Below are 923,122 nucleotides of genomic sequence, written 5' to 3' on the forward strand. Positions count from 1 at the left end.
GGGGGGGGAGTTAGCTGTGATAGGCTACGTAAATACTTACGTAGCCTATCACAGCTGCAAGGACATCAATGGCCGCAGCAGCCCAGCTGCGGCTGGCCAGGAGACCAGGAGCTGCCGGAGCCGCCGCATCTACCCCAGGTAAGTTCCGTCCTGGGGGGATTTTGTGGGGAGGCAGGGGGGCAGGAGGCCATTCTGCCACGGATTCTGGGGGCTCACTTGAATCCGTGGCGAAATTCTCTGCCATCCCTACTCATAACAGTTCATAACCTTAACAGTTGCCATCCACAAGATGTTGGGTGATAATGCAGACATCACTGCAGTGGTGGGCCAATTAACATAAGTAGTGTGATTTTTTTAAAAATACAAAAACAAAACCTTCGTCCTTATTCAAACGCAGGAAATAGAGTTTGATGAATTGTACTTCAGCAGTCTCCTGTTGATATCTGTCACTGAAATTCCTTTGTCCAAGAATGGCCACTTTAGGGCGCAATCCTATCAGGATAGGCGGCCGCCTCCGAACTTGGAGGCAACCACCTATCCAATGCAGGGCAGGAGAAACACGGAGGGGATCATTCCCCCCACACTTCTCCTGCCCAGCATTTGCAGCCATAGGATTGTCCAGCCAAAATCCTACAGATTTTGGTTGTACAATGCTATGTAAGCCCGCCTTATATGGATTCACACCATTGATCCATGTAGCCCAGTCTCCTCCAGCTGGCAGTAGGTTCCTAGCTTTGCTAACTACCAAGATTCTTGATGCTAAGGGCTGAACTTGGCACCAGAAAGCAAGAAAGAACTGGCCAAGCACCACTGAGTTTGCATTTTAAATCACCAAGAAAGGATGCTTAGTATGTAGATTGCCATGTCAACTAGGCTGTATCTCACTGGTCCATCCAGTAAAACCTGTGTAACCAATATTGTGGTCTTCAAAGACAATACCCAGGTGTACTAATTAAATCACAGCACAAAAAAGAATTCTGATGAGATTATATACAATAACATCAAGGCTTTTTGTTCTGTCATTTAATCAATGTGTGTATGTGTACTGGAGTGCATCAGTCACCTTTAAAGTAAACACACACACACACACACACAGAGAGAGAGAGCGCTGGCAAATATACAGAGATGAGTATAAACATAAAAAAACAAAAACAGAAAAATGGTGGATCATTAATATCTATAAAAAGGAGAACACGTAATTTGGAACCCCAAGGTGTGTGGGGGTAGGTGGGAGGAGGGTAATGAAGAGAATTTGGTAAGCATCTCTATTATTAACTATTTAATTATCCCATTCTTTCAAAACAGGTTTGGTGGTAAATGGAATAAATTATGGTTTTAATCAAACTGCTTATAAAATCCACAGCAACTTTCTGAACACAAGAAAAAGAAATATACACCTATTATACACGAACAGGTGCTAACAGTATCAACTAAGGGAAAATTTAATATCACACTAGCTATATAAAAGTGTTTCTTTTTGGATAGAGATGCCTGAAGATGTTATTCTATTAAATAATACTGTTTGGAGAGCCATTTGATATCCAGGCTTCTGTTGGAAGTGCCAACAGGAAGTGTTGCAAGATCTTCCAGTCTTGTAACAAAAATGCCTATATAAATGTTTCAAAATACAATCCAGTCCATTAATGGGGCTAGTCAACTAGCCAGTATGACTATTTCAGAATGACATGGGGTGGGGGTGGGGGGTTGAGATGAGATCCCTCCCACATGAAGGGCACAATCCTAAGCATATTTAGACAGAAAAAAGTCCTATGACTCCCAGCATTCCCCAGCCACCATTGAAAGTTGTAGAACCTTTTCCCTGTCTAAACATACATAGGATTGTGCTCTTCATGTGTGAGGGGGCCAAGAGGCTACAGGCATTAGACCCTGCTACCTCCCCTGTTGGTCACACGCTGAGTGCGTGTGTGTGTGGGGCGGGTCTATATGCTGACATATAGACCTGGTTCACACAACACGACAAGCCAGAGTATAGGTTGAGTATGAGCTGAGTGTGGTTTAGCTTTGAACCATGGGTTGTTGTTGAATTGTGGGTTGTTTTGCTGTGTGAACCCAGCTGCATGAACAAATGTTAATGGGGCTGTGAATCTATTCTGGCTTTCAGTCAGAACCAGCCAGAACTCTAAAGGAGCTAGCCAAAGTGCTGAACCCTATCCTCAAAATGGGTTCAGAACCTTGGATTTCTCCTTTAGAGTTCTGTCTGGTTCTGAATGAAACCCAGAGCGGGTTCACTACCCCACTGAAATGGGACACACCAGCATCCCCTGTCTGGCTCTAATCCCCCTTTGAAGTTTCTTTGCTCCACAATGGCCATTTTAAGGTCAGCGATGGAGTGTTCTGGGAGGCTGAAATCTCTCCTCGCCGCTTTTGGAATATTGCCATTTCTGATGTCAGATTTGCATTGCTATGCCTGTAAAACAGGGATGGGGGACCTGTGACCCTCCAGCTGTTGGATTCCAACTCCCATCAGCCCCAGAGTAACGAGTCGAAGTGGACTGTTTCAGAGGTGCCTCCATGTGGTACAAGGCGGAGCAGAATAGCAACAAAGCATCCCGGAGTGAAGCAGCTTGCATACACAGCACCTCGTCCAACTCAGTGATTCGTTCTGAGCAACCCAGACAGCCTGGAGGCAAAAGTATCAACTTCAGAAAGTTCAGCAAAGGGTTGCGGAGCAGGGAGGGAGCTTTGGTGAATGGAAAGTCGAGTTGTCAAATCAGGGCTGAACATAACCCAGCAGTTTCCAATCAGAGACAGTGGTGGAGGAGGGGGGAAGATTGAATAACTGGAGAAAAACGGCTGCATTTCAGAGACAGACATTCTGGTGCTGTTACTTTGGGATATGAAAAGTGAGAAAGCCTCCCCAGCCCCTGCCCTGCTCGCCGGTTCCTCCGCCTCTGCCACGATCACAGTGTTCTTAAAAAACACACACATGGCGATTGGAAGTCTATGTGCACATAGACTTAGATGCAAAAAGTGCTGTGAATTGCCCAGGCAGGAGGAGGAGGTGAGGCGCACATCCCTGCCACTTGCTAGCTGTCTCCTCCTCGTGAGCAGGAGATGGCTAGCAGTAGGGATGTCAGAGGATTCTGCCACGGATCTCAGTGAGTGTGAATGCCAGTGCATTCAGGCCCCCGAAATCCATGGCAGAACGAAGCCCCCCCGCCCCACCACCCCACGAAAGGCACGCGAAACGGAGCACTTACCTGGTGCCATTCGTGCTGCTTTGCGAATGGTGGCCGCAGATGCGGCCGCCATTCGTTTCCCCATTTTTGCCATGATAGGCTACATAAATACATAGCCTATGACGGCTAATGCAGAGATACCATTTGCGTCCCTATGGAGGCCATGAGAGGCTATGTAAATATTTACATAGCCTATCAAGGCAAAAAAAGGGAATGCAAATGGCGGTGGCTACGGCGGCCGCCATTTGCGTTCCTGTTTTTTTGCCGTGATAGGCTACGTAAATATTTACATAGCCTATCACTGCCAAAAAACAGGAACGCAAATGGCAGCCGCCGTAGCCACCGCCATTTGTGTCCACAGGCTCCGCACGCCTGCAAATGCACCTGGCTGGTGGCTCTGCGGAGTTGCCGCGGAGTGGAGCCGGCTGAGTTAGGATTTCAGGGGGAGGTGTGGAGTGCCTCCCCCCCACCGCGAATTACCCCTTCGAAAAGGTAAGTGACTTTCACACATCCCTAGCTAGCAGTCCTTAGGGGTGTTTCCACCAGCAATTTACCCCCTCAGTTGACAAGGCACAGCGCCCCTTCGTTATAGAGATCCTGAGGGTTAAAATGGGGTCTGGTTTCTGTCTTTGTGTTGGAAAAAAGTAAAACAAAGATCCATTAAATCAAAAAGGGATCCTCATGATTTCATATGGTTTTTAAAGGGGAGACTCCCCAAACCACCATCCAATCACAGAGCAGAACTGCTTCCACGAACTGAAGCAGAAAAATCATGGATCCACCAGTCATGGGCACAGCCATGGTGCAAAAACAGGGATCCGAGGCAGGTTTCCTCTTGATTTCATATCATTTTCCACACCATTTGAGGTGAAGCAGAAGATCAGGGATCTTCTGGGAAGCAGCAGATCTGGGATTTTTAGTGTGCATACTTGAACAAAGATCAGTTCTATGCTTTGAGGGGAGTGGGGTTGGGCAGGGAGGACCCAATGTAAAATTTCAGAGGATCCATATTGAATTGAGCATCTTAGCCATGGCTTTGTAAGGTGACAGTGCTATGATGCCCCCAAATCTATGTTTTTTTGTCACTCAATCCATGGCATAGATGTGCTCTGTGATATGACAGTGTTTGGGGGTATCTTTCTTGTAAAAATCATGAGGATCCCTAAGGAGCCCTGCCTCAAATCCCATTTTTTCCACTGTGGCTGCACCCACAAGTGGCAGATCCATGATTTTTTTGCTTCAGTCCATGGAGGCAGACGTGCTTTGTGACTGGATGGTGGTTTTGTGGGTTTAAAATCATATGAAATATAAATATGAAAATGCCCCTTTAAAATCATATGAAAGCAGGAGGATCCCTTTTTCATTTTTTGGATCCTTGTTTTACTCAGTCCCCGTTGTGTTGACTGCTCTCTTTCCCAGCACAAGCATTACTGTCTACTCAGAAGTAACTCCCACTGTGGCTCAGTGAGGCTTGCTCCTGAAATGCAGGTGCACCTGGAGTTTCAGGGGGAAGGGGGGAAGCCTCTCTTATTGGTTGAGCTGCCCCTGCCAGTCAGATGATGTTCACTCCAACCCCCACCCCCACCAGGAAGTGAAGCAATTTTTACTGGTCCGGAGAATCTGCTCATTGAGCCCAACATGGACCACATTGCAGCAAAGGCGATTCCTTTTAAATTAAAATCTAGTACTCCTCTATTAGCTTCTCCTTCCGTTGTCATGGAAACATGGCCATGGACAGCCCAGCAGGCGGGAGGGGGGGCGGCAGCACGGCACTGAGAGGTATAGCTTTTTGTTTTGAGCGTTTTTGTGGAAAAACTCAAAAGTTCAGCTGCACCTAGCACAAACAGTGGTAGTCCAAACTGTCTGACATTTGGCAGGTGGGATCCCCTCCATGTCCGCAGAGAGGTCCACAAGTTTCATGTATGTATAATGAAAACTGAAAAAGTTATGGCCGTTTATGCTTTCCCGTGCAAGTCAATGGGAAAACGCCCAAACCGAGTGGTCCGGATATCCGAATCTCACTTCGGATCCGGAAACGAGTCAAAGCAGAGGGGGTCTGAATTGGCCCAAGTTGAAGTGGGACTGATTAGGAGGGTTCGAAGCAGCATCTGAAGCAGATCGAAGAGGGGGTCCATGCACAGCCCTAGAGAAAAGCAAGAGTTGTTCAAGGGAGCAGAAAACCTTTGGACAGCTGAGGCTACTGGAGCTGGAAGAGCTAAGGTCACAGGCAGGGATGAATTGGCCTTGGCATATAAGAGCAGAGAGGTAAAGGCAGGCAAGGCCAAAGAGGGGTTTGAAGGTAAAACAAGGATCCAGGAGGAAACAGGAAGCCAATGTAGGGATCTAAGGAGGGGAATCACATGTTCACCTCTAAAAGGTACAGAAAAAGCAGACTGAAGTGTGCACACACATTCCTAACAGTTTGGTTTCCTTTTGTTTTAGGTACACCTCCGAAAAAGTGTGCGAAGCAACGTATGTGTCACACTGTCATTCAAGAAGAATACAATTCACCAGAAATAGGCCAGCTGATAATCCGCCCCCTCTGTATCTTATTTTTACATTCATACACTCTCAGGAAATAGGCCTACAATCACACAATCCCTTCTTACCTTTGCTTTCCTTAGTACAAGACTTTCAAACAAAACTGCTCAGGCTAAACAGGTGGGCTGCTTTTCTAGGTCAGTGTGCACAATTTCCAGGTATAAATAATATTATACCTGTATACACAGTAATTCATATTATACACGTATACAAGAAACAGATAAATAGATAATTGTAATAGATAATTGTGTTAGATTGTGACTCAGCAAATAGGCCATCACCAGTTATTCTCTAGATTGTGTTCCCGGTGCATGCAGCACTTTGGACTTCACATGGGATTATATATACTGGATCAGCTCCTGTATACCCCCTAGCTCAGGGGTGGGCAGACTTCAGGCTGTGCGATTTATTTTTCTTTTCTTTTTTACTAGAAACCCCAAATCTATGAGCTGCAGCCTAATGCAAAAGACATACATTTAGAATTGAAGAATTCTGCACCCAGGAATTTTTTTTGAGTAGGGCTGCGCATGGACCCCCGATCTGACTCAGAAGCTGCTTCGGGGCTTCCAAGGAGGGCCCAATTCAGCTCAGGCTGATTCAGAGGCCCCCAGCCTGCCTTGGCCTACGAAGCCAAAGCAGGATTCGGACATCCTGCTTTGCCCTCCCCAACAGGCCGCTCAGCCCCCAGCTCCTTACCTGGGCCCTTGTTCCATTGGGGGGGAGCTGCCGCCAGGGGAGTCACGCTGCCACTGCTGTGATGCCACTGGGGAAGGCGCTGCCGGGGAAAATGTTGCCTGTTGCAGCCCGCCAACTGCCACAGGACTTTCCCCCCAACTGCACTCTCTCCCTTCCTTGCAAGGAGGGCAGGGCGCCCAGTTGGAGGCCGACTCCTGCCAATGAGGGCAGACTGCTGCCACCGCCACCACCAGCTCCTAGGCCCTCTGGACACACACCAGCAGCCTTCTTGTTCCAGGGAATGAGAGGAGCCATTTCCCCCTGTTTTGCACCATGGCTGTGCCCGCGAGTGGCAGATCCATGATTTTTCTGGTTCAGTCCTTGGAGGCAGATGTGCTCTGTGATATGATGCTGGGTTGGGTATTTGCTCTGCAAAAATCATATGAAATCATGGGGATCCCTTTTTGGTTTTATGGATCCTCGTTTTACCCAGACCCCATAGCATGCCCTTTCTTCTCAGCTTTGTTCTGCCAAAGGAGAGTGGGAAGGGTTAAGGCTTCCTCTGCCATGCCTGGCAGAGACTGGGGCATTTGCTCCCAGTGGCCTCAGCAGAGGCAGGATAGGACTGGAGCGGAGAGAGAAATGCCACAGAGCTTCCCTCTCAGCTCCCATCCCATCCTGCCACCACCACCACCATCATTGCTCACAGTGGCAGCTTGTCAGGGCAGTGGTAGGCTGCTCAATTATCAGGCGGCCACACACCTCAATGGATTGTCTTGCACGTCCCCTGGCGCACATGAACTCCACTTTGGAGACCACTGCTCTAGCCAAATAACATTCAGACAGTCCTCTCCAGTTAAACCACCTCTCTCACAATGAGCAAACAAAGACTGACTCACAGCAAAGCTCACTCCCTCCTCCTCCTCCCTCTCCTCTCCCCTTCCCCCCGCCTTTCCCGGTGGCTGGATCTCTCTCAAATTGATACATATGGCACCTCTGCGTCCTCTCATCTTCCCCCCTCCCTCCTCTTCCTCCTGCCTCTCCACGTGATCTTTCAGAAGTTGATACATTTTGGTGACAGCCTGTCTGGGCTGCTCAGAAGGCATAAGAAGAGCTCCGAATATACGAGGCAGACGAGGTGCTTCATGGAGGATCTGCTTCGCTTCGGGGTGCCTCAGTGCTGCTTCGTATCATGACGAGGCACCTCCGAATCAGCCCACTTCCCCTTGTTATTCGGGCTTCGTGCTGAAGCAGTGCACAGCCCTACATTTTACTTCCCTTTCCGCTGCGCATTGACGATTGGCTCTTTAGGCAGCGAACGCGACCAAACAGCAGCCTGCATATCATTGAATGAGAAACAGCACCATCTAGTGGCTGAAAAAAAAAGTGCACCATGTGGTTTATTCAAACCCAATTAAAAGAGGTTTAAATTGCGATGCCTGATGCCAGGGATAGTGTGGGAGGGGCTCTGGATGCTTATGTCATCATCTAATTGACCTGCAAATTTCCATGAGTGGCAAGTCAAAAGCGTACATTAAACAGCACATGTAGAGATGCCCTATAATTGAGAGGGGGGGAGCCATTTTGTCACCTAGACATCTACCTAATAGATCCAGATCTACCTTCTGCCCACTGCTGCCCTAGAGTATGATTGATGTATATTTATTTAGGGCAGAATCCTATGCATGTTAGGCAGAGAAAAGGCCTACAACTCCCATGCTGGCTGGGAGTTGTAGGCCTTTTCTCTGTCTAAACATGCATAGGATTCTGTCCTTAAAGTATTTTTTATCCTGCTTTTCCCAGAGTGGCTTACATGTAATCAGCTTAACAAGACAAAACTGACATAGTCAGTTTTTACCATGCAAACCACCTTGGAAGGGAGACTAGGACAATGGGAGACTGATCCAAGAGTCTCCCATTGTCCAATTCCCAAAAGATAATCAGTACTACAAGCTAACCATCACCATCTGTTTTATAAGCTCATCTTCAGTGTCTTCTGCTGCACACCACATTCTGTGGATCATAGACAAAGAATGAACATTCATTCCCTTTTAGTCCCACTGAAAGCAATAGTCCTACTAATGTAGTGGTAGGGATGCTGCCTTTTCCAGAGAGCCCAAAAATATAGCCACTTCTCTTTTATTTTAATATATCTGTGTTTAATATTTGCCCACCGACTAAAAATTTTGGATGGGTAGGTGGATGAAGGGTGGGAGGCTAGATAAATTAGTCCAGCCAGTTCATTCATTTATTACTTATGTATTTAATTAATTTATTATATTTTTATACCACCCAATAGCCAAAGCTCTCTGGATGGTTCACAACAATTAAAACCATAAAATGCGAGAGAATAACATACAATATAAAAGTTTAATAAAAAGGTAAAGGTGTCCCCAACCAGCCGTGTCCGACTCTAGGGTGTGGTGCTCATCTCCATTTCTAAGCCGAAGAGCCTGCGCTGTCCGAAGACACTTCCGTGGTCATGTGGCCGGCATGACTGAACACCGAGGTGCATAGAACGCTGTTACCTTTCCCGCCGAAGCGGTACCTATTTATCTACTTGCAATTTCTTGCTTTCGAACTGCTAGGTTGGCAGAAGCTGGGACTGAAGACAGGAGCTCACTCCGTCACGCAGCACTCGGGTCTCGAACTGCTGTCCTGCTGACCTTCCAGTCTGCAATTCAGCGTCTTAACCACTAAGCCACTGCAGCCCCTAAAAGTTTAATACTACAATATAAAAATAAAAATGACTAAACAGAAGCTAGCAGCAGTGCAAAATTTAAAGTACAATTCAAGATATAAAATGCTTGGGAGAATAAAGAAGTCTTCACTTGGCACTGAAACAAGCACAATGTAGGTGCCAGATGAATCTCTCAGGGAAGCTCATTCCACAACTGGGGTGTCACAGTAGAAATGGAGCTCTTCTTAGTAGCCACCCACCTCACTTCCTTTGGCAGGGGCTCCAGGGGAAGGACTGCTGAAGCTGATCCTAGGCTCCAGACAGGTGTATATGGGAGGAGATGATACTTTGTTTACCTTGTTTGCAGCCTGCCCTTTGACTCAAGAGCTCAGAGCAATACACCTGCGGTGTTATCCCATTTTCTCCTCATCACAACTCTGTGATGGCCAGTTAAGCTCTAAGTCAGCTTTCCCCAATTTGCTGCCCTCCAGATGTGTTGGGCCACAACTCCCACAATTCCTATTTGAAATTGGCCATGCTGGCTGGGAATTCTGGAAGTTGCAGTTAAACACATCTGGAGGGCACCAGGTTGAGGAAGGCTGCTCTAAAGTAACCCTGATGCAAAGGACAGGCCTTCCATGCATTTAAGGGTTGTGTAGAGGAAGGAAATTGAGCAGGTGGACCTTTTTGCACTCCCTGCATCACACACAACTCTTAAGGGTTCAGAAGCCTTGTCCTTTCTTTACATCTGTAAACAGACTGAAAGATAAGAACTTGGTTGAGACAATCCAATGAACTTCATGACAGAGTAGGGATTTGAACTCGGGTCTCCTTGATTAATCCAACATTTTATTCAGTACTTCACAATCTAAAATCAGCTGGTTAATGTTACATTACATTATGATATTACAGCTTTATTTCATCTTTCATCCAAAGAATCCAGGACAGCATTCCAATATAAAGGATTCATACCAAATATTAGGTAACCACATTCTCCACACCATGCATGATTTTGTAGACCTCTGCCTTACCCTCCTTTTCTCCAAGCTATACAATCTCAGCTGTGGTAACCTTCCCTCATAGGGGAGATGCTCCAGCCCCTTTTCCATTTTAGTTGCCCTTCTCATGCCCGTTCTCTGCTAAGCTCTATGCCATGCAAGAGCTGAGAGTGATCAAAACAGGAGGCATCAGAAACCCAAATGATCAATGATATCTGGTGATTCTAAAGGAAACTCTCTTTGCTAGAAGAGATTTTTTTCACCTTCTGATTCTCATGCCTAAAAAAAGGAAGGGAAAAAAGATACTTTGTTTCCAGTAAGGTCACTAGGCAGCACTTGGCTCTTGAACAGTTCATTTGAAAGCAAAGCCTGAGAACCTCTCCCTGCAAGTTCATTCAAAAGAAACATTAAGAGTAGAATACTGGTAATATATTAGTTTAAAGGCATATTTAACAGCCTGCTTTTTTAAAAGGCAAGATAGGTCAATGCTGCATTATTTTATCCTAATGTCTTAATAAAAAGAAACATTTGTTACCAGATGTTCTGTGTAGACATGCATACAAAGGTACACATGTTCAGGGCTAACACCCACTAAAGGCCAGTCCTATGGGGATCCTCTGAACTCGGAAGTGACTGACTATCCAATGCAGGGTGTGCGAAGTGGCCAAGGGTGTAGTGTGTGTTTTCTCTCTCTATTACACATCTTCCATTGCTCTGTAGCCTCCTAGGCCACCTGCACTTTCTGAACTGAAAAAGCCCCATGGGAGGAATTGCCTCATGACGTCTTCCTCAGGATGGCTTTAACTGAAGTGTGGGAAGCCGAGGAGGCTACAGGCTGCCACAGAGATTACTGTACAATGACAGACAGGACACTCAAGCACATTCCTCAGCCACCTCACAAGTAAGGTAAGCACAAGAACCCCAAACCCAACCCATGAGAATTTCTCCAAAATTTCTCCTCCTTCGAATTTCTTTTCCAGAGCAATTTCTTTTCTATCAAATTGAATGAGAATGGTAAAAAAAAAAAAAATGTGGGAGAAATTTTCAGCACAGCACTACTTGAAACCTTTGTTCCTTCTCCTTGGCCTAACCTCTTGTACCGCTGGCCCCCCGGACTCCTGATAAGATCATGCTTTTGGGCGGCCCTTTTGCTGGACTGGTCATACTGTGCTTTTGACCTTTTGCTTGCCTACTGACTTTGCTAAACAGATTTGTCCCTGTTTGGCTCAGGGCTGAGCCTGCCCCAGCCAAAGCAGGACAGTCATGGGAAAGGGAAACTAAGACAGGTCCATTGATGTGAGGTATGAGAGGTGAAGATGAATGGGAAGGGGGGAAGAGGGAGTGTTCAGGCATGCAGGGGGGTTTTCAGGCTGGCAAACCATGGTTTATTGGACTGGGATCATTATTTATTCATTTGTGATATTTATATACTGTTAAATATAATGAAATTCCTAAGTGCTTCAGATATAAATATTAAAATCACATTTAAAATACAATATTAAAACACAACATTAAAAACAATTCCGATTACAATAAAGGCAGTACAATTATGTCTGAACTGTGCCTTAGTGTTTGCATAGATTGTCTCCCAGTTTGACAGTTAGGGTGCGTCCAGGTGGAGAGCTCCCAGCGCCACCAAGGAAAAGGTACTATGCAGCTATTTTGTCTATTCTTTCTGTGGTAAGAAAAAACAAACTGGGAAAGCACAGGAGGGCTGTGAGTGGAAGATGTCATTGTCTCTGTGTATTGTCTCCACAAAACTCCAGCCGCATTCGGACGTCACAATAATTCATGGTAGCTTAATAAGCTACTCCCAGTAGCTTATTTTTTAAATAGTCCATGATGGCCCGGCACATGACCAGGCTAATAAGCTACTGTGAGTAGCTTATTAAGCTACTGCGTGGAATTTGACTCCCCACCCCCACCTTCTGTCCTACTGCAGTCCTCCAGCCCAAGCAATGGTGCTGTTTCACCTTTAAAGTACTGGACATTTACAGGATCAAGACAAAATGTCATACACAGCCTTGCCTAGTCAGGAGGCACCCGATCCACCATCAGAACCCTGCATACTTACCTCAGAGGAGCAAACATCCCAAGTGCTACAAAAGAGGGGGTGGCTATAAGCCCTTGGGGGTTTGCAGGATCAGGACCAAACTTGACACACAGCCTCCCCTAGTTAGGAGGCACTCGATGCAACCTCAAAACCCAGCACCCTGACAGCAATGAAAATCCAAGGTGGCTATAAACTCTTAGAGGTTTGCAGGATCGAGAGCAAGCTTTATGTTTGTTTGTTTGTTTGTTTACAATATTTATATACTGCTCTACATCAGAAGATTTCAGAGTGGTGAAAACAAAGATAAAAGAATAAAAAGCACGTTAAAACAGTTAAAACATTTTTTTAAAAGACAAATTCCAATAAGGTCAAATTTAGTATACTGGTCACGTAAGGAAGGCCTCTCAAAATAACAATGTCTTCAGGAGGTGCCAGAAGGAACACAACGTTGGCACCTGCCTGACCTCCAAAGGCAGGGAGTTGGAATTCCACAGAAAGGGGGCCACTACGCTGAAGGCTCTTTTCCTGGTGGATTCCAACCGGGCCATGGGTCCATGTGGAACAACCAGGAACATGCCCTCTGTTGACCTCAGTGACTGGGCAGGTTGGTAAAGAAGGAGGTGCTCTCTCAGGTAACCTGGTCCCAAGTTGTTTAGGGCTTTGTACACTAGTACTAAAACCTTAAACTGGCCGGGAGCAAATGGACAGCCAGTGCAGTTCCCTCAGCAAAGAAGCTGCATGCTGAAAAGGGGCAACTCCCGACAACAGCCAAGCTGCTGCATTCAGCACTAGCTCCAGGCAGCTTCTGGAGCAGCCTTAAGGGCAGCCCCACACAGAGCGCATTGCAATAATCCAGACTTGAGGTTACTAATGCCTGTACCACAGTGGCCAAGCTATCCCTGTGCAGGACAGGCTGTAGCTGGCAAACCAGCCAAAGCTGGTAAAAGGCACCCGAGCCGCCATGGCCACTTGGGCCTCCAGCAACAGTGATGGATCTAGGAAGTACCACCAAACTACAGACCTGATTTTCAGAGGGAGTGCAACCCCATCCAGAACAGGCAACGAGCCTATCTCCCGGATCTGGAAACCACTCACCCACAGGGCTTCCATCTTGCCAGGATTCAGCTTCAGTTTATTGGCCCTCATCCAACCCATTACTGAGTTCAGGCACTGGTCCAGGACTTGCACAGCCTCTCCTGATTCAGATATCACAGGGAGATAGAACTGTGTGTCATCAGCACACTGATGGCATTTAGCTTCAAATTCCCTAATGGCTGCTCCCAGTGGCTTCATATAGATGTTAAACAACATTGGGGACAAGATGGTACCCTGTGGGACCCCATAGCTCAATTGCCAAGGGGCTGAGGAAAAGTCACCCAATGTTACTCTCTGAAATTGGCCCTGTAAGTAGGACCAGAAGCACTGTAGCACAATGCCCCCCATACCCATCCCACGGTGTCGATCCAGGAGGATATTGTGCTCAAAATGGTATCAAAAGCCGACGAAAGATCAAGCAGAAGTAACAGAGTTGCGCTCCCCCTGTCCCTCTCTCAATAAAAGTCATCCATCAGGGTGACCAAGGCTGGTTCAGTCCCATAACCAGATCGAAACCCAGACTGGAATGAGTCTAGATAATCAGTATCCTCCAAGACTGCCTGCAATTGCTCTGCCATGACCCTCTCAAGTACCTTCCCTAGAAAAGGGGTATTTGAGATTGGGCTGTAGTTGTCTAATACCGTTGGGTCCAGAGTGGGCTTCTTCAGGACTGGTCGCACTACTGCCTCCTTAAGGACAGCAGGGATCACCATCACCCCTTCCTGTAGGGAAGCACTTATCACTCTCTGGACCCACCCAGTCATACTCCCTCAGCTAGCTTTTATTAGCGAGGAGAGGCAAGGATCAAGAGGGCCATGGTCAGTCACATTGCTGCAAACAACTTGTCCACATCATCAGGCTGCAACGACTGGAACTGATCCCAAAAAATCAGGCAGGTGGTGGCATCAGACACCTCGACTGGAACTGCATTAACAACAGCATCGTTTGCTGAAGAGACAAGCGATTTTGTCCTCAAAGTGCAATGCAAAGAGGCCACAGTGGATCCTCAAAGGGGCCCCTTTACTGGGGAAGGTGATAACAGCCCCCGGACCACCCAGAAGAGCTCCACTGGACAGCTATTTGACAATGCAACAGAGGCAGCAAAATAAGCCTTCTTTGCTGCCTGCACTGCGATGCAATAGGCATGATCATGTGCTCGAGAGCGTGCTCGGTCATCTTCACTTCAAGTCTTGCGCCATTTGTGCTCTAGCCAACATCCAGCCTGTTTAATTGACCACAGCTCCCCAGTATTCCAGGGAACAGAATGTTCTGTTCCCCTCCCCCCAGCTCTCACCCAGGGGAAGTTCCACTTCTAATTATCACAGGCTCCCACCCCGGGCAGAGAAGTAGTTATGGCATGGGAAGCCCCTATCCCCTGTCTCTCACCCAGGGTGGGCAACAATAACATATGAAAGCAGCTGTTGTCAGTGGATCCCTGCTCTCACTCAGGGACGCCCCACTCACACAATACAGGCAATCAATAGATGAGCAGGAAGTAAACAAACCAAAGAGGAAAGACAAAATAAGAGGAACCCTCGCCCTTGTGACAAGCTGAAGGGGCAAACCAAAGGGGCACACCCCCTTTGGGGTTGCTCCCTGCTGGGACAGCCCACCAGTGGTGGCCTGCCACCTCATAGCATGACATGATAACCCACGATGGGTTAAATAACCCACTCTGCAGACCATGGGTTATCAGAATGGGTTATTTTGTCCAAATAAGCCATTGGGGGTTAAAAAAACTCCCACCAGATGACACAATAACCCGTGATGGGTTAATTAACCCATGATGGCTTAATTAACTCATAATGGGTTACCGTGACATCTGAACCCAGTCTCTGTGTATGAGGCAGGGTGATGGCACTATAAAAGCCTCATCTGAAAGCACCCTCAGTGCCAAAAAGAAAAAGGTCCTGAAAGTGGGGATGACACAAGAACCTACTTTGGCCTTGGTGTCGTTCCTTTGCCATACCATATTCAGGGAATGCGTGGCTGAAAAACATGCCCCATAACTGAGAAATAAATACGTCTCTCTCTCTCTCTCTCTCTCTCTCTCTCTCTCTCTCACACACACACACACACACACACACACACCCCTCTCTTGAAGTTCTGTTGCAATTTTCCTAGTTTCAAGCCCGCCTGTTCTACACAGCTTGGAAGACACATTTTCAGAAGTTTTCCTTTTGCAGCATCAGGCACCTATCCAATATAATCAGAACTGTGTCTAACAGATTTTTCTTCTTCATATGGCTGTACTCCACGCCTTCTCTTCACTTCCCAATGTTGACCCTTATCTGTGACAAAACAGTTGTTTGGGCAGTACAGCTGCATTGTGTAGGCTGCAGCATGGAAGCCCTGAGCTTTCTCTCCCTGGACAGTAATGCTAACATTTATTTGATTTCACCAAGAGGGCTGCCTCTCTGTTCTTCCCATATATAGTCATGTTGAGGAAGCACAGGAGTGCAGAAGCATTAATTACAATGACAGGTTTATGTAGTGAAAGCAGAAGATAAGTCTTGGAGCAGTAAAGGCAAAGAACAAAGGGAAACTACTTTAGTACTTCAGGGGCTTGGCCAATGCCCAAACCTGGCAAAATGAGGCTTTCTGATCTCTTCCCTTAGGCTTCTCTTCACACATTGTCAGCCTGAAGTGGACACAGAACAGGAATTAATGAATGAAGAATGGTGCAGCATTCAGCTTTTCAAAACACACAGAGTTTCATCACATGAGGCTGAAATTCTGCATCCTTACTGGGGCTTTCTGCTTCTGGTTTCTTTTCAAGATTACAATGGCCTCCTTTACACAGGGACACATGATTTGAATTGAAAACTTCCTTTCTCGGCAATGTTCTATATGGTTCATTATACAGCACCATCTAGTGGCTGTATTATAGTGCAACACCATCATTACATGCCGCCGATATCTCGCATTAACATATGTTATTGGCTTATCGCCTATCTTTTCATTTATATCCTGTGATCGTTATTATTTATTTATTTGTACAATTATATCCTGCCTTTTCCTCCAAGGAGCTCAAGGCATTGTAGATGGTCCTCCACCTCCCCATTTTATCATCAGAACAACCCTGTGAGGTAGGTTACACTGAGAATCAGTGACTGGCCCAAAGTCACCCAGTGAGTTTCATGGCCGACTTGAACCTGGGTCTCCCCAGTCTGGGTCTAAGAGTGTAAGCACTGTACCACACTGGCTCCCTAAAACTGCCTTGATCCTATACTATAAGGATGTCTCTTAGTAGTGGAGCTACTCATTACCCCAGCTAATGTGCTCCACAAACTGCATTTGTCAACATAGGAGGAACCAGGCAACATTTGTAAGGGACAAGCAGAAGGTGGGGCACTTAACCCTTCCCACATCTGCCAGTTATTGTCTGCAATAGGCACTAGGTCTTTTGCTTCCCCAGACAGGCTCAGAACTTGGCTGGGGGGGAGCGGGGAAGGGGGATGGATTTAAAAGCCAAGGAGAGCAGGGAAGCAGGGAGTGGATGGAATACCCAAATCTGGGCCACTGATTCTACACATGGGTGTGCACGCCTTAGAAGGCCAATGTGGGTTTGGGATACCTGCATTTGCCTCCTAGCAGACAAGGCATTCCCCTTTACCATGCAAATAGCAGCTCCCAGCAGAGGCATATCTTGCCCCATTCAAGTACCACATCTGTACTGTGCCCAGCCCTGGGAGCCACACTTTAAGAAGGATATAGGCAACAGGTTCAGAAGAAGGGAACAAAGATGGTCTATGGTACAGAAAGCGAGACCTAGGAGCAATGGTTGAAGGAACTGGGTATGTTTAGCCCATAGAAGAGAAAACTGAGGGGGGAAATGACAGCACTTTCCAAATACCTGAGGAGCTGTCACACTGAAGGCAGCAACCATTTCTTCTCTGCAGCCCCAGAAGGCAGGACTAGATCTGATCAGGTTAAGCGTGTTCTAGACTAGGCTTTTATGGAACCATCATTCTGCCTCATTTATGGAGGTTGACGGGGGGGGGGTCCAGATGAAGTTGTCTTCTACTCATGGCCCTCCTGTATTTTCTTACTGTTTCTACTGTCTTTTTTCTTAATGCAGAACACTCATTAAGGAGAAAAAGATGGAACAGTAACACAGTGCCTTCTGGCTGCTAGCACTTAGAACCCACCATTTCAAAGCATCCTAAGTCACAGGAGGGTGAATTTCTGGTTGAACATTAGGAAAAATTTCTTAACTGTAAGAACAGTTTGACAATTACCTAGAGGGGTGATGGGCCCTCCCACTGGTGGTCTTGAAGCTGAGATTAGAAAGCCATCCATTGGGGATGTTCTAGGTCTGCATTTCCTGCACTGAGCAGGAAGCTGGGTTAGAGGTAGGGTGGCAACTTATGAATGGCTAAGAATGAGGAAATGCATCACCAAAAAAGAAGACATAAATTTACATAACATTTGCATATGCTAATTTATGTGAATATATGCAAATTTAGAAAGAATTCTCATAACTTAAATAGCAATGCAGTAAATCTCACCATAGCATGGAAGACTGTGACCCGGTGACCTGCAAGCCAGCCTTTTTGATCTGCTGTCCAGGAACTAATTGTTGATAGGCAACAGTTCTTATGGGTTTTTTTAATCTTTAAACCAGACTTGGACTGGACAACCCTTAAAACAGAGGATGCCTTCAAACAGAGAACAGTCCTCTGACACTCGTTCAAATAGAGGAGTGGGGGGGGATGGTTGGCCATCTAGCTGAGGTATAGCTAGATGGCCTACAAGCCCCCTCCCCCTAAAAAAACCTCTATTGTTCTATAAAGTAGGCCAGCCTTTCCCAATGTGACACCCTCCAGATGTTTTGGATTACACTCCCAAAATCTCCAGCAAGCTATGCTGTCTGGGGATTATGGGAGTTGTAATCCAACATATCTGGAGGGCACCAGGCTGGGGAAGGCTGAAGTCAACAAACCTGTGGAATTCCTAGGGCTACTTCAGGGGCCGAGAGGAACTCTTTAAAGCAATGAAAGACGTTTCGAAAGGGAGATGTAACAGAAGAACTAGAGCAGAAGCCCCTGATTCCTTCAGCTATTGTATTGCCTCTTTTCCCCAAGCTGACAGCTATTTCTATACACTCAGCAACACGCAAACCCACTATCACTTTACAGTACCTTGTGTTTTAGGATAGGCCTCCCTGCCAAGGGCATTTTCTTTATAGGCCTGAAATGTCAGTGGCCTGTAGCAATAAATATTTATTTATATAACACTCTCAGTGGGCAGTCTCCTGTCTCCTTGGCTCTGCTGTGGGAGGAGAAGTCAGTATAACCTTCCAAAAGAGTAGGTAAACTCAAGGCCAAACTCTCTCCTCCACACTGTGCCTGCTCTGAGTGAATATATTAAAAGGATGGCACAGGGCTTTCCCCATTTCCTCTGGAGGGCTTTTAATGCAGCTGTTATTAAAAACATGCTGGCCCTGGTCCAGCTCGAGTCACCTCTGTTGCATGCAGCTAGTATCCACAGGTGTAGTAGAAGTGCATGGGAACATTAAGATCAATGGATCTAGATGAGCATTACGATGGGATCAAGATCAACTGCATGCACAGCACAGATTCCAGTTGCTGGATTGAGGTGACTGCACATGTATCTTGAGGGTTAGAAAGAAATGATACAGGAAGGTGCTTATAAAACCAAGGAGGGATGCATACCTGAAGGAATGTATCTATGATGATCAGTGCATAGAAGTAGCTGTACGTCACACATCCTATATAATGGATATACAGCTCTTGCTGTGATGAGTAGAACATGTTTGCTAAATAGGATTTCATTACCTCACCAAGGAGTATCCAAGAGTCCCGCAGCGCTCATGCTAATGTACACCAGTGATCGTACACCTTGTTTTGAAGAAAAATCACCCCTTTTTTGCCACTGAATTTTGGGTAGCAAATTCCCACTTTTTCCTGTTGTGCTAGCTGCACTGTGCAAGTGTTGGTTTGCCCTACCACAAAGTCACAGGGTTGTATCTAACTGTTGATAATAAATGAATAATAAAAATTAGGGCCACCATTGGGACACTGTTAAATGCTACCCTTATTCTTCATCTCCCTTTTTTGCCTGAAAGCTACTGAAAGGTCATGTAAGTGGAAGTTGGATAATAAATATTATTTTATAATTTGAACGGAATATCTGACCTTGAATACTTGGGTGGTCCTCTTTTGGAGAAGTGGGTATAAACCATTAATGCTAGACAGAGTTTGGGTTTAACAGATCACAGCAGATTTATTTATTAAAGATGTGTATAATATATGTAATTTGCATTGTTTACTACATGTCATGTGAACATTTGAACCTGGAATTGTGGAGTTTGTTATTGATTTCGGATGTTTGTCCTTTAAAAAAATAGCCAGAAAGAGTATACATTTTATTTAATTTATTTACAGTAAAGTACAGTATTTACAGTAAATACAGTACAGTATTAGTACAGTACAGTATTAGTACAGTGTTAGTGCAGTAACTAAATAAATCAAATGTTTGTACGAACAAATTTTCCAGTTCATTTTTAAAAAAAAACATTTACCTAATCAAGTGAATCCACCCATAAACAGAAGATATGGTTGGAACTCTTTCAATGTATTCCAGTGTCCAGTTTTGAGTGCTAATTTTCATACATTATGGTGGAGGGGGAACCTGTGGCCCTCCAGATATTGTTGGTCTCCAACTTCCATCAGCCACAGCCAGCATGGTCAATGATGATGAATGTTGTAGTCCAGCAGTATCTGGAGAGCCACAGTTCTCCCTCCCTGAATTATGGAATAAACTAAGCACCTGTGACTAACTAAGCCAGAACATTTATTTTGACCTTTTTCACATTTTGTGTCAATTAACAAAGTTGCAAGAGACCAGAAATACTATCTAGAGCAGACCAGTTCTAGTCCCACTGCTACTGCCAAAAAATCTCTCCAGCATTTTCTTGAAAGAGCCAGTGTCATGAAGTGGTTAGAGTGCTGGACTCGGGAGAACTGGGTTCTAGTCCCTACTCTGCCATTAAGCTCACTGGGTGACTTTGGGCCAGTCACTGAATGTTAGGCTAAGCTACCTAACAGGGTTGTTGTGAGGATAAAGTGGAGAGAAGGAGGAGGGCCATGCAAGCCACCTTGAATTCCTTGCAAGGGGAAAAAGGGGTGAGATAGAAATGTAATAATAAAAACAAATAAGGAAGGAATGCAAATAAACCTGCCAGACTCTCTTTAGGTTTCTTGCAAGCTTGTCAACATCTCCAGGCACATTAAAATATGCTTGGATTATCCCCCACTTATTCTGATTTTCCACATTAACTACTGTTCTCCAGACTACGATGAGAAACAGAACAGCATGGAAATCTGAGTTTTATCAGTTCTTTGAAAACATACATTTTTCAAAAATATCAATACCTGTGCCTACTATTGATCAACAGGCATTATTCACTGCTAAAGCTTATTCAGCAATAACAGCATATCACAATATGCTGTTATTGCAGACCCAATAAAGCAGCACCATATACACAACTCGGCCGAAATTTGGTCTTATACATAATTAACGGAACTAGAAAACAGTCAGGGAAGGGAAAACCTTTCCTTAAGGGTAGCAGTGTCCTCTTTCCTATCCCAGACATAGCACAAGGCATAATCTCCGTTGGATTGATTCACACGTGAACAGAAACCAGGTGTAGTTCAGGCACAATGCTTGTGGTGTTGTGGAGAGAGAACACTGGGGAGAATAGCTCCCAGGCTTTTTTCAGAGCAGACATTATGATGATATCTGGGTAATTTACCAATCCTCCTTGTTCTGGTAAGTGAATGAGGTGATAACAAGGCTTTCAAATTTGAGACAGATTAGCACTGAGGAAGTCAGAGAATGAGGAAAGTAATTAAGCAGAGGCTGGTTTCCTCTGTGAGTACTTGGACAGGGTATTGAAATACATGTAAAGGACATGGGGTGTGCACACTGGCCCTGCACCCCGTTCCCAGTCTTGCTGGGGGGAATGTCATGGTCTGAATGGGAGGGGGTTCTACTCACGTTCACCTGAGCACTAATAGAACTCTCTGCATGATCAGGGACCCTGCTGTATCAGGGGTCCTGGTCACACACGGGTTCTACTCATGTTCAGGTGAATGTAAATAAAAGTCGCCTTCAGACCTTCCACCCCTTGCCCCTGTGGTAAAGCCCTGCTGTCCCTTATTCACACGTTTAGGGCCACAAGTGGGCAACTTGTGGCCCTCCAGAAATTGTTGGACTGCAACTCCCAGGCACCTCCTCCCTTACCAACCTACCCATCACTGAGGTCATCAGAGGGCATGATCCTGGTGGTTCTACATGCACCTATGGCCTGACTGGAGTCCAGCTGGAGAAGAGCCTTCAGTGTGGTGGCTCACATCCTATGGAACTCCCTTCCTCTGGAAGACAGGCAGATGCCAACACTGGGTTATTTTTGGCACCTTCTGAAAACAGCTCTTTTCCAGGAAGTGATCCTTGGTTGACCAGCTTCAGTTTTATTGGCACTCTGTTTTTTAAAGAATAATCTTAATAGCATGTTTCTTCTTTTTATCTTTTGTTCATTTTATCTCTTGTCGTTCACCACTCCAGAATCTGTTTAGATGTGGAGCGCTGTACAAATGTTGTAAATGAATAAATAAATGAAACATTCCTCACCATTTGTTATGTTGGCTAGGGCCAGTGGAGGCTGGTGGCTCCGATGTCAGTGGGGCAGCGCATCCACTCCAGGTTGCACTCCAACAACATCTGGAGGGACACAAGTTACCCTTTAGAGCTTAATGTGGCTCACACACAAATGAGATTTTGCTCATTCTCTGCACTGTGTTTGTAAAAGGATAATGCCATGTTAGGCGATCGCATGTGTGCACAGTAGTTTATTTACAATCATCTTGCAGCCTGTAATGCTTTTATTTTTAATGTAGGACTGTAGCCTAGATGACTCTTTAAACATTGCTGACATAATTAAGGAAAGACCTGCAAGCTTGGGATGGCTCACAGGGACAGTTAATTTAAGGCTGCATAATCTTAGCAGTGCAGCTTTTAAGTAAACAAGTTTATTTCTGATCCAATAAAATGTGTTTAATTAAAGAGAACTAAACATACTGAGGCTACATGGGTAAGCTACTATGGTTCCACCTTCCTTTGACCTTCATACTCTAATCTCAGCTTTTTCCTATTATAACAGTTTTCCTGTGGTGCAGTGTAGTGGGAACACTGTGGAGAATAGCTCCTGGGCTTTTTTCAGAGTAGAGGATGATATCTGCCAGAGCACCCAGGTAAATGATTGACCCTCCTTGTCCTGGCAGGTGAATGAGTTGGTAACAAGGCTTTCAAATTTGAGACAGATTAGCATAGAGGAAATCTGGGAATGAAGAAAGTAATTAAGCAGAGACTTGTTACTTCTTCCCTTTTCTTTGACGCGGTTCTTACTTAACACTTGCAGTTTATCTTTGCAAAATTGTTTGCATTTCTAATTCAAAATGAAAAGTTGCATTTCAGCTGGCTGAATGGTGTTTGTTAAATTCAGTGTGTTTTACAAGTTGAACCTATTCAGGAAGAAGTAAGCACCACTAAGTCCAGTGGAGCTTACTTCCAGGTAATAATGCATAGGATTGCAGTTGTGCGATGTAACCTTACGTTGTTAGATTTTATTAGTGGTCGGTTGGGTTGGGTTGGGTTGGCTGTCTGTGTTTTATGATGGAGGTTTTTTTACCAGAGTGCTAGCTCATTTGAGTGTAAGTAGTATAAAACAGCAGATCTATAGATATAGGTAGATACATACACACACACACACACACACACACACACCCCTTTAGAGTGTGGCTATGGATGCTGTGTGGAGTAGCCTTGACAGATGTCTGTTGTGGACGTCATTCTCAAAACAGAGGTAACTTTAAACTTGGCCTGTCTATATCACAGCTCCTTCATAAAGTAAACAACATATTCTGAATCCCAAGGAGCAATTAACAGTTACACTTACAAATGTATTTTAAGTCATCATTTCAACACTCTTTGAATATACCATGCATCTGTAGAAGCAGCAGAATCTCAGCTATTGAATTTATGCCTGTGAGCAATTCGTTCTGTGCCGTGTAGACGGTACCATCTGTTCATGTCATTTATCCACCAGGGCATCATCAACGGCTTCCTTTCAAGGACCCTAACATGTTATTGATGCTGTTAGTAGTATGTGTACATCTCCCTGTAGCCATTAAGAAAGAGTGCTATACAACAGTTATGGGAAACAGCCCTGCTAAAAGTGCACTATCAGACCGGGAGGTGATTTTATTTTTCTTTTGTGCCATGTAGCCAGTTAAGCTTTTCATGGTTTGCCTGATCTCTCTTACTTCCTCCTTGAGATGATAGTAAAAGCAAATATCTAATCCAGAAACCTTTGGACATGATCCGGGCCAAAATTTAAGCACACTACTCTTCCCACACACCCAACACACAAACACCACCACCATTGACAATACTAACTCTAAATCCTATTCCTAAAACTCCATCTTACAATTACGTGTAATTGTATTGCAGACCATACAATTGTAATGTAATGCTAAAGGGAAATATAGCTACAGTCTTCAAGTTGTAGAACTTTTAGAACATAAATCAATTTTCTTTTTTTAAACTTCTAGCGCTGTGTCACACTGACTGCAGAATCATTCCTCCTGCCCACCCAGCCAGGCTCAGCAGACTAAAAGCGGATGCTCAGTTTTGTTGGAATCCATTTGTCTGAAATGAAAACAGCACTGTCAGCTGAATGCAAACCATCTCTTCTGAGAAAAATATCACATTTAATAGCAGATCTCTGGAAGAACGCTAAAACATAACTCATCCTTCTATTCTAAATTGAGTTAGAAAGCTGAGGTACAGTGCAGTCCTAGGCATGTTTCCTCAGAAGTAAGATCCACAGAGTTTAATGGAATGTCCAAGTAAGTAAGTGTGCATAAGAGAATGATGTAGTTAGACTGTTTCTTAATAGAGTAATCCAAATCCAGCCACAGCCAAGGGGCAGGATTATTAGGCCACTCTTTCAGGCAGCATTCTGAAGAAAATTGGCTTGCAAGTAGAATATTCCTGTTTGTATATCCAAACATTCCAGGCCTTCAGAATACCAGTTCTGCATGCAGAGTCAGGGCAGTGGAGGCTGGTGGCTCCAATTTCCATGGGACCATGAATCCACTCTGGGTTTCAGTCAGAATCAGTCAGAACTCTAAAGGAGCTATACAAGGTGCTGAACCTACTTTGGGGATAGGGTTTGGCATCTTGGATAACTCTTTTAGAGTTCTGACTGAAATTTACTCTGGATTGAGAGCCCCACCAAAATCAGAGCCACCAGCCTCCACTGAATTAGGGTCAAACTACATGTTACATTAATCATTTAGCATGCAAATGACATCTTGGTTTTACCCTAGAGTATGTGTGCACAGCCCCGATCCAGATCAGGACCACCACATGCTGGGTGGGGAGGCATCAACCTTTCCTCCTTAGTTGCTGGTTGCCTGAAATCCCACCACAGGAGGTGAAATCCCACCCACAGGAGGTTAAAAATGTGTGTGTGTGGGGGGGATCCTCCATTGATGCAAACTATCCTTTGTTGCAGAACCCAGAGTCAGAGAGACCACGGAGTGAAGGAAAAAGAGATTCTTTATTTAACGCGCGGGCTTAAGGCTGGAATCATTTCCAAAGAGCCAGAAGCCCCGAAATACATTAGCACATTGGTTTTATAGACATTGTGACACATATGAAACGGCTCCTCCTCCCCCTCCCGCGTGGGGTTGCAGTCCTCAACATTTCTTCTCCTAGCACTATTGTTTATAATACAAGAACTGGGTTATAGGGTAGCCATGATAAGGAGAGAACAGAAGAGAACAGCAGAGAACAAGATATACAACTGTATGACCTTTGACAAGATAAGGAATTCCTGTGTCTCGTCAGCTTACAACAATATATTCAAAGGAGAAAGAGCTCAGCAAGAACATGAAGCATGAGACTGCAAGAGGCTACTTAGTCTGACCCCCGATATGGCTGCTACACTTAAGAGAAGCTCATCTGCCATTGCTGGTCATATCCTAAATGAGCCATTGTTCAGTTTTGAAGACTTTGAAAACCACTGCTCTACATCCCTTAATTCTGGCTGGATCTACACTTACCGCCTTTTTTCGCTTCCAATGAGGTTTCACCACCCGCGTTTCACACTACGCAGTAGCTGCCTCGAGTTGGAACCAGAATTTCCCACTTCCATGCTCCCGCTTTCAATACCCTAATATCCCGGTATTTCCCCTTAATGTGCTCTGATTTTCCACCTTCGCTACCGTATCCGGTCATAGTCCCCTCCCCTGCCTGTCCATATACAGCGGTGTTTGTATTTCCCTCCTGTCCAATCACAGCTCTCAATGGCCCCATGTCTTCTTCTGGTTACTGATCGCATAGCATCCTCAGCAGCCCCCATTTCCTCAGCAACAAGCAAAGGGCTGGATGTGCATGTGCTTGTCTGATCTTAGAAGCTAAGCAAGGTCAGCCCTGGTCAGTAGTTGGATGGGCGACCGTCTGGGAATCAGGCTTCCTGCACTGAGCAGGGGGTTGTTTTATCCCTTCAAATGAGACTAAGTTTTACCCCCTTCTATCCCCCGCTCCGGATTTTTTTTTTAATTAAGGCATTATCCTCACAGAATCGTGGCTTCTCCGCGATGTTTTTTTTTCTAATTCAGGCATGATCTTCAAAGATTCGAAGTTGTGAAGCACTGCAACAGGGAAAATGGGTGAGTGTGAATAATCACGTTTTAATGCGAGAGCATTTAACCCGACGGGACACCGAATTCATTGCAATGGTGGGCGCAATGTAGATCAGCCCTCTGTCTCTCTAGTTAAATAGTGAGCAAGTAAACACTAGCTCATATGGTCCATCTGCTGCCTCCTTTGAAGGATCCATTTTGCCTTTTAATTCATGCTTTAAGTGGAGGAATACTATAGATTCCTGTGTGCATTGGTCCAGATGTCTCATAGGAAACTGAATAGACCTCAGTGCCATGATGTGCAGGAAGAGAAACATTTCTAAATCCTGCTGTTGACTGGGAAGCTCTGTTCTCTCCTTCCTGATTCCATAGAAACCTACTAACTATACAGAAAGAGGCCAAGCCTGCCTCTCGGAGATGTAGCAGCATGAATTTATTCAGCAACAGTGAATCCATCCTCCCCACTCCACTTAGAATGGAAATATTGCGTTTGCTCTTCATAGGTTTGGTGGTTGGGAGAAAGGGGCTGGGGCTGGGGGAATGGGCATGAGCATGTGGGGAAACTGGGAGGGCAGGATTGGGACCCCAGGCAGGCCAGATTTGGTCTGCAGGCCTGAGCTTCAACACCCCTGATCTAGAGAATAGGAAGAAGCCAGTGGGCATAATTCCACTTCCCCCTTCTACATGAGTTTAGATGCATATCTAAATAGTGCAACATTTAGGCTGGGTGGGTGGGTGGTTAGTGGGAAGTATGCACATACAGACACAAATACATCTGGAAATCATGCGGCTTTCCTTTCCTAAAAGTGTAATATAGCTCAATTTATACAAAGTTTCTTAGACAAACCAGCCTATTCTTGTTATTTTTGTCCTAATTTGGTGTTACTTCATCTGTTGCTGCCACTATTGAATTTTCCTCCCAGGGATCCAACACTGGGGACCACCCTTTAAGTCCATATGGAATGTGTCTGGCATCTGAAGGACACCAAATGCCAACTGGAATATGCTTTCAGCAACAGCAGCAGCAGCTGGAACATTGTCTCTCTTCTTGGCTGCCTTCCTGTACGATCTTTTCCTTATTCAACTGTCGGGTGCTGTAGTGCCTGTGATTCTTCTTATGGGTTAATCCACACTGTAACACAGTTGAGAAGCTTTGGTCACTTGCCTTCTGAAAAGCCAGCAATGATTCTTTGAGCAACAAAGATCTTGCTGTTAGGCAAGGGATCAATTGCACTCCTATATAAAACAATGGGCATTTTAACGTTATGATTTCCCATAGCAGTAGGCCAGGGTCTATATTGTTAAAGAGTCTTTGCTGTATTGAATCTACTTGTTTTGTCTTTAATTCAGGAGAATTTGGCTTCAATTAACAAATGTGGTTCTTATATTTATGAGAATAGCTCAAGAACATTCAGGACAGCCAGGAATGAAAGTGTGGCCCTCCCAAGCTCTTTTCCATACCCTTCCAAAGCCTGAACTTAATACATAGTTGCTAGGCTTGTTAGCTAGATGATGCTAAAACAATCTGTTCAAACTTTGGTATTCTTTCAAAAAGTTTTCCTTATCATCTATCAATCATTTTAGGATACCGGCTGGATTCAGAAGTCACAGGAAACTGGTTTGTGCTCACCATAGTTAAGAATCCACACTATAGGAGGTATTATAATTTAAACTATTTATCTACCACTCTTCATCAAAATTGATTCCAACAATATAATTACAATTACAGCATCCAAGTAAAAATATCATACACAAAACCATCAATGACTAGCAGCAAATAAAAGGTAAACAAACAAAAGATACTTAAAATGCCAGAGCAAACAAACAAAAAATGTTAGCCTGGTGCCAAAAGCTAATGATATTGGCTCTAGGTGAACCTCCTTGGAGAGGGCATTCCATTAGATAGGTGCCATAGCCAAATAGGCTCTGGAATTGTGGGTTTCTAGACATATAACAAGCAAACGATGGTTCTGAGCTACATGTCTGCTTTTATTTCTTATTTTTCAGGATCCAGCAGTCTGTGAATGTAGATATAAAAGCAAATCACAGTTATCACAAACTGTGGTTTGCAAACCGGCTTCAAACTTTGGTTTCAGATCCTGGTTTTCATCCCCAACCAAACCACAGTTTGTAGGCAGGTTTGGATTCAGACATTAACAATAAACCATAGTTTTGCATTACATTTGAAGTCAGCCATAGTGATCTAAGCACTATTTCTAGTACTCTAAAATGTAAGAAAGTGACTGCAGAATCCAACATGCCCTCCTCAAGCTTTCATATAGGAAAAAGACCCAGTGTGTATTATATGCATTATGTTATGCATTAGAAATAACATTTTATTTCAAAATCACTGGATCTGCAATGAATTAAAAAAGTATTATGGAATTCTCTCTATGACCAGAAACATCACAATGCAATATGATAATTGGAAACATATGGCAATAACTTATCTTGGTGAGACAACACGAACATTGTGCTTTAGGGATTTGCCATACTGACACATCTGAACTATGACTGAAGGCGGGTGGGGAGCAAAAGCAAAAAGCTTGCCAAATAGGTAAGGCCACAGGAATAGCGGGATGGACATTGGCATGAAACTGCAAACTATTTTTAGTCACTATAATTGTACCATTGAAGGATGTCTCGGAAATCTGTGTCCCAAACTTGGGAATGAAGAATTATGAGTCGCTACATACTTCCTTTGTGTACTTAGGTTAGTCACGTTGCCACCTTACTCTCAAGTTCTCATACGTAAGGTCACCACGTGGTTCTCCTTCACACTACCTTAATTTTTGAATTGCTGTAATTCTGTAATAGAGGGGTGGGGAACCTTTTTTTTCAGGGCCAATTCTCTTGGGGGCAATCTGTCAGGACTGCATGCCAGCAGTGGGTTAAGGCCAGAGCCACTGCTTTTCTCTCTCATTCTGCTGCCCTTTCTCTTTCTCCCTTACCCACCCAACATCAGGCTGCAGGAAGATGCCTGAACTGATCATTCGCAGTGCCACCTCCAGGTTTTGGAGGGCCCTTGGGCAAGGCACCTTCAGTGGGCCCCCTCCCTCAGTAAGTCTACCTACTCGGTGCCATTGTCACCAGCTGCTCTTCCTCATCACTCTTGCAGGGCTGGCATCAAGGGTAGGCATGGTCGGGCACCTGCTGAGGGGCCCCCATCCCAGCAGAGGCCCACTGACAAGAGACCTCTGGAGTTGCTCCTCCTTGTCATCATTGCAACCTGCTTGTTTGCCTGCTTCTCGCTCTGGCCCAGCCAACAGTGGTGGTGAGTAGAAGCAGCAGTCAATGCCACTGCCCACTTGCTCACTGGCTCTCTGCTAGTGGTAGCAATGATAAGAAAGAGGACCAATAGCAGCTGGTGACAATGGCAGTGAGAAGGTAGGCACAGTGAGGGAGGGGGCCCATTGAGGATGCCTTGCCCAAGGACCCTCAAAAGCCTGGAGCCAGCACTGACTGCTTGCTTGCCTGACAGGCAGAGAACCAGTGAGCAAGTGGGCAGTGACATCTACTGTTTCTCCTTCTCACTGTCACTGCTGTCTGGGCCAGAGTAAGAGGCAGGTGAACAAGCAGGTTGCAATGATGAAGAAGGAGCAACTGCGTGGGGTTCTTGTCAGTGGGCCCCTGCTGGGATGTGGGCCCTTGGCAGGTGCCTGACCATGCCTACCCTTGATGCTTGAGGCTTGCAGGGCTTCTCCCCTCCTTCCACTGCTTGGTCCATTTCAGCTCTTCCTCCATTTTTTCTACTCATTGCCACAGGTCTGAAGTGATTGCTTGCAGAGAGCCTTTCCTTCCCTCCTGCCATTGCTCCATCTGGTTCAGTTTCCCTTCCTGCCCTCCTTCTGGGCTTTCCCAGCTGCATGAAATTAGCCTGAAGGCTGCAAGGTGCCCACCCTGGCTGTAAGTGCCAGTATTCGTTCACAGAAGGTTCTTGTGCTGTAAAACATATTGTGACCGGGTGGCCTTTACTCCTGAGCAAACTGATGCAAATGACAGAACCTTTCAATGACTCGATTTCTAGCTGTGTTAGTCTATTGCAGAAAAAACAGCCAAGAACCCTGTGGCACCTTAAAGCTAATACCTTTATTCTGGGATAAGCTTTCATAGACTGTAGTCTACTTTATTTATGACTCAGACTACATGGAGGTGGCAGGGTGGAGTGCATCAAAACAACCCTTAAGATTATTTATATTCTACCTTTCCATGAATCATGTCCAACAATAATAAATACCCCCCAAATTGTATTGTTGTTGTTTTAACAGGGATTTAAGAAAACAATTAAATAACAGCAAAACTATCAAATTCAGAACCAATAAACAAGTGAGGTTAAAACATAACAAAGAGCAGATAAAATATTAACAATATAAATAATATTGAGGGCATGTGAAAAAACCCTATATTCTGATGTAGCTCAACAGTACTGCTAGGGCATCTCTACACCAGCCTAAAATCCTGCATTTAAAACAGGGATTTCTGCTTCCATTTTAAATGCAGGATCACAACGACTCCTTTTTTCACGTGCTTCTTTTCCCCCTCCACTTCCCCCTACCTTCTCCCCGTTTCTGACTCTTTCATTATCTTTCATTGATCTCACCCTTCTTCTTGCCGCTTTTACACTTTTCATGGAGGAAACTGAAGCAGAACACGATGGGGTAATTTGATAGCTCATTATCCGTGATCTATTTAAAAATGGAACAAAGGGCATTTAGTGCAGGAGACGCCTTGAATGATCACAGTGTCATGTAAAGAGCCCTACCATTAGGCAAAGTGAAGCAGCTGCCGTAGGCAGCAGATGCTGGGAGGTGGCAGCAAGGTTGTGGAGCAGGGAGCTGTGGGACATGCAGCCTGTTCTGCACCCCCTAAGTTAATCTGCAGCCTTCAAGGGCAGTGGAAAATACTGTCCCATCATCAGTGTTGAAGACAGATCCATCTGCCGGTCCAGTTGGCTTTTGTATGTGGAATGGGGCACCATCTTGTCCTTTGCCTCAGGCAGCAAAGTGTCTTGGACCAACCCTGCCCCCAGTAAAAAAGGTTAATGCAGCTTGATTCACTTCTTTCAGAAACCACTCCCCCACCCCATGTATCCTTTTTTTGTGGTATATTTATTCCCTTACTTTTTCAGGAAAGAGTTGGTGTCCTTACCGGAATGAGCATTTAATGCTTCATTCACAATTACATAACTAGAATGGGAAAGCTTTTAAGGGTATTGCATGGCAGCACACACTATAAATAAGTAAGTAAGTAAGTAAGAAGCTTGCTCATTTAATGAGTTCCAATCAATACCATTAGCTTGACTCTGATTGCATTAATTATGTCTGACAGAGAAGTGCTATTTACATTTTGAACTGGCTATCTTCCTATCAATGTCTCAGGATTCAAGTGACATCTATGGGTCTTACGTCCAAGTTAATATGGTATGAGGCTGTTAGTGTCATTTGTTTTGGTGCGCACGCAGTATCAGATGCTGCAACTGTTGCATATCACTGCCTTTTCCAGAAATAATGCTTTATGGCACAACACCTCATTCTAGTACAGATATGTTAAAGCAGTTTTACTGCACTTTTGCAGAAATTAGATGCAGTGGATTGGATCCAGACTTTGTCATACTTAGGGTAGACCCACTGAAATCCATGTCAAATTAGTCATGATTTCAATAGGTCTGATCTAAGTATGACTAAGGGCTTCTCCACATGGAGCTTTTATCCTGTGATTGAGATTAGCGATTCATAGAGGTTTGTGGGCCCTTTACATGATATCGCCAACCTCCAGGGTGTCTCCTGTGCTAAATGACCTTTATCCCGTTTTTAAAAAGATCGGAGATAATGAGCTATCAATTACAGCTCATTGAGTTTCCCCATGAAAAGAGGAAGGTGTGCAATAAGAGGAGAGTGCAATAGACCATGGTGCCATCTAGTGGCTGTATAATGAAACATATAGAACTTGCAGATAAGGGGCGGGGAGGGAAGCATGTGTAAAGGGAGCCCGTCATGATCCTGCATTTAAAACGGAAGCAGAAAGCCCTGGTAAAGTTGTGGGACTTTAGCCTGGTGTAGAAATGTTCTAAGTCTGGATCCATGTCAGTATATATGCATACAGCTTTCAGGCATGTTATTTGCTGTATCATCGTCATCTCATGGATGTAGGAGTGTAATGAAACAAACCTTCCCTGCCTCTCCTTTTTTCTGGAAATACCTCTGAACAAAGAACATGGCCAGCCTAGAAGATCCAACTGTACCTAGAAACATTCCAGGCTGACCCAGAGTTCTGCTAAGTAGGCACTGTAGAAATCCCCTGGAGAATACATAAGATCCTCCCGGGCTACTGATTAGTCAGAAGGAAATTAAATGCAGAAAAGACTGACAGTGACAATCACATGATTAACCATGGTCATTCATAGTGCAGTTGCTGCTGCTAACGCAAACATCCTAGCACTAGGTCAGCTAATTAACACACAAAAGTGTGATTTTAAAAATTCTTTATCCCGACTTAAGCCTCTGGCAATAGAATTAAACCAAACTGCACAGTCTCTCAATCTCAATCCAGTCTAACAGAACGTTTATTTGCTCCACAATGGCCACTTTAAGGTCAATTGCAGAGCGTCCTGTGGGAGACGGGTTTTTGAATATCGTTAGTTACTATGTTGCTTGTGACAGATTTCCTGCCTCTTCCAGTTGTAAACTAACATTGCTGTCCACAAGATTACTCTCTCATTCTCTCCGTTGCCACATGGACCTCTGCCGGCCTGTGCCTCCTGGGATTCTCCTCTCCCTCTGAAGCCCAGAAATTAGAACCAAGACATCCTCCCACTTGTCTGGCCAATTGGAGGTGCCCTTGCCTGTCGGTCCTCCTCCCAGCTCCTCCGCCATCAATCACGGGAAGAAGGAAGGGAATTCGTGTGGGTTCCAATGTGGGATCAAATTGCAACACGCCTGAATGCTAAAGATAATGAATAACTGATGTAATCTGCTTGTTAGATGAACTTGGAGTAGAGCAAAAGCTAAAAGCTAAATGGCTTGGAATGAGAATCAGAGTAAGGAAGGCATTGTTCAGTGCTGACAAGCTTAGTTCCGCAAGACCTGTAGGGCAGGTTAACAAGGCCCCCGGGAGCTGATACAGCACAATTAAATAGGCCTGAAATAAGTCAGAGAATAGGAAGACTGCGGTTGACTGCTTTAACATCGGCTGTAATCACATTCAAGATAGCTATCCCTTCTTCGGGTTGCCTTGTAATTGTCTGGTAATCTTTGGAGACCATAGGGCAAACATCAGCCCTGAAACCATTTAAAATAATACTGTTTCATCTATGACTGGTGGCTATATCTCTGCTTGATGCTTACCCCATTGACATCCATGTGACGATTTCCAGCCTAGATAGTAATAAATAGAGCAATGCACAAATTGCCTCTTGAAATTCTTCACCCTCTTTGTGGGCAAAGAAATTGAGGGGACAATTTCACCAAGTTTCTCCAGGGGGAGGAGAATTTCTCCAACAGTTTCTCACAGGTAAGGCTCAGCATTTGTGGCACAGGATTGTAATACAGCTTTTTTTCCTAAGGGGTTTTTTTTTTGGGGGGGGGGATTGTGCTGCCACTGCAAGTGACAACAGCATCAATTGTGTTGGCAGGCTGGCCTCCATTTTGCATCTACCCCAATACAGGTGCGAGGGGGGAAGTGTTGTGTCTAGATCCAAGGAAGAGATGCACCTAGTGCTATACCAAAATCTGTCCTCTAATTCCATGAAAGATCCCCCCGCCCCATGAAAGAGGTTTCCATTGTTCTTTCTCATTTTCAAGGTGTTTTATAATTTTTTTTGTGGTGTTTTTGAGCTTACCTAATCATTGTGAATCACAGAATCATAGAACAGAAGGGTTGGAAGGGGCCTATTAGACCACTGAGTCCAACCCCCTGCTAAGTGCAGGAACACACATCAGTGTGTGTGTGTGTTTTCTTTCTATTTCACATCTCTTCATTCCTCTGCAGCCTCCCAAGCTGCCTACACTTCCTAATCTGAAAAAGCCCTATGGGTGGAATTACCTCATGCTGTCTTCCTGCTGGGCTTTAATTGAAGTGTGGGAAACCAAGGAAATGAGTGTACAATGAAAAACAGGACATTCACACACACTCCTCGGCCACCTCATAAGCAAGGTAAGCACAAGAAACCTAAACCCAACCCATGAGACTTTCTCCGAATTTTATTTCCTCCTTTGAATTTCTTTTTGAAAGCAATTTCTTTTCTAGCAAATTCAATGAGAACAGTCAAAAAAAAGTGTGGGAGACATTTTCAGAACAGCAGTAGTAATAAAGAGAACCTGCTTTGGCCCAGTTATCTCATGGCACAAGTAGACAGTGGCAAGACCCAAGCCAGGTCCTTCCGATTCAATCCGAAATGGTACGATCAAAAGTGGTAGTGTGAGGAGGGGGTACAGATCTCTTTCTCACCTGAAACAACTTTTAAAACTGCCCCCCTTCTAGTAGAGATTACTGGTAGGATTAAAACCACCAAGAAAAAAGAATAGCTTTAACAACAACAGTAACCACCAGCAGCCTGTTTTGCAATGGAAGGGATCATGGATAGGTGAGAGCTTAAGCTGTCCCTTCCCTCCTGCCCACATTGAACTTTATATCTCCCCCCTTGTTTTACAGAGATTTGGCAGCAGAACAATTCTTCATCCAAGGGCTGCCATCTCAGCTAGCTTGGCTCTCACTCAAACTATTCTCCTGGCCTATAAATCAGCTCTTTTTGCCAATTCTCAGTTGGCGGGAGACTCCTGTTACTTTAGCACAGTAATTTCCAAACTATGTGCCTTTAGAGAACGGTTCATGTGCTTTGAGAAATAATTTAATTCAGTTAGAAAAGGCTCTTGTGAGCATCCACCCACAGAGAAGGCTGTGTGTATGCATCTCTGCATGAGTCACTGCTTTGGCACTGCTTCCTTCCAATTGGTCTCCGCTAGAGGTGGGCAAATCTTCTTTGTCTCTGCATTGGGTGTCATTGGTTTAATCACTCCTGATGTAGAGATGCAGCAAAATGATTTGTCCTACAAAGGAGGCTGCCTCTTGCTTTTCGGGATGAGTCACTGTTCTGGACTTGTTTATTTCTAGTTGGTCTCTGCTAGCGATGGGCAGTTTTGCTCTGTTTCTGCATTGGGTGTGATTCATTTAACCTCTCCCGGTCCAGAGATGTGGCAAAATTACCAGGCCTCGAAAGAGGGTGCCCAATGCATCTCTGGGTAAGCCATGGCTCTGGGTTCATGTCCTTCCAAGTAGGGCACACACACGCTCATATATACAGAGAGAGAGGTGGGGGAAACAGAATGAGAAGCGCTTTCTGGTTATATCCAGATTTTCATTAAATCACTTTGGTCTGTCAGGGGCATATGAAACAAGAAAAACAGAGCATACACTACCTAAACCCCCACTTTCATGGGTCGCACAGGACTTGAAGCCCCCATACTTTGAGGTTGGGTGGGCAGACTAGAACTGAACATCATCAACCCCGTAGGTACTGCTCAGCAAATAAGAAAGGCTTGTTCCCTGCCCCTGTCCAGTCTCCCCTGCTCAGGGAAGTTTACTGGAAGCACTGAATTAAGCCCCTGTAGTTTATCCCACACCTCTCTCCTCTCATCCACCACTGGGGTATTGTGAAAGATTAAAAGATACTATGTTATTGTGAATGGGAAAAACAGGCTACATAATCTGAATGGGTGAAACAGCTACTGTGATGTTGTGAATGCTTGAAACAGCACTACTGTGCTATTGTCAATGGGGAAAACAGGCTACATACTGTGAATGGGTAAAGCAGCTACTGTGCTATTCTGAATGACTGAAACAGTGCAACTGCACTATTATGAATGGGAAAAACAGGCTGCATACTGTGAATGAGTAAAGCGGCTGCTGCGCTAGGCTACATATTGTGAATGCGAAAACAGCACTACTGCAATATAGTGAAAGGATGAAACAGCACAAAGTATTGAAAACTGGGAAAGAAAGCCTGTGTTCAAAGACAAATGGGGAAAAACAGGGAATGGTGGGGGCGGAAGCGTGGCCCCACTCCTTGGCCATGTCACTTCCAGTTCACAGAGGCACGCCCAGAACTTAATGTGGGGGGACACTGCAGCAGAACCATGTGGGAGCCTCATTTAAGGAAAAAAAGACCCACTAAAAGGACTTTCCAAAAATGTGCCTTTTCCAGAGGGAAGCTGCAGGGTTGCTGTGGATTGGCGACAACATCATCTGTCGCAAACTACCCTGATGTGCTCATGCTTTGCACTAAATCGGCCATGTAGATTGGGCCAGAAACTCCTGCAGAAACAGGGGATGGATTCCCATCTGTTTTAAAGTATTCACGCAAAAAGTCCAGTTTTTCTCTCTGTGTGTGTTTTGGCAATTTCACTGCAGATTAGAATGTATTTTTCCTAAAACAAACAAACAACACCCAACAACAACAATCCAGTTATCTACAACTGAGAAGTGCAAGAATTTTACAGCCAAACCGTTCTAGATGATGATGTGGATGAAGAATATGCACTCAGACATAATGGGCGCAAATGTATTTCACATATCTTGGTCAGAGAAAAAGAAATTCAGGAATTGCATTTTGTTCTCGCCAGCTGGCTGCTGTCAGACCCACTCTCCTACTCATTTGTTCAGCTTCAGATAATGGCAGCATCATAGAACATATTTTTTCCATCAGCAGAAAATTGCATTCTCCATAAAGTGGGGAGGGGGAGAGTAAACAATAGATAGGTGAACTGATTCAGTCTTCTTTACTACAAAGGAAAGGAACACCGGCCCCCTTTTCATCTCTTTGGAACTCTGTGCTCATTTTTGAGAAGAGGTGTGGAAGGGCTGAGGCAGCTGATCATTAAGCAGAATGAGTCAACCACCTCAAGTGGCAGTTGTAGGGCAGGGGTACAGGGTCCCCCTGGCCATTCCTATTCTCCTTGGCTCACTTGTTGCTGCCCTGGGCTGGCTGGCTATCTTGCCTAGTTGCTTTCTCCCAGTCTGCAGTTTTGCTGTAGAACTGAGATCCGAGAGCTACACAGAGAGCATTTCCTTTCCTGCTTTTCCACTACATAACCTCTAGTTGGCACTGTAGTATAGCAGAACTGGTCAATTACATGAGTGGGGAAAAAGTGTTTTCTTTCACTTTCACAAATAATACCACATTTCCCCTGCTTTAAAAAAAACTAACCGAAAGTGTGTTTAAAAGCTGAGGCAAAGCTGGAAAGTCATGATGTTGCCTGAAGACCCTGAATAGGGAATGATGAGCTCACAATAAATACCTCATGTAGAAAAGCTCTGAGTGAGCAGGCTGAGTGGCATGCTGAGAGCATGTGCATGCATTACTCTGTTCCCATGACGCATGCCCTTCACTGGCACTAGTGACACTGCATTACCAGGTGGAGCGGTGAGTGAGCAGTAGTGAGATGTAAGAAGACAGAGTTGTGTGCCTCATGCAGCTGCCTCTGTGCCCCCTAAGTCAGGCTGCTGCCCTCAAGTGCAGTTGAGAGCATTGTCCCATCACCAGGGTTGAAGAAAGATTCAGCTGACAGTCCAGTTATGGAATGGGGAGGGGGGTATTTTGTCCTTTGCCCCAGGCAACAAAACTTCTTGAGATGGTCCTGTGTGGAGTGCATTCAAATACTCTGATCTAGTGACCAGACAGCATACATTGCAGTGGCTTTCCATGCAGAAAACAACCGTTCCACCTAGAAATCCACACTGGACGCTGCTGTGTGCAGGGAGAAAGATATTGGTCCTCTATATGTACAAGCTGGTGCTGGATGCTGCTGGGCAAAGTAAAATGGAAGAACCTGCAGACTAAGAAGTGGACCCTTCCAGCCTCCACCAGAAGCTACGATAACTATCCAGCTGAAGTTCCAGATGTAAATGCACATCTGCATCAAATTACAGTGGCCCTAGCTCCACGCTAGCTGGCACTAACTCTGTACAAACAGTCTTTTTACAGCACTGGCTGTGGGCAGCCAAACACACAGAGTGCTGTGAGTAAGACTTGCAGCACGCTCAGGACCAGAGTCAAGAGGAGATGCTGGGTCAGGTCCCACAGAGAAGGCTATAGCTCCAGTGGCAGAGCACACGTTTTGGATGCAGAAGGCATCCCAGCTTCCACGTCAGTCCAGTGAAAAGGATCACAGTCACACCCTGAAGAGTTGGTGTCAGTCAAAGTAGGCCAGATGCTGGGACTAAAGGCAGCTTCACATGACAAAAAGGCCTGGGAAGAACCTGGTTCAGGAGAACTGGTCCCCAGAAATGTAGCACATGATAGTCAAGCTGGAACATGAGCCAAGGAGGCTGTTTGAAAAGGGAAGGGTTATGTAGGATGCTGGGAAAGGATACTGGGAAACAGCAGGCAGGATGTAGTGAAAGAAAGCGAGCAGGCTGGACTTTAGTTGTGCCAGGGCCAGAATTCGTTTGTATTGCCATGTATGGTGGCCATGAGCACTACTTTAGAGAGGACAGTCTTCGATTTGAAGGTGTCTGCTGTTTGGACTATTAGTCCAAGTCCAGTTTAAAGATAAAGAACAGTAAGAAGGGAAAGCAGGGGGCCTGAAGTTGCCCATGAATAGCATCTGGACAGCAGGCTGAGCAGGCACAAAGGTTAACTGGTCACTGTCTTCATCATCATCATCATCATCATCATCATCATCATCACATCTGCACTTCTATCCCACCTTTTTTCCTCTTGCAAAGAACCAGGAAGGCTTACATGAACCTCCTCCTCTCCATGTTATCTTTATAACAACCCTGTGAGGTAGGTTAGGCTGAGAGTCAGTTATTCGCCCAAAATCACCCAGTGAGCTTCTTGGCTGAGTGGGGACTAGAACCTGGATCTCCCAAATCCCTGGCCAACACTCTAACCACTACACCACACTGGCTCACTATGGTGAGGTATACTGTATATTTCTATTTAAATCATAGCAATTATTTCTCAATGTACATATAAATTGACACACACACATTTTATGGAAATCTATGTCCTCTTTTGTCCTTGGGGGGGGGGGCAATGCATTTCCTCTTTTTTGGGTGATGCATAAGTGCCTACCATTGTCAGGAGCGCCCTAGCTGCCTCTTACAGTCTACTCCAATAGCTAAGTCAAGACACAGACAAAAGGATTCTTTTCAAGGCTTTAATCCTTTTACAACTTAATGACTCTTTCAGATGCGAATCACCAATGACTAAGCAAGGAACAGCAGAGTAGCCTATGCTCCGGGTAGGCAGTTGGTCCCCGTTTGAAGGAGAATCACTTGAAGACCCTGAACTTATGGGCTAGGGAGACTTCCTCCCTCTTTCCCTTGGGTCCTCGGGATACAACCATTGCTTGCGCGCCAAACGAGCGCTACGCCTCCTTTCCGCGCCCTCCATCTGTCGTCGCTCCCTGTGTCTGCGCTGAGTGTCCAGCAAGCCCCCCTCCAGCGCTCTCTCACTGCCAGGGTCACTATCTATCCCAGGAATGCTGGCAGGAGGAATCTCTGCCAGCTGCTGTGCTTGTGAGAGATGAGCGCACTCCTCTCCCACGGATTGCTGTTCCTCCTCAGAATCAGAACTGCTCTGAGGCTCTATGGGCTCAGTTTCCACCCTGACAACCGTATTGCCAAGACTCAATCCTGGAACTTATGAACCACATGGATATACCTCTGACAACTGCAAAGTGCATTTCCCTCACCACTGAGTAATGACAGAGAATCCTCATCTGTCAGGGACTAGAGCAGAGGGCCTTCGAGATGAGCAGTGCTTCCAAAGAGGCTTGCTTGAGCCCCATTTTTTTCCCCCATTTTTAGGAAGTAAAAAACATGAATGAAAAAAATGCTGAAGCAAGGCAGACTGAAGAGGGGACTGCAGTCTGCACAGGCAAGGCCAGAAGGCCGTTGTTGCCTAACCCGACCTGGAAATACTGTGTGTCGTGATCCCTAACAAGATTCTGTAATAAGGGGGAAATGGGCCACCAACCTCCATTCTCATGCCAAAGTAGCCCTCTGGCAAAAGCACAGCTGGTATGTTGTCTTCATCCTCATCTTCTTTCATGTCTTCTTTTCACAAAATGATTCTAAAGCCAGTTAAGCCCATTGCCTGCTCTATTCCAGGCAGCTCCATCAATCTGTTTAGTCAATAATATGACACATCCTCCCTCATTTTCCATTGGGCTATGAAATTAGCTAGGGGAAATAAATAGGGATGTCAGAGAATTCCACCATGGATCTCGGTGAGGCCGAATGCCAGTGCATTCGGCCCCCTGAAATCTGTGGCAGAACGGCCTGCCACCCCTCTGCCCCCCTGAGGATCCCCCCCGGGACGAGACTTACCTGGGGCGGATGTTCCGGGTGGCGGCGGCTGCGGCGGCTGGTCTTCTGACCAGCTGCCGCCACCGCCATTTGCAGTCTGGAGGTGGGTTTTTGTTTTGTTTTTTACAGGGACATGATAGGCTACGTAAAGATTTACGTAGCCTATCATGGCTGGGTTAAAAAAAAACAAACGCGTATGCAAATGGTGGCAGCTACGGCTGCCGCCATTTGCGTTCCTTATTTTTCGCCGTCTTAGTCTATGTAAATATTTACGTAGACTATTATGGCGAAAACAAAGGGGAACGCAAATAGCATAGCGGGCGCTATTTGCGTTCCTTTTTGATTCGCCGTTTTAGCCTACGTAAATATTTACGTAGGCTAAAACAGTGAATCAAAAAGGAACGCAAATAGCGCCCGCTAAGCTATTTGCGTTCCCCTTTGTTTTCGCTGTAATAGTCTACGTAAATATTTACGTAGACTAAGATGGCGAAAAATAAGGAATGCAAATGGCGGCGGCCATAGCCGCCGCCATTTGCATACGCGGTGGTTGTTGTTTTTTTACCCAGAGCCCTCCACAGCCGGAAATCCTGGAGCTTGGGCTGGGCCTGGCCGGCTGCTCCGCGGAGCTGCTGCGGAGCACAGCTAGCCGTCAAGGATTCCAGGGGGGAGAACCGGATTGCCTCCCCCCCGTCGAGGATTCTGGGGGGAGGGACGGAATGCCTCCCCCCCACCATAAACATAATCCGCAAAAAGGTAAGTGACTTTCGTACATCCCTAGAAATAAATCAATACATGCAGACAGCGCATGGCGACGTTCTCTCTTGTACTCTGTGGCTGCCTTCTGAAACCTTGGACTTTGGCAGTCATTTAGAATCTCTTTCTCTCTGAAGGCTGAATGGTCATCCAAGATACTCCACCTCCATTATGCTTCCAAATGAATCAAACGACTCCACTTTCATATGGCTGACTAACAGGAAAACAGTAAAAACAGATCAGTGGACAAGCACTCTGGGCGCAGACAGCACATTGGATTACTCTCTTTTGCTTGTATATCTTACAACAGCAACACATTGCCTCTGGCAACTGGGTAGTCGGGGAGAACCCCCCCACACACACACACACCAAACACAACACTCAACCCATGTGCAACACTGAATATGCAACACTCTCCCAGGAAAGAGAATATTATTTGCTTTTTAAACCACCAATATGAAATTGAATAACTGGCAGTTTCCTATACATCAACTTGCTGAAAATGATGGGAGTTGCACTCCAACACATTTGGAAGGTATCAGGTTGAGGAAGGCTGCTATACATCAGAAGACTTATTATTATTGCCAGGGTGGAAACTGAGCCCATAGAGCCCCAGAGCAATTCTGATTCTTCTGAGGAAGAACAGCAATCTGTAGGAGAGGAGCGTGCTCATCTCTCACAGGCACAGCAGCTGGCAGAGATTCCTCCTGCCAGCATTCCTGGGATAGATAGTGACCCTGGCAGTGAGAGAGCGCTGGAGGGGGGCTTGCTGGACACTCAGCACAGATGCAGGGAGCGACAACAGATGGAGGGTGCAGAAAGGAGGCGCTCCGCTCGTTTGGCGCTCAAACAACGGTCGTGTCCCAAGGACCCAAGAGAAAGACGGAGGATCTCTCTATAGCCCATAAGCTCAGAGTCCTCCCGTGTTTCCCTTTCAAATGGGGACCAACTGCCTTACCTGGAGCTTAGGCTACTCTGCTATCTTTCCCCAGTGCTGTTCCTTGCTTTGTCACTAGTGATTAGTATCTGAAAGAGTAATAAAGGAATAAAGTCTCAGAAAAAATTCCTCGTCGTCTGTGTCCTGAGTTGGCTATTGGTGGGGACTGCAAGAGGCAGCTAGGGCACTCCTGACAATTATTACACTCGGTTTCAGATAATTTCAAATTACTTGCAACACTCATTTTTTCACACATTATAAAGGCCTCACATTTCTCGGAACATTGAAAAGACTGAAGGTTTTCCATATGGACACATGCCATATATTCAAAAAATACAGCCACCTGGCCTATACATTGCTACAACCACCATATGGAGATCAGCTTTAAAAAAATCACTGTGTAGTATTTGGAGTACCATTCATGAGCAGCAGCTGACCAAATGGATTGGGCAATTATGCCATTGAAAACTTCCAAAAATAAAAGTTTCCATGGGAGGAAAAAAAATGACCCAATGTGCATAGTAAGCTATTGGACATGACAATGGACGGCACACGGTGGTGCGGGAGGACTTAAAATAGCCTCCAACTGGAGGTTGCAAGCTGTAAATCACTATGAGTCTAGCCACAGAACATCTAGCTTTGCCTATGGATAATTAGCGTGTTTTGTTTTTCAACATCGTTTGGAGACTGGTTGATTTATTTGACCAATATCCTGCAAGCTGCAAGGATGTGGGATCCAACAAATGCTATGCACTGTGAACATCACAGACAGGTAGATTGTTAGGAGATATGATCTGATACATATTTAAGTATTAGCTCTCCTTTTTCTTGTGTGAATGGTTACCGACAGAGTTCTTCAACTGTAGAGCATGACATTCCTGTTTGCACATCTGTCTTGACTGTTGCTGTTTGGTGCCTATGGAAGCTTTTAAAAACCTAATTGCAGCATGGGGGCATTTGGGGGAGGGTTGCTACTTGGGAGGGAAGGGCTAACCCTCTCTTCAGCAATGCTGCAACCCTTCTGAAAAGAATCACCCCTCACCCCGTCGCAAAAAGGCTTTAAGAAAAAAAGAGGTTGATTGCAGTAAGAGAGGAGTGATGTGTGTGTGTGTGTGTGTGTGAGAGAGAGAGAGAGAGAGTGCAAGTGTGCGAGTGAGTGACGGCATGTGTGAGTGTATGATTGTGTGTGAGAGTGACTGTGTGTGTGAGAGTGTGTGTGTGTGTGTGAGAGAGAGAGAGAGATAGACAGACAGACAGACAGAGACAGAGAATGAATGGGGTCTGGCAAACCTGCTGAGGCCACATGTGAGCAGTGGGGTGGCCCCACCCACTTTGAGGGGGTATCCTTGCATGTGGTCCTTGACATGTTTGCCCAGAACCAATTCAGCCTTCGAGCTGAAAAAGGTCCCCCACCCCTGCTCTAATTTGTAAGCCTGCTGTGGATTGATGGACAGATATACAAACTTCTAAAGTGGCCAAGACTGGAAGCAACCTGTTTCACTAGCTGTGCAAAATGATGCGTGGCTGGTCCTTGTGACAATCATGAAGCCCCCTTTCCCCACGGCTGGCTCTTGTGGTAAATTTCCCTCTCTCCATTTTTTTTAAAGTCTGTGTACCTGAAGAACATGGTTTTAAAAAGCCAAAAGCCTGCTCGAAGCATGAGAGGAAGGGGCGAAACCTGCACTGGAGTCAAATCAGGCATGTATGTCAATAGAAAAGGAGGCTGCAGCAGAAGGGGGCAGGGGTCTGCAGCAGAAAAAACCCACCCGCACCCCTGAAAGGAAGTATGTCTGTGATATAATACTTGCTCAGCAGTCTTTGAAACCAAAATCCAAGTCAAGCTTTATGTGGCAATCATTGTGTGTATTTTTTTTTAAACTATGGGGAATGGAAAGTGTAACAGGGAGATGTGCATCTCCAAACACTAGAGTAATCGATGCCCTGAGGACATGAACACTGTCAACAATGGGCATACTAATATTGGTTTTAGTTTAGCTATTGCAGCTTCCTCTAAGGAGCCTGGGAACTCTAGTTTGGTGACACCAAGGCCAGGCCAAGACATTTTGCTGCCTGAGGTGAAGGAAAGATGGCACCCCACCCCACATACCGATGCCATCCAGACTGAGAGCTGAGTCTTACTTCAACACTGGCAATGGGACAGCATCCTCCAGGATACCTGAGGGCAGCAAGCTGGCTTGGGGGCTGCAGGACAGGCCAAGTGGTACACACAGTTCTGTCCTCCCAACACCTTGCTGCACCCCAGCATCTGCTGCCTGAGGCAGCTGCTTCACTTTGCCTAATGGTAGGGCCAGCTCTGAGTAAGGGTGTTAAAAATACTCTGTTTAGAGTTCCCTACTATACCCTCACAGAAATAGAGATCCCGGAATTCCCTGGTTAGCGGCAATGCTTTCTAAACTGGTTTAAATATGGCCACAGTGTTTACGAACATAACTCTTCAGCGCAGCAAATACAAGTTGGTGTATGTGCAGAAAACAATACCAGTCATGTAAAGTGTGAATTGGGTCTCAGAAAAAAACAACAAGTGACTCTTTCTGTGCGTGCGTGTCTTAGTCAGTCTCTATGTGTGTATGCACGGATGGGTGTTTATGAATATACTGTATGTGTATGTGTTACTGGTGGATATAGATGAATGCATGCGTCTTATGTGTAGATCTATGCCCCGCCCACTTTGGATGTCTACTTTTTGCTCTACCCACTTTAGATTTGACTCTACCCACATTTGGGGGGGGCACCACCTCTGGCATGAAATCCCCCAGAAGGTTCTCCACAAGGGAATGTGGCCCTGGGCCAAAATATGTTCCCCACCCCTCAGGTAAATAAAAAGATGGGCAGCTGCATGCTACATAACTAACATGACATTTGGTTCGACCTTCAGCCAAGCTGATGAGCATCCCTGCTTCCCATCTGCAGCTTCCCTCTGCTGCAGTCTAGGAGAATGGCTGTTGCTGGAAGAGAGTTGGAAGAGAGGTAACACCTGAAGGATTTGCCCCACCTTCTATTGCACTAGTTATTGGGCCGGTTATTATGCAAATTGCGCCCAGTACACTCCGTGGCTTAAATAAGCCACCATAGCTTGTTTAAGCTGCAGTGATCATGAGAACCATGTCAGTGGCTCATTTGTACTTTGCTATAGTTATTCTTGGGTAATCACACATTCTTCCCCTTTCAATTCGGAGATACTCATATGACAATGTCTGAGAAATGAGCCATTGGACATACAGCTTAGCTAAGCATCTGATCAGAAAACACTCAACATGGAGAGTTTTCACATGGGTTGCTGACCCATCCTTCAGGCAAATCATGCTTTGGCCATATTTCAAGTCATTCTTCCAAAATATAAATGTGCTAGAATGTTTCAACAAAGCAAACTGAAAAATGTAAACATGGGCAAAATAATGTTTTTCTTGCCACACTTTTTTTTTTATGACAGAAAGAGAAGGAAAGCAGGAGCATCTTAAATTTCATTTTTAGTATTTTCTACAGGCAGAGAATTCTGCCATGCAAAATCAGTTAGTTGTCATCCTTGGGGAAATTTTTCCCCTTTGTCTTATACTGTTTGCCTTTCTTTGGCAAGAAAATGAGTTGTTGCATTTGTGGGAGTGCCTCAAAGGGAGGAAATGTTAAACACATTTTGTGAAATAATCATGGAACAAGTGATAATCCTCCATGTCCATATAGACAACATAGGTCTGACACCTTCAGGACCAAAATACAAACATTTAAAAAATAAAGTCAGAAGAAATGAAAGATATCAGAAGTTATTGTTGGTGCTCAGGCCAAACAACAGAAGGGCACATACAAGTTTACAACTGTGCAAGGAAGGAGTTGGAAACCTGTATTTATTGAGAGACCCCATTAAGAAATAGTTGAGACCTGCTAGGTGAGTTTCCTCCCCCCTCTCTCCTTTTCGAGGCTGATCTTCCTGAAATCTTAGCTAGCCAGGATTTTAAGGTTCCTTTAGTTTCCATGCATTAGCAATTGAGCACAGTAAGGGCATCTCTACACCAGCCTAAAATTCTGCATTTAAAATGGGGCTTTCTGCTTCCGTTTTAAATGCAGGATCACGACTCCCTTTTTTACACGCTTCCTTTCCCCCCACCCCCTTCCCCCTCCTCCCTGTAGCTGAGCCTTCCATTATCTTTCATTGATCTCACTCCTCTTGTTGCCGCTTTTACTCTTTTCACAGAGGAAACTGAAGTGGAACACAACTGGGTAACTGCGATCTTTTTAAAAACGGAACAAAAGGCATTTAGTGCAGGAGACCCTTGAATGATCATGTAAAGAGCCCACAAACTTCCGTGAAGTCAATTGCAGGATAAAAGCTCAGTGTGGACGAGCCCTAAGTTTGAAAGAGTAGAAAGTGGAGGCCCTCTTTTCATAGATATGAATAGCAAACTCACTCTCTGGTTGTGGATCCTTATGTAGCCAAAACAACACCAACACAACAAGAGGGAGGTACCAGCAGGCTGGAAGAAGCCTCAAGCATTTGTAGAAGTACACACACAAAAACAGAAAACCTAAAAGGGGGGTGGAACGGCCCAGTGAGTAGGGCTCATGGTCAGTGGCCATGCAAAGCAGACTGACTGTTGGGTTGGAAGGGAGAATGAAGTGGCTGGAAGCCTGAACGAGGAGCATTCCACATTGCAACATTGTTTCATTTACTAGTTGTATATATTTGGGATGTGGTGGCAGGAAATGCAAAAACCTTCAGCTCATTCTGGTTTCAGTTGTCCTGGAAGAATATGAAAGGAAGAATATTCTCAAGAATATTGTTTCACTCCAGTTGTTCTCATTAAGGCAGGGGTAGGCAACCTGAAGCCATCCAGATGATTTGGACTACAAGTCCCATAATCCCTAACCATTGTCTATGCTGACTGGGGCTTATGGGCATTGTAGTCTAAAACATGTGCAGGGCACCACGTTGCCTATCCCTGGATTATGGAGTAGAGTGACTTTTAAATAGTTTTTTTCCCCTCTAAAACTCTAGCTGACTTCCTCTCCCCATATAGTAATACAGAAATTGTAACAATGCACTCAGGGTCTATTTCAGTGAGGGAGGGGGCACAAAGAGATTTGAATGAGAGGGGTAATCATCAGAGTTTAAAGGCCCACACGTATATACACAATTAAATTCCAGATACACCCCAGCTGTGAATTTCAAGACCATTTGTTGTGGCCTGTTTTTTTTTTAACTTTGTATTAACGACTGCAATGTTATCAACAATTACCAATAACTTCCCTTTGACAAGAAAGCAAATGGACCCGAATTTGGCATTTATACCAGTACACAGACCCATGTCATTTTATGTGGATCTAGTGAATTCACAAGAAAAAACAGATGCTCCTGAGAAATAATCATACATAATCTGAAACATGGCCCTCATTCTGTCCTATCTAACTGGCATCCTATGTTGTCAAGAAGAACTTCCTTTGTGGAGGATGTTGGTACCATAAAATGGAGGAGCAAATTCTTTTCTACATAAGATCGATGTGTGTTTAATAGCTGGGAAAGTCAGCAGTTTGGCGACAAAGACCTGCTTGAGGAGGTGACAGATGCTATCCCTGGTTAAACAGTCTATTTCATTTTCATACAGGTTTGTAAGTCACGTATTGGATTTATTTCAGTGGTAATGTAAAACAGAATGACACATCTCAAAGGCAGGGCAACCTCGGAAATGCTTGGTATATGTTTTGTGAGGTTGATCTTTTTTAAAGCATATATCTGCAAAGAGATTTTACCACAATACAGGACTGGCAAGGAGGTATGGATTTTGTCATGAGGGTCTTAAAAACAGAAGCAGAAAGTTTAAGAATGTCACCAAGATGTAGCACACCGCAGAGTTAAACTATGGAATTCACTCCCACGAGATGTAGTGATGGCCACCAATTTGGATGGCTTTAAAAGGGGTTTAGACACATTCCTGGAGAAGGCTCTCAATGGCTTCTAGTCCTAATGGCTATATGCTGCCCCCAGTATCAAAGGCAGTATGCCTATGTACACCAGTTGTTGGGGAACACAACCAGGAGGGTGCTATTGCACTCATGTCCTGCTTGGAGGTTTCCCACAGGCAGCTGGTTGGCCACTGTGTGAACAGAATGCCGGACAAGATGGACCTTGGTCTGATCCAGCACGGCTCTTATGTTTTTAGAATGTACAGCCAAATCCTCAGCATGGTTACTCAGAAATAAGTCCCACTGTGTTTAATGGGTTTATTCCCAATTCATATCCATAAGGTTAAGCCTTTTCAGTTCAAACCTATGTTTATTTGGACACTTTGCTTCAGTGTGGCTTACTCTGAGTAAGAGGTCATAGGATTGTAGCTTTAATATACCGCTTCAGAAAAAATTCTGGAGCTGTGGAAGCCCTTCACAATGAGGCAGAAGGTAAAGACATAGTGGCTAATCTTTGCTGGTTTCCTACTAACATAAACTGCTACAAGGTCCTAGGAGAGATTACTATAGTTATGCGGTCTCCAAAACGGTGCCTGTTTGTACCAATGTGCCTGGGGACACCTCTCTTGGTGCCCACCGAGCTCCCTGCCCCTTCTGGGTTTTATTTATTATTTTAAATAATTTTTTTAAGTGGGAGGCTGGCATGCTGCAAAGCTTTATTTGGGTTTTTAGAGCTCAGACCCCACCTCTGTTCTGTACGTAGGTTTTCAGGAAAGTTGCTTTTCTTTTAGTCTCACATATCCCAGATATCCTGATTGCTCTTTCATATCTGTGAGCTGTGGCAGGGAAAGAGAAATCTGTATCAGGATCTCTGGGGGACGGAGTAGAGAGTATACATGTGTGAGTGTGTAGGGGGGAGAATTCAGCAGGGGTCGAAGGGTCAGGGTATCCTTGGGGAGCAGCATTAAGGGCCTTGCGCGTGTGGGGATGCAGGGTGTGCACCCCTGGATTATACGTTGCTGACATATTTCATACTGTCATTGCTGCTTAAAAGAATGGAGACGACACATTGGACTGAAGCTTTTCTTGCAATGCTGTGGGTAGCATTTGCAATGGCAGCTCTACTTAAACCATAGATTAACCACTGGGTTATTTAGCCCCTAAACAACCCAGTGCTCTGGGTTCGCACATCATGCACTCAACCTACAAACGGGTAGGTTGTTGATTTAATCAATCATAGGTTGTTGATTAAAAGTAAAAGTGAGGAGCATGCAGAAGGCAGTGTGTTCGTTCACTCCCACTTATGCATAGCAAATCATGGGTTAATTAACTATGATTTACTGTTACGTGAGTGAGAACTGCGTCAAAGAGAACCAGTTGCATGCTGGAAAGTAGGGCTGTGCACGGACCCCCTGCTTCACTTTGGATGCCACTTCATACCCTCCAAATCAGCCCCGCTTTGACTCGGACCGATTCGGACTCCTCCGCTTTGACTCGGTTCTGGATCTGAAGTGAGATTCGGATATCTGGATTACTCGGTTTGGGTGTTTTCCCATTGACTTGCATGGAAAAACACAAATGGCCATAATTTTTTCAGTTTTCATGATAAATACATGAAACTTGGGGCCTGTCAGCCAACATGGAGGGGAGCCAACCTGCCAAATTTCAGACAGTTTGGCCCAGTACTTTTTGTGCTAGGTGCAGCTGAAATTTGATTTTTTCCACAAAAACTCTCAAAGCAAAGAGCTCTACCTCTCAGCCCTGCACTGCAGCCGCCTCTTGCCTGCTCGGTTGTCAAGGGCTGCTAGCTGTCTCCTGCTCACAAGGAGGAGACAGCTAGCGAGTGGCGGGGGCGTGCACTGCACCGCTGGTCAGCTGTCCTTGATAGCCAACCGGGTAGGAGGAGGCGCATGCCCCCCGCCGCTAGCTGTCTCCTGCTTGCGAGGAGGACACAGCTAGCGAGAGGCGGGTGTGTGTGTTGCGCCTCCTCCTCCTCCTGCCTGGGTGATTTACAGCACTTTTTGCATATTTGTCTATGTGCACACATAGACTTACATGCAAAAAGTGCTGTGCATCGCCCACATCCTCAAGATTCACGGCGCTTTTTGCATATAAGACTATGTGCACATAGACTTCCAATCGCCATATTTTTTAAAAACATGGCAATTGCAGCGGAGGTGGAGGGACTGGCGAGCAGAGCAGGGGCTGGGGCGTCTGGAAAACCCAGACGGGATTGGGTTCTCACACCCCTAAGTAACACCACCAGAATGATCTCTGTCTCTGAAATGCAACCATTTGTCTCCAGTTATTCAGTCTTCCCCTCTCCTCCACCACTATCACTGATTGGAGATTACTGGGTTACGTTCAGCCCTGATTTGGCAAATAGTTTCCATTCGCCAAAGCTCCTGTCCTCCTCCTCCTCCCTTCCCCCCTCCCTCCTCCTCAACCCCTCGCTGAACTTTCTCAAGTTGATACTTTTGGCACCAGGCTGTCTGGGTTGCTCAGAACGAATCACCGAGTTGGACGGGGCAATTCACATACAAGCCACTTCGCTTCGAGTGCCTTGTTGCTATTCTGCTCCACCTTGTATCATGCGAAGGCACCTCCGAAGCAGCCCGCTTCAACTCGTTATTTGGGCTTCAGACTGAAGCGGTGCACATCCCTACTGGAAAGTACCCCGCTCTTTCAGATACCTGTAACACCAATAGGTATATTAGCTATGTTGCCACTATAAATTCTGTTACCTTGTCACAGTACAAATAAACAACATCAGAGAGTGAAATGTAAGACAACGGAAATGGCAAAGTATGTTTTCTCTCCAGAGCTGAGTGCATTCTCTGATTGTACCATGTAATTGCAGGAACTGGTTTTGGGTACAAAAGTCAGCATCCTGAGAATCTCAGCTTTCATTTGAATTAAAGAAACACACACACAAGTTTCTAGTCCCTTTAAATTGCAAAGACAGATTTGGAATTTGTAGGTAATGCCTGATAAAATGTCCAAAGCTTTTGTGGTGGGATGGAAAAGTTGACTAGGCTTTCTAATGGTCTTTTCCCCTACCTATGACCAGCAGAATAAAATATAAAAACATGCAAATTTGCTTAAATCACATAATTTATAAAGGTTGCAGAATTCAGCTTTTGTTGGCACAAAATATGGGTTACTGTGGCACAGAATTTTTACTTTATTTTATTTTTAATTGTCTACTGCAGTATATACACAGACCTATTATCTGGCTCTTCTTATGACAAGACAAGAGTAAAAGAATCACTATCTGGATTAACATGACAATTTTCCCAAGAGTATTACAATCACCTTACAAAATAACAGAACTCTACTCTCTCTCTCTCTGCATCTCTCTCTTTGCAACCATTAAATAAATATGTACGTTCAAGAGTATATTGTCTGAAATGTCTGTAAACATGCCACCTGTGAATGTGTTCCAAGGTGGAATGGGAAAGGAAATGTAAGAGACCGTTGTCTCTTTGCTCCTAGTATGCCAGGTGATTGCTGTTCACTCCTCCTTCTCCTCTGCCCATGCAGTTCTAAGAGGGATGAAAATTCATCAAGTGGAACAAGGCATTTTTATTACCCTTAAAAAGGCAGTTTAGCAGGCACTATCTTCCATTCAGACTGTTGGGAAGGGAAATAATCCAGGCTACACACATAGCATACTATCAGCCAACAACACAGATGATGGCAAATACATACTTCTAATGCCATCAGTCTAGGATTTCTGGCACCACAGCAATCCTATCTTGATGCAATATTTATGTACTGTATGTCAGGCTTGTGCCAGAATGCAAGCAAACCTCCTAACCAAGACCCATTTGCATCATTCAGGGGTGCAGAATGTGTGCAGTTGCCTTGGCCATTGGAAGCCCAGTAGCAGATTAAGAAAGAGCAGATGAAAAGTACACCATTGTACTTCAACTGTTGCTTATTCTTCTGCTGCCATTCAAAACAAATGGCATACCTTGCCAGATGCAAACCCCATACTGCAGTCTGGACAATCATAAGAGAGAAAAAACTAGTCTCAATCCTTTTGACAGATGGCAAATCCTAACGTTAACTGCTACTACTCCTTGTTACTAGATTTGGCTACTTCTTTAGAAGACAGTGGGCTAGATTCAAGTTTAGTCATATTAGACCCAGTTATTCACAGTAGACCCACTGAAACTAATGGGGCAAGTCAGTCATGGGAGAAGTAAGACTAAGCTAAGTCCCATTGATTTCTATGGGTCTACTGTAAGCATGACTAAGTCTGGATCCATCCCCTTTAGGGGAAAGGGTTACAATGCTTTAAGGTGAAATCAAACATTATAAGAACTATGAGGCAATCACCAAAAACAGCATCCAACTGTCAAGTTACCCTCCTCCAATTCCTGTAGCTCATCTTATTCCGTTTCTGGACATCATTACAATGTGCGTTTCACCTCCCTCGGGTCCACATCACTGACGGAAGTTGGCAAAATGGGCATATTAGGACATGGGGTAGCTGACCATTTTTAGGAATGTCTGTGCACTGTGAAAAAGGCTAATGCAGTTATAAATAGTATATAATTTAATTTAGAAAAATATGCCCAGCTCATTTGGACCTAGCATAGTAAAGTTTAGAGAAGCGAGGAAGGAAAAAGAGAACATCACGCAAGCAAGAATCAATCCATTGAGCTTCTGGTACATATGTGCAAATGCCTTTTCACCGCTATCATAATTATTTTTAAAAATGCGTATGTTAGTTTTTGTATATCAAATACGAGACCTGTGACACTTGTAAAAGATATACAAAATATAATTATCACCAGAGCTATATATTTTCAAACCTTTTAAAGAAAACACAAAGGTTTGTGTGTGTATGTATGTATATAGGCATATGTTATAATTTCAGTGTCAATAGTAGTAGTGAGTTTGTCTCTTTCTACATACAGACTGGTATACTTCCTATTTCAATACATGCACCTACAAACACATGATCATGCATACAGCATTTCTTCCTGCTGTTTATGGGAAAAGTAAGAATATACGTAACTATACACTATTTAATTTCTTTTTAAAACTGGTTGGGGAGATGAATTTTGGCATATGTCATTCAAAGGAAAAATGTCTATGAGCTATAAAAGTATATATACATATGGGTGGGGCAGAAGGGCATCCTTATCTAATTGGTAAAAACACTGAAGACTGTAAGGATAATCTAAGAATCAAAAGCGTTTCTCCAGGAAGTCAAAAAGACTCTTGACCAATATACAATTGCACAGGAGTGGTTGTGGCCAGGAACATGGAAAGGTGGGTCCATATGAAGTATTGGAGCATTTGAAACACCACTGAATCCATTCTTGAGTTTATATCCACTGGGAGCCCTCCGCAAAAGTTCAAGGGAGTTCATTCAAAGCGGCTCTTCTCACAGCAGGTGGAGCTGACGGCGACCTGGAGGCCCATCTGGAAGGTAAGCGTCTGTTTGCTGGCCGGGCTGGCCGAGAGAAACCTTTACCATTTGACTGTTTAGCTGGCACAGATACCTACGATACAAACGTGGCCACTTGGGTTAAGAACGCAGAACAAAACCCCACAAAAAGCATTCATGGAATTTTAAGAGAATGGCATAATGCATGCTGGTCAGCTTTATGACAGGTGGCTTCCAGCTATTTAAAGGCCCAGAGAATGTATTATTTACCATTTACATAGTAATGTAAAGATGTAATGGCAAAAGAACTCATCCATGTGTCAAAGAAATATGTGGCATGCAAGTAAGACACAAAATGCTAGAAAGGCTTTAACTAAGTTAAGAGTTATGGCCCTCTCTGCACACAACCAAAGCTGATAAAGTCAACACTTCTTTGTCCAGGCTGCAGGGTGAACCGCTGGTTTGATGGCTCTATTACAAATGCAACTCACCTGTCAGCATGCAGCCAGGGCTTTTAAGCATGTGAATAAACTGCAATGCTGAGTGAGTGACAGACCCAATGGCTACTTTCTCACACAGCCACTTTAAATGAGTATTGATACAAGCAATATCTGGCTAGGCACAAAGTTGGAGATGGGCAGGCACCCCACTTCAGGTTCAGAATGGGCCCGTTTACATCTGATTAATTTGGAGAACATCTCAAATTAATCAGATTTTAAATTGTATCCATTCTGAATTGGCAAGGCTCCTAGGCCCCAATAATGCCACTGAGAGTGTGACAAGGTCTAGAATCTTGAGGCCTCCCTGCAGCCTTCCTGATGAGAGCCTTCCCTCCCACCCCCTTTTCCTAACTTACCAAGGTCAGTGTTGGTGAGGACTCCTGGAAACCACTGCTGTAGGGCTTTGGGCCCTGCAGTAAGCATGTCTAGGAATGCTTGGAAGTACGTTTCCCATCATTCCTAGCAGCAAGCATGATGCCCTGCTACTACAGACAACAGTTCCTAGGAGCCCTCTCTGCTGCCCTGTCCCTTCCTAAACTTACCAAGCTAGGGAGGCAGAAGACTGAAAACTTCTGCAGGCCAAAACAGATCAATTTCTGATTAATCCAGCCTTTGAAATCTAGTCTGGGTCCAATCTGGAATGGATCTGGGATGAATTACAGAAAAATTTGGTGTCTGAATCCTCTCAGTTTTCGGCTTGTATTCTATCAAATATTCACAAAAGCAAACCTTATGTTGATCAAAATTATTACTTCTTCATTTTTGCATCTTTGTGGACAAGTCTCTCTCACTTACCGCAAATGTGAAACATAATAAACAAATGAGAATCGTATAGTTCAGTTCTATTTCCTATTTACTTACATAGTACTCACTTGAGAGATCCTGTTCCGATGTCTTAAGTAGCATATGAAACTTTGCTTTATTTAAGCACTTTTATGATTATCAAGTAGCATAACACAATCCCTGTACAGAGTACTTGAAAAGGCACCAAATAAGATGCTAGTGCCAGGTTGTGATCTCACCTGCAAATGGCAAAAAACACATCTCATGCAGCTGACCATCTTTTTGTTTACTCTCAAGTAAATGTGCAGGTTCCCAATCTGGCTCAGACCCACCACATATGAGGAGGGGAGATTTAAACCTGGCCCCAGCTGCCTGGTTCCCAACCTCCACACCCCCATGTTTGAAGGGTTAAAAAAAAGGGGGGGACCCTTTGCTGGTGCCAAGAGAGGCTCTTTTTCTTTTTTAACACTCTCATGGAAGAGGGTGAGGAGAATTTCAGGAAGCAAGTTGCTGGCGGAGAAGGTTTAAACTTTCAATCCAGATTGGGGAGCTACACACTTACTTAAAAGAGAGGGTGAAGTTCAACTGCATGCTACATATTTAAAATAATATGTAGTTTGACCCTAGGATTCTTTAGCTTAAGTGGATTTTTTTGCCATTACAAGTGGAATCACAACCTGGGGCTCTGTCTTGTTGAGCAGAAAAGTAGAGTGTGTGTCTTCTTAACCTTTTCCCAGTCCCCCCACAGGAAAAGCTGGCTGGAGTATAATTTGATGCAGGTAAAGTGTTACGGCCCCCTGCAGTGTGTCTGCACCCAATTACCTCCCCTGAAGCAATTTTCAAGCGAAAACAAAATGGTTGTACTACCATTACATATGTTTGCATGTAGTCTCTAGTTTGGCCCTTACTGCTTGCCTTCTTCTCATCTGGCCAGTGGGCTTACATGCTGAACAAACTGCTATTCTGGAAAGATAATATATAATACACATTTCACGCAGGCATCAGGATGCTTATTAATGACTGACAGGAAAAATAAATAAACATAACAGGATCCATTTCATGTTCAAATCCTACCTCAGGAAATTTCTGCTTCTCTTTCCCATGCTTGGTGTAAAGTCCAGTGTGTCTGATTGAGTTCTTCTGCTGCTCCTGCTTTCCTTGGTCGGTCTGGAACATTTCAAAATAATGCCCCAATTTGTCACAGCTGCCATCGACAAATTCAGAATCAGATTGCGCCCACTGCTCTTTGTGGAACTTTGAGTTCCACGAGGAAGTCAATTTCTCATAGTTTTTCAAAAGCTTTTCAACAACACCGTAGTTTGATCTTGAGTCAGCTGACCGTGGGCGACCAGACAAATTACTTGGCCTCCAGTCATGCTCGTGAAGCATATGCTGGTAGCCGCTTAGAAATCCATTTTGTTGCTTTTGCTGCCCAGTTGATTTGACATTTTTGCTGGGTTTACAGGGTTTCTCTTCCTTTCTTGAAGACAAGCTGGGATTCACAATACATGTTGACTCTTCATTTTGTGTTCTGCTAGCCATGCAGTCCTGCAGTATGAAATGGGGTTTAGGATCTCCGGATGGTACTGGCAGCACTTGAGTCTGTGGCAGACACTTTTGGCCTTTATCTGTGTGAAACACAGTCCTGTTAAACTCATCAATTTTAGCTTCCAGTGTTTCATTTCGTTGAGTCTTTCCAGTTCCATAGCCAGAATCACCCAGGGTGTCACACACAGGACCATAAGTGTCACGGGTATAATGCACAGTGCTTTGCAGTTTAGGATGCTGTTTCTGGGGCACCATATTTCCATCTGAACAGCTCTTCTGGACAGAGTGTGAGGAAGAGCCATTCTTTGGACAATCCCCAAATGTGCTTGTATCGCAAGACCATGTGTTGTGACAAAATCCTGCTGGAAACTTGCATTCAAGGGGTAGATCCCCTTTTTCTATGGGCCCTGTGGGAGACACTGCAGGCCCACCAACAGATTTCCAATCATTTGTCAGTAGCATTAGAGGATCCGATTGCTTTGCTAAAGGTGGATAAACAGATGGATTTCCATCCGAACAGTCCTGGCTCTTGTGCCCTGTATCTTTGGCTAATGCTTCGGAGACGTGTGCAAGAGAGCTTGTCAAATGCCGAGAAGTGCTTCTTGGAGGAACAGGAGGAGCGTCTCTTTTTTGCCAAGGCAAAAAGGTGGTTTTCTCAACCCCAGCAATAGATGGTATCTCCTTCAAGCACCTGCTGGTGCCCATCAAATTTTTCCTGTTATTTTGCTCTTCTTTTTCAAATGCAGTGGAAGCCGGTGGTCCTTGTTGTGGGTCCTTGTTACTCTCATGGTTCACCTTTTGTGTAATCAGTGAGTTTTCAGTTTCTACAGGTTCTCCCAGGAAGGGAAACAACTTCTTTCTGCATACACAAGAAAGGATAAGCAGCCATTTTATGTTGTCCCCACAACATTAGTCAGCCCTGCAAAGGGGGTAGAACTTTATTTATTAGAGAAGGCCCACACCTTTATGAAGCTGTGCAATTTCATAGCGCTCCATGAGAGGTGTGACATCATTCAAGACAGTCATTACACTAAAATCTACTCTTTTTAAGATGCCAGGTATCTTGTGAGTACTGGACCAATAGCATAAAATAACGACCTCTGCTCAAGCCTATCTCTGATCTTATAAAGCAGCCTTCCCCAACCCTGTACCCTCCAGATGTGTTGGACTACATCTCCCATCATCTCCAGCCAGCATGGCCACATGGTCCAAAATATTTAGAGGGTGCCCAGTTGGGTAAGGCTGCTTTAAGGAACTAGACTAGGGTCTCATCAAATCCCAAGCTCTGGAACACCCTCCCTTTGGAGTTGCAATTGGTCCTGTGGAGGCTGATGGCTCCAATGTAAGTGGGGCAGTGAATCTGCTCCGGGTTTCAGTCAGAACTCTAAAGGAGCTTTTAGAGTTCTGACTGCAACCTGGAGCATATCCACTGCCCCACTGACACAGGAGCCACCAGCTTCCACTGGATTGGTCCCTACTTTCTCTGCGTTCAGAAAGGGGTTGAAAGCACATCTTTTTAACGTCACTTTTTACATTGTACAGGGTGCAGATCAACGGAGCTCACAGAAGGGCGCTGTGCTGACCAGCCCCATTCTGGAAATGAGCATTTCCAGGGTTATTTTTAGAAGCACCACTTCCCTGTCATGCAAGAGGTGGTCCTGCGAGCGCAATGGAATGTGGATCCCGCCCACATTTAAGACATTAAAAACAACCTTTAATACCATAACAACGTAAAAAGTGAAGTTAGATGTGTTTGAACCGCTTTCTGAACGCAGAGAAAGTCAGGACCGATCCAGTGGAGGCTGGTGGCTCCGATGTCAGTGGGGTGGTAAATCCGCTCCAGGTTTCAACCAAATCCTAATCTTGTGCCCAATCTATGGAAACCAGATTGCCATTAAATCCTATTGAAAATAACAGCAGTACCACTGATAGCTGTAACTCACTTCACTTGTTACGGCTATCAATGGCACTGAAGTATGACTTTCTCTGGAGCAATGCCAAAGAGATAAAAGCCTTGTGTCTTTCCCCTTCCACAAGCAGCTGAGGCTGTGGGAGTGCCCAAAAAGTATGCCATGCTTTTAACAACATTTTTAAAGCAGCAAGAGAAAGTGCTTTAAGAGTGGATCCCTTGAAGAGATTAAGGTGTGGTTTCACAGATACTCACAAGATTAAGGAATTCTCAGCTGTCTTAGATGAGGGGAGGGTTTAACAAGAGCCTCAGCTGATGTTTATATCACAACCAAAGCTGATATGTAAACTAGATAAATATAATAGAGATGCGATTCCTATTCCCACTTATTTGTCTGCTATAATGTGGAAAATTTAGCTCTGTACATGGCAGTGTCACTAGGGCCGGACCACAAGGTGCAGTCTGGGGCCCTGCAGCCCAGAGGGGCCCTAAATTTTCCCTTTTATGTTTTATAAAAGGTCAGGCAAGTTGCAGAGCAAAGCTCCAGTCATGCTCACCATCTTCATTTCCCCCGAGTGCCTCTGTACCCCATGGGGAGCCCAAAAGCATTCTGGGGAAATGAGGATGGTGGGCGTGACTGGCGCCGTGCTCCACAGGCAGCCTTTTCTGTAAAACGGAAAACGGAAAGAAAGAAGGTGCCACTGCCTGGAAAGGGAGTGGGGGAGGGAGGAAGAGCAAGCCAGGGGTTGCGGGGGAAAGTGAACAGAGAAGGAGAGTGACCAGGTGGCAAGAAAGGAATGTGTTGGTCCTCTTCTTTAAAAATAAAAAATGAAAAATTTACAGCAGCCCATCATACCAGTTAACTAGTGTAAAATGTTTTTTTTTTTTTTTAAATAAATAAAGGGAGACCAACCTGTTGTTCCCTTCCGGCGGGGATGGGGAAGAGAGCAAGCTGACCTGGGCAGTGGAGCAACCAGGATGGTGCCGAGCAGCACCGTTGTCAGTACAAATCTCAGGTAAACCACATTTATTAAAGCTGGGCTAAACCTTTCGGCCCAGTTTTTTTGGAAATTCAGCTGGGGGTGAGAAAAGGCAACCTTCCCCAAAGATTGTGGTGGCCAGGCAAGTTTCTACAATTGAGGTGGGGATGCTGAGTGTCAGCTTAGTACATATATGAGATGGCTGAGGGTTTCCTTGTTTTTTTGCATTTGCAGTACAGCTCTCCATTGCTTCCAGGCTGCATTCCTGGGAGAGAAAGAATGCCCCTGGGAACACTGCTATATTTTGTAGAAAGTTGCCCACTCCCCAAAAAGGAGCCACCCCCTCCCCACTTTTGCATGGACAAATGGTCCAATGCAATGTGGGGTGGGAATTTTTGTCCCAGGTATCATATTTATTGCAAACAGAAGGAAGGAAGGGCTAGAGATGCATTTATATTTCTGTATTCTGAATGGGATTTTAAAGCCAAGAACACTTAAAGGCTAAAGAGGCGGGGGGAGCAATCCTATGGCTGCTAGTCAGTGGCTAGACGGCCATATGATATCTGGTTTTCTGGGAACCGACCTTGGAGCCCATGCTGCAAGGTCGGTTCCTGGAGAACCAACCTTCCCCCCATTCTGTGCTGCCTCATAGGCAGCGTGGAAGAGCCCCATGCTCCGCACTCCGAAGAGGAACGTGAAGTGGCCAAAATGGGGCATTCTGGGGGCCATTCCAGGGCAGGAATGGCGGAACTGCCGGTACAACACATTCTATGTGTCATCCGGCAGCCTCCTCCCCCGCTCCGCCTTCCCGGGGCTAGACAGATGAAATCAGCTGTCTAGCTGCAAATTCAGGGCAAGAGAAGAGTGGAGGGAACGATTCCCTCTGTGCTCCTCCTGCCCTGCATTGGACAGGCGGTTGCCTCCAAGTTTGGAGCTGGCCGCCTTTCCCCATAGGATCGCGCCCTTAATCACTGCTCCAGTTCCCATTCAATCATTTCTCCAACTCCCATTCAATCATTTCTTCAGCTCCTCTTCAATCCTGTTTCTCAGTCATTGTATGTCGTCCTTTGTCCCCCACAAGCCTAAAGTAGAAAGATCTGACATAATTTTACCTTCTATGGTTAGACTTCTTACGGATTTCCTCTTGGTAGCTGCACAAGTCTTCACTTACTCTGGCAAGTTCTTTAAGAGCCTTCACAAATGCAAAGTGCAATAGTTTAGTGTGATCAAGTTTTTTTAAAAAAAAATCTAGAATAGCTGTAAATACAGCTCTAAGGCATATAGTGGGCGGGTTCACATGAGGGAAAATAAGGCATGGTGGCTTATTTTCCCTCCCATGTCAGTCATGACCCTCTTAATTAGTATTCAGCTTGCCAGGCACGGGTTGTGGTGGCATCCAAACTCGGTGAGGGTCGGTGGCTGGGGTGGGTTACAAACCACCTTGTAACCCATGGCTTGTTCTAGGGTTAGGCGGCTTGCGACCAGCACATGCGGGGAGGAAGTAAGCTACCATGGGTTATTTTCCCCCTGTGATCGTGCAAACCAGGTCACTGTATCCCATGTCAGAGAGAAGGAAAGCAGGGGCACATCACAAAGATATCCAAGATACAGACCTAGTATGGCCATAGCTGCTTCTATAACAAAGTATTGCTTTCTTACATTTATGATTTTGTTGTTCTGTTTTATTGTAAGCTACGCTGAGTACCCTTGTTGTAGAAAGGCAGGATATTCATTATTGAAATCAAGCTAGCACACTGCACAAGGTGGCTTGCATTCATGAGGCTGGCTCCTGATTCGCAAATGCCCTCATGCCTTCCTCCTCCTGCTTCTGAGAGAAGTTCCTCTCCTTTGCCTCCCCAGTGTTAACATGGCTTTCTGCTGCATGGGCATTGACACAAACCTTTGTTAATAAAAATGCAACACCCCTTGCAAACCAGGGACTCTAATCAGGATTTTTGGAAAACTGTAGTTGTGAAGGTTTATGTTAATCATGGCTTGCATCGGTGCCCATGCAACAGCAAGCTGTATTATTCTAGGAAGGGAATAACAGGGGGAAACTGTTTCAGTCAGGTGTGAAGGTGGGAAGGAGGTCAGGCAGAGGCTGGCTCCCAATTTACAAACCAAGAATTGCATTGCATGAAAGCAGTGTTATGTCTACACTAGGGCACAGACTGAAGAAGAGATTATGTCAGCCTTCTCCAGCCTGGTGCACTTCAGATGTGTTGGACTGCAACTTCCATAATTCCCAGCCAGCATTGCCAATGGGATTTCCCAGCATAGCTGGGAATTATGGAGTTGCAGTCCAACACTACCAGAGGGCATCAAGCTGGGGAAGGCTGGGTTATGTAATCAAATATATTCAACAGATAACAGCAAACAGAAGAGTCTGAAAATGTGTGCTTTGGTTGACAGATTACTGAATCCTCAGTATTCAGGGAGAGATATTTTGGGTAATAGAGGACAGGGTGATGTTCACTTCCATATATCTGTAGTTAGCGTGTTTTCACACTCACCCATTTCAGCTCAGGTCAAGCTGACCTGATCTTGTTACCTTTCAGATAACTTGGAATAGACTCAGATGAGTGGGACACATTTAGACCAGCCATCAAACAGCCATTTATAAGAAGGCATTGACATTTGAATCCTGGGTTACTTCTACCCTCAGTGAAACACCCATGACAACTTTACTCACAATATTGAGATCCTGAGTATAATTCTTGGTTGTTTTCAAGCCTGGGCAATCTCCAGATTCCTTGCAACTCTCAAAGTCCAGATTCTCTTTTACAAGAACATGATTTCTCCTCTTGTTTGTTGTGTCCTTGCTTTCCTTTTCTGCCTTGGTGAGCACACTGTCTTTGTCTAGAGAACCCAAGTTCAGTCCTGGTGTGTCACTCCATTCTAAAGTGGGGGAATGAGACTGTTGTGGTGCCTTGCTATGATTGGCTTTATTTTCAAAGGCATTCATATTGCTCTCACGCCTTAATTTTACCTCCTGGTAAAGCTGGAAAGGAAACAAAAGGCCTCCTATTAGGCTACAGTGATCTGACAAGCCCGACGAACAAAGGATGATATTTATTTTCACTTTGAGCTTGTGTCATCAGACTCCAAAGTTTGGATGCATTGGTGGGCTGAGAAATCTGGAGCTTATTTTTAGAAAGAGCTGTCAAGCTAATGGCTACAGCCCATTTCTTTTCACATAATACAAAGAAAGTACCGCAGTTCCTAAAACACTGGCTGTGTTTTAAATGTAAAGCATATGAATGTGTGGCTGCTGCATACTGGGACAGGGCCTGGAAAGGTTCCCACTGCACCCTAACCCTGGACTGCGCTAGCTCTCAAATGGAAGCTTCTCTCAGTTGGCTTGAAAGAACGTTGGCTGTGCAGGGAATGCACGGTGTGCTTGAATGAGACATGATAATTGAAAAGAGAGTATTAAACTTATGGCAGAGAATGCAGAGCATCTGGGAAGCAGAGCAAAAGGAGACACGCATGAGAGATGTTAGCCTATAGCAGTGTTTCCCATGCTGGCATATACTTCGGGATGAATTAGAATTGGAGGCACACTTCACTCTTTTGAACTGTGCAAGAGTCATAACTGCCTGCCCTCAGAAGAGCCCACCCCTAGGAGTCTACATGTATCACAGATCTGGACTTGCCTTCTCATTGGAAATAGATGTGCACAAGGCAGTGACTCACTCAGATGTAATGGGTGTGCTCCTCTGAGAGCAAGTAACTCTGCCGCATCTGTGCACAGGAACTGATCAAACAATCCAGTCACACCTGATGCAGAAATGTGGCAAAATGACCCACTGTGAACAGAGCCCAAGACGAATGAATCATGCAGAGTTGGAATGGGCAGCTTCCTCTATGCCTGGGTGCACAAGGGGAACCGTAAGTTATATAGGGTGCAATCCTATGCATGTTTAAACACAAAAAGTCCTCCAGCTCCCAGCATCTCCTAGGAAGCATGGCTGGCTGGGGAATGCTGGGAGTTGTAGGGCTTTTTTTTCTGTCTAAACATGCATAGGATTGTGCCTTTAATTAACTATTTTTTTCCAGGACACTAATCCACCCTGCCACTAGGTTGGGAACGCTTGTCTTATGGCACTTAAAACTCTCTGGTAGAATAGTAAGCTTAAAAAAATTAAGATTAAACCACAGCCCTTTATATCAGGAGAAATATAGACTGGGATTGCAATCCTATACACACTTTCCTGGTAGTAAACCCCATTGACTTCAGTGGCACATACATCTGAGTAGATACATCTGGCAAATACTGAAAATCCAATTGCTTTTTCATTAGATAGGACTGTGATTCTCAGGGATGGAAGCACTATCCCTATGGAGTCCTGAGCAGTTGTTCTAGGAGGCACAAGCTGATCTTAGATCTCTCCCACCCTAAGCACAGTCAGAGACTGCCCCATAATTAGTCTAATTATGTTAGCTGTGCTCTCCAAAGGGCATGGAGTTATATCAATTAGGAACATGTGGCAACCATTTTGCACCAACCCTGATCTGTGAGTGGAATGTCAATTCCATCTCCCCTTTCAAATCCTACCCTTCCACCCCAAAGCAGTTCGCAAATTTAAAAATGTGGCATCCATACATTGGGACCACGCTGCAATGATTCATTAAATGTCAGCAGGTGCATGGACAAATGAAACATCTGATAGACAAAGCAAGAGCTGCATCAAGACCACAGCTAAGAGATCAGTAAGTTCATTAAGGTTACCCTGCACTCTGAAGCTACTTATTTGCAGAGATTTGGAGGGGTGCACCATAGCAGCAAACTATAATCAATGCAAACACTTTCGATGAATGCGTGAAACCCATAATGAAAATACAAAACCGCCACCAGGATTAAACTCTGTGCATTAGCAAACAAAGTATACTTTATTATGAGAGCATAAGAAATAATTATACTAAAGTTGTCCCTGGCTGGAACTTTGTGAGGGCTAGCAAGGAATGAATGAATGCCAAGCAGTATAAATACAATGTGTGTCTATGCTCTGGTATGTTGTTTATTGTAATCTCTTTTCTATTTAGCGTCATCAGTAAATATAGCTGGGCCAAGCCAGCATAAATATGTTCTTCCTTGTGTCACTCATTTCTAGAGGAAGACATTCCTTGACATGTTAATAAATAAGATTGCTCATCACTTATCTCAGGAAACAACATCCAGAAAGGTACATCTTCTCTGTGCACTTTGTGTAAATAGAGCAGGCACTGCTACTCCATAATACATGGGTCTGCTCAAGACACTTTTATTTTTAAAAGGTATCATAAAAAACACACTGTGAATTTTGCCAAGAGCCTTTGGCAACTATTTGCTGACATCAATATCACATTAATGTTGACAAAGGCATCGTGGTTTCACAGCGATGCCCCCAACCTTTCATGTTTTCCAGTCCAATCATTTTTATATAATAAAGGTGCCTTTAATATACCTCACTACTGTCCCTATGTCTTTATCTGTGCATATTGCCCTTGTTATTAAACAGTCAGAGTGGTGAACACTAGATTGTATCCAACGTTAGTCCTACTTAGAGTAAACCCATTGAAATGGATGGACTTATCATGACTTGCGAGGGAGGCAGAAGAGAACTGTGTTCAAACATTTAAAAATATACATCAGAAAATAGTGACTACTCATCATCAGGTCTACTGAGAACAGAATAAGGAACAACGAGTGTACGTAGGAAGATGGACAATGGTCCCTATTAGCAAAGCCTTCTGAATTATAAGAGCAGTTTAGCAATGAACCAAGCTGCCTAGGAAGGTTGTAGAAGCTCTTCCTCTGAGGATACAATGGATACCATCTGTCAGGGATGTGTAAGACTAAGACAAGGACAGGGGGCAGGGCTAAGAGTAGTTCACATGCTTTCCTTCCCCCTACTTATGGAGAAAGTCCCAGGTGCAACTTCATTGAAAGCATCTTCAATCAAAATGATGTCAGGTAGCAGAGGCTGAGAATTTGGAAAGCTGCTGTCAGTCAGAGTACTGAGTACTAGGTTAGATAGACCAACAGCCTGATCTGTATAAAGCAACATCAAATATTCATTGTACTTTGGAACAGGGGTTGGTCATAAAGGCTGATCCCTTCCAACACCTTGATTCTGTGACTGTATCTTTGAAGCCTTTGGCCTTTGCTTAAGACTTTATCATAATATTAGCTTTTACACTACTGCTGACACTCAAAATAATTCAGAATACCTCTTCTATTTTCTTCTGCATGACCTTCCACTGACATTCCCACTCCTTCCTTTCGTTGTCGAAACGCTCCAAGAGTTCCATCTTTTCTTTATTCCAGTTCCTCTCTGTCATGCTCTCCAGTTGTGTCCGTAGCTCCATAGCTGCAATAATTTGACTGAGAAGCGTCTGTGCCCCTCTTTTAACTTCTAAGTCTTTCCCGGAATGTGGGAGTTATTAAATGGGGACAAAGCTTACTTGCCTTGAGCTTCAGCTGGGGGGGTGGGGGGTTGGTGGAAAAAAACAGAGGAAATGGGAAATTGAGAAACCCACAGATGTGGATACATCGATTTACACAATGTAAATTAAAAAAGAAGTACAGGATATTGGCCAGTGATTTATAACCAGGTGCAGGAATGCTTATCACACAGAAAGGGAAATGACGATTAAACACCATTTGTAAAGGAACGGGGGAGAAAGAATTGGAATACGATGTCAATGAGTAAACTAATTACTATTATTAAGACATGGTTCAACAATAGAGCTACAATTAACTTTATGAATGACTGGTAAAGCATGTATTATATTGTAAAAGAAATAATCCCCACAAAAATACAGGTACACAGATGGTTAATGCTGTAAAATTAAGTTCTATAAGGAACCACGCACAATTGGGTGCTTTACTTACATATTTTATATTTGCTTTTGTAATGTTGGAATTGTACCTTCTTATTACCTTCTTTTACTTTTAAACATATTTTTAAAATAAACATATTTTTTACACCTATGCAAAAAGAGATGTGTGACCAGTCAACCAATGGACTATTCTGCAGTTATTTTTCTAAACAGCATATTAAGTAGAATAATGCATTTAAATGATGGTTGAGAGAGTATTCACACAAATAAGAAGTATTCATTCAAACCTACGGCCTTTCCAGGATCATGGTGTCCCAATCTTACAAAGTAATGCAAGGCTGCTACAGACTGCTCAGCAACTTCTGCTCTCCCTGAAGTGTCTGGCAATGGAAACTAAAGCCCTAATGACCTTTTAAGTCTTGGAATGGCCAAGACACTGTCCGTGTTCTACTATCTCACTGCTTTTTGACAAGGCAGTCTAGAATCTAAAGATAGTAAGTTTGCTAATGAAGATGATTTTACACTGATGCATCTCTCCATCCCCTCTTCTCAATAAACATATGTAGATATACACACAAACTACTCTACATCAGTGGTAAGCCGAGTACATCGTTGTTACTTATTTGTGAATGAGTTTGCCCTATAGGCAAAACTGTCAGTTTGCTTGACGTACATAATACAAGCAAACTCAATAAAGCCAATACTGTCACCTAAAAGCAAAAAAATTAAAAACAGCTGTAACAACATTTTTCAAAGCAATAAATAAACAAATATCTGTAGGAAGAAGGGCAATTTTAAAACACAGCTTAAAACATATCAGCAGTAAAACAAGTAGCACACTATATAGGCCTGGGAGAATAAAAAGATAAGGTCATCACCAGGCATAAGAAAGTCAACAAAGTCAGTAGCAGGCAGATCTCTCTAGGGAGGCTGTTACATAATGTGGGGGCCACCACACAAAAGGCTCCAACTGGTCCAGCATTTTTTGCGAGAAGCCCAGCAACCAGTAGGCACTAGATCAGTCTTCCCCAACCAGGTGCCCTCTAGATGTATTGGACTGTGCTAGCTGGTCAACTAGAAACTGGCCGGTGGTTGGTTGCTGACCTGCAGTCTACCTTCTGTCTATCCCTGCTTTGCACGTTTAAAAACATGAGGTGATCTCATTTTCTGAACTCAGACCGTCACGGTTGGAGAATGGGTGCCTGTAATAAGATTTCATTTCTCCCTTATGGGAGCGTAACAATAATAACTCTACCCTCATGTTAACCCATCCTAAAATTAACATGTCACCACTTCATCTGTGAAACCCTTTCGTCTCTGAGGATGATGGCTCGCCAGAGTCCTGTTCATGCAACATGTACAGTGAATTCATGGGAGGTAGGGTTAGGATCACACCCACCAGCCCTGCCTGACCTAGACAATAGGCTGTGTGAACAGACCCTACAGCCAAACAAATTGTAGTCATAGTTGGGATCTGTTCACAAGGCCTATTGAATGCATGGAGGTTGGGAGTGGGGCCAATGACAATGATCCCACCCACCCCTTAACCCAGCGGTGAGAACCTCAGGCCCATGGGCCCTCTGGTTCCCCAGATAGCCATGCATCTTTCACCTGTCCCCACCCCCTTTCCCTTGACCACCAATCATTTTGTGTTTTCCTGGCTTTTGCCCCCACGCTGCCATTCTAAAAGGTTGAAATGCCTCTCCTAAATTACTTGGGGTAAGAGCTTTAAGCTAGAATATGCTGGCATTTTTGGTATTTTGGCCCTGCTTCCTTTGGAAGGAGGCTCCTGACAGCTTCTCAGGAATTGAATTCAGCCCATGGGAGGAGGAATGGCCTCCCTAAGAAGGCATGGCCAGTGCTAGGGGAAATCCAAGTTCTTCTCTCAGTCCCTCAAGACTACAGAAAACAATCCTTCCTGGCAGCCACAAACACTCCCAGTTACAAAAATATCAATGGCTACCGAAAGGGAACATCTGTCACTTCTTTTCAGTATGGAGTGTATTCAGTTTCTCTTCGCTGCCTGAAAACTGAGGCCTAGCTGTCACTGAGGTGGCAAACCAGTGTCTGTCTGGCTGTATTGCTTTGGGCAGCAACTGAGGCCCACATGACTGAATCTCCTCCATACACCTGGCCTTCTCCCAGATAGTCTAGTTTTCTTTATGACATGGAAGTGGTTTCACATGGAGCCCCCTCAGTTCTGTGAGTCTGCACTTCCAGTCTAAAATAGTACAAATACAGGCTTGACACCTTAGTGACAACTAGGTCTAAGACTTTTATTTCCTGGAGATGGAAAGTGGACAAGAAACCCACCCAGTTTGACAGCCACACGTTGCTCTTGTTGTAGTGGGTGAGTGGGGGAAAGACAACTTGCTGTTTTTTTCTTAGCTTAAGGAGGTTCATTATAGCAAAATTTGAGAACTCCTGGTGAAGATCCTGCCTTAGAATATGGAACCAGACTATATGATTTTAGGGTCTCTTTCCCTTCCTGTGATGATGGTGATGATAACAATAAAAATGTTACATGCATAGCGGTATACAACTGTTGTAAATGAATGAATGAATGAATGATCACACTGCAGCGATGCTCAAGATAGGTAAGGCCAGTTTTTAAAATAGAGATAATTGTTCTATAAGCACATGATTGTGCTTATAACTGTTGGAGATGTCTTTTGATGAGGTTAGTGGGTACAAATATTGATTAAATAATAAATAAATACATAAATGTTTGCATCAAGTTGGAGAAAAAAATGAGTGTTTGGATCTGTCCCTGGAAGCTGTTTCTATCTGAATTAACAGTTTACAATATTTATTTCACTCAAGAGGTTATTTTAGCAGTATCATTAACAGTATATGTACAATTGTATATTTTCCTTTTTTGTCTCACGTTTGGCTTCCCTTATTCTCTATGCCAGTTCTTCCCAACCTGGTGCCCTCCAGATATGTTGGGCTACAATTCCCATCATCCCCAGCCCCTCCCTGCTGGGAGTTGTAGTCCAACAAATCTGGAGAGCACTAGATTGATAAAGGCTGCTCTAAGCTTTACTGAGTAAAGCTAATCAATATAACTGTGACTGTTTCTTTACTATTGCCTGATTTATTTTGCCAACTGTAAAGATCCTGAGTAGCCTTCTGCTCATTAACAAATAAAGATTCAGGCTTAGATACTTTTGTATAAAATGAAACCCCCTATAGTACATATGTAAAAGTGCAAATGGGTTGGATCCAGAGATTTTATTCTGCTGCTGGGAGCATTCCTGAGTGGAGTTCCACTCAGAACACTCCTGCTGGTGGAAAGGGGGATGGATGCAATTTTCACCAATGTCCCAGTCCCTCTGCAACCCACAGTGCCACCTCCCCCACTGTTCTGGACGATCCCCCAAGCCTCTGGAGCAGGGTTCCCCAAATTTAGAGGAGCATAGGAGACTGCAGGGGGAGGGGGAAGTGGCAAAGATTGCCTCCCCACCCCAACCGCCTGTTCATCCAGTGGAAAAGCTCCACTGAATCCAAAGCCATCCACTGAAAGAAGGTGCTCTTACATCCACGGAGGCTTTTTGCTGTATCCTACCCATTGTTTTTAAATATTATGTGGCCTTGTTTTTGTAAGCCACCTTGAGTTCCTTTTTTGGGAAATCATGCAGGATGTAAGTTTTAAAAATACAGTCAACCAATAAGGGAGCAATCCTATGGCCACTAGTCAGTGGTTAGACGGCCATAGGATACGTCGGTTTCCAGGAACCAACCTCGTAGCCCACGCTCTGAGGTCGGTTCCCAGAGAACCGACGTTCCCCCACATCCTGCGCTGCATCACAGGCAGCTCAGAATGGCCCCGCACTCCGTGCTCGGAAGAGGAGCATGGAGCAGCAAAACAGGGCGTTCCGGGGGGCGTTCCGGGGCAGGGAAGGTGGAAATGCTGGTACGACACATCCTATGTGTTGTCTGGCACCTGCCTTCCCGGCTCCGCCTTCCCGCAGCTAGACAGCCGAAATTGGCTGTCTAGCCACAAATGCAGGGCAGCTGAAGCGCGGAGGGGATGATACCATCTGCACTTCTCCTGCCCTGCGTTGGATAGGCGGTCGCCTCCAAGTTTGGACGTGGCCACCTATCCCGATAAGACTGCACCCTCCATGGGCAGTTGAACTCCCTCCTTCCATTCCTTTTTAAAATCACATAGATGCCATTGAATGACTTACCTGGGCAATGCAGAACTTAGCCCTTTCTCTTTCCAGATCTCACCCAAATCTGTCATTGGATTCTGAAGCTCCAAATAGCTTGGTGTTTTTCCCCCTCCTCTCTCAGTTTTGTTTCAAATGCTTTCCAAAACTGTATTGGGACCCAGCAAATTCTTTATCTGTTTATACCTGCATGGAAAAATTCAGGACGGCTTTATTACAATTCACTACAAGTAGCAGAGCTGTTCAAAGACAACACAGGATTCTTCATAAGGGAGGCCAAGAGGGATTGATGGTTTAAGCAAAGGTCTTGGCTTCATGTAATGAGCAGCCAGCAGATGAAGCTTCCACCACTTCTCAGGCCAAAGCTTTAACTCAGTGCCAGGGACTGAAGTGACTATTTCTCAAAACAAACTTAGTTAAAGTTTCCACTGCACTGAAACCTATTTTGCAGTCTAAATGCCATGTTAAGTTGAGCACGTGCAGCCATTTCCGTATTTTTAAAAGTTTACAATAATATGCAATACTTGGGTTTGCAGTCACCTTTTTTTAATTATGAAGTATTTTGGAGCGGTGTTACATTTACATTTGGGTAGACACATTGAAACAGAGGAATTAAAAGGAGTCCTCTCTTTGTTTATCTGACTTGCTTAGTATAAAGCAGCCTTCCCCAACCTGTTGCCCTCCAGGTGTTTTGGACTACAACCCCCATGAGTCACAGCCAGCATGGGCAATGGTCAGGGATGATGGGAGTTGTGGTCCAAAACATCTGGAGGGCAACAGGTTGGGGAAGGTGGACATAAAGATTATTCACTTTGTAAGTCCTGTATAAAGGGATAAAGTAGAAAATCTGTTTGATAAAATTCAGCAAGGAGCATAACAAATAAATATTACTGCACAAGCCTGAAAATAAAACATTCAACCTTAATGTATATTGATGTCTTTCTAACTTTTAAAGCATATATTTACCGAGCAGCTTAGTATGTTAAAAACCAATAGAGCATAGCGCATTTCTAAAATTATTACTTGGTTGCTTATATCAATCTTCGCAATGTTCAATCCCATCAGACTTCATTTCTGAAACCACACTGGAGACAACCCCAATTCAATCAATTTCTGGAAGAGCACAGTGGGAGGCATTAAATTACATGTAGTGTAGAATGAGATGGCCGGAAGGGAGCTGTGCGTCACATAGCTCAAGTTCTTGCCCTGTGACGGGTTCCTCCTTACCCAAACGCTCCTAGAAGATTAGCACATAGCCACAAGGTCATGCATTTCATGCAGAGTGGTAGTGTAGCCAGGTAGTTAAGAGAATTGACTTGGAGCCAGAAAATCTGGCTCCAGGTTCCTGTTCTACTATGGATTCATCCTGCAGCAAGTCACTTTGTGAGCCTCATCTTCTCACCCTATAAAATGGGGAGAATAGTGACCTTATCCACAGGGTCACTGCAAGTGCAATCAGAATAAAGACTATAAATATATATTTGGAAATTATTCCATTTAAAGTACTAGCAGGCTTGAGGAAAGTATTTTATGCCCAGAAACACCTGTTAAGTACAACTTAGTAAAACATATGCAGATGGCACAACCAAGCAACATTCTGACTTTCTCAAGAGTATATGCTTTCCTTTCATTTGTGCTGCTGCTTAAGGTTCTGCCACATTTTCTTTTTAATTGATTCTGTGGATACTAAAGCTCAAGCTTGATATTTACACAGAGAAGTGGGTCACTGTTTAATTTTGTCTCAAATGCTCAAGCTAGTATTATGGTGGATAAATTCATTAGAGGACCTCAGCTCCTCTCCCTATCTCTGTCTCTTCTCAGAAGAGCTTTCTTTGCCTGGGTGACTAGAATTAAATTTATTTCTCCTTTGTAACCATATGGCCAAGCATACAGACAGACACACACACACACACACACACACACACGAAAAGGTTACTTCTACATGCAAATAGGAAACCTTTTCCTTTTCCAAGACAATAACCATCAGCCATAGTGAAACTATGAAGGTCAGAAGCTCAATACAACAGTAAACGTTATGTGAACAATCAATGTCATGTGCATCCGCTGCACTTTCATCTCCCTCCCTTCCCTGAAACATACAAGCTTTGCTTTAAAAAGTGCTACATATCATTATATTCTCCTTTTATCTCACTCTCTCTGCACACAAATACACATTCAAGTCCAAATAGTTTGAAATAAATACCCTTCTGGGGAATGGAGAGCAGCTACTAAAAATAACAGGCAAGTGACATAAGCCAAGGAGGTGTTATGTGTTAACGGAGATGAACAAAAGTGGATGCACAAGGCGCCTCTCAGATAGGCAGAGCCTTCTTGTGATTAACAGTCATTCAGCTATGCCGGATTTTGAGTACACACTACAAAACCTTTAGTTTTGATCACATCAGCAGCAGGCATCTGTGCTATTGTGCATGCACATCCAAGACACTCTCATGCTGAGAAAATTTAAAAAATCAAATGCATAAAAAGATGGGCTGTCAAGTCTCCCAGTCATTGTTTAGGAAAAGCTCACGCAAGCTCTCCTTAAATAATCCATTTCTTATGAAGATGATTACTGACCTACATTCAAATCAGGAGAAAAACTCGGCAGATGTCTAAATAACCCTTTGGACACAGTGTTTAAGCCCACCTCTTTCTGAAAGCATTCTCATTAAAATGAAAAACGAACTATAAACCTACCTTTTGTAGAGGAGGAATCCCTTTGCAAGTAAGTCAGTACGAATGTAAAGTAGCAGTGAAAACAATGAGGTGGGGAAGGGGCTTCCTGTACTGAAAATACTGATTCTTCAAAGAAAGGAAAGGCATCAGCTTCTCCACCAGGACAGCCTTTGGAACTCTATTAGATCAACTTTGCAACTTTTTGCAAACTGAAAAACAGTTCCGTTTAGCATCATCCCAGCAGCTGGTTTCCATGTGACGTCAGCACACAGAGGATGGTTTTAAAGTCTCTTCCAATCCCCAGCCCTGTAACTTTATATCGTCTCATATTTTATGTAAACAACTTCTATGTCCAGGACATTTTTAGGTTTTATAGTGGAGCCCAGTTTAAACCTTGCCAAAACAGCCTGTGTAAATACTAGAGCTATGACAATAGCCAGTTTTAGATTTCTTTTCTAAAAGGCAGTTGTCTTTTTCTAAAGAAGCATACTTTTGCTGGAGCATGCATGTCTAACTTTCAGGAGTACAGTTATGGTAGCAACCTTTTCCCACATATTTCATATTTTCTTTTTTCTTCAAAATAATTGGTGAGTCAATTGTATGGAAAACACACACATACACACACACACCCCACACACAACAAACTGTTCAAACAAGGCTTCTTTCTATGCGGAAGAACACTTCACAAATATTATCAGACTCCATCTGGCAAAAAGACTAAATACGAATGAGAACATCAAACCTAACCCACTTCATTAATGCCTCTGTGTCATGAATTCTATGCGTGGCTGCCTGTGGAGACTATTCAACAGCTGCAGCTGCAGTGGAATGCAATGACCCCGCCTTATGATGGGTGGGTGGTGAGGGTCATTTCGAGCACAGAAGAATAATATTCCAAGTCTCCACTGGCTCCTTATTGCCAGCTATCTCAGCACTATTTAAGGAGCTGGTTTAGATTTATAAGACACTGAACAGCTTGGCCTCTATATACTTTATGGCTATTTAATATATTGTTTTTGAAATGCACCTCTGTAATACACAGTAAACATTAACATAGAAGCACTATTCAGGCATTGCTGGAGCGAAGAGGCAACATGGATACAGCAGGACTGTGGGGTCACATGTTTAGCTGTGCCCTCAAGGTCGCGTGGCTCCTCCCAACCCCTCATATGATCAAGGTGAACTTTGAGGCTGTGGGCTGTGGAAGATGGCAGCTCTGATTTCAGTGGGGCTGTGAATCCATTCTGGGTTTCAGTCAGAACCAGCTAGAGCTCTAAAGGAGCTATGCAAGGTGCTGAACCCTATCCCCAAACTAGCTTCAGCACTTTGGAATGCTCCTTTAGAGTTCTGGCTGGTTCTGACTGACAGCCAGAATGGATTCACAGCCCCACTGACATTAGAGCCACCAGCCTCCACTGGCTGGAAGGAACCTTGAGTAGTCAGGTTCAAAACTGCACAGGGAGTTTCCACAGAGAAAAAAGGCCATCCCCTGAAACGTTCTTCCTGAACATGTGAGGAGCCATGACAAGCCACGTAACTTCAGGGGCTGAATGAAATATGCGGCCCCACAGGGCTATAATGTTTAAAGTATGTGTTTAATATGAGTGCAGGCTCTTGATAAACCCGTGGCTGTACTTGTAAGTCTCATGGTTTCTAAGGGTTCTGTGTGAGGCTGGCCTTAGTACAGGGTAAGGAACCTTTTTGTGGTCCGGCAACCCATTTAGGGCGTCGAATGGCACTTGCATGGAGCTCTTTGCCTCCTTCTGCACAGACAAATGTAAAAGTGGGCAGGGATGATATCAAGGGAGGAGAAAGGGGTGGCAGAGGCGGGGGGGGGGGGCTTAGCAGACATTCCTCCACAGGTTGGATCTGGAACACCTGCAGGCTGAATGCAGCAGACAGGCTGGAGGTTCCCTGTCGCCTGAGTATTTCCTTCCACAGCCACTCTGCTTTCCATTACAGCTGCAAAGTTCAAACAGGTGAGCTTTTCTGAGAGAACTCTCCACCCCCAAGTAAGAATGCAGAGGACAAGTCAAGAGGCAACTTCCGTGACTGCTCTGAGAGGCTAAAAGCCTTTCTGTCTTCATGACAGCACCGTTACAGAAAGTGTTGGGAATCATCTTCTTTAAGCAAAGATTATACTGTCCAGGGATGGTTATGAAGATTCTTAATAAACTCCTTTTTGCCTTTGGGCCAGGGAATACTTTCCACGTCAACATCTGCTAAGGATTCCCTTTTCATCTGCCATGGAATCCCTGAGCATTGCAGTGCACTCCAGGGCATATTCTAGTGTGCCCACTCAGTTCACATGAGCAATGATGAAGCTTGTTGAACCTCACCATTGAACTGGGCATTGTGATCTTTTCACAAGCTTTCCTGCCAGTGGAGGCTGGTGGCTCCAGTGTCAGTGGGGTTGTACATCCGCTCTGGGTTTCAGTCAGAACCAGCCAGCACCCTAAAGGAGCTATTCGAGGTGCTGAACACAAAATGGGGTCAGCACCTTGGGTAGCTGCTGTAGAGTTCTGACTGGTTCTGTCTGAAACCCAGAGCGAATTGTCAGACCCACTGACATCGGAGCCACCAGCCTCCACTGTTTCCTGCCATGACTAATATTTTCATTCAGGAACCCCTGAAAAGCTTTTGAGGATGCCAGAGTTCTCTGGGCCACTGTTTGAAAACCAATGTTTAATTCTAATCTGCATTTTAGTATATTTTATCATTGTTATCTGCCTTAAGACAAATGGATTGGTCATTTTTATTGACAATAAAGATACCTTTCGTATAGTTCATAATACCTGTAGTAAATGTTTCTCAGCATTTGGTATCCCCTGGAAACAACTGGCTCAAAATATACATAAATATTATCTTCATTTTTACAGTAATTCAATTCTCCAGCCCATTAGGTTTCCAGATGTGTTGTCAACTATGTGCCCCTTGGCAGTGCAAAATTATTATTATTATTATTTATTTCATTTCTATACCGCCCAATAGCCGAAGCTCTCTGGGCGGTTCACAAAAATTAAAACCAAACAACACACAATAAAACAATTTAAAATATACAGAACATTAAAACCACAATATAACAATACAACCACAATAAAACCTAGCAGCAGTACAGGAGTTTAAAATGCAGATTTAAAACAGCAAAGATAAAAATTTAGAAAGCTAAAATGCCTGGGAAAATAAAAAGGTCTTCACCTGGCGCCAAAAGGAGTACAATGTAGGCACCAGGTGAACCTCGCTAGGGAGCTCATTCCAGAGCCGGGGTGCCACAACAGAAAAAGCCCTCCTCCTAGTAGCCACCCGCCTCACTTCCTTTGGCAGGGGCTCACGGAGAAGGGCCGCTGATGATGATCTTAAGGTCCGGGCAGGCACATATGGGAGGAGGCGATCCTTCAGGTAACCTGGCCCCAAGCCGTTAAGGGCTTTGAATGTTAACACCAGCACTTTGAATCGGGCCCGGAAATGGACTGGCAGTAGGTATGACTATTATCAAGACTCAAGGGTACAGTCAGGCCTTGACTGGGGTTCAGCCTTTGTGCCACCACTGACTTCTAAAAAGGGAGGGTACCAAAGGAAGGCTAGTTGGACCTATAAGAGCCTCCTGAAGATAACTATGCTAATGCAGGTCATGTGACAAAGCCCGATATCTATAAGAGCTTTCAGGTCATTTATCCTGTTTTAGTTTAATCAACAAACGGGTTTTGTTTGTTCCTGCTCCTTTTAACAAACTCAGCCTGCCACATTTTATCTCACTGAGCCTTGTCTTGTCTCATATCTTTATCTTGGACATTGCTACCTGAAAAGTACCCCATTCATCTGACAGAAGTTGCCTCTGACTGTCTGACAAGGATCTGAAGCCAGAATGTATATGCTCCATTTCAATCAGGCTTCAGGCCTGGTTATAGGGATGGACGAAAGGGACTTACGTGGTCCCGCAGATTGCTTCGCGGTGGGGGTGAGGCGCTTCGGTTCTCCCCCCGAAGTTCAGGCAAGGGGGGGGAGGCACCCCGCCTCGCCCGGCCGAAATTCAGGCCAGGGGGGAGGCGCCCCATCCCTCACCGCCAAAATTCAGGCCGGGGAGGAGCGCCCCATCTACCCGGCCGCGAAAAAAAAAAGGAAAGTAAAAAAAAAAACACACACACCCGTGATGGGCTACGTAACGATTTACATAGCCTATCACGGCTAGATTTCCAAAGTCAGCCATGATAGGCTATGTAAATCGTCATGTAGCCTATCACGGGTGACTTTGGAAAAAAAAAAAAGCATGTACGCAAATGGCGGCGGCCTATGGGCGCCGCCATTTGCGTTCCTTATTTGGTCCCGGTCGTCTACGTAAAGATTTTCTTTAAATCTTTACGTAGACTACCGGGACCAAATAAGGAACGCAAATGGTGGCGCCCATAGGCCGCCGCCATTTGTGTACGCACTTCTTCTTTTTTTTTTTCAAAGTCACCCGTGATAGGCTACGTAACGATTTACGTAGCCTATCACGGCTGACTTTGGAAAGCTAGCCGTGATAGGCTACGTTAATTGTTACGTAGCCTATCACGGTGTTTTTGGGTTTTTTTTACACTTTGTAATGGCGGCGGTGGCAGCCGGTCAGAAGACCGGCTGCCGCCCCCGCCTCCGACAAAAGGCCGACTAACCGCTGCCGGGACCTGCTGCCGGGAGGGACATTCGCACAAGGTAAGTCCCATCCCGGGGGGGGCGGGGGGCCAGCGGAGAATTTCACCACCAATTTTTTGGGGGGCGAATGTGTTGGCATTCGGCCTCCCGGAGATTCGTGGAGAAATTCTCCGCCATCCCTAGTTTTGGAACGGAAACTGCCTTGGTCACCCTGTGGGATGACCTCTGCCGGGCAAGGGATGAGGGAGGGCGACCCTATTAATTCTTCTGGACCTCTCAGCAGCTTTCGATACCATCAACCATGGTATCCTTCTGGATAGGTTGTCTGGGTTGGAGTTGGAGGCACTGCACTGCAGTGGTTCTGCTCCTACTTGGATGGCTGATTCCAGAAGGTGGTGCTGGGGGGATTACTGCTCTGTGCCATGGCAATTGTGCCATGGAGTTCCACAGGGCTCTGTTTTATCCCCCATGCTGTTTAACATCTACATGAAACTGCTGGGGGAGGTTATCCGGAGCTGTGGGCTGAGGTGCCATCAATATGCAGATGACACCCAGCTCTACCTCTCTTTCTCATCAAGCCGAGGTGAGGCAGTGGCTGTTCTGAATCAGTGCCTGGGCACGGTAATGGACCGGATGAGGGCCAATAAACTCAAACTCAATCCAGACAAGACAGAGGTTCTGTTAGTGGGTGGTTCGTCTGCCCGGCTAGGTGATATTCAACCTGTTCTGGAGAGGGCTGCACTCCCCCTAAAGGATCACGTTCATAGTTTGGGGGTGCTCTTTGATCCAGAACTGTCACTTGAGACTAGGGATGTATGAAAGGGACTTACCTGGTCCCGCAGCTTGCTTCGTGGTGGGGGGGAGGCGCTTCGGTTCTCCCCCCGAAGTTCAGGCCAGGGGGGGAGGCACCCTGCTTCGCCCGGCCGAAATTCAGGCCGGGGGGGAGGCGCCCCACCTCGCCTGGCCAAAATTCAGGCCGGGGAGAAGCGCCCCGTCTCCCCGGCCACGAAATACAAAAGTAAAAAACAAAACAAAAAGCCCCACACCCGTGATAGGCCACGTAACGATTTACGTAGCCTATCACGGCTGACTTTGGAAATCTAGCCGTGATAGGCTACGTTAATCGTTACGTAGCCTATCACGGGTGTTTTTTTGTTTTTTTTACTTTATTTTGTAATGGCGGCGGCAGCAGCCGGTCGGAAGACCGGCCGCCGCTCCCGCCCCCGACGAAATGCCCCCAAACTCCCGCCGGGACCCGCCGCCAAGAGGGACATTCGAGGGAGGTAAGTCCCATCCCGGGGGGGGCGGGGGGGGCAGAAAATTTCACCAACAATTTCGGGGGGCTGAATGCGTTGGCATTCGGCCTCCCCGAGATTCGTGGAGAAATTCTCCGCCATCCCTACTTGAGACACAGCTGAACTCAGTGGCACGGAGCACTTTTTATCAGCTTAGGCTGGTATACCAACTACGCCCTTATCTGGACAGAGATAGCCTAGCTACAGTTATCCATGCTCTGTTAACTTCTCGTCTGGATTACTGCAATGCGTTATACGTAGGGCTGCCTTTGAAAATGGTCCGGAAACTTCAGCTGGTCCAAAATAGGGCAGCAAGATTGTTAACAGGGACTGGCCTGTGAGCTCATATTACGCCAGTACTTTTTCAGCTGCACTGGCTGCCAGTCCATTTCCGGGACCGATTCAAAGTGCTGGTATTAACATTTAAAGCCCTTAACGGCTTGGGGCCAGGTTATCTGAAGGATCGCCTCCTCCCATATGTGCCTGCCCGGACCTTAAGGTCATCCTCAGCGGCCCTTCTCTGTGAGCCCCTGCCAAAGGAAGTGAGGCGGGTGGCTACTAGGGGGAGGGCTTTTTCTGCTGTGGCACCCCAGCTCTGGAATGAGCTCCCTCCCTAGTGAAGTTCACCTGGCACCGACATTGTATTCCTTTCGGCGCCAGGTGAAGCCCTTTTTATTTTCCCAGGCATTTTAGCATTTTTAGCTTTCTTTCTAGACTTTTAGCTTTGCTGTTGTAAATCTGAATTTTAAATTCCTGCACTGCTGCTAGGTTTTATTGTGGTTGTATTGTTATGTTGTGGTTTTAATGTTCTATATATTTTATATTGTTTTATTATATGCCGTTTGGTTTTAATTTTTGTGAACTGCCCAGAGAGCTTCAGCTATTGGGCGGTATAGAAATGAAATGAAATGAATGAATGAATGAATGCTGACTTCATCCACTGCATATGGGACCATGCCATGCCGCACATGCAAAGTCTGTGACCTTAAGTGGTGCCAAAAGGGGGGCGGAGCAGGGCAAATGCTTACCTACAAATTGCCCTGCTCACCCCTTGTCCTCCCCTCTGCTGGCAGACATCCATTGCATAGTGTAGTTCCCATTCATATTGCTTATGTTGGCTGGATCTCAGGTAGACCACACTAAATGGTTTATGAGCAAGTGGTTCACCCCCTTTGCTAATGGAACTACTTGGTATATATATTCTGTTTCAGTGCCAGCCAGTCAAGATGGCTTTCTCTAGGCACTGCCACGATTTAGTCAGAAGTTATGGAAGTGGTGTATTAGCAAAGGGGCCAGCCCCACTTCTTCATAAATCTCTTGGTACATTCAGTTTGAGAAGACAAACAGTGTTTGTCCTGTGTTTAAGACAACAGGAAAAAGGCAGAGGGCAATGCCTCAGCTTCTGTCATGGTAATATTATTCCAAATTAAGATCTTCTTCGCACAACCAGGAGATGAAAAAGTAAACCTGTTTCTGGACTGGACCACTTCAGACTGCAGGTGGAATCTTGCATTATTGACTGCTCCTCCATTATATAGACGAAGACGAAGTCCTGAACATGGACAACTAGCAGAGAGAAGGGTCCCAGCCTCAGCTCTGAGAAATAGGTATGTACAGTTAAGGGGTTGAAGACCATAAGGTGAAAGGGGCACTTTGCTCCCGGGCCACTGTAACGCCTTTCTGGTTTGTGACATATTGGCTGCTTCTGCTCCCATATAGTCCATCTTTTCTCCACAGTCATGGGAAGTAGAAATTTCCTATATTTCTACAAAAACTGAGAATTCTGAATATACTTCCAAATTTTGCCCAGACATATTAGGTCCTGCATTGTGCACTATGCTATATAAGCTGGCAAATATAGTTTACACCACTGTAAGACTATCATCACTAAACAAAACCCACAGCAGCTGGGGAAACTGTCACTATATCCAATAATCATGCTCAATATCTCTGTAAGCAAGCATGTCTATCTGCCAACTTCCTTCTGCTCAATTGCTTTACCAGCATGGGCAAAAAAGGTACCATCAGGATCTTGGAAAGTCTGAGAAACCTATGACTTTTGCACAGAACACACAACTCCCAAAATGCAGCATCATGCTAGTAACAGTAGAAAGAGAAAGGATTGCTCAATTCCGATTAAAGAGCCATTTTGACATCTGCATTTTGTAGGCTAATCCTCACTTCCATCTCCACTTATTTGCATGTTTCAAAATTACACGTTTAAGCCATGCTGCAGTTTTCAAATGTTCCTACTATTTAGTGCACATAATGCTTATGACTATGCTTCCTGGAAATAAATGACTACCATTTTCACTTACGCTTATTTCCAGCACTCACAACATCCTTTGGTGGTAACCATTTTGTATCTACAGACAGAATTCAGTCCTGCGTTTTGTTTTCCCTTGTCATACTAGCAGCATAAAGTTAATCCAGTCTATTCCAAGCCAAGCAAAAAGGAACTGGAGTGTAATGTTCTTCAGGCTCTGCACATGTTGTAAACAACTCCTGAAGGTCAACTACAGTTCATATTTCTTTCTTTTATGACACATCTAGGCACCATTTATGGCAAATTTTCTATTTTTCAATGGCTGAGTATATTTCTGCTTCACATGCTTTTTTCTGCTCTGATTCCAAAGGGTTGGCGACACATGCCACCAGACCCTTGTTTTGCTATATCTGTAATCAGGACCTCTGGGGACAAGTATTTTCAGAGGAAAGAAATATCCTTGCCCTTGAAAGAGAGCCTTCAAATTGCCATTTACTTTATTTGCAGTAGCACTGCACCAATGTGAACCACAAGCTGTTTCAGTGATGTATTTATCCTTAAACTGCTCAAGTTTGTTGTGCTTGGGTCAAGCAGGACCACAAACCTATAGGAGGAAGCAAAGAGTAAAGTAAACTACCTGTTGTCATTTCTTTATTGCTCTGAGGGAACAGGAAAGAGACCTACCTGCAGTAAAAGCAGCTGCTCCAAAGGTTTTAAAGGAACCATACATCACTAGGATCCTTGAAAACTAAAAGCCTAAAGCTGGGTCAGGGGGTCCTTTTTCAAATTTCACAAATGCTCCCAATGGTCTCCATCTGTGTGTGCACTATATCTATATGAGGAACCTATGCTCAGTAAGACTGGATACTTTCTAGGGTCAAGAGTTCTTTAGAGGCTAATTGAGTACTCCTCTATTTACCCTAGTCCAGACCCATTTTCAGTCTCTTCTCAGCTCCTTTCCCAAGAGAGAGAGAGAGAGAGAAAGAGAGAGAGAGAGAGAGGGAAGAGCACCTCCAAGATGGTGCTAGGCACAGACACAGTTTTTTTTCTAGTGTGGGGTGAAGAACCTCAGGCCTGGGGGCCAAATCCAGCCCACCTGGGGTTCCATAGATGGCCCCACCCCTGCCCCCTACCCCCACCCCTTTCCCCCAAGCACCAATCATTTGGTTGTTTCCCAGCTTTTTGCCATTCCCCCCCCCCATTTTAAAAGATTGAAATACCCTTCTTTTATCATACCTTTCCAAGACATTTATTGTAAGCTCATGATTCCTCACTCACTATAGTTTGTGGGTGCTTTACATGACATCCTCCTCCTCCAGGGCCTCTGCCGTGCTCTGCAACCAGGATTGAGGGGTGGGGGGTTCCTAATGAGGAAAGTCTGGTACATCCTGAATGGCAGCATGAAACCCTGATGCATTTCCATATTTCCACTGTACCAAAGCACCATCTAGTGGTTGTGTAATGAAATATTTAGAAAGGTAGAGAAGGACCCTCCTCCCGCAAAAAACACACACATAAAGGAGCCAATCTTAATTCCACAAAGAATCAGGAAGCAGAAGCCTCAGTAGAGTGGTGGGTTAAAAGCCTCCAGTAGAAAAGCCCTTCATTATTGGCCGTAACAGCTTTAAACTACAATATGCTGGTAATTTTTGTATTTTTGGCCCCACCCCCTTTGCCTCTGGCCCCGATTAAGTGTCTGCTTGATGCGGCAATCAGGGTGAAGGTAGTGATGCAAGTTAGTTCAAGTTGAATGTATTAACTGCCTTAGCTGTAGGGCGTTAGCAATTCTACACAGCCAGTACAAAACCAATCCAAACCACAAAAAGCCTTTCATGATTCTGAAGTTCCTCAGGCGAAGCAAGCTTCTAACAGCAGCTCATCAACATTATAGTAACAGCATAGACCATCCATTTTTAATCCACTGGTTAGGTGAAAGCAGTCTGCACATGTTCAACGGACTTTTTCTGTCTCCAGAGACAAGTGTGTGTAAGGGAGATATCTCAGTAATCGTTTCTACTTGAGTCATCTCCAAAGCCAGGAACTCACCCTACATGTAAGCTGAGAGATCACAGTTGCTGGCTGTGCAAATATTTGTGATCTCAGAGACACATTTTCCACAGCCTAGTCTCATTATAATATTTTTTTTTCAGTTGTGCAAGCCTTCCTAGATATCCTTGAGTGTGGGTTCATACAAGCAACCGTTTTGTGTGGACTGGAGGCTCATAGATTGTGGCCAGTATTGTGAGGATTGGTGAATGTGATGTGGGTCACATAGTCCTGTTCTCCTCCTCCAATTTGTACAAGCTCTCTCTGCTGCTCCCAAGTCAGGACTCCCAACAAGCAAGTGTACTGTGTGAAGCAGGAACTGCTGGATCTTGGCCATGGCAACCGAAGACTGGAAAAATATGCATTCCCTGAAGTCACAGAAATTCAGCCACTGACAAAGAGGCCTCACAGTCTAGTTGGTGACAGGTAGTTTTTAGCCCATTATGAGCATTTCAGCATGGAACCTCAACTCATAAATTGAATAATAAATAAATGAAGGATGAATGTAAGCATTGTGGAGATTGTTGTTTGCTCCCATGACCATTTTTCACCAAATTTGGCTCCCCATTGGACCAGCCCCAACTGGACCAGCCCCAAGAGGTTTACCATGTCAGCCCCTCATCTCCCTAGTCCAACCATGCACCAAATGGCAGCCTGCCATGCAAACTAGCTGGGGGTCAGAAATAATAGGGCAGGCAGGCAACTGTAGCAAACTGTGCTGTTGTGCAGTCTGGTTCAGCTGTAAATCCGGACAGGAATGTCCAGGAAGGGCAGGCATATTAGATAGACAATGCTATTCTGACCAGGAAGAGTGTGCCAGACCTACAGGCAATTATTAGCCCTGTTCAAGCATCCTTGGCTGGGAGACCACTTGTGTATCTTGAACTGCTTTGAGGAAGAAATGGAAATGCTGTTTTTAGAGTAGCCCTATTCAGGTGTTCGCCTGCACGTGGGAGGGCTTAAAGTGGGTAGGGGGACAGGGCTGTGCATGCTGGGTCCGCCTCCTACATCTCCTGGAGCACGGGCCCCACTCTGCTCCGTTCACACTTGACCATGTTGAATTGGCAAGCTCTGAAAGAGAATTCTACCGCACGGTTGTGGAGCTTGCTTTACCAGGGTTCCCAGCTGTATGTAAAGTTCTACTTGCATTCAAGCTAATGTGAGTAGAACTCCCTTTCAGACCTTACTGATTCAACACAGCACAGTCTGAACTGAGAGGGACAGGATCCACATGCTGGGAGACACAGTGAGGGGGCCACCTTGCATGGCTCCATCCGTCTACCCACTTTAAGCCTTCACATGGTCAGGCAAATGCCTCAAGAGGACTACTCTAAAAAAAGTGTTTCCATTTCTTCCTCAAAGCAGTTCAAGATACATAGCTGGTCTCCCAGCCAGGTAGTGGTGAAGTCCAGAGCTACTTAGGGCCAAACCAGATGACCTGGGAACAGCCATCTTTTTTCTTCATGTGCCTGCCCCATTCATATATAAAGCAAGGGTGGGGTAATCTTTACAACAAAAGGTGTGCACAGGTAAGCCAGACTGGGGGAAAATGTGCCTGAAGGAATGGGGTTTTAGTCCTGCTTTGAATAGACTCATTGAAATGAATGGGACTTAAGTTCACCTAACACTGGATACAACCCATGGACTGTGGGTAGGAACTGCTGGCAATGGTACAGCTAGGTAAGTTAGGCCAGGGACTTACTGTTCTTATGGACCCCCCCCCGCGCTTTAGTTGACCATGTGTACCATACAACTAAAATGTCTCTTCTTCCCCCCATCATGCCATGCCATGCTTTACAACTGCTTCTACATTCCTGCTAAGTTAGAGCAAACATCATCATCTTAAAAAATGTCAACCCTGATCGAAAAGAAATATTGTGAGCATACACAGTTTCACATTTGAAACTCAAGGAATAAAACTGTGTTTGCTCCTGCTGCCCTGATGCGAAACACATTTACTTTGGAATAAGCACCATTTTGTTGTAGAAAGAGATAACGTATTCCTAAAGTAAAAATAATAAAATGAGCATCTGTAATCAAGTACATGGCCTAGCTGGCCACCCTTGACTATAAAAAGTTTTTGTGTTTCTTTAAATAAGAAGACAGAAAGGATGCTGCAGTGAGCATCAGCCCTGGCACATCCATGCCAGTCCAGGACCTGACACCAGGCCTGACTGCCATTTCTCCCATCACCGACCACTTTGTGGGTGGTCATTTGTCGGGAGATTGGCCTACAGGGCCCTGGACTTCAGCCCCAAGGTCCAGCCCTGGCTGCACCATTGACAACAGGGGAGGCGGGACAGTTCAGTTCTCTATTAGAGCCACTTCCCCTCCTTGGGCTTTATTAAGGGCTTCTTCACACGGAGCTTTTATCCTGCTATTGAGATTGCTCCTCACGGAAGTTTGCGGGTCATCATCAACCTCCAAGGCACATCCAGAGGTATGTCCTGGTTATTCCATGTTAAAAAGATCTGGAAAAAAATGAGGTATAAAAAAAAACTCTGATTGTTATGCTATTAAACCAGCTACTAGATGGCGCTGTTTCATTGAGTTCTATTAAAATTAAAAACTTCCCCTCTCAGCAATCATGTGGTTGCCATCTGGGAGCCCGCTGTAAATGTGGAAATGCTCCACAATGGTAGGTCTGCAGGTTTTTTCTTTAATGTAAAGTCAGCCTAAGGCTAAGTGATTAGAACAGAGACTTTGAACAATCAAGGCTACCCCCTTCCACATCTACTTTATCCTTTCGTTGCAAAGGTAAAACTGTAGCAGGTGTTTCCAGACCTTTGCCAAATACAAAATCCAGGTGGTGTGACTGAGCTGGTTTGTCCTTCCCTAAACCCACCCATGAAGGTCTGGAATGACAGAGTTGCAGTGGGATGTTGCACTATTATACAGTTACAGTAGTTGCAGTAAAGCCTGACATTTTGTGTGTGCAAGTGAAGAATCCATGCTTCTATACTTAATGGCATCTTTATTAAGGCAGAGGGGGACACCCACCTAGAATTACCATCTTATTGCCAGCACAGTTCTACCATTAACTTTTTAAAAATGTTATGGGTTTGAGTCAGCAACTCTGAAACTGAATTTTCCTCCCTTAAGGGAATGATGAAAAACACAGGGGGGGAAAAATTCAATCTAGTGCTAAGAATTTATATGACAAGCGTTGGCTAGAAGGGATTCTTTCCTTTTTTTTAACTGACACATTACAAATCCCTAAAAATACAAGCTGAGGGAGGCTATGCCAAGAAATCTTGATGACTAAAAGAGAGAGAGAGAGAGAGAGGAAGATTAAGGGCTCTGTTACTCAATGATCTGTCTGATGCCAAGGCTGGAAACTGGTCACATCTTAAATGAATGACTTGGGCCAGAGTATCACTTGTCGATATACCAGGGATCTTTGGAGTAGGATGACCAGGTGCTAAGGAGGGTAATGTTCCTGTACTGTTAATAGGATCAGGATTTGCAGCCTGAGGGCCCAATTCACTTTAGGAGAAGCTGTCAGGGGCTTCATTCCAGCGATTGGCGGGGTCAAAGGATGCAGGGCCCAAACACCAGCATATTAGAGCTTAAAGGTCTTACTGCCAGTAACTCAGCCTTAGGAGAGGCAGTTCAGGCTTTTTGAATGGGGGAAATGGTGCACACACTGGCAAACCACCAAATGACTAGCAATCAGGGGAAAAGGCATGGGGCAGGGGAAGGGGACATGGCCATCTGGAAAACCCCAGAGGCCTGGATTGAGATCCCGGCTGGCCAAGATTTGGCTTGTGGGCCTGAGGTTCAATATGCCTGAATTGGAGAATGAGTTGCAGTAAAATTTCTGGGCTGAATTAAGGATAGCTAGAGACAGGGGTGAGGTATCGATAGGAGGCTTATGGAAGACAGAAGAATATTTGATAAGTGAGGAGTTGACACCGCAGAGGAAATCTTTCATCGTTTTTCTGTCTCGTCACAACTTTGGCTAATAAAGGCCTACGTTTGCCCTTGAGATTTTGTACCAATCTGATAGCCCTAACCTAAATCTCCATTCGCTACAAAGATGTTAAGCCATTCAATGTGCCGGAGAACTGATTCTGGATTCGGGAGCTATAAGTTCAACTCCCAAAGGAGACTTCTGTCAGGACCAGAAGTCAGGCAAAGTCCATGTAGAATTCTTTTTGAATTCACAGCCCCTGTTCTGAACAACATCGCTATTTCTTACCTATCTATATATTAACACGGAGCACAACTTTTTGTTCACTCTCTTTCGATCCCTAAATATATTCTGATTGAGTTTGGAACAGTCTCAAAATAAAGCTTCCAATGCCTAGATTTGCAGAAAAATAACCATACCCCCGAAAATAAATCAACAGCTTCGCACTTAATTGTTAAAGTTCATAATAATTTGTATTGCGGAGCCAAATGGGTAGGTAATACACGATCACATGCATTCACTATTGATGTCTACAATTTCAGAAAAATATATGTTTTTAAAAATTAGTTGAAACGTCGATAATTAAATGTTAAAGTTTTTAATTTAGGCACGGTCTCACTCCTCGCTGTATTGTGATGCAATTACCTTGCAATGCTGATCTATGTATGCTCCCCAGCACAGCTAATGCTCCCCACATTACCTCAGTCAAAACCTGTCCAGGGGGTTTCCCCCACCAAATTCCAGTAATGGGTGGGGCCAGAGCCAAAAGTGGGTGGAGCCAGAGAAAAACTGGGTAGAGCTACAGAATACAACAAGGGGAAAAAGACATTTGCATCCAGGCATTCTCCTTCACCAATTTGCATGAGCCCCACTTTTTATTCAGAATTAATCAATAATTGTAGTTAGAGTAATTAATATTGGCAACCTGGGGTGGGGCCAATTAAGGGGCGTGGCCTTGGAAGAGCCTGGAGAGCTGGATTGGGAGACCAGAGGTTCCGCATCCCTAACTCTACTGCATGTGATAGGATGTATGCCAGGGGTGCTGAATCTCTTTCAGCTCAAGGACTGAATCCAATTTTGGAGAAGCTCTCGGGCAGGGATGTACAAAAGTCACTTACCTTTTCGAAGGGTGATATTTGTGGTGGGGGGGAGGCGCTCTGTCCCTCCCCCCGAAATTCTGGCTGGGGGGGAGGCGCTCCGTCCCTCCCCCCCGAATCCTGGCCGGCCGGCTCCGCTCCGCAGGGATTCTGTGGAGCCGCCGGCTGGCTCCACCAGCAGCCGGGCATCCGGCCGCTGGCTAGCAGGGATGCAAATGTTTTTTGCAAATGGATGCAAATGCAGGGATGCAAATGCAGGGATGCAAACGTCCCTGCAGTCAGCCGTGATAGGCTACGTAAATGTTTATGTAGCCTATCACGGTGTTTTTTTAAAATCTAGCCGTGACAGGCTACGTAAATCTTTACGTAGCCTATCACGTTTTTTTTTTTAAACTGGAAATGGCGGCGGCGGCAGCTGGTCGGAAGACCGGCTGCCGCCGCCACCGCACCGCCGCCAGAGCCACCGCTGGAGCCGCCGCCAGGAAGATCCGCCCAAGGTAAGTCCCGTCCCGGGGGGGGGGGCAGACCGTTCCGCCACCGATTTCAGGGGGCCGATTGCGCTGGCATTCGGCCTCCCCGAGATCCGTGGCGGAATTCTCTGACATCCCTACTCTTGGGGGCCGTATTCCAGCAGTGGGCAGAACCAAAGGCAAAGAGGGGGCCCAAAAGACCAAAACTTCAAGCCTATTGTAGCTTAAAGCCCTTAACTGCCAGTCACTAAGCCTTAGGAGAAGCATTTCAAGCTTTTAGAATGGGGAGAAAACTGCACAAAAGCTGGGAAACCACCGAACAATCAGTGGTTGGCGAAAAGGGTATGTGGCCATCTGCGGAAACCTGAAGGGTCGGACTGGGACCTGAAGCAGGCCGGATTTGGCCCCAGGTCTGTGATTCTGCATCTCTGATGTGTGCAATCCGCAGTGTCCCTGTCTAGGGAGAATGTATGGTGTATCTCCTTCAGATACAGAAAGACATTTTCTTAGTCTACTATTACTACAAGTTCTTGGTGCCACCAGTTACGAAGATATCAGAACATACAATGGGGTAGTATATGATACTTTTAAAGAAGCAGCTCAAGGAGGTAATTTACTAATTGAAGATGCAGAATGGCAAAGATGGGAGCCAGTGTGGTGTAGTGGCTAGAGTGTTAGACTAGGAGTCGGGAGATCCGGGTTCTAGTCCCCACTCAGCCATGGAAGCGCACTGGGTGACTTTGGGCCAGTCACAGACTCTCAGCCCAACCTACCTCACAGGGTTGTTGTTGTGAGGCTAAAATGGAGAGGAGGAGGATTATGTACACCGCCTTGAGTTCCTTAAAGAGGAAAAAAGGCAGGATATAAATGTAATAAATAATAATAAATAATGTTTAGAGATAAATAAATAATGATAAAATCCATATTTAGTACTTGAATTAACACTTTGAATTCTTTACATGCACTTCCGTTATGAAATCTTTCACTGTATGATATATATTAAAATGTGAAGTGATTCCTTTAGCACTCAATATCTCGAGTTCCACTTGACCTATTTACATATATATATTTAAAGGATTTACCACACAGATTTGGCAAAAAAAACCCAAAAATCACTTTTGGGGCCAATTTCATCAAAATAATTGGAAAAATATGTTTTCCTATTATGTGTAGCTCCAAAACTGTGGGTCATAGCAATTTCCGTTTTGTTTTTTAAAAATGCTTTCAGAACTGAACAACTTTATCTCTCACCATACCAGTCTATCTCTAATGGTTTTAATACAAATTGAATACAAAGTTGTGAAATCTCAAGATCGGGTAAAGCAACTGATTAACGAAGTTACTAAGTCATAAGTTACACACACTGGTTGTGAAATTTTTCACAACAGATACAGCTAGTACAAAATAAATACACATACACACACTTCCACAACACCAACTGCAGTGGGTTTTAGTTAGCTTGTGACTGTAACACAAGCATTCTGCACAGAAAAATGCAATTATTCTAGATTTTATAAAAACTATTAGCACAACATTTCCATCCCAAAATTTGTATCCCAAAATTACTTTAAAAAGAAAAGGAGGAGCAAAAATAAAGAAGTTAATATAAAAAGAATAAACATCTGCTTTTCACAGGCTTACCTAGCTTTTATGATGAGCAGAATTCAAATTCCGTTGTGGAGGTCTCTTTGTTTTTGCTTCTTTTGTGATTTGTACTTTGGCAGAATAAGGGTGGCTGGTTTCCCTTCTTTCAAGCAACTAGTCTTCAGTGTTTTTACAGCAGTGCTTACTACAGAAACTATAGCTCTTGAAATTCTTATCTTGGGAGGATGGACAAAATAAAACAAACTGAAAATAATGCTACAATGAATGGTAAAATGATGAAAAAGGTCTACAGCACAAAGAACAGTGTGAAAAGGAAGACAAGTTTAAATATTGTTGTGTAAGAAAGGGATGAAAATAATACAAGGATGAGAATAAGTAAAATGATAGGCTGGAACATCTGGGAAAGTAAATACAAAGACAAGATAATGCTATATTAATGAAACAACAAACTTAACATTTTAAGACGAAAAGCATCAACATTTGCGGCCTAGCCTTGCAAAGATTCTGTATGTCAGGCCATGATTGGTATTAGTGGATCAGGTTCTCAAAAGAACTAATGTCACTACTGCTTTTGTCTTAGAAATAAACACTCATTAATGTACAAGTTCACTTTGAAGCAAGCTGTATGTGCTTGGGTGTAAACTAACTAAAAAATGTAAAGATGAAAAAGCTATCATGCTTTTTTGATTTTGCCAGCTCATGCAATTTAATTTCACTCTTCAGTTTTATTCATTTCATCGCAGTAGCGAAATAGCATTATATTTGCAATATCTATGATTTACTGATGGAAGAAATGTTAAAAGTCTCTTTATCTATAGTAATAAAAAAGGATGCCAGTGTCTGTCTATCAGCACCATAGTTCCAAGACTGTGACACCTAAAAACCTGAAATATGGCATGCATACTAAGGCGACCGTAAGGATATGCACACTAGGGTTATTTGGGTTTTACAATGCATTAATTAATTTTAATTAATGTAAATGTATCTATGTGTTTGAAGTCTGCAATACCATCTTCGGTTACAATGTGGCAGACTTCCCTAACTAGAGCATAGCTTTGCAGTCAATAAAGTTTGAAGCTGGGAGGGTATTTGAAGGGACAGAATTATAGGGCTGCCCCCCCCCCGCTGTGGGGCAAGCCCCTCTGAGGGGAATGAAGTGGGCAGACCCCTCCCTCAGGGGGCTATAGGGTGCACCATGGCAGGGGCCATGCCTAGGGGTGCCAGCGGGTGTGGCTTCACTCAGATGGGTTGGAGATGTCCAACTCTGACAGCTGGATAACTTTGCTTGAAGGCTTTGGTGTGTCAAACTAAGGCCTAGTCCAGCTGGTGCAAAGCTGGGTCTATTTGCTGTCCATTCGCTGGTTAAGCATATAACTGTGGGCTGACTTAGAACAATTGCCAGCTGGAAACGCTGCTGATTTGGTGGCGGACTGGCCTTGAATTTGCAGCCTTTCACGGTGCATATGATGTAACATGTGAACTTAGGTATATATGAATACATCTGTGCTTGCTACACACAATTATCATTATCCTTCTTCAGTTAGTATGGGGGAAAGCCTATGGAAATGGGGCATACATGCATTTGCCTCACCTCACAAGTTATATCATAAGCACACTTAGGCCCACTGCTCCACCACACATAATGGCTTTACAGCTGGTAACTCCATGAACAGGCTGTAATTTTAAATTCTTTAGCCTCATGTGGAAACAATGCCTGCATTCGGACTATGCTTTATTATTAAAAATCAGATTTAAAAAATTAAATTGGATTTTTTTAAAAAGCCATAATAAATAAAATACTAAATTTCTCTCTAACTTACAAAATAAGATAGTTTCAATTAAATGTCATCATAAACATGCTAAACCTACACTTACAGTCTCAGAAAAATGAAGTTACCTACCAATCAAACATGGGCATTAACTTCAGTTTTTCATCTCATGAAAATGGCTCTGTCCAGCCTAACTAACAGCTCTTGCTTCTTGAAAGTTCTGGGCTTTCAGGATTGTTGTTCTGTGCTTATGTGGCAGTGTTAGGCCAAGCAAGTCAGAGGAGTCAGTTAAGAGAGAAAGACAATATAGCAGTGTGGATAAAAATCGATGCTTAAAAAAAAAAATCCAAAACATTGCATTAAAAAAATTTACATTGGATTTTTTCAGCTCAGTGACTATCAAATCTTGCTTTGACCTATAAGTCATGAAAATTTCGTTTTTGTTTGCTACTTTGTTTTTTGTGAGTCAAGACAGAGTGAAGCAGAAAGGAGCAACACTGGAAAGAAAAAAGAGAAGACAAAATTGTCTGGTCTGCATCTTCCTGTATTCTTATAGTAAGGCTGCAATCCTATACCCACTTACCTGGGAACAAGCCCCATTGAACTCAGTGGAACTTATTTATGAGGAGACATGTATAGGGTAGTGCTGTTAACCAAAAACTGTCATGGGAAGGACCCTATATACCAGAATATTTTAAAGACATCCCTCTATAGGTAAAAAGGAAAGCATACAAAATACAGACAAAGAGATGCAAAGCCTGATTATAAGAACGACGCAGTGTAAATAATACTCTATTTAGTTGTAAAGTAACATGCCTTTAGTGGTCAGATTTGCACCATTGTTCAGGAAATATTTATTTATTTATTTTCATTTCTATACCGCCCAATAGCCAAAGCTCTCTGGGCAGTTCACAAAAATTAAAACCAAACAGCACACAATAAAACAATTTAAAATATATAGAACATTAAAACCACAAATATATGAAAAGGTTTCAATGGGAAACATTATTTAAATCAGTGTTTTAAATCAACTTCTTTTTCTTGCTGATTTAAATCGCCTTGATTTAAATCAATGCACCCTGCTTTATTATGAAGACATGAGCCCAGCCTCCACTGGGGCATGGCTATGAGACTGAAGCTTTGGCTTCTATTTTCAATTAACTAGAATTTAGTGTGTTGTCCAAACTGTAAACCGTTGTTAATCCTAACTATGGTTTGTTGAAATAAGCTAGCTTCATAACCCATGATTTGAAGTTGGCTTGTTTCAAACAAACCAGAGTTAAGATTAACTACAGTTTGTCAGGTTCAGATGACGTGAGCTGTGGTTAATCAAAACTGGAAACAAAACTTTCCAAACCTGTCTTGGTGGCCACGGAGGTGGACAGCACAGGAGGGAGTGTGGGAGTACAAGTCTCACACAGATTTGTTCCCATGACAATAAGCCATGGTCTATCATGATGTCTGTTCACAGACAATATGTTATAGAGACATTAAAATGGGTCATTAAAATAGAATACTATCTCTGCATTCCAATGAACCCTAAGTGCCATAGAAGGCTGCATTTATGCTTCAGAACAGAGATGCAGAGCTGGGATTCAGAAGCTAGTGCACAGGCTTTTGCAAGGGACCTTCATGCAATTCCGGCTATTTCCAGGATGTGGGTGTCTCTCTCCACCCATCCACATTAGACTTGGCACATCCAGTAACCCTGATCCATGTGCAGAAACCTTTTTCAGGATGTACACTGTACCTTCTGGACTGAAGCATCTAATCACTGTTCAGAATATATCAAATGCACCATGGTGGTTCCAATGCTTACAAAGATCTGTGAGTGGCCTTTTGTCTCTTTCCACAGCCAAGAATAGGAAGGTCCACAGCAGCTTATATTCACAGCAGTAAATTGCTTCAAAAATGACCTTGTAAATATCATTTCAATGATCTCATTTTTAAAATAAAAAACCTTATAAAGCAGGATAGTCCACTGGTACCCTCCAGATGTTTGGGACTACAACTCCCATCAACCCTAGTCAGCATGGTCAATGGTCAGGGGTTATGGGAACTGAAGTCCAATGCATCTTGAGAGCACTGGAATGTCTACCCCGTTAAAAAGCAAAACTATGCTTATAGACATATCAGATTGGTAGAAGGCCAGTCGTTCACTTGGTGTTGTTCATCAAGTATCTGAGATGCCTCTTGGAATTACTCCTTCAGATACAATGCATGTGAGAAAGTTACAAAAGAGCAGACCAAAAGTCTATCCAATCTAACTTGTTGAAACCCCACAAAGGCCTAAAGGCAACAGTCCTCTTTTGCAATGTGTCCCCAGCATCTGCTACTCAGAGATACACTGCCTCTGAATGTGGAGGTTCCATTTAGTGATCTTAACAGATAGCCAGTGATAACCCTATCTCCCTAAATGTGTCTAATCCTTTTAAAGAGCCATCACCATGCCTTGTGGAAGAAAATTCAATGAGATAATTATGTGATGTGTGGAAAAACTGCTGCCTTGAGACTTTTTTGAAGTGCCTGTCTATCAATTTTGTGGAATTACCCCATGTTCTAGCAGGAGAGGGACAAATGTAGGCTGTCCATATCATTTGCAATAGGAAACCCCATCAGCTATGGCTACAGCCCTGAATAGGGTTAGTTCACAAGTATGTCTACCAGCAAGTTGCAAGTGGGCAGAATGATGTCATAGCTGCCCTAGAAAATACTGATTCACCATTCAGAACCCATCTGCCATACACCTCCATGGCATGCGGTGCTGTGTAATCTAACCACTTCTTTTTATCCAAAGTTAGAATTATCCAAACAGTTTGGCTGCCCAGACCACTACATCAGTTGTATCTAGGAGGCTGCACTTCGGGTATTTCTCTGCAAGCCATCATTTCCTTCATGTTACTTGCTTGATTCTATTATGCATAGGGATGGTGGAGAATTTCTCCCCGAATCTTCAGGGGGCCAAGCGCCAACGCATTCGGCCCCCCGAAATCAGCAGTGAAATTCTCCGCCCCCCCGGCCCCCCCCGGGATGGGACTTACCTTTGGCGAATGTCCCTCCCGGCGGTGGGTCCCGGCAGCGGTTCATCGGCCTTTCGTCAGGGGCAGGGGTGGGGGCGGCAGCCGGTCTTCTGACCGGCTGCCGCCGCCACCATTACAAAATGTAAAAAAACCCAAAACCCCGGGATAGGCTACGTAATGATTAACGTAGCCTATCATGGCTAGATTTCCAAAGTCAGCTGTGACAGGCTACGTAAATCGTTACGTAGCCTATCACGGGTGACTTTGGAAAAAAAAAAAACGCGTACGCAAATGGCGGCGGCCTATGGGCGCCGCCATTTGCGTTCCTTATTTGGTCCCGGTAGTCTACGTAAAGATTTAAATCTTTACGTAGACTACCGGGACCAAATAAGGAACGCAAATGGCGGCGCCCATAGGACGCCGCCATTTGCGTACGCGCTTTTTTTTTTTTTCCAAAGTCACCCGTGATAGGCTACGTAACGATTAACGTAGCCTATCACGGCTGACTTTTGAAATCTAGCCGTGATATGCTACGTTAATCGTTACGTAGCCTATCACGGGTTTGTTTTTTGTTTTTACACTTTGTTTCGCGGCCGGGGAGACAGGGCGCTTCTCCCCGGCCTGAATTTCAGCCGGGCGAGGCGGGAAGCCTCCCCCCCAGCCTGAATTTCGGCCGGGCGAGGCAGGACGGCTCCCCCCCCCTCACCTGAACTTCGGGGGGAGAAGCGAAGCGCCTCCCCCCCACCACGAAGCACCCCTGCGAAAATGTAAGTGACTTTCGTACATCCCTATGCAGGGCTCTCTCTGAACCGCTAGCAGACGACGACTATTTTAACAGGGGCCATATTTTGATTTTGGTAAGAGCTGAAGGAGCAGCAGCAGTGGCTCTGCCCACTGATTCAGGCCCCAGGATGAACTGCAATGCAACCTTTGGCTGACCCCTCTCCTTATTATGCACCTCTGCCACTTATTATTCCTATGCTAAACACTGTGCACACGATTTTGTGGGTTTTGCTTAGCAGGTTTTGAATTGTCGTTTTCTTCAGAACGGGGTTTTGTTTTGTTGCCCATGTAGCCCTCTGTGCCACACCCCTCACGATGGGACTACCTCTTCCTTGCAGCCAGCTGCTGCTGCTGCCTCTCCTAGCCACCACTGCCTACACGCTTGTCAATGCCAGGTTGAAAGCTGGCAGACAAACCAGCAAGCAAGCAGACAGTACCAGCAGTTCCGCCTCCTTGCTGACATTGTTTAACCCCTCTGGACCAGAGGGAAAGGGCAGGCAAGGAAGCCAGTGGCAAAGGTGAAGAAGAGGAGCAGAAGCAGCGTCCAGGGGGCCTTGGCAATGGGCCCACTGCAGAGGTGTAGGCCTCAGCGGGTGCCCAACCATGCTAACCTCTGGGGCTAGCCCTGTGTAGGCCTAAGAACCCAATATTAGGAGTAGATTGCCAACTATGATCTGGGAGATTTAACATTTTAAGCCACAGAAATGTAAATGATGCACCCTTCCTATGCTATAAGCTTTTTCAGAAAATGTAGATTGAATATCCATACCACATGGACTGAAAACCTTTTACCTAAAGGGCTTATGAAGTAAAAATCTACCTGACTCACTGACAAAGGTTCATCTGTACTTCGATCATCCGAAGACTTTGGAACTTCTAATCTGTCGATAAAGGCCTGGAGCTCTTTCCTAAACGCCTTCATCTGGGCATTTATCCGATACAGAAGTTCGTGCTCCCGTATCCGGCTGCCATCATCTTCATCCTCCATGAGTCCAAACAGGTCCCCATTTGCCACAAAGATCCTCGCCTCTGTTATGATGGTGCTTGTGTCCGAAATCAGGCGGTCTATCGTCTTGCCCAGGCGTTCCGCTTCGCAGCGGATGTCCTTCATTTGCTGCCGGTCTGTGAAGCTTTTCTGCCATCCTGCTGGTGGCGGATAGAAGGATCTAGTGGGGGTCAAGCAACGGATGTTGCGGACCTCCTCTGAGTCACTCTCCCCACCAATAGGCCCTTCTCTTTTGCGGTGTGGGGGACGAGAATCATCATCACTTTCTTTCTTCCCTGCGTCACTTTCAGCATCGCTGTCTCTGGGACTGCCTCGGATCCCAAGATGAGAGGCCAGGTCATAGCGCTGCATGTTGGACATCAAGATTTTGTTCTCGTACTGAAGTTGCATGACTTTACCACTGAGTTCATTGATCTGCAAGCGGGCAGCTTTGAGTTCTTCCTGAAGTGCTTCCATCTTAGCGCTATCATGGTGCCTTGAGCTGTCATGAGCTCCAGTCTTATATTTATATTTGTTCAACTCTGCTGTGATGCGCTTGTTTTGTTCTTCAACATCAGCCAAGTTCCTCCTCAGCAGTTCAGTCTCATCCTCAACTAGCTGCAGATGCTGTCGTAACTCAGACAGAGATTCATTCTGCTCCCCCATCATGGAGTTGGCTGTCCCTGAGAAATCATCTCCTCTTAAGTCATCAAGTTCTGCTTTCAGCCCTCTGTTTTCAACTTCCAGTTCAACTATTTTCCTTCCCAGAATATTGGCTTCTTCCTCTACTAACCTGAGTCGAAGCTTGAGTTCTGATTCTCTTGTGGTAGGTGGGCCTCCAGCTTCCCCTTTGGGTAAGGGACTGTCTAGATCACCATAAAATGACCGATACTTCTGCAGCTCATGTTCAAATCTGTCCTTTTCCTTGTCTACCTTGGCCAACTTCTTCCTCATCAGGGCAGCCTCCTCCTTCACAAACTGCAGCTGGCATTTCAGATCTTCACTGTCCTCCTTATAAAGGGAAAGAATATTCAATTACTGCTTTACACATAAGAAGGATACCACTTGACCATTCAACAAAAGAAAAAAATAAAGTGTAGAATATTGGCCTCAATGAACTCAATGGGAGTTTTCCCATTAATTTCAATGGAGATGAGGTTCCATTTGATCCATATTTCAATTATCAAACATCTGTGCAGTACTGTAAAAGCAAAAGCTACTAAATCTACAGGAAATTCAGGATCAGGTACATTATAAACATTACTGTGTTCCCTGAATTATGATACCCCAAAGTGTACTCAACAGCATTTAATAACATTCAAGAAGTGAAAACAAACAAAAACAAACAAGACCTGGTGCTAATTTCTTCTATGATGCACATACTTGTATTAATACCAACCCATGGTTTATTTAACATATGGATTTGTAGAATTTTGGGTTGTCGTGATGTGCAAACCCAGCCATTTGGGATACAGGGAGGAAAAATGTGAAGGAGGAAGGAAACAATCCAGGGACTGAGAAAACAAACTATGGTTTGTTTGACTGTCTGCCAGACAAACCCTGGGTAGCTCAACAAACGATGGGTTAACCATGGCTTAAATAAACCATGAGTTAGTGCTCTGTGTGAACCAGGACATTATGTTTTAAGTGTAGGAGTTCATCAAAATAAATGTAATATGTGAAATGGCCCTGAGTTTGGCTATTAGGAATATTTGGGATTTTGATCCCTGGCATTATCAAGAAAAAAGAAATCAATGTAATAGAAACATGGTTTATAATATCTTTTCAAGATAATATGGTAATGGCAGTAGTGATCAAGGATATTCCAGGCATTAAATTTTAGGAGTACAGATGCTAGGAACTCCTCTATAACTAACAGATTAGAACATAAGAACAAAAGAAGAGCCATGCTGGATCAGGCCAAGGGTCCATCTAGTCCAGCATTCTCTTCACACAGTGGCCAACCAGCTGTTGACCAGGAACCCACAAACAGGGCATGAGCGCAACAGCACCTTCTCACCCATGTTCCCAGCAACTGGTGTACATAGGCTCACTGCCTCTGGTACTGGAGGTAGCACATAGTCATCAGGACTAGTAGCCAGTGATAGACTTCTCCTCCAGGAATTTGTCCAACCAACCTTTAAAGCCATCCAAATTGGTGGCCATCACTATATCCTGTGGTAGCGAATTCCATAGTTTTAACTATGCGCTGTGTGAAGAACTACTTCCTTTTATCTGTGATGCATCTCCCACCAATCAGATTCATAGGATGAACTCGGGTTCTAGTATTTTGAGAAAGGGAGAAAAACATCTCCCTAACCACATTCTCTGCACCATCCATAATTTATAGACCTCAATCATGTCTCCCTTTACCCTCCTTTTTTCCAACAATCCCAGCTGTTGTAACTTTCTCTCATAGGGGAGATGCTCCAGCCCTCTGATCATTTTATTTGCCCTTTTCTGCACTTTTTCCAGCTCTACAATTATCCTTTTTTAGGTATGGTGACCAGAACTGTACACAGTGTGTACAGTTCCAAGTGTGGTTGCATCACAGATTTGTATACAGGCAGTATGATATTGGCAGTTTTATTCTCAGTTCCTTTTCTAATTATGCCTAACATGGTGTTTGCCTTTTTTACAGCAGGTTGACATCTTCACTGAGCTGTCCACCACAACCCCAAGATCTCTTTCCTAGTCAGTCACCGCTAGCTCAGATCCCATCAGGCTATACTTGAAATTGGGATTTTTTGCCCCAGTGTGCTTTACTTTACACTTGCTTACACTGAACTGCATTTGCCATTTAGATGCCCATTCTCTCAGTTTGGAGAGACCCTTTTGGAGCTCTTCACAATCCCTTTTTGTTTTAACCGCCCTAAATAATTTGGTGTCATCCACCAACTTGGCCACTTCACTGCTCACGCCTAATTCCAGATCATGTATGAACAGGTGGAAAAGCATTGGTCCTAATACAGATCCCTGTGGGACCCCACTATTTACTTCCCTCCATTGGGAGAATTTACCATTTATTCCTACTCTCTGCTTTCTATTCTTTAACCAGTTACTAATTGATAAGAGGAATTCCCCTCTTATTCCATGACTGCTAAGTTTGCTTAGGAGTCTTTGGTGAGGGACTTTGTCAAAAGCATTTTGGAAGTCCAAATAAACAGCGTCTACTGGATCACCCCCGTCTACATGTTGATTGACACCCTCAAATAACTCTAAAAGGTTAGTGAGACAGGACTTACCTTTGCGGAAGCTGTATTGAGTCTTTTTCAGCAGGGCTTGTCCTATATGCTTATTAATTTTATCTTTAATAATGCCTTCAACCAATTTACCTGGAACAGACGTTAAGCTAACCAGCCTGTAATTTCCCAGATCCCCCCTGGATCCCTTTTTGAAAATTAGTGTTACATTGGCCATCTTCCAGTCCCCTGGTATAGAGGCTGATCTTAGGGACATATTGTATATTTTGGTTAGAAGATCAGCAATTTGAGTTCTTTGAGAACTCTAGGATGGATACCATCTGGGCCCGGTGATTTATTTGCTTTCAATGTATCAGTAAGGTTAAGAATTTTGTCACCACCATTTGCCTCAGTTCCTCAGACTCCCTTCCTGAAAACAACAGTTCGGGCACAGGTATGTGTCCTATATCTTCTGCAGTGAAGACAGATGAAAAGAATTCATTCAGCTTCTCTGCAATCTGCTTGTCCTCCTTCAGTACTCCTTTAACTCAGTTGTCATCCAATGGTCCAACTGCCTCCCTAGCTGGTTTTCTGTTTCTGATATATTTAAAGAATTCTTTATTGTTGGCCTTGATGTTGTTAGTGATATGCTCTTCAAAATGCTATTTTGCATCTCTTCTTGTCTGCTTGCATCACCTATTATGCAAGCTTGTGCTCTCTTTTGTTTTCCTCATTTGGGCAAGACTTCCATTTTCTGAAGGAAGCTCTCTTTTCTCTAACAGCAACCTTAACACTGCTTGTTAACCATGCCGGCAACCTCTTGGACTTGGTGCTACCTTTCCTAACTGTGGTATACATTTTAGCTGGGCTTCTATTATTGTGGTTTTGAGTAATCTCCAAGCATTCTGAAGGGATTTAATTAGGGGTGTACGGACCCCACCTACCTGGGTCCACTGGGGGGGGCTGTGGGGGGGGAGGCGATCCGGTCCTCCCCCCTGGGATCCTCCCTGGCCAGCTCCACTCCATGTCAAGCCCGCGGAGCCGCCAGCCAGGGCCAGCCACTGCCGGACTTCCAGCTGCGGCTGGTCTACGGACGCAAATGGCGTCCGGCATAGTGGACGCCATTTGCGTGCCTCCCTTTGGCCGTGATAGGCTACGTAAAGACTTACGTAGCCTATCATGGCCAAAGGGAGGCACGCAAATGGCGTAGCGGACACCATTTGCGTCCCTCCTTTTTGCCGTGATAGGCTATGTAAATCTTTACGTAGCCTATCACTGTCAGGGTGGAAACTGAACCAATAGAGCCCCAGAGCAGTTCTGACTGGGAGAGGAGCTCGCTCATCTCTCACAAGCACAGCAGCTGGCAGAGATTCCTCCTGCCAGCATTCCTGAGATAGGTAGTGACCCTGGCAGTGCGAGAGCGCTGGAGGGGGGCTTGCTGGATGCTCAGTGCAGACGCAGGGAGCGATGACAGATGGAGGGCGCAGAAAGGAGGCGTAGCGCTCGTTTGGCGCACAAACAATGGTTGTGTCCCGAGGAACCAAGGGAAAGAGGGAGGATCTCTCCCTAGCCCATAAGTTCAGGGTCTTCCCGTGATTCTCCTTCAAACGGGGACCAACTGCCTTACCTGGAGCTTAGGCTACTCTGCTATCTTTCCCCAGTGCTGTTCCTTGCTTTGGCGCTAGCGATTAGTATTCTGAAAGAGTCATAAAGTAATAAAGGAATAAAGTCTCGGAAATAATTCCTTGTCGTCTGTGTCCTGAGTTGGCTATTGGTGGGGACTGCAAGAGGCAGCTAGGGCGCTCCTGACAATCACAGCCAAAAGGAGGCACGCAAATGGCGTCCGCCATGCCATTTGCGTGCATCCCTTGGCCGTGATAGGCTACGTAAAGATTTACGTAGCCCATCATGGCAAAAAGGGAAGGACGCAAATGGCGTCCACTATGCTGGATGCCATTTTGCATCTGCACGGGGCAGCGGACGGACCCGGCTGGTGCTGGAGCTGGCGGTGCCAGCCTGCCAGGTAGGATCCGGCCGGGTCGGACTTCACGGGGTGGCATGGTCCGTTCCACCACAGAGTCCGGGGGGGGGGGCGGATTCTAAGAATCCAGCCTCATTGGAGTCCGTGGCGGAATCCTCCGCCATCCCTAGATTTAATCCTCTTGACTCTGCCTTTTAACGTCCTTTTCACCAGTTCCCTCATTTTAGAGAACTTTCCTCTTTTGAAGTCTAATGTGACTGTGTTGGACTCCCTGGGCAATTTTCCACTTAAATATGTATTAAATCTGATAGCAGTGTGATCACTATTTCCAAGTGGTTCAACAACATTTACATCTCATACTTGGTCCTGGGCGACACCATTTAGGATTAAATCCAAGGTCGCCTCCCCTGTGGTCGGTTCCATCACCAACTGTTCTAAGGCACAATCGTTTAGGGCATTGAGAAATTTAACCTCTTTGTCATGACTGGAACATGCATTTATCCAATCAATGTGGGAGTAACTGAAGTTGAATTATTATAACATTTCCTTGTTTGGAGACTTCCCTAATTTCGTTTTCCATCTCAAGGTCACTCTGCACATTCTGGTCTGGGGGATGATAGCATGTTCCTAGCACTAAATTAGTTTTGGAGTCTGGTATTGTCACCCCTAATGTTTCTGTGGAAGAGCCTACCCCTTTTAGGTATTCTAGTCTTCTCAACACTATGCCCTCTGTGATGTACAGGGCAACATCTCCCCCAGTACACCCTTCCCTGTCCTTCCTATAGAGTTTATATCCAGAGATGACCGTATCCCACTGGCTCTCTCCGCTCCACCAGGTTTCCGTAATGCCCACTATATCCAGGTTTTTCTTTAAAATCAAGCACTCCAATTCTCCCATTTTGGCTCAGAGGCTTCTAGCATTTGCATAAAAACACCTATTGACTGATAGCTACAGAGGATAAAATATTTTAAAATCCTATATATTTTTAGATATACTGTTAAAGTTATTAAATAATTTAAATAGATATATTTATAATACTAAATATATAATATTAAATAGATATACTATTAGATATACTGATAAATTATTTAAAGCATTTAAGAATTTGGGCTAGTAAATGAATCCTACAAAAGCAGCCACAGTTTTGCCACCACTGACTGAGGAAAGGCTTGCAGTCATGGACTTTTGTATTCCATTCCAACAATAGCCAGAAGGTTTACTGGATTCTACCATGGGACAGACGGAAATCTATTTGAACTCACCTCAGTGGGTGTCTGCTGTGTCTTTTTTTCTGATTTCTGCAAGTCTTTGCTTCCTCTTCTTTTCATGGACAACTATAAAAGAAAGGTCAGATGTAATAAATATTTTACTACAGGGTTGTGGTAACTGCAAATCCAGCATGACCAGTGGTCAGGGGTTAATGGGAGTTATAGTCCAACAATATCTGGGTTCAATAGTTCCCAAGGTTGGGAACTACTGAAATAGACCATGTTACAACCATCTAGAGTGAAAGTTATAAGAGCAAGAATGATGGTTGCCAGATCTGAATCTGAAAGTAAAGGATATAACTGAATTCGTACAAAGCACTAACAAAGCACTGAGTTAGTACAAAGCATTTAATGTCATTTAGATTTTTTTTTTCAGACTTGGAAGGGTAGCTATATTTTATAGGACAGCATTAATTAATTTTGACGTTAATGTTGAAGCATTGTAACCATCCCAGCCACAACTGCCCCAATAATATGACGTAGGAACAGCAATTCCATAAGTGGACAAAAAGCAAACTGTTTGATTCATTTGTTCTATTTTTCTGCAATGGGCTAATTTGATAGAAAAGTCAAAACATTTTCATGTATTAGTTTGAAGTAGTTATAGGCCACTCTTCAGCCAAAAACCTCGTAACAGGCTAAACCAGGAGTTTCCAAATTTGGGGGGCCCATGGGCACATTTAGCATTTTGAAAATTGTGCCTTGGGCTGCTGTAGGGGGATGGAAGGCCAATCATAAGCATTTTGGGAATGTCTCCCCCATTTGTGTATGTGCGCACATGGATGTGCACACTGTGTGTGTGCTACTCTGGCTTCTCTCTATCTCTCTTTCTCTCTGGCTCCTCTTTCTTTCCTCCCTCCCTCCGGTCCTGGTGCCCACCCCCTTTGGCTTCTCTTTTCATTCTTTCCCACTTTCTTTCTCTCTCCCTCTCTCCCCATCCCCATGCAAGTGAATGGAGCAATTTCTCCATTAATTTGCGTGGGCGAAGAAAAAGCCCCCCTGCCAAAAATTGGTGGGGTGTGTGAATGTCACCCCCCACCAAGGACCCTGTTGCATGCCCCCCTCCAGCCATTTTTCGGCAGGGGCATTTTTCCATCCCTATTAAAGCTAATGGACGAATCACTCCATTGGCTTTCATAGGAATGGAAAAAGCCCCCCTGCCAAAAATTGGTTAGGGGCATGAAAGTCAAGTCACCTTCCACTGAGGACCCTATTGCTCCAAGAGACATTGGTGGGGGATGAGCTTCACCCCTGCTCCAGCCTCCAGCCATTTTTGGCAAGGAGGACTTTTTCTCCCATATGCGAGTAAATGAAGGAATTGCTCCATTCACTTGCAGAGTGGGAAAATAGCTTGGAGGGCACCTCAGCCTGGCCTTTGGGCACCATGCTGGAGACCCCTGGGCTAAACAATAAAACAGTAACACAACACTTAAAAAGCAATAATCATAAAGATTACAAGTCACAGCAGAGCAGAAAATAAAATGTCAGGATAAAACCACTGTATGATCACAAACACATGAAAAGGCCTTGGCAACTAAAAAGATTTTTTACCATTTGCCGCAAAGACAACAAGAAAGTATGAGAGAACTGGAAAGCATCCATAATAGATCCAAAAAGGGAGGACTAGTCTCAAGATGCTGAAAAAAACAGTTTAATTCTTTAAGAAGTCCACCATGTTCCAGCCCAATATATTAGTAATGGCTTTCCTCAGGGGAATTCTTAAAAACGCCTTCAGAGTACTCTGTCAGGACTGTCTCATACATTTGAAGATAGTGAGTTCCCTGAAGACCTTTTTAAGAATTCTCCTGAGGAAGGCCATTACTATTACATTGTGCCAAAATGCACTGGGCTTCTTAAAGAACAAAACTATTTTTCAGGATCTTGAGATTAGTTCTCTCTTCTTGGATCAAAAAGAGTGCCAGGCAAACCTGTCTGGAGAGGGAATTCTGAAGATGAGGAGCCATTAGGGATGCCAGAGAATTTCGCCACGAATCTTGGGGAGGCCGAATGCCAGCGCATTCGGCCCCCCGAAATCGGTGGCGAAACAGTCTGCCCCCCCGCCCCCCCGGGACGGGACTTACCTTGGGCGAATGTTCCTAGCGGCGGCGGCGGCGGCTCCGGCGGCCAGTCTTCCGACCAGCTGCCGCTCCCGCCATTTCCAGTAAAAAAAAACAAAAAACAAAAAAAGTGATAGGCTACGTAAAGATTTACCTAGCCTATCACGGCTAGATTTTTAAAAAATACCGTGATAGGCTACGTAAATCTTTACGTAGCCTATCACAGCTGAGTAAAAAAAACAAAAAAACCCTGCGCGTACGCAAATGGCGGCGCCCATGGGTGCCGCCATTTGCATACATGCGGTTTTTTGTTTTACTCAGCCGTGATAGGCTACGTAAACATTTACGTAGCCTATCACGGCTGACTGCAGGGATGCAAACAGACCCAGCCAGCCAGGATTCGGGGGGGGGAGGGACGGAGCGCTTCCCCCCCAGCCAGAATTTCGGGGGGACGGAGCGCCTCCCCCTCACCTCGAATCACATTTCGTTAAAAGGTAAGTGACTTTCGTACATCCATAGGAGCCATAATAGAAAAGTCCCATCTTTTGTTGCCATTCAGAGGGTGACAAAACCCAGAACAAGGCCTCTGAGGCTGTTCTTATCACCTAGGCGGTTCATCCAGGAATAGCTTTCCCGACAACTATCCCAGTCCTATGCTGTTTATGGATGTAGAAGTCAAGACAAGCACTTTGCATTGTGTCAGAAAATGGACCAAGGGCCAGTGCAGCCATTTTAAGAACTGTGTTCCAAATGCCTGGTCCACAAAGGATGCCCCATGCTAAACTTGGCTAGCATCAAGTCAATTTGTAAGAAATTTACTTGTCAATTTCACACAGGCAGATAGGGATGTAGGAATCCCTTACCTCGTTCCGTGTGGGGTCATTCGCGGTGGGGGGGAGGCGCTCTGTTCCTCCCCCTGAAATTCTCCCTGGCCGGCTCTGCTCTGCAGCAACTCCATGGAGCCGCCGGCCAGGGCCACCCGCAGCAGGACATCTGGCCGCTAGGCTGCGCAGGGACGCAAATGGCGGCCCCCATAGCTACTGCCATTTGCATCCCTGTCTTTTGCCGTGATAGACTATGTATATATTTACGTAGCCTATAACGGCAAAAGACAGGGATGCAAATGGCGGCCGCTACACCATTTGCGCCCCTGTCTTTTGCCGTGATAGGCTACATAAATATATACGTAGCCTATCACGGCAAAAGACAGGGACGCATATGGCAGCGGCTACGGTGGCCAACATTTGCATTCCTGCCTATTCCCATGATAGGCTACGTATATATTTACGTAGCCTATCACGGCCTCTGCAGGGACGCAAATGGCGTCCCTGCATTAGCTGTGATAGGCTACGTAAATACTTACACAGCCTATCATGGCCATTTGATGGAATGCAAATGGCGGCCGCATCTGCGGCCGCCATTTGCGGAGCACTGGACAGCCGACACAAGGTAGGCTCCGTTCCGGCCCATTTTACGGGGTGGTGGCGGGGGGTTGCTTCGTTCTGCCACAGATTCCAGGGGGCCGAATTCACTGGAATTCTGCCTCCCTGGGATCCGTGGAGGAATTCTCTGACATCCCTACAGGCAAATACACCCAGAGCACAACAAGCCTTAGGATTTTAGCTGGTCTGGCAGTCTCTATTGAAATTGACGTTATATTGTTATTTTAGCTCCTTAGCAAGACCCTTCTTCATAGCCTGGTGTTCCCTGTTGTGCACTACATCAAACTTCACAAAAATAAGGGGGAACAGTAGCATGGCTTGGTGCTTGAGAAAGAGGAATTTGTAGTGGAGAAGCAGCAAGAGGAGGGTGTACATAACCCTTTCCCCTTCCACTGCTTTACCCATACCTGGAACCTCGCAAGTAAAATATATGCGAGGAACCTGAGAGGGAGAAGCAGCTTGGGGGTGGAGAAGCAGTCAGCAAGGAAGAGGTTAAATGTCCCACTATCCATTCTCTGTTCCAATTCCTCCTGCCAACACTGCTTTTCTTAAAAAAACAAAACAGTCTGCTATACATGTAACATGTCACTGGCCCCTTAAACATGCAAGGAATATAATATACTGCTCAGTTATCCCATCTCCATTGAAGCCCTAGGATTTATTGGCAAGTGCTGTAGAAAATCCACAGTGCCAGGATCCATTTGCACATTCAAAGCCAACATGGATTTGTCAAGAACAAATCCTGCTAAACGAATACGATCTCATTTTTTGATCAGGTAACCTCATTTGTGGACTGTGGGAATGCTGTGGACATAATATACCTCAACTTCAGCAAAGCTTTCGACAAAGTGTCCCATGATATCCTGATGAACAAACTAGCTCAAAGTGGGCTAGTTGAAACAAGGATCCGATGGATCCACAGTTGGCTACAGAATCGGACTCAAAGAGTGCTTATCAATGGGATCATCTCAATCTGGGGGAGGTAACAAGCGGGGTACCGCAGGGCTCAGTCCTGGGCCCAGTGCTCTTCAACATTTTTATTAATGACCTGGAGGAGGAGGTGCAGGGAATGCTGATCAAATTTGCAGATGACACAAAATTGGGCGGGATAGCTAATAACTTGGAAGACAGAAACAAAATTCAAAGTGATCTTGATAGACTGGAGCACTGGGCAGAAAACAACAGAATGAAATTTAGTAGGGATAAAGGCCAAGTTCTGCACCTAGGAAAAAGAAACCAAATGCACAGTTATAAGATGGGGGATACGGGGCTCAACAACACTACAAGCGAGAAGGATCTTGGAATTGTTGTAGATCACAAGCTGAATATGAGCCAACAATGTGATGTGGCTGCAAAAAAGGCAAATGCTCTTTTGGGCTGCATTAATCAAAGCACAGCTTCCAATTCCCGGGAAGTACTAGTTCCCCTCTACTCAGCACTGGTTAGGCCTCATCTGGAGTACTGTGTCCAGTTCTGGGCAACACATTTTAAGAAGGATGCGGACAAACTGGAGAGGGTTCAGAGGAGGGCAACTAAGATGATCAGGGGACTGGAAACAAAGCCCTATGAAGAGAGACTGAAAGAACTGGGCATGTTTAGCTCTGAGAAGAGAAGACTGAGGAGAGATATGATAGCGCTCTTCAAGTACTTGAAAGGTTGTCACAGAGAGGAAGGCCAGGATCTCTTCTTGATCATCCCAGAGTGCAGGACACGGAATAATGGGCTCAAGTTACAGGAAGCCAGATTCCAGCTGAACATCCAGAAAAACTTCCTGACTGTTAGAGCAATACGACAATGGAACCAATTACCTAGGGGTGTGGTGGGCTCTCCCACACTGAGGCATTCAAGATGAGGCTGGACAACCATCTGTCAGGGATGCTCTGACTTGGATTCCTGCATTGAGCAGGGGGTTGGACTCGATGGCCTTGTAGGCCCCTTCCAACCCTACTATTCTATGATTCTATGATTGATCCCATCCCAGTTACCCCATCCTTCAGTGATTCCATGGGAACCACAATTTCTAACTACCGTTCTAATTATTAGTAGTAGTTGTACAAGCAGAAACAAAAGAGAAACTATTCATAATCTAGACGCAGTTATAAATCCAGTTCCAGATACATGGAATGCTACCTTTTATCCTGTATAAAAGAATATATCTTTGGACCCTGCTTGAAAAATTATCAATTTAACTATTGTAGTATGACATCACCTTGTATTTATCCTACTCCAAATTACAGAAGAAGAAAAGAATAATCTCAAAACAACTACTTAGGAGTTACACCACCCAGAAATTCCTTCCACTGCCCTGAAGTCCTATTCATTTACTTCTGAGTAATATGTTCAGGAGCAGAATGATTGATCAATGGTATCTTCCTTAAGCAAGCTGTGCCTGGTTTCCATTACCAATACATACTTTCGTTCACAAAATGGAGCATGTCTCCTGCATGGTCCCCAGAGGAGGGAGGGAATTTGATCCACCAGCGGTGTCCATTCTGCTGGCGGAAGGACACCATTAGATATAATCCATAATATGCTTACTTCTTCTCTGTCTCCATATTCCACTGCAGAAAACTGCATAATAGCTCCTCCTGCTATGAAAACACGGATCTATTCATTTATGCATTCTATTCTTTTTATTTGTACATCATTGAGCAGAAGAATAGTCTAGAAATAATCTAAGTAAATAAGTAAAATATTCCATGAAAAAGCACCCAAAAATGTTCTCTAAAACAGCTTGCAGAATTCCATAGTGAGCTTGCTCAAATAATAAACTAAATCCATAAATATGTCAAAAAAATTGAAGTCATTAGTCTATTCCCCTAAAACAACAAAGGAAAAGAAAAAGAAAAGCTGCACCACCAACGTATAACTGGAATTTCAAGTGTCTAGTAAGTACAGGTGAAGATTGTGTCTAGTTAAGGCTGCTTGGCAGATATGTTAATCATTGGCATTCCAGTGTCACATGTTCCTTGGGCAGCTGAACGTAGACAAGTTTGGTATTATACTAGATGCCAGAGGATAGCAGCCTAAGAGCTGAACAAGGTGATTTCATTTTCTTTCATTTCACTTACGGGGCAAATCATTCTGAATGTGGGTGTGTTAAAAAGGGTGATGTCTCTAGCACCAGTGTGGCAAGAAAGGAACCTTTTTATTTCCCGGATCACCTGCGACCACATGTCCCTACTTCTCAGAGCAAGATCTAAGAACAGCAGTGTAAGCATTCTTCTGAAGCCCAAAGTAAGACTCAATGCAAACACTCAGTGCACATTCTAATACAGACAGGATATTTATGTCTGGATTCCTAATGAAACATACCATGGTAAATACCTAGGAAGCTGCCTTATACTGAATCAAACTGTTGGTCCACCTAGATCAGTACTGTCTACACTGACTGGCACCAGCTCTCCAGGGTTTCGGACAAGGGACTTTCCGAACCCTAACTGAAATGGCCAGGGATGGAATCTAGAAAATTCTACATGCTACACATACGCTCTCCTACTGACCTCCAGCCTTTATTAATATGTTACTCATGTGCGTTGCTCCTCTTCCAACTGGTGCACTGCAAATATAACTCATTATCATCGACTTCACCATCATTAGTATTTTAGCTTGTACCTTTCAATGTATAAAGGCTTTTGCACATCTGCAGCACCCATGCATATTATATATACACATTCTGAAGGTTCTTTCCTCTGCTTTGCCACAGGAAAAGCAAATGAGGATTCAAGCCTTTTTCCCTTGTTTCAAGGGCACCTCTTGTATCAAAGTAAGACTTTGGTTTTAATTTTCAGAGTGTCTTGCAGTCCTGTATCCCAATTATGTATCATGTATCATGTATCCCAATGTAAGCTACCTATTCATATTGCTACCAAGAGAGGTGCACACAGATCTGTTGACTATTGAGCAGCTCTGTGCCAGGAAACCAAATATAAGGAGATGAACAGATAAGCAAAAAGAGCGCAACAATCTGAAAGTACAGTGGCATTATCAAAATCCAGCAACTGCGACTCAGTGGTTAAGTGCAATCAAGAGAAGACTGAGGTCTCTTAAATCAAGATTCTGAATACTGTGCATGCTTTTTATAGGCTTCTAAATGCATCAGAAGTCCATCCGTACAATAAAGATAGTAACTTTTTTTTTTACTCAAAGTATCCCTTTATGTTTTGACCATTTAGTTTGAAAAATCATGGGCATTCGACCTCTCTTATACATCACCAAATTGTAGATAAATGGCAATGACAAAGATGACAGAAGAAAAAAGCATGTATCTTGTAGAATATGAATCCCATACAGGACTTGTCAAAGCAAATAACAGGCACAACACAGCTAAAGAGATAGCTGTAAAAAAAGTGGGGGAAACATTAGTCTCTTTCCAGATGTAGTTATCTCCTAACCTAGACTTCCCCAACCTTCCAGATGTGTTAAACTACAACCACAAACTAGGTGATGCTGGGAGTTGTAGTCCAACACACCTGGTGGGCACCAGGTTGGGGAACGCTGCCCTAACCAAAATGCTAAGAACGAGACAAACAAAATATTCAGAGTTTTGTCACAACAGAAGCAAAACATGGAAATCAACAACCATCATGGGTTATGATCCAGAGCTGAAGAGGCATTCAAAGGCTGGATTTCAGGAATTTACAGAAGGAAAAAAGAAAACCCAGTCTGTGGTAGCGACTGTAGCCACTTCCTGGTTCAAACAGTGTCTTCTAGGAAATGTTTACAGTTTCCCATTTCTGTGTTTTCCTTCCCAATAGCCACATTTTAGAATACACATGGTTTCGTCTAGCATCTTGAATCTTTGAAATCCTCTTCAGTTAAGCACACTGATCGCTATTTCAACAATTACAACACTTCGAGTGGAATCAAAGCTGGTAATATCTCTCAGTTCCCCAAAAGTAAATCCTGAACACTAACCTCTTTCATCTTGTCAAATTCGTTCTGCAGTGCCTGCTTAGCAATTTCTACTTCTATCAGCTGCTGTCTTAGCTTCTCATTTTCATCTTCTGTGGTGGTGCGTTTTTCTTCCACATTTTCCAACTCATTGTGAAGTCTCACTGAAACATCTTTTGCAACCTAAATGGAACAGTATTTGAAACCTTCAGACAAAAAAACTATTATCATGGGAGACCTAACTATGTTCATGTAATCTTAGAAATCTAATTTCTGTTAGCAAAAATTGAACTAACGTTGGCATTTTAAAAAAGAGAATAGCATTCTCACTATTCACATCTTGAATCCAGTTCCATTAAAAGTTGAATGCATTGTTCTCTTCATTGATTTTAAAAGAATGGGAGCACGATTGTGGCTCAGTGCATCCATTCCAATTTACTCCTGATCATTTCCAGACAGTGTGAGTCTGAGCACTGGTGGTGCACACTGATTACATGCCGGAGATAGCACTTGTGCACGGAACTCCCGGTTAAAAGCCAGTTCTTGGTTTAGGGAGGGGCCGTCATTCAGTGGTAGAGCTTTGCATGCAGAAGGTCCCAGGTTCAATCCCTGACATCTCCAGGTAGGGCTGGAAAAACTCCTGCCTGAAACCCTGGAGGGCCGCTGCCAGTCAGTGTCGACAATACTGGGCTAGATGGGTCAATGGTCTGATACAGTATGAGGCAGCTTCCTATGTTCCATTAGAACACTGAACACAATACAACTCAAACTGGGCTTAAACCTACATTTGCTTTTTTTCAGTGGAAAACTCTCCTTGGTATTATAACCAGGACTGTATGCAATAACTAGTTGATTTATCAAGTAACACTTTCAGGCCGAGCATCAGGTACTGGCAGTGTTGGCCCTTTGCCAATGGCCAAAGTCCTTTGGAGGGCCCACCATCCCATCTTCTCACCTCATCTCCCTTTCCCTTACTGAGAGGCAGGCATGCACTAGCAGTAGCAGGAAAAGAGCCAGTATCCAGCAAGGACTGCTGCTGGCACTGGCTATTCCTTCACAGGGTCTCTCTGTTGAGGGCCCAGAAGCATTCTGGGGAAATTAAAATGGCGTGTGCAAGCAGTAGCATTTGCTGGCTACTAACATTTTTGCTGCTGCCAGTGTACACCTGGCTCAAAGGAAGTAGAGGGGAGGTGCCTCCTCTGCCCAGGAAGGATAAGTGATCTGAGATGAGTGGAGGAGAGGTGATACAGGTGGAACCACCTCTACCTGAGAAGGCGGTTTTGCTGCCTCTGCCCAGGAAAGGGAAGGGAGAGGAAACCAAGTGAGAAGGGCGCTGCCACCACCCAGGAAGAGGCCTTGCTACTTCTGCCAGTAGGAGCTTTGCTGTTGCCAGAGAAGAGGTATCTTCAACCACTATCCCAATCACCTGGATAGGAGGCTTTGCTGCTGCCACTGAGGACTCTACCAAATCTGGTGCTGGCCCTGAATACTCTAGCAGATTATTCATGGGTACCAATTGGCGATGGCAGATTTTCATTGGTAGGTCTGAATAACAAATAGCTAGGTAACTATTAACCATCTCCATGTAGACTTGGTATAACCATTGTTAAAAGTAAAAATTGTTGCATTGTTATAAAACTGGAAATCTGTATAAACCAATTATATCTCTTATTTGCACCCAGGCAGTTATCTATTAACACTCAGCTAACAATTCTAACATATTTTATTGTTAATTAAAAAAATTATTGTTAATTTTATTGTGCTGTTATATTTACAGCCTGATCAAATGCATTATTTTCTCAAAATAAGCCCCACATTCAATAGTGTTTACCCCCAAATAAGTGTGCATAAGATCGTGGTCTAATGTAGTTTTTCCCTAGTTCCAGCAACTCAAAAGGAAAGAGGATTGGCTTAAAGCAACCTAGAAACCTTTTACTTACTGGAAAGCAGCATCAGTGAGTGACTCACTTGCTCTTACAAGAAATGTAATTATTTATGAAGTGCTAATAATAGGATAAAGATTATTTAAGCGCATGATAGCAGTGTTGCTCTTAACACATATAACCATATGATATAGGCACAAAGTATGACAATGCAGATCTGATTTAAAGAAACTGCAACAAAATATATAGATGCAATATCATATAATGTTAATTGTTTTTCCTCCTAGATTCTGATTAGTTGGCCAGATTTGTACTATGTCTCCATATTAGAGCATTCAACAGAGTGTTATCTCCCTTTTTACATCTCTCAACTGGAAGAAAAAATTGGAATGTGGCCCAGAAAGATCAGCCACAAGGTTGGGCCTTTTTTGTCTTCTAGATACATTTGCTCATAAAAATGGCCGCCACGGAGTCTCAGATAGTTTTATAGAGTGGTCAGTGAAACAATTGTCAAGTCAGTACAGTGTGAAGTACCCGGGAACATGCTCTGCAGTGACTAGAAAGGGTTAAATAGCTGAATGAGAACTATCAAAAATTCGACTTTGAGAGTCAGGATCTCTTGTCTAGGTTGCCAAACAGGGCAAATAAGCCTCAACCCATTTCATTGAAAGATCAGGGCACACAGTGCTTTCGAAGCCTCATGGCTCTGCCCCTCCCCAGCCTCCCACCCATTTGCCAACTTCTGGCCCTGTGGTACCTTCAGGTCCTGCTCCAAGCTACGCAGAAGTTCTCCATCAATCTCCCCAGTCTGTGCATAGCGGAGCCGCTTGCGCTCTGCTTTTCGAAGACGATACTGAAGAATCCTGCAGTTTTTGCTGGCCCTCTCCAATTCATGCCGCATTTCCTGTAGCTGGCATGCATCCTCTTCAAAGAAGCTGTCTCTCATCTCATCCATCTCAGTCCTCAGCTCATCTATCTCATTCTGGCACCCATTCAGAGTGAAATGGGCAGATATGCATCATATGATATTAGTTCAAAGAAATACAGGAAAGGAAAAGGTCTTAAGGGACTTAAGGTCCCATTTTTAAACAGACATATCAACAACTATTTTATGCCTGCTCGCTGAATATCTCTCATGCGCCAATATGTATACCAGGGAGGTAATTCTAACATCATAAGTGGATAGTAGCTATCCAGTGAGGACAGCAAAGGGAAGTACATAGTTTCCCCATTGCTTGCATGCGTTGCATCGCTTGTAGAGCAGGATGGGCTGTAGTGCAGTGGCAGAGCACAGGCTTTGCATGCAGAAGGTCCCAGGCCCAATCCCCAACATCTCCAGGTTGGTCTGGGGAAATGTCTGCCTGAAGCCCTGGGGAGTCACTGCCAATCAGCACTGACAGTACTTGGGCTAGATGGACCAATGGTGTGACTCAGTATAAGGCAACTTTCTATATTCCTGTGTACAACTTACCAGGTGTACATGGGACATAATAGGTGTGTTGCGGTCTTCCCTTTCCCATCACCACATAGTCATAGTCAACTGGATGATGATATGCAAGTCCTGCATACTTTACTACTAACTGTAAAGTGTAGCTGTAATTTTAAACAGATCTGGAACACAGTCCCTTCCCTTGCAGAAAAACAAATTGTAGGGGGAAAGCATTATGATCTGAAAAGAATAATTGTTATGTTGTTCTATTAAGCAATCCCCACTGCTAGAATAAGACATGTAAAGAAGGTATGCAGATGCAGCAAAACAGAACAGCTTCATACACTGGGGTGGGGAGGCAGGACCTTGCATTCACATAGTATGTCAGTCCTGTATGTTCTGTAGTGTCTGAAGGGAAAATATATACATATGAGAGGCATGGATCAGGGAGCCATCACTGAGCCAGCCGTATAAAACTGTGTACATGCTTTTTCCACTTCAGAAGCAGTATCCATGGATAATCGTCATGTCCCAAACAGACCCAACTAGTTTACTCGGAGACCTTTTCCAGACAGTCCAATTTATCAGATGCACTCCCACATTTGAATATAACACGACAATTGAATTGGAGCCTCACCTCTAGAAAATACAAGGGAATATAATAGGACAAAAAACAGGCCAAAGGAGTTCCTTTTCTTAAACCAGGAAGATAGGGTAATGGATGTATCAATCAATTGCTTGGCCTCCTATGTGTGGGGTTCACCTTCCTCTACTTCCTCCTCAAAAGCAACCCCCCCTTCCCAATAACCCCTTTCTCTTGGCTAGGCCACACCTGCTGCATTGCTGCCCTCTCCCTCTTCCTGCTTACCTTGAGGGTCTCGTTCTCCTCCTGCAGTTTCTCCACCTCCTCCTGCAGCTCCTGCTGCTGCTGAGGGTTCAGGCTCGAGGTGCCTTCAGGGGCTCCGCTGTGGCCATTGCCCTCTTCAGTCCCAGGTGGTGCTGTTGGCAACAGGGTCAAGGAGGAAGAGGAAGCAGGCTGGGGCTGTTCAGCCATGGAGGCATCGCCACTGCCATCGCCCTGGTTGTTGCCTTTGCTTTGCATCTGAGCCGCTGCCAGCCCCTTCCTGAGATGGAACTGGATGAGTTCACTTTGCAAGCATCCTTCCTTCCAGTAGCCGCCACTGCCCACCGCCAGGGCCCGGCCTCTCCCTTGGCCACAAGATGGAGGAGCTGGGGCCGCCTCCCCTCCGCCCTTCTGCAGAGGCCTTCCTGCTTTACCCCGGTTGCAGCTCTTGGATGGCGGCTGAGAAAGGGCAAAGGCGCCCTCCCTTTCCGCGTCCCCTCCGGCCGGGCTCTGCTGCTCCCTGGCTCTGGCCGTAGGAAGCTCGGGGTCTTTGGGAGGCGCCTCTCGCCTGTCACTTGCAGCCGGCCCGGGATTCGGCGTAGGGCACCCTCCTGCCAGGAGCACGGGCGAGGCAGGCTGCGCTTCAGCACCATCCCCGGCCTGGACAGCTCCCAACGGCCCCGCGCTCTTTCCCGGCGCAGCCTGCGGGGCCGCCTTGTCTCCTCCCACTCCGCCTCCCTTCGCCCGGCTGGTTTTCTGCCCTGGCGGCGGCTGCTGCTGCGACTGCTGCTGCCGGGCGGAGTTGGCTTTGGAGGCAGCCGCGGCAGCCGCCGCTGTGGAACGGGGAGTGTTTGCCGCCGGGGAGGGCTGGCGGGCGGGGGAGTCCTTGGGCCTGCCCGGAGAGGATGCTCGCTGCTGCTGCTGCTGCTGCTTGTTTCGGCCGCTGCTCCCCTCCGGAAGCAGACGAGGAGAGGCGGTGGCAGGAGAGCCCCCGCTAGGTGGCTGGTTCATGGCGGATGCTATCTCCGGGGTGTCGGGGGAAGGTCTGATCCTGTCAGGGTCATCGCCGGCCCACCTCCCTTCTGAGCCGCTAAACGGGGCACAAAAAGAAGGCGCGTCAATGACCCGGCGGCGGCGGCAGCGCGCGCACCGCACAAAGCACGCCCGTTCGCCACAATGGGAACAATGTGCCTCCAGGAAAGGGGGCGGAGCGTGAAACTGCTCCACGCGGTTCGCTCGAAGCCCTAGACGGGGAAGCGTCGCTCCCTTATCCAAGGCACAGGCGTCCCTTGGGCGCTGGCTCGGACGTCCCTGCAGCCGACACATCGGCCGAAGCTGCCAAGGACTTTTCAGAAGGGAGCTTTTCTAATGCTGCTTTTATGAGTCCAAAAGCTCAAGCCATTTCACCCACGGTCCGTCCTCATATTGCCGATTCCTCAAACCACTTGCTCCTAAGAAAGCCGGGGTGGATCCGCACAATAGTTTTAAAACAGAACATCCAGCGCGCGCGCGCGCACCATATTCCACACGCCCATTACATCATTTTGCACTAGTTCTCCCACAAACCTAAGCAGCAATTATACGATCTACCCAATTACTCTCACCACACACACACACACACACACGCTCCAAATGGGAAAGGAAGCTATTCCCTGGGTCTTGTTTAAATAAGTGGCTGAGACAAGTTTGACTGCCTGTCTAATTCTGAACAACTGAATGTTTTGCATCATCTTTCATTATATAAAGACTATCGCCTTGATCCTGATATCCAGCCATAGTGCTTAAATGTGGGCAGCTGTATTGATTCACATTCATCCCTCTCTAACATCCTCTTGTCAAATATAAACTGCAGGCTATTTGTGAGCAGGGGTCTCTCTTTTTGCTTAGGAAGCTTCTGAATTGCTGAATTTTCATTGATGGTACTGAACCATCATCATCATCCAGATAATTGAAGCAACATCATGTGGTTCTACTGCTAAGGCCTCTTTGGTTCTATAAATGAGGGACTACATAAAAGCCTTGCAAATATACTTTTGAGTTCTTCAGAGGAACAGTGAGGTATAAGTAATAAATAATACGGAGGCCTCTATATTTGAATGCAAAACCAGCTTTTCCAAGGTGAGAAGAAAAACGTATTTTGAGTTCAAAACTAAAACAACAACCCATACTGAAGATCATGTAAAACGAATCAGTTCGCTATACACCAAACACTTTAATTTCTCCCCCCCCCATACACACACACACACACACACACACTTTGTATTTCTATTCTAGGATTTTAAAGGGCAGGGGAAAGATGCATTCCCCCTTTAATGCTCAATGCATGCTTCCTTTTTTAAAAGAAGTGCTAAAATTATTGACATTGTTTAGGGGGAACCAGAAGATGGTGAATACTCAGGACTAAATTAAATAATTATTAAAAAAACCTGTTATTTCATATAAAACCTAAATGCTGAAATCTATTTCAATAAGAACTATTACCAAGGGGAGGGGAGACCCAATAGATTGCTTTCACTGGGTACTATTGACAACTGGTCAATTTAAAACCAGTGCCACTTGACACAGCCAAATCACATCAGCAAGTTTACTCAGAAGTTCTACTGATTTTAGTTGGACTTACTCCCAAGAAAGTGTGCACAGAATTGAAGCTTAAATCTATTTCAAAGTCCTGTTTTATAGTTAGCTCTCTAAATGCCATTGGCTTAATTTAGAATACTATATCAAACTATGTTTGTGTGTGTTACAAAGAACTGGTTAGGACTTTTCCCTTCCACAGATTAAAAGCAAGGATGAGCCATAAGAACTATTTTGAGGGCACTCCCATTCTTGAGTGGGACAAAAGGCATTTTCACATATCACTTAAATCAGGTGGTATTTAAACATGCTTATAATGCATTAGTTAAATGTACCGTCAGTTCTGATTTCATCCTGCATTAACAGCAATTGAGACATAGAAAACATGGTGTGAGAAAAGTTCAGATGCACACTTTTTAGTGTCATGTGGTCTAAGTGACGACCACATGATCAACTAGCATTTTCTTCCTCCTCCATTTGCAAGGAGATGGTTTCCATAATCAAAGTAGATGTTTAAAGCACCATAGAGATCTTCAAATGTCTCCAGGTAAGCTCTCTTACCACACAGTAGCTTAGATATCTACATCATCCTGCCAAGTGGTAACAGGATTTTATCACACCTCTGATACACATGTGTGGTAAAATCATCTTCCCTACCCACTTTCTTAATCCAGAACAGCATAATTTAAATACACAATGTTAATCTCAACAGCATTTTATATAATATAGTGTGCATATTATATATGTACATGCATGCACATACAGAGAGAGAGCTGTTGACAAGATAAAGTTGACAAGGTCAGTTGTCAGATTCTGGAAGCCTATGGCACATTATATGCCAAAATATACTAGACTGTGACACTATTTGTTTATGTGCCAGTGCTGCAGTGATTGCAATCATTTATGTATTTTAGATAAAGTATTAAAAACAGTAAACATTATAAATATAGTACAGTACATGCAACTACAATAGACTAATCAACATATTGGGAGGGGAGAATCAAATAAGAAGGTAAAGTAGTTTATAAACCCAGTTTTATTACAAAAATGATAGAGCTGAACTTTCTCTTCCAAATATTTTTTTAAAAAGCAAGTCCCTCTGCATTTAATAATTCCCAAATAAGTGTATTTGGGACTGCAGCATAAATTACCAAATACTTTGCATAAATCTATTGCTCATAGCTAAAGGCTACCACATTTTAGCTTTTTTTTTAATCTTATCTTCTCCAAATGCCTATTTTAAAATGGGAAGCTCAAAATTGTTGTACAGAAAGAAATGTCAAATTCTTAAAACTAAAACAAAACTCTGTACTAGAATATTTGTAAAAGCTTGGTATTCACTTATTTTCAACTCTCATTCACCATGATAGCTTTTGCAGCATTCAGCAATCTTGCACCTGTATCTATAGGCCTTCTTCACATTACCGGATTTTTCCTCCTGAAGTTGCACTGCAGCTAAACGAGTCTCCAGTTTCGGGCAAGTCTTGCCAAGGACATCCTAGGAACGATCCCTTCAAGTCTCCAATTCTAGTAGCAGCGGCTGATTCCTGGTCTATAAAAACTTCAGAACCTATTTAAACGCTAAAGCTACACTGAAGATCAAGAATCGCCCCCCACCCTCGAACTCTGCAATACAATTAGATCTAGATCTCCTGGGGCATCATCACGTGGTATCAGAGAAGGTTGCGTCGCTGCAGATTTCCCTTTTAAAACAGCTGCCAAGCCGGAGGAGAGGAAAAGAAACCAAAGAGAAATCCGATGCTGCACCAGACACCTCTGTTTATTTTTACTTCTATTCTTATTATTTTCACTTTCCAGCAGTGATGCCTTTGCAGTGTGTCGAGACTGAAGCGCCCTTTGCTTCCATCCAGCGTTTAGCATGCAGAAAGCAAAAGGAGCGCACTTAAAAAAATTTTTTTTAAAGTTTAAAAGGATCCAGTGCTTGTTCTGCTTCCATGCTCTTCAACACCCTTTTCTTTCCTTTGCAAACAATGGCTCCAGCGCCAGGCGTTACTTACCTCCCACTTTGTCTCCTCTTGGAGGGCGGCTGAAGCAACGCGCGCACCCGCGAGGAGGCGCCAAGTGGTGCCAGGGCGTATCTGGAAATGCGGCGCTATTCACGCGCTGACCTCATTGGGCCCTGGGAGAGCGGGGGATGGGGGGAAGCAGGCCGCGAGCGGGGGAGAGAGGAGTGACAAGAGGCCAGAGCCGCGCCCGGGCGCCCCTCGGGGCTCGGTGTTGTTGGCTGCGCGCTGAGTAGAATTCGGTTACAGCTCTCATGGTAGGCAGGAGGCAAACTCCCTTCCCGAATCAATCCAGGGAAACTAACGATCGATTCGGATCAAATATTTATTCTTCTTTGAAGTAAACTCGGGCGCGTCCAATCCACAGTGACGGGAGGCGTCTTCCGCCGCTGCTCCAGCATAATGACAACTGGGCTGTCCTTTGTTCTTTGACTTTAGTTGCTGCTCGAATTGCATTTCAATCACCAGGCCCCAAAGGAGGGGAAGCGGGGTGGGGGTGGGGGACGGGGAGCGGAGAATCAGAGACAAAGGCTAGCCATGTTGTTCTACTGCCAATAGTTTTGTTTCCCTCTTCCTTACTTACTTTTGGTAAATTAAAAGGTCACTGGCAGAGGCCTAGTAAATTGCCAGTTGTGTTTTTGGTTGCCTGATGGTATTTTACCACGATTTCTGGGGCACACGGAAGGAGCCTCCTCAAAGATTGTTGTACAATCAGGCGTACCCTGGTAACGGAGCATTGCGTTGTCTAATCCTTCTACCACCTGATCGAACCGCAGCTGGGTGGTGCGGGTGGCTACATTTTGGCAGAGTGGAGTTTGGTCTGGACACGACACGACGACAACAACGACGACGATTTCTCTTGTAACTAAAACTACCTACGTATGTATCAGGATTAGCAGATACCCCTTATTTTAAGGGATATTAAATATGGATTGTATGCTTCCTATGTCACAAAATCACAGCTCCACAGACAGTAGTGCTTCCCATTCCACAGACTGCAAACAAAAGACCTTTCTCCTGTGTAACATCTATGTTCCTTAGTATCGGTACATCTTCCAAACAAATAATGTTTTATTATCATGTGGTTAAGCCAGTAGCTCAATGACTGCATGAAGTTTTATTTATCTGTTTGTACAGTGACCTGGATAAAGGTACACATATGCAGTGGAGGCTTCAATGTCAGTGGGGCAGTGCATCCACTCCAGTTTTCAGTCATAACTCTAAAGGAGCTTTCCAAGATGCTGAACCTTATCTGCAAAATAGGTTCAGAACCTTGGAGAGCTCCGTTAGAGTTCTGGCTAGTTCTGACTGAAACCTGGAGCAGATTCACTGCCCCACGGACTTCGGAGTCACCAGCCTCCATTGCACATATGCCTCCCTAAGAAGGCTTTGAAGTCCAGTCCATGCACCTGTAAATAGTGACCTGATAATTTAGCACTGGTAGAATACATGTTGTATGTCTGGCGAATCAAACTGGTAGACATTAAGTGCATCTGTCTGAAGGATGATTTAGCTTTGGGTGACCTTATGCTTGTGTAGTAGATGGTTATGTATGTAAATAACTCATTGAAGAAAACAAAGAGAATGCCCTCTTCTCACAAGGAAACTGATCCTGTTAAAGGCTGCCCCTGGAACCTCCTATTACTTAGGATAATGGAGATTATGAAACAATAATATGGGATTTTTTGAAGGGTGAGTAGCAAAGAAAAGGTGTGGGACCAGCAGGAGAAGAAAACATACTCAGGGATTTGGAAGCTTCTTTTTTTTTCTGTTAAGGGCTGCGTTCCCTCAGGGGTGATCTGATGGGGGAGGAGCAGTGTTGTGTGTGGCACTTTTAGATGGCTTTTGAAATTAGGCCAGGGGCCTGAAGTTGCCCACCCTCCCTGTACAGCAAGAGTGACACTGAGGAGTAACAACCCAATCAAGCATTCAGAAAGCACTTGACTGACAGGCTCCACAACAAAAGATATCTGTTAGAAATGTTCCTGGGTGGTACCTCTATAAACCACAGGTGGAGAGTGGCATGACTGAATGCATTCCCAAATATCATTCATAATCATCATCCTTCCTGGGCATTGAGAAACAGCATACAGTAAAACTGGCTCTGAACTGTACTACAGGCTGTGAATGGACGGGAGATGGGACTTGGAAGTTTGAAGTGCTCCCACCCCTATGAAAAAAACCCCTATGCAAGAATAGCTAGCATGCCTGGCAGAAGGGTTCTAGCCTTCTCCCTGACAAGCCAGTTTTCTTTGAGTCAGCTTTTTTCTTTTCAAGAGGGAAGATAGTTTCAGGCTTCAAACATCCCCACCCTAATTTTCTTCTAAAGTGGTACGTTGAGAACCAATTTTACAACATGAGCTGCTCTTTGTATAGTGTCAATGTTCACCAATGAAAATGAAGTGCACACCCAAAATCTAGACTCTGAAGTGAAGTCTAGATTCCATGGAGAGAGCCCGCATGAGAACTGACCATATAGAAAACATAATAAACTACTGTAATAAGATACTAATTCATTTGCACCTAAGAGGATAGGGGCATGCATACTAATAAATTGTGTTTTGCCTTGCAGATGCATGACACATTGTTGAAAACCTCTTTTATGATTAATCGTTTTCTGAAAATAGCCATTCAGATAATACCTTGGCTCATCTTTATTAACAGTGTAATTAAAGTAGTGTATGAAGGTGATACTGCTAGTTTAAAAGGTCATAACCAATCCTGATTTGGCCATCAGAAGTGGAGTTTATCCAGTTAGTTCATGCAGAGAAGATAACTGAATATCTGTTTCATTGACAACTTGCTCGCGTTTTTAACATAGCAGCAAATACTGAGCTGTTTTGTAGTGAGAAATTATTTGTTACATTGGCCTTAATAGTGAAATCCTCAAAGGAATTCTGCCTCCTCCAGCAGTGAAAGGGAGTGCAAGCAACGGAGACATAAGAGAAACAATAAAACTGTCATAAATTTTTAATATAATACAGTCTAATAAGTATTGGACAGGATATTGTTAGAGGGGGAAAGAGAGCTGAGGAAAGACATTAGGAACAAAAATCCATCAACAACTAGACCCGATGGATAATTCAATGGATGACTTGCAAAAGCTAGGAAGAGATAGCAAATGGGAGGGCTGAGCTAAAAATAGGGTTGGTTGTGTAGAATGCAATAACACAACGAGGTCTCTAAACTCAACGAGCATCACCGCTCATAAATTGTGCTGCATTGCAGGCCACTGCTATCACATGTTGATCAAAGAGGAGAGATGGCTTCTGTTTACTTCATGCATGCAGTAACAATCTGTACATGCACAATAAGGAAGAAAAACTTTGGTGTGCCATGTTAGCACGTGGATATAGTCAATCGGGTTTTCCTATCAGTAGCTACACAGAGGTAGCAATTGAGCAGTGAAGCAGCCAAGTTTGCTGATAACACCAAACTATTCAGGGTGGTTAAAACAAAAAAGGATTATGAGGAGCTCCAAAAGGATCTCTCCAAACTGGGAGAATGGGCATCCAAATGGCAAATGTGGTTCAATGTAAGCAAGTGTACAGTGATGCACATTGGGGCAAAAAATCCCAACTTCAGGTATAACCTGATGGGATCTGAGCTAGCAGTGACTGACCAAGAAAGAGATATTGGGGTTGTGGTGGACAGCTCAATGAAAAGGTCAGCCCAGTGTGCAGCTGCTGTAAGGCAAACTTCATGTTAGGCATAATTAGAAAAGGAATTGAGAATAAAACTGCCAATATCATACTGCCTTTATACAAATGTATGGTGCAGCCACACTTAGAATGCTGTGTACAGTTCTGGTCACTGCATCTAAAAAAGGATATTTTTTGCAGGGTTGGAAAAAGCACAGAAAGGGGCAAATAAAATGATCAAGGGGCTGCAGTATCTCCTCTATGAGGAGAGGTTACAACAGCTGGAGTTGTTTAGCTTGGAAACAAGGCAGGTAAGGGGAGACATGATAAAGGTGTACAAAAGTATGCATGGTGTGGAGAAAAGGGATAGGGAGACATTTTTCTCCCGCTCTCATAATACTAGAATCTGGGGTCATCCCATGAAGCTGATTGGTGGGAGATTCAGAGCCAGTGTAGTGTAGTGGTGAGAGTGACGGACTGGGAGCCGGGAGATCCAGGTTCTAGTCCCCACTTGGCCCTGGAAGCTCACTGGGTGACTTTGGGCCAGTCACAGACTCTCAGCCCAACCTACCTCACAGGGTTGTTGTTGTGAGGATACAACGGTGAGGAGGAGGATAATGTAAGCCGCCTTGAGTTCCTTGCGAGAGGGAGAAAGGCGGGGTATAAATGCAATAAATAAATAAATAAATAAAATTCAGGACAGATAAAAGGAAGTACTTCTTCACACAGCACATAGTCAAACTATGGAATTCACTACCACAGGAACTAGTGATGGCCACCAGTTTGGATGGCTTTAAAAGGGGGTTAGACAAATTCCTGGAGGAAAAGGCTATCAGTGGCTACTAGTCCTGATGGCTATGTGCTAACTCCACTATCAGAGGCTGTATGCCTATGCACACAAGTTGCTGGGCAACATGGTTGAGATGGTGCTGTCCTGCTTATAGGTGTCCCATGGGCACCTGGTTGGCCACTGTGTGAACAGAATGCTGGACTAGATGGACCCTTGGTCTGATCCAGCATAGCTCTTCTTATGTTGTTATGCAGTATATCCAGGACTGGCCCAAGACATTTTTTCTTGGTGAGGTGAAGGACAAGATGGTTCCCCCTATTCCATTCTATATACAGAGTTGGCTGCTGTCAGGATTCCCTTTTGCCCTGCTGACAACTCCAATAGCCAAATCAACACTCAGACAAGAGGCTGCATTTCCAAGACTTTAATTCCATTACCCTAATGAGGCATACAGATGCAAATTGCTAGAGACTCACAGACTACAAAGGAAAAGCCTTCAAGGAGTTCAAAGGGGAGTTACAAAAGTTGGTCTCCGTTTGGGGAAAAGGCAGCACTCTCTCTTAACTTAAGGGGTAGGAGGGGAAGATCTCCTCCCTCCTGTGACAACTCTAGACGCAGCTGTTGACGCCAAGCGAATCGGGCAGCGTGCCTAAGCTCAGCCCCTACAATTCCACGCTTGTGCCTGCATCTGTGCCTTGTGTCTAAGAGTTCAAGTTGTCCTTCCTTTGCCTCCCCCTGTTCGCTATCGCTATGTGCCTGCCCGGACCTTAAGATCATCGTCAGCGGCCCTTCTCCGTGAGCCCCTGCCAAAGGAAGTGAGGCGGGTGGCTACTAGGAGGAGGGCTTTTTCTGCTGTGGCACCCCGGCTCTGGAATGAGCTCCCTAGTGAGGTTCGCCTGGCACCGACATTGTATTCCTTTCAGCGCCAGGTGAAGACCTTTTTATTTTCCCAGGCATTTTAGCATTTTAGCTTTCTAGGCTTTTAGCTTTGCTGTTTTAAAGCTGTATTTTAAACTCCTGCACTGCTGCTAGGTTTTATTGTGGTTGTATTGTTATATTGTGGTTTTAATGTTCTATATATTTTAAATTGTTTTATTGTGTGCTGTTTGGTTTTAATTTTTGTGAACCACCCAGAGAGCTTCGGCTATTGGGTGGTATAGAAATGAAATAAATAAATAAATAAATAAATAAATAAATCTCACTCATGGGGATGTGTGAAGGGAGGGCCTCTCCGTCCAGCTGTGCCTCTAAAAACTGGTGAAGTTCCTCCCCCACGTGTTGCAGCTCCTCCTTAGCATCTGAACTGCTCTGACACTCTATATACTCAGAAGCAACCCTGACATCTAGATTGCCAGCTGCATCTTACTTCAATACTGGTGACTAATGACGATCATCCTCCACCATTCCTGAGGGCAACAGACCAGTTTAGGGGGTGCAGGGCAGGCACATGCAGTTCTGTCCTCCAACAGAGGGGAACGGTGAGTGGGCTCAAGAGAAACTGCCAGGGGGCTGCCGTTGCTGTCCCTTGGCACCTGGCACCTGAAGCAGTGATCTCACTCTGTCTTGTCATAAGTCTGGCCCTGAGCACATCATCCACATGCCATGAACTTTGGCTAGACAATGAAGTAAGCGAGTGAGCTGCCTACTTTCTCAGAACAGTACCTGTGCTGTATCCATTTGGCCATTGCGGAATCAGAGGAATCACCTTTTATGTAGTGCACTGTCTAGCTACAGTTTTGATATTGACTCATAGGTAGAACACTCCAGCATACAGTTCAAGAGGCAAAGAATGTAGTATGCTTTAAACACCTCCTGAAAATGTACTTGTGCACAGAAGCTTTCCCTTGCCTTTCACTGGTCATCATGCTGCTGCTCTGTTTTACTGTCTCTTTTTGTTTCTCCTTACCATCATTGTTATAAGCTGAAACATTTTAGTGTCGTATTGTATTGTATACGTACTATGTAAACCACTCAAAGACTTTTTAAAATATTAAGCAGAATGCAAGTACTACAAATAGATGAAATAAATAAATAAGGAGGCACAGGGCAATCCCCAGACTCAGACACACCCCAAATCTGCAGAAATTGGAATTATATGGTTGGCTTCATCACTCTTTTGGGGGTTCAGAAGAGTGCTAAATGTTACAAACTCCCTACGCTATCTTGAAATGTGTTGCTTTAAAATGATTGCTAGGGATGGTGGAGTAGTGACTGTGTTTGTCAATGGCAGACTTAATAGATTTGTTTTAATTATGCCTACTTATTTGTTTGTTTATTTGTACCCTGCATTTCTACCAAAAAATGGCACTCAAGGTGACTTACAGAACCAATTAAAATTCATTAAAACAATACATTAAAATGCAATAAAAACATACCCATTACAGAAAACATATTATTAAAAACAGCACCCACCCCACCCCACCCCACTTGCAGGTTCAAGTCCTTCTTAAATAAAGTAGTCTTTGCCTGCTAGCTGAAGGACATCAAAGAGGGACCAAACCTAGCCTCCCGGAGTTCCATATCCTCGGAACGGCCACCAAAAAGGCCCTCTTTTGGGTCACCACCAAACACACTTCTGAAGGTGGTGGTCTCGAAAGAAGGGCCTCTCCAGAATGTCTTAGGAACCAGTCAGGCTCATATGGGAAAAGGCAGTCTTTCAAGTAGCCTGGTCCCAAGCCATACACAATAATAAACATCCTTGGGTATGCATATTTGAATTTTCAAATAACTGGCAATAATTCACAATTGGGATGAAGTATGTTTTTATTAGAGCCACAGCATTCATAGTACTTTGAGATGAGTTTTATCACTCCAGATTATGTTGATCATTTATATCGTCCTGCCAAATTGTAGAAGGGCAGTATCAGGTGCAAATGTGTAGCAAAATGACTGGTGAGGTCATTTTGCTTTACAGTCATGGGGTTGGATCTAGAGTTTTTATTCTTCTGGCAGGAGCATCCCAGAGAGGAGTTCCACTTCGAATGCTTCTGTTGGCAGAAAGGGAAGGGATGCAATTTTTGTCGATTTCCCTCTCCCTCCGCAGCCCCCAGCACAACTTTCCCCACTGTTCCGGAGGGTGCCCTGAAGATCTCCAGAGCAGATCTTCCCTGATTCCCTTCTGCAGGGGAAGGAGGGAAACAGGGAAGATACCTCCTCCCCAGTTCAGCCAGCAAAAAGCTCCACTGAATCAAAAGTTTGATGATGGAAGGATCCCTTTGAGCTACTTTTTCTAGCTTCAACCCATGGTTTCTTATGCCAGTGATGGAGGGAACAATCCTATGGCTGCTAGTCAGCAGCTAGATAGCCACAGGCTATCTGGTTTTCCAGGAACCGACCTCAAAGCCTGCACTCTGAGGCCAGTTGCTGGAGAACCGACCTTCCCCACCTTCCGTGCGGCCTCACAGGCAGTGCAGAACAGCCTCGTTCTCCGCGCTCACAAGAAGTGCATGGAATGGCGAAAATAGGGCATTCCGGGGGACGTTCCAGGGCAGGGAGGGCAGAAATGCCGGCACAACGCATCCTATGTGTCATCCGGCAGCTACTCCCCTGTTCCGACCTCCCTCAGCTAGACAGCAGAAATCGGCTGTCTAGCCACAAATGCAGGACAGGAGAAGTGCAGAGGGAAAGATCCCCTCCATGCCTCTCCTGCCCTGCATTGGATAGGCGGTTGCCTCCGAGTTTGGAGGTGGCCACCTATCTGCATAGGATTGTGCCCTAAATGATGATGAAAACAAAAGGCAATGCTACAGTGAAGTCGAGAATAATCTGTAGTAAATATCTGATTGGGAAGTTTGCATTTATCTTCCATTGTTCATCAGTAAAATTGATAGGATTTGTATCCCTTCTATAATAGCTTGAGAAGCTTATCTAAGTAATAACTTGATAGCTTGAGAGGCTATAATCGCTTGAGATGCTTATCTGAGTAAAAACTAATTAGGTATATTACTCAAAATACTACAGGTCCTCCCTCTCACCATACTATACATGTACTATCTATCCAAAAAGCAGTTGGAAATTTCCATTGGGTTTGTTTGTAAACAATTTGCATATTTTCCATTAGCTCCTTCTGACTAGTTCTTTCCCTGAACTTCAACATCTTGAAGAGTTATAGGCCTGCCCTCTCCCTCCTGCTGTGGGAGAGGCCCCTCGCCTCAGGGGAATGGAGGGGGCAGACCCCTCCCATACTTTCAGCCACTAGGGGCAGACTTCCTTAACCAGGCCATAGTTTTGTAGTCACTTCAGTTTGAAGCCAGGGGAGATTAGCAGGCCAAGAGACAGACTTCTACACTTGTTCCCACTTCCCCTGTCAGGGAAAGGGAGTGGACGGATATCTCCCTCCAGGGCCTATGGTGGTGCACTTGCATGCCAGAAGTGGCAGCAGGCATGGCTTCACTCAGACAGGGCAAGCACCATGTGTCCAGCTCTGACAGCTGTGCAGGCTTGCTTGAAGTCTTCACTGTATCAAACGAAAGGCTATTCAGTAGGCCAAGGGAAAAAGTTATCTGCCTCCCGCCTCAGGTGAATGGAGTGGGAAGACCTCTCCCTCAGGGGGCTATAGGGGTGCACCATGGCAGGGGCCATGTCTAGGGGTGCCAGCCGGTGTGGCTTCACTCAGACAGGGCAAATGTAATGTATTCAACTCTGACAGCTGCTTAAGTTTGCTTGCAGCCCTCACTGGGCTTCTCTACATTACAGCAAAAATCCCACACCCTTACTGGGCTTTCTTCTAGTGGAGTTTTTCCAGGATTACAATTGGAAAAAGACAGGTGCCTCTCCCTCCTCCACCACCACCACCTCTACCCACTTTGGGAGGGGGGGTCCTTTGTGGGGAAGTTCCATAAGTTCCATTTATATAACCAGCAGATGGCACTGCAGCATTACAGCAACATAGCGCTATCCCGAAAATACATCAGCTCTTTGATAGCGGTGTACATTTGTTACTGCATTTTTGGCGAGTTAAATCACGGTGCAATAAAGCCAAAAAATGGCAGCAGAGGCACCGAGGATGATGGCATCATGAAAAGGACCTGCAAACTTCAGTGAATTACTGATCTTGATCGCACTACATAAGTTCTGGGTGAAGGAGCCCACTGAATCACCATAAGGCCTATTCCCATCCATGCAAGTACATTTGCTAATGTTAAATATGAGTGTCCCTACAGTCATATATTACTACAGTGGCCAGGGCAGGGACAGGCAATCTGGTGCCCTACAAATGTTCTGGACTACAACTCCTATACGTTCAAGCCTTTGTAAACCAGCCCCATTGAAATGAGGTCTCTTGCACAGGCTTGTATCCTTTCTATGAATTGATAAATTCATGGAGGATAAGGCTACCAATGACTACTAATTGTGTTTCCTGTATATTACCTTCAATATCAGAGGCAGTATGCCTATGTATTCAAGTTGTTTGGGAACATGGAAGAGAAGGTGCTATTGCGTTGGTGACCTGCTGTGGGCTTTACATTGGCATCTGGTTGGCCACCGTGTGAACTGAAGGCTTGGTCTGATCCAGCTTGGCTCTTATGTCCCATTAATTTCAGTGTTGTTTGTACTGGACAGCTTTCCACTGGTTTGTATTTCATCTCTATTAATCATTGTTCCACTTCTAGAATATATAAGACTCGGCCTAAGGGTCCCTGCTCCAATGTCAAGGGACAATTCATCCCTCATCCCCATAGAGCAGCAACAGCTGTTGCTAGTGCAGCTGTTAATGTCACTGCTTGAACAAGTTATACTTAGAAATGCCTTTACTAGCTTAGTATGCCAGTTGTGTGTCCTTGCTAGAGGGGCCACAATGATTCAGGTTAGACTACTGCAACATGCTCTATGTTGTGCTTCCCTTGCAATGTTCAAGAACTGCAGTTGGCCCAAAATGCAGCAGTTAACTTTTAATTGAAGCTCTTTGCATACAGCATAGAGCTCCAATATCACTCTCAACTTCACTGATTACCACTTTGCTTACAGGATTGTTAAAGGTGCTGATGTTATCCTTGAGAGCCCTGAAGCCATTGCACAAGTACTTACTCATGCTGCATGCCAGTCAGCATCTGGCAAGTTCTTCCTTCCTGGAGGTCTTCAGGCAGAGGCTGGGCAGCCATCTGTTGAGGATGCTCTAGCTATGGATGCCCTGCACAGACCAGGGGGTTGAACTAGATGTCCTACTAGATCCCCTTCATGATTTGAGACCCACTCCATATTCCCTCATATTCAGGAGTGAGACAGGTGGGCAAGAGAGAGGGCCTTATCTGCAATATTAGCCTTATCTGAGCATTCCAAATCACATGACTAACATTACATGGAGCAGGAAAGGAGGGCTGCTTTTTCTGTCTCTGCCCTGCCATCACATCACTGATGGCTCCAGCCACCTCTGTTGTCCATATATTGGAAGGAAGATCTGAAGGAGACAACCCACTCAATGTGCTCAGCCGCCCCCCACACACACACGGTGATTGGGAATCTTAATCGCACAGGGTTCTCAATCTTGATGGTAGCTATGCTAGTAGAACAAACTCATTCCTTCAGACTCTCCCTCAATGTGCGGATGGTGGGGTGGGGCTCTGGTAGAGATGCAAGAGCAAGGGTGGCAATGGGTGTGGCCCTGCTCTCCCATTCCATGTGATGTTAATCACATTGTTTGTAATGCTCAGATAGGGTCAATATGCTTCTGAAATTCCCTTCCAAGAAAGACCTAATTGGCCTGGCCCCTGCTCACCTTTTGCCCAGCAATGAACTGAAAACCAGGATTCAGAAGCTTTAGGAGTATCTGAATCCTGAAGCTCCTACTGCTCCTACTCTTGCTTTATGTATTGTGCTTTTTATTATATAATTATGCATTTTAATACATTTTGTGATTTTATAGTTTATATTATTTATTTTATGAGATATATGTTCCTTTGTTTCTTATTTTTATGCTGCCAAGTCTTCAGGGACTGAAATTGTGGAGTATATAATAATAATAATAATAATAATTAATAATAATACAAATTCATTTTCAGAACATTTCAGTTGTTCAGTTTGAATGTTCAGTTTGAAAATACTGAGGGCATTTGCTCACATCAGTATTAGATCAGCTTTTGCTTAAACAGATCCATAATGGAAATTTAAAACCTGCATCAGTGATAATGGTGATCTTTAATGTCACATGTGGCAATAGTTTAAAATGAGAGGTTTTAGTTCTAAATGTTTTCCAGAACATTGGTTCTGCAAAATATTTCAAGATGTGCATTTTGTTCTAATTCATGTAAATGTATGCGTCGTTATTGTGGATCCTATAATTGTTTGGTCTCGTGTTTGGCAAACCCATCACAAAGTGGGACTGCCAGGAGGGTTACATTTCTTAAATCAGTTTTTGTTACCAATCCAATATACTACCACTATATAAAGTATTTATCTGGATCAGAAACAGTGTCCATTAAAAAAAACTAAAACAGCGGGTATTTTTGCAAGGCCATTGTAATAAAATACTTGACACATGTTTGATCTGTGTGATGTATATGCCTTAGGAAGCCTATTGTGACCATCATTCAGTTTCTACATTGATATTGCTTTAAGAAAATGAATTGTACAGAAATGTGATAGGATCTGTTACTACCATAAGTACAATGGCTTGTTCCCCCCCCCCCCCCGGTCTCCCCCTCTCTAATCTGGACTGCTTAGGAAGCAGTTTTTGTGTGAATGAGTCTGGAGTTCTGGTTTCCATGGATACTGCAGTAGTACATCACTTCAATCAAGGAGGCCCAACCTCAGGCTGGATGCTTGGGCTTCATTTTATCCATTCTATTATGGGGGATGGAGAGAATCTGGGGAAGAGGGTTTTTTTCTTTGAGTAGAATGAAAACGTCAGCGAATTACATGCTGGTATTATTTAATCTTGTATGTGACTTATTTTTTTAAAGAAAAAATAAAGGCGCACCCCCACCCCTGAGCACCAGAAGATTAATGATTTCAGATCATCAAGCTGTATTTCCTGCCCCTCCCCAAACTGTAATAAGTTGATTTGATTTAATTCCCTGCTTTGTTTTTACTGGTTGTCTTTTTGAGTAGCTCTCAGCAAGCTGTATTCAATTTTATTGTTTATTGTATGTATCTTATTATACTGATTTTAATTGCAAGCTGCTTCATATTTGAGATGAAAGGAGGCACAATTTTCAAATCAGTTAACTAAGTATATTTCCCTGTCTCATACAGAATTATACTGAAGGTCATGCCCATTGGATCACATTCAAGCACAGCTAGGGTTGTTTACCACCACCACCCAACAAAAGTATTAACCTGGGCACAATAGGGTTTGAACATATCCTATGCAAGCCCCATTAAAATGAATTGGAACTATCCTATGCAACTGCAAGACGTAGCTCAAGCTTGCTTATTATTTATGTGGATGTCCCTTTTATTTTTAAAAGGTTTTTTCTATTACTTCCAGCCAGTGAAAACATATAAAACCATGGAAAGCTTTGCCTAAAACTAAACACACATAGGCATGGTTCAAACAATATTTCCCTTTGGGATTGTATCTGGGGAGACACCCGACACAGACCTTGGGTTTGGGCACTCCTGCAAGCATTCCTTCTCCTCCCACCATGCACAGAAGCAAAGAACAAAACTGGGAGATCCCACATTTGTTTGCCCGCTATGGTGCTATTTACTGCAAACAGGCAAATAGTAGCCGGGGGGCGGGGGAGCATTTTCAGCAGGAATCCAGCACTGGGCTGTGATCTAGATCGGGAGCACAGCACCATTTCAGGTCCCAAGAACTTGGTTTTGCATCAAAATATAAGTGGCAGCATTAACCATGTTTTGGTTTTGGTTTTTTTAACGTGCATAATGTAAAACATAGCTTAGCCTGCAAAATCTGTTTTATGTCCAAGACCATAAGAAATCCTGGGTTCAGATAAAGATGGATGCCTTATTTCTTCCCGCTGTCAAGGTAGGGGAGTTAGAACGTAAGAGCAGAAGAAGAGCCCTGCCGGATCAGGTCAAGGGTCCATCCAGTCCAGCATCCTGTTCACACAGTGGCCAATCAGCTGTCAACCAGGAAACCACAAGCAGGTCACAAGTGCAACAGCATCCTCCTGTCCATGTTCCCCAGCAACTGGTGTACATAGGCATACCACCTCTGATACTGGAGGCAGCACATAGCCATCAGGACAGGGGGCAGGGGCAAGGCAGAAAGTGCCTGCCCCCTAAGCCCGCTCACACTCTTTCCTCAGGTACAACCCAGTGGGAAAGCAGGTCAGCTAAGAGGGCCATCCCCTCTAAACAACAATGGGCAGGCTCCTCTCCTTACAGCACTGCAGCAATTAATTCCCCCTTCTCTTGAAATGTGTTTTGACACTTATATGAGCACTGAGATATGCGATGCTTTATTTGATTATATTTATTTGCATGGTTTTGTTTGTTTCTCTTGTATTTCCTAAGACAGATGCTGTAGTAATGCAATATTTAATAGATACAAGCATAACAAAACATGAGCTAATGTCTAAACAGTGCTACAAAAGCATTCCAAAACAATACTGTGGATCCTCCCCGGAAGCCAAGAAGTCATTTAAAGTTTCTCAGCTTTACTGATTCATAAAGGGGAAAGTTAAGTGCAGAACTGTTCCTAAACCTACATTTGCTGCAGTGTGTGAATCAGAAACAGCTGGGCACATGCGGGATGAATTAGTGGGCAGGAAGATGGTATTAATCCTTTCCAGACTTCCAATCCCCACCACTACCACAACCTCTTCCCCATCAGCTGGTGTGGGAGGATGGACTAAAAACAGTCAGGGTCACAGGTTGCAGAGATGAATTAGTGGGCAGCAAGGAAATGCCCCTGAACGTGCCTGAGCCCATTTATTAGCATTAAGAGGCGAACACAGTGAAGGAACCTAGTGTTTGCCTCATAGCATATAGTCCCTACTCACATAATCCCCAGAAATACTACTGAAGAGCTTATCAGAGCAAGGATGAGGTGGCCATTCATCCTACTTTACAGAGGACTGCCCTCTATTTGAAGGGCAGCCAGAGGACCATTCTTCTGCTTGAAGGCATCCTCTATTTAAAGGGATGTCCAATCCATGCTCAGTTTAAAGATAAAGAACCGTAAGAGTGAAGAGCAGGGACCTTGAAGCTGCCTATCAGCAGCTAGCACCTGGACAGCAGATTAAGCAGGCACACTGGTCACCTGATCATAGTTTTCCCCACTATGATGAGATGGTGTCATGATCCTCCAGTCCTTGGACCTTCCTGTTCACAGCAGAAGATTCTGATAAGGATGAGACATAGGCTACTTCCTTGGGGGTAGGACAGTCAGTCTGAGGACCCAGAACCTCCATCTTCCCAGCCTTACAGAACTCATAGGCTTCAAAACCAGGCAAGGGTTCTTTAACAGTCAGCTCCTCCAGTAGGGGTGGAGCTGACCATCCTACAGATCTTGTCAACCTATATAAGGCTTCAGTTAATTTTATCTCCCTCCTGAGACAACATTCTCCCAGTAGGAGAGAGTCCCAGCTAGCAGAATCCACTTCGAGCTATCCAAGGTTTTACTTTCTTCCCGGCTTGATCTTACTATCAGCTTCCCCTGTCAGCCTCAAGGAACCACAAAACAGGACGGAATACACAAAACTGTATTCCTGTTTAAATTAGAGTAATTATTTCCAAATTACATCTATACATATCAATTAGCATATGCAAAATATTTTCTTTTTTGGTGATGCATTTGTTCTTTCGGCAATGCATAAGTGTCCATACCACTTAGCAGGATGACAGCATGACCAGCAAGTATTTTCCAGAGAGTTGAATCTCTTCATTCATTGTGATATGGTTTCCTTATAAGGGTGAGACTGGTTGGTCAGGTATAAGCCAGTATATCACTGAAGTTAGCTACGTGTTTGTTTGTTTTTAATGAAGATTTAGCACTTTGATATTCTATTATTCTGGATACTTGGATTGTTCTCTGGAGGTCACTAAGATGTCTTAAAATCTTCCATCAAGTATTTTGGCAAATTTGCATTCTTCAGAAATAATTTGTCAGTGGTAAAGGATGATGGTATCTTCAAGAGCTGCATGGAAAAGCTCTATCCATGCAGCTCCTGAGAGCTCCAATTGAATTGAGGGGGTGAGGCCTGGAAGTTTCAGTCTATTTTCCGCCTCCCACCTAAGCAGAGCAAAGCAGAGCAGAGGAAGCTGCTCCAGCTGGTCTAGGGACTACAGAAGCAAGCAAGCTCCCAGAGAGCAAGCAATCGGAGAGAACAAACAGGGGGAGCAAACAGGAGTTGGCCAGGGGAGTTGCAGTGGAAGAGGAGACAAAGGAGACAAAGGCAAAGAGTGGGCCAGTGTTTTTAACCTCCAGTGAGTAGAGGACCAGGCACAGGCCACTCTAGAACAATCAGAAAGCTAGACACAAAAGGGGAATAGAGGCTATGGAAGGACAAGACTCTCCAGTGGTGGTGACCTGCAACGTTTGTTTTCTTGCCTGAGAACAACATGGCCCACATGTGCAACAAGTGCAAGTCAATCACGCTGTTGGAAGAAAAAGTAAGAGGACTGGAGTGGCGAGTGGCGACCCTCCAGGGAATAAGATAACACGAAGAGTTCTTGGACAGAACGGTGGAACTACAGCAGCAAAGTGAAGAACAGAAGAGCAACAGCAAGCTGAGGCAGAAGAGGAAAATGCTGAGGTGAGGAAAAATGAAGTAGAGCATACTCCTTGGAGAAGGGTAAGAGTTAGGAGCAGAAGAACTAGAAGCCACTCTGCACCAGTGGAGGCAGTGGAGCTATGGAACCATTCCCAGGTACTTGAGGATAAGACTGGAGGACAGCCTGCAGAGGAAGAATTACAGGGGAACCTGCATGAGAGCAAGCAAGAGGCTGAAGGTCAGTCAAGCAGAGGCAATGAAACCAAGGCCTACTACAACAACAAGAGAAGAGTAGTAGTAATGGGAGACTCCTTACTGCATGGGATCGAAACACAAGTATGTTGCGAAGACCCATGGACTCACCAGGTATGCTGTCTCTTGGGAGGATGGATTAGAGACGTGACTGAAGGGTTGCCTGCACTCATAAAGCCCAGACAGGTATCCCTTTCTTCTCATCCATGTGGGAACAAATGATACCGCCAAGAGGAGCTACGAAGAAATCACATCAGACTTTGAAGCTTTGGGAAGGAAACTCAAGAACCTTGGGGCCCAGATAGTTTTCTCATCCATCCTTCCAGTAGTTAGAAGAGGGACAGAAAGGAAAAGAAAAATACTCCAGGTGAATGACTGGCTATGAAGGTGGTGCCAGCGTAAGAGATTTGGCTTCTGGGACCACGGGCTATACTTCCTGGGAGATGGGCTGTTGGCAAGGGACAGGTTGCACCTCACAAAGGATGGGAAGAATGTGTTTGGCCACAGCATGAAGAACTTCATCAGAAGGGCTTTAAACTGAATCCTACAGGAGAGGGAGATGTAAAGTTGGGGGTAGCAATGGATGAAGGCTTATACACCACAACGGAGAGAAGAGCTCTAATAGCGCCCAACAATAGCTTCAGAAACATGTAGGAAGAAAGCCAGACTATAAAGCACATGGTCTTCAATGGCTATACACTAATGCCCAGAATATGGGAAACAAACAGAGTGAACTTGAACTCTTAATTAGGGATGTACGAAAGTCACTTACCAGGTCTCGCAGCTTGCTTCGCGGTGGAGGGGAGGCGCTTTGCTGCTCCCCCCGAAGTTCAGGCCGGGGGGGGAGGCTTCCCGCCTCGCCCGGCCGAAATTCAGGCCGGGGGGGAGGCTTCCCGCCTCGCCCGGCCGAAATTCAGGCTGGGGAGAAGCGCCCCGTCTCCCCGGCCATGAACTTCAAAAGAAAAAAAAAAAAAAGCCCCGTGATAGGCTACGTAACGATTTACGTAGCCTATCACAGCTAGATCTGCAAAGTCAGCCATGATAGGCTACGTTAATTGTCACGTAGCCTATCACGGGTGACTTAAAAAAAAAAGCGCGTACGCAAATGGTGGCGCCCATAGGGAGCCGCCATTCGCGTTCCTTATTTGGTCCCTGTAGTCTACGTAAAGATTTACGTAGACTACGGCAAAAATAAGGGCAACGCTATATGCGTTGCCCTTATTTTCGCCGTAGTCTACGTAAATCTTTACGTAGACTACAGGGACCAAATAAGGAACGTGAATGGCGGCTCCCTATGGGGGCCGCCATTAGTGTACGCGCTTTTTTTTTTTTTTTTAAGTCACCCGTGATAGGCTACATGACGATTAACGTAGCCTATCACGGCTGACTTTGCAAATCTAGCCATGATAGGCTACGTTAATCGTTACGTAGCCTATCACAGGGGCGTGTGTTTTTTTTTACTTTTCCTGTAATGGCGGCGGTGGCAGCCAGTCGAAAGACCGGCTGCCGCCCCCGCCCCTGACGAAGACCTGCCGAACCGCCGCCGGGACCCACCGCCGGGAGCGACATTCGTGAAAGGTAAGTCCCATCCCAGGGGGGTGCGGGGGGCAGGGGGGGCAGATAATTTCTCCCCGAACAACCTTTGGAGGACCGAATGTGTTGGCACTCGGCCCCCCGAAGTTTCGGGGAGAAATTCTCTCCCATCCCTACTCTTAATACAGGAGGGAGATTATGACTTGATGGGTGTAACTGAGACTTGGTGGGATGACTCTCATGACTGCAATATAGCAATTGAAGGATATAATTTGTTCAAAAAGAACAGGAGGAACAGAAAGGGAGGTGGAGTTGCACTATATGTTAAAAATACATATCTCTGCACAGAAATACAGGAGGATAAGCTTGGTAGCCCCATCGAGAGCATCTGGGTTAAAATTAATGGAGCAAAGAACAAAAGGAACATGGTGGTTGGAGTCTATTACCAGCCAGCCACCCAATCAAGGAGAAGACGAGGATGAAACTTTTGAAAAGCAAATAGCCAATGTTTCAAGGAAGCATGATGTAGTAGTCATGGGGGACTTCAATTTCCCCAATATTTGTTGGGAGAAAAATTCTGCAAAACATGGCCCCTCCAAAAGATTCCTGACTTGTGTTGCTGATAATTTCTTCCTACAGAAAGTAGAGGAAGGAACTAGAGGACTGGCTATCCTTGACTTGATCCTAACCAACAGAGATGACTTAGTGGATCAAGTAGGAGTTACGGGAACTCTGGGGGGAAGTGACCATGTTATACTGGAGTTCTTGGTTCTAAAGGAAGCAAAAGCCGAACGCATACCCTGGATTTTAGGAAAGCCAATTTTAATAAGCTCAGAACAATGATCAGTAAGGTCCCATGGTAAGCAACTCTAATGAGAAAAGCAGTCCAAGATGGGTGGGAGTTTTTAAAAAAGGAAATTCTTAAGGCACAATTACAAACAATTTCAACAAGAAAAAAAGGCGGAAGACAACAGAAGAAGCCAATGTGGCTTTATAAAAAGCTTAGGGATAACCTGAAAACCAAAAATGACACATACAGGAAGTGGAAGGAAGGCCAAGCTACAAAGGAAGAGTATAGGCAGGTAGCACAGAATTGCAGGGATGGTGTCAGGAAGACTAAAGCTGAGAACAAGGTGAGGTTAGCAAGGGATGCTAAAAGCAACAAAAAGGCTTTCTTCGGATACATGCATAGTAAAAGACAGAGGAAAGAAATGGTGGTTGAACTATTAAATAAGGATGGCAAAATGATAACAGATGACAAGGAAAAGGCAGAAGTGCTCAATTCCTACTTTGGCTCAGTCTTCTTCCAAAAGAGGGTCAAAGGCGAAGTACAGGCTGAAGGGACAGGATTGCAGCTTGAGATCGATAGGCATATGGTCAAGGAACACCTAATTACTTTGAATGAGTTCAAATCTCCAGGGCCAGATGAACTGCATCCTAGAGTAATAAAGGAGCTTGCAGAAAAAACTCTCAGAACCACTGTCTATGATCTTTGAGAAATCATGGAGGACGGGTGAAGTGCCAGATGACTGGAGGAGGGCTAATGCTGTCCCTATCTTCAAAAAGGGCAAAAAGGTAGGGATGTACGAAAGTCTCTTACCTGTATCGAAATTTGATTCGCGGTGGGGGGAAGGCGCTCCGTCCCTCCCCCCGAAATTCTGGCCGGGGGGGAGGCGCTCCATCCCTCCACCCCCAAATCTTGGCTGGCCGGGCCGCAAATGGCGGCGGCTGTAGCTGCTGCCGTTTGCGTCCCTGCAGTCAGCCGTGATAGGCTACGTAAATGTTTACGTAGCCTATCACGGCTGAGTGAAAAAAACAAAAACAAACCGTGCGTACGCAAATGGCGGTGCCCATGGGCGCCACCATTTGCGTACGCACGTTTTTTGTTTTTTTTTTCACTCAGCCATGATAGGCTACGTAAACATTTACGTAGCCTATCACGGTATTTTTTAAAAATCTAGCCGTGATAGGATACGTAAATCTTTATGTAGCCTATCACGTTTTGTTGTTGTTGTTTTTACTGGAAATGGCAGCGGCGGCAGCCACCTCTGCCGAACCACCGCCGGAGCCACCGCCACCAGGAGGATTCGCCCAAGGTAAGTCCCGTCCCGGAAGAGGCAGGGGGCAGACCATTTCGCCACCAATTTCGGGGAGCTGAATGCGCTGGCATTCAGCCTCCCCGATATTTGTGGCAAAATTCTCTGACATCCCTACAAAAAGGAGAAACCTGGAAACTACAGACCAGTCAGTCTGACATCAATCCCTGGGAAAATTCTGGAGCAGGTTATAAATCAATCCAGCTGTAAGCACCTTGAAAACATTGCAGTGATTACTTGAAGCCAACATGGATTTGTCAAGAACAAATCCTGCCAGACGAATCTTATTTTTTGATCAGGTAACCTCCTTTGTGGACTGTGGGAATGCTGTGGACATAATATACCTCGACTTCAGCAAAGATTTCAACAAAGTGCGCCATGATATCTTGATTAGCAAACTAGCGAAAAGTCGGCTAGACGAAACATCTATCAGGTGGATCTACAGTTGGCTACAGACTCGGACTCAAAAAGTGCTTATCAATGGGATCTTCTCAAACTGGGGAGAGGTAACGAGTGGGGTACCGCAGGGCTAAGTCCTGGGCCCAGTGCTTTTCAACATTTTTATTAATGACTTGGATGAGGAGGAGGTGCAGGGAATGCTGATCAAATTTGCAGATGACACAAAATTGGGCAGGATAGCTAATACCTTGGAAGACAGAAACAAAATTCAAAGTGATCTTGATAGGCTGCTGGAGCGCTGGGCAGAAGACAACAGAATGACATTTAGTAGGGATAAATGCCAAGTTCTGCACCTAGGAAAAAGAAACCAAATGCACAGTTACAAGATGGGGGATATGTGGCTCAACAACACTACAAGCGAGAAGGATCATGGAATTGTTGTAGATCACAAGCTGAATATGAGCCAACAATGTGATGTGGCTGCAAAAGAGGCAAACGCTCTTTTGGGCTGCATTAATAGAAGTATAGCTTCCAAATCCCATGAAGTACCAGTTCCCCTCTACTCAGCACTGGTTAGGCCTCATCTGGAGTACTTTGTCCAGTTCAGGGCACCACACTTTAAGAAGGATGCAGACAAGCTGGAGAGGGTTCAGAGGAGGGCAACAAAGATGATCAGGGGACTGGAAACAAAGCCCTATGAAGAGAGACTGAAAGAACTGGGCATGTTTAGCCCTGAGAAGAGAAGACTGAGGGGAGATATGGTAGCGCTCTTCAAGTAATTGAAAGGCTGTTACAGGCTAGGATCTCTTCTCGATCATCCCAGAGTGCAGGACATGGAAGAATGGGCTCAAGTTACAGTAAACCAGATTCCGGCTGAACATCAGGAAAAACGTCCTGACTGTTAGAGCAATATGACAATGGAACCAATTACCTAGGGAGGTAGTGGGCTCTCCCACACTGGAGGCATTCAAGATGAAGCTGGATAGCCATCTGTAGGGGTGGATGAAAGTCACTTACCTGTCGTCGAAGCTTGTTCGCGGTGGGGTGGAGGCGCTTCGCTGCTCCCCCCGCGAAGTTCAGGCCAGGGGGGGAGGCTTCCCGCCTCGCCTGGCTGAAATTCAGGCCGGGAGGAGGCTTCCCGCCTCGCCCGGCCGTGAACTCCAAAATTTAAAAAAACAAACACCCCCCCGTGATAGGCTACGTGACGATTAACGTAGCCTATCATGGCTAGATCTGCAAAGTCAGCCGTGATAGGCTACGTTAATCGTCACGTAGCCTATCACGGGTGACTTTAAAAAAAAAAAAAAGCGCGTACGCTAATGGCGGCCCCCATAGGGAGCCGCCATTTGTGTTCCTTATTTAGTCGCTGTAGTCTACGTAAATCTTTACGTAGACTACAGCGACCTAATAAGGAACGCAAATGGCGGCTCCCTATGGGGGCCGCCATTACCCGTACGCACTTTTTTTTTTTTTAAAGTCACCCGTGATAGGCTACGTGTCGATTTACGTAGCCTATCATGGCTGACTTTGCAAATTTAGCCATGATAGGCTACGTTAATCGTCATGTAGCCTATCACGGGGGCGTTTTTTTTTTCTTTTATTGGAATGGAGGCAGCGGCAGCCGGTCAAAAGACCGGCTGCTGCTCCCGCCCCACACGAACACCCGCCGAACCGCCGGCCGGACCCGCCGCCGGGAGGGACATTCGGCAAAGGTAAGTCCCGTCCCGAGGGGGGGGGCGGGGGGCGGGGGGGCGGAGAATTTCTCCCCGAAACGTGTTCGGGGGGCTGAACACATTGGCGCTCGGCCCCCCGAAGTTTCGGGGAGAAATTCTCCGCCATCCCTAGCCATCTGTCAGGGGGGCTTTGACTTAGATTTCTGCATTGAGTAGGGAGTTGGACTCGACTGTCTTATAGGCCTGTTCCAACCATACTATTCTATGATTCTATGAAAACTGAATTTCAGAAGGCAGTGCTGTTTGTCATGAAGGGGTAGTGGACACTAACAGTGTTCCCTGGAAAACCCATCACGCAAGCTAACGCTATAGGCATTGGGCCAGAGGTCCCTTATGCTAGCACAATGTAATTTTTATTAGCATAAAGACATTGTCAGTTTAAATACAAGTTACAATTTTAAGGACAGTAATTTCCCTTGCACTACAATACTGTCAGGTTCATCGATCATCCCAGAATTCAGGACATAGAATAATGGGCTCAAGTTCCAGGAAACCAGATTCCAGCTGAAAATCCAGAAAAACTTCCTGACTGTTAGAGCAATACAACAATGGAACCAATTCCCTAGGGAGGTGGTGGGCTCTCCCACACTGAAGGCATTCAAGATGAGGCTGGACAGCCATCTGTCGGGGATGCTTTGACTTAGATTCCTACATTGAGCAGGAGGTTGGACTCAATGGTCTTATAGGCCCCTTCCAAAGCTACTATTCTGTGGTTTAATTGAATAATGAAATTGATCTCAGATTTAAAAATGTAACTAGCATGTACAATGTTTTGTTTTGTTAAGATGCACCCAAAGGCCAAGCAGCTTCTTTCTTCATACTCAATATTTGTTCAGGTCAGGGCAATAGTAAAATCATTAGTTAAAATCAAGAGGGCTTCCCTGTGTAAGCAGAAGGCACTTCCACTTGCACAAGGGCAGATTTTCGATTCCTTTCCCATCTGTAGCTCCCAGAACACATCGCATGTTTTCTGGAGGTTCCCAGGGAGTGACTCGGTTCACACGTAACAGCAAAATCATGGTTTAATTAATGCAGTGCATGCCTGATGCAGCCACTACTGCTTTGAATAATTAACCTCTGACTGGCCTAATCGGAATTTGTTTTGTGATGTATGAACCTGGACACTATGGGTTATTCGTGGGTTAAACGACCCACAGTTAACCTATGATTAGTGAGCAACTTATAAAACTAGGGTTAGGATTTATTTAACAGGGAAAGGAAAGGGGGGAGGGGGAGGAAGCAAAACAAACATTCAGATGAATAAATGATTTAAAGTAAGTCTCTAAACAATAAAATAGAGGAAATGGAGTCCAGTAGTTATATAGGTGGTTATTTCCTTAGACAGTCTGTATCTGCACAGTTCAGGAGTCAAAAAAGTTACTGTAGGTCTCAGTAACAGAGAGGTCGTTATAAAACCACTGCTGACTGGCAGAATGCTGCTCTATTTCCTGATCTGTTCTCAGGTTTCTCAGGACCCCTCTTTTCTGTTTCTCCCTCTTCATGGTTTTCTCAGAATCTTTCTTCATGAGCTCTCTCCACTTTTCTTTCCTCACAGTCTCCCCAGAGTCTTTCCTTTCCACCATAGATCCTCCGGGCCAAAAAATGGTTGAACTCCAGGCATTACAAGAGGGCTGCACTGCACATGATTACATTTTGTTTTGCTGATGGTGTTGCACAAAATGCTAGTTTCACCCCCTGGAGGCTAGTCCAATTTGCCCCAAAGAGGAGAGTCAACTTCAGGCTGGGTCCAACTCAGTTTTATTGTTTGCAAACAGTTCGACAAAGGAGCTCACGCTCAAAAGCAGAGTTGACCCTGGGCACCTCCCGCGCTACAGTTTTATTGCTTAGGTTGCATTCCTCAGCCAGCGTGTTACTTCTGAGTGGTTGTCAGCGGTTTGCCTAGCAACCTTATCTTAGGGTTACTGTCTGCTCATTCCAGGCATGCGCAGTTCTTACAATACTACGTGTTGCTTAAGACACATACAGTGGCTTTTAGGTTAAATTTTTACTACAATTCCCCCCTCAAAAGGCTTTTCTCAAATTTATACTCTCTTTGGTCCAGCGGTGGACTACGCACTTAAAGGCACAAACCATTATTAATAGTATCATAACAAACAAAACTGCGCCAATTACAAGTTGTTTTAACCATGCAAAATCAGGGAGCCAGGAAGTTAACCATAACTAAGGATCACTTGCTCTTGAATAATTCTGTCCAATTATATCTTGTAGTTTGGTGATTTCATCTTTTATGGTTTTGTTTAAATCACGGAACTTTACTCTACACCCTTGCTTCACTAGGGTGCAGAAGCCACCTTGGCGTGCTAAGAGATAATCTAAAACAAACCAATATTGGGCCACTAGCTGGCTGAGATCTTCAATTTTAGATTGCATGGTCCTTACCATTATGGCTGTGGCACTGATGGTCTCTTTTGAACGGCAAGTGAGGCCTAGGATGCTTTTTCTGCAATGACTTCTGGGTGTGAACCCAGGGTAAGCAATCCCGTAACTAGCCCACCCCCTACCCTGTTTGGTTCTGAATCTGACAGTTGTTTTCCAATTATTACAGTGTCATCACAGTTTTTATTCATTTGCTTTATAAGTTGCCCCATCTTTTTAGTGGTTTGCTACTTTAACGGTGGCCTTCAGGTGGGTCAGCTTCTGGTGTGACCCTCTCTGGTGCAGGTGATGCTTTTATGCGGGTGTGATGGATCCACTTCTTTCTTCCAGCGACTTTTATAGCCGTGTGAGTGGTGAGTAGAACCTGGAATGGACCCTTTCATTTCTCAGTAAGTGGTTCATCTTTCCAGGACTGGATCAGCACCTAATCACCAGGACTGAAATTATGCACTGGAGCATCCAAAGGCAAGGATTGATATGGTGCTGCAAACCTGTGAAGACAAGACAAAACAGACTGCAAGGCAGTAACATATTCTTGGATCTTTAAACTCTTACTTCTAAATTTACATTTAAGCTGTCAGCTATAGGTAATATCCGAGGTGGGCGCTTATAGAACGTTTAAAGGGTGTCAATTTAATCCTTTCCTTGGGGGTGCACCGTACTCGAGTCAAGGTGATTGGCAAGGCCTGTGGCCTTTCAACTTAATCTTTAAACAAATTCTAATGAGCATTGTCTTTAAGGCACAGTTCATCTTTTCAACTTGACTTGTGGATTGAGGTTTCTAAGGGGGGTGTAGCTTCTAGTTAGTTTGTTATGCCTGGGCCACTACGTGCGTCACTTGTCCAACAAAATGGGGCCCCTGATTTGATTCATTCTCTTTAGGTAACAAGAGCCTAGGGATTACTTTTTAACAGGATCTTGGCTACTGTCTGTGAGGTGCAGTCGATTGGTTTTATCATTACTAGCAGGTACCAATAGCCATGAGTCTGGGGCAACTCTGAAAAGTCAATTTGAAATCTCTGAAAAGGATAGTAAGCCCACGGGCGACTTCTCATTTGAGCTGGGGGCTCAAACATTTTTGAATCATTTTTGAGGCACAAAGGGCAGTTAGCCACTGCTCTCAGGTTGGGGTGTTAAAGGGGGATGATCCCTTTATTAGCTAACCAAAACTTTTGAACTTCTCAATGAGCGGCTTCAAGCCTGCACGGATGCACACACAGCTCTCCCTTTTTAAAGAAGATTTTAACTGGTGTTATGCATTTGCTCGGGCAGGGGTTCTGTCTGCCCACACACATGGATCAACATTCTCTAAAATCTCAGTCCCTTTGGCCTCTGACACAACCTTGATTGCTTGAAGGGCCATCTGATAATTTGAGCCCTGCATTATTGGCAGCTGTACTACAATCTGATTATCACGGAAGAAGATTTCAGCTTGCAGTTTTGTTAACAAGTCCCGCCCCAAAAGGGCAACCGGGCATGCAGATGAAACTACAAAGGCATGATCCAGTACGTTATTTCCAGTCTTCGTGAGGAGGGGCATACTCACGGGCAATTTAGTTTTTTTTCTTTTCTTTAATTCCTTTTATAGTTACATGCTTTCCACTTTCTCTTGCCGGGGGGGGGGGGGGGCTCACAGGGATCATAGAAAATGTGGCTCCAGTATCTACTAGGGCCTCACAGTTTCTGCCACCAACCGTTACTTTTACCTTGGGATTCTCCTGAGCGTTTGTTTGTAGGGTGGTGGCCCTTCAGCTAGACTCCCCCCCGCTGGAGGACCCTGCCAGCATTTGGCAGCCTTCAGGGTGAGTCCCTTTTCTCTCTTTTTTTTTCAGCTCTGGACAATCTTTCTTCCAATGTCTCTTCTCTCGGCAATACACACATTTATTGAGCCCCGGTCGGCCCTTTCCTTTTCTGCCCCCCCCCCTCTGGTCACTTCTGTGCTCTCAAGCCACGGTTTATATCTCCGCCCATGGTGGCTGCCAGCATTGCATTTTCCTTTTTTCAGGAATGGCACTCTTTTCACGTGCTTTCATGTGCACCATAGCTCTAAAAACTTCATGATCTGGGGTCTGATAAGGCTAAAGCAGGCGGTGATATTAAGGCTTGCTTCAATTTAAGAAAAGCCTTTTTTATTTTAATTGTCCACTTCTAGTGGGTAAAATTTTTGTTAAAGCTTCATACGGGGGCTTCACCCCTCTTTATGGCTACTATAGCCTCCCTCTTGTAACAGGCACACATCTTTTGGCTTGCCTGTTCTGCAGATCATGTTTCAAATTCTCTGTGCCATGCACCAGTTTTAACTCTTTGTCTTCTCTGCAAATTAGGCTGTTTGCCATTGCTTCGACAGAGACTCACTTGCTTAGATCTTCTTACTAATTTCAACGACACACATTTGGGATAAGCTCTCTTTCTTCTTTAAGCCTTTTTGTCTGCTACTTTCTTCTGCCTTGTTTTATACCTTTTTCATATTATTAAAATCTAACACCATGAATGGAAACATTTGTTTTGTATCGTAGGGCATGGTGGAGCAGATCTAACAATTATACTGCTCCTCTGACTGCATGGTCAGGGCCCATCAAAATCAGGGGAAGGGCATTCTCATACATGCAAGGAGTTCTAAGCCACCATTTTTGCATCGGCAACTCCACACTGCATGGGTTTTGGCAGAGTGTCAGGTCTGCCTTTGAGCAAATGTAATGTAAGAACAGTTCAGATTTTGAGAAAGAGCTGGAACACGTGGGGCAGGAACTTTCTCAGGCTCCAGAAACAACAGCTGGGCTTAGAAGTATCACGGGAGAGTGGGGGACTCTTTCCCTCTCACCTCTTAAGTTAAGAGAATTTGCTGCCCCCCCTTTTTAAAGGGAAACTAACTTTCATAGTTTCTTTTTGAACTTTTTGAAGGCTGTTTCCTTTGTAGTCTGTGAATCTCTAGCAATTTGCATATGTGTGCTTCATTAGGGTAAATGAAATCAACGCCTTGGAAATCATAGAATCATAGAATAGTAGGGTTGGAAGGGGCTTACAAGGCCATCATGTCCAACCCCCTGCTCAGTGCAGGAATCTAAATCAGAGCATCCCTGGCAGATGGCTGTCCAGCCTCGTCTTGAATGCCTCCAGTGTGGGAGAGCCCACCACCTCCCTAGGTGATGGGTTCCATTGTCGTATTGCTCTAACAGTCAGGACGTTTCTCCTGATGTTCAGCCGGAATCCAGCTTCCTGTCACTTGAGCCCATTATTCCGTGTCCTGCACTCTGGGATGATCGAGAAGAGATCCTGGCCTTCCTCTCTGGGACAACCTTTCAAGCACTTGAAGAGTGCTATCAGATCACCCCTTAGTCTTCTCTTCTCAAGGCTAAATATGCCCAGTTCTTTCAGTCAAATGCAGCTTTTTATCTGAGTGTTGAAATCACAAATCAAACTGTACACTGAGCTGATCACAAACAAACACACAATCTACAACAATGGGAGTTTAAGGCTATGACAAGCTTCACAGTACTTTTTACGGCAAGTCTTTAACTGTCCAAAGTTCCAGTCCATGTGCAGAGTGCCTCTCAAAAGTCTGAACAATGATAGATCTAAACAAAGAAGGGATGTTATTAACAAAAGCTCTCCGTCTATTCATCAGTTCAGATGGGGAAGGTGTAACCTTACACCTCTTCTAGATTCCTTCACAGATAAGAACAGAGCAGTGCTGCTCAGCTTTCCAGCCGTGATGCTTTTCTTGTTTTTTTTTTTTTGCAAATCTCACTCTTTTGTCAGGTCCTCACAGACACCTTCTAGCCTCTCTGCTTGCTAAGGCTAAACTAGCCGCAACGAAGGGGGGTTAGGCAAGTCCCCCTTGGCTCTGCTCTGAGTAGGCTGACAGAGATAAGCTTACACAGACCCTGATATTTTAAGAACTTGCTCTGTCTTTGTTTCTTGATTTTGCCACAGTCTTTAAGATGTCAAACAAATCTCTTTCTCCAGAAGTTGCAACTTTTTCAACTGCTTTTGCTTCTTCTAACAAACTTGGATACGGTGGCAGACAAACTGTCTCTGGAAGGCCCCCTCCCTCCCCCAACAACCTCTCCTCCCAACCTAACAGACCAAATAAGATGAGGGGGAGCTCAGGGCACCTTGGGCAGGGTCTCCCAATCTTCCAAGCTCCTTCTGTGGGGCTTGAATCAGGGAGAACAGGGGCTTTAGGCTTCACCTCGGAGCATACCATCATGACTTTACAATATTGAACTTTATATTCAACCTTTTCTCACCTTCAATGGATTTTGGTCGGCACTTATCGAAATGCTGATAACCCCACTTTCCCTGAGGCAAATCTATCTCACTACTTGATTCAGACACCACCGGGGTCTCTTGCCCCTGTGGTCCTTTGCCAGTAACATATTTACACATTTACACTTCTGTAACTAAGGGGGATTCTTTCCGCACCAATTCAACCAACAATCAATATAGGCGAATTGATCCCATTGCCCATTATTCACCACATTTTTATATACAGCATTTACAAGATTTACATCAAAGGATCCTATGTCTGGTCAACTAATTCCAAATGCTGGCCAGTCCAGTTGGCAAAAGAAGGTCAATTTACCCTTGGCCATCTTAATTCTAAAATCTCTTTTGAACTTCCTAAAGTTCCTGAGCATGCATTCCAATGGGGTTGCAGAGTTTTCTTAACGGGAGCTACCCGACCTCATTGTGCCTACTTCTGTTTGAAACCATACACGGAGCCTGACAAACCTCCGATGCTTACACGGAGCTTGACAAACCTCAGACTAGGAGTGCACGAAAGTCACTTACCTGGTCTCGCAGCTTTTCGCGGTGGGGGGGAGGCACTTCGCTGCTCTCCCCGCGAAGTTCAGGCCGGGGGGGAGGCTTCCCGCCTCGCCCAGCCAAAATTCAGGCCGGGGAGGAGGCGCCTCGCCTCGCCCGGCCGCGAAATAAAAAGTTAAAAAAAAACACGCCCCCATGATAGGCTACGTGACGATTAACGTAGCCTATCACGGCTAGATTTGCAAAGTCAGCTGTGATAGGCTACGTAAATCGTCACATAGCCTATCACGAGTGACTTTAAAAAAAAAAAAAGCGCGTACGGCTAATGGCGGCCCCCATAGGGAGCCGCCATTCACGTTCCTTATTTGGTCGCTGTAGTCTACGTAAAGATTACGTAGACTACAGTGAAAATAAGGGCAACGCTATTTGCATTGCCCTTATTTTCGCCGTAGTCTACGTAAAGATTTACGTAGACTACAGCGACCAAATAAGGAACGCGAATGGCAGCTCCCTATGGGGGCCGCCATTTGCGTACGCGCTTTTTTTTTTTTTAAAGTCACCCGTGATAGGCTACGTGACGATTTACGTAGCCTATCACAGCTGACTTTGCAAATCTAGCCGTGATAGGCTACGTTAATCGTCATGTAGTCTATCACAGGGGCGTTTTTTTTTCTTTTCTTTTCTTGGAATGGCGGTGGCGGCAGCCGGTCGAAAGATCGGCTGCCACCCCCGCCCCTGACGAATACCCGACGAACCGCCCGCCGGACCCGCCACCGGGAGGGACATTCGGCAAAGGTAAGTCCCGTCCCGGGGGGGGGTGCGGGGGGCGGGGGGTGCAGAGAATTTCTCCCCGAAACTTGTTCGGGGGGCTGAACACGTTGGCGCTCGGCCCCCTGAAGTTTTGGGGAGAAATTCTCCGCCATCCCTACCTCAGACGCTTACACAGAGTCTGACAAACCTCAGATGCTCCGAAGGCAACTCAAACAGAAAGACAGAAGGGAAATCAAATACTTACTCTGCCCAGCACCCTGGCACTGTCTCTTCGGACCTGTTCAGCCTGGTTGACTCAATCAATGGAGTCTACGCCTTTAACCTCTTGGGTGTCCCGACCCCCGTTCTCTGGTGCCGTGGCAGACCTCAAAGGCGGTCCGGCGCGCCCCACAGGCACCTTTGCCAGTTCTGTCGTTTGACCCCAGGGTGGTCCAAGGGACTCCTGCCGGCTCGCCAAATTGTTGCACAAAATGCTAGTTTCACCCCCTGGAGGCTAGTCCAATTTGCCCCAAAGAGGAGAATCAACTTCAGGCTGGGTCCAACTCGATTTTATTGTTTGCAAACAGTTCGACAAAGGAGCTCACGCTCAAAAGCAGAGTCGATCCTGGGCACCTCCCGCGCTACAGTTTTATTGCTTAGGTTGCATTCCTCAGCCAGCGTGTTACTTTTGATTGGTTGCCAGCGGTTTGCCTAATAACCTTATCTTAGGGTTACTGTCTGCTCATTCCAGGCATGTGCAGCTCTTACAATACTACGTGCTGCTTAAGACACATACAATGGCTTTTAGGTTACATTTTTACTACAATGGTATCTTTAAACATTATATTTTCCTACTTGCATTTTGAAAACCCAGTTAGGAAATGGAAAGAAAACAACCACCAATATATTTCAGCTCTGAGATGAGAGAAAGACCAAAGCCATTTCTCTCGGCCAAGCCTAACAGTTTGCAATTTCAGCAATGCAGGCTACTCTCAGTTGGTTTGTTCCCAGAACACAACCCCCAGCTCAGCCAAAATAGTAAAGAAGAAGAAGCTATATTTTATATATTTTGACTCTCAGCATTTCCAGAGCTCACAATGTATTGGAATCCTAAATTAAAGATCCAAATTAAAGAGACCATTTCACCTCAATGACATCTTGCATTCTGCAACACCAAAATGATTATAAGCATTCTAAACCTAGAAACAAAGTGTGTCAGATTATGTATCTTACTTATTTATTAAATTTATATCCCACCTTTCCATATTGAATGCCCAAGGTGGCTAACAATAAAATATATAATGAACCATTGAAGCAACAATATAATAATCAAATAAGAGGAGATTTTATAAAACCAGAAAGCAATAGCCAGTAAAAACCATGTTAAGATGTAAATTAAAATGCAGGTTAAAATGCAGAGGTGCAGAGTTTTTAGGATTTCCGTCTCATGCAGAAATCCTAAATGTGAAAGCAGGGCTGGCCCAAGACTGTTTGCTGCCTGAGGCAAAGGACAAAATTGTTCCCCTTCTTATTACATGCATAGAAGCTGTCTGTACTAGCATCTGAATTTTACTTCAACACTGACAATAGCATCCTCCACCACACCTGAGGCAGCAGGGTAGTTTATGAGGCCCAGGATGGGTTGTGTGGCACACACAGCTTTGTCCTCCCAACAGAGGAGAACAGCCAGGGAGTTTAGGAGGAACAGCTGGGACGCTGTCACCACTGCCCCCCAGCATCTGCCGCCTGAGGTAATCATCTCACTCTGCCTAATCGTAGGGCTGTCCCTGCGTGAAAGTAGTTTTTAACTCCTCCTTCACCAACTGGTGGGAAGTTAATGGCAGCATTTGTATGATTACCATGCTTTGGAGGTGAGAACTAGTGACTTATTGCATCTTCATTTAAAAAAAAAATCTCTTGTTTTAAAGGTAGTAGTGTATTAAAATGAAAATTAATTCCATTATAGTTGCTTTATTTTTGCCTTTGAAAATTATGAAAATTATTTTTGCCTTATGAAAATAATTCTGAATATATAAAAATACAGATATACATACAGGACTGCATTGTGAGGCATATTTGCAGAGAAAAATTGGCAGGCATGGGAAATGTTAAAGTATACGTAGCTCTTCAACTCACTGATTCTTCATTGCAAATTCCCCCCTCACATTTCTTTTGCCTCAGGCAAACGTGGGTATGGCAATCAGTGTCGTTCTCCCGTGCACACTCCCTCCTACCTAGAACTCTATTAAGGTTAAAGTTTAAGTTGGAAGGGTGTGTTTCCCATGTAGTATCTGTTTTTGCCTAAAAAACCTTAATTACAAACCTTTGGTGGTCATCTTCACAGCTCTATGATATTCTGAGGACAGAAAGCAGAGCCTTCAAAAAGACCTTATGGCCTTATCCTATTTACTGTAGTACCAGGGGATAATTATTTAGGATTCGACAAAACAACTTCTTCATTGTTGTAGCTAGGGATGTACGAAACTCACTTAACTTTTCGTGGATTGATTCACGGGGGGAGGCTCTCCATCCCTCCCCCTAGAATCCTCGATGGGGTGGGGAGGCAATCCGGTCCTCCCCCCCTGGAATCCTTCCTGGCCAGCTCCGCTCCGCGGTGGCTCTGTGGAGCAGCCGGCCAGGGCCGTCTGCAGCCGGATTTCCAGCTGTGGATGGGCTGGTGAGGACGCAAATGGTGGCTGCCGTAGGGGCTGCCATTTGCGTCCAGCCAGGCTGCTGTGATAGGCTACATAAGTATTTACGTAGCCTATCATGGCTAACCCCCCCCCCAAAAAAAAACCCAGCATATGCAAATGGCGGCGGCTATGGCGGCCGCCTTTTCCATTCCCTATTTTTCGCCGTTCTAGCCTACGTAAACATTTACATAGGCTATTACGGCGAAAAAAAGGGGAACGCAAATAGTATAGTGGGCGCTATTTGCGTTCCTTTATTTTTTGCCATTCTAGCCTACATAAATATTTACATAGGCTAGAACGGCGAAAAATAGGGAACGCATATGGTGGCCGCTGTAGCCGCTGCCATTTGCGTACACTGGGGGTTTTGGGGGGGGGTTAGCCGTTATAGGCTACGTAAATACTTACGTAGCCTATTACAGCTGCAAGGACGGCAATGGCGGCCGCAGCAGCCCAGCCGCGGCCAGCCAGAAGACCAGCCGCTGGAGCTACCGCCGCTGCTGCTGCCACCACCGCAGGAACCGCCACCACTGCATCCACCCCAGGTAAGTGCCATCCCGGGAGGATTCCACGGGGGGGCAGGAGGCCGTTCCACCACAGATTCCGGGGGGCCGGATTCCAAAGAATTCGGCCACACTGGAATCCATGGCGGAATTCTCTGCCATCCCTAGTTGTAGCCTTTTTTAACACTGACGTTACACCAGCCAATACTGCACTGCATTTCCCCTAGGGTTGTTACAAAAACTGTGTTCTATCCCTGGTAGACTCATCCAATTTGTTTACCAAGAATGAGAGGAGGCATATTTAATCTTCATTTTAAGGAATTAAGGGTGCAATCCTATGCAGGTTTAGATAAAAAAAGTCCTACAGTTCCCGGCATTCCCAGGGAATACTGAGAGTTGTAGGACTTTTTTCTGTCTAAAGCTGCATGGCATTGCACCCTAAATACATTTATTTAAATTAAGAAATGTCATGAAACATTATTTTAACAGTAAATTATTGTAATTTAAATAATCCTGGCATTTAAAATTTAACTAAGAGTGTCCAGAGCTACATTTTTTTTTTAATGAATTCCCACTCAGCATAAATCTCTGGAACAGGCTGACATTGTCTCTTGTCTCTAGTTCAAAGAAAATGGACAACAGCAGGGTGGGGATCATAATAAGCTGTACCATTCCTATTCAGAGCTATGTTTAAACATGCATTCACTATCTGTGTTGTCATACTTGTTCATGTGTCATCCACTAAAAATTATGCAAGGACACAATTCTTCCGCTTTGTAATGAGTGTGATGAGAGCACTACGATTGCTGCCAGATGTTTTTACATCATGCCAGAAGTTATCCTGCACTAGGTTCCTTTCGTAGTTTCCCTATGGGCAACTAGTACTGCCTATGTCTGTTGTGATCCTTAATCTGCCTTTATATTGTCCATTGAGTAGAGTGGCAGGCCTCCCCAATGCCCAATTGGTCTTCCGCTCACCTAGGTTTGGACTTCACAAAAAATAGCAAGCCTACCTTCACGTTTCAAGCATCCTTCGATGCCAGCGTTAAAAGTTCTAACTGGAATATCCAAAACAAACTTCCCCAAGTCAAAGGTTTCTTCCATCCAGGACCTTGAACTTCCATTTGCTTCTCAAACCCTCCTACCGCAAAAGGCAGGACCGCTGGGAAATGGGAAGAATCCAGCAGGGCAGCACTACGAGAAATGGTGTTCCTGACTCACAGTTCTATGATATTCTAGAAACAGTAATTAAGAACACTCACAAATTTATTTGAGGTATGCTGCTCCCTCCATATGGGTTTGAGAGACCCCAAGATAATAATAACTACATAAATTGGGCTCACCCTTTAAAATAACTAGGTAGGCTGTGCTTGCCCTAAATTCCACTCCTGCAGCTCTTAAGCCATCTCTGGATGAGGTAAAATCCAGCACCCTTACCAGGGCGTCTGCTTCTGGATTCTTTGCACAATTAAGATGTGCTCCTTTACACAGGCTGACACAGGTTGTTTTGGGGGTATTCTCTTTCTCGGCAAATTCTACATGTTCCATTATACAGCCACTAGATGGTGTTGCAGTATAGTGGAATTGCGCATTTTCACGAGGCTTCTATGGTGGGATTACCTTCTGTAATTCTTCAGGATAGAAGGTCCCTACTACTGTGTCTCCTTCATAATCTTTTAACTGGTAGACAGGTCTCTTTGCTCTTTGGATGACTTGATCCACTATAAATAACTCTGTGGCGAAATTCTGTTCGTAACCCTTGGCAAAGACACCCTTGCTTTTAGAAATCCACACATGATCCCCTTTGCTGAGCAGTGGTGCCTCCTGTTTCCTTTTTACAGAGCTCCCATAAACTACTTTCCAAATGGCCAGGGAGTTAGACTGATTAACATCCACAGGTCTAGCTTTGATGGTTCTGTGAAAGCTATGGTTATAACTTTTTAGGAATTGCGGTAGCATGTCTATATAAGTGAAGGTGTTGTTGGCTGTGAAATACCTCCACATTTTTGTTTTTAAACTTCTGTTGAACCTCTCAACAACCCCAGCTTTGACCTCGTTATAGGAAACGAAGTGGTGTACCCCATATTTTTTGAATAGACGACCCACATCCTTGTTTAGGAACTCCTTTCCTTTGTCTGTCTATATTTTGATCAACCCTGACTGCTCATTGGAAGGACAGATACTGAAGCTGAAGCTCAAATATTTTGGCCACCTAATGCGAAGAGAAAACTCCCCGGAAAAGAGCCTGATGCTGGGAAAGACTGAAGGCAAAAGGAGAAGGGGACGGCAGAGGATGAGATGGCTAGATAGCATCACCGATGCAATGAATATGAACTTGAGCACGCTCCGGGAGAGAGCGCAGGACAGGAAGGCCTGGCATGCTATGGTCCATGGGGTCACGAAGAGTCAGACACGACTTAATGACTGAACAACAATTTTGATAGGCTGTCTTCCGTCTTGTGTGAAAACCACTTTAAAAGCTCCAGACACCTCCCTGCCCATTTTGCCTTTTAGAGTGCAAGCCCTGGCATATTTAGACAGAATATCTATCACCGTTAAAATATACTTGTAACTGTTGTTGTATTGAGAAAATTGCTTCATGTCGACTAAATCGGCTTGCCGATTGTACATCCACTTCAGACACAATGGTCCTATTTCGTTTAAAATGGATCCTGGCTGGTTTATGCAGTGTGTAAGCCTCCTGATCTGAGATCCACTTGGTAACCTCTCTTCTGACCAGCGTTTTGCTGTTTCTGAGTCAGCAGCATGTCCCGCCCCCGCAATTGCTCTCTAAATACTATTAAGAACAAATCTCAGAAATAAACACTTACCAGTGTGCCTCCTTTCTCTGCCACAACTTCCATCTCCCCTTCCAGATCCTCAAGGGCGGTGTGGTAAGTAGACCAGTCTGTGTCAGGATCCCCCAGCTCCATTTTCTCTAAAAGCGAGGTGGCTATTTTCATAAGCACCCCACCATCCATGTCTTCAACAGGCTTCACCTCAGTGCTATCCATACTTCAATCGGCATGTAACTTGGTTTCAGGAAAAGTTCTTTGTCCCATGGGAAATACAGCTAAAGGTAAGCTCTCTGTTACAACCGCTGTGACACCAGCTCCCTTCCCTGGTTTAATGTTTATGACTCCAGGTGTCATAGGTGCAGTTTCCAGCTTTCTGGGCTGAATGCTCAAGGGTACTGGGGGATGAGTGAAAACTTATGGTCCCTCAGTCACTCTTGGCAACTGCACGTTCTTTAGCCATTCCATGTTCTCTGTGCAGAAAACGTGTCTGGGCAAGAAAAAAGGCTGCCTGGGTGGAATCTGATCGACCCTGCTTTGGATTGGTTGGCAGGAAAGGCTGTTTTTCTGGGGGCAAGGCTGTCCCTATTGGTCAGCAGGGGTGGGGGGGGCGTGACTTTACAGGACCACGTGGAGCATGATGGGCCAATCTGGAGTTCCTGCACATGTCAGGGCTCTAAGACCTCTTCCTATTGGTCCGTGGTGGCATGGTGAGTTCATAGAGGGGTCACATGACCCCGCCGGGCCAATCTGGGCACAACTTGGAAAAGGCCCTGTGGGCCATCTCTGCACCCGTACCCGCTAGGGCTCTAAAACCAATTCCTAGTGGCCCATGGTGGCATGATGAGTTCGTAGAGGGGTCACATGACCCCTGTCAGGTGACCCTGAAGGTCATATGACCGGGTCAGCTGATTGCATACGTTGGACTTCCGCCTAGGGTGGGACTTCCCATCTCAACAGGGGGCAGCACAACTGTCACCTTTGAAAATAGGGCATGGTTTAGAGTTTGATGCGAACCCCCCTCCTTTACTACTGACAGCAGGTTTAGATCAGTTGGTATATAACCCTATTGCTCTTTCACTTTACAGTATCTTCCAGGATGGAATTATGGTCGAATGGTAGGAAAAGTAGATGAACAGGAGAATTGTACTAGGCAGTACAACCAGAATCACCAGTGGGATGAATACATACTTCACGAAGACAATGACACATTCATAATAACATAATACTTTATTCAGAATAAAGTCCTTTTGTATTCTTCCTATAAGAATCAACCTTAAGCCCCTTTTTATCTCATGTTCACATCTACATTGTGCAGACAACCTCCAGAGAGGACCAAGTCAGATGGTTATAAAAAGACATGTCATGATGGAGAAATGAACCATTATCCCACTCTTACTAGTCCTGGGCCATGTTTCCACAACAATATGGGAGGAGAAGCTAATGGAGGAGTGCTGGATTTTTTTTAAGGAATCGGCTCTGTTGTGAGCAGGGTTCCACAAACAGATTCTCCGGACCAGTAAAAATTGCTTCACAGAAGTTGACAGAACATATGTCCTGGTTGGGGTGGGGGTTGGAGTGAATGCCATCTGACTGGCAGGGGATGCTCAACCAATAAGAGAGGCTTTCCCCCCTCTCCCCCTGCCTTTCTCCTTTCCCCTGAAACGCCAGATGCACCCGCATTTCAGGAGCAAGCCTCACCGAGCACAATGGGAGTTACTTCTGAGTAGACACACATATGATTGTGCTGGGAAAGGGGTGGGGGAGAACACAAACATGGAAGCCAGCCCCCGTTTTAACCCGTAGGACCTCATTGACCACAATGGGAGTTACTTCTGAGGAGACGCTAATGGGTTTGTTGGGGGAAACCGATGGAAACCAGCCCCCATAGGATCTCTATAAGGAAGCCGTGGAGTAGTTACTACCAAAGGCAATGAATCGGAGCCTTGAGATCGCGCTTAATCGCACTTAAGGAATTGGGCTTTAAAATATGCCATGTCAGTTAAGGGGCTTCTCTGTTATTTCTGTAGGCATTCAGAGGGCAAGCTTCATTCTAAAAGGGGAGAAAATCAATTAGTAAAGTGACAAATGGGATTTCGTCAATTCACAAGAAGTTTTCTTCCTTTGTTAAGAGTGGCTGAAGTGCCCTCACCCTGGCGCCAGCTTGTCTGGCCGAAAGGGGGGGGCCATTGCGGGCGGGTGGGGTGACAAGACGTAGGGGCCTCTGATTGGTGCACCCCAGTGGCACCACCATGCAAGGAGGGGCAGGCTGAGTTGCCTTAAACTCAGCCTCCCTCCCAATCTCAGCTCTCTGGCTCAACGCAGCTAGAGAGAACTACAGCTCCGCCGAGAAACAACGAAGGACACCTGCCTGCTGGAAACAGGCGTCGTCGTCGTTCCAGCTGCTTGAACTTCGCATGCTATCAGCGCGCCCAAGGCCTCGCTGCCACGCCGGTGCTTGCCGCGGCTCCGAGATTGCTGGCACTTGCGGCAGGCTGCGCGCGCTCCGACGGGCCTCCCTCATGGCCGGCGCCTGCCCTGCTGGCGAGAACACCAGCGTTTCTGGTGGAGCGCGCTGAGGGCTCCAGCGCTTGAGGCGGCAGTGCGCCTGCCCCCTCCTTCTCCTCAGTTCCCACCGTGGCTCGGCGCACCTGCTGCGGCTCCGGGTTTCCCGGCGCTCGCGGTGGGGGTGCACATGCTCGGGCACCACCCCCTCCTCTACTCCCCGTCCCCCCTTCATCTTCCTCCCGGGGGTCGGTGCGCCCGCCGCAGCTCTGGCTTTGCCGGCGGCCGTGGCAGAGGCGCACGTGTTCTTCCGCCGCCCCCTCCACGGCCGGCGCTCGTCGCACCGGCGGTTGCACCAGTGCAGCCACCCGAGGGAGGCGCCTGTTGCCCCCTCCCCCCCGGCCGAGACAGCTCCCCCTTTTCGCCTCCTCGGGCAGTTGCTGCGCGCCTGCGCCGCCGCTGGGTTGCTGGTGGTCGCGGCGGGGGCGCATGTGCGTGGGCGCCGCCCCCACGGCTGGTGCTTGCCGCCCAACGGGGGCTCCAGTGGTGGTGACAGCGGGCGCCCGGGCGCGGCGCCTCCTAGTGCGCTCCCTGCTGTGGTGCCTGCGCTCCCGGCGGCCGTGCGCCCACCCCCCCGCTCGCTTCCCGGGAAGATCACCGCGCGCCTACACCGCCGCGGCCCCGGGGTTGCCAGCTCTCGTGGCGGGGGCGCGTGTACGCGAGCGCCGCCCTCAGCCGGTCCTTGCCGCTCATCGGGAGCGCCAGTGGCTGTGCGGGCGCACGCCCGGGCGCGGCACCTCCTACTGCGCTCCCCTGTTGGAGCGCCTGCGCTCTCGGTAGCCAGGCACCCGCCCCCCCGGGGGTCCCAGCTCCATGGGGGGAGCGCCAGCTTTGATCCCTGGCAGCTCCTGGCAGGGCTAGGAAAGAATCCTGCCTGGACTGCCGTCGTTGATGTTCAGTATTGACACTTGGGCTGGATGGAGCAATGGGCTGTCCCAGCATAAGGCAGCTTCCAACGTTCAACCAAAAAAAAAACCACTTTGAGAGTTGCCGGCGCTTGCGGCGGCGACGTGCCGCCCCCCCCCCCCGCTTTTGTCCTCGATAGCGGTCACACGGGCCTGGGCACCAAGGAAATCGGCACCGGCTCTCGCTGCCTCCCGCGAGCGTGGGGCGCTCATGGCGGCAGCACGTGCATCCCCCCCTAAAAAAAATACACAAACACAAAAATAAATAAAACAAAACAAAATAACCACCTGGTGGTGCCCGCCCTCAGGAGCAGCTCCCGTGGCCGTGGGCTCTTGCTGCGCCTCTTGGGCGCCGGGCTTGCAGCAGGCGGCAACTGCGCCTTCAAAGCCACTGTGTTGGAGTGGCTAGAGTGTTGGACTGGGACTTGAGAGACCCAGGTTCTAGACTCCTTTCCAGGGTCATCGTTTAATGGCTGGAGCCCCTGCTGGGCATGCAGAAGGTCCCAGGTCCAGTCCCTGGCATTTCCAGTTAGGGCTAGAAAACCCCTATCTGAACTCCTGCAGAGCCATTGGGAGAGCCACTGATTCTCCACCCTTGACCTATAAGCTAATAAGGTTAATGGCTAGACTCACGGTGTCTTAAATGTGAACACATAAAGACATACAGAGAGAGGATCTATGTTTCTGAGCTCACCTCTCTAGCCACTGCCAGACACTGAGGGTGCCCCCCCCCCGTCTGGCAGTAGTGGCGGCGCTGCTGCCTGTTGCCTAGGGATGCCCAGTGACTAGCCCACTGGAACCTCCTGCTAGGTGCTCTGACCCCTGCCGCATTTACTTTTAGGGGTGGTGGTTGGTGTGTTGGTCTGGGTCTGGGTCTGGGCACCCGGACCCTTGTTTCTTCTTGCCAATGTCGTGCCAAGCTTACCTCACTTTCTACATCATGTCAAGACCTTCCCCCTTCCCCGGCCAGGCCTAAGTAACCCCTGGTGGTCCAGCCTAAGCGAACGCGACAGCATACCCAATGCTCGCTACTTCTTTCTATTTCAGCTCGTCTCTGGGTTCAGAGCACCCGGACGCCACTGAGGCCTCCATCTCGCCTTCTCAGGTTCACCTTGGCAGCACTCCACCACTGCAGGCAGTCCACCTTCCTGCGGCATCTCCGTCAGCAGTGATCCAAGCAACATCTTCCTCCTTGGGGTTTCGCCCAGGTGACACACCACAGCTGGAGGCGGTCCGCCCTTATGGGGCATCTCCATCAGGAGCACTGCAAGTGGCATCACCTCCTTTGCTCCCGGGGACCCAAACACGGCTCCCCTGGATATGGGTGAGATGACTTCACCTCACCCCAGTTGTCCAGACGGGTGACCTTCAGGGCCGTGGGGTTGCCGCCTTAGCTTACCTCCCTGGGGTGGCTGTCCCTCCCAATGTCATCTCCCTATATGACGCCCGGGCCGCTTGCAGCTCCGTCAGTCACACCCCGGTAACCCCAGCCACTTAATGCAGCATCTTACAGGGTTTCGCTGGATTAATTTAGGATCCCTCGCCTGCCCCCGCACGCTCGGGCATCCATGTAAGGGGCATATCAGATCCCTACGCTAATCTGGTGAGTTGTATTGTCACCAGGGCTACTCCTTCTCGTAATGTCTTTCACTTGAGGAGGTGTGTGAATGGCTTATGTTGAGGCCTCTTGCAGGAGGGCCGCCATTGCCCTTCTCTGCACAAGGACCTGTTGGACCAGGACCTTCCGCTCCAATTTTGACTCCTTCCCGGCCGGGTTCAGCAACAGATCTGGCAGTGGCCACATTCACCAGGCGGTCTCCCGCACTGGCCCTCAACCTATAGTGGGTCTGCTTCTTCAGCACTGCTATCTGTGCCGGGAATAAAGCCCCAAGGGCACATACTCCCAGGACATGTGCAGTTTCCGTCATGAGTGCTCCCTTGTAGCAGTCAGCACTCATGCACCTCTTGTCCAATGCCTGGTGATGGTAGGGTCCCCCTTGGAAAGCCGAGGCAGTAGGAAGCTCTGGATGGCACATGCCTAGTTAGGTTGGCGCTGATACTCCGGCTTTAAGACACTACCCCAACTGGGGGAACGCGTCTTAACTTGGCACACGGTTTATGCTAGGTTCTAGGGCCCCCCCTTTTTCTCTAGGTCAACATAGGCCATCCTTACATTGTAAGCAACATTTCTCCTCGCCAGGCGTTGACAAATTCAGGGGAGGTTAACAAGGCAATACTGGCAGAAGGGTTTTAGCCCCCCCCTTTTTTTTCCACACCCCGTTAGCTACTCTAGGGATCTCCCTTCTCAAAATGGTGCCCAGGAAATCCTCTAGGGAGTTTATCCTGATTCGTAACCTCTCTTCCCTGAGGGCCAGTCAGTTAAGCACGAGAACTCTGATCATCTCTGCTCAGTACGACACACCTCTTCGATGAGGTAGCTGTCTTGGTCTGGGATTCCAGCCACGGGCCCCTGATGGGCATGTGCTACATGGAGTCCAAAGACGGTGGTCAATGTTCTGACCTAACGCAAGTACTGCCCCCCTTTCCTGTTACTTCGGTGCCCACAAAGGCTGAGGGCCTGTCTCCCACAGCAACATTCGGTGAAGCCAATCCGATACCCTTAGGTGTTATTCTCGCCTCCCTCAGGACAACTTTCAGGTCCTTTAGGCACAGCTCCAAGCGGTTATACATCAGGCATGGCTTCAACTTAATAGGGCTTTAATGGCACCTCCTTCCGGAAGTGTGAGCCGCTCCTCAAAGCCGGACTGCAGACTCACATGGTTCTGCCGCTACCCCAAGGGGTTTCAGATTCTTAGGGCAGGTCTGATCGTGCTGTGGGTAGTGGCCTGTAGAGTGGAGGCTGCTGCCCCCGCCAAGCACATTGTGGGATAACCTTATAGCCAAGTCAGTAACCCCCCCCCCTTCGGTATGAGAACATGACCACGTTATTCATTCTCCGTCCTCTTGAAATTGGAAGGTCATGTCATGTGTCAGTATGTTCGCGCTCCAGAGTCAGTGTTACAACATCTGGTTCTGGGTCCACCATGTGCCGGGTTAGACAAACCCAATTGTTGATGCCTTGTCGTGAAATTAGGTCAACATCTTCCGGGCCTTAGCCCCGTGTGTGCTCCATTCCCAGATCCCATCCTTGCAGTACAATGGGCGACCGGGATACTGAAACCAGGCATGCCAGCCTGCATTCCAGGGCTCTCCGTACAGGAGCCGCCTGTGACTGAGCAGGTGGGGTGTGCCGCGCATTAGGCAAAGCTTCAGCATTAGGATTCATGACCCCTATCTATAGATCAGTGGCCGCATTTCGCGCCTCCTTAAGGAACAACAGACTATTTGGGACCATAAGTCGCAAGCTAGCCATTTAGCCTTCTGGCCCACAACGGTGGGATTCACTGACTCCATGTCAGATTTTGGGTCCAGCGGGCAAGATAGTGTTGGGCACAGATGTTGCCTGCATTAGTAATTTAACCACCCTCTCTCTCTGGATACCCCCTTTCGGGCTCCGGGGGTAATGGCCCTCCATTTGAGCTTTCCTATAAGATGTTTCCCTGTTCCATGTAGCAGCCTTAACGGTATGCAGGGTTGGTCTGGGCTCACAAGGCCAACTTGTCCCGGAGGCCCTTGATTTGCTTCAAGGTACATGTCTGGCCCAATGTAACCCATTTACATATTTGGTGTTCAAACTGATCGGTATGGCAAGGGCACGGCAGTGGCCCACGGCCAAACGCAAGTCAACAGATTATGCTCTGTCGGCAGCTTATGGGTTTTATGGAATGCCACGATTCTGAGGAGGGGCCTCTGCTTTTATCACTTCAACGGTTTACTGTTGACTTAAGGGCAATTGGGCAGTTTCTACATTAGCTTTACCCCGCTAGCCCTAGGTAATTTGCGGTTCAGAACCCACTGTTGTTACATTGAAGCAGTCACCATGGTAGCCGCTGGAGGTTCCTCTCTCAGGCATGTTATGGCATTTTGAAAATGGGGCTTCACAGCGTTTCAACCTGCGTTCATGAGTTGTCCGCTTCTTCCTGACACAATTTTCGTTTTGCTTGCCCTAATGTGTTTATTCCTTAGACCAGCAGACTCGTCGTACGCCAGTACGGGTGCTCTTATATGGGCACGTTATGATGTCTGGAGCTGCATGAAGGGCTTGTATGTCGTCTTCAGACTTCAGCTTCTGTCACCCTGTCACATTAAAATCCAGTGGCGCCATAGATGTGGCATACGGTGGGAGTCCCCTCCTCACTCTGTCCCACCAAAGTTTGTCAGTCTTCCTCCGCAGGTCCAGGTGCTGCACAATGAAAGGAATGACTTCGGTGGTAAGCCAGGCGATGACCTGATCAAACAGGCCTTGGTTGAGATGCAGGTGGTCCGGCATGCCTGGCCGGAAGTAGCCTATTGCATCCCTCACTGCTCCCATGGATCAATGGGAAGGAATGGAATGACGTTGCCAGTAGCAGGGCACGTCTGAAAGTGCATGGAGAAATGGCTTATGGCCATGTGAATGAGGTGATGGATGCACCACCCGCCAGGGAATTCTGTGGACACGGAGGGAGCGTTACAGGTAGGACGGTGTCTGCCTGTCTCAGTTAGTGAATAACATATGTCTGTCTGATCTGCAAAGGGGCCTGCATGAAGTTCTTCTGCGCAGGTGGGGGGAATTTCACAAGCTCTAGGCTTGTGACTCCTGTGGTGGCTAGGACGGGCAAAAACAGGAAAGTAGGGATGGTGTGCATGCAGAGGCACCTTATGGTGACAGGTGACACCTGAGGCCCCCCGAATGGGTTGTGCGGCTCGGCGGGGGGATAAGGGTTGCCTGGGAGACCAACCCTACTCACTCACCCAGGTGTTGTGCGGCAACGGGTTGGGGGTGACACCGGAAGGTCTACCTCCCCCAGAAGGGGCAGTCCGGAGGGATGGCGAGATCACCACCACCCCTCAGGCTGGGTATGTTTTCACCCAAGAAGTGTCAGCTAGCCACTGACACAGTTAGATGCCCGTCCTAGTTACCCCTTTGCAGCTATTTCAATAAATGTGGCCCAATTTTCAACCCAAGCTTGTTGTCTGCGTCTTATTTAACCCATCTCCACTCGCAAGTGCCCTCAACCCGGCGCCAGCTTGTCTGGCCGAAAGGGGGGGGCCATTGCGGGCGGGTGGGGTGACAAGACCTAGGGGCCTCTGATTGGTGCACCCCAGTGGCACCACCATGCAAGGAGGGGCAGGCTGAGTTGCCTTAAACTCAGCCTCCCTCCCAATCTCAGCTCTCTGGCTCGACGCAGCTCCCTCCCACCCTCCCCTAAGCAGTGTGGGTTTATTACCAGTTGCCCTTTGGGAACCATGTAGGAATTTTTTGGCTCACAGTTCAGTTGGCCTATTACTGTGCATCTTTTTTGCCTACGTCACACTGTTTTGTGCGTCGAGTGTGTCCTGTAAGGGAACATGGTCTTTATTATCGGTCACATTCCAGTTGGCAGCTAGGACGGGCAAAAACAGGAAAGTAGGGATGATGTGCATGCAGAGGCACCTTATGGTGACAGGTGACGCCTGAGGCCCCCCGAATGGGTTGTGCAGCTCGGCAGGGGGATAAGGGTTGCCTGGGAGACCAACCCTACTCACTCACCCAGGTGTTGTGCGGCACCAGGTTGGGGGTGACACCGGAAGGTCTACCTCCCCCAGAAAGGGCAGTCCGGAGGGATGGCGAGATCACCGCCACCCCTCAGGCTGGGTATGTTTTCGCCCAAGAAGTGCCAGCTAGCCGCTGACACAGTTAGATGCCCGTCCTAGTTACCCCTTTGCAGCTGTTTCAATAAATGTGGCCCAATTTTCAACCCAAGCTTGTTGTCTGCGTCTTCTTTAACCCTTCTCCGCTCGCAATTAGAAAAGCCTATAGTTAATATATTGGCTACTCTAGAAATAATGTGGAATGTTACAGCTGATGCAATATCAGGACTTCAGAAAAAAGTAAAAGACTTGTCTCAGATAACCTTAGAAAACAGATTGGCTCTTAATTTTTTATTGGCAGTGCAAGGAGGAGTTTGTGCCGTAATCAATTCCTCATGTTGTGGTTTTATTGATAGATCCAACCAAATTCAGACAGATGTAAATACTGTCAATGGTGAATTAAAAATCTTCCATAAAATAGCAGAAGAGAAAGTTCTTGAAGAATGGGACTTGTGGTCCTGGTTAACTGGACCATTAGGAGAAGTAGGAAAGCAGATCCTCAAAGGAATTGTTAAGATGTTATTAATTTTTGTTTGCTTCTACCCGTGCTTCCTTATAACCAATTGCAGCATTTCCTGCATAATGAAAAGAGCTAAACAAACAGTGAACCAAGTGGGGGCGGAGCAAATGGTATTGCAAGAATACCAACAAATAGAGCGAAGTCTGGAAGGGGAAAATATAGAAGTCATAGATATAATTAATATTGAGGCAGGAGAGTGAAGATGATAGCTTCAAATGAGAGAATGTAGAGGCAAGAAATAAAGGGAAATAATGGTTCAAACTTCAGTGCTTTGGTTCAGGCTGTACGGGCTGCTTGGCCTTGTTGCTGAAAAGGCAGTTTGCAGTGAGGGGGGTAAAGGGTGAGGGATATGCTAATGTTATAGAAATTTCAGCTTTAATATGTCTAGTTTAGCTTAAGCTGTTGTATGTAGCTAGATTTTTGTGTGCGTTTTACCTCTGTGTGAGATTGTCATGCTAAACAAAGACACAGTGCCTTATCAGAGACTCAGGAATGCCAAGAAAGTATTTACGTTAGAATTCATGACTACCTCTCTGCTACCTCTCTCTGAGCATGTCTATGTGAAAGGTGTTGCCTGTTTCTTGTCTCCTATCCCTGGTAGTCTTCCAGTCTACCAGGGATAGGACACATTTTTTGTAAGACTAACAGTGGAGTGAGATGCTTTATGTTAAACATGTATTTTTAAAAGGAAGAAGTACAAAATGTGGTTAGCAGCTGTTAGCAGCTGGGTGGCAAACGAGTTGAGAAAGAGTTGTCTGGTGCTGATAAGCGTATTTTCGTGACTGTTTGCTTGACCCCTCCTATAACTTGCTGACCCCTTCTATATTTTTTGCTGATGCTGCATTTATTCAGTTAATCCATATGTTTATCCATAGCTTGCAAGATTATGTAATATGCTGCGTATGAAATGTTGAAGAAAGCCTTGTACTGTCTCTGAAGGAATTGTACTCCAAAACAGAATTGTGGTTTAATTTCTACAGCAATGGGAGTTGTGATGAACCCCTATTTCTGATACAGCTCCACAGTGTCCCCCAGAACATCCAGTTAGTTGGCACCCTGTTGAATAGATTTATCTCATCTTATCTCTTTTTTGCCATCCAAAACACAACCAAAACCTTAATGCTTTAAAACACAACCAAAACCTTAATGCTTTAAACACACACACACACACACACACACACACACAGATTGAGTGGCTCAAACCAGCTTGGGCTTTTGAGATGAAATTTACAGCAATTAAAAAGGTAGGTCCAGCCACTAGGTAATTTGCTGGCTAGACCATTGATATCAGACATAGTGGCTATCATGTCATTTGGCTGAACAAATCTTCTCTGCTAAGGGGCTGGCTTTTACTGAAGTGGGATCCCCATAAAAGTTAATCCAGTCCTTGTAGAGTTTTCCATATATCATCTAACTGGATGCCAAGATGCTCTCTCTCAGACCATCCTCTCTGCAATAAACTCTGCATATGCTCTGGGAACCAACTCTTCTCAAGTAGAAAACATGTTACTAGATTAGTTATATTGACATTATTGATTTTATTTGGAATTCTGTGGAAGTGTATGATTGCTGCCTTCCCTTTGTTTCTCCCGTTTGTTCCCCCCTTTCCCCCAAATAAACTCCTTTTTATATCTGGACGTTTGGCTGTGTTGTTTTAAAAGGGATTGCTCACGAAACTCTTCCCTACATGAAAGACCACATGGTCACAAACTTGCCTCTTGTGGTTTTAGGATTTTTTAAAGGGTTTTGTTAAATTTGATGTCTCTTGGTTTGGGGAAGCAAAGTCCAAAACCTTTCTTGTTATCTTTTCCTGCAGCTGGGCTGAAGGGAAGGGGTCCTTTGCAATAGGGCTAAGAAACTCCCCAAGCAACTGGATAGGCTAGGGTATGTCAAGAAGTCCATCCTGACTGGTCATAGCTTATCAGAAATTATTTTCCTGGGGAACCCTTGTAAATAAGGGGTCCACTAGGAGGAAAAAGTATTCCCACCCCACCCCAGTTTCATAACAGAGTTGCAGGCCAAAACATCTGGAGGGCCACAAGTTGCCCTCTTCTGGTTTAAAGCTTTAAACCATCTTTGCTGCCATTGCAGCGAAGCAGTGGCAACACAGACCTTTTCCATGGTCACTCTGCCTACAGTGCTTCTCTCTGAGGAAGGATCCCTGCATCAGAGAGAGGCATGAACACTCTGGAATCCAGGGAGGGCAGACTTGAAGGCAGCAGATGGGGGATGCATCTTTGCTGGTCCCAGGCACTCCATCCTCCCAATCTGGATTTGGGACTGAAACACCCATGAAAAGTGTGGGTGCATGGAGGGTAAGCTAGCACAATTAGTGACATTGCACAGCATCATGACTGATCACAGGGCACATCAGATAAGGCATCAGCTTGAGCTTCCAATTTCCTGGTTTGTGGGGCTTGGACCAACATGAGATAGCCTTATTGTCTGGTCTTTTAAACTGGCAGGTATTTTGATGATTGAATGTCCTTGATTTTTGAAAAACAAATGTCTCCCCAAGGGGTGTGTGTGCGTGATATTGATATATATATATATATATATATATATATATATATATACACACACATACATACACACACACACACACACGTACACACGTCTGTCTGTCTGTCTCTTTCTCTCTCTGTCTTTACAATCAGAGGTACAGTGCTTCTGAACATTGAGGTCCTAATGTGAATATAAGAAGAGCCATGCTGGATAAGACCAAGGGTCTAGCATTCTGTTCACATGGTGGCCAACCAGCTTCCCATGAGGAACTCTCAAGCAGGACATGAGTGCATTGCAACAGCACCCTCCTGTCCGTGTTCCCCAGCAACTGGTGTAAATAGGCATACTGACTCTGATACTGGAGATAGCTACAGCCATCCTAACTAGTAGCCCCTGATACCCTTATCTTCCATGAATTTGGCCAATGCCCCTTTAAAGCCATCCAAATTAGTGGCCATCACTACATCTTGTGGCAACTAATTCCGTAGTTTAACTGCGTGCTGTGTGAAGAAGTGCTTACTTTTACTTGTCCTGAATCTGCCACCAATCAGCTTCATGGGATGACCCTGGGTTCTAGTATTATGAGAAAGGTAGAAAAATGTCTCCCTATCCACCTCCTTTAACCATGCATAACACCACTATCATACAGTGGAGGCCAGTGGACAGTCTGAATGGTGGGATGGAGGGCAAGTCAGCAGAGGCATAGCCAAGGGGTCATGAGAGGCCGAACCAAGGGGGATCAGTGGATGAGGAGTAGTCTTTGAATCCCCGACTCATTCCACAGAAGGAGAAACCTGAGGCACAAAATATGCAAATGTGGTGGGAGGAGAATCACATAACCACACGAACGTATTCCTTTGCATCCACATTTTCCTGTTCTAGCAATAACTCCCATTTCACAGAGGGTCAGGTGACTTTAAGATGATGAATGGGAGCAGAGAGTCCACACAGCCATAATAACAATGATAATTAAAATAAGATGTGAAACTAGGAATATACGAAAATTCTGCCACGGATCTCAGGGAGGCTGAATGTCAGCATATTCGGCCCCCCGAAATCGGTGGCGGAACTGCCTGCCACCCCCCCGCCACCCCCCGGGACGGGACTTACCTTGGGCGGATCTTCCTGGCGGCAGCGGCTCCGGGGGCGGTGGCGGCGGCAGCGGCCGGTCTTCCAACTGGCTGCCGCCATTTCCAGGTAAAAAAAAACAAAACGTGATAGGCTACGTAAAGATTTACGTAGCCTATCACGGCTAGATTTAAAAAAAACACCGTGATAGGCTACGTAAATCTTTACGTAGCCTATCACGGCTGACTGCAGGGACGCAAACGGCGGCGGCTACGGCCGCTGCCATTTGCGTCCCTGCTAGCCAGTGGCCGGATGTCCGGCTGCTGGCAGAGCCGGCCAGCAGCTCTGCAGAATCACTGTGGAGCACAGCCGGCCGGCCAGGATTCCGGGGGTGGGGAGGAACGGAGCGCCTCCCCCCCGGCAAGGATTCCGGGGGGAGGGACGGAACACCTCCCCCCCCACCATCAGCATAATCCCCGAAAGGTAAGTGATTTTTGTACATCCCTATGTGATACTCTCAGAGCCGCATAGAAAAGCAGCATTTGGAACATCGGAACAAGTTCTGAAAGCCTCCCAACATCCATGCTTTTGTTCTGAAAGCATCCAAAAATCCATCACAAAGCATCCACCAGAGCAGGCCTACTCAGAAGCAGCACAGTACAAAAATATTTCTTTCTTTCTTTCTTTCTTTCTTTCTTTCTTTCTTTCTTTCTTTCCTTCTTTCTTTGATTTCTGTACCACCCAGTAGCCAAAGCTCCCCAGGTTATGCAGATATTACCAGTAAGAAGTAAGGACTGGACTGCTCACGACAAAGTATAGGCATCCCTTTATATGTAATGATAATAATGATGATTATGTCCCTTGGAAGCCAGCAGGAGCCATTTGCAACCCCCCTCCCCACTTTCACACATACACAAAAACACCCTAAACCATAACATCAGTGATAATGATCATAATTAAAATAACACGTGATATTCTCAGAATCACACAGAAAAGCAGCCTTTGGAATACAGGACCAGGTTCACACCCCTGCCTCACCAATCCATGGTGTACAACTGTTTGCACTTGTACAATTAAAAAATAATAGTACTCTGAGCATGTGTAGTTTTATACTTTAAATTCACTCAAATTATATCACAACTATGACTGCAGAAATAAAATGGAGCTTGCTTCTGCTATCCTGATGCTTCAGGACAGCAGGAACACATTTACTTCAGAATCAGCACCATTTTCTGGTAGAAAAAGATAATCTATTTCAAAAATAAAATGTTTTTTTTTTTGAAAAAATGTGCATTTGTTTGTATTTATTTATCCTGTAAACTCTAACCTTATAAGTTCTACCCTTAAAGGCAGCCTAAAAATTAGATTCCAGCAGGCTGTGCTGAGGGAGATGAGAGTGAGAAGCAGCACTGAAAAGCTGTCTGGGGAATGCTGGAAGTTGTAGAACGTATTTCTGCCTAAATGTGCCTAGGACTGCATCCTATTTTTTTCCCCTCATCCCTCCCTATTCTTTTTTCCTTGTGTGTCATGTCTTTTTAGATTGTAAGCCAGCAGGCAGGAATTGCCTTCACTTACTGTTTATTTGAGTTCAATGTGCATGTGGTTTGTTGGGTTGTAAACTTGACTTGTCTGAAGCCTATAGCATGTTTGATTTGATGATCCTCCTTTTGCACTGTGTTCTTGTATGCACCATGCAATGTGTAATGAGAAACAGCTATGCCACATGGCTTCTCCATCTTGGCTCTGTGTTTCCTCCTCCCTCCCAATCCCCTCTCCTTTTGTGTTATGTATTTTAGAATGTAAGCCTGTGGACAGGGGCTGTCTTGTTTCCTACCTTTGTAAGTCATCTTGGGAGACTTTTGAGCTAAGGGCATTTCTACACCTGCCTAAAATCCTGCATTTAAAACGGGGCTTTCTGCTTCCGTTTTAAATGCAGAATCACAACTGTCTCTTTACACGTGCCCCTTCTCCCTCACGCCCCTTCTCCCTCCCTCCTTCTCCCTGTATCTGCGTTTTCCATTTTCTTTCATTGATCTCGCTCCTCTTCTTCCCTCCTTAACTCTTTTCACGGAGGAAACTGAAGCGTAACACAATAGGGTAATTTGATAGCTCATTATCATTATCATGTTTTCAGTGCCAAAACTGCGTGACCAAGTATTTATTTTATTTTTTTCTGTTAACTGCCCTTTCTCCTTTAGTCTTTAACCAATCTTCCTGAAATGTTCAAGTTATGTAAAATGGACATTTCTGTCTGGCACATGTGATTTTCAGGAAGATTGGTGAAACTCTTTTGATTTTATTAAGGTTAGAATAACTCATCCCTCTGATTTTCATTTATCATGGCAGAATCCTTTTTTGACTGATCAGGTTATCTATTGGACGCACAACTGTGCCTACAATAGATCTATTGGAGGCACCAATAATAACACATCGGTTAATGGCACAGCCTTTAATAGCTGTAACATCACAGCATTTTGGAGCTTGAGTGAATGTGGGAAGCCATTAACAAAACATACTAACCAAAAGGTTTTTTGATGATTGAATTACATCTTTATACGCATGCATATGTGCTCTGACAGAGGACAGGAAGGCCCGGCGTGCTACGGTCCATGGGGTCACAAAGAGTCGGACACGACTGAACAACAACAACAAATGTGCTCTGAAAGCATGCAGCTGACAAATAGCAGGTTCAGACATTATTAGAAGCCATTGATAAGTGCAAGGTTTCTTTTATATGAGCAATCTAATGTCCAGGAAGGTAAAATTACAGCAGCTGTTTCCACAAAAAGCAATTCCCAGTGATCAAAGAAGCTGCTGATGTGAGTGAATACTTTCCCTGAGACGTCACTCATGCAAATAGACCTCCCACAATAATTTGCACTTCAGCTGACTAACAATGTCTCAAGTGTTTTACTGGTAGGTGAGTTAATTGTTATGCTTATGAGTATATTTTGATGATAGCAATCATGAGATAAAGTAGAGTGATTTTGGTAAAGTGCTTATCACAAGGTGGTGGGGTGAGGGAAAGGCCCGAGAATTAATACCTTATTTACATAGGGAGTACGTGTCACATTCTAGCTGGCCCTTACCTGTTAAAAAAGCAACTTCCATGCTCTCTGATGTTCAGAAGCAGAATGGTCCTGTCCAGCATGGGGCACATCGTCCTGAGAAAATGTATTTGCCATCTCACCCTCTTCCTTCTTGCCACTACAGTGTTCAGTACACCACCCGAGGATGGGAAAACTCAAGAGCCTGAAGGGGACAATGATGCCTTCCCTCCGCTATGGCAACTTGCGCCTGGAAACTTAGAAGGTTACCCTACACAAGGCAACAGAATTGTTATCAACCCCTGGAGCTACTTAGAGAGATTGGGAATATATAAGTCCTTGCTTAACTCCACTGCTAAATATTTTACTAGGCTTGGATCCAGTGAAGACAGCAATATTCTATGGGGACTGCCCTTGCAGCATGGGTGGCAATACAAAACAGGTATGAATAATTGCCTTACAGTCTAAGCCTTGAAGAATGAAATCTGTCTGTGTTTGTTGTTCTAACAGGAAGGAGAATTTGGACCTTCTGGCTTTAAAATAGAGGTTGGGGCTTTTTACTATGCATTATAAGGCAAAAATGACATCCTCCACCCCGTATTTGCCATGGAGTATAGATATCAGCAAGGGATCATATGCAGAGATTTTTTTTAATTATTTAAAACATTTGTATCCCACTCTATATCATTAAGATCTCAGGGTGGAGTATAGATAAAATCAATTCAAACAGCATAAAACAATAAATGATTTAAACAGCTAAAAAATATTAAACCATTAAACAAGCTAATACCGATTAAATTCTAAAACAATAAAACAGTTAAAACAGTGTGCTACTTTAGGTAATGCATTTAGCCTTCAAAGGCTTTGGTAAAAAGCCATGTTTTTACTTGGCACTGAAATAAAACCAATGTACGCACCCATTGGGCCTCCAAGGGGAGGGTATTCCACACCCGGGGTGCCACAGCAGAGAAGGCCCTCTCCCACGTCCCACCATGGTATATGTCTCACACTGGTGGGACACAGAGGAGGGCCCGTCCAACAGATCTCAGTCCTCGGGTAGGCACATATAGGGAGAGGCGCTCCCTCAAATATCGGGGTCCCAAGCCACTTAGGGCTTTAAATGTCATCACCAGAACCTTGAATTCTGACCGGAAGCGTATTGGCAGTCAGTGCAATTCCTTAAAAACTGGTGTTATATGGTCTTTACGAGATGTTCCGGTCTGCAGTCTAGCTGCTGCATTTTGCACTAGCTGCAACTTCCGAGTCATCTTCAAGGGCAGCCCCAGGTAAAGTGCATTGCAGTAGTCTAATTGGGAAGTTACCAGCACATGTACTACTGTGGCTAGGTTATCCCTGTCCAGGAAAGGCCGTAGCTGGCAGATCAGCCGAAGCTGGCCCCAAGTACTCTGGGCCATGGAGTCCACCTGGGACTCCACTGACAGGAATGGATTTCGGAGTGCTCCCAAGCTGTGCACCTGCTCTTTCAGGGGGAGTGCAACCCCATTCAGGACAAGTCGCTTACTCAATTCCCGGACTTGGGAACCACCAATCCACAGAACCTCCGCCTTGTCAGGACTTAGCTTCAGTTTACTGGCCCACATTCAGCCCATTATAGCCTCCGGGCACCGGCCCAGCACCTTCACCGCCTCAGCCGACTCCGATGACAAGGAGACATAGAGCTGAGTAGCATCAGCGTACTGGTGACACCCCATCCCAAAACTCCTAATGACCTCACCCAACAGCTTCATATAGATGTTAAACAGCATGGGGGATAGAATAGAACCCTTTGGCATCCCACAGCTTAATAGTCATAGGGTAGAACAGGAATCCCCCAGTACCACTCTCTGGAATTGGCCTTGCAGATAGGAGTGGACCCACCGTAACACAGTGCCCCCAGCTCCCATGCTGCAGAGCCGATACAGTAAGATACCATGATCAATGGTATCGAAAGCCACTGAGAGACCCAGGAATATCAACAGGGTAGCACTCCACCTGCCTTTCACCCAGTGTAGGTCATCAGTCAGAGCAACCAGTGCCGTTTCAGTGACATACCCTGGCCTGAAATCAGACTGAAATGGGTCCAGATAATCAGTTTCCTCCAAGAACATCTGATGCTTAACCCTTCCCATGTCTGCCAATTGTCCCCTGCAAATTCCCTTTTTAAATTGATTTCAAGACTGAGGTTAGTAAGCCCAGCTAGGGGATATCATCAGGCTGGGCCTGAAATCCTATACCCAGTTCTGGGAGTAAGCCCCAGTGAACTCAATGGAACTAACTTCTGAGTAAACATGGATAGCTTCCATCAGGGTTTCATCAGGCCCCTTCTTTGCAGATCTTCAGGAGGGCTCTGAAGACCCACCTGTTATCACTGGCCTTCCCATAATCTGCGGACTGCAGGTTTTATTGGGGCAATCTGTTTTTATAGTGTTTTATAGTATTTCATTGTATATTTCTTTGTCTATTGATATGTTTTTTTAATCCTGTACACCACCTTGAGAGGGCTTTACCCTTAAAGGAGGCCTGAAAATCATTTTGAATATATAAAAATACAGATATACATACAGGACTGCATTGTGAGGCATATTTGCAGAGAAAAATTGGCAGGCATGGGAAATGTTAAAGTATACATAGCTCTTCAACTCACTGATTCTTCATTGCAAATTCCCCCCTCACATTTCTTTTGCCTCAGGCAAACGTGGGTATGGCAATCAGTGTCATTCTCCCGCGCACACTCCCTCCTACCTAGAACTCTATTAAGGTTAAAGTTTAAGTTGGAAGGGTGTGTTTCCCATGTAGTATCTGTTTTTGCAAAAAAAAAAACCCTTAATTACAAACCTTTGGTGGTCATCTTCACAGCCCTATGATATTCTGAGGACAGAAAGCAGAGCCTTCAAAAAGACCTTATGGCTTTATCCTATTGGACTCATCCAATTTGTTTACCAAGAACGAGAGGAGGCATATTTAATCTTCATTTTAAGGAATTAAGGGTGCAATCCTATGCAGTTTTAGATAGAAAAAAGTCCTACAATTCCCAGCATTCCCAGGGAATACTGAGGGTTGTAGGACTTTTTTCTGTCTAAAACTGCATAGCATTGCACCCTAAATACATTGTCATACTTGTTCATATAAAATTATGCAAGGACACATTTCTTCCCGTTTGTAATGAGTGTGATGAGAGAGCTATGATTGCTGCCAGATGTTTTTACATCATGCCAGACGTTATCCTGCATTAGGTTTCTTTCATGGTTTCCCTATGGGCAACTAGTACTGCCTATGTCTGTTGTGATCCTTAATCAGCCCTTATATTGTCCATTGAGTAGAGTGGCAGGCCTCCCCAATGCCCAATTGGTCTTCCGCTCACCTAGGTTTGGACTTCACAAAAAATAGCAAGCTTACCTTCACGTTTCAAGCATCCTTCGATGCCAGCGTTAAAAGTTCTAACTGGAATATCCAAAACAAACTTCCCCGAGTCAAAGGTTTCTTCCATCCAGGACCTTGAGCTTCCATTTGCTTCTCAAACCCTCCTACCGCAAAAGGCAGGACCGCTGGGAAATGGGAAGAATCCAGCAGGGCAGCACTATGAGAAATGGTGTTCCTGACTCACAGTTCTATGATATTCTAGAAACAGTAATTAAGAACACTCACAAATTTATTTGAGGTATGCTCCTCCCTCCATATGGGTTTGAGAGACCCCAAGATAATAATAACAACATAAATTGGGCTCACCCTTTAAAATAACTAGGTAGGCTGTGCTTGCCCTAAATTCCACTCCTGCAGCTCTTAAGCCATCTCTAGATGAGGTAAAATCCAGCACCCTTACCAGGGCTTCTGCTTCCGGATTCTTTGCACAATTAAGATGTGCTCCTTTACACAGGCTGACACAGGTTGTTTTGCGGGTATTCTCTTTCTCGGCAAATTCTATATGTTCCATTATACAGTAACTTGATGGTGTTGCGGTATAGTGGAATTGCGCATTTTCACGAGGCTTCTATGGTGAGATATTGCGGGATAGAGAGAAAATACTAGACTTTCCTCATCATGAAAAAAACCACAATAATGGTTACAAACAGCTGGAGAGGCCCGTTATCCCAAGATTCAGGATATCCCTATCTATAAACAGCAATAGGCCATCCCATTTTACCGGACAAAGAATTAAAGATATTTGCAAGGCATTAGGTATTCAACAGAATTTCCATTGCCTCTCCCATCCACAATCAGCAGGAGCTGTAGAGAGACAAAATGGAGTTTTAAAGAATAAATTGGCAAAAATCGGTGCTGAAACTGGATTAAAATGGCCTGATGCTTTACCAATTGCACTCATGAGTATGAAGTCAAATGCCAGTAAAAAGACTGGATTGTCTCCACACGAACTATTAATGGGTAAGCCAATGTGGTGGGTACCTTGTTCCCCACCTGCAACCTCCCATCTACAGCATACATCTGATCTGCTTGATGATACTCCATGGAACTATTGCAATGCCTTAATGAAGTATGTCAAGGCATTTCATTCACAGGTACAGGTGGCACTTTCCAAGGAACCAGAAGAAGCGTGCCATCCACGTGATTGGGTTCAAAAAGTACACCAAAAGAAAACATTATTAGAACCTTGTTGGAAAGGTCCCAACCACATCTTACTAACAACTAACACCGCTGTGAAGTGTCAAAGACTCCAGATGTGGATTCATGCATCTCAATGCAAGAAAATTCCATCACCAGAAGAAAAGACTGAGGCCATAATAAAGCCTCCTACGATTCAGGGTGATTTTTGTGTTAGTACCTTCTCCCCTAAAGCAGAAGAATATATTCCAGGACATCAATACAATCTACATCCATGATGCAGCAAGGAGAAGAAGTCCTAGAAGCTTTTTCCTCCACGTTCCGGCCTCCACCAAATCGAAGAAGGAATTCCTGTGGAACCAGATTCTCCTGAAAGATCCAGGGTGCAAAGGAACTGGATCATATGAATGCTGCCCTCTGGACGAACTATACCACAACCTCAGTCCCGTGCACTGCCCCTCAGTCCACTGGGAAACCTTGGCCCAGAGAGAGAAGAAAGACTTTGGCTGTGCTCCTGGAATTGGTTATTTGTGTTATTTCTGTGGATAACATTGATTTTCTTTGCTGTTAAGTGGGCTACAGATTAATCACAATATGGCTGATCTATCAGTCAGAATTAGAGAAGCAGCCACATTAAGGAAATGGATGTTGCTATCAATATGGTTTATATGTGTAAAAGTGTTATTATTAGGGCTGTACACAGACCCCCCGATCTGCTTCGGATTATCCCTATCTGCCTCGGATTGATTCTCCCCCCCCCCCTGCTTCGACTCAGGTCTGAATCTGAAGTGAGATTCGGATATCCGGATTGCCCATTTTTGAAAGATTGCACTGTTACACACACACACACACACACACACACCCCAGAATAAATCCTTCTCCATACTGACCTAACCCATTTGTGGCTGTCTCTGCTCAAATTCCTATAATATTTCCCTTGTAGTGTTTTTCCTTTGTTCCATGGGATTTCATGCATCCTCTAATTTCTCCCCTTTGAATTTCTGTTCTCCCTCTTTTTTGCACGACAATGTGCACATAACAGACACACCATCCAGATAATTCAGTCTTACCATTGTGTAAACAAATCTTGTAAACAGACATTGAAGAGTTCCTTTCACTTTCCAAGCTGCTTTCTAGGAATGTTTATAGCAGGGGTGGAAACTTGTGGCCCTCCAGATGTTTCAACCAACAACTCATCCCTCACCATTGGCTATGAGTGTCTCTACATTAAGCAACCCCACCCCACCCCCGCTCTTTTCTTTGTGGGGTTATGATGGACTCCTTTACATGGCAGACACATGGTTCGAACTGAGGGAGTGCCTCCCTCCTTCCCTGGCATGTGTGTAAAGGAGCAGGGTGGGGGTGGTGGAAGGAGTCTGGTTTTCATCGGTTAACTTGTGCTGTACTGTTTCCTTCAGCCCCCAGGAAAGAGACGACTTACTTCTACGTACACATAAGATTGTGCTGTAGGTCTGCAATCCTAGACACACTTACTTGGGAATAAGCCCCAATGAACGTAATGGGGTGTTCTGAATCAACAGAGGATGTTGATTGTGAGCTTGGTGGGGTGAGGAGTCAGATCTGTCTCCCTTCATTGCAAGGAGGCATTTTACCCTCTTTTCCGTCTGATCAGCCTGTGATCAAAAAATGTGCTCAAGCATTTACATGGCAGACACATGGTTTGAATTGAGGAAAGTCTTTCCTCAGCAAGTTCATAGCACTACACCGGCATTACACACTGCCGATATGGAGCCATTAACTTTTATTACTGGTGTATCTCTGATCTTCTTGAAAGCCGGATAAAGGGCAAAATGTGCGGACGGCATCCTGGAGGTTGACAACATCATATAAAGAACACAGAAACCTCTGTGAGTGACTAGTCATGAGCGTGCAATAAATCGCTCATGTAGAGATGCCCTATGCTGGCTGGAGCTTATGAGAGTTGTAGGCCAAAACATCTGGAGGACCACAGAATGCTCATCCCTGCTGTATAAGATAGCGACAACACGGACACCTCTCATAGTGTTCTGTTTTGGAATAGTCATAGCGGCCCTTTGGGGAAATGAAAGATAATCACGCATGGTTTTGGTGTGGAATATGTGTCAATGGGCAAATGGCTTGATACATTGTAAAAGACCCCCAATGCTCAATGAGCCCTAACTGTCTAAATGGGATGGTCTTGCGCAGCATGGGGTATGTTTCTGAGAGGCAACGCTTTCCCAACTTCTCCAGCAGGTCTCATCCAGTGCTTGCAGAAACACAAACTCGGACGCCTCAGAGCAGGGTGCCAGGGCCCGGCTTCAGCACACCAGTGGGCCTTGTAAGTTATAGCCAGGATTTGATTCGAAGCAGCCTGGAAGAGCTTGGCCTGTTCAGCTACTACAATGTCAGAACCTGTGTGAACTTATCTCTGTCAGTGTTCACAGCGCAGAGCCGGGGGGAGTCACCCAACTCCCTGTCCGCCTGCTGGTCTGGCCTTGGCAGGCTGATACACCCAGAATCCCAAGTCCCTCTCTTTCTCTAACTCATGATGCAGGCTGCAATCCTATACTGACTCTGAGCTGAATGGGGCTTACATCTGAGTAAACATGTATAGGCTTGTGCTGTTAGGCTGTAATCCTATGTGTATTTCCATGGGAGTAAGCCCAACGTAACAGAGTAGGACTTACTTTCGGATAAACATGGATAGGCTTGCACTACATATAAATCATTTACCATATCAGTTCAAAGTATATGGAGCTGTGATGTAATTGGATTGTTAATTTTTTGTTTAAACATAATTTTTATTCCAATAGGTTAAATCCAGTGTTGTGCAAGCAAATGTCTAGTCACGCAGTGGAACTCTCCCTGCCTCTCCTGCCCCTTGAAGGGCTCCCATGACCTATCAAATCTGGTCTACAGGATCCCCTTACCCTCTGGAGAAGATTTTGGTCCACTGCAAAGGGGATAGAAATCCATTCTGCTGATGGACGCTGCACTCAGTGGGAGATGCAATTTGGATACAACCCTATAATATGTATAGCATTTATCCACCTTATCTGACCATTTGCAACAGGATAAGCCATTCTAGAAACATGCGGCTGAGGTCAATAGGTAGATCTTGTTTCTTTTCCAAACAGAAGCCAGTCATATTCCTTGGACTGCAGCCTCCTTATGTCAAGATGGATGAAAAGAATTATAGCAGCCCCTCTCTTACGAGCACAGCCAAGGGCAATTGATAGGTCTTGTTCTCCTTCCAAACAAAAGTAAAATCAATTAATTATGAAATACATCTGCCATTCTATTCAGCAATTGTCAAGATCAAAACATCATAAACAAACAGCAGTTCTTCTCTTAGCAAAATCCTGTGTCAAATGTAAAAATGCTTGGTCATTTAGACGAATACAATGGTATGTAATACCCTATTGGATTTCCTTCCAGGCAGACTAGCAGATCCCAGTAATGCCACAACATGTGGCCGTAAAGATGGAGACAATTTGTGCATATCCGTGCAGAGCTGGTGGGCTTGTAAGTATATGTTCATCATGTTCATGAAATGCCGCTTAGTCTCCAGAGTAATTCAGAATTTGCCATCCAATAGGACTTCGATAATGCCAAGTCAATTTACTATTACCTGACTTAACTGAGGAAGCTCTCATCATAGCACACATTTAATAGCAATTGCACCAAGCCACAACATTCTTATTTGTATGTGGGTTTTCCACCTGAGTAAGAGGTTGGGGAGGATTTGCTGAGTGCTAGCATACTAGGAATGGGTGTTTGTCCACCACTACCAAACCACAAAAGTTTTCAGCAGTCCTTCTTTAGATTTCAGGTGGTAGCCACAGGGAACACTAGCTTTCACAGCTCTGGGGTGCCTGGGGGCAAAATGGGCAAATGGGCAAAATGGAAACCTAGCAGAGCAACCTCCTGGTACTGCTGCCACAACGCCTCTGAGCCATGGGATCTCCATGACCACATATCCTTGCAGCACCACTGCATCTACTTCTAGATCCTTCTGTAAGCTTATTCTGTGTAGCCAGTCCATTGGAAGATCTATGGTAAAATTCTGTGTAGCTTTATAGATATTCACAGATGGAGCAAACTTGCAGGAGCACTGTTGCCAGCTGCTGAGTTCTTCTGTTATCCTGTTCTACAGAACATCTTCCAGAATGACCCGCATGTGGGGAAAAGAAGAGAGGGGAAAGAAGGAAATTGGAATGGAGAGAGCATAGAAGGCAGTGTGACATGGCTTAGCCTGGGAGAAAAGCATTTAAAGGGCGGAAAATAAAGTGTTTAAAAGATTACCAAACATCGTCCAGCATGACTGGTTAAAAACATTATGCCTTGTCATGACTGATGTCATGGAAACTGTACAATAGGTGTTTCTGATGATCACACAACCGCATTTTACATACATGCACCCACACACACAGGATCGCCGTAGCAACGGTGCCACAACTGAGGGGATTAGAATCGCATCTCATTCACACTGAATTACAATATGGATACTAAATACCCTCCAGTGGAAATGCAACATGAACACACAGGTATCATCTGTAAGTGAAGAATGGGAAGTGCATCATTATTTCTCAAAAGAACCAACAACAACAACAACTCATGCTTGTACATTAGTGACTCTAACTAAATTCTAAGAACTTTTCAACATTTTAAAGCTTGGCAGATACGATTTTGTTACCCTGACACTACTTAACATTTTTCTCCATCTTTTAACAAGTTGCATGAAATTTTATCGCTTCTGTTCTTTTACTTTTTATTATCCATAGAAATCCTGTGTGTGTGAATCAGTCCTCGTGCCACTGAAATTCTACGGATATAGTCCCATAGCCACATATTTGGGTGTAAGACAACTGAACAAATTGGGACTTAGTTCTGTCTAAACAGGCAGAGAATCGGACTGTATATAAACATCATTTTAATTAAGATCATTTGAATGTGCTTCAGTTTCCCAGACATTATTTCAGCTAAATTTGTTTTACTACTGTTCACTACTCCAGGTATGAATTACTACCTAGCCATCATCCCCTTTCTGGGAGCACTGGATAGTGGAGTCTTTGGAGAGCTGCCATATGAGATAGAAATATTACCACCAGATGAGCAAAGCGCTGACTTCTGTCACACTGTTACTGAATGTAATACCCAGGCACCAAAAGTCATGTCTAGCTGGAGAGACTTCTTCAAGGTACTGTCGGTTTTTTTCCTGCTTACTAGATGGATATCAGACAGGTATTATTCTATTGCAATTGGCTCTTTCTCACCTGAACCACAAATCCAAGTAGACAGATGAAATGTTCACTAATGTTAAAAGAAAGAAAGAAACCCAGTTATGGTTTCCTTGTTTCCACACTTCTTGGAATAAATCCCACTGAAGTCAATGCCGCTTACTTCTGAATAGACACGTACAGGATTGCATTGTAAAGGATGTCAGCCAGAAGAAATTCCATGGAAGTAGTATGACCACAAGTATATATGATCAGGGAGGGCTGGCAGAGAGCAGGGGAGGGAGGGATTCATTTCCCAAGTTATTTCCAAATTTTAAAACAACAACAACAACAACACAGTTCATTTCCAAGACAGGCTGAGGAAAGCAAAGTCACCTATATCTATACCCTACCTAATCAGTCAAATTGAACATTCTAACACACACAGGCATTTTCCCTTTTTCAGTATCTCTTATCCACTGCACGGAACCCTGAAACACCCACAACTCTTTCCTTCTCGCAAGATGAAGCATTGAACTACATGTGGAAAGCTCATGTCCTCTCCAATACTTTTGCACTTCCCAAGTTTCGAAACCGGTAAGATAAAACTACCTAAGGTACCAAAGGCTTTTTTGCAGGTACCCTATCATGGGCATTTGTAAGACAGAATTAGCTTATGAGAAGTTGCCCTCAACTAATCACACATACCAGCCATTTCTACAGTAGTGCCCTCACCCTGCGCCCGGCTTGCCTAGCCATGGGGGGGGGGCTGTTGCGGGTGGCGGGGGGAGGACGGGACAAGGGCGAAGGCCATTGGCCTTCGCCCCTGGGGTCTCCAAGGGGCGGGTCTAGCCAGCCACTATTTAGGCCGCGCTGCCCCGCAGCCTCCTCATTCCGGCTATTCCGGGTTGTTTACTGGTCGTCCTATTTTGGGGGCCGAGTAGGAATTTTGGCTCCTAGCTGCATTGGTCAGGCTTTGGGGGTTTTGCCTACTTCGCACTGCAGTTCCGACACTGAGCTTCATACATTAAGCTAGCACTCAACGATATGAACTTCTGGTCACATAGCTGCACCGGCGGTTCAGGGCAGGCTCTCCACTGGGGGAGTGGCCAGGTGAGCATTTGTAGGCACCGTTTCAGGTGACTGGTAAGGCCTGAGGCTTCCGGCTCAGGGTTTTGTGGCCCCAGTTGGGAGATACGGCTTACCTTTGAGGCCAACCCTCCTCACCCACTCGGGTTCTGTGGCTCGAGGGGGGGTGACAGGGGAAGGTCTCCCAGCCCAGAACTGGGTATGTCCGATTGGTGGGTGAGGGCGGATGCCTCGCCACAGACAACGAATGCCTCACTCTACACCTGTCATGTTGGTCTTGTTGTGGTGTGCCCGCCGGTGCTTTCTTCGCAGATTGTAATCTATCAATAAATGTGGCCCTGTTTATCCCAAATTGATTGGTGTCATCTCGTCATTTCTCCCCTGTCCACTCGCAAGAGTACAATGTGTTGTCAGGGAGCGATACAGGTAGCAGTCAGGTGCAATGAAACATCTCTGTGAACTTGTACTCACTTACATCAAGTCAGAAACCATTGATCCTGTCGGTAGTGGAATGAATACTAGATGAATTGAGGTATGACCTCACTTTTCCCCCCTCCCACATTTCAGACTACCGTACCTCAGTGGTGCTGAAAGCAGCTTTGGAGAGGCCTGGAGTACTGCAGTTGACTTCATTGCAGCCACACGTTTTCCTACGGACCGGATCACTGTACACTATTTCCAGACTGGATTACCACCTCGAATGCTTCTGGAAGGAGACAAAGGACCTGCCATTGCAGACTTCACACCTGTGCAGAATAAAGTGCTGTTTGCTGTTGAGGCTCTTCACAAGGCAAATGAGAAAACGGGTAGGAGCTTTGAACGAGCACATCATCCATATTTACTGCATTATATCCATTTACAGATGCAACTTTAATTCAACAGTTGTCTGGGACCATTCTGAGGGATGACCCCAGTGTCTTCCAGCCACCTCCACACTATGCAATATAGCTGTATATGCAAACTGAACAGTGGCTCAATTCTTAGTTTTTCCCACTGCCACCCTCTGCTCACCAGGCTTCGGACTGTCCACTTTTAAAACATCTTTTAAAGCACCTACGGTTCTTTGTCCATTTCAGTTTCAATTACATTTTAAACATTCATTGGTTGCTTTAAAAAAAGAAAAATAAACTAGGCTCAGGCCCGAAGTCTACGTTACACCAATCATGCTAATGTTGAAGTATTTCTCAAGCGTACATTGCAGGTGTGGCAGAGAGGGGTCTTTAACCCTTTGCACCCACTGTGGTCATGTCTGTGGTCATATCTTCAATTGCTGGGCATGGAAAGATAATAGCCTGGTCCAAGCGGAATGCTCTGCTAGAGCTCACTGATAAGATTGGCACATGCCCCATGTAACTCAAAAAGAAATTATGCATACCGTTGAAAGTTTTATCCTGCTGCTTATGACCAAGCAAGCATCTGTGGTGATGTGGAAATAATTCCACCAAGCTGCTCTTGAGTAGCATGGAAAGAATGCAGTCTACCAGTATCTGAAAACGATCACTATGGGTTGTATCCCGTCCTGGCTGTCTGCCAGTAGAATGGAAACTATTGGTGAAACGGTTCTCCACTCCTCCCCTGCCCCCTGCCCACAGCGCCCCACATGACTCATCTGCTCCATGGGGACAGGGGATAGAGAATTTTCAGTGGTGTCACCTAAGCTCTGGAACTCCCTCTCTTAGGAGGCTAAGGCCATGCTGGCTGGGGATGCTGTTTTTCTCTTTGCTGCTCTAGTTTTAATACATGATATCTAACGGATATATGACTACATAGGTTTAGGAAGTTTGCTTGCCGATTTTTATTGTTCTAGTTTGCTTTTGTGTGCCTCTTTAAGGATTCCTTTTGGAGCCAAATGACAGCATAAAAGTATCAGTATAAGCTTGTTAGTATAAATCAGTGAGTTTGTAATTGCCCTGTACATGATAAATTATTGTATAGAAAATCAGTGTTTACCTTATAAACTTCAGTGTATTCATAACAACAAAACAGATGACAAAGACAATGACACAGAATAAGAAACGTGTAAAGAAACCGATCTGTATTTAGAGAGAAACATATATTTAGCCGAACAGAGACTGTAATTCTCTTTCTTTATAAAACCTCAGTCTGCTCCCCTCCAGCAGCTCAAACAAAAAATAGCTATAAAATTGGAGTTGTATAGCACCATCCTGTGGTATTAATTAGAAGTACTCAAAAAAACAATTTTAGCAGGGATTACTGAAAATCCTACTTTTGCTTCTACTGTCATGGCAAATTCTTCTATCTCATCCAACAAAATAAAACATAAGTGGATGAGAGAATACCTGTATGCTGTGACCGAATTTAAAAAATATGATCAGCAACTCTAGGGAGCTCAGAGAGATAATCAACGGTTATCAGCGGCTGGAGCTGCCGCTGCTGCCGGAGCTGCTGCCGCCGCAGCCACTACCAGGTCGGCTCCATTTCGCGGGGCTTTCGTGGAGTGCTGGGGCGGGTTGCTCCGTTCCGCCACGGATTCCGGGGGGCCAAATTCACTGGAATTCGGCCTCCCTGGGATCCGTGGTGGAATTCTCTAACATCCCTAATGTACACGGATGGTTCATAAGTAAAAATATTGACCCATAAGGGGAAAGGCAGAGCAGAAAATGGGAAATTAATTAACCAAGACAGGGTAATTAGGCTACCTTGAGTGCTATGAAGCAATGTGAGAATCGTGTAGGTGTGCCACTTTGATCTGATTAGCAAAGAGGCCACCACATAATGCAACAGGAAAGGAGAAATGAGAACACAAGAAGGATAATTGTTTTGGCAGTTGGCCTCCGTAAACCACCACATTGAAGTTGAAAAGAAACACACCCAGATGGGAGGGAAGTCAGGACTTCCAGCTGTAATTCAAGGGGTGTGACAAAAGTGGGGCACTAACCATTCAGGAAGGACAGCCAGTGGCATGCACACATATCCATCGTTGGTGGCTCATAAGTAATGGAACGAATGGCTGACAAGCAGCTGGATGGCCAGGGGTAGCCTGTTTCCTGGGTACCCCATGAGAGCCATGACCAATCAAGCAGATAAAAGGCCCGGAGGTGGTTCTGAGTGTTACATTTGCATTTGGTAGCTGTTCACTGGAACTCCCAACATGAGGTCCAAAGAGGTGTCCATGCAAGTGAAAGAGGCCATCATTAGGCAGAGGAAACAAAATAAACCCATCAGAGAGATAGCAAAAACAGTGGGAGTGGCCAATACAACAGTTTGGAACATCCTGAAAAAGAAGGAATTAACTGGCAAGCTCAGCAACAGCAAAAGGCCTGGAAGACCATGGAAGACAACTAAGGTGGATGACCGCAGAATTCTGCTCATGGTGAAGATGAACCCTTTCACAACATCTAGCCAGGTCAAGAACGCTCTTGCGGAGGTAGGCATGTCATTGTCAACATCTACAGTCAAGAGACAGCTTTATGAATGTAAATACAGAGGCTTCACAACAAGATTCAAACCACTGGTAACGCTCAAGAACCGAAAGGCCAGATTAGCCTTTGCCAGTAAACACCTAAAAAAGCCTGCCCGGTTCTGGAATAAGATTCTTTGGACTGATGAAACCAAGATTAACTTGTACCAGAATGATGGGAAGAGAAAAGTATGGAGAAGGAAAGGAACAGCTCATGATCCAAAGCATACCACATTATCTGTCAAACATGGTGGAGGCAGTGTTATGGCATGGGCACGTATGGCTGCCAATGGAACCGGGTCACTGGTGTTTATTGATGACCACAGAATTGACTGCTGATAATAAATTGATTGCAGATAAAAGCAGCAGGATGAATTCTGAAGTGTATAGGGCTATACTTTCTGCTCAGATTCAGCCAAATGCTGCCAAACTGATAGGGCGCCGCTTCATATTGCAGATGGATCATGACCCAAAACATACATCAAAAGCTACCCCAGAGTTTCTGAAGGCAAAGAAGTGGGATGTTCTTCAATGACCAAGTCAGTCACCTGATCTCCACCCAATAGAGCATGCTTTTCACTTACTGAAGACAAGACTGAAGGCAGAAAGACCCACAAACAAGCAGCAGCTGAAGGCAGCTGCAGTCAAGGCCTGGCAAAGCATCTCGAGGGAGTAAACTCAGCATTTGGTCATGTCCATGGGTTCCAGACTTCAGGCAGTCATTGACTGCAAAGGATTTTCATCCAGGTATTAAAGGCGATCCTTAAGTTTGCAATGATGTTGGTTTGTTCCATTACTTATGAGCCACCAACGATGGGTGTGTGTGTATGCCACTGGCTGTCCTTCCTGAATGGTTAGTGCCCCACTTTTGTCAAACCCCTTGAATTACAGCTGAAAGTCCTGACTTCGCTCCCATCTGGGTGTGTTTGCTTTCAACTTCAATGTGGTGGTATACGGAGGCCAACTGCCAAAACAGTTATCCTTGTTCCAATATTTCTGGCCCTGACTGTATGTATGTGTGTGTGTGCGTGCACGTGTGGTGTGCTTGCGTGTATAGATTACATACATACATAACATAAGAAGTGTGCACTGACCCCCCCCCCCTTCAACTCAGATCCCAATTCAGCATTGTGGAAAAAATCCTGCTTCTGCTCGGGCCAGTTTGTAGTCAGTCCACTTCAGCTCAGCATCAAACCTGAGTCAAGGTTTGGAAAAATGAGTCTTTATGCTTCCTTTTGACTACCATAGTAAATTGGGGGGGGGGGAACTGTAATGTTTTTCTCTTGGCCAGAACTGGATGATAATTTCAGGCATAGTAGCCCCCTAGAAGGGGATTACACCTGCCCAATGTCAGAAAAAATAGGTGAAGCGTTTATATTTTTATTTTCTTTTAAAGGGAACTTCCAATAACATTTTTATTCCTTACAAGAATTGGATACAAATTTCAGGATTCATTGCCCCATCAGAGGAGATCATATCTGCCAAATTTCAGAATGATAGCCACAGCATTTTGAGGTCTCCAAAAGAGGACATGCTTATCTCCCTATGCTCCTTGTGGACCATTATTCTGAAAATTACAGATAGCCTAGAGGAGTCTCTAAGTAAGAAATCAGCAAAGTTTCAGAAGGATAGGTTTAGCAGTTCATGTTGAAGGGAGGTTCTCCAATTTGGGGAAGGGAGTGATTTGCTTTCCCTTCCCTTCACCCCCCCCAAAAAAAAGTTTTTGGATAAATTTGTAGAAAATGCACAGGTCATTAGAGGTGTCCTTTCATTATTATCTTTAGCAGATAATACTGTTGATTTATTTTGCAATATTTCTTGAATGTATATATCCTTTGGTTTATAAACATTGTTTGACACATTGAGATTTCATTGAATTGAAAGGCAGGTTATAAATGCTCCATTAAATTTAAAAATGCAAATTATTTTGCAGGAGGAATGTTGTTGCTCTTTTGGAAAATGGCTATGTCTACTGAAAATGGAAGAAAAATGGGTCGCCGTCTTATTGAAAGTTTGTTTTGAAGTACCTAGTTTTTGGAAAAGCACAACATTTTAATTTATTTTAATTATTTGCCCACTGGTGTATCAACATTTGGATAAAGTTTACCATATTCCATATGGTTCAATGTTGTTTGGAAGACTAATATTTTGAATTAATCCCCTATTTCTGAGTTTATCTGTACAGATTAAGGCTGCAATCCTATGCACGCTTACCTGAGGCATACTGTAAAAGCACCATACCGTTGTAAAACTGCACCATACCAAAAATATGGGATTAAATAAAGCTGGAACAGAAAACTCATTTTTCCTGTACAAACACACTAATATATATTAAACGTATGTTCTGAAAGGTAATTTTTCTGCGCTTTCCTACAAACAGATCTTCGGGAAAGTAGTTTCAACTACAACAGTTTCTTTTAATTTCTCTTTTCACCTATATACAAAACAAGTTCAAGAGGTGACAATTCAGCCTTTGTGAGCGTGATTGGCTCCGTATGGTTCAGTCTGTTTATTTATTTATTTGGCATTTTATGCTGTCCAATAACATAAGTCCTCTGGGTAACTGCAGGGGTGGAGGACCCATTAAAATGGTCCACCCCAGGCATCTTATGGATCCAAATGGAATCCTGAACGCGCTTGGGGATTGTCTGGAGCACGCCAGCAGCCACTCGGTCGAGACCCTGGTGGGTGGCTGGAATGCCGCAATCGCTGGGGCATTAGATCGGGTGGCTCCGAAACACCCTCTCCCCCTGAACAGGGCTCAGACTACACCATGGTTCAATCCACGGTTACGAGCTCTGAAACAGGAGGTGAGACGGCTAGAGTGCCGGTGGCGGAAGTCTCGCTCCAAAGACGATCAGACACGGGCTGGAGCTGTATCTTCAGCCTATCACGTGGCGGTGAAGGCAGCAAAAAAGGAATATTATGCTGCCTCTATCGCGTCCGCAGAGTGCTGTCCCAGGAGTCTGTTCCAAGTGGTCCAGAGCCTGGTCGATCCAGTGGCTCCAGAACCACTGGAGGATTCTAAGGCCTCCTGTGAGGCCTTGGCAAGGCACTTAGCGGATAAAATTGATCAGGAGTATTGAATAGGAGTGTTATTCCATGCGCTCTGGATACAGTTAGTGAGCAAGAGGAGGTCTGTGGCAAGCCAGTTTTGTGGGATCAGTTCCAGCTTCTTCCTTCTGATGAAGTGGACAAGGTGTTTTCATCTGTAAGGCCAACCACCTGCTTCCTTTATCCTTGCCCATCTTGGCTCAGTATGAGCTGCAGAGAGAGGTTGGGTGAGGGGATCAGGGTGGTGGTGAACGCCTCCCTTGAGGAGGGAGTGATGCCATCAGCTCTCAAGGAGGCAGTGATAAGAGCACTCTTAAAAAGCCCTCCTTGGATCCCCATGTTCTGAGCAACTTTTGCCCAGTCTTGGATCTGCCATTTTGGGGCAAGGTGATTGGGTGGGTGGTGGCAATGCAGTTGAAGGCACACTTGGAAGAAGCTGATTATCTAGATCCATTTCAGTCGGGCTTCAGGCCTGGGCATGGGACAGAAATGGCCTTGGTCGCCTTGTTGGATGGTCTGAGGAGGGCTCTGGATAGGGATGAATGCTCCTTCCTTGTTCTCCTCAACCTCTCAGTGGCTTTTGATACCACTGACCACAGTATCCTCCTGGACTGCCTGGAGGGGTTGGGCATTGGAGACACCATATTACGGTGCTTCCGGTCCTTCCTCTCCAGCAAATACCAGAGGATGCAATGGGAGAGGAGGTTTTGGACCTGTGGCCGCTCACTTGTGGGGTGCCACAGGGTTCCATCCTCTCCCCGATGCTATTTAACATCTATGTGAAGCCACTGGGGGCTATCATCAGGAGGTTTGGGGTGCGGTGTCATCTATATGCAGATGCCACGCAGCTCTACCAGTTCAAATCTTCACCAAGGTTGGCCATAGAATCCCTGTCCAAATGTCTGGAGACGGTGAGTGGCTGGATGGGGAGGAATAAGCTGAACCCTGACAACACCTAGGTACTTTTGGTGGGAGACAAGAGGAGGTTGGGGGATGTTGAGCTGGTGTTGAATGGGGTACAGCTACCCTTGAAAGTCCAGGTCCGCAGCCTGGGGGTCATTTTGGACTCCCAGCTGTCCATGGAGGCTCAGGTGTCAACTGTGAGCCGGACAACACTGTACCAACTCCATCTGATACGGCGGCTGCGCCCCTTCCTTCCCGACCATCTGCTCCCATCGGTAGTACATGCCCTGGTCTCCTCTTGTTTAGACTACTGTAATGCGCTCTATGTGGGGTTACCCTTGAAGACGGTTTGGAAGCTGCAGCTGGTACAGAATGTGGCGGCTCGCCTGATTAAAGGCAGCCGCCGGCGAGATCACATCACTCCATTGCTGAAGGAGTTGCACTGGTTACCAGTTGTTTTCCAGGCCAAATTCAAGGTGTTTGTTTTGACCTTTAAAACCCTATATAGTTCCAGCCCAGTGTCAGGAGCGCCCTAGCTGCCTCTTACAGTCCCCTCCAATAGCCAACTCAAGACACAGACGAAAAGGATTCTTTCCAAGGCTTTATTCCTTTTACAACTTAATGACTCTTTCAGACGCTAATCACCAGTGACTAAGCAAGGAATTGCACTGGGGTAGTTAGCAGAGTAGCCTAAGCTCCAGGCAAGGTAGTTGGTCCCCGTTTGAAGGAGAAGAGCGGGAAGACTCTGAACTTATGAGCTATGGAGAGGTCCTCCCTCTTACCCTTGGGTCCTCGGGACGCGACCGTTGTATTAGCACCAAGCGGGCAGAGCGCCTCCTCTCGGCACCCTCCATCTGGCGCTGCTCCCTGCATCTGCTCCGAGCTCCCAGCAAAACCCCCTCCCCCGCTCTCTCACTGCCAGGGTCACTAACTCTCTCAGGATTGCAGGCAGGAGGAATCTCTCCCTGCCGCTGTGCCTGTGAGAGATGAGCGAGCTCCTCTCCCACGGGCTGTTGCTCTTCCTCAGAATCAGAACTGCTCTGGGGCTCTATGGGCTCAGTTTCCACCCGGACATCATCCCTGCTCCCATGAGGCCCCCCCTCGTGCTCTCCCCCTGGGGTCCCAAGTTTGTGGGGGTTCAGCTGGTGGAAACACCGCAGCAGCAACGGAGCATGCACATTTTCAGTGGGTTCCCAGGAGCGCTTATCTGGCCTGTGCCCCTTCCAGTCCACCAGATATTGCAGGCGGCCACGAGAAAGGCGTGAGTCCAGGATCTCGGTGACTTCAAACTCCTCCTCCCCCTCCACCAGCACTGGCGGCGGTGGGGAGCCGGCTGAGCGTTGAGGGTCACCAGAAACCAGGGGGACAGCAAGGCCTGATGAAAACCAGGATGGATCTTCATGGAGGGGGGGAGAGCCAGGCGAAAAGCAACAGGGTTAATCTGGGCCGTAATCTGGAAAGGCCCCATGTGACGAGGTGCAAGCTTTTTTGCGGGTGAGTGAGAGGGGAGGTATTGGGTGGAAAACCAAATCTAGTCCCCCAGTTGCAGAGACGGACTCAGCTGGCGCCGCTGGTCCGCAGAGGCCTTGTAGGCTGTCTTGGCTTGCTCGAGGGAGTCCCGTAAGAGGTGGTGTACCGCTCGCAACTCCTCTAAAAATTCATGGGCCACAGGCACCAAAGAGGGAGCTAGGGTGGATGGGAAAGCCTTGGGGTGGTAACCAAACTTGGCAATAAATGGAGTTTGGGAGGTGGAAGGATGGCAGGCATTGTTATAAGCAAATTCTGCTAGAGGCAGCAGGGTAAACCAGTCATTTTGCTGGTAATTGACATAACAGCGCAAATATTGCTCCAGAGTTGCATTGGTGCGCTCAGTCTGACCGTCCGTCTGGGGATGGTGGGCGGAGGAAAGACGGAGCATCACCTGTAGAAGCCCAAGTAGCTCCCTCCAGAAATGGGCAGTGAATTGGGCCCCTCTATCCAAAATGAGACCTCGGGCCATCCGTGGAGGCGGAAAACATGTGCCACGAACAGCTCTGCCGTCTCCCTGGCTGTGGGCAACCCAGAGCAGGGGATGAAATGGGCCATCTTAGAAAACAAATCCACCACCACCAGAATAGTGGTCTTACCATGTGAAGCAAGGCAAGTCAGTGATGAAGTCAAGGGAGAGCAGTTTCCAAGGTCCTGAGGGGGTAGACAGGGGGTGAAGAAAGCCTGTGGGCTTGCATGAGGGGGCTTTCACCCGCTGGCAGGTTGGGCAGGAAGTGAAATAGGTCTTGACGTCCCGACACACACGAGGCCACCAAAACTCCTGCGTCACTCCGTGCAGGGTCTTGGCGAAGCCAAAATGCCCAGCGGTGGGGGAGTCGTGGCACTGATGGAGGACCTTCTCGCGGAGGGGTCTAGAAGGCACATAGACCTGGCCGGAATGGTAAAACAGGCCACCTCGCAGAGAGAAGGGGGTAGACTGGGGGGGGGCAGAGGCTAGCTGCAATTCCTCCACCTTTGTGCGGACAAAAGCATCCTGAACCTGTTCAGAGCGAAGGGGCTCCTCCCAAGAGCGAGGCACCGCAGCTGCTGCCAGACTCTGGGGGGGAGGGAGAATCAGAGAGGGGGAGGGATTCTCCTCACCCCCTGGCTGGAGGTCCGGCTTACGAGAAAGAGCATCTGCTTGTAGGTTGTCGGAGGCTTTTACATGGCAAATCTTAAGGTGGAACCAGGGGGGGAAAGTGACCACCTAATCTGCTGCTGGTTTAAGGCACGGGCTGTCTGAAGATGTTCCAGGTTGTGATGGTCAGTTCTGACTTCGACTGGGTGCTGTGCCCCCCCCCAGAAGATGACGCCCGGTCTCCAAAGCGGATTTGATGGCCAACAGTTCTTTCTCCAAGATGGTATAATTCCTCTCAGACATGTTCAGCTTCCTGGAGTGGTAGGCGCAGGGTTACAACCCGCCACCCGCCTGATCTGGCTGAAAAAGCACCACCCGCACCGCAAAGTCAGAGGCATCAGTTTGCACTACAAAAGGCTTCCTCGGGTCGGGATGTAACAGGATCAACTCAGAACTAAAAAGCTTCTGGGCTGAAAGGGTTAAAAAAAAAAAAGCATCGACTCAGAACTAAAAAGCTTCTTAAGTTCCTTGAAAGCCTGTTGGGCAGATGCCATCCAATGAAAAGGAGATTTCCTGCCGTTAATGATTCCGTGAGAGATGTCAGCCGAGCAAAGCTGGGCAGAAATTTTCTGCAGAAATTTGCAAAACCCAGAAAACGTTGCAAGTCCTTCTTGGTGGATGGAACCTGCCAGGAGAGGACAACCTGGACCTTTGCAGGATCCATCCTGATACCCTCAGCTGAGATAATATACCCAAGATAGTCCAAAGAGGTTAGGTCAAACGCACATTTCTCCAGCTTGGCATAAAGATGGTGGTCACGAAGGTGCTGGAGGATGGTGGAGACATGGTGCTGATGGTCGTGGGGGTCCTCAGAAAATATAAGTAAATCTTCAAGATAAACAATGAAGAAAGTGTCCAAATAGTCCCGAAGGCATTCATAAAAAATGAAAATGTGGGGGGGGGGTGCAGGTGAGCCCAAACGGCATCACTAGGTATTCGTATGCTCCGTACCGGGGGCCGAAACAGGTCTTCCACTCATCCCCCTCCCGGATGCGAATCAGATTGTAGGCACCACGCAGGTCCAACTTGATGAAAATCTTGGCTCGCCCCAGGCACTCCAGCATCTCCGGTATGAGGGGGAGGGGGTACTTATCGGGGATCGAGACCGAATTCAGCACTCTGAAGTAGGGATGTCAGAGAATTTCGCCACGAATCTCGGGGAGGCCGAATGCCAGCACATTCGGCCCCCCGAAATCGGTGGCAAAACGCTCTGCCCCCCTGCCCCCCCCCCGGGATGGGACTTACCTTGGGCGAATCTCCCTGGCGACGGCAGCTTCGGTGGCGGTTCGGCGGCGGTTCAGCAGTGGTTCAGCGGCGGTTGCGGCGGCTGCGGCGGCCGGTCTTCCGACTGGCTGCCGCCGCCGCCATTTCCAGTAAAAAAATAAAAAAAAAGTGAAAGGCTACGTAAAGATTTATGTAGTCTATCACGGCTACATTTTAAAAAAATACCGTGATAGGCTACGTAAATGTTTACGTAGCCTATCACGGCTGAGTTAAAAAAAACAACAACAACCACGCGAACGCAAATGGCGGCGCCCATGGGTGCCGCCATTTGTGTTCTTTATTTTGGCACGTCTAGTCTACGTAAACATTTACACAGATCACGGCGAAAATAAGGGGAACGCAAATAGCGTAGACACGATGATATTTGCGTTCCCCTTATTTTCGCCGTAGTCTACGTAAATGTTTACGTAGACTAGACATGCCAAAATAAGGAACACAAATGGCGGTGCCCATGGGCGCCGCCATTTGCGTACACGCGGGGTTTTTTGTTTTTTGTTTAACTCAGCTGTGATAGGCTACGTAAACATTTACGTAGCCTATCACGGCTGACTGCAGGAACGCAAACGGCGGCGGCTACGGCCACCGCCGTTTGCGTTCTCAGCTGGCCAGGATTCACGGCGGGAGGGACGGGGCGCCTCCCCCCAGGCCAGAATTTCAGGGGGGAGGGACGGAGCGCCTCCCCCCCACCGCAAATCAAATTTCGTAAAAGGTAAGTGACTTTTGTACATCCCTACTCTGAAGTCATGCACTGGGCGGAGTTCTCCCGTCTTTTTGCAAACAAACATGGTAGGGGTGCAGGAGGGGGAGGAGGAGTGGCGAATGAAGCCGCGGCTGAAGTTTGTGTCCAAAAACTCCCACAGAGCTCGAAGTTCCGGCTCCGACATCGAATACAGCTGGCCAGCGGGGACAGTAGATGGCACAGTCAAAAGGGCGGTGAGGGGGGAGCTGGTCGGCCTCCTTCTTGTCGAAAACATCCTGAAAAGCCGCATACTTCTCTGGGAGGATCACGGTAGCTGAAGAACTGCCAGAAGCAGATGAGGAGCGGGAGGAAAGGGTTAAGGCCTAGGCTGGGACCAGCGACTCGGTTGGGAGGCAATGCTGCCGGCAGTAGGGAGACGAGAACTCCACTTGCTGAAGCCCCCAAGAAATCTGAGGATTATGCTTAGAGAGCCAGGAAACACCCGGCACGATTGGGTAGTGGGGAACCTTGGCCAAGTGAAACTGAATCTGCTCAACGTGGGACTTGGCACGCAGAGTGAGTGGAGCTGTAATCCGGGTCACCATGCCCGAAGAAAGAGGACGCCCATCGATGGTCTCCACTGCCAAGGGGGCAGGAAGAGGCAGGGTAGGAATCTTGTGCAGGTGAATGAACATTTCATCCATGAAACGGGTCATAGCCACAGAGTCCACCTAAGCCAGGGACTCCACTCCACCCTACTGGGAGGAGCAGAGGTGAACATGCAATAGCAGATGGGGGGGTTGAAGAAGGCACCAACCTGGTGGGAAACTGACCCCCACACTGGAGACCCCCAACAGGCTTCGGGGGCAGCCTAGTCAGGCCTGGGGATGAGGAGGAGGAGGAGGAAGGAGAGGAGGAGGAGGCAGTGGGGCTGCCAGTCTGGCATGTCAGGTTTTGGCGAAATGTCCCAGCTTTCCGCACAGAAAACATCAGCACTTTGCGCGTGCTGCTCTAGTTCCTCTGGCAGCAGTGGGGCTCGGGTAGCTCCCAGCTGCATCGGAGTCTCCTCCGCCCCCACCACGGGGGAGGGCGAGGGGGCAGAAAATGTGGGGAAATGGCAGGAGGGAAATCTCAGCCCCCGGCACCACACCGGGTCTGCCGGCGCCCCTCCAGCTGACTATCTATCTGGAGGCAGGTCTGGATGAGGTCCTCCAAAGTAGGCGGGCTAGGCGTGCATGCCAACTTATCCACGATCTCATTATTCAAACTGTCCAAAAACTGAGCCACCGGCACGGCATCATTCCACTGTAAATCCTGCATCAGCAAGTGAAAAGTTTTTGCGTAGCTGGAAACTGAGTCCTTGCCCTGCCTGAGGTGGCAAATCTCCCGAGAAGCCATCTGTGTGCGCAGGGCGTCACTGAAAAATCTGGCCATCGCTGTCATGAAACCTTGATAGTCCCCTAGCAGGGGGTCATTAGCGAGAAGAAGCCCTGAAGCCCATTTAGCTGCCACACCTGAAAGTAGGTTAATGATAAAGCCCACACGAACCTGTTCCGTCAGGAAATCCTCAGGTCATAGGCGCATGTACAGCTCCGATTGGGCCCAAAAAATCTGAAAAAGTCCTTTCTCACCAGAAAACTTCTCTGGCAGAGCCACCGGGCACTTGTGGCGGGGGGGGGGGATCGGGGGGGTGTTGAGCAGCAGCTTGCAAAGAGTGCACGGCAGTCGTCAGTTGAGCAACTTGATCACAAAGAACCTGGTTCTCTTGCGTGAGAGTTTGCACCGCCAGGTCCATGGCACCATCCAGAGGCAGTAGGAGCAGAGAGAAAAAAGAGCAACGGGAGCTGTCAGGAGCGCCCTAGCTGCCTCTTACAGTACCCTCCAATAGCCAACTCAAGACACAGACGAAAAGGATTCTTTCCAAGACTTTATTCCTTTTACAACTTAATGACCCTTTCAGACGCTAATCACCAGCGACTAAGCAAGGAACTGCACTGGGGTAGTTAGCAGAGTAGCCTAAGCTCCAAGCAAGGCAGTTGGTCCCCGTTTGAAGGAGAAGAGCGGGAAGACTCTGAACTTATGGGCTATGGAGAGGTCCTCCCTCTTACCCTTGGGTCCTCGGGACACGACCGTTGTTTTAGCGCCAAGCGGGCAGAGCACTTCCTCTCGGCGCCCTCCATCTGGCGCCGCTCCCTGCATCTGCGCCGAGCGTTCAGCAAAACCCTCTCTCCCGCTCTCTCACTGCCAGGGTCACTATCTCTCTCAGGAATGCAGGCAGGAGGAATCTCTCCCTGCCGCTGTGCCTGTGAGAGATGAGCGAGTTCCTCTCCCACAGGTTGTTGCTCTTCCTCAGAATCAGAACTGCTCTGGGGCTCTATGGGCTCAGTTTCCACCCTGACACCCAGCCTATCTTAAGGAGCACCTCCAGCAACACCAGACAGGCTGCTTAACAAGATCAGCCTTGGATGGCCTTCTCTCTGTCCCATCAGCCAGGACAGCTAGCCTGGTGAGGACGAGGGAGAGGGCCTTCTCTGTGGTGGCCTCCACTCTGTGGAACTCCCTCCCTAGGGAACTCCGTCATGCCCCCTCTTTAATGAGCTTCCACTGCGCATTAAAAACATGGTTGTTCAGGCATTTGGGGTGGGTTAGGGTATTTTTAGCAATACGAAGTTTTTAATGTAGAATTGTATTGTTTTGAACTGTTTCTATTATTGTACATCGCCCAGAGTGGCTGGGTGACCAGCCAGATGGGCGATTAATAAATTTAATAAATAAATAAATAAATCTTACAATAAGACTCAAGAAAACCCAAATTCTGCCATTCAAACTCTTCAGCTGAGAACACAGTACTAAATTCCCAATGTATACACCTGCTGTAATTCCAATTGAACTTGCTCCATTGTCATGATGAAGAGGCTACGGGTGCAACCCTACGCATAGCTGGCTGAGGAACACTGGGCGTTGCAGGACTTTTTTCTGTTTATATATACATAGGATTGCGCCCTAAATAACCTGTCACCCTTGGTTCTCAAAATGGGCATTCCGACGGAACGGAGGAGCAGACTTGCCAATTCTCTCACTTGTTGCTTTAGTCAAGTTTTTGTTAAAAAACAAAACTTGTGCTTGAACTGGCCACTTTTATTTTGAAGCCAAAGGAAGCATACAGAGTTTATATCTGGGATGCTGGAAATTCCCTGCCACTGCTATTTGCCCCCAAAGATGTTATTTGCTCATTTGGGGGCAATTAGCGGCCAGGCGGGCAATGTTCGGTAGGGAACTGATGCAGGTCCCTATCCGGATCCAGACTGGAATCTCCTACGGTTGCCTTTTCTTCAGAATAAGAATGACGCATTTAAGCACACTTTTTAAAAAGCACGGAGAAAGTAATGGGCAGTTTGGCCCAGAGTCACCACTACTAAGAGATGGGAGTACCAGACCACGTTACCTGTCTCCTGAGAAATCTGTATGAGGGTCAAGAAGCAACAGTAAGAACCGGACATGGAACAACCGATTGGTTCCAAATTGGGAAAGGAGTACGACAAGGCTGCATATTGTCGCCCTGCTTATTTAATTAATATGCAGAGTACATCATGAGAAACACCAGGTTGGATGAATCACAGGTCGGAATTAAGACTGCCAGGAGAATTATCAACAACCTCAGATGTGCAGACGATTCCACCCTAATGGCAGAAAGTGAAGAGGATCTAAAGAGCCTCTTGTTGAGGGTGAAAGAGGAGAGTGCAAAAACTGGTTTGAAACTCAACATTGAAAAAACGAAGATCATGGCATCTGGCCCCAGCACTTCCTGGCATATAGAAGGGGAAGAAATGGAAGCAGTGACAGATTTTATTTTCTTGGGCTCCAAGATCACCGCAGACGGTGACTGTAGCCATGAAATTAAAAGACGCTTGCTCCTTGGGAGGAAAGCTATGGCCAACCTAGACAGCATAGTAAGAAGCAGAGACATCACCTTGCCGACAAAGGTTCATATAATCAAAGCTATGGTTTTCCCAGTAGCAACGTATGGCTGTGAGAGCTGGACTATAAGGAAGGCTGAGCACCGAAGAATCGATGCTTTTGAACTGTGGTGCTGGAGAAGACTCTTACGAGTCCCCTAGACTGCAAGGAGGTCAAATCAGTAGGGATGGGGGAGAATTTCTCCCCGAAACTTTGGGGAGCCGAGTGCCAATGTATTCGGCCCCCCGAAGTAGTTTCGGGGAGAAATTCTCCGCACCCCCCCGCACCCCCCCCCCCGGGATGGGACTTACCTTTCCCGAATGTCCCTCCCGGTGGTGGGTCCCGGCGGCGGTTCGGCTGGTCTTCGACAGGGGCAGGGGCGGCAGCCGGGCTTTCGACCGGCTGCCGCCGCCGCCATTCCAAGAAAAGCAAAAAAAAAAAAAAAACGCCCCCGTGATAGGCTACGTGACGATTAACGTAGCCTATCACGGCTAGATTTGCAAAGTCAGCCGTGATAGGCTACGTAAATCGTCACGTAGCCTATCACGGGTGACTTAAAAAAACAACAACAGCACGTACAGCTAATGGCGGCCCCCATAGGGAGCTGCCATTCACGTTCCTTATTTGGTCGCTGTAGTCTACGTAAAGATTTACGTAGACTACAGCTACCAAATAAGGAACGAAAATGGCAGCTCCCTATGGGGGCCGCCATTTGCGTACGCGCTTTTTTTTTTTTAAGTCACCCGTGATAGGCTACGTGACGATTAACGTAGCCTATCACGGCTGACTTTGCAGATCTAGCCGTGATAGGCTGCGTAAATCGTCACGTAGCCTATCACGGGGGCATTTTTGTTTTTTTTTACTTTTTATTTCGTGGCCGGGCGAGGCGAGGCGCCTCCTCCCCGGTCTGAATTTCGGCCGAGCGAGGCGGGAAGCCTCCCTCCGCCCTGAATTTCGGCCAGGCGAGGAGGGAAGCCTCCCCCCCCGGCCTGAAGTTCGGGGGGAGCAGCGAAGCTCCTCCCCCCCACCGCGAAGCAAGCTGCGAGACCAGGTAAGTGACTTTCGTGCACCCCTACAAATCAGTCAATCCTAAAGGAAATCAACCCTGAGTGCTCATTGGAAGGACAGATACTGAAGCTGAAGCTCAAATATTTTGGCCACCTAATGCGAAGAGAAAACTCCCTGGAAAAGACCCTGATGCTGGGAAAGACTGAAGGCAAAAGGAGAAGGGGACAGCAAACCAAATCAATAATTGTTACTGACACAGTTTAGTGCAATGCAATTTTAGCAAATTGAAGTTATTATCAGAGATAAGTTGTAATGCTATATTCACTTACCTGGGAGTAAGCTCCCACTGAATTCAATGGGACTTAGTTTTGAATAGGATTGTGCTGTAACAATGTTCATAATTCAAAAAACAAAAAGATGAATGGATGAGGCTACTTTGTTGGTGTATAATTTAGCATGCATGGCAAGACTCAAAGATATTTGTTTTGACTTGCGGAAGGTTGCTGGCACCAGATGACACAGTAAGCCATGATGACTAACATAAACCTCACTGCAGACCATGGCTTATCAGGGTGGCTTATTTTGGGTAAATAAACCACCATGGTTAATTCCGAAAAACAAACCACAATGGCTTAATATGTCATGCGAACCCAGTCTGTGACTGGGTTTGCAAGTCATGATAAGCCATGGTGGTTTGTGAGCCATGTTAGTGGCCACATCCGAACCCAGCATGGGTGATTCAGTGTGGGTTGTGTTTTGCCAACAAGCCACCCTGAAAAACCATGGCTTGTAGTGGGGTTGTTGAGGATAGTTCGTTCTCGGGGTGGCTTGTCATGACGTCTGAACCCAGCACCGTAGCTTCTCCCAAGAGGCTACAGAGCTGCTCGGCAAGAGCAGCAAAAAGCTTGTGCTGCTCTTCGCAATCTCACCAGTGCCGCCTTCAGCTTCTCCTGTTATTGACTGCCCCTCCACTGATGCGGAAACAGCACTTTGGAAGAGCCATTACTCATTTGCCAATTTTTTTTTTTTTAAGGTCCCTCAGAATTGCACAAATGGGGTTGTTTGGGGTTTTTTTAAATGTTTTTTTTTCCCCCTCAGTCTTTTGCAAGTGGGTTCCTAGGCTATAATGACCTCACTAATTGTGTCTGAGCTGGAACTCAGTCTAATAAGGGCATTCACCTTTTTCACTGACTCTGAAGGACTCCAAATTAGTCTCCAGCAATTTACCAAGATAAACATGTCAGGAAAATCCTGTTTTGGAATAGCCGTGACACCCCAGGAAAGAGGTGGGGTAACATAAGACAGTAATCCCTTCATAATGTTAGGTTATATGTGTTCCTTAATTGTTAAACGCATCCTCCATGCTCTCTGAGGCTCAGATACAGAGGCGTCCTGATCAACATGGGTTACATTTTCTCGAGAAAGTATCTTTGCCATCTCACCCTTTTCTTCCTGGCCACTGCTGCTTTCAGTCCAGCACATGAAGAAAACCTAGCTCAAGCGCCAGAAGACTATGATGGGGCTCTACCTCCACTGTGGCAAATTGCACCTGGAAACTTAGAAGATTACCCCAGACAAGGTAACAAAATTGTTATCGATTCCTGGGACTACAAAGAGAGATTGGGAATATACAAGATCTTGTACAACTCTGCAGCTAAATATTATGCTTCCTTTGAACATAATGATACTGACAATATCCTATGGGGAATGCCTTTGCATTATGGCTGGCAATACACAACAGGTATGAATAATTTCCTTACACTCTGACCTTTTAAAAAAGTAATCCATGTACATTATTCTAATGGCAGAAGTAGTATTTCAAGACTTACGGTTTTAAAAAATGGATGTTGGTGCTTTTTTGCTATGCATTTCAATGCAAAATCTATGGAACTAATTTGTTGCTGTAAGGGCACAGTCCTATGGGTTACACTCTCATTAGACAAAAGCCTCTGATACTGGAAGTTTCTGAGTAACAATGCCCTCCGGGGGGGGGGGGCAGCAGGAGCAACAGAGGCAATTTTTCCCTCTCCATCTTTTCCCTCCATTTCTCCTCCAAATGGGCCTCTGAACCTATCTACAGTAGCTGTGCTGCTGGAGGCAGGGCTGTGGTTGGAGAGGTAATAGGAAACACTGTATTCTAGCCTCTCGTCTCCCCTTCTCTCCCCCTGCCCACCAGAAATTTCCGTTTCAGACCTGTCCATGTTTCTCCAAGACCACTTTTGTGACCTTGGAAAACAACTGGTGCCGTTCTTTCCACCGCAGCTACGAGGGAGCAGGGGAGGGCAGGGGAGCAGAGTCAGACTTCAGAGTCCATAGCAGTGTCTATGGCCTTGGAGCAGGGACTCTGAATAACCCTATGGCTGATGGGATGTTCTCCTGGGACCATAACATTGCTCTCTCCTAGACTTTATTCATCAGAATGCTATAGTTAAGGAGTAAGCTCTCACCATGAGAATATCACCAAATAAACAGCTGTGAGTTGTCTATCCCGGAGTTTTAGTGTACATTAGCCCAAGGCTTTGCCTTTATTTATTTATTTATTTATTTATTCCATTTCTATACCGCCCAATAGCCGAAGCTCTCTGGGCGGTTCACAAAAATTAAAACCAAACAACACACAATAAAACAATTTAAAATATATAGAACATTAAAACCACAATATAACAATACAACCACAATAAAACCTAGCAGCAGTGCAGGAGTTTAAAATACAGATTTAAAACAACAAAGATAAAAATTTAGAAAGCTAAAATGCTAAAATGCCTGGGAAAATAAAAAGGTCTTCACCTGGCGCCGAAAAGAATACAATGTAGGTGCCAGGCGAACCTCACTAGGGAGCTCATTCCAGAGCCGGGGTGCCGGGTGCCACAACAGAAAAAGCCATCCTCCTAGTAGCCACCTGCCTCACTTCCTTTGGCAGGGGCTCACAGAGAAGGGCCGCTGATGATGATCTTAAGGTCTGGGCAGGCACGTATGGGAGGAGACGGTCCTTCAGGTAACCTGGCCCCAAGCCGTTAAGGGCTTTGAATGTTAACACCAGCACTTTGAATCGGGCCCGGAAATGGACTGGCAGCCAGTGCAGCTGGAAAAGTACTGGCGTAATATGAGCTCGCAGGCCAGTCCCTGTTAACAATCTTGCTGCCCTATTTTGGACCAGCTGAAGTTTCTGGACCGTTTTCAAAGGCAGCCCCACGTATAATGCATTGCAGTAATCCAGACGAGAAGTTATCAGAGCATGGATAACTGTAGCTAGGCTATCTCTGTCCAGATAAGGGCGTAGTTGGTATACCAGCCTAAGCTGATAAAAAGTGCTCCGTGCCACTGAGTTCACCTGTGCCTCAAGTGACAGTTCTGGATCCAAGAGCACCCCCAAACTACGAAACTGATCCTTTAGGGGGAGTGCAACCCCCTCCAGAACAGGTTGAATATCACCTAGCCGGGCAGACGAACCACCCACTAACAGTACCTCCGTCTTGTCTGGATTGAGTTTCAGTTTATTGGCCCTCATCCAGTCCATTACCGTGCCCAGGCACTGATTCAGAACAGCCACTGCCTCACCTGGGTTTGATGAGAGAGAGAGGTAGAGCTGGGAGTCATCTGCATATTGATGGCACCTCAGCCCACAACTCCGGATAACCTCCCCCAGTGGTTTCATGTAGATGTTAAACAGCATGGGGGATAACATAGAGCCCTGTGGAACCCCATGGCATAATTGCCATGGCACAGAGCAATAATCCCCCAGCACCACCTTCTGGAATCAGCCATCCAAGTAGGAGCGGAACCACTGTAGTGCAGTGCCTCCAACTCCTAACCCAGACAACCTATCCAGAAGGATACCATGGTCGATGGTATCGAAAGCTGCTGAGAGGTCCAGGAGAATCAACAGGGTCGCACTCCCCCTGTCCCTCTCCCGGCAGAGGTCATCCCACAGGGCGACCAAGGCAGTTTCCATTCCAAAACCAGGCCTGAAGCCCGATTGAAATGGATCTAGATAATCCGTTTCATTCAACAGTGCCTGGAGCTGTCCTACAACCACCCGCTCAAGCACCTTGCCCAGGAAGGGGATGTTGGCCACTGGCCTATAATTGTTAACATCCTCTGGGTCCAGGTTAGGCTTTTTCAGGAGTGGTCTAATTACTGCCTCTTTTAAAGCGGCAGGCACCACTCCCTCTCTCAAGCAGGAATTTACAACCACCTGGACCCAGCCGGACATCCCTTCCTTGTTTGATTTAATAAGCCATGAAGGGCAAGGGTCAAGCACACAAGTGGTCGATCAGACTTGGCCAAGCACCTTGTCCGCATCCTCAGGCCTCAGTAACTGAAACTCATCCAATAAAACTGGACCAGACGGTGCTCTGAACGCCTCTACCAATGGAACTGCATTAATGGTGGTGTCCAATTCATGACGAATCTGAGCGACTTTATCCTCAAAGTGCCGTGCAAACTTGTCACAGCATGCTACCGAGGGTTCCACCATCTCTCTCCCTGGCCCAGAATGTAACAGGCCGCGAACCACTTGGAAAAGCTCCACTGGACAACACTGAGGAGATGCAATGCTGGTGGAAAAGAACTGCCTCTTTGCCACCCTCACCGCCACAGAGTAGGCTCGATAGTGGGCTCTTACCTGTGTTCGGTCAGACTCAGCACCAGTTTTCCTCCACCTGCGTTCTAGCTGTCTCCCCTCTTGCTTCATTGCCCTCAGCTCAGGTGTATACCAAGGAGCTGGCTGGGCTCTGCTCAGAGGGAGAGGGCGCTTGGGCGCGATCGTGTCAACCGCCCGAGTCATCTCTGCATTCCACAGAGCGACCTGGGCTTCGACAGGAGCACCAGCCATACCAGCAGGAAAATCCCCCAAAGCCCTCTGGAATCCATCGGAATCCATTAATCTCTGGGGGCGGACCATTTTAATAGGTTCCCCACCCTTGCAGAGGGGAAAGGCCGCCAGGAATCTAAACCTCAGCAGGAAGTGATCTGACCATGACAAAGGGACAGATGTTAAGTCCTCTACTTTCAGATCACCATCCTCCTGCCCGGTCGAGAAAACCAGATCAAGCGTGTGTCCTTTTATATGCGTTGGGCCGATGACATGTTGGGACAGCCCCATGGTTGTCATGGTGGCCATGAAGTCCTGAGCTGCCCCGGATACAGCGGCCTCGGCATGGAAGTTGAGATCCCCCAAGACCATCATCCTGGGGGTCCTCAACACCAAGTCCGAGACCACCTCCTTCAGCTCAGGCAGGGAGTCTGATGGGCAGCGGGGTGGGCGGTATACCAACAGAATCCCTAATCTGACCTGGGTATCCAACACAAGGTACAAACACTCAAGATCTGCACTCGAATGAGCAGGAAGCCTGGAGAGGGAGATTGAATTCCTATAGACCACGGCAACCCCCCCTCCCTGACCCTCAAGTCGGTGTTGGTGCTGCACCGAGTACCCAGGAGGGCACAACTGGGAGAGAGTGACCCCTCCCAGTTCCCCCACCCAGGTCTCAGTAATACATGCCAGTAATACCTGCACTATAAAATACTGCAGGACAGTGTATGTATAATCTATAGCCAGTTTACATCTCTTGTCTAGTAATGCAGACACACACATACACAGAATTCAGTCTCAGCACTGGGCAAGCAGATCTGCTAGACAGAACTTGAAAAGCTCCCTTCACTTTCCAAACTGCTCTTTACTTCTTTTTATGAGACAGCAGGAATATTAACAATAATATCTTCCTGTTCTCGAAATGAGGAATTATGCATTATTTCGATGTGGGAAAACTAGGAATGTGCATTTGTAAAATCTTCATTATTTTTTCATTCGTTTTACATTTTAAAAACTTTCATAATTTTCTTCTGTATTGGTTTCTTTCATGTTTATTTAATTTTGGATTATTTAATTTGCATTTTTCCCTTATTCATATTTCAGAATTCATTATTTGCATTCTTTTTCTCTTCGTAAATTTGATACATTAATCTGCCAATTGGAACAAGTTTTTCTATCCTCTTTCAATAGTTTCTAGACAGATTTCAGGCTGCTTGTCAGGACTGAATTCTGCCCAGCAACTATTGCCATAGCATGCTTCCAGACAAGGCTTTTACAGTGCCATCACCCTGTTTAATTCACAGAATCTTACAGGGCATCCAGATGATGACATCTTTCACTTGTAGCGCTCCTATGTTTTCCTGCCACTTCTTCTGTCTCTTTCCTTCCTGCAATAAAAAACCATTAAGGAAAAAAAGATGGAATTGTTGCACAAAAGTTGCACAATTTGCACTTTTGGATTGTAAGTGCTAGGAGCCCTCCGTCTGGAAGCACTCAGAGACTGGAAGGTTTTGTTAGCTGATACGTGGGGAAAAAATGATTTAATGCACTGTTCTGTGTCATCTGCTGGGGAATCTGTAAAAAAATTTTTTTTTTTAAATAAAAGAAAGTTTTCTTTGGGCATATCCAATTCTGCCGCACCACTTACACCATTGATGTAGCTGCTTCCACTTGTATATTTGCGCTATTCCACTTTACCACAGTGCCATAGAAGTTATGTAGCAGAAAAGCAGGAAACTCTCCCCATTTAGTCTCAGATCTGAAACTGATGATACTGAAAACAGACGCAGAGGATTAACAGCCTTACAGAAAAGCGATTAGACCAGAAAACCCAAGTTCAAATCTCTGATCAGCCATGAAACTTACTAGGTGACCTTATAGATGCTATTTAACATCTATGTGAAGCCACTGGGGGCTATCATCAGGAGGTTGGGGGTGCAGTGTCATCAATATGCGGATGACACGCAGCTCTACCTCTCGTTTAAATCTTCACCAAGGTTGGCCGTAGAATCCCTGTCCAAATGTCTGGAGACGATGAGTGGCTGGATGGGGAGGAATAAGCTGAAGCTGAACCCTGACAAGACCAAGGTACTTTTGGTGGGAGACAAGAGGAGGCTGGGGGATGTTGACCTGGTGTTGAATGGGGTATGGCTACCCTCGAAATACCACGTCTGCAGCCTGGGGGTCATTTTGGACTCCCAGCTGTCCATGGAGGCTCAGGTGTCAGCTGTGAGCCGGACAGCGCTGTATCAACTCCATCTGATACGGCGGCTGCGCCCCTTCCTTCCCGACCATCTGCTCCCATCGGTAGTACATGCCCTGGTCTCCTCTTGTTTAGACTACTGTAATGCGCTCTACGTGGGGTTACCCTTGAAGACGGTTCGGAAACTGCAGCTGGTACAGAACGCAGCGGCTCGCCTGATTAAAGGCAGCTGCCGGCGAGATCACATCACTCCGTTGCTGAAGGAGTTGCACTGGTTACCAGTTGTTTTCCGGGCCAAATTCAAGATGTTGGTTTTGACATTTAAAACCCTATATGGTTCCGGCCCAGCCTATCTTAAGGAGCGCCTCCAGCAGCACCAGACAGGCCGCTTAACAAGATCAGCCTCGGATGGCCTTCTCTCTGTCCCATCAGCCAGGACAGCTAGACTGGTGGGGACGAGGGAGAGGGCCTTTTCTGTGGTGGCTCCCACTCTGTGGAATTCCCTCCCTAGGGAACTCCGCCATGCCCCCTCTTTAATGAGCTTCCGTCATGCATTAAAAACGTTGTTGTTCAGGGAGGCATTTGGGGTGGGTTAGGGTATTTTAGAAAATGTTTTTATTGTAGATTTTTATTGTTTTAAACTGTTTTTATTGTATGTTGTACATTGCCCAGAGTGGCTGGGTGACCAGCCAGATGGGCGATTAATAAATTTAATAATAAATAAATAAATAAATAAATAATCTTCATTTTAAGGAATTAAGGGTGCAATCCTATGCAGGTTTAGATAGAAAAAAGTCCTACAATTCCCAGCATTCCTAGGGAATACTGAGGGTTGTAGGACTTTTTTCTGTCTAAAACTGCATAGCACTGCACCCTAAATACATTTAATTAAATTAAAAAATGTCATGAAACATGTATTTTAACAGTAAATTATTGTAATTTAAAGAATCCTGGCATTTAAAATTTAACTAAGAGTGTCCAGAGCTACAGATTTATTTATTGTTTACAAATTCCCACTCAGCATAAATCTCTGGAACAGGCTGACATTGTCTCTTGTCTCTTGGTCTTCCGCTCACCTAGGTTTGGACTTCACAAAAAATAGCAAGCCTACCTTCACATTTCAAGCAACCTTCGATGCCAGCTTTAAAAGTTCTAACTAGAATATCCAAAACAAACTTCCCCGAGTCAAAGGTTTCTTCCATCCAGGACCTTGAACTTCCATTTGCTTCTCAAACCCTCCTACCGCAAAAGGCAAGACCGCTGGGAAATGGGAAGAATCCAGCAGGGCAGCACTATGAGAAATGGTGTTCCTGACTCACAGTTCTATGATATTCTAGAAACAGTAATTAAGAACACTCACAAATTTATTTGAGGTATGCTCCTCCCTCCATATGGATTTGAGAGACCCCAAGATAATAATAACTACATAAATTGGGCTCACCCTTTAAAATAACTAGGTAGGCTGTGCTTGCCCTAAATTCCACTCCTGCAGCTCTTAAACCATCTCTGGATGAGGTAAAATCCAGCACCCTTACCAGGGCTTCTGCTTCTGGATTCTTTGCACAATTAAGATGTGCTCCTTTACACAGGCTGACACAGGTTGTTTTGGGGGTATTCTCTTTCTCGGCAAATTCTATATGTTCCATTATACAGCCACTTGATGGTGTTGCGGTATAGTGGAATTGCGCATTTTCACGAGGCTTCTATGGTGAGATATTGCGGGATAGAGAGAAAATACTAGACTTTCCTCATCATGAAAAAAACCACAATAATGGTTACAAACAGCTGGAGAGGCCCGTTATCCCAAGATTCAGGATATCCCTATCTATAAACAGCAATAGGCCATCCCATTTTACTGGACAAATAATTAAAGATATTTGCAAGGCATTAGGTATTCAACAGAATTTCCATTGCCCCTCCCATCCACAATCAGCAGGGGCTGTAGAGAGACAAAATGGAGTTTTAAAGAATAAATTGGCAAAAATCGGTGCTGAAACTGAGTGTCTCTACATTAAGCAACCCCACCCCACCCCCGCTCTTTTCTTTGTGGGGTTATGATGGACTCCTTTACATGGCAGACACATGGTTCGAACTGAGGGAGTGCCTCCCTCCTTCCCTGGCATGTGTGTAAAGGAGCAGGGTGGGGGTGGTGGAAGGAGTCTGGTTTTCATCGGTTAACTTGTGCTGTACTGTTTCCTTCAGCCCCCAGGAAAGAGACGACTTACTTCTACGTACACATAAGATTGTGCTGTAGGTCTGCAATCCTAGACACACTTACTTGGGAATAAGCCCCAATGAACGTAATGGGGTGTTCTGAATCAACAGAGGATGTTGATTGTGAGCTTGGTGGGGTGAGGAGTCAGATCTGTCTCCCTTCATTGCAGGGAGGCATTTTACCCTCTTTTCCGTCTGATCAGCCTGTGATCAAAAAATGTGCTCAAGCATTTACATGGCAGACACATGGTTTGAATCGAGGAAAGTCTTTCCTCAGCAAGTTCATAGCACTACACCGGCATTACACACTGCCGATATGGAGCCATTAACTTTTATTACTGGTGTATCTCTGATCTTCTTGAAAGCCGGATAAAGGGCAAAATGTGCGGACGGCATCCTGGAGGTTGACAACATCATATAAAGAACACAGAAACCTCTGTGAGTGACTAGTCATGAGCGTGCAATAAATCGCTCATGTAGAGACGCCCTATGCTGGCTGGAGCTTATGAGAGTTGTAGGCCAAAACATCTGGAGGACCACAGAATGCTCATCCCTGCTGTATAAGATAGCGACAACACGGACACCTCTCATAGTGTTCTGTTTTGGAATAGTCATAGCGGCCCTTTGGGGAAATGAAATGCATGGTTTTGGTGTGGAATATGTGTCAATGGGCAAATGGCTTGATACATTGTAAAAGACCCCCAATGCTCAATGAGCCCTAACTGTCTAAATGGGATGGTCTTGCGCAGCATGGGGTATGTTTCTGAGAGGCAACGCTTTCCCAACTTCTCCAGCAGGTCTCACCCAGTGCTTGCAGAAACACAAACTCGGACGCCTCAGAGCAGGGTGCCAGGGCCCGGCTTCAGCACACCAGTGGGCCTTGTAAGTTATAGCCAGGATTTGATTCGAAGCAGCCTGGAAGAGTTTGGCCTGTTCAGCTACTACAATGTCAGAACCTGTGTGAGCTTATCTCTGTCAGTGTTCCCAGCGCAGAGCCGGGGGGAGTCACCCAACTCCCTGTCCGCCTGCTGGTCTGGCCTTGGCAGGCAGATACACCCAGAATCCCAAGTCCCTCTCTTTCTCTAACTCATGATGCAGGCTGCAATCCTATACTGACTCTGAGCTGAATGGGGCTTACATCTGAGTAAACATGTATAGGCTTGTGCTGTTAGGCTGTAATCCTATGTGTATTTCCATGGGAGTAAGCCCAACGTAACAGAGTAGGACTTACTTTCGGATAAACATGGATAGGCTTGCACTACATATAAATCATTTACCATATCAGTTCAAAGTAAATGGAGCTGTGATGTAATTGGATTGTTAATTTTTTGTTTAAACATAATTTTTATTCCAATAGGTTAAATCCAGTGTTGTGCAAGCAAATGTCTAGTCACGCAGTGGAACTCTCCCTGCCTCTCCTGCCCCTTGAAGGTCTCCCATGACCTATCAAATCTGGTCTACAGGATCCCCTTACCCTCTGGAGAAGATTTTGGTCCACTGCAAAGGGGATAGAAATCCATTCTGCTGATGGACGCTGCACTCAGTGGGAGATGCAATTTGGATACAACCCTATAATATGTATAGCATTTATCCACCTTATTTGACCATTTGCAACAGGATAAGCCATTCTAGAAACATGCGGCTGAGGTCAATAGGTAGATCTTGTTTCTTTTCCAAACAGAAGCCAGTCATATTCCTTGGACTGCAGCCTCCTTATGTCAAGATGGATGAAAAGAATTATAGCAGCCCCTCTCTTACGAGCACAGCCAAGGGCAATTGATAGGTCTTGTTCTCCTTCCAAACAAAAGTAAAATCAATTAATTATGAAATACATCTGCCATTCTATTCAGCAATTGTCAAGATCAAAACATCATAAACAAACAGCAGTTCTTCTCTTAGCAAAATCCTGTGTCAAATGTAAAAATGCTTGGTCATGTAGACGAATACAATGATATGTAATACCCTATTGGATTTCCTTCCAGGCAGACTAGCAGATCCCAGTAATGCCACAACATGTGGCCGTAAAGATGGAGACAATTTGTGCATATCCGTGCAGAGCTGGTGGGCTTGTAAGTATATGTTCATCATGTTCATGAAATGCCGCTTAGTCTCCAGAGTAATTCAGAATTTGCCATCCAATAGGACTTCGATAATGCCAAGTCAATTTACTATTACCTGACTTAACTGAGGAAGCTCTCATCATAGCACACATTTAATAGCAATTGCACCAAGCCACAACATTCTTATTTGTATGTGGGTTTTCCACCTGAGTAAGAGGTTGGGGAGGATTTGCTGAGTGCTAGCATACTAGGAATGAGTGTTTGTCCACCACTACCAAACCACAAAAGTTTTCAGCAGTCCTTCTTTAGATTTCAGGTGGTAGCCACAGGGAACACTAGCTTTCACAGCTCTGGGGTGCCTGGGGGCAAAATGGGCAAATGGGCAAAATGGAAACCTAGCAGAGCAACCTCCTGGTACTGCTGCCACAACGCCTCTGAGCCATGGGATCTCCATGACCACATATCCTTGCAGCACCACTGCATCTACTTCTAGATCCTTCTGTAAGCTTATTCTGTGTAGCCAGTCCATTGGCTAAAATTCTGTGTAGCTTTATAGATATTCACAGATGGAGCAAACTTGCAGGAGCACTGTTGCCAGCTGCTGAGTTCTTCTGTTATCCTGTTCTACAGAACATCTTCCAGAATGACCCGCATGTGGGGAAAAGAAGAGAGGGGAAAGAAGGAAATTGGAATGGAGAGAGCATAGAAGGCAGTGTGACATGGCTTAGCCTGGGAGAAAAGCATTTAAAGGGCGGAAAATAAAGTGTTTAAAAGATTACCAAACATCGTCCAGCATGACTGGTTAAAAACATTATGCCTTGTCATGACTGATGTCATGGAAACTGTACAATAGGTGTTTCTGATGATCACACAACCGCATTTTACATACATGCACCCACACACACAGGATCGCCGTAGCAACGGTGCCACAACTGAGGGGATTAGAATCGCATCTCATTCACACTGAATTACAATATGGATACTAAATACCCTCCAGTGGAAATGCAACATGAACACACAGGTATCATCTGTAAGTGAAGAATGGGAAGTGCATCATTATTTCTCAAAAGAACCAACAACAACAACAACTCATGCTTGTACATTAGTGACTCTAACTAAATTCTAAGAACTTTTCAACATTTTAAAGCTTGGCAGATACGATTTTGTTACCCTGACACTACTTAACATTTTTCTCCATCTTTTAACAAGTTGCATGAAATTTTATCGCTTCTGTTCTTTTACTTTTTATTATCCATAGAAATCCTGTGTGTGTGAATCAGTCCTCGTGCCACTGAAATTCTACAGATATAGTCCCATAGCCACATATTTGGGTGTAAGACAACTGAACAAATTGGGACTTAGTTCTGTCTAAACAGGCAGAGAATCAGACTGTATATAAACATCATTTTAATTAAGATCTTTTGAATGTGCTTCAGTTTCCCAGACATTATTTCAGCTAAATTTGTTTTACTACTGTTCACTACTCCAGGTATGAATTACTACCTAGCCATCATCCCCTTTCTGGGAGCACTGGATAGTGGAGTCTTTGGAGAGCTGCCATATGAGATAGAAATATTACCACCAGATGAGCAAAGCGCTGACTTCTGTCACACTGTTACTGAATGTAATACCCAGGCACCAAAAGTCATGTCTAGCTGGAGAGACTTCTTCAAGGTACTGTCGGTTTTTTTCCTGCTTACTAGATGGATATCAGACAGGTATTATTCTATTGCAATTGGCTCTTTCTCACCTGAACCACAAATCCAAGTAGACAAATGAAATGTTCACTAATGTTAAAAGAAAGAAAGAAAACCAGTTATGGTTTCCTTGTTTCCACACTTCTTGGAATAAATCCCACTGAAGTCAATGCCGCTTACTTCTGAATAGACACGTACAGGATTGCATTGTAAAGGATGTCAGCCAGAAGAAATTCCATGGAAGTAGTATGACCACAAGTATATATGATCAGGGAGGGCTGGCAGAGAGCAGGGGAGGGAGGGATTCATTTCCCAAGTTATTTCCAAATTTTAAAACAACAACAACAACAACAACAACAATAACAACAACACAGTTCATTTCCAAGACAGGCTGAGGAAAGCAAAGTCACCTATATCTATACCCTACCTAATCAGTCAAATTGAACATTCTAACACACACAGGCATTTTCCCTTTTTCAGTATCTCTTATCCACTGCACGGAACCCTGAAACACCCACAACTCTTTTCTTCTCGCAAGATGAAGCATTGAACTACATGTGGAAAGCTCATGTCCTCTCCAATACTTTTGCACTTCCCAAGTTTCGAAACCGGTAAGATAAAACTACCTAAGGTACCAAAGGCTTTTTTGCAGGTACCCTATCATGGGCATTTGTAAGACAGAATTAGCTTATGAGAAGTTGCCCTCAACTAATCACACATACCAGCCATTTCTACAGTAGTGCCCTCACCCTGCGCCCGGCTTGCCTAGCCATGGGGGGGGCTGTTGCGGGTGGTGGGGGGAGGACGGGACAAGGGCGAAGGCCATTGGCCTCCGCCCCTGGGGTCTCCAAGGGGCGGGTCTAGCCAGCCACTATTTAGGCCGCGCTGCCCCGCAGCCTCCTCATTCCGGCTATTCCGGGTTGTTTACTGGTCGTCCTATTTTGGGGGCCGGGTAGGAATTTTGGCTCCTAGCTGCATTGGTCAGGCTTTGGGGGTTTTGCCTACTTCGCACTGCAGTTCCAACACTGAGCTTCATACATTAAGCTAGCACTCAACGATATGAACTTCTGGTCACATAGCTGCACCGGCGGTTCAGGGCAGGCTCTCCACTGGGGGAGTGGCCAGGTGAGCATTTGTAGGCACCGTTTCAGGTGACTGGAAAGGCCCGAGGCTTCCGGCTCAGGGTTTTGTGGCCCCAGTTGGGAGATACGGCTTACCTTTGAGGCCAACCCTCCTCACCCACTCGGGTTCTGTGGCTCGAGGGGGGGTGACAGGGGAAGGTCTCCCAGCCCAGAACTGGGTATGTCCGATTGGTGGGTGAGGGCGGATGCCTCGCCACAGACAACGAATGCCTCACTCTACACCTGTCATGTTGGTCTTGTTGTGGTGTGCCCACCGGTGCTTTCTTCGCAGATTGTAATCTATCAATAAATGTGGCCCTGTTTATCCCAAATTGATTGGTGTCATCTCGTCATAAGGTACCAAAGGCTTTTTTGCAGGTACCCTATCATGGGCATTTGTAAGTCAGAATTAGCTTATGAGATGTTGCCCTCAACCAATCACACATACCAGCCATTTCTACAGTAGAGTACAATGCGTTGTCAGGGAGCGACGCAGGTAGCAGTCAGGTGCAATGAAACATCTCTGTGAACTTGTACTCACTTACATCAAGTCAGAAACCATTGATCCTGTTGGTAGCGGAATGAATACTAGATGAATTGAGGTATGATCTCACTTTTTCCCCCCTCCCACATTTCAGACTACCGTACCTCAGTGGTGCTGAAAGCAGCTTTGGAGAGGCCTGGAGTGCTGCAGTTGATTTCACTGCAGCAACACGTTTTCCTACGGACCAGATCGCTATAAACTATTTCCTGACTGGATTACCACCTCGAATGCTTCTGGAAGGAGACAAAGGACCTGCCATTGCAGACTTCACACCTGTGCAGAATAAAGTGCTGTTTGCTGTTGAGGCTCTTCACAAGGCAAATGAGAAAATGGGTAGGAGCTTTGAACGAGCACATCATCCATATTTACTGCATTATATCCATTTACAGATGCAACATTAATTCAACAGTTGTCTGGGACCGTTCTGAGGGATGACCCCAGTGTCTTCCAGCCACCTCCACACTATGCAATATAGCTGTATATGCAAACTGAACAGTGGCTCAGTTCTTAGTTATTCCCACTGCCACCCTCTGCTCACCAGGCTTCAGACTGTCCACCTTTAAAACATCTTTTAAAGCACCTACGGTTCTTTGTCCATTTCAGTTTCAATTACATTTTAAACATTCATTGGTTGCTTTAAAAAAAGAAAAATAAACTAGGCTCAGGCCCGAAGTCTACGTTACACCAATCATGCTAATGTTAAAGTATTTCTCAAGCGTACATTGCGGGTGTGGCAGAGAGGGGGCTTTTCTTTAACCCTTTGCACCCACTGTGGTCATGTTTCAGATTGTGGGGCCCACACCTCCCATTGGCACCTCACACCAAGCTCAAGTTAGCCCTTACAACAGCTGAGTACTTTTTCATCGGAGCAAATATACACCAAATGTGGACTCATGCATAAAAATGCTTTTCAGATAGATGGAGGCATGTCATATATCTCTGGGTAATGTGTAATGCCTATATAGCAGACTTTCTGAAAGGTACGGCCAGAGCAAAGCAAGAAGAGGGAATGCAATGGCATGCTGTAGGGACTGCAGCTGTACCAGACGGTGAAGGAGGACATTCCTAATGTTCGTGTTTGAAGAAATCACAATTCTCATCTTGTGCCTGGCAGTCATGGGATAGTTCCCTGTCTGCAGATTAAATATCCGCCTGCCTTGGGCCTAAGAAGACATGCACTCTTCCAATGTTTCATGCACTATTAGCATATCCTGCATTATATCCTTTATCTTCAATTGCTGGGCATGGACAGATAATAGCCTGGTCCATGCAGAATGCTCTGCTAGAGCTCACTGATAAGATTGGCGCATGCCCCATGTAACTCAAAAAGAAACTATGCATACCGTTGAAAGTTTTATCCTGCTGCTTATGACCAAGCAAGCACCTGTAGTGATGTGAAAATAATTCCACCAAGCTGCTCTTGAGTAGCATGGAAAGAATGCAGTCTACCAGTATCTGAAAACGATCACTATGGGTTGTATCCCGTCCTGGCTGTCTGCCAGTAGAATGGAAACTATTGGTGAAACGGTTCTCCACTCCTCCCCTGCCCCCTGCCCACAGCGCCCCACGTGACTCATCTGCTCCATGGGGACAGGGGACAGGGAATTTTCAGTGGTGTCACCTAAGCTCTGGAACTCCCTCCCTTAGGAGGCTAAGGCCATGCTGGCTGGGGATGCTGTTTTTCTCTTTGCTGCTCTAGTCTTAATACATGATATCTAACTGATATATGACTACATATGTTTAGGGGGTTTGCTTGCCGATTTTTATTGTTCTAGTTTGCTTTTGTGTGCCTCTTTAAGGATTCCTTTTGGAGCCAAATGACAGCATAAAAGTATCAGTATAAGCTTGTTAGTATAAATCATTGAGTGTGTAATTGCCCTGTACATGATAAATTATTGTATAGAAAATCAGTGTTTACCATATAAACTTCAGTGTATTCATAACAACAAAACAGACAACAAAGGCAATGACACAGAATAAGAAACGTGTAAAGAAACCGATCTGTATTTAGAGAGAAACATATATTTAGCCAAACAGAGACTGTAATTCTCTTTCTTTATAAAAGTGAAAGATGGGGTGTAAGTGAAAGATGGGGTGTACTGTGCTTCTTTGCACAACTTTTGAGTCCTAAATTTCCAGCTTTTCACAGCATTCTCTGGCAGCGGACTCAGTTTTTTGAGGTACCACACATAGTACTGTGAGTTTACAAGTTAACATTCATGTCTCTTCCCCGGAAAATCTTGGAACTTTAGTTCGGGGGTGAGCTAAGGACCTTCAGTAGAGAACATGACCAAACTACGATTCCAGGATTTTTGGAAGAAACCATACGCAGTATCCAATGGTTGCCACCCACAAGCAGCCAGCCCCGCAGATTCCATTGCACAAGCAGCCCCCACCGCTTGTGCAATAGAGATTTGATGCTTCCAGGACCAACCCAAAATGAGCCGGAACACTTGTTTCTGGAGCAGGTCAGGTCAGCAGAGCTCACCTAAAGGAGCGCCACCAACAGCCCCTTTCCAGAATCAAGCGTTTCCGCTTGATTCTGAGCTTGCCCTTGGAAGTGCTCAATCTCTGTTGTGCGAGCTGTGGGCGCTGCTTGCGCAACGGAATTGGCGGGGCTGGCCGCTCGCAGAATGGAAGCAGCAGGGGGCCCCACTTGCAGACAGGCAGCATTGGATGCTGCCCTGTGGCTTATAGGTATAAAATCCATATAAATGTGTAGGTTAGATTTGCCATGTGGGAAAGGGTTATCTATGGACAATATATGCAAACTAGGGATGTACGAAAGTCACTTACCTTTTCGAAGGGTGACATTCGCGGTGGGGGGGAGGCGCTCTGTACCTCCCCCTGAAATCCTATCCCGGCCGGCTCCACTCCACAGCGACTCCGCAGAGCCGCCGGCTGGATGCATCTGCATGGCAGGTCTGCAGACACAAATGGTGGCCAGCGTAGCAGCCGCCATTTGCATCCCTTCGGTGAGCCGTGATAGGCTACATAAATATTTACGTAGCCTATCATGGCAAAAGTGGGGATGCAAATGGCGGCTGCTACGCCATTTGCGTCCCTGCTCTGAGCCATGAAAGGCTATGTAGATATTTACGTAGCCTATCACAGCTTGCCAGGGACGCATATGGCGGCCGGCATAGCGGCCGCCATTTGTGGCTGCAGCCCAGCAGCGGCTGGAGCTGCCGCTGCTGCCGGAGCTGCTGCCACCGCAGCCACTACCAGGTCGGCTCCATTTCGCGGGGCTTTCGTGGAGTGCTGGGGCGGGTTGCTCCGTTCCGCCACGGATTCCGGGGGGCCGAATTCAGTGGAATTCAGCCTCCCTGGGATCCGTGGCGGAATTCTCTAACATCCCTAATGTACACGGATGGTTCATAAGTAAAAATATCGACCCATAAGGGGAAAGGCAGAGCAGAAAATGGGAAATTAATTAACCAAGACAGGGTAATTAGGCTACCTTGAGTGCTATGAAGCAATGTGAGAATCGTGTAGGTGTGCCACTTTGGTCTGATTAGCAACGAGGCCACCACATAATGCAACAGGAAAGGAGAAATGAGAACACAAGAAGGATAATTGTTTTGGCAGTTGGCCTCCGTACACCACCACATTGAAGTTGAAAGGAAACACACCCAGGTGGGAGGGAAGCCAGGACTTCCAGCTGTAATTCAAGGGGTGTGACAAAAGTGGGGCACTAACCATTCAGGAAGGACAGCCAGTGGCATGCACACATATCCATCGTTGGTGGCTCATAAGTAATGGAACGAATGGCTGACAAGCAGCTGCATGGCCAGGGGTGGCCTGTTTCCTGGGTACCCCATGACCAAGCAAGCAGATAAAAGGCCCGGAGGTGGTTCTGAGTGTTACATTTGCATTTGGTAGCTGTTCACTGGAACTCCCAACATGAGGTCCAAAGAGGTGTCCATGCAAGTGAAAGAGGCCATCATTAGGCAGAGGAAACAAAATAAACCCATCAGAGAGATAGCAAAAACAGTGGGAGTGGCCAATACAACAGTTTGGAACATCCTGAAAAAGAAGGAATTAACTGGCAAGCTCAGCAACAGCAAAAGGCCTGGAAGACCATGGAAGACAACTAAGGTGGATGACCGCAGAATTCTGCTCATGGTGAAGATGAACCCTTTCACAACATCTAGCCAGGTCAAGAATGCTCTTGCGGAGGTAGGCATGTCATTGTCAACATCTACAGTCAAGAGACAGCTTTATGAATGTAAATACAGAGGCTTCACAACAAGATTCAAACCACTGGTAACGCTCAAGAACCGAAAGGCCAGATTAGCCTTTGCCAGTAAACACCTAAAAAAGCCTGCCCGGTTCTGGAATAAGATTCTTTGGACTGATGAAACCAAGATTAACTTGTACCAGAATGATGGGAAGAGAAAAGTATGGAGAAGGAAAGGAACAGCTCATGATCCAAAGCATACCACATTATCTGTCAAACATGGTGGAGGCAGTGTTATGGCATGGGCACGTATGGCTGCCAATGGAACCGGGTCACTGGTGTTTATTGATGACTGCAGAATTGACTGCTGATAATAAATTGACTGCTGATAAAAGCAGCAGGATGAATTCTGAAGTGTATAGGGCTATACTTTCTGCTCAGATTCAGCCGAATGCTGCCAAACTGATAGAACGCCGCTTCATATTGCAGGTGGATCACGACCCAAAACATACATCAAAAGCTACCCCAGAGTTTCTGAAGGCAAAGAAGTGGGATGTTCTTCAATGGCCAAGTCAGTCACCTGATCTCCACCCAATAGAGCATGCTTTTCACTTACTGAAGACAAGACTGAAGGCAGAAAGACCCACAAACAAGCAGCAGCTGAAGGCAGCTGCAGTCAAGGCCTGGCAAAGCATCTCGAGGGAGGAAACTCAGCGTTTGGTCATGTCCATGGGTTCCAGACTTCAGGCAGTCATTGACTGCAAAGGATTTTCATCCAGGTATTAAAGGCGATCCTTAAGTTTGCAATGATGTTGGTTTGTTCCATTACTTATGAGCCACCAATGATGGGTGTGTGTGTATGCCACTGGCTGTCCTTCCTGAATGGTTAGTGCCCCACTTTTGTCAAACCCCTTGAATTACAGCTGAAAGTCCTGACTTCGCTCCCATCTGGGTGTGTTTGCTTTCAACTTCAATGTGGTGGTATACGGAGGCCAACTGCCAAAACAGTTATCCTTGTTCCAATATTTCTGGCCCTGACTGTATGTATGTGTGTGTGTGCGTGCACGTGTGGTGTGCTTGCGTGTATAGATTACATACATACATAACATAAGAAGTGTGCACTGACCCCCCCCCCTTCAACTCAGATCCCAATTCAGCATTGTGGAAAAAATCCTGCTTCTGCTCGGGCCAGTTTGTAGTCAGTCCACTTCAGCTCAGCATCAAACTAGGGATGTACGAAAGTCACTTACCTGGTCCTGCAGCTTGCTTCGCGGTGGGGGGGAGGCGCTTCGGTTCTCCTCCCGAAGTTCAGGCTGGGGGGGGAGGCGCCCCACCTTGCCCGGCCGAAATTCAGGCCGGGGAGAAGCGCCCCGTCTCCCCGGCCGCGAAATACAAAGTGGGGGGGAAAAAACCCACCCGTGATAGAATACGTAACGATTTACGCAGCCTATCACGGCTAGATTTCCAAAGTCAGCCGTGATAGGCTATGTAAATCGTTACGTAGCCTATCATGGGTGACTTTGAAAAAAAAAAAAAGCGTGTACGCAAATGGGCGTACCCATGGGTGTACCCATGGGCGCCGCCATTTGCGTTCCTTATTTGGTCCCGGGTAGTCTACGTAAAGATTTACGTAGACTACGGCGAAAATAAGGGCAGCGCTATCCTATCACGGGTGTTGGGGTTTTTTTTACTTTATTTTGTAATGGTGGCAGCGGCGGCCGGTCGGAAGACCGGCCGCCGCCCCTGCCGAAATGCCGCCGAAACGCTGCCGGTACCCGCCGCCAGGAGGGACATTTGTAGGAGGTAAGTCCCATCCTGGGGGGGCGGAGAATTTCACCAACAATTTTGGGGCGCCGAATGCGTTGGCATTCGGTCTCCCGGAGATTCGGGGAGAAATTCTCCGCCATCCCTACATCAAACCTGAGTCAAGGTTTGGAAAAAGGAGTCTTTATGCTTCCTTTTGACTACCATAGGAAATTAGGGGGGGGGGAATTGTAATGTTTTTCTCTTGGCCAGAACTGGATGATAATTTCAGGCATAGTAGCCCCCTAGAAGGGGATTACACCTGCCCAATGTCAGAAAAAATAGGTGAAGCGTTTATATTTTTATTTTCTTTTAAAGGGAACTTCCAATATCATTTTTATTCCTTACAAGAATTGGATACAAATTTCAGGATTCATTGCCCCATCAGAGGAGATCATATCTGCCAAATTTCAGAATGATAGCCACAGCATTTTGAGGTCTCCAAAAGAGGACATGCTTATCTCCCTATGCTCCTTGTGGACCATTATTCTGAAAATTACAGATAGCCTAGAGGTGTCTCTAAGTAAGAAATCAGCAAAGTTTCAGAAGGATAGGTTTAACAGTTCATGTTGAAGGGAGGTTCTCCAATTTGGGGAAGGGAGTGATTTGCTTTCCCTTCCCTTCACCCCCCCCAATAGTTTTTGGATAAATTTGTATGAAAATGCACAGGTCATTAGAGGTGTCCTTTCATTATTATCTTTAGCAGATAATACTGTTGATTTATTTTGCAATATTTCTTGAATGTATATATCCTTTGGTTTATAAATATTGTTTGACACATTGAGATTTCATTGAATTGAAAGGCAGGTTATAATGCTCAATTAAATTTAAAAATGCAAATTATTTTGCAGGAGGAATGTTGTTGCTCTTTTGGAAAATGGCTATGTCTACTGAAAATGGAAGAAAAATGGGTCGCTGTCTTCTTGAAAGTTTGTTTTGAAGTACCTAGTTTTTGGAAAAGCACAACATTTTAATTTATTTTAATTATTTGCCCACTGGTGTATCAACATTTGGATAAAGTTTACCATATTCCATATGGTTCAATGTTGTTTGGAAGACTAATATTTTGAATTAATCCCCTATTTCTGAGTTTATCTGTACAGATTAAGGCTGCAATCCTATGCACACTTACCTGAGGCATACTGTAAAAGCACCATACCGTTGTAAAACTGCACCATACCAAAAATATGGGATTAAATAAAGCTGGAACAGAAAACTCATTTTTCCTGTACAAACACACTAATATATATTAAACGTATGGTCTGAAAGGTAATTTTTCTGCGCTTTCCTACAAACAGTTCTTCAGGAAAGTAGTTTCAACTACAACAGTTTCTTTTAATTTCTCTTTTCACCTATATACAAAACAAGTTCAAGGGGTGACAATTCAGCCTTTGTGAGCGTGATTGGCTCCGTATGGTTCAGTCTGTTTATTTATTTATTTGGCATTTTATGCTGTCCAATAACATAAGTCCTCTGGGTAACCGCAGGGGTGGAGGACCCATTAAAATGGTCCACCCCAGGCATCTTATGGATCCAAATGGAATCCTGAACGCGCTTGGGGATTGTCTGGAGCACGCCAACAGCCACTCGGTCGAGACCCTGGTGGGTGGCTGGAATGCTGCAATCGCTGGGGCATTAGATCGGGTGGCTCCGAAACACCCTCTCCCCCTGAAGAGGGCTCAGACTGCACCATGGTTCAATCCGCGGTTACGAGCTCTGAAACAGGAGGGGTGACTTTTGATACCATTGACCACAGTATCCTCCTGGACCGCCTGGAGGGGTTGGGCATTGGAGACACTGTATTACAGTAGTTCCGGTCCTTCCTCTCTAGCAGGTACCAGAGGGTAGCACTGGAAGAGGAGGTTTTGGACCCATGGCCGCTCACTTGTGGGGTGCTACAGGGTTCCATCCTCTCCCCAATGCTATTTAACATCTATGTGAAGCCACTAGGGGCTATCATCAGGAGGTTTGGGGTGCGGTGTCATCAATATGCGGATGCATGCAGCTCTACCTCTCGTTCAAATCTTCACCAAGGTTGGCCATAGAATCCCTGTCCAAATGTCTGGAGACGGTGAGTGGCTGGATGGGGAGGAATAAGCTGAAGCTGAACCCTGACAAGACCGAGGTACTTTTGGTGGGAGACAAGAGGAGGTTGGGGGATGTTGAGCTGGTGTTGAATGGGGTACGGCTACCCTTGAAAGTCCAGGTCCGCAGCCTGGGGGACATTTTGGAATCCAAGCTGTCCATGGAGGCTCAGGTGTCAACTGTGAGCCGGACAACACTGTACCAACTCCATCTGATACAGCGGCTGCGCCCCTTCCTTCCCGACCATCTGCTCCCATCGGTAGTACATGCCCTGGTCTCCTCTTGTTTAGACTACTGTAATGCGCTCTATGTGGGGTTACCCTTGAAGATGGTTTGGAAGCTGCAGCTGGTACAGAACGTGGCGGCTCGCCTGGTTAAAGGCAGCCGCCGGCGAGATCACATCACTCCGTTGCTGAAGGAGTTGCACTCGTTACCAGATGTTTTCCAGGCCAAATTCAAGGTGTTGGTTTTGACCTTTAAAACCCTATATAGTTCCAGCCCAGTGTCAGGAGCGCCCTAGCTGCCTCTTAAAGTCCTCTCCAATAGCCAACTCAAGACACAGACGAAAAGGATTCTTTCCAAGGCTTTATTCCTTTTACAACTTAATGACTCTTTCAGACGCTAATCATCAGCGACTAAGCAAGGAACTACACTGGGGTAGTTAGCAGAGTAACCTAAGCTCCAGGCAAGGCAGTTGGTCCCCGTTTGAAGGAGAAGAGCGGGAAGACTCTGAACATATGGGCTATGGAGAGGTCCTCCCTCTTACCCTTGGGTCCTCGGGACGTGACCATTGTTTTAGCACCAAGCGGGCAGAGCGCCTCCTCTCGGCACCCTCCATCTGGCGCCGCTCCCTGCATCTGCGCCGAGCTCCCAGCAAAACCCCCTCCCCCGCTCTCTCACTGCCAGGGTCACTATCTCTCTCAGGATTGCAGGCAGGAGGAATCTCTCCCTGCCGCTGTGCCTGTGAGAGATGAGCGAGCTCCTCTCCAACGGGCTGTTGCTCTTCCTCAGAATCAGAACTGCTCTGGGGCTCTATGGGCTCAGTTTCCACCCGGACAACATCCCTGTTCCCGTGAGGCCCCCCCTCGTGCTCTCCCCCTGGGGTCCCAAGTTTGTGGGGGTTCAGCTGGTGGAAACGCCTCAGCAGCAACGGAGCATGCACATTTTCAGCGGGTTCCCAGGAGCGCTCATCTGGCTGTGCCCCTTCCAGTCCACCAGATATTGCAGGCGGCCACGAGAAAGGTGTGAGTCCAGTATCTCTGCGATTTCAAACTCCCCCTCCACCAGCACTGGCGGCGGTGGGGAGCCGGTTGAGCAATGAGGGTCACCAGAAACCAGGGGGACAGCAAGGGCCGATGAAAAACAGGATGGATCTTCATGGAGGGGGGGAGAGCCAGGCGAAAAGCAGCAGGGTTAACCTGGGCCGTAATCTGGAAAGGCCCCATGTGATGAGGTGCAAGCTTTTTTGTGGGTGAGTGAGAGGGGAGGTATGGGTGGACAACCAAACCCAGTCCCCCAGTTGCAGAGATGGACCCCGCTGGCGCCGCTGGTCCGCAGAGGCCTTGTAGGCTGCCTTGGCTTGCTCAAGGGAGTCTCATAAGAGGTGGTGTACTGCTCGCAACTCCTCTAAAAATTCATGGGCCACAGGCACCGAAGAGGGAGCTCGGGTGGACAGGAAAGCCCTGGGGTGGTAACTAGGGATGTCAGAGAATTTCGCCACGAATCTTGGGGAGGCCGAATGCCAGCGCATTCGGCCCCCCAAAATCGGTGGCGAAACAGTCTGCCCCTCCCCGGGATGGGATTAACCTTGGGCAGATCTCTCTGGCGGCGGCGGCTCCCGCGGTGGTTCGGCAGCAGTTTGGCGGCGGCGGTGGCGGCGGCCGGTTTTCCGACCGGCTGCTGCCGCCGCCATTTCCAGTAAAAAAAAAAAAGAAAAGTGATAGGCTACGTAAAGATTTATGTAGCCTATCATGGCTAGATTTTAAAAAAATACCATGATAGGCTACGTAAATGTTTACGTAGGCTATCACGGCTGAGTAAAACAAAAAACCCATGGGCGCCGCCATTTGCATTCCTTATTTTGGCACATCTAGTCTACGTAAACATTTACATAGACTACGGCGAAAATAAGGGGAACGCAGATAGCGTAGCATCTACGCGTGGTTGTTGTTGTTTTTTACTCAGCCGTGATAGGCTACGTAAACATTTACATAGCCTATCATGGCTGACTGCAGGGGCGCAAACGGCAGCGGTTTCGTGGCGGGAGGGACGGGGCACCTCCCCCCCCGGCCAGAATTTCGGGGGGAGGGATGGGGCACCTCCCCCCCGCCAGAATTTCGGGGGGAGGGACGGGGCGCCTCCCCCCCACCTCAAATCACATTTCGTCAAAAGGTAAGTGACTTTTGTACATCCCTAGTGGTAACCAAAATTGGCAAAAAATGGAGTTTGGGAGGTGGAAGCATGGCAGGCATTGTTATAAGCAAATTCTGCTAGAAGCAGCAAGGGAAACCAGTCATCTTGCTGGTAAATGACATAACAGCACAAATATTGCTCCAGAGTCGCATTGGTGCACTCACTCTGACCGTCCATCTGGGGATGGTGGGCGGAGGAAAGATGGAGCATCACCTGTAGAAGCCCAAGTAGCTCCCTCCAGAAATGGGCAGTGAACTGGGCCCCCCTATCCGAAATGAGACCCTCGGGCCATCCGTGGAGCCGGAAAACAGGCGCCCAAAAAAGCTCCGCCGTCTCCCTGGCTGTGGGCAACCCAGAGCAGGGGATGAAATGGGCCATCTTAGAAAACAAATCCACCACCACCAGAATAGTGGTCTTACCATGTGAAGCAAGTAGGGGTGGACGAAAGTCCCTTACCTTTCGCCGAAGCTTGTTCGCGGTGGGGGGGAGGCGCTTCGCTGCTCCCCCCGCGAAGTTCAGGCCGGGGGGGGGAGGCTTCCTGCCTCGCCCCAGCCGAAATTCAGGCTGGGGAGGAGGCTTCCCGCCTCGCCCGGCTGCGAACGCGAAAGTTTAAAAAAAAACAAACACGCCCCCTGATAGGCTACGTGACGATTAACGTAGCCTATCACGGCTAGATTTGCAAAGTCAGCCGTGATAGGCTACGTCAATCGTCATGTAGCCTATCACGGGTGACTTTAAAAAAAAAAAGCGCGTACGGATAATGGCGTTGCCCTTATTTTCGCCATAGTCTACGTAAATCTTTACGTAGACTACAGCGACCAAATAAGGAACGGGAATGGCAGCTCCCTATGGGGGCCGCCATTATCCGTACGTGCTTTTTTTTTTTTTTTTTAAGTCACCCGTGATAGGCTACGTGACGATTGACGTAGCCTATCACAGCTGACTTTGCAAATCTAGCCGTGATAGGCTACGTTAATCGTCATGTAGCCTATCGGGGGCGTTTTTTCTTTTTCTTTTATTGCAATGATGGCGGCGGCAGCCGGTCGAAAGACCGGCTGCCGCTCCCGCCCCGCTCGAACACCCGCCAAACCGCCGGCCGGACCCGCCGCCGGGAGGGACATTCGGCGAAGGTAGGTCCCGTCCCAAGGGGGGGTGCGGGGGGCTGGGGGGTTCGGAGGATTTCTCCCCGAAACTTGTTCGGGGGGCCGAACACGTTGGCGCTCGGCCCCCCGAAGTTTCGGGGAGAAATTCTCCGCCATCCCTAGCAAGGCAAGTCAGTGATGAAGTCAAGGGAGAGCAGTTTCCAAGGTCCTGAGGGGGTAGGCAGGGGGTGAAGCAAGCCTGTGGACTTGCATGAGGGGTCTTTCGCCCGCTGGCAGGTTGGGCAGGAAGCGAAATAGGTCTTGACGTCCCGACACACACGAGGCCACCAAAACTCCTGCGTCACTCCGTGCAGGGTCTTGGCGAAGCCAAAATGCCCAGCGGTGAGGGAGTCATGGCACTGATGGAGGACCTTCTCGTGGAGGGGTCTAGAAGGCACATAGACCCGGCCGGAATGGTAAAGCAGGCCACCTCGCAGAGAGAAGGGGGAAGACTGGGGGGGGGCAGAGGCTAGCCCCAATTCCTCCACCTTTGTGCGGACAAAAGCATCCTGAGCCTGTTCAGAGCGAAGGGGCCCCTCCCAAGAGCGAGGCACCGCAGCTGCTGCCAGACTCTGGGGGGGAGGGAGAATCAGAGAGGGGGAGGGAGGTCTGGAGGACCAGCTTACGAGAAAGAGCATCTGTTTGTAGGTTGTCGGAGGCTTTCACATTGCAAATCTTAAGGTGGAACAGGGGAGGAAAAGCGACCACCTAATCTGCCGCTGGTTTAAGGCATGGGCTGTCTGAAGATGTTCCAGGTTGCAATAATCAGTTCTGACTTCGACTGGGTGCTATGCCCCCCCCCCAGAAGATGACGCCAGGTCTCCAAAGCGGATTTGATGGCCAACAGTTCGTTCTCCCAGATGGTATAATCCCATCCCACCTACAACACTTTTTATTGCTTGGTTTTGTTCACTGGGTCCATTTTGTGGCACATATATTCCAGAATTAAGAAACAGTATTAGCAGCTTAGTAAAATAATCAAGTTCTCCCTTGGTTTAATAATTCTGTCTCTGGGACTAATTTATCCTTTAAAAGGAATTATTCGTCAGTGTATATTTGGTAATTAACAGTAACATAACATTCACCCAACAGATGTAAGTACTACTGTTTATTAACCCATATCTGTGAAACACTGATGGACAATGTGTGTACAAGCCCTAGCCAATATGTTTCGTTTGTTTGTTTATTTGTTTGTTTATTAAATTTATTAATCGCTCATCTGGCTGGCCACCCAGCCACTCTGGCCGATGTAAAACATATAATAAAACAGTTTAAAACAATAAAATTCTACAATAAAAACATTTTCTAAAATACCCTAACCCACTCCAAATGCCTAGCTGAACAACCACGTTTTTAATGCACAGTGGAAGCTCATTAAAGAGGGGGCACAGTGGAGTTCCCTAGGGAGGGAGTTCCACAGAGTGGGGGCCACCACAGAAAAGGTCCTCTCCCTCATCCCCACCAGTCTAGCTGTCCTGGCTGATAATACCCTTGTGCGATAATACCCTTTGAAAAACACGTACACACTCAGACACCCACATACACCATCCAGATAATGTAATCTTATCCAGATAAGATTATATCGTATATCCAGATAACGTAATCTTACCATTGGGCAAACAAATCTGCTAAACAGACATTGAAGAGCTCCTTTTACTTTCCAGACTGCTTTCCGGTAATTTTTATAGGATAGCAACAACATGAATATCTCTGGAATAGCCATACTGGCCCTTTGGGCAAATGAGAGACCATCATGCATGATTTCAGAACGGAGTTTGTGTCAATGGGCAAATCACCCAATACATCAGGGTATGCAATATATAGCCCTCCAAATGTTGTTGGACTTCAACTTCAATCAGCCCTAGCAAGCATAGCCAGTAGTAAGGAGTGATGGGAATTGTAGTCCAACAACATCTGGAAGACCACATTTTCCCCATCCCTGGTATGCACCGTAAAACAATCCCAATGCTCAGTGCACCCCAGATATCTAAATAGGGTGATGTTCCCTGACTTGGGGTGTATTTTCCAGAGGCAACATTTTCTGAACTTTTCCTTGATGGAGCTATTTTCACCTAGCACTTCCAGAAATGCAAACTCAGAAGCCTCACAGCTACCATAATGCTCCATTGTGGTATGTTGCAACTGAACATTTAAAAGACTGCCCTTTTTCAAGGAGCCAAAGTTGTCATCAATGCCTGGAATTAGAAAAAGAGAATGGGAACCTCTAACATCTGGCTATATGAATTGTTATGACAGTAGAATTGTTTGCTACGTGGCCCATATATGCTAATGAGCACAGGAGCGCTAACGTCTGTGCTTACTCTTTCTTATCTCCCTGTAAATTTCTTTAATAAACATGTAAATTATGTTAAATAGAAATGTCCATGTTCAAAACCAAGGACATGCTTGAAATATATTGTAAGCACATGACTCTAACATGTAACTTATAGTGAAATACTGTGCGCATTGACTCAGAAGTAAGCACCAAAGTGTTTATTATGGCTTATACCTCCATAAGTGTGCAACTGCAGCCTTAGCAAATAGTATGGAATATCAGTTATTAGTGTGTTGAGCTTGTTTCAATTGCTAGCTTTAAACAAAATTTCTATTCAATATATGCTGAAGACAAAATTATTGTAAAAGCAACATTTAATTTTGAAACACATCTGTCATTCCCTTTGCTGTCAAGATCAAAAACTGAATAAACAAATATTCAGCGCTCATGAAGAATATACATCATTCTTTTAGCAAAATCCCGTGTGATGTGTAAACATTCTTTGCCATTTATAAAAATAACATTGTATGCAATACTCCATTTGGTTTCCCTCTAGGCAGACTAGTGGGTTCCTTTAATACCACAACATGTGACCTTAAGGATCAAGAAAATCTGCGCATATCCGTGCAGAGCTGGTGGGCTTGTAAGTATATGTTCATCATGTTCATGGAATGCTATTTGGTCTCCAAAGCAATTCAGAATTTGCCATCCAATAAGATTTCCATAACACCAAGTCACTTCACTGTTACCTGACTTGGCTGAAGAAGTTCCCATAGTAGCACACATTTAATAGCAACTATATCAAGCCATTTTTATATAACTTTCCACCCCTTCTCTGGGGTTGATGTCACCCAGCTGTTCAAAAGCAAGCAGCCTATAGTTCTGAGACAAAGGGCTGCTCTACATGATGCTAAAAGCCCACAACTTTACCAGGGCTTCTGCTTCAGAGATGAAACTGAGCTGGTCTGCTTGAGTGTTTAAGTGGTGAGCCTCCACTTATGCTCAACCTATATATTTGTAAATAAACACAAATATTACAAAATGCCAAAAATGGCAGTAACTGCGTTCCAAAGAAAACCAAACCCACATGAGCGCTGAACCCCTGAAATCTCTCACCACTTAGAGAATTGAGGTGCGCATAACAATGTGATGCTCATGCTCAGGCACATCTGCGAAGAACAGGTGGGGTTTTCTTGTCCATCACTTTTTCCCCTAAGAGCTTCATATTGCACTTCAAGGAATTGCTCAGACTGGGAACCAGATAAAGCTTTTAAACCAGGGATGAATTCTATTTTGAAGAAGATCTCAGGGGCCACATTCCAGTGGTGAGCAGAACCGAGGGTAAAGGGGATGGGGCCAAATACAAAAATGCCAGCATATTGAAGCGGTAGGGCACAATCCTATGCATGTGTAGACAGAAAAAATGTCCTACAACTCCCAGCATGCCGCAGCAAGCCATGCTAGCTGGGGCATGCCAGGAGTTGTAGGAGTTTTTTCTGTCTACACATGCATAGGATTGTGCTAAAGCTCTTCCTGCCAGTAACAAAGCCTTAGGAGAGGCATTCAACCTTTTAGAATGGGGAAAAACCGCACGAAACCTGAGAAACCATCAAGCGATTGGGAGAAAGGGGGTGAGGCCTGGGGAAGGGGGCATGACTGGATTTGAAGGCTGGATTTGGTCCCCAAGCTGGAAGTTCTGCACCCCTGTTTTAAAATGTTGCCCGAGGTTGCCCTACATGACTGTTGACTTGAGGAACTTTCCAATGCAGGGTTTCTGTAAGAATAGCTGATTAAGGGTATAATCCAAGTGCTGCAAATTCTTAGTTATTTAATTTACTGTCATTGCATTTTTGCTGCCAGGGTGGAGGAGAGAGGTGTTTGCGGGATTTTCTTCGTCGAGTTTCAAAATAACTTGACTGGCTTTCGATATTGTGTTCCTTGATTTTGTAATGGGGGTGGGTAGGTGGGGGACATTTGCTGCTGTACTTCAGGCAGCAAAATGTCTTGGGCCAGCCCTAATTTCACCCCTGCACAACCTCTCTCTGTCTCCAGTAACTAACTGGGTAGAGAAATGGCTCCTGAAACTTTGGGTTGACTTGGAAAAACTACCCAAGTTCTGTTGTGCATTTCCCCCCTGGAAGAACTTGGGTAATTTATGAGTTAATCTGAGGGGAACTTTGAGCAGCTCAACCATCTCTGCTTCTTGGTGGGCTGCATGTTAACAACACTTTCATTAGCCAGAACATACGACCATTTGAATGCTTTTCCATATGTCCAGGCATTTCAGCTAAACCAGGTTTACTTCTGTCCGCTACTGCAGGTCCGAATTACTATCTATCAGTTATTCCCCTTCTGGGGGCACTGAAGACTGGCTTCTTTGGAGAGCTACCATATGAGATAGAAATATTACCACCAAATGAGCGAAGAGCTGACTTCTGTGGCAGCATTGCTGAATGCAATATCCAGGCACCAAAAGTCATATCTAGCTGGAGGGAATTCTTCAAGGTACAGTATGTTTTTCCCTAGCAGATAAGGTATCTTTCTTTAATTAGAGAGTCCCTCTCCTTCACCTTATGCACACATGCAAGCAGGGTTTTTTTTACTAACTTCAAAAAATAGATGGTTTACTTGTCCCTTCTTTTCAAAATTAGAACGTGCACTTTTAGGAGATTTAGAGACAGGGTCTCCACAACATGGTCCCCACCAAGTTACCCGCTCCTCCTGATTTTTCTTTTATTTCTTAAGATATATATGTCTTTAAAAAAAACTGGGATGCTGGCATCCTGCAAAGCAAAGGGCTGCCCTCCAGCACCATCTTTATTTGGGTTCAAAAAAGTGTTTTGTTTGGAGCTCAGACCCCACCTCAGCTTGGTACTTAGGTTCTTGGACAAGATACTTTTATTTTAATCTTGCCAGTTTGCCTTCTGGGTAGTTAGTAACCAGCCAAGCCCACAAAGGCGACTATTTTATGAATGGGCAAGACCCCCTCATGGCAGCCATTTTTTGAAAGCGCCCATGACACATACTCAAAAGTTCAAATGTGCCCGCTGAGCCAAAAAGGTTTGGGGGTTGGTTTAGGACTTTTCCAAATGGTTAAAGAAAATAATTTTCCTTTTAGAATTTGCACCTGTTATCCTAATCCAGTACCACCGGCACAATATCCCACATTCATGCAATGGATGATGGGTAGATTTGAGGAATGAAATGGGATAAATAATAAAAATTTGGAGAGATTGTGTGTGTGTGAGAGAGAGAGAGAAAGAGAAAGAGAGAGAGGGAGAGAGCACAGCCATCTTGTTTTGTAATAATAAAGGGGCACAGGAGTGCCCCTTTAGTTAATGTGAGTCAGAAAAAAAGGTTCTGCCATTATAAGCCTCAAAATTCTACTGCTTATAAAAATGACACCTGTTCAGCTAATAACTTGAAAGTTGGCATCCATGATCTTCCTGATGAGGCCTACAACTGCCCAAAATATCAAACCAATCCAGTAAAAATGACGACAGGTACAAGTAAAACATGCTTTAACACATTTGTACTTTTTTCTCCAAGCTGCAGCTCAGCATATCATGTATTTCTTTCAAATTTTGGTGAAAACTACTGATGTATGTTATTCTTGTTTGTCAAGGAGTTGTACCTTTCGTAGGTTTGGTGAAATTTTGAGCTGCAATTCAGAAGGTTTATTAAGATTGTTCTGGCCCATCTGAAGGCCAGTGGCGGCAACGGCTAGCAAAGTTACATCAGGCATGTTCACTTTCACTCTGAAGCTAGAATGCTGCCAGTTTTCTATTGGAATTCTATTGCAGAGGGCTTCTATGTGCCTTGTCTACTCCTTTAGATATGGAATGTGACCTCAGAAGGTCTCACATTACACATTACTACACAGATTGGGACACTATCATAGATCAGGTAGAGAGACTTTAAACTCCCCCTCCCCCTCCCTGGAGGGGGATCTGGATCATCCCTCCACCCCCATGCCTCTAATTTATAATGCCAAAATGGCATCCACTTGGAAAGTAAATTGCACGCATAGGGCAAAGGGTTAAGCCCACCACTCTAGGGGATCCATATGAGGTCCCAGGCACTTACTTTTGAATAAAAATGAAAAGAAAAAAAACTCCTAGCTACATCTTTAGAGCCACATGCAGTTTGACCCTCAGAGAATGGGGGTGGGGGGGTGGAATACACAGGTATATGTGTGTGGGGGGGGGGGCAGAAGGATCAGAGCCTCGCATAACCTTTCTGAAAGGAGAAATGCAGCGTGAGGGTCCCAATCCTTGTCCTTACTTTCCGTGTGGTAGGAAAAGAATATGCAAGAATCATATTTCACACTAGAGGTATATTCACATGTTACTCTTAATGTGTGTTCACACTCCATATGTGCTCTTTAAGATGGTTGTGAGAATCTAGTCCCATTCAGTCATTCTCATTGTGTCTAAGCTCTACGCATGAGGAAGGGAAGTGGGGGATGAGCTTGCTAGCTCCCCTCTCCCTTGCCAATTGCTTTCTACATGTGGAGAGTGACTGTCTGCAGAGGATAACCTCCTCTGTCTGTGGAATCTCTCCTGGAGATTTTAGAATCCTGATTCTTCAAGTGAACTCACAATTACCATTGGTTAAGAATTATAATCCCCTCTATCATTGCTTGCAAGAAAGCAGATTCAAATACACTGGGGAGAGGTTAGGGCCCCATCTACATGGGGTATTTACTCCGGATCTACTCCATCCCAAATCAATAGTGTCAGATGATGCACACTGCTCTCCCTAGCTAGCCCAGCGTTTCTTGCCCTAAATCCGGGGGTTTTGTGTGAGTGTAAATGTGTGAGTGTATGCGGGGTTTGTCATGAACGTCTACTCATATGCAAGCACTTCGTTGAACACGTGAGGGAGGGGAGCAAACCTCCGCTCATTGGCTGCCCTACACCTACGCAATTGCTGATGTTCATTTCTACTTGCGGCGGGACTCGCCCACCCCACCCCAACTAATACGGCTTCAGTTCCCATATACACTGCAAAAGTGGAGGAATATAGCACTAGCACTGCGTGTACTGTAGAAAGAGCTAATTCCATTCTGTGATAGTACAGAATGGAATTTGCCCAAATTGCTTCATAAAGCGTTTCCATTTAGATTGGCCCTAGGATTGCCAACACTGTAATTATACGTTTCAGTTATCACAAACCCTGCTCTTTTAAGACCAGAGTTAAGCCTACCTCATGTTGGCTCATGCCCCATAAAGCCAGGGAACTGGACATTGGAAGCTGATGCCTTAAATGACATGCCCCTTGATCAGTGATGTTGTGCAATGTTTCCTTAGGAAGCATCTAGCCTTGGTGCTAGGAGAGGGTCCCCTCTCACTGTTTAACCCATCCTGCCAGCTACTGATGTAAGCAACAAAGTGGCATGGGTCAACTCACAGGAGGATTCCTTTAGCAAAACATTAAGGCTCAGAGGCTTCGTAAGTCAATACAGGACCAGGACAGCATGAGCCATCTTTGCTGGTCCCAGGCGCTCCATCCTCTCCTCGTGGATTTGGGACTGAAAGATGCAGGAAAAGTGTGGATGCATGGAGGGCAAGTTGTAAGCAAGCACAGTTTGTGACATTGCACAACATCATCATTGATCACCGGACACGTCAGTTAAGGCATATCCTAGTTTTGTGGTCCCTGAGCCAACATGAGAAAGTCTTAACTCTGGTTTTAAACTGGCAGGTGTGTTTTTTTTAATAATCACATTTGCTTGGTGGGAGAGAGTCTGGATGAACAATCCATTGCTGACTTAGCACAATGGGGACTTTACAGTAAAAAAAAAAAGGAAACTTAATTTTTTTTTATATTGTATTCCTATTGTTGTTTTATGTTTGTAAACCACCCTGGAAACTTCAGTGTTCAAGGTACACTTTATACATTCCTAAAATAAAATAAAATAAAATAAAATAGACTACTGGAAATGTTATTACGCTAATGAGAATACTAAGTAAAGAATGTGAGCCATAAAGCTCAATTAATATAATATTGTGAAAACAGCATTTTTAGAACAAGCGAAAACTGGTTTGCTGATTAGATTCCACTTCTTGTGTTCTGTACCAGGAAAGAAACTATGGGTTAACTCCTCCCCCTGGACCTGCTTTCATCACTAGAATTGGGAGGGTGTGATATACCCACTCCCTTGCAACCCACTGCACACTCTCAAATTTTGCTCCAGAGGGTTGGGTGACCTCCAGAGTAGATTTGGGGCTTCAGCAGACAGGGCTTCAGCGGTAGGAAAGGAGTGGAAAGTCTGCTTATACAATATCACCAAATAGGTGTTTCACAATGTTCCTCGTGTATTCTAGGCAAACATCATGAGAAACAGCCTCCTCCAGAAACCTGGCATTTGAAATAGAGGGCTGGAATGCCTATCTATAAATAAATCAAAGATTTTTACTCAACATCTTAACACAGTATTTTAGACGTATAGTTTTCCTAGTAGTATCTCTCATCTAGTGCACTGAACTTTGAAAGACCCATGGCGCGATGCTACTCAAAAGATAAAGCATTAAACTACTTCTGGAACGCTCATACAGCCTCCACTGATTTTGCACTTCCAAAGTTTCAAAACCGGTAAGATAAAACTACCCAAGGTACCAAAGGCTTTCCACAGGTTCCCTACCATGTGTACGCGTGAGTCAGAGATAAAAATATGAGAAGCCACTTTCAACCAGTCACGTTTATAAATCCTTCCTACAGTGCAATCTGGTGCCAGGGACCAGCAATATTGACAGATGTGCCTATTGACCTTTGATGGAAAGAAATTAATAATGGTGTTGTTGCATTTTGGAATGTAGGCCTGCTCTTAATAAGTTACTCAGTTGTCTTTCTGCCAGCCCTTGATCTGGAGCCTGCAGTAAAAGGAATCACTTGACTTTTTACATTCTGCAAATGTTTTGGATAGTCAGCTAAGAAAGGAGAGTGATAAATGTTTTGAGAAAGGTTCCCATCCAGTAATATTGTCATGAATACATGGAATTAACTTGTTAGCTTGAAGAATATAACAGGAGGGAGGCTGAAACAGACAAAGAAATTGATTTGAGCCTGCTGCCTGCTCCTTGAACTTTTGTATATCAGAGAAAGAGGTAGACATGTTTTGTTATACTATTTAACTTGTTCCCCAAAGGCTAAATCTAGTGGAGCTCGATTGACATGTCTTATTCTTTGTGTGTAACGTCAATAGGGCTGGATCTACACTTACCGCCTTTTTTCGCTTCCAATGAGGTTTCACCGCCCGCCTTTCACACTACGCAGTAGCCGCCTCGAATTGGAACTGGAATTTCCCACTTCCGTGCTCCCGCTTTCAATACCCTAATATCCAGGTATTTCCCCTTAATGTGCTCTGATTTTCTGCCTTCGCTACCATATCCAGTCGTAGTCCCCTCCCCCACCTGTCCATATGCAGCGGTGTTTGTATTTCCCTCCTGTCCAATCACAGCTCTCGACGGCCCCATGTCTTCTTCTGGCTACCAATCACATAGCTTCCTCAGCAGCCCCCATTTCCTCAGTAACATGCAAAGGGCTGGATGTGCATGTGTTTGTCTGATCTCAGAAGCTAAGCAGGGTTGGTCCCGGTCAGTGCTTGGATGGGAGACCACCTGGGAATCAGGCTTCCTGCATAGAGCAGGGGGTTGTTGTATCCCCTCAAATGAGACTAAGTTTTACCCCCCCATCCCCCGCTCCGGATGTTTTTTTAAAAAATTCAGGCGTTATCCTCACAGAATCGGGGTTTCTCCACGATGTTTTTTGTTTTTTTTTCTATTTGAGGCATGATCAACTTGTTGGAAAATTTGGGGTGACTTACAGCAGAGCTGACTTATACAAATAAAGTGGAGTAACACAGCATTTAGTATTCAGTGAAATAAACACAAGCTAGAACCAGTTTAGAAGAAGTTCAAATCAACTTACATTATTAGTGCTTTTATTCACATCATTGAACAAGGCTAATACTGTTTAACGGGGTGCATGAGTATAAGTACGTGAAGGCATGAGATATAGTTGCTTGCTTCCCCCAGGAAGAAAGCACATGTTGTTTGTTGCAGAGGCAAAAAAAAAAAAAGGAAGAGGAAGTGGAGGGAGTAGGAGAAAGGAACCAATCAAGTTACAGGACAACAAGGGGAATGAACAAGACAAGCAGCTGTTGATACAACACCTTGTCTATCGTCCCCAAGTGTCTGGAAGCATGCAGAGTTGTTCCTATAATCCAACAGTACCTCTTATGACTGATTGGCTTAAATTAATTGAAATGGCCTATAATTATATGGGCCATGTGCACCAACATGCTACTGCAATGACTGCCACATCATCACATCATTTTTAGTGACCAGGCATGCATGAACAAATAATCAAATATGTAGCACAGTGGCTCCTTGCTTGCAAGCTAATTATGGCTTTGCTACCCATGTGTCCTTGATATATTGTCTACCCAATACAATTAGTGGCTACATTATTAAGGGATTATGTGTTATGAAATGTTGAACTACTCTTATCTGATTGATTTATTTGATTGACTTAGGGAATGGTAGAGGGGAGCCTACTAAGGAAATTATAACAGAATTTATTGTAAGCAATCCTACACTGCTGGTTAGCATGAAAAGCAGCAGAAGCTTAATTGTATAATATAATGCCAAGAGGTAAACGTGAATTGTTTCTTTGACAGTACATTGCCGTAACTCAGGTCTCCTCCCATGAGCCGAATAGGTCACGGTGTGGTAAATAATGGGAGGTAATTGTATTTTTTGTAAGTATCTTAGAATCATAGAATCATAGAATAGTAGGATTGGAAGGGGCCTACAAGACCATCAAGCAAACTTCCGCCTACTGCCAGTCTGCCGACACAAAGGGCGTCCGACATAGCAGACACCATTTGCATCCCTGCTCTTTTTGTGATAGGCTACATAAATATTTACATAGCCTATCATGGCAAAGAGCAGGGACGCAAATGGAATCCGCTACGCCAGACGCCATTTGCATCCGAAGCCTGGCAGTGGGCAGCAGCGGACTGAAGAGGATGGACCTGGACCCGGCCGGTGGCAGGTAGGGTCCGTCCTGACAGAACTTTGCGGGGTGGTGGAGGGGAGTAGTCCATTCTGCCACGGACTCGGGGGGCTAGATTCTAAAGAATCCAGCTTCATTGGAGTCCATGGCAGATTTCTCTGCCATCCCTAGTATTAGCTATCCTGCCCAATTTTGTGTCATCTGAAAATTTGATCAGCATTCCCTGCACCTCCTTATCCAAGTCATTAATAAAAATGTTGAAGAGCACTGGGCCCAGGACTGAGCCCTGCAGTACCCCACTCGTTACCTCTCCCCAGTTTGAGAAGATCCCATTGATAAGCACTCTTTGAGCCCGATTCTGTAGCCAACTGTGGATCCACCTGGGAGATCAGATTCATCTGGCAGGACTTGTTCTTGACAAATCCATGTTGGCTTTGAGTAATCACTGCTTTGTTTTCAAGGTGCTTCCAGATGGATCGCTTTATCATCTGCTCCAGAATTTTCCCAGGGATTGATGTCAGACTGACTGGTCTGTAGTTCCCAGGTTCCTCCTTTTTACCCTTTTTGAAGATAGGGACAATATTAGCCCTCCTCCAGTCATCTAGCCCTTCACCCGTCCTCCATGATTTCCTAAAGATCATAGACAGTGGTTCTGAGAGTTTTTTCTGCCAGTTCCTTTATTACTCTAGGATGCAGTTCATCTGGCCCTGGAGATCTGAACTCATTCAAAGTAATTAGGTGTTCCTTGACCATATGCCTATCGATCTCAAGCTGCAATCCTGCCCCTTCAGCCTGTACTTTGCCTTTGCCAGCCACACTGGCTTTTTCTGTTGTCTCCCGCCTTTTTTTCTTGTCGGAATTGTTTATAATTGTGCCTTGAGAATTCCCTTTTTTAAAAATTTCCACCTATCTTGGACTCCTTTTCTCGTTAGCGTCACTTGCCATGAGACCTTACTGATCATTGTTCTGAGTTTATTAAAATCAGCTTTCCTAAAATCCCGGGTTCCTCCTGTTCTTTTTGAACAAGTTATATCCTTCATTTGCTGTACTGCAGTCATGAGAGTAATCCCACCAAGTCTCAGTTATACCTATCAAGTCATAATTTCCCCCCCTGTATTAAGAGTTCAAGTTTGTTCTGTTTGTTTCCCATACTTTGGCCATTAGTATATAGACATTGAAGACCATGGGCTTCATGGTCTGGCTTTCTTCCTACATGTTTGTGAAGACTATTATTGGGCACTATTAGAGCTGTTCTCTCCGTTGCGGTGCATGAGCCTTCATCCATTGTTACCCCCAATTTTACTTCTCCCTTCCCCGTAGGATTCAGTTTAAAGCCCTCCTGATGAAGTTCTTCATGCTGTGGCCAAACACATTCTTCCCAGCCTTTGTGAAGTGCAACCTGTCCCTTGCCAACAGTCCATCTTCCAGGAAATATAGCCTGTGGTCCCAGAATCCAAATCTCTCTCGTCGGCACCACCTTTGTAGCCAGTCATTCTCCCAAAATATTTTTCTTTCCCGGTTAATGGCATCTGAAGCAGCGCCAGCTTTTCTCAGAGCTCCGGGGAAGATTTGTTTTTAATTATTTTTACTCTTACCTTATTTTTAATTCCCCTGAAGCTTTGGAACTCTGACATAGCTGGAGTGTGGGAGTTGTTTGGTGTTTGACCAGCTGGCGGCTACCTTTTTTATTATTCCAGGAACTAGCTCTGTGCTTATCTGGCTACGAGGAGTAGGTTCAGAGACTCTAGGGGGTTTAGCATTTTACCCTCCCCAAACAGCTCTCCTGTCTGCATTGCTGTGTTGCCAGAGAAGCAGGGATTAGGGGCCTGCCTGACTCAGTGCTGAGATCGCCATTTGCTGGGCTGGAAGCAAACACCCCAGGGTCTCCTTCAGTAACAGGGCATCGCTCTGAGCCTCCTGACACCAAGGCACTGTGGAGGCGGTGGCAGCCAGAGACGAGGAGTGTGGCGCCCAGATGGTGGAGGGCCAGAGAGATTCCAGCTTCCAGGACTTGCAGCTGCGCACCCAGGCATCTTTTTGGGGGCTCCTTGGTTTTGACATTGTTGCTGCTGATGATGTTGGTGCAGTTGCTGCCCTCATACCTGGAGTGCCTTTGCAAGGGAGCGGAGTGGCGGTCACATGCAGGGCGGGCAACAAGGTGACGGCAACGGCCTCTTCTGGTTGGTGTCTCCCCCCTCGGCGCTCCCATGGCCTCCATCTCGTCTTTGCCCTCGCTCTCCTTTCCAGCTCTGGCTGCTTCGCTAGACGGATGGATGGAGTAACAAGTGGTGGCGGCGAGGCGGCGCCATGTTACTCTTCCTGTTGATTCCAGAAGACACTCTTACTCTCCCTGTCGGATCAGCCACCCACCTTCCAGCAACGTAGCGACCGTCTCTTCCTAAGGCGTGACCAGGCAGCTACCCAAGGCCCAGAAGATCAAGGCAGCACACTGGGGAAGATGGAAAGACCTACTCTCCCTGTTGAACCTAGCCACCTACCTTCCAGCAACACAGCGATCGTCTCCCCTTGAGGTGCGGGCGCAGCCAGGCTGCTACTTAAGGCCCAGGAGACCAAGGTAGCAGCCCTGGGCAGGCTTGGATTTTCTTATGGTAGGAAGGCTTAACATTGTGAGAAAAACCAGGGTGAGTTGTTGGTAATAATATCAAGGCTACTCCAAATTAGTATTATGGGATAGCTTTGTTTTCTAAGTTTTATATCTTGCTTTAGTTTTAACAGCTGTAAGTAGATTTTAATTGTTTTCTTTGCGGCTACAAATGGTTACAAACATTTGATAGTATTAGTGGTTTGAATCAAGCAGTGGTTTGTCACTGTTGTGTTGATTATTACTTTTTACAAAGTTATTTTATTAGTATTGCTGTTTTTGTGAATGCGTGTATTATTATTATTGATTTTTGCTGCTATACAAAAGGAATCTTGTTAAATTTTATTTTATTAATACATTTCGTTGTTGGGCTTGGAGTTTTGATTCTGAGTCCTGACCTTGTTGTCCCCTTTTTACCAGCAAATTGGTCTTTAGCTTCCCCCAGTCACATAAACGGCCATAAATGGCCATAGCCTGACCCTGGCCTGATTGTAAGTTAGCTTGCAGCCCAGGATTGCGTGATGGTTCTTACCAGAGTGCAGTACAAACAGCTAGGTCTAATTCCAGTGACTGAAGATGTTGCAACATTTGTCAAGGCTCAAAACCAAGCTAAGATTACTTACTTTTTCCCTGCCAAGGGTGAAGCCGACCCTGCCAAAAATGAAGCTGTCCAACGAGAGGCCCCAGACAATGAAATTCTTGATTGGTCCATGGGTCCTCATTGTCAAATGAAGTTCTTGAATTTGGGGGAGGCTGGTGACAGTTTAGCCACGGAAATAGCTTCTGTGGAGGGTACTTTAACAGCGGAAGCCCAAACACATTTTTCTGGCCTTTTATCTGTCTCTTCGCTTACCAAGGCAAATGAACCATCTAGCCCCACAAGAGAAGCGCCAGTGAAGTTTGTGAATAGTGGCTGTGTCCCAGTGTCCCCCTCATATAACATGAGGACTTTTTCAGCTGGAGAAAATGGGAATATCCATTGCTTTCCCTTCCTAATAAATTTTCTTAGTAGTCAGCACGAACTGATAGGAAAATTGTATTCTCTCTGGTCAGAGGATATAGCTCTAATAAGGAATTTCCTGGCAGAGAGTAACAAGTTATTAACAACCCTAACTGATGCTGTGCTGTGTATAAGGATGGTAAAGGGGAAAACAGCTCCTGATGCCCTGTCTACAAATGGGCCTAACCCAAAGGCTCAACCCATTCATCTTGACAAAGTCACCAAAGTACCCTCCCCTCTGACACTGTCTAAAATCAAGAAAGAAAAAGGAACAAATGGTAAAAGGGGTATAAAATCTAGGAAGGCAGTTGTAAGATCCAAAATGAAAAGTAAAAACATCCAAAGCTCTGCTCATTCAACCCCCCCCACATCATTTAACTTCAAGAGGCTATTTAATCTACTAGATGAGAAGAGAAAACCTGTGGTTTCTCCCAAAAGTAGGGCTAAGAAGAAGTCTGAGACACAGGGATGCAACTCACCAAACTCAAGGATCAATATACCACAGCAAACTTCAAATGTTATGATAGATGTGAATCAGGACCCATGGTCCATAGCTGAATTCCCAAATAAGGTAACCTTGGTCCGTTCAGATAGTTCTAGACAGGATATTACACGAGACATCTTGTCGACTAACATGCCCTGGAAATTGCAGCTAATGCAGCAAAACCTGGTATTTATTAACTACCCCAAACCAAGAGGCCAGCTGTCTCAGACTGAACGTAAGTTACATCTTTCAAAATTAATTTCATCTTTCACAGCAATCCCCCTAACAGTAGGGGATACTGAAAAGGTTGAATATCTCTTTTACAATTATAACTCAGCCTGTGCAGTTGTAACCTTTGCCCAAAGAAGGATAGCGGTGGAAATATACAGTGCTAGAGATGTGCTGGTAAGGAAGGGCATAGGAATCAATAGGCATTTCCGAAACACCTGTCCCAGTATATCTTTGGGACCCTCGTGTATTAAGATCCTAAAGTTACCAAATACTATACACGTTGACCCACCAGTCAGTATTCTAGTGGAGCTGACCCCAGATGTGAAATTCAAAGCTGCATCCCTAGACCTTCTACCCAAGAACACCCTAACTAAGGTAAAACAGCAAAGCACCACTAGTTTGGGGACCTCTGCAAATGGTAGAGATTTACAACAAGAATATTTTCTTCCAGAAGAGGCTGGATTAATAGAAAGTTTCTGTAACCTCCCTCCCTCAGCTCAGGAAGATATCCTGATGAGATTCTCATCTCTGAAAGAGATCTTGATGACCAAACTCCAGATGGATAAAGTTGCCTCAGAAGTTCTACATTCCCAGGAAGGGGCGAAGGATTACTCCAACTTGTATAGACAGGCTGCCCTTTCAGTAGATCCTTCAACTGTTATTGGTTCTATGAAAGATTCAAAAGCCATGGGGAGAAATCCTCCTACCCAATATTATGCTTACCCCCATAAGCATAAGAGAGAGGACTACGGGACCTAGTAAATCAGCAATCTTCAGCCAAGAACCACAGCACCTGTTCACAGCAAGGCATAGCTGCTGAAATTACTAAACCTCTATCCCGCAGTATGGTACAGGTGGAAGTGGAGGTCCACCCCTTTCCAATCAATTGTAGAACACCTGAAGAAACCCAACAGGTAAGCAACATTCCCAAGCCTTGTCTCAAACATAGTGAGAGTGCTTGGCAAGAAATGAGATACCTCAACAAGGAAGAGTTGGGCATAAATAAGCCCCAGCTACCAACTTTTACAGAGCCCACTATGGCCCCCCCAAAACAATCAAATGTGATCAGGTCACAACATTTTTTTGACAAGATTGAATCTCTCCACTCACATAAAGGTGAAAATAGAAGTCTCAGTATTCCATTATTTGAGGACAAACTGACCTGCACTCCATTTCTCATGAACCCATTTATTTCATCATTAGGCTGTAAAAAAGTAATGGACCCCTTGTTTCCCAGTTGACAAATCCCAGCAAATCAAGATTTGTTGAAACATATGGGTCTTTCTTTCTTAGTATGGAATATCGCAGGCTGGAACACACATAGACAGGATAAAGAATTCCTAAAATTACTTCAGAAACATGATATAATCTGCATCCAGGAGACATGGATAACGGACACAGAACCAAACAAGATCTATCTAGAAGGTTATTCATCTAGAACTCTCCCTGCAAAAAAGCTTTCTTCCAAGGGCTGTCCAGCTGGTGGCCTTGCCACCTTAATAAACCAAAAATGGAGGCTTCACATTGAACAGATCAAAGTGGAAGCTGCCCCATACCTTCTGACAGTAAGGGTGTGGTTAGGGAATAGTTTTTTCCCTATTCATAATTAATATCTATATCCCGCCCCATAGTACAAAAGCCCCTTTTTACACGCAGTGGACTGAATTGGATACGGCCCTTGATTACCTAGAAAATGAATTCCCACTCACTATTATTATAGCAGTAGGAGATTTTAATGCTAGAATTGGAGGAAACAAAAATAAGTTAGCAGTCCACCTGAATATTGATGAAGAAGAACTGTTAGCTGTCTTTCCACAGAACTTGAGAGACAAGACTACTAATATAGAGGGTTACAACTTTTTGGAGTTTCTGTTTAAAAGGAACTATTCAATCTTGAATGGCTCCTATCCAAAAGATACCCCAGGAAACTTTAACTATTTATCAATAAGGGGGGAAAGCATAATTGATTATGCCTGTGCTCCTCTGAATAAGATTAAAAACTTCATTAATTTTGAGGTCATGCCTATGGGCCACTGTGACCACCAGCCTCTAAGGTTCAAGTTCTTTAGAGAAGATGGAAGACTCCAGATTTTTGCCTGTGAAAAGTTCCAGGCCAGTGTTGATCTACTTGGTCAAAGGAGGGTTAAATGGAATAACAAATGGAATAACAATAATAAATCGTACCCTCCTATCGGAACAGATGTTATCCCTTCGTAATAATATACTACAATTAGATGTTACCTCAGCAAACATTGTACCTCTGTATCAACATATAATGAGTTTTCTAAAACCTAATCTGATCAGAGGCAAATGTAGAGCTTTCTGCAACCAATACCAAGAAAGCTGTTTTGACCTGGATTGCAAAATGGCTCGATCAGCAGTAAGAAGCTATGCTAGGAAAATAAAGTCTAACTATTCCCCTAAAATAATTGAGACACTTGTGAATAAGAAAAAAGAATACAGGGAATTAATCAGAAATAAGAAAATGACATTTCAAAGACATCTCTGGCATAGCTTGGATACTGCTTTGAAGACAAAAGATAAGTCAGCCTTTTGGAAGATCGTAAACAACAGCTTAAATGGTGATATATCAAATGTAAATCCACAAATATCAAAGACAGATTGGGAGAAACACTTCAGTGTTTTATTTAATGCCGATAGCCCGCAATTACATCTGCCTTTATGCTCCATCCTTGGCACTACAGATCCATGGTCCCCCCCCGTATCCCATAATGAGATAGAGTTATTAATTAATATAATGCCAGCTAAAAAAGCCCCAGGAGAAGACTAAGTCCCAGCAGAGGTAATCAAACATAAAATCAAGTGGTGGCTGCTGATTTTGGCCAAATTGTTTGATCATATAAACCTACTTGGGGAATTCTCAAAGGGTTGGAATACTTCTATTGTAATTCCGATCTTCAAAAAAGGAGACCATAATCAACCTTCAAATTATAGGCCAATTAGTCTTATTGCAGCCAAATTATATGCTAGACACCTGCTGAACAAACTGGAGGATTGGGCCTTCATAAATAACATCCTTATAGAAGAACAAGCTGGTTTTCGAGCAGGTTATTCAACAATAGACCATTGTTTTGTACTAGACCACCTGGTTAATAAGTACAAAAATCTAAAAAAATCAAAATTGTATGTGGCATTTGTTGATTTCAAAGCAGCTTTTGACTAAATTAATAGGAACAGGTTATGGGCAAAACTGGCAGACTTAAATTTAGATCAACGTCTCTTGATTCTATTACAACTGTTGCATGAAAACTCAAACATTCAGGTGAGATTTTCTACTGCTGGACACATGACAAATAATATCGCAGTATCTCAAGGAGTTAAACAGGGGTGTGTCCTGGCCCCTCTTCTCTTCAATCTATTCGTAAATGATATAGTTTTTGATTTGACTGGTGATTTCTATTTCCCAGTAAAATTAGAAGAAAGGAAATTGTCCTTTCTTCTTTATGCTGATAATCTGATTCTCATTTCATATACCCAGATAGGTTTACAGAGATTACTATCAGCATTGGCTGAATATTCCCATAAAAACCTACTATCTATAAATTATGGGAAAACCAAAGTCATGGTTTTTGGACATAGATTCCCATTACACAAATGGAGAATAAACACCCACCCTATTGAGCAATCTCCTCATATCGCTATTTGGGTGTTCTTTTTTCAGCTTCAGGAGGCTGGGACGCTCATTTCAAATCCTTGAAATTAAAGACAAACCAACAACTAAACGGTTTACTGAGGTTTTGGCATACAAGGGGAGGTTACCAAATCCACCCAATGTTAATTTTGTTGAAATCAAAACTTATCCCTCAGTTTGTATATGGAGGAGAGTTCTGGGCTTTGAAGTCTTCCTATAACATGGAAATGTTTCAAAACAAATTGCTGAGAACAATTCTAGGTTTGACAAGGTGTATTCCTGCTTCATTTTTATGTTCAGAAAATGGTGTAATACCAGTTAAATCTATCATGGTCATCAGGGCCTTTAATTATTGGCTCAAGATTTTTTTCTCTCCTTCAACTAGATTTCCTAAACTGTGCCTTTTAGAACAAATGAGAGTTAACCCATCAAACACATTATCCTGGTTTCAGAAATTAATTTATTACATTCATTATTATGGTTTTTCCTTTAAATATTTTACCACTTTGAATGTTGCCCATTGCAAAGAGGTTTTTAAGGAGAGGGTTTACAGTGTTTCTATCCAAACGGATCTCTGTTCAGTATCTAGTAATGAGATAGCACCTTGGTTTGCAAAGACCAAGCTTAAATTTGAATGTGAATACTATCTGACTTTAATTACAAACCCTTGTCTTAGATCCGCTCTCACACGATTGAAGATGGAGCAAATGAAAACAGCAGTTTTAGAAGGGCGTTTTAACAAGACCCCCTATGCCTCAAGACTCTGCCCCTGCCGTACTGGCAAAGTGGAAGATCTGCCTCGTTACTTATTCTAAAAAGATAAAAGTAAAGGTGTCCCAACCAGTCGTGTCCAACTCTAGGGTGTGGTGCTCATCTCCATTTCTAAGCCGAAGAGCCAGCACTGTCCGAAGACGCTTCCGTGGTCATGTGGCCGGCATGACTGAACACTGAGGTGCACGGAATGCTGTTATCTTTCCCGCCGAGGCGGTACCTATTTATCTACTTGCAATTTCTTGTTTTCGAACTGCTAGGTTGGCAGAAGCTGGGACTGAAGACGGGAGCTCACTCCGTCACGCAGCACTCGGGTCTCGAACTGCTGTCCTGCTGACCTTCCGGTCTGCAATTCAGCGTCTTAACCACTAAGCCACCACGGCCCCTTCTTATTCTACTGCCCTATTTATTCCCAAATTCGTTCTAAATGTTTGCATCGTTTTTTTGAAAAGAAGTCCAGCTGGTCCGATTTAGACAGAATACACTTTTTGTTTACTTCCAAAAGAAAGACAGTCTTATTGGCACTGGCCAATTTTGCTCTCACAGCCCAATTGCATAGAGCTAATTTTATGACCTTGCAGGAAGTTAAAAATTAATATGATTTGTTTGATTTCTTTTATGTATGTTTTATCTTTGTTATTATTTTGCTTGTTGTAACCTCTGGTTGAAACAATAAAAGATTTGATTGATTGATTGATTGATTGATTGATTGTTGGATTGATTGATATTTTTCTTTCTCTTTCTTTCCCTCTTCTAACTACTGGAAGGATGGATGAGAAAACTATCTGGGCCCCAAGCTTCTTGAGTTTCCTTCCCAAAGCTTCAAAGTCTGACGTGATTTCTTCATAGCTCTGCTTGGCGGTATCATTTGTTCCCACATGGATGAGAAGAAAGGGATACCTGTCAGTGGGCTTTATGAGTGCAGGCAACCCTTCAGTCACGTCTCTAATCCATCCTCCCTGGAGACAGCATACCTGGCGTGTCCATGGGTCTTCGTGACATACTTGGGTTTCGATCCCATACAGCAAGGAGTCGCCCACTACTACTACTCTTCTCTTCTTCTTGTTGTAGGCCTTGGTTTCATCGCCTCTGCTTGACTGACCTTCAGCCTCTTGCTCGCTCTCATGCAGGTTCCCCTGTAATTCATCCTCTGCAGGCTGTCCTCTAGTCTCATCCTCAAGTACCTGGATACGATTCCATAGCTCCACTGCCTCCACTGGTGCAGAGTGGCTTCTAGTTCTTCTGCTCCTAACTCTCACCCTTCTCCAAGGAGTATGCTGTACTTCATTTTTCCTCACCTCAGCATTTTCCTCTTCTGCCTCAGCTTGCTGTTGCTCTTCTAGCTTCTGTTCTTCACTTTGCTGTGGTAGTTCCACCGTTCTGTCCAAGAACTCTTCGTGTTCTCTTATTCCCTGGAGAGTTGACACTCGCCACTCCAGTCCTCTTACTTTTTCTTCCAACAGCGTGATTGACTTGCACTTGTTGCACATGTAGGCCATGTTGTTCTCAGGCAAGAAAACAAACATGGCACACATCTTGCAGGTCACCACCACTGGAGAGTCTTGTCCTTCCATAGTCTCTTTTCCTTTTTGTGTCTAGCTTTCTGATCGTTCTAGAGTAGCCTGTGCCTGGTCCTCTACTCACTGGAGGTGAAAAACAGAGTCCCACTGGTATGGAAGTGTGTGTTACAAGACAAATAAATTTTTAAAAAATGATTTTTCAAAAAAATATTAGTAAAGCCAAAAATGACATTATTCATTGAATAGAGGGTTGGGCTAGATGATCTCCAGGATCCCTTCCATCTATAATATTCTATTAATTTATGATTCTGTGTTATTATATTTTCGCTGAGACGATTTTTAACTGTATGGCAAGAGATAACTGAATTTCATGTGACCAGCTTGAAAACAAGTGTAAAGAAGATTTTTGTTAAAATGTTAGTTATGATGCAGCTGCAATACAGTGCAATGAAAGGCTATCTGCACAGCCCTTCATTGGCCCTTTTTTTGACATAATGGTAAACTATGGTTTAGCATTTCATGCATGAAGCTCAGGTGCATGCACTCCTCTCTCCCCTCTCCTCGTCTGGAGTGGCAGGAGATTGGAAGCAGGAGATTAAAAGTGGAAGCAAAAGCTTCCAAACAAACCAGAGTTCTCCACCACATCTGAACTCAAGGTTAGTTCAAACAAGCCAGGCTTGAGCCATGGTTTATGATCCTAGCTGGTTTGCTAGCTGTAGCTTAAACTAACCAGAGATCCTCAAGTTCAGATTAAACAGGGGACTCTGGCAACCAGCTAGTTTCCAGGTAGAGTACTTTAGTTTAAAAGTAGGAGCAGGTGCTTCTGATCTCCTCATGGGTGCACCAGAAGGAAAGAGGGGAGAAAGAGCACGCCTGAGGCTTATGGAGGCTTGTGCATGTAACACTAACCAACAGTTTAAGCTTGCGTCCGAAGGGATCTCTGTGTGCACATGCTATCACATTGGGCTAGAAACCACTCATCTATTACTATTACTAGAATGAACACTAAAACACACTGAACTGCTACCTCACTTTTGTTTTCTTTAACATTTCAGATTACCATACTTCATTGGCCCTGAGAACCATTTCCAGGAGGACTGGATTAATGCTTTGAATTTCATTGCACCAACACATTTTCCTACAAACCAGAACACCACAAGCCGTCTGTTAACTGTAGTTCCACCACGACTACTCTTGGAAGGAGACCTGGCCCCTTTCATTTCAGACTTCAGCCCTGCACAGAATCAAGTGTTGTTTCTACTTTGTGTTCTTCGAAAGGCCAATAAGATGACAGGTATAAGTCTTAGTCAAGAGTTACTTTGTCTGATTCGGTTAAAAGGGACTTGTTCCTAAGTAAAGGTGCATTACAGTAAAGCCTTCCCAGCCTGGGGCCCTCCGGATGTGTTGGACTGCAACCCCCATAATTCCCAGCCAGCATTGCCAATGGCAGACTTATCAAGTGCCACTTCCTCATCAGGATGCCTCGACTTCATTGCATGAACATTGCTTCAGAATCACACAGAAGGGGTGAGCAGAGAAGAGAGGGAGGATCTATGCATTGTTTTTTAGGAGAATTTTAAAGTTTAAATGCATTAATGGCAGGCAAAAGGAGGGGGATGTACACATCTCAACATTCTTCTGGTAAAGTAGAGACAGCCCAATAGGGGAGATATGAGCCCTATTCGGGATTGTCAGCCATGCAATGAAAGAGAGCAAGGCTGGTCCTGCCCCAGCCAGCCCTGCTCCCCCAGGTCCATGTGTTGTGGGGGGAAGTTCTGAAGAGGGAGCCTGCTCTATGCACACGGACTCCTGCCATGATCAAGGATCCTGATCACAAAGGGAGCTCCCCTCTTTGAAACATCCCCCACCAGGAGATCACAGGACTCAAATCCACCCTGCAAGCTCCACAGAGCACTGCTCTAACCACTCAGCCACAGCAGCAGGCAGTAAACTGACTAATCATGGGGCATTTGGCTTCCTCCCCCACCCCCAGTCTTATCGAGAGTAGTATGTAATCTATAGGGCCTCCCTGTTCACAGCAGCATTATACAACATAAGAACCTCCGGCCTGCAAGCCTAACCCAGCCGGTGGAAGCTCAGCATCGAGCCCACGGAGGCTTGTGCCCCCTCTGTGGGCCCTGCCCTCTCTGCCCCCCAAGCCCCACTTGGTGCACAAGCCCCATCCCCACCAGGGGTTGCAGAAGATGAGGGGAGAAGAAGCCCCATTGCTCTCTTCAACCACAGATTGGAAATCACAGTGGAGATTCTCCCATGCTGCTGCTTTGCTGGGCACAGGACTTCCCTGACCAGGAAACCCAAACAGAGCAAAGCGGGGGCAGAGCCAGCCATATCCCCTTCATTTAGCTGAGCTGGCTGGCTCAGCTTCAGCCTCCTCACTTCCTCCCCACTTAGTAGGAAGGAGGCAGGGCGGGTGAAGCTCTGACAGAGAAGGGACGGGGACGTAGCCAGTTCTGGCCCAGCTTTGCTGCTTGTGGGCTTTTCTGGTCAGGATTTCCCCAGTTCTCTGCAATGGGGAAAAGAGGCAGGGGAGGCAAAGCCAGGGGACAAAGATGCAAAGGGGACATGGCTGGCTCAGCTTTGCTGTGCATGGGGCTTCCCTGACAAGAAAAGCTCCTCTGCAGCGAAGCCTGATCCCTGGCCCACGCACCAGGTGGTAGGTTCACCCGCCACTTCGGCCAGGGAGCAAATGATGACAGGTGGACCGGCACAGGGTGTGGCCGTATCCTGTGATGTCATTGGCATGGCCTTGCCCACTTAATGTCATATGGCCCGTGGAAGGCTGGGTAAGGGTCATCCAGCCCCTCCAGCCCTTTTTGGTTCTGTATCCCTGCATTAGACACATATGTGCAGTTGTAGTTATCTGTACTGGAGGTTGATCTAAGTTTTCGTTGTAACTTTGTTTTCCCTCCTATTTCGATTTTATAATACCATTATTAGAACTAGGCTTGGACTAAATGGCTTTACTGGGGTCCCTTCCCTCTCATTGATTCTTGATTGTAAGAATGTGGCATGCCAAACTGGCCTCTTCAGTAGGCCTGAAGATAATCAAGAGACTCAAGAGAGTTCATTTGCTCTCTGTAAGAATCACATGGCACTGGTGTTTCCCCTAGAAAACTGATGGGGCAGCTGTATCTGTTGGGGTATTAATGCTGTGAGCCTCCACCTATGTTCAACTTGTATATTTGTAAATTTATGCAAATACTACAAAATGCCAGTAAGTCTTTTCTGAGCCCTTTCTAAGGAGACCAACCCAGGGTATGTGCTGGAATCCCTGAAACCTCTCCCCGCTGACAATTGGTGTGCATATAACAATACCTTTTCCCAGCCACTAATTGATTTATTAGCTTTGTGGTGAGCCATGGCTTTAAGCCAAAAAATGAACTGAATTGAACTGAACAAATGCATATTTTCCCCCCTAGGAGGAATTATTTTGCGATTATGGAGAATGATGATGTGGACTGAAGCAGCAAGGAAAATGATCCTCAGAATTATTGAACATTTGATCTGAAGGTACCTAGCCTGGGGACAAAGCATACTTCTACACAAAAATGACTATTTGCCAGAGTAATCCTATACTCACATACCGCTTGAGGACTGGAAATACACAGCTGCTGCACTGATGGAAGGGCCACCATATCCAATGTTGTTCAGCCCGGGAAAGGAGAGGGAAAACACACAAATAAAAAAAGGCATGGAAAACATTAGGTGGGGCCGTAGCATCCTTTGGAAAACCGCCAGTGCCTGCCAGTCAGGGACTGTGCTTGTGATGACACCAGCATGCTGTCCACACATGGAGGCAGCCAATGAATGCATCGCAACAGGGACACACTCCCAATATACACTCCTGCATCATAACACACACACACACAGTGCACATGACGCCCCAGCACCACCATCCCATCAGCCCCAGTAGCATAGCCAGCAATAACCCCACTACTTCCAGTCCCCAGGCATCCCTACAAAGGTTTGAGGCCCCATGTCTCCTTGAAACCACTATTTTATGAGCACAACACACACACACTCTCCCAGTGTCCATCACTTTAAAACTACAAGTATCGTTGGCCAAGATAGCTAGAGCATCTACTGCTCCGCAAAGGCCATTTCCTCCCTTTCCTGCAATTTCTGAATCCACAAACAGGAAGCCTTTTGAGCCTGTCAGAGATAGCCAGAGCAATCTCCTTTTTTAATGAACACAGTTCTAGCCCCTTTCCAAGATCCCAAAGCTGAGAAGAGTATTTTCCTGGCTACAGTGCAGGGCATGTTTACCTGAGATACCTAGCAAAGCATCATACAAATTAACTAAGATCCTTCTTTTCTTTTGTCACCTTGCTGGACCATCTGAGGATGATGTGCACTGAAACTACCTGGTTGCCTTTGTGTTCTGTGGATTTCAGCATCAGATCACAAGCTTCTTAATGTTTGTTTTATTTTCAAATAACCTTTCTGCGTTTCCTTTCTTATTGCATCTTTCTTTCTTTCTTTCTTTCTTTTTAAGAGTAACAATTACAAAAAAAACCTTTCTTGTAATCTGGACCTGAAGTTTTTGAATGAGTTTGTGCCAAACCCAAACGTGACTTCTCTTCCCACCAGCATAGACTGCTTGACATGTTTCAGGGCTGAAGCTAACCTGAAGTAAAGAGGTGGAGAACAGGCTGAGGCTTGATCAACAGGGAACTGGGGGCTTGGCTGGCAGTTCTCCCGCCGCCCCCATCCCAGGTGTCTTACATCTTAGGAGGTGCATTTGTCCTTGACTTAGGGCTTCTTCACACAGAGCTTTTTTCCTGCTATTGATATTGCTCACTCATGGAAGTGTGCAGGCCCTTTTAATAATGTCATGAACCTCCAGGGCATCTCCTGCACTAAATAACCTTTATTTCATTTTTAAATTGATCGGAGATCATGAGCTATCAAATTACCCCGCTTCTGTTCCACTTGAGTTCCCTTTGTGAAAACGGAAAACCCACAAGAAGAGGAGCGAGATCAATGAAACATATGGATGACTCAGAGAAGGGGGAAAGGGGAGGGAGAAAAGGATGCATGTGTAAAGAGAGTCCGTTGTGATCCTGCATTTAAAATGGAAGCAGAAAGCCCTGTTTAAAATGTAGGATTTTAGGCTGGTGTAGAGATGCTCTTAGTCTGACCAAGAGGGTGTGATGGCCGCTGAAAAAAAGAGGGTGACACATCAGTGGCAGTCTGCCCTTTGGCACCAGAACAGTTGCTGCCCATATTACATTTGAGAAGCTAGAGAGAGATTTCCAGCTACTGGGAGATATTCTCCCATAATTAGCATTCATTTAGGAAACATCAGCTGATCATCCTAGCCAGCCTTCAGCTTAAGAATGGATAGTCTCCTAGAATCTGTAACAATAGCCCTATCTATCTATCTATCTATCTATCTATCTATCTATCTATCTATCTATCTATCCATCCATCTGCTTTTTAAGAAGAAGACTGGTTCCATGCATTTTATTTTTTTATTGATTGATATATCACATTTATATCCTTCTCTCCCACTAAGACTTTCAGATGTTCTACATGGGATTTCCTGTCTCTTACAAAAATCATGTGATATCGACTGGTGTGGGGCCAGCCACCCTCCTTCTGCCATGCAGATGCTCCAGCCAGGGTCCAAAACCAGATGTAACCCTGGTTGAAGGAAAAATCGCCTAGGATAGGTTTTTACCAGAGAAATCAGCAGTTATAGCAGAGTTTAGGGAGCCCTCGTACCCATCCACCGATTCTCTCCTGAAAATGCCTGAACTTGCATTCAAGTTACAAACAAGAATCGTGTGGTGCAGTGTCTAACTGGGCTCATGTGGCAAATGAAAGGAACAAACCAGACATGCAGATTTAGATGAGTTATTAAATGGCCACAACTTTATTGAATTTTGCCTGAATAGGATTGGCAGAGGCATAGGGTGTGGATCCTATCATCAGACAGCCTGCCTGCTGCCTGATTCCCTTTCCTGGCCCGCCTGCCAGGACTGTTGGTGTTGGACAGCAGGGTCAAAGAGCCCACCGTAGTGCATACCACTAACCTGAAACCCACCTGCCATCCAATTCTCCTTCCTGGCCCGCCTACCAGGACCGTCCGTGGTGAATGGCAGGGTCTGGCCCACCATGGCGCAGACCGCTAGTGTGAACCCCCTTCCTGCCACCTTGGATGTGGCAGGTTCACAGCCACTTAGTTGGCCTGGTCTTCATGAGACCCCTCGTTTCTAAGGCCTTAGGTGGACCAGAGTGAAGCCTGCCTGGAAAACGTTCACCCCGGTGCCTCTCTTCTGGCCCTACCCCTGCTGAGCCAATTGGGACTCTGATTGGCTCTGACAATGTCCTGCTGGGTGGCGCCATTTCTTCCCCTGCCTGCAACAGCTCCCTCTTTCATCTGCCCCCAGGACCCTGCACAGCCACAAACTGCGGTTTCCTGGTGAGCAGGGGGGCTCAGCTTGGGGGAAGTGCATTCCTGCTAAGTAGCATGTCGCTCCACCCTCAATGGAACTAGCCAACATGAATACCATTGGGCTCTAAATGATATAACTTCATGAGAATTTGGTGTTGATTATTTTCTCAACATTTTATTAATTATGTATTGATGCAAAAATGCATACCCCACTTTTCCCTCCAGTCAGGAGTTGGAACAGGTGGCTTACAAATATAAAAACAGGCATACAGACAATGATAATCCATTATTAAAACACAACTACCAAACTAAAAGCAACATCAAAGAACAGAAAACGGGTGGGGTACTTCCAGACAGAAAGCTCCTGGTGCTCCTAATCAAAAGACATTGTGGAGCTATTCCATCTTTCACTCCTTAGCTATTTTTTTCTGGCAAAATGGAAGATGGGAGAAACCTTGGGAAAACGTGGGAGGGTTACAAATGGGAGACGACAATGTCTGAACCCCCTGCAAAATTCTGTGAATGAGGCAGGGTGATCGCACGATCAAACCTTGCCTGGAATCACCCAAAGAACTCAAACAATCAGTCAATGACTTCAATTAACAACATAATCAAATTCTTAAAGATTAATGTCTTCAACTGCCAGTGGAACACAGAGAGAAAGGGAGATAACGTAAGCTTTGGGGGCAGGGAGTGCCACATACGGGGCACCGCCAAAGAGACAGCCGGCCATGCATTGCCTCTAACTCATAGACTCATAGAATAGTAGGGTTGGAAGGGGCCTACAAGACCACTGAGTCCAACCCCTTGCTCAATGCAGGTGCCTCTGAAGGCAATCGCACACACTACAGAGGCACAAAAGCTGATCTTAATTACACGGAAACCAAGTTCACGGCACTCCTCTCATACTTTCCACTTCTAAACGTTAGTTACCTGTATTGATCATCATCAACTGAGGTTTGAGGATCCATTCACTGCCTTATTTATAGAAGCCAGCTGACTGCTTTGAGGTGTCTGACCAACCAAGCAAAGAAAAACGATTAAAAAGAAAACTTCAGGAGGTCCACTATGACCTTTTCTACATGAGGCTGTTAATTGACTGTTAATCCACTGTATCTACTTTCAGTTTCATCACAGAACTGAAATCTGAGCACTATACGAAAACCATTCCCTTTCTTGCTTTTCCACTACATAACCTTTAGGTGGCATGGTGGTATAACAGAATAGCACAAATATCAAGTAAAAAAAGTGGTTTCTTTTGCTTTCACAGTTAAATACTGCATTTTCCCTGCTCTAAAAAAGTCACCAAAAGTGCTGTTTAGATTCAGAAGCAAAACTGGAGAACTATGACGTTGTCTAAAGAATCCATAAACAACCATGAGTAGGGAATGACTAGCGCACAATAAATGCTTCATGTAGAAAAGCCCTAGGAGAGAAACCCATGCTACAGAACTTGTGCCCAAGAAAGACACGTTATGAGCAATGGCCCTGGAGGAAGAGTAATTATCCTCATAGTACATTGGTATTCTATATACATGCTTCATCATAATAAATGTTATGTTCAGGTCCACTGCCCTATTTTTTGTTTGTTTGTTTGTTTCATTTAAATACTGCCCACTTTTTTGGACCTATCTAACAAGCAATGGACATTGTTGTACATCATAACAATCCTCGCTACATTTGTTTCGCTCCACTCTGAAAATCACTTTTGTGAAAACTAAAATGGCAGTTGAGGGCTGGTGTGTATGTGTGTGTGTGTATAGGGCCAGCCCAAGACATTTGCTGCCTGAGGAAAAAGACAACATACTCACCCACCCACCCACCCCCCATTCCATATACAGGCACTGACCAGACTGGCAGATGAATGTTACTTCCATGCTAGTAACAGCACATCATCCGCCACTGCACCTGAGGGCAGCAAGCCAGCTTAGGGGGTGCAGGGCAGGCACACACAGCTTTGTCCTCCTACACCTTGCTGCTGCCACTCCCTGTCCCACCGCATTTGCTGCCTGAGGCAGCTTTCTCAGTCTGCCTAATGGTAGGGCCAGCCTTGTGCATGTGAGCAGGAGAAGGGGCTTTAATTTATGTGTTATTGATTGTATTCCATCACTTGTGGCAAATAGCTTGTGCTCAGGCCTGTGCTGCTTTATCTACAATAACAAGTTTTATTTTGCAGGCACTGGTGCTATTTATCACTAAAAGTTGCCATATTTGCATGTCAGATAGATAATGCTGTGAGAAGAAAGTGCTGTTGGAATCTACATAGGTGTATGTATCGGTGACTGACCCCTTCCTTCAGGTAGAAACTCCTAACCTAACGCTCTAAGGCTCAAACATCATGTTATTTTAAATATATTTTGGAATCTCAGCCCTTCCCTATTCCACTACACACACACACACACACACACACACAACTGATCCAGATTGAGACCACACTGCAGGAGCAGGGGGTTAACCATTTCCTCCCACACTGTTCTTCCATTGAAAATTAACCACCCCCAACCACCCCTGCTATTTGCTGTAAGAAGAGTCCTAGCCAGGTATTACAGGTACCAGCCAATCAGTGCTGAACTGATTGGATTCAGCACCATTTTTCCCCCCTGAGCAATACCCTGGAGAAAAAGAACCCTGTTTGAACAGAAACCAAAGAGTGCATGTCCAGAGTAGCCACACCCAGGATTGTAGTCCTTCCAGAACGGGACCAGAACTGGAGCTACTCTAGACCTTTTTCAATAGAATTATGTCATCAGCCAGAGCATTACCATTCCCAACCGTCCCACCTGCCCCCGCCCCTGCCCCCCAGCTCCGATTACATGGGTGGCTGTGAATGTAGTTGCAGCCGGTGGGGTGTGGGGTGGGTCTTTTCTGTGGCAGAGAGGATTAGGGCATATTGAGAGGTTGTGGAGCGAGTGCTGCCACAAGCTGCTGCCACCAGCCAACCTGCCCACTCCCCACTGCCGACGAAAGTGGCTGGCAAAACAGCACAACACAGCTTCGCCATAAATGTCCTGCTGGACCCGGCCTCCTTCCAGTTGGCTTGGAAGAGGCAGAGTGCTCCTTTGTTGCAAAGATTTGCACAGCACACCACTCAGAACAAGACCAATGGTGCGCTTGCGTGCCCGCTAGCCTGAAGGCAGAGACGTAGGAGAGCAAAGCGGGTCTTCTCCTTTGTACTGCCTTGTGTGAGTTGTGGCAGCCTGGCATCGTGCACCCTGGAGAAGGAAGGAGGCAGTGGCAGCAGTGCTTCTCTTGCCACGGCAGCATCTTTGATCCAAACTCTACTTCATGCTCAATAAAGCAGCGCCTCTTAGAAAGGCACTGGTTGTGTGATTATGGGGCATGCAAAAATAAGCCTCATTCCCCCTGTGGGTAAAAAGCACAAAATGTGCAGTGCTGCTCTTTGCTGTTGATATCTATTTATCTCTTGATAAATAATGGACCAATAAAGTCACCTGCAATTTTGGACTATCTCTGGGGCATGCCTATGGGAGCAATTGTGTCTCCAAAACATACCATTGCACCACTGTTCCTGTCCAGAGTGGTATGCCAAATAACATCTGGATGCACCTTTACTCTTATTCACCAGTATATGATGAATTTCTTTATAGAGTAAAACAAAATGCTTATTACCTAAAAGACTCGTCCATGTATTCATAAAAACAGAAAAGTCAATGACACAAAAGGCAAAAAAAGACTGAAAAGAATAGCAATTGTATTGACAAAAAGGGGGCCAACACTGTGAAGCATTTTAGAAGAAAATATACATATTAACCAAGCTCGTATTCTTTAGAAAAGCATCACCTGCTTGTCTTGGTCAGATAAAACAAAATAGCTATAAAATGTGTTTCAGGGCACCATCTTGTGGTTACTGAGTAGCAATGCTTTACAAAATAGCTTGAGCTGGGAAAGCTGAAAATCCTGCCTTCATTTTTGCTTATTCTTGTTTCTTAGGCTGCTTCCAGATGAGGCTTTTACTCTGCAACAGCCACAGTTTGTTCAGTCAGTTTTTATTTATTTATTTATTTTTATTTATTTATTAAATTTATTAATCGCCCATCTGGCTGGTCACCCAGCCACTCTGGTCGATGTACAAAAAGAACAATTTAAAACAATAAAATACTACATTAAAAACATCACATTTCAAACAAATACCCTAACCCACCCCAAATGCCTACCTGAACAAACATTTTTTTTAATGCGTGGTGGAAGCTCATTAAAGAGGGGGCAGGCGGAGTTCCCTAGGGAGAGAGTTCCACAGAGTAGGGGCCACCACAGAAAAGGCCCTCTCCCTCATCTTCACCAGCCTAGGTGTCCTGGCTGATGGGACAGAGAGAAGGCCATCTGAGGCTGATCTTGCGGAGCAGCCTGTCTGGTGTTGCTGGAGGCACTCCTTGAGATAGGCTGGGCCAGAACTGTATAGGGTTTTAAAAGTCAAAAGCAACACCTTGAATTTGGCCCGGAAAACAACTGGTAGCCAGTGCAACTCCTTCAGCACTGGAGTGATGTGATCTCACCAGTGGCTGCCTTTAATCAGGCAAGCCGCCACGTTCTGTACCAGCTGCAGCTTCCGAACCATCTTCAAGGGTAAACCCACATACAGCACATTACAGTAGTCTCGACGAGAGGAGACCAGGGCATGTACTACTGATGGGAGCAGATGGTCGGGAAGGTAGGGGTGCAGCCGCCATATCAGATGGAGTTGGTACAGCTCTGTCCAGCTCACAGCTGCCACCTGAGCCTCCATGGAAAGCTGGGAGTCTGAAATGACCCCCAGGCTGTGGACCTGGTCTTTCAAGGGTAGCCGTACCCCGTTCAACATCAGGGCATTTTATAGGGCATTTACACAACACAGTTATCCAATTGTGGTGTTCTTGTGTTTTCTATAATTGTTCCATAATGCACTTTAAAAAGTCCAACTTTTTAGAGAAAAAACAGAAGGGCTGGACTCTCTCTGCACATGTAGATTCCCTTAATGTTAATGGTCCAACTTTTTAAAAGAGGTGTGGTTCTGAAGTGTTGTTTTGGGTGGTTGAACCCTATGTCTCTTCATTTCCTACTTGGCTGCCATTACATTTCACCATTATATTTCCCTCAGTACCATTTTATTTATTCATGTGTGGGTGACTTTTTGTTTATGAAATAGTCCCCCCTATAATTTTTCCCTCTCTTTTGTGTCTCTAACTGTGCCCTCTGAAGGGACTGGGCCTAACCTTAGTTTGGTACCAACATGCCTCACAAACCCAAGGGGAAAAGCAGATTGACTGACTGGACACCCCCTTGTCCTTCTAATTCCCCAGGTGCTGCGCTTCACAACAAGAAGGGGGGCAAACAAATAACCTTAAGAGAGTCTTTTTCTTGTTTGGTTTTTGTGAAAAAAGGGTCTTAAACTGGTGAAAGGTATTTTCCCCTTTCCTTTTCTATTTCTTTTCTTCTGTTCTGAAGCCTCTTGGGGCATTTCTGCATGAGCAATTTATTGCATGTTCATGATTGGCCACTAGGGATGTACGAAATGTACTTACCTTTCCGCGGATTATGTTTATGGGGGGGAGGCGTTCCGTCCCTCCCCCCGGAATCCTCGATGGGGGGGAGGCGCTCCGTTCCTCCTCCCCGGAATCCTCGATGGCCGGCTGTGCTCTGTGGCGGCTCCGCAGAGCAGCCGGCCAGGCCCAGGCCAGAGTTGTCCGCAGCCGGATTTCCGGCCACGGAGGGCTCTGGGTAAAAATAAATAAATAACCGCATACGCAAATGGCGGCGGCTACGGCCGCTGCCATTTGCGTTCCTTATTTTTGGCCTTCTTAGTCTACGTAAATATTTACGTAGACTAAGACACCAAAAATAAGGAACGCAAATGGCGGAGGCTATAGCCGCCGCCATTTGCGTATGCGGGTTTGTTTGTTTTTTTTACCCAGGCATGATAGGCTACATAAATATTTACGTAGCCTATCACGTCTTGAAAAAAACAAAAACAAAAACCACAAGTCTGCAAATGGCAGTGGCGGCAGCCGGTCAGAAGACCAGCCGCCGCCGCCGCCACCACCCGGAAGATCCGCCCCAGGTAAGTCTCGTCCCGGGGGGGGGGGATCCGTGGGGGGGCGGGGGGGCAGGCCGTTCCATCACAGATTTTGGGGGAATCACAGATCCGTGGCGGAATTCTCTGCCATCCCTATTGGCCACCCATGGACATTTATGGGTCCTTTCATCAACCTCCAGGACATCTCCCTTGCTTTTCTCCATTTATCCCGCTTTAAAAAACATCGGGGATAAACTGAAGTTGTTAAAAACTGTGGGATATTGCAAGTGTGTAATGCTGGCATAGTTTATAATTTGGCCACTAGATAGTGCCGTTTGACTGAAAATATAAAAAGCCCTGCCCCTGCTAAGGCTGCCGAGAAAGAGTGTTTTTTCAGTTCCACATCACAAGTTTGTCATCTAAAGGAGACCATCCATGGAAGCAGAAAGCCCCGGTAAGGCTGTGGGATTTTTCCATAATGTAGAGAAGCCCTTGCTCTTTTGTTTGTGTGTTTTCTCTTCAACTGAACTTTATATTTAAACACACAAGGAAGAGAAACCACCTGGGCAGATGAAGCCATTACCAGCTAATACAAATTAGAGTTCTGCCACCTAGAGAAATACATGTAGGGCTTATTGTCCCAGTTGTGGGAGCAAAACCAACTGAATCCTGGGGATAAGATGGAATATTACAGTAACATTAATAGACATAGTATAAATGCTAGATGTTTAATAACTCTAAGAATATGGAGTAAACTGCAGGAACATGGCTATTCCCAAAAGCAAATTTATCCAACTATTCCCAGCTCTCTACCTTCTCTCTCCTAACCCCTAGACCTTGGCAAAACAAATAGGTTAATATTTACAATGGGAAGCTCATTTACAATGGGATAACTAACTATACATTCTAATGTAAGTCTTTCAACAAAACAAAAGTAGTTTTTTGGCTACACAGTCCTAGGTAGAATGCAGCTTTAGGCCTCATCCTGCCATTCTCTGGCCTCAAAACTCCTCCTCAGAATCTACTACTGCAGCTCCTCAGGGCCCAAAACAGTGTTGTGCTCCAGAGTCCAGACAAACTGTAGGAGAGCCCCCTATTAAAGTCCCCTATCCCCCATGCTAGGGTCCCAATCTGTAAGGAATACATGCATTGCACATAGAATCCACAAAAATCCCGCTGAAAACATTGGAGTAGTGGCAGAATTTTAGTTTCAGAATTAAACTTAGCATGCTTTCTCCTTGTGGATAAGCTCTACATGCAAAGAGAGGAAGTGGGGATGAGTGTAATTGCTCCATCCCCCACTCATTATTCTCATCACCCTCTACATGTGGGGGTGGGGGGCACTATCTGTAGAAGAGAGCCTCCCGTATTTGTGGAGGCTGGCCCAGAGACTTTAGAATCCTGAAAATTCAGGATTTTAGTCATGCTCTATGTGTAGACAGCAGTAAGAATGGTGAGGGAGGCGGGTGGAGTAAGTGAACTCCTTTGCAGGTAGAGCATACACATTTATTTGTTTGTTTGTTACATTTCTATACCGCCCAGTAGCTAATGCTCTCTGGGGCGTTCACAGCAATTAAAAAACCATAAAATACAACACGATAAATACAGCACATGAGGAGAATGACTGAACAGGGCTAGACTCTGTTCTTTTTCAGCCAGCAAGCCCTGTTACACTGAGCCCTGTTACTAGCGTCATTGAACACTACAAGGTGCAGATTACAGCCAGGATGTGGAACAAGTCAGGTTCAGAGGATTGCAACCAAGCAGAAGTCAGGTTTTCCAGAGAGAGGGTAAATAAAGCAGCACCACAGAGATCTCCAAGTGATGCTGGGGCTGGAAGCCAGACAAGCTTGTGTGCTTCATTCAAGCAGGCTTTTGGTGTGTAAGTGGGTTTGTTGAGCTGGATTCTGTGTTTACTATGTTGTTGTGCTTTGAATTGTGTTTAATTGTATGTTAATGTATTTGCTTATTGTTGTTTTATCAGTGATTGTAAGCTTTGAGCACCTTTTTTGGCAGAAAGGCAGGATACAAATCAAAGACAGAAGTAAGCTCCAACAAGCAGGAGATTGTGACTGAGCCTTAAGTATAGTTTTGGTTTTGTGTAGGCTGGTTAGCTGCACCTCTCTATTGACTGGGGCCTTCTCCCTTAAAGGGGCCTGGTCTGTTTCAGTGGCCTGGGTTGATGACACATAAATGGCTGTAGCATGGTGATAATTTCATGCCTAATATCCTCAGAATCTGAAGAAGGCAACACAACTTCCTCTAGATACAGGGGAGCTAGTCTCTGGGACCCTTCAGGATTGTCAGGTCCTAAGGAGGTTAGAAACTCAACACCCTTCTGTAACCAAGCCCTCTGCCTGATATGTTAACTCAAGAGCCTTGTCCTCTGAGGATGAAGGCCTGGGGTTGTGAAGCTAGAATGCAGCCAGGACTCCAATGTTTACTGAGGGATTCTGTGTGGCAGAGGGAATCTAGTATGGGAATTCTATGTGTTAGAAAAAAAAGGAGACTCCATAACCGTTGGCGTCTCAAGTTACGTAAGAGCCCGAGTGGCTGGAAAATATAGGCGGAGCAAAAAGGGAATCATACTGACGCGCTCATGACTAACAGCTTGGTAAGCTGATAGTGACGGTTTATTGGATATTGACTTAGTGAGCCGATGTACTAACTGTTTCATTGGTTACTGGTAAGAACAATAGAAGCGATATGATATAAAGGGCTTTTGCACACGTGTCTCGGGGTCCAGAGTGCTCTGCACCCGTTTTGCAAAACGTTCAATAAAATAGTGTTGGATCCACTGCTGCCTGCCTGGCATTCTTTTCTTCTAAACCGAAAGCAAGGACTTTTTATCTAACATATGTGCAATGCCTATTCCTTTGGTTATGTAATGTGACCTTCCAGGGTCAAACTACATGTTATTGCATGTTTTTGACCATGTCAAATTTTCATAACCATCTTAATAAGTGCACATAGGACATGAACACATGTTCAGCATAATGTCTGAATATCTTTAGTGTGAGACATAATCCTTGCATGTCCTTTTCCCATCACACAGAAAGGAACAGCATGCACTGGGGCCCTTGCACTGTATTTCAACCTTCAGAAAGTCAGCACAAGGGCCTCAATCACCATGTTTCATTTTCCCACCACGTAGAAAGGAAAAGCAGGGATTGTGCTGCATTTCTCCTTTTTGAATGGTGGTGTGAGGGCCTTCTCCTTCATCTTCCCCCACCTATGCATTACACATACACACACACAATTTCCTGAAGGTCAAACTACATGTTACTTTCAAGATGTAGCTAGTTTTTTCCTTTCTTTTTTACTCAAAAGTGCATGCAGGGGACTATATCTAGATGATATGGAGCAGGACCCTAGAATTCAGAGAAGAGGGCTTTAACTCTTTGACTCATACCTGCAATTTACTTTACAACAGGATGCCTTAAGGGCAATGCAAATTCAATGTATGTGTGTGTGTGGGGGGGGGGCGTAACCATATTGGGACCACAGCAGGAAGCAAAGGTTTAAAGTTTCCCAACGGTCCCATACTAGGGCCCCAATCCATGCAATAACATGTAGTTTGACCCTGGAAGGTCACATTACATAACCAAAGGAATAGGCATTGCACATAGAATTCCCATACTAGATTCCCTCTGCCACACAGAATCCTTCAGTAAACATTGGAGTCCTGGCTGCATTCTAGCTTCATAATGAAACTGTATGTGTATGAGATAACGTTGCCAGCAGTTGCTGCCGTGGGTCAGGAAAACCTTAATAACTTATGAACTACTGCTCAGAACTTCAGCAAACCAATGAAAGATTGCTTTCCTTAAGAAGCCTGAATAAAGTACACAAGCATTTTTATAAGCAATAGCATTTTGAGGCTTATACTGGCAGAACCTGCTTTTGCAACTTGCCTTAACACTACTTCATGAGTGTTGCCTTTAATCTGGGCAGCCTCCACTCATATTTTCCTAGAGGATTGTTATCATCTCTTTCATTAATTAATTAACCAATTAATTAAAGGCATTTTTATACCACCCTTCAATCATATTTCCAGGTTATGCTGTGAAAACTTGCTGATTTCAATGGAAATTGCATAGATTAGGACACCTATCACATTTTGCATTCATTATGTCAGTACTTTATTTGGCCTTTATGAACAAGCTGAGAAAGGGGACAAGAAGCGTATTGTCCTTTTTAGTTTGGTTTGTCCATTTCCTCTGAAATATGCACATTATTTGATGATATATGGAACAATAGCTTTAAGATGCATCAGGACACTGAACACTTAAGTGCTGTTCTGTCCTTTAATGTCCCAGGACAAAGTCCAATTATTCAGTGTCATTTTATGGATAAACTTCTAATGTACTGTCATTATGTAGCAATTTTCAAGGAAATAAGTTAATGCGGTCTAAGAAAATGTGGGAGTTTTTACCTTAATTACCTGGTTCATAGATCAGAGTAATTATATTTCAACAGATTTCCATGTATAATCTGAAAGTAATTACTGCAGCTGCCAGCTGTTAAAATATTAAGCTAATTGTACTCCAGAAAAGTTTGAAAACACGTTTTTGACCTTTTCTGTTTTTAATTTAGATTATATCCCACAGAGACTCTGAGAAAAAAACAACAGCTGACAAAACAAATACCCAAACAAATCAATAAAGGACACAGGTGGCTTTTTTCCTTCAAGAAAATAAATAGAAGTGGAAATAGAATTTATGATTTTTTTAAAAATACACTAGGTATGTTGTCTAGTCAACCGCATGAGTTTGTGAAGTTTTCTACCTTACTCAACATTTTCTTTCCACTTTTGGGAAAAAAATGAATGATTACTGAAATAATCATGAACGTCATTTTGCTTGTCAAAATCCTGGGATTGGTTAATTTTCTGTGAAAAACTCTCTCCCTCAGCTCCACCCAGAACAACAGGGTCTGAGGTCAATTGTGAATACATGACCAGAGTTAAGAACCTTTGCATCAGGCACTTTTAAAATGCTGCCTGAATTTAATTTGCTGCAATATTTTGGGATTTATAGAATTTTTGGAATGTAGACTGCAATCCTACCTGGGAGCAAGTCCCACTGAACTTAGTGAGACTTAATTCCAAGTAGATATGTATAGGATTACGTTCTTAACAGCTTTTAACTGTTCCAGACAAGGCTTGTTTTCATTTTAGAATGTATTTTCCCTTGAACCACATTTAATAATAGATCATGTGTTGAGGAAAGTGCTCTAGGAAAGGCATAACAATGGATCTGGAAACTCCTTAAACCTCAGACCCTTACGCAAACAATGTTCTGCACTGTAAAAGAGGAAATAGCAGGGATTCCAGGGTACATTTCTTACTGAACAGGACAGGCTTAGGAGGAAATAAAGGAGGCCTTACCAGCACAGATTGCCTAGAAAAGGAGGATGCCTTCCTCTTCCTTAAAATACATGGGGGCTTTGATCTATGAACTGCCATGGATACTCTAGCCTTGATCCTGCTGTGTCATAGATGCTTGCTGCTACACACAGGAATGGATCTAGACTAACAGAGGAATTGAAACCTGGTGAGGTGTCACTGGATGGAGCAGAAGTGTTCCACTGGCAGGACGGCATGTCCACCCTAGAAGCCTCCCAGTGGAAAACTCTCTGGGCATAAGTACTGCCAGTGGTAGGGCCTAAAATGGAGCATTCAGGGGATCCAAAGTAATCTTGTTCCCCTGACATGCCCACAGATTGGAAATCCAAACTATGCCAGCAAGTTAGGATCGCTCTGTAAGTTAGCTGCAGCAGTTAGTTCAGGGGACAAGTTAGTCATCATGATTTGACTTAAGCGGCATTGAGAGCAAAGTGCAGCTAAGTGGAATCCAACATCACACGAGCTGAAGTTTGCTCACACAACGGGACTTTGTCCTGCTCTCATCTACCTTGCAGCCCCCAAATCCCTCAAAAATCTGCTCCAGATGTTCCTTCAATCCTCCAGAGCAGATCTGGAGGGCCCACAGGGAGCTGCAGAACAGAGGCGGAATCTCTGCCCTAGTTCCACTGACAAGAAGGGGCAATACTGTCAGCTGTTCTGTTAGCAGATCATCTTCATTGGATCCCAAACTTTACCCTGGATCTAACCCATGGTTCCTGCAAAGTCCCATCCATCGACTGTCCCAGTAATTTTACTGGAGATTTCCCTGATTATACGTGCCATGTATATTATGCCCATATATTATATGGTAAGATGGGCAGCAGTGGGGATTGAATTGAACCCCCGTTTTCATCTTACTGCCCTCACAGATGGTTGGTGCAATCAACAATGATCTGACCAGGACTACATGCATGCAGACCTGGCCACTGAATGAGACCTTGTAGTTTCATGAAATGTGCATGGAACATTTGTTTGTACATGGTACGTCCAATTAGGGAGACATCTGTGGAAGACACACACACACGCCGGTATGGATACATCCCTAACTGGATTGAGGAATCACTCTCATTTGCTATGGCCAATATTTTATCTCTTCAAAAATTAATTAGCAAAGGGATGGGGAGAGGGTAGATCTCCAGACGTTTGAGACTTTGACTCTGAGAAACTCCTGCCAGCATGGCCAGTGGTCAGGAATGCTGGGAGTTGGAGATGAAACATCTGGAGATCCACTTTCTGCCCAGCCCTGAAATTAGCATATGCAAAGAACTCAGTCACATCTGGAGTTCCTTTTTTTCTTCTTTAGGAAAAGTCAAGTTGCCTTTTTTCTCTCTCTGTGTCTGACAGGCGTCCTCTGTCTTGAATATTGGCATGAGAGGGGAAAATGCAGTTGGTGAAGCATTCCTTATCACCACAGCTGCAGTCTGAGAAAGTGACCCCTGCCCATTTCTGCTTATCCTATCACTCTCCAAAGGCACACAAGTGGGAATTATTTCTATGCTTAATGGCTAGGAGTACCGGAGGGCAAGGCCGATGCCTTGAAAAGTTGTGTGTAAGAGGAAACGTTCAGCGCAGTGGCTAATCAATGTTGTAGAAGACTAGCCCTGCAACGTGATGAATGCCTACTCTGAAGTAAGCCCCACTGAATTAAATGGGGCTTACTCCTAGGTAGGTGTGCATAGGATTGCAGGTTCTAAGCTTACAGCCACCCGTTGTGCCCTATATTTGAGTGGGCTGCACTTCCTACTTACTTTGCCAAACTATCGCAGCAGTTCTGACACTGGTGCCTGTCTGTATAGAGAAATTACTATTCTGTGGGTTTAGTCATCTCTCTCCCTCTCTTTTTTTTACTATTCCTTTTAATCAAATTAATTGTTCTCTCTGAATTTCAGCCTCAGTGTTTTTGAATGCACGGTGATGTCTCTTTCTCCGTCACCGGAGCATCTTTTGCTGCCATCTTTACTTGCGTTGCCGTCTTCATAATAAATGATGTAGGCAGTAGCACAACTCTTTTTGACAAAACTGAATCATTTTGTTTTCAGAGGATTCTGAAAAAAAAGGGAGCAAGAGGCTGGTTAGTTTCAAAATTATCACAATTCTTGTGTGGGTGTCTGAAATGCACTGCCTGTACCCTTCTGCAATGACTTTTTTCTGTTTTCTATTTAGCTTAAATGAGACAAAGAGAAATCTTCTCTTACTGACTTAACAGGCCATTCAATGGATCTACTAAAACACAGGATTGCGCAGTATAGAAATGTAATAAATAAATAAGGGCACAATCCTGTGCAGGTTTAGGCAGGAAAAAGCATGCCCCAGCTGGCTGGGACATGCTGGGAGTTGTAGACCTTTATTCTGTCTAAATTTGCATAGGATTGCGCCTTAAATTAAATTGATTTCACCATCCCTCCAAAGAGTTCTATAACCACCTGAATCCCGATATATTTTTTCAATGTGCACATATACAAACGTTCAAGATATATTATCATTGTACTTGAGAACTATTTTCTAAATCAGCACAGAAAAATTATGAATCCACTGAATATGTTCTTTTAAGTTTCTTTCATCTACTACAAATGTGTTTTCTTTTTGCCAAATCAGAAAGCAATTCTGCTCATTTCTCATCATATCACTTTTAGCAGTGAATTCTTAGCCATCAGGATGCTGATCTCCTCCCTCTCCCATCAACAGTTAGAAGGATAACAAGTGAACCGTATGCTTAGAAAATACCAGTGCTGCAAGTAAACAATAGTTAATGACTTATGTGAGATCATTCAAACTGATCAGCCATTACATTTTGGGCTTTAATTGCTGGAAATCTCCATAGCCTATAAAAATTGCTCTCAGAGGATCAATGCATCTGGATCATCACTGCAAACTGATCTCTCTCTCTCTCACATTCACTCTTATCACACACACACACTCACACATTTATAAAACTTTCCATGCCCAGAATTTCACAAGACATTTTCATATTGTGTCAAAGGTTTTCATTTCCATTTAAAATAATTGCCTTTTTGCTTGATCCATTTTACTTAGAGCCATGCTTTGCTTGCTAGATAAAGGGTAGCTGGAAGTTTTTGAAGGTCAGAAGCAGCCCAACTGACTGGTAAAACAAAACAAAAACTAAGACATCTTCTGTATATCAGATGATCTCAGGAAAATGGGCTGCTGTCTCACCCCCAAAGATGATAATTTATGGAATGGTTTCATAATCAGGCTCTGATAGCAATCTCCTGAGAAGCAACAAAGGTCTTTGCTTTTCATGTGTTGCTTAAGTCCTCAAACAACAGGGCTAATAAAGTGCAGCTTGCTCTCTGTTGACAGAGAATTTTAAAGGGCAGGTGGATGAAGGTTTGAAGCGCCTGTTGCTTGAACAGCAAATGTCATAATTAGAAGGAGAGCCTGCAGGCAAATGTTGCAACTTAAATGCTGCGTTCTGCTTTGCTACTGTTAGGGAAAGAAACAGGAGGAATTTTTAAAGAAATCATACCTTTTTCTGACAAACTGCATGTCCATACTTTGGCTGTAGATAATTACTATCCACAGGACCAGTTGTACTAGTAGATTAGGGATAGAGAACATCTAGCCCCCCAAAAGTTGGACTTCAACTCCCATCATCTTTCACCATTAGCCATGATGGTTGGGGCTGATGAAAATTGGAGTCCCACAACATCTGGAGGGACACAGGCTCCCCACCCCTGTAGTAGACGAAGGATAGGGCAGATTTTGAGGTACCATTGAAGGGCAGCAAATAGTCGATGTCATTGATCTTCTCCGATGGTCTAATTATACAGAATTGATATCCCTTTTCTCAGGTGTTGTTTGAACAACTGTAGGCATGGCAGGCTCTCTTCACATTCTTGGTCATGTGGAGAGAACAGACTCTCCATGAGTACATGGCTTTTCAGACCTATAATGAACTCATAGAGGTCTAGTGCACATAATCCCACTCCTTCTCCCTTTGTTAAATAATATCCAGACAAGTCTTTAGTTGTGAATTTATTTGTTTGTTTGTTTGTCTGATTATTAGCCACCCATCTGGCCAGCTACCCGGCCACTCTAGGCGGCGTACAATACTAATAACACAGAATACAACAAATTTACATAATCAGCTAAACAAAACAACACTGCTCTAAAAAACACTAACCCACCCCAAATGCCCATCTGAACAGCCAGGTTTTTAAAGCTCAGCGGAAGCTCATCAAAGAGGGGGCATGGCGGAGGTCACTAGGGAAGGAATTCCACAGAGTGGGGCCCACCACAGAAAAGGCCCTCTCCCTAGCCCTCACCAGCCTAACTGTCCTGGCTGATGGGACAGACAGAAGGCCTACTGAGGCTGATCTCGTTGAGTGCCGTCCCTGATGTTGTTGGAGGCGCTCCTTAAGATAGACTGGGCCAGAACCATATAGGGTTTTAAAGGTCAATGCCAACACCTGGAATTGGGCCCAGAAAATAACTGGTAACCAGTGCGACTCCTTCAGCACTGGAGTGATATAATATCGCCAATGGCTGCCTTTAATCAGGTGGGCCACCGCGTTCTGCACCAGCTGCAACTTCCAAACCGTCTTCAAGGGTAACACCACATAGAACGCATTACAGTAGTCTAGGCTAGAGGAGACCAGGGCATGATGGGAGCAGACGGTTAGGGAGATAGGGGCACAGCCACCGTATCAGATGGAGTTGGTACAAGCGCTGCCTGGCTCACGGCTGACACCTGAGCCTCCATGGACAGCTGGGAATCTAAAATGATTAAATGTATTAATGAAGGTATTTTGTACTGGCAATGAAAAGATATAGCAGAGGTTGGTTGAGCTTCTAGGAAGGAGCAAGGAGAGGGCAAGCAGAAGAAAGAACATTTTAGTGTGACATCCAAGCTCTAAACTGTGGTTAATCTTAACTATACTGAGTGGGAACAAGCCTGCTTTGTAAACCACAGTTTGGGGTTGGTTTGTTTCCGCTAGCCATAGTTAAGTTTAACCACAATTTGTACAGGTTTAAATGACATGGCAAACTGCAGTTAATGTAAAACAGAACCAAAGCTTCTGACTTTCTCCTCTGGCCATGCTGGAGGAAGAAGGGGGAGTGCATGAACCCGAGGCTTGCTCTGCCTCCTTCTTATAATGCTAAACTAGGGTTTAGAGTTACATCCAAGCAGTTCAGCAGCTACTGCTGGCTGTTTTCCAGGAAAAGAACTACACAAATACATGAAGATTGACCAGTGGTTATTTGACAAGATGTCAGGACAAACATTTTCAGCATCTCTTTCTGCCCATATCCAGCTTGATCCTTTTAAACTCATTGGTGTAAACAATGGCACTGCCAAGCAGTCCAGCTCTTCCCTATCTGCCAATTACAATTCAATAAGGTTGATACAAGAGAGCTGGAGGGAACCTATCTTCTCCAACCCTCCTCCTGCAGGGCTGCTCAAACATAGTAATGGCTTGCCATTAGCCAATGGCAAATGGTAAACCAAAAATACTAGACCCCGGGGTCATCCTATGAAACTGATTGGTGGGAGATTCTGGACAGATAAAAGGATGTATTTCTTCACACAGAGCATAGCCAACTATGGAATTTGCTACCACAGGATGTAGAGATGGCCACCAATTTGGATGGCTTTAAAAGGGGGTTGGACAAATTCCTGGAGGAAAAGGCTATCAATGGCTACTAGCCCCGATGGCTTTGTGTCCCCTCCAGTACCAGAGGCAGTGAGCCTATGTAGACCAGTTGCTGGGGAACATGGGCGGGAGGATGCTGTTGCGCTCATGCCCTGCTTGTGGGTTCCCAGTTGACAGCTAGTTGGCCACTGTGTGAACAGAATGCTGGACTAGATGGACCCTTGGTCTGATCCAGCAGGGCTCTTCTTATGTTCAGTACATAGCCCCACCTATGCTCTCAGCACCTCAGCTCAACTCTGATCATGGGCCGAGTGCCTTTCTATAGCTATTGAATAATCCCAACTAGCTCTACACATCTGGAGTTAAGGAGAGTGCAAATTCCAGGCACGCTTGACTAGTGGTGGTACATATATATGTATGTATGTATGTGTGTGTGTGTATGTATGTATGTATGTATATATATATACTGTTTTTCCCTTCTCTTTAATAAATTTAGAATGCCTTTTGTTAAATAGTTTTTCTCTGTCATATTATCACTAGTTCAGCTTCTGCTCTCATCTCTCTTCTCTCCCCCTTTGTCTGTATTACCATGTTGGTGCATATATATATATATATATATATATATGCACCAACATGGTAATACAGATACAAGGAGACAAGATTTGGTAACAGAACAGCAAAGGGGGAGACAAGAGAGATGGGAGCAGAAGCTGAACTAGTGATAATATGACAGAGAAAAACTATTTAACAAAAGGCATTCTAAATTTATTAAAGAGAAAGGAAGAACAGTACATTGGAAGGAAGGCCAGCAGGGATGTGGTGCTGTACTGTAATCTGGGTGAGCCATCAGCATCATCACACAAGCTCATGCCCTTTATTGTTTGATTCTGGAAACTCCTGTGTTAGGCAGGTGTAATGCTAATTTTGTGATGGCATAAACTTTGTGTCAAGCTAGAATAGATTATTGAATATGCTTGGAGGTTAATAGTACCGGCTTCACTCTTTTAAGGAAAAACAGTTATAAAGGACTGTACATCAGCCTAGCTCTATGTTATCTGAATTCCTACGAAAAATATGGCAGAGAAATCATTAAATTTTCAGGCTGAGAGGACTAGCGATCTGAAAGCAGCTGCACATTATCTCCACTCACTTTCCCCCCGCTCCTCTTTTTTGGTGGGTTGCTGTATTATGAAATGTACTCTTCTGGATCTTTTTCTGTAGCACTTTGTATAACATTTTCATCTTTATAATCAAAGTCACATCCAGCTTTTGGTTTCTTTTCTGCCTCGTACTTCACCAGCATGCTCGTTGATGAATCTAAAAACAAAGTAGGAGATACAGTGAGAGTGGGCTGTCCACAGTATTTGAAGAGTCTCATCATCACCAGATTTAGGGTTATCTTGGCCACAATCTAAGGGAACACACAGCTAGCTCCGTCGACTATTATTATTTTTCAAGAAGCAGGTCCCTGCACTGCACAGCAAGCCTCTTTTGAAACTTAGGAAGCTTTCAAAAGTACCACAGAGCACACCCACCCACCACGCCATGCCAATCTATGGAACAAACTGAATGTGACATTTTCTGTGGGTAATCATTTTCCCTCTGTTTGACAGTGTTTAAAGAACCGTGTGGCACAGAAAGCCAATGCTACATGACGGCACGTATTGTGCAGCTGACGGCCCCACGAGGTTCAAGTGAAAAAGTGTATTTTATAGTATAATTTTGCAATTGCGGCCAGACATGCCAGAGCAAAGCATATTTGTATTAATTCACAGCCAGGCACTCGGGCTTTGGCCTCGTTCCTCTGAGCAACCTGATTGTGAATTACTACCCCCACATTTCCATCCCTGTTGTGAAGGAAATATGACTTGACTGATTATTTATTTATGAATCAACAGCTCAGCAGATATTCTCTACAAAGCTGTGGAGACTTAAGAAGTATGCTTATGGCCAGCAGTGTTTTGATTCACTAGCAGCTCAATCATCAATCCAGTTGAAACCAACATACATGCAGAGATAAACATTGCCATGCTGAAGTCAAGGGGAAGGACACTTGGATCCAGAATCCTATGTTGGTACTCCTGCAGGGTGCTGCATGTTCAGCGAGGATGAGTCCCTCTTGGGGGCAGCACAGACCTCCCACTATTTCGTAGGTCATGCAATCCCAGTGTTACTCAAGGAGATAGTGTCTCAGGGCCTGTGAGGTCAGATTTGCCAGTAGCCCATTGGAAAGGTCAGGGGCATGTACATAGTCCAGGTCAGGCTGAGGAAAGGTTCAGAGCAGTGAACGAAGGCCAGAGGGACCAGAGGGAGGTGAATATGAAATTGTGAGACAGGTCTAAAACTTACTGTTGTCAAAAGGAAATTATTTGAACTATGTCTACTAACACTAGTTAATAGCTTTCCTAAAAATGCAGAAACCAAATGATAGCGCAGATAGTAGGCCAAACAGAATGATAAAGTCTGAATGGAAGACTGAACAATTCACACATTTCTAAAAATAAAAGGGCATAATTATTTTTAATTACTAGCAAATGTATTGGTGGGAGAGTATGCGGTATAATCTCACCTCATCTCAATCATAAACTCACTAGGTAGGCTTAGGCAAGCGATTCTTCCCTTGGCCTCAGCTTTCTGTTTTGCAATGTGTAGATAATATGACAGGCCTACTTTACAGGGCTATTGTAAGGAACATTTTATTATTACCCAGGCAGAGAGCAGTAGTGTTCTTTTAAAAATAGACCTACAAATTAAAAATAGTAGAAGTGCCAGTGTTGTGGATAACACTGAATATTCATGATGCAATGTGACACTGACTTTAATTGAAGGCTGCTGCTTCTGAATGCTTGGATGTATTTGCCTTGTGGCAGATGCATGAGTGAGAATAAAATGAAGGATTGTCATTTCTGTGTTTTTAACTGATTTTGAACAGGAAGCGTTTCTCAGAACTTGGGTTAAAATGTGTCACAGAGAGAGAGAGAGAGAGAGAGAGAGCGAGAGAGAGAGATGCTGGAAAGCTCAACTGACCTTTAATCACCCTACCTTCTCCTAATGTAGCTGTCCCAGCCATGACTTCCTTGTTCTCCTGCCACTCCAAATCACTTTGACAACTATACTCCAATCCTGAAACAGCAGCAGCTTGATTTGAGAGCTGTTTCTTCGTGGCATCTACATAAAGATTCTGAAATTACATTAGATTAATTTATGCATGAATTGTTAGGCAAAATAATATGCTTCTCAGCAATGAAATGAGAAAGAACAATGGCTATATTTTAGGTCATTTATTATGAGTTTGACAAAAGAACCTTCTGTTTGTTACAGGAAATTATAAAACATGTTTTAAAAAACACATATTACCTTTGAGACATATATAGCTACATTACTATAGTATGATCAAAAGTTCAGGGAAATCGCTATGTGTTGGTTGTATATTATATATGACTATATGCACATGTGTGTACTACATATATGTAATAACATCTCCTCCCCTCTCTCTCTATACACCCACACAATGATGCATGTGCATGCACGCACACATGCGTGTGCACACACACACAGACACAGACACACACACAATGGGAACCAGATAGCACAGAAGCCACAGTACTGCTAACTGGATAAAATGTGATGCTGCTAATCAACCAGAATGTTACTCGTATGAACAATAAAATGGATTTTTGCCCAGTAACCAGTAGGGCTGTGCACTGCTCTGGCCTGAAGCCCAAATAGAAGCGGGCTGCTTCGGGTCACTTTGAGCCCCTTCCAAGGTGAAGCAGAGGGGGCATGAAGTGACCCAGACTGGGTTGGGGGCTCTCCGAAGTGCTCGGTGCACTTTCGAACTTTGGCACGCCCAGCCTTACCTGAGCTGCCCACCTCTGCTGCCGCCTCCGTCGCCGGTGCCTCCACTGCTGTTGTTGCCGCTGTTGCAGCTGCCTCTGCCTCCACCGCCATCGTTGCTGTCACTGTCACTGTCACTGCCGCCGCCGCCTCCTCCTCCTCCTCCTCCTCCTCCTCCTCCTCTGCCATTATCACCACCACCAGCTCCTGAGGCCCAGACGTGTGCCGGCTCTTATTGCAGGGAGTCTCCACTTTTAAAATGGCAACTTCCTGGAAGTTGCCATTTTAAAAATGGAGACTCCCTGCAATAAGAGCCGGTGTGCGTCTGGGCCTCAGGAGCTGACAGCAGCGATGATGGCAGAGGAGGAGGAGGAGGCAAGGTAAGGAGCTGGGGGTTTGTGTGGGGGCGTCAGGGGGGGACCCAAAGCAGGGTTTGGCCATCCCAGTCCTGCTTCAGGTTCGGGGCTGAGTCGGGTCAGGGCCCCACCCAAATCAGCCCAAGTCAAATCAGGCCCGCCTCCGAAGCCACGAAGCAGCTTCTAAGCCGGATCAGGGGGTCCCTGCACAGCCCTAGTAACCAGTATCATGGTCCAGAAAGCCAGCAAATACGTGATCTCATAACCTGTCAACTCTGTCCCACAAAGGTTCCATCAGACTCCATTCCTGACCCACCAAGTTCTATCCCTGGTTTCACCCCAGCCTATGTCAGCTCTGCCTCCTTAGCTACACTCAAAGGTCAATATTTTAAAAATCAAAATATACAAACTAAATGATACTGGGCCAAAAGTAGCATCATGGCTCTGGGAAGATTGCACAATACTTCCTGGCTTGTACAAGAGGACCAGTCATGGTTCCATTGAACTTCTTTCCTCTCAGAGATGCTGTACTAGGCCTCTTTCTGAGGACTGGGATAGTAGTAAAGTAGGTGATAGGCACCCCTGAATAGAATACTCTCAGTCACTGTGATAAGCATAGGGGTTCTCATCTGGATATTTTTTTTTAAGCCTCAAGTCCACTAAGCAACCAGAATACAAGGTTGTAGGCCAAAGGGATTGGATTCCTGTAGGCCTTAGAGAGTATCACAACTACAGATTCTTGCAATTTACATATTGGTTAACACTAAAAATGTATTAATGTTTCTGTTCTTGGACAATGCAATTCTAATAAAATCAATAGTTCTATGTTGTTTAATGTACAAAGTGTATTTGAAATTACCATTTGCCCCCATTCATCTGGGGGGCCCTATGCATATAGAAGCAGGGTTCCATGCAGGATCTCCAGCTGGACTGGGACTTTCACAAATAGGTGTCACACATGTGATTCCACAACCAGATCCAACATCTGACTGCATACCTGCAGACCCCTCAGATAATCAAATAATCAATGTTCCCAATATAGAGTTGGGAGCTGGATTTAGTCCCTCTCCATTAGGGCTGTGCATGGACCCCTGATCTGCTTCAGATCCTCTGGAGCGACCCCTATCCACTTTGGGCCAATTCGGACTCCCTTCACTTCAACTCGGATCCGAATCTGAAGCCAGATTCAGATATCCAGATCCCACAGTTTTGGTGTTTTCCCATTGACTTGCATGGGAAAACACAAATGGTCATAACTTTTTTAGTTTTTATAATACTGACATGGAATTTGGAGACCTCTCCACGCCCCTGGAGAGGAGGCCACTTGCCAAATTTCAGACAGTTTGGCCCAGTGGTTTTTGTGCTAGATGGAGTTAAAATCTGATGTTTTCCACAGAAACTCTCAAAGCAAAGCTCTATAACTTCTCTGTTTCCACACATTCACATGACACCTTGGCCTCTCCCAGCCCCCCTCGAGGGCATCGCACCCCCCAGAGCCCAGGCATTTTGGCCCACTGGCTTGCGTGCTAGGTGCAGGTGAAATTTGAGTTTTTCCAGGAAAACTCCCAAAGCAAACAGCTGTAACTTCTCCCCACCTCTGCCCCTGACAACACCCCAAAGATGCCTCATATTGCACCAGATTGTTTTGATACACAGTGGAGTATTAATGGAATAAGAAGTTAATAAATATAGTATGTGTATAGTGCTTTTTGGATGTACTGCATTGGAGGAACACCACAAGCACACTCACACACACACATGGACACAGACCCACAAGAGCAAAAGAAAAGCAGAACTACCTAAGCAAATAAAGTTTTTTTTAATTGTTTCATATTTAATTTTAATTTAGGGAAGGCAGGTAAAGTTCAAGAAATACAGGAGGACAGCAGAGACGATAAGATAAGAGCCAAGACCAAGCAAACAAGGAAACCCTTCTTTAATTTCTTATTTATTTATTTATTTATTTATTTATTTATTTATTACATTTATATCCCACCTTTTTTCCTCCAAGGAACTCAAAGCGGCGTACATAATCCTCCTCATCCATTTTATCCTCACAACAACAACCCTGTGAGGTGGGTTGGGCTGAGAGTCTGTGACTGGCCCAAAGTCACCCAGTGAGCTTCAATGGCCAAGTGGGGACTAGAACCCGGATCTCCCGACTATCAGTCCAGCACTCTAGCCACTACACCACACTGGCTCTGTTTTGGGAGGAACAAGACAGAAAAGGAACAGAAAGATCACATCAGAATGTAGGCTGCTCTAGTGTGCCTTTATTTAAGAATTTAGAAAGGAAGAAAAAAATAAATGGTTGAATATTACTTCGGGGTGGTGGGGGGTGAGGAGGAGGAACATGCCCAGAAGTCCATGTTTCTTTTTAAAAATCAAAATAAGACTGGATTTTTAAAAAGCTAGAAAACACGGAGTTGAAAGGTGAAAAGGACATGGAATGGAATGGAACCAGAAGCTGTGAGGGTCTAAGTAACAGAAAACTTTGCGGAGTCCCCAGGTGAGCGCCCCGTATAATGATGGAAAGGCGGCGGGGTGGGGGGAGTGTAGCAATGAGTGACGAAAAGCTATGTTCATATGAAAAAATATTGAAAAGAGAGATGAATACAATGAAACAGTCGGAGGATGACAGAAATAAAAGGCAGCTGTAACATGTGCCCAGGCAGAAAACTAGGGATATATGAAAGGTACTTACCTTTCGCGATTATGTTTATGGTTGGGGGGGGAGGCGTTCCATCCCTCCCCCCGGAATCCTCGCCGGGGGGGCGCTCCGTTCCTCCCCCCCCCCGAATCCTGGCCAGCCGGCTGTGCTCCGCAGCAATTCTGCAGAGCCGCCGGTCGGCTCCGCCAGCAGCCGGACATCCGGCCACTGGCTAGCAGGGACGCAAATGGCAGCAGCCGCAGCTGCCACCGTTTGCGTCCCAGCAGTCAGCCATGATAGGCTACGTAAATGTTTACGTAGCCTATCATGGCTGACTTAAAACAAAAAACAAAAACGTACCTACGCAAATGGCGGCAGACACGGCCGCCACCATTTGCGTTCCTTATTTTGGCACGTCTTAGTCTACGTAAACATTTACGTAGACTAAGACGGCGAAAATAAGGGGAATGCAAATAGCGTAGCGTCTACACTATTTGCGTTCCCCTTATTTTCGCCGTCTTAGTCTACGTAAATGTTTACGTAGACTAAGACGTGCCAAAATAAGGAACGCAAATGGCGGCGGCCATATCCGCCGCCATTTGCGTACGCGAGTTTTGCTTTGTTTTTTAAAGTCAGCCATGATAGGCTACGTAAACATTTACGTAGCCTATCACGGTATGTTTTTTTAAATCTAGCTGTGATAGGCTACGTAAATCTTTACGTAGCCTATCATGATTTTTGGGGTTTTTTTTAAACTGGAAATGGCGGCAGCGGCAGCCGGTCAGAAGACCAGCCGCCGCCGCCGCTGCCACCGGAGCCGCCGCCGGAGCTGCCACCGCCAGGAAGATCCACTCAAGGTAAGTCTCATCCCGGGGGTGGGGTGGGGGGGCAGGCCATTCCTCCACTGATTTCGGGGGGCCGAATGCGCTGGCATTCGGCCTCCCCGAGATCCGTGGTGGAACTTTCGTACATCCCTATAGAAAACAAACACTCCCAAAGGGGAAGCTCGTGCATGGAGCAAAGGACCAATCCCAGGAGAAATGTAGCTGTTTTTAGGGATGTCAGAGAATTCCGCCTCGGATCTCAGTGAGGCCGAATGCCAGTGCATTCGGCCCCCGAACTCCGTGGCGGAATGGCCTGCCACCCCCCAGCCACCCCTGCGGATCCCCCCCAGGACGAAACTTACCTGGGGCGGATGTTCCGGGGGCGGCAGCTCCGGCGGTGGCGGCTGGTCTTCCAACTGGCTGCCGCCACTGCCATTTGCAGTCTTGTCATTTTTGTGTGTTTTTTTTACAAGACGTGATAGGCTACGTAAAGATTTACGTAGCCTATCATGGCTGGGTAAAAAAAAAAAAAAAAACCCGCATACGCAAATGGCGGCGGCTACGGCCGCCGCCATATGCATTCCTTATTTATGGCCATCTTAGTCTATGTAAATATTTACATAGACTATGACGGCGAAAATAAAGGGGAACGCAAATAGCGTAGTGGGCGCTACTTGCGTCTAGGGATGTACGAAAGGTACTTACCTTTCGGGGATTATGCTGATGGTGGGGGGGAGGCGTTCTGTCCCTCCCCCCGGAATCCTCACCGGGGGGGGAGGCGCTCCGTTCCTCCCCCCCCCCCCGAATCCTGGCCGGCCGGCTGTGCTCTGCAGCGATTATGCGGAGCTGCCGGCCGGCTCCACCAGCAGCCGGACATCCGGCCGCTGGCTAGCAGGGACTCAAATGTTTGCGTCCCTGCAGTCAGCCATGATAGGCTACGTAAATCTTTACGTAGCCTATCACAGCTGATTAAAAAAGCGCATACGCAAATGGCAGCAGCCATGGCCGCCGCCATTTGCGTATGCGCGTGTGTGTTTGTTTTTTTTTAAGTCAGTCATGATAGGCTACGTAAATCTTTACGTAGCGTATCACTTTGTTTTTGTTTTAAACCTGGAAGTGGCGGTGGTGGCAGCCAGTCGGAAGACCGGCCGCCGCCGCCAGGAAGATCCGCCCCAGGTAAGTCCCGTCCTGGGCGGGTGGCGGGGGGGTGGCGGGCCATTCCACCACCCATTTCGGGGGGCTGAATGCGCTGGCATTCGGCCTCCCCGAGATCCGTGGCGGAACTTTCATACATCCCTATTTGTGTCCCTTTTTGTTTCGCTGTTTTAACCTACGTAAATATTTACATAGGCTAAAACGGCGAATCAAAAAGGGACGCAAATAGCGCCCGCTACGCTATTTGTGTTCCCCTTTATTTTCGCCGTCAAAAATAAGGAATGCAAATGGCGGCGGCCGTAGCCACCGCCATTTGCATACACATTTTGTTTTTTGGGGGTTTTACCCAGAGCCCTCCGCAGCTGGAAATCCGGCTGCGGACGGCTCTGGCGTGGGCCTGGCTGGCTGCTCTACAGAGCTGCCGCGGAGCACAGCCGGCCGTTGAGGATTCCGGGGGGGAGGAACAGATTGCCTCCCCCCCGTCGAGGATTCCGGGGGGAGGGACGGAACGCCTCCCCCCCCACCATCAACATAATCCGCGGAAAGTAAGTGACTTTCGTACATCCCTAGCTGTTTTGCTTTTCGAAATCTAAGAAAGCCTGGCTGATCGCAATCAAGAATGAAGAAATAGAAGGAGGAGGAACTACAAGGACTGCACACACACACACACACACCCCAGATCAGCAACCATACTCCAGCCCTCTCTCAAAGACACAGCTAGCGCAATAAACAAAGGCAGCCATTCGCTGAACTATATATACCCCTCTCCTCCACCATTCTCTCTGATTGGAGACTGCCGGCATAGGTTCCACCTGAGAATTCCCATTTGCCAAAGCACACTCCCTTCTCCTCCACTCGCCTTCCCTTCCGCCTCCTGCCTCTGCTCGCCTTCCCCCTCCCTCCTCCTCCTCCTGCCCCTCGCTCCCTCCGCATGAGCATTCTGAAGCTGATACATTTTGGAGACAGCCTATCTGCACTGCTAAGTCGTTCAGAAGAGCTCCGAATATACGAGGCAGAGGAGGCGCTTTGTGGGGGAGGCGTCTTACCTCATGGAGCCTCAGTTCTGCTCTGATCCACTTTGTATCACAAGAAGGGTCCTCCGAATCAGCCTGCTTCACCTCATTATTCGGGCTTTGTAATAAGCCCTACTCTCCATGTACAACTCTTCTCCATACATTTGACTGCTGCAGTTTATCTGACTGGGCTATACCTGTACTGGTCCAGCGACTACATAGTTACAGCCATTGCCTACCTGGCTGCACTTGATTTTTAAAAAGGTAAATTATAATAATTTGACAGCAGTTTACCATTTGGGAATCACTGTTCTATATCACTGAGAAAGTTAAACCTTAATAAATTTTCTTGTTTTTTGCTTTAGATTTTTCCCTTATTTTAATGGATTTTCTTCTTTAGTAATCAACACAGCGTGATACACATTTCTTAGTCAGAACTGTCCTCAGATAACTTGCAAATGAAACTTTATTTTAATTAAGATACCAACTGGGAAATTTCCCAATGCTGAAAAATGTGTATAAGCACTGTGATAATGCTATCAATCAAGCCAATCCTTTTATTCTTTTATAGTCTCTTTCACAGAATTTCCCAAAGGCATTTTCCAAATAAAATAACATCTAAAGAGCTTCAATATTTAAGAGTAAGCCATGTTTCAAAAAATTAGATTTTGATCAACTTAAATTGAAATCAGATCCCTCCTAGCATATCTAAGACCATGGCAATAAGCATTTTGATAGATTACAATATATCTTTAAAATATTAAAAGCCAAAGCTACAATCCTACGAATTTGGGGTGCTGAAGTCCATTAAATTAATAGACTTAAACATGCCCTACCTGTGACCCAAGAGTCCAGTTCTGAGATCTTTGTTCAGCTTTTTAGGGAAAAAGGCAATGGGGGGATTTTAAAGAAATTATTTAACAATATTTATGAATCATTTACATTAACAAAATTCTAAGCAATGTACAACCATATATAAACCATAATAAAATACCATACAGAAAGTTTAAAAGAGACAAATATCATAACAGGACAAGGACATACAATATATTACTTGATAACAGGGGTGTTTGCTTTGCTGACAGATTCATGAGATCCAAACTTATCTGGAACTTTTGGGTAATCAAACCATGCCTTTTCAACCTGTGGGTCATCTATACCAAGCTTTTACTCCAGTTCGGCTCCACCCCAGTCAGTCGTGTCAGATGATGCACGCCCCTCCCCATAGCTAATGCGACGTTTCTTGCCCTAAATCCGGGGCTTTTTAAAACTATTTGTGGTGGGTTTTTTAGTCACAGCAGCTTCAGTGCAGTTTGGGAGTCCGTGTGACCTCAGCTGGCTTCTGTGCAGGCTGGTGGAAGTGGTGCTGATTTGCTGAAGAGAAGAGTTGCATGGAGCAGGGTCTTATGTCTACCCAGAAGTAGCTAATTGCATTGGGGATGGGAGTCAGCCCTGCTGTTTTGAAAGGATGCTGTTTTGACCCTGTGCTCAGTCTCTGCCTGTCCCTTTAAATATTCTCTGAGTGGGGAGGGAAGCATAAAGAGGCTGTTATGTATGGAAGTGCAAAGGTATGTAGAGCCTTACTGATTTTAAAAGCTTCACTGAGTGCGGGGGCAGGGTGAGGAGTGGAGAGCAAGCCTCCTCGCTTCCCCGCATCTAACCATTTGATGACGTTCAGTTCTATTCGTTTGCCCCATGCAAATGGATTTTTTAAATATATACACTGCATTTCATTCATTTTATTTATTACATTTCTATACCGCCCCATAGCCGAACCTCTCTGGGCAGTTCTCCAAAATTAAAAACAATTAAAATACATTATATAAAGTATAAAACCATTCATGTACTGACATAAAACAAATAGCACACGTAACAACAACATATGTCTAAAACAATTTAAAACAATCAGCCACAGACAATCGAAGAGACTCCTTATATGTTGCCAAATGCCTGAGAGAAGAGGGCAGTGTTAACCTGGCACCAAAAAGATGACAATGTTGGTGCCAGGCAGGCCTTGTCAGGGAGATTATTCCATAAATGGGGGGCCACCACTGAGAAGGCCCTCTCCCTTGTTGCCACCCTCTGAGCCTCCCTCAGAGGAGACTCCCAGAGGAGGTCCTTTGATGCAGAGTGTAGTATACAGGTCAGTTCATGCTGGGACAGGCATTCCATCATGTACTGTGGTCCCAAGCCACGTAAGACTGGTTAAAGGTCAAAACCAGCTCTTTGAACTGGGCTTGGAAATGCATTACTGGCTACTGTTTGCCCCGGGAGAAGCTAACTTGATTTCATGAAAATCTGTATTTAAATGGAACCACCTCAAAACCCATTTCCATGTAGATTGGGTTCCATTAAGTTATCTTCTTTCTGAGATTTGGGTGCAAATGGCGGCGGCGGCAGCCAGTCGGAAGACCAGCCACTGCCGCTGCTGAAGCCGCCGCTGGAGCCGCCGCCTTCCGGAACATCCGCCCCAGGTAAGTCTCATCCCGGGGGGGATCCCCGGGGGGCGGGGGGTGGCAGGCCGTTCCGCCATGGATTTCGGGGGGCCAAATGCACTGGCATTCAGCCTCACTGAGATCCATGGCAGAATTCTCTGACATCCCTAACTGGAGTAGGGATGTACGAAACCCCGCTTACCTGACTCTGCCAGGTTCTGCTGGGGGGGGAGGCGCTCCATCCCTCCCCCTGGAATCCTTGCCAGGGAGGGAGGCGATCCGGTCCTCCCCCCTGGAATCCTCGAAAGCCGGCTGTGCTCCACGGCGGCTCTGCGGAACAGCTGGCCAGGCCCAGGCCAGGGCTGCCCACAGCCGGATTTCCGGCCGCGGAGGGCTCTGGGTAAGGAAAAAAAATGCGTACACAAATGGCGGCGGCTATGGCTGCCGCCATTTGTGTTCCTTATTTTTCTTCGTCTTAGTCTACGTAAATATTTACGTAGACTAAGAAGAAGAAAAATAAGGAACGCAAATGGCGGCGGCCGTAGCCGCCACCATTTGCGTACGGCTTTTTTTTTTTTACCCAGACGTTTTAGGCTATGTAAAAACTTATGTAGCCTATCATGTCTGGGTAAAAAAAAAAAAAAAACGCGTACGCAAATGGCGGCGGCTACGGCAGCCGTCATTTGCGTTCCTTATTTTTCTTCGTCTTTTTTTTTTTTTTTACAGAGACGTGATAGGCTACGTAAAAACTTACGTAGCCTATCATGTCTCTGTAAAAAGAAAAAGAAAAAAAGACAAGACAAGACTGCAAATGGCGGTGGCAGCAGCCGGTCGGAAGACCAGCCGCTGCTGCCGCCGCTGCCACCAGAGCCACTGCCGCCCGGAACATCTGCCCCAGGTAAGGCTCGTCCCGGGGGGGATCCGCGGGGGCGTGGGGGGGCAGGCCGTTCTGCCATGGAGTTCGGGGGGCCAAATGCACTGGCATTCGGCCTCACCGAGATCCGTGGCAGAATTCTCTGACATCCCTAAACTGGAGTTGCATCTTTCTGAGGAAGTCTAAGTTGATGGATGGATGGATGGATGGATGGATAGATAGATAGATAGATAGATAGATAGATAGATGAGGCAATGGAACAGAGACTACAATACATTTTGCCATGGGCTGGAAGAGTTACCACAAGACAATATTTTTTCTTTCTACACGGACACTCAAATTTACAAATTTGGAATATATCTGTTCTTCTGAGTGATATCCGTGCTACACTTTTTTCATCCAAGATCCTCACTGAATCTTAAAACATTAGCTTTTGCTTGTAAATATTTCTGGAATATAAGTATATATCTCCCACATTTTGCTCATGGGAAAATTCAAAAGATTGCTTACTCTCACACAGTAAAACTGTAATACATGTAGAAATTAGCACTTAAAAATAATCCAAAATCCATACAGAGATCCCATTTTCTCTTATTTATGCTGGGGCATCCACTCTGATTTCTTGCTTCAGTTATTCATTCCCCTAAAGGATATCTCTTGGGTACAGATAGTTACATTATATCAGTAACATTAAACCAAGCCAGCAAGCTCCTGGATTTGTCCCATAATGGTAGCAATAAAATAAAAGCTGTTTTGAAAGAAATCATGCTATAAATTATTGAAGAACTCATATTTCTCAGGCCACAGAGCTAACACAGTTCTTCACAGAATTAATAGTTGTAGTTATACATATTAAGTTGTACTAATACCCTGGGAGATCCTGCATATAAAGATGGACAGCCCAATCTATTGCTTACATTATATTGCTGAGAGCAGAGACAATATGCTGATTTGGATGTAACACCAAACCATAGTTTAACATTGTGAGACAGATTTTAGCGTTCCCTCAGGCTCACACATTTCCCCCTTTGCTCTCTGTCTCCAGCACAGTCACATTGTTTGGAAACATTCACTTCTGTTTTTGATTAACTGCAATTTGCTGTGTTGTCTGAACCTAGAAAATTATAGTTACCTTAACTATGGTTACTGGAAACACGCCAACTTCAAACCATAGTTTACGAAGTTGGCTTGTTTCCACTAAACATAGTTAAGATTAACCACAGTTTGTTCAGGATTACACAACATGCTAAACTGTGATTAATCTAAAACAGAAGGAGAAACTTCAGGTCTTGTTCTCGCAGCGATGTCAGAGGAGAAGTGGGGGAATGTGTGAGTCTGAGACATGCTAGGTTTGTTCTTGTAGCACTAAATGGTTTAGCATTGTGTCAAAACATAGCCAGTGTGTCACATACAATGCCTGTTGAAAGGGTACAGGGATAAAGCAAGGAATCTGAAGTTCAAGGAAGTGTTACTACAGCAAAGAATCTAGTAGAAACACACTGACAATCATACATGTTGCTGCGGTTGATGGATCAGGCAGTAAATTAGTCTATATTCTTCACAAAATGTAGTTGTAACCATTAAAAATAACAATGGGACACACATTGATTGGCTTCTAATTAAAAATGTACACAATTCTGGAAAGCAAAAAGGATGCATTAGTGAACATTGTGATTTATAGCACAGAGTGAAAATAGGTGGACAGGCAAGTTTAAGGGTTGGGGGGGGGGTTGTTGTTTTTGTTATAACAGCAGCTATGTCACATATATGGGAATGGCACAATTTTCTTGCCTTATACCCCACCACCACCACCACACACACCCCACTTGCAAGAAAAGTAGAGATAGAGCACTTTGATGAAGTTGCACATTCCCAGACAGAATGTTACATTTTTACATGGTTGCAAACTACTCTAGTGAGGAGAATTGCCTATTTATTGGAGTAATCAGTGCTGCGCATTGCACTTCAACTTTTGGAGTACATCCATTATAGTTACTCATGCTACAAGATACAGACCATAAACCTTTAACTGCAGTCTTTAAAGAGATCCTGGAGAGCTCCTTCTGATGCCTTCAGAAACTCTGGATGAAAAACTAAAGAGAACTTGGCATTAGCTTTTACCAGTTATCAACCTGTCCCGTATATATCTAGGTACCATATATAGGAACACTGGAAGCTACCTTATACCAAGTCAGGAAATTAGTCCATCTAGCTGAGAACTGTCCACACTGGGTTTCAGACACGGGTCTTTCCCAGCCTTATAGGGATTGAACGTGAGACTTTCTACATACAAAGCATGTGCTCTACTCCTTCTCAAGAACTTTTTCTGTAGAAAATGAACATTTATAAAGCAATCATTCACTTCTAGCACTGTTGCTACCACTGTTTAAGGGTGCAATCCTGTACTGAAGATCCACCAGCTGAGGGGCTAAAGGATTCAGCAGAAGCCCTGCTATGCCTTCAGAACACCAGATATGCTGATAACCTGACAGATATGCTGGTGGAACATGCCAGTGGGACAATCATTCCACCAGTAAAGATATATAATGTGGCACAATGTGAGCACAGGATTGCTCTGTCTAGGTCTGAACAGTCAAACACAGATTTGACAGACAGAGCTGACAGACTTCCCAAGTCTGAGTCTGAGTCAGATTCGCATCGGACCATTCAGACATTACATGTGTGCAGCTTTTTGTTTCTCCACTGTCTACTAGCATCCTTTAAAACAAGCATAATCATGATGTAGGATGAGTTATACATATTTTTCCTTGAGCATCAATGTGGGAGATCTTAATAAACTAAGATTTTGCCACGAATATTTCTTAGTATGAATTAGATGCCTGCATGGCCATTCATAGCTGATGTTCACATGCACCTTAAAATATAGGCCTTTAAATATAATATTAAAAGCAGTTGGAAACCTGTAAGATTTCATAGGGAACTATTAATATCATGACAGCAAGTCAAGGCTGATTTGTTCTACTCTGGAAAAGATAATTATCTTTTGATTGTTACTCATTTTATGCCACAGTGGTCTTCCTGCTTAAGCTGTCAACAAACCCAGCTATATTGCACACCAGAGTAAGATTTTGCAAGGGCATTGCATAACTACAGTTATAGGTACTGACAGGGTCCATTGTTTTTGTGACCAGAAATATTAAACTCACTCCCCCTATGCGCAGATTCCAACCTAGGACATCAAGCCTTCATTTTCTAGTCCATTGGGCAGTGTGAAAATGGAATGATAGGCAACTAAAAGTCTTCAAAATGGCCAGTGACAATAAAAGGAATCTTCATGCAGCCTTATTAACATAAAAGACAGCAGTAGTACTTCAGATTTTTTATTTTCCTGAAGAACCTGGAAGGTACAGTAAAATGTACGTGAATATTTTCAGAGTCGAGTGCCTATTAGTCATGCCTAAAGAGAAAGTTCAACAAGAGTCCAAGGTGATAATCTCAGAGAAAGCAACCATGTTATGACAACAAACCACAACCACATAGTTTAAAAAGTAAATGATGTGTTCATACATGAAGACTTCAGCAAGCACAGTAAGGGCATGGCAGAGAGAAAGAAGGGATGTTTTGGCTGAGGTTGTTATGATGCATATATGTGTAGCATTGAAGATGGCTGTAGAGTTTTGAAGAATATGCATGAACACCAACTTCTATGACAGTCAGATTGCATAGTAAATTCCACACTGGAGGCGTTCAAGACAAGGCCGGACAGCCATCTGTCAGGGATGCTCTGACTTGGATTCCTGCATTGAGCAGGGGGTTGGACTCGATGGCCTTGTAGACTCCTTCCAACCCTACTATTCTATGATTCTATGAGTAAATATTTCTTTGAAATTATTAGGATTCAGTTATGAGTTACATAACAACTTGTTTAGTCCTTTCTTCAGTCCAGACCCTCAGATGTGCTTCTGTGCATACAAGCAGGCTGCCTAGATACTTTACATGCAGGGGCAATTTCCACATGTGTGAAAAAGATATGCATGCAGAGCTGTATCATCTTGATGTTAATAGGGAAGCCTGACTAGGCAGGGGAGCTCCACATACATACAGGAGCCTCCTTGTCCACAAGAAATCACTGGATCATGGTAGAAATGTTCATTAGGAAAATTTGATTTAAAAAAAAAAAAAGTCAGATAAGCTAATATATATTAAATTATTTTTAGGTGGAATTCTAATTCTTCTGAGGTAAAATCTAGTTTACTACATCTGCACAAATCAGTTAGAATCCTCGGTCTCCTATTTAAATAATAATTTAAGCACAATGAGACTAAAAATTACACCTTTCTCCATGGAGTTTAACCATGCTGTTTCTCCTGATATGAAACTGGACCCCCATGACTTTTGCGATATCAGACGGGCCCTAGTTGTGTATTCTCTAAACCAGTACATCAGTTAGGAATCAGGTGGGAGGACAGACTTTCCTCTGTGTGTGTGTGTGTGTGTCTGTGTGTGTGCATGTGCATGTGCATCAGGACAAAAATATACTGCCATGGCCATTCTAGGATGATGTCCAGATTCCCATATTCACTATGAGTCTGTTTATTCCATAATATAATTTTGGTATAGCACATTACCTGGCAATCTCATAAAATGTTCCATTTGGAGTTCTCCATCAAAAATTGCCTCTCACTGAACTCAAATGAATGACTATTTCACACATAAAGTTAAATAAATAGGGGTGGGGAGAAACTCTATTATTTCTCTGCCAAGAGATGCTATCTTCATGGCAATGCAAAGGAGACCACTAGATGTCTCTCTTTCCTGTTTTATGCAATACATTTGAAAATTAACACTGCTAAGATATTCCATTTAAACTCCTTATTGCAAGGGTCCATAACTCAGAGTAAAAATTCACTGCAGGCAAAGACTTGTCATAAAAAGATCCAATCTAAGAGAAGTATTTATTTTCTTCTTCTCCTCCTCCTTGGAACACTCGAAAATATGTGAGTCTGCATAGCAGCAGTACTAAATTGTTAACTAGATTCAGGTTTGTCTCTGGACATTAGTAGATGAAGTAGCAGATAAATAATATGCGGGGAAACATAATAAACCCTAATCCTATTTGAGGAGAAAGTATAAAAAGAAGGAAAAGAGCAGAAATCACTTACAAACTTCAGAAAAGGAATTATGGTATTGCATTTAACTTCCAGAACAGTTTTGAATGCATCTTATACCCCACCCCCGCTTTCTGCAGGTCCAGTCCAAGATATTTTGCTGCCTGTTGTGAAGAACGAGATGACACTCCCTTACCCATTCTATGTCTGCAAGCCAATCAAACTAGCAATTAAATCTTACTTTAACACTGGTGATGGGACAACATCCTCCACCACACCGGACAGCATCAGGCTAGCTTAGGGAACGCAACGCAGGCACATACAGTTCCTGCCATTTCCCACCCCCCAGCATTCTGTTGCCTGAAGCAGCTGCTCCAGTCTGTCTAATAGCAGGGCTGGATCTTCTGTGTTCTATCAAAAAGCAACACAATGCTTTTTGACAGAATCAGTTCCCATCAATTCATGCGAAATCTAGTGATGTTCATACATGTGTGAATCATCCGTCAGTGACTGTCAGGGTACAGGTGTGGGTGCTTCCAGATGGAGAGCTCCTAGTGTAACCCTGCTGAAACTGCTTCCCTGGCCCCATCTATATGAGCCTTTCACTCTGGGGCGGCTGTGAGTCGAGGTCCCTCAGGATAGATGATGCAGTCGCCACTTCGCAACCATCTGTGGTTTTCTCCTGGAAACTGCGGATTTCCAAGGTGGCGTTTTACTGCGATTTTGGGGGGTTGCTGCCATCTGTCCCTTCCCCAAACTGACTTCGCATTTTGCAGTGGGCGTGTTGTAGGCATGTGTAGTGCCCGCATTACTCTGTGATGCCCCTTTATTTCCCCCCCCCCCGTTGTCCTTTGCTGCTCCGCAGTTACAGAAGCACAGAGAGGCGTTTTCAGTTATTTAATCACACTTTCGCACATTTTTGCAGCATCGTATCTTTGCAACAGTTGTTTTTGGACTCAGTGCCCAAGGGCTGGGGGGGGGGGTGTTCTTGGGGAGGACTGTCTTCACTCCGGCCACTATTTCGGAGTGATGGGTAGGTACGTACTGCTCACGCTTGTGAGTGCGAACCATCGCGATAGTCTCGGGCTGGGGAACTGACAAACAGATGGCGTGGAAATGAAGGAGCACAAAACACCCGCTTTTTACCTAACGAGGGATGGAAAGACACAACAGAACCCCTAAAATACAAAACCGGCAATGAAGTGTTGCATCCCCACACTCACAGGTCTGCATAGCTGCGCATTTAAGTATAATGGCAAAAAAAAATGGCACTGCGAGTCTGTTAGGGAAGTGTGCAGTAGATTGTGAGTGTATCACAGGGGATGCTAGGTCGAAGCTGCATTGCTGCACAGTTGTGACAGGGTGGGGGGGTGAAAGCAGTGACCATGTCATCACCTGCAGGGGAGGCAAAATACCTCTGACAGCCCAGCCAGCAGGAGAAGAAATTCCACATAAGGAGGGAGAAGGCCTGTACATGACCTGGGATTTACTGACAGAAAGACTTGTCCCTAATTTTACAGGTATGTATTGGGCTCCCCAGCCCCATCACTTCCTGGCATATAGAAGGGGAAGAAATGGAAGCAGTGACAGATGTTATTTTCTTGGGCTCCAAGATCACCACAGACAGTGAATGTAGCCATGAAATTAAAAGACACTTGCTCCTTGGGACGAAAGCTATGGCAAACCGAGACAGCATAGTAAGAAGCAGAAACATCACCTTGCCAACAAAGGTCCGTATAATGCATGGCTGTGAGAGCTGGACTATAAGGAAGGCTGAGCGCCCAAGAATTGATGCTTTCGAACTGTAGTGCTGGAGAAGACTTCTTACGAGTCTCCTGGACTGCAAGGAGGTCAAATCAGTCAATCCTAATGGAAATCAACCTTGACTGCTCACTGGAAGGACAGATACTGAAGCTGAAGCTCAAATATTTTGGCCACCTAATGCAAAGAGAAAACTCCCTGGAAAAGACCCTGATGCTGGGAAAGACTGAAGGCAAAAGGAGAAGGGGACGGCAGAGGATGAGATGGCTAGATAGCATCACCGATGCAATGAATATGAACTTGAGTACACTCCGGGAAAGAGCGCAGGACAGGAAGGCCTGGTGTGCTGTGGTCCATGGGGTCACAAAGAGTCAGACACAACTTAACGACTGAACAACAACAACAATTGGGTTCCCCAAAAAGGAACTAAATAGGATCTCCTTGATAGAAGCTGTTACTAGTGATGTTGTAGCCAGAAGAAGAAGAAAAAATACTTTGTTATAAAAGTGTAAATTAAACACTGTGCTGATGCTTACAGGCCTACCTTATCTTTTCTTTAAGATACTATTAAATTAGCATGAAGGATTGTTTGGTTTATTGTGTCAGAGAGGTGGCCGGGGGCAGGGGGGAATACTTCAGTCAGTTGAAGAAACTCCACATAAGGGAGAAGGCCTGTGAACTGGGATTTACAGTCTGAAATTGGTGCCTAATTTTAGAGTACAAGCCCAAGCTACAGTACTAATTCTACAGTACAGGCCCAAGCTTCATGACAGACAGTCAGGGGGACTACTACGACTCCTGGACTTCTCAGCAGCTGAACCATGGTATCCTTCTGGTAGGTTGTCTGGGTTGGGAGTTGGAAGCAGTGTGCTTCAGTGGTTCTGCTCCTACTTGGATTTATTTATTTATTTATTTATTACATTTCTTAATCGCCCATCTGGCCAGTCACCTGACCACTCTGGGCGATGTACAATAATACAAACAGTTTTAAAACAATAAGATTACACATTAAAGTATCATTTTCTAAAATTTCCCTAACCCACCCCAAACGCCTGCCTGAACAACCAAGTTTTCAATGCATGGCGGAAGCTCATTAAAGCTAGTCCAAAATGGGGCAGCAACATTTTTAACAGGGACTGACCAACAAGATCACATTACGCCAGTACTTTTCCAGCTGCCAGTTCATTTCCGGGCCCAATTCAAAGTGCTGATATTAACATTCAAAGCCCTAAATGGCTTGGGGCCAGCTTATCTTCTTCTTTTTAAAATTGCATTTCTATCCCATCTTTTTTCCTCTTGCAAGGAACCCAAGGTGGCTTACATGATCCTCCTCCTCTCTGTTTTATCCTCACAACAACAACCCTGTGAGGTAGGTTGGGCTGAGAGTCTATGACTGGCCCAAAGTCACCCAGTGAGCTTCCATGGCTGAGTGGGGACTAGAACCCAGATCTCCCAGCTCCCAGTCCAACACACTTGCCACTACACCACCTCTGGGATGACCTCTGCCAGGAGAAGGACAGGGGGAGTACAGCCCTGTTGATTCTTCTGGACCTCTCAGCGGCTTTCGATACCATCAACCATGGTATCCTTCTGGATAGGATTTCTGGGTTGGGAGTTGGAGGCACTGCACTACAGTGGTTCCGCTCCTACTTGGATGGCCGATTCCAGATGGTGGTGCTGGGGGATTATTGCCCTGTGCCTTTGCAATTATGCCATGGGGTTCCACAGGGCTGTATTTTATCCCCTATGTGGTTTAACACCTACATGAAACTGCTGGGGGGGGGTATCTGGAGGTGTGGGCTGAAGGTGTCATCAATATGCAGATGACACTCAGATCTACCTCTCTTTTTCATCAAACCCAGGTGAGGCAGTGACTACTCTGAATCAGTGCCTCCTTGGCATGGTAATGGACTGGATGGGGATCAATAAACTGAAACTCAAACCAGACAAGATGGAGGTACTGTTAGTGGCTGGTTCATCTGCCTAGCTAGATAATGTTCAACCTGTTCTGGAGAGGGTTGCACTCCCCATAAAGGATCAAGTACATAGTTTGGGGGTGCTCTTGGACCCAGAACTGTCACTTGAGGCACAGGAGAACTCAGTGGCATGGAGCCCTTTTTATCAGCTTAGGCTGATAAACTACACCTTTTATCTGGACAGATATAGCCTAGCTACTAGGGATGCATGAAAGTTCTGCCATGGATCTCGGGGAGGCCGAATGCCAGCGCATTTGGCCCCCCGAAATCGGTGGTGGAACGGCCCGCCACCCCCCCGCCACCCCCGCGGGATGAGACTTAACTTGGGCGGATCTTCCTGGCGGCGGCGGCTCCAGCGGTGGTTCCGGCGGTGGTGCGGCGGCCGGTCTTCTGACAGGCTGCCGCCGCCACCATTTCCAGTTTAAAAAAAACCAAAAAACAAAACAACATGATAGACTACATAAATGTTTACGTAGCCTATGACGGCTGACTTTAAAAAAAAAACAAAAAACGCGCGTACGCAAATGGTGGCGGCCATGGCCACAGCCATTTGCGTTCTTTATTTTGGCATGTCTTAGTCTACGTAAACATTTATGTAGACTAAGACGGCGAAAATAATGGGAACGCAAATAGCGTAGCGTCTACGCTATTTACGTTCCCCTTATTTTCGCCGTCTTAGTCTACGTAAATGTTTACGTAGACTAAGACGTGCCAAAATAAGGAACGCAAATGGTGGCGGCCATGGCCGCCGCCATTTGCATACGCGTTTTTGTTTTTGTTTTTAAAAATCAGCTGTCATAGGCTATGTAAACATTTACGTAGCCTATCACGGCTGACTGCAGGGACGCAAACAGCGGCGGCTATGGCCGCCACCATTTGCGTCCCTGCTAGCCAGCGGCCGGATGTCCAGCTGCTGGTGGAGCTGGCTGGCGGCTCTGCAGATTTGCTGCGGAGCACGGCCGGCCGGCCAGGATTCCAGGGCGGGAGGAACGGAGCGCCTCCCCCTCCGTCCAGGATTCCGTTGTTGTTGTGAGGATAAAACAGAGGAGGAGGATCATGTAAGCCACCTTGGGTTCCTTGCAAGAGGAAAAAAGATGGGATATAATTGCAATTTTTAAAAAAACGCCTGCCTGAACAACCAAGTTTTCAATGCATGGCGGAAGCTCATTAAAGCTAGTTCAAAATGGGGCAGCAAGATTGTTAACAGGGACTGGCCAACAAGATCACATTACACCAGTACTTTTCTAGCTGCCAGTCCATTTCCGGGCCTGATTCGAAGTGCTGGTATTAACATTCAAGGCCCTAAACGGCTTGGGGCAAGGTTATCTGAAGGATCATCTCCTCCCATATGTGCCTGCCTGGACCCTAAGATCATCCTCAGCATCCCTTCTCCAGGATCCCTCACCAAATGAAGTGAGGTGGGCAGCTACCAGGAAGAGGGCCTTTTCTGCTGTGGCACCCCAGTTGTGGAATAACCTCCCTAGAGAGGTTTGCCTGGTGCCTATGTTGTACACCTTCCAGCGCCAGTTGAAGACCTATTTATTTTCCCAGGCATTTTCGCATTTTAGCTTCCTAGTCCTTTAGCTTTGGTATTTTAAATCTGTATTTTAAAGCTCTGCATTGCTGCAAGGTTTTATTCTGGTTGTACTGTTATATTGTGGTTTTAAGCTTTTATATTTTATATTGTTTTATGCTGCACTCTGTAGCTTTAATTTTTGTGAACTGCCCAGAGAGCTTCTGCTATTGGGCAGTATAGAAATAAATAAATAAATAAATAAATAGCTGTTTTAAGTATCCTATCTAGAGAATTGGGCCTATATTGTGCTTAGGGCTTTTATGGCATTTTTGTTGTTCCTCTTGTGGGATGTCCCCAACCCCATTCTCTATGTGTATGTATGTGCAGTGTACCCTCTTGAAGAGGTACCAAAGAATTTGGAAATTTCCTGCTTGATGAATACCCATTGCAAGTTATTTATTTCCACAATTTATTACCATATGAATATTTGGTCCGTCTGATTGGTTTTTTTAAGCAACTTTATGATTTTAGAGCCACAAAGGGTAAAGACTGAACTACATAATTTGTGACCTGTGTTAGGCAGCTTTGGCAGACGTTTGCACTAGCACTACCAATAAGAAGGTATTGTGAAGCAATTCCATCTTTTTCCCCTTAATGGATTTTTTGGGGTAAGAAAAAATATAGACGAAGTGGTGGGAAAACATGGGAGGGTTACAAATGGAAGATGATGACATCTGGGCCCCCCCCCCCATAAAATTCTGTGAATGAGGCAGGGACATGGTGCTATAAAAGCCTTGTCTGGAAGCACCCTAAGTGTTGGAGAAACAAAAGCATGAAGTAAAAAGAGAGGCAGGAGAATGATAGGAAGCTCTGTATGGGCAACAGACTGCATGTAGTGCAGCCACATAATCAGCTCTACTGAGAAGCATGGTTCAACTAAGCCATGTGATCACCTGACTTTTAGAAACTCAGTTATGCAGATTATGATTGGGGTAGCAGGACTAGATGGAAAGGAGGAATTAATCTGTAGAAATGTCTTCAGATAGGGAGTTCCAGTTGGCTGTTGGGCTTGGGCAATAATTGGGCTTCCATTCAGCTTCAGGAGGCAAGAATGCCCTGAAAGGCCATTTCCTGAGTTAATATTACATGAGATATGGACAGTGTTTTGATATTTTTATTATAGCTTCTTATACTTTGCTGATGGCCCTACTGATCATATCCAAAACCTACAGGATTCTGGGACAATTTATAGGCTGGATTGGGAAGCTAGTGGAGATGGGAGACATTGTTCTAACTCTGACCAGAGAGGCTAGGTATTATGTGAAGAAACAATACAGAGGAAAGAAAAATCAGTGAGCGTATGCTCTTATCCCATGGTTTCTTCAGCCCAGTTGATGTCAAGGTTGGTATCAAAGATGTTTCACTTTGGAGCTGGTGCTGCTTAAAAGGGCTTCTTCACATGGAGCTTTTATCTGGCTATTGAGATTGGCCACTCATGGAAGTTTGCAGGCCCTTTAGATGATGTCGTCAACTTCCAGGGTGTCTCTTGCGCCAAATGACCTTTATCCCAGTTTTTAAAAGATCGGAGATAATGAGCTATCAAATTAGAGCACTTGAGTTCCCTCCGTGAAAAGAGGAAACTGCGCAATAAGAGGAGAAAGACCAATGAAACATATGGAAGACTCAGATAAGAGGGAAAGGGGGGGGGGAAAGGAAGCACATGTAAAGGGAGTCCGTTGTGATCCTGCATTTACAACAGAAACAGAATGCCCTATTTTAAATGCGGGATTTCAGGCTTGTGTAGAGATGCTCAAAGTAAGATTGATGCTCAACAAATTACCTATCTTATTTATTTATTTGAAGTATTTTTATGCCATTCGTCAGCCAAAAAGGCTCCCAGAGTGGCTTACATATACATTATAATCCATTAAATGAGACAGTCCCTGCCTAAACGGCTTACAATATCAGCTAACTTACTAGCCAGTAGAACTCTTACTGTAGCCAACCCTCACCTTATTGTCCAATAAAATTCCTGTAGCTAGCAGATTTGAACTTGGGCTTTGAGGTCACCCAACATTAGAGAACTTTAACATACATGCTGAAGCTATCTGAATATCTGGCTCAGTACTTCATAGCCACCATGAAAACCAAGAAGCTATAAACGCTTGTAAAATACATGCAGCAAGTAATTCTAACATTTCATATTTAGCACTACTCTGGCAATAGGTGGTCTCCATTGAGAGGCACAAGACACTGATCTATAACCCTATAGTGTGACAGGATGCTTGATCAGCCATTATATGAAAAAAAATTATCTAAAAGTCTGGTATAACATAGCAATTCAGCAAACAATACTTTTGGTCATACTTTAAATAATGTAAATGTAATGTAAAATACACAGGCATGGTTCCTTGATTTCATGATAATCAGGAGTGTTCAACCTTGCAAATTAATTCCCTACCATTTTAAGTAATTCACATTTTTATAGCATGTTATGTCTTCCGAACATCAGACTATTGACACTGACTAATGAATCTTCTCAAAATCCTAGAGAAAGATGTGGATACAGATCATGGTCTCATTTTACAGGTGGGTGAACCCAGACAATCCTGCTTGTATTCAGAAATGGGAGTCCTTGGATTCAAATACAGGGTGGGATTCAAATACAGAGCTTACCATAACTCAGTGTTTTTGTTCATTTCCCAGTTACAACTAATTGTATCTTCCCAGTAGATAATATCTACATTTTTGCGGTTGGTGCTCTCTCATGGGGAAGGACCTTAGCTCACTGGTAGACCACATGTTGTGGGTGCAGAAAGTCTCAGGGTCAATCCTTGGCATCTCCAAGTAGGGCTGGGAAAATGACCTGTCTGAAACCCTGGATTGCCTGTGCCAGTCAATGCAGACAATGCTGAGTTATATGGAACAACAGCCTGACTTGCAGCTTTCTATGTTCTTACTTTAGGTCTTATGTTCTGCAAACAGGTAGCCATAATTTAACGAGACCCATATAGAAAGTTGGGAATTCCCCTTGTTCTTTGGGACTGTTCTTGTTGAAAATACTCTGCAACACGACTTGATCTGGGACCTTTTAGGCTCATTGTGCCTTATTTATTTATTATTTATGCACCGCCTTCCCATCAGAGGCCACCAACCCTGCACACAGTACAAAATTCTCACCCCTGCAGTCTCCGCCCACACACCCTCCAATTGTGCTCCGGAACCCATGGAGATTGTTGTTGGTGTTACAGTTATGAAACTTTGTCAGAATAGTTTACTTATGATGATTTCTGGTAACACGCTAAAGGCTCAATCCTATATATGTTTAGGCAGAAAACAGTCCTACAATTCCCAACGTGACCAAGTCAGCATGGCTGGCTGGAGGGATTCTGTGAGTTCTAAGACTTTTTCCTGTCTCAACATGCATAGGATTACGCCCTGAAACATGAAAGAGGAGCAGCCATATATTCAAAGAAATAGTAACCTCTGCTGTGGTAAATGCATCCCCAATGCTTCCCTGGGATATCGTTGCAAAGTATTTATATCCTGGGCTGAGATCTGCACTCTGATAAGAAAAACTGATCGAGCAAGGAACAATAAAACTATATCATTTTATTACTTGTGCAAGGAAGTGTTAGGAATGAAGCATAATGGTTTCAGATAAACATATTTTATTGTTCTTTGCTAAATTTAACAGAAAAATACTAGATCCAAGATTTCTTATCTGAATAACTTTAGTTTGTGGACTCAGAAAACCCAATAAACCCAGTTGAGTGTCGGTGATTTTTTTTAAAAAAAAATCTGATGGTTCAGAATGCTACCAAAATAAGGCAAAAACATTAAGAAAATGTATCAGCACAGTTCCTTCAAAAGTGCTGCTGATTATTGTACCAACTTTATATTTGCCTCACATCAATAAGGTAGTTTTAAATCATTCATTTAACCCTTTTCAATGTTTCCCTTATTTCGCCCAATTTTAATATGGTCTTAAAGGGAGAGAAAACAGAAAAATGCAGAAGAAAAATATATTGTCCATTACTTCCTTTAGACACAATATATATCTCATTTAAAATATTTGCAACACCTTTGCAAGAATATGATTCTGAATGTACTGAAATCAGCCAACTCAGTTTCATTCTTCAAAACTTCCATTCTAGCTCTCTGCTAAACATTTGGAGGCTGATTTGATTTTATCTGAAAATTCAAATGTCTTGTTCCCAGGAAATTTCCCTGCATTTCACAGACCAACTGAGTAGCACCCCTGTAGTTATCAAAGGGATTTTAAACATTACAATATCAAAGGGAAGTAGATTTGGTTAGCAAGAGGTTAGTTCATCCAACACTCCATTGGACCAATCCAAAAGAGTGTGTACACTCCGATGTACACACAGAAGTCCTGCATATGAATAAAGTTCATTTCCATGGAAGGAGAGAGCAAATCCATATATTCACTGGAGGTCTCATGCCATAACCAATATGTGGATTAGTTGATGAGAGAAATCCAAAGTCCCCAAGTGAGTCTTCTGCTCATAGAAGAGAAAGTGGAAGCTGTTTGTGTGTGAACTGGAGCTCCATGTGTGCAGCTTTAGCTGTTGTCCAGATGATCTCACTACATGGAGCTCCTATTGCCAGCTATCTGACCAATAAATCACAAAAGGCTCTTTTCCCCTTTATTGTGAACAATGGGGTCATCCAGCTTGCCAGAGCAAAAAAGAAGCAGAGAAGCAAATTTTTTCAAACCAACAAATAGTGAGGAAAGCCCTAAAAGCAGCTAGGAAAAATGTTTTATTTATTTGGAGAAGAACTCCAAATTATCATCATGCCTGCTTGCCCACATATGGGACAGGTTCTTTGGATTGCAACTATAAGCTAAATACATGCATAATTTCCTTCTGCTCTGGTGATAGAGGGTGGGTGGTGGTAGGGATGGCGGAGAATTCCGCCATGGATTTCAGTGAGGCCGAATGCACTGGCATTCGGCCCCCCAAAACCCGTGGCGGAACAGCCTCCTACCCCCCGCCACCCCGCAGAATCCCTCCCAGGACAAAGCTTACCTGGGGCAGATGTTCCGGTGGCGATGGCTCCGGCAGTGGCTCCGGCGGCAGCAGCTGTTCTCTCAGCTGGCTGTTGCGTCCTGATAGGCTGCCATGATAGGCTACGTAAGTATTTATGTAGCCTATCACGGTAAAGGCAGCTATGCAAATGGCGGCCACTACGCCATTTGCGTGGCTGCCTTTACCGTGATAGGCTACGTAAATACTTACGTAGCCTATCACGGAAAGAGCAGCGGCGCAAACAGCATAGCGGCTGCCGTTTGCGCCCCTGCTCTTTGCCGTGATAGGCTACGTAAATACTTACGTAGCCTATCACGGCAGCCTGGCAGGATGCAAAAGGCGGCTGCTATGGCGGCCGCCATTTGCGGCCGCAGCAGCCAGCCTTGGCCGGAACTCCGGCTGCAGATGGCCCTGGCTGGTGGCTCCACGGAGCTGCCATGGAGCAGAGCCGGCCCAGGGAGGATTTCGGGGGGAGGGACGGAACACCTCCCCCCCACCACTAATCAAAGCTGTGAAAAGGTAAGTGACTTTCGTACATCCCTAGGTGGTGGGGAGACCAATCCTATGGCCGCTAGACACTGTCTAAAGGGCCATAGGATTTGCTCATTTCCAGGAACCAACCTCAGAGCCCATGCTCCAAGGTTGGTTCCTGGAAAACCAACTCCCCCCCCCCCGTCCGCACTGCCTCAGAGGCAGTGTGGAGAAGCCCCAAACTCCACGCTCACAAGAGGAGCGCATAGCGACTGAAAAGCGGCGGGGCTGGGGAGCATTCTGGGGCGGGGAGAGTGGAACTGCGCGTACGACACATCCTATGTGTCTTACGGCAGCTTCCTCTCCCGGTTGCCCCCCCCCCCAGTGCTAGACAGCTGAAAACGGCTGTCTAGAGAAAAATAGCAAGGCAGGAGAGGCGCGGAGGGAACTATCCCCCTGTGCCTCTCCTGCCTTGCTTTGGATAGGCGGTCGCCTCCAAGTTCAGAGGCGGCCACCTATCTAGTTAGGATCGCACCCTAAGTGTTCTTATTGATAATTTCCCTTGTCATCATATTGGACATTTAGGAAGATACAATCTTTATTTCTTTTTACTTGTAGATCAAAGTGAATTGATGAGTGACTGTAAAGCTATTGTCAATCATTTTTAGATCTTCAGTAGCAACAGTAAGAGAAAATAAACTTCACCAGTTCTTTTTTCATAGGTTTATTTTCTTCTGAAGCAAATGGTAACTAGAATCACTCAAGCTACCTGAGAATGTTTTTTTCTGATAATCAGAAACGAGTTTTACACATTCTATTATACATTTTTCTGGCTGACTGATATATAACTGCCTCATGTTTTACATTTTTGTAACTACTCTTCCTTGCTATACTTAGAGGGAAATGGCACTGATTAATGGCAAAGATAATCAAATGTCTGATTCACTTCATTTTAATGGAAGCATAGGTTGGTTGCCTTTAATAGAAATGCCTATTTATATCCATTATAGCTTCACCTGCTGTACTAAAGACACATTCCTCTACCATGTGGATGTCTAGGTTTCCCACACTACGTTCTCAATGAACACTGCACTGTAAGTAATAGGACAGGCTAATATGACTTGCTTCTTCCTTGCTTCTGGTCCAATAGTGAAGTGTCTTCATATCCTAATAACAACTCACCATAGAACAATTAACAGAAACGTAAACATTCCACGTATAAGAAAGGGAGCTAGCTCTTCTCTCCTTCCTTCCTTCCTTCCTTCCTTCCTTCCTTACTTCGGAAGACTCAACCTACTATGAAGAACCCCTTTTCAAAATGGGGATTAATCTAGGAGTGAATGTGCGATCTTCAGCCACAGACTGCTGTGACTGCTTCCTAATTAGTTATAGAAATGAAGCCACTTCTTAGGTTTTGGCCTAAGTTTCAACAAGAGCAACACTGCCAGAAGGAACTTTGTAGAGGCAATGTAATGTTTTTTTAGGAGTAGGGCAAGATGGTGTAATGTAACTCCTCCTGCTAAAGTACTGATTGGCCTGGTCACTAATTGGAAGGGAAGAGCATCCAGTCTGCACATGTAGCTGTGCCCGGCTGAATGTCTTCCAGTGTTGTCATGGACCAATCCTCTACAGAGCTGGTCTGTAAGGAGTTAGATAAGGAACTGGATGAGGATGGGGAGTTTCCCATGCCCCCTTCTTTCGCCTGTGGTGCTCAACTTTGATTATAGTGAAGAAAGACAGATTATAGATACCTTACAGACCTGGGCCCAATTTACACAGCCAATTTAGTGTGGAGCGAGAGCACATCAGGGTTGCCAATCTGCAGCAGCCCCATAGCTTGCCTCTGGAAAAAGTGCATTTTTGGAAAGTCCTTTTAGTGCGTCCTTTTTCCATAAATGCGACTCCCACTGCAGTGTGCCCCGTCCCCCCAAATTAAATCCTGGGCGTGCCTCTGTGACCTGGCAGTGACCTGGCAGTGATGTGGTCAAGTGGTGGGGCCACCCCATTCCCCCCCAATTCCCTCATTTCCTCCCTCCCTTCCCTCATTTCCCCCATTCTCAGTAGGGCGCTTTTTGACATAGCCTTTCTTTCCCACTTAACATTACTTCACGCTGTTTCATCCTTTCACTATATCACAGTAGTGCTGTTTTCCCATTCACAATATGTAGGTTAGCGCTGTAACCCCTTTGCCCGTTCACAGTATGTAGCCTGTTTTTCCCATTCATAATAATGTAGTAATGCTGTTTCAAGCATTCACAATAGTGAAGTAGCTGCTTTTCCCATTCACAGAATATACAGAGTGGCCCAAAAGTAGGTATACAGTAGGTTTATTTGCATTTTATTACATTGTTTATTACATTTACATTTGTTTAACACTGTTTAATCGTGTAAGTGCCCGAACTGTATTCCATCAACGTTGCAATATTCCTCGAACCTGCCCAGAACATTGTGACACACAGTACGACACAAATTCCAGTCCACATCAATGTCCATAAATGCTTCCGAGATTAACTCTTTTAATTCATCCACTGTCTGGGGATTCCTCTCAAAAACCTTATTCTTTACTACACCCCCCCAAAAAAAGAAGTCCAGTGGTGTCGGGTGAACATGGCGGCCATTCAATGCTGCCACGTCGTCCGATCCAATGCTGTGGGAAGGTGTTGTCAAGATAGTCCCTTACTGCAAAAGCATACTGAGGAGGTGCCCCATCTTGTTGGAAGAGCAGTTCGGCGAAGTTAGCCCTGGTTCTGAGTTGTGGCACTACCATGTCACGTAATATGTTTAGGTAATTGTTACTATCCACAGTTGTATCGAAGAAAACCGGTCCTACAATACCTTCACTGGACAGTGCACCCCACACTGTGACGTCTGGCTGGTTGAGTTGAGATGTGATAGTCAAATGAGGATTTTCATCTGCCCAGTACACACAGTTATGCTTGTTCACGTGGCCTGACAACTTGAAAGAAGCCTCATCTGACCAGATGATCTTATCAAGAAGGTCTGGTTTGTTAGAGATTTGGTTACACATCATCTCACAGAATTGCAACTGACGGTCTGGGTCGTCCTCCAGAAGACCATGTAACAGTCTTAGACGCTACAGCTTCAATTTCAATTTACGTATTAAGCATTGCAAGGACGTTTCATCTATGGATAGCTGCTTAGACACATGTCGTGTTGACTTTTTCGGACTGTTCACAAATGTCAGAGTGACTCTCATCTCATTTTCCTCTGTCACAGATGTCCTAGGACATCCAGATTTTGGTGCATTAGCCACTGCACCTGTTACTTCAAATTTATCTCTAAGACGATAAATTGTCAGATGTGTTGGTGGAGGAGTGTCAGATGCTTCTTGCTACGCTGTGCACACCTGCTCGGCATTTTCAGTCTTCCAGTACTGCTTTAGCATCCACTTTCTTTGTTCTTGACTCAAGTTTGCTGCCATCATTCACAATATCAGTAAAAAAAAAGTAACTAAACAACTAAACAACTGTATACCTACTTAAGGGCCTCACTCCCCTCACTCTCTACACTTAACTGATTTAACTGTCACTCCCTGTCACTTCCTCTTCCCAACTGTCATTCTGACTCCACCCACACGTCTTCTACTCATACATTCTCTCCCCTTCCCATCAACATTCTAAACAAATGTATACCTACTTTTGGGCCACCAGGTAGTTTGTATTTCCCATTCAAAATAGTGCAGTAGTGCTGTTTCAAGCATTCACAATAGCGAAGTAGCTGCTTTCCCCATTCACAGTATGTAGCCTGTTTCTCCCATTCAGTGTAGCACAGTATCTTTTAATCTTTCCCAATATCCCAATGGTGGATGAGAGGGGAGAGGTGTGGGTTAAACTACAGGAGCTTAATTCAGCACTTCCAGTAAACGTCCCTGAGCAGGGGAGCATATACAGGGGCAGAGAGCTTCAGCTATTGGGTAGTATAGAAATGAAATGAAATGAAATGAATAAATAAATAAATAAATAAAGAAAGAAAGAAAGAAAGAACAAGCCTCTCTGATTCGCTGAGCATCACCTATGGGGATGATGATGTTCAGTTCTACTTCACCCACCCAATCCCGAAGTATGGGGGTTTCAAGTGCTGTGTGACCCAGAAAAGCAGGTTTTTCAGTAGTGTATACTCTGCTTTTCTTGCTTCGCATGCCCCTGATGGACCAAAGCGATTTCATGAAAATCTGGATATAACTAGAAAGCATTTCTCATTCCATTTCATTTCATTTCATTTCATTTCATGTAGATGGAGCCCTGGTAAATATCAAACACTGCCAATCTCTTAACCATGGTTAAAAGATAGTGAATAGTTAGCTTGCACACTTGCTTTCCCTTATTCGTCTGATCTCCAGTCTGAATTTCCCCTCCTTTCTCTCGTCAATACTAAAAAAACAGACTTCATTGTCAATATTCATTGACCATGATTAACATTACCCAGTTTAATCAGAGTTTGCAAACCTGCTTCAAGCTCTGGTTTTAGTGGGAACCCTTTGTAGCATCAGAACAAATATAACGCTAAACCTGCCTTCCCCAGTGTGATGCCTGTGGGATCCATAATACTCATGGACACTTCCCTTGGCACATAGAAAGTTCCTGCCTCTACTGGTCTGCTGCAAAATGAAGCACCAGCTTCCAGCCACTTACCATCTTAATTTCCCCACAATGCCACAGGGCCCATAGGCATTCTTAGGAAACGAAGATGGCAGGTAACTGGAGCCTTACTGCACTTTGCTTTGAAGCACACCTGGGTGCCCACAGAAACTGGGAACAATGAGGGGATTTGGAGAAGACAGCAGGAGCAACAAGAGGTTGGGAAGGAGTGACAGGGAGATTGAGGAGGGCAGTGGGGAGTGATGGGCATTGGGGAGGCCAAGGCAGAGAAGGGAGGGATGTGTGTGTCTATGTGTGTGTGTGGTGACCTGGAGAGAGAGAGAGAGAGAGAGAGGGAGAGAGATGGCTAGCAGAGGGAAAATGAGTGTATAGGGAGTTAACTGAAGAGGAATTGGTTTAGATAATGAATGGGGGGGATTTTATTTGGGAGTGGTCATCCTATTTTGGGGGGGAATGAATTTATTTTTGAGGAATTTACTTAGAGGTGATTTGGGGAAGTTAATTGGCTTGCCTTCTGTAAAATGCTATCCAATTTAATTTATATGTAAGTGGAAAATTGCCAAGGGAGTCCAACACAGTCACATTTGTCTTCAAAAGAAGAAACTTCTCTAAAGTGAGTGTATTGGTAAAAAGGATGCTGAAAGGGAATATCAAAGGGTTAAAATATCTCCAGATGCTTGGGGCTTACTCAAAACCACAATAATAGAAGCTCAGCTGGAATGTATACTGCAAGTTAGGAAAGGCATCACCAAGTCCAAGAATCATAGAATATTAGGGTTGGAAGGGGCATACAAGGCCATTGAGTCCAAACCCCCGCTCAATGCAGGAATCCAAGTCAGAGCATCCCTGACAGATGGCTGTCCAGCCTCGTCTTGAATGCCTCCAGTGCAGGAGAGCCCACCACCTCCCTAGGGAATTGGTTCCATTGTCGTATTGCTCTAACAGTCAGGAAGTTTTTCCTGATGTTCAGCCACAATCTGGCTTCCTGTAACTTGAGCCCATTATTCCGTGTCCTGCACTCTGGCATGATCGAGAAGAGATCCTGGCCTTCCTCTCTGTGACAACCTTTCAAGGACTTGAAGAGCGCTAGCATATCTCCCCTCAGTCTTCTCTTCTCAAGGCTAAACATGCCCATTTCTTTCAGTCTCTCCTCATAGGGCTTTGTTTCCAGTCCCCTGATCATCTTCGTTGCCCTCCTCTGAACCCTCTCCAGTTTGTCTGCATCCTTCTTAAAATGTGGTGCCCAGAACTGGACACAGTACTCCAGATGAGGCCTAACCAGTGCTGAGTAGAGGGGAACTAGTATTTCCAGGGATTTGGAAGCTATTAACACAGCCCAAAATAGCATTTGCCTTTTTTGCAGCCACATCACATTGTTGGCTCATATTCAGCTTGTGATCGACAAGAGGTCACCAGCATGGTTAACTGACAGTGCCAAGGAGACTGTTAGAGAAAAGAAGGCTTCCTACAGAAAACAGCAGTGTTGCCCAATTGAGAACAAAAAGAACCACAAAATTGCACAAAAGAATTGCAAGCAGACAGTGTGGCTTATTTTTCTTGAACAAGCGACATGGAGAACCCATGGCTGTTCGGTTGTTCAGGGTGGTTAACAAGCCACACTTCATGGTTAACAAGCCACCCTGTGTAAAATGTCCTGGGTTCTGACAACACGCTAACCCATAGTTCAACAAAGAACCCCAGGTTCAACAACAACCCACACGCAACCACTGAGTGTGGGTTAGCGTATTGTGTCAACAGCCCCAATGAGTCTTTTCATTCCCCCTGCCCCCACCCCAACGACACTTCTTCATGTCACACTTTAACGATGCAATCCTATGTTGGTCTACTCAGAAGTAAGGCCCACTGAATCCAATAGGACTTATTCCTGGGGAACTGTGTATAGGATTGCATCCTAAACCACTTTTGATATGCTAACTTTCAAATGTTGGTTGTGTGTAGCATGAGCTGCAACTCTTAGGGGCAAAGAATAATGAAAATTCTTCAGGCAGTTCTGGGATGAGACAATGATCTTCTTGATTACAGCCACTAAATCAGTGGCTGGGGCCAAAGCCGGTTGTGGGTGGGGAAAGAGTCAAAGGTGGGCAGGGCCACCTCTTTCCTTTCTCACTTTCTGCCACTTCCTTTTCTCTTTCTGCCACCCCCTGCACTCACCCCCACCCTTCCTCCCTGCCCAGAAGGCCGCCGAAGGAGAGGCAGGGACTAAACAACATTACTTTAAACCTGTATTTAGCAGCAACGCCTTTTTTCATTTTTACACTAGAGTAGGCGCAAGCCCCCCAATCTGGATTGGAATCCTTGTGGAGGGGGGTAAAGGGGCTTTAAAGATCTGGATTAGGGGCCCCGTGCCTATTCTAGAGTAAAATTTTAAAAGACTGGGCTGCTAAGTACAGATTTAAAGTAATGCCTGTTTTGGACCACAGATTGCTTTTGCCAGAGTTCTGAACTGATTGTTGCACAGGGTTTTTGAAATTATGCTAAGGGCTGTATGAAATTAGGGTGAGGTCTGCATGTAGTCCTGGGACTGCAGATTGCCTACCCCTGCACTAGAAGTTTCCAACCTCCTCACAAACAGCAAGGTTAACCTGTCCATTATATTACATGACATGTAGCGTGACTGTGCATGTTTATTACTTTATTTATAAATAACAGACATAGAGGGGATCAGGACTGGGACAATGTTAAGGGGGAAGGGTTCTTCCTGAAAAAAAATTCACCACTCCCCCAAAGCTACCATTTAGATTGAGATTAAAGCTGGCATTGGCGCAAATGCTTTGGAGAATGTTTCTCATGGAGGTGTACTATTACTGGGGTACTGGAAAATTCTCTTTGACTTCAAATTTCCAGTGTTAAAATGGATCACAAGTCACAGTCTAAAGATCAAAATATCAACACAGTTTAAGGACGGGATGACAATTTGCATTGCTGGTGTAGATAGATAGATAGATAGATAGATATAATCTTTTAAAAAAACACTGAATTCCTAAATGTCAGTGGGGATTCTGCTTGGTTTCACTGAATAATATGCACAGGATCTTTATGGAAACCTTACAAAAATAAGTGTTTGAGAGCATAAGGGAGAAAAATATCCAGTCACTTTTTTTTTTTTTTAAGCATACATTTGAAAGCTGAAAGCTGAGAGTTGCAATTATTGTTGCTGTTCATGAGACAGATCTGGTCTTACTTTTCAAGTGTCTTTTTATAACAATCATTTCAATCATAGGGGCAATTTGTCTCATGGCAGTTACTAAGGGAAGATCATCATATCTATCTGTCTATCTGTCTATACACACACACACATATACACATACTGTAGCTGAATTCATTCTTGCAAATGTTCTACCTTTATTGTTAGCTCAGATATAACAGCTTTGCACAGTGGAAACACTGAAATAAAAAGTAAAAGTGAGTCATACTTGTTCCTCATAGTCATTCTGAGGTAATGTGCAAGTGGAGGAATTAAACATCTCTCCGAAGGGAAGATTTGCAAACTGTTATTATCAGGTGTAGATGCATTTCTCCCTTTATATATAATACCCCGAACTGTGAGAAATATGATTTTTTACTGTTTATATACATAATATCCAAACTTGTGTACCAACTTCCATTTTAATATAACTTATCTGATATTTTATTTATAAAATGAGAAAAAGCAATGGGGAAAAAATGAAATGTGATTCCAATTTATATCTTTCTATTATATAGATTATGCCCCCCCCCCCCGCTGCTGCTTTTTGTAAAAACAACAACAACAACAACAACCTTCAGGACTTCCTGTCACAAAACTCCTACATTACATCTACTTTGGGTGCTTCCACATGGATGACTTCAATTAGTGCTACCAGTTCAAAGGCATTGTGCAGCTTTTGCAGCTTTTTCTCCTTAATGTACTTTCTGCAGTAATAAAAAAAAAGATGGAAAAAGCAGTGGGAAAACATGGGAGAGTTATGAGTGGAAGACAATGACATCTGGATGCCCCCCCCCACACACACACACCCCTCATGAAATTCCATGAATGAGGAAGCATGATGGCACAATAAAAACTTCATCTGGAAGCACCCTTTGGGCTTTTCTACATGAGGCTTTTAACCCGCCATTTTACCAAGGCTTCTGCTTCCAGATTCTTTGTGGGATTAAGATCAGCTCCCTTACACATGCTTTTTTATATGGGTTTTCTTTCTCTGCCTTTCTATATGTTCCATTACACAACCACTATGTTGTGCTGTGGTATAGCGGAATTGTGCAAATACACCAGGATTTCATGCCACCATTCACAGAAATACCAGACTTTCCTCATTAGGGGGGGGGGCGGGAAACCCTCTATAATGGTTGTAAACAATGGGATAGGCCCTGGAGGATGACTACATCATGTAAAGCACCCACAAACTACTGTGAGTGAGGAATCATGAGCGCACAATAAATGCCTCATGTAGAATGGCACTTAAGACTCTTAAGGTCAAAGCAGAGTACAAAGATGTACTGTAAACACGTAGCATGTAACTAGGTATTTAGATTTGTTTTAGTTAATTACAGATTAGTGTGTCTAGGGGGATGACATTCCTTTTCAGAAACACTGCATGTGGGTAGGGAATGCTTATGTTTTTATTCTCCAGGATGATTGGAGCCTAAATTGCCATCCTCCCACCATGTCTAGAACACAAAGGGAAAAACTTCCCTTTGGTACCAATGGGATTTTTCTCTCTCTACTCTTCCAGCTGCCGGAGGTGGGGGGAGGGGTGCGATAGGATTAGACTCCTATCGTGCTGTAGAGTAAAGACATATGCCTCCCCTCAGCTTGTAGCATTTCTGATATGGATCACCCGCACGCCTGTAATTAACTAAAACAAAGCTGGATAAGTAGCTGCATGCTACATATTTATAGACTGTCTGCTTCGGCCCTTAGTCATGACTAAATTTAACTGGATTGGAACCAGCTTTTTTAACATGAGTGTGTATGTGTCACACATGCTACCTAAACCAAATGCATGGTTTTGCATATGAAGATGAAATCGCCTTACTTTTAATCTTAGCCAAAGCCAAATGCACAGCCCTACTGAAGTATACAACTAACCGCATATGCTCAGGATCACTTGATTATACCCAGATTCAAATGATGTCATGTTGTGATACAGCAAATAAGTACGTTCTTTATGCAGCATCTTTACACAGAGGCCTGTGAACAAAGAAACTGGAACTAATCAGACCAAGCACTTCTACTAATGCCTATATATAATACATACTGTGTTAGTAATCGTTTTAATTTTTTATTTTTTAGTATCTGAATGTCCTCCTGAGTAATTCTTTCCATGCCTTGCTAAGCAACATATTAATTCCAGCTGGCCCATTAAAATCATTAAGTGGAAATTATTGTTATTTTTTTAGAATGGCAGCTATAAACACACATTTATGCCTCACTGCATAACAAGCCAAGAAAAACTCAGGATTCAGTTGATTTCATTTTATGTAGCCCATTAATAACACACAGCATTGTCGAGAGCATTAGATTATAAGATTACTCCAGCATTGTGTTCACTTTCCTAGTTATAGAGGCACAAAGACAAATGGCCAGTTCTGAAAAAGCATTTTATTTTCATCAATATTCCCTGTCCATAATACTGACAGGGAGGGTAATATGCTTAGCACGTATAAAATGTGGCTATGACCATAGAGCCCCTAAAAACATAATTCAGATATGCTGTAAGGCTCAAAGCAAAGCTTGCATCTTAACCACACCTAGGGCCGATCTACATTGTGCCTGCCATCGCAATGAATTCGGCATCCTGTTGGGTTAAATGCTCTTGCATTAGAACATGGTTATTCACACTCACCCATTTTCCCTGTTGCAGTGCTTAATCAAATGTGCGAGCTCGGTTCACACTCGAGCGCTGTGCTGTTTTCCTGCGCGTGCTTGTCTGATCTCGGATGCTAAGCGGGGTCGGCCCCGGTCAGTGCTTGGATGGGAGACCACCTGGGAATCAGGCTTCCTGCACTGAGCAGGGGGTTGTTCTATCCCTTCAAATGAGACTAAGTTTTACCCCCTCCTATCCCCCGCTCAGGATGGGTTTTTTAAAAAAATAAGGCGTTATCCTCGCAGAAATGGGGCTTCTCCGCGATGTTTTTTTTTAAAATTCAGGCATGATCTTTGAAGCTTGAAGATCATGCCTGAATTTTTAAAAAAAACATCGCGGAGAAGCCCCGATTCTGCGAGGATAATGCCTTAATTAAAAAAAAAACCATCCTGAGCGGGGGATAGGAGGGGGTAAAACTTAGTCTCATTTGAAGGGATAGAACAACTCCCTGCTCAATGCAGGAAGCCTGATTCCCAGGCAGTCGGCCATCCAACTACTGACCAGGGCCGACCCCGCTTAGCATCCGAGATCAGACAAGCGCGCGCACATCCAGCCCTTTGCTTGTTGCTGAGGAAACGAGGGCTGCTGAAGAAGCTATGCGAACAGTAGCCAGAAGAAGACATGGGGCCGTCGAGAGCTGTGATTGGACAGGAGGAAAATACAAACAAACACCGCCATATATGGATAGGTGGGGGAGAGGACTACGACCGGATACCGTAGCGAAGGCGGAAAATCAGAGGACATTAAGGGGAAATACTGGGATATTAGGGTATTGAAAGCGGGAGCACGGAAGTGGGAAATTCTGGTTCCAATTTGAGGCGGCTACTGCGTAGTGTGAAAGGCGGGCGGTGAAACCTAATTGGAAGCAAAAAAAGGCTATAAGTGTAGATCCAGCCCAAGTCACAGAGGCTATCTAGTTACTGTTGCTTCAAACTTTTCAAATCCAGGATCCATTTTTAGCTTCACCCTGCGACATGGGACCCACTTTCTCTCTCTCTTCCCTTCTCCCTTTCTTCTTCTCTCACTTTCTTCCCAGACGGTGGTTCCAAATTATTGTGCTACCACTGGTGCTACCAGCCTTAGGTTATGCCTTGAGCCACTTGGGTATCCCAACTAGTCACCTCAAGGTCAGTGCCAGCACTATCTCATAATCTGGAGGTTTTGCACACTTGGCTAAAGGCTGACTAGGACTGATCTAGATGCTTCCTGGAGCAACTTGAGTAAGGTGACTTTGACAGAGCCTGAGTGCAATGTGCAGCCTTCCCCAACCCAATGTCCTTCAGATGTGTTGAATTACATCTCTCATCATCCCCAGCCAGCCTGCATACCAACAGGCTGTGGTACTGGATCAATAAAATAAGAAATGGGTCCTCAAACCACAGCAAAGCAAACTATTATGTATTTTCTTCTGTCTAGTTATTTAACTATCTATTTTTAAATCATAATTCTCCTCTTATCTTTAGTGTCAGTGACATTTGGCTTCCTGAATTCTTTCCCTGCAATAGCCTCTTCCAAACTTCCCTGCATTTCTTTTTTTATTAATTTTATCCCCCTCTGCCCCCCATCCCTGCTCTAAGGGAAATTTAGCTTTAGACAACACAGTCCAAAATATTTACTAAAAAATCTCTATATGTATACAAAGTTCGAGAAGAGTTCTGTCCACAGCAGGTTATATGGAAGGAAAGGAGAAGTTGCACTAAAATTCACTAGTAACAACATATATCTTACCAATTTAATTTTCAAAAAGCCTTCATCATTTTCCTGTGAATTCCGATGTGATAAATATGTTACTGGCAGATTTTGATGGTTAAGTTTGTAAAACCACAAAGCCAGATAGAAATTACTATTTGCTTTTCTAAATTAAAAAATATAAAATCATGAATAGGCAAGTAGAGAAAAGCGTGCTGAAGATAGTGAGACACATGGCACTTAAACTCCCTGAGAATGGAGACAAAGATTTTCAGAATGCTGATGGTGGTATAACAGAGACATCATGGCTTGTGGTGTGCATGGTCCCCTCCCACAGTCATCTCTGTTCACAAGGTATTTGTAGTGCGTCAAAAGCATGAAAGCCAGTCTGACCAGAGATGGCAGTGGGGCAAAAGAAACGTCTTCAATCCCAATCCTTTTCAGATATTTCATATACACTGCATCACCCTGCACCCCCTACAGCTGTGCTCATCTTCGTTGAACCTCTCGACACTTCAAAGGTTCTGGGCAGCGCTATTGCCGTTTGCCAGAGTTAATAAAGCTCTTCTATCTGCAACAAGCAAAAAGGCTCTTCTTTGCAACCAGGGCCAGATCTGCACCTCGTGTCATATCAATACGATCCCATCATAGTAATGCTATATCCCTCTTGCACATTTATACCTTGTAGCACAATATCATCTGTTGCGGTATTTTGGATAATATGGAATAAAAAGTGGGAAATGACACTAGAAACGCAGTATATGGTTTGGGTAATGTGCCCCAACAGTTATCAATGCTCTTCAGTACTGATAAAAAGCACTACTGTAGATTTTGGCCAGCTTGTTGTAAACAGTTTTTATGTTATATGACACTAGATTGGGGCTACAGAACTTCAGGCCTGTGGGCCAAATCCGGCCCTCTGCGACTCTCAGTCTGGCCCTCCGAGGTTTCCCAGATGGCCACACCCCTTGTCCTCAGACCAGCGATTGGTGGTTCCCCAGCTTTTGTGCAGGCTATTTCCCCATTCTCTTTCCCCATGCTTCTTCTAAGGCTTAGTTACTGGAGCTAAAGTATCCTGAGATTTTTGATATTTTTGCCCTGCCTTTTCGCCTTTGGTCTGTCCCCTTTCGCTTTCAGTTCTGTGTACCACTGGAATGTGGCCCCCAAGAGCTTCTCTGAAATGGAATTTGGAACTCAGGCTGAAAGAGGCTCAACACTCCTGCACTAGAGGGTGTCTCCACGAGTAATTTACTGGAAGTTGGCTGGGTTTGGAGGTTGTTTGGGGCACATGATATCGTGGCCATCTCACAGCCATCCTGGAGATTTTCACGGAAAAAATGGTTTTTCTGAGACTACTTTTAGTCTGATTGTTTTCCTTAATTAGGTTTGTCTATGCTTCTGTTGCAGTGTGTACCAACCCTCCACATTTACATTGGCATGATAGCCCTGCCCAGGGGTGTGGCTTTTACCAGACTGTGACCTCACTGACCCTGGTCAAGGGGTGTTCCCCCAATGTTCCCCCTCCCTGTGTTTCCCCTACGTTCCCATCATTTTGCAGCTGGCCCTTCAGGAGTTTGAAGCTACTTCATGGTATTTATTTCACCTTGCTACCACTAACCTCTGTCAGCCATCCTCCCGAAAAGATAGGTGTGCTCTGCTCAGCAGCCTCTACCTTAAAAGAACAATCCCCTTAAAAGTGCAATGTCGAAATAGCACATTGCCGCTTTATCGTGAACCCAAAGTAAGCACTCCAGTTTTACCAGCCACAGCCATCTGTGGAGCCTGGTTTCAGTCTTTAACATTTCCCCCCTTCTGTGCATGTTTACTCACAAGTAAGAAATAAATCTCACTCCCCTGCAGTGAAAGGGTTAAAGGCTAACTGTAGTAACTTAACCTAAAGTGTTCTTTCGCTTCTATGTTGCTCTCTTAAATCATGATTGTGAAGTTGTGCTCCTTTGATGTTCTGTAGATTCTCTGTTATGTAAAATCACTTCTCCATTTGATCGCAGTAATGATCTTGCCTTCTCATCGCAGGGAGAAGAAGAAAGGGAGAAAAAGACGGGGGTGGAAGCAGTAGGCAAAAGTGCACACATGAGGGAAAATGGGGTGATTAGCAGTAATTCCACAGCAGATTGCAGGGATGCGGCAAAATTGGGGTAAGGCGGAGCAAGAAATGGGGAACATTGCAATCCTATGAATCTCTACTCAGAAGTAAGCCCCATGGGGTTCAAAGAGGCTTCCTCCCCATTACGTGGGTTTAAAATTGCAGCCAATGTCTCCCAGAGGAGTTCTGGGAAACAAAAAGAGGAACAATTATTATTACTATTATTATTAATAATAATAATAATAAATGAGGAAAATCCCTTCCAAAATGGGCAAGCTGAAATCTGAATTTGACGACTTTTTGTGAACTCAGTCCTCCAGAGGTCCCCGTGACCCCAGTTTCACTGCATCCTAGCAATCTGCTTCAAATTCAGTATTCAAAGCAGATAAGTGATTTTACATAACAGAGAAACTACAAAACATCAAAGAAGCACAACTTTGCAATAGTGATTTAAGAAAGCAACAGGGAAGCGAAAGAGCACTTTAGCGCAAGTTACTACAGTTTGCCTTTAACCCTTTCACTGCAGGGGAGTGAGATTCATTTCTTACTTCTGAGTAGACATACACAGATTGGGGGGGGGAATGTTAAAATTGAAAGCAGGTTACCTAAAGTGATTTGAGTGACTGAGTGTCCCCACTAATAGAGTAATGTGAGGGGTCGCAGTTAGTCCTGTTGCTATTGTGCTATTGTGGTTTTGGGGAGTAGATAAATGTTAAAAAAAATGGGTGGGGGAGGGTTGGACATAGGTTGGGGAGGGTGGGGGCACTAACACACACACTGGCCAGGGAAAGCAGAAGGGGCGGAACAAGGTGAGAGTGGAAGGGAGGGAACAGGCTCCCTAAATGATGATGGGGACGAGACTCCACCCAGTAGCCACCCAAACAATTCACAGTAGACTGCGTCTGACCTGCCCCGAGCCGCAGGCCAGCTTTGGGATAATCTGGATTTTCAACCCCTGCATATCCCTGGATGGAGCTGATTCGACTCCAGTAAAAACCGCAACAAAGTGGAGAGCTAACGAAGCCCATCGCAATGGAGATTCTCCCCCAGATGTTGATTAAAAATTGTGGAGCAGCATTCTGTGAGTCACAATACTTCATTGTAGAAGACGTTGCACCATGAGAAGTGTGATGTTGTCTGTGTGATATTGTCCTCTTTGGCCAATCACCGTGTCATAATCCAGCAAAGATGATTTTGTGGCACAGCAAATAAATCCTAAAGGTCTCTCTTTTTACCTCAGAAAAAAACAATATAACACATCTTCCCCTTTTGCTCTTTGCAGTTATACTCACTTGTACTAGTTCAATCATTTTCCTGTTGAATGCACAATTCCTTTCCAGTACTAGGACACATAAATTCCTCTTTGTTTTAATACCTCCCTCGTGCATTTCTGACAGAGTCTTTTATCCGGAAGGTGGGCTGCCGTGGAGTCTTTTTATACCTAGTTTTAAAGGAACATCCAAACTACAATTCATACATCTGTACAATCCCCCTGCTGTTTCAAAGAGGATCTTCTGACTTGTATGCCCGGAAGTATTTTACTGCTTGGGATTTGCCTATAAGCCAGAAGATAATTTTCAGGCCATTTTGAAGTCATATACAGTTTCCTGAGATGTACAGTCTGAAAATAGCCACTGCAGCGCCATCAAACCAACACAGTTAATAGGCATCCTTTAGCAGTAGCTGAAGTGCAACAATAATATTATTACACCCCTCCGACTTGCCCATGCAGTAAGATGTTCTAGGGACACTGCTACTTGGGTTTCGGCTTACTTTGGTGGAGAGAGCACTAAAGAGAGTGGGCATTTCCCCCCTAATATTTGGTTTATTTACAAAGATGCAAGTATATCACAGGTGGAGGCATGCACTTTCCTATCAGGCAGCAGATCTACTATCCCAAAGCAGATTCCCAGAGAGAGATGCTTACATATGCACACACAAACACACACATACACCATGCGTTCAGCTCACATCTCTCTCTCTGCTCTGCGTCTCTGAGCTTTTCTACATGAGATATTTATTATGCTCTTGTGATTCCTTACTCCCAGTTGTTTATGGGTATTTTAGACAAAGTTGTGCTCTTCCAGTTTCGCTTCTATTTTTTTCAGAGTACTTTCCCAGGGGTGGGGTGGTAGGGTGGTTAGAACAGAGAAAATGGGGTATTGTTTCTGAAAGCGCTGTTTCTACTTGTGCATTTGCACTATTCTGCTATAGCACAGTTCCACCTAGACATTATGTAGCAAAAAAGCAGGAATGAAAAAGCTCTTTGTGTAGAGCTCGGATCTCAATTCTGTGATGAAACTGAAAGTAGATTAACTACAGTGATTAACAGCCTCATGTAGAAAAGTCTCTGTCTCTTTTCCAAAACACTGCCATCTCTTCCATCAGCACCCACCCCTTAGAAAGTTCTCAGAGGGGTAGCTGTGGGCTCCTTCACACTGAGCTTTTATCCTGCGATTGAGATTGCTCCTTCATGGAAGTTTGTGGGCTCTTTACATGATGCCGTGATCATTCAAGGCATCTCCTGCACTAAATGCCCTTTGTTCCATTTTTAAATAGATCGCAGATAATGAGCTATCGAATCACCCCATTGTGTTCCGCTTCAGTTTCCTCCGTGAAAAGAGGAAAAGCGGCAAGAAGAGGAGTGAGATCAATGAAAGATAATGGAAAACTCAAGATATGGGGAAAAAGAAGCATGTGAAAAAGGGAGTTGTTGTGATCCTGCATTTAAAATGGAAGCAGAAAGCCCCGTTTTAAATGAAGGGTTTTAGGCTGGTGTAGAGATGCCCTGTGTCAGCCTGTTGCAGTGGAAACAACAAATAGTCTTGTGGAACCTTAAAGACTAACACATACATTATGGCATAAACTTTTGAGAACTGGAGTCCACTTCATGGGATACATGGCAAGGTGCCACACGACTCTTTGTTGTCCTTCCATGTTCTAATAGCCTCTCCCATTCAAAACACTTGAGAAAACATCTACCAGCTATTTTGGGCTATTAACCAGCACTCTCCCTCCCTGACAAAAGAAATGACAGGAATAGCTGGCCTGCAGCCATAACAATATTATCAACAGATAGTTATCACAAACAAGGAAAGCATCTGATAGAAGAAACATTCTCTGAACAGTTAGTCTGTTTTCTGTTGTGGAGACAATATATTTCCTAATTTTAGCTGCTCTTTGTATAGCCCTATAGGATGATACTTTCCACCTGGCCCCTTAACTCACATAAATACTGTTTCCAGGGCAATGTTGTGAATGATTTCCAAGGGGGAATCTATAGAGGAAAGCTGCTCTTCCCAGTGTAGCACTTTTAGTGAAAAACTGGAGGTATGGGGGGAAATGGAAGACTGTTAAAGTAAGCACAATATAATGTGGGTAACCTGAGCACATCTCATATTTAGTCAAGTTAATAGTAATACTGTCCATGTTATCTTCTCCATCTACCATGCAAATTGGTTTTCGGAGCTAATGTCCATTTGCTGATGTGACTTATATACAACTGTATATGTAATAAACCAGTTTTATGGCTGTGGATAAGTGAGGGCTGATCTACAAGTAATTTTCTGCATATAGAGGCTGCTAATATCAGCTTCTACATGGCAAGGGATGGACACCGATGGCTATACCACCTAGAAGAATAGCTTTCCACTGCATCACACAGAGAGTTTCCATACCTCCTGTAGACATTCCTGACAGTGGCTGGTCATGGCATGACAATGCTCTATGCAATGGCAGCGATCCCAGGGCATGGTCTGGAGGCACATGATGCAGTACCCTTGTTGAAGTTATGCAAGACTGGGTCTGGTAACTCTCTGGACAGGACATCTACTTGGGACCATATGCACACTGCCTTGAGTTCCATGGAAGAAAGGCAAGATCTTAAAATTAATGAATAAATACCTATGTGGCAAGCTTTTTTAAAAGTCTCAACATTACAGCCACAGGCATAGATCACTACATGGAGGGTGGGTTGCAGTGACTTGAAATAGCTCAAGACATTTTGGAGTCAGAAACAAGAAGCTCTAACGATGTGTCCCATTCTATGGTTCTTTGAGACTCACAGGGGAAGCTGGGAGCAAGATCAAGGCAGGAAGGCAGATCAAGGTAGGAATAAAGTAGGACCTTAGTTAGCTTTAAGGTCCTGCTGGCTGGAACGCTCTCCTACTAGAACAATAAGGATGTAACAATAAGAACAACAGTTGTGCTGTTGATGATCGTAAGCCCCTGAACTCGAGGGCTTACAATCCTATGCAGGGCTGGAGGAGCGGTGGAGGCAATCTTTGCCTCCCTGTTCTTCTGTCTTGCATTTTTCGCTGGAAGGGCTTTTTTGCCCGTCTAGCTGGGGTGCCTCAGAAGAAGAGGGAAGGAGGCTGGAGAGGCCTCAGGATAGCTTGTATCCTGGCTTGTATCCTCCAGTTTCCTCCCCTCCCTGCCCACTGAAATGCCCCCTTTTTCTCCTCTCTGAGGTCACTTTTCTGACCTCAGAGAGCAGCCAACACAGTTCTTTCCATACCAGCTGTCAGGGGGCGGGGGGGGGGATGGATCTCTGACTCCCCTTGCAACATCAGAGCACCGTCTCCGACCTCGGGGCAGGGCGGATTCCAAACAATCCATTGGCCCCTCAGATGCTGTCTAGGAGCCATAGGATTACTCCCTAAGAGAACATTGTCTCAGCAGGTAGCTAAAGCCAATTGAAGCCTTACCTAGGCTGACAAATCCTGAACTGTGCTCAGCTCCACCCATCCTGGAGGAGCTGACTGGATTGTTAAAGGGCCCTCACCTGATGTGGTAGCCTGAGACAAGGTTGTGGAGATGGAGGTTTTCCCAGGGACTTATCTTCTGAGCCAGGGCTGTAGGGCTGTGTTCTCTGGCCAGGAGGGTCCTGATGTGTCCTACCCCTGAGGAAAGAGCTGAGCCTTGTCCTCATCAGCATCTTGTGCTGCATGTTGGAAGGCCCAAGGGCTTGATGTCATGACATGGCGCTCCCATGGTGATAAAAAGGTAATGATGAATAAAAGAATGGACAGTTGCTGTTCTTTTATGTTATTCTGCCGCCTGAAGTGGCCTGCCTTATCTTGCCTTGTTCATTTACCCCTATGATCCCAGACTGTTCCATGACTTCATTGCAGTATTGGGTTTTTTATATACCATGTTATTGCACTACAGGGCATTGGTTAGGAAGCCACAGTTACACAGAGTAGCCCACAGAAACATGGTCCTTATTAACAAATGCATAAGGGAAAATTGGCAGAAACATTCTGAAGTTCACCAGAGTTCCTTTCTCAAATGTGATGCAGCAGCAGAGGCTTGGATGAATTGTAGTTGCCAGGATGCTGGGCATAAGAGAATTGCCAGTATAAAATCAAAGAGTTTCCTGTAGGGAATTAATAACAGATGTAAAAAGACCTGATAATCGAATGAATGCAATTGAAACTGACTTAAGTGAACATTTAGATAATGTTAACTGATGCAGCAATAAGCCTCAAGACATTTGACAAACTGGAGTTAATTTGAATCACAAAATTAAGAGGATGCCTGGAAGGGATACAAAAGAGTACCAATTAAAATACATATATTTAAAAATACTTAGAAGAGACCTCTTGAGGAAGAAGCAGTAAATGTCTGTATAGCACTTAGACGGGATGCTGACAATATCTATAGCTAGCTGTGGAATTTTGCTTCAGGGGTGCGATTGTCCAGCTATATGCCAGTATCAGGAAAATGAAGATTTAATGAGGATTACAGAAGAACAGGCAGATAATATTTTAAAGATCAGCCTTTCCTTGTGGTTTAATAGGAAGAAGAAAGAATGGAATACTAAACACTCAAGATTTGGAAACAGATTTTGACCTCTGTGAAGGTCAAAGATCCCAGCTTATCAAACAGCATCCTTTTCATCTTACTCCAGACACAGGCATTGTTGTTTTATTATATATTTTAGGATATTTTATTTATAAGCCACCCTGGAAACATTTTTTAATTGTAGGGTGGCATATAAACTCCTAAAATAAAGGCATACATGCATGCATGTATATATGTGTGTGTGTGTGTATGTGTGAGTATATATATATATATATATATATATATATATATATATATATATAAACAAACAGCTTTGTTCTACTATGCAGTGATTATCATAGCAACTTGGAAAATTGCAGAGGAGAGGGCTCCAGATAGCATCATGCATGTGCTGTGCATGTACAGTGAGGGGCAGATGATGGGCCAATTCACATGGGGCCTCTCTCATGGAAGATTCCCCACACACACACACTCAGGAGTGTTGTTTACGGCTTTCTTCACACCGGGCTTTGATCCTGCGATTGAGATGGCTCCTTCACGGAAGTCTGCGGGCTCTTTACATGACGCCGTGACCCTCCTGCACTAAATGCCCTTTGTTCCGGGTTTAAAGAGATCGCAGATAATGAGCTATCAAATTACCCCGTTGTGTTCTGCTTGACTTCCCTCCGTGAAAAGAGGAAAAGCGGCAAGAAGAGAAGCGAGATCAGGGAAAGATAAGGGAAGACTCGGATACCAGGAGAAGGAGGGGGAAAGGAAGCTGGTGAACAAGGGAGTCGTTGTGATCCTGCATTTAAAACGGAAGCAGAAAGCCCCATTTTAAATGCAGGATTTTAGGCTGGTGTAGAGATGCCCTACATAGCTAATTGGCTAGAGATAATTCTGCTTCCAAATGGAGGGCTCTTAGAGCTACCAGTCAAAAGACACTGAATATTCTGTTTTTTCTTCTTTAACGTTTTTTTTTTGCAGAAAGTAAAACCATAGAGGGAAACCATCATAGGATTACAAGTTGAAAACAAGGATGTCCAGGCCCTCTATAAAATTCCATGAATGAGGCAAGGTGATTGCATGACCCAATACCTACCCCTTAACTTCATTCTAATTACATGCTGCTCATGTGGGAATTCTATTGTGTTTTAATTTTTGTTCCTCTCCTTTTTGTACTTTCATAACATTTTATTTTTGCATTTGATATATTATGTTTTCCTGATTTTAGATCATAAGCCGCTTTGGATTTATTTGATAAGGAGAAGTGGGGTGTCAATGATTAAAATATAATACAATAAATTTCTGAAAGTGAAGAGAATTGTTCCTGGAGTTCATCAATTGCTCTTGGACCTGGACTGAGACCTGCCTTATAGGTGGGTAGGGAAGATAGGTTAAGATCTACTGGAAGATCTCTAAGTCATCTCTGAGTAGATCAGTAAGGGCAGTGCTGGCTCCAGCTTTTGGAAGGTCCTTGGGCAAGACACCCTCAATGGGCCCCCTCCTGCACTGAGGGTGTCTCTACAGGAGTGATTTATTGCATGCTTGTGATTGGTCACCCATGGAATTTTGTGGGTCCTTTACATGACATCATCAACCTCTAGGACGCCTTGCATACATTTTCCCGTTTACATTCTTTCAAAAAGATCGGAGATAAACTAGTAATAAAAATTAATGGCACCATATTGGCAGTATGTAACACCAGCTTAGCACCATAAACCTGCCAAGGAAGGATTTTCCTCGATTCAAACCACGTGTCTCTCAATCCCTGATCGGAGGGAGAAGAGAGTAAAATGCCTCCCTGCAATGAAGGGAGACAGATCTGATCCCCCACCCCACTAAGCTCAGAATCAATGTCCTCTGTTGTTTCAGAGCACCCCATTAAGTTCAGTGGGGCTTCCTCCCAAGTAAGTATGACAAGGATTGCATGATCTTAAGTCTACTCAGAAGTCCCATTGACTTCAATGGGGCTTACTCCCAAGTAAGTCAGAGGAATGGGGCAGTTCTGGTAGCTTCAGGATGTTCATGCATAGTGTTTTTTCACAAGCTCTATTGAATGTGCATAGGTCAGGGGAAAGGCCAACCAACACAATTCTACCTTCCCACATGTTTACTGAACATGCTATGTTGTGTGAAGAGAGAGAGGAAGCAGGATTAACCCAAGACATTTTGCTGCCTGACAGCTCCCACATACACACACACACACACACACACACACCTCAAGTCAAGGTTTACAGTACCCCTGAACATGCACAGAATTGGCTTTAAGGAACGTTTTATTTCAGATGAGTAGATAGAGTAAACATAATTTGTTCTATTATGCTGTCTACCTGCTCTTCTGAAAGGGCCAAAAATATGAGCCACAGAACCCAGAGAATTATAAAGTACAGTATATTCTGTGGGATTATGGGTTTATGCATGCTTTGCGCCACTCTTTTTGCAGCATTTATCCATGAGGAATTACTTGTGTGGCCCAATCCTATCCCTGTTGAGTGGGGGTGGGGGGCTCAGGAAGGACATTGCTGCTACCACCACACCCAGCATCTTCTACTTGGTTCAGCTGCCTCGCATTACCTAATGGAAGGGCCATCCCTGATAGGAACATCTGTTTTTGTAGGTCCAGCAGGTGGAAAGAGACAGAAGAGAAGGAGAAAAGACAGTGTAGACAAAATACAGAAGATGGCTGACTTAACTGTAGGAAGAAGATCAAATATTTTACATTTCAGGCACTGGCAGTTGATTCAGAAATATCTCCCATTTAAGGTCACCTGCTTTCACTGAAAAGGTTTGCTGTGACAGGAAGTTCTATTTCTTCTACAAAAATGGGGTGAGGGGGAGAGAAAGAATGCTGTGAAGTTGGGAAAGATGTTCAAATCATTAAGAATGAAACCTAGAACTCTGTGACTAAAATGTCAAGGTGTTAAGTTATTGACAAATAACATGCAAGTGGTTTTCTATTGTTGAGTCACAAGTAAGAAACCTTATTCATCATGGATTTGACACCATGCCTGTTAATTTATTACAAACATCCCTGTCGATCCAAGCACTCATTTTAATTGGATCTGACTTCAGAGGTAGGTGTTTCATTGACTGCTCAGACACAGAAATGCTGGTTTTAAAAAAGAAATGTCAGCCTGAAGGGAACGTCTATAATATACACCTGTGAATGTACATATTGAAAGGCCATCTATCTTTTGAGCTCTTGTTCTAAATCTGATTAATTTTTTGCATGACTCAGATTAATGCTGTAAATGTTGCATAATTCATAAAATAACTATAAAAAATTAAAAATAACGTTTCTAGCTTGCTTGATTTCAAAGAGATTTGATTGCATTAGATGACAAGGATTTTCTAGGCATATGGTTCAGTTGCCCAGATATAAGGCTGTTTTTTTTAGAAGTCTGTATTACTTATTCCTCTTTCAAAGTTCTCAACAAATGTCTCTAAATATGCCTACATTTTGCTGTCACAGACTAATACAGCTACCTCCTCTGGAAATTGTTACTCTCAGTGTAGCCCCTCAGAGGATCCGTTAGCCTGCTACAAACAGAATTACTAGAAACTAAGGATTAAACATGACATGATGTGAGAACCTTGACTGGCTCTATGATTCCTTTTTCTTTACCTCAAAACAGACATTGGGCTTGGGAGCTGCTAAATTGCCCCAAGGATTCAGAATTGTGGGGGGATGCACCAGCCAAGTAATCTTTCCTGTGCCACTCCTTGCTCCCGTAGGCCATGTGGTGACACCTCCTGCTATCATTCTGTACCCAGAGGGCTGGATGGGTGGGTGTCACTTGCCCCCCCTTGTACAGTTCGATGTCCCTGCCTTAAGGCAAAGCCACAGTGATAGTCCTCTTCATGGGAAACTGATAGTGAAGCCTGCCGCCTTCCCCAGGCCCCAGCATCACTGCTGGGAGGGATGGTACTTTTGCACCTGGCCCAGGAGGAGAGCAGAAGGGCCAGCCTTGTGCCACGTGCAGAGAGAGTGCAGGGTGGGAGTCTTGATTGCCTGCTGCATCCCGGTGAAGCCCTCGTTCCCGGTCTGCTCAGCACCTGCCCGCTTGCCCAAGTTGTAGCATGGTTAAACTGGTTGCTGATGCCAGCTGATGGGACCATGTAGGAATACTTTACCCTTCAGGCCTAAATTAGTCATTGGCTGGAGGTTTTTATTTTTTATTTTTGCCTATGCCACACTGACTTGGGGATGGAAAATGGTTGAGGACAGGGGCTATGTGGGATTCTGGGATAGTTTGAAAAATGTCAGTTTGATGACAACCCTTTTGGGTTAAGGGAGGATTCCTCATACCTGCTCCTTTAAAGTCATATGGCTGGAAGGGAGGGAGACAGGACTTCCATTTAGAATACACCTGGCTTACATACACAGAGCATAAGGCCTGTGTAGGGATGACTGGGAGACACTTCTCAACACTTAGAGCTGAGGGTTGTGTGAGGTTATGGCTAGACTACAGGCCCTTGGCCCTGAGCCAGGAAAGCTCACCCATGAAGGACTGAAAGAGGAAGGAGCATCACTCTTTCCTTTAGCCTGTCAGAAGCCTACACTGAGGGGATGGAGTTAGACTCATAGAATCATAGAATAGTAGGGTTGGAAGGGGCCTATAAGACCATTGAGTCCAACTCCCTGCTAAATGCAGGAATCCAGGTCAGAGAGCATCCCTGACAGATGGCTGTCCAGCCTTGTCTTGAATGTCCCCAGTGTGGGAGAACCCACTACCTCCTTAGGGAATTGGTTCCATTGTTGTATCGCTCTAACAGTCAAGAAGTTTTTCCTGATGTGCAGCCGCAATCTGGCTTCCCGTAACTTGAGCCCATTATTCCGTGTCCTGCACTCTGGCATGATCGAGAAGAGATCCTGGCCTTCCTCTCTGTGACAACCTTTCAAGGACTTGAAGAGCGCTAGCATATCTCCCCTCAGTCTTCTCTTCTCAAGGCTAAACATGCCCATTTCTTTCAGTCTCTCTTCACAGGGCTTTGTTTCCAGTCCCCTGATCATCTTGGTTGCCCTCCTCTGAACCCTCTCCCATTTGTCTGCATCCTTCTGTGGTGCCCAGAACTGGACACAGTACTCCAGATGAGGCCTAACCAGTGCTGAATAGAGGGGAACTAGTACTTCCTGGGATTTGGAAGCTATGCTTCTATTAATGCAGCCCAAAAGAGCATTTGCCTTTTTTGCAGCCACATCACATTTGTTACAAAAATTGTGTTCTTTTCCCTGGTAGACTTTCCAATTTGTTTACCAAGAACGAAAGGAGGCAGAGATCTGGTCCAACATGATTTTATTCTGCAGAATAAGGCAACCCTTGGGGCTATTGCTCCAACAAAGGTCACAATCAAGTGATGTGATCCAAAAGTTTATATAGGCAAGACCTTTGGGGGCTGTCTTATGCCTGCGCTGTACTAATCTCTTTGTCTAGCTGAGAGGGAAACAAAAAACAGACAGCACCTTTTACATATTTAGGCATGCGCAGAGAGGTAGCCTTGTACTCTAGTAAACACATTCTTGGCATTCCTGAGTCTCTGATAAGGTGTTGTGTCTTTGTTTAGCATGGCAGTCTCACACTGAGGTAGAATAGACATAGCCTAGCGTATAAAATCATAGGATAACAGACATACTACAACTGAAATTTCTATAACACATTGTTGGCTCATATTCAGCCTGTGATCTACAACAATTCCAAGATCCTTCTCGCTTGTAGTGTTGTTGAGCCACGTATCCCGCATCCTGTAACTGTGCGTTTGGGTTTTTTTTTCCTAAGTGCAGAACTTGGCATTTATCCCTATTAAATGTCATTCTGTTGTTTTCTGCCCAGCGTTCCAGTCTATCCAGATCACTTTGAATTTTGTTTCTGTCTTCCAAAGTATTAGCTATCCCGCCCAGTTTTGTGTCCTCTGCAAACTTGATCAGCATTCCCTGCACCTCCTCCTCCAAGTCATTAATAAAAATGTTGAAGAGCACTGGTTAAGTAGTTAGCTGATTGTTTGTGTGAACAGGGCTGACATCAAACATAGGCATGGTTGGGCACCTGCCAAAGACCCATGCCCCAGTAGGGACTCACTTACAAAAGTCCCCTGGAGTTGTTGCTTCTCCTCACCATTGCAAACTACTTGTTGACATGTCTCTTGCTCTGCCCCAGACAATGGTGGTGGTGGTGAGAAGGAGGAGCAGTTGATCCCACTGGCTCTCTGCCTGTTGAGCATTCAAGTGATAGCAACGATGAGAGGCAGGATGAGCAGCAAGAGCAGTGTGAAGGTCGACTCACTAAAGGAGGGGGGCCATGGAGGGGGTCTTGCCAAGCGCCTGGAGCTGGCACCGTGTATCAATAGGCAGAGTCCCCCTTTGCAAATTTAATACATTTCTACCCATTTAATCCCCAGAATTGACCCTCACCTTTTTATTTCTGGTCTGGGTGCCAAAGCCACAAGTATATAATGGCAACGAAGTGATCCATTCGATTGGTCTCCATTCTCTCAAATTTACTATGAATGGTTAAAGCTAGAAACATTGAAATCCAGGAGGTTTTGGTAGGTTTTCCTTGACTGGATTTTTTTTTAAAGTGTGAGAACTATTTGAGTCTTAGAAAAATAACCATTTGATGCCTGTCTGTGTAAAGAAGAAGGAGAAGGAGAAGGAGAAGGAGAAGGAGAAGGAGAAGAAGAAGACCCAGAACAAAACAACAACACTAGAAAATTGAAAGCACTGGTAAATTGAGAACTTTGAACCCATGTTCCTCCTATCCACTTTCAATGTCTTATTGTGCAGATGACTGCACAATACTGTTACTCATTTGACTACCATTATCAGACAATGACAGCTTCAGTAATTTCCCCAGTAGCTGCAACAGGGACACTTAGTGTGAACAAACAAAACTCTGTGCACTCCAGCTAGTACAGTTGTACTTTGTCACATTGTTTACATGTAAAAATCATGGAGTAATTATTTAAATGATAGCTTTCTGTCAGCACCTTAATGGCTGGCATTGTCACTGACTGGCACTACATTTTGTTCAACCTTATTTCACATACCAGCTGTGATTTTTAGCAGTTTCTATAGGCCCATTTAAAGTTAAATTCAGCTCTGTGAAGACAGTTGCCATAAGGCACAGGCACCACTTAATTCCCACTTAGGTTCTCAAAATAACTCATAGGGGAACCTGTTCTCTCTTCTGTGTGCAAGTTAAACTCTCGCTTTGGCTAAATAGATGTTGGATGTGTGCTTTAAAGTAAGAATAATGTACCCATCACTGCATGGAGCTGTGACACCTCTGTATAAATCCATTGACAATCCAATCTCTTTTAAGATTAAAGAGTGGGGGGGGAGATAGAGGGGGGAGGACAGAGAGAGAATCTGGTTCTGCTGAATTCTATGCAGCTCTCACAATTCAGGGGAATGATGGAATGGTACTCTGGAAGCTATCACATCTGTTAAGAGAAACCTCCCTTACAGCTATCAGTTCGGTATTGTAGTTTCTCTTATAAGGTAGAAAATGTAATGATGAGCGGATACAAGGCTTTTTGTTGTTGGTGGGGAGGGGGAATAAATGTGGAAGTATGACTATACAGAAGGATGATTTTATCTCTTTTCTGTTCTTGTTCGCTTAAAGCCAGAAAATATTTTCTAAATAAATTCACAGTGTCATCCCATCGCTGGCTTTATTGCAAACAGAGTGATAGCTTGATCCCATTCTTAAACTGTAGCTGCTATGGTGCAAGCGCATAGGAGTCTCCGACAGCCTTATCCTTCATGAATTTGTCTAATCCCCTTTTAAAGGTATCCAGGCCCAAAGACATAGGGCAGAGAGTTGCGTAAGTTCTGTCTCATTTGCTTCCAAAACCTTTTCCAGGGCTGCGTTATGCAGACACTGGAGGAATAGGGCAGCAGATGACCTCTAGATGCGGACTGAAGTGCCATGACCAAGCCCGTCCTACTCTCAATACCTCCCTGCTCCTAGCTAGCACAGCTGTTGACTGTGATGTACGTACCACAGAGGGATCAGGAAAAACCTCCTGAATGTTAGAGCAATACAACAGTGGGACCAATGACCTAGGGAAGTAGTGGGCTCTCCCACCCTGGAGGCATTCAAGATGAGGCTGGACAGCCATCTGTCAGGGATACTCTGACTTGGATTCCTGCATTGAGCAGGGGGTTGGACTTGATGGCCTTGTAGGCCCCTTCCAACCCTTCTATTCTATGATTCTATGATTTCCTTAGACTAGGGGTGCAGAAGCCCTTTTGGCCTGAGGGCCAAGTGCCATCTTGAAGGACCTCTTGGGGGTCACATTCCAGTGGTGGGTGAGGCTGAAGGCAAACAGGGTGGGCCAGAAATCCCCCCAAAATGCCAGCGTGTTTTAATTTAAAATTCTTACTGCTAGTAACAAAGCCTTAGAGAGGCATTTGAACCTTTTCGATTGGTGTGTGCATGTGGAAACTGCCCAAAAGCTGGGAAACCAACAAAGAATTTTCCCTTGGGGGGGGAAGAGGGTTGGGCCAGGGGAAAGGGGTGTGGCCATCTGGGGCTCCCCAGAGACCAGACTGGAACCTCTGAATGACTTGATTTGGCCCCCAAGCCTGAGGTTCTGCACCCCTGCCTTAGACCATGGAAGCCAACCTATTGTGAATCTGGAATAAGGATGCAGGCTGTCCAGAAGGCATGTTGTTGTTCAGTCGTTCAGTCGTGTCCGACTCTTCGTGACCCCATGGACCATAGCACGCCAGGCCTTCCTGTCCTGCGTTCTCTCCCGGAGCGTGCTCAAGTTCATATTCATTGCATCCGTGATGTTATCTAGCCATCTCATCCTCTGCCGTCCCCTTCTCCTTTTGCCTTCAGTCTTTCCCAGCATCAGGGTCTTTTCCAGGGAGTTTTCTCTTCGCATTAGGTGGCCAAAATATTGGAGCTTCAGCTTCATTATCTGTCCTTCCAATGAGCACTCAGGGTTGATTTCCTTTAGGATGGACTGATTTGACCTCCTTGCAGTCCAGGGCACTCGTAAGAGTCTTCTCCAGCACCACAGTTCCAAAGCATCAATTCTTCGGCGCTCAGCCTTCCTTATAGTCCAGCTCTCACAGCCATACATTACTACTGGGAAAACCATAGCTTTGATTAGACGGACCTTTGTCGGCAAGGTGATGTCTCTGCTTCTTACTATGCTGTCTAGGTTTGCCATAGCTTTCCTCCCAAGGAGCAAGCGTCTTTGAATTTCATGGCTACAGTCACCGTCTGCGGTGATCTTGGAGCCCAAGAAAGTAAAATCTGTCACTGCTTCCATTTCTTCCCCTTCTATATGCCAGGAAGTGATGGAGCCAGATGACATGATCTTAGTTTTTTTAATGTTGAGTTTCAAACCAGCTTTTCCACTCTCCTCTTTCACCCTCAACAAGAGGTTCTTGAGATCCTCTTCGCTTTCTGCCATTAGGGTGGTATCGTCTGCATATCGGAGGTTGTTGATAATTCTCCCGGCAATCTTAATTCCGACCTCTGATTCATCCAACCCGGCATTTCTCATGATGTACTCTGCATATAAGTTAAATAAGCAGGGTGACAATATGCAGCCTTGTCGTACTCCTTTCCCAATTTTGAACCAATCGGTTGTTCCATCTCTGGTTCTTACTGTTGCTTCTTGACCCTCGTACAGGTTTCTCAGGAGACAGGTAAGGTGGTCTGGTACTCCCATCACTTTAAGAATTTGCCACAGTTTGTTGTGATCCACACAATCAAAGGCTTTAGCGTAGTCAATGAAGCAGAAATAGACATTTTTCTGGAATTCTCTTGCTTTCTCCATGATGCAGCGAATGTTGGCGATTTGATCTCTAGTTCCTCTGCCTCTTCGAAACCCAGCTTGTACTTCCGGTAGTTCTCGGTTCGCATACTGCTGAAGCCTAGCTTGTAGGATTTTGAGCATCACCTTGCTGGCATGTGAAATGAGCGCAATTGTGCGGTAGTTTGAACACTCTTTGGCGTTGCCCTTCTTTGGAATTGGAATGTAAACTGACCTTTTCCAGTCTTGTGGCCACTGTTGAGTGTTCCAGATTTGTTGGCACATTGAATGCAGCACTTTAACAGCATCATCTTTTAGGATTTTAAATAGCTCGGCTGGAATACTGTCATCTCCGCTAGCTTTGTTGTTACTAATGCTTCCTAAGGCCCACTTGACTTCACTCTCGAGGATGTCCGGCTCAAGTTCAGTGACCGCACTATCATGGCTATCAGGGACATTCAGATCTTTCCTGTATAGTTCTTCTGTGTATTCTTGCCATCTCTTCTTAATCTCATCTGCTTCTGTTAGGTCCCTGTCTTCTTTGTCCTTTATCATGCCCATCTTTGCACAAAACGTTCCCTTGAGATCTCCAATTTTCTTGAAGAGATCTCTAGTCTTTCCCATTCTGTTGTTTTCCTCGATTTCTTTGCATTGTTCATTTAAGAAGGCCTTCTTGTCTCTCCTTGCTATTCTCTGGAACTCTGCATTCAGTTGGGTATATCTTCCCCTTTCTCCCTTGCTTTTCGCTTCCCTTCTTTCGTGAGCTACTTGTAAAGCCTCATCAGACAGCCACTTGGCTTTCTTGCATTTCTTTTTCTTTGGGACGGATTTCGTTGCTGCCTCCTGAACAATGTTACGGACCTCCATCCATAGTTCCTCAGGCACTCTGTCTATCAGGTCTAATCCCTGAAATCTATTCCTCACCTCCACTGTATATTCATCAGGGATATGATTTAGGTCATACCTGAACGGTTTAGTGGTTTTCCCGACGTTCTTCAATTTAAGACGAAATTTTGCAAGAAGCAGCTCATGATCTGAGCCACAGTCAGCTCCAGGTCTTGTTTTTACTGACTGTATGGAGCTTCTCCATCTTTGGCTGCAAAGGACATAATCAATCTGATTTCTATATTGACCATCTGGTGATGTCCATGTGTAGAGTCGCCTCTTGTGCTGTTGGAAAAGAGTGTTTGCTATGATCAGCATGTTCTCTTGGCAAAACTCTATTAGCTTTTGTCCTGCTTCATTTTGTACACCAAGGCCATGCCTGCCTGTTATCCCGGTGATTTCTTGACTTCCTACTTTAGCATTCCAATCACCTATGATAAAGAGGACATCTTTTTTTGGTGTTAGTTCTAGAAGGTGTTGTAGGTCTTCATAGAACCGATCAACCTCAGCTTCTTTGGCCTCAGTGGTTGGGGCATAGACTTGAATTACTGTGATGTTGAATGGTTTGCCTTGGATTCGTACTGAGATCATTCTATCATTTTTAAGATTGTACCCCAGTACTGCTTTTCCCACCCTTTTGTTGACTATGAGTGCTACTCCATTTCTTCTAAGGGATTCTTGCCCACAATAGTAGATATGATGGTCACCTGAATTAAATTCGCCCATGCCTGTCCATTTTAGTTCGCTGATTCCCAAGATGTCGATGTTCAATCTTGCCATCTCATGTTTGACCACCTCCAGCTTACCTTGATTCATTGATCTGACATTCCAGGTTCCTAAACAATTTGTTCTTTACAGCATCGGATTTTCTTTTCACCGCCAGACACATCCACAGCTGAGTGTCCTTTCGGGTTTGGCCCAGCCGCTTCACTCTTTCTGGCGCTACTTGGAAATACCCTCTGCTCTTCCCCAGTAGTATATTGGACACCTTCCGACCTGAGGGGCTCATCTTCCGGCGTCATCTCTTTAAAGATGACGCCGGAATGCCAGATGGATTCCAGATGGATGCCAGAAGGCATCCAAGGACATAAAGGAGGTAGTAGAGGGAAGGAGGTAAGCATCTGCCAGGCAGAGACACTTGCAGGATGTGCAAAGCCATCCAAATTAGGGAACTTAATAAGAACATAAGAAAAGCCATACTGGACCAGACCAGGGGTCCACCTAGTCCAGCATTCTGTTCACACAGTGGCCAACCAGCTGTTGACCGGGGACCCACAGCAGGGCATGAGCGCAACAGCACCCTCTGCCCATGTTCCCCAGCAACTGGTGTACAATACATAGGCTCATAGCCTCTAGTACTGGAGGTAGCATATAGCCTCAAGACCAGTAGCCACTGATAGCCTTTTCCTCCAGGAATTTGTCAACCCCCTTTTAAAGCCATCCAAATTGGTGGCCATCACTACATCCTGTGATAGCAAATTCCATGGTTTAACTATGTGCTGTGTGAAGAAGGACTTCCTTTTATCTGCCCTGAATCTCCCACCAATCTGCTTCATGGGATGACCCCGGATTCTAGTATTTTGAGAGAGGGAGAAAAATGTCTCCCTATCCACATTCTCCACACAACACATAGTTTTGTAGACCTCTGTCATGTCTCCCCTTACCCTCCTTCTTTTCCAAGCTAAATCATCCCAGCTGTTGTAACCTTCTCTCCTAGGGGAGATGCTCCAGCCCCTTGATCATTTTAGTTGCCCATTTCTGCACTTTTTCCAGCGTACAATATCTTTTTTTAGGTGTCTCGCCACACGAGACAGCAGAGCGAGACTTCAGAATTGTGGCACAAAACACACAGAACTTTGGCATGCGTTTTGACTGAATGCAACAATGTCATGTTTGGGGGTTTACTAGGAGCCCCAATTCAACTGGAGGTGTCAGTACACACTTGTGGGTGGTGGCACAACACCTGGGGTTTGTGGCACAAAACTGGCGCAAAACATAAGCTTAGGTTTTGCGGAGATACCAGATTTCAGGATTTGTAGTTAACAAAGCTTTATAAACTAGCAAAGTCAGGAGAAACCAATGGGCTGCTGTTCTGGCTCTGTGTGTGTATGGGATCCACACTGCAACCTGAGCCCCATCTACATGAACCATCTGCCCCAGTGCCACATCGAAAGGAAGGTCTTTTGACGCAGTCCCCACTTCGCAGCCCAACTGTGGTTTTCACAGAGAAATCTGTGTCTTCTCAGAGTCCATCTGCTGGAAAGTTCTCACTTGCTCTGGGTTCACTTCAGGGGGGTTGATATGTCTGTCCCTTCCTCAGATTGAAATCACAGCATCGTTAGTGATGCTGCTCCTCCTTCGCAGCTCTGCAGTTACAGAGGCATGAAGAAGTGGGCTGGTGGAAGCCACGCTGATGGGTGGAAGGGAAAGTAGCCTGGGGCAGGGGCGGGGGGATAGCAGAGGGGCAAACATGTCTACCAGGAAGTAACTCATTGCCTTCAGTTCCATGTCACTGCCTCTCACTTTAAGTAGTTGAGCTTGAGAGTGGAGACGTGCAGCTACAAAGGAACACAGCTGAGAAATGGTGAATGCCTGTCGATTCAAAGCTGTGAAGTTGAGAAAGGATGGGTGCCAGGGCGGATGAGTTTCATAAACATGTACTCAGAAAGAAGCACTTCATGCTCTCAGCGCCTGCTCAATCTCTGGAGGCAGCGGCTGCCTGCTTGCCTGCCCACCTCAGAAATGTGTATGCGGGGTTTGTTATGAATATCTACTCGCAAGCAAGTCCCACATGCTAGTCGCGCACCCTCCTCCCCAGTTCTGCGCTCTCTGCTCTTCCCAGCTTGGGAAACCTGCTTTAACCCTCCCATCCACCGTCTCTGCTGTTAATTCACAGCGCTAATACTGCGCAGCTTCTACCAAGCAAACAATGAAATCGGTGCCATGTAGATGCAGCCCTGGAAATATAATATGGCCCCATTTTCCTCCACTCGGGTGACCTCAAGTGTCTCATCACAAGGAGCTTTGATTCACAGACCAGGTGGCTCCTAGTTAAGAGTTCCAACTGATCCCCAAATGGCTAAGTGAGCTCCTAACATCTAGACAAAGAGGTGCCTTGTACTGACACTGAGAAGCTATTGGCCCATCCTATACTCTTCTACCTGTCACTGCACAGAAGAGTAAAGGGTTAGGGCTGCTGTTCTGCAGTGGTGTGGTGGTAAATTCTGATGTGCAGGCACTCAGCATGACATTCCCCATTGCCATGCCCACCGAAGGACAGTCCAAAATTGCAGGCAGCTGTCTTGATCTATATCAGCAAACCAGTTCTAGCAGTTTTCATCTCAACCAGGAGCAGGTCCTTTGTAAAGCTAGTGGGTCTTAATTGCCCATTCAAGACCAAGTCACCCCGAAAATACTTGGCATTACAACTGAGAGAGCTGACTACAATTTATTGTCACTGGAAAGGTCCCCCCAGCTATTGAGAAGATTGAAGCTAAGCTGGGAGGGAACAGGGAAGTCTGAGGGGTTGGCAGATGTCATCAGCATCCCTGCTAATCAAAACGTCTTGGCACTTCACTGGCTTCACTACACCACTGTTGTTTTAGATATTTTCTTCACAGGCATAGAAAATAAGATCAAACACTAAACAGTGTATCTCATTTTCTTCTAATTGTAATGTGGGAGGTTGCATATTGATACAGAAGCAGTGATGGGGGAAAAAGCACTGTGTTCCTTGTTTTAGAGAAAGGTCGTAAACAACCTTTAATATTAATGAAATTTATGTATGGTCTCTGAAAGCAAGCACCCCCTAAAATATACAGATTCTAAATTAAATAGATAATTAAGAAGGAGATTTATGGAGCCCTCATTTTCACCACTGGTAAACAAGTTGACTTCCAAAATAATGTCACTGTGGTGAACTCTTTTGTTGTGTCAAACCAAACTTTAATTGCTTCATTTACGCTCAGGGAAAACACTGCACTGCTACTACAGTTTGATTTATCTTTGTTGAAAGATTGCATGCTAATCATACTAGGTCAATACATGTTTCACTTGAATGTAAAAGATTCATGTTTTTATTACTGGTTTGCATTCTACCCAAGTAAAAGTAAACTATCCCATTCATATCCTGGCAGTTAACCTTGTTAATTCTGCATGCTCCAGCACTTATCATATATGGCACAGAGAAATTGGATATATTTTATTCCTCCTCTTGTGAAGTTTTGTACCTGATCTACACATTCAGAAGATCTATGTGATACAGCTGTCCTTTGACTGTACCATTTCAGAATGGTGTGTGTGTGTGGGGGGGGCTTTTCTACATGAGGCTTTTAACCTGCCACTTTACCGAGGTTTCTGCTTCCAGATTCTTTGTGGGATTAAAGATTGGCTCCTTTACACATGTTCCCCCTCCCCGGGGGGTCGGGTGGGATTTCTCTGCTTTGCTATATGTTCCATTACATAACCACTAGGTGGTGTTGTAGTATCACAGAACTGCAGAAATATATAAGGGTTTCATGCCACTTTCCAGGATATATCAGACTTTCCTCATTAGAAAACAAAACCAAAAATGCTAAAATGGGAAAGGCCCTGGAGAATAACAACATCATGTAAAGCACTCACAAACCTCCATGAGCGAGGAATGACAAGCTTACAATGAATACCTCATGTAGAAAGGCTCAGAGAGAGAGAGAGAGAGAGAGAGAGATTTAACAATCCCACATGTCAGAAACTCTGTGTACCTAGAAAACTAGTATATCAAGGACAAGAGGCTAGCATTCTCCTTCATTCTTCTGAAGAGCAGATTTTGTCTCAGGTATTAGTCATGGACATAAAAATAATAATACAAATAAAGCAAAAACTCCAAAATTATCAGTTTTCATTCTATGTGAAGATGAATGGTTGGTCACAGATGCCCATTCATATGTGTGTAACCACATGCAAAATCACTTATCTGTAACAACCTACCATGTAAAGAACCATTTTTACTAACCCCAGCACCCGAGTGAAATTTTTCTGACCACATGAGTGGACACAACAGACATCTCTCCACTTTACATGCACATTTTGTTAAGTGGCCATAGAGTGAAAGCTCTTTTATACGTACCCAATGACAAGTACTGCACATAATCTTAGATTTAGCTTTCCACACAGTTCCAGTGAATTAGTTTTGAACATTATTCAAAAGTACTGAAAAGAATGTTCACAAGTGACTCTGAAGCTTTGATTTACATCTCCTTCCATGACTTTTAGAGGCATATCCAACTTAATTCTGATCACTTAACCTACACAAAACTATGCACATTTGTAAGGCTTTGCAAACCCAAAGAACAAATTCCTTGCTAACGCAATTTTATTTGAATTTCTTTTTTTACTTCTGTATCCAATCACTAACTTTTTAATTAACTGTCTGTTTCTACAGATTTAATTTTCTTCTAATTTCATGGTATCCTCAGTACATGATTCTTTAATATTATGCTCTTGATGGAAATGTATTGGTGAGTCAACGCTAATTCTAAAGCTTTTGTTTTAAAGATTATAGAAAATAAAAAACCAAAACCAGGACTGAAATTGTTAAGAATATTTATACTTTAATAGATGTTTATAAACTGGGTTGGATTGCCCAATATAGTGCTACTACGTATATTTCATATTATTTATCCATGTAAATCTGAAACTCTATATTAATAATTGTGAATGAGTACTTGCACTTGAGATGGCTAGATAGCATCACTGATGCAATGAATATGAACTTGAGCACACTCTGGGAGACAGCGCAGGCCAGGAAGGCCTGGCGTGCTATGGTCCATGGGGTCACGAAGAGTCGGACACGACTTAACGACTGAACAAAAGCACTTGCACTTACCCTTTCCTTATCATATTGTATAACACTGTAAGATGTTTTGCTACTAAATTTGGTTATATAGGTTTAATAACCTTATCACCACAAATGCTTTGCTTTCACATTGATTACGTAAGATATGGCCCATTACAAAGGGTCATAGCTGTGTGGAAGAACACATGTTTTGCATACCGAAGATCCCAATTTAAGTCCTAGGCATTTCCAGTTAAAATACTTTTGGGTAGCAGGGCTGGGAAGGACCTCTACTTGAGACCTTGGTTAACTAATATCAGTAAGCCTGCCCCAAACTGGTGCCCTCCAAATGTTTTGGATGACAACTCCCAGAATTCCTGAACATTGGCCATGCTGGCTAGGGCAGATGGGAGTTGAAGTCCAAAACATCTGGAGGGCACCAGGTTGGGGAAGGCTGGAGTAGATAGTAGAGGGCTAGATGTATCTCATAACAATAGAAATAGCAAATAATGAAATGGGAAATGGGGTTTTACTATCAATATTTACCTGTTTTACTATCAATATTTGTCTATGGATGTACACAATAAAAAACTGTTCACAATGATTACACAAGTTATACATAATAAAGAACAGACTGACAGTATATAACATCTTCCAAACAGTCTTCACAGTAATCAAAATGGCCAGTAAGGTGACCAAAACTTTCCAAAGAGAATTATGTTTTGCAGCAACATTGAGACTGTTAGAGGTTATTTCCCCTGTGGGGAAGTTATTTTAAAGACAATTCCTTTCATATAGGCCTACCAATTCCTACCAATATGCCATTTTGATTTGTAATCAATGCTATCTGGAGATGAAATATTTTGATAATTCCCTTTGGTCAGTTTGATTACTGTGAAGATTGTTCTGAAGAAGTTATATATGAAATAGGCAGAAGCCAGGAAGCCTGTCAATCTGTTCTTGTGTATAAATTGTATATCAAAGACACAACATTCTTCCTACCTTCCTAGTTTTTGGTGTACCACAAGCACTTTGAGCTGGTAGGGTGACAAAAGATGTCTTGGATTCTTCTGCTCTGTGGGTTTTAGGAGGTCTGGGTGGTGGATTTGTGGCTTGATTTTCAAATTTCCTCATCATGTAATACTGTTCTTCTGTTATCTCATCCACAATAGACTTTATTGGGAAATACACAGTATTTTCCACATGTTTTCTTAGCAACTGAAAGGACATATTTAAACGATGCACAGGAGCTTCCCAGATGTCTGTGGGATTGCTGAAGCTGCTGATTAACAAGTAAGAATCTATGATTTCCTCTTCAAGCTGCAGACATGATACACCAGCCAAAATGTCCTCCTGAATGGAAAGATCCCTTACTGAGACTTTAACATTTAATGGAAGGCGGAAATCTTTGCACAGCTCCGAAAGTTCATACTGCTTCTTGTCATGGACGAGTTCAACAAAGCCCCCTTCCATGCACATTGGAAGAAGTACACTTTTGTGGGTTTTATTTAGCAACAGAATTTGTTCACAGGCCAAAGCATTCTCAACTTTTTGCCTTCCCAGATCAACACCTTCATTTGTCTGGCACTGTGGAATGAGAAACTGGTCTCCAACAGAAACAGAACACAGGTCCTCATGAGGAGACTCAAAAGCTTTGGTAGCTATAACATGAAGCTTCTCCTTCATACTCCTTGCTATTTCTAGATCATAGGCAGTTGGAAATTCCCGAGATCTTCTTTTGAACTTCCCTTTGTAGCTGGTAGGAATTAAAAAGTGCCTTTTGGAGGAACTGATCTTGGTCTCAGATGCTAAGATTCTTATTGCCTGACACTTTTTGTAAATGACTACTTCTCTACCAGGACACAATAAATTATATGAGTGCTTGTTTCCAATGGAGCCTTCAATTACTGCAACAACAACAGGAAATTCACTGCATGTCCTTTCCAATATATCTTCCATTGATAATGGCTGAAGGAAAGTGTTAACATTGTAACAGTCAGTTACATCTTTGACTTCAACATCTAAATCAGAAAGGAAGTGAACGATATCTTTTTGAACTGAAAAGGGGAAAAATACAAAATTCAGGTCAGTTGATAATGATGTCAAAAGACAGTGCTAATAGACAAAAAGCCTAATATGTAAAAAAAAAAAATGTTTTCTACACTTCTGTGTAGCTGTTATATGGAGAGCTTCTGAAACACTTATCCATTGAATAATCCCTTCAATTGTTGAAGTGCAAGATTTTAAAAAATATATAGTCCAGTGCTGCCAGGAAAGATAATAAGAATATTATGTGTGCATTAGAGTATTCAAAATAATACACATACATGATCTCATTGATAACACTTACCTAACTTAACAACTCATTAGAGTATGTCGGTGTTATTAGCCCCATACTGCAGATAGTGATGCCTGAGAAACAGTAGCTTGCACTTGGTAAAGAGTGTTTATCAAAGGAATGTATATCAGCCTTCCCCAATCTGCTGCCCTACAGGTGTTTTGGACTACCATAATTCATTATCACTGACCATGCTGGCTGGGGCTGATGGGAGTTGAAGTCCAAAACATCTGCAGGGCACCAGGTAAGGGAAGGCTACTGTATATATTCCATACACATCAATAGGACTACACCAGTGTGTTCATGAGTCCACTCTATGCAAGTTCATTGAGATCGACAAGACTGAACAGTTGTAGCAAACCCACATTTTCTATGAGCAATGCACTTGAGTAGATGCTGAAGAAGATATGCATATTGATCCTGTGCATATCAGCTAAAAATTTATTAGTCTCTCTTAACAGTAACTATTTTATTTATAATAGATGTGTGGCTTGTCTACTGTACTCTCATGCTTATAGTGCTTCAAAGAAAATGTGGGAATCCGCTTTTCACAGTTCACAAATCAAATAGCTCATCATATGACAGTAAGTTGCTTCTAAACAGAACATTGCTGAAGTTGTTTAGAAAATATTCACTGCAGTTTATATGTTGCATAGTGAAGCACATGGATGTGATTGAATATGGAAAAGCTAGTGAAGCGTACATTAGGAGCTGTAAAACATCATTATTTTATCTGACAAACAGCTGGAACTTGAATTTAAGGCCTAGGTCTTTCTCTTCAACCTGGTGGAAAACCGGGGGGGGGGGAATCTAAGGCCAAAATTGCACTCATATATATCACAGAAATGTGTATCTTTAAAAAGCCCACTTCCTTCCCCTCCTGACTCTTTCTGAGTGTGTGAGTGTCACCTGTTTGACTCTCTCAATCACCATGTTCATAAAAACATAAGATCAGCCATGCTGGATCAGACCAGGGTCCATCTAGTCCAGCATTCTGTTCACACGGTCGCCAACTAGTTGCCTGTGAGAAATCCACAAGTAGGATATGAGTGCAATAGAAGCCATGTTTGAACCAGCACATCAAGAAGAATATCATAGGCAATACCAAAATGGCAACCACGTGCTTAATTCTCCCTTTTCTATCCACAATGTCTAGGCTAAGTTACCCATGTGCTGAAGTCATACTGTTGTGCATTCTGTGAATCTGTCTGTCTGTCTCTCTTTCTCTCACACACACACACACACACACACACACACATTGAAGCCAATAATGTGGGGAGGAAAATGCCTAATTGTGTGACATTCTTGTTGTCCTTCATGTTATGGCGAGGATGGGGGAAATTAAACAAGTGGTTGATGTAACCTGTTGGAGCCTCAAAGGAAACAGGTATATAGCAGTAATTCAAATTAACAATTGTTTATAAACCTATTTTATTACATGAAAGCATCTTTCAACTATAACACAGAGACCTAGTTTGCATATCAACGACAACCCACTGTCAACAAACTATGGGTTGTTGAAAATGCAGTTCCTATGCATCAGCCTGATCTGGCTGCAATAAACAGCCCAGTTCCTGGGTTGCTTATCATGATGTCTGCACCTGGAATTCTGGATTGTTGTGAGCAAACAACTCAGAATTTGAACCCATGGACAAGATATCTCTGTGTTGTTTATCTTAGTGGGAGCAGGCATGCTCCCAGTGCATTTTCAAAACCCATGATTTGCTAACCGAGGGTTGTTGATGAAGTGCAAACCAGGTCATAAGCAAGTTTCATATACATTTTCACCAAATAATTAAGGGCTCTTTCTTTTCTTTTTCTGTATCTTTATCTACAACTCCACAGGCACCTCCTGCGTTTCCACATGGAAGCAAATCTCATAGAAGTCATAATTCTTAAACTATAAGATTTGCTTCCAATTTTGACCTCCCCCGCCATCCCCTCACAAGCTCACAGTTAAATATATAAGAATAGAAAAGGGCAAGGGAAGGTGAAAAAAGAGAGGGAACAAAAAAGCTCTAGGAGAACTATCACTAGGGAGAATGAGAACCCTTCCTTGAAGGCATGAAAATGTCACTTAAAAGGTCCCCAGAACTCCTTGGTATACTCCCCCCCGCATCCTACCTCTATCTATTTCAGACATTATGTTAAATGGATTTATAAAAAATGGATTTGCTTTTATTATGTGTTCACAAAGGATTTGTCCCCATTTGATTAAGAAAAGCAAGGAAAAATGTTCATTTTTCTATGTGGCAAGATTTATTTATGTATTTGTTGCATGGAGGAGCATTTAACAACTTGAACCTCACCTACAATCTGTAGAGGTAAAGTCCAGAATCCGGTTTGCAAACTCATCTGCCATTTGTAAAGTAAGTAAGTAAGTAAAGTAAGGCATGTATGAGAATTTTGTTTCTGTTCACAAATCATGTGAACTTGACCTGTTTGGAATTCCAAATGTGAACAGGAGCACTTTTTTTGAGAAATGTTAGTAAATTCTTGAATTTGCAATCAAATTTCTTAAAATCTGGTTTGAAATGCACATTTAAAAAACCCGACATATTTTCACATTTTAGTCAATGGGGGAAAAGTGCATACTTTTGAAAAATACGCACAGAAATGTGCACCTTTCCTGTTCAAAATGCACACTTTTCCTGTTCGAACAAGCCGAAAAACAGGTTGAAAATGAAAATGGGAGTGAGCCAAAACAAGCTTTGAAGTGATTTTTTTAGAATTTAGGTGAGCTTGAAAATTGCTCATTCTCCCATCCCTAAATGTAATAACTGATCCTAAATTAGATTGTTGCTTTCAGCTTTGGAGGGAGGAAGGGTCTAGGTAAATTAAAAGAGATTCAAAAGAGATAAGTTAAGAGATTCAAATAATATGTCCCCCCTTTGGCCCAGTCCTATCTAGATTAACACAACTCAGGCTATTGGTTCATCTAGCCTAGTATTGGCCACACTGGCTGGCAGCAAGTCTCCAAAGTAGCCTCACGAATGGCCATGCTGGCTGGGGATAATGGAAGTTGTAGTCCAACCAATCTGGCAGGCATCAGGTTGGGGAGGCTGTTCCAGAATCTCACGAAGAATTCTGTGCTATATGATCCTTTTAATTGCAGGTGCAGCAGACTGAACACACATCTTAGAATTCTGACATGCATACATACATGCATACATACATGTACATACATACATGCAAAGCATGCCCTCTAACACTAAGCTGTAGGCCCTAGCCTATTGTTGCAGCTGTGCAGACTGAAGCAGTGAATTATACCTACAGAATGACCTTACCCTGTACTTCTTCTCTCTATTCTAATTTGAGGCTGGCTTGGGTCTCAACTGTACACACACACACGCACACACGCACGCACAACACAAATGCATACCTCTACACGGTCACTGGAATTCTGACATGCAATATCAACCGCTACAAACATTATAATAGATTTTAGTGTAAAATATATGAGATCAATTTTGTATGGAATTGAAAAGTAAAAATGCTAGTGTTAAGGTGTTTTCTTCTCAGCTCTATTACTGGCAACTTCACCTGGTATGGCTACAGACTACGTCACTTGCAACTGCTTAGTTCAAACAACATTTAAAGCAAGTGTGTGAATCTGTTTGTATCACTTTTGAGTACCTTGCTAATTCTACACATATATTTAACAATGACATTCATTAACTTACATTTCATCACTGCTTGTACTTCATATATTGGTGTTAGAACAACACAACCACCAAAATCCACAGGAAGCAAACTGGTAGAGTCTCCAGCATGGCAGGTATTAATAAATGTCACACTTCGACTTCTGCGCTTTGGGATTTTCCATTCAGCAACTTCTTTCAGGGTATAAGACTGGTCATCTTCCCATTCATAGAATTCACCTTCTTGTGAAAGTGGCAAAACAAAGGTGTACATCTGGTCATCCCTCATTACTTCACAATTTACTGTCAATAACCCGTTGCTCTCTTCCACCGAGCTGAATATGATCTTTTCACCCTGTGTGATGGTCAGGTTTTCTACTTTTACATCCTTACAGCAATAGAAGCAAGGACGTTGCCGTGGTGTTGGTCCAATCAAATTTTTTCTCACAATTTCTTCAATGTTAGCATATGGTGTTTTATCAGCCACTATCCTGCAAAGACCTTCAAATGAAAATCTTCAGTCAAGAAAGAGCTCTTGAAATTATGCAAGCATCGAAACACTTTTGTATTAATTTTTTATTTTACTTCATTGGTACCCAAAATGAACTTGCTGTCTTGGGGTTGATTATAATTTTAAATCAAAACCATCAGGTAGAAAACTATTAAAACCAAATACAAATTGCTAACAAAAACCTTTCTTGTAGATATCATATAACAGCTATATGAATTCAGGAAGTCTGTATAAACCTAGGAAAATAAATGTACTGTTTTAAAAATGATAATCACCTTTGTGCAATGGGCTTACACAAAGCCATCTATATTATTTCCCATTTTATTTATACAGAGGTCTGTATGTCATATGTGTGTATGTCTGTGTGTGTGTGTGTGTGTGTGTGTGTATAGAATCATAGAATAGTAGGGTTGGAAGGGGCCTACAAGGCCATCAAGTCAAACCCCCTGCTCCATGCAGGAATCCAAGTCAGAGCATCCCTGACTGATGGCTGTCCAGCCTCATCTTGAACGCCTCCAGTGTGGGAGAGCCCACCACCTCCTTAGGTAATCGGTTCCATTGTTGTATTGCTCTGACAGTCAGGAAGTTTTTCCTGATGTTCAGCCAGAATCTGGCTTCCTGTAACTTGAGCCCACTATTCCGTGTCCTGCACTCTGGCATGATCGAGAAGAGATCCTGGCCTTCTTCTCTGTGACAACCTTTCAAGTACTTGAAGAGTGCTATCACATCTCCCCTCAGTCTTCTCTTCTCAAGGCTAAACATGTCCAGTTTCAGTCTCTCCTCATAGGGCTTTGTTTCTAGTCCCCTGATCATCTTTGTTGCCCTCCTCTGAAACCTCTCCAGTTTGTCTGCATCCTTCTTAAAGTGTGGTGCCCAGAAGTGGACACAGTACTCCAGATGAAGCCTAACCAGTGCTGAGTAGAGGACGACTAGTACTTTCCGGGATTTGGAAGCTCTGCTTCTATTAATGCAGCCCAAAATAGCATTTGCCTTTTTTGCAGCCACATCACATTGTTGGCTCATATTCAGCTTGTGATTGACAACATTTCCAAGATCCTTCTTGCTTGTAGTGTTGTTGAGCCACGTATCCCCCATCTTGTAACTGTGCATTTGGTTTCTTTTTCCTAGGTGCAGAACTTGGCATTTATCCCTATTAAATGTCATTCTGTTGTTTTCTGCCCAGCGTTTCAGTCTATCCAGATCACTTTGAATGTTGTTTCTGTCTTCCAAAGTATTAGCTATCCCACCCAATTTTGTGTCATCTGCAAATGTGATCAGCATTCCCTGCACCTCCTCCTCCAAGTCATTAATACAAATGTTAAAGAGCACTGGGCCCAGCACTGAGCCATGCGGTACCCCACTCATTACCTCTCCCCAATTTGAGAAGGTCCCATTGATAAGTACTCTTTGAGTCCGATTCTGTAGCCAACTATGGATCCACTGGATCGTTGTTTCATCTAGCCCACTTTGAGCTAGTTTGCTCATTAGGATATCATGGGGCACTTTGTCGAAAGCTTTGCTGAAGTCGAGGTATATGATGTCTACAGCATTCCCATGGTCCACAAGGGAGGTTACTTGATCAAAAAATGAGATCAGATTCATCTGGCAGGATTTGTTCGTGACAAATCCATGTTGGCTTCGAGTAATCACTGCATTGTTTTCTAGGTGCTTCCAGATGGATTGCTTTATCATCTGCTCCGGAATTTTCCCTGGGATTGATGTCAGACCGACTGGTCTGTAGTTCCCAGGTTCCTCCTTTTTACCCTTTTTGAAGATAGGGACAACATTAGCTCTCCTCCAGTCATCTGGCACTTCACCCATCCTCCATGATTGCTCAAATAGAATAGACAGTGGTTCTGAGAGTTCTTCTGCCAGTTCCTTTATTACTCTAGGATGCAGTTCATCTGGCCCTGGAGATTTGAACTCATTCAAAGTAATTAGGTGTTCCTTGACCATATGCCTATCGATCTCAAGCTGCAATCCTGCCCCTTCAGCCTGTACTTCACCTTTGCCAGGGGGGTCATAGACCCTCTTTTGGGAGAAGACTGAGTCAAAGTAGGAATTGAGCACCTCTGCCTTTTCTTTGTCATCTGTTATCATTTTGCCATCCTTATTTAATAGCTGAACAACCATTTCTTTCCTCTGCCTTTTACTATGCACGTAGCTGAAGAAAGCCTTTTTGTTGTTTTTAGCATCCCTCGCTATCCTCAGCTCATTCTCAGCTTTATCCTTCCTGACGCCATCCCTGCAATTCTGTGCTACCTGCCTGTACTCTTCCTTTGTTACTTGGCCTTCTTTCCACTTCCTATATGTGTCCCTTTTTGTTTTCAGGTCATCTCTAAGCTTTTTGTGAAGCCACATTGGCTTCTTCTGTTGTCTTCCACCTTTTCTCGTTAGAGTCGCTTGCCATGGGACCTTACTGATCATTGTTCTGAGTTTATTAAAATCAGCTTTCCTAAAATCTAGGGTACGCATTTGACTACACTCGGCTTTTCCTTCCTTTCGAACCAAGAACTGAAGTACAACATGGTCGCTTTCCCCCCGAGTTCCTGTAACTGCTATTTTACCCACTAAGTCATCTATGTTGGTTAGGATGAAGTCAAGGATAGCTGATCCTCTAGTTCCTTCCTCTACTTTCTGTAGGAGGAAGTTATCCGCCACACAAGTCAGGAATTTCCTGGAGGGCCCATGTTTTGTGGAATTTGTCTCCCAACAAATATTGGGGAAATTGAAGTCCCCCATTACTACTACATCATGCTTCCTTGAAACATTGGCTATTTGCTTTTCAAAAGTTTCATCCTCGTCTTCTCCTTGACTGGGTGGCCAGTAGTAGACTCCGACCACCAGGTTCCTTTTATTCTTTGCTCCATTTATTTTGATCCAGATGTTCTCGATGGGGCTACCAAGCTCATCCTCCTGTATTTCTGTGCAGAGATATGTATTTTTATCATACATACATACATACATATATATATAATCTATGCTGAGATAAATTGCTGGTCATAGTTTGCTCATTTTCATGTGTTAAATTAATTATTATTAATTATTTAAATATTACATACCAATTATTTAAACCACTGCACCAGAAAGGGGTTGGACTAGATGACCATTGAGGTTCCTTCCAACTCTATGATTCTATGAACAAATATGGCAGTATATGTTTGTGTATCCATAGGTACATATTAGTACTCTTGCATCCCTCCTTCAGAGTAGTTTTTAAAACCCAAGCAAACAAACAAACATCTCTTTAAGTCAGGGGCTGGCCAGCTTTCTCTCTCTTTCTCTCTCTCTCTCTCTCTCTCTCATCCTACCCACCCAGTGGGCTGCCAGGAGACAGAAAGATTGCTCTTGTCAGAATGTCTGAACTTATCACATGCAGAGGACTTTTGAAATTGGACCAAGGGCTGCAGGTGGCCTATTAGCTTGGAAAAAAGGCGAGTAAGGGGAGACATGATAGAGGTGTACAAAATTATGCACAGTGTGAAGAATGTGGATATGGAGACATTTTCCTCCCTCTCTCATAATACTAGAGCCCAGGGTCATCCCATGAAGCTGATTGGGGGGAGATTCAGGACAGGTAAAAGGGAGTACTTCTTCAATTTGGATGGCTTTAAAAGGGGGTTAGACAAATTCCTGGAGAAGAAGACTATCAATGGCTACCAGTCCTGATGGCCCTATGCTACCTCCAGTATCAGAGGCAGTAAGCCTATATATACCAGTTGCTGGGGAACATGGGTGGGAGGGTGCTGTTGCACTCATGTCCTGCTTGTGGGTTTCCCGTGGGCAGCTGGTTGGCCACTGTGTGAACAGAATGCTGGAATAGACGGACCCTTGGTCTGACCCAGCATGGCCCTTCTTATGTTCTTATTAGGGTGGCCACTTAACGCATCATGAAAGAAGAGGAAATACATCACCAAAAAAAGAGCACAGAAGAGGATACATCTTTGCATAAAATGGTTGCATGCTAATTTATATGTATAGTTGTAAATTTCTAAATAATTTAAATAATTTCTAGTGGGATAGCCGTGTTCGTCTGTTGCAGCAAAAACAACAAAGAGTCTTGGCGTGCTGCAAAATCTAGGGATTTTGTTTTCCCCAGATGTAAACCAGGGACAAGCAGAATTGAAAGGGCACTTCAGAGGGGGAATTCATGAGGGCTGGGGGGAATTTCCCCCTCACTTTATATGTTAAAAAATGCCTGGTAGCGTCTGGCGGTATTGCCCCAAGCTATGTTTTTGGAGGCCGTGAGTTTTCTCTCTCCTGTTCTGAGCTGGGTAGCTATACAGAAAGGTGAGTTGGACTGATGTTGTGGCAGCATATATTTCTCCTAGGATAGCTAACACATAGAACAGCTTGGCCTGTATGTGTGAGAGAGTATGGCATGTCATGTAACAAGAGCCCTCTTCAGTGTTCACTGAAGACGGGTTAACTGTAAGCATGGAGAGAGCCGGGACATGTGCTTCACCCACCCACCCCGCCCCTGTACTCTCAACCTCCCTGTGTTAAAAGGAAAGGTCTGTGAGAGCAGTGTCAGTGGGTTTGGCTGAATGTCATTACAGGGCCGCACATGATTGGGATTTGACTGGACATCCCTCTAGTCTCCATATGATGTTGTAATATCCTCAGATTTTTTTTTAATGCTGTAAATATTAGAACTTTGTGAGGAGCTAACTACCCCAGATCTTTGAATCCTGGAAAATCTTGAAGATTCAGTTCTTGTTTTATATAAAAATTTATACCTGCAACTTCATTAGGATTCTCACCTCTCAACTAGCCCTATGCCATTCATTATATCTTTAAATCTTGAGTATCTGGGAATAATTATTTCCCCTGCTAGGATGCTGTACAGGTTAGAGGGTTCTGCCATTAGAGGAGGACTAGAATGATTTTAGATGGGTGACAGGGGGGGGTCCTTTTCTCCCTTGTCCTCCACCCTCATTTGATGGTGCTTGAGAGCAGTTCTGAGCACTGGGGAAAAGGAGGCACTGTAATGACAGGTAATGGTGGATGGTAGGTGTTGGGTGACTGCAGCAATGATGACCCAGAAGAGGACTGCCTCAGTTTCCCCCAGTATTAGAAGGAGTGCAGCAGTCTTGGAATTCACAAACATAGCTTTCTGGAGTCACCAAATAGCATGTGACGATGCTGATAGATTAGTATTTAGCCCTAACATTTATATTAATCATCCCTTAACAGGCAATGCCGTAATTTGCATAACCAAATCTAACACAGAAGTATAGAAACAAAGGAGAAGAATATGGATATGATGGATAGCCACACCACTAGACCCATTAAGTCTGTGTTTAGGTGCTAGAGGCATCTGGTTATCAAGCTTTAATTGCAACGTTGAAATATTACAAGATACAGGAGTTTCTGCAACGGCAATACCTAAAGGGCATTTTTATTTCCATGTTAATCATACCCATTGGAATCATTTTGTTAGAACTGCACAGAAAAGAAAAATTAAGTACATATGTACATTTGGTAGGGCTATTCTTTCCTAGAGGAAGATTCAGTGAAAAGTTTAGAGAACTGAGCAAGGAGATTTAATTTAGCTGTGCAATTAAGCTATAAGTTATAACTCAACAATGTCATAATATCCCTTTTTAAGCATTTATGGCTGGAATGACATGTTATGGAGAATGCATCTCTGCCACTGAGAACACCAACTTTGTGTCTACTCCTCTCCTTGCAATGTGTAATGCTACAAAAAGTATGATGTGATGTCATCACCCTTTGAGTTTCCCCACACCTGCTCTACTTCATTTGTCGCTGCTTGTGGGCGGACGGACACTTGACTGACCAAGAAAGAGATCTTGGGGTTGCGGTGGACAGCTCAAAGAAAATGTCATCCTGGTGTGTGGCTGCTGTGAAAAAGGCAAACTCCATGTTAAGCATAATTAGGAAAGGAGTTGAAAATAAAACTGCCAATATCATATTGCCCTTATACAAATCTATGGTGTGACCACATTTAGAATACTGGGTACAGTTGTCATCACTGCACCTAAAAAAGATATTGTAGAGTAGGAAAAAGGGCAGAAAAGGGCAACTAAAATTTTCAAGGGGCTGGAGCAACTCTCTATGAGGAAACAGCTGAGACTGTATAGCTTAGAAAAAAGGCAAGTAAGGGGAGATACGCATACAAAATTATGCATGGTGTGGAGAAAAAATACATGGAAACATTTTCTCCTTCTCTCATATTACTAGAACCTGGGGTCATCCCATGAAGCTGATTAGTGGGAGATTCAGGACAGATAAAAGAAGAGTGATGTTTCACTCATGTCCTGCCCGTGGGTTTTCCGTGGGCAGCTGGTTGGCCACTGTGTGAACAGAATGCTGGACTAGATGGATCCTTGTTCTGATCCAGCAGGGCTCTTCTTAGGTTCTTATGTTGTGTGATGATGTCATGCATTTTATGGCATCACACATCATGGGGAAAGGATGGGAAGAAGATGTGGAGCTGCTGCTTTTGGCAGCAGCCATGTGTCCTGTGCAACATGTGGTTCCATCCATATATCACTGATATTAAAAGAAGGGTGTGTTTTTTAACTACCATTTGTGAGTGCGTTGGGGTCCAGTTGTACTTGATGTATTGGCTGTGAATTTGTTTTCTTGTTGCATGTTTATTATTTTGTGATCTATGCATTATGTCAGCATATATCATGTTGTGCATCATGTATCGGTGAAAGTATGATTTTATTGTTGTTTATTGGCATGTGAAAGCTACTCTGTACTCCTTTTGGAGGAAGGGTGTGGTATAAGAATTTAAAATAAATAAATAGCACACATTTCCCCATTTATAAAGGTTAATATTGGATGACATTAAAATAAACAAAATTACCAGGGGTGCAAGCATTTGTCAGTGAGGATCAATCAGTTAATCAGTGAGAGGTTCAAATTGATGGCATTCTTGTTTATTTTTTATAATTGTATACATAATTGTATATGTTATGGAATATTATATAGATGTTATGCTATAGAGTGCTTCCAAGAGAGAGGTCTGTGCATTTTGTCCATCTCTTAGATAAGGCTGAGTGCAGAGTACCACTGAAGTTCTTTCATGATAACCTAAACTGCATTGTACATGAGACACATTGAAAATAACTATTTCAGAATTATCTGATGCTGCCTTTCTTTGGCCATCCCATTTCCTTATCAAAGCAGAAATATTTACACAGTACCTGGAAAATGTAGAGATAGGTCAACTGTAGTGGGGACCAGGCTAGCGTCTTCATTTTCATGGTTACTTGCAAGGATTTTTTTTACTTTTAATCCAACAACTTTAATCACATCTCCTGTTGACAAGCAGCATTCGTGGCTGAGCTTTTCATAAACGGAACCTGAAGGAGAACACAAGGATAACCAAAGATGTTTTACAGTTGAAAAGTACTCTTCTATAAAGTTTGCTCCCTCATTACCTTTGAGCAACCCATTTTTCCCTTGTTAGTATATAATATATATCCCAAAGTCTTGATTCCTTGATTCCTAAAGTCTGCTTTAGATCTAAATATCAAGGTAAGTCAGAGCAGAAACAACATTTTGAGACATTTTAGACTACCCTCTTAGTTTTGAAAGGGTGGTAGGCCTCTTTAAGGAGAAATGGAGAGTTTCCAGAAGAAACACAAGCTCTTCTGCCATCGCTTCTCTAGTCCACCCTCTGTGTGTCTATTCCAGAAACCATCTAACCACATAATGTGTTTCCAGTCCATTGTATGCAGTTTTGTGAAGCATTTCTTTTCTTTTCCCTATGAAAATTGATAATGCAGAGACCAAAGTGCTGGTAATTCATATTTTCTTTTATAGATTTTCTTGCATTCTTACTTTTGAGACCTCAATTATGTGGCATGCCCTTGATTTTTCTTCTCCCATCTTTAAGGTGGGTAAAAATGGAGACAACCCAAGGAAGAGTCTGTTGCTGCTCAAAAGCTTGTTGACAGTATCTTAAATGAAGTTGCCCTGACCAGCCACATAGATGGCAAATCTGAACCTTTTGTGATGAAGAAGAACTGTGCCTGACTGCATGCACAGCTCAAGGAAGAAAACCAGAAACTGGCCACTGCCATTTTTTGGCTATTCACATTCCTCTGCCTATATTTTGTCTTAAGAACTATTGGTCCCATAAGGCAGAAGAAAGACAGAAACAGCCACACACATAATCTGGTATGACAGCAGCACAAAAATCTCCAAGGGAGAACCTGTCTCTTTACTAGTATTCCAAGCTGCTGCTTGAAAGATGAGCTCAAAGATAGACCCATCTCTGCTGCTTAGAGCAAGGTGGTGATGGTGGTAGGCAACTGTGGGAGGAGTGGGTGGATTATTATCCCCTCAGCCATTATTTGCAGCTCTGACTTTATCACTTCTTGTGATGTGGGTTACAAGCATTCTTCATCATCAAAGAACAAGTTGTCTTGTCTCTCAGAAGCTATATCCTGTTGTTTGGTTTCTACTACTTTAAATGCCCGATATTCATACACTGAAAGATCTAATGACTCTCATGGTATTTCCCAGGACCTGATACTCCATTCAACACAGAAATCATGGTTCTAGTCCATAGTCTTTTGCCTTTTGATGAAAACATTTTGGAACTATGTTCCAAAACCTGAGTGATAGCTCAGATGATAGCTCAGGTGATAGCTGAAATTAAGGAGTAACAGCAATAATTCTATAGTAATTGTCTTGGCCATTCATCATTTGCTGCATCTAAATAAGTTAATTCTCAGAAAGTGCAATATGATGGTCTCTGAATTAAAATGTAGAACAAAATTATTAGCAGAATTATTCTGTCTTTTATTTGAATTTTGATCAGGCCTTTTTTAAAAAAACAAACAAACCTGCTCACTGTATGTATATTGTATTATTTTAATTGCAATGGTAGGATTGGATTCCATACTACGCATGGTAATAGGTGGCATTGAACTGTACAGAGCCCCCGAAGAGGAGGGACTGGAGCCCTGACAGAGGGTCATTGGGCAAAAAGGACTGCTGTTGCAGTCAAGGCTAAATTGATAAAGAAGAGGAAGAATTACAGCCCATTTTCTAAGATCCATCGTTTTGCTTGCTGTGTCTTGAGAAAAGAGCTTTGATGCGGAGGGATGAACTGAGCTGAGAGCTAATGTATGGAAACAGTCAGAAACAGAGCTAAGGTTGAGAGTGAAGAGGCCAAGCCCTCAACAGAAAGATTCTAGGAGTAGGCAACTGGGTGCCATCCAGATGTTTTAGACTACAACTACCACAATCCTTGACCATTGGTTGGCTGGGGCTTGTGGGGCTTGTAGTCCAAAACATCTGGAGGGCATCAGGTTGCCTATGTCTAGTTCTTCTACCATTCTAGAATATGACTGAACTATATTTTCAGTATAGTTGGGATCCCTTTTGAATCAAAATTTTAATTTAATATTGGACCACCAAGAGCTCCCACCTTAAAACCTTCCAGCACTCCTGGAACTGTAAAAAGCTGTCTTAAGGATAGTGCACTGAGTTTGACACAGAATTTCTCAAAGTTCATTATAGCAAGCCTCCCTAAATTGAAAACAAAACACTTTGGTCTACCTCTACTGTAAGTGAGAAGAGAAGTAAGAAACCAAACTCCCTGACATCCTAGAGTCTTGGGCTATGGACCAAGTAAGAAAAGTCTGTGAAAAAGAGTTTAAAAAGTATATCACTAGAAGCAAATAATAAATGCAAATGGTCTATTTATTACTAGAAAACTTTTTAGCAACCACTCTTATATGTGGATAATTTTGAATGGAGATTAGAGGGCCAAACCTCTTTTCTCCAAGTGGATGCTGGGAAACACAGCCATTGCTGTCCCCAGTTCTTCACTTTCCTTATCCTCCCTGAAACATAATGAGAGAGATCAGAATCCACTAGATAGAGGATGAAGTAGGCTCACCGGAGCCTGCCCCCTCTTGCTTGGAAGGCAAGAGAGAAACACTGGAATGTCATTTGCTCTCAGGTCTGTCACCCTTTCTGAGTTGGAAAGGAGAGAAGGGATTGGTGGGGAGGAGGTCACATGGCCTCAGGAGGTGCTTGTATATGCCTAGACTAAGTAATGAACTCTGGTAAAGTATTAGAGAAAATGACAACTTTCTGCAAGTGAAGGGATTTGCAAACAGCATTTCTTCAACCTAAGCAGTAGTTTGAGGGTAGTGCTACTTTCCTGAGGGGAGCTAATTTGGGTCAAAGGTAGAGCTGTTTGCTTAAATTGAATGTAACTCTATGATTGGATTCAGATGACACAATAACCCATGATGGGTTAAATAAGCCATGATGGCTTATTTGGCCAAAACAACCCACTCTGATAGCCCATGGTCTGTGCTAGGGGTTATTTAACCCATTGTGGGTTACCGTATCATTTGGCAGTCACCGTGGGTTATTTGGTGGCCTACAGAGTTGTGAGGCAAGAGCAGTTAAGATTGCTGCCGTTCTGCTCCTCCCGGGCTTTAGCATATTAGCACTATTGGGAACATGCTGAAGTGATTAAGCCAGCAGTGTCCATGGGGGGAAATGTGCAATTGGTAACAGAGGCATCTATGCCAGCACTGTCTATGGCGGGGGGGGGGGAGGGGAATGTGCAATTCCACTTTAGTGCTAAAGCGCCATAGTGCTTTAGTGAGATTGGGAACACTTAAGGGCACCTAGCAATGACTATGGGGGAAATACACAATTGAAAGTTTTGTGCATGTGTTGGGTGCCTCCCAACGAGGGGAGGCTGCCTATGAACTTTTGTCCTGATCCTGCATACTTCCAAGGGTTTATTTGTGCCACCCCCTTTTTGTTGCACCCCAGATTTTCCTTCCTCTGAGTGTAATTGCACAGGGGTTTGATAGTGCATCGGGTGCCTCGTGGCTAGGAGAAGCTGTATGTGATGTTTGGTCCTGATCCTACAAACCCCCAAGGGTTTCTTTGTACCACCCCTTTTTGGTGCACACTGGGATTTCATTCCTTGTAGCCCCTGCTGCAACGTAATGAATGGGTGAAACAGTGCCACTGCTTGGGTGGAAGTACCGCAGCGGGACAAAGGGCGGGCCGGGGGATGAGTCAGTTTAGGCACAGTAGCTTAACAAGTTTTGCACAGTAGCATATTAGCCCGGTCATGTGGCAAGGCATCATAGACTATTTCAAAAACAAGCTACTGTGTGTAGCTTATTCCGCCACCGTGGACTAAAGTGACGTCTAAATGTGTCCTATGACATACCTGCAGTTTTCAACTGGGAAGGATATTCCTCCTCTGCCACCATTAATTCTTCTTTTGCATTACACAAGCACCCCAACCCAATGTAGTGATTATAAGAAGGTAGGCTATATCAACATCTGGGCTGAGAGGATTGCTGTTAAGTTACCCCTAACTTGTTAAGAGTTTCAAGTTCAGTTGAGTCCCCTCTCTTACACATATCAGTGGTATCTGGCACTACAGTCTCCTTGACTTATTGGTGCTTTGAGTTGAAGACTGGTGCTCAAGTAATCCTTACCAGAGTCTCTTTTTACTCCAGAGGATTTTGATATGGCATTGGTTGTTGGGGAAAACTGTAAGGTTAGTTCCTTCTCTTTTGCTCATGTAAAATAAATATTGCAGTTGGTGGTGACAGTACTGCTATTAAGCCCTAATAGTGCTAACTATTACAACTTGCTGCTCATGTTGAACTCTTCACTGCGTACCGTTTTTTTTTTTAAGATCCTTTCTCAGCTCAACTGTTTGAACACTTTACTATTTATTTTATTTTATTAAAACATTTCTATCCCACCCTATATCATTAAGATCTCAGGGCGGCGTACGGACAAAATCAATTTAAAAAGTATAAAACAATAAATAATTTAAACACCTAAAAACATATTAAATTATTAAACAAGCTAATACCAGTTAAAATCTAAAACAATAAAACAGTTAAAACAATGTGCTAGGGAATGCATTTAGTCCTCAAAGGCTTTGGTAAAAAGCCATGTTTTTACTTTGCGCCGAAATGAGACAAATGTCTGCGCCACACGGGCCTCCAAGGGGAGGGCATTCTACAACCAGGGTGCCACAGCAGAGAAGGCCTTTTCCCACATCCCACCATAGTGTACGTCTCGTACTGGTGGGATGCACAGGAGGGCCCCTCCAACAGATCTCAGTTCTCGGGCAAGCATATACAGGGATAGGTGCCCCCTCAAATATCGAGGTCCCAAGCCACTTAGGGCTTTAAATGTCATCACCAGAACCTTGACTTGAATTCCGACTGGAAGTGTATTGGCAGCCAGTGCAATTCCTTTAAAACTGGTGTGATTTAGTTTTTACGAGATGTTCTGATCAACAGTCTAGCTGCTGCATTTTGCACTAGCTGCAACTTCCAAGTCATCTTCAAGGGCAGCCCCATGTAAAGTGCATTGCAATAGTCTAATCGGGAAGTCACCAGCACATGTACTACTGTGGCTAGGTTATCCCTGCTCAGGAAAGGCCATAGCTGGCGATTAGATGAAGCTGGCCCCAAGTACTCCGGGCCATAGAGTCCACCTGGGGCTCCAGTCACAGGGATGGATCTAGGAGTACTCCCAAGCTACACACCTGCTCCTTCAGGGGGAGTGCAACCCCATCCAGGACAGGTAGCTTACCCAATTCCCAGACTTGGGAACCACCAATCCACAGAGCTTCTATCTTGTCAGGATTTAGCTTCAGTTTATTGGCCCTCATCCAGCTCATTATAGCCTCCCGGCACTGGCTCAGTACCTTCACCACCTCAGCCGACTCCGACGACAAGGAGAAATAGAACTGAGTATCATCAGCGTACTGGTGACACCCCACCCCAAAACTCCTAATGATCTCTCCCAACAGCTTCATATAGATGTTGAACAGCATGGGGGATAGAATAGAACCCTGTGGCACCACACATCTTAATTGCCATGGGGTAGAGCAGGAATCCCACAATACCACTCTCTGGAAGCGGCCCTGCAGGTAGGAGTGGAACCACTGTAGCGCAGTGACCCCAACTCCCATCCTGCAGAGCTGATCCAGTAAGACACCATGATCAATGGTGTCAAAAGCCGCTGAGAGATCCAGGAAGATCAACAGGGTAGAACTACCCCTGTCTTTCACCTGGTATAGGTCATCAGTCAGAGCAACCAATGCCATTTCACTGCCATACCCTGGCCTGAAACCAGACTGAAATGGATCCAGATAATCAGTTTCCTCCAAGAACGTCTGAAGCTGCCCAGCCACCACACACTCAAGCACCTTGCCCAAAAGGGGGATATTGGCAATGGGGCAATAGTTCTCACACACCTCTGGGTCCAGTGATGGCTCCTTCAGGAAAGGGTGCACTACAGCCTCTTTCAAGGCGGCAGACACCACGCCTGACAGAGCGAAGAATTTACCACTCCCTGGGCCCACCCAGCCAATCCACCCCTGCTAGATCGTATCAGCCAAGATGGGCAAGGATCAAGCTTACATGTGGTGGGCCGGACTGATTCAAGCGTCTTGTCCACATCATCAGGCTGCAATAGGGATGTCAGAGAATTCCGCCATGGATCTTGGTGAGGCCGAATGCCAGTGCATTCAGCCTCCCGAAATCCGTGGTGGAACGAAGCCCCCCCACCCCGCAAAATGGGCCCGGAATGGAGCACCTACCTGCTGCCATCTGCGCTGCATTGCGAATGGTGGCCGCATCTGCGGCCACCATTCACTTCTTCCATATAGCCATGATAGGCTACGTAAATACTTACGTAGCCTATCACGGCTAACGCAGGGACGCCATTTGCGTCCCTGTGGAGGCCGTGATAGGCTACGCAAGTATTTACGTAGCCTATCATGGCAGGGGAGGGGGAACCCAGCATACGCAAATGGCGGTGGCTATCGCCATTTGCGTACACTGGGTTTTTTCCCCCTGCCGTGATAGGCTACGTAAATATTTACATAGCCTATCACAGCTCAATACAGGGACGCAAATGGCAGCGGCTACGACAGCCACCATTTGCGTCCCTGCAGGGCTGCCCAGCGGCCGGATGTCCACCTGCGGGCGGCCGGAGCCAGCTGGCAGCTCTGCGGCTTGGCTGTGGAGCGGATCCGGGGGGAGGGACGGAGCGCCTCCCCCCTGTTGAGGATTCCAGGGGGAGGGATGGAGCGCCTCCCTCCCACTGCAGATTGCCCGGCGCAGAGCCAGGTAGATGTTTCGTACATCCCTACTGTTTCATTGCCCATAGATCTTACCTTTTTGAAGGGTGACATTCGCGGTGGGGGGGAGGCGCTCCGTCCTTCCCCCCGAAATTTTCTCCGGACGGCTCCGCTCCATGGAGATTCCGTGGAGCTGCTAGCCAGTGCTGCCCGCAGCTGGACATCTGGCCGCTGGGCAGCCTGCAGGGACGCAAATGGAGGCTGCCGTAGCCGCCTCCATTTGCGTCCCTGTATTTTGCCGTGATAGGCTATGTAAATATTTACATAGCCTATCATGGCAAAAAACAAAACAAAACAGCAAACGCAAATGGCAGCGGGGATGCCATTTGCGTCCGCACTAGCCCGGCTGTGGATTGGCCCAGCCAGCAGCTCCACAGACACGCTGCGGAGCAGAGCTGGCCGGGGAGGATTCCGGGGGGGAGGAACGGATTGCCTCCCCCCCATCACGGATTCCGGGGGGAGGACTGGATCGCCCCCCCCCACGGACCTCAGCAGAACAAGGGTAAGTGGGGTTTCGTAAACCCTTAGTCAGTTCCCTAGTATTGCTGACAAAGGGTCAGATCAAGTGACTTCACAATAGCTTTGCTCATCTCCAGGAACACAACACAGCTTCTCTCACTTTTAATGTTAGGGCCTCTGCGGTGCATGTTAGAATCAGAGGCACACTGCTGGAAGAGATTATGCCATGTAGTCACATGTATTGCACAGTGTAGTCATAGAGAAAAAAAGGAGAGCCTTGCTCATTGTTGTCATGCAAATTTCCTCTGTTTTTCTGTAGAAAGGAAGCATAGCTTCCATCAAAGACATGACGGTAATTAAGCAGAAGGACTGATTCTTCCTTTCAAGTGAAGAAAGATGTTGCATACTCTTCGTAGAAGAAGAAACTGGAATAATGCAGCCTATTTACTAGGATCAAACAATGCCCCTGAAGGCTGGAATTAAAGAACTAGATGCCTTTGAAACCACCTTTTTGAGATTGTTACTTTGTTCAATAAGAACTACTTTTATATCCCTTTGTAAGCTTTTCTCTGATTTTACAAATCCATATTAGCTGGTGCTGTGATCACATCAAAGCAACGTAACAATTGGTTCAATAGCTTTTTCCTCTGATTCTTCTAAAATGTTAAATAGGTATATGTGTGTGTGTGTGTGTGTGTGTGTGTGTGTATGGGGTGGGGTCGGGGGGTGGGGGGAATCTTGCTGTGATTTCTTTTTATGTGATTTTCCTGTTATTATGTCTGCAAATAACTGTACATTTTAGATAGTTCATATACATGAGAGGAAACAAGTAATGCTTCCTATTTCTAGATTACGACAAAATGTTTGAGGTCAGTATTTCATCAGTAATAACGTAAAACAGTGGATGTTAAAGTATAATGGTTTAATATTCTGTTTAGCGTATGATAAGCTATTTTTGCAGCACAGATCTTTTCAATGAACCCATGAATTACTACATTTTTGTAAAAAAGCAATCTAACAATGCTTTCTGCTACACGTTTACTCACAAGTAAGTCCCATTGCTTACTTCCACATAGGTGTATATAGGATTGCAGCATGTAATACTACACTTCAGTTTTACAGGTATATAAAAACTAGAATTACAACTAGTTTATGGGTGCAATCCAACATAAAGTTAGATATGTTTAAACTCATGAAACTGAAAACAAATTTAGAAATGCTTATTAAGTCATGCCTAACTTTGTGCTGGATTGTAGTGAGGATCTTTTGTTGAGTATATTTAGGCTCCATAGCATGAAGCTGGATGTTCTCACGTAGTTTTCTCCCTAATCCACTGAAAGGAAAAAGTGCTTTGAAGGCCTTTGATGTTGTTGGCCTGGTTTGTTTTCTCTCCTCAGAAGCCTTGTACTTTCTTAGTACTTTCTGGGAAGTACAACTGTGGTCATACTTCCCAGAAAGGGGACCCATCTTCAGCCCCTGAATAAGGCTTTCACCACTGCAGTACTACAGCAATTATATTGCTTATATATACACTGTTTACAATTGTATACACTGTATACAATTATATATACACTGGAGCCAGTGTAGTGTAGTGGTGACAGTGACGGACTGGGAGCCGGGAGATCCGGGTTCTAGTCCCCACTTGGCCATGGAAGCTCACTGGGTGACTTTGGGCCAGTCACAGACTCTCAGCCCAACCTACCTCACAGGGTTGTTGTTGTGAGGATACAACGGTGAGGAGGAGGATAATGTAAGCCGCCTTGAGTTCCTTGCAAGAGGGAGAAAGGCGGGGTATAAATGCAATAAATGCAATAAATAAATATATTGCATATAAGCTGCAGTGTTACCAACATCTATTGTTTTCTCTCACCTATGCACTCCCAATGGCTAATTTTGGGAGTCCTTCTCCAAATCCTTATTACCAGAGTATACGGTATCAGTGGAACTTCAATTGTTCTCCACATTCCTGTCCCCATTGGCCCCAAGAAGGTGACTTCTTTAAAGAGACATAAAAACCGAAACCCAAGAAACCTTGTCGCCTACACAGAAATGCCTTAAGGCTCCATGAACCCAAGCTATAGATATTCTCTTCACAATCCCCATTTCCATTTTTGCAGCATGATCCTTGCTGTTCCTCCAGTCCTGGTGATAATTGTCATATTATCCTCCCCCACCCCACCTAAATGTGTCTCTTTAACACAATTCCATAGGACTTCTAATTGACTTGACCTGGTACACAAGTCAGGTCAGCCATAGGTGTCAATCACCTGACATAAGTGCAATCCTATGCATTTTTACTCAGAAGAGAGCTTGACTGTATTCAGTGGAACTTACTTCTTGGTTAATGTGTTTCAGATTGCAGCCTGTGTAAGGCCAGTTCTCCAGAGCCATATGCATGACTATACCCAGACTGAGTATGAAAACAGAGGAAACTCCCTTTGTGAACTCCATTTGTAAAGGTTGGTATTGTACACTCTGAACATATCTGGAACCACCTTAATTCAGGACACCCACGTTTTGCAAATACCCACCCAGTCATTAGAAAAGCAACAGACACAGATTTATCTTTCCACATGCAAAAGTAAAACTTTAAATGTCAAGAGCTTTAAGCCATTTCTGTCCTAGGTGAATCCTTTAAAAATTACTTCCACTGTTTCTGATTTATTTCTCCCCTGATGGGTTTATGACACTTTTTGCTGTTTCTCATTTATCTGGCAGGTTTGAACTTTGCATGCAGCGACAGAGCTTTGATGTAAGCTGCATGGTTTTACAGGAAAGAGCAACGTGACACCTCAGAAGTATTTTTAAAAACTTTGGGGGGTTTGTCTTCATTCTCAGAGTCAGTGTTAACTACCTTTAATATTTTCCCATACTTATGCATAATCTTTTTCTATTCCTTGTCCTTCTGTCCTTTTTATCAAGGGTCTGGAGAGGTCTGAGTGGACTAATTGTATACAAGCATAAGCAACTTGTATAGATTGGGTGTATTCTATGTAGCTGACTTTGAAACATAATTGTATTAAGTGCATCTATTTCTCATCTGCACGACACATTTCATTTAAATGTATGCATATTTCTAATGATTTCTCATGGAGCATTTAGGCTAGGTCATCTCGTCAAGCTGGTAAAGATTCTGGGCAAGTGTGTTTTAAATCACGGAAGTATAGTAGAGAGCAGAATTGCATAAACCAAGATTCTGTAAAAATGCAGAAGGTGGTCATGGCATTTGGAAGAGAATTCAGTTTCCTCAAAAACTCAGTTTGTTAGTTGGTTCTTTTCTTTCACTCTTTTTCTTTTTTTTCTTTTTTTTTAAAGCAAGCTTCTTGCTCTCATGGTCACATAGATAATGCTTGAAAGAGTAGTTGAGCAATCTCTAGTCAGTCTCAGAAACCAAAGAAGCATGACTAGCAGAAGGAGAATAAATTATGTAAAGTACTAAACATTGCAGATTAAAATATGCAATATAAGAAAAAATAATGCAAATTAATTAGATTTGTACGATATATACAGGCCACTGAATCCTGTATTTCAAGACACAAAGTTTGACACAGAAGTTGGACTCTATTTGTGTGTCTGTGTATGTCTGCCTGCAGAGTAAACATAGGGATGTCTTATGTGTGGAGTTCACGTTTGGAAGCCATGTTGCTTAGGACCTCTTATCATAACTGGCAATACATCCTGTGAACTCAATGGCTACAATATTTGGAAGCCATGGAGGCTATTCTTACCCTGTCTAAAACAACAATATATAAAGAAAATAATGATATATATGGAGTAAATTGCTACAAGATGGTGATGGACAATGGCTTATTTTGCTTCTAAAATCCTGCTGGGGGCAATCTGCACAGAGATGCCTTCCAACACAATTCAGTTTAAAACTGCATTTTCATCCATTTGGGTTCGCTTCTCCCGTGGCACACGCAGCCAGTTAAAGTGGCTTATACATGAGGAAAAACCCGCTTTCGCACGGCAGACTGCACGAGAAACTGCATTAGTTCAGGCATAGGTGGGTGGAGTCTTGTGGCATTTAAAAAAAGTTATTAAACTAATGCACAGGTCTGCTGCAGCATGTACGCGGAGATTTAAAACAAAAGGCAATGCAATTCCCAATCCCCCACCCCTCTCCCTTCCCATGCTGAGTAAGTGCAACTGAAGACAATGTGATTTACTTCTGGGTAGAAATGTTTACCTGGGCTGTTTTCAGCTAGTTGTTCCTTGAGGTCATTAATCTTATGTGAATAATGTGTACCTGTGCAAAAGTGGAGATTTTTAAAAAAGAAACGTCATCCCAACAGCAATGTGCTGACTTTCTTGGGAGTAAGGCTCATTTGGGAAAAAACAAAACATGATCATTGGAGGATGAAGCCAACTCCTCTCTTTGGGTCCATCCTTTGCTGACACAACTTTCCCTTCCTCCTGGCAGTGCTGCTCCCCCCAGCCCCAGCCAAAGCCAGTATCACCAGTTGGGATCACACAGACTTCCAAACTGCACCGAAGCCGGAGTAATGGGAAAATCCATCACAAAACGCCTTTGCAAAAATGGGGTTTTACAGCATGAAAACCTGGGATTGATGCAGATTGGGGTAACACCATATATCATGCCCATGTGTGAGGCGCAGTATCATCAGAGTAAATCTCCCGTGTAGATCCACCCCAGTATCAGCAAGATGTGTGAAGAGTTACAAAGTTTGAAAAATGGTATTCAGTAGAATATATGTGAGTTACATACTAACATCTAGACCAGCCTTCCCCAACTTGGTGCCCTCCAGATGTCTGACTACAACTCCCAGGATTCCTGATCACCAGCCATGCTGGCTAGGGCTGATGGGAATTGGAGTGCAAAACATCTGGATTACACCAGGTTAGAGCAGGCTGAACTAGACAGAAGATGGTCCTTTGAATATAGCAGTATTAGATTGAGACTGATTACCCACCTTCGAGCTTTGTTAAACATTCATGAACAGAGCAAGCTCCTCCTCCTAATCCACTGCTCCAATTACTCTTCTATAAATACTATAGAACTAGTCTCTCTTTTAGGAAAGGTGTAAAAAGAAATAAATTGGTGGCAGAGAAGTTCTGCATGAATCCAGTGATCCGCAAAGCACCTTTGAAACCTGCAAATAATCAGGTGCAGCTAAGGTTTGGGGTTACAGGGCAATCACATTTTTAAAAGTCAAAGAGGAATGTGCTTAAAATCCAAAGGCAGAGAGAGAAGCTTCAGATGGCTGAGTGGGGAGATGGAAGTGAGGAGATGGGTAGGAACAGGGTCAAGGGAGCAAGTTGTAGGACTGAGGTAGAGTGAAATGGAGTCATTTCGGATTCTGAAAGTGTGGGGAAGGGGAGCTGAAAGGGATGTGGGACAGAATGTTGACCTTTTGTTGCTGTAAGCCACCTTGGGAGGGCTTCTGCCCTGAAAGGTGGCTAAAAAATATTTCATACAAACAAATATTTTTTGTGGAGAACGTTGACCTTTCTGTTGTTGGATAATACCTTTTGTAGGCTGCCATCCTAAACAGAATTATCTTGAAGAAAGTCCCATTGAACTCATGGAACTTACTTCTGAGTAGTCATATATAGGAGTTCAGCATAACAATGTAATCATATGCAAGTTTACTCAGAAGTAAATTCCACTGAGTACAACGAGGCTTACTTCCTTGTAAGTATGCATAGGACTGTGGCCTTAAAGTAATAAATGGTTGGACCCGTACAAAATCTGCCTCCAGAAGATTGAGGCACTACTGATAAACTACATTTTACATTTTTCTGTTTCCTGAACTAAGCAACTAATACAAGAAACATCTGCAGTTTATTTCGTTATTTTTGAAATGTGAACTTATTCTTTGGCATGCAGACAACTAATCATTTAATTCAATAAACTGTGCAACCCATTTTTTATGATTCCTGCCCTTTAGGAAATATGAGGTGACATAATATTATCATCTCTTAATTAATTTCAGAATGGGCTTGTATTTTAAAAGGCAAGAATATTTTTATTAACCAGGCACAGGCAACTTTTAAACCTTCTCCACAACCCAGCCAGTCAAAGTATTTTTTAAAGTTATTTATTCCCCCTGAACTTAGTGGGACTCAAAAAAAAAATCATAATCTTCACATTAACGTGATTATAATCCTAACCAACTATGTTAATAAATACATTTTGTTCTTGTACCTATTAGCCTAATTATACTATTTCAGAGGTCAATACTTAGCCTGAAAACAGCACGGTCAACCTGAACAATATTTTTAATTATTTTTCCTCTACCAAGTCCTCCAAAAAGTCTATCTCTTTGGTTTTTTGTATTGGCCTCCTGTTCTGCCTGATTTTATTGTTTGTTTGTTGTTGTTGTTGTTGTTGTTGTCATTGTCCTTGTTGTAGTTCTTGATGATGATGGTGATTAATTTATGTTAGATTTTATTATTTTGTCATTTTAAAGACTGTTGTAAGCTGCCTTGAGCACTGGAAATGTAGTGGAAGCGTGGGATGTAAATATTTTTTAAATAAACAAATAAACAAACAAATACATAATAAACCTTGCTGTAAATAATGCCCATTTCAGGGTTAACCCCCCTTTCAATGTTCTGTCATTGATTGCCTTGATCAAACAAGAGAAGACTTTATGCATTTCAGTTTGTTACTACCTATTTGCATTTTTCATGTATATGGTCCTGCACAACATTTATAAAATAGTTTAAGATTTTGAATTGAAACTGCATGTACAGCCCTATTATTGAGCACTTGTTTTTAAGTTTATAATGGCTCACAAGGGCGAGTGTAAAATGGGCAGTATTATTCCAGTATAGGGCCAAAGAGATCTACCACACTGTGCAGATCCTTACACTATCTCTGACATCACCCTCATTACTGACACCACCACTACCACCACTACTAATGCGTACTTCTTTCACACCAAGAGCATGTTGAGGGTTGCACACTACATAGCTGTGATGTGGACTTTGCTCAGAGGACTTACAGTGCACAACTGAGGTGGATGAACAGAGGTGAAGGGAAACATCAGGGATTGACCAACGTGTAGCAAGAATGGAGTATGATAAAGAGGTGGCTTTGGATGTTCAGAACAAATAAGACAAAGGAATGTCAGCTGCTTTGGTGAAGATATTGAATCTTCATGAGGAATTAAGGAGACAGTGTGATGTAGTGGTTAGAGTGTTGGACTAGGATTGGGGAGACCCACCTTCAAATCCCCACTCAGCCATGAAGCTCACTGGGTGAACTTGGGCTAGTTACTGTCTTTCTGCCTAACCTGCCCCACAGAGTTGTTTCAAGAATAAAATGAGGCAGAATCATGTACACTGTACAGCTCCTTGGAGGAAGGGTGGGATATAATTGTATCCTTCTGAGGATCTATCTGAGGTGGGACTTGGAAGCCCTGTCATACGGTGGCTCCAGTCTTTCGTGGAGGTCCGATTTCAGAAGGTGGTGCTTCGGATTCCTGTTTGATGGCCTGTGGTGTTTCTCACGGTTCCATCCTATTCCCCCATGCTATTTAACATGTACATGAACCCACTGTGAAAGGTTGTCTGGGGTTTGAGGGTTCAATGCCACCAGTATGCTGATGACTCCCAGCTCTACCTCTCGTTGCCATCCATATCCAAAGAAGCTGGATTCTCATTCTAAATCAGTGTATGATGTCAGTAATGGAATAGATGAGGGTAAACAAATTGAAGCTTAATCCAAACAAGAAGGAGGTGCTCCTGGTTAGTTGAAAGACAGATCAGGGACTCAACCTGTGCTGGATGGGGTCACACTCCCCCTGAAGACTCAGGCTCACAGTTTGGGTATACTCCTAGACTTGGCCCTGAACCTGGATGCCCAGGTCTTGGCAGTGGCCAAGAGCATGTTTGCAAGCTCATCTGAGACTAGTGCACCAGCTGCACCTGATCCTAGAGATATCTCATCTAGCCATGCCTTTGTTATAATCCTGTTTAGACTACTATAACGTTCTCTACTTGAGGCTGCCCTTGGAAACTGTTTGGAAACTTCACTTGGTTCAGAATACCATGGCCAGACTGTTGACCAGGGCCAGTTACACAGGGAGCCCATGACTCCCTTGTTACAGCAGCTTCACTGGCTACTGGTCACAATTACAAGTGTTTCTGGGCACAATTACAAGTGCTGGTTATGACCTAGAAAGCCCAATACAGCCTTGTACCAGGCTACTAGAAAGACCCACTTCTCCCACATGGGTCTGCCCAGGTTTTAAGATCCTAGGGGAAGACCCTTCTCTTAGTACCACTGCCTTCAGAGGCACATTTGGTGGTGATGTAAGAGAGGGCCTTCTGGGTAGCTGCTCCCAGGATATGCAACTCTATGCCAAGAGAGGCTAGTTTGGCTCTGTCTCTGCTCTCGGGCAAAGACATTTTTATTCAAGCAGACCATTGGCATGTAATCTGGTTTGCTGGGGTGAGTGCTGCTTTATTCTGTTACTGATGTTTTCAAATTGTGTTTTTAATCTGGCTGCACTGGCTATCAGTTGTTTTCCGAGCCAAATTCAAGGTCTTGGCTTTGACCTTTAAAACCCTATATGGTTCAGGCCCAGCCTATCTTGAGGAGCGCCTCCAGCAACACCAGACAGGCCGCTCAACAAGATCAGCCTCGGATGGCCTTCTGTCTGTCCCATCAGCCAGGACAGCTAGGCTGGTGAGGACGAGGGAGACAGCCTTCTCTGGTGGCCCCCACTCTGTGGAACTCCCTCCCTAGGGAACTCCGCCATGCCCCCTCTTTAATGAGCTTCCGCCACGCATTGAAAACGTGGTTGTTCAGGCAGGCATTTGGGGTGGGTCAGGGTATTTTTAGAACATGATGTTTTAATGCTTAATTTTACTGTTTTTGATTGTTGTATAGTTGTACATTGCCCAGAGTAGCTGGGTGACTGGCCAGATGGGTGATTAAGAAATTTAATTAATAAATAAATCTGTTTTATTATTATTTTAACCAAGTTTTTATTGTAAAATATTTTCCTCTTATTATTGTTAGCCACCTTGAGCTCCATTTTTTGTGTGGAAAGGTGGGATACAAATACAATCCATTTTTTGTGTGGAAAGGTGGGATACAAATACAATCAATCAATAATAGAGAACAGCAAAGCTCCTCAAAGACAAAGAGAATATTAATATGAAAACGTCAAAAGGATCTCAGAGAATCATGAGTCTACTGAAACACAGGTCATCAGGACTTTTCAGTAATTCATTCCTGTGTGAGAATACACTCAAGCACCCGATACTGACATTATAGAATCAAAGCATAAACTGGGTTACTTTGATCCAAACTAAATGGCTGTATGTCTATGTGAATTCACCAAGGAGAGCATCATAAAGTTGTTGCTTTTGCTTAGCAACCCTACAGGTATATATGGGCATACCTCTGCCTTTTCTGTGCAGGTGAAAGCACAGGATGACAATCTGGAAAGGCCCAGATTAAGAATCAGATAACCTGACCTTTCTCTCTGTGTAGGAATAGTGAAGTACATCTAGCCCTCCCCCACCCGCCGCTGTTTTTTTCTTCAGAAGCTGCTTGTACATGTTTAGAGCACATGCCAAATGAATTTGAGTAAATGGTTCAGGGCAACTCTAAATTTCTCAAAGGAAAGATGACACTTTTTACATCCCTGCTAGTAGTTAAATTAACCCAGCAGGAAATTAAATTAAGTTTCCCATAAAATAATTATACTGATATTTTTAAAAGGCATAGTTTTTGCAACCTCAAGATGGGAAACTCAAACTTGTGTCCTAAACTTTATAAAATCAATGGACATATAACGTGCTCAGTTTATTAAACATCAATATTTACTAAAATATTCTAGGCAAAAATTTCAATAAATCAGATCACTTCCTAATGGAATTTCATTTTCTCTTAATCATATTTACACCTTGATTGTTAGGTGCCTTTCTGATCAGCATGGATGACCTAGATATTGCTTTTAAGATTTGTTGTTGTCGTTCAGTCGTGTCCCCATGGACACGACTTCATGACCCCATGGAACATAGCTCGCCAGGCCTTCCTGTCCTCCGCTCTCCCCCGGAGCGTGCTCAAGTTCATATTCATTGCATCGGTGATGCCACCTAGCCATCTCATCCTCTGCCGTCCCCTTCTCCTTTTGCCTTCAGTCTTTCCCAGCATCAGGGTCTTTTCCAGGGAGTTTTCTCATTAGGTGGCCAAAATATTTGAGCTTCAGCTTCAGCTTTTAAGATACCTCTTTCCATTACTAGCTTTCTCCTCCTCCTCTCTATTTTCCATACAATTATATTGAAGCTCAGGCTAGGGCAAGGGTGGAGAATTAGCCTGAAGGCTGGATTCAGTTTTGAAGAAGGGGGGTGGGGATGGGATTTCCAGTAGTGGGTGGGAAAGAAGGCAAAGGGGGATGAAGCCAAAAATACAAAAAATACCAGCATGTTGTAGCTTAAAGCTCTTGCTGCCACTAAGAACGTGTCTACACCAGCCTAAAATCCCTCATTTAAAATGGGGCTTTCTGCTTCCGTTTTAAATGCAGGATCACAATGGACTCCCTTTACACGTGCTTCCTCCCCCAATTTTCCCCCTCCTTCTCCCCCTTATCTGAGTCTTCCATATGTTTCATTGATCTAGCTCCTCTTCTTGCTGCTTTTCCTTTTTCATGGAGGGAACTCAATCAGAATACAAGCGGGGTAATTTGATACCTCATTTTCTCTGATCTATTAAAAAATGTAATAAGGGTCATTTAGTGCAGGAGATGCCCTGGAGGTATCATCTAAAGGGCCCACAAAGTTCTGTGAATGAGTAATCTCAATAGCAGGATAAAAGCTCCATGTGAAGAAGCCCTAAGCCTTAGGAGAGAGGCATTTCAACCTTTTAGAATGGGGAAAAACTGTACAAAACCCACAATACAATAGGTGTTTGGGGGAAAGGAGGTCAGGCCAAGGAAGGGACATGGCCATCTGGGAAACCCAGGAGGGCCAGATTGGGGAACCCCAAGGAATGTCAGATTTGGCTGCCAGGCCTGAGGTTCCCCACCCCTGGGCTGGGGCAGTAATCAGGGGGTTTGCTGGTCAAGATTGTTAGATCAAGAACAAATCTCTGTTAGTAGATGGTGAAGCCTCTCATTTCTATCTTTTATGGCCACAAAAAAAAAGGTGACAGCACCACTGAAGACACAATATTATCAGAAAAGTTATCATTTTAAATAATTGCTAATAAAAAGGAAGAAAACAACTGTGTACAACTTCTTGAACACTGCTTTCCCCAGTTCCAGAGTAGGCTGGGTTTTACTGATGGTGTAGCAGAGGAAACTGCTCCTAGCTCCATAGATCCTTCACATTACATCTGGGTTGGCTCCCAAGTGCGACTATGCTACTCCTAGTTCTTTGGAGATCTTTATTTAGCCTTACTGAAAGATGAGAGATGTGCCATGAACTGCACACCCACCATGCTTGCTCAAGCTCTGGAACAGCAGAATCTATCACATGCTAGATTCCATCTGCAAAAGTCATTGCTGGATGAAAACTAGTTTAAATTCCCACTTTTACCTCTCGATCTGGAGAAGACCATCTTGGGAACCTCTTCTGTCCCTTTTTGCTGCCCCTTCAATACTTTACATTAGAGGACAGCACAAACCCTAAGTTTGTGTACGATTATGTTTTAACCTATATCTTAAAACGAGGTGGTATCTTGATTGAGTTGACTGAGCTTTGGTCAACTGCTGATCCTCAACTCTGGGTAGAGAAGGGCAACACTTCCACAGATTTTTTCTGGCCTTGATTTGCTATTGTACTCAGCGCACATGACCATACCACATTTTATGGTAAAAGGTATCTTAGGCAAACATGGGCTTCCTACAAGAAGAGAGGGTGAGAAATTAAATTATGAGTTAGCGTTTCTGAGGCCTCTCTTTTATTTTAATGTGGTTTTGTGGTATCCTAACTAGAGCATTTTGTAGAGCATTATGGTCAGCAATAGAGAGTATTTACTAAAATACAGTCATATGAAAGGAGTGGGGTATGCTGTTCTAGTAGTGCCATATATGCTCATTCAGTTCCATTCAAAAAGCAGTGCCAGAACCACAGTTCTTCCCCTTTCTCTGATCACCAGCTTTCTACTTCGTTGCTCAGACATCTGCAGCTGAAGTTCAGCCATTCTCCAGTTGCTTTTACAATCATAAATACAGAACTCCAAAAGGTATGTCAGTATAAAGGCACAAAAAAGGAGAAATTAATGTTACACTGATGATGTTGTGGTATCAAGGTTACAGCCCTTCCCCCATCCCTTATGTCCTAACAGCCTCTTTATTTAAAGGGTATGGATGGGAGCATAGGCACAGCTGAGAGAACCAAAATGTAAGCAGAATTGCTGCTTCCTCTAAAGCAGGAGTGAGCACCTTCTGGAGGTTGGGGGAGGGGGTTGCATTGTCCCCTGCACAACCTACCAGGGGCTGCAGCCCACCCTGTTGCCAAATTTGCCACCGTGGAGCTGAAAATCATAGTATTTTTCAGAGAAGGAAGGCATGCAAGGAGCACAGCCTTGTTTCCAAGAAGAATTGCACTTCCAGGAGGTTTCCGGGAAAATAATTTTGCCTGCAAACAAGGGACACACTCCCTACATGCACTGTTTCTTTGGAAAATCCCTGTGATTTTTGCCACCACTGGGTCAGCAAATTTAGCAGTTGTGACGGCAACAGGAAAACACAGGAGGGGGGGGTGTGCGCGCGCGCGCGCGCATGCAAAAATGGCCATGAGGGGTGCATGCCGCCTACGGGCAACATGTTGTGCATCCCTCTCCTAACACCCCGCACACAACCCTGGAAACAGATAAGTGGTGCTATAAAAGCTACTGGCACCAACCCTCCTACACATGCCAGTCCAGGTCCTGAATGCAGAGATCCTGCTCGAAGAACTGCGTGCATAGCTCCTTTCTATGCACATGGTTCCCAAGCAGTGGTGCATACCAGGAAGCCTGCATCCATGTGCAAATTGCTTTCATTATGCAGTAAGTTTTGTGACTTTCCCATTTCTAATTTTCATGGGACACTTTGATCGCTTGTGTAGCAGGCTCCATGTGTCAAAAGCCTGCCCTGCATTACATTTGATCCTTATTTGCCATGTTCCTACAGCACACTTTCCATATATTAAAAACCTCATTTTCAGCCCTTTTTTGGTTATGAACAGTTTATTGAAAGATTTTTGATTCTATACATAAACAATCCCCATTTCCCTTCTCTCCGTCCATCCATCATCTGTTTGCCTCCACCTCCTACCCCATATATATGTAATTTATACATATGCACACACACACCATTTGGAAAAACATAATAAAATATAAAAATAAAAGTAAATAAACAAGAAAGCAAGTATATGTATAAAACATACATCATACAAAACACTCCTGAGTTATAGCTAAAATTAACACAATTGACATCCCTCTCTGGCGTGGTTCAAGTGGCATCTAGTCTGTGTACCAAGAATCCACCCCAAACACTTCCAGTTTTTCCCATATTTCCAGTGGGGCTGCTTGCATTAGCATTTTTTCAACCATCTCCCAGTGGAGACTTATACTTCCAGGGCCCGAGTGTCATATGTTTAGCAACTAAAAATGCCCTTATTAGCCATGCCTTGGGGATATGCGTGTGGGTGCAGGAGTCCAATCAACATGGATTATTTTTAAATGCTCACCATCACCTTTTGCTATAAGGAAACCTGCTAGTGATTGTATGATGCTATTCTTAAAATGTTCAGCTCCTAGTTGTTTGACTTCTTTACACAGATAAAGCTGAAACCGCAGCGCAGCCACGCTTATGTACTACATACAGTTTTAGACTAAGACTCACCTTCGTCATAAAAGCCAGACTGGATTTGAAGAATCCTAGGGAGAGATTTTGGATCCAAGGAATGGATGAAGTTTCTTAGGCTAGAAGCCATGGTCTGTAGAGCAGCAGGGAGATTTGGTGTTCAAAGAAAAACACCTCATGCGAGGCTCTTTCTTTTCTCTCCTTGCACTTAAAAAACAAGCCTGTGAAATCTGAAACAAGCTTTCTGTTGAAAGAGAGACGTTCTCAAGCCTTTTCACTGTGGAGACCACTTCCTCTGGGTTGGTGCAAGACAGGAATAGGAAGCTTCAAGAGAACTGCATTCAGCACCTGGGTATGAACTACCTTGTGCCTGTGCCAATTTGGCCTACAGAAAAGACAGTCTGTATTGGCTTATACCAGTACTAGAACAAGGGGTGTTGAAGGATTTTGTCACTGACACTGAGAGTGTGGGTTGCTACCTAAGGCAGATGCACCAACACACACACACACACACACACACACACCCCTTGACTTGAGCTTTTGATAGTTTGGCATTGAGCTTCTGGAACAAAGTACTGTTTTTTCTTCTTTTGAAAGAAGGCATGAACAGTCCCTGAACAGATAAAATGAAACTGGCTTGTATTTTGCTACTGTTGCTTTGCAGAATTCATAAAGGAAGGAGAGGTAGCCAGTTTAAAGGGAATGTGCCAGCTGTAACCTGCTGTGGCTAGTTGAAACTAGCAGGAATGTTTGCATAGAGACTGAACAGCTGTGGCTGGGTCTAGGCATAAAGCAGAATGCAGTGGTAGAACTACAGCATTCTAGTCAGATGACTTGTGGGGGACACCACTTTAAATGGTTCCCCCATCTAAAACACTTCATGCCAATAGAGGATTAGGGGATAAAAGTTCCAGCTCAGCTCTTTGCTTATTGTGCTCCTTTTCTATTTTCAGGAAATTTTAAACATAGGGCAGCTTTCAAAAACGTGATCTTTTGCTTGCAGAATGAAGTGGCTCAGTTCATTCCACCACTCAGTTCATTCCACCGGCATTCTACAGTAGTGAAGTTCAGATAACCCCATGTGTTGAAAGAACATGCTTTGTTTTAATGTATAATGTAATGTTTTAATGTATAATTTTACTGGTTTAAATTGTACTGTTGTATATTGCCCAGAGTGGCTGGATGACTGGCCAGATGGGCGATTAATAAATTTAATAAATAAATAAATGCGGGGGGGGGGACAACAGGGCCTCATGGGCTAGTGTGACCCCACCCCCCAGTGAACACAGGAACATAGGAAGCTGCAAGTCAGACCTTTGGTCCATGTTGCCCAGTATTGTTTTGCCAATGACTGGGAGTGGCTCTCCAGAGTTTCAGGCAGGAGCTTTTCCTGCCCTACCTGGAAATGCTGGGGATTGAACCTGGGACTGCCTCTCCACTGCCACACTCAGCAGCCACCACTGCTTGCTGGCCACACATTCAACCATTGTTTGAAGGGGCTGTATGTGCATACCAAGCAGCGTCCCCTCTCACGTGGAGGGACTCTTCATGTATATACCTTGGCATGTTGGCTGAATGCACAGCAAGCGGGGAGGCTGCATAGTGCTACAGTGCCCCTCATCAGTCTTTTGACAAGTGTGTGTGTGGGGGAAGGTCATCTGAACAGCCCTCCCTCCATGTCATTCTGCTGCCTGTGTGGACCAAGCCTGATCCAAGCCTCATCAAAAGAGATCGGTTGTAAGCAGCAGGCTTCCTGGTGCATAAGTGAGTGTTGGTGCCAGCTGGTAAACACTGCAAGGAAATCGGATGATTTCACAATGGGAGAAAAAAGGAAGTGGGATGGTTAGGCCAGACTTAATTCTGTCCACCTGAGAAGAAGTGAAATGGTATCCTACTACCATCCTTTCAGCATTGGCAATCACCTTTTTTCTTTTTTTTACAATTCAGGTCAAGGGACCAAGTCAGTGATTTCATAAGGTCTGTGTATACACACAATTCATTTCCTTACCCCTTCTTGAAAGCAACCAGATCCTGGGAGTCTTGACCATATTGTTGGACCTATATGGTTGCACTTTGTCATCTCTGACCATCATAGGGACCTTTATTTGACCTCACCACTAGACACCACACATATATGGGGAAGCTGATGCTTCACTGGGCAATCCCACCTATGGGGTTTCTTTCCTTCTTTTAGCAAAATGCTTATATTTCAGGGCCTAAAGAACTTCTCTTCCCTAGTGAAGGGAAATCTATGTGCAGTACCTGTCTGTGCATGTGTTTTCCCTGTTGGAACAGAGCACTTAAGTTTGATGTATTTGCTGTGTTGACTGGAAGAAGGTTCAAGCTTTGAGCATGTCAAAACAAAAACTAGTATTGATGAGTAATTTGAACAAAGCTCCATGTGGTTTCAGTCTTGATTTTTAGGCACAGACCAAGGCTTGTTGATTTTTAGGCTTGTTTCTTCATAAGAAAGTGTTACAGTGCCATTTATAGTTTATGACTTGTATGGACAGTACAATTTGTTAATTTCTTATACTTTAACTGTCCTGAACCACCAGGGTTCATCATCATCACCAGTTTATTTGTATTCCACTTCTTCGTGGTAAACCATGTTCATAGCAGTTCACAACATCAGCAGAGTTATCTTCTCAAGATGATTCACTAACACTTACAAGGCAACATAAATATCTTTATTAGGCCAACCAAAGATGAGAAAAAATTGTGGAAGCTTTCGAAATCCCCAAATCTGTTCATCAGGCAAGGTGTTATAACAGTCAGGTGGAGGGGAGATGGGAAGTGGGGGGGGGTGACTATATGTGAAGTCACATTGACCTGCTTCCCATGATCATGGAGGGGAAATAAGCCATGGTGGCTTATTTCACCTCCCTGCATGTGCTGGGGGGATTAGCATAATTATCCCCTGCAGTGCAGCATGTTGTATCTTGTGAACCTGGCCATCGTGGCTTGTTGATGTAGGTAACGAGATACCCAGAACCCTACAACAGGCCATGGGTTCTGGGTGCCTTATTACCCATGGCAACAAGCCACCCTGGCCCGGTTCTCGACATGCCACCCTGCTGGGGGTAAGTATGCTAATCTCCCCAACATGTGAGGGGAGGGGAAATAAACCTCTGTGATTGTGCAAGACTGGCCATTATTTGCAAGTTCAGACCAGTCCCAAGTGGTAGTATGGGAGGAATCTTCAGGTCATGTGATAGTTACAGGAGGGTCCTGCAGTCCTTGGTTATACTGGTTGGATCCTCCATTTTATATATAAAATCCAGGTAGAAGTGTTTCCTATGTGAAAGCACATAGGCTCCTTTTGCCAGTGGATCACAGCAAGGAATTAGGCAGTCTTTATATTAACAAAGCAGGAGAACATTTTAGATGTTGTGCTAGGTAACAGTCAACTGAAGCCAAATTGGGTAGGCTTACCTAGTAGTTGGAGGGGATGAACCCTCAGAGATTAAAGTCCCAGCCTCTGGTGGTATAAAATCCTCCTCCTTCATTGTAGAATGGCTAAATATATTATTCTTCAAGTCTCACAAGAAAAGCAAAACTGTTAACCAAAATCTATGCTGCTGTAATGGTTGGCCTAATAAACCTATTACAGCAACATGGATTTTGGATATTTTCTTATGGTCAACGCAACTACCTATGCTTTAAAAAAATTAAATAACCATACAAATATCAATAAACATATATTAAAATACACTCAACATTCATAGTAGGGCCTAACAACAGAAACACGCAAAACCCAAACAGCAGTAAAAATAGTACATGGTATCAAAGACTAAATGTTACCCCCAGCAAAGGCCACTCTGATAGTCTCTAGGCACCTTCAGCAGCCTTTGTAAAATCAGTCAGGGGTCAGGGCCTTGTCCTATCAGAAAGTGAGGTGGAATGAGGCAGACAGGACCCAGGCCTTGCAGGACTCACAGCCAACTGGTCTCTTTCAGCCTTCTGCAACCCGGGGGCCTTCCAGAGGTGCTTACCAGAGAATGCTGGGAGTTGTGGTCCAACACATCTGGGAGGCCCCAGGTAGGGAGAGGCTGGTTTCTTTAATCTATACATGCAGCTTTCCCCTTTCCTCCTGGCCATTTCCACTAGTTATTGGAGAGCGAACTCATGTCAGCCACGCTGTCGTCTCCGTTGCTTCGACGGACGGGTCTCCAATAGAGAATGGGGGGCACGCCGCACGGAAGAGTTTGTTGTATCCTTCACATGCTGGAGAAAAAGAAAACGTGTCAACCTTCTTGGGTAAGCAAATGTGCTCACCAACTTAAATTTAATAAATAAAAAGGAAATCCGTTTGTTTCTTCTCTGTGGCAAACGCTGAGGTGGAAGTGTTTTCTTGTTACCTCCTTCAGCCCTGCCCTCATTTTTTTTTCTTTTAAAAAGATCCAGCATATGCCTCTCTGCTGTTAGAGGGGCTTACTCTCGAGTAAACTTAAATTGGAGTCCAGCCTCATTCACCCTGTTGCTCAGCAGCAACTCAGAAAAGACTAAAGTCTCTCTCTCCCTCTTCAGAGTGGTTGACAGGCCTCTCCCCACCATGAAACCATTTCTTCCTCAGTTTCTTGGGTGAATATCTGCTTATTAATCTAGCAGATACTTTTTTCATACCATTCCCTCTTATTACAGCGTGCGTGTGTGTGTAAGTGTAACCTCTCCTTTCTAAAAGCAATAGGAAATGAGTGATCTACCCCGCACACAACCCGCCCCCTCTTCTGAAGGGTTGTTGAGAAGGGTTATTTGCTTATTAATAGGAAGGTGTTTGTTTGGTTTAAAAAAAAAAAAAAAGTTTGGTTGAGTGCCTCCCAGGCATCTCTGCATTTTCTACTGTTTTGCTATATTTTTGGTTTGGAGAAAATGCAAGCTGGAGCTTTTGCCCCTCCTGGAGACACCACCACCATTCTTCATATGAGGCAGACAATGACTAGTTGAATAAGGTACGTCCATCTCCCCAGTATTATTTTTTCCTCTAAAATACAGTGCATACCTATTTTTTAAAATGTGCTCATAGTCAAATCTCTCTCAGATTTCATCCTCTGCCATGGAAAACAATAGTACTCCCTTCCCAACCTTGTAATGTGAGACCTTGTGTATTAAAGGCACTTTGCACATGCTGAGACACCATTGTTTCACATACTACAATGGAGTAGTGCCGTGGCAGTAGTGAAACAGTAATTTGAGCCTGGAACAAAATTAAATTCTGCTTCAATATATCTCTGTCTTTTAAACCTTTAAACCTAGCTATTTGAAAAGTGGATAGGTTTTCTTACTGGCAAAATGAAGCCACTCTGCATATGTGCTGAAGTATGCTTTTTTAAATCTTTCTTTCTAGAACTTTGAAAATGTCTTCTGAAAAGCAGTGGTTCTGGAGCCCAAGGATGTCTAAATTGCATGCTGTTTTCTCTGGTAGCTGTTATCCTTCATTATCTTCATTTATTATTTTATGGTGCCTATCACATACATTTTAAAAAAATATTGCTGTTTTTATTGCTGGATTTGTTGTTGGTTTTTATTGCTGTTTTTATTGCGTTCTTACTGTTTTCTTGCGTTTTTCTTGCTTTTAATATTGTATTGTTTGTGTGCTTTAGGGAACAATCCTATGGCTGCTAGACAGCAGCTGGACGGCCATAGGATATGTTGTTTTCAGGGAACCGACCTCGGAGCCCGCAGTCCGAGGTCGGTTCCCGGAGAACTGACCTCCCCCCACTTCCATGCTGCCTTGGAGGCAGTGCGGAACAGCCCCATCCTCCGCGCTCGCAAGAGGAGTGTGGAGGGGCCGGAAAGGCCCTCTGTGCTCCTGCGGCCACAATCAGCTGTCTAGTCAAAAAAGCAGGGCAGGAGAAGTGCGGAGGGAATGATCCCCTCCCTGCTTCTCCTGCGCGTGGCTGGGGGCATTCCAGGGTGGGGAGAGTGTAACTGCCTGTACGACACATCCTATGTGTCGTATGGCAGCCTCCTTCCCTGCTCTGTGCTCCTGTGGCCGCAATCAGCTGTCTAGCCGAAAAAGCAGGGCAGGAGAAGTGCGGAGGGAACGATCCCTTCCCTGCTTCTCCTGCTCTGCTTTGGATAGGCAGTCGCCTCTGAGTTCGGAGGCGGCTGCCTATCTAGATAGGATTGCTCCCTTATTGTTGTACACCGCCTAGAGAGGACTTCTGCACTGAAAGGCGGCCGAGAAATATAATTAATAGATACATACATACATAAAAAGAGATAACAGCCGTACCTTCAGGCTCCTGAGATAGGGACCAGTCAAAATGTGCTGGGGAGTGGTCACATGTTAGCCATTCCTGGGCTAGGTCATGGTTTTCTGCTGGGGAGCAAGGAGTACAAACTGATGAGAGACAGGTATGGGAACAGGACAAAGAGAAATGATTAGATGTGCAGAATACGTAATATGGATCTTAAGCCTGTGCAGAGGGGCTTTACTGCAAGCCTTAGAATCTAGTAACTGCTTCTGGAGATATGATAAGGGCTGGAAAATTGCTTTCTGAGAGAACTTGGGGTACAAATTTTGCTTCGCTGTTGGTTGCTACTATTGAGGTGAGGAAGGCATTTTAACCTAGGTTAGAAAGATGTGGGATTTTTTTCTTCTTTCACTGTGGCATACATCTTCACTTACTTAATTGAGCAATCTGAGCTTCTTTAGTGAATTGTTTGATTTATCCAGGAACAACTTTGCATAAGATATTTAGTTGAGTTCTGCATTTTTGTGTTTGTATTTGGAATTGTGGGGCATACCCATTAGAGTTATGGGAAAGGCTATGACATTTCTCAAATCCCTTTCATTTTGATGCTGGGTAGAAAAAATATTTTATTTATTTATTTAAAATTATTTTTAGGTTACCTTTAAGTCCCTGTAGACTTGGCCCAATATTTTAGTGACTGAACAACTAATCCATCAACTTGTAGGGCAGCTCTTATGTCTGTTTCATGGAAAATAGAGTGAGTTGAAATCTGTGTGTTTTGTCACTGAAAATCCTTAATTTTCAAAATATGAACGAAGATAACGGTTTTTAATTTTTAAACTAAGGAAGCTATATGCTATCCCTGTTGTGTTCAAGATTTAGCTGCTGATTCCATGGCAGCAGCAGTCATTGAAGCTGATATTCTTATAATCTAGTTCAGTTCAGAATGTGAATGATTCCTAGTTTTCTTTTTTCCAAATATGCTGACTATTCTCCAGGAACCAAACCCCTTTTTGAGATGTCTCCTCGAGGCAATCTAATTACTTGGTGAAAGTTTTTATTGTAAAATAGATATTTGCTGTTGTCAAAGACAGCCCAAAGTATTTAGGAGAGGGAAAGAAGATATCACTTTGTTCATGAAAATACTGCACATCCATTAAAGGTTTGCTTTGAGAACAAAATTACTCAAGATCTTCAGATTACACAAGCGTTCTGAAATGTGTTTGGCATAGCTTCAGTGCATTTGTGACAGCTGGAAACACACAGGAGACTCCTTTTGAATTAATTTTGCAGATCATTCCTCCTGTGGTGTCTTGTATTGCACATTGGAATTTATTTTTTAAAGAGGCTACAGCGATTCTTGGGTGTCATGAAAGAACTTCCCCAAAGGGGTTGACATGCAATCCCTGCTCAAAGGAAAGGACAATGAATTCATTTAAATACATTTGCACAAGATTATTCTTCCCAATGGAATTTTCACAATCACTTTCTCTAATTGTTCCTGAAGTTTTGCCTATCAACTCGAAAATCCTCTGCAGTTGGGAAAGGAAAACAGACTGACATTTCCTGACAGCAAAGCACTTGTACAATACCATACAAGAGAGAAATCTAGTCTGTTATTGCTCTTATCTTTCGCAATATTTAAGAATCAATTCAGATGATTGTAATGTAGGAGAGCTGCTTACCATGTGGATCACCTTCTAAGAAGTGGAGATCTTCCCACCCAGTATTACCTACTACCAGTAATGCACAGTGCTGTGATGGGAATGTTCTACAACATGGGAAAATCCATGGGAAGAGTGGGGTCTTCTATGTCGGGTGGGCAGAAAGTAGATCTTCGGATGTTTTGTATTTCAGCTCCCAGCATTTCTGACCACTGGCCATGCTGGCTGGGGCTTCTGGGAATTGAAATCATCTGGCGATCTACGGTCTGCCCACCTCTGTCTTATGTTATAGCAACTGCATGGAGCTGCCACCACAGAAGCTTTTCCATATGGCAGCCTTAGATACAGAATTGGCCTCTTGGTAACAAACCAGAACTTCATAGATCAAAGCATACCTGAAATTAAAAGTAGCAACACATTTGTTGGTGTTGATATCCACTTCACTAGCTGATCAGAGTTGTTGGATTTGTGGGGAATGTAGACATTTGGGGCTTGTTCACAAATGGATGTCTGTCCGTTGATAATTAATGACTTTTGACTTGCAGCAGAGGGCTGTCCTATTAGATGTGGACCGTTTTGGAAAAGGCTACAATGTGATGATATAGTGCCAAAGTCACTAAGTTCACATTATCATTATGCTTTTCAAGGGAGAATTCATATATTTTCCAGATGGGAAATAGAACGGACAGCCAGTGAAGAGATTTAAGGAATAATTGAATGTGATCAAAACGTTGAATGGCTGTTTCAGAATTTGAGGAACCCTGAGAAAATTCAAATTGCGGCTGATAGTCAAAATATTTTGGGTGGTGGTGATAGAAAGAAGTTATTGTGAAGTTAGATAGCTTCTAAATTTAGCATTATGTATTGCAGTATTCTAGAATGTAAAAAGTCAAGTAGTTTGGAACATTCATTTTAGATGTTCAAAACTACTTGATTGCAAAACACTAGCATGGAGGAGATATCCCAACCTGCATGAGAAACATATGAATGGTTTGCTGCACAGACATGGCAGTTACGGGGAGCAGTTTAAAAAGCTACCAGATGACAGCATTTTCATGTATCCTGCCCACCAGATGTCTCAGTTTCTGGGCGGGGGGGAATGGGGCTAAACCTAAGAAAGGGGGCTAGGCCTATTTATTTACATTTATTTATATATTTCTATTTCTGGAAACCATCCTTCATCAACAATGGAGTTTAAAGCCACATATTAAAATAACCAGTACTCAACAAAAATATTACATTTTAATTATTATTTACACACCACCATCCATAGGCCTATACAATATACCATCCAGGTTGAAGCCCAAGATAAAAATCAGCAAACTCTTTTTATGAATTAAAACAAATTTATTATAGCTAACCAGAGGGAGCACTGACGGGTAGGTAATGAAACAAAGCACCAAGGAGAAGAAATACATTCAGGATATGCACTGCTAGGATTCTTCCACACTAAATGTATTTCTCTGATTGGTGCTGCCTGGATGAACTCATTAGCTATAATGTTAAGATCTATCTACAAAGGCATGAGAACGACCTTTCTGATGAACACAATGAAACAGGTATCATAAGCCTGATTTTGATCAGCTTTGTCAATTCTGGTTGTAGGTGCCTCAGATGTTTGCCTGTGTCCCACTCAGAAGATCAGCCACACCCTGAAGAGCTGAAATGTTAACTTTCCGCTCCCTTGCAATATCCAACAGCATATTATGATGAAGCTGTAATCAAAAAGAATCCATGTCAGTTGTGTAAAAGCCTGCAGTGGATGTGCTATCCATCTCTCCAATGACAAATTCTTCAATTTTGCTCATACGTTTGCATGCATCTGAGAAAAGTGATTGTGTAAACTGCTCCTGACATTATCAATCACATCATAAAATGCTTTCCTGTAAGAGACTCAAACTGGTGAGGCTCACACCTAGCATTAATGTGTCGTGGAGGCTTTCTGCACCTGGGGGGGTAGGCCTTTCTAAATCACTTTGGCTGTCATGGTGGTCTTTGTCCAGAATGCTTCGAAGTTGTTCCTCAGTTGCTTTGTACTCTCCTTGGCAGACACCAAAAGAAGTTCTGCTTGATGGAATGGTAGCTAACTTTTTTGAAGTGCTGTATTTAGTGTGTCCAAACAGCCAATCAAGAGCTGCAGCATGAAGAAAGAAGCAAACCTCTGCAAGCTTTGCGTGTATCCATCTGCCTTTGCCCCAGCATTTCCCCTTTCCTCAGATGCCACATCCTCAAAGAAATCAATGAGCTCTTTATAATTAAGAGCAGCTGACTGAAAGGAAGCTGCTCTAACAGTCCATCTTGTGGGGCAAAATTGTTTCAGATGTATATGTTCTCCTTTCCCCCTTGAAAGTTTTTAAACCAGGCAAGATGTTTGGGTGAACTTTTGACAAAAGTGGTAAGGTCAGCTACTTCACTCAAAAAGTTTCTACACATGGCAACATTTCCTGATATATCTTGCACCACTACGTTCACAGCATGGGCCAAACAGTGCACATAGAGTGTTCTTGGTTCCTCTTCCTTCACAAGAGCCTGCAGTCCACTAATGTGTCCAGCAGCTACACGTGATGTTCCATTATAGCACTGGCCATGGTACTGATCAAGAGGAAGATTAAAGCGGCGGAGTACATTTTTCAAAATAGCAAAAAGAGTTTCAGAAGTTATAGCATCAGTCTCATAAAAACCAAAAAAGAATTCCTCCACAAACACTTCCTATGTGGCAATGTGAAAGGGAAATGAAACCTGCTCCTTTGTAGTTATATCTGTCGTCTCATTCACAATTATACTGGAATAAACATTTGCTTCAGTCCCTCTCAGTAATTGTAGAACATTGTGAGCCATGATCTCAAGAAACTCATTCACAATAGCTGGTGAAATCCATTTGTAGTTTGTACAATCCAGCCACAATCTCAGTTGGGGAACATCATCAGCTCGAAGCAGCAAGAGTTGACTAAGGCTTGATCCTTCCTCAACGTGGCCATGAACTGCAAGGCCTTGATAGGCAAGATATCTTTCAGAGGATAAAATTTTCAGCAGTGCCTTTCTAGCTGCTTGCATTTGCTTCTGTTTTCCTTTTGAGCAAGAGACATGAACATTTACCCTGCCTTCAACAGCAGCCATAACTTGAAGAGCTGCATGGTGAACATTTGAGTTTTGATAGCTATGGAATTTTTCTAGAGCGCTCTTCCAATTTGAGAACATGACTTAACAAAAGCTTCATATGCATCCCTGTCTCTTGAGCTTTTGGGGAAAGCAGCACTCATTTCACTTGCTGTGCAACAGATGTTGCAATATGCTTTGCCCATTTCATAAGAGCCAATCAAAGGCTCTCTTCCTAGTGTCCTTGTGCTGGCATCCTGCTGGCTTTCTTTTCACATCAGGAGCACTACTGTCTGAGTGCATGTCCTCAGAAGTTAATGCTTCCTCTACCTGGTCCTGGAACATATCTTCTCCATTAAGTCCAGAGGAGCTGCCAGTGGAACTTTCACCAGTGGTTGTCGCAGTGCCAAGCACAGCACTCCCCCCACCTTTTCACAAGAAATAGTGGTGATTGTGGCCTGTGTCCCACAGTTACACTTTTGTTGTTGGTGCACAAGGTCTCCTATGCATATCAAGGGAATTTATTTTTAACTTCCTTATTAGTATTTGATGCCTGCTTTAGGAGTATTATATCCCTGCTACAATAATTCAGTTTTGAAAATAGGTCCACAAAAATTACTAGCCTGGCTTTTTTTTTTTTTAACTAGCTTGCTAAGAGGCAGGTAGCCTGCATTTCCCTCCAAGCCATGGAGGAGGGGACAGAGTGATCTCCCTTTCCTCTGCAAGCCTGTTGCACTCCATGTGGGCTGTGAAAAAAAGATACTTTCCTTCCTCTGCAACTAGTACAGAAACCAAGCAGGCTGGTAGAGGAGGGATTAAGTGATCTGTCTCTCCTTCACCACTCCACTTGCTCATCTGCATGGAATGGTTGGTCATCTATGGTGAGCAGACAAGTTGTTAAATACAAGGGTGCAATAGCTGGGTATGTTATTTGTTCTGGGAATACAAGGTTAGGGCCACCTTCAAATATTTGGTCTATATGTCCTTTTTTTTGGCAGATTTGACAACCATACATGGGTATGAACAAGGAAGAAATGTCTTCCCTCATTAAGGACATTAGCAACAATTTCCCCATCAGTTTACCTACTTATCAGAACTCAAGTATCCATGATCTTGTTATGCTCACCCTACTTCTCCTGACAGTGAGAGGTTCCAGGGGTGCAGCACTTACCATGTTTCGTTCCCTTTGGAAGTTTATAAATATACAGGTTGACCATAGGTGAAGGCACAACTTAAACACTTCAACAGACAGCCAAAGTCCACTGCTGCCACATCAGATCACTAAAGAGAGGCAGTTAGTCTCCTAAAATGCAGTTAGCTTACAGAACCCAAATTCAGCTCTCTGTATCCCCCTCTCTCTTCCAAACTGCACTGTATTCTTTTCACACGCAGACACAGGTTATAACATCCCCAGCCAGAAAGGGGCTGGGGTATGGGGGAGGCATACCCTCTTGCAGGTATTTTCTAGTCATTCTAAGCAGTTAAGGAAGATGCTTTAACATTTTATTCTCATGGGAACACACCAACACACCTTTATGGGCTATCAACACTCCTGTATGGGTTATCTACAGTCCTTTGCCAGGCCCAAGACTCCGGCCAGGTATTGCCTCTGGACAACCCACAATGTGAGATCTACTCTCAGAAATTTCATAGGAAACCCATAACAGTATGTACAGAGCTCTAATAGCTACTGAATTCTTATTTGTAGTTGATGGAAGCTGGAATGTTAGGATGCAACATTCACCATTTACTTCATTCTATTTGGGGGAGGGGTATTTTCCCATTTGCTGAACTTGAATTACACATGAGGTTCCAAACGTTGCTTAAATAACTTTTGTATGACAGTATTTAAGCACCTCTGCTTTAGAAGACTAATAAAAACATACTCCATTTGAAACCTTTTTGGTGTTTTTTTGCAAGTGTTTGTGTGGTGTTCATGCATGCACATAAGCCTGCATGTTCTGCCAATTTCCTGTTGAAATAAGAAGTTTGTTTTCTCACAGTGCTGCTCTTCCTTTTTGGCTCTGCCTAGTCTTTAGAGTGTTGTAGTTATGTCTTATGGACTGGGATATCTGTCCTCTAAAAGTACTCAGGAATACACAGCTCCAAAGAAGGCATCACCAGCAGATCAATTACCACCACATAATAATAGTAGTATTTATGATCAGCTCTATTTAAGAAATGTCCTCTGTAGATCAGCAGTAGCTTTGCAGCTTCTTGTAGATTACAATTTAGACCTACTGTAGTGAGGTTACACCCCCCCCAGCTGCTACCAGTTACAAGAAACCTGAACAAAGAATGTTAGAGTTGTTAAAACTGTATAAGAGGTAGACTAATACTTTGCTTAACTTTCATTCCAGACCAGATATAGTTTGCTTTGAAAATTTATCATAAGACAGAATTAGTTCCTTTTCATTCACACCTTTCTTCCTATATGTCTGGTGGTTGAGATCACAGGGAAGGGATGGTGGTGAGTCCTTAACGATTACAGAATTTCCATTCCCGATTGCAATGACTGGCTACAATTTAAAATTCACCAGGGCTAAGCCAATATGGAGGTGAGCTTTTTGTTTCGATGACTTTTATGAGTTGGGCTTTGATTCTAATTGGATGTGGGTCTTCTTCTTCTTCATCTTCTTCTCCTCCTCCTCCTCCTCCCCCCTCCCCAATTCATGCCTTTAAGGGTGGGCTTAGAAAATGAACAGCAAAGCAGGAGATATGGCTTAGTTAATAGAGTTAGAAGTTTAGCAACAACAGCAGCAAAGGGCTACAGAGTTTCATCTAAGCCATCCACCTTCATATTTTTAAGTCAAGTTAGGATTGAGACTGTTTTATCCTGAGGCTTTAACTTCAGAATTTAAAACCTTCTGCTGACTCTTCATTTTACTTTCCGTTTGATACATCTCTAGTGCTTTGACATCTTAGAACATTTAGGCAAATCTCTCACTGTGTGCTTTGCTCACATTGCTTACATTCTATTGTCACAGTAGGATGTTAGTCTTCCTGCCCCCAATCAAATTGTTAGAGCTATTCATCTAGTAGGTGCAGAGATTTCCTTTTGGATGTTAGTCAGCATTGCTACTTTCAAGTGGAGGCTTTGGGTACTGGGTGTGTGGTTGAATTTGCTTCCTTATAAAAAGTCAGCTAAAATCTTGGGGGAAAAGTGACAGCGTAGGAGTAGGACACTCTTTGAGGAATGCATGGAGGAATCGTTATAAGCATGATTTTGTACTGAGAAGCTATGTCAACAAATAGATCCAATAGCACTGCTGGAGGTTGAGCTTTCGAACTAAGCATATGGTTGTATACACAGATGCTTCATTTATGACAATATATTTATCTTAAACCATTATATTTGGAATGATGTGTTTGTATATCCAAAGCATCTGAATATACAGTAAAAACAGTAATGTGCTATGGGGCTGTTGGAGAGAAGTAATCATGGCAAGCTATTAGTCACCTTCAGTTCCTCCCATCCCATTCTAGTCCCTGAATACAGGGACTTTTATCCCTGTATTCGGGGATAAAAGTGCTCGTGGTTCCCTACTCTTGCTCTGCCCCTGGGAAGGGCATGATAACTTTTCTCACACGCCTCCTTGGAGGAGATGCCATTGTATTTGCTGTCATTATCTGCAGAAAATACTGGGAAAGAAAGGATAAATACACTGTAATGGGGAGAGCTCCACGCTGTAGTCTGCCTGCTTGAGCTGTTTTTCACAAAGAGAAAAGAAAGAAGGCGTTGAAAAATGAGGGCTTGCACTGCTATATGAAATTTCTAGAACCATACAAGGATTGTACGAAACGACTTACCTGGTTCGTTTTGTACATCTGTGGTGGGGGGGAGGTGCTCCGTCCCTCCCCCCGAAATCCTTGATGGCCGGCTCTGCTCTGCGGCGACTCCACAGAGCCACCGGCCGGGGCAGCCCTCGGAACTGACTGCTCATTGGAAGGACAGATACTGAAGCTGAAGCTCAAATATTTTGGCCACCTAATGCGAAGAGAAAACTCACTGGAAAAGACCCTGATGCTGGGAAAGATTGAAGGCAAAAGGAGAAGGGGGCAGCAGAGGATGAGATGGCTAGATAGCATCACCGATGCACTGAATATGAACTTGAGCACACTCTGGGAGAGAGCGGAGGACAGGAAGGCCTGGTGTGCTATGGTCCATGGGGTCATGAAGAGTCGGACATGACTGAATGACTGAACAACAACTTAACTTGAAAATTTAGCAGGTAGAAAACAGAACTGAGACAAGTATTTACAATAAACTTAACATTCTACAAATGGTTTAGATTTGCATGATACAACTTCGAAAGTGGTGTTTGTCCAGGTAAAACAACATTCCAATTTGATATGTGACTGTGTAAAGAACAATGTTTAAACTTCCTTCAACTTTATTTAATGCTTGCTTTCTGTTTCAGTTCACAGCATTCCGTTCAAATCATGGCCCCTTCCTAAAATGTAGAATTGTCAGGCCAGTTTTTGGAGTTTCTTTTGGAGGTTAGAGAGATCACTGGAGGCTTATGGTTCCTAATCTTATGCAACAGCTTAAAGAATATGCCCTCCTTCTGCTAAACAGATGGTCTTGCTGCACTAATCACTTGTTGGGAAGGCAACAGAGGGTGCCTCACCACAGTTTTAAGCATTTGATCTTGGCACTGTCAGAGCCAACAGCAATGACCATCTTTATGTGCCCTTTTCCCACATAACAGCCATCTTGTGCATCCATTTGTTTTGTGTTTAATCATCTTCCAATGTAAAGTTCCCCCTGCTGGATAGAGGTGATTCGCCATGCCCCTGGTAAATGATTGTATTTACATACATTTAGTTTGAACTGGTATTATATGGTTAGGGAATAATTTTGGATGCTTGTGTAGCATATGCATGAGGAAATCACCCTGCTATGCACAGTAGAATCTTGCACTTGCTTTACCCCCAAATGCGGATCATAAAGAAGACTGCACTTTGGATGAATGAGATACTGGAACTTTGTTTCAGGAGGGGACTGCGTGAAGCGCTTGTAATACTAGCTATAGAAAAGTGGCAAATGTATTGTTATATCTTTGGTCCTCTTTGCCTCCTTCTGCCGTACTGCTCCTTATACCTGCACTGGAATGTACTCCTTTTGGAGTTGCATTTCCACTTTCTCTGTGTTCAGGAAGGGGATTAAGATACACCTTTTTAACTTGGCTTTTAAAAATTGTTATAGTTTTTAAAGTTTTTATGTCTTACTATGGTTTTGATTATGGTTCTTATTTTCTGAACTTTTTGTAAACTGCCTGGGTTGGCTTCAGAAAGGTGGTATAGAAATACAGGTAATAATAATGCCTGGAACAACCTACTTCCCCGTAATGAAACCACTTTACTGGCTTTAAAGCTTTTTAAAACCTTCAACTCTTTAACAAAGCTTTGCCTGCCCTTCTATTGCCACCCACACTCCCTTATTTATTTATTTTTTATTTTTATTTATTTCATTTCTATACCGCCCAATAGCCGAAACTCTCTGGGCGGTTCACAAAAATTAAAACCAAACCACACACAATAAAACAATTTAAAATATATAGAACATTAAAACCACAATATAACAATACAACCACAATAAAACCTAGCAGCAGTGCAGGAGTTTAAAATACAGATTTAAAACAGCAAAGCTGACTCTGAATAACCCTATGGCTGATGGGATGTTCTCCTGGGACCATAACATTGCTCTCTCCTAGACTTTATTCATCAGAATGCTATAGTTAAGGAGTAAGCTCTCACCATGAGAATATCACCAAATAAACAGCTGTGAGTTGTCTATCCCGGAGTTTTAGTGTACATTAGCCCAAGGCTTTGCCTTTATTTATTTATTTATTTATTAATTCATTCATTCATTCATTCCATTTCTATACCGCCCAATAGCCGAAGCTCTCTGGGCGGTTCACAGAAATTAAAACCAAACAACACACAATAAAACAATTTAAAATATATAGAACATTAAAACCACAATATAACAATACAACCACAATAAAACCTAGCAGCAGTGCAGGAGTTTAAAATACAGATTTAAAACAACAAAGATAAAAATTTAGAAAGCTAAAATGCTAAAATGCCTGGGAAAATAAAAAGGTCTTCACCTGGCGCCGAAAGGAATACAATGTAGGTGCCAGGCGAACCTCACTAGGGAGCTCATTCCAGAGCCGGGGTGCCACAGCAGAAAATGCCCTCCTCCTAGTAGCCACCCGCCTCACTTCCTTTGGCACAGGCTCACGGAGAAGGGCCGCTGACGATGATCTTAAGGTCCGGGCAGGCACATATGGGAGGAGGCGATCCTTCAGATAACCTGGCCCCAAGCCGTTAAGGGCTTTAAATGTTAATACCAGCACTTTGAATCGGTCCCGGAAATGGACTGGCAGAGCATGGATAACTGTAGCTAGGCTATCTCTGTCCAGATAAGGGCATAGTTGGTATACCAGCCTAAGCTGATAAAAAGTGCTCCGTGCCACTGAGTTCACCTGTGCCTCAAGTGACAGTTCTGGATCCAAGAGCGCCCCCATACTATGAATGTGATCCTTTAGGGGGAGTGCAACCCCCTCCAGAACAAGTTGAATATCACCTAGCCGGGCAGACGAATCACCCACTAACAGTACCTCCGTCTTGTCTGGATTGAGTTTCAGTTTATTGGCCCTCATCCAGTCCATTACCGTGCCCAGGCACTGATTTAGAACACCCACTGCCTCACCTGGTTTTGATAAGAAAGACAGGTAGAGCTGGGTGTCATCTGCATATTGATGGCACCTCAGCCCACACCTCCGGATAACCTCCCCCAGCGGTTTCATGTAGATGTTAAACAGCATAGGGGATAAAATAGAGCCCTGTGGAACCCCATGGCATAATTGCCATGGCACCGAGCAATAACCCCCAGCACCACCTTCTGGAATCGGCCATCCAAGTAGGAGCGGAACCGCTGTAGTGCAGTGCCTCCAACTCCCAACCCAGACAACCTATCCAGAAGGATACCATGGTTGATGGTATCGAAAGCTGCTGAGAGGTCCAGGAGAATCAACAGGGTTGCACTCCCCCTGTCCCTCTCCCGGCAGAGGTCATCCCACAGGGCGACCAAGGCAGTTTCTGTTCCAAAACCAGGCCTGAAGCCTGATTGAAATGGATCTAGATAATCCGTTTCATTCAACAGTGCCTGGAGCTGTCCTACAACCACCTGCTCAAGCACCTTGCCCAGGAAGGGGATGCTGGCCACTGGCCTATATAATTGTTAACATCCTCAGGGTCCAGGTTAGGCTTTTTCAGGAGTGGTCTAATTACTGCCTCTTTTAAAGCAGCAGGCACCACTCCACCTCTCAAGGAGGAATTTACAACCTCCTGGACCCAGCCGGACATCCCCTCCTTGTTTGATTTAATAAGCCATGAAGGGCAAGGGTCAAGCACACAAGTGGTCAATCGGACTTGGCCAAGCACCTTGTCCACATCCTCAGGCCTCAGTAACTGAAACTCTGAGTAACTGAAACTCTGAAACTTTTATTGAAACTCATCCAATAAAACTGGACCAGATGGTGCTCTGAACGCCTCTACCAATGGAACTGCATTAATTGTGGTGTCCAGTTCATGACGAATCTGAGTGACTTTATCTTCAAAGTGCCTTGCAAACTTATCACAGCGTGCCACCGAGGGTTCCACCGTCTCTCTCCCTGGACCAGAATGTAACAGGCTGTGAACCACTCGGAAAATCTCCGCTGGACGACACTGAGAAGATGCAGTGCTGGAGGAAAATAACTGTCTCTTCACCACCCTCACCGCCACAGAATCCCTAATCTGTCCCGGGTACCCAACACAAGGTACAGACACTCAAGATCTGCACTTGAATGAGCATGAAGCCAGGAGAGGGAGATTGAATTCCTATGGACCACAGCAACCCCCCTTCCCCGACCCTCAAGTCGGTGTTGGTGCTACACCGAGTACCCAGGAGGGCACAGCTGGGAGAGAGTGACCCCTCCCAGTTCCCCCACCCAGGTCTCAGTAATACATGCCAGGTCAGCCCCCTCATCCACAATCAAATCATGGATGAGGGAGATTTTATTTTGGGCCGACCTGGCATTCAGCAGCAGCACCACCAGACCCGAGGGCAGACTGGTAAGGCTGCCAGGAACCATCAGATTGGGGGAAGAACCAGAAGAGGGGACAGCTATAAGGTGTCTAGCCCCTCTTCTCCTCAGCTGGCCTGTTAATCCCCCAATGCCATACCTCCCCCTGCCCGTGACCTCAGTTATAGTGGCACCTCCCCGACCCCCTGAGTTGCTCAATAGTCCTCCCAGGCACATATTAAAATGTTAGGATATAAAATGTACAACAGTGTAAAAGAATATAAAAAATAAAAGAGAACAGCAGCTAAGAAGGAGCAGATAAAATCCACGTTTGCCCCTTTCTCCCTGGTCTTTAAAGGTGCTGCCCTTTGCTGCTGCTATTTGTTGCTGATATCTATGGCTGCTGGTGTCTCTGGGGAGGCAGGTGGATGGGTCTTCAGGTTCTGTTCCGTGCGACTCCAAGTGTGACTCCAAGTGCGACGCTAAGTGCGCGACGCCGAGGCGCATGCCGAGGTGTAGCCTCCAGCAGCCCCACCTGAAGTACCTGTTTGGCAGGGGCAGGAGCAGGCTCAGGATCCACCTGGTACAGCTGGCTGGTCCTCCTTCCCACAGGCTCCTTCCTGAGCAGCCTCTGGCAGCCCCACCTGAAGTACCTGTTTGGCGGGGGCAGGAGCAGGCTCAGGATCCACCTGGTACAACTGGCTGGTCCTCCTTCCCACAGGCTCCTTCCCTTACTCATTGATGTGGTTCAGATGACATGACAGCCCACCATGGGATATGTGTGGGTTTTTTAACCTTCAAATAACCCCAGCTGCCAGGGTTTGGACAACAAGACAAGCCACAGCAACCCCCAACTGGGATTTGAATAGCCATAATGGTGGCCAGCATGCACCACAGCTCCTCGCCGGTAAATTAATCCATGATGGGCTGTCATGTCATGCAAAGTTGCCCATTGTCTCTGTTCAGATATAACGTGTTCAGATATAAATCCCATGGTTTGGCATTAAATTAACAAGCCTTGGTCCCACAACATTCATCCCTGTGATATCCCTATCTTCCTCTTTTGTGGGAAAACATAGTTACATCCAAACCAGGTAAAATGTGATTTGCTGAAGCGATAGCTTGCCTGTAGACCAGAATGAAAACCACGATCAAATTGTAGTTTCCAGTTCTGGTGGTTTGGAGGTAACATCAAACTATGTATTGCAAAAAAAAGGGGGGGGGGATGTCAATGAAAGAGAGCATGTGAGGGAGGGAGGGTGTAGGAGTTAGAGTGTTGGACTAGGACTTGGGCGACCCAGGTTCTATTCCCCACTCAGCCATGAAGCTCATTGGGTGACTTTGGGCCAGTAATTGACTCTCAGCCTAACTTATATCACAGGGTTGTTGTGAGGATAAAATGGAGAGGAGGAGGACCACGTAAGCAGCCCTGGGTTCCTTGCAAGAGGGGAAAAGGTAGGATATAAATATAATAATTAAAATAAGACAAGCCATTGTCATTGTGACTTCACCCTTCATCCCAATTTGCAAACAGGGATAGGTTCTCTTCTATGGCCTGGTCTATACATGGTGGAGAATGAAGTGGGACAATGCTGAGCTGGCGAAAGTGGACGTGTACAATAGAAAAAGCTCTGTTCATAACAACTACCAACATAACCTCAGAAGAAATTATTGAAAAATTGTCCTTAGAAGTACCAATGGCTGCAACTGCCTGCCTAAATGTCAGCCTCTTCCCCATCCCATTTAAATTAGCAGTGCCAGTATCAGGGCATGTGGAGAGTTGTGTAATCTGGAGTTTGCCAGTTGAAGCCAACCCGGGAAGAGTGGTGGCGGCCTTTGGCCTGGGCAAAAGGAGATGTGGATGACAGGGATATGTAGTTTGGCACTGGAGGATGAGTGCCAGCTATTTTGGGAGGTCAAGCACTGGCCAGTTATGTGATATGAGGTTAGATGATAGGGTGTTGCAATCCACTGTGGGGTGGGAAAGGAGGGAGGAAGCGAGACAGTGATAGTCAGCAGCACTGGAATTGATTCTGGGATTTTGACAGACAATTTGTGGAACACTGGGGCTACATGGCAAATGGTTTTTTTTAGAAGGTAGCTATTGGTCCTTGTACTGTCCTCCATAATCATTAATAGTGGGGAGACTGCTGCATAAATCTTGTGTGAGACCCCTGGGCATTTTGCTGGGTTAAGTTTGGCCCTCAAACCCATTTGAGTTTGGCAGCCCTAATCAGATACCCAGAATAGGTCTCCAGTTGATAATTGGAATGACTGGGGTTAATACATTCATATCTAAAGAAGTGTTTAAGTAGATATCCTGGACCCAGACAGTGTACAGCTTTCATCTCTAGTTTCTTTGAGAGGGAATGGGTATTTACCGCATTATGCGTGGTCTAGAGATACTCAAAGAAGGGACAAAAAGGGACTGCACACGTGTATTCTTCACGAAAATTTGCAGACACAACCCTATCTGGCTTTATATTTTGCCGGCATTTGCCCTTTGGAAGGAACCTGCAAGTGTCATTATGCCATATATGCCCGTTGGGAATACCTTTAAACATAGTCTTAGACTGTGGGAGAGATGTATGTCAGTAGTTTGGTATTTGATACTTGCAGAAAGCTGGAGTACCTCCTCAGAATTTTCAGCATTTCTTAGTCTGTCTAAACATAAGGATGGATTCAGAGCAAGTTAGTTGCATGTAGGAACCATTAATCAACCTGTCTTAAATTAGTTGTAACTAACTTTTCATGTTGATTTCAATGGGACCCAAGTTCGACTAACGTGCTCTGGATCCAACTAATAGTAGTTTACTCCCCTGTATTTGCACCTAAATTTGGTACAATGTTTCTCTAGAACCCATAACAAGTGAGTACCTAATTTAAGTAGTCAAAAACCATTTGGGTTTTAAGAGTGCAGAACAAGTAGCCAGGGCTTTATACCATGAGGAGAATATCCCTGCATTCTTTCCAAACTTGCCAGATGCTGTTTTGTGCATACTACCAAAAATTTGTATGCGAAGCGAACACACAGCTTGTAGAAAGATTGCTTCCTTAGTTATTTTCTGAAGAGCAGTTTTAAACAGTCCTTAATATGTTGAGCTTACTTAAAGGTGAAAAATCTGCTAGTGTACCTGGTGGCAAATAAAGCTTTTCCACATTTGTGTTGTAGGTTATGTTTCTTTGCAAATTGAAGCAAAGGGAATTCCCAAAAGGTTCCTGAGGCTGCTGTTAAAGCATTTGATCCTGATCTTTGAGGAGCAAGAGAAAATCAATAACCATTATTGTTACTGTAGTAAGCATCCTATGTGTTTAGTAATGAATGAATCTCTCTGTAGGTAAGACAACAAATTATAGAGTAAAATAAGCCCCATTTACTGTACTAAATGACTTTGTTCTTTTTTTGTAATGCTTAAGTGATAGACTAAGCAGATCAGCTGGTTTCTAATTTATTTCAAGTAGAGTTGATGCTAGAATTTTGCCCAAAGTGAATTTGAAGACTTGCTTTGGAACACTGTCTATAGAAGAGAAAGAAAAGTCAAAACACCTATTATAAGACTAACAATGTATTTCAGGGATATTCCACATACCTTGGAGTTTTCAACGTTGGAGGTTTTCTCCTGCACAACTTCTGAACAGTTCTGTAGAGAGTAGCTAAAGGTTTTGATTGCAACATTTCTCAGAATGGCTGCAGATATCTGAAGTCAGCCCAAAGCAATTATGACCCAGGACATCTAGAAATTTCCAGTTCATTTCTGTAGTATTTATTCAGCTTTTCAAATTCTTTGTAGAAATAAATTGAAACTCAGATAGAGCCATTGTGACATTCCAGAGGTCCCCTACAAGTCTCTGGCCCCTATAAGCTATTGGGTAAGTCACTCAGCCCCTCCATTGCATCCAGGCTCATTGGATTCAGAATAATAAATAATAGTTCTAATAGCCTAACCTAACATAATTGACTTTCTCAACTGACTCTCCCCACCTCTCTCACTCTAGCTGCACCCACCATTCTATCATATTACCATACTGCCAATCATTCTTCCATTCATTCTTCTGTTAATAGTTCCCTTTACATATATCTGGGCTGGAGTGTCTCTGATGAGCTCTATCACACAAATAAATCTATGCTTGCCTAAAGGGAAGCCAGGTCCTGGAGAAGAGGTTACCGTAGCCCACTCTGGGTTGTATCCAACTGTATCTGCCAGCAGAACAGATTACTCTTCTCCCCTGGAAGCCCCCAATCTGTCCTGGGGACCTGGAACACCAGGAGTTTTGGAGGCAGTATGTGGGGAGTGGGGGTCAGCAGGAGAACTTCCACTCATGCGCCGTTGGATGGGCACCATCAGCGAGGGGTTTACTGGCCATTTTAGGCTGTGGGTCCCCTCCCTTTTGCCCACTTTGAAACATGGCTCCCTCCCTCCCACCCTGTATGTAGTGTGGGCTATGCCGGTCATCCTTTTGGGGGCTGAGTAGGAATTTTTGGCTCACAGTCTGATTGGCTTTGGCTATGCATCTTTTTGTCTACTTCACACTGTAAATGGGGTTGGGAGTTGATTTCAGGTTGTTTTGGTCTGATTTAAATACTTAGGTGATTTGGTTACATTTTCTGAACAGGCAGGTATTATGGACACCTTGGGTGGGGAATCGGGTTGGTGAGCATTCAGAGGCACCATTTCTGGTGACTGGTAATGCCTGAGCCTTTCAACTCAGGGTTTTGTGGCCCCTGTTGGAAGATAAGGATTACCTCTGGGGCCACCTCTCCTCACCCACTCAGAGTTTTGCGGTTCGGGGTGTGTGTGACAGGGGAAGGCCTCCTGTTCCAAGAATTGGGCAGTCCTGTAGGGTGGCGGTCAAGGACGCCACACTACAGGCATCGATTGTCTCACCTGATATAATGCCAGGTAGTCACTGGCTTTGACAAGTTGCCCCCTTAGGTTTCCCTTCACAGATCTGATCAATTTTAATAAATGTGGCCCATGTTTTATACCAACCATTTGTGTCTTGTCTATTTATTTTCCCCCTCCTTTCACCTGCAATTGCGTGTTGGGGACTGGATTGATGCACTAGTATTTAAATTTTTACCTAAATGATATTCTAAGGTATAGCAGGTTTGAATACCTGATCAGTTGAACGCAACACTAAAAAGACACATTCCCAGATATTTTCTTGAATCTGTATTGTTTCCAAGTCATGATTAAAATACAGACACACACACATATACGCTCACCATGTTGTCACCATGTTTACGTGTGAATTAACGTTTGACAAAGTGTAGACTTTTGACTTATGATAGATTTTTACACATTAAAACAGGTGTATCTGACCTTGTGGCAAACACTGAAGACTTTTTGGGGAAGAAAAAGGTTGGTTGATGGCCAAGTCTCAACCGTTTAATGGAAAAAATAGTACGAAACACAGGTTTTCTGCACAACATTAACTCACAACAAATTTCTCTCTGTGGCAAGAGAAAGCACAAATTAAGTTACTTTCACATTCACTGTATGATGAAGCCAATGTTCAAGTAGCTTTCACATTTACTTTGGGATTACATGGCAGTCTCTGGAAAGAGCAACAGAAGACAGTTGTAAAGGGCCTTTGTGTTACTTGTCAGTCAAGAGATCGACTGGCCCTCTACGTGAGCCACTAACAAATGTTTCTCTCAGATTGTCCCCTTCTTGCTAGTTAGCATTTCAATTGACTTAGGAGAACTGAAAGGTTTAGTGTGAGTACCTATTATTGAATCTCACATAAAGGGGTTTTTTTGCGGGGGGGGGGGGGACCCTTCCATTTTTAGAAATACCATCTGTAATGCAAACGAGATGGTTTTTCCAGTGCCACTTACACTCCCAGGGTTTACTGAAACCCCTTTCCTTTTGTCAACACAGTACTATAGGGCAAAATGAGGATACAGTGTTAGCCAATGCTTTTAACAAATGTTACCCTTAATATAAATCTGGGGACATGCTTATATGTTCCCAAATAGAATGTTAAGGATATAGAGAGAACTCTTTTGTACTGCATTGTACAAAACCTCAACAGATTCTAGTTTCTAAATCTGCTTTTAGATCAAACTTTGTTTTTTCCTCTCAGGTGTTACAGCAAAGGATTATTTTTGGCTTCGTATTTCCCCACATACTGGTGCTTGAACACAACAGTATGTGGAGCTCATGTCAGTCTCTGACCAATTGTAGTATTAAAGCAGTTACTGTATATTACTGCCAATTTTTTTTTAAAAAAGATTTCTCATAGTGACGTGCCTTCAATTTAGCCTTTCTGTCAGTTCTGGACCAGGAGGAAACTGCTTCAGTGGGAGGTTTTGGATGCAATCTTTAAACTGCTCTGTTTCATAGAATCATAGAATAGTAGGGTTGGAAGGGGCCTATATGACCATCGAGTCCAACTCCCTGCTCAGTGCAGGAATCCAAGTCACAACATCCCTGACAGATGGTTGTCCAACTTCATCTTGAATGCCTCCTGTGTGGGAGAGCCCACTAACCCCCTAGATAATTGGTTCCATTGTTGTACTGCTCTAACAGTCATGTTCAGCCAGAATCTGGCTTCCTGTAACTTGAGCCCATTCTTCCATGTCCTGCACTCTGGGATGATCGAGAAGAGATCCTGGCCTTCCTCTCTGTGACAACTTTTCAAGTACTTGAAGAGTGTTATCATATCTCCCCTCAGTCTTCTCTTCTCAAGGCTAAACATGCCCAGTTCTTTCAGTCTCTCTTCAAAGGGCTTTGTTTCCAGTCCCCTGATCATTTTTGTTGCCCTCCTCTGAACCCTCTCCAGTTTGTCTGCATCCTTCAAGTGTGGTGCCCAGAACTGGACACAGTACTCCAGATGAGGCCTAACAGTGCTGAGTAGAAGGGAACTCATCTCACAAAGTAATCCTCCCACATGCACACACATTCTTCATAAGATGGGATGTTAAAGGAGTTATGCTTTGATGATAATAAGACAAACAGTGGTGAAGGCCCCACAAGCTTTTTTTAGAATTTTCTAAATCAATTTTTAAAGTGATAAAAAGAAAGGTAATCCTAGTATCCATATAGCTGGGCAGAAGCGCCTGTTTTCTTGTCCAAGATGGTCTCTAGAAGGATGCTTTTCTATTTGTGCTGAATTGTTATTCAACTGTTAATGATGCCACCGATGCAGTACAATCCTTACAGAATCATAGAATAGTAGGGTTGGAAGGGGCCTACAAGGCCATCGAGTCCAACCCCCTGCTCAGTGCAGGAATCCAAGTCAGAGCATCCCTGACAGATGGCTGTCCAGCCTCGTCTTGAATGCCTCCAGTGTGGGAGAGCCCACCACCTCCCTAGGGAATTGGTTCCATTGTCGTATTGCTCTAACAGTCAGGAAGTTTTTCCTGATGTTCAGCTGGAATCTGGCTTCCTGTAACTTGAGCCCATTATTCCGTGTCCTGCACTCTGGCATGATCAAGAAGAGATCCTGGCCTTCTTCTCTGTGACAACCTTTCAAGTACTTGAAGAGTACTATCATATCTCCCCTCAGTCTTCTCTTCTCAAGGCTAAACATGCCCAGTTCTTTCAGTCTCTCTTCATAGGGCTTTGTTTCCAGTTCTCTGATCATCTTTGTTGCCCTCCTCTGAACCCTCTCCAGTTTGTCTGCATCTTTCTTAAAGTGTGGTGCCCAGAACTGCACACAGTACTCCAGATGAGGCCTAACCAGTGCTGAGTAGAGGGGAACTAGTACTTCCCGGGATTTGGAAGCTCTGCTTCTATTAATGCAGCCCAAAATAGCATTTGCCTTTTTTGCAGCCACATCACATTGTTGGCTCATATTCAGCTTGTGATTGACAACAATTCCAAGATCTTTCTCGCTTGTAGTGTTGTTGAGCCACGTATCCCCCATCTTGTAACTGTGCATTTGGTTTCTTTTTCCTAGGTGCAGAACTTGGCATTTATCCCTATTAAATGTCATTCTGTTGTTTTCTGCCCAGTGCTCCAGTCTATCCAGATCACTTTGAATTTTGATTCTGTCTTCCAAAGTATTAGCTATCCCGCCCAATTTTGTGTCATCTGCAAATGTGATCAGCATTCCCTGCACCTCTTCCTCCAAGTCATTAATACAAATGTTGAAGAGCACTGGGCCCAGGACTGAGCCCTGCGGTACCCCACTCGTTACCTCTCCCCAGTTTGAGAAGGTCCCATTGATAAGCACTCTTTGAGTCCGATTCTGTAGCCAACTGTGGATCCACCAGATTGTTTTTTCATCTAGCCCACTTTGAGCTAGTTTGCTCATTAGGATATCATGGGGCACTTTGTCGAAAGCTTTGCTGAAGTCGAGGTATATGATGTCTACAGCATTCCCACAGTCTACAAGGGAGGTGACTTGATCAAAAAATGAGATCAGATTTGTCTGGCAGGACTTGTTTTTGACAAATCCATGTTGGCTTCGAGTAATCACTGCATTGTTTTCTAGGTGCTTCCAGATGGATTGCGTTATCATCTGCTCCAGAATTTTCCCAAGGATTGATGTCAGACTGATTGGTCTGTAGTTCCCAGGTTCCTCCTTCTTACCCCCTTTGAAGTTAGGGACAACATTAGCCCTCCTCCAGTCATCTGGCACTTCCCCCGTCCTCCATGATTTCTCAAAGGGAATAGACAGCGGTTCTGAGAGTTCTTCTGCCAGTTCCTTTATTACTCTAGGATGCAGTTCATCTGGCCCTGGAGATTTGAACTCATTCAAAGTAATTAGGTGTTCCTTGACCATATGCCTATCGATCTCAATGTACAATCCTGCCCTTCAGCCTGCACTTCGCCTTTGCCAGGGGGGTCATAGACCCTCTTTTGGGAGAAGACTGAGCCAAAGTAGGAATTGAGCACCTCTGCCTTTTCTTTGTCATCTGTTACCGTTTTGCCACCCTTATTTAATAGCTGAACAACCATTTCTTTCCTCTGCCTTTTACTATGCACATAGCTGAAGAAAGCCTTTTTGTTGTTTTTAGCATCCCTCGCTAACCTCAGCTCGTTCTCAGCTTTATCCTTCCTGACGCCATCCCTGCAATTCTGTGCTACCTGCCTGTACTCTTCCTTTGTTACTTGGCCTTTTTTCCACTTCCTATATGTGTCCTTTTTTGTTTTCAGGTCATCCCTAAGCTTTTTGTGAAGCCACATTGGCTTCTTCTGTTGTCTTCCACCTTTTCTTCTTGTTGGAATTGTTTGTGATTGTGCCTTGAGAATTTCCTTTTTTAAAAGCTCCCACCTATCTTGGACTCGTTTTCTCGTTAGCGTCGCTTGCCATGTGACCTTACTGACCATTGTTCTGAGTTTATTAAAATCAGCTTTCCTAAAATCCAGGGTACGCGTTTGACTACCCTTGGCTTTTGCTTCCCTTAGAACCAAGAACTCAAGTGCAACATGGTTGCTTTCCCCCAGAGTTCCTGTAACTGTTACTTTATCCACTAAGTCATCTCTGTTGGTTAGGATGAAGTCAAGGATAGCCGATCCTCTAGTTCCTTCCTCTGTAGGAGGAAGTTATCTGCCACACAAGTCAGGAATTTCCTAGAGGGGCCATGTTTTGCAGAATTTGTCTCCCAACAAATACTGGGGAAATTGAAGTCCCCCATTATTACTACATCATGCTTCCTTAAAACATTGGCCATTTGTTTTTCAAAAGTTTCATCCTCGTCTTCTCCTTGGTTGGGTGGCCGGTAGTAGACTCCGACCACCAGGTTCCTTTTATTCTTTGCTCCATTTATTTTGATCCAGATGCTTTCGATGGGGCTACCAAGCTCATCCTCCTGTATTTCTGTGCAGAGATATGTATTTTTCACATACAGTGCAACCCCACCTCCCTTTCTGTTCCTCCTGTTCTTTTTGAACAAGTTATATCCTTCAATTGCTGTATTCCAGTCATGAGAGTCATCCCACCAAGTCTCAGTTATACCTATCAAATCATAATTTCCCTCCTGTATTAAGAGTTCAAGTTCGTTCTGTTTGTTTCCCATACTCTGGGCATTAGTATATAGACATCGAAGACAATATGCTTCATAGTCTGGCTTTCTTCCTACATGTGTCTGAAGACTACTATTGGGCGCTATCAGAGCTGTTCTCTCCGTTGCAGTGCATGCGCCATTGTTACCCCCAACATTACATCTCCCTTCCCCATAGGATTCAGTTTAAAGCCCTCCTGATGAAGTTCTTCATGCTGTGGCCAAACACATTCTTCCCATCCCTTGTGAGGTGCAATCCGTCCCTTGCCAACAGCCCATCTTCCAGGAAGTATAGCCCGTGGCCCCTGAATCCAAATCTCTCTTGTTGGCACCACCTTCGTAGCCAGTCATTCACCTGGAGTATTTTTCGTTCCCTTTATATCCCTCTTCTAACTATTGGAAGGATGGATGAGAAAACTATCTGGGCCCCAAAGTTCTTGAGTTTCCTTCCCAAAGCTTCAAAGTCTGACGTGATTTCTTCGTAGCTCCTCTTGGCGGTATCATTTGTTCCCACATGGATGAGAAGAAAGGGATACCTGTCAGTGGGCTTTATGAGTGCAGGCAACCTTTCAGTCACATCTCTAATTCGACCTCCCAGGAGACAACATACCTGGCGAGTCCACGGGTCTTCGCGACATACTTGGGTCTCGATCCCACGCAGCAAGGAGTCTCCCATACTACCACTCTTCTCTTCTTGTTGTTGTAGGCCTGGGTTTCATCGCCTCTGTTTGACTGACCTTCCACCCCTTGCTCGCTCTCATGCAGGTTCCCCTGTGATTCTTCCTCTGCAGGCTGTCCTCCAGTCTCATCTGCAAGTACCTGGAATCGGTTCCACAGCTCCACTGCTTCCACTGGTGCAGAGTGGTGTCTAGCTCTTCTCCTGTCACCCTTTTCCAAGGAGTATCCTCTACTCCATTTTTCTTCATCTCAGCATTTCCCACTGCCTCATCTTGCTGTTGCTCTTCAAGCTTCTGTTCTTCCCTTTGCTGCTGTAGTTCCCCCATTCTGTCCAAGAACTCTTTGTGTTCTCTTATTCCCCGGAGGGTCGACAGTCGCCGCTCCAGTCCACTTACTTTTTCTTCCAGCAGCGTGATCAACTTGGACTCGTTGCAGGTGTAGGCCATGTTGTTCTCAGGCAAGAAAACAAACATGGCACACACCTTGCAGGTCACCACCACTGGAGAGTCTTGTCCTTCCATAGCCTCTTTTCCCTTTTTGTGTCTAGCTTTGTGATTGTTCTAGACTAGCCTGTGCCTGCTCCTCTACTCAGTAGAGGTTAAAAGCAGAGTCCCACTGGTGTGGAAGTGTGTGTTACAAATAAATAAATGGAAAAAAGTTAGTTAAAAAATAAAAATAAATGTTAGGGGCCTCCCCCTTGACCTCCCCAGCCGAACTCCCCTGGCCAACTCCTGTTTGCTCCCCCTGCTCACTTGCTCTGGTCGCTCGCTCTCTGGGAGCTTGCTTGCTTCTGTAGTCCCTGGACCAGCTGGAGCAGCTTGCTCTGCTCTGCTGGGAGGCGGGAAACAGACTGAAGCTTCTCGCCCACTCAGCTGCTGGGAGTACTCAGGCCACCCCCCCCCCAATTCAGTTGGAGCTCTCAGAAGCACCTGGTGAGCTCACAGCCACTCAGAAGGATAAAGGGCAGCCCCCTGGGCTTCCTGCAGCACACTTACCTCTTAGTCTCTGTCTCCTTTGTCTCTTCAACCACTGTAACTCCCCTGGCCAACTCCCGTTTGCTCCCCCTGTTTGCTCGCTCTGGTCGCTCACTCTCTGGGAGCTTGCTTGCTTCTGTAGTCCCTGGAGCAGCTTGCTCTGCTCTGCTCAGCTGGGAGGCGGGAAACAGACATGTTTCTTATGCCTTTGCAGATACAAACAGAACCAGCAATAACAGCAGGCTCCTGCATTCCACCATGCCAAGACAGTTCAGTTGAAGTGCAACCTCCATGTTGCATGGGAAAGAGGATGCTAGTAGACTCTCCTCTGTGCCACAATGAGACTGTTTCTGGTGCCAGTGGTGCATCAAATCTTCGTGCAACTCAGCCAATGTATAGTGATGTACTAAAGAACGAAGTAGTATGAAGTATATAATATTTACCTAGGGATTAATTAATATATTTTCTAGACTGTCTGGAACATCCAAAAATAAAGTTAGGAAATGGAGGGTATTTTAATTGGGAATGTTGAGCCATTTCTCAAGCTTTAGGCTATTAACATGGAGATGGAAAGAAAATCTATTTATTTTTATTTTTTGTACACTTGGTTAATAGTCCAGTTATTGAAAGTGATGAATGTTACTCTTACTTGGCCTATTTTCTGCCGTTAGGCATAAGTAATATTTTAATCGAATGATGTATTGGGTACAGATTGACAGGCAGTAGTATGTCTAGTGGTTATGAAATATATGTTTTAAAATCTTAAGTTATCTCTTTCATAAAATGGTTGCATGGTGTCTAACCACAGATGGATACATCTGATTAAATTAGATGATGGAAACAGTGGTATACACAGTGTCTGGGTGTTCTCAAGATTTGCTGTCAAGGGCATCTTCATACACGTGGACAACCTTTTTAACATTGCAACTTGGGGTAGGCTAAGGAGTTAATTTCCACCATAATTTTTGCCACTACTGGGGAGATATAGTTATTCTGAATTAATTGATCTTGCATATAAGAATTGCATAAAGATAATCTTGCTGCATGATGGTTTCAATAAAAATCAGTGTAATCAGAACGGCAAATAATGTGAAGTCAACATTTTATAAAACTTGTTTAATTCACTCTGACTTTACATGAGTATTTATAAGCACCTTGTCATTTACTCTTGATAAAAAAAAAATCAACAAGACACAGGAATGGTTTTCATTAGGAAAATATGTCCAGGCTTATGAATGTGCATATGAAGACTAAAGTAAAAACATGGATACTTTCCAAACCAAGGCTATAGCCTAACTCTGGAATTGATTGAATCCATTTTGGCTTTGCCCAAACACAAACCTTCCATTGCTACCGACCTAGACAACCACTGGAGAAAAAATGTATGCATCGCTGGAGGTATTTTGAAAGTTTGTAATGCAGTCAATCACTTCAGTGAACTGGGAAGCCAGTTATAAATGAAAAAAAGGGCTGGCTGTTCAGCCAGGTGCCTGAATACAATAAAACCTTCAAAGTGCCTCCAGTACTGGTGGGGAGAAGACTGCATGTACATTTCCCCTGCCCATGCTATGCCTGCCTAGGATTGCATCCCCAACCTGTAAACATCAAAAGAAGTATAGTTGTTTGCTTGCAATATTTTCCAGCCAAATGTTTTTCTTTGGGCTCTGGGTTTCAAGTATTCATTGTTAACCCATTCATTCCTTTAAAGAAAGTAATGAAGTTACTCCCACCACTGTGCAAGTCATAAGCAAGGCCATATTTGTGTGCAGTTTCCATTTGATTCATATTATTATTAAACTGTAGGGGGATCCATATACATTTTGAGAAAGAGGTTTTGATTCTGGCCTTCTGTAACCAAGCTGTTTACATGGATTTCATTCATAAGCATGTACACAACAACCAAACCACTGTATCAAACGTTTTCTGGCCTACTCATAAACAGTCTCTCTCTCTCTGTCTCTCTTGCCTTATACAAAAACATACCAAAAAAAAATCTACAAAACACATTTACATTTGATTTCAGCAACAAAAAAAGTTTCCAAGAAAAAAAGTTTCTGTTCAGCCATCATAAAAGGAATGTCAATAAACAATAAATACAATGTGCTTTCTTCTCCATATAGACATATTTACACTTGAGTCTTTGGCTTATGTTTAGATTTCTTTATAAAGAACTTTGATCAGGCCATCATTGCACATTTAAACAAAATAATGCAGTTATCACACACTCACGCACGCACGTACGTACGTATGTATATATGCTTAGATATTCTTGCAACACTTGAAACCTATAGAGACTATCTGCACAGTTTTATTTTACTTTTAACAGTATCAAATTAAGGACAAAAGAGAAATAAAATGTTGAATAGAAATAGCTACATGCAACAGATGGTGGTTTTAGTGTAACCGAGAGACAGCTGAATATACATACACTTAAAAGTCCTTCCTCGAACAGCAGATGTGCTCTGCCTCAGCTCTTTACATTTGTGGCACTATATGTTCATACTGTGTACAGGCATAGAAACAGTTCTTTTTATTTATTTATATATATATATATAATTAAGATACAACATTTAATAAGAAAAATACTTTTTGCATTTAAAAATTAAGTCTTCCCCTTAACTAAAATCTTTCTTCATAGGTTCAACAGCTGATGTCAAATCACAGTTCATTACATTTCATATTATTTGGTTCACTTGATTGCACCCATCCTTTCACACTAAGATGATTCAAGGTACTCCAGTGCGACATCATAGCAGAAACGATATTGCTCCTAGTAGGAGAAAAAACAGAGTTAGACAGTCAGTTCCTTTTAAAAAATAATAAGAACATTTGTATTCCTTAGAACTGTATAATTTGCTTCTGTATTGTCAGATTTTATATTCACACATGTTTTTGTAATGCTTAAGAATTTACAGCTATCTGTGGCTTCAAATCTCACCTTAGGAAAGGTAGTCTGATGATTTACATCACTAGTTATTTGCTTATCTATGATATGTTCTCCTATTCCATCAGTTACAAAACAAATAGTTTACATTATCAGTGGAAAATCTCATATTCCCCCTGCCCCCCCCAATCACTGACAACATACATTTTACATAGTCAAAACAGTATTCAGTAGTTAACAAACATCAATGTCCACTTTCTATGTTGCTAAACTGAATGAAACCTAAAGTTAGCTCTTGAAATTGAGATAAAGTTCTGTAAGGTAAAATAGATAGGAATTTGAATTTCAATGAGCAGGTAAGCAGGGGAATGTATAGTTTGCAGCTTGACTCTTCAAAGTTATGTATCATAAAGAAATAAGTTTTTATCCCACACAGGTCACACAGTCTGGAAGAAAAAGGAGATTCAGATTCGCACTAAGATTAATGGTAAGACTTTATTTATTCTTTAAAATGGAAAAAACTATCTGCCTTACCCCCCTTTACAAATCTAGAATGCAACGTTGTTCAATTCTTAGCAGGAAGTGGGGGAAGCTTTCTGAAAGGTTTTATTGTTCTGTTCATTTTGGTTATCTGATCATCTTGGTGAATGTAGGGCAGGTGACAATGCTACATCGGTTTTCTTGGCTTGCTTCCTCAGCCAGCTGAACAGCTGCTGTTTGTGTACACCGGATCGAGATAGTTCAACCACATAATACATGACATTGAAACACCCAAATTCGGCGACTTCAGAGTAAGATTGTAATAGAACAGAACTACATGTTTTTTACCCAAAGATTAAGTTGAAATCATTGGAAATCCCTACACAGTAAACCAGGTATGTCTAGAGAAAAGGCTTATTGATTGCCATGTATGAAGTGCTTTATATCACAAAAAGAAGTAAAGCAACTAATGTAGCTTTATTATAATGCCCCTCCAGAATATAACAATCCCCCACCCAGTTTTAAAAATCTACTGGTGTGAAAATTATGCAACTGAGAAAAGAGTACTACATACAACATGGTACCATCAACTAATTTTAAGAGGGCAGGGAGGGGGGAAATCAAGAAAGGGGAAAATGTTATTTTCCTCTTTCCTTTTGTCTCTAAGCTTTGGGTAAGGAACCTCTGATCCTCCAGATAATGTTAGACTACAAATCCCATCATCCCTGACCAGTGGCCTTGATGGCTGGGCTGATGGGAGCTGAACTCCCAATATTGTCAGGAGAGCCAACGTTCCCCAACCCTGCTTACCTTTACTGTCTCCAGCTTTCCTTTTCCCAAGCACTGTTATGCTCACCCCTACACTGTCTCTGCTTCCTAGTCCCTCCATTTTTCCAGCTCCCTCCTCCCATTGTGTGTTCTGACACCTTGGGAAGGAAATAAGCACCCACTCAGCAAAGATGCAAATCAGGTTTTCTGTTTTTGCAGGAAACTTTGCCAACCTCTTTGTTGGATGGGTGTTTCCTTTCTTACTCTAAAGTGCAAGGGGTTCAAGCAGTTTGTAGTTTCCACCATAATTTCAGAGGTGGGGAGCTGGATAGTGTGGGTCTGCTCGCCTTACACCCAAAACAATTGTGGGTGGGGTTGGGCTAAGAGGAATAAATAGAACCATCACCACCCCAACCTATAGCCAATTTTACTTTCTTTTCGGTTAAAATTACTTAAGTAGGTTACCTAATAAACATTCTAAAGACCAAAGGCTGCAGAATCAAGCTTCTATAGTTTCTGTATAAATGATAATCAAAGGTTTCTCAGTAAAAATTAAGAAACACAGCTCTCAGAAATACAATAAACATGCATTGTTTTGCTTTGAGACTGTTAAGAACTGGTTTGCTTGAAAAATGTAACAGTCTAGAGTCTGAGAAACACCAGCTATTATGTTTTTCTGAAACTTGGACTCTACATTCCATGGGGCAAAAGTGAGAAGCTCGCAGGCTGGGGGTCAAATCTGGCCCATGGATAGCCAGTAGGAGGCACAGATAAGTAAGTGTTGGGCTAACTGGAAGAGAAATCCTTTAGCTCCACAGAACTGCCTACAGCTGGCTTTAGGAAGAAGTGAAAAATACCAGAAATGCTCAGGCTGTGCAGCAACCACATTTTCTGGAAAGACAGAATTTCAACCTGGGACTTTTATTAGCCTCAACCAGCTATAAAAACACTGGTAGAGGTAAATGGTTTCTCCCCTTGCTCCTGTTGCTCTTCGAAAACTGGTACATTGCCTAAGAGTCACCTTCTCTTCCCAGTTAAAATGTCATATGTGGATCATAGAGATTATAATAGTCAAGACTTCCTGATACTATGCAACATGAAAAAATTGGAACAGGAAGTGAAACAGTGAGAAGAGTTTTTAATGAGTACTATGAAACCAACATCTTACAGAGGTTTACCAAAGCCAGGCATCTTTCAGAGGTGACAGAAGACTTTGCATTTGGGCAGGCATTCAGTTATGGGGTTATAACTGAATATTTATATATAGTGCCATTATTTTAATATGACATTTTATAATTAACTAGTCACAGTCAGTGTTACCTGTAACCATGGGAGAATGTTTCCATTTATGTGACTTTTTTCTTAAGAGTTTTACATTTTAGCTTCATTGGCTGTCCACGCAAAGTAATATTCCAGATCCATGAACTTACCGGTGTTTCTACCATGTTAGGCTTACTGTTCCGTAAAGTTTTTACTGCATGGAAAACATCGATGACATTTTGCCTTTTAAGCATTTCCACTACTATGCCTATGGCACAGAACATTCCACTTCGTCCACCGCCATTCCTGAGCATAAAAAGAACAACGTTTCTTTTCTTTTTTTAAAGCTTTGCTGACATTATCATAGTTTATATATAAAGTAAAATCACATAAAGACCTCTGAAACAGCAAAAGATTCCATTACAATATGAAATACATGATAAATCTGTATTTTAAATATACATAAAAAAGATAGTGTCACACAAATGATAAAATCCATACACAAAGTAAAAAAATAGATACCAAAAGCCAACATAACAATAAGGCGCACAGTTCCATTTCCAAAGTGATGCTGGCCAGTCTCTCATTTTGCCATTTGCCTTATTTCATAGGTCCTAGCTAGAGAAACTTGCATACAACGTCTTTGGTTTGATAACTCATTAGGAACAATTGGAGGGATGACCTCTAAGTTATACTGAAAAGATATTATTAATAAAGTATAACATAGTTGAGTATTCTGCTGTTTGGAACATAAAACACAGTGCCCATGAAGAAGAGTGTTCTCAAAATGCATTGGAATTTATCAATAAAAAATATTTTCAATGCACTTTACAGGTTCTCCCTCCTGTTGTTTGTTTTGGTACCTTTCTCATTTTTTCTTTATAACCTGTTAACTAACAGGCTCCTCTGTCTTGTCTTAACTGAGGTTTAGTGTGTTTATCCTAATACATCCTATTACTGTACAGAACCTGGATCATGGCTGTGTGGAATTTTGTGGGACTTGGAGAGAGAGAATTGGGTATCATCCACTTATTAATAGCACCCAGCTCCAAAATCCAGAAAAATATCATCTGTTTCATGTCAGTAATAAACAGCGTTGGTTTATGATATCAAAAGCTGCTGAGAAGTCCATGAAAACCAAAAGGTACTTCCCTACTGCTCTCCTGGTGTAGATCATCTACCAGAGCCACCAAAGCCATTTTTGTCCCAAATCTGGACCGGAGGTCACACCAAAATGGGTCAAGTTATCACAATGCCTAGAGCTCTGTAGCTATTATCCATTTGTGCACCTTGCCAAAAAGGGGAGATTTGTCATGTTTTGGACTATAACTGCCATAAGCCCCAGCCAGCATGACCAATGGGAGTTGTATTATGGGAATTGTAGTCCAAAATATCTGGAGGGCACCAGGTTGCCCTATGAGATTCAGCTACCTACTGCTAAACAGCTGGTTTAACAATATCTATTTAGTTAGAACTGAGTCACTTGCTTCATGGGATTTCCAAGAGATACACATACAGTTTCCCAGCCAGGACCTTTCACTTATTGTGGCACTTAACATCTATCATACAAATTTATACATACACTATCTCACAATTGTAATTGTTTTTGGTCATTGTTGGATTTCCCCTTTTTGGTGGAGTGTGGAATTATCTTTGGGAGTTCACCCTCCACCCCCCCCCCTTTTGTCAAGGAGACCTCTGCTAAGTTTATTTATTTTAAACATTTAATACCTCTTTCTGAAATTGGATTCCCAGACTAGCTTACAACAGAAAATGAAAGACATTATTTTATACCATAAAATCAACAATCAAAAGCTGTAATAAAGTATTAAAACATAGCAAAACACAAACCAATAGAAGTGAAGTTAAAATCAACAGATCTAAAAGGCCTGGGAAATTTAAAAGGTGTTCACCTGACACTAAAAGGATAACAAGTTCGGCATTAGGCAAATCAGTCTGGGGACAGAACCCTAGAGATGGGGGCCCATCAGAGAGATGGTCCTACCTTGGGTCACCACCTGCTTCATGTCCAGTGACAGTGGTATCTGGAGAAGAGTGTCCAAGGCAAATCTTAATGCACAGGCAGGCCTTTATTTTTGAAGGTGCATACATGCATTTTGTGCCAGTATGTGAACCCACATACAAAATCCAAAGGCTCATGTGCATGTTTCTAACACTTTCAATTAGCATTTAGTTGTATATCCCTGACAATCACTGTTATCTAGAATAACCTTTGAAAAAGCTCACACTAAATAATCTTTGACTGGGCAAGTAAGAGAACAGTCTACCACTCCTTTCACGAGACATACCTAGAACATTTATCTACATGAAATCCAATTCACAGTATGGAGATAATGAGCTGTGAGGACAAAATGCTAAATCACACTTACAGACAGTGAATTATAGTTCTCCCTTCCCCTTCTTCACATTCTTCTTGCCACTTTTCAACCTGAAGTATTAACTTCAAGAATGATCGTTTGGAGCCTGGCACATCCCTGTGAGATGCCCATCCCAGATATTGGAATTGCTGTACCATCAGATAGCCTTCCTGAGGCTGATAAAAAATAAACAGTATCATATTAAACATCGCAAGTAATCGTATTGGTCCATTATAGAAAATCCAAAAGTCACAGTAGAATAATAGGTTAAGACCTATTTAAAAGTTACAAGGTAAACAAGCTTCCATGTTCATCAAAACTCTTAATTAGACTGGATGCCAATTAAAAAGCAAAAGCAAAGTGTTTTGCGGGGGTGGGGGGACACGGAATGACAGGATGTTGCAGGGCATGATAACAAAGCCTTACTCTGCAAACTGTAACGATGTTAAGAATATCTCAGGTTTTACCAAGGCTACAGAGCAGCAAAATTGCTTACTCTCTGAAAATAGGTTCAACAGCTGTTTGGCTCCGATTCTAGGATTAACTGATCTATGGTTCCTGGAATGCACTTCTGCTAGAGAACAGAAGTAAAGGGAAGGGTAGCAGTCCTTACATTAGCAAAGCCTTCTATTACTTTGAATGGCTGCCCATTCCAAGTACGGTTTAAAGATAAAGAGACATAAGAAGGGACAGCAGGGGCCTTGAAGATGCCCATCAGCAGTTAGCACCTGGACAGCAGACTAAGCAGGCACACAGGTCACCTGGCCACAGTCTTCCCCACTATGGTGAGAAGCAGCATTCTTCTGTTTAAATTATAGTAATTATAGTAATTATTTTCATAATTTGGATCTCTGTAGGGGGGAATTAGCATATGCAAATTTAATGCAAATCTGTGGCCTCTCTTTTGGTGTTGCATTTCCTGATGTGTAGGCCACCCTTCAGCTCTCATGGTATCTGTTCTGTGATCGTGCCCATGACAAATGTGCCCACCTGCCCAAAAAGGCTGGGGATTCCTGCTGTAGATTAATGAGCTAAGTATAAAGTATAAAGGATGACATCCAAAGTTACATGAGTGGAAGTCAGCTCATGAAACAGGGCATCACTGCCCCCTCCTCCTCACTGTAACATCCCGAACAGCATCTCCTGAGGACTGGGCAACATTCAGTACAGGCTTAGGAATTCCCAGAAAAAAAAAGGGGGGGGGGTCTTGCACAATCAGAAGTGCTTTTCTGCTTCCATGGGACACCTTTAGATGCCACCCAAAGTGCATATAGGTCAAGCTGAGTAGAAACACCTACTAGTTATGGAGGGCATGGGGATTTCCCTGAAGACATGTTAGAGTTATCCATTTAAATTAAAGCAGGATATTTTGGGAGCTGAAGACACAAACTAACCCTCATAAACTCCCATATCTAAATAATAATAATGACAGATCAATGATGTTACCTATGGCTTCATATGAATACAGTAAAGTTTATACATTTTATATCATGTCAAGTGATAATAAAAACGGGGGGTGGGGAATAGAACTACAATAGCTACTTTGTGCTTCCAATAAGTTATTCATTTCGCCAACTTTGGGTATGGAAACATTAAAAGAAAACTAACACAAGGGTTTGAGAACAATCTGAATTAGAAAATGGTGGTTTGGGAACAGACTGAGAGAATTTTGAAAATACCCATTGTAAAAGAAATGAAAGTTTTGTTTGCATAACTTTGTTTCATTGTACAAAAATACTAGAAAATGGGTGGATGTAAGAGTAAACCTGGTAATAGCAGAGGTGCAAACAAGAGTGCTTTTGTTGCATAAATACTTAAAACAGGATGAAAATGCTTCTCCTGCCCCCATAAGGTAAAAGATGCCCCACCTATGAAAACATTTCACAGGGCTGTACATTTGCATATGAATACTAAAATGTTTTACTGTTTACATTCATTCATTTTTATAGTTTTTCTTTTGGCAAAACATATAAAAACCTCTCAATACCTTTAGACCAATGTTCCCTAACTTGGCGCCCTCCAGATATTTTGGACTACAATTCCCATCAGTCCCAGCCAGTATAGCAAATGGTCAGGGATGATGGAAGTTGTAGTTCAACACATCTGGAGGGCATCACACTGGGAAAACTGCTTTAGTATATAGTGCACTGCAAGTAAATTACACCATGATATACAAACTATGGGTTCGATCAGTGGGTCTGCTCTAAGTATGACTAGGTCTGGATACAGCCCTATGGCTCTTCCAACCTATTTTGAAAACCTTTAGCTAGTTTCTGTCAAGTGCTTTGCTTAATGTTAAAGTCCAGCCTCTAAAAACAGCACAATAAATGGGATTCTAATGTTAACCATCAGTATATTCCTTACCCTTGTTAAATTGCATATCCTGAAAATTCTGTTTATTACATCACAATCCATTGAGCAAGACATGCATTCCACCTGAATAGGACCATATCTCAGCATCCCTTCCTCTGGCCAATACTGTGGGCAGCCCTGTATAATATTTAAAAAGATGTAATTAAATTATAACTAGCATTACACATCATGCTGAATTACCATAACTACAGTACAATTTGCCTCAGTTAAGGTGTTTTATGTCAAATCGTCAAAATCACAATATCTTATCCAACTGCAACAGGTTTCAAGAACAGAGGTTACTATATTGTTCCATCTTTGCAGGTTTGATTAGCCCAGGCCTTCCTTTACCTGCGAGCACTGAACAAGCCAACATTTCCCCATGCTGAACTTTATCTAGTGTGTCTCAGTGACAGAACACATCCATTTCAATGCAATTTGCAAAACTCTTAAGAACTTACCTGTGCTAGATCAACTTCATTTAACATCACAAGAGAGGTACAGCCATAGTCATATACTAATCTCCAGAAATCTTTCACAGTATTTGGCAGAGGGTGCTGTGTGACAATGAAAGCAGCGGGTTGTCTGTAGCTCTGCAGTTAAAAAGAAAAAGGAAAAGAAAAAAAAGAGGCATTAAAAGAGGATTGTAATCATAAACAAGCTTATTTGAAGATTAGACCAGTCTCCAGCGCACATAATATAGATATAGAAATATTTTTAGGCCACCTTTAAGGGCAAAACACGCTTAGTGTTGTTCTCAGTCAGCTGAAGAATGGAGCAGACAGCAAATGGATAATTCTTCTCTTCCTGAGAAGGCAGGGCCAAATAGAACAAGTCTACCAGAGAGGATCCCCTCAGTCTTTTGGCTCTGCCCTTTATAGAACAGCAGAGCAGGTCTGCTGGTCCTGAGCTACTGCTTGGGAGTATTTTTAGGCCTTACAGGCCTATCAAAAAAAAAAAAGAAAAATAAAGAAAAGTAGATTGTTTCTAGCATTTTGCATTGAGATCATGCCCAACCACTCTACGCATAAATACCTTATGAGTCCATGAGGAGTTCAAAAGTTCCCCTACATTTGTTTCAACATTGTTAAAATCTAGATAAATGAGCTGGTCCTATGCAAGTCTCATGAGGCCTCAGTCTTAGCCATTCAGGTTGCACTGGTCGACTCTCATTATCATCTTTTTGGACATCCCTTTGTTGTCTGCTCTCCTCTCCTCCTGACTGGGAACAGAAAGCTGGACTTACTATGACGAGTTCACACCCTCCCCTGCTTTATGATGTTACTCTGTATTGATGGGGGAGGGGGGTGGGGTCTCTCTACTACGTATTTTCAGATTTGTGAAGTTATCAAGTCATAGCTAATCAGGGACTATGTTGGATTCCGTTTATCTATCCCTCCAGCCATTTTCTATTTCTTAAAATGATGTTCTATTTTGCCCTGCCTTCTCAGTAGGAGAGGAGTTAACCCTTTGCTGTCTGCTCCACTCCCTGCTGACCAGAAGACGACTTCATGGTAATTCCAGCTTTCTGTTTTATTACATCCTCAGAACACGGCATATTAAAATAAGAGAAAATACCTCATATGCCTGAAGATGCCTTCTTCAAAGCCAGTTTTACCTATTTCTTTAGAAATAATTTCCAAGTGTGTGTACTAAGGGGTCACTCTTGGGCTCTGAGCATTGTAGGTTTTTGAAGTTAAGGACCTGGTTCGCACATAGTGCCAGTTCATGGATTCTTTAACCCATGAATTGGCATGCGCACTGCCTTGCACACTCGTCGCTTCCACTTTAAATCCGTGTTTTCATCAACAACCCAGGAACGCCACGTTCTCGGTTGCTTGATGTGATGCCCGAACCCAGAACTCTGGGTTGTTGTAGGGTTAAACAACCCAGAGTTTAACCCAACAATACACCATGGGTTCTCGTTACATGTGCATTGGGCCACCGATAGTTTTGCTACGAGATTCTTAGCCGTACTACAGAACAACATTGTAATTACCTAGTTTCATTGTAGGGGAATCCATTTCTAGTCTAAAGTATAGATATTCTATAGCTCTTTTTGATATTAAGGATACTTAGCACCAGGCCTGGATGACCCCCCCCCCCCCCCCAATCAGGTCACTTGTTTAGATATACTATTATATAGAAATGTTTGGAAAATAGTGAAGAGATTGGGAAGATAGGGAACTGCCTTATACTGAGTCAGACCATAGGTCTATCAAGCTCATTTTGTCTACACTGACCCTGCAGAGTTTCAGACAGGGATCTTTTCCAGCCTTATCTGGAGATGGCAGGGATTGAACCTGGGACCTTTTGCATGCAAAGCATAGGCTCTCAATCACTGAGCTATGGCCCTTCCCCATCTAGACACATGTATCTGCATACAAACAACTCAACTTGCATGTACAGATGGTAGCAGCTATGCAGTATGTTGAAGGGAATATTATTTCTTCACTGCTCTGCTCACTATCTATTATTTCTCCTGGGACTGCACTCATTAGGAAAAGACAAATACCTAGAACTGGCTGCAAATTAACATACAAATCATAAAAGTCCTGCTAGAGTTTCCCATTATGAATTTTCAGTTCCAGCAACCTACTGAAAGTTTGAAATAGTGGATTTGGCAAGTCAGAGAACAATTAGTGGGCATTTAGACAACTTTACCCACTTTTTAATTTTCTCTTTTTAAAGGGCCATTTTACTGAATACCACAGGATGAGCAATTTATTTGTTCTGTTGTTGTACATTATTATACATCTTTTCAAGGCATATTACATAAACAAAGGAAACAGTCTCTCACGTCCATAAGGGCAGCATTGATATAGTTGCTGCTCTCGCCATCAACAGTAATTAAGAAAGGCAGACATCTGTCAGGTGGCAGCATATCCATAAAGCGGTTCTTGTCATGGTTTCTTGGTAAGCACGCTATACTGCAGTCTTCAGCTTGTAGCCGAGGAGTCACAGAATTCAGGGTCTAAAGGGTAGAGAAAATCTTTGTTATGGTATAGTGTGCCTTACAGAAATAAATTTGGGCAAGATGAGAATAGTGGAAGCCGTGAGGAAAGCAAAGGCTTTCCTATTTGAGCTGCCTTGCAGTTTAGCCATGACAGAAGATGAAAAAAAGTCTTTGTGTGTACAGAGTTGGTTCTCAATTTGCATCCTACCCCAAAGAGGAAAAGAGGAAATAGGAATCATAGAATAGTAGGGTTAGAAGGGGCCTACAAGATCATCGAGTCCAACCCCCTGCTTAATGCAGGAAAATAGGAAAGCATTGTGTAAAATTCATGCAAGATGTTTCAGACTTATTTAAAATGCAAAATCAATTCTGGCATGCCAAATGTCATTGCTGTTCAAATGATTTGGCAGTCTATGGCAATTACAATCAGACAACGGTATTTCCCATTTATAGATGACTTTGCAAAGCACATAATGAAAGAACTAGGTGATACATTAGGCTTAACACAACAAGATGGCCAAAGGTTATGAAACTGGAAGAAATTATATATAACTAGAAGCAAAGAAGATGTTGCTATATAAAAGAGCTGCCAGCAACTGAAAGTACCTGAAATTCATCTTTGAGATGTGAAGAATTTGTCTGAGAGTCTATTCTTATCATGTCAAAATATGCAGCTTTAAATTCACAGACAGGGATGGCAGTTTCTCCACATAAACAGGCTTCCAGAATTGCATCATGAATAAATATATACTGCTCCTGCCAAAAAAGGGAACAGAAAAAAATTCTAGCAATATTTTAAAAAAGAAACAAAATTTGGATACCTTCTCACTAGGAATCTTATTCAAGGAAGCTTAACTCAATCCATTTTATACTGCTTAAACACCTTAAATGTTTGTTTAATTTAATCAGCGTGATTTCCTAAGAATGGCAATTTTAAGTCCAGCAATACTCAACGGCAAAGTATCAGTAATTTGCTTAAAGCAGAGATGGAGGGAACAGTCCTATGGCCACTAGACACTGTCTAGAGGGCCATAGGATATGCTCTTTTCTGGGAACCGACCTTGGAGCCTGTGCTCTGAGGTGGGTTCCTGGAAAACCAACCTCCCCCCATGTCTGCGCTGCCTCAGAGGCAGCGTGGAGAAGCCCCATCCTCCGTGCTTGGAGGAGGAGGAGCGACTGAAAAGGGATGGGGCTGGGGGCGTTCCGGGGCAGGGAGAGTAGAGCTGCATGTACGACTCATCCAATGTGTCGTACAGCAGCGTCCTCTCCCGGTCGCCCCCGCCCCCCGGCGGCTAGACAGGGAAAAACAGCTGTCTAGTGGAAAATAGCAGGGCAAGCAAGGCGTGGAGGGAATGATTCCCCCCCCATGCCTCTCCTACCTTGCTTTGGATAGGCGGTCGCCTCCGAGTTCGGAGGTGACCGCCTATCTTGATAGGATTGCGCCCTTAATGTTTTAGGGGTGTTTCCATTTTAATGTTTCTGCATTGCAGGCCAGTTCTCTTTCATTCTTGATACTGGAAAACAGCATTAAAAATAGCTAGCTCTGGATTAATTGCTTTGAATATCTCCAAATACAAAGAACAGGAAGAACATAACGCAAAGGGTTCTGCTTAAAATCCTGAAAAAATATATATTTCACTTTAAGAATGTAGATTTCAAGTTCCATGATTAGGGATGGAGAAGAATTTCAGAAACATCTCCCAGTTCAGAAATCCTGTAGAATTTACAAGCCAAACCCAACCACTTTCCAAAACCCACCTTGGCTAGATCAACGCAAGCTGGGGTTCACACATCACTATGGCTTGGTTTAAGCCATGCATGTGCCGGGCACCATTTACCTAATCACCTGCCCAAGTTTGGTTTGTCGTGTCATCTGAACACAGGTGGCATGGCTTGTTGGAGGGGGAAACAACCCTCAAATAACCCATGGGTCAATAGCTTCTCTCCTTTTCACAAACAACTTCTGTTAGGGGTAGGTGGGAGAGGGAAAGGAAACAACTACAAAGGCTGCTTCTAAGCTGTTCCTGCACTCTAAGCTATTCCTGCTGATGTAAACTCTAGGAAGTGTACTTTAAAAAAAAAAACCCACTGAATTCCTTGATGAGAACAAATAACAAAAAGGGAATTCCTAGTTCCATGTTAACAGTGGAAGGTTCAGCCGTACTCTGAAACTCCACGGCAGAGAACTGGAGATTTAGAGAGGTCTCAACTTTTGTAAGCCCCCTCTTCTGTGTCTTTTTCCACAACATGGAAGCTTAGAAAAGGGTGGGGAAGGAAGGGAAGTGACAGGTGAGAGGGCTGGCAATGGTAGAGAAGGCTGAAACTTTCAAAGCTTTGGAGAATTCTTGGAATAGAACAAAGATTTGTTCAAGAATTCTCCCCAAAGACTAGGGAAAAAATAGCCCATTCCACCCTGAGCTGGGCAGGTTTTGACCAACACTACTCATGAATGCAAAGATAAGCTGTTATATTTTTCCTCACTGTTTGCCACTTCCCTATCCCTGATATGTGGTGTACGTGTACGTCGGTGTCACTAGATCTAGATAGCAAACATAAGGCTGGTTCACATATGGCATTTCCCTTACTTAAGACTGTAAGGTCCTCAGGTTAGGGGCTTGACCATGTACAAATGCCATGTGCATTGCTAGGGAAATAAAAGTAATAGTGTAAATAAAACTTTTCATAAAAGAGAAAAATGTGAACGCCTCTTGTTCAAAATTGGTGCAAGTGTTTATATTGCTGGAAGTTTATTTTGCTGGTATGAAGTAGGGATAGGGCAAAATTTGTGTGCTTTGCATTTTAAGACGAACAGGCCTAATTTGCATGTCCTGAATTAATACGCAAAATGGAATGCAATTATTCTTCAGTTTTTGCACTTCTCCAAATTTTACAATGCCATTGTGTGATTATAAATGTGTACGTTAGGGGAAATTGTGTTACAAAATTGCATACACATTTACAGATAAACTTTAAAAAAAATCACAAAGTGAAGCAGAAACGGGGCAGACTGAACTTGCGCTTGAAAGTGAAATAAGACTTGTCCATCCCAAAGCAAATTTTAGTTCGATTCAATGCCAAGTTTACTTGTACAACATTTTGAACTTCTGGACTATTGCCAAGACTGTTGTCTTATGAGCATCCCTGGCAGGGAATTGATATTTACAGGACATGCAAAGAATCAAGGCCCTTTTGAGGTGGAACACAGGGATGGTCTTCCATCGGAATGCCCATTGCATCCCTATAGACCTCATCTTCTCCTAAAATTTATCTGATTCCCCTTTAAAACCATCTAAATCAGGCTGGGACTATGTTTTGAGTCAGTGAATTCTGTAAGTGGATTATACACTATGTAAAGAGCAGCTGCAGAAAGCTTGCTTCGTCCCTCCCTGCCAGAAAGAACACAGTTCTTTTGGAACCGGACAGCTGACGGGCAGTCCACTCTGACCTCAACTGTCAGCCAGGGCCACTGGGAGGCTGCTCCCCCTGCTTCCCATAAAGAACATCATGGCTAGTGGGAGATCAACCTGGCCCCATCCATTGGCCAGAGAAGGTGCTGCTCCTCCAAAGCTTGTTTCCTCTTCCCTAGGAAGGAACTATGAAGCATCAAAGAAAAAGCAGCAGAGAGCATTTTTCTGCTGCACCTAGGAGTATATGAACAGGCTGTGGCAGTTGAGAAAAAAAAGTTAGGGAAGTGCAGTTTTTTTCTTCCCCATCCTCCAGTTAAAAAGGTTCCTCAAGTAACTTTGCACTTAGCTCTATAGTTTTATAAATCTCTATCATGTCTTTCTCCCCTGCCTACCCCCATAGTCATCTGGACTGTACCAACTGCTCATTCTTGCTTGGTGAATTGTCTTAATACAGCAAGATTCTGTGTTATTTCTAGGAAACCTAACTAAATGCATCTAAGAAGAGAACTGGGCGATTGATTATTAATAGCAGATAATCAAGCACAATACCTCTGTCTGTACCATATTGATGCGTCGTGAACGTAATGCTTTGACACAATTGTAGATGTCCACAACACCTTCTCTTTCTGCCATGTCTAGCATTATATCAATTACAATGTAACAGCCAGTTCGTCCAGCTCCAGCACTTGAATGAAGCAGAAAACAATTTACAGAGTATTCCCCTTGATGCATTTTTTTTTTAAATATCACCCCCCCACAACAAATTATCAATTAAAAATCTTATGGTTGTATCCAATGGTAGCTTTGTGCTAGTGGAAAGTGCAAGGTAGGTCACCCAATTTCTGTCGCTCTCCCCTTAACTACTGCAGTCTTCTGTACCATATCCTATACTATTTTGGAGATTCTCCAACCTTTAGGAGCAGCTTTTCAGAAGGTATGGGTGGGCTGCAGTGGATAGGGGGGAATCAGTGAAAATCATGTGCCCCTCATTGCGCAAGAGGAAGTGTTTTACACTAGGGCAAAGCCATGATTGGATAACATATTTTAAGATTTCTAAAGATTCCTTTCTTGTTCTATAAAGAACAAAGTATTAAAACTTTGCATACATAGGGAATAGTACTTGTAATCTCAGAGTTAATTAAATGACACATATTAGCATGGGTATTACAGATGTGTTCTTGTGCAGTTCTTGTTCATCTCAAATAAAGTTGCACAGGAGAAATTCCTAATAAAAATGTTCTCTGCCCTTGTAAGTATTAAATAAATAGTGTTATGCAGGAAATCTATACTTAGCTGGTTCCAAGGTCAGCAACTAAAACAATGATTTTGGGGGGCTTTATTTTTAACATGAAACATTACTCAAGGGCCTATTCAAAAAGATTTATACTATGGGCCCGGACTGATGCCTGAAAATCTCTCCCAAGGTTTAGAAGACAGAAATATTTTGTTACAGCTGCTGCTTCCCTTCAGCCATTTACATAAAATATGGTGGCACATATTTAGCTGCTCTATTCATATCTGCCAGTGAAGCAGTGGGTCCAGGGGTGCACTGGTGGGTCAGGTAGTCTTCTATTCACCTGCATTTCCAGAAACAGTTGCGATATTCCACATGGAATTTTTTTCAAACATCTAAACCAGTGGTCCCCAACCACAGCTGCAATGCATCATTGTAATATGATGTTGGATTACAACTCCCATCATCTCAACACAGCATGGTCAATGTTCAGGTATGATGGGAGTTGTGGTTCAACAATATCTGGTGGACCAAGGCTAAGAACCACTGATCTAAACCATCTTTATACCTTAACATAGCTGAAAGCATGCCAGATTATTTTAGAATAGATAAAATAGGAATTAACTAAATAGGGCATTCAGGGAAGTCTGATCATTGGATTATAGCATCATTGGTCTAAATCTATCAGTGTTTATTCGAAAAATAATGCAAGATATGTGACCAAAAAACACAATGCCACAGTAAGACCACTTCACAAGAGACTACAGTTCATGCACACATTGAGAAATTATAGAAAATGCATCTACCTCTTCTCTACACACCTGCAATGCACAACAATAGGCCCAGCACTAGGAGGGTTAGATAGTTTTACACGGCGTATAAATGAAAGAAGGCCTGTTGCATTGTAAGGTACTCCATGATCTGGCCAGCCAGTAAAGTGGAACTGTTTAACTTCACGGATTTCATTGTAACCTCTCTGTCAAAATTGAAGAATAAAACAGAAAACCACCAATATTTTTTCTTCATTTGATGAGTTATGGGAGGCAGTGGGAAAGAGACACACATTAGAATAAAAATATTGAATTTTGAGGCAAGCACAACTGCCAGAATCAATAAACATTTTTGTTAGTATTCTAAGCCAAAAATATGACAATTGTTGCTTAAAATGGGACTTCTACAGTGGAATTTATGCATGACTATAAATACAATCTGTCAGTTGATCTTTATCTGCTTCCTTCATCAACCAAATACAATATTGTATGCAGCACTATTTTCTCATCATACCTTGAAAACTGTACACTTACAGAGCCAATGCTGTATGTATTGTAAAATTACAACAGCACATGAAATTTTTCCCAAGAAGTACAGGATGTGACATGTGTTTGCATGCTAGTACAGAGGGCAGCTTGAATCAATCCTTAACGAACCCAGCCCTGAAGATTTATAGATTAAATTGACGCAATGCACAAAGGGCATGCCAACATTAGAAATGCATTGGTTTATACTAGAGTAACTGACATGGCCCCACCCCAGAGCTAGAGGGTACCCATGGAAGACAGAATGATGATTGAAACAGTTCAAGTCTGTAGTGTAGATATGCCCCCAATTTTTAATTTAATTTTTTTTTTATTGTGATGATACAAATACAGCCGAATAATATGTAGGTAGATAGGTGGAGAGAAAAATGGTAATCGTTGGAAAACATACAGCACTTGGATAGCTGGAGAGAAAAGAGGTAAGAACTGGAAGAAATACAGCAAGAAACAAAGACTTAATGACCCACAGGTTCAGACACTGTAGGGAACTGTGGTTTCCTGTTAAGCCTAAACCAGGCTAATAAAAGTTCATTAGGGTGAAATTGTATACATGTTTAGATGGAAAAAGCACTACAACTTCCAGCATTCCCCAGCCAGTATGTAATATAAGGTTCATATACCATGAAACTGACTTGGTTTAATCCCATATCAATCTTGTAAAAAGCAAAAGCACTAAACATAGGAAGGGTGTTCAGTTGGGTAGCAGGCAAGTAATTTTTCAGATTGAAATGATCAAGCATCAACTACATGAAATTCTAATAAGTTACAAAGAATATTAAGAGGAAGAATAAGGAAGTGTTAGGTAATGAGGTGAAGAAAAAACTGTGGAAGAAAGTCAGAGTTATATGGAATTGTGTGTGCAGATGTGAAAATGAAGATGCACATCTGACAATGATTTCTCAGGCAAAGAAGCTGATACTAAAACCCTTTATGTATGGCTTTAAGGGATAGATAGAACTGGAATACAGCTTGAATACCCAAATGTTTAAATTATTGGCAAAATATTCTATGATAGATTTTTTTTTATAGAAGAAAGACAAAATGCAAGATAAGGTTAAGAAAAAACTCAAAAATGTAGAGCTTAACTTAGCAGTATGAGAACAAAAAAGAAAGTCAATGCAGGGGTTGCTAACAATCTAGGAGATGGGGCAGGGGAAGGGATTCTAACTGATAAAAGTGTTGGCAACTCATAACACATTTTGAATATATGGAGTTTTAGAGATACTTACCCTTTCAAGAGTGAATGTCCTGACCACATACTCTGCAAGTGGTTCCACTTCCACACAAGTAACTTTGAAGTCCCCATAAACATCAGTGTCATCAGGCCAATACTTGTAGCACTTAACCTACAAACAACATTTAAAAATATCTCCAAACCAAGGAAATGTAATATGAAATAACTTTAGGGCACGTACTCAAGAAGAGTACAGTACAGTACAATGGCATCCTCTTAAAGGCTTTAGCAAACCAGCCAGTTCATATTGGAAGTGGGCTGCACTGAATGATCTTCGTTAAAACAATACTTGATCCTTTTGTACATATCAAGAGATGGGATAATTAAAAAATCCTATGTTGGGCCTGTTCAGATGATCTTTTCCCTACATATGGTGGGGGAATGAGATTGTGCTTTCATTCCCTGTCTCCTAGGTACATTCATCCCACTTCTAGACCATTCATGCATCCATGCATAGGTGCAATGTCTGTGCATAAGGCCTATGCGAAGATTAAAATCTAAATCACATCATGTGATATTCCACATAAATGAATCATGCAATATGGGATATGAACACTTGATTTTACTGATAAAAAGTCTACTCCACAAGTTACACACGTATGTGGAAGTGGTAGGACGGTGCATTTTTATTCTCCGACTCCCATGTAGGGAGTCATTCATCTGCACTCTCAGGTTTAAATTTCTGTTACCTTTACTTCCTAAGCCCTATGTCTGTTTTTGTTAGCAAAGGAATTAAAATGTTTAATAAGTTTCCTAAGATATCGACATTTTCTATGATAATACTCACCCGCCCAACCTCAACTAAATTTGTAACCATAACGATACACGCTGATTGTTCTTGCCATATCATTCTCCAGAAATCATACACCGTTTCATGGACTGGACCTGAAAAGAATATGCTCTTAAATAAATGTAAAGTAAGTACAAAGCCACTGATCTCTGAAATAGCTGTCAGTTATTTCCTTAGGTATGAAGGACTCCAGTAATCCTTCCAGGACTGCTGCACATTAATAACTTTTGCATCATTAGTGTTGAAGTATCTCATTTAAACCAGATTTAGTTAAAAAAAGAAAAGAAAATTAAAGTAGGTATTTTTGTCAAGTTTCCTTATGCTAGTAAATGGTAGTATCTGAGAATTAGTAGAGTTTTAGCATGGGTTCATTAGCACATGGAAAGTCACTTTATCATAGCTTTTACTACAGATACTGAAAAGCCTCTTTGACCTACTCTCCTGCTGTCAATATTTATTATAGTATCCCGCAGTCTTGCTCCCCTACTCCCATGTAGGGAGAAGATCATGAAGAGGTTAATCTGCATTGTGCCCTTACATTTCAAATTCTAGTACCTTCATAAACCCTGCTTCTGTTTTAATTAGCATTAATTAATTAGTATCCCCTTCTTACAGACAAACGCATATAGGGTAAGGTTATCAATGACTACTAAACATGATATATAACCTCCAGGTTCAGGGAAGTACCCAATTCAACACTAGCACTATCATAAATTACGTTGTGCTGGTGTAAGCAACATCTAGTGCTGGTGCAATGGGTTTCACCAGAGAATCCCATTGGTGCATTTGCTGGTGCAATGGGTTTCACCAGAGAATCCGTCGTGCCTGCAAACATTTTTGGTGATGCGCTAGAGGTCACTTACGCTAGTGCAGGGGTAAGCAACATGGTGCCCAACAAGGTGCCCTACCTTTCCCACTTTAAAAAAAACCAAATACACACATTTTCTTAGCACCACCTGGGACTGCTGTGAAAAAGGTTTCTGTTGGTGCTGAAAACTAGGTTCAAAGGAGTTATGTAGTGCGTTGGGGCTCAGCCCCCACCCCTGCCTTGTACTCAGGCTTTTGGGCAGGTTACCTGTCCTTTGCCATGCCTCCCATGGCATCCATTTTGTGGTGGTGCCTAGGAAAGTTTCTCAAATTGCCAAATGTGCTCATGGCCCCAAAGTGTTGCCTAGCCCTGAGCTAGTGCAACATAATTTATGTTAGCGCTAATGTCAAATTAGATATTGACCTACGAGTACCAGTTGCTGGGGAACTTCAATGGGAGAGGACTATTGCCCTCATGTCCTCCTGGTGCACTTTATGGAAGCATATGGTTGGCTGGTGAGGAAACAAGATGTTGCCTTTGGCTCTTATGTTCTGACTAAAAACACCACCAACTAAATTTTGTGTGTGAAATAGTACAGTAGGCCAACATGCTCAACTAAGACAGTTCAAAAGATGATGGAAAGAGTAATTCATGTCTACATTTTGAACAGAATTGAAATTCAATTCCAGTTTTGCAGGATAAATGACAAAGATCTATACAGTCTGCTATGCAATTTTTAATTGCATAGCAGACTGTTTTAATTGCCCTGCTGGGCCTGCTGCCGCCGCCGCTGCCACCACCACCAGGCCTTCCCTGGAGACTTCTGCCTGGCAGACCGCCAGTCCCTGCAGGACCAGGCCCCCAGGTACTGAGCCAGCTGTGCTGCTCCACCTGCCCTCCCTGGAAGGGCTACATAAGCTGGCTGGCTGAGGTGGCCTGGGAGAGCCAGGGCCTGCAGGAGAGGCCACCACCATCACCGGGGAAGAGGCGTGCCTGCTGCTGCTGGGCCTGCGGCGGCGGCGGCCGCTGCCGCTGCCACCACCACCACCACCACCACCACCACCACCACCTGGCCTTCCCTGTGGACTCCGGCCTGGCATTATTTTTAAGGGGATTTTTAATTGTTTTGTGTGTGTGTGTGTGTGTTTTCCTTTCCCTGGGGGATTTTGTTGTGGTTTTAGGGGTGGGTAGCCTGCCTGATAGGCGGGAGCGAGGGGGCATGTGTCCACCTTATGGAGGCAGTGGGGGGAGTGTTGGGGGCCAGAAGATACCGAGGCTGGGCGGCAGGCGCTGGCAGAGCACTAGGGGCAGGCCATGCCAGGTAAGGGGAACAAGGGAGAGATGTGTAGTATCTGTCCCCTGCTCCGGGCCTGTGCAGAGCCAAAGGATGGCTGGGGGAGGCGTGACCCCATCTTCTGGCCTTCATTTGCTGCTCTGCAATGCCAGGTCTGTTACCCAGAAAACCTCCCTCATCCATGACATGATCCTGGATGAGGGTGCAGACCTGGCATGTATTACGGAGACCTGGCTGGCTGAGGCTGCTGCTCCAACCCTTGCAGCCATGTGTCCAGCTGGATTTTCATATGCACAGCAGCCGAGGGCTGGGGATCGGGGAGGGGGAGTAGCTGTTATCTACCGAGAGTCCTTGGTCTTCACCAGACGCCCTCTCCAGGAGACCAAGGTTGCTGAGTGCATGTACTGGAGGTTGGGCCCGAAGGGCAGTCTGGGGATTCTGCTCGTGTACCGTCCACTCTGCTGCACGACTGACTCCCTGGCCGAGGTGCTTGAGGTGGTCTCTGATGTACGTGTACAGTCCCCTAACTTACTGGTGTTGGGGGACTTCAACGTACATTCGGAGGCCATCCTCACAGGAGCACCTTGGGACTTCATGGAGACCATGGCCTCCTGGGAGCTGCACCATATTCTAACTGGGCCCACCCATGTAGCCGGTCATGCACCAGACCTTGTGTTTGTTTCTGGAGAATTGGGGAGTGATCTGGAAGCCGGGGGTATATCCACCACCCCCTTGTCATGGTCAAATCACTATCTGGTGATGTTGGACTTCTCGGTTCCACAATCCCTCCGCAGGGGTGGAGGACCCATTAAAATGGTCCGCCCCAGGCATCTTATGGATCCAAATGGATTCCTGAACGCGCTTGGGGATTCTCTGGGGCATGCCAACGGCCACTCGGTCGAGACCCTGGTGGGTGGCTGGAATGCCGCAATCACTGGGGCATTAGATCAGGTGGCTCCGAAACACCCTCTCCCCCTGAACAGGGCTCGGACTGCACCATGGTTCAATCCGCGGTTACGAGCTCTGAAACAGGAGGTGAGACGGCTAGAGCGCCGGTGGCAGAAGTCTCGCTCCAAAGATGATCAGACACAGGCTAGAGCTGTATCTTCAGCCTATCATGTGGCGGTGAAGGCAGCAAAAAAGGGATATTATGCTGCCTCCATCACGTCTGCAGAGTGCTGTCCCAGGAGGCTGTTCCAAGTGGTCCGGAGCCTGGTCAGTCCTGCGGCTCCGGAACCACTGGAGCATTCTAAGGCCTCCTGTGAGGCCTTGGCAAGGCACTTTGCAGATAAAATTGATCAGATTAGGTGTGTTACTCTGCACGCTGTGGATACAGTTAGTGAGCAAGAGGCGGCCTGTGGCAAATTGGTTTTCTGGGATCGGTTCCAGCTTCTTCCTCCTGATGAAGTGGACAAGGTGCTTTCATCGGTACGGCCGACCACCTGCTTACTTGATCCTTGCCCATCTTGGCTCATTATGAGCTGCAGAGAGAGACTGGGTGAGGGGATCAAGGCGGTGGTGAACGCCTCCCTTGAGGAGGGAGTGATGCCATCAGCCCTCAAGGAGGCAGTGATAAGACCGCTCTTAAAGAAGCCCTCCTTGGATCCTCAAGTTCTGAACAACTTTCGCCCAGTCTCAAATCTGCCATTTTTGGGCAAGGTGATAGAGCGGGTGGTGGCGGTGCAGTTGAAGGCACACTTGGAAGAAACTGATTATCTAGACCCATTTCAGTCGGGCTTCAGGCCTGGGCATGGGACAGAAACGGCCTTAGTTGCCTTGGTGGATGATATGAGGAGGGCTCTGGATAGGGGTGAATGCTCCTTCCTTGTTCTCCTCGACCTCTCAGCGGCTTTTGATACCGTTCACCACGGTATCCTCCTGGACCGCCTGGAGGGGTTGGGGATTGGGGACACCGTATTGCGGTGGTTCCGGTCCTTCCTTTCCAGCAGGTACCAGAGGGTAGCACTGGGAGAGGAGGTTTCGGACCCGTGGCCACTTACTTGTGGGGTGCCACAGGGTTCCATCCTCTCCCCGATGCTATTTAACATCTATGTGAAGCCACTGGGGGCTATCATCAGGAGGTTGGGGGTGCGGTGTCATCAATATGCAGATGACACGCAGCTCTACCTCTCGTTTAAATCTTCACCAAGGTTGGCCATAGAATCCCTGTCCAAATGTCTGGAGACGGTGAGTGGCTGGATGGGAAGGAATAGGCTGAAGCTGAACCCTGACAAGACCGAGGTACTTTTGGTGGGAGACAAGAGGAGGCTGGGGGATGTTGACCTGGTGTTGAATGGGGTACGGATACCCTTGAAAGACCAGGTCTGCAGCCTGGGGGTCATTTTGGACTCCCAGCTGTCCATGGAGGCTCAGGTGTCAGCTGTGAGCCGGACAGCGCTGTATCAACTCCATCTGATACGGCGGCTGCGCCCCTTCCTTCTCGACCATCTGCTCCCATCGGTAGTACATGCCCTGCTCTCCTCTCGTTTAGACTACTGTAATGCGCTCTACGTGGGGTTACCCTTGAAGACGGTTCGGAAACTGCAGCTGGTACAGAACGCGGCGGCTCGCCTGATTAAAGGCAGCCGCCGGCGAGATCACATCAGTCCAGTGCTGAAGGAGTTGCACTGGTTACCAGTTGTTTTCCAGGCCAAATTCAAGGTGTTGGTTTTGACCTTTAAAACCCTATATGGTTCCGGCCCAGCCTATCTTAAGGAGCGCCTCCAGCAGCACCAGACAGGCCGCTTAACAAGATCAGCCTCGGATGGCCTTCTCTCTGTCCCATCAGCCAGGACAGCTAGACTGGTGGGGACGAGGGAGAGGGCCTTTTCTGTGGTGGCCCCCACTCTGTGGAACTCCCTCCCTAGGGAACTCCGTCATGCCCCCTCTTTAATGAGCTTCCGTCATGCATTAAAAACGTTGTTGTTCAGGCAGGCATTTGGGGTGGGTTAGGGTATTTTAGAAAATGTTTTTATTGTAGAATTTTATTGTTTTAAACTGTTTTTATTGTATGTTGTACATCGCCCAGAGTGGCTGGATGACCAGCCAGATGGGCAATTAATAAATTTAATAATAATAAAATAAATAAAATACATTGAGTACCTACATGTCCATTTTATTATTTGTAACTGTAGTGGAATGTAGTTGACAAATTAACAACAGGCATTAACTGCAGATATATTAGGATATGAAAATTAACTGACAGTATTAATAGTATGGAAAAGACTCTTACAAGTCCCCTGGACTGCAAGGAGGTCAAATCAGTCAATCCTAAAGGAAATCAACCCTGAGTGCTCATTGGAAGGACAGATACTGAAGCTGAAGCTCAAATATTTTGGCCACCTAATGCGAAGAGAAAACTCCCTGGAAAAAAAACCTTATGCTGGGAAAGATTGTAGGCAAAAGGAGAAGGGGACGGCAGAGGATGAGATGGCTAGATAACATCACTGATGCAATGAATATGAACTTGAGCATGCTCCGGGAGAGAGCGCAGGATAGGGATGGGGGAGAATTTCTCCCCGAAACTTCGGGGGGCCGAGTGCCAACGCATTCGGTCCTCCGAAGGTTCGGGGAGAAATTCTCCACCCCCCCCCCCCCGGGATGGGACTTACCTTTTACGAATGTCACTCCCAGCGGTGGGTCCCGGTGGCGGTTCGGCAGGTCTTCATCAGGGGCGGGGGCGGCAGCCAGTCTTTCGACCGGCTGCTGCCACCGCCATTACAAGAAAAGTAAAAAAAACAACAACAACGCCCCTATGATAGGCTACGTGACGATTAACGTAGCCTATCACGGCTGACTTTGCAGATCTAGCCGTGATAGGCTACGTAAATCGTTACGTAGCCTATCACGGGACTTTTTTTTTTTTTTACTTTTCTTTTGAAGTTCGCAGCCGGGGAGACGGGGCGCTTCTCCCCGGCCTGAATTTCGGCCGGGCGAGGCAGGAAGACACCCCCCCCTCGCATGAACTTCGGGGGGAGAAGCGAAGCGCCTCCCCCCCACCGCGAAAAAAGCTGCGAGACCAGGTAAGTGACTTTCGTACATCCCTAGCGCAGGACAGGAAGGCCTGGTGTGCTATGGTCCATGGGGTCACGAAGAGTCGGACACAACTTAACGACTGAACAAAATTATATGTAGCTTCCACAATTATAGATATAATTTGAGATGTTAAAGGACTCAAAATATCAACAGATTTTGGTGATTTTCAAGGTTGTCATATTGTAAAATGTGTTCCATTGGTTCAGCTAAGCACTGAAGAGATAGAAATCTCTTTAAGCTTTTCTTATCTGACGTAGCTGGGGAAAAACTGCTGTAGTAATGGTTAATGTTTCTTTTTTTCTGACATGATAAACTTAGATTAATTATGTCCCACATAATAAGAGTTTGTTCTATGACAAGAAAAACATTTCAGATAAAGCTGGGACTCTGCTGCTTTTCAGCCACATAATTACCTTTCTTTTGTATCACTCTGCATGGTTGAAGCTACTGCCTAGTTGACTGAATCCAGGCATAGAAGATTAAACAAAGTAAGTCCAAGCGTCTATTGCCCCACTCCAGAGCCTACATTCATTGCAACTACCAAAGGGGCGCGCCACTCCTCTCTGCCTGAAAATAAACTGGACTGCTCCAACTGCAACACCTGAACAGCCCCCACCCCTTTCCTTAAGCCCCAAACTGCCTTATATTGCGGGAGGGGTTAACAGGAGGCAGAAGGCTCCTATGCCGACACAGGAGGCCCTGTGGGGCCTCTCTGGCTGCACAGAGCACCATCTGCAGTCTTCTTCCAGGTAAGGATATATTTTTTTTTACTTGGGTAAGAGATAGGGGGTTCATAGGCAGCGGAGGGCATGGTGGAGGCAATGGGTGAGCCCCAATTCAATTCAGGCAAAGTTCAAAGGTGACATTGCCTTGAAGTTTCATTTTAATCTTCCCTTCAAATACTCACACTATCCCTAATTCCACACATATGTATGTATGCCATAGCCACCGCTCTGAGCAGCCACTTGGGCACTAACTCTAATCCAGATGAAGAGGGGCCCACCAGATCAGCTGGTCCAGCAGAAGAGATGCTGGATAGCAACCCAGGCGCCAGCAACATTTATTTATTTAGAATATTTGATTGCCCCTCCATTCAAAGAATGCTTGAGGTGATGCACAATAAAAAATACGAAGATTAAAAAACATAAAAATACAAAAACCTAAAACATATTTTAAAACTGGGGATTAATAATAAAAACAGAGCACAGAAATAACTATTAAAAGTTCAGTGGAACAATATCATCTTCACCAGCCATCTACAGGACACTAACTTCTCTTGGAAGGACATTCCACAACTAATACACAGGCCCTGTTACGAGTACCCACCAGCCTCACCTCTTTAAGAGGTGGGACAAGCAACAAAGCCTCAAACAAAGAACACATATTTCAGGCAAGCTGATAAGGGAGGAGGCAGTCTTTGAGGTACCCTGGCCCCAAGTCACTTAGGTAAGAACTAGCACCTTGAATTGAGCTCAGAAACAAACTGGAAGCCAGTGGAGGTGTTTTAAGACCAGTGGCATGTGGTCTATAAAACATACCAGACAAAAGTCTGGCAGCATACTTTGCGCTAGTTGAAGTTTCTGGACACTCTTCAAAGGTAGGACAGCCCCACATAGAGCACATTACAGTAATCTAAATGTGAGGTGATTGAGGCATGGATCACTGTAGCCAGATCCACCTTCCAACCAAAGCTCGGCAAAGGTACTCCTGGGCACCACCACCACCTGACCACCAAGGAGCTGCACTGGATCTAGGAGCACCCCCATCTGCATGTATGATCCTTCAGAAGAAGTGCTACCCCATCTAGAACAGGTTGTAGTCCCAGTCCCAAATTGGCCTGTCTCCAGACCAACAAGACTTTTGTTTTGTTGGACTGAGCCTCAGTTTGTTCACCCACATTGAGTCCTTTGCTGCACTCAGACACTGGTTCAGGACTTCTACAGCCTCCTTGGAATCAGTTGAAAAGAAGAGACAGAACTGAGCCAGTGTGGTGTAGTGGCAGGAGTGTTGGACTGGGAGTTGAGAGATCCGGGTTCTAGTCCCCACTCGGCCATGGAAGCTCACTGGGTGACTTTGGGCCAGTCACAGACTCTCAGCCCAACCCACCTCACAGGGTTGTTGTTGTGAGGATAAAATGGAGAGGAGGAGGATAATGTAAGCCACCTTGGGTTCCTTGCAAGAGGAAAAAAGGCGGGGTATAAATGCAATAAATAAATATAAATAAATATCATCAGCATAGTGATGAGACCCCACCCCAAAACTCCAGATGACCTTTCCCAGTGGCTTCATGTATACCTTAAACAGCATGGAGTACAGAAAAGAGCCCTGAGGAGCTGCATAGGCCAATGGCCAAGGGGACGAACAACAGTCTCCCAGCACCACCTTCTGGGAATGCTCGGCCATATAGGGCTGGAACTATTGCAACATAGTGCCTTTGAGTCCCACATCAACCAAGCATTCCAGGAAAATACCATGACTGATGGTATCACATGTCACTGAGAGGTACAGCAAACCCAACAGAGAGACACTCCCTATGTCTAGGTCCCGGCATAGGTCACCAACCAAGGCAACCAAAGCTATTTCCAACCCAAAACCAGGTCAGAGACTGGGCTCCTGAGCCCGTTAAGCCAGGACCCTCTAAAGCGGGACCTCTGTAATTGGCAACTCCTGCACCCACCAAGGAATCATCCCCGTCCACACCAGGGACCCCATACACCGCTTTAAGACCCTCTCAAGGAAGGGGTGGAGTCTGGGAGGGTGGTCTGGCCCTGGACGGTTAGAAGTCCCCAAATCTTGTTGAAAGAAGTTTCTCAGTTCTCTGGGGTTCTGCAATTATGGCCTGTCTTACTGAGTACCCCATTATGCCCTATGGGCTTATGCACAAAGTCAAGAAAGGGCAACAGATATGTGTCTCCATTTATTTCAATAGAGTGGGGAGCTCCCTATAGATATTTCTTTGTGCATATACAAATGGAGAAGCTGTTCCAGACAAGGGAGCTGTGGGGTACTTTAGATCCTTAAACCTCTGTGAGACTACTGGATTGTGTTGCATATGTGCTCAGAACATTTTCTACATGAAAATTTTGTTCAAGCATGTACCAACTGGGCACCATTCATGAAACTGCTGGTATACAAATGGGAAAACAGCAGTTGTTGGTTCCACTACTGTGGGAGGACTAGGTCTAACCCCTTTGCCCCAGATCATTTCCCTAATTAAATTGTTCCCCTTCAAGCCGATACTAGTTCCAGAAGGGAACAAAAAATTATGATGTGGGTGGGTGCCTGCCTGCCTTGTTCCCCCCTCTGCAACTAAGAGCAGCTCCATAAGGGAGCAGCATTGGAGGGGTGATTTGAGTCACGCAAATAGTTCAGGAAGAAACAGTTAAAAACAACCTCTACCAGTGCTGCAGCTCTGACTGCCCCCCACCCACTGTGTTTGCTTTTAAGCAGAAAAAAATATGTTAGTAGTTCCAACTGATGATCTCACGTGTTGCATCTAGTTTGACTCTGAATTATGTAAAGATCCTTTGTTATACTTTAGGCCAATCTGGACAATGTCTGAGGGATCGCTCCACCCCATGATGTAAAAGGGTGTGCATGCTTGCTGTTCACTAGGAGACAGGATGTCTGTGTTACGGCAAACACACATAAAGCCCTATGCATGTAGGCCTCAATCTCACGGTCAATTTCTGGATTTGGGGGAGGGGGGAATCAACCTAGGAACTTATACCAAATCAGGCCACTGGTTAATTTTGTTAAGTATTGCTTCTTCTAGCAGGCAACAACTCTCCAGAGTTTCAGACAAGAGACTTTCCAAACCATCCCTGGAGATGCCAGGGATTGAACCTGGGATCTCTCTGCATGCCAAGCATGTACTCTACCACTTAGCTACAGCCCTTTCCTCAACTACAGGACTAATTCCTACATGTGTAGGGTTTTTACAGGTACATGTCACAGTGCAAACATTCCATCCCTGCATGAATGTGTGGGGCCAGCAGAGATGGGGCCATGCCCCCACATCTCTCCCTCTACAGTGTGCTGGAGCAATCCTTCAGTTATATAAACAGATAACTTAGAAATAGCTATGAGAATTTTACAATGCTGCAAATACTCTAGCGAATGCTTACCTTGGGTTGCAATGTAGTGACTTGGTCTTTGGTATCCCTGAAACAGCAAAATAAGTTGGTTTCTATAACTGACTATTTGCTTGAAAAATAGAATCCAATAGGGAAAATGAAGGCGTACCCAAGACATTTGTAGGCATCTTTTTCAAAATAGGCTAGCGGTAGTTAAAGAGGCTAATGCAGTCAGCCATATTCGGTTGCCTAGCACATACTTAAATTATGCAATTCGCTTGCAAGATGTAATGATGGCTGCCAACTTGGATGGCTTTAACAAGGGATTAGACAAATTCATGGAGGATAAGGCTATCAATGGCTACTAATTATGATAGCTATAAACTATCTCCAGTATCAGAGGCAGCATGTCTGTGTTTCCTAGCTGCTGGGGAAAATGGAAGTGGGACGGCGCTATTGCACTCATGTCCTGTTGGTGGGTTTCCCATGGGTATCTGGTTGGCCACTGTGCAAACACAACACTAGACTAGATAGGACTTTGGCCTGATCCAGCAAGGCTCTTATTTTCTAATCATTTTCCAAACTTCCAAGTACGATGTTAGAATTGGAATGAACTCTAATTGATTTCAATAGGTTTTATTTCTGAGTGCTTAGGCTTGGATGAAAATTTCATATAACTTTATACAATGTTTACTATAAGGAATATCATTAGATCGGTGCTTCCTAATGGGTGTGTCTTGTGTAAAATCTATGACTGTTAATATTTAATATCAGATTTGTGCTTGTTCAGTAAAACTATAAGCTTTTTCTTCACTTTTTATAATGTAAATAGTTCCATTTGCTTCATTTAATAAGCTGTGAAACAATCAGACGTCATTAGCAAAAACTAACTCGCTATGAATGCGCAAAAAATATTAGAGCCATAAATAATAAGCAGAATAGCTGAATGTTAGAGCTGGACAATGTGTATGTGTGCACAGATTCAAAATCTACATGCGATATTGTACAAACACTTTGTGTGTTTACATAGAACAGATTTTTAGAAATGAAACACATGGTGTGTATATATACTTTACATAAAGACATGTATATACACACACACATATATAGTAATATTGAACTTTCTCTACAATACCATTTTCAAATACAGGGAAGGATTCCATTTCTGCAAGTAGTTTTGAACACTATTAACTTCAATTTATTAGAGTATAAACTACAAAAAGATAACTAGATTCCAAGGAAATTATTTCATCAAAGTCCCACATTTTTGCCAATAGTATGACATAGGATTGTAGGAAGTAAGCAGTTTAGAAGTGTTAGCTTGCAAGGAAAATGTGAGGCCTCACAAGTAAGACTTAAGCTTTTGTAAACAACATCTTCACTGATATTTACCCTCAATATGTCTATGGATTATCCTTGTTCTTAAAAATACCTCTGGAGGAAGCAGGATTGTAAAATGTTCCTCTATAAAGCACAGTGTACGCAGTTGCTTGAGTTAGGAAATTACTACTATGAAAATGAACACCCCATAGATAATGAATCAGCAGTTTATTTGTTGTTGAGAAATATCAATTTACAGCTGTGATCTTGCTCATAAACATGTAGAAGTATTATTCTCTATTCTAATTATCAGGGATCTTTGTATGAAATACGTTTATTAAAAGTGTCAGTAGATCAACTGTAAATGCTGAGACACCATTCTATTTATGCAACAAACATCATGAACTACACCTGCCTGCAGAAGTATTTTACAAGTGCACACATGAAGGTTTTGATTATTGTATTGCCACATATTTTTAAATTGTGCACTAAAATCAGTTCTTAAATAAATACATTATTTCAGTATAAAGTATTCCACTAAATCATGCCACCGTTATAGGCCTTATAGTCACGGACAGCACAATTCTGTAGGGATAGTCAGCCACTTCTGAGGCGACCAACTTTCCAATGCAGGGTGGGCGGAGCACAGAGGAGATCTTTTCCTCCATGCTCTGGCCACCTGCACTTGTGGCTAGATAGCCAATTTCGGCTGTCTAGCTGGGGCGGTGCAGGGGGCGGGGAGGCCAGATGACACATAGAAGTGTTATACTGGCACTTCCACTGTCCCCTCCCCTCCCCCAGGTACACCCCCTTTTCCCCTGCTCTGCACTGCTCTTCCAAGCACAAAGCCAAGGACAAACCATGCTGCCTAAGAGGGGACGGGGGAGGGAGGCGGTTTTATGGGAACTGTCCTTGGAGCGCTGGATCCAAGGTTGGTTCCCGCAAAACGAAAAATCCTATGGCTGTCTAACCACTGTCTTGTGACCATAGGATTCGCCCTTAAGGTATTTTATATTTGCCTACCCTCCTCATTTCACCTAGCTTAAGTAAAATCTTGTAACACAATTTAATTTATTTTAGATAATAGATGATCCCACCTCTCCAAAACATGTCCACTATGTGGTTACAAATAATCTATGGTGGAAGTCAGGAAACTTACATTGTGTCCCTAAATATATATGTTTGTGTATATACTATATACACCATATAATATTCAATTGACCTTCGACTTGAATAATAAATATGAAAGTAAATGTTCAGCACATTATGCAACATGATTCAGACCAACTCCCTTTAACAAAAGGAGATAATCCCATCCCTACCACCAAGTATTGCTTTGATATCATAAACAGGCATCTTTTTAGGAGCAACACTATACATCATACTATCCAGCTTCTCACATGAAAATGGAATGCAAAATAAAAGGTACCAACCAAAGCAAACAAAAGTAATATTCAAGCAAAATGTGACTTTTCTTAAATGGGTAAGTTCAGCTGGTTTAGCTAATGGTTTTCATGACTGCACTAAAGGACTAAGCTATCTTTTAAAATACAGGTACAAACATAAAATATTAGCACAAAAGGAACATTTAAATGACCAGATATATAAATGGGGTTAATTAAATGAGGCATGCACATATATCTAGTAATAAAAATTAGAAGAGTAACGCAACTGAGAATGTTCGCTATATTAAATAATCATAACAGGATGCTGTTATTCACATATAGTGGTACTTACATCCCTGTACAGCCAAATCTACAGCCCAAATCAAAGTCAGATGTGAAAGAAAGCACAACAATGTCAGTGAGTACTAGGACGGAGAACAAGGAAAAGTGTACATTTTGTTCTTAATTAAAAAAAAAAGGCTGTCATTCAATTTGTAGGAATTGCATGCAAAAAAAGTTTCACAGAGAGAAGCTGGAAAGAAAAGAAGCAAGCTATACAATCTACTTACATCAATGTAATTAGCATTAATGTAGTCTGAAGAAGGATCATCCTCAACAGGTTGTAGTATCACTCTGGAGTGGTCATCTGTAAATATATTATTTAAGTCAAACTTGTCTTCACAGCAAATGTACAATGGGAATGGATGAATATAAATTGAAATGCTATATTATGATGGAACTAGTCTAAGAGAATTAGCATCCAACAAAAACATTTGAATGGGTGCCTTTAATTTATTAAAAATGGAACAATTTCACATTAACAGAAGCAAAATGCTTCTATATTAGTTTAGGAGATCTATGTCTCATACATATCTTAGCAATAGACGATGAAAAGTAGGGCATCTGTTTGTCATTCACTAAAGTTGATAGCTTGGCTCAGTCTTTGCTGCATGTAAGCCACTTTAAATAGCTCCATGTGGCAACTACTCACTGTGGTGAGCCTTTACTCTAAAGTAACCTGCTACGTGAGAAATCTCCATTTAATTCTGCCCCATTTAAGTGGATTTGCAGTGGCTAGGATGATCAATACTGTTACTCGAGTCAAATAGTTTGTTTGAAGCATTTCACAAGTAGAACAATTTAAAATGGCCAGCACAGGTCAGATATTATCATTATCTATATTGGGGAGACAACCCCTTTTCACTAGGATGACTGACTCAGAGATAATCACCCAGTGGAAGAAAACTTTCTAGAAGGAAAGCCATGATGAAGACAGAAGAATGATTCACCAAGCAATAATGACACATGGAGTATTCTTTTGGGATGAAATCCAACTAATGTCCCTCTCCCGACAGAAGGCTTCTGTCAGCAGAATGAATAGGGGGAGATTCCAAAGTTAACAAGAGAAGTGGTCTTTGAAGGGTTAAAACCATAGCCTACCTCTGTCACTAAAATGCTTAGATCTTGAAAACTGTGATATGTACATTTGAAAACCTACTCTTTCAAGCATATGAATATGATGGGCAACTAAATCTAAGCTTTTATCAGCTGTTCTCCCAATGGCACCATGATAGCAGATGCTATTCTTGTTGTAAAATGGTAATCAAATTTTGTTTGTGCTTTGGTCCTAACTGTCAAAAGCTTTACTCCTGAGAACTGCCAGAGTTGTTGTTTTTTATTCTAATCACGGCAGTGGAGTGAATCAGTAGTAAACAACTGAAAATCAGATATCGTGTAGCAAAGTAAAAGAAATGTAGTAACATGTTAATTCAGTGTGAAAGAAAATCAGTTTTCAGGGAGATACTTTAGCACTGAGGCTCTGTTTGGGCATCAGGATTCCTGGCTTAATAAAATGTGATGTGAATGAGCAGCATTTGATGCATGCAGCCCATGCACTCTTTCCATCATGCAACTGGGTAAACAACCAGGAAGGGATAGCTTCGCATTACATCTGAATCCAGGATTATGGTTAAGTGTGCCCAAACAAACCAGGACTCATAAGTCAACTTTAAACCATGGTTGGGTCCACATAGATAGGATGGGATAGGATGTAACATGTAGCTATCCCTTCCTGGTTTGTTTGCCCACTTGCATGAAGGGAAATGGGCTGCTAATTCACATAGCGGTGTATTAGGCCAAGATTCCTAGTTTAACATGGTCTCTGAATGTGGTCCCGGTCACAAAAAGTATGACCGACTTTCACTGGAGATTTTTTCTTGGGTGACTGTGTTTAAATGTAAGTTGACAGCAGATCCTACATTAGGAAAAATGAGGGCAGTAAAACTAACAAGACCTGGAAATGTTGCACTGTGCAGAGCACTTGACTGAACTGACTGAATAGAAGTACAAAACATTAATATTTTAAAAGTATAAACATATGTACACAACATACAGAGCCAGTATGATATACTGGTTAAAGTGACACACCTAGGGAGGAGATGTGCTCAAATCTCTCCTCACCCATAAAGCTCATTTGGTGACCTTTGACCAGACACCATTTTTCCACCTAACCTACCTCACAGGGTTAAATGGGTGGATAAAATGGTATTCTGCATGAGCTTACTGGAGGAAAGGCAATATAAAAATGTAATACACATATTTATCAGCATGGTGAAATATCCACTCTTAACTTACATGCTATAATGTTTCCATATCTATTCTTTGTTCTGTTTTGATCCTTTTTTGCCACATCCCAAGAAGCTGACTGCCCTTCAAAGAAACTCTTAAAAAAAGGAGGGGGGGGGGAATAAAGTATATTATTCAAGCATAATTTTGGATTTAACATTTTATTTGTTTTAACACATTTTATTTTAACAGTTAAAATATTTACATTTATATTTTTTCCAGTATCAACACATATAATTAAGGATGAAAGAATTCTGCTCCCACTGGAAACTGGTCTGGAATACAGCTTCTGGTGGGGGCAGAAGCAACTCTGGAACAAATCCAGGGCTTGCTGCTTTTTGGAAGGTTTTGGGTCAATCCACAAATACAAGAATGCCTGCAGTGGGGGATAATTGAGGAGGGTTTGCTTTCCCCATTTCCACCATCCTGGATATAAATGACATCAACAATTGTCAAATTACAAATACGTAAACATGCAAATAAATTGTGGTTGCGATTGCGGCTGTCTAGCTGCGGGAGGACAGAGCGGGGAAGGAGGCTGCTGTACAACACATAGGATGTTTCCTACCCGCAATTCTGATCACCCCGTCCTGCAACGCCCCCAGCCATGCCCCTTGCAAGCGCAGACAGGTCTGTTCCACACTGCCTCCGAGGCAGTGTGGAAGTGGGGGGAGGTCAGTTCCTGGAAAACAACGTATCCTATGGCCGTCTAGCAGCCACAGGATTGCTCCCTTAGCCAAGCATTGTTGTCTGGTAAACATTTTTTTCCTGAATGTGGTCTTACCTGGTGAAAATATTCTTCAGAATAAGAGTTTGGAGACAGCAAAATAGTCATTTATGTTTACTGGTAAGAGAGACTTTTTCTAATTTTCCCCACTACTGCTCACTAATGGATGTTATCAGAACAGATACACAGTAGTAATTATCCCTGTGTGCTGCCTCTTTCTGAGAAGGAAACTGACCCAAAAGCAGGTCACTAACAACTCACATACATGCAATTCTGTGTGGTTTAAGTAATAGGACATGGCCCAGAAACTGAAATAAGGGATTAAGAGAATTCTGTACATTTTCCTTGTATAGAAACAGCCATCAAACTAGGTTAAGGTCATAGTTTCAGATCCAGGGTTAATGAAAGCTATGGTTTGCCCATGCAGATATTCTTAAAGAGTCCCGCCATCCACCCTTGTACAAAAAACCTCTGACTTAGAAGATATATAAATGAAGGACCTACACCCTACATTTTTTTCAGGGCACAGGTACAGATCCTGCGTACAGTGCCGACAATGTATAGCTTTTAAACAATGACCATTGTGCACATGATCTGATCAACGTAAGATCTTGCTGGATCAAACCAAGGCCTGTCTAGTCCAGCATACTGTTTCCCACAGTGGCCAACCAGATGCTGCTGGAAAGCCCACAGGCAGGACAACAGATGGAGTTGGGGGAATCTTGCTGCTAAAATCCTGATATCCTCCACAGAGTGATAGTAACCACTTTAAGATAATCTCCAGATAGTTATTACTGTTAAAACAGCTGGCTTAAGAGTGGTTAAGGGAATTTCCTCCAGAAAGAGAGGGATGTCTGGTAGGGAGTGTGTATTCCTGACAGAGGCTCATGATTTGCTAATTGCAGGTAGCAAGCAGCAAGTAATATGATTGCATCAGCACTATCCCTCATTCTGGAACTTCGTAACATAGCGCCCAAAGCAGTGGAACTGATCAGTGCTCTTTAGGATTCTTCCATTGCCTCGTGGCTCACTGAGAAGTGGTCTTTAAAAAATTTAATCCCATTAAACTTTCATTTTAATTTTCTTGTAATTAAGAACTCTCTTTGCAAACACAAAGCTGTACTCTCAAAGGGCCTCTCCCTCCTAAGTCAGTTTTTTAAAAGTCACTGCTGACTTTTTTTACCTCATATTCTTCTTTAAAACCATAGCTGTCAGATGTTTTCATGAGGTTAATATGCTGCAGCAAATCAGCTACTCTGATAGCAGGATGTAGTTGGCCCGTTTGGTAAGGGGACTCTGTTCCTTCACAGAGATAGCGAGGCACATCTAACAGACGACTTGATTCTGCTGTTGCACTGTGGTTTTCATCTGTGGTTATAAGATCCCAGAAAATAAAACAATGTTCAGTAATAGTGAAACTTAAAATATCTGAGCTACAGTCCAGTTTTAAATTAGCTTGTTGCAGCATTCTGCAAAGTTTTGGAAGCAACTATTTTTGATTTAACAAGCATGCATAAGCAACAAGTGTAGTCTCATATTTATAAAACATGAGTTAAAAAATGCACACTATGAAAATTCAAATTCAGTGTCCAGCAGGAAGTGATCAAACTCCCAATTTTCAGTTTGAGGTGGCCAACTCTAGTCAGCACGGACTGCCAGAGGAAGCTCAAACTCCAGCTCATTTTTGTTCTTAAATTCGTGGCCTTGAGATTGCTTACGTCATCACTCTATCCTCTATGTACCCCTTACACCTACTGATTGGACAATAACCTTCCCTTATTTATGGGCTTTGGAGTTGATTGGCTGCCTCGGTGCCCTCAAAACAGGCTAGAGGCTCACATGCACTTGCTCTCTGTGCTTTATCAGCCCTTAAGCACAAGATGAGAGGAAGAGCTTCTGGCAAAGCTGACAATCCTTGCTTGGACCTAAGGCCTCTAAAGATTTTATGGCTGCCTCATGGAGACAATTCATGTACCTTTGGAGATTCATGGTGAAACCTGCCTGTCCTAGATGGTGAATAATCACTACCAAACAGCTCGCCTAGAGGATAACAGGGGGCATGTGGAACAATTTTAAGTGGCTCCCACGTGGTGGTCACAAACTTTAAACAGACTCTATGTTGCCCTTGGAGAGTTTCAAAGGGCATTTTCTGTTGTTAGCTATATTCACCATTTAAGAACTGATGGCCAGGCACTGGAAGCAGAATGTCAACTAAGGGTGCAATCCTACTGGGGTAGTCGGCTGCCTCAGAACTCACTGCTGACTATCCAATGCAGGGTGGGCAGAGCATGGAGGGGATCCTCTCCTCCACACTTTGGCTGCCTTGCATTTGTGGCTAGACAGCCGATTTTGCCTGCTTTTCACCCGCTCCATGCTGCATTTGTGAGCGCAGAGATGGGGAAGAACCGCGCTGCTTACGAGGTGGCAGGGGAGGGGTCAGGGAGCATGGTTTCTGGGAGCTGAGCTCAGAGCCCTGGCTCCAAGCTCGGTTCCCAGAAACCGGAAATCCTATGGCCACTTAGACACTGCCTAAGGGCCATAGGATTCTTCTCTAAATGGATCTTGGCCTTTCCTTTTTGTTCTCATGTATGCATCTAGTTAAGCCAGACAGATGGCTTTTGATAGGTTTCCCCCCTGCTCCATCTATATCTGGCAAATTTCTTATGATCCAAAAGTAAAATGTTAACAAAAACAAAAAGTTAATGTTTCAGTCACAATACTACACTGTTCACAATAGACAGTGACCATGGTTATACTTATACATTAGGATCAATGTGTTCAGATATAGTGAATGAACCTTCACACCGCATCAACTCCTTTTGTATGAACTGAAGCCCTGCTCTGCTGAGATAGGTCATGGTTAAATGTAGTCAACAGTTAGGTTTAATGGCTTTAAAGTGAATACTAGGATCCCTGATAGAACTCTCTCTTAGTTGCTTGCTAGACACAGTTACCCCAGCCAACACCTGTTTATTGAGGAAACATATTAATACAGGCGCTATTGTGCTTGACAGAGCTTTGAAAGATAATTAGAAAGAATATGGTCAATCTCTACTTCTGTTTATCACCTGTATATGAAAACAGAAATGACATTCAGTAGTAGATGACTTCCATTCCAGATTAGAATTTTAAGAATTTACTTTCTCTGCCCTGATCAGCCCCCATCAACTAGAAATATTTGTGACTTTGTTGATTGCATTGAATGAAGGATCCTATTTCAAAATAAACACACATTTTAAATTCTAACAAAGATCAAAGTCAGACTGACATGCTGAAAGAGCAATCATGTTCTTTTATTAAAGTAAATAAGTATGTTCCTTAAATCACTCCACAAGGGTTTTAATTAAAAATAGGACACACACAGCACACCTGAGACAAGCACCACCATTTTGGAAATGGTCAGTTATGCAGTACAGTTACAGTGCAAACTCAGCAGTATTTAAGGGGAAGCAGACTTATGGGGAGAGATCATGACCATGTTGTCTTGAGGTGTTTATTTTAGCACCTGTAATACCTGAACAAAAGTCACATCTAGAATAAATAGGAGGAGCCAAGACCTACCACTGGTGATGAGTGCCACTGATTCCTGGTGTGCGAGCAGGGCCCCTGCCACCAGTGGCAGTGATGCAGAGTTCCAGGGGCAAGCCCCCAAACGACCAGAAACTCACGTTTCTGGAAGGTGCAACCTGCCCCTTCCAGAAACTTGTGCTTCCAGTAGTTTGGGAAAGTGCTACATCGCTGTTGCGGGTAGGTGCCATGCTCACACCGCCACCACCGGGTCCAGCCATGCATACACTGGGAACCGGCAGCGCTCACTGCCAATGATAGGTCCCCATTGGATCCTAGCCCAAGTATTAAAGCTAGTACAGGCTTGTTATTTTAGACCTTGTGTGCTATGGAAGCAGTTAGAACTAAATAGCTCATCTTTTTAGCCATCCTATGAGTTTTTAATTTCACAGTATGTGTGCCTCATTAAACCAACTAGAAGTGTGAATAACAAGTCAAGGTCACATTAAATATAGTATTTCATTCATTATGCAATATATATTGCATCTAAAATCTCTTCATTTAAGCTTTATAGTGTCTCCTCAGATACTTACCAGTTATAGGGACTGTTACCCATTGAAGCATAAAAAAGCAAAACGTAAGAGACATATTTGAAGCCTGTCTTTTATTAAAAAATAGTCAAAGCAGTATCTAAAATTTGTAGAAGCTTCATAATGGCAGTAAAGAAAGTAGCTTGTACAGTTTTAGAACAGAAATATAAATAACATTGTGGTATTTTTGATCACCATATGCTCATGCACACACTTCACATTATACATATGACCTGGACAACATACTTTTTGAAAGTAAAATAACAGGAGCAATATACTACTAGAAACCACATATATGAAATGGAATGAAATATTAAATGTAAAAAACAAAATGAAGAATGACTAATATCAAATATCTAATACAAGTACAAGCTCCCATGAACTCCCAACGAAGGCATTTTGCCTCACATAAATTCTATTTGTCAATGAACAACAATATAAAACCACACTGTGATGTGAACGCGTGCAGAAACTGTCAGGCTGCCTTTCAGTTTTGCCCTGGGCTTGCTCTTCACAGCTGCCTGTCTTACTAAAGTTCTAACAGATTAACCTTTGCATGTCAAAAGATTTGTTTCACCTAACTGATTTGGAGGTTTTGATAGCTCTAATGTCAAATCAAATATACTTGTTTAGTGACTATATGGCAGTAAGAGCTGATGAAAAGGATTAGGAAAAAAGCACCCAATCAACGAGTTCACATTTACGTGTTATTTATAGATGCAAATTATAATTTCAGATTGTAATACATTCATTACTAAATAGCTGAAGACAAATGTGGGCCATCTGATACATGATTGGATTTGTGCATATGAGTCCCATGTCCATATACTTGACCAGCCATAAAGCCCTGGTAAGACTTAGAACCACTGTACTGTAGTAGTTAGAGTGCCAGAGTAGGATTAAAAAGAGCAGAGTTCAAATCCCTGCTCACCCATAAAGCCCATTGGGTCACCCTAGGCATATAACTCTCCCTCAGCCTAGCCTATCTCACCAAGTTGTGAAGATGGAGTGGGGTTGGCGTGAACTACGCATGCCACCATGAGCTTCTTAGAAGAAAGGCAGGATAAAAAATGAAATTAATTAAAAAAAACAAACAATGTCAGTACACCTAAAGTAGATTTGAATGTTCATGTTTCTCGAACAACAGTTCCCATAATAGAAGCATAGCTTCCAAATCCCAGGAAGTACTAGTTCCCCTCTACTCAGCACTGGTTAGGCTTCATCTGGAATACTGTGTCCAGTTCTGGGCACCACATTTTAAGAAGGATGCAGACAAACTGGAGAGGGTTCAGAGGAGGGCAACAAAGATGATCAGGGGACTGGAAACAAAGCCCTATGAAGAGAGACTGAAAGAAATGGGCATGTTTAGCCTTGAGGAGGGGAGATATGCTAGCACTCTTCAAGTACTTGAAAGGTTGTCACAGAGAGGAAGGCCAGGATCTCTTCTCGATCATCCCAGAGTGCAGGACACGTAATAATGGGCTCAAGTTACAGGAAGCCAGATTGTGGCTGAACATCAGGAAAAATGTCCTGCCTGTTAGAGCAATACGACAATGGAACCAATTCCCTAGGGAGGTGGTGGGCTCTCCCACACTGGAGGCATTCAAGCCGAGGCTGGACAGCCATTTGTCAGGGATGCTCTGACTTGGATTCCTGCACTGAACAGGGGGTTGGACTCGATGGCCTTGTAGGCCCCTTCCAACCCTACTATTCTATGATTCTATGCCACATGGCTAACTTTTAAAAACAGAGTACTTTTAAGATTAGTTTGTGATAATAATGGGAGTCTGATATGCAGTGCAGAGGATCTAAGGTCCCACTGGGTATGCTCAAGCTTTCAGATGCACCTAAAATAGCTCTTCAGATCCTGGCCAAAATCTCTCAGCTTGACCTATTCTCAGAAAGCTACCATGATGATAAAAGTATACGAATTCCAAAGCACTTTGTATATTAGAATCTATATTCTTTATTCCAGGTATTGTACATTTATAAGCTGGAGTTGGATGCTATGACTATGTTCAGATGAACTTTCTGAGTATACATCGAGATCCATTTCAACTTCGAACCATTTCAATATAATTTCTGGCCAGGGTTTGGCACTGAAAGAGGGTTTGGTTGCACTGCTGGGTGATATACACCTGGAAATGGACAGTGCTAATTTTGCTCTCTCAGTGGCTTTTGATACCATTGACCATGGTACCCTGCTGTGCCTTTTGTCTGAACTGGTCATTGTAGGCACTGACCTGATTTGCATGTGACGACAATCCAAACCATGGGTTGAGTATGGGTTGTTGTTAAATTGTTGGTTGTCATTACATGCGATCTCTGCACTATGTTTTAACTACAGGCTGTTAACCACAAACAACCCAGAGTTCACAACCCAACAATAAACCATGGGTTCTTTTTCTGGGTTGTTCATGGTTAACAACCCATAGTTAAACCATAGTGTATGTAACAACAACCGACAATTCAACAACAACCCATGATTCAATTACAATCTGTACTCAACCCATACTCTGGGTTGTCATTGCATGCGAACAATAGTTGCTTTTATCTGCCAAGTATGTTCCAGTGCTAGAGACTATAAATTGGCCCAACAGTTATGGTGCTCCACAGGGTTCTATCTTGGCTCGCATGCTGTTTTAAGATCTACATGAAGCTACAAGACTGGAAACGTGGGCTGAAATGCCATCAGTACGCTGATGGCAGTTCTTCTTTATATCTGAACCAGCAAGGGCAGTAGAAATGTTGAACATTGGTAATGTCTCGATTGAGTTTAAACTCCAAAACCCACAGTTAGGAATTATTAGGACCAACCAAAATGCCACAAATGATTGTGCAAGCTTTTGAGTTCTCCAGAACTCTTCATCAAGCTAGGTAATAAAAAAAAAAATGCACACCAGGGTATGGGGGAAGAACAGAAAAATCAAAGCATTAGGCCAGATGTTAAACTGCTCATGAGGTACAGTATGCAGTTTAAACCCAATCTCAAAAGGGAGATTGCAGACTGTATGAATTAGTCACTGGTAGGAATTGCAGGTATCAGATTACACCTAGCATTCTGGGGCAAAGAATCAACGGCCGATCCCATTTCTGAAAACATAAAAGGATGGCTGTAGCCCTTATCCAGGCCAAGATGGAAATACTATTATTTGGGGCTTTGACGACCTTGGTGTGCATGCATGTGCCATTTGGCCTACTCTAGATGGGGTTGAACCTCTTAAAGAACATTAGCAGGTTGGGGTTGCTGACAAATCCAGGCCTTACAATGGATGCTCAAGTAGCATCTGCGGTACAAAGTGCTATTCACTGCTTAGTTGTGGCCCCTCCTAGACAGAGATAGCTTCGCTACAGTTATCTATGCTCTTGTAACAGGTTAGATTATCTCAATTCATTATAATGGGGCAGGCCTTGAAGATGTCTGGAAACTTCCAACTGGTTTTGTAAATGCAGCTAGATTACTAACTGGAATGAACTGGTTTGAATGCATTTTACCTGTGTTACTACCACTGTGTTTCTGGGTGCAATACCAGGGGCTGGCTCTGACCTATAAAGCCCTAAACAGTTTGGGACCAGAGTACTTGAAGGACCTTTTTCTCCTATATTTATTTAAAACATTTCTATCCCATCTTTCAGTATTCCAAGGCACACCAGAAAAGGACCAAACTAGCCCGAATAAGCCAGATTGGTGGTGGTGGCTTCCAGGAAACATTTCAGGCCATGAAGGCCCCTTTCTACACTGTTAATGTTCACAGCAAAATTAATACTTGGTGCTGCCCTAGGAAAATGAATGCAGGGCTGAAAACACCTGAATATTTTGTTAATAGCTGGTCTATCTTTTCAATCTGAAACAAGCTGCTTTGACACGCAATAAATATATTTCTTGACAAGAGTTATAAAACCATACAAGGAGATGAAATCCATGAAGGAAGAGATAATGAAGGACTAGGTCCTCACCTAACACAGCAGTCGGCACAAGTGGATCATTGGGCACTGCAGGAAAACAAAGCTCATGAAAAAATACATTACCTTCAATTGATGCATTTTTTAAAAAAATGAACAACAAATTTTAAAAAGTCACACAGCAATGTCTATTCATCCTGTTAGTGTAACAGAGAATACAAAGCCTGTCTTGCTCAAAACAGTGTTTGCATTTTGCACAGGGCAAACAAGGCAGTAAATGTATAGAATGGCCTAATGGGGCTAAACTTGGCCATCTTCTAAGCATCTGCTGATTGACAGCGACAGAGTAAAGCCTCAAGTGGTTTAGCTGCCAAAGGCTAACTGAACCATTAGGATGGAATTGCTGCTCTCAGAAACCCCACCTAAACACAACCTGTTTTTTTCACAGGACATAGCTAAAATGCACTTGTGTGAAAGTACATACAGAAGCTCAAGTGCAGCTGTACCAGACTGACGCATTCATCAGCAAATTCCCTGGTAAAAAGGAGTGCAACAGGACAGGCACTTACACCAACAATTGGGAACTTCACTCTTCAGCAATTAAGGTGTGTTCTTACTAAATTACATCTTAGATTAAGGCTAGATTCATACACAGATCCTATTAGGGATGCTGGGAAAGTTCTCCCAAGCCAAGCTCAGAAAATAACTCCATGGGCTCATAAAGAAAGGTGAGCTTTTAAAGTCTCCAAATTCTTCTCCAAGCAGGAGAAGAATTGCTGACTTTTCTGACTACCAAAGGTTTTGCATGGACCAAGCAAATCCTTCACTGGCTAAGAATTCTGGGAGATGTGGCGGGTAAAGTTGACTGCTTTGGCTGCCAAACACCCCAACAAGCCTCTTAAAATGAGCCTGTGCAATGTAATGGAGTTAGGTTGTGCCATTACACTCCGTAGGACCAAACCTAAGGGTGAGGGAGAAAGCCACCTCCCTATGTGGAAGATCTCCCCCTGTGCTTGGATTTGGCCCCTGCAGGGTCTTTTCCCACTCCCATAGGAACAAATGGAGTAATTTATTCCTGAGTGAGTGTGAAAAAGATGCTTCAGGGAATACATCTGAGGTGGTAGGGGGGAAGCCACTCTTACAGGTCCTTTACCAGGCTAGTGATGGTCCTCCCCCCTGCTCAGATTTAGTTCCCATAGTGTTTTTTCCCACCCCCTGTAGGAACTATTAGTTCCTAGGGTGTTGGGAAAAAGGCTCCCAAGATAAGAGTAATTTTTGCAAGTCCTCAAATTGGTTCAGAGAACTTACCAGAGCGCTCGCTCTCTCTCTCTCTCTCTCTCTCTCTCTCTCTCTCTCTCTCTCAGTCTGTCTTTGGGAAGAACTCTGGTAATTTCCACCACACAACTGCATCCACAGTGTACACTTCCACTCTACATAGAAGGTTTTACAGCACACTGTACATACATTACTAGAACAGAGGACAACCTGCTTGATACTAAGTCACAGAGAGAATACTACTGGCTAGTTAATTTCTCTTTTGCCCATAAAGAAAGAGGCAGTGGATGTGATTTTCTTCAGGATACAAGTGCCACGCTTGCTATATGCACAATATGTATTCTAGCACCAAGCAAATAGTAGGAATAACCAGGCTAGGAGAAAAGGTTAAGCTTCATAGTCTCACAATTCCATCTATTTGCCCTGAGCAACAATTTGCATGAAACCACTGTTTGTGGCAATTTCTCAGCCAGGATGTATACTACTAAAGAAGGGGTCCAACTGATAACTTTTTTTTTGTGAACCGCCCAGAGAGCTTCGGCTATTGGGTGGTATAGAAATAAATAAATAAATAAATAAATAATAACTTTGTGCTTTACTTTGGAGGCCTCCTTGTAGAAGAGCTGTTACTTTATACTGCATTCTTAGAACTATATAAAACAGCTTTAATGCTAAGGGAAGTTAACTTAAGGACATTTATAGAAGGAAATCTTCGTCTTTGGAAGGTCAGGGGATCTTCCTGACCAATGAGAGATGCAAGGGGTGCAGATGCTGGAGGAGCAGAGGAAATTGCCCAAAATTGGGGTTGGATCCTAACTTACAGGAATTCATGTAAGGAAGGCTTCCTGCCTTCCCTCTCCGAGCAGCCCCTGCACTCCATTCCACATGGTTTAGGAGCACTCCCCACCCCAGCCCTCCAGAGAGGCTATTAGGGAGGGCAGGATGGTCAAGAAACTACTTCCATGAATATCCCTAAGAGTTAGCTTATCTTAGCAAGGCAATAGCTGTTTTCTGTTGTTAAACTCCGATGGGCAAGAAACACTTGGAACTAATGTAGCCACTACGTTACAGCGATCTCAGCATCAACACATCTTTGCATGGATAGTTTCTTGACAGAATAGTAACTAGATTCAAATATGCCACCCAAAATAGATGGAATAAAACATAAAAATTAGTGCTTAATGTACTTTAATATGGAGATGCTGTATTTTTAATGACCCCATTTTAAACCATTATTCAAGGTTAGTGAAATTACTAGGCTGTGGACACTTATCTAACACATGCTAGAACTATAGGGCAACCTGAGTCCTCCAAGCACAATCTTGCAGGTTTTTGAAATTTATATTAGCTATGACTTTTTAAAAAACAACCTAGATGCATATTCATTTCCACAATGTAATTCTAAAGAATTACAGGGTTGTTGTTGTTTTTAAAAAAAGGTTGTAAAAATGGTTCTAGAAAGAACAATCATATGAATCCATGTATTAAATATTTAATGTGGAAAGAATTAATACGCATTTTTCCATAGATCAACACAGGGAAAATGAAACTTGATCCTACATTTCTGAACAGGACCTGTAGTATAATAGTTGTCTGTTTATACAACTAATTTTTATTACAAAATTACAATTGTGATACAGAGTTATAATTTATTTTTCTTGACAGGTCATCCTGGGAAGAAATTTTGTAATAGAGTTTATTTACACATTACATTTGTATGTATTCTCCCCAGTGTTTCTAATCTCTGGGACAGTATCCAATTGGGGCCTTCCGCGTGTGGCCAGCCCTGCCAGTTCCAGTTTGCGCACGGCCAGCCCTGCTGGCCCGGGTCCACAAGCAGCCCCTACCACTTGCATGACACGAAACAGCATTCTGGGGGCAAGCTCCACAATGAGCAGAAAAGTCAGGTTGCTACCTGTAACTGTATTTCTTCAAGTGGTCATCTATGCATTCACACATATGGGCTCTGCGCCTGCATGGAGCCTCGATTCAGGAAGCTTCCGTAGTTGAAGAATTTTGGCCAGAACCCCTCCCCTGCCATCCTAATGTGCTTGTCCCTAGCAGGTTCCCGCAGGTTCCTTGAGACCGACATTGCAGCCTCGTAACGGAGAGAAATTTACATAAAAAATACCTTCAGTACTCAACACTGAGCTCGAGTATGACACTTCAAGAGGGAGCAGCGGGTGGCTTGTGTGAATGCACAGACGACCGCTCAAAGAACTACAGTTACAGGTAGCAACCTGTCTTTCTTCTTCATGGTCTCCATGCATCACACATATGGGCAAGTAGCAAGCGAACTTACAATGGAGGTGGGTTGGTGTCCTAATACAGAGGAGAGGATGGCACGACCAAAAGTACAGTCCCCTCTAGCCCTAACATCCAGTCTGCAATGTTTTACAAACGTGGACAGTATCGACCAGGTTGCAGCACACCATGGTTCAGGGATGGTAACCCCAGCATCGAATGCAGCCGATGTTGCTACCGCACGAGTAGAGTGAGCTCAGACTGGGGCAGCCAGTTTGCGCTCAGCCAGCTTGTATAACAGCTCGACTGTCTTCATGACCCAAGACTCAAAGCGCTGAGTTGAGGGAGGCTGGCCCTTGCACTTGCCGCTATAGCAGACAAAGAGGTGAGGTGACGGTTGAGTCCTCACCTCACCTGTTCAGTCCTCAACTTATAAAAGGCCAGGGCACGACGAACATTGAGCATATGCAGGGTCGACTCCAAAGGTGCAGAAGGAGAAGCAAAGAAAGCAGGCAAAGCAATGTCCTGATTTAAGTGAACTCAGACACAGCTTTAGGTAAAAAGGCAGGGTCAGGTCTGAGCACTGCAAGGAGATCAACCCTGACTGCTCATTGGAAGGACAGATACTGAAGCTGAAGCTCAAATATTTTGTCCACCTAATGTGAAGAGAAAACTCCCTGGAAAAGACCCTGATGCTGGAAGAGATTGAAGGCAAAAGGAGAAGGGGACGGCAGAGGATGAGATGGCTAGATAGCATCACCGATGCAATGAATATGGACTTGAGCACACTCCGGGAGACAGCGCAGGACAGGAAGGCCTGGCGTGCCATGGTCCATGGGGTCACGAAGAGTCAGACACGACTGAACGACTGAACAACAACAAGATAAGGCTGGTCTATTCTGAGCACACAGAGCTCACTGGCACAGTGTGCAGATGCAATGGCCACTATCCTTCCATGATAGGAGGCATAGGTCTGCCGTTGCCAGCGGTTTTAAAAGGCTTTTATGAAAGTGCCTTAAGCACCACAGAAAGGCTCCAACTTGGTACCGTAGAATGGACTGGTGGTGGTAGTGCTAGATTTTTGATCCCTTTATGCCACCGGATGTGAGAACACGGAAAATCCTTCAACAGAAGGGTGAAACACAGAAACAGTAGAGGGGTAAACTCTGAGATGACAATTTGAGTCCTTTTCCAAAAAGAGACAGGAGAAACTGGAGAATGGGTTGCAAAAAGCACTGGCATGGGTGAAAACCTTGCTCATGAGCAAAAGCAGAAAAAGCAGTCCATTTCTTTGAGCAAGAATGCTGCATAGACAGCTTACGGTCAGCATTGAGAATCCTCTGGATTGCTGCTAGAGCTGAAGTGGCACCCATCACCCAAACTTCCATGCTGTCATGTGGAGAGTTGTCAGATCTGGATATTGGATTTCGCCATTCTCTCTCATGAGGAGAGACGGTTGTGATGGGAGCCATCAGTACTGACCCTTTGCCATCTTGAGTAGTGGCGCAGTCACCATGGTGTCACGATGCTGCACTCTGCGCCATCCATCACGATCTTCACCAGGATCCTGCTCATCACTGGAAATGGGGGGAACAGGTAGAATAGCACCCCTGTCCATTGAAATATGAATGCATTGCCTATCGATCCCAGGCTTTGGCTCACTATGCTGCACAATGTTGTGCAAACTGCATTCTCCCTTGTGGCAAAAAGGTCAATTTCTGGTATCCCCCAAAGCTGGAAGAGGCTGTTCAGAACCATTCTGTCCAACTCTCACTCATGGGCGGTCAGCATGGTCTGGCTGACCTGATAATTGTCAGCACCAGCCACATGTATCACCACAAGTCTGATTCGACAGGCTTTGCACCAGTCAAAGATCTGGAGTGTGAGCAACGGGAGAGATCTGGTACCTCCTTGTTTGTTCAAATACGCGACAACAGTCATGTTGTCCAAAGTGACCTGGACCAGTCTGCCCACCCGATCCAGTTCAAATATATGAAGCACTCTGTCCGCTGCTCTTAACTTCAGGAGGTTGATGTGCCATGTGGCTTCATTAGCCACCCATCGTCCATGGACCGTAAGGCCCAGACAGTGTGCTCCCCATCCCAACAACGAGGCATCCACAGTGACAACCCTGGATAGAGAGGGCTGAAGGAACGGCATGCCATGGGTTAGACTGCTCTGTATCAACCACCATAAGAGAGAGTTTCTGCCGTCTGGGGGCAGACAGAGTTGGGTTTGATGGCTGTCCCAATTGGTATTGAAGTTGCGTATTAGCTAGTTTTGGAGTTGTCTCAGGTGCAACTGAGCATAGTGAACAACAGCTGTTGTTGCAGCCATGAAGCCCAAGGGATGATGGACCTTAAGCGCCATAGCAGATCTGCTCATTTGCAATTCTGATACCAGAGAAGTCAGCACCTTTACCCTGATGTTGGGTAAAAAGGTGTGCCCAGTTGGAAGTTCAATAACACCCCTATAATTTGAATCCATTGTGTTGGTTCAAGATGTGATTTGTCCGCATTGATATAGAGTCCAAGCTCCTGAAGGAGATTGTAGGTCATCTCTATTGATGGAAGAAGATGATCTTTCATTGATGCCACTGTCTATGTATGGATAGACCTTTCACCTTATAGTCACAGGTAAGACTATAACACAGGCAGACCACTGCCATGCACTTGGTGAATACCCTTGGGGCGGTGGCGAGACTGAAGGGTAGCACCTGGAACTGGTAGACGTTGATACCTATGGCAAAGCAGAGGTAGCGCTGGTGCAATTTGTCTATGATGATGTGAAAATAGGTGTGGTTGAGGTTGATAGAGGCGAATCAATCTCCTTGAGAGACAAGAGGCAGGATAGATGCCAGAGAAACCATGCAGAACTTCTTGGGTGAGATGAGCATGTTCAGCTCTTGAGTGTCCACGATCAGCGGAAGCTCTCCATACTTCTCTGGTACTATGCAGTACCTTGAGTAGAAGCCATCCCGAAGTTGAGTCTAAGAGACAGGCTCAACCACCCCTTTCTTGAGGAAGGTCTGAACTTTGGTATGGAGGACAGGGGACACAGCAGTCACCAGCATGGTACTGAGAGGGGAGAAGGTATCAAACTCGATCTATTCCCTCCCTCTGGACTATTGCAAGGACCCAGGAATCCCATGTGATGTTGCACCAAGCTGGATGGTAAACAGACCGGCAAGCTCCAAAATTGGGCATTTGGGCCACAAGGCAAGGAAGGATGGCGGGAAGTGAGTCAAAAGCATTGCTTACTTCTCCTGCTGCGTTTCCTTTGATAACTGCAGAATTTTGAAGTTGGGAATGATTTACCTGCCTGCTGAACAACAACCTTCCTATGACTGTTGTTGTTGATGTTGTGTTGCAGCTGGCTGATGAGGTTGGTACCAAGTGGCAGATGACTGAAACCAGTGCCGTTGCCTGGGAAGTTGCCATGACATAAAACCCATACGACATGCTGTGGTGCAGGCCTTTTGTACTGAATTAAGTGCACTATCAGTTTTTGTGTTGAACAAGCCTTGCCTATCGAGGGATAAGTCCTCGATACAGTTCCTGGTTTTCTATGGGAGATCAGATTATCTCAACCAGGTGTGGCGATGTAGGGCTATGGATCCGGCTATGGATCCATAGCACCGTTGAGTCACAATCAACTTGGTGGTGCGATGTATTTATTTGCCGCCTGGACAGTTTCAGAGCCTCTGATTGGAAGAGGCAACCCAGCTCCTTCTTGTCATCCAGAAGATGCTCAAGAAGATGGCCCTCTTTGTCCCATAGCAGCTGCTGGTACGCCAACACTGCTGCCTGGTAGTTCAATATTTTAAGGCCCATCGCTGTGGAGGAATATAGTCTCCTCCTGAGTAAGTCCAGGCATCTGCCCTCCTTGTCAATTGGAGGGGAGTGAGCCCTGTGGGCCTTGCCCTGTGCGGCTTCAACCACCATCAACTTTGGGGCTGGGTGTTTGAAGAGGTACCTAGTATTGGCCTCTTGCAGATGATACATACCCTCCAAGTGCTTCAATATCGGTGGCATAGTGGAGGGTGCTTTCCATGATTGTTTGATCATTTTCTCTAACATCAGAGTAGAGGAATGGCCATCAGTCTGAAAGACTCCGCATTTACCAAATCAAAAATGGGGTCTTGCACCGTGGAAGCTACCTGCTGTGTCTCTAGGCCCAAAGCCTGTGCCATTCTAAGAATCTGGTTGGAAAATTGTCCCATATCCTCTGACGGGGATATGGCTTAAATGGAGCCAATGATTGCATCTGGCAAGGAGATGGAGGGAGGGCAGGAAGTTTGAGATGTAGTATCTGACTGGTAACCTTCTGTTCCAGACATTGGAGACTCCCTTGAAGGGACCTGACATGGTAGGTACTTCTTCATTTCCATAGGGAGTGATTGAGCGCTGCCCATATCTGTTTGTGCACCAAAAGGTAGTGCAGATGGTGGCTGGTTAACAGGTAAAGTGGCCTGTAACTGAACAGTTGTGGCTGTAATAAAACTGGTGAAACGTTCTGTTGCTGAGTTGCCTGTGGCTTGGCAGATGGCAAGGCAGGCTAAATGTCTTGCTGCTGAATTGGCAGTGGCTGCTGAATAGGTGGCACCAATGGCACCGAGGGGCAAGAATGACCAGTTTATCTGGAGGTCTCGACACCGTAGCCAATGGATGTCAACAGTACCGACTTTTGCCCCAATAGGGAGAGTCAGAATGGTGAGAGCAATACTGGCTGTACGGCTCATTACAGTAGTCAGCCTAATCCTGTGGTCTCCTGTACTGCACGTCCCATGCTGAATAGACGTCCCACTCTGAGAATGGCAATCTAGACTGTTCCCAATATCGGCTTTGCGCGCAAAAACTAGGGGTATAACCTCTTGTAGTGGAGGCACATGACTGCACCGACTCCAGTGAACATGGGTGGCAATTACAGGCTGTACCATAGCTTTCCAACCCATAAAGGATGAGGTGGTTGAGGGATCAGTTCCATTGGGAGATGAGTCCCGGATCTCACCTTCCGATGTAGATGTTATCGGGATGGGTTCCCCCTCCTGCCTAGGTTTCACCATCAGAATGGGTGAAAATAACATTGGCGGAGCAGCGGGTAAGGCTGTCGGTACAGGCAATTGCATCTGACTGGAGGGTGTTGGTGTAGCAGTGGGAGATGTGGCCGGTAGTGGTGGCTGCTGTCGATCCTGAGAGGTGTGTACTGAAATGAGCAGGACGGTTGGCTCTTCATCCTGAGTCAGACTACCAGCTGACACATCCTGTGTGGACCTCAAAAGATATTGTAGAGCCTTCACAATAGCCCGAGGTAACTCACTTCCCTCAGCTGTCCTTGAAGGCAGATATAGAAAAGTTCCTTATCATGAACATAAGTGCCCATGTGGATCAGGGGAGATCAAAACAGTGTCTCATGTTCTCCTTTTTTGTTCTTTTTATTGCAATGTACGTAAAATTTTTATTGAACCATTTTTAGTTAAATCGCCAGGACGTCCAGACACTTTTTATATTTATTTACTTCCTTCTGATGTAAAAGCACATATCACTCTTAATGTTGTATTTTAATTGCTACTGCACAGAATTTGATGCCAGGCCTTAATGTGAGGTTTTATTATGTATAACCTGTGCTATGTGTTCTTCCTCAGTTTAAGAATTTTTTATTTTCTATGGATTTTGTATAATGTTGTAAATCTATTTTGCTGGTCAGTTGACCATAATAAATTATTACTTACTTACTCCTGTATGGACCAATCCCAGTCACAAGGTGCTCACGCAGAGTCAGAAAGACCTGAGGGTTCCAATGCTTGATCCCAAGCAAAATCATACGACTCTTTAGAAGTTTTTGTCTTTTTTGAGTGTGAAGAAGACAGACTAGTCTGCTTAGAGACTTTCACCTTTCTTGTTAGACTTTTCGCCAGTGATTGGCCCAAAGTGGAGGGATCTTGTGTACTCCACAGAGTACAAGGGGATGACAATCCCAACACTGGAGCAGGCTCCTGCATGGCAGGTGCATTGTGTGAGACTGGTGGGTTTGCCAAAACTTTTTGGCTCCTGTACCAATTCCAGCACCATTTTCCAAAGTGCGGCTTTTACCTGATCTGATCTGTTTATTCTCATTTGCTTCGAGAAGGCTTTGCAATGAGGACAAGCCTCAATAACGTGTGCTTCACTAAGGCAGAGTGCCAATGTGAGGGTTGCAGTTTTGCCCCACAGCCAGTGTACTTTCGAAAGGAAGCCCTGAGGGCCGTACGCCTGTAAGGGCAATTGCGAAGGTCATGAAACGAAAGAAATTAAAATAACAAGGAGACAGACAGAAATACTTGATATAAGAGAGAAAAGAAGGAAAAGGCCTCAGCTTTTCGTAAAAAGGCACTTTTTAAAACAGTGAACAACAAGAGAAGCTTCCTATGAGGTGCACGCAATGGCAGTTGAAAGACAACTGAGGGAAATGAGTGGGAATCCACTAGGGACGTGTGCACTAGGACAGCGGGGGACGGGTTCCTGCCAAAATTCCTCAGCTATAGAAGCTTCCTGAATCGAGGCTCCATACAGGCACAGAGCCCAGATGTGTGATGCATACAGACCATGAAGAACACTTGTTTCTGGAAGGGGGGAGGTTGCCAGAGCTCTGCCCCTTCCAAAAACAAGCGTCTCCACTCATTTGGGGACTTGCCCCCTGAAGAGCTATATCATGTCATGCAAGTCATGCTTGTGGCCGGCCAGGCTGGCTACATGCAGAAGCCTCCAATTGGATACTGCCCTTGGTCTCCCATACATATTAGGCAAAGATACACATTTTTTCCAAATACAGTGAAAGGGAAGCCAGTAAGTAGGAATTCTGGAATAAAAAAAAATTCAATTGTTGCATCAGAGGAAAACTCAGGAAATTTTGCACTTTTCCTGGTGGTTTATAAATGCCTATCCCACATTTGTGTGTATTAGGGGCACACTCTTTTGTCTGCAAATTTTTGTCTGCAAATAGGACAAATCCTACATAATTCACATTATTTTTGTTCTAATCTTGTACTAAATGAATTTATGTGGCACCTAATACCTTATAGAGCAGCTATATGAAGAAACAAATTAAGATGCCAGTTTCAGTTACAATGAACACTTTTAATCTTTGCCACTGCTGTACTTACATCTGGGGCTGAAGTTATGGGAGTCCATAAAGGTGACTGAGAGCGGATCCTCTGCATGAAGGGTGCTCTGATCAGCGTAACTCCTATCCATTGCGTTCACCATATGAGTCATTTCTTGTCTAGTGTTTCCCATTGCGTCTTTGCGTTTCTTAGCAAGTTTGCTGCCCAGCCAAAAACCAAAAGAAAAAAAGTAAACAATGAAAGTCATCTTAATTTTACTAACTACTAAGCAATAACTTGTAATAGTAGCTAAGTGATAGGTGCAATCCTATGTATTTTTATACACAAAAAAGTCCTGCAACTCCCAGATAGTTAAATGACTTTTTTCTATCTGAACATTCATAGGATTGCACCCTAAGAAACTTTCAGCTTGATTCTAACCATATACACTCAGAAGTAATTTGCAAGAATTCCAATGGGGCTCTCTTTCAAGCAGGCAGGCTTAGGATTTCTGCTTTAGTTTTGCAAGTTACTCTTCAGATAATACAAGAACAGTGCAATAATCCTAACTACTTATGAACCAATGCTTCTGGGACAGCTGCTAGTACTGAAGTTACTCTCAGCTGTTTCTAGTAGAAGCACTAGTGTATACATTTCAGTGATTCAAAGTTGTATTTCTGCCATTATTTTTATTTCTGATACCAGATCATATTTATTCTGTAAAACTGTTTTCATTTATAAATTCATAGTCTTTTTTCCCTGTAACACTGTTTTTCTGCACATTATACCAATACATACAAATTAGAAACAAAACTATATTTTAACTAAAATGTTATAATTATATCTTCCATACCAAGTTTGATAATTGATTTCCTGATTCTAACATCTTTCCCATTGTTACTTTACTGCTTCGATTGCCTAAAGCATGCAAACAGCAGTAACAAAAGGAATATAGTTCTGTGCGTATGGAAGTTACTTTTCATAGATCATCTTTCAGTTTTCCTGAAGTATGACAATGGTAAATATTTCTACTTCTGTGCTCGTACTATCTTTTTACAAACAGGAATCTGTGCTGGAAATCTGAGAAGCTCACAGGGCCTGGACTGTGCATGCAAGGGGATTCATAGGAACATAGGAAGCTGCTTTATGTTGAGTGAGACTATTGGTCCTTCTAGCCCAGTATTGCTGACACTGACTAGCAGCAGCAGCTTTCCAGGGTTTCAGACAGGATTCTTTCCTAGCCCTCCTTGGAGAAGCTGGGGACTGAATCTGGAACCTTCTGTATGCAACGCATGTGCTCTACCAATGAACTATGGCCCCTCCCAAATGGGAAGATACCAGCCCTTCCCATGTGGCTGGTATCCCTCCCATTAGTGCACACCTGTAAGCATGTACTGCCATATGCAGTGGGTGAGGTTAGACTATGTCCTTAAGTTAAAAGCAGTTGCTTTAGATTATTCTTTCTCTATGTAGCCCAATGTTTGTAAAGCACACTGGTGGTATTTCACTTATAAGAAAGCAATCCAGAATACCACCTGTGTTAATTAAGCACACTCAACCACTCAAGTTGTAATGAAAGGCAGAGCTCACAATACTATCAGACTGATACTACTGCTTTCAGACCAAATGTCTATTTCCAACTTTACCAACACAAGTAAGTTGCCATAATGATAATATATCACAACTCATACTGTGTATTAATAACAGGTTTGCATACTATATATTATATGTTTATGAAACACACATTGAAATGTTCTTAGCAGCTACAGTTGTAATTTAAAGGCAAGCTGCTCAAAGTAGTCTTTCTGGAACAGTCATAGATAAGTAACAGACAGTTAAAAAATAGTCAGTATGGCCAAAAAAAGGTACATATATGTTCACTCCATAAATGGTCTAAGACATCTATATTATCCCGTTACAACTTTTGCAGGGCTTAATAAAAAGGAACGCAGTTGGGTTTGACCTTGCCTAGAACACACGCCCTTAGAGAAAGGTTCTCCCTTGAAGCCTGAACAGTGTAGAGATGTGCAGACTCAGTGGTGAAGCAACATGATATGGGACCATTCAGACCCTAGCATTTGGCCCTGATAAGACCTGCCCAAACTGAATGCTGTAGCCCTCATGTGTGTGATTAGACAAACCATGTGTATGGCCACATAATCCACACGAGAGCCCTTTAGAAATGCTAGGGCATTTCTTTTCCAGAACCAGCTGCAAGCAGAAACAGAAAGAAAAACGACAACAGAGGCTCCACACAAACAGTTACTATAGCACAGTGTTATCCAGCAACGCCCTTCCCCTTGGCCAAGACCCTTCTAGAATGTCTACTCTAGAAGAACTTCTAAGTTCTCTTCAACAAACATCTTTACTAATGTTAATCGAAAGCTTCCTGTTTTCAGATTCTGCCTGTTTTATTGATCAGTGTGGTTGGGATATTAGTAACAAATTGCCCCTTAATTAGTCAGATTTGTTCTCCCGGGGGAAGAGGGGAATGTTACACCATTGGTTTTCTTCCCATTATAGCAAAATAGAGCATTTTACTATAATGGAAAGAAAAGAGGGGTGAAAGTAATGGAAAGAAACCAGTATTTCACACACCCATGCAAAACAGGGAACAAAACTAAGTAAGGGACAAATTAAGCAGTAAGCAGTGCTGGGCAGGAAAGCAATAAAACAGGTGGAATCTGCAAACAGGAAGCTTTCAATTTAAAGGAACAGTTATCCAGAAAATCCTCAATAGCACTTTGCCTATCCACATAGGCAGGCTAGTGCGATAATTAAACTTTTGAGCAAAAAAATATCACCACAAATTAGGTCTGAAGAAACACAGAATGACATCAGAGAAAACACTGGAATGCAATGATTTCACAACAATTCTCCCTAAAAAGCGAATAAATAAAAACAGTAATTCTAGATTAAGCAGCCAGAGTGATTACGCTTGAGCTGAAATATCTGCCTCCAATTTGCCATTCCATTTGTGGGTGAAAACTGTGGCTGCCCATTCCAGTGCTGCCCCACCCCAAACTGTTCCAATGAAGGCAATTTACCATGGCGGCAGAAGGGATGTGTGTCCTTTTTTTCTCCCACAACAGGTTAAAAGCTGACAGCTCTGCCAGTGTCTTTGGCAGTGCATCTGCAGGAACAGGCTTCTTGACACTACCATCTTTCCCGAATACCTCTGCCCATGTGTCATTCCCATGGGCATTCTGGGAAAGAAGCGCTTCTCTTGCCAATGCACCACCAAAGGCTCTAGCAGAGCTGGTGGGTTTTAAGAGAAGGGGGGATCCCTGCCATGGTAAGCCCACACCTCACCACACCCAGAACAGTGTGAAGCAATTCGTGGTACTCCCCTGTCCTCCTTTTGTCCATTTTGGGGTTCACTTTTCCAAAAATTGGGCAAAGCCTGAAATAAACTGAAAGTAACTCAGCCCTAATGTAGAAACAACCCTTTTAAGAGAATGGGAGGGGGGAATCCCATGTTGATGGGGAAACAACCCGACTGTGATCAGCCTATACGCTAGGTTGTATATCCTTGCAAAATTGGAAAAGTAACATCTAGAGAAAGTAAGTATTGTAGGAAATGTTGGGACTGAAAAAAGCATTTCGCTACTTGCTGTAACAGGGAGCTTTGAAGTCTACAAGTAGGAATTTAGGGGGTTTGGAGGCTATCTCCCTTCCCATTCTTACACTGACTGTAGTGAAGAACAGTTTGCCCCTTAGGGGCAAAACCTTTGATCACCTGAAGAACTGATCTGCTTGTATAAACTGGTACTGGTATACTGTACCAGTATAGAACTGGTACAGAACTGCACTCATAAGCAATTCCTTCTAATGTGACCAGCAGTTTTTGAAGAATTGTTTTGTAAGTCTGAACAGGATTATTTAGCTGATATATACTGAAGATGAAGTAGGAAAACTAGTGTGGAAATACTCCCCACACATAGAACAGACATTCTCAGGCTGACCATTCCTCCCCCTAGATAGTAGGTTAACTCGCTTAACTTTCTGAGAGATCTTGAAAGAGTGTTGTTTTTGTGGCTGTAGTTTCCAATGTTTTATAAATACAGATCATTGGTAAAAATAACTAGGTTATGTGGAAAATAATTTGGTGGTATTTTTTGCTGTAAGATAATTGAACCTGGATGTAAACCTGACCTTTGCGTGGCTGGGAAACTGCTCTGAGCCTTCTGAAGGAATAGTTGGATGAGAATATCAATGTAAGCAATAAATATTGTTTAAAAACAATACAAGTTGAAAGCAGCCATGGAACAACTTAACATGGACCTGGTCCTGGGGTTACCTGCAAATTTAGTAAACTAGATGGCTGCTCTCACAACCCTCACTGTCTGGATTGGGTGTGTTTGCCCCACCCCATACCAGCAGAAAGCACAAGAAAGGATTTGTCCTTCAATGTGGACAGTAGTGCTGGCTGGATCAACTGGGTGGGGAGGCAAGACTGCCTTTAAAGGCTAGCACCATCTCTCTCCAACAGTGTTGTGACTTGTTGTGACCTGCACAATGTTTGCATGTGGGGTGAGGGGTGCTAAGAGTGAGTTAGCTCCCTCTTGTGGAAGGTTGGGAGGGAAATTAAGTGCAAGCTATAACAGTGAGCACCATGAGGCAACCTAATGTTGAAAGTTGCTGGCCAAACCACATCTCACTGCTGTTCAGCTCAAGGGGATTTGGCAAAAGGCCCTCCCCAGCCTATGGCCATTTCTTTCCATCCCAGGCTGATCAGCATGGATTGGTGGAAGCACACCATTTAAGGCAGGGGTGGGCAACTAGTGGCCCTCTATAAGTCTTGGCCTACAACTTCCCTCAACCCTAGCCAGAATACTCAATGGTGAGGAATCATGGGAGTTGTAGGCCAAAACATCTGGAGGGGCACAAGTTGCCCACCCCTGATGTAAGCTAAGCAGGCAAAGAAAATAATGGATCACTTAGTTTACTGATTCGGAACTTGGCTCACCCAATTTAAGGTAGATTGCGAGAGAGTGCCCTCTTTGCTTTCGCCTCAAGGGATAGGAAGCCCACACTGGGCCAGTTTGCACAACACCACAGCCCATCATGGCTTCATATACCTGCAAGAAGCTGCAGGTCATGCCCTCCACCATTATGAATATGGAAGCCCCAGCCGGAGATTCCCATGGCTTGTCGCGTTGTGTGAACCTGGCTGGCAGGGCTTATTTGAGGGTTAAACAATCCTTGCATAACCCTAAAACAGACCATGAGTTCTGTGAGGATCGTTTAACCCTCAGATAACCCCACTGATTGGGTTTGTATGACACAACAACCCCCGGCCAGGGCTTGCATATTCATAATGGTGTATGTATGGCACATGCCATGGCGCCCCAAGTGTTAATTAACCCACAGTGGGCTGTCATGTCATCTGAACCAGGGTTGGGTTAAGGATAGTAAGATATTAAGTGGTCACTGCACATGCTGTATATTTAATACAGTTGTGGTCTATTGTTATATCGAATTACTGACTTTTGTCTTCATTCCAGAGTGTGAAAAATCATGTCGTGGTGGTGTTGCTCCAGATATTTGTGAACCAATTACGAACATTCACCCATCCCCTCGCTGTGTGTTTACAGCATGCATGGCATAAAATCACTTTTGTGATGGTGCCCTATGCACACATGAGCGCATACACACACACAGGTCCTCAATGAACCTCTACTCACACATTTCTCAACATATGCTCTGAGGAGCTTTCCCCTAAAAATGCCCCTGACCATATGTAGAGTTGTAGCTGTCAAGGACTTTCACATGTAAAAAAAGTGAATGGCAAAAATTAATAATACAGGAGGTTTATTGCTGCTCTTTAATCCTGTCATATCCTTCAAGCCATTTATCATTCTGATGGCTCTCCCCTCTCCCCAATATGCTGCAGCTCTTATTGAGGCTCCTTCCAGTCTTAATGCCACCTCCAGAAAGAAAGGAAAGGAAAAATAACCAGTCCCATCTCTTCATTTGACTAAACCCTCTTTTGAAGCACCACTTTTATAATACTTCATAAAAATCGTCTAAGATTTTAAGAGGAGTTCTGAGATTCAGCTAGAGTAAAGACTGCAACTCGGCTTTTGGTTAAGGCGAGCTAAAAAGTCAACACCACTTAAAATTTTACAAGGAGCAAAGTACCCAACTATGAAAAAGTTAATTTCCTTGGAAGGGTCATAGTGCTGCCATCTTTAGATAGCTGTCTTTAAGGACATCTTAGGGTACTTCCACAATTTCCTTGAGCGAATGATGGCAGCAAGCAAACAGGTACTTCTTGTTGCGGGGATTAAAACTACCCCCTCTGCTTTTATGCAACACTCTTTCTCCTGTGCCAATCCCACAACTCTGTCTGGGCTAGCTGAATTGGGATCAAACCCCTGTCTGTGTGATTTGAGGGTGACTGGTGCTCTGATCCAAAATCAATTTGTTTGAAAGCATCCTTATAAATTAATAACTAGCAACTCCTTGTAGCTTTGGTACTCCAGCTCAGCACACACAATCTGTTGCTGAGGAATGCAAAGCTATTTGTATCAGAGGGTGACAAGTGTAGATAGGCATTGTTATCTATCACAGCATTCACCTACACGAGGCTATGCAGCTGGCTATTTCAATAAGAGCTCAGGTGAGAGGGAAGAGATATCCTATGAATTTCTTAAAACTGCATAGCCTAATTACTTCTGTCTGCATTAACTGTTAATTAGGAAGGAGACTGCAATTTGTCATAATAAACTAAAGGATGCCAAAGTCAGTCTATGATGTTTTAGTTCACTTTTGTTTCAAATTAATAAGAAATTCTCTCTTTTTAACAAACCCTTACTGATTCATGTGCTAAAGGAAATCTCAATTCAGTGCTGGCCGGTGTATATATTATATGGTGGCTTGTTTTGAATTGTGTTTGCATGTCACAATAAACCAGAATTCTTGTGCACACTGCCTGATCGCTCCCTGCTGGAGCAGCTAAGTAAATCTTGGAACTCTGTCCATGTTTTGTTTATCATGACCTGAGGACCAGGAACTCTGGCTTCCCTCTCCTCAGTCAAGCCAGAGTCATAAGCCAAGAACAAACGAAGCAGGATCAAATCTAGCAGCGTGTATCAACATGCTGGTTTGTTCACAATAATTATTGTGACATGTGGATGCAGGCATTCTGTAGCTTAATTCTGTCTACACTAGCCTACTTTAAATTTTACCTATGCTAGGCATCTTCAAACTATTCTATTGAAACTATTTTATGCATCCCAGGATCAATGCATGAAGTATGCTTAGATCATAGAGCTGAAGGGCCTGTTCCCTAATAGAGGGAGAGGTCAGGAACTAAAGACTTCAAAGAAAGTGTAACATCCCAAGTTCAGAGGAAGTACCACTTTTAAGTAAGTGCTAGATCACACAGTGATTATTCCACAGGGCAGGAGTGGGGAGATAGAGCCCATGAGCCTGCTTCTACTCTCCCAAGGACAATCAGGTGGTTGTGATGGATGGCAGGGGAAGAAACAAAATGCATAAAAGCCCTAGATGGCCCATGTATTTTTGCCACTTGAGAAGACATAGCCAGCTGCAACTCGTGAGGAGAGGGAGTAATCAAAGTTTACTTCCTATGGGGGCTCTACCAACAGAAAAGACAGATGCACCCAAAAAGAGAAGAGGTAGATGGGCTGGACAGAGAAGAGAGAGATAATTTGTGATCCCTTTCACAGCACCAGCCACCTGGAGAAGGAAGTGGCCAGATGTGATTCTCCGAGGAGAAGGGGGATTGGAAGCTGCACACACCACTGTCTACCATATCTTCTCCAGTTCTACAGGAGGAAGGTGGTGTCAGAGCCCAGTTTCAGCACTGCAGTGAGCCTTGTAGTTTATAGCTAAGATTTGATCAGAAGTAGCTTGGAAGGGCTTGGGCCTATTCAGCCTCTGGAATGTCAGAGTCTGTGTAAGCTTATCTCTGTCAGTGTTCTCAGAGCAGAGCCAGGGGGTGTCATCTGACTCTCTGTCGACGTGCTGGTCTGGCCTTGGAAGGCAGGGAGGGAGGCTGGAAGTTGTCTGTGAGAACCTGACAGAGGTGGGGAGGGGTTTGCAGAAGGGTCACCCAGGTTGAAGCGTCACTACTGGAGGGCTGAGTGGTGATGCCCTGTTTTGACAGGGGCCTTGCTGAAAGGCTAAAGGCCCTTGTCTGTCAGGGGATCTGGAGGGGGTGTTTTACAGTCATGCCTTCCTCTTTTAAGCTGATGCAAAGGCGAAGAGCATTTGCTAGGAACATCTCATCTTCAGTGCCTGAAGCTTTCTCTGTTTGGACCACCATCGTCTGGGCTTTTGGAGGTACTCTGCACATGAACTCTCTCTTAATTGGAACTTATAGGCCTTGACCATGTAGCCTGGAATTATCAATGAAAGATTCAAAGTTAGACTAACTCTCAGTGGGTGTGGTTTTGTTTAGGCCTTTCAGGGCCAAGGAAAAGGTAAATCCAGACACACAAGGAGTTCCGTGCCAACTGCTTTCATAATGGTAAAGCCATGCTGCCTGAGTCCAGGCAGAGGAAAATCCAAAAGTCGTAGATCCTGCCGGTACACTGAGCTGATGACAAAGACACACAGTCCACAGCAAATGAGAGTTCAAGTCTATAAAAAGCCTCACAGTACTTTTCATGGCAAGTCTTCAGCAATCCAACGTTCCAATTAAGGGAGAGTCCATGTGCAGGGTGCTTCCAAAAGCCCAGACAATGGTGGATCCAAATAGAGAGGGCTTCTGGAAATGAAGATGAGATGTTCCTAGCAAAGGCACTTCACCTTTGCATCAGCTTAAAAGGGAAGGTGTGACTATAAAACACCCCCTCCAGATCCCCTGACACATAAGGGCCTCTAGTCTTTCAGTAAGGCCCCTGTCTAAATAGGGTGTCACTGCTCAGCACTCCAGCATTGACGCTTCAACCTTGACAACGCTTCTGCAAACCCCACCCCACCTCTGCCAGGTTCTCACAGACAGCTTCCAGCCTCCCTCCCTACCAAGGCCAGACCAGCAGGTCAACAGGGAATTGGGTGACTCCCCCGGCTCTGCTCTGGGAACAGTGATAGCGATGAGCTCACACAGATTCCGACATTCCAGAGGCTGACTATGCCCAAGCCCTAGCTATAACCTACAAGGCCCACTGCAGTGCTGATGCTGGTCTCTGACAGGTGGTTCTGATTCTACCCCTAGGGAGAAGACACAGTACAAGCTCCTTGCATCTTTCCTAGATGGTGGGAGCCATGAAAAAAGGTGCAGGTGACCTCTCTGTTTTCCACCTGATGTTGGAGGGCTTCACACTGCTTCAAAGCAGGACTGGTTCTGGTTTCCTACTTAATAAAGGAGACAACTTACCACATTAAGCCTCCATAAAATGGAGACCAAGCTTAAATTTAGAATAAAAATAAAAATTTGGTGATATCAAAATAAATGAAAAAAATCTACATTCAGTTAGAATACAATATCCCTTTAAAAATAAAAGCACCCCCCCCCCCCATGTTTAGCTCCTAAAAAAATCTGTCAAAACTCTATGGAATTTTAAAAGCAAAATATTAATACTTTTCACACACACACACCCCCGTTGCTATTGTTGTTGTTGTTATTATTGAAAAGGGATACTGCATCTGCAAAACACGTAAATAATAAGTCACCCATTTCTACTTACAGGTAGTAGGAGTAAGAATAGTAGCTCCTCCTGGCAAGCAAATCACAGACAGTGGAAAAAGAGAAGCAATGGTGAATGAAAAGCATGACTCTGTCACATTCAATAAAGCAGAGAAATGTGCGTTAAAAAAATTAAAAATTCATGTTTTCTTTGTTAGCATTACAAACTTGCTCATGCACTGATCAGTGTTACAGTGCCATGCAATTAAAAATGTTAGCATATAAAAATGATTTCAATATTAGAAAGAGATCACTGGAGAAAAATGACATGCTGACACTTAATTTATTGCAAAAAAAGAGAGGAAATTAAATGGGTTATGTATTTTCAACATGCAGTTCAAGATACATGTGATGACTGATAACTATTGGAATGTCATGACATACAGAACAGCTGTGTACAGGTCTTGTGCTCTCAATCTTCCTCATCAGTTACCAACTCAAAATCTTGTAGTGGCACAGCTGGGTTATCAACAACTAAGATGGCCACTTGAAGGTATGCAGGTGTAAGCATTTTTAGCAACATCCTGTATAGACAATGGACTATGCTCTGTCCTCTTTGCAGTAGATGTGTGTGTGTATATTAAGCCTACATACACCCACACAGCTACTGTTTTTTAAATCTTAAAACTAGAAATGCTGATATATGCATGCTTAGCTTGAAAAAAAGGAAAGTAAACAAATGGAAGGAAATGATGTACACTTGGAAATATTTCAACAATGGTTAAAAAACAAAAACCAGTATTTGCTGTTCAAGAGATGCAGTATCCCTTTTCTTATGTAGTTTGGTTACTTTGTAAAACTCTATAATAGCTAATAGAGTTTCATCCACTTCAGCTTCAAATCAGTTTGTACAAAATGATCAGGCAAAGAGTAAGACACCTCAGATTTGTGAGATCATACAAAACTGCTTACCACTCAGATTTCCTCCCCAATAAATCAAATTTGGAAATCTGTTTTAATGCATAAGAGCAATTAAACCCATGTGAAATTAGCAAACATTTTCCTGATCTTCCTAAAAATATTATAAAGTTCAAGTATCAAAAGGGATACCACATGATGGAATCATTAATGCACAAAGTGTTCATCAATTGTCATTTAGAGCACCTAGAAGTATACTAAGTGTTTAAGATTAAAACTGAAAAAAATGTTTTCAATTTAACTCATTTGTGTTTTTATGCTGAGATGTTTACTAGAGAAAAATTTCTTCATTTAGTAAAATAGAAGGCATGTTTCCTTAATTCACAGGAGGATTAATTAATTTAAAAACCCTGATCCCCAATTAAGGTGAAGGACCTGGGTGGATGTAGATTTTGTCCCTGAATCATTGGGAATGGGAATAATTTCATGACTATCTTGAAGTGGGAATGGATATGCTGAGACCACACCACGAGGTGAGAAAGTTTGTGTGTGTGTGTGTGTGTGTTATTGGTAATTCAAATGGACTGGTTCAATGTTATCCTATCCTAGAAAAGCTTACAAGTCTTGTTTGAATAAAAGCAGGATTGCTCACAAATGGCAATAGTTCTTTGTGGTAAGCTGTTTATGAGATGGCCTCCCCACGTGATGCAAAGAATGCTTTATTTCTAGCCACTGGAATATAAAGCATGTCAGGGCCAAATCAGACTTTAGTCTTTTTTTCTTTTTTTTTCCATTTTTACTCTAAAGTAGGCATAGGCCCCCTGAACTGGGGTTTGTGTTCAAGAGCAATTTAGTGCAAAGTTAGAGCAGTTTGAGTTCCTTCGCGACAAATGTCGTCCCCAATCTGCTGCCAACCAGCTGCTTCCCTCTTGAAAAGCCACATTTTCTGAAACTCCTTTTACTCCAACTTTTTTACTGAAAGCATCTTCCTGGCAGTTTTACCACAGTGTGCCATGTTCCTCCCGCATTAAATCCTGGGTGTGCTTCTGTGATTGGCAGTGACGTGGTCAAGGGGATGGGATACCCCATTCCCTCTTGTTTTCCCAATGGAATTAGTTTTTTTCCCATTCCCATTAAGAAAATCTCTGCTACTGCAGTAACATAAGCTCATGTTACTGCAATAGTGGGGGGACACAATCGTCTTAGGTAGCCTGCTTTTAATCTTTAACATATCCTTCCTTTTGTGCATGTTTACTCACAAATAAGAAATAAATCTCGCTCCCCTGCAGTGAAAGGGTTAAAGGCTAACTTTAATAATTCACCCCAAAGCACTCTTTCACTTCTCTGGTGTTCTCTTAAATTGCTATTACGATGTTGTGCTTCTTTGACGTTCTGTAGTTTCTCTGTTGCAAGCAGGGAGGAGGAGAAAGGGTGGTGGTGGAAGGGGGTGGGGGTTGGAAGCAGTAGGCAGAAGTACACACATAGGGAAAAATGGGGTAGGAGCAATAACTCCCCAGTGGATTGCTGGGATGTGGTGAAATTGGGATGGGGGGAGTTCTCAGCAGCCTTCAGATGCTACACTGGAAAACTGCAGATTTGGTTTCTTCAGGTAAATCTGCACACAATTAGTTGCTCTCTACTCATAATCTAGTAGCAGCGGGGAGCCTGGACAGGGGCAGGAAACAAGCCTCTCTCATTGGTTGAGAAGCTCCGGCCAGTTTGATGACGTTCAGTTCTACTCCTCCCACACCACCTGGAAGTATGTTCCTTTCAAGCACTGAAAACTAAACTTTAAAGGTACGCTACACTCGGCTTATCTTGCTTCGTGTGTCTCAGACGGACCAAAGGCAATTCCGTGAAAATCCGGGTAATACTCCAATATGCTTCTCATTCTGCTGTCATGAAGATTTCTCCCTCACACTGGAAACTAGTATGGGGCTTTAAGTATGTTTTCCCCACTCCTGTTAGTGTCCAATTTTGATTGGTGGGCTCATGCCTGCAATTTCTATTGCAAAATAGTGATCCATGTCAAAATAGTGATCCAATAGTGATTTCCTAAAAATCACACGGGGAGTTGCTCACACATAAAACATCTAAATGGGCTTTAGGTGGTGGGGAGTTCTGGCCTTGAACTGTGCTTGAACATTAAAGTTTCATTAAAAGAACTAATTTTCTGCATAGTTGAGAAATGGAGTGGGATAGGAGTTTAAGATGTTATGCATTTGCAGCTGTATTAACAGGTATCACTTCTACTATCATCAAGTTGTTTCACACTTGGGTGTTAAATAAAAAGGCTTTATATTGATATGGCTGATTTATGAACAATGATAGAGCCACTGTTAAAATCCTATAGAAGAAAGATACCAAATAAATCTGAATTCACTTCAGAAAATCCTCAGGTGCAGGATTTACATGGAGCTCTAACCCCAACAATATGGGAACAATTCCAGGAAAGCAAGGGAGCTGGTCAGTTAGTTCAATGTACAGGGAAGAGTAATATCCATTCCCTTTTAATCCAAATTAATATTGTCCAACAGAAAGTTCCTATAAAAGATATCTAGGGCTCAGTCTTGTAAAGGTTCACACACTACAGGATCACCCAACTTGTCCATGAAGCGGTAAATTAGGCAAGGTGGCAAACAGTTATGAAAATGTCATGCAAATTAGGTTAAAAATGAGATGCTGATGAACCAGAGCATGTGGTGACATGGCACTTTTGATAGAGTTTGTCTTCTAAAATAGTTACTCCTCAGATAAGAATAAAAAACTTTGAGGAATCCTGCCCCCCCCCCACAACCATGAGGTAAGAATGTATTTATTTATTTAAAAAATATTTTAGGTCACCTTTAAAGGTAGAACCCACTCAAGACAGTGACTAACTGACAAACTCTGTACTTTTGACAAGTGGAAATCCATAGCAGCTCTGAGGTTTCGTCCCACAACAAAAGAATGTACATCATATCTGCTGAAATTCAGAATTCAGGCTTGACAATCTGCAGGGCTGGGCTGTTCCCCAATGTCAGGCAAAAGGAACTGTTTGGTCTCTTAGCCCAGCCCATGGATCTGGCTCAAAGGAAGTTCCTATGCTTGGGTACTACGTTCTCCAAGCCAGGCTTGGAGAAGCTCCTAGACCAAAGCTCTGAACCTGCCTCCTTTGCTATATCCTGAGCAATCCCTCCCATCATATGTGATAGCAGGTGGTACCAGACAGCTAGACCTCTTTTTGAAACTAGAAGATCTATGGTCAGTATCCAGTACTGCTCCCATGCTAGCAGTTCCTGAAGCAATCGGAAACTAGCATAAACCCTTGATTCCAGAAGGAAGCAGGTCAGCAGAGCTAGAAGGGAGCTCCACTGACTTATCCTGTTCCAAAAATGAGTGTTTATACTAGTTTCTTGGGTTCCTTTAGGAAGTACTAGTTCCTGTTGCTCTCCTGGGGAGTGCAACGGAATAAGTGGAGGTGCAGCTGCAATATTGACCTTATAAGATTACTTTATTTAATGAAACTTGAGATTTTTGAGGATTCTAATAAATGCCTGAGGCTCACTTAAAAATGTAATACTGGGTCCAAATACCCAATATTTCACCCTTTCCCAGTGTAAAGTGTATGTTATATAAATAACCATTACCTCGGTGTTTCAGAAGTATAGGGAAGCAGCGGGAAGGGCAATGTAAAGATACAGCAATTACTGTGAATGTAGGAACAGCGTATCATATAGTTATAGGCAAATTAAGAATTCACACAAAGGGTAATATGAGACCTGACCCTAATAATATGCAAGTCAGTAGACTGGTATAAAATCTATGGGGGCAGCTCTATGCTAGATTATATTCTAAGGACATTTCCCACGTATCCTTGCAAGCTAATAATCAATTATATTTAGCTGGGAAGCTGTTTATTGATTTGCACCTTGGTTTGCATAAATACCTAATGTTGTTGGACTTCTTGTCATTTTAATATAAATTGGCCTATAGTATGTATGTTTATTCTCAAGCACAGAGGTACACAACAGGAAAAAAAAGAGTGAAAGCACTGTTGGGAAAATCACATATGTATCTAACTAACACAGAACACTATAAGCATACCTAAGGTTTCTAATGCAGACGTTTCTTCTCCATGTTATATATCTCCAGGGGGTAATTGTAAAAAGGCAATACATTTTTAAAAAATCTATTGGAAACCATTCAGACACAGATATGACTTTCAGGCACAATGGTAATGTTTTTTCTACTTGGTAAAAATGAATAGAAAAATTATTTCATTTTAACATAAAACAGAGATACAAATATATCCTTGGGTTTATCCTTTTCTCATCTAGAAAAATTTAAACACCCTGCAATGTATCTCTGAAGCAAAAAGTCCACAACTCAATTGCAGATCACTTGCTTTGCATGCATAAGGTCCCAGATTCAACTTCTGGCATCCCCCGTTAAAGGATCGCAAATAGTGGGTGATGGGAGAGACCTTTGCATGAGATCTCAGACAGCCGCTGTCTGCCAGAGTAGACAATACTGGGTTTGATGGACCAATGAACAGACTTGATACAAGCAGCTTCATATTTTCAAATTGTCTTATTCTAAAGCAGTCAAGGGGGAAAGGGGGGGGGGATACAGGGAAAGAGGGATTAGATAGGTTTTTTTAGTTGCTTGACTCTTCACCATTTATTGATGTTGATTATGAACATTTATGCCAGATGAACAGTTAATGAAATTTACAAGTTAAATGTTATCCTTTCAAAACAACAACAACACTTAAGCAGTTCACTCTGAGCATTTAAAACTATTATTATTTCCTAAGGTACTTATTATTCCAGAAGATGGCGCTATTGATTTTTGTCATGCCTTAATTACTAAGAAAATAAAAATATTTTTTATTCAGGTATCAGTTAATGTATTTTAAGGTTTGCATACTTATAACCCAGCAGAAAATTTATGGCAATGTAATATGATTTTAACTATTTTAAAATATTTCTAGTATTTTTCAAAGATGCAAATGAAGGTAACATGATCCATAAAATATTTTTCAAGACAAGTTGGCTAGGCATTGTATAGCTACGGTAGACTCAATACGGCTAATGAAAAAAGCAAGACTGGCTTAATCCTTACAAAGTGAAGGGACGGTTTGTAAATATAGAAGTATTATTTCAATTACATCAGTGTATTTTACATGCCATTCCCTGTGTACCTTTCACAGGTTTATACTTAAAAGCGTTTGAATCTACAGTAGGATATCGGTTCCCCACTCTACAATATGCCTTAATTTCAGAATGAGAATGATCTCCATGATAAACATTTCGATGGAATGACCTGTGAAAGAATTTTTTTTAGATTACTTGACACTACTGAACGAACAGAAAATGGCAAATCTACGGTACCTACCTTTTTTTGACAATTAATATGACAAGTAGTAGGAGGAGAATAAAAACTAAAATTCCAGCACTTATTCCTGCTATTTTCACCACACGATCTGTCTGCTTGGCTGGGTCAGGGATTACCTCAGGTTCTTCTGTTGCTGCTGCTAAGAGAAACAGGAATAAAAGTTATTTGAATTGTTCTAATCAGAGAAGAGCACTGCCACAATCCTAAGGAGTACATGCACAGGAAGAGGCCTGTGTGTTCAGTCACAGTTGCTAGATTGGGAAGGAGAACTATGTGTACAGGACCTGGCTGTGCAAGCAGTTCCCCTAGGCAGGTGGAGGATACGAAAGTGCAGACCTGCTTCCACCCATGGGTATTGCCCCTAAAATGGACTGGGCTACATGAACCCATACAAACAACAGTATAGTGGTATTTTTGGATGTGAAAAACAGCGCAATTCTATACATGTCTATTCAGAAGTAAGTCCCACTTGAATTCAATGAGACTTATTCCTGGATAAGTGTATACAGCCTATTTTATTTATACAAGTACCAGGCTTTTACAAGTACACATACGGACATGTGCCTGATGCGGTCAAGTGATCTTTTAATCTCTACACAGATGCTAACAATGTGTGATGTATGAATCAGTTGACCTTATAATCTCATGTTTGTTAAAAAGTCTATTAAATTTTAATTTCTTTACAGCAATTATATACACATAGACTGAAATAGTAAAAACAAAAATTTAACAAGTTCAATAATTTAAATCCTCATGCATTACTTAGTACTGCAATACATTATACATTCTGCTTTAGCCATTACTTATGATCTCGTAATTTTTAAGAACTGCACTGGTCTTCAGTTAGTGGGTCAAGACCCACAATGGTATTTGCACGAGTGACACCGCCACCAATTTTTTTTTTTGGTTATTTATATTTGTTTAAGAGGCGAGAGAGCAAGAGGAAATAAAGAGGAGCTTGGCAGAGTGAAAGAAAGGAAATGGAAGGAAAAGGGGAAAGACATATATTGCAAAAACTAAGAAGTGAGTCCAATGTTACGGCTGGTAAAAGAAGGATTTCAGGTTTGGAAAAGTTGAAGACTGACTGCTGTTCTACCCTGTTTACAGCTCTGCATTTCTTTAGGCTTTAAGGCTGAGATGGGCAGCTTCTGGTCCTCCAGATGCTTTGTTCTGCAACTCCCATCATCCTTCACCATCAGCTATGCCAGTTAGGGCTGGCGGGAGTTGTAGGCCAAAATATCTGGAGGGCTACAAGTTGCCTACCCCTACTTTAAGCCAACCAGGCAATTATTTCAATGGTATGACCACCATGTGTTCTAAATCACCAACTCATCTTGCTTGTTAATAGCTACTCCTTCAGCCATCAAAATTATTACTTTCCTGTTGGGCTCGCAAAATTTGTACTTCCCTTCCTTGCCTCTAATTGAGCAACAGTTCCCACAGGGCCACTAAGTATGGAGAAACTGAGTGTATATATGGCCTCCAAGACTGGCAGAGGGCCCCCACCCCTAAAGCACTGCCAGGCTCCTGACTTGTTTCATCTGCTGGATATGCCACTAGGATATTTACATGGCCCTTTCTTGCCATCATATAGCAACAGGTATTCCATTATTCCCTCACCCCAGCCATTTTAGGTAAAAATAGAAGATCCACAAAAATAGGAGATACACAGCAGCAAAAGTACTGTCCTAAGCATTTTTTTCTAGGAGAACATGCAATGTGCTAGTAACCCACCGACCCAACAGAGTATTCATGTTGAACTTCGAGCATTTTTGAGCATTCATGTTGAACTTTTTAAAATATATTTTTATTTATTTTATCTTTATAAATGAAATATAAAGTATCAAACATACCAACAACCTGATCAATACTAGAATTTCCCAACAATACAATATTCTGATCAGGACACCATAATAACAAAAAGAGAAGGAAAAAGAAAGGGGGGAAAAAAGGAAAAAAGGCAAAGGGAGGAGGAAAGGAGGTGAAGAAAAAGGAAAAAGATTCTTTCCCCTTCCCCCCTCCCTCTCCCTTAAAGAATTAAATTTAAACTCCAATACCCCCCATCCTCCGATGCCATTCTATTTTACAAACTATATCTATAACCTTAACAATCTTACAGTTTAATAAACAACCTTACATTTCAATATCATATCATCAATCTTATATCCAAGAAACAGGTCTACAATTCATTCCCAGTAGCCTAGATTATTATTACTACTACTACTATTACTACTACTAATTAAAAAGGAATATAGTGTTATATAATAAAGCTTAAAATAAACCTTCAACAGTCAGTAATATATTTTATATTTTATACTAGATATATAAGTACACATTGTACCCTCAAACAATAAATTTAAATACAGCATACCATATATATTTCGAAATAAAAAATATAAAGAAAAGCAAGAAAAAACAACAGATGAAAAAGAATAAATGAATATATATATAATCATTTATCTTCTGACCTAGCCTGGATCATGTAGACTAAACACAAACAGTTAACAAAGCTTGTTAACTGTTCCAGTTCCAGTTCATTCCAGTTCATGGGGTTGTAACAGGAATCTCGTGCATTTTTATGTTCAACCATGCCTCCACCATTTCATGATTTATAAACTTGACCTTCAGACACGATACAAAGTGTAGCAGGATATTTTAAGTAATATTGTAAGTTCATTTGTTTTGCCATATTTTTTGCTTTGATCAAGTGCCTTCTTTATTCACCACCTCTTTGATGTAATCTGGAAATAACATAACTTTATCTTGTTTCCAGGAAAGGCTTCCACCCTCTCTTGCCAAACACAGGATATAATACTTTGTGGAGACTTTTGCAAATTGGACTATGATGGTATAGTCAGTCCCTTTTGCATTTGGCACACGATATGCCTGCTCAATATCAAGGAAATAATCAGATGGGATAGGGAGTATCTCATGCAAAAATTTATCCACAAAAATAGGCAATTTTACATCATTAGACAGATTTTTAATCCCAATAATACGTACAGTGGATCTTCTTGTGAAGGCCTCCAGTTGAGAAATTCTGTCAGAGGTATTTTTAAAACATATTTGTGTTGAAGTTTCATTTGCTGCTACTCGGTCTTCTAGCTCGTTAATTCTCGTCTCCATTTTTTGCCGTGACTCATTAATTAAATCGACGGCTTCTTGCAAGGCGGTGATGGAATTTTGGATTAAATCCAACCTTCTGGCTTGCTCCGTAATTGCGAAGATAAAGTCTTTATCAGAGTAACTAATTCCCCTATATCTTCTGTTTTCGAAACTTTTGACACAGGAGGTACGGGGGGAGTTGGTGGTGAAGCCATCCCCTTTCTTCTCGTCAGTGCATTCATGTTTCTCTCAAAAAGATCTTACAGGTCCTCAGATGTTCTCAGATGTTGTTAATATTTCTTAAATCATCCCACAGGAGTTGTTGATATTTCTTGAAGCATATATTATTATGGAACACGTCAGCCCTGTTTTCTCCTATGAAATAGGAGTCCCATCACAGCTTTTTGCGTTGGTAAAACTCTGGGGAGATAATCCTGGAATCCAGCCCCCCCACTATCTCAAGGGGGGTACTTTTCTCCAAGATGTTGTCCAGATTCTGCCTTGCCCCCCCCTTTAATTCCAGGGGGGAGATGAAAAGGTTTTTCAACCTTTTAAAAAGCTGTTTGAGAACGCTCCCATGGGAGAACCTGTGGGAAGCTGCCAGAGCGACATCGGTTCCAATCGGAAGTCGAACTTTCCAAAAACTTTGATTTTTTTTTTTTACTGCTCACTAGGAATGCTTGAAAAACAGAAATGGGTGAAACATGGTTCCTGCCCTGCGATCCATTCATAAAAAGAGCCATGCTGGATCAGACCAAGAATCCATCTAGTCCAGCATTCTGCTCACACAGTGGCCAACCAGCTCATAAGCAGGACACAAGCACAACAGCATCCTCCCACCCATGTTCCCCAGCAACTGATGTACATAGGCATACTGCCTCTGATACTGGAGGCAGCATATAGCCATCAGGACTAATAGCTATTGACAGCCATATATGTTTAGGGGTTAAACAATCCAGAGTTAACCTACAAATTGTTGTTGGGTTAACTCTGGATGGTTTAAGCCTGAAACAACCCAGAGAGTCAGACATCACAACAACAACCTATGAACAGAATGACTGTAGGTTGCTAATTGTAAGCAGAAGTGAGGAGCATGCTGGAGGCAGCATGCTAACTTGCTCTCACTCATGCCTGCCAATTCATGGGTTAAATCATCCACAAGTTGGTGTTGCATGCAAACTGGGTCAATATTTACAGTACTCAATGTTAGGATACAAGGGCTGTAAAAATCATTTCAAGAAAGGTGCAGAGGGAAGAGTTAACTGGGCTATAGGATGGCAGGTAATACTTCATGCTGAAAAATGCAAACTACAGTACACTGGAAGCATAGCATCAATCTGGAACTACCAAATCTTATGTTTTATATAAGCTGTTATATTATTAATTAATTAATTAAATGTCTATATCACCCAATAGCCAAAGCTCTCAAAGCCAAAAGAAAATGGAACAGAGGCCCCTTGGATTAGTGGGTAGGTAGAGTGTTACACTTGGCCCAGGGAGAACCAAGTTCAAATATTCAGCTACCTTTGAAGTTCAAAGTTAAAGTCCTCTTTAAGTCTAACCTTCCTACAGAGTTGTTATGAAGATGGATATAAATCACATGGAATATGAAAATAAATGAAGCTGCTGTACTGATAACCAACTTGCATACCTGATAACACATGAGATACACCCCACAAATGACTTCTATTTGACTCATAACTGTTTGAAAGAAAATGTCCTGCATCATCACAAGAAATCATTACAGGGCTTGTCCATAGCTGCCTGAACTACACTACAAAGGGAAGAGAACTGGGGTATTCTGGCCAGCCACAACAGAAGCCTGGAGTAACAGAGAGCACTTCTGGGAGTAAAGAATATCCTAAACTAAGGTGTGGGAGTGAACACTAAAGTAAACAGTCTTACAGAGGATGGAACAGATGATTAGGAATAAGACTGAGAAGGATATGAAGGGTTTTGTGGGCTAAACGGAAGTTACCAATGCTGATTCTGTGTAGTTCCTCATTAGGAGTCATGCCTACAAAGGCACCTGGGAAATTTAAGTTAGTACATCTTCATATGTCTCATCCTAAAGGGATAACAAGACAGGTTTTTTGGTGGAGGGCTGGGAAAAGGGCCCAATGTATTGGCCCCAGGAGCGTAGCCAAGTCATTTGAAGCTCAAATATTTTGGCCACCTAATGCGAAGAGAAAAGTCACTGGAAAAGACCCTGATGCTGGGAAAGATTGAAGGCAAAAGGAGAAGGGGACGGCAGAGGATGAGATGGCTAGATAGCATCACCGGTGCAATGAATATGGACTTGAGCACACTCCGGGAGAGAGTGCAGGGCAGGAAGGCCTGGCGTGCGATGGTCCGTGGGGTCACAAAGAGTCGGACACGACTGAACGACTGAACAACAACAACAGAGATCCATAATGCTTGCTTAAGTTCATTATTGTTGCAATTCCCTTGCTAGTAAGCCTCTGAGCATGTGAAGATGATTCAAAGGGCCTATAGCGCTGCCTAGCACATTCCATACTAATGAGAGTGTTATCAAGCACTCTGCCTGGGAAGCGAAGTTTGTTTACAGGTGGCTGTGCTTAGAACCAAGTGCTGTTAGTTTATGCTGGGAATGAATGCTAGGGGGTGCTTGCTGCTGTTATACTGCTAAAATGCATTGTATAAAACCCATTTGACCCAATGGCTCTGGGTTCAGAGAAGCTGTCTGATCCAGCTATTGGGTACGCCTGTGTGCTGTAAGTTACCCAATAAAGTACTCCTTGTAAGTAAACCTTTGAGTCTGATTTATCACTATCTTGGCACCTCTAACCTAAGAGTTCAATGCCCACGGCTGGGGCAATACACCCCCTTTGCCCAGCATGGTATAAAATCTTCCTTTTGTCTTTGTCAGAAGATTCTGACCTGTGGTTTGCATTCAAAGGTGGCTTTTATTTTTACAAAGAGTTCTGAACAGGTGCATTAGTATTTGTTCAGCATTTGAAACTTTTTTTCTTTTGAAATGGTGTTTAAAGCAAGCTGTCTGGCAATGGGTTATTCAATACCTAGATAACTTCCTCTTCACAGATTGCAGGGAGTGAAATAGCTCATAGTGTTAGTACATGCTGATTCCCTTTGAGAAACGGACAAGGAAGATGAGAGGTTTTGTTAGCACAGGAGAAGACACAGGGGCTGCTACCAGAATGATCTCTTATGGATTGGTTACCAGAAACTGGTTAGAGAACAGGAAGCAGAAAGTAAGAATAAATCAACCATTTTCACAAAGAAAAGAAGAAAGAAGTGGGATCCCGCCACCCCACGATTTGTATTAGGACAGGTGCTTTTTAACTTGTTTATCAATTATCTGAAGTTAGGGATGAAGAGTGAGGTGGGCACATTTGTGGATGACATCAACTTAGTCAAAGGAGTGACAACCAAAGTGGACTAGGAAGAGGTCCAAAAAGAGCTCTTAAAACTGGGAAAGTGGCAAACAAAATGACAAATATAGTTCAATGTGAAAGTTGGAGTAAGGATTTGTGGCAGAGCATCTTGTTGGAAGTACAACCTATTTTAGGTCATTTCCACACATAGTGAAAGGATGTAGCCACAATGTAGATGTGGTTTAAACATCAAGGAGAAGAGGGCAGGGGCAAAGGGGGTGACTAGGCACCTAGGAGGCACATCTCTTAGGAAATACAGAATGGCAAGGCACTCACAAAGCCACGAATGGGCAGCTCTCTCTGATTGTGAGGACTGCAGTTAACTAACAGGGATTGCTGAGGCTCCAAAGGGCTGCCTGTGGCACACTGTCCCTTCAGTATTAAGGAATCAGTGCAACTTGGGTGAGCAAGTTAATTGCCCAACTTCATCTGGGTGGGGAAACACACTTGGACCCATCCAAGCCAGACCTGGTCTGACCTTCAATAAGTGATATCCAGGTTATTAGTCATTGAAGGCTATTCCTTCCATATTGGCCTGGACAAGATGCTTAGGCAGCCACTGTGCTAATACCCCCTCTTATAAAATTATGCTCTTGTAATTCCATGTGCCGATGTATCTCTTCCCCCACACCTTGCTGCTTCAAATGTCAATTTTCATTACAGCTATAATGTCCCCCCCCCCCAATAATGTGAAAGACTAACACTGTTCTCGTCTTATATAATTTCAGTTTACAACTTCTACAAGAAAGAAATGTACTGGTCACATTCATATGACCTTTGTTGCGTCATTAAATCCAAACAGAAACATTGTCATTTTCCTTGGAGGATACCCTGCATTTTATAATGGTTAATAGTGCTATTTGCATTAAGATGCCTGTGTTTATGATGATTGTAAACAACAGATATGTCTGCAGTTACATGCACAACAGAAACTTGTTTAAGCGAGGTAAGGAAGAATTAAGTGAAATCCAGTAATAACTTTATATTTAGAGCTTTCAGAGAATTCATAGAGAATCTGGATTTCAAACATTTGTTTGATCAGGATCACTACAGGTTCAGTCCATCAGCATGGTGCATATGGACATATAAATATAGGAGATATACCTCCTATCCTTAAAGATGAGCACTTTGCAGTTAGGTCCAGAACTAAGGAAGCACAACTTTTTAACAAAATTACAACAGAACAGGCATAAAATGATTCAAGCCATTTTGGGTGGGAAAAAAATTATTTATAACACAAACTCTTTCCAAAAGACCTCAGAATGGCATAGATGGAGTTCCTAGGTGATCTCCCCTCTAGGCAGTTTACAAAAGCAAGCTTAAGCAGGAAAACACATGCCTTCAGACTATTCTCTGGATGTATTGTATATAGGGATGGTGGAGAATTCCGCCACAGATTCCAGTGAATCCGTGGCAGAACAGCCTCCTGCCCCCCCTGCAGAATCCCCCTGGGACGGCACATACCTGGGGCGGCTCCGGTGGCAGTAAGTATTTACGTAAGATAAATCGGCGAAAAATAGGGAACGCAAATGGCAGCTGCCGTAGCCACTGCCATTTGCGTATGCTGCATTTTTTTTTTTTTTTAGGTTAGCCGTGATAGGCTACGTAAATTCTTACATAGCACGTAGCCTATCACGGTTGTCTGGCTGGATGCAAATGGCAGCCGCTATGGTGGCCGCCATTTGTGTCTGCACCAGGCCATCCACAGCCGGAAATCCGGCTGCGGACGGCCCAGGCCGGCTGCTCCACGGCCTGGCCGCAGAGCAGAGCCAGCCGTCGAGGATTCCAGGGGGGAGGACTGGATCGCCTCCCCCCCGTCGAGGATTCCGCAGGGAGGGACGGAGCAAAGGTAAGTGAGTTTCGTACATCCCTAATTGTATATGTTGGGTTGTGTGTGTGTGTTGAACGGAGAATACATATAGACACTGGCAACTGTGCACATTCACATAAGGGCATGGAGAATGTGCACAAATTGTGAGAATATATCGTGAATTCATTCATAGTCCAGACTGTCAACTATTGAATGAAAAAAAAATACACACACACACACACACACACACATATACACATACATACTTAGTAATATTCTCCACTCTCACCTTTCTAAGCCAAAATGCTAAACCATATTTTTGTGACATGACACCATTAAGATTCAATGCCTCATGATCCATCTAGTAATAGGTTTTTAAAACCTACTAGCTGGCAGATTCCTGATCTTGACGACCTAATACAATCAGTGAGGGCACTGTGAGTGGTGCCCAAGCATACTAAAGTCTCATCTGGAAATCATTCTGAAATATTCAATTGAACACATTGGTCGTCATATGCAATGCATCCTTTTCAAAAAGGGCTTACATATATCACTGCAATTTCATTATGAATTTCTCCATCAGAATGTAACCTGCCCACCATGTTACCCGGTACTTAATTATTTTACACATCATTAAATGAGTCAGGGGGTCCACTGGATTAAGCTGAATACGGAGTAGATTCTATGTAGGTGTGGTGAAAGCTCATTTTGCTGTCAAAACTAGGATTTGATTTACACATTTTGGACCCACGTAAGTAATCTACTTTTGTCGATTGCTACCTTATGAAGTAACATCCTTAAGACAATGTCAATGTTTCTAAAAAATGGAGCAGTGGAGTTCAACCTTAAAGCTAGTAGCTTCCCTTTACATAAAGTATAGATCGTCAAGATCAGGATAGGCTGCGGGTAGCCTTCTCTTGAGTCTTAGAACTTCTTTACTGCCATTGCCACACATCCTGATATTTACAGGCTGTATACAAAATAACATAGGAAACTATTGCATACTATCTGAAGCAAGCTACTCTTTCCCACTCATGCCAAGGTGTTTTATCTAGTGCTGAAGTGAAATACACCCCCTCCATTCACTGCCCATTTGGAGGCAGTGAACTGGGAGCGGGGGCATTTTGGCTACTTTGGGGAAGAGATTCTATATACATTTTGGAAGCACAGCCTTTTCTTTTTACATCGTGTCTTGCTCCCTCTTCAACCAGTGGTGGTGATCCTATTCGCAGCTACCATTTTTCTCTAGGGATTCACCCTCTTCTGGCTTTGTCAGGCGCTCACCGAACCACCGCTACTGCCTGCCCCTGTTCACGGAGCCACAGAAGCTTCTGGACAGCCTGGTGAGTGACCGACAAAGCTGCGGGGCTGTCCACCCTTGTAGCGAGCCACCATTGCATGAGTGTGGCTGTGGGGCCCTCGGCAAACGGGTCTGTGAGTGCCCCGCACCTTGTTGAGTGGGGTCTAGGAGGGTGAGTGAGGGCAAGTCCATTGGACTCCACCCTCCCACAGACTCTTGTGACATCCCTATTTTTCCCACATCCACACCCTCACTGGCATAACATGACCAACATCCTCCACTCCCCCAAGCCCTTGAAAAAACTCTATGTCATGATTTAACACTGTTCCAACAGGGCATGAATAGAAATATGGCAGCTGCAAGGAAGTATCACTACCAGTCATCGTTGAAGCAGTGGCAAAACAACAATGTAAAAAAAAGAAGGAAAAAGTTGCTGTTGCCCACTCAGCCCCACCATTACAAAAGAATTGCCCCTGAAATTTGCAAGGAGGTTTCAAGGGGGTCCACTTTCTGGCACCTCCAGTTCTAGCTGAAAATTCTCGTATGAGAATGCTCGACTTTGCTCTTGTTTAATCCATCTAGAAAGGAGTTTCATTAAAAATCTGTGTAGCATATATTACAAAATTCTCCATTACACTTAGAGATAGCCAACATTAGACCAGCTTAAGTGCAATGTTGTTGCAATAGGGTAGTATTAGATCATGGAAAATCTTTCCATGAGACAATGAGCAATGGGGTAAGCAGAGACGTCCCTACTATGGGCACAATTATTTATTACAATTATGGGACAAGAAAACTTCTAACCAACAAGAAATATTATAGCAATATCGAAATAGACTAGAGGAGCTATGCTACTACTAACAACATCTTATATGGATAAATATTATAGCAGAATGTGCAACTAATATTAGTCACAAGACATTCTGAAGGTCCTTGGGTTCCAAGGATTAATATCTGGAGTGAAAAGTTATGTAAGGATGCAATCCTATGGGGATGGCCGTAAGCCTCCGAACTTGGGAGGCTTATGGCCATCGGATGCAGGGCAGGAGGAATGGCAGAGGCAATTGTTGCCTCTGCACTCCTGCTCTGCATTTCAGCTAGACCAGCTTTTTTGCCTGCCTAGCTGCGGCATCGGGGAGGGGGAGGGAAGGAGGCTGGAGGATTCCTCATAAGTCGGCCTTCCCAATCCCCTCGCCTCCCTTGGGAACGTCTCCATTACCTTCCCACTGTGGTTGCTTTTGTGACCTCAAATAGGCAGCTGATGCGGTTCTCTCCACACTGGCTGTGAGGGGGAGGGGAACTCGGGTTCCTGGGTTTGAGGTCAGAGTGTTGACTCCGACTTTGGGTCCAGGATTCTGAACTATCTTGTGCCCCCCGCCCACACTGTCTAGGGGCCACAGGATTGCTCTCTTAGAGCCTAATTTCCTATATTGCCTTTAAAAGGGAGAAGGAAGAAGATGGCTTTCCTTCTTTGAAATCTACCACATTTAAAATCTCATCAAAATAAAACTAGCTACATTAAATAGAAATTATAAAATAATTTGCAGATCAGTTCCACGTGAAGCAATTAGTAAAATGGTTTTTACACTTCTCATCTATACTCAAGGATTCTAACCACTTGTGGTCTTATTACGTCAGAACAAAACATGCCTTATTCTATTACAGCAAACATTTTAAAATGTAAAATTTGCGAAAGCACAAAATAACAGGTATTGTATTGACTGTGATATTGAAAATGCATTAGCCAATTAGAAACAGGGGACCCTAGGCACTACTTTCCATGTTGTTGTTGTTTTTAAAGACACAGACAATGTTATAAATCCTAAATGTTTTTAAAGACACATATAACTTTATAAATCCTACATTAATACACGGTATTCACCATAAATACAAAAGTCATGTCTTGAATCAATAGGATTCATTTCAGATTTGGGTAACTATTTGTCAAGGAAAGATGACAGTTGTTCCACAAACAAGATGTATGATCACATAAAAATGTTTTTCGAGAGCTGGAACACTATCCAAGCAACTTTCTATATTAAATAGCAAAATTGAGTTGCTTAGCATGCAGTCTTAAAGACACTTTGCAGTTGCGCTAAAATTGGTTGAGCTTCAAGCTATTTCCATGTGAAATAGTTCCAGTTTGTCTATCCTTGTATTTCTATGGTGACAATTGTAATACATGGAAAAGAGCTGGGTATTTAAAGCTGTGCTGTTGGTGTGTGCTTGAGAGCCTCACTGATCTAGGGTATGTTTATACTGTATGTCTTGAGAAGCATGTCCCCTATATGTTACAGCGTTTATCATGGACACATGGGATAGACAAAATTATTTTCTAGAAAACTCTTTATAGAGCGGCTATAACATCCAAGTGATGATGTTTAGAATCAGGATATTTGTTCCCAAAAAGATCGACAATTGGTAGCACCCAATATTCTAACACCATTGGAAACAAGACAATTTCACTGAAATTAGACTACTTTATTTGTTCAGATTCAAGCATTCTGGCCAAAGTCTGTCCTCAGTTAAAATAAACTCAGATTTCCACACAAAAGGGTATCATATCCATACTAGGTGTCTCTTAACATTAAGTATATACTTAGATGCTCACATGTTTCTTCTCCCCCCCCCCCCCGCTGCCCCAGCATCATTTGGCAGAACCTCCTGGTAGATCCATAGTGAGTTAGTTAGTGGGATATTTATATAATAATTGGAGACCAAGATGAAGGAGGTCTAGGGAAAGGCTAGAAGAATGCTACATTTTACATCCGAAGAATTCAAAAATAAATGACATGCTAAATAAATCAAAGGGCAGTATTCATAGTAGTGTCTCTAAGGCAATAAGCAGTATCCAGTGGAGTGCATGCCAGCAAGGTGATGCTCAAAATCCTACAAGCTAGGCTTCAGCAGTATGCGAACCAAGAACTACCGGAAGAACAAGCTGGGTTTCGAAGAGGCAGAGGAACTAGAGATCAAATCGCCAACATTCGCTGCATCATGGAGAAAGCAAGAGAATTCCAGAAAAACGTCTATTTCTGCTTCATTGACTACGCTAAAGCCTTTGATTGTGTGGATCACAACAAACTGTGGCAAATTCTTAAAGTGATGAGAGTACCAGACCACCTTACCTGTCTCCTGAGAAACCTGTACGAGGGTCAAGAAGCAACAGTAAGAACCAGACATGGAACAACCGAGTGGTTCAAAATTGGGAAAGGAGTACGACAAGGCTGCATATTGTCACCCTGCTTATTTAACTTATATGCAGAGTACATCATGAGAAATGCCGGGTTGGATGAATCAGAGGTCGGAATTAAGATTGCCGGGAGAATTATCAACAACCTCCGATATGCAGACGATACCACCCTAATGGCAGAAAGCGAAGAGGATCTCAAGAGCCTCTTGTTGAGGGTGAAAGAGGAGAGTGCAAAAGCTGGTTTGAAACTCAACATTAAAACAACTAAGATCATGGCATCTGGCCCTATCACTTCCTGGCATATAGAAGGGGAAGAAATGGAAGCAGTGACAGATTTTACTTTCTTGGGCTCCAAGATCACCGCAGACGGTGACTGTAGCCATGAAATTAAAAGACGCTTGCTCCTTGGGAGGAAAGCTATGGCAAACCTAGACAGCATAGTAAGAAGCAGAGACATCACCTTGCCGACAAAGGTCCGTCTAATCAAAGCTATGGTTTTCCCAGTAGTAATGTATGGCTGTGAGAGCTGGACTATAAGGAAGGCTGAGCACCGAAGAATTGATGCTTTCGAACTGTGGTGCTGGAGAAGACTCTTACGAGTCCCCTGGACTGCAAGGAGGTCAAATCGGTCCATCCTAAAGGAAATCAACCCTGAGTGCTCATTGGAAGGACAGATACTGAAGCTGAAGCTGAAATATTTTGGCCACCTAATGCGAAGAGAAAACTCTCTGGAAAAGACCCTGATGGTGGGAAAGACTGAAGGCAAAAGGAGAAGGGGACGGCAGAGGATGAGATGGCTAGATAGCATCACCGATGCAATGAATATGAACTTGAGCACGCTCCGGGAGAGAGTGCAGGACAGGAAGGCCTGGCGTGCTATGGTCCATGGGGTCACGAAGAGTCGGACACGACTGAACGACTGAACAACAACAAAGTGTAGACTACTTAAGTGCAGTAGCAACAGCCTTAGCTGGTGCTAGCTAGCTATTAGCTTGTTAGGGTACTTTACGCTAGCACAACATAATTTACATTAGCAGTTGCACCCCGCTGGATACTGCCCAAAGTAATTAACTGGTAGCAAAACACATTAAAAAAAATGAAGTGGCAGTATCCATGTCACGATTCCCTTAGCCCCCACTTCACTTCAATGCCCACACATACACAAACGAGAGGCTTCAGTCTACAGCTTTTAATCCATTACTTCACAGGGTCATACAGATGCAAATTCTCAGAGAAACTCTCCATCTACAAGGAATGCCTTCAGGGGATCCAAATGGAATTTACGAGAGTTGCCCGCCATTAGAAGAGGGAGGCGGTCTTGCTAGCCTAACTTAAAGCAGGGAGGTCCCCCTCTCCTCGTGAGGCCTCTAAGCGCAGCTTCTCACACAAAGCCAGTCGAGTAGACCATCTAAATTCCACCCCTGCCTTCTCTCTCTGTGCTCTGCATCTGGCATCTATTAGACTGACCACCTGTTCGCTGCATCTCATGGGGTGTGTGTGTGTACGAGGAGGTACCCTCAAGCTCAGCCATCTGTATGTTTGTAACCTGAGAAGCAGGCCTACTCATATCTGGACTAGCCTGGGAAAACACCTCTCCCATGTGTGATGGTACTCCTTCAGAATCTGAATGGCTATCCCACTCCCTGCGCTCAGAAACACCCCTGACAATTCAACTATGTCGTTACGCTAGTGCAAATGATACTGTGCTAGTGGAAACTAAGATCTGAACTATGTGAAAGAGGAGAATCCATCTAAAGTTACTTTTGCGCAAGTGCAGGTGCGCAAGTGGTTGTGCATTATGTGCATGCAACTGGTTGTGCATTATACATGCACAACCACTTCTGCAAGTATAATGCGCAACAGAAAGATTCGTCGGAGCTCCGCTAGCACTATCTGAGTTTGCGAATGACACCATTGGAGACTGCCCACTGTATCTATTCATTGTCCAAGGAATGTTTCACAGAGGAATGGCATATTTAGGTGGGCTTTGAAAGATGTGAAAGAGGCAGCTTGATGGATAGAGATAGCAAATCTGATTAGGCTAATATAAAGCAATTGGGAAGTCATCCATTAGCTTCTCCAGAGAAGATTGATTTGTTGCAGAGGGGATGCAGCCAGTTCCACAGGACAGCGGAGAGCTTGGATGTTATAGGTACAAAAATCTAATTTTCAACCTATTTACTAGAGGTAGTACATGGGGAAAATAGCTTGTTCTCTGAGGGAGCTAATGAAGTGTGATGAATTATGTGAAGATGAAAGATTAAATTAAGAGGAAAAATAGGAAAATGGGATAACACGAAGAACAGAAATGGAACAATTACTTCAAGCTCTGCAAAACACTTTCATAATGGAAATGTAGTTACTGCACATCCAACATCCAGTATGTAAATAACTGCATGAAGATTCCCTCAGAGAGCACTAGAAAAACAAAAACAAAGCACTATTTTTTCCCACTGTACCAAATTTTATATTTCATTATTTCAAGTAATCAAGATGAATCATTCTTATTCAGAGATCTTCAAAACAAGGTGGATGTCTGAGACGGGTGATAAGAAACCATTTACTATCAGAGTTCAATTGTGACATCCATTTATGACATATATGTTATTCAAACTGTGCTGAAACACATGCCCCCATTACACAGTTTTCTACCAACAATGCATTTCCAAGGATGACTTGCCTGTTTACACATTACTTTTTTATTGGGAGCTCGCTACTGTAACCTAGAGTTGTAGTAAGCTACAACTTTTGTGGTAAAGCTCATTCTTACATTCTGGACATGGCCAACTAACTTTTAAATAACTTTCCCCCATAATTCTTGGGGAGTGATTTTCATATATAAGTGTTTTGTGGTATCAAGATCTCTAACATCTTTAGCTTCCAATAATTTTCTAGGAAATGGTGACTACTAGATTTCTCTACATGGAAATTTATCTTGGAATAAGCCTTGCCACATGAAAATTATAGGCAATACTCACCTCATAGTGAATTTACCACACCAAAATTTAACATAGAACTTAAGCCTCAAAAACCAGCTTTTACAAGTATTTTTAAATGTTGTTTGTTGGCTTAAAAAACATTCCTATACCACCACTCTTTATTCTATCAGGATTTCAGGGCAGTGCATAATCAATTAGGTCACAATACAACAGCAACAAGACAGATAACATAATTAAATTCATAACAACCTAAAATGCCTGGGTGAATAAAAACATGTTTGCCTGCTGCTGGAAAGATTGTAAGGTAGACACTAGGCAAGCCTCTTTGGCATTCTACAACCAGGGCACTGCTGTCAAGAACACCCTCTCCTTTTTGTTGTTATATAATGTACTCTGGTAAAGCAAGCCCCACTAACAGGGTCTCAGCAGAAGACCTTGAATGGCAGTATATGAATAATCCCTCCTGGCCATCAAGGATGCTGCAATAAATGTGATTATGCTGTTCTCCCAGCCTAGATATAGATTGCTGTGAAGGTTGCAGTGCACACAGTCAATAGGAGCTGACCACCATTTTATGGTGGAATGTGCTGGCAAAGGAGATAGAAGGGAAGGTGCTTAGCTTGTGGACAGCGCTAGTAATAGGGTGCAGCAAACTATTTGGAGAAATGATGGATGAGGATACTTTCATCTTGTTTCTGTTTGCAATAATTCAAAACAAACTGGGAAGAAACCCAGTTTGCACTTAACGGCAATTCATAGGTTAATTAACCCATGGTTAGGCAGAAGCAAGAAGCATGCTGGCTTGTGACTGCTTGTTGATTCCACTTTGCTTCCTGCTTACAAAACAACTCAGGAACATTCTTGGCAAATGCAGTTCAATGTAACCAAGTGTAAAGTGATGCACATTGGGGCACATGATCCCAACTTCACATGTATGCTAATGGGATCTGAACTAGCAGTGACTGACCAAGAAGGAGATCTTGGGGTTGTGATGGACAGCTCAATGAAAATCTCAACCCAGTGTGCTGTTGTTGTGAAAAACGCAAATTCCACGTTCCATAATTGGAAAAGGAATTAAAACTAAAACTGCCGACATACTCCCCTTCTACAAATCTATGGTCTGGCCACACTTTGAACACTGTGTACAGTTCTGGTCACCACACCTAAAAAAGGGCATTGTAGAGCTGGAAAAAGTGCAGAAAGAGGCAACTAAAATGATCATGGGGCTGGAGAAACTCTCCTATGAGGAAAGGTTACATCTTGTACTGTTTAGCTTAGAAAAGGGGTGAGTCAGGGGGACACATGATAGAGATGTACAAAATTATGCATGGTGTGGAGAAAGTGAATAGGGAGACATTTTTCCCCTCTCTCATAATAGTAGAACCTGGGGTCATCCCATGAAGCGGATTGTTGGGAGCTTCAGGACAGATAAAAGGAAGTACTTTTTCACAAAGCGCATGGTTAAACCATGGATTTCACATCCATGTGATGTAGTGATGGCCACCAATTTGGATGGCTTTAAAAGGGGATTGTACATATTCCTGGAGAAGGCTGTCAACAGCTACAATTCCTGATGGCTATATGCTACCTCCAGTATCAGAGGCAGTATGCCTATGTACATCAGTTGCTAGAGAACATGGGTGGGAGGGTGCTGTTGCACTCATGTCCTGCTTGTGGGTTTCCTACAAGCAGCTGGTTGGCCACTGTGTGAACAGGATGCTGGATTGGATGGTCTGATTCAGCATGGCTCTTCTTATGTTTTTATGTTCCTTGTTGACTTCTCTACTCTGTTTTGTTACAAGCTCAGCAATGCCATGTAGGTGAAATATTTTATTACTTTAAAGGCAATGCTCCTAGAACTAAACTTAAAATGTTTTAAATAAATGTTTTGTGTGTAATAATTATGTATTTTGTCTAGGTTCAATGCTCTTATATGAAATGTGAATCATGAAGGAACTACTTAAGATTTTAAAGTAAAAGATAAAAAGACATGCCTGTTTTCAGAGTCCTCTATCTTAAACCTTACAAATTCCATGGTGACACTTTGCTCCTGGAATATGGCATGGGATGTGTTACCAGCTGATCCATGATCATGCTAAATAGAGAAATCCCATATCATAAATATCCCTAAACAAGGACAAATCTGTCAGTGAGTGTATGCCATGATACAGCAGGAGTGCAGAAAAGCACGAGAAGGCAATCTCAAGGTTGTTTATTTTAAAGCGCCTTTCTAGCCTCGTGGTTGTGACAATACGGTTGAAATGTGCTCCGAAAGCTTGGTAAATTCTGAGGAACTAGAGAGTCCTTGAATATGATTGCCAGCATCAGAAGGTGAGGCTCCAGTGGCCTGCATAGCAACTTAGCGTTCCCTAAGAGAAATCAGGCCCATTTGCAATTTATACAGGTTGCAGGATTTGGTTATCTTGGCACAGAAAGTAAGGGCTGATCTACATTGTACCTGTCGTCGCAATGAATTCGGTGTCCTGTCGGGTTAAACACTCTCGCATTAAAATATGATTATCCACACTCACCCATTTTCCCCATTGCGGTGCTTCATCGAATGTGCGAGCTCAGTTCACACTCAAGCGCTGTGCTGTTTTCCTGCTCTTAAAGATGGAGGCTCTCATTGGAGGATCAGAAACTCTTCCTGTTTCTGCTGATTCCACGCTCACAGCTCTCGACGGCCCCATGTAATCTTCCAGCTACTGATTGCATAGCTTCCTCAGCACTCAATGTTTCCTCAGCAACAAGCAAAGGGCTGGATGTGCATGCACTTGTCTGATCTCGGAAGGTAATAAGGGTCGGCCTTGGTCAGTAGTGGGATGGGTGACCGCCTGGGAATCAGGCTTCCTGCATTGAGCAGGGGGTTGTTCTATCCCTTCAAATGAGCCTAAGTTTTACCCCCTTCTATTCCTCGCTTCGCCTTTAAAAAAAAAAAATTAAGGTGTTACCTTCAAAGAATCGTGGCTTCTCTGAGATTTTTTTCCCTTCTAATTCAGGCATGATCCAAATCTTCGAATTTTCGAATCTTCGAAGATCATGCCTGAATTAGAAAAAAAAAATCACGGAGAAGCCACGATTCCTCGAAGATAACGCCTGAATTTTAAAAAAAAACAGCCGAAGCGGCAGATAGAAGGGAGTAAAACTTAGTTTCAATTGAAGGGATAGAACAACCCCCTGCAGGAAGCCTGATTCCCAGGTGGTCGCCCATCCCACTACTGACCGGGGCCGATCCTGCTTAGCTTCCGAGATCAGACAAGCGCGCACACATCCAGCCCTTTGCTTGTTTCTGAGGAAGCTATGTGATCAGTAGCCAGAAGATGACATGGGGCCGTCAAGAGCTGTGATTGGACAGGAGGGAAATACAAACACTGCCGTATATGGACAGGCAGGGGAGGGGACTACGACCAGATATGGTAGCGAAGGCAGAAAATCAGAGCACATTAAGGGGAAATACCGGGATATCAGGGTATTGAAAGTGGGAGCATGAAAGTGGGAAATTCCGGTTCCAATTCGAGGCGGGTACTGCGTAGTGTGAAAGCCAGATCAGCCCCTAAGTGTGTGCGTGCACGCATGAGTGTTTGAAAGGAAGGGAAGGTTTAGAAAGTGGAAAAGTTCTATACACCACAAGTATATGTATAAAATATCTACACTTTTTGTACATGTGCTTTGAAGAATGCAATTCTTTCAAAACATAAAATCCATTCACTTTAAATGGAAATCTACCAAAGGATAAAGTAATGGAAGTTTAAATTGCATTGGATTAACACTGTGTCAAAACTACTAATGGGCCATAAATGTAAATCCTCTAGTTTTAAAATGAGGCACTGAAGCAAAAAAAAAAATGCCTTAGACTAATAAACAAATCAGTTTTACCAGCTATACATCAAAGAAAATCTTTATTATTGGGAAGCATGTGTCCTCATCACCAAGAGTTCACTACAGGCTTCCGCCCACTCTCCACCCTTCCTGCTGCAACATTTAACTAGTTATAGATATTTTTCTATTTACAAATGTAGTTTTGATTACATTCAACATCACTTTTTACACCATGGATTAAAGATCAAATGGATCTGTGCTCTAAAAAGCAGGACCGCTAAGAGCTTTTTAAACTGAAGCTTGTACATAAGGATAATATACTGAAGAAATGAGGACACGGTGGTGTCACTAAATGACTTCCAGTTGTCCATATGCCCCAAAGCATAAATCTAAGAAAAAGCTCTGCTGATTGTAGCACATAAGGAGAGCACTTGGGGCAATAGCACAGATGCTGCAGTTACGCTTTCACTTTAGGAGCTGAAAGGGTGGAGGCGGAGAGGAGGAGGACCAGTTGGTAAAATGATTTAAGATACCCAGATATAATGGGATAAGTTGGAGAAGCCAGCATTTGTTATGTTAGACGTTAGGAGTATTAGGATTGTGGTTGACAAATCTTTAGCTGCTAGAATGGTTTAGGATTGTATTCAGCTTTCTGAGCCTATTACGATCTTCTTGATTCCCAGTTTTGCAGATTTCTGGGAATTTCTACACGACATATGGGTAGCATTAAGAGCATTAAAGATTTATAAATTTGTATCATCATGATAAAACACACACAAAGGAATGAAATATGCACAGGCTGTGTGTAATCCTCATGCTAACCAGGCACGAATTAAATCAAAGACCCATTTATACTCTAATACTATTAAACAGAAATGAGAAAAAGAAATATCGTGTACATTTAATAATACAAGCTTCAGGTGTCATTAAAACATTCCCAAGGCTTTTGATGTACAGTTTGTATACAGTTCAACTACATCCCCTATGTTTTTATCTATTTTCAAACACATGCTCATTTAGTCATTCCTTCATAGCTACACTATTTTCTTTAAAGATTAGGGAGCAATCCTATGGCCCCTAGACAGAGTCTGGGGAACCATAGGGTAATTTGAACTCCTGGATCTGAGCTTGGAGACAATGCACCGATCGCGGATCCAGTAATCTGCGCTCCCCTCCTCCTCACAGCCAGTGCAGAAAGAACCACACCAGCTGCCTCTCTGAGACTGCAAAGGGAACCTCGGAGAGGGGGGTAAAGGGGGCATGCTGGTGGGCACAGAACTGGGGAGGCTGGGATACGATGTATCCTGAAGCCCCCCGCCAGCCTCCTTCCCTCTCCTCTCTGCAGAGCCCCAGCTAGATGGGCAAAAAAGCCTCTCTAACAAAAATGCAGAGTGAGAGGAGCACAGAGGCAAACATTGACTCCACTGCTCCTCTGGCTCTGCATAGGATCCTGTAAGCCTCTGTGTTCGGAGGCTTGCGGGCATCGCCATAGGACTGTGCCCTTATGGAACCTTTCAATCCATGTGAATTTGATGATTTATAAAGATTTTGGAAAGATGAGAATTCTTATGCATGCGTGGATCTCTGTTCATTCTGGAGGGGGACGTCACTCTGATGAAATCAAGGGCAAGCAGGGGAATGCCATGCATATTGACAGTCAACGTATCAAAAATATATATCGCTTATACTGACATCAGCCACCACCTCCACTGCTCAGTGTAATTGAGCTAATATTGTGGCCTTTTATGAAATTCAGGACTACCTAGGTATCTAACTGGTTAAATACAAATAGAGTACCTGGAAAGACACTTGTTATTTGTTTATTTTTAGTAAACAACTCCCACCAGGAAGCCTACAAACAAATTTGGTTTCAAGTAGATTCTGTCTGAATAAAAACAAATCCACAAAGAATGTAATACTGCTGGGAAATACACTAGAAGGCATGTTACAACATACATAAAAGTATGTATTAATATTTTATATATCCTGTGGGAAAACAGACACTAGCCTTCAAAGATATTTAACCACACTGAAAATAAGTTGAGAATTGAGTACATCATAACCTGATTTCTAATAGAATTCTTTACCAGGTATTTTTTTTTTATATATATATATATATATATATATATATATATATATATATATATATATATATAAAAGTAGTCTCGCGTTGCTGTGATGATCTTTCTTACTTGGTTTATTTGGGGAACATTTAGTTGTGCAGCCAGTCAGCAGTTTAAAAAATACTATATAATTTCAGGATTAGTGCGAAATTCCCTTACAGAGCTCTCCAGTGGGCATGGGGGAGGGAGGATATGTGGCCAATGAACCAGCACTTCCTGTGCCTGCTTGTGCCAGCAGGGTAGAAGGTAGGTTGGAGCATTTCACCTTTTTGGTGAAGGATGCTTATTTGTCTGCATTTTTTCCATTTCAACTTTTCATTCATGTTGCTCCAAATGGGAGGGAAATAAACTACACCAGCTTCTGGGATGGTGTAGTTTCCCCCCCATTCCAGGGGCATGATGGGGGAATGGGACGGCTTTGGATCCTGCAGATCCTCCCCAATCTGGTCCCAGAACTCCTCCTTTTCATCCTGCTCTGCCATGAGTTCCAATAGTGGAAGAGCAATGGGACGGACATTTCCACTGCCACGTGGAGGCTTCCAAGGATGGACCTCCTTCTCTGCTTGCAGTCCTCCCTCTCCACAGTTGGAGAGGGAGTCCCACTACATCCTATGGGCCCTAGGACACCCTCTCGGGGACCACAGGATTATGATAAAAGAAATTACGATAAATAAGAAACTACAAGCTGACTGTTGACATTGCCATTAGGTTTTTTTATTTTATAAGAAAATGGCCACATTCAAAGTTTCAATGAAGAGGGAGTGGGTAGTTTCAATTGCAGGGATAAAAACAGATCACATTTCAGAGAACCTCATTAGTATTTTAATGGAAGAGCAGATTAAAGATGATGAGATGTGGAACAACTACATAACCAGTCAATAGGAAACACAGATACCTTACTGCTCAGCACACACCACAAAAATTTAACCAATGTAATTCCCCCCCCCCCCATGGTATTCTCATAAGAAGCACATGGCTTATTAGAGGATGATTAGTGAGTTCATACTGTGGCCTCAGAACCCAAAATGCATCTTAAGAATAAAGCTGATTACCATGTATATTGGTCTGGCATGTATACTGGCACTGATATGGAGATAGCATAGTTTTCATCCTAAAAAGTAGCTTTCGTAGTGTTTCATAAACTGCAGGCCATGTACACAGTCCAGTGTTCTGCAAGAACTCCACATTGCCAATAGTGGAAACTGCTGAATGTCATCTTCAGATCAAACAGTGATTAACACTGAACTTCAAAGCATCTATTCTTTTTTCCCTATTCTTTTATTGAGTTTTGATACAAAAATATCACACACCACTACTTCCTTCAAATTCTTAGGCACCACATCCTCATTAGAGGACCCATTCACCACTCTTTCCACCTATTTGGCCAGTCTCAGTCCTGAAATTTTAATCAGCCAGAAAAGGAAAGAGTCAAGCAGACAAATGGTTGGCCTCACTCCATCAAGGATTCTATCTACATCCTTAGGTTGCACAAATGCAAAAAGTATCCATTAACAGGACCACTGGACCTGTAATTAATGTGAAGTAAAGACTAGAATAGATTCAATTATTTAATTTGCAGAGTAACATGTGAATTGGTCACAATGGGCAACTGAGGTCCTCCCCAAGGACCAAAAGGCACTCACTACTCAGAGCAGTTTGGCTGGTTGACTCTGTGAATCCACTCTTCATGGATCCACTATCATTGTGGAGTAGGCCCCCAAATGGGTTCTAGCCTATCAGACTCATGCGTTTTCCTCCATTGTCGCTCTAGCCCAATGTGGTGCCTCCGGATGTTTTGTACTGCCGCTCCCATAATTCCTGGCCATTGGTCAGGCTGTCTGGGGCTGATGGGAGTTGTAGTCCAATGCATCTTGAGAGCACCACCTTGGAGAATCATAGAATCATAGAATAGTAGGGTTGGAAGGGGCCTACAAGACCATCGAGTCCAACCCCCTGCTCAATGCAGGACTCCAAGTCAGAGCATCCTCGACAGATGGCTGTCCAGTCTCATCTTGAATGCCTTCAGTGTGGGAGAGCCCACCACCTCCCTAGGTAATTGGTTCCACTGTCGTATTGCTCTAAGAGTCAGGAAGTTTTTCCTGATGTTCAGCCAGAATCTGGCTTCCTGTCACTTGAGCCCATTATTCCGTGTCCTGCATTCTGGGATGATCGAGAAGAGATCTTGGCCTTTGTCAGGTTGGATTGGAGCCCATAGAGCCCCAAAGCAGTTCTGATTCTGAGGAAGAGATAGAAACCGTGGGAGAGGAAACTGTGCGCTGTTCAGAGGTGCAGCCGGAGGGACAGCCCCTCCCTGCTCACATTCCTGAGAGTGACAGTGACCCTGGCAGGGAGAGGGAGGGACAACTGGAGCTTCTGGATGCGAGGCGCTGGCACAGGGACAAGCGGGAGATGGCGGGTGCCGAGAGGAGGCGCTCAGCCCGCTTGGCACGATGACAACAGCTGCACCCCAATGCCCCACGGGAAAGGGGTGGATTCTCTCCTCCTAGCCCTTAAGTTCAGAGGCTTCCTGCCCTTTCCCTCCAAATGGAGACCAACTGATTCCCTAAGGCTAGAACCCCTGGTAGGCAGCTCTCTTAAGTTTCCCTCTTAGGCTCAGGCAATTAGCATCTGTAAGTGTCATTAGGATGAATGGAAATGAAGCCTTGGAAAAGAGCCCTATTGTCTGCGTGTTGATTCTGGCTACCTGAGGATTTCAGAAGGCAGCCAGGGAGCTCCTGACAGCCTTCCTCTCTGTGACAACCTGTGAAGTACTTGAAGAGCACTATCTCCCCTCAGTCTTCTCTTCTCAAGGCTAAACATGCCCAGTTCTTTCAGTCTCTCTTCAGGGGGCTTTGTTTCCAGATCTCTGATCATCTTTGTTGCCCTCCTCTGAATCCTCTCCAGCTCATCTGCATCCTTCTTACAGTGCAGTGCCCAGAACTGCACACAGTACTCCAGATGAGGCCTAACCAGTGCTGAGTAGAGGACGACTAGTACTTCCCGGGATTTGGAGGCTATACTTCTATTAATGCAGCCCAAAATAGCATTTGCCTTTTTTGCAGCCACATCACATTGTTGGCTCATATTCAGCTTGTGATTGACAACAATTCCAAGATCCTTCTCGCTTGTAGTGTTGTTGAGCCACGTATCCCCCATTTTGTAACTGTGCATTTGGTTTCTTTTTCCTAGGTGCAGAACTTGGCCTTTATCCCTATTCAATGTCATTCTGTTGTTTTCTGCCCAGCGCTCCAGTCTATCCAGATCACTTTGAATTTTGTTTCTGTCTTCGAAGGTATTAGCTATCCCGCCCAGTTTTGTGTCATCTGCAAACTTGATCAGCATTCCCTGCACCTCCTCCTCCAAGTCATTAATACAAATGTTGAAGAGCACTGGGCCCAGGACTGAGCCCTGCGGTACCCCACTCGTTACCTCTCCCCAGTTTGAGAAGATCCCATTGATAAGCGCTCTTTGAGTCTGATTCTGTAGCCAACTGTGGATCCACCTGATCGTTGTTTCATCTAGCCCACTTTGAGCTAGTTTGCTCATCAGGATATCATGGGGCACTTTGTCGAAAGCTTTGCTGAAGTCGAGGTATATTATGTCTACACCATTCACATGGTCCACAAGGGAAGTGACTTGATCAAAAAATGAGATCAGATTCATCTGGAAGGATTTGTTCTTAAATCCATGTTGGCTTCGAGTAATCACAGCATTGTTTTCAAGGTGCTTACAGATGAATTCTTTATCATCTGGTCCAGAATTTTCCCAGGGATTGATGTCAGACTGACTGGTCTGTAGTTCCCAGGTTCCTCCTTTTTACCCTTTTTGAAGATAGGGACAGCATTAGCCTTCCTCCAGTCATCTGGCACTTCCCCCGTCCTCCATGATTTCTCAAAGATAATAGACAGTGGTTCTGAGAGTTCTTCTGCCAGTTCCTTTATTACTCTAGAATGCAGTTCATCTGGCCCTGGAGATTTGAACTCATTCAAAGGAATTAGGTGTTCCTTGACCATATGCCTATCGATCTCAAGCTGCAATCCTGCCCCTTCAGTCTGTACTTCACCTTTGCCAGGGGGGTCATAGACCCTTTTTGGGAGAAGATTGAGCCAAAGTAGGAATTGAGCACTTCTGCCTTTTCTTTGTCATCTGTTATCATTTTGCCATCCTTATTTAATAGCTGAACCACCATTTCTTTCCTCTGTCTTTTACTATGCACATAGCTGAAGAAAGCCTTTTTATTGCTTTTAGCATCCCTCGCTAACCTCAGGTTGTTCTCAGCTTTATGCTGGATAGGGCTCTGGATAGGGGTGAATGCTCCTTCCTTGTTCTCCTTGACCTCTCAGCGGCTTTTGTTACCGTTGACCAAGGTATCCTCCTGGACCGCCTGGAGGGGTTGGGCATTGGAGACACCGTATTGTGGTGGTTCCGGTCCTTCCTCTCTGGCAGGTACCAGAGGGTAGCACTGGGAGAGTTGGTTTCGGACCCGTGGCCACTCACTTCTGGGCTGCCACAGGGTTCCATCCTCTCCCTGATGCTATTTAATATCTATGTGAAGCCGCTGGGGGTATAATCAGGAGGTTTGGGGTGCGGTGTCATCAATATGTGGATGACACGCAGCTCTACCTCTCATTCAGATCTTCATCAAGGTTGGCCGTAGAATCCCTGTCCAAATGTCTGGAGACGGTGAGTGGCTGGATGGGGAGGAATAACCTGACAAGACCGAGGTACTTTTGGTGGGAGACAAGAGGAGGTTGGGGGATGCTGACCTGGTGTTGAATGGGGTACGGCTACCCTTGAAAGACCAGGTCCGCAGCCTGGGAGTCATTTTGGACTCCCAGCTTTCCATGGAGGCTCAGGTGTCAGCTGTGAGCCGGACAGCGCTGTATCAACTCCAACTGATACGGCGGCTGCGCCCCTTCCTTCCCATCTGCTCCCATCGGTAGTACATGCCCTGGTCTCCTTCGTTTAGACTACTGTAATGCGCTCTACGTGGGGTTACCCTTGAAGATGGTTCGGAAGCTGCAGCTGGTACAGAACGCGGCGGCTCGCCTGATTAAAGGCAGCCGCCGGCAAGATCACATCACTCCAGTGCTGAACGAGTTGCACTGATTACCAGTTGTTTTCCGGGCCAAATTCAAGGTGTTGGTTTTGACCTTTAAAACCCTATATGGTTCCGGCCCAGCCTATCTTAAAGAGCGCCTCCAGCAGCACCAGAAAGGCCAACTTAACAAGATCAGCCTCGGATGGCCTTCTCTCTGTCCCATCAGCCAGGACAGCTAGACTGGTGGGGACGAGGGAGAGGGCCTTTTCTGTGGTGGCCCCCACTCTGTGGAACTCCCTCCCTAGGGAACTCCGCCATGCCCCCTCTTTAATGAGCTTCCATCGTGCATTAAAAACGTGGTTGTTCAGGCAGGCATTTGGGGTGGGTTAGGGTATTTTAGAAAATGTTTTTATTGTAGAATTTTATTGTTTTAAACTGTTTTATTGTATGCTGTACATCGCCCAGGGTGGCTGGGTGACCAGCCAGATGGGCAATTAATAAATTTAATAATAAATAAATAAATACAAATTTAGCCTTCCTGATGCCATCCCTGCAATTCTGTGCTACCTGCCTGTACTCTTCCTTTGTTGCTTGGCCTTCTTTCCACTTCCTATATGTGTCCTTTTTTGTTTTCAGGTCATCCCTAAGCTTTTTGTGGAGCCACACTGGCTTCTTTTGTTATCTTCAACCTTTTTTTCTTGTTGGAATCGTTTGTAATTGTGCCTTGAGAATTTCCTTTTTTAAAAGCTCCCACCCATCTTGGACTCCTTTTCTCATTAGAGTTGCTTGCCATGGGACCTTACTGATCATTGTTCTGAGTTTATTAAAATCAGCTTTCCTGAAATCCAGGGTACGCATTTGACTACACTCGGCTTTTGATTCCTTTAGAACCAAGAACGCATGTATAACATGGTCGCTTTCCCCCAGAGTTCCTGTAACTGCTACTTTATCCACTAAGTCATCTTTGTCGGTTAGGATCAAGTCAAGGATAGCTGATCCACTAGTTCCTTCCTCTATTTTCTGTAGGAGGAAGTTATCTGCCACACAAGTCAGGAATTTCCTTGAGGGGCCATGTTTTGCAGAATTTGTCTCCCAACAAATATTGGGGAAATTGAAGTCCCCCATTACTACTACGTCATGCTTCCTTGAAACATTGGCTATTTGCTTTTCAAAAGTTTCATCCTCGTCTTCTCCTTGATTGTGTGGCCGGTAGTAGACTCCGACCACCAGGCTCCTTTTATTCTTTGCTCCATTTATTTTGATCCAGATGCTCTTGATGGGGCTACCAAGCTCATCCTCCTGTATTTCTGTGCAGAGATATGTATTTTTAACATAGTGCAACCCCACCTCCCTTTCTGTTCCTCCTGTTCTTTTTGAACAAGTTATATCCTTCAACTGCTGTATTGCAGTCATGAGAGTCATCCCACCAAGTCTCAGTTACACCTATCAAGTCATAATTTCCCTCTTGCATTACGAGTTCAAGTTCATTCTGTTTGTTTCCCATACTCTGGGCATTAGTATATAGACATCGAAGACCATGTGCTTCATAGTCTGGCTTTTTTCCTACATGTTTGTGAAAACTATTATTGGGCACTATTAGAGCTGTCTCCGTTGTGGTGCATGAGCCTTCATCCATTGTTACTCCCAACTTTACATCTCCCTTCCCCGTAGGATCCAGTTTAAAGCCCTCCTGATGAAGTTCTTCATGCTGTGGCCAAACACATTCTTCCCAGCCTTTGTGAGGTGCAACCTGTCCCTTACCAACAGTCTATCTTCCAGGAAGTATAGCCTGTGGTCCCAGAATCCAAATCTCACGTGCCAGCTGCTCTAGGCATTGTCTGCCCATTTCATTGCCCCTAGCAACCTGGAAAACTATGGAGATGAAAAGCCTCTTACAAGCAGGAGACAGTGCTCATGAGCAATTGTATGTACCACAAAAGCCATTTCCCCATTCTAAAGATTACCTGACTAATCAATAGAATCCTCCAGAGCCAGCAGGAATCTATACATTTCCAAGGGTGGTCCATCCTAATAGGTACCCCACTGCTGCAGAGGCTAGATGGTCCAGCAAATATAAACCTAACCATGTAGTAACCTGCCTGTGACAAGACATTTAGCTTAAATTCCCCATCCAAAGTTCACCATAATCCTGTGCAGCAGAACACACCACTCTGACAGTATGTATTGCATGATGTGCGGGACCAGATACCAGCTGAGATATCAGAAAGACCAACTGAGACAGCCTCCCCACAGACAATGGGAACTTGGCATGGTAATCCCCCAGAACAATTAACCTGGGAGAATCCAATGCCACCCCAGAGACCACTGCCAATACGTCAGGCAGGGAGACTCTTGGGCAGCAGGGCAGACATTACACTAACAGAATCACTGTTCTTTCTTAAAGGGCCACCGTGAAGTACATACACACTTGAAGTTTGGAAACTGCTGGACCAGGTGATGGAATTAAGATTGATCACCTCAATACCAATTATCTCTGTCTCTCTCTGTCTCTCTGTCTCTGTGTCCCTCCCTCCCTCCCTCCAAGCAATACCTTTAAGCCCAGAGCATTACTACCAGAGCAACCAGGGAATAACTGTTTGGGAAGAAGACTGGAAAAGTGGATAAGCCTCAAATGACTCATCTCCCATCCCCTGTCATAGTCTTCCTATTCCCAGCACCATACCTCCCCCACTACTCTCCACTCTTAAAATTGTAACTCCCAGCTCAATCCTAAGCCACATCAAAACCACATCAAAACCAACTTATTCCCCCACCCTGCTCCTACCAAAAACAAAAACCCAAATGGGGAGAGGCAGAGAGAGAAACCCAAGGCAAGGGATAAACGTGTGGTTTTCTCATCACACTCGTGGTAACCCTGGGATACAAATACATTTGCTAAATAAATAAAAATATGTGGCAACCCTGGGATAAAACTCCATTGTAAAAGTACAAAGGTGTAAATGTAAACATGTGTAATATTTTCTATATGCTTCATTTCTTGACAACACCTTGCAGCGTGTGTGACATGACCTGGTCTGGATTCTGTTGCTCCCATCACACCACTGCTGGCTCCACATAGGAAACTATGCCATCTATAGTATCATGTAAGGTGCTCTTCCCTCAAAAACAGATACATCATTGAAACTGCAGTTAACATTATTGCCTATTTCTTGTCCTTTGGGCAGAAAATGAATTCAGACTCTACCAAGAATTTCACAAAAAAATCTCTAAAGCCTTCTGTGTTCATATGTAACCATCCTTAAAATATCATGCAATCAGGAAACATTAAGGAGCTCAACTTTGGCTGATGGACAGGCTTGTAAATTTTGTAAAAGAAGGGAACAAGACTATGGTAGGATTTGGGAGAGCTGCCAAAGTAGCCTGCAGAATGATTTTGGATCCTTGCTTTTTATTGCTTGTGATTATGTAACGTGCTTATCGGAATAATTTGATTTCATATTTCCCACTCTGGGCAATGTTCCAAGCCCCAAAGGTATTAAGTAATTTAAAATTTGCCATTGGTGGTCATGTAAAGGGGCCTTGAATTGCCAAAGGCAGCATGCTATCAACAAATGGGCTATAGGCTCCCACACCAGCACCTCTCAAATTAAATACATGCCAGATTCTCCCTGCAGAAGCAGTTGCAACACACTGCAGCATCAGCTATACAAGAAAACCAAATCCCTTTGGCAGGTTTCACAAATAATGTTTTAAAAAGTACTTTTCACTATGAATTGATGTATTGAAAGGTTTAGCAGACCTGTCAGATAGTGTTGTTGTTAACAAACGGGGAACATATTCAGCCTCAACCTGCACTTTGAATTATGGCTATTTTATACTGATCAATGTGCCCCATCATAAACTACTCAGAGGGGAATGATATTTTAATTTTATCTGAAAATTTTTAAATTCAACAAGAGAAAGCAGAGGTGGCAACATGTTGCTATTTCACATCTGTCTCTGGAAAGCTCTTCAGTAAAGGTTCTTTCTTTATAAGTTTAAGGTTTTACAATAAAAGGTCCAATATGATGAGTGCCTTTTATTTTCAAGACTTCGGAAAAAAAAGCCTTTAAAATGCTAATTTGGGGCAGACAGTGCTTCAAATGTATACATTGACCGAATCGGAGCTGGTGTAGCATAGTGGGCTGTGAGCTGAGAATTTTCTGGTTCAAATGTCTTATCAGAAACAGCCCTTCATCTGCAATAGGAGTTAATATTCATAATACTATATAATATAATATGCCCGGACCTTAAGATCATCGTCAGCGGCCCTTCTCCATGAGCCCCTGCCAAAGGAAGTGAGGCGGGTGGCTACTAGGAGGAGGGCTTTTTCTGCTGTGGCACCCCGGCTCTGGAATGAGCTCCCTAGTGAGGTTCGCCTGGCACCTACATTGTATTCCTTTCAGCTCCAGGTGAAGGAAGACCTTTTTATTTTCCCAGGCATTTTAGCATTTTAGCTTTCTAAACTTTTAGCTTTGCTGTTTTAAAAATTTGTATTTTAAACTCCTGCACTGCTGCTAGGTTTTATTGTGGTTGTATTGTTATATTGTGGTTTTAATGTTCTATATATTTTAAATTGTTTTATTGTGTGCTGTTTGGTTTTAATTTTTGTGAACCGCCCAGAGAGCTTCGGCTATTGGGCGGTATAGAAATGAAATAAATAAATAAATAAATAAATAAATAAATAAATATTGATTTTTCACACAGGATTGTTGCAGGGAATACAAAAAAATGGCTTAAGTACATTTCTTAAATTAAAGTAAGTTTAAAAAAATAATTGGAAAGGAGATGGAACACAGTGGTTGCACACACAGTTCATCTTCCCTGAAGCATTTATTCTAGAAATCTTCCCCATCTTTGTTAGTGAATCTGGGAAAAGCAATATTTTGTGCTTTTCCTGAGTGTATTGACAAATACGCATAATGGGTGCACACCAAGCTGTGCCAAATAATGGGTGGAATCCAACACTGCCCAGCTGCTGATGGAGCTGGCCCCCGATTCTGGTCCGCACGTGGCCCGCCCTGCCCCTTCCAGTCCACAAGCGGCCTCTACCACTAGCGGAACCGCACTTTAGCGGTTCTAAAAGCAAGCCCCCAAACAAGCGGAAGTGCTCGTTTCTGGGTGGGGGCAGGCCAGAAGGAAGCTTTGCTGACCAGCCCCCTTCCAGAAATGCGGGTTTCGGCTCATTTGGGGGCTTGCCTCTGGAACCACTAAACAGTAGTTCTGCAAGCAGTAAGGGCCGTTTGCAGACTGGAAGTAGCAGGGCTGGCTGCACGCAGACCAGAATCAGTGGCCAGCCCCACCAGTGGCTGGACAGTAATAGATACTTCCCATAATTTGATTATTTATAATGCTCTTCCTTCTTTACTCTGCCTCAACTTAGCATCTAAGTCTAATGACAGACTGACGCACTACTCGCATGTAGGGCCTTAGCATAATGAACAGGATCATAATTTCAGCCCCATCCCCAATGTTGTGTGTTTATCCTCGGACATCCACACATTGAGCATGGGTGTTTGTAAAGGAACCTCAGTGCAACACGCAGCTCAGCATAACCAGAATACCTGGTTGTGGGAGTGTCCTGATCACATGGAACCTCTACATGTGAAGAGTTCCTCATGCGTTGTGTTTCCTTTGCAGGGATGGACACACAATATCAGGAGAAGGGCTAAAAGCATGGCCCCAGTCCTGCTTCAACACAGTAAGGGCCTACACATGAGTAGTGTGTAAATAGGGCTTGAATTAATGAGTAATGAATGCTGTAGACATCAAGCAGGAGACCAGTATAATGAACTCCAAGTTCTTATTTAAAGATGCAACTTTTTAAGATTAAGATGTTTTGCAGGGGGAAATATAATTTCACCTGGCAACCAGCTATCTATTCCCATCTCTGGAGGGAAAATCCAGCCTTTTTCCCAATCAGTCTGTGTTATGGCTATCCACGTGTAGCTTAGTTTTCTGTTCTCTAAGTTTTAAGAAAGGGCCACATAATCAGTCCAAACAACAAATAAATTTGACTACTGTCCATAAGATATAATTATGGTGGGACCAGGATTGCAGTGAAACATCACTAATTGTCATGTTACCACTACTGCAGGCCTGTTTCTCTAGTGCAGGGATGGGCAACTTGTGGCCCTCCAGATGTTTGGCCTTCAACTCCCATCAGCCCTAGCCAGCACAGCCAATGGAAAAGGATGATGGGAGTTATAGGCCAAAATATCTGGAGGGTCCACAAGTTGCTCACACCTGCTCTAGTGTCCAGTTACCTTAAAGAACTGGGACTTCTTACTCTACAAGTCATGCTTATCCTTCTCTAATTCTCAAGTTCATCACAAGAACTGGAACCTATCAGCCCAAAAGCAATTGAAATGAACTTCCCTTGTTTTCTCAAAAACGTGCTTATTCATGCCACTTGTTTTCTTTTCACCGGTAAGCAAGCCTTCCTCTCCCCTCTGCCATAAAACAACCCCCCACCCCACCCTGAGGAGACTGCACCCTGCCATATGTTAAGACATCAAGCAGAAGCCAAACATTTTACTGGCACTTTAACTGAGTTCCAAGTACAAATTCCCAGCAACAGAAACACCACATTTAATTAGCTCCAAAGCAACATGTAAAAGCCCTCTTATTGAGAGCGGGAAAACCTCTTACCTTTGGTAGCAATTCGAACACACTGAGTTTTGGTCTCCTATTAAGAAGAAAATTTGGAGAAAAATTCAATTAGTTTATGCCTCAATTATCCAGCCTCATTAGAAGCATCAGTAATGTGCATTAGCGAGAGATTGCTTGGGAAATTCTGCAAAAGTTAGTTTAATTCACCCTACTCACATATATTATGATTTTTTATAGTGAAAGTAAGCTGCAGAGCTAAGCAAGGGAATAAAATGACAAGCCTTTAATTTATGTATATAATTTTACATTTTTCAGGCCATACTACTGGATCTATCAAGATATCTAGCATACTCAGTGAATGGACTCCAGGTAAGCAGAAAGGCATCTGGTGACATTCTGCCCACACCGACTTCAATTTGGTACATAATCTTTTCAGCAATGAGAAAAGTCCATGATATGCTAAACTATTGAAGAATGGTGGGGGGAAGGTAGAAGAAACGCCACTTTTTAGCTAACTCAGGCTTAGCTGCCAACAGTAAATAAGATAGGAGGATGGATCATGACTTTAGTATCACCCCTCAAATGTCAAAAGCTGCAAAATGTAGGCTGGATCTATAGGAAGGAGGGTGCCTGACTGTGCTACGATTGATCAGGTCTAACGTATCAAGCCAAACGTTTCTTCCACATCTGGTGGGACAATTTCACCGTCCCACCAGATGTGGAAGAAAGTTCCTAACTTCTATCCCAGGTTTAAAGTTAGGTTGAAGGATGGCCATGTACCATCTGGATAGGATTCTGTAGAACTGCTCTTTTATATTGGTACATAGGTCTCCCAGATTTATTGAACGTATAGGCTAACTTGGTATTATATTTCCCCTCTATCAGAAAGCAACACTATTTTCTGCAATCATTCATTTTAACATACACTCAAACACACACACATACTTCTCTCATCAGGAAAATGTTAACTCTATAGCTGTTGTAGCATACAGTTCCACAAGCTATGACATTTTCCACATCTTGCTACGATGAACAGCTAATTCTTATAATTATAGACACTTGGCAAGACTTCATTCTAAAGACTCAATAGCGAAGTTATCAATAGCTATGATCTCTTCATTACTAACAACAGCAGAAATCCAAATGGCAGGGTAGAAATCACTTCAGTTTCTTTTGAAAGCAGTTTAACCTTCCTGAGCCTATCTATCTAGTAGCAATCTCCCCTAAATCCCTCCTCTCTCCCTCATCTTGCCCCAGACATCTGCTACTGGGACACAATAACCAGGAGACCGAGATCTCATACAAGGCTATACTTAATTCTTAAATTTAAGTTTCAAATATCCCAGCAACTGTTCTGAATGCCGTTTCCTCCTTTTCCCATCTCATATTTCAGTTTATACGGGAAAATGATTCAGTGGCAAGCAGCATGGGGTTTATCAAGTCATGTTGATTTTCACACCTAGGGCTGCCTGCAGTATTTAACTTCCTGTTGCTTTGTTCTCTATCAATATGCATACTGAAATAGAAGCAGTACTCAATGGCGTCAAGATATCAAACAGTGAGGAAATAGCAATGGCGATCTGCAGCCATACCTTCAGTACCAGCACAGCAGTCAAGCGATTTTGAACTTGTGTACTGAGGCTTTTCACAAATATACCGTGGGTGTGGGAATTACTTCACAATAAGTGGCTTTTTAAAACTTTTTTTTTTAATCTCATGTTTGGTGTGCAAGGTCTTGAGAAATTGCTAATGTCTTATTAGCCTGCTGAGCAACCTGGATTTTGTTTATCCTGAACCAATTTAATCTTCAGAACTATAGGGGCACTGAGAACAGTAGGTAGGATGAGGATCATTTTCTTGGAAATACAGAATGATAACATGGCTAAAATTATTTCACTAGAAGTATTGCTCAAAGACTTATTACATTTTCAAATAGTAAAATTTTCTGTAAGAAAAACTGTGGAATATGAATGGCACAGAAACATATAGGTTGAAAAAGGAAACCTGAGCAAGAATTCATATAGTATCAAAACCAAACAATTCAGGCCAAAATCCAGAATGCATCAGACAAGGTGAGATGACCTCACTCTGGTGGCAGTTTTTGGAATACAACTAAAGGGAAGCAAATTGTCAATTCAGATTACATTATTCACCTACCACAGGTGTTGTGCCATTTGCATTTTCTTCACCAGCCTCCCCCAACCTGGTGATTTCCAGATGTTTTGGACTTCATTTCCCAAAACAGCATGGCCAATGGTCAGGAATGTTTTGTCATCCAAAACATATGGAAGGCAGTAGGTCGGGAAAGGCTGTCCTACACCAGGCACTAAAATGTCTTGGGCCACCTCCAGACACGCGTCTAGGTCTAGAAACTCTTTTAACTGCTTTATTGGGCACTTTATGACCATTGTTTTAAGCTCTGCTATTTTCAATTCTTTTGTAGTTTTTGTATTCATATTGTTATTTTTTATTTTATTGTTGTTAGCAGTCTTGAAGTTGCTTGGAGGAAAGGTGGGATAATGATGCTTTTAGGGTGCAATCCTATTGAGGTAGTCCGCAGCCTCCAAAGTCGGAGGCTGCCAAGTATCCAGTGCAGGGCAGCTGGAGCAAGGAGGTGATCCCCACCTCTGTGCTCTGGCCACCCTGCTTTTTTGGCTAGACAGTCGATTTAGGCTGTCTAGCCACAGCTTTGAGGAGGGAAGGAGGCCATGTGGTGCACAGGAAGCTGCATAAAGCATCTCCCGATGTCTCCTCCCCTCCCCCGGGACCATCTTCTTTTTGCTGTCTCCGTGCTCTGTTTCTGAGCGTGGAGACATAGCCAGTGCAGAGAGAACCATGCTGGCTATGGGGACGGGGGATGGGACCAAGGCTTATGGGAACTGCATTCGGAGCCCTGGCTCCGACCTCGGTTCCCAGAAACCCAAAAATCCTATGGTCCTTTAGACAGTGTCTAGTGGCCATAGGATTGCGTTCTAAATATATATGTGCTAATTTGACATCACTCTATCTTACCCTCTGACAAGTTTCCATGCTTGCCATGCTGCTCAGCAAGCATTTCTTGAAACGGGTTGAGGGATCAAGAGTTGTTTACTATGGACATGTGTGCAGGGAGGCTGCTGTGTGAAAGAAAAAAAGTCAAAATCCTAATGCTTCTGATATAAAAGCCAGCTTTGTGTGCCATGAAACATCTCTACTGACCATGACCTTGGTCTGATAGTCCAAATAATCAGCAGCAATACATCTGATCTGTTTCAGAAGAAAAACCTGGTAGGTGCCTACCTTCTCAACACTGCTCATGGCTTGGAAGTAGATATTATACCCCTTCCGAGGAGCCAAAGGTGGGTTCCAGAAGCCTTGGTAAGTCCTATTGTCACCAACTGTGAAAGGGGCTGGTTCAGGAAGATTACCAGGTGGCAATTCTGCAGCAAAATAATATGGCGAGCCTCCACTCAGAGCATTTTGATACATGATGGGTATCTGGTAGCAATCCATTGCACCTGTTTCTCGTTTGGTTCGATGAGGATGTAGCTCTTCAACAACAATCTGATAGGCACTGTTCAAAACCAAGAGAAAAACAATACTTAGAAGATGATGCCAGAAGCATAGCACACCTGACTATATGACACCAAATGTACCGTACAAAAGCACAAGATGAGGGGATAAACAAGTTTGAAAATGATCACTTTTGCCTTCAATAACTGAATTATTTTCAGTGAAAGGCTCTGACTGGGAAGTGGTTGATTTTATTTTTCATAATATTTAATGCCCCTCCCCTTTTCTCCCAATACTTATTCCTCTCAGACTCTCTTCCTCAAAAGATCTAATGGAACAACAAGAAAAACCTTCTCAGCATTGACATAGACTTTGAAGTATTAAGCAGCCCAAGACTGGATCTCACATTAGACATAGACATTTGTAACAGATTTAAGTTTTCTGCTTCATAATTTGTAGCATTTGAAGTTAGCATTTGCCTTTGAAATGATATTATAGAAAGCTCAGCTTCAAGGCCCAACGTGGCGGCCTCCGAGCAATGCCTGAAGCACCAATTTGCAGTTGTCATATTATTAGAGACAGAGCATGTTGACAGGATTCTCCGACCTTTTGACCTTGATGGCCATCTAGCTTGGCTCACAGCTATGCAGATCTAAAGTGTAAGCGACATCCTGTAATACAAGCACAGATGGATGGAAATCTGTCCACTCTCTCCACATAGTCTGCCTCCTTTTCTGAAGTTGATAAAAATGTTACAAATTGCTGGAGCAGATGGCATTCAGCCTATTTAATAATAATTTTAAAAAACACACCAAAGAACAAGCTTCAGCCTAATCTTGCCAATACCTTCCACGTAATGACAGCTCCTGGTCATTCCTCATAAAAATGTCATTTCAGAAGAGAACGTAATTATAATTCTTTTCCCTACCAAGGGAAGAAGCAAACAACTGAAACACTGTGCTAATTGATAACTAGCACTTGGATGTTCTGATAGAAGGTGCCACAAAAGACAATGTTGAATTTAACTCTCATTTTAAAAACAGAGTAACAGTTTCAAGCATTTCCAAATCTTTCCCCCATCCCACCATTCCCCCGCAAATAAAATAAAATAAAATAAAACATGATAGCCTACTAACACAAAGGGAGTCCACATTCAATGCAGTATGGAAATCTTTAAGCAAGTAGGCATCTTGTAGGCATAAGTACCACCCGAATAAGCAATATTCTGAGCTGTTTTTGATGCATGGCCAGATGCTCTCCACCATATAGCCCTAAAGCTTAGGCCAAGGGCAGATGTAACACTGCTGATCCCTTAAACATGGTCAAAAGAGACAGCCACTAACTCCTCCTTCCCTTCCTTTCCAGCCTTAACTGCAGTCCAATTAACCAAAGTTAGCTTTTAATCAGAAACAGTAAAACTAGCAACAACTTCCAATTTTGTATTGGCTCAACAGCATGGCAGTACTTTGATGACAGGGATCCATTCTAAATCTAAAGGCATGGAGGCTCCATGACAGGGGAAATCACTCAATTGCATACTTGGGATCCATTTGGAGCCACATGGCTGTGTCAGACACAGTAAAAAGTTTTGTGCATGTGTACTCAAGGTATAAGTTATCTTTAGGGTTACAACCTCAAATCAATTAAAGCTCTGTGGCTCAATTAAAAACATAGCCCCCATTAACTGGGGCTGTCCCTTGACTTTGGCCTTCAAAAGGGGTTTCCCCTTGCCATACCTCCAATTCTTTGTGGGGGGGGATACACCAGTGCAGATCTAGTAGCTCTGAAAACTATTGTGAGGAAGTTGTAAGCCACCATTGAATAACTTCAGGGTCTTTTCTAAAATGAGAGATCATAACCCAGGATGGTTGTAACCCCATCCCAGCATATTAACACTGTGGTACATCACAGTGTTTCCGTAGCCCTATCTCTCTGTCTCACTCCCAACTGCAATATTTACATATTAACGGTGAACTACATTGCAGGGCTGCGGCGTCATTTTTCATTAGCAATGTAGCACTTTTTCAAATGCAACTTTGAGGAGCCGATTAATCAATCAATCAATCAATCAAATTTGCGTCTAAAAAAGTGCCAAAATTTTTAAACAAAAGAAATTTAGGGCACAATCTTATGTATGTTTGGACAGAAAAAGTCCTACAACTCCCAGCATTCCCTAGCCAGGTCTTTTTTCTGTCGAAACATGCACAGGATCACACCCAGAGGGTGCAATCCTATGGGGATAGTTGGCCACTTTTGAACTTGGAGGCAGCTGACTATCCAATGCAGGATGGAGGGGAACTTCTCCTTCGGGCTTCGGCCAACCTGCATTTGTGGCTAGATGGCCAATTTCGGCTGTCTAGCCAGGGTGCCTTGGAGTGGGGGTGGGAGAGGCCGGATGGTGCATAGGAATCATCGTACCAGCGCTTCCGCCTCCCCCCCCCAGGAATGCCGCCTTTCCCCCCACTCTGAGCTGCTCTTAGGAGCATGGAGTCAGGGACGAGCCATGCCATATGAGGTGGCGGGGAGGCTGTTTTCTAGGAACTATCCTCAGAGCGCTGGCTCCAAGCTCAGTTCCCAGAAAATGAAAAATCCTATGGTTGTCTAGCCACTGTCTAGCAGCAATAGGATTGCACCCTTAATTAACTGACACACTTGATTATCACATGCTGGGGAAAAACACATTTATATTGGAATTAAGTTCTGTAGCAATACAGTCTATGATCTTGCAGTGATGCAATGATAGGGAAGAACCCATAAGAAGATTCACATTGCTTCCACAGAATCATGGCTGTTTTCTGTAAGATCTAATAAGCAAACAAAAAGCAAAATCAGCATGACCCTGGGGAAAGAAAAGCAGTGTGGGCAAATGGCGATAAGCAAAACAAACAAATGTTTATTTTATTAATGTTGTTTTCAGATACTCTTAAAGATGTTCAATAATACCTGCTTTCTTTACTTCCTAGCTTTTAAGAATTTAGGCAGTAATAGGTTACAATCAAGTTCTGTATAAGCAACTAGATCTCCCTGTTGGGAACACAGACATCTTATCTTTGCCTCTGCAGACACCGTCGCTCCTTTCTTCTGAGCTGCCAGCAACGATTGACAAGACTTCTGCTCTCCAAAGTATCAGGAGATCAGTAAACCTGTCACTTTCAATATCTGGCCAGTTTAGAAGAATGCCAGAGGAGAGAATGGAAGCAGAGTGCAATGTGAGTATATAAAACAAAGGGGGCGGGGGAAGAAAGAGAGAGAGACTGTTTAATGCTTTATTTATGATCCAATTTATGTTTTAACATGAAACCAAGATCTCATTCAGGGAAAGATTTGCCAAAAAAAATCATTAACGTTTAGAAGAGAAACAGAAGGAGAGGGTATCCCTTTAGAACCACAAAATGATCAAGAGTGGGGTTGTACAAGTTAGCCTTGGCCCTAATGTCCATATTGAGCAGGTTTCAGACTCTCAAAGATCTGGAGGGGCTCAATTCGAAACATATTGTTCTGCTGAATGGGCTTAGAAGCCTGTGTGTCATCAGGACCTTTGATAATGCAGGGTGTTCCTGATGACACAGAGGCATCTATATGCATTCAGTGGAACATGCACAGAAGCCCTCTCTTTGCACCTCTGTGCTGAATATATGAAGGCCTGAAGCTCTTGCCTGGAAGTACAGGGACACTGTGGGTGGGAATTGCCTCCTGGCTTCTTCAGGAGTTAATTTGGAATGACTGAAAAGAGCTGGCATGTTCGAGTTTTGCTGTTTCAAGACCACTGGAGCTTAGCTTGCAAAACAGCTGATGAAGTGGTAAATCTGACCCTGGACTGTGCCGCACATACAAAACTAGTATATCAGGCAGAAGGGTGAATTAGAATACTTCTCCCTGACATCTAGGCTTCAATGTGCAGTGCGCTTATTCTATATAGAAGAATATTCAGTCATGAGAAGCTCCACCTGTGGTCGGATATGGTACATTCTTGGAACTATTTTATGACCTTATCTGCTCTTTTATGCAAACTAGTCAGCAGGACTCAAACTGCAAGAATTAACCACTTCCTGGTTATTTTCCTTTGTTATCCTTGGATATGGAACAATATAGCTGTATCAGTTTGAAATATCCCCCCACCCCATCCCTGAAATCCAATCTAGACAAAGCAAAAAACAAATCAACAGAATACCTAGAAACATTCTTTAGCAATTTCCTGGCATATTTATTCATAAATCTTGAAGACATCATTCAGCAGAGAGGCTTAACTAGTCCATGCTGTCAGTGATAAGCAAATAACTTTTTTTGTGCAGCTCACTGATGAATAAATGTTTATTCCTTACTGGCTGAGCTGAGAATCTTGGTAAAAAGTAAGGCTTAACATCTGATTATAAAAATGGATTCATCCAGTCTCCTTGTGTATTTCATGTCTGCTGTTTGGCTTACAACTTCAGGAGGCCATAAAGAAAACTAGAGATTATGAGATAACACTTGGCAGGCAAGACACGATTATGTCATGATTAGAACTATGACTACTGCAGCATGTTGCATCTTAAGGAATGATTGACGGCACCTGCAGATTTGAATTGGATTGAAGCACATCTGCTTCAAAGGGTCTGTGCACGGAGCAGGCAAGGAATACAAGGGGGCATTTATATAGGGAAGGCTGGTTCCTAAAACACATAACTAGATGTTGCATATTTAAATCAGGTGACTGTTTTAACATCCACATTTGCCTGAGAGTTCAAGAACAGAAATGTACTGGCAAAAATGCATCCTGAGATGTGCAACTGTCAGAGCATCAGCTGTGGCTATCCTGCCTCAACACAGGATCCTGGATCTAAGCCAAATCAGTAAATAAAGAGCACAAGCTGGGATCAAACTAGATGCGATTATACTGGCCACATTTTTTTTACTGCAGTTGGTACAAAACATAGCAGCTTGGGTACTGACTGGAACTGGGCGTTATGATCCGATTACACCAGTATTGTATCATCTTCAGTGGCTCCCAGTTTGTTTCCAGGCCCAGTTCAAAGCGTTAGCCTAGAAAGCCATTCATGGCTCGGGCCACAGTATCTGAAGGAGCAACTCTTCCCATATATATATATATATATATATATATATATATATATATATGTATCCCTACCTGGCCCCTTCATGGATCACTGCCTTGTTGTGGCGAAGGGGCTTGCGTAACTCAGTGAAGCCATAAGCTATGCCGTGCAGGGCCACCCAAGACGGACAGGTCATGGCAGAGAGTTCTGACAAAATGTGGTCCACTGGAGAAGGAAATGGCAACCCACTCCAGTATCCTTGCCAAGAAAACCCCATGGAACGTATCACAAGGCTAAAAGAGATTATGCTGGAAGATGAGCCCCTCAGGTCGGAAGGTGTCCAATATACTACTGGGGAAGAGCAGAGGGAATTTCCAAGTAGCGCCAGAAAGAGTGAAGCGGCTGGGCCAAAGTCGAAAGGACACTCAGCTGTGGATGTGTCTGGTGGTGAACAGAAAGTCTGATGCTATAAAGAACAATATTGTTTAGGAACCTGGAATGTAAGGTCAATGAATCAAGGTAAGCTGGAGGTGGTCAAACATGAGATGGCAAGATTGAACATTGACATCTTGGGAATCAGCGAACTAAAATGGACAGGCATGGGTAAATTTAATTCAGGTGACCATTATATCTACTACTGTGGGCAAGAATCCCTTAGAAGAAATGGAGTAGCACTCATAATCAATAAAAGGGTGGGAAAAGCAGTACTGGGGTACAATCTCAAAAACGACAGAATGATCTCAGTACAAATCCGAGGCAAACCATTCAACATCACAGTCATTCAAGTCTATGCCCCAACCACTGAGGCTGAAGAAGCTGAGGTTGATCGGTTCTATGAAGACCTACAACACCTTCTAGAACTAACACCAAAAAAAGATATCCTTTTCATCATAGGGGATTGGAATGCTAAAGGAGGAGGTCAAGAAATCACTGGGATAACAGGCAAGCATGGCCTTGGTGTACAAAATGAAGCAGGACGAAGGCTAATAGAGTTTTGCCAAGAGAACACGCTGATCATAGCAAACACTCTTTTCCAACAGCACAAGAGGCAACTCCACACATGGACAGCACCAGATAGCCAATATCGAAATCAGATTGATTGGAGAAGCTCTATACAGTCAGTAAAAACAAGACCTGGAGCTGAGTGTGGCTCAGATCATGAGCTTCTTGTTGCAAAATTTCAGCTTAAATTGAAGAACGTAGGGAAAACCACTAAACCATTCAGGTATGACCTAAATTATATCCCTTATGAATACACAGTGGAGGTGACGAATAGATTTAAGGGATTAGACCTGATAGACAGAGTGCCTGAGGAACTATGGATGGAGGTCCATAACATTGTTCAGGAGGCAGCAACTCAATCCATCCCAAAGAAAAAGAAATGCAAGAAAGCCAAGTGGCTGTCTGATGAGGCTTTACAAGTAGCTCACGAAAGAAGGGAAGGGAAAAGCAAGGGAGAAAGGGGAAGATATATCCAACTGAATGCAGAGTTCCAGAGAACAGCAAGGAGAGACAAGAAGGACTTCTTAAATGAACAATGCAAAGAAATCGAGGAAAACAACAGAATGGGAAAGACTAGAGATCTCTTCAAGAAAATCGGAGATATCAAGGGAACGTTTTGTGCAAAGATGGGCATGATAAAGGACAAAGAAAGCAGGGACCTAACAGAAGCAGATGAGATTAAGAAGCGGTGGAAAGAATACAGGAAAGATCTGAATATCCCTAATAGCCATGATAGTGCGGTCACTGAACTTGAGCCGGACATCCTAGAGAGTGAACTCAAGTGGGCCTTAGGAAGCATTACTAACAACAAAGCTAGCGGAGATGACAGTATTCCAGCTGAGCTATTTAAAATCCTAAAAGATGATGCTGTTAAAGTGCACTCAATATGCCAACAAATTTGGAACACTTAGCAGTGGCCACAAGACTGGAAAAGGTCAGTTTACATTCCAATTCCAAAGAAGGGCAATACCAAAGAGTGTTCAAACTACCATACAATTACGCTCATTTCACATGCCAGCAAGGTTATGCTCAAAATTCTACAAGCTAGGCTTCAGCACTATGTGAACTGAGAACTACTGGAAGTACAAGCTGGGTTTTGAAGAGGCAGAGGAACTAGAGATTAAATCGCCAACATTCGCTGGATCATGGAGAAAGCAAGAGAATTCCAGAAAAACGTCTCTTTCTGCTTCATTGACTACGCTAAAGCCTTTGATTGTGTGGATCACAACAAACTGTGGCAAATTCTGAAAGAGATGGAAGTACCAGACCACCTTACCTGTCTCCTGAGAAACCTGTACGAGGGCCAAGAAGCAACAGTGAGAACCAGACATGGAACAACCGAGTGGTTCAAAATTGGGAAAGGAGTACGACAAGGCTGCATATTGTCACCCTGCTTATTTAACTTATATGCAGAGTACAACAGGAGAAACACCGCGTTGGATGAATCACAGGTCGGAATTAAGATTGCTGGGAGAATTATCAACAGCCTCAGATACGCAGACGATACCACCCTAATGGCAGAAAGCGAAGAAGATCTAAAGAGCCTCTTGTTGAGGGTGAAAGTGGAGAGTGCAAAAGCTGGTTTGAAACTCAACATTAAAAAAACGAAGACCATGGCATCTGGCCCCATCACTTCCTGGCATATAGAAGGGGAAGAAATGGAAGCAGGGACAGATTTTATTTTCTTGGGCTCCAAGATCACTGCAGATGGTGACTGCAGCCATGAAATTGAAAGACGCTTGCTCCTTGGGAGGAAAGCTATGGCAAACCTAGACAGCATAGTAAGAAGCAGAGACATCACCTTGCCGACAAAGGTCCATATAATCCAAGCTATGGTTTTCCCAGTAGTAACGTATGGCTGTGAGAGCTGGACTATAAGGAAGGCTGAGCGCCGAAGAATTGATGCTTTCGAACTGTGGTGCTGGAGAAGACTCTTACGAGTCCCCTGGACTGCAAGGAGGTCAAATCAGTCAATCCTAAAGGAAATCAACCCTGACTGCTCACTGGAAGGACAGATACTGAAGCTGAAGCTCAAATATTTTGGCCACCTAATGTGAAGAGAAAACTCCCTGGAAAAGACCCTGATGCTGGGAAAGATTGAAGGCAAAAGGAGAAGTGGACGGCAGAGGATGAGATGGCTAGATAGCATCACCGATGCAATGAATATGAACCTGAGCACACTCCGGGAGAGAGCGGAGGACAGGAAGGCCTGGCGTGCTATGGTCCATGGGGTCACTAAGAGTCGGACACGACTTAACAACCGAACAACAACATCCCTACCTGAACTCTAAGATGATCATTGGAGGCCCTGCTCTGAGTGACCTCACATGCTGAGGTACGACAGGTGATTACTCGGGAGGGGGCCTTTTCAGTAGTTGCCCCCCCCCAGGTGTGGGACACCCTGCACAAAGAGGTCTACTGGTGCCTACTTTTTATCCTTTCAGTGCCAAAGAGCTGTTTATTCTGTCAGGCCTTTTAATCCTCTGAATCTCTGCTGTTATGCTGTATTTGAGTAATTTTGTCTTCATACTTTTATTCTGCTCCCTGCTTCTAGCCTCTCCTGCCTGTTTCTTGGCTCTGCTGTTTTTAATTGATTGTTTAGTGCACCGTTTCTGCTTCTATGCTGTGTTTTTAAGTAGTTTTATCTTTGACATTTTGATGTCTGTTTTATCCTCTGCTGCTTTGAAATGATTGCCGCTTATAATTTATTGTTTCATTATGCTGTTTCTGGCTATTATGTGAATTTTAGATTTTATTTGTCTTTTTATTGTACATCGCCCTAAGAGCTATTAGCTAGAGGGTGACTAATAAATCTTAGAAATAAATAAATTCTCACATTTTCCCATATAACGTTTGATAAATGCAGTGCACAGGAAAGCAGCTATCAACCTTCCCCCCTGCCATATCTTACCACCCCTCAGTCTGTTGCTCCTATCACTTTTTTCTGTCTATCTCTTTGTTTATTATATTTCTATACTGCCCACTAGCCAAAGCTCTCTGGATGGTTCAGAAGAATTAAAATCCTTAATTTTAACATGATAAAATATAAAACATTCAAAAGTGTATAGTTCTGTTTCCAGCTCACTTCCAGTATCAGGACTGGGAATGAAGAAAATTGGCTGGACCAACTGAATGCAGACAGGTAAGGTACATGGGGAAGAGGCCCTAGCACCCTTCTTCCACACACTCCTTTCACTATTAAAGGAAGACATGCCTCCTTGCTTTATATGCAAACATAGCAGTCACATGAATAATGGCTCTGTCCAGATTTTCTGAATTCTTCCGGTGGGGCTCTTTGCAAGGTATTGTTCCCTGTGCATACCACTCCCCATTGTAAGTAGGTCACTCTTACAGTTTTTAATGATGGCGGCTGATAAATAGTATCAGGTGAGGAAGAAGATGCCAGCCATGTGATCTGACACCATCGTCTTCCCCACCTGCGGCTTCTGCTTCACCAAGCTGGACTGGGGCTCCCCTCCCCTCACAGAGGCCATTCCAACCAAGGGCCCTGTGAGCAGGAGAGGAAGTACACTGTCACCATCACCATCCCTTCAAACAGGCCTTTAAAATAATTTTTAATTATATAAATCCTCCCTCCCCATCCCTCGATGGCCTTGTAGGCCCCTTCCAACCCTACTATTCTATGATTCCTATCCCTTATTCCTTGTGTGTCATGTCTTAAATTTAGATCATAAGCCTGAGCACAGGGACTGTCATGTGACTTATCTTTGAAAGCCACACTGGGAGCCTTTATGGCTAAAGGATGGGATATAAATGATGTAAGTAAACAAGTAAATATGGAAATACCTGACCCATCACCCATGGATGGCCCCATGGTAGAAGTGGGGCTTGATCCCACATGTCCCAGATCTTTACTACCGGACCTGGACTAAAAGGGGTAATGCAGCCCAATATTATGCATATGTTTATTCAGTAGTAAGGCCCACTCTATAGGACAGGGGTGGGGAATGTATGGCCCTCCAGTTGTTGTTGGACTACAACTCCCATTAGCCCCAGCCAGCAGAGTTGCTGAGGGATGATAGGAGTTGCAGTCCAGCAGCAACTAGAGGGCCACACATTACTCATTCCTGTTATAGGATTGCAGCCATAAACATCTCCCATATGCCAGAGCGTTGGCTGAGTTAGTCTATTGCAGCAAAAACTAAGACCTTGTGGTATCTTAAAAATAAACAGTTTTATTATGGCACAGGCTTTTGTGGTCTAATTTGTTAGTCTTTAAAGTGCCACAAGAGTCTTCATTGTTGTTTTTCCATATTCCATGATGGTTTGATTATCTAGAGATTTGTCCATGCGCTGTTATGATGCAAGGGTCCGCAGGCTGTTGCCGGTTCCTTTTTACCTGATTGGAGCACCTTTGGCCTGTGCTGGTCTCAGGAGTACAGTTATGGTTGTGGCAGTTTCATTCAGAGATGCATCAATGCCTTCATAGTCTGGTAATGTGGGAGCTGATCAAAAGAAAATTGAAACTGGATTAGAACATTCAGTTTTTCCACCAGTTTTACACAGCAATATACAATTTGTATAACGTCACATTTCTTAATGGTGCCTGGATGACTATTTTTGCAAATGACTGCAGCGAACTGCCAACTCTCGTTGGTGTGTGACTTGCATTTTTTGGTTAAAAAATCATGGCAAAAGCAAATATGTGGAATAGAAACAGGAAGTGGTTGGGAAGGAGAATTTCAAGAATGGCATGTACCTCTTCATGTGTAAATCAAATTGTAATTTCTTTGGTTTGTCTGCAGGCTGTTTCTGCTAAAGTTGTAAAGGGCCCTACAGAGAGGTTATTTTATGACCTTTCAGACCACCTGGATATGCTATGATCAATCACTGGATGCAGGATTTCTCCCCCTCTATCTCACTTTTCAACCGGAACTGGCCGTTAATTAAAATTACAGCAGCAACAATTTAAAACTAACATTTTAAACAACCAGGGCAAAAGATCACATATGTAACTGATTCCAGTCAAAACATCTAACAGTAGATTAGAGCACTACCAATAAAGTACCAGAAACGTATCTTTAAAAAAAGGAACACTTTGACCCTTTTCCTTAATGCTGGGAAGCAGGCTGGTCAAACAAATATCCCTTAGCAGGAAGTTGCACAGGAAGGGTACCAGAACAGAAAAAGCTCTGGCCATCTTGAGTACTACAATATTTTTTTCTCTGGTTTTCCACCTTCTCTTCAGTAGAGTTTAGTAGCGCTTCCGTTGAATTCTGCAAAAATCTTGTAATGTGGTGGCTTTTGGAGACTGGCCAATTGGATGCTGTGGCAGAATTATCTAATTCTGTGGTGTATTACATCTGAATATTATTTGGGTTAGACATCAGAATACAGTAAGCCTGTCCAGAAGCCTCTGTAACCCCAAGCCTTCCACTGAAATCACTGGTACATGCCAGGCCCTATAGTAGAGCTAATCAGGCCTCCAGGATTCCCAACGTGGCTGGCGTCTTTCCCAAAAAATATTTGACAGAAATGATCAAACCATCTTCAGGGCTAGAAAACGATGGCCTTAGTAGGGCAAAAAGACTGACCCTACCAATGGCTGCTACTGCTTCCGTAAACACCAGCCTCTCCCCCGCTTCATTTAAATTAGCCACACAATTGCCAAGAGTGTGGAGTGTGAAATGTGTTAAAGAAATAATCTGAGTTAATAACTTGCAATAAGAATCTTGTATGATCCCTGACCATTTTTATTCAGCTGTATAAGAAATACTACTCAAGTAGCAGGAGTGTATTGTCCAACTGTGTATCTATTATGTATAAACTGTTGTACCATGTTCAATTTCCCCCGACTTAATTGATTGAAATTTTGCAGGGAAATGACAGGGAGATGGCAGCTCAGAATGGAAGACATTAGCACTAACAGTTGTGCATTGTACAATATTGACCATTTTTCAAGTCTTTTGGATGTAGCTTTCCTAAACTATTCATCTCTCAAAACCTGATTTTTAATCCTAGTTTTTTTAAATATAAGCTGCTGGATGATAAAGAAGCACTATTCCAATGAAAGAATACACTACATTTCAGCCGCAGGCAACTGTTGCTGTATTCTTACCCTCATACACCTTTGTATACAATTTATCTTCTCTCTGCAATGGTGTTATGAACCAACTCTGCATGTGTCTCTCAGAAAAACAAGATGAAAGCTTGTCATTATGCTGCTTTATTAGTGTGTGGCTGCTGTATGCATGGGGGCATAGTGATGCGTTGCACATAGTATTCTCACTCCACCTTGTTCCCGCTTAACAAAATTAAGACAAATTTTCATGGTCCCTTGTCGCACTTCTTTCTGTGATTAGCAACAAGCAGCAAGGACAGAGTTTCCATACTGTTCTTTCATAATTTCAAAATACTTTAGATTAAAAATGAAGATCAAAATATAAAAAAAAATTAAAAATGTAACAGGAGGTAGCAAATGCCCTGGATTTTAAAAATAAATCTTATATAGCATTCTGACTGAAACTGAAAATGTTCAAAGACACAGAAAATGTATTTGTCATTTAAAAGATCATCATTTGCTGATGATGCAGATGCCTCCTGGATGGGAGGTTGACTTCAGAAGCTTTTACTTTCCGTTTCATCTTAAATATGGCTTGTCATTGTGTCAGAACCAGGGACTGTGGTTTAACAGTAGCTCTGGTCAGTTTCAAAATAAGCCAGCTTCAAACCATGGGTTATGAAGCTGGCTTGTTTAACTAAACAGAGTTAGTGTAAACCATAATCCCCAGGTTTAACGTGATATACAAATGCAGTCAGAGCAACTGCTACTTCACAGTAGAATGACCATAGTGCATTCATTTTCCATTACTTGAACAATCACTTCTGGTAGTTTTAGAAAGCTCCAAAGGGGAAGACCAGAACTTGCCAATAAGCTATTGCAGAAAAGTGAATGCATCAGCCTTCTATGTGATTTTTCTAATATGCAAGGCAAGCTTATTTATTACGTGTGATACATAAAAGACATGAACATTCTAAAATCAGAGAAGCAACATTGTAATTTATGCATTTACCTTTGGATTTTAGCAAAATCCAATTCCCACAATATCTTTAGTACAATGAATGAACATTGGGCTGCAATCCAAAACGCAGCATATGCTGTAGAAATATGACTGCATTTAACTGTACAGCAGAACTTGTTACCTTTTGCAAAGCTGCAAAACGATCCAGATTACTCAATGTGGGTTTCAGACTGTTCAATGTACATTGTTTCCTATTGTGTGTATTCAGGAGTGCAAAACTGTGCATAGCTCTCTCTTCATGTAATTCAAACCACACACTTACTGTATTCTCCTGTCCCTAGCTGTATGTTTTGTTGCATTCTGTGAATGGGGTGGGGAATTATACATGTAAAAACAAGTTTAATATGGTTAATCTTCTATCTGTTTTATATTTGCCATTACCTGAAATATTGGTGGTTACGTTGATGGCCGTAGCTGGTCCAAAACCTTTGACAGTGCTGGCTCTTATGTAAAACTGGTAGGTAGTCCCAGGGTGTAGATGGGAAAAGACGTGGTGTGTGCTGTTCCATAGCTTTGACACTGTTTGAGCCGGCCCAGCCACTGGAACTGCAGGATCAAATGACCTTATGCTGCTGTAACTGACCTGTGGAAATGATTTCACAGTTTTACTGGAGTTTCTGGCAGGCTTAGATAATGTTGGAGAACCAGTGAGCTGAACCATCTAGATTAAGTTTCTAGATCTTAATCTAAATTCTTTAGCTGGAGAGGGTTCAGAGGAGGGCAATGAAGATGATCAGGGGACTGGAAACAAAGCCCTAAGAGGTCAGACTGAAAGAACTGGGTATGTTTAGCCTTTCAAAGAGAAGACCGAGGGGAGATAGGATAGCGCTCTTCAAGTACTTGAAAGGTTGTCATGGAGAGGAAGGCCAGGATCTCTTCTTGATCATCCCAGAGTGCAGGACACAGAATAATGGGCTCAAGTTAACAGGAAGCCAGATTCCGGCTGAACATCAGGAAAAACTTCCTGACTGTTAGAGTGATACAACAATGGAACCAATTACCTAGGGAGGTAGTGGGCTCTCCCACACTGGAGACATTCAAGACGAGGCTGGACAGCCATCTGTCAGGGAGGCTCTGACTTGGATTCCTGCATTGAGCAGGGCGTTGGGACTCGATGGCCTTGTAGGCCCCTTCCAACCCTACTATTCTATGATCTGGATGGACCTTTGCTTACAAATTCAAGTTTAGCACAGGGTTGCAACAGACATACCACAATCTTTCTGCCATAGCTCTCTATAAAACCAGAAACAATGACTTGCTTCGTAAGGTTGTTAGGAGATAAATGAAAAAGATTCATCTTAACTATTGCAATACCCATTTCTCTTAATCTTAGCCTACCCAAAATGTGACCAACCAAGCTGGATTCAGCTCACCAGACATATACGGTAGTTTGCCAGGTGCTAGATATCCCCTGTTTTTGCAGTGCCAGGCGTTATTGAGTGCCTGGGCCACCAAACATGTCTGATCATAAATTGTACAGGCCTGCTCTAATCTCTCTATAATGTCAGACATTTACTCCAAGTTTAGCCATGCATGTGAAGGCCGTAAGCATCTTATTTTCTTATTTTACAGGAAATGGCAGATTACTACATCTTTCCTTAATTCGTCTTGTTAAAAGTACTACCTATACATAAGGAGCTACATTATGTATATATGCTTAAGCCTAACCTTGATAAACTGAGAAATTCAGCATTTAAAATACTAATGGGATAAGCAAAAGTTAGCGTATGCTAAATCATGTAAATATATGACTGAGGCATTTAAGTGTGTCCCGTAGTCATTTCATTTGTTTTTTAAGCAGAAAAATAGTATTGTCAAGGCTGCCCAGTTCTGAAAATGATAGATACACAGGAAATTGGGTACAAAATTATTGTTTTTCCTTCATTCCCCAAGGGCTCATTCATCAAACCACTGATTTTTTGTTTAAATCCCAGAATTTGCATTCAAAGTTTCTTGAAGGGCTAAAATGTGTTACCTTGAATCTTAGAAATGTCTGATTTCTATTAATAAATTCTCACATACATTACCTGTAGCCTTCATTGGACAGGGCTACATTAAATCATGGTTCTGAAAAGCTGTATATTAATGCTACCAGACCTAAATCAAAGTTGTACATTTAAGGCCTGGGTTTCATCATTTATTATAAACCTGCTAGCAGTGTCGTGGCAAGAACAAGCTTGTATTATTATGTAATTTTAATCAGAATTCTTAAAAAAATCTTTATAGTAGTTCTATTACTCTCTAATTTAGTCTAAAGATTATTAGCAGCATATAAGTATTACAGCCTCATAGGTACATAATTGGGTGGGGTACATGTTCCTAGATCTCTTGATGAGAATATATTGTGCTTTTATTCAGGTGGTGATCTACTGTGTGTTCTATAAAGAAAACAGTCAACATTTTAAAAAGATTTAAGTATCATTACATCCTCAGGTATCAAGTTCAGGCATCAAAAATAGACTCAAAAGAAATGAGATACTATCAAAGTTTGGCAAATTTAGATCATATCTCATTTCTACAGTGAAATGGTGAAAATAGTTTTTCTGATTCCTTGGGACCCATTTTGAGTGTGAACCAGAGTGATTTGGGGCATCTTCCAGGCCATAATGAGAACTATAATGGTGCACTCCAAATAAGTAGCTCCACTGACCAGTGTAGATTGGGCATAAGAGGAAGTTGCTGGGGAACCCCACAAACCATAGACCATCCACAGGGTTTCAGTGCATACTCCACACATGGGATACCACAAATACACTGTGCTGAAGATCAAGATGCCACCAGTGGTTTTGCCAAGCTGGGTTTTGTTAATACCTCATACTGTGTGATGATGCCATTTGGATCCATAGGTTCTTTCCAGTTTAGGAAGATCTTGTCTTCAAATGGGGTTCCCTTTAGTGACTTTGCAGGTACAGAACCAGGTACTGTAAAAATAGGATTAAAGGTATAAGAGAAGTATTTTCCCCAAAGTTAGACAATGGCAATCCTATCAAGCAAATGAGTCTTTGGCTTAGAACCAAGTTACACATTAAATGCCAGTTTGAGTGTGTGGGGTTGTCACTGTTTAAATAACAACCCAGACCATGATTATCCTATATTCTAATTCTACAAAGTATTTCTGAAGCAACCTGTGTATCTCTATAACTAGCAGCTGATCATCAGGAGAGCAGGTGTGCCCTGAAAAACAAGTATGTGGGCAACTAAAAAGAGAAAGGAAAATTAAGAAAGCTCTAACAAGTTGCTTTTATTTAAACACCCAAACCTATTATTTGCCTAGGCTTTCAAATTAGTTTTCTCCATGCTTTAGTCCAACACACATGAATTTCACATATGACATTTCCTGAAGATTTATTTTCAAAACATATTGTATTTTGAAATAGACAGAAGTAAAAAAGTAATTGGATCAAAGGAAATATCCCAAGTCTGCTGGCAGCATTAGGAAATAGTGAGAGGACCATTATGTTTCAGAATGTATGAAATATAAATAATATGCTGCCCCTTGGGCATACAATTTAATTTGATGACTTAAAAATAAATTCATAGAGTAAGAAGATCATAGGTATACCAATGAGATCCAAACACTCATCTTCCATGAGAAATATTTATCCATCAGTCAGTTGAAGACTGCTGTTCTTTGCATCACACAATACTGACAAAGATTCCAAAGTAGATGACAGCTGATGTGCTTTGACAGTCCCTGTGTGTTGTTTCGTGGCACTTGTTGATGTGCTGCAGACATCATTCTGTTTTCTATGGGAATGCTCTGGATTTCGCTTGTCTATAGTCCAAGTGAAGCATATATTGCACAGGGCTTAGCCCAAGTGATAGACTTCCTTTGGCAGCTGAATGTGCACATGACAGACTGCACTGAAAGAAGTCTACCAAATGAGCATGATCATATTATGTACAGTGCTTGAGTGTTCATTATAAAACCAATCATTTAAGACTGCAAGCATATAGCTTACAGAAGTGTTTTGCAGTGGGATATAAGACCACAGGGTTGTAAATCCTCGTAATACAATAGGACTAGAATCCAGCAGCTAAAGAACTGGTTGGTTAGTTAGTTCAGATCAATGTTTGAAAGTCAGCCCCACCACCAATCACTTATTTGCCTCCACTGCCCTCTAGACATGGCCTGATCACAATACTGCAGTGACAGATGAAACAATAACTTCCAAAATTCCTGTTAAGTCCTAGGCTGTATAGTGCATCCTGTGGGCAATCTGTGGCCCTTGGCCTAATTTCATATGTCCATCAGCCTAATTTCAAAAGCAACCTGCCCCTCCACCAGTAGCCTGCTGGGAAGGGAAAGGAAGAGAAGGGGTGGCAAAAATAGTGAGAAACAGAGTGGAAGAAAGTGCATAAGGGGGGGAAAGAAGGTAGTAGAAAGAGACAGAGAAAAAGGAGTGTCCCTGACCACCACCACCGAGGGAATGTGACCCGCAACAGAAAAAAGTTCCCCAGCCCTGCTCTGAACCTAGCAACCCTATGCCTCTATTGACTTCTTGCCTGCCAATAGTGCACAGCCCCTCCTATGTACCTAGGGATACATTCGTCCTATCCTACTTTAGTATGGAAATGAACAAAGGAGGAGCTGCCTCTCCTTTCTCTATCAAGGTCCATATTTTTTCAGGTCAAAGCCAACTTTGTCCCATTGCTCTAGCCACCATGTCTCTTGACCAGTCTCTCTCTTACTCCTCCAACAGTCTTCCCTAACCTGAGAGGTTTTCTTCAGAGCCCCCTTGCCCTTCCTGATCATCACCTTTTTATTGTCTTAATTCTCTGCCTCCTCTGCTAGAGAACTGAAATTTTATATATAGGGGCTTGGATATAGAAAACGATTCATGGAAGTACGATAGCTGGAAGTACTGAGTTGTCAGTAGAGCGTTTGAAACCCCAGTATGCAAGTATATACAACTTCACATTTGTATTACACATTTCTGTAGGCATATAAATCATAGATTTTTAAACATCTGGAGTTGGCAATGTAGGGTCTGCAGGAGATTTATGTCTTTCCTCATATTCCCATGTTTCTTTTTTAAGGACACCAGGGGAAGAAACCTGCAGCCAGATCATATTCTACACTCCTGCATTCAATCCTTTTGTGGGTGAAAACAGAGTACTGGTTGCAAACAGCACAATAGTATAGTTTTCATCTCTTGTTTACCAGCAGCCACCAGGTATTAAAGAGAAAAAAGTGACCTCAAGCTGCAATTTATCAAAAAATTCAAATTAGGTTAGCGTTAGCTGGTGTGACAGGTTTGCTAGGGAAGCCTGTTGCACCAGCTAACCCTATTAGTGTTGCGCTAGAGGTAGCTTTTGCTAGCACAACATAATTTACGTTAGTGCTAGTGTCAACGTGGATACTGTCCGTGTTGTTTTGCAATATACACAAAGGGCAGTATCCCGTGCAACGCTACTGCTAAGGTAAATTACTAATGTAAATTATGGTGTGCTAGCATCAATGAGCTCTAGTGCAATGCCAATAGCGCTTGCTGGTGCAAAGGGTTTTCTGGGGAAACCAGTCATGACAGCAAGTGCCATTTGTATTGGGCTAGATTTGAAGATTTGAAACCTTTGAAGGCTAAATGCATTCCCTAGCACATTGTTTTAACTGTTTTATTGTTTTAGATTTTAACTGGTATTAGCTTAATAGTTTAATATGTTTATAGGTGTTTACATTTATTGTTTTATACTTTTTAAATTGATTTTATCTGTATGCCGCCCTGAGATCTTAATGATATAGGGCGGGACAGAAATGTTTTAAATAAATAATAAAAAATAAAACTGGCACTGCATCAAGGAAAGAGAGCAGATTTTCTCCCCACTTCAATTATTTACCAGAGAAAAATTAATACTGTCTCCTTGTTGAGTGAATGGCTGCCACTCACTTCAGCATAAAAAAGTAGTATTATGAGCTGCACCTTCTAGAGTTTTCCTAATTTCTTTATGTCTAACTAGTGAACAGACCTGGCTTCACATGGGTTGGAACAGCCTTTCGTTTGATACAGTGAAACCTTCAAAAAACGTACACTGCTGTCATAGTTGCACACACTGTGCCTGCCCCATCTAAGTGAAGCTGCACCTGTTGACACCCCTAGGCATGGCCTCCTCCATGGTGCACTCCTATGGCTCCCTGAGGGAAGGCTCTGTCGACTCCATTCCCCGGAGGGGGCTGCCCCACAGCAGAGGGAAAGGGGCAGCTGTATAACTCTGCCCCTCAGACTACTCCTACCTGGCTTCAAACTGTATCAACTGCAAAGCTAAGTGCTATTTAGGGAAGTCTACCATCTAAAGGCTTCAAACACAGATATGTATTTAAACTCATGGTTAACTCATGGTCAAAGCATGGTTTGTCAATTTGGACATTGTACCAAGCCTTAGTTGAATTCCTTGGTGTCATGTCTGAATTAATAACCTATCCCCCTCCCGCTCCCTTCAACAGATTATTGTAGTTATTTTTTCCAATCAGGTACCTCATATGTCATCTCCATTTCCCTCCCTATTGAAGTGAACAGGATGTACAATATGAAAATCAGATTGTGAAAGGTTATAAACTTTGCACATTTTCAAATTGCCTTGCATTTTGAATAGTCACAAACTCAACTACATGAACATTACACTACGTTCATATATTATAATTTCCTCTAATTAGGAACTTCATTTAATGCTGTTTTAATTTGTTTAAAATTAAGATTCATAAAGGATAATCACTAAAGAGCTCTGTAAACATGTGAAGTGTCCTTTATTTTCCCTCAGATAAGGTAAATAAAGCTATCTTGTTAGCAGAATTAAATAAAGTATATATTAAGGCAGTCATCCCAATATATGCAGTTGTAATTACTTAGGAAGCTGGAAGAACACAGCACAATAAACAAGAATTTGTTGAAGTTACTCTGACTTTCACAGAGCTGTTTGTAACAAACTAACATATTTTCATGCAGTAATGTTTGCCAACAACTTTGAACTTTCTTAGGCCTGGTTCAGATGTAATTCTGGAACTAGCATTAATGGATGAACCCACAGAATCACACTAGCACGCTTCCCAGCCCCTGTCTTCTTGTGCACAAGTGCCCCTCCCACCTTCCTCCACCCAGTTTTGGTATTATCCCAGCCCATAACTAACATATTTTGTGAATCATTACAGTGAATTCCAAAGTGAAGCTAACTTCCATTTTAACATGGATAGCAACAATATTAACATCAGAGACGCAACCCAAGCATAGGGGCTCAGGAATTTGCATACAAGTGAAGGAGGCGGGGAACCACAGGCTATTCTGCAGATCATTCTGTATCCTTTCAACTTGCTCATTGTCTACCCACACTGGGCTTTATTCTCTTTCTCCAATATTAAAGGTTTTCATAGATATTCAAGATATTTACACTGACATGTGTTTACATGTCTCTCATTTCTGTTGGGCACCTGAAGTGACACATGAGGTGGTGGTGGTGGTGAATGTTTTTGTTTTAATGTACAGCTATTCACAGGCTAGTATGAACATGCAACAAATAAATACCTGCAAAACACAAAACACTCCAATATGAACAATTCCCTTCAACACCTGCTTTGCCAGCTAAGGAATAAAGTTGAGAAGAGTTTGAACATACCATCTTCATCTGTTTGGATAATAGTTTCCTCACTCTCTTTCCTCCCTTCAGGATTAGTCAAGATCATTTTGAGGCTCACATTTGTGTAAGGAGGCAGGTGATTCACAACATGCTGAGGTGCTTTGGGGTCCATATCCAAGCAGTCCGCCTTGCTTTCATTATGACCATGGAAGTAATGGTAGCAGATGGTAACATTAAAAGTGTGGCAGCGAGTAATGTTGTAACCTAGAGACTCCCAATCCACAGCAATACGTCGGGCCTGGATCTCAGCAATCTTCAGAGTTTTTGGTGTTCTCATTGGCTCTAAAAATACAAAATATAAGACTACAACATCAGCAACTTTCAAAAATGTCCTACCATGAAAACTTCCATAAGAAATATGGGCAAGGTGTCTGAGCACAACTCCAGGCACTCTTGAAAGAAACGGATTATCTAGATCCATTTCAATCAGGTTTTTGAATGGAACTGCTTTGGTTGCCCTGTGGGATGAGCTTTGCTGGGAGAGGGACATGGGGAGTGTGACCCTGTTGATTCTGTTGAACCTCTCAGCAGTTTTCGATACCATCGACCATGGTATCCTTCTGGATACGTTGTCTGGGCTGGAAGTTGGAAGCACTGCACTGCTGTGGTTCCTCTCCTACTTGGATAGCTGATTCCAGAAGGTGCTGTTCAACATCTACATGAAACTGCTGGGGGAGGTTATCTGGAGGTGTGGGCTGTGGTGTCATCAATATGTGGATGACACCCACCTCCCTTTTTCATCAGATCTAGGTGAGGCAGTGGCTGTTCTGAATCAGTGCTTGGGCATGGTAATGGATTGGATGAGAGCCAATAAACTGAGACTCAGTCCAGACAAGATGGAGGTACTGTTAGTGGGTGGCCTGTCTGCCCAGCTAGGTGATGTTCAACCTGTTCTGGCGAAGGCTGCACAAGCCCCTAAAGGATCAGGTTTGCCATTTGGGAGTGCTCCTGGACCCAGAACTGTCACTTGAGGCACAGGTAGACTCGGTAGCACAGAGCACCTTTTATGAGCTTAGGCTGGTATACCAACTACACCCTTATCTGGACAGAGATAGCCCAGCTACAGTTATCCATGCTCTGATAACCTCTCGTCTGGATTACTGCAATGTGTTATACATGGGGCTGCCTTTGAAAACAGTCCGGAAACTTCAGCTGGTCCAAAATAGGGCAGCAAGATTGTTAACAGGGACTGGCCTGCGAGCTCATATTATGCCAGTACTTTTTCAGCTGCACTGGCTGCCAGTCCATTTCCGGGCCCGATTCAAAGTGCTGGTGTTAACATTCAAAGCCCTAAACAGCTTGAGGCCAGGTTATCTGAAGGATCGTCTCCTCCCATATGTACCTGCCCAGACCCTAAGATGGCTTTCAGCGCTCCTTCTCCAGGAGCCCCTGCCAAACGAAGTGAGGTGGGTGGCTACTAGGAAGAGGGCCTTTTCTGGTGTGGCATCCTGGTTGTGGAATGAACTCCCTAAGGAGGTTTGCCTGGCACCTATATTGTACTCTCTCTGGCACCCAGTGAAAACCTTTTTATTTTCCCAGGAATGTTTGCAATTTATCATTCTAGTCTTTTAGCTCTGTTGTTTTAAATTTGTTACTATATTTTAAATCTCTTCATTGCTGCTAGGTTTTATTCTGACTGTACTTTATACTATAGTTTTAAGTTTTTATATTTTATATTATTTTTATGCTGTACTTGTGGTTTTAATTTTTGTGAACCGCACAGAGACCTCTGGCTATTGGGCAATATACAAATGTAATAAATAAATACTCTTGAACAAAAACCTCAGCACACTTAAGAAAAGAGAAAATAAATAATCTAAAGTTACATTTGGATGGAACAGCATTTTCTTCCTTATAATATACCACATAATATGTAAGCTTGTGTTGCCTCATGAATTCCTGTATTCTAATAAGTAATAAATAAATTCTATAAAGGAGTCTGTATATGTATTGTATAGAAAACAGATAACATAAAATGCACATGTGAAGAAGAACGAATGAAATGCAGAACCCTCATTGGTGGACTGGATCCTTAAGATGCTTGCTGCGCAAAGTAAATTGGCCTTGGCCTGCCCTAAGAATTTCATCACTTCCTGCTATCCCTTCTGCATAAATCTAAAAATGAACATTTACAAATGTAAAAAATAAAATATTAGCAGACAGTTTTAACTAATTCAAAATACTGGAGAAGACAGACAGCAAACTCGCCAAGAGTCACCAAACCACCACAGCTGTTGCTAGGCTTCTTTGTGTTTCATAGTTTCCTTGAGCATGCATTAAATTTGAGTAAATTGGATAATATATCATCCTAGTGAAGAGTCAACATGCTCTGCACTGTGATTTATCATGCCACTGAGCAATGCTGTTTACTAATTACACTAATTGCTCTACTAAACTAGCAGTAACCAAAATGATACAGATATTAATTAAAATTTATTACTTGGGTAATGTTGTTATTCATCCACAACAGAAAGCCAAAAAACAAACTAGAAAATCAGTCTGAAAAATCTAACATCCGGTTCTTTCCTTGATCCTCCGCAATAAATCCTCAGATATCTTAGCTGATAAAGGTATGCATTATCACCCAAGCTAAACCGTTAACATGTACACAGATCTCCATTCGGCTGGAAAACACTGGCATAACTCATTTTAGTCCCTGAGCAGCCATCAATCTATCACCGCCTCCCCAGCACCGCCTCATGGAAGACTAACTTTATAGTCTGACTTAATTAAAATGATTGTACAATGAAAGTCATGACCATGAGTACATATACTAAAGATTCACTGAAAACACACAAAGAAATCTTTCTACACTTTCAGTATATTTATTTACTTCAGCAAGTTATAGTTTGTATACATTAATCATCTCTGAGATTCAGGGTGAAGACAGTCACATATGACTCAAATGAGTTAAATGTGCTTATTTTCATTCATAAGCCTTCATTGTCTTTAAGAACTCTCATTTACCAAACTAAAATTCTTAACTAAGCAAACAGCACGAGGCACAGATGGCACAGGCAAACAGGGGCTCTATTAAATGTGTTCAAGCATATAGTTTGCAAGACTGGCTGCCAATTTGTTTATGAGCAAAATATAAAGTGCTGGTTCTTACCTTTAAGGCCTTACATGGTCTAGGTCCAAGGTACTTTAGGGAGCGCCTTCTCCCCTATGTCCCAGTCCCCCACCTAACGTCCTCTGAAGGCTTTGTGCTGCAGTTGCCTAATGTGAGATTAGCAGCCACACCCAAGAGGACCTTTTCCTTTGCGGCCCCTCAGTTGTGCAATGACCTGCCATTTGAAAAGTGCCTGCGGACCTCTTTGAAGGTTTTTAAGCAGGCATTAAAGACTCTATTATTCCTGCACGCCTTCCCCTTTTAGAACTCTTGTTCCTTTTTGCTCACTCTTGTATACTGTTTTTAAGCAGTTGTTTTTAATTTTTTTTGTTAAATTGTTTTTAACTTTTTACACCACCTAGAGTATTCACATATAGGTGGATTATAAAATGAATTAATAATAATAATAATAATGCAAATATCTAACCATCCCCCTCCCTTCCTTAATCCTTGCAATACATTTATACATATTGTCAAATACATGTGCTTTTCTGAATTAAAATGCCATTTATGGATTAATGTTCTTCCTGTTCACAATAACCAGCTTCCCACTTGGATCTCTTCTCTTGTGCATTACCAATTACAGTTAAAGTATATATTCACACGCACATTGTATCTCAGCAATAAGCTTATTTTCATGAAATCAAGAACCTCTGCAAAAGAATGCCTTCAGAATGGTGCAGCATGGGAACATCTGGTAGACTTTGGCTGGAATTCAGAGGGCCATGAACTCACTGGGACTTTTTACAAACCCTATTTTAGCTCCCTGAAAGGCAACCTTAAAGATCAGGGAACCTATGTAGTATTCCATGAGATGTAAGTCAAGAAGGGCCTATTCTAGGAGCCTATTTCATGAAGCTAGAAACCTCACATGGATATGTGGAAGGTATGTGCACATGTACACACCGGGCCTGTTTGCACATCATGGAGGAGTGCATGAGCCGCTTCCAGTTTCAATAAACAACCTATGAATACCCCATTTGTATGTTGTTAGTGTGATAACTGAACCTGGACACTCTGGGTTGTTTATGGGTTAAACAACCCAGAGTTAACCCAACAACAAACCATGGGTTAAGCACCTGGTTGTTTAGCCCCTAAACAACCCAGCGGTCCAGGTTCATATGTCATGCTGTTCAAACTACGAAGGGGCCAATCGTGGGTTGTGTGGTAAATTGGAAGAGCCAATTCGCAGGCTTGGTGGTAAAGTGGAAGAAGTGGGCGCATTGCAGGCAGGGGACCACTCATGCACAACAACCCACTGGTTTGTAAACTGATGGGTTGTCATTACATGCGAACTGCACAACCCACGATTGTTGTAGTCAGCAGAAGATGGGGGAAAATGCACCTTCCTCCTCACACTGTGTTCAAGGGTCAAACTAGATATGGCAGTAGGCAACCTGGTGCTCTCTAGAAATTCTGGACTACAAATCCCAATTTCCCTGACCACTGTCCATGTTGGCTGGGGCTGATGGAGTTGTAGTCCAAAACATCTGGAGGGCACCAGGCTCCCTAGCCCTGAATGATACATAAACTACATTTAACATGTCTTGTTCTTTCTTTAAAAATAAATCTCTTATCTCGATTACTTTCTATTGCCGCAGGGCGCACCATCAGGACTGGGACCATGATGCGTTAGTTTTTTTAACCCTTTCCCCCTACACTGGGGCCCTGGTGAGAATCCTCCCTCTTCCCCCTGCAACCTGCTATTTCCAACAGGATGGAATCAGCCATTACCAGGGCGAACAGCAAGTTGAGGGGTGAGGGTGGAAGGGAGGATTTTCACCAGGGCCCCAGCACAGGGGGAAAGAGTTAACCCTGTTCTCCCAACCTCCCCACTTTCCCATAGTTGTCATTTTAAAAGTAAAGACACCGGTATCTTAAATGCATACACATATTTAACCTTTTGTCTAGTTTTACCCTGACATTTTAATTCCCTGCTGCATTTGGTGGAGAGGCTAGAAATCCCACTCCCCAGCTTACTGCAACTCTATGTGGAATCAAAGCTGTTGCTCAAACCCCTTTAATAGCAAAGAATAAGAACTGGATGCAAGGTTTCAGTTTGTTACACTGAATTTCAAAGTGTTTTGATTGAGTTCCCTCCAAGCCAGAATGCTAATAAGCATTTTAGCTACATCACATCACACATTAAAGAAATTAAACTACTGCTAGCTAATCTTGGAGCAAAAAAAAACATTCCTTGAAATGTAACAAGCAGTATCGGAAGGCACTCTAAAGGCATCCTTTATTTTTAAAGCCAGAAAATGGGAAAAGAGAAAGACCAGTCAAGATTTCTCACCACCATACTCACCATTGGCAGAGACCAACCATTTTCTGTTAAGGCTGAGATGGTAATTAAAATCTGCAATGTCTCTCAACAGCCTTAGTAAACTCTGCCAACTGTCCTGCTGCTACTGAAAATGATGCTTTAAAATGCAATTTTGTTGTCCTCTTGGAACAATATTCATAACAGGGTCTCCAGAGATCAGGTTCAATTGTTTTAAACTGGGGCACCACAAAACCTCCATCTGTAGAGCTTCAGTAGAAAGTAATCTCCTAATAATTATGTTTCCCGATAAGACATTGCTAGATTGTTTAGTAAATTCCAAAAAGTCAATTGCATCTCATTAAGAATAATTTCATTCAAAACAGGAAGAGAACTAACATGCCCCAGTTATTACTCTTCAGGGCTTCTCTGCCCTATAGAATATTGGCTGAGGCCTCTTGCAACTTAATTTTTGTTAAGGGGTTTTCCTAGATGCAGGCTATACTTCCAAAGGGCATCAAGGTATTCTTTTTATTATTCCCTTCTTCACAGAGAACTCTTTCACACACACCCCAATCAAAATTTCTAATTAAATTCATGGTATGCCTGTTCTGCTAACAAATTATCATCTGCATGTTAGGAACTGAAAAGAAGCCCTAACTCATTATTAACTTTCCAAAAGTACCTATACATCAGGGTATCCTAGTTTATAAGCCAGGGGCAGTCCATAATTATTCAGTAGTCTTCTACATCTCTTTTGCATGTCAGTTTTGTTCCTGTTTACAAATATGTTTACCATTCAAGGACACATCCTGATCCTTAGTCTATTACTAGGGGTTGGGAGGAATCCCATTAATTTCAGGTCCAACTGCTAAGAAACCAAGCTTAGGAGTAAGGAAATCTAAGCTTGCTTCTACTCAGCTTGGTGGGGTGGGGCATGCTGTCAATCTACAGTACAACCAAATGTACACACTTTGAGCTATTAGAAGTGCACACTCACTGCATTTTGTTCTTATGTACGATCTCCTTCCCAAGATACAGTTTGAGGAAAGCTGGATATTTGATGGGGAGAGCAATCCTGTGGCTGCTAGACAGTGTCTAGATGGCCACAGGATTTTTTGGTTTCTGGGAACCCAGCTTGCAGCCAGGGTTCTGAGCTCATTTCCCAGAAACCATGCTCCCCACCCCCTCCCCTGCTGCCTCGTAGGCAGCACAGTTCTTCCCCATCTCCATGCTCATAACCACAGCGCAGAGCGGGTAAAAGGGGGGCAGTCCTGGGGAGAGGAGGAAACTACAGAAGCATCGTTATGACACTTTCTATGTGCCATTCTGCCTCCCCCCCTCCCACTCTGAGGTCCCCAGCTAGACGGCCAAAATAGGCTGTCTAGCCAGAAATGCGGGGTGGCCAGAGCGTGGAGGAGAGGATCCCCTCCATGCTCCTCCCACCCTGCATTGGATAGTCGTCCGTCTCCAAGTTCGGAGGTGGCTGACTATCCCGTTAGGATTGCACCCACAGAAGCTTAGCTGGGCAGGCCCCTGACTGACTGAGGTTTATGATACCAGGAACTCCCATCCTCCAACACACACACACACACACACACACACCTAGGAGGAGCTTAAACACACACACTAGAGATAAATAACCAACCACTAAATCAAACAACTAAGAGTCATGTGGCACCTTAAAAGCTAACAAACTTATGTCATAACCTTTCGTGAACTAGAGTCTACTTCATCAAATGCATGAAGTATTATCCAGATGAAGAAGTGTTATCCTAATGAAGTATGCTGCAGTCCACAAGAGCTATGACATAATCAATTTGTTAGTCTTTAAGGTGCCACAAGACTCTGTTGTTTTTGCTAACATGGCTAACCCTCTGGAACATTGACTGGGTTTTGACAACATACTACGGTTCATCGTAGGTTATTTAGCCCATGGGCACCATGTTGAATATCCAACCCCTACTCGGGGTTCTGTTGTATGAACCCAGTGAGCATGGGTTATGCAAAGTTTAAACAATCCACACTGGGCTGTCGTGTCATGTGGACAGCCCCACTGGTTGATATCCAAGTATTGTCTTTGTTGCATGGGGGAAGTAGTGGGGTGGGGGAGAAGGGAAAGTTCCACTGTGTGAGCAGAAGTCTACTCACATAATTTTGGATATCACCCTTAAATTTGCAAACAGGGTAGTTTAACTTTCATTTTTAAGGTGGTCAGCCTACCTAAAATGATACACATTTTTTTAAGAACTGTCAATGGATAATTTATTTAAGATCAAATGCTAATCCTCATATCAGACTAAAATTCCACATTCTCCCAGTTGTCAAGTGTATGCGCGCGCATATAGGATTACATACATTATATGTATGCTTGCATACAGAACTGTATGGATCAGGAAGATTGAACACAACTTTATATGATATAATGAATAATGGCTTTAGTAATTCTCCAAAGGTTAATAATAGATGGGGAGATAGAAAAAAGACACAGAACCTGTTGACCCACAAGCCACCTTTTAACAGCGGAATAATTTAATAAACAGCTCGAGATAATGGCTAAAATGAAATTCAATTTCTTTAGCACTTGATAAGAAACACATGATATGACAGGTCAATATCAGTGCCTCTTTGTAGAGATTATCTCCATTTATTCAGAGACTGTTTTCAAAACAAAAGGCCTCTACAGCTAAAAAAGAAACAAGGAAAGCAGCATGCATCACCTCAGAACCAATTTTAATGATAAAACACATTACCCACTGTCAATCAAAGAAAAATACAATATGTCCCAACTCCTGTGACAAAAAGGCTATTTCTCAAAGATGTACACAAGGATAGGACACTCAAGCATGACAACAGCTTTGCAATGGCTGCTTTTCAACAGAAATCCCATAGGTTGATCACAATGCACAATTCCAGTTCCATTTATCTGAAATAAAAGGAAGTGGCTTTTCTGGTTGGAAGATAACACGCACATTTGTCAGCGTGAAATTGAAAACAATGAGACAAATTTCATAGCAAAGGCAAAGGATGATGATAAAAAGAACAGCAACAGTATCTGATGCCTTTCGCAGTTTTTCTTCCCTCGGGTTCTCCTGTTCCCAGGTTGCAAGACATAATCAGGACTCAGGAGCCAGCCTAAAGATTCCACAACCAAGTACTCTGTATGGTACATTTTCACTTGCTGCTTGTACACATAATTTATCATACATGGGACAGTTAACAGCAAAAAGAACAGTCCCTTTTTTTGAAAGACAGTGCAGTGTAGTGGCTAAGTGTTTGAACTGCAAGACAGAAAGTCACTGGTTAAAATTTTACCTTGGCCGTAAACTTAAAAAAGTTTGCCACTCCCTTCTGCAATAGGGGTATAATAATACTGATATACCTTATAGAAGCTAAATAGTATTGTTGAGTCAAAGCGAAGTTCAGAATGGCCAACTAGGTCATTACCTGTGAGTTATCTCAGCTGAGTCATTTCCTTTGCCAGTTGAGTCATTTCCTTTGCCACAGTGTATACAGAGATTATTATTTGCTCATGCATCTTTGAATGGCACAAGAGATAACTCTAAAATAGAAACTCACAGGTAAGGATTCAACTGGCTGTTTTTCAAGGTATCTTATGTGCCACTCCAGAATGTGTAGGATTTATCAAAGCAGTGAAAACCTTTTAGGGAGCAATAAATGGAACAAGCACAGAAGAATTAGATTCTTCCCTTTCCCAAAAGGAAAAACAGCATAATCCCAGAAATAAGAGAGCAAGTCCAAAGCACCCTGAGCCCAAAATGCAGCTTTTGCAGATGGAAATATACAAATTATGGAGTGTCTCAAAAAAGGAAGGTTTAAAGGCCAAGAAGTTGCCCTATAAACCTCCTCCCAGGATTCTATAAATTAGGGTCTACGAAACTGCTACACCAATGGGACTTACTCCCATGTAAGTGTGCATAGGATTGCAGCCTTAGTTGTATTTTTGCTTTAGGATTGGAAAAGCAGAGAGGTTGGTATGAGGTAGAGGGAAACATGCCCAGAGTCTGGGCAACCTTAATCATAATTCTGTCCATATTATTTATTTGTTATACTTATTTATATTTTGCTCTTAGGATACAAATCCTTCCAAGGCAGCTTACAAGTAACATAAACATATATTTAAATAAAACACAGCAGTGTCAACATGTAACAAGTTATCAGGACCCTTCCCACAGGAATGTTGCTGTAGGGGGCCCTATGGGGGGAGGAGAGAATCCAGCCGGAGCAGCTGCTTCCCTCTGGGATCCTTCCCACGTGGCTACTGGTGGTAGATGTTTACATAGAGTTTACCTTCTTGCATGACAGAATCAGAATCATGCCCCAACTGGAGGAGTCCTCCTCAGAGGAGGAGCTAGATGCCCCAGAAACCCAAGGCCCCTGAGACCAGGGGCTGCCATCAGACCCACAACAGCCTGAAAGCTCAGGGGAAGTGGCTGCAGGGCTATCCTTGTCTGGAGAAAGGGACTCTGCCTCTGAGGCAGAGGGTGAGCCACCCCCTGATCCCTGGGAGCATCGTCGCCTCAAGCAACAGGCTAGCAGGGCTCCTGTGAGAAGGAGTGCATGCCTCCAGAAAAGGTCTCCTCAGGAGAAAGGGACTGCTCAGGAGTAGGCTCTCAAAAGGGAGATCTGATTGCTGAAGCTGAGCTCTGGGTGGGGGTCTGGCTGGCTTTGGGCTTAAAAACATTCACTGGAAACCCAGCCAGTGTTGGAACAATTTGGTCCTCAGCCTCTGCTGTGTGCCTTGCCACCTGAATTCTGCCCTGTGTCTGATGCTCTGTTTCCTGACCTTTTGGTCTGCTCATTGACCCTGCTTCTGGACTGCGTAACGTACCTGACTGTTTTACTGTGTTTGACCTTTTGCTTGTGATCTTGACTACTCCTGCTGCTGCCTGATCCTTGTTGCCTGCCTGCCTGCCTGCCTGTGTTCTGACCTCTGCCTGTATTTTGACCACTCCTGCCTTAGCGTAAACCTCCTTGGACTGAAACCTGTGTGTTTGACCATTTGCTTGCCAACTTCACTGTACTTGCTTGCAAACAGCCAAGCATGTATCTAGAGCAGGACACTTGATCAGCTGGGTGCGCTGACTTTGACTTTTTAAGTGGAGTTTTATCCTTTTGAGTATCTCTGAAGGGGGCAGCATGAGAGACTGAAGAGGGAGATTGCACCCTGCCTGCTTTTTCTAGGCCAAGAGGGGTGAAAATCATCTCACCGATCATCTGACTCAGCCTTCATTCCTGAATTACTATCACAAGAAATATCCCCATGTAATTCCCAGGGCATGAAGATGTGTGTGTGCATGTGCAGTTATACCAACAATCCAAGAAGAATGGAACTTTGCTTTCCCCTGCGTACAAGGAATAGGTGGTGACACCCAGAGAGTGACCCTTGACCAGTATGTGAAGTTGCAAAACACATTTGAATCTTAAGCTGATGTAACATGTCTAAAAAGAGATTCCAAACTTTGTCTCCAGCCATATTTGGGGGGGGGGGGTAGAGATGAAGAACTACTTAGATAGTTCCCCCCCACCCACCCCCAGTTTCCTAGGCACTCATGCAAGAAAAAGGTTCAATGAGGAGGTAAATATATTCACGACTATATAGCCAGCTGGGATGCAGAGTGTTCTTTCTCTCCACTCCGTTTCCTGCTCTTCCCTATTTGGAAACCTGACCAGAAGACTTAAGAAAATGGCAGCCAAAAGGTCTAGGTTTCTCTCTAACTACAACTGCTCTCTTCCCCTACTGATGCCAGATTAGGACATTGGCACGATGGAGCAGTGATAATAGGTGCACACCGCTTAGCTAGATAAGCAGGTGGTTGTGGGGAGACTACACATCCAATCTGAGGCTTCTGGCAGCTGTCAAGGGCTCCTTGGAGGCCTCTTTCAGTCTAATCCAGTAGCCAAGTCCAGACACAGACAATGGGATTCTTTTCAAAGCTTTATTCCTCTTTTACAACTTAACAACTCTACTGTTAGCAACTAGATATGAGCAGCAGAGTACCTATGCCCTAAGTTGGAACAGTTGGTCCCCGTTTGAAGGAGAATCACTGGCAGACCCTGAACTTATGGGCTAGGGAGTGTCCCTCCCCTTTTCCCTTGGATCCTCTTAGCGCAACCACTGTTTGCGCGCCAACCGGGCACTATGCCTCCTTTCCGCGCCCTCCATTTGGCACCGCTCCCTGCGTCGGCGTCGTGCGTCCAGCAAGTCTTCTTCCCGTGCTCTCTCACCCCCGGGATTGCTATCTATGCCAGGAATGCCGGTGGGAGGAATCTCTGCCAGCTGTTGGCCCTGGGAAGGATGAGCGCGCTCCTCTCCCAGGAGCGGCTGCTCTTCCTCAGAATCAGAACTACTCTGGGATTCTATCGGCTCAGTGTCCACCCTGACAGCAGCCAACACTCATCTTTTTATCTGCCTCAGCAACTACGGGCTATGAACCCAAAGTGTCAAGGGCTCCTTGGAGGGCTCTCAGTCTAATCCAGTAGCCAAGTCCAGACACAGACAAAGGGATTCTTTTCAAAGCTTTATTCTTCTTTTACAACTTAACAGCTCTACAGGTAGCAACTAGATCTGAGCAGTAGCATCCCTATGCCCTTGTTGGTCCCCATTTGAAAAGCAGTTACTGGCAGACCCCTGAATATAAGGACTAGGGAGAATCCCTCCCCTTTTCCCTTGGAACCTCTGGGCGCAACCGTTCTTTGAGCGCCAACCGGGCGCTACGCCTCCTTTCCACGCTCTCCATTTGGCGCCGCTCTCTGCGTCTGCGCCGTGCATCCAACCAGTCTGCTATCGGTGCTGGGTCACTCCCTGGACTGCTTTCTAATCTAGGAATGTGGGTGGGAGGAAACTCTGTCAGCTGCGGGCCCTGGGAAAAAGGGGCGCGCTCCTCTCCCAGGAGCGACTGCTCTTCCTCCGAATCAGAACTACTCTGGGATTCTATGGACTCAGTGTCCACCCTGACACAAAGGAAGTGCTAGTTGAGTCTCCATAAAGGAGGAGCTAACAAAGCAAAAATAAGTCTGCTGCACAAAGCCTTTGCTAGCAGTGGTTGAGGCAGAAGACAAAGGGAAGACAGCAGGACGAGGGATGAGGCATTCCTAGAATCTTTTCTGCACCTCTGACTTTTATACTGAACTGGAGGCATGGGCCACCCATTCTGGCAAGTGCAGCATTTAACTTGGTGAACAACCTGTGCCTAGAGAACTGAATGGATTGTAAACATGTAAGGTTCATAAAACATGGCAGGCCTCCTCTTCCATGTTTAATTCAGGCCTAGAACATGCATTATATTTGCTAGAAGGAAGCTTCCAAAAACATCTTCATAAGTGATGGTCACTCTTGGCCATAAAGTACAGAACTCCTTACTGTGTTGACCTCTACCATGACACTGCAATATTCTATGCCCATCCTAGGAAGAACAGAACACAGGCATTGAGACTCGCAATGGGACAGTGGAAATCCACATGGCAAGTAGTTCTGTACATTATGTATGGGATGGGGATCACTTGTGATGGGGAGATATGTTTTGACAGCTGTGTACACCAGCCCTTAACTTGGATATCTGATATACAGGATAATGTTCTATATCACGGGCATACAACCTATTTGTACGCCGCTGATAAACAATTATATCTTTCATCCCCAGAACTTTCTTCCAATGTTCATGATCATACCTTGCCATGTCTCTTGGATATTTCAGCTTGGATGCTTTATTGTCGTCTGAAACTTAATATGGCGAAGACAGAACTTCTTGTTTTTCCCCCTGAATATTCTCCCCAATATTCACTTTCCATTACTGTTAATAATGTTATTCTCTATCCAGCTGAGGAAATATGTAGTCTCGGCTTCATTTTCAATTCTTCTCTCTTTTGTTCCTCATATCGAGGCTTTAGCGAGATCTTGTCATTTTCTTCCTCTATAACATTGCCACGATTCGACTGTTCTTCTCCTTCTCTTCTACTAAGACTCTTGTTCATGCTATAGTCATTTCTTGTCTTGACTATTGCAATCTTCTCCTGACTGGTCTTCCTTTAACTTGTATTAGTTCTTTGGTTTCTATTCAACATTCTGCTGCGAAGATCATTTTCCTGGCCCGTTGCTTTGATCATGTTACTCCACTTCTGAAATCTCTTCACTAGCTTCCTATTTCTTCTAGGATTCAGATTAAGCTTCTTCTTCTGATGCTGTAATGTGCGAAGCAGCCTATACTTTTATTTCACGTTAAAGTTATAACTTGAGATCCTGACAAGCTGTTTTATTTTTGTTCTTTCCTTTCTCCTGGTAACCAACATCAATGTGTAAATTTCTTATTGACTATATACGGTAGGGAGCTGAAGAAAACACCTGAATTATTATATAGATAATCAGCAGTGCCATAGTCACTTCAATGGCAACCAAGGGATCACCAATATATTTCAGTACATATCTTTACATGTGCAAAATCTTTCTGTCCATGCTGCAGACACATAGTAAAGAGACCAAGATGTAGGTGCACTGTTGGCAATTACTTGTTGGTGTGTCTGATGGTATATTTATTCTACAACCTCCATGCATGATTAACAGTTTATGTATCCTTCACCTGTAATCAATAGCTGTGAAGTCTTGTATTAGCTGTAGAGATTAGACATCCCTTGATAATAAATTCCATTGATTTCTGCAGTTTAGCTGTAATAATCCCAGAACATTTTTCAGCATTTAAATTAAAAAGAAATATATAGCCTTCAACGTGTGGAAATACTAGCATGATTATAAGGCATGACCTCTTTAAACTCATCCTTCCAGATGAATAAAATCTATCTGGTATAATAAAATGTGAATGAACATGTCAACAAGCATGAAAATGAACAGCAAAGCAGGGAAAATGTAACAGAAAGCACAAACCAATACCTGAAAAGCCTAACTAGAATTGTAAATGGCACCAGCTTTTTCTGAGATTATTGTCTAAATTATTTTGTTTGCCTCTAACATTATGAGGAAAATAGACAGGCAGCACCCTTCCTGCCCACTGACAACCTTACATGTTTGCTGCCTCTAAGTGGCCATCTTTTGGAAAGAAGCACATATGACCTCATGAGGAATATGAAACATGCATACACTTCCCACCACACTATGTGACCCCTAACAGTAGAACTGTGTATTTCATATATATTAAATAGTTACTACTTCTTATTCACAGTATACCACATTATAGAACTTGTAGGGCTTGAAGAGACCTGAAAATGAGGTCTTCCTCCTGCCCTGATTGGTGCTTCATTTTAAACACAAAGTGGGGAAATCAGAAGTTGCTTCTATTCCCCACCCCCCACCCCAACTTCAGCACTCAAATCATCAGATCTAGAGTGAGAACCAAGACTTCCAGGGAATTATTTTGGAGCTCATGGAACTTATTGTGGGAAAGATACACAGTCTCTTTCTCTCCACACATTTGCACATTACAGAAGCAACATGACTAGGTGTTAGGTGGGAGACAATGGGTTAATTGGTCCTGTTAAGTTTTAATTATGATAAAACTGAGTGCACATATGTTGCAGTAAGAGGCTGAGGTAGAGTTGACTGTCTAAGAAATTTGGAATTCCCATAGGGGAAACCTTGTCATCACCATTTTGATGTTTGCATCTGTCTGATGTGCACTGGGGAGGGAGGGGGCCTCAATCCTGTATAGAAAACTGTATGTACTCCATCCCAGAAACACTGCTCTCTAATTCTAAATGTTCTAGAAGGAACATATACATTTTTATGCTGATTTCAATAGTTTTTATGAGTGCTAAATATATAAAATACAAAATATGCATTGTAAAAAGTTTAGAATGTTTGAAGAAAACCATAAACAAATCAACATTACCCTCTAACTTGGTTTTCTGGAAAGCTACCACACCAGGGTTTGATCCTGATAATATATAACCTTGTTCTTACAGGAACTTATCACAATAGGGAAACCCCAGGCTGCAAAACAGGCTTTCTTCTGATGGCAATCTCTACGTTCCATTACCATCATTCCTTGGCCTTTGGGGTGACGGGGGACGGTACTGCTGGATAAGGTGTCATGGAGTAGGGATTGAAGTTTCCCCAAGATTCATAGTCATTTTACTTGGAGAATCCTCTGTGCCGGACTAATGTTCAGGACCTTTTTATATTCCTAGACTCCTGACCCATTCACCTAAGTGAGAGGGTCTTAGAGACTCATGGTTCTTCTCTGAGGATGTTCTATCTAGAGTCAGCAGCCCATGATAAAAAGAAATAATCTGCCCAGGAGTGCTAAGCAATGGAAGCAACAGGATTCTGTAAAATCAACAAAGGTGGACCAGTGCTGCTCCAACCGTGCATTCTTTTCATACATACATATAACATTTCATACATATTGTGCAACACCTGGTTTAAATCCATCAGGTCCGTGTGCACATACTTCCAATGCAATTTGAATGAGTACAGTGATCAGTCAGCCAGCAATAATATGTGGAAAAGTGACACAACCACTAAACTTGCTGCATTTAAGATCACTGCATTATCCAAACTTTTTGTTTAATATTGCAATAATCATTTCTAAAAAAAATAATGTAGATGATATTGCGCCCAGAGTCAGAAAATGGTCACACTGCCTTCCAATATAAACAGAAAAGAGCAAAATCATTCTCAAGTGCAAAAAACAATTATGTCCTTTTTTTGATTGGTAACTAGCATCTTTTCTGTGAGACACAGAAACCTCCCTAGGGAGGGCAAACATAAAGACACATCTGTGAAACCAAATACTTTTGCTCATTTAACATGCTTCTGTAATTTCTAGTCAAAGAAAATGAGACAAGGATTTTGCTGGGAGATTTCTTGCTTTCCCCCTCTGGTTTTTCAAACTCAAGAATCTCAAATATTGAGGTGGGGGGAGGGCAAGAAGAACACTGAATTAACATAGTTAAAACAAGGAGTTTGGGGTCAAGTTAATTTCCTTTGGTTAGAAGCCCCAGCACTGCTTTCTTCATGCTGCTCTCCATTTCTATTACGAACTTTGAGCAATGCTTGACATTTTTGCAACAGCGAAGTGTTTAGATGAGACAAGTGTAAAAGAAAGCCTGAATTAAACCACAGACTGGCATTTCTACAAGCAGCGAAGACAAGCTAGTCTCTTATCCTGACTTTGGACAGGGTGCATTTTAAGACAAAGGACACGATCCAAAGTCCCAGAGGATCCAAAGGGATTTTGATTTTTTTTTTTAACAGCATCCCTTCATGTCACAAAGGCAGGTAAGCTTAGAAAGAAGCTTGTGATCCTGCATCAAGTTCTACTAGTACAACAAAATAAGTTAGAAATACTAGTGAACCCTAAGTTACGTCTTGGGCTAACAGTTAGTCTAAAGAGTACACACGCAATCATACTTACATTTCATGTGGTCTTCTCCACAATTTCAATGGACAAAAAAAGTTGAACACCCACTTGTTCTACTAAAACATTAGTTACTGAAATTAAGTAGTGCTTGTTGTTTATTTGTTCATTCGCTTCCGACTCTTCGTGACTTCATGGACCAGCCCACGCCAGAGCTTCCTGTCAGCCGTCGCCACCCCCAGCTCCCCCAAGGTCGAGTCCGTCACCTCCAGAATATCATCCATCCATCTTGCCCTTGGTCGGCCCCTCTTCCTTTTGCCTTCCACTTCCCTAGCATCAGCATCTTCTCCAGGGTGTCCTGTCTTCTCATTATGTGGCCAAAGTACTTCAGTTTTGCCTTTAATATCATTAAAGTGAGCAGTCTGGCTTTATCTCCTAGAGTATGGACTGGTTTGATCTTCTTGCAGTGCAAGGCACTCAGAATTTTTCTCCAACACCACAGTTCAAAAGCATCTATCTTCCTTTGCTCAGCCTTCCTTACGATCCAGCTCTCGTAGCCATAGGTTACTATGGGGAATACCACTGCTTTTACTATGCGGACCTTTGTTGTCAGTGTGATGTCTCTGCTCTTCACTATTTTATCAAGATTTGTCATTGCTGTCCTCCCAAGAAGTAAACATCTTCTGATTTCCTGGCTGCAGTCAGCATCTGCAGTAATCTTTGCACCTAGAAAGACAAAGTCTGTCACTGCCTCCATGTTTTCTCCCTCTATTTGCCAGTTATCAATCAAGCTGATTGCCATAATCTTGGGTTTTTTGAGGTTTAACTGCAACCTAGCTTTTGCACTTTCTTCTTTCACCTTCGTCATAAGGTTCCTCAGCACCTCCTCGCTTTCAGCCATCAAAGTGGTATTATCTGCATATCTGAGATTGTTAATGTTTCTTCCAGCAATTTTAACTCCAGCCTTGGATTCATCAAGTCCAGCATGTCGCATGATGTGTTCTGCGTACAGGCTGAATAGATAGGGTGAGAATATACAACCCTGCCGTACTCCTTTTCCAATCTTAAACCAGTCCGTTGTTCCGTGGTCTGTTCTTACCGTTGCTACTTGGTCATTATACAGATTCCTCAGGAGGCAGACAAGATGACTTGGTATCCCCATACCACCAAGAACTTGCCACAGTTGCCAAACACTTTAAAAATATATACTCACAAATCCCTTTCCCTTCCTGCTGCCAACTCAGACTTACAAATATAATTGTTTCCAGGCCTTAGATGGCCATTGAAGTGCTGCTGTAAAGGACAAATTAGTTTTCAGACTTTTAAAATCCAATAATGAAAAGAAAAAAGTTACATGTTCTGCGGTATCCAAAAGAGGTTTACAGCCATGCATAGAATAAATTGCAAATTGATTCTGGCCTAAAAAGAATAACGCCTGTGCAAAATGCAAACCTTGCTTTTTAAAAATGAGAAATTAGGTTAGTTGTGCATATTAAAATATACTACACAAAAATGAGGGAAAGATAGTTTTGCATCTATCTGATATACATAGTTTCATTTGGGCATGCTTTCAGGACCTGCCGTGGCTCAGACTAGAAACCTTTGGTTTGCATATGACTGTCCTGTGTGGTGAGCCACTGAACTGCATGTTGCAGCATGTGCTAGCAGGGGTCCCCAACCTCTTTGGGACCCTAGGCACATTTGGAATTTTGAGAGTGTGTGCTAGGCACTGTCACAAAATGGCTGCCATATTGGGAATGGCCAATCACAAAACATCCATTTCCCAGAAAGTAAATTGGAGAAGCTAAATGAAAAGTAACTTGCCCAAGAACTGGCCAGATACATACAGGACAGAGATGGTGTCTGAGCGCCAAAACACAAAATCATTCTTTTGAACCCACAGTCTTCTATACCAACACCCATTTCACAGAAGGCAAACTGATGCTGCTCAGAGACAAGTAACTTTACCAAGAAAGTAAGTACAATGCAGAGATGGGGTCTCAGCTCCAAATACCAAATCACACACCTGGCTCCAAAGTACAACAAAATACCTAATTCACAGAAGGCAAACTGATGATGCTGAGAGAAACACACACAAACACAAACTTCTCAGGCAAACAAACATACCAGCTAATACACACACACACATGAAAAAAAAAGGCAACACACACAGCACGGGGAAAATATCCCCCTATTACCCTTTCTAGCCCCCAGGATATGCCCCAACATACTTTTTTCTTCCCCCCCTCCCCTTTTTCTCTTGGCAGGTGGCTGGGCACACTTTGAAATGAAGTGCTAGGAAGCAACCACCTACCAGTTTTTATGTTCTAAGAATGCCTCTGGGGCCCACATAGTGCCCAGAGGCATTCTTGGAAAGAAAAATGATGCTGACAGAAAGCACCTCACTTTGTAGCATGCCAGTCTCCCAGTTAAAATAAAGTAATTTTAAAAATCTAATTTAAAAAAAGATCAGGAGGGGCTTGGAGGCTGGCACGCACCAAAGAAGGTGTCTGCAGGCAGTGGTGCCTGTGGATACCCCAGTGCTAGGCAGTTTGGCGTGCTCAGGCCCTGGACTAATGCTGCCCACCCAGGCTGGTTACTGGATCCTCCTGGACAGGAAGAGCTATACACCTTGCTCGGGCAACAGTGTCTTCCTGAACTCTTGCCTGTTCCTGTATTTTTAAATTGTCTTTCAGTCCTGACTTCTGTTCTGCTCTTTGATTCTGCCTGCTGCCTCGTCCTTCAGTCCTGACTTGTAGCTTTCTTCCTGATCCTGCCTACTGATTTATCCTTTGCTTCTGACTTACTCTTCAGTCCTAACTACTGGTTTCGTCTGTAATTCCTAGTTCTCCACAGTTAGGTGCTGCTCACCCAGTCCTACATGTGCCCTCCAGATAAACAATGCAGTCTACTAAAGATTCAACACCCTTGACATAATGATTTAGGGTGCAATACTATTCATGTTCAGACAGAAAAAAAGTCCAACAACCTCCAGCATTCTTCAGCCAGCCATAGGGAATGCTGTGAGTTATAGGAGTTTTTTCTGTCTAACATGCATAGGATTGCAGCCTTAGTCATTTAAACTAAGGGAATTCAAGACATTTCATACACTGATGCCTATACAGTTCCTGTCCACTTCAAGCAAAATCAACTGATACTATTATGCTTTATTAACTGTTCTACTATTTCTAACAACTTCATACAGCACTTAAGTTTTTAGGAAGCACCCTTGAATGATGTCTGCTTCTATGAGCAATGTAATGTGCAGAATGAACTCATGCATTTTTGTGATGGCATCTTTCATCATTTCTCTAGTAGATTTTGCTACTTTACAAATGATGACAGCAGCGGCACTGCTAGGTTCTTAAAAGGCTAGCACAAAAGCCACTAAGCCTGTCTGAAATTTGGCAGATTCCATCATCTATATAGGGGTTGCCAGGTCCCCAAACTCCGTGCACTTGTGTGGAAGCACACAAATATAGCTCTTTGCTTTGACAGATTTTCTTGAAAATAGCAAATTGTACCTGTGACTAGCAGAAAAGCCACTGGACGGAACTGCCTGAAATTGGGCAGGCTCAATCAGCTCCATGGGGGCTACCAGGTCTCCAAATGTCATGTATTTATCATACAAAATAAAAAAGTTATGGCCATTTCTGTTTTTCAAATGCAAGTCAATGGGAAAATGTAAAAAAAAAAAAAAAAAGGCAATTAGGACAGCACAAAAGATTCGGAGCACAGCTCAAAAAAAAGATCTGGGGCCCGTGCCCAGGTAGACTTTCTGTAACAATGCCCCTGGATGACAGCTACTTCCATTTCTGAGCCCCAGCTCACACAAGCAGTGTACTCTTGTACCTTAAGAAAAGGCCAATTGCAAAAACTATGATTAATTGCTTTAAAACAATGAGATAACTAACTAAATAGTAACTAGACATACCTAATGCTTCTGACTAGATAACTTTAGCAACAGTAGTATTAAAATATAATGAAAGCAGGTAGAAATAATGTCATTCAATCAACCACCTTCCCTCTTTCCCCTCTTCTGTAACATATCTTGATACAGTAAGACATACAGTAAGACTAGTTAGTGGGCTAGTTTGTGGGTGAAGCCTAAAAAGCAGAGTTGTAGGCTTTTATCCTCTTACATCGTGCAGTGCTATTAGTGTCTACTCCAAGGTAAGCTCCACTGAGTTGGATGGGACTTAATTCCAGGTAAATGAACATAGGTTGCAGCTTTAATCACTCAATCAACTAAACCTTTTATTGATCATTCTGTGGGGATCATTGGAGACAGCAAATGTTAATCAGTGGAGCTATGAGTTAACAACACACTTGTTTAGTTATGAGACTATGTTATGGATCCTTCAGTCATTTTATCTTTCTGAATTCCAGTACAAACTGACTGGATTCACACCTTTTCTTGGACTGAAACTTAACTATCCACTGGACGTTGCACTTCTCCAAATTTTGCGACACAGTTCTCGGAAGTTTAAACATATCGATATATGTTTAGAAATGCATAGTTTGGAAGAAAATATATTTAGAAATACGTATTGCCAGATAAAGTTATGGTACCTTCTCTTCATTATCTTTCAAAGGCATCAAAACTGAGGCTCTGGTCATGGGTTTGATAATACACAGTTTAACTGACGAATCAGTAAAAAGTCAGTTTACCAGTTAAGAACATAAGGGCCATGCTGGATCAGATCAGATTCGACAGCTGGTTGGCCACTGTGTGAACAGAATGCTGGACTAGATGGACTCTTGGTCTGATCCAGCATGGTGTCAGGGTTGGAACTGAGCCCATAGAGCCCCAAAGCAGCTCTGATTCTGAGGAAGGGCTACAACTCATGGGAGAGGGGCCCGCTCGTCTCTCAGAGGCGCAGCTGCAGGGAGCGGCCCCGCAGTTCGCATTCCTGAGAGAGATAGTGACCCTGGCAGCGAAAGAGCGGGAGAGCGGTTGTTGCTAGATGTAAGGTGCCGGCGCAGAGCAAGGCGCGAGGTGGAGGGTGCCAAGAGGAGGCACTCAGCATGCTTGACGCTATGGGAATGGCTGCGTCCCAATGCCCCATGGGTAAGGGCGGGAGCCTCCCGTCCTAGCCCATAAGTTTCACAGCTTTTCCCACCCTTCTCCAAACCAGGACCAACTGTGTACATGGAGCTTAGGTTACTCTGCTAAGATACCCATTGCAGTTCCTTGCTTAGTAGCTGGCAATTAGCATCTGAAAGAGCCATTAGGTTGTAAGGGAATAAAGCCTTGGAAAGAATCCCTTTTGTTTGCATCTTGTTTTGGCAACTGGAGGGGACTTTAAGAGGCAGCTAGGGCGCTCCTGACACATGGGTCTTCTTATGTTCTTATGAAACAGTGCAGGATTTTCTGGACAAGGGAATAGAGCTCACCTCCATCTGTGTTATTTATTTCTTATTTCTAGACTACCTAGTAGCCAAAGCGCTCTGGACAGCTCACAGAACAAAATTTAAAAAACATAAAATAACCATATGACTTCCACCATATGCTTTCCAATGCAGGTAGAAGAGGGTGAATGTAAAACGGTCAAATACGGAAGCACTAGCATTAATTCATTATGGTTTTCCAATGCCTCAAAAACAGGCTAGCTCTCTCTCCTCTATTCAACATAGAGTTTGTTTGTACTGTTCTGTAACTTGATAATATCTTTTAAGAAGTGGGTGTTTTCTCAATTGGCAGTGTGGAAATAATTCAACACTGTTTTATTGTATCAGAATTGAAAGCACACTTACAAATGCTGAATTTAGTTGTGGAAGTTTTCCTGCAATAGGGGAGCTATGAGAAAAGATTATTTGCAAATGTATTAAAAGTGGTTGACTTTACCAAGCATCTCTAGTGAAGTACTGTTTCTTCATAGAAGGACAGTTAACACCTGTAACATAATTATATCTACCAAATGTTGTTGCCCAGAAATATGAATACATAATTGTCCCTGCCATCTGTTAATCATGACATTTGAATCATATACGTATTTACTTGACTCCTACAAACTTTTAAATAGCTTTCACAAATCTGTGCCCTCACTGTGGCAGAACGAAGACTGCTAATAAGTCACTCAAGGAAACTACTACGTACTTTTGCAGCATAGTAACCAACCATTCCTCCTCCAACTAAAGTGCCAGTTAGCACTTGCCAGCTCCTTGTACGGGAAGGAGCTAGTAAGTATACCTTGCATAACACCAATAAAGATAAATAGGAACCAACCATCTTGGGTAATGACATCATTTGTCAAAGTCATGAACAGCTGGCATATAAATATGATGAGAACTGAAGCAGATTGCCAGGCTGGATACTGAACTTGAGTTTTCTAATTGAGAGAGCTACTTAAACAGCAGGAGAGGAACTGATGTTCAAAACACACAGATCAGTGAATCCTTCTTATGAGAAACTACAGTTTAAGAGTTCACATGAATACATAAGGTGGATACACCACATCTACCGTGTAGAATAAATGATACCATTTAAAATGCAGTTCCTATTTCTATTATATATACTCAAAGAAACAAGCACAAGATGTTTTTACAGTTAATGCTTGCTGGACAATTTTGACTGACTTAAACACACTATAGATGCCATAGGAGCCATTTTTCACTGGCACGGTCTGGGGACCAGAGTGACCATGTCAGCCTTCCCCAGCCTGGTGCCCTCCAGATGTGTTGAACTGCAACTTCTATCAGCCTCAGAGAGCATGGCCATTAGTCACGAATGCTGGGAGTTGTAGTCCAAAATGTTTGGAGGGTACCAGGTTGGTCTAAGGGTTAATATCCACGTTCAGAAATATGCACATATTGTAATATTCCTGGTACTGCACCACTTTCAGAATGCATGCGTGGAAACGGCAGGATAACATTTCCCAAATGGAAATGGTACCAATGGAACATTAGAATTTTGTGGAGAGGGGTTCTAACTAGCTTTCTCTCCAATATGCTACCTTTGTTAGGGAACAAAATACTGGCAGTAATAGAATGGGCACATTCTACAAGTTTTCTTCAAACTGTCTATAAAAAGTAGTGCTGTCCTAAAACAAACAGGAAAAAAGGAGTGTTAGGATGTCATACATAATGTGTTTTTAAATACCTGATATTAAGTGATGTTCCTGGAAGCCTTCTCAAATATAGGAGGTGAAATATAAATGTTATAAATAAAGATCTCACCTATAGACAGAACATAGGAAAACCACAACTGGAAACCCAGGCAAAAGACAATGACAATAACCATGCAAGAGCCAAGAATGATACACAGCTCTAAGCACTGCTTCCCACTACATCCAGTTGTGTGCCAGTATTTCTGGGAAGTTCCCAACAGCCTCCTATCCCTTTTGCAAGTCCCTGTTTTTAAAAATAGCATAATTTTAATTCAATCTTTTTATCCTTTTACAGTTTTATCTCTTGTGTTCACCACTTCAAAATCTGTTCTAGATACAGAGCTGTATATAAATATTGTAAATGAATATATAAATAAGACACGTCCCAGCCAAGAACTTTTCTGGCCAACCCCTTTCAGTTCTAGGTTCCACCTAATTATTCTAGGAACCATATATACACGCTGGATGGGGAATTCTGGAAGTTGTAGGGTTTTTCTCTCTCTAAACATACATAGGATTGTGCCCTTAAGAAATAAAATAAAAATAAGGGAGGGCAGGGAGACTGGCAGGCACCAAGAGAGGTGTCTCTGGGCACACTGGAGCCCACAGGCACCCACTGGAGACCCCAACCTTAGAACATCCAGGCATACAAATTACTGTCTAGAGTCCCAGCCTTTCCCAACCTTGGTCACCAGATATTGTTGGACTACAACTCCCATAATCCCTGCCCACAGGCCATGCTGGTGGATGGTGGGAGGTGCAGTCCCAACATCTTGGCACCCAGGGTTGGGAAATGCAGATATAGACTCATATTCCAGAATGTGATCTATATTGCATTTGGAGAAATAAAATCTTAGGCAAACATGTACTCCCTGAAGCCAAAGAAACAAATAGTCAAAATAAAATGATCAGAAAAAGATGTCAACATACACTTTTGGATGGACAAGGAATACAATACCCTTTAAAAAAGATTTTAAGTTATAAACAATTTCGCACATGAAATAGTGATATGTATCTAAAGAAAGCTGCCAATACACTGGAAGCATAGGAAATAAAGACATGTATATATCTCATTTTATAACCATACTTCTTTTCATTTTACAACCTCATTTTGTAGCACCAAATTAAACAAACTGTACTGGCCACACACACACACACACACACACACACACACAGCTTCTGTGACTGTTTTGCTATTTCCTATGCTGGGTGTAATTTCAACAAATTGAACTTGGTATCATGAAAGGTAGTACTAAAAAAACACGGGTGAGAAGAAAATAATGCTTTATTGTTGTTGAGCAAAAGAAAAACTAAATCATCTGAAAGGCTACCAGATAGAATTATTTCTTTCAACAAAAGACATTGTGTCCAAGATGCCTTTGGCCATCATGGGAAAACTGAAGAATCCTAGTTGAAATTCTATAGAATAGAAAGGCTGTTAAAAGACAAAAACAAACAAACCCTTATCCTTAATACATACTGGACAGTTTTCCCATATTAGAGAGCTCGACAGTTGTAATCAACACAAACACCACTGATTTAAATGTCCTATTCAGATCCTCTGAAGCCAAGAGCCTCATTTGGAGATACTTTGGGATCTGTTACTTTCCTCAGATGTTCAGGGTGGTAGCAGTGGCCAGGAATGCCTTTTATCAGCTTCAGCTGCTGTGTCTTCTAGAGACTTGGCAGACATGGCTTTAGTAATCCATGTTTTAGTGACTTTTGGATAGATTACTGCAGTGCTCTCCACTTAGCACTGCCTTTAAAAGAAGCTCAGAAACTTCAATTGGACCAAAATGTGGTGGCCAAACTTTATCTGGTGCCCTGTGAACAGATATAACACTCTAATCTTGTATCTGTTTCTGGGCTTAGTTTAAAATGCTGGTTTTGGCCTTTAAAGCTCAAAATGGTCTAGGACCTGGTTACCTTAAGAATCGTCTCCTCCTATATAGATCTACCCAGGCTTTAACATCAGCTTTGGAGGCCTTGCTGTCTGTGCCATCATTTTGCTAAATGTGGCTCCCTGCATCTCTGGATGCTATCATGTGCAACTGCAGTGTTGTTCAGGATTGCCAGGAGTCATGGGAAATACAGTTTCCATGTTCCAGAGGATCTGGATGCTGCCACACATGCAGAACAGGGTCTCAAGTCCTATGGAAGGAGCTCGTCAGAGCTTTCCGCACCATCCTCTTATCTCTGTACATTTGGGGAAGGGGTGGTGTGGAGGGGACCATGCACCCATTTTAGATTGGAACAGACCCTGGTAGGGGTCTAGGTCTTAGCCAAAATGCATTAAGAAGTGGGAGTGGACACCACAAACCTGGTGTGCGATTTGCCCCAATTTTGGAATTCAACGCATCTGTACTTGATATAACATCTCTTTACATCTATCTTTTTCAGTATTCAGCAAACTGCTTTGATACTAATGGGACAAAGATCCAGGAACAACTGCTACTAAGAATAATAGAGAATGTTTTAACTACTTAATAAATCTGAAAGTTTCCACCAAAATTTAGGCATATCTTTTGTTATGTGGTAGTGAAGCTTATGTTTTGTTATGTGGAGCTGCAGCTTCCTCCATTCTATATGGTAAATACTTAACACCAGTTACATTAATCTTGTTTGTATTTGGGAGTAGGGGGAGGACTCAAAGAAAATAAAGCAAATGTAAAACTTCGAGTGTCACCAGATAATGTGTCACCAGACGACAATCATCTTGCTAATCCTAAATATAGAGGGGCCACTAGGAGAACCCAGCAAGAAGCATTAACAATGCCAGGTTACATTAGTTTCACCAACCGTGAGGAATTTTTCCATATCAACAGTATTGAAATTAAATTGGTACTTAGGTCAAAAGCTTTAAGACAGCTTAGTGACAGAATATTATATCCTTAATTAATTCTGCTGAATCTAATTTTATCAGCTCAGGGATCTTTTCAGAATGATTTTTTAAACACTCCGCCCTTGCATTACTGGGTTTTAGATTCCTAATTTGATCAAAAATTACAAATATTTAATTTCCTGAATGTAATTAACCTGGGTTAAAAAAAATGAAAAAATGAGAGGATGTTCCATTAAACACACAGGTAAGGACCCTGTCATACCAGGATGGACTACTCTCAATAGCAGCCTGAGGACAATGCAGTCCACACACTGACACAGAGCTCTGTATCCACCTAGTCCATACACATCAGTACACAAAAGCGTTTTTGCATTAGCCCACTGGCTTAATTAAAATTAATGTCTGAATGTGTCTGAAACAGTTACAGTAGTTCAAAGCAATAGCAGAAACCCAATATATACTCTTTGTTTAGAAGTGGGCAGTGGGTGCTCTGACACACATAAATATTAATAGGCATGACAACCAGCCTCTTCTCACCTTCCTTCCAGTCTTTCCACCAGCCACAGGGACAAAACCATTGTAGCCAAATGCAGACATCTAAAACTGCTATCATATATTAAAATCTCTGTAATCATAGTAAGAAGCAGAGACATCACCTTGCTGACAAAGGTCAGTCAAAGCTATGGTTTTCCCAGTAGTAATGTATGGCTGTGACAGCTGGACTATAAGGAAGGCTGAGCGCCAAAGAATTGATGCTTTCGAACTGTGGTGCTGGAGAAGACTCTTACGAGTCCCCTGGACTGCAAGGAGGTCAAATCAGTCCATCCTAAAGGAAATCAACCCTGACTGCTCATTGGAAGGACAGATACTGAAACTGAAGCTCCAATATTTTGGCCACCTAATGCGAAGAGAAAACTCCCTGGAAAAGACCCTGATGCTGGGAAAGATTGAAGGCAAAAGGAGAAGGGGACAGCAGAGGATGAGATGGCTAGACAGCATCACCGATGCAATGAATATGAACCTGAGCACTCTCCGGGAGAGAGCGGAGGACAGGAAGGCCTGGCATGCTATGGTCCATGGGGTCACGAAGAGTCGGACACGACTGAACGACTGAACAACAACAACAATCACTAAACCTTTGTACAATTAAGTGTGGCAGAAAACTTCGGCATCCATTCAAGTAATAATAAAAGACAAGTTAGTGTTTCTAATTATGGCAGCTTTCCAAATCTTAGATGCACCAGACATAAAATCATGCACATACCCAGCTTTCCTCAGTGTCTAAATGTGAAATACTGGGATAAGGATACTGAAATAAACCTTATATAGTGAAAGCCAATAGGAATTTTTAGTTGATTGTGGAGTATTATGAATGTTCTAGACAGCCACTGGGTTTGGACAATCAGCAGGGGAAACAACGCAGCATGGGTTGTTTCCCCTGCGCTCCTGTGTGCCAGTTACACAACCAGCATTCCTCTAATCACCGGCGCTGCATTGCGGTTTGCCGCATCATCCAAACCTGGCATGCAATGCAGCAGGGGTGACTTCTTGCCCACCCTACAACCCATGGCTTGCAGTAGGGGTTGTGGGGTGGGTGAGAAGCCACCCCCACTACACTATGCGCTGGGTTCAGATGACATGGCAACCTGCGAAGCAGCATGGATAATTAAGGAAATGCCAGTCACACGACTGGCATACATGGGGGTGGGGGAAAGAGCCCATACTGCAGCTGTTTCTCCTGCTGATCGAATGCGGCCAGCATCTTACTCTGTGCAAGGGTAACTTAAATGCGCACAGTATACTGAATGTATACAAAGCGTCACTGGTCCATTTAACCAGTTGCCACCTTCCTTTGTCTTCACCCTTTGCAATCAACACACTCCAGGAAACAAAGCTTCAGGCCAACCTGACTAGCTTCTTTACAAATGGAGATTCTAGGAAACTCTCAGACTGCATAGAACCAGCTAATCCACACATCTGTGAATATCAATAGAGGATATGAAGTGTAAGTTAGAGAACCTGCCAGCAGTCTGGGCATGAACTTCACGGCCAGACTTGCTTCACAGGGATGCCCCTCCCTTAGGGTGGCTGCTTCCTACATTGCCTTCCATGAGTGGCAAACCTGGTGTAGCGTCTGAGCCCTGCTCTTAACTTTCCCCACTTCGTTCTATGACAGACCCTAATGGCCCTCAAGTCACACCCCTCTCTTTCCTCCTCGTCTCCCTCTGAAGTTTGAATTCTCAAGGTGGGGGAATGGGGGAGCAATTCAGCCTGGGAGGGTGCCTCCCTCTATTCTTGCTGTTCCCATTCTGAATCCGAATCTGAGCTGCCAGACATCTCCACATACTCAGATTAATTCCTGACACCAGTACTGTCTACTCGGACTTGACTAATGCTCCAAGGCCTCAAGCAAAGGTGTTTTTTCTGCTGAGATTCTTTAACTGGAGATGCCAGGGATTGAATCTGGGCTCTTATGCATAAAAAGAGTGTGATCTGCCACTGAGCTGTAGCTCCTTTGGGATAAATATTCAAAGGCATAAATCTATGCCTTTAACAGGACACAGATAAAAACCTACACTCATCCTGTCCCTTCTCAGAAAGTGGAAATATGTCAGGGGCATTACAAACAGAATTCCTTGGGAACCACCATAGGACAATATTTTTATTTCAAAGCAAGAAAAAAAAATCTACAATAAGGTTTAGAGAGTAATCCTTACTCCCGATTCAAAAAAGGTACAACTAACAATTTAAACATTAAAAAACGCTCCCTATCTCAAATTTAATAATGCCAAATTAGAGCCCACTAATGCTGTGATAATGCTTTACAATGGAATTCTGAGGCTACAAGCTGTGTCATTAACTGTTCTCTTTCACTCCAATCTTTCCCCTGAAGTAAAATATTATCCTGCCTAATAGTTTGTGTATAAAATATTTAAATAAATTAGGGCCATTTATGCATATGCATTCTTTCCTTAAAGGTCATGCCAGTTTTTCAGCCAAATAATTACAAAGCACCACACGCAGTTAAATCTTAGTTTAGCAATTTAAGGGAAAGCACTTAAAAGCTTACCCCAAACGCTATATATATTAAAGGGGAAGGCTAAAAGCATTTGTCACACTTAAATGAATTAGTCCTATCTTACAGCTCACCCCCTCTGAGTTCCACTAGTTTCAATTTTATCCTAAATATTATATCCCTCAACAACTGTTCTACTTTATGCTAGGGAAAACACACTGCATTTCATCATTAAAATGGTTCTATAAGTTTGTCAGGACTGCCTTTTATATACAGGTTTGTGTGTTGGCAATTAAGCACACATACAGACCACTTTGTCTTTTGCATTACACACTTTAAGAGTACACTCTGAGTGGCCCCACTCCTGAAACTCGAAATGGTACCCCAGTTTTATCCCTTTGTGATAGAACTATAACTATTAAACAAAACTCTGTGGCTATGCACACTTTCCGCTCAAGCCCTATTCTAACTGACTGTCACACTGGAAAGCAAAATCTGAAACTAGAGGGGAAAAAATTCTAGTTTGAGAGCCAATTTACATATTATGCCCCCCTCCAGCACAGTAGTGTGTGGAAGTCTTACTACATGGATCATAGACATAACTTTAAAGTGTCTCAAAACCTACCAGCAACTGCCTGAGATTTTAGTGCTGATGTAAAACCTTGCCATTTGATGGTGGCCCCTTGCCCCTGTCAAAAGCAGCAGAGGCAGCGAATCTGTTGCACTGTATATTAATGTCAATGGCCAAAAGCAAAATAATACCACACTGCTCAAGATCAGTAGGTCTACAATTAGATCTTTGCTTTCTAGAAGTGATAACACTGTTTGAAAAACAAGGAAATGTTTCTCTCCACTCAGAAACATTTAAGATGCATTTCTACCACCTTTTCTCACGCCTCATAAAAACAGAGGGGAAAAGAAATAAGTAGAAGTAGTTGGCAGTCAGAAGGGTATCAGCAACTCGTCAGCCATTGTAAACAACAATCTACAAGCTTGCTCTCCATTCTTGAGTTATCACACCAATAGGAGAGAGATTCTGCAGACTAACTCGAAAAGCGCAACACAAATTCATTCATTTCCAATTTTAAAATTCAAATTGAGCAGCCTGCAGAGAAGCTGATAAGCTCTCTAGTAGAGTAGAACGTCTATATAGGCCTTAAGATCTAGCACAGGTGGATTATGTATAATGAAGTAAAAGGAATAAATATCGTCTGGGTTGAACAAATCCATCACTACTTTCACCCAAGCAGGCAAAACAAAGCTAAAGTACAGAGTTATGAATACAAATCTCTCCAAACTACACATAAATATTACATTTTCCAAGAAAAGTTGTCTCACATCCAGATACATCATTATTTCAAAAAACACAATAGAAAACAGACCAGCTTGGCTATGTTCTGGAACGGAGAGGAAGGTGTGTGGGAGGAAAGCTATTCTCCTTCTTGCCCACTCTATACTACTTACCTTTTGTTAAAATGGTCTCTCTCAATCCCTTGAACGTCAAAAATATATGCTTTCCAAAACATGGAACAAAGCAGAAAACAGAATCCTGAAATGTTATTTATAGCTCATATATTGCTTACAATTATTTTTTAAAAAGAGATCTAGGAAAAGCTTTTTTTTTAATCATTAAGATTTGTCTTGTTTCCCCCCCAAAACACTGAATCCCTAACAACAACGAAAATAGAAAGAAAAGGGGTCCTTTCAGTCCCTTCCCCCACCCCAAACAGAATAGCATCATTTATAGAACTACCAGTCCAGGCAGTTTTTCAAGGGGAAAAAAAAAAAAAGGTGGGAAGAGGGAAAATGAGAGAAGAATCCTCTAACTTTTTTTTTTGTTCTACTTCCTTTTCCACTATACAACAAGCAGTGCCCCCTGCCCAGGACAGTCTGCCCAGCAAGTTTTCACTCCCTATGACATCTTCCTTTCAGCTTCCATAATTAGCCCCAATCTAGCCAGTGTTCCTTTAGTTCACCATACGCTTAGGGCCCCCTGTTCACACTACTTTCTCTAGAGAGACACTACAGCATTGCCCCTTCTGTGACATGAAGTCAACGCTGAAATCTCCAACTTACTGGCAAGGCTTTCCTTACAGGCCTCAGGACTTCAGATGCTGCTTTTGTGGTCCCTGAAGGAGCCACGCTGAACATAACTGTCCCTGATGTACACCCATCACAAGGTTAGCCCAGTTTTTCTGCAGCAGTTCTCTGGATAGAGCAGCTCTGATGGCAGTGGCTCTATCCAAGTAGACAAACAGGCGGACTTCCTCCTTCTTCTGCTCAGAAGATAAGCACCTAGGAAGATGTTTCCTTACTGGAAGCAATGGGCAAGATGAGAGGATGGTGAATGCTGCAGAGGAAGGTTGTAAAAAGCTGCAGAAGGATGTAAAGGTTGCCTGAAGATGGGACCCTGATTCCTTCTTCTGGAAATTAAGCAGGGCCAGCGTCAAAGGGAGACATAGTTGGGCACCTGCTGAGGGTGACAAGAGCACCCTGGAGTTTCTCCTCCACGTTACCACTGCAACCTGCATGTTCACCTGCTTCTCACTCTGGCACAGACAACAGTGGTGGTAAGATGGAGCAACAGATGCCACTGCACAGGCAAATATCATTCTATCCATCCTCAAAAATAACTGCCACTGAGGGAGATTTTAGCTGTTCCCACAAGCATTCTCTAGTTAGTGCAATTGCTTCTCAAGCAGCTGCTTCTCTAGGCAAAGTGCCCCTTTCTGGCTATTTGAGACTTGCATACAATTTTTTACCTTTTTATCTCTCTTTCCCTTTACTTATTTATTTATTTGTAATACTTTTATACCACCATTCCACAGATACATCTCAACTGTTTTTCTGAGAAACTGAGAGAGTGGAGCAAATCTTAATTCCAAAGAGAGAGCGTTCAGGAGAAAGCGCTTACACGTGTGCCCAACAAACAGGCCTCTATGAACAATGGTGTCCTCAAAAGTGCTGCTCCTAGAGATCTTAATAACTGGACAGGTTCATAGTGAGACAAGCAGACACCCTGGCCCTAAGCCATTTAGAGTGCAATCCTATGGGTTGTGCCCTTGATGATCGTGAGCCCTCAACTCAAGAGGCTTACGGTCATCCTATGCAGGGCAGGAAGAGTGTGGAGACGATTGTCGTTTCCATGATCCTCTCGCCCTGCATTTTTGCTCCTCTCACCCTGTGATTTTACCCATCTAGCTGGGGCTCTGCAGAGAGGGAAGGGAGGTCACTGGGGCTGAGGATTCTTTGTAAGCTGGCCGCCTGGGTCTCCTCCCCTCCCCACCCACAGAACTGCCTCATTTCTCTCCTCTTTGAGCCTGCATTTGAAGCTTGTAGGGGCAGCCAGTGCAGTTCTCTCTGCACTGGCTGCAAGGGGAAGGGTCGGGAAGCTTGGACTCCTGCACCTCTGGTCTCAGATCCAGGAATCCAAAAACTCCTATGGCCCCCCAGATGCTGTCTAGGGAGCATAGGATTGCTCCTTTAGGGCTTTAAAAGTTAAACCCAACACTTTGATTAGAGCCTGGAAAACGCCTGGTAACTCATGCAGGTCTTCCAGTATTAGGGTAATGTATGATCTTGATACTATGTGGTGGTCGGTAGCCTAGCTGCTGCATTTTGCACCAATTAAAGCTTCCAAATGCTTTCTCCCTATCTGGAATCTTGACGGGCTATAGTAGTCTATCCTATATCAGACGATGAGTCCCTGGAAGATGGGAACAGGGTGAGATTCAGGGTATTGAAAACATTGCCATTCTATGGAGGGAAAGGAGATGGAAGAAAGGTTGAATTGGATGGGGAAGGATTGTTACTTACCTGTTAAGAGAGATAAGGGAGCTAGAACAGCTAAGAAGGATTGGTACAGAACTTTATTTCTGTACTGTCTCCCACCAAACCTCTCACCTCCACTTTTCTAGCAACTGCAAATAAGAAGACCAGTACAGGCATTGAGCTGGGGTTCAAAACTGTAAGTATGAATTCTGTCCTGATCATACACATCACATTTCATTCCACTATTTCAATCTTCAATGCAGATATCATGTTCAAAGGAGATAAAACATTACAAACAAACAGAATGACAAACAGGTGTTGAACCAGAGGCCTCACTGTGCTTGGTCAATTATGGACTGTCAGTGATATATTTAAACATGTCTCCATGATAACATTGCATAGAATCACCCTTTGCCTCCTAAGAAGACCCTGGATTCTACGTATTTCTACAAGAAACCCAATAGCAAAGATCATGAAGATTTTCTATTCACAGAATATGTATCTATCGGGTCATTAAATTAAATGCTTGCATGTAAAAAGGGTCATTCATTTGCCCTGTCACATCAGCCATAAATTACAATTTATTTATTTATTGCCCTTATTTGTACCATATCTAGGGAAAATAGTTACATTGCATGCTCAATACATACAAATGCTACTTTTGCATATACCTGAGCCTGAAGTAGTAAGGTTTAGAAGCCAGTTTATTCCTACTTGTGATGTTAATGAGAATAAACTGAGTAGAATTCAAGAGCCCATTTTAATTTCAAGTTAAGGAAACAAACATTATTTCACTTGTGTAATAAAAAATATTTAGGGTCAACAGCTTTTAAACATTAATTACTAAGGTACTAAAAGAGGTTTCATAAATAGCAGACACAACACAGCTACATAGAATACCAAAACTCCCACACCACCTCCACGCTGGTCAGTGACAACAGAAGTCTGGCACAATTCAAACATTACGATGTTCAAGTTGGAAGTCACTGCATCTACACAAGCAATTCTCTTGTCTTTGATCATGGCTTAAATATTAGCCAAGATGATCTTTTGCTCTTCCTTACAAAAAGAATTGTGGATAAACAAAGTTAGGGGAAATAAATTTTGTTTGACCCACCCAGTCCTGCAGTGGCAACACTGAGCCCTGCACTCAACTCCAAGAGTAGCTGGCAAAGACTCAAAGATGCCTGGTGCTGCCTGATGAACAAGTGACTGCAAATGCCATCCTTCTTGCCCTTTTTCATGCCAATTATCAGGAATTGAAAAGACTGTCTTTGCAAGGTTAATACAATATGCAGGAATGCTGCATTACTAAGCCATCAGTCCAACTCTTTTCCCTGACTAGGAAGCTCACCTCAAGTGACCAAGTGCCTATGGTTCATGCTAAGAGAACTGTGCCACCTTTCTCCCCTCCCACAAGTTGGGGCACTGAGCTATATTTAATTCTCAGATTTCCTCTCAAGCAAGTTACTGATCCACAAGTCCATTTGCTGATGAGAAAATGTACATTCTGTACTTACCCAGTAAATTTCAATCCTTTTCAAGTGAAGGAACCAGCTAGTCTAGACAAAGCCCTGTCTCTGGGGCAGGGAGGCAGTGCCCTATTTCAAATTGTTGGAGAAAGAGACAAGACACCCCCCTTAAGCTCCAGTGATGCTTCCCACTGAGTCAACCTTGAGCTGGAACTCTGGAGTCTAAATCGTGTTCCCCAGTGTCCTTCCTGGACTCTTGTTCCACATCTCCAAGGCTAGATGGCTGTGGAGGGAGAGGGAAACTGCCCAGGATGCATTCTTTCCAAGTGAAGAACCAGCTCTAGGGTGGGCCTAACTGGCCTCCTTTACTCAAAGAGAACTGAAATTCACTGGGTATTCCTGTTTCACCTTTCAGTGGGAAAGCATCCTAGGGTGGGCCAGTTGATCCCCCACAAGCCAATTCTCCACTCTAAGAGAGAGAAGAGCCTTTCAGAGGGCCCTCCTGCCAAAGGCACCCTTCGCTAATAAGAAGGTGTTAATTTTGTAGTATCTAGTGAAGGTGTGAACTATGTTGCCATTCTACAGATCTTCTAGGGGAGCCCTTTTCCAGAAGGCTGTGGACGTGGCCATTCATCTGACAAAATGAGCTAATACCCCTTCCAGCACTGGCGCTCCAGCCTGACAGTCCTGTGTCTTGATATCAGAGCTGTCCATCGAGTTTCCGGGACTGGGATTCCCTTTGCTAGGTGGCAAAGAGTGCACAACCAGTTTAGGGATCGCCGAACTTGTGGAGGAATGGAGTTCTCCAGATTGAGGTTGTGGGTGATATCCATCTGGAAGTCCAGCAGTAAAATGTGTAGAGGCCTGGCATGGAGCCTTGCCTATGGATGGAGACCATGCATGACACCATCATTCCTAGCAGCCATGCTAGTGGCTAGCGGGGTGCCTGCATTTTGGGTTTTAACCATTGTTCCAGGTGTGACACTGAGAGGAGAACTCTGGTGAGAGGAGAACTCTGTTGTTTGAGGTGCTGAAGATCATTCCCAGGTGGAGGAGCATCTGGGATGGAGCAAAGTTGCGAAACAACTCTATGAGTTCGGAGTTTTCAAGAAGGTCAGGATTCAGGAACAATCAGCAAAATCAGGTTTCTGGAATAGGAATGGATCAGTACCATGGAAAGCTCCAAGTGATGCTGGAACTGGAAACTAGACTACTATGGCTTCACTGAGTTACGCAAGCCCCTTCGCCACAACAAGGCAGTGATCCATGAAGGGGGGAAACTAGACAAGCATGTCTATATGTTACTCTATCAAAGTTCAGAGCAAGACTGAGGATTAAATAGGAAGTTACTGGCCTCTAGGCTGCTTAGCTCCACCTCTACCTCTACCTTTACCTAGGCTTTGACTCTTAAAGGAAGCTGGCCAGTTTTAGCAGCCTCAGGCTGCGGCAACATGGGAGTGGTGGCGGCATACTAGTGTCTTAATGGGCCAAGTCCTCAGAGTCTGAGGGCGGTAATGGAGACTCCTCTGGACGCAGGGGAGCCACCCCTGGGAGTTCCGCTGGAGACTTGGGTCCTGGGGAGATAGAAGCTTATTTTCTCCTACTGCCTCCGGAGCTTCTTCTGAGGATGATGGTTTGGGGTGTTGGTCCATGATAAATGGTCATGCTGGCTGGGAATTATGGGAGTTGCAGTCCAACACAGCTAGGGTTGGAAAAGGCTGCACTACACCATTGTACAAAGGAAAACACTTCTATCACACAAACTCAAAACTGCCCAAAGAATACTTGGCTAGATCTGCAGAGCAGGGGTAGGCGTACTTCAGTCTGACATGATCAATACACATCAGCTGGCATCAGAACATGGCACAGACAGGTTGCTGCCTGTAACTGTAGTTCTTCAAGTGGTCATCTATACATCCTCAGCTACAGAAGTTTCTTGAATCAAGGCTCCACACAGGCACAGAGCCCATATGTGTGAATGCACAGAGACCATGAAAAAGAACTTCAGGAAACTCTTGGTGGTGGGACCTATAGTGCCCTGGTAGGTCCCACCACCAATGCCTGGGCTGGGCCCCCTTGAAGTAACTTTTTTCTTTCAGTGTTCTAATTAGTGTCAGACAACTGGTGTGGGAGCCATTTTAGTGTCCCACAATGCTCGAAAGCAGATGTGGGCAAAAGTAAATCACCAGTGTCAGGCTTCCCAATCCCCCCCCCCCCAGTGCACACACTCAGGCAATTTGATATCAGACATCTAAATAAGTCATATTTCTTTACTGCAGGAAATCCCATGGCAACGGTTACACTCTTCAGAAATCATAAACAGTCAGGGCCAGAAATATTGGAACAAGGATAACTGTTTTGGCAGTTGGCCTCTGTACACCACCACATTGAAGTTGAAAGGAAACATACCCAGATGGGAGCGAAGTCAGGACTTACAGCTGTAATTCAAGGGGTTTGACAAAAGTGGGGCAATAACCATTCAGGAAGGACAGCCAGTGGCATACACACACACATCGTTGGTGGCTCATAAGTAATGGAACAAATGGCTGACAAGCAGCTGCATGGCCAGGGGTGGCCTGTTTCCTGGGTACCCCATGACCAAGCAAGCAGATAAAAGGCCTGGAGCTGGTTCTGAGTGTTACATTTGCATTTGGTAGCTGTTCACTGGAACTCCCAACATGAGGTCCAAAGAGGTGTCCATGCGAGTGAAGGAGGCCATCATTAGGCTGAAGAAACAACATAAACTCATCAGAGAGATAACAAAAAACATTGGGAGTGGCCAATACAACAGTTTGGAACATCCCAAAAAAGAAGGAATTAACTGGCAAGCTCAACAACAGCAAAAGGCCTGGAAGACCACAGAAGACAACTAAAGTGGATGACCGCAGAATGCTGCTCATGGTGAAGAGGCACCCTTTCACAACATCTAGCCAGGTCAAGAACATTCTTGAAGAGGTAGGCATGTCATTGTCAACATCTATGGTCAAGAGATGGCTTTATGAAGGTAAATACAGAGGCTTCACAACAAGGCGCAAACCACTGGTAATGCTCAAGAACAGCCAGGCCAGATTAGCTTTTGCCAGCAAACACCTAAAAAAGCCCACCCAGTTCTGGAATAAGATTCTTTGGACTGATGAAACCAAGATTAACTTGTACCAGAATGATGGGATGAGAAAAGTATGGAGAAGGAAAGGAACAGCTCATGATCCAAAGCATACCACAGCATCTGTCAAACATGGTGGAGCAGTGTTATGGCATGGGCATGTATGGCTGCCAATGGAACCGGGTCACTGGTGTTTACTGATGACCTGACTGCTGATAAAAGCAGCAGGATGAATTCTGAAGTGTATAGGGCTATACTTTCTGCTCAGATTCAGCCAAATGCTGCCAAACTGATAGGGCGCCGCTTCATATTGCAGATGGATAATGACCCAAAATGTACATCAAAAGCTACCCAAGAGTTTCTCAAGGCAAAGAAGTGGGATGTTCTTCAATGGCCAAGTCAGTCACCTGATCTCCACCCAATAGAGCATGCTTTTCACTTACTGAAGACAAGACTGAAGGAAGAAAGACCCACAAACAAGCAGCAGCTGAAGGCAGCTACAGTAAAGGCCTGGCAAAACATCTTGAGGGAGGAAACTCAGCATTTGGTCATGTCCATGGGTTCCAGACTTCAGACAGTCATTGACTGCAAAGGATTTTCATCCAGGTATTAAAGCGATCCTTAAGTTTGAAATGATGTTAGTTTGTTCCATTACTTATGAGCCCTCAATGACGGGTGTGTGTGTATGCCACTGGCTGTCCTTCCTGAATGGGTAGTGCCCCACTTTTGTCAAATGCCTTGAATTACAGCTGAAAATCCTGACTTCGCTCCCATCTGGGTGTGTTTCCTTTCATCTTCAATGTGGTGGTGTACAGAGGCCAACTGCCAAAACTGTTATTCTTGTTCCAATATTTCTGGCCCTGACTGTATATATCACTCTTTCAAATGTTGCTGGTGTTGTTAAGTCTTCAGTTCATTGCATTATAGGCAGTGAGCTTTTATCCTTCCAATATTGTAATATCAGTCTTTTAGCAACCAAAAGGGCATGAAAAATCCATTTACACTGACCATGTGAAACAGGTACGTAATTTAAAAGGACATTTACATCAGTAAATATTAAAGAGCTTTCCAATATAAAATTTATCCATACAATTACTTCCTCCCAAAAGGAGGCAGCCATTGGCATTTCCAAAACATATGAATAAAAGAAGCATTGATTGCATCACACTTCCAACAATTAGCTGAATTTGACAAGCCCTTACTAAAAAGATGTGGTGTCCATTAAACCCAAAACAAGAGTTTTTGCTGAATAAGACATAACCGAAGATCCACTGAAATGTCCGATACAGACACCAAAACAGCAGTCCATTGATAAAGCAAAATAGGATGTTCCAATTCCCCGTTCCATTCCTGCTGTAAACCACTTGTGTCATATTTATTCATTGATAATAAGTGTTTATAAGCATGAATCATAGGTCGATACATCTGTTCAGCTTCAATAAGTATTTCCAATAGTGAAGGAGACACCGAAGCAGTAAAGGCAGCAGGACTGAATCTAGATACCAACAAATGTTTCAATTGCAGGTACTGCCATTCTGCTGAAGCCAGCAGATCAAATTGATCTCGCAAAGTTGAAAATACCAAAAACTCATTATCAATCCCCACTAATTGATCTAAAGTAAAGGATCATCTTATCTGTCCAGGTCCGCCATAAAAACATTTTCTTGCCAATTCTTAAAACAGGATTTCCCCATAAAGTCAATTTAGCATGGGAAAATGGATCAAACTGTAATTGACATGACATTATACGCCAAACTTCCCTAACTGCCAAAATGGTGGGAGGAGCTCTGTCTACCTTAATATGCCAAGAGCCTAATGCCATCCATTTAAAGAGAGGTTCCAGACAAGAAGCTTCCAATACTGACCACGGAGGAAAATCTAATTTGAGTGGAAAAGATCAAAATTTATTAGAGGTCAGCAAATAGGCCTGATGGTACATGGGTAGATCCGGAAAACCAAACCAGCCTTCATTAATTGGAAGTTGCATCCTTTTTAAAGATATTCTTGGTGGAGAGGAACCCCAAAAGAATTTATGAAACAAAGCATTGAGTTTTTGGAAATATTTGCTAGGAATAAGTATAGGGATCCCACGAATAACATAAATCATTCGGGGTATGGTATTCATCTTAAGTGTATTCACCTTACTCCATAAACTCAATTTTAAAGATGCCCATCTATCAGAAAAGTCCAAAGCTAAACACTACTACTGTGACTGAGATCCTCATCAACGTGGTTTCCTTGTTGTCATTCTCCATGGTTCTGAACAAAAAGAAGGGACTCTGGATTCCTGGGTACCTAACCCCAGCAATCTTTTCAAGGGGTTCCAACCCCAGACATGGAAAGGGAATAATTCCTGGAATGAACCCATCAGGCAATCAGGGGATAACTTCTTGAAGAGCCTAAATAAACCACACCCATAGAGAGCCCAACTCTGAATCTTTTGTTTCTAACTCCAGGCTACGTGGTCAAGGCCTATCAAGATCAAAGGAGGAAGTTCTGTGCCACCGCTTTTGCACTGGTAACTCCACACTGCATGTGTCCAGGCAGAGGAAAGTCCAAAAGTTGTAAATCAAATCCAGCCTGCCAGAATGCTGAGCTGACGACAGACACATACAATCCACAGCAATGACAGTTCCAGTCATGAAAAGCCTCATGGTACTTTTCATGGCAAGTCCTTAACAATGCAAAGTTCCAGACCATATGCAGAGTTCTTCCAAAAGCCCAGACAATGATGGCTCCAAACAGAGGCGGCTTCGGGAAATGAAGATGAGATGCTCCTAGAAAAGCCTCTTCACCCTTGCATCAGCTTAAAAGGGAAGGTGTGACTGTAAGACACCCCCTCCAGATCCCTTGACAGACAAGGGCCTTTAGCCTTTCAGCAAGGCCTGTGTCTAAACAGGGCATCACCGCTCAGCCCTCCAATAGTGATGCTTCAACCTGGGTGACCCTTCTGCAAACCACACCCCACCTCTGTCAGGTTCTCATGGAAAGCTTCCAGCTTCCCTGTCTGCCAAGGCCAGACCAGCAGCTGGACTCCCCTTGGCTCTGCTCTGAGAACACTGACAGAGATAAGCTCACACCGATTCTGACATTCTAGAGGCTGAATAGGCCCAAGCCTTTCCAGGCTACTTCTAATCAAATCTTAGCTATAACCTACAAGGCCTACTGCAGTGCTGAAGCTGGGCCCTGACAACCAGATGTCTTGAACTTCAACTCCCAGAAGCCCGTGTCAGCATGACCAATGGTTAGGAATGCTGGGAGTTGAAGTCCCAAATGGCTGGAGATCTACTTTCTAACCACTCCTTCTCTGAAGTACAATATTTTGAGGCATCATGGGAAATTAAAATGGCAGCCTCCCACCCCCACCCCAAGGATGAAGAGCTGCCATTTCATTTCCCCACGCCTTGACATGATGCAAAATTGGGAGCATTGTGGAAAATGTAAATAGATGCTACAGAGCACTTATCAGCATTGCTGCTGGCAGATATGTCCACTGATGTAGGGGGGAGCTCACTGGAGGGCATATTGCTGAGGTTCTCCTCAAACCTGGAGCTAATCCCTCTCACACACACCTAGACACACTGCGGTCCTGTCAACCATTGGTATGTTTTTAATTTATAAAGCAAAATTAATCGAACAGGATCTTCTTAAACGGCATAACTGACCTGCATTAAGTGATTCAGATGATGTATTTTTTATTAATAACATAAATACTGCCTTGAAGGATGAGATACAGGTCCACATAGCCTGACATTTATTATAAGAAAAAAAGCAACCAGAAGCAGTAGAAATCTGTTCATGATCTGCCTTCTTCCTATCCTGCTGTAGAGCATTAAAACCACAAGGTGTTTGGTCAAAGCAGCTTTCTGGTCAGTTGGTTTTGGATTATGTATGTTATACACAGAGCTTAAGACCAAAACTGCCAAACATTTCACAACTTTCAGGATAAAATGGGAATCATTTGATACTTATAAAAAGCGATTCAATAAAGATGCTTCCCCACCCCTGTCCTCTGTTTCTTTGGATCTAGCATAGTAACATGACACTGAGCAAAACCAGATGTCTGCTTAGTCTTAATCCCCAAACAGCTATGCTGATAAATCCAAAAAGTTTTACCAACCCAATTGCTTGGAAGACCTGTAAACCAATAGCAATAGGACCAGGGAAGCTACTCATTCATAAGGAAATGGTCAGTTTTTCTCCCGGGGTAGGTTAACTGAAACAAACATACAATAAATCACAAATAGGGAACACTGCAAATCTCATCATACCTAGAACTGCAAGGACCAGAAGGCATAGGAGTTGTTTCCCCATTGATTCATCTCTCTACTTTACAAATGAAGGGAAGTATCCAATACAACCTGTGTGCTAGTGGGACCTACAGCTAGGGCAATGGGAACCTACTTTGAAACAGCGATCCAGCCAGTGGCCCTTATACTTACAGCAGTACCAGTATACCCAAGTTCCTTTGCAAGCATGATTTCCTCATATGGTAGTATCATAGAAGGATCTCTACTGATCGTGCTGGCCTGCTCCCAGCATCTAAATCAGGCATAGGCAGACTGGTGCCCCCCAGATATTTTGGACTAAATTTTCATAATCCCTGACCACTGGCCATGATGGCTGGTGCTGACGGAAGTTCTAGACCAAGACATCTGGAGAGACCTAGGTTGTCTACTGATGATCTAAATAAATGAAGAAGCTTGTTCACATGAGAATTCTGGGTGTGATTTTGAAATCCATTACAGCATGTTACACTGGAGACATTGTGGAATACATATGCATAAACTAGGGGCATGCATTGAAAAGCCAATTGTGTATGTTAAATCCTATTTAGAAATCTCTGTTCTATCAGCAGTGAAGATAAGTCCATAAGATCACTGAGAAAATATCTGGATCTTAGACATATATGATAGGATTAAGGCCATCTTGTACAGCAGAAAAGCAGAACACTTTTGGAGTGGGGGGGGGGCAGATGACATCAGGGGGTGTGGTATCAAGCTCCCTTTTTTCTTTCATGCTAGAAGGAGGTACAGAACTGTGCCTCCTCCCAGCACAGAGGAAGAGTCCCAGGCTGCCCTGCTTCCCCGCTGCTATCTCCAGTCTGAGATCAGTGACAACATTTGGGGTTCCACTGCTGCCACATGCCAGCAGGGGAATTCCCACTGTTATTTCCAATCTCAGATCGGAGATAGCAGCTGGGATGCTGTCCAGAGGGTTCCTCCAAGGGACTGGTCTTGGAGTCTATTCCCAGCCCCCTGCAGGAACCCCAAAAGCTGCGCAGTCTGGGTTGGGGTGACTCACAGTCCAGATTAGGCCAGCAGGCTGGAGGTTCTGCACCCCTCTTATAGGGGTCTGGGACTTCTTCCCACTCTCTAGGCAACATAAAGTATATACTACTTTTTACCAGCTTCATCTTTCCTAGTGGCCCAGCATGGCTTGCAATACAATTAAACACAATAAAAATTAACATAGACATAAAAATATAGTAAAAATTACACTCTTACTACCAGTTGGTACTTAGTAATATATCACATAAACTTAATTAGAGAATGTATTAATCTTTTAAGAGTACCAACCCTCTTTAGCAAGAAGTCAAGAAAACTGCTGCAGTGCTACTGGCCCAGTGTCATCTTTCATATTAACTTTTAAGAGACTGATTCATAGCAACCAGAAGTTTACCTTTCACTGTACTTCAGAAACAAGATCTGATAAGTGCATTGCCGGATTATTGGTAACCTGATTCACTCCCCGCAGATTTTCAGCCATGTATAAACCAAGTTCAACTGACTGAAGTGACCAGCCAAAATACAATACTCAGTTAGCTATAGCCATATTCAGCTCCAACATGGTTCAAAAGTCTAACCTGATCTAGGTGACTGAAAGGAATGCAGTAAAGATTAAAGGGAAGTTCTTGGCACCAATTGCTGCATCCCTCGTGCAGCAAAGAGATGGGGTGGTGGTGGTAGGATTTTTATCAGGACCATGAAATGAGGAGAGAAGCTCTAAAAACCTTCACAGACACTGTGGGTTCAATCCTGACCAGCCCCCCTTCCCCCACACTGGCTATTAAAAAAAATAAAATGTTAAATATAGTCATGCATTTAATGTAGCCTTCCCCAGCCTGGTACCCTCCAGAGGTGTTGGAGTACAACTCCCATCATCCCCCATGCAGTTTGGCTCTCAGGCAGCTTCATATAGTTTGGCCATGGATTTTGAGGATTTTAAAGGGCTTTAATGATAGCAACTCCAATAAATTAGTTTTCTGATAGACGAGGAGTGACCTGAAGATGGAATGAATGTTCATTTTATACAAGGATGAGTGAACAAGACACAAACCGACTCAGAAAAAAATTATAGGAAGTGTTCGAAGTTATTTATCTATCTGCTTATTTATTACAAGTACTTGCTATCCAGCCTGAAGACTTTCAGAATGGAGGTATCAGACTAAATAACTGATGAGTCAAAAAGAAGAGGGCAGGACAGGACAGGACAATTTGCATTGCCATGAAGACAAACCTTCAGAGTTTGTAATATCTGAATTAACATAATACATTATTTCAAAGCAAGAAAAATTGGGGTTGGCTCTACCAGTAAGCATGCCACAGGAGCACTTTGGAACAGAATACTAATCTGAAAGTAATAAAACCTTGAATAATGTGTTAGTGAGAATGAATGTATTAGGAGTCCTATGTGGACTGCAAAGTACATTGTATTTCCAGTATCTTTTATCATGATTTATCTTAATCAACAATGAGCTGAAACTACTAGACTCCAATTAATTTGCTTCCCATCTCCAGTTGGAAGGAGGGAGTGTCCAGACCTACCACAGGAGATTAATAAGGAATTCAAGGTAAAAACAACAACTACTAGCTCTAATGTTCCCTGCCTGAAAGTCATTCACATTAAAAACATTCAGACTTGTTAACTGCAAACTAATTACATGCCCCCTCTCTTGCTGGTAACATTACCTTCAATTCCTACTTAAAGTCACAAACACAGAGATACACATGTGATTTAGCAATGCCTGGCAAGTCGCAGCAGATGATACATTCTTTGGGATTTGCCTTTCCTGCAGCTTAATTCGAAACATATTTACTTAGAAATGAGTCCCAGTAATCTCAGCACTGCCTCCTTTAGATGAGATGGAAGACACACACAACCTCATAGGTGGTGTTAACAACTTCCTGTACCCACTTGGCCAGAGCATCTCTGGCTGCCAGGAAGGACAAAGGTTGAATGCACAATGAGTTGTTCTTACAGCTACAAGAATCCTGTCCTTTGACAAGTTGAAAAGTATACCTAAAAAAAAAACCAGGACAAGCAGATGCCAAGGTACTTCTGCTGGCTCTGCACCAGCTATAGCATCCAAGTTTTAACAAGTATGAATGAACTTCGCCGCAGAGAGCTTTGCAAACTGTTCACAATGCGTTCCTCTTCCTCCGCTCATGAGCCAAGATGTTACAGGCCAGGTGGCTATATTTCCATGTTTTTTAGGTCTGTATATTATACTATGAACAGCCTTGTATTTTGTTATTGTTGTTTTTTAATGCCTCTTACTTTAGTCATCAATCAGCTTAATAGCAACTACTGAGAAAAAGTAAAGACACTAACAGGTAATTCTACTTTTCCTACCTATATGTATTTCATCCGCTTTAGCCAGAGATCACAACGGGGCTTGTATTGGGCTTGCAAATTTGGCTATTTTACATTCCAAGAAGACAAACGATCATCTCATGTTGTAAATGTTCAGTATCTTTTACAGGAAATTACCAGCATTGATTAGTTGTCTATATCACATGCACAGAAATCTAATCTATCCTCTCTCCATCAAGCCATATCATTATTTTTTTTCTAAGCAGCCAGTGTCTGATGCTACTCTATCCACATGTCTCAGCTAAGGCTCTCTGTGCAGTTTACCCAAAGCAGTGCAAAAACATCCAGAATTAAAAATCAACTTGCTTGCAAGGACTTCGTTGGTTTGAGATTTTTATTAAGTAACTGGAATGTGTAATTTTAAGAAGCAATATTTGGCTTCTTTAGAATTCAGCCTTTTGCTTTGACAGTGACCCAGATATTTTTCTTCTAATTGTTATTATTCATGACTTATATAATACCATAAATGTACATGGTACTTTATGGAATAACATAATTATTTTAAAAAGCTACATATCCCTTCCCTAACAGCAGACGAGATAATTCAGAGGAGGAAAAGAAGCAGCCCGAATAACGAGGGATGAATGTGAGCATCTGCTTAGGTTTTGTACATAGGTTTTGTTTCAGAAGGACAACTAAAAGGTTAAACCAAAGGCTTCACAGAAAAGATATATTTCAGATGGTTTGTTTCTGAGTTGCTTCTCAGCCCCCAAAGGCCCTGCAATTTAAAATTAATTTAAAGCTATTAATTAAAAAAAACATATCACACAGCAAAAATAAAAACAGGAAAAAACAATCTTAAAACAGAGAGCAGAGCTAACACACTTAAAAACACTTGAAAGCTATGTGGAACAAAAGTGTGTGTGTGTGTAAAACAGCCTGCCTAAATCTAAACAAAGAAAGGGCTAAACTAACCTCCTTAAGGAATGAGTTCCACAACTGGGGTGCCGCCACAACGAAGGCTTTGTTCTGTGTTCCCACCAACCTAGTCTCTCTTGATGGTGGGACATACAGAAGGGTCAACCAAGGCTGATCTTAAATAATGAGCAGGTACATTCAAGAGGAGCTGAAACTCAAATATTTTGGCCACCTAATGGGAAGAGAAAATTCACTGGAAAAGACCCTGATGCTGGGAAAGACTGAAGGCAAAAGGAGAAGGGGACGGCAGAGGATGAGATGGCTAGATAGCATCACCGATGCAATGAATATGAAACTGAGAACACTCCAGGAGAGAGCGGAGGACAGGAAGACCTGGCGTGCTATGGTCCATGGGGTCACGAAGAGTCGGACACGACTTAACGACTGAACAACAACAACAACATTCAGGAGGAGGCAGTCTTTCAGATAACCTAGCCCCAAATTGTTAGGGGTTTTATAGTTAAGAACCAACACCGGCACCATGAATTGTGCTCAGAAACAAACTGGTTGTTGTTGTTGCAACACCAGTGCAATATGGTCAATATAGCATATGCCATAAAGCAACCTGGCTGCTGCATTTTGCACTAATTGCACCTTCCAAACACTCTTCAAGGGCAGTCCCACACAGAATGTGTTACAGTAATCTAAATGGGACGTTAGCCATGCTAGGTGTTTTTGTTTTGCTTTTTACAGCATCAGCACAAAGAGTCTTGTGGCATCTTGAAGACTTATATACTATAATAGATGTCCATTCCTTTCTTCTATTCCTAGCTCCTGCTCCCATTAAACCCATCTCAAGAGACGGTTTCAAAAAGAAAAATGGTGAAGGGAATGAGAGGAAGGGCCAGCACTCAGTGGTACAGGACATGCTTTCTAGGCAGAAGGTGCCAGGTTCATAAACATGGTCTGACATGGTATAAAGCAGCTTCCTGTGGTCCTATGTAGCACTTCCGTATGGAAGGACAGGAGCGAGAAGCAGTCAATAATGCTACCAGTATTTGACATAAAATGACAACAGTATGAAAAAAAAATCAGCTGCAAACTCCTTTTGATTTAGTTATCTCACAATTGTAGACACATTTCTATTTCCAAGTTCCATATTACTTAGCCTGAAATTCTAATATAGCATTTAAGTGGAAAGTGCAAATCTAATAACAGGCTCATCAAATTGCAGGCGGGGGGCGTGGAGGGAGAGATGGACATATCACATCTTGATGTACATCCATTGTTTATCCTTTAAATATTGGAAACAGGAAACTGATGGCAAATTAGAAGTGAATTAGTTAATTGGATGAATAAGTTAAGAAGCATAAAGCTCTTTGTAGATAAATAGCTAGGAAAGCAAAACCAGAAACTTGCAACTAAAAATTTGGCGAGTTAGTATTATATATGCTGAAGGTGACTAACCTGTGGCCATCCAGATCTTTTTGGAGTTCAACTCGCATACCTTGGCATTGAATATGCTGACCAGGGCTGATAGGAATTGCAATCCAACAACACCTGGAGGGCCACAAATTACATACCCCTGGTATATTCAATTGTCAATCTCTCTCTCTATCTCTCTCTCTCACTCACTCACACACACTCACTCCCTCCCTCCCTCCCTCCCTCCCTCCCTCCCTCCCTCCCTCCCACACAGCATAATTTAGCCTCCCCTGCCAAAGCAAACAGCACCTAATTCCCATAAGACCTGTATAAATTTTCTCTCCAGACTCTTTTTATACTTCTCCACCCTGCCTTCCTCCAATCCATCCTTCATTCAAATTGCTTCTACTCTGTCTCCCCCTTCAAATAGCCCTGATTCTGGGCACCTGATTTTTAACTTCTCTATTTTCTTGCCCACTTCATACCCTTGATATTCCTAGCTGGTGGCCAGCATGCCCTATCTCTCTGCCTTTTCCTTTTCTTCCTGTCTACTCAAACCAGTGTGCCAGTGTGGTGTAGTGGCTAGAGTGTTGGACTAGGAGTTGGGAGATCCGGGTTCTAGTCCCCACTCAGACATGGAAGCTCACTGGGTGACTTTGGGCCAGTCACAGACTCTCAGCCCAACCCACCTCACAGGGTTGTTGTTGTGAGGATAAACTGGAGGATTGTGTAAGCCGCCTTGGGCTCCTTGAGGAGGAAAAAAGGCGGGATATAAATGTAATAAATAAAATAAATAAATAATAAACCAAGCTCTAGCAGCCTATAAAGGTGAGACAAAAGAAACTGCATCAAAGAAAGCAAGATTAAGGGAAAGCATACAAACTATATATTATTTAGTGCCTGCTGAAAAGTAAACCTTTGGTGTGGCAGGGAATTAGGTTAAAGGTGGATAGGTATTAGTGCTACACCATGAAGGTGTGCCAGAAACTTGCTTTTATATTTAAGGCCAATTTTAAACCCATGTCATTTGGAGAACTCTGGTATTAAGGAAAATGTATACAAACCCATTCAGATTACAGAGGTGAAAATGGGAAGCTGAACAGAATTGTGGAGAAATGCCTTTATTTTCAATACATGTATTCTCATGGAGGTCAAGTTATATTTTCAAATAATTCCACCTCATTAACACCACAGTAGTAATAATCAGGAGTACTTCAGAAACTGACAAGCAACACCAGAGATACCTAAGAGCAAGCTGGAGATCCAATTATTACCAGTTTTGTATACATTTTTAAATCGGGAAATTTAATATTTAGTCCCTGCATTAGCAAATATGCAAATATGCCAATACACTTTTCCATTTATATTTTGAAAATGCAATTTAAATACTACATAGGGAAATGGGTAAAAGTTATATCACATTATCACATGTCAGAAAATGCTGAGAGTAAACATTACCTAATTATGCAAAACTATAATACAAAATTGATTTCTTGTTTGCTGTATTAGTTCTATTTTTATTATAGGACATTGTTTTTAGTCACCTTAAATTAGATTTTTAATAATTTCCCCCAAATAAAAACAATTAAATTAATTATAAAGAATGCAAAAATGGCAACCTGTTTAGGTATTTTTCAAGCACAGCGCCCAATTAAGTAGCTTGCAAAGCTCATTTAATGGCTATATTTCATTATGCAAGGCACAGCCAATTTCAAAATGAACTCAGTAAATATATATAGAAAGAATAGTTCAAACCCAATTGGTCATATTCAAGGAGCTCTGAATAAAGTAATGAAATATCAGGAAAGCTCTGCTGAAAGCCAATGTTAAGTCTCTCTGTTTTTTTGCCAGAACTACCTGGAACAAATTATCCCATACACAATGGTGCAGGGCATTACCGTACTACAGTATAAGAAAAATCAATACTTTTCTCAATTCTAGGAACCAGTACAAGATTCACTGAGCTGTGTGTGTGTTTTAAATAGCAACTACAGCAGTCAAATGGTTTGAATGATCTATCGTATGTTCTACTCCATGATGACTTATCCAACACTTGCAAGCGGTGCCTGTGAAGGAGGAAGAAAACTTAAGTTTGTCACTACTGGAGGGTCAGTAGTTGCCCAACCCTGCATTAGCAAGATAGACACTGAGGGCAGTCTAGTGTCACATGTTCACATTTCTCACAAAATACAAGATTGGCCAAAACTAGCTCAACTTTACAACATAAAAGAAGAAAATTATTGCTACAAAGAGCCACGTCTCTTGCTATTTAAATAATATTAAATATTGCATAAAACTAGGAGTATCGTGTTGGATTGCTAGGGTCTGCATCCCATTGACTAAAGCTGAGGTGGACTGCTTATTTCTTCCACAGTGGGTCTTCTAAGAACAAGAACACTGTCTAGAGGTAGAGGATTGAGGACTGGACCTAAGAGTAGTGACATCCCTAGAGAGGAGATAGTGGACAAGAAAGTATTAGTCTTCCAGGCCAATGAGGTTTGGCTTTGAAGTTAATGGTGATTACGACCCTAAATTGTGCCTAGAGAACAATTTTAGTATTGACAGAAAGATAAAATATATAGTGAATGAACTGACATTGAATTATTAACATTGCATTAGAGAAAACAGAAGAGGCTAGAATCTCAGCATTTCCCCTTTTGATGTGCTGTTGGCACTTAGACTAATTATTAGTGTTTTTAAAGTGATAGTTTTCTGCCAGATAGTAATAATATCATCTGACTTTTGTAGAGAAGTGCCACACTATTCACATTTTGCAGATGAAGAAGTTTATTTGCTCAATCACAACTGAAATAACTAGGAGGGGGATGAAAACAACCACCACCAACCTCAGTATCTTCAATGTAAAATAGATATATCGTATGTGGTGTGCTTTATTGGTATGTACAAATACACTAGCAATAGCGATGAACTTGCCATCTTTCCTCACAGGGAGGCAGATTTTGAATTACACTTCAGCGTGCTGTTTCTCCTTACTACAGGCTATTGAAGAAAGATTGTTCCACTGGGGCAAATAAAAACATATGAAACTCAGAGCACATCCTCATGGAAGTAGGAGAAAGAAAAGATTATATACATTTCTCCACATAAAACAGAGTGTGCTACAGAAATAGTGGTTACCCAGTTTATGTGGCCAAACAGAAAAAGAGACTCCAAAATGGTAGTTCTCCCAAAAAGATTAAAGATTTCTGTATTAACAGAACACTGCCTTCAAATAATTACAGAATTAAGAATATCTCCATGTAACTGAATATTAAATTTAACTGCAGCATACTTCACAGGCTATGGCAATTATTCCCCATTTCAGTCAGTGTACTGGAGACTGCTCATTGCATATTAGCGGAGTTTCAGAAACACGCACACACACTTACACAACCTTGAGAAACAAGAAGTGAAGATGAACTGTATGTGTCAAAGAGATTGACTCTCACTTTCATATTGGCACAGAAAATGGCAGTGCATGATTACGGCTTGGAGCATGTAGTTGTTTAGGTCATAACATTAGCATCTGGGTGTTGGACAAGAATGGAAAATGTCTGTCTTGTCCTCATTGTTCCTGAGACCATCACTAGTGATGCACCTTCTTACATGCCAAGTAATTTCTCTCTTCTTTTAAATATCACTTGTCTAAGAATGCATTTTTAAAACAATGATATGATTGGCCAACTATTTAGATAAATGGCCACAATGTTTGAGAAGCAAGATAACTATCAGCTTAGAGCCATACTGCAAAACTGGAATACCACAAGAGATATAATCACTTTACATTATTTTTAAAGCATTACAAAATAATAAATTATATTCCAGAATGAAATAATGCAGTGTTTTATCATATTATTTCTCTTAGACAACTTTTTCCCTCTAAAAGGCTACCTGACTTTGACTTGGCTTACATATTTGGTAAAACTTGGAGCCTCGTTTCAGATAGCTTACCCTGCCAGATTGGTTTCTCATTTCTAAACAGAATCTCCTGCCCTGGTCACACTTCAGGACCATGCCAAATTGTGTGCTACCGTAAGGAGGCAAACTTTTGTCAGGAAATGGGGCTACAAAAGAATTTCTTCCTATCCTTCCCAACTAATGTTGTGGTAGGTCAGCATCCCATCAGGGGAATCTCCTTATGAAACTTTATAAACTTCTGTGATCACCAAGATCATTGGAGGCAGCCTTGCTGACTGTACCACAGCCTACAGGTTGCAATCTGGTGGTAACCCAGAGAAGCAGGCCCTCTCCGTGGTGGTGCCCATCTTACGGAATGCCCAACCCCTGGTATTTGGGAGGCACTAACAATGGAATCCCCTTCATGGATCACTGCCTTGTTGTGGCGAAGGGGCTTGCGTAACTCAGTGAAGACATAAGCTATGCCGTGCAGGGCCACCCAAGACGGACAGGTCATGGCAGAGAGTTCTGACAAAATGTGGTCCACTGGAGAAGGAAATGGCAACCCACTCCAGGATTCTTGCCAAGAAAACCCCATGGAACGTATCACAAGGCTAAAAGAGATGACGCCGGAAGATGAGCCCCTCAGGTCGGAAGGTGTCCAATATGCTACTGGGGATAGAGCAGAGGGTATTTCCAAGTAGCGCCAGAAAGAGTGAAGCGGCTGGGCCAAAGCCGAAAGGACACTCAGCTGTGGATGTGTCTGGTGGTGAAAAGAAAATCCGATGCTGTAAAGAACAATATTGTTTAGGAACCTGGAATGTCAGATCAATGAATCAAGGTAAGCTGGAGGTGGTCAAACATGAGATGGCAAGATTGAACATCGACATCTTGGGAATCAGCGAACTCAAATGGACAGGCATGGGCGAATTTAATTCAGGTGACCATCATATCTACTATTGTGGGCAAGAATCCCTTAGAAGAAATGGAGTAGCACTCATAGCCAACAAAAGGGTGGGAAAAGCAGTACTGGGGTACAATCTCAAAAACGATAGAATGATCTCAGTACGAATCCAAGGCAAACCATTCAACATCACAGTAATTCAAGTCTATGCCCCAACCACTGAGGCCGAAGAAGCTGAGGTTGATCGGTTCTATGAAGACCTACAACACCTTCTAGAACTAACACCAAAAAAAGATGTCCTCTTCATCATAGGGGATTGGAATGCTAAAGTAGGAAGTCAAGAAATCACCGGGATAACAGGCAGGCATGGCCTTGGTGTACAAAATGAAGCAGGACAAAAGCTAATAGAGTTTTGCCAAGAGAACATGCTGATCATAGCAAACACTCTTTTCCAACAGCACAAGAGGCGACTCTACACATGGACGTCACCAGATGGTCAATATCGAAATCAGATTAATTATGTCCTTTGCAGCCAAAGATGGAGAAGCTCCATACAGTCAGTAAAAACAAGACCTGGAGCTGACTGTGGCTCAGATCATGAGCTGCTTCTTGCAAAATTTCGGCTTAAATTGAAGAACGTCGGGAAAACCACTAAACCGTTCAGGTATGACCTAAATCATATCCCTGATGAATATACAGTGGAGGTGAGGAATAGATTTCAGGGATTAGACCTGATAGACAGAGTGCCTGAGGAACTATGGACGGAGGTCCGTAACATTGTTCAGGAGGCAGCAACGAAATCCATCCCAAAGAAAAAGAAATGCAAGAAAGCCAAGTGGCTGTCTGATGAGGCTTTACAAGTAGCTGAGGAAAGAAGGGAAGCGAAAAGCAAGGGAGAAAGGGGAAGATATACCCAACTGAATGCAGAGTTCCAGAGAATAGCAAGGAGAGACAAGAAGGCCTTCTTAAATGAACAATGCAAAGTAATCGAGGAAAACAACAGAATGGGAAAGACTAGAGATCTCTTCAAGAAAATTGGAGATCTCAAGGGAACGTTTTGTGCAAAGACGGGCATGATAAAGGACAAAGAAGGCAGGGACCTAACAGAAGCAGATGAGATTAAGAAGAGGTGGCAAGAATACACAGAAGAACTATACAGGAAAGATCTGAATATCCCTGATAGCCATGATAGTGCGGTCACTGAACTTGAGCCAGACATCCTAGAGAGTGAAGTCAAGTGGGCCTTAGGAAGCATTAGTAACAACAAAGCTAGCGGAGATGACAGTATTCCAGCCGAGCTATTTAAAATCCTAAAAGATGATGCTGTTAAAGTGCTGCATTCAATATGCCAACAAATCTGGAACACTCAACAGTGGCCACAAGACTGGAAAAGGTCAGTTTACATTCCAATTCCAAAGAAGGGCAACGCCAAAGAGTGTTCAAACTACCGCACAATTGCGCTCATTTCACATGACAGCAAGGTGATGCTCAAAATCCTACAAGCTAGGCTTCAGCAGTATGCGAACCGAGAACTACCAGAAGTACAAGCTGGGTTTAGAAGAGGAAGAGGAACTAGAGATCAAATCGCCAACATTCGCTGCATCATGGAGAAAGCAAGAGAATTCCAGAAAAACGTCTATTTCTGCTTCATTGATTACGCTAAAGCCTTTGATTGCGTGGATCACAACAAACTGTGGCAAATTCTGAAAGTGATGGGAGTACCAGACCACCTTACCTGTCTCCTGAGAAACCTGTACGAGGGCCAAGAAGTAACAGTAAGAACCAGACATGGAACAACCGATTGGTTCAAAATTGGGAAAGGAGTACGACAAGGCTGCATATTGTCACCCTGCTTATTTAACTTATATGCAGAGTACATCAGGAGAAATGCCGGGTTGGATGAATCAGAGGTCGGAATTAAGATTGCTGGGAGAATTATCAACAACCTCCGATATGCAGACGATACCACCCTAATGGCAGAAAGCGAAGAGGATCTCAAGAGCCTCTTGTTGAGGGTGAAAGAGGAGAGTGCAAAAGCTGGTTTGAAACTCAACATTAAAAAAACGAAGATCATGGCATCTGGCCCCATCACTTCCTGGCATATAGAAGGGGAAGAAATGGAAGCAGTGACAGATTTTACTTTCTTGGGCTCCAAGATCACCGCAGACGGTGACTGTAGCCATGAAATTAAAAGACGCTTGCTCCTTGGGAGGAAAGCTATGGCCAACCTAGACAGCATAGTAAGAAGCAGAGACATCACCTTGCTGACAAAGGTCCGTCTAATCAAAGCTATGGTTTTCCCAGTAGTAATGTATGGCTGTGAGAGCTGGACTATAAGGAAGGCTGAGCGCCGAAGAATTGATGCTTTCGAGCTGTGGTGCTGGAGAAGACTCTTACGAGTCCCCTGGACTGCAAGGAGGTCAAATCAGTCCATCCTAAAGGAAATCAACCCTGAGTGCTCATTGGAAGGACAGATAATGAAGCTGAAGCTCCAATATTTTGGCCACCTAATGCGAAGAGAAAACTCCCTGGAAAAGACCCTGATGCTGGGAAAGACTGAAGGCCAAAGGAGAAGGGGACGGCAGAGGATGAGATGGCTAGATAGCATCACAGATGCAATGAATATGAACTTGAGCACGCTCCGGGAGAGAGCGCAGGACAGAAAGGCCTGGCGTGCTATGGTCCATGGGGTCACGAAGAGTCGGACACGACTGAACAACAAACAATGGAATCTTTTAGGTGCCCATTAAAGGCACCCACCCCTTTACACAAGCCTTCCCTGAGTGATTTTGCTGCCCATCTGTTTATTAATTATTGTGCTTTTAGCTTTGGTTTTAAATGTTCTAAACATTTAAACTGATGGGTTCTGTATTTATTATGATGTATTTTAATCTTTGATTCTGCAAACCACTTAGAAATATCTTTAGATATGGTAAGTGGTATACAAATTGATGAAATAAATAAAAATAAATAAAAGAAATAGTTTGACTCCATAAAAGCTTCAGTGCAAAATGACTTTCTAGCCAAACACTTCTTTTACCTCAGTGCTTTCCCTTTAAAGTATGTTGAGGTAGAGATGTTAGGTCAAACTGATAGCTGCCACTATATTCCGCACTATGAAACATAGTGTCTTGGATCCAAGTAAGTGTGAGTGGAAGGAGAAAACACATGGGTGCTGTGATGAGAACTCTTGTGCAACAACTAGCGGAAGACTTCTAACGGCATAGTACCACAGTGTATCAGGAGCTGTATTACCATTTAAGTAACAGTACAAAAGGGCTCTATAGGCTGTAATGTATAAACTAGTCATTTAAAAAATGATATTGAGAAGCAGTTGTGCAAAGCCAGACTTACACATGAGTTGTACAAAAGGAGGAACTGTGTGGGATAACTTTTCTCACACAACATTCCTCTGCTAAATTGGAAACATCCCTTCTGTGAGTGGAAGAGGCTTTCTACTAACCATTTACAGTCAGGGCCAGAAATATTGGAACAAGGATAACTGTTTTGGCAGTTGGCCTCTGCACACCACCACATTGAAGTTGAAAGGAAACACACCCAGATGTCAGGACTTTCAGCTGTAATTCAAGGGGTTTGACAAAAGTGGGTCACAAGGCATTCAGGAAGTACAGCCAGGGACATACACACACACCCATCATTGGGAGCTCATAAGTAACGGAACAAACCAACATCATTTCAAACTTAAAGATGGCCTTTAATACCTGGATGAAAATCCTTTGCAGTCAATGACTGCCTGAAGTCTGGAACCCATGGACATGACCAAATGCTGAGTTTCCTCCCTCAAGATGCTTTGCCAGGCCTTCACTGCAGCTGCCTTCAGCTGCTGCTTGTTTGTGGGTCTTTCTGCCTTCAGTCTTGTCTTTAGTAAGTGAAAAGCATGCTCTATTGGGTGGAGATCAGGTGACTGACTTGGCCATTGAAGAACATCCCACCTCTTTGCCTTCAGAAACTCTTGGGTAGCTTTTGCTGTGTGTTTGGGTCATTATCCATCTGCAGTATGAAGTGGTGTCCTATCAGTTAGGCAGCATAAAAGCATACTGAGCAGAAAGTATAGCCCTATACACTTCAGAATTCATCCTGCTGCTTTTATCAGCAGTCAGGTCATCAATAAACACCAGTGACCTGGTTCCATTGGCAGCCATACATGCCCATGCCATAACACTGCTCCACCATGTTTGACAGATGCTGTGGTATGCTTTGGATCATGAGCTGTTCCTTTCCTTCTCCATACTTTTCTCTTCCCATCATTCTGGTACAAGTTAATCTTGGTTTCATCAGTCCAAAGAATCTTATTCCAGAACTGGGTGGGCTTTTTTAGGTGTTTGCTGGCAAAAGCTAATCTGGCCTTTCGATTCTTGAGCATTACCAGTGGTTTGCTCCTTGTTGTGAAGCCTCTGTATTTACATTCATAAAGCCATCTCTTGACTGTAGATGTTGACAATGACATGCCTACCTCCGCAAGAGTGTTCTTGACCTGGCTAGATGTTGTGAAAGGCTGCCTCTTCACCATGAGCAGCATTCTGTGGTCATCCACTTTAGTTGTCTTCCGTGGTCTTCCAGGCCTTTTGCTGTTGCTGAGCTTGCCAGTTAATTCATTCTTATTCGGGATGTTCCAAACTGTAGTATTGGCCACTCCCACTGCTTTTGCTATCTCTCTGATGGGTTTATGCTGTTTCCTCAGCCTAATGATGGCCTCCTTCACTTGCATAGACACCTCTTTGGACCTCATGTTGGGAGTTCCAGTGAACAGCTACCAAATGCAAATGTAACACTCAGAACCACCTCCAGGCCTTTTATCTGCTTGCTTGGTCATGGGGTACCCAGGAAACAGGCCACCCCTGGCCATGCAGCTGCTTGTCAGCCATTCGTTCCATTACTTATGAGCCACTAATGATGGGGGGGGTGTATGCCACTGGCTGTCCTTCCTGAATGGTTATTGCCCCACTTTTGTCAAACCCCTTGAATTACAGCTGCAAGTCCTGACTTCGCTCTCATCTGGGTGTGTTTCCTTTCAACTTCAATGTGGTGGTGTACAGAGGCCAACTGCCAGAACAGTTATCCTTGTTCCAATATTTCTGGACCTGACTGTAGATATAGTTCTGTCTTGATATGATCCCTTGAGATCTTTTACACATACACAAATCATTTGGCACAAGGATTCCTTGTTTTTATATGGTGTAAAAAAAATAGGGAAACATTTTTGGGGAGTGGTGCTAAACTTATCAAAATTAATTTGACTTCCCTCGGAATTCCTGCAGTTGTTTTGTCTGGTAGGACCCCACCAATTTATTTTAATTTTTGTTTTTGAAGACACTTCTTGAAAGAATGACCTGGAGCACTCCAAGCCAAGTATCACAGAGAAGGTGCCAGTGTCTGGGGACCTTGAGGTGGATCAGGGGGATCCTGCGCCCTTGGGGGAAATGGCCATTGGCCCTTCCCTTCAAGACATAGCCCCTTCTCAAACTCAAGAGGCAGATACCAAGTGGCCACCTAGCTGAAGGAGCACAAGTGTCTAAAGGTCAAATAAGAGCAAGCTTCAGAAGTGCCCACATGAGCCATAGGGACTCCTCATGAGTTAATGTATACCTGTGAGCAGGGCCCTACTCATCAGTAGACCTTTCCTTAGGCGGTACTAATGGCTTGCAGCTGTGCTCTGGGTGGGGCTCTAAAAGCTCAGCCTTAAAAGCCTTCAATTACAGACATCAGGTGCCAGAACAAGGTCTGAGTATCAGCCCCCTGAGTTGTACCCATGCATTTCCCTGCTATCCCCGTTCTTCATTAGATCTCCCTGTGTTTTGACTCTGGACTGCATACTAACCTTGCTTTTGGACTTGACCTTGTCTTGATCCCTGGAAGTCTGTCCAAGCACCCCAGTAAGCAGGACAGCTCAAGGTAGAATTTGGTGGCAACTCTTTTACAAAGAGAATTCAAATGGGGTGACTTGTAGCAAAACATGGCAATTCTTTCAGATTATGTTAAGTGCAGAGTTAGCCAGCAGGCAATATTTCTACAAGCTCGGTTGACAGCTATAAAGGATAACAAATTACATTTGTTTTCATTTTCTTTTTGGCACATGCAATAAATCTGGAATATGCACATTTTGAATGTTTATTTATAACAATAAAAACAGCACTGAAAAAAATTAACAAACACTCTTTGTCATTTTTCTTTTGAATCCCCTTCATCTGTAAATTATAGCCAAGGAAAATAACTCAGATCAGATTAACTTCTTAGCCACATATATTACAGCTCTATGGTGCTGCAATGCTAATGACATAATGAGTTATTCTGAGAGGTTCCTTTTTAAATGTACCAGTATTGTTTATTTGTACTGTATCAGCACTTGGAAAGAGAGAGGAGCTCAAAGTCCAAGTGTTTCACTTGGAACACTAGTCTCTTGAAAAGGAATTGCACAGCTAACAGAATAAAATGGCTGCCCTGAAAGTTTTGTTGTCTAAATACGGATACTAGATGGAAATGAACAAAAAATGCACTCACTCCCCAAACTACAAAATGGAAAACAATGACATGCAGGGAAGTTGATACCACAATACAAAATACTAGCTCTAGTGACCATCTCTGCTATAGCAGCATAACACCACTGCTTAAATTGATTTCTTGATGCAGTACTCATTGCTTCCTATACTGTGCCATCTTTTGTTGGAAAACTAGCTTAGGGTGAAACCGTACATTATTTTTCCATATCACATAAGCACTACTTGTGCAAAGGCCTCAAGAACAGATTTATATTTCTGTATATTGAAGGTAATGCATTGCAAACCCTAGGTCACTAGTGGCAAATTAAACACATATATAATATTCTATACTGTCCCATTTTTCCATAATTAGTTTGTGTAGCATACATGGTAGCATTTAATAATGTAGAATAAAAAGCATATTTTTGAGAAAAACATACTGCTTCAGAAAGGTGATCGCCTACAGGATCAGTGCTAGCTGAATTAATCCTGGCTAAACTTATTATTGGATAGGAGGGAGAGTTGTTATAGCATTTTTATTATTTTTGCAGTATTGGGAATCTATCCTTTTCTACTGAGACTTGGGGCTCTAAGGGAAATGGTAGCAGACTTACTTAGCCAAGGTCACACTGGGTATAGTCTCTTCTGGTAAAGTCATCTGGCAAAGTCTTGCTAAGACTTCACCTCATGTCAGGAAAACTCAGTTTCCAGAGAATTAGTGAGCCAGTTATGTCCAGATTCAGGCAGGCCTTGTCAGGACCATGGAGAGCTCATGGTGAGCTCAGCTGGCTGTAGCACTCCCATTATTGCAGGCAATGAAGAGATGTTGTCGCAGCAAAGGACTGACCCCTTTGAAAACTAGCAAGGCCTGTTCTGCAGTTGGCCTGCCTCCTGGAGGAGCTGGCCGTGCTCCTTTAAGGGCCATTCTCTGGTTCTGTAACCACTGACTTCTATGAGACAAAGGAGATGCTACTGGAGACTTGTCATCTGAGTTGGAGGAAGGCAGAAGGGCCATGTCCTCAGGATGGGCAAGCACAAGATGATCTGCTGAAGATTTCCCCAAGTGGGCAGCATGCATCTCCTTGTCATCCAAGGCCAGCACAGGAGGAGGAGTTTGGGGGTCACAATACCATCTCTCATTAAAGAGATACAGCACTTTGTGAAGATACTCTCATCAAGGGTGCTGGGGCAACTGAGTCAAAGACCAGCATTTTCTGCTGAATGATACAGGGCTGCATTCACTGGGCCTTGCAGATGATTCACACAGTCCACTTTCTGTCTCCTTAACTACAGTGTCATTGAAAGAAGCTTTTGCCCTGTTATGGGTTTTGACAATCCCTAAGTCTTGGTTGTTTCCTGCATTTGAACCTAAGTCACATCCTGCCTCTAAAATGGCACATCCCTAGCACTTTCTCTCCTTGTTAAACAGGTTTCACAGTAGTAGGTGTTTACTGAGCATCTCTGGATCTCACACTTCTGTACTTTCTGTCCTAGTAAATTAACAGCACATCAGAAATTGTGCATCACTATATAATCTAGTACTAAACATTTATGTCCATGTATCTTACCTGTACATCCTAATGGTGACATTATACATTCAAAGCACATCTTTTCTGATATAGCTGCTCGTTTATTAATATTAGGATATAGGCTGCTAGTAATTAATTATTCTTCCATATCATCATTCTTCTCATGTTTCTATCTAATTTTATATATCACCACAAAATAACACCATAGTTAAAATGAGAAAATTAAAAGCTTTTTGAACTTTTGAACAGTGTATAATTCCTATAGTAACTAAATACCTTTAATTTTTTTAAATTATGGTAAAACCAACTAGAATTTAGATGAACTGGGATATCCCTCAATCTGGCATATAATCTCTCCCTCCCTCCCTCCCTCCCTCATCTCTCTCTCACACACACACACACACACAAATTAGCAGCAGGATCTTATACATGTCTACTCAGAAGTAAGTCCCGTTGAGTTCACTGCTGGTTACTCTCAAATAAGTGTGTGTAGAATTGTGGTCTAAACTTTATTTCAAAACAATCTAAATTAGAACATATTATTTACAACATATTTTTTTAAAAATGATAACTGTTATACAACAAAATGTTGCATTTGGAAATCTTCAGATGTACTACAATTATAATCAGGATCTGAACTTCATAGTAAGAGCTTTCCTTTAAGCAATTATGAAGCAGTATCAAATGAATGATCATCTATGACTCTTCTTTTACCGCTGGAACAGCAGCTTTGAATTAATGTGCTCAATACATTTTCTTGCCACAGATAGTGCTCCTCTCAGAAATTTGATCTATTGACTAGTTGCATGTATGTCTGATAAATCACCAAGGTCTAAATGTATCTGGGGCTGTCCACTTGTCTGGTAGGATACAAAAACACTGGGGGGAAAATCTGTAAATGTACAGAAAAAATAACATCCATACTCTTCTCACCTGCACTGATGTATGGATTTCCAATGGTATGTAATTAAATTAGGCTATTTTTATTTGCTTGAGTGCAGAGAAAGTACTTCCATGATGTTGTCATCTTAGGGTTGCTTTCTTAAGGAACGCTCTGGCTGCATCTAACCACTACTGGCTCAAATACTGAAGATATTTCTATCAGCTTTGAATCTCCTTACTGAACTATAGTAATCCCCATAAGCACCACTTTCTAGGTCTATCAGTTCTTGATTTAAGTTCAATCTTCATATCAAAAATAATTTCTACTTCAGATAAATCTCCACATGGATAATCTAGCTCTGTATTATTTACTTGTACTTTAAGTTGGCAACTTCCCTGTACCTTTAGCCATCTCCTTTTTCCCTGCCTCTTTTCTTGGACTTCAAAGAACTCTACTGGATTTCTTTCCCAACAAAAGAAGCAGCAAAAACCAATGAGGAGAAAAAGTGAAATCCAAGCCTTTTTGAACTTTTACATTCACTCGCCTCCCAGCGTGGCTTATTTAAGCCACAGTGGGTTGCCATGTATGCTGATGACCATTTTAAATATTCACTGCTCCACTGTGGCTTGTCATGTTGTGTGAACCCAGTGGCAGGGATTGTGCAAGGGTTAAACAACCCCCGCATAACCCTAGAACAGGCCATGGGTAATGTGAGGGTTGTTTAATCATTGCACAACCACTACTGCCTCGGTTCACATGACACAAACTGCGGTTGAATATTCAAATCCTTCCCAGCATGCAGACCACTGTGGCTTAAATAAGCCATGGTGGGCTATTTTAATCCTGCGAACTGGGTCACTATGACCCAATTATGAGTAGCATGTCTAGTTTCTGGGTCTGCCCAATTTCCCAGCAGATGGCAGCACAAATCCATTTTAAGATAAGCCTGTCATGTTCATAACTTCTATATAGCCCAAAGTATGACATAGCATGGGGAGTTCATTGAGTCTCCCATCTGTATAATATAAGTCACCCTTCCCCAACCTGGTGCCCGCCTGACCGTTTCTGGCATTTCTGACCGTTTGTCACACTGGCTGGAGCTGATGGGAGTTGACGTCCAAAACATCTGGAGGGCACCAGTTGGGGAAGGGTGATCTAAGTGATGAGGACTGAAAACAACGTGTCCTCAGATTTTTCATCCAAACTCTATGTAGTGTACAACACTGTCGCTAGCAACAGTTGTATGCAATTACATTTATACCCCATCTTCCTCTTCAAGGAATTCAAGGTGGCATACACAGTGTTTCCAGTGTGTCCTTCCATCTAGATCATGATTAGATCCAGAGCTGCTCAGCTGCAGCAAGGTTGCTTCATCATGTGCCCTCAAGACCATATCTAGAAATATCACCTTCATCAGACAGATGCTGAAGTTTCACCAAGCCCAATCTTTTCCCAGGGGATCATGGCATCTGGCCCCATCACTTCCTGGCATATAGAAGGGGAAGAAATGGAAGCAGTGACAGATTTTACTTTCTTGGGCTCCAAGATCACCACAGACGGTGACTGTAGCCATGAAATTAAAAGACGCTTGCTCCTTGGGAGGAAAGCTATGGCAAACCTAGACAGCATAGTAAGAAGCAGAGACATCACCTTGCCGACAAAGGTCCGTCTAATCAAAGCTATGGTTTTCCCAGTAGTAATGTATGGCTGTGAGAGCTGGACTATAAGGAAGAATTGATGCTTTCGAACTGTGGTGCTGGAGAAGACTCTTACGAGTCCCCTGGACTGCAAGGAGGTCACATCAGTCCATCCTAAAGGAAATCAACCCTGAGTGCTCATTGGAAGGACAGATACTGAAGCTGAAGCTCCAATATTTTGGCCACCTAATGCGAAGAGAAAACTCTCTGGAAAAGACCCTGATGCTGGGAAAGACTGAAGGCAAAAGGAGAAGGGGACGGCAGAGGATGAGATGGCTAGATAGCATCACCGATGCAATGAATATGAACTTGAGCACACTCCGGGAGAGAGCGCAGGACAGGAAGGCCTGGCGTGCTATGGTCCATGGGGTCACGAAGAGTCGGACACGACTGAACGACTGAACAACAACCCCAATCACAGAATGCAATTAGAGATCTGTGAATTATTGGGGGGGATTGCAATTGCATGGGAACCCTAACATCTGAGATTGGGAAAAAATACAAGGATTGTTCACTGGCACAGCTTCAGGAATTGCCTACTTTTGAATACATTTTCCCCTTCTTCATGCCTGTTATGGATTATATGTAGTCTCTTTTCCTAGCTATTTTGCAAGCAGCCAATATATCAAACGTAGGGATCTTGAAGCATGAGGGAGTTAGAATTTGAGGCTGCACACAAAGCAGCTGAGCACAGCTCCACATATGGAAATTATATTACCATCCCATCGCTACCCACAAATCCCCTCTTCTCACCCATAGATTCCATTCTGTAACCCAGGTCTCAAAGGCTGGATTAGTTTAAGAAGTGGTGGTTTCTTGGATGTCAATGTCAGTTTTTGCTCTGGTATACCCTGCCCATTAGAACATGAAATTTGTAAAACATTGGAATGGCCTGTATCACAGGCTGGCAAGTACCTTAATGGCATTCATGGAGAGAATGAGTATAGAGATACTCTTAGCCCATTTTAACTATCTCTGTTTAGGTAGTCTTTTAACTACATGGAGCAACTGACTAATCTATTTTTGCAAGTCATAAAACCATCCAGCTTGAATGCAAGTATACAACATCACTGCCCTTAGTTCAAATTGAACAAGGTAGAGCCTATACCTCAAGGATTAAGGTTATTGGTTCTTTTAATGAGCTGTTTCTCTAAATTCTATATTTCATTCCAAGAGACATACAAATGTGAAATTAACACAGAACTATTTGTGCTTATTTATAGAAACATTTAAACTCAAGTTGGGCCTAGATTTCGATTTCTGCAATGGGGCTCATCACAGCTTCCCCATTCATCAGGATCCCCTCGACCCTTTGTGCGGCATTTTCCAGGGCCTGGAGTGACTGCTGTGGAGAGGAGGGAGTGGGGAAATTTGCTTTTTCCAGTCCCATTGCACACATGTAAATCTGGATCCAACCCATGGGTTTTGGAAAAGACAACAACTTATGGTACAGTTCCAATTAATCATACTATGTAATCCCCCTGTGTATGAGCACTTGGTATATTTTTTAGCTGTAATGAACTTCACTAATTCCCTTTTTCAAATTTAGCAGCCCATGAAACACAAACATGCATTCCACACTGGATATTAGGAAAGAGTGTAGGATGGCTCTTGCTTCTTAGCCCTTTAGTAAAACTATGTCAACAACTATGCTGAAGCACTAATATCTGATACTGCTTTGGTGCCTCAAAGCTGATTGTCACTGATAATAAGCCCATGTGATTGATAACTATCTTGAACAGCAGTAAAAAAGTAATTACATACGGTTCCATTATCGGATCTGATAAAGTAGCAGCAAGAGAGAAAATAAAAACTGCCAATGATCCATCTAGTCCAGCATTCTCTTCCCATCAGCTAGTCCAATTCTCTGGGTAGTGCAGAAATAGGACATGTGTGTACAACTTTCCCTGTTCATCACTAACATTTGGTATTTAGCAGTATATTACTTTTATAGATTGAGTTTCCTTGCAGGTTAACACGGTTTTAAAAAATAATATTTTTTAAAGAAATACCAAGTGAATGGTCTTTAAGACAGTCAGAAAGACAGACAGAGAGACAGACACAGACACACACACACACACACACCACAACAAGACACAGGTCTGGATTATCAGGATTTCTGGTCGCAATCAATTTCACAGTTAAAGTCTGAACTCCTTGTCCCATTGCATTCCTGCTCATTACACAGATGATTATGTGGAGCTGTGTGAAGCTGACACACCAAAATACAACAGCCTGGCTTTTGTTCTGGGCATGTCATAATAAACATATTACACTGTGTGCTGCTCATCATCACCCTTGAGGTATCTTCTAGCTGGAGTCTAAGTTGCTACTACTGACATTTAAAGCCTTTGAAAAAGCTGTGATCTCGGTGCTTTCCAGACTGCTTTTTTCCATACTAGCCTGCCTATATGCTTAGGTTGTCTATGGAAAGCTTCTAGTGACTGAAGCCTCTTGAGGCTGGACTAAGGCTATGAGGAGCAAGGCCCTTTTGAGTGTGAGATCCTTTGCGAATTTTGTCCCTGGACAATCACATCAGAGCAACTCTAATTTAGGGGGTTGGGGAAACCATAGTACAAGTACATAGATACTGGTATTTCTCAGTCACAGAAGCCTAAAGGCTTTTTACAAGACTAATTCTGATTCAAGTATGTGTGGAATCCAACTATGGATGCAGCTCCTACACATCATGAATTCCCACAGGCTCAAAACATCCTGCGATGTGACTGAATAATGCCCTGACATTGGGCGGGCAGGGGGCAGGGGGATCAGCTAATTTAATAATATTCCTATCTGCCAAATCTAGCTAAATATCTTCAGTAATTAAGGAAAATCACTGTCAAATCATATTAGTTATACCATTTAATAACCATGGCATGTTTGATGCTGAAAACTGCATTGCACTGCCACAGATATTTTTGAAGTGAAATGCAGCACTAGAGATAACTAAAACATTGTTTTGAAATGTCATAACATTTAACTGCCACATCAACATTATATAAAAATCATTTTCAATTATCTTAAAATAAAAACCGTGTTGTCTTCAAATTATGTTCAAAAGCACCCGTACACTGAAAATAAACCTCCAAGTCCCAATAAACAACAGTGTTTGGCAATATCTATTTACCCCCAAAGTAAAGCATATTAGCTCTATATTAAAATTTTGTTTGTTTCAAGGCACTATATTTTAGATTACACACAATCATTTCAGCCTGTTTCAAAGCCGAACATACAATAAGGATCAAACACAATGGCCTAACCAGGATACACTCCATGTTTATGCAGGCCAGAGCAAAGTTGCTTTCTGCACTCCATCCCCCTCCAGTGATCAGTTATCATACTTTCATTTCATTTATTTGACTGGATTAGTTACTATTCCAAGGGTGGTAATATTTGAATCATAAAACCTATTAATAAATTATGAAACCTTTATTTCATACTGTCTTTGGCCACTAAAAGCCAACTTTAATATACCTTATATTTGGTGACCAAACATCTACCAATGTCCATAATAACACCATAGCAAAAGTAAAGCCCCCCACCCACTGATAATACCCAGCAAGAATCAGTTGAATAAGTTGGAACTGCATTTGTTGACAGCATTAGTATCTTGAAAATGTTAATGTCAAGAATGAGTTAATAGTAGTGGGAGCCATGTGGGCCACTTGGATAGTCACGTATGAAGCAGCCACCTGGAGATTGTTTTTTGGCCATTTCTCAGTCCTGCAGCTCAAGGCCACGCTCTGCTCTGGCTAATTGGGAAAATGATAACAACCGTGCCTGGTGGGAAGATTCAGCCTCTTTGGAGGGTGGAGTGGGGTGTCCTAGGACTGGGCTTGGATTGGGTGCTTCAAATTTGCCCAGAGTTGCTAGGGCAGGGCAATAAAAAGAGGGCTAAGGAAGAGGCAGATGTCTCTTCTTGGCCCTGATGGTACTAGGGTGTCCTGCTGGCCGAAGGCTATGCTGGGAGGCCCATACTTTGGTATAGGATAGACTAGCTAGCTTTATTGTTTTGCTCTTGGGAGTGTGTGCCTTGGTGCTTGGCATTTCTGGTTTTGCTTAGAGTTTTGTACCTTGCTTGTAATTTCCCATACAACCTACCACCTCTCCCCATTCCTTCCTCTTTGTTCCTTTCCCCTAATAAACATTTATCCAACTTCCAGTTGGTGTGGTGTGTCCTGTATAACTTCAGTGCTAAATACAGTGCCTACTGGCCTGGAAGGGAGCTACTGGGTTAACTTTGGGGGAACTTGTGGCCAAGTTGGGCCTGGCCTACCTTGCAGGGTTGTTGGGGTGAAACCAACAATCCTTCACAGTTAAGAACATAAGAATATCCATGCTGGATCAGATCAAGGATCCATCTAGTCCAATGTTCTGTTTACACAACGGCCAACCGGCTGCACATGGGAAACCCACAAGCAGGACATGAGTGCAACAGAATCCTGCTGCCCAAGTTCCCCACCATAGGTGTGCATAGGTATACTGCCTCTGATACAGGTAGCATACAGGCATCAAGACTAGTAGCCATTGATGGCCTTCTCCTCCAGGACTTTGTCCAATCCGCTTTTAAAGCCATCTAAAGTGGTGGCCATCACTACATTTTCTGGAAGTGAATCCCATAGTTTAACCATATACTGTCTGAAGAAGTACATCCTTTTATCTGTCCTGAATCTCCCACCAATCAGCTTCACAGGATGACCCCGGATTCTAGTATTATGAGAGAGGGAGAAAAATGTCTCCCACTCCATGCATTTTGTACACCTCTATCTTGTCTCCCGTTACTCACCTTTTTTCTAAGCTAAACAATCTCACTTGTTGTAACATTTCCTCATAGTGGACTTGCTCCAGCGCCGTGATCATTTCAGTTGCCCTTTTCTGCCATTTTTCCAGCTCTACAATGTCCTTGTTTAGGTGTGGTGACCAGAACTGTACACAGTATTCTAAGTGTGGTTGCACCATAGGTTTGTATAAGGGAAGTGTGATATTGGCAGTTTTATTTTCAATTCCTTTCCTAATTATGTCTAACATCGAATTTGCCTTTTTCACAGCAGCTGCACAATGGGTTGACATTTTCATTCTGCTGTACATCACAACCCCAATATCTCTTTCTTTTTGTTTTAACCACCCTAAATAATTTGGTATCATCAGCGAACTTGGCCACTTCACTGCTCACTCCTAATTTCAGATCATTTATAAACAAGTTGAAAAGTATTGGTCCCAATACAGATCCCTGTGGCACTCCACTGTTTACACTGTTTACATACATTGGGAGAATTTACCATTTATTCCTACTCTCTGCTTTCTGTTCTTTAACCAGTTACTGATCCATAAGAGGACTTCTCTTATTCCATGACTGCTACGTTTGCTCAGAAGTCTTTGGTGAGGGACTCCATTTAAAGCCTTTTGGAAGTCCAAGTAAACAATGACTACCAGATCACCTCTGTCTACATGTTTACTGACATTCTCAAAGAACTCTGAAAGGTTAGTGAGACAGGACTTACCTTTGCAGAAGCCATGTTGATTCTTTTTCAGCAGGACTCGTCTTTCTATATGCTTGCTAATTTTGTCTTTAATAATGCTTTCAACTAATTTACCCAGAAAAGACCTTAAGCTAACTGGCTTATAATGTCCCAGATCCCCCCTGGATTCCTTTTTAAAAACTGGTGTTACACTGGCCATTCTCCAGGCTTTGGTACAGAGGCTGAAATTGGGGACCAATTGCATGTTTTTGTTAGAAGATCAGCAATTTCATATCTGAGTTCTTCAAGAACTCTAGGATGGATGTCATCTGAGCATCCATCTGGGCAATCAGAAACATTTTCAACTTCATCCACTAGGTATGATTCAACCTGAACCGGATGCTTTCCAGCTCCTGTCAGCTTTCCCCCAAGGTTCAGTTTAAAAGCGCCTCTGCCACCTTTTTTATGCTTAGTGCCAGCAGTCTGGTTCCATTTTGGTTCAAGTGGAGCCATCCCTCTTGTACAGGCCCAGCTTATCCCAAAATGTTCCCCAGTGAGGAATGCTATCGCTGCACACATCCAATAAATAAATAATACAGCACAGGGAATCCTTATGGGGGCCTACAATTAATGAAACAATTTGATGCACTTTTCACTTTCTTAAGAGCTTTTCACTGATGAACCTTGGTATACGAAGATTTTTCCCATTTTACAACTATTTCACTTCTGATCATATGAATATATGAATACAGAACACCCATCTAAAGAACTGAAAAGAGAGACTAATTGGGAAAGAGATGTAGAGGAATGATTCTTTGACATAATTTCCAGTTATGTCAATAAAAAAAATAATGCAAATGTATTATTTTAATTTTGACCTGCACGATGACCCAGCCTCATAAGGCTGTGAGCCTGATAGAAATGGGTAACAATAAATAACATCAGCACTAACTAAACACATTCCTGGCGTATCTTCTGTATGAATGAATGATACGGTATCAACTATCCTTCCTAACGTGTAGTTCAGTCTCTAGAGGGGTAGGAAAGTGGAAAGTGATGCATGTTGGGGGCAAAAAATCCCAAGTTCAAACCGTGTCTGACCAAGAAAGAGATCCTGGCGATGTAGTGGATATGTTGATGAAAATGTTGACCCAGTGTGTGGCTGTTGTGAAAAAGGCAAATTCCTTGTTGGGCATAATTAGAAAAAGAGCTGAAGATAAAACTGCCAGTATCATAGTGATGTTATACAAATCTATGGTGTGACCACACTTGGAATACTATGTACGGTTCTACATAGTACGGTCACTGCACCTCAAAAAGGATATTGTAGAATGGATGCAGAAAAGGGTAACCAAAATGATCAAGTGGCTGGAGTAACTCCTCTATGAGGAAAGGTTACAACATCTGGCACCACTTAGCTTAGGAAAGAAGCAAAGACGAAGAGACATGATAGAGGTTTACAAAATTATGCATGGTGTTGAGAAAGTGGGTAGTGGATTTTCTCCCCCGCTCATAATACTACTTGGATGGCCAATTCCAGAAGGTGGGCCTGGGGGATTATTGCTCTGTCCATTGGCAGTTATGTCATGGGGTGCCACAGGGCTCTACTCTATCCCCCATGCTGTTCAACATCCACATAAAACCACTGGGGGAGGTTATCCAGAGATATGGACTGAGATGTCGCCAATATGCAGATGACACCCAGCTCTATCTCTCCTTTTCATCAAATCCAGGTGAGGCAGTGCGTGTTCTGAACCAGTGCCTTGGTGTGGTCATGGACCTCCAGTATCAGAGGCAGGATGCCTATGTATACCAGTTGCTGGGGAACATGGGTGGGAGGGTGCTGTTGCACTTGTGTCCTGCTTGTGAGTTCCCAGTCAACAGCTGGTTGGCCACTGTGTGAACAGAATGCTGGACTAGATGGGCCCTTGGTCTGATCCAGCATGGCCAGTTATAAGAACAAGAACATAAGAAAACTGGATGAGGGCCAATCTAGATAAGATGGAGATACTGTTAGTGGATGGTTCTTCTGCCCAGATGAGAGATATTCAAACTGTTCTGGAGGGTGTTCAGAGGATCAGGTCCATAGTTTGGGGATGCTCTTAGATCAAGCGGTGTCACTGGAGGCACAGGTGGCCTTGGGGGCACAGAGCACCTTTTATCAGCTTAGGCCGATATACCAACTATGATCCTATCTGGACAGAGATAGCCTAGCTACAGTTACCCATGCTCTGGTTACCTTTCATTTGGATTACTGCAATGCATTATACATGGGACTGCCTTTGAAAATGGTCTGGAACTCAGATGGACAAAAATAGGCAAGCAAGATTGTTAACAGGACTTACCAATATGACCATATTATGCCAGTGCTTTATGATCTGCACAGGCTGCCAGTCCATTTTCTGTCCAAATTCAAAGTGTTCATATTACCTTACAAGGCCCTAAACAGCTTGGGGCCAGGTTACCTGAAGGATCATCTCCTTCCATATATACCTGCCCAGACCCTAAGATCATCCTCAGAGGCCCTTGTCTGGGTGTCCCCACCAAATGAAGTGAGGTGGGTGGCTATTAAGGACAGGGCTTTTTCAGTGGTGGGACCCCAGTTGTGGAATGACCTCCCCAGAGAGGCTTGCCTGATGCCTACACTGTGGTCTTTTTGGAGCCAGGTGAAGACCTTTTTATTTTCCCTGGCTTTTTAGACCTTTGTTTTAAAAATTGTGTAAAGTGTGTTTTTAAATCTTTGCACTGCTGCTGGCTTTTATTTTGGTTACTGTGTGTAATAAAGAAATAAAATAAACATAAATAAAATAGAACCTGGAGTTATCCAATAAAGCTGAATGGTGGGAGATTCAGGACAGATATACGGAAATACTTCTTCACAGAGCATAAACTATGGAATTTGCTTCATAAGAGGTAGTGATGCTCATTAACTTGGATGGCTTTATAAAAGAATTAGACAAATTCATGGAGGATAATGCTACCAATAACTACGATGGATGTATACTATCTCCAGTATCAGCAGTAGTATGTCTATGTTTACCTGTTGCTGGGGAAAATCAGTGGGAGAGTGCTAATGCACTCATGTCCTACTGCTGGGCTTCCCATAGGCAGCTGGTTGGCCACTATGTGAAGATAATGCTGGACTAGATAAGTGTTTGGTCTGATTCAGCATGGCTCTTCTTATCTTCTTATTTAAAAAGCAATAATGCGAATAAACTGCTAGTAGCATGCTTAAAGAACACTGTTCAAATGCCGCTGAGCTCCTCTATCTGTTGGAACCAGAACTGTGCTAGTGCATATGATCAGTTACAAAAGAGGAGTGGGTTGGTGGGAGACATTTTGCTGTCTGTATAGCAGCTTTTGTTCTGGGGGTTCTGTTTTTGGTTTGAATTCAGTCATGGTTAAACTAAGAGATTGCACTGAATTTAGAATAGAGGACAGAACTGATTGAAAGAAGTTATACAACTTGTAAGCTTCCAGACTGATGGGCTATCTAATGATAGTGTTATGTTCTCCCCACCCTCACGCCTGGAGGGCAGAGAACAAAGGACAGATTTAAACTCAAAGTGGGCTTGCATGTGTGCCTGCAATTGTATTTTTCCATGTAGGCCCTGTTTCAAATGGAAGAAATGTCTACCCTGTATTTTCTTTTTCCCAGCTTGGAGTTGCTACACATCCCTTGGGGTCTAGGTCAAATCATAAAAGGCCTAAAGTAAGAATAAACACCACTTGCAGGGCAAGTAGCTTCACTCTCATACATACCATAGTGCACCACTTTAGGAAAGTGGAGGTCAAAATTTTATTTTTCAGCTCTAGCTGTAATGTTCCAAACAAAGAAGATACTTCCAGCCTCCACTTATATTTGCATTAAGGCCTAAAATATTTAAGAGAACTGAGAACACTTTAACAGAGGTGGGTATCAGTGAGCGTTACCTGATCCACGATTGAAACACGAATCCTAGGGTAGGAATAACATCGTGTACTTCAAATTTCAGGATAACTGGCATTTTCACTGTTCATAGCTGTATTTGTTTCAGGGACTGAATGGACATGGGGACAGAACAGGGAGTTCTCACGGAAGAATGTTTTTATTTTCAAAATAAACTAGCATCAATACAAGGTGGCCCAGTTTACCGAATGCCCTGGCCTAGTTCAGGAATGTTTGCAACAGTTGCTACCCAACTTTTCCAGGAACCCTTTCTCCCCTGACAATTACAGTACACATACCTCAGAGAGCACCAAAACGACAACTCAGTTGAAAACAGCAATTCTCAGATGGTTCATAAATTACTTTAATTTTGCGGCTTGCAGAATCACAAGTGCTATGCACTTTTGATTTCCCCACAATTAGAGTAACATTTGAAGTGGAACTTGTAGCGAGATCCATGAGCTCCAGGGCAGGGAAAAGGCATGTATGCTCCTGCGAGCTACACAATTAAAGTGACCTATGAATCGGCCCTGACTTCCCGTCACATTGCTATTAACAAGCACAGGAACTATAAAGGCAGCTTGTATTAAACCCCTCTTATTCTATTTATAAGGCCACCTCTGATACTGGGTTCTTATGCTACATCATCCATGTGGGAGCTGCAGCAGCGCTGCTCCTTCCTTTGCTGTTGGTAATGTGAGAATGCTGAGACCAAGTGGAAGGAGCCCTGAAGCTCCTCCCCACACTAGCATTAACACAATTTTCCAGGGCTGATGCCTGTGCTGGGATCAGCTGCAGCACAGGCTCTTCCCACAAGACTTGTGCCTTTTCATGTTATTCCATTGTTGCAGGAAGGATCAACATTGCTTGGGATTTCACACCGCAAGGGTCTCAACCTGAAGAGCATGTTTACCAGTATTTCATCAATACTTGCAGATGGCAATGAGGAGACAATAGGACAGTTTAACAAAGAAACAGATTTGGGTATGAGAATGAAGTCTTAGGTCTAACCATCCTTTAGTGTTAAAAACACAGCAACAAAAAACACCCTTAATTTTTCCATGTAACTTCCTTTTTTGAAAGGGAGTTTTGAAATCACTTTTAATTTACGTATACTGGCTAGGATCCATACAGCTTCTTACACAAAAGGAAGGCAGTTCCACTTGTGCAAGGGAGGGGTCCCTAATTTCTGCCTACCACATCCTTAAACTGTTTGAGGGAGGATTTCCCAACCTTAAGAACAGGGATGGGCAACTTATGACCCACCAGATGTTTTGGCCTACCAACTAAATTATAAAGTTGACGGGGGTAAACATACGGGCTAAAGCAGCCTTTTCCAACCTGCTGCCTTCCAGATGTTTTGGGCTTCAATTCCCAGCAGGCTGGCGAAGGCTGGGCTATGGAATGGAAGAACATTCTAGAATGCAGGGCTAAATCCAATGCACATATGGACTTCCGCTCATGCAACAGGAGTTTCTCTTCCCCTTCTCCCACTTGCAGTCCCCCACATCCCTCTCAAATGTGCTCCAGAAGGTCTCCCAAGCCTCTGGAGCAGAGTTTGTGCACATGAAGGGCTACACAGGTAGGAGAAATTTAATTCACTAGTGGAGTCCGTTCTGCGGGTGGAAGGACACTATTGGATACAACCCAATGCCTTAGCACCACCCCATCACAGTAAATACAGAATGGTATTTGCTGTTATAGACAATACCTGCACATTTGGTTCTGGTGATAAGTGGAGGGCCTGGCTGACCAGTGCCACCTTCTCCAGGTCTGGTTAGAAGAACACGAATCTCATACTCTGTGTCTGGGTCCAAATGCCACAGCTTGTAGGTTGGTGCATTTACAGCATGGGTTTCTGTCCAGGTCCCAGTTGTCATATGGTATTCCACTTCTTTCAGGATAATAGGGCCATCCCCAATAATAGAATTAGCATTCAACTGAATCAGCAAGTACGTTGGCCCAACTCCAAGCAGCTGCGGGGGTGCTATTGGTCGAGGTGGTTCTGTAAGACACAGCATGAAAGAGACAAATCAGAAAAATATAACTATGGGCCAGGATTCTTAAATGATTTTATAACAGCAACTTAAGGAAGTATGTGGATATTTAAACACACAGTCTACAAGAGATATCAGACAATAATATAATACAATAAAAGATGACTAAATATATGTCAATAGTGCTGCAAAACTGTATTTTCCACTAGGGAACTATAAGAGGGGTTAAAATATCACAGTGGAATTTCTGCCTCCAAGTATCAGTGCCTAGGAGTGATTTATTTTAGAAAGCAATTACAGCTGAATAAAATGAATCCACTAATAAACACAGAGGCTTCGTTTTCATTCCAGATGGTTCATATTTTGGCTAATTTGTTTCAGTTAATTAGGCAACAATGCTAAATTCAAGGCACACGGGGATTTCACAATCAGCAGTAATGCAATGCAGCAACTCCCAAGAGGTGGATAGGAGACTAGAAAAATATGTACCCTAAAAGATCTATTAATATTTTCTGCATGTGTTCCATCTCTTGGGAGAAAAATACCATGAAACGTTAGGTGGCAGCTTCCTTCTGTGTCTGATATATGAAAAACAGGAGCTTCCAAGAACCCCTTGTGCAATTTAGCTAGTTAGTCTAAAATCAGATGCCTTCACTTTTCTAGGTTAGAATTTCTCAAAGCACCGACAGCACAGCTCCTTGGCCACAGCTGGCACTGTGTGTACTCTTTTTCAGCTAATGGCAATTATCAGCAAACCTTATGTTTCCATACAGAAACCTATTTTGTGCCTAAAAAGTCATCTTCAGGATATAAGGCCTTATCTATGACTAGCTTCTATCACCATATTGTTGGAGAGGGCTTTACTTGCTTACCATTGGAATGGATCTTTTCAAATCTCTCTCTCTCTCTCTCTCACGCACACGCACACACACACATACACACACACACGCACGCAATGATAAATAAATCTGCCGGTTTAAGACCAGAATAAAGGCTATCTCATGCTCCACAAAGCTAGGAAACTGGAAGCTAAGGCAGAAGCCTTAACTGATGTGTCCCATGATCAGTGATGACATTGTGCAATGTCATAAATGGTCCTTGCTTACAACTTGCACACAGGACCGGGACAATGCGAGGCATCTTTGTTGGTCCCAGGCACTCTATCCTCCACATTTAGATTTGGGCCTGAAAGACCATGGAAAAGTGTGGGGGTATGGAGGGTAAGTTGTAAGGAAGCACAACTTTTGAGAGAAATATATGATATGCCAAGCTGCAGCTAAAAAGAAAAGTACAAATGTGTCAATTTTCAGCACTTTTTAACTTGCTGTATCTGTAGCAATTTTATCGGATACCTTTGAAATTTTGCAAAACGGTAGAGCTCATCTGGTATGTTATGGATTCCAAGTGTCACATTATTAGCTAAACAGTTGTCATTTTTATAAACAGTAGAAATTTGAGGCTTAAAATGGCAAAACCTATAGCAGACTCAATTTAACTACAGGGGCACTTCTGTGCCCCTTTAATACACACTCACACTGACACACACACAATTTCTGTCTGTCTACTAAAGAAAAGAAAATGGTGTAATTTCATAACTTTATGCAAAGAAAAACCTTGAACAAGAAGCACAGATTTCCTTTCTATTTTTTTAATGCTAGATTGATTTATCACCAGACATCTTCTCTTCTTTATTCCTGCCTCCCCCTGCTCCCCTCCAAAGCCTAGAGAAGAGGATGAAGGTTTAGCTGAGAGAGTTCAGTCACCCTTCCTCAGCCTTTTCCACCACCATGTGATCAATGCCTAGGGACAATACTATATGACTTTGTGGGGTTAAGAGCACCTAGATTAAATCTAGTACCACTTGCTTCAACCAACAGTGAGTGTTACACCACCACCAAGGTTGGTTGCTTCTACACTAGGGCCTTTTAATGCTGGCTGAGGCATTACTTTTTTGGAAATCAGCTGGAAGCAGTTCCATACAGCACTTAATATAATGCTGTATTATCCAGTAATTCTTGTCCTCATGACATCATTAGGAACTATTTATCTAAGCATTCTAGCCATGCATAGAGGGTGTGTGTGTGATTTTCATTCTGACTGCTGGGGAGGGAAGGCATAGGCCTCCGCTCCCCTTGAGCTATGTACTCAGTAAGCATCCCTAAACACCACCTTGTGCCTGTAATTGATTAAAGTAACAAGAAGATATGCAGCAGCATGTGATGTATCAAGTGAATGTCCAAGTTTGGCCTTCATCAGCAAACCCTATTCAGCAAAGGTCCGATGCAAGTTTAATTAGTCGCTCCCTCTTTGCCCTTCTTATTGTTCAGCAGGCACAGCATTACGGATAAGTAACCTATTTTTGGCCCTTAATCAGTTTGTGTTAAGGGGGAGGGCTTCATTACTGAACCCCACTTATGTTTTCCATTTTAAAGACAAATAGTGCTTTTCTGCAAATAAAAATGAGAGGAATCCAGTAATTAAGTCCTGCCCCCTGAATATTTATCAGTAAACCTCCAACCAGCTGAACAGGAAACTGCTGTTCAGCTGCTAGGAGGGGAAAGCATATTAGCCCTAAGATGCCTTAGTAGTGTTTTGCCAGTTCAGATAGACAGGGTCGTGCTGCAAATTTTTTTTTCTCCAAAATGGGCACAAATCAGGTCTTCAATAAAAGAATCAACCACACATACACAGAGAAGTGAAATGAATTGGCAGTGCCACCATTTGAATTTTCTGTAAAACATTAGTGAAGAAAGGATCACAATTTCAGACTAGGTAGCTAGTGTAGATGCAACCCATCTCCTTTTCTGATCAACCTATCGGTTCATTGAAGGGGGAAACACATATATTTGTGATATAAGTAACCCCTAGGGCAGGGGTACCCAATGCAGAGTCCACAGGTACCATGCTGGCCACAGGCATCTCCAGTGGCATTGGTGAAAGAGTCCCCAATGTGGTGCCCACAAAACCTCTCCCCGTTTTTTTTATATACGCACATGGATTTTTATTTATCCATACCAATGAATACATATGAAATGCATACAACTTTCTAGCAATTATACATAGGCTTCATCAAAAGTGGACCAAATATCCAAATAAAAATCCATTTGAAGGTGGTGTCTATATGCTGAATTACACAATCCCTTATTAAAGAGACACTGCAGTGTCCAATAGACATGAAACCAAAGTTTTTGCTGAATAAGACGCAGCCCAAGATCTACAGATGTGACAGGCAGGCCCTTAAGTGGTGATCTACTGATTAGGCATTTTGTGGTGGCACCCACAGCAGTTTCTCAAATTCCCAAATGTGCCCAAGAGTCCAAAAAGGTTGGGGACCCCCACGCTAGGGTGTATGACCCTAAGTTAACAAAGACATTTTTCATTAGGGCTCCCCTCCATCCTCACATACACACCAGAAATTATACTTAAAACTAACTGGAATCTCCAAATGAATCTAATCTCAATTATGAAGCTAGCATGAATGATGACAGTTCATTTGCTGTGAAGTGAAGATGTTAAATGTCAAACTTTCGAAGTCTAAGGTCAAACATCAAGAACAAACACTAAATTGTACAGAATACAATTCCACCAGCTCTGCTTTCTAACGTGGATTTTTGTTTTGAAATAAAGCAACATCTGTACTGACCAAATAGATGACTGCTGAGACGAGTTTTGATACTGAGGTTCACTAGTGATTCATAATTGTCCATACCTACTCTCATCTGTCAACCATTTGAGCCAGCTCTTAGAACAGTATGCTAAGTTAAGAAATATATACTTTGATTAATAACAATGTGATTATTATGGATAAAGCTATGCATTCATAAGGCTAATATATCACTGCATATTACATTTTTCTTAAGTTAGAGGCACAGTATATTCTTATATTTGCATATACATTTTATTTTGAATGCCTCTTGAAGACAAGGAGGCATTTATGAAGTCTCTTCATGTTTCAGTAAATTATGCATGAATTTTAATCAGTTATTAAGTGAACCAGTAATTGTTCTCAGAATTATTAATATTCTTCAGAACACAATACTCTATCAGAGCCAGAGGTGTGGCGCAACCAAGGTTCCCAAAAGTACACTAAATGGCAACTGAAGCATGCAATCCCAATATACCAGATAAACTTCTTTGATGTTACCTAATTAACTTTCCTATTAATAGTTCTCATTCCTTATTCTATAACCAGTTATCAAATATTCCCCAATTATAACTTCAAAATTGCAGAGTTTACTTTTATATAACAAGTAACCTGAAACATTTTTCATCTTTAAGCAGACATTAGTGGGTGAAGTTTGAGGCTCTTATACATTGGTTTTCTATGACACTATTTTTAATATGGATATACCTTAATGGTAGCCTAAAGCAGCTCCTGCTATAAGGAGATGGGAGAGCCTTGTCTTTTAGCTTGCTATCTCATTCCTATGACCCATGAGTGGCATTAACAAGCTTGCATTAATTTAGTAAATTCTAATTTAATTTCTGAAATTAATTTGACCAGATGTTGTACGACAGAAAACAAAGAGGGACATGAATGTATCACAAAGCAAGCCACTCTTCAAGAACAGAACTTCCTTTGGCATGGTGCCTCAAGGCTGCATGTTCACAAACCTCCTTACAAGCTTGGGGAAATGCTGAATGAGGTAAATACTTCCTTTGCAGATAACATGGCAACAAAGAGACTTGTGGCACCTTAAAGACAGCTTGGAATGAGACAGCCATAATCCCAGAAAACAAGAATTCACAGGCTTATAAAAAAGAACAAGGAGCCAACTCTTCCTCCATGTCACACTTTCTAAGGAGCACAATCATATTAGAAATAGTTGAGGATTAGATACATGGTACATGATATATTATGTGCAGTGGTGGGCTCTGGATGATGGAGCCCTATTCAAAAACAGCCGTATGTGCATTCACTCATGATAATAAACTGTATATGTGTGACTTTATAAACACTCAGACACACAGCTTTTCAGATCCTAATCAAACTAAGGCCTCGAGGGAGAACTGACAATCATCAAGCAGGGGGTTGGACTCGATGGTCTTGTAGGCCCCTTCCAACCCTATGATTCTATGATCAAAGGACACTGTAGGATGCCACAGCTGCTGCACTATTGTAAGAGAGGTGGGTTGAACCAAACTTTCTCTAACCAAAGACTTTCCTGGTAGATCACATTGTTTCTTAATGCTAGGACTATACCCAAATGGCTAGGGTGAAGCCTGGTTAATCAACAGCCAGTCTATTGGACAATATGGATTTTTGCCCTCAGCTCTTTTCCCCTCCAGACAGCTGAACTGGGTAATCCTGTTCACAAATCACTCCAAAATTAAAATCCCCAGATTAGCACACCACTTGAAAAGAGAATTTAAAAACTGCCATGCACTACAGCCTGCTAGAAAATAAGGGCTTCCCTTGTCTTAACGACAACTAAGTATTTCCATTGCTCTTTTTAGCTTTACAGGGTTTGTTAATCTTCTTCATTGGGTTTGCAGCAATTTTGTAAGAGAACCATTAAGACCATGCAACTGTTTTCATTTCTATTATGATTGGTTGTTCTCAGCATAATAAATGCCTGTGCTAAGGTGAACAGTACCAAGCATGTGGAACAACTTTTAGTTGGCTGCATAATGTTGATAGTAAGATTATGCAGCCTGCAAACAGATGTAAGGTACATGGCTGCAGAAAAAAAACCCAAGATCTTTGCCACATATGTAGTAAAGGAAGGAGCAACGAGAAGAGGTGGCAGCAGTAATGACCAGGTGAAGGTGAGTACAAAGCGACGTAATTGATGGACTGGTAGCACTGTCTGATAGTTGAGTCCTGAAAGCAGGCTTGTATTGTGGTGTGCACCCTCTTTTTATACGAAGTCAGGGCTCACCCTTCTATCATGACTACTGGCAATCCAGAACAACCCACAGAAACCCAAGATTTGCAAAATAATTTTCTCAAACAGATTGGGTGTGAAAACGAAGTCCAAGGCCTACACCAAACTGGGGCAAGAAGCCAAAAGATATATAGTGAACAAATATAACCTACCCTGAAAAATAATATATATTAAGTTATGGACCTGCAAGGTGATTTAAGATTAACCATAGTTAAAATTAACGACAGTTTGTTGGGTTTGGATGAAATTACAAGCTGCAGTTTCAAAAACTGAAACAGAACCTTTCAGTCTCCTCTTCATGGCTGCAATGGAGGAAGAGAGGAAAGACAGGAGCAGCTAAACCTGAGGTTTGCTCTGACTCACTCCTGTTATAATAAGCCATGTTTTATCACGACATCCAAACCAGCTCTATGTTGCAGAAACTAATGAAATATTGGTATTTACCAGTATTCTTTAACTTTTGGGAGGAAAGTAGGAAATATCAAAAGACACTTTGATCAATGACTGAACTGCTCCACAATTTCCATGATTTATCAGTAAATATTCACATCTGCCAGAACAGTTTGGGGAAAAATAAATCAATATAGAATATTTGATTGCTTTTCAAAAATAAATTGAGTGATAATTATTTTTATATTAAAATATTTGAAGAACGTACAGACGTCATGAAAGATACTATAGTCCACAGATAGATATTACATGCAAGCCCATTAGAAAGGCTTATCTTCTTCTTTATCTTTGTACAGAGCAGAGTTCTTCAAGGTTCTTTATAATATAACTGCAGTTTAATAGACTATTCTTAGCACTTTTTACCCTTTCTGCTAAAGCCTTCTCTCTAACCCTAGGCATATCCCAGTTTACATGCCTCCCCCCATATTTTCTCATTGAAAATGCAATGCGCAAAACACTGTATTCAGAGAGGCTTGCTCTATGAAGCTCATGTTAAGCTAGGGAAGCATTCCTAATATTCTCAATATTCAAAATGGTGGCCAACTTTGTAACTACTTATTATTTATCAATAATGTGATATTTCAGGTTCTAGGGATCCAATTTACATTTTCTGTACATCAAGATTGCTATGAGGTCATTCTGTGTGAGGATTTTGAAAAGGCTGACAACCCCAAGACTAGCCCCATGGTTTACAAACAGCTGTAGCTACAGTGACACAAGCCGAGTGCCACACACACAAAGATTAAGCTGGAGTTAAACATTTGAAGGGTCAGCCCAGACTGATGCACAGGAACACATCTTTAGAACCAGACTGAAAAATGGACTTAGCAGAATTCTGGAATAAAGTGAATATAGTATGATACCTGTGCCTGTAAGTCTAATAAGCTGTATTCACTTTCTCTCATACCTCAGAAGGAGCCATTGATGTCTGTGGGAGAAAGTAAAAATGGGCAGTCATTAGGGAAACCTTTGGGGCCTGAGTGACAACTCTGCCATGTCCCTAGGGTCATCAGATGTCCAGAAGGAGCAAGTGTTGCCCCAAATGAACTATTTCTTGAGGGTCAAACATGACAGTGGCAGTCATGATTGGTTATATGTGTCCTCCTATATGTAGATTCCTGCACTGAGCAGGGGGTTGGACCTGATGGCCTTGTAGGCCCCTTCCAACCCTACTATTCTATGAGTCTATGATTTGTTAACGCATAAAGCAGGAGGAAGAGGGTTCTCATGTTAACATCGAAAGGTCACAGAAAGGAGAAATCTGTTTGCATGTTGCATGTCCCACCTCTTCCTGGTTAGGGGAGCAAAGATCCTCCCAAATTCTGAACAGAGTTGATTTGATTTAAAACAAATTTATTTAAATCGTGATTTAAATTGCTTCTCTGAAGGACTCAGTTTTAATTATTCAAATCACAGTTTAAATCACTAGTGAGGAAGATACTACTGAATCATCATTTTTAGTAGAAGTACATTATTGTTTAATATAACCTTAATGCATAGTCAGAGATGTAGGTTTCATTAGAAGGTAGGTACACAGTGGAGGATACATGCAGCAGAAGTTTCCTCAGGAGCCAGGGCTGCATGGGTATGGTCTGTTCACTTTTGGTTTCACTTTCTATTCCCCTCACCTATCCCTTGCATTTATTTCCAGACTCCTCCTCCTTGTTCAGATCTACTCCATCTCCCCAGATTCTCTGCTTATTGACCGTCTCTGTCTTTGCACTTAGAGAGAGGCAAGGCCGAGAGAGAGAGAGAGAGCTTCTGAATACACCACCTGCAGTGCAGAATAGGACTGATCAGATTATGTCCCATCTCCATAAACTGCTAATATATTCATAGAATATAATTAGAAGTTGTATAATTAGTATTCATGATGATATCTTTGACCTAGGCTCCTTTTTTACTAATTGTTTAAAGAAATTTCAAAATCTGATTTAAATTTTTTTAAATCTGATATAAATTTTTAAAAATCATTTATTATTTTTTTAAAATCATTTTTATCAACCCTGATTCTGGAGCCAGTATTGCCTTTCACCCGCAGTCCATTGCCTGAACTCTTTCCTCCCTGATCTGGCTCTGATTACAAAAGTGAACTAGGTATTCTCTCTCTCTCTCTCTCTCACTCACTCACTCACTCACACACACACACACACACACACCCCACCACCACATAGAAAGACAGTGAATGTTATTTATTAATGTATTTATTTGATTTGTACTCTGCCTTTCCATTTCCATGGAGGGAGAGGTCTGTCTTTCCCTCCATGAGATGTTTGCTTCCTTTCCTTGCTGGGTGGTGCGAAAGGAAGCCTCTTTCTCATTGCCCAGCAGGAAAGAGCTCTTACCTTCAATCAGCTGCTGATCAGAGATAAGAGTTTTTCCCTGGCTGAGGAGAGGGGCAGGGCCTAGGCAAGAGGCTGGCAGACCATGTTGTTGTTCAGTCGTTAAGTCGTGTCCGACTCTTCTTGACTCCATGGATAACATGGGTTAAACAGTAGAATGTATTGATAATTTGCAACTCTTTATCTATTTTACCCTGGTATCCAACCTGCCTGCTGCCTTCCTGTGTGTGTGGAGAGTGTGTATTGGTTGAGCTTCATTTACTATAGATGTGTGTTGACAAGGGAGCTGAGTGGACAGAGACTGAGAACCTGGCAGAATGGTGACTTGTATCTCAGTCAGATCCCTTACCCGCAAAATACCTAACGTGTCTTACTGCTCTGTTAATTCAGCAAGTGATTCATTGTCCTATTTAGGATGGTCCCTGTAGTAAAGCTGGAGCAATAATTCAGCTGACATAGTGGTCCACTGGGGTGTCACTTAAAGCGACATCATGCATGTGCACAAAGTCTGCCCTTAGTAGGATACCAACCTCCACCCATAAATGAATGGCAGCCATTCACATCTATAGGAGAATTTAAATTGGCAGTGTACATGCATTCGTAGAATACAAGGGAGGGCATACAGCATGACCAATCACAGAAGCAAAGGCACTGGCTTTTATAACCATGATAAAGCCATCAAATAGCATAGTAAACAGAAATCTATTATATTATATAAGTTACGGGCTTCTGATAGGTCGTAACAGCAGCCTAAGTTCAGGTTTCAAGGCCTTTTAAAAATAATTATAACAATGTGCCTTAGTTCAGTTCTGTCACCGTTTTGACATGGAAGCACTCACATAATGTATCAACTTTATATAGAATAAACAAAAAATCATACACTACTTTACAGGTAGGAGAGTTTAATCTTAGTAAGGATGTCTACTGACTGGAGTGCTGAAATATGAAGAATGATTTCACAGAGGAAACTGCTAACTTCTAAATACTGAATTTCATAGCCTGTGCATCACCATAGCATTTTATTCACCTCGATAGGAAACACCACTGCAATCATTTTAAAAACTATCCTTAAAAAGGAATAGCGTTTGGCGGTAGCATTGTCAGCAGAAGTTAAAAACAGAGTTCGCTTCTAGACCATTGCACATGTAACTTTTTAATATTTTGAACAAAACCCTCATACACTTCATCCTAACGAACACCTTATTTCTGTTTGTAAATACATCTAAAATATTTCATTTCTTGGCTTTAACAACATTATTGATATATTAACTGAATTCATGCATATATAGCATTTGTCAAAATGAAATTACTAGAGATGTGCATCCGGTTCGGCCAAAGCCCGAAGCCTAACTAAATTGGGCCCCTTCAGACCATTTCTAGTGCTTCCCACTGTGAAGTGGGCTTTCCCCTGAAGCAGCCAGAACAGAAACTAACACCACATGAAGTTTCATGTGCAATTCAGGCTTTAAAAACCCAGACTGTTTGTCTCCCAAAATAGCATCTTTTTGGTTTGGTTTGCTGTAAACACTGAAGGGAGGGAGGGAGGTATGTTGAGTGATTGACAGGTCCCACTTTCCAATCACAGGGCGCATTTTACCATGGGGTTTCCAATCACTGTACTTTGGAAGAGGGATTGTGAGTTACAAACTGTCTCTGTGCTTCCTTGTTCTGTAGCAAGCAAGTAGGAAGTCAGAGCTTCTGAACTGGCCTGTGGGGGGTGGGGGTAGGGGGCAGGCAGCTCAAGATGTCTGTTCATTATTTCAAAATCCTTTTCTTTCCCCTTCTCAATTATTAAATCGGTCCTTCTCTCAGATTTTTTCCTGCTGTGAGAAATCTTTCTTTCCAATACCACCACACTTCATTATTTTTTAAAAGCCTCAAACTCCCAAGCCCCTGCACCTATCTGAAATCTGCAGATTTCTTGCCAGGGACAAGTCAAAGCAGATGGCCTCTGAATAACTGGTCTGTGCTAAATCAGGGTCTGAGTCTTATCTTGTGGTCTGTGCACACCTCTAGTAATTACACATTATTGTAGGGATTCGCAACTGCATTGATCTGGGGTTCTGATTTTGTCCGGGCCCAGACAAGTTAGATTCTTTTAGATTACCAAGATGAAACAAAGCCGCTTCTGCAAAAGGATGACAGTGTATTGATAGAAAATAGATGCAGAATAAATATGCAAAGAAAGCTCACACCTCTACTCAGCCAGCGAAGGTGTCACAGCTGATATCAGAGCTGTGTCTCATGATGTCTTCCTCATGATGGCTTTGACTGAAGTCCGGGAAGCCGAAGGGGGCTACAGGCTGCCATAGAGATTATTGTACAATGACAGACAGGACACTCATGCACACTCCTCAGACACCTCATAAATAAGGTAAGCACAAGAACCCAAAACCCAGCCCACGAGAATGTCTCCAAAATTTCTCCTCCTTTGAATTTATTTTTGAAAGCAAATTTGTTTTCTATCAAATTGAATGGGAACGGTAAAAAAAAATGTGGGAGAAATTTTCGGCACAGCACTAGCTGATATGTCTATCTGAGTCCCCAAGATAGACAGAAGTCATTCCTAGGACTGGCAAAAGTCCCCTGAGCTGGTAGTGCACTTTCCCCCTTGGAGAGAGACCAGAGACCAAAACTAGCCTGCTTGGTTTTATAGGTTTCTCTCTCAGCTTAATTCAGGAGCTGACTTATAATGCCTCTCTCCCTTCTCAGAAGAAGCAGGGGGGCTTCTCTTTCACTTCTCATGGGAAGCGAAGAACACCTTATCTCAGAAGGATGATATAACTGAGCAAAGGCTTAGCAGTGCACAATTGTTGACATATGAAGCTGTATTTGCACGATACCAATTAGCTTATGTGAGAGGTGCACTTTGGGTAGCTAAATGTCAGGAGCGCCCTAGCAGCCTCTTTCAGTACACTCTGATAGCCAACTCAAGACACAGACGAAAGGATTCTTTTCAAGGCTTTAATCCTTTTACAACTTAATGACTCTTTCAGATGCTAATCACGAACGACTAAGCAATGAACAGCAGAGTAGCCTATGCTCCGGGTAGGCAGTTGGTCCCTGTTTGAAGGAGAATTACTTGATGACCCTGAACTTATGGGCTAGGGAGAGATCCTCCCTCTTTCCCTTGGGTCCACGGAATGTGGCCGTTGCTTGCGCGCCAAACGGGCACTACGCCTCCTTTCCGCACCCTCCATCGCTTGTCGCGCCCTGCGTCTGCATCGAGCGTCTAGCAAGCCCCTGCCCCGCACTTTCTCACTGCCAGGGTCACTATCTATCTCAGGAATGCCAGCACGAGGAATCTCTGCCAGCTGCTGTGCCTGTGAAGGATGAGCTGGTTCCTCTCCCACGGATTGCTGATCCTCCTCAGAATCAGAACTGCTCTGGGGTTCTATCGGCTCAGTTTCTACCCTGACACTACATCCTGCTAAAATCTACTCATTATGTTAAGCTACACAAGTCTCTATGTAGCAACAATGTATAGGAATGCTGGGAAATCCACCTTGTTACTCATCAACAAACTCACTACAACATCTACTAGTCTTGATGAGACTGCATATGTGTTTAAAAAAAGTTAGCATTTGCTAGAAATCAGTCAGCAATAACTATATCCATATCAGCGGCTCCACATTTTACAAAACAAACCTCATTATTGTATCTACACCTGTATAACACCCTAATACCAGAGGTTCCCTGACACATTTAGGTGAGTGTTTAAATATATACAGTCAGGGCCAGAAATATTGGAACAAGGATAACTGTTTTGGCAGTTGGCCTCTGTACACCACCACATTGAAGTTGAAAGGAAACACACCCAGATGGGAGCAAAGTCAGGACTTCCAGCTGTAATTCAAGGGTTCTGACAAAAGTGGGACAATAACCATTCAGGAAGGACAGCCAGTGGCATACACACGCCCCCATCGTTGGTGGCACATAAGTAATAGAATGAATAGCTGACAAGCAGCTGCATGGCCAGGTGTGGCCTGTTTCCTGGGTACCCCATGACCAATCAAGCAGATAAAAGGCCTGGAGCTGGTTCTGAGTGTTGCATTTGCATTTGGTAGCTGTTCACTGGAACTCCCAACATGAGGTCCAAAGAGATGTCCATGTGAGTGAAGGAGGCCATCATTAGGATGAGGAAACAACATAAACCCATCAGAGACATAGCAAAAACATTGAGAGTGGCCAACACAACACTTTGGAACATCCTGAAAGAGAAGGAATTAGCTGGCAAGCTCAGCAACAGCAAAAGGCCTGGAAGACCACGGAAGACAACTAAAGTGGATGACCACAGAATGCTGCTCATGGTGAAGAGGCAGCCTTTCACAACATCTAGCCAGGTCAAGAACGCTCTTGCGGAGGTAGGCATGTCATTGTCAACATCTACAGTCAAGAGACGGCTTTATGCATGTAAATACAGAGGCTTCACAACAAGGTGCAAACCACTGGTAACGCTCAAGGACAGACAGGCCAGATTAGCCTTTGCCAGCAAACACCTAAAAAAGCCCACCCAGTTCTGGAAGAAGATTTTTTGGACTGATGAAACCAAGATTAACTTGTACCAGAATGATGGAAAGAGAAAAGTATGGAGAAGGAAAGGAACAGCTCATGATCCAAAGCATACCACATCATCTGTCAAACATGGTGGAGGCAGTGATATGGCATGGGCATGTATGGCTGCCAATGGAACCGGGTCACTGGTGTTTATTGATAACCTGACTGCTGAGAAAAGCAGAAGAATGAATTCTGAAGTGTATAGGGCTATACTTTCTGCTCAGATTTGCCCGAATGCTGCCAAACTGATAGGATGCCGCTTCATATTGCAGATGGATAATGACCCAAAACATACAGCAAGAGCTACCCAAGAGTTTCTCAAGGTAAAGAAGTGGGATGTTCTTCAATGGCCAAGTCAGTCACCTGATCTCAACCCAATACAGCATGCTTTTCACTTACTGAAGACAAGACTGAAGGCAGAAAGACCCACAAACAAGCAGCAGCTGAAGACAGCTGCAGTAAAGGCTTGGCAAAGCATCTCGAGGGAGGAAACCCAGCATTTGGTCATGTCCATGGGTTCCAGACTTCAGGCAGTCATTGACTGCAAAGGATTTTCATCCAGGTATTAAAGGCGATCCTTAAGTTTGCAATGATGTTGGTTTGTTCCATTACTTATGGGCCAACAATGATGGGTGTGTGTGCATGCCACTGGCTGTCCTTCCTGAATGGGTAGTGCCCCACTTTTGTCAAACACCTTGAATTACAGCTGAAAGTCCTGACTTCGCCTCCATCTGGGTGTGTTTCCTTTCAACTTCAATGTGGTGGTGTACAGAGGCCAACTGCCAAAACAGTTATCCTTGTTCCAATATTTCTGGCCCTGACTGTATGTATACCATCTGTCTTGTAAGGTTTTCCTGTGGGAAACACTAGCATAACATTCAGCTTGCCATACAATCTTAGAATCATAGAATACTAGGGTTGGACGGGGCCTACAAGGCCATTGAGTCCAACCCCCTGCTCAATGCAGGAATCCAAGTCAGAGCATCCCTGAAAGATAGCTGTCCTGCCTAGTATTGAATTCCTCCAGTGTGGGAGAGCCCACCACATCCCTAGGTAATTGGCTCCATTGTCGTATTGCTCTATCTAGATCCATTTCAATCGGGCTTCAGGCCTAGTTTTGGAACGGAAACTGCCTTGGTCGCCCTGTGGGATGACCTCTGCCGGGAGAGGGACAGGGGGAGTGCGACCCTGTTGATTCTCCTGGACCTCTCAGCGGCTTTCGATACCATCGACCATGGTATCCTTCTGGATAGGTTGTCTGGGTTGGGAGTAGGAGGCACTGCACTACAGTGGTTCCGCTCCTACTTGGATGGCCGATTCCAGAAGGTGGTGCTGGGGGATTACTGCTCTGTGCCATGGCAATTGTGCCATGGGGTTCCACAGGGCTCTGTTTTATCCCCCATGCTGTTTAACATCTACATGAAACCGCTGGGGGAGGTTATCCGGAGGTGTGGGCTGAGGTGCCATCAATATGCAGATGACACCCAGCTCTACCTCTCTTTTACATCAAAACCAGCTGAGGCAGTGACTGTTCTGAATCAGTGCCTGGGCACGGTAATGGACTGGATGAGGGCTAATAAACTGAAACTCAATCCAGACAAGACGGAGGTACCGTTAGTGGGTGGGTCATCTGCCCGGCTAGGTGATATTCAACCTGTTCTGGAAGGGGTTGCACTCCCCCTAAAGGATCAGGTTCGTAGTTTGGGGGTGCTCTTGGATCCAGAACTGTCACTTGAGGCACAGGTGAAATCAGTGGCACGGAGCACTTTTTATCAGCTTAGGCTGGTATACCAACTACGCCCTTATCTGGACAGAGATAGCCTTGCTACAGTTATCCATGCTCTGATAACTTCTCGTCTGGATTACTGCAATGCATTATACGTGGGGCTGCCTTTGAAAACGGTCCGGAAACTTCAGCTGGTCCAAAATAGGGCAGCAAGTTTGTTAACAGGGACTGGCCTGCGAGCTCATATTACACCAGTACTTTTCCAGCTGCACTGGCTGCCAGTCCATTTCCGGGCCCGATTCAAAGTGCTGGTGTTAACATTCAAAGCCCTTAACGGCTTGGGGCCAGGTTACCTGAAGGATCGTCTCCTCCCATACGTGCCTGCCCGGACCTTAAGATCATCATCAGCGGCCCTTCTCCGTGAGCCCCTGCCAAAGGAAGTGAGGCAGGTGGCTACTAGGAAGAGGGCTTTTTCTGTTGTGGCACTCCGGCTCTGGAATGAGCTCCCTAGTGAGGTTCGCCTGGTGCCTACATTGTATTCCTTTCGGCGCCAAGTGAAGACCTTTTTATTTTCCCAGGCATTTTAGCATTTTAGCTTTCTAAATTTTTATCTTTGCTGTTTTAAATCTGTATTTTAAACTCCTGCACTGCTGCTAGGTTTTATTGTGGTTGTATTGTTATATTGTGGTTTTAATGTTCTATATATTTTAAATTGTTTTATTGTGTGTTGTTTGGATTTAATTTTTGTGAACCGCCCAGAGAGCTTCGGCTATTGGGCGGTATAGAAATTAATTAATTAAATAAATAAATAAATAAATAAATAAATAAATAAATATAACAGTCAGGAAGCGTCTCCTGATGTTCATCCGGAATCTGGCTTCCTGTAACTTGAGCCCATTATTCCGTGTCCTGCATTCTGGGATGATCAAGAAGAGATCCTGGCCTTCCTCTCTGTGACAACCTTTCAAGGACTTGAAGAGCACTATCATATCTCCCCTCAGTCTTCTCTTCTCAAGGCTAAACATGCCCAGTTCTTTCAGTCTCTCTTCAGAGGGCTTTGTTTCCAGTCCCTTGATCATCTTGTTGCCCTCCTCTGAACCCTCTTGAGCTTGTCTGCATCCTTCTTAAAATGTGGTGCCCAGAACTGCACACAGTACTCCAGATGAGGCCTAACCAGTGCTGAGTAGAGGACAACTAGTACTTCCTGGGATTTGGAAGCTATGATTCTATTAATGCAGCCCAAAAGAGCATTTGCCTTTTTTGCAGCCACATCACATTGTTGGCTCATATTCAGCTTGTGATTGACAACAATTCCAAGATCCTTCTTGCTTGTAGTGTTGTTGAGCCACGTATCCCCCATCTTGTAACTGTGCATTTGGTTTCTTTTTCCTAGGCGCAGAACTTGGCATTTATCCCTATTAAATGTCATTCTGTTGTTTTCTGCCCAGCGCTCCAGTCTATCAAGATCACTTTGAATGTTGTTTCTGTCTTCCAAAGTATTAGCTATCCCGCCCAATTTTGTGTCATCTGCAAATTTGATCAGCGTTCCCTGCACCTCCTCCTCCAAGTCATTCATACAAATGTTGAAGAGCACTAGGCCCAGGACTGAGACCTGCGGTACCCCGCTCGTTACCTCTCCCCAGTTTGAGAAGGTCCCATTGATAAGCACTCTTTGAGTCTGATTCTGTAGCCAACTGTGGATCCACCGGATCGTTGTTTCATCTAGCCCACTTTGAGTTAGTTTGCTCATCAGGATATCATGGGGCACTTTGTCGAAAGCTTTGCTGAAGTCGAGGTATATGATGTCTACAGCATTCCCACAGTCCACAAGGGATGTTACTTGATAAAGAAAATGAGATCAGGTTCATCTGGCAGGATTTGTTCTTGACAAATTCATGTTGGCTTCGAGTAATCACTGCATTGTTTTCAAGGTGGTTACAGATGGATTCCTTTATCATCTGCTCCAGAATCCTCCCTGGGATTGATGTCAGACTGACTGGACTGTAGTTCCCAGGTTCCTCCTGTTTGCCCTTTTTGAAGATAGGGACAACATTAGCCCTCCTCCAGTCATCTGGCACTTCACCCATCCTCCGTGATTTTTGAAAGAGAATAGACGGTGGTTCTGAGAGTTCTTCTGCCAGTTCCTTTATTACTCTAGGATGCATTTCATCTGGCCCTGGAGATTTGAACTCATTCAAAGTAATTAGGTGTTCCTTGACCATATGCCTATCGATCTCAAGCTGCAATCCTGCCCCTTCAGCCTGTAATTCGCCTTTGCCAGGGGGGTCATAGACCCTCTTTTGGGAGAAGACTGAACCAAAGTAGGAATTGAGCACCTCTACCTTTTCTTTGTCATCTGTTATCATTTTGCCATCCTTATCTTTAATCTGTTCTTGAGTAAGGCTTGCTCCACGTTTGTTGTTGTTCAGTCGTTAAGTCGTGTCCGACTCTTCATGACCCCATGGACCACAGCACGCCAGGCCTTCCTGTCCTCCGCTCTCTCCCAGAGTGTGCTCAAGTTCATATTCATCGCATCGGTGATGCTATCTAGCCATCTCATCCTCTGCCGTCCCCTTCTCCTTTTGCCTTCAATCTTTCCCAGCATCAGGGTCTTTTCCAGGGAGTTTTCTCTTCGCATTAGGTGGCCAAAATATTTGAGCTTCAGTATCCCTCCTTCCAATCAGCAGTCAGGGTTGATTTTCTTTAGGATTGACTGATTTGACCTCCTTGCAGTCCAGAGGACTCGGAAGAGTCTTCTCCAGCACCACAGTTGGAAGGCATCAATTCTTCGGCGCTCAGCCTTCCTTAGAGTCCAGCTCTCACAGCCATACGTTGCTACTGGGAAAACCATAGCTTTGATTATACGAACCTTTGTCGGCAAGGTGATGTTTCTGCTTCTTACTATGCTGTCTAGGTTTGCCATAGCTTTCCTCCCAAGGAGCAAGCGTCTTTTAATTTCATGGCTACAGTCACCGTCTGCGGTGATCTTGGAGCCCAAGAAAGTAAAATCTGTCACTGCTTCCATTTCTTCCCCTTCTATATGCCAGGAAGTGATGGGGCCAGATGCCATGATCTTCGTTTTTTGAATGTTGAGTTTCAAACCAGCTTTTGCACTCTCCACTTTCACCCTCAACAAGAGGCTCTTTAGATCCTCTTCGATTTCTGCCATTAGGGTGGTATCGTCTGTGTATCTGAGGATGTTGATAATTCTCCCGGCAATCTTAATTCCGACCTGTGATTCATCCAACCTGGCGTTTCTCATGATGTACTCTGCATATAAGTTAAATAAGCAAGGTGCAAATTGGCGTGATCTTGATCCTGCTTGTAAGCATTGGACTTGCATGATCGTACCACTGACCCCAAAAATGCAAGACTGGAACCGGATTTCTAATCATTTTCTTCACCCTGACCCTGAATTGTGAATTCTGTTTTTCATCTTCATGATTTATATGTGACCAGCCCTGTATGAAGAACAGGAGCAGGGAGTAGGGAGTGGGAAATGCAATTAGTTTGAAGCAATATGTCCTCTGATGCTCATGCCAATGCCTTCGAGAGTTGCTGCTTTCTTTCTAGGTTAGGACTGCCCTGGAAAACTGACGTAGAAGCAACAGTGATAGGCAAAATTTCCCTATTCTGCAAGGAAACCAGGTATTTTGCATGATCACTGCTGCTTCTGTGTCAGCAAAGGTATAGTGTTTGTACTTTTCATGCTCCAGAATTTCCAGCTTTTAAGTCTCAAGCAAACCAGAAGGAGGTGGCAAGGTAATAATGTTCTAACTTGACGGCTGGATGGGGTGGGGGGTAGAATATAGACCTATTGAGATATTGAGAGCCAGGGCCTGCAGGAGAGGCCACCACCACCACCGGGGAAGAGGCGTGCCTGCTGCTGCTGGGCCTGCTGCTGCTGCCACCGCCGCCGCCGCCACCACCACCAGGCCTTCCCTGGAGACTTCTGCCTGGCAGACCGCCAGTCCCTGCAGGACCAGGCCCCCAGGTACTGAGCCAGCTGTGCTGCTCCACCTGCCCCTCCCTGGAGGGGCTACATAAGCTGGCTGGCTGAGGTGGCCTAGGAGAGCCAGGGCCTGCAGGAGAGGCCACCACCATCACCGGGGAAGAGGCGTGCCTGCTGCTGCTGGGCCTGCTGCTGCTGCCACCGCCGCCGCCACCACCACCACCAGGCCTTCCCTGGAGACTTCTGCCTGGCAGACCGCCAGTCCCTGCAGGACCAGGCCCCCAGGTACTGAGCCAGCTGTGCTGCTCCACCTGCCCCTCCCTGGAGGGGCTACATAAGCTGGCTGGCTGAGGTGGCCTGGGAGAGCCAGGGCCTGCAGGAGAGGCCACCACCACCGGGGAAGAGGCGTGCCTGCTGCTGCTGGGCCTGCTGCTGCCGCTGCCACCTCCGCCACCAGGCCTTCCCTGTGGACTCCTGCCTGGCATTATTTTTAAGGGGATTTTTAATTGTTTGTTTTGTTTTTTCTGTGGGATTTTGTTGTGTTTTTAGGGGTGGGTAGCCTGCCTGATAGGCAGGAGTGAGGGGGCATGTGTCCACCTGATGGAGGCAGTGGGGGGAGTGTTGGGGGCCAGAACATACCGAGGCTGGGCGGCAGGCGCTAGCGGAGCGCTAGGGGCAGGCCATGCCAGGTAAAGGGAACAAGGGACAGATGTGTAATATCTGTCCCCTGCTCCGGGCCTGTCCAGAGCCAAAGGATGGTTGGGGGAGGCCCCATCTTCTGGCCTTCGCTTGCTGCTCTGCAATGCCAGGTCTGTTACCCAGAAAACCTCCCTCATCCATGACATGATCCTGGATGAGGGTGCAGACCTGGCATGTATTATGGAGACCTGGCTGGCCGAGGCTGCTGCTCCAACCCTTGCAGCCATGTGTCCAGCTGGATTTTCGTATGCACACCAGCTGAGGGCTGGGGATCGGGGAGGGGGAGTGGCTGTTATCTACCGAGAGTCCTTGGTCTTCACCAGACCCCCTCTCCGGGAGACCAAGGTTGCTGAGTGCATGTACTGGAGGTTGGCCGGAAGGGCTGTCTGGGGATTCTGCTCGTGTACTGTCCACCCCGCTGCACGACTGACTCCCTGGCTGAGGTGCTTGAGGTGGTCTCTGACGTGCGTGTACAGTCCCCTAACTTATTGGTGTTGGGGGACTTCAACGTACATTCGGAGGCCATCCTCACAGGAGCACCTCGGGACTTCATGGAGACTATGGCCTCCTGGGAGCTGCACCATATTCAAACTGGGCCCACCCATGTAGCCGGTCATGCACTAGACCTTGTGTTTGTTTCTGGAGAAGCGGGGAGTGATCTGGAAGTCGGGGGTATATCCACCACCCCCTTGTCACGGTCAGATCACTATCTGGTGATGTTGGACTTCTCGGTTCCACAATCCCTCCGCAGGGGTGGAGGACCCATTAAAATGGTCCGCCCCAGGCATCTTATGGATCCAAATGGATTCCTGAACGTGCTTGGGGATTCTCTGGGGCATGCCAACGGCCACTCTGTCGAGATCCTGGTGGGTGGCTGGAACGCCGCAATCACTGGGGCATTAGATCTTGTGGCTCCGAAACGCCCTCTCCCCCTGAACAGGGCTCGGACTGCACCATGGTTCAATCCGCGGTTACGAGCTCTGAAACAGGAGGTAAGACGGCTACAGCGCCGGTGGCAAAAGTCTCGCTCCAAAGACGATCAGACACGGGCTAGAGCTGTATCTTCAGCCTATCACGTGGCGGTGAAGGCAGCAAAAAAGGGATATTATGCTGCCTCCATCGCGTCTGCAGAGTGCTGTCCCAGGAGGCTGTTCCAAGTGGTCTGGAGCCTGGTCGGTCCTGTGGCTCCGGAACCACTGGAGCATTCTAAGGCCTCCTGTGAGGCTTTGGCAAGGCACTTTGCAGATAAAATTGACCAGATTAGGTGTGTTACTCTGCACGCTGTGGATACAGTTAGTGAGCAAGAGGCGGCCTGTGGCAAACCAGTTTTGTGGGATCGGTTCCAGCTTCTTCCTACTGATGAAGTGGACAAGGTGCTTTCATCTGTACGGCCGACCACCTGCTTACTTGATCCTTGCCCATCTTGGCTCATTACGGGCTGCAGAGAGAGACTGGGTGAGGGGATCAGGGCGGTGGTGAATGCCTCCCTTGAGGAGGGAGTGATGCCATCAGCCCTCAAGGAGGCAGTGATAAGACTGCTGTTAAAGAAGCCCTCCTTGGATCCTCAAGTTCTGAACAACTTTTGCCCAGTCTCAAATCTGCCATTTTGGGGCAAGGTGATTGAGCGGGTGGTGGCGGTGCAGTTGAAGGCACACTTGGAAGAAACTGATTATCTAGACCCATTTCAGTCGGGCTTCAGGCTTGGGCATGGGACAGAAACGGCCTTGGTCGCCTAGGGGTGAATGCTCCTTCCTTGTTCTCCTCGACCTCTCAGCGGCTTTTGATACCATTGACCACGGTATCCTCCTGGACCGCCTGGAGGGGTTGGGCATTGGAGACACCGTATTGTGGTGGTTCCGGTCCTTCCTCTCCGGCAGGTACCAGAGGGTAGCACTGGGAGAGTTGGTTTCGGACCCGTGGCCACTCACTTCTGGGCTGCCACAGGGTTCCATCCTCTCCCCGATGCTATTTAATATCTATGTGAAGCCGCTGGGGGTATAATCAGGAGGTTTGGGGTGCGGTGTCATCAATATGTGGATGACACGCAGCTCTACCTCTCATTCAGATCTTCATCAAGGTTGGCCGTAGAATCCCTGTCCAAATGTCTGGAGACGGTGAGTGGCTGGATGGGGAGGAATAACCTGACAAGACCGAGGTACGTTTGGTGGGAGACAAGAGGAGGTTGGGGGATGCTGACCTGGTGTTGAATGGGGTACGGCTACCCTTGAAAGACCAGGTCCGCAGCCTGGGGGTCATTTTGGACTCCCAGCTGTCCATGGAGGCTCAGGTGTCAGCTGTGAGCCGGACAACGCTGTATCAACTCCAACTGATACGGCGGCTGCGCCCCTTCCTTCCTATCTGCTCCCATCGGTAGTACATGCCCTGGTCTCCTCTCGTTTAGACTACTGTAATGCGCTCTACGTGGGGTTACCCTTGAAGACGGTTCAGAAGCTGCAGCTGGTACAGAACGTGGCGGCTCGCCTGATTAAAGGCAGCCGCCGGCGAGATCACATCACTCCAGTGCTGAAGGAGTTGCACTGGTTACCAGTTGTTTTCCGGGCCAAATTCAAGGTGTTGGTTTTGACCTTTAAAACCCGATAGGGTTCTGGCCCAGCCTATCGTAAGGAGCGCCTCCAGCAGCACCAGACAGGCCGCTTAACAAGATCAGCCTCGGATGGCCTTCTCTCTGTCCCATCAGCCAGGACAGCTAGACTGGTGGGGACGAGGGAGAGGGCCTTTTCTGTGGTGGCCCCCACTCTGTGGAACTCCCTCCCTAGGGAACTCCATCATGCCCGCTCTTTAATGAGCTTCCATCGTGCATTAAAAATGTGGTTGTTCAGGCAGGCATTTGGGGTGGGTTAGGGTATTTTAGAAAATGTTTTTATTGTAGAATTTTATTGTTTTAAACTGTTTTATTGTATGTTGTACATCGCCCAGAGTGGCTGGGTGACCAGCCAGATGGGCGATTAATAAATTTAATAATAAATAAATAAATAAATTGACCTGCATCAGTGCTCCAATGCCACTATACTTTGGTGTAATGAAGAGTATACCGTGAAGCAAGAAAACAGTTTAAAAGGAAAGTCATCCCCTGTCCCAGCCCCCCTTCACTACAAACTGTAGAGGGGCTACTTTCAGGGAGAACAGGCAGAGCACAAGAATGAGTCATGAAGAATTCAGAAATCCATGCAACATGTGAAGTCGTTTGTACATAGCAGCCAATGAAGCACTAATGAATCCCTTCCCAGGAAGACACTTGCTTCTCACTTTCTGTTTCCTGAAGCCATTTATGTCCAGGGAAAGAAAGGCAAAGTATGGGCAAACAGGGAGAGACATCAATTCATGTAACTGGATATATGGACTAAAACAGCATGAGAATGTTGCTGTCACAAAAAAGGGGCGAATGTTGCAGCTCTGTTTTCACATATTCAGTCTTTATAGTGTAAGTGAATGCTATCTGCAATATGAAATGAGTGGGGCGATGACTAGAGTGACATTGGCAGAAAACTCAAGAGGGAATTTGACCAAACACAGGCTAAAGCCATTTGAAGGCCTACTCCGTGTGGTGACGATGGCGGTGAAATTATTCTTCTCTGCCACCATTGCATCTGCACAGAGTTGTCCAACTGAGCTTTTTAAGTGGTCAAAGTTGTCAAGAAGAAGGCCTTATGGGGCCAAAGCTGTGGTGGGAAAGAGTTAATTTTACCTTGCATAGTTTTAGATGGTGTTTTAGTGTTTTAGGGTAAGAGACAGAGTGGGATCCTGCAAGGAGATTTACAAGCCAGGCCACCTGGAGGGAGGAAGAGATGTGGGCATACCAGGATCGAAGGCACCAGGATGAAGGCCTTATCGGGGCCCAAGGTCATAAAACAACTTGGCCTGCCAAGAGGCCAGCACAGCTGGGGAGGTGTGAAAAAACCCAGCTCATCCTCCCTGAGGGAAGGGAGGGGAAATGAAAGAGAGAGAGACTGGGTTTGGAATGGGATAAAAAGAGACCCGCAACCATTCTTCTTGGTCTTTTGGTTTCCATCTGGTCTGGGTGGAAGGTGTTGGAGTGCTAGCATTAACTAAGGATCCTACTCAGAGGTGTGTGTAGACTAGGGTTATGTAGTCTTTTATTGTTTTAGTCTGTGTTGCGTTTCCAAATGGGGAGTTGATATTTGGGGAAATTCTAAATTGTGCTTTGTCTTGCCTCTCTTCTCATTCCCTTACCCCTTATTAGTAAATACACATCTACCTCAGAATCATTGCTACTATTTCTTTTCTGGGTCAGTGCTAAATTCAGCGGCTACTGTCTGCTCCTCTGGGAAGGAAGGGGGTTGGGGTGTGCTTACAGGCTAAGCTTAGCTGGCTTTGAGAGATGGGAGGGCTGTGGATCAAGGGGGGCTGATTAAGCCCAGAGATCCAGTCTGCCTTTACAGAAGTCCTGTTACAATCTGGCCCATGAGAAGAAAACAGACCACTCAACAGCCTGTTGTGACCAATTTGCATGGTACTTTGCAGATAAAATAGTTCATGTCAATGCTGACTTGGATGCGATAGATGGTGCAGGTCCAGTGGATGTAACTTTTGTTTCTGCTTGTCCAGTTATAATGGATACTTTTCCATTTGTACAGCCCAATGATCCTTGGAGAGATCAAAGAGGTCAGAGGGGGACTGGTTGAGTGGGTAAGGTAAACAGCTCTTTACAACAAGGTGTGATTCCATCATGCTTATTGAATAATTTCTGGCCAGTTTATAATATTACATTCTTGGGCAAAGTTTTGGAGAGTGTGGTTGCATATCAGCTCCAGATGTTCCTGGATGAGGCAGATTATCTACAGTGGCGAGAAAAAGTTTGTGAACCCCTTAGGATTGTACATATTTCCAACCTAAAATGTTATTAGATCTTAATCTAATCCCATAATCCTAAATAAAGAACAGATAACCCGAGTTAATAAATGACACCCAAACACAATGCGTTTCCAACATTTATTTATCCACAACTGATTCAACATTCAATATCCATGTGTGAAAAAGTATGTGAACCTTTAGTTTCAGTGACTGGTGTCACCCCCTTCAACAGTAACGACTTCAAGTAAGCGTTTCCTGTAACTGTTGGTCAGTCTTGAGGAATTGGGTTTGAGGAATTTTGGCACATTTCTCCCCACATAACTTCTTCAGCTCAGTGACATTTGAGGTCTTCCTTGCATGAACAGCTCACTTCAGGTCCTGCCACAACTTTTCAATAGGTTTTAGGTCCAGACTTTGACTAGGCCATTCTAAAACATAGAATTTCTTCTTCCACAGCCATTCTTTTGTAGATCTGCTTATATGTTTAGGATCATTGTCTTGTTGCATGACCTAGTTTCAGTTCAGCCTCAGCTCACAGATGAATGGCCTGACATTCTCCTCTAGACTCTTCTGATACATTGCAGAATGCATGGTTGTGTCAATAATGGCAAGCCTTCCAGGTCCTGAGGCAGCAAAGCAAGCCCAAACCATCACATTTTCACCACCATGCTTGACAGTTGGGATTAGGTTCTTCTATTAGAACTCAGTGTTTGCTTTTCACCAAACATAAAATTTCTCATTGATGCCAAATAGTTCTACCTTTGACATGCCTGTCAAGAGAACATTGTTCCAGAAGTCTTGTGATCATCTATGTGATCCTTAGTGAATGTCAGACAGGCAGCAATGTTCCTTTTAGAGAGCAGTAGTTTCCTCCCGGCTATCCTCCCATGAACACCATTCTTGTTCAGTCTTTTTCTAATTGTTGAGGCATGAACACTGACATTAGACAAGGTGAGAGTGGCCTGCAGATCCTTGGATGCTACTCTGGTTTGTTTTTTTTAAACTTCCTGGATGATGCACCGGTTTGTTCTTGGAAAGGTTTTGGTAGGATAACTGCTCTGTGATCTGGAACCTTCTCCATTTGTAGACTATTTATCTGACAGTGGATTGGTGGAGCCCCAAATCCTTAGAAATGGTTTTGTAACCATTTCTAGAATGATGAGCAGCAATAACTGCTTTTCTGAGGTTTTCAGAGATGTCTTTTGATCATGGCATGACGTGTTTCCATACAACCATATGGTGAAAAATGAAGTTTCACAAAGTTCCTTATCCTTTTATTGGGTGGGGACTCCCAAACTCACCCCTGAAGATCTACCTAATTACTTAAACACCTATCTCAAAATTGAGCTGATGCAACTAGGAGTTCACTAACTTTTTCACATACCCTGACTCTTAAGTACTCATTGTTTGCCTAATTTATACATTGTTTTATTTCACAAGACACGGAATTGGTTAATATAAACCCTATTGGATAGTTTTAAAAGGACTGGTTTTGATTCTCAAAGGCTATCATGGTAAAACTATGGAATTTCCATAATTATCATTAGGGTTCACAAACTTTTTCTCACCACGGCAGACCCATTTCAATCTAGCTTCAGGCCTGGTTATGGAACAAAGACTGTTTTGGTTGCCTTGGTGAATGATCTATGTCAGGAACTGGACAGGGGAAGTACGTCCTTACTGGTTCTGCTGGATCTCTCAGTGGCTTTCAATACCATTGACCACAGTATCCTTCTGGACCGCTGCCTTGGTTTGAAATTGGGATGCTCTATTTTATGGGAGCTCCGGTCCTTCTTGGAGGGACAATTTCAAAAGGTGATGCTGAGGGACTGCTGTTCAATGCCAATGCCATTGTCATTGGCCACAGCAACCTTCCTCAATCTGGTGACCTCCAGACACTTTGGACGACAACTCCCAGCATTCCTGATCATTGGCCAGGCTGGCTGGGGATGCTTGGAGTTGAAGTCCAAAACAACTGGAGGGCACCAGGTTAGGGAACCCTGGCTTATGGTGTCCCTCAGGGTTCCATCTTGTCCCCCATGCTATTTAACATATACATAAAACCATGGAAGAAGACATCCAGAGTTTGGGGGTTCAGTGCCACCACTGTGCTGATGACACGCAGCTCTATCTCTCCTTTCCATCTTAATCCAAGGAAGCTATGTTTTGATTAATGCGATTTTAATTATGTTACATTTAATCTGTATTTGATTATTGTCAGCTGCCCTGAGCACATTTTTTAGTGGAAAGGCAGGATATAAAACAAACAAATACCACTGGCCCAAAACTATTATTTTTCCAGTTATGCACACTGACAGGTTTAGGAATATTAAGAAATGTCTGTAAAACCCAAGCAAGATTCTAAAAACACCTGTTCTACTACCTCCTTAATCCATTATATAAATCCTAGCAATGCTACTGAATTGTAATTGCTAAGATTACATTTTGCTTACAAAAGAAGGCTAATATTTTGCTCTGCTGTCAGCCTTTGTTTTCACAGTCAGCATAAATAGATTTCCCAGCGGTAAGTATTCTAACTCTTGAGGTTCTCATAATTCATTTGGGCTGAATTATTAATGCATTTTCAGAGAAATATAACAGGATCACACAACTAATATAATCTGATCTGTTCTTCAGATCTAGTGATATAACTAATAAATTATATATAAATATTGATGTATCAAACATAATACATGGTTCTTAAATGGAACACATTTTGTTTTTCTTAAAGAAGTGGGAAACAGCATTTATATTCATAGCAAGCTACAAACACATCATTATCTTTATATGGACTGGTATACAATTGCAATGCCAGCCAACACTTAACCATGATTAAGGGATAAGGAACTTACTATGGGGTTGTACTCTTCCAACAACAGCACTTCTAGCTATGGTTCAGCATTGGGTCTGCACCAGTGTTAATCCTAACTTGGGTGTGCTCTGAATCCAGCATTTGAATCCAGGACTAAGTTGAATGGCCCACTGCCGATCTCTTAACCATGTTCATGGCCAGCTATGTATCTGCACTGGTTTTATGTCTGGTATAAATACTGTCCAACTACAGTTGAACACAGAAACATAGGAGGAGCATCAAAGAGCTCATAAATGCACTATTTTATAAGGCATGCCAGAAAAGCCTTGATTAGTCATTGCCTGTGAATTATTAAACAACCAAATATTTTGAACTGTTTGAGAAGGACTTAGGTGAACTATTCTAGGTAAGCCTTGTGCCATCTCTTTGAAACTTATTTGCAAACAATACAAAAGCCAAGATGATTAAAGGTCACGGATACATAGCAAATCACCTTATTTCTAACCAGAGAAAAAATTTAATTATAATAGTGCAAACTATTCTAGCCCCATTTTAGACATAGCATCCAATTATCCATTTCATTTTCATTTACACCTCATGGGCAAGATCGTTTATCATGTTCATGATAATGACCAGAAGGCACACATAGAGCGATTTCTAGAGGTAACAAATTAGCATAAGCTTACAAGATCCCATCAACAAGTACTATGCATAAATATGAGGTAATTACATTTACAATGAGCAGGGATGTTTGATATGCCACCTTCTTCATTAGCAGCTGCCAAAAATACTTGGGCGCCTAATTGAACATCCTGGTTTCCTTGCTTAAGGACAGTAATTTAGATCCTCATAACAAATCAGGGATCATCGTGATGCTAGGAAACCAGCAGGTAGTCACTGCAGCAGCTCAGGATCTGGAAATGAATCTTTCATCATCAAGTATTATTGCTTCTTGCCACCGAGTCATCCATCATGTTGCTGAGACAGCTTGGAATGATAGTGCTGGACCCTCACATTACTGCTCCTTGAACTCTGTCTCATCCATCTTTTGCATCATGCCTGATATGCAGCAAAGTATCATCTCCCTGCTGCAAAACCAAGTGTGAACCCCATAATGCCTCTAACCTAGAGTGCCACTCTAACAGTAATTGATTTCTTTTTATTGCTGTGCTCAGAACTTGGAAAGCCCATCTATGGCAACAGAGGAAGAGAGATGATCAAAAATATCATCACTACACAGAATTCAGATTTTGCTGTAGAAGAAAGTCACTTTTCCTCTTCGTTCCACCTTGAGGTAAAAATATATGTTATCAGTGCATATTTTATATTGATGCACACACATCGATATATATCCTCCCATATATACAACTGCAAACATACTGTGCACACAGGCAGACACACAGCATTATTTCGGTACAATGCATAGTATCTAACACTTCAGACTGTTCAACTTGTTGGCAATTCAGTCTCACCGTTAGATGCTTAATGTATATATTCAATGAGTATGCACCTTGACACTGAAAAGGGGAAATTATTATTAACCCGTGATTTATCATTCAAACAATCTCTGTTTCAAAATCTCAGTAGGCCATGAACCACCTAAGATTAAGTATAGTAATTCAGCTTCATCTGAATGCTGCTATAAAAGTTTAATAAATCAAAATGATCAAAATGCCCCCAGTGGCAGGTTGGGATTCTGTTTCCAATTCAAATTCTTTTTAATATATGACTCCACTGACATCTTGCATTTTCTGCCATCTAGGTTGAATTCCAAACGGCTTCCCTTTTCATCATTACCATACATCGGCCAACCAAGCCAGTCATCAAAGTTCTTAACAATCCAGCATGACACTACAGAGATGTCAAACCTAGTTGATTTTTCTTTTGTACCCATCCGTGAATGGCAGCTAAAAATCATTTAAATAAATGTTGTGGAAGCCTCTTTTATGTATCAACTAGGATAGAATACTCTTGAATTTTTCCCAAGTATTTCTTTTTAAACAAACCTAACTAAGGAAAAGAGATTGAAAGGCCAGTTAAAAATGGCATCAAAATCTGAGAACAATAGTAATTTAAACAAACCAGGATGTAGTTGTGTTTTACTACACTATGTTTTACTACTTAGCTTAATTTCTTGTCAAATATTTCTTGGACAAACTGAGCAGAGCATTAACACATACAATGCCCCTACAGGAGAAATTACCAATTCCTAGTGTATTGGGTTATGCTAATGGTTTTATACTGCTACATATAATTTCTTCTCAGATCTAAATAGCTTCATTGGACCAGTTCTAAGTTATGTGGGCCCTTTATCATATCAACTGCACTGGCTGCCAGTTCATTTCTGAGTGCATTTCAAAGTGCTGATTAAACAAAGCTTAGGACCTGCCTAATTGAAAGACCACCTCCTTGCATGTGAACCTGCTCATCTTTTAAGATCAACTGTGTGCCAATGCCTTCAGTGGCACAGTTGGTAACAATGTGTGAGAGGGCTTTGCGCTGAGATATACAGGGCTGCCCAAGGGTATGTGGGCTTGGGGCAGATGTGTTGTTGGGGGTCCTGATGTGCAGTGGTATGCTCAAGAGTTGTGGCAGAGGGGGCCTTGCTTTGTGGGGCCCAGTGCAAATTGCCCCAGTTGCCACCCTCTCTGGGCAGCTATGGGAATACACATTGAGCAAATAGTATTTATGCAAATTTCGATTTTATTAGAATTAACTGTTTATTCTTAGGAATACAACAACTGAAATAAGCATATAGTTCCCCAGCACATAGCCTGAGAATTTACACTTCCATTTTTAGACTAAAGTCTCTCTGATAACCAAAACAGCACAAATAACTCTCTCTCTCTCTTTCTCTCTCTTCTCTTCTCTTCTCTTCTCTTCTCTGTGTGTGTGTGTGTGTGTGTGTGTGTGCGCGCGCGTGCACACGTGTGAGAGAGACAGAGAGAGAGACAGAGAGAGAGAAGACTGGTTACACAACACCATCTAGATTGTGAGAGTGTATAATTCCATCAATAAGATCCAGGTGTCTGCCAAGATTTCTGTGTATCCAACAGGATTTCATACAGTGCCTTTGCACTGGCGTAATGCAGTTGGTAGCTTGGTCACCTACATGTTAAATCAACAGAAAGGATTTATGCTGTATACAACATGGTACTTTTAGGTGATTTGCAGTGAAATCTTGGGGAAACAGCAGTGGTTTTTACTATAAATAGTTGTATGTCTCAAACATAAAATTACGCCATAAAAACTGCGAATTCACTGAGGGGCCATCTTTACCTAGAAATGTGTCTTCCCATGAAAAAATTCCCATCACCCTTCAGGACACAACTAATTTATATTTTAAAATGGTCTCTGTGGTGACATATAGACAAATATTATTTACAGCATCATGTCCTTGAGGATGACAAAAGTCTGCATGTAATTTAAAAGAACCTCTCGGTTGCGAGTGTGGAGACATCAGGGTCCAAGCTCTTTGACTCTCTAGGAAGAATGGGAATGTGGGCCAAGCACATGGCATGTTAAAGAGCTCTTGGCTCAATGAGGGTTGCCTTGGTAACAGCACTACTCTAATCAGCCTACCAGCATGCAGCGGGGACTACTTCTTTGGGGCTGGCACAGACAGGATTACAAGCAGCAGCAGATAGACCTGAGCTGCTGTGGCAAGTGGAACGATCTGGGAAGCCAGGGATAGATTTTTACTGTTCCTATCTCCCTCCCTGACCTACTTCCCAGACTGCTGCTACAGTGAGGATCACCACTAGTACTATCATCACCATCATAGAGCAGCCTCTGCCCAGACCACTTACCCAGAGGGGAATAGCCAGGGACTCTGCCTATGCAGGGAGGAGCAGCTGCTCTTCCCAGGGCCAGTCAAGTGGTTTGTGATGGAACATACGGTGCAAAGCCAGGGGCTTGGACAGCACCAGGAGTGACTCCTCATTCCACTGCCAGCCGAGGCCCTTTCTCTGTGCTGAGAGTGGCAGGGAACTCTGTGCCTCAGGCAGCACAGAGAAAGGCATAATGCACGGGAAGGCAGGGCAGGGGATAACGTTGATGGCTGTGGCCACACCCTCTGATGTTGGTGGGTTTGGCCATGCCCACTGACATCATCTGGCCAGCAGAGGGCCTAGTGGGGAGCAATTCAGTCCCCCACTGAAAAACAGTTCTGCACCCCTGCCTTACAGGCAGTAAGTAAACATTTCAAATAAATAATCAGTCATGATTTGCATTGGCAGACTAACTGTCTGCACTTGCACAACGAGCCTTAAAAGAACTTCTTCACCTCATGAGCACACCATCCCAGAACCACTTCTTTTAATGGTCACAAACTCTGCAGTGTTGACAGACTGGGAGCAGCCTCCTGATAGGTTTGTCATATTGTTACATCTGATCTTATTGTTGGGGCACTGATGTTTCTTTCAACTTCCTACTTTAAGAGTGCTTTTGACATTAGTGTTTCCCATATTGAAGTCTAAGCAGAAAGGAGAGAGAAATGGCCAAATATATAGTAATGTCAAAACCGTCAGACCCAAGTCTGACAAACAAACCCAGAAAACAGACTAAGTGGCATTCTAAATGCCATGTATCAGAATCAGAACTCATCTTATTGACAACAGACCTTTTAAAATATAAGCATCTTCAGCCATTTCTTTCCCACTTCACCAAAGACAAATAAATGCAGCGAATAACAGAAATGGGCCTTACAGACCAACCAGATCTTCATAATCTTGAGATCAGATAATCCGTGTATAAATTTAAAAAAATGCCTTGACCCAGAAAAGGTTGATTTGTATACATAAGTAAATTTCTGCATGGGGATTTTTCTTACCATACACACAGGTTTTTGGGGTGGTGTTGGGGATCTCCCACCTTCAGCAGCCCCAGATGCTGCTGCAGTTCTGGCCTACTCCACTGCATGATTCCCCCTCTTTCTATGCCTGTCAAACTCCACCTTCTATTATGTTAGAAATTTACTCAGTGCAGGTATTGCCTCCCATCCTGTCATGATTCATCTACTTGGCAGAAGAAAAGGGAAACAGGAGAGAAGTTCTGTTTTCACAAGTCTCTAGATAAGTGGTCTTTAATTCTAGCAAACTAATAAAGGTTATCAGTATTTTCTCTTTTCCATGATATTGGAATACTCATAATACTCTGTCGCTGCTCAGTCTTTTTGCATGCATCTCAAGTAGCTTTCTTCCTTAAATTTCCATTTCTGTCATGGCAGCTTCTATCCAAATCTCACAGCCAATTTTCCATAGAGTGGCAGTATTGTTATTCAACAAAGGAACATCAAAAGGAGTCTCCAGCATGACATCGCTAACATGACATTGCTAAGTTAAAACTAATCAAGATGTTTGGTTCTATTAGTTTAGGCCTAAATCAAGATGATGGCTTCTTTTTTCACTACAGGTGTTAATTAATGTGTCAAAGATAGAATGGTTGCATTATCACCAGTTACTGCTGTTGTAAATAGTCACTGTGCTGATCTTCTATACATGTACACTTTTCACAGAATTGTCACAGATTGTACCTCTTGAATTTCACTGTCAGTTTGCCATAACTGTTTTTTACTTTTTTTTCTCTAAACCCATGTGAACTTGATGAAGTCGAGTATACCGCATGGGAGATTATGACATTATCATTATGCTAGAATAAATCTGTTAAATCTTTAAGATGCCACAAGACTCTTTACTTGGTTTAGCTGCAACAGATAAACAAATCTACCCCCCTGAAAATTGTACCATCATCCATCCACGTGCATCCAGATGTTGCTATAAATAAAAATGTCTGAATAATAATAATAATAAAAACATGATAATGAAGGAAGTCTGGATCTATTGGTAGCTAAAAGGTATGATCAATCTAAGTGGAACAGTCATTTTCAAAGATTTAATAATCTCCAACTGCATGTTTCTGGTGGTGATTAATAGAGGATGGAGATTGCTATGATAGGCTGTGAATCTCCCTAGAACAGCCTTCTCTAACCTGGTGCCCTCCAGATGTTTTGGACTACAACTTTCAATATTTATTTAAAAAAACATTTTGCTACCGCTTTTTTTTTTTTTTTTAAAGAAAGCCCAAAGTGGTCTCAGGTAAAATAATAATAAAATACAATAAAACCATCAATATAGTCATAGAACAATAAATCATCCCATTAAAATAACCAAGGGTAGTTGGCAATGCGAACAGTCAGGAAAATGCCCAGGCAAACAAGTATGTCTTTAATTGTCAGTGGAAAATCTCCACACTAGGAGCCTGCCTGATCTTGATGGGGAGATCATCTCACATGGTGGGCACCATAGTGGAGAAGGCCGTGCTCTGCACCAAGTGAACATCAGTAGACTGTGGTTCCGTAAACAAGGCCTCGCCCTCAGAATGTAAAGACTAGGGCAGCCTGTATAGAACGCAGCCTCTCGGATAACCTGGCGCTCAGTTGTTTAGGGCCTTTTAAAACCAGCAGTAACACACTATGGCTTGGTAGCTAATTGGCACCCAGTGCATCTCTGACCATTGGCCATGTTGGCTGAGGCAGATGGGAGGTGTAGTCCAACAAATCATCTGGACGGGAAGGCCTGCCCTAAAACATTTGGCTGGCTAACAGTAAGAGACATCTGAACTAGCCTGCCCGTTGGTCTGAACTAGCACTGCAACCTTTGTATTCATTATTGTTTTTAAGTCAATTTCCAAATGTTTTACTAAAATATTTCAGTGTCTGATAAGGCAGAGGATGAGACAAGGCAAAGTAATAAATAAAATGCATTGACATTTATTTTTTCCTTCCCACAAATTTGTTAAATGTGAATGATTTAATTCTGCACCAGATATTTGATATTTCAGAAACATTTCAGTGTTGATGGAAATAAACATTGCCTCCAACATTCAGTCAGTATAATTTCCATGCTCTTCCAATTCATCTGCAACCGGTACAAAAAGAGACTGATGTCAGACTTGACTCAGAGATATGAACCTTTATCTTGTTCAAAAGATTCTTTTTTTTTGTTTTGTTTTTTTAAAGGCTACATCACATCTCTAGAATATTGCCAGGTATCAAATAAATCTGAAATAAGTTGAGGGACTATTTAGGATATTTTTCAGTCAAATTAGTTTTCTGTCAGTCTACTAATCAAATGGAAAAATAGGGTCAGGCGCCTATTTATACAAATGCTCAACAGTGACTGCTATGCCATGGAAACCAATTCAAATTAATACTGATCGGGTCCATCTACAGCTTACAAAGCACTGCATTATTGACATGGCACAACTTTGGCAAACATAATTCAACTATAAACACTGAATGGAACCTTCCTTGTGAAATAAAAAGAACAAAGTGAAATGAGTTACCTAATCTCTACTACCATCTGTGACAAAGAGAGTCTCATTCAATGTCGGGTTAGTTATGAATAATTAGACCATTCTTCGCCTGAATGGGAAGGGGACATAGCCTAATGTTAAAGCATCTACACTGCATGCACAAGGTCACAGGTTCAATCCCCAGCATTTCCAGGTTGGCCTGGGAAAGAGTACTACCTGCAACCCTGGAGAGCCCCTACCAGTCAGCATGGACAGTTGTTGTTGTTCAGTCGTTCAGTCGTGTCCGACTCTTCGTGACCCCATGGACCATAGCACACCAGGCCTTCCTGTCCTGCACTCTCTCCTGGAGCGTGCTCAAGTCCATATTCATTGCATCAGTGATGCTATCTAGCTATCTCATCCTCTGCCGTCCCCTTCTCCTTTTGCCTTCAGTCTTTCCCAGCATCAGGGTCTTTTCCAGGGAGTTTTCTCTTCAGATTAGGTGGCCAAAATATTGGAGCTTCAGCTTCTGTATCTGTCCTTCCAATGAGCACTCAGGGTTGATTTCCTTTAGGATTGACTGATTTGACCTCCTTGCAGTCCAGAGGACTCGGAAGAGTCTTCTCCAGCACCACAGTTCGAAGGCATCAATTCTTCGGCACTCAGCCTTCCTTATAGTCCAGCTCTCACAGCCATACATTACTACTGGGAAAACCATAGCTTTGATTATATGGACCTTCGTCGGCAAGGTGATGTCTCTGCTTCTTACTATGCTGTCTAGGTTTGCCATAGCCTTCCTCCCAAGGAGCAAGCATCTTTTAATTTCATGACTACAGTCACCGTCTGTGGTGATCTTGGAGCCCAAGAAAATAAAATCTGTCACTGCTTCCATTTCTTCCCCTTCTATATGCCAGGAAGTGATAGAGCCAGATGCCATGATCTTAGTTTTTTTAATGTTGAGTTTCAAACTAGCTTTTGCACTCTCCTCTTTCACCCTCAACAAGAGGCTCTTTAGACCTTCTTCGCTTTCTGCCATTAGGGTGGTATCATCTGCATACCTGAGGTTGTTGATAATTCTCCCGGCAATCTTAATTCCGACCTCTGATTCATCCAACCCGGCGTTTCTCATGATGTACTCTGCATATAAGTTAAATAAGCAGGGCAACAATATGCAGCCTTGTCGTACTCCTTTCCCAATTTTGAACCACTCGGTTGTTCCATGTCTGGTTCTTACTGTTACTTCTTGACCCTTGTACAGGTTTCTCAGGAGACAGGTAAGGTGGTCTGGTACTCTCATCTCTTTAAGAATTTGCCACAGTTTGTTGTGATCCACACAATCAAAGGCTTTAGCGTAGTCAATGAAGCAGAAATAGACGTTTTTCTGGAATTCTCTTGCTTCCTCCATGATCCAGCGAATGTTGGCGATTTGATCTCTAGTTCCTCTGCCTCTTCGAAACCCAGCTTGTACTTCCGGTAGTTCTCGGTTCACATGCTGCTGAAGCCTAGCTTGTAGGATTTTGAGCATAACCTTGCTGCCATGTGAAATTAGCGCAATTGTGTGGTAATTTGAACACTCTTTGGCATTGCCCTTCTTTGAAATTCGAATGTAAACTGACCTTTTCCAGTCTTGTGGCCACTGTTGAGTGTTCCAAATTTGTTGGCATATTGAGTGCAGCACTTTAACAGCATCATCTTTTAGGATTTTAAATAGCTCGGCTGGAATACTGTCATCTCCGCTAGCTTTGTTGTTAGTAATGCTTCCTAAGGCCCACTTGAGTTCACTCTCTAGGATGTCCGGCTCAAGTTCAGTGACCGCACTGTCATGGCTATCAGGGACATTAAGATCTTTCCTGTATAGTTCTTCTGTGTATTCTTTCCACCTCTTCTTAATCTCATCAGCTTCTGTTAGGTCCCTGCCTTCTTTGTCCTTTATCATGCCCGTCTTTGCACAAAACGTTCCCTTGAGATCTCTGATTTTCTTGAAGACATCTCTAGCCTTTCCCATTCTGTTGTTTTCCTCGATTTCTTTGCATTGTTCATTTAAGAAGGCCTTCTTGTCTCTCCTTGCTATTCTCTGGAACTCTGTATTCAGTTGGATATATCTTCCCCTTTCTCCCTTGCCTTTCGCTTTCCTTTTTCCCTCAGCTACTTGTAAAGCCTCATCAGACAGCCACTTTGCTTTCTTGCATTCCTTTTTCTTTGGGATGGATTGAGTTGCTGCCTCCTGAACAATGTTACGGACCTCTGTCCATAGTTCCTCAGGCACTCTGTCTATCAGGTCTAATCCCTGAAATCTATTCCTCACCTCCACTGTATATTCATAAGGGATATGATTTAGGTCATACCTGAATGGTTTCGTGGTTTTCCCTATGTTCTTCAATTTAAGCTGAAATTTTGCAACAAAAAGCTCATGATCTGAGCCACAGTCAGCTCCAGGTCTTGTTTTTACTGACTGTATAGAGCTTCTCCATCTTTGACTGCAAAGTACATAATCAATCTGATTTCAATATTGACCATCTGGTGATGTCCATGTGTAGAGTCGCCTCTTGTGCTGTTGGAAAAGAGTGTTTGCTATGATCAGCGTTTTCTCTTGGCAAAACTCTATTAGCCTTTGTCCTGCTTCATTTTGTTCACCAAGGCCATGCTTGCCTGTTATCCCAGTGATTTCTTGACCTCCTCCTTTAGCATTCCAATCCCCTATGATGAAGAGGACATCTTTTTTTGGTGTTAGTTCTAGAAGGTGTTGTAGGTCTTCATAGAACCGATCAACCTCAGCTTCTTCGGCCTTAGTGGTTGGGGCATAGACTTGAATTACTGTGATGTTGAATGGTTTGCCTTGGATTCGTACTGAGATCATTCTATCGTTTTTGAGATTGTACCCCAGTACTGCTTTTCCCACCCTTTTATTGACTATAAGTGCTACTCCATTTCTTCTAAGGGATTCTTGCCCAAAGTAGTAGATATGATGGTCACCTGAAGTAAATTCGCCCATGCTTGTCCGTTTTAGTTCGCTGATTCCCAAGATGTCGATGTTCAATCTTGCCATCTCATGTTTGACCACCTCCAGCTTACCTTGATTCATTGATCTGACATTCCAGGTTCCTAAACAATATTGTTCTTTACAGCATCGGATTTTCTTTTCACCACCAGACACATCCACAGCTGAGTGTCCTTTCGGCTTTGGCCCAGCCGCTTCACTCTTTCTGGCGCTACTTGGAAATTCCCTCTGCTCTTCCCCAGTAGTATATTGGACACCTTCCGACCTGAGGGGCTCATCTTCCAGTGTCATATCTTTTAGCCTTGTAATACGTTCCATGGGGTTTTCTTGGCAAGAATACTGGAGTGGGTTGCCATTTCCTTCTCCACTGGACCACATTTTATCAGAACTCTCTGCCATGACCTGTCCGTCTTGGGTGGCCCTGCACAGCATAGCTTATGGCTTCCCTGAGTTACGCAAGCCCCTTCGCCACAACAAGCCAGTGATCCATGAAGGGGAGCATGGACAGTACTCACCTAGATAAACCCATGTTCTGCCTCAGTATAAAGCAACTTCCTCTTCTTCAACAATTCTTTGTGCAACTTCTAATTTTCAAGTTGTGAAGACTACTGTATATCATCATGATTCTTTCAACAGTGTAATATATTTTTATTTTAACATTCTACCCTTTTTATTCTCCACCTCCATGGTAGCTTACCGTTTCTAAGTATTAAATTGTACACTGTAAACATTCCTTCTATCTAACCTACACTGGCAATCGAGCATAGCCTGTTTTAATACGTTTTATCAACAGCTGCTGTTATTCATCTCCCATCCACTAATAACCAGTATTGTCAAAGTTTGTCTTCTACAAGCTGAAGATATTCTCATTACTGAAAATGATATGGAAGCAATACTCAAGACATGACAAAGTAAATTGGGTTTCATTCTATCTTTTTTTTTTCTCTCTTCCTGCGGCTGAGAGAACACATAGATCGATACTCTTCAGCATGAGAACTCTACACTGAAATGTTCATCCATTCCAAACAGCAACAAAAAGACCTTAAGCATGCCCTGTCACTTTCGGTTGAGGAAGAAATGCACTAATAAACTCTTACCTCTGGGTCATCTTTGACAATAGGCAATACTATGCCAGCTCTTATTAAAGGCAATTCATATCAGTGGCCCAAAAATTTCCTTTAAAATTAGCATCTTTTGGATCCATGTAACAGGATGTCAGCTTTAAAGTGCCATTGAGATAAAGGACCTGTCACTATAGTTAATTTTCAGCACAGTTTTAACACCAGGGTAGCTCATTCCTGAGGGCATATTTTTGACTAACGAGGTTTATTTGGTGGTTATCCAGACAAACAAGAAAACATTACTACCGCATATTGCTTTTCAAATATAGCAGTAAGTAAGGAACGCTATGTACTCAAGCTTTAAACTGATACTACTAAGATTTCTGACAAGGGAAGCAGAGTAGCTGGAAATATAGAACTTAAATGAAAAAGAAGTGATGATACCTTTAAAATATCTTCAACATGAGATACTATTTTCCCCCTTAATTTCTATCTAGAACCCAATAGAAGAATGAACTTTCTGCATGGATCATGCCAGAACTAGGATCAAGAATTCATCTCTCAACAATCCAGAAAATACCTCTTACCTCGAACAATAAGTTGAGCAAAGTTGGAGACTCCAGATCCTCTCTCAGACTGAGTAACACATCGATATAAATCCTGATCTGTTTTTGTCACTTCCTGAAGCTTAAAGGTAGCAGCAAATCGTCTGTGATTTATGTTTTTAGTTTGGGCAACTGGAATATCTTCTCCATTCCGTCTCTGGAAACAATAAAAATCCACATAAAAAACTGCATGATTAAAACATTGCATTTGTGATCTGTGGAGTTTATAAAAGCATTTTGGCAAGTTATCAAAATTACAGCAAATTTCACAAACATGAACTAAGACTCACAACTTCTTAGACAAGGATTTCATTAACTCACATTGTTAGTTTACCATATGAAATTTTAAAATGTGTCTTTTCTGAAGGAAACTGGCAAGCAGTAAATAACCTCTTTCACACTGAACTACTTTGAATGGGTAGATATTTTTCCAAGCTAGTAGGCACTTGTACTCTTTTACAAATAACACCCAATATATCTGGATGGGAAATGAACAATGGAAATGTACAAAAACTGGTAAAAGTTCTCATACTCGGCTATTGGGCGGTATATAGCTTCGGCTGTTGGGTGGTATAGAAATGAAATAAATAAAATACATATTGCAAGTCTTGGAAAACACAACTCCTTACAACATATACTGAATGTAGAAAATCAAGGAAAATTTATACAGATTATAAATTATAAAATTTGTGAACTGCCCAGAGAGCTTCGGCTATTGGGCGGTATAGAAAATAAATAAATAAATAAATAAATAAAATAATACAGAATTATCAGCTTCTAAAGTATGTGAAGCTCCACTCTGCATAACAATATTTTTTCCTATACCCAGCAAATCCCGTTTTTAAAGCCAGAACTAGACGTTATGAAGCACATTTTCAGAAAACAGCCTCATCACTTGCTCTTCTCTTCCCCATGTATAATATGGCAAAACACATTGGGCAGTATCCTATTTGGCACTAAATTAGTGGGGAAACCCATCACATCAGCAAACGTGTTGCGTTAGAGGTAGCTTACACTAGCGCAATGTAATTTTCATTAGCACTAGTGCCAAAGAGGATACTTCCTCTGAAATTATATAATTGTGTTGTGATTCTCTTTATTCCTGCTGAACTTAATTGACTGAGAATAAAATGGAAAACAATATCGTTATGTCACATATTTTATAATACAGGCAGAGTGGCAAATGAGACACAGGGATGCTGATATTGGTGGAAACCACACATATGCCATAACTCAATGAAAACTCACTTTCAATGTAAACATAACTCAATGAAAACATTGACCCAATGGGTAGCAGCTATAAAAACAAACAAACGTTGAATTCCATGTTAGGGATATTTAGGGAAGAGATTGAAAATAAAAATGCCAATATCATAATGACTTTATTCAAAACAATGGTGCAACCACTTTGAAATACTGTGTACAGTCTGGGCAGTGCAGCTGCAGTGGGTACTGTAGAGCTGGAAAAGGTGCAGAGAAGGGCGCCCAAAATAATCAGGGCAATTGCATGCATGCTCTTCCCATGAATCAATCAAGCAATAATGAAAAAGTCCTCCCCAAGCTTTTAAAAACTTAGGGCACAATCCTATGGGGATAGTGGGCTGCCTCCGAACATGGAGGTGACCAACTACCCAATGCAGGGTGGGCGGAAAGTGGAGGGGATCCACTCCTTCACACTCTAGCCACCCTGCATTTGTGGCTAGCCATCCGATTTTGGTTGTCTAACCAGGGCCCTTCACAGTGGGGGTGGACAGCATATAGGAAGCATTGTAATGGTGCTTCTGTGGTTCCCTCCCCTCCCCACCCCCAGGAACGCCCCCTTTTCGGCCGCTCCACGCTGCTCTTCTGAGCACAGAGCCGGGAACAAACTGCTCCTCCTTCAAGGAGGCAAAGGAGGGGTCGGGGAGTCAGATTTCTGGGAAACAAGAACACTGGCTCTGAGCTCAGCTCCCAGAAACTGAAAAATTCTACGGCCATCTAGACATTCTCTAGCAGCTATAGGATTGCTCCCTTAGTTGTTAATGGCTCAATATTATATGAGAATAGTTCTCAATTTCTTTCCCTGCTAAAATTAACCAGTTTTCAAATCTACCTCAAATGCATTATGTACCTTTTAATTTCAGTTAAAAAGGTCAAGGTATCCTTCAGAAGTTTCTGTAATAAGCAGCTCTATACACTAGTTAGAAGTTGTGGAAACTCTTTTTCTTCTGTCTTCCCAGGAATACTTCAGCAGTTCATGATGACTGCTTTGAAAGCTATTCCATCATGTTTATCAACAGCAGTGTTATTGGAAAGACTATCCAATTTTGTAATAAAGTTTTATATTGTGAAAATCAATTTAATTTCCTTTTATCCCGTTACACCACAGACAGCACTGAGGCTGTTAAAGGATTTGAACACCATTTCATAGAGGCATAGTTTAAATGGAGAAGAAAGGATGATATAAAACCTAGAAGATGGTGTCCAAGAAAAAAATACAAATGCCGGTAGCATCCAAGTTTTCCTAAGTGTGCTCAAGCCAACTCCAGATACTCCAGAGTGGTCACTTGCCAACTCCAGACATTCTTGCATTAAACCGATTTTCTAGATCCATTTCAATCAGATTTCAGGCCTGGGTTTGGATGTGAAACTCCCTTGGTTGCCTTATGGGATAATCTATGCTGAGAGAGAGAGAGAGAGAGAGAGAGAGAGAGAGAGAGACAAGGGGAGTATGATCCTGTTGATATTTCTGACCTCTTAGTGGCTTTCAATTACATCAACCATGGTATCCGCTTGAATAGGTATGGGGAATGTTTTTGTTCCTTGTGCTGCCACTACCTATGGGGAAACTGGGCATTCCCACCTATGGGGTTTCCCATTTTTTCTAGCAAATGCTTATATTTCAGGGCCTAAGGAACTCCCTGCCACTATAACTCAGACTTCCACAAGCTTACCCTTTTCCACTGCCACAAATTCTTTTAGACTATTTTAAAACCTCCTAGTAGCTTTGTATAAGAGGCTCAGAAGTCAGATGGACACCACCACTAGAGACAAGATGAGCCATTAAACAAACTGGTTTATTAAAGGGATATTTTGTACGTAAGTAAACTACTGTTTACTTTGGGGTTTTCAAAAGAATGCTTGCTCACACTTCTCGAGGACTCAAGAGACACTTGCTAATAAAAGCCTCTTAATGACTTCTTTTAGCTCAGGCCAATTCCTTAAACCTCCACTCCAGCTAAATATATTCACAATCAGGTCCAGCTCTTGGTGCCACTTCCTCTGACACCAAACTTTCACTCCTCTTGTTGTACTACTGGCTGCTTGAACAGTTTATCAGGCATAACATAGCCACCTGCTCTCTCCTCCTGATATTTACCAGCCACTTATGGTTATCTCACAGAGCCAAGGAATAGCTTCATATGTAGGCCTCAGCTATTCACTTTTCTTTTAGCTCTTCCCTAGTCCTTTCTATCACACATCACAGCCTTGTCCCTCAGACCACCAATTGACTACCTCCCTGTCCATTTAACTGTCATTTCCTAACTGCTCTTTTCCACCTAGCTAAAACCCCCAGCCAATCAATGTCTGATGTTTCCCAGACCAATCAAAAATGAATTTACCTGATGCATGCCCCGCTATATTTATATTAAAACGGGTTCTCGCTCTCTAAATTACTTTGGGAAGGTTATTTATTTATTTATTACGTTTATATCCCGCCTTTTTTTCCTCCTAAGGAACCCATGGCGGCATGCATAATCCTCCGCCTCTCCATTTTATCCTCACAACAACAACCCTGTGAGGTAGGTTGGGCTGAGAGTCTGTGACTGCCCCAAAGTCACCCAGTGAGCTTCCATGGCTGAGTGGGGACTAGAAGCCAAATCTCCCAACTCCCAGTCCAACACTATAGCCACTACACCACACTGCTTATCAGAAGGATCTCTTCCTTCCATATGTACCTATCCAGTCCCTGAGGTCATCTTCCTAAGCCCTTCTCCAGCTGCTGCCACAAAACAAGGTGAAGTGGATGGCTACTGTTTGCAATAGTGGCATCCCAGTTATTAAATGCTCTCCCCAGAGAAGCTCACCTGGTACCTAATATCTTTTTAGTATCAGGTGAAGACCTTTTTATTTTCTCAGGTATTTTAGCATTTTAATGTTAAAATCCTTTAGGTTTTTTTTTTAGATTTTCAAATGTTAAGATCTGTTATAATCTAATGCTGCAGTGAGTTTTGCTTTCTTTTGCAATATTTATGCTTTTTATTTTATGTCTTCTTTTATATATTTTATTACTATTGTTTTATTATTGTTGTTATTTCTGAACACAGAAACAATCAAACATTTTTGTAAATAAAAGCAAGGTTTTATTACCTGGGCCTCGAAAGTATAGCAAATATTTATGCAGAAACAGCAGAAATAATAGAAAGGCTCAGAAAATCAACTTCCCTAAGACTAAACTAAGCACTAGCAGCAATACATTATAATATTCTGTTAAAATTTAGTAACACACATGAAACCTGTAAACCATACACATCTAAGTCCCCAGTTCTATCCACAATTACCAAGTCAAGAAACTAAGGTTACCTACAGTCTCTAGTTCAAAGAATATCAAAGACTACTATAGAATTAAAGCCAGATACATTTTTACTGGGACTAATGGACAAACAAGTAAAAGAGAAGGGGGGAACCCTCTTTCTCTATATGATAACGGCTGCAAGGTTATTTTATGTACAAGAGTGGAAGAATGAAACAATACCAACTGCAAATGAGTGGATCATGAAAATGATGGAGCTGGCAGAGATGGCAAAACTTACTATTATAATTAAAGAAGGATTAATAATTAAATTTATGTCAGAATGGAAACCTTTTTTAGAATTTGTAGAAGAAATAGCGAAAAATGATATCTATGTATGTGGATTCTGATCTTTGAGATTGTCAACTCTCTTTCTTCTTTGTTAAAAATTAGGAGAGAAATGAGATAATGTGTGTGAACTCAGTGTATGCTATACAGCTAAGATAAGAAGCAGAGAACAATAATAAGCATTTGTTTTGTAAGGGGAGCCGAAGGCAGATACCTTATAATCTTAGGTGTATTTTAGTGTATCCCTGTGTGTGTTGTTGTAACGATGTGTATTGCGTGTCTATGTTGTTCCCCCTTTTTTTCTTTTCTTTTTTCTTTTAAATAAAACTATTAATCAAAAAGAAACGATGGTTACCACCTTTAGAAAAGGGGTGATAGTAGACTAACTTCACACCATGGTTTAAAATCCTGGCTTATTTCAAAGCTGGTAAACATACTTTTGCAGTTTAGATGAAATGTAAAACTATGGTTAATTAGAGGCTTCCTGGTTTGATTGCTCATGCTGGGAAGGGAGGAGTGAAGGGGTTGCCTGCACAGGCAAAAGGCTCCTTAATATCTCCGCTAACCTCCTTAAATATCCTTTGATGTAATATGGATTTTTTTTTTTATGTACTATCGTTAATTAGTTGATCACCGATATGTTGTAAATCTTGCATAACAGGATATAATTGTCTGGATGCAGCCAGTACATTTCATGGAAACCTACTAGTCCCCACAGAACTGCAGACTGACATGGAATCCAGAACAGCAAACTGACAGAAGGTAGAAGGAGTCATAACAGATTATACATAGTCAATGATGTGTCCTACAGTCTTGTAATCAGTGAAGAATCTGACAATAAAATTCCCTAAGAAGTAGTGCAACAGCTATTTCTATTAGTAACATTAGAAGCAGTTAGGCATCCCCAGAGAGAATCTATCCAGCGAATAAGCGCCAAGGCTACAGAGGCTTATGTGACTCTTAGCTATTGTCTACTGGAGGATCTAGTTAACTGAGGCAGAATTAAATTCAAACCAGGACAAACTTATCATTTGCTGCTGTTACAAAGTAAAACAACAAGGAACTACAAATTAAGGACCCTGGGGAACTGATCATATTTATCTGAGAAGGAAAGGCTTTCTTCAACCTAAATTACAGAGATGGCTTCAAAAAATGGGATGCAGAGTGACAAGAGAGATTTCAAACACAAACACACACACCTCCCAAGAAAATCTCACATGGAACAGTATAAAGAATAAAACTACAGCACTGCTGTCCAATGCTACACTACAGCAGTATCTCCAAAAGATTGTTTTAACATGACACAGACCACCAAGAAAGTCTGAATCACATCTAACAATACTGACATGGGGGGGGGGTAATATTACACTGATGTAGGGGGTTATGTGTACATACAAATCTAAGTTTATTTCGCAACAAATGATCACCTGCAACATCAATAAGATAAAAACCCATGAGACACCAGATGATGTTCACTGAGGATTTTACATAACCAATTGTTCATTTTATTTAATGATATTCTCTTTTAGTCTTCAAGTATTTAAGTGTACAAAAATACTATTCAATATACAACTACCCAATGTGTCACTAATCATATTTACATCCTATTTTCCTCTAAAGAGCTCACAGCAATGTACACGGGATGGGTGATGTATTCCTGATAAATTATTACAAGTATTTGCAACACTGAAGCTTGCACTCAGACTACAAGCTTGCGCTCAGGTGAAAGCTAAATTAATGGAAGGGAGTTTAATGAACTACATACAGCTCAGTGTTAAAATGTGTGCACATCTTTCAACAGCAAAACGATAGCCACTAAGGAACACATTTATTGATAAGTGAGGATTTCCTTCATGTTTTATATTACTTACTGTATTTCCCCACACCTCAATATCTGGCTCAGTACTTATAGAAAAACTTGAATTGACTTATGTACCTATACCATCAAAAGGTTAGAAGAGTTTTCCATTTTGTAAATTGTGGTAGAGGTGGGACCTAGGTTTGAAAATGTTGGTTCAAAACATAGAGGAAGTTCCTTGGGCACAGCATTTTTCCAGAACCTGCTGATGTTCCACAGTATTCATGCCCTTAAAAGATAAAGGCTAAAAGTTTGCTGCTTCATGACAAGCCTGTACAAGTCCTTGGCTCATGCACTCAACCACCCCTTTCTCCTCTTTCATTTGTCATAACAAGAGACAGAGAACATCCACTTTTGATTTTCCACAGTTCCAAGTGATATCTGAACTCAGGAAACTGTGGCTCAATCAAACTTTGATTAGTGAGCACAGGCCAGAATCTAAAAGTAGGATCTCATTAGCCATAGTTTAAACCAGGGGAAGGCAACTTCTGGCCTTCCATATATTTCAACCTACATTTCACATGATCCTCCATCATTGGCTATGCTAGCTAGGGATGACGGGAGTTATGTGTTGCTGCTAGTGTTATCCTGTGTTTATCCTACTTCTTTTACAATTGTTTTATTGCCATCTTGTACGTTACGTTTTTAATTTGTACACTGCCCAGATAACCTCAGTTACTGCATGGTTTTAAAATGTAATAAATAAATAATGATAAGACTCAACAAACTCCTTGTAAAGTGCTATGACTGAAACACACCAGAACGTTGCAAGAATTGCTATTCATAATCAGAGTGTGCATATTGGATACAAAGAAATAAAAAAAGGTATCAGACTCATATTAGACAGCTGTGATCAAAGAAAGGAAAGCTATTTTAGGAAACATCAGAAAAAGAACATTGGAAAGATACTTTCAGTGCAAGAGCTGTAGTAAAGAGACATCTCTTCTGAAGAATGATGTAATGCTAGACATCCTGTAAGCATTAGCTAATTTGCAGAATTGAGTCTGGAGAGACTGAACCTGCAGCAATCCCCTGAATCATGTGTCAACCCAACTGCAGTATAGCAAAGAGACAGAACAAGATGAGGCATAACTTGCTTTAAAAGACCCTGGCAGTGAAAGAAAAGGAAAACCTAACGAGATCTTTATGAATTAACTTTCTAGTAATGGGGAAAAGTAAAGAAGTGCAAAGCAAGAAATCTTTAAAAGCAATGTTGTGCAACAGCAGTGCACCCAGGGAATACAGCAAGAATAGATTTAAGAAGGTAGTAGCTTAGGGCCTAAGCAAAGTGTTACACCAGAACAGCCTTAGCAGTGGTTGCTCTGTTGCAAGGAAGAGAACAAACCTGAGGCACTGGAAGAACTCTTTAGACCTGAAAGCATTTTCAGTGGAAGACAAATTCTTTCTCCTATCATTTCCCCTCCTGCTTCTGATGGAAAAGTCCCTCTCTACCTACTTCTGCTGTTATGATACCCATAAACACTTCAGCTCTAGATGCTTTTACAACATTCTTCCCCAACCGCGTGTCCTCCAGATGTTTTGGACTTCACCTCCCATACGCCTCACTAGTATGCCCAATGGTAAAAAATGCTGGGATGTGTAGTCCAAAACATCTGGAGGGCACTGGTTTGGGGAAGGCTGTTGTAAAATGAATATTTCTAAGCACCTACAAATTACAAAATGGAAGAAATGTGTAAACAAGTGAACTATTTACAGACCCAAAAGGTGTCTCATCAGATATACAAAGAGATAGAAGTGGAGGGCTGCTCCGTGTTTTGCACCCCTGTTCCCTAGACTATGCACATGTAACCTATGTGTGGATGATATCACATATTTGTTAGGTACCGACGTTATGGTTTTCTGTGTACATATTCAGTGGCTCTGTTCAGACATCAAGCTAAGCCATGATGGTTAGTGTTTCTGAGGTAACCATGATGACTTAGCATGATGGCTGAACGGCATTTTTTCCAACCATGGTGATTTATTAACCATGGACTAACCACGCTCATTAACCACTTGCTGCAATGTGGTTAGCAGCCCCAACCATGGCTTAGCGTGATGTCTGAATAGGCCCCCGTCATTAACTGAGTGATACCCGAGAGCTCCATGCCAAGAGCGGCAGAACTTGGCCCTGCTGCTCCTGCCAGTGCTCCAGATCTCCATGGTCAAAATCTGCTGAGCAACACATAATGCGGCAGCTGAGAGCCAGCCTCCTCACTCTCCATCCCTGCCTGCAGTAAGAAAATTGGAGAAGCACGCAGGAGGAAAAGATGCTTTTGATCCCACACCTCTCTTATTGGCACACTGACCTTGAGAACTTAACACTCCCAGGCACAAGCACCTGTGTCTGCCGCAGTAAGGGAAAATATCCCCGGCTGGCCATCAGCTGGCCGAGCAGCAGCATCTGTGCCTCAAATGGTGCCCCTGCCATCAAACCTGCTCCCCTCAGTCCCCATGAAATGGCCACCTGTGGCTGCTGTGGCGCCGAGCCCCAAGATGGCCACCCACAGCAGCTTCCTCCACTGAGGCCCCAAAATGGCCACCGGCAGCAGCTTTCTCCACTGAGGCCTGAAAATGGCTGCCTGCATCAGCTTACTCCACTGAGGCCTGAAAATGGCTGCCCACATCAGCTTCCTCCACTGAATCCGCTGGGATTCAGTCCCAGCGAATGCATGGCAGCCTGTCTGAAGGACTGTGGAGTTTAGCAGTAACCATGGTGGTTAGTGAATGGTTAGGCTAACCACGCTACAGGCCTTGGTTATCTGCATGTGTGGCAGGGGCTCTCACAGTGGTTAGCGCTAACCACCCTGCACCAGCGTTAGCCTAACCACACTTCCCCAATGTGCATCTGAACAGGGACAATATGTACCATGCAAACTGACAATAATACAAAATTTATATTTTCAAAAAATTTATATCCCACCCTTCAAAAAGGAATTTCAAAACTTTTCATTTATTATCTATCATGCAAAAAGGAAGTGGCACACCACTAGTTACAACTCTTGGCATAAAAAGGCTGATCTAAAGCAAGTATGTCTTTACTTGACTTCTATAGATTTGGGTACAGGAAACTCTCAAATGGGAGAGAGTTTTATACCTGGGGTTCCATAAAGTCTGTAGCTTCCCCTCATAGATTTATCACATAGGCAGACAGAACCTGAGTAGGGCCTCACTTGTAGATATTAATGGGTGGGGATGAGAGAGATTTAAGCATGACTACATTGACCCCAATTATCAGGTACCAAAAGAGACATGTAGACTGGACTGGAGAGGTGCAAACTTTCATGGTTATGGTCACTTTTAAAGCCATATAAGTCCACGTGCCTTTTGAAGGAAACATGCCTGGGCAAATATCAGGTTCGTGTAATAAACTATTGTTTATCATGACATCCAAATGTAGCCTGTTTCTTTCTTTTAAGCATCCTTGCTAGTATTCGGATGGATTTTTAAAATACAGAATACTTAATTTCTGAATTTGAGCTAATTGCTCCTGTTTTATGGTCACTTTCATTCGTTCTTGTGATTTATTCCTTACCCCATTCCTGGTAATACGTATTCCCATCTACATCATAATGCTCATCTGGGCCACATTTAAAAGATTTCAGCTACATGAAAAAGGCTGTTTTTAAAAATAAAAAATAGGTACACTAAATTCTCCTGAAGCCTGTTAAAGACATTTTTCTTTTCTTCAGAAATGCATATATAGATACAAGAATTCTGTCTGGTTGGCCACTATGTGAACAGAATGCTGGACTAGGTGGACCCTTGGTCCATCTAGTCCAGCATGGCTCTTCTTATGTTCTTATCTTAATTCAGCCTGTGACAGGACAGGCAAAGGCACGATGCCTGTTTTAAAACAGAGTGACAGTAGCCCACCTGTAGGAATGGTTAAGAGTCTACTCTTAACAGTCATGTTTAACATTATATAAAGAAGGAACATGAAGTCATTTTTCCCTAGAAAATACTGTCTGAACAAGTCTGATCCTGAGTTGCTTGAAGAAACAGTGGGATGCAAGCATAATAAACAAAAGTAAGACTATGGGGGTGGAGGGGAATCAGCAACCAGACAGATTTAGCTGTCAAATAAGCCATATTTTATTCAAGTCTGAAAACTTTCAAACATGATGGGTTAAATTAGTGGCTGTAAAGGAATAGCAATAATGATGTCCAAAATTAATAGCAAGGTTAAGCAAACATTGCTTGCAATGACATAATCCCAGTGAAGTTATAGTGTGCCATCAGCTTGCCGAGCTTTAGCAGATCAACAGCAATTGAAACCACTGAACTGGAAACTGCTGATGTCGCTAAGATTTTTACTTGGGGCCCTTCCACATGACCAGTCAAAAGCATGCCCCAAACCACATTCTAGCCTTGGCAAGACACTTCTGCATGTACCTTTTCAGTGCCAATGCCATAAAAGTTGATATGGACAAAATAGAATGGTGGAGATAGAGAGGGGAGACAAAGAATAAGCTTTATTGGGGGGAAAGGGGATTTGTTCCTTTCACAGCACCCCCTTTTAAGATTTGACAAGTGTACACAATCACTGGAAAAGAACTCAGCTCCCATTGTTACCAAAAATACACAACCCCTAATAAAAAGATTTCTAAATGGCAGGAAAGTATGTGGGTTAGCCCTGTTGCTTTTTCCTGGGCATATTAAAGGGTGATGTTTACTTATTTATATTTATAAATAAATTTCTATAACGCCAACCAATAACATTCCATCACTTACATCAATCATGCCATAAATATTGCCTGTGACACCTGTGCAACCACATTCCAGAAAGCAACAAGAGTCATGAATGCACTATCTATTAAATGTATAACTTTTTATAAGATTAAAAATACTGGGGTTTGCATGCAGGTAAAATGCAATATTCCCTACAACAAAAACATCCTAATGATGTGCAGAAGAGAAACCAATAATACCTAAATGTATAAATAAACCCAAAACATGTAGAAAGGCCCCAAGTTATACTTGCAACTAACTGCAATCAAATTTTCTATTCCATTTTCTGTCCTCCAATTACTACTTTCAGGCAATTGCTTTAATTATCTTTAACTCCACTAGGAATGACATTTTCATCTTGTTGGGAAAAGAAAAGCATCATGCTGCATTAATGCTGATGAGCCTCTCCAAGGGTGAAACCATGGCACCTTCTTCCAGCTTTGACATGCCAACTGAGAAGGATTTTAGCCAGCACCTAAAGCCACTGCTGACAGATTGGCCCACATGCATCATTGCTTTGATCTCAATCTGAAGAGGATCACCAGTCATACTTTAAAACTTTTAAAGTAAGGGCAACAGCCTTCCTAATTTCAGATTCAGCAAAGCAAATGGCAGCACCGAGGCCTGTATGGCAAAGCACAAACAGAACTGCAAAGGCAAGCCAAGCCTCTTTGCCCAAGCCAAATGGCATGTTAACGCCAAGGCACAACAGTGATGGATAGGCTCATTAGTGGTTCAGTTGTCAGTACTGAACCTGGAGCCAGGGCATATGGTTTACCAGATGCTCCAACCAAAGGGCTCTATGAATGGGACCATATAGGTGTCATCTTATGTTGGCCATTGATAAAAGATCTAAAACCTTATGAGACAGCTTATGATATTCACCACAGTCCCTTCAGAAATAATGAGGGGAAAAGAAATTGGCACTGATATTCACACTGAACTAGCAGAAACACAACTGAATTAAATATCTAAGGCTGCTTTTGAAATCCTCATAATTTGACTTTCTCCCCTAGATTTTACCTGATCTTGTTTCAGAAGGGGAACCAGTGCATATGGAAATCTGCCATTATTCCTTTTTTAAAACAAAATTCCAAATTTTGTACTAAGTACTATGTGTGTTTGCTGCAGTTTTCACTTCCTTCATGTTCCGACATGTTCCTCCCCATCTCCCCATGCAACATGTTCCCTCCCATCTACATTACCAATGTGCATATGCACATTGATGAAACACTGCGAAAAAGTAATCTTTTGGATTATATGATTGCATCCAATGTGCATGTACACTTATGCGCACTGATAGAAAGCCACACACACAAAAAGCAATTTTCATGCAATATTTTACATTGATCGCTTTTTTGCAGTGTTATCAATACATGTGCATGTGTAAGCAGTCTGCGCATACTCCAATTCTAGAATGCATTTTAGAAATTCTCCTAGTTATGCCAGAATTCAAGAACCATCAAGGGATGGGGAACCTGCCCCTCCAGATATTGTTGGACTCCAATTCTCATCAGTATGGCCAATGGTCAAAGATGATGGCAGTTGTATATACATACACAATAAAGCAATCATAGCGCATAGGGCTGATGATGGAAGATCTACATGCACAGTTGGGACACAAGCACCGATGTATATGGGGGAAGGCAAAGGTCTGCTGTTTGGGCAAAGAAAGCACATGCGTCATGGTGGCTTATTAATGCCATTGCCATAGCCAGATTGTGCACTGTTATATCATATTATAATTGAGTTATATAATTGCTGTAAAAATACTATCACAGATGAGCTCATGAATTATTTGATCCTTTGACTTCAGGCAATGACAGCCAGTTCGAAGGTAATAATTCTCTCAGAACCCCCTTGTCACTGTGAGCTTGCCCTCTATAATTTCAAACAGATATTTTCAAATGAAATAGGGAAATTTACTTTTCAATATGATTTTCTGCTAAAAGAACTCCAACTTTTCACCTGTTTATGGCTTTACATCATACCTAAAGAAGCATTTTCATGGATATTTTGTTGTTCCTGGGACCCTGCAAGAAGGGGGTGAAACATCAACAGGGGTTTTAAAATAGGTAACAACTTTATTAACTACAGCCTGTTTTTTTAAAGGATCTCATAGGGTGGCCGGGTGGCCTCTTTTACAGAAAGGACAGTCCTCTATTTGATGGGCTCCCCAAGGACTGTCGGGGATTTGAAGGCGTCCTCTGTTTGATGGAGTGTCCTGTCCAATTTCAGTTTAAAGATAATGAACCATAAGAACTGTGGCCCATCAAACAGGCTGAACAGGCAGACACTCAGGTCTCCTGCACCGTCTTCCACTATAGAAAAATGTACTGTATTTCTATTTAAATTAAAATATTTATTTCTAAATTTGTATCTATACAGGTAAATCAGCATATGCAGATAATATGCAATTCACTGTCCTCTTTTGGTAATGCATTTCCTCTTCTTTGGCTATTCAGAAGTGGCCGCCCTATCCATGCTAGGTACTAGCTACAACATGGGTCTCTATTTGTTTAAGGCACTGTGGCTCTGTCCATGTTACCAGCATCACCACCTCAGGCATGACACCTTTGCGTGGGTGGGTTGGTCAGGTCTCAAGAACAGCTCCTGTCCTTATCCCCTCAAACCTCACAGCTTTGATGGTTAGGTCCGAGGATGTCTCCCTTCATCTTAAAAGCTGCTACAGGGTGCTCACCAAATTGATTTTGTTCTCTTTTTAACTCTTAACAACACAGCACCTGCCTGAAGTTTAAAGAGCTAGGCCCTCCTGTGACCTAACTGCCCTGACCCCAGGCCAGTGTGGCAGAGGTAAAAAGAAAAGCACCAGAGGGTCCAGAGGGCAAAAATTTCCTAAGCGGTCCCAAATTTGACAACCAGCAGGATTCCCATACTGTGCATACATCACAGCACAGTGACTGAGGAAGTGGGGGGTGGGGGAGGAGCCAGGCTAACATAACTGGGTCTGCTTGCCTTTCACACCAACCATGCAAGCTTGCCTGTTCTTTTCTTTCACCTCCCCACTGGAGTGAAGATGCCAAAGTGCTCTGCCTTCCCCTTCTGTCCTGCAAGGAGGAGGGGCAAAGAGCATATTTCTGACTGCAAACGTCTGAATAGTATAGTATTCTGCTAATGGTTTTCCTCCTCGCTACATGGATGACATATATTTCTGCATTTTGCTATTTTGTCCAACGTGGATTCACACACACTCCTACCCCACCTCCAAGACATAAATTTCCATACTATATACATTTACACTACCTTTAAGATAGGGCTGTGAACCTTCTTTGAGCTAGGAGTGGAATTTCAATTAAGGAAAGCTCTCCAAGGCCACTTTCCAGCAGTGGGCAGGGCTAAGGGCACAGGGAGTGGAACCAAGGACAGAATGAGTAGGGATTTCATGCATGCCAATCTGGACATTTTTCCACCAAGCATACAAGGCACATGCCAACTCCATGAATAGCCCTATTCAGGACTAAGCCCCGATGCACCAGCTTTTGGGCATGCGAAGTACAGCTCAATTCTAAAATGTAAAGGCATTGAAACTTCAAAGACCCAGCAGCGAACTTTTGTGGGCTGGGGGTTCCCCATCTCTGTTTTAAAAGAAAGGTGAACAAGAATTGTGCACATTAAAAAAAAACTTTACAGATTTGTTCCAAGGAAAATTTTAAATTACTGTTTATAAATTGAAAGCTATAGAATATGGAGAAATACGGGCTGCAAGATAGAAGAGCACTTTAACCAATTATTATATGGGAAGTTGTAATTTAATTGACCAGCAAAGTCTTCTGCATGTTCAAACATGTTCAAAGGATTTTATTAAACCTTCCCATATGCTGTAATCATTCATGGAGGCTTTGCTGTACATTCCCTTATGGATTAAATGTGTCCATATTTGGACACATTTGCCTTAAAGCATAGCCTTTACTCCCCTTCATGGATCACTGCCTTGTTGTGGCGAAGGGGCTTGCGTAACTCAGTGAAGCCATAAGCTATGCCGTGCAGAGCCACCCAAGATGGACAGGTCACGGTGGAGAGTTCTGACAAAATGTGGTCCACTGGAGAAGGAAATGGCAATCCACTCCAGTATTCTTGCCAAGAAAACCCCATGGAACGTATCACAAGGCTAAAAGATAGGATGCCAGAAGGTGAGCCCCTCAGGTCGGAAGGTGTCCAATATACTACTGGGGAAGAGCAGAGGGAATTTCCAAGTAGCGCCAGAAAGAGTGAAGCGGCTGGGCCAAAGCCGAAAGGACACTCAGCTGTGGATGTGTCTGGTGGTGAAAAGAAAATCCGATGCTGTAAAGAACAATATTGTTTAGGAACCTGGAATGTCAGATCAATGAATCAAGGTAAGCTGGAGGTGGTCAAACATGAGATGGCAAGATTGAACATCGACATCTTGGGAATCAGCGAACTATACTGGACAGGCATGGGTGAATTTAATTCAGGTGACCATTATATCTACTACTGTGGGCAAGAATCCCTTAGAAGAAATGGAGTAGCACTTATAGTCAATAAAAGGGTGGGAAAAGCAGTACTGGGGTACAATCTCAAAAACGATAGAATGACCTCAGTACGAATCCAAGGCAAACCATTCAGCATCACAGTAATTCAAGTCTATGCCCCAACCACTGAGGCCGAAGAAGCTGAGGTTGATCGGTTCTTTGAAGACCTACAACACCTTCTAGAACGAACACCAAAACAAGATGTCCTCTTCATCATAGGGGATTGGAATGCTAAAGTAGGAAGTCACGAAAACACCGGGATAGCAGGCAAGCATGGCCTTGGTGTACAAAATGAAGCACGACAAAGGCTAATAGAGTTTTGCCAAGAGAATACGCTGATCATAGCAAACACTCTTTTCCAACAGCACAAGAGGCGACTCTACACATGGACATCACCAGATGGTCAATATCGAAATCAGATTGATTATGTACTTTGCAGCCAAAGATGGAGAAGCTCTATACAGTCAGTAAAAACAAGACCTGGCGCTGACTGTGGCTCAGATCATGAGCTTCTTATTGCAAAATTTCAGCTTAAATTGAAGAACATAGGGAAAACCACGAAACCATTCAGGTATGACCTAAATCATATCCCTTATGAATATACAGTGGAGGTGAGGAATAGATTTCAGGGATTAGTCCTGATAGACAGAGTGCCTGAGGAACTATGGACGGAGGTCCGTAACATTGTTCAGGAGGCAGCAACGAAATCCATCCCAAAGAAAAAGAAATGCAAGAAAGCCAAGTGGCTGTCTGATGAGGCTTTACAAGTAGCTGAGGAAAGAAGGGAAGTGAAAAGCAAGGGAGAAAGGGGAAGATATACCCAACTGAATGCAGAGTTCCAGAAAATAGCAAGGAGAAACAAGAAGGCCTTCTTAAATGAACAATGCAATGAAATTGAGGAAAACAATAGAATGGAAAAGACTAGAGATGTCTTCAAGAAAATCAGAGATCTCAAGGGAACGTTTTGTGCAAAGACGGGCATGATAAAGGACAAAGAAGGAAGGGACCTAACAGAAGCAGATGAGATTAAGAAGAGGTGGAAAGAATACACAGAAGAACTATACAGGAAAGATCTTAATGTCCCTGATAGCCATGACAGTGTGGTCACTGAACTTGAGCCAGACATCCTAGAGAGTGAACTCAAGTGGGCCTTAGGAAGCATTACTAACAACAAAGCTAGCGGAGATGACAGTCTTCCAGCTGAGCTATTTAAAATCCTAAAAGATGATGCTGTTAAAGTGCCGCACTCAATATGACAACAAATTTGGAACACTCAACAGTGGCCACAAGACTGGAAAAGGTCAGTTTACATTCCAATTCCAAAGAAGGGCAACGCCAAAGAGTGTTCAAACTACCACACAATTGCGCTCATTTCACATGGCAGCAAGGTTATGCTCAAAATCCTACAAGCTAGGCTTCAGAAGCATGTGAACCGAGAACTACCGGAAGTACAAGCTGGGTTTCGAAGAGGCAGAGGAACTAGAGATCAAATTGCCAACATTCGCTGCATCATGGAGAAAGCAACAGAATTCCAGAAAAACGTCTATTTCTGCTTCATTGACTATGCTAAAGCCTTTGATTGTGTGGATCACAACAAACTGTAGCAAATTCTTAAAGAGATGGGAGTACCAGACCACCTTACCTGTCTCCTGAGAAACCTGTACGAGGGCCAAGAAGCAACAGTAAGAACCAGACATGGAACAACCGAGTGGTTCAAAATTGGGAAAGGAGTACGACAAGGCTGCATATTGTCGCCCTGTTTATTTAACTTATATGCGGAGTACATCATGAGAAACGCCGGGTTGGATGAATCACAGGTCGGAATTAAGATTTCCGGGAGAATTATCAACAACCTCAGATACGCAGACGATACCACCCTAATGGCAGAAAGCGAAGAAGATCTAAAGAGCCTCTTGTTGAGGGTGAAAGTGGAGAGTGCAAAAGCTGGTTTGAAACTCAACATTAAAAAAACCAAGATCATGGCATCTGGCCCCATCACTTCCTGGCATATAGAAGGGGAAGAAATGGAAGCAGTGACAGATTTTATTTTCTTGGGCTCCAAGATCACCGCAGGCAGTGACTGCAGCCATGAAATTAAAAGACGCTTGCTCCTTGGGAGGAAGGCTATGGCAAACCTAGACAGCATAGTAAGAAGCAGAGACATCACCTTGCCGACAAAGGTCCGTCTAATCAAAGCTATGGTTTTCCCAGTAGTAATGTATGGCTGTGAGAGCTGGACTATAAGGAAGGCTGAGCGCCGAAGAAGTGATGCTTTCGAACTGTGGTGCTGGAGAAGACTCTTACGAGACCCCTGGACTGCAAGGAGGTCAAATCAGTCAATCCTAAAGGAAATCAACCCTGAGTGCTCATTGGAAGGACAGATACTGAAGCTGAAGCTCAAATATTTTGGCCACCTAATGCGAAGAGAAAATTCACTGGAAAAGACCCTGATGCTGGGAAAGACTGAAGGCAAAAGGAGAAGGGGACGGCAGAGGATGAGATGGCTAGATAGCATCACCGATGCAATGAATATGAAGTTGAGCACACTCCGGGAGGGAGCGGAGGACAGGAAGGCCTGGCGTGCTATGGTCCATGGGGTCACGAAGAGTCGGACACGACTTAACGACTGAACAACAACAACATAGCCTTTACTAGTTCTATGCACATGACTTTACTAGGGCTATACACATGACCCACAGGTTCAAACATGTGAGGTATGCAGCAATTTTCCACCCACTGGCCCTACTCCCAAATGCTGACCCATATGCTGTCTATGCTGCCCCACCCCCAGCAGTCACACGTTCAACATGAATGAGAAAGGGCTGTGCATGCACAGGGCCCTTTTTCATTAACATAGTATGACAGGCTGCCAGAGGGGCTTGGTAAGCAGACCCATCAGCTTCGGATTTTGCAAGAATATTCCTTCTCCCTCCTCTTGCGTTCAGTGAAAGCATGAGGAATGTCATGTGTACAGCCCCTCTATGGTTTCATTTTCCATGTAGAACATCCTCACATGAAAGAACCCCGAGCTGGATTCAGCAGAGCTTTTAGGAATCTCATTAAAACAGTTCTTTTCCATCTGGTTTTGAGGGTTAGCTGAGTTTGCTGGTGTTATTATGCTATACTGACTTTTGGCTGTGGTCTTTAGGATTATGTGTCAGAACAATCATTTTATTCTTACTGTTAGTGTGTACTGCTTTATGAAAATTGTTGTGTTTTATTTTGTAAACTCTCTTGATGAGTAGAATTTTTTAACATAAAATATATTTGTTGTTTTTAACAAAAGGATAAGCACAATATTAAATTGTGTACTTTAGGCACAACAAAACATATGTTTGCTAATCAGTTTCGGCTGTTAACCATCTTCCCTAGAGAGAAACAGTTAAAATTATCTGTCCGCTCTCTGATATGGACGACTGAGTGGTATGGAAACATTCCAGTTGGCTCTTTTTTACAAGGTCTGATCCAGCAATTATTTGGGTTGAACATGGTGGCTAACATTAGTACTTTTACCTTATCTGTGGCCTTATCTGTGACAATCATCCAGTGTCTTTTAAACTGTGTTCACTTTGGCACTCAGCGTAGTCTGCTTCTTTATAATGAGTTCTTTGTGTTTAAGGTTGTTTTTTAAAAAAAAATATTCCCTGTTCAATAGAAATTCTTATGATGTGAATAAATCCTGGTGATATGGCATCTGTTTACTAAACTGGCCATATAAAGTAAAATAAAACTACAGTTAGTCTTTGAAATTGCGTAATTTGAGTTATCACACCGAAGCAAAACCTTAATTTTTCATTTCCTTTTACACATTACTAACAAATGTTATTATATTTCATCGTGCCTAAAATTTGGAATTATTGACATAGATGCATCTTAAAATAACATAGTTATTTAAAAACAAAGTTTAGCATACAATCAACAGGAGCCATGTAGGGTGTTTGGGTTTTTTTGAAAAAAACAAACAGAAATCACAGACACATGACCAGTTGATTTTCAAGTGCAAGCTTTATAACTTAATAACAACTCTCTCTTTGGCCATATTTTCTCCATTTGTTTAAGTCTAAACCCTGTTGCTAACAAAGAAAACATATTTCTAAATAAGGCAACTATGTGCATGTTCTGAAATAAAAACTCAAAGCTGTGCTAACTGATTATGTATAATCAATTAACAAAGCTGTGTTAATTGATTATGATTATGAACAGCAAATTCATATAATAACCTGGTTGTATGAAAATAGCTAATACAACCAAGATATCACAGATAGGAACATCAGAAAGCTGCCTTACACCGAGTCAGACCATTGGTTCATGTAGCCCAGTATTGTGGACGCTGACTGGCAACAGCTGTCCAGGTTTTCAGGCAGGACTTTTTCCAGCCCTACCTGGAGATGCCCGGAATTGAACTTGGCACCTTCTGCATGCAAAGCATGTGCTCTGCCACTGAGCCACAGCCCACACAACACAGTGCCCACAAACAGCGGGAAACATGACCAAATAAAAACTGGATCACTGTAGCTAGGGATGGCGGAGAATTCCACCACGGATTTCAGTGAGGCCGAATGCACTGGCATTTGGCCCCCCGAAATCTGTGGCGGAATGGCCTGCCCCCCCTCCGCGGATTCCCCCAGGGACAAGGCTTACCTGGGGCGGATGTTCCGGACAGTGGCGGTGGCTGGTCTTTCGACCGGCTGCCGCGGCCGCCATTTGCATCCTGGTCTTTGCTGTGATAGGCTACATAAGTCTTTAGGTAGCCTATCATGGCAAGCCAAGCAAACCCCCCCCACAAAAAACGGCGTATGCAAATGGCGGCCGCTATGGCGGCCGCCATTTGCGTTCCCTATTTTTCACCATTTTAGCCTATGTAAATATTTATGTAGGCTATTACGGCAAAAAAAAGGGGAACACGAATAACGTAGTGGGCGCTATTTGCATTCCTTTTTTTTTCGCCGTAATAGCTTACGTAAATATTTACGTAGGCTAAAATGGCGGGAAAAAAGGAACACAAATAGCGCCCACTACACTATTTGTGTTCTCCTTTTTTTCACCGTAATTAGCCGTAAAAATGGTGAAAAATAGGGAACGCAAATGGCAGCCGCTGTAGCAGCCGCCATTTGCGTACGTCTTTTTTTTTTTTTGCCCAGCCGTGATAGGCTACGTAAAGACTTACGTACCCTATCACGGCAGCCTGGCTGGATGAAAATGGCGGCCGCTATGGCGGCCACCATTTGCGTCTGCACCAGCCAGTCCACAGCCGGAACTCCAGCTGTGGACGGCCCTGGCCGGCTGCTCCGCGGAGCCGCCGTGGAGCAGAGCCAGCCGGGCAGGATTCCGGGCGGGAGGACTGGATCGCCTCCCCCCCGTCAAGGATTCTGGGGGGAGGGACGGAGCGCCTCCCCCCCCACCGCGAACACAATTCACAAAAAGGTAAGTGACTTTCATACATCCCTTACTGTAGCTTCCACTAAAGTGACAGGGAGCACAATCCTATGTCCCCTAGACAGCGTCGGTGTGTGTGTGTGTCATAGGGTTGGTTGGTTTCCTGGCTATGAAGACAGAGGAAAGGGAGCGGTCCCGGGGCAGGGAGGGGAGGAGACTGAGGAAGCTGCTTTACACTTAATCCTATGCTCACCCCAGCCAACTTCCCTCCTCTTCCCATGTGCTGCTGCCAGACGGGGGAAATGGTCCATCTAGCAGAAATGCAGGGTGGCTGGAGCATGGAGCCACTGCTGTCCTCCCGCTCTGCGTTGGATAGTCATCAGTCTCTGAGTTCGGAGGCTGCCAACAATCTACATAGGATTGCATCCTCAGCCTTTGTTCATATGGGAATGTACAGCGACCATGTAGACCTAATCAAGTGACTGGGCTGCATGTGTGAATTGCCTACATTGTTCTGTGATATCAAAGGTTTGTGGTGATTATTTCACATGTGCAAAGTAAACCTACATCTTGTAGTGTTGGAGTTATGGACGCACATGTGTGCCCTTGCCCTCATCCACAAGTCAAATCGCATGTCATTACATTATTCACTCAGTTTTCTGAATGTGCATATGCAAATGATATGTTAAACTGATATCTCCAACATGAAGTTACCAGCCTGCCATCCACAGAATGAGCATTTATATATAAATACACTGATACGGTTAGAAAGAGGGTAGCTATGTTTGCTCAGACCCACTTTTCCCCTAGTCCTTTCCTCTATCCTGTTCTGCAGTTGTGAACAGGACTTCATGTTTGCCATACTGCAGGAGGGGTAACAGCAGACTAATAATGTGGGAAGAAGAGGATGGGAGTAACTACATGTAAATGCTCATTATGGCAATCCTGTCCTAATGGGAAACAAAACTAATAAAAACTTTAAAAAATTGAAAACGTTTTTCAGTCATGTAATTTGTTCTGGAAGAACACAGAAAAACTGAAACATTTTTGTTTTTACAAGAATATGCCAACAAATGCAACAGAATGCGTTAGCCTTACCTGCAGCCATAACTTGTTATTCACTGCATCCCTCCCTGTAGCAATGCACTGAAATGTAGCATTCTGGCCTGCGTTGACCTCCACATCCCCCAGCCTCAAGAAATGAGGAGATTTATCTGCGTGGGTGGGGAAAAGAAAAGTTACAAAAAGTGCTCACAGACACAAAAGCCCATGTATTTCTCCCCAAAGATGCACATTACTGCAACCTTTAGAAAAAAACTAATCTTTACATGAAAGAAAATAATTGTTCCAACTTATGTAGCGTGAACAAAACAGTCTTGATCTTTCCTTTCTTACCAAACTCCGCTAAAGCTTGTCAAACATACATTATAGTGATTTATAATAAACCAAAGCATAAAAGCATGAAAAAACTCAAAAGAAGCCCCAAAACTCTTGAGCGAATTTCCATTACATTTTGTGTGAAACCATTGCAATGTGAAACCACTGCATTAACAACATAAAGAGTCAGATTTAATTAGCCATATATAGTGTGACCCAGTGCAACGTAGAATTCCCTGTCAGTAAATATCACCTGCACCACTAAATACAGCAACATTTGACCCACTGACAACTCATTTCATGCTAACTGCATTAGGAAAGCTCAGTGACAAAATCATCCGTGTGAAATATTAGGGGTGAAAAAGGCGGTGGCAGTAGTTGAGAGAGATGCTACATAGTTCTCACACATTACCCTCCTAAATTACCTGGGAATAGGCTAAGTATCAAGGATAGCTTAGTTTAGCCTTAGCAAGTAGAGCAGATTCATTCAGCTCTATTCCATTTGCCATTAAACACTTCCATAATACTGAAAAACAAAAAGACTCACATAGTCATTATTAGAATCAAGGGTAATGTTAATAGTCCTATACATCTTGTAATGGAGGGCTGTTGACCATGATCTGAAACTATGGCCATCCTTGCTGATAAAAGGGTAAATGGGAGAAGCTGGTTGAGACATCCACTCACTGAGTCATCAATGCTGCATTAGAAAGAAAGTGGGGTTGCTATATCATATCAAGATTGCAATTATTCCATCCATGGTTAGCATAATAAAATCTGGACGCTGGTTCACTCATCAGTCCCTGGCCTGTCTCCAACTTCTTTTTTTCAAAAGATTAAATAAATTATTGCTTTACATCTTCAAGCACAGTTGGCTAAAATTGGGCTACCTTTGAAAACTGCCTGGAAACTGTAGTTCAAAATATGGCCACTGGGCTACTAACTTGAACAGTCTGTGGGAACACATTTTAAAAGTACTTAATGACGTTCACTGGATCCCAGTGAATTTCTGCGCACAAGTCAAAGAACTGGTGCTTACCTTTGAAGTCCTACATGAATTGGGAACTGGATACATGAAAAAACACCTGCTCCCACACTAACCTACTGCCTATGTGCTGACTCTCCTCCATGTGTTCCAACCAACTAAAGCAGAGGTACAAAAAGTGCAGTCCCTCCAGCCCCCTAAAAATATTACAGAGAGAGTCAGGAGGCCCTTCTGAATGGGGTGAGTTTTGATGTGGCAGGGAGTGGGGATCTCTAAAAATTGGGTGAAGGCGCCTTCCATGAACAGAGTCCTTCTTCTCATGGAAGGCAGATCCTGGATCCTGGATATATTATTTGTAAGCCAAGTTCATATTACAGGGGCATGAAGAAACACCTTCATAATGGTTGCCCACAACTGTGAAATTTCACCCCACTGGAAAGAAATGGTTGACCATGTCTGAGAGTAGACATTTTTCACAGCTGCTACAAGACAACGTGGGCTGACTGTTACGGAATGTGGTAAAGCAAGGATGGAGCAATTTTTCTATTTTGATAGGTACTTTACTGATAAGTTTTAGATAATGTTGATTCTAATGCTGTTGCCTGCCCTCCTGAGGCTTGGGAATAAGATGAGCTAGAAATTCAACTAATAACAAAAATGTTAGACGTCCACACTTAGCTGTAAGCTACGCATTTGTGAACTACAAGAGAGGAACACTGAATTTAAATAATGATAACAAAATTAAATTATTACTTCAATAATGTCATTTTCCTTTTCTAACATGTTATAGAAGAAAAAGTTGGGGGAGGACACCAAGAGTTGAATGATGAAAACAGCAGCCAGACAATATTGAGCCTGTCTTGAAAAAAACAGAGAAAAATGTGACTCTTAATGACTACTTACCACAAGGGTAACTCAGAACTTGGATGTCATCAATGGCAATGTAGCCATTTCTTCCATCTGAGACTTCAGCCTCAAATATTACCTGTCAAAAAGAAAGAAAACATGTTTACAACACTCACTGCAACAGAATTCCCATCAGTGCACTGTGCAGATAGGAGACTGCACTATTTCATTAAAGCTGAAGTCCCTGCTATATTTCATTAACAGATTTAATCATTTTCACCACTCTATTTATGCAATGATCAGCTCTTAATTAATAATACTTCGTCGCTCATGCGTTCTTTCTAGCCCGTTAACATACACAAACCTTAGAACAAATATACCATTAAATGTGGGCCAGGCCTTTCCAGTAGAAAGAAGACCAACCATTTTTTAGTTTTAGGACACTGTCCAGGTGAAAAGTGGTCCCCCACATTTTCTGCCTCAGCAATTCAGGTGAACGCTACCTTGACAGTGAAACTGGAAGTGCAAGATTAATAGGCTTGTAAGTATTGTCATTCTGTTTCCGTTAAGATGAAAATGGCACACAACGAATCATGATGGCAACGGTATTGTACTTCCTCTTACACCTTGACCAAATCTCTGTGAATAGCAAGTGGCAGCAGCAACACAATGATAAAGCTATTTCCACGCCCACGACGACTGAGCATTAGCCCAACAATAAGGCCTAAGAAACTCCAGGAAAGTGAGAGGAAGGGCTTCAGAGACACTTCCCTTCCTATACAAACAGCGGCTTCGGAGAGCTGATTTTCATTGGGAACGTGGCTGGGTGGTGTAGGGGGAGAGACTCTCCCTCTCTACTCCCTGGCTCCCACTGTGCATTCACTGCATTCGAGGAATTAATGGCACATCTACTTAGGGATGGCGGAAAATTTCTCCACGAATCTTCGGGAGGCCGAATGCCAACGCATTCGGCACCCCGAAATTGGTGGGGAAATTCTCCGCCAGCCCCCCACTCCCCCCGGGATGGGACTTACCATGGCCGAATGTCCCTCTCGGCGGCGGGCCCTGGCGTTAGTTCGGCGGCGGTTCGGCGGGGGCAGCGGCCGGTCTCCCGACCGGCTGCCGCCACCGCCGCCATTGCAAAAAAAAAAAGTAAAGTAAGAAAAAAAACCCCACACCCGTGATAGGCTACGTAACGATTTACGTAGCCTGTCACGGCTGACTTTGGAAATCTATCTGTGATAGGCTACGTAAATCGTTACGTAGCCTATTACGGGTGTGTGTTGTTGTTGTTTTTTTTTACTTTTTTTTTCGCGGCCGGGTAGATGGGGCGCTCCTACCCGGCCTGAATTTCACCGGCGAGGGATGGGGTGCCTCCCCCCCCTCGCCTGAACTTCGGGGGGAGAACCGAAGCGCCTCCCCCCCACCGCGAAGCAAACTTCGAGAACAAACTTCGAGAACAGGTAAGGGACTTTCGTCCATCCCAACAACTACTTTGGCAATGAATGTGTAGATTCTTATCCACAGCAGTGGGATGCTGGGTGCAAGAACCTTTATACAGTCACCCACCCAAACGACAGGTTGGTGCGATGTTGGGGTGCTACTAGAGAATATATCAAGAGTAGAGGAGGAAACCAGATTGTAGAAAAGAGAGAAACACATCTGTTAAGAAATTAATTCAGATGTAGAATTTGCCAAAGTGGCAAAGAACCATACTGCGTATGAAAATAGGCAAAATTGGAAATAATTTAATTCTGCCTTCTCTTGCGTGGCACCTTCCTAGCCAGCATGGCCAAAGGTCAGGGATGCTAGGAGTTGTAGTCCAGACATCTGGAGGGCACCAGGTTGGGGAAGGCTGATTTAAACATACTAATGCACACCAAAACATAAAGGGGCAACGTTCTGTGATGAAGTATCAGTGAGCTCCTGCAGTTCTAAAGTCCACTTCATCTACAGAGCCAATTCAATGGCCTTGCCACTCATGGATCTTGTCTCTGGCTGGCTACTTTGTCACTCTTTAGAAAGGATGGCTCTCAGAAGCGACATGTGTTTTGGTACTACCCTTTTACTCACCTCTTCCTGGCACCCAACCTGCATGAAAAAGCTTGTAAAAGGTTTTCCAGAAAGTTCTACATCTCAGCAAATTCCTCATGCTGACAAAAAGGCTTGGCAAGCTTGCTGTTCTACACAAATGACCCCAAAGCTCCAATATGTCTAATACAATTATTGTTTAAATGAAAGCATGGAAATTATATGCCTATTCAAACTATGCAAATGTGCATATATTGGGTTTAATCCAGACCTTCCCTTCCACGAAAGAAAGGACTCTCTCTGTTCACAGAAGGGAGTGAGAATCAGTGGAAGCTCCCACTGGGGGAAAACTGAAGGCTCCTTCTCCCCACAAGAGAGTCCTGTGGACAGGGTTCACTCCACAGGTAGTTTGACTCCAACCCATTATATGTAGTATACTAAGCACATAATTTGTGCTTTTTTTGGGGGGTACGTAATTTTCTGATTAAATGGAATATGAATATATACATATATTTCTTTGAAATGATGTCTGTTATGGCTCCTCTTCTAAAAAGAATCTGTGGAGTATATAATTCTTGTAATTAATTAAGGACTCATCAAACATCTATATTTCAAGTCTGTACCAATAAATAGTTTTACTGTAATCCAGAGCAATCCAATATTCAAGAGAAAGAAAAATTAACAGTTTGCAAAATCTAACCTTAATATTTGAAATTGTACACCTTGCTTCAGAACTGAGTATTATGGTGCAAATATTTTAGCAACCATTTCAATTGGCATTTATATTCTCTCTCACAACCCAACATGAAATGTCTTCCTGCAACTGCTGTTATCTCCACATATAGATAAATGTTATTTGAGGAAGTGACTCCGCCTTATCCAACAGGGTGCTTAGGTCTTCACCGATTCCCTTCCACAAGTGGTGGAACCCACCACTTCTGCAAGGGAGATTTGTTGCTTCCTAGAGGAAGCCCTGAAATGTGCATAAACATGCCATCGTTGCTGCAAGAAGAGGAAGCCCTTCAGTATTGCAAGGCAGGTGGGATCCGGCACTCCTGCTGTTGCTGCCTTGCTGGAGCTGTACCTCCACCTGTGGGACTTCTACTCTGCCTCCTTGCAGACCCAGGTCCAGCCAAGCACCACCCCACTCCCAGCTGCAACGCCTGTGGGAGCTGGGGCATAAAACCTAGGCCCTGTGGGGGTGGGACCTCTGCCGGCGGGTGTCGCTGCCAAAGGGGGTGACACCAAAGGGGGTTGCCCCTTTGGGGGAGCCACTTCGGGGGAGCACGAGGGCGAGGGCCTGTCCCTCTGCTTGAAAGGAAGGAAGGGGACTGTTTGCCTCAGTGTGACCTGCTGGACTGCCTGCATTAAATATGTGTTTTCCAATGAAGGGGGGAGGTGTTGGGAGCCAGGGAATGGCCATTATGGTTCTTCAGGGCAGAGGGAGATACAGAGGGGGGAGACAGTCACACTCTAAAGGCAGAGTGTGTAACAGTAGGGTGCTTACTGTCCCTAAACTGTTCCCCAATTCAAATAACCTGGATGGCCCTGGCAACAGACCCCCTGGGTTGAAACTGCTGCTGCTGAATGCCAGGTCAGTGAATAGTAAAACAACTGCTATCCAGGACTTGATCCTGGATGAGCACACTGACCTGGCTTGTATTACAGAGACCTGGCTGGACGAAGCTGGGGGGGTTAATCTCTCTCAGCTCTGCCCTCCTGGGTTCTCTGTTCAGCAGCAGGCAAGACCTGGGGGGCGGGGAGGTGGAGGCAGTAGTCTATCGTGATTCGATCCCCCTTACCAGGTGCCCTATCCCACAGTCTGCTGGGTTCGAGTGTATTTGAAGGTGGGTGCCCGGGACAGAAGAGGGATTCTGTTGGTGTACCGTCCACCCCGCTGCTCAACAGTCTCTCTTCCTGAACTAGCCGGGGTAGTCTTGGGTTTGGCGTTGGAGACCCCTCAGCTTGTTGTGCTGGGGAATTTCAACATCCATGCTGAGGCTGCCCTTTTGGGAGTGGCTCAGGAGTTCATGTCCGCCATGACAACCATGGGTCTGTCCCAGAAGGTATCTCGCCCCACACATGCTGCTGGGCACACTCTGGACCTCATTTTCTGTGCTGAATGGGGTGATAGTGATCTGAGTGTGGAGGAACTCTCTATAGTTCCGTTGTCATGGACAGATCACTACCTGGTGGGGTTTAGAATTGCTGGCACTCGGAACCTCTGCAGGGGTGGAGGACCGATTAAGATGGTCCACCCCAGGAGGCTGATGGATCCGAATGGTTTCCTGACAACTCTTGGGGATTTTCCTGTTGCCTCGGCAGGCGATTCTGCCGAAACCCTGGCCAATCTCTGGAATGGAGAAATGACCAGGGCCGTGGACACAATCGCTCCTGAGCGTCCTTTCTCATGAAGTGGAGCTGCACCAGCACTCTGGTTTTCTAGGGAGCTGGCAATGATGAAATGAGTGAGAAGATGACTAAAGCGACGTTGGCAGAAAACTCGGAGTGAATCCGATCGAACACGGACTAGAGCCTATTTGAAGGCCTACTCTGTGGCAATATGGGCAGCAAAGAAAATATTTTTTTCTGCCACTATTGCATCTGCAAAGAGCCATCCAGCGGAGCTGTTTCGAGTGGTTAGGGGTCTTTTACACGCTAGCCCGCAAGAGGGTAATTTAAAGCCCTCGACAGCCCGCTGTGAACAATTTGCTCAGCACTTTGCAGACAAAATTGCTTGGATCCACTCTGACTTGGACGCTATAGCTGCTACAGACCCAGAGGATGTAACTTTGGCCCCTGCTTGTCCAGTGTTGTTGGATATTTTTCAATTTGTACAGCCTGAGGATGTGGACAGGATCCTGGGAGAGGTGAGAGCCACCACATGTGTTCTAGATCCTTGCCCTTCCTGGCTCATAAAAGCAGCCAGAGGTGGACTGGCCGAGTGGGTAAGAGGAGTGGTTAATGGCTCCCTTAGGCAAGGCAGAATTCCAGCCTGCTTGAAGGTGGCAGTGGTGAGACCTTTGTTAAAAAAGCCCTCCCTGAACCCCACTATATTGGATAATTATCGGCCAGTCTCCAATATTCCATTTCTGGGCAAGATATTGGAGCGCGTGGTAGCCTCCCAACTCTGGAGATTCCTGGATGAGACAGATTACCTAGATCCATTTCAATCTGGCTTCAGACCCGGTTATGGGACAGAAACAGCTTTGGTCGCCTTGGTGGATGACCTACGCCGGGAACTAGACAAGGGGGAGTGTGTCCCTGTTGGTTCTGCTGGACCTCTCAGCGGCTTTCGATACCATCGACCATGGTATCCTTCTGGGCCGCTTCGCTGGGATTGGACTTGGAGGCACTGTTTTACAGTGGCTCCATTCCTTCCTGGAGGGGCGGACCCAGAAGGTGGTGCTGGGGGACTCCTGTTCGACTCCCTGGCCATTGGCTTGTGGGGTCCCTCAGGGTTCTGTTTTGTCCCCCATGCTATTTAACATATACATGAAACCACTGGGGGAGGTTGTCTGGAGTTTTGGGGTTCGGTGTCACCAGTACGCTGATGACACCCAATTCTACTTTTCCTTTCCATCTAATTCCAAATTCTAATTCTGTTGGGGTACTGAACCGGTGTCTGTCCGCAGTAATGGACTGGATGAGGGCAAACAAATTGAAGCTTAATCCAGACAAGACAGAGGTGCTCCTGGTCAGTCGAAAGGTAGATCAGGGAATAGGGATACAGCTTGTGCTGGATGGGGTTACACTCCCCCTGAAGACACAGGTTCGCAGCTTGGGTGTAATTCTGGATTCAGCCCTGAGCCTGGATGCCCAGGTTTCAGCGGTGGCCAGGAGTGCATTTGCACAGTTGAAGCTTGTGCGCCAGCTGCACCCATTCCTTGAGATGTCTGACTTGGCCACAGTGACACATGCCTTAGTTACATCCCGTTTGGATTACTGTAACGCACTCTACGTGGGGCTGCCTCAGAATAGTGTTCGGAAACTTCAGCTGGTTCAAAGAACTGCAGCCAGACTGCTCAGTGGGGCTGGTTACAGGGAGCATACAACTCCCCTGTTAAAACAGCTTCACTGGCTCCCAGTCTGTTTCCGGGCACAATTCAAAGTGCTGGTTATGTCCTATAAAGCCCTATACGGCTCAGGTCCAGCTTATCTGAAAGACTGTATGAGCCTACTCGTGTCCTGAGATCTTCAGGGGAAGCCCATCTCGCCATGCTGCCATCCTCACAGGCACGCCTGGTGGGAACGCGGGAGAGGGCCTTCTCGGTGGCTGCCCCAAGGCTCTGGAACTCCCTTCCCAGGGAGGCGAGAGTGGCACCCTCCTTGATATGTTTTCGCAGGCATGCAAAAACTTTTTTGTTCCAGCAGGCCTTTGGGGATAACTAGTCTGGACCTGGGAAAATGCGACGTATGGATACCATTTTTATTGTTCTGGTTGTCTTTTAATGTTTTAATATCTTTATAATTTTAATATTGATGATTTAATTATATTTTTAACTTTTATACAGTTGTATTTATTTTTCTATTTATAGGTTTTAATTGTAGCAGTTTTAACGTTGTAAAGCCGCCTTGAGTCCCAGTATTGGGAAAAAGGCGGGATATAATAATAATAATAATAATATCCATCTCTGGAAGGAGGCAGGTTATCCCTGGAAGCACTAAATCTCCCTTGCATAAGGGGGGGGGGGGCACTTGTGTTAGGGAATCTGCAGGGCATAGGAGAATCGGCAGGGGCATAAGCACCCCATTGGATACTGCCCTATAAGTCCAAATGTGCTTGTAGCACCCAGTCACCCAGGAAAAACAAATCAAAACTTGCTCCACTCCTGAAAGGGCTCACCCTACAGAATTTACAGAAGTAAAGTAATTAAAGTAATTAAATTCTCATCTAACTGTGGGATTATTTGGAAGAATTGATGCTTTCGAACTGTGGTGCTGGAGAAGACTCTTACGAGTCCCCTGGACTGCAAGGAGGTCAAATCAGTCCATCCTAAAGGAAATCAACCCTGAGTGCTCATTGGAAGAACAGATACTGAAGCTGAAGCTCAAATATTTTGGCCACCTAATGTGAAGAGAAAACTCCCTGGAAAAGACCCTGATGCTGGGAAAGATTGAAGGCAAAAGGAGAAGGGGACGGCAGAGGATGAGATCGCTAGATAGCATCACCAATGCAATTAATATGAACTTGAGCACACTCCGGGAGAGAGCGGAGGACAGGAAGGCCTGGCATGCTATGGTCCATGGCGTCACAAAGACTCAGACACAACTTAACGACTGAACAACAATGAAAACAAAAACACACAAAAAAAACATTAATAAGCAAAATATTGATCCTTTGTCAAGCAATGAGGAGGATAAAATCTTTCCTGTATTTTCACAACATTATAAAGGTTCATCCATCTGTAGTTGTTGTTTTAAAAAAACAAAAACCTAACGAGAGCCAAGTTTACTCTGATGCCATGAACAGTTAATTAGTAACTGACAGTGTAAGGAATCCAAAATTAGGGCCCCCAGAATCAGATCTATTCAATCTTGAGCTTTCTCTCACAATCATACCTACTCAGTGACCTATCTATATAAACAGGTGTGTGTGTGTGTGTGTGTGTGTGTGACAGACAGACAGACAGACAGACACAGAGACAGAGCGATGGCGATATAGAGGGAGGGAATCTCTCTCTCTCTCTCTTTCTCTCTCTCTCTCTCTCTCTCACACACACACACACTTTATTATTATCAGCACTTCTCAACGGAGGGATATATCAACTGATTGACTTCCAATCAGCAAGTAAGAATGTCCCAGCCAACACCAGAGCTGCATAAGTGACATGCAGCCCAGAACCTCAGTCTTTTCATAATCTCATTGATGAACTTTGTATTATAATAAATGTGTTGTTCAATATATCCACTTTGCTGCTCTTTTTTGTGATGAAGTTTTACACAGATAAGATAATTTAAGCAAATGAAAGGATTCTGGAAAATAGAAAGCTTAGGAAATCACAACCCAGTATTTATTTATTTAAAATATTTCTTGGCCACCTTTCAGGGCAGAAGCCCTCCCAAGGTGGCTTACAGCAATAAATATTTCACATCTCAGATCATCAGCTCTTAACAATACCCCACCAAATAATCACCTTTTAATTTTCACAGAGGTCCTACGTCCTTCTTTCCAATTACTTTGTTCAAAACACAAATTAAAACAGACCCTATTTGAATCCATAGTTCTAGTCTATAAACCAGTCCTGAAGGTAGGAACTGTCAGGGATGAGTCTAAGTGCCCTGAGATGTCTGACAGCTCCAATTCTGAATCAGAGTTGAAGTAGCAGCTAGATCAGAGGCCAGGGAGGTATCCTCCCTAGTGAGCCAAAATGCTGGAAGAGATTCCACCCAAGACCTGGACCAACAGATGGCCCAGAGTCCCTGCCCCCTGCCCTCCACCATAAGAATGCAAGTTTCCAAGAAGGAGGAGGAAGAGGGGTGTGACTTGAGAGATGCTAGGGCACGACACAAAGCAAAGTGTTGTTCGCCGCTCCAAAATCTTTTGATGTGGAGTGGTATATAAATATTGTAAATTAAATAAATAAATAGTGGGAAAAGTTAGGGGCAGGGTTCAGATGCTCTGCCCAGATAGCCACTCTTGGAAGCCAATGTAGGAGGGAGCCACCTTAAGGGAGAGACATCACTGAGAAGCCAGCTTGGCAGGGAGGTTCATACCCCAAACTGTGGGCATCTTTCTCTTCCTCTGGTTCATCACCTCTGCTTAGAGATTGTTGATTAGTTGTTTAGAGCCTGGGGGCAGCCTGAGAGCTTTCCTTGAATCTGCATTTGTAGAGAGACTAGGCTCCAGCAAAATAAAGTCGTATTAGCCTGAAGCTTTGTCTATTGTGGTGTTAATTGTGAAGGGAAAGGACAATCCCATTCTGACAACAACGTGGTATCTTACTATTTGATAAGGCAGTCTAGAATGTAAACTGTTACATTCTAGACTGCCATTGCAACGAAAGGTAGTCCAACTCAAGTAAAAGAGCAACAGGAGATCAATGATGTGGAGTGGAAAATTTTCCATTTCATAAGTTCATTAGTAACAATGAATGGATGCCAACTGCAAATAGAATATTTATCAAGCTTGGCAGTTTCAAAGTTGTAGATGAGTGGTTGTCAGCATATCATGCACAGTTCTTTGGATTGCTAACATTTATTAGTGTGTCCGCCACTGTCAGTACCTTTGTTTTTTTTCTTAAATTTAAACTATGTAAGAGAAGTACTTGCTGTTGTCTTCAAATTTTTACAAGTATTTCATTAAAAATGTATTGTTGTTGTTCAGTCGTGTCCCACTCTTCGTGACCCCATGGACCATAGCACGCCAGGCCTTCCTGTCCTGCGCTCTCTCCTGGAGCGTGCTCAAGTTCATATTCATTACATCGGTGATGATATCTAGCCATCTCATCCTCTGCCGTCCCCTTCTCCTTTTGCCTTCAATCTTTCCCAGCATCAGGGTCTTTTCCAGAGAGTTTTCTCTTCGCATTAGGTGGCCAAAATATTTGAGCTTCAGCTTCAGTATCTGTCCTTCCAATGAGCACTCAGGGTTGATTTCCTTTAGGATTGACTGATTTGACCTCCTTGCAGTCCAGGGGACTCGTAAGAGTCTTCTCCAGCACCACAGTTCCAAAGCATCAATTCTTCGGCGCTCAGCCTTCCTTATAGTCCAGCTCTCACAGCCATACATTACTACTGGGAAAACCATAGCTTTGATTAGACGGACCTTTGTCGGCAAGGTGATGTCTCTGCTTCTTACTATGCTGTCTAGGTTTGCCATAGCTTTCCTCCCAAGGAGCAAGCATCTTTTAATTTCATGGCTACAGTCACCATCTGCGGTGATCTTGGAGCCCAAGAAAGTAAAATCTGTCACTGCTTCCATTTCTTCCCCTTCTATATGCCAGGAAGTGATAGGGCCAGATGCCATGATCTTAGTTGTTTTAATGTTGAGTTTCAAACCAGCTTTTGCACTCTCCTCTTTCACCCTCAACAAGAGGCTCTTTAGATCCTCTTCACTTTCTACCATTAGGGTGGTATCATCCGCATATCGGAGGTTGTTGATAATTCTCCCAGCAATCTTAATTCCGACCTCTGATTCATCCAACCCGGCATTTCTCATGATGTACTCTGCATATAGGTTAAATAAGAAGGGTGACAATATGCAGCCTTGTCGTACTCCTTTCCCAATTTTGAACCACTCAGTTGTTCCATGTCTGGTTCTTACTGTTGCTTCTTGACCCTCATACAGGTTTCTCAGGAGACAGGTAAGGTGGTCTGGTACTCCCATCACTTTAAGAATTTGCCACAGTTTGTTGTGATCCACACAATCAAAGGCTTTAGCGTAGTCAATGAAGCAGAAATAGACATTTTTCTGGAATTCTCTTGCTTTCTCCATGATGCAGCGAATGTTGGCGATTTGATCTCTTGTTCCTCTGCCTCTTCGAAACCCAGCTTGTACTTCCGGTAGTTCTTGGTTCGCATACTGCTGAAGCCTAGCTTGTAGGATTTTGAGCATCACCTTGCTGCCATGTGAAATGAGCGCAATTGTGTGGTAGTTTGAACACTCTTTGGCGTTGCCCTTCTTTGGAATTGGAATGTAAACTGACCTTTTCCAGTCTTGCGGCCATTGTTGAGTGTGCCAAATTTGTTGGCATATTGAATGCAGCACTTTAACAGCATCATCTTTTAGGATTTTAAATAGCTCAGCTGGAAGACTGTCATCTCCGCTAGCTTTGTTGTTAGTAATGCTTCCTAAGGCCCACTTGACTTCACTCTCGAGGATGTCCGGCTCAAGTTCAGTGACCGCACTATCATGGCTATCAGGGACATTCAGATCTTTCCTGTATAGTTCTTCTGTGTATTCTTTCCACCTCTTCTTAATCTCATCTGCATCTGTTAGGTCCCTGCCTTCTTTGTCCTTTATCATGCCCGTCTTTGCACAAAACGTTCCCTTGAGATCTCCGATTTTCTTGAAGAGATCTCTAGTCTTTCCCAATCTTTTGTTTTCCTTGATTTCTTTGCATTGTTCATTTAAGAAGGCCTTCTTGTCTCTCCTTGCTATTCTCTGGAACTCTGCATTCAGTTGGATATATCTTCCCCTTTCTCCCTTGCTTTTCGCTTCCCTTCTTTCCTCAGCTACTTGTAAAGCCTCATCAGACAGCCACTTGGCTTTCTTGCATTTCTTTTTCTTTGGGATGGATTTCGTTGCTGCCTCCTGAACAATGTTACGGACCTCCGTCCATAGTTCCTCAGGCACTCTGTCTATCAGGTCTAATCCCTGAAATCTATTCCTCACCTCCACTGTATATTCATCAGGGATATGATTTAGGTCATACCTGAATGGTTTAGTGGTTTTCCCTACGTTCTTCACTTTAAGCCGAAATTTTGCAACAAGATGCTCATGATCTGAGCCACAGTCAGCTCCAGGTCTTGTTTTGACTGACTGTATAGAGCTTCTCCATCTTTGGCTGCGAAGGACATAATCAATCTGATTTCGATATTGACCATCTGGTGATGTCCATGTATAGAGTCGCCTCTTGTGCTGTTGGAAAAGAGTGTTTGCTATGATCAGCGTGTTCTCTTGGCAAAACTCTATTAGCTTTTGTCCTGCTTCATTTTGTACACCAAGGCCATGCCTGCCTGTTATCCCGGTGATTTCTTGACTTCCTACTTTAGCATTCCAATCCCCTATGATGAAGAGGACATCTTGTTTTGGTGTTCGTTCTAGAAGGTGTTGTAGGTCTTCATAGAACCGATCAACCTCAGCTTCTTCGGCCTCAGTGGTTGGGGCATAGACTTAATTACTGTGATGCTGAATGGTTTGCCTTGGATTCGTACTGAGGTCATTTTATCATTTTTAAGATTGTACCCCACTACTGCTTTTCCCACCCTTTTGTTGACTATGAGTGCTACTCCATTTCTTCTAAGGGATTCTTGCCCACAATAGTAGATATGATGGTCACCTGAATTAAATTCACCCATGCCTGTCCATTTTAGTTCAATGATTCCCAAGATGTTGATGTTCAATCTTGCCATCTCATGTTTGACCACCTCCAGCTTACCTTGATTCATTGATCTGACATTCCAGGTTCCTAAACAATATTGTTCTTTACAGCATCGGATTTTCTTTTCACCACCAGACACATCCACAGCTGAGTGTCCTTTCGGCTTTGGCCCAGCCGCTTCACTCTTTCTGGCGCTACTTGGAAATACTCTCTGCTCTTCCCCAGTAATATATTGGACACCTTCTGACCTGAGGGGCTCATCTTCCGGCGTCATCTCTTTTAGCCTTGTGATACGTTCCATGGGGTTTTCTTGGCAAGAATACTGGAGTGGGTTGCCATTTCCTTCTCCAGTGGACCACATTTTGTCAGAACTCTCTGCCATGACCTGTCCGTCTTGTGTGGCCCTGCACGGCATAGCTTATGGCTTCACTGAGTTACGCAAGCCCCTTCGCCACAACAAGGCAGTGATCCATGAAGGGGGATGTATACACAAAAATGTATACATAGCACTTAAATCACAATAAGTGTGCTTTAATCCCCCCACCCATTATTTCAGGTCAAATACTTGTGATAGCACTCCAGGTGCAGGGAGAGAAAAGGGGAGACATCTCTCCCACCCCCTCTCATCTCTGGTGCACTGCATAGCATTGAGCCAGGACCCAAAGCCCTGGGGGCCTTGGGACATCTAGTTTTCCCAAGGGCTGCCGCAATGGGATCCTAACAGGACTGAAAGAAAGGGACTGATTTAGTAGACACCTAAGGCAAATAAGACAATGTGGTATTGCGCTGACTGGATATTTGTAAGGACATATCTCATATTTTAAAGTGTTGGGCTGAATGTATGGGGTTTGCAGTGAACATGGGAAGGAAATGTGAACTCTAAAAAGAATGAATTGCAAAGATGGGAGAGGTTTGGGAGTAGATGGTTGACTGTGTGGGTGGGGTTGTGTACAAGCAGGTGTAAGAGTGTTTGTACACTGTCAGAATTTGGAGGCATAAGATGTATGTCACCATTGTTTTGCTCTACAAAACTGACCTATAGGATCCTTTTCTTGAAATACATGTTCAGTTCTACACATGTAGAAAGACTTTATTCTGACCAAACAAAAGGTCTCTTTTTTCCCTTGGACTTTACTCTCCCCTGCTAGGCTCTGGGATACATCATTAAGATGAACAGAAAGGCAGATTCTACAACTGCCCAAGATCTAATTGTCCTTATCATTTCAGCAAATCATTCATCCGGCAAATAATTTCTTTCTGTCTACAGAAAAAGATGGATTTTGGCAAGCTTAATTATCCGAAACTTGAGCTCAGATGCAGGTCAGTTCTAATGCCTGGTGTCAAGGATTGCGTTAAGGGATTTGCTACAGAAGGGTCTGCTACCATGACAATATGGAAGCAAACTTATACCTTCAGCTTCGAAATAAAATTAGTTTTGCCCTTCATGCTGTTTTTCACTTCACTTGCTTGAAATCCTGATCCATTCTAATCTAGTTCTTGCTACACCAGGACCATTTCTAGACTACTGGTTGAATTATTAAGTGTAGAATATGTATTTTATTTTAAGAAGTTTGAAGAAAGCTAAGAAGATAGAGACAAAGAGCACCAATATTTCTTAGATTTTGTTCACCCTTAAAGGTGTACATAAGTATCCAAACAGTTCGTCACCTCAGAAGGCTCTAACTCTACAATTGCACATGTTGTAATGTAATTAATAGTCCTCCACAATGAGATACTTCAGAGACACAGAAATATTTTAGGATAAGTCTTAAAGATGCCAGGTTTAGGATACAGCAGCAGCAGCAGCAGTACTGCCACTTAAACTCTGTAGGCGCACAAATAAAACCATGCATTCAATACCATGTTATTATGTATTTTATTTTAGCTTGACTGGGCATTTTGATCACACCCAGATACAAATTGAAGAAGTAATATACGCAGGATCTTCGGGGGGGACGACGTGTTTCCCAGTGGAAGGAAAAACTACACAGATGAAAGAATGTAAGCTAAAAAAAACACCTGATGTTCAAGTATTTGGCACTTTGAGTAATTTAGAAAAATATCATAGTACTAAGCACAATTACTTGGAAATAAGTTTCATTAAATCGAATGAAGTGAGGAAAAAAACCTTAAACCTCACCCAAACAATGCTGATATTAATACAGAGCACAATAAAGAATAAAGAGAGGGTTTGTTGGTTTTTATTAAAATTAGATTTTTTTTCCTCCCTAAAACAGGTCACTTCTTTAGGTCAAGAAATGTTTGTTCTTTACGCATTCAGAGAAAATACTTCAAGAGCACTCACTTTTGTCCATTCCTTAGCAGAAGCAAATCAAGCAAAAGGTTGTCACAAGGTTACAAAAGGATATCCAACAAAATATAAGCAGAGACAAGGTTGGGATTCAGCCAATCTTTCTATGTACAATGAAAGGAAGGCTGGCTTGTTCCTCAACTTCTCTCTCTCTCTCTCTCTCTCTCTCTCTCTCACACACACACACACACACACACACACTCTTTGAGAACTGTACAGACAGAAGATACTTGGAGTGCATGATCATTTTAGGCAGCATGAGTTCATCCCTGAAAGAGCAAGATGGAAAGGGATGTCTTAACATGTTTTTTTTTCTTAACCCACAAAATTTTTGTTGACATAATAAAACGAATCTCCCATGTGAAGCTTCCAGATAATTTTTGCTTAGCTAATTTAGAAACCATGAAAACATAATTACACCCATTTGAATCCTTAAGTAATGCTGTGAGGCAGGGTTTTCTGCTGACAGAGTCCCAGAGGATTTTTTTTTTTTAACACAGTAAATCAAAAAGCTTGGGTGGAAAATTTGTAATCTAACCTCTTACAGATCTGCTAGTTAAAAAACACAGACACTTCTCCTGAGATGTGAAAATGGAGCTAAGTGGCCAGCCTCTTATTTCTAAACTAGTATTATTCTTAACCGGGTTGGTCAACAAGCGTTCCCCAGTTACATTTATTCAGTGATAATCAATCGAGGGAGCTTGCTAGAGGCATCTTTATGTTCTCAACAGGAGTTTTAAACCGCTGGCTTTGAAGTGCTGAGGTTTGTGGGGGGTTTTCCTCTTCTTTTCTTTTGTCCTTACATTTTGAGTTTTTGATCTGTTTTTAAATTTCCTTGTATGTGGTGGTTCTTTTTCATTTTCTTCGCTTAGCATTAGGGTTAGTCAATGTATATGTCTGATTAGTTGTTATAAGTATCCTGGATACTTTGGATATCCACTGTGTAATCTTGTTTTTATATGGGTTATTTTGAGGTGATGGAATGCTCTAGAATATAAGAGAAGGAGCAGTAGGTTGCCACCAAATGACTTTTCTAAGGCTCTGCACCTGCTGTAAATAATGTCTACAGTGTAAATAGATGTTTCAGATGTATAATTGTTTCTGTTGTATTCTTCTTTTGGTTGCTTTTAATTTGTGAATTATGTCCTTGAATATTATTACTTGGAATGTTAGGGGCCTAGGTACTCCGAACAAGTGAAAGCAAGGGCTTTCCAAACGTAAGAAGCTTAAAAGCAGATGTTGCTTTCTTACAGGAAACTCCTTTTTTGGTGGAAGATAAGGACAGACTCCACAAAGATTGGGTAGGAAAAGTTTATGTGAGGTGCAATTCTAAGAAAGCTAAAGGTGTGGTTATACTTGTACATGAAAATGCACCAATATTGGTGTTACAAGCAATATCTGATCCAGAGGGATGCTTATTTTTTTATGTAAATTTACAAATAAGGTATATGGTCATTTGTATATGGTCCTAGTTTGGATTTGCCTACTATGTTTCATGAGTGCCTTAGGGTGCAATCCAATGGCCACTAGACAGCGTCTAGATGGCCATAGGATTTTTCAGTTTCTGGGACCCAAGCTCGGAGCCAGCGTTCCGAGCTTGTTTCCCAGAAATCCAACTCCCCGCCCCTTTCTATGTGCTGTCTGGCCTCCCCCCCCCCACTCAGAGGCACCCCAACTAGACAGCTGAAATCAGCCATCTAACCGCAAATGCAGTGCAGCCAGAGTGCAGAGGGGAAGATCCCCTCTGCTCTCTGCCTGCTCTGCACTCGATAGTTCGGAGGCAGCCGACTATTCCCATAGGATTGCACCCTTAGTCACCTGCATACTATTATTTATGAACATTTGTTAATTGATGGGGATTTTAATGAACTTCTAATCCCACTTTTGGATAGGAGTAATCCCTCTCGCAAATTTCAGTTTATAATTTGTTTAATGTTGAAGGCTTATACGTCTGAGTTAGGTTTGATTTATGCATGGTGTATGTTGGATCCTTTGGGGTGGAATTCTACTTTTTTTTACAGCTGTGTATCAAAATTGTTTTCAATTATATTTTTTTGGTTTCTTCTCTGCTATTTCAGTGCATGACAGCATGTGATGTTGATACAATTGCTATTTTGGACCGTGCTCCTATCTATTTAGCAATCAAATTGCCTAATTCTGTTAAATCTTTTGGCACTTGGCACATGAATGTTTCACTTCTTAATGATCACAATTTTAAAACACAGATGGCTTCCAGACGTAATGAATATTTTGAGATTAACAAGGGTTCAACCACGTCTTGTGCTATTGAATGGGAGGCATCGAAGGTTTATATGAGGGAAAGGATTACTGCATATGCTTCTCAAAAGAAAAAGCTTAAGGTCATGCAAGAAGAGGACTTGGATAAAACAGGGAAGTTCTTATTAAGTCATTTTGCAGAATTTTTATTCTGAACTCTATAGTAGGGATAGGTATTCTACAAATTAGGAATTTGAACATTTCAGATTTGGTTCTTCCACAATTGGATTTGCAGCAAAAGGAACTACTTTAAGAGTATGGAAGATGATAAGTCTGTCACTGAGAATATCAGAAATGGGAAAGCTCTGGAGCCAGATGTTCAGAATCTCAGAGAGGGATGGAATAGGGAATTAGAATGGTGTATAAAGTCTAATCAATGAAACGATGCCCTAGTTTCCATATGTACTATTTCTGTAGATCTAAAATTAGGCTGATTCAACAAAAAATGATGTTTAGCATATATTCGACACCACAGAGGCTTGCTAAGAAGAAGCTGGCTAGCTCTGCTAGATGCTGGAGATGTAATGCAGACAATGCCTCATTTAGACATATGAAGTCATATAGTGGCTTCCTTCTGGTTGGAAGTTATTGCTCATAGGGGATTCACAGATAGACAGGGAAAATGAACACTGAGAGCCCTTGCAGTTGCAAAGAGACTCATATGTCAAGCTTGGAAGGATGAAAGCCCACCATTTCATACAGATGCTTATTTAGATATGTGGACTGCATATATTAATGTATATATTTGAAACAGAGGTGTCAAATCCTTTTTTCCTCTTTTTTCCTTTCTTTTATCAATGGTACATAAATGATTATTGGGCTTGGCATATGTTTTATGTCATGTTCTGTCATTTTTTCCTTTTCTTTCATGGCTTCCCCCCTCCTTTCTTTTATTTTTTTGTTTTTGTTACATTTGCAAATATATATATATATATATATATATATATTTTAAACATAGGGGTTTTAAACCTGGCACCTGATTACACAGATTCAGTGTCCTGTTTCCCACAAGATCACTTGGTGATATGTATGGTCCTCCACAGAATATTTGGCAAGTGATTTGGCAGGAAATATGCTGTAATAAAATTAGAAAAGCTGAACAACAATTCAGGCAAGCTAAAAGGGAACAGATTAAATTATGAGCGTCTCTCTTTCTCAATGAACACCGTAGCATGATTTAAGGGAGGATACACTGGAGCATGATTTTATCCCTATAATTGAAGGATAAAAATCAAGGCGGGGCATTGCTTTCATCCTACAGTATGGCATGTCTTGATATTCATATTTGAAACTGTAACTGTTACAAGGGTGAGTACATGACTATTTACCAAGTGGTACCCTAGCACAGCAATTGTCTGTAACTGTCCTGCAAAACAGTGAGGAGGATCTCACTACCAGCAGCATTTCCTAACACTTCAGAATGCAAACCCACTTCAAAATATGGTTTCAAAACATGGTTTGAGGCAATCCTGTTTCGCTCTAACCACACAACATTAAACTATTGTTACAGCAAACAATGGAAGGAAGGGGAAATCCACGCACGACAGAGGAGGGAGCATGCACAACACTTTCCCAATGTCCAAACCACGGTTGGTGATGAGGAATATTACATCTGATGATTTTTGGTTGTTCAACATTTATTAGTATCTAGATTTGGCCCTGCCGTGTTTACAGCTTCAGAGTCTTCCTCACTATTGGAAGAACTTATTGAGGCTGATCAGGCAAATCAGCCTTTGATCCATGTCTATCCGTGTCACTTATTGTTGGTGAAGAAATATGATACACAAGGTCTTAAGCAGAAATGGAATAGGGAACTGGATTGCCCATTTTGCCTAATCAATAAATCACTGCCTTGGTGTCTGTATCTGATGTATCTATGGCTCTCTTGTATCTCATTCAACAAAACCTTTTGTTTGGTTTCTATTGTTTTGTTTTGTGTGATGCTGCAACATCACTTTAATAAGGGTTTGTCTTCTCTCTCTCTCTCTCTCTCCCCTCCCCCCGCCATTAAAAAAAAGGGTTTGTCGGAGGGAGCAATCCTATGGCCCCTAGACATTGTGTAAGGGGCCATAGGATACTGGGCATTCCCCCCTCTGAGATGGGAGACAGCGCTCCGACCTCAGAAGGAGAGTTGGAGATCCATCCCCCTTCACTCACCCACTCAGAGCTGGAGCAGAAAGAATTGTGTTGGCTGCCCTCAGAGAGGGGGAAAGGGGGGTGTTCTGGTGGGCGGAGAGGGGAGGAGACTGGAGATACCAGGATACAAGTTATCCTTCCCCTCTGAAGCACCGCCTGTCTAGTTAAATATGGAGGAGGAGGGAGAGGTGAACATCACTTCTGCCACTCCTCCCGCCCTGCATTGGATGAACGGAAGCCTCCGAGTTCAGATACTTCTGATCATCGAGGGCGCAATCTATAGGAATGCACCCTAAGTCCACTCACTGTTGGAGGTGTAACGCAGCAAATGCTTCTTTTATGCATAAGTTTTGGCAATACCTGGTAGTTGCTCCTTTTTGGAAGGAGGTCATTTTACAGATACATTTTGTATTGGAGCAGTCCTAAATATTTACTTATGGATCTGCTCTTTTAAATTGTCTACCTGCTTCCTGGAAGTTAATGCATGGGCAGCAGAAATGGATTCTCCACGCCCTTCTGACAGCTAAAAGACTGATATTACAATACTGGAAGGATAAATGCTCACCTCCTAAAATGCAATGGATTGAGGAACTTGCGCTTTCAACATTTGTGCTGTATAGGTAGTAGCAATGACTGCAAGAGTCAGCGGGCCTCAGATACAACTGTTCTTTATTCAGCACACACAGAAGTGAGGGCTTAGCAGAAACTCCACCCACCGTTGCTGCTTCCAATTCTACAGGAGCTGCCAAGGTTCAAAAACAATAACTAATCCACAGTACCCCCTAGAATACATAACAATTTGAAAGCAAATACCATTCAATGAACACCACCTGTGTATTTTTTCTTTCTTTCTCCCCCCTCCCTTTCTTTCCTTTTGTTGAAATTTTACAATAAACAGTAAGTTTAAAAAAACAAAACAAAACAATGTCTGATTATTTCTTCTGGTGATTTTACTTTGGCCAGTGCTTTCTACTTCAGGTCAAGCTCTTATATGACACGCTGTCATTCATCGACTTCAATATTTATCCAAACTGATTAAGAATGATTGTTGTATATTTCCACCAACAGAAGACAGAATCTCCAAACTGTGTCGTCGCATCATCAACATTATCGTCATCATAGCTCATGATCTGAAAACCTCAAAACTTAACTAATGCAGAACAAAGAAAGATCACATCTCTAGGATTCTCATCAAGGTCCATGCAGTCACTTAAGACTGACCATCCCCTGCTGCACGATACCAACTCCAAGAGAGGAAAAAAGCCTCTCATAAACTGAAGTTCCAGGGCCCCACAGCTCATTGAGGCCCCCAATGACCACACAAACAGTGGTAGGCAATGGCAAATAGGCCGAGTGTCCACACCAGTGTCTACAACACTGCTTGTTTCAGCATCCTTTCTTCCTATTTTAAAAACACTTTATAGGTAGAGGGCAACCAGCTAGGCATGTACAGATGTTTATTTTATTATTTTTATTTTAAAAAATACTCCCAAGTGAATGTGTTGAGCATCAGGAGAACAGAACAGAACTCCATTTTATTCCTGTACTTACAATAGTGCTATGATTTACGTGAGTTTAAAATACAAAACTGCATATGCTCAGAATATTTCTATCTTTAAAAAAAAGGGGGGGTGGCAAACATATTGGGAATGTAGACACAGTTTTAAATCATGGAATGGTGGCTGGAGTGGAGAGGCAAAGAGAAATGTTAGCTGTGTGCTTCATAACTGAAGTAAAACACATGAACATCTAAACCCACCACCCAACCCCCACCATAAGACCATTCAGGGTCTAAAATTACCTAGCTGCACCACTGACTGAGTTCCCTGATTGCTGGAAACTTATGGATAGCTCAAGTATGCTTTACGCTAACTGAGCAAAAAGCAGGTTGCCATTCCACTTCCTAGGCTAACCATGGATATAGGGATTGGCAACCTGTGGCCCTCCAGTTGTTTTGGCCTACGACTGCGAACAGCCCTAGACAGCATAGTCAATGGTGAGAATTGATAGGAATTGTAGGCCAAAACACCTGGAGTCCCACAAGTTGCCCACCCCTGAGGGATGGGATGGAAGGAGTCAAGGAGGCTACATCTGGTCCTCCTGAGAAGCTGACCCAGAGCCATTTGAATGGGTAGTATATAGGCATCACTCGCGAATGGACAAATGCACAGATATTTGGTCTGCTTTTGTTTAAGCTTATGCTTAGCTCCTGTCTTTTGTATAAAGTTGTACTTAGTGGAACACTGATATTTTTATGCATGTAATTGTTTTTGTTTCCCCCCCCCCATGATTTGTTTTGTTAAAACCACAATAAAAAGTTAATTAAAAAAACACCCCCCATCTTCTCTGGTCTCCAGAACATTAGTTAAACAAAGAGCAGAGTACTTTTCTATCCATTTATAAATAAACCTAGGATGACAGTTAGGAGATATGAAAAATTATGGGATACATAAAGCAGGTGATAAAATGAAGAGATAGGAAAGCTGCATAAAAATTGGTGATGTACTCATTTTGTGAGGATTTCTTTGCTGCATGTTGGGAGAATGGCTCCCCTTTCCTCTCCTTTAGACTTTCAGATTCATGACTACCACCACAGGTTTTCATGGGAGGAGATGTTTGTTTTATTTGGGGTTTGTTTTTGTTTTACATCCCAACTTCGCAAAGGAGCAACTGTATGAGAATCTGGGATTTCTCTTTTATTGAATGAGGGGAAAGCTTGAAGATGTGACCCAGGTGAACACTATATGGCAGCCCAGAGAAAGCAAATAAAAATCTCCAGAAAAGTCGGAAGTAGAACACATATCAGCCTGAGCTTAGGGAATTTCCTAGAGCTTTCCTATTACCAGATGCATGAATCAAAGGAAGGCATATTAGCTGTGGGCTTAGATTCCATCTCATCAACATTTCCCAATAATCTAAATTTAGATAATGGGGTAACCTCATGTACATGTGGGTGTTTGCAAGTGCTTCATTTTGTCAGGTCTGATTCATTATTTCTAAATGCTCGAGGGAAGCAATATTAAAATGTGGACTTGGAAAAATATTAACATTCCCAAAGGTAGTAATTATATTTTACTTGGGCAGGGCCAGGCTTTCCTTCACTACCCCATCTCAAGTCTTCTGGGTGTTTTGTGTCTTCTTCACCCTATACCGTTGCTTTTGTTTAACAGGAAAATCAGGTTTGTGTGTTTCAGTAGCCAAAAGAAAAAACACAAACATCATATAACTTGGGAAAGGAAGGTAGGCACAGAGAGGCATAACATTTCATGATGGGTCCCAAGTATTTCAACACTTCAAAACCACACAGAATACTTTTAAAAATAAGCACTGTAAACTAATGTGAATCAAAAATGCAGATCTTCCTTGTTCTCAGGACATGCAGGAGGTAATACTCACCAAGTTTCCTAAGTTCACAGCGATGCTGGCATATCTCATATTTTCACAGTTACTGGGTTGTATCTAATGTTAAGTCCTACTTAAAGTACACCCATTGAAATGAATGGGACTTAAACTGGGATGCAGAACCTCAGGCTCGGAGGCTAAATTTGTCCTACTAGATGTCACAGTCTGCCCCTCCAGGGTTCCCCCAATGGCCACGCCCTTTACTTGTTCCCCCCAACCACCAAGTGTTTGGCTTTTCTAAAAAATTTCCCCCATTCTAAAGGTTGAAATGCTTCCCTTAACGCTTAGTTACTGGTAGTAAAAATTTTAAGCTAAAGTAATCTGGTATTTTTGGTAACTTTGGCCCTACCAACTACTAGTTGGCCCCTGAGAGCTTCTCTGAAATGGAATTTGTCCATTTGGCCCAATGTTAAATTAACATTGTATATAACCCATTGGGTACTACCCAAGTGTACACAAACCTAGAGCTGCCTGTAGCTAGTCCAAACACAGCCCACAATTAAGAGTCACAGCAAAAGTCCCTTCTGCATATTCACCTTTTGACAGGTGCTGTCACGAATGCCTACTGCTGCTACCACAGCAAACCTGCCAGAGTCAGTCACAGCAGCCAGGTTCCCCTGGGCTGGAATCACAGCCCCTCCACCAGTTTCTGGCCCAGGTCAGTTCACTGTCCTTCTCTTCAGTGCATTGTCCTTCTCTGCTACCTCTCTTCAAGGGGACAGGAGAAACCACCCACAACTCTCCACCTCCAGCAATCCCAGAAGCAAAGCAGTACCTTCTTCATTTATTCTAAATGAATATGTGCATGAAGAACTGGTCATTTGTGGAATCTCAAAAGGAACCCCTATTGTCGATATGTCCATGAGGAGCACAGAGAGTCTCTGCTACCCTCCTTTTCTGCATATATATATATATATATATATATATATATCGTCATGAGTGCACCACAGCAGTGGGCATACAGTGGCTGATCACATTCCTTTTGAATCAATGAAAGCTATCTCCCATGTTGAAAATAGGCCCTATTTTGTATAACATGAAATGGTCCTTGTGCATAAAACAGCTGTCCAGGACAGCTTTCTGAATAACTCCAGGTTACTTCTTCACCTGGGCTGTTAGGCTATACTGCATTCCATTATGCAAGCTATTCTTGGCAACCACAATCGTCAGAATCCATTGTGCAAGATAAAATTTAACTCTGGTTGCCAAAGTTTGGCTTTGCAAAGCCAAAGAGAGAAAACCGGAAAGCATTTGAAAAGGAATCCAATTATTGCGGCCCTTTGCAATTGAGGTGTCTGGTGGTAACCTTCAGGAAATAAGGCACGCAGGCATAGTTAGCAGTGAATAAGCATTACCCTTGGAAAAACAACCCTGACCAGATGCCCCTTATACTGCAGGGCATGGTCATTACTGTAGTCATTTCAGAATAGATTCCTGATAATTAAAATCATCAGCGGGAGTCTTCAAAAGAAAGCTGTGCAAAATAGCTATTCAGAAGCAACTAGCAGTTGTTCTTCCTTCCACAGCCCAGGTTATACGTTCAAAAGGCCAAACAATGCCATTGTTCCATTTAACTGAAGGCAGGCTGTCTTTCATCAGGGAGGATATCAAATGGCCTGTAAATTACACAGTAAAAAATGACTGTCTCATCTTCTAAATTCTAGCCAAATTCAGAAACAAGATAATGAGGGGTGTTCTCGCCTACATTCTCACTCAGCTGTATCTTTCCTTGCTCCACCATGCAAAAAAAAAGAACAACCTGTTGAGCAACATCTGCTCAAGACCATCTCATTTCATGTCACAACCCCCCCCCCCCCAGGTTACAACAGAATACTTTACACACAAGACGATTCCGAGTGGGGAAATGTAGGCTATTAAAGAGATCACACTAGAAACCAGAGGTGCAAGTTTTGATAAATTCAATCAGTACATTAATCAAACTTTAATTGGAGCTTAATATTTGCTTCCCTCCCACCACCACTAACACCAGGACTTCTGGTGCAGAAGCACCACCTCCATCTGTCCTGTATCAAAAATATCAAGAGGAAGATAAGCACGTTCTTCAGTTCCAATGCCATATCTATGTAAACTGAGACAAATACTTTTTACTGTTTCTTTCTCATTAAGTAGGCATGTCTTTGTCTTAGTTTCTCCCTTTTTCTTGGTACAGTAAATAAGGAAAAGTACAAATAACACTTTTGTATATATTCATGCACAGATCAGGTCCAAAACATTTATTCATACATGCATTCATTGCTTCTGAAAGCAAACTATGCAAACAAACAAAAATATTACAATGTGTAGTGTTTCCATATTTTAGGATCTGCAATCTTAACCAAGCTTAGTGGAAAGCAAGTTCCAATTAAGTAAGTTAGTGTCACAGGACTTCCCAAAGTTGGCCATGAGTACACTGGGTGTCCATCGGTCAACACATCTTTCTGAGTCTCACTCTGATTTGTAATGTATGAATCATCATCATCACCACCACCACCATCATCATACTGGACTACCTCAAAGGGCTGGTATACAAATCAGTGAAATAATGTCCTTTGAAACTGAAAGATAATGTCACTAACACCACTACACAATGGCTTGTCAATCTGAGAGACAAGAAGCTGGGGCATGTTTGCCCCCTTCCATACCTTTTTTCAGTCTCTGAACACTCCAAGGCCAATTATTATGAAATATGCAGAAAATAATTATTCTCACTGACTGGGTTCATACAACACACTAAGAATTAGTTGTTGTTGAACTGTGGGTTTATCATGTTGCCTGAACAAAGCACATTTTCTGCAGGGTGGCTTGTTAACCATGCAGGTCAGGGTCACTTACTGCCATGGCTAACAAGCCATCCGGAATCGTACAGCAGCCCATGGGTTCTCAGTGACTTCTCACCCATGGCAAGAAGCCAACCTGGTCAGGGTCACATGACACAACAAGCTGCACTGCCAAGGGTAATTATGCAAAACCCCTCGGCATATGATGGGCACATGCAGCGTATTCAACCAGCCATCATGGCTTGTTAAGCGCCTGCCAATTGTGCAAGCCCTATCTGTATGGTGTGGTGTGGTGTGCGTGTATATGTGTGTGTGAGAGAGAGAGAGAGAGAGACAGACAGACAGACAGACAGACAGACAGACGGAGCGAATGAGAATAATTATTTTCTGCATATTTAATAATTAAGCGAACACCATTCTCAATAAGCAGCAGTCTTAGCAGAATGTGCAGACTACTAAATGTTGTGCTCTCTCCTTTGCCTAATCAAAATGCTTCCGGTTACAATTAATTAAAGACACAGCAATAGATACTAAAAAACAACAGAAGATACTGAGTAACAACAGTTTTGGCACAGTGCGCAGCACACATCCTTGGATCCTTGGCTTTAGCTTAGTTCTTCCTGCACTCAAAAACCCAAGTCAACAGTCATTGTACTGACAAAAAGTAAATGATGAACAAGGGCAATGCAAACAAAAAGCAAGAAAAATTTCATAAGCCATCTCGGTGCTGTAAAACAAGCCTTTGGATGTGTAAAATGCAAGGCTTTTGTGAAGCAATAAATTTAGTCAATGTCAGAATATCTAGGCAACTCAGGCACAATTCATCTTCCACTTGAAAGCTATGTAGAACAATCCTTTACTAACAGCCATGATTTTTCTCTTTCTCTTTCCTGTTTATCTTTTATTTACTGCCTTACAAGGTACTGTTGAATGCCTCAATTTCTAAAACCAATGTTCACCAGTGAAGGGGGGAGGGGGGAGAAAGACTGTTTTTTAACTCGACAGTATATATTTTGTTCTTGCAATGACACTTCCATCACACAGACGCTACGAAACAGGAATCATCAAGGCGCCATTAAATACTTAACTGCTACAATTTATGCTTCTATGGTACAGTATATATTGGAATTCCAGGAAAAAAAGGGACAACTGTTAGAATTTTATAGGGAAAGCATGGGAGAGGTCATGTAGAACATGCCTTGAAATTCATCCTTCTCTTCCCTTCCACATGGGCCTATCTGCAATATTAAAGTGTATAGAAGAGCATGTGGGAACACCTTAGCTTCTAGAGTGATCTCTTCTTTAACCTCAGGTTAGCAATTGTCACCATTTTTCCCAGTGGTAAACCATCCTCAGATGGGGGCAAATTCCTTCTGTGTGCCTTCTGGGCCCTTTTTGCCTTGCTTGTCTCTGTGTGGCCACATGCCCTGGGTCAGCGCCAGCCTGATCACCAGGTAAGACGAGCCTCCTGGATCATGTGACAGATTGGGAGGGACCATGATGCACTTCCCAGTGCTCCAATCAAAGAAGAAGCTGGGTGCTGGCGGTGGAGCAGCTGGCAGCGACCAGCTTTCTCTTCAAAGCTGTCATGCCCCCCCTCCCGGCTGGAGGACTCCTCTTCAGAAGAAGAGCCAGAGCTCCCAGAAACTGAGGGCACCACAGAGCGGTCACTGTCACCAGGCCAGGAGGAGCCTGGACTCCCAGGGGAGATGGCTGCAGGTCTCACTCTGCCAGGTGGAGAGGACTCTGCCTCCGAGGCAGAAGCTGAGCAACCCCCTGCCCCCCAAGAGCATCGTTGCCCCAAGCAACAGGCCAGTAGGCCTTCTGTGAGGAGGAGCACTTGCTTGAAAGGAAGAACTCCTCAGGAGAAAGTGACTCCTCATGAGTAAGGCTCTGACCAGAGAGCTCTGATGTACTGCAGCTGAGCCCTGGGTGGGGCAGCAGGCTTTGGTGCTAAAAGGCTTCATTGCCTGCCTAGCCAGTGTTGGAAACAACGTAAGACTGTAAGAAGAGCCCTGCTGGATCAGACCAAGGGTCCATCTAGTCCAGCATTCTGTTCACACAGTGGCCAACCAGCTGTCGACCAGGTACCCCCAAGCAGAGCATGAGTGCAACACCCTCCCACCCATGTTCCCCAGCATGTCGTGTACATAGGCTCAGTGCCTCTGGTACTGGAAGTAGCACATAGCTGTCAAGACCAGTAGCCACTGATAGCCTTTTCCTACAGGAATTGTCCAACCCTGTTTTAAAGCCATCCAAATTGGTGGCCATCACTACATCCTGTGGTAGTGAGTTCCATAGTTTATGCACTGTGTGAAGAAGTATATCCTTTTATCCTAAATCTCCCATCAATCAGCTTCATAGGATGACACCAGTAACCTTCTCTCATAGGGGAGATGCTCCAGCCCCTTGATCGTCTTAGTTGCCCTTTTCTGCACTTTTTCCAGCTCTACAATATCTTTTTTTTAGGTCTGTTGACCAGAACGGTACATAGTATTCCAAGTGTGGTCACACTATAGATTTGTATAGGGGCAGTATGATATTGGCAGTTTTATTCTCAATTCCTCTTCTAATTATGCCCAACATAGAGTTTGCCTTTTTTACAGTGGCTGCACACTGGGCTGACATCTTCATTGAGTTGTTCACCACAACCCCAAGATCTCTTTCCTGGTCAGTCACTGCTAGCTCAGATCCCATTATTCCAGCTCCTATACCCTCTACCTTGCCTCTTGGACCTTGCCCTGTGACTGATGCTCCGTGCTACTGACCCTTGGACTCTGCTTCTGAACTGTATAGCATATCTGACTGCCTAACTGTGTACTGACCTCTGCCTGCTATCTTGACCGCTCCTGCCTAGCCTGAGCCCCACTGGACTGAACCCTGTGTGCTGGAACATTTGCCGGCTTCATTGCCTTGCTTCTTGGTTAGCCCTGCACTCAAGAGTCTGCTGCAGTCAACACAAGACAAAAGCATGGCGGCAGCTGCTCCAGCGAGGGAGGGAAGCCTCAGAGGTGGGGCAAGCCGCAAGGAAATGGAAATGGCATCAAGTGAAGGGCTGTGGCATTCAAACTCCCAGAAGTGGAGAAGTGGCAGTGCAGCTGTCCTCTGCTTGGTCCTCTTGCTCTTCCCCATCCCCCCTTGCATGGTGGAAGAGGGGTACTGCTGCATAATGAACTGACCAGGAGGAAAGACAAGCAGTATTTTTCCTTTTGGTGGTGGCAGCTGTTGCTGCTGCTGCAGTTTTTCCTCATCCGAGGTAGTGCCTCAGGCAGTGCTTGCTTCTGCCACTGCTGCCTCCCCACCACAAAGCTTTCCATGCGTGGCTGCATCTCAGTCCCACCATTGTAAATCTGTCAGCATGGGAGGCAATTCCATGCCAATCAGTGCTGAGGTGTACAGAGTCAGAGGGAAGATGGACAGAAAACGTCAAACAGCATTAAAACTGCACCAGCCCCCTAAAAGGTAAGGGGAAGCTAGCCATTCTGATAGCAAAGGAAAATGGAGGGCAGCAATTCCAGAGTACAAATAGGGCAATTCTCTCTAGAAACCATTTCCCATCATTCATCTGTAGACAATGGAAAACATTACATGATCCATACAGAAATAGCAGCACTCTCTATTTAACAACGACCTTTAGTGACAGGAGTTATCAATATAATTAGCTGCAATCAAAATACAATTCAAAAGATTAATCAAAGCCATATGTCAGCGAGAAACTGATGAAGGCAATCAGTAAATGCCAGAGCAAAAAGATTGGTCAAGGGAAGTATTATCAAACTATTCTGGCATTCCAAGGTGAAAACGTTGATTTTCTTAACTGAGCATCTTTATAGTACACAAGTAAAATTTGCTTGTGTGTGGCTTGCACAAATGTTCTTACATTTTTATTCTCTCATGTGACAAAAATGATAGGGCCACAATGGTTAATATAAGGGTGAGTCGGAGAAATTGCACTCCGCCATTATAACCAGAAATTGGGGGACGGCCAGTAGGCTCTACAGCTTATACTTGAGAAACGGCTGAGTGGCTTGATCTGAAACTTGGCAGTGTAGGCAAGGTTGGTCTGAGGACGATCTGTGCCGATTTTGAGGTAGAAAGGGGAAGAAATAGCTTATTTAGGTATGTCAGATTTTTCCCCTATTTGCTAGGGTTAAATTTATCGTCCGATTTCTCCATTTGTACTGTATGTCTTTTGGGAAACCATCTGTTGTGTCAGGTCAGGGAGAAGGTCTAGTATGTGCTTTGCCCTAGGAGTAGCATAATATGTTTGTAGTTTTTCTTTCAAATATGACTTTTCAGTCCATGTTATCCTAAGGGACCACATAAGGGTTGCTTTACACATGCCCAGGTCATTCTGGCCAGGAGGCAGGGCGTACAGAATGGGAGTGTGGCTGTCTACCAGGGAAATGGGAGAGAACAGTACCTAAGACACAAAATTTCAGAAGAAATCTGAAACTGCCCCCATGCCCTAGCGAAGGAGAAATTCCTTGAAAATAAAGGCCAAATATAAAATAAAACTATTCCTGTTCTCCAGAAGTGCACTGTTCTTTTCCTAGAGAGAACCTATGTTACAGTAGGCTTTGAATCATTCCATGTGGATGGTATTGGTTACCCATTTGGTACTTGTAATGTGGAATGGTAGCTTCAGTTGCATGATAGCTTCAGTTGCATAGATACCATATGTCTATTCCAGTGAACAGACAAATCTGAGACTTAGGTCCACCACTTTGCCACAGACAAGGGAGTGGTGAAGCTGGAACTAACCACACTGTAGGTTACCATACCATATGCATATTGCCTAAATAACAGTCCATGGGCCAGGGGTCTGAAAAAAGAGTGAATGTTGCCATCTGGAGTGAATAAGTGAGGTAGCCTTTTTTTGATAGCCTATGACCCTAGCAAAATTATTAGTAACGATTAGCTACTGCATTCATGGCCTGCTGTGGGCTTCCCACAGGCATCTGGTTGACTACTGTGTGAACTAGATAGGTCTGCTTCAACATGGCTCTTAAGTTCTTATGTTCTGCAGATGCAAGCAGTCTTGGGCAGTGCTCACATGTATCTGTATGAAGACGGATTTGATGTGCCCAGCAATATGCCATACACAACACTGTGACAACCAAACTGGTGAAGAGCACTTTCAATCTATCCTTGAAGGAGAGAATCCTAATAATGACTTTTATAATTAGTTAAAACATTTGAGAAAACATTGTACCTCAACTTTGCTGTTTTTGTGGATTTGTGAATGCAGGTATGGTATTGATATATTGGCATCATTTCATTTCTCTTACTTTTATTTCACCTACAGTATGTTGCATTTGTCAACTTGTTTTGTCAACCTGTGCTCAGATTTGAGTATAATGTATTTCTGGCTTCTTCTTTGTTTTACACAATAAATATGTTTTTTCAGTGAAAGCTACTAATTACCAGTGGGGCATCATTGCTTATAATTTTACTAAGGTCACAGACTATTTAAGAAAAAGTATCTAGTTGAATCGCTCAAGATGGTACCAACTACTCCATTTAAAGATCCAAGTATTTGGAAGTATCAAAGTGTGTTTGTGTGCTGGGTATTATTGTACACAGAGAATGTTACCTCAACAGAGTTATGACAAACCATTTGATCAGTATCAGATAATAGGCTAAATGGCGGAAAATGTGGTGTATAATATACTGAAGACAGATCACCTCAGCCACTATGAACAATTTTATCCATAAGTGAAATCTTAAAAAACAAGATTATTTCCATGCCTGATTTACAGATTTTGCACTGTGTGTTCTGCACCTTTTCAGTTATGCTACTGAAATTATTGCAACACATTATGGATCTTTTCTGGTCACTTTGAGCCCTTTTGGGGCTCACATTGGGCAAATGTGTCAAACTTGTACTCCCAAACAAGTGTTATGTATTTTGGGCTTCTTCTTTGTTTTCTTTTTTCTTTTTCTGCACACAATTATGATTTTTTTTTCAGTGAAAGCTACTCATTACAGAAGGCCAGAGTGGCTAATAATTTTACTAGGGTCACAAATGATTAAAAAAAAAACCCTACCATTTTCTTCATTCAAGGTGGTAATAACCAACCCTTCTGGCCCACAGACTATTAACAGCTGTAAATGTCCCATCATTTTGAGTGAACATGGAAAGCCCTTCCAAAACACGTTAAACCAAAAGGGTTTTTTTGTTAACTGAATAAATATGTAACAGCTAGATCTCTGAAACGGAGCAAAGGGCTGGATGCACCTGATCTCATCTGATCTTGGAAGCTAAGCAGGGTCAGCCCTGGTTAGTCCTTCGATGGCAGACAGCCTAGGAATTGGGCTTCCTGCACTGAGCAGGGGGTTGGACTCCATGGTCTTGTAGGCCCCTTCCAACCCTATGATTCTATGAAATACTAGACTGTTTACTAAAAGCTTCCTTTACGTAGCATGTTTACTCTTTAAAATGCTTTACAAATTTCTCTGTCCTCACAACAGTGCAACTTACATAACCAGCTTTTCTAGTTTACAGAGGCATATGACAGTAGTGGCTTGAGTTACTAACTAACTACAGTAATTTTTTTTAGCCCACATAAAGGAGTAGGTACATACTCACTTTAGCCCCTTTCAGACATTTGTTGGGGTCCCTCTGCAGATAAACTAATGTATGGCAGGGGAGGGCAGGTTCCACTTCTGTCCCGCACATGTTCCAACACAAATGTGTGTGCGTGCATGCATGCATAGGCGCCTGTCCACCTGATGTGAGAAGCCTACCTTTGCAAATTTCCAGGTGCACATACAATAAGGCAGAGTCTGCCACCACAGCACCTGCTCCACTGTACACACATGCACTATATGCATCAAGACCCTCACCAGACATCTAAAACGGGCCAGAACCCACACATTTTGTGACATGGGGTTGGGAGGGGAACACTAGCACACTGTTGTTCCATTACATACATTGTAAACCACCCCTCACAACCTTCTGTAAACAGATCCATTTGGATTTTTTGTTTTAAGTACTGCCACTATTTTTCCTACATGACAAAATACACTTACTTTCATATACAAACACAGACCTGAATGTGCAACAATATAAGGAGGGGCAATGCCACTAGGGTGGTACTAGTTACATTTTATATCACAAGTAGAGATGCTCAAGTACAAAACACTTTTGCCCCACATCTAGTTGAGAATGTTGCATGTGCAAGGGTGGGGGACCTATTAAATGGTCTACCCCTGCAAACTAATAGTTTCCAGAGAGCTCTATGGGATTTTCCTACTGATACAGCTGGTGCTCCTGTTGAAGCCCTGGTCACTCTGTGGAATGCAGAGATGACTCGGGCAGTTGACATTATCGCACCCAAGCACCCTCTCCCTCTGAGCAGAGCCTGGCCAGCTTCTTGGTACACACCTGAGCTGAGGGCAATGAAGCAAGAATGAAAACAGCTAGAATGCAGGTGGAGGAAAACTCAGGCCAAGTCTGACCGAACACGGGTTAGAACTCACTATCGATTCTACTCTGTGGCAAAAAGGAAGTTCTTTTCCACCACCACTGCATCTTCTCAGTTTCGTCCAGCACAGCTTTTCGGAGTGGTTCATAGCCGGCTACAATCTGGGCCAAGGAGAGAGATGGTGGAACCTTTAATAGCATACTGTGACAAGTTTGCAAGGTATTTTGAAGACACAGAATGGATACCACAATTAATGCAGTTCCACTAGAAAAGGTCCCAGGGCACTATAATAGAATCTGGTTCAGTTGTTGAGGCCCGAGGATGCTGACAAGGCCCTTGGCCAAATCCGGGTGACTACCTGTATGCTTGACACTTGTGCTTCATGGCTTATTACATCTAATAGGGAGGGGATATCTAGTTGGGTCCAGGATGTTGTAAATTTCTCCTTGAGAGAGTGTGCCACCCTCTTTAAATGATGCAGTAATAAGCCACTCTTGAAAATGCCTAAGCTGGACCCGGATGTTGTTAACAACTATAGTCCAATAGCCAAAATCCCCTTTCCGGGCAAGATGCTTGAGAGGATGGTTACTGGTCAACTCCAGACTCTCTTGAATTTAACAGATCTTCTAGACCTATTTCGATCAGGCTTCAGGCCTCATTTTGGAATGGAAATTGCTTTTGTCACCCTGTGGGACAACCTTTGCCAAGAGAGGGGCAGGGAGAATGCAACCCTATTGATTCTCCTGGATCTCTCAGTGGCTTTCAATACCATCGACCATAGTATCCTTCTGGATAGGTTGTCTGGGTTGAGAGTTGGACCAATTGCATTTCAGTGGTTCTGCTTCTATTTGGATGGCCAATTCCAGAAGGTGGTGCTGGGGGACTATTGCTCTGTGCTTTGGCAGCTATGCTATAGGGTTCCACAGGGCTCTACTCTATCCCCCATGCTGTTCAACATCTACATGAAACAATGGATGAGATTATCTGGAGGTGTGAGCTGAGGTGTCATCAATATGCAGATGACACCCAGCATTATCTCTTCTTTTCATCAAATCCAGATGAACAGTGGCAGTTCTGAATCAGTGCCTGAGCATGATACTGGATGAGGGCCAATAAAGTGAGGCACAATCCAGACAAGGTGGAGGTACTGTTAGTGGGTGGTTTGTCTGCCCAGCTAAGTGATGTTCAACCTTCTGGAGGAGGTTACACTCCCTCTAAAGGATCAGGTTCATAGCGTAGGGGCGTGCTTGGATCCAGCATTGTCACTAGAGGCACAGGTAGACTCAGTAGCGTGGAGCACCTTTAATCAGTTTAGGCTGATATACCAACTATGTCCTTATCTAGGCAAAGATAGCCTAGCTACAGTTATCCATGCTCTGCTAACTCCTCATGTGGATTATTGCAATGTGTTATACATGGGGCTGCCTTTGAAAACAGTCCGGAAAAATTCAGCTGGCAGTGAGATTGTTAACAGGGAGTGGCCAATATGATCATATTATGCCAGTACTTTTCCATCTGCACTGGCTACCAGCCCAGTTCTTGGCCCAATTGAAAATGCTGTTATTAACATTCGAAGTCCTAAATGGCTTGGGGCCAGGTTACCTGAAGGATCATCTCCTCTCATATATACCTTCCTGGACCCTAAGATTGTCCTCAGTGGTCCTTCTCCAGGACCCCTGACCAAAAGAAATAAGGTGGGTGGCTACTAAGAAGAGGGCCGTTTCTGTTGTGGCACCACAGTTGTGGAATGAGCTTCCCAGAGAGGCTTGCCTGGCACCTACATTGTGCTCTTTTTGGCACCAGGTGAAGACCTTATTTTTCAGGCATTTGAGTCTTTCAGTTTCTGTTGTTTTAAATCTGTTACTGTATTTTAAATTGTTTCTTTGCTGCTGGGTTTTATTTTGGCTTTTAGGTTTATTTTATACTGCAGTTCTAAACGTTTATATTGTATTTTATCATGTTGTATTTTATTGTTTTAATTGTTGTGAACAGAGCTTCAGCTATTGGGCTGTATAGAAATGCAATAAACAAACAAACAAACAAACAAATAAGTTTTAAGTTGCTGCTCCTCTGCAAAATATATTAAAGTGGCCAAAAACATCCATGCATTTTGCAAAGAAAAGAAGCTATTGTAATTACATACGTGCCATTCTCAACAGGCACTAGGAAAGTTTATTTTATACTTGGGTCTGTATCGGAAAAGTGTAAATTTATAAGTCACATTGCCTGCTGGGCCTCACCCGCTTTCAGCTTCCATCTCCCTCATCTCAAATATCTCATAATTTGTTCATGTTGAGCTGATAATCATTTTTATAATGTTTAACTAACAATTCATAAATATTCACAACTACCTCAGGCAATCTACAGAGAAAACACACACATTTAAACCTACATTTTGCAACAAGCTCTCATCTTTGCCTTCCACTAATTATTGGATGCTGCTGCTGCTTCTTTTAGCTTTATCATCAACTTGACCAATAAAAATCCCAAAATGAAAAGTTGCTGACTTCATTAACTGTGATTTCAACAGTAATTGGGGTGAACTCCTTTAACAATAATCATCACTGACAAACTGAAGCAGTAGTGACCTTTGTTGTACTGATTAAACTAAATGACGCATGCAAATGTGATGTGACAAAATCATCAAGAAATCCACATTAGAGAGAGGATAGCATTGTTCCCTCCCCCACATATTTACACTCATTTCAAATAAAATTGTTGAGATGCATACGAAGACAGGTACCACGTTCAGATTTCACAATACCTGTGGTTTATCATGACAGGAATGAGCCTAGCCTCCCACCAGCCAGCAAGATTGCGAAGAGATCAGAAAATTTTGCTTCAGTTTTAGATTAAGCACAATTCAGTGCATCATCTAAACCCTAAACTGTGGTTAATCTTAACTGTGGCTTGTTGAAACATGCCATTTTCATATCTCATAGTTTGAAGCTAGCTTGTTTCAACAAACCATAATTATGATTAACCACAGTTTGTTGGATTAAGACAACACAACAAGCTGTGGTTAATCAGAAAGAGAAACATGGCCATGCTGGCAGGGGGAGGGGGAGGGGGAGTGCATGAGCCCTGGGGAAAATTGGATTTACTCCTATCACAATAAACCATGTTTTTTTTGTGTGATGTCTGAATGCTTCCACTATGAAGGCAGATATTCCTTACATTTCTTCTAAGTTCATGAACACAGAACCAGTAAGTAAAATGTATTATAAGAATACCAACACCACCAAGCATTTATATACCACTTTCTGAGCATTCAAGGTGCTTCATATACATTAACTCAGTAATCCTTACAACATCCTACCATGTAAGTGAGGGTTTTTATCCACCTATTGTAGATTAGGGGATGGGGGAGGGGAAGAGAGAGCATTTCTGATTCACAGCCCAGTAACTTATTCACTACACTAGCTCTGAACATGTTTTAGAACAAAAAAGCTTGAGATGAGTTACATTAAGTTCCCTGTTGTGACTCTAAGATCCACATGAATAAAGCTGTTTAAGTTTCCAGTGCAACCAGTTAACTCTGGTCTTGCTGCTCATTCTTATTACCCTTAAACAATACACTTTATTGCCACTATTCTATCTGCAGGACTAGGAGTAGATGAAACCCCCATCTTATTAGCCTTCTAAACATAAGGCAAGGGCTTCTATACAGCAGGGTGAAGTTACCTGCTTCTTGCAGCACCAGAAAGGTGGGTGGGAAGGAGATAAAGGCAGGAATTAGAGTCTGAGTGGTGCACCAAGGTATGTTTTAAGTATTGGCCTTAGCAGGGATGGGGTGACATTTGAGATCTGCTCCAGGAAGAAAAATGTCTTGGGTTAGCACTGATGAAAGATTTCAGGGTGTTGTTGGGCAGTAGAAATCTATTTTGGATGCTCAGAGGAAAAATGTAATTGCTTCACAGGGATCTCTCCTTATATTACTGTTCAACAGGGCATTTTACTCCCACTTAGGCTACAAACAGCTACTGTAACCATGATGGAAAAGGGTAATCTCAATACTGTGATAAATACAGGGAGAAGTGATGGGTGAATGGAGTGTTGTCTTTCTTTCTTGGAAGATTGAAAAAACCCAATAGTACCACTTTAATATTATTATCTGGCTTTTCAAACATAAGTTGCAAAGAGTGAGCATCTCAATTTGCTGAATGTTCTTAATATTAGTTATCTATCATTTCATACATAGGTTTCAAAGAACAAGGATCTCCATTTGGTGAATGTTGTTGACTGTCTTTCTTTCTTTCTTTCTTTCTTTCTTTCTGATTGATTGCATTTATATCCTGCCTTTTTTCCTCTTGCAAGGAACCCAAGGCGGCTTACATTATCCTCCTCCTCTCCATTTTATCCACACAACAGCAACCTTGTGAAGTAGGTTAGGCTGAGAGCCTGTGACTGGCCCAAAGTCACCCAGTGAGCTTCCATTGCTGAGTGGGGACTAGAACCCAGATCTCCCAGCTCACAGTCCAACACTCTTGCCACTTTACCAGACTGGCTCTCATATGTGGATATTAGCTATCTCAGACAAATTTTGTGAATGTCTTAAAAGATAACACCAGTGAATATCGACAGTCACTAAAATGTGATAGTCAACTTTCAACAGTACAAGCCTGATGAGTGGAGAAATATATATATATGGGTATTCATGAAATGCATCTGGGAGTGCCAGCATGCATATGTGAATGAGAACACAATCAAATTTTGAACATTTGCTGTAACATCTATATAAAGACCCATACACTTCTATCTCTGCTTTACCTGTGTTAACCTAAGTCAGAGATTCATTGCTGAAATGTTTCAGTATCATTAGAGCTTGTAACGTGAGACCAATTTGCCTCCTGGTACACCTATTGGGCCTATAATTAAAACAAACGAAACATGGCATTTCAGCTAAGGAAATGTGAGGCTCTGTCAGCATGGTCCTGATGTAGTCTTCCAGACTGAATCAAATACAATCAACTTTCCATGATTGTTTTTAGTTGCATCCAAGTTGTTACAAGAAAAAATACTACAATACAAAAGGAAAATATTAAGCAAAGCCAGATGGATTTCATACACCAATAAACAACCTGACAATGCAATTTCCTTAACTTGCACGATTTAATTAAGAAAGCCACCAGCATTTGTCAGTGTGAAAGAACCAATTAATTTTTGCACATAAAGCAGAACTCTATATACAGTTTTATTAGATGGCTTGTTGCATATAGAAAGCTACTCCAGTAGCTACAAATAATGGCAGGCTCATGTATAAGATAGGAGAAAGCATTTAAAGGGAGGCTGCATATAGGGCATGCAACTTAGTACAAAAGCTATATCATGCCAAGTGTTTGGCCTTCGTTTGACATATTTAAACTGAAGTTATGTTTTGTGGGTAAGAATGTGAAATTTTTCCCTGCACTTACCACATTATATAAAAAGAGAGTGCCAGATAGGAACCTTTTAAAAAATCTACATCCATAAGCAACCTTCAGTGACATTCCAGAACAAGCCTGTTTGCACATTCATGTATGTACATCACTTGATTTCTCTACACTTGATGAGTAGCAACTGAATGTGTTTGAGGAGGATGTGAGGGGATGAGATATGAAATGCCTGCCTGTGATGTGATTTGCATTTATGAATAGAAATAATCATTAGGTGTTGCAGTTATCAAGTTATGAATATGCATGTGTGAACCAGTTCATTATCTTAGGGTGAAAACAGACGGATATTCCTAGTGCGGTTGAAGAAGTTTTGACACACGTTTGCTATCCTGAAAAGAAAACCAATGTCTCAGAATGCTGTGAATGTACATTCAAACCACTTCCACCACACTTTAAAATGGATGAAGCCTGTACTTGTGTTTAGTCAAAATATAAGAAAATGTTAGATTCACTTAGGCTAACTATAGAGAGTCAGGAAGACAAGATCCACTATTCGGAGGCTGCTTTTCCAAGTTGTGGAAGATAAGACATTTAATCTGCCAAGTTGTTTATTACTAGAATATATGTAAATTCCTATATGTCAGGGGTCCTCAACATTTTTTCATGTAGTTTGCCTGTATTTTCATATTATTGTATTCATTTGTATATAATATTTGCTGCTTTAGACTTCCTTTCAGAGGGAAAAGCAGGATACAAATAAATGAAGGAGCAGAGCCTTTTTGGTTGGGGTGCCAATTCTGTGAAATACTCTTGTGGGGATGGGCACCTAGTTTCAACACTGAATACGGGATTTTTAAAGAGGTATTTGGTATGAGCTAAGTGTTGCTTCAGTTCTCTCCCCCGCCGCCGCCCCCCGGCCTTTTGCATTGGAGCTGTTCTCTCCAACCCAGTGGTCTGCTGTTGCACTGTCTTTATGATTCTGTTTTATGCTGTTCTATTTTTATGCTTTGTAGATATTGTTGTAACTGGATTTTATTTTGATATTGATTACAACTTCCATCACCCCAGCCAGCATGGCCAATGGTAAGGGTTTATGAGGCTGTAGTCAAAACATCTGGAGGTCACAAGGTTGCTTCACCGGCTTTGGATACTCTGCCCCCAGGCCGTTGTTGTTTGTGAAGTGCTTAAATGGTTCTAGAGGAAATTAAGGATGACCACCACTTTAGGAAATTGGTGCTCTCTTAATGCAAATGGGGAAGGCTGGGCATGTGGAGGGCTGGCGGCGGAGGGGGGGTGTTATTTGGTAGAGGTGACAGTCTAGAATGTAAACAAGGGAACAATTATGGGGAGTGGGCAAATTGTGAACAGGCAAACACCTGGAGAAAGCGATTTGCCCCTCTTCAAAAGGCAGGAAGGAAAGTGAGGAGGCAGTGCACCCATCAGTCAGCCTGCCTCCTGGCCCCGCAGTGTGGTGAAACCAAGTGATAAATGGAGGCAAGGAAGAGGAGGATAACTGTCAGCACGGAGCCTGGCTTGCTAGCACCAGCAAGACGAGGAACAGCATGTGCTGCCTTCCCTCAGTTAAACCAAATAATAATGAAATCGCAAAGCACGTTCAGAATAAGCCAGCAGCCAACTTCCTTCCCCTGTCTGGGGGAAGAGTGAGTTGAAATATCCCACGCACAGCTTCTCCACTTCTCTGTTCAGTGTGTATGCACATGCAAATCTTAGAGAGTCAACTGTCCAAACTCACTTTCTTTAGCAGTCTATTAGGGAAGGGGAGGGAGGAATTTCCCTTTGCCTGCCTACACAGCTATGGATAAATACATACACACACACACTGCTCTAAGGCCCTGGTACTGTGGAAAGCCCACTGCAATTCCACTTGTAGCTTATAACAGAAGCACATTGATTCTGTAGTGCTATTCTTCAAAAGCTCTGATGGAGGTTGCTAGCTTTCCAGTTCTAAATATCCAGTCTTTTTTTGTGTGCTTGGAAACAAAGGTCAGCTATTTTCCTTTGATACCGAGAATAATGAGCAGTCTGAGAAGTCTATATCAAGAAGGAAAAATGACAATAAAAGATGAAAGAGGGCAACCTTACAAACAAAACCAACAGATTTGCAGAAATCCTCTAAATAGCACTTAATACTACACACTGACAACCTGATTGAGAGCAAAGAGGTTTATGCAACCAGAAAGACAAGCCTACATTTTTTTAAAAAAAGCATTCTGCTGTGACACATCACATAGCAGCAATTATTTTCACCATGTCAATATATGTGTAGGCAGCTTGGCATTATGTCAAACCAGCTAACATGAAGAACCCTAGTGAGCTTTTCTAAGAGGAAAATCTACCAGACAGCACTCAGGAGAACATGACAATATTATACAGGAAGCAAAGGAGTGATTTTTTTATTTGTACTTTATTTTTTTTAATGGGGGGAGTTTAGCACAAATTATGATGGTCATCAGTACAAGGATCCAACAAGGCTTAAATGCCTAGCACTCACCACTGCCAATGCTTCCATAACCCAGGAATGCTTCCACCTCAAAGGTGGAGCTTAGCCTGTTTTAGACAGGGTTGCACACTCCTTTAAAATCACTTCCACAGCTTATATCCAGTCCTTACTTTAGATATCCAGAGGACATCTGTGATATGAAGAGCCTTTCATCAGCTCAGGCGGGTGCATAGCTGCAGTCATCATGGAGAGGCTTCCTGCCCCTTCTGATATTTATTTTGTTTCTTAAGATTTTTAATTAATTATTTTTAACTGGGATACTGGCATGCTACAATGCAAAATGCTATCATCCAGCATAGGGATGTACAGATTTTGTTAAATCCATTCCATCTATGTTTCATGGTTTGTCAGGTGTCGTTCGTTCTGTTGTCTGCTCGTTGATGAAATCACGAGAATCTCATTTGTTTGTACATGCACATTTGCATTAATATGCACTTGCACAAATCCCCTCAAAAAGTTTTAAAAAAGAAAAAACAGTCCACAAGTCCGTGGAATCCATGTGACGCAGAAAAAGCTGTTCCACTGCAGAAACCACAAGTTCAATTCATAGAAATCTGAACTCATGTTAATCCATTGTGGATTTCTCCGACATCCCTACTCCAGCATCACTTTCTTTGGGATCAAGAGTGGTTTTGTGTTTTGGAGATCAGCCTCCACCTTTGCCTTATGCTCAGTTTCTTGATGAAATTACTTTTCCCTGAGTTACTTTCCTTGTATCTCACCATTTGTCTTCTGGGAAATTAGTGTTTGGTGACCAAAGCAAAGGTCATTTTATGAATGGGCAAGCCCCACTCCAATGGCAGCCAGTTTTTGAGTGTGCCCACAACACTTTCTCAAAATTCCAAATTTTGATCCCCAAAAAGTTCTAGCTACTTGCTCTAGCTACTGTTGCCCATCCAGATTAGATTACTACAGTGTGTGTTTAACATGGCATTGCTTTGAAGATTACTCAGCAACTTCAAAACACAGTGCTTGGTATTAGCCACAGGAACTTCTTACCAGTGTTATATCAGAGCCTCTGGTCCCTGTTACCAGCTTTTAACCTTTCAAGCACTTTATGGCTTGGGACTTGGATATCAAAGGACTGCCTTACTCACTTCAGAACCTGCCCAGGAATTAAGAACTTCAGGTCACAATCTTATATGCACTTACCTGACAGAAAGGCCCATTGAACTTAGTGGGGCTTACTTCTGAGCAGACATGTATAGGATTCCACTGTCAGAGGCCCTTATCTGCTTGCATCCAAGCGGCAACTGGGGAGAGGTCCTTTCAGTTATGGAACCCTGCATATAGAATACCTGTCCAGCAAGATTTTCCTGGTACCTTCTTTGCTAAGGTGACTGTGTCAGGTTAAGACATTTTTATTTGCTCAAGATCTTAAGGGAGCAATCCTATGGCTGCTAGACAGTGGCTAGACGACCATAGGATATCTGGTTTTCCAGGAACCGACCCAAACAAGTTGATTGGGTTTCATCTTATGTTAATATAAACCAGGAGTGGAGGGACTTGTGGCCTTCTAGATGTTGGTGAACTACGACTCGTGCCATCCCAGCCATGCTGGCTGGGGTAGAAGGGGGTTGGAAGTCCAGCCTCACCTGTACGGTGATGAGGTGGGCAAGTCAAAAAGCTTGCAGGAAAATATCCTTTTGCAATTTACAAAAAGACAAATTAGATTAAAATAGTGCAACTTGGTACTTCGCGTTGCCAAAAGTCAGGGAATATTAAGGCAGGCTTTTAAAATTCTCTTTTAAAAATTAAGAGGGTGTCCACAAAGGTTCATCTGAAATCTACCCTCCTATAACTGATGCCCATAAAATCCATGTAGAGTTTCCACACATAGTAAGCTAAGGTGCCTGTGGAGAAGAAGCCTTTCTCCACAAATGCACCTCAGGGCACATGTGAGGTGAGTGCTCAACATCTAGGTTCATGTGCACTGTAGGCCTAATTGGCACAGTTCCTTCCGCTGAAAGACGCAGGCAAGGACTGCATGAACAGGCCTAAGTCTGCGCACCCCACATCATACTGTAATGGGTTTTACTATCAGAGTTCTATGAATAGGACTAGCACCGTGGGTTGCCTTAAGGCAGGGCTAGACAATCTGGTGACCTCCAGACATTTCAGACTACAACTCCCATTAGCCAGTATTGGCTATATTGGCTGGCTGTGATGGGAATTGTGGTTAAAAAAAATCTGCCTTAAAGCTATCCTTTCAGGAGTCTTGGACTTGACAAAGGAGTCTCAGTAGCCCAGGATATTGAAGTGATGTGTCTCCATGGCAGCTAATTGTTAGATGACAGGTCCTGATAGCATGATCTTCCTGAAGCCTCCTGAATGGGACAAAAACAGATCAGCCCCTCCACTCAGCTAAGGATGATGTAACCTAGGTGTTTCTGAAAGGGAACAAAGATGACAGACCACAGTTTTTGAGAAAGAGCCATGGAGAGCTGAATTTGAGCTTCCTACGAATTTCTGGGGCCACTTCTCATTGCAAGTCTGAGGTGGAGGAGTGGATTTGGCTGACCATTAGAGAGTTTAAGCTGTACCTCCACCTATGCTCAGACTGTATATTTGTAAAAACAAACACCCTCAAATATTACAAAATGCCAAGAAGTCTCCAGTGACCTCCTTCCAAAAGAAACAAAATGTGAGTAAGTACTAAACCCCTGGAACTCAGCACCATTTGGAGAAGTTGGGTGAGCATAACAATATGAAGTTGCATTTGTGGCTTCATGGATTACTGCCTTGTTGTTGCAAAGGGGCTTGCGTAACTCAGTGAAGCCATAAGCTATGCCATGCAGGGCCACCCAAGACAGACAGGTCATGATGGAGAGTTCTGACAAAATGTGGTCCACTGGAGAAGGAAATGGCAACCCACGCCAGTATTCTTGCCAAGAAAACCCCATGGAACATATCACAAGGCTAAAAGATAGGATGCCGGAAGATGAGCCCCTCAGGTCGGAAGGTGTCCAATATACTACTGGGGAAGAGCAGAGGGAATTTCCAAGTAGCGCCAGAAAGAGTGAAGCGGCTGGGCCAAAGCCGAAAGGACACTCAGCTGTAGATGTGTCTGGTGGTGAAAAGAAAGTCTGATGCTGAAAAAAACAATATTGTTTAGGAACCTGGAATGTAAGATCAATGAATCAAAGTAAACTGGAGGTGGTCAAACATGAGATGGCAAGATTAAACATCGACATCTTGGGAATCAGTGAACTAAAATGGACAGGCATGGGTGAATTTAATTCAGGTGACCATTATATCTACTACTGTGGGCAAGAATCCCTTAGAAGAAATGGAGTAGCACTCATAGTCAACAAAAGGGTGGGAAAAGCAGTACTGGGGTACAATCTCAAAAATGATAGAATGATCTCAGTACGAATCCAAGGCAAACCATTAAAAAAAGAAATGCAAGAAAGCAAAGTGGCTGTCTGATGAGGCTTTACAAGTAGGTGAGGAAAGAAGGGAAGCGAGAAGGAAGGGAGAAAGGGGAAGATATATCCAACTGAATGCAGAGTTCCAGAGAATAGCAAGGAGAGACAAGAAGGCCTTCTTAAATGAACAATGCAAAGAAATCGAGGAAAACAATAGTATGGGAAAGGCTAGAGATGTCTTCAAGAAAATTGGAGATATCAAGGGAATGTTTTGTGCAAAGATGGGCATGATACAGGACAAAGAAGGCAGGGACCTAACAGAAGTAGATGAGATTAAGAAGAGGTGGAAAGAATACACAGAAGAACTATACAGGAAAGATCTTAATGTCCCTGATAGCCATGATAGTGTGGTCACTGAACTTGAGCCGGACATCCTAGAGAGTGAAGTCAAGTGGGCCTTAGGAAGCATTAGTAACAACAAAGCTAGCGGAGATGACAGTATTCCAGCTGAGCTATTTAAAATCCTAAAAGATGATGCTGTTAAAGTGCTGCACGCAATATGCCAACACATTTGGAACACTCAGCAGTGGCCACAAGACTGGAAAAGGTCAGTTTACATTCCAATTCCAAAGAAGGGCATCACCAAAGAGTGTTCAAACTACCACACAATTGCGCTCATTTCACATGCCAGCAAGGTTATGATCAAAATCCTACAAGCTAGGCTTCAGCAGTATGTGAACCGAGAACTACCGGAAGTACAAGCTGGGTTTCGAAGAGGCAGAGGAACTAGAGATCAAATCGCCAACATTCGCTGCGTCATGGAGAAAGCAAGAGAATTCCAGAAAAACGTCTATTTCTGCTTCACTGACTACGCTAAAGCCTTTGATTGTGTGGATCACAACAAACTCTGGCAAATTCTGAAAGAGATGGGAGTACCAGCCCACCTTATCTGTCTCCTGAGAAACCTGTACGAGGGTCAAGAAGCAACAGTAAGAACCGGACATGGAAAAACCGATTGGTTCAAAATTGGGAAAGGAGTACGACAAGGCTGTATATTGTCGCCCTGCTTATTTAATTTTTATGCAAAGTACATCATGAGAAACGCTGGGTTGGATGAATCACAGGTTGGAATTAAGATTGCTGGGAGAATTATCAACAACCTCAGATACGCAGACGATACCACCCTAATGGCAGAAAGTGAAGAGGATCTAAAGAGCATCTTGTTGAGGGTGAAAGTGGAGAGTGCAAAAGCTGGTTTGAAACTCAACATTAAAACAACTAAGATCATGGCATCTGGCTCTATCACTTCCTGGCATATAGGAGGGGAAGAAATGGAAGCAGTGACAGATTTTATTTTCTTGGGCTCCAAGATCACCACAGACGGTGATTGTAGCCATGAAATTAAAAGACGCTTGCTCCTTGGGAGGAAAGCTATGGCACACCTAGAAAGCATAGTAAGAAGCAGAGACATCACCTTGCCGACAAAGGTTCATATAATCAAAGCTATGGTTTTCCCAGTAGCAACGTATGGCTGTAAGAGCTGGACTATAAGGAAGGCTGAGCGCCGAAGAATTGATGCTTTCGAACTGTGGTACTGGAGAAGACTCTTACGAGTCCCCTGGACTGCAAGGAGGTCAAATCAGTCAATCCTAAAGGAAATCAACTCTGACTGCTCATTGGAAGGACAGATACTGAAGCTGAAGCTCAAATATTTTGGCCGCCTAATGCGAAGAGAAAACTCCCTGGAAAAGACCCTGATGCTGGGAAAGATTGAAGGCAAAAGGAGAATGGGACGGCAGAGGATGAGATGGCTAGATAGCATCACCGATGCAATGAATATGAACTTGAGCACACTCCGGGAGAGAGTGGAGGACAAGAAGGCCTGGCGTGCTATGGTCCATGGGGTCACAAAGAGTCGGACACGACCTAACGACTGAACAACAACAACCATACCAAGAAGATCATTAGCCCTATGTAAACTGGCTCAAGGAAAGGCATAAACCACTTGGACATAGCCAAACAGCCAGGTACATGTGCAATAACCTAAAATACCCTATTTCCTGACACTCATCATTTAAGATTTCTGCATGTACCTAAACTTACCACATATCCAGTCTTAATTTATATATCTTTTATTTCATGTATTTTGGTTATATAGAGGGTTAAAAAAAAATCAATAACTGCTTTGAAAGTTACTGCAATTTCTCCATGGGCTATATTTTTCTAATGACTAATGTACCTTTTCCAAAAACAATATTCATTCACAGAAATTATTTGTATTATGACAAAGTATTTCCCAAAGGCAAACTTATTTGTACGCTGCACTTTTTTCCTGAATAAATATATACAGAACTTGGGGATATTTGTTCCTTAATACACAAGAGACAAGTGACGAGATACTCAGATCTTAAATACTAGGTTATATAGAAAGTTCTTGCGATACTTTTAATGATGTTTTGTAGAATTCTGTAGATCAAGGCACGCTTAGCTGTCTAATCAACATCTATGACTTTATTGCCCAAACCGAAATGGAAGGAGAGATTTAGAAGTTATTTTCTGATAAGGGTGACAAATTCAATAACTAGAAATTCCTGGTAAGATCTCAACAGGAGGAGGATAAATTTTTGGCCTGTGCTTTCAGCCCCAGGCTTCTTTATAGTGTACTGCTATAGAACTGGAGGGAAAATACTTATGAAAACTAATAAAAGTCTACATTCCCACAACTTGAAAGCCTATTATTCAAGATGGTTTCTTGGTCTCCTATCAGAAAAAGTAAGAGAAAAGGACAACATAACTAGCTAAACTAGTTCTTTTAAATATGGAATAATAGGTTTGTTTAAAAGTTTGTAAAAGACAGGGGCCACTTGCTGACGTGGGGCCCACTCCACACATGCCCTGGGTGCAGTGATGTTCAACGAGGCAGAGCCCGGTTTTCCCATTTTGCCCTGCCAGCATGCATGAAAATGCCCTCAAGGTGGCTTTTTGCCTTTTGACTTTCTTGCAGGTGTAGTACGTTTTTTTATTTTAAACTAACTTAGGTGAAGATGTTTCACTTACAAAAGGATACATTAACCAACATTTCATTAGCTGTTTCATTAAAACCACTCATTTCAAACATAAACAATTTTCACTTACAGACTCTTTTCTCAGAGTTACCAGAGTTCAAATTCATTTCAAATATAACACAAAATATATTACAGATGTGTATCACCTTCGCCGTCGAGGGGGAGAAAGAGGTTGTTAGCAATAATATCACAATATAAATTTAAGACAGAGTCTAGCAGGTCACAACAATTCATCCTCCACCAGGGTGTGGCAAACCATCATGCTGAAGTATGTGAAAATAAGGTGAGCTATTCTTACAATGGTCTGAACTCAAAGCAGCTGCAGAGAAAGTATTACTTAATGATTTCCTACAACAATTTACAGTAAATTTATCCGGAACATGGACAGGAGTCCTCTGAAAAGTGTGGTCCCACACATACAGAAGTGAGAAAAAGCACCAAATTAGGGAAGACGGGTTTTTTGCAAATTAAACTAACACATCACAATATAACCCTCTTATTTAAACAATTCAGCTTTAGTATTCTAAAATTGGGGGAGTCAGAAATAATTGGGAATTAAATTTCTAATGATTTTAAGAGAAATTTGTGCAAAGAGTAAAGATTCATAGAACTCCCATCATCACCAGCCAGCATTAACAATGGCTATGCTGGCTGGGGATGATGGGAGTTTGAGTCCAACACATCTGGAGGGCACCAGGTTGGGGAATGTTGATTCATATGAATATAGGTGCTGTATAGTTCGTCTTCCTGGTTATAAAGAAGTATTTAATGTAGCGATAGGTTTAGAATGAATAATTTGTAAGGATTTTATACAATATTTTGAGGGAGAATCTGAACATTATCATTGGGAACATAGGAATATAGGAAGCCGCCCTATACTGAGACAGGCTTTTGGTCTATCTAGCCCAGCTTTGTCGACACTGAGGGGCAACAGCTTTCCAAGATTACAGGCAGGGGTTTTCCTGCCCTACCTGGAAATACTGGGGATTGAACCTGGAACCTTCTGCATGCAAAGCGTGTGCTTTACCACTGAGCTAGAGCCCCTCCCCTTAAGCTCTAAAAATATTGACCTGGTTTGCACGATCAAACCTTATTAGCCATTGTGGGTTGCAGCACCCATGGGCACCAGATTGTCAATCCAAGCTCGCAGCTTCTCATTACGTTTGAACCTGGCAAAGGTGGTTGTTGGGGTGCTTGACAAGCCACCCAGAACCCATGTACTGTTTTAGGGTTGTGGGTAGCTTTTCAACCACCCCAACAACCCACCTTTATAAGAACATTATAAGAGTCATGCTGGATCAAACCAAAGGTCCATCTAGTCAAGCATTCTGTTCACACAGTGGCCAACCAGCTGTCGACCAGGAACCCACAAGCAGGACACAAGCGCAACAGCACCCTACCACCCATGTTCTCCACAGGCTCACTGCCTCTAGTACTGGAGGAAGCAGATATCCATCAAGACTAATAGCCACTGATAGCCTTTTCCCCCAGGAATTTGTCTAACACCCTTTTAAAGCTACCCAAATTGGTGGCCATCACTACATCCTGTGATAGTAAATTCCATAGTTTAACTATGCACTGTGTAAAGCAGTACTTCCTTTTATCTGTCCTGAATCTCTCCCCAATCAGCTTCATGAGATGACCCCAGGTTCTAGTGTTTTGAGAGAAGGAGAAAAATGTCTCCCTATCCACACTCCCCACACCATGTATAATTTTGTACACCTCTCTCATGTGTCCCCTTACCCTCTTTTTTTCCAAGCTAAACAATCCCAGCTGTTGTAACCTTCTCTCATAAGGGAGATGCTCCAGCCCCTTGATCGTTTTAGTTGCCCTTTTCGGCACTTTTTCCAGCTCTACGGTATCTTTTTTAGGTGTGGTGACCAGAACTGGACACGGTATTCCAAGTGTAGTCACACCATAGATTTGTATAAAGGCAGTATGATATTGGCAGTTTTATTCTCAATTCCTCTTCTAATTATGCCAAACATGCAGTTTGCCTTTTTTTTTTTTTTTTACAGTGGCTGCACACTGAGTTGACATTTTCATCGAGCTGCCCACCACAACCCCAAGATCTCTTTCTTGATCGGTCACCACTAGCTCAGAACCCATCAGGTTATACTTGAAGTTGGGATTTTTTGACCCAACGTGCATCACTTTACACTTGCTTATATTGAACTCCATTTGCCATTTAGATGCCCATTGTCCCAGTTTGAAGAGATCCTTTTGGAGCGCTTCACAATTCCTCTTTGTTTTAACCACCCTAAATTATTTGGTGTCATCCACAAACTTGGGCCACTTCACTGTTCACTCCTAATTCCAGATCATTTATGAACAGGTTGAAAACCATTGGCCCAAATACAGATCCCTGTGAGATGCCACTATTTACTTCTCTCCACTGGGAGAATTTACCATTTATTCCTACTCTGCTTTCTGTTCTTTAACTGGTTACTGATCCATAAGAGGACCTGTCCTTTTATTCCATGACTGCTAAATTTGCTCAGGAGCCTTTGGTGAGGAACTTTGTCAAAAGCCTTTTGGAAGTCGAAGTTAACAATGTCTACCGGATCATCCCTGTCTACATGTTTTTTGACACTCTCAACAAACTCTAAAAGGTTAGTGAGGGACTTACCTTTGTGGAAGCCATGTTGATTATTTTTCAGCAGGGGCTTGTCCTTCTATATGCTTACTAATTTTATCTTTACTAATGCCTTAAACTAATTTACCCCTGAAGAGACCTTAAGCTAACCAGCCTGTAATTTCCCAGATCCCCCTTGGATCCCTTTTTTGAAAGTTGGTGTTACACTGGCCATCTTCCAGTCTTCTGGTATAGAGGCTGATCTTAGGGACATGTTGCATACTTTGGTTAGAAGATCAGCAATTTCATATTTGAGTTCTTTGAGAACTCTAGGATGAATACCATCTGGGCCCAGTGATTTGTTTGCTTTCAATTTATCAATAAGGTTGAGAATTTAATCTTTTGTCACCACTATTTGCCTCAGTTCCTTAGATTCCCTTCCTAAAAACATCAGTTCAGGCACGTCCTATATCTTCTGCAGTGAAGACAGATGAAAATAATTTATTCAGCTTCTCTTCAGACCTCCTTTAACTGCATTGTCATTCATTGGTCCAACTGCCTCCCTAGCTGGTTTTCTGCTTCTGATATATTTAAATATTTTTTATTGTTGACCTTAATATTCTTAGTGATATGCTCTTCAAAATCCTTTTTTGCATCTCTCATTGTCTGCTCGCATCACCTTTGTGCAACTTCCTTTTGTTTTCCTCTCTTGGGCAAGACTTCCATTTTCTGAAGGAAGCTCTCTTTTCTCTAATAGTTCCCTTAACCCTGCTCGTTAACCATGCCAGTGACGTCTTGGTGCTAACCTGTAATTTACATTTTAGCTGGGCTTCTATTATTGTGGTTTTGAGTAATCTCCAAGCATTTTGAAGGGATTTAATCCTCTTGACTGCCCCTTTTACCTTCCTTTTCACCAGTTCCCTCATTTTAGAGAAGTTCCCTCTTTTGAAGTCAAATGTGACTGTGTTGGACTTCCTGTGCAATTTTCCACTTAAATATATATAAATCTGATACCACTGTGGTCACTGTTTCCAATCGGTTCAACAGCATTTACATCTCGTATTAGGGCCTGGGCGACACCACTTAGGATTAAATCCAAGGTCACCTCCCCTCTGGTCAGTTCCATGACCAACTGTTCTAGGGCACAATCGTTTAGGGCATCGAGAAATGTAATCTTTTTGTCATGATGGGAACATGCATTTATCCACCATATGAACCCAGTGAACCCTTCACTGGGTTCACACATAACAAGAAGCTACAGTGTTCCCCACTGTGCCACGAACATTCAAAATGGCAGCCACTGGCACAATGAGAAACCCCATGGAGACATTGCCCCATCATGGCTTCTTGTGTGAACCAAGCCATTGGGTTGTAGCCAATGTTAGTCCTACTTAGAGTAAACCCACTGAAATGATCTATAATGGGAACTAAGTTAGACTAACATTGAATACAACCCATTGTACATTCTAACTGCTAATAAAGACAAATAAAACAGTTATTGTTTCTCCTCCTGAAATTGAACAGAATGAGCGAAGTCTGATATAACCACTGTGTCCAGAAACAAGCAAGATGCAGAACTATATTCCTTGCATTTTTGCAACCTTTTTCATGCATCTGATGAAGGAGAACCTGGTCTTCAGATAAAATCTCATGACATGAAGAACCCATTAGGCCACATTTACACACAACTCTTTCCCTATGGTGTAATCCCCTGCTGTTCGGCAATGTGTGCAAATGAGGTGATATGAGGGGCCAGTTGTATACTTACTTCCAACCCACATGTCAACCCACTTCCAACCCACAGTGAAAAGGAAGAACAATGGTTGGATACAGGGGCATTGCTAGGTTCTTAAAAGATCTGGGGCACAAGCCACACAAATCTGGATATATATCATATACATATCCGAGTCTAAGCACATCTCTAATATATGTGTGTGTGTGCGTGCACGCATGTGCGTGCATGTGGTGTGCTTGAGTGTGTGTATAGATTATATACATACATACATACGAAGTGTGCACTGACACCCCCCGACCCTTCAACTGAGAGCCCGATTCAGCATTTTGGAAAACTTCCCACTTCTGCTCGGGCCAATTTATAATCGGACCACTTCAGCTCAGCACGAAACCTGAGCCAAGGTTTGGAAAAATGAGTATTTATGCTTTCTGTTGACTACCATGGGAAATTAGAAAATGTAACTTTTTTCTCTTGGTCAAAACTGGATGATAATTTCAAGCATAGTAGCCCCCTAGAAGGGGATTACACCTGCCCAATGTCAGAAAAATAGGTGCAGGGTTTATATTTTGATTTTCTTTTAAAGGGAACTGCCAGTAACATTTTTATTACTTGGAAGAACGGGATAAAAATTTCAGGATTCATTGCCCCATCAGAGGAGATCATGTCTGCCAAATTTCAAAATGATAGCCACAAGGGTTTTTGTGCAAGGGCGGCCTTGACGTTTTGAGGTCTCCATACTTATCCCCCTTTTTTCCTTGTGGACCATTGTTCTGAAAATTACAGACAGCCTACACTTGTCCCTAAGTCAGAAAGCAGTAACGATTCAGAAGGATGGGTGCAGCAGTTCATGTGGAAGGGGAGTTCTCCAATGTGGGTGAGGGACTGATTTGCTTTCCCTTCCCTTCACCCCTTCCCCAGTAGTTTTTGGGTACATTTGTATGAAAATACAGAGGTCATTAGCGGTGACCCTCAGGCAAGAAACCTGCAAAGTTCCTGAAGGATATACATACATGCACATTTAGAATGACTAGAATTTATCTACATTTCACCAATGTAGCAGCAGCAGGGGAACACAGGTGGAAAGGTGCAACTGCACTCATGTCCTGCTTGTGGGTTTCCCATGGGCATCTGGTTGGCCACTGTGTGAACAGATTGCTGGACAAGATGGACCTTGGACTGATGCAGCACGGCTCTCCTTATGTTCTTAAATAAGAGAGTGCTTCTGAGCATATGCAGAATGTTTTTCTTCCACCACTGAGCACTTACATTCTCCCCCTACCAATTCTATTTCCCTCCATGCAACCATCCCTCCTCATCCTACCATCCTCTAGTAACTCTTCATAAAAACAGTGTCTTGTTTGGTGCAACTCCCCTCTACCTGCTCCTTGTTAAGCACAAGCTCTCATTGTATCTTTCTCCCTATAACTTCATTTGTGCCAAGACTTCAGGATTCAGCCAATGAGTCTGTTTTCAAAACTAGGGCTAAGTTATGGAGAAACTCTGAGCATGTACTAAGTGCCTTTCCCTCACCACTGAACCTAGAGTTCATAAACACACACACGGCAAAACATGCATAGGACTGAACTGAATGGGTAGTCAATTCATTTGACGGAATTGGGTAGGCATTGTATTAAGCTTGCAGTACCATGCTCACAACTCAGGATTTATTTTTGAGTAAACATGCAGAACATCAGAGTGCAAACCTCCCTGCAAAAGTAACTTGTGCTAGAATCCTATGCACACTCTCCTGAGGGTAAACCTCATTAAATGTAACAGGGCTTCTGAGTAGGCATACATTGGTAGTTGTTTATTTGCTCAGTCGTTTCCGACTCTTCGTGACTTCATGGACCAGCCTACGCCAGAGCTTCCTGTCGGCCGTCGCCACCCCAAGCTCCCCCAAGGTTGAGTCCCAGCTCCATAGGGGCTGCCAGGTCCCCCAATTCCATGCCCATATGTGGAAGCACAAAAAAATTATAGCTCTTTACTTTGACAGATTTTCTTGAAAAAAGCAAATTTTACCTGTGGCTAGCACAAAAGCCACTACACCTAACTGCCTGAAATTGATCAGATTCAATCAGGTCCATGGGGGCTACCCGGTCTCCAAATTTCATGTATTTATCATACAAAATAAAAAAATTATGTCCCTTTCTGTTTTCCAATGCAACTCAATGAGAAAATTCAAACAAAAATGGCAATTAGGACAGCCCAAAAGATCCGGGGCACAGCTCAAAAGATCCAGGGCCCACGCCTAGGTGGGCTCTCGATAACGATGCTCCTGGTTGGGTAAGAGAAAACCATGATCACTTTATTCACGCTCCCAAGTGTTGTGAGATCACACCATGCGTAAGCTGCTCCCACACTGCTATGGAGCACGTACATGCAAGCCTCATCTAAGGTGCCGCAGCACTTGTGGTCTTTTCACTGCTACAGACTATGCTTCAAGGATTAGCCACAGGCTGTGCTTCTAGAATTAAAATAGACTATTCCAGAAGAGAATAAGCAACATGAGAGACTACCAGGGGGTCACTTTGTATCTGGTGAGATTATAGCAACTAAGTGACTTTTCTAAGGAAACAGTAACCAACACAGCTTGTGCCTGACCTGTTAAGACTGTTTGATCTCAAGACACAGCTTCAGGTAATTAACTGGACTGCGAGATCTGACCGAATGAATAAGTGCTCCCACAGAGAAACCTGGAGGCTGCTCACATTGGAACAGCAGGCTAATTAGTTACACAGCTAGGGATGTGCCCAAAGACGTTTAATGGGCCAGATGAATCTTGTCATCCCACAGTAGCTTCATACATCCCTTGGCTATATTCCTCAAGGATATGCAGAGAAAACTGATAAACTTGGAGCTCACCAAGTCTTGATCTAATTAAGCACCATGGAAAGGCAATGTGATGGTACAGCCCGAGACTGTCGATACGCTTTTGCTGCTTTTTGACCAACAAAGAGCACTCTACATCCATTGCCCTACTTGACTGGATAGAGATAGCCAGAGACTATCTTGACAATTGTGAATTTAAGGCAACGTGTGGTCCATAGCCTCTTAAAAGAGGCAAGACTGCTGTTGAAGAAGTCCTCTTTGGACCCAGTTGAACTGCAGAACACAATTGAATTATGCCATACTGGGGTTACATAATAGAATGGGATAGATATTGTTCCATTTCTGTGAAGCAAGACCCTTTTTGGGAAGGGAATTCCAGAGTCTGGGTGCCACGTTGGAAAAATTGTGTTCTCTACTACCCACTAACTCCAGTTCAGTTGGTGGGGACACCCAAAGCCAAGCTTTCTGTAGACAACTATAGCACATGAGCAGGTTGACACTGGGGAAACTGGTTCATTAGATATCCTGGCCAAGACACTGGTGTCTGGAAAAACATCAGAAGTTTGTACAGATATTTAAACATGCAGGTGATGTGCTCAGTGTGAATTCCAGCCAACAGTCTGGCTGCCACATTCTATAGTTGTAGTTTTCAAACAATTTTCAAAAGGCAGCCCCACACAGAGAACGTTACTGTAATCTAACATGGATATTACCAAGGCATTAATGCTGGTGACTAAGTCATAATTATCTAAAAGAGAGTGTAACTGGCAACCACTCCAACCTGCGTTTTCAAGAAGCAAAGCCAGATGCAGGAGGATTCACAGGATCTTTACATGATCTAGTTGGGACAGAGAGATCACATGAATCACAGGCAAGCTAATCCACTTTAGGAAAACTGGGACCAGTCCCTAGAGTAGGAGTGTTGGAAGTTCAGGCCTGTGGGCCAAATCTGGCCCATTTGGGTTCCCAGTTCAGCCCTTCAGGGTACCCTGACAGCCACTCCCCTTCCCCTGGTCTCACCCCAGCCAGTCAATCATCCCCAGCCAAGTGTTATTAGCAAGGACAGACTAGATCAAGCCTTCATGGCATAGGCCACTCTCTGCAACTTCCCCATCCACATCTTTGGCCTCCACAAACTGGAAGTCATCCAAGCAACAACAGGAAGTTGTTGTACTTATCTCAGTGTAGCATTCCAGTTGAGTCAGTCGCAAGCCACTTTGAGGACAAGGCACTCAGGTGTTGTATACAATGGTGTCTTTGCTTGAGAAGAAAGCATCCACTGTTGTCCCCTGCCCCTCCCCAAAACTGTTCCTAAGGATTGGGGGACTCTCTGGGGCAATCTGGGATATGACACAGAGGACTGGACTAGATATGGGGGGACAAGCAAAAAATAAGGTGCCCTGTCTTATACAAGTGGAAGTACTTTCCACTTGTTCAAAGTCACTATTAGATACACTCCTTTGTAAAATATGCAACAGTGGACAGCCAGGCTGATCTAGATGGTCTGCCTTTTTTAGATGGAGTCACACTCCCCGACAGTGTAAAGTTTGCAGCTTGGGATTGCTTCTGGACATGCCTTTGCTACTTGATAAAACGAGCAGTAGGTGTGGCCACATGTACCGGTCTCTAACTATATATGGTACAGTAGTTGCATTCTTTCCTGGAAAAGGATTTAGCCACAACCCTAAAAGAGTCAACTACTGCAATTTGAAGTTTACCATTTCAATTGCTGGGTTATTGATTGAAACAGATATTGCTTGAGTTGCTTTATTCTGAGCACTGAAGCCATTGTTTTCATTACTTGTTATTCTTGAATTATAACTGTTCCCCTTCCAATAAGTTAAAATCAATATCTTTTTAAAAGAATTTCTAATCCAAATAGTTTGAGTTGTAACGTTTCATTTTTAGTGCGAACAACAACTACATTATTTTTGATTGTGTGATATATACACATTTAAAAGAGCAAGACCAATTTAACTGCAAGTCATCTAGTCAATTCTGCAAATGAAAGGCAATTTTTAGCTTTGTTCTCAGTGTTTGAACTTGCTATCTAAAAAGGATAAATATCAGAGAATAACCACAAGTATGCCAAGCATCTAGGATTATGCGCCTTCTGCCTTTGGACACCTTAAATTGCAAAACGAATAGTTCTTGTTATCATTTAAGATAATTATACCCTTTCAAGTGTTCTGCTGTATTCCCAGAACTGATACTTCTGCTCTCCACAAAGTGCAAGCATCAGGCTAACTATATGTGTCATATTTGTGTGCCACATTTTGCTGTAATTTTTTTTCCTTTTACAGAACCAACATTTTTGTTCCAGCACTCAATATAGCACCAAATGAAGAAAATCTGTATAAGGAAGTAACATTCCCAACCACAAAGACAAGTACTGAGTATTCCAGTCTCCCCCCACCCCCAACAAACAGATATAGTCAAAAGCAGTAATCAGTATAGATTCATTTGAAAAAGGTTTACAAGTGATATTTATCTGCATTTCCATTTTGCAGTATGGCACTGAGAGATACTGGAAATATGTCATAACCAGAATTGCAGTGGTGGGGTGCAATTCATGCCAGTTTCTTGAACAGTGCTTTCACTACAAAGTGTACAACGATTTAAAACACAAGGCAGTAAAGATTCCAACAAAAGTCTACATTAAAGACTGGGTGAGGGGGAGAATAGATGCTTTGTATCTAGTCTCACAAACCATTAACTGGATACAATTCAGGATCACAAACTACTAAAATCCCATGAACAACACATCAACAGTATCATTGATTTTAGCTCAATTAGGCATGCTCCTTTATTTTCACGTAGACACAGGTCCAATTCTGCAATCTGTTACCATATTTATTACTGTACAATGAGGGGTAGTATGCTCACCTTGCGTTCTGTGGTTCATATTTCCCCTAACTGGTATGTTTTCTCTGCACTTTGCCAAGTTCCTCTGCATTTTCTAAAGTACCAGAAAATAATGGCTCAGATCCAATGAGTTGCTTAGGTTCACATAAAGGAGATTAGGCATGCCAGTGGATTTTTTTTCCCTTTGGACAATTAATCCCCACCACCACCACATCCCATCATAAACTGACTTTGGAAATTCCCTTAAGTTTCAAATGCCACTTGCTATGTGGCAGTGGAAGCTGTGATTCAAGAGAAGGAAATAGAAAGTCCTTTGAATCTCATGGAGCTCCTGGAATCCAATTTCTTGGACTCTGGCTAATGTTAAAAACACACAACAGTCAAGTATTTTCAGTTGAAATTCCAGGTTGTCCATATTACTAGCGAGAAATATTATCGTTCAGTGTAACCATTTACACTGCAGCCATTTGAATAACTTTTCCCCCTAACATTTGAATAACTTTTTGACTCCAACCCTTTCACCATTCTGATTTTCTCTCCCTTACTCACTAGTCATCAGAAAATATATTTCTAGGATACTAAACTATATCTTATCTACATCAATATGGAAAATTACGTTAACTTTATACATAATACATAGATTACCGGGCAAAATGTATACAAAACTATCAGTTAACCCAAGACTATTTTCTAAAATTAATCTAATTATTTATCAAAGCCGTAACTAGATTTCGCCTGTGATGTACAACTTTATATGGAAGAAAGCAGAAGCATACAGTTACTGATCAATCGGTTGGATCTAAGCTTTTCTTCTGCAAATGACTGGAGCCTCTGCTCACAGATGGACCCATTCTGTGAACAGAACTCTCCTTCCATTCATGTAAGGAACAGTGTGGATCCAAGCCACTTCTTTGAATCAGTATATTTCCCAATCATTATTGCATCTGCCATTGTGATGTATAACTATGGAGATACAATATGGGTATCTGCATGTATCCTATTCCCCTGCAGGGCAAATAGCGACCATGTATCTCCTTACAGTATGTCTGGGTTGGCCCCTCAGTATGATAAGGGTCAAAACAAACATTTGTCTGCAGCCACAAAAATGAGAGAAGCTCGTTTCAGTGGTGTTCATTTTTGTGTGTGTTTTTAGGAAAAGAGACTTCAACCTGAACTTGTGCCTGACTACTGCAGCTTCACAAAGCACTCGTATTTATTTACAGAAAAGAGGTCGGTAAAATGAGTACCCAGCTTGCTGGGGGAAAGGTAGTCACGACTGGGGAAGGCCATGGCAAGCCACCCCGCTACAGTCCGCCATGAAAATGCCAGCGTAAAGCAGTGTCCCTCTAGGGGTCAGTAATGACCCGGTGCTTGCACAGGAGGAACATTTCCTTTCCTATCACTGAAGAATGGTGAATTACCTGAAGGTGTCAAAGGAAGTGGCATGATATATCAACACATGAAGGCTTTTATCGACAAAAAGCATTTGCCACTGACTACACCAGTCTTATCTGCAGTCCACCATATTCTCTCATTATTAATACTAGGTTATCTCTAGTCACTCCACAACTTGCATCAGAATGCTAAACCTGTCAGACTTTTTTTTATTTGTGATGATCCTTAGAAATGGGTAAAATCCCTCATGGAACAAGTTCATGAAAGGTGACCTCGTGAATGAAGTCACCTCTATTCGGAGTCATCTCATTTGCAACATGAAGGCAGGACTACAAAACAGCATGGATTCAGTATGCTGCAGATGCGTTATTCGCAAATGGAGGCCCGAAGAGACCAAATGACTGACAAGCAATGGGGTGGGGGGAGCCACCACTTGCACTGCATTTTGAAATGAAAGAAAGCTGCTTCAGAACTTAAGCTTAAGCAAATCTTTCAAAGAAACAACGTGGCAATTAGAAGATTTTTTAAAAAGAAAAACATGCATCACCATTTCTGATCTCAAAACATTACGTTTAAATATATGGACTAGGGAAAAATTCAGAAAATTTCTGCAGAGAATTTTTTGACTTAGCTTGTCTATAGCGCTTTTTTTGAAATTAGACTAGGGGAGCAATACTATGGCTCCTAGACAGCGTCTGTGGGGCCACAGGATTGTTTCCTTGCCTGGTTATGAGGTCGGAGATAGGGCTCTGACCTGGAAGCCAGGAAACCACTCTCCCCACCCCCTCATAGCTGGTGCAGACAGGACCGCGCCAGCTACTTCGCCACACTCAGAAAACAAAACATAGAGATGGGAAAGGGGGCATTTCTGAGGAGCGGGGAGGGGAGGAGACTGGGACAGCTGCCTTACACTGTTTCCTATGGCTGCCCCAGCCTCCTTCCCTCCCCCCTCTGAGGCACCACTGCTAGATGGGCGAAATTGCCCATCTAGCAGAAATGCAGGGCAGATGGAGCACACAGCCTCCACTCTCTTCTCGCCCTGCATTGGATCCCTGCAACCTCCAAGTTCAGAAGCTGATGACTATCTGGACAGGATGGTGCCCTAACTGATAAAAGAATAGAAGAGGGCTCATAGCTCAGTCGTAGAGGACATCTTTCATATGCACAAGGTCCCTCTTTCATGCTCAGGTTTCTCTATTCTAAAGAATCCCAGTAGGTCTGGGAAAAATCTCTGACTGGAGCCCTGGAGGACCACAGCCACGCCAAATAGACAGCCATGAGCAAGGTGGACCAGTGGTCTGGCTCAGTGTAAAGCACCTTCATACGATTGCTTGATTAATGTCTCTTGCTTCTTGAGATTCCGGACATTCTGAATAGTACTTACGGGACATTATCTGATTATAAAAACATGGTCACACTCCATTCATTATTTGAAATTCGGGTCTCAAGGAATTTCAAACTAGCCCACAGTTGAATTAAATGAGCCTTTTCTTTGTCTTCATAATAAAGAAGCAATTTGTATTTGGGGGTCAATAAAATTCAGGAAACAGGGGAATTACCAGAATCTTGCCTCTTTTCCAGTGGCTACCTTGGAAAGACAGTCTCCCCGCCCCCCTCGCCTTCAGCTCTAAGAGCCAAACTGCACACAATGCAGAAAATCCATGAGTACAGTGTAGTATATTTTTAGCCCATCCCTTCCTCAGGGCAGCATACAGATTTCTTCTGTCACTTCCATTTTATCCTCACAACATTCCTGCCTGATAGGTTATGCTGAAAGACAGTGACTTGTCCAGTTATCAATTAAGCTTCATGGCTGTGCAAGGATTTCAACCCAGGTCAGTCCAGTCATAGTCTGGCACTACTATTACACCATACTTAATGAGGTCTTAATGATATAGGGCAGGATACAAATGTTTTAAATAATAAATAAAGAAATAAAATACTGGCTCCCCAGTAATCATCCAATTTAGCTATTTAGGATCTGCTTTGACAGTTTATCTGGAATGAAACACAGAGTTCCAGAAACATATTGGAGAAAGAAGTGAATCACTCCCCATAAAGCCTGTGATCAATCCAGCAGTTGGTGACCAAGTACTGGCCAAGTTCAATGTTATTCCCCAACTATTTAGAGCCCGAAATACTGTAAGAGTTGACAGCACAGAAGATGCTTCAGACCTAGCAAACAGTCATACATTGTAATCTCAAAGCTGGCTCAATATGTGGCTGCCTTCAATAACTGTTCAAAAGCTACAGTAGTTCCAGACTGTGATATCCTTTTGCCTGTTGCTGTAACCAAGTTACATTGGTGCTCAAGTCCACTCTGACTTAGTTCCCCGGCCCCCTGAGACAATTCACATTGCACAGCCTACTTATAAAGTACTACATTGTTGCTACAACACATCAAATGCTTTTCTTATCTAGCACTGCTCTCTTTAACACCAACCACACATGTTCTCCCAACTATGCCATTTATGAGCTGAAGCCTCATGATGACAGAGGTGCAACCAGGAGTGTTACGGAAGTTTGAACCTTTGTGAGAAGTCCTTTCAGGAGCATCTTCCACAAGTTTGACATGAATTTCTCACATCTGGCTTATACACAGTTTAAAAAGGTGTCCCCAACCAGTCGTGTCCGACTCTAGGGTGCGGTGCTCATCCCCGTTTCTAAGCCGAAGAGCCAGCGCTGTCCGAAGACGCTTCCGTGTCATGTGGCTGGCATGACTGAACACCGAGGTGCACGGAACGCTGTTACCTTTCCCGCCGAGGCAGTACCTATTTATCTACTTGCAATTTCTTGCTTTCGAACTGCTAGGTTGGCAGAAGCTGGGACTGAAGACAGGAGCTCACTCCGTCACGCAGCACTCGGGTCTCAAACTGCTGACCTGCCGACCTTCCAGTCTGCAGTTCAGCGTCTTAACCACTAAGCCACCGCGGCCCCGTAGCCACCGCGGCCCCGTACACAGTTTATGGCCATATTAAACAGCCTGGAGACACTTTAACCAGTTATCTTTTCTACTGACTTTTACGATTTCATTCTTGTTTTGACTAAATTTGTTCCAACACCACTCAAGACTCAGGATAGAGTAGAAGGCACTGTCACAGTCGTTTCATCCATTCAGCCAGGGACCACTCTACCAAAATGCTATTTCAGCACTGTTCCCAATCTGAATGAACGAACCTAGTGTACTACTGTACATCTCATTACACAAAACCTATGATCTCTCCCCAGTGAGGCCTGCCCAGTGCCAACACTGTCATCTTTTCTGCACCAGGTCAAAACTGTCCCAGACATCTGAAGGCATATGATGACCTTTTTATTCTATACTGATGTTTTAGTTGTTTTGCTATAGTATTTTAATGGAAATTGTTTTTAGCTATTTCATATTTTGTATGTTTTAATAACTTCTTTGTAAGTTGCCTTGGGTCTTTGTAAAGAGAAAGGTGACTAAGAAATTCAATAAATAATAATAAAGATACCTGATCCTATCCGATAGCTGAGAATGTGCCATATTAACAAACTCAACAATTATTAAATTGAGCTTGGCTTGCTCTTTCCTCAACTCCACACAGACTCATCTCACACCGCAAGTCAAGACATTCCAAACTCCATTACACTCAAGTGGGGCAGGAAATTCCCAGAACTCACTTCAATCTTTCCAAGTAGGATCAATGTCTATTAAATGACGCTGATAAAAGCAAACACTGCCAGGTGATTACAAAGGATTCACATTTTGTGCCAAATTCAAAGCAATTATTTCCAGGCAAAAAATGTTTTCTACTCCCTTTCCTGGCAGCCACCTACCAACAGCAAGTTAACATTCTATTATTCAAGTTAATCATTTTGAGGGTGAGAAGCAGAAAGAAATGACTGTATAACCTTGGTGGTATTTATGTTCTCACATCCTCCATACATGAAATATTATAGAAGTGACTGATTAGCATATATGTCTGGCTTATCTATACAACTATACTACCTCCTTGAGATCTGACAAGGGAGAATATGCATGCATGCATGTATGTATGTTTTATTTATCCCAGGCTCTAGTTCCCTGTAATACAGGACTTGTGGGCATGAATATGCCTGTTTTGCTTTATAAACACAGCTCTGAAAAGCAAATTCATAGCTGTCAATCCTGTCTTAAGCACATGTGGCATTCCGCTTGTGTTTGCTAAACTCTCTACAGGCGAACATACAACCAGCAGAGTTAGTGAACTGGAGCATTGTCACAGAGAATTGCCGCTGAACAAAGGAGACATTCATGCCATGCTCTGTAGTGTAAGGCAACATTTAAACTAGCATTGTAAAGAAACCAAAAATAAGTCAGTACTTTTTAAAGCAGGTGTGTTGACCTCATACCCATTAAAGGAGGCCCTTACAAAAGACAACCAAAAAAAGGCACTTGGTTCAAAGAGAGAGAAAACAATGCACACTGACAGACTCTCTCCTTTCATGAAATGGTACAAGATTACATGGCTTCCAACTACACTCCATTAAGTGGGTTTTAGAACTAGGTACATCTTACTATACTAGAAAGCTTGTGTAAACAAGAGCTTCCGACCTGCTTCTCATTTGACCGAGAAAAATGGGAGAGATTTAATATTCTCTTAGTATTAGCTTTGTTGTGTGCTTAAACAAAGCATTAAATGGTAGAGGAAACAGGAAGGACAGTTCTTGTGCATGACTGTTTTTTTAAAAAAGAGTATTAGTAAAATATCAACTAGGTGACTTAACAGAACTTCCATACTGACATGTCCCTACTTGAGAATGCCTTCACATATCACATACTATATTGTTTCCTGTTCACAGTCTGTGTCCTACTTCTTAACATGATACCAAAGACACACAAGACACTAGTACTTAAAAGAGATGCAATTCCAGAAGGTTTGCATGGCAAGTAACAAAGATGTCAATTCATACCTATCAAGAAAGCTTAGAATCCAGTAAGGATGGACGAAAGTCCCTTACCTGGTCCTGCAGCTGTTTTCGGTGGGGGGGGGGAGGCGCTCCGTTTCTCCCCCTGAAATTCTTGGCGGGGGGGAGGCACCCCGCCCCTCCCGGCCAAAATTCAGGCCGGGGGGGAGGTGCCCCATCCCTCCCCGCCGAAATTCTGGCCAGAGGGGAGCGCCCCATCTCCCCGGCCGCAAAATAAAAAAGTAAACTGTAAAAAAAAAAAAAAGTGATAGGCTACGTAACCATTTACGTAGCCTATCACGGCTAGATTTTCAAAGTAGCCGTGATAGGCTACGTAAATCTTTACGTAGCCTATCACGGCTGACTTGGGGGGGGGGGGGAAGCGCATACGCAAATGGCGGCGCCCATGGGCACCGCCATTTGCGTTCCTTATTTGGGCACGGGTAGCCCTTATTTTATAGCGTTGCCCTTATTTTCGCCGTAGTCTACGTAAATCTTTATGTAGACTACCCGTGCCCAAATAAGGAATGCAACTGGCGGCACCAATGGGCGCCGCCATTTGCGTACGCGCTTTTGCCCCCCCCAAAGTCAGCCGTGATAGGCTACGTAAAGATTTACGTAGCCTATCACGGCTGACTGAAAATCTAGCCGTGATAGGCTACGTAAATTGTTACGTAGCCTATCACGTGTTTTTTTTTTTTACTTTACTGGGAAATGGAGGCGGCAGCGGCAGCCAGTCGGAAGACCGGCCGCCACACCCGCCCCTGCCGAAACGCCGCCGAAACGCCGCCAGGACCCGCCGCCGAGAGGGACATTTGCACGAGGTAAGTCCCATCCCAGGGGGGGGCGGGGGGGTGTCGGAGAATTTCCCCACCAATTTCGGGGGGCCAAATGTGTTGGCATTCAGCCTCCCAGAGATTCGTGGAGAAATTCTCCGACATCCCTAGAATCCAGTAGGGATGTACAAAAGTCGCTTACCTTTTCGAAGGGTGACATTCGCAGTGGCGGGGAAGGTGTTCCATCCCTCCCCCCGAAATTCTCCCTGGCCGGCTCTGTTCCGCAGCGACTCTGCGGAGCCGCCAGCTGGGGCCGCCCGCAGCCAGACATCCGGCCGCTGTGCTGCACAGGGACGTAAATGGCGGCCGCCGTAGCCGCCGCCATTTGCGCCCATCTTTTGCCGTGATAGGCTACGTAAATATTTATGTAGCCTATCACGGCAAAAAAAGGGAACGCAAATGGCGGTGGCTACGGCAGCTGCCATTTGCGTTCCCTTTTTTTTTGCCATAATAGGCTATGTAAATATTTACGTAGCCTATCACAGCCTCCGCAGGGACACAAATGGTGTCCCTGCATTAGCCATGATAGGCTACGTAAGTATTTACGTAGCCTATCACGGCCATAATGAAGAAGCGAATGGCTGCCGCAGACGCGGCCGACATTCGCAAAGCAGCACGAATGGCACCAGGTAAGTGTCCTGTTTCGTACGCCTTTCACGGGGTGGGGGGCGGGGGGCTTCATTCCACCACGGATTTCAGGTTCCGAGATCCGTGGCAGAATTCTCTGACATCCCTAGAATCCAGTGAAGAGGAAACCATGAAACAGAGAGAATGAATATGAATGTGTAAGTAGCAGTAGGTAGAAAAAAAGAGTTAAGCACCACCTCTTTCTTCTCTCCCCCACTTCTCTGATCCCAGTCATTCCCCTCCTGAAGTGGCTCTTCAGTAGAGGAAGGGCTATCAGTCCCCCGTTATGTACATGTGTGTGTAACATGTAATCTGTGTCTCAGCTTTTCTTGAGACATGATGGGTGTTACTTTGGTGCAACCATCAGAGCCCTGATTGTTGGAAGGAAGGAAGGAAGGAAGGGGCAGTTGGATTATGTGACCCTTCAGATGCTGTTGACTGCAACTTCCATCAGCCTTAGCCAACATAGCCAATGGTGAGGTATGGGTAATAGGAAGACAAAACCAGTTGTGTTAATGTAGAAAGGCAAGACTGGGGAAATAGAAGAAGGGACAATGAAGACAAAATGGCATGGATCTGTATACAGAAAGTTCAACATCTTAAAATTAGATGTGCCAGAGTGCTTAGTCAGACAGACAGAGGGAGACACACACAGTCTCTCTCTCTCTCTCTCTCTCTCTCTCTCTCTCTCACACACACACACACACAGCAGCTAGATATGGGTGAAAAGAAAGAGAGCACTTTCTCAAAGCAAGGTCCCATGCTAGGGTTTGTGCTATATTTGTGAAACGCATTTCCCTGCTCCCCCTTCTCAACTATCACAACGTTGATGAAGAGTTGCAATGCTTTTGGAGTATTGTCCTACAATCTCTCACTACTGATAGGCCATGGTAGGACCTTCATTTTCTAGCAGCCCTTCGAAAATATATTGCTAGGAAATGAAGAAACAATGCATGCTGGCAGTAGTTTGCAAAACAGTTGCAATCATTTATTTATTTTTTGATCCAAGCTTACCTGGTATTCATTTGGCCAGAAGGTGCTGACAGCCAGTTCTGCCCGTAGCCAGTCTTTGCCAGTGGAACCTGTCATATTCCAAATGGGATTCGCCAGAGGGCCCTTGTTTACCCTAACCAAGATGTTCAGTGTTCCAGGGCTTGCCCCCTTCTTGCTGTACAAGAGGTAGCTGAAATCAATGCAGTGAGTGTCGTTCTCCTTCATCGTAGGAAGCTGGAGGCGAGCCTTTTCTCCATGGCTGTGGTGGGAAGAATCCACTATCATGTACGAACCTGATGACACAGAAAGAAAACTCAGGTAAATGTGGAGCTGCATGTCAACTCATTCAGGAAAAATGAAGTGGCCCTCGCCTTCATAACACTTGTATCCTTTTTGCCACATGCCATTATCTCTGTGCATAATCTACTACAAATGGCATCTATACCGATACCACTGTTCATATGGGTTGCATGAGATCAGTGTTCAGTGGGTTATTAGAACATAAAAATGGCATTAGTGGGTCCTTGTAGAATCAAGAATTGAGCATTATTCCTCCACAAAGACCAGCCAGATGCTTTGCTCCCACCTTCTGATATTCATGGTTCTAAAAACTTGCATTTTGTGACAATTAAGATTATGTTTACATTAGCGATTTTGTAATAGGAGAAATTACAAATTGCGCTCATTTCACATGCCAGCAAGGTGATGCTCGAAATCATACAAGCTAGGCTTCCGCAGTATGCGAACCGAGAACTACCGGAAGTACAAGCTGGGTTTCGAAGAGGCAGAGGAACAGGAGATCAAATCGCCAACGTTCGCTGGATCTTGGAGAAAGCAAGAGAATTCCAGAAAAACGTCTATTTCTGCTTCATTGACTACGCTAAAGCCTTTGATTGTGTGGATCACGACAAACTGTGGCAAATTCTTAAAGTGATAGGAGTAACAGACCACCTTACCTGTCTCCTGAGAAACCTGTACGAGGGTCAAGAAGCAACAGTAAGAACCAGACATGGAACAACCGAGTGGTTCAAAACTGCGAAAGGAGTACGACAAGGCTGCATATTGTCATCCTGCTTATTTAACTTATATGCAGAGTACATAATGAGAAACGCCGGGTTGGATGAATCACAGGTCGGAATTAAGATTGCCGGGAGAATTATCAACAACCTCAGATACACAGACGATACCACCCTAATGGCAGAAAGTGAAGAGGATCTCAAGAGCCTCTTGTTGAGGGTGAAAGAGGAGAGTGCAAAAGCTGGTTTGAAACTCAACATTAAAAAAACGAAGATCATGGCATCCGGCCCCATCACTTCCTGGCATATAGAAGGGGAAGAAATGGAAGCAGTGACAGATTTTACTTTCTTGGGCTCCAAGATTACCGCAGACAGTGAGTGTAGCCATGAAATTCAAAGACGCTTGGTCCTTGGGAGGAAAGCTATGGCAAACCTAGACAGCATAGTAAGAAGCAGAGACATCACCTTGCCGACAAAGGTCCGTATAATCAAAGCTATGGTTTTCCCAGTAGTAATGTATGGCTGTGAGAGCTGGACTACAAGGAAGGCTAAGCGCCGAAGAATTGATGCTTTCGAACTGTGGTGCTGGAGAAGACTCTTACGAGTCCCCTGGACTGCAAGGAGGTCAAATCAGTCCATCCTAAAGGAAATCAACCCTGAGTGCTCATTGGAAGGACAGATCCTGAAGCTGAAGCTCAAATATTTTGGCCACCTAATGCGAAAACTCTCTGGAAAATACCCTGATGCTGGGAAAGATTGAAGGCAAAAGGAGAAGGGGACGAGGATGAGATGGCTAGATAGCATCACCGATGCAATGAGTATGAACTTGAGCACACTCCAGGAGAGAGCGCAGGACAGGAAGGCCTGGCATGCTATTGTCCTTGGGGTCACGAAGAGTCGGACACGACTGAACGACTGAACAACAACAATAGGAGAAAAGGGTGCAGGAAAGGTCTCTGGTACCAGTCTTGTAAGACTTCACAAGATGGATAGGAAGTCTACACTGGGCCATAGCTGTGGCATAGCACATGATTAACAGGCAGAAGAGGTTTTATGCTCAATATCCAGAATCTGCAGGGAGGGCTGGGAAAGATTCCTGTCTAAAACCATAGAGAGTCACTGCCAGCCAATACTGAGCAAGATAAACTAATGGCACCCTATGTTCCCTATATTCCCAACCAACTTAAACATTTTTTCCCAATAGACTTCAGTAGGAACTCAATATTTGTGCCAACAACAAATATCCTACAAGAAGGATGTGTTTTAAATATTGGGTGTGTGTTTTGATTTATGAGTTTTAGGGCACAATCCTATGCATGTTCAGACAGAAAAAAGTCCTGCAACTCCCAGTGTTCCCCAGCTAGCCCTTATTAGTAAGTATGATGTTAAAAACAAACAAACAAACAACCCCAGGGTCCAGCATTTGGGTGTGTGCTTTTAAGAAAATGTTTTATCGACACTTAAACTTCCGAAAACATTTATCTGCATATGAAGCTATTCTGCATGTCCACTAGTTTTCGAGAGAGGTTTATTAACTGCTCTTGAAAATGCACTTGAGGTAATATAGGATAGATTGTTGAGAGGTTATTGCTCAATGAAAATAAAAAATAGGTCAGTATGTGACAGAAAAAATCAACCTTTATTTTGTTTGTGTACAAACCTTTTAATTGCCTTTCCAAACAATTCAGCATTGCTGTTAGTGACTAATAGCACAGACAGACAGTAATATTTTACAGATTCAAAACCACCTTTAAAAAGTTTTATTATGACATACAATTATATTATATTTGTGCATCCAAATGAAATGAAGATTTTTTTAAAGACAACACTGCTAAAGGTTCAAGAGCTCAGCTGACATTTAGATTTGATTAACCGCACAGTACCCACTGGAGTGATAGGTTTCAGAAATTTTGGCAAGACTACATTGGCTGCTGGCCAACTTTGTTTTTACTGCTTGTTTCTTAAATCCGGGAATACTTTGGCAGCAGGATATTTACATTCATAATTGTTGGCAGTTGCTATCACTGCTGGATCAGAAATGACTTCATGTAGCACATTAGGAGTTTCTAAAATAACTGCTACAGGGTATGTAGAACCCAAGCCACCATGTTTTGTGATCTAATAATCGAAGAGTTTGTATGGACATTAATCCGCTTCCTCAAACACACATGTCTGAGCAAAGTGAAAGAATTCCAAGACAGATGGACTTTAATGGTGGAAGTTTGGCCATAGAAAGTTCACTTTTAGCACTTAGAAGAGTAATAGGATAACTGATCACACTAACAGAAATAACTGACTAGCTAAGCTAATTAATGATAATACGTTTGATACATAACTTATGCTCTATGAGTTGCTTCCTAGCCACTGTCAGGCCGATAGAATCCCAGGGCAGTACTGATTCTGAGAAGGATCAGCAATCCGTGGGAGAGGAGCCAGCTCATCCCTCACAGGCACAGCACCTGGCAGAGATTCCTCCTGCTGGCATTCCTGAGATAGATAGTGATCCTAGCAGTGAGAAAGTGTGGGAACAGGGCTTGCTAGATGCTCGACGCAGATGCAAGGAGCGACAAACGATGGAGGGTGCAGAAAGGAGGCATAGCGCCCGTTTGGCGCGCAAGCAACGGCCGCCTCCCGTGGACCCAAGGGAAAGAGGGAGGATCTCTCCCTAGCCCATAAGTTCAGGGTCTTCACGTGATTCTCCTTCAAACGGGGATCAACTACCTACTCAGAGCATAGACTAGTCTGCTGTTCCTTGCTTAGTCGCTGGTGATTAGCATCTGAAAGAGTCATTAAGTTGTAAAAGGATTAAAGCCTTGAAAAGAATCCTTTCGTCTGTGTCTTGAGTTGGCTATTGGAGTCTACTGAAAGAGGCCGCTAGGGCGCTCCTGACAGCTTGATCCCTGTTCCTCTTTTTTTTCTCTCGGGAGAACTCCACCCAGTGCATGACTATAGAGCCCTCAATTAGGTCTCGATTTCTGACAAGTACCCCCTCCCCCTGATCCCCGAGATGCTGGAGCACCTGGGGCGACCCAAGATTTTTACGAAGTTGGACCTGCGTGGCGCCTACGATCTGATTCGCATCCGGGAGGGGGATGAGTGGAAGACCTGTTTCAGCACCCAGTATGGAATGTATGAATATCTAGTGATGCCGTTTGGGCTCGCCTGTGGCCCCCCCCCCCACATTTTTGCGTTTTATGAATGCCATCTTCCGGGACTATTTGGACACTTTCCTCATTGTGTATCTCGATGATTTACTTATATTTTCTGAGGACCTCCACGCCCATCAGCACCATGTCTCCGCCGTCCTCCAGAGCCTCCGTGAGAACCATCTTTATGCCAAGCTGGAGAAATGTGCGTTTGACCTAACCTCTTTGGACTATCGTGGCTACATTATCTCAGCTGACGGTATCAGGATGGATCCTGCAAAGGTCCAGGCTGTCCTCTCCTGGCAGGCTCCATCCACCAAGAAGGACTTGCAACGTTTTCTGGGGTTTGCTAATTTCTACAGAAAGTTCCTGCCCAGCTTTGCCCAGCTGACATCTCCTCTCATAGACCTCCTTAAGTGCAGGAAATCTCCTTTTCATTGGACGGCATCTGCCCAACAGGCTTTCGAGGAGCTTAAGAAGCTTTGTAGTTCTGAGCCGATCCTGTTACATCCTGACCCAAGGAAGCCTTTTGTGGTGCAAACTGATGCCTCTGACTTTGCGGTGGGGGTGGTGCTTTTTCAGCCAGATCGGGCGGGCGGCGGATTGCAACCCTGCACCTACCACTCCAGGAAGCTGAACATGTCTGAGAGGAATTATACCATCTGGGAGAAGGAACTGTTGGCCATCAAGTACACTTTGGAGATCTGGCATCATCTGCTGGAGGGGGCACAGCGCCCAGTTGAAGTTAGAACCGACCATCGCAACCTGGAACATCTTCAGAAAGCCCGTGCCTTAAACCAGAGGCAGATTAGGTGGTCGCTTTTTTTCCCCCGGTTCCACCTTAAGATTTGCCATATGAAGGCCTCTGACAACCTGCAAGCAGATGCTCTTTCTCGTAAGCCGGACCCCCAGCCAGGGGGTGAGGGAAATCCCCCCCCCTCTGATTCTCCCCCCCCCAGAGTCTGGTGGCAGCTGCAGTACCTCGCTCTAGGGAGGAGCTCCTTCACTCTGCACAGGCTCAGGATTCTTTTGTTCGCACAAAAGTGGAGGAATTGGGGCTAGCCTCTGCCCCTCCCCCACTCTACCCCCTTCTCTTTGCGAGGTGGCCTGCTTTACCATTCTGGCCAGGTCTATGTGCCTTCTAGACCCCTCCGCGAGAAGGTCCTCCATCAGTGCCATGACTCCCTCACTGCTGGGCATTTTGGCTTCGCCAAGACCCTGCACAGAGTGACATGGGATTTTTGGTGGCCTCTTGTGTGTCGGGATGTCAAGACCTATGTTGCCTCCTGCCCAACCTGCCAGCGGGTGAAGGCCCCCTCAGGCAAGCCCACAGGCTAGCTTCACCTCCTGCCTACCCCCTCAGGACCCTGGAAACTGCTCTCGCTTGACTTCATCACTGACTTGCCTCCCTCACATGGTAAGACCACCATTCTGGTGGTGGTGGATTTGTTTTCTAAGATGGCCCATTTCATCCCCTGCTCTGGGTTGCCCACAGCCAGGGAGACGGCGGAGCTGTTTTTGGCACATGTTTTCCAGCTCCACGGATGGCCCAAGGGTCTCATTTCAGATAGGGGGACCCAATTCACTGCCCATTTCTGGAGGGAGCTACTTGGACTTCTCCATGTGACGCTCCGTCTTTCCTCCGCCCACCATCCACAGACGGACGGTCAGACCGAGTGCACCAATGCGACTCTGGAGCAATATTTGCGCTGTTATGTCAATTACCAGCAAGATGACTGGTTTTCCTTGCTGACTCTAGCAAAATTTGCTTGTAACAATGCCTGCCATGCTTCCACCCGTAAACTTCATTTTTTGCCAATTTTGGTTACCACCCCAATGCTTTCCCATCCACCTTAGCTCCCTCTTCGGTGCCGGCGGCCCATGACTTTTTAAACGAGTTGCGAGCGGTACACCACCTCTTACGGGACTCCTTCGAGCAAGCCAAGGCAGCTTATAAGGCCTCTGCAGACTGGCAGCGCCAGCCGGGTCCGTCTCTGCAACAGGGGGACTGGGTTTGGTTATCCACCCAATACCTCCCCTTTCACTCGCTCATAAGGAAGCTCGCACCTTGCCGCACGGGGCCTTTCCAGATTACGGCCCAGATTAACCCTGCTGCTTTTCGCCTGGCTCTCCCCCCCTCCATGAAGATCCATCCTGTTTTTCATCGGTCCTTGCTGTCCCCCCTGGTTTCTGGTGACCCTCATTGCTCAGTCAGTTCCCCCACGCTGCCAGTGCTGGTGGAGGGGGAGGAGGAGTTTGAGGTCGCGGAGATTCTGGACTCCCGCCTTTCTCGCGGCCGCCTGCAATATCTAGTGGACTGGAAGGGGTACGGGCCAGATGAGCGAACCTGGGAACCCGCGGAAAATGTGTATGCTCTGTTGCTGCTGAGGCGTTTCCACCAGCTGTACCCTCACAAACCCCAGGCCCCAGGGGAAGAGTACGGGGGGGAGCCTCATGGGAGCGGGGATGATGTCAGGGTGGAAATTGAGCCGATAGAACCCCAGAGCAGTTCTGATTCTGAGGAGGATCAGCAATCCGTGGGAGAGGAGCCAGCTCATCCCTCACAGGCACAGCACCTGGCAGAGATTCCTCCTGCCGGCATTCCTGAGATAGATAGTGATCCTAGCAGTGAGAAAGTGCAGGAACAGGGCTTGCTAGATGCTCGACGCAGAGAGCGACGAGCGATGGAGGGTGCGGAAAGGAGGCGTAGCGCCCGTTTGGCACGCAAGCAATGGCCGCCTCCCATGGACCCAAGGGAAAGAGGGAGGATCTCTCCCCAGCCCATAAGTTCAGGGTCTTCAAGTGACTCTCCTTCAAACAGGGATAAACTACCTACTCGGAGCATAAGCTACTCTGCTGTTCCTTGCTTAGTCGCTGGTGATTAGCATCTGAAAGAGTCATTAAGTTGTAAAAGGATTAAAGCCTTGAAAAGAATCCTTTCGTCTGTGTCTTGAGTTGGCTATTGGAGTCTACTGAAAGACGCCGCTAGGGCACTCCTGTCAGCCACTTCTTTCCACACTGCGGTGGTAACGTGGATTCAGAATCCACATTGGAGGGAAGGGTGTTCAATTAGTCACTAATGTATCTCCATTGCCTCCGTAATGTAGAAGCATACCACAGAGCAAACCATCTCAAGCCAGACACAAGCCATGCCTAGAAACCCGACATCTTCAGCAGTTACTGCCATCAGACTGGAAAATACAACTGCAGCTTAATTGTATGTCTTCTTCCTTAAACTGCATTTATAATTTTTATAAGGGATGAGCTAACACTGAGCTAAATGTGCCTTTGTAAAAAGGAGTCCTTCAGCAACTGTTTGAGAGACATGCAAACACCAGCAAAAATATTTCTCTACCATAAATTGTCAGCTGCCACTTTTAACAAGACTGTTTGCAGTGCAGGCCCCTCACCCTACCCCATCTATTGCCCCAAAAGGGACAGCATGGTCTTACATACAACATTTTGCCAAGAGAAGACCATGCTATGGAGTGCTTGCTTTAAAGTAGCAAGAGCCACTTCAAAGAAGGCGAATCCCCACAGGGCAAGTGGGGCAGGGGAAATGTATTGCCCACTGCAATGTAGATCAACTCCTGCAATGTGACTGTTGCTAACTACTTTGCCAAGTGAAGGGAACATAACACTACTTTCCCCCCCTAGGGGGCCGCTTTTTAAAAGAAGTGTTTGCGGTTCCCAAAATGGCACCTTTCACTGGGGAAAAATTAACCCCACAAAATTTCATTACCACCCTAAATCTTTTAGTTTATTGTCAACCACTTAAGTATCATGCCAGTAAATAATCTATCCAATAGGGTCTACATCAACTGGGTAAGAATGTGCAGACAATGGTTTATGACATACTCAAGGGAAATTAGAAGGTGACTAGCACACAAAGCTTTAAATTCTAGCAGATGGCACTGAACTTTGGAAGAAGAAAAAATTGAGAACATCTACACATTTATTAGCACTGGATGTACATATAATAACCCAAGTTACCGGACTTAAGTATTAACGCATATCAAAAGTTCAACTAGCCTAACATTCCAATACTCTGCTTGAATGCTTCTGGAAAATACATCTGAGATAGATGAAAGTATTTGTACTTTTATACAATGTAGTTTTAACAGTACACGTTTTTGTACCACATTGAAAACTGTTCCCTGTTGAGTTTTGCGCAACAGTTGCACATGAACAAGAACAACTGTTTTAGACCAAAGAAACTCAGCGTTCACCCTCAACATTCTCAAAACATTTCCCTCAGCGCCACACACATAGTCCTTCTAAATTATCACTTGAGATTACAGTTATTTCTTGTTACATCTACAGCCTGTACAAATTAATGTTACATACATTCTGCTTAATTTTTGAATATTAATATGTTATCTGAACATTGCATCTTTTAGCAGGGGAAACTATACGCTGCGTTTCTAGCAACAGCCTACATGTCAACCCAACCGTATGTCTGCTAAGCCTGCATTCAGTGCTCTGTGGACAAGCTTTAGGTTTGTACACTCCCCTCTTGTTCCTCACACATGGGTGGGAAGGGGCCTCCCACCAAGTTTGGTTCTACTTTCTTGTCCTATTGGTATATACAAACCGGGAATTGTGGTTTAAAATAAACCCCTAGTTTGTTAAGCAAGGCAGTGAAAAAAAATCCAGGGTTTGTAGTTGGCTTCTTTAGCAATTGACTAGACTTCATTTTAAACCAGGATTCCCGGTCTTTATGTAATGACAAGTCAGGAATAAGGGACTGTGAAATTGAAATACTCTCCCTGGCTGTGTAGAGGAGGGAGGGGGAGTGTGGACGCTTGGCATTTTGCTTAGGATTACAGAGGCTCAACCACACAAAAACAGAGGTGGGGAAATGGTTTTAGAGTGGGAGAGAAAACCCATGCACAACGAGGCCGGGCCACTGATCAAGGCACCAGCTGGACAAGGGCTCCTCCAGCCAATGCCTCAGTGAGGACAGCTTTGTGTGCCCCATCCCTTACCCCAACGGGGAGGATGCAAGGTGGGCAAAGCTAGCAGGGAGAGGAATCTCCACTGTTATCTCTAATCACTGATTGGAGATAACAATAGGGATTCCCCTGTATGCTGTTCTCCCTCTCAATGATTGGAGATAACAGCAGAGATTCTCCTCCCTTCTCAAAGCCTTCAAGGGTGGGGCGTTGGGAAGGGAGGAGCCTTGCCTGAAGACCAGTGGGCCGGAGGTTCCCATCTCGCCACTAAACCATGGTTTAGTATTGTTGAGAATATTGCAACCTCGTCTGCAAGTTACTGGAAGGGGGAAGTTAGTTTTGACCACAGCTGGTCTTAGGATCTCTATAGCCTACAATGTGGTTTCCTGTGATTTCTTCCTTTTATTCCTCCGCCCTTCCCCACCCCCTCTCTTTGATGACCTCTTCCACTGCTGGGAGCATATGTGTTTGCTCTGTCACTCCTGCCTGTGCAATGGAACACAAAATGAACCAAACAAACTCTTTTTTTAAAACTCTACACTGTACCTGCATTTTTATGTACCTGCATTTTACCTTTTCACCAAAGGAAGTTGTGGTCTCCTTTTATAGCCTGTGTGCATGAGGGACTGGTAAATGCTCATTCTGTTTTGCCTTTTGATTTTACTCTAATTGCCTTTCTAACAGGAGGCATCACAACTAAATAATCCCATCAAGTATTATGTGTGAACACAGAATAATCCCATCAAGTATTATCAGAAACACAGAAGTGCTGCCAAAAATAACAGTGACAGATTAAACACTTCTCCCCACTGTGTAGTTCAATTTGCCTATCACACTTGGCAAGACCATTTGTACAAGAGATGATAGTAATATGACATGTCCAGAGTTAGTATCCATCACTATACTGGTCTGAAATGTTGTGCAAGGGAACTACCAATATGTGCTAATGGAATTCAGATCAACTGTAAAAGTGATAGTGTGGGAACATACTATTAAGGTAACCCCATGGACAGGGGATTGCATACGTCACTGAAGTAACATGGAGCTGAACCACAAGGAAAAGGTTTTCTTCTGGCTTCTATGCTATGACTGTCACTTTGAACAGGAGACAGAATTAGCAAAGTTGCCCAAATTCAGTGGCTTGCAAATACAAATTTGATCTGCTCGGAAATACTTGCCTCAAATCTCCAGCTCCAATTTTAATCTTATTCTTATGAAAGGAATGTTTTTCATATGGCTAAGGAAACTATAATTATAAAATGCTTATTTATCAGATGAATATAAATATTATATTAAAATGTGTTTGCTATAGCTATGACATTATCCATTTTTGTTCTACCTATAGGGTTTATTTACCATTCTTGTGAGCCACTTTGAGCCTAATTTGGAAATGCGGCATATAAACTTGATGACTGATGATCTGAACACAAGGAAATGTCCTCTTTCCTTCTTCCCACCCACCTGTGTCCAAATCCTATTCCAACTCCCTTCTGTCCATCCACCCTGCTGATCCAGTGACGGTGTAATGGAGGAAAGAGGGGAATCTCTCCACATCCCTTCTTTGAGATGTGGCACCCTGTTACAGTTATAAGCCAGAGGTGCTGCATTTCCCCCACCCAGGGGCACGACATGTGGCAGGCTTGCAGCCATAGCACCATACCAGGCACCAGAGACAATGGAGAAGAGGGACACCCATCCCTGACACTGCCACTGGAGCAGCAAGCAAGAGAAGCCAACGGGTGGAGGGAAGCCAGGCAGGTGGAGGGAAGTGGGTGGGTGAGGGATCAGACCCTGTCCTTGCCTCAATTACATCATCAAGAAGCAACAGGAACTAATTTGACTTAGACTTGGGACCAGAATATAACCAACTATTACCCAACTTTTTAGGGAAATAGTTTAGCCTTCCAAGCCCAATTCTGAATCTCATCAGGGGAGTTTGCCCCATCACCGAGAGCCAGTGTTTTGTAGTGGTTAGCGCGTTGGACTGGGACTCTGACTTGGGAGATCCAGGTTCTAGTTCCCATTTGTCTATGAAGTTCATTGGGTGACTTTGGGCCAGTCACTGACTCTCAGCCTAACCTAACTCACAGGGTTGTTGTGAGGATAAAATGGAGATAAGGAGGACTATATAAGCCACTTTGGGTTCCTTGCAAGAGAAAAAAAGGTGGGATAGAAATGTAATAATAAATAAAAATAAAAAATCATAACCTAGGTGGCTGTATTCTTGTTGGCTCCTGTTCACACATTCTTCCTGAAAAACCTGCACTGCAATGTACAGTTTTCTACAGGTTCTGTGTCACAGAAAACATTTCAAAAACAGCACAACTATGCAGTACGTTGTGTCAGAAGAGGCCCCAAATGACCATAGGGGAAGGGATTCATATCCATGATAGCTAGTCCAACGATGATGCTGGACCCCACTTGTGCAGTCTCCATGGAAACAGAAAAGCACTTGCACTAACCAAATAGCTTTATTATGCTCAAACATAGCCCCTAAAGTGGCAGCTTGCAAGTCAACATAACAGAACACGAAGTAAATGGTTGCATCGACAATGACAAAGGCCTAAGCAGGCGATGTTCCTCAGCAATCTCAGACATTCCCATTATTGTGTGAAATATAAATTAATAAATAGAAACAGAGGTGAAGAGGCACAGTGGAACCATTAGACTGTAGAGTTTGGGTTATTATACAACTTTGCCTGCCAGGGAGAAAAAAAATAAGTGCCCCGAGATGCTAAAAATAATGGAAGTTTCTCAAAGCTAGTAAAACACATTTATTTCTCACAATATATTACATACTTCAATTGTGAATTCATAAAGAAATGTTTGTGATATAAAAGTAATGCAGTTACATGGAAGATGTATATATATTATATTTTGAAGCTAGATTCAACTATTTATTTATTACATTTCTATACCACCCAATAGCTGGAGCTCTTTGGACGGTTCATAACTATCAGTCCAGTGGGTTTCTGTATGTGGAATGGCTGAAGCGGCACTTTATCTTTTGTCCCAGGCAGAAATATGCCTGCCTGAGAACTGAGATCTGTTGGAGGGGCCCTCCTCTGCGTCCCACCAGTACGAGACATACACTATGGAGGGACATGGGAGAGGGCCTTCTATGCTGTGGCATCCTGGTTGTGGAATGCCCTCCCCTTGGAGGCCTGATTGGCGCAGACATATCGCACAGGGACACTGAAACAATGACTGAAGGCTCACTTATGATGTGCTGAAATGAAAGTTCTACATTCTTGCTCACTATAGCTAGTGCATCACTACCTACTGGAAAGTCTAGCAAGCTCTAGCCTCCCAGGTTTTAAGTTGCAGAGGGGGTAGGGGCCATCCCTGCAGTTGCTCAGTGATCCTGACTACCTCCCAGTTCCAAGGTTGGGAGGAAGGCTGGAGGTTGCTCAAGTGCCTAGGTGCTCAAAGTACCTTGGTGATACAGGGCCAAGCCAAGAAGACTGCCACCCTCTCCAGCTGTGGAGAGCGTGGTGCAGGATTCACTGGCCACTGGGTGGCTGAGGTGGCCACCATACCTCAGTGGTGTGGGGTAGAACCAACCAGTAATCCATTCTAGGTCCAAACATGGAGCTGGAAAAGGCATTGTCCCTGACCTTGCACATAAGTTGGATAAACATTACTGTTCTATTCATTTACATTGCACATATAGGGTAGTATCCAATGTTAGTCCTACATAGAGCAGACCCATTGAAATGAATGAGACCTAAGTTGGCTATGCCATATATTTCCCATGTACAGGGCCAGCCCAATACATATTTATTTATTTTATTTTTATCTAAAACATTTCTATACCGCCCTATATCATTAAGATCTCAGAGCAGCATACAGATAAAATCAATTTAAAAAGTATAAAACAATAAATAATTCAAACAACTAAAAAAATATTAAACTATTAAACAAGCTAATACCAGTTAAAATCTAAAACAATAAAACAGTTAAAACAATGAGCAAGGGAATGCATTTAGCCCTTAAAGGCTTTGGTAAAAAGCCATGTTTTTACTTGGTGCCAGAACAAGACCAATGTCTGCACCGATCAGGCCTCCAAGGGGAGGGCATTCCACAACCGGGGTGCTACAGCAGAGAAGGCCCTCTCCCACGTCCCACCATAGTGTACGTCTTGTACTGATGGGATGCAGAGGAGGGCCCCTCCAACAAATCTCAGTTCTCGTGGAAGGCATATTTCTGCCTGGGGTAAAAGTTAAAGTGCCGCTTCAGCAATTCCACATACAGAAGCCCACTGGACTGATAGTTGTGAACCGTCCAAAGAGCTCCAGCTATTGGGTGGTACAGAAATGTAATAAATAAATAGTTGAATCTCGCTTCAACTCTGGGGAGGTCTGCTTCCCAAAGCCTCACTTCTGCCTCACCCCATCTACCAGCAACTGCTGCCTGAGGCAGCTGCCTCATTTTTCCTAATTATAGGGTGGGCCCTGCCCATGTGCACAGCTATGTATGACAGGTTGCACCATCTGTGCACAGGATGCACATCTCATTGCAAGTCCTACAGTCCTATCAGTCACCCCCACTCAGATATGTATTCTGATGTTTTTTCTGTCATTTATTCTGTTGCCACCAACAATTTGTGCATTGAGCTAAAGATTTTGCCCACACTTGAAAGTCAATTGGACATAAGGAAGATTTGGAATTTTCTGCACCAGCTGAAAAATATCCCTATCTGAAATGGAACCTCTTAAGATTACTACATCAAAACCTGTCATGAAATATTCAATATTATGTTCATTCTAGTTCGGGGGGGGGGGGCAGGGATTCCCCATAAAAACCGTTACATGACATAAGAAATTCCAAAGAATGAATGAATAAATGCATAGATGAACAAAGCAATGAATAAACTGGCAGGACTACCATTAATGCATAATCTTTTGGGCACAACAACTGTAGAGTAAAGACCATTTGAAGCCAAGATCATGCTTGATGAGAAGGTGGCAAATGAAACTTCCATTTCTGCATGACTCTGCCGTTATATTGTCGTATCAATGATTGGTTGAGCCCTGTAACCTGCCTCTGTCATAACTTGTATCATAAACGATAGGGCACTAATGAAGGACTTAAATTAGCATATGACGCTCCCATTTCTGCATGACTCTGCTGCTATGAGGTCAAACCAATGCTCAGTCTAGCCTTATAACCTGTCTCTGACATAACCAGCCATAAACTACAGGGCACTAATGAAGTATTTAAATTACTCACCAAGGAATAGGTATCTTACAACATAAGGCTCATAGTCTAGACAATAATACAAGGTTCATGACTGTGATTATGTGCATGTGGTCAACAGTAAAATAACCCTTTAATTATTGGCTGCTCTGCTCTTAATTCATGACCCACTTTATTACATTTTCAGCAATTGAATAGTTAGTGACTAATTATTTGATGTATGTTCTTGACAAGCTCTACTAATTAAAAAGAACACCAAAGCCATCTTGAAGGAACTAATGCTGTTACCATAAGCATATCTGCAATCAAGTGAACTAAAGAGTTATGGCCCAATTCTCAAAGAAATACAACACCACTGAAGCAAATCATTGTATACAGTTAGTCCCTTTAGTGCATGACAGCACAAGAAGATGAAAGCAGTTGATTTTTATATACAGCATCAGAACCTTTCCTCATTTTACCTCACAATCTCTGCCTTAACAATGTTCTTAATATTGTTTTCATTTGTAAGCAACCCTTGCAGCTTGTTCAAGATGACAAAGCTGCCATAACATTATGGTTCCTTTAATTGTGTGTGTGCGCGCGCACATGGGTGTATACACATATCCGCGCATGCATGCACACAGAAACAAGTGTATAGTGTGTGTATCTGTACACACACATATGTGCGCTGTCGCGCTCTCTCTCTCTCTCTCTCTATATATATATATATATATGTGTGTGTGTGTGTGTGTTTGTGCACACTATTTTAGTATCTTCAAGTTATGCTAGTCAAAGGAATATTACAATACTGTTTAATGAAGTATCTGGCTATTATTTATCATCACTCTTACCATGAGGCCCTTTTAAATAAAATGAAAAGCATTCAAGGGAACCTCTTAAGTTATTTTAGGTGCGTTCAGCGTTTTACTGGTCACTATCAAGACCCAAGGTTCATTGCGCTAGAACACAGGGTAATAGAACTGAAGCTACCAAGAAATGAGATTTGTTTTCTTACTCCTCCAATTATAATTACTTGATAATATTGAACTGTATTGCACTTTGTATAATATATTTATTTAACAATAGCAGTAACTTTGGGGGCAAATCCTGGCTTTCAAAGTTCAGAACAAGATGCTGTGAATAAAAAAAAACCCTTTATTTTTTATTTAGGCCATTTTAGGTATATTAGACTATGCTCCTGCATGCAAACCAAAATTACACATGATTTATTTTACGTTATTTTATGTAGACACACATTCCAAAACGTTTTCATCAGAACAGCAGTGGTATCAGGCATAATAGCTGAAATATTCAACAAGATAACTCAGGTGTAACCAAAAGGAATAATATCCTACTGACACCTTCAGCCTAAACATTCTTGCGGGTGCGTGCTTCAATGGTCTCCAAGCCTTGCTGCACTGAGAGTCTCTACCTGCAGGAGCCCAGAACTTCCAACTAACTAAGTGGGTGGTGAGATTGCCATCTGCCAAGGAGATTCCCTCTAATGCGCCTAAGAAGACCATATGTGCAGATGGTATATCACTGGGCTGTGTGAAGAAAAATACAGCTTAGGTGGAACTACAGCTGGCAAGGTGGAAGCACCTGGGGCCTATTGATTAGAAGGGACTATGACATCATCTGCCACCCCCTTCAGGCTCCCCTGTTCCCTCTGAGCTTAGCTGTAATCCTCACATTAGCTGGGGGAGAGGGAAAGGATTTTCCCAGCAACAATATATTGCTTTGAGCCATCCCTGTTGTAATACTAAGTATTTTGGAGTGGTTTCAGTCTTGAATAGGCAATTAAGACCCATTAGCTTTACAAAAGACATGCTTCTGGTGGAGATGAAAATTGCTAGAACTGGTTTGCTGAAATGGATCAACACAGCTCCTTTCAGTTCTGGATTCTCCTTGTGGCGTGGCTACTGGGACTGTCATAAGGAGTGCCTGCACTTCAAAATATACCACTACACCGCTGATCCTGATATGAGTTATGAGTATAAATGCATTTTCTCCCATTTGGATGTATATAGGGCCCTGTACACACACAAGAAGAAATCAGTATAAGGTCAATAGATTCTTCTTTTTTCTCTCCCTCTCTGTGATAGACCCTCATGGCATGTACAACCCAGCACACTGGCCATTATATAGGACTGCAAAGCCTGTTTTTACTTCCTTATCTTCAACCAGTCGCCATTCTCGTCCCTGGTGCCTTGGCTTATTTGTTTATTTATATGTTAGCAATATAGGCAGTCCTATAACAGAGTTCTCAGTGCAACTTACATCAAGGAATAAAAAGGCTTAAAATTCATAACAATAAAAACAAACAAAAGATAATGCAGCATGAAAATACAAGTAGTAGGGGATCTTTTGGGCTGTGTGTGTGTGTGTGTTTAAAATTAAAGTTGAAGACCTGGATTTTTAAATACAGTGAAGACGTGGGTTTTTTTGTTAATGCCTTTGTTGTTGCTCAGCCATTAAGTCATGTCCGACTCTTCGTGACCCCATGGACCATAGCACGCCAGGCCTTCCTGTCCTCCGCTCTCTCCTGGAGTGTGCTCAAGTTCATATTCATCGCATCGGTGATGCTATCTAGCCATCTCATCCTCTGCCATCCCCTTCTCCTTTTGCCTTCGATCTTTCCCAGCATCAGGGTCTTTTCCAGGGAGTTTTCTCTTCGCATTAGGTGGCCAAAATATTTGAGCTTCAGCTTCAGTATCTGTCCTTCCAATGAGCAGTCAGGGTTGATTTCCTTTAGGATTGACTGATTTGACCTCCTTGCAGTCCAGGGGACTCGTAAGAGTCTTCTCCAGCACCACAGTTCAAAAGCATTGATTCTTTGGCGCTCAACCTTCCTTAGAGTCCAGCTCTCACAGCCGTACGTTGCTACTGGGAAAACCATAGCTTTGATTAGAAGAACTTTTGTCGGCAAGGTGATGTCTCTGCTTCTTACTATGCTGTCTAGGTTTGCCGTAGCTTTCCTCCCAAGGAGCAAGCGTCTTTTAATTTCATGGCTACAGTCACTGTCTGCGGTGATCTTGGAGCCCAAGAAAATAAAATCTGTCACTGCTTCCATTTCTTCCCCTTCTATATGCCAGGAAGTGATGGGGCCACATGCCATGATCTTCGTTGTTTTAATGTTTAGTTTCAAACCAGCTTTTGCACTCTCCACTTGCACCCTCAACAAGAGGTTCTTTAGATCCTCTTCGCTTTCTCCCATTAGGGTGGTATCGTCTGCGTATCTGAGGTTGTTGATAATTCTCCCGGCAATCTTAATTCCGACCTGTGACTCATCCAACCCGGTGTTTCTCATTATGTACTCTGCATAAAAATTAAATAAGCAGGGCGACAATATACAGCCTTGTCGTACTCCTTTCCCAATTTGGAACCAATCGGTTGTTCCAAGTCCAGTTCTTACTGTTGCTTCTTGACCCTCATACAGGTTTCTCAGGAGACAGGTAAGATGGTCTGGTACTCCCATCTCCTTAAGAATTTGCTACAGTTTGTTGTGATCCACACAATCAAAGGCTTTAGTGTAGTCAATGAAGCAGAAATAGACGTTTTTCTGGAATTCTCTTGCTTTCTCCATGATCCAGCAAATGTTGGCGATTTGATCTCTAGTTCCTCTGCCTCTTCGAAACCCAGCTTGTACTTCCGGTAGTTCTCAGTTCACGTACTGCTGAAGCCTAGCTTGTAGAATTTTGAGCATAGCCTTGCTGGCATGTGAAATGAGCGCAATTGTACGGTAGTTTGAACATCTTTGGCATTGCCCTGCTTTGGAACTGGAATGTAAACTGACCTTTTCCAGTCTTGTGGCCACTGTTGAGTGTTCCAAATTTGTTGGCATATTGAGTGCAGCACTTTAACAGCATCATCTTTTAGGATATTAAATAACTCAGCTGGAATCCTGTCATCTCTGCTAGCTTTGTTGTTAGTAATGCTTCCTAAAGCCCATTTGACTTCACTCTCCAGGATGTCTGGCTCAAGTTCAGTGACTGCACTGCTTTTAATGCCTTTGCCTGGCACCAAACTGCCTTTGCCTGGCACCAAACTGACAACAAAGGCAGTAGGATGCAGACCCCTCTGGAGAAGGCATTCCATACCCAGGACACCACTGCTGAAAAGGCCCATTCTCCAGTAGCCATCCCTTGCACCTCACCTAGTGGAGACACTCAAAAAAGGACCTCCAAAGAAGATCTGGGTAAGTCCATCTAGAGAGGCAGGCTATTAGATACCAAGCTGTAATCAATTTATGGCTGGGTTCATGTGATCGTGGGGGCAAGAGAACCCATAGTCGGTTCTTTCTCCCTGGCCTTGTGCATGCCGGTTACATGACTGCATTTTACATAATTACCCATCATGCAACATGACTTGCCATGTAGCCCGAACCCAGCCCACAGTGGGAGTTGTCTTCGACCCACCCAACAACCCCTACTACAGGCCACGGGTTTTAGGGTGGGTACGAAACTACCCTCTCTGCACCGTGTGCCAGGTTCAGACGACACAGCAACCTGCGCTCCATTGCAGGTAATTATGTAAAACACACTCATGCAATTGGCATGTGCAGGGAAAGAACCAATGATGGGTTCTTTTGCTGCCATGACTGTATGAACCTAGCCTATGTAAACTTGGTTGGCCTAAGGCCAGCTGTGAAGGGGCAAAGAAGGGATTTCCATTAAGTACTACACCAACCCCTGCCCATTTGAGATAGATTGTACCTACAGTTATCAATATTTGTGTTGCTTGTTTGTGTTTGAGGGTACCTATGACATCAATAGCAATGAAGTGTGATATGACTGTGCAACCTAGGTTGGGCTCTGCGGAGGGAAAGGAGAAGGTGTGTATTGACACTAATGACACTGTCAATACTAGCAAAATGTTCATTGCTAAAAACTAATCTGATATAGGCTGACCAGAACTGAGGTCCAGGGTCTACTAAAAACTATGCAAGGGACAGGGGTTATTTGTGAGAACTGCTGGGCAAAATGGAGAAATAGCCAGTAGTATATTTTAAAGGGCCAATTAGCTTAGTTACATTCAGAAGAATTGCAAGCTTTTGTATTTTATGATATTCTTTAGTTATGGATGTACCCACCAAAAGTAATCCCACATATCTAAGTTTGGAGATACTGGTTGCCTGGACTGCCCTTAGAGGAAGGCAAATGCACCTTCAGTACATAAATGTACCTTGCCCAGAGAAGATAACCAACAATTTCACATCTTTTCAAATTGGGGTGATATAAGAAAACACACCTATGTTTCAGTTAGGCACATCTCCATATCTAGGTACAACCAGTATTGTAAAATCTTTGTAAGCCAAACAACAGATAAATGGCACCATGAGGCTATGAAATGAGTCACTACTATAACAACAACAACAACACTATAACACTCTTGAGCTCTAATTAAAAATGGAATAGACTTGTGCAAAAAGCAGTTGTTTTTTATGAGAACTCAAAGGACTGAGCAAAGTAATATTTTAGCAAAATAAGCTAAATCAGAATTCACTTTATACTCATCTCTTCCAAATAATAAAATCAAGATTGTAAAATTAATTCACCTAGACACAGATTTTCACATTCATTTGGCTTTCCCTGCTGTTACAGAGAAGCTCAGCCATGGTGGCTTTCTGTACACATGTTGGTTGTGTCTCACGGTTTTGCTGGCATCACTCTAGCACTTGTCTAAATTATCCATTTTGTTCTGGGAAAAGGCAGCAGGAGCAAGAGGTTTGAAAGTTGCAATGAATGTGAGGGGCCCGAAAAGGTAGCAGGAGGCTAGCATCTAGTTACCTATTTGCATCATCCACTGATGAAATTAAAAAGGAATTGCCCCCATGGGAACTCTGTACACTCTGGAACACTGGATACATGAACATGCTTTCCTGACTACCAAGTCACCACACCAGCCAGACAACCCACAAGGGTACCTGTAAATTAGCCATTCCAGAGAATTGGTGGGAAGAATGGTCCAATCCTAAAGCATCCTCACCTCAAAATAGGTCAGCAGGTTGAAGCACCATCTTGGGCACCATCCACGGGACCCTTTCGATCAATATACATCTATCGATCGATTTATCTATTTTACTAATTCATTTAAAACGTTTATACCCCATTCTTCAGCCAAAAAGGATCCACAGCAGCTTACAAATCAATAAATACAAGACAGTCCTTGCCCTCAGGCTTACAATCTAAAAAGATACAACACAAAAAGAAGAAGGGGAGGGGAGGGAAAATGAAAATTAGGAAACTCAGGCACCAATTCTTAACGTTCTATGGTTCTTACTATAATCACTTATAATACAGCTATAATGCTATAATACAGCCAGACACTGTTGGCCTTCTTATCACAGCTAGCTAGAATGGAAACAGTTCAAAGAGAGGACGATCCAAACATTGCTGGCCTCCCCCTCTTGTATAGCCCAAGTGCAATGCTCTGCAGCATGGCTGTCTGCAATGCCCAGCTAGCTAGCTTTAATTCGGTAAAGTAGCCAAACCTTCTTGAGGTTTCCTTTCATTCCCCAGAGTAATGCTATTGAACCCTTAGTTCTACCCCATCCTAAGCCTGGCCCACAGCCATTGATCCCTTTGTATTCTTTGTTTTGAAGCCTACACTGCCTTTCCGCTCAGGCACCAGTGCTTGTTTTTCCTGCTCTCTTTAGTTGTGGGAGTGATTCACTGTCACACAGCTCCACCATCAGCACAGGGCTCCCTTGGCTCTCAAGCCCATTCCTCCTGACCCTTCACAGCCCTCTCATACTCTGGTGCCTAGTGTATGTTTCCAGGGCCAGAGCTTCTCCCCTGCTCCTGCATACCAAGATATAGTTTCACTCTCTGGTGAAACATCCATTGTGGCTCTCTATCCAGCCTGTATGTGTGGCATAGCCTTATACCAAAACTGTGAGCTCAATACATGCCCCATATAGGGAGCCTTGTTTCAGGGGAGGTTTGAAGAAATGCCATGTAGATGTTCTGTAATGTTTAAATACTGTGTGTGACCTCCATGAGACTAATATATCACAGTTGGCCTGAGGCCAAGTGCTTGGTGACAGGTTTTGAAGAGGGAGAGAGTGACTGTCACTTTTAATATTTATAGATGGGCCTAGATCAGGTAAATTCCTACTAAGATACATTATAGCCTCACAAAGGTCAATACAGTATTTAAATGTTACAGAACGTCGACACGACATACTTATCTACATAGCATAAATATTTATCTACATAGCATTTATTCACAGGGGGGTATACCACTTCCTATGACTTGCTGACTGACTCTAGTGGTTTATTTATTTGGTGGACAAGTTGGAACTATTGGTCACTGTACTGAGGTTGTTCCATGGTTTGGAATCAAGCACAACCACCTACATACCTTTAGCTAGTTTCCCTTCTTTACCCAAGTTACCTTGCCTCTCTCAGTGTTTATTATTTCCCTTAGAATATTTCTCTTAGAGGTCCAAGAAGAGGCTTCATTTTCAGCTGGTCCAGTCCAATATCTATTTTGCAACCAAACATTTTGCCTCCAGGGTTCCTAATAATGTCTGGTTTCCCCATCATTGCCAAAGGTACCAAGAGTCTAGGGGAGTCATCTGGAGATATCTTTCATTTGGCTGTTTCTCAGTAACCTGGTACTCAAGAGCAGGGTCGCTTCTATGTTCTTAAAAGATCCAGGGCACAGGACCATAACACAAATATGTGTGTGTGTGTGTGTGTGTGTGTGTGTATATGTGTATATATATATATATATATATATATATGTGTGTGTGTGTGTGTGTGTGTATATGTGTATATATATATATATATATATGTGTGTGTGTGTGTGTGTGTGTGTGTGTGTGTCCGTGTCCAAGTCTAAGTGCACCTCTAATATGTATGTATGTATGTATGTATGTAAATGTATATGTGTGTGGGGGGGTGCATGTGGTGTGTTTGCATGAGCGTATAGATTACATACACACATAAGAAGTGTGCACTGACCCCCATCCCACCCCACTTCAACTCAGACCCCGATTCATCATTTTGGAAAACATTCCGCTTCTGCTCGGGCCAATTTATAGTCGCACCACTTCAGCTCAGCACCAAACCTGAGTCAAGGTTTGGAAAAATGAGTCTTATTTTTATTGACTACCATGGGAAATTAGAAAAAAACTGTAACTTTTTTCTCTTGGTCAGAACTGGATAATTTCAGGCATAGTAGCCCCCTAGAAGGGGATTACACCTGACCAGTGTCAGAAAAATAGGTGCAGGGTTATTACTTGGAAGAACTTGCAAGGATGGCCTTGACATTCTGAGGTCTCCATACTTATCCCCCTTTGTTCCTTGTGGACCATTGTTCTGAAAATTACAGACAGCCTAGACTTGTCCCTAAGTAAGGAAGCAGCAAAGTTTCAGAAGGATGGGTGCAGCAGTTCATGTGGAAGGGGAGTTCTCCAATGTGGGTGAGGGAGTGGTTTGCTTTCGCTTCCCTTCTTCACCCCTTCCCCAATAGTTTTTGGGTACGTTTGTAAGCAGCGGGGGAACATGGGTGGGAAGGTGTGATTGCACTCATGTCCTGCTTGTGGGTTTCCTGTGGGCATCTGGTTGGCCACTGTGTGAACAGAATGCTGGACAAGATGGACCTTGGACTGATGCAGCATGGCTCTCCTTATATTCTTAAATAGCGAGTGCCTCTGAGGATATGCAGAATGCTTTTCTTTCACCACTGAGCACTTACATGAAGAACATCAGGGTGCAAACCTCCCTGAAAAAGTAACTTGTGCTGGAATCCTATGCACACTCTCCTGAGGGTAAGCCTCATTAAACGTAACAGGGCTTCTGAGTAGGCATACATAAGCTTGTTTAAATGAGCAGTATTTAGCTCCCCTCCACTTAAAAAACAAACCCCAAACTCCTGTTTTTATTAAAGCTTTCTGTTCAGAGGAACATAGGAAGCTGCCTTATACTGAGTCAGACCCTGGGTCCATCTAGCCCAGGATTGTTGACACTGACTGGCAGCAGCGGCTTTCCAGGGTTTCAGGCCAGGTTCTTTCCTAGCCCTACCTGGAGATGCTGAGGATTGAACCTGCGACCTTCTGCACGCCAAGCAGGTGCTCTGCCACTGAGCAACAGCCCTTCCTATTGCTGGATAATGGCAGCTGACAAACAAAACAGCCCCAGATTTGTTTCTTTGCAACGAGGTGAAACCACTTTTGTCAGAGACTTGAGTGAGAAGGAGAAAAACCAACCCTCCTGTCTGTTTGTTAAAGTCAAATACAGTTCAGAACTTCTCTTGCCCACCAAAGAGAATTCTCTTTAACAGTTCCCCAAGATATGCTCTGGGTGGAATAAAGAAAAGAAAGAACAGGATAGGGGAGGGAAGAAGAAAAGAATGGTGATTGAAATGTGCACGGGGGGGGGGGTAGAGAGAATTCCCTAAGCTAAGTGGCTCCTTTCAGAGAGGTAGTACTTCAGAGGAATTTAGGAGGCTGTGCATGGTTTGTAAGGATTGCATGTACTTAAAATAATTTCATGAGCTGAGGTGGTTGAGGGATTTTTCTAGCTTCTTTAAAACTGTAGAACCTATTTAGGGTGCAATCCTATGGCCGCCAGTCAGCAGCTGGAGGGCCATACGATAGGTAGGTTCCCAGGAACCAACCTTGGAGCCCGTTCTGAGGTCGATTCCCTGAGAACCAACCTCCCTCTCTCCTGCACTGCCTTGTAGGCAGCATGGATCAGCCCATAAGAGCTGATCCATGATCAGCTCATAAGAGCAGCACAGGGCAGCGAAAACAGGGCATTCCTGGGAGTGGGGTAGGGCAGGCTGAAGTGCCAATCTGACACTTCCTATGCATCATCTGGCATCTCCCCCCACCCCGCTCTGACTTCCCACAGGTAGACAGCCGAAATTGGGATGATCCCCTCCACGTTGCTCCTGCCCTGCATGGGATAGGTGGTCACCCTCGAGTTTGGAGGTGGCCACTTATCCCAATAGGATTGCGCCCTTAAAAGCTTCAGTAGTTCCTTGATCATGTTGCCACATAGTTTAGAATAATTTGAGTCCTACAGCTATTTAGGAGAAATTAAAGTGGAGGGGGAGAAAGAAGTTTGTGGAGGCTGATTGGACCCTGTCAGGAGTGCCTTGGTGGCTCCTCTCAGTAGATTCTAATAGCCAACTCAAGACACAGACGAAAGGATTTCTTTTCAAAGCTTTAATCCTTTTACAACTTAATGACTCTTTCAGATGCTAATCACCAGCGACCAAAGCAAGGAACAGCAGAGTGGCCTAAGCTTCAAGTAGGCAGTTGATCCCCATTTGAAAGAGAGTCACTTGAAGACCCAGAACTTATGGGCTAGGGAGAGATCCCCCCTCTTTCCCTTGGGTCCACGGGAGGCAGCCGTTGCTTGCGCGCCAAACGGGCGCTACGCCTCCTTTCCATGCCCTCCATTGCTCGTCGCTCTTTGCGTCTGCATCGAGCATCTAAGAAGCCCCCCTCCCGCACGCCCTCACTGCAAGGGTCACTATCTATCTTAGGAATACTGGCAGGAGGAATCTCTGCCAGGTGCTGAGCCTGTGAGGAATGAGCTGGCTCCTCTCCCACCAATTGCTGTTTCTCCTCAGAATCCGAACTGCTCTGAGGCTCTCTGGGCTCAGTTTCCACCCTGACAGACCCTTTGCTATACTGAAGCTACTAAATTTCTGCAGATGCTAAAGGTTCCAGTTTGGGGCAGCACAAACAGATGCTGTGTGAAATACCAGTATTTCACATTGAGCTCTTTCTTCCCTTCCTTCCCCCTCTTCAAAATTTCATTGCAAGCAAGCTCCCAACGGTAGGCATGTAAGATCAAAACAGTAGGTGGAGATAAGTTTTTTGCACCTCAAAAAAACCTATACCAGAGATTAGGGATAGTGACCTCCTAATGGTGACCTGAAACATCTTCTGATTAGGATCTCTAATCCCCTAGATGGCTGGACCGTTTTTTACTTTTTGTTTTGTTTTAGTCTTTGAGAAAAGGAATTTTTATGCATGGCGAGCACAAAAGCCACTTGACCTAACTGTCTTAAATTTGGCAGGTTGAGTCAGCTCCATAGGGGCTGCCAGGTCCCCAAATTCCATGCACATATGTGGAAGCACAGAAACATAATAGCTCTTTGCTTTGACAGATTTTCTTGAAAAGTTGTAAATGTTACCTGTGACTAGCACAAAAGCCACTGGACCTAGCTGTCTGAAACTGGGCAACTGCATTGAGATCCATGGGGGCTACCAGGTCTCCAAATTACATGTAATTATCATACAAACTAAAAATGTTATGGCCGTTTTTGTTTTCCAATGCAAGTCAATGGGAAAATTTTTTAAAAATGGCAATTAGGACAGCTCAAAAGATCCGGGGCACAGCTCAAAAAAGATCTGGGGCCCATGTCCAGTTAGGCCTTCTTTGATGACACCCCTGCTCAGGGGTCTCCTGGCAGACAGGGTTACACTATTTTGAATTCAGAAGCCTCTGTGAATTTCCAAGTATGCGCAACCAACCATGAAGTGAGGTCCTTTATATTCACCTTACTCTGGAACAAGGCAAATAGAACTACTTCAACTCTATTTCCTTTTCTTTTTCCTGGTATTTCTCTAGATCTATCCATTTTGCCCCTCACATGGCTTTCCCTGTGCCAGCAGCACTTGAATCCCCCCATGTACAAGCCTTGCTATCTCTATTATTACTGTTAGGAATAGTGTGCTGGTCCATGTGGAAAGGAGTTGGTATACTAAGTATTCTCCTGTTCGGGGGGTGGTGGTGGTGAGGGAAATGTGGTGAAATAAAAACTGTATTGGTCAACCTTAATTGTTGTTCTCAAGCTATTATTATTATTATTGCATTTATATCCCGCCTTTTTTCCTCTTGCAACGAACCCAAGGTGGCTTACATTATCCTCCTCCTCTCCATTTTATCCTCACAACAACAACCTTGTGAGGTAGGTTGGGCTGAGAGTGTGTGACTGGCCCAAAGTCACCCAGTGAGCTTCCATGGCCAAGTAGGGACTAGAACCCGGATCTCCCAGCTCCCAGTCCAACACTCTTGCCACTACACCACACTGGCTCTATATTATAAGCTATATTACCCATTTGTTGAAGTACATTGCATGGTCCATTGTGCATGCACAACATCTCTGGGAAAGATAATTCTGAGTTTGTTGGACAGAAGTGTACACATATAAGTTCATATATGTGTGAATGAGTACACGTGGTAACACTGTTGTCTCCAAATTCCAAGCATGAATTGGTTAAAGAGCAATTTGAAGAGCTAACTTTTTTCAAGGGAAAACGCTTTAAGAAGTCATGACTTCTGAGGAGAATCTCAAGCAGGTTTTTTTCTCCCTCGTGCACACAACACACAGTTTGGCATTAGGCTTTTATTTGCTGACAGGCTACTGTGTTTTAAATAAAAACTTAGAAGTAAAAACTGCAAGCACTGCATATTAAAATAGCAGTTTAAACAGAATGTGCTGTTACCAAGACCGCTGAGCTGTTCAGTGCTGCACAGTTGTGTACTGTCTCGTGTATCATGCCTCGTCTTAAATGAATAATTTCAGATGCACTACAAAGGTTTTTAAGGCATATTTTCAGGGCATCAGAGGTTCTGACTCTAGAGGGGCCAGGCTTTAAGCTTGTTTTTCTAGGTCATGTCAATGGGACAGAGTATCTAGGTTTATGACAACTCTTTGAACTGCTGAAAGGAATGACTTGTAGCTGGGATGTAGTATAACCATGAATTATTCACTTTGCAGTTTTTGCTTCTAGCTATAGTACTGGGGAGAAAAAATCTGCCCTCCTTCCCACACCCCATTAAAAAAGACACCCAAATAAATGTTTGTACTTATTACATATGCTTAATTTTAATGCCTTGTTCTCAGATATGGATCTACAATACAGAGGGAAAGACAGTTTAAGGTATTCAAGTATCAGGTGGCCAAACTTTCTCGACAGTGTACTACAAAGGAAGTCTAAAGGATAAGATGACACCACTTTTAAGACCTACTACACTAGATATGCAGGCACAATTTGAGCCCAGAGATATATTAAGCCTAGAGGGTAACAGACTATGAGGTTTCTGGGACAGCTTGCCCACAGCAAGGAAGGAAACTGTAAAGACATGAATCTTTTCCACCCTCTTTGGTGGACTAGATAGGGAAGAACTGAGAGATTGGACTTTTATGTGGCATGGAATTGGTCGTATTCTTCAGTACAGAATGCTGAAAAGGAAGATGGGGAGTGTGCTTTAAAAAGAGGTGTAAATGTTCAAGCCTGCATGGGGGAAGGGAGATGTGTTATTTACCTGGAAATTCCCCTTCCTTTTGTATGCATAAAGCAGGTGTGCAGAACCTCTTTCAGCCTGAGGGCCAGATTTGATTTTGGAGAAGCCCTCAGGGACTGCACGCCTACGGTGGGCTGGGTGAAAGACAAAAGGGACGTTGCCAAACAAACAAAAATATTAAAAATACAAGCATATTTTTTAGCGTAAAGCTCTTACTGCCAGTAACTAAGCCTTAGGAGAGGCATTTCAAGCTTTTATATGGGGGAAAAGACGTGCAAAACCACAATCAGTGTTTGGGGGAAATGGTTTCCCTTCTGGGAAACCTAAGAGGTCCAGATTTTGCACCATGTTTAAGGTTCTGCACCCCTCATATAAAGGAATGCACTGCAGCTCAGAGAAAGACACTCCTCACATGATCAGATAAATATTCCTCTATTACATAACAGAACATAGATCAATGTTAAATTATTAGCTGATAATAGCATAACATTCTTAAATTTTACATCTGGATAGGGGAGGTGTAGTCAGTTTAGAAAGCAGCTCAATGGGAAATACTTTCTGAAAACCACTGCCTTAAATATAAGATCTTTTAAAATATAGACTATGTTTTAAGAGTGAAATAGTGCATTATCTGAGGCACACTTACGGGCTGAAAGAGCAAAAGCAAACCCTTTACTGAACTCATACATTCACAGTGAAAAATGATGGCATTCCTAACATAGGGCCTGCAATAAGAAGTAAATTCAGCATGAATTAGAAGATAACATTAGATATAAATATCACAGAAGCACACATACACAGATGACATGGAACCTGAAAGAAAGTACAATGCTACATTGAAAGGGGCCTGTTAAAGTTGCTAAATATTTCTGAGGAAGTTCAAAGCTTGATGGGTGAGAAGGGAGCAGCTAATGTGAGACAACAAACATGGGGAATGAGAAAATACGGCCGGGGGGGGGGGGGATCCTATGCTGGCCATCCACCAGAGGAATAGAAAACTCCTGGTGGAACAGATTTCCTCTCCCCACTGCAGCTCTTCTGATGCCTCCCAAATCTGCTCTGGAGATTCAGGGACCCCCTGGAGCAATTTTGGAGGCACATGGGGGCTGCAGAGTAGACAACAGCAAGGAGAACATTGCGTGACACTGAATGCATCCCATAGTGAGGCTGGCAGTGGACAAGGAAGATCATGTATGGTTATATGCATCTCATACAGCACATATTAGGCACAGAAAAGCATATGGTGCATATATGTATGCATGTCTGGTGTTAAAAGTCTTCACTCAAACAGAATTTGAAAATGCAACATTTGAGAGAAATTCTTCCTAACTCAACATCCCCTCTGATAACTGTTATTTTATAAGCACCACCTGTTTGTTGTAAATCATTAAAAGCATACATTATGAGTCCTCTTAAAATGCTACGAGTCTGGATGCTCTCTAAATATTGTAGGCACAGATTTTTGAACAGTATATTTTGAAACAATATATTACTTCTTGATGGCAATCCATAAAGAACAAGTTGTAAACTCACTACTGATCATATTTCATGGGTGGAATGGGGGGCTACAGCTGTGAGATTTCTACTGAGTAACTGAAGAACTGATTACAACTTAAATTAATTATTGGAGTGAGACTTCTAGAAGATGGTTAGACTAGCAGGAGACGTAGGCAAAAATCTTTACCTGAAAGTTAGGACATGCTTGTGTTATCGCTTTGGAGGTTACAAGATGACTGAGAAAGCAGCTGGTATGCTTTAAGTATGAGGATTCTATCCAATGTTAGTCCTGACTAACTTAAGTCCCATTCATATCAAAGGGTCTACTTTAAGGAGAACAAACATTGGACACAACCTAAAGGCATATGACACTTATATATTAGTTGCGTAACGGTTGCGCCATCATGGCTTCCTCCCAAAGAAACTTGGTCGTTGTAGTTTGGAAAAGTGCTGACAGTGGCTGTAATACTTCTAGAATTCCCTGGGCAGATGGAATGACTATTAAACTCATTTTAAAGCTATAGTGCAGATATTCCCTGAGAAAAGCCTCCTGTTTCAGGGAGTTGGCCTAGATTACATACATCCTTTTGCAAGTCTGTGATTTGGATACATGGAATTTGGAGCCCTGTGCTTACTTGCTTGCTTGCTAAATATTACTGTAGAGTGGGGTGGGACCATAGCTCAATACTAGAGTACATGCTTAGCATGCAGAAGGACAAAGGTTCAACTCATGCCTTCTCCAGTTTAAAAACATCAGGTAACATATGATGGCAAAGATCTCTCTCTCTCTCTTTCTCTGCCTGGAGAACCACTGCCAGCCAGAATAGACAATACTGACCTGGATGGACAAACAGTGTTGCCTGGCATCAGGCATCTTCTGTGTTCTATGTACACCACAAACCCAGGTTTATTTTTGAGGTTCTGTATAAAACTACAGGTAAAAACATATTTAGTTTCCTTAAATCAATTGGAAATTGGGGGTTTCCAGCACTCCCATAAACATCTACAACCTTCAAGCAAAGAATGCCATGGTTGAGAGAGCTCTATATTATCTCACCCACCAGTGGAACATAAAAAATTGCATCTCACAAAATGACACAGTAGAGCTTAAAGAGAGGAAAGTTAATATGCCAAGATAAAAGCTACAAGCACAAAGTATGTGTGTGTGTGTGTGGGGGGGTATACACACATGCACACACACTTTTTCTAAGTATCAATCAAATCAAATTATCTCCTGAAACATTCTCACCTTCTATCACATAAGTGCATAAGAAGAGCCATGCTGAATCAGACCACAAGCCTATGTAGTCTAGCATTCTGTTTGCATAGTGGCCAATCAAATGCCTTTGGGAAGCCCACGTGAGGACAGGAATTCATTAGCACCTTCCCAGTCATGTTTCCCAGCAAATGGTACTCAGAGGCGAATTAGAGACATTGTGGAGACATTGGCACACTGGAGTCTTATCCTCCATGAAAATAGTTGTATATTTCATGAGCCTTATCCTCACCTGTTTCTATATGCTGCTCAATTCCTCCATTATGTTTCCACTTTTCACTGAATGAGTGACTTCGATTTTCATCCTTTCTGAAGGAAGGTGAATTGCATTTCTTGTGTGTTTGGTGTTAAGTGCCAAGTGTAGCAGCAGTCATCCAATAGGCACGACCACCCACCAAAGTTTTTAAAGAACAAAAATTGCAGTCTTCAGCACAGGTTCCAGAACAGGGGAAAAGGTATACATTAAATCAGAAGGTCCTATAGATGAATTATTTGCTCTGTTATTTATTTAATAGCGCAATAATTGCTTTGGACAGGTATCATTTAGGTAAATCTAGGAGTTGTGTCCCTACTTAAAATACAGCGGTACAAAGAGAAATTGATGACTTGCTCCAAGACATTAAAAACATACAGAATACTGCAAGATCTTTCTTGCCCACAAGTTCAGAGAAATAATTGGTTTTAGTGTCTCTATTAAATGAACAGTTCTCCTTCTCCCAGTAGGGGCTGCCATCATAATGATAGAGCACTGTACTTAACAGCAGGAGGCAAAGTCTCATGAGGTAGAGTGGGCTTGAGAACATTATAGTCCCATTATCTGCCATTAAAAAGAAATCAGGCAGTGAGTATCAAAACAGTGTTAAGATTAATTCTGTTCCAAAGCATCAGCCATGTATACAGAATACAGAGAGTAGTTTGGAAGCAACAGGTGATTTAAGAAGCAGATCTAGGATATGACACATGCCTGTGCCTGTTCTTGATGTAAAACAGCAACTAATAAAAATGGTCTACAGAAGTGTGTGTGTGGAGGGAGAGGGAGAGGGAGAGGGAGAGGGAGAGGGAGAGGGAGAGACCAACCAATATGCCAGAGCCATAACAATTCCCACCTGTTGGACCATGTGTTTTCCCAGCTGCTCAGTCCTTCTGCAAAGCCTATGAACAGGCAATGCCCATGACCAATCTGTGACAGTGTTAATAGTTGATCTTTGTAATAAGTTTTCACCAGGTGCCAGGCTAAAGGAAGGGAGATAGCATGTAACTAGGCACAGCCTACTTGGTCCAAATGTGTGACTACGGTTGCAAGCATCATAACTGCATAGTGTACAGCCCACAAAGTTTCTATTCTGCAGCCCGACGGATGACCAGATGCAAACTGCATTTTTCTCTATTCCTCTTGGAACACACCTGGAACAACACTATCCTCAGCCTCAACCTTGGTCAGAGGTTGTAGCCTGCATGCTTAGGTTCAAGGAACATCGACCATCAGTGGCCATTAAGGAAACCCTTCCGTTATCAAGGTATATGAATGCCTAACATAATTATCATATCTTCATTTTGAACAAGGGAACAATGCTCATTGTCCCGTCATAGTGAAGAGAACAAAATGAAGAAACATGAGTATCAGTGTTTCTCGGTTTTACCATCAACCTCGGTATAAAGATTTCCTTAAAGTATCTGTTTCCCAAAAGTAAAGATGCTAAAACAATAGCACTCAAGTTAATTATTTCTTCAATTCCTTCAAACTCCCATTGAAGGATACATTTCGCTAGTCTATCAGTTCTACTTTTTGTGTGGGTTTTTAAGCCCTTACGTTTAATAGTCAAGCTTTCTAAGGTCCTCAGTAGAACTCCCACACTTCTGTAGGGTTCAAAAAGTAAAGGCTGGGGAACAGCTGCAAGGTAATTTGAGCTGGTAAAGACAGGTCTCAGTTAACCCACACACCTGCTTAACTCATCTTGTACAGGAAGAACTTGACAGCCAAGTGAAACATGACAGCCCAAGGGAAGAAGAGTATTGAGAAATGCTCTAGCTGCTATTAGGATTGATGAAAAATATTGTTACTCAGGAGGCATTATTCTTGCAAAAAGATAGATAATAAGTAGACGAATTCATTTTATCTTCATAACAGGACCTCTTAAACCGAACACATTTGAACCTGTCTTAAATGAACACAATCAAATTCAAATGTGTTTAGATGCTCTTAACTATTTGGATGTTCCAAATGGGGTAGTCATGTGAAAGGAACTCATGCTTGCAGGTTTCCCATATGCGTCTGATTGTCCACTGTGAAAACAGAATGCTGGACTAGATAGGCCTTTGGTCTGATCCAGCCCGGCTCTTACGTTCTTTTCATGCTTACTTAACCATTGGTATAGCCACTTTAAAAATGGTAATGTTAATAGCCTGAGTGAAACACTGGTATGTATGTACCAGAGACGTAGAGCCTGAAGACTTGCCTAGCTATTTCAAACTGATGTTTGGAATCAATTTTTCCTGTCTTTCCAGTCTCTTCTTTCCTTTCCAACCAACAGCACACTTAGGCTACAATCCTAAGGACATAAGAGCCATGCTGGATCAAGACCAACAGCCTATCTAGTCCAACATTCTCCTTACACAGTGGGCAACCAGCTGCCTATACATATTTATCTGGGAGTAAGCCCTATTGAACTCAGTGGGACTTGCGTCTGAGCAGACTCGTATAAGATTGCACTGTTATCCTCCTGTCCTGAGATGTTGTGTGAAAGTTTTGTTCAGTTTCTGTTTGTTCCTTGCCCCTTTTTTTGCCCTCAACTTTCTGCCTCCCACCCACCCATCCCCTCAGGTTCTGCTTCTCAGAATATTGCCTACTCCACCATTCATTAGCCACCCTACTTCATGGATCTTCTTTGAGTGCAATTCCCACCCTGCCTTCTCTGCAGCAGCACAGAAATAAAGTAATTTATTTTGAACACTAATTTGCTTTGAAACAACTCTGTAACATATTACGGCCAACTCAGCTGAAGTCAGGAACTGTGGGGAGTTGAAACTAGAAGAATATATACTTGGCTTTTGCAAATTAATCTTTCCAATTTCAACAGAATGTATCAGACTGCAGATTCACTGCAGTGCATTTTATTTGTCCATTTCTATTCTGTGCCGGTAATGCCATTTTTAGATTGGTAAAAGCAATGCACACACATAATCACATTTTCTTCTCAAAAATATAGCAAGCTAAATGCAAAGTAATATTTCTTTAAAGACATTAAAAAACAAGCCACATAGCCTAGGAAGCATTATCATCATTGTGCCATCATGGAGCTAAAATCTTAGTTACTATAACAACTTGGAAAAGCCATTTACAATCTATTGTCCTTTTTCTCATATGTTTATTGATTCCCCCCCCCCCATGTACTGTTACCAGGTAAAATCATTCGCTAAATTCTTGTTCCATCATGTTGACAGGTGCAACTGGGGAGGGAGGGAGAAGAGAGGCACAGGTGAGCTGCCAGGTGTGCTATAAATCATACAAACATAAAACTTTGGTGGTACTTCCCTCTACAAACAGAATAAATAACTCAGGTTTCACCACTGTGTCTCATATCAAATAGTATCTGCATTGAAACTTCTTATCCTTTTTCAACAGAATGAAGGCAAATTGAGGGCTAAACTAAACATAACATGAATATTCTGCAGTTGGGGCTCTTGGTGTATCTTTCATCATCCATACCTAACAGTAGCTTGAGAGGAGATTTGCATTTATTTATTTATTTCATTTCTATACCGCCCAATAGCCGAAGCTCTCTGGGCGGTTCACAAAAATTAAAACCAAACAACACACAATAAAACAATTTAAAATATATAGAACATTAAAACCACAATATAACAATACAACCACAATAAAACCTAGCAGCAGTACAGGAGTTTAAAATACAGATTTAAAACAGCAAAGATAAAAATTTAGAAAGCTAAAATGCTAAAATGCCTGGGAAAATAAAAAGGTCTTCACCTGGCGCCGAAAGGAGTACAATGTAGGCGCCAGGCGAACCTCACTAGGGAGCTCATTCCAGAGCCGGAGTGCCACAACAGAAAAAGCCCTCCTCCTAGTAGCCACCCGCCTCACTTCCTTTGGCAGGGGCTCACGGAGAAGGGCCGCTGATGATGATCTTAAGGTCCAGGCAGGCACATATGGGAGGAGGCGATCCTTCAGGTAACCTGGCCCCAAGCCGTTAAGGGCTTTAAATGTTAACACCAGCACTTTGAATCGGGCCCGGAAATGGACTGGCAGCCAGTGCAGCTGGAAAAGTACTGGCGTAATATGAGCTCGCAGGCCAGTCCCTGTTAACAATCTTGCTGCCCTATTTTGGACCAGCTGAAGTTTCCGGACCGTTTTCAAAGGCAGCCCCACGTATAACGCATTGCAGTAATCCAGACGAGAAGTTATCAGAGCATGGATAACTGTAGCTAGGCTATCTCTGTCCAGATAAGGGCGTAGTTGGTATACCAGCCTAAGCTGATAAAAAGTGCTCCGTGCCACTGAGTTCACCTGTGCCTCAAGTGACAGTTCTGGATCAAAGAGCACCCCCAAACTACGAACCTGATCCTTTAGGGGGAGTGCAACCCCTTCCAGAACAGGTTGAATATCACCTAGCCGGGCAGACAAACCACCCACTAACAGTACCTCCGTCTTGTCTGGATTGAGTTTCAGTTTATTGGCCCTCATCCAGTCCATTACCGTGCCCAGGCACTGATTCAGAACAGCCACTGCCTCACCTGGTTTTGATGAGAAAGAGAGGTAGAGCTGGGTGTCATCCGCATATTGATGGCACCTCAGCCCACACCTCTGGATAACCTCCCCCAGCGGTTTCATGTAGATGTTAAACAGCATGGGGGATAAAATCGAGCCCTGTGGAACCCCATGGCACAATTGCCATGGCACAGAGCAGTAATCCCCCAGCACCACCTTCTGGAATCGGCCATCCAAGTAGGAGCGGAACCACTGTAGTGCAGTGCCTCCAACTCCCAACCCAGACAACCTATCCAGAAGGATACCATGGTCGATGGTATCGAAAGCCGCTGAGAGGTCCAGGAGAATCAACAGGGTCGCACTCCCCCTGTCACTCTCCCAGCAGAGGTCATCCCACAGGGCGACCAAGGCAGTTTCCGTTCCAAAACTAGGCCTGAAGCCCGATTGAAATGGATCTAGATAATCCGTTTCATTCAACAGTGCCTGGAGCTGTCCTACAACCACCCGCTCAAGCACCTTGCCCAGGAAGGGGATGTTGGCCACTGGCCTATAATTGTTAACATCCTCTGGGTCCAGGTTAGGCTTTTTCAGGAGTGGTCTAATTACTGCCTCTTTTAAAGCAGCAGGCACCACTCCCTCTCTCAAGGAGGAATTTACAACCTCCTGGACCCAGCCAGACAACCCCTCCTTGTTTGATTTAATAAGCCATGAAGGGCAAGGGTCAAGCACACAAGTGGTCGATCGGACTTGGCCAAGCACCTTGTCCGCATCCTCAGGCCTCAGTAACTGAAACTCATCCAATAAAACTGGACCAGACGGTGCTCTGAACGCCTCTACCAATGGAACTACATTAATGGTGGTGTCCAATTCATGACGAATCTGAGCAACTTTATCCTCAAAGTGCCGCGCAAACTTGTCACAGCGTGCTACCGAGGGTTCCACCGTCTCTCTCCCTGGCCCGGAATGTAACAGGCCACAAACCACTCGGAAAAGCTCTGCTGGACGACACTGAGAAGATGCAATGCTGGTGGAAAAGAACTGTCTCTTTGCCACCCTCACCGCCACAGAGTAGGCTCGATAGTGGGCTCTTACCTGTGTTCGGTCAGACTCAGCACAAGTTTTCCTCCACCTGCGTTCTAGCCGTCTCCCCTCTTGCTTCATTGCCCTCAGCTCAGGTGTATACCAAGGAGCTGGCCGGGCTCTGCTCAGAAGGAGAGGGCGCTTGGGCGCAATCGTGTCAACCGCCCGAGTCATCTCTGCATTCCACAGAGCGACCTGGGCTTCGACAGGAGCACCAGCCATACCAGCAGGAAAATCCCCCAGAGCCCTCTGGAAACCATCAGAATCCATTAATCTCCGGGGGCGGACCATTTTAATAGGTCCCCCACCCTTGCAGAGGGGAAAGGCCGCCAGAAGTCTAAACCTCAGCAGGAAGTGATCTGACCATGACAAAGGGACAGATGTTAATTCCTCCACTTTCAGATCACCATCCACCTGCCCAGTCGAGAAAACCAGATCAAGCGTGTGTCCTTTTATATGCGTTGGGCCGATGACATATTGGGACAGCCCCATGGTTGTCATGGCGGCCATGAAGTCCTGAGCCGCCCCGGATACAGCAGCCTCGGCATGGAAGTTATCCCCCAGGACCATCATCCTGGGGGTCCTCAACACCAAGTCCGAGACCACCTCCGTCAGCTCAGGCAGGGAGTCTGATGGGCAGCAGGGTGGGCGGTATACCAACAGAATCCCTAATCTGTCCCGGGTACCCAACACAAGGTACAAACACTCAAGATCTGCACTCGAATGAGCAGGAAGCCTGGAGAGGGAGATTGAATTCCTATACACCATGGCAACCCCCCCTCCCCGACCCTCAAGTCGGTGTTGGTGCTGCACCGAGTACCCAGGAGGGCACAGCTGGGAGAGAGTGACCCCTCCCAGTTCCCCCACCCAGGTCTCAGTAATACATGCCAGGTCAGCCCCCTCATCCACAATCAAATCATGGATGAGGGAGGTCTTATTTTGGGCCGACCTGGCATTCAGCAGCAGCACCAGCAGACCTGAGGGCAGACTGGTAAGGCTGCCAGGAACCATCAGGTTGGGGGAAGAACCAGAAGAGGAGACAGCTGTAAGGTGTCTAGCCCCTCTTCTCCTCAGCTGGCCTGTTAATCCCCCAATGCCATACCTCCCCCTGCCCGTGACCACAGTTATGGTGGCACCTCCCCGACCCCCTGAGTTGCCCAACAGTCCTCCCAGGCACATATTAAAATGTTAGGATATAAAATGCTCAACAGTTTAAAAGAATATAAAAGAGATAAAAGAGAACAGCAGCTAAGAAGGAGCAGATAGCCCACGTTTGCCCCTTTCCCCTTGTCTTTAAAGCTGCTGCCCTCTGCTGCCGCTATTTGCTGCTGGTATTGTGGCTGCTGGTTTTGCATCATGGAACCAGGATGAGGGCTAAGGATCAAGGAATAATACTTTATTCAAATTAAGGAGCTTAGGACTGCTCTTGAGGTGGGAGGGACATCAGGAACTTCCACTAAGGTTGGCCCTTATATGTTACTTCCCAATGTGTGGGATGTAGGAAAGAACTTTATCAAGTGCATAGGCGATGTAGCATTTAAACATTGTTCATGCATGTACAGTAGTCCACACATCAAGACTTGCACAGTAGCACCACTACTGGGAGCATTCAGCATTAGCTTTGGGAAATTACAAACAAATTAGGCCAGTTCTCACAATCGAACAGCCCACCATGGTTTATTTAAGCCGTGATGGGCTGCGGCGCATGCCAATTGCCATTTTGAATATTCATTGCCCAACTGAGGCTTGTCCTGTCATGCGAACCCGGGGACCATGTGTTATTCAAGGATTAAACAACCCTTGCATAACCCATGGTCTGTTGTTGGGTTATGTGAAGGTTTTTAACCCTTGCATAACCCATGGCCCCTGGATTCACACAACATGACAAGCTGCTGCCAGGCGCTAAATATGCACCACAGCTGTTTTGATTGTGTAAACTGGGTCATTGTTAGAAGCTTTAAACTGCTGCATTCCCTCATAGGTACTGCTAGCACAAAAGCTTTGCCAGAGTGTCCACATGGAAGTAACATCTAAATTGGCTTTAGAAGTACACAAATGAGAATGAATGAACACACACATACACTTGCTTACTCTCTGTCAAAATAACAGCCACAAAATAACAGCCACTTTATGACACAAATAAGGTTATTCCCACCCCCTGCCCCCCCAAATATCTTCTGCCTTCCCAAACTGCCATTGTAGACCTCTACTTAATGAACATACTGTTCTTGTAACTCTGAAGGCTAATTCACATTTTATGCAGCAGACATGTATGCCACGAGTACACCAAAGTTTGCAGTGTTAAACTAAGCGAGAAGAGATAATGCTTGCCTGTAAATATTAAGTTCATACTCTAGTTAGATGCATTGGCCCATGGCTTCCTGGCATGTGTCTGTCACATAGCTGTGACTGTTTGGAGGTGTACCTTGCCCTTTACAGGTCTTCCTGTTCCTTTTGGCAACTGCATAGAATACATCAGGGGCACAGAATCAGAAGGTCCATGACCTTATTCAGATGTTAAAAATCACGAGATTACAATCATGTGAGAAGAGACTAGGGGTGCACTCACTGGCCCCTTCCCTGCTTCCTTTGTCAGCCCCACCTCACTCTGCCTACATGTTTGCAGTGGTAAAGCCTGCTGAGTATGTATAAGTTCTCTCCATTATCTGGAACCCTGTTTCTAGATCATGGGGGGAACCGGTACACGTCTAGTAGGCTTTCCCATTGCTGACATTCCCCCAACATGTGGACAGCATGGGGGCAGCAACAGCACAGCCCTGCTCTCCCCATCACACAGTTGTAATAACATTTTGAATGTCTAAATAGGAATTGCTTTCCACCTAGATCTTGGTCCTCTGCACCTCCTACAATGTACCTGTTCATTATGCAGCCTTCTCAAAAATGTGTTTTAGTATGATGCTATAGTTACAAAATTCATGGGCCTCAGAACATATTTATCTAGGAGGGTGATGGATAAAAGCAAAGACCCTTTTTACGCCTAAAGGAACAGACTAGTTACCTGTGTTTGTTTGTTTATTTACATCTAAATTGGCTTTAGAAGTACACAAATGAGAATGAATGAACACACACACACACACATTTAATGGTGTTGACCCACCAACAGAATAATAAAAATTAGCATGATGTATGGGATCAAGAAAAGGCACATCCATTTGTAGAAAACTGGAAACAGCGTAAGATACAGCTGAGAAATACTACAGGAAAGACAATGTCTTACACAAAAGGATCACTGGTCGCTTTAGCCATTACTAGTAAAGAAATACATTGAGAGCCAAAACTAACAAGTTGCCATGTGCTCGTAAGACATTATTACAGTTCTTGGAGTTGTCCTCTAACTATGGGCACCCATTTGGCTGGTTTTTGAAGTAACTGGTACATCTGTGTTGTGCTAGAATTCTTACCGGCAATGCATGCTATACATGCATTGATGAAGTACTCTGATACTCTGATACATGCATTGATGAAGTACTCTGATACTCTGATACATGCATTGATGAAGTTCTCTGATACTCTGATACATGCATTGATGAAGTACTCTGCAGCAGTACCATGAAAGCCTTAGGTCAAAAAATATATTCCATGTTTACATGCGTCTTCTCACATTGCCCTGCTGATGGAGACTTTGACCTTCAGTGTAGCTTTCCATGGTAATTAAATTGGGCAACTAACTTCTTGATTTATATTTCAAAGGTCAATTAAGCATGCTGCAATGTCTGGCATGTAATCAAATTGGGAGAAGATTAAAACTTGAGCCATTAATTTTTTTGATAAGTGGTGCAAATATATATGAAAAATGCTCCGTAATCTATCACCTTGAGCTCTTTTTCTGGCACCTTTGCCCCCATTAATATCAGCCTATATTCCTTCCTAATGGGAATGCAATGCTCGCAGTTAAGATTAGTTAATAGGTTCCAGTTAAACCTGCTTTCCAACTTGTTTATCTACTGTTCGATTCAGTGTTTTAAGGGAAAATACATGAGTATTTTGCCCATGTTAGAAATGCAGGACATCCTCTTGTAATGCACCTTTATAATGCACTACAAGGGCCTTATAATCTCTCTACATGTTTGAAGATTGCATTGATATAAACATGACCTCTTTTGACCAGTGATATTACCATGAAAAAGGAAGCAAATTTAGCTGTATTTGAAGACTGCAGATCAAACACCAAAGGATCAGGAAATTACAAACTCAGGATAATACTGGATTCAGATGACACAGGAGCTGTACTTAGGCATTCTATTTTTTAGTTTAACAAACATACAAGTGAGAAAGAGTAAGGAGCACAGTACCTTTGTGTCTGTTCTCACCACCCTTCACATGCTGGTGGTGAACTTCTATAGCAAGCAGGTTATTATTTTAGTTATTTAAAATTTTTAGGGCACCTTTAAGGATGGAACCCTCTCAGGCTACTAGTCATAATGGCTATGTATGACCTCCAGTATCAGAGTCAGTAAGCCTTTGTATACTAGTTGCTGGGGAACACTGGCAGGAGGGTGCTACTGCACTCATGTCCTACTTGTGGGCTTCTTACAGGAAGCTGATTGGCCACTGTGTGAACAGAATCCTGGATTAGATGGGCCTTTGGTATGATTCAGCATGGCTCTTACGTCCTTTTGTATCTGTGTAGGCGCCACACGCAATGTAAAGCCCTGGAAAAACAGGTCTCTGCATGGAAAGGAGCCTACATTTATTTATTTATTTATTTATTTATTTATTGATTGATTGATTGCATTTATACCCCGCCTTTCTCCCTCTCGCAAGGAACTCAAGGCAGCTTACATTATCCTCCTCCTCACCGTTGTATCCTCACAACAACAACCCTGTGAGGTAGGTTGGGCTGAGAGTCTGTGACTGGCCCAAAGTCACCCAGTGAGCTTCCATGGCCAAGTGGGGACTAGAACCCGGATCTCCCGGCTCCCAGTCCGTCACTCTCACCACTACACTACACTGGCACTACATGGAAAGAAAAGGCTGCTTGCTGCAGAAGTTCATCCCCAAACAGCATCCCCATGTCTAGTCCTACCCATTTCCCTGTAAAGTCTAGTGAAACCCACCATGTGGCTTGATATTACCATATCAGCTCAGGGAAATGCACAACTGAAAGATCTCATAATGAGTTTCACTAACAAAAAAAAATACTAAAACTAAACACAGGGTACCATGTTTGGTGGCTGCTCCATTGCTTCTTTAATATCTAGTTTTACCCTTATAATACACAGCAGCAAGAAGTAGTAATTTCTTTCCTACTCTACTACTTTCAGAGAAAGGTACATATAGTAGCTGTTAACAACTCATAGTAATTAAAGTCCAAGTATGGGTTTTATTCAACCCTCAGTTTTCTAGTACTAAATGCCCTTGATTCAAGATGAAATGGGCCTAAAATACAGAAGATTTCCCCACCTTACTACAAGTAATAATAGGTTCTTAACAGTGCAGTAAGAGTAGAGGAAGTTACTGTCTAATTAACATGAAGGTCAAAGATAAATATCATTGCATTCCCCCCCCCCATTATAAAACTTCAGTCTACTCTGGAGGAGTTTGAAGAGCATGCAAATTCAATTATGCTTTGGAAATAATTAAGATATACTTTTTTCAAGTACATAAGGTTGTATGAACCTCCAACATGGAAAGTATTAGCATTATCACTCAGCTCTATTGTGTAAATACCTTTAGTTGTAATTTTCTTGCTTTAATTACCAGTAAACTGTTGTGGTTAAACCCTTTGTCTAGACTGTCAGTCACCCCCACATCTACAGCCTAAACCCCATGTTACTGGGAAGGGGAACTTTAAAAGAAGGGAGGTGGGATTGTAAGGAGGCAAGAGATCCTTAAGAAGTTGCTCAGGGGGTCCAAGTCATAAGGGGAACCTGACAGTAAGCATTAAGCTTTTCCTGTGGAATACAATAAGACTCTCACTGATTGGGGTGTCCTGGGTCAGAATGCCAGAATGTGCCTGAAGGATTAGGCCCATGACAAGGGGTGACAATGTTTATAAATAAAAGAAGGTATGCGTAACTTGCAGCACCTCCCTTCCACTGACAGCAAAAGATAAGGATCTCCATGTGATCTAGCATGATGCTCTGTAATGATTCCAAGGGAAGGAGTGGAATATTCTAGAAGAAAGTACTTTCTGAAATCAGCACATTTATCTATGTTCTTCTTGCTGCTGTAAACAAAATAATCCTTTAAATATTTGACTGGTGTATTGTACAGTCACCTGTTAACCCTGCCATCTTGTGTGTGTGTGTGCACGCGCATGCGTGCACACACATTCGGATTTCATGCCGCATGAATTTCATCTCTGCCACTCTGCAGCATGACTAAGAAACACAACCCAGAGCAGTGTAAATGAGTTTTATCTTACTATTTTCCACTAAGCTAAATGGAACAAAAGCACTGATTCCCCTAAAGAAGCCAGAGTCACCAGGAGCAGGTTTAGCATCTGTTCCAATGATTTACCTGAATGCAAACCTTTACTACGTCCCGTAAAACTGAACAACTGTCATTTATTCCTTGGGGGCAGGTAGTACAGACTTGCACTTTGCTGTACACAAGCAGTGGGGGTAGAACTTGCTTCTTGTCTTTGAGTAGTCTGGCTTCCACTGAAGACCACAGAGAAGGACCTAAGATCTCTCTCTCTCTTTCTCCCTCCCATGGACATTTTCTTAAATTGGATCCATGGTGGAACAGATTTCTCATCCCCCCAGCAGCCCCTCCAGTCTCCTCCAGAATGCTGGGGGGCCCTTCAGAGCATATCTGCTGTTTGTGGTAGGCTGCAAGGAGGAGGACAGCAAGAGCAAGTGCCATTGCGCAAGCCAAAGTCCACTCATGTGATGTTGGATTTAATCCTATATGTACAAAAATCAGTTTAGAAATTAGCAATCATCTCTTGGTTATTCTATATGCGTGATACCTGCACAACCAACAGTTGGGGATGAAAGCAGTTGCTCCTTGCTTTTTTTTCAGCTCATCTTTTTAAAATGCTTTTTAAAAAAACTTATGTTAGGATAACTGCCATTATTAGGATAGTGTTAAGATAACTGCTGTTCTTGTTCAATTACTATCATTTTTGTCTACCTGAGAGTGAAGTTGTGGAATCTATCATTAACATTCATCATAAATTACTCCAGTTAAAAAAAAAATAGTGGGACAATGTTTAATATTCCCTTCTTTAAAAAAAACAAAAAAACTTTTCTTCATTTGCTATATTAATGAGATATTGTTCATTCCCCCCATCAAACTACATTTATTATGTGTTCTTCATCTAGCTATAAAATTCTGAACAAAAAAATCAGACTACCTCTTGAAATCTAAAGCATTTTTTCCAGTTGATCCAATGTCCCTCATTTCAATATTTCACTTTTTTGCGTGATTAACCATGATGCCAACGTAGTCTATAAGCAAGCTGAGCAGTCCAATTCTATTCATGTTTACTGAGAACTAAATCACACATAGTTCAGTGGCCTTACTGCCAGGTCAATCTACACCAGACTGAAGCCTAAGGCAAAGGGATGAGGTGCGTCGTTTCACAGCCATTTCTTCTTCCTAAAGTACGGTGAAGGAATAAGCACTGTTGCATATGCAAGGCCGATAGTAAGGTCCACCATATCCTACATTTTCCATATTCCATGCATCCGTTCATGATCCAAGGGAGCTGGACAACTTCCAATTTAGGACCATCCAACATCCTGGCTTTCTGGGGAGGCATCCAGCAATGGATGAAGCTTCAAAACGGCAATAGGCATCTTCATTACTCACAACCAAAATTATTTCTGTATTAAATGCCACCAGCTTAATAAAAACAAAAAGATTCAGAGCAATGATAAAGCTGGAATATATTGTTGCTATATTTACCATTGTAAAACATCAATGAATGCCGTCTCAGCAGCAAAACATAATAAGGGAATACAAATTACGTGCTGAATAGCCAAAAGGGATAGAGTTTCAAAAATCAATATTTATGTCAGCGGAGCTTCAGATTCTGTAGAGTATTACATGAAAAAAATGTGTAACGATTTTACTATTTCCTCCATCTCTTTTCTATGATGTTGTCTGAGTAATTATTTTTAAAAGTAGAATCTGATGTTGCCCTCATTATGTCCTCTGCCTCAGCACTCCCATCATTGACTTATTTACTCAACACTTATTGTCTCAAATTAGATTTCAAGGCCTGTAGGTCATAACGTTATGCCTATTAGACTGTGCAGTAACTAAAGAAAGATGATAAAGGTCCTGATTGGGACCTTTTAAGTACTGCTGTTTCACAGTCATGCTACTATTATCTTCAAACACAAATATTTACATAAACTAGATATAATTACATGAAGGTCAAGAACTTAAAAGGTTATTTTAACAAGATGAATAATATGAGCAATTCCTCACTAGAAGTTTATTTTGGATTTGCAATAAAAAAACAACAACCCTAAACAATCAGTTACTGAGCTAACAGGAAATCAGCTAACAGGAAAATTTAGAATTCCTTCTGCTTCAAACAAAGGTATTATATAGCATTAAGAGAAACATACATGCACACACACACCACATTCACACGTAATGGTAACCCATAGTTTGTTGCTCTACCCAAGAATTTGTCTGGCAGAGGAACAAACTGTGGGATTGTTTTCCCCATTCCTGGGTTGATTCTTCCCCTCCTCTTTTGCAAGGTGCCTCTCCATATCCCAAATGCCTTTGCAGCACTGTAGTACTGCCATGAGCACATCAACTTCCTTCTTAACAAAATAAAACCAGTATTCTCAAAACAGCCAGGTTTGAGCTCAAAACAAATGATCCCACAAAAATGAGTCAGCATTAATTATCAGACAAGAAAAGACTAGTAATTCTTAGACTAGACGAGTTTGTAGGTAAAGGGGGAAAGAGAGGGAGGAAGGGCAATCTATACATTTCACAGGAAGTGAATGCAGAAAATAGTTTTGCCATTTGGGAGGTATCAGTGCATCTATTCCTCCCAAACTGTCCAGGCACTTTTAGTGAAAGAAAATTGGCCTAAACTCGTCACACTTTCCATTGTGTATAAAGGCCTTCCGTTGTCCTCTTTAACTTTATTATTTTCAAGCTCATTTAAGTTCGGTAAAATGGTGGCGATCTAGTTAGAGCAGAATACTGCAGTCTGTGATTCTAGAAGGTATTAATAAGCACAAGTGCTAATGACCGAACAATATGTTGATTAATACAATATGTATTAAACAGGTTTTTATAAGGAGAGTGAAAGAGAAGGAAGATGCTTAGTCAGACCTAGAGATTTATTTTAATAGACTCCCTCAATTTCTTCTACTAACAAGGCACTTAGTATTAAACATGCTACTTCAGTACAAATAATGTGCAAGATGAAATAATCAATCTCTTTGAATGCATAAGCAATGGGTGTATTAAAAGACAGATCAGGCTATTGGACTAAGACAACAAAAAAAGAGCAAACTAGGTGTTCACAGAATCATAGAAGCATAGAATAGTAAGGTTGGAAGGAGCCTATAAGACCATCGAGTCCAACCCCTTGCTCAATGCAGGAATCCAAGTCAGAGCATCCCTGACAGATGGCTATCCAGCCTCATCTTGAACACCTCCAGTGTGAGAGAGCCCACTAACTCCCTAGGTAATTGGTTCCATTGTCATATTGCTCTAACAGTCAACATGTTTTTCCTGATGTTCAGCCGGAATCTGGCTTCCTGTAACTTGAGCCCATTATTCTGTGTCCTGCACTCTGGGATGATCAAGAAGAGATCCTGGCCTTCCTCTCTGTGACAACCTTTCAAGGACTTGAAGAGCGCTATCATATCTCAGTCTTCTCTTCTCAAGGCTAAACATGCCCAGTTCTTTCAGTCTCTCTTCATAGGGCTTTGTTTCCAGTCCCCTGATTATCTTTGTTGCCCTCCTCTGAACCCTTTCCAGCTTGTCTGTATCCTTCTTAAAGTGTGGTGCCCAGAACTGGACACAGTACTCCAGATGAAGCCTAACCAGTGCTGAGTAGAGCAGAACTAGTACTTCCCAGCATTTGGAAGCTATGCTTCTATTAATGCAGCCCAAAATAGCATTGGCCTTTTTTGCAGCCACATCACATTGTTGGCTCATATTCAGCTTGTGATCGACAACAATTCCAAGATCCTTCTCGCCTGTAGTGTCGTCGAGCCATGTATCCCGCATCTTGTAACTGTGCATTTGGTTTCTTTTTCCTAGGTGCAGAACTTGGCATTTATCCCTGTTAAATGTCATTCTGTTGTTTTCTGCCCAGCACTCCAGTCTATCAAGACCACTTTGAATTTTATTTCTGTCTCCCAAGTTATTAGCTATCCCGCCCAATTTTGTGTCATCTGCAAATTTGATCAGCGTTCCCTGCACCTCCTCCTCCAAGTCATTAATAAAGATGTTGAAGAGCACCGGGCCCAGGACTGAGCCCTGAGGTACCCTGCTCGTTACCTCTCCCCCGTTTGAGAAGATCCCATTGATAAGCACTGAGTCCGATTCTGTAGCCAACTGTGGATCCACCAGATCGTTGTTTCATCTTGCCCACTTTGAGCTAGTTTGCTCATCAGGATGTCATGGGGCACTTTGTTGAAAGCTTTGCTGAAGTCCAAGTATATGTATGATGTCCACGGCATTCCCACAGTCCACAAGGGAGGTGACCTGATCAAAAATGAGATCAGATCTGTTACATAAAAAGGGGAGGTCATAAGTAGCTAGTGTAGCTAGTGACTCAGTCACGTAGGCATGACACGTGACAAATGAGTCAGCTTAAACTGAGAGCATGCGCAGGGACAAAGAACTGATGGAAAAGTACTGAGCCGTTAGGGGTGGGTATAAAAAGGTTGGGTGCGCTTGTTCTGGGTCCAGACTGCTCTGCACCCGTTTTGCAAAACGATCAATAAAACTTTGTTGGCTCCACTGTCGCCTGCCTGGCCTCTCATTTGACCAGAAGCAAGAACTTTTTCTAACAGATCTGTCTGGCGGGATTTGTTCTTGACAAATCCATGTTGGCTTCGAGTAATCACTGCATTGTTTTCAAGGTACTTACAGACTGATTGCTTTATCATCTCCTCCAGAATTTTCCCAGGGATTGATGTCAGACTGACTGGTCTGTAGTTCCCAGGTTCCTCCTTTTTGCCCTTTTGAAGATAGGGACAACATTAGCCCTCCTCCAGTCATCTGGCACTTCACCCGTCCTCCATGATTTCTCAAAGATAATAGACAGTGGTTCTGAGAGCTCTTCTGCCAGTTCCTTTATTACTCTAGGATGCAGTTCATCTGGCCCTGGAGATTTGAACTCATTCAAAGTAATTAGGTGTTCCTCGACCATATGCCTATCGATCTCAAGCTGCAATCCTGCCCCTTCAGCCTGTACTTTGCCTTTGCTGGAGTGGGGGGAGTCATAGACCCTCTTTTGGGAGAAGACTGAGCCAAAGTAAGAATTGAGAACTTCTGCCTTTTCTTTGTCATCTGTTATCATTTTGCCAAAAATTTTGTTCATAACACCTAGGGGTTCTGTCAAGAAAACAAAAACATATCAGATGACTTTTTATATTTAAAACAAAAAGAAATACACTTTGACTCTTGGAATTCCGGTCTACATGAAGGGATGTTGGAAAAATCCGCAACATATTCAAATGAGTTTGGATTTCTACTGATCCGACCTGCAGATTCCGCAGCAGACCAGCTTTTTCCGAGCCAAATGGACGTGCAGACTGGTTTTTCACTTTTGGGGGAGAGGAGGATTTGCTATCATGTGCATTAACTAGTGCGGATTAGAGCATTTATCCAAGTATGTATTAGCGCTAATGCGTATTGGCGCAAGTAGATTGAAATTAAAAAAATCGGATGCCATCATTGAGCAGATGGCAGAACAAAATATGCCTGGCAATATACAAAACAGAGATGGACTGGATTTAGCAAAATCCGTACATCTTTATCAGCATGTTGTACAAAGAAAAATCTGACCATCCACTTTTTTCTCCTATAGCCACAACAGCTTTTAAAATGTTGTGGCGCAACATGAGCTTTCACGAACGGTAGAATAAAATCACAAATACACAACGGAATAGCATATGAAAAAAACAGCAAATCATATTTTGTGATTAACTTCCATATTTAAAACAAACGAGTAAGATACCGATAATCAAAGGTGAAATCCTCATTCTCCTATCATCACCTTCTGATGTGTCTCAGATTTCAGCAGTTGAGAACTTTGAGATTGTGAGCATGGCAGTAGTGAGAAGAGACAGGCCTTTCAACCTTGTGCTGGCAGCTTCCCCGCTTTTTGTGGTCATCCAGGCCTCATGGTCTTGGCTTTTAGGCCTTTTGGCCTTCTCCTTTTCACCCTCATGACCTGGCTGTAGGCCTTGTTATTTTGGCCTAGCAGTTTTGCTGTTTACTGAGTGGAGTGCTCTTGTTCTTTTAGGCCTAGCAGCCTGGCTGTTTCAGCCCCGCAGCCTTGCTAGGGCCTAGTCTCCTCGCTGTATCTGCCTTGCTACTGGGCATACTGGCGTTACGTGTAGGTTTATCCAGCACACTCTTTTTGTGTTCTTAACGGGGCAACAATTCTGAAGATCATCATCAAAGAGCCAGATATTTTACATATTAAGGGTCACATTATATTAGGTAATATATAATATATTAATATAATATATTAAGGGGCCGCGGTGGCTTAGTGGTTAAGATGCTGAACTGCAGACTGGAAGGTCGGCAGGTCAGCAGTTCGAGACCCGAGTGCTGCGTGACGGAGTGAGCTCCCGTCTTCAGTCCCAGCTTCTGCCAACCTAGCAGTTCGAAAGCAAGAAATTGCAAGTAGATAAATAGGTACCGCCTCGGTGGGAAAGGTAACAGCGTTCCGTGCATTTCGGTGTTCAGTCATGCTGGCCACATGACCACGGAAGCGTCTTCGGACAGCGCTGGCTCTTCGGCTTAGAAACGGGGATGAGCACCGCACCCTAGAGTCGGACACGACTGGTTGGGGACACCTTTACCTTTTTATATTAGGTATGCATTGTGCAGCTCCCTCCATAAGTTAAGTATGGGGCCCTGATCAGGACTGCATCCCACTGTGGGGGAAGATTTACTCCTTCCCTCTCAAGCTGCAGCTCCCACCCAACCAAGTAAAAAAAGTTGCCATTGGCACCAATGGGGGCTTTTTTTTTTACTACTGCTAACTGCTGTGAGGGAAGGTGATTATGGGGAGGGGTTCACCACTGGGGAGGTAACAAATATTATCCTCATGTGCTGCAATCCCAATCTGGATAAGAATGCCATACTTACTTTGGAGGAAAACAAATACAGAGAGGTAGCTGCATGCTACATATCTAACGTAATGTGTAGTTGGACCCTGAGTGTTAGGATATGATGTGTGAGAAGGCCTTCATATGCCTGCTCTTTCTTTGAAATACAGGGTGAGGAAGAGCTAACGTGGCTAACTTCCTAATAATTTCCAGAGTCATATTTCTACAAGCAGTAGTGTAGTGGCAAATTCGGAAGTGCAGGGTGACAGTCACAGCCACGCCCCCTCACAGCCATGCCCCCTTCTAAGATTGTACAACCTTGTAAGATATACAGCCTTCAACTGGGATCCAAAAGCAGTGCAGCTGAGTGCAAGGCAGTGGTATTTCAGTTGGACGTCTGAGAAAAAATGCAGGGGTGCTAAAATCTTTTTCACTCACTCAAAAACAAAATTTTTAGGATTTCAAAATATGATACTCTATGGAAGCTTCACCCTCTCAACTCAGCCCTCATGGACAGATCCCTTCTCATTTAAACAGCCCCCTTGCACACTCCCTTAGAGCCCCAACATTACCCATTAGCCTTCCCTAAGCTCCTTCATTATATCTCCCCCCTCCCCCTCCAATAGAAACATCTGCACACCCAGCTGGATTGAACTACACACACACACACACACACACACACATACACACAGAGAGTGGTGTAGTGGTAAATTTGGAAATGCAGGAGCTCATTGTGACAGTCTCCAAGGCCAGTCCAAAAATTTCAGGCAGCTGTGCCAATCCATATCAACAAACCAGTTCTAGGAGTTTTCATCTCCACCAGGAGCACATCTTTGGTAAAGTGAATAGATCTTAATTGCCCATTCCAGACCAAAGCATCCCAAATACTTTGCATTCCAACATGGAACAATATATTGTGGCTTGGAAAATTCATTCCCCCCACAGCTACAGTGAGGATTGTAGCTAAGCTCAGAGGCAACAGGAATTCTGAGGGGGGTGGCAGATGACATCAGAGACCCTGCTAATAAAAAAGTGCCGGGGCTGCATCCCTGCAAGCCCTGCCTCCACTATACCACTGTCTACAAGCTGCTTGCTACCTCCACCCTTTTTATGATTACAAAACCTATAAAGATAGTAATAAACTGTATGTCATTTCTATTGCAGTGATACTGTAGAGAGCATTATTGCTCAGTACTTTACTATGTTTGCCACGGAACTCTGAGTCAATGTTTAATTCTGTGCATATTAAAACAACTAGTTTCTGCAATTTACTAGATTTTCTGAGTACACATGGGATCCTTTCAGAGAACCTAGGTTGGCTCAAGAGAAGCTTCCTTCACTGGCAGCAGGGAGAATCTGTGGTTACACTTAACCAGGGTTCTTCCTTAACCCAGGATTGTGAAATCAGCTTTCAATAGTATGTAAGCCTGCCGGAGGGAATTCACACTCTAGAAAGGAAAGAGCGTGCGGTGCCTCAGCTGACCCTTACTTTTTTAACCATGGTTAAAGGAACTGGCAGCTTCACATCTGTATTTTGGAGTCACACTTGATTAAATAGTCTTTTTAGCAGGCTTGATTATGGCTCTTGGATGGCTTTAATGCAGGGGTGGGCCACTTGTGGTCCTCCAGATGTGTTGGCCTACAACTCCTATCAGCCCTCACCATTAGTTATGCTGGCTTGGGATGATGAGAGTTGTAGATCAAAACATCTGGAGGTCCACAAGTTGCCCACACCTGTTCTAATGTGTCAATACTATTCATGCAATGTGAGCAAGATGCATCACAGAACATATAAGAAGCTTTGAGGTGTTTTCTATCTAAATACTAACATAGTTTTTAAAATCAATTTTTGTGCATGTTTTTATATAGGGAACTTATATTATGGGGGAGGGGGTTACGAAGCTGTGGAGGCAACCTCATAAACCATAATCAATGCAACTATTCTAACATTTACGACTAAGTGCACAAAATCATTACTAATTTCATTACACAAGTCATTAAGGCATATATAAACAGTAAGTTTGGTAACTCTACCCTAGCCCACTCTAAATTGGGCTAAAGGGGGGAAGCTCCAGTGCTATCCCCATGTATTAAAATGTTGCTTTTTCTTTTGTGACTATTTTCAGTCGAATTAGTACATCTAAATGTGGTAACATTACATTCCCAAAATAGCAAATGCAAGACATCCTCTCAACGTGTCATTTTTGCCTCAAAAATGCACTTTTATCTGAGAGACAAGTAGCCTTTACTCTAAAAAAAGGAGCCTTCATTAAATGTCTATCCCTCTAACTGTTCATTAAGGGATCTCATATCTTGACTCTTTGTTGTTCAGAGTGTTGCGGCTAAAAATGGGCATTCCAAACATGGTGATATGCCTGTTTTGGATTTAAATGTAACCCTATAAATATATGATTTGAAAGGAAGAGCTTAGGAATAACTAGTACAGTATACAGACATTTCACTGAGAGGATACAATGGCTATTAAAACATATACATTACATCAGACTTTCCCAACCCGGCACTCTCCAGATGTGATGGACACAGTGTGTATCCCACAGGCATACACACAAAAGGTCAGTGACTAAAATCATCCACCCATCTATTACCTTTTTCCTACCAATTTCAATTACATAAAAACTCTCAAACCAGAGAATTAAAAAAAAAACATTAAAGCATTATTAAAACATTTAAAACATAATTAAAATAGAACAAATATTAACAAGCAGACAGAGTAAAAGCCTGCACCACATGTCAGCTCCCAGAATTCCCTTGTTCTCATCATCATTGCCATACAGTGGAATACAGGAAGCTTTATACCAAGTCATATACTTTACACTGGCCCATCTAAAACAGTACTGTCTACACCAGCCTTCCCCAATATTGGTGCTATCTAATGGTCATGCTATCGCAGGATAATGGGAGTTTTAGTCCAACACATCTGGAAGGCGTCAGGTTGTGGAAGGCTGGTCTATACTGACTGACAGTGGCTCTCTATGGACTAAGAAAGGGCTCTTTTCCAGATCTATCTGAAAACACCAGGGATTGGACCTGGGACCTTCTGCAAGCAAAGCATGTGCTCTACCACTGAGCTACAGCCCATGTATAGAACTTCTATGATCTTGGGTTATGTTGTGTGAATCCAACCATGCTAACAAACTATGGTTAGGTAACCATGAACAACCCATGTAGAGAACCCATGGTTGTTGGGTTGTGAACTGTTGCTTGTTTGTGGTTAACAAACGATGGGTTGTTAGTGCAGCTGGGTTCACAAAACACACCAACCCACAGTTCAACAACAACCTAAGCTCAACCCATATTCAACCTTGACTGTGGGCTATTATGTTGTGTGAACCCTTATGGCCAATACCTTTGGTAAGAAAGTTATGGATGGACAGGAGACACAGATGGGTATGACAAACAGAATAGCTGGGCATACGTGGAACTCTGATGTTGGCTGAAAGACAGGAGCGAACCAGGGTTCTAAAAGCTCACATTTTATAGCCAACCACCCACACTCAACCCATACTCAGACTTAAGTGTGGGTTGTTGTATTGTGTGAACCTAGTCATTGGACCCGTTTGCATGTCATGGCAGCCCATCATGGCTTAATTTAATTGTGGGGCTGTCGCATTGTGCCAGGCGCCCATGGGTGCCATTTTTGCATGGCGTCCATGGGTGCCCGGCTTGCTGTGGCTTGTCTTGTCATGCAAATCCAGGTGGCAGGGGATAACCCTCAAATAACTCTAAAACAAGCCATGGGCGGGCTGTCATATCGTGCAGACTAGGTCATTGTCTTAAACTCCTGTCTGAGATGGTCTGTTTCTGGCAAGGGGTCAAAAGGAAGAAGAATGTGAGGTATATGGGAGTGGAACTAGTAGAATTAGTAACAAGTAACACCTGTCCAATTGTTCCCCTCTTGCACTCGCTTCCCAAAAATAGGACTGTCAGCTTGAGACTTTTGATTTTTTGGTGTGTAGTAGCAGAAACAGGATAAAGTAGAGAAAGGAAGACCGATGAAAGGAAAACTCCACTAAGATACACAAGAGAAATGGCTACTTGACCTAGTACCTTTCACTGCCTTCTCAGTAGGTCCAGTCAGCATACTCAGCTGCCTACTCCTAGTACATCATCTTTATACATGATATTCACACAGCAATTCCTACATTACATTTGACAAACATTTTATGATACACGTTCAGTGTGTACTGGTTCCAACTTAGGAACCTGATGTGTGCTCTTCAATGTTGCAGGTCCACTATCTGCACACACACACACACACACACACACACCACACACACTACTGTACATGGCAATTTGGAAAAATACAGCATACAGCATGCCAATTTACCAAGTATTTAGAACCCTAAAGCTAATTTCCAAAACCTGGTTAAGTTCTGAATTATCCGTAAGGCCCCTTAAATGCAAATACCCATGGCTGAACAGAGAGTGGTATGGTGCAACACCAACCCTTGGAGCCCAGAAAAAAGTAGCTGTGGACACTATCATTTCCAATCCACTTAGGGCAGTATCCAATACTGCCACTGTGCTAGCAGGAACTACTAGCACAACGGGAAAGTAGCACTTCCTAGTGCAACCAGAAACTACAGCTTCCAGAAAGGGACACATCAGGAGCGGTCATGGAAGTGAGGTCCACTGACTCGTCCCATTCCGGAAGTGGTGGTTTGGGGTAGTTCCTTGGGTTGAGCTAGCAAGCACTACTTTCCCATTGTGCTAGCAGTTATTCCTGCTAGCACAACATGTTTACAGTTGGCAGATTGCTAGCATTAGATACTGCACTCAGAGACCATCAAATCTGTCCACAGTGACATGCTCTAAGTACTTCACATTCTTTCATTTAAATACCACAATCCATTCTTTTAGAGTGTGTGCTGAAGTCATGCAGATATAATCGCTCTCATGTAAGAACATAAAAGTTAGGTGATTTCCCCTCCTGTTCAGCTTACTCCATATTGTAATCTACTTTGTGTTTTGGCTTTATTTTTGCTTACTTACTGGAAGTACTGGCTCCAGGTTTGGGAGCTGTTGGGCAAGATGTCATGGGTGGGCCCCTCTCCTCCTCCTGGCCATTTGCCCACATGTTTTTCCTCTGGGCCCATCCCATCAATGCCCAGAGAGAAACTGCAGATGAATGAGCGGGTGGTGGCAGTTGGCGTTTCTTTTGATCACTCCATCATTTGCTGGTGTTCTCCTCTGTTTAACTTTTCTTATTGTACTGGCTTTCTGTTTTTAGTTTATCTATGTTGCTTTGATAGCCTTCAGCTGGGAAATACAAGTCAGATATAAGAAACCATAAGACCATGAAATCTAGTTGTTTACTTAATCACCAAAACAAAGCTGAAGCTTTCAAAACTTTAATAAAAGCTTTAATAGGTGACAAAAAATACTTTACTATACATTGTACCAGAACTTTTAAAGCACTTGATGTGTGGAAAAGCTGCCCTTATCACTTGGCAGGATAATATAAATAAAGTCTACCCAAGCAAAGAAGTAAACATGTAGATTTCATGGGCATATGATTCATTTATTATGTCTGCATTGTATTTTCCATCAGAAGGCACTCAAAGTAATGTACCTCAATTAAAAACAAAGTCTCTACAGTAAGAAAATTAGGCTGCCTGTATGGGCTGAGAGTTTTGTGTGGAATCTTAAGTGCACCACTTGCTACCTGTTTGAGATAGAAAGGTCAGAATTTTCCAATGCTGAAATGTGAACACAGCTTTTAAGGTTTCTATTATGTATACTTTTAATTAGTCATGTTCAGACAGAATGCCAAACTTAAGAAACAACACAGAATGAGCATGAAAGGAGCTGAGCAACTGCAGAACAGGACAAAGATACCCTCCAGCAACTTAAAGTGTCTTGCAAAGGACAAGATGGAAAAATCTGATTCTTGCATCATCACTCTCACCCTTATCTTATATACCCTGCAGCAGGAATTCCATCTTCTTTCTTCCATGTCAGCCACCCTCTAGGCGGAAAAATAAAGATACTAGGAACAGATGTAGGGAATACAAGGAGGAAGAAAGGAGAGGAAAAAACTGAAACAAACTGGACCTTTCACAGGGTGGTCTTTACCATATGGAAATCGTATGCACAAAAGCCTAGCACAAAACTGAGGACAAAACAAAAAAACATAAAGAAAAATAAAAAGAGAACCCTATAACAAATAATGCAGTATGGATGGTGAAATGTCTTTCATACTTAAAAAACAAAACAAAACTGGCTGCAACATAAAACCTGCAATGCAGGCCAATAACTAATAACACCAAACATATAGAAGAATAGCAAACAAGAATAGCAAACCAAAAAGTGTTTGAGTTATCAGATTATTTTTAGCATCAAGGCTGACAACTACATTTGCTACTGGGATTGGCCCCATGTATTCCTCCCACCGTTCCACCTCCTCACTGTGCTCTATCAGCAATCTAATAACGCAGGAGCTGCTTGCTAGTTCAGACCGAAGGCCTATCTAGTCCTGCTCCCACTCATATTCCCAGCAATTAGTAATCAGAGGCATAGTGTCAAAGGTAAGTATGGTTGGGCACCTGCCGATGGACCATACCCCAGCAGGGGCCCTGGAGTTGCTCCTTCTCTTCATCATTTCAACTTGCTTATAATATCCTTTCTGAGGTGAAGCAATCAGAACTGTTTATAGTATTCCAAGTGTGGTTGCATCATAGATTTGTATAGGAGCAGTATGATACTGGCAGTTTTGTTTCTTATTCCTTTTCTAATTATACCCAACATGGAATTTGCCTTTTTTACAGCAGTTGCACACTGGGCTGACATTTTCAACTAGCTATTCACCACAACCCCAAGATCTTAGACTTGGATGGTTATCTTGGTTCCTATTAGCATATACATGAAGTTGGGATTTTTTTGCCCCACTGTGCACTACTTCACACTTGATGACATTGAACTGCATTTGCCGTTTTGCCCATTCTCCCCATTTGGAGAGATCCTTTTGGAGCTCTTCACGGTCCCGCTTTGTTTTAATCACGCTAAATAAATTGGTGTCATCAGCAAACTTGGCTACCTCACTGCTCATGCAGTGGATTCCAGATCATTTACGAACATTTAAAAAGCATTGGTCCCAATACAGATCCCTGTGGGACGCTGCAGTTTACATCCTTCGATTGTGAGCATTTACAATGAAATCCTCCTAAAAATCTGGAAAGCTGGTGCCAGTCAGTATAAACAATACTGGGCTAAATGAAGCAATGGTTTAGCTTGGTATAAGGCAACTTCCTATGTTCCCAACTTGCCTACCTCACTGCTCACCCATAACACCAGATTCTTTATGAACAAGGTAAAAAGCATTGGTCCTAATACAGATCTTGGTAGGCTCCACTGTTCATAGCCCTTCGTTGCGATGATGTCCCATTTATTCACACACTCTATCTCTGTTCTTCACCCAATTACCCATCTATAGAAGGACCTGTGCACTTATCCCATGACTGCTAAGTTGCTCACAAGTCTTTGGTAAGGGGCTTTGTCAAAAGTCTTTTGAAAATCCAAGTAACAATGTCTTCTCCTTACTCCACACCCTCCCCAAAACAAGGGCCCCAGACAGCTCTGTTTTATGCTCTGGCCAAGTTCCAAGTGACGACAAGGCATAGAGGTCCCCTCACACTCAATACTCATGTATTTGAGGCAAGATTATGAGAAGTTAAAAATTTAAAAAGATAGCCAAACATTAAATAATTCTTCCATATGAAATTACTATATTCAAATGTAATTCCAAATAAATGGCTCTGGATACTATTCAACTTATTCTAAACTATTTAACAAGTATTATAGGTATCTCAAACTCTTTCCAAAGTTCAGAGCTTTGGATTTCAAATCCCAAGTTCCATCTGGTACCAAGTGAAGCATTCAAATTCAAATACACCAATTAATTGATTTTATCACTCAGCTCCGATAGAAACATGCTGATACAAAGGGCAAAAGTACAGTTTTCTATTGAACAAGCTCAACTGAAAATGACGTTCTCATTATCAATGCCCTATAAAAGATTTAGGAATGAAAGAATTTTGACAAGCAGATGTTTTCTACTGATTAAAAGAAAGATCCAGTATTCTCTGGGTAGTGTAGCAATACAGGTTTTCTGTTAAATCTCATGTAATACCTTCCAACATTCATTTTACACCTTTAATAAACATTAAAGTCTATCTGACTTTTCTAAGATGGTGAGGAGAATCAACGAGTCCATGCTTTCTATTGGATCCCTGTTTTACGGGTTAACACCAGGACCAATTTAAGCATTTAAATAAATCAATTCAATCTACAGGATAACTAAAAGAAGAAGAGTTGAACCTATGGAAACTTAAGTTTAGGAGACCAGTGACTCTTGGGGAGATGGGTGCTCAGAGAAATAACTGTTTCCCACATGTGTAATCAAAAATTTCAGAGCTACTAATTAGCCATCTGAGATAAGTGCTCATTTTAAATGGAACATAGTTGTAATGGTTTAATTTCATGATTCAAAACTAAGTATGTAATAATATTGTTACCTTGAATTGCACCTACCACTAGTCAGTCTTTGCCCACTAGGTCTGTAGACATCCCACCTGAACATGCTACCACGTCTACCTATGTTTAGTGGGTACCAATCAGCAATAGAATATCTCACCTGCCGGTCTTACCTAGTAGACGTTTATTGTGTGTGTATGTCAGCGGTGGGAGGGGGGGTTAGATGTTGCACAGTAAAAAGATGTGCTCATTTATGTGGTTTAATCTTCGTATGAAAATATGCTTTTTCCATAGTATGACTGAGGTATGTGGTTTGGATCCAGAACATGCTTCCCATGGGCAGAAGGATTCCTTTTGTCCATGGAAGGTTTCTGACCCAGTGGAAGAATCCTGCTGGTAGAATGGAGGAGCAGGTGGTTTTCATTTATTCACCCTCTCCCTGCAGCCCCTTATGCCCCTGAAAATCTGTTCAGGAGGGTTGAGGGATCCCCTGGAAAAGGGGGTGGTGCTGAGAGTTGCAGGGGGGACATAGAAAACCACCACTGCTTTTCTGGCAGCAGGAGCATTCTGTGCAGAGCTCCACTCAGGGGATGCTACTCCTGATAGAAGAACAGTCTGGATCCAACCCAATATTCCTAACGAGTCCAGAGAAAAACTAACTTACCATAAATTGAGGATACTTATTTTCCTTAAACACTGGAGCATGTGCAACCCCCCTATTTTCCAAGAGACGGGGGGTGATGTAAATGCATATGTAATACGTTACCTTGTTTAACAATGAAGATGCATTGTACCATTCAACCACTTATCAATTGCAGCCACATAATAGTTAAAGGCTGATAGCTAATTACAAAAGTGAAAGTGCACCCACTTTTAAATATAATTAATTATAGAAAACAGATAAGAAAAAAGAGGTTGCAAATGGGTTGGTCTAATTTTACAGTGCAAAGTTCCCATTCTTCCTCTGTGCAACTGACACAAGTTGTTCAGAGGCACAAATAAAGTGGCCCAGACCTTATTTCCTCCTCTTGCATGATTAATTATTTAATATCCTATTAATTGAAAAATGCAGTTGAATTTCAGAAGCATTCATTTTACTCAGCATATCATTCTGTCTAGAAAGCACCGATTAAGCCGTTCATCAAAGGTGAACAGCCAAGGTCATCTAGGCTGTACCTCTTCAGTTATTCATTATCTTGTCCACAGTAGTAATTAACAATGGAAACATTTCCATAAATCACAACTTTCTGATATTCCAAACTGATGAACAGTCAGAAAACTCTTTCCTTTTTTTCCTGCTTATCGTACACACTGTGATCTATATCATATAATCAGGTGGAAGTTATTCTGGGTTTTTTTTAAAGCAGAGAACCATCAGCTAAACCTATTTAAGCAATCTCTTTGGTTAAAGGAAACACTGAAAAGCAGATTTACTGTAGCCCAAGAACATCCATATGTATTCAAATATTTTCAAGGCTATGTTGAAAGACTTTTTACAGTTATTAATTGCCTGCTTAGATGAAAATTTTAAAGTTCCAAGTTGAGAAAGAAATATTATGGCATAAGCAGATAGTTTTAATGATCAATTATACTTACTGTAAAGGTTTAGCATGTAGTTATTTTTAAACAAGATATATTCACTTTTTAATTTGTTCCATCTTACTTAGCTAACAACCACAGGTCAGAAAATATATATTGTCAACTAAAGTTAATCTATATGGTAAGGAGCAAAGGAAAAACACTTCAGGAGCCAAAATTAATTGTCTGTAACCAGGGAAATAAATAATTAGTACTCTCTTATTTATCACTTATGCTAAAATTAAAAGATTGTGTCACTGTTAAAAAAATTAAATACTTTCAATAATTGCATTTTCCTTTACAAAGCACATTTCCATTTGTATCTTTTCTGAAACTGGCTAGGTAACCCTGAGCATATGTGCAAGGTCTTCCATGATTGAGAGTGAGGTAGCAAAATTAACAGTGCAATCCTGTGCACGTCAACTCAGAAGTAAGCTCCACTGAGTTCAATACAACTTATTCCCAAGTACAAAATTGTAGCCTAAGTGATTTAGTCAACCCTCCAGATTTCTCCCCTCCACCCAACCTTAATTAATTACAATGGAGTTTGTACAAAACAAATTATACGTGGCCCATTCTTTGTATCTACTGAAAATGATATTTTTAAAGTTGCACTGAAGAGTAATAGTTAATCTACATTGTGAGAAGAAATTTGGGATACTACTCTTCATCAACTTCAGAATGCCAGTGGAAATCACATGTTTAAGTGCTTCTCTACATTTTAAAATACCTTTACCAAGAGAACTTACAGTAAAATTATATTTGCCAGTAAGACATGCTAGAATTATATATTACAAGAGAGACCTGCAACATAATATTACAGCATGGCATGCTGTAATTCAATATTCCAGCCAGGCCATTCCTTGCTGCCATCCACTCAGTTGTCTGTTTTCTTAGCCCCAACAGTCAGTAAACATCCTGTGGCCATTGAGCATGCTTAATCCTCACTGCAGAGCTCCCCCACACTACTTAGGGTTTTATTCCAAAGGGTTTTTGTACCTCTACAAACCTTGCGAATCCCCCAAACACGCCAGTAACTTTGTTCTCTGTGTGAGTAGTGCCATTTCAGCAATGGCACTCACAATCTGAATGATGGAAATAGAGGAAATTGTAGGGTGGCACACGGGACTCTTATTCTGGCAGATGATTTACCCATATCTGCAATTATGTCTATTTTAACACTTAGTAATGCTTCCAACACCTTGTGAGGTAGGCCACTATTATCACATTACAGAAAAAGAACAGCAGTTGACAGGTAGTGCCTTCCTAAGATAAGGAGTGAGTTTGTGACCGAGGATACAATCTGAGACTTCGTGTGCATCATATTTTCTTCATAGCTACACTGATCTCTCCAAAAGCTCAGCCTAGCTTTTATAGGTCAGGGTAAGCTACATATTTTAATTGTATTTATTTGATTTTATTGCTTTTAATTGGAATTCTGTTCAACTGGTATAAACCCAGAATACGTTTATACTGATGATATACCCAAACACATACATAGTGAATTATGCTAGGTACACAGTTGTCTCTTTCCATGACCTCGCTCATATGTCCAAGTTTCTCAAAGGGTAACCGCTCTCAAGTGAAGTGGGAGGGACCCTGTAAACCTAGCCATACCCAATAGAGTCAGTGTATTCATCACTGTAGCAATTCTCACCTGGAGGCATCTCAAGTGGCAGGTAGTGAGGCTCTTGAGCACTAACATGGACCCAGTCAAAGTCATCATAGGGATCTTGATGGTAATCACAGGGCCCTGGACCATCATCAAAGGTGCAACCCCCTAAAAGAAAGGAAATCAATCAATCAAGTCTTCAAAATCTGGATTGTATTCTTTAATATGTATATATGTATATGTATTAGGGCTGTACCAGAAAGCAACAGTTTGCTATTTCTCCCCAAATTCGCTATTTCATCTGCCAAAATACGTACCCAAAACAGAGAACTGTACCTCGCAGGAACATGAAGATGCTTAAATGTTTTGGCAGGGAAGATTGCAGGTTTGGGGTTTTCCTAACCGCCCCCCTTCCCATTTGCTGCCAGCTACCTCTTGCAGCTGCAGCAGGCTTCTCACTCACACACTGCTTGTTTTGGTCCTGCAAATGAGCTTCTCCAGAATCCAGCTTCAAACTGCCATTATTAATCTCTGGAGCACTGCTACATTGATGTCAGTGTAGCAACATTACAGTGGAGAATTAATGCAGCCACAAGGAGTTCATTCCTGGGAGCTGGAACAGCAGGTATAGCAGCACCCCTGTTGCCAACAGCCTCTGACCTGGTGCTCGACTACTGGCAGTAGACCTTGGGTCCAGAGCTAGCCTCCAAGCGTAACCCTAGTCTTGATCTGGGCTTTGGATTTTGCCCAGAGGCACAAGTGGAGGCTGGTGGAGATGATTCCTGGGATCCACGGCGCCCTGCCATTCACCCAGGCTGGACACTTTGTGTTGGACCATTCCAACAGCTAACGCTTCCAAGAGGAAATGGCTGGATTTGCAAAATGCAGACTCTCTGGGCCGGTTCACACAATCAAAACAAGCCACCATGTCTTAAACAAGCCATGGGTTATTTGAAAGTTGTTTAACCCTCCAACAAGCCATGCTGCCCAGGTTCAGATGACACGACAAGCTGTGGCCAGGTAGCGATTATGCAAATTGCACCTCGTATGTGCTGTGGCTCACAACAATCAACCATGGCTTGTTTTGATTATGGGAACCAGGTCAATGTGGAGGAAGGGAAAGAGGGAATTGGGAGAGAATTCAAAGCAGTCACCACAGAAGCTCAGATTTGTTTCACCCCCACCTCCAAACACATTTTGGGAGGGTTTTTGTAATCAACAAAACAAATGGATGGCACCCCAAACCAGATGCAATAAAAGGAGGTACAATTTTAAAAGCACTAAAATGCATATGTATATAATCTTATCCAGAACGTTTTCTTAAGGGCACATTACTGCTGCGTGCAAGCAGTCTGTAAAAGAGTTCATGAGATTCCATGCCTGAAGTTATTTTTTAATCCCAGTTACCTCATCCATCATCATTATTTGCTTACCATAGCCCCACTTCAAATAAATTCCCTTAACAGGGTGTTAGAAATCACAATCCAAGCAACTCAACCCCAGTTGGAATCTAGCTTAATATTTACATAAAGAAGCATACAATTGCTAAGGGATAGGTGGGGCAAACTGAGTAAGAAACTCCAATCGAAGGTACCACAGTCTATCCAAATTTTAGCACTGCATTAAACTTGGCATCCAGCAAATCCACAGAGAAAAACAGAATGAAGTACATTAATACTTCATTTATACAGCTGTCATTTAATGGTGCTTATTAATATCAACCTACTACAAAGTACAAGTTGTGGCAAGTTCTTGGTGGTATGGGAATACCAAGTCATCTTGTCTGCCTCCTGAGGAATCTGTATAATGACCAAGTAGCAACGGTAAGAACAGACCATGGACAACGGACTGGTTTAAGATTGGGAAAGGAGTACGGCAGGGTTGTATACTCTCACCCTACCTATTCAACCTGTACGCAGAACACATCATGCGACTGCTGGGCTTGATGAAGCCAAGGCTGGAGTTAAAATCGCTGGAAGAAACATTAACAGTCTCAGATATGCAGATGATACCACTTTGATGGCTGAAAGTGAGGAGGAGCTGAGGAACCTCATGACGAAGGTGAAAGAAGAACGTGCAAAAGCTGGGTTGCAGTTAAATCTCAAAAAAACCAAGATAATGGCAACCAGCTTGATTGAGAACTGGCAAACAGAGGGAGAAAACGTGGAGGCAGTGACAGACTTTGTCTTTCTAGGCGCAAAGATTACTGCAGACGCTGACTGCAGCCAGGAAATCAGAAGACGTTTACTTCTTGGGAGGACAGCAATGACAACTCTGGATAAAATAGTTCAGAGCAGAGACATCACACTGACAACAAAGGTCCGCATAGTGAAAGCAATGGTATTCCCCATAGTAACCTATGGCTGCGAGAGCTGGACCATAAGGAAGGCTGAACGAAGGAAGATAGATGCTTTTGAACTGTGGTGCTGGAGGAAAATTCTGAGAGTGCCTTGGACTGCAAGAAGATCAAACCAGTCCATACTCCTGGAAATCAAGCCAGACTGCTCACTTGAGGGAATGATATTAAAGGCAAAACTGAAGTACTTTGGCCACATCATGAGAAGACAGGATACCCTGGAGAAGATGCCGATGCTAGGGGAAGTGGAAGGCCAAAGGAAGAAGGGCCAACCAAGGGCAAGGTGGATGGATGATATTCTGGAGGTGACAGACTTGACCTTGGGGGAGCTGGGAGTGGCGAGGGCCGACAAGAAGCTCTGGCATGGGCTGGTCTGTGAAGTCACGAAGAGTCGGAAGCGACTGACCGAATAAACAACAAACTACAAAAAAGAGTGGACACAAAGCTAAATGCTTATCAATAAGCCTGTAGAAGAGAGTAGAATATCTTTATAGAGTCCCCCACTGCCAAGTCAACATGAATTCCAAGGAAATTTAGAAATACAGCCAATGGGGGAAAGAGGGGAAAAAGAACTGGCCTGGGAGAAAAATGATGATGATGGTGATGATGATTGGTATTCATTATATTTCTATACCGCCCAATAGCCAAAGCTCTCTGAGTGGTTTAAAAACACTAAAACCATTCTAAAAATACAGTATTCAGAGGTTAAAAGCTATTTATATAAAAATAAAAACCGTGAACAGACAATATACACAAGAGAACATATATCTAAAACAACTTCAAGCAAGCAACCTCAAGCAATCATCCATAACAACAAGACAATCAAGGATAGATTAAAACTCATCATATGCTGCCAAATGCCTGGGAGAAGAGAAAGGTCTTAACTTGGCACTGAAAAGATAACAATGTTGGTGCCAGATGGGCCTCACTTTGGAAGTTTTAATTGCAATTCACTATAATTTTAACATCTATAACTTCAAGAATAGGTGAAGATTAACCAGAACCCCTGAAAGGTGAAATTAAAGTTCTAGAGAAAAAGAACATGATGGGAAGACTGCTAGTCATTCTGTCTTCCATCCAGAAGATAGGAGGTGACAGAGAGACAAAAACACTGTTCTGATGTTAAACTTGTGTTAATGGCATAGAGATGCGCACTCTGGCCCCACACTGAGTGGTAAAATCTAAAGTGTGGTTCTACTCATGTTCACATGAACATGGTAGACCTCTCTGTCCGACTGGGGACCTGGCTTTATCAGGGTCCCTGATTGCTGAAGAGTTCTATTCGTATTCAAGTGAATAAATATAGAGCCTTTCTTTAGACCTAACTGTAATGGGAAGTGAGCGGACAGGTCCGGCACCATGGGACATAGGGTGGATGACCCATGTGCATGGCTCCATGCCCCTTACATGTGTTTATGTACCCATTTGGGCTTAGTGCCAGAACAGCACTAATTTAACAAGAGAACGTACGAGACAGAGGGCAGAAACCAATGGGGGCTTACACCCCTGTCAGTTCTCTTATGCCCTGCCAACTGAGTTGCGCAATGGAGATTTAGCATTTCCGGGGCAATCCAAAACAATTGGAAACACTCCTTTCTGGTAGGAGGCATGTCAGCAGAGTGCGCATAAGGCATCTCTGCCAACCTGCCTCCTTCAAGAAACAAGCGTTCCTGCTTGTTTTAGGGCTTCCCCTCAGAAGCGCTAAGTCTCCCTTGCATAAGGGGTGGGTCCCACTTGCACAATGGTATTGGTGGAAGGCACAGTTGTGGAAGGGAATCAGCAGGGGCCTAAAGGAATCAGTGGGGGCATAAGCATCCTGTAGAATTCTGCCCAGAAAAAACAGAGAAAGATTTTAGGAGAATGAGCTAAACTAGTCAATAAAACACGGGCACAAAAGTATAAGCACAGACACCATTTCCCACAGACATCAGGTTTTCCACTCCCTTTGGAGTAGGAGAATCAAAGAATGGGGAGAGTCTACAGTTCAATAGTACAGCACACGCTTTGCATGCAAAATCCCCAGGTTCAATGCCTGGCATGTCCAGTTAAAAAGAATAAGGTAGCAAGTAATGGGAAACACCCCTGTGATATCCTGGAGTGCTGCAGCCAGCCAGAGCAGACAATACTGGGCCAGGTGGACAAATAATCTGATCTAGAAAAAAGAAGCTTCCCATGTTCGTAGTTGCATATGCCTCTCACAAGGGCAACAGATGTCAGCCATATTATAAACTTCGCAGCAGCTGTTATCTTAGCCTACACTTACAAATCTTTGGCTTTGCTGCTTAGCTTTGAAAATGAAAGGCAAGATCAGAAAAGATAATCTGTGATAATCTCAAAGAAAATGACTGGCTGTGAAAATGCGTTAAGATCAGCTATATAGTGTGGCCTTTATAACCCATGGGCACAAAAGAAGTGTCAAACCTCAGGATTAGAGAAGAAAGTGTCCTTAAAAAAATTGTCCAAGATCAAATCAATGGTCTGCAGTAGTCCACTGGCATAATAGGGTTCCCTATTCAGGATTTTAAAATTTAAAAGAACTTTGCTTTATATATCTATAATTTTTAAAATGATTACCTTATAAAACAAATCACTGAGAACACTAAGACACTGCTATCTCTATATATTTAACATACTAGAACCTATTACAAACATTAAAAAAACAGTGAGACCCATCACATACGTTATAACAACAAGACATCTACACATAAATAACCTTTGAGCAGTGAGACACTACAATAAAGGAAATGGATTACCACACCTTGCTTATCATTCTGAAACCTCCTAAATGGCTCACATTCTTGTTCAAGTTGATTTATCGTATATCTTCCCTGATTAACCCGAAGAATCCATGTAATTTTGCTCAGGATTGTCAAATCCCACATTTTAACATACCACTCTTTTAGTTGAGGTATTTCCTTCCTTTTCCAATATTTGACATAAAGAAGATGTGGTGCTAATATATAAAATAGTAGTTTTTCTTTGTTCTTTGGTACTGAAACTTTCACAGATAGATTAGTAAGCAATTTCTAGTATCTAAAGGAATAGTGTACTGCAGAATATTACTAATATTAAAAATAATTTATTTCTAGAACCTAATTGTCTCAGAACAATTCCACCAACAATGCATAAAGTCTGCTCTTCTCTTTCCGCTCTTCCAACAAATATCCTTACAATTTTTATAGATCTAAGAACTTTGTTTTTAATAGCTGCATGGCAATTCTCAATTTGAAAGACTCTGATTTGTCGCTTGTTTTGTACACTTCACGTACTGTCCTGCCTAAACATGTCCGTCTAGGTTTTAAAAGAGCTTTCAACAGCTGAGCAACCATGTATTTCACAGCACCATGCTTTAACTGGCTACAGTTTTAGGCTTCAAATCACCAATCTTCTTATGTAGCAGTTCTAATAGAAAAGTACTAGGAAGCAGCTACAAGATAATCCCAGTAGGAAAGCAGGATTTTATACAGCATTACACTGGCACTAATCAAGTATTCAAAGATGAGTAACCTGAACTATTTTAATGCAGATTTACAGACACACACTATTTAAGATTTAAACCATTCACTTTTCAGTATTGTACCAAAAATAGTGAAGGAAAAGGGCACCCTAGCAGCATACTGTAAAGGACACTGGACAATCCATTAAAGGATCACTGACTATACAAAAAGTATAATATTTATCATAGGGCCTGCATGTGGAACAATTGCTAAGGGATTTTTTTTAATACTATTATAGAAGGGTGAAATCCACATTGTGCAAGAATTCATATATTACAATCTTTGTGTTACTGTCAGATTCATTTATTCCAATGCATAGTTTTGCAGCTTTTTCACCAAAGGATCAGTAGTTATAGAACTTACAGTGGTTATCTTCTTGCAATAGATGTCAATCAAGTACTTTAAACTTTTCTAAAAATTGAAACTGAATTTATACTTTAAAATGTGTCAAATTAAACACAGACTTCATAGAATAAACAGGTTGGATCCAATTCTAGTTGTCTGCCATCAGAACAGAAATGGTTGGTGGAACAAATTTCCCTTCCCCCCTGCAGCCCCCCCCCCCCCACACACACACTCAAATCTACTCTAGGTGGTTTGGGGAAACAACAGAGCAGACTTGGGGCACATGCAGGATATGTGTGCAAGGGTGAGGAAGCCAAGGGGAAGTCCTGTTGAGCAAATGGAAGTCTCTGTCTCTAGAGCAGTGTTCAATGGCCAACACTGCAGGAAAAGCTTTGAGGAAAGGCTAAGATCCCAGCTTTAATCCCTGGCACCTCCACTTAAATGTTTAAAGGATCAAATAGCAAGTGGTGGGAAGATCTCGTTCTGAGACCCAGTTGCAGGGGACAATACTGGGCTAGACAGACCAGCGGTTTGACTCTGTATAAGGAGAGTATCATATGTTCATTGAAACATTTACTAAACAACAATAGTGTGGAAAATATACACTCTAAATGTAGAAGTGGAGTGATCCTGTATCAGAGTCAGATGCCAATCCTCTAGTAACTCATTATATACATCAGCTATGTCACTGAAACATAATCAGTAATCATTGTAATATACATAATATAGTACTGGTCCTTTGTTAAGACAATACAGCATAACTGGAACTGACAGAAATTTTATAGCTCACAATGGAGCATGTATAATGATATCTATAGATAATCTGTATACTCTATTTCCAGGCTTGCTAAATTGTGTCTACGACACAGCATTACAGAACTGACTGCAGCCACATAGACTGTTTAGGGCTTAAATTAAACTACATACTTGGTTCAGGTTCAGAAAGTATATTGCACCTAAATCCATCCCAACAATCCATCCAAGGCAAAAGATTCCCCCTTAAGGGCAAATAACTGCTGTAGTCAAATGATTTCTGAACATGCTGACTTAAAGCAAAACCTGAGGAGGTCCAAGATTGGGGTGGGGTCATGGAAGTGAGTTAGAATCTGAGATGTCTTTAATAGAGCACTTGGATAATAATTAATCAATATTTATTAGAAGGGATGGCAGGTAGTGGCAAGCATATCTAATCAAGGTCTATGGAGGGAGAGATATATTCCTAAAAAGTATTTATTCATTTATTACATTTTTTATCCTCCCAATAACTAGCGTTTTCTAATGTTTGGCAGATGATGACATGGAAGATTTCATCACTTAGGAAAGGACAGGAGAAAATTCAAAACAACCCGATATTGTTGGACAGCAACCCAAACTTTAATGTCTCTGGCAATGCTGGACTACTTTCCTAAAGCATCTAAAATCAGTTGTATTTCCACCAGAGGGAAGTCTTTTATATATTAGGCATTTATGTATCACTTTAGATTGTCAAACAAAAACAAACAGTAATGTTCTCTACTGAGCTGATTGCTCTGTCAGAACAACTGTCAAGGATGGCAGATTACAGAATGGAAAGGAGAGAGGGGAAACAAACCTAGACACATTAAGCCTTTAAAAGTTACAACACTATTCTGGCCAGGAGTCCTTTTTAATCAGCATCTGTCATGACAAATCTCTCCCTCAAATCTTGTCCTCTTCTAGATTATAATAATGCCATGGCCATTTTACAGCAAAACCTTCCATTTCTACAGATACTTAACTCATAAACAGTGGTATTCCTTTAAGCAATGTTATCACTGTCTGCTGTCACAATAGCAAAGTGACAGTCTGCTTTAATATGCATGCCTTAAGGGCAGCCATTACCTCTTTTAATGGCTGAAGTGCCCTCAAGTATATGAATGTAAAGTACCAATGGATCTCACGTGGACTCATTTGGAAGATTAATGTTCCTAATTGCTGTCCTTCACAGCACCTATTAATTTTAGGAATCCAGGTTCTGATTAGTGCTAACTAGTGGTAACAGTAAACAAGCAACTTCAGGGTTTTTGCCATTTATTGCTTGCAAAACCAGCAAAGCCAGTAAGCGTATATTTCTAATGTAACCTGGATTTAATGCAGCACTGCAAGTGCAATTTTTTTTTGAAAAGCAACACAAATCAGTTCTAAAAACCTTGCACCAAACTCTAGCTTAGAATATTAATATAAATCTATTGGACAACTCAAAAATATGATTTCCAAATAAAGCACATCATATAACTTGGATATGAGGTTTCCACCAATGTTGTAACCTTTCCTCATAGATGAGTTGTTCTAGCCTGTTGATCATTTTGCTTGCTCTTTTCCAAGTCTGAAGTTTCCATGTTGAGGTGCAACAACCACTACTGTACACCAGTAGATTTGTATAAGGACATTATGATATCGGCAATTTTATTTTTGATTCTTTTCCTAATCATCCCAAACATGCAATGTGCTTTTTTCCACAGCAGCCACACACTGGGTCAACATTTTCATTGAGCTATCCAACACAATCCCAAGATCCCTTTCTTGGTCAATCACTACCAACTTAGACCCCATCAGCATATATACGAAGTTAGGATTTCTTTTCTCTCCGTGTGCATCACTTTACATTTGCTTGCAGTGAACCATATTTGCCATATTAATGCCCTTCCCTCCAGTTTGGAGAGATACTTTTGGAGCTCTTCTAATCCCCTTTTTATATAACAACCCTGAATAATTTGTTATCATCAGTAAACTTAGCAATCTCACTGCTCACTCATACCTCCAGATCATTTATAAACAATTTTAAAAACCACCCGTCCAAATACAGAACCTTAGGGAACCCTACCAGTTTACATCTCTTTGTTGTGAGAACTGACCATTTATTCCTACCCTTTGGTTGTCTTTTTTTTAACCAGTTACTATCCATAAAAGGACCTCTTCTCTTATTCCATGACTGCTAAGTTTGTTCAGGAATCTTTGGTGAGGGACTTTACAGGTGCCTTTTGAAAGTAAACAGTGTATATTGGATTGCCCTTATCCATATACTAGTTGACCCTCTCAAAGACTTCTAAAAGGTTAGTGAGGACTTACATTTGCAGAAGCCATGTTGATCCTTTTTCAGCAAGACTTGTCTTTGATAATATTATCTTTAATAATCCTTTCTACCAGTTTAGCCTGAACAGACATTAAGCTAATCCACCTATAATTTCCTGGATCTCTTTTCAAAAACTGATGTTACATTGGCCACTTTCCAGTCCTCTGGGACAGAGGCAGTTTTAGGGACACGTTACATGTTTTTGTTAAAAGATCAGCAATTTCACATTTCTTTAAAAACTCGCAGAGTTTTTACATACCATCTAGAACTGGTAATTAACTTGCTTTCAATTTGTCATTAACGTCTAGAATGTCATCTCTCAGCACCACTATTTGGCCCAGTTTCTCAGACTCCCTTCCTGAAAGTGTCAGTTCAGCCATAGGTATCTGCTCGACATCTTCTCCAGCAAAGAATTCATTCATGTTCTCTGCAATCTCCTTATTCTTCTTCTCATCCAATCATCAAACCACCTCCCAAGCCAGTTTCCAACTTCTGATGTATTTTTAAAAAAATATTGTTGGTCTTAACCTTATTGTTGGTTATTAGCAATATCTCATCAACATCCTTTTTTGCACACTTTATTGTATCTTCCCTGGATCTTTAGGTGGCAGTAGTGGCAAGGAATGCATCTGCACAATTATACTTGGTGCAACCAACTGAGATCCTTCCAGAGTCAGTCTGACTTGGCAACAGTTACCTATGTCTTGGTTACAGCATGCTTCGACTATTGTAATACACTGCATGTGGGGCTACCCCTGAAGAGTGTCAACTGGTGAAAAATGTGGTAGATAAGGTGCTAACTAGTACACAGTATCAGGACCATACTACACCTGTCTTGAAACACCTGCAGTAGTTGCCAATTGCTTCCCTGGCTCAATTCAAGGTTTGGTTTTAACCTTTAAAGTCTAAAAGGCGTAAGACTTGGCTATCTAAGGGCCACCTTGTTATGAACCAGTCTGTGCATTTAGATATGCAGGAGAGACCCTTGGGTATACCATTACCCGCAGAGGCCCATTTGTCCAACATGACTGAAAGGGCTTTCTCCTGTGTCACTCTCAAACTGTAGAATACATTTTGCCAGGAATGACAATTAGCCCTCACTCTGTCAAGTTTTAAAAGCATGTAAAGGCATGTAATTTAGCCCTTTAAAGTATGTTGTTTTCATGTTTTGCTGTTTTTAATATTCTTTTTTTATTGCTTTAAGGTTTAATTCTTTTAAATTGCTTGCATCACATTGGTGGGTTTTTCCAGCAAATAAAGTGGTATATAAATGTTAAAAATTCTGTAGCCAGCTGTGGATCCCCCTGATAGTTGTTTCATCTAGCTAAAAGTGGGCTAGATGAAATAACGATCAGGTAGATCCACAGTTGGCTACAGAATCGGACTCAAAGAGTGCTTATCAATGGGATCTTCTCAAATGGGGGAGAGGTAACGAGCGGGGTACCGCAGGGCTCAGTCCTGGGCCCAGTGCTCTTCAACATTTTTATTAATGACTTGGAGGAGGAGGTGCAGGGAATGCTGATCAGATCTGCAGATGACACAAAATTGGGTGGGACAGCTAATACTTTGGAAGACAGAAAGAAAATTCAAAGTGGTCTTGATAGACTGGAGCACTGAGCAGAAAACAGAATGAAATTTAATTGGGATAAATGCCAAGCTCTGCACCTAGGAAAAAGAAACCAAATGCACAGTTACAAGATGGGCAATACTTGGCTCAACAACACTACAAGCGAGAAGGATCTTGGAATTGTTGTCGATCAGAAGCTGAATATGAGCCAACAATGTGATGTGGCTGCAAAAAAGGCCAATGCTATTTTGGGCTGCATTAATAGAAGCATAGCTTCCAAATCCTGGGAAGTACTAGTTCCCCTCTACTCAGCACTGGTTAGGCCTCATCTTGAGTACTGTCTCCAGTTCTGGGCGCCACACTTTTAAGAAGGATGCAGACAAACTGGGGAGGTTTCAGAAGAGGGCAACAAAGATGATCAGGGAAACAAAGCCCTATGAGGACAGACTGAAAGAACTGGGCATGTTTAGCCTTGAGAAGAGAAGACTGAGGGCAGATATGATTGCACTCTTCAAGTACTTGAAAGGTTGTCACAGGGATGAAGGCCAGGATCTCTTCTCGGTCATCCCAGAATGCAGGACATGGAATAATGGGCTCAAGTTACAGGAAGCCAGATTCCGGCTGAACATCAGGAAAAAATTCCTGACTGTTAGCAATACGACAATGGAACCAATTACCTAGGGTGGTAGTGGGCTCTCCCACACTGGAGGCTTTCAAGATGAAGCTGGACAGCCCTCTGTCAGGGATGCTTTGACTTAGATTCCTCCATTGAGCAGGGGGTTGGACTCACTGGTCTTATGGGCCCCTTCCAACCCTACTGTTCTATGATTCTATGAAATAAATAATTGTCTGCTTGCATTTCTTCTGTGCAAACCTGAGTTCCTTTTTGTCCTTGCTAGGGCAAGACTTCCATTTTCTGAAGGAAGCCTTCTTTTTCTAATAGTTTCATGACATTGCTGAGTAACCATGCAGATAGAATCATAGAATAGTAGGGTTGTAAGGAGCCTATAAGACCATCAAGTCCAACCCCCTGCTCAATGCAGGAATCCAAGTCAGGGCATCCCTGACAGATGGCTGTCCAGCTTCATCTTGAATGCCTCCAATGTGGGAGAGCCCACCACCTCCCTAGGTAATTTGTTCCACTGTCATATTGCTCTTGCATGGTGTTACTTTTCTGACCTGTGGGATATATTCTAGCTGAGCTTCTATTATTGTAGTTTTGAATAATAACCAAACATCTGGACACATCTGACCTTCCTGACTTCCTTTCAACTTACTTTTGACCAATCTCCTCATTTTAGAGAAATGCCCTCTTTTGAACTTATTTCCCTCTTCTTCAGAGTGATGCCCTCCTTCCCTAAGACACTCGTCCTGTGTGACTGTACAGGAACCATCACTCTGAGTGTAGAACACTGCTATCATGTCCTCAAAAGTCTGATCCACAAACCCCTACCTCTCTCCACTTCTCCAGGTCAGCAACCTTGGCTTCAAGTGAACAAACTGTCAGGGTGGACACTGAGCCCATAGAATCCCAGAGTAGTTCTGATTCTGAGGAACAGCAGTCGCTCCTGGGAGAGGAGCGCGCTCCTCTTTCCCAGGGCCAGCAGCTGACGGAGATTCCTCCCACCAGCATTCCTAGCTTAGATAGCAGTCCAGGGAGTGACAGAGCGCGGGAAGCAGACTTGATGGACGCACGACGCCGACGCAGAGAGTGGCGCCAAATGGAGGGCGCAGAAAGGAGGCGTAGTGCCCGGTTGGCGCACAAACAATGGCTGCGCCCAGAGGATCCAAGGGAAAAGGGGAGGGACTCTCCCTAGTCCTTAAGTTCAGGGGCCTGCCAGTAATCCCCTTTCAAATGGGGACCAACTGTTTCAACTTATGGCATAGGTACTCTGCTGCTCATATCTAGTTGCTAACGGTAGAGATGTTAAGTGGTAAAAGAGGAATAAAGCTTTGAAAAGAATCCCTTTGTCTGTGTCTGGACTTGGCCACTGGATTAGACTGAGAGAGGCCTCCAAGGAGCCCTTGACACAAACTCCTTTCCTGAATTCCAGAAGCTCATTGCACCAAGCACACGCCACAACATCTGCCAGCAGGTAGACACTTGTACATACAACACCCAGTGCAATATACTGGATAGTCCACACACCTGGCTTGACTCTCTATCTTCATAGAGGTTTTTAAAAAACAAAACAAAAAGCACATTGGTATTATTACTGGGTGGTTTACCTAAAAATTCTAGGTTATTTACTAGCAGAAGGAGGGGAAGGTTTGATTGCCCTGCCTCCTTGCCCTGTTGCTAAATTCACACAGATGCTTCACTCATGTGTGCTTAACTTATTTTTACGTGGATGCTTTTGTCATTGGGTCTGAGATGCTTCATCACTAGGACCTGTTGTCATGCTCCGAGTGCTGGGCAACCTTGCAAACCTGTTTGACTTTTATGCTGCTTCTCCAAGTGCTGCTGCAGCCAATTAAATTAGAAGGGCCCATTTTAAAAATGAGGAGGGGGGATTCAACTACTAGGCTGGGCTAGACTCCAGGGAGTGGAAAACTAGATCAGTTGACCCCACAGGGAATGGAGATTTTCAGCAGGGGTGTGGACAATGGTAGAGGATTAAGGCAAGGGTGTAGTGGTAGCCCCCTTTGGGAATACAAATAGCAGGTGATTGGCAAGGCTTCCATCACAAAGCAGAGCTGATTTAGATAGGCAAAAAAACTTTTGACAAAAGAGCCGCTAGCATATGTTCTGCAGTATGACTGTAGCTTTCACTCAAGACCATCCCAAAATCCCACCTGAAAGGAAATTCCTTGACTTTATAAGATATACTCAACAAGACAAAACCAGACCAAGGAAAGGCCATGTGGGTTTGGTCTATCAAAAGTAAATGAGAATGAAAAGAAGTTATTGTAAGCTGTATTCATGTCCAGGGGCCATTCTCTGAAGTGATGTAAAGCTGATCACAGGTTGCAAATCATAGGGCTGTGAGGAGGGAGAATTTCATTTATATGAATTGCTGTTCCTAGATCACACTATATACATTACACTCTAGACTCATCTGGGCTGTGTACCATTCCCTCTATCTCCAATTTGAGTTTTCTCATGCCCGTGGTTATGTAGTCAAAATACCTACTGATGGGGACAGGTCTAGGTAACAGCTGGATTTTATATTTTCAAAAGTGGAAAATTAACCATTGTTCCCCTGAGGAAAGTCTAGGTACAACCAGAAACCATCCCGGCACAGAGCCTAAGCTGAATGTCTGCAACCTCCTCCCACATTCCACTTTAGGACTGTTACTAAATGCAGACTTCATGGCTTCAACATCAGCCAGCTTTTTCATCTAGCCTGATAAAGAGTTCTGGATAACTCAAATGCTTGCACACTATTTTCTTACCATAGGAGTTGGCCGAACATGGATTTTGGAAGCTTTCTTATGACCAACATATATTACCTTTGCTTTTTACTGCAATGTTGTTCTCTGAAGATGGTAATAAAATGCACACAGCACGTAACACAATAAAAAAGTAACATAAAAACAAACATCTACCGAATCCCTTTGCTTGTCATTCGAATTCTTCATCCATACTTCCAAAGAGCATTCTCATCCTTTAAGGACAAATCAGCTAAATAAGCAATGTCAAGGCTCATCTGGAAATCCAGGCAGAATGCCAGCTAAATCAGGAATTAACACTACAAATTAGATATGACACAGCATATCTGGTGTATATTTCATTTTAAGCCAAAGTAATTTCTTCATCAGTAGTTGAGGTTAAAAATAGCCCTGATATTTATGAAACACCAAACATTACTGAAATTGACGCAAATTAAACTCATTCAGAAGTGTGCTTTGGAGATAAATCTGAGAGGAGCAATTAACACGAAGCAATGGGAAATATCAAAGGTTGTGTATTGTTCTTGTCATGCAGTTTTAGCATATATCAATTATCTTTCAACCTCTCAGATCACTGTTTTCCAAGTAACTGAAAACATTATATCTCAGAAAGAAGGACAAATGTGATTAGATACATAGGAATGCATGCCAGCCATATCTAAGAAAAGCCAAAGAGGAAGCAACCTACAACAAAGAGAAGAGTATTGGACATACACCTGCCCATTGGACTCAAAGAATGTGGATTCCCCACTTCCTTTCCAGCTTGAGCTTCCAGGTATTTCACATAGTGCCTGTTGCCATTTTCCGATTTGTCCTGTCACCAAACTACAAAACCCTTTTTCATGTCAGAGATCTTACAGGCACCATATCAGTTTATGAAGGAGCAACCAGTACTGCAATCTTCAACTCAACCTTCTGCACAGTCACTGCAAATGCAAAAGGGGCTAAACCAGACTTTACAAACCTCCAGATGTTTTAGACTACAACTCCCAGCATTGCTGACCATTAGGTATGCTTACTGGGGCTGATGGGTATTGGTCCAGCACATCCGGAGGGCACCAAGTTGGGGAAGGCTGGCCTATATGTGCAAAGGCTCCTCCACAGAGGTCAAGAGTGGGGCTGGTGAATCTGATCCCACTCCTTCTAGGCATGTTGAGTATACAACTGGGTATACAAGAGTGACCATGCATGTCCCTTTATATCCTTGCCACTAAAAATACTCTAATTTGAGATCTGGTTGTAAGTTTGGCTAGACCCCAATCTGTGCATACAGAAACACACTGTATTCTGCACAACTCAATGAAGACGTTGTTGTTGTTGTTTTTAGCAGATCTTCAGATGTGGATGCTCTTGCTGTCTGGCCATGTAAACTGTCCCATGCTACAAGATGACACATGTTGCCCTTTAACATAAACAAGTAGTGCTGGAAGGAGCACTTGGAGAAACAAGTATAATTCAGTGTAGATTAAGGTGCTCAATCCTCTGTAAAGACTGCACCAGCTTCAGCTCCATGCAGAAGACACACTGGATGAGTTTGCACGACACAGTAAGCCACCCCGGCAAACAAGCCACATTGTGCGGGTTGTTTGCAGAACAACCCACGATGCGCCCGACAAGATGATTGGGCTTGCCGCGGCTTGTTTTCCCCCTCCTTCCCCCTGCCCCCAGTCCTGCCACCTGCTCCAGCACATATCCCAGCTGTTTTAGTTAACAGTGTACACACTGTGGAAGCCAGTCATGAATCCCTGAGGTATGGGTACATGTCTTCAAGAAAAGTATGGCACACACATTTTGTAGGAAAAAATAAGGGTGAGTGTGGTATACAGACATATACCCACTATTTCCGTAACATACAAAAAATGTAAGAACATAAGAAGATCAATGCTGGATCAGACCAAAGTTCCATCTTGTCCAGCTGCCTGTACGAAACCCACAAGAAGGGCATGGGTACAACAGCCGTGGCTCCTCAGCTTTGCCTGTCTAGTTGGCCCTGCACGAGGAACAGGAGGAGTTTCAGAGAATGTAGTCATGAGGTCCTGGATTTCAACATCCTACCTAGCAACCTAAATTTGGCTTCCAGGACCTCATGACTACATTTCTCTACATCATTGGTACCAACATGGATTAAGACCACTGACTCCACCCCAGTAATATCTACAAAGCTATCTAGAGGGCGTGTGATATCCACAACCTTCTCTCCAGGCAGGCAATTTACCACGTGGCCTCCAGTTTACCGCAACACATCCCTAAAAGACAGACAGTGACAAACAATCTATCACAACAAATATGAACTTACGGTGGTCTGTTATTATGGTGTGCCTGGATATATTTATATATTCAAGCCCAACTTGCTTCTTTCCCTTTCTAGTAATTCTCTAGTTCACCAAGTCCAAAAATTACATCAGACATAGTATGGAGTACATAACGAACATGACTTTTAAGCTGATTTCACATCTAGTAGCACCTTTGGTGATCTTGGTAGATTAGTGTGGTATCAAAGGATTATGAAAAACATTTTAGACAGGTTTGGCAAAGCATCTTACTGTAGAATAGCTCTGCTGCAGCCCGATTAGCAGTGACATAACAGAAACTAGAACTTAAGTCTTCTGCACTTTACCTTTCATTTGTGACTCACATCTTCATGAAGATTGGACTAGGAATAAAGGACTCAATACTCTGCATAACACAAGTATGTGACATAGACTTAGCTTTACTACACAGCTTCCAAAGTCTATTTGTGAACTACCCAGAGAGCTTTGGATTAGTATTGGACAAAATAGGACCCTGAGAAATATGCCATGGGATATGCCAGAGCAGGATTCCACCAGTACCATCTTCTGGAAATTATCCAACAGGTAAGAGTGGGACCACTAAAGAGCAATGACCCCTAATCTTGCCAAGAGGTCTAGAAGGATATTATGGTCAATGAAATTAAAAGCCACTTAGAGGTACAAGACAATCAACAAGTAAGGAAATATTTCCCCAGCCTATCTCCCAGTTAAAGGTCATTTACCAGTACAACCATGACAGTTTGTCCCTAAATGAGGCCTGACACCAGATTGAAATAGGTCCAGAAAAATGAGACACTCAAGAAAACCATGTGGGCCCTTACAAGAAGGATAAAGATCTGTTCTGTAGGAAATATCAAAAAGAATTGTTGGGAAGCAATTTGGTTCACCTAAACTACTGAAGAAAATTCTCTTGGGGAAAGAAAGAAAACATGAGACTTTTCAGTTTTCATTCATCTAAGAGAAGAAATGTATATTATTTCAGTGGTCAGTAAGTGGCCTGGAGCTTATACAGCTTGTCACTACACATATCCAAGGAATATTCCCCCCATGAGACTGCAGATTGCCTCAGATCATGGATCTGCCACACTGAGCTACTTTTGTAGCTTTATTAAACTGCACACACCAAAAGGACACCACCACTAAACAGAAACAAAATCAGGAATCCATTAAGGCTTACTGAATAAGTGCAAGAGACTGATCAATCCAAATAATAAATTCCATCCTAATTTATTATTAAATGTATAGCTTTCACCATCTGCCTAACAGATGTCCAGCATGATATATAATATGAATATAATAACAAGAAACACTGGAATAAAAACCAAACCATACAATAAAATTTGACAGCACCATTAAAACCAAACAGCAACATAAAACATTACGCAGCATTAAAAATCCCACACAACAAAACAGTCTTTACTGTCCATCAAATGCACAGTACAGAAGGGGCTGATCTCATCTACCTTGGGAGGGAGTTTCACAGGGTGCTGCTACCAAAAAGGCCCTGTCTCAGGTACCCACCAGTCTATCCTCTCTAGGTGGTGGGGCACATAACCAGGCCACTGATGAAGACTGTAAATTCCAGGCAGGTTCATATGGAGGGAGGTGAGGTTTACTAGACTGAACAGCACTGTGAGAAAGTATAAGGACTACAATATAGAGAAATATAATAAGGGGGAGAGGCTTCATAAACTGCAGTAAGCACCAAACAATAAACACTGATCAACACGACATAAAAATCAACGTTTCATAACTGGTGCATAATGCATTGGAAATATAGCTACAAACAAGAACACCAAAATTACCCACCTATAGATTTAATCCTACAGCACCTTCTTTGCACTAGAAAGTCATAGGATAATGAGTATTCAGTAAGTGAAACTTGCAAAAAGAGGAACTTTGTATGGGTGTTACATGGAACATTTGAGCATGCTAAGCACTGAACGGTGGGTGTACCGCAAACCATATTGACCAACATTTGTCAGAGGGAAGTCGGAGTTCCTATTTTGTATAATATGAAACAGCACCTCTTTATAGTGGACTAGAAAGCAAGCAGCGGAAACCAAATAGTCTCATGGGGCCTAGTGGCTGGCATACATTTAGAGAGGCTTCACCTCAAAAATAGCATTTTGCCCATTACACACACCTCCACCTATGTTGCTCTTTATATCGTACCATCCAGTTTCCAAATGCTATACAACTAAAGATTTTCAGTGTTCAGCAAATGGTAGTAAAATGTGTTAAATCTGGCACACAAGACATAGCCGGCATTCTATCAGCTATGTACAAGTCAAGCATGGAAGAGAAGTTCCAACATTTGGTACAAATGAATCTGCAGGGTTGTGTGTTCAATTGTACCATAGGAAGCTGGAGTCTGACACCATTCATCTAGCTCAGCAACCTCCACTGACAGTCAGTGGCTCTCTAGGATTTCAGACAAGATAATGCAAGTGTATCTATTTTGCTCATTCAAATGTTGGGGGGTTCATAAACATTTATCTTCCACCCATCAAACAGAAGGAGAAAGCCCACTGCAAGTCTGTGCACCTTATGACTGCAGAAAATACAAGGGGAAGTATCCAACTGTGCTCCAGTGCTAATGCTAATTACACTGTGCTGGTGTAAAACAATGCTCGCGCAGTGTAACTAGCACTTGCTAGGGCAATAGGAAAAAGGGGTGACTGAACGTCAGCTTTTGGTATCAAATTGCCTTTGTTCCCAAGCATTGGTTTACGCCAGCACACTTGTCCTGCTTTCATGTTGTGTGCTTAAACAACAAAACCAAAGAGAGCTGGCTTCACATAAGCTGGCATGTCATAATAGAAAGTATGAGAAATGAAAATCCTTCTTATGCCAAGTTTCCAAGTCCAAACCCTTCTGTACAAGCTTAATAATGTGCATTACAATTATCAGGAATACTGGGAACATATTGCACAATATCATTTCTTAAAGCAGCATTTCTGAAGTCATTTATTGCATATATATTCAAGGAACAATTAATTTTAAAACTACCAGAATTCAATGAGAGTCTGCATGGCAGTGGGTTTTCATTTATCCTTAAATATTTTGAAAGAGTTAAGCTTCAAGCATTCTGCCAGGATTCTACTATACCTTTTTGGTTAATGAAACCATTTCATATGCAGTTGTACTATTCTCAGGTGTAGCCACAAAATCAAATACAGTTAATTAATGTATCTATCACTGTTGTTACCCTATCTCAGGCACTTTAAATAATCACTTAGCATTTGAATGGTTTTATACAATACTACAAGGAGTGGTGAAAGGCAATGAGAAGATTAAATAGTTCCATGAACACATACAGCTACTTTACACTGAGTAAAGTCCATTGAGCCCAGTGCCGCCTGTTTCCTTTAATGGTGAGTGCTGGGGGGGGGGGGCTCAAGGGGCAGAGATAGTGGGGGTCTTTCTCAACCCTGTTGCTAAAGAGCCTTTAACTGGAAATGCCAGGGATTGAACCAGGCCCTCTTGCATACACAGGATGTGCGCTGACACCACTATATGGTATCCTCTCTCATCTTATCATGGCTGGAGCCATAATATATTTTACGCAATGCTCTGGGGGTGGATTGGAGAATGCATGCAGGTAGAATCACTGTAGCTACTTATTAAGTTTTGCAGGGAAAGGACAGCTGAATGCTCAACTGACGTGGAAAGCAGTCAGAAAGCCACACACTGCTCTGACAGGAGCTCAAGGATGGAGAAGATTTGGAAAGGATTCCCAAGGCCCACCCCTCGAAATGGCCACATTTCAAGCATGGATTGAATTGGAAGGAAATGGAAAGTCAACAAGATTCCTGCTTGCTCAATTGCTCCCCAAACCAATCAAGCAGATACCACATACCCATAAGTAGAAGTTGTGGAGTGCCTGGGAAAAGACTAGTTTGCAGCCAAAGGGTAATACGAGGACCAGCGGGTATTGGCTTCTCAGCAGCCCAAAATGAGTGGTTGAAACTGTAAAGGCTTACACTGGAACTGTCCCGCAATGACATACGCTTACACTGTAAAACAACAGAGACAAACATCTCTCACCAGCAGCCTCTAATGATTAGCAGAGAAGCGGGGGAAGTGTCATTCCAATTTTGGAAACACGGTCTCTTGGCCTCAGGGTTAGAGCCATCAAGGAGCTGCTGAAGTACAGAATACTAAAAAGGTAAAAAGTCAGCTAAAAAAATTCAATGAGGAAAAAGCCAAGGGACCCCATTCAGACAACCTCACATACTGACCTCTGCCTTGGGGCAGTCAGTGATTTTTTTGTCCTTCATCATTAGCTGAAAGGGAGGAATAGGACACACATTTTTAAAAGGTATTTGCAGCTATTATAATGATGAGTCGAGTTATTTACGGTTGGCTGCAAGCAAGCGGCAACAAGTCCACTGAAGAGGGTATTTTAACAGAAGTCTTTGAGGTTGGGGCTGAAAACAAGAGTACCGCAAAGATGCCCGCCTCCCCATATACACAGGCTGAGTCACTTGTATTGCCTTATTGCAGACTGCCAAACATAAGAGAACTTTTATCTGTGACATCCTGTTAAACATCCAAGCATAAATTAAGACAGCGCCCAATAATTTTGCTTTTAAAAGCTTCTTTCCAACAGTGACATATTCTTATTAAGTGTACTAAACAGCAAAGAGTGCTGCATTTGTTTTACACACGTGCACACACACTCACACAGAAATTTGTACAAATGCACAGCATTCCAAAATAAGTAAACTCTATCCCTTTACACATAAGATGTCACAAAAGGCCAAGTGCAAAACTTCAAAGACAGGCTGAAACTGTGAAGCTGAAAACTTTTATCGGTGTACAATATTTTATCCTAAATGTCCTAGAAAATGGAATAGCAAAGTTCTAAAAATGGAAGATTTAAAATTTTTGTCTTATGTTAATATACACCATCCTGAGAAAATGAAGACCAACTATAAGCAATTTATACCTGGTAAGTCTACTTTCCCATTAAAAGTATTTTTGTTTTAAAGCAAAGCAGGAAAGGAAGAAACACTAATCAAGTGGAAATACGAAGTTACATCCAGTTTTAAAGGGTTGCTTCCTACAACAACATACGATTTTAGCCAAAAAGAATCACCCTGCAAGTCCATCCTGTGATTAAAATCTATGTAGGGAGAGAGTGACTGTATTTGGATGTTTGTCTGACTCTTCATAAACTGCGCCTGGGACCGAGTGCCATGGGAATTGCTCCTTCCCTCTTCTCTTCCCATTGCACACTGGATTCAATATAGAGCTGCTGGCTTGCATTAAGCCAGAGTTTGCCATTATATCTGAACTAGGTTAATGGACACTTAACAAACCAAAATCAGACCCTGCCTTAGTAGCCTGGTTTGTTAATCATCACCGGTTCAGACATAATGTACAACTCTGGTTTAATGCAAGCTAGAATCTCAGTGCTGAAGCTGGATTGCGATGGGAAAAGCACAGCAATGAGACCATGTAACACCTATAGTGCATCAGTTGCACTGGTTGCCAGCATGTTTCCAAGCCCCATTTAAAGTACTGATTTTAACCTTCAAAGCCTTAAACCTGTGGTCTCCAATGCTGTGCTCAGACTTCTCTCCTGGTTCCTGCCAAACTCCCTGCCCCTTCTTTTTAAATTTTTTTTATACGATTTCTTTTTATTAAAAACGTTTTTTGTTTTTTTTAACTGGGAAGCTAGCATACTGCAAAGGGAAGGGCTACTCTCCAGTGCTGTCTTCTTTGGGTTCAAAAAAATGGTTTTGTGTTTTGGAGCTCAGACCCTTCCTCTATCTTGTTCCTTGGCAAATTACTTTTCTTCTAGTTGCACCTATTTGCCTTCTGGAAAATGAGTGTTTTGCTGTGACTGGCCATGCCCACCATGGCAGCCATTTTATGAATAGGCAAGACGCTCCACCCCCTTGGCAGCAATTTTGGTGACAGTGCCCACAACACTCTCTTGAAATTCCAAATGTGCCTACTATCTGAAAAAGTTGGGGACCCCTGCCTTAAATGGTTTGGGTCACAAAGAAGAGAAACAGGTTCTCAGGATGCAAGACAGAATTTATTGTAAGAAGCCCAATGTGCCTTTTTTCTTATTTTAGGCCTTCTTCAGGGGTAAAGGAAAAAGTCTGCAGAATTTTTTCAGCAAAGAATTGTCTCCTGTATCAATCTACTGGCAACTGGGAGACACAGGAGCCCATCTTTTGCTGAAAAAAATCTGCAGACTTTTTTCTTTACCCCCTGAAGAAGGCCTAAAAAAAGAAAAAAGGCCAACGTGCATTGGGCTTCTTATAATAAATTCTACCTTGCATCCTGAGAACCTGTTTCTCTTCTTTGTGATCTACATTGGATGCTCACCTCCTTCTGTTTTCTTGCTTTCTTAAATGGTTTGTGACCAAGCATCATCTTCACCCACACCAGCCTTCCAACGCTTTAGGGTCAGCTGCCATGAGCACACGCCAGCAAGTAAGGACAATCAGGCTGGCAAGCACTGGGGAGCAGGGTTTTCTAGTTAGGGTCCCATGGCTGTGGAGCACATTGCCAACTGATGTGCATCAGATCCTGTCATTACAGGCCTTTAAAAGAGCTCATAAGGGGCTGCTGTTTTCTCTGTCCTTTTCTAAAGGTAGGCGTTTTATGGGCAACTGAACTGAGATGATTTTAACTACTGTGGTTTAACTATCAGCTGAAGTTTTGCATGTCACTGGCTAGTATGTTATAGTAGTTAGTTGATTTTATTCATGGTTAATTTTTGCATGTAAGTTTGTTTTATTATAATGTTTATATAAAATGTTGAATGCCGCCTTGAGAGGGTTTTACCCTTAAGGCAATATATGAATATCTTAAATGAACAAAATAAATAAAAATCTGGTTGGCCACTGTGGGAAAAGAATGCTGGAATAGACAGGCCTTTGGTCCGATCCAGCAGGGCTCTTTATGTTCTTAAGTAGCTGGTTTCACCATTGTCAAAAGTGTGTTAGCATGTCTGAAAACATGTGCGACACATTCCCTTGGTGCTTGTGAGGTCAACAATCCCAGGTATGGGTTTTTAATATTTGTATTATCTCTCTCTCTCACACACACACACACACGCACACACTTCCAGCACCCAAAGCAGTCACCGAAAATACAATAGAAATCCATGCAAATACAATAAATAGAAAATCCATACCCCCAGTATTATGACAACTTAGAATCTAAAAGCACAAACAAAAGGTTGAACCAATACTTGCAGAAAAGAATTATCTTAATTGAGCTTCTGTCAACCTAAAACAGCCTGTTGGTATTTAACATGGATTTTCAATCATGCAAATACTACTCAAATGTTAAAAGAAAAAAAGCACTTGCCATGCAGTGGAATCACAGGGTCTAGTTGTTTGCTATATATTTATAATATTATTTTTAATTGCCTTTTGGCCCAAAAAGGGCCCCCATGGTGATTTACAATTTATAAACTTTTATATGTGGAAGTATCTGTGATTTTGGAATAGGCATTTATAGAAGTACTCAATCACACCCACTGCCACTATCTATGCCATCCAGAAGACACATTGACCCAGTTCAGACAATGCACAAACTGTTGGTTGTTATGAATGAGTGGGAGCGAGTGAGAGTGCTGGCTCCTGACTGCTTGCCTGCTCCCATTGTGCTAAACAACCCAGCATCCCTGGTTGTTTAAAAAAATATACGAACCCAGAATTGCGGGTTGTTGTGGGAGGAACAACCCAGAATTGGAATCCATGGTTAAACTACAGCACCATGTGTTGTTTAGGCAGTGGGAGAGGGTGAATGGGAAAGAGTCAGCACATTCGTTCTTGAACAACCTACGGTTTATTTAACTGTGGGTTGTTGTGTTGTTTGAATCAGAGCACTATCATTCAGGCAATCATATCTTAACTTAATAAGATGAAATATGAATGAATCTTTTGCCCATGAGTGCATATAGCCTCTTTGTTCCTCCATTTGCGACACAAACAAACAACGCAAGAAGCCTCTATTAACCACAGTTTCCAGTTTCATTCAGAAACTATGGATAGCAGCTTTGGAACAAGTTAGGATATTAAATAATGGTTTGAAGTTGATTTAACATACTGGCTTTTTCTTCCAGCTGGTTACCATATATTCCTGGTTTCAACAAAATGGGAAACAATTATTAATTAAAGGATTTCTGGTTTAATCGTAGCTTGCACAAGGAGGCAAAATGCTTGTTCATAAGCTGAGATATGATCACCTGACCTCTCCCATAAATTCTAGTCAGCCAAAAAACAAATAAACAAAGTTGAGGGGTATCAATGTGCATCCAAGGTTCAGTATTCCTCCCCCCCCTTCTCTCTCACCCATCTGCCTCCAAGGCAGACCTTGGAATGCCAAGCTGTTACTTGACCTCCTGTATACTAATGAGAAACCTGCAATAGACCTGCATATGGATCCATCCCACTTTACAATGTTAGTCATGAAGATGACTTGCAGGAGTACTCCCATAGTTGTGATGTAGGAAATTATCCTTAAGTTACAGAAGACACAAAAGTACAGCTGGAGCAGAAAGAAAATATTCATAGTGGTCAATACAGAGATGCTTGGAAGAAATGAAACTAACCCCAGACCCACATTTATACGACATGCCCTTTCTCTGCACAGAATATTAAGCAGTCTGGATGCAATTACTCTTCTGACAGGCTTGTAAAAACACCCTACCCATATAAGTTAATAGTTCATAATTCATACTGATAGCTCTGTGCAAACAATAGACATGTATGTTGCTTAGCAATGCTCAAGAGCTTACCACCTTAAATCACTGAACCTGTGAGTGAAAAACGAATGGGGCTGTTTTATAGCCAAATCTGCACTTCCAAGTTTGAAAGCAGAACATTTACTAGAGACATTAGAAGTAAATGAAGGTTTTAATCTTACAGCAATGTCACTTTCAGTTCAAATAAAGAACCAAGGAAACTATTCAGACACACACATTTCTGATTTGGTACAGAGCATTTAATCTTTTTAAATGCACACATGGTTCCTGTTGTCCATCGGTGATGCTATCTAGCCATCTCATCATCTGCCGTCCCCTTCTCCTTTTGCCTTCAGTCTTTCCCAGCATCGGGGACTTTTCCACGGAGTTTTCTCTTCGCATTAGGTGGCCAAAATATTTGAGCTTCAGCTTCAGGATCTGTCCTTCCAATGAGCAGTCAGGGTTGATTTCCTTTAGGATTGACTGATGTGACCTCCTTGCAGTCCAGGGGAATCGTAAGAGTCTTCTCCAGCACCACAGTTCGAAAGCATCAATTCTTCGGCGCTCAGCCTTCCTTATAGTCCAGCTCTCACAGCCATACGTTGCTACTGGGAAAACCATAGCTTTGATTATACGAATCTTTGTCGGCAAGGTGATGTCTCTGCTTCTTACTATGCTGTCTAGGTTTGCCATAGCTTTCCTCCCAAGGAGCAAGTGTCTTTTAATTTCCTGGAATTCTCTTGCTTTCTCCATGATCCAGCAAATGCTGGCGATTTGATCTCTAGTTCCTCTGCCTCTTCTAAACCCAGCTTGTACTTCCGGTAGTTCTCGGTTCACATGCTGCTGAAGCCTAGCTTGTAGGATTTTGAGCATCACCTTGCTGCCATGTGAAATGAGTGAAATTGTACGGTAGTTTGAACACTCTTTGGCATTGCCCTTCTTTGGAATTGGAATGTAAACTGACCTTTTCCAGTCTTGCGGCCACTGTTGAGTGTTCCAAATGGGTTGGCATATTGAGTGCAGCACTTTAACAGCATCATCTTTTAGGATTTTAAATAGCTCAGCTGGAAGACTGTCATCTCCGCTAGCTTTGTTGTTAGTAATGCTTCCTAAGGCCCACTTGACTTCACTCTCGAGGATGTCCGGCTCAAGTTCAGTGACCGCACTATCATGGCTATCAGGGACATTCAGATCTTTCCTGTATAGTTCTTCTGTGTATTCTTTCCACCACTTCTTAATCTCATCTGCTTCTGTTAGGTCCCTGCCTTCTTTGTCCTTTATCATGCCCATCTTTGCACAAAATGTTCCATTGATATCTCTGATTTTCTTGATCTCTAGTCTTTCCCATTCTATTGTTTTCCTCGATTTCTTTGCATTGTTCATTTAAGAAGGCCTTCTTGTCTCTCCTTGCTATTCTCTGGAACTCTGCATTCAGCTGGATATATCTTCCCCTTTCTCCCTTGCTTTTCACTTCCCTTCTTTCCTCAACTACTTGTAAGGCCTCATCAGACAGCCATTTTGCTTTCTTACATTTCTTTTTCTTTGGGACGGATTTAGTTGCTGCCTCCTGTACAATGTTACGGACCTCTGTCCATAGTTCCTCAGGCACTCTGTCTATCAGGTCTAATCCCTTAAATCTATTCATCGCCTCCACTGTATATTCATAAGGGATATGATTTAGGTCATACCTGAATGGTTTAGTGGTTTTCCCTACGTTCTTCAATTTCAGCCGAAATTTTGCAAGAAGCAGCTCATGATCTGAGCCACAGCCAGCTCCAGGTCTTATTTTTACTGACTGTATGGAGCTTCTCTATCTTTGGCTGCAAAGGACATAATCAATCTGATTTCGATATTGACCATCTGGTGATGTCCATGTGTAGAGTCGCCTCTTGTGCTGTTGGAAAAGAGTGTTTGCTATGATCAGCGTGTTCTCTTCACAAAACTCTATTAGCCTTTATCCTGCTTCATTTTGTACACCAAGACCATGCTTGCCTGTTATCCCGGTTATTTCTGGACTTCCTACTTTAGCATTCCAATCCCCTATGATGAAGAGGACATCTTTTTTTGGTGTTAGTTCTAGAAGGTGTTGTAGGTCTTCATAGAACCAATCAACCTCAGCTTCTTCAGCATCAGTGGTTGGGGCATAGACTTGAATTACTGTGATGTTGAATGGTTTGCCTTGGATTCGTACCAAGATCATTCTATCGTTTTTAAGATTGTACCCCAGTACTCCTTTTCCCACCCTTTTGTTGACTATGAGTGCTACTCCATTTCTTCTAAGGGATTCTTGCCCACAATAGTAGATATGATGGTCACCTGAAGTAAATTCACCCATGCCTGTCCTTCCAATGAGCACTCAGGGTTGATTTCCTTTAGGATTGACTGATTTGACCACCTTGCAGTCCAGGGGACTCGTAAGAGTCTTCTCCAGCACCACAGTTCGAAGGCATCAATTCTTTGGCGCTCAGCCTTCCTTATAGTCCAGCTCTCACAGCCATACGTTGCTACTGGGAAAACCATAGCTCTGATTATACGAATCTTTGTCGGCAAGGTGATGTCTCTGCTTCTTACTATGCTGTCTAGGTTTGCCATAGCTTTCCTCCCAAGGAGCAAGCGTCTTTTAATTTCATGGCTACAGTCACCATCTGCGGTGATCTTGAAGCCCAAGAAAGTAAAATCTGTCACTGCTTCCATTTCTTCCCCTTCTATATGCCAGGAAGTGATGGGGCCAGATGCCATGATCTTCGTTTTTTTAATGTTGAGTTTCAAACCAGCTTTTGCACTCTCCTCTTTCACCACCAGACACATCCACAGCTGAGTGTCCTTTCGGCTTTGGCCCAGCCGCTTCACTCTTTCTGGTGCTACTTGGAAATTCCCTCTGCTCTTCCCCAGTAGTATATTGGACACCTTCCAACCTGAGGGGCTCATCTTCCGGCATCATCTCTTTTAGCCTTGTGATACGTTCCATGGGGTTTCTTGGCAAGAATACTGGAGTGGGTTGCCATTTCCTTCTCCAGTGGACCACATTTTGTCAGAACTCTCTGCCATGACCTGTCCGTCTTGGGTGGCCCTGCACGGCATAGCTTATGGCTTCATTGAGTTATGCAAGCCCCTTCGCCACAACAAGGAAGTGATCCATGAAGGGGCTAGGGACACATACCACTGTTATATTCATGGTTTGTCATCTATGAGGCTTTTGAAAAAGAATGAAGTTTCCTTAAGTACAATGGTTTTGGCTTTTCACAAGCAGTACACCTCGTAAACCACAATGTCTCTATCATATCATCTTCAACTCTCTGAAAGAAAACAAAATTGTCTTTCCTAAGGGGAATGCACAGACAGTGCCAAATCTTGCGAAAGTTTCCTTTACTGTTAAGTCTTTCAGCCGTAGCAAGATTCACAGCTCTGCTGAGGCTGCTTTAAATGAAGAAAGAACAAATAACTATTTTCATTGCCACTTCCTTAATGGATAAAAACATTACTGATGAGTTACTCATAATCATTACTTCTAAGCCAAACGATGGGGTGGTACAGTGGAAGATGCATAACTAGGAAGACATAGCAAGGTCACACAGACTTGAGTTTTACTTATTTGCTACATTTCTGTGTGATAATTAAACAATATCACAGAAGCAAGGAAGTGCAAGGAAAGCAGCTACAGAAAAGCAGCAACTACAGCCACCCAATGACAACTGGATAACCTGAATTTGGATAGACCTCAGGCGACTTCTGGCCCTCCAGATGTTTCGGCCTACAACGTCCATCAGCCCTAGCTAGCCTAACCAATGGTGCAGGCTGTTGGAGTTATAGGCCAAAACATCTGGAGGGCCACAAGTTGCCTAACACTGTAGGGCTTAGATTATTAAACTGTTTGCCTTTTTAAAAAAACTGTATGGCAGAGATAGTTTACTTTAGGCCAGATACGATCTTTCCTGTGTTAGAGACGTAGCCATGGAGGAACACTTGACTAGTTATAAGTGATGCCACACATTTATTTTTATTGTAAGCATTCGTAGCCTGCTTTTTGGCTATAATAGCTCTCAAAATAGCCCACAATCATATCAAAGTTATAGATGGATGATATCACCCTCTATTTGTCTTTAGAATACCAGGATTGATATCCAATCACCATGAATGCTGGCCCTTCTCCCCTCTAAAGTGGTGGAAACAAAGCGTAACAGATGTTCTTCCAAGTCATCTTCCCCTATCCACAAGGCATTCCTGCTGCCTTTTACTATACTGCTTCTTTGGGGCAGCTGGTATCAACTGTTTCCAGCCCTTAAGAACTCTCAGGTGCAACACCTGTTGATGGTGGGGGGGTGGGGGGAGTGATGCATAAAGTCTTCTCCACAACCCAGTTGCTGACTCACCAGGTCAATAGCAATGGCTACGTGGAGAATACAGCCCTATTCCATAGAAAAAGGCAACCAGGCTTATGTTCAGCAGCCAGATGTTTTTTGTAAAAGGGGGTGGGGGGGAGAGAATGGACTCCTTCACCATGTTTGCTGTCCTGTTGTCATAGCTCCTGGATCTGGTCTTCCCCAAGGGCAAGTGACAGCAAACACAGGTCCACAGGGCAGATGTTCTTCAGCATCCTCTCTCCAATCCACCAGGTGAGTTTGGGTTAAAATGGAAAATAAGTTACCAATAGAACTGTCAAAAAATAATGAAGATGTTTGAATTTCAGAATGATCTCCAGTGGCTTCAGACGTGTGTGTGTGTGTGTGTGTGTGTGTGAATAACAAACATACATACAGACACACACACACACACGACTGCAGTTACTCTTGTTTCCTGAAAATATATAATAGGTTGGGTGCCTTTTACTATACTGCTTCTTTGGGGCAGCTGGTATCAACTGTTTCCAGCCCTTAAGAACTCTCAGGTGCAACACCTGTTGATGGTGGGGGGGTGGGGGGAGTGATGCATAAAGTCTTCTCCACAACCCAGTTGCTGACTCACCAGGTCAATAGCAATGGCTACGTGGAGAATACAGCCCTATTCCATAGAAAAAGGCATCTCAGTATTTGTTTCACAGGCACACACACATCTCAGTATTAATTTTACAGGCACATGCACACACACGCGCACAGACACACACACAGCTGAACAAATTGGCTCAAAAAAGTTTGCAATCCCTCTGCAGCTGCATGTCTGTTGTAGCCCAAAGTGAAGAAGTACAGGTAAGTGATTACTAACAGTCCCCTTAGGACCACACATTTGTTCAACCCATTCTATATTGAGCACTTCTAGTACTTAACTAAAGTTAGCACAAAGCCTTAAGCCATAATTAGTTGCACATATATTTTCTTTGAATAAACTTTTAATGTGCTATCACATGTTATTATTTATTCATTTCATTTCTACACTGCCCAATAGCTGAAGCTCTCTGGGCAGTTCACAAAAAGCACGGGAAAAAATATAAAATACAAAAGCATTAAAACCACAACATAACAATACAACAAGAATAAGACCAGAATAAAACCTGAATAAAACCTAGCAGCAATGCAGAGATTTAAAGTACAGATTTAAAACACCAAAGCTAAAAGACTAAGAAGCTAAAATGCCTGGGAGAATAAAAAAGGTCTTCACCTGGTGCTGGAAGGAATACAAGGTAGGTGCCAGGCGAACTTCTCTAAGGAGCTCGTGCCACAGCAGAAAAGGCCCTACTCCCAGTAGCCACCCACCTCACTTCCTTTGGCAGGGGCTCACAGAGAAGGACCACTGAGGATGATCTTAGGGTCCGGGCAGGCACATATGGGAGGAGGCAATCCTTGGTACTGCACTGAGTACCCAGGAGGGCACAGCTGGGAGAGAGTAACACTGCCCAGTTCCCTCACCCAGGTCTCAGTAACACATACCAGGTCAGCCCCCTTACCCACAATCAAATCATGGCTGAGGGAGATTTTAGTTTGGACCGACCTGGCATTCAGCAGCAGCACCACCAGACCCAAGGGCAAGCTGGTAAGGCTGCCAGGAACCATATGGTTGGGAGAAGAACCAGAAGAGGGGACAGCCATAAGGTGTCTAGCCCCTCTTCTCCTCAGCTGGCCTGTTACTCCCCCAATGCCATACCTCCCCCTACCCATGACCTCAGTTACGGTGGCACCACCACCCCGACCCCCTGAGTTACTCAATGGACTTCTTAGGCACATATTAAAAATGTTAAAACATAAAATATAAAACAATATAAAAGAGAGGCCAGCAGCTAAGAAGGAGCAAGTAAAATCTGCATTCGCCCCTTTCTTCCTGTTCTTTGAAGCTGCTGCCCTCTGCTGCTGCTATTTGCTGCTAGTAGCTGGTTGCTGGTATCTTGGGAGAGGCAGCAGGTGGGTCTTCCTGTGCTCCTCCGTGCGTTTTCAAGTGCGATGCTAAGTGCTGTGCAGAAAACAACCACTAAGATGATCAAGGAGCTGGAGCAACTCCCCCATGAGGGAAGGCTACAACAGCTGGGATTGTTTAGCTTGGAAAAAAGAGGAGTAAGGGGAGACATGATAGAGGTGTACACAATTATGCTTAGTCAAACTATGGAATTCCCTACCACAAGATGTAGTGATGGCCGCCAATATGGATGGCCTTAAAAGGGGGTTAGCCACATTTCTGAAGGAGAAGGCTACCGATGGCTGCCAGTCCTGATGCCTCTATGCTACCTCCAGTACCAGAGGCAGTATGCCTAAGTTACAGGAAGGCAAATTTCAGTTGAACAGCAAGAAAAACTTCCTAATGGTCCACACAAGCCAGGACACTAAAAATCAGTGCTCTCAAATGCATGAGGAGCCTCCATGGATATAGGAGGCTCTCATCTTCAGTCGCCAGCCATAGGGAGCAAGGAATGTGACGGCAGAGAGGGACAGGGCTTGAATGCCCTCCCTCCTCACATGTTTGATATATCCAAGTAGTGGATGCCTTGAATAGGGCTTATATATAGTACTACATCTAAACAGTGGGTGGGTTCGCACTAAGCCACCCTGCAAGTAAGCCACAGTAGTTTGGTTGTTCGCAGAACAACCCACAGTATGTACAACAGATGATCAATTTTCATTCCCTGGTTTTTTTAAATTTATTTTTGGTGCCTCAAAAATGTGCGAATGGAATTGCAGTTGGGGGTGTCTTCTTGAGGTGCACACTTACGGTTCTTTGATATGTGTAGTCTTACCTGATCAATTTCCTTGTATGTTTCAGCTGTCAAAGGGAGCCAAAGTGGAGTAGGTAACATACAAGGAAATTGACAAGGAAATTGACAACATGGAGGTGCATATAAACTAATTTGCGCATGGTTGCGAAGGACCGGGGGAGAAATAATAGTAAGAGAAAGGTGGGACCCAGTAGCACCATGCAGAAGCACCAAAAATGGGGCAGAAGATGAAAAGAGTAAGTGTACCGAAAGGGGTCAGGGGAGACAATACCTTCCCCTTGGCAATGTGATCTTCTTGCTTTGTAAGTGCTGCGCTGACCTTCTCAGTGTCCTCCATCTTTTCAACAGTTCTCCGAGTCTCCAGCTACTCCAAAAAGGGAAGATTTTAACTCCACCCCTTTTCACTGCTCCTTTTTGGAGCAGTTACTGCTGCAGTTACTGTGCTTCAGCTGCAGTGTGCAAATCAACCTAACCTTAAAAAACGAGTGGTGAATGAGTGATGGTCCTTCCAAAGTGACATTTTGGCATTGGTGGAAGGGAAGTCATTGGCAAGGGAGGCTGGAAGCAGTACTGGTGAGATTGTGAAGACCAACAGGGGGCATTTTGCTGCTGTTGCCAAGTGGCTCTGTAGCTGATCCCAGCAACCCATGATAAAATTGCTCTCCCAGGTTTGGATGACATGACAACCATGGGTATGAACAACCCTACAACAAGCCATGGGTTCTCAACATGGCTTGTTCCTAAAAAATAAGCTACCCCATGGAAAGCACTCTGGGTTTGGATGACATGAAAACCCACCATGATTGGCTGCCCATGGTGGGTTATGGTGTCATGCGAATCCAGTCATAGTCTCACTTTTTCTCCTCTGAAAACCTTTTAAAATGCTGTACAGTAAAACCTTAAAAAGCAATTGACCGTTGTTTCTAAAGGTGAATAGAAATAGAAAATTAATGATGCCCTGTTGGTACTGGCTGGAGGAGGGGAACCTTAAGTGTATAATTTTTGGACTTAAGATAGTCTCTTTCTGCTGCAATTACTTAAGTACTGTGTCTATGGAGTCTTCACCTAAAAGTGGTTATTAAATGTATTCCTGGAGTGGACACTATGCAATTTTGTCCAGAATTCTAGTCTGACTAAATATTATTCACGCAAACTTGGGTCTTCTTTGGGATCATGAATGAAGCTTACTTTCATTAAATTAGAGACGGGGGAAGTGTGGCCCTCCAGATGTTGCTGGATCAACTCCCATAATCCCTCACCAGCTATGTTGGCTAAGGCTAATGGGAGTTGAAGTCTAACAACATGTGGAGGGCCACACATCCGTCATCCCTGCATTCAACAGTCAACCAGGAAGTTAGCTGAAAGCATTTTTTTTTAAGAATAGTATTCAGAATGTGTATTTTATTTCCAAAATAGAAATACAATGCAAATCTATTGGCCCACACAATGCTGCACTCAGAATACTTACACCAGTACCTATTCCTTTTGGGATACCATTCCACATAATTACAGTGTGAGTGTATGTGTATGAAACATGTCCATTAACTCAACAAAAATTCTTGGGTTTTTTCCCTCGGTATATGCACAGACTTTTTGGATGCCAAAACATACAGCATCTTGTGTCACCTTTACAAACTTATTGTGGCAGAAAGTTCAACAGGCCAGAGCCTAATGTGTAAACCAGACAAAAAGAATGCATCTGAAGAAGTAGTTCCTCATCCATGAAAGTTTATGCCACAGATAAATGTGCTAGTCTTTCAAGTAATACAAAACTGTAGACTCTGCAGGCATCTTAGACAATTTGTCACTTAACATGTACTCCATACACAGAAGGACTTTTTGCTGACTTCCCTGAATCACATACACATGGTGATATTGCAAAAGGATTTTAGAACTCTTGTGTTTAACAAGATTCTACTAATAATGTACGAGAGAAATGACTGTTTATACCTGGTTTGTAAAGAGGGGGACAGGGATAGCTTTGAGGGAGCCGTCTCTGAATTATTGGAACTCTGGCCACAAGATTACTGCTGGCAGCAGCAACTGGGTTGGCAAGACACCACTTTACATTTTTCCGCAAGTCCCCAGGGGGACATTAGGTTGGGGTCCAGCAAACACAGTGCTGGTGGCAGCGGAGGCTGGTGGCTCTGATTTCAGTAGAGCTGTGAATCCATTCTGGGTTTCAGTCAGAACAGTCAGAACTCTAAAGGAGCTATCCAAGGTGCTGTATCCCATTCCCAAAATAGATTCCACACCTTGGATAGCTCCTTTGGAATTCTGGCTGGTTCTGACTGAAACCCGGAATGGATTCACAGCCCCACCGAAATCAGAGCCACCAGCCTCCACTGGCTGTTGGGCACCTACCCAAAGATACTGTCTGCTGACCCCAGGCCTGCATCTAGTTGACCACTCTGGAAACACAATGCTGGACTACATAGGCCTTTGGTTTGATCCAGTATGACTCTTATGTGTAGGAAAGTCCTCCTGTTACCATCTTAGCAAGACTCTCTGTTCCACGGCCTCTAAATAATTCAGACTAGAAATGCTAAGAAGAGTTCAGCATTCTAACAAAATGATACTATATGGAGTCATTGAAATAGATTTGTGGGAATGAGCTAGACTGTTGCTTGCAGGACAGAGTTAAATTTGGTGGACAGCCATAAATGTGAAATTGGCGCATTTGCATCTCTCCAGTTCTCAATTCACTTGTACTCTTCCATTACATTTTAGTAACCCTTTATTGCTCACATCAACTTTGTGATAATGTCTTAACTATGCTTGTACTTAGTAGTCACCCCTTCTCCCTTCACTCTAAACACTCCTTCAAGTGATAAAAATGTTCTAGTTATTTCACTCTCACAGCATTGTTTCACCAGGCTCTTCCATATCAGTGAGCACAACAGGTTACAAATTAAGGACTAGAATATAGTATATTATAGATTCACTGAGATTTGAGGAAGCAATATCGTCTAAGTGAAAAGTCAAAGGCTTCCAGCTACATAGTCATTCATCCACCTTACACACCAATTCAGTTACCAACCTATAGGAATGTAGCCTAGCAGGAATTTCAGGTACTTGAAAGACAATGGAGAGGTGAAAGCAATAAATGCCCCTGTAGCCAACAATTTTCTATACAAGGAAACAGACAGTGATGTCTTACTTCATGAAGTAACACAGAGATAATTTGGATCATTGGGGAGCCATATTTGTGCCTATACTCTAGGAGACATCAGAAGTAGTGCATGTTCCAGCCTCAGATTTATATCCAGCAACTCCACTGCCATGAGGAAAAAAATTAGGCTAAATTGTAGATCATGCTTGAGGATATTTTTGGAAACCTATTTCCATTTATAAGTAACTTGTAAGTGCAGCAGAAACATTTGAGGATTAGATCTTCTACTCAAACATGGCAGCATCAAATTCAGGCCTGTGAAGCTTAAAATCATAGGAAGTTGCTTGATACCACATACCACAATCCATCACATTCATACAATCTCACGATTTGTATTTACAGTTAGCCATGACAGTTTGGTATGTTTGTGTATGTGAACTAGAAATTTATTCACACATATTTTGAGCCTGGAAATACTATAGCAGCACTGGCTCCTACTGTCCCTGGGATTAATATCCCTGATTATTACAGTGCTTCATGTCTCTCACTAGTTGTCCTTCTGAGATTGGTGGTTCTTGAGAGAGTATGTCATATAGGAAAACCGAAATCTCTCTGATTCTCAAACTACAAGTTCGAGTTTTAGGTGCACGAGCACACTTTCTCTGTTCTAGAGAAGGCCCTGTTCTAAAGAAGAACAACTCACTGTTCAGAATGTGTTCTGCTTTGTTCTAACACTGCTTCTCTGACTGGGTCCTGCAAATCTCACCAAGATCTGGATATTATGTACATAGATATAAGGCAAGGGTCCCAAACTTTTTTGGTTGGTGGGCACATCTGAAATTCTGAGAGTGTTGTAGGCACTTTTACAAAATAGTTGCCATGGTGGGGGCTTGCCCATTCATAAAATGGCTGCTATGGTGGGCATGGACAGTCAGAAAAAAATCATTTCCATAAGGCAAACTAGTGAGACTAAAAGAAAAGTAATGCTCAAGAATTAGAGCACAAGGCAGAGCTTCAAAACACAAAACCATTCTTTTGAACCCAAATAAAAATGGGGCTGGAGGGTAGCATTTTGCTTTACAGCCTCCCAGTTTATTTTCATTAAAATAAATCTTTAGAAATAAAATAATGATCAGGACAGGCAGGGAGCCTGGTGGGCGCCAAGAGAGAAGTCTGCAGACATATTGTTGCCCACAGGCTCCATGTTGGAGACCCCAGATACAGGGAAATAGGTCTCCATAAATATCCTCAAGCATGATCTACAATTTAGTCTAAATGTTTTCTTCAACGTCAGGGCCAGCATCAAGGTAGGCAAAGGGCCTATACTCCAGCGGGTTTTTTTTAAGTTTTTTTTTAAGGAACAGACATGTCTACTTGAGAAGAATTAAAAACTGTAACACTCCCATTAGTATTAGCTTTTAAAAACAATTTTAAAAGCAGTGTGACACATAACATCTAAGAATTTATAACAATTACAGGTCCTAACAACCAGAGGTAGATGTGAATCACACAATTACTGTGACAAGGTTATTTTCCTCTGGAAGAAAGGACTTAGTGGTTTAGCAACATATTGAAATTGCTGAGGCAGAAATGGGGGAGTAAACGTTGGGGGTGGGTGGAGAAGTGCAAGATCCAGCACTCTAATTCATTCATTGACTACTGCATTTGCAGGGCACTAATTTTAGTAATTAGGGAGAGAAGTCCATTATTACACCATCCATTAAATAACGATCAGGAACCTTAATGGCTAATTGAGGGGGAAAAGATTTATTATAGAAAGAATACAAAATCAAGCCACAGTCAGCTACTGGGAGCATATGATTGCAATGCATTTTTTAAACCCTCTACTACCATTTAGGTAGTGGGGGGGAAGCCTACACACAGAAGTGGAATTGAGACTAATATAAGTTACCTTGACTGGAGTAACATAAAAAATGATATTCAGAGTGAGCATCAGAAAAACAAACTGCCACTTCCACATGTTTCCAAGTAGCTGCACTACTCTTCATAACTGTGTGTGGAATATATGTTCCTTATACAAGGAGGTATATTCTATTTTAAGGCGGTTCTACATTATGCCATATTTCACACAAAAAAGATGCCTACTAGTATAATGCATTCCACATTATACTGGATTTTCAATAATGCTATATGCAAGACAGGATTTTAGCTTCTTAAATTAGTCAGACGTCGGATTGCCGGAGTGATTAATGTTGTGCAACGGAGGTGAACTTTTTCAGTAAGTTTCCATTCCTTAAGGCAGAGAACCACCATCTCACAAGACATCTGCTCCCCTTTGGCACCTTACATCTCAACCCAAAGGTGAGTTCTTTTAACATGGAAGGCACAGGTTCTCTCTTTAGCTCCCTCTCCTAGTTAGAAAGCCAATTTTAACAATACTCTTAAAGCAATATCCTTCAATTGGTTGATGTTGCAACCATAAAACCTGTGTTGATTGTAACATACATTCATTTTCTCTTCCGTATTTTAATCTATCCTATGTTAACATCAATCACATATGGAACTAACAGTAAAAGAGCGGGGTGGGGAGAGGTTCAAATGTGTTTTTTAGGCACATGTCTAAAAACACTCTCATGGTAAAGCTCCAGATCCCAGCCTCGTTCATTTGTAGCAAAATATGACCTGGTTCATTTATGCATGCTCAAAGCTGAAAAGGTTAAAGCATATCAAAACATGGGAAAAGAGCAAGAATAACATGAGAGAATTGTTAATAAGCAGAGAGCCTGTTTTGGGCCTGTAACATGACTGAAGAAATCTTAAGTCGATCAGTCAACTAAACTCCAGTGCTGCCTGTCCGTCAATGGAATGGAAGCTGCTGGCAGAACAAGTTTCCCCCTCCATCCTGCAGCCACCATGTGCCCCCCAAATTTGCTCTGCAGAATTTGCTACAGCAATGCCAAAACTGAAAAAACAAGACAAGCAACATGGAAAGCATCGACATACTTGCCTGTACTGAGTTGGTACAGTATAATGCAGGGGCCCCAAACACGGCACCTTGCACTATACAACTGTCAAGCAATTATACAGAGGCTTCAACAAAAGCAGACCAAATATCCAAATTAAGTATCCATTTGAAGGTGGCATCTGTATGCCACCCATTCAAATACTGAAAGCGTTGTAAGGTCCTCAATCCATTGCATTATAAGAGGTGAGTGTTTATCCTTCTGAAGTTCTAATGTAAGTCTTTTAGCTGTCAAAAGGGCACAGAGAATAGAATCCATTTAAGCTGACCATTTGTTAATTTCCATGAAGCAGGTAAATATTAAAAAGAGCATATACATCAGTGAATATTAAAGACTCATCTAGTACAAAATGAATTACTGTGTAATAAACTCCCCCCCAAAAGAAGAAACTACTGGACATTGCCAAAAAGATATGTTTAAAAGAGGCATTAGCTATATTGCACCCCCAGCAATTAGCCAAATTAGACAATCCCTTATGAAATAGATGCTGCGGTGTCTAATAAACATGAAACAAATGTTTTTGCTAAATAAGATGCAACCTACGATCCACAGACATGCCAGGTAGGTGCCAAAGTGGAGACCCACTGATTAGGCATTTTGTGGTGGCGCCCACAGCAGTTTCTCAAATTCCCAAATGTGCCCTTGGGTCCAGAAAGGTTGAGGTCCCCAAGTATAGTGGCTAGACCAGTTGTTGGAACAGGAAGATCTGGATTCTAATGGCAATTCAGATATAAAGCTCACTGGTTGACTTTGAGCCAGTCACTCTCTCTCAGCCAACCTACCTCATAGGGCTGTTATGAGCATACAGAGAACCTGAGTATGACTCTCTTGAGATTCTAAGAAGAACAGCAGAACATATGATAGACAAAAACAAATCATTCACTCATTTTCATCCTGTATCATAGAATCACAGAATAGTAGGGTTGGAAGGGGCCTACAAGGCCATCGAGTCCAAACCCTTGCCCAATATAGGAATCCAAGTCAGAGCATCACTGACAGATGGCTGTCCAGCCTCGTCTTGAACGCCTCCAGTGTGGGAGAGCCCACTATATCCCTAGGCAATTGGTTCCATTGTCATATTGCTCTAACAGTCAGAAAGTTTCTCCTGATGTTCAGCCGGAATCTGGCTTCCTGTAACTTGAGCCCATTATTCTGTGTCCTGCACTCTGGGATGATCGAGAAGAGATCCTGGCCTTCCTCTCTGTGACAACCTTTCAAATACTTGAAGAGCGCAATCATATCTCCCCTCAGTCTTCTCTTCTCAAGGCTAAACATGCCCAGTTCTTTCAGTCTCTCTTCATAGGGCTTTGTTTCCAGTCCCCTGATCATCTCTGTTGCCCTCCTCTGAACCCTCTCCAGCTTGTCTGCATCTTTCTTAAGAGTGTGGTGCCCAGAACTGGACACAGTACTCCAGATGAGGCCTAACCAGTGCTGAGTAGAGGGGAACTAGTACTTCTCAGGATTTGGAAGCTATGCTTCTATTAATGCAGCCCAAAAGAGCATTGGCCTTTTTTGCAGCTGCATCACACTGTTGGCTCATATTCAGCTTGTGATCGACAACAATTCCAAGATCCTTCTCGCTTGTAGTGTGGTTGAGCCACGTATCCCGCATCTTGTAACTGTGCATTTGGTTTCTTTTTCCTAGGTGCAGAACTTGGCATTTATCCCAATTAAATTTCATTCTGTTGTTTTCTGCCCAGCGCTCCAGTTTATCCAGATCACTTTGAATTTTGTTTCTGTCTTCCAAGTTATTAGCTATCCCGCCCAATTTTGTGTCATCTGCAAATTTGATCAGCATTCCCTGCACCTCCTCCTCCAAGTCATTAATACAAATGTTGAAGAGCACTGGGCCCAGGACTGAGCCCTGCAGTACCCCACTCGTTACCTCTCCCCAGTTTGAGGACCCATTGATAAGCACTCTTTGAGTCCGATTCTGTAGCCAAATGTGGATCCACCGGATCGTTGTTTCATCTAGCCCACTTTGAGCTAGTTTGCTCATCAGGATATCATGGGGCACTTTCTCGAAAGCTTTGCTGAAGTCGAGGTATATGATGTCTACAGCATTCCCACGATCCACAAGGGAGGTTACTTGATCAAAAAATGAGATCAGATTCGTCTGGCAGGACTTGTTTTTGACAAATCCGTGTTGGCTTCGAGTAATCACTGCATTGTTTTCTAGGTGCTTCCAGATGGATCGCTTTATCATCTGCTCCAGAATTTTCCCTGGGATTGATGTCAGACTGACTGGTCTGTAGATCCCAGGTTCCTCCTTCTTACCCTTTTTGAAGATAGGGACAACGTTAGCCCTCCTCCAGTCATCTGGCACTTCCCCCGTCCTCCATGATTTCTCAAAGAGAATACACAGCGGTTCTGAGAGCTCTTCTGCCAGTTCCTTTATTACTCTAGGATGCAGTTCATCTGGCCCTGGAGATTTGAACTCATTCAAAGGAATTAGGTGTTCCTTGACCATATGCCTGTCGATCTCAAGCTGCAATCCTGCCCCTTCAGCCTGTACTTCGCCTTTGCCAGGGGGGTCGTAGACCCTCTTTTGGGAGAAGACTGAGCCAAAGTAGGAATTGAGCACCTCTGCCTTTTCTTTGTCATCTGTTATCGTTTTGCCATCCTTATTTAATAGCTGAACAACCATTTCTTTCCTCTGCCTTTTACTATACACATAGCTGAAGAAAGCCTTTTTGTTGTTTTTAGCATCCCTCGCTAACCTCAGCTCGCTCTCAGCTTTAGCCTTCCTTACACGATCCCTGCAATTCTGTGCTACCTGCCTGTACTCTTCCTTTGTTACTTGGCCTTCTTTCCACTTCCTATATGTGTCCTTTTTTGTTTTCAGGTCATCCCTAAGCTTTTTGTGAAGCCACATTGGTTTCTTCTGTTGTCTTCCACCTTTTCTTCTTGTTGGAATTGTTTGAAATTGTGCCTTGAGAATTTCCTTTTTTAAAAGCTCCCGCCCATCTTGGACTCCTTTTCTCGTTAGCATCGCTTGCTATGAGACCTTACTGATCATTGTTCTGAGTTTATTAAAATCAGCTTTCCTAAAATCCAGGGTACGCGTTTGACTACACTCGGCTTTTGCTTCCCTTAGAACCAAGAACTCAAGTACAACATGGTCACTTTCCCCCAGAGTTCCTGCAACTGCTACTTTATCCACTAAATCATCTCTGTTGGTTAGGATCAAGTCAAGGATAGCCAGTCCTATAGTTCCTTCCTCTATTTTCTGTAGGAGGAAGTTATCCGCCACACAAGTCAGAAATTTCCTGGAGGGGCCATGTTTTGCAGAATTTGTCTCCCAACAAATACCGGGGAAATTGAAGTCCCCCATAATTGAAGTCCCCCCTGTAACTGAGGTCCTGTAGATCAGATCTGTTTTCTGACGAACCAACAGCATGCCTACATTAGCAATGGAGCTCAGCTCCACTCTTAACATCTCCTAATCTTTTCAACACTGGCAGTTCAAAGAAATGTCTACTGCAGTCTCCAGGCATTTAAAGGAAGGTGGCATCTACTTGCTGGGTAATCAGAGTGGCACTTCATCCATCTCATGTAACTACATTAAATTACAACTAGAAGGCTAGAATCAGCAACACTTCAACAGCTCAAGGCTACTGTTCCTACTATACAGCAGACTTCAGATGCAGATTATATTTTCGAGTGCTGCTTCACACAAAAATGGCTTTTTAGCAGATAAGGCGGTATGTAAATGTTAATAACAAATAAAATCCCTTCTTGCTTATAGAAAACTAGCACTAAAGGGTGAATGTTAGCCTAGAACCCTTCTGTTCAGTGCACTAGTTCTTCCAGTGTGCAGGCTTGTATGTCTTTTCGGTGGAAGACATGCAAACAGACAACCTTCTACCTGCATTCTGAATGGTACATTCCAGGAGAAACTACACCATGGAATTCAACTGAGACTGCTGGCAACATTTCCACTTCTCAAGTCTCCCTATTTAGTGACTGGAAGCCAATTACATCAACAGTTAATAATATACAGTGGCCTCTTAATGTATTCTGTGAACACCCACAGGCACTGTTTTAAAGAAATGGTAACGTCGCTCAGGGGTGCAGGCCAAATCCAACCCTCCAAAGTTCCCTAGGTGGCCATGCGCCCTTCCAATAGCCTCACCTTACTCTGGACCACTGATCATTTGGTGCTTCCCTGGCTTTGGGATGGTTTTCCACCGTTCTAAAAGATTGAAATGCCTCTCCTAATGCTTAGTTCCCCTTCATGGATCACTGCCTTGTTGTGGCGAAGGGGCTTGCGTAACTCAGTGAAGCCATAAGCTATGCCGTGCAGGGCCACCCAAGACGGACAGGTCATGGCAGAGAGTTCTGACAAAATGTGGTCCACTGGAGAAGGAAATGGCAACCCACTCCAGTATTCTTGCCAAGAAAACCCCATGGAACGGATCACAAGGCTAAAAGAGATGACGCCGGAAGATGAGCCCCTCAGGTCAGGAGGTGTCCAATATACTACTGGGGAAGAGCAGAGGGAATTTCCAAGTAGTGCCAGAAAGACTGAAGCGGCTGGGCCAAAGCCGAAAGGACACTCAGCTGTGGATGTGTCTGGTGGTGAAAAGAAAATCCGATGCTGTAAAGAACAATATTGTTTAGGGACCTGGAATGTAAGATCAATGAATCAAGGTAAGCTGGAGGTGGTCAAACATGAGATGGCAAGATTGAACATCGACATCTTGGGAATCAGCGAACTGAACAGCGAAATTCACAGGCATGGGTGAATTTACTTCAGGTGACCATCATATCTACTATTGTGGGCAAGAATCCCTTAGAAGAAATGGAGTAGCACTCATAGTCAACAAAAGGGTGGGAAAAGGAGTACTGGGGTACAATCTTAAAAACGATAGAATGATCTCGGTACGAATCCAAGGCAAACCATTCAACATCACAGTAATTCAAGTCTATGCCCCAACCACTGATGCTGAAGAAGCTGAGGTTGATCGGTTCTGTGAAGACCTACAACACCTTCTAGAACTAACACCAAAAAAAGATGTCCTCTTCATCATAGGGGATTGGAATGCTAAAGTAGGAAGTCAAGAAATCACCGGGATAAGAGGCAAGCATGGCCTTGGTGTACAAAATGAAGCACGACAAAGGCTAATAGAGTTTTGCCAAGAGAACACGCTGATCATAGCAAACACTCTTTTCCAACAGCACAAGAGGCGACTCTACACATGGACATCACCAGATGGTCAATATCGAAATCAGATTGATTATGTCCTTTGCAGCCAAAGATGGAGAAGCTCCATACAGTCAGTAAAAACAAGACCCGGAGCTGACTGTGGCTCAGATCATGAGCTGCTTCTTGCAAAATTTTGGCTTAAAGTGAAGAACGTAGGGAAAACCACTAAACCATTCAGGTATGACCTAAATCATATCCCTTATGAATATACAGTGGAGGTGACGAATAGTTTTAAGGGATTAGACCTGATAGACAGAGTGCCTGAGGAACTATGGACGGAGGTCTGTAACATTGTTCAGGAGGCAGCAACTCAATCCATCCCAAAGAAAAAGAAATGCAAGAAAGCAAAGTGGCTGTCTGATGAGGCTTTACAAGTAGCTGAGGAAAGAAGGGAAGCGAAGAGCAAGGGAGAAAGGGGAAGATATAGCCAACTGAATGCAGAGTTCCAGAGAATAGCAAGGAGAAACAAGAAGGCCTTCTTAAATGAACAGTGCAAAGAAATCGAGGAAAACAACAGAATGGGAAAGGCTAGAGATCTCCTCTTCAAGAAAATTGGAGATATCAATGGAACATTTTGTGCAAAGATGGGCATGATAAAGGACAAAGAAGGAAGGGACCTAACAGAAGCAGATGAGATTAAGAAGAGGTGGAAAGAATATGCAGAAGAACTATACAGGAAAGATCTTAATGTCCCTGATGGCCATGATAGTGTGGTCACTGAACTTGAGCCGGACATCCTAGAGAGTGAAGTCAAGTGGGCCTTAGGAAGCATTACTAACAACAAAGCTAGCAGAGATGACAGTCTTCCAGCTGAGCTATTTAAAATCCTAGAAGATGATGCTGTTAAAGTGCTGCACTCAATATGCCAACACATTTGAAACACTCAACAGTGGCCACAAGACTGGAAAAGGTCAGTTTACATTCCAATTCCAAAGAAGGGCAATGCCAAAGAGTGTTCAAACTACCGTACAATTGCACTCATTTCACATGCCAGCAAGGTGACGCTCAAAATCCTACAAGCTAGGCTTCAGCAGTATGCGACCGAGAACTACCGGAAGTACAAGCTGGGTTTTAAAGAGGCAGAGGAACTAGAGATCAAATCGCCAACTTTCGCTGCATCATGGAGAAAGCAAGAGAATTCCAGAAAAACGTCTATTTCGGCTTCATTGACTATGCTAAAGCCTTTGTGTGGATCACAACAAACTGTGGCAAATTCTGAAAGAGATGGGGGTACCAGACCACCTTACCTGTCTCCTGAGAAACCTGTACAAGGGTCAAGAAGCAACAGTAAGAACTGGACATGGAACAACCGATTGGTTCCAAATTGGGAAAAGAGTACGACAAGGCTGCATACTGTCGCCCTGCTTATTTAACTTATATGCAGAGTACATCATGAGAAACGCCAGGTTGGATGAATCACAGGTCGGAATTAAGATTGCCGGGAGAATTATCAACAACCTCAGATACGCAGATGATACCACCCTAATGGCAGAAAGTGAAGAGGATCTAAAGATCCTCCTGTTGAGGGTGAATGAGGAGAGTGCAAAAGCCTGTTTGAAACTCAACATTAAAAAAATGAAGATCATGGCATGTGGCCCCATCACTTCCTGGCATATAGAAGGGGAAGAAATGGAAGCAGTGACAGATTTTATTTTCTTGGGCTCCAAGATCACCGCAGACGGTGACTGTAGCCATGAAATTAAAAGACGCTTGTTCCTTGGGAGGAAAGCTATGGCAAACCTAGACAGCACAGTAAGAAGCAGAGACATAACCTTGCCGACAAAGGTCTGTCTAATCAAAGCTATGGTTTTCCCAGTAGTAACGTATGGCTGTGAGAGCTGGACTATAAGGAAGGCTGAGTGCCGAAGAATTGATGCTTTTGAACTGTGGTGCTGGAGAAGACTCTTACGAGTCCCCTGGACTGCAAGGAGGTCAAATCAGTCCATCCTCAAGGAGATAAACCCCGAGTGCTCATTGGAAGGACAGATACTGAAGCTGAAGCTCCAATATTTTGGCCACCTAATGCGAAAACTCTCTGGAAAAGACCCTGATGCTGGAAAAGACTGAGGGCAAAAGGAGAAGGGGACAGCAGAGGATGAGATGGCTAGATAGCATCACTGATGCAATGAATATGGACTTGAGCACGCTCCGGTAGAGAACACAGGACAGGAAGGCCTGGCGTGCTATGGTACATGGGGTCACGAAGAGTCGGACATGACTGAACGACTGAACGACAACAACAATGCTTAGTTACTGGCAGTAGGAGCTTTAAGCTATAATATGCTGGCATGTTTTGTATTTTGGCCTCATCCCCTTTTGCCTTCAAGTCCTGCCCACCACTGGAATTTAGCCCCCAAGATCTTTTCTGATATTGAACGTGGCCCTTCGGGTAAAAGGGATTCAACACTCCTGCTCTACATCAACCAGCTTATCCAGGATTGATCGAGACACCATGTTGTTGTTCAGTCGTTCAGTCGTGTCCAACTCTTCGTGACCCCATGGACCATAGTACGCCAGGCCTTCCTGTCCTGCGCTCTCTCCCGGAGCGTGCTCAAGTCCATATTCATTGCATCAGTGATGCTATCTAGCCATCTCATCCTCTGCCATCCCCTTCTCCTTTTGCCTTCAGTCTTTCCCAGCATCAGGGTCTTTTCCAGAGAGTTTTCTCTTCGGGTTAGGTTGCCAAGAATGTGTGGTAAAGGAGCTCTCAGGGAATGTTCCATGCTTTATGAATTTCCTTCTACATGGATACTTGCCAAAGTCCTAGAATCATAAAATAGTAGGGACGTTTTTCCTGATGTTCAGCCGGAAGCTGGCTTCCTGTAACTTGAGCCCATTATTCTGTGTCCTGCACTCTGAGATGATCAAGAGATGCTGGCCTTCCTCTCTCTGACAACCTTTCAAGTACTTGAAGAGCGCTATCATATGTCCCTCAGTCTTCTCTTCTCAAGGCCCAGTTCTTTCAGTCTCTCCTCATAGGGCTTTGTTTCCAGTCCCCTGATCATCTTCGTTGCCCTCCTCTGAACCCTCTCCAGCTTGTCTGCATCCTTCTTAAAGTGTGGTGCCCAGAACTGGACACAGTGCTCCAGATGAGGCCTAACCAGTGCTGAGTGGCGGGGGGGGGGGGAGACTAGTACTTCACGTGATTTGGAAGCTATACCTCTATGAATGCAGCCCAAAATAGCATTTGCCTTTTTTGCAGCCACATCACATTGTTGGCTCATATTCAGCTTGTGATCTACAACAATTCCAAGATCCTTCTCACTAGTAGAATTGTTGAGCTAAGTATTCCCCATCTTGTAACTGTGCATTTGGTTTCTTTTTCCTACTTGCAAAAGCCCTGAATGGTTCCAACAACCTTGTCAAATAAAATTTAGGGCATCTAGATTTCCATACCTAGTTGTAGTCAGAAACTTGAGTTTAAAAAAAATGCTTGGAATTGGGTTTTCTATAAGAAATACACAATTGCTCAGATGCTTCTCTGACAGAAATTAATGAATCAGCTTGTCGTGAGGTTGGGCACAAGGACACTGCATGAAATTACACTTGATAGCACATATAATTAGCCATTCCTTCAAAGAAAGAAGATCCACCTGGAAAAGCCTCCTTCTGTTATTAAGGCCTAAAAATTTGGAATGAAGCAGCTGGTCTGGCAAGTGTTCTCTTTCAGTAGATACACTCCTATGATTTGTGGGATTTAATTGGGCTCCAGCTGGGGTTAATCGTTTCTCCCACTTTCCTTGCTGTTTTTATTTCTTTCAACACAACAGATTAACTTGTTGATCAGGAAACAGAAACCCTGCCACCACTCCAAGACTGCAGGATAGAAGCTGTGAACTGGAGAAAGAATGATTGCTTTTGCAAAAGCATAAACAAAGTGTTTTGAAGTAAAAGAGTCATTAGCCTTCACCACAGAAGTGGAAATTGTTGCTTTTTATAATACGTTATCATGTAATGCCCAAATTATGCTAATGTACTGGTAACCCTGTGTATCTTGGCTCCTGCAAGATTTCTGAAGCACAGCCCTGAGGAGCTGCCACAGGGGTGGATGGCTGAGGAGACTGAGTCATCCTCAGGTGTTTGGCAAATGTATCTGTGGAGGGGGGGGGAATGCATGCTCCAGCCCTGACTTCCCTGTATTAATGGGAAAGGCCTGCACCAATGCTATACCAATTTGAGCAGAACATGGTTACACAGCTTCACGTGATAAGGAACCCTACAATATTCAGCTTTCTGATCACGTGAAACAGTGAACCCAGTTTCACCACACAATTGGGGGGGGGGCACTCTTCAGAAGAAAACCATAGAGAAACAACAGGAAAAAGTAACCTCTTTCTGTTCTACAATTTATTTATTTTTTTAATGAACATGAAAACTATTCCAAACAAACCCAGTAAAGATACATTTAACTAAATCCACCCCCACAACAGCGGGAGCTGAAAGTGTAAACTTCACAGTTAAGCTAAAACTGTTGTTCCCCACTTCTTGTCTATTGGGAAGCTGCCATATGTATAATACATACATTGAAATAGCTACAATAAGCTAGCACAAATGCCTGGCTAGACAGTTGGTGTTTGAAGCTGGTTTGTTTGTTTGTTTGTTTGTTTGTTTGTTTGTTTGAAAAAAGCTCAGGTTGGCAGAGTTAGAGAAAGGCCAAAGAACATTATCCAAACTGATCCAACCAGGGGAAAAAACAAACATTAAAAACAGAATTCTACAATAAGCTATTGCTAGAACATTTATATTTGATATTATCTATGAATGTATGTTCTTAATGTAGACTATTTTGTTTTCATGTAAACTATTTTGTAATATCCTTGAAGATTTATTGGAAAAAATAAAATCCTTTACTTAATACACAAACTGAAAAATGTGGTTGCACACGAGACTTGAGGACAATCGGAGGAGGTGTGTGTTCCCCAGTCTTCCTTTCTTCCTGCACCTTGTTCTACCTGCAATCTTGCAAAGCGGGACAGCAAGAGCCCAAGAACAGTGGCAGCATGACATACCTGGGGGCTGGGCACAAGGGCCACTTTACTGCTTCCACTTCATGTCTTCATTATGCCAGTGGCCAGTAATGAGACAGAATAGCTCAAAGAGCTTCACCTGGCACTGACCAGTTCTGTTTTCCATTCCTCTTGTGCATCAGGCACAGCACTACTGTCTGTTAAATGTCTACTAGCCCTTTAAACCTAGAAGGCACAGAGTACACGTATCACAGAGTTTACCATTCAGGCATTCACCTAGCAGCTTTTGCTACTGCCCTAGGTGAGCAAGCAAGTAGGTTACCAAACATGTTGGATGCTAAGGATAAATACATGCATTTGGGATCAATTCTTATAGACACTTTTCTATCATGTATGTGTGTGTCTTTAAGATTCATCTTCACACTCGGCTGTCTTTTGAACATCATGCTGTTAGTACTCTACTCTTTGAAGAAATAGACTGTGATAGATATGTGTAGTTTTCTCAGACACAAGGCCAAAATGTAAATATACTTCCAGTGTATGAACCTTACATAGACAAAGATCCCAAAATATTGTCTTCTCCTATCAGGTACAACCTGGAATTCTTGTGTGAACTTGAGAAGCCATCCCTACTAGCAACAGTGCAAGCCAGCACTTTCTTTGTTTGACAGTTCTGCCATAGGCTAGGTACCAAGTTGTGTGTGTGGGGGGGGGCTGTATCTGGCATCAAAGTGCAGGTCTTCACTACCAATTCAAACCAACCCTGTCTCTAAACAGAGGAAACTTGAAATTGCAAGGGATCTCTAGCACAGAATTTTCAGCGATCTACCAAAACTAACATTCCCATGGTTCTTTGGATAATACCATGACAATTGAACTGGGTTTCAAAGGATCCAAATTAGTGACAATGTGCCAGCAGTCATTGGAGTGGCACTACACCCCAGGGGAAATAAAGCAATGCTCACTGCTTCAGGAACAGCCACCTCTTCTCTTTTTGCCCTCTCCAACAGAGTGTCTTACATGGACATAGCTGAGCTCTGAATCACTTATCTGATTATTAGCAGATGGTTGCGGGCTTGAGAACAAAGGGAAGAAAATGAAAGAACAAACCCTTCTCTGCATATACTTGACTCATATTGCAGCTACTGTTCCAAAGTCAAAAGGCACTTTGTTGCTATTACCTCCGTATGCCTCCCTAAATCCTCCACCTTTCCAGACAAACCAGAGGTGCACAACCTTTTTAGCCCTGAGGGCCACAGCCAGTGTCAGCAGGAGTCCACAAACACACACACACACACACACACACTCTTTTTCATTTCTTATCTCTCTACCTCAACTATTTCCCCAAATTACACTTTTTAATGTCTCCCATTTCTACAACTTACTTATTTTGCTTTTCTTTTAAAAACTGGAAACCTCTGTGCCTCTGGCAGGAGCAGCAGTGGAAACAATCAGTGCTGTGCTCAGAGGGCAAAGAGTTATAGAGCCCTCTGACTGCAGCTACAAGAACAACTTGAGGAGACAATATGGCAGCCACTTATACAGGGCTCTATGGTTGCTGCCCTCCAACTGCTGGTCCTAGAGCTTTCTCCCAGAAGTGAGAAGATGCTTTTATTGGAAGAGATAGCAGCTGGATGTGAGGTAAGGGAAGGGGGTGATTGGCAGTGAGGGAGTGCCCATACTATGGGATTCAGCAGCAATGGCAGGGTGGGGTGGGTGAGGGAAATCAGTGTTTGAGCAGTGTGGCAGCAGTTTTTCCAGCAGCAGGTCTTGGGGAGTGGTGCCACAGGGCTTGGGGGCCCCACCCATGGCTCATAAATTGCGGGTTGTGCACCCTTGATATAAACCAGTGACCCTCCTCTTTGCTGTGCCCATGCCTAATGCTCTTTGCTACATCCACTGCTTACTCTGTCAGAGCCTAACACTAGTAGACAACCAGTGTCATGCAGTAGTTAGAGTGCTGGACTGAAAATTGGGGGGTGCAGGTTCAAATAGCACTCACTCTTTGACACCATAAGCTTTGGCAATTCACTTTCTCTCAGCTTAACCTACCTCACATAATTGATGTGGTGGGGGGGGGGAAATGGGTTGTTTCTGGGTGGGAGAAAACTGTGACTACTACCCTAAGGGTGGAATAAAAATATAATTAATAACAACGCATCTCACATTCTCAACAAGTTCCTACAAGCCCCACTGCAGCCTTTCTTAATCTGAAATCTTGCCCAATTGCATCCTGACACTCCCATAATTCCAATAAGAAACAGGAAAGCATACCAAGCAGCAACCCAGCCAACTTTCAATTCCCAATCTTCAAGCCCACATCAGAAATAGATCAAAATGTGGGATGGAGTCATGTTGATTCGAAGTTTGGTTTTGTGGCTTAGTGCCAGCCATTAAAGGAAATTCTTGATGGGGTGAGAAATGTGTACTTTCCTTTAAAATGGTTCATAGTGTGCTTCTTAGACATTCATGATGAAATTGTAAAGACATTATTTAGGAGGAACACTGCACCATATACTGTAAACTCATCTAAAATTATGGTGTAACTGACACATTTAAAGCAACTTTCGTTGCATGCATGTTATTTTGTTCCTGACCTAGAGCCCTCACAATTAATCACTATTCACTTGCACATTACAATGCCTTCTTTTATTAGCAAAAAAGATGACATGAAAATACACACGCCTTCAATTGTTCCTTTTTGGCATTTGTAATCTCATGATGCATTCTCTTAAAAAAAACACACACATACAGTCCCCTCTGTTCTGAATTCCTAAGATTTTCAAGTGTGTGTGTCACAGCCTTTACATTTGTTTGTATAAAGCAGACACTCAACTCTTTATCCCTGTCATTCTGAGGAGTGCTGAGAGACAGAAAACAGAACAATTTCTGTTTAGGAGGGGCCCACTATCAGCTTTGGAGATTTGCCTGGATTTTGTAACCACATGTGAAAGCCTCATTTGGGTTGAGCCTTCTTAAAAAACACTCACACAGTACGAGTACCACACAATATTTAATCAATGTATAATAGCCAATAAGAGAAATATAGTGAACTTATTCTTTTATACAGTCAGGGCCAGAAATATTGGAACAAGGATAACTGTTTTGGCAGTTGGCCTCTGTACACCACCACATTGAAGTTGAAAGGAAACACACCCAGATGAGAGCGAAGTCAGGACTTTCAGCTGTAATTCAAGGGGTGTGACAAAAGTGGGGCACTAACCATTCAGGAAGGACAGCCAGTGGCACGCGCACACACCCATCATTGGGGGCTCATAAATAATGGAACAAACCAACATCATTGCAAACTTAAGGATCGCCTTTAATACCTGGATGAAAATCCTTTGCAGTCAATGACTGCCTGAAGTCTGGAACCCATGGACATGACCAAATGTTGAGTTTCCTCCCTCAAGATGCTTTGCCAGGCCTCAGCTGCTGCTTGTTTGTGGGTCTTTCTTCCTTCAGTCTTGTCTTCAGTAAGTGAAAAACATGCCCTATTGGGTTGAGATGAGGTGACTGACTTGGCCATTGAAGAACATCCCACTTCTTTGCCTTGAGAAACTCTTGGGTAGCTTTTGATGTATGTTTTGGGTCATTATCCATCTGCAATATGAAGCTGTGTCCTATCGGTTTTGCAGCATTCGGCTGAATCTGAGCAGAAAGTATAGCCCTATACATTTCAGAATTCATCCTGCTGCTTTTCTCAGCAGTCAGGTCATCAATAAACACCAGTGACCTGGTTCCATTAGCAGCCATACATGCCCATGCCATAACACTGCCTCCACCATGTTTGACAGATGATGTGGTATGCTTTGGATCATGAGCTGTTCCTTTCCTTCTCCATACTTTTCTCTTCCCATCATTCTGGTACAAGTTAATCTTGATTTCATCAGTCCAAAGAATCTTATTCCAGAACTGGGCAGGCTTTTTTAGGTGTTTGCTGGCAAAGGCTAATCTGGCCTTTTGGTTCCTGAGTGGTTTGCACCTTGTTGTGAAGCCTCTGTATTTACATTCATACAGCCATCTCTTGACTGTAGATGTTGACAATGACATGCCTACCTCCGCAAGAGCGTTCTTGACCTGGCTAGATGTTGTGAAAGAGTTCCTCTTCACCATGAGCAGAATTCTGTGGTCATCCACTTTAGTTGTCTTCCGTGGTCTTCCAGGCCTTTTGCTGCTGCTGAGCTTGCCAGTTAATTCCTTCTTTTTCAGGATGTTCCAAACTATTGTGTTGGCCACTCCCAATGTTTTTGCTATCTCTCTCGATGGGTTTATGTTGTTTCCTCATCGTAATGATGGCCTCCTTCACTCGCATGGACACCTCTTTGGACCTCATGTTGGGAGTTCCAGTGAACAGCTACCAAATGCAAATGTAACACTCAGAACCACCTCCAGGCCTTTTAGCTGCTTGATTGGTCATGGGGTACCCAGGAAACAGGCCACCCCTGGCCATGCAGCTGCTTGTCAGCCATTCGTTCCATTACTTATGAGCCACCAACAATGGGTGTGTGCGTATGCCACTGGCTGTACTTCCTGAATGGTTATTGCCCCACTTTTGTCAAACCCCTTGAATTACAGCTGCAAGTCCTGACTTCACTCCCATCTGGGTGTGTTTCCTTTCAACATCAATATGGTGGTGTACAGAGGCCAACTGCCAAAACAGTTATCCTTGTTCCAATATTTCTGGCCCTGACTATAGCTTGTCACTTTTCTTGAACTTCAGTAACCTGTAGACTAGAACTCAAGTCTCTCTTAAACTTTCACAGAGTGCAAAGAAAAATTAAGGGAACCTTCTTCTTCCACAAAGTGGAATTAGAAGAAGGAGAAAGAGAAGGAGAGAGAGAGGGTGGAAGTAGTGGTTATTTAATTGTTTTAGGTGAGGACAATCTTTGCATAAGTGCAAATATTGTTTGAAGAAGGTACTGTCAGGGTTAGATCTGAGCCCATAGAGTCCCAAAGTAGCTCTGATTCTGAGGAGGAGATAGAGTCCGTGGGAGAGGAACCCCCTCAGGTTTCAGAGGCGCAGCTGGAGGGGGAGCCCCCCCGCTCACATTCCTGGGGGCGATACTGACCCTGGCGTGGATAGGGAGGGACAACTTGAGCTTTTAGACACAAGGCGCAGGCACAGGCTCAAGAGAGAGTTTTCAGGAGCCGAGCTGAGGCACTCAGCCCATTTGTCTCGACGTCAGCAGCTCTGCCCCAAGGCCCCATGGGAAACGGGGAGAATTTCCCCTCCTACTCCTTAAGTTCAGAGAGTTGCTGTGCTTTTCTCCAAATGGAGACCAACTGACGACCTAACCCTTAGTAACCCCTGGCAGGCTGTTCCTTTGTATTTCCTCTGAGTCTCAGGCAATTAGCAACTGCAAGCCTCATTAGGTTGAATGGAAATAAAGCTTTGGAAAGCAGCCCTTTTGTCGGGCTGTTGATTCTGGCTATTGGAGGGCTCAGAAGACTGCGGGAGCATTCCTGACAGGTACAATGAAAATAGACAATCCAAATGAAGGGAAGCATAGCAGGGGAGTAGTAAGCCTCAGTGGTTAAGCCTCAGCCTCAGTGTGTTTTTTTTCTAAAGCAGCAACAATATGGTATGGTTTTACCTCTGTGGAAGCCTAGAGTGAATTCTTCAGTCTATATTATAATAGCAATAAGGATGTGGTGGTAGTGATCACAGTAGTAGTGCTGTGAAACTGCCCCTCATCATTGCTTAAGCTACTCTGATATCACGGAATTTTCCTGAGCATTCCAACCATTGAAGGAATTACTCTTTCCACAACAGAATACACACACACAGTCCGGCTTTCATAGGAGAAGCCGGAGGTCAATTTGGCTGGGAAAAACATCGTGAACTCTTGAGGGACAGGAGGAGCTATGTCAGCAGAGGACTAAAGTTGTGTGGAAGAGTCCCAAGGGGTGGTAAAGTCACAAAGAGCAGTAGAGGGCGAACTGAGAGCAGGACCTGAGGGAAGAATAGGTAGAAAAATTATAAGTCAAGGGGCAAGAAATAAGAGGACACCGTACGTTTTGCTAGACATGGAAAACATTGGAGAAGTCTCATGCTGTTGGCAGACTGTATGAGACTGGGAGAAGACTGGGTTACTAGGCAGAGAGGGGAACTGGGACACATTCTTGAAGAAACAAATCATAGTGATATGGAGTTGATGAAAGTGAGGCTGAGCAAAACCTCACCTTAGGTTGGTAGGAACAAGTTGGGTAGGTAATGCTTCCATAGGAAGAAGGCACGCTGGATACCATGATCTTTGATACACTCCTTATATACTTAATGCAGAACTTAAAGTACTGGACACACCACTGCATATTAAGGGTAACTACAAATTGTAGTGTCCTAGACATGAACTAAGTCATTGCAGCATAAGCTTTCATAGGTCAAAGCGCATTTCAGACACGTCCTGGTCTATAAAAGCTTATGCCACAATAGATTTGTTAGCCTTTAAAGTGGCACAAGACTCTGTTTTTGCTACAATAGACTCAATGCAATAGACTAATTCTACGCTTCTAGAATTAATCACCTGAACTCTACTTTCTAGCATTGCTTATCTTCACATAGCATAAAAAACAAAACAAAAAAATCCTAGCAAACCACAAGTTCCCACGAAGGTTAGATTAATAACTTCCAATTTAGCTGTCATCCCTACCTAGAGTCTCTTTCAAAGCATTTGAAAGAGCATTTTGTGATACCAGGAAAGCATGGGTTAGTACAATAGCTGAATGGATTATGTTGCTTCTCAGATGCTGTAACACCAAACTCAGCTCTCCATGTTCCCAGAGTACTTTCATCATGTTACTTGTACAACAAGATCTGTACAGTACCATGGAATATCACCCATCTACCAATGCACATTTTCCACAATAATGTATTTCAAAGTGTTTATTCAGCTATGACAGTCAGACACAGGCCTGCCTGCTTTAGATTTATTACATTTCAAACATTTCAATATGAAGTTTTCCAGATGTTATGCCCAATCATCCAGTTCACAGAAAAAATTCTGTATGTATCACAGAACACATTTCTTCATAAAATGAAAATCCAATTTCAATATTGGGGGGGGGGGCCTCCAAGGTTTCAAGAGCTGTAATTTGGGGGGGGGAGTCTCATTAAAAAAGTTGTAGAGAGGTGCAATTCAGTTCAACTCACTAGAATTTAACATTCTTTCTTTGTCCTCTATTTTTGCTTATAAAATTCAGAGGACACTGATGGAAATGAAACTGACCACAGACAGAAGAAAGGGTGTGGGTAAAGGACTGCAAATTCAAAATAGGTTTTCAGTAGCCATTTTTAAAACACGATCTTTCACCCATAACATCTGGATAAATACTAGTGCTGTGCCAAACATTTCTGCCACATTTTTTTTCAACTATTCTCATTCCATTTGATAGAAAAGAAATTGCTTTCAAAAAGAAATTCAGTGGTGAAGACATTTTGGAGAAATTCCCATGGGTTAGGTTTGAGGTTCTGGTGCCTACCTTACTTCGGAGGTGGCCAAGGCGTGAGTGTGAGTGCCCTGTCTTTCATTGTACAATCATCTCTCTGGTAGCCTGTAGTTTCCTCAGCTTCCTACACTTCAATTAAAGCCCAGGGGAAGACATCATGAGGTAATTCCATAGGGTCTTTTCAGCTCTGGAAGTGCAGGCAGCTGGGAGGCTAGCAATGATTAGGCAAACTCAAAAGCACCACAAAAATAAATTATGCAACACCCTGGGAATGAGGTAGAACAATGGAAGCCTCTTTCACGGGGGAAGAAAACTTTAAGGACTTAGACACAACACTGCCCTGCTCACACCTGCATTGTGGAGAATACAAAATGGGGACCAGACCTACCAATACAGTTGATGTTGTTTCAGCACAAAAAAAAACCCTTATGAAAAAAGAAACTGTGCAACAACCCCTGTCAATGATGATCCCTACCTGTGAGAAACTGCGGAGAATATCTCCTCCCCATGGAGAAATTCAGTGAAACTGTTTACCCAATTCCTCTCCCCACAAATAGGGTGGAGAATTTCAAGGGACCACTTGTGCAAAGCTCTAGTAAATACATGTTAAAGACAATCTTTAAGAGCAATCCCAAAATACATTCCCAGATTGTGAACAGTTTTTTGTCTGTCTGTTGCAGGACTGGTCACCTGCAGATTGCCCAACAGCTATAATGGAAAGGTTGGCTTTCCCCCCTCTCAATTCAAAGCCATCACACAAATGACTAACATAGATATATGAGGACAGCAGGGCCAATAAAAGTTGTTGGGGCTAAGTCACTTTTATGAGTTTGCTTGCAAGACTAATATTTCCCTAAATTACATCCTGCTTCCATATCCTGGTATGGAGAGAGAGGGGGTGGGGAGAGGGAGAGAGAAAGAGAGAGAGAGAGAGAGAGAGAGAGAGAAAGAGAGAGAGAGAGAAATCAAGGCTGCAATGCTATTTATACTTACTAGCTGTTGTGTAGTGGAGCCAGGGCTCACTGCAACACTGACATCATCTGCCCTGCCCACCCGCCCGCCCCACCCCTGCCTGCCCACCCCGCCCTGCCCCTGCCTAAAGAATTCCCAGTTCCCTCTGAACTGAGCAGCAATGATCAAAACAGATGGGAGAATGAATTTTCCCAGCAACATATATTGTTCCTTGTTACAATGTACAGTATTTTGGGGTAGCTTGGTTTTGAATGGGCAATTAAGAGCCATTCGCTTTACAAAAGATCTGATCCTGGCAGATGAAAACCCCTAGAACAGTTTGTTGATATGGATCCACATGGCTGCCTGCAATTTTGGACTCTCCTCCAGGACACGGCTGTGGGGACTATCACAATGAGCTCCTGAACTTCAAAATGTGCCACCCACTAGACCACTGGGCAATAGGGCTTACGACATAGGATCACAGAGTGAACAATAGTTCAGATGTAGTGGGAAACTGTGGTTTAGGTTTTCCAGTACAATGTGCAAGAGATTGGAAGGGGAGAAGCATGTGCAATGCTTTTTCTTTATCTTCTGGTCCTCAGAGCTAAGTGCCAGTTTATTTTTATTTATTTTTTGAATATATTTCCATTTATTTTATCTTTATAAACACTACCAGAATTACCAACAACCTACTCAGTACTTCAATTCTCATCCATTCAATATTTTAGTTAGGACACCATAATAACAGAAAGAGAAGAAAGAAAGGGAAAAAGAAAAATAAACTCCAACATCTCCCAACCTCCAATGGTGTTCTATTTTAAAAAACTATATCTGTTATACAATCTTGCAATTTAGTAAAACAATCTTTTATATCAACGCAACAGTTCTACACTTCATTCCCAGAAGCCTGAATATTAGTAATAATAATAATAATAGCAATCAGAAAGAGAGAGTATAGTATTGTATAATAATAAAACTTAAGATAAATCTTCAACAGTCAATAATATTTTTATACTAGATATTTTGTCTATTTTAAATATAAAATAGAGGAAGATACATAAAGAGAAAGAGAGAGAGAGAGAAAAAAATAATAATAAAAGAATACATAAAGGTAAACAAATATGTATAAAGTCATTTCTTCTGAGTTAGCCTAGATCATGAAAACTACACACAAGCCGTTAATAGAACTTGTTTAGAAATTCCATTTCATGGAATTGTGACAGTGTTTTCACGCATTTTAACATTCAACCAAGCCTCCGCCATTTCATGATTCGTAAACTTCTTTATCTGGTCTTCAGACACAATATAAAGTGTAGCAGGATATTTTAAGTAATATTGTAAATTCATTTGTTTTGCCAGATTCTTTGCTTTGATAAATTGCCTTCTTTTATTTGCCACTACTTTGATGTAATCTGGGAACAGCATAATTTTATCCTGTTTCCAGGAAAGGCTTCCAGCTTGTTTTGCCAAATTTAGGATATAACACTTTGTGGAGACTTTTGCAAATTGAACTACAATTGTATAATCATTCCCTTTAGGATTTGGCACATGAAATGCCTGCTCAATATCAAGAGAATAATCAGAGGATATAGAAAGTATCTCATGCAAAAGTTTATCCACAAAAGTAGACAATTTCACATCATTAGACAAGTTTTTAATCCCCACTATACATACATTCCCCTTCATGGATCACTGCCTTGTTGTGGCGAAGGGGCTTGCGTAACTCAGTGAAGCCATAAGCTATGCCGTGCAGGGCCACCCAAGACGGACAGGTCATGGCAGAGAGTTCTGACAAAATGTGGTCCACTGGAGAAGGAAATGGCAACCCACTCCAGGATTCTTGCCAAGAAAACCCCATGGAACGGATCACAAGGCTAAAAGATATGACGCCGGAAGATGAGCCCCTCAGGTCGGAAGGTGTCCAATATGCTACTGGGGAAGAGCAGAGGGTATTTCCAAGTAGCGCCAGAAAGAGTGAAGCGGCTGGGCCAAACCCGAAAGGACACTCAGCTGTGGATGTGTCTGGTGGTGAAAAGAAAATCCGATGCTGTAAAGAACAATATTGTTTAGGAACCTGGAATGTCAGATCAATGAATCAAGGTAAGCTGGAGGTGGTCAAACATGAGATGGCAAGATTGAACATCAACATCTTGGGAATCAGCGAACTAAAATGGACAGGCATGGGCGAATTTAATTCAGGTGACCATCATATCTACTATTGTGGGCAAGAATCCCTTAGAAGAAATGGAGTAGCACTCATAGTCAACAAAAGGGTGGGAAAAGCAGTACTGGGGTACAATCTTAAAAATGATAGAATGATCTCAGTACGAATCCAAGGCAAACCATTCAACATCACAGTAATTCAAGTCTATGCCCCAACCACTGAGGCCGAAGAAGCTGAGGTTGATCAGTTCTATGAAGACCTACAAAACCTTCTAGAACTAACACCAAAAAAAGACGTCCTCTTCATCATAGGGGATTGGAATGCTAAAGTAGGAAGTCAAGAAATCACCGGGATAACAGGCAGGCATGGCCTTGGTGTACAAAATGAAGCAGGACAAAAGCTAATAGAGTTTTGCCAAGAGAACATGCTGATCATAGCAAACACTCTTTTCCAACAGCACAAGAGGCGACTCTACACATGGACGTCACCAGATGGTCAATATCGAAATCAGATTGATTATGTCCTTTGCAGCCAAAGATGGAGAAGCTCCATACAGTCAGTAAAAACAAGACCTGGTGCTGACTGTGGCTCAGATCATGAGCTGCTTCTTGCAAAATTTCGGCTTAAATTGAAGAACGTCGGGAAAACCACTAAACCGTTCAGGTATGACCTAAATCATATCCCTGATGAATATACAGTGGAGGTGAGGAATAGATTTCAGGGATTAGACTTGGTAGACAGAGTGCCTGAGGAACTATGGACGGAGGTCCGTAACATTGTTCAGGAGGCAGCAACTCAATCCATCCCAAAGAAAAAGAAATGCAAGAAAGCCAAGTGGCTGTCTGATGAGGCTTTACAAGTAGCTCACGAAAGAAGGGAAGCGAAAAGCAAGGGAGAAAGGGGAAGATATACCCAACTGAATGCAGAGTTCCAGAGAATAGCAAGGAGAGACAAGAAGGCCTTCTTAAGTGAACAATGCAAAGAAATCGAGGAAAACAACAGAATGGGAAAGACTAGAGATCTCTTCAAGAAAATTGGAGATCTCAAGGGAACGTTTTGTGCAAAGATGGGCATGATAAAGGACAAAGAAGGCAGGGACCTGACAGAAGCAGATGAGATTAAGAAGAGGTGGCAAGAATACACAGAAGAACTATACAGGAAAGATCTGAATGTCCCTGATAGCCATGATAGTGCGGTCACTGAACTTGAGCCGGACATCCTAGAGAGTGAAGTCAAGTGGGCCTTAGGAAGCATTACTAACAATAAAGCTAGCGGAGATGACAGTATTCCAGCTGAGCTATTTAAAATCCTAAAAGATGATGCTGTTAAAGTGCTGCATTCAATATGCCAACAAATCTGGAACACTCAACAGTGGTCACAAGACTGGAAAAGGTCAGTTTACATTCCAATTCCAAGGAAGGGCAACGCCAAAGAGTGTTCAAACTACCGCACCATTGCGCTCATTTCACATGCCAGCAAGGTGATGCTCAAAATCCTACAAGCTAGGCTTCAGCAGTATGTGAACCGAGAACTACCGGAAGTACAAGCTGGGTTTAGAAGAGGCAGAGGAACTAGAGATCAAATCACCAACATTCGCTGCATCATGGAGAAAGCAAGAGAATTCCAGAAAAACGTCTATTTCTGCTTCATTGACTACGCTAAAGCCTTTGATTGTGTGGATCACAACAAACTGTGGCAAATTCTTAAGGTGATGGGAGTACCAGACCACCTTACCTGTCTCCTGAGAAACCTGTATGAGGGTCAAGAAGCAACAGTAAGAACCAGACATGGAACAACCGATTGATTCAAAATTGGGAAAGGAGTACGACAAGGCTGCATATTGTCACCCTGCTTATTTAACTTATATGCAGAGTACATCATGAGAAATGCCGGGTTGGATGAATCAGAGGTTGGAATTAAGATTGCTGGGAGAATTATCAACAACCTCCGATATGCAGACGATACCACCCTAATGGCAGAAAGCGAAGAGGATCTCAAGAGCCTCTTGTTGAGGGTGAAAGAGGAGAGTGCAAAAGCTGGTTTGAAACTCAACATTAAAAAAACGAAGATCATGGCATCTGGCCCCATCACTTCCTGGCATATAGAAGGGGAAGAAATGGAAGCAGTGACAGATTTTACTTTCTTGGGCTCCAAGATCACCGCAGACGGTGACTGTAGCCATGAAATTAAAAGACGCTTGCTCCTTGGGAGGAAAGCTATGGCCAACCTAGACAGCAGAGTAAGAAGCAGAGACATCACCTTGCCGACAAAGGTCCGTCTAATCAAAGCTATGGTTTTCCCAGTAGTAATGTATGGCTGTGAGAGCTGGACTATAAGGAAGGCTGAGCGCTGAAGAATTGATGCTTTCAAACTGTGGTGCTGGAGAAGATTCTTACGAGTCCCCTGGACTGCAAGGAGGTCAAATCAGTCCATCCTAAAGGAAATTAACCCTGAGTGCTCATTGGAAGGACAGATAATGAAGCTGAAGCTCCAATATTTTGGCCACCTAATGCGAAGAGAAAACTCCCTGGAAAAGACCCTGATGCTGGGAAAGACTGAAGGCAAAAGGAGAAGGGGACGGCAGAGGATGAGATGGCTAGATAGCATCACCGATGCAATGAATATGAACTTGAGCATGCTCCGGGAGAGAGCGCAGGACAGGAAGGCCTGGCGTGCTATGGTCCATGGGGTCACGAAGAGTCGGACACGACTGAACGACTGAACAACAACAATACATACATTGGCTCTCTTCGTATAGGCCTCCAATTGAGAGATTCTGTCAGATATATTTTTACAAATAACTTGTGTCATAGTTTCATTTCTTGCCACTCAGTCTTCAAACTCATTAATTTTAGACTCCATTTTTTTTCTGTGATGCATTAATTAAATCCACGGCTCTCTGCATATCATTGATGGAATTTTGAATTAAGGTCAGCCTTTGAACTAGTCCCGAAAATTGCAAAGATAGGGTTTTCATCATCGTAAATAATTCTGCTAAATCTTCTGTTTTCGGCACCTTTGACACAGGAGTTGTGGGAGGTGTTGAAGCAAGCCCTTTTCACATCCTCGGTTCAGCCATAGTTTTCTCCAATAAATCTTACAGGTCCTCAGATGATCTCAACTACTGTTCAAAGTTCTTAAACCGTCTCTCATAGGTTGCTGATTTTTCTTGCAGGATACATTGTTTTGGAACACGCCAGCCCTGTTTTCTACTATAAGATAGGAGTCTCATTACAGCTTTTCGTGTTGGTACAGCCCTGGGGGAAACCCTGGCATCCAGCTCCTCCACTATCGCATCGGGGTTACCTTACTCCAGGCAAAAATCCAGAGCTATTTGCCTTGCCCCCCCTTTCATTTCTAGGGGGGAGATGAAAAGGTTTTTCAACCTTTTAAAAAGCTGTTTGAGAAAGCTCCCACGGAGAGTCTGTGGAAGCTGCCAGGGCTACATCAGTCCCAAACCAGAAGTCCTAAGTGCCAATTTATATGATTAGCAGAATCAAGTGATAAACCTTCTTGAACTGTGCCATTTCAGGCTGTAGGTGGGAAAGTGCATGTCTGAATACTGTTCCATGGTGGGGTTCAGGCGGAACTCTACATGTATAAAAACTGGTAGGCTAGGAAAAAGGACTAGCCTTCTTCCTACATGCAAGGATAGAAACTAGAGTTTCTAGCATCAAGAACCAAGCTGGGAGGCGGGGGGGGGGATATTGCTGGGTTAACCATATTATTCAGACCTAGAAGGAATGAGATAGATGGTTAGTGCACCAGACAGGGAGCATGACCTGGTCATGGTTGGAGGAGAGGGCAGTCATGGCCTGTGGGAGCTGGGAAATTCCTTGATCTAGAGCTGGAAAAAATAAAAGTATTCTGATAGCAGATTCGACCCGCACATTAATTGTGCTTCAGAAAAGGACTTGTCAACAATTTTAATTTTGGATCACTGTTTTCTGCTTCCCCACTTTATAATCTGTTTATTCATTTCACGCTGTAGGCTGTAACCAAACACAGCTGTGTAAGGATCATCATCCCAGGTCCAAACTTCCATTCCAATTATTTTCAGCCCCTGCCTTGAATGAAAGGCATTTTTTAATAGTACAGCTTGTGAGTTGTCACAAGCATACATGTAAAATGCCTTTCTCTTGGATTCACCATCTTATCCTGTTTCTTGCTTTGACTCCTATTTCTATGACCTATTAAATACCCTTTCCTGCTAATTTCCTGCTTTGGAATATCTTTTTCAGACACCCATTTCTAACCACCTGAAGCTGAATTTAAATTCTATGGACCTCTATGCAACAAAGCATGAAGTTCCATTCTGTGCAAATAAGTTTATCAGGACCTCGGCTGCAAAAGTATTTGGCACATAAAGTTCATGTCAAGTTCAAACCAGTGGGAAAGGGAGCACCAGATATTTATAAATCCAGTTTAAGGTGTAGTTATAGCAGATGGGCTGTAGCAATAAATACTGAGGCTTCCTCCTTTTCTGAAAGTTTTAGTAGGTGATCCATAAAGCAGACAAAGACTTAATCCTTATGGAAGTACCAATGAATTTCCTTCTAAGACTCCACATACTTTGAAATTTTGAACCAGGTAACGACTGTAGATTATGAACTAGATGGTCACTGAAACTGGTAATTAATCTAGGCTTTGCAACCTTAATGCTGTGATATACTTTCCACCCAGATACCATATACAGGAAATCTAGATCAAGAATGATCCAGTTTCTTCACAAGAGTCTGGTTTAAAAGATAAGCACTGATTTATTAGAGATAACAGGACTTAAGAGTGGGTTGTGAGTTCTCTCCCACTCCTACCTCTGATACAGATCCCTTCCCCTTTCCTTGTCAGCCTCACCCATAGATCAGCATTAAATCACCAAGACTGACTATAGTTAACACTAACCAGGTATCATTTTAACCAGGATTTTTGAAGCAGGTTTGCAAATCCTAGATAAGAAGGAGCTTTGTTAGTTTTAACCATAGTTAGCGTGGGTGCAGATGTAATGTTGAATCATTGGTAATACCAACAGAGGAAAGGAGGGGGAATTTGCGCAAGAACGAAAAGAAGGAAAGGAGCTGGGGAGGGTGGGGCCATTTATGCCCAAGATCTGTTCCAGATATAATACCCTGTACAAGATAGCAGTATTATATCTGCACTGGGTCAATGGTAAAAAAGCCAATTATGCTGTTGCTTCTGTGTTGCTAGGCGTTCCATGCCAAGTCACTGCAACTGCTATTATTCAAGAAAAGGGGAAGTATATTTGCTTTTAGAAACCTTTTCTCCTCCACCTTTTCTTCACGTTTACTTATGCCCAACTCAAAATATAAACAGTCCCTTTGACCTGAAAGGTTACTCTTGGGTACTTCTGTATCTTTATAACAGAAATAAAATTAAAGTAGCACTGGGGTTGGAGACAAACCGTTATAATGCATGCACTTAACATACTGTTATAAACATATTTAGGATCAATTTAGAAGCTCTTGTTCGCCACCCACAGCTACTTCCTCTTACCATAGCAGAAAAATAGTTCTTCACTGCTGCAGGCTAATTACACCATCTGTTTAGCCGCCATACAGCAACACTAAAGACATAGCACATTAACTCCTTAACATTCCCAAATGGAGCTGCCTTGGGTTGCCCTCATACTGCTTCAGACTGTCAAAGACACAGTCAGGGCAGAAGGCAATGGAACTCAAAACTTCCCATTATTTGTATTCCTTGCTTCCTCCAATACAGCTGCCGTGCCAAGTCTCCACAGGGATTTCAACAATCTGACAATTTCCCTCCACCTCGCCTCAGTGCTATAGTTGCCAGTTGTCAGGATCAGCAATAAAACCCATCAATCTCCCTTTCTCAAACACAAACACATACGCACACTCCTCCCATGAAAGGATGGAGAAAATCTATGCAAGGCAGTGTGGCCTGTCAAAGGAAGCAGGCTGTTCCAGCCAGAGCAGGCAAAATAGAGAAATCATTGAAATACAGCCTGAAATCTACAGTATACAGATCAAGTGTCCAACAGGCCTGATTAGACTGTTCCCCTCTTAACTTTTAGGGAACTTAAAAGGAGCTTGGAAGCTCCCTTTACATGCACACACCACCTTTTATATCCTTTCCACCCTTAAAGGTGGCCTAAAATAATATTAAATAACTGTTATAGCGTCCCCTTTCTCACAGTGCTATTCTCTTTCGAAACCTATTAGAACTTCTGGACAACCCACCCCCTAATGAAACAGCTGGAACTTCAACCCCTGCCCTGCCCAACTTCCTTCCCAAGCTGCCTGGCCCCTCAACCCCTTCCCATGACTCCTACACACCTCCTCTTACTCTCACATTTTAGCAATCCAGTTTAGGGTGATACACCAGCTATGCTCTTATTTGGACAGAGATAGTCTAGCTACAGTTATCCATGCTCTGATAACCTCTCATCTGGATTACTGCAATGCACTGTATGTGGGGCTGCCTTTGAAAATGGTCGGGAAACTTCAGCTAGTCCAAAATAGGACAGCGAGATTGTTAACAGGGACTGGCCAATGAGATCACATTACACCAGTATTTTTCCAGCTGCACTCCAGCTGCCAGTCTATTTTCGAGCCCGACTCAAAGTGCTGGTATTAACATTCAAAGCCCTGAACAGCTTTGGGCCAGGTTATATGAAAGATCACCTTTTCCCATATGTACCTGCCCAGACTCTTAAGATCATCTTCTGGAGTCCTTCTTCAGGAGCCCCTGCCAAAGCAATTAAGGCAGGTGGCTACCAGGAAGAGGGCCTTTTCTGCTGTGGCACCCCAGCTGTGGAATGAGCTCCCTAGAGAGGTTTGCCTGGTGCCTATGTTGTACTCCTTTCAGCGCCAGGTGAAGACCTTTTTATCTTCCCAGTATTTTAGCATTTTATCTTCCTACTTTTTTTTTTTTTTTAGCTCTGGTCTTTTAAATCTGTGTTTTAAATCTCTGCATTGCTGCTAGGTTTTATTCTAGTTGTACTGTTATGCTGTGGTTTAAAGCTTTTTTATATTGTTTTATGCTGCACCTTGTGGTTTTAATTTTTGTGAACTGTCCAGAGAGTTTTGGCTTTGGGGCAGTATAGATAAAATAAATAAATACATAAATCCAGGGAGTGGCTGCTAACCACAACCAATGGAAAGGAATCATAAAGAAAACATGTATGGTGGAAGCTTCAGACCAGCAACCTAAGATGGCACTACTGTAATCACCATGTTAGTATGTGTGATCACAACTGTTTCTCATTTGTTGATTTGTTTAACCCTCAGACAACCCACACCTGCCAGGTTCTCATGACAAAACATCCCCCAAGCAGGGGTTACGTATTCAAAATGGCGGCCACATGCACCACAGCCTCATCATGGCTGGGCTGTTAAAACATCTTCAGCTATGTTAAAAAAACAAAACAAAAGCCTCTCCTTTTTAACTAGTTTTTGACACTCTTTGCAGAAATGTCCACTTATTCTTTTCCGTACTCACTATCAATTAGTGACATCAGCGTGCAGTCAATTGGCTATGCGGCAACATGATGTCATCCCATTCATTACATGATTCCTGGTTGAATGGGATTGCCTATGTGGGACTAACCAAGGAAACAGCAACCAGGGGCAGAAAGGGCAGCAAAGCAATAACACCCAAGGAAAACGACTGATTGACCAACATTAATCCAGTATTTATTTTCCACTCTACCAAAAATTGGTACTTTTGACCAGAAAATCAAAGTGAAGAGTACTCAGTTCAACCCTAATACTCTGCTCACTTTATACTGGGAAAACTTTAGCTGGACAATTATATAAATTGGGAAATTTAGTATTTCTACGCACAAAAGAATGCAATGTTTAAAAAGAGCACTTTCTCACAGCAAATTAACACAAACCCCCTCTTAGCCTGCTTCCATCTCTGGACTCCTGAAAAAGCAACAAGCGATCAGCAGATCAGCAGACGCAGGCTCATCCTACTCTGTATTTCCAGATAATATTTACTAGCATCACAGCAGCATTGAAAATGAAATTGAATAGGAAGGATGCAGTGAGCCGAGCAGAGAAAGGAAATTTTAGTCATACCTGATTACGTTATTCTCATAAAAAATTTCAGTGCCAAAAATGCAGAAACACACACACAACATGCATGGATTTATCAGTGCAAGAAATGTTCTCTGAAATATTTATCTTTTCAAAACCTAAGGGCAGTATCCAATTGGGGTCTTCTGACCATGTCCAGCCCCACTGGTTCTGGTCCGTGTGCAGTCAGCCCCGCCCGCCGCAGTCTGCAAGTGGCTCCTACCACTTGCGCGGCATGAAACAGCACTTCCAGCAGCAAGTGGAAACTCTCATTTCTGGAAGGGAAAGGGTCACTGGAGCCCCACCACTTCCAGAAATGAGTGTTTCTGCTCATTTGGGGGCTTGCTCCCAGAAGCGCTGTATCATGTCACGCAAGCGGTAGGGGCTGTTTGCGGACCAGGGCTGGCGGGGCTGGCCACATATGGACCAGAACCGGCAAGGCTGAAGGCCCCAACTGGATTCTGCCCTAAGTTTCAAAAGACAAATCAACAACACCTCTTTAAACATTTATATTTCAAATATGAGAACTGCCTTAAAAATGTCTAGGTAATTAGCTACAAATAAATTCAGATGTAATTTTCATTCCAGCCTAACAGTAGAGCTTTTTACCAGGAAAGAAAAAAATGTCCTTGCATAGTACAAGGAACAGAACCTATTTTCATTAGCCACATTGTATTCATGTCTTCTAATTACAGTCTCTCACTTTGGTCCCATATTTTCAACCACTAATGAAACTATAATTAAAAAGAGGAGGGAATCCACTGAAACAGGGACTCAGCTTGTTTAACAGAGTCTGACTGAATGTAACTACCAATGGAAAATTACTAAATGAATTAAGCCACAGTACATGTGGTCAGTGTTACCTAGCAGACAGCCAACTATTCATTAGTGCTGTACACAAACCCTGTGTGTGTGTGTGTGTGTGTGTGTGAGCGCGCATGTGTAAAGAGATGGCTGCGTCTCAAAAATAACTTCAGATATGGGTTGGCACAGCTTCAGTATTGGGGACTGCCAGCAAATAAGAGCAGAGTGTATGTTGCAGGGGACACATTTAGCCTACCAAAGTAAAAGCCAGTCTCTGTACAGTCCAGTCTTTTTTTTGGTAGCAAAGCAAAACTGAATATTTGGCCCAGAGATTGCACACAGTCCTATTTGCTGTTTCAGCTAATGGAAAAATACTAAGCTAGCCAATAACGGTTGTTTTCTATAGATAAAGATCAAAAGCTGTATTGCAGTAACCACTTTTTCCCTAATGTGGAAAAAACTTTTGCAAGTCAACCAATGGTGGAAATCCAGAAAAACTAGGCAGTCCAAACTGGTTTGTCACATGGCCTCTGCTGTCACCGTTGCTTTCACAAGCTATGTGCCTTCTCATCAAAGGGTGCTTCCAAGGTTCAAATACATTCCTCCCCAACCCTTTCCAAGTGAAAGTAACAAGCTGCTGGGCAGGCTGATTTTGAACCCAACCATGTCTGTTGGCTGACCACAATTGGCTCTATGCACTAAAAATAAGAAAATTTCCCCTCGGTTTTTGTTGTCCTAAATTGCCCAGTTTGCAGAGCGACACCATTGCATTAGTAATCCGCTATTCTCCCAGTTTTGATGTCTGGCTTTAGACTGCAGCATATGTGCAGTTTGCTACACTTTCCTGTCCTTTTCATCTGATGTGCAGTACACACAAGCAATTATACACATGGATCAGAAACAGTGAAATGGGGGGATTTTGATGCTATGGGGCACACGGCCACATTAACTGCCTTTCTCATTGTGCTTGACTATCTATGTACACAAGCACTTGTGCCCATCGGTAACCTGGGTAGGGGGTGGGAGACACAAAGAAACAGTGGGTAATGAAAGCTGTAGCAAACTGTAGATGCATTAACTACGGAATTCATTTTAGAAATAACAAAAAGGTGGAGCAGAGTGAAGGAAGGAAGGAAGGAAGGAAGGAAGGAAGGAAGGAAGGAAGTTAGTTCTCTCAGGAAAGAAAATGGGGGAGACCCACTTACCCTTAGTGAAAAGTGCATGTGGGCTTCCACTTTCTACTACATATCCAAAAGAGAACTTGCATCTCCCCTTCCTATTACCTATCCTCTGTTGGCTTGGAGTGGTAAAATCATGCCATTTTGCCCCCAAGATTTCTCTGAGTCTGATGCAATCTATGTTAGTAGGTTTTTAGTAACTCACAACCAGCTATGATTAGTTGTAAATAAGTCAGACTAATTTCAGTGATTTTAGGACTGAACATGGATATTTAGGAGTATAATCATAATGAGAGACTTGTGGTCTACTATATTTCTTTCAGTGATATACTTTTCAACTTATGCACGATGAGAAATATGTTTAAATGACAGGTATATTACATACATCCATAGCAGAACAATATTTTTAGACAGCTCACTAGTCAAGCCAAACCACTAAACGACTTGTTTGAAATATGTGCCAAGATATACCCGTAAGACTACACAGGCATGAAGAGAATGTAGAATACCTATTCATTATTACGTAATCAATTTGGCCCCCAAAAAGAAGAGCTAATTACAACAGGTTCTCCTTTGCACTTCCATGCAGGTAGAAAATTCGCCAAGGGGGAAAAAACTCTCCAAGATTATTAACAGTATATAAACCAGGGTGGTTCAGATTAGTGGCATTCACAGTAACAACAAAAAGGCAAAAAGGTGATATCCTTTAAATTATCAAGTGAAACTATTAACACAACACTCTTCATAAGCAGAAACAGCTTCTGGTCATAAGCTTGGGATAGGACTGCCTCATAACCACATGTTTATCACTTGACGACTGCAACATCAGTGAGTGCCTAGCTGAGAATGGGCTATCATTCATAGAATCATAGAATCATAGAATAGTAGGGTTGGAAGGGGCCTACAAGGCCATCGAGTCCAACCCCCTGCTCAATGCAGGAATCCAAGTCAGAGCATCCCTGACAGATGGCTGTCCAGCCTCGTCTTGAACGCCTCCAGTGTGGGAGAGCCCACCACCTCCCTAGGTAGTTGGTCCCATTGTTGTATTGCTCTAACAGTGAGGAAGTTTTTCCTGATGTTCAGCCGGAATCTGGCTTCCTGTAACTTGAGCCCATTATTCCATGTCCTGCACTCTGGGATGATGGAGACGAGATCCTGGCCTTCCTCTCTGTGACAACCTTTCAAGTACTTGAAGAAACTTGAAACTTGAAGAAACTTGAAACATTCCCTTTAATAGCAAACTCAGCTGGTTGAGTGCCTATCGGTTTTAAAGCGAAATACGGTAGTGGCTTCGACATACTCAGGGGGCACATCAGGTTCACAGAAGTAGATAAGACTGTGAATTTAAAGAAAGTTACATGTCTTTAAAATCTGCTGACAGGAATCTGTGCACTTCCAGAACAGGTGGGGGGAGAGGGAGTGTTAAAAAATGAGAAGTAGCTCCCTTCATACATTATAACCTCTTCATGAGGTTACCAGAAAGTGGGGGGTTTCTCATCATGCTCCTTGATGTCCACATATTGAGCATGGATGTCTGCAGGGTGAAAGCCTACATACATAGACCTCTGCACATCTAGGCTTCCCTGGAAGCTGGAACTCTCATCATACAAGGGTTCCAGCTCCTCTGGAAGTCTACTCACAGAAGTTTACACCTTGCAGATCATCACACTCAGTGCATGAACACTGGGGAGAGGGCAGGGTGAGAAAGTTACATGGCCTTGGGGCCAGCAGTGCGACCCCACTGGTAACCTTGTGAAGAAGGCCAAGAGCAGTTGGAGACATAGAATGTTTGTGTGTTAACTTGAAAAACAACATCATCAACAACAGGAACACTGGAGGCAGAAGGAGAGAGGAAACTGACTTACACAACCCCCTGGCAGCTTAGTACTAAGTATCCTAGAAGGCTGGGAGGGAGAAGAATGCCTTCCCATCTCCAAAACTGCATCACCCACCCTGACACTCGCTATATTCCTATAAAATATGAAGGTTCAGGACTGACAGCTCTTTAGCGCTATATAGTGCAGTAGGCGAAGGCCGGGGGAGGGTGGAAGAGAAACAGGACAAATTGGCCTTTATCCCATTTCCACTTCTGACTAAAGTTAAGGGATCTAGACATAAAAGGGGTGGGGAAGAAACTGCAATATTTTGTTGCAGGTCCCACTTATCCCAGGCCTAATACCAAAGGCAGAACTTTCACTCTGCCTGATGTCACCAGTGGTGGTAAACACAGGGCTTGCAGGGACATCTTTTTATTTGCAGGAACACTGACCAAATTCACTGTTCCCTCTGAACTTCCCCTATAATCCTCACAGTAGCTGGGTGGGGAATGAGTTTTCACAGCAACAATATATTTACTGTCCCTGGTAATACAAAGTATTTTGGGGTTGTTTGGTCTTGAATGGGCAATTAAGAGCCATTGGCTTTACAAAAGACCTTCTCCTAGCAGATGAAAACTTCTATAACTGGTTTGTTGATATAGATCAATGTTGCTGCCTGCAGTTTTGGACTCTCATTGGGAGCTTGGCACTCACTGTAATATGATGAGTGCCTGGACTTCAAATGTTATCACTAAACCACCGGATGTCACCTCAGACAAAATGCTTTTTCATTATTATCTGCTCAATCACCCATAGGGGTGATCAGGGTGTGTGGGGGGGGGGGTGAGAGAGAGAGAGAGAGAGAGAGAGAGAATGAACCCACTTTACATTTTCATTTTCCAGTATAAACCACCAATGTGAAATTCCAGCATATATGCTTTGTCCATCTTCCTTCACAGAATAGCCTAGCAACATTATGTACAGAGAAAATAAAACAGCATAGGAGACTAAATTCTAATTCAGGGACCATATCATTTTTGTAAAAGGTAATGACTGAGGTCTCGGTTCAATATCCATCCATTTTTAGCTCTTTACCATTTCCCAGTAACATGCTTTAAAAAAGAAGAAAAAAATGAGCAGAGATTTGATTTTTAAAGCACAGCCAACATGGCACCTCCTTCAGACCTCTTACACCTTCAATAGAATTCAGTGCTAGTTCACCCACAGCCACCTTCAATTTTGTTTTCATTTCTGCCACCTAACAGAGGGATAAATGGAAGTTACGGAAGGAAAACGACACACATTCTTAGCATACGCTCTGTGAATGACTGCAGTTTTACCAAAAGAGGAGAAAGAACACAGGTTACACAGGCTACAAATTGAAAAGATTAAATCCAATTTGTTGGTCCTCTCTCCTGGGCTAGGTTTCTGCACTGAAACTTTTTCTCCAAGCTTTTGATAGAGGCAGACGTAATAGGCTCAAATATTTTTTTAGAAAACACACACTACAGCAGATTACTGCAAACAAATATGACCTTTAACCAAAGCAATCAGGCTAAATATATAAACAAACACACAACACTCACAATTCAGCTACCCCCAGCCCCCACTCACCCCACAATAAGATCATTTGATGGCTCTCCAATCTATTGAGCAATATTTCCTAGCTGGGAAAGGCCAAAGGAAATGGTTCAAATATAATAAACTGCCTTTAACGACTACTTTGAAAAGTCAGGTACTGGGCAAAGGAAACTGATAACAAAGCTCAGGAGTTGGCAAATAGAAAACCCAAACCTGAATCCTGATCATCATTCATAAAAACAAAGTAATATGATCTTTCTTTCTCAAACAGAACTTTATAAACAGCAGCACGTTACACTATTTGGGCTTTTCTGTGAAACTGTTTCATGCTTTCAGCTGCCCATCATTAAGTGTGGCATAATAAAGCAATGTTCATGCCTGTGTGAGACAGCTCCCACAATATGCAGCAATTCTCCCACCACCCCTGTTGTAAAGAAAGATATGTATATAGGCTAATATACAACCCCCCCCCCCAAGCACTTGATCAAACTGGATATGACAGCTTGTATTTGTGAAACTTGATATAAGTGGCAAAATTTATACATCTTTGATAATATCACAGGGAAAGTTCCAGCCTCAAAAGTTCTCTCAACCAGTGAAGTCTCTGCTTATACTAGACAGCTTTTTATAACTCTGCTTAGCATGTGTGTACAATAGCTCTAAGCAAACAGATATGCTTGCCTATTGATATACAACTTTATCATATTTATCTCAAAAAGCAAGCATATGTCCAGTACCATCTAGATCTAGGAGAAAGATCCCCACCCCCACCCCAGAAATCATGCTAGAACATAGGCTCAGCTCCTAAGGGCTTGTTCATTAGTTCATTTCAAGATCAAACTTCAGATAGGGAAAACTGCCCTTACAGCTCCAATTAGTAATTCTGCATGAACATAAAAGCACTATTAAAGAAATCAGAAAGATCATAAAGGCCTATTTTAATAACTATGAAAAGAATACAGAATTGAACATTATAAAAGTATGTATTCACCTTGGAGAGACAAAGTTGTGCCTGGGTTTGGGAAAACGTGGCTTCAGCCTTGTACAAGAGGGGCTTCACCGACTCAAAATAAGGTTCAGTAGATGTCTTCGACACTCATGCAACCAGAATCTACATCAGCCATTCCATCCTGGTGCCCTTCAGATATTTCGGACTACAACTCTTAGGATTCCTGATCATTGGCCATACTGGCTGGAACTGATGGGACTTGGAGTCCAAAACGTCTGGAGAGCACCAGGTTGGGGAAGGCTGTTCTACAGAGTAATCACACCACCAATGTATAAAGTCTGTTAGTCTGTAGCTGCAAAAACAACCAAGAGTCTTGTGGTACCTAAAGACTAACCACATTTATTCCGGCATAAGCTTTCTTGGGCACTGTCCACTTCGCCAATGTGCTATCTTGAAAATATCACATATTCCAGTGTGTTTACTTTACAACATGTTGATTGCACAGAAAGACCCCTAAAAACACAGCTTCTCCTCAATGAAAGGAATCCAGAGTGAATGTAATGAACAAATTAAAGCTTGCACGTTTATTTAAAGAAGCTGACAAGACGGTTAATAACTACTGCATTACAATAATGTATAGCTCCATCAATAACCTGTACCAACCGCTGAGCAGACTTATTTTCTATTTGTAAAGCTTAAAAGAAACCAAGTTTGGCTTTAGAGCTTTCCCTCAACTATATTTATTAAGAACAAAGACTACCTTTTAATATTAACCAGGAATTAATAAGGTCATCCTTCCAACAGTACAAAATGCCTCTTGTCCAAGTTCAGACAATTGAAAGGTATTTTAAAACCACCCGTTGCATTCCAATTAAGGCTATTATAGAATTTCTAGGTACTCACAATACTCATATAAGACCTGCCCAAAGATATGGTTCCTACTAATTATGTGAACCGCAACTATTTTTTTTTAATAATACAATCAATCTTTGTTTTGTAGTTACAACTGAAATGTGTTCATATGAATCAGTATTTTAAAAAAACTGATTGAAGTTTAGACATTTTTCCCAAATTCCAAAGAGAGAGAGAGAGAGAGAGAAGAAAACAGAAGAAGGGGAAAAAACAACCAGATGAGATTTACTTAAGAGAAATTGCTGTTTTATCTTTAACTTTTCAATTACTAATGTGTCATCTTGGCTTTGATTTAAATTTGGGCGACCCTTAAACAGAATTTGAAACTCTAATATATCCAAAAGGAAAGAAAAAGCCAGTGTTATATTTAGAAATGTTAATGTAATTGTGTATATACTGTCCTGTACCCCAGCTCATTTTCTTCTTCACAAATGATTAATAGTATCAACAATGGCTGATAATGCAGAGTGAACTTTCATCTTTACCAAAGCACAATGTACAGTAACCACACACTTGTACAATGTTCAAGAACTGCACCATTTGCCTTTCTGTGAGAAAAAGCATACACTATTTCAGCCTTCACCAACCTTGTTCCTTTCAGACTTGTTGGATTACAACTCCCATCATCCCAGTCAGATGGCCATGCTGGCTAGGAGTTATAGTCCAACACACAGAATCACAGAATCATAGAATAGTAGGGTTGGAAGGGGCCTACAAGGCCATCGAGTCCAATCCCCTGCTCAATGCAGGAATCCAAGTCAGAGCATCCCTGACAGATGGCTGTCCAGCCTCGTCTTGAATGCCTCCAGTGTAGGAGAGCCCACCACCTCCCTAGGCAATTGGTTCCATTGTCGTATTGCTCTAACAGTCAGGAAGTTTCTCCTGATGTTCAGCCGGAATCTGGCTTCCTGTCACTTGAGCCCATTGTTCCGTGTCCTGCACTCTGGGATGATCAAGAAGAGATCCTGGCCTTCTTCTCTGTGACAACCTTTCAAATACTTGAAGAGTGCTATCATATCTCCCCTCAGTCTTCTTTTCTCAAGGCTAAACATGCCCAGTTCTTTCAGTCTCTCTTCAAAGGGCTTTGTTTCCAGTCCCCTGATCATTTTTGTTGCCCTCCTCTGAACCCTCTCCAGCTTGTCTGCATCCTTCTTAAAGTGTGGTGCCCAGAACTGGACACAGTACTCCAGATGAGGCCTAACCAATGCTGAGTAGAGGGGAACTAGTACCTCCCGAGATTTGGAAGCTATGCTTCCATTAATGCAGCCCAAAAGAGCATTTGCCTTTTTTGCAGCCACTTCACATTGTTGGCTCATATTCAGCTTGTGATTGACAACAATTCCAAGATCTTTCTCGCTTGTAGTGTTGTTGAGCCACGTATCCCCCATCTTGTAACTGTGCATTTGGTTTCTTTTTCCTAGGTGCAGAACTTGGCATTTATCCCTATTAAATGTCATTCTGTTGTTTTCTGCCCAGCACTCCAGTCTATCCAGATCACTTTGAATTTTGTTTCTGTCTTCCAAAGTATTAGCTATCCCACCCAATTTTGTGTCATCTGCAAATGTGATCAGCATTCCCTGCACCTCTTCCTCCAAGTCATTAATACAAATGTTGAAGAGCACTGGGCCCAGGACTGAGCCCTGCGGTACCCCACTCATTACCTCTCCCCAGTTTGAGAAGGTCCCATTGATAAGCGCTCTTTGAGTCCGATTCTGTAGCCAACTGTGGATCCACCAGATCGTTGTTTCATCTAGCTCACTTTGAGCTAGTTTGCTCATCAGGATATCATGGGGCACTTTGTCGAAAGCTTTGCTGAAGTCGAGGTATATGATGTCTACAGCATTCCCACGGTCTACAAGGGAGGTTACTTGATCAAAAAATGAGATCAGATTTGTCTGGCAGGACTTGTTTTTGACAAATCCATGTTGGCTTCGAGTAATCACAGCACTGTTTTCAAGGTGCTTCCAGACTGATTGCTTTATCATCTGCTCCAGAATCCTCCCTAGGATTGATGTCAGACTGACTGGTCTGTAGTTCCCAGGTTCCTCCTTCTTACCCTTTTTGAAGATAGGGACAACGTTAGCCCTCCTCCAGTCATCTGGCACTTCCCCCGTCCTCCATGATTTCTCAAAGAGAATAGACAGCGGTTCTGAGAGTTCTTCTGCCAGTTCCTTTATTACTCTAGGATGCAGTTCATCTGGCCCTGGAGATTTGAACTCATTCAAAGGAATTAGGTGTTCCTTGACCATATGCCTATCAATCTCAATCTGCAATCCTGCCCTTCAGCCTGCACTTCGCCTTTGCCAGGGGGGGTCATAGACCCTCTTTTGGGAGAAGACTGAGCCAAAGTAGGAATTGAGCACCTCTGCCTTTTCTTTGTCATCTGTTATCGTTTTGCCATCCTTATTTAATAGCTGAACAACCATTTCTTTCCTCTGCCTTTTACTATGCACATAGCTGAAGAAAGCCTTTTTGTTGTTTTTAGCATCCCTCACTAACCTCAGCTCGTTCTCAGCTTTAGCCTTCCTTACACGATCCCTGCAATTCTGTGCTACCTGCCTGTACTCTTCCTTTGTTACTTGGCCTTCTTTCCACTTCCTATATGTGTCCTTTTTTGTTTTCAGGTCATCCCTAAGCTTTTTGTGAATCCACATTGGCTTCTTCTGTTGTCTTCCACCCTTTCTTCTTGTTGGAATTGTTTGTGATTGTGCCTTGAGAATTTCCTTTTTTAAAAGCTCCCGCCCATCTTGGACTCCTTTTCTCGTTAGCGTTGCTTGCCATGGGACCTTACTGATCATTGTTCTGAGTTTATGAAAATCAGCTTTCCTAAAATCCAGGGTACACGTTTGACTACCCTCGGCTTTTGCTTCCCTTAGAACCAAGAACTCAAGTGCAACATGGTCACTTTCCCCCAGAGTTCCTGTAACTGCTACTTTATCCACTAAGTCATCTCTGTTGGTTAGGATCAAGTCAAGGATAGCCGATCCTCTAGTTCTTTCCTCTACTTTCTGTAGGAGGAAGTTATCCGCCACACAAGTCAGGAATTTCCTGGAGGGGCCATGTTTTGCAAAATTTGTCTCCCAACAAATATCGGGGAAACTGAAGTCCCCCATTACTACTACGTCATGCTTCCTTAAAACATTGGCTATTTGCTTTTCAAAAGTTTCATCCTCGTCTTCTCCTTGGTTGGGTAGTAGACTCCGACCACCAGGTTCCTTTTATTCTTTGTTCCATTTATTTTGATCCAGATGCATCTGGGCACCATGTCGGGGAAGTTTTGTATTTCAGTGACAACTGTTTCAAGATTATTTAGCTTTAAAGAAGAGGAAGACGATAAAAAGTTAAGACCTGCTTTTTTGCCGGAATGGTATTCAGAGGCATGTACTAAGGGTCATTAACCCTCATTACATGTACACCTTTTGGCAGTTCATGGGACACCAAGAAGATGAATACTAGCCCCTAAACAAATGTAAACCATATATTAATCTATTTATTGTTCCCTTGGGTTACACCATTTTGGCTTGTTTCCCAGGGGCACACTTTGGGAAGGGAAAAGGGCAGCCCTCATCCCACTTAGTTCAGATGACACATCGTCATCGTCATCATTATTATTTCCAAGGCACACTTATATCTTATTTTTTATCAAATTCCAACCAAGTACTGTTGCCTATATTTTTTCTGACTAACACAGATATACACACAAAATAACACACACCCTTTTATATGCTGTATAAAATATACTTTTATTCTTTCATTAGATACTGAGCTCCTACTTAGGCCGTTTTACTGTAGATGCTCCATACGCATATTGGTTATAGACTAAGAATTGTAATTGATTAATTCCTTTGTTTCTTTGGTGATCTTGATTTATCATTATGTACGTTGTTCTTTTTGTTGCCTTTATTTTGTTAACTTTATTTTGAAATAAAATAAAATTTCATGATAAAGGTAACCACTACGAGTATCCTTAAAATACAGGTTTTTGACAATTTAAACTCAAAGAGAAACCTTCAAACTTTGCTGTGAATCTTGTCACGCCAATGAAAGAACTTTGCTCTTCCCATTCCACAGAAATGGTGGGCCTGTTGTCTCTACCATGTGCACATAAGAAGCGTCCTGCTGGATGAGACCAAAGGCCCATCTAGTGCAATATTCTACTTCCAAGAGCCAGATGCCTCAGGGAAACCCAGAGCAGGACATTATACAGTGTTGTATACATCCGATGTGACTGAAGACAAAAGAGGAAACTACTCCAGCAAAGACCCAATGCAGGAATTTAAGAGATTCTCAGTCTGGGAAGAGAAAACTCTATTATGTATGAATTTTCCCCATCCATAATAAATTCTTGCGAAGGGGTCAACCCATATCCATTATATAAGACAGTACCATGTTTACAAGTTTACCTCACCCAAGCATTTCAACTGATATTATGGACTCACCATGATGAGGGGGGATGGGGAGAAATGCTTAGAAAATGAGTTTGAAAAGTGATGGCTACTATTCAGTGCAAAAACCCAGGATGCTTTTATGGTGGAATCGGCCTGTGTCATTCACATTCAGAGGCAAGGTTTTGGAGTATATAAAGCCCTGAACAACTTGGGACCTGGTTACCTCAGAGACCGCCTTCTTCCTCATAGACCCATTCCATCCTTGAGGCCCTCTGGTGAAGTTCCTGATGTCCGCTCTACAGTTGTTCAGAGTAAGGCATTTAGCATAGTGGTACTTACTCACTATGTGGAATAATCTTCCCTCTGAGATTAGACATGTGACAACACGTTTTACTTTTAGATGCATGTTGAAGACACATCTGTTTATGCAAGCCTTCCCTGTATAGTTTAGCTCATTATCTTACAGATATGTAGATATGATAAATTACATGTATTTGTTTTTATATTTTTGCGTTTGTGTACAATCCAGTGAGGAGAACATCCTGAGACAATGGGTCACACACATCACCTCAGCCAGTGGAAACATGGCTCAAAAACAAACATGAACTATAAAAAATATAAAAATAAATCACAGTTGCTAAAGCCATTAAGCAAATCATATGAGGTGTGCAGGGGAAACTAAGATAGCACAATAAATTCACCCTGTACAGCCAGACTGACTACTTAAGCATTTCTGTTTTGACCCTGCTTATTTAACTTATATGCAGAGTACATGACGAGAAACGCCGGGTTGGATGAATCACAGGTCGGAATTAAGATTGCCGGGAGAATTATCAACAACCTCTGATATGCAGACGATACCACCCTAATGGCAGAAAGCAAAGAGGATCTCAAGAGCCTCTTGTTGAGGGTGAAAGAGGAGAGTGCAAAAGCTGGTTTGAAACTCAACATTAAAAAAACTAAGATTATGGCATCTGGCCCCATCACTTCTTGGCATATAGAAGGGGAAGAAATGGAAGCAGTGACAGATTTTATTTTCTTGGGCTCCAAGATCAGTGACTGCAGCCATGAAATTAAAAGACGCTTGCTCCTTGGGAGGAAAGCTATGGCAGACCTAGACAGCATAGTAAGAAGCAGAGACATCACCTTACCGACAAAGGTCCATATAATCAAAGCTATGGTTTTCCCAGTAGTAATGTATGGCTGTGAGAGCTGGACTATAAGGAAGGCTGAGCGCCGAAGAATTGATGCTTTCGAACTGTGGTGCTGGATAAGACTCTTACGAGTCCCCTGGACTGCAAGGAGGTCCAATCAGTCCATCCTAAAGGAAATCAACCCTGACTGCTCATTGGAAGGACAGATACTGAAGCTGATGCTCAAATATTTTGGCCACCTAATGCGAAGAGAAAACTCTATGGAAAAGACCCTGACGCTGGGAAGGACTGAAGGCAAAAGGAGAAGGGGACGGCAGAGGATGAGATGGCTAGATAGCATCACCGATGCAATGAATATGAACTTGAACATGCTCCAGGAGAGAGCGCAGGACAGGAAGGCCTGGCGTGCTGTGGTCCATGGGGTCATGAAGAGTCGGACACGACTGAACAACAACAACAACAACCAGAAGCAATACATATATATTTTACTAAGTAATTCTGCATATTTCTTCAGGATCACCTGTGAATCCTGAAGGATAAATTGCTAAACGAAGAACAAAAATGAGCGTTAACGCCTTTTCATAAGCCGTGTGGGATATGGGATATTTTAGGGGGATATCTGTAATATTTGTAACAAGGACTTTGGCAAAGAGACGTTTTCTATATTTTAAAGCTGTCTGTGCACAATTAGAATACAGACAATATCAAAAAATAAAGCTAGGAAGATTGCAGTTGTGTGTGATTTCTACTGCCACCTGCTGGTCACAGTCTGGACTTGTAAAAACATTGAAAACTTTAAGATCTATTAACTTAGTTGAAACAGGACCCTAAAAAAGCAATGTTGAGCAAATGCCAAGAAAATAAATACCTTGGACAAAATAAATATATATTGCAAGAGAATATCTATCTATCTATCTATCTATCTATCTATCAACTGTGTATGCCAACATGCAGAGTGAAATCAGTTTTACTAAAACCTGGCTAAGTGCTGGGGGGGGAGGACAAAAGGGGGGTGTCCTGCCCAGAAACTATCAGAAAGCTCAGCCCAGGAATGGTGGCACATGTAAGATCACAGTGTTAAAGGATGTAAAAACAGAGGAAACTTACTATCCCAGTGAACGCAATTGTTTTCTTTTCCCATTCTTAGAACTGCCAGCCGTGCTACCCGTCAGTAAAAACATAGCCTCCAACCCCTTAAAACACCAGCTACTTGCTTAAAGAACAGTTCTTCTCAAACATTTTGTGTTTTAATTGCAGAAAGGTCTACTCTATAAAAGCAGTACTTAGGAGATATTACCATTAATACAGGTTCATAAAACACATATTAGAAAATGCGTTCTTTTGTACATTAAAAAACAGTATGGGTCTCCAAAGAAATACTGCTTCTGATATGCTGTCTCTCTGCATCCGATCTAGAAAATATATGCCTCTTGCTGGATTAGAGCCAATAGTTAAAGACTATTCTATCCCACAATGCATTGCATGTGCCTACATATTGGCCTTCACATCACAATAAATCTTGAGCCATTAAGTCTCACTTTGCCATCTCTTGCCATAAATTACCAGCATAATGTCCACACATGCATATCCCGAGTTAAAAGTGTGCTTGCTTTGAGTGACACGCTAATAGAATACCTGAACATAATGGCTTCAGTCCAAGCATTTAAACATCACACAGCCTTGACACATTAGCAGCCTACCTTCTACTAAACACAGAGCTCAGAACTGCATATTCTGTTCCTTTTAAATTAATCAAGAAGAGCTGCTAGTTTTAGTCTGTTAAAATAGTGGATTAATTGAGGCAAATTTTAATTGGTAGAGCTAAGAGTTAAGGGCATACCTGTTTATTTTTGAGGGCATACAGGTTCTCAGCGTTCTTGTAAAAGGTCTGTGCAAAATATTGAAACGCCCTTTCCTTCTAATAATTGCCTGGTTTGCACATATGGGTTGTTACATTCTGGGTTGTCATGATAGGTGAATGCAGCCATACAACCATAAGCAACCCAGAAAGAGAAGCCATGGTTTGCTGTTGGGTTGTGAATTCTAGGTTGTTTAAACCATGGGTTGTTGTTGGATGCAAACTCAGAACTGTGCATTGTTCATGGGTTGTTTCACCAGGCTACACAGGCGGTAAAACTCCACCACTTTACATGCAATACAAAAGCACCACAAAGGCATTTGGGATACAGGGAGGAAGCAGGTGAAGGAAGAAGGAAATAAACAGCCCAGGTATTCAGGGGCGGGGGGGGGGCACCATTTTTCTGAATGTCTGCCAGACAAACCCTGGGTAGGGTAACAAACCATGGGTTAAATTCATCATAGGTCAGCCTTGTGTGTGAAGGAGGACAATCACCAGAAGCTTTTGTTAAGTTGTCTGTTACCAAACAGTTCCATTAATATCTGAGAAAGGCACTTGATTGGAGTGTTAGCAATATACAGATGTAATTCAATTTAGTTTAATGTTAACAATCTGATATTCCAGGATAGCAAAATCTGGACTTGCTTCAGCCTGAGATATATTTTGTGTTAAAGGTTGGAGTTGAAACCTGATGGAAAAATCAACAGGGTCCTCTGAAGATCAGGGGCTCGTGTAGTTCCTCCTCCTTTTAATTCCAGGTCAAGTGATCATAAATACTAGTACGTTTTTTATTCTAGCATGGTGCTATGAGTGATATGCTGAGTTCCTTGAGAAAAAAAATCTTCTGAGCAAGCTGTTGTGTCTGAAATAGCCTGAAATTTCTTGCCCATGTAGGGAGGGATCCCAAGTTCTTGAATATGTAAACAAATCATTTTGAGGAAACTTTTGCTATGCCCCATATGGTTTCTCACCAATGTTAATCTGCAGTCATAATCTCAAATTGCAAAGCTGCAGTTACACGGAAAATGTCTTTTGATGTAGACTCATGCTACGTCAACACAAAATGAGAATAGTGAACTTTGTTTAGCTTTGGGAAAACAGTATAAAATAGATTTTTCAATATACATATTTTTTAAAATCTGTCTAAAACTTTCATAGGAATATGCAGTGGGTATAAACTTAAACCAATATGATTAAGCCAGTAGAATAGACTACAAAGGCCCTTACTCATATATGCAGAAAATTAACAACCCCCTTTACATCTTAGCAGATGATGCGAAGTAAAATAAACTACACTTACACCAGAATATGAACAAATGCAACCTCCAAAGTCTACCAGAGTTCCAATCCTAAATATTTTCTTGGTGGTGTTTATATATATATATATATATATATATATATATACACACACACACACACACACACACACACATACACACACACAGACACACACACACATACATATATATTATTAGCTGCTTTGGGCTTTTTGGGGGGGGAGGGAGTAGATTGTGGTGGACAAATGTCCTTGTCTTTCTTGGCACAGAAAGCCTTAGAACTGGGCCATAAATCCACTTTTTAAAAAGTTGTTTAAACACTGCAACACTACCCTCGAGTTGCTTTAGCTGCAGGAGAACAGTATTATTCAACTGTAAGTGAAATAAAGTTAAGTAGCCATAGTTACACCATTGTAACTTTTAAGTAATCAAAACTTTGTAAACTAGGCCATATCTAGGATAGCACGAGGGGCGGGGAGAGAATAAAATGTGGATGCTGTTGGGGAAGAGTGGCTACTTTAGTTGCCATCCTATTCCTCTCCACGGTGAGATTATACTTTCTTTCTAGCATGAAATTAAGCCAGTAAAGGGGTAATCCTATGCATGTTTAGAAAGAAAAAGTCCTACAATTTTCTGCATCCTCCAACCAGCCAGTTGTAGAACTTTCTGTCTAAACATTCATAGGATTGCACCCTAGAATGCTATTGTAGAAACACCAGAAGCTGCCTTACTTATAGGTCAGACTATGTATGTATCATGCCCAGTATTGTCTACTGTGGATGACAGGAGTTTTCCGGGGTCTCAGGCAGAGGTCTTTCTCATCACCTGCTACCTGATCCTTCTAACTGGGCATGATAAGAGACTGAACTTGGAAGGTTCTGCATGCAAAAGCAAACTCTCTACCACTGATCTACCATCCCTTCCTGAGGGACCCACTGGAATCAGTGGAAAGCACTAGAGGACGGCCCCCTCACCCTTCCAGTTCCAACCAACTTTGCAATCAATGCTGGTACAGCACCAGAAGCAGGTAACTCCCAGCAAGGATACATTGCTCATATGTCAAGATGTGTGGCATGGGAATTTGAGGAAATGTGGGGGAATCTGGAGGAAAGGGAGTTTTATACATCCAAACAAACAGCCAAGGCTATCAAAGAAGGAAGGGCAGATGAAATATACCTGCAAGTACTTCAGACACAAGCACTAACCTGGGACCTAAGCTTTACTCCTGCAATAGTCTACTCACATAAGCAAGGGGTTCTCAGCAGAAGAGAAAGCCTTGCCTCGAAGCAGTATCCCTAAACATCCTCCATTCCTCACACGAAGCACTCCAATACTCCTGGTCACAAATTATGTCTCCATCCCACCTGCGTTTTGGGGGCAAACTGCCTACTGACTAAATAACCATCCCTTACTCAAGAGGTAGTAGCAGTAGGTTCCACAAGAGAACACACAATAAGCATATAAGTGCTAAGTTTGGCCAGAAACCCACCAAACTTAAGTAAGCTCCCTGCATAGGTGAATAAACACTTAACTCCATGGATTGCTTGTGATGGTCAAAATAGTTCTGATTCCTTCCTTCCTGATAGGATTACCAGAGCAAACTGCAACACAAACAACTGGGGCCAAGGTTCAAATGAAAGTTCCCACAACAGATGGGAGAGTACTGCTCAATGTTCACATCTTTAACAGGTGGCTACCAAGGCTGGCCTGTCATGCAGCAGAGTGAAGCAACCTACTCCAAGGAGTTCCATAAGGGCAAAGAGATGATGGCAGGAATTGGGTGTATGGTGCAGCAAGGTTTATTTTGAAGTGTTGGCCCTAGTGTGTGTGTGAGAGGGTTTGGGTTCGGCTTCAGGCTGCAAAATGTCATGGGCTTACACTTGTGGTTACCCAAAACAAAGGCATACCAGGGACTACTAGATGGATGTGTATTCAGAAAATGAGGAGCCTGGCCAAGTAAGACATGCAGAGGGGAAAGAACCCAGATGGAGAACCCTAAAGCACTGATTCTTCATGACCACCCAGTCACAAATCATATCTGTCGCGACTGCTACCAATTGTGCATCGCTATATTCATGCTTCACTATGTGTCTCTACACAAGCAGCCATGCAACACTGACATAAGCCAGGATGTTGCCCAGCCAAAGCCATGCAATATCAACAAGTGGCACATAGCTGCAGTGACCTCTGATAAGCCAACTGTTCCTCTGTGATAAATAAATAACACCTTAAGGATCTGGCACAATGTATTTATATTCTTACAGGATTCCCATGTCTTTGAAAGCTGCTTGACAAACGTTGCAGGTGCACATTTACATAGCATGGGGGAAACTGTGATAGGTTACCCACCTGTTACCCAGTGCAGCCTTCAAAAAACATAAGGGCTGGCAATACCATTCCACGGTGATTCTATGGAGAACTCACTCCATAACTGATAATGTTCAGAATTGTTTCTACTGTCTCTCTTTTAGGGATGGGAATAGGGGAGCCCCCTCTTTCTCACCTAAGCTGTCTTCAAGGTAAGTACAATAGGGAGAGTGGGGGCAGTCGGGTTTCCACTGCAACAAACCAGCAGGATTTAGGATCTGAATCAGCACCAGAAAGGTTTTGGGCAGCCTTCCCCAAACTGCTGCCCTCCAGACTTCAACTCCCATCAACTCCAGCCAGCATGACCAATGGTAAAAAAAAATGCTAGTAGTCCATCTGGAGGGCACCAGGCTGGGGGAGGTTGACTTAGGGTGAAAATCCCAACATCTCAATGACCTCTTTATTGCTCCTTCTCATTCTGTCTGATGCAATAAACCCAGCAGTGTGTAACAGAAGAGTGAGTGGAGGGAATAACTGACAGCTGAGACCATAATGGAATCTTGGGCGGAGCTAGTAGCTGTTGGGGGAAGTGAGAAGTCAGGGAAGGAGGGAGTGGAGTTAGGATGGAGAAAGTGAGAGGAATTAGGGGCCAGACTTAGTTTAGTTAGTCAGTGAGTAGAATCAGAGACAGGTTGTGAATGAGAAGAGGGGGAGGGAAGCTACTGAAAGCAGAGATGTGGTGTTAGGTTTTTAGAACCATCATCATCAGTTATTGTTTGTTCTGAATGCTGACCTGTTAAATCAATCAATCAATAAATGTTTATACTTTTAGATACCTATATTCTGGTCTGGATTTGAAGACTGACATATCTCACCCCACATGCTAAAGTTATAAAGAGGAGAGCCCTACTGCTCTCTATAAATCAGCAGCAGATTTTATGGGGAGCCCAGGAGAAAGCGTGGACTCAGTGACCTCTAGGGGCCAGGGCCTTATAGGGGACCTGTAGTTATGTCACACAGTGTTACAACTATGATGGGGAATACTGGGGGAGGGGGGAGAAAGAAGAGACTGACAACAGGCTGTCTTGGGAAAACAGCAACAAACCCTAGCAATCAACCAAATGAATATCTGTAAGGCATGGCTTGATGGGAAGAAGATGACTGGGCAAAACCAAGCACACGTTGAGGCATAAGTAAGTCCAACAATTTATCAGAATGAGGCCATTGGTCCATGTGCTAATCGCTCTGATTGACCATCTCAGGCAGTGATGTGGATTACTCGGAACATTTTTGAATTGGAACATTTTCCAGTATCTTAACCCAAGGGTTAAAGTCTAGCATGTTTAACTTTAATTTAGTAAACAAATCTTTAAAAGCATGCCATGTTAATTTTACATGCTGTAAAAGTCTCAATAGTCAAATACTGTTGAACTAAAATATTTTATTGGGGGGGTAGAAATTCAATAAAAAGTGTACTCAGGATTTTAATTAGCAATTTAATTCAAACAAATGCCAATCTTTTCTTGGAAATCATTTTTATTAGAATACTTGTGGATCTGTTTAAGACATGACAGCTCAATAACATTCATACTCCCTACATGGTTTAAATGTTAAGGGGGTGGGGAAGAAGAACAGAAAAATCCTATTGCTGTTATAGCCAGTCATTATTTTACTGATTAATTTTATGAAAACCTGCATGTTGAGAAGTGGACAATTTTATGTGAAAAAATATATCAGTGGAACATTTTCCATCACCTATCACTGGTCTACAGTGTGAGTTTCACTCCTTCTGGACTGCTCTTTACTAGAGGTCTATGTAGATAATCTTATATACGTTAAGCCTGTGGTTTTTCCACGGAGCTACGGCTCAACGTTTCAGTATCAATTTATATGGCTGGCAGCCCAGGGGTGTTTAATGGGAATGGATTCTATTTAATATAAAATATCTACCCTGCTTTTCAACCCGGAGGGTCCCCAAAGTGGCCAACATACATAAAAACAGAAAAGCAATTAAGGACACTGCAAAGGCCTTATCATAAGTCTTCCTTCTATCTTCTCCTGTGGTAGTACAGTTAATGTGCTGCTCTCTGGAGTGTGAAATCCATGTTCTAGCCCCACTGCCTCTCCCTTTTCCATCTACAATTATACTGTTGTCCTAAGTAGAGTAGACCCCAAAGGCTTGCTTTCCTTGTGGAGGCCAGATTCACATCTTTCAGTCATGTGTCTCAAACCCACATCTCACTGCATGTTCTTTCCTCCCAAGCAATTGCCTCCTGCGGCTCTCTCTTGAAGTGTTCATTCTTCCTTGTCTGTAGTCTTCATGCCTTTGCCTTATAAAATGCTCGTTTCCCCTCACACAGATACCAGTATGGCCTACCAAACAGCAATGGCTGGACAAAGATTAAGACCTGGTGATTATGTGTAAGGACAGTCAACATCCAGCCCAGAAATTGAATGCAATGGTGGCTTCCTTACATAGGTGGAATCCTTATTAGTAATTGTGTTCCTACCAAATAGAAGCAGAATTACATACTCTAACTTATATGCCACTACCTCACCTACTTTTATCCTTTGCTTCCATGTTTCATTCATCCTGAACATACTTTTTTCCCATAAGAGTTCAATTATTATTCACCACACATGTGCATTTGACACTCATTTATTATTTGTTGTTGTTTCTTTAGGCTGTAGGTTTTTCTTAATTTTTATGTTTCATTTAGTATACTTTTTGAAAACTTGTTTGATATAACTGAAATAAAAAAGCAATAAAAATATTTTGCCAACATACATGTTTTACTTTACTATAGAAATACTGTAGAAAGCAGTATTGGACTCTATAGGCCTACATACATAGTGCAAGATACAGAGAAAAGAGTTAGGTTCCATATTTTTTAAGGACTTTGCAGACTTAACAAAACTTTTATCTCAGACATATCATGAATTTAAGCAGGTCTGGAAAAATCTACAGTTTTTTAAAAAATAATTCTTTATTGCAAATTTCAAGAAAACAGAACAAAACCAACCCATGACTGAATGTATGAGAGGGCAGACCAAATGTGCATATATGTATCCATTTATGAGTGGTGCCTATATACCACCTGTTCAAATGCTGAAGGCATTGTTAGGCCCTCAAACCATTGAGGTATAGGAGGACAGCATTTATCTTTACAATGTTGTAGTATCAGTCTTTTAGCTGTCAAAAGGGTGCGAAGATTCCATTTGACCTGACCGTGCATTAGCTTCCAGGAAGCAGGTAGATAATTTAAAAGAACGTGTACATCCGTAAATATTAAGAGTGTTTCAATACAAAACTTATCCATTTAATACCCTCCTCCCAAAAAGAGGCAACTAATGGAGATTGCCAAAACATATGATTAAGAGGAGCATTAGCAGTATTACAGCTCTAGCAATTAGCTGACTTAGATAAACTCTTATTAAAGAGATGTTGTGGCATCCAATAGACATTTAACTCATATTACAGTGATTGCTAAGCCTGGCAAGGATCACACCAATTGTGCTAACTATCAACCTATTTCATTAATTACAGTAGATATTAAAATATTAACTGCAATTCTGGCCGAAAGATTGCAACAAGTTATCACAACACTGGTTCAACCAGACCAGGTGGGATTTATTAAACACAGACGGAGTCTGATAATCTTAGAGTAGTTATCAATTTGATAGCTTTAAATACTGATAAATCAGACCAGGGTGCTGTTGTTTCTTTAGTTGCTGAAAAGGCCTTTGACAAAATGCATTGGAAATTTATTTGTGCTACATTGAGCAATTTTGGCTTTCTGGTAGAATTTTTGAAATGGGTAAAAATTATATATTCAACCTCAAGAGCTAGAGTTATGACCAATGGTCCTTTCTCGACTTTCTCTTTACTCTATAGAGGGATTTCCACTTTTTCCATTGATCTTTGATCTTTGTTTGGAACCCCTGGTATGCACTATTAGACAGAATAGTAGTATTCATGGCTTTGTGCATGGTGGTTTAGAATTTCAAATTATTCTTTATGCTGATGATCTTTAAATGTTTATTTCAAAACTCGAGTCATCTGTTCCAGCTTTGATGCAGTTGATAAATCTACAGTTTTAGGCTGCAATACCATACCGACTTAGTCCTTATGCCTGGAAATAAGCCCCATGGAACTCAGTAGTTCCTTTCCTGGGCAAAATCCTTGAGCAGGTGGTAGCCAATGAGCTCCTAATACTCTTGGATGAGACTGATTATCTGGATCCATTTCAGTTGGGGTACAGGCTGGATTTTGGCACAGAAACAGCCTTGGTTGCCCTGTATGATGACCTATGTCGGGAGAGGGCAGGGGGCATGTGACCTGCTGATACTCCTGGATCTCTCGGCGGCTTTCAATACCATCAACCATGCTATCCTTCTGGGGTGACTGTCTGAACTGGGATGGGAGGTACTGCACTGCAGTGGTTCTGCTCCTACTTGGATGGCTTGCTCCAGAAAGTGATGCTTGGGGAATATTGCTCAATCCCGTGAATTCTCCAACAAGGGTTTCCTCAGCAGTTGGTTTTGTCCCCTGTGCTATTCAACATCTGCATGAAGCAACTGAGTGGTGTCATCCAGAGTTTTGGACTGCATTGCCATCAGTATGTGATGACACACAGCTCTACTTCTCCTTTTCATCTTCATCAGGTAAAGCTGTGGATGTGCTAAATCAGTGCCTGGCTGAGAAGATGGACTGGGTGAGGGCTAATAACCTGAAGCTCAACCCAGACAAGACTGCTGCTGGTGGGTAGTTCTTTCGATCAGTTGGAGGATCCTCAAACTGTTCTGGATGGGATTTCATTGCCCTTGAAGAAGCAGGTTCATAGCTTGGGGATTCTCCTGGAGCTGTCACTGTCACTTGAGGATCAGGTGGCCTCAGTGGCACAGACTGCCTTCTACCAGCTTCAGCTGGTGGCCCAGCTATGCCCCTATCTGGACAGGGATAACCTAGTTTAGGTAGTCTATGCTCCAGTAACTTCCAAGGTAGATTGCTGCAATGCCCTCTAGGTGGGGCTGCTCTTGAAGACTGTTCAGAAGCTGCAGCTTGTGCAAAATGTGGCAGCCAGATTAATAACTGGAACCAGAAGGTCTGAGCATATAACACCAATTCTAGCCCATCTACATTGGCTGCTTGTGTTTCTGAGCACAATTCAAGGTACTGACTTTAACCTATAAAGCCTTACATGGCTTGGCTTACATGGCTGTCAGTACCTGACAGAGAACCTCTCCTGACCTGATCAGCATCTGAGGCCTTCCTCTGAGTGCCACCTCCAAGAAAGGCTCAGAAGGTGGCAACAAGGCAGAGGGTCTTTTCAGTGGTGCCAATTATGTGCCCTCCCAATTATGGAGTGATCTCCCCACTGAGGCCCACCTGGTGCCAACACTGTCAGACTGTCCTCTACTCCCAGGCACTTAATGGCATAAGATCGGGCATTTATACCAGATGTCTGAACAGGTCTAGTATTGTATTACAATTGTTTTCAGTTGTTTAAATTGTTTTTAAATTTTGTATATTTAAATTTTTATGCTGTATTTTATCTTGTGAATTGTTGCGAACCACCCAGAGAGCTTCAGCTATTGGGCAGTATAGTATAGAAATGAATGAATGAATGAATGAATGAACAGGACTTATCAAGTAGGCATGTATAGGATTGTGGTGTTATTCTCTTATTTAGTATAGGCCCAGTTCGCATGATCACAGCTGGGGAAATAAACCATGGTGGCTTATTTCCCCCACCGCGCATGCTAGTTGCATGCTGGGGGAGATTAGCATAATTACAGCACAGCGCAGCTTGTCATGCTGTGTGAACACAGACAGGGTGACTTGTTTACAAGCCACCCCAGAACCCTACAAAAGCCTGTGGGTTCTGGGTGGCTCCCGGGCGGGGTTCACACAACACAAGCTGCACTGCCAAGGGTAATTATGCTAATCCCCCAGGATGTGACTGGCACGTGCAGGGTGGTTAACAAGCCACCATGGCTTATTAACCACCCTGGGATTGTGCGAACCAGGTCTATAGGAGTATTCAGTAATACGATTTCTTAAAGTGGTTTGCTTCTTCATTCAGCTCTGGAGTTTTTTTTTCTGAAAAAGTGCCACTTTGTGTACATTAACAGCCTTTTAAATACAAGACTGCCTGAAACAAAACATCTTCACACTTTCTGATTCTTCTCTTCATATTCTGCTAACAGTATGTAATACATGTAACACTAAACAGAGAACTGTGAATTCAGTCTACAACTTGACAATGAGGAAAAACCCCACGGCCTTTGTTTTCAAGACGAAGCCAGATTACACTCATTTAGCTCTAGGAAGTTTAAGATTGGCATCATATTGAAACTAGCTCTGCACTTAAAAATGTAAATTTGCTCCTCTGGGTCTTCTGCCCTCTCGCACTGCCAGGAGCATTATTCAGTACATTCAAGCAACTTTCTCCCCTGACTCAGTTCAAATTTGGGAACGAGGGAGGGGAAGAACAGCATTGGAAACGATATAGAAACAAGCAACCCTGGGAAATTCCATTTATAAAATAAACTGAGTTTGATTAACAATTCTGTTTTTTACTAATCATGTTTCAAGTAGGCATAACAAGTTTCAAATCTTTCACACAAAGGCCTGTATTGACAAATTTTCAGCCAAGAATGAGAGAGGCTTCCTGAGGAATGTGGACAGAAGTTTTAACAAGGAACCACAGAACTTCGCCCTCTCCACTAAATGACAAGCCAAAACATTTTCTTAAGAAGAGCAGCCTCTATTTGAACTGTATAGGAGGGGGAAATTTATAAGCCAAAGCATTTCTCCTTCAAGAAAAATCAGAGGTTAGGCCAACCAGGTGTCATGTTACATCTGATCCTTTGAGTACAAAAGGCTGGAATGGATCCTCTGGGGAGACACAAGAGCAGTTTGAATACTTGCTCTTGCATATGAAGATTGAGTTCTAGCACAGCATAAAGCCGGTAACTATATCAATGTAATGGACCAGGAGGCATTGTGCTGACAAGTTTTTTTTATCATGTGACAATACAAATGGACACTAATTCTCTATGTCAGACTTATTTTCTGGCAGAAACGAAGTGTTTTGCAGCAGCTGCGTCTCACACTAACTCTAAACACAGATCCACAAGAATTCCTTACTGCACTTGTTTAACCCTCCAGTCCGCCTCTCCTGCACAGGGAGCTGAGCCAAGGCAAATCCAAACCACGGTGCATGGCTTCTCTACCATGCAGCAGCCACCGGCACAGCAACCAGTCATAGCCATCACTGCAGCACTTAGCAGAAGAATAAAATGCTGCAGGCTTTCGGCTGCTTCTGGAGAGTGCATGAAGGAGAGGAATTGGTGTGCATGTGTGTGTGCATGTGTGACACACACACACACACACATGTGCACACACACTGAAACTGCTCTCACAAGTTGAAGCAAAAAGCCAGTAACTGAATTCCAGCTAGTCCAAGCATAGAACACTGGAGTTGTGTCTCAAGCCCAGTAGCAGCCTTGAAGGAGCCTCACACGCACCTTCTTGAGAGAGGTTCTTCAAATTCTTTATCTTATCAAAGAACACACTGTCGTCAATGGCCTCTTAAGTACTTCTGCCTTTAGAACAAAGTTCTCTATTTTAAAGCAAATATTGGCAGTATTAAGTTGAGAGGTTAAGGCACTGGCAGCAGACCTGTCAGAAAACGCTACAGTAGCTTCAGAAATAGCCGGGTTGTTCTTTGTGACTAGAATGGCTTTTACTGATGGTACAGTTAGTGACAAAAGGAAAAAAAAAAAAAAGGTTATCCTTGTTGTAAGATCTCAAATATCATGAACCTCTGCAACGTAACTAGTTCGTTGTTAGCAGTACCTTTACTCAGCTCATATGGTCTGAGGAAAGTTAGTCAACAGTATCAAAGAAACAAGAGTTGCTGTAGCACCTTAGAAGCTAGCCAGATTATTGTAGTACAAGCTGTCCTAGGGTAATTTCTGTTATGTGCATAACGGCCAAGGGGAAGCCTACGCAGCCTCGGAATACTGGGGAGGGAAAGTTGAACTCTCTCTCCGCCACCTTCAATCACCACAGTTCAGACAGCCTCCCCTGGTACCAAAGGAAGCATCCCTTGAAATGCAGATAGCAGTTTGAGACATTTTTGTCCAGACTGCAGCAGGCAGAGAAAATGTTCTGAGGCTACTCAAGCTTCCCCTCAGGTGCTACTTTGGCCCCTAGGCAAGAGCGTAATTCAGGAACAGTCAGGCTTGTGTAGGTAATCCATCTGCCAAAGTTTTCTCCAGAATGGCTCTTACAGGCAGGAATGTTTCCTCATATTTGCAAAATAGGTTAGATATGACCTGTGTGCCTTACACTGTCTACCTTTGACTATTCAGGGGTGCCCTCCAGGTGATGTTGGACAACTGGTACCCTACAGATTATGTTGTATTACAATTCCCATCAGCCCACAACAGCATAACTGATGGTCAGGGATGATGGGAGTTGTAATCCAACATCTGCAGCATATGATCAGGCAATCAGGAGAGAGAGAAACACACAGAACATGGTATGCTTGCATGTATGCAGATAATTTAACCTGAAGAATAAGAGTCCCATCTACATACACTTTCTATACCTGTGGATTAACAACGTTACTCTACGCCAGCCTTCCCAACCTGGTGCCCTCCAGATGCTTTGGACTACAACTCGCAGCATGCCTTTTCTTCAGCCATACTGGCTGGGGCTGATGGGAACTGGAAGTGCAAAATATCTGGAGGGCACCCAGTTGGGGAAGCCAAACTCTCCACCAAGCTGAGCTATGTTCCTGCACAAAGTTCCTTCACTTGAAATCAGGCCCCCTGTCCCACTGCAGCCCCATACAACACAGCCCACACTATTTTGCAGGGGGCCCAACCCTCTGGAGAAGCTTTTTAGGGGGTACCAGAGTTATTGGCTGCATGAGCTGCCTTCTGCTCACACAACCATTACATGCAACTCTTTAAATATGGGTGCCTACATTACCCTTTTCAGGCTCTTGCTTCTTTACTAGTAATTTCCCCATTTCTTCCCCCTTCTTCTGTATGTAAGACATCAGTAGATGAGGAAACAGTGACTTTGCCAAGTTAGAATGGCATGTGTGATTTATGTTATTATTTATTACTTTTATGTCCTGCCTTTCTTTCAAAGAGTTCAAGAAAGCATACATGGCTGCCAGTCCCCCATTTGATCCTCACGATCATCCTGTGAGGTAAACGGAGGCTGAGAGACAACAGCTAGCCTAAGGTCACACAGTGTGCTTCAGTGGGGTTTTTAACCTGGGTCTCCGCAGTGCAAGCAGGACACCACACTGGATCTTTTGTAGCAATGCTCCCCAAAACTGAATTGCTACAGAAAACTCTCTGGAAAAGACCCTGATGCTGGGAAAGACTGAAGGCAAAAGGAGAAGGGGACGGCAGAGGATGAGATGGCTAGATAGCGTCACTGATGCAATGAATATGGACTTGAGCACGCTCCGGGAGAGAGCGCAGGACAGGAAGGCCTGGCGTGCTATGGTCCATGGGGTCACGAAGAGTCGGACACGACTGAACGACTGAACAACAACAATGTGGTCATCATCCGTAACCATTCCAAAATTACAAAGCCGTCAGCCTTCTTCCCCTTATTTCTTTACTTAGCCCGTAAGGGAACATGTATGGAAAATGAACACTGGAGCTTAATAAGCCAATGTGTCTTTTTCTCTCTGATCCTACATCAGAGGAGACAGGCACTCTGCATACTTCGCATACAGGAGCCCACTTCAAATGTATCTGTTATTCATATATAATTAACATAGGCTGCATGTCATTTTCATGAACATGGTTTGTGCCAAACTACAACTGGTGAAAATGGTGTACCTATTCTATAAAGTCTCCAGCAAAGGAGATCGTTACCTTGTTGTGGTGCTGGAGCTTGAGCACCTCAATGACATCATGAGCTGAAGGGACACCCAAGACGGGAAGGTCATGGCAGAGGTAAAAAAAAAGGTAAAGGTGTCCCCCCCCCCAGCAGTTGTGTCCTACTCTAGGGTGTGGTGCTCATCTCCACTTCTAAGCCGAAGAGCCAGCACTGTCCAAAGATGCTTCCGTGGTCATGTGGCCAGCATGACTGAACACCGAGGTGCACGGAACGCTGTTACCTTTCCCGCCAAAGCGGTACCTATTTATCTACTTGCAATTTCTTGCTTTCGAACTGCTAGGTTGGCAGAAGCTGGGACTGAAGACGGGAGCTCACTCCGTCATGCAGCACTCGGGTCTCGACCTGCTGTCCTGCCGACCTTCTGGTCTGCAGTTCAAGGAAACGGCAACCCACCCCAGTATTCTTGCCATGAAAACTAAATGGGTCAGTACAACCAGAGATATGTCGGTATACCATCGGAAGATGGGACTCCCAGGTTGGAAGATGGTCAAAATGCTACTGGGGAGGAACAGAGGATAAGTTCAACTAGCCCCAGATGTGATGACGCAGCTAGCTCAAAGCCGAAAGGATGGCTAGCAGCCGATGGTGCTGGTGGTAAACGACGAATCCGATGTTCTAAAGATCAACACACCATAGGAACCTGGAATGTAAGATCTATGAGCCAGGGCAAATTGGATGTGGTTACTGGGGAGATGTCAAGATTAAATATAGACATTTTGGGTGTCAGTCAACTGAAATGGACTGGAATGGGCCACTTCACATCAAATGACCACCAGATCTACTACTGTGGACAAGAGGACCACAGAAGAAATGGAGTAGCCTTCATAATTAATAATAAAGTGGCTAAAGCAGTGCTTGGATACAATCCAAAAAATGACAGAATTCAGGGTAAGCCATTTAACATCAGAGTGATCCAAATATATGCCCCAACCACAGATGCTGAAGAAGCAGAAGTAGATCAGTTCTATGAGGATCTGCAGCACCTACTGGATAGTACGCCAAAAAAAGATGTTATTTTCATTACAGGAGACTGGAATGCTAAGGTGGGTAGTCAAACGACACCTGGAATTACAGGCAAGCATGGTCTGGGAGAACAAAATGAAGCAGGACATAGGCTGATAGAATTTTGCCAAGACAACTCACTGTGCATAACAAACACTCTCTTCCAACAACCTAAGAGACGACATTATGCATGGACTTCACCAGACAGTCGACACCAAAATCAGATTGACTACATCCTTTGTAGCCAAAGGTGGCGGACATCTATGCAGTCAGTAAAAACAAGACCTGGAGCTGATTGTAGTTCAGATCACGAACTTCTTATTGCACAATTTAGAATCAGACTCAAGAGAATAGGGAAGACCCACAGATCAGTTAGATATGAGCTCACTAATATTCCTAATGAATATGCAGTGGAGGTGAAGAATAGATTTAAGGGACTAGATTTAGTAGATAGGGTCCCGGAAGAACTATGGACAGAAGTTTGCAACATTATTCAGGAGGCAGCAACAAAAAACATCCCAAAGAAAAAGAAAACCAAGAAGGCAAGATGGCTATCTGCTGAGACACTGGAAGCAGCCCAAGAAAGAAGGAAAGCAAAAGGCAACAAAAGGGGGAGATATGCCCAATTAAATGCAAAATTCCAGAAGTTAGCCAGAAGAGATAAGGAATTATTTTTAAACAAGCAATGCGCGGAAGTGGAAGAAGATAATAGAACAGGAAGGACAAGAGACCTCTTCCAGAAAATTAGAAACATCGGAGGTAAATTCCAGGGAAAAATGGGTATGATCAAAAACAAAGATGGCAAGGACCTAACAGAAGCAGAAGAGATCAAGAAAAGGTGGCAAGAATATACGGAAGATCTGTATAGGAAGGATAATAATATCAGGGATAGATTTGATGGTGTGGTCAGTGAGCTAGAGCCAGACATCCTGAAGAGCGAGGTTGAATGGGCCTTAAGAAGCATTGCTAATAACAAGGCAGCAGGAGTTGACGGTATCCCAGCTGAACTGTTTAAAATCTTGCAAGATGATGCTGTCAAGGTGATGTATGCCATATGCCAGCAAATTTGGAAAACACAAGAATGGCCAACAGATTGGAAAAAATCAACTTATATCCGCATACCAAAAAAGGGAAGCACCAAAGAATGTTCAAACTATCCAACAGTGGCACTTATTTCACATGCCAGTAAGGTAATGCTCAAGATCTTGCAAGGTAGACTCCAGCAATTCATGGAACGAGAATTGCCAGATGTACAAGCTGGGTTTAGAAAAGGCAGAGGAACTAGAGAGCAAATTGCCAATATCCGCTGGATAATGGAGAAAGCCAGGGAGTTTCAGAAAAACATCTATTTCTGTTTTATTGACTATTCTAAAGCCTATGACTGTGTGGATCATAACAAATTGTGTCAAGTTCTTGGTGGTATGGGGATATCAAGTCATCTTGTCTGCCTCCTGAGGAATCTGTATAACGTATAACAACCAAGTAGCAATGGTAAGAACAGACCACGGAACAACGGACTGGTTTAAGATTGTGAAAGGAGTACAGCAGGGTTGTATACTCTCACCCTACCTATTCAACCTGTACGCAGAACACATCATGCGACATGCTGGGCTTGATGAGTCCAAAGCTGGAGTTAAAATTGCTGGAAGAAACATTAACAATCTCAGATATGCAGATGATACCACTTTGATGGCTGAAAGCGAGGAACCTCATGACAAAGGTAAAAGAAGAACGTGCAAAAGCTGGGTTGCAGTTAAACCTCAAAAAAACCAAGATTATGGCAAACAGCTTGATTGATAACTGGCAAATAGAGGGAGAAAATGTGGAGGCAGTGACAGACTTTGTCTTTCTAGGCGCAAAGATTACTGCAGACGCTGACTGCAGCCAGGAAATCAGAAGACATTTACTTCTTGGGAGGACAGCAATGACAAATCTTGATAAAATAGTTAAGAGCAGAGACATCACACTGACAACAAAGGTCTGCATAGTTCAAGCAATGGTATTCCCCGTAGTAACCTACGGCTGCGAAAGCTGGACCATAAGGAAGGCTGAGCGAAGGAAGATAGATGCTTTTGAACTGTGGTGCTGGAGAAAATTCTGAGAGTGCCTTGGACTGCAAGAAGATCAAACCAGTCCATACTCCAGGAAATAAAGCCAGACTGCTCACTTGAGGGAATGATATTAAAGGCAAAACTGAAGTACTTTGGCCACATCATGAGAAGACAGGATACCCTGGAGAAGATGCTGATGCTAGGGAAAGTGGAAGGCCAAAGGAAGAGGGGCCGACCAAGGGCAAGATGGATGGATGATATTCTGGAGGTGACGGACTCGACCTTGGGGGAGCTGGGGGTGGCGACGGCCGACAGGAAGCTCTGGCGTGGGCTGGTCCATGAAGTCACAAAGAGTCGGAAGCGACTGACTGAATAAACAACAACAAATTCTATAAAGTCTATATTCAGACGTTGCCACCATCATATGTAAACTCAAATCAGTCTGACACGAGGGAAGTACAAGGTGAAAAAATTAGAACAGGCATCTATTTACTTATTTCACATCCTTTTCTGTGTGCGTGTTTTTTGTGTGCGTTTTTGCCATCTTTCAGGACTCATCCCTGCATCCTCGAGGGCTAAAATGAATCCTGAATGTGCTCTAAATGGGATGTGATGACCTAACCTTTACAATTCCAGCTCTGCCAGTGATCGCAAGTTCAAGACAGACACCATTAGAGACAGTTAAAAGTCAAAGGCCAATGGCCAAGCCTGCACTTGTCATTTGCAGAATCATAAGGTCAGCAACTTACGAATACTTAAAAAGGACCTAAGTGGCACACATTTGTTTTTAAAAAGCAAGTATTCTGCAGCATGTTATGAGTACAAAACCCAAAGGGGAAATTATGCACAAAGGAGATTTCTTTGAAAGACAGTAAAATGAGATCTACTACTGTTTAGATTTTACCCATTTCTTGCCTGAGGCAGTTCATCCCATCTTTAGGCCAACCCCAGAACCCATCATGATCATACTGAAGATACTGAATGAACACGTACCCATCAGAACTTGCTGCAACCTAGGGGTCCAAAATTCAATACTCTTCACCATCAGGCTTCCAATGGACACATTAGCGTACAACCACACCAATTTTATGTATACTGAATAAACTGTATATGCCGGGGCCCGCGGATGCCCGTTTTCATTATTTTCCCCCAATTTTTTTAATATACATATATGGATTTGTCTGAAATGCATACAACAAATGCATACAATTATACATGGGCTGCAACAAAAGTGGACCAAATATCCAAATTAGTATCCATTTGAAGGTGGCGTCTATATGCCACCCATTCAAATATTGAAAGTGTTGTAAGGTCTTCAATCCATTGCATTACAGGGGTTGAGTGTCTATCCTTCCAATGTTGTAATATCAGTCTTTTAATCAAAAGGGCATGGAGAATGCATTTATGCTGACTACTTGTTAATCTCCATGAAGCAGATAATTTAAAAGAGCGTGTACATCAATGAATATTAAAGACTGTTCCAGTACAACATTTTTCTGTATAATAACCTCCCCGCAAAAAGAAACCACTACCGGACATTGCCAAAACATATGTTTAAAAAAAGTGTTAGCTAACTGCACTGCCAGCAATTAGCTGAATTAGACAATCCCTTATTGAAGAGATGTTGCAGTTAACAATAGACAGGAAGCAAATATTTTTGCTGAATAAAACACAGCCTAAGATCTATAGACCCGAAAGGTAGACACCAAAGTGGCGGCCCACTGATTAGGCATTTTGTGATGGTGCCCGTCTTATAGTCTCAAGCTGTCAAGGGCTCTCTCAATCTAATCCAGTAGCCAAGTCCAGACACAGACAAAGGGATTCTTTTCAAAGCTTTATTCCTCTTTTACAACTTAACAACTCTACCGTTAGCAACTAGATATGAGCAGCAGAGTACCTATGCCCTAAGTTGGAACAGTTGGTCCCCGTTTGAAGGAGAATCACTGGCAGACCCTGAACTTATGGGCTAGGGAGAGTCCCTCCCCTTTTCCCTTGGATCCTCTGGGCGCAACCGTTGTTTGCGCGCCAACCGGGCACTACGCCTCCTTTCCGCGCCCTCCATTTGGCGCCGCTCCCTGCGTCGATGTCGCGCGTCCAGCAAGACTTCTTCCCGCGCTCTCTCACTCCTGGGTCTGCTATCTATGCCAGGAATGCCGGTGGGAGGAATCTCTGTCAGCTGTTGGCCCTGGGAAGGATGAGCGCGCTCCTCTCCCAGGAGCAGCTGCTCTTCCTCAGAATCAGAACTACTCTGGGATTCTATGGGCTCAGTGTCCACCCTGACATCAATACCCAAATGCACCCACAGATCCAAAAAGGTTGGGGGACCCTGGTATACGCCATCATAGGGTTGAACTAGATCAGGACAGAAAGTAGATTTCCAGATGTTTTGGACTTCAACTCCCAGCACTCATGACAATTGGCCATGGCAACAGGGCCTTACTGGAGTTGAAGTTCAACACAACTGGGGATCTACCCCTAAACTAGATGACCCATTAGGTCTCTTCTACCTTACTCTACAGCTATCAACAATGTTCCCTCATAAAGGGCCAGTATGGTATAGTGGTTAAGAGGTTAGGATTGGGACTCGGAAGATCCACGTTCTAGTCCCCACTCACTCATGAAGCTCACTTGGTGACTTTAGACCAGTAACTGCCTCTCAGTCACAGGGTTCTTGTGAGGATAAAATGGAGAGGAGGACGACTATGGAAGCTGCCTTGGGTTCCTTGGAAGAGTGGTAAAGGTGGAATATAAATGTGATACATAAAAAATAAAGATGTTCCTGAACCCAGAAAATAATTCCAGTTAACTAAATGGTATTTTATTACTGCAGCAGATGTGTCTGAGCATGCCACAGCTTTAACAAAGTAATCTTTTTAAAAAAATAAGATCATTCTTAAACCACGGAGCTTATACAAACTTGAACACCCCCCACTCTGTCCACACATACACACTAACATTAATCATCAGAACAATCCAAAACCAATTATGAATCATTTTCTCCTAAATAAACCAACCAAAATGATTCAGCACTTTGCCAGCTGAAAAACAGAAATTCTTAAAGAACCTTGTTACTGGCAATCAAAACAAAATAATGAATATGCATAAGACTACTTCCCAAAGGCAAAAGAAAGTTGGGGGGAAAAAGGGATGATAATTCCAAGTAATACGCCTGTTTCCTAAGGATACATCTGCCTCTAACAGCTTCCAATTCTACAAGCCATTGCACAGAAGCAGCAACTCAGCACATCTCCTCGGCACAGCGGCCCCAGCCACAGTGCAGTGGGACCAATTAGAACCTTGTGCTAGTGCAAAAATGCTGGCATCCACCCATCCAGTGAAGCTGATCCAGCACACATTCTTGTATATGACACAGCTAAGCCATACCAAAAGGCTCCTTCAGGACAACATGGCAGTGATCACAGCCAAGGAACCTGCACTAGCCTACAATCAGAACAGTGGCTGTTCCCTAAGCGGTGAGAGAATTTAGCAGGAAGACTGCAATTGCCAAGTATAGGAGACAAGTTTCATTTTTCACCGCACAAATGGTTTGTTGGGGCCAGTTAAAGACAGTCTATTTGATAGGACTTTAATGTATATAGCAATAGTCCCACCCCCCACCCCACAAGGTCATTCACTCTATGTGGCCATGCACATATACTACTAGTGAAGAAACTGAGCTGTGAACCAGGAAGTCCCCACTTGGTAGGCAAACCACTTCCCCTTACACTCAATCACCTCCTCCCAGAGCAGTTTGATTTTGTTCCAACACCTTCCCTCCATCTTGTCTTTCGTTGTCTTGCAGGCAAAGGCTGACAGCTTCAGGCTGGTTGTCAGGCTACTCCTCCATTAGAATGTACAACATCCTAGCATTTGAATGCCCTGAGCAATGGAGCACCCAGGCTGAGCTGATCTCCCCACCTCCCACCAATGTTATCATGGTCACACCCTGCCACTCGCTGACTGACATTTCCAAGAGTCGTGAGCACTTTTGTGACTATTCAGCCTAGTACCTGCTCATCTATCCATCAAGGGTCTACAATTCCCTTTTCGGAAATAAGCCCTGGCACCCTCACCCTTTTCGTTACCCATGAAATTGTCTTTGCACAAGAGAATTCCCCCAAATATAACTGCTTTCAGATTCTCAGGGTTCATGTGCATTTGAGAGCAATTCTGGGTGCAGTCACTTTGCCTGACTCCCACTTGGAACTCCCAGCTGGGCCTCTGTTCTTGTGCCCTATTGACTCCCATTCCTGCCACAAAGATGCCCTGATGTGGTCTGGGAACATCTGATCTCTCATTTTATTCTGGATTTAATCTACCACCAAGGATTCCCCCTTCTCAGTTTCCGCAGATTAAGGACAGGTAACAAACCCTCCTTTTTCCCTCCATCCCTCCTTTATCCTTGCCCTTCACTTTCTCTGTCTACTTCCTCTCCTTCTGGGATAACTTTCATCCATTTATTTCATTATTATATTTCTATACCGCCCCACAGCCAAAGCTCTCTGGGCGGTTCACAAAAATTAAAAAACATTAAAATGCATGACAAAGTACAAAAAAGCATTTGCTTAAAAACACATAGCAAATAACATACACACAAGCAACATATATCTAAAAACTATTTTTTAAACAATCAGCCAAAGAGAGTCCAAGCCATAATTAAAATTCATTATATGCTGCCAAATACCTGGGAGAAGAGGGCAGTGTTTGCCTGGCCCTGAAAAGATGACAGTGTTGGCGCCAGGCAGGCCTTGTCGGGGAGATCATTCCAAAATTGGGGGGGCCACCACCAAGAAGCCTCTCTCTCTTGTTTCTGCCCTCCGAGCCTCCCTTGGAGTAAGCACCTGGCGGAGGGCCTAGGCTGCCGAGTGTAGTGTGTGGGTTGGTTCATGCCGGGAGAGGCACTCCATTAGGTATTATGATCCTGAGCCATGTAAGGCTTTATAGGTCAAAACCAGCACTTTGAATCGGACTCGGAAAAATACAGGTAGCCAATGCAAATGGGCCAGAATTGGTGTTATATGTTCTGACCTTATCATCCCTGTTATCAATCTGGCCACCACATTTTGCACAAGCTGCAGCTTCTGAACCTTCTTCAAAGGCAGCCCAACGTAGAGTGCATTGCAGTAATCTAACTTGGAGGTTACAGAGCATAGACAACTGAGACCAGGTTATCCCTCTCCAGATAGGGGTGTCACTGGTGAAAAATATTCATACATTTGTGTTTCTCTTGACTTTCTACTCATAAACCCCATTTCATTGTTTAGGTCCTGAAGCCTTGGCTCGCTCTTTCCTTCCCAATAACCTTGCAGTGAGTGACACTGCACTATCCAACAACCCTAACATACACCATAACAGCTCCTGTTAATTTGGCTAAGGTATGCACTTCTTTAAAAATAACATAACATATTCTTATTTGTTTTAAGAAAGGAACAATTCATTAACAGCATTCAAACAATTAACAATATGTCAACAAAATCAACCATTTCAAAATCACAGATCTGAGGGATGCAACTGATGGGTGCACTTCGTATGTTTTTGGTGTGGGACTCAGAGGGGGCAAAAGGAATGTTCCCAGCGCTTTAGTGAATTCCACTTCATTAATTCAGTTCAGTTCACACTTATAGTCTATTCTACCCATAGAATATTCTACCCTGCGTCCCATACGCCTGGTGTGGTGCCTGTGGGACACAGCACTGGGGACACACCGCTGGGGTAAGGGAGCAAATAGGCTTTACTATGTCCTATGAGATTGCTGCATCCAGCAGTAGTTGAGCATCAGTCCCACATGTGTTTCCTTAGGAGGAAGGTGGTGCAGGCAGTGCTTTCAGAGGGATCGCACTACCTTTTAAAAGACTGGATCGAAATTAAATGCCTGTACATCTCTGTATCCGCAGTCTTCCCATTCTGGGTGGGTGGATAGGGCAGGGTAGAAATTTTATGGCAGAGTGACATCTGGGCTACATTGCACCACATACTGTATCACAATTCAAGTAGCTGCCTCACTCTGAGAAAAGTCATCCTCTAGTAGGGTAACAAACAATGTCCTAGCATTGTTCAGGCCTGTTTGCACCAAAGGGTGTGTATACTCAAAGTACAACGGAGGGCATGGCCACTCGCATCCTCTGCATGCACTCAGCATTGCACAGACATGCAAAGCAGGCATACACATGCCAGATGTAGACTATCAGACCAAGGAATAAAAAGGGATAGAAGGATCACATATATTGGGAGCCAGTGTGGTGTACTGGTTAGAGTGTTGGACTGGGACTCAGGAGATCCAGGTTCTACTCTCCACTCAGCCATGAAGGTCACTAGGTGACTTTGGACTGGTCACTGACTCTCAGCCTAACCTACCACATAGGGCTGTTGTGAGAACAAAATGGAGAGAAGGGTCATGTATGCTGTCTTGGGCTCCTTGGAGGAAAAGCGGGACATAAAAGCAACAAATAAATAATATACTGAGAATCTGAGAGCCAGTGTGGTGTAGTGGCTAGAGTGTTGGACTGGGAGCTGGGAGATCCGGGTTCTAGTCCCCACTCGGCCATGGAAGCTCACTGGGTGACTTTGGGCCAGTCACACACTCTCAGCCCAACGTACCTCACAGGGTTGTTGTTGTGAGGATAAAATGGAGAGGAGAGGATAATGTAAGCCGCCTTGGGTTCCTTGCAAGAGGAAAAAAGGCGGGATATAAATGCAATAATAATAAAATAAATAAAATAAATACCGAGTCAATGCACCTACGCCTAGTTATGGCATAGATGCACTGACAGCAGGACATGAGGGGATGTTATCATTCCCTTCAAAAAGAAAAGACAACACACACACACGAGGAAAAAAGGAACCATCAAGAAGTAATACCTTCTGCAAAGAACTATGGCCTTTGAACAGAACAAATATGTCATTTTGGTTTATTTACATAGGTATGTTTAAGAAAGCAAGAAGCAAACCTTAAAGGCCCTTCTAGAACACATTTTACAAACCTACTCACTATGCAATTGTTGTAGGCTTGTCTCCTCTCTGGTTAATGCCCGCTTTTACGCCTTCTAAAACATATTTTCCCTATTCTGCAAGTTATTAATCTTCCTGGGGCTGGACACTTTTGTGACATTGCTATGGCTCATCCCTCTCTTCTGGTCAATTCTTCTTTTTAATTAATTTCCAGATAAGAACTAGGACTTAACTGTCTACTAAGGATTGGAGGAAGCCAAATTCAAGTTGATACTATCTCAGATATTAAACTTAATCTGCAAGTAACATAGGAAAAAGCAAATTTGTGAGTTACAAATTGAGTTAGGCCCATTCTCTTTAATGGCCTGGTGTGGCGCCTGTGGGACACAGCACTGGGGACACACCGCTGGGGTAAGGGGGTAAACAGGCTTTACTATGTCCCATGGGATTGCTGCATGTGGGGTCGACTGGTCTGAGTCCCTAGTTTTCCATGTGGAGGATTATTTGTTTTTGTATGAAAACCACCACTCCCTTGCAATTTGAAGTGGTACAGTCCAGATACAAGTTTACATCCTCATTGATAACTAGGTCTAAATATCAAATTATTTAATTGAGCAATTTTTATTAATTGGTAGAGTCTCAAATAATTAGTAAATTCAGTAACCAAAGAAGTGGGAAGATAAACATTATTTCCAAAACATTAGACAGCTGTTTATGTGGAGCTACATCACACTCTTAACTAACTAGATTAAGTTTGGGAGCATCAGGGCTAGAAATCTGGGAGCTACTCCAGATCCAGTCCAAACCTGCCAACTTTAAAGCTTCCCAACAGGTTTTATAACAGCAATCAAAACAGCAGGCTCTAAATTAAAGCTTTTATTAAGCAAGTCCATCCAACTTTCTACATGGTCAGGCACTCAAATCATGGTTTGAAATGGCAACAAGAGTATATACTTTTAAAAGGAAAAATAATAACATCTGCTATAGTAAGCATTTGCCCTGGAAGAAGCTTCCATTCTCCCCAGATACGTTGTTTTGATGTCTCCTCTATTAATACAACATTAATACAATAAAATCAAAGTTATTACTAGGAGGAATTTTGATCCTACATGTGGAATGTTTACCAAACAACATATTTTACAGAAGCTCTCCAAGTCCTTACAAGTGGGGCTTTCCTAATCATTCCAGCTCTCCGCTGACAATCAGATGACAAAATGCTCTTTTCACGTGTATCTTTGCCCTCTGCCAGACAGGAATCTCAGGTTTCTTCTCTAGGGAGGGCAGGGGAGTGTCACAGAATGAGTTGTTTGTCCTCCCCCACCCCAATACAAAAACTATTGGTATATGTTAAAAGAAATGATAACATATCAACATTACCTGAACATTATATTGTTTCGACTTCCCATGTGGCTGTACAACATGTAGTAATCTAAAAGTTGACTTAGGACATGAATTGGTGTATGTTAAAACAGCACTCTTCTTTTCTCCTGCTAAGTAAGCCCAGCTGGCTATCAAGTCCAACCCCTGACCCCAGAGGAATAGACCTAAAGTATCGAATAAATGTTGGTCCGTTCTTCCTCTGAAGGACCCCAAGAAAGGAAACTCCACAGCCTTCCCATGTAGCCTCGTGAATTACTCTATGGAGGGAATTGTTCAGACTTTTTCATTGTGCTGTCAAATCTACATCTTCGTAACTGAAACCTATTGTTCCTTGTTTTATTCCCAGAGGACACATTGAATTTATATTTTCTTTCCTCTTTCTGACGTTCTAATATATATTTTTGCAGGCTCATCTTGTTTCCATAACCCCTTCTTTCTTCTTTTAGCCCAAAATGAACCCAACTTAGCCAGCCTTTTCTCATATGCGTAGCTTTCAAATCCTTTAGGGTGCAATCCCATGCATGTTTGGACAGAAAAGAGTCCTACAACTCCCAACATTCCTCAGCCAGCCATGCTAGCTGGGAAATCATGGGAGCTATGATTTTTTTTCTGTCTAAACATGTGTAGGATTGCACCCTGTCCCTCCCCCCGGAATCCTCGACGGGGGGGGAGGCGATCTGGTCCTCCCCCCCGGAATCCTGCCCGGCCAAGGCGCGGAGCCGCCAGCCACTTCTGACCGCCCGCAGCCGGACATCTGGCCGCTGGGCAGCCCTGCAGGGATGCAAATGGCGGCTGTCGTAGCTGCTGCCATTTGCATCCCTGTACTTAGCCATGATAGACTATGTAAATATTTACGTAGCCTATCATGGCGGGGGGGGGGGAACCCAGCGTACGCAAATGGCGGTAGCCACCGCCATTTGCATACGCTGGGGTTTCCCCCCCCCCGCCGTGATAGGCTACGTAAATACTTACGTAGCCTATCACGGCTATGAAGAGGAGGAAGCGAATGGCGGCCGCAGGACAGCTGCCATTTGCAAAGCAGCGCGGACGGGAGCAGGTAAGTGCTCCATTTCACGCGCCTTTTGTGGGTTGGGGGCGGCGGGGACTTCGTCCCACGCGCCTTTCATGGGTTGGGGGGGCGGGGGCTTCGTTCTATGATGGATTTCGGGGGGCCGAATGCACTGGCATTCGGCCTCACCGAGCTCCATCGCAGAATTCTCTGACATCCCTAGAATGAGGACCAAGAATTCATTATATCGGTGCTTTTGTGGCAACAATGCCTGCTTGTGGTCCTCTGGGCACAATTCAAGACTTTGGTTTTGATGCGGGTCCTCCTTTTTGGGTGATTCACAAATGGTCACTCTACTTCCAAGGAGCCAGGAGACTAAGGCTTTCTTGACCTTTTAGCAGCTAGTAATAACACCCTAGGCTGCTGAAGAGAATACAGGCAGCTCCTCGATTTCTACAATCTTCCAGGAGAACCAGAAGGAAGGCCTTCACTGACCATTTCATGGCCGGTTACTTCTTATGTTAATGTAAGAGTAGAGATGTGAAGGCTAAGGAAAAAAACTGGAAAAATTCAGGGGTAAAACTGTTTTTTTCTGGGTTTTTCCGAGGATCAATTTGGGGGGCTTTTTTCCAAAAAATCTGGAAAAATTCAACAGCTTTGGATTATGAACTATGTTCTTTTAGAATTTAAGACAAAGTATTTATATACTGTTGCCCAGCCTTTACTCCCCACAAAATGGTTTCTAAAAACTATGTAATAAGAACACTTTTGTAGAAAGACTAGAGATGTAAAATGTCTGGAAATAATTAAGGCATGGGGCAAAATGTTTTTTTAATCCTCTCTGTAAGATTCCCAGCATAGTTATTTCTCTCATTCCTTATTAAAATTATTGATCTAAAGTTTATTTTACTGAATGACATTTATGCTCAGTTTCCCAACATAGGAGTAAAGTCATTGTGCATCCTTGACAGTAAATGTGCATTCTTAACCATTTGGGTTTTCTTTTATAGAGTCCTGTGTTTCTGATGCCGTAGCAGTTATTTAATGTAGTTCTAATTTATTCAGACAATAATTACAAATTTACTGAGCTTACTTTTATAAGTTTTAAAATATAATGATAATTTTATAAGCAAACTAGGTTATACAAAAAAATAACTTTTTAAAACTAAAATAACACTAATTATGTTCCTAAAGCAGCCCTCCCCAACCTGGTGCCCTCTGGATGTTTTGGACTACAGTGTCCAGCATTCCTGACTATTGGCCATGCTGCCTGAGGCTGATGGGAGCTAACATCCAAAATATCTGCAAGTCATCTGGTTGGGGAAGGCTGTCTTAAAGCAACAAAGAGGCTTTAGATCTGTAAAGAGTGCTAAAAGAATAAGTATTGCTTATTTTTCAATTTTTCCCAAAATTTCTGTGTCTCCCCCCCCCCCCCACCTCAAAATTTCTGGAAATTTTACATCTCTATGTAAGAGTAATATGTACATTCTTTAGTAAGTCACTTTAAGACAGGTGGGAGAACCTGTGACCCTCCAGATTTCACTGGACTACAACTCCTATCATCCTTGGTCATTGGCTGTTCTGTCTTGGGATTATGGGATTTGTAATCCAGTGACATCTGGAGGACCACAGGTTCCCCACCCTTGCTTTAAGAGATTTATCTGAAATGCAACACAATGAATGTGCCTCAAGTTAGTAGCAGATATATATATTGAGATCACTGTTTTTTCTGAAAAAGACACAGAAGCTGGATCTTTGCAAATTACTACTTTTACTACATGTTTCGTCAGGAGACTATTTAGTCTGGGGTGAATTCCATATGCCAGACACACATCTTGTGCAGGAACCTGAAGGTGTGTCCTTTTGGGACAAAGACAAGAAAGGGTTTTACCATATTTATAAGGCAGTCTTAATATGGAATAACAACCAAATATGGGGTAACAACCTACTCCAAATAAGTTGTTACACTACTGCAATTTCTGCCTAGACATATTTGACCAGCTCTGGCTGATGTAGCCTAAGGGTAAGGCTTCATTCACATCGGTTAAGGTATCCTTGATAACAAACGAGTGGCCATTTTCACATCCCGCTTTTGCAAGATACCTGCAAAATACCTTTTGCTAACCCTTTTATTTCCATGGTGCAAGATCATCTCACCTTTGACTTCTGAAAAGAAATAAAAATTTTTACATATCTAATGTTTGTCCTTTGCAAATATAAGCTTATTTGTGTTCTGAGGACTTGGTTTTCAATATTGGTAGACAATTCAAAGGTTTTAGTAGTGAGAATTTGTATCACCAATTTTGGTTTAACCCACCTTGGTTTAAGCCTGGCTTCTGATCCGGGTTTTCTAGGAGGAATTAACCACTGTCCCAGGTTCGGGCATAACATGAAGATTTATTTACCTGAGGTTTCCTGGTTTGTTTATCTGCTCATGCAAACCAGGGTCATCATAGTTTAATAAGCCAAGATTCATGGCTTGCCATGATACGGGAACATGACCAATGTTCACAATCCTGGGCATGTTATATACATATACCTATTTGATTTTATTATGTATGTCACCCTGAACTTCCACTATAGGGCAACTCATAAATACAATTAAATAAATGAAAACCACCATCATGAAAAAGACTTCCTAACGAATGTTATAGCCTGTCAAAACAACACGTAATCCATATGTGAATGTTAGCTTCTCTAGTGGCTGAATTCCTGTTGTGGGTGATAAAATGAGTGGGTGATAAAATCTTAAAACATCTTGCAATGGTTTTATAGTAAACTTTTTTAAAAAAAAGCTCTGGGAGGAGTTTTGTCATATTCTATTATAATAATTTTTATCACAGGGAAACTGCTTTCGAGACAAAACTATGAATTAAAGAGCAATTATGAAATCAGCACCAGCATGCTGACAAAGCCTCAAAAGCAAATCAGAATACATTCTTCTGGAAGAAATGACTAAACATTTACCAACTCCTTCCTCATGTTAGTGCATCCTCCAGGGATCATCTGGTGTATAAGCTAATTAAACACAAGTGGTTCTGTAGTGCTTTCCTGAATTCTCGACTGCTTAGAGCAGTGGTTCTCAACTTTCCTAATGCCGCGACCCTTTAATACAGTTCCTCATGTTGTGGTGACCCCCAACCATAAAATTATTTTCGTTGCTACTTCATAACTGTAATTTTGCTACTGTTATGAATTGTAATGTAAATATCTGATATGCAGGATGTATTTTCATTGTTACAAATTGAACATAATTAAAGCATAGTGATTATTCAACCCCCACCCAAGAAGAGACAGGGCTCCTTTAGCCCATTAACACCCCTTTCACCCCTCACTGCCCAGCGCACCCCATAAGGACAAGCCTCTGGGGCCCACGACCTCCAGGTCCTCGCCCAGCCTTCTGACCCACCCCATATGCTTTTGCGCCGCGCCCTTCTTCCACACATCCTATAGGCCTCCCTTAGCCCATATAAAAATGCCCCCTTCACATACCCCCACAGCCCAGCCCACTCCTCAGGGGCAGGCCTGTGCATGCCGCGCCCCAACCCCACAGCCCGCCTGCCCCTTGCGGAGTGCTTCGCAGCTGCCCTTCATCCCCACCTCAGGGATCCCCGAACCCACGCAGGGGTCCCGTCTCCTCCTCGCCCCACAGCGCAACCCAGCCCACTCCACAGCATCAGGCCTTGGCTTCACACACCATCCTCATGACCCGCAGCAACCATCGCAGCCCATCTCCCCTCACCCTCCTGGCTTGCGGGGGCCACCTGCCGCCCACAGCAACCAGGCCTCAGCTCCCTTCTCTCCCCACATCCCCCAATAATTCAGCGTGCAGCTCTGGACACCGCCCTTCCCTCCCACCGTCCCTCGTATCATGGAGATCTTCCCTCGCCCACCCATAAGCGGCAACCCTTCAGCCACTCTGCCTCCCACCATCTCCGATTTCTCCACACACCATCCTTGTCTACCCCACGGCAGGCGGGCAGGCGGGCAGGCGGGCGGGCGGGCGGGCCTCGCCGGCCCTTGCAGGTGGCGGACACAGACACGCCAGCCCTGCCTGGCTCTCTCCCCACGCTCTTATCGCTTAGGCCGCCGCCGCTTCAGCAGCCCCCCGGCCGGCCACACACACTTCCTGGTCCAGCCTCCCCGGGGCGGAGCACGCCGGACCCCGCCAGCCAGTCACCCCCATAAGGGGAGCCGCCACCATCGGTGCTGGAGCCTCTGGGTCTCCCTTCCCTCTTCGCCTCCCCTTCTCTCGCCTCCCTCACCCGGAGCTTCGCAAAGGTGCTAGATTCTATCAAGCGTATCTGCATGTGGGCGGACCCGCCTGGAGACAGATAGAGGAGCGGTGTCTTGGTTCCTAAGACCATCGGAAATATGTGTTTTCCGATGGTCTTAGGCGACCCCTGTGAAAGGGTCATTCGACCCCCAAAGGGGTCGCGACCCACAGGTTGAGAACCGCTGGCTTAGAGGCTTCTCTGTCTTGAGGACTGAAGCCAACATTCTTCACACTTAGACTGCTTCACCAAAGTGCATGGGATGCATTAATTTATTTACACACTGCACTTGTGTTCACTTCAATTTATTTTCTGGGGCCATTTCAAATCTTTACAGTTGTCTTCCACAAACAACTAAGAAAGTGAGAAATAAAGATGAAGTTTGCCCTGCATTGCATCCTATGAAACAGACACTTTTGGGAACCTTTAGAGCAGGGGTGGGCAACTTGTGCCTCTCCAGATGTTTTGGCATACAACTCCCAACATCCCTCACCACTCGCTGTGCATCATAGGGCTGATGGGAATTGTAGGCCAAAACACCTGAAGGGCCATATGTTGCCCACCTCTACCTTAAAGGCAGGCTAAAAATAACTTTAAATAAAATAAATAAGATTAAGCTAACATGCCTCACTTTTGCTTCCATACTCAGTCAAGTCAAGGATGAGATGTTTATAGTGAGCATCTGGATGCTATTATTGTGCACAGACCATCTTTCCAATTTCTTCAGAGTATACCCAAAGCCTAGAAATTTGGTATTCCTCCAAATCCACAGGATCACCATGTAACCGGTAAATGTTGGGCTGAAGGTTTAAAAGCACATCATTTGTCAATTTGAGAATACTGTACATTCTCTCTCTCCTCACACACACTTGAGTTCTTCAAAGGAACATCTATGTTCTTTCTTTGTTTCGAACATGGATTATCTTGTCCAAAGACAGATTGCTCGACCCAAGTCCTTAGTCAACATTTGTCAGGAAGAAATGACATACTTATTCCAGGTCTATCTCAGAACTCAAATTGAACATTCTAAATTCTGAGAAGGACAGATACCGAGGGGGAAATTATTCTTGTGCTTACAAGCTTGAAGCAAACTGGTTCTGATAGTTTGGGCAGCACTGCTCCTTTTCAGAGGGCACTTGCCTCCTCTTACGAATAATATTCTACACAATGGGACTGGAAAGCAGGTATCGCATGTCTGGCTGAAGGATAAATTACTCTACCATTGTGTCACAGCAAGAGAGCTGACCAAATCCAGTTTAATCATCTCTGGAAACATGTAAGGCAACATTCATGCGATCGTATTCTTATCCTAAGAAACTAGAATGCTGCTGCCTGGGGTTGGGGAAGGAGAGATTTTTACACGTTATATATACAGCAGCTAAGCCAACTGAGGGTACAGGACAGGACAGAGTGCAGGACACGGAATAGTGGGCTCAAGCTACAGGAAGCCAGATTCTGGCTGAACATCAGGAAAAACTTCCTGACTGTTAGAGCAATACGACAATGGAACCAATTACCTAGGGAGGTAGTGGGCTCTCCCACGCTGCAGGCATTCAAGATGAGGCTGGACAGCCATCTGGACAGCCATCTGACTTGGATTCCTGCATTGAGCAGGGGTTGGACTCGATGGCCTTGTAGGCCCCTTCCAGCCCTACTATTCTATTATTCTATGATTCTATGATTCTACACCCCAAAAAGCCTACAGCCTATCTCAGCTCTCTGACTGACCTGATACACTCACATTCAGATATCTATAGCATTCACATGTCACATTAAAAAAACCCTCTTGGATATACACATAAAAAGTGTAATCTGTGAAGAGGCCCTGATCTTGCTTTTCTAATAATTAATATAGGTAAGGATTTGTTTCGCACATGCACACGCACATTTTACCACTCTTACCTGATGCGTGGACAAAATTATGGATAAGAATTTATTTTTATTTATATTTATATCCTGCCTTTTCCTCCAAGAAGCTTAAGGTGAAATGCCTGGTTCTTCACACCACCAGCACTCCCCATTTAATCCTCCAAACAAATCTGTGAGGTAGGTTAGGCTAAGCCAGCCTTTCCTAACCTGGTGCCCCATGGATGTTTGGGGCATCAACTCCCATCAGCCCCAGCCAGCATGGCTAACAGTCAGGCATGCTAGGAGTTGTAATCCAAAACATCTGGAGGGAACAAGGTTGTAGGAGACTGAGCTAAGCGATTCTGACTGACTCAAGGTCACCCAGTAAGCTTCATGGCTGAGTTGTTATTTGAACCTGGGTTTCCCAGGTCCTAAACTGACACCATACTGTCACTTTCATTCATTATTGGCTAGGGTATGCTGAACACTGTATCTCATAAATTTCCAAACATACTCCAAGGTGCATATTTTTCTTAATGAGGTTAAGTACCATTCAATTAAGAAAGAGAGTAATTTACTTTGCTGAACAAATGTACTTCAGCGGCTGTTTCCATAGCAAAATCCAAGGCTGAGTCACAATTTTGTCTTTAACAGTTTCTTAATGCTTTAAAAATAGTGCATAAATGCTGATTTTACAATGACAAAAACAAACTCATCTCAGCTGAATCTGCATGTACACTTCTGACCAGATGGGCCTATAAAGCCATGCGACCACCAGATACAAACTGAGCGCAATCACAGAACAGATTATGGAGTGGATGCAGAAGAACACTTAAGTAGCAACTGAAATTCACATGTTTACAGGCAGACTGTGGTAAACCAGTTGTCTGTATCACTTTGCCAAATGGTGGGGAGAGTTTAATCATGGAACAGGTGCAGAAATGTGGTAAGATTGTCATCTGTATTCAGCGAATGTCTATGAAAGGTCTCTGCAAGAGGAACTTGCACTAGGAAAAGGTTGGCGATGGGCCTATAAACAGATGTAGCCAGAACACCTACACCCTGCAAGTTAGCCAAACCTATTAGCCTAAATATATCAACTGGACTGCATACTAATCTTTGTTCTTTCTTGATTCAGACTCTAGTAATATGCAAGCTTGAGAATGTGTTTAGGTTAAGGATGCACCATCCATTACAGGGGTGGGCAACCTGTGGCCTTCCAGATGTTCTGCACCATTGCTCCCATCAGCCCTAGCCATAGTAGCCAATGGTAGGGGATGATGGGAGTTGTAGGCCAAAAAAGCATCTGGAGGACCACAAATTGCCCACCCCTACTTCATTGCCTCAATAAAGAAATACAACACAGGATTCTTTCCTAGCGCTATCTGGAAAAGGCAAGGATCAAACCTGGGACCTTCTGCATGCAAAGCTTGTGCTCTGTCACACTGAGCTATGGCCCCTCCATAATATGACAACATAATTTGTGCACTCATTTGGGTTGGAATCAATCCTGGCTGTCTGCCAGCAGAACGGTAACAGCTGGAGGAACCAATTTCCCCTCTCCCCTGCACACACACATCCCGCACACCTCCCAAATCTGCACTATAGTGGTGGGGGACCATCCAGAGTAGATTTGGAGGGCCGCACGGCAGAGGAGAGCAAGGGAAAATCCTGTTGCATGAGTGGAAGTCTGCTCACATGACACTGGATTTAACCCATTACATTGGTAAAGGTCCCAGGACATAGTCTGAGAGAACATGAGCAGCCACCTTGCTGAAGCTAAGCAGGTCTAGTCTGGTCAGTGCTTGGAGGGGAGACCACCTGGGAACCACACGTAGTTCCATGGTGGAAGAAAGGTGGGATAACAGTGTAATAAAGAAAGAAAATTGGCTGGGATATTAACTGTGTGATAGTACACACCATGCTACTGTAATACCGTTTTACTAATCAGGTAAGAATGCATTAAAGGCTCATTTATACTTCTTTAGGACTTCTTCAAGAAGAATGTTTTGAACAAACTGCTTATTATCATACAGAACACAAAGTTATTCATAATAGTTAATTGCTAGTCCTCCTTTGCTAAATTAATAGTAAAATCCTACGCAAGAAAATCCCACTGTGTTCAATGGGGCTTACTCCATAGTAAGTATATTTTTAGGATTGCAGCCTAAAGATTGCAAAGGGAGTAAGCCCTAACAAACCCAATGGAGCTGAGTAAATAGGTAAAGAATTGCACTGGAAGTCTTGAAGATATTTACAGCCTGACACATCACAGCTGAAGAAAGCCTCCTGTCTCCCATTCATATGCCAATGATTAACGCTGTAATGCGATGTCTAGTCAAAAGTAAGTCCCACTGAGTTCAATGGGGCTTGGGCCCAGGTATGTGGGTATAGGATTGCAGCTTTCAGAAATTTTAACTAGAAGTTTATACAATAGTACTGACATTCTTTAAAGTTATAGTTGTCACTATAATAATAGGTACATCATCCATTTTATAGTGACATTTACCAGTTGGCATGATATGTACCCTTCAACTGTACCAGACTGACTGGAAGAATGCTCTTCTGCTATCATGCCAGATCTAGACCACTTTGCTAATAGTTTTCAAATTCTGACAATTATATTCAGGAGCTACATTAAATATGCCACTGGTACCATGAAGATTTAGCTGAACACTGGTATGTGCACACGTGTGTGTTTGTTTTAAGGTAGTTTCTGTAGTTTGAGGTTTCTTCAACAAAATTTGAAGACCACATGGGAAGAGCTTGTGAATGCTACATGCCATGAGGAAGTTCTTTAATGTAACAAAAATAATGCATCTAGTTACAATTTAAAAAAACATTGTGTAAACTCTCATATTTCCATTAAGAACAGAGTGAAATGGACAGTTCTGTACATGGATATTGGATCTTGTTTCATAAATGTATGGGGCATGTAAAATGTTGTAACGTGCTGCTTCTTATTCTTTCAGTGTATACAATGTCCCTGTGTTATATGATCACGTCTGCTGTGATAGCTTTACTTTGCTATTTGCTGACATTCAGGACAGATAAGTGGCAAGCAGCATCAAAAAGTGTGGCCCCAATTAAAGGGTCTTCTAACAGCTTCTGACAGACTACTCCCTTTTAAGGAATGCTGTCAACATTTTTACAAAGTGGGGAAGGGGTGTTAATTGCAATCCATGGCCAAGTAGCAAATCAATGAAGTATCTGATTCTCCAAGTAGCACAGCTTAAGATAACTCTTGAATTTACAACCGAAAAGCACAAGTGTCCAAATTCTCTCTTTTCATTGATTGGTTAAGTGAAAACTACAACAGCTATCTTTGCTTTATTGGGTTGCTATTAATGGTTGCCAGATTAACTCCTTCACTGGGATTACATATTAAGCAATATGTGAAAGCATCCCAAATTGGCATTGACCAAGAATCCAAATTGTCATTAGTTTAGATAGATTGTCTTGGAGAGATCCTATGTAGCATGAGCAGAAGGAAGCTCATGCAATGGGAATTTCCTATCCCACTTTCAGCCCTCTGCCCCTACAAAGCCTCTCCTGGGGGCGGGGGCGTGCACATGTGTCAGATGGCCCTTCCAAACAGTGTGGGAATTGCCCAAAATCAGTTGGAGCCACCATGCGCAACTTCTTCTCCACTCACAGAATTTGTGTCCAGCTGATGTCAGTCTATTCAACCCTCTCCCAGCAAGCTCTTTTGCCTCATCCCACAATGTTCCAGAGAGTCCCCCAACCTCCAAAAAAGCACAGAGGGCTAGTGGGGGAAGGATGGGATGGAAAAAATTCCTTGCATAAGTTTCCTTCTGCTCATGCTACTCAAGATACAAACCATTTTGTTTTTCACAGAACTCAAGTTACCAGGGCCAGTTTGTACCACCAGTTTATATTTACATTTACATTATTTGATGTTCTTGATCTCAGTCCCCCAAAAACTTGGCTGCAAAGTCAAGTCACATGGCCATCTCTTCACACATGATTACAGCTATTGTGGCTTGGCCTGACTGTGTGAAATAACTATTTTTAAAAAGATGACCTGTGTGCAGGAGATTCATCAGATGAATGGGAGATTCATCAGCTGAACACAGCACCCTTCAGCTGAGACAGGCTAATCCACTGATAGTGGCTATGCAGCCCTCAGCTTATCTCCACCAACTGTGTGAAATGGCCCTTAAATCAGATGCAAAACTGAAAATGAAGAGGTAAAAGGGTCATGACCCAGGAATAAATCATGTTAATAAGCCCTGCTGCCACAACTGAGCTATGGAGCATTTCCTCATTCAAAGAAACACTACTCATGTGGACCATTTATATTATCACGTCTGCAAGATCAGTGCCTAAATCAACTAGCAGAAACTCGAGGATTTTTTTAAAAGTACCACAGTTCCCAGATTATTTCTTGCTTTAGAAACCTGCACCAATATGTAAAATATAAGGTGTTGAGCCTATCAAGCTGGCTCATGTTCATTCAACTTATGCTCACTTTCCCCAGGAACATTTGATATATTATTTCTTTTATTTCTAAAATGTATAGTTTAAAGTTTTATATAGTTTAATACATTTGTTTTAGATGCAGTTGTTCAATTCTGCATGCCCCATTTGTGCCTGGTTAGCTTTAGGATTTGCTGACTTCAGAAACACCATGAGATATTATTGGTTTCAAATCGAAACCAACATCATTATTCACTGTTGGTATAGCAGAGAGAATATTGCTATTACACAACTGGTAGAAAATCATAATTTTTAGACCTTCTATTTTACAAATGAGTTTTAACAGTTAGGCAGCATAGTTTATCATAAGAAAATAAAGGGGGGCAATATCAACTTGTGCCTTCCCAGAAAAATCAAGAAAATGTGGTGTCTAAACTTTTGACGACTTTGACAAAGCTTGTACAGTAACACCAACTGTGATCTGGACATTTAAAGGGTAGGTATGGATGTTCCCTCCACTTTGAAATACCTTGAGACTACTCTCTGGAGAGTTCCCCTTTATGAAGTGTTGTGGCCAAATGTAATAAAAAGTAAGAGGCATGTTCCAAAGAAGCAGCAGTCACCTTTCACTTCCACTCATTAAAAAGGAGGCACTTATTAACTGCTGCCTGCTCTCTGACTCCCATGGCTCCTTGGAACACAGACATCATGGTGTATCTTCTAACATATACTGAAGAAAGTGAAATCCATACATAAAGAGCCAGGTGATACTCTTCTTTGCATAGAAAGTTGGAATGATAAGAGGCAAAAGGCAACAGTATAAAGCAAGACTTAAACTCCCCTCAAAAGGCCAAGCATCACTAACCCATTTTACCTACATCCTCCGCATCTATACTAACATTGGTCTCGATTCTCCAAGGATTGGTCCTTAAGTAACCAAAATCCAGCACCACCCGTGGTCAAGAGGGAGGTATCAGCCTGCTCGCACGAACCCCAAGGTTGGCAGAAGTACAAGGAATTCTTTAGGAAAAAAATATGTGGTGGGGAAACCCCCAAACAGCCCAGAGGTGGCCAACAAATGCTGAAACAGAAAATGGGGGTAGCAGGTAAGATGGTTGGATGGGATGGAATGGAGTGGAGTGGAGTGGCTGGAATCTTGAAAAGCAGTACTCCAGACAGCAACATTTTGCTGAAAGTCCCATTTGTAAAGGTAACTACTAGTCATCTTTCTACTGTATATGGAGGGCCTGGAAAATACATCAAGGAATTCATGCCCATCTCTCCTCCCCATTTGCTATTCTTCCTCAGCCCTCTACACAGGAAGCACTGTTCTCAGTCTCTCCCCTTTCCTGCCAGCATTTTTTTTAATTTGTTCCTCTTCTGCTCTTTAATGCCCTCTATGAAAGTGTTTCAATCTAAACAAGTCAGGGAGGGAGGGGAGTGAAGCTATTAGAAAGCCACTTGGAGTAGGGCTGTTTTTACACAGAACTATGGACCATATTTAGGTCAAATATCAATACAGTACACTGCATAATCTGATACAAAAACCAGCAGTAGTTTATCTTGCATCTAGATACTGCTTCTGCATTGACAGTGGTTTCAAGAAACAAACTGGATGCTACAATAAAATTTCAATTAATGTGCTGGTGATGCACATCACTGAGATACTGAAGTCATAGCTAGTAGGCTGAGGTTATTAAAGATGTTAATTAAATGATGATCAAAACAGTCAACATTTACAATGAATCTGCTAATTTTAACACAGAACACTAGACAGGAATGACAATGAACTTTATATAATCAGTTGAAGGGAGATACAGAAACCAATTATGATGTAAAAACTTGGTGACAAATGTATGTGACTGTGACACACAGATTTTACTCAGTATTGATAAAGCTAATTTTGCCCTTGACAATCCTTATGTATTTATCAGAGAAGGAAACAGTATCTCTGCATTAATTTGCAATATCTCAAATGTCTCTGTTACAGACATTTGAGCCCCCTGCTAACAGCATATTGAAGGAAACTTAACAAGTTGAAGGAAATTTGCTGAACAAAATTATACAGGGTGATTACATGAGATTACTGTTAAAGCACCACCGCCACCCACATTTGGGTTATTCTAGAGTCAGGAACTACGTACTTCAAAACTGTTGTTGTTTTGAGCCAAAAGTAAAAACGGTGACTTTTTTTTCTTCCAGATTAAAATCCATACTAGTAAGCATCCAATTCACAGAGCTCCAATCTTATTGCCACATATTTTAAGATAAGTGCAGAACCGTAAGAAGTATAATATTGAGAGTAAAGCATCATCTGAAGCATACTAGAAGACAGGTCCAATTTGCTCAAGTATCCTCAAAATAACAGGACAATTTACAGACTACTTGGGAGTTGTTTTATTTAATCCTTGCACCACTGCAGGTCGTCTGTGAATCACCCCCCAAGAATCCCATCTCTCTCTCTCTCTCTCTCTCTCTCTCTGTTTTAACACCACACCTAGTAAAATTCCAGGATACTGATGTAACCCGTTAGCCATTAGTTTACATTCTAAGCCATGAAGTACTGTATATCTGTAGAATAAAAAGTTATTATGTCTTCCCTTGGCAGTAGGGGAGGGAAGAGGGAAGGGAGAGCGAATGCTACTACTAAGCAAAGCAGTACAAGTGTTTGGGAATAAAAGCCGTATATACAGCACAGATTTAACAGCATCAAAAGTCAGCATTCAAACTGCTACAACCAAACCACAATTTTTAACTTTCTATGGTGTGATGCAGGCAGAAAAAGTGATTTAGCATGGCCAGTACTGTATAGGAGATATCGAACATGTAAATAGACATGAAATACAGCTGCCACGTCTTCACCTAGAGAATATTTCAATAGAATATATTTCAATAGAAATATGCATACCAACTCAAAGAAAACTTTTGCGTCTTTTTATTAGGAAAGAAATTAGCTCAGATGCTCTGAGAATATGTACACAGTGTATGTATAGCACACCCACACCTTTCATTTACATTTGCTAAAAGATCTATCACCTACAATAAAAATATATTTCTAGCTGTGGTAATTAGGGGCAATTCTAATCTCAGCAGTGTTCCAATTCAAACTTCCAATCAATTTATGATTAGTGCTGTCAAAATGGAAAAAATAGAGTGTCTTTCAAATCTGAGTTTATAAACGCTGCTTATTGCCTTTTGCAGGGAATGTTTCCCTTCCAATACCAGTCTTACAGCACAATCCTATACATGGCTGCTCAGAAGTAAGCCTTACGGAGTTCAATGAAACTTACTCCCAGGTAAGCTGTATAGAATTTCAGCCTTAAAGCCTGCTCACCTGATCCTATATCGAAAACACAGCAGTGCCAGAGGTCTGACCAGCAGGGTCTGGGGGAAAAACTCAAACAGACCCCAAACTTAGTCTAAATGAGGAACTGTGAGCACGGTTTTTGTATGAGCTTGCATACTGCTACAAGGTGAACAGTAGCCTTTTCCACGGAGCTGTAGGAAATGGTTAAAGCCAGAACTTCAGCTGGGATGTCTGTTCGCGTCCCTTCAACTGGGCAAGCAGGTTTGTTGGGACTTTCTGCATTTCGTTTTGTTGCAGTCAAATTGCTTTCCCCCCCACTTCTGCAAAAACCTTCAGATAACTTCCCTGGGCTCTTAATCACCACCTTTCCAGAAACAAAGCCCAGGCTGAGAGCAGCGTAAAAGGCGCTTGCTAAGGTAGAAGCGCGCGCGCGCGCGCTCTCACAGGCACGAAGCTCTTCACGTCCGGGCAGGGGACTTGCGCGTCCACCGCAGTTCCGCCCAGGTAAAGTTGCCGCCGGCGAGACTGGGCAGCCGAGATCAGCCCCACTGCCAAAAGTTAGCCCAACATATAAAAGTCAACAGGAGAAAGAAAGAATCGGCCTGTCGCTGCTGGGCGCAGCCTGTTTGCTTTAGGAAACGCAGATAACACCTCCAGTGCATTAACTCTTTCACGACTGCTTTGCCCCTCCCTTGGAAGAGTAAGGGGCTGCTCAAGGGATCGGGGGAGGGGAAGAGAAGAAAGAAGAGACGAAAGGGGAACTGGTTGGAGCCCAGGGAACTCTCCCCCATTCAGAGATCTATGTTGCACGGTAGCGGGGGTCTTGCCCCAAAGCCTTTTACCCTTCCACCCTTACAAAGTAGCAACTGACTCCAGTTTTGAAGAAACTTGGAGAGGGATTCTTTTTAAGGTGTCCTGCTTTCCGCCGTTATCGTGCAGAAAACAGCCCGTAGAACCTTCGATCCGGCCCTCAAACGAGAGCAAAACGTTACCCGATCACTATTAACCAAGAAGAGGGAAAGGGGCAGAGAGCTTCCAGAACCGTAGCAGCCAGGGCTGCGCGAAGACCACTTGAGAAACTGACCAGAACAAAGAAGGCGAGGACTGGCTTGAGGGTGGAAGTGTACAGTTCCGGGGAATCGCTGTGAACCCCACCCCGCTTCGAAGACGCAAACTAGCGGGATTTTGTACAAAGGGCACCCATTAAGGCGGAGGGAGAGTCACCCCGGATTTTGGTGGGGGAGGGCAATGCTTTCGAACGCCCCGTCTAGCCCCCCCCCACACACACACACACACACGTTCCGAAGAGGCGGTCCCGAAAATAGCGGACAATGTCCCAACGTTCCGAAGTGGAACGCTCAGCTTCGCCTACGCCCCGAGCGTAGGGGGAGCGTTCTGCGGGGAGGGGGTCGAAGAGGCGCGCTAGTCCAGGGTGTCTCCCCCACCGGGAAGAGAGGCCAGTGCGGGCTCTCCCTTTGGAACCGCCGGGAGAGCAGCCAGCCGCTGCGTAGGTCCTTTCCTGGGCACAGCCTCCTTCGCCAAATACTCCGTCTCCCGATTTACCACCCCCCACCGCCGATCCGAGCCCCAACTCACGTCCAAAAAGGTACGCGGACACAGGCGCGCGCAAGCCCGGGCGGGAGAAGGCTCCCGAGCCGGCCCTTCCCCGTGGAAACGGGACGCCTTACCTGCTGAGAACTGTCCACGGGCTACTCCGAGGAGGGCAGCCGAGGGGGCGGCGAAGGAGGCGAGCGCCGCCAGCAAGCCGAGGGCTCCCACCGCCGGGGCCATGGCGAGTTTGGAGAAGTTTTGCCAGGCAGCTGAGCCGAGGCGCGCTCCGTCGCCCAGCGCCGTGAGGGAAGCTCGTCTTCCCGGCCAGTCCGGATCCTGTTGCCTCGATGAAAGACAGGCAGCAAGAAAGCCAGAGCAGCAGCCTCTCTCTCTCCGCGGCGGGGGGGCGGCGGCGGGGCGGCGGGGCGCTCCCCCCCCCCTTCAGGGGCAATCCCAAGCCAGGTGCTCCTTGCACTTGGCGACAAGAGCGGCTGCTCTCACTCCGCCGGAGTTACTTTGCTGATCAGCGAGCGGGGAAGGAGGAGCCGAGCGCGCGTGTCCAGCCCTCCAGTTCGCAGCGCTTCGGCAGAGGGAGTCCTTTCGGCCCGGAGCCCATAGCCCGGCAGAGCGGTGCCCGCCAGCGCCTCCTGCTGCTCGAGCGTGGAAAAGCAGCCCGTCAGAGGAGGCGGCGGACTCGCAACCGCGAACGCGTGCCGCCGACGGAGATGAGGACGGAGCCGCCAGGCGGCCTTCGCCTTGGCTCCTCGGGCAGCCTGCTTTTCCAGGCAGACAGGAAGGGGAAGCGGGGGTATGGGCTGGGGAGGACAAAGGCAGACGGGGGCTGTTTTCCAACAGCGGCGTGCGCGCGCGCGCGCATGTTTCATGTTTGTCTCAGAGACGCCGGAGGGGGAAGCTCAGGCACACTTTTTCTTGAGACACGGACACGAAGAGTCACGAAACGGTGTGGAATGTGCGCCTTCCTCCGCTGGCTTGGTTTCCCCGATTCCCTCAAGTGTTCTCTTGCGAGAATAAGAGCAGCTTACAAAACGGCGGGGTTCGGGTGTCTTCCCGACAGGGGCAGGCTTGAGATCGCGGGGCCGCTCTTGGTGTTCTGCAACATTCGCAGCCTAGCCCAGTGCATGTTTCACTCGGCAGTAAGGCGCGTTTCGGTGGCTTGCGCGCGCCCAAGGAAGACTCCCCAGGAGTGCGGTCGCGTACAGCCCGTCTACAGGTCGTATTCCTGCAATGACAGACCTCCTTGGGACAGCGAGTTAAAGAAATTGTAGGCCTTGCAATGTAAGGGGTGTATAACGTGTTCCTCTCACTGTCCCCTCCCCCGCCCCCAACCGGTTTCCCTTACAAAGCTGTGTGGCTTTAGCAGCTGCGTGAACACTCGGCAGGTGCAGCTTTCAGCGTCACTTCATCTCCAGGTTGAGTAAAGCTGCACCTGTTGGACTGCTACTTGCCTGTCCTGCTGCTAAATGCAGCTGCCCTGACAACCAACACGATCAGGCGCTAGTACGTTTCACATTCATTTTGTTGGCGATGTTCGCCCCCGGGCAGGGAAGGCTAGTCGATGCCCGAGTGCGGCTGAATACGTGCTTTCCGTGTCTCCTGGTCAATTAAAGCAAACGCCGTAGTCCTGTTGAGATCTGCAAGGCGTCCACTCTGTGTGGCTTGTGGACTATATTTGGAAAAGGCTTTGAAACCCGGGCGCGGGGTGGAATGGTGTGGAACCTATATGACGGTCACCGGGGGAGGATATGGTCTTTGGAATGCATAGCTCCTGGTTTTGTGCACAAGCCACTAGGACTAGTCGGAGTACTAGTAGTCCTCCCACCTGATCCTGTGTATGTATCCCCAGAAGTAAGTCCCACGGGGTTCATTGGGGCTTGCTTCCCAGCAGACTACTTTAGGGCTCAACGTGATCCTCTCCACGTTTACTGAGATGAAAGTTCCACTGCACTCAGTGGGAGTCCTAAATATGTGCATAGGATTGCAGCCTTGCAGCTCGACCCTATGCATGTTTCCTCAAAAGTAAGGGCCACTCTGTGCACAGGAGAGCAGCTCTGGAGTATTACCATACTTCAAGGGCACTTACCAGGTAGTGTTGCACAGTAGGTAGACTGTTGGAGGTAGGTAGTGCCGAATTAAGTAGAAACAGCATCCCCACGGATCTATGAAGCTCTTTGAACAAATGGGCAGCCTTGAGCAAATTGCTCTCTCAGCTTAACCTGTGTCTCAAGTTTGCCAGTAAATGGAATAAAAAGTCTACACTTCATATACTGAAAAATGCGATAGATAGCATAATTGCAAGTGGGGCCAGTAGCATAAGATGTTTTCAGTAGCTGGCCTCACTTGCAGCTATCTATTTTAGACAGTCACGAAACCAGGTTTAAAAATAAAATAAAAACCTTGATCAGTATGACAAACAAGTCCAGATTCTTCCAAAGCAAATGGAACCAGTGTGTTTGAGGACTGCAGATAAAAACTCACTTCATGGGAGTCAGCCCCTTGCGTTCTGAGTAAACATGCTTGGATCACACCTTAAGGTTTCAATCCTACATGCACCTTGGGAGTAGGACTTCCTTGGTTCAATTGCGCTGCATGGGCCACTTTTACATCAACATCGCTGGCTCCTACTTTGGCAATATAAAGACTGCCATGTTTCTCTGCTTATGCTCTGCCTCATAAGGAACCTATATAGTTTGCTTAAGGCTGTGGACAGGTTGGGATACCTGCTGGACTTCAGCGTGGTTTCTTTCTCACAGAATCCTAGCTATAAACCAAGGTCTAC

General features: G+C 43.5%; 7 protein-coding genes and 1 pseudogene across 9 annotated transcripts; 4 read left to right on the forward strand and 4 right to left on the reverse strand.

Moving 5' to 3' along the window:
• Positions 1–50,991: 50,991 nt before the first annotated feature.
• On the reverse strand, positions 50,992–65,367 carry KIAA0408 (KIAA0408 ortholog). Its single transcript, XM_084831633.1, has 5 exons — positions 65,230–65,367; positions 61,709–62,017; positions 60,129–60,208; positions 55,654–56,986; positions 50,992–53,411 (listed from the first exon to the last, which is right to left on the reverse strand). The coding sequence occupies exons 1-5, from the start codon at positions 65,365–65,367 to the stop codon at positions 53,265–53,267; spliced, it is 2,007 nt and encodes a 668-aa protein (XP_084687759.1). The 3' UTR covers positions 50,992–53,264.
• A 24,932-nt stretch (positions 65,368–90,299) lies between these two features.
• MTCL3 (MTCL family member 3) lies at positions 90,300–116,634 on the reverse strand. The gene is made up of 6 exons (XM_084831618.1): positions 115,575–116,634; positions 114,035–114,259; positions 111,419–111,577; positions 102,997–103,068; positions 96,406–97,581; positions 90,300–90,410 (listed from the first exon to the last, which is right to left on the reverse strand). The coding sequence occupies exons 1-6, from the start codon at positions 116,559–116,561 to the stop codon at positions 90,300–90,302; spliced, it is 2,730 nt and encodes a 909-aa protein (XP_084687744.1). The 5' UTR covers positions 116,562–116,634.
• A 55,896-nt stretch (positions 116,635–172,530) lies between these two features.
• Positions 172,531–189,079, forward strand: C1H6orf58 (chromosome 1 C6orf58 homolog). 2 transcript variants are annotated; one of them, XM_084831646.1, is made up of 6 exons: positions 172,531–172,900; positions 180,436–180,522; positions 182,013–182,197; positions 182,683–182,813; positions 183,873–184,111; positions 188,660–189,079. In XM_084831646.1, the coding sequence occupies exons 1-6, from the start codon at positions 172,531–172,533 to the stop codon at positions 188,746–188,748; spliced, it is 1,101 nt and encodes a 366-aa protein (XP_084687772.1). In that variant the 3' UTR covers positions 188,749–189,079. The 2 variants fall into 2 exon arrangements, with proteins under 2 accessions (XP_084687772.1, XP_084687782.1); XM_084831656.1 differs by lacking the exon at positions 180,436–180,522 and having other exon boundaries at positions 172,537–172,900.
• Positions 189,080–191,771: 2,692 nt separating this feature from the next.
• Positions 191,772–221,851, forward strand: LOC146359515 (protein LEG1 homolog). Its single transcript, XM_084816143.1, has 7 exons — positions 191,772–191,944; positions 201,656–202,017; positions 211,489–211,575; positions 213,056–213,240; positions 213,744–213,874; positions 215,023–215,261; positions 221,763–221,851. Exons 1-7 carry the CDS (start codon positions 191,772–191,774, stop codon positions 221,849–221,851), a joined length of 1,266 nt encoding a protein of 421 aa, XP_084672269.1.
• Positions 221,852–228,668: 6,817 nt separating this feature from the next.
• On the forward strand, positions 228,669–249,459 carry LOC146359516 (protein LEG1 homolog). The gene is made up of 5 exons (XM_084816271.1): positions 228,669–228,681; positions 229,382–229,468; positions 231,146–231,330; positions 235,292–235,422; positions 249,162–249,459. The coding sequence occupies exons 1-5, from the start codon at positions 228,669–228,671 to the stop codon at positions 249,457–249,459; spliced, it is 714 nt and encodes a 237-aa protein (XP_084672397.1).
• Positions 249,460–264,668: 15,209 nt separating this feature from the next.
• On the reverse strand, positions 264,669–372,513 carry THEMIS (thymocyte selection associated). The gene is made up of 7 exons (XM_084827483.1): positions 371,997–372,513; positions 350,762–350,920; positions 343,112–343,570; positions 338,093–339,147; positions 274,602–274,740; positions 272,710–272,876; positions 264,669–267,989 (listed from the first exon to the last, which is right to left on the reverse strand). Exons 1-6 carry the CDS (start codon positions 372,085–372,087, stop codon positions 272,746–272,748), a joined length of 2,034 nt encoding a protein of 677 aa, XP_084683609.1. The 5' UTR covers positions 372,088–372,513; the 3' UTR covers positions 264,669–267,989; positions 272,710–272,745.
• Positions 372,514–404,758: 32,245 nt separating this feature from the next.
• Positions 404,759–920,824, reverse strand: PTPRK (protein tyrosine phosphatase receptor type K). Of its 2 annotated transcripts, XM_084827485.1 has the most exons (32): positions 920,463–920,824; positions 797,100–797,222; positions 735,998–736,269; positions 670,532–670,613; positions 668,365–668,480; positions 645,933–646,107; positions 606,449–606,742; positions 531,966–532,268; positions 527,172–527,281; positions 524,742–524,943; positions 521,678–521,783; positions 511,070–511,343; positions 507,830–507,866; positions 474,433–474,571; positions 458,595–458,755; positions 447,989–448,024; positions 441,118–441,302; positions 439,217–439,304; positions 437,152–437,228; positions 436,935–436,952; positions 433,929–433,965; positions 423,662–423,759; positions 422,870–422,986; positions 421,131–421,300; positions 419,640–419,775; positions 416,290–416,439; positions 415,528–415,701; positions 413,189–413,320; positions 412,740–412,865; positions 410,388–410,551; positions 408,168–408,303; positions 404,759–405,375 (listed from the first exon to the last, which is right to left on the reverse strand). In XM_084827485.1, the coding sequence occupies exons 1-32, from the start codon at positions 920,563–920,565 to the stop codon at positions 405,322–405,324; spliced, it is 4,395 nt and encodes a 1,464-aa protein (XP_084683611.1). In that variant the 5' UTR covers positions 920,566–920,824; the 3' UTR covers positions 404,759–405,321. The 2 variants fall into 2 exon arrangements, with proteins under 2 accessions (XP_084683611.1, XP_084683610.1); XM_084827484.1 differs by lacking the exons at positions 436,935–436,952; positions 447,989–448,024.
• LOC146359519 (uncharacterized) lies at positions 673,496–700,567 on the forward strand (annotated as a pseudogene).
• Positions 920,825–923,122: the final 2,298 nt, after the last annotated feature.

Source organism: Heloderma suspectum, chromosome 1 (genome assembly GCF_057233095.1).
Source record: "Heloderma suspectum isolate Gila_16-S chromosome 1, 16-S_ref, whole genome shotgun sequence".
Lineage (NCBI taxonomy): Eukaryota > Metazoa > Chordata > Lepidosauria > Squamata > Helodermatidae > Heloderma > Heloderma suspectum.

Coding starts and splice junctions, on each gene's coding strand:
- KIAA0408 (XM_084831633.1), bottom strand. CDS start 65,367: ATGGAGCTACGGACACAACTGGAGAGCATGACAGAGAGGAACTGGAAT. Junction 62,018..65,229: donor TGCAGAAGAAAATAGAAGAG/GTATTCTGAATT, acceptor TTTCCTTTCCAG/CTTTACCAGGAGGTAAAATT. Junction 60,209..61,708: donor ATACTCAGGATCTCAATATT/GTGAGTAAAGTT, acceptor GCATTTGTGAAG/GCTCTTAAAGAACTTGCCAG.
- MTCL3 (XM_084831618.1), bottom strand. CDS start 116,561: ATGAACCAGCCACCTAGCGGGGGCTCTCCTGCCACCGCCTCTCCTCGT. Junction 111,578..114,034: donor GCTTGGAGCAGGACCTGAAG/GTACCACAGGGC, acceptor TGTTCCATTTAG/GTTGCAAAAGATGTTTCAGT. Junction 90,411..96,405: donor AACCTTTGTCAGTGAGTCAG/GTAGATTTTTAC, acceptor TTACTTTCCCAG/ATGTTCCAGCCTATCATTTT.
- C1H6orf58 (XM_084831646.1), top strand. CDS start 172,531: ATGTTCAGAAGCAGAATGGTCCTGTCCAGCATGGGGCACATCGTCCTG. Junction 172,901..180,435: donor TGGGTGGCAATACAAAACAG/GTATGAATAATT, acceptor ATTTCCTTCCAG/GCAGACTAGCAGATCCCAGT. Junction 184,112..188,659: donor CAAGGCAAATGAGAAAACGG/GTAGGAGCTTTG, acceptor ATTATTTTGCAG/GAGGAATGTTGTTGCTCTTT.
- LOC146359515 (XM_084816143.1), top strand. CDS start 191,772: ATGAGGCCCCCCCTCGTGCTCTCCCCCTGGGGTCCCAAGTTTGTGGGG. Junction 191,945..201,655: donor CAGGCGGCCACGAGAAAGGC/GTGAGTCCAGGA, acceptor TCTGAGGCTCAG/ATACAGAGGCGTCCTGATCA. Junction 213,241..213,743: donor GCTGGAGAGACTTCTTCAAG/GTACTGTCGGTT, acceptor TCCCTTTTTCAG/TATCTCTTATCCACTGCACG.
- LOC146359516 (XM_084816271.1), top strand. Junction 229,469..231,145: donor CGTGCAGAGCTGGTGGGCTT/GTAAGTATATGT, acceptor CCGCTACTGCAG/GTCCGAATTACTATCTATCA. Junction 235,423..249,161: donor CTTCCAAAGTTTCAAAACCG/GTAAGATAAAAC, acceptor TTAACATTTCAG/ATTACCATACTTCATTGGCC.
- THEMIS (XM_084827483.1), bottom strand. CDS start 372,087: ATGGCTTCTAGCCTAAGAAACTTCATCCATTCCTTGGATCCAAAATCT. Junction 350,921..371,996: donor GTCTGGCTTTTATGACGAAG/GTGAGTCTTAGT, acceptor GTTCTCCTTCAG/GTTCCGTTTATGAAAAGCTC. Junction 272,877..274,601: donor GACAGCTACATTAGGAGAAG/GTAGGGTGATTA, acceptor CTTTGTTTTTAG/ATTCATCAACGAGCATGCTG.
- PTPRK (XM_084827485.1), bottom strand. CDS start 920,565: ATGGCCCCGGCGGTGGGAGCCCTCGGCTTGCTGGCGGCGCTCGCCTCC. Junction 448,025..458,594: donor CCATAACTTCAGCCCCAGAT/GTAAGTACAGCA, acceptor GTTTTCCTGCAG/TGCCCAATGATCCACTTGTG. Junction 410,552..412,739: donor GGATATGCAATTTAACAAGG/GTAAGGAATATA, acceptor ATTTTTTATCAG/CCTCAGGAAGGCTATCTGAT.